Source organism: Triturus cristatus, chromosome 9, assembly GCF_964204655.1.
Source record: "Triturus cristatus chromosome 9, aTriCri1.1, whole genome shotgun sequence".
Taxonomy (NCBI): domain Eukaryota; kingdom Metazoa; phylum Chordata; class Amphibia; order Caudata; family Salamandridae; genus Triturus; species Triturus cristatus.
The window spans coordinates 830,002,044-831,155,476 of record NC_140592.1 but is presented as its reverse complement, the minus strand read 5'-3'; positions in this window follow the sequence as shown (position 1 = coordinate 831,155,476).

Below are 1,153,433 nucleotides of genomic sequence, written 5' to 3'. Positions count from 1 at the left end.
ATGTACACAATTACCGTTGTCAGTTTTCATTGATGAGCTTTAAACGAATGTCTTATGGATCCATTTACTTGAGATGTGGCTGATGATCATTTAGCAAATTATGACGTGACTGTTCTTACCGTGCTCTCCCTGAGCCTTGGGTGTACCGCGGTCAGCCATTACGATGATGAGACGAATTTGATGTGAACACCAGACCGCTAATGAGCCTTCTCTCACCATGTCGTTTGCATAAACCGAGTTAATTATTTCTTTTCCAATGAACTCATGTTCTTGAAATGGCCTCACCTTCCAAGCCTGGCTTTAGACTTCATTTGAGACACGCTAATGCCTCTGATGATTTCCGACCAATCATTTCGAGCTGCTTTTGTGCAATTAACTCGTGGGAACTGCTGTTTAACCTTTGGCCTCTACTTGCTAAATGATACCCCTCGAATTGCAGTCTGTAAGCTTTAAAGACACAGGTGGAGGGTTATAATGTCTAAAGAGCTTGCCTGCCAAACTATTTGAACAATACACCAGGAGAATTATATATTTTGTTCTTAATAGAACAAAAAAATGGTGATGGAACAATTTTAGAGTGGGGTGCTGGTAAAAACGTCACCCCACTGAATGCTTACGCGATATGAAAGCGCATCAAAAGTTGCCGGAATAAAAAACACGTGAGCCGACCGCTCCTTTTTCATTCCCCATGTAGGCTTTTTCATGTTTTAACGAAGTGCTGCAGCTCCTCCTGTTCCCCTGGTTTTCAGTGTCTGTGCATGCTTTAAACTTCATTCAAGCTAGGTAGTATTAGGTATAAAACGGTGGTGGCACAAACTATAAGTCACAGTGATGGACAGTTAAGACAACACACATTGAAATGTGTGAAGAGAAGACCAGCTAACTCATTAAAAATGAGTTACCAAAGTATGTATGGGTGTAGTCTGAAAACAATGCAGATGACATTCTACCTTTCATCACCTAATAAAGTGACAGAGGTATTGGATCCATACCTCATTCATTGCATAGATTGAGTCCAATATTTTAAATAAACCTACAACTTTGTTTGCGTTCCTTAGGTATACAACATCGTCCTTTCAAGATGGCTTCCAAGCAATCCATACCACGTGCCTGAGGTCGATGATTTATTGACCAAAACCAGTAAAAGACTGGCATCACTTGAACATTTGATTCACTGCAAAAAACAAAACAAAAAAACAAGCAATCAAAAAGCCAATAGGTCTAGCCTTTTGGCTATGTCAGTGCTTGTTTTGTTTTATGTGTCATGGTTTTTGCAAAACATTATTAATGGTCAGCTGCTGGGCCTCCATCAATTAAAAAACATGACTAAAAGTAGAAATATTTCATTGGTCTAAAAAAACTGCACATTTCCGTAGTAGTCCTTGACAGTTAAGGATGAGGATGCGTTCCTTGTGAGAGGGCAGAATGCTGTCACTCATAGCGACGATGGGCAATGGCTGAAGTCGAATGACCCAGTGCCACGTGGCGTATGCTCTAATGGGTAAAGGAACAAGCATTTGCAATGCAATCGGTCTCGCTTTTGGGACCTTATATGTATTTAGCTATGTAGCACATTAGCCTGGGTGCTGAAACATCTACTGATCTTTAACATGGAGGGAAAGTAAGCACCAAACTGCGTGACACGCCAGGTATGGGAACACATAGAGAGAAATATTGCCTTTCAGCGGGAAATGGTATAGTCCGAAGCTCTGTTTTTAATATAAAATCAGGGCCTTTGGTGGTCATATCACTGAAAATACAAGATTTGAAAAAAACATTAGTGTCAATGGGTGCCCGTGGAAGACAATTTCTATGGACTGCAATCTAGAGAATGCTAAGGTGATTCTGGTATTTTACTGACCTCTCCTGGTTGTTTTCTATCAAGAAAGTTAAATAAAGGCAGTTGCCCGAAAAATAGAAAAAAGAAAGTCCCACAGTAGAAAGCAATTCTGGTATTTTACTGACCTACTGGTTTTCTATCATGACAGTTAAATAGAGGCAGTAGAATAGAAAAAAAAGTCCCTAAGCGGAAGCAGACAAGTCCTAGGGCTGATCTCCGGAGCCCAAAAAGTATATACACATATAAGTAAAGTATATAAGTATATACTAAAGTATATACAAGAGGTCTCGAATGCTCGACCTAAAAATGGGAGAGATGGGTGGAAAGAGAAGAAGGTGATGAAGAAGTTAGGAGTAGAGAGAGAGAGAGAAGTAGTGGAGGGTAAAAGGATGTAGAAGGAGGAGCATAAGAAGGGAAGACAAGCAGTAAGAAAAGGGCGGGGGGTCGTGTGGAGAGACAAGTCGTAGAACAGCAAAGTCAAAAGTTGAGGAAGAAATACCGGCAGAGAAATCGAGGGAGGAACGAAGGAGGAGATGAAAGGACTGAGTCTTAGATGAGAGGAGGGAGAGACACAGAAGGGGAGCAGCTGAGAGGAGTAGAGGGAGGGAAATAGAAAAGAGAAGTGGAGGAGAGATTTGAAAAGGAGACAGCGATGTATAGAATATTTGAACAAAAAAAGGTAATACATCAATAAATGCACTTTTTATTTGAGCATCTTTGGAACTTCTTTGTTATCACACGAACTTCTCAAAAACAGTAGGTTTGTGTAAGTTCAGGCATTACCTGGATACATTTGTGTGGACAAGCTCACACCTCAAGCACACCCTGACACACTATTGTCTCGTTATCAAGGTGACTAGCACGTTCACTCTTGTTGGTTTATGTACACATTTAGAGTCAATATTCAACTTTTTTAGAATTCACAAGTAGTTTAACCCCTTCAGCGCTGCGCGGATTTACGCGCTGTGCTGAAGGTTCGGTGCGCAGGCGGGGCCATGACGGAGCGGTTCCGTTATGCGCACAGCGCAACCGACGCGCATGACTGAACCGCTCCGTCATGCGCATTGAAAGGGTTAAAGGAAACTCTTGTGAAGACGGTCACAGATAGTCTGGGGTTCCCTCTTATATCAGTGTTTACACAGGTTTAGTGGTGCACGTGGTGTACATCGGTGCACGGGTAAATCAGTGTTTACACAGGTGTAGTGGTGCACGTGGTGTACATCGGTGCATGTGTAAATCAGTGTTTACACAGGTGTTGTGGTGCACGTGGTGTACATCGGTGCACGGGTAAATCAGTGTTTACACAGGTGAAGTGTTTCTTTCTTTTCATGTGGGACCCCCTTTCTGTTCTCTCCCGACTCTTACCTACACAGAAGTACATCTTTGACATTACCCAAGGCTGGAATTTACTTTACAAATATTTGCAGAAGAACACACACAAGAAACCAGCAACTTACTGGCTTTTGCCTACTTTCAAGGCATCACAACACCTACTCCTTTCCACTGTGTGTAGATATTCACACACTTTAAATGACACCATGTTCTCATAAGTGAACTAGTGAGTAAATTCATTTGTCTGTGCAAAGTCACATCTTTTAAATAACAAAATACGTTTTATACTTGTACGAAGAGCAGCTGTGCACCTAAATTCAATTTAAGTGGGTTCACATGGTACCAGGAAGAGGCCTAATATACATAATCCCAAGTTAATTACGATATAGTAATGTACTTTTACAAATACGTGAGAGCAGTTGTGCAATTCAAAAGAAATCTGACGGAAATTAAGGAAGGGGGCACAGTTTGGAAGCGTCCTGTACCCTCAGGAAGTGTCCCTGCAAAGGGGATTCACTGATTCTAAAGAAACATCCATAACAATTAATGTTGATTAGACTCTTACTTTTCGATTAAACGTATTATTACACATGAACGCAGATGTTAAACTTTGTTTGCACCGGACTCGCTTTTTATGGAAGATACACAGGGCCGGACTGGCCGTAGCGGGCACCGGGCAATCCCCCAGTGTGTCGCATGGGTGGGGGCCGGTTTTGGGCCCCTGGGGGCCGTTTTTGTTACAGGGCCGTTTTTGCAGCATAGCTGCAAAATCAGCCCTGTAACAAAATCGGCCGAAAACCGGCTCTGGCAAAGAGCTCGGCGGCCCCCCCAACGCCCCGGGGGGACCGGCCGAGCACTTTGCCAGGGCCGGTTTTGGTTCCCAGTCCGGCCCTGAAGATACATTTCATTTTCTGAGTGGCTCCCCAGGCCTTTGTGCTGCAGCCAGGGTCTGTGCGCACAAGCAGCAGGGGGGGAGGGTCACATAAAGGGGTGCTCCTTAAGTAACTAGAACTGAGCACTTGTCTTTGCACAATAATCTAATGTTTTCACACGAGTGCAGTCCTGTGCGAAAAATGGCTTCTTATTGTGCTGAAAGCTGTCAGGAATCATAAGTGGGTGCACATTTAACAGTAAATACGAATGGAAATATTCTAGTTGAAACTTAATGTTTTCACCGAATACAAAATAAATAATGATGAAAACTAAATATGTGCATTAAACTTAATGTAGACAGATACTGACGGCATTGTTTAAAAATAAGAAAGTCCCATTAAGCCGAGAGCGCAAATACCCTACTCATTTATATAGCGCACTGAATCCCCTTTAGGCACTGATATGAATATAATATTTCACTGCAGAGTCTGCAGTCATCCACAGATCTATTGAACAGTCCGAACAGCACAATCTATAGACGTGCTACTTTAGTGATGACTTTGTCAGAGACTGCGGCTCTCGAGGACAGCCATTAATCACAGACAGGTTCTGCCCTGTTGTATGCCTGCCGGGGGTGAAGATGTTGACGTGGATGGCTGGTTTTTAGTGCCAAGATCCCCTTGGGTGACTCGTGCGCTTTATAAATACACGTTATGTTATGGACGTGCTTTGATGATATGATAACAAGCATCCGGACACATCAAACAGTACTTCAGTGGGAGCTGCCACTGGAAGCCACGCCTCCCCGCCTGGTGCCCTCATCTCTAAGCTGTGCCTACGTGATGCTTGTTGCTGGCTTGTCATCAAGCAGTGACTAGCGACAAGGTCGGCTTAGCGCCCTGAGGCACATGTGTGTCCCAGGGGGGAGGCGCTCGCATGGGAGAGGCTAGCACTTCTAAGAACCGAGGCGTCCCCCGGGGGCGGGGAGGTTCTTAGAGCACACCGGCGCACTAGTGAGCAGATTAATGCAAGCACGGGGCAGAGGGTGCACCCATAGAGCAAGAACCAACCCCTTTCTATCGGCGTGTTGGGTCTGGGCACAGTCAAGAACCGAGGCATCCACCGGGGGTGGGGAGGCTTCTTAGAGCACACCTGCGCACTAGTGGGTGGATTATTGCAAGCACGGGGCAGAGGGTGCACCCGTTGAGCAAGAACCAACCCCTTTCCATCGACGTGTTGGGTCTGGGCACAGTCAAAACCTAAACAAAGATGCAAGCTAAAACAAGCAATGCAGTAGGACTCGCATTTACGCAAGACCTATTGCATTGAGAACGGGAGTGCGGGTGGGCACAAGAAGGCACGAGCATGACAGATGAAGGGGCCAGTAGCCATGGAAGGAAACAAATGACTGACATGGCTGTCATGGGGAGGGACTAACAAGCTTAAAACCAATCGGAAGGCAGCATTTCTAACCTAAGCCAATGAAGAAAATGGGCAGGAGAGTGGGTGGAGCTTCCACGAAGCTTCCACACAATTGTGTATACTGCATGCCTCACAAAGCGATGGCAGCGCATTCGCGCTGCACCGTTAGGCAAGACCTAAAAATGTGAAAGACAGAAAAAGGACTGGCTGAAAGTCTCTATAAGCAAATATTTTACACATAATTTTAGTAAAATCAAAAGGTCTTGGCTAATTCCAGGCCTCAAAACTCGAGATTCTTTGTCTTGTATGTGTGTATATATGTTTCAGACACCTTGTAGCTACACCCAAGCCTTCTTATTGCGGCAAGCACACGGTGGGGTAGCGAACTCTTTGAATTCAAACATACTGTGTTTCAATTCCCTTGGGTCACATATGAACACTAAAAGGATGAAACACGCCGTGGCTCCAGTTTGCAAAAAACGCATGTTTAATTAAATAAATGCAGCAACAAAATATATGTAAGTTGTATATCTGTAGCGCAGACCTAGCTAAAAGTCAGCAGAGTGCTGTGCAGGATCATAAACCAGCATCAAGTCAATGTGTGATAGGAGATGTAGCTGACTTGTGAACTACTAATATATTGTCTTATCGTGTCTTTTAAAGAGGTGTATCTTCAACTCTTCCTAAATTGGAGCAGCAACGGCGTGGTGTGATGATAAAGCAATATTGTCCCACATTCTGGGTGTATAGATGTAAAAGGACTGCTGCCTTGTGTTTTTTTACACATCTTAGTCTGAAGTCTGATGATGTCCTGGCTTCAGGTGTCTCGAGAACCACCAGAGAGGGTGAGCTGATGTGCAAAATTAAGCAGGGGTACTAGCTGTGATAGCTTTGTAATAGATGCACCTGGTCATGCAGTGGTCATGAGAAGGTATGTCTTGACTTTTGATCAGAGGAGATGTATGCTACCTATCTATTGCATCATCTGAATAGTTGCCAGAAATTCAGTACATAATTTGTGCTGGTGGCGGCAGAGGAGACAAGGACTTATTTTTCATCATCAGACTTTCAACCAAAGCAAGGGGAAGAAAGGCAGAAACAGAAGAAAGAAATGGGAAAACAAGGAAATCGTAACAAATGGATATACCTGAAATGAAAAGGAACCTGTGAAAGAATTTAGAATGGTGGTACAAAAAGGCATAAGGTGGAATGACGTCTAAGCTTGGCTGTCACTCAGCAACCCTGGTGTTGGAAATGTCCATTTTGCAGGGTTACCCCAATTTTTTTAACTTCTCCCTCTGGCTTTTTTTTTAACTTTAGGACTCTGAGCAGTTTACCACTGCTGACCAGTGCTAAAGTACATGTACTCTCTCTAAACATACTACAATTGGTTTACACCTGTGTGGCATACTTGATTTGCTTGTAAGCCTCTTGTAAAGTGGTATGCCATATACCAAGGGCCTATAAATTAAATACTACTAGTGGGCATGCAGCATTGAATGTGCCACCCACAGAAGCAGTCTTTCAAACTTGTCTCAGGTCTGCCACTGTAGAGCCTGTGTGTGCCGTTTACTTCCGTTTTGACTTGGCATTTAAAAGTACTTGCCAAGCCTTAAAATCCCCTTTTATTACATATAAGTCACCCCTAAGGTACGCCCTATGTAGCCCTAAAGGCAGGGTACTATGTAAGTAAAAGGTAGGACATGTACTTTTATGTTTTGCATGTTGTGGTAATGACAAACAGCCTATTTCATTTTTCACTACTGTGAGACCTACTCCTCTCATAGGTGAGCTTTGGGATTCCCTTTTACACTTTTAGATAGTAATTCCTGATCAGAAAGAGTAGTTTCTTCATGTTAATATGTTTAGGATGGTAATGACAAATCTTCCTTACTGGTAAATTTGGATTTCACATTACTGTTTAGGAAATGCCAATTTTAGAAAGTAGACATTTCTGTGTGCTTATAACTCTGTGTGCTCTGCAGCCTGCCTCCAATACACATCTGGGCTGGATGACAGCGATACTTCGTGCATTCCCTTTAGACAGCCACAAACACAGGAAGGGCTGGGTGTGACAAGGGACTCATATTCACTCATCTGTATTCTGATATCCTTCCTGGGCAGGAAGGGAGAAAGGTAGCTCACACTTATATTTGAATAGGCAGTGCCCTGTCCTCAAACAAAGGGCCGATCAACCCCCACAGATTGCCTGGCATAGAGGACACCCACTACATCAAAGGCACTTTTGGATATAAGTACCAGGGCTCTGACCCTACCAAATCAATACACCATGGACCAAGGAAGAACTCTGCTGGAGTAAAGACTGCTGTGCTTTAAGGATTACCACTTTGCTTTGATTGACTGTTTTCTGTTTGATACTTTGTCCCAACCCCCCTTCTCTTCTGGGGAGGCAGTTGATTCACAGTTACAATTCCATGCTCTGACGCCACCCTAGGAGAGATAGGTGGTCCAGCATCATCTCTGCAGACAAGAGCCAGGGGAGTGGTATGACAGTCGGCATCAACCAAATTTCTAAGTGTGAAGGTAACTTTCAAACTAGGGTGAACCTGGTTCTTGTATCTGACCCAAGTGAGCAAAGGACCCACATCTGGGCATACCCTACCAGATAAAGCAAAACCAAAGGGAATGATGGACGGAGTGTTGAACAATGCAAGCACTCACCCCCAGTCAACTGATCTGGGTTTAATCCATCATCATTCTTTAGCTCACTCCGCCACCCCAGTTCAGACATGGCGATATGCAAATCAGTTTGACCCTGTGCCTCATGGGAACAGGCCAGCCCAAACTGCCAAGCCATGTGTGACATTGTACTGCAACTTTAAGGTGGGTGGAACACTATTCTAGGAATATTCCATGTAGAATACTCATAAAAGAATGTATTAGAGGATTCTTTGGAGAGATGGTTGACAGAGTCGCCTGATGGATGAGGTTAATAAACCCTACTTGCTTTACCTTCTGAAGATTGGCGTCATCTTCTTCTATCAAAGACACCACAAAATTTTGGCGACGATTGTGGGTTAATGCTCAAACCTCAACATCAAGAACGCTCTACCTGTTCCTCCCGACGGTCGGCTACAGCGGAAATAGCTTTCTCCTCCAGCGGCTGTTACATGTCATTGAAGAGAGGTCTTAGCAACTTCTCCAGCGGCTGATTGTTTATCGTGTAATTAACGGGTAGAAGGTGAGGAGATTTGTGGGAGGGACGAAGTAGAGACTTGCGTTCCAACGACGTGATTTTATTATCAAAGCAGCAAGAAGTTTACGCTGGCGTGCGTTTCAGTGACGTGAGCTTCGTCACAGCGCATGCGGGATAGATGAATATTTGTCTAGCATCTGCGCATGTCTGAGGTTACGTCAGATTTGTGTTCCATTGACGTTAAGTAAGGAACGTTGGCTTGCGTTCCAGTGATGCGGATTTTGTCAAGTGCAAGCGGGATGGTTTAACGTTTGTTTCTCCTTTCATTAATGCTGATCCTGTTGGCAACACGTCAGTGTCATTTCGTTATCAGCACACTGCACATGAGGTTATATTCATTACCTTTCATTCTGAAGCGGTTGTGCTCAAGTTTCGTCATTTCAATGAAGTATGTTTTCTTTTACTACAGAGCTTGAATGATAGTGTTATCTTTACTAATTTAGCGTAGGAATGAACTCACTTTACTGCAAATTCCTCGTCATCCAGTAGAATACTGTGATTTGGTTGTGAGTTTGCTAGGGGTAGGTAAGAGTGTTTCAAGAAAGTGACTGCACATAATATTTTAAAATATCAACTGAAAGAGAAACAGAAACACAACCATACAGAAAAGGAGTTACCCTCAAGACTTATTTGAAAAAAAAAAGGCAGAACAACGTTTAAATATATGTTTGATCTCTGAGTGGAAATCACATACTTATTGATAACTAGAATATAGTGATGTTTGCATAACAGAATAATAATTACTATGTAAAGTGTGCGTATATCTTCAGTAATATTTAAAGGAAAATATATATATATATATATTTTTTTTTTTTACTTTAGGGAAGAAAAAGAAAATATATATTGGGTACACCTATGCAATTGATTTTGTGATTGGTGTGTCAGAGCTCAGGTCATTTAAAATTTCATAATGCAGAATGTTACGCAACCTCCATTTTTTTTAACTAGCCCAGGTGAGCCTAGCATAAAATGGCAAAAGTGGAAGAAGATATTTGTGAACTACGCAAGGGTTTGTGGGACAAATTTAAGTGCAGAGCGCAAACACTCTTTGTTACTTCATTGTCTTGGAGGCGAAGGGCAGGAAGTTCTAGAACACTTACCTGAGCTGAGTGCCGCTGAACAGAGAAACTTAAATGAGTACGAGATTTGTGTGCTTCAGTTAGATCACCATTACCTTCCACGTTTGAGCACTATTATGGAGAGATATCATTTTGGGTTACGTGACCAGAAAAAGGATGAATCGGTAGAAGAATTTGTGTCAGCCTTAAGGAAATTAGCCTCGTCATGCAAATTTGGTGGAGCAACAGAGGAAAGAATAAGAGACCAATTTGTATTAAGATGTGCTCATGACAATATTAGAAAAGAACTATGGTTAAAAGATGAACCACAGTTAGAGGAGGTGATCACGATAGCAAAACAAGTAGAACACATGATGAAATGTGTGGATGAGTTGAGTGTTGAGAAAAACAAACCGGTTGTTTCTAGTACCAATGTTGATGAAGTAGTCTGTCAAGTAAAGAAAAAAGATTTAGAAGTCAAAGACAAAAGTGTATCTACACCAGTTACCGAAAATGTTTCAAGTAGTGTTGGCAAACCAACGTGTTTCAGGTGTGGGAGAATAGGACATCTTGCCAATGCACCTTTTTGTCCTGCTTTAAAAGTTGTGAGTAGTACCTGTGGAAGAAAATGTCATTTTGCAAGATGTTGCAAAAGTAAAGTAAGGAAAGGAGATCAGTATGCAACAAAGGTTCAACCTCAAGTAAAGGTAGTAACTTTTCAAGTAGATGTGCTTGAAGCATTTCATCCATCTCATTTAGTTATTATTGAAGGGTTGGAGTTAGAATTCAAATTTGATTCATGTTCTCACTTAACCATGATTAATGAGGATATCTTTACTAAATACTTCAAAACCACTGTAAAACTTGTCAAAAGTGATGTTTCCCCTCAAGGCTATGGTGGCGCAACCATTAAAATGGTAGGGTATTTTCTAGCAACAATAGAACTGTCAGGACGCATGATTGTTGGTAAGGTTTATGTAGCAAAACGAGGTGATGCGCTTCTAGGTTGGCCTCACCAACGTCTTTTAGGAGTCACTCTTAATCCCAACTCAGTTCCTCAGGTTCAGATTCTAGAAATTGATGATGTAGGCTCCATTTTCGCAGAACAATTTCCGGAGCTCTTCCAAGACAAACTTGGATGCCTCAAGGGGTACAGACACAGCATTAAATTGAGAAAGAGTGCAATACCGGTAGTCGCAAAGTGTAGAAGGATACCTCTCAGTGAACAAGTGGCTGTTCAGAAAGAGATTGAACATCTAATAGATATTGGTGTCATTGAGTCAGTAGAGGCAACGGAATGGTTGTCTCCAATAGTGGTAGCTAAGAAAGCCAATGGTGAGCTTCGGCTTTGCATTGATTTAAGATCTCTCAATAAAGAGGCTGTAGTAGATCGTTTTCCGTTACCTAATATTGACGAGATGGTTGGAACGTTAGTGGGTGCAAAGTTTTTCACCACTCTTGATTTGGCATCAGCCTATCATCAGGTTGAACTGGATGAGTCGTCCCAAGAATTAACGGCGTTTGTGACACCTATGGGTACTTATAAGTTTCGTAGAATGCCTTTTGGGCTTGTGTCCGCCGCTGCGGTTTTCCAACGTATCATGTCAAGAATTTTGAGAGGGCTCAAGGGTGTCAGATGCTATCAGGATGATTTATTAATCTATGGAAGTTCGAAATCAGAACATTACTCAAGAGTAAGTGCTGTGTTAGAACGTTTGAGAGATTCAGGTTTAACACTAAAGAAAGAAAAGTGCAAGTTTGGGGTTCAGGAGGTCAATTACCTTGGACACTGCATTACAGGTCACGGTGTTTTTCCAAAGAAAGGGCTGGTTGACACGATTGTGAACATGAATAAACCAATCAGTAAAGAGGAACTTCTATCTTTTCTTGGGATGGTGGAGTTCTATAGTAAGTTTATTCCTGGATATGCTGATAAAACTCAAAACTTGAGAAAACTTACAGCTAGAAGTGTTATCTTCCAGTGGTCTGACGAATGTGAGAATGAATTCCGTTCCATAAAGAAAGATTTGATGAAAGCCCCGTCGTTGCAAGCGTTTGTGCCAGGACATGATACTTACATTTTGACTGATGCAAGCATAAAGGGACTAGGAGCAGTCCTAGTTCAAAGACATGAGGGTGTAGAAAAATTGATTGCGTGTGCTTCTAGGTGTCTGAGAGGTCCGGAGTGTAATTATTCAGTTATTGAAAAGGAATCGTTGGCTATTTTTTGGGCCCTAAGGAAATTTAAGAACCTTGTTTGGGGTACCAAGGTAAAGGTGTTGTCTGATCACAAGCCACTTAAAGAAGTCTTCTCAAAGAAAGGGTTGGATTCTATATCTTCGAGGATTAGGAAGTGGATTATTTCCCTCCAGGAATTTGATTTTGAGGTGGATTATATTCCTGGGGTTATCAATCATTCTGCTGACTGTCTTTCTAGGTTAGTTGATCCTAAAGTGGTTGATTTAGATGAAGATGGATATATTGAGGATGAGGTTGTCAATGTGTGTGAGGTGACCTCTGGTGCAATTAGTGAATCAGAATGGATGGAAGAAATAGAGAAAGATTTAGAAATGAAGAGTGTCATAGAAATGTTGGGGAGTAACAAGCGATTGGAGAAACCGTGGGCTCTGATTGGAGAAGAGCTCTCCGTCATGAATGGTTTTCTTGCTCGTGGTTCCAAGATGGTTCCCCCAGTGGGTATAAGAAGTAAACTTCTCAGTTTAGCTCACTCTGGACATCTGGGGATTGTTAAGACAAAAGAGTTCTTAAGATTACAATTTTGGTGGCCAGGTATGGATTTAGAAGTTGAAAGATTGGTCAGGGAGTGTGTAGAATGTTGTGTGAGTGATAAGATCTTGCAAACCAGACAGGTTCCTATGGTGTGTAGGAAATTACCAAAATATCCATGGGACGAGATTGCTATTGATATTGTGGGTTTTGCAGGGTGTCAGTGATACCCCTTATCTCATTGTGGTTCTAGACCTGTATTCCAGGTGGATTGAAGTAGGTGCAGTTAGGAACATTTCTACAGTGTCTGTCATTAAATTCTTAGAGGGAATTTTTAATAGAGAAAGTTTTCCAAATAGTATTCTTTCAGACAATGGGCCACAGTTTTCTTCTAGAGAGTTTTTGAGCGTTCTGGGCGATTGTGGTATAGTTCAAAAGAAAAGTGCCATATATCACCCAGAAACGAATGGAGCAGTAGAATGAGTTAATAAAACTCTGAAAGAAAGTATTCAACTTGCGAGGGTGAATAATTTGAACTGGAAAGAAGTCCTGCAGGACAGAATTACAGCGTATCGTATGGCACCACATTTAACTACGGGGAGATCACCTTTTGAACTTTTTAAGGGAAGAGCACCTAATTCTAAATTATGTCCAGGATGGATGAATTTAAACAAGGGCTTAGTCGACAATCAAATTGGTGTTTGGCGTGACAGAGAGATAAAGAAGCAGGGTGAAAGGAAAGTGTATTTTGATAGTAGGAAATCTGCTCAATTTAGTGATGTGAAATTGGGTGACACAGTAAAAATCAAGGCTCCAGTTGGTTGTCAGTCATGGTCTAAGTTTTCACGGTGTAAATCTGTAATCAAACTATTTAGGAATGCTGTGAAAACTGATGATGGTAGGATTTGGAACAAAAATCGGGTGGTGGTGGTTAGTTCCAATTTGTCCTCTCTTGGGGGAGAAGCTCTTAATAATCTTTCTTACTCTAAGACGGACACTACTTTACCTTCAATTGGTTCCTCAGATTCCCAAACGTGTGTCAGAGAAAGGAGTCAGAGGGTGCGGAGACTTCCTGGGTACATGAAAGACTATGTATGATATGTTTTTCTCTAGGTACATGAAAGACTATGTATGATATCTTTTCCTCTTGGTTTTCAAGGTGGCATAAAATACTATATATTATGTGTTTTATTCCTATGTTCACACATGGGTAACATTGTTCAATATGCTTGTTTTTATTTATTCTTCTGTGTTTATTTGTGTAAAGAGGGAAGATGTGTGACATTGTACTGCGACTTTAAGGTGGGTGGAACACTATTCTAGGAATATTCCATGTAGAATACTAATAAAAGAATGTATTAGAGGATTCTGTGGAGAGACGGTTGACAGAGTCGCCTGATGGATGAGATTAATAAACCCTACTTGCTTTACCTTCTGAAGATTGGTGTCATCTTCTTCTATCAAAGACACCACGCCATGTCTTCCCTGGCCCTGAAACAAGCATCCTGGGACCGGTTTCTGGCTAAACAGCCATCATCAGCCAGGCTAGCTTGAATCCAGTGGAAAAGTGAGCAAGGGACCCACGTCTGGACATACCCTGCCAAATTAGGGCAAACAAAGCAAAACCAAAGGTAATGATGGACGGAGTGTTGAACAATGCAAGCACTCACCCCCAGTCAACTGATCTGGGTTTAATCCATCATCATTCTTTAGCTCACTCCGCCACCCCAGTTCAGACATGGCCATGTGCAAATCAGTCTGACCCTGTGCCTCATGGGAACAGTCCAGCACGAACTGCCAAGCCATGTCTTCCCTCGACCAGAAACAAGCACTTGTTTGCCTGTTCTTTTCCAACATGCTGTTGTCTCTTGGAGGAGCAGGCCATTTCCAGTGAAAAAAGCAGGCTATTTCCACTTCACCAGACTGCGGCATTTGACATCTGCGTTGATGATGAGTATGATCTAATTGTGTCTACACCAACGAAGCTGCAGGGCAGTCTTCCTCTGGCGTTCGAGTATGTACACCCAGTAATGGTGTTGGAGGGAGCGGTGGGCTTCGGTCAGACACTCAGGTAAAGCTGATTAAACCTGAGAATGGAAACTCTAGAGATATTGTATAAGCTTTCAACAATACTGTACAACTGCATCGTCACTCAACTGTAACTCCAATGTAGCAGTTGGGACTGAGGGACTGTATGGCAGAATCATGTGTCAACCACGGAATATTTAATATGGGTTAAATTTGGTCTTCTGGAAAGGAATGGCTCTGAGGGACCATAACACTAGTGCTAGGGCATCAGCCCATTTTATCTGGGCCTCTGAGCACATTTTAGGAATCTTGTTGTTAACGGTACGATCACTCCTTTCCATTTTTCCTGCTGATGTTAGGCAAAACGTGATTGCTGACCTATTACTAAAGCCTTCTAAAGTTATTGTAATACTGATGATACAAAGTGTGTCCTGCAGACACTTACAAGCTGGCACTGTACTCCACATTAGGGATAACATGTCTGAGAAACACTTAGGTACTGTAATAGTATCTGCATGGGCACAGGGCTACGTTTCCAACCATCTTAAAAGTAACTAGAACTATGAATAACTTGCATATTTGGACATATATAGATAATGCCCATCTGCATGTGCACAAAGGGGCCACCAGGATGAGGGGGAGCTGCTGGGTCATCTTAATCCCTTTTATGACATGTTGTGACAGACTGAAGGCACAAGTCTGGCAATAGGTCTGAGCTATGGAAGAAAAGAAGGACATATACCAATTGATTGCTGTGGCATATATCATGTTGTCCCTAAAAACATGGTCAGCTCTGTGATACAACCTAGGGAGGTTGAGCAATAGAAATGTTAGTGTGACTACAAGCCTAGTTATATCTCTCCATATCTCCTTAGAATGTCTTTTACCTTTCTGCTTGATCGAGGATTGTTATTCGCTTTCGGGGCATGCTTCTGTAGTTGAGACAAATTCTTTAGCTCTAGTACAGGAAAAAAAGTCAGTTTTCATAACATACATAGTAACTTCAGCAGTATTAGACAAAGCAGCATTTTAAGAGGCTGAATTAGCTAGGGCGTTACCCCTCGAAACATTATCACTGGGTGCTGGTTCACAATGCAATTTACCACCACCATTTTAGGCAACTGCAAGGCATTTGGAAACAATTGAAAATACTGTCTCTCTTTCAAAGGGGTTCTGACTGATGTTAAGAAACCTTTCGTCAATACAAGCCCAAAGTCATGCATTACTCCAAATGCTCTTTGAGTCTGCTTTCCTTGGAAAAATGCAGGCTTTGACGAGAGCTATAAGCTCTGCAACTTAAGCCAATTTCACTGTTGATATCGGACAACTCTCACAATCTGTTACATGGTACATACAGCATAGCAAGCAACCAAGATACCATCATTGTTTGAACCGTCAACAAATATGTTAAATCAGTAAAGAATAGGCCCATCTTTTAAGTCCATGCAGGGTTTGGTTGGATGTGCAGCAACAAGGATACAATCATGGGGTTTCCCCATCCTCACAGATGTGAATTAGAGAGGAAGGGCTCAAAGATGGAAACCAGCTCATGGTAATGTGGCAAGGAGACAGTAAAAATTAATATACTGGCACAAGCGGGCTCTAGAGAAGTGCTGGGTTTTTGTAGTGAGGCTGATTGCAACCACTGAATGAGGCAAAATAACACTTAAGGGAGATTAAATGAACTGTAATTTCTCCTTTGAAGCTTTATGCCTTTATTAGACTATTTGGTGAGGAGACAGATGTAGTCCTTGTTGTAATTATCTAGTAAGAATGCCAAAATCTGGTGGTCAGGATATTTGACTGAAGCTGGTCCCCAGGAGAAGGCCAACTAACGCATATCCTTGCAGAGGTCCTGAGAAAAGATTGTTGCAGACGCTATGAATCCTTGAGGTTCACAAACGTTGAGACCTTTTGAATGTTAATGAGTGGGGATACAGACTCTCCTCCTGTATAGGAATGGAGCAGAAGGCAGAAGAACGGTCAGCTGTAGTGAACACCTGAGCACTTGTGGTGGTGCAAGAAAACATAGTGGCAGTGTTGGGGATCAAAGGGAAATGTGGGATAATCACATTATTGATGGCCTTTAGTGCCTGTATGTACTGGTACACATTGTCCTTCCACACCTTGCATAGTGGGAGGATTGAGATATTACATCTACTAACAATAGGTGCTAAAATACCCACCGTAATCGAATCTGCTATTTCAGGCCAGATCTCTTCCACCATCTTAAATTTCATCTGATACTTGTGTATTCTCAGTAGCTTCTTCTCAGGGTCACACTGCACACTCAGTGATTCTGTTGAAGATATAAGCTGCACCGCATTGGCCCCTGTGGACCGCAGAGTAGATGCCAGATCTGAAAATAGCTTGGCTACATCAGGAGATGTGGCAGTATAATTTGAATTACTCATGCACTTTGTGATCTCACACAACAGGGCAAGTACTTGTTGTTTAGGATATGTTTAAGAAAATGTTTTCCAGAATACCAAATACAGAACAATTTAGCTAGCTTCCAGAGAAAATCACAGACTAACAGATTATTAGGGGAAACTGGACAGAGCAAAAAAGAATGTTTATTTGTAATGGGTCATGCAGAAATAGATATGGGATTAGTAATATAATGGGGCACTCATTGGTTAGAAATACTGAATACACCTATGACCATAATCAAGAGAGGTAAAGTAGGGAATTCTGAAGTTTTTTGAGCTGAGCAAATAGTACATGTGTCAATAAGACAGGTAGTAATTTACCGTTAATCACACAATCCATATAAGGTCCTTTGGTTCTCTGTATATTTTGTAATTTCCATTACATCAGTTTTGATTCTACATTTTTTCTTTCTTCCTTGCAATGCTACGAAATGGTTAGTGACTGTCACCATTTTGGCCAAATTCTGGCCCAAGTCTGCCATTCAATAAAGATAGGAACCAACTGACTCTTCTAATCAAGCAGCAATCCATGCACAAAGCTGCACCTACATCTTCCTGAGCAATCTCTGTAGGTGGGATATACCCCAATATCTCTCAAACACGTACTTTAGTCTGTCTAAATATTTAGCCAGTGCTTCACCCTTATTTTGCTTACGATTCAAGATATTAAATCAATTGCCTTTCACCGAGCACACATACGCAATCGCATGCAACAAATCCTTCGCTGCACTCAATTCGACGTCATTTCCAGGGCCCACTCTTGACCATGGTACTTCCTTCCCCTGTATCTTTACACCTCACCTGGCATCACCAATCGCAAAAACTGAGTCTCATTCACCCAATTGGGTCTGTCCACTTCAAACAAATTCTGCAGTTTCTTTCAGAACTGAGTGGGGTTTTCCTGAATGCTAGGACATTGTTTCCTAATACTCACTATATCAGAGATGGTCCAGGGGGCATAGACCGTAATTCTACTCCTGGCCACTGGGTTGCCCCTTTAGGCAAGAAGGGTGGAGAAGGAAGAGCCCTCTTCATCAGCACCATTTGAAGAGTATGTCTTCTAGACAAACATGCTGCAGCCTGTCTCAAACTTTCAGGAGTAATGGTAAGGCTTAATTCTTCCCCGGGACAGACCTTAGCCTGGTCCTAGGCTGATCTATAGTAATGGAATAAGCCTCTTGTCTACTTGCTCATACCCCTTTAATGGGTGTTTTACTGTCAATTAGTTGTATTGCATATTTTGCTTCCATGCTACTTCCTTGTACTCAAACCACCTGTGGCTCTACAGGCACTGCCCCATTTCCAAGTGCATCAGCAGCTGCACCCCTACCCGATTCAGCCAGCATGGGAAACATGTCCAAATATTCTCCTCCTTTTTATTCTCACACTCTTATTCCTCCTCCTGTGTGTTAGTGATTAGGAGAAATAGATATGGAGAAGGCCATGCATTTGGTGCACAAGCCCTAACTCTGTCCCTAAGGTGACTAATTTGATGTCTCAATTCTAATTGGACTCCCTCATGCCTCAAACTTGGCCTCCTCATGCCATTGTATTAAGAGAGTCCATTATTTAGCATCTATCTTATTTTTTGAATCCTCCAGTGTCTTCTGCAAGTTGCCTAATCTTTCCGTATCAAGGACTTCTTACTGTTATAATTAGTGAGTTCCACTCACTATGATAAATATTTGTATGTGCAATTACCATATTATTAGTGCATATTTATGGGCAGGGGTCCCTCTTGGTGGGGGCTCACAATGTTTAGATTTACGGGCTCCCATCTCTGCTACTCATCATCCACTCACACCTGGATGGCAGGGAAAGAGTCTATTGGGGTTAAGCCTGCAACTCACCCCATGGAGGTGATAGTGAAGGAGACAGATAAACTGGATAGGCTTCCCTCAGTTACAATTAGCGTTTACAGTTTTCAGTTAAAGTTCATTTTAACCAAAATACATCACCAAAGGGAATATTAGTTTTTCAGTAGAAACTACAAAACACTGAGAGCAGAATTAGGATGGTGGGCTTACTTTCACCTGCCTGCCACCCTGTCGCAGACGGGACCACCTCACAGGCGGTCGGCGGTCCCGCAGTAGGCATTAGGATGCGGCGCCCACCATGATGGTCGCAATGCCTATATTTTGCATTGCGGCAGGTGATGCTGGCTGCATCACCCGTTGCCAAACAAAAAAGGGACACCGTACATATCCCTGCACTACGTGGCAGGTACCATACGGTGCCTGCCACATGGTGGAGGGATCTGGAGGGGGCACCATAGGTGCCTCCCAGTGCTCACAGCTTAGGGCCTGGGTGGAAGGGGGGCCACTACAGGCCCCCAAAGTCCCTTTCCGCCTGTCTTTTAATGGCGGGTTAACAGCCATGAACAGGCTGGTGGAAATGGACATCGTAAACCCTATGGCGGTGCCCGGTAGGCACCGCCCCCTTTGTAGGTAATGCAAGGCCCTCCACCGCACAGGCGAGCTCAATGTGCCCATCGGATGCATGGCGGTCGGGCTTTTGGAAAACATGCAAACAATGGCAGTGAGCGGTCTCACCGTCATTGTAATCGGGCCCTGAATTTTGCTGCACTTTACTGCATTGGTGCCCTCCACTGTCACAGTAGTATAAGTGCAGCCTCCACCTTTAGGCACATTTCTGTGATGGATGCTCCCTCTATGATCCACTCAGGCCATAGTAAGCCAATTACTATGCCTGTTATAACATCCACAAGGTCCCATGACCCCTAGACTCCATGGATGTATTCCCACCCCTGTAATGAGAGCATGGCTCACCTCTTATGACTTCAATTCACTTTTCACTGCACACTGATGAGTAGTGGCTAGCAGGTTTGTAGCTGAACTGTGAACAGAGTCCTGCCCAGGCCAAGAGGCACCACTATGATGTGGTCCTCCATTACTGAGTGTGGGAATATACTAGAATACTGACTCGCTGCAGGTAACACAAAGATAAAATGGTTTGGGCAACTCTCCCACATGCCACTCAGGAGCCTAGTTCACCCACTGCTGTTAGATAAACAAAGGCGCACATGCTAAGTAAAAATCATTGCTTAGCGACCCTTACACTGGCTTTTAAATAAATTGAAAATGCTATAGGCATCGACCTACAATTGAGGTGTGTCAAATTTGCATTATTTGCTTTCGCTTACTTACAAAATGATTGCAAAATTATGCGTAATTATGTAAAATACAAATCTGTAATTTTGCACTATATTTTAGCATGAAATGCACCCTTGTGTCAATTGTTGCCGCCAGAAAGCATTTATACTAAAGCAATGTTAACAACAGCCACTTGGTTTCTGTTGTTCCTGTGCGTTTGTGGTCACGTTTACTTGTGAAGTGCTCATTTGCAGTAAATCTTTATTGTGAATAGTGCATGCGTATGTGAAAGGTAAAATGAAATATTTTTGGGAATGTCACGTAAGAAGTGCAATTCAAAATTCATGAAATTACACAATTTACAGGCAAAAGATTCAAGGCATCCTGGTGGTCTTGACGTTTCGTTACTACTTCAGCTGCATTTTCTATACAGCAGCATAGTTGGCAATCAACCAAGACCCTATATGTAACAGTATACATAATAGGCCCTTGGCAGATTACTCCACTATGGCCATGTACAACAAGAATAGGCCTAGATCAGACAGCAATACCACATTAATTAGTCTGTCCTTTCTTGGTATCTCTTGACAAAAAAACTGTAGTTTTTTTTATACTGGCATGCAATACGAGTGTCATCCACCCCAAACTGCATATCTAATGCTCTAAGTAGAAAGTCTTCATTCACTTGAACTTTGTCGTTTGAGGAATATAGCAGTAGAAGGGTGTGCCAAATGTTCACCATTAACCTATTATGTGCAGCAATCAAATTATAATGAGGTGCAAACATATCGCAATTCATGCTTACTGAGTAACAGGCTGAGTGGTGAAGGGAATAATGAAAAGTTATTTGTAAGAGCAAATTAAAGGAAAGCTACAGGGAAGGGAATTAGGAGTAGGAAAGAAGGATGAGTGAGCAATAGGTTTGAATGAGGGACATGGGAAATACAAGCCACAATTTTTATATTAACTGGAGAAAACACACCTGTAATTTATTCAAGAAGGTAAACGATTGAACACTGATAACCACTGTTGTTGATAAGATTTAAAAGCAATAGTACAACCCCACCAGAATAAAAAAAAAAAATAGAAACTGTAAACAGGAAAGTGTACTTATAATTCTTCTAACTGATCTAACTGGTCTCATGGATTGACACTCATGCATTTTTTCTGGTAACTGGACTCCAATCTTACTTGCCCAACCAACTTGTTTTCCTTGTTGTCTCCTATTTGTGTGTACCCTTTTTGACAATACACTAACCGCAAGACAATATAAGCCATGCAAAGCAAGCAAACAAAACAAGCAATAAGCTGAATTACACTTTACCAAACATTTTGGGTAAATTCATGCTCACATCTTCAGCTCTGTAGTGATTGCACCTGGCTCAGGGAAGGGCGGCTATTCACCCCAGTTCCCCTTGGAAAGCTTCTCCCTTACCTCTGGCCTCTGAGGTTGTTGTGCAAAACGTGCCTTTCTTCTATTTGTTGAGGTGATTCCCAATGTCACACTTCTGTTAAAAAACACACAGCAGGAAGCCCTACACTCAAATAAATAAAAAAAAAACATTTGCCGTTTTACTTGACCACAACTCTCACTAGATAATGGTCAGTTGGGGCCTGATGCTAAAATACATGAAATGTGGTATTGTATACACATAGATTTTCTTTCAATACACGTATGTATGTAACAGAAACATGTTAATTTCAGCAAAAAGTATCCAGTTAGCACCTGGCAGGACCATCTCTTGTTGATGCATAAGACAGCCTTCAGGAGATTCACTATTCTCTTAAATTCCTGCTTCCAACTTCCAACTCTGAAAACAAGGTTTTGCTTCGCAGAAATGTGCAAATGTCGCACACTCGAAAAAAATATTGTAAACAATGTATTCCTAACAGATATTAGTGACAAATACATTGGCATTAAATATGGGAAAACTGGCAATATTCCAAATAATCGTATCATGTTTATATCAAACTACTAATAAGTATAATACATAAATATATCTTCAGAAGGCAATTATAGGGCAGTGCCACTTGGAATCGTCCAATTACCATGGCAAACCTGTGAGAAATATAAGATAATTTAACTAGCAAATCTAGTAATATGACTAATTTTGTGGGCCGAACATGGAGAGCTCATAAATTGTACATTGGTTAAACCCAGTAGTGAGAATTCACTTGTCTTGAAAATCCTACAAACCTGTTTTTAACTCTAATGTTGACATACATAAATGTGTAAATCAGGTGTGTCAAGTAAATCCACAACCTGTAGAAATATAATCTGCTGCAACCTTGGGTGGGCATGGTTGACCACTCTCATACCTATTGTTGACTAGAGTGATGTATTCATATGTGGATTGGGCCTGATTTTAAAAGAGTTTGCTGCTGGTCAAACAACTTAGGCTAGCCTAAGTATGACATATTGCATTGTATTTCTTGGCTTTTGCATGCTCAAGGCTTTAACGTTTTTGTGAGCTTATTTGTGGGTGAAGATTGAAGGCAGCCCATTCAGGGTAACATTTTGAGGAGGACTAAAATAATTATGGTCATCGTTGAATGAGATTAAAAAAGAGAGAAGAAAATGAAGGAAATAGCATAAGTATATAATTTATAATGATGTACTATACTATTAAATTGTTGTATATAATTTTTAAAATAAGTACCACTCCATGGAAAAAAAGAGATTGGATAAGAAGGAAAAGAGAAAAAAGCTAGATGGGAGTATGTTCTCCATGTCTATGGTAAATGGCTTTTTAAACTTTCACTGGGTGGTGGGCCGTGCACTTTGAGAAAGGCTGAAGGTCAGCCGAAACGTGTTAGTGTTGGACTGCTGCTAATAAAACAAATGAAGTGACACATTGTTTGGAGTGCCTACATTTTGTCCCGCGTAGCGGGAATGGATTGGGATGTATATATATATTGAAAAACAATGTGGTTGTGAGCCAGAGTGCTCAGCAGCTGGTGCAGGCGTGAGGCTGAACCAATGGCCTGGATCAATTTTCAAACAAAGAAACGCAGCACTCAGGAATCCTTCTCTTTGGATATTTTATTTAAGTAAACAGAGCCAGTCTGTCACACCGATGCGTTTCGGCCACACAAGTCCTTTCTCACGGTGAGAAGGGCCCTGTGTGGCCGAAACGCATCGGTGTGACAGACTGGCTCTGTTTACTTAAATAAAATATCCAAAGAGAAGGATTCCTGAGTGCTGCGTTTCTTTGTTTAAAGAAACAAAAAATAACACTTTTTAGGAGGGCCCTCTGGCTGTGACATTAAACATGACTGAATTTTTGATAGAAGGGCCACATTGAGAGGCCCGCCGCAACTGAGAGAATTAACTTTTAAACAACCAGGGTTTGCTGAAGGAATTTTTCCCGAGCACTTCGCGCTAGACAGAATTTGCTTGAAAGGCGGATTACGAACATAAAAACAACTCGGTGGTAGCGAGACTCACCTGTTATATACTGTGACCGAGGTATGGAACTTTTCCTTTAAAGCAAGTATTGCACACGGCACACAGTGAAGCAAGTTGAAGTGTTGCCAAGATCGACATTGAACACAACAAGTAAAATAAGCAGGCAGTCACGTAGTATTATGGGAAATGTAGTCCCAGTATGTTTATAAAGAGTTTCATGATATTTGGAATGAAGGATAACTTCTATTGGATACCATTTGGGGGTTAAATGTTGAACCTGATATGAAAGAACAGTACTACCTTCACTACCTTAAAAAGAATTGTGATAAAAACTGTACAAATAACGAAAATTGTACTGCCTCTTTAAAAGTTTTAAGTGGACAGCTGTCCGTTTTCAATGTCTATAAAGTTACGTTCCAAGAAGAACTAAACGAACCCATTGATGAGAGACAATGAGTGGCATATGATTAAGACTCGTGGAGTCGAAACGCGTAATACCTGTTTTGTCATGGATTTAAGCATTTTTAACCAGCGCTGTTGGTGTGGCCTGTATTACGCTGCTGAAAGAAGCGTGTGTTTCATGTGGAATATATATATATATATATATATATATATATATAGATATATAAAACGCAAGGTTGCCCTCTTGGAGATGCCACTCACGCTGAGGAAAACACACAATTGCTGCCGGTGGCCATCGTATCAGCGCTCCCCCTCGTTTCTCTTCACTGAAGCCAAACGCGTTTCAAGCATGACTGCTCTTGATCACTGGCAAACAGGCAACTCACGGAGACAGCAATCTATTCGGAACACCTGATTTATTTAGTTAATGAGTCCCGCCCAAGTGGGCATTAACATGATAAGCATTGTGGTTAATGTAGTCCACGAAACTCAAAGTTCCTTTCATTACCCCAGTGGGTGTTGTTTTCTTCGTGATGATCATAGCCCAAATAACAAAAAATGTCAAAATCCCCCAAAAAATGAATGGGTAAGAATCGATGAAGGTGCACCAATGCTCCTGCCAATATATACCAGCAGCTCAGGTCCTCTGCGTTCTATTCGCCAAGCTTGCGGTTCCGAGCTCAGCAGACCCGCCTTTCAGGCGGTGGGGCATCTCCGCGGCTGGACAGGCCGCTAAATTCCACAAAACGCAAGGTTGCCCTCTTGGAGAAGCCACTCACGCTGAGGAAAACACACAATTGCTGCCGGTGGCCATCGTATCAGCGCTCCCCCTCGTTTCTCTTCACTGAAGCCAAACGCGTTTCAAGCATGACTGCTCTTGATCACTGGCAAACAGGCAACTCACGGAGACAGCAATCTATTCGGAACACCTGATTTATTTAGTTAATGAGTCCCGCCCAAGTGGGCGTTAACATGATAAGCATTGTGGTTAATGTAGTCCACGAAACTCAAAGTTCCTTTCATTACCCCAGTGGGTGTTGTTTTCTTCATGATGATCATAGCCCAAATAACAAAAAATGTCAAAATCCCCCAAAAAATGAATGGGTAAGAATCGATGAAGGTGCACCAATGCTCCTGCAAATATATACCAGCAGCTCAGGTCCTCTGCGTTCTATTCGCCAAGCTCGCGGTTCCGAGCTCAGCAGACCCGCCTTTCAGGCGGTGGGGCATCTCCGCGGCTGGACAGGCCGCTAAATTCCACAAAACGCAAGGTTGCCCTCTTGGAGACGCCACTCACGCTGAGGAAAACACACAATTGCTGCCGGTGGCCATCGTATCAGCGCTCCCCCTCGTTTCTCTTCACTGAAGCCAAACGCGTTTCAAGCATGACTGCTCTTGATCACTGGCAAACAGGCAACTCACGGAGACAGCAATCTATTCGGAACACCTGATTTATTTAGTTAATGAGTCCCGCCCAAGTGGGCGTTAACATGATAAGCATTGTGGTTAATGTAGTCCACAAAACTCAAAGTTCCTTTCATTACCCCAGTGTGTGTTGTTTTCTTCGTGATGATCATAGCCCAAATAACAAAAAATGTCAAAATCCCCCAAAAAATGAATGGGTAAGAATCGATGAAGGTGCACCAATGCTCCTGCCAATATATACCAGCAGCTCAGGTCCTCTGCGTTCTATTCGCCAAGCTCGCGGTTCCGAGCTCAGCAGACCCGCCTTTCAGGCGGTGGGGCATCTCCGCGGCTGGACAGGCCGCTAAATTCCACAAAACGCAAGGTTGCCCTCTTGGAGACGCCACTCACGCTGAGGAAAACACACAATTGCTGCCGGTGGCCATCGTATCAGCGCTCCCCCTTTTTTCTCTTCACTGAAGCCAAACGCGTTTCAAGCATGACTGCTCTTGATCACTGGCAAACAGGCAACTCACGGAGACAGCAATCTATTCGGAACACCTGATTTATTTAGTTAATGAGTCCCGCCCAAGTGGGCGTTAACATGATAAGCATTGTGGTTAATGTAGTCCACGAAACTCAAAGTTCCTTTCATTACCCCAGTGGGTGTTGTTTTCTTCGTGATGATCATAGCCCAAATAACAAAAAATGTCAAAATCCCCCAAAAAATGAATAGGTAAGAATCGATGAAGGTGCACCAATGCTCCTGCCAATATATACCAGCAGCTCAGGTCCTCTGCGTTCTATTCGCCAAGCTCGCTGTTCCGAGCTCAGCAGACCCGCCTTTCAGGCGGTGGGGCATCTCCGCGGCTGGACAGGCCGCTAAATTCCACAAAACGCAAGGTTGCCCTCTTGGAGACGCCACTCACGCTGAGGAAAACACACAATTGCTGCCGGTGGCCATCGTATCAGCGCTCCCCCTCGTTTCTCTTCACTGAAGCCAAACGCGTTTCAAGCATGACTGCTCTTGATCACTGGCAAACAGGCAACTCACGGAGACAGCAATCTATTCGGAACACCTGATTTATTTAGTTAATGAGTCCCGCCCAAGTGGGCGTTAACATGATAGGCATTGTGGTTAATGTAGTCCACGAAACTCAAAGTTCCTTTCATTACCCCAGTGGGTGTTGTTTTCTTCGTGATGATCATAGCCCAAATAACAAAAAATGTCAAAATCCCCCAAAAAATGAATGGGTAAGAATCGATGAAGGTGCACCAATGCTCCTGCCATTATATACCAGCAGCTCAGGTCCTCTGCGTTCTATTCGCCAAGCTCGTGGTTCCGAGCTCAGCAGACCCGCCTTTCAGGCGGTGGGGCATCTCCGCGGCTGGACAGGCCGCTAAATTCCACAAAACGCAAGGTTGCCCTCTTGGAGACGCCACTCACGCTGAGGAAAACACACAATTGCTGCCGGTGGCCATCGTATCAGCGCTCCCCCTCGTTTCTCTTCACTGAAGCCAAACGCATTTCAAGCATGACTGCTCTTGATCACTGGCAAACTGGCAACTCACGGAGACAGCAATCTATTCGGAACACCTGATTTATTTAGTTAATGAGTACCGCCCAAGTGGGCGTTAACATGATAAGCATTGTGGTTAATGTAGTCCACGAAACTCAAAGTTCCTTTCATTACCCCAGTGGGTGTTGTTTTCTTCGTGATGATCATAGCCCAAATAACAAAAAATGTCAAAATCCCCCAAAAAATGAATGGGTAAGAATCGATGAAGGTGCACCAATGCTCCTGCCAATATATACCAGCAGCTCAGGTCCTCTGCGTTCTATTCGCCAAGCTCGCGGTTCCGAGCTCGGCAGACCCGCCTTTCAGGCAGTGGGGCATCTCCGCGGCTGGACAGGCCGCTAAATTCCACAAAACGCAAGGTTGCCCTCTTGGAGACGCCACTCACGCTGAGGAAAACACACAATTGCTGCCGGTGGCCATCGTATCAGCGCTCCCCCTCATTTCTCTTCACTGAAGCCAAACGCGTTTCAAGCATGACTGCTCTTGATCACTGGCAAACAGGCAACTCACGGAGACAGCAATCTATTCGGAACACCTGATTTATTTAGTTAATGAGTCCCGCCCAAGTGGGCGTTAACATGATAAGCATTGTGGTTAATGTAGTCCACGAAACTCAAAGTTCCTTTCATTACCCCAGTGGGTGTTGTTTTCTTCGTGATGATCATAGCCCAAATAACAAAAAATGTCAAAATCCCCCAAAAAATGAATGGGTAAGAATCGATGAAGGTGCACCAATGCTCCTGCCAATATATACCAGCACCTCAGGTCCTTTGGGTTCTATTCGCCAAGCTCACGGTTCCGAGCTCAGCAGACCCGCCTTTCAGGTGGTGGGGCATCTTCGCGGCTGGACAGGCCGCTAAATTCCACAAAACGCAAGGTTGCCCTCTTGGAGACGTCACTCACGCTGAGGAAAACACACAATTGCTGCCGGTGGCCATCGTATCAGCGCTCCCCCTCGTTTCTCTTCACTGAAGCCAAACGCGTGTCAAGCATGACTGCTCTTGATCACTGGCAAACAGGCAACTCACGGAGACAGCAATCTATTCGGAACACCTGATTTATTTAGTTAATGAGTCCCGCCCAAGTGGGCGTTAACATGATAAGCATTGTGGTTAATGTAGTCCACGAAACTCAAAGTTCCTTTCATTACCCCAGTGGGTGTTGTTTTCTTCGTGATGATCATAGCCCAAATAACAAAAAATGTCAAAATCCCCCAAAAAATGAATGGGTAAGAATCGATGAAGGTGCACCAATGCTCCTGCCAATATATACCAGCAGCTCAGGTCCTCTGCGTTCTATTCGCCAAGCTCGCGGTTCCGAGCTCAGCAGACCCGCCTTTCAGGCGGTGGGGCATCTCCGCGGCTGGCGAGAGAACTCTGAGAGTCATGGGCAATGATTTCGGACTACTATAACCAGCATGCCTGTGAATACGCCCACTGGGGCGGGACTCCAATTATGCAAATAAATTGTTGTTCTACGCAAACCTGTTTCCTGCCTCCTCATGCCAGTGATCAAGGGCGTCTGCTCGAAACGCGTATGGCAATTGGAATGCGCGGAGCTAGCTGACGGCACCGCTACCTGCGAGAATGGTGTGATTCCTATGGTGTGTGGCTCCCCACTTGGGCAACCTTGCGTTTTTGTGTTTAGCGGCTCGCTGGGCCGCGGGGAGCCCCGACGCCGGGTGGCGTATCCTGAGTGCTGTGAACCACTGGCACTCCCTGGACCTATGGAGCCTCACTCTTGGAGATATTGGTGGTGCTGAGCAGCGGGGCGCCTCCAGCATTCCTCCTTACAAGGACCTTTATTTTAGTGAGTGGCAGGACAGGGGTCACTTGGCGAGAGAACTTTGAGAGTCATGGGCAATGATTTCGGACTACTATAACCAGCATGCCTGTGAATACGCCCACTGGGGCGGGACTCCAATTATGCAAATAAATAGTTGTTCTACACAAACCTGTTTCCTGCCTCCTCATGCCAGTGATCAAGGGCGTCTGCTCGAAATGCGTATGGCAATTGGAATGCGCGGTGCTAGCTGACGGCACCGCTACCTGCGAGAATGGTGTGATTCCTATGGTGTGTGGCTCCCCACTTGGGCAACCTTGCGTTTTTGTGTTTAGCGGCTCGCTCGGCCGCGGGGAGCCCCGACGCCGGGTGGCGTATTCTGAGTGCTGTGAACCACTGGCACTCCCTGGACCTATGGAGCCTCACTCGTGGAGATATTGGTGGTGCTGAGCAGCGGGGCGCCTCCAGCATTCCTCCTTACAAGGACCTTTATTTTAGTGAGTGGCAGGACAGGGGCCACTTGGCGAGAGAACTTTGAGAGTCATGGGCAATGATTTCGGACTACTATAACCAGCATGCCTGTGAATACGCCCACTGGGGCGGGACTCCAATTATGCAAACAAATTGTTGTTGTACGCAAACCTGTTTCCTGCCTCCTCATGCCAGTGATCAAGGGCGTCTGCTCGAAACGCGTATGGCAATTGGAATGCGCGGTGCTAGCTGACGGCACCGCTACCTGCGAGAATGGTGTGATTCCTATGGTGTGTGGCTCCCCACTTGGGCAACCTTGCGTTTTTGTGTTTAGCGGCTCGCTCGGCCGCGGGGAGCCCCGACGCCGGGTGGCGTATCCTGAGTGCTGTGAACCACTGGCACTCCCTGGACCTATGGAGCCTCACTCGTGGAGATATTGGTGGTGCTGAGCAGCGGGGCGCCTCCAGCATTCCTCCATACAAGAGTGGCAGGACAGGGGCCACTTGGCGAGAGAACTTTGAGAGTCATGGGCAATGATTTCGGACTACTATAACCAGCATGCCTGTGAATACGCCCACTGGGGCGGGACTCCAATTATGCAAATAAATTGTTGTTCTACGCAAACCTGTTTCCTGCCTCCTCATGCCAGTGATCAAGGGCGTCTGTTCGAAACGCGTATGGCAATTGGAACGCGCGGTGCTAGCTGACGGCACCGCTACCTGCGAGAATGGTGTGATTCCTATGGTGTGTGGCTCCCCACTTGGGCAACCTTGCGTTTTTGTGTTTAGCGGCTCACTCGGCCGCGGGGAGCCCCGACGCCGGGTGGCGTATCCTGAGTGCTGTGAACCACTGGCACTCCCTGGACCTATGGAGCCTCACTCGTGGAGATATTGGTGGTGCTGAGCAGCGGGGCGCCTCCAGCATTCCTCCTTACAAGGACCTTTATTTTAGTGAGTGGCAGGACAGGGGCTACTTGGCGAGAGAACTTTGAGAGTCATGGGCAATGATTTCGGACTACTATAACCAGCATGCCTGTGAATACGCCCACTGGGGCGGGACTCCAATTATGCAAATAAATTGTTGTTCTACGCAAACCTGTTTCCTGCCTCCTCATGCCAGTGATCAAGGGCGTCTGCTCGAAACGCGTATGGCAATTGGAATGCGCGGTGCTAGCTGACGGCACCGCTACCTGCGAGAATGGTGTGATTCCTAAGGTGTGTGGCTCCCCACTTGGGCAACCTTGCGTTTTTGTGTTTAGCGGCTCGCTCGGCCGAGGGGAGCCCCGACGCCGGGTGGCATATCCTGAGTGCTGTGAACCACTGGCACTCCCTGGACCTATGGAGCCTCACTCGTGGAGATATTGGTGGTGCTGAGCAGCGGGGCGCCTCCAGCATTCCTCCTTACAAGGACCTTTATTTTAGTGAGTGGCAGGACAGGGGCCACTTGGCGAGAGAACTTTGAGAGTCATGGGCAATGATTTCGGACTACTATAACCAGCATGCCTGTGAATACGCCCACTGGGGCGGGACTCCAATTATGCAAATAAATTGTTGTTCTACGCAAACCTGTTTCCTGCCTCCTCATGCCAGTGATCAAGGGCGTCTGCTCGAAACGCGTATGGCAATTGGAATGCGCGGTGCTAGCTGACGGCACCGCTACCTGCGAGAATGGTGTGATTCCTATGGTGTGTGGCTCCCCACTTGGGCAACCTTGCATTTTTATATATAGATATATATATGAAAATTTTGCGAAGATTCGTCATATGGTGGCAAAGTTATTGGGAAAAGAAAGTTACGATTTTCCTGTGGTAACTAGGGCCTAACTATAACTACCCACTGGCGAGCACCAGTAGGTAATATATATATACAAATAAAGTTACGTTTATTTTTTAGAAATATATTATTTTCTCAGAAAACAATTTGTATTTTTAACACACACACATATATACAATATATATGTGTGTGTGTTAAATATAAGAATTATTTAATGGGAAAATATATATTATATTTACATACTATTATGCATAGAATAATTCAAATTAATGTAACTTTTTTAAAAACAATTAAAGTTCCGTTTATTTTTTTGAAATATATTATTTTCTCATAATTTTTTTTATTTTTAACACACACGTATATTATATAAATAATCAACTGAGTTATACTTGCTGGATTAGAAGTGTGAACATAAAAAGAATTGTAGCACCTTATTCAGACTTTTTCTACTTGAGGTAAACTATATTTTATTGTCATTTTGTAATATTGATTGCTGTGTCCTATTTAGGTGTGGGTGGGAAAGTTATCTCATGGTACAGGAACTGTGGGGCTACTTACGAGCAGGTTTGGATAGCTCTTGCACCAAGCAATGTGGTGCAAAAGCGACATAAACCGTAAGTCAGATTTATGAAGCCACGCAAGGCCACTTTGCGTGGCCCTGAGTGGCTCCATACATCTGGAGTAAGGCAACGCAGCACAAATCACTGTGTTGCCTTACTCTGTCCAGGGAAGGCATTGCGTGGGTGTTCCCATTCAACTCCCCTGGTTTTCAACGTATTCCAAGATTTACCAGAACTGGTTATCCTGGAAAAGCGCCAAAAAGATATGCCTTCCCAGGAGAGGTGTAACGAGGAGAAATATCTTCAGTTCTACTCATTACTTCCTCTTTCAATGTGTGCTGCATTCTGCAGATATATAAATATGCCTCTCATGATCGTTTTTGTGCAGAAAGGTGCCCCTTCCTACTCAAAAACAATCCTGCATACAATGAAGGCACCCTTGCACCATGGTATCAGGAGGCCTGCGTTGGCACTAGGCTGCTAAAAGGGCGCCAGTGCAGAGGAAAAGGCAGGAATGCACTGTATTGCCTCAAATACACTTTCCCTGTCACGCAGAGCAGCGCATCAAGGTGACTTAATGCACTGCACTGCGTGACTTTTTCATAAATAGGCCCCTAGGTTTCTGAAGTAAAAGGTTCTCACAGTCTATTCTCAGGCCCGATTTCCTGTTGCAATAAGGGTCAGACATTGGGAAGAAGAAAGGCCGCTTCAAGGTCAGATGGCGAATAGAAACCATAGTGGGAGACCAGTTCCCCGAGAAGAATAGAAACAATAAGTAGAAATGCGAATAAAGATATATGTTGGTAAGAATCTATATCTAGTTTTTGACAAAGCACTTGTGCCCTTGTACCATTTCTAAGCACTGTAGAAATAGGTGTTATGATTAGCACATTTATTGGTACTCAATTTCCTTATCTCGGAAAGATGACAGTCCCTGTTGGCCTTGCAATGCTTCGAACGCCTGATATGAGCTTCACAGCAGATCTCTGAGTCAAATACTGATATAAAACTCAAGGTTGTTCTTTTTCTGCATAGTATACACGTTGTAAGGGAAAACGGATATATACAGATAGAAACAGCTGATTTTGCAAGCACCCTGCCCTCTCCGATCTCCAAAGGACCATTGTACCCCTACTGTAGAGCAGTCACTCTTGGAATGAATCCTCATATTTTTTGCGACACTGATAGGCTTTGTGGAAATCAGTGGTAGAACAAACTTGAATTCCAAACACATTCACGTTTCTTAAAACATAAGGGGGCTTTCAGCAGTTAATTAGCAGCTTTATAGAAAGCAAGACACATTTAACCGAGCAGACAGGTAAAAAACACATGCAAACATAAAAGGGAGATGGATTAGTTGTTCAAATGACAGTGGAAAGTGACAGAAAGGGCGCAATGACAGGCCTGCTGAATGATTAAGATGGAACTGTTCATTAATGTTAGCAGAGTAACTTTAATCCTTTAGGAAACTACATTCAGCAGTTTTGCAACGTTTTAATTGAATTCTTTCAGATAGGTTTAATGTGATGTTGCCATCCACTCATTTTTAGCCTTATATAAATGAACGTTTGATTAGATTTCTTTCTTTCAGAAGGAAAATGTGACTCCTGCCATGGAAATGAGAGTTGCCATGCATACAGATAGAGGGAATAGTTTTCTTAATTTTCTTTTGAGAGGAAAATACATCAAGGGATGTTATCCCATTTAAATGTTCGGACATTAAATCTGAATTGTTCCATTGCCGTTAATTAATCTATGCCCATCAAGATACCAGGTATTTGAGAAGGTAGAATAAGCGATATTGCATTTCATTCTACTAAATTTAGGATTGTTAGATCTTCTAAAAAACAACGAGTTTCACGAGCAGAGTTTAGGGCAAATTCACACGAATTGGTAAATTCCAGCTATATTAGCTCTGACATAGTATTAAACGTTTCCAGAAGTTAGAGGAAAACTAGAAATAATGCATATTAAATTGATGCCATTGTGGTATTTAACATTTGTTCTTGGCGCCTTCAAACGTGTCTTATTAAGAATTTCAATAATGTAGCTGGGGCTGTTAGCATGCAACAGATTTTATTGGTGTACAAGACCTGGATCCCCCTCTGTCAGAAATGCACATGGTCCATATCAGATTTAGGATATGGGACACACAGGCGGAGGGGTAAATACATGCTCCAAAACTGAGGGCTCATAGCAACCTCCAGAAAACAGATCTGCAATGCAAAGTAGACCTCACTGAAGCTTACTTGACCCTTGAACATCAAGCCTATCTCAAGAGGGGTGGTGAGAGGCGAGTAACACAATTATCACATTTCCCATAAATGATGAAGGTCAATGCACTGTGCATCACAAAAACAGTTTTAGTGGTATGTAATGAATTAAATATATTCCTGTATACATTGTTATCAGAAAATTGGAAGTACACAAAACACACTATACAATGTAACACTGTAATCACACAATGAAACCGCTAAAAACACAATAAGAATGGTAATCTCAATTAGACAATGGTTGAACTAGTAAAGCAGGTGAGAACAATACAAATAAACACTAAAGTCAGGGCCACTGGCTAAAGACTCTCTGTAATGTTCGCAAAGCTTTAACATTCTCAACGTATTATTGTTTGCAAAGCTCTAATGTTCACAAGTTCAGAACACACCAAGAATCATAGAAACACAGAGCCAATACAATGCAGTATGAAACTGGAAATAAGGTTGTAGCAAACTTGTAGTAAAGGGCTACTTTTTACAAACCATGATTGATAGAGACACAGGATACCGTAAGAAAGGAAAATCACAATCTCCTGCCCAAATGGATACTGTATAGCAATGAGTATAAGGGCTTTGACCCCAGAGAATTGTGAACAACTAAACAGCACAAAGAACATACTAAAGAAACAGAAATTTAAGTTACAGCATACCTGGTGCCAGCATTTGAAGTGAAAGGTGTCTCATAAATTCTGGGCCTGAATCACAAAGGTAAATTCAGTCATGAATGTAGTTACAACCATTCTATATTAAAAAGAGTCAACCTTTAAGGCCAAAAGGGACAGGGTAGGTGAAACCAATGAAAAAGAATTTCTGTTTTGTGCTCACACTATATATCCATTGATCAATTATATCTCAAATCAATTAGAGTGCAGTGAATGAAATACTGCATAAATATTATTAATCGATATCATTAATTATGAATGTCTCCTCGTATGTTTATTTAAATTATTCAAGTAAATTTGTTTTTGTCCACAGTATACAAATCAGTCAATATACAATAAGAAATATAAAACCATGACGCATCCTAATAGATATCAAACATCATTTGTACATAATCTCAGCAAACATTGAAATATTCTAAAACAGACCCTCCATTTCTTGTAGACACCCTTTAAAAACCCCACATTAAAAACATACACACTTTTTTTTAAAACCAGACAATTGCTATATGTCAAAATTCTATCACTCAACAAGTCCTTTTTATAAAGATTCTGTCGAACCGGCGTTTCAGCGATTCTTGGAGTCAATCCCCCACCTTCCTCAGGACAATTTCATATATATTGAAAACTTTATTTGTAAAACAGTTGTTACTAAAGGAGGCCAAAAAAAACCCAGTCAATTCAAATGTATAGCTTCTGTTTCATGCATATAATAATTTAAATCAGTGCAGACAATTGACTCCTGACACACCCTCAAATTATGCACTGAGCAGGGTATATTATTATATATAAAAACCCTTTCTCATGTTGCAACCAAAGTCTTTTAGTTAATTCCTGAATCGTTGGAAACAATATGACAAAAATAACCTCTTCTAGGTGTTGTTATATTATAAGAATATAATCACCCTACCTGGATATTCTAATGATAATGTCCAAATCAATTCATCATAGTATAATATATACGTTTATTACAAATCCATTCCCGCCTCTCTTCAAGGGCTTATTTCAGTGATAAGGATATGATCATCACGTCCGATCAAATCATTAATACTACAAGATATACATACTGGTTAGGAAACCTTACTTATTACAGCTCGACAGAATTGTTTCAAAAAAGGACTTGTTGAGTAATAGAATTTTGACATATAGCAATTGTCCGAATTTAAAAAATGAGTGTATGTTTATAATGTGGGGTTTGTAAAGGGTGTCTACATTTTGGCGATGATCTGGAGACAGACCCATGTCTTACAACTGGGCTTCCTGAACCTGGGACTCAAAAGAAGATTTAAAAGCTGAAGGAACCTACAGGAATCACTAATGCTGACAACGTATAGTAGCTGTCTCAAAAAGCACATGTGTCTACAAGTTAGAAGAGAAACTAGAACACCACGCCTGGGAGCCCCACCAGTGCCCTTCCATCGGACTGCCCCAGCCTAGGCGTGCTGTGCTCATTACCATCTTTATTGGCGTTAGACTTTCAGGGCAAGCTACATCAGTCAGGTGTACAATTACAACAACAAACTGGTAGCTATTTAAACTCAGAAAGATACACCTTGCGCCTGTCAAACTGCGTAAAAAAGTGCTTTACCAAAAGGGCTGGCAGTGCGTCGTTTTGCACTAATGAAGTTGAGTTTTTAGTGGAGTCACATAGCATAAAGTAATCTGTGTCCAGACAACAGGCAGAGACATCATACAAATAAATTTGCAACATCATACAGTCCCAATGACTGTTTTAAGGCATGTGACAGGCTGCATGGTCATGGTAATCGGGGATCAATTGATAGTACAATGCAAAAATAAAAGGATGTAAGAGAGGATGTAAGAGAGGTTGCAAGAAATTTCACATTACATGAGACTATTGCCATTGCAAAGGTAGTAGAGGAGTCAGATACGTGCATTAAGGAGATGCACATGTTAGTAACCAAGTGGGAGTAAGGTGTAATGTAGTTTATAAAAAAGAGGTACCACTGAAAGGGGAGTTTAAAGGAAAATCGAATATGGAAGGGAGACAACAAACAGGGGAGAAGGTGAAGGAAAGAATAGCACTAGCAGAACCAGATTTAGAGGGTGTTGCAGGTGTTGCAGTATGGTGCATGTCACTGACTTTAGAGGTTGTTTTGCGAGGGACAAAGAGTGTCGGATGTGTGGCAGGAAAGGTCACTCAGCAAGGGTGTGTATGGACACACCTAGGAATCGTGTAGCTAGTGTTGGGGAAGAAGAGAGTGTGGAGGAAAGAGTGCTGTGTGTCGAGAATGGAGAAACAGTAAGAATTCATAGACCAAGGGCCAAATATGTGGTGAGCTGGGTGCCAATTGAGTTAATGGTGGACCCAGGCTCAATGTATACAATAGTGCCCAGAGAGGTTTTTGAAGAGCATTGGCCCGAAGTTACATTACAGCAGAATGATATTGAGCCCAAAGGATACAGTGGTGAAAACATACATATTCTAGGCTATATGGAGTCTGAGTTGGAATTCAAAGGGAGAAGGGCGGAAGGAAAGGTTTCTGTGTCTAAAGGTGGTCCAGTGATATTGGGTTGGGCACAAAAATATGATCTACATATTGTTTTGGACCCCAGGGCAAGTGAACAGATGTTGACCATATGGGAACATGAGGGAGTGGATCTCATCCAGGACAAATTCTCAAATGTATTTAGTGATCAAATATGTATGTTAAATAAGCCTGGGCAAAGCACTACGCTACGCTCGCGTAGTTTGCGAAGTTTGCGCTACTTCGCTCTACGCAAATTTCACGTAGCACAGTGCAAACACAGGTAGCGTAGCGTAGTGCAGCGGTAATTTTTTGCTCGCTCGCGGTCCTCAACGTCAAGTTGGCGACCGCAAGCAAGCAAAATAACATCCCGGCGAGACTTTCGCGATCAGCAGCATCAAGTTGCCAATCGCGGGCGTGGAAAATAAACCTCCCGGTGAGATTCTCAACGCGGGGAGGTCAGGTTTCTCATTGTGAGTGGTCGCGTATGCTCACGACCGCTCGCGATGAGAACCTACCAGTCCGCGTTGAGAAAGCTGCCTCTCGAGTAAAAATCTACTCGAGCGGCAGAAAACTACAGCTCGCACTGTGCAAGATGCCGTTTTCAATGATTGCACAGTGCCGGATGCTGGTCCGCACTGTGCAATCATTGAAAATGGCATCTTGCACAGTGCGAACAGGGTACTACGCAGTGCGCGAAGTGCTACGCGTAGCTCGCGTAGTGCGAAGTGCACTTTGCGTAGCTACGTGTAGCGCTACTTCGCAAACTACGCCCAGGATTAATGTTAAAGGGATATGCCCATGAGATAAAATTGAAGGAAGGGGCGTCACCCATCAGACATGGTGTCAAACATGTTATTTTTTCACTACGGAGTGAAGTCAAGGAAAAGTTGTGAGAAATGCAAAAGGAGGGGATCATTGAGCCGGTGGAGGCATCAGAATGACTTTCTCTGGTGATGATCATGAAAAAGGGGGATCTCCTGTGATGATCACGAAGAAGGGGAATGGTAGATTTCAATTTTGTGTGGATTTATGAGCTTTAAACCAGTGCATAGTGATGGATAGTTTCCCTTTACCCAATATTTCAGAAATGGTATTAATGCTGATCAATGCAAATTTCTTTTCAAGACTGGACTTAAAATAAGCATATCATCAGATCAAGTTACATCCTAAGTCAAAGTCTTACACGGCATTTATAATAATGGATGGAGTATTTCAGTTCAAAAGACTGCCATTTAGTTTGGCACTGGCATTAGACGAATCGTACGAATATGATCGGTAGTACTTTTTGGGGGAATAAACCCATGTTGCCATTTGGAGACAAGTTTTTCAATAATGGCAGATAGCCGGGAAGCAAGGATCTTGGAGTCGATTTTTGAGTCTCCATTGATGAGCATTATAGGGTGGTAAGAGCCCATTTACAAGGGAGATTTATCCTTCTTAGGAAAGATGATAATTTTGGCTGCTGACCAAGATGAAGGTGGAGTCAAGCCATTAGAAATTTTAACCAAACGGGACTTAAAAATGTTTTTAATCTGCGTAGAAAAAACGTTATACAATTCTACCGGTATACAATCCGTACCAGCCACCTTACCATCAGGTAGACTAGACATTGCCAAGGCAATCTCCTCCCAAGAAAGGGGATCCTCTAGATGTTCACAATCCTCTAAACTGAGGCGTGATATCCGGACCGGGTCTAGAAAGTTGTCAATAGCTGTTTGTCTAGCAGCAGTATACAGGTCTTGGTGGAACTGACGGAAGGCAGTTTGAATTTTATTCAGCTTGCTGGTAATTCCCCCCAAAGGGGCCCAAATGGAACGTATGGTATTATTCATAAGATGCTGCCTGGTTCTTAGTGCTAACTGATGACCAATTTGCTCACTGAATTCATAGATTTTTCGGCTGTCACTGCTGTGGCTTCTAATTGTACCAACTCAATTTCCTCCCCCTTCGGGACAGCTCCGATAAGTTTTTCCTCTGCCCTAGCTAGTTTTTCTTGAAGCGCCAAGATCTGCAGTTTCTCCTGCTTATTCTTCCCAAGAGAAAACTGCAAAGTCTCCCCCCGGATACACGCCTTCAGTGTGTCCCAAACCACCTTGACTGTAGCAGAACCAATATTTCTCTTGAGAAAGTCCTGCAACCAGCTTTTCATATGGTTTTGATAATCTTTATTGAACAGCAGCACCCTCTCAAAGTTTCAAGACAGAGCTTCCTTGCAGAAGGACATTTCCTTGACACCTAAAATGAAAGGGTTATGGTCCGACATGAATCGTGGAATAATATCAATGCTGATATCCTGAACTAAAGAAGAGGAAACTAAAAAATAATCAAGTCAGGCATGTGATTGATGGGGCGCGGAATAGTAAGTGTACCCTGATTGATTAGGTTTTAAACGGGCCCAAGCATCAGCCAGCCCATGCGTGTGGAATAGGTTCTTCAAGGACTGTACAACTTTAGGTTTCCGGCCTGAGTAACGCAATTATATATCCAGGTCCCAATCACAGGGTAAGTTGATGTAAAGGTCCCCTCATGTTTTAACAGGGGAAGGCCAATATGCTAATTCCCATGTAAGACAGTTAATTACTCCGGGGTCATCTACTGTGCTCCCATAAATTGAACATAGAGTGAAGGAGGGCCAAAACCCATCTACCGAGAGGATCCAATTTAGTTCACTTGGTCTGAAGCAGGCCCTTGCGCCGAGTCAAAATTGTAAAACATCACACACGTACGCCTTGTGTTGTCCCTCCGACCAGTGTGTATGCCATAGTATTTAGGAGATTTGTCTGTGATCCTTAAGAGTGTGTTTCTTGGAGGCAGACTAAATCTGCCCCAACAGACGTAAAACCTGTAAGAACTTCTGCCTCTTTCGTACATCATTTAAGCCACAGGTATTAAGAGAGGCAATTCTAAAGTGCATTAAGTTTGTCATATTACCTCCGTATCTATTCCATCAATGAAGCAGCATAAATAAAAAAAATAAGACAAAAGAGTTTGAACAAGGAAGCCCCCCAATAACAAGATACCATCAGTCTAAAATTGCAGCTACCACAGTTTCTTATGCTTTCTAGTTCATCAAAAAAAGCACATCCTCTCAATAGCACCTAAACAAGAAGAGTGAAGGACCCAAGAAAACACAACCCACCCTACGCTCCTCCTAATCCCCTAAACCCCAAGAAGCCCCCCTGGTCCCCGCCCCCCCACTCAGTAGAGCAATCAGGAAAAACCGGAATGAAGAACCCCTATGTAAGCCCACGCCAACTGCTCCTGCCGCATAGTTTACCATAAATTCGTAACCTTTTTTTTTCAGGCCAAAAGGAAAGAGGCAGCAAAAGAGAAGGAGAAAAAAAAGAGAAAAAAAACCAAAGAGGTAAACCCCAAGAACCCTACCAGAACTATAGCTCTCTAATGACCGATCCGGCTCTCATTCCCCCTCTAACCTTTGCAAGAACCCCCTTTTATAAACTTCGCATAGAAGAAAAAAAGAAAAAGAAGAGGTGTCTACGACTGACCCACATTGTTTCAAAGCATTCTTTAGCTATGCCCCTTCCTAGCCTTGATTTCATTGAGGTATTCTTGGGCCTTGCTTTCTGACACAAAGGTGCGGGAAGAACCGTTCAGGATAACTTTCAGTTTAGCAGGATTCGAAAAGAATCCTTGAGTGCCCAACTGCTGAAAAGGATGAATAACTGATGAAGACGCCATCTACGTTCAACCGTAACATGACAGAAGTCAGGCTTAGCAAAGAAACACACCCCCTTGAACCCTTTCCGTGAGTTCGGCTGAGCGTGCTCGTACACCAATTGTCTGAGTAAAAAGTTGCCATAAACACCAAAAAGGCTCTAGGTTTCTCACCCCCATTAGCGTGTTGTTTCTTCAAGGTGAAGGGTAAACAGTAAGCCCTCTGGATCTTTTGCTCCCAGTTCCAATCAGCATACTCAGGAAAGGCACCCTTCAGGAGCTTCACGATGTACCGGCGGGAGTCTTCTCCTTCTACCCCTTCGGGGATCCCCAGCAGGCAGAGGTTGTTTCAACGCTGCCTGTTTTCCTGATCTTCTAGCTTCCACATAACATCGGTCATGCAAGCACCTTGAGTAGAACTCAGTTTTTTCAGGGAGGTGACTTCAGCTTCCAAGCATTCGGCACGACTTTCCATCATCGTGACCTGCTCTACAATATCTGAACAGGTCTTGTTCAATTTTCTACGTCCCCCTTGCAATTTGTGACCACCCCTTTTGCTTGTCTATTGTCCATCCATACCTCCTCTTGAAATTGTTTAATAGACAATAAGATACCCATCAAAGAGGGTTCTTCAGTGAGTTCAGTGATCGCCTTCATGCTTTCCGAGCCAGGGGTCCTACCGGAATCTTCACCATAGGGAAAGGTAAGTTGTGAACTGGAATAGTCCCATTTCAACTGGTTGTGTTTTTCATGTTGCCTCCCCTTTCGCTTACTGGAGGCAGTTTTCTGGCGCTGTACATTACCATTCTCCTGAGCAAACATTATCACAATTGGAGTGTGATTGATCCCCATCACTTGAGGTGAGTGAGCTTCCCCCAGCTTTAGAGTCCGAGCTGTCGGAGACCGAAAATAAGTGCTCCCCTGCCAATTCAGGGGACAGAGTTGTGTGAGACGGCTGTTTGTCAGCTGCCCCTCCTTTCTCAGAAACGGCAAAATGAAACTACACCCTCTCTGCTCAGTCAAGTCTATGGGTGTCTTAGCCTTAGAGTCCCCTCCGGCAATAGACAAAGATAGGGAGTCCAAGCCAACCTCCACAGAGCCCATAGTGCCACAGGGAGAGACCCCTTACCCGCAAGGCTCTGGAATTAAAGCCAGGTTCTGACAGCCGGTAGAACAAGGAGCAGACTACTGCTCCAAATCGGATACCCCAGTATTGTCTATTGCCAGTTCAGGGGGGTGGGCATCTACCCCAGCTCCTTCATGGCTTCTTGTCCTCTTTCCGTTGGGACCCAAGGCACTGCAAGTGGGAAACAGATTTGCGATAGAGGGTTGGGAGCCTGTACCCTCTCGTAATGCTCCTGTTTACCTTTGGACATAGAGTCCGAGTCTGGGGCCATCATGCCAGTGCCAGTGGCTCCAATGTTAGCAGGAGCAAAACATGTCTTGGTCCATCATACACCACAGGCCGCCATATTCAGCCCCAAATTGCAGCCTGTCTCTTTCAGCAGAGCCCGCTGAAGATGCCTGGGAACTGCGGAGCAGGTCAAAGAGAAAGAGGCAGCCCCCCCAAAGCAAAGATAATCCTGTATCCCCGGGTAAAGAATGCCAGCGCCAGACCCGTGAAAGAAGCGGCGACTGCGTCTTCCAAGAAGGAACAGAAGATGACAGAGCAGCAAGGGTGGGTCAGGAAGCATAGTCAATGGCTGAAAACCACTGGCTGCTCAGAAGACGGTGTAGTGGAGAATTACTCAGGCCCCATCTTGCTCTGAGTCCTATATTTGGTGATGTTCATAATGCTTTTTTTTTTTAGGATGACATTTTAATTTCTGGCAGTTCAGAGGGGGAACGTAACAAGAGCGTTAGTAAGGGTTTTGAAAGTCTTGATTGACGCTGGTTTAACTTTGTGGAAAGAGAAATGTCAATTCTTATTAAGAGAAATTGAGTACTTGAGATATACGATTTCTGAACATGGAGTGAAGCCAAAGGAAGATTTGGTGAAGTCAATACGATTGGCTGGGGGAAAGGATCAACTTTGGTCTTTCATGGGGTTGATTGAATAATATGCAAAGTTTGTGGAAAAGTTTGCAGAAAAAACTGAAGTACTAAGAGAACTATTGAGGAAAGGAAAATAATTTGAATGGTTGGACAAACCTGAGTGTGCATTTGTCAGAATGAAGGATTCAATAGCCAAAGCAAAAGTTTTAACACCATTTGAACCAAAGAGCAAAAGAATTTTGATAGTGGATGCGAGTGCTCATGGTTTTGTGGCAGTTTTGTCCCAAAAAGAGGGATAGCGTGGGAAACCTATACCTTTTGCATCCAGGACCTTGAGACAAACAGAGCGTAAATAATGTGAAAGAAAGGGATGCTTTGGCGGCAGCATGGGGTGCAGAATATTTCCACACTTACTTGTAGGGTGTGAATTTTGTTTTGGGAACTGACCAGTTCTTTCTCTCTTTAGTGAGAGGGTTAAGACCTGGGGGATCGGATAAAGTGCCAGCTAGGTTAGCACGTTTTGCATCCAGACTGCAAGAGTACAGGTATGAGGTGGAATATGTAGCTGGATGGAAGAAAGTGCAAGCAGACTGCTTATTGAGATTACCTTTGAAAACTAGAGATTAAAATGAACTCTAGAAAGAAGAAGTTTGTGTGCTAAGGAATGTTTAGAATGCTGTGGAAAGGGAGTTTGCGACAGAGACCTGAAAGGAGTGGGAGACAGCGGCCATGGAGGATGAAACCTTTAAAGAGTTGGTCAAGTGCACTTGTGATGCCTGGAAGTGCAAAGGTGATGTTAGATCATTTTTGAGGGGTTTCGTGAAGAGCCAGAAAGAATTGAGTGAAGGGGACAGCGATGGTGTTAGCGATGAGAGCAGAGAAGTTTGTGCCTCCAGAAGGTATGTGAGAAAGAAGTTATTCAACTTAGTCCACAAAGGCCATCTAGGACAAACATTAATAAAGAAAAGATTGAGAGAAAAACGTTGGTGGCCTGGAGTTGATAGGGATGTGAAAAATGTGGGTTGAGGAGTGCATACAATGTAGGGAGAGTGAGAAATGGGAAAAACTGGAAAGTGACAGAACAGGTTCTGTGAGGGAGGCAAGTGCTCCTTAGAGTAAGGTGTGTTTGGATTTTGTGGAACCCAAGGATTATTTAGGTGAAATAAACAGGTTCGCCATGGTATTGGTGGATGTTTTTTCAAGATCGGTGGTGGTTGCATTTATGAGAAATATTACAACAGAGAATCCCATAAGATTACTAGAACAGCTATTTATGTGAGAATGAAGCCCTGAAACACTCATAACGGACAATGGTACACAACTTACATCTACAAGTATGAAGTTGTTTTTTTGGGAAACAAGGATTGAGACATATACGCACATCCTATAATCCACAAGGGAGTGGAATGGTTGAACAAGTGAATCGTGTAATAAAAGGAACCATACAATTGGCTGAGAGTGACGGAACTAGTGTAAGACGTGCAGTTGGAAGAACAGTATCGGCTTACAATACCATGGAGAATGGGGTTACGGGTGAAACGGCCTTCAAGAGAATGAGAGGGAGGGAGCCCAAAACAAAGTTATCCCAGCAATTGTTGAAGGAGAGTAATGTCATAAGAAAAGAAAGCAAGCAAGCGAGCGAGGGGAGAGTAAAAGCAGGAGATTTAGTGAAAATCAATTTGGGAAGGAGAGGAGAGGTTGTGAATAGGTTTTCCAAAGCTTTGAAAGTGCGAGAGGTACATGATTGGCACTTGGTATTATGGAATGGTCAAAAATTGAACTACAGGCCCTCTCCCAGAGGCGGCCCGCGCAAAACCGGATCCAAACAAACGAACAACAAGAAGGAGCAACGAACCTCACATACAAAGGGGTTATAGGGAGAGGAGCGAGGACAGAGGAGATTCTGATAAAGGAACACACTGTAGAGCCAAACGAACAAGGAAGATAAAGTAAACAAGCATAGCAGGACAGGCAACATGGCTGACAGAGAAATGAGGCTACATCAGCAACAACTTAGGAAAAGCAAAAGTGAGCCAGCACCATCGGACTCACCGATCAAACAAAAACCAGACATAAACAACACCCTAGAAATGATACTAAAGAAAGTAGCGGAGGTGCACGACCTGGCGAAAACCACAAAACTCACCACAGACACAATCCAACTAGAGATTGCGGCAGTCAGAGCCGACCTAAACTCAGTGAACATTAGACTGGCAACGGCGGAATAAAGGATCAGCAATGTGGAAGACTCTAACCAAAACGTGAGCAAGAAGGTGAAGGCAATATCAGAGCTATCATGGGTTCTCCAAAAGCAGACAGGGGAGATGGAAGACAGGAACCGCAGAGGGAACATACGCATACTCGGGATCCCAGAAGGGGCGGAAGATGCGGCAGGTTCCTGCTCAACATTCCTGGAAGACCTGATCCCCAAGCTCACCAATCTAAATTTCACCCGCCAATTCGAGGTAGACAAAGCCTACAGAATCCCCACTTTCAAACCCTCAACGTCCCAAACCACTAGACCTATCATATGCAAACCCCTGAGATCACAACATACCGAGGACATCTTTAATTATGCACGCTAAAACCACCAGATCAACTGGAAGGGCCATAAGATCATCCTCACGCCGGACTATTTAAAACCCATGGTCGACACGAGGAAAGGCATTCTAGCCCTACGCCAAAGTCTTAGGAATAAAAACAATCAATTCTCCTTTGTAGCTCCTGCAAAGTTCAGGATAACAGACAAGGGAAAAAATCACTTTTCACCGACCCAAAAGACCTGATCCGCTACCTAGATGGCCCAGCTGCTCAAACCATGGACACCTCACAGCACGGCTCAGTGAAGAGAGGACCTTCGCCGGATCCGAACAACGGGGATGCAGGCTCCTGAAATGTACAGACGTATAAAGAGGCATCAATGGCTTTACAACATATTCTACCTCACAGATGCCAGGAACTACCTCAAAACAAATCTTTCCTAGTAAAGACACAACAACTACCTCACGCCTACGGGCGATACTAACCAACACCCAGCTCACCTAAACAACAAAACAGAGCGCAAGAACGCAACAGATAAAGTAGAGACTTAAGAACGACAGCGTATCCTTTTACTTTAGTTACCTTGAGCGTAACTCAAAACATACAACAGTTAGAGCTACTATTTTTCAGTCTTTTCTTCTTTCCACACCTTTAATATCGCAGCATACGTCGACTATCAAACCATGTAAATCACTGCATATTGGAAGGGGCCCACATAGCCTTGAGTGTTGGGCACACTGAACAATCGCACCACAACGCACCAGATGGCTAATAACAAAACGCTCACCCTGTCAGCAGACCTCAATATAGTATCTCTCAACGTCAAGGGCCTAAACCACCCCATTAAATGCAGGAAGATAGTTGATTAGCTAGCAAAGTCCAAAGGCGACATAAAACTCCTACAGGGAACCAAATTAGACAAGGAAGATGCCAAACTACTCAGAACCAACAGGATAGTGCAGCTTGTATGCTCACCAGCAGACAAAAAGAAGCGAGGGGTCCTGACCGTACTATCCAAGAGATCGACTCCCACTCCCATGACAAGGAGGGCCGACTACTAATAACGAACCTGACAAGAGGGAAGGAGCGGTTCCACGTTGTGAACATATATGGCCCTAATACGGACGACCCTACATTCTGGGCTGAAGTGGCAGACACACTAGACAAACTCCCGCAAGACAAACTCATGATTGTAGCAGGGGACTTCAACATCCCACTAGATCACATAATAGACAGACAGTCCTCTTGCCAATACCACCCCACCAACTCCCACACCGCCCTTCAGAACATCTGCACCAAATTCAACCTCAAAGATGCATGGAGACTACAACACCCTGAAACTAGAGACTACACCTTTTACTCCAACCCACATAACTCGTACACCAGGATAGACTACATTCTAATCTCGGGGGAACACACACACTTGATAGAAGACTCCGAAATTGCACCAAGACTAGTCTCAGACCACTCAGCCATTAGCCTAAAACTAAGAGGATGTCACAACAAAGCGGTCCCAAGAAGATGGCGCTTTAACAATGAAATTAGTTCAGATCCAGGAAATAAAAAAAGAAATTGAGGAAGCGAAAGCAGACTACCTAACACATAACGATACCCCGGAGACTAGCATCAGTACACTGTGGGAGGCCTTAAAACAACAATCAGGGGTAAATTAATTGGAATTAAGGCAAGAATAAACAAATAAACGAACCTGAGAATAAACCAACTGGAGGAAGAGATAAAACAGCTAGAACTCGACCACGTAAAAGCAACAAATGACAAAGCACTCCTAACCAAACTAACACAGCACAAGTATGAGTACAATAAAATCTTGAGCGAAAGGGCAGGACTGTGGTTCAGCAAATGCAAAGCACTTAACCTTTGCAAAGCCAACAGAGCTGGTAAACTACTGGCATCATACTTTAAACACAAACGCAACCAAGTGTCGATCTCATCAATCACAGACTCTAACAATAAAACACACACAAGACATAAAGAAATCCTCAGTACATTTCAGGAGTTTTACTCAGAACTATACAAGTCATAGCAGACACTTCACCGAGAAGAATGCACTAGATACCTAGACAGATTAGGGCTCCCAAAATAGGACTACGCAGACACAGCAAGGCTAGGTCAGGAAATCAATTGCGCGGAAATCGAATTGGCAATCAAGTCACTAAAAAAAAAATAAGGCACCCGGGCCAGACGGATACTCTGCCGATTTCTATAAGACCTTTCTGACCATTCTAACTCAACTAACCCCAACCATGAAAAGAGTCTTCAACCAGGCTGCATCTACAGGGGTAGTACCACAATCCAAGACAGAGACGACTATAATAGTCATCCCAAAGGAGGGCAAAGACCACCAATTACCCAAAAATTACAGACCCATATCCCTCATCAATGTGGACTGCAAAATATACGCCAAAATCCTGGAGGTCAGACTAAACATGGTCCTACCCAAATTAATTAGTAACGCCCAAGTCGGATTCATGCGAAATCGTACGTCTAGCGACAATACACGGCTTCTCTGCCATATACTAGAACAAGTCTCCACGAAACCAGAACCGGCAGTAGCTATTACACTGGATGCAGAGAAGGCCTTCGACAAGGTCTCCTGGGCTTTCCTAGAGCAATGCATGCAGGCCTTTGACCTAGGGGAGGATTATATTTGTATGACCATGGCCCTGTACAAGACCCCTTCAGCCCGCATCATGGTAAACGGCTCACTCTCGGAACCCTCCAAACTCCAGCAAGGAACCAGACAAGGATGCCCACTCTCGCCGGCACTCTTCCTTCTGGCCCTCGAACCCCTTATACAAGACATAAACTAAATGATACCATAAAAGGGGTTGAAATCAAGGGGTCTGTGGTAAAACTGGGCGCTTACGCGGATGACATCCTGATAATAACAGAGCAACCAAAGCCCTCGATAAAGGCTCTGATGTCCACAATAGCGGAATACTCCAAATTATATGGGTACAAACTTAATAATGAAAAATCAGAATGTAAACCATTAAACATCTACTGCCCAAGAGACACTCTAGGGGAGTCGGGGTTGACCTGGCAGACAGGATACATCAAATACTCTACGTCACAATGAAAAATCCCTACTGGAAAAAGTTAAAAACCTATTAGAGATCTGGTCCCTGAAATTCATAACGTGGTGGGGACGAATTGAAACTCTAAAAATGATGATCACGCCACTGATAAACTACCTGATAAGCATGCTTCAAACACCCTTTTATTGTAGCGTCAACAAGTTGCAGAGAAACAGGAGACAATGGTAAGCAAGACCTCCTCTTCAGCCGTCTCCAGCCAACTAGCGAAACACAGCAGTTACCTCAAATCCTGCTCATTAACGTTCCTAAGCTGAACCCCCATGAGCATGATTCAGACACCGTAGGCTACCTAGCCTTTATAATTTCTCTTTTCCTTTCCATGTCGAATAGATGGCTTGTTATAACAGGGTAACTATGAAGTTGTTGCTAACTATTAATTTCTGACCCTCTTAACTCACATACCTCACCATCTCATAGGCCCATTTCTCTCTGTGCACTTAGTTAGTTTTTTAACTAATCTTGCGGTGCTCCGTATAGGATGGTGCTTGCTTTAATACCATGGCCTACTGTGAACAGAAGATTAACATACCATTTGTGGGAAGTTGAAGTTCTCAATGCTCTTAGAGCTTAATCTAATTATTTTCTCTTACATCAAAAAGTGTCGGCTCATCACCCTCCTTATATGTATTAAGTCCTCGAAGGATTTGAGCTATTCTTATTTGAAAACATGACCCACAGATTAAATCAAAGTGTAATCTATCCCAGGAGATGATAAAACTATAAATGATACCTTCCTCGAGGACTCAGCATATGGGCGCAAGGTGTGCCAGATGGCATGCTCCTTGCCATGCCCATATCCAAGTTCCCCCAGCATAGGTTGAGAACCCCATGAAATACAACTATCCCCTCCATCTTCCTTTCAGTCTTGTGCGCTTATGTATGGAAAAGTGCATCTCTTGCAGCAATGCCACCAGTTCTCCACATCTTTTCAGTTATGTATGTATCTTTTATTGTAATTGCTCATGCCTCTCACATTCCACATAAGTAATCCTTAAGAGATTGCATGTGGAGTTTTCGACAGTTGACATCCATGACCATCTTGCAGTGCCCCATGCCCCAGAGTAAGCAGCTGTATCTGTATAAAAAGGTACCACTGTAACAGACTGCAGTATTATACCATTCTGAACAACAACAGACCTCAAATATGAATGTTCCCTTACAAACTCCTCCTACAGCAGGGCAGCAACTTGCCCCATTTATTAATAGATACATAAAACAGAACAATTTCTGTGTCCCCATCTTGTCCGAAGGGAGATGGGAGGGGTCAGTAGCAAGTTAAAAAAACATCTCCCACATGGAATGTAACTCAGAGAGCTCTTTCCAGTGACTTCCATGAGTGATATTTCATATCAATTAAGCTGCTAATCTGAATGTTCCTTCAGTAGTGCCTTCTTTTGCTCTCCATACAACTAGCCTCTGAGCCATCTTCAGAAGAGTGCTCCCCGTTTTTTTGGATTCTCTGTACTGTGATCTGTTGTTGCCGATCTTAACCATTGCTGCTGCCCTCTGTTCTGCTACTGTTTCCTATGGGATGGTTAATTGTCATTTTAGTGGTTTGGCTTACTGTACCTCTGCCATTTCCATTGCCCCTGGCACTCAGTTGCTTACTGCTTCTCTGCTTTTTCCATTAATCCTGGCACCTAGTTGCTGCCGACGTAGTTGGTGGTAGTCTTTAGCTTTGCATGCATTGTACCCCCATTTCTTGAGTCTGCATTTTACAAATAAGAAGGATAATCTGTAGTCCTGCAGCACCACTGTGTAATCGGGGAAGAGTATAATCTTGTCGTTATCTACAGTAAAATGTCTTGCAGCGCAAGCTGTCAGTAGAACTGAATCTCATTCTCACTAGTCCAGCAGCCATACCATTATGAGCCTAGAAGGTGCTTTTGTAGGAAAGCTCCTACAAAGACTTTTCAGCCATTCCACTGCACAAAGGTTTGAGAGTCCTCTTGTTACATCTGTTTGTGCATTGAACTTTTCAATGTATGTTACCATATCTGTTCCTTCATGTTTCTTGTGGAGGTCAACAACTTGAATATTAATGCTTATGAATCCTCAGCTCAGTATTCCACAAATGTTTGCATTCCAGAAGTTCCCAAACTTGTGTTTTTGTGCCTCAGAAAAGCTTGGCTGCATTTGCTGTACCACAGATTCATTTTTCTTTACCTCTTCCAACTTTTTTCTGATCCTTGTCTATTTTATTCTCCATTGCCTCTCCAGTAGCGGTAATGATTCCAACGTTTCAATTAGTTTGTCAGAAGAAGGCTCAAACCCGTCTCTCTCCACAGGACTTTGTAAAGATGGTGTGACCAGATAGAAGCTCCATAGCGAGCATGTTATATCATATCCAGCTTGTCACGCCCCCAAGGATCCAGATCTGTGACTGGGGGAAATGTTTGATTTGTTCAGTATTGCTTCCATCATCTGTTCTTTGTCGCCCTAAGTGGAAAGAGTATGCACAGATGTGGGTCCCGTGCTCACTATACCACCAGATTCCAGCTAACCCGGCTGATGAGGGGTGATAACCCCAAACCGGTCCCAGGAGGCTTGTTTCTGAGCCAAAGACGACCTGGCCTGGCAATTCAGGCTGGACTGTTCCCATTGGGAGCAGGGTCAAGACTGATTGCAAATGGCTGGGTCTCAACTGGTATGGCGAGACGTGCAAAAAAACGATTGATTTAACCCAGATCTGTGACTGGGGGTGAATGTTTGATTTGTTCAGCATTCCTTCCATCATCTATTCTTTTTGCTTTTGCCGCCCCCACCAATCAGCAAAATATAACAGATCAAAATGCAGGGGCCCATAATATCAAGATTATTGCAAATATTTCCTTGTTCTCTCATTTGCAGTGGCACATTGGCAGTTGTAAAAAAAACTGCAGTAATACGAATGTAATTCCATGTTGGCATTTCCTCTAACAAGAAAAGGCGTTTGGATTTTCAATTAAATGGTACATTTCATCTGACATGGCAATCATTGGAATACAACTGCAACAAAAGATATTTGATCCCGTATAAAACAATGTTACATTCTGCCACCTCTGCTCCCATGCTTTATTTCTGTCGTATTTCTACTCCTTGGATTATAATGTGTTCTTAAGGGTGACCAATACCCACAGTAACAGCAGATATTGTAAAACCCTTATCCAAGTTATTTTTGTGAGCAATTGTGGCAAAGTTCAAGCGTGTTTTCAGTCACACATACATGGCATGTAATAAGATGTGTTTGCAAGTGCATTATCACCCTTGTCTATGGACACCTTTGAGCTATTTTAAAAATAAACTGATTCAAGTTTGTACAGTGGCCGAGCAATTTGAAAGTTTGGTGAGGCTAGAAACGTGTCCTATATTGTAATTTTTGCAGAATAACCGTGTGTTGAGAGTTTTGCATTGTCGCTCCGACATGATACATTTTACCTTAACCTGCAGTGGTGTTAACATGTGCGTATTATGCATAGTGTCGCTGCACAATTGAAAGCTAGGGCTCATATCTGTGCTGTGGCACAGTCTAAACGTTCCGCGCTTCGATATTCTTATATTTACTGTATGTATTTTTTTACATGGACATCGAACCAAAATATGCATATGCATTGTTCTCATATTTATGTGTGAGGAGGCTGAGGAGTGTTTGCTGTGACACTTTGGGGCATGTTTAACATACTTTTACAGATCGCGAACAGCAAATCACCTTGCTGTGTGAAAAGGCAAGAATCAGTTGCGGGTGGGGGGGCAAGCAGGGGGTCGCGTGGGGGTTCCCACAGGGGGAGAGTGGGGGGTTTAATTGAAAATATATATAAACTTACCTTCCTGGGTCCCGCGATGTGTCAGCTCTTGGCCAGATCCTGCGTAACAGGAAGCAGGCAGCCTCCCTTCCCTGCCCTAAGCCAATCACAACGCTGCAATAGCAGCGTTGTGATTGGTCGGGACAGTGCCCAGCCAGGCGCCTATGGGGAGGCCATATTTTCTATGTAGGCTGGCTACATGGAGAAAAGGGACAATCCGCCTGTCAGGGCCCCCAGCATTGGGAAAGCCACTCCTCCCCTGGTCTCAAGCCGACCCACCCACCCGCCCGCCTCTAACCAAGCAGCTGCTTTCTCACTTCTGCTTTCTCTTTTACCATTTTATGTTTCTGCTTCTCGCACTGCGAGAAAGCAGTGGGGCGATGCTCCACCACCCTAATGGAGGAGCCGCCCCTGGCAAGAATACACCACATTTAACATTATACCGTGCATTCCTGTCTTTTGGTTGCCTAGCGCCAACACAGATAACCTTGTATCATTGCACCAGCACAAGGAATGTCAGGAATGTTGCAACTGTGCCAGCGTTGTAGACAGGATTGGTTTTGTGCAGGAAGGAACACCTTCTAATCATTTTGTTTTCCCCCTCTTACACACTTTCACACTTTGTAGATATTTGATGTGGGAAGATAAGCGGCCGTCTCAAAAATAAGTGCCAGTGGTCGCACCGTAAACTACCGACTCAAATTAAGCACACTGGGGACACGTGGAATTGTACACAATTGGCTTCAGTTCTGCCATTATTTTGTTCACTTGTTTTGGGGGTCAGTGGAAGATGTAATGTACTGATGGATATGCATGAGAAGTACATTGGTAGCCTTTGTAAGTAGTTGTTAAATATCTAGATCACTTTCACAGAATTATATTGCCAGTACCATCGTGCTTTTCACCAACACGGCTGTTGAAAATTTGTTTTAGAGGTCTAGGTCTTAGTTTCAGCTAATACTTGGAAATGCTGCTGCCATCTTGGTAGAATTATTCCTAGTCATGTACACCCTAGGCATGCTGCTCTCACAGCATATTGCTCTGACAATTGACAGAGTGCAGTGTGGTTCCCCTGTTGCTTAAGATAATATGGTAAAATCTGTACCATACATTGTGCTTGATAAAGAACTGCAGCAGCATATATCCTGTAGCCCTTGAACGCAACTACTCAAACTAAGTTTGTACTTATGTTGGTGATGAGGATGCATTTATATATATCCCGTGGACATGGGTTGCACCTATCTAAGGGAAGTGGGTATGTAGTAGCTAATAATCGATTTCTCAGGTGTACAATTGATTTGACTTCATCGCGTATCAGTACAAATTGTTAATGCACTTATTTATGCACACCACCCGCAGTCACAAAAACAGAATAGGAGGTCGTTTGATCTCATTCATCACACCCACAACATGGACCTACCTCCCACAACACATTAGAGCATCCTCCTCACTTCTTGAGTTCAGCAAGAATCTGAAGACCTGGCTCTTCGAATAATTCCACAGGGACCACACAGCCACACATCTGCTCAAGCACATGGATACCCTCATGGGTGATTAGTCCACTATACAAATCGACATAATAGAACATGACATAACATGTCATAAAATAACATAGCAATGCATGAAAGGTCCCACAGGCTGGAAAGGAGTATCTTCAATATAGCTGTTATGTGTACCTGCAAGAACCTTTTTTATAATTTACATGCCTTTTATGCTGGTTTGCTTGCTGCCTGTGTGAGTGGTCTCCTCGTGTGTATATCAGAATGCATGACTGTAATTGTCACCTCCTTTTATGGCTGATTTTAGCACTTTGCAGGCATGCCTTTATGACTCGTAACCATCCTTTACTTGCACGTGCACACGCAGTAACATAATGTGTAAAATTGCTGCATGCAATAATACCCCAAACAGTAAAGGAGAAGTAGCATTTCAGTCAGCAATTTCACACGTGGTGATGACGCTGGCTTGTAAATATGCCCACGTACATTTTATTTGCAGTGTTACTGTGAGTAATACTGCTTACCTCTAAATGAGGACAATCGAAGAGTCAATATTTATTTTTTTGTGTTGAAATTTTTTATTGAGTTTTATAAGACAAATACATCAGAGCATAAACAACAATAAATAAAGAGAAAATAAATCCATGTTGAGAGAAACAGTGTAAAAGAGTACTGATGAATAAATACGATATAAATATGCATTTAAGTAAATAAATACTAGCTGGAGTAACCATTAGATCAAAACATAGAATGATACATAATAAAGAAATAACCTATAAGGAAAAGAAAAGGGGGGAAGACCTAGAAAATAAAAGTGCAGAAAATAAAAATAAATAGAACGAAGAAAAAGTAATTAGATAGAGAAAGAAGAATTCATCAACGGATGGAGCAAAGGATAGAAAAGACAAAGAAAAGAGATAAACAAAGGACAAGAGAGGGTAAAAGCTGATTAATGTGCTTGGGTAAAAGTGGAAGCAGGGGGTTCAGCAGCATTTGATTTAAGAAATGGAGACCAAATTCGGAGAAAAATGTCAGCTTGGTCCTGGAGATTATAAATCGTGCGTTCATGGGAGGCTGATTGCATCATTGCCACCAACCAATCTTCCTGCGAGGGAGGTAAAGATGATTTCCAATGACGCAGTATGCATATTTTGGCAGTAGCAAGTGAGGTATGAAAAAGGCGGAGTTGTGGTTTCGAGAGCTTTGGGGAGTGACGTAAATCATGCAAGAGAATATTAGTTGGTGTGAGTGGCAATTTTAGGGGCATAGTGGAATTCAAAGTAGTACTAATGTAAGTCCAATAAGATTGGATACTAGGACATTCACAAATGACATGAGTAATATCACAACCTGAATTGGCACATCTCCAGCAGTTAGAATGAGAGAGAAGACCAGCTTTGTGTAATTTGACTGGAGACCAATGCCAATCATGCAGTATTTTGAAAAGACAAAATTTGAGCCTTGATTCACGGGCTCCCTTGTTTAAATTCTCTAGAATCAAATCCCATTCAATATCGTAAAAGGAAATTGAGAGGCGAGATTGCCATTTACGCTGAAGATCGTGTGAAAGAGATTTAGAAAAAAGATGAGATGAAAAAATTTTGTATATACCAGAAGTAACACCTTTAAATTTCCCCCAAATGTGCAAATAGGATAATATAGGGGAGTCTTGCAGTAGCCACGGTGATGACCCCATATGGTTCTTCAAACATTGCTGAAGCTGAAGGTATTTAGAAGAATGATGCAGGGGAAGATCAAATTCTACCCTGAGCTGAGAGAATGGCTTAAAATCCCCATCATGCAGAAGTTGATCCGGATAGAGGATACCTGCAGCTCGCCATTCAGGCCAGGATAACATACGACCATTGATACGAATACCCGAATTATTCCATAGGGGAGCCTTGATATGAATTCTTGGATTAGAGCCTAACAACCTATGACTTCTCTGCCAGGATTTATGCATGGCAGATAATATCGGGTTTTTCGGGTCGAGGCAACTAGTGCCACTACCATACAGAGGAGTAAGATTCGATTCTGAGGATAGAAGATGTCGTTCTATTTGAACCCATTGTGGTAAATCTTTGATACCAGGTAAAAAATATGAGAGTTAGGAAATATGTAACGCCAAAGAGTAGTGTTCAATGGATGGATGGCCAATTCCGCCAGATAATTGATGAGCCTTTAACTTAGTTATAGCAAGGCGAGGCTTAGCAGTACCCCAAATGAAAGTTTTAATCTGGGCATCTACTGACCGAAGTAAGGATAAGGGAATCTGTAGGGGAAGCATACCTAAAATGTATACAAATCTCGGAAGAGTAACCATTTTAACAGCCTGGGTTCTACCCCAAAGAGAAAGACCCAAAGCCTTCCATTTGTCAAAATCCCGTTGCATTTGGGAGATAAGAGGAGACAGATTATCTGCAACCATGTCTTGTAACCCTTTATTAACTAGGACACCCAAGTATTTGAGGCGTGAAGGCTGCCAGTGAAAAGGGAATCCAAAAATGGCTGCTTTTGTGGTACCGTTAGAAATGGGTAAAGCCTCACTCTTATCCCAATTAATCTTGTAACCTGAAAAAGAAGAGAAATCATTAATAATTTGAAGAAGAGAAGGGATCGACCGAGGAAGACGAGTAAGGGTGAGTAAAATGTCATCAGCATACAGGTATATTTTGGAATGTCCAATTGGGAGGGGAATACCAGAGACCTCATCAGATTGACGAATGGTAGCAGCCAAAGGCTCCATAGCCAAAAGAAACAGAAGGGGGGATAATGGACAACCTTGGCGTGTCCCTCTCTTAATCGTAAAGGTGTCAGACAGGAACCCACCACAATTCACTTGGGCAGAAGGGTGATTGTAAAGTAAGCGTACCTTATCAATAAATTTCGTACCTAAACCAAATCTATCCATGACCGTGAAGAGATAATTCCATTCGATGCGATCGAACGCTTTTTCTGCGTCAAGTGAAAGGGCTAACGCATCGTCTGTAAGATGTTGGGCCGACCACAGTGCATGGGCCAGAGAACGCAAATGGTTCCGGGAAGAACGTCCCGGTACAAAGCCTACTTGGGAGTGGTGTATCAAAGAAGGCAAGACTTTACGCAAACGAGACGCAAGGATACTAGCCAGGATTTTAATATCAGAGTTCAACAGAGAAATGGGACGATAACTGCTGCAAAGCTGGGGATCTTTACCTGGCTTCGGAAGCACAACAATAATAGCTTTGTTAGAAAGGGGGCCTAGTGAAGATGCATTATCCGCCTCCTGGAATGCGGCATGTAGAGTGTCAATGATGTTATGACCTGCCCATCGATAAAATTCAGGAGGAAATCCATCCTCTCCAGGGGCCTTGTGGTAGGGCAGGGCAGCGACCGCACCAGAAACCTCATCCCTAGTTATTTCACCCTCGAGAATGGCTCTGCCATCCGCTGAGAGAGAAGGAAGATGCACCTTTGCAAGAAATGCTGTCATCTTATCCGAATCCATTCGATTATCAGAAGTATAAAGGGATTCGTAAAAGGAGGCAAACTCATTAACAATGTCTTGAGGCTTTGTGCACAAGTGTCCTTGCGCGGATCTGATGGCCGGAATGGCCATAGACGCCTCCCTCTGATGCAACTGCGCAGCTAATAACCTTCCCGCCTTTTCCCCTTGCTCGTAATGTCGACCTTTCATTTTCTGTAAAGCGTATTCTGCTTTAGATGTAAAAAGACTGTTTAAGGCCATTCGGGCTTGTTCGAGCAATTTACGATTTTATAAGGTCGGAGAGGTTATGTACAGGCGAGAATAGGTTTGTATGTCATGTTCGAGCTCAACTTGTCTCCTTGCATTTTGCTTATTAGCAATTGCTGCATCACGCATTAATTGTCCCCTTAAAGTAGCTTTAGCTGCAGCCCAAAGAGTCCTGCTGGAGGCCACGGACCCCTGATTAGTAGAAAGATAAGTTTGAAGGTGTGATTGCAGTTGGGATTTACCAACAGGAGTCTTGTGGCGCTGAATATTCATTCGCCAGGGCTTACGTCCAGGCCTAGAAAGTCCCAGCTCAAGGGAAAGGAGAACCGGAGAGTGGTCAGACAATGCCGCTTCCAGAATGCAGGAATCTGTGACCAGCTGAACTGCGTTATGTGAGATGAGGAAATAATCAAGACGAGAAAACTTGCCATGAGCCGATGAAAAGAAAGTATATTCCTTATCCGTTAGATGGCTGAAACGCCAATGGTCAACCAACCCGATATCTGAGATGATGTCACCTAACAAAGCTCTATCTGACGCATTGCTCCTATCTAATGGGCCAGTTTTATCTAGAATGGAGTCTTGTGTCACATTCCAGTCTCCACCAATCAAATATTGCGATGCATTAATTTCGAGCAACAAACGGGATAATTGAAGAAAGAATGTTTTTTTGGTACCCGTGGGGGCATAAACAGACCCTACACAAATGTGAGACTCACCAATTTTAAGTTTAGCAAATACATAGCGGCCATTTACATCTGACCATGTTTTAGAGACAGTGACCGGAAGGGATTTGCGAAGGAGAATTGCAACGCCACACTTGCGGAGGGGACCTGCATCCGTGGATTCATCTTGTTGAATGCTGCTATGTATAACCTTGCCCACCCAATCTCTACAAAGTTTATCTGATTCTAGAGCATCCAAATGGGTCTCCTGAAGCAAGGCTACGTCTACATGCTTAGTCTGAAGGTAAGAGAGTACTTTCTTCCGTTTTATGTAATGAGTGAGACCATGTACATTCCAAGTTATTGCATTAAGAGAATGTGTTTTTGCCATATTAGAATAATGCAAGTATCAGAAACAGGAGAATGAAGCACAAAACAACGTGTTGAACCAAACAAAGGAAAAAGAAAAAGAAATGACAAAAAGAAGGGGAGACGAAAATAAAATAAATGGAAACGATACTCTGATTTAAGTGGGATACATGAAGAAGACAATAAGAAGAGTAACGAAGAAAGGAGATGAGATTTAGAGACGTGATACAATAATAAAGACAACTATAAAATATTGAAAAGTAGCAAGGAGAGATCAAGAAACCGTAAACTGTTACCCGCGGGTCTGGGCGCACTAGAGCGCCGCCGCGGGAAAAGACCCCACAGAAAAAGAAAAAGGATTAGGAAAGTAATAATGATATAGAAGGAAAGCCCAGAAGAGCATTGTGAGAAAGAACATAAGTACAATAGAAAGGTAGAAAGAGCAAAATAGAGATTGAGAAGCAGCATTACTTAAAAAGAGAGATCTAGTAATAATTAGATGTAAAGTAACCTAAGAGCATAAGGCATACAATGCGTATATGAATAAGCATAGACCAACATGCAAGCGTGCAAGTAGAGTAATAAAACTATAATCAAACAATTAGGCGCCAAGGCACCCAAGTAAATGCAGAATCAGTAAAAAATATATATGCAGTAAATTGTAACATGGAGAGTAATGAGTACAGGAAGAAGAAAGAGTAATATTATTAGGCAGAGAAATAGCAGAAAGCAGAGTAAAAGAGAAAAGAAATAAAGTAGAAAGCTAGTGAGAAAGAGATAAAAAAGGCAAACAGACATTATACTAATCAGCAAAACGTGTCAAAAATGCGGTAATTAATTAACAATAGAAATAAGACTCACAAGGAAAAGGAGTCTACATTTAACTGCCAATAGGATTAAAGATAACAACTTCCAGGAGTGGAAGAATTATTCAGTCCGCATCTGAAGGAGTTTTAAGAGGAGAACGGGACTTGTCTCTTTGCAAATCTTGTGAGAATGTAGCAGCCGAAACCGATTGTATTGCAGATTTCCTATCTTCTTGTGAGCGATGAAGTCGTTCAAGATCCCTACCCCGAGGTCGAAGGGCTACTGGGAGGGCGCCTGTTGCGATCTGACAATGGAGTAGAAGACTTAGAGGGTGATTGGGACTGAACTTGCTGTGAAGATGTAGTGAGAACCTCCATCTCTTGAGGGTGAAGACAGTCCAGAAATTGCTGAAGATGCTCTGGGTCAAAAAAGTCCTTAGAGAATCCATCTTTGGTAACACGAAAACGTGCAGGCTCAAATAGGCCATACTTGATGCCTAATTGACGTAATTGAGGTCGCATGGAGAGAAAGGCTTTCCGCCGCTCATTAGTTTCCTTGGAGAAATCAGCTGCCATAAAAATGCGATGACCTTCAAAGGAGAAGGAGCCTTGAAGCCGAGCAGCAGACAGTATTTGTCTTGTTTGTTCATGGCGAAGAAAACAGGCAATAATCGGTCGTGGGCGCGCATCAGAATCACCACGTGGAGGGCCAATTCTATGAGCCCGCTGTATCTCCAGAGGTGGATTGAAAGAAATGCCAGTCAGCTTTGGAAGTATACGACACAGAAATGCACCGGAGCTCTGCCCTTCAATGCGCTCTGGAAAGCCAAAAAAACGGATGTTGTCTCTCCTACTTCTGTCTTCCAAATCAATGAGTTTACTATGGAAGAGTAAAAGGTCCCGGTCTTGATTTGGAAGGGAGTCCAATCGATTCTCCACTGCCAGAACTCTAGAGTCAAGGGATTCAATCTTCGCATGAAAGCTGGTGATTTCTGTTTTAATTGATTTAGTCTCCTCAGCTAATGATGTAATTGTAAGGTTCATGCCATCTAATCGACGACTAACCTCGGATATTTCGTGCAGAATACGTTGCAGAGTTGCCGCCGACGCCTGCCCACCATTAGAGGCCGAAGCCTGAGGTGAAGCGGAAGGAGAGGAGGCATTGCCTTTTGTTGGCATATTGGTGGACTGCTTGAGAGCTTCTGCAAAAAGAAGTTGTTTAGAAGCCTTATGTCCTTGCTTAGGAGCAGACATTTGAGGAGAGTGTTTGACAAAAACTTTGAATATACGAAAGGACGTCTTGCTGTTAGGAAATGCTTATATGTAATCACAAAAAATACCGTGAAGTACCAGGACATGCAAAAGTAATACAATTAATAACTGTATATGTATGATATTAATATGCTAATTACCCCAAGAGGGGCGTATGTCGCATTTCTAGACACTAAAATGTAAAAGTACATCGTATAGGGGAGAAATCACTGCTGAGTAACCCCCAAAAACCATGAGTACAGTATTATTACATTTGTGGATATAGTATCAGCTGCCGCTATGTTCAAAGGCACGTAAATAGAACTGAGATAAAATGAAACAGCATAAGCGCGCTTATGGCGATGATAAACACAGTTACATTTACAGTGAAATAAACAGCCTGACTGAAAAGGTTGACAAGGGCACTATAATGGCATTGGAAGAAGGCACATTCCAATGTAAGTCATACAGACTGCGTTAAAGAAAGCCATTTCCATGAAGCACCATCTGTAACCAAAGTCAAAAGACGCGAAACTGCAACTGTAGCAAAGATGAGACAACTCCTGAAAAAGGCGAAAAGGTTCAGCTTGGAAGTTCAGTTTAGTGTGACGAGTCATAAATTTACTTGCTAGAGGGTCGCTAACCTAATGAGGCGCACAATGACTGAATGAGGTGGGTGACATAGACGCCAAAGCAAGATTGTAGAAGGAATTAATCCTACCAGTAGCAGAGCATCAGCGCGTCAAGAACCCTGACTCCTGTCAGGCGATATTCCTGAAAGAAATATTGCAGCAGGCAAATTGAAGGAGGTGCGGCTTCATGAGGAGGCAGATACTCAGCAGCAGCAACGAAGGCGTGACTTCATGAGGAAGGCGCTCAACAACAGTAACGAAGGCGCGGCCTCATGAGGAGGCAGGCGCTCGTCGTCAGCAACGAAGGCGTGGCCTCATGAGGAAGCAAGTGCTCTTCAGCGGCAACAGAGGCGCGGCCTCATAGGGGGGCAGGCGCTCTTCATGAACAACAGAGGCGCGGCTTGAGGAAGAAGAAGAGGCAGCCTGAGGAAATACGTCAGGCAGACTACGCCGGACATGCAGCTCCACACAACCTCGTCGAGACGATCAGTACCAGGAAGACTTCGCCGTCACATCGCTGGAAACACGCCCAAATCTTGCCCGCCACCTTCCGGCTGCCACAGGGCATGAGAAGAGGACTCCAAAGCCGATGTGAGGTGAGAAATTTCCGTTAGGGGTCCATCCCGCGGCGGAGCTCACTCGTCAGGCGGCCATCTTCCTGCGTGGCCAGACCACGCCCGAAGAGTCAATATTTAGATGAATATTTGAGCACCGACATGGTCGATTGAGCCAGAAAGTTTTCAATACTTTATATTTGCAAAGTTTGGCATGTTTGCACACAATGAAATGATGGGTGCTGATAAAATGGTTGATAACTGAGCTTAATTTCTTCACAATCACTTGGCGTTTTCCTTTTATATAAAACACTAGTTCAATTGTCACACATAAGCTTGCAAAACATTGTTCTCGTTGAAATACATGGTAGCAGAAAATTGAAATATATTTATTTTAGCATTTAGTTGTTTGTCGCCACCACAATGTTCGCCTCTTACCCCTAACTTTACTTTGTATTTCTATTGGTGACAGGTATTTGCATCAGCTGAAAATTATAGTTTCCTGGGCCCTAGGTCCACATGCAGGCATAATAAGGACAACTGGAACTAGCCACGAGCATGTGCACTCTGGTCATTTTGTATGCAGGGTCATCTAACTGGTGACGCCTGTGTTGGATGGGTGTGGGGTGGGTGTAAGGACCAGCCCTCAAAGGAGTGCCTGGTAAACTACTATGACACTAGAATGTGTCCAGCAGGGCACTTGCTGGCCCATGCATCAACATAGGGTTTTCCGATTCCTTAATTGCGATTATTAAGGAATCGCAATTAAGGAATAACAAAACCCTATGCATGTAGGAATCGCTAAAGAAATAGCGATTCCCACAAATTCCTTAATTGCGACTCGCAAATTGCGAGTCGCAATTAAGGAATGTCTTCCCATTCAGTCCTATGGGCCTCCAGGCCCATAGGAATGAATTGGAGATTGCGGGAGCAATTTGCGAGTACCAGTAGGTACTCGCAAATTGCTCCCGCAATTTCTATGGTGCAAGGGTGTCAAAATGACACCCTATTGCACCCATGCATGTGAACTCTGCACAAATGTTGCATACACACATGCTCTAAGGGCATGTGTGTGTGCAATATGAAACTTAGAAAAAAACAAAAAATTGCTTTTTTCTAAGTTTTAGCAAATTACCATGAAGTCCAGCTTCATGGTATTTTGCTCCCGCTAATAGCGAAATCGCTATTTTTTCCACATTAATGCATTGCATTTAAGGAATCTCAATTTGAGATTCCTTAAATGCAATCGCAATTTAAGGAATCGCTATTTTGAGATTCCTTCAATTGCAATTTTTGCATTTGGGATGATGCATCCCAAATGCAAAAATACCGGTCGCAAAGGGGCAGATTCTGAGAATCTGCCCGTTTGCGACCGGTTTTGGCTTTCATGCATGTGCCTGTACACATTCCTCAAACACTTTATTTAAAAACAAACCAAGTCCAACCTGTGGGAAAGAAAGAAAAACCACTAAAGCAACACTTTGTCTCACAGCCTCGAGAGGCAGTCAACAGGACAGTGGTGGACAAGTGCAGCTGGGAACATCCAGGCATCTCGGCACATATCCATAATTTAACCAGAACACCTCAGTACACCAAATCTGTGCTGACAAAATCCGGATCCCTCATTTCACGTCAGTTGGGTGACAGTCTTCCTATGTGATGTTGATCAGTCTGGGGTTGATCTCGCTGTGATGCAACTAGTGTTAAAGTTCAAACTTGGGGCATCAGGAGCTTCGTGCAATTCACTATGGAGCTTTCTCCTGTGGGTTTCCTGATGCCAGGAAGGTAAGTCTTGTCAGGAATTGTATGGCATTGATGATGTTGGGGATGACATTCTCTGAAGCCACTGGGTACATTGTCAGTGGAGCAGCTTCCAGACCGTTTCTCGTACCAGGATACCTTCTTGCAGACTGTCCTTGAGGCCCTTTTCACTGCGTTGCCACATGACCCGGTGGACTGGGCACGGCTGCATGTGGGCTGTCTTGTGGGCTGTCTCGGGGCCATTGCAGCTTCACCTATAGAACCATGACTAAGTTGTTTGTGCAACCTGCTGGGTGGATGAAATGTGGTCAGCGTGCTTACCAACAGGACCCAGGTGCGGTTGGGCTAGCAGATAGTCTCCGGTCCCTCATGGTGTCATGAGCGCTTTCTTGGGGCCTCAGTGCTTTGCAGAGGTGAGGCTCCACTTGGGTCATGAGATGCTCCTTTGTTTGTTGGTTGTAGTGATGTACCATGGCACTGATGGTGTAGTTGCCATTTGACTACCGGTGCAACAGGTGGCGAGGACCTGTAGTGGAGTAAGGGGGACTAGACTGACTTTGTATCCACTTGGCTCAGTACATAGCTGGTGCAGTTCGTAACCTTCGGCATGTGGCCTTACTGGCAGGGATGCCGCTTGCTTCAAACAGCTAGTGTTAGGTGGCTGGACAGTTGCACTGTGAAGCGTGGGGCAGATACGCGGTTTGCGCATGCAGATGGCTTACGTTCTGTACTCCCACAGAGCTGTCTCAAGTGATGTCGCTGTACCCAGGGGGCTGGCTTGTGTTGGTCAGTGCACTCAGGTAGTGGTACTATTCCTCATTCTTATACCCTTGTTGATTTCTCCAGTGCACCTGTCGTCGTCCGGTTCATCAGTGTTACTGGTCTGATCACATTCTCATTTTTCTTCCTCGGTTCTTGCTTGAGGTGTAGCGTCCTGCCATGCATCATCAGTTCTCCTCACTGAGACCTCCTGGCAGCTACGTCGTGTCCAATGGACTGCGCATCCTCTCCACTTGCAGCTCTGATCCTGTCTGTAGGACTGGGCACCTTCTCACATGTGCATCAGTCATTTCCGTGGATGCAGCCTCTTCCATACCTTTCTTCTCCTCGAATAGGTATTTCGGGCGCAACTCAGGATATTTTTTTTTAGTAACGGAAACTGGCCACGAGCATGTGCACACGGGTCCTTTTATTAGCAAGGTCACCTGACTGGTGATGCCTGTGTTGGATGAGTGTGGGGTGGGTGTAAGGACCAACCCTCATAGGAGTGCCTGGTAAACTACTATACGCCTGAACACATGTTCAGCAGAACACTACAAATATGTGGAATATATTTTATTTCTTTTTTATTATAATTATCTTCTTTTATTACATTTAAAAAGCAAACACATGTTTAAATCTGGGGGTCAGTATTAAACATATATCACTATAAAGTTTCCTCAATTTGTTTCACATTTTCCATTGTATGATGTGACATATTTTGTTTTCTGTTTGTCCCTCTCTATTTCTAGCTCTCCATCTTTGTGCTTATTTGGCATCCAGTCTCCCATTCTCTCTCTCTCCTAAATGCATACAACTTTTACATTCGGTTTTTATCTCGCTCTAATTTCTTTCCTCTCTTTTATGTTTGTGATTTTAGACACAGCACACCATACCTAATCTCTCTCTTCGGAATACTTTTGAGATTCATTTATTTAGCAATTACACATTTTTGACTGGCGAATTGAAATGGGAGGCGTAGCCAGCATAGCACATTTTGCTTGTGATGAACCATTCACAGAAAATGCAATAACGAGCCCACGTAAAGTATAAGAGGCTCTCCGAATTAATTGAACATGCACGTGCATAATTAAGCATGCAAATATTGTTTCCTGTACACGTTAATTATCAGTCAAATAGTATGCCGTGTGTTTACATGCTAAATGAAATAGGTAAAGCTAAATCCATGCACCATGGTATTTGTCACGAATGCCAAATATTGTATCAGCATTTTATAAATGCATTTGTAAGTGGTAAATTATTATCAAACAAGCATATGAGCTATTTCAACTTCGTATTTAGAATTTGTCATAATAAATACTTCTAATTTTCCCAAACGATGCAAATTTTTGGTTAGTATAAAGGACATACCAGTTGACACATCGGTTTTCCTACGTCCATTTCAAACTAATTAACCTTGTTAATACATTTTGGCTAAAGAATGATAATTTAACATAGTTCAACAGAGGGTCGTACACTGACATTGCTGATCTACAGATCAACAATCGGAGAGAGCTGGCACTTTTTATTCCACATCATATACTTTTATTCCTGAACATTGATTATTGCTTCATGTAACTCAGCTTATACCTTATGATGTCTTTAATGGAAACTAAGTCAGATATCTTTTAGATTTCATTCTATTATTCAGGGCATACCACAGTAATAATAATAATAATAATAATAATAATAATAATAATAATAATAATATTAATCTGCAGTCATCCTTTGCCTAGCCACAAACAAACACAAATACAAATCTACACCAAGCGTGATTATTCAATTAGAGCAGTGATATAAACATTAATGAATGTCAATAGTAACTAAGGTCCTGATTACGAGTTGCGTTGAATTCCAACCCATGCGTAAACCTCTGTTTGCACATGGGTCGGAATTACGAGTTTGATTCTGTTTAAAGCATCAGATAATGATCAGATGCGTTAAACAATTCAGCACTCATTATATTTTGGCCGGTCAAACCTGCCGAAATTGTAAAGGAGAGACGCATACATTATTTACTGTATCATGCAGATTTTGATGCATTAAACACCAAAAATACCCATGTTATTCCCCAGAAACACTTAATAGGTGCTATTTATTGCACCCACAAAAAAACTTGTGTTATCATTATTTACCAGGTGTGATAAATAGCACCTATACTTGTAATCAAGCCCTATGTGTTTTAGTGAAAAAGTAATTTTGCACTGTGCTAACCCAGACTACAGTAGAGTATCACTTACATAATGGCATCTTACAAAGTTTTGTCACTTGACCTGTGGGTTTGTAATGGATATCCTCCAACTACAAAACAAACTTTATCTTTTGCTACCACTGTCCAGGGAAAGAGAGTTTTTTAGAATCCCAATTTTGAGTAATAGTAAATAGAGCAACTAAATTGCTAAAAAACAAAAAAAGAAATTATCAAAAGAGGTCAATTTTTCTCCCTGAAGGTACATCAATGCATGTACTGTTACTTAGATTAATGAATACTTTATCCCAATAACTGTGTCAGGAGCATTCCCAAAAGGTATTGTAGGAAATTGAGTTATGGGTGAGGGGGAGAGTTGACAATCCTTGTCAGGGTGAACCACAAAATCACTAAATTGACCTATGCTTAGCCCTCTGGTAATTCGGCACAAAGCAGTCAGGCTTACCTTAAAGGCCATGTGTAAAGTTTTTATACAGAACACAAACACTAATAAAGTGAAAAGACTACGCAAGAAAAATCTCAAATCAATTTAGAACAAGCATTTGCAATGCAATAGGTCTCGCAAGTTTAAGCTATTGGCATTGTAAATGACAATGTTTTTTATCTCTGTTTTAAAAACTAAAACAAAAATAAAAGGCTTTGTTATTTGCAATGTCAATAGCTCAAACTCGCGTAAATGCAAGACCTATTGCATTGCAAATGCTTGTTGTTTTGAGAATCTGGTCACCCTATGTATTATATATCTGGATGCAATAACAGAAGCAGCAGATTACCAGTTGGCAGCACACTATGATGAGCACAGATTTGTAGCTTACATTTTAAGGCATGCCCTAGGTTGCTTCTCAAAATCTGGTCACCCTAATCATGCACCAATGTTTTACAGGACAGCAAAGTGCTGACCTCATGGTTAAATAGGTGATGTTATTTTCTGAAAAGAATTTTAACTTAAGTTTGTTATCCAGTCACAGTCCTGCCCCTAACAAACTGCGTCAACATCCTTGCCGTTGTTCCATGCTTTCTATGTCTGTTGCTCCATGCACTCTCGGTTGTCCCATACATCCTTTCGATGATTCCACGCGTTCTATGTATTGCTCCGGGTAGTTCCCGATTTGTCTCGTGTGCACTCGGTGGATACGGCTGGGAGTATGCTCTTATGCAGCTGAGTCCGATGGATACAGTAACACTGCCTCCACTGCGCATGGGGCTAGTATTACCGATTCTTCAGGATCAGAGGTGTACTGAGCATAAAAATGACTCTTTCTTGGCCCTTTAAATCAGTGCCTCATAGAAGTATGTATCTTCCCCAGCCTCGCCACCCTTTCAGATGTATCGGCCTATGGCGACATTTCCAGATTACTTCTGGAGCTTGGGAAGGGAACAGTTTGCGTTGGAAGCTGAGTTTCGAACACCGGTCACTGTGCTATTTCTGGACAATGGGATAGTCTGGAAGTTTCGCCGCCCTCATCACTCAGCCAACATGGTGTTTCCATTAGGAGGGTTCTGCGAGGGCACAGCGCTCGACTTGTCTTTTGTGAAGATGAATCAAAGGGGGTGTGAGCTGTTCTCCCTGCCTGCTTCTCCTGGTTCCACCTGATTAGGAAGCCAAATTGACTGTTGCCATGGGCCCTTCCTGGCGGGGTGCCCTGTGCCATACCTCACTCACAGGGAGGAAGGGCTTCATTAAAGATGGGTTGTGCAACGCTGTAATTGTAGCTCTGTGCGCAGCAGCAGCACTGTTGGGTTGCCCAGAGCCAGAGAGTAGGTGTTGCTGCTGCAGTGTGAGAAGTGCACCTTTTGCACAGAGTTCCCCCGTTGTCCCTGTCTGTGCCTCTAGATTTCCCCTGTTGTCCCTGCTTGTGCCGCCAGATTTCCCCTGTTGTTCCTGTCTGTGCCCCCTAGGGTCCCTCTTTGTAGTGAAGAGCAGGCCTTGATCTGCCAAAAGACATTTCATTTGACTGTAAATTAGGCCGAGCACTGCCAGCCGCCCAGGGGAGGCCTCAGCAGGAGCTCTGTGCCACCCCCGGAGGCGTCTAACCAGACGGAAAGAACTCCCACTCCAGGGAGGAACAGCACCGGGCCAGCGGCTGCCTCGGCAATGTGCAACGGCCAGGAAGGAGGGAAGAAGATATTTACTTCTTCGCTGGTAATGGGTGGAATGGAATGATTGAATTGATCCCTACTTTAAAGAGATGGGTGATGGGTCCAGACGTCTCGGTAAACGAATGTGTGAAGAGACAGGGTAACGCCGGAGGCTGCATGCTGTCTGGAGTTAAGCAGCAACCACAGCAAAGGGGCAAGCCAGATGGCACGCCACACCTAACAGTCTGACTATTTGGCATTGTACTCTCTGGTGCCTAGTCTACCCGGCTTTCGGACACTAACAAAACAAGCAGCACCGAGACGAGCAACAGAGATGCTGCTGCTCCTCACTTGCCAAAGCTGGCATCCCGCAAGTGTGTGGTGCCGTGCGCTGCGAGCCGTAAACGTACACATCGCCTGTCCGGGCGCGTGCACATCTCCTGTCTCCCTTCGCCCACCAAACCGACAATAATAGGTATCACCAAGGAGAGCCAGGTATGCGCTGCGTCGCTAGGCGAGACCTAAAAATAGAGTAAAGTGTAATAAATACAATTATACCAGAAAGACAGAAATCTAATCAGCTGACCCAGAGACATTGTAAAGCGTTAAGTAAAAAGAGCACCAAGAAGCATAAAGGCTAACTATAGTTATCTGGTCACACCAGACTGGGACAAAGTCACAAGTTCGGTCTGACTACGATAGAACATGGGCCAGATACAGGGACCAGGTTAGTTCCATTGAAAATTGTATCCTATGTCCTTGATCCAAGTCTTCTCATCACTCAGCATCAGTTCCAATCAGGAGCTGTGCTGTCCTTTGATGCAAAGTCCTGTATCAAGTTGCATTGAGCAGCGACTGTTCTGATCAGGACCTGCAGTCCGTCCTGATGGAGATGTTGATCAAGAGCAGTGGGGTGCTGTAATGTGAGGTTCTGCGTTGAGTTGTGACATGCTGCGTCGGTTCCAATGAAGCCACTGATCAGGATCTATGGGTGTTGTGATGCAAGGTCCCGCAGTGGATTGATTGCAGCAGGTTAGCTGGGCAATTGCAGGGAGGCCTCTTGAGCTTGTTATGTCCCTATTGTTAACACAGGATGTCAGTCAACTAACCCTTGTAGTCACTCTGGGCTAGCTTAGGATGAAGGTAAGCAGGTTCAGTCTTCCTTCTCTGACAGCAAGGCTGTCCTCAAGCAGCAGGGCAGTCAGCTGGCAGCAGGTTATTTCTTCTGTAACTTCCACAATTTCAGGAGAGTACGGAAGAGTGGCTCTGGAGTTCCAATATTTATATCTGGTGCCAGCCTTTGTGTGGGGGGGGGGGGATTCCCTCTCCTACCTCTACAACTGGAAGGTTCTTCCCCTGTCAAGGCTCCAACCTGCCTGGGGTGATAAAAAACAGGGCAGGCCTGATGTCAAATTCCTTTGTGTGTGCAGAAGAGCACATCCCTTTGAAATAAAAGAAAGGCTGGGTACAGGCCTTCCTGGTCATCCTTCCAGTATGCTACTGTCCACACCTAAGCCCCCTTTATGTTACTGTCTGGAAGCAATACTCAAACCCTAAAAGCAAAGCCAATCACAGTCATGTGACTGAGGACACTGTCAGAAGATACAAAAGTTTAGGACACGAAAAAGACAACTTCCTAAAATTGTAATTTTCAGAATTGTAACTTAAACTCTGACTTCACCATTAGAGGGGATTTTAAATTATAATTCATTAGAGACAAAACAGTTTATTTAAACCTTCTCCCATTCTAAAGTTGTCATCAATTAGGAGTAGTAGGGTAACCCACTATTAGTCAATGGGAGAGATAGGCCTTACAACAGAAAAAAATGACTTTATGAGTTTTTCACTGCCAGGACATGTGTAACTTGAGTCAATGTGTCCTACATTTTGAACCCAATGCACTCTGACCTAGAGCCTCTAGGGCCTACCTTAGGGGTGACATACAGATTAAAAAGGAAAGTTTGGGCCTAGCAAAAGATTTATTTTGCCAGGTCAAAATGGCAGTAGAAATCTGCAGTGGTAGGCCTGAGACATAATATATAAGGTTACTTTAGTGGGTGGCACAATGAGTGCTGCAAGCCCAGTAGTCACATTTAATTTGCAGGCCCTGGGTACAGGTGGTATGATTTACTAGGGGCTTACAAGTAAATTAAATGTGCCAATGAGGTGCAGTGCAATTTTACTATGTTTGAAGGAGAGATCATAAACACTTTAGCACTATTTGGCGCTGCCAAAGTGCACAGAGTCCTAATGGCAACAAAAAAGAATTAAATAAAATAGGAGGACTGAAGGCTAAAGGCTTGGGGGAATACCACACCAAGGATGTCAGCTCTAACAGGTATGATCCCATGTCTCCACAAACTGATTGGTTTCTGCACATCAACCAAAATGTTCATAGTAGACCGAGCACACTCACCAGATTCCAATAAATCTGACACATTGACACATGTTGCATCTGCAATGCAATGCTGCACATGTGTACCTTTCAGAATAGTTTGAGTGATCCATGGAGCATTGTTCATTGCTCAGCAGAATTAACTTTTCAGAATTAATTTTGCAGCTAATATGCCAGTAAAGCATTGTTAAGAATATATTTTTACAAACTTTTAGGTCTGATCTTGAGGTGAGGTTAGCGTCAGAAGTCATACTGAAAATGCATCCAAACAAAGTTACGCAAAAGGAAAGGTCAGCATTCTTGATCCACTAGTCTGTTCAAGTGCCGTGCACATTTTACATCAACCCACCACAGCCTATAGCATGGGAGAATGGGTCAGCCCAATTCGTCCATTTGCTCTCCTAACTGTGACAACATTTGCCCCTTGCACATGTGCACATCTACTTGAAAAGTAGTCCACTTCAGTGCCAGAACTGGTAAGCTTTGACGTCATATTTTAATGCATTTTTTCAATATGTAATATCTTACCTACTTTTGCAAACATAAGCACACCACCTTCAGGTAGTAGGACGTATACTTTTTATAAGTTTAACACCCTCTAATGTCTATTGCATATGTTTGCAAAAAAAGATATAAAAAAACATTCCCGTCTTTTCAAAACAGGACCTACTGATTTTACCAGTAATTGTTTTACTATGTACTTCTAACATAAATATATGCACTTGTTGAATATGTAGTTATCAAGCTGTCCCCATACCCAACTAATGTGCAGCAACAATGTCCAAAACCAGCAATTTGCCATTCCTAGAAACTTTGTTGTAGTTCGTTAGCACCATTTGTTTCACAGGCTTTATTTAATTTCTGACATGTTTGAGTCGTATTCCTGGGGTTTCTCAATATAAAAACAACAAAAATGCCCTTCCTCACACATATGCAAATGTCTTACAAATGTAGAGTAAAAATGCCTCGGGATATTAAACCTAACCTTTTAAAAAGTGCTTTAGATTTGCATATAATTTCAGGAATGCCCTAAGGCTCCAGCAGGTATTGTAGACAAACACTGGGAAACATTCATATCAAACAAGAGTCAGACAATCTTTTCAAGTGAAGCCATTTCGAAGTGTAACAGGAATTTTCTAAGTCCAGGGTAGCCCATTACATGTTCCGCAATGATCAGTAGTGTTTTTTTAGACTTGTTCTTTGGCGGTCCACTGGGTTTTAGAGATCCTAGGAGGGGGGCCCCTTGTGACACTCTCTTACATATTATAGACATGTCCCCGGGAAAGGAAGTGACGGAGCTTGTACTTCATTTTTTAAACAAAATCTGCAGGAGTCGTGTATCCAGGGCGACTCCTGCTGAATTTGTTTTTAAAAATGCTTGTGGACACCCCAAGAGGCCTAGGAGGTCTTTTCTTTTTTTAAAGTTTTTTCCTGTGACCCAGTTCAACTGAGTTACAAGATGGCTGCCAACCTTTCCTGATTTGAGGAGTTGGCAGCCAATCAGATCTCAGCATGAGATCAGGAGGGGTCACGGATCCACCGTCCCTATATATACAACTATATATATACAACTAGAGCTTTCTTTAAACAGCTTCAAAACTACTGAAGGGGTTTACACCAAATAACAAAAAGGCACATCCCTGAACCAACATCTACCTTCCTGCCAAATTTGGTATAATTCCATTCAGCAGTTCAGGGTTAGCCGCGTCTAAAGGTCCTATGGGAATTAACATGGGGGAAATGCGCTGGGATACTAGCAGTGTCATGTTAAGGTTTGGGTTGCCATTTGACACTCATAAACTTTTTTAAAACATTCACAGTCACTGGATGATGCCATCAGTGAAATCATTTGAAATGTCATCAGTGATGTCATCAGTGATGTCCCTGACCATGTCTTGAGCGATGTCAACAAGGTAAAGAAGTCAGGACACCAGAGTGAGTTTCCTCTTCCATCTGCACTGCTTCCATATGTCTCTTAATAATCACCAGGTTTTTTATTAGAGCTGATATGGGGGAAATGAACAGTTCTCATAAACCAGGAAGGGAAGTTCATTAGTTCCAAAAATAAGTATTAAATGCCAACTGATGATTCAGATAAAACCAGATTGCTCAGCACTTACCATTTGATCAATAAAGGCCCCAAGATCTCCTTCTAACTTCCAAAGCGAAAACAGTAGAACTAAGGCGTAAACCCTTGAGTGGCCCTGCAAAGCTAATGAAGCCCCATTGACAATGACCTTATCTGTGATTACTTTTTAAGTAATTAAAAATGCATACAAATGCAAGGTTTTGGGGCAAGCAGTAACTGACAACAATCTCAGAAGTCATGACAAAATCACTTTACATCTATAATTTTTGCATTATCGATTGAAAAACAGTAAAATGGAGCATCAGAAGGTTAACATTGTGAACATTTTGCACATTAGATCCCCATCATTGCTGAGATGAACGGAAATTGCCTCAAAGCAGGTGATCCTCGTGCAATCAGTTCGCAAATGGCCCAAATTTACCAAGTGTATTTACAGCCAGGTTTGCTGTAATAACAATTGTTTGAGAAACCAAGGTTCAAACCCTGCTGACCTACCAGTTCATCGATCATTTGCTAACCAAGTTGGTGAATATGCCCCATACAACAACATCCGATGTGGTAACATCTAAACCACTGTTTACAGAAGGATTACAAATTAGAGAACTGTATTGTTCTTATATTGCCTACATTCGGACTACTTTGAGAATTGATCACCAATCACCTCTGTCACTTGAGAGACAAAAAGTGCATGGATAAAATATTTTACTCAGCAGATCCATTGTCCGTGTTCTTTTTTTTTTTTTTATTTCAAATCATTTTTATTGAAGTAACAATGACAATACAGTAACTCTTCCGTACAAAAGGTTCAAAGTAGTCCATGTCCAACAAATACAAATACAAAAATAGAAAATAAATAGCAAAGACAAATGATATAAAGAAAATCCACTCCGGCTCGCATCATCACTATACAGGTACATCTATATATATACTGCTCAATGTGTGGGCGCGGCGCCCCTGGGTTCAAGAGGTTAATCACGACTCAACTCACAGCCAACCCCGATCAGCGGGACCCAACCACAGTATACATCTCAAGGTGGCTCATAATGAAAGGAGGATGCGTCCAATGATTTCCAAAGCTCTCTGGTAGAAGGGCTCGAGGCAGAAGCTTGCAGAGCCGGATTACTAGAACCCCTCAGGAAAGATAACCACTCCTGCCAGATTTTAAAACTCACCTCATTCGCATTTTTCCATTTGCAAAGAATCACTTTAAATGCCATTGTTAACATTAAGTCTAACAGCTGACGATCTTGGTCTGATGTTATTTGTGGGTCCAGCACCCCCAGAATGACGTAAATAAATTCCTGTGCAGGCTTTATCTTGAATACGTGATAAATGCAGTCAAATATCTTCCCCCAGTAATCCCCTAACGAAGGACAAGCAAAGAGCATGTGTGCAAGATCACCAGAACCTGATTGACAGTTCCAACACACAGGAAACTCTCTTAATTTACATCTGAAAAGCTTGTCAGGCGTCCAAAATGCCCTGTTGAGGAGCATATATTTCGTTTGAAATAGGATGGGTGAGACTTTGTGTGTAAGGGCCAACTTATGGATCACCTCCCAGTCAAAAGGTATGCCTGTTAGATTTCGCTCAGCCTCCCATATGGATTCCACCCTTTTGTGTTTTTTCATGGGTAAAGGCAATAACATTTTATACACCCTCGACACGAAGTGACCAGTATACATAAGACGTGGGATATGGAGTATTAACCATGGAGTATAAGGAGAGAAATTACTCGCTGTCAGCACCGTTTTAATTTTTAGGAAATCATAAAAGTCCATCGGGGTAAGATCATACTTCTGTTGCAAGGTCGAGAACGGCAGTGGAGCCTTATCATCATATAAGTCCTTTACCAAGTTAATGCCCTTCTTGGACCAAGACTCCCAGAATATTCTACTGCCATTATGTTTGAGACGGGCATTTCTCCACAAGGACATAAACGATGACCTAGCAAATGTCAACTTTGTTTTATGTGTTTGGTCGAGTCTAAGCAAAGCCCTTCTAGTATTCAGCATGATATATTTGGAGTGCGGTAGATGTGACAGGTCCATCGTGAGAAGGGCCTCCAAAGGCGCGTGATCTACTAGTGCCTCCTCAATATTAATCCATAGTGGTGTATAAGCAGGGGATTTTATTAACCACTGAGCACCTTGTTTGCACAGAAACGCTGTCTGGTAGCTCCTGAAGGAGGGGAGACCCAGACCACCTTTATCTTTTGCTAACTGCAGCTTCTTCAGTGAAACTCTGGCTTTCTTGCCCTGCCACAGAAAATTTCCAAACAGTTGATCCACCTTAGTGACAATAGCATTAGAGAACGTCATAGGGAGCATGCTGGCCAGATAGTTGACCAACGGGGTCGACATCATTTTAAGCGTCTCCGCTCTGCCCCACCAGGAGAGAAACTTTGGAGACCAACCCTCCAGCAATGTAGAAATCTTTTTCAGGGTCAAGTCTTCATTTACTCTCAGTGTAGAGATCAAATCTTTATCAAAATCTAGCCCAAGATATTTAAAACACCGAGGCTGCCATGTAAGACCGGAGTCCCCGATAATCCTTTTATCCCCAACACTGTTTAGGAGTTTGACCTCCGTTTTGTCTTTATTGAGTTTATACCCAGAGACTCTGGAAAAGTCCTCAATGTCAGTCATGAGTGCCGGAATGGCCTCATCCGCTCTTTCTGACACAATAAGCACATCGTCCGCGTAAGCAGTTAATTTAACAGTGCAGTCTCCAAACTGTATACCAGCTATCTTGGGATCATTCCTTAAATGATATAAGAACGGTTCAATTGCCAACAAGAACAGTGAGGGAGACAGGGGACAACCCTGTCGCGTACCTTGCTGTAAACAAAAGGGGGAGGAAAAGGATCCACCGGCCCTAACTCTTGCCGAAGGGCAGCAATAAAGGGACATTACCAGTCTAGTGAATGACTCCCCTAGGTTGAATTTACGGAGGACAGCTCGGAGGAAGGACCAATCAACCTTATCGAATGCTTTTTCAGCATCTAGTGTTATAGCTGCAGTTGGCGTGCCCAGGAGTTTCGATTTTTCTAATACGTGTGCCAAAATCCTTGTATTGTCACTGGACAACCGGTTTTTAAGGAAGCCTGCTTGGGATGGGTGGATCAACTGTGGGAGAACCCCCTGGAGGCGAGCGGAGAGTATCATAGCCAAGAGCTTGCAGTCTATGTTAATCAGTGAAATTGGCCTATAATTTTTCGGGAGCGAGGGGTCTTTCCCATCTTTGGGAAGTACTGCAATTATTGCTTCTGCCAACGTGCCTCTAACTTCACCAGATTTATTAATATCTTGAAATAACTGTAGGAGGGGTTCGACCAAAAGGGAGGGGAAGGTTTTATAAAATTTCGCCGTGAACCCATCAGGGCCTGGAGCTTTCCCTATTTTTAGACGTTTAATTGCAGTCTCTATCTCTGAAGTGCTAATTGGACCATTGAGACTGACCTGGTCCTCAACAGAAAGCTGTGGAAGATCGCACTCATCTAAGTATTCCTTAATCCTGGATTTCTCCACCGCCTTATTCTTAGCATAGAGGTCCTCGTAGAATACTCTGAACACCTCTGTTATTTTGTCTGGGTCTGAATGCGAGTGCCCCAATGCATCCTTAATGACACTAATAGAGTTCTTCTGAACCTTGAACTTCAAGTATGAGGCTAGGGACTTGCCTGCCTTATTAGACTCACAAAGCTTAAACCGCCCACCCTTATCAAGCCAGACTCCCGCTCTCTCGCTAACTATTTTATTATATTCATATTTTTTATTTGCCAACGCAGCAAGAGACATGTCATCCCTATCTTTTAAGTGTCTAATCTCTAGATTCCTAATTTCTGTCTCCAAGGCCTCCAACTTTGCATTATAAGTTTTATTCATTGCTGACCTAATCTTGATACACACTCTCCTTATGGTACTTTTCAAAGCATCCCACCTAATGAGATCGGACGTGTCCCCCTGTTTATTAATCTGCAGGTAGGAAGAGATCGCCTCCTGTATTGTGGACCGGTGCTTGTCACTATTTAGGATTTCATCATTCAAACGCCAAGATGTCTGACGAGAGGATGGTTTAACATTAGCAATTGATAAGGAGATGCACGAGTGATCAGACAATACACGAGGTTCAATGGTAGTAGATTCTAATCTAGGGACGCCATTCTGTGTTATGAGGATAAAGTCAATCCGGGAATACGAGTCATGTGGGGAAGAGTAAAAAGTATAATCCCTCCCCGTGGGATTCTGGAGTCTCCATGTATCCACCAAGTTAAAGGGGTTCCTTGTCTCCGTAAAAACCTACCTGGCAAGCTGAAATCTTTGGCCCTGACGACCCGTGGATCCTGCTGCCTGCCCCTGCTCCCTTGTTGCCTGAAGCCGCTCCGGTCTCCCGCCGCCGCATCACCATCTTGCGCGGCCGCAGTGGGGAGACCGGACCACAAGACCCAGGAGCTCTAGCGGTCACGAACCACGTGACCTAGAGTTGCGCGCCAGGAGGCGCATAAATTCACGACGCCGCTGCTGCAGAGCGGGTTCCTTGTCTCCGTAAAAACCTACCTGGCAAGCTGAAATCTTTGGCCCTGACGACCCGTGGATCCTGCTGCCTGCCCCTGCTCCCTTGTTGCCTGAAGCCGCTCCGGTCTCCCGCCGCCGCATCACCATCTTGCGCGGCCGCAGTGGGGAGACCGGACCACAAGACCCAGGAGCTCTAGCGGTCACGAACCACGTGACCTAGAGTTGCGCGCCAGGAGGCGCATAAATTCACGATGCCGCTCCTGCATCGCGGGATCGCGTGCGGGTAGCGCCGGGAGAAGCCCGGGACAAGGGCGGGACCGTCTGTGGCCGTCCGGGGCCGGAGGAGGCTGGGCTGGGGCCCACTTCCTGAGGTCTATTGAGGCGCCTCCCTGATGATCCCGCATCCTGCTGACAAGGTATTTCTGTTGTACTGTCTAGGAGGCCGACCCGGCAATTGAACTATGGGGAAAAAAATTACTATGAAGAAACGATCTATGGATCCGCAGAACAAACATACCAAGGTCCCCTTGCCGAGTCTGACTGCGATTGATAGGATGTTGCAGAAAACTATAGGTGTTGTTGTAACTGCCATAGAGAGTACAGAGAGACGCCTATCACTCCCCCCCAACATGCGCCTTGCTTCGCTACACTCTACCTCTAATGAACAACGAGTAGATTCACCTGGATCTACATTTCTGGACTCTTATGTAGGGCTTCCAGGAGTTGAGGGAAGTCACAATATTCCATCCTTAAAAAATCCTTCTCCCGTAATGTCTCTTTCTGCAACAAGTGTAACTAGTGCGCCACATATACCAATTATACAGCACCAAGATACATCTGTAGAGACATATGCTACAACAATTGATCCAGTGGCCACGGAGGACCTGGCCCTCTCCTCCTTGGCGTCACTGAACCAGAGTGGGAGCCTTACTGCTCTAGATAGGTCCCCACCCTTGCTAGCAAATGGGAACATCAGTCACTCAAATCACAGCGACATGACGCCATATAAAGAGACACCCTTAACCCCTTCGGTGCCACGCCCTTTCCCCCTCCTGTGCCGGGCGTTTCCCACGCGGGTGGGTTTCATGACAAGATAGTCTCGTCATGGGCACAGCGCGACCGTGCTCCATGACGAGACTATCTCGTCATGGGCACAGAAGAGGTTAATGACCAAAACCCCACCGTCCAAAACGATCAACAGACGCACTGCTAATCGAGTAAGAACTGGCGGGGCTTCGAAGAGGAAAATAATAGAAGCGGTACAAAAAGGGAGGGAACCAAAACTATTCAAAACCCAAGATTTGGTAACCCTCAAGCAAGGACCTCCTACAAAAAGGATACCTGTAAGGCCTGATGATAATCATGGGCGATCTACTCAAATCACTACAGGCAGCCTTACTGAAACCATAACTCCTGCTTCTACCGAAGGTGTCTACGGGTCACTGGCACATATAGAGCACATTGTTAGGTCAATGATTTTGCCAGTCCTTGAAAGGATTAAATTGGTAGATGAAAAGTTGGAGAAATTGGAACAGTTAACTCTGGATAATTTTATTTCCCTAAAAAACCTGATAAAGGTAGAAGTTAGAGGGAGATCAGAGAATTTATCACCATCTAATGTTGATTCTGCAAACACCACAAGTGCTGCAAGTGCTGTAAGCGCGGTATCTATAGTACAACCAACAAAGGTACCAAACTGTAAAGGTCTGAATTGTAATAAACAAAAACTAGAAAAACGTGCTCAAAGCCCAACATCTAGTGCAGGGAAGATTACGAAGGAAAGAGCTGCCATACTACAAAGCACAGAAAAAATAACACATAAGCATGAAGGAAGTACAAAAACTCCTTTGGTAACAATTGACCTACCACCAGAGTCACTACCCTATACAATTGCACTTACTGGCGTCCCAGAACTGAAGAATGGGAAATCAGAATCCTACCAAGAGTTAAAGAACAAGGTGTTATTCTGGTTGAACACGAACAGGCCGATCCCTAGACATTTAAATGGAGAGATATTGTTTGTCAGAAGGGTTGGCTGGATAGGTAGAAAGCCAAAAGACATACAAGGAGACACGATTATAGTTAATTTCAGGGATAGGAATGTAGTGGCACTAGTCTGTAATGACGAATATTATAATGACAAGGGCCCCATCAGAATTAAAAATCGTAATTACTTTTATAGTGAGAAGGCTATCCGTACATATAAACGCCGGGCAAACACGGCATATGAAGCTATGCCGCGGGGGCCTGACACCTATTTTCAGATACCTATAAATAATCATTTTTCAGAGTTATATGGGTTAGACGAGACAAACTGACTGGAAGAAAGTCATGGTAAAGAAAATGATATAATTGTCGAACCCATTGAGGTAACTATGGATGGGTGTACTATTAGGGACATAGCCAAACAGGATAACAACCCAATCCTGCAAGAAGAAGTGGGGAATAATAATTCATCAATAACAAGAACTGATGAAGTTATAAATTTAGACTTGAGCCAATTTGATAGTACCAAGAAAGTTGTGGTCAAACTAATTTCTTGGAATATTGCTGGTATAAAGAAAAACATGTCTGATCCTGCATGGCATAATTATATTAGCAATGCGGATCTCATCTTATTCCAAGAAACATGGGGAGTAGAACACTTTTTTAAAGTAGGCTATAGGTCTTTTCATATAGCAGCATCACATTTAAACAAAGGTAGACCATCTGGTGGTTTGATAATCTGGGCAAGAATTACGCTGGGCATTGACTTTACACAAATGGATTCTAATAGCCCTGATATTTTGGCTATAAAATTTCATGATACTAAAGGACGGGCAATCTGTATTATCAATATCTACAACAGACCCCATTCGTCAAATAAAGAATCCGAGACAATAGCCCAACTAGATGGTTTTATTCGTAGTTTAGATCACAAAACTATGTTGATTATAGGGGGAGATTTTAATAGGAGTTTTGAACCCATTACGGGGTTAGATGATATCTATGGAGAAGAAGATAAGGCCTATAACATCACTAGCATTGACGTAAATTACATAACACCTTGTACAAATGGTTCATTGCAGGTGCTAAGAATGATTATGGAATATGGCCTACGCTCATGTAATGGTCGACTCCCTTCTGATTGCCCAAGCAAACCGACCTTTGGAAGAGGTTGTTCCACTAGCCATCTTGATTACATATTGGTCTCTTTGAATCTATGGCCAATGCTCATAGATCTGAATGTGGACAACCGTATTGAAAGTGACCATTTTCCTCTTTCTTTGACTATCACTGGCTCATTGTTCATGTTCCCTAAGGTATTGATACCTAGTGATTACAACTCCATTCACGACCCCTTAGAGTCCAACAATTGCAGGTCTCTAAAATGGCCTGCTGTAATGGGTAATGTTGGTACTATTAGGGAAATCTATGTACTCTATGTAAAACTTATGTCGCCTTTAGTCAATACCAATATTGAGGAACATTCGGTAACATTAGTACATAGGAACTTGATGCAGCAACTTAGAAAAATCCTTTCAAAAGAGGACAACAAAGGTCAACTCTGTCGGAATAACCGGCTAAAGGAGGGACCTTGGTATAATAAAGCCTGCCGGAAGGCTAAATTAGAATTAATAAAGGCTATAAAAGGGAAGCAAATAAATATCCTGAGAGAAAAGAGAACATTTTATAAAAATACTATTTTATTAGCAAAAAGACTATGGGATGAACAAGTTTGGGCAGATTTACTCCAAGCTTGTAAACTAAAAGACCAAACGCTGTTCTGGAATCTTATAGCGAAGGGCACCAAAGAAGGTGTGCAATCCAGGGACAGGTTTTTAGAAGAAAAAGTCTGGGTTAAACATTTCTCCACATTGTACTCATGTGAAGGGGAGGAGGAAGGAAAACCAAATGAATACCTAGGGCAAAACACTTGTGACACAACGTTAACATTCAGTCTGGCAGATACCACACTAGCCATTAACTCAGTCAAACAAGGTAAAGCCCCAGGACCAGACAAAATCCCTGGGGATCTCTGGAAACATGAGAACAACTTATGGGCCCCTTATATTAATCTACTTAGCAATGATATTGCAAGAGGTGCCCCAATCCCAGAAACCTGGCAGGGTGCAGAAATTGTGACCATTTTTAAGAAGGGGGATAGATCCAACCCATCACATTATAGACCTATCAGTTTGATAGATGTCCTGCAAAAGATCTATGCGCGTCAACTTCTCAATAAATTGAACATGTGGATTGAGGATCACTCTATTTTTACCAAATACCAGGCAGGTTTTAGAGCCAGAATTAGTACAATAGACCAGGTATTTAGATTTTCATGTTTAATATGGAAATATATTAATATAAGGAAATCCCATCTATACGTAGCCTTCGTGGACCTTAAAGCGGCCTTTGATTTGGTTCCCAGGGGGCAGCTATGGAAAAGGTTGAGGGATATGGGCGCCCCTGGGGACATTTGCCATCAATTGATCAGGCTACACGAGGGTAATTATGCAAGAGTGAGGTGGGGCCCTAATGGAGAGCTATCGGAGAGAATAAATATAAAGAGAGGTGTCCGACAAGGCTGCGTTCTGGCACCAACCCTTTTCTCTCTTTATGTAAATGACATCCCTGACACCCTCTTGGGCTGCGAGCATGACTCTCCCAAGTTGTGTGGTCAAGCCGTTCCGGCCTTATTATTTGCGGATGATACGATTTTAATCTCCCAGACGCCTAAAGGACTACAAAATCTCCTGAATAAATTTCTGGCCTACTGCCTGGATAAAAACCTTGAAATTAATGCTTCCAAAACGAAGGTTATGACGATCAGCCCCCATAGAGGGTTTAATAAAGTCTTTGAGGTAAATAATGAAAAGATTGAACAAGTGAATAACTTTAAATATTTGGGTATTACCCTCGATACTAAAATGAATTGGAAACCGCAAATAGAAAAATCGAGGCTAACATTAATACAAAACCAAGCCCCTATAATTAGGAAGTTTAAAAGTAGCCCTACTACAGCAATATCACCTGCTATTGAACTCTTTAAATATAAAGTCCAACCAGCTACCCTATACGGGGCAGAATTATGGGGCTACGTAGTACGAGATTCCTTTTCAGCCCAAGAAAACAGTTTTTTTAGGCAACTTCTAGCGGTCCCGGGCTGCACCCCTCTTGTCCCGTTATTTTGGGATCTGAATATACGTCGTTTGGACGATCATGCTCATTTACGCCCATTACTGTACTGGGTGCGCCTGTGGTCCACCGATGAGCTTGCAGACTACAGAGATGCATTGAAGGAAATAATTCAAATAAAGAATGCTACTCGGCTGGTTTGGTTAGCGTATATCGAAAACTGGTTTACAAAGTTGGGCTTACGCAATTTTTGGACAGATCCTGATTCCCTTACTAATTCTTCCAAAAAATTGCTGAAGGACACATATTGGGACTATATTTATAATTCTGTACTACATAACCCCAAACTTGGATCATTGACCCTTAAATTTTTAAATTTTAAATGTGGAAGCAAATTTGAATATTTTATGGATGAAATTGAACCCCCTTTGGCTAAATCACTGTATTTAAAGTATCGCTATGGCATTTTGCAACTTAATTTTAGAACATCGAAGTGGGCGCCCAACAATAACAATAATAAATCTGATCTGTGCAAATTGTGCGATATGGACACTAAGGAGGATGAGACCCATGTCCTATTTATATGCCCTGCATATATGCGGGCAAGGATAAAATGGATTAAACCCATCTGTTTAAATCTGGGTCTTCGGCGTGTCCAGGATGGGGAAAGAATATTTAAGGGCGACACATCACAGAGTATAGTTTTTAGCCTGAGTCGTTTTTTACTTAATGTTGCGATAATTAGGAAAAGAAATGGTCACAAAATGTAATGGTACTGTCATTTATCCCTGGTTTTTAAATTTTTTACTCTTATTTTAAATGGTTGATAAACCAATATTGTGCTTAAACTAATATTTAAAACCTTTTATATTGTATTTATGTATGGATTATTTGTACCCATTAGAAATGCTGCATTTTGTCATAATGATTGTTTTTCATATTGTATGGAACTCTTTTATGGTTATTGTAACCGAAATAAAGAATTAAAGTAAAGTAAAAAGCGTTTACACAAACTGAGAAAAGCTTTATGAGATTTGTTTGATTTGAAGGGACAGTGTGAGTCTCTATCTAAGGTTGCATCCATTGGAAGATTGAAATCCCCAGCTAAAATATGCACCGCATTATCCGGAATAGTTTCAAGGTGTTTATTCAGCTTGCCCCAAAAAACCAAGTCGCTAGTGTTGGGGGCATATATGTTAGTAACATAAAACTCTGTATTATCCCTACTCATTTTGGCCGTGACCCACCTACCGTCTACACTCGCTTCAGAGGACAAGATCTCCACCTTAGATTTCCTTGCAACAAGTATCAGAACACCATTCTTTTTGTTCACAGCCTCAGCACCCACAACCTCATTATAAAATTTATTCCTCAGGTGGTAAAACTGCTTAGCCTCAAGCTTCGTCTCCTGAAGTAAAACAATATCACCCCTCAGTCTTTTTACATAATCTAAAATCTTCTGTCTCTTGACCGGCTGGTTCAGACCCTTAACGTTAAACGATAATATCTTCAATCTGTCCATATTACATACTCCCATCGGAGAACTAATTGAGCTATGTAGCATCAGTAGGTTGCATCAACATATCGATACTTATATATTCCACAATGTAAGCACAGTTAGAGCCGTAGTAGAGCCCAGCACCACCCTCACCCATGAGCACTAAGAAGATGAAGACTATGCAAGCCAGAGAAAACATAAACAAAAAACAAAGAACACATAACCCTACCCACAAAACCCCCAGTCCCCCTCCCTCCCCACCCCAACTGTACGATGTAGGCATGGTGACTGGAAAGAGATTGCGTCGGAATCCCCCCGTGCATGACCTTACAGCATGATGAAAAACATGGAACAGAGGAACTAACCCAAACGAACTGAGGCCTGTTTCTGCCCCCTGTAACAACAAACAGCCTGCATCAATAGTACAACCTTCAGGGACCTCTTCAGCCTGTCTAAAACCAGCAACCAGGCAACAACCCGCCCCCAACGATCCTTACATACCCACATATGCAAAGCTTGTGGTACATGATCATTAGCAATCTGGCCCAAGTGAACTGACACCCATCTGGTCGAGAGGCATTAACTAAAACATACTATGTGACCAGGTACCAGGAACAACTGCATACAGCCAACAGAACTTTCCTTGGGAAGTGTCTTGAAGCAGAGAATCGTGCTGTTGGTAACCTTCCACTTAAGTAGAAGGAGCTTATACAGAATCATGAATGGCAAAAGATAGCAGGGAGCGATCACTTATACCCTGAGGCCGAGGCCTGCTCCACTGCACTCATTGAGGAACTTGTTTCCATGTCTAAGTCTTCCGGCCCATCGAGCATGCGTTTCAGTTTCAGAGGACCCGAAAAAAGGTGCGGAGAGCCATGGACCATCACACGATATTTTGCAGGGCCGGCGAACCCATATTGGAAGCCCCTTTTCTTTAGTAGCGGTCGAAGTGCCAGGAACGCCTTCCTAACTTCCACCGTCTCTTTACTGTAGTCCTGTGAGATGTATATTTTGACCGATTTCCACAAAATATGGTTGTTTTTCCGCATGAAGTCAAGAATCTGCTCTACATGTTGATATCGCAGAGGCTTACACACAATTGCTCTAGGACCTTTTTGATTTTTACTTATCCTGGTCTGGCACTCTATGAGCCCTATCAAACTCCAGAGGATGGTGAAAGGACAGGTTAGTAGCCTGGGTGAACCAAGACTCCAGGAAGGCCACACAGCTCCCATGCTGATCCTCCGATCCTTCCGGAAGGCCAAAAATGCGGAGGTTTCCCCGTCTATTTCTGTCTTCCAACTCCGCCAGTTTCCGCATAGTTTGATCCGTGGTTATGCATAAGCGCTTGATGGCTGCACACGATTTTACTTCTAGATCCTCGAGTCTGCTAATCCTTGATTCTGCCTCCAACAATTTTGCATTGGTTTCGCGATTATCTTGCCTAATAGCCGCTACCTCATCTTTAGTCGCTTTAGCCAACTCCCTTACTTCCTCCAGCTTATTAAGTATCAGGTCCATTGGATCCGGATTGCTTTTCCCACCCTTGCTGGGTGAACTTGGATTCGATTGATCAGATTTGAGCCTCTTCATGCTTTTCACAGAGTCCTTACTATCAGCCATGTTTGCCAGTCTTGCAGATTCCGTGGCCAGTCACCACTGTCTTCCTGAGCTTTAACCCTCACTTGTAGAGTGCCTTACGACCACCGTCACCTCTGTCGACTTGTCGTAGCCAATTCGGGTAAACTCACATTAATCTAATAAGTCTGCCACACGTGATAACATGGACGAATCACCTGGCACTTCCCCAACCGTTAACCATGCGATCGGTGTATCGCCGGAAGGGAGCACATACTTTCATCTAAGGGCAGAGACGTGTGACCACATCGTGGAAAACAGCATAAGTGTACAAGGCTAGGCCACGCCGTCATAGAAGAGAACCGCGTATCAAGGCAAAGGATGTGCAGGTGAAATCACAGGGTAGCAGTATGGAAGATTGACCCCTCGCAGCATAGTGCCGGAATCATTCGCAGCTCTACAACCCCATATACAGGCTCTGATGTCGCGGAATTAGGAAAGCAGGCCTCACTGCAGGTGGTGTTTCAGGCTCGGCCGCGCTAGCTTGGATCTACCTTGGAAGGAGCAGTCTGTCACAGTCTCGCCCATATGCCGACATTTCCATCATTGCATGTGTGGCGTAGCACCAGCCGTACTGATAGGAGTAAGGCACGGCTTTAAATCTGTCGTCTAGACCATCCAGGACCTGATCCAGAAGGCAGTCATCACACCCACGAAGCCGAGTCCTCCATCAACTCCGTTTACCCCCCAGGCGTCGATGTAGCAGCACAAGGGTTCCCTGTCTATGTAGCGGGTGCCGCCATCTTGCCTGCGCGATAGGCGCCAACGACTCCTCTCCGGGCCAAGCAGCTCATCTGCCCCAACTCATACGCACTCCTTTCCACATGCCAGCTGGTCGCCACCTCGATCGGCAAACAGAACCGATATCCTCCGGCTTCAATCCGGCCGCCGACACACCGGCAGTCATGCGGTCCCGTTTCCTGCCATAACCCTCGCAGTCATCAGGCGGAGCCCTCGAAGCGCCAGTAGAGCCGTTTCCCGGCAGCGAAAAACTTCCAAATTTCTCCTCGGAAGCCCCCTCACATTCCGGTTACTGATTTCGCTGTTTGCAGTGTTATAGGAGCGGTGAGACTCGTTCCTCCGCCCTTATACGATACACGCACGGGCAGAGAGAATCACCGAGCGGCCATCTCTCTCGGCGTCCAAACCACGCCCTCGTCCATGTTCTTTAATCTAACATTTAACCTAGCACCTTTCTTGATACACAAATACTGCGGGGCTAGATTGCAAGCGTACTGCATGTGAGGTAAAATATATTGTGGCAAGGATATATAGCACTCATGATGTACTAGATATACTTATAAGGAATAAAGTAACCTTTCTGTATATTATCAGGATATTGCAATTCACTTAGGAGTTAGTTGACCATATGGAGGCACCGGTAAAGTTCCTTTAATGGTCACAAAACTCTGAGTTGACTTGCAATGTCCTTTAAAGAAAGGTTTCATTTTTTTTTATCCCTAGTGATGTCTGGTCCTTGCCATCAGCCGAGAAACATGTGGGACATCTTCAGCCACAAAACTTTGCATTCTATGAATTTTACACCCATACTTTCAAAACTAAAATCAAAAACTGCACGTCTCAATATGCATCTAGGCTAAACAGGCAGGACTGGCTGGCATTCCCACACATGACAAAGACACACTTGGTCTTTGTGACACACTTTTCATTAGGGGTGGGTGGTAAACTCCGCTCCGCCGGTGAAGTTTGCAGAGTTTTGCTACTCCGCGCTCCGCTTTGAGCATGAAGTTTGGCAAAAACTGCACTGCTGCCAGCTGAGCGGAGTGTACCGGCACACTCACGACTCACCAGGTTTGTGATGTGTGTAGTGGAGTTGCTGCAATCCCTCCACCACCCCGGGTTGTTCGCACGCTTAATCTTTGAGGTGGGTAGATGGTGCAGCTTCTGGCAGACCTTCCCTCTCCCTTCGCTACCACCAATGTTTGCGTTCACAGTGCACAGTTCCAGGATATACAGGGAGAGGGGGGGAGCGCGGACAGGCAGGCACCGATGCAGAGAAGCGAGGCATAGGACCTATCCCAATGGCGACAGTTCACCCCCACCTCCTGTAAAGTGTATGTGGTATACTCAGTGCTTTAGGAGACCGTCAGAGGGAGATGCACGTCCGCCCTCCATGTGCAGGGCAGGGTGGGCCACCCCCAGCTGCCGTTGTTTCCCTTCAGTCTAAAGGTAGGTGTTTTTCCTTCATTTGGGTTGCGCTTCTGTCTTTTACGTGGATTTTGTTAGTGAAACTGTGTACTGGAGTACGGCTACTATTGAAGGCCTCGCATGCTGGAGCGGTAGACCCACGGTATTTTTGAGGAGCGGCGCTGTTGTTTCCTTTGATCTGACATTATTTCTCCTCTAGAGTAGTGAACTCGAGGTCCCTGTTTTAAAAAAGATATTTGACTATTTTGAACACTGGAAACTCAACACGGGCACTGGCGAGGCCTTCAGGTTGGCTCTTTGTGAATGCGATACTGAGTGAAACGCACTGGGCTTGCTAGATCGATGTGAATACTGGGCCATTTTGCCAGGCCGCTCTGGGCTGAGTCTGCACTGAGAATCTGTGTATGTCATTGCGTTTAGGCCTAGCCTGGGGTTCCTTTAATCACTGGACTCAGATAAGTCCCATCACTCTCCAGAGGCATGAAGGCTCTCTTATTTACCATCACAGGCCTATATTAAACTCACATGGAGGAGGCGGACACAATCATGCAACTCTTCATGAAGAAATGTGTTTCCTGTTCGCAAGAATCACAGTTACATCCTGAAATGTTTGCCAGACACATGTCTTCTGTCTTTCCAGGTCTTCTTAAAATGATTTTCTAAAATTATGGATGTTAGCATACTGCATAGAGGCGCTATTAATTTACAGTTAGGAGGAAGAAAAGCAGCTGTCAGACAAGCCATGGCTGTTAAGTGAAGCCTTTCTGCTTCGGAATGTCATGACTGTCAGACAGTGTGTATGTTGCCCGGGCTGAAGGCCGTACACCTCAGAAAGGCTGTCTTCTTCCTCGCTCTCCGGCCGAGGAAATCAATGCCTTTCCTGTGGATAGTACTGCTTCCTCAGGCTCCGCTAAAGAATGTTACAGACTTGACCTGACACTTTCCATATTTTCATAACTTTAAGCTAACTTCTTTTATCAAGGTTATAAATCTCTGATTACTTCAGTATTATGAAGGGAGGACATTCTGTGCATTTATCCACTGAGCCGCTTGGCACTCCAATATGAACACTTTTAAAACTCTTCCCAGCTCTATGTAGAGTGGCTGTTTCTTCATCACAAACACTTTTCTTTAAACCACTGGGCTTACTGTGAGAGAAAAGCAAGAGGTTTAGCAGAATAATTGCCTTGTGTTACTGGGGGAATAGTTGTCTAATGAGTGCGGAAAATGCAATAGTGCAGAGGACCTCACAGCACTTGCCGAATGAGTGGTGCCAGCTCCTTGGAGCTTGTTCAACGTCCGAGACAATGCGGGACTTATGTGAAACGTTAAATATGGTGGGCATCTGCCAGGGTGGTCAATAAGGGCACCGATTGCTGTGATCCGTATTTTTACCCAAACATGTCACCCCTACATTTCTGGGCCTGTACAGCCAATGGAAGCTTTTGTCACATCACCATAATGATGGCCCTGATCCTCCTTGACCTCTCAGCAGCGTCCGACACAGTATCACACCACACCCTGATCAAAAGGCTTCACAACATTGGAAACCAAGGAGATGCCCTCAATTGCCTTCTTCCTCACCAGAAGAACCCAGAGAATCTGCCTACCTCCCTTCACCTCAAAACCCAAGAGCACCATTTGTGGCATTCATCAAGGATCGTCCCTCAGCCCTACCCTGTTGAACACCTCCATATCTCCCTTGGCCAACATTATTAGGCCTGTGCTGAGTTAACAAAGTTTCAGTCTCCAAAAACTCTGCCAAATTCCATGGAGTTCCATGAGCAGGTGGAGTATTGCTGAGCCACCCCTAGTGTTAACAGCCTGACATGCCGCTCCAGAGATGCAAGCTTCAATGTGCTGCAATAGCAGCAGCCATCAGTGCAGAACACACGGGGTAGCACGGGAGAACAACAACCTCTCATCCCCTGCTTCTGCTGGTCTAGCTCTGTCAGTGCACTGCGTGCACAAGAAGGAGTGTGGGCAGAACTTCTCAGGTTAAGAGTTGGAGCTGGCAGGTTAAGCCCAGCCTGTCTTCCTCTCGTCCTCCTCACACTCATCCTCCAGTGAGTGTCTGGCTTTGCAGCTTTTATCTGCAATTAATCCACCTCTTTGCTCTAAGTTTCCTTATTGTTTTCCAAGAGGATGATCAGTTTTCCTCTCCTTGGTATCTCCTCATGGGCACAGATGCTAGCTATCACCAGACTAGCCACGCACACGTTTCCTGAACAGAACTAAAATCCAGCTTATTGTAGCATCCCAAGAAAATGAAATAGGCCTGTCCGGACAGCATCAAGTGGCAAATTTCAGGCAAACTGTATACTAACTGGAGAGAGTGGTGGGCAGCAGAAGACCCTCGTCTTCATGCTTCCCCTGCCTGCTTGTACCTAAAAACATCAGCACCCAGCACAGCCCCTGCAAGTTCAGGACGAGCAGGGGTTCCTCTGTAGCCAAAGTAGCTCCAGTAATGAAATAACACCAATCCAGTGATTATGAGGGGTGTGGAGAGGGCTGGCCTGCCAAGGTTACACTGGAGAAATTGAGCATGGAACAGCAATTGGGTCAATGTTAATTGTTTACTTAATGTCTGTCTCTTTGCTACAGAGGGCTTTTTCTGCCTTGATAACATTAGGGAGTGTTTCATTTCATGAACTGACAAAGCTAGACCCCTACTAATGGGTGTGGTGGACAAGCACAACCCCCAAGGAGAACCTCTGTGTTTTATTGAATGTAACTTCAGCCCAGACACAATGGGAAGCAGGAATAACTTATCTCAGGGGACAGCTGTCGAAGAGATGACACATGATGTGTCCTAGCCAAAGCGAAGGTGAAAGAATCACACATTTTGTCAGTGGGTAACTGGGCACTATACATTGGCTTACATATGCATATAATGAAACAACCACGCTTGAAATGATGAGATGTTTGATAAAGGCAAAAAATGTCATTAACTCGCTATTTACATCTGGTGTAGACACACACATGCTTCGAGGCATAAACTGTCGAGGCTCAGTGCCCAGAAGGCTGTTACAGCATGCCTCTGAAGACAGCAGCATGTCGAGCCCAGCTGCGCATCCATGAGCAGCACCGTCCTCAGTCTCCACCAGGCTACCTCGTGTTGGCTGGTTTGGACATCCCGGCAGAAGCAGATCTGGGGTGGACCTCTCCTCATTTTATTGCTGCAGTAAAGAATTCTCTAGCGTCACAAAATGATGGTATTGACACACATGCTTCAGTCGTATGAGCTTTATTCATGCATGTTTCCTGCCCCTCTTATACATAACATTGCATACAAAAAGGGTCACATATAAAAAAGAGCAGCTTTCAGCTCTTCCTGTATCACAACTGTTCCTGGTGCTGCATAACACGCTTCTTTGGTCCCTGTGCTGCTTCCAGTTACTTGATCCTCTGCTGCCATATTCTTGCCTCCCTAATTACCCTTCAGTTGACTGGCTTCATTCGTCTATTCTAGGGCCACACACCGGTAAACTCTGCTCAGCCAGTGGTTGTCTGAGCTTTTGCCAAACTCCACACTCCAAGCAGAGTGCAGAGTCGCAGAACTCCACAAACTCCACCTGCGGAAAGGAGTTTACTGCCCATCCTTAAATGACATCAGATTGCATGGACTGAAGGTCATATGATACCTCAATGATACCCAGCTCATCCTCTAACTATCAGAAGACCCTTCTACCATGCTGACCAACTTCCGCAGGTGCATGTCGAGCATCGCTGACTGGATGAAAGACAACTGCATACAATTCAGCACAGACAAGACAAGTGCTGATCTTCAGGAACAACACCTCCCCATGGAAAATGCCTGGTGGCCTCCCGAACTAGGACCCCCACCCATTCTGACCAACCACGCCCGCAAACTTGGCATCATCCTGGACAGAAAGCTCACCAGGAAAAGACAAATAAACACAGTCTCATCTGCCTCCTTCCTCACCTTATGCAAGATTTCCGTGTATCTCCCCATCGACACCAGACGAACCTTCACAAAAACACTAGTTACCAGCCGATTGGACTACGGCAATGCATCCTACAGAGGAACCAGCTCTCACCTCCTCAACAGACTGCAAACAATACAGAACTCAACAGCCAGACTCATCCTAGACCTCCCTAAACTAACCCACATCACCACCACCTCAAGAGGCTTCGCTGGCTCCCTATTAAGTAGAGATGCCAGTTCAAGATTCTGATCCACACCTTCAATGTCCTCCACAACCAGGGACCAGTGTACATCAACCATCAACTAAACTTCCACCTCCCCTGAAGACACCTATGCTCCACCTCCCTCTACCACCCCAATAGCCCCTGCATCCGCTGCAGCAACAGTGGGGGACGCTCCTTCTCCTACCTTGCTGCGAAGTCCTGGAACGACCTCCCACTTCACCTAAGGACCTCATTCACTCTGATGGAATCCAGAAAAGGGCTCAAGACCTGGCTGTTCAATTAAGCCCCCTGCACCACTACTCTCAGTGCCTAGATACCCTCAAGGGTGATTAGCCACGATATACAAATCCAGATTGATTGATTGAATTTGTGACCCACTAGGAATTGCATTTTTAAAATTTAAAGATCAATACATTATTGATAGCGATTACCAAATAGCAATTCAGTAAAAATCGATATTTTGAAATCCCTATTCTTAATAGTCTTACACCTGGCCCTTAATGTCTTCATTCCTTCGCCCACACTTATCCTCCCTTGAAGTGCAGTTGCCTCAGCTCCTTCTCCCTCACCATTCTGGTTTCGTTTGCAGTGTGCACTTTGTACCTCTTGCGCAGAGGCACAACAAAGGCTAGAAGCCTTCTTACTTTCTGGTGCTGCAACATGCTTCTCTTTTGCAATATATGTTGTCTGAAACTATTCAAGTGCTGTCTTAACCTGAACTAAGCGACATGCAACATCTCCACTGTAAATGGTCCATTACAACTTTTAAGTGGAAAGTGCTTCTCGACCGCAAAGCAGTGGCATTAGCCAGCTGATTCACAGACCCTCCAAGGTGTGAGAAGTTGACATTGTGACCGCGTTCCCGAATGTGGCTGTCTGTAATGTAGGACACAAGACAATTATTGCCTCTGTCAAGGCCTCCGTAATAATAATGGATCAATAACTATTATTGATGGCTTTGCACATAGCCTTGTACCCTTCTTGTATATGTGTCCTAAGACCCCTAACTTTCTTCTTGATGTCCTTTAAGACCTTTAATTGTTGGCTCTATGCACCAAGCACTGAGGTCTATAGAAAGTCCGCTCCAGTATTATCTTCAGCTTACTAATGCCTGTGCCTGTAATTGGTTAGATTGTAAGCCTTCAGGTTTTCAGTGTGGGTACCAGACTTCTCGATGTTGTTCAAAGCCATTCAATTGGCATGGCCATAGCTGTTGACTCTCTAAGCTCTCCAATATTTATGTTCAGCTCCCATTCGTTTCTTACATCTTAAGCCTCCTGATGTGCAGGGTTGTCTGAAAGGGAGTCCATTGCTTACTATTTTCTTTTAGTGACATGCCCAATGCACTACAAATGGCTTAAAAACATCTAATTTTTAATATTGGTGGTATAAATAATTTTGAGTGATCTATTTTGCACACACAGCCATGCTTGTGGCAAAAGTGCACTTCCTGGCTAGCTTATATTTTACATTGCATTGTTGTCCCTACATATCCCACTATGCTTATCTTCAGTGAGGGCTAATGGGCTTATGAGCTTTCTGGCTATTTAGTTTGGGCTTACAGATATACTAATACTAGACTTTCACATGTGACATAAGTTTGTTTGGCCCCTTTTAATGTAATACATGCATTAATGGGTAGTGACTTCTTATCTGTGGATGTTGATGGTGGAGCACTCCAGTTACTGCCCCTGGATGTAGTTTCATTTTATTAATTCCTCTATAGGAGTAGGTGGTGGTTCCATTGAAGGGATGTCTCCAGTGCCACTAGCCTCTTTTCTTTGAATTGTGAGATTCTCCTTCACTCTGGAATGAAGGTCATACCACCTTTTTCACATATCATTGATGGTTTGATGTGTAACTCTGTCATCATTTTATCCTCTGTTTAATGCTGATACATAGTTTCCTTTAACACATTTATCTACAAGGATCTCTAGCTCTTTCTCACTGAAAATATGCGTCTTAGTCCTTACACTTTTTCTGGGTCCTGGCTTGCCAAACTGCCTTTGGATTCTGTGGCTCATATTTTATGTTCTCTCCGGGCCTGACTGGCCTTACTGAGCATGTGATGATCTACAATTAGCGATTGGGTAATTTTTAACAGTAGCCCCTTCTTAATTTCTATTTTGTAGTGATTGCATTAATATATAGAGATTTGTGATTCTGTATTTGTTGCTAATCCTTTTGTACATCAGGCCCACAGTATATGCCTGTGTCCAGTCCCTGTTTTAGCTTTGATTTAAGGTAAACAGCTATTTATGTATTCATTCACTGAGCTCATCTGACCATACAGTGGCCAGACATTGAGTGTTTTTGCCCATTCCCTACACAACTCCAATGTCCCATCTGATGACACTGTATACTTTACTCCTGAAAGAGTTCATCCTTGAGTATGGAAGACTATGTATCACTGTGCACAGCCCTGAGTACATTCTTTCCTGGTGGTTAAATGCTCTGTACACGTGTGCCAATCCTCTGGGCCCAACCAGCTCTAAACGTCAGTGGCCTGGTATCTCTGTACCTTGATTTTGGGCTTAAATCCTCCCATAAAGGGCAGCAAGGGCCTGTGTGCTTCTTAGATGTTTATAGGGAGAAACACACAGTGATTAAATATGTTTTCCATAATGCCAGCAAAGCTCTCAAAGGGGGCTGTGTAACATAGAGTACGTAGGTGAACATCAGTAAAATGTACGGATTACACAAATTGCATGGATTGCAAAGGTGCTCTAAACTTTTCAGTGAAGTTTTAAGGCAAGGGCACAGTGGGCAAATGCCCAGGGCTCCAACCTTTCAATGACTACTTGGGAAAGTGAACCTTCTCTCTGCTTGATATGCCTATTCTATTTCCCTACCTAAAACCTCTAGATGTTTGGAATAAATATTGAGTTTTAATATTAAGATACAGAAATATTGGAAAAAAATATTGTGATACAAAAAAATCATGATGCAGAAATATTGTTGTCTAGAATATTGTTTTTTCATTATTTTAGTTGTTTTAGTTCATGTATTAATTGTTTTTATTATTATTGTTTGTATAATTGTTATTAATGTTTACAAATGTAGTTTGCTATTTTAAGTGATTTAGAATTGTTCATGAAATTGTTAATAGTATTTTAACCCCTTCAGCGCACATGACGGAGCCACTCCGTCATGAGCCACGGGTGCCGTGTGCTCATGACGGAGTGGTTCCGTCATGCTGCGGCCGTTGGCCACTGCTCCTCCCACGCTGCGCTGATTCCCCGCCTGTGCGGGCGATTAGCGCAGTGGGCGGAGTCATGACGGAACCACTCCGTCATGAGCACAGCTCAACCGTGGCTCATGACGGAGTGGCTTCGTCATGAGCACAGCGCCATCGCGCTGCCCCCAAACCCCCCCAGCGCTGCGGCGGAATTCCTGCCGCAGCCAAGGGGTTAAAGAGTCATACAGGTTGTTGGGTTTATAGGGTGATAGGGTGGAAAGTTAATTAAGTGATACTCAATTTTTAATTGATTAAAGATTTTCAAGTAAGTATGTGATTGATACTAATTATGTAATACTCACTTAACTAATTATAATTTAGGTGTGGGTTGCTATGTTTGTAGGGGTATAGGGTGGGAAGTTCATTAGGCAAAAATACATTAACAATTAATTTATTCTTTATTATACATTATTTAATTGATTATTACTTATGTAAGTCATGTAATAACAATATATTGTAATTAAGGTTTAGGAGTAGGGTACTGGGTTTGTAGGGGTATAGGGCTGGAAAGTAATGAAGTAATTAATTAATAAGTACTCATTACTTAATTATAAATTATTGGAGTGATTACTAATTATGTATGTTACGAAATACTGAATTCTTTTAGTTATAATTCAGTTGTGGGTTGCTAGGTTTGTAGGGATATAGGGTGGGAAGTTGATTAAGTAGTATTTTGGAAAAAATATTTTTAAATGAATAATTAAATATTTAGTTGATTAATAATTAGGAACATTTTGTAATAATAATATGTATTATTTATATTTTAGGTGTGGGCATCTGGATTTGTAGGGTTGTTGCATGGGTAGTTAATTAAGCTATTAATTATTAACAATGAATTAATAATTGTTAAATAGCCATTTAATTGATTATCAATTATGTAAATTAGTCTATATTTAATTATTTTAGTTATATTATAGTTGTAGGTTGCTAGGCTTATTGGGGTATAAGGTGGCAGGTTATTTAAGTAATAATTAAATAACCATTATTTTTACATTGAAAAGTCATCATTTCATTGTTTATTAATTTTGTAAATTGGCTAATTGTTTTTTATTTTTTTTAATAGATATGAACATATTTTATGTTGAGTAATAATGTTTTAGATATCTTCTAATTTAATATGTTTATGCAAATATGTAATGGGTTTGAAGGGAAGTAGTTTACAAACTGTTGCTTAGATTTGAGTGGGAATAGTACATTTTATCCCTGCACAGTTCAACTCTTTCCATACTGTTGCCTAGACTGGAGTGAGAATAGTATTTTTAACCCTTCCGAAGTCCAACGCTATCCCTACTGTTGCACAGACTAGAGTGGGAATAGTACATTTAACCCTCCGAAGTCCATCGCTTTCCCTTCTGTTGCATAGACTGAGTGGGAATTTTGTATCAGCTCAGGCATTGCAAAACTGCACAGGCACCAGCTCTACTCACTCCAGATAGCAGTGATAAGAAATATGAATAGGTGATTGCCAAGTCATACTTCCCAAGCTCCGAAAAGACTATTGGATTCCTCCACAATACAACAATTTAGTAACATCCTGGAACTGGGATTCCTCTAGAGACCCAGTCAAGTGTCTGCACTGTGCCAAGTTATAATGAACAATAAAACCTACCTTACTCTTGATGTGCACCTAAAAATATGAAACATAAAAATGAAACAAAGCTCAAAGCTTTAACTGAGAGGCCCCCATTACAGAGAACATCTGTTTTGCAGATGCCACTTTCTAACCTACAGATGTTGCCTACAACACTGTAAATGCAAATGACGCAGCGACATCTAGGTTAGCAAAATTGCTTCTTTAGTGTTCCATTTGCCTGCAATGAAAAAGGCATCCTATCTTGTGGAAATGGCAGCTATTTTTTCTATATATCTAAACAGTGATAATATATAGGCATATCTCTGCTGATAACATTAGATATCAAATGTAAGAGGAGTTAATGTAGCTGTCCTTGACAAGATCAATTTCAAGACCAAGGGTATATAACATTAAGGCAGAAATTTGATTGTAGGTGTAATTTAAAGAACTGTAAACTTACCAGGGCAAAACAAACATGGCACTGGTGTAGCACATGTAGCATACATCTATATACGCATCTGTTTGGTGGCCCTACATTTCTTGGCTTGAATGCACCTGGCAACAGAGGCAGCAGCAGGATTAATATTTCAATCATGTACCCCATACTACTAAAGTAATAATTGTCACATCTCATGAAGAATGCTGATACCGCACAGTTACTGGGTGTTGTCTTATGTGCACTCATGAGTAATACCCTACTGATGTGAGATTCTACAATGACTAACATGATTTCTTTGATATAACACTGTGACTTGGTCATTGCTGGCTGTACGAATAGCAATGAACCAATTTCAGAATGATGTATTGCATGTGGCTGACAAGTAGGTTCCAATTCTAAGGTCCACATGCAACTGTAACCCCAGCAATTGTGTTAAGCATGTGTCCTGATTTATCAGAACATTAATTATTTTAAGCCTTTCAGTGTGACACAGCATAAAGCGCTATAAGAACTAATTGATGCTAAATGGCCTGCCAGTCAAGTGTACCTTTTTGTGCTGCTATTCTCTGAGTATATATGGAAGCACCACAAACATTGGCACTATATCCTATTATCACACTGCAGAGACAGTTGTGTGACAGCCCAGGCAGAGCCTAAGGAAAGTAAGTGGTGCTGTGGTGGGGGCTTGGAAGATCAGACTTGTACCTGGTGAAAGTGAACAAAGCTTGATTTTGTTAGGACCTGAGTGTTCCAGAGAAGATCTTTGGAATACATTTCTATGCCAGATACTTCTCTAATACACCAACGTATTTGACTTGAAGAAAACTGATGCTGCTGTGGGGAACACGTAATCTAAAAGACATCAATTGCTGAAGCCCAATGTCCCAAGTGTCCAAGCATTCACATAAGGCCTGAGAGGGGTGTGAAGCAACACACCTGAGGGTTGATCAGATCACTGTGGTCATCATCCCAAGTGGCAAATGCTTTAAGTGAAATTAAAAATAGTGGAGTCTTTAAAAGTGATATTGGCAAAGAAGCATAATTAGGAATCCTTCAAAAGAGGTTTTGCCTACATAATTAAGGGTGTGGCTAAAACTCTGAAAACTAAAACCTTGTGCTTCACTAAGCATGCCAGCTGGCCGATATTTGGGTGCCTATCTCTGAGTTGTGTTTTATTGCAAACATACAACACAACAGACATACGGCTAAACACAAGCCAGTGCTATTGGCATCACACTGCTTTTTAGCAATATCTAGTAATTGATTAACAACAAAGATTTTGTTGTAAATAATTAGAATTGAATATTTAAATCCTGAACATTTGAGACTGAATTAAAAATTGCTAACCTTTGTGGAAGAGGAGGTGGTCTTCAGAGTGTCTCAATCATTTCTGTTCCCCTTCACACCACTCTTTTCTGTCATCTGTCATTGTGTTATACACTTACTCCCTTTTCCCCACATCCTTCTGAAATCATATGCATACCTCATACACCATCATTGTTCACTTCAGACCATCTTGTCACACTCGTCTTCTGCATATACATTTGATCATCTCCTCATTTCACCATTACAATCCATCAACCTCACTTTAAGCACTCCATTTTATTTTCCTTTGGTGCTGTGAATATTTTGACAGTTGAGTACCTCATTCATACAATCTGCCTTTAGATCTCAATTACAAATGGCACATAAGTGTCCTTCTCTGTACGCTCTACAAAGAGAGGTCAAGCATTGCATGTGTACGAAGTCTGAATACCTTAATGACACACTGACAGGCATTGTGAGGAACTCACACTGCCTTCAGACTCCTCTCCAGATCTCAATGTTTGCCCTGTCATGAACATTCACCCACATCCAGTACACACCCAGACATCTAGAAGCAACTCGAATCACATATATGAGTCATATGTTACATGAAAAACTACAGAAACACAACATATGGAAAAACGAAATACCCTCAGTGAATGCACAATAAAGTTAAAATGAAATGTAAACAAGGAGAGTATTGCTGTTAAAGATCACCTCGAGGATCTTTACAGTCATTGTTGGGATTTTGAGTATTGTGTTGGCCTGTAAAGCACATGAATTTAGGACCCAATCAGGACCCATGTCCAAAACAATTTTAAATGACTGCTGCATATGAGACCTTGTCAGACCCGACCCACTCAAAGCACTACAGTTAGCCTAGTGATGTGGAGAGAGTAACAGGCAGGGGCAATCAAATCTGCGCCCTCTGTCCTGCCTGCGCATTACACACATCTTTGAAGGTCAATTTGCCATTCCAGGTCAGTACTTAGACGCTGAAAGCTCAAGCCTAATGTCTGGTTCTGGCTCACCTAGAGGTCTTCTTGGACCATTGAGCACCAAAACTAGCAGAACTTTCACATGGCTACCACCACTTTCCTACCTCATGCACCAATAATTACAACAAAACACTGTCCTTTGATGCAAAACCGATGGGAGAAAGAGATACCAATCTAGCAGTTAAACTACAAAATGGAAAACCAGAAAATCTAGCTTCGATCAGACTTCCCCTCTTGAACACATCGCGTGATCCTCGGCAAATCATATATTTCACTGAACCTGCTTTTATGTCATCATGACATATGAGACTACCTTCAAATGTGTGAGTTCAGGAAATGCGCTGTATAGAAACCTTGGCCCAGATTTAAATACAACTCACGTATTGCGCTGCATCAAGTAAAGTTGCTGTGCTGTGTTGCATGAACAGATGAGAGCAGATGACCGCCATATCTACTAAGAGGTGCCACAGTTCTGTTCGCTCCCTGCACAGGCATTCTTTTGTCCGCCATGTGCCAATGCAGACATCCTTGCGCCATAGTGTAAGGTTGTCTGTAATGTGTTAAGCATAGTTTTTGTATATGAAGTGGTCCCTTCCACTACAAAAACTGCACTTTAAGGCATTTCCCATTTTGCATGTGTGCTGTAGAATGCACTACACATGGCAAGTGGAAAAACGAGGAGAAAAGAAAACATTTCTCCTTGATATGTCTGCCTTACGGAGGCACAGGATTTTGGTACAATTCCCTGTATGCAATTCTTTGTAGATACAAATTTGCATCAAAACCCTTGAACTATTGCATGGGAACGCCCGCACACCATCCCCGGAATGGCCCTTTAATGTAAGCTCATGCACGGCAGCACATTGTGCTGAACTACTTTGGATTACACTTCAACGCAAATCACAATTTGCTTTCGGATTGTAAATTCCACCAGTAGACTTTGAATTGGGTCTGCGTTAAAAAAAATAACGCAAATCTGATGTGAAGTGTTTTCTAATTCTGGGCTTTTATGTTTGATTTAAACTACTAGCATGATACTCCATTTATAACATGAACCTAAGTAACATATGAGCTACACATGACAACTCACTAGTAGAATAGTCGTTAGAGTATGGGGTGGCATGAATATTTCTAAGTTCATGTTTTAAAACTATTGTTTTTAATAACTTTGTCTCAATGTAGTGATGTAATCTGATTTATTCAGGGGCAACCTACGACATGTTAAAGAACTATACTGTTTTTTGTGTTTGAAGTGACTTTATTATATTTTTTGCATGATGTTTATTCCATGATTTTCTTTCTCAGATTATCATACTGTCATTGATAAACAAGACCTGACTAGGAAATTATTAGGGGGTGTCCCACTCACTGCACTCCATGAAGCTACGTCCCTGACCAAAATGCCCAGGAAATGTAAAGCTTTGGCTAAAAGCACACATTTCCCTCACATATCTGTAAGGGAAGGTCTGGAATCTGCAGGGATTCACAAAAATCTTACCAACCAGTGTACCCACTCACTCTATAGGACACTACCCCAAAACACATTGTGGAGACATTACAATTTCACCTTGACCTGTTTTAGGGAGGTGGGTAGCTGCAGCATTTGTTCCAGGCAAAAGTATATCTCAATTAAGCCTCTGTGAAGCGATCTTGAAAAAATTCAACATAGTAGTTTCAGGGATAGCTTGTGCCATAAAGCAAACAAAGAACTGCAAAAGCTTGTGAGGTTTGTATAGTAATATAAATTTGATAAGCGATGCAGTCTTACCAATCATTAGTCGGCTAATCGTATAAAGTAAAGCACCCACCACATATCAGCCAAAATGTTGATGGAAAACCCTTATATAGAAGAATTCTTGAGACACCGGAAGAGACTGCACAGTGATAGACATCAGGCATCCCTTGAATCTCTACTTTTTAGTCAAACTCGCGCATGGGGAGCTGCCCCCTCGCACCACACAAGGACAGCATGAATTCCAGGAATTATCCAGGATACCTACTTCTACGGACTACTTTTCACAGAGCTGAGAATTTGAAGAAACATAAGGATCAGCAAATGTGCGCTGACCTTGAAAAAATAAGCAGAGCCAGTTGGAATTTGGCTTAGCTAACGTCCTGGAGAGAGTGGTTGATAAGCTCTTCTTCATTGAGACCTTCCCTGGAGTTCTTAAAAGAATCCGTGGAGGAGGATCATTTGAGTGCATCATAAAAGAAGGGCAGAACATTTGCCACAAGTGTGACATTTGCTTTCAATGGCCCTCATACAAATTAAAATGTACTGCTTCTAGAGGGTAATACTGTGTTTGTGGTCACATGGAATTGGACTGCTTTAATACCTTTAACTGAGAAATTGCTTGTTTTATTACCAAAAACAATCGCACTGCTGCCCCGGAGTGCCATTTTCATAATGATAACCAGGTCACAGTTTTACTGTTTAGAAATTGTTTAAAAGCCAAAAAATCCAAATTAGTTTGTTGAAAATGTACCATGATAGGAGTTACTTCAGTTTTGTGCTACTTTGAAATGTTTTCTTCTTAACTGGGAATTATATTGTGTTATTACTTAACTATGGTGTTGTTTTTGGAAACGCTGGGGGATATTCTCAAGAACGTGTGATAACCATCGCAAAAGTTACTTAACGCAACCTTCAACATCGCAGTCTATCGCAGGAAAATTACGCTGTGTTAACGAAGCATTCTCAACACTGCGGCACCATGCGATATTCCCCAGATAACCGCATCAACTGACCGCCTTAAAATCAACGTCTTGCAGCAAAAATGCGAAATGCGAACGCAAAAAAAGCTGCGATGAGGCCAATTACGATACAAAAATCAGCAAAAACGAGCTACAGGCCTGCAATTCACACGCGCCAGGTGGTAAAAATCACCATAAAAGTAGAAAAAAACTGACAAACAAATGCCAAACAACAGCCAAGAACAATAGATGTTGCCGGAGCAAGTACGGAGGAGAACCAGAACCCCACAAGCCCCCCAGAGGACCTGCCTGGGACCTCGGGGTCAGGGATGGGCAAGGAGAAGAAGTGTAGGAAGAAGTACGTCAGTCCGCAGGAAAATAGGATCCTGATAACCGAGGTGGTCGAACACCATCAACAACTGTTCGTCACCTCCACTGTGTCATTGGCAACAAAAAATGGACTATGGCAGTCCATCGTGGACAAGGTGAATGCAGTCGGAGTGCTGAAGAAGACAATGGAAGAGGTCAAGAGGCGCTGGAATGGCATCAAGTGCAAAACAAAGCTGAAACTCGCCAACAACCGGAAGGAAGCAATGCAGACTGGAGGTGGGAGTCCTGTACCACAGGAGGAACTGGATGACATGGAGGAAATGGTGCCCACAGTCATCATTGGAGAGACGGTGGCTGGAGTCGGGGGACCGGACACTGCTCAACAAGACTGGACACAACAGCACTAGGGTGAGTAACGACCAGGGACTGGGGGGGACCGGAGGGAGATAGGCACAATGGCACACATGCACAACTGAGCTGAGAACATCTGCGGACAAACCATGGCCCATACCCCAACACCCACCAAGAGAACAATGTACCCAAGTGTGGCACATGGCAGCACTGTAAAAGCACAGACGTCAAAGGCACACCGCATGAAAGGGATAAGGGACAGCAAAACAGAGCAGCAGGGCCCCCCCAATGCAGCACACCCACATAACATGCAGAGCACATCAACACTGACAACAAAGTATATATAGGCCGGTTTCAGCTTGGTTCTGCCCTCTGCATCATCACCTTCCACTGTCCCCCGATACACTCTGCGACACTCACCTTGTACCTCGCAATGGACTGACATATTCCGTATGCTTGCCAATGACAAAGTTAACAGACTGCGGACTGAACTCTTCCTCTTCCTTTGGACTTGTCATTCCCTGAAGGACTCTGGCTGGCCCTCCACGGGCCAACATTGCAAAGTGGGCTTTGCATGGCCCTGTACTGCTCCAGATGCAACACTCCACTGAATGTGCATTAAACATTCCGAATCACACAGATGTATTGTTTCTATGGTCTTTCACTTGTGGGAGTATGGACTAATGTAGGGTCAGTGAATTCCTCTTATGTCCAAGTGGCTCATGTCATTGCACTTGGGTCACAGGGTGACACATTGCCGAATGCTGTCAGGGTGGCCGACGCAACAACAGCGACACACACATTTATTACTTCCTTGTCCAGCCCCATACGGAACAACGCCCAGATCCCCGGGGTCATTGTTCAAACCCTTACTCTGGACAGGCATATGCCAGGCCAGCCCACTACGCTTATGCTTACAGGGTGGGACGACAAAGCTACACATCCCAGGTCTTCCCTGTAGGGATCTGCTGCTCACAGGTCTAGTTGTCAGCATGCCGCAGCCACTCCCTCATGGCTGGTGTACGCCCACACCACACCCATCCTGCGCATGCGTCACACATAAACAGCACATGTGACCCTGCCAATAAAAAGGGCCGGGCGCACATGCTCGATGCCATTTCCATCCTCTCTCGGGGTGTGGTGTGCATGTAGGCATGGGGGCCCAGCAGCCTGCGACATCATATTCTGCAGGCCCGGAGATGACATGATGGTGTCTGCACCAGGATACCCAATCATAGAGGGTCCATGACTTGCGGGATACAGACTTAGTGCCACCGGATGCACTGTAGCCAGCACAGGCACAACACCACGGGATGGTGAATTTGGGTGCACTAAGGTAGAGGCACCATAAGTGCTGAGCGGGTGTGCAGCCTGCGATGATGCCCCATCCCGGTGGTCCAAACTGCTCAGGTTTTATGTGCCCTGCTATACCGCAGTGTAGGCCTGAGCCAGCGCACAGCGGGGCCCTACCGCCACGTGGCGTGGCCTCTCGGGTTTACACTCAATCCCAAAGTGACTTTTAAGGGGATCCTTCTCTATCGTCCTCCAGGTACCCGCAACACTTTTTTAACCAATCTGGACACTTTGCTTGAGCCAGTCATTTTAAATTCAGATTTTACTATTCTTGGAGACTTTAACTTCCATTTGGAAGAATTAGAAAATAAAGACACAATGGGGTTATTAGATACTTTAAGATCATTTGGACTTACTCAATTGGTGCAGTCACCGACACACACAGCCGGACATATGCTGGATGGCGTCTTTTCTTCAGTCCATGGCCTTACGGTTAAGTAAACTCTTCCGCTAACTTGGTCAGATCCCTCATTAATTAAGTTCAACCTCCCTTTTTTCAGGGTGGGAGAGGGTGACACTACCAAACGGCAAGCCTCCATCGGTAAAGCTTGGAACAAAGTGGACAATTCATCCCTTCATACTTACCTGGAAACCTTTCGCCCTCCCCCTCAGAACCAGGTGGACTTAGCCGTTTCCAACTACACTAACTGGATTCTGGGTGCAGTTAGCGCTTCGGTTCCTTTAAAAACTTTTTCAGGCAATAGGACTACGCCTTCCGCCCCCTGGTTTTCTGAACGTCTTCGGATAGAAAAACAGCTGTGCCGCCGTCTAGAACGGCGTTGGCGTTTAAATTATGATGAGCCGGGTAAATTCGCCTACAAAATAGCGTTATCAAACTTCAAAAAACGCCTTAACTCAGAAAAGAAAAAATATTTCACTCTTCAGATTGATTCAGCTGCTAATTCACCGAAGGAATTGTTTGCGGTGATTAATAAACTGGCCACATCCAATAATACAGGTAGAAAGATCAATCAGAAATTCTACAATGACATAGCTGATATTTTTAAATCTTAGATATCTTTCAAGCATTGAAAGAGGTTTCTGATTCATGCCCTTTACCACTCTCATGTGGCTTAGACATTACTAATCACATGTCATTTGCGTTCTCCCCTGTCTCCATAGATGAAGTAAGAAAATATGTACTTCAAGCTAAGTCTGGTTCACCATTGGATCCTTGCCCACCGACTTTCCTCAAAGAATTGGCAAATCTGGTGAGTCCAGGTCTTACAGATATTTTTAATTTGATGTTTTCCTCCGGTGCTTTCCCGATTAGCTGGAAGGAGACATCTATTTTGCCTTTATTAAAAAAAAACACCTTAGACGCTACAAATCTCATCAATTATCGACCTACGCTAGACTGCCTTTGCCTGCGAAAATAGTAGACAAAATTATGAACAATCAACTGTCACAATTCATTAACGCGAACAGCTTGTTAGATCATTCCCAGTTCGGCTTCCGCAAAGATCATAGCACGGAGACTGCACTGATAAAAGCTTCAGAAGAGATTAGAGCAGTTATGGATGGAGGAGGCGCGGCGGCCCTCGTGCTTCTTGATCTATCCGCTGCTTTGGACACGGTGGATCACTCCCTCTTGCAAAATTGCTTGGAGAAGTTGGGAGCACTTTTGGCCTCCTTTCTCACTGATCGAAGATCCACCGTATCGATCGATGGTTGTGACTCAGACCCCCTACACTCTTCCATGTGGCGTCCCTCAGGGCAGTTCACTAAGCCCCTCATTGTTCAATATCTATGTCTCTGAATTGGCCCCTCTCATCCGGGAATTTGGGTTCAACCTGACCACGTATGCCGACGATACCCAGATTGTGGTAGCGGCACATAAACCTCAACATTCCCCGGCCTCGCAGTTTAGATGCTGCATGAGTGCCATCAATAGATGGATGACGGCACACTGCCTAAAACTCAATTCCAATAAAACGGAAGTCTTGATTTTTGACAGTATACAGCCCCCCTGGAATGATCTGCGATGGCCAGCGGAGTTGGGCCCACCACCAAAGTCAGTGGTTAAAGCAAAGAATCTGGGTGTGTTAATGGATAATAGATTGACTTTTTGCCATCACACGAATACCGTGGTGTCTGCCTATTCCCTTACATTCCCGAAAACACCAGGAAAACAGTAGTTTCTTCCCTCATTCAATCTAAGGTAGACTACTGTAACGGCTTATATCTCAACGCCCAGAAGCAGTGTCTGAGGAAACTTCAGATGATTCAGAACTCGGCAGCTCGCCTTCTATCCGACATCCCCAGACATTGCCCAGTCTCTAATGAAATTCGGAATCTTCATTGGCTTCCAGTATCTCGGCGCATTGAATTCAAGACACTATGCATCATATTCAAAGCTCTGCATCACCTAGGTCCATCTTTTCTGCAGGATCTTTTTACATGGTACCAACCTACTAGATATCTTCAGTCTTTGGGGGCACGACTGTTGCTGGTGCCGAGAATTCATACGGCGCACTGGGGAGGCTGTAGTTTTTATTATGGTGCATCGAAATTATGGAACTCCCCTCCCTTTCAAATCAGGAATGTTAGCTCCTTGATGGTTTTTAGAAAGCAACTAAAAACCTGGCTCTTTCAGTATTAGGGACGAGTTTGCGGCTGGCACTTCCTAGCGCCAAGACACCTCCGGGTATTTGTGCGCTCTTATAAATCTTTTTAACATAACAGAGTTAGTGGCACCTCAAGGGCTGAGCGGGTGTGCAGTCTGCGATGATGCCCTGTGCACTGGTATGTCCTCTGCCATGGCTAAATCAAGACCCAGCATCAAAAGTGAGACCTGGTTGCCTGCGGAGTGGGGCTGCATGATGTGGAGGGTGCCATGTCCGCGGGCCCCAGGCTTGTGGCTTGCAGCGGCATGTGGTGGGTCCACTTTTCTTCATGCCGGTGGCGGAAGGTGAGTAGTGAGGCCTGGGTGCGCAGGGGCGGGCATTCACCGCTGGGCGGCGGGAGGGGCTGGGATGCATCTGCCTAGGTGACATGGGGCAGTCAGGCGATGATGTCTTGTGCAATTTCATGTACTGTGCCATTCATGTTTCAGATGACGGGTCTGTCTCAGATGTGGGACCTGGTGAACTGCACTTCATACCGGCACGTGGTTGGAGACAAACCAGTGGCAGCAGATGAGCAGTGTGGCCTGGGTACGCAGTGTCGGCACTCTCTCTCCCTGTCCCTCTCTTCTTTTCTCTCTCTCTCTCCCCCTCTCTGTCCGTCTATCTCTCTCTGCCTCTCTCTGTCCACCTATCTCTCTCTCCCTCTCTTCCTCTCTCTCTCCTTCACTCTCACTCTGTCCCTTGATGTGCGCAGGACATGTCACATCTGGTGACATGCATGTGTCACAAAAATGAGCATCACACATTCACCTTCGAAGCAACAAGTGAAAATGTATTAAAATAAACACAGAACAGAAATGAAGACACATGGCGGCTCCCCTCGGGACATTCCGTAGGTCAGAGACTTCATTTCTGTTCTGTGTTTATTTTAATAAATTTTCATTTGTTGCTTCGAAGGTGAATGTGTGATGCTCCTTTTTGTGATGACACATGCATGTCACCAGATTGTGCGACATCAGGCGGATTATTTGGTACATGATTCCGTGTAGTTGATGTCTTTGGCCGGGGGGGTGCTGGGGAGGGGGGTCCTGGGGGTGGTGGCGGTGGGTGTTGTGGCCCTCTTGGGTGTCCGGCACGCAAGTTCAGTGGCTCCATGGCATCTGTTGGTCTTCAGGTGTGGCTCTGGGCTGGACTCCCTTTTGTGGTGCAGGCTGCCGTCCGACTTTGCACCAGGTCAGAGCAGGTGTTAATTTTCTGCTGTGAACATGCCTTATCGAATGTTTCATGGTCTTTTCGCCGATCTGGCTGGTCGTTGAGAATGTTGTGGAGTGGTGTTGTCGCAGCTTTTTGCACGGGAATGCCTACTCTGCATCTCATTAGGGATAGTTGCCGGGGTCATCTGTGGCAATGATTTCGTGGCTGCTATCGCAGGTAAATTGGTGCTATGGGCTGTTAGCACCAGCTTGTGAATGGGGTGATATATTTATCGCGACTTTGGCTGCGTTAAAGTGCCGTTAACTCGGCGATAGCTCCTTGAGAATATGCCCCTTTGTTTCTCAGGGAAGCAAATGCACTTTTGTGAAGTTACCAAGGGTATGAGCCAGGATTCTCAACAATAAATGGCTTTTACTTCTAGACACAAGATCACAAGATTGCGAGAGAGTGCAGGAGCTAGCTGTACTTCACATCAAAATGGAGGTCTCTCACCGACCCAATTTTCAATCCAGTTTCCTATATCCCTGATCACTAGTAGAGTGAGGGGGTTTGCAACCATCAGCAAGTCATCACATACTTCTAAATCTTTTCAAATCTCTAAGCTCTCCCAGTTAATGTATCAATTATGGATAGTGGGCCTGCCTGTTTCTTTAGCTTTCTTTGAAAGTGTTCTGACAAATGTGCTAGAGGAGAGAAGAAGGTCCATTATAAGTTTGACGGTATCGAGAGGGATATGAATGACACATGGTAAATACTGTTATCACCAGATGAGGCTTTTACCACGGGGGCAAATACCTCCTATTCCAAGGTTGCAACAGGAATAGGAGGCATAAGATACCGAATCATTCTTTAGCACACCAAATTCTGCATGGTTGCCGCTTTTCTGGAACTTTTTCCCTAATACATTTGGCGGTTTTGATCTGCTGGAATTTATCAGGAGAAAACTGCAAAGTGTGATAATTATCTCACAACCCCTAAAATCGACCCTTGTGCAAACTCATGTTTGTACAGAGATGGCAGTTTAGTCATTGTCTCTTAGTGAGGGCCTTAGACTGAGGCACCAAGAGTTTCAAAAGATCATCCCGGTTACTCAGCCCATCTCCTCTGTACCAGTGAGAATAAAAGAATGCCAGCAATCCTGGAATTAAGCTATAGAATAACTTGCAACAAGATTTTGTTACACACTACCAACCAAGGAAGCAGGGGCACGGACACATATACCACATTGTCCCTTTTCTCTCTAGTTTGGCGACAACAGTGCCCCTCTACAGAGAATCTGTGATGAAAACCCACAAACTAGAAATAGCAGTGAGGGAACACATGGTGAACGAAGTCAAGACCACACACCCGCCTACGAGGCCTCAAACAATTGATAGATAAAGTCAGGAGGAAAATGCCTTCAGGCAGCACAAGCAAACAAGTGTAGGCAAAATTGATCGGTCTGGCTTTGGCTACCAACATACAATCTTTGCTTGCCAACGTACAAGCTTTGGCAATGCGTATTTCCTTTTATTGACTATTATTAAAGCATAGCATCACATCCAAAAATGGCTGCCGCCCATATGGTATAACAGGTTCCCATCTTATAAAGACTTTTTTCTATACAGTATAATAGAAACTATTTAATATAACCGCCTATGCTTTTGCACACATGCACATGAAGGGTGTTGATCTTGGAATGTTTTTTGCTATACCTTAATAAAAACACGTTCAGATTTGGCCACACGTGCATGAGTATGGATGAACCCACATGAACAATCATCTCATATTGGTTTTAAAGCCCTCTTGCGGACTGATGCTGCCTGCATGCCCATGAACAACGTGGGGCACTGCAACCAACAACAAAGCCTGGTAGAAGTTCCAGGGAGCTGCTGGGCTCTTGCAACCTTAAAAAGTAAAAAACGCAAAGAAATGTTTTATTTTTATAAAAGTTAGGAACTGACCAACCAGTTACTGGCACTGCACTGCAAGGGTCTTATTTCTCTTACTCAAAAATATGGGAACCAATGTTCAAAGTGGGTTGACCCATTGGCAGATGGTGTATGCCATGGTGGGTGGAAACCAAATGTGATGGCCCCACAACAGACCAATGGATGAAAACGGCTGGCTGATAACCCCTGCATGTATATTTCTTTAAATACGTTTTTAAGAATGTGTAAAAAAAATAAAAGGTCTTGCCTAACCACACACCTAAAAAGAGTTAGAAGCACGCAGCCACTGTTTAGACCGAGGATCTCTATATCTAATTCCCTGCCCAGAAGGCCCCACTTTAAATTGGGTCAACCTTTCGCAAGGCGTATAGGAAATAGTGAATACTGCACTTTATAAAAACCATTAACATAAAATGCACTTTATCACATTAGCTCTGCTGGTGCAAGGTGCAAATTTGTGTTTACCCTGGGTTTAACCATCCAACAATTAATCCGGACCCATTTAACAACACAAATCAGAAGACAACTTTGTTTGCTTGCTAAAACTGTGCAAAAGGATTGCATCCTCTTGGTTGTGCACAGTTTAATAAGTGGTTGAGTGCAGTAAGTGTATCCCTCTTAAAAGCAAAACTGCAACAACAACAAACTGAAGAATGAAGTGAACTGTATCCCCTTTGCAAACAATAAATGTCAACAGCATCAGAGACCTTTGTCAGAACCTCCTTAGAGAATGCAAATGTACCCTTTATCTTTCTGTGCCCTTTATTAAAACAACTATGTAGACACAAACGATAAACAAGTCAATTAAATGTAAATGATGTCAACTCCCTGCATTCATTCACATTAATGAGCCCAGCCAATCTCCCAGCCCCATATTTATGACCCGAAAACAGCAATATTTGAATCGCATTAGCAATCCATAAAGAGGCCGCAGTGACCTCCACTTCTTGCTAATGCCTCATCATCTGAGTGCAGCCTGTCATCACTGTGTGTAATCACATTTGCAGATGTCTGTTCTGATTGCCTGGCAGACAGAAATATGTGGTGTTTATCCTTTGTAGGGTCGACAAACAGGGAAAGGCATTGTTTCAGCTTATTGGTGGGCTTTGGGAAGGAAAGCAAATATTGTGGCATGATTGAAAATCTCTCCATGAAAAGTGATTCAGCTAGTTTCAGTCATTATCCCTCATCTTCCCATCACTGGTCTATTCTTCAGACAAGGATTTACTCTCTTACTGCAACCATAAAAGGCAATCTTCAATTTCAAGCCATTCCTCGGCTGTGCAGTAAGTATCATCTGAATAAAATAAACACACCCGGGGCATTGTTATCTATAGCACACATTCCCATATGTAATTCCAGGCAATATTTTATATGGAAATGAGTTTTCCACTTTTCACCTTTCTCTTTCGGCAAATGACTTCTGCTCCATAAAGCACTCTGTTTCTGGCATTCCTTCCATTATATCTGCTCCCGTGTCTCCAAGCAAAGTGCTTAATGTGACTTTCAAAGGATTTATTTTAGTTGTGAGTTCCTGAGTCAGATAAAAGTATGATACCAGCTAACCATGGAGTATTTACGCAGAATGCATGCAAAGTCAGTGCTTAATTTGTGTGGGTGGTTTCCGTGCTCAGCATGGGCACTTAATTGAAAACATCAGCACTTAAGACACTCTGCCACATGGTGATGTTGTTTGTCTAATTTAGAAATGCGCACAAACACAGTTATTTATTAATTCCATATACATACATATATGTATATGGAATACCTGCCAGCAAAGCCATTCTTATAGCCGTGGGAGCATTGAATGGTCTAAATTGCCACACTTGGAGGAGTGTGATGGTTAGTGGTTGTGTTGGTACTGTCATTGCCAGCGCTGAGAAGGGCAATGGGTGGTTTAGGCTGCAGTGGCCTCCCCACAAGGGCCCTGACACATTGTTTTTACAAATTAAGCACCAGGCATAGTACATGTCTCTATAGCATCACTGTAATATAGACCTGGGCGGCGTTTGCGCCGTTCCACTATACGGAACTCCACGAAAAGATAAAAACCTCACGAGCTACGCGGAGCACTGAGTGGAAAAATTCCGCAAACAGAGCGGAGTTCACCTCCCAGACCTAAATATAATCCAGTGCAGCTCCGCCTGATTCACCCTGATGTTTCTTTTGGCAAACTTCGACCTAATATTCTACAGTCAGACATTATAATATCCCCATCATGGCCACAACATGAAAAGTGGCCATATTATTGCCATCTGCAAGATCTGTCTATTTTTATCTATGAGCGCAGACCATTCTTGTCATTACAGTTTTGACTGGAGCGCAAACTCGGCCCAAGGGTATTAGAGCACTTTACATCAGAACCAGATCACATTAAATGAGGTCAAAAATATTTTTGGGTTTTTTATATGCAGATTTGAAAGCTACATGTCAGATATGCACTATCGTTTCCAGAGGTTTGCTGAAACAAGAATAGATCTAGTTATAGGGTTTTGTGTCTGACTCAGAGAGTATGGAGTGCTTCAAACTATTGTCCAGGTTTAAAAGACATTTTTACCAATTTCGAATTTGCTAATTCTAAATCCGAAAAACATGATCCAATATTGTAAAATCCACCTGAAAGCATCATGTAGCCCCTAGAGTCACTCTGCATTCCATGGCACACACTCTCCACAAGTGATAATACTGAGGACTTTTAAAATTCTCAAAATAAACAGACCGGAAGGAACAGATGCTGTTTCTAGTCCTGGGCCATTTGTGATGCCCTAATACATACTGGGCGTCATTAAGGTGTTCTGCTTCCATCTACCTAATGAGACTCAGCAGTAGCACCCCACTGCTCTGTGAGCACTGCAAAAAGGAAAACTAAAATGAGAATATGGTAATGTTATTATCATTTTATTTGTCCATTGTGGCTCAGCTGGTTAGGGCTGGGGAGGGGTTGGGCTGTCACAGGAAGAGGGGGAGGAGGGATGGGCACCCTCTTAAGTGCACCTAACAATTTGGCCTGCCGGCCCAACAGTAATGTGTACTTTGCATGTTCTCCACTGGCTGTATTGCACAGCCGGAGTGGAGAACAGGCACAGCCTCCCAGCCCATCTCTGAGCACTAAACCACGGCGCTCAGACCAATCACAATGCTGCTGTAATGCAGCTTCGTGGTTTGCTAAGGGAGTCTGGGAGCCGGTGTGCTTCTTGCTCCTGGAGTTCACCAAAGAGCCGAAGAGGACCGATAGCAGCTAAGTATTATTTTTGTTTTCTATTACTCCATTCACTCTCATCATTTTATTCTTAGCATTCCAGACACCAGCTGAGTCATTCAGGAAATGGGAGCACACATGATACTACAGAAGATAAATGAAGGAAGGGAACGGGGTAATGATAGCAAGGTATTCTCAATTACAAAGAATTGCAGAGAAATAATTTCACAACAAGGATACAACAGTTGTCAAAGAAACTTTCAACTGCATTAAGGAGCTGATTACGAGTTTGGCAGTGCGGCAGCAGGACTGCCCCGCTGCCACACTGCCAAAACCTCGTGAGAACCACCTGCTACATTATGATTTTTTCAGTCACTTGCGGGTGGATCTTTTGGCATTCACACAATGGTGCTTATAAAATAGGCACTGAAATGGAAACATAAAGGAAATTTCAGCATGGCATGCACTGTGAAGTCCATGACGTTCTAGAACTGGGGGTGCATGCAACATATGCCCTCCTGTGTGCATCCGCATGGAGTGAGTCACAAGAGCCTTTCTTTCCTCACTCCCACTCTTTTCAGTGGCGGTGAGGAAAGTTGCAATGGCAGTTCCCTGGTGGTGGTTCCAGGGCGGCACGACTGCCAAGGTCGTGATGTGGTGGTTGGAAGGCCGCCACCGCTGTCCCCCCATGAGTCAGACTCGTAATTAGGCCCGAAGTGTGTCCTTAGTTACCATGGAATTTTAAATGCCTTTGGATGACATAAAAAATTAAAAATATTTCAATGTCATCATTAATGTACATCAGAGGCCTCATTGATGATGATGAATTGCAGTGAAAACAGTGACAATACAAACATTAACCACCAATGTCAATCAATAAGAAGAAACATTTTTTATTTCAGCTTTCAAAATGGACAATTTCCTTGCATTCCTTAATGATTTTGATACAGGATACACATTTTCACAGAAGGTTAAAAGGTTGGAAATTTAGGTTGGCACCAAATGTATTGAACATGAAAACGATCCCCCATCGGTCCTTTCTCAGGCCTTTTCTGCTCTTTCCAATTCGGTAACCATGGGATTTATATTGCACTCCTTAGCTAGAGAAAAGTTTGGATTGTTCTGAGTGTTTCTATGCTCCAAGATACTGCAGCTTTTTATTTTGTTTATTTTTAAAACTTACTTGTATTGAACTGTTTCTAAATTAGTTTTTTACATAAGACATTTCCCTCATTCTGCATTTTACCATATATTTTTTCAGAAACTCCTTAATATTCGTACCAGCTTTTTTTTTTTCCTCTCCACATTCTCCACCTTATTTTCTTTTCCATCTCAGTTTTGAGTAGATAATACTGTTTTCTCTGTTTCTTTCTTCTTTGTCTCTTGCCAGGCATTGTAATTCTTGTTCTTTAAGTAAAAGTGGATATTTGGAAAGCAAATAAACAACAAATTAACCTCTACATTAAGCAACTTTGTTAGTAATGTACACAGTCACTGCTGTATTCTTTACTTTATGGGTTGTAAATAATTATACGAGTGATAGTTTCCTTTTCTTCTTTGCTCTGTTTCTTAAAGTAGGCACATATAATTGTGTATCCTTCTACCTCTTTTATTTATTTTATTTATTTATTTTATTTGTAGAGTTTTATATAGCGTTGGCTAGACCCGGAGGTATCAGAGCGCTTTACATGAGGATTAGTGAGTTAAAAAGATTACATCATGAGTTTCAAGAGCATGGCATAAAATAGACACACATCCTATGGGGAATAGAAGGTAGAGGGGGGAAAGTAAGAAGGGGTTGAAATGCCGATTGGGTCAGGCAGACCGGCAAGGGGGAAAGAACTTCAGAGGAACCAAAAAGTCAAAGAGAGTCAAACAAACTAGCTGGGGACCAGCAATCACCACATCCAGTGTCACAGTGACTGTACAAGATGAGAAGGGTGGAAGAGACAAAAGGGGGGTTGACTAGAGGTAAAGGACAGTCAGGCGAAGCATGGAGCAGTCCAGCGGCAAGCAAATTGGTTGAAGCCGCTAAGATGATGGACCTGGGTCATCATCTTACTCCCCGTCTGCAGATCATCAGAGAATAAATCGGAAAGGTGGGGGAGGAAGGAGATACAGCGGAGAGACGAGGAAACTATGCTCAATGTCCAGCTGGGTAGGTGACGGCCGTGGCGGTGATCCACAGATAATCTCATCTATAGCTGACTAGGCAGCTCCACCGGGCATCGGCTATGTTACTAGGGCTCCGTGGTTGGTAAAAAAAAAATCACGGTTCTTCAGAGGTTTGAGATCAAACGCGGGAGTAGGAGAGTCGAAGCACCACAGTTAATAAGAACCCCAGGTGAGTATAAAGGTAAAAGGAGGGGGTAGATTCAAGGAGATTATGGCCAAAAAGGCAATCCTGAACCAGGGAGCTCCCGGCCGTAGCTCCTCACCTTTTCTCCTCACCTTGTCTCTTGTCCCCGGGAGCGTGAACACCAGGGGGGTCCCCCTCCTCCGTGCATACACTTGCAGATGCCGATGAGTCTCTCGTGACCATGCGGTGGGCCCAGGCCTTGACCAAGGCGCCATGTTGCTCACCCTGGAGGTCGCTGTGGGCCAGTAGCAATCCCCGGGCCACGGGCTAACTTCTCACGTGTCCTTTCCCGTGGTCCGCTTACTCACCGGCACACGCTCAGGGCAAGACAGCAGCCGAAAGTTGTTCACGGTTTTGATGCAGGGGGGGCCTTGCTGCTTAGTGGCTGGCCGACTGTTCATCTGTTTGACAAGAGCTGTACTGGCGCTCCAGTCCCAGGAGTCAGTTTGGGTTTCGCCTGCACCTCGCTTCGCACGCCGCCGGTGTCCACAGGCAGCCTGTCACGTAGGATGTGGCCCAGACGGACAAAATTCGGGCCGTAAATGGTTAGCACTTGCTGTTATGTTGTGATGTGGGTGTGGGGGAGGAAGGCCCATAGCCCGCCGGTCCACCCAACCGAGCTTCCCCGCTGTGCGCTCTAGTGATGTCCTGGGGCCGCAGGCACCTACCACTTGTCTGTGGTGACCAAAGGGTTGACAATCAGCACTTTGCAGCCCTCATAGGTATTACTGATAGGCTGAGTATATTAGTGTATGTATTTATGTGTGCATGTGTGTATCAGAGCATACCTTAGTGTTTGACACAGTCTATTATTATGTATCTAAATGTGTACCTGGGTCTCTAAGTACCGGTATTATTCTTTAGTGGGTTATCTTTGTAGCTAGATTATTCTTTACCTGGGTGTCTTTCTCCCTGCAGCAATGTGTCCTTGGAATTGTTAGTGGTTGCATTACTGTTTGACCAGGCGTCTCAGTGTGTCAATTGGTATGGATGTTTCAGTGACTACGTTTTTGTTTGCAGGGACTTTCAGTGACTGGTTTGGCTGTGTTAGTAGCTGTATCAGTGTGTGCATAGGTGTACAAGTGGCTCCATTACTATGTACTTGTGTGTCATACATAACAGTGTACTTCAATGTGTCACTGTATGTTTCAATATGTCTGGATGTGCTAGCATATGCATCAATTTTCATCTGAGTATGTCAAGGTACGCTTAAGTATATGCTTAGTTGTGTCAGTGTGTATATCATTGTCTGCCTGGATGTGTTGGTGTACACATGAGGGTGTACCTGACTGTATTAATGTCTGGATGAGTGTATGCATGGGACTGTTAGTTTATGCATAGGTATGTGTCTATGTGTGTTATTGTCTACATCAGTATATGCCAAGCTGTCTCAATGTATATATCAGTGTATATCTGGGTGTGCCAGAATATACATGACAGAATGCCTGGGTGTGTTACTGCATGCATTAGTATTTCAGTGTTTGTGTCAGTGTCTTCATTGGTGTTTATCTGCATTGTATTACTCTTTCCACATTTATATTCTGCTTTGGTGATCACTGTACTTTTCTTTATTTTTATCACATTCTCTCTTTTTGTATTTCCTTTAACTTTTTCTAAACATCCTATTTACTTTCATCCAGATTATAAACACTCATCCCTTATCTATCAAATGTATTTTGATACTAAATTTTAATTCATGTACCTGTTAAATGTGTTTGTTGGACTGTATTTTTGTTTCTTAGTATCAGTTTGAATATCTTCTTTCAGAAAGTACAGAAAAACCAAGCACAAGAATGGTACACTACTCTCATACAAGGGAACTATTAATGGCAACCTTTCAACTTTGCTTTAAAGTTTAGATAGTCTACAAATGAATGAGAACATTGCTTCCATATTTTACTAATAATGCACCTCTTCTGAATGCCCAGAATTGTTAACCCTTTCTTACATTACTTTAAAGAAAGCCTGATTTGATAAGTGTTTTGGGCGGGTCCGAGGATCCACCGCAGCGCTAAGCGCAGCCCCCCAAAAGCACACCCCCCTGTGTAACATCGTGGGAGCTCCGCGGAGCTACAAGGGATACCAATTTTTTTTAACTGTTTGTAAACAATGTCAGTTATACTCCAGTTGGTATAAATGGCTAAATTTCCACCCTACGTATTCAGCATTTGTCCTATTAAGACTTTTCCTTCTAATTCACATTCTAGGCTTTTTTCTTCCCTTGCCCCTTGCTTCTGTAGCTCTGTTACTATGGTGACCAATTTTGAAACATTCTCTGCTGCCAGTAGGCCACAAGTTCACAAGACATTCTGACAGCAGTATGCTAACTCCTAAACCAACTGTAGCAGGTGTAGTTGACCGGATATAAAGAACTGATGAAGTTCATTTGACAGAGAATGGCAATGACAACAGGGTGTTCCTGAACAACTTGAAAGACTGCATCTTGTTTTATGTATAGTTATCATATACACACAATAAACACAAAGGCCTTTTTCAGAGCCACCCTATTTTCAAATCCCTTTTTTCAATAATTTTTACTTGACTCGGCAGATCAATTGTAGATTCTCAAACCAAAAGCACATATTTAATACAAAACAAGGCATTTATGATCCCTTCTACAGCTTTTTGAGTAGATGCAACACTTTGTGTTTGTATATGTGCCTGGGTGTTTAAGTGCTTATGTGGGTCTGTGAGTGAGTATGTCAGTGTTCATGTGGATATTAAAGTAGCTCTGTAAGTTGCTCAGTTGGTGGGTGTAAGAGTGTCTATCTGGGTGTGTGAGTGGATGTAAGCATGTCTGTTTAGGCATCAGAGTTTGTGTGAGATTGTCTGTATGTGTCTGTCATTGGGTGTGAGTGGGTCTGTCTGTGTGTGTGAGTGGGTGTGATACTGTCTGTCTGTGTGTGACTGGATGTCAGAGTGTCTTTTTGTGTGTCAGAATTTGTGTAAGAGTGTAAGCATGGGTATGTGAGTTGGTGTGGGAGCATCTGTCTGTGTGTGTCACAGGGTGTGAGAGGGTTTGCATGGATATCTGAGTGGGTGTGAAAGTTTATGTATGGGTGTGTGACTGGGTGTAAGAGTTTTGTGTGAGTGGGTGTGAGCATCAGTATGTGTTAGTGGATGTGAGAGTCAGTATGGGTATGTGAGTGGGTGTGAAAGTGTCTGTGTCAGAGTGTCTCTAGGGGTGTCTAGGGGGTGTGGGAGTGTCTGTATAGATATGTGAGTAGGTGTGAGAGTATCTGTACGGGGTTAGAGCAGATGTGAGAGTGTCTGTATGGAGGTGTAACTGGGTGTGAGAGTGTCTGTCAGTGTGTGTGATTGGGTGTAAGAGTGTCTAGATGGGTATGTTAGTGGGTGTGAAAAAGTCTGGCTGTGTGTGAGACTAGATGTTGGACTGTCTGTATGGGTGTGTTAGTAGGTGTGAGAGTGACGGTGTGTGTGGTTGGGTATGGGAGTATCTGCATGGCTGCAAGAGTGTGTATGAGACGGTCTTTATGGGTATGTGAGTGGGTATGAGAGTGTCTGTCTGGGCATGTGAAAGTGTATTAGAGTGTCTGTATGGAGGTCAGAGTCTGTGTGGCAGTGCCCGTATAGGTATGTGAGTAGGTGTGAGAGTGTTTGAGAATCACACTGGGTGTATGAGTGTCTGTGTGTGTGAATGGGTGTGACAGTGTTTGTATGGACATAGGAGTAGGTGCCACAGTGCCTGTCTGAGTGTATGAGAGGGTATCAGAGTGGCTGTGTGGGTGTGAGAGTATCTGTATGTGTCAGAGTGGTGTGAGAGTATATATATGTATCTATATATATATTTTCATTCAAAGTGAAATGTGCGGATCTGTTGCAGATATGCATGGGGGCCAAGCTGGGCCCCGTGACGAGTCCACAGATCTCGTGGGTGGCCAATAAAAACGTGTTCAGACATTTTACTGCCCATTAAACATGGTTTTACCTCATTTGTAAAAAATATAAGGGGTCCGGACATCTCTCACCTGACCCCTTCAATTAGTATAGAAGCAACTTTTCAGCACTGGGGACCATTTCCCGAGATATAAAATGATAGCTGCAACTTTTCTGTGAAGCTGCAGCCAGCAAATCACAACACTGCTTGACCGCATCGAACCACGGATCTCCCGCAGGTATATATGCAGAGGGTCCGCATCCCTAGATATACAAATTTGGCTTTCAGTTAATATCTCTAAAATTACTATATAGATTTTACACCATATCACACAAAGAATGCTTTCTGGACCAAGAGGTAGCTTTCTGCCAAATTTGGTGTAAATCCATCCAGCAGTTCGGTCTGTAGTCATGTTCAATATTCCTATGGGTAATTGTATGGGCAAAACATGTTTTGGGACCCACACTTTTTCTCGGCCCCCACTTGACAAATCCCCGGAAACTTTCATGACAGCTGATGAAGTGAGTGGCAAACTAGGTTTGGAAATTTCGTGAGAATTTATCAAACGGCACCAAAGTTATTGAGAAAACAAAAAAAAACATTTTTTTCTGAGGAAAATAGGTCCGACCAATAACTTCCTACTGGCGGTATATATATATAGGATGAAATTTGTTTCTTTGCTTTTCACACCCTATTGGGTGGTTGATGTCACTGACTATGTCATGAATTATGTAATATGTGGGGTCATAAGCAGTGCATTGTGGGGGGCGAAAGTTATAGTTAGCTCAGGTATCCATAACTGTTAAATTTCACTGGTTTTGTATGAGTAAAATCTGACCTTAACTATAACATCCTTGTAACTTTGTGTTTCTTAAGTGACTTTCCGAAGATGTTTAATTCTATTTCCTAACTATAAAGTACTTGTAACCTTTGGCATTTTCAGTGAATTTGTATGAGTTTTAATGCTAGTTCCTAACTATAACGTCACTGTAACCTTTGTTTTTTTAGTGAACTTCTAAGGTGTTTTTCAATTTTATTTCCTAACTGTAACCTGCAACATTTGAGAGTGGGTGTCTAAGTAGCTGTATGGGTCAGTAAGTTGGTATGTTAGTGGCTGTATGGGTCAGTGAGTAGATGTGTGAGTATCAGTATGAGTTTTGTGAGTGCATGTGTGAGTAGCTGTATGGGTGTGTGACTGGTTTTGTGAGTGGCTGTATGGGTGTGTGAGTAGTTGTGTGATTGGCTACATGTGTTTGTGAATGGGTGCATGAATAGATTTCTGCGTGTGTCAGTGGGTGTGTGAGTAGCTGTATGGGCTGGTGAATGGATGTGTGAATAGTTTTCTGGGTGTGTGTGGGTGTGTGACTGGCTGTATGGGTGTACTAGTGGGTGTTTGAGTGGCTATGTTGGTCTATGAGTGTATGTCAGACTGGGTGACTCAGTGTGTGAGTGGGTGTCTGAGTGTCTGTGTGTGTGAGTCAGTAGCTGAGTGAGTGACTGAGCCAGAATGGAACCTCACATGCCCCTTTATTCAACAAGAGTCCACAGTTTTGCACAAAATATGTACCAAGTTGGAGTACTTTCTACTGGTTTATTCACTAATTGCTACCTCTTTGAGTAAATCGCCAGTGTGTAATCTGCACTATGTCTGTGTCATGGACCACCAGTGAACTTGTGAGCATTTTGGCAATGTTATTGTTCTGTGTGTGTCTTTATCCAGAGATCTGTGATTACATGAATCATCTTATAGAGAAGACAACGAGACTACAAAGAGTTAAATCTCTACCAAACAAGGGTACATCCTCCTAACTACATGAGGTAAGTGCTTCTTCTTCTCCTCGGCATTAGCAATGCACCACCAAAATTGGCATGGAATATGCTGGGTGGCCCTTTTTTAAGCTATCCAACAACCTGGCAAAAGTCAGGAAGATGTTTGCATACTACTAAGGTGGATGGGGCGAGCCAAACTGGCAAGGCTTCCAGGTGATGTGCACATTTTCATATTCGGAGTAAGTTCAAGGGTCAACCATTGAATCTGCTCTCACAAGAAGATGCCAAGAAACAACCCACTCATCACAGTCACTTCAGTTTGTGCTTCAATTGTTGTGTAGTTCCTAGGAGACCCCCAGGACCTGAGCATTTTGGATGACCTAAACTGAGGGCTTGGTGTCCCGACTGTTTCCGGAAACCCCCACAGGATATGTCAGCCGTTAGACCAGCTACCAAACCCTGTATTCTACAGTGGCGTGGGTAGTCTCTGGCAACCACTGAAGATGACAACCTTGATTCCTCCAAGATCGTGGAAAACAGAACAGTACATTTTGTTCAGACACTCATGCCTGCTTTCTCTCAGAAAATACACAGGATGGTGATTAGGACGTTTCAATAAGTATTTATTGGTCGAGCGACAGCCTTGTGTAAAACTCATGTGCTGCGACAATCAGGAGACAGAAGCATACAAAAAAGATTGCTAGTACCAATATAGTGAATAGTAGATACATTACTACCATAGTGCCTACTAAGATTAACAGAAACAGTTCAGATAAAAACAGTAGCATTTGCATATTCCTAAAATGCGCACCCTACCTAAGTAATTTTCTAAAATGTACTTAGCCTAACCTGGGTGTGTACGTGTATATGTGTATAGATATGCGTGTCTATAGCCAAGGAACCCCCAGGGAAGAACCAGTCCCTCACCTGATGTTAAGAACAAAGGACCCTGTCTCTGCATCAAGGATGACAGCCCACAAGGGATGTCAGACCACTGTGTGTCAAAATTCTGGAAGCAGGACCCTTTCTCAGCTTGGAAGGAATTCTCCTCTAATTTGTAGTGGGGAGTGAGGGTCTTTTATACTAAAGTGGTCTCTCCAGGGTTTTTTCTAAAATCTATATGTTTTAAAAATAATCATGGGTGTTATGAAAAGAATCATAAATATTTTGAAAGCAATCACCGATGCTTTTCCAAACAAGTGTGATCATGCACAGCTGGCTGTTGGCCAAGTATGAAAAAAGTGGTGACCCTTATACAGAATAATTTTGCCGTGCCCGGGGACATGTTTATGTATGTCAGGTGCAGGAGTTGTGATAGAGTACCGATAGCCTGGTGTCAAAGAGACAGGAGTAAGGTACTAGGTAAAAGGTCACCTGTTTAGAATCGTTATTGTCATGTGGATGGGACAGTGTATGAAAAAATGGGGTATACATGATGAGACTATCCTAAAGGACTTGACACAATAGATCAATGATGAATACACCTCCAGGAAGCATTTCTTTAAAGAAGGAAAAGGGAGCTGCCTACCCCCTCCCTGGGATGATTTTAGCCCCAGTGACCCTATCCCCCTGGACCCAGCCTCCTGATCCTGGGTGCCCTGGAGCCCACCGAGCGTGGAATGTTGGGGACCACTGGGGGAGCCTCAATGCCCCCCCCCACAGTTCTTGATTGCTCTCCACCTCCAGTGGGAGCGAGCATTATTCCCACATGTAGGAAGCAGCCAAAAATGCTGCTCCCTGCATGTGGGAGCAATTCTTTCATCTGCTTTCCTGCAACAGATGAAAAGTCTGCTCCCAACGGGAAGGAGCAGTTTCCTGCTCAAGCCCACTGGCAGCGGACTTACTGTTTGCTCTCGCTTGGCGGGAGCTGTCAGATATATAAAACCTGTCATATATATATATAAAACTTGGTCCTGTCAAAGACTTTTCCTGAAACGTGTCGCCATATTTTGCACATTTTGCATGCCTTAATTAATGATAAAATAAACTGTATTGATTGACACATTTTGCTGTACTGCCCATTCCTTCCACTGAACCAAGGGATGGAGGTTTCATCTGAAGGGATTTGTCTTCTGTTTCCGGTTAAAACATGCCATCTATCTTATCCCTCTATAGGAAATGTCTCAGTAGGCAACACATACATCTCCTCAACTGGGGGTATTCAAACAACATTGTTTTTAAGATGATATAAACATGCTTACACTAAATTTAATAGGGTTCCTTACCTTAATGTAACGCTGTGCAAGGTCAACTGTGGCATCCTGGTTAGTACACTGGATTGTGGAATGTATGGCAGGAAGTGCTCTTCATGTTTAGTCTTGGTGTGTTGAATGTTGTACGGACAGTTGAGACTTTGTCCTTGGAGGAGATGGTGCCATAAATGTGGGTGGAGTCTGCATATTGGAATAAACCTGCATTTCACCCAATACTCTTGTATTGTGCCTTAATGGAACACCTCATTTTGGCAACAAGCAAATATGCTTAGTGGTAGGTGCTTCCTGGTGGCTGCAGACTTCAACACAAATAAGACATTTTAAATTGGAGCTATTACTCATTGTTTCTCATTGTTTTGGAAGGAACTGGTAGTGTACTGGATTCCCTAGATTGTTTTCTACTGCTGATCTATCTTAAGGTACTTTACTGCCTTACTTGTTTACCAAACATTTAGATGTGGCATCATTTGAATGTTCATGAAGCCACTTGGAGTGTGAGGAAGGTGAAGCTTGCATAGTGAGGACATGCCCAAGTGTGGAGAGAGATGCTTACAGAGCGAGGACCTTCCCAAGTAAGGAGTGAGACACTCACAGAGGAAGGACATCAGGTGTGGAGCTTTGGGATGTGTCCAGCATTTAATGTAGTCATTGACTCATCAGGGAATTCTCCCCTGCCTCCATTTCATCTCGGATATGAACTCAGGAGAGGCATGCTCGAGAGACGTCAGGCATGAAGCTTTTGTGATGCATCCAGTGTTTGACATGTTGTGTCCTTATGCTACGCTCTGTCTTCATTTTGAATTGGGGTTTTTTTGCTTTAAACACTGATGCGCACAGCTGCACATCTGCCATATTGATTGTTTACATGCTGATGAACACGGCATTCTGGGTGCATTCTATGGTGGCAAATAATTTACTTACGCGTCCATATGCACGGCTGCACTTTTAGAGTGTTCTAATTTGTACACTCTGATGCCTGGTGCATGTACAAGGTGTGAGTATGCAATATTTGGAGTGACAGTTTTTCTCAGTGGGACATGGTGATGCACACATCTTATTGGTCAATCTGTGACTGAGGCTTGTTTGTGAGTCAAGGTGCACAATGGTGATTTGCACACCTGCGACTGAAGGTGCACAATGGTGATTCACACAAGAAATTTTCTGACCAAAACTTTAAATTGCATAATCTACTTAAGGAAAGTGTGGAATTCAAGTGGTGTGAAGAGTGTGATGATGAGTTCATTCACCTGAAGGAGGAGTTGCAGGATGTTCAGGAGGATATAATGTGCATGGATGCAAGTGTGAAAGGATTGGGGTGACTTTTACTCAAAAGAATGAGGGTCTAGAACGTACTGTGACTTTATTTTCTTGTGATTTTAGGCCTGTGGAGTGAAGGTATTCAGTGACTGAGCTTGAAGCTCTTGCCATTATTTGAGCAGTGATAAAGTTCAAAAAGGTTTTGTGGGGCAGGAAGTTTGTCCTTAGAAGGGATCATAAATCTTTGAAGGAGGTGTTTATGAAGAACACTGTAGATAATGTTTCCAGCAGGATTGGTTGTACAGAATTATTAATTCCAGGTGGTTCACATCCAAGAAAAAGTAATGTTGTGGCTGATTGTTTGTCCAGGATGGTGGGAACAAAGTATATTGAAAAGGATAATGAATTCTTTGAGAAGTAAATTGTGTGTGTGGTGACTGATCGTGTGATTGGTGAAGAGGATAGGAGAAAGGAAATTGGAAAAGACAGACTGTGGTGAATACATTTAAAAGGGTTGGGGAAACAACAGATTATTCAACGGTGATGTAAAGGTGTATTGGAGTGTCAGGGAAGAGTTGCCCAATGACAAAGGTTTTGTTTTTGAGGGAATCAGGTTGGTACCTGCTGTAGTAGTGAGAGGGATATTGGCAAAGATGCTGCATGAGGGTCATCAGGGAATTTCTAGATCCAAAGAGCTTTTGTAAGCTGAATATTGGTGGCCTGGGATGGGTAGAGAGATCGAAAGAGAGAGGTGAGGGAGTGCTTAGAGTGTTTTATGAGTAATAACGTTTGTAAGATGAGGAAACAATCCATGATGGTGAGAAAGGAACCCAAGAAAACATGAAATGAGGTGACAGTGGATATTTTGGGGCCATTTAATTCTAATGAGCACAACTAATTTATAATTGTGATGGTGGAAATTTATTCCAGATGGCCGGAGCATATGATTGTTAATGAGGTTACGTCACAGAAGGTGATTGAATTTGTATTACAGGTGTTTGCAAGGGAAGGTTTGCCTGGTGTGCAGTTCACATCAAGAGAGATGGAAGAGATTTTGAGCAAAAGAGGTATTGTTCATAGGAAATCTGCGGTGTACCACCCAGAAACCAATGGTAGAGTGAAGAGAATGATTTGTACTATTAAAGAGGCTATACAGTTGGCAAGATTGCGGGGAAGGGCTGGATGTGTGAACTATGGAAGTGGTTTGAGATGTTTGGAGCGACACCTCAAGGTACCACAGGAAAAATGTATTTTGAATTGCTAAAAGGCAGAACAGCTAATTCTATATTATCTCCTGCATGGTTCAAGCACTGTATGAATGTGAATGGATGTGTTGAGGATGATGGGTGGAAAGAAAGAGTAATGGAAAAGGTAATAGCTCGGAAACTCTACACTGACAAACGGAATGCTAAGTCAGTTAATGTGAAAGTGGGAGATGTAGTCAGGGTGAAAGCTCCTGTCAAACTTAGTTCCAAATACAGTTGTTCCATAAAGATAGTAAAGTAATTGTACAATTTTGTAAAACTTGAAGAGGGACAGATTTTAACCTCAATCGAGAGGTCAGAGTTACCGAAGAAGAATATTCCAACCAAAAATAAACAAACAAAACGAAGTGTTTGAATACAAGAGTGGTGTAAAAAGCACACGTCCGAGTGATGGAAAACATGAGATGAGTTCTCCCAGGATATTGAATTACTAATTTGTGTACAGATACACTTGTGTTTTACCTCTCTGGAGGTTTAATTACTTTTTATGTATAGACATTATCTCATAGGTTCTTATGTCATGTATTTGTTTGGCTCATAATTCATGTTGTATTTCATTTGTTTGTGGTTTTGATAAAGGAATGAGATGTGTGGCATCTAGGCTGGTGTACTGGATTGAGGAATGTATAGCGGGGACTGTTCTTCATGTTTACTCTTGGTGTGTAATGTTGTGCATACAGTTGAGACTTGGTCTTTTAAGGAGATGGTGCTTTGGATGTCGGTGGAGTCTGCATGTTTGGAACAAATCTGCTTTTCACCCAAATACTCTTGTATTGTGCTTTATTGGAAAACCTCATCCACAGCTATGTAAGCCAACCTACATCTTGCAAATCACCCCTCATTAACTAATTAACAGGCAGTAGACAGTCCAACCTATAAAATTATTATTAAGCATTTAATCATTCAGAGGAGGAGCCAGCGATCTGATTCTGGCCACATAGTGTGCCTGCCAACCCAAGCAAAATACCAATCTCCTAATTAAGTATGATTTTATTTGTATCATGGATGGGACCTTTAATTATGGGTCCTCGTTGCAGCCTATGCACTGAGGCATGGCAGAAGCTTGACTGTTAGTTCTCAGACGTAAATGGTGGGTGCCAGAGTGATGGGTGCAAGAGGATGTGGCTTTACGACCAGAGGTACTGACTTTGGAACTGAGGAACCAGGTTCAAGTGTCAATGTCAGCTCAAAATCCTGTTGCTCTGGGCAAGTCACTTAAACTCCCTGTGCCAAAAAAAACTAAGATAGCTTTGTGTAATGTAATAGTTGCTCATGTAAAGCCCTCCACTATCATCGGGTTGAGTTCGCACTATATAAAACTGCAAAAATGTATCCAGGCAAGTGGTCATTTATTACCTGTTTTGATTGATAGAGGATTTTTGCAAGAATCCTGTGCTACAAAATGGTATTTGGCATTTTACTAGCTTACAGATAGTGAGTGACCCTCCTTTGCACACCCAATTCAGGATCTATATAAGGTCTGTGTTTCATTGTGGTTTAGAAATGGATTGAAAGAGAAGCAGGGGATGTTTAGGGTGGTGTCTTCTGAGGATAAGTTTGATTGTGCGATGAAGATTAATAATTAGCACTACTTACTGTGACCACAGCATAAAGATCATTTTTAATGCTTGTTAAATGTTTTTTAGAGTTATGCAAGATATATTTTCACAAAATTACACAAAACGCATTTTGTTGATATTGATATTAAAACTAGTTTTTCTCCTGAAGTTATACCTCATAAAAAAACAAGTTACAGGAGAAAACAGAAGAGACTGGTTTACGTAGAAAATATTCTTGGTAAGACATTTAGGACACTACCCTGTATCTCCTGGGCAAAAATCACATAACGTGAAATTTGTGAGCTACGCAAACTTAAATCAAGTAACAAACATCTTGCTCAAGCCTTGTCAGGCATATCAGAGGTTCTTGCAGGGTCTTATCCATCTTATTGAATTGAGGCTCTTCATTGGAGAAGCACCTCGAAGTTTACAATTATGTTCTGTGGGCCTCATTTATGAGTTTTTGCCGCAGGACAGCGCCGCAGGCCTTCCTGATTCGCTGCCCCACGGCAAAAGAAAAGGGCAGGAATGCACCGTTTTTATGAGATACAGCGCATTCCTGTCCATTTCCCCCGCGCTGGCGCACAATGGGCTGCCGTGCCTCTTTCTGGAATGCAGCACACATAGAAAAAGGAAAAACGAGAAGGAATAAAGATATTTCTCCTTGTTTGCCTCCCTTATGCCTCCCCTGGAGAGATGTACGTTTTTGACTCTGCCTCAGACTTACAATTTCTCGTAAATCTTGGGCAAAGTCGAAAAGCCATGGATGTTGCTGGGAACACCCGCAGCAACACCCATTGCATGCCCCTTTAACCCCTTCCCTGCGGTGGTAATTCACCCGCGGTGCGGGGGGGTGGGTGACCGTGGCGCCGCTGTGCTTGTGACGAGCTCAGCTCATCATGACTCACAGTGGAGCTGTGCTCATGACGAGCTGAGCTCATCACGACCTCGCCCACTGATTCATTCTCCCGCACAGGCGGGGAATTAATCGCGCGTGGGTGGGCGCGGCCGTTATGACGAGCTCAGCTCGTCATGAGCACAGCTGCACTGTGACTCACCACGAGCTGAGCTTGTCATGAGCATTCAACAAGTTAAAGCAGAAAGCTGAGTTAAAGGGAACAGTATTTACAAGGCAGCATTAAGCCCCAAAAAAATAGCTTAGTGTTGCCTGTTAAATATGAAGCAGGCTCCTGCACAGCCGGACCGTCACAAAAAGTGACACATCGGCGTCGCAAGGGACTTATAAATAAGCCCCCAAAGGTGTAGGGTAAGTGAAAACATAGCATTAGCATCTGGCGCCATATAGTGGAATAAGCTGTGCTAGCTACATCATCATTAATGAAGATGGCAGCTTTGTTTTAAGTCTATAAATGTGTTGCAGCAGGAGCGCGGGACCTCAAAAAAGCGCATAGTCTAGGGAACAATGACCCTCTTTCTCCTCTTTCTCTTGAGCCTGAACTTATTTTCCTTTTTGCTGAAACATACCCTTTGAATATTTTTTTTTCTTTGATAGATAAAGCTATTATTAACCCTCACCGTTCTGTCTGTGTCAAAACAGAAATAATGCATATGTAACTGAAAAAAATCAAGACCAATTAACTCAGATGATAATGTATGTGCTTATTTTTTTCAATGATTAGGTATAGCAGAATGCACCCCAGATAGTTGATAATTCATGAGCATGGTTAACTTCAATTAACATGCCATTGATCTAGGTACCGCTGAGCAGTATGTAAAGATCAATGACAGCTTTATGCATGCGGAGGTCAGGCATATTGATAGAACATTACATAAAAATGAATTAGAGTTAATGAATACTGCTTTTAATACAAATACAATACTGATTTGCAATTGCTGTGGTAATCACAAAATACAATATAAATAAAGCAGCTAATGAATACAATAGATCTAACCATTTTCGAAATGCAATATCCTCTCTGCCAACACAGCTGTATTTTAAAGGTTTACTAATATAATTAAAGCACACTATCTTTACTTGTATATACTATTCATTTACGACTCAAACCGGTCTTTTAAAACCCTAAAAATATCATTTATGATTTACACGCTGCCTCCAATTTCATCCAATAACACATGACGAGCAGACACAAAAATCGTTTTGAGCAAACATTTTCACATTATAAATTTTAATTTTTGCATTTCACCTCTTTCCTGCACAGTTTGGATAGATGCGTTGACAGCTATACACCACACATCACGTGTAATACGGAATATTCTAAACAAGCAAAGGCAAAGCCAGTAACTGTGGCATTGGCAAACATGAAAGGCTCTCTTTAATATATTTTTTCAATCATATGCACATAAAAGAACTATTTTAAAAGTAAAAATAAATACATAAATATATATATATATATTTTTTTTTTACTTTTAAAATGGTTCTTTTATGCACATATGATATATATATATATATATATATATATATATATATATATATATATATATATATATATATATATATTCACTGAAAAAACCATGGGTTTCACACACGTTATAGTTAGGAATTAGCATTTAAAAAACCTTAGAAATTCAGTGAAAAAACCATAGGTTTCACACACGTTATAGTTAGGAATTAGCATTTAAAAAACCTTAGAAATTCAGTGAAAAAACCATAGGTTTCACACACGTTATAGTTAGGAATTAGCATTTAAAAAACCTTAGAAATTCAGTGAAAAAACCATAGGTTTCACACATGTTATAGTTAGCTGGACATTTTACTCGTAAAAAACCAATGAAATTCCCCCGTTATAGTTAGTTCAGCTAACTATAACTCGCGCGCCCGCAATGCACTGCTGATGACGTCACATATTACATCACTCATGACATGGTCAGTGACATCACTCATGACATCACTGATGACATCTCAAATGACATCACTGATGACATCACTGATGACATCATCCAGTGAATGTGTGTTTTTCTGAAAATTAAATATGTTTTATATATGTATATCTCAAGGTCGATGGAAGAATAAATGGGTATATTACTGTCTAAATGGATGATTTCTTTTTGAAAAATTGATTGTGTAACTGACTGATTAAGTGTATCATAGTGAATACATGGCTTAGTGAGTAATGTTTAAATATATAAATATCTGTATCAGTCTCTCACTTTGTGTATAAGTGGCTGCATGGGTTGGAGAGTAGCTACATGGGTGTCTATATAGGTTATTAGTTGGTTTTTTGAGTATCAGTATGAGTGTCTGCATGGTTCGGTGGGGGGTATGACGTAGTGCATAGGTGCATGAATGAGTGACTCACTGTTTGTATGTGTTGAACAGAGCATGTGTGCAGGACTGCATGGGTGGATGAGTGTGTGTATGGGTGTGTTAGTGAGTGAATGACTGTCTCAATAGTGTCTTTATGAGTAACTACATATGTTTAAAACTAGTATATGTGACTATTGGTTTATATATGTGAGTATATGTGAGAGTGAGAGATTGAAAGAGTTCCTGTATGAATAAGTATGTATTTCTATAAGTAATTGTTTAAAAGACTAAGTATGTGTAAGTTTCCGTAGAAGTAAGTGTGGTGGTGTGTGTATAACTGTATATGCAAGTAAATGTATGTTTGATTCTTTATTAGCATGAGTGACTATGTGTGTGAGTAGCTCTATGGATGAGTGGCATTGTGTAACAGGATGTATAGGTGTATGAGTACATATGATAAGTAAGTACATGTATGAGTGACTGTATTGGACTGTTGGTGAATGAGTGGATGTGTATGTGGATCTTAGAATTACTGAAGAGGTTGTTGTAACTGTTATTGGTATGTCCATTGTTTTGTAAATTTTAGTCTCTATTTTTGAATGTGTGTATCAAAGGTTATATTAGGGGAAGAGGAGGTCTGCCACTCTATCACAAGGATGATGTCATCAGTGATGTCATCAGTGATGTCATTTGAGATGTCATCAGTGATGTCATGAGTGATGTCACTGACCATGTCATGAGTGATGTAATATGTGACGTCATCAGCAGTGCATTGCGGGCGCGCGAGTTATAGTTAGCTGAACTAACTATAACGGGGGAATTTCATTGGTTTTTTACGAGTAAAATGTCCAGCTAACTATAACATGTGTGAAACCTATGGTTTTTTCACTGAATTTCTAAGGTTTTTTAAATGCTAATTCCTAACTATAACGTGTGTGAAACCTATGGTTTTTTTCACAGAATTTCTAAGGTTTTTTAAATGCTAATTCCTAACTATAACGTGTGTGAAACCCATGGTTTTTTCAGTGAATTTGCAAGGTTTTTTAAATGCAATTTTTTTTTTTTTTCTTCTATTTTTTTATACATATTTTTATTTAAATTTTCTTACCTTTCATAAAGACTATGGTTACATTTTTAAAATTCTTTAATATGTTTTTTTTAATATATTTTTTAAAATAAACATGTAAAATTTATTTGCAGTACATTTTTTCTATTTTTTTTATTATTTTTTTAGTACGCGTACCGTAAGCTTACGGTAAGCGTACGGTTTACGCAACGTCCGTAATTTATCTACGCTGCTTGCGTATAGTTACGCGATTTGCGTAGCCGCGCGTACTCCGCGTGGGACGCGTGCGCGCGTACGCTACACGCGCACGTTACGCGGAAGTGTCGGGTAGTGACTGTTATGCGCATGCGCGCAAGCGCGTGTCTTTTTTACGCGCATGCGCACTTTTGCCGTAAGCGTACCGTAAGCGTACCGTAAGCGTACGGTAGGTCATGTGATCATGAAACACAACTTTTGATTGGTTGAAACTACTTTCAGTTCTAGAACTCTCCTACACCACACCCATTCCTCTCATTTCTGCTTGTGATCCCTTAGGAGAAGGAGCTGGGTTGTCTTTGTGATACGATGGCAGAACAGCAGAGCTCTTCTGAGAGTGAGGCTAGCACTAGCAGCACTGTTTTGAGGCAGAGAGCGAGGAAACAAAAGCCCTCTTATGTATGGGATTATTTTACTTTTCCTGAAGGCCAGCAAAAGGTGAATGCACCCTTAGTAACTTGCAAGCTGTGTCAGCGTGTACTTTCAAGAGGTAATCCTGACAGGAAGTATTCCTTTGGGAATCATACCATGAAGATACACCTCAAGGATGTACACAGAAGGACACATGGTCATCTTTTTGGAGGTAACTCTTCAGAAAGACAAGCAAGTACATCCACAGCAGCTCAGCCTGCACCATCATCTGCAGAGCTGACTCCTTCTTCTGCAGGTCAGGTGAGCCCTTCATCTGTGGGGGGAGCATCTCCTTTTGCTGGCCCTCTGGAAATGAACCCTCGATTTCGAAGGGTTGATATTCGATGCGCCTTTTGTCAAGATCTAATTTGCCATAGGGAGACCAGTGTTTCCCTAGTGAACAACAAAATAGATCAGCACATTTGTCGCTTTGAATAATTTTCCCATTCTTTCTTTCCTCTGTCCCTGCATGAACACAACGGTTCTTTTAAGAGCCAACCTTATCTTTCATCTTTTTTTTACATATGTTTTTAAAAACTTTTTTTTTTTTTTTTTTACCGTACGCGTACGGTGCGCGTACTTTTTTTTTTTTTTTTTTTTAAAAAACACTAAAAATCAATTATCACATTACAAGGTCCTTGAGAGACTACAATTATTATTATTGACTTACCATACCCACTCAAAAAAATATTTATTCATTTGTTTTTTAAAAAAATAGCTTTAAAAATGGTTCTAGTTTTCGAAATTTTTCTATATCAATCTGAAAAAAAAGAAAAAAAAAAAGTATTCATATTTTTAAAACATTTTATAATACAGTACACATATTTACATATTTTTCAAAAAATATTTTTGCCTTATTTTTGCTGTTTTCAGAATATATTGCCTTAGTGATGCTGAATGTATTTGCATTACAGACTGAAACCTGAAAACCCCACTCGCTTGTAAATACTGTGCATGATTATACATGGCAAGCAGATGGGTGTGTGCTAAGAGTCTGCTTCTTCCCCCCAAAAATCGCTCCCCCTTTTTCCTACTAATGCAACTGTGAAATCACCAGAAAAAAACGCAATAAATCTCTGCCTGTAATTCCTATTTCCACACAGAGTCATGTTTTCACATTAGTCCCAAAACGAAATTTCTTTGCCAATTTGAAAGCACACTTACTGCTCTTTTTTTTTGGCAAGTGAAAATCACTTTTACAGACTGACACATTATGAAACCACTTTTTTGATTTTTTTAAATGCACATGTCCAAACTGCTTTTTCAGACCACCACCATGTGTAACCTGGGTGGCTGCCTACATTCCAGCAAGGGCAACCAGCCTTAGTGATGCTGAATGTATTTGCATTACAGACTGAAACCTGAAAACCCCACTCGCTTGTAAATACTGTGCATGATTATACATGGCAAGCAGCTGGGTGTGTTTGCTAAGAGTCTGCTTCTTCCCCAAAAAAATCGCTCCCCCTTTTTCCTACTAATGCAACTGTGAAATCACCAGAGCAAAACGCATTAAATCTCTGCCTGTAATTCCTATTTCCACACAGAGTCATGTTTTCACATTAGTCCCAAAACGAAATTTCTTTGCCAATTTGAAAGCACACTTACTGCTCTTTTTTTTTGGCAAGTGAAAATCACTTTTACAGACTGACACATTATGAAACCACTTTTTTGATTTTTTTAAATGCACATGTCCAAACTGCTTTTTCAGACCACCACCATGTGTAACCTGGGTGGCTGCCTACATTCCAGCAAGGGCAACCAGCCTTAGTGATGCTGAATGTATTTGCATTACAGACTGAAACCTGAAAACCCCACTCGCTTGTAAATACTGTGCATGATTATACATGGCAAGCAGATGGGTGTGTGCTAAGAGTCTGCTTCTTCCCCCAAAAAATCGCTCCCCCTTTTTCCTACTAATGCAACTGTGAAATCACCAGAAAAAAACGCAATAAATCTCTGCCTGTAATTCCTATTTCCACACAGTCATGTTTTCACATTAGTCCCAAAACGAAATTTCTTTGCCAATTTGAAAGCACACTTACTGCTCTTTTTTTTTGGCAAGTGAAAATCACTTTTACAGACTGACACATTATGAAACCACTTTTTTGATTTTTTTAAATGCACATGTCCAAACTGCTTTTTCAGACCACCACCATGTGTAACCTGGGTGGCTGCCTACATTCCAGCAAGGGCAACCAGCCTTAGTGATGCTGAATGTATTTGCATTACTGAGTCCAACCTCAAACCCTTAAAGTATTCTTTTTTTTTCCAGTACACCTTAATTTATCGTGAAAACATAGTCCATATTATTTTACATGTTCCTCACATTTAAATTTCTCCCAAAACAGAAAATGATAAACGCAACTTCAACAAAAAGAATTTCCATTTCTATTATTCATTTCTTAATTTACCATATACATCTCCTCTCAAACTCTAACCTCACCTTTAAAATTAGTTAGTTGTGAAAGAAATGTGGCACTCAAACAGCAGATTATCAGAGCCAGGATCTCTGTTCTCTACACCTCTCTCCTCTCAGCAGAACCAGATAATGGCAAACTTTCCCTCTATTTTTCCACACATATACATGTAAGTTTCAAATCTCAGTGCTTCCCCCTTTTTTTCAAATGTAATCACACATTTCTATTGGTTGAAAACCAACCCTTTTCCAAAAGTACCCTGCCCCCAACTTGACTTCTGCCTAGTACCCTTCCCCCAACTTGACTTCTGCCTGCTACCATAGCAACAGCTCATGGAACACTGCTGTGTGGAGTTAGGTCAGAAGTTCGCCACACAATGTTTCAATTCCACAGAGCAAGAGTGCTTGACTTTTCAAACCTAACAGCAAATCCATAGTACTGTTCTTTGGTAACACATTTTTTTGTACTAATACAAAACATGCTTCTATTAATTTACACATACAGCCTAGTTTTTATTCTAGAATGGTATGAAACAGCCAATCAGTTCTTTTTGTTTTGAAAAAAATATGTATGCCTCCATTTCCAAACTGTCTTTCTTTTCATATTGCCATTCTACTGAAAGACACCTCCTGAGTGCATCCAGTTCTCCTTTGAAGATGTTCACAGTGTGGATTGTAGGGCACAGCTATGTCTTCTGGAGTGAAAAGTTTGCAGAGAAAACAGATATGGTGAGAGACCTTGCTTTGCCAAATGTAGACATTAAATGGATTGGTCAGAGAGGGTTAAAGTGGCACCAATTGATGCCATTGGTGAAATCCTTCATGCAAATCCAACACCCTGACCTCATAATAGTGCACTGTGGTGGCAATGACCTAGGCACTTTGACTGGGGTAGGTCTGGAAATGCTTATGAAGGACACCTTTGCACAACTGTTTTCACTTTTCCCTAAAACTGCCTTTGTGTTTTCCAACATATGCCAAAGGCAAAAATGGAACTGGTCCAATCATTTCTGTCCGCAGATTGACAAAGCAAGAAAGCACGTCAACAAATCTGTTTCTGCTTTCCTCCGTGACTATGGTATGGGTGCCATTTACCACAACAACTTGCGTTATGACATGCAAGACATTTATAGAGGAGATGGTGTGCACTTCAATGATGAAGGGAACAGAGTCTTCCTCTTGAACCTTAGACTCTGCATCGGTACTTACTTGTAGGTACCACTAACAAAATGACTTCATAAACACAACAGCTCTTTTTAGAGCTCCCTAATATCTAAACTCTTAAATCTGCATTTCATTTCTTTTTTAATTTATTTTTTCTTCTGTACGCTTACCGTAAGCTTACCGTACGCGTACCCCGTGATTTTTTAAAAAATCAATAAATGTTTTCTTTGTACTTTACAGTCCTTCTTTGACCCCCTCACAAATGTAAGGGGGTCTGTAACTCTCCTTATTGCCCCCTTTTCTTGTTTTCACTCTTTTTTTTCTGAGTGAAACACACAAAATGGCGGCCGCCGCTTCCTGGTTTCGGCCGATTCGAATGTTTACTAAGATCTAACAGCCAATCAGAATCGCGCTCGCGCACGCCACCGTACGCGTACGGTAAGCGTACGGTAAGCGTACCGTAAGCGGGCTCAGATATATATATTGATTTAAAGGCTATTTTCTCAGAATCTACTGAACAGATTTACACCAAACCTACAAAAGGCACTTCCTTGACATAGGGACTACCTCTCTGCCAAATTTCTAGTAATTCTGTTCAGCCGTTCGGGCTGTAGCTCGTTCTAAAGGTCCTATGGAAAAATGCATGGGAAAAACGCGTTTTGGGACCCCCCTTTTATCTCAGCCCCCGCTTGACGAATCCCCCCGAGACTTTCAGGGTAGGAGCGGAGCGTAGCGCCCCACCTATTTTGAGAAATTCGCGAGGATTCATCGACCGGCGCCAAAGTTATTCAAAATAGAATGTTGCGGATTTCCTATGGAAAAGGGGTCCTAACTATAACTACCTACTGGCGACCGCCAGTAGGTAACATATTCACTGAAAAAACCATAGGTTTCACACACGTTATAGTTAGGGATTAGCATTTAAAAAACCTTGCAAATTCACTGAAAAAACCATAGGTTTCACACATGTTATAGTTAGCTGTACAATTCTCTGCAATCCTCTGCTGATGCTAATACTGTATTTAGACACTTATTTGCCCATGTCTTCTTCCATTAAATTTTAGCTATACATATATTACAAATATTTTTTTTTCATAAAGACACATATGTCATCAGCAGAAGATTGCGGTCGCGTGAGTTATAGTTGCCTGCACTAACTATAACGGGGGAATTTCATTGGTTTTTTACGAGTGAAATGTACAGCTAACTATAACATGTGTGAAACCTATGGTTTTTTCAGTGAATTTGCAAGGTTTTTTAAATGCTAATTCCTAACTATAACGTGTGTGAAACCTATGGTTTTTTCAGTGAATTTGTACGGTTTTTTAAATGCTAACTTACTTTACGCCATTCGTGGCGTGCGCGCCCAGTTAACGCAGTTCGTTCCGTGCGCGCACGGTGCGCTTCGCGCACCGCGTGCCCACGTTATGCGGGATGGGCCATGTACGCACGATGCGCTTCGCGCACCGTGCGCACATGGGGGACATATTATGCGCATCGTTGTGAAATGTATTCTTTATTATTTTCATATGTTTGATATGCCATGCACAAATGGTGTCCTTCGGGCACCATTTGAACACGGGGTGGGGAGAGTGAGGATAATTTTTTTTTTTTTTTAATTTTTACCGTACGCGTACGGTAAGCGTAATCGGCGATTTTTCAAAAAAAAAAGAATTTTTTTTTTGGGCCTCGGGGGTTGTTTGGGGACCCGTATATCACTGCTGGGTGGTTATGATCTCAATATACTGCCCCTTTAGACATTTTTTGGCTTCATTTATGCTGCCCCACTCAGAGTGCGAGAGAGAAAATGGCGGCCGCCGCTTCCTGGTTTCGGCCGATTCGAATGTTTACTAAGATCTAAGAGCCAATCAGAATCGCGCTCGCGCACGTCACCGTACGCGTACGGTAAGCGCACCGTAAGCGCACCGTAAGCTGGCTCAGATATATATATTGATTTAAAGGCTATTTTCTCAGAATCTACTGAACAGATTTACACCAAACCTACAAAAGGCACTTCCTTGACCTGAGGACTACCTCTCTGCCACATTTCATTTAATTCTGTTCAGCCGTTCGGGCTGTAGCTCTGTCTAAAGGTCCTATGGAAAAATGCATGGGAAAACGCGTTTTGGGACCCCCCTTTTATCTCAGCCCCCGCTTGACGAATCCCCCCGAGACTTTCAGGGTAGGAGCGGAGCTCAACGCCCCACCTATTTTGAAAATTTCGCGAGGATTCGTCAACCGGCGCCAAAGTTATTCAAAATAGAATGTTGCAGATTTCCTATGGTAAGAGGGTCCTAACTATAACTACCTACTGGCGACCGCCAGTAGGTAATATATATATATATATATATATATATATATATATATATATATATATACCGACTAACTGCTAGGCCATCGTAAAATAAAAATAAAAATCGTCAAATCCAACAAATTAAATTGAAAAAAAATAAATTAAAGAAGAGATGGCCCACCGTCCTTGCCACTCCAGGCCGCAAACTTTTACACTATGGGCATATGTAAAAGAAAACATGCCATCACTGACAGCGCAAGAGAGCCAAATGACGGTGGTCTTATAACGTGAATAATAATTTAACAGGCCCATGGATGTAGAAGCATTGACAATGCCAGTAGGCCTGGTTTTAAATTAATGTTGTATAGTAATGGGAAGTATTACAAATAAATAGCATAGGAATAGATACGTATTCCCTACAAAGATATATAGAATAATATTGGTATAGGTTAATAGGTCACCTGACAGTTGCACTATCAAGCCAGACCGAAAAATCCATGAGGGGGAATGACTACCCTCCTCCCATCTGTAATGCTTCCAGAGCAAAACAACTTAGATTATCTAGTTATCTAAGATAATTTAAGGACATCCCAATATCATGTGTGTGCCCCGGAAAATTTAAGCTTAGCAACTGGATAAATAAAAAAAACGATCCCTATTTGTGGAGGACAAGCACTTTTTTGTGGAAACACACCGCTTCTTCTCAAAAACATGTACTTCTGGCTCCCAACATGTGGACATGTCGGCGGAGCTAAAGCCCTTCTTAAATGATCTTCACATAATTGTCTGGCCACAGCTGCTCTGTCATGCCAAACCATGAAAAGGCTGAACCAAAGCCCTTTTATTAATGCACATATATATTTACTTTTTCTTTAAAATGATGTTGAATTATTTAGGCTGGTCTTTACTTAGGCTAAACCTAAACAAGCATTGGCAAAGGCAATAGGTCTCACTCTTTCCACCAATTGAATCTGGCAGTGCTATTTATTTATGTCGTGTAGCATTAGCCAATAAAAAGAATGAAAAAGAGTGTCATGACATGTATGCATTGTTGCATCACCATGCATGCGTGGGCACCAAACCCTGACAAAGCCAAAATTTCTTAATTTTGTATTTATCATTACAAGATGGAAGGCACGCTTGTAGTGGTAAATAAATAAAATTAATTTAAATGTGCGCAAAAGTGCTTCTTTCGAAATGGAGCTGCCTAGCAGCAAATGACAGCTGCCAGGAGGCCCTCCAACAATTTTAAAAAACAAATCTATTAAGAACTGCAACACGAGGAGTAGGTTCGTAAAGAAGGAGTGGCACGGGGTGCTGGCAGGGTAAGGCAGCACTGGAGAAGCAGGGGGATCAAGTTCAGATGGGTGTTTTCAACAACAGATAGCTGTCTGCAAGCAAGACCTAAATACTGCACGTTGATAACACTGCAAGTATATGCTACTTGCTTTCGGCTTCACACTGCTAGGCCTTACAGAGAGCTAACATAAAAAACTGCTAAACAAAACACAGATTCCTGATTGATCCTTTTGTTTAACAGACTAATATAACAGAATTAGATTTATTAAACTCTTCTAACAGACTTGGGTAATGTGGCTTCACCCTCCAATCAGTAACTTGCTTTAAGCTGGAAAATGTGACATTACCTCCTCATTTTGTCCTCCTCATCCCAGTCTGTACTCAACGAGGCATTTCCACCGCCAGACACAGTGGTCTCAATTTCTGTGATACCATCTGAGCTTTCCTTTGTCCTCTTCTTACTTCTACAGTAAGGTAGAAGAGCCTCCCTCCCCAAACTCCACCTCCTGTACATAACACAAATACAATTGGAGGTGACATATAGAAGAGAGGGAGGGACGGATGTAGACTTGAACTAGGAGGACTGCGAATCAGAGTAATGAAGGTTACCGGTAAGTTATTAAAGAATTACCCCCTACTTCTTGTCCTCATCGTGCCTGTCCATATTCAGTGAGGATGTACCAAGCTTCAACCAAAAAATGCGCCCAAAATGACTGATGTAGAAAATGTGATTTATTAAATCAACAAAGACATCATTGCCATATGCAGGATCATAGGAGCAAAATTATCGTCATTAAACAAGTCCAAATTGTAAAGTTTAAAAATGTTATGAGAGGACCATGTGGCAGACCTACATATCTCTTGTATGGACGACCGACCTGGATCAGCCCAAGTTGCAGAAATTGCCGAGTAGGCCCTGTATAGACTGTGGAGGATCTATGTTCATCACCTTAAAGGCCAGCAAGATTGCCTGATGCACCCAACTGCCCATCTGGGAGCTGACATCTGGGTAAGAGTCCCCATGTATCAGCCACAGCCACTGCCTGTTGAAATAAATGCCTTAGAAATAATTGGACTGTATGAGCCGACATCGCTATGAGATTGTTTTTTCTCTAGGGGTCGTAAGGACATTTGCCAGTCTTCCTATTGAAGTATTTCCAGTATGCTTCACAAGCCTGCATAATCATGGGAAAAGTGTTCTATAAATCCTAGACATCCCCACACACACACAGCATGGAGAATGTTAAATTAGCTTCAAAGGGATTCAAATATATCAGTGTCAGAAAATAGGGGGAGAAAGCATGCTAAAGTTACAAATACTGATACTTTCAAGCTACCCATATCGGCAGTTGACATTATAGCATCACTTTTTGATCTGCTGCACTTTCTGCCCAATTCAGCTGCTGATTCCGATCCTGGAAAAACCGGGTACGAACCGTCGGACGGAGCGTTTTCTCCGTCCGACTCGTACCCGGGAAAAACACCTTACAAACCCGCAAGTACGATTCGTACAGAAACACCATTTCCGTACGAATCGTAAAAAACACCGACCGGCAAAAAAACACATACAAATCGGATCCGGAACACCGCGTACGCGACATTCGCACGGAGTCAGGCAGCGTTTTACGGATCAGCAAGTACGATTCGTACCCACAGCACTTCAGACGGCAACATTTTTACGGGACCCAAAAAGTGCCGGAAAAGCTAAGTACGCCGCGAAGCACGACAAAAAGGGGGCCCGGTACGCACTGTACCCCCATCCCTACACGTCCGCACCGTACCCCAGCATCCCCCCCATGTCCGCACCGTCCCACAGCCCCCCCATGTCCGCACCGTCCCCCAGCCCCCCCATGTACGCGCCGTACCCCCAGCCCCCGTAGTGTAGGTACGGAGTGTACCACCACTCCCCCGTATGTACGGGGCGTACCACCACCCCCTGTATGTACGGGGCGTACCACCACACCCCCGTATGTACTGGGCTACACGCTGGGGGTACGCACCGTACATACAGGGGGTATGCCCCATACATACAGGGGGTGCACCCTGTACCTACGGGGGTGGGGTACGCTCCGTACCTACGGGGGTGGGGGTACGCTCCGTACCTACCCTACGGGGGGTGGGGGTACGGTACGTACTTGGGGGGGTGGGCTGGGGGGTGTTCGGCACGTATGCGGGCACATGTTTTGACGTCTCCATGCTTGCCATGGGAGTTCGCTCCGGACGGTGTTTTTTACATACGGTTGTGCATTCGGACGGACGGGACGGATCGTACTTGCGCGCTCGGACTTCAGTTTCCCGAGTCGTATGTAAAAATGTCCGGGGACGTGTCGGACACTTTTTCCGACCCGACGACGTGTCGGGGAATTTTCCCAATGCGATTCGTATGGATTTTTTCACATACGAATCGTACTTGCCAGTTTGTACGGGACTTGTACGATTCGTACGTAAAAAAATCCGGATACGATTCGTACGGGGAATTTTTTTAACGGATCGGAATCGACCCCTCAATAGAACAACAGGAACATTTTAGCAAAATATCAGGCATAGTAAAGAAGATAACCAACTCGATAGCGTTGGTTCTCAATGCATCTCCTGGGCAGAGAGCCATGTTGTGAACACTCTTTACTATCTGGTTGGCACTCAAATGTGTACCTCATTTGCCAATAGAAATTGCATGCTCCACTTCACAAATCATAGCCCTGCTACATACTTATGAGAGAAGTGAGGAAGGATTTGTAAAAACAAATCATGGTGCATTTGTCTTGGTTGGCTAGGATTTTTGTAAAGATTACCAAAAAGACCCTGCTCAGAAGGAATATTTATCTCTTTCAGACATGTCTTCAGCCACCACCACCAGGTTTGCTTGAACACTTGCAAATGGCAATTAACACTTTCATATTTGGTTGAAGGAGTTCACAAATAGCTAGCTAGTATCTTTATGCTTCCATTAAATGGGGACTTAGCCCTTCCCAACTTGGGGCCAGATTTATCAAGGTTTTGCATCACCCTTGTGCAAGGGGACACAAGGGCGATCCAAAAGCTAAATTAGATTTATCAAATCACACAAGGCACTGCATGGCATGTTAAATCTGGAGTAGCACAAGGCAGTGCAAATCGCTGCCTTGCATTACTCTGCCCAGAGCGTATTCCCTGATTTACTATTGGTAGTAGACCTGGGAATGCATCAAAATACTATGCCTCCCCAGGTGAAGCTTAAGGAAGGGAAATACCTTTATTTTACCTCGTTATTTCATTTTTCTATGTGTGCTGAATCCTGCAGCACACATTGAAACAGAGATATGCCTCCCAGGATTGTTTTGGTGCAGGAAGGTGCCCCATGGTGCAAGGGTTCCTGCAGTGGTGCTAGCATGCTTATTGTGCACTAGCACATGGGAAAGGACAGGAATGTTCCATATTGCCTTAAATATGACTTATTCCTACCCTTTCATTGTGAAGCAGTGCAGAAAGGTGACTTGCTGCTCTGCATGACTTTTTTATAACTATGTCCCCAAGCCCGAAGTCCAGATTTCACAAGATGTGGGTGTGGTCCTGTTGAGCTACTCTTTTACAAGACTGGGGTCCCCAAAGTCACGGGTATGCAAATAACTGATAACAGCTTTGATGGAGGTGATCAAATCAGTACTGGTTTTCTGGTGACAACTATGAGAGACTGGATCGGACACTAAGGTTATATTCCCTAAATTAATGTATTATTTTACTTCCTTTTCGAATACTTAGTTGTAATTGAAGGTATGTGTACACCAAAATTGGAAATAAATATAATCCTAAAGAATCTCAATGGCATGTTACCAAACTCCATATAATGAACTCTGCAAGCATAATTGTGAAATAACGTTACAACACATATATAAAACAACACACAACAATCATTTAAGTTGTATTAGGATGAAGAGATACCTTACATTGTACATGCTATAAGCCAATGAAACAGCTGATCCTATTTAAAAAATTATGGGGAAAAGCAACATCCCACCCTGTATTCAAAGCGACCAATACAAAAGCAAAAGCTACAGTAGGGAGGAGAGCGTGAAGAAGTCATAAAATGAAGTAATAGGTAAATATAAAATATATTCATCATGAACACTCAAATCGAACATTTTTCTATCTCAAAAGTAGAGAGGACAAAGAGGAAAATACCCTGGACTTCAACGTTCAAATCAAAAGCCACCTTGAAAACAATTACCATGCATCAGTTTGTCATAAAAAGTAAAGAAATACAGCTTTAATTTGCAGGTAACCATAACATATATTAGCAAGGGGAGCAGGAAGTGACCAGTGGGAGGAACATAGATAAAAGAGGGGTCATTTTGCCTAGAGAAAGAGATGGACCTAACATTATGTGAAGACAGCATATATTATTGAAGAAACAAAAAGAAAAAAACGTCTTAACAGTCAAAGCAGAAGTAGATTGGAAATGCCGGTTTAGCTTCATCAAATGGTTTCTGGAGAATCATCTAGTGAGCTGGGTTCTGATGCTGGACAGAGATAGCAGAGTTCAAGAATTAAAAAAGAGAGATTTCCAGGTGATTATAGTGTGAGATGAAAATGACTAAACTCAGGTCTGTTTTAGCTGTCGTTTGTTGTTAGATTCCCAGATTCTTCATCTGAGTTTCATGAATTCAGAGAGATGTATGGTAGAAAAGCATTAAAAACCTAAACTGCAAGTCAAGGAATTTTCAACTTAATTTTATCCTTTAGGAGCGCTCAATCTCTTTGCATACTCAAAGGGTCATATGTTACTATAGTATGTTACTATAATCACGGTAGAGGTAATGCTCAGGTCATCAAGATATGCACTCTGTTTACTGGCTGATCACGCCCACTCGATAGAGAAGCTCGGTAATTGCTTAAAAAATTGAGTCTTCATTGGAGAAAGCCATTACAGCCACATGGCTGATGATGTTTTTGATCCATGAAAGAGTCTAAGGAAGTGAGTTTATAGTTAGGTAGTTAAGATAAATCCCTTGGATTTGTGAAGGAAACACTAAATCCAATGGACATCCACTTGCAGAACTCGCCCTGCAATATTACTCAACAGCTGACATGAATTCACAAGCATACGGATGTGAATATCGGAATAGAGAATTTAGAAGCTCTTCCTCAGACTGGAAGATACTCCATTACGATCCAGCTCTCAGATAGTCAGTGACATTTCACCATGCTGTCTTTTTCATATTGACACACATTGAGCCCATAGACGCTCATTGAGTTCAATGGAAACCCATGTTCATGACTGTTCCTAATGATTTTCATGGAGGTTGTTAAATACTTTTATCTCCATATTCTCCTTTGATGTTTTATACTGTAATTTTATGGCTTTAAATGCTTCTTTATTTTTGTTCTTTATTGAATTAGACATTATTTTATTTATGTTCTATTATTCAAAGTGCTGGATTTTGTACCTCCTAACGCTTCTCAAATGTTTTCACCTTGGACCTTGCTAATAAAGACTGATCGAAAGAAGTTGGAAGTTTTCCTCAGTAGGGATCTCTGATGTCGTGGCTTTGTTTGCTTAGTCATAATATATATAATTTTTGGCTTCTTTCCACACTCAGTCTGCAAGCTAGAGCCCCACATTTTCATATATTCATGAAGGATGCATTACTGAGATCTTTAATGAAGAAAGTAACAAATGTTGATAGGAAGTTTTATAAGATTAAGACCCAGTGCTTAATGTGAGCTGGTAGTTGCAGATGGGCCTCGCAGGCACTAATGTTGGGGTCAGCACTTATTTTTTTCTCATCAGACTTTGATCCAGACCAACAGAGAAAATACCATGAAGGACAGAGGACAAGGAAGAGAAACAAGGAAAAACAGTGGCAAAGTAAGAAAGCAAGAATGAAAAAGAACGTAAAACAGTGATATAAAGAGTCAGGAAGTGTCTGGTGGTGGATGAAAGATGCATGAGGTGAAGTCAAGATTATGCATCTTTGCTATTCGTCATACCTGACCTTTGATAGCACCTGCCACTGCTTGTGAGCAAAACTTCGAGCCCTTGTACTTACTCTTTTACAAATCAACGATTGATTACAACCATTACGTAGATGTAGGTATTGTGTGATCCACTACCCAAGCAGTGATCTTAATGCCTTCTTGAGAGTGATTGTATTACACATAGTCTAACAAGTTTTGGAAAAACATATCAAACAATTAATTTCAATTAATCTTTGACTCTCTGGTACAATCTGAAAAACTGTAAAGTTAGTTGAACCAAAACAGAAGACCCTTTCAGGGAAATTGTAAGATTTGGAGTAGTGAGCAACTGAGGAAAATGAGAATAGCCCTTAACAAGTGAAACTGACATCATTTTTGCATTTGAGAAGACATTTTAGATTTGATAAACTTAAAGGCTAGATTAAAACAAGTTAGAAAGTGGAACATAACTAAACAAATTCATTATTTAGAACACTTTGATTGTTAAAACAATAATGATCACAGTTTGCATAAAACACGGAATTTAGGAATATACAAACCTTGATTACAAAGCCCAAAAATAGCCGCCATACTTTTCCAGATCATGCAATAAAGTTTTTGATACATTTTGTTGGTTCTATTGGTTTTTACAAAAATGTCACAAATGAAAGCAAAATATCATGGGCCTCATTAACAAGACCCCTGTGCCACTGAAGCATCACTTTTTGCAACAATATTGTGCGATGTGTCCTGCTCCTCATTTACAATGCAGCGCTAAGCCACTTTGCGTGGTTTAAAGCACCTTGAAAATATTGTTCCCTTTGACACCGTTTTCTGCGTTTAAGGGGAGTGCAATGGGTGTTGCTGTGGGCGTTCCTAGCAACACCATGGCTTTTTGGCACTGCTCCAGATTTACAAGGAATCGTTAATCTGAGGCAGTGCCAAAAACTTACATCTCCCTAGCGGAGGCTTAAGGCTGCCACAACTAGGAAAAATACTTTTATTTCTCCTTGATTTTTGCTATTTCTATGTGCACTGCATTCTACAGCACACATAGAAGGAGCAAAACACCAATAATGATTGTTTTTGTGCAGGAACATGTCCCTTTCTGCACAACAACAATCTCTTCTGCAATGCAGGCAGACTTGCACCATGATGCAAGGGAGGGTGTCTGTGTTGGTGCATGGCCGCTGTTTGTGTGTCAGGCTGAGTACAGGAATGTGCCATATTCTTGCAATTACGGCTCATTCCTGCACTTAGACAATGATGCAGCTTTTCTTGTAAATACGTCCCCATGAATGTAAACAGTGCACCCCAGTCTCTGCATCTTACCCCCAGCCCCCTGCCATTCACCACATTTCAAACCACATTACAAGGCATAGCTCTCATCGTAGAGGAATACCCGTGGTAGTCCAACCATTTACCCCAAATCTTAAGGATATTCTGTGGACACATGCCAGTTGCCTGCTTGTATCTCCTCCGGTCTCGGGCTCCCGGAACTGGTCGGCCTGGGTTCAGCCACCACATCCGTGAGGAGCCACCATTTTGACTACGGGAGAAGCGGTAAGGCCCCAGCAAATATCACCCCTCAGTGGCCCCATAGGCAGTATTAAATCAAGGGGCAGCTGTCCCGAAAGATGGGGAGGGTATCCGGGGCATCAGGTGTTGGTTATGGGGACCCAGGGACAGGGTTATGCAGGATATCGGACAAGGTCTCAGAAGCGCCTTAGGATGCATCCACCATCTGGGCTGCTTCAGGCACGCTCCCACCATGCAAATTTGTCACATATTCAGAAACTCTGCTATACCTAAATGGATGGATCTTTGCCTTGAACTGGGGATTAGTATCAATAATTCAAAAACTTATCAAAACCATGTAGCACATTTACCCCACAATAATGACAGAGTTATAGATTTGCAAACCATGATGGTTTAGTAACAAATTAGTAAGCCTACAACTCCAATCAATCAATTTTACTCATGAGTCAATAACCCCCTTATTACAGCCCCCTACTCTCTAATGCTAAATTGAGTTGCGGGTAAAGTCAGGGAAATTAATAAGCAGTAGGTGTCAGTAAACATAGTATTTCAAATAGAACCAAATGAGCGCTCTGATCAGTAACAAAGAAATGTGCTTGCTCAAGAGATTAACTCTATGAGCAGAAATAAAAGGAGCATCATGTTTCAAGAGTAGGAAAGGGACGTCTGCCTCCAAAGATGTACAGAAGTAAGTTGGTTACCTAAGGTCAAAGAGCAGGGGTGGCTCTTCCGTTAAGGCGGAGGGGCATTGCCTCACTGCTTTCTCGAAGTGCGAGAAGCAGAAACTTAAAATGGTAAAACTACCATTTTATGCTCCTGCTTCTCGCACTGCGAGAAAGCTGAAGTGCCTGCTTGTGGGCAGGCAGGTGGAGGGGTCTGCTGGAAAGCAGGGGAGGTGTGGCTAGCCCACTGTGTAGGGTCCTGACTGTTCGGTCGGCCCATTGGGGCTGACCAAAGCAGTCATGCGCACTCTCCCTTTTCTCTATGTAGGCTGCATGTAGCCCAGCTGGGCGCTGTCCGCACCAATCACAACGCTGCCATTGCAGCTTTGTGATTGGTGGAGGGAAGGGAGGCTGTCTGTGGGTGGCTGCTTCCCGAGGAGAGCTGCTGGAGCAGGAAAACAAGGGACCCGGGGAAAGGTAACTTTTATTTTATTTTAATTAAACCCGTCACCCCCCCACGCATGCCCTACCCACGCAGTCCCCTCCATCCACCCTTAATGCCGGACACAACTGTAATACTGCTGTGAGAGATGACATAGGCAGTGGTACTGGCCTGTAAGCTACCATGCTGGAGCAGATAATAGTGGTACCAGTAATTTTGCTGAGAGAGATGACCACGGGGTGTTACTGGCAGTGACGGTGTTGGCGGCGACAGTAGTAGAAGGGAACCGTGCACTGCTGGCAGTGGTACTTCTGAGAGAGAGAGCATAAGAGCAGTGGTAAAGGCACTCACGTTTTTGGCAGCGATAGTAATACAGCACAGGTGTGTGCATGCTGGTGCTAGTGGTAGTCGCACTGCTGAGAGAGATGGCAACCGCAGCGGTACTGCCAGTGAGGCGTGCATGCTGGTGGCAGTAGCAGTGGTACTGATAATACTTCTGTGAGAGTTGGTAACGATAGTAGTAGCAGCGCTGCTTGCATGCTGGCAGCAGTACTGCTGAGAGCGATTGTTAGGGCAGTGATGCTGTTGGCAGCGATAATAGTAGTAGCGATGCTTGCATGCTGGTGGCAGTAGCACTGCTGAGAGAGATCATAAGGGCAACGGCACGGCCAGTGACTCTTTTGGCAGCAAGAGTAGTGACAGCGATGCTTGCAGCGCTGGTGGCAGTACTGTTTAGAGATATCGTAATGGAACTAGCAGTGACGCTTTCGGCAGAGATAGTGGTAGTAGTAGCGGTGCGTGCATGCTGGTGGCTGTACTGCTGAGAGAGATCGTAAGGGCAATGGTATGGGCAGTGATGCTTTTGGCAGCAAGAGTAGTGACAGCGATGCTTGCAGTGCTGGCGGTGATGCTGCCGGCAGTGATGGGGATCTCCGGTGCCAGTAATGACACTGACATTCATTGCAATATTGAAAACACATGTCATCACTATCCATGAATATTATAGATGTAAACACATTTAGAATTTTGTAGGAATGGCTGTGCACTGTCAGTGACCTGGTCAAAGAGGGCATGAAACAGCTGAAACTGGACCATATATTTAAAGCTGTTCCTAACAGGGGCCCCCTAAATATGTTTGTCTCAGGGCCCCCAAAATCCTTAAGGTGTCCCAGTTTGTCCACTCTTTTTTTTAAATTTTCTCAGGGGAGAACCTAGCCCGCCCCCCCCCCGAATTCCCCTTAGGTTGTTCAGGCTCACTGGCTACGCTCGCTAGCCGCAGTGCATGTCCACACAGATTTTACGCCTCACCACTTTCAAATGTCACCAGCCACCACTGTCAGAGACACACAATTAAAGCATGAAATTCAGCCAAAGAGATACATGGCATGGTCCCCACAACGAAGAAACCAATCACAATGAAATGTTCATGGTGTGCTTGGTGCCAGTCCATTTCACATGAATCATGCAATTCACAATTTCTGTTCCATGGCCTTCAGAGATATTGGACAAGGAAGATTTCTTCTCCACCTGCTCCTTTTACAAGCAGGTGCTGAGACTGAAGGCCCAAATCATTAAAATGTTACATTAAATGACCTTCACACAGAACTTATCTATAGTAATACAGTTAACAAGAACATGGTTGATACTTGACTCCTGAAATGAGAAAACAATGATGAACAGCGAGCAGAAATCCAACTTTTCATTTGGAGTCTTTCAAATTGAGGCCTACAGTGGCTAAGGCTAACTGAATATGAACACTCTTTAGCTAGGGTTATTTATCAATATAAAAATCACTCATTAAATCAATCAACATACATACTTGCATGGCAATATTTAAGCAATGATTATACATGTTATATATTAGCATGTCGTTTAACCCTGCGTCACCACCAGCTCTTTGTGTCTTCCAACCCCCTAACTTATTTTAGAGAAATAGTGATATATAAAGTAGTAGAACCGCTTGCCAAACTCAACACATTTTGTCAAGACAGTTTTTATACAGTGACAAAATACGAGAAAGCGCAGTAGCTTGGAAGTACATATGACCGGGAACAAAGGGTGAAGTAGGAAGAGAATCAGATTGCAACCAGTAAAAGATGAAAAAAAAAGGAAATTCAAACCTTAAGGTTTGCTAAAGAGCGTGATAAACAAAATTGTTGTTCCAAACGCTATTATACTAGTTTCACAACTCTTGATAGAACAAGTGCATCTAAATAAAACGTCCAATGATTTTAAAATGTTTTAGACAATTAGAAATAATGAACAAGTAATGAGAAAGATAACGATAGCCCCTAGACTAGATAATAACTAATGAAGAACGACAGGGAGGGATGAGAGATGGACGTCATCGGTACAAAGAGAAATATAAATAATTGGGCATTTGAATATCACTGTTCTCAAAAATGAAAAAACAGATGTAGTGTAGGCAACAAGGGTATTCATAGAGAGAACCTTCTATAGACAAATAGCTTTAGGAACCTCTAAAATTATACCAATACACACGGCACCAACCAACCTTAACATTTCAACTGTGCAAAAACATAGGATTTTAATATAATTGGGTGCTTGGATTTTTTCAGCAGGGCGCTCTTTTTCCTACACGTCTCTTTGAGACCACCTGTTATCTGACCATACTGCAGGGTGACCAAAATCTGTCACATGCAGAGAGCCCTACGTTCTGAAACTCTAGCCCTTTTGCAGGGTTCGTCCACACTCAGGTAACACAAATGAGCACAGGTTCACCCCAGGCTGAAAAAATGCAGAAATAATGTAAGCCAGTACGTGGATCTTTCTTCTAGTGTGGAGGGCATCTTTCATCAGAAAAAACATAGAATCTCTCCTCAGGTTGACATGAGGGCTTTATAAAAGAATATAGCACAAAGTTAAAACTCGTTATCACACTAGCAAAACATTTCTTTTGATTAATACAGTACTGCGGTGCCTATAGTGCCACTGGCTGTTGTTATTCATAGAATACCACTATTGAAAAACCATTTAGTCTAAACTGTTTAATGCAAACGTTCAGGATGAATGCCATTTACCATTTCATAGAAACAAATTCATAGAATATCTTTTTTTCACAATTGGCTTCTGAATATTTATTTTTAAGGTGTACTGACAAAATATCGATGTGAATAATCAATGCAAAAATATAGAATGAAAAAATATGGACTCCCTATACTTAAACAGGTGAGTACAAAAATATCGAAAAAAATAATGATGTAAAAAATATATATCTATATAATAAAATAATGATTATTAAATATGTTAAATAATAAAATTAGTCAAATTATTAAAATAAAATTAATATAAAAAATTAAGTAGATTTAATATACATTTAAAATAATATAATTAAGAAACTTAGCCACACATACATGATAATTCATATATTTACTCTAAAACAATTAATAAACTATTGATTTTAATTTATGTTATAATTTTAAAATTATATAAAAATGTACAAATAAATGTATATATGTGTGTACCAATAAAATAAAATCTAATTGAAAAAACATTCTATTACAAATTAAAACATTAAACTATTTAAAAATCTTCCAAAATAAATTTCTCTCTCCAGTGAGTGCAACAGTAGGGAAAGTGAGGGATAGCAGAGTGGTAAAAATTACTATTCCCACTCCAGTAAGTGCAACAGTAGGGAAAGTGAGGAATAGCGGAGGGGTAAAAATTACTATCCCCACTCCAATGAGTGCAACAGTAGGGAAAGTGTTGGATAGCGGAGGGGTAAAAAATACTATTCCCACTACAGTGAGTGCAACAGTAGGGAAAGTGTTGGATAGCGGAGGGGTAAAAATTACTATTCCCACTCCAGTCAGCTCAAAATTAAAAACAAACAACATTTTAACAATACAAATATTTAAAAAACAAAATATATAAATATGTTAAAAAATCAAAAACAAATATATTTAATATTATTTTTTTTAACTAATATACTGTTAAATACAGATAACAAATACCTACAAATATTATATTAAATAAAATAAAAAATAATTTCAAAACACATTTTTTTAATAAAAATTATTAGAAATAAATCAATAATTATTAAAATGTTTTGTATTTCCTACACTTTAACACCCCACAATTCACAAACCCCATCTAAATAAAAAAATGTACTTCCTCAACTAACATAATTGATTACCAATTAAAGAAATATTATTAATTAAAAAACAAATTAAAACTCTTAAAATGTATTTAACTTCCCACACTTTACCCCTATAATCCTCACGACCCACAGCTAAAATTAAACTGTAAAAAAAAGAATGACACAATTAAAACTTATTTTCAATGAAAAAAACTAATAGTATTTACCAACTAATTATAAAGTAGGTAAAATTAATTTACTCCCCACACTCTACCACTATAAAAATAAAACCCACACACAAAAAACTAAACAAATGCCCTAATTAAATATAAAGTAATGAATTAATTAATATTAATGATCGATTAATTTTTAGTTTATTAAACAAAAAATACTCCCCACCCTTTACCCCATAAACCCCACAACCTACACCTAAAATTAATTACACAAATTCCATGTTTAATTTTCAATTAATTAATAAATATTAATTAAGAACTAATTATTAATTAATTAAACATAAATAACTTCCCACCCTTTACCCCTATAAACCCCACAACCCACACTTAAAATTAATTACACAATAATAATTAATTATCAATTAATTCATTAAGCTTAATTAACAACCATCTAATAATTCATTGCAAATAAATTATTTCCCACAGTTAACGCTATAAAATCTAAATGAAATAAATACAAAATAATCATTAATTTATTATAATTAAATTACTTCCCACCCTATTCCCCTATAAACCTGCAACCCGCTACGGAAATAAAAAATGCAACATTTTTTTAAACTAAAATTCGTAACTACTAAAAATGTAACACATATATAAAAAAACATAAATAATACATATACAAAAAACATACGTCACATACATTTAAAATATGAACTAAAATACATAACACTAATTAAAAAATTTATATTTTAAACATCTATACTTTTGCAAACAATATTAATTACTTCTATATTTTTAAAATCGATATTTCTTCCCTTATGATATTCTTGACTATGATTTTCTTGCTGTCGATATTTCTGAATTATGATATTTACAACTCGTTATATTTGTAAGTCGACATTTCCAACTTGATATTCTGTCTCAGCACCGTAAATTAAATGGTTGAAGCCGTCCTTTCAGTAGCATTTTTGTCTGAAGTATTAATTTCAATTTTTTACAGCAGGGGACACAATGTCAAAATCTTTTACGTTGTCAAAAAATTACTTTGGATGCTTTTAATTGACAAAATATTATCTGACATAATCATTGCGTCCTAACATTGTTCACAAAAGTATTGCCCCGGCGGGTGTAGATTGTTTATTATTAACTTCAATGTCAGCAATATTTTTGTGAATAATATTTGGGACACTAAAGTCTTGTCAGCCGATATTTAGAACATGATATTCTGGCACCATACAGTTAACGCTGAATATGAAGCCCAAATATCTCCGCTGTTACTATATGTTCCAAAACAAGCATTTTCTGCTATTCTAAAGTGTATTAAGACCATAAAGGGAATTTTTTGGGAAACAGGTGCTCACTGTCATGAGAAGTGTCTGAATAGAATCAATTAATTTAGGACTTTGCATCATTGGGACAAAATGTTAATTGTTTGGGCACCAACTTTGGAGCTGCTACATTATCATGAATGGATAACAAGAATGTCTAAAACCTCTTAAATTGTTAGGAATAAAAAAAAAAAGAGATGACAGTGCTGTGGTCTATGAAACCGATTTGATGATTACTGATTTTTTTTTTTACTTTACATAAAAAACATATCTCTCAGTTAAAAAGTTACATTGATTATAAGTGAGCACAATTATGGAGTATTAAATGTTGGCTAATCTAGATCCTAAAATGATTACATTATTATTTTCTTTTAAGACAGAAAATGTATTGTTGTAAAATGATTGTATAGCTAGCAGAGTTGCAAATAAAGGATCAAAGTTATATACGTTCTGAGGAAATGGGTGTAAGAATGTTTCATATGCTCTGATTGTTTGTTATGAATTGAAAAGTAGAATAAATATGTTTTTAGGTGTATTTTGTTAAATTAAAAATCATACATATAGGGGCCGATTACGATCCTGTATTTTTTTTCCCCGTACGACTCGTATCCGTATTTTTTTACGTACGAATCGTACAAGTACCGTACAAACGGTGAAGTACGATTCGCACGGGAAAAATACATATGAATCGCCTCGGGAAAAGTCTACTAGACGTCCCCGGACAGTTTTACGTACGAGTCGTAAAACTGAAGTCCGAGCGCACAAGTCCGATCCGTACCGGCGTTCCGAATGCACAAGCGTATGGAAAATGTCCCGTACGGAGCGAACTGTGTATGACCCCTACCCCGGGTACACCTGTGCCCGGAGTATGAGTCGTACGGCCCCCCAACCCCACCTGCGTATGTACGCACCGTACCCCCACCCCCCCGCGTATGTACGTGCCGTACCCCCACCCCCCCGCATATGTACATGCCATACCCCCACCCCACCCGCATATGTACGCACCGTACCCCCAGCCCCGTATGTACGTGCCGTACCCCCAGCCCCGTATGTACGCACGTACCCCCAGCTCGTAGCATACGGGGCTGGGGGTACAGCGCGTACATACGCGGGTGGGGTGGGGGTACGGCGCGTACATGCGGGGCTGGGGGTATGGCGCGTACATGCGGGGCTGGGGGTACGGCGCGTACCTACGGGGCTGGGGTTACGGTGCGTACATACTTGGGTGGGGTGGGGGTACGGCGCGTACATACGGGGCTGGGTGTACGGCGCGTACATATGTGGGTGGGGTGGGTGGTACGGTCCGTACACACGGGGGGGTGGGGGGTATGGTCCGTGCATATGCAATGTTGGGGTATGCATCGTACATGATGACACGTACGATGTGGGTGATGGCGTGTACGGCGCGTACCGGGCCCCCTTTTCCTCGTGCATTGCGGAATACTTAGCTTTTCCGGCACTTTTTGGCTCCCGTAAAAATATAGCCGTGTGGAGTGCTGTGGGTACGAATCGTACTTGCTGATCCGTAAAACGCTGCCTGACTCCGCATATAGGAGAAATCTGCCTTAGATTGTGGTTCTGCTTCCCTTGGGCCTATAAAGTCCTTGAGGTATGAAACTGGGATGGAAAAGGTGTGTCCAGGTCTAATTCTCAGGTCTCAAGACCATATATGAACAGCTTATGAATTATCCATAATTGTTATATTTCTCTGGCTCAGCTCAGGATCAGAATCATTGCCTTTTATCGCCCTGCTGGGCCATGGTAATTATGGTTCTCTTGCACAATAGGAACAAAGGCCTCCCCACCCACAAAGAGTAATTTACAGTGCTACCCTCAGCTCCTGAGGAGGAAGGGGTTGGAATAAAAATCAAATCTGCATCTCTTTATTCCATGTCACACTGTACAAGGCATGGAGACATCCCAAGCTCATTGATCAAAGGAGCAAGCCTAGACAACTGGAGCCAACACAGGAGGAAACTCTTTTTTAATGTTTTGATGGGAAAGGCCCTGGTAGAGATGTCAGCGAGGGACGGAGCTGAGACCCCAAGACCAGTGGTGACTAGTGGTGCCTGGATGATGCCATTTTGAACTGACCCTGCATGCTTTCCAGAATGGATTGGACAGGGTTGGAGAGGTGATGTGGCACCCTATGATTGGTCAAGGGTGCCTTGCTTCAAGAACCTTCCACAGCCTTTTAAGTTCTTGCACAAGGGAGTGAGAGGGCTGTTGGTGCTGTTTGTGAACTTCACTGCTGCACCCTGGGACTGCGACAGCCATGGACAACTGATAGGAGAAACACCCTGGTCACCAAGGACTCTACCCCAGTTGACCCCATGGCCAGTGGGACTCTCTACAGGCCTGTGAGGCTGCCTCCCTTACACTCCCTGAGGATCAATTGGGGGAAATGTCTGGACTTTTGCACCCAGAGAGATGGACCAGGAGGAGAGCTGGTGCCGGGAGTCGGTGAAACCAGCTCCCTATGATATACACAGCTGTGGAGGTGAGGAGGTCTGCTAAAACTCTTCCTGATGGCCCGAGCCACAAGGAGTAAAAAAAACTCAAGATTGTCCAAATCCACCCAACGGGGCCCAAGTTTGAGCCCTTTTTTAGGTCAAAACCTTTGTCCTTTTCCCGGGTGATACAGCACGTGTGGCACCACTGCATTTCCTAGAAATATCCCAAGGGTGGGGTATGGCCAGGGGGTCCGCACAAGAATGATTCATTAATTTTTTTCAGGGAGGGGGCTTGCGTGGAGCCCCATTCCCAGACACCCTGTTGGCTCGGGGACCTCACCTCCCAAGCTGTATGAAGCCAAGGAGAAAGGGGGAGCATCATTGTGCCCTCAGCCAGTGATGGTGTGCTTGTCCCTGCTCCCCATGTCTGTGTCTGTTGGGAGTGGGCACTCATCGGTAAGCAACACCCTGTTCACACAGAGAGGGTAGGCGGAACACACCAACCTGTCTCTTGCCGGTTCACTGAAGACCTCCAGGCTTCCAGGCAAACCTGCCGAAAGCTGGAGAAGAACTGGCTCCGTGAACGAACACTGGACAGCTACGCAGCCCACAAGAACGCCACCCTCAGACAACATCACCTCATCAAAGCTGCCAAAAGAGCCTCCTTCAAAGACCACCTAGACAACAACGCACACAACAGCAAAGAGCTCTTCAACATAGTGAAGGAACTTTCCAACCTCAGCTCCAACACCAATGACCTCCCACCTTCGCAACACCTGTGCAACGCACTGCCCACCTTCTTCCATCGCAAGATCACAGACATCCACGACAGCGTCAACAACACGACCACCATGACAACCACCGAAACCCCCGCCCCCATGACCACCATCCGCACCAACCGCCTACTCTCCTGGACCAACATCAACGACGACGACACCATCAAGGTCATGAACACCATCCACTCCGGATCGACCCTTGCCCACACCACATCTTCAACAAAGCCAGCACCACCATCGCACCACATCTCTGGAAAGTCATCAACACCTCCTTTGAGACAGCAACCTTCCCGGAGAGCTGGAAGCACACCAAGATCAACACCTTACTCAAGAAACCCAAGGCGGACCCCAAGGACCTCAAGAACTTCCAGCCCATCTCCCTGCTACCATTCCCGGCAAAGGTCATTGAGAAAACTGTCAACAAACAACTGACCCGCTACCTCGAGGAAAACAGCATCCTGGACTCATCACAGTCTGGGTTCCGCAGCAACCACAGCACAGAAACTGCCCTCATCGCCGCCACCGATGACATCAGGACCCTGCTCGACAACGGAGAAACAGCGGCCCTCATCCTCCAGGTCCTGTCAGCCGCCTTTAGCACCATCTGCCACCGCACACTACGAACACGCCTCCACGACGCCAGGATCCAAGAGAAGGCCCTGGAATGGACCACCTCCTTATTCACCGGCAGAACACAGAACGTCCGCCTCCCCCCCTTCCGCTCCGATCCCACCGAGATCATCTGCGGCGTACCCCAGGGCTCATCCCTCAGCCCAATGCTGTTCAACATCTACATGGCACTGCTTGCCCATGTCGCCTGACTGCACGACCTCAACATCATCTCCTATGCTGAAGACACCCAGCTGATCCTCTCCCTCACCAAGGACCCCCACACCGCCAAAACCAACCTCCAAAAAGGAATGGAGGCCATCGCCGAATGGATGAGGGGCAGCCGACTGAAGCTGAACTCGGACAAGACAGAGGTCCTCATCCTTGGATCCATCCCTTCAGCCTGGAACGACTCCTGGTGGCCGACCGCACTGGGAACCGGTCCAACACCCACCGACCACGCACGCAACCTAGGGGTCATCCTCGACTCCACCCTCTCCATGACCAAGCAGGTCAACGCCATCTCTTCCTCCTGCTTCAACACCCTACACATGCTCCGCAAGATCTACAGTTGGATCCCCACTGAAACAAGAAGAACAGTCACCCAGGCCCTCGTCAGCAGCAGGCTGGACTACGGAAACGCCCTCTATGCAGGAGCCTCGGCCAAACTCCTGAAATGGCTTCAACGCATTCAGAACGCCTCTGCATGCCTGCTCCTTGACATCCCTCGCCACAGCCACATCACACCTCACCTGAGAGACCTGCACTGGCTCCCCGTCAACAAGAGGATAACCTTCAAGTTCCTCACCCACGCACACAAGTCACTCCACAACACAGGACCAGCGTACCTCAACAGCCGACTCAGCTTCTACACCCCCACCCGCCAGCTCCGCTCCACCGACCTCGCTCTGACCACAGTCCCCCACACCCGAAAAGCTACCTCCGGCAGCAGATCGTTCTCCCACCTCGCCGCCAAGACCTGGAACACCCTCCCCATCCACCTATGGCAGACCCAAGACCTGCTGCCCTTCAGAAGACTCCTCAAGACCTGGCTCTTCGAGCAGTAGCAGCGTCCTCTACCCTCCAGTGCCTTGAGACCCTCAAGGGTAAGTAGTGCGCTTTGCAAATGTTATGATTGATTGATTGATTACATCAACAACCATGAGCGCTGACGGGGAGCTGGATGAGGAAGCCTAGAGTTGGGCTCCCTGGGTTGCCTCACCATCAGAAGCACTTGAGTGTCCTGTGCGCACGGACACCCAGAATTATTCACTACTCCTAGCTGTAGCACCTCATAATGTCCTCAGGGGCATGTTAATCTGTATATTTACCTGGCCTTGTGGTGGCCCCAGGAGGCCAGTGTCACCACCAATGAAATCAGAAAGTGGTATGGGGGGCTGTGGGAGTTATTGCAGCGCACCAGGAGTAATGTTTGAAAACTGACCCTACATTTCCAGGGTCAGGAAATCCATGACACTACAATTTTCACATCTTTTTTTTAAAGAACTCCGAAGACTGGAGATTTTGCTCCGCAGCTGGGAGTGTAAGGTTCTCTAGATGCTGGATCTATGGCTGATTTTTTAGCAGCCAGAAAGAGAAGCCATATGTGGACTGTTTTTATGGATGCATTTTATGTGGCCCAAAATTATATGGATAGCGCACAAAACTCATTATGTTCATTTCATTTTAAAATGCTTTATTGATATAATAATATTTGTAGATATTACTCATCAGGGCTTATATGCTTTATTGATATTAATATTTGCATTTACACATGTTTATTACTCATTATTAAATCTATGCACAAAACGATGGTGTTTTTAACATGTGGGATATTCTTGTAATATGGTGAACCCTGAATGAAGCCTATAGGCCTGTTTTATCCAAAGAGATACCCCTTTATAGTGTTGTGTACTGTCTGGTATAGTTGGGAGAGGCATCCTTTACGGCCGAATGTGATTTCATAACATAATTCAAGGTACTTTTGATCTGTATGATGAATATATTTGTAAATTAATGCATAGGAGTTAGTACAGTGTGGGTAATAAATGTACTTTTGCTTTTTTAAAGATTAGGAACTGACTGGACAATAATTTATTAAGTGGTATTATTGCATGCCAGTTAATGGTGATTACTATCCCACACCACCTCCCCTAAGTAGGCCTTGGTATGCTCCGCTTCGCTACCCTGAGCCAGACAAGCACTAGACAACCTCTATAATCTGGTGCTTGGTTCTGAGTAAGGGGAAATTGTGGACCTATTACTTGTGCACACCTTACATCCTGCACTAACTAATAACCCAATTTCCTACAATGTACACTCTTAATTCATTGTAATTTGGTCATGTAATTAAAGGTGTCACTGTTGTATGGCAACTCTGTTTGGACAGCTTAGAATGTCTTATAACTGAAATAAATAAAAAACAATAAAGGTCAAAAACAAGTGTGCTCTGAGTAATAGAATGAGTTTAGGGTCTGGCCAAAGATCAATCCCTTTGTACAGCGCAGGCTGTTATGCCAAAAATGGAATTCCAGATGGCCAGGACATGCACTAGATTGTTGTAGAAAAAACTGAAGACAATGTCTAGAAATGTGGTTGCAGCACAGCCAGGCCATCCTCTCAGAGTGTACTGAACAAGGCCAATGGCAGTGTCTGAGAAATTCAAAGAAAAGATGTCCTGAGAGGAGTGACTGTCTAAAAGCCAGACATTGCACAATAAAGCTGCGGAACACAGCCAAATATTGAACCCAATGGGCTCAGGGATACAGACACCCTAAACAGCTTCTGTTTTGTCATTCATGATGTCTGTGTTGATGGGACACATGATGTAACCAATGATGACGTTAATTGATGATGATGATCTGTGATGCCATCCCTGGCATGATTTGTAAACTAATGGGATAATAATGGTTTCCAAGCTCACTTTAACTGTTGAATGTCTGTTGTTTCTTTTGTTCTGCATTGGACAGAACTATTATTTCACTTTGAGAAAGTTTTGAGTCAGTAGGTTTTTCGGTTTTGTTATGCTATACATATTTACAGATCAAAGTGTCCACTGGGCACATGCTTTGGACAAAGGGTATTACCCTGACCCTAGAATCCACTGCATATATTTTTGGCATGCACAGCAGGCTCTCGCCATATGGCCTGTTCCCAGAATCCTTGCATAAACACCCCACAGTGCATTATCAAACAAGGCATGCAGGGGCCTGTAAGTAGAGGGAGAAGCAGAGTACACACTTTCCCCTCTGGACGTCTTTTTTGCTCCCCCTACATGCAACTAAATACCATGTGCGTGAACATTTGTTTTAATCTGTTGATTTTGTTGATCCGCCTTGGCTTCTTGCCAGTGTAAGAACCAGCTTCACATGGACTTTGGTTGTTTGTAGTGGGTACTGTGGGTAGGACATGTGATAACCAATACACATGAAAAAGAAGCATGTCAAAATCCAGAGATGTAGACTTGAAAAGTTTAATATGCTAATATTTAACCCTTTTGAATGTGGGAAGGGGCCATGATGCCCCTCCCTTTCTCAACAATTGACTTTAACAATTAGCTTATTTCTCTTGTAGGGTGTGCATGTATAATGTATGTCATGATGTCCCTTCATGAGTAGTATTTATGAACAAAGGAACTTAACTATATCTGTGACACAAGGAATACATTTTTATAGTGAGAGAAACATTCATACATAGGCCATGTGAGTTTTAGCACAGTTGCTTTCCACTCTTGAAATATGAGAGACATTAATCAGTGTTTTTTCACATAAGTTAGGCTGTAATATGGTATTATCATGTAGATGTAATACATTTCAGAAGGCATGTTAGGGTGTTTAAAGTTGCAAAAGCAGGTGACTCACACATGCAGGATCATGCCCTAACAAACTAGGCTTGCTGAGCTTTAGCACTGTTTTTAAGGTCTCACAAATCCCAAATCATCCTACAAAGAGTTAGATAGATAACTTCACCAAGAGGATTGATTGTACTATTGCCACTTTATAAAAGTGCCAAAATTATTCTTTCATCCAGTGTTTAAAAAAGAAAAAAGATAGGATTCAAGGAAAAATAAGTTCAATGCTGTCCTGTGTATGTCACATTGTCTTTACATTAATCAGGAATGAGTAAGTATTCATCTTCATATTTACTCCATATTTGCTGAGTATGAAATGTACTTGACTTATCAGCTGGTATCACTGTATACTAAGTCTGAAGTCTAATGACAACCAGTTTCCTGGGGCACGAGGGCAGTGAGGGTTCACTGGGCTCCAGTTGCTTCAAGTGGAGTTATTCACCACTGATAACACAGTGCTATTAGATCCCAAAATGGATGAGCAAGCACTCCTCCCAAACATTTGACTCGCTCAGGGTAGCAAGACAGAGGAGACCAAGGTTTTCACAAAGAGGTGAGGTGGGTAGACATTCAGAATACAGTTTACACCATAATACCAGCTAATAAGGTAATTGTCCCTAGGACCTGCACTTACTCCCTCCAACTATGCCAGAAACCTCCTAATCATGATTGACAACAAGCCTATCATAAAGTCACAGATCAACGCCATCTCCTCCGCCTGCTTCCTCACTCAACGCATGCTGCATAAGATCTTCAAGCGGCTACCCCTACACATGAGACGCATTGTGACACAAGCCCTCATCACCAGCCGAGTGGACTACGGCAATGTCCTCTATGTAGGAATTGCCGCAATCCTTCTATAGAGACTCCAGACCATACAGATTCCACAGCCAGACTCATCCTATGCCTTCCCTGACAAACCCACATCACACCCCACCTCAGGAAACTCCACTGGCTCCCCGTACAGAAAAGTTTCCAATTCAAGCTGCTGACCCACGCAACAAGGCTCTACACAACAAAGGACCTGCCTACATTAACCACCGCCTGAAATTCCACCAACCATCGAAAAGACTGCACTCCTCCTCCCTTTTACTTGCCTGTACTCCCCACATCTACCAAGGCAGAAGTGGAAGATGCTTCTTCTCTCACATCCCAGCAAAGACCTGGAACAGCCCCCCCACGCACCTCCAGACCATCACCTCACTTCCGGAATTCAGAATGGCCCTCAAGACCTAGCTGTTCTAATAAGCCTCCAGGACCTGCCAGTGCCTGGATAGCCTGTTGTGTGATTAGCCACATTTTATATATCCTAATTTATTGATTGATTAACCAATAAGTGTTTTACTTTATCAAAGAAAAGAACTTTAATGCACGCACAAGAATACTATACTATACATAAAACTAAAATCTACTGAGGAAACTAAACCAAAAGCCTCCACAATCCTCTGGGCTAGAGGTCTAACCCAGTTATAGAGCCCAGACACGAGGAACTGTAAAAACATTACAATTTCAATATACAGAGCATGTTACACAGGGTTTCTCTTCAAAGCAAGAGCAATGGTTCCATTACTTGGATTGCAGTGATTTGACATCAGCTGTTAATATGAAATCCGCTCATTATGTCGCCATACAAGAAGCCATCTGGTATGTTTGACCAATCAGAGAAAGTCGCAAATAGCAACATTGCCAATTATTATCCTTTAGGCAGGTAATTCTTTTACCTCTTCTTATTGGAGATTTAGTAACACATCCTATTAGGAGAAAGGTTATAATACAAAACCAGGGACGAGTTACAAATAGTCAGTGTGCAAGTTGGGACCACTATTTGTGACTAGGAATTTTGTACATTTAGACATTTGTTTTTAATTAGGCTGTTATTAATTCTTATGAACTAAAAACATCTAATAATTTTGAGAACCCTCTTGGAAGCTTCTTTTTCTTCAGTGAAAACTACAAAATGATGAAAGTCCGTAACCCTGGGCATGGCAAATGTCACTGAGTAAGTGTCCTACAGAACGGCCATAGGAACTTAGCTCTTCTCACTGACATGAGAATTGGGGAATCACAAGTGAGAGTAAGATATCACCAGGTCTTGAACACAAACTTCTCTTAGTCTTCGGCCACTACTGTGGAACAAATGCTGATAGAGGCCCTTGTGTTGTAGTCATTGCTAAGCATCCTCCTGCACACCAGACACCCCAGATATCCTCAGTTGTCTCAATTGGAGAATGGATTTAACATTTAGGCCTCCAGTGCAAATTCGTTTGGCAGTCTACACTTCCTTCGGGTAGCTGTAGACCACAGCTTATGTGTTTATCTCAACCTTGAATTTAGCCATCCCTAACCTTGTGTCCTGACTAAAAAAAGCTGATGTGTTGTCGTAAAAATAGACTAGTGGGATTCTTGAAAGCAGCGGAAATCTACCAAATACCATACGCATCCTCAAATAAGTAGAACACCAATGACTGCACAATAGACTGTATCTTTAGCATGCTCTCGTGCACATATTTTAATAATCATTCCTAAGGTAGTCCCAATGCTACTGCACCTGTCGCGCTGGACATCCATTCATAACCCTCCATAGCACTCCAGCAGAAATACTAGTCTACCATCATCATGCAGCAGTTACACAATTACAATTGGACAGCTTGATTGCTTCACAGTGTTTGATTTGATTTTACAACCGATGACCAATCAACAGAAAAAATACCAACAGAAAATGATCAAACAACCCGAGAAAACATAAAGTATTATTGCCTAAGGACAAATGAGTGCTACAAACTGATTGGGAAGGAATTCAGGGCTCCTAGTTTTCCTACTTTTTCTGGTTGCAAGTTATGTGCATCTATTTCACAGTGCATAACCTATGAAACCAAACCAATCAACTGTTGCAAGAGCATCTTAGTGAACATAATGCTTCCAAGGTAGATTCACCTTTAACCTCTTCTATGCCCATGACGAGATAGTCTCGTCATGGATCACGGTTGCGCTGTGCCCATGACGAGACTATCTCGTCATGAACCCCGCCCGCTAATAAAACGCCCGGCACAGGAGGGGGAAAGGGCGGGGCACTGAAGGGGTTAACATAGATATCTCTTTCCAAGAACACATCACCGATTCCTTTTGAAACAAAAGTGAAACACTCCATACCTGAATCCAACTGCACACCTACACTGTAAGCTTTGGTAATCTACCACCAGGATAGAGGCAACGCTCTGAACACCACCCTGACACCCCAGAAAAACATCCTTCGTGCTGTGATTCCTCTGATCAAGAGCTTGAAGGAATCCAATCACTTCACCTCCGTGATGAGAAACATACATTAGCGTCCCTCTAGGCTGACACTATTTTCAAGATTAGCTGCATCACCTACAAGGTCATAGCAAGCAATGTCTCTGCATATCTGTCCCAGAGACTAAACACCTCACGTGGGCAATGCCCCACCAGGAGTTAGGACATCACCAGACTGGAGATGAAGAAATGCAAAAAAGATGGTACTTGAAGGCATGCCCACCCCTTTTCCATATACCCAAGATCTGGAGCAATATCCCGATCAACATTAGAACTGCTACCACCATCATGCAAATTAGGAAACAGTTGAAGACACAGCTCTTCAAAGAGTGCAGGCACCCTACATGACAGGAAATTACACATCACCCGCATCATTTTAAAACTCTCCATTGTCCAGCGCTCTGTTGCTTCAAACACACATTTAACCATCCATGTCATGCTGACGGTGGTGCCCTGTCGATGTCAGAGTTTTCTTTTCATGGTTCTCACATCACTCGTGAGTGTGCAGACAACTATGGGCATTTAAGTACCTACACACATAAATCCTTAGATTGACATTTCCACCTCCATGTAGGGGGTAGAAATAGAAACGTGCACTTCTCAAGCAATTCGTTAGCACTTAAGTTGTTAGTCTGCAAAGCAGATAATGGCCTTGCCTACAATGTGACTTCGATGGCAGCAGCCATGTTGGGGACAGTTAGGTGCACATGTCTATACATCTTTCTTTAAATGAGTTATGCATTCATGCATGCATATGTTGTGCTGCAGATGTATAGGTAAAAGGTAAAGTGTGCACAAACATAGCACATTTCACCCGCTTCTGATTCCGCGTGTATCAAATTAACCTTTTTCCCCAATATACACTATTTGGGTATTGTCTGTGAACCTAATAAAATATTTGACTTCTTCCTCAATGAATTGAGCAAACTTATCACTTATAATAAATATCACCTTCTCCAGCTAAACCGATATCTAGGATGCAAGAAATAGCAAGTTTATCATCAAAAAGAGATCGTTCTAGAACAGGAAAATATAGGCTAGCTATCCTTTGGGCTTCTTTTATAAACCCTATCCTTCACGTCAGCTTCCCATTTCTAGATCACACACTACTTGGAACCCCTCCTGTCACCCTTTTAACCAGCCTCTTCCTCCCTTAGTTTCACCTTTTCCTCTTAGGAATAGGTTCGCTGCACTAGAAGGATTGCCTACTTGTGACTAATTGGATGATCAGACTACATTACTTAATGGGGATGGTGTTATAGAATTACAAAAAAGGTCTCCTTTGATCACTGTTCCTTCTGTAACTCCCCAAGTGCCAATAGGCTTCCAGCTAGACAGTCTGAACCTGCCCCAGAGACCGATACCTCGTGAGAATCTCTTAGGGTCTATAGGGGCGATATCATGGAACATTGCTAGCTATAACCAAAAAAGGTCTAATATAGAATGGCTGTCTCTTTTGACAACTAAAGAGTTGGTGTGCCTCCAAGAGACTTGGGAGATTGATCCAATACACTTGACTGGGCATCGCTCCTTTCAAACTACTGCCATTTCATCACTTGCTGGTCGGGCTAAGAGTGGTTTACTGACTTTACTTTCTAATGCTTTTTCACTTAAAGTGAAGTCATTTTTTAATATGTCACCTTACTATCATATTATTTTAATAAATTACTCTATGGACTATTGTTGGCTCTTTATCAATTCTCATAATAATAACTTTGAAAGTAATCAAGCAGCGGTGTTGGCCCCTCTAGAAAGAGATATTAATAATTTGCAATACAAATGTACTAAACCCTGCAATATAATTTGGCTTGGGGATTTTAATGCCCACCCTTGTGACAAGATTAATGTGCCAGTATGTGAAATACAGGATGACGAGGGGGAGAGAGCTCCTCATTTTGGTCACACAGAGTACGGTGATGCCTTAAATAGACTACTAACCCTAAATAATCTTGTATTTTTAAATGTTCATGAATTGTTAACTGGTCAGTTAGGAGCTACTTTTTTAAATCACTTTGTTTTCTCTACCCTTGATTATGTTTTGGTCTCTGATTCAATAGGAGGGCTTTTCTCTTACTTTGAGATTGATTTCTATACTTTTAGTGATCATGCTGCAATAACTTTCCTTATCCCCTTTGTAAAGAAAAATGATTGTGTTTTTAAATTTCCGATAACCCCTGTGATTGCAAGAGAGAACGGTATTGTTTTGAAGTGGGAAAGAGTGGATACTAGGAGTTTCTTGGACAACCTAGTCTTCAACCGTCTTGGGGAGATAATGCTCTGTTTAAACTCAATCTCACCCGATAGCATGGTCTCGGCCTTTGAGCTGATATTATCTGATGTTAAAAACATTTTAATCCGTGTTATATGTAATGTCCTCTGTAAAAAATTTAGTTGGTTTGATGACAGCTGTGATAAATTACTAAAAAAATCTTCATATAGCCCTGAAGTCGAATCCTTGTAACCCATCTTTGGTTAAGTGTTTGCACCAAGCTTAAAAAAAAGCAAGGACTACTAGGTTGAAAGCCCTAAAGGAAGAGTGGTGGGAAAACTTGCAGAAGGCTGCTATATTAAAAAGCTTGCAGGCTTTTTGGTCTCTGATTAACACGCCATTTTTAAGAGATGAACAGTCAATGACCACAGATACTCATGTTGAACAGGAAGAATGGATGACCCATTTTGAAAGTCTATTCGGAGCTGATGAGACAGCAGCTGAATGGTAGGGGGTACTGTTAGTTTTACACTTGAAGAGATGAAGCATGCTCTAAATCAGTGTAAACGTGCAAAGGCACTGGGCCTGGATGGTGTCCCTATAGACTTGTTTTTGTAGAACCAAGATTTATGGGCCCCGCTTCTAACAAATGTTTTTAATAAAATTGCCCAAATAGGTGACCCTCCTCCGTGGAAGACAACTGTAATTATTCGACAAAAAGGGGGATTGGTCAATTATGAAAAACTACAGACCTATCTCTCTGATAGATTTGACTGCAAAACTAATGGGTCGGCTTCTTTTAAATAGATAGGAGGAATGGGCCATAGAAAAGAATATTATAATCCCATGTCAGTTTGGCTTTAGAAAAAGGTAAAGGCACTGTAGATCAGTGCATAATCCTGAGTCTAATTGTAGCCAAATATAAGGCAGCCAAAAAAGGTCACCTCTATCTTGCCTTCATGGATCTGTCCGCAGCATTTGACTGCATGGCACAGCCTAGGCAATGGGGCTAGACCTGAACATTATTAATACTATCCGCGACTTGTACTCAGGTGCGTCAGCCTGTGTCCACTACGGAAGGGGTGGTGAGTGTAACAAGTATTTTAAAATTGCGAGAGGTGTGAGGCAGGGGTGTGTTCTCGCCCCCTTCCTATTTGCACTCTACACCAATGATGTCGAAGCTGCCTTGCTGGGATCTACCCCAGATGTTCCGTATATAAATTCAATACAGGTACCAATACAATTATACGCGTATGACGGAGTACTTCTAGCACGCACTAGTAATGCGCTGCGTCATTTAGTGTTGGATTACACGCAATTTATGAACAATCTGGATATGAAAGTTAACTACTCAAAGTCTTTTGTCCTTGTGGCAGGCTCAAAACAACGGAAACAGCCCTAAATTAATACTGAAGTGGGAAAACTGGGACTTGTTGATTCTTTCAATTATTTAGGGATTATGTTTGACCGCCAAATTAACTGGCAAAACATGATTGTAAATAGAGGGGTGCAGATGGAAAAGAATATTGGGGCCCTAACTAAATTTATTTAAAAAAACTAGTCTTAAACCTACAGATGTAATTAAAACAGTGTATGAAGCTAAGACTGTTTCGGCTGCCACTTATGGAGCAGCTGTTTGGGGATCCAGAGATTGTGCGAAACTGCAATCTATCGAAGATAACTTCTTTAAAAAGTTACTCACACTGCCAAAGTCATGCGCCAATTTTAAGTGCCATATGGAACTGAGAGCCCCTTATATCACCGATAAAATCTCCGATTTTAATGTGCCACTCAATATGGCGAAAGGAGACTCTCACACTGACAAGGGATATTATTAAGGATGTTTTGAAACTAGACGGGGTGGGTAATATAACCTGGCTACAATATGTTGAATCTACTTTGAAAGTAGCTGGGTTACATCACCTCTTTTTAGACCCTACAACCTGTTGGTCTATTTCAAAGAATGACTTTAAAGCTCATTTACTATCTAATTTACCGACAAGAAGGGAGGCTGTTAACACCAAGTTGTCGACACTCAAAACATACCTAACAGCCCCTAGCATAATGCAAATGGATATAAACTCAACAAATCTATAGTTCGTCACTAACCTGCAACATAGGTATATCTTGGTGAGATTCTGTTTAAAATATATTGTGCTGATGTTGGGTCTTCCTTGTAATATCTATGTTGCCTCTGATCTTCCACTCTGTTCCTGTGATGAGCGATCTATACAGAATGATATGCACTTTCTGTTTTTCCGTAAATTTTATCGTAATGAAAGAAAAAGGTTTATTATCCCCCTTATGCATAAAATGAATTTTAAACAGTGGTGTGTGGCCCTCTACTATCTGCAGTTATTATCTGACCGTCTTACCTGTTTATCTCTAGCGTTTTTCTTTTTTTCTGCCTTAAAAAAGAGACGTTCAATTTGCTGAAATTTTACTTTTAATCGAGGAATCAGTTTACTGTAATGTTTTAATAATTATGAATGCACATTTTTATAATATGAAATTTTCATATAATTTTTGTATTTTAACTTCATTGTAATGATGTGAAATCTTTTTATATGTAGTATACTTATTATGCCTTCATTGTGTCGGCGAAATAAAGTTATTCTGACTGACTTATAATAAATATCACCTTCTCCAGCTGAACCGATATCTAGGATGCAAGAAATAGCAAGTCTATCATCAAAAAGAGGTCGTTCTAGAACAGGAAAATATAGGCTAGCTATCATAAAAACATTTTCCTACACATATGACGTCAGGTACAGAAAACATGAAAGTGTAAGAGATGTTCTCTTCCTTTTTAAAAAAAAAATTATTAACGACAAATATATGGTTAGGAAATTAAATCTAGATGAACAGACATTTTTTCAGTCTGCAAGTGATTGGGTAAATCTCAATTTTTGGGAGCCTGGGCAAAGTATGCTGGGTGTGCGCAAGTTCTGACATGTGCAGATGTACAGTTAAGAAAGTTACGCTACAGCGTGTGATCAAAATGATGCAGGCGCTAAAGCAAGTCCAGCTGTATTATATTGAAGGATGGATTTGAATCTATATTCTGATTGGCTCCCTTTCACCTGCATATGTCGCCTAGCACATCTCTGATCCCGTGGAAGATGTGTGCACAGCATACAAACGTGTTCCCTGTTTCCAGTACTCCGCTCTAGACACCAACTTACATGTTTTCCTCATTTAATTTCTGGCACTAATTAGGACTAGAATTGACAGCAGGAACTGTTCCCTGAAGGGGCCTTCAAATACTCTCCTGAACCATGTGGGTGGAGGTCTTGAGGCGAGCTGTCGTCAATGAACCATATCACACATGGGAATTAATGCACGATTAGTGCATGATAAATTATCAGATGCAGGCCAAATATTTCAATATGCAAGAGGGCCAGGCTGCATAGCACTTACACAATCAGCCTGACCAATCTAATATGTGAAGGCAAATGTGGGAATTCATTTTTAAAACTGGTGAACTATGAAGGAGCAGTCTCAACCCATTTGTTCTGTACACAGATGTGACTTTAAAAAAAAACAACTATGGGGCATATTATCAAGCCAGGCGATAAAATTATCGCCGCTTTAGCGGCAGAAAACGGCCGCTAAAACGGCGAAAATGAGCTTGATAATATGCTCTATGGAATTCCAATTGAAGCCCATGTTAGATGTCCTTCACATCTAACATGGGCTTCAATTGGAACTCCATAGAGCATATTATCGAGCCCATTATCGCCGTTTTAGCGGCAGTTTTCTGCTGCTAAAGCGGCGATAATTTTATCGCCTGGCTTGATAATATGCCCCTATGAGAGTTTCTTTATCGATACGCAGGTCTAAATTTAGGGAATGGAATATAGATACAGTCAATACAACGCAATAGATACAGTTATTGTCTCTTTTCAGGAATCTGATTACCAGATCTGTGAGATGTTTTAGCTTGACCTAGGCAACTAACCACTGCATGCCACCACCTATTGGCAACTGACGTTGCTGCTTAATCATGAATCTGTCACCAAAATAAGGCAAATCTGGTTTTATGATATATAAGTAATTTAGCAGCACAAGATCCTTAAAAGAGTGGTTCTTGGGGCAATTGGCCTCAGCTGTTCCCCGGTGCGAAAGTGCTGCTCATGAGCACTAATGGCTGCTAGTCTGTTGTACGTGGACCAGTTATGATTTGCTAGTGTCACAAAAATACTTTAAAATATCACTTCTCATTGTAAAATCTTGTTACATTCTTAAGGGGTATGAAAAAAGGCAAACAAATAAAAATTGGCGAAGTTAATATTTACTAAAGAAAAGTACAAATTGAGAAGTAAACAACTACAACATTTGAGAATTAAAACCTTCAAATTAATGAGGTGTACTTTACTTCCCACCTTTTTCTGCTACCGTGGAACATACAATGAGACAGATATATGACCCTTACATTTTGCGAGTCGCAAATTGCGTTACTTTGCGACTCGCAATTTGCGACTTACAAAATGCAATTTGCAACAGTGTCTCAGGCAGTGGTCGAATAGGGGAAAAAAAGTAGGGGAACTGTGGGCGGAGAATCAGAGGGCGGGAATAACCCGTGGATTGAGTCAGTGGGTGGAGTCAGAGGTGTGGCAGAAAGAGCAAAATATCCCAATTTTTTGTATTTGTTACCTATGTCAATCAATCGATCAATCAATCAATCAATCAATCAATCAATCAATCAATCAAAGCATTTGTAAAGCACACTACATACCCGTGAGGATCTCAAAGCGCTAAGGGGTAGGGGAATGCTGCTACTGTTCGAAGAGCCAGGTCTTGAGGAGTCTTCTGAAGGTTAGTAGGTCTTGGGTCTGCCGATGGGGAGGGTGTTCCATGTCTTGGCAGCGAGGTGGGAGAATGATCTGCCGCCGCCGGTCAATCTTCGGATGCAGGGGACAGAGGCGAGGGCGTGGTCGGCGGAGCGGAGCTGGCAGGTGGGGGTGTAGAAGCTGAGTCAGCTGTTGAGGTACGCTGGTCCGGTGTTGTGGAGTGCTCTGTGTGCATGGGTGAGGAGCTTGAAGGTTACCCTCTTGTTAACGGGGAGCCAGTGCAGGTCTCTTAGGTGGGGTGTGATGTGGCTGCAGTGGGGGATGTCGAGGATTAGGCGTGTGGAGGTGTTCTGGATGCGTTGGAGCCGTTTCAGGAGTTTGGCCAAGGCTCCTGCATAGAGGGCGTTTTTGTAGTCCACTCTGCTGCTGACGAGGGCCTGGGTGACCGTCCTTCTCGTTTCGGTGGGGATCCTGCAGAGCATGCGGAGGGTGTTGAAGAAGGAGGAAGAGATGGCATTGGCCTGCTTTGTCATGGAGAGGTTGGAGTCGTGGATGACCCCTAGGTTGAGTGCGTGGTCGGTAGGTGTTGGAGTAGTTCCTAGTGCGGTTGGCCACCAGGAGTCGTCCCAGGCCGAGGGGCTGGATCCGAGGATGGGGACCTCCGTCTTGTCCAAGTTCAGCTTCAGTCAGGTGTTCCTCATCCAGTCGGCGACGGCCTTCATTCCCTCGTGGAGTTTGGTCTTGGAGGTGTGGGGGTCTTTGGTGCGGGAGAGGATCAGCTGGGTGTCATTGGCGTAAGAGATGATTTTGAGGTCGTGCAGTCGGGCGACGTGGGCAAGCGGTGCCATGTAGATGTTGAACAGCGTTGGGCTGAGGGATGAGCCCTGGGGTACGCCGCAGATGATCTCGGTGGCTTCGGAGTGGAAGGGGAGGAGGCGGACGCTCTGTGTTCTGTTGGAGAGGAAGGAGGTGGTCCAATCCAGGGCCTTCTCTTAGATCCCGGCATCGTGGAGGCGTGTCCGTAGTGTGCGGTGGCAGACCGTGTCGAAGGCGGCTGACAGGTCCAGGAGTATGAGGGCCGCGGTTTCTCCGTTGTCTAGGAGGGTCCTGATGTCGTCGGTGGCGGCGATGAGGGCAGTTTCAGTGCTTTGGTTGCTGCGGAACCCAGACTGGGACGGGTCCAGGATGCTGTTCTCCTCGAGGAATCTGGTCAGTCGTTTGTTGACGGGCTTCTCGATGACCTTCACCGGGAGAGGGAGCAGGGAGATGGGTCGGAAGTTCTTGAGGTCCTTGGGTCCGCCTTGGGTTTCTTGAGTAAGGCGTTGATCTCGGCGTGCTTCCAGCTCTCCGGGAAGGTTGCTGTCTTGAAGGAGATGTTGACGGCTTTTCGGAGATGGGGTGCGATGGTGGTGCTGGCTATGTTGAAGATGTGGTGTGGGCATGGGTCTGACGGGGATCCGGAGTGGACAGAGTTCATGATCTTGATGGTGTCATCGTCGTTGATGTTGGCCCAGGAGGTCAGGCGGTTGATGCGGGTGGTGGTCATGGGGTGGAGGTCTCGGTAGTTGCCGGGTCGGTCGCGGTGTTGAGGCTGTCATGGATGTCAGCGATCTTGCGGTGGAAGACGGTGGCCAGCGAGTCGCACAGGTCTTGCGAAGGTGGGATGTTGTTGGTGTTGGAGCTGGGGTTGGAGAGTTCCTTCACGATGTTGAAGAGCTCTTTGCTGTTGTGTGCATTGTTGTCTAGGCAGTCTTTGAAGGAGGTCCTTTTGGCAGGTCTGATGAGGTGGTGGTGTCTGCGGGTAGCGTTCTTGTAGGCTGCGTAGCTTTCTGGTGTTCGTTCATGGATCCAGTTCTTCTCTAGCTTTCGGCAGGTTTGCTTGGAGGCCTGGAGGTCTTCGGAGTACCAGCTTGCTTTCTTTCTGGTGTGGCTCTTGGAGGGTTTCTTGAGCGGGGCAAGGGTGTTGGCGCAGTTGCCGATCCACTGTTTGAGGTTGTGGGCTGCGGCGTCGGGGTTGGTCGGGTCTGTGGGTGGGCTTTGGATGAGGGTTGTGGTTAACTGGTTTTCAGTGACTTTGCTCCAGCAGCGGCAAGGCATCTGCTCGGTGCGGTGGTGTGTGGTGGGTTTCCGGAAGGTGAAGTGGATGCAACGGTGGTCGGTCCAGTGGAGTTCTGTGGTGTGGTTGAAGAAGACGTGGGAGCTTGCTGAGAAGATGGGGTTAAGCATGTGGTTGTCGATCAGGGTGGAAGAGTTGGAGTCGTTGTTGTTCTCGAGGTGGAAGTTCAAGTCCCCGAGGAGGATGTAGTCTTTGGAGGCGAGGGCGTGTGTGCTGACAAAGTCGGCGATGGAGTCGCTGAACTGTGGTTGGGGCCCGAGGGGTCTGTAGACGAGGGTTCCTCTGAGGGTGGTGTTGGGGTCAGTGTGGATCTGGAAGTGTAGGTGTTCGGCGGTGCTGAGGGTGTCATCTGTGTTTGTCGAGATTTTGAGAGTGTTCCTGTGGACGATGGCGATTCTTCCTCCTACTCTGTTGGTGCGGTTCTTGCGGGTGGTCTTGTAGCCTTCTGGGATGGCTATGGCGATGTCGGGTGCTGAGGAGTGGTTCAGTCGGCTCTCAGTCAGGAAGACAACGTCTGGGGAGGTTGAGTCGAGTAGGTCACAGAGTTCAACGGCATGTTTGCGGGCAGAGCGGGTGTTGAGAAGAATGCATCTGAGGTGGTTGGGTTCTTTGGTAGGTGGGTTGGCAGGCCGGATGCTGGTGAAGCTGCAGTTCCGGCAGAAAGGTCCTTGGGTGCACTTTGGGGCGGCCAGGCAGCAGGTGCGTGATAGTCCGGCGTTGAGTGCATTGAGGGTGCTGGAGTCGTAGCGGAGTTGGGTGTCGTGGCGTTTGCAGGGGCCAGGGGTCCTGGTGCTGGGCGCGGTCCAGGCGCAGACGGACTTGCCTTAGGCATGCCTTCGGCGCGCCAGCGGCGGGCCCGCTGTGCGGCCGCTGAGCGGCCTCCATATGAGAAGATGTGGGAGGGAGGAGCAGCTAGGAGATGGGAGTGGGGCAGCGAATGGGAGTGCAGGGGGCGGGGCCACAGGGACGCAGTGGTGGGAAAAACAAGATTAGGCACGAAAACCAAGTATGGGCACAGGAAGAAAAACCAAGATTAGGCACGAAAAACAAGCATGGGCACAGGAAGGAAAAACAAGATTAGGCACGAAAAACAGGTATGGGCACAGGAAAGAAAGACAAGATTAAGCACGAAAAACAAGTATGGGCACAGTGAAATAATACAAGTTAAGCTGAAACAATGCATGCAGAGGCAGGCAGAGCCGTGCAGCAGCGTGGGGAGCGACCTGCCTGCGGGCAGGGTCTGAGGTTATTTCAGTAACCTTTACAGCTTATTACGTTATTTAATTTAACCAATGGATGCACATGTTTATTTAAGGTTTAATATGAGTTATTGACATTAAAATACATCCACAAAGTGGGATGCGTTTCCAATCACAGAATGTGCCAAATATCCTTAAAAGTAGAATCGCAAGCCATTTGTCTCCGAACCATGAAGTTTCTGTCATCAGCACGTCTCCCTTTTCCCACAAGAGCAGTTCAAACATAAATGGCAAAATATCCTAGTTTGCAAATGCTTTCCACATAATTATATGGCTCTCCCATATTTGCCACATAATACATTATCAGCTGCATAATCTGACGATTTTAACTAATAAATTGTTTATAGCTCAAACGGATCAAAAGTTACTAAAAAATGTGACTTGTGCTGCTGTGAAGTGGAGGGCCCTTTACAAATGTTTACTGGTCGCCTTTCTCACTGCTGCAGATGTATGTTCCATTGGTAATAATAAGGAAAAATCTTTGCAGAGACTGCGTGTATAAAAATTTCAAAATAATAAAGTATCAGAAAATGTACAGCATCACTAATATCAGTGTAGGGTGTTAGAGCACTTTACATCACACATATTACACAGAGACAATCAATCACACGTGTGTAAATCACTGTATAGGAAATGTTACATAAGACAAAGGACTACAAGGTGTAGGAGTCACATGACAACCATAATAGTAGGCAGCATAGTTTAATAGTGATTGGTCTGGAGAAACACAAACTCAGAATTTAAAACGTAATACCATGGTTGGGGGTTCTCTTTAATAATCTGAATTGATTTCTACCCAAATAAAGCTTTTTTTACAACATTAGGATAATCAAAGACTGGGGTAAAAACCATAATGCTCTAATGTATACCTTGCAGTTTGCCTGCAGCTCTTACATGACAGTTAATAGGTCACTCTTCTATGTTAGGATTTCAACATATTAACTGCAAGTACCAATAGGGTCTCTCTGACAAAAGCAGTAACCCACTGACCTATTTACATTATATACCCTTTGTGATCTGCATGGTACATGTTCTTAGCAGAAGGCACATTAACCCTCTGTGCTTCCTTTCCGTGAGTCAAAACGTCCACTAGACAAAACACAATCTCTCTCTACTAAGAACATTAGTCACTGGACTTATCATGACATTTGTTATTGTTGCTGAAAATTGTTGGAGGCCAGAAAGGAGGCAGCAAGTACTTTAAAATCATATTATACTTGCAAACATGACACCCCTACCTGAAGTTAGTGCCAGCCGCGGTCCGTGCAGGTAACAGCGGTGGGGCAGTGGGGCTGGATAAGAGGGGATTTCGAGGGACGATGCAGAGAGAAAATTAATTATTTATTTAATTTACCCTCGGCATCGTCCCTCGAAATCCCCCCTTACCCGGCCCCTCTGCCCCACTGCTGTTACCTGCACGGACCGCAGCTGGTCAGCACCTGGTGCGGTCGCATTGCCCTAAAGCCACCCTGCTCAAGGTTCCTGTGACCTCAGTGACAGAGTCACTGTCATTCTATGGTGTGCTGCTTCATAGGCCTGTCTGCAAGACTGGAGGTGAACTTCAGAATGAATTGTGGCGGACAGGCCTTCAAGGTTAACCCACACTTGCCACTGCTAGGGTCCACCTGCTGGTGCTAAGACACCAGGGCTTTTAAGATCTTGCGGGGCCTTCTAAGGTCTAGCATGGGGATGTGCTCCTTTAGGGGGAGTGCTCTGGTGGACTGGTCATAAAGGCTGAACCTGGTTCCCCAGTTCCAAATTCAGCAGCTCTGACAATAGTGCCACATCCTCTCCCCCACTGACCACCATACTGCCCTACTGAGAGAAACTTGCACTTCACTGACCTGCTATAAACACCTGGATGTGACTCAATTCAAATCATGCAGTAGACAAGAGCAATATGCTGCCTGAAAAAAATTTAACAAGCAACGTAAACACTCATAGGGAATGCAAGATTAAGTAAGGCACGTGAAATGTAAGCAGGAACAACATGTTTACCTTTTTCTTTTTACACTCATTATTCAGAAATTAGTGAGTGCTTTTGCCTGAAAAGTTAAGGCCATGACTACAGGACCCAGAAGGGACCTGTTTCAGTGCCCATTGCTTATATCCTTACAAAACATAAACAGTATGGTTTAAAAAGACCACATCACTGAGCACAGAGCTGCGGTACACATTGTGTTTTCCAATTCACCAATCAAGCAGGTATTACAGAAACTCCAGGAATAGTGCACTTTCCCACCCAGGGAAAGCAATGTTGTTCAAAGAGAGATGAGAAAACAAAGAAGCGCTTCACTGGCAATCACTGTAAAGTGGAACTAATGTGTTTAGGTGTGAATAAATCAATCTGGCCACCTTGCAACCACCATATCTTGCTTTAGTTAGTAATTTTTCATATTTTATATGTTTTATTTCTCTCCACCCCAAAACTGCACTTAGAAATAGAAAAATGTCAGATTTTTTTTTTCCGTAAAAGAGACACAAGGGCACCCAAAGCAATAAGACAGGGACCTTGGGAAGTAACGTATTACAGGAGACAGTGGTCCCTGAAAGCAAAAGAATATTAGCGAACAACAATGAATATAGCCAAAATTGGTACTATATTATAACCTATGTCCAGCCGGACAAGGCAACTTTAATAAGAAACAGTAATTAGCAATGGTCAAAAGAATGCAAGCAAGGTGTTGGTGGGACACAAGCCTGTATCCTACGGCTTACATATCAAGAGGACATAAAGTTATGGAAAAACATACAGGCAATTGTAGTGATGTTTCTACGTCAGAGAATAATAGGTAGTGAAACATCTTGGTATAAAACTTGCCACCTTCACAACATTTCATACACATAAATTGTTAGTGTGTAAGGTGAACTACATAGTCGACGACGTTTCGATCCTTAACGGGGAGATTTAGGATCATCATCAGGACTGATTAGTATGAATTGCCCATTAAAAATGCCTGATTTGACAACATTTAGTACAAACAACAACATAAATAATGAAGAATGAGAGAAATAGGGGAAAAAGAAAAAAGGAAACATAGTGGTTAAGGGTTAATTTAAATTAAAATTACAGTATAAGACAATGGTGTCAGAACACGGGCCAGTCTATATATCGGAAACCGTAGTGGATTCAACATAACAGAATTATGGCATTTAGTTTCATGAACATTTGGAAGTAATTGAAAAGCTTAGAAGTAAGTGGCAGTGACCATGCTCTCACGGGAATACGTGCCGGAGAATAACCATTAACGCGGGTGGACGGCGGTGAATTGGGAGAGTGAGAGAGAAAACTTGTGTGGCATTGTGGTGGCGGGCGGGGCGGGGGTAACGTGAAAAAGAATTACCTCGGATTATGACAAGTTAAACCAAAGTTGGTAAAACGTCTAGGTCCAATGACTTGAGCGAAATAGATCGGCCTGCGGAGGAAGTTATTCAAAGTTAAAAATCGAGGCGGGAAAAGTGAGAGGGTGAAGCGAATACGAAGCGGGGAACATTTTTTACCTCAGGTTGTAAAGTGATACAACAAATTGGAAATTTGTCTGGGTCCGATGACCTGAGCGAAATAGAGACTCCAAGTGATATGCCTGCGGAGGAAATAGCGAATTGTGAATCGAGGCAGGGAAGGAGAGAGTGATCACGCCTAAGGGGTAACGGGCTTACCTGGACAATGAGGTTCAATAGAGGCAACACGATGATGCAGTATCTATCGAGGGAAAAGGGGAGGAGGGAATTAAGAAGGGGTCTCACATTGTGACCGCGGGGTCAGGAGCAGGCATAGAGACTGTAGCTGACATACCTCGATACAATGAAGGAGATATGATCCGTGGGGGTCTGCAGGACAGCGCGTTCGGTCAATCCCGGATAGGCTGTGGGGAAGGGAGTTCATTTGCCGCTGTCTAGTAAGTGCGAATGATCACGTGATCTGTCACATGATGGTCAGGTGGTCCGGTAAGTGCAAGGAGGGCGAGTGAAGGAGAGCCGGAGATTTTGGGCGCCATATTAGGTGAGTGAAAAAACGGGTGAATACCGCCGAGACAAAGGAGAGAGATCCAAGATTAAAGGAAGAGTAAGAGGTCAGGAAAGGACAATATAGGGAGCAAGCATATTGGGTCAAAGTCCATAAAAACGCAAACAATTGTCTAACATAGTGAGCGTAACTTCTTCAATAATTCAGCTGGTGCAAAAGTAAAAGATAAAAAATAAAAATAAGGAAATAATAAAGGGTCATAGTTCTTCAGATGAGCAAAGGCTCTGTGTTTACTTCACGAGTTCCGGACATGCCCATAGTGAGGAGACCATGGGATCATAGTAAAGTAGTCCAATCCTCTAGGCGATTCAAACCTTTGTGTAGGCTTCCTGTTTTCAAAATCCATTTTAATTGTTCTTTATTCAGTAGTTGGGATATATCTGCACCTCTGGGTGGGATTTTTACAACAGAAACGACTGTCCAACGAATGTCATCCTCAGTATGGCCAGCATTCTCAAAATGTTCCACCAACGGTGCATTAGGTGTTTTGCACCTCAATCTGCTTCTGTGTTGGCAGATTCTGATCCGGATTTTTTGTGTTGTTTGACCTATGTAAATCATTTCACAGGGGCACAAAATTGCATAAATAACATTACAGGTGTTACAGTTACTGAAATGATTATGGGGTTTACGTATGTTGCCAAATACGAACTCTTTACAATCAGTAGTGAATTCACAAACAGAGCAATTTCCACATTTGTTATGCCCAACAACAGCAGGTAAGGACCAATGGTCGAGGAGTGTACCGGTGTTCTTGGTGTCAGGGAGTGCTGCTCTAATCAAATGTTCTTTGATATTTTTGTTTCTCTTAAAAGCAAAAAGAGGTTTCATAAGGTTCAGTATTCCTGCATTCAACACACCCCAGTGTTTGAGAATACTTTTTCGTAATTTATTGGAGGAAGTGTGGTAAATAATTTAATTACCGGAACTTAATTTGATGCGGAAAATCTATAACAATAGCTCAGTAAAATAAGAGGCAGAATCCGTGGTATTAGAGTTTCGGAACGGGCTTTATTCCAAGATCAATTTAAATTGAGGAGCTCCATATTCCATCACCACGAAGGTTCAGGAAGTGAAGACGCTACTTTATTGACAAGTAATTATTTTTATACAATAGGCATTACAGTGAAACAGATGGAGGAGGCGTAACAATTGATAGTAAAGATAAAACATACATGCGTAGCAAAAGTGGGTGTAACTGGGTGTAACTAAAGAACGTCATCAGGTATGATGTCATAATAGGGTGGTTCCATGAAAGAATTTCGCAATGTCAGCAGAAATACTTGGCAGAAATGCGCGCGCAGCAGCATGACGTGTGATTGACGTGCAACTAGGGGGTGAAGGGGACTTGACATTTAGCTCTACATGTGGCGACAGAAGTCTGGAGGGTCAAGTCAACCTAATCCCAAATCATATCTAACATCCTATGTTTAAAGAACTGTGTGATCCAAAAAGAGAGGTCTCTTAGAGTAGAATCTTATTCTATACTGACTATACTGACTGTTAGTGCGTGTACAAGCGTCTAAGTGTCTACACTAGATGCGGGGGCAGAAATCTTCCATAGTAACAGGGCTATGAATTACTTGCAAAATGACAGAGGAGCCGGGCCTTTTGCTCGGTAGCTGGAAGAATGTTTACTTAAACTACTAGACAGGAATGCATTGGATAGGGAGTGGAGCAGATAATCTCGAAGGTGAAATACAGTTTTTGGCAGGCAACAGGCTGATGTCAGGCACCGTTAGCCGCGCAGGGAATAGGACAAAGTTCATGGATACAGATGCGAGCTCGGACTGGAGCTTTCAGAGGCAGAAAGCAAGAAAAGGCTTGATGGCAGAATCAGGGCCTACTCGCCTGGACTGAAAAATGGCATAAGTGAACCATATAAGGCCGGTGGCCTTTCATACTTAGGAATAGAATATCCGGCCCATTCATGGCGGATCTGAAAGAGGACATGTTGACGGTGGACGCACATGTGTTTGCGTCTTCATAACTGGAACTGGAGGGAACATACATGTACTTGTGATTTATACATGAAACCGTTGGGGTCCAAGATAGGGGACATAACTGATCATAAAAATCCATATTTCCACATTCCCTCCTTGTCCCCTACTTGCCCGTTAAGAGATATCAATCTTCATCAATCCATCGATCTGTTCATATAGCATCATTTGTTCTTCTTTTTTCTTCTGTGATGAATGAAATCTTGGTGATGGAATACACGATGTGGCACACAGACCACAGATCGCTGGTCCACATTGTAGGCATAAGCAGCAACTGAATAATATGAGAAAGCCAATACCTAGGAAGGATAGGACCTTCCATCCAAAGGTAGATAATACACTCCAAAACCAACCGGACCAAGTGCCTGGATTCTGGTGTATCTGGCTTACAATCTTATGAAGGCGAGTTATGGCTTTATATACAGATGGCGAATTTTCTGGTATGAAAATGCAACAGCTCGATCCGATGACCCTACAAGCTCCGCCCCTATCGGCCAAGATGACGTCAAGGACAAGACGATTTTGAAGCACAACAATCCGCATAGCAGACTGCTCTTCTGTTAAATTGCCTAAGGCGGAAATAGTTTCGTTCACTACTGCTTCAAGGGTTCTGGTTAATCTACGTATCAGCTTACTATTGGTAACTGTACCTATATAGGGAAAGAGACCTTTATTGAAATCTGTGTATTTTTCCCATGCTGTCTCAGTGTAATCGACTATTGGGAGATCTCTCCTTTCTCTATTGTGTACTAAATGAGTATTTCTATGATAATCAGGAGGAGCTAGAAAAACAGGTGGCAAAAGGAATCCGATGTAGCAGGTACCATCCCAATCTAGAGGCAGACGTATATATGCCGTCTGACCACATATGAAGTAGGAATGGCGGGAAGCTCTAAATGTAGACTTGCCTTGATCACTAAATTCTATTACAGTGGTGCATCTACTATGGCCCATATGTATGGAACCATTCTTTCTTACACATAATTCACCTTTGACTGGAAATACTGACATGGCGGGTAAAATTGGAGTAGCTTCGGATTCGACATTCAGGATCATGAGATTAAGCGTAAAATTACCTAATCCATACACTTCATTTTCTAGATCAGTTCCTGTTCTTTTGGGAAGTCCCTCCTTGTTAGGGTGACAGACTTTGAATAAAACTAAGTTCAGATTTCCCCATACCCAGTTATTCTGGTAACCTGCAGAATTCGAATCTAGGGAATTAATTAAACTAAACCATGCTCCACAGGAGCCGTTGTGTGTGAACGGGTATGGAAAGAGAGGTAAAATTCCTTTATAGTTCTGATAGGGAGGGAGTCGGCCACATATCCAACAATTTGTAGCATTGCTAACCTGATGGGAATGATGTAACATACTAATAAAAGTGTTATTGCGCAGCGCAAATCTATAGGACAACTCATGCGGAGGTAATTCACTAAAAGAATGTTCAGCAGTAACATTATAAATATGTCTAGAAATAGGATAATATGTGTGCAACAATATACTTGCAGTAATTATTAAAAGACTTAAGAAAAACAAAATTAATAACGTCACTGTGCAATGACTACGCAGTGATTTACAGTACGCATGTCGTTTCAACTTTATCCTTCTGTTTCTTTCTCTATACAGGTCTAAGGGATACATGTCAGAGACAAATTCGACCGATTCACCTTGGAGAGGACTTAAACAATCAAATTGCCTGACTTGTTAGACCTAAGTTTTAGTTTATATAGTTCATGGTTATTCAGTTCAACCAAAGGAAGTTTTGAGTCAATCGGTGAAGACACGCAAGGTGTGTCGTTTACGTCTGACGGTAGTCCATGAAATTTCTTGATATGACTTGAATGTATCCAGCCTTTTCGACCTTCGATCTTCACGGCTGTCCTCGTCGTTAGTAATACGAGTTGAGGCGATCTCCACCTAGGATCCAGCTGAGACTTCCGGTCAAAGTTCCTCACTAAAACCAAATCCCCTGGAATTACGTCATGGGGTTTCACCTCGGTGTTGTCGGGAAAGGCTGCAGCTACCTGTGAACGACAAGATTGTAGTGCAGACATCAAGGAAGCCAAGTAATCTGTCAGCATATTACAGTCAATATCAGTTATTTTGCGTGGTATAGGCGTCCCCCACATATTTGGTGGTCTACCGAAGATCACCTCATAAGGGGATAGCCCTGTTCGAGAGTGTGCTACCATTCTCATGTAAAAGAGTGCAACGGGTAAAGCTACTACCCAGTCGACACCTTTCTCTCTGCATATTTTGGACAATCTAATTTTCAGGGTCTGATTATGTCTTTCCACGAGACCTGCTGCCTCGGGGTGTCGGACACAGTGAAATTTCCACTGATAGCCTAACAAAAGTGAAACGTGTTTCATTAGTTCGGATGAGAACGGCTGACCGTTATCTGAGTAGACAGCACGTGGTAAACCGTACCGTGGGAAGAATTCTCGAACTAACTGTTTGGCAGTAGTCGGGGCAGTGTAATCTGAAACCGGGTATGCCTCTGTCCAACGGGAAAGAGCACAGACAACTACGAGAACATATTTGAATCCTCGACATCGTTCCATCTGGATATAATCCATCTGGAGGACTTCAAAAGGGTGATCAGGAGGCTGAAATCCACCCTGTTCTACGGGAATGCTTTTACCTGGGTTAAACTGACAACAGATCATACAGGTACGAACTTTTTGTTTAGCTGCTGCTCGTAAATGTTTGTTGAACCAAATGTGTTGAATGCTGTCTAGCATAGCTTTTTCTCCTAGATGCGCTGGACTATGTACAGTATTAATTATAACTTGGACCATTGAATCAGGAAGGAACCACACAGATTTTTCCTTCGTCATCCATCCTTGATCCGTTTGGATCCCTCCTAATTCAGTCCATTTCTTTATTTCATCTGGTGTAGCATGTGTCTGTATGTCAATTACGTCAAGAGCAGGATCCTTAACTGTCATGCAATATGTTGGTGTCGGGACTATTGTCTTTGTCATGTCGGATGTTCGAGTTTGAGCAGTCTGTTTAGCTGTTCTGTCAGCTAGATCATTGCCTTGAGAAATGATATCAGTAACTTTCGTATGAGCTTTACATTTCATAATAGATATTGTAGTGGGTAGATGTATTGCATCTAATAAAGCATGAATGAGGGGTCCGTGCTGAATGTGGGCACCGTGAGAAGTTAAATAACCTCTCTCTCGCCACAGCACGCCGAAGTCATGTACAACTCCGAATGCATAACGTGAATCAGTGTATATGTTGACTTTTTTATTTGTGGCTTGAATACAGGCTTGTGTCAGAGCGATGAGCTCTGCTGCTTGAGCGGACAAGGTATTTATGCAATTTGTTTCAATGATTTCAGTGTCTGTTGTGACTGCGTAAGCGGCCACTAGCTCTCCTTTACCTGTTCTCATACATGAACCATCTACATACAACGTCAGGTCTGGGTCTGACAATGGGACGTCTGTCAAATCTTGTCTGGGTTTCGTCGTGATAGTGATAACTTCAATACAATCATGTGCAAGTGGGTCTGTTCCGTTTATTGGTAACAGTGTGGCAGGATTCAATGTACTACAACGTCTGATTTCTATATGTGGCTGAAACAATGTTAATTCGTAACCAGTAAGTCGTGCTATAGTCAAGTGTTGTGTTTGTGTGCGGTTCAAGAGAACCTCTACTGCATGTGGTACTTGTACTGTCAATGGATGTCCTAATACTATGGCATCGCTTTGTCTGATTGCTAAAGCTGTTGCTGCCACCGATTTCAGGCACGCAGGCAAAGCCTGAGCTACGGGATCTAATGTACTAGAAAAATAAGCACATGGTTTGTGTGATCCTGCTTGTTCCTGTGTGAGTACTGACAAGGCAGTACCTTCGCGTTCTGTAACAAAGAGTGTAAACTGTTTATTGTAACATGGTGTTGCTAAAACAGGTGCTTGACATAAAGCTTTCTTTAGGCTTTCAAAAGCTTGTGTACGTTCCTGAGTCCAAGGGAGAACAGTCGATGTGGCTGCCTCCTGTGTTGTCAACTGAATGAGTGGTTTTGCTAAAAATGCATACTGAGGGATCCACTGCCTACAATATGAAGTGAGGCCTATGAAAGCCCGCACCTCCTTTTGTGTCTTGGGTATCGGCATATTAGCAATTAGCTGGATGCGATCTGGTGTAAGCTGCCTTCCCTCCTTGGACAGCGAGTGACCAAGGTAAACAACTCGCTGGACACAGAATTGCAGCTTAGAAGGGGACACCTTGTGCCCCTTTTCGGCCAAAAATTGTAAAACCGTCAGTGAGGCTTTTTCACATTCAGGTTCGCTTCTAGCGGTGATCAGCAGATCATCAACATATTGAAGCAGGGCAGTGTTGACTGGCATGTGGATACTGTCGAGTTCTCGTTTCAGTGCTTGGCTATAGATGCTGGGGCTTTCGGTAAATCCTTGAGGTGCGCGTGTGAATTTAAAGCTTCGTCCATTTAAACTAAATCCGAACAAGTATTGGCTTTCCGGATCTATTGGGACGCTGAAAAAGGCATTCTTGAGATCAATTACAGTAAAGAATGTTGCTTCGGAATCAATGGCTGTCAGTAATGAAGAAATGTCTGGGACTACGGGGTATTGTGGTACTATGCATTTATTTAATTCGCGCAGATCAATAACCAATCGATATACTGGCGGGGCTGTTGGATCGGTTCGTTTAAGAATCGGAATTATCGGTGAATTACATACATTGGAGTCAGTTTCCACAACCACTCCTTGGGTAATAAGCTCGTCAATGATTTGTAGTAAAGCCACTACAGCATCTGGTGGTAACTTGTATTGTCGCATTCGTGGTAGTACTATTCCTGGTTTCAGTGTAACTTGATATGGTGTAATGTTCATGCAACCAACATCAGTGGGGCCTTGTGCCCATAAATGTGTAGGTAAATTCTGCAGTCGGTGATCCATGTCTCGGGACACGTAGTGACCTTTAAAATCACGTAAAAACAATCTTACTCCTTCCGGAGAACAACATATAATAGCTCCTAGAGCTTTCAAAGTTTTTATGCCTAACAAGTTTTCTGGACATGATTTAGTAAGTAGTAAATCTGTAGTTCGTGTCAAGGGACCAATCGTAAGTGGAAGAGGCTGTGTTACTTCGTTAATGATAGGTTTTCCTGAAAAGCCAAGGGAAATATTCTGTAAGCCTGAGAGGGGTGCCCCTGGAACTTCACTACGTTTTATTGTTGTTCGGCTTGCCCCTGTATCAAGTAAGAATTTTCTATCTTGACCTAACAGTTCACTGTGTACATAAGGTCCTTCTTGATCTACAGGGACCTCAATAAGGGGTAAGCCAACTTCCCTCTCTAGGCTGTTTCATGAGTATCGTTGATAATCAGGATAGTCATACTGTGCGGTCTGATACATCTGTCGGGTCGTTGTTTGTGTGGCAGCAATAGGCTGCGGTGGTGGAGCTGGCATAGACTGTTGCGGAGCTGGCATGGACTGTGCATGCTGCAGTGCTCCTTGTTGGTTCTGATCCTGTCTAAGTGGTCTTGGTCTTTCTTTTGTGTTACCTATGGCGATATTATGTTTTAAGACTGGACAATCGTGTACATAATGACCTGGCTGTTTACAATAGTTACATGTCCCTTTTACAGGACCTGTTGAAACACTGGACTGTGTTATACCCTTCTTATGACCGTCAGCTGGAACTGTCTGGGAAACTAGCATTTTCATTTTCGTGTCTTTCATGCGTCTATGTTCATGTTCTTGTTCCTCTCTAATTCTATTGTGATGGTACTGTAGCATTTGTAACATTTGTGACGGAGTGTTACCTTGCCAGGTACTCTCGAACTTCAATACTCTATTCTTAACTTGGGGCAAGGCATTTTCAACCAATTTTGTCACAAACAGGTGTGGATACGACTCGCTACTTGCTTTTATTCCACTATTTATACCAAAACATTTTTCAAATCGGGAATAGAAATCACTAGTGTCTTCATCTGATTTCTGTTTACAGGCTGAGATTGCACCCCAGTCTTCCTTTTTCGTAGTTAATAAACGTGGCAATACCTGTACTAATAAACCTGGTAGTGCTTTGGTCTTGTCCCCGAGCCCTGAACCTGGACCTCGAGCTTTTTCTTCGTTTTCTAATGCTGTCCAATCTATCTTCTGGTCTCCCACCTCCCAATCCTTTTCCTTGAGTTTTTCGTAAATGCCCGCAGGCATTAATACCTTTAATATTGTCATAATGTCGGGGTAGGTATATTCTCCCATGAGTAACATATCTTTAATTTCACGATGGAAACCCGCTGGGTCTTTGTCATGACTGGGTACCACTTTCTTCATTTCTAATAGTTCTATTTTGGATATGGGTGTGTATACAAACACACGTTTAAACTCATTGTCATCACCCTTTATCGGGTGCACTTCGCGTAAGGGGTTCTGTCTATCCATGTAATACGTCGTTCTTTCCTTGATAGGCAGTGAGACATGTTCAGGACATACAAAAAGAATGTACTGTCTTCTAGATTCTAGTATTTCTCTAATTAACTTAGTACCGGAACCTCTCCATTTATTCGTGAGTAATTCAGTCAATATATCAGGTAAGGGGCCAGGATCGGAGTGTTGGCTTTTATATAATATAAGGAGTTGTTGAATCATATAGATACCAGCTAAACGCTGTTCATCTGGGGTGAGGTTCAAAAACGTGTGCGCTAGTGTATCATCACTATATTTTCCGGGACTATCAACCCAGTGAACGGCTGACCTGGCTAATTCTTGTTCGTCCATAGAATCGAGTATATGATAACCCCTTCGTTCTCGGAGTAATCTGTCAGCGGCTTGGAATGAATGTTCGGGGGACCTGGTATTTATTATAGGAGTTTGGAATTTTCTATTATTATCTGGACGTATCGGACATATCGGATCAGTAAAGCATCTAGTATTATTGCAAGATCTTCCTCTACCTACATAGGCCATGGTTTCTAACTGTCCTGTGGGCAGTTCTAATTCTTCCTCATCCTCGGTTTGTTCTGGTTCGACTAATCCTAATCTTTCCTCGTGTATTCGTTCTATTTCTTTGCGTATCTTTCGGCTCATAGCTACTATACATGATCGTTTATCGTGTCTCCCCTCTGATATATTCTTACCCCATGTGGTAAGAATTTGCATTTCTTCCGGATTTACCCCTGGTTGATCTTGATTTCTGATCACACAGTTTATGAGGAAACGTAACAGTTCCCCCTGGATTTCCACCTTTTGGTACTCCATGGCTCTGGTAATACTCTCAGGGTCTCGCCCTGACTGAACAAAATGATATATATTTTCTAAATGTGCAGTCATTCCTGGTAGCTTCCCTAAGTATATTGCAGCTCGTCGGATACGTAATGATGCCAGCATCATTTCGTCCCCTTTTCCGGGCACAGGGTCATATCTACAATCTATTAGAAGTTCCTTGAGCGTGTTGGGAGTTACTAATTTGGGCGTACGTTGGTGGGCTAATTCTTGAAAGGAAAGTTTATTTGTTCTAGGCGGCGTAGAAAAAATGCTTGATGTACCTCCGGTAGCACCACCTGGGGTGCTGGATGTGAAAGGATTCGTTGAACGTGTTATAGCAACCATAGGTGTGGATGCAGATGTAGAAACAGATGTGCTTGCCGGAACTTGTGTCGGGGTTTGCTGTTGCAGAGGTACAGACGGAGGAGGGTCTTGGCGTTGAACCCCCTCGGCAGGCGGTCTATGTGGCGCAGCATTTGCATACTCGGGAGCTGCGTCGTCTAAATAAGAGGAAAGAAAGACATCTTCTGCGGATCTGGGATGCCCTTTGGGATGTACTTTTATCGGAAACAATGGGGGTGGCAAGTCTTTTGGTATCTCCAGAGTAGCCTTAGGTAATCCTTCGGCCAGAAGAGGATACATACCATTCACAAGGGCATTTCTTTTTCTGTCTGTTTGTTCTGACTTTACTCGAGTACCTTCTTCAACTAGTACACTTTCTCGAACTTTATTTGAATTCTCCTTACTTTTCTCTTCTTGTCTGAGCGCTTTCTCTGTGCGTCTATATGATTCTTTACGCCATAATTCAATGGCATCTTTCTGTGACTGTCTAGCTTTCTTTTTCCATAATTCTTCTTCAACTTTCATAATGCAATCTGCATCCCAGGTCCCAGCTGCGGGCCACCTCTGACTTTCTGGTAATTCCTTGGTGTAGTCTACCCATAGATCAAGAAATAATATGGCGTCTAGGCCATGTTTATGATACATGAAGTACCCTGGAGTGTCCCTAGGAGGAATGGGAACAGCTTCTTCGAGTACCCCTTTTCTAGTTTTGATCTGTCTTAATTTCGAAAAGAGCGGCATATTGAGAACTGATCTGATACCTAATTTTGAACACGTTTAATACCATAAAACTCAACAATGAACAGTCATTCACACCACAGTATACAGAACGTATTTAAAACATTTTAACATTTAACATTTAAATGAAATAAACAAATGATGGCCATTTAGGGAAACTAGTCACTAAGCATAATACTCGATACTAACTAGGTAATTCTGAATTATATACTAGACATACTTGATATACTGCTAAACAGTACAGATACACTGCTGAAACAGCGCAGACCGGATTTGTGTACCCAAACCCGTCTTGACCGGCACAACCTATGTGCACGTCAGAACGCCTCCCCGATAATGGTACTCACCGGGTAGCTCGGAACGGAAGGCCTCGGAACTGAACTGAACTTGAACCGGACTGGACTCGACTCGGAACTTCGGAAACTTCGGAAACTGGTGGGCCTCTGTATACCTCGGATCTTGCTCTCTCAGCTAGGCTCTGGTCGGGATACTTCGCACTTCTCACCGCCTCGTCTGGGTGTTGATCGCAGCCTCAGTTACCCCCGCTCGGCAGGAGGGAGATACAGGAAATCCTGTGGGTACGCGTTGTTGTCCGTCCAGCTGTGACAGGAGACCGGGCCTGCAACGCACCGCCGGCGCGTGAGATGAGAAAGTGTCCCTGTTCGGGCGCCATTTATGTGGTAAATAATTTAATTACCGGAACTTAATTTGATGCGGAAAATCTATAACAATAGCTCAGTAAAATAAGAGGCAGAATCCGTGGTATTAGAGGTTCGGAACGGGCTTTATTCCAAGATCAATTTAAATTGAGGAGCTCCATATTCCATCACCACGAAGGTTCAGGAAGTGAAGACGCTACTTTATTGACAAGTAATTATTTTTATACAATAGGCATTACAGTGAAACAGATGGAGGAGGCGTAACAATTGATAGTAAAGATAAAACATACATGCGTAGCAAAAGTGGGTGTAATTGGGTGTAACTAAAGAACGTCATCAGGTATGATGTCATAATAGGGTGGTTCCATGAAAGAATTTCGCAATGTCAGCAGAAATACTTGGCAGAAATGCGCGCGCAGCAGCATGACGTGTGATTGACGTGCAACTAGGGGGTGAAGGGGACTTGACATTTAGCTCTACATGTGGCGACAGAAGTCTGGAGGGTCAAGTCAACCTAATCCCAAATCATATCTAACATCCTATGTTTAAAGAACTGTGTGATCCAAAAAGAGAGGTCTCTTAGAGTAGAATCTTATTCTATACTGACTATACTGACTGTTAGTGCGTGTACAAGCGTCTAAGTGTCTACACTAGATGCGGGGGCAGAAATCTTCCATAGTAACAGGGCTATGAATTACTTGCAAAATGACAGAGGAGCCGGGCCTTTTGCTCGGTAGCTGGAAGAATGTTTACTTAAACTACTAGACAGGAATGCATTGGATAGGGAGCGGAGCAGATAATCTCGAAGGTGAAATACAGTTTTTGGCAGGCAACAGGCTGATGTCAGGCACCGTTAGCCGCGCAGGGAATAGGACAAAGTTCATGGATACAGATGCGAGCTCGGACTGGAGCTTTCAGAGGCAGAAAGCAAGAAAAGGCTTGATGGCAGAATCAGGGCCTACTCGCCTGGACTGAAAAATGGCATAAGTGAACCATATAAGGCCGGTGGCCTTTCATACTTAGGAATAGAATATCCGGCCCATTCATGGCGGATCTGAAAGAGGACATGTTGACGGTGGACGCACATGTGTTTGCGTCTTTATAACTGGAACTGGAGGGAACATACATGTACTTGTGATTTATACATGAAACCGTTGGGGTCCAAGATAGGGGACATAACTGATCATAAAAATCCATATTTCCACAGAAGGACAGAAAGTCGTAACGCAAACTATGCGGTTCTCCTTTTTCTTGGTTTTAGGTTCCAAGAGGACATCCCTCGGACAATACCATGCTCTTTTTAGGGCACTGCGGATCAGTTTTTTTGGGTATCCTCTAGAGGTTAGTTTGTCGCTTAGTGTTTTAGCCTCCCTGAAGTAATCCTCCTTCAGGGTACAATTACGTCTGATGCGTAAATACTGTGAATAGGGAAGAGAGTCTCTTAAGGCCCTAGGGTGATTGCTGTTATATTTTAACAGAGTATTTCGCTCTGTAGGTTTCCTAAAGAGGCTAGTGATTAGGTGTCCATCATTATGTGTTATGTTCAAGTCAAGAAATGCTATGGATGTTCTGTTGTGTGTAAGTGTGAATTTGAGACCTCCACAATTATTGTTGAGCCAGTGCAGAAAGTTCTCAAGCATGGTTTCAGCGTCATGCCAAATAAAAAAGATGTCATCTATATAGCGTTTCCAATGTGTCATTGCGGAGTGGAAGGGATTCTGTTGGACCATTATGTGATTCACCTCAAGGGCATTCATGTATAGGATAGCCAGATTTGGTGCAAAAACTGCTCCCATGGATGTACCCTTGGTTTGTTGGTAATAATGACCGTCAAATAAAAAGAAGTTTCTGGTCAGGCAGATCTCTAGGAGTTGTAGAATGAAAACGGTTGGGACAGCGTGTGGTCTGATGCGGGTATCTAAAGTAGTCTCAATGATGAGTAATGCGTCTCGCTGGGGGATGTTTGTATATAGTGATTCAACATCTAGGGTGCAGAGTGTGTCGGTTGAGGGATTGAAGATGTGATTTTCTACTAGGGTAATCATCTGCATACTATCTCTAACGTAGTAAGGAGTGGATGGGACAAAATTTCTTATAAAGTAGTCCACATATAGACCCAGTGGCTCTAAGATAGACCCGCAGCCTGATACGATGGGCCGTCCGGGTCGATTCGAACTGTCCTTGTGGATCTTTGGTAGAGTATAGATGACTGGTATGCGTGGAACCTTAGCATTAAGAAATTCATATTCAAGTTTGGATAAAAAGCCCTGTTCCAGACCTGCTGTATAATTTGTTTGAGTTCATTTGTAGGATTGGTTGGAAGTTTGCAATAGTGATCCGTATTGCCTAGTTGCCTCAATATTTCGTTTCTATAGGTGGTGGTATCCTGTAGTACTATTCCTCCGCCTTTGTCGGCAGGTTTGATAACCATCATGTTATTGGACTTGAGAGTTTGCAGTGCTGTTTTCTCTTCCAGTGCAATGTTGTAAGGAATGAACTGGTGTTCTATTGCTAGATGAGAGAGGTCATTTAGTACCAATTTCTCAAAGGAGGAAACCTCAGATGGAACCATGCTGGCCGATGGGGAAAAAGTGGATGGAGGTCTCAAGGGGGTGTTAGATGTTTTAGGTGGGAGAGGATTAAATAAAAAATAACTCTGTAGTCTAATCTTCCGGAAGAACCTGAGAACTTCAGTCTGCAGGTCGAGAAAGTTGGTCCTAGTTGTGGGTACAAATGAGAGGCCCTTGCTAAGAATGGACAGTTCGTAGTCATTCAATTGATATTTGGTAAGATTGAATATGGGGAGTAGAAGGTTGGTTTGTGTCTGGTTAGAGGAATTACTACTATGTAGCTCTGAGGGACAATTTACCAACGGTAGTAGTTGCGTCGGGTTTGTCGTTCTCCTCGGGGATTTTGCCAGTGAGCACGTTTCAACCCACCTCTTCTTGGTGGTTCGTTGGGGCCACGGCCTAAAAAAGAGGGGCCTTAAGATTGTAGATCGGGAGGTGCCCTGTTCGCACTGCTAGTCCCTTCGCCTGGATCTGAGTTATCGGACGAGTCAACTGAAGTGTCAGAAAACCCGACTAAGGTATTCCCCCTGTTAAATCTCCCCCAAGGGCGGTTGTAACGTTGATTATTGTAGGACCTGTTGGTATAAAAATCCTTAGTCAGGTAAGGGTAGGTGCGTTCAGTGGAGTAGGATTTGATGTCCTTTTTGACTTTGATGGATTTTTTGTTCTGATCTATTCTATAGAATTCATCCACTGTTTTCTGTATTTGTTCTAGCAGTTTTTTGCTATCTGATAAAGTATCACTGGTTGTGATTTGTCTTTCAATATCTGTTATCTCATCCAGAGTATTTTTAAGTTCTTCTGTCGCTGTGTCTATGCCTAGAACTAGCCAATGTCTCGAGCAAGTTGTACTAATATAACTAAAGTTAGTGATGTATTTTGGGATGTCAGTGAAAATACCGGGTACGTTTCTGACTTGGAGGCCGGTGGGAATAATGTTCGCTTTCAAGTACTCTGTAAGCATCCGTATCATGAGTTGTAACCTGACAGACTTTTTCTTAGTCTTTTCCAGTTACTCAGACAAAGTGGAACTAATTTCTTGGGGAGCATTAGTGGAGTCAGTAAAGAGGGAAGGGCCTTCTAGGATTCTTTTAATGTATTCATCCGTGTAGAGAGGTGCGTGATCTGACATGACAAGGAGAGGGGAGGGAGTGGGGGGAATCTAGATATGGTAGTCAGAAGGAGAGGAAAGTGACCCACTTTCAAAAAGAAGGGGGAATAAGAGCGTGAGCCCTTGCAATCCAGCGATTGCGCTTAATCAGTAAAAGAGACACAAGGGCACCCAAAGCAATAAGACAGGGACCTTGGGAAGTAACGTATTACAGAAGACAGTGGTCCCTGAAAGCAAAAGAATATTAGCGAACAACAATGAATATAGCCAAAATTGGTACTATATTATAACCTATGTCCAGCCGGACAAGGCAACTTTAATAAGAAACAGTAATTAGCAATGGTCAAAAGAATGCAAGCAAGGTGTTGGTGGGACACAAGCCTGTATCCTACGGCTTACATATCAAGAGGACATAAAGTTTTGGAAAAACATACAGGCAATTGTAGTGATGTTTCTACGTCAGAGAATAATAGGTAGTGAAACATCTTGGTATAAAACTTGCCACCTTCACAACATTTCATACACATAAATTGTTAGTGTGTAAGGTGAACTACATAGTCGACGACGTTTCGATCCTTAACGGGGAGATTTAGGATCATCATCAGGACTGATTAGTATGAATTGCCCATTAAAAATGCCTGATTTGACAACATTTAGTACAAACAACAACATAAATAATGAAGAGTGAGAGAAATAGGGGAAAAAGAAAAAAGGAAACATAGTGGTTAAGGGTTAATTTAAATTAAAATTACAGTATAAGACAATGGTGTCAGAACACGGGCCAGTCTATATATCGGAAACCGTAGTGGATTCAACATAACAGAATTATGGCATTTAGTTTCATGAACATTTGGAAGTAATTGAAAAGCTTAGAAGTAAGTGGCGGTGACCATGCTCTCACGGGAATACGTGCCGGAGAATAACCATTAACGCGGGTGGACGGCGGTGAATTGGGAGAGTGAGAGAGAAAACTTGTGCGGCATTGTGGTGGCGGGCGGGGCGGGGGTAACGTGAAAAAGAATTACCTCGGATTATGACAAGTTAAACCAAAGTTGGTAAAACGTCTAGGTCCAATGACTTGAGCGAAATAGATCGGCCTGCGGAGGAAGTAATTCAAAGTTAAAAATCGAGGCGGGAAAAGTGAGAGGGTGAAGCGAATACGAAGCGGGGACATTTTTTTACCTCGGGTTGTAAAGTGATACAACAAAATGGAAATTCGTCTGGGTCCGATGACCTGAGCGAAATAGAGACTCCAAGTGATATGCCTGCGGAGGAAATAGCGAATTGTGAATCGAGGCAGGGAAGGAGAGAGTGATCACGCCTAAGGGGTAACGGGCTTACCTGGACAATGAGGTTCAATAGAGGCAACACGATGATGCAGTATCTATCGAGGGAAAAGGGGAGGAGGGAATTAAGAAGGGGTCTCACATTGTGACCGCGGGGTAAGGAGCAGGCATAGAGACTGTAGCTGACATACCTCGATACAATGAAGGAGATATGATCCGTGGGGGTCTGCAGGACAGCGCGTTCGGTCAATCCCGGATAGGCTGTGGGGAAGGGAGTTCATTTGCCGCTGTCTAGTAAGTTCGAATGATCACGTGATCTGTCACATGATGGTCAGGTGGTCCGGGAAGTGCAAGGAGGGCGAGTGAAGGAGAGCCGGAGATTTTGGGCGCCATATTGGGTGAGTGAAAAAACGGGTGAATACCGCCGAGACAAAGGAGAGAGATCCAAGATTGAAGGAAGAGTAAGAGGTCAGGAAAGGACAATATAGGGAGCAAGCATATTGGGTCAAAGTCCATAAAAACACAAACAATTGTCTAACATAGTGAGCGTAACTTCTTCAATTATTCAGCTGGTGCAAAAGTAAAACATAAAAAATAAAAATAAGGAAATAATAAAGGGTCATAGTTCTTCAGATGAGCAAAGGCTCTGTGTTTACTTCACGAGTTCCGGACATGCCCATAGTGAGGAGACCATGGGATCATAGTAAAGTAGTCCAATCCTCTAGGCGATTCAATCCTTTGTGGATGCTTCCTGTTTTCAAAATCCATTTTAATTCTTCTTTATTCAGTAGTTGGGATATATCTGCACCTCTGGGTGGGATTTTTACAACAGAAACGACTGTCCAACGAATGTCATCCTCAGTATGGCCAGCATTCTCAAAATGTTCCACCAACGGTGCATTAGGTGTTTTGCACCTCAATCTGCTTCTGTGTTGGCAGATTCTGATCCGGATTTTTTGTTTTGTTTAACCTATGTAAATCATTTCACAGGGGCACAAAATTGCATAAATAACATTACAGGTGTTACAGTTACTGAAATGATTATGGGGTTCACGTATGTTGCCAAATACGAACTCTTTACAATCAGTAGTGAATTCACAAACAGAGCAATTTCCACATTTGTTATGCCCAACAACAGCAGGTAAGGACCAATGGTCGAGGAGTGTACCGGTGTTCTTGGTGTCAGGGAGTGCTGCTCTAATCAAATGGTCTTTGATATTTTTGTTTCTCTTAAAAGCAAAAAGAGGTTTCTCAAGGTTCAGTATTCCTGCATTCAACACACCCCAGTGTTTGAGAATACTTTTTTGTAATTTATTGGAGGAAGGACAGAAAGTCGTAACGCAAACTATGCGGTTCTTCTATTTCTTGGTTTTAGGTTCCAAGAGGACATCCCTCGGACAATACCATGCTCTTTTTAGGGCACTGCGGAGCAGTTTTTTTGGGTATCCTCTAGAGGTTAGTTTGTCGCTTAGTATTTTAGCCTCCCTGAAGTAATCCTCCTTCAGGGTACAATTACGTCTGATGCGTAAATACTGTGAATAGGGAAGAGAGTCTCTTAAGGCCCTAGGGTGATTGCTGTTATATTTTAACAGAGTATTTCGCTCTGTAGGTTTCCTAAAGAGGCTAGTGATTAGGTGTCCATCATTATGTGTTATGTTCAAGTCAAGAAATGCTATGGATGTTCTGTTGTGTGTAAGTGTGAATTTGAGACCTCCACAATTATTGTTGAGCCAGTGCAGATAGTTCTCAAGCATGGTTTCAGTGTCATGCCAAATAAAAAAGATGTCATCTATATAGCGTTTCCAATGTGTCATTGCGGAGTGGAAGGGATTCTGTTGGACCATTATGTGATTCACCTCAAGGGCATTCATGTATAGGATAGCCAGTTTTAACAGGGGGAATACCTTAGTCGGGTTTTCTGACACTTCAGTTGACTCGTCCGATAACTCAGATCCAGGCGAAGGGACTAGCAGTGCGAACAGGGCACCTCCCAATCTACAATCTTCAGGCCCCTCTTTTTTAGGCCGTGGCCCCAACGAACCACCAAGAAGAGGTGGGTTGAAACGTGCTCACTGGCAAAATCCCCCACAAACCTGACGCAACTACTACCTTTGGTAAATTGTCCCTCAGAGCTACATAGTAGTAATTCCTCTAACCAGACACAAACCAACCTTCTACTCCCCATATTCAATCCTACTAAATATCAATTGAATGACTACGAACTGTCCATTCTTAGCAAGGGCCTCTCATTTGTACCCACAACTAGGACCAACTTTCTCGACCTGCAGACTGAAGTTCTCAGGTTCTTCCGGAAGATTAGACTACAGAGTTATTTTTTATTTAATCCTCTCCCACCTCAAACATCTAACACCCCCTTGAGACCTCCATCCACTTTTTCCCCATTGGCCAGCATGGTTCCATCTGAGGTTTCCTCCTTTGAGAAATTGGTACTAAATGTACTCTCTCATCTAGCAACAGAACACCAGTTCATTCCTTACAACATTGCACTGGAAGAGAAAACAGCACTGCAAACTCTCAAGTCCAATAACATGATGGTTATCAAACCTGCCGACAAAGGCGGAGGAATAGTACTACAGGATACCACCACCTATAGAAACGAAATATTGAGGCAACTAGGCAATACGGATCACTATTGCAAACTTCCAACCAATCCTACAAATGAACTCAAACAAATTATACAGCAGACAACTAAATCAGGTCTGGAACAGGGCTTTTTATCCAAACTTGAATATGAATTTCTTAATGCTAAGGCTCCACGCATACCAGTCATCTATACTCTACCAAAGATCCACAAGGACAGTTCGAATCCACCCGGACGGCCCATCGTATCAGGCTGCGGGTCTATCTTAGAGCCACTGGGTCTATATGTGGACTACTTTATAAGAAATTTTGTCCCATCCACTCCTTACTACGTTAGAGATAGTATGCAGATGATTACCCTAGTAGAAAATCACATCTTCAATCCCTCAACCCACACACTCTGCAACCTAGATGTTGAATCACTATATACAAACATCCCCCAGCGAGACGCATTACTCATCATTGAGACTACTTTAGATACCCGCATCAGACCACACGCTGTCCCAACCGTTTTCATTCTACAACTCCTAGAGATCTGCCTGACCAGAAACTTCTTTTTATTTGACGGTCATTATTACCAACAAACCAAGGGTACATCCATGGGAGCAGTTTTTGCACCGAATCTGGCTATCCTATACATGAATGCCCTTGAGGTGAATCAAATAATGGTCCAACAGAATCCCTTCCACTCCGCAATGACACATTGGAAACGCTATATAGATGACATCTTTTTTATTTGGCATGACACTGAAACCATACTTGAGAACTTTCTGCACTGGCTCAACAATAATTGTGGAGGTCTCAAATTCACACTTACACACAACAGAACATCCATAGCATTTCTTGACTTGAACATAACACATAATGATGGACACCTAATCACTAGCCTCTTTAGGAAACCTACATAGCGAAATACTCTGTTAAAATATAACAGCAATCACCCTAGGGCCTTAAGAGACTCTCTTCCCTATTCACAGTATTTACGCATCAGACGTAATTGTACCCTGAAGGAGGATTACTTCAGGGAGGCTAAAACACTAAGCAACAAACTAACCTCTAGAGGATACCCAAAAAAACTGATCCGCAGTGCCCTAAAAAGAGCATGGTATTGTCCGAGGAATGTCCTCTTGGAACCTAAAACCAAGAAAAAGGAGAACCGCATAGTTTGCGTTACGACTTTCTGTCCTTCCTCCAATAAATTACGAAAAAGTATTCTCAAACACTGGGGTGTGTTGAATGCAGGAATACTGAACCTTGAGAAACCTCTTTTTGCTTTTAAGAGAAACAAAAATATCAAAGACCATTTGATTAGAGCAGCACTCCCTGACACCAAGAACACCGGTACACTCCTCGACCATTGGTCCTTACCTGCTGTTGTTGGGCATAACAAATGTGGAAATTGCTCTGTTTGTGAATTCACTACTGATTGTAAAGAGTTCGTATTTGGCAACATACGTAAACCCCATAATCATTTCAGTAACTGTAACACCTGTAATGTTATTTATGCAATTTTGTGCCCCTGTGAAATGATTTACATAGGTCAAACAACACAAAAAATCCGGATCAGAATCTGCCAACACAGAAGCAGATTGAGGTGCAAAACACCTAATGCACTGTTGGTGGAACATTTTGAGAATGCTGGCCATACTGAGGATGACATTCGTTGGACAGTCGTTTCTGTTGTGAAAATCCCACCCAGAGGTGCAGATATATCCCAACTACTGAATAAAGAAGAATTAAAATGGATTTTGAAAACAGGAAGCATACACAAAGGATTGAATCGCCTAGAGGATTGGACTACTTTACTATGATCCCATGGTCTCCTCACTATGGGCATGTCCGGAACTCGTGAAGTAAACACAGAGCCTTTGCTCATCTGAAGAACTATGACCCTTTATTATTTCCTTATTTTTATTTTTTATTTTTTACTTTTGCACCAGCTGAATTATTGAAGAAGTTACGCTCACTATGTTAGACAATTGTTTGCGTTTTTATGGACTTTGACCCAATATTCTTGCTCCCTATATTGTCCTTTCCTGACCTCTTACTCTTCCTTCAATCTTGGATCTCTCTCCTTTGTCTCGGCGGTATTCACCCGTTTTTTCACTCACCCAATATGGCACCCAAAATCTCCGGCTCTCCTTCACTCGCCCTCCTTGCACTTCCCGGACCACCTGACCATCATGTGACAGATCACGTGATCATTTGCACTTACTAGACAGCGGCAAATGAACTCCCTTCCCCACTGCCTATCCGGGATTGACCGAACGCGCTGTCCTGCAGACCCCCACGGATCATATCTCCTTCATTGTATCGAGGTATGTCAGCTACAGTCTCTATGCCTGCTCCTTACCCCGCGGTCACAATGTGAGACCCCTTCTTAATTCCCTCCTCCCCTTTTCCCTCGATAGATACTGCATCATCGTGTTGCCTCTATTGAACCTCATTGTCCAGGTAAGCCCGTTACCCCTTAGGCGTGATCACTCTCTCCTTCCCTGCCTCGATTCACAATTCGCTATTTCCTCCGCAGGCATATCACTTGGAGTCTCTATTTCGCTCAGGTCATCGGACCCAGACGAATTTCCATTTTGTTGTATCACTTTACAACCCGAGGTAAAAAAATGTCCCCGCTTCGTATTCGCTTCACCCTCTCACTTTTCCCGCCTCGATTTTTAACTTTGAATTACTTCCTCCGCAGGCCGATCTATTTCGCTCAAGTCATTGGACCTAGACATTTTACCAACTTTGGTTTAACTTTTCATAATCCGAGGTAATTCTTTTTCACGTTACCCCCGCCCCGCCCGCCACCACAATGCCGCACAAGTTTTCTCTCTCACTCTCCCAATTCACCGCAGTCCACCCGCGTTAATGGTTATTCTCCGGCACGTATTCCCGTGAGAGCATGGTCACCGCCACTTACTTCTAAGCTTTTCAATTACTTCCAAATGTTCATGAAACTAAATGCCATAATTCTGTTATGTTGAATCCACTACGGTTTCCGATATATAGACTGGCCCGTGTTCTGACACCATTGTCTTATACTGTAATTTTAATTTAAATTAACCCTTAACCACTATGTTTCCTTTTATCTTTTTCCCCTATTTCTCTCATTCTTCATTATTTATGTTGTTGTTTGTACTAAATGTTGTCAAATCAGGCATTTTTAATGGGCAATTCATACTAATCAGTCCTGATGATGATCCTAAATCTCCCTGTTAAGGATCGAAACGTCGTCGACTATGTAGTTCACCTTACACACTAACAATTTATGTGTATGAAATGTTGTGAAGGTGGCAAGTTTTATACCAAGATGTTTCACTACCTATTATTCTCTGACGTAGAAACATCACTACAATTGCCTGTATGTTTTTCCAAAACTTTATGTCCTCTTGATATGTAAGCCGTAGGATACAGGCTTGTGTCCCACCAACACCTTGCTTGCATTCTTTTGACCATTGCTAATTACTGTTTCTTATTAAAGTTGCCTTGTCCGGCTGGACATAGGTTATAATATAGTACCAATTTTGGCTATATTCATTGTTGTTCGCTAATATTCTTTTGCTTTCAGGGACCACTGTCTCCTGTAATAGATTTTTTTTTTCCAGCAAACGTGTTTTTCTTTTTTGGATCCATTTCACAGGGGAGCAAATAAACGAAAGGAAGAAAGAGAAGGTAATACCTGTTTCTTGAAGTCTCTGTTTTCTAAATGAGGAGCAGCGAGACAGAAAGAGAGGGAAGAGGGGGAAGAGGGGAAACAAAGAGAGGGTGCAGTTACCAGCAGCAGGAGAACTGGACACTGTCCTTTTCCTCTGGGCACGAAGGAAAAGACAGAGTCCTTTTCCTTTTCTGTCCATCCCGCCCATCCCCAATAGCTGAGCCTTACCTATCGGCCTTGGTGATTAATGCCGTCCGGGCGGCATGTTTAAAATAAGAAAGTATGGGAACGGACTCTATGAAAATTAAGAAGTAGGGGCACGCAGTGCCCTACCGATCCCGCCCACTTCGACCACTGGTCTCAGGCATTGTTAGCGATTCATAATGGGGTCCATAACTGCCTACCTCATTAATATTCATGAGACAGGTGCTATTTGGAACCCAATTTGGAATGGCTAGCACTCCCAGGGATGTGACTGTTTTTTTAATACAAAGCAAAAACCAAAGGAAATGATGGACGGAGTGTTGAACATGGCAATCACTCACCCCCAGTCAACTGATCTGGGTTTAATCCATCACCGTTCTTTAGCCCACTCTGCCACCCCAGTTCAGACATAGCCATATGCAAATCAGTCAGACCCTGTGCCTAATGGGAACAGTCCAGCCCGAACTGCAAAACCATGTCTTCCCTGGACCGGAAACAAGCTTCCTAGGACCGGTTTCTGGCATTTCAGCCATCTTCAGCCAGGCTTGCTGATTCCAGTGGCAAATTGAGCAAGGGACTCACGTCTGAGCATACCCTGCCAACTTATGGCGTACAAAGCAAAAACCAAAGGAAATGATGGACGGAGTGTTGAACATTGCAAGCACTCACCCCCAGTCAACTGATCTGGGTTTAATCCATCACCGTTCTTTAGCCCACTCTGCCACCCCAGTTCAGACATAGCCATATGCAAATCAGTTAGACCCTGTGCCTCATGGGAACAGTCCAGCCCGAACTGCCAAGCCATGTGTTCCCTGGACCGGAAACAAGCTTCCTAGGACCGGTTTCTGGCATTTCAGCCGTCTTCAGCCAGGCTTGCTTGAATCCAGTGGCAAAGTGAGCAAGGGACTCACGTCTGAGCATACCCTGCCAACTTATGGCGTACAAAGCAAAAACCAAAGGAAATGATGGACGGAGTGTTGAACATTGCAAGCACTCACCCCTAGTCAACTGATCTGGGTTTAATCCATCACCGTTCTTTAGCCCACTCTGCCACCCCAGTTCAGACATAGCCATATGCAAATCAGTCACACCCTGTGCCTCATGGGAACAGTCCAGCCCGAACTGCCAAGCCATGTCTTCCCTGGACCGGAAAAACGCTTCCTAGGACCGGTTTCTGGCATTTCAGCCGTCTTCAGCCAGGCTTGCTTGAATCCAGTGGCAAAGTGAGCAAGGGACTCACGTCTGAGCATACCCTGCCAACTTATGGCGTACAAAGCAAAAACCAAAGGAAATGATGGACGGAGTGTTGAACATTGCAAGCACTCACCCCCAGTCAACTGATCTGGGTTTAATCCATCACCGTTCTTTAGCCCACTCTGCCACCCCAGTTCAGACATAGCCATATGCAAATCAGTCAAACCCTGTGCCTCATGGGAACAGTCCAGCCCGAACTGCCAAGCCATGTCTTCCCTGGACCGGAAACAAGCTTCCTAGGACCGGTTTCTGGCATTTCAGCCGTCTTCAGCCAGGCATGCTTGAATCCAGTGGCAAAGTGAGCAAGGGACTCACGTCTGAGCATACCCTGCCAACTTATGGCGTACAAAGCAAAAACCAAAGGAAATGATGGACGGAGTGTTGAACATTGCAAGCACTCACCCCCAGTCAACTGATCTGGGTTTAATCCATCACCGTTCTTTAGCCCACTCTGCCACCCCAGTTCAGACATAGCCATATTCAATTCAGTCAGACCCTGTGCCTCATGGGAACAGTCCAGCCCGAACTGCCAAGCCATGTCTTCCCTGGACCGGAAACAAGCTTCCTAGGACCGGTTTCTTGCATTTCAGCCGTCTTCAGCCAGGCATGCTTGAATCCAGTGGCAAAGTGAGCAAGGGACTCACGTCTGAGCATACCCTGCCAACTTATGGCGTACAAAGCAAAAACCAAAGGAAATGATGGACGGAGTGTTGAACATTGCAAGCACTCACCCCCAGTCAACTGATCTGGGTTTAATCCATCACCGTTCTTTAGCCCACTCTGCCACCCCAGTTCAGACATAGCCATATGCAAATCAGTCAGACCCTGTGCCTCATGGGAACAGTCCAGCCCGAACTGCCAAGCCATGTCTTCCCTGGACCGGAAACAAGCTTCCTAGGACCGGTTTCTGGCATTTCAGCCGTCTTCAGCCAGGCTTGCTTGAATCCAGTGGCAAAGTGAGCAAGGGACTCACGTCTGAGCATACCCTGCCAACTTATGGTGTACAAAGCAAAAACCAAAGGAAATGATGGACGGAGTGTTGAACATTGCAAGCACTCACCCCGAGTCAACTGATCTGGGTTTAATCCATCACTGTTCTTTAGCCCACTCTGCCACCCCAGTTCAGACATAGCCATATGCAAATCAGTCAGACCCTGTGCCTCATGGGAACAGTCCAGCCCGAACTGCCAAGCCATGTCTTCCCTGGACCGGAAACAAGCTTCCTACGACCGGTTTCTGGCATTTCAGCCGTCTGCAGCCAGGCTTGCTTGAATCCAGTTGCAAAGTGAGCAAGGAACTCACGTCTGAGCATACCCTGCCAACCTATGGCGTACAAAGCAAAAACCAAAAGAAATGATGGACGGAGTGTTGAACATTGCAAGCACTCACCCCCAGTCAACTGATCTGGGTTTGATCCATCACCGTTCTTTAGCCCACTCTGCAACCCCAGTTCAGACATAGCCATAGGCAAATCAGTCAGACCCTGTGCCTCATGGGAACAGTCCAGCCCGAACTGCCAAGCCATGTCTTCCCTGGACCGGAAAAAAGCTTTCTAGGACCGGTTTCTGGCATTTCAGCCGTCTTCAGCCAGGTTTGCTTGAATCCAGTGGCAAAGTGAGCAAGAGACTCACGTCTGAGCATACCCTGCCAACTGATGGCGTACAAAGCAAAAACCAAAGGAAATGATGGACGGAGTGTTGAACATTGCAAGCACTCACCCCCAGTCAACTGATCTGGGTTTAATCCATCACTGTTCTTTAGCCCACTCTGCCACCCCAGTTCAGACATTGCCATATGCAAATCAGTCAGACCCTGTGCCTCATGGGAACAGTCCAGCCCGAACTGCCAAGCCATGTCTTCCCATGAGGCACAGGGTCAGACTGATTTGCATATGGCCATGTCTGAACTGGGGTGGCAGAGTGGGCTAAAGAACGATGATGGATTAAACCCAGATCAGTTGACTGGGGGTGAGTGCTTGCAATGTTCAACACTCCGTCCATCATTTCCTTTGGTTTTTGCTTTGTTCGCCATAAATTGGCAGGGTATGCTCAGGCGTGAGTCCCTTGCTCACTTTGCCACTGGATTCAAGCAAGCCTGGCTGAAGACGGCTGAAATGCCAGAAACCGGTCCTAGGAAGCTTGTTTCCGGTCCAGGGAAGACATGGCTTGGCAGTTCGGGCTGGACTGTTGCCATGAGGCACAGGGTCAGACTGATTTGCATATGGCCATGTCTGAACTGGGGTGGCAGAGTGGGCTAAAGAACGGTGATGGATTAAACCCAGATCAGTTGACTGGGGGTGAGTGCTTGCAATGTTCAACACTCCGTCCATCATTTCCTTTGGTTTTTGCTTTGTTCGCCATAAGTTGGCAGGGTATGCTCAGACGTGAGTCCCTTGCTCACTTTGCCACTGGATTCAAGCAAGCCTGGCTGAAGACGGCTGAAATGCCAGAAACCGGTCCTAGGAAGCTTGATTCCGGTCCAGGGAAGGCATGGCTTGGCAGTTCGGGCTGGACTGTTCCCCTGAGGCACAGGGTCAGACTGATTTGCATATGACCATGTCTGAAGTGGGGTGGCAGAGTGGGCTAAAGAACGGTGATGGATTAAACCCAGATCAGTTGACTGGGGGTGAGTGCTTGCAATGTTCAACACTCCGTCCATCATTTCCTTTGGTTTTTGCTATGTTTTTTTTAATACAGAATTTTTTTTTTAATGCAGCCGATTTTCCTTATAGGAAAACAGGATGCATTTAAAAAAGAAAAATTACACTTTTCAGTTAGATTTTTTAAGTGCAATCAGTGGTCCCTGGGACACCTGCTCTTAAAAAATATTTTCGCACCCATTCACAAAGGAGAAGGGGTTCCCTAGGGACCCCTTCCAGTTTACAAGTGGCTTACCACCTACTTGAGGTGGGTGGTAAACTGCGAGTATTTTGTGAGTGCAAATACGGTTGCAAAACAATGGTACATACCATTTGCACTAGCTATAAGGAAGGGACGCCATTGGCATGCCCCTTCCTAACAGCGAGTCGCAAACCCTATTTTGCAAGTCAGTTATTGGTTACCGACTCACAAAATAGGGTTTGTACAAGGGCCAGATTAATTTTGCAGGCGCAAACAGGCCGATTTCCCATTTGTGACCACAAACCGGTCGTACATCTGGCCCAATATTCTTTAATTTGCGCCCAGACCTCACTCAGGTTATAAGGTTCTTTATTATATTCTTTATTGACCTTTCTAATCATACTCTCCCTCTAAAAGCTAAGACACATAGTTTGCATCAATCATCAGCACCTTATTTGACTAAGCAGTTGATGGAGACCAGTGCTTGATTTGCAAAAGAATAAGTGCAGGGGCTAAACGCCTGCGGCGAAAGCTCTCGAATGTTGGGAGATTGAACCTCATATTATTGCATCCACGACCAAACAGTTCCTGACTCTTTATATCACTATTTCAGATTTGTTTTGATGCCTGGTTTATTTCTTCTTCCCTGTTTTACCACCTTTCTTTTCCTTTCCCCCTTTTTGTGTATTTTCTCTCTCTTGCGCTAGGTCTAAATCTGATGAGAATACATAAGTGCCAGTACCCAAAAATGAGTGCCTGTGGGCTCCACCAGCAACCACCAGCTCAAATTAAGTCCTGATAGGAGTAATTCTATGGTGGAAACTGAAGAGTGATCCTGACAGATAAGTCTAACCTAGATCAAAGAGAAGGCAATGAGCTTAGTCACTTGTTTTGAGATGATTGCTAACGCTCTGAAATGCTTAAAATGCACTTAAAAATAGTTACGAATATTCCTAATTACATTTCCATGATCCAATCTCCTGAACCCTCACTGCAAGAGCATACAAAGTGTTTAGACGTGAAGGGTTCTAAAATCTCGCAGAGTATTTTGTAGGATAATTTCATTGGCAGGCTTTCAAGTAGTGGAAGAGCAAGGGCCCTCTTCTGACTGCCCCTTCATCTTTTCTTCAACTTAGCCCGGTTATAAAAATCATTACCAGCTTTGAAATCCACTTCTACTTTGGATCCATTAAACTACCTCCAGCACCCCTTTCAGTGGACAAGAGCACATTAATCTTAGTGGCAATGTCTCCCAACCACTCTGACCCTGGCCATGTTTGCTTTATTTCCAATCATCCAATTGTGGCTGTCCTTATGGAGGCTGCTGTTGAACATTAGTGTCACTCTTTACATAAGGGAACACCTGGACTGTTACCAGGGGGAGCTCAGACTACCTTAGTGCACAGACTCAGAGATACTTGATGCCCTGGGTGACCGCAGAGTGTTGACAGGCATCGGTGGTGTCTTGGCCATGATTCCATTAGATTTATAAGCATCTTTTGGCACCATGAATCACGCCATTTTCCGCAATGGGTCCAGGCTCAGTGAGGAGCGCCACTGCCCTTCTTTGGTTTTGCTTCTTTCAGTTGGATAGTTTCTGCCTTCTCTTTCTCTTCTGGTCCTGTCAGCTAGTGCATTACTCACTCCTCGCGCTCACCTCCCTGTTCTCTGTGTAGGTTGGGCCTTGGCAGGGCTTATTATGTCTCTGTTTTACCTTCCAATTGCATATTAATGACACCAATATGTTCTTCACTTTGAAGGCAGATGGTGGTAAGGGTGCTCCATAAGTCTATCAGTGGATGTGGAGAGATTGTGCTTGTGTTTCCTGTCACTGGCTTAAACTTAATTATAAAATAAAATAAAAAAGTGAGGACTCTGTAGTATCATGAGTACCTTGTTATCTACGTTGTAGAATATGGAAGGATCTTCGAGTCGAGTAATTACTACAGACTCCTAGGGGGGTATCATGTATCCATGGAGTTATTGGGCAGTACCTGTTGCTGTGTTCACCTGTTTGCCTGCCTTTACGCCCGTGGTTCTATAGGACTTCAAAACATCAATTGTTAACTGATAATTGCATTACTAAAGGTTTTCACCAGTGTCAATAACTCTTGTCTCATCCGGGATCGCTAACATCCACACTCTTTCTGTTTTGACAAAAATGCTTTGGGAGTAACAAAAATGACATTCTCGTTTTATCCTCCGCTATTGAAGCAGAAATGGAATAAGAAGTGAGTGCTGGATGCGACCACAAGGCGGTATGAGGGGTGCAGCAGGGGCTAATTGCCAGGGGCCCTGGTGCAAACAGGGCACATGCTTCAGCTCAGGACAGGTGAGCAGAAGATTTATGAAGTGCGAAAAACCTAAGTGAAAAAGGCCTTCAAATGATGACATGATTTCATCCACCAGAAAGAGATCAAATGTTTTTCAGGGCCTGGGAAACCGAGTCTTCTAATATAAAAACAAACAAATCATGCACCATGCTGCACACACTGCTTTATTTTACATATTGGGATTTTTATGTATTTAAATGTTGAAAATCAGCTTTTAATTGACCTGCATTGCACAGCTACCTCAAGGATTCTTCATAGGAGTAGCATCGTGCCCTTCATGTCAGTGTTGAAGTGCACCTGCATGGCTGCGCGAGGGTCTCAGGTGTAAAAATGCTGGTGTGCTTCCTACAGGGAGCTTGGTAAACTGGCAGAGCTGTAAGTAGGTCTTTATACTTTATATCAAGGCTGAGTGTGTGACGTCCAAGTACTTAAATAGCTGGATTACTCCAAGTCAGGATTTACTGCATTTTCTGTTCAAAGTGCAGAAAGATAATGGCCAGGAATGATATAGGTAAGAATTGAGGTGCATTAGCTCACTAGTCTTTGGGTCAAAGTCTGGTACAGAATGTATCGCTACAGGTTGGAATTGTGGCCCAGTGACTCTATGGGCCTACCTGTCAGCTTTGTATCACTGGGGCAAAGAGGTCCAATGCTAAAAATTATGTAGGGCCATTGGCGGTAGCTGCCCTATGCTGCCAATACATAAGGCAACTGGAGGTTGATAGACTGCGACACATGACATAAAATGGCCTTTTGCTAAGGGAAAGGAATCACCCACAAGGCAAAACTACTTAGCATGGCTCCCCTAGCTAATATTACTTTCCAATCTGAGCAGGGTTGGACAGGGGGGCGAAATTTGGGTATCAGAAAATAGATGTTTGGGAAACGTCCTGGGTATGCATGATTTGTAAAATAGTGTTACAGCAAACAAATGATGGACGGAATGCTGACAATGCAAACATTCTCCCCCAGTCAAAAGATCTGGGTTAAATTAATCGTTCTTTTGCCCACTACGCCACCCCAGTTTGAACCCAGCCATATGCAAATCAGTCTTGACCCTGTGCCCCATGGGAACAGACCAGACCGAACTGCCAGGACAGGTCCTCCATGGACCAGAAACAAGCATCCTGGGACCGGTTTCAGGGTATGTCACCCTTCTTCAGCCAGGCTAGCTTGAATCCAGTGGCGCAGTGAGCAAGGGACCCACGTCTGGGCAGACCCATCCCACTTAGGGCAAAAAGTGTTACAGCAAACAAATGATGGACGGAATGCTGACAATGCAAACTGTGGGATGGTTTAGCCCCTCCCTATTTACAACGCTAAGTTAGCATAACAGGCACAATGGTTAGAAAGCCAGCTTGTCGTTTCTGAGGCTTCTGCACGCGACACTGTTGTTATGTGTTATTCATTTTAGAAATGCTTGCTCGACATTATCTCACAGAATAACAGTTTGTTGTTTAGCATTCTTAGCATTGTGCTGCGACCTTCGTCTGTACATCGTGCAGAGAACGAGTCTAGGTCACTAGACAGTACAGGGTGCTGTGTTCAGATTGATCGTACCACCTTTTAGACATATCACACATGAAGCTGCCAATATTTGAAGGAAGAGTGCTTTTAATATGACAGCACAGGATGCTTTAGATTCATTCGAACCGAGGAGCTGAAGCATGAGAGAGCTAGCTGATCCTCTGATGTGATTTCACTACGCTGATCTATAAGGTATGGGGTCCCCTATACAAGCCTATGAGACCTTCTATTAGTATAACAATAATAATAATGTATTAGTTATTAGAGAAAGGAATGTGGATGTAAACCACTGTCATTATTAATATGATTGTTCCTTTCGTTTTATATGGTATTGTAATAATGCTGATGGTCTTGATCTTAACCATTTGTCTACTAGTGTTAGCCAAAGTACTGCATCTTAGGACGCGAGGTTTATAAAATAAACTCTTTAAACTTTCACCGTGTCTTTATTATTCTGTTGTGGACGAATATAAATGTACAAACGGGTATTTCGGATTCCCACCACTCCTGAGAATATCTAAGTCGCTTGTTCTGGGTTGTCTATACATTGGGACCGCCTAGCTAGATCTAGGCTAACGAATGGGACACTAAGCTAGTCGGATAGGGGTTCTTGGTTCTGAGGGGAGTTTCTGGTACACCACAATTCTCTGAGGTCCTGGTTTCCTGCGCATAGTTCTGTGCAAAAAGCAGAATCCCTGCAACATGGCGCACCTAACGTTTGGTCTTATGATCTGAGACGCCTTAGTAGTGCTTGTATTAGTCCACAACAGCCCTCACTCTAGTTTCCGGAAAGCGGGAGTGACGGCTTAACCTACCTAGGTTTTCGACTAAAGGTTCTTTCAAGCTTGATAATTAAAAAGGTTTCTCTTTTCTGAGCCCAAGTGCTACTGTAAAAATCGTTGTAGCTTTTTAGTGTGTCCTTATGGCGGTAAATATTCCCGCTCATAGTAGGGTGCCTCTACTCACTCATTTAAGGACGTATGGGGTGCCTGATGACGGGATGGCCGTGGTCTTTGTAGTGAGTGCTGATGCCTCACACCCTTATGAGTTGTTCTACTCTTGGGTGACCTTTGAACAGGTAGATGCGGACGATGGTTTGTTCCACGAATATAGAGCCACGCCTGTGCCTGCGGTCTATGCCCCGTATAGGACACTAGAAATACCTATTTCTGCTTGGCAACATTCTATTTGATTTAATGGCGCCCTCCCCCATGAGGTCGTACCGGCGAGAATGGGCCCATTGTCCATCGCAGGGGCCACATGGCCGGTACTGGCCGGATATGCGCCTCATCCACGATACCTAACGGTGGGTGTGGCTGACTTACGAACACTACACACAGCCCTGATTGCGGTCCATAGGGCTTTAGTGCAGTATGTATCTCGCACTGTACAGGTGGGGGCACCTGCAGTTGCGGGACACGCGGCTGATCGCCCGCACGCGGTGGTCATAAGCCCGGTTATGGTTAATGCGGTAGTCGGCAAGCGCCCCCTAAACAAAGATGAATTTCCGTTTTGGCTTGCTGAAAAAATTGATCAACTAGATGCCTTATTTCCAAATACGAATCCTGTGAATAAACACAGGATACTCACCATTACTTTGCCAAAGGACCTGGTCCCAGACATTGTCGATTGTGACAATTGGGGCAAGGTTTTTGCTGCGACATATTCAAAGTGCTACGGCACTCCGTCTCTGTCTGTACTACCCTCTGTCATCAAGAGAGTCCAAGAAAATCATGGTGCAGAGGCAGCTATTGAATTAGGAATGAGACTTGTTGACAGTTTTGATTTGGTTTGTTCCATGATTATGGGCAACCTCAAAGGAGATGCCATGCAGTTCCAAGTTGGAAACATGCTGGCACTTGTGGCTGATGCCGACAAACCAAGGGAGTTTGCAAAAATTATTGGTAAAGCCTATAGGATGGTTGGACGTAGTGCCCTAGGCGTGAAGCCCACCATCAAGATTCCTGATGTAGTGCAGCAAACTAAGGTGAGTTCGTCTACAAAAGACGAGAAGCCCAACTTTCCAAAACAAAGTTGGCGTACTAAGAAACAAGAGAAACAGCAACAGAAACAGGTTTCTCGTTCTGCCTGGCCTGTTCAGTCGTTTAGTGAACGCACATATGATTTGCGCGATCGTACTCGTATTAAGTCACCTGATAGATTTCAGGTTTCTGAACAACGCTCTCCTCGTTCTTCACAGGAAAGATCGACTGTACAAACTGGTGGTGGAGAGCGTGGGAAAGGACGGGGAACTCAAGGTCGAGACGAGCCCCGCCAGACTGACGGAAAAGGCAAACAGGAAGACGCTGCGAGACAACGTCCCCCGTTTCAGAAAAAGAAAGTTGCTGCGATCTCAGCGAGGTATGCCTCAGATGGTACGGACACAGCTTCGGAACCTGACATGGGCGCTAACGCTGCTAGACAGCGCGGCGGAAGTTACAGTAGTGCGGCAAGCATTGCGTCCATATCTGGTGGCGACAGCAACTGATATTTATGTAACAGTTGAAACTGCTGATACTCGCGTAGCCCCCCCGGAAAAACTGTTTGAAATAGTCCTTAATATTGAGGGTGACATACAGCGCAAAATTAAAGTGGTGTTTTGGGACCATCTAACTACCACCTATGACATTCTTTTGGCGGAAAGAGATTGGCCTCCGGCTTTCGTTTTAAACGTTCCACGAGTGGAGGAAGTTATTCTTTCTGCCTTCGGGCACACAGTGCCCAAGGAGGAGTCTAATAGGTTAGCCGGGGAGTGGGCACAGGTGCTTGCACCTGCGTTGTATCGTAATCAGGTCGGCTGGGATAAATGTTCTCCCAACCATGACATTCCATAGCGGTCCGATCCCAAGCCTCAACCCCAATACCCTATGCGTCGCGAGGCGAGATCTCACGTCGCGTCCATCCTTGAAGAATTAGAGTATCAGGGAGTAATTGAAACATGTGTGTCACCCATGAATAATCCTTTATTCACTGTGACGAAGCCTGATGGGTCGTATCGCCTAGTTTTGGATTACCGGCACTTAAACTCGCACTGTCGGACGTGTGCGGTACAGAATACTCATAGTTCGGCTCTCGTTGATAGTCTTGTAAGAAAACGGTTCAAAACCACACTTGACTTGTCCAATGGCTTTTATTGCCATAACCTGGCCCCTCATAGTTATGAGTGGACAGCGTTCACCTCTGGTGGAAAACAAAAATTGTTCAAAAGACTCCCGATGGGTTACAAGAACAGCCCTGGAGTTTTTGCTGCTCGGGTGGTCTCTCTCTTAGAGATGATAGACCCGGAGGCATACTCGTATGTTGATGACATATATCTAACTGACGACGAGTTGCTTCCACACCTTGCTCGCGTGGATAACATTATCACTATGTTTGCAGACTTCGGTTACAAGTTTAACTTTAAGAAGTCTCACATTGCCGAGTTTACAGTGTTGTTCTTGGGGTACGAACTCAATAATGAGGGTCGAGGCTTGGCTCCGCAGTTCCTTGAGAAATGCGCACGCCTTTGTATTCCTACGACACTGAAGAAACTACAATCCCTGCTGGGCTTTCTGAATTTCGGTCGTTCCTACATTCCTGATTATGCCCAGCGTATCAAGACGCTTTATGCCTTGGTACAACCAACTTTTACCAAATCATGCTGGCTGCCAGAGCATTCAGCTGCATTGTATACATTGCAGACTGATCTTCTTACTGCTAAGTTTTTACAAACTCGTGACAACCACACAAACCTGGTCATTAGAATTGTTCCAGGCGCGGAAGGTTTCACGTACTTAACGTTTAATGAGGGCGACACAGTCCCCATTGCTTACAAATCTCATCTGTACACTTCGGCTGAGCTGCGATTTTCCACTGTTGAAAAAATCCTGACAGCAGTTCAGATGGCGATCCTGAAAGAAAGAGCGCTATCACAAGGAAAGCGTATGCTGGTGGTAACACCGTTCCCTGCTCTCGAGGCAGTCACAAAAGCTAGTGTACCAAATTCTAAGGCTTTGCATCCAAGGTGGACACAATGGGCGACCTCCTTAGCTTCACCTGACGTCGAATACATCTTTGACGCAGGGTTGCAGACTCAGGAGAGTTTGGAGTATGAATTTGTTCATCCTGCTCCTCTCTCAATGCGCCCACTGGAGGAATACCATTGTGTCATATACACTGATGGGTCTGCGCAACCCGCAACTGGATCGAAGCACGCTTATTCAGCGGCTTGCGCAATTGTGGTCGGTACTTTCGTAAATGGTGAATTCCAATCCGATGCGGTGCATACGCAGTCATTGGGTGATTGTACCGCGCAGTTGGCGGAGCTTCGTGCTCTAGTGCTTGCACTGGAGTTTGCTGATCACAGAGTCACTACTCTTATAGTGAGTGATTCTTACTTTTGTGTTCAATCTTACAACGACAACTTACTTTTTTGGATTATGAATGGTTTTCGTGATTCAAAAGGTAGCACAGTGAAGCATAAAATGCTATGGGCTCGAGTGGCAGAACTTAAAGGAAGTCTGCCCCTAGTGAATGTCATTCACACTCTTGGTCACCAACAAGTTGGCGTCCATGCTGTTGGTAACAGTTTGGCTGACGAAGCAGCAAAAACCGCGGTGGCAACATATCTATTAGCAGCAGTTACAAGATCCAAATCTAAGATTGATGATGACATCTTGGCAGTTATTGCTGCTTCAGTGTCTGGGGAAAATTACCCTAGAGGCTTCCCTTCACGATACCATTATCGCTTAAGTCCTGATAACGTCCCGTTAGTGAGGATTAACGACGTTGATGACAGATTGATTCCCAACGCGGACCGCAGACCATCTCTGATAATAGCTGCCCACGAAGGAGTTGCGTCAGCGAGCGCATGCTGGAGTGTCAGCAACTATTTCTCTATTGCAGGAACGTTACTGGTGGTACGGTTTGTACAAACAAGCGCGGGCTTATGTGCTAAATTGTGACGTTTGCCAGCAGATTAAACCTTCTTCTGTCGCGCGTCCACCTCAAACGCAACTGCATATATCTAATCAACCACTTGCGTGTGTTTATTTAGATCACTGCGGTCCTTTTACCTCTGATACTGCGTACAAATATATCTTGGTTGCAGTAGATTCGTGCACACGTTTTCTGTGGGTGTGGCCACAAAGGAGTGCTGATGCCAGGACTGTCATCAAAGTATTGCGTGTCTTTATAGGGAGTTTTGCATGTGGTACCCTTCATTCTGATCAGGGCCCTGCGTTCGCCTCTAAGGCGTACAAAGAAGCAATGAAAAGTTTGGGGGTCCAAGTCAAATTTTCGTCTCCATACCGGCCTGAGGGCAATAGTGTTGTGGAACGAATGAACCGTGACCTAAAACAATGATTGACAGCCAAGGTGTTAGGTACAGGCCGGAACTGGCTAGCCCACTTGTATAACGTCCAACGTGCACTTAATAATCTCCCTAGAAGGTCTCTGGGTGGGCGGACCCCGTACATGATGCTCTTCGGAGTGAGAATGTTTGTTCCAGACCTTGATGGTCTAGACATGGCGGCAGCTGCCGCGCCTTTTGACCTAGATGACCACTGTGCTGTATTACAGAATCTACAAGAAGCCAGAGACAGTCTAGCAAAGGAACACGTGCCCTCTACATCCGAAGCGGCGCTCCAGATTCCGGTAGTCGGCTGCCTACCTCGAGTTGGTGACCTGATCCGTGAGAAGGTGGAGAACAAGAAGGAGTTCGGCCCCTCTTATCGTGCACCGGTCCCGGTGCTGGGATTACTGGGTACACGTACAGTTGTTTTACCTCCACTACCTGGAAGAAAAGAAAACAGGTACATTTCAATTGAGAATGTCAAGTTACAGCGGGTGGCCGATTCTCCATAGTATGACACCTTCGGTTTCTTGCCCTTCAATGATAAGAAACTCTGTGGTGGTGCCACCTTCTACAGTCTTGCCTGAAGTCTCCGTGGAGATGCTCACAGTTATTGATCCCCTTGTACCACCTACTGCTGGTGGTCTGCCTGTTTGCCTCTATTACATTCAACAACACTTGCCCAGTCCCGTTCTTCCTTTGAAACTGAATCATTGACTTCCACTGCCCCTTCCAAAATTTCTAAATTTTTTGCCTGGTTCAAGAGACATTTTTGGTTGCACCTTGGACTTACATCTGGCTGGTGCTGATATGTATGTTTTTTATTCATGACAATTGGCTTTGTGGTAGTGTTTTTTAGATTTATCAATGGACACTACCTGAATGAACGTTCTACAATTCGATTAATTGATGGAACTTTGGCCCCCCATTCCTCATCACACATCATGAAAAGGGACCAGACTTTTGTGAACATCACCGCCTGGCCTGTCCATGATGGGATTGCGTGGGATGCAGTGAACTTTCAAATTCATGGTCCCACCGAAGTTATTAATGTGCCAACTGCTTTTCGTGTTTCTATGGGTGATGTAGTTAAACAAAATATCCGATCGGATGATTGGGATGTACAAGCAATAGAAGCACTGTTTTCAGATTTGAAATATTATGCTGCATTTGATGCTGATGATTTGTATTTAAATACTGCTAATTATAATGAGCAATTTTGTTTTCAGCATTATGGCACACATTTTCTACACAGAGCAAATACTTTTCGAAATTTTGTAAATTTTACACAATGGGAACATTGTCCTGTCCCTGTGCCCGGCAGTTCTGCCACTATGTTGAAAAAATTCACATACTTTTCGGGTTTTGGTGTGTCGAATCCTGGTTCTTTTTATTTTAAAATGGCGGTAGAACCAGCATCTAAGGTTAGATTGACACACACTAAATTATTGTATTCCAAATCCTTCATGGATGATTTGGCTATTGGAGGTTATGAGACATGGAAAGCTACTATCGATCTTAAATCGGTTTGGGCAACCAAACCGTGGCAAATACAGGGAACAGAAGCTTTGCATCGTGCCTGTCTTATTCCAAACCACATGTTATTTTTGAATTCATCTATTTTTCAGACCACCTGTTTTGGATAGGCTACATCTAAAAAATTAAATTTCCCCATCGATCCTGGATCTGGGTGCTTATCCTGGTTGGGATAACCATACAGATCTACCCCTTACTATGTTGCAGTCCCTTGTTTCCAATGGCACCTTCAATGTTTCAAAATTGAATCCTGAAGGTTGGCTGGTTTGGCATACAAGCTCAGACTCATGTCAACGTCGGTTTCTGGATTTGGCTCCTGGGTATACACAAATTAGGGTTGACCCTCGTTTTACATCTTCACACACAGTGACAACCTACTCTGTAGGAAAGTTATGTCAGTCATGGCTGCAACATTCCACGTTAGCTTCAGTTAAGCTTCATCTATCACAATTAAATGATAAAATTGATTTGAATGATTTTATTAAGGGTCCTGCACATGGCAGGTCGAAAAGATGGGTTTATGCTATTTACAATGAAGTTTGGAAATTGTCACAAATTGAAGCTGCTTCTAGATTACGTGCTATTGATCAGGCCAACATGGAAAAGGTGTTGGCCGTGATAGATAATAGTATTAATACTTTGTCTTCTAGAATATATACATTAGATAATATTGTTTCTTCTGTCGTAGACATTGTGCAGGATGATGTATCTGTGTTATATCATGGTCAAAATCAGTTACGATCATTATGCAGTTTGCATGGACAGTACACACATTAAAGGCAGGAAGAGTCCCTTGGGATTACATGAATACCACTTCGTTATTCCTTCCTTTTAATTTGACGGCAAAACAGCAGTTCATGTCCATGAAAGACGCAACTTACGCATTGCTGCATATTGAAAAATTAGAACCTTTACCTTTCTCTGTTGCTGAATTGAATTATGCCGTTTGGCTTGTACACGGATTAGTCACGCTCCCGTTCAGTTTGTTTAAATTCAGTTTGTGTATGAAATATTATGGTATAGGTAGATATGAACAACTTGGTGAAGCTTTCCTGCACAAAGTTTGGTCACTTCCTTTCACTTATAGATGCGTGAGAGATGGAAAGGAGGTTTATGTGAAAGGTGAGGAATGTACTTCCACTCCTGATCACTCTGTAGTTTGTAGACATATACAGTTACATGGCGCCTGCAATATAAATGCACCTAATTTAGCTTGTGTCCTGAAAGGGATTCCAGTGTCAGTTATATCGCCGTCGTTTAAGTTGCTTGCTAATGGAAGTTATTTACTTTTGAATAGTGAAGCTTGCTGTGGGATGCTGGTTGGTATTCCTTACATAGTAACAGTCTCACAAAGGGTGACTTGCTGTAACAACGTCCTTTTTCCACCCCCGCAAGGCCGGCTTGATATTTCTATCTGGCCGGCAATTCCAACCTTGAACGCAGAGTTCAATAGGATGAGCAGAATAAGAGCTCTTTTGTCTAAAAAAGAAGTTGCGTTAACTTCGTCCCGTGAAACATTTCTTCTTAACGTGGCAAACACACGAACTGAGGTACAGACTCTTTTGAATACTGACCTCCCCCTACATTTTGGAACTTTGATTCAGACTATCTTTAATGCTTCGTCTACGAGTGGCCTTGTTCATTTTTTTAAAGTTGTGGGCTCGGGCCTTGAGACCTCTTTCCAAACAATTTTTGGTGTGATTCCCGCATTTTTACATTCTATTTTTTCGAGTGTCTTCGGAGGGTTTCCTCTAATCCTTGCTCTTGTGGCTGGCATCCTGTTGTTGATTTGCGCACTTCGTTATGGCTGCACACCTGGTGTCGCAAGACAACATGCTCCGCCTGCTTCATCTTCGTAGCCGGATGTTTGAATACTATGGCACGTTACCTCTGGCGATCTTAAGCGTCAAGTATGGATTGTCCTTCCGGTTTCCGTTCTTTACCTGTGTACAGCCTGTTTTTCATTGCCTGGATTGTCCCTTCCAGTGGGCTCTGGATTTGTGCTTGTCAAACTTGGTGTCACTTGACCCGGATTTTGATGAACTAATGTGTCCCTTAGTGGCGCATGAGTTTGACTGTTCTGGGGTCGGGTTTATGGCCTTGGGTGCCGCACAAGGAGTCCTTGGTAATTGGGACATCGAAGAGGCCGCAATTGGATTTCTCGAACTGAGTTATCTAGAGGATAATAACAGCTGTCCTATGATGGTGCTGGAGGCTCCGTTTTTTGAGGAGCACGTGTGTTCATTTACCTTGCTCAATTGGATGGCAGATACATTTGCAGAACGTTCCAATGATTTCCTCTTGGAAGCGGTTGCAACTTATGGTGCATACACCTTGATGGATTAACATTTTTTTCTCTTCCCTGCTTACCACATCGATGGACATCCGTGGATGGTAATTTTTTATACCTAAAATATTTCCCCCTCTGAAGACATCGATTCTTTTTTAATTTTTTTCTCTATTTTCTCGAACTTTACACTCACTTTATATGGACTTGTAATTCACGCCCTTGGTTCCGTTCTATCTAACTTGAACTCTGCGTTCTTGATAATTGTGCCCCTTTCTGTTAGTAGTTCGAGCACGGGGGTGTGTGGGATGGTTTAGCCCCTCCCTATTTACAACGCTAAGTTAGCATAACAGGCACAATGGTTAGAAAGCCAGCTTGTCGTTTCTGAGGCTTCTGCACGCGACACTGTTGTTATGTGTTATTCATTTTCAGTCAAAAGATCTGGGTTAAATCCATCGTTCTTTTGCCCACTACGCCACCCCAGTTTGAACCCAGCCATTTGCAAATCAGTCTTGACCCTGTGCCCCATGGGAACAGACCAGACCGAACTGCCAGGCCAGGTCCTCCCTGGACCAGAAACAAGCATCCTGGGACCGGTTTCAGGGTATGTCACCCTTCTTCAGCCAGGCTAGCTTGAATCCAGTGGCACAGTGAGCAAGGGACCCACGTCTGGGCATACCCATCCCACTTAGGGCAAAAAGTGTTACAGCAAACAAATGATGGACGGAATGCTGACAATGCAAACATTCTCCCACAGTCAAAAGATCTGGGTTAAATCCATCGTTCTTTTGCCCACTACGCCACCCCAGTTTCAACCCAGCCATATGCAAATCAGTCTTGACCCTGTGCCACCGAACTGGACCAGAAACAAGCATCCGAAACCGGTCCTAGGATGCTTGTTTCCAGTCCAGGGAGGACCTGGCTTGGCAGTTCGGGCTGGACTGTTCCCATGGGGCACAGGGTCAAGACTGATTTGTAGATGGCTGGGTTCAAACTGGAATGGCATGGTGAGCAAAACAACGATGGATTTAGGCCCAGATCTCTGTACTGGGGTGAATGTATGACATTGTTCTGCATTCTGTCCATCAATTGTTGTTTTTGATTTGTAAAATAGAGCACGTATAGGTAAAGGTGGTAGTAGAAGAGTGCAGAAATAGGAGTGGCAGTAAAAAGAAGTTCAGACAGGAAAGACAGAGTTCTAAATGTAAGGTATGCAGGAAAAAGGCAGCAGTGCCGAGATGGAAAACAGGTGGCAAGGAGAAGGAATGGGGGCATGGGAAAGGGCAGCCGCTTAAGAAAAAAATCCTTAAGAATAAAAACAAAACTAATTGAGTAGGTCCCACCACATACGCTTACCCCAGGCCCCACAAAATTCTGTAAAAGCCCTGAAGACAATTTTAGTGAACCCTGATGCTTACAACATGGAGGCCCTGTGGATATCTTGGCAAAACACGTGACTCTCAATAACACATATCTTTGGCCATATTTTTCCTTGTCAAAGATACACGCTATTGTTCTGAAGTGGCAACAGAATTCTCCTAATAATAATAAAGGAGGCTTTTCCTATAGGCTTCCTCCTGAGTGTGTTTCTCATTATCACTGTGAGTCCTGTGTTACTTTGACTTCGAATACTGGAACCTGTTCACAGCAGTGTTTGACCTGATTCCAGAGATGGCCGCGTGCAAGGAAGAAAGAACCCCCCCCCTGCGCACGATCGGACCACGGGACCCCGATTAGCAACGGTCCTGAAGCACTTCACAGACACTGTCAGGACGCGTCGCAGCGGTTGTTGATCTTTGTGACATGACCGCTAGGCACTCAATTACTCGTGGCTAGACAATTTGTGTGAAACCTGCCCGGGAGCAATTGTTTAGACAAACATTAGTAGCAATGTTCCTCAACTTCCTGTGTCCTGAAGAGGCCCAACTACAAGGGCCGAAATGCGTCAACCTCTTTTGGCTGGAGCAAACAAATCAAATGCATTTAACAAGGGACATCCCAGAAAATGTTTGAGGATAGGACGTTCCCTCATGGGTGTCACCATAAAGGACTACTTCTCATATGTATTGCATATGATATTTAGAAGTCACCACCATATATTCGCATGAAAAAAGTTTGAAAGAGTGACAGTTCCCATTGTTGTAAGGACATCGATAATATGTGTGGCTTGTTGCAGTTTCTTTGTTTTCATTGTTGTATTTGAGGATTTATGTATAAGAATATATGTCCCTCTTTGTATTGTGAATAGACATTCGTTTTGTCACTGTTATATGTATATACACTGTTCTCTGCACCCCAGTCTAGGAGTTTGGGGTTTCGCTTTCTAAAAAGGCTAGTAAATAACATTTTGTGAGGATAGACCAGACCAGGGACTGATTAATAAGCTTACTGGCTTAGTTGTGTAACAATCTATTCCCACAGGTTACCACTTTTTCTGTTTCATTTGCCTATTGCCCAGGTCTAAGTGGGATTAGCATGACAAACGCCTTTTGTTGTTTACAACCTTGACATCATCAGCTTGTTTGAATAGAGTTTCATTACATTTTCAAAAACATCTTTCCAATTTGTATATGGGGAAGGAAAGTGGCTAGTGACGGAGACCTGGATCTCTAAGTAGGCAAAATGAAACAATTCTCAAATGTGGGACAGTGCCAAAATTACTTTGCAGTGCGTAACACGTTGCATAAGACATTCTGTGTGCAGTAGCTTGCAAGTGACATAAATGCATGTTCCAACATGCCTGAAGAGGAGTACCAGGCACCTAAAGGAAAGAAGACTGCTTTGAGAGGTTGGAGAGATGTCCTTGCTCAGGGCTTGAGACGCCCGACTCGTGGGAGTCTTCTTTTCAGAAATTGCACTGTGAGGAGAAGATCTGACATGAGTGGAAATGCGCCAACCAGAGGGCTGATAGCTATTCGTAATGTATGTAAAACAATATTATTCATTTGTATCAAGAAAAGCAATGTATGTAAATGAGAAATAGAATGTTCAGATGACATATGAACTAACAAGAGCAGTAAAGAAAGAGATCTTACTCTTTCCAGTTAGACACTATAATATGGTTCTTTAGAAAGACAATTCTTTCTCTCACTGCCTACTAAAGTGACAATTCTGGAAGTTAATATGATACTCAATCTTGCTATCAAAATTAAATTTTCAGGAAACAAAGTTTTTTTAACATAATAATGTACTGGTCAACAAACCACAAAGCTTAAATTTTTAATATTTTTTATAAATTAACCTATATGGAGGAAACCTCCAAGAAACATGATTTACCTCACTAAGGGCCATATGTAGGTAGCATCACATTTACCGATTCATAAATACCGAATTTTACCGATTCGGTATTTATGAATCGGTAAATGTGATGTAGGTAATGATTCGGTAAATTTTACCGAATCGGAAAAATTCGGTAAAAATAAATCGGTATTTACCGATTCGGTGATGATGCATACCTTCCCATTGATTCCTATGGGCCTGGAGGCCCATAGGAATCAATGGGAAGCCAGTCACCATTACCGATTCGGTAAATACCAATTCGGTAATGGGGGGAGCATATACAAGGGTGGCAGGGTGTCACATGGACACCCTGTTGCACCCCTGATTCTTGCATGTGTGCACATGTGGCGCACATACATGCCCTAAGGGCATGTATGTCTGCCACATGGCACTCTTACATCTGCAAAATATTGCGTTTTGCAAGGTATTCGTTATTTATCACCAACTTGTATTTGGTGATAAATAACGAATTCTTAATACTAATTTGCACTCTTTAGAGTGCTCCATACATTCAGGATTCGGGATTTACCGATTCGGTATTTTACCGATTCGGTAATTTACCGAATCCTGAATTATGCCTCCTACATCCCAAATAGCTAAATACCGGTCGGTAACGGGATATTTACCGAATTTCGGCCGTTACTGACCGGTATTTAGCTACCTACATGAGGCCCTAAGTCTCAATAAGAAACCTACTCCCCAAGTGGCCTTTAGGGTCTCAATGTCTCAAGGACCTAAGATAATTTGTTGAGGGGGAAGGGCACTTTAGGTAAATTATGGAAAAGATTGAATGATGACCACTTCCCTCTGATGTACTTGTGAAAATAAATAAGTGCCAGGGCTACAGTCAGGAGGCCACTGCAGCTTGAAGTGTGACACTTCGGACTAATCCAGGCCCCCAAAGATATAAGAATGGCTTGAACATCAGGTAGGGCTTTTTTTTATTTAAGTTTCTTTTTATTAACTTGTCATCGACATAAGATACATAGTGCATAGAGGAGACATAGTACTTTTCAAGTATCTTGAATACATTATTACATAGTGCGGACAACTTAGGGGGTTGGGGGATCTTCATTCAGAGAGTGCAGCAGCAGGGTACATATATTGCCTGGGTAGGTGTTCTAAGGGCCCCAAACCCGGTCCCACTTCCCCGGACATCCTCTCGCTATGTAGACTGACTTCTCTCTAAACATGCAAAAGTCTAGATCTTCCTTCCAGGTCTCTACCTTAGGTGGTCGCAGGGCTTTCCAGTTTTGTGCAATATTTCTCTTCGCTATCATCATTGCCAGGGTTGTCCAGAGTTTGTTGTAGTAATTGAGGTCCGTGGGTTCCCATATATTTAAGAGGCACCTACGGGCCTCAGGATGAAGGTCAAGTGTAAGTACCTTACTGATGATGAGATGTGTTGCGCGCCAATAGGTTTGTATGTGGTCACACTCCCATATAATATGTATGAAGGTGCCTTCCTTCCCACATTTACGTCTCCACTTTCCACTCTCTGCCCTGCCCATGCGGACCAGACGCAGCCCTGTGACGTAGATTCTGTGGAGAATTTTCAGCTGGACTAAGCGCAATCTGGCCGGGGGGGAGGACTCCCTGGGAAGGTGGGTTTGCAAAGCATGACGGATCTGGAAATATGTGAAGTGCTCAGTTTCTGTCAAGCTATATTGCTGTTGGAGGGAGGCAAATGATATCATTTCGCCTTTGATCTGCGAGATCCCGATGAGATCCCACTTGTCACATCCCGCGTGCTCCACAGAGTCCCTAGCTGTTCGTAATCCCACAATGGGGTTGTCAGCATGAGCCTATGGTCCCAGCCCAGGTGCTTATTCACCACATACCACATGCCAAATCACATGCCAAATCTGGACCGAGTGGTTAGTCGGTCCCGTTAAGGAATATCTCTGTGGTCGGGAGTATAGTGCTCCATTGTAGTTTCCTCCCGGCAAAAGCCATCTATCCATGGCGTATCCCGGGTCATCAGGTCTGCTGAAGGTGCCCTGGTTTATGGCTGCAAGCTGGGCTGCCCAATAGTACTTTTTGATATCTGGGAGGCTAATCCCCCATCATACCAATTTAGGGTAGGTTTAGCCAGTGCGATTCTGGGTTTCCCATCCCACTATAGGTCCCGCTGGAGGCTCTCGATATCTTGGAAGTATGTCTTAGGGACAGGGTCCAATAAGTTCTGAAGGGCATAAAGGAAGCGGGGTAGCACCATCATTTTAAAGAGGGCTGCTTTGCCTAGCAATGAAAGTGGCAGTGTTTTCCAGCTCCCTATATCGCATTTCAGTTGCTGCACTAGTGGTAGGAGATTCCGGTCAAAACGAAGTGACTGACTCAGTGAGATGAAAATACCAAGGTATTTAAAGCCCTCTGCTGCTATTTGTATTAGACAGTTCAGCGGTGGGATAGGTGGGATAGGTGGTTCTCCTTCAAGGGCATAAATAAGGGATTTACTCCAATTTATTGTGAACCCTGAATATCTGCCAAATACTGCCAGCACGCACACTAAGGATGCTTTCGGGGAGGCCAAATACAGCAGGATATCGTCTGCATAGAGGGAGATCCTGTCCTCCCAGTCAGGGGACCAGTGCAGACCTTAGATGACTGGGTCTTTGCAGATCCATGTCGCCAGAGGCTCCAGGGCCAGAGCAAACAGGAGATGGGACAGGAGACACCCCTGACGTGTCTCGCGGCTCAGATGGAACACCACCGATTTCTTGTTGCTTACCACCACCTGTGCCATTGGGTTGGAGTATATCACAGTCTGTGAAGTTAGGTCCAAAGCCCATTTTGGCGAGCACAGCAAATAGATACGGCCATTCAACCATGGCGAACGCCATGGTGTTATCCAAGGACACCAATATTGCCTCCTCTCAGATGGTAGCCGCTCTCCCCAACACTCTGTGCACCCTACGTAGATTTAAGGCGGTATTTCGGTGCGGCATAAATCCTGACTGGCTGTCTATTACTTTCACTAACCGATTTGCAAGAAGTTTCGCAAAGATTTTGGGTTCAGCATTGAAGAGGGAGATTGGCCTATAGGAGGCATAGCTGGTCTTTGGTTTGCCTTTCTTATGGATAACTACAATGGTGGCCACTCTCTGGTCATCTGGGAGCATACTCCTTTCTCTGCTGTCTATAAACATTGCTTGGAGGTGCGGGGCTATCATGTCGGGTCTGAGTTTGTATAGCTCAATGGGTATTCCATTGGGGCCTAGGGCTTTCCCTGAGTGGAGAGTTCTGATTGCTCGTGCTATTTCATTGTTGGTAAACTCGGCTTCTAAATAGTTCCAATTTTCTTCTGTCAGAGAGGATAGTCTAATGTCCTGTATCAATGCCCGGGAGTCTTCTTCAGAGTTCTGTCCTCTAGTGTGATATACCATCTTATAATATTCGGCAAAATGATGTGTTATTTCTTGTGGGTCAGTGATTGGAGTGTCGTCTTCCCCCCTCAACTCAGGCACCAGTCGGCTGGGCCACTCTTTCTTGTCAAGCCATGCAATTAATTTCCCGGCCTTCTCACCCTGCTCATATATTCTGCTTTGTGTTTCTCTCCCTAGGGTCCTGGCTCTATCAGTGGCTAAAGCTTTAAACTAATCTTGATTGAGTTGTCGTATGTGAAGTTTCTCAGGGGTTATAACCAGTTCTAGCTCTTCCTCCAATCTACAGACCTCGTCCTCAGCCTCCACCATCTCTTTCTGCCTGTCTTTCTTTTGTACTGCTAAATAGGGATAGGGCCTGCCCACGGGTTACTGATTTATAAGCCTCCCACAACGTTTGGGCCGAATCCACCGTACCCTCATTCTCCTGAAAGTAATGCTATGGAGCCTGATTTAGTTCTTTCCGTAAGCCTGGGTCCCGGAGGTACCAGGGACTGATGGGGGAGACTCATCCAACACTTGTTTTGCCTAAGACCATATGTACCCATATTGGTGAGTGGTCGGAAATACCCCAGGCCAGGTGACGGACTTCGCGAATATTGAGTACCTGTGATAGTCAATGTGAGAGAGGTTGTGGTGGGCTCCTGAAAGAAAGGTATGCTGGAACCTTTCCGGGTTGTGTGTTCTCCACCCCTCCACTAGCCCCATCGCCTCGAGAAAGTTGGGTGACCATTTACTAGAAGGCCTAATTTCACGGGGGTGGGTGTCAATCTAGTATTCCCGAGACCACTGCGTTAAAATCTCCCCCCACTACTAGGAGGCCCTCCGGAAGTGATAAAACGACCGTGCCCAGGTCCCTGAACATATCACCTTGGAAACCAGGGGGCATGTAAACTGATATGAACTTTGCAGTTCTCCCCTCCCATAGTCCTGAGACTCCAATGTATCTACCCCGGTCATCTGACCACGTGGACTGTACGAAGAAAGGAAAGGTGTTTTTTACCATTATGCCCACTCCTCGCGAGCTGGTTGTGAAACCAGCATGTGCTATCAATTTGTACCCTCCTGTGTTCATTGCCTTCAGGTGTTCCACACGAGATGTGTTTCTTGCAGTAGGATAATGTCTGGGGCCTGTCGCTTAACGTACTATTGGACCACGCTACGCTTTATTTTATCGCCAAACCCATTTACATTCCAATTTAGGATCTTAATCCCTGTGTCCCTTTGTGTATGCATCTAAATCTGTGTCTTTCTCCTCTGATTGTTTCCTCTATATTCCTGGCAACATTTCGTGTTGATGTAGAAACCTTTGACTTAAATAAACGTAATCCCTCCTCCCAACAATCCCCCTCCCTGCGCCCCTGCACTCTGGGCGCTGAACTGCTGATTAAAAATTGCAGAGTGCCTGTCACCCTGAAAAATAACTAAGTGTGGAAATAGAGGGGGTGCAATACTCCGTCCCTCTGTCTCCCCTACCCAAGCATTTGTCATTTAGTCCCCAAGAGATGGTCCATTCAAACAGTTCCTGTCACAAAGAGATGGGAGAGGATCCCCTCTTGGCATCAGCCGAGTTGGGGCCCGGTACCTGTTCCACCACATCTGCGGGCCCTTGGCTGTGGGAGGTCTCTATCTTATATTTGGAGTGTCTATCCCTTCGACTGGGAGTCCGATTCCCTGCCATTGGTTCGCTTGTTGGAGTGTCTGTCTGTTGGGTTCTCAAGCCAGTCGGAAGCTGTCTCCAGTTGTTCGAAAAACCAGGCTCGTCCTTTTGCCTCTACTCGCAGCCGGGCCTCGAAATGCATCGCATATTTAAGTCCTCTCTCCCGGAGCTTCTTCTTTACCATTAAAAAGGAATGTCTTTGCTTTTGCACCAGGTGAGTGAAGTCCGGGAAGATGGTGATGCCGGCGTTATCATACCGCAGGGGGGCCGTTATATGGGCATTCTAGAGAATGACGTCTCTGTCCCGGAAGTTCAAAACTCTAGCCAACAACGGCCATGGGGGGTGCCCAGGGCTTTGGGCGCCCGCCCGGGACCCTATGCACCCTTTAAATAATGAAGGATTTACTGAGACCCTTTGGTTTGAGATGATTAAGGATAAGGTCCTCCACAAATTGATCTGGCGCCTGTCTTTCCGCTTTCTCCGGCACACCCAAAATGCGTGTGTTTTGTTTCACCCCAGGCGTCCTTCATAGTCCAACTTATGTTCAGCCATAGTTCGGAAACTGTTGAGGTCATGAACATCCCCTTGAAGTTGCGCCATATCCTCCATCAGGCTAGTCGTTTTGATTTCTAGCTGCTTGACTTTTTCATTGTTTTGGGAAAGATCGGCCCGGATAAGAGTCACTACTATGGAAATGGAGTAAATTTTCTGCTCCAAGGAGGTCTTTACCCCTGTGATAGCATCCACAACGTCTTTTAAGGTTAAGTCCTGGCTTTCTGCACTCAAGCCGCCCGGGGAACCGGGTCTGTTGTGGAGGTCGTGTAACGCGTCTTTATGGAGAGTGTATCAATCCTGTTTGTTTGCTTGGACCGGTTTAGAGCCCTTTGCCCCGTTGTTTTGGACTGCTCCATTTTGGCTTCACCGTTAACTCAGTCCACTGCAGTTCACTGTGGCCTGTTGCAGAGCAGCGCTCCGTGGTATTCGTTGTAGAATGGTGCTTGTTCCCTTTCAGCCATGGCCAAACCAGACCATCAGGTGATAAATCAATAAGTTGGGAGGTTGCAGTTTTCAGGCTCCCACACGTGTGTATGCTAATTATGTAGCTGGTTTTGGGCGGCGACCACTGACCTGATCTCTACTTATGATGGATTCTCACTGCGGTGCCATGAAAGGTCAGTTTCCTTGCATCCCGGTTCATGTCCTTCTATATCATGCCAGGATGCCTCTTCCTCCCGTCCATCTTCCCCCTTGCTCTCTATTCGGCAGGAATGTGTTGCACTATCCTCGGCTCTGCCGTTAATGCCAAGTGCTTCTCTGACACTGCTGCTTTATGCTGCGTATGGGGCAGGTCTGATTGAGGAGGAAGGGAGGGGTGGGGGAAGGCCTCCGCTTTCCCACCCAACATGGGCACCTCACCGTTATGTATCGCCTCTTTCATTGTATACCCAGGTGGCAGATTCGGCCTTCGCTGCCCATACGGCACTCCTTGCTTGCTTCCACCTCGGCTTCAGCCTTCGCTTACGTTGGTGTTGCCGTTCTGATGTTGGCCACTGGTGCTTTGTGGGCCCCCTGGTCGTTGTTGGCTCCGGTCGTGGCAGCTTTGGATGTCTCCACCATGCCTCGGGGCTCGCGGATAAAATTGCCTGCTCTATCTCTTCCCCACTGTAGCTTCAGTTGGCACTGGAGCTCCTGGCTTAGGCGACGTCACAGGCCAATTGGGAACGGGACCCGCAACTCGGGCTCCGTACGGTCTCCGGATACCAGCATTGCTGGAAACTGTATTGCTTGTCCTCCGCTTCGATTGCCTCGGCTTGGGGATCAGGATATGTAGCCTGATTGATGTTGGGGAGACAGTATCGACGGAGCTGATAGATCAAGCAGCCATCTTGCTCCGCTGCTTAGCCACGCCCCGTCCAGGTAAGGCATTTTTTATGTATATTGAACTAATAATTGACTGTTGTTGTGGTCATTTCCAGATGAGCCAGACAGTGCCACCTGGTGGCAGACTATCACAAGCACCGGTGTTGACAATTAGGCGCCTCATTACGATGTTGGTTTGAAAGGCTCCGAACTGCATTCGGATTTTCCCAATCAGAGTTGGAACCCATGTTTCCGACCGACACAGAAACATTTCTGACCGACCAATTACGATGGCAGGTGACTGTTTGGTATATCTGACTTGGTTCCGACTGGCATTCGGAGACTCTGAGTTGGTCGGAGCCGAACTGTACAGCTCTATGGACTGTGTTTCCAATCAACTTTATTACAATATCGAATTCGGACAGCCTTTCTGAATCCGCCTGTCTGACACGGAATGGCTGTCAGAAACCGACTTTGGGGGCCCATAGCAGCCCCCTTTCACCCTAGGGCCTCTTGGGACCCGTGGGGGTAGCCATGGGATCCCTCTTTGCAACCATGCACACTGTGGCAGGCACCAAGGGGTGCCCGCCACAGGGTGCAAGGTTTTCTGCAACCACCCCTTTCTTCAATGGGAGCCTGTGTTGTCGGTGGGAACACAGGCTCCCATTGAAGTCAATGGGAGTCTGACAGAACGGTGTTCGGAACCATCGTAATTGGTCGGTCGGACTTACCGAACCCGAGTCTGTCAGACACTATTCCAACCAGGAGTCGGTCAGAATGCTTTCTGACCGACAGTGTAATGAGGCCCTAAGTGTCAGTGACATGCACTGGAACCACTGGCTCAAATTAAGCACTGTGTGCGGTAAAAATCGAGTCACATGCAATTTCATTTTAGTTGCCTCCTATTTTAATAATTTCAAAACAAAAATGCTCTAGTCATGACAAGAGTATGAGTTAAGGCTTTTAAAATTTCACAGGGGTGTCACAAAGCACAAAACGTTCTCTAAATTGGCTCTTCTTGGATGTGAAGTGCTCCTACTCTTAGGCACACCACAAAAGCTCACTCTCGCACTTACTTCAACACTTGCTGCGTAAGACATGAAAAGAGGAGTCCTGTATCAAAGAGGAAACACAAATCAGCTACTGGATTGGGTAGCTGAAAAATAAACTAATAGGATGTAAGCAGTGTCGAAAAGAGAAGACTGTGCCAAGTATTAACAGTGTCTGATCTCAAACATAAGAATAAGAAAATCGCCTTACCTGTGTGGTCACTCCGGCATTTTCTTTTTTTTGTGTACTCTATTTGCGCTAGTATTTGGACTCTATTTATGAGAGGCTTGCCACGGCAGTGAGTCATTATTTTTGATGCAATGGGGACAGAAGCAGTACCCCTTATTTAAAATAAGACACATTCATCTAAATGCATCGGTTTTTGGATGCCTGCGTCGGTAAAAAGCTGCGCTATGCTCAAGTTAAAATATGCAAGGTAGGGGTTCCAACGTAAATACTAGTGTAACTACAATGGAGTGGCATTTATGAGAAGGGCAATGTTTGACACATTGTTGGCAAGTGGTGAGGAAAGGATGTAATATATCAATTTCTGTGTATTGGCAACCCAGGTGTGGGAAATGACGCAGTGGCTGTGGTTAACAAGAGAAGCCACATAATACAATTTGGCAACCTCAACTACACCATGGAGATGGTCCATCTGCAGCTGAGAGTCACCAGGAGACCACCACCACTGCCACTTAGGCAGCGAAGGAGAAGAGAGCATGTGTTCCGGCAGCGTAAATCCCTCATTGACCTCAGGGAGGATGACATCATCTAATTTTATAGACTCAGGAGGAAGTCTATCATATAATTGCTCCACGAGATTGGGCCAAGTCTCCAGCCACCAACTGGTTAGCCCAACAACATCCCTTAAAAGGTCAAACTGCTGGCAGTACTTCACATGCTAGCATCTGGTTCCTCCCAGATCACAACAGTCAAAGTGGCAGGAACATCACAGGCATCATTTTCTTCCATCCTATCCTCAGTCCTGGATGCCATCATCAGGCTTTCAACCCAGTACATCCTCTGCCCCAACAACAACAAATGGACACCAAGCAAAAGCTTCTATGCCATTGCTGGATTTCCCCAAGTATTAGGGGCCATTGGTTGCACACATATCCAATTGGTTCCCCCTGCTGAAACATCCCACCTGTACACTAACCAGAAGTACACATTCTTCCTGAACGTCCAGGCCATTGTGGACCATCAGGGGATGTTCACATATGTCCTGGCCAAATACCCAGGAAGTGTGCATGCTGCCTACATCTTCCAGCACAGTATCATCAATGAGTGTTTCCAAAATGTCCTAGTTATTGGTAAGGAACGTTTAAGGATACAACATACAAAATCTAATTTTACTATTTATGACATAGCCATCTATGTGCCTGTTGATGGATCTAGGGCCATATTTATCAGAGGTGTGCCTCATGCTTGCACCATGTATCCAGGTACATGTGTGATGCAATCAGTCAGAGAATTGAAAACACGAAAGCTAATTGGCCTGGCTATGAATGAGGTCAAAGCATCTGGAGTAATGCAATGCAGGGCAAAATGCTGTGCTGCATTACTGTGTGCGAAGGGAGGTGTTCCATGGACATTGTGTGGGTGTATGCATGCAACTCCCATGGTTATTGATGCATGTCATGTATACCAAACAAGGTAAAGCTGGGAATGATCAAAAATATATGACTCCCCAGGTGATGTGCAACTGTTGGAAATGGCCATTTCTACATGGTCACCCAAAACCATTTGCTTTCCTCCTCCCCATTTTGCTGATTTCGCTTTTGCTGGCTTTAGTATTCTGGGCTCTTTACCACTGTAACCAGTGCTAAAATGCATATGCTCTTTACTCGAAGCATGGCAACATTAGCTTATCCACAGTTGGCATATTTAATTTAATTATAGCTCCTTAGTAAAGTGTACTATATGTGCCCAGAGCCTGTACATTAAATGCTACTAATGGGTCTGATAGCTTGTCACTTCTCTTTCCCTCTCCGGTAGAACTTATAAGAAGAACAGATGACATTGCGGGGTTAGGATTTATAGGGTAAGATCTAGGTTTTCGCTTCTTTAGCGTGACTCCGTATTACTTGTAGTAACAACAATATAGAGACCTTATTAAGTCCCCCGTTTTTTCTATTTAGAATAATAATCTCGCCATGGATACATTGCCGCTTTAGAATATGATGGGACAACTCGGATTGCTGTGGAATTGGTAACTTTAGAGTGCTTCGTAGTCGGTGTCTATACTTATCTGGATATAGTTCACTACATTTTTTGGTGACTATATTTTTTGTTGGCTTTATTAGTATCTTTTTCTGGTATCAATGAGATTTCACTACACGGGTGTTAGAACTTTCCTGGTGGTTTAGTCTCTTTACATATTATTTTGAGCCTTATATTTGGTGATATTTGGTTATTTTACGGTACTGCCACCCCCAGAGAGGTTCTGCATATCATTGAGATTTTGTTTATAGTGAATGTACATATATAGATAGTTGTACATATTGTAAATGTTTGTTTATATTATAGATGTTGTTCCAGGAGATATATCCTTATACACCCTAGTCCTGATGAGGCCCGCAAGCAAGTTGGGCTGAAACGCGTCGACTACTGTTGAATATAAAGAGCCCCTGAAGAATTTAAATCATTGGTTGAATCGAGATATGTATAGTACTAATAAATTGTGTAAAGGGGTGTAAGTGTCATTACCTCCTAGTACTATTTAATGGGGCGACTTTAAACAATGGAATGCTCACGATAAAAGTGTTAACATCCATTATTGGTTTTAGGGGAATAAGGAATGGATTAAATGTCCTTTGTTGTGTGTTTTTGTTTTTCCCTCTCTTTTTTTGAGTAATGGATCTATGTTCATTTATTTAATTATGTGTGAATTGAATATTTGAAACTTTATTTATATGTTGATAAAAGGGATTTATCAAATGAAACTGTGTCCAGACAATGATATGATTAACAGACGATTAATTTCAATACATAAATAACTCACTGTGAAGGATTAATTTGTGGTATCCTTCATAATTTGAGAGAAATATCATTCGATTGGATCCTTCGCATCATCTTGTTTTTTGTTATAATTGCTTTACCCAGATGCGGTTGGAATATTGGGTGCCCCCTTATTATACATAATGTTATGTTACACTTTGTTAAGTGTGAGGGTTTGACTACAAAGATTAATAGTGAACATAGATAGAAAAGTTTAACGATTTGCATATATCATTGTTACGACAACGGGGTTGTTTGATAGGAATAGTTTACTTCACTTTTTGATATGACAGAACCCTTAGTTGTGAGCTACTCAGAAGAAGAAATTAGCGCGCTTTTGCGAATCCCCTCATTATTGAGTGGTGATCAACCTGCTACACAAGCCACCAATGTTGATAAGATTGAGAGATTAAAACAACTTAAAAAGAAAAACATTAGGACTCAACTACATGCTCAAGTTCTATTAGAACATTTAAAAAACAATACGATACCAGTAGGCCTACAGGTGAGAAACATCCCAGTTATTTTTATCACTGACAAAGTGTATTTGGGCAGGTTTGGAGGTGTAGGAACTAAATGTTCCAGAGATTGGATGGCACTATCTATTTAAACAGCCTTTAGATTAAATGAAGAACAACTAAGAGAAATTAAAGCACTAGAGGAGGAAATTTTGGGAGATAATACCATTAAAGAAGCGAAAGGACTTTTAGAATCAGTAGAAAAAACCATAGCTGAGTTCAAGATCTTTACTACTAATCAAAAAACGACAAAAGTCGCAAGGGACATAAAAAACTTCAAAACAGAGGAAATATACCCCTACCTAAAAGAAGATTTTTTCCAAAATACCAACCCTAGCTCGCTTAACCTGCAATATAGAGGAAGATCTCGAAGGAGGTTCATTACCTTCTCAGATACCTCCTCCGATTCAGATCAAGGGTCTTATAATAATTACCAACCGTACCCACTATACCCGAGAGCCCAACCTTTTTTCGGCAGAGGCAGATACAGAGGCAGAGGGGGCGGTATGGGATGAAGAAGCTACAATCAATCAGCAGGCCAATTTATACAACGGGGCCAGTACCAAAACCCAGAACAATATCAGAACCAGGACCCCGAACTCTTCCGTACACGGAGGAGGACATACAGACGGTAGATGTGTATTAAAGACTCACTGAACCAATCCCTATCTATAACCTGTCCAATCACATACCATCAGAGGCTGAAATGAATGTACTTCACAAAGGTCTATCCTTTGTACCCACGGTGCCATTAAATCCTGTGGACACCAAAACAGAAATCTTACAATTCCTCAGAAAGGTTAGACTTAAAACCTTTTTTCATGACAGGGAGCATAATGAACAAATAAATGTAACTGGTCTTAGGAACAAGTCATCTTTTATACCAGAAAGTTCAGTCATGCCTCCGGAGATCTTGTTATTCGAGGAGCAAATTTTGAAAGAGCTAGATAATTTGCAAAATAAGAAAATCTTTTACAAATCTAACTTCACTAAACAAGAAACACTAGCACTCAAGACCCTTGCTGAAAATCCGGCAATTGTTATCAAGCCGGCAGACAAGGGGGGAGGGATTGTTTTATGGGATGTGGATAAATATGATCAGGAAGTACTCAAACAACTTGCAAACCCTGTACATTACAGACTGCTAGACGAGAACCCTACACGCAAGTTAAAGGCAGAAATTTTGGAGATGACGTTGAATGCACTCAACCAGGGGTGGCTATGCAAAAATGAATTCGATTTCCTAAATGCAGACATATGCAAAATTCCTAATATATATGTACTTCCCAAAGTACATAAAAATACTGAGTGTCCTCCGGGAAGACCTATTGTGTCCGCCTGTGGTTCCTTGTTGGAACCATTGGCTAAATACATTGGTACCTTCCTAACCCCGTTGGTCAAAGAAACCCAATCGTATGTGATACGATGGATTTCATATCACATATAGAAAATCTCCCGTACAATGTTGACTGTCAACTTTTGGTATCCTTTGACATTGTATCATTGTATACTAATATCCCGCAAGACGAGGCGTTGGCAGTCATGAAATTCAAATTGGAGGAAAGAGAAAGGCCACATCAAGTACCAACGGACTTCATAATATCGCTAGCGACATTATGTCTAAAAAACAATTTTTTTAGCTTCAAAGATGTTTTGTATCTCCAAATAATGGGAGTTGCTATGAGCTGTTGTTTCTCACCTGAGATAGCCAATTTGGTTATGGATGAGTTTGAGAAAAAATGGATTTATAGCGACACCAACCCTTTTAAATCTCGTGTTTGTTTTTGGTGTCACTATATTGATTACATTTTTATGATTTGGGGTGGTAACGAAATTGAACTGTCAGATTTTCACAGTTGGCTCAATGCTAGAACATTGGAGCTTAAATTCACTAGCTCTAAAGATAAAGAAAAGATCAATTTTTTAGATGTCCTCGTACAACACCAGAATGGCCAATTGAAAGTCAGCCTCTATACCAAACCCACTGATCGGAAAACCTTGTTGCACTTTACCAGTGGACATCCACGCACTTTGAAAGAGAATTTGCCATATGGGCAATTCCTCCGTATTCGGAGGAACTGCTCGAATAAAGAGGATTATTTCTCTTGCGCTGAAATTCTAAAAAATAAGTTAATTATGCGAGGATACCCCAAGAAATTGACTAAGACAGCACTTAAAAGAGCGTGGTACACACCACGTGAGGATTTACTCACCCCTAAACAACATGAAGATAAATCACCCCTCACATGTGTTCTGACATATGGACCAAAAGCGAACAAGATTAAAAAGATAATTCTATCTAATTGGAAACTCATTGATACCTTAGATATTCAGAAGCCATTGTTTGCATTCAAGAAAGGCAGAAACATCAGACAACACTTGGTACGAGCAGCAAGAACTATTGATCTTCCAAGAAGAGACCTCAGGGGTCTCTTAAGTCTTCCACCTGTGTCAGGACATTATAGATGTCAAAACTGTGTTGCGTGCAAAATGACCAGTGATTCTAAACACATAGTCATCAATGGATTCAAACATGAACAGAGAGTTTTTTCAAATTGTAACACAAGTAACATCATATATTGTGTTAATTGCCCATGTGAAAAGTTCTACATTGGACAAACGACCCAGACTGCTAAAAAACGGATCTTGCAACATAAGTCAAGGATTAAATGCAGGACACAGGGAGCTCCCCTGGTCCAACATTTTCTCTCTCACAACCATACAGAAAATGATTTGCACTGGTCTGTACTGTTGGTTCTGCAAGATTCGAACAAAGATACTCTCCAAATGAAATTGAATAGATCAGAAGCAAGGCTTATAGAGAAGTACCACACAGCAACACTAGGCCTTAATGACAGGGACGAAATGTGGTCGCTGATACAGGACCCATGATATAATCTCCTGGTGTTGTTTTACCAATTTGCAATCTACTTATATTCTGGTCTTCTGTAGCCAGCCTCTCTCTAGTTTGATTGTCATCTGCATTATAAATACATGTGTCTGTATGTACTTGGGTTTTCGAGATTATTAGTCACAATGAACGTTACGTATAAGGAAACTGTCTTGCGGGACCTTAACATGAATACATTGATGAGTCTTGTGTAGTTGTTATTCAGTAATATTGTACGGAGTGGCAGTACATCTCACACAAGTTGTTTACTTAATTTGCTTTACTTTTTTCTTTTTTCTTTCATTCTTCACATCTCTCCCCTTTTTTTCTAATATTGATCTGTTCCGAATTATCGTTAACTAAGATTTTCTGGGGTAAGGAAATGATGTGCTTTTTTCCATGTCTATTGGGAGACACGTTAGACTACGTAGTAGTCCGTTTTCCATTTTCAGTACTTTATACTTCCGCGTTCTCCGGCTACGTGATTCCACTTTGGAACCGTGTGGAGAGTTGGACCAGCCAGCGGGATACTTCAAATAATTTAAGGTGCGACTTGTTATGGATTCTCGGGTCCTCTTTCATAACAAGGATAGGTCCGTGTTTTACGCTCTGTCCCGCTTCTGATAGCCTGTCACTTGTCTTTCCCTCTCCGGTAGAACTTCTAAGAAGAACAGACGACATTGCGGGGTTAGGATTTATATGCCCCCTGTGCATCTAACTGACCCCGAAGGTTTTGGCCTAATAGGTAAGATCTAGGTTTTCGCTTCTTTAGCGTGACTCCGTATTACTTGTAGTAACAACAATATAGAGACCTAATTGAGTCCCCCGTTTTTTCTATTTAGAATAATAATCTCGCCATGGATACATTGCCGCTTTAGAATATGATGGGACAACTTGGATTGCTGTGGAATTGGTAACTTTAGAGTGCTTCGTAGTCGGTGTCTATACTTATCTGGATATAGTTCACAAAATTTTTTGTTGGCTATATTTTTTGTTGGCTTTATTAGTATCTTTTTCTGGTATCAATGAGATTTCACTACATGGGTGTTAGAACTTTCCTGGTGGTTTAGTCTCTTTACATATTATTTGGAGCCTTATATTTGGTGATATTTGGTTATTTTACGGTACTGCCACCCCCAGAGAGGTTCTGCATATCATTGAGATTTTGTTTATAGTAAATGTACATATATAGATAGTTGTACATATTGTAAATGTTTGTTTATATTATAGATGTTGTTCCAGGAGATATATCCTTATATACCCTAGTCCTGATGAGGCCCGCAAGCAAGTTGGGCTGAAACGCGTTGACTACTGTTGAATATAAAGAGCCCCTGAAGAATTTAAATCATTGGTTGAATCGAGATATATATAGTACTAATAAATTGTGTAAAGGGGTGTAAGTGTCATTACCTCCTAGTACTATTTAATGGGGCGACTTCAAACAATGGAATGCTCACGATAAAAGTGTTAACATCCATTATTAGTTTTATGGGAATAAGGAATGGATTAAATGTCCTTTGTTGTGTGTTTTTGTTTTTCCCTTTCTTTTTTTGAGTAATGGATCTATGTTCATTTATTTAATTATGTGTGAATTGAATATTTGAAACTTTATTTATATGTTGATAAAAGGGATTTATCAAATGAAACTGTGTCCAGACAATGATATGATTAACAGACGATTAATTTCAATACATAAATAACTCACTGTGAAGGATTAATTTGTGGTATCCTTCATAATTTGAGAGAAATATCATTCGATTGGTTCCTTCGCATCATCTTGTTTTTTGTTATAAGTAATGGGTCTGCAGCACTGATTTTGCCACCCACTCAGTAGCCCTTTAAACATGACTCAGGACTGCCATTGCAGAGTTTATGCGTGCTGTTTACACTGCCATTTCGACCTGGCAAGTTATACTACTTGCCAGGCCCAAACCTTCCTTTTTATTACATGTAAGTCACCCATAAAATACGATCTAGGTGGTCCATGGGTAGGGTGCAGTGTATTTAAAAGGTAGGACATATAATTTTGAGTTTTACATGTCCTGATAGTGAAAAAATGCTAAATTTGTTTTCACTACTGCAAGGCCCATCTCTCCCATAGGTTAACATAGAGATTGCCTAAAAACATCTTCTAAGTGTTTTTTCCCATTAAGAGCAGATAGAAAATTGGAGTTTGGTGTCTCTGGACTCACAATTAAAAAGAAAGAAACATCTTTTAGTAAAATCGGTTTTTAAATTGCAGGTCTGAAAATTCCACTTTTAGAAAGTTGTCATTTTCTTACTTTAACCGTTCTGTACCTCTGCCCATCTCTGAATCTACATCTGGTTTAGGTTGACAACTGGACTTTGTGCATTGCCTCTAGACAGTCACACAAAGGGAGCTGTGACATTTGCATCCAGGTGGCCTTTCACCAGGCTGATGGGAGTTCCTGAGGTAGATTTGGAGGGAGGAGCTGACACTTTCACCTGAAAAGGGCTGTGCCTCTCCCCACATAAAGAGCTGCATACCCCCTTGTAGTGAGTCTAGAGGCAGGGCAGGAAATTCAGTGACCTTGTGATCTTCAAAGACCTCTTTGATGTCCCCCCCACTTCAAAGGCACATTTGGGTATAAGTACTGGACCCCTCATACCACCACTCAGAACTCTATTGGAACAAAGGACATTCTGCCTGGAATAAGAGCTGCTGTGCTGTAGGAGGGACTACCACTTTGGTACTTGCTCTTCTGTTTTGGCCTGCTGCCTGCTGATTGCTGTCCTACAGGAGGGACTGCCACTCTGCAAATCGCTCTGCTGTGCTGACCTACTACCTCCTGGTTCTTGCCTGGGAGAGAGGGACCGGACCCGCTCTCTACAACCTTGAACCCAAGATTATCCAAGGGCCTGCTGGCTTGCCTCCTGTTTTCTGAAGTCTCAGGGACACAAAAGACTTCTTGCAACTCTGCTGGTGCTGCTGGACTCTGCCATCTGTGAGTTCTACCCTTGCTTGAGGAGGCCCCTCCAGTCCTGGGTCTGAGATATGGGTCTGCAGCTGTTTTCCTGCAAAACCCAGGGCATCAACCCGACTGCGTGAGAAAGTTCAATGCACCATCTTTGACGCTGATGCAGTGCTATATTGATGACGACGTGGGTCCCAACTGTGAGGCTTGACGATGACGCAGCCTATCCTCCGCTGCTTGATGATGACACAGCGTAGATCCTGCATGGCTTGAGGATGACAGTGGCCCGAATGCGTGGATCGGAACTGACGCATAGATGCTTTGCTCCATACAAAGTACCTCTTCATTAGGACCCTGTGTGGGTTCTGTGGCCGGCCTGCCCTCCATCGCAGTCAACCTGAACTTTGGATTTGCACTTGTCCCTCATGACCTCAAGTCACCTATTGATACCTAGTGACTTCTAAGCACTGTTTTCACATTTAATCGTTGAAAATTAATATCTTGAGTTCTACTTATTGAATATTTGTCCTTGTGGTCTTGTTTTAATCCGATAAATACTCTCTATTTTTCTAAAATGATGTGAAGTCTTTTTGTGGTGTTTTCACTGTGTTACTGTAATTAAAGAGTTGCACAAATATTTTACATATTGCCTCTTAATTTAAGCATAACTGCTCTGTGCCAAGCTACCAGAGGGTGAGCACAGGTTAATTTAGGTTGTGTATTTGACTTTCCCTGACTAAGATTGTGGTTCATACTTGGACAGGGTGTATACCTCTTCCAACTAGAAACTCTATTTCTAACATTAACAATGACAAATTACCTTAACTCATCCAACCCACTCGTGCTTCCTATATGTGCTGCATTCTGTGGCACAAATAGATAGACAAATATGCCTGTAAGGATTGTTGAGGAGCAGGAAGGTGCCCCTTCCTTCACTTAACCAATCCTGCATTCAATGCGGGCAATCTTGCACCATGGTGCAAGGGTGCCTGTGTCTGTGCTAGGCCCCCCATTGTGTGCCAGTTCAGGGTGAAAGGACAGGAATGTGCTGTATGATATAAATGTGATGCCCTACTGCCCTTTCCCAGTGATGCAGTGCAGCACACCTAGGTGGCTTGCTGCAATACACTGTTACACTTTGGCAAATATCTGGCCCCTAGTGTCATGTGCACATGGTATGGAACAACCTACTGCAAGGTGTAGACAGTTATTTTACACTCTGTCATTCTCACACTAATCCTGCAATGGCAGGAGATACAGATCATCTCTGTATAGTAAAGTGGCAGTCCACAGTTTGGGAATAGAAAGAGCTACATAATCAGCACTGGTCAAACAATCACAAAAACTCATTGTGGTACCCAAGACAGCTCAATATGTGTACAAAGTCTGCAAAAGAGATAAGTGTGAGATGCGTGTCTCCTCAATGGCATTCCTAGATTTGCCATCAAAAAACGGATCGATTTTAAATCGCTATGTATTGCTTTCAGGACCTTACACAACTACAGACCCGAATACCTAAACACCAGTTTCATTGGTATGTACCACCAAGAAGTCTCCGCTCCTCTCCTTCCAATCTTGTGGAGGTTCCTAGAGTCTGGCAATTAAATTGGGAGACAGAAGTTTTGTTACCGCTACTTCCAAACTCTGTAATCCTTCCAGTGCTTTTAAAAGACTCCTCTGAACCGCTTCCATTCAGGAAGGCTCTCAAAGCATGGTTATTTACACTGTTGTCACTGACTGCAGCAAATCATAGGAATCAGCTGTATTTCTGTCTCGATGTCAAACGTATCTTCCAACAGGCTAGCAGTGCGTAGACGCCTCCGGACATTAGTTTGCACTTTAGAAATAAAAAATCAAACAAATCAATCAATGTGGCTGTAGCAATGTGCATAATCATTAAACATATTTATTACTTGACTTTCAGGTGACCAAGGATATGGTCTTCAGCCATGGCTCATACCCCAATTGCATATCCCCAGACAGAGCCTCAATGACTGTACAAGTAGGCTCTTGTCACTACCCGGAATGTGGTTGAATGTACTTTTGGTGTACTGAAGTCCAGGTTCCAATGCCTGGACATGTCAGGGAGAAAATTGCTATACTCACCCCGATGGTGTGCAAGGATCCTCCACAACATCTGTGTGCATGCTAATGTCCCATGGGACTTGGAACATTAAGAGAATGAGCCATTGGAGGAGGAGGAGGATGGAGGAGCGATCCAACACATAATGGCTGGTCAGCTGCGACGCAACATCATTGTGCATACTCTCTTTTAATCTCTTTAATTAATTTTATAATTACATGATTGGCATTTTTCTGCAATTCACTGAAATTTTCAACATGACAATACATTTTTAAACTCAATCATTGTGTTAGGTTTTTTGTCACAGTCACTGTAAGCATCAAGTCACTCACATCTTCTCAATTAGGAGTAGGCCTCAATGTGTAAGAATCATGTTGACAGACCCGTTGAGTAACATGGGCCATGATGCTAAAAAAAAAAAACTACCAATGCAGAAATGGAATTTGATGTAGTGTACTGCATTTCAGTGACAGGGCAGGCCTGCCACATGTCTACATCCACAATTACCATTACTGGACTCATGCACTTTAGCATTGCAGTATTGAGCAGCTAGCAGTCTTGCTGTGTTCAACAGCAGCAAAGAGTGATTCAGATGGTACTCAGTGAGTGTTGACCCAAAAGCTACCAGTACGGCCATACATGAGTCAAACCCCTTGTTGTAGTGTGTCTCACCAATGTGGCAGCATTCAGAATGGCAGCACTTTGCTGGAACAAATGCTGTTGCAGATACCATCACAGATCATGAGTGACAGTTGTCATGCACAAAGGCCAAGTAACATGGGAATATGTGATAATGTCCTTTGTTAAGAAGGCAGACGTGCATGTGTGGCCATCCTCAAAACCCAATATGTGTGACTCAATTGCTGGACAGACTGTCAAATATACCACAGCATGCCACAGTTGACAAATCACACATTTACCATGCATTGCACAGCAATGCAACAAGGCTTATTGGCCTGTAGCACAAAACTATGAACAGATGACCTTGTAATGTGTGGCATTAGCCAGAGAAGTAATGCAATGTGGATGTACTTGTAACAAACACATCACCTGGAGCATGCAGAGATAGAAAAAGTGTGAAGTGTCCAGGTCACAAGTCACACAAATGCATGTGTGCGTACACTATCACATGTAACAAGGTGCAATAGTGGATTCTGGATTTGAACATACTTCTGCATGGTAAGATTAGTTAACCCCTGCTCCCCCCTTCCTAGAAGTAAGCAAAAAAGATCGCTCACAAACAGTCAAATCAATTTTAAAAAGAGCACATAGTTACTCTCCACGGCCCAACAGCAATTTTTCACACTTAAAACATTCTACCACCCAGCAACCTGATTCAAACTGGGCAAAAATACGGCGGACTATAACCACAGGAGATACAATGTGACAAAGGGCACCAGTCCAGACTTCTACAAAAGGTGACACCTCAAATAATAAAATATGCATCTGGAACATAAACGGTCTGACAAGTAAACTGGAAGACCCTGAAATATCAAACTACTTAAAATCATGCAATTTGATTTTACTTCAAGAAACCTGGGAAGAGAAAGAGCTACCCTTACAAGGATACACAACTCAAACCCATTCAGCTACTAGAGGTTCATCATTCGGTCGCAGCTCAGGAGACCTGGCGTCACTCACCTCAATACTAACAATAGGAACAATGGAAGTGATTAAGGTAAAAATCACTCCCCCAAGTGCTATACAGGCAAGAGCAATAACAATCCTAAACAACCAGGTGGCTTGTTCACTATATATAATAAACACATACATACACCCCAAGCATAGATTAAAAAGGTCAAGAGAACTGGTCAGCGAATTGGTAAGACTCATGGAAGAAAGGGAAATGGAGAACTTACTTCTGGCAGACGACTTCAATCTTCACCTCTTTGGAAAAAAATCAGAAGACGAAATAACACAGGAACTTAACATTGCGTGGGGAATACCAAATCAAACCCCAGCCTCCCCAAACAAGTAAACCAGATGCTCAAATCAGCTACTCAAAGATCTGGAGCAGCTAAACCTGAGGGTACTAAATGGTCGATTTAAAGAGTATACTTTTCCCCTTTATCAGGGCCATTTTGACTGGATAGGCCTAACGCAGGCACTATGGTGCAAGGGTGCTTATTTGCATGCAGGAATGTATTGGTGTATAAAGGTGTGCCTTCCGGCTAAGTTAAATATCCTGTGAGGCATATCTCAAAATGTATGTGTGCTGCAGAATGCAGCACATGGTGAAAAATGATGTAACAAGGAGATTCAAAATTATGACACCTAGTTACCCCACTCCTGGGATGGTTGGACTTTCTGGTGCATTCACATGTTTCCCTGCTGTACTATGTCTGCAAATGTGTTTCAAACTAGGGGATTTGCATGGCTACACCTATGCAACAGTCCTGGGAACTCTTTCTGGTGTTGATTCAGGCAATGCAGTCTTTTCTTTTGCATTGCGCCACATAAGACAAATGATTGCTTACAAGGCTACGCAAGGTGTTCTTTGGTGGCTGAGAATATATCACAAACGTTGTCCATTGCAGATGTACCATATTGCATAGTGAAAGCACCACACACCTCAGGCCATACAATTACCCCTGAGGGCTGAAGTGCCTGCAGCACTACATTACATGGATGACCTTGTCTAGACATGGTTGACTATCATAAACATGTTGCATTTTGGTTTGACACCTAAAAATATGTAAATGTGCAAATTGGGTGGAACTTACACTGTAGTATGGCTGAGTCAGCATGAACAGAGAATATTGCAGCATGCACACAATATTTGTGGGGACTACTACTTAACTTGGTAAAGGAAGCAAGTTAATTGATGAGTTTGGTCAAACCGAGGCTCACAGGGATAGATTTTTGCTTTCTTCAGTTTTTGTGCAGTGCATTATTTATACAGGTATTATCCGATGGTCGGCACAACCACTCATTTTTGTAGATACGAACGTATTTTTCATCAGCAGACTTTGACCCAGGACAAAAGACAGAAAATCAGGATTACAAGAGGGTAAAGATAAACAGAAAATCAGACACAAGCATGCATAGAAATATGATGTGTAGCTGGTGGACGAAAAAGAAATCAAAATTATGCAACCGTGCTATCCATCAACCTCGGCATATGGCAGCCCCAGCCAATGGGTCCTGAGAAAAGCTTTAGGACCCTGCACTTGTGTTTTTTTTTTCCTAAATAAACACTGTGCATATACTTCAGATTGTGTCATAGCAGTTATATGCTTCAATTGTTTTTTCTTTAGCATGTTCTTGGTTGCATCCTTTCACCTTAGCGCCACCTTCTAAAGAGGAATATGCACGGATACCCAGGTTCATGGGAACTAGAATTGATAGATCAGAGTTTTGCCACTAGTGCAGATAGGTCAAGTGGAAGGGCCTACTTCAAAAATAGGTTTAACACTGTTGCAACACTAAGGTTTTTTTTGACAACATATAACTAATTATCTTGGCAGCATATACCTATGTTTGAGCAGTACACAACCGATTTCAGATAGCTTATTTACTCTTTAGAAATGAAAAGAAAAGTGGATTGTTGTTAATTTACATAAGGGTTTTACTATGATATAAAAACATCCTGGTGTAAGAAACAAACATGAAAAGTCTCCTGTTTACAACACTAAAGGGCTCAGCAGCACAGATGTTGAAGGTGTTTATTTTGCAGCCAGCTTCTGAATAATAGCATAGACCTTGATTATGAGTATGCTGGATTTAGGTGCAGGAATACTCGGTGGCCTGAATTTCATGGTCTCATGGTATTCCTAAACCTAGTTATTTTGAAATTTTTGTCCCCACAATGAGGACTAACATGCTGACCTGGAGATACTTGACCCAAACTCTGGGGACAAATTCACTCTCATTTAACAAATGCTCTTAGCAGCTGGTAATTTGGAAGAGGTAGGGCTGTTCTAGGTGAGGACGGAAAGCATGAGTACAGCACTAGGGGACAGGAAAGGCTTGAGCCAGGCAGGGTATGGGTTCTGGGAATTCCAATTCAACTCAGGTCAATAGACCTTTTTGTAGCCTCAGAGGAAAAGAGGTTAACAACAGTTTAAATCTTAAGATACAGTGTGACTATTAGGCCCACACAATAAAATCTTGAGTCAGTAACTTGAAGTTAAAAGGTTTATGACCAACTCAAAGTCAGGCTACTATAAATCAATCTCAAGAACATACTATAAAAGTAGAGGTTTATCAAAGGAAGACCAAAGCAGCATACAATATTGGTCCTCAACAGCAAGGAGCATATAAGAATTTCTGTGGCAGCAATGCAAAATATATGGAATAGGATTTGATGACTAGACAAATGGTTTTGATATTTAGCCCCCTACATGGAAAATGGTCACAAAATTGACTAAACCCTACAATAAACAACGTATACTGAAAACCCCAATGAATCAAGGAGGTAAAAAAAGATGTCAGCACCAGTGTCTCTGTAGAAGATCTATCGCTAAGGAGTCACGTATAGCATAAAGCCACAAGCAGAGGTGACAAGAGAGGTCTGTACCTCTCCATTTCTAAAGGGAATCTGACCAAACCCAAGATGGATTCACTAATTGAAATGCACAATGAATATTCGAGAAATATGAGCTTATAAACATCATAGTACTTTTCCAGTTCCCAAGAAAGAACTTGGCGCCTTGAAACTACTCCCATATTCCAGTCTCCGCTTCCAGGGTGTACTTGGATTCGAAGATGCAGCATGGCTATGCTGTATACCCATTCGCACTGCTGAGAAAAATTGCGTCGTAAACTTGTTGACTTTTCATGGATTTTATTCAAAAGATGTATTCACTTGTTATCCAACTTGACATCATATATGCACAATAAAACTGGCCAAATATCCTTCTGCTTCACGTAAAATAGTTGTGCCCATCCAGGCCTCTTACTACTTTATGTCGAGACATTAAGTTCATGAAATGCAGCGCACATCGTACTCCCAATGCATTTCGGGCATCCCTTTTTTTTGCCCTTCGTCAGGGGCAGCTGTTTAAATAAAATAAAACCTGTGTTACTTCTCCACCTATATACTACAAGGTCTACCCTCAAACCATCGCACTTTAATCTCGATCCAAATGAAATTTGCTTTCTATAAATTAAACTAAATTACTCACCCTCAAAACCCTCCTAACTGTATCCAAAGTTTGTTAAACGCGGTGACCACCCCTTCTCCAACCTCGTTGTTAAACCTGCCAAACTTGCCGCGTAATCAAACTAACATCAACCCCCCAGTGATTGCAATGTAACATTTAAATAAATTAAACCCTGTTCCCAACTCAACGCCTGAAATTAAATATCTATTTACTGTTCCTAAATCATTAAATGAAGAGCCCTCGCCGTTTACTGATTTACCTGTTAAAAGACGTGGCTCACTTGTGCTCTATGTTGGATTCCTCCCTTCATCCAATAGTACCAACTGGTAACACTCCCTTTGTTCTTCATTAAAATGATTTGACTTTGAAAGTTCTTCCTCACCTCAGTATCTCTGAAATACAATGTGCTTTTGACCTACTAACGAATGCCTTTGTTCTGCACCTGCAGAGGAGAAAACATGCAGACAACAATTTTCACATTAGTAATAAATGTCTCAAATGTAAGTTTAAGGCCCACAATCACAATAACTTAACAGTTTTCTTTAAACACATATTCATTCTACAGCCTACATATACTCCAATAAATTATACTGTACTCTTATATGTGGGACAATAAACTAATACATGCATTATTAACTAAAAATGACAATTGGTCAAAATTTATAAGGAAAGCATTGAACACACATATGATTCTTTCTCACTTATCCCTGGCGAATGCACAGCATTAAATGCATTTTAGTGCACCACCTTACAATCTAAACTTATAGAAGAGTAACATCAGCAATCCTGGTGTTTCTGAAAAGTAAAAATGTTAATATGCACACATATACATGTCTCCAACACACAATAAATGCACCTTTTATGCCTTTAATGCAACATCTTCAGATTGGTATTATTGCATCACCCGAGTATATTAGGCCAAAGGTAAGTATATGTTATGTTATTTAAACTTATAAAGTGCATTACTACCCTAAGGCATCCAAGCGCTATAGCAAAAGTTGATGCAAGTATCAGGAGAGGGTAAAAGATGCACTATGTCCTGAATAACCAGAGTTTTACCGCTGTCCTAAAACCCAGGGGGCTAGGTGCTTTTTTTTATACCAAGAGGAAGTAAGTTTCATGTTCTAGAAGCTTCACGCACAATGCTTTTGCGTCCCCATCGTGCTTCTTTTAATCTAGGCACTATTAGTAATTGTGCCTTTGCCGACCGAAGATTTTTGGCGGGGAAATATTGTTTAAAACTGAAAATCAGGACCGAGACCATGGACTGCCTTATATGCTAGGTATAATGCCTTAAAGGTTACTCTCTGTTTGATGGGGAGCCAGGGTAAATTTTTTAGCTCTTTTGATACTGTGCAAAATTGGGGAATTTTCAGCAAAGTTCTGGCCGCAGTATTTTGTAGAACCTGGAATTTATTGATATTTTACTTATGAGTAGTCAACAGCAAGCTGTTGCAGTAATCTATCTTTGACATGATTAGTGAGGTAACTAATATATTTTGCAGCTTCTCAGGTATGAACGGCATGACTTTTTAATGATTCTGAGGGTATTAAATGTAGAGGAAGTGAGTTTGTTCACATGATCTGAAAAGTTGATTTTAGTGTCAAGAGTGACTCCCAAATTTTGGGCTTTTTGCACTCAAAGGGGAATGGGGCCCAGATTTTCTGGCCAGACTGACAGACCCCAAAAGGAATCTGGTGGTCCAAAAAGCAAGACAGTTGTTGTTCATCCAGTCATGGATCGCCATCATGCAATCATGGAATCTACTTCCAATCTCAGTGTCATTTTTTCCTATGGAGATGACAATCTGGGTTTCTGGGTATCTTTATATATATTTTACCTACTGGCGGTCGCCAGTAGGTAGTTATAGTTAGGACCAAGTTTCCATAGGAAGAACATTTTTTGTTTTGCTTATAACTTTGGAGTCGTTTGATGAATCTTCATGAAATTTTCCAAACTAATGCTCATATCAGCTCCTATCTTAAAAGTTTGGGGGTGATTCGTCAAGGGGGGGCCGAGAAAAAAGGGGGTCCTAAAACTTGTTTTCTCCCTGTTAATTTCCATAGGAAACTTTAGACAAGGCGTCAGGTCAAACGGGTGAACGGAATTGCCCCAAATTTGGCAGGCAGAAGGGTCTTGGTCTGGAATGCACGCTTTTGTTTATTTGGTGTAAATCCGTTCAGTAGTTTTGGAGAAATGCTGAAATTTACAGATATTGATATTTGGGAATTCTGCCATCCGATTGGCTGAGGCGTTACGAGCACGAGCTTGCTGCTTATTGGTTGCGAGCGCTGCGAACGATTGCAACTAGAAAGTGTTGGCCGACATTTTGTGATTCCATTGAAGCGAGTAAGGGGGAAAAGGGCGAAAAGAGTAGGAAACTGGAGGATAGGAGCACTGTACCCTCTGTGGGGGAGTGTGAAGCGAAGTAGTCACACCTACCGGTCTGAAAGTGCGGTGTTGCTCAGAGTGACATGGTGCTGAGATGAGATGCTGCTACAGTCGGGTATGAAACCTAGAGCCTAAACCAGGAGGTCATTGCTGTAAAGTGATGTCCTCTGGTGTTTGTAGGATACCTGTGGAAGTAGTGTTAGTAGGTGTTTATACCATACAGGCAGTGGGAAGCGAACTACTGAGCTCTGCTGTGCGTTTATACTATTACGGAAGTGGGAAGCGAAGTACTACACCTACTGGTGTGAAGACTCGGGGATCAAACCGAGCTGATTGTTGTAAAGTGATGGGCTGTGGGCGCTGTAGCATACTGGCCGCTGTAGTATAACTGTAAGTAGTGTTAGTATGCGTTTATACTATACAGGGAGTGGGAAGCGAACTACTCACCCCTACTGGTCTGAAGACTCGGGGATTAAACTGTGAGCTCATTGTTGTAAAGTGATGTGCTCTGTGTACTATTTAATTGTAAGTCATTGTACAATGTTAGTATGTAATGATACTATAATGTAAGTATGTAATGTTAGAATGTAGGGCTGTCATGAGGGGAATCTTGGGGAGTTTGTACATGGTACTGGAGAAGACGGATGCCTTGGTGTATGGTCCTGTTGGTGGCTGTTTAAGCTGTCTTCGTTTCCTGTAATAAATTTACTTATTGGATCCACTGCTGTCTTCTTGTTCACTACATAAATTTGTCGATGAGCGGGAGAAGGTGAAAAGAAGGCAGCACTCCCCAAGATTTTGTGCTTGCTTGCGTTGTACTGAAGACCTGTTTTCTTGGTGAATCTGTTTCTACTCATCCTAGGGTCGTGTGCTGAAGACCCGTTTTCTTGGTGAATCTGTTTCTACTCATCCCAGGGTCATCGGCTGATCGAACTATGTGATCCTACCTCTGGTAGGATTTATATTTTTTGATTTTGGGTTTCCTCTGCCTCTTCACTACACTCTGGTTGCTGTACCACACGTGTGCAAGTAGTGTTAGTATGCGTTTATACTAATTCTGTAGTTATGCATTAAACAAAGCATCATGGTCCCATGGAGCGCCACCTCCCAGGTGCAGGTCATACAATGTCCCGGGGTGTGTAAGCGCGGGACATTTATGTTTGCTATTACAGGGCAGGAGCATTGCTTGCACCCTGTGATAGTAAATTCTTGTTTGCCTCGTTGAAGCGAGAGGAGGAAAACCTCGTATCGTTTCAGTAAAGCCGAACCTGATGGTAAAAATGGAGAAAAAAAAAATGAAGTGGGGTCTCACCCGGTCATTTAAATGAGCCAACTGGTGGGTAATGTTCCGGGGCCAATCTTATTATTATATTGCGGGGTCTCTGCAACAATGGGGATCTTAATCTCACATGTAAATTAGGCGCAAGAGGGCACAGAGAGACGTTTCGCAGACTAGGGGATCGACACCTCCCTGGGTATTGTTTACGAATTGTTCGGGGGGCTTCGAGGCCAACTCAAGACCGGGGATCGGCAACCTCCGGGGCTTTATTTAAATATGCAGGGTCGGCCTCGCCAGTCCTTGAAGCCTCGGTGGCCATAGGCAGTGCCTTATTGGTTCTGAAATCACACGGGCAGTACTCATGGTGTTATAAAGTGATACACTCATAGAACTCTTGCAGTTGTACAATTACCCAGGCTTCATTTATGTAATAGTCTGTTGGTTTATATTTGGTAGGTGCACCGGAAAATTAAACAAAATTTCCCTTATAACCTACTATCAACTGCCGATTTTCACAATAAACTACAGACAAGTGTTGTCAGAAAAAGAAGACCTATACACTCAGTTATTTATTTGTAAAAAAAATAACTTTTATTAACACAACACAAATAAATGGTAATGTGACTTTATTCGAACAACAGTAAAACATGAAAGAAGTGGGTGGGACTCCTCCGGAAGCAGCGTACAAAACCTGCAAGACAAAAAAGAAACATAAATATGTGTGCTATGTCTAAGAGAAAAAGAAAGGTAGTTAGAATGAACGGAGGAAAGTGAGAATGGGACAGAGAGCGAGTGGGTGGAAGGGAGAAGGGGAGGGAGAGTGAAAAGAACAGAGGGAGGAGGAGACAGAGCTCCGGCCTACTGCACCCAGCCCTCACTGTTCACCACCCGTCACCCGTGCGTCTGGGACGCTGGGGTCCTCGAGAAAGAGTGCAGTCCAGCAAGTCATTAAAATGAAACAGAGATATGAATAAGGCCAGAGATTTCATTATTATCTATGGCAACATCGCTTGCCTGCACCTGTGCAGCCAGGCTGCTGCACCCCAGCCCCTTTCTCCGCACTGTGCTCAATTGCAGCTCCTGCGCACCGAGGCTTGACTGCTCACCTGCCACAACCGGTGTGTCCAAGGATGTGCTGGTGCGAGCTCCAACTCTAGGGTGCCGCTATCAGGATGGCCCAGCAGGTCTCCGGTTGGGGACGGTGTCTTGATACCACGGTGGAAGGCGTCAGAATGCCCAGGGCATCATCACGGGGTGGGCAGCTGCTCCACCCATTTTGGCTCCACTAATCCAGTGTCTGAAAAGGGAGAAAAATTGAATGTTGGAAACGTCCTGAGGTAAATGAAGGTTTCTTTCAACGTTAATAGAGAAAACCAGTTGAGTGCATCCTTCCTTCTTGAAGTACGATCTTCGAACTGTTAGTGGTAATCGTGGTTCAAAGAGGAGTTGGAGTGCACGAGAATACACAAGGTTAAATAATAATATGTTATGCCAGCGTTCACATACAAAGGAACAGAGCGCATGGTAGAAGCATAATGTGCACGTGAAATGCAGTGGTGCAAGCCTATGTGCATGTACAGTTAGGTGCCGATTCCGATCCGGGCCGGAAAGCACTCCAACATTGCCGGATCCGGAGTGTTTTCTGACCAAGCCGGAGTCCTGCAGTCCGACCGAGCGAGTACGATGCGGCCGTATACTGCCAGACTCGGTTCGGTCAGACTCCCATAGAAGTCAATGGGAGCCGGTCGTACGATGCGTACATGGGCTCCCATTGACTGAATGGGTACGTCTCGCGCAATGGCGCCCCTACAGTGGGTACGCGTCGGTGCCATCTGCACCGTACATGCCTGTGTTGGGGGTACCCTTGGGTCTCCTCCTGTGTCCGAGTCGTAGGGCTGCGGCTGACAGGGGGCCCAACGCGGATCCCCAAAAGCAACGACCCAGACGTTTTGCGAGCCGGACACTCCGGCTTGCACAGGCTGTCCGACACATGCATCGTACTGGCTCGGTCATAAATCTCATCCATTGCATGCCACGGTTAGCTTCCGACCGAGACTTACGGGGTAGTTCGGACCCGGAAACGACTTGGTCGGTGAATTTCACGTAGCTCGCATTGTACTTGCTCGCTCGTACAGCTGTACGAGTCGGGCGGAAAACACGCGTTCGGCTTGTAGTTTTTCCGGCCAGATCGCGTTTGGTGCCCTTTCGACCTGGATCGAAATCGTCCCCTTAGTAATCAGCTCACTACAGTGCCCCAAAAGCCAACGCCACGTGTCTGTAGGGCAGCGCTGCCCGCTGGCTCAGGTCTACAGTACGGTCCAGCAGGTTCTTAAAATATGACAGAGATGTGACTGAATGAGGTCAGATCACATCGGTATGTATGGTAACATCGGTTGTTCGCACCTTTGCACACAGGCTGATGCACCCCAACCCTCCGGCAACACTGCACTCAACACATCTCTGTAGGGCAGCGCTGCCCGCTGGCTCAGGCCTACAGTACGGTCCAGCAGGTCCCTAAAATGAGACAGACATGTGACTGAATGAGGTCAGAGAACACACGCTTGTTTGTACCTGCGCACCCAGGCTGATGCACCCCACCCCTCCTCTCCCGCAGCATCGTGCTCAATTGCAGCCCCTGTGCACCCAGGCCCCACTGCTCACCTGCAGTCATTGTTGTGTGTCCAAACACGACGGACAACAGTGTTCACAATTCAGGTGCAGTGTTGATCGCGACGATGGTGTATGCCTTATGGATCCCTTTTTTTATTGTGCATTCTGATATGCGAGGTGGATACGGCCATATCACCTGAGGCAGTGTAGAAGAACTGGGACATGTGGCGGCGTCGTTACCCTATTTATACGTACGCAAAGTGGGCTGGGCTTGCATACGCCAGGTGAGCGTAGGGCTGTGAATAATAGTTCCGGGGACCTGGGCGTTGTTCAGTTCCTGCCTGGCCAGGAAGTTTACTTATGTGTGGTTCTGTTGCAGTTTTGATGTCGAAGAATGCGCAATTTACATTAATGTGTCATGTACCGGGAGGGCGGCAACTATCGCTAATGAGATGCTGTTCAAAAACATTGAATGGCCAACATCACATGTCGTTGTCAAGGTTGTGGATATGCGCAGACACTCATGTCAATGGTGTGCGGTAATTTTGAAAGTGTTGCTAGCGTGAAGCGCACACATGTAAATGTGCTCGGATGGAGGGAGGATCAGCAGTGAGGCTACGTCATAAATTGTGATAACGTTCATTATAGTCAAGCAATGCATGCCAAACGTGAATCTGAAAGTCTCACATATGACACACTACTGTACTGGTAAAGCCTGACAACAGAGAATACAGCAATGCAATGTACACATTACTGTTTACTGTTTATCACATGTGATCTAGTATGTTCACTCTGCCCATGGCTGATGATACCCCTTTGGGCCAGCAATATCCAGGCCGAAAGGCAGCACAATAATGTGCACACAAACACACCAGGGGCATCGTGAAACACACATTTGATTTTTGATGTAACGTTTGAGATGCATGGCCATCACACGTGAAGGCTAATGTACAGACCATGAATATTGATGAAGATGATCGTTGCATGTTGTGTGTAGTAGAAGATATGTGTACACAGCAAAAAAACTTTTCAAAAAAGCTCTCTAAGCAGAAGGGGTGTGTCTCATCAAACGCTGTAGAGAGAATGACTAAAATGGATGGGGCCCTCCAAATGTTACAATGGGAAATGTTATGAACTAATCAAATGCTTTTTATTAAGGTCACATGGCAATCGCGCATCGAGGGCTCAAGGAGGCCGCACCCGACAAGATTTTGAGAAAATATTTATCATAATATAATGCTTATTACTCTTAGAAATATATAAATGTTTAAAATATTTTAGATTATCGCTTGCTCTCATATACAGTTTAAAGTTATTTAGATATAGTTTTGAGATATAAAAAAAAAACGAGGGAATGGCGTACCCGGCGTGACACCATACGTCTGTGATGTAACACAGGGCCTGGCAGCGTGCACTCGTGGCATATGCAACACGCAGCAGGCGCGACCCCATACGTACATGACGTAACGCGTGGCTTGGTACTGCGTACTCGTCGGATACCTATGCAGCAGCTGGCGCGAACTCATACGTATATGATGTTATGCGGGACGTGGTGCCACAAATCAGTCGGATACGAAATGCGCATCCTTTACGAGTTTAGCAATATGGCAGAAAGGATTTGTGTGGTGATGGAGCTTGGTACACTACCGGTATGGGAGTGCAGTTTTCTCCCCCCCCCCAAAAAAAAGATTTACATATTTTTTTGGGGAAGATATAAAACATTACTTAATTTTTAAAGTAAAATAAAAGAAGTATAATAGAGTTCCAAAATATTTTTTTTTTAAATTGAAAAAATATAGGTTTTATAAACATTAAAATATGAAATTAACATTTAAAAAACCTTCGAAATTCAATGAAAAAAACATAGGTTTTACAGACGTTATAGTTAGGAATTAGCATTTAAAAAACCTTTGAAATTCACTAAAAAAACATAGGTTTCAGGGACGTTATAGTTAGTTGGACATTCGCCTGTTATAGTTCGTTGAGCTAACTATAACAAGCGCGCCCGCAATGCACTGCTGATGATGTCACATATTACACCACTCATGACATGGTCAGTGACATCACTTATGACATCACTGATGACATCTCAAATGACATCACTGATGACATTACTGATGACATCATCCACGTGATAATTTGATGCACATACTAATGCCCTAATATTAACTTTGATATACCCATTCTAAAATGCAGACTACAATTTTTGAAACTATACACACAACAGTGCCATATACTACATACCACTCACTGTTTTCTAGGTCTACACACACATCCAGTCACTTCTACATGTAGTTACTCATCAATACAGTAGTATAATATGCACTCATACATCTATACATGCAGTCACACTCGACCATAGAGTTACTCACACACCTACTCAGTAATGCAAAGAATCAATCACATATCCATTTACTCATGTATACAGTTATACACACCAAGTCCGTTATTTATAGACACACCATATCACTCATTTATAGAGATACTAACACATATTTACTGTCTTATACAATTACTGATACAAGCAGACACTCATTTCTACACGAACTCTTCAAATATCATGTATAGTCATTTATATACTCCAACACTCACATATAGTGCCTTAAAACATATGTAGTTAGTCACACATATACCACTGAGATATTCATTAACTCACCAACAGACCCATACACACAGTAACTCATCCATACAGGCCTTCCCAGATGCGCTTTTGAATCCATACAACCAGTGAATCCCCCACTCAGACATCTATGTACAGAGTCATACACCCCCCACCCACCCATACAGACACTCAAGCACGCATACAGATACTCAGACAACAAATCAATAACCCATATAGATACCCATGTAGCTATTCAGCAACCCATGCAGTTGCTTACACACCAACTGAGAGACTAATACAGACTTTCACACAGTGTAGTCACTAACCCATGCATTCAATAAGACACGTTCAATCACTCACTTATACAGTCAGTCACGCACCTACTAAATAATCCCTTCAGGCACTTGTAAATGCATTCATTCTTCAATACACCTTGGCATAGCTATATATGAAAAATATTTAAATTTTACAGAAATACACATTCACTGGATGATTTCATCAGTGATGTCATCAGTGATGTCATTTGAGATGTCATCAGTGATGTCATCAGTGATGTCACTGACCATGTCATGAGTGATGTAATATGTGACATAATCAGCAGTGCATTGCAGGTGTGTGAGTTATAGTTAGCCCAACTAACTATAACAGGCGAATTTCTCTGGTTTTATGAGTCAAATGTCCAACTAACTATAACGTCCCTGAAACCTATATTTTTTTAGTGAATATATATATATGTATATATATTATCTACTGGCGGTCGCCAGTAGATAGTTATAGTTAGGACCGTGTTTCCATAGGAAATCCGCAACATTCTATTTGGAATAACTTTGGCGCCGGTTGACGAATCCTCGCGAATTTTTCAAAACTAATGGGGCGCTACGCTCCGCTCCTACCCTGAAAGTCTCGGGGGGATTCGTCAAGCGGGGGCTGAGAAAAAAGGGGGGTCCCAAAACGCATTTTCCCCATGCATTTTCCCATAGGACCTTTAGTCCGAGCTACAGCCCGAACGGCTGAACAGAATTACTTGAAATTGGGCAGAGAGGTAGTCCTCAGGTCAGGGATGTGCCTTTTGCAGGTCTTGTGTAAATTTGTTCAGTAGGTCCTGAGAAAATAGCATTTAAATCAATATATATATCTGTAAGCGCGCTCCGTGCGCTTACGGTAAGCTTACCGTACGCGTACGGTGCCGTGCGCGAGCTCAATTCTGATTGGTGGTTACATGACTGTAAACATTCGAATCGGTCGAAATCAGAAAGTATCGGCCGCCATTTTCTGTCTCTCGCACTGAAAAACAAAGGTTGATAACATGAAAATGGGGCAACGAAGAGAGTTGCAGACCCCCTAGCGTTCGTCAGGGGGTTCATGAAGGACCAAAAAGTATGAAAAATAAATGTAATAATTTTTTTAAAAAATCACGGATTGCGTGTACGGTACGCTTACAGCGTGCGCATGGTGCGCGAAGCGCACCGTGCGCGCAAAAATTAGAAATAAATACATAACTTAGCATTTAAAAAAACGTACAAATTCACTGAAAAAACCATAGGTTTCACACACGTTATAGTTAGGAATTAGCATTTAAAAAACCTTGCAAATTCACTTAAAAAACCATAGGTTTCACACAAGTTATAGTTAGCTGTACATTTCACTCGTAAAAAACCAATGAAATTCCACGTTATAGTTAGATCAGGTAACTATAACTTGCGCGACCGCAATGCACAATGTGTCATTTCAGATGTCATCATTGATGTCATGAGTGATGTCACTGACCATGTCATAAGTGATGTAATATGTGACGTCATCAGCAGTTTATTGTGGGCGCGCAAGTTATAGTTACCTGATCTAACTATAACGTGGAATTTCATTGGTGTTTTACGAGTGAAATGTACAGCTAACTATAACTTGTGTGAAACCTATGGTTTTTTAAGTGAATATATATAGATATAGGAAGGACGTGTGTGAAATCCAGTCCGGGTTTTGCGGAAAGTAGAATAAGGCATGTTGAGAGTTTTCTTTAAACAATATGAACTGAAGGGCATAAAACATGGAATAGCACAGACTGAAAACAATTCATAAATCTATTTAGTTTGAAGGATTTTCACTGTTGCAGTTTTCGAAATAACTGTGATTATGCTTTGTTTAAAGAATGTATGGTCATCAGCCCACATGCTTACCTGTACCCAATCGCTGCGCAATGTAGTGCATCTTCTGTTTTAATGAATATTTGTTTTAAATAGAAGCACCAATATGGCGCATTTCAGGTTGAGAAAGGCAGCTTGTCTGCCGAAACGCGTTCCTGTTTGTCCATAGCCTGATGTAACCTGAGCAATAAATGAGAGAACCACCATGATGACGAGTGCTTTCACCTTAATCAGAATTGGTTGGGGAATATTTCTTGTACATTCGTGGCGCTAGCGGTAGCGCCACTTACAAAGCACCACCAGCGATCTGGCAGCACGTCAGCATTACCGCAAATTGGATTCAGGATATATATATATATATATATATATATATATATATATATATATATATATATATATATATATATATATATATATATCTGAAAGTTCAAATTCCTGCTACTTCCACTCAACGGCGGCGAAGAAGGAAACTCAGACCCCCGCTGGACTTCAGGTAGGATGTTTATTGCAGTTCACAACCCACGCACGATGCGTTTCGGGCCTCAAGAGCCCTTGATCACATGCATATTCACCATTGCCTTTCCACTTTTTAATATATATATAGCATAGCCAAATGTAGACGGGTGGAGCCAAATTTATGCTACACCAGCACTGTTCAGAATCCCGCAGGTTACCCTATTAAGTGTCAGCGCAGCTAAAACCAAGGCTGCTAGTTCTGAATCCATATCAGGCATCTTTAATCCACTGTCAGACACTCTCTCCTCCTCACGTCACTCTTGCAGGTTCCTACTACTTGAGTGCTGTAGACCCCACTGGCCACCACTGGCTCAAATTAAGCACCGTATCAGGCAGAGAAGTGTCTCACCTGTGGATGGATACTATTGTTAAAAAATACAGGATAGCTTCAAAGTGACCAGAAAAATCCAACCTAAAATGGATGTAATTCTAGCAGTTCACACAGCCAGTCACACCATAAAACACCCCCAGGAATAAAACGAGTGCAATAAAATGGTTTTACTTTGAGGGATATATGATGTGCTCCGTTTTTCTCTCCACAGAGCGGCACACCTCAGTTTTTCCATTTTCTATGCCACTCACGACTTCCTTTCTAATTCAATCCCCCATTTCATAGTTTTACAAATATTTATAATGCTTAATTTTCTTCATTATCAGTTGTCAGGAAGACTTATACATAAACGGTTGCTCAGAAGGTCATCTACATAATGAAATCAGCGGAAATTAAGCAACAAAGTCGCTTTTTAATTAAAAGTTCATTTCAAGAGCGTTAATAATTCTTCGAAAACAATGACATTGAAAATTAATGTCGCCTGCAATAAAAGTGTTCACTACCTCAACAGCAGCAAGGGCGCACACACCTTGAACTGTTGTTATTTTCTATGTAAAATTGAGGTGGATTCTTCTCTATGGGAGTCTAAAAAATATATACAAGGCTGAGGGGTGGCCCATGCTGCTCAATTACATACTCACAGTGTTACCTCTACAATGCAACTCACACACATGAATCAGCCACATGCATGAGGCATTCCTCACAATGTCCACCAGGCGCGGCCGGCACAGGTAAGAGTAGCGGGGCAGTGGGGCGGGGTGGGGGGAAGTCGACAGACAACGGGATAGGTAAAATAAAATAAATAAAACCACTCACCTTGCGGTTGCCGCAAAGCGAGAGCAAGGTAAGTGGTTTAATTTATTTTCAGGTCGAGCATTCAAGACCTCTTGTATATACTTATATACTTTAGTATATACTTGTATCTTGTAGGTACTTTGTGGGCTCTGGAGATCAGTCGTAGGACTTGTCTGCTTCCGCTTATGGACTTTCTATTCTGTTCAACTGACTCTATTTAACTGTCTTGAAAGAAAACGACCCGCAGATGTCAGTAAAATACCAGAATTACTTTCTGCTGAGGAACTTTCTTTTTTCTATTTTTCTGGCAACTGCCTCTATTTAACTTTCTTGATAGAAAACGACCAGCAGAAGTCAGTAAAATACCAGAATCAATTTAGCCTTCTCTAGATTCCAGCCCATAGAAATTGTCTTCCACAAGCACCCATAGACAATAATATTTTTTTCAAATCTTGTATTTTCAGTGATATGACCACCGAAGGCCCTGATTTTATATTATTTATTTATTTACTTGAGTTTTATATAGCGCTGGCTAGACCCGGAGGTGTCAGAGCACTTTACATGAGGAGAGTTACATAGGTTATAAGTTACACATTGTCACGGAAGGTACGTCAATTACAAGTTACAACTCTTGGTTCAAGGCTTGTAGAGGGTAAGGGGGTAACTTAAAAGGGCGACAGGGAGGGAAATTAAGTGGAGAATTGGCATAAGGAAAAACAGAGCAAGTAGGGGAGAGAGATTCAGGGGAGAGAGGAAAGGAATAGGGGAGGCAGGCAAAGAATGAAGGAGGGAAGGGGTGAGGGGGTAGAAGACACAGCGAGGAGACGAGGAAGTAACTGTGTCTGATGTCCGGCTGGGTGGGAGACAGCTCCCCGCGGTAAAGGGATCATTCCCAGTCTTCCATTTAGTGTGATTCCCTTGTCACGGTGGACTCTCTCAGCGGGGTCGCTGAGACTCCAGGGCATAGATGCTGGATCCCTCCCCAACAAGGAGAGAGGAGTGCTTTGGTCATGGGCACACTTAGAAGAATGAAGGAAAGAGGAGGAGGGGGAGGGGGTAGAAAACCCAGGGTGAACACAGTGTCCGACTTCCGGCAAGGTAGGAGATGGTTTCCAGTGGTAAGGGGATCAATCCCAGTCCTTCACTATGTGAGACTCCCTTGTCACAGTGGACTCTCTCAGAAGGGTCTCTGAGACTCCAGGGCAAAAATGCTGAATCCAGCCTCAACAAGGGGAGTAGGAGTGCTTTGGACAAGGGCATACTAGAGGGGGCCATAATAGGGAGTCAGGATGGTAGGGTTGCATAGGTTACAAGTTACACATTGTTACAGACGGTACGTCAATTACGAGTTACATTCATTTGTTCAAGGCGTGTAGAAGGGTAAGGGAATAATGTAAAAGGGCGACGGGGAGGGAGATTGAGTAGAGCATAGGCACGAGGATAAACAAAGCAGGTAGAGCTTTGGACTATACCATTTCCCGATGAAAGGCAATATTTCTCTCCCGGTGTTCCCATACCTAGCATGTCATGCAGTTTGGTGTTTACTTTCCCTCCATGTTAAAGAACAGTAGATGTTTCAGCACCCAGGCTAATGTGCGGCATAGCTAAATACATATAAGGTACCAAAGGCGAGACCGATGCATTGCAAATGCTTGTTTATTTTATTTTACTTATCCCGTCATCTGTTGACTTCCTTCCTGCCCGCCCCACCGCTCTTACTTGATGTCCACATTATATTCATGTGACCCAGAATGCTTTTAACTTGTAAAGAATAGTGACTTGAAAACCAAAGCCACGCACATTAGCTACATTAGTCGTGTACAAAAGATTTTGAAACTATTTACTATTTATCAAAAACACACTCCATGTGACACATATATGGGGGTTAGTAATGCACAGCATTCTGAATCTTCATTCTGTTAACCCCAGACCACTATAAGCCTTCTCACACACACTGCCCGTGTAGTTTTATTTGTGTGCAACTGGATCTTATGTAGAAAAGAGATCATCAGGATTGAGCAGATGTGGAAATGAAAAACAATCATGGGGTAAGGGGATTCTAGTGTTTAGCCTCAGAAAAGGGGCAGCAACAAGTGCACACTGGACTGTGAAACCATGTGGTGAGCAGAGAATATGGAAATCGTAGACGAGTGCAGGTAGCAGAGTGGGAGCATCATATACACAGTAGGCAGTAGGCAATAAGAGGACCCAAGCATTGGAAATGAGTCCGGGGTAAGACTTTGGGAGATCCAGAGGCAAACAGCATAGTGAAAATGTGAACCAACCATTGCCAGAGACGGTTTCCAGAGAAAAACAGCAGCATGGAAGAAAGTATTGTTTTTATTCTCCAATAGAAATTACAAACACGCAGCGAGGTGGCCGGGGGCAGGTTTGTGAAAAATGAACATGTGCTGAGCAAGTGGGCTGGGGGAAAGAGACACAGGCAGTAATGAGGTGTACAATATATGAGAAATGTGGTTATAAAGAAAACACAATTAGAAGAGAACATATCTCCATCCATGTACACCCTTCACATGTGTGAAGGATGTACACGGATGGAGATAAGTTTGCAGCTCACTGAGATTTGATTACAGCAGATAAAAAAATAGTAGCAAGCATTTAACACACACTCTTTCTACTCTGTTTTCAGACTAATGACAAAAAGTGGCTGAATTAAGGTTTTCTACTTAGAATGTGATAAAAATACTGTGGAATGGTGAGTGTTGTTTTTCCAAGCCACTGTCACCCTGTCTTCTTCTTTGTCTGGAGCTATCAAGAAGAGACAAACCTAATAAATGCATTATTATTTGATTTGAACTAATCACTGCTGTACCTGGTCAAAGAGGAGAATCCTGTTAGCTATACTCCTTTGGTGACAGCAAACTGTGGTGTTGTATGAACAAAAGGTTGAGGTATTAAAGAAACTTTGTCCTGCAGCATGCCTTGGATCATTTGCCTGTGCATTTCACACCATGAGGTATCCTTGGCTGGTGCCTATATTATTTTGTGTGTATTTGAAAGCCAAAACATGGGCAGCTAAGCATTGATTTTTTACCTTGGATGTGCTCCTTTGTTTTATTTATAGCAGTACGTGGTCTGTGCTCTTGCTGGGCACGTGTAAGTGTTGCACAAGGCGCTTTATTTTTGTGTAATGTGCAGATTTAATGATCCTAGTGCATGTTCCATCTTGGGGGAAAGAGTGAGTACAGCTTACATTGTTCTATTAGAAGCACTCACAGTGGTTTGCCTGGATGAATTTGTATGTGTCAAGCCTTGTTTTGGCACCATAAATTCCAAGCTTCATTTTGACATGAAAATAGTAATATTGAATGTTAACCTTGGTGATTCTGCTGATCATTAACCCATTCTACACCACTGCATACACTCACAATGATAGCAGAAAACTTTGCTGCTGTGTGAAGCACATAGTAGGGAACACAGAGCAGTAGTTGCCTCTTCATGTTTTTGAGCTGTGCTCTATGCAGATTGTTTATATTTGAGGTAATATAAGTGATTCAGAAAGTACAGTTTCAGAACAACTGTCACTTGGAGTCATCCTGGGCCTGCATATGGGCGATAAATATGTTCCTAGTATGTTCTTCTGAAAAAGGGGATGTGGCACCTAAAAGATTGCTTTTCACAATGAAAATCTAAGACCAGAAGTGTTGAATACAGCCCTTTTTGTGAAGACATCTGGCGACTTCTGTATGTACAGTAGTCTTTGTTGCTACGATTATAGCTGAGCTTTTAGAAAGCAAAGCTCTGACATGTTGGCAGTGAAGGACAATGACAACATGGTGGTGCCACTTTTCCTGGACTTAGAATTTAAAAAGAGGTCGGCTGCGAATATTTTGGATACTACACAGCAACGTGCAGTAAACAGCGAGTAGAAGCCATATGAGATGGGACATTTTCCCAAATCGGGAATGGAGCTATGTCCTGGGGGTTCAAGGACCTCTTGACTTCCAGTAAGGGTGTATTACGTGGCTTACTGTGGTGCCTGAGTGGACCTTATTTAAAGCACCCATCACAGAAAATTGCTTGGAGGTAGGGGATGCAATATTTCTGCTCAGACACTGGTTGGCACCAAAAAAGTTGCAGCAAAATCTAGTTGTGTTTTATCAATTATAATTAGTTTTACTGAAAATCAGAAACCCTGAATGTGCACTAAATCCTCTACCAGGGTGAGACAGGGTTAAGTAAGGAGGGCATTTGGGTGTATGAGTGTTTCTTTGACAAAGACATATTATCAATAAAATAGCTGCAGTGCAGCAATAATTATGAACTTATGTAGAGGGGATGGTTCAGATATGGGCTAGGTATGCATATCAGCACTGTACTATAAGTGTGACATATTGCAAGCATTTCAGAATTTGGCACTTTTTTGGATATACATATGAATGGAATGGAATGTGGTAGAACTGAGCGTGAAAATGTTTTAGTAGATATGGAGCCAGTCCACGTAGATGTCATATCTTAGTAGCTCAGTTGGCCACTTACTGCATTACTTACTATGCACTGAAATTGGATCTCTGTGATATGGTCAAAGCAGGAAGTTGGCTCTCAATATAGTGTGCTAAAAAGAAGTACACTGTGCAGAGAGTCCAGAGAATCCCCAAATGGTACACAGAGATGAAAGCAGATGATTCTAAAGCTCTTTTTTGTGGTAGTGTGGGCTTATCAGAGGGTAGTGCTAAGCATTTGTTGTACTCCACCGAGGTAATAAAGGACACTCAAGAATAGATCTGAGACCAATTAATGAAAAGAAAGTTGATTTTTATATATTTTATAAGACCTAGAACGCAGGTAAGTAATTTCAGAGTTAGGATTTTACAAAGTTCAAAAAATATATCACTTTTGTGCACTATTACACACCATAGGAATCAATGGGAAATAGATGAGAAATGCATATAAAATCAGGCAATGCTATCACAAAGTTCACCTTCTCGTTTTAGATCAATGTCGAGACCAGGTCCAAAGTTCCAGCAGACGAAGTCCGCGAGTGTCCTGAATCGGGCAGGAGCAGAGTGCTCAGGGTCTTGGAAACTGGTGCACAAAGCTGAAGGTGGCTTGCTTCTGGGGCTTTGAGAGTCTGGTTTGGACTCTTCTACTTGGTTTTTATCATTGGGGATCTGATACCCCGGATATTGGTGTGTCGTGGCTCCGGTAGGTCCTGGTACCTTCAAACTTGGTAGAGAGGCAGATCTTACCCTCCAGAGATGTTGTACCTCTTCTTACTTCAGTGCTGCATCAAGGTCATAAGGAAACAGAAAGTTGACAAACCGGACTTTACAGGATCAGTGCCTGTGGTCTGCGGAGGAGTAATACCTTTGCTCCAAGGGAGTTTCTCTATGATTTCTTTGAAGGTTGTAGGTGCTCCAAGGTTCTTGGAGTCCTTGCAGGTTCAGGATGACACAGAAGTCAGTGATTGCTGAGTGCTTGGAACAGCTGACAGGATGTGGCTCCTTTTTTTCTGCAGTAGGGCTTCTGCTCACACAGTGGGTCTTCTTTGTCCTGGTCTTCTTTCTCACAATGAATCTGAATTTCAGGTCTCCGGGAGCTGAATTTAGGGGTGTTCCAAGGGGAAACAGGTAGTAGCTAATTAGCTACTTACCTTTATGGTTTCTACACCCTCTAGTGACAACTTCCTGTGGGAAGAGGCACTACCCTAGCCCTGATTGGAGGTTTTCATACCATCTCAAGATGGTGGAATTTCAGGAGAGGGGTTCACCTCACTTGCCCCTCCCTAGGAGTGGTGCAGGCTGAGGGGGACCCACTTACTTATCTAGCTAATTTTCCTGCCTTACCTCCTGCCAAACGTGGAGCAGGATAGGAGGTTTGGCATCCCCCATTTTCTGGAGGTTCCTGGGTTGGATTTCAAAGGCAGCATTTCATGTGAACCTTCCCGCCCAGGAAGGCCATCCTGTTCTGGAGGAGGTGTGAAACACCCCCGCCTGGAGCAGGTATTGTGTCTGTCCACTGACAGCGCTGGCATTCACCCATGAGGTCAGAAACATGCCTGGTGGTGGGAAGCTGGTGAAAAATGGCCAGAGACCCCACTAGTGTTTGCTCAGGGTTCAGGGGACCCTCTAATAAAGTATCATCCAACAGTGGAATCAGTGAGGATTTATTAAGGCAAGATCTTTGGTACCAAACATCATAGAAATCAGTGAAGCTGTCATGTAGCTGGGAAACTTGTGTTGATAAGTATCCAGCCTATGTACTCTTTATGGCTTACCCATTCACTTACAATATCACAGAATGGACTGGACATTGTAGCGGAATATCTGCTCATTTTGATATGCCCACACATATGATATAGTGCACCATGTCTTAGGAATAAAGATCCTAGCATTGTGAACCATATGCATCATACTTTTCACGATCCGGGCCATGTAACATCATATTCAGGGGAGAAACCTATTCACCAGCTCTAGCAAGGGCTTTCAGCTTAATTACATAGACTAACTAATGAGGGACTTGTGATTCCTCTGCGACTTATGTAGTGCTGTAATTACATAAACAATAATGGTTTTGCCACCTGGGAATTTGGAACAAAACCCACCAACATGTGGTTCCCCTTAAAGGTCAAATAAGAGAACATCATTTACAGACAGGAGGGGCAGTAACATGGCGTATTTATTTATTCATTTTGTTAATTCTAACAATTTGTTCAAACAGTATTACTTAGTAGCCAATTAGACGTGCACTGGTGAGGTGTTTTGCCTCTATTTATTCAAGCGCATGTTCACAGCATCCTGTGAAATGAATGACTAAAGCGAGCCCAACCAATTGTCTCATGGCCGTTCCTAGACAGCTTAGACAGGCGAGAGAGAGAGAGAGAGAGAGAGCACAACAATAACCTGCCATGCGTACTTCCCACACAGAATAGCTCATAATAATAAACATAATAGACACATAAACCCAAAAAAAAGACACAATAATAAATATACCAAGCACAAAAACCAAAAAATACAGTGTGTTACTTAATTTTGCTTACCCTTAATTTGCCCAGGAGCTAATCTCCTAACCCCCTTCAACAGTAGGTAACCTAAGCAGGTGACCTCCTGTCGACAATACTTACCCCTTTTGGCAGCTGGGCATGGACAGACTTGTAGGAGGTAAATAACTAGGGGAAACCACACCAAGGAGGCTATGTCCAATACTATTGGACTGTACTACCTTGTACCACCTTGTACATTTTGGTGTACAAGCACATTGAGCTAACTAGAAAACATTAATCCAATAACCAACTACCAATTCCTTTAGCTTATTGTGCTGTTTAACATGATGGCGCATTAATGCACACTTTATTTCATTGCCTCCTCATCTGGCCCTATTACAGCAACCTTAAATTGGAAATTATTATTCTGTATGCATGGCAGAGCTGCTCTCTAAAAAACTGCCAATAATGCGCCCAGAACTGTTGTGCATTAAGGCGTGCGATGTAATTCACATGTCTCTAGAGCTACTCCTTTTGTACAACTTGTAATTGTCCAATCCAATCCAAAACAGCTTTATTCGACGAAAATCATAAAAGCAATACAAAACAGGTACAGGTACACAATACACAAATAGTTTGGCAAAGAGACAATGTAAAATCGAATACTATTTAAAATATTTACAAGTTTTAAAACTACATATAATACAAAAGAGATCATTGGGGGAAACATCTAAGGCAGCTGACACTTTACTAACCATTACTCTTAGTTTTTATAATCCATGCCCACCCCAGAAATTTAGCAACAGCCACAACAATTACCGGGTCAGTGCAGGTACGAAGGAGTCTTCCTGCTTCAACACTCCGTCTAGTACCCAATAGTTGGCAGACAGGTCTCAACCATACACGCCTCAGAGCCGAGTAGGCAGGGCATACAAAAAACATATGTGCTAATGTTTCCACCTGGGATTTGCACAAAAAACATGAGTTACTACCCTTAGTATCCCACCGGGCAACAAATGAGTTTAAGGGCAGCGCTCCCACCCGCATCTGGAAATATAGTTTCCTATCTAACACTTTAGTAACAAGATCCCAGAAATGTTCTAGCCTTGGGGCAGTTTTGATGCTCAAAAATTCATCAGATAGCGAAAGGGGTTTAGTGTCAAAAAATACCTTGGCATTTACCAACTCCCAGTATTTCTCTTTCAAGAGTGCTTTAGATTGAAAGGTAGCACCCGAAGGGTACTCCCAAAGATCGCTCATCCCCAGGGCCTCAAGGGATTTTCTGATTTCTTTGAGCCAAACAATATTCCGAGAGCCCACCAAAGACATTATATCAAGAAAACCCTCCGCATACTGAGCTAAAGCCGGAGTGGTCCATAGGCGACGCCAATAAAGAATGGGTCGAAGCCTGGCTACATCGGCTATGGGGTTCTTGCCGAGATCATATCTTAAGGGAGCTATAGGTGTGCTCTGCGGGAGAGAAGTCATGCTACGCAGAAACTTGTTTTCCGAGATGGTTAAGGAAGACAGGTTCTCGTATCCCCACAGTTCAGCGCCGTAAAGAGCCGAACTCACAGCTTTAGCACTATAGACCTGAAGCACAGGTCTAATAGGCTTCGAAAGAGACTTTTTAAATTCGCCAGATAGTACTCCAGCAAGCTGCCTATGTTTTAAAGTAGACAAATCTCTCTGTAATTTCCACGCAAAGTTATTTTGAATATTAACTCCTAAATAATTAAAAGCCTGTACTTGTTCTTATGGATTTTTAAACAAAACAAATTGGTTTTTAAAAGATTTGTGTTGCCTGAATACCATAAGCTTAGTTTTTTTAATATTTACTTCAAGGCCACGTTCCACACAAAAGGTCTCAAAAATATCTAATGAACGCTGAAGTCCGCAAGGTGTTTTAGCAATTAAAAGCGTATCGTCAGCGAACATTAGAATAGGGATCTTAGTGTCGCCAAGAATAGGGGCATCAACATGAGCTTTCAAAAGACGGTCCGCTATATCATTAATATATCGGGAAAATAGAGTTGGGGCCATTGCACAACCTTGCCTGACACCCCTTTGGACCGGAAAATCCTCGGTCGTCGTACCCTGGCCTCCCCATCTGATTCTGGCAGAATTATCCGTGTGGAGCCTCTGGATTAAGGACAACAAGCCGCCATGAAGCCCCAGATCTGTCAACGTCAACCAAAGTTTAGGACGAGGGAGTAAATCAAAGGCGGCCCTTAGATCCACAAACACCGCGTACAAATTCCCCTTGCCCAGGACCACTGTCTTCCAATAAAGGAGGATGAAACGGAATACTTGGTCAATAGTACTAATGTGCTGGCGAAATCCTACCTGGAATGGAGACAAAATATTGTTTGAAGCTATCCAGAGATGAACATGATTTAAGATCAATCTACCAGTGATCTTTTGGATAGCCTCAATCAAGCTAATAGGCCGATAGTTCTCAGGAAGCGAGCGGTCCCCCTTTTTATACACCGGAATTATTTCCGCCGCTTTCCATGAGCTAGGAATTGGGGCACCATGTGCCATCGCATTAGCAATCAACTGTATGTATCTCCCCCATTAAAGCTTATCATACAGGAAGACATCCGCGGGTACTCCATCCGGGCCGGGAGCCTTACCAGACGCCACTCCTACAAGTGCTAGTTCCACCTCTGAACAAGTAAAATTATCTTCTAATTTGAACATCTGAGGGAACCCATGGCTTTCGGGGTGATCAGTGGGAGAAGCATACTGGGGTTTAAAATACTCAACCCACTTTTCTTGTGAAACTTTATTTTGGGGACACTCAGGCTGCCCATCAGATCCCCACTTAACAATGCTCCAGAATAATTTACTATTATTCTGTATGTTTGCTTCGAGAAGGCCCTCCCACTTTTTTCCGTCCCATTGGCGTTTAGCCCTAGCAACACAACTCTTATAAATGATTCTTCTATGTCGCACCAGGCTTACATCACCACCCTTCAAGGCATTCCCAAGTAATAGCCTTGCCTGCCTACATTCCTTATTGTAACAAGAGGCTTGATGGTTAACGCTTTTGTAAGGAAATAAGATTTCAAACTGGCAAATAAGCTATCATGAGCTGATGTTACATCCCTCAAATTCCCATCAGAGGGAAAAACTGACTGAATAGCAATGATGGAACCATCCACCTCATCTATGATTTTTGATAGGGTGGTAGGGTTCCCCATAAGACCAGACCATCTCAGACGGCGCATGTCATTAGATGTCACCACCTCGGGAGGACACGACTCCCTATCCTCTACGGGACCACTATCAACCTTCCACCATCTATGGGATAAACAGAGAGGATTATGATCACTCTCTGGGAGGGACACTATCTTCATGTCAACGAGGGAGTGCCATAGTTTCATATCAGCCAAAATATAATCGATTCGACTCTTGCTCAGCCCATTATTAAATGTGCAGGCGCCCTCTCGGTCAATTGGCATCCTACCATTCAGGGCCCTCAAGCCCCTTTCCATGCAAAGGGAATTAATCTGAATGGCAACTTCTGGCCACCTTAATATAGGAGACAACTCCAGGGGAGGGATACCCCAACATAACTCTTCATTATCCTGTGAGTCCCACTTATTTTCAACGAGAGGTTCAAACGTTACGTTAAGTCACCTGGAACGATAATGAAGGTATCGGCTGAGTAAAGATCAAACAGACGAAAAAGATCGTCAATAACCAAAGATTTAACACCTCTAGAACCCCTTACATACACATTGTATATATCAATTTTACCCAGTAATCCAAGATCTAGCCTCAGCAGTTGGATATATCTATTTCCAGTATGAAGGAGCTTGGTGTTCAAACACAATTCACTTCTTAGCCAAATGGTTAAGCCCCCAGATGGACGCCCATGGGGCCCTTTAATTGCAGGGATATAAAAATGTAGGTAACCCACACAAAAGCGTGGTTCTAGGAGCCAGGTCTCCTGGAATATACAAATATCAATTGAATTAATAAATATAACCCAGTCAGCAATAGCTAGCTTAGAATTTAAGCCAGCAATATTCCAAGAACATAAGGGGCCACCAGCCAGGGAGTGACCGACGGTTTCAGAGATGGTAAGTTGCGGGTCTGATAGAAAACCACTGGCAGATGGGACAGGCCCCTGACATAATTCAGGGGCAAGGGTAGAATGGCAGCTGCGAAAAGCTCTAACCCCTTGGTGAACGGGGATAGAATAGGAGTCAATACAAGGGCCAGCCATAATAGACTCCTGGTACTCAATGTCCGTCACCCTCACACCACTGTCCCAAGGACCATCACCCCCCTCGTTATGTAGTCAATCGATGTTATCCAGGGATGAACCATCCACGTCCCTGTCACTCCATTGCCCACACTTCGTCTCCCCTAGATCATGTGAGGGGTATCTTCGTAATTGGATAGAGGAACCTTCCGGAGGACTAGATCTAAACTCCAAGGAAAGAAGATTTTCTGCAAGGTAGTTGCTTTTAAGAGTTAATTCAATACAATCAGCAGAGACCCTAGGTGAAGAAAGTCTAATGGCTCTGGAGATATCTTCTCTAATGACTGAGCGACATCCCCTAACATGTCTCAGCCAATGGATCGCCTTATTTGTCAGCGACTCAGGAGACTCTTTTTCACTATTTATTGGCAATTTAGGGACATTGGTCATAAAATTTTTATTAGAGCAATCAATGGTATTACCCTTAGGATGAACATTACAAACACCCCGGCCCACCAAGGAACCCTGGTCAAGTTTAACAAAGTCACTTCCCACACCCAGTCTCTTTGTACAATTCGTTCTATCCTGCAGAGTACTTTTAGAATTAACCATTGAACGGACCAAGGTTTGGTGTATACCAGCTTTAACAGCATCACTATAGGTAACATTACCTTTAGGACGGGGTTTGGAAAGCCCCGGGCTATTAGCCTGTACACCTAATAGATTTGCTCAAGCAGGAGAGGGGGTAATCGTAATAATACCAGGGGCAGGGCATGGGACAACAGAACACAACCCTACTTTATTAGACAGAGTCTCTATCACTGTCTTCAATAAACCAATTTCTTCCCTCAGCAAATTAACCATTTTTATAAGATCATATAAGGAATTATCAGAAAACTCAATAGGATTACCTAAAAGAACTTTGGGGGAGCACGTCAAAGGTTCAGGTAAAACCACATTGATAACATCCTGCTGGTTCGTCAGAGGGGAGAACCTATTGAAACAAGGAACAGTAGGTACAATGTTCACAGTGGCGACTACAGGAGACAATAAAGAGCTATCCTCAACAGCCAAACCCTCAGGCACAACCACTTTACTGGCCCCCTTAGAATCTCTTGAAGTGGGCTTACAACGAAACATTTCCGGCACAGTAGGTGCTGGTATAGGGTTAACATGTCCAAAGTCAGCAGAGGATGTGGCTACAACCTGACTATCAGCCGCCGATAGCTGGTCGGATCCCAGAATAGCCTCGCACTCCCCCACCAGGTCGCCAACACGTGCCAAAGCCCCCTCCGGATCGGGCTGTTTAGCTGCATGTCGAGTCTTCCTGAGTTTCCTTACTTTGGGCAAAGAGCTATTACCCCCTAATCCCCCAGAACTTTTGGCTAGCTTTCTCTTACCCATTCAGGAGCAGGGACAATAACGTTGGGAGAGACAAAAGGGCAAGCCAACGTACAAGCACCACACGAGATATCGTGACACCTTACGATAGAGTCCCACTCCTCTGCAACTTATCCGGAACAACCAAGGGGGGTGCCCCAGCCCGGCCTCTTCCGGCCTCTTCCGGCCCCTGACGGACACAGACGGGCCGCCCTTTGTCCGGGCTTCGTCCGGCTCCGCCCGCGCACATCCCGCGACGCGGAGGGAGCCTCTGACTTTTCAGCGCCTCCGGGCGCGTGGAATGCGTCAGGTGACCGCTAAGCAAGCTGGGAGCTGTAGTCTTCCCCTGCTGAAGCCACGCGATGGTAGATAGCGGCAGCAGGGGAGACACGCAGCGTCAGGGTCCCAGGAACAGCGGCAAGGCAGGTAAGGCAATGGGACCCCTTCACAGTGTTAAATGGATGCCCCACAAGTACACCTGCAGCACCTCCCTGTGCGTCCCGGGCACTTGTAATTGTATTTGAGACTGCAGCCATTAGGCAATACTAGAAATCATATTTTAAGTTTGTTACTAAGATACAATAATATTGTCATTGTTAGAGAAACTAATATTCACCTTTTTAATTTTGATGCACAATATATTTAACCATTTAGACATTGAAATCTTAATGCACACTTTGCACATGCTAATTTTCTACTTTACTAAATATTACTAAATATTATTGAATTTTTACAGTAGTGTTATTAGACATTATAAAGATCATAATAATGCAAAAACGATTTTAGTGCAATGACTTTTAATAATTTTTTTATGTAGTCATTTTTGAATAATGATCACTAACCATTTTGTTGTTTCTACATATGAAAAGCAAGCCTCATTACTTCCTTTCCTTTTGTCTTTAAATGCATTTATTTATAACACTTACAAAACTTCTTTTGAAACTAAGCACAGAAGCTTTACTGAAACATAGAAAGTTTGTTTCACTCTTTAGAAAGTAGTAATTATTTACCATAAGATCCACAGATGTGCTTCTGAGGAAAGCAACAGGAAAGAAAGTCCTTATTTGTATCCTTTCTCTTTTATCCAAAATAATGAAGCTGTATTTCTAACTTTCAAAATTAGTAGTTTTAATGCACGTGCTTTTATGCCATTTTGTACTAACTTAAAACCTAGTTGCACAGTGTTTATTTGGAACTTGTGCCTGGGTAAGGCCTGTCTTATTTATTTAGCTGTGTTTTATGACCGGCAGGTGTTAGCTTCTACATTTGTTTTCAGGAGAGAAGGCATTGTGTTCTAGGACTGATCAATCCTGTCTGACAATTAATGGCACAGGGCCCCTAATGATGCTATCTGTTCCCAATATGACAGCAATGTACTGTATTCTAATGTCCTCACAGAAACCCAAAAAAGTTGATAAACCACTCATTACCTCCCTCTGCTCTGACAGACAGCCTCCATCGGATAGACAACTTGAGCAGCTGTTTAAAGCTCTCTTTCTGGTGCTGGGAATGAGGCTTAGTTCATTCTATTTAAAACCAGGCATTCCAAGACAGTCAAAATCTATTGTTTGCAGTGTGGTAAAAGGAGGACGCTTTTATTTTAGCAGCAACCAATTACTCATATAATGTGAATGCCTTTTAATATTTAATCTGATGTATCTAAGGATAGTGCTGTAACATTTTGCACAGCTGATAGGCAGTACTAACAAAATGTTGGGCATCTATTTTTAATGTTGTTAAGTCCTAGTTGTGTAAAACACACAAATTTGTTTTTTCCATGTGAGGCCTACTTTTTCCTATTGAGTGCCTTTTTCTAGGTAAAGTTAGTTTTAACATTATATAGCTCTAGTTATACCCAAAGGACTCAGAGTGCTTTATTTGTTATGAGATAACATTTATAAGTGGTACATAAAACATAAACAATCCTTAATACATCAATTATGTACAAAAACAAACACAAAATATCTTCTATGAAACACAGGACAATGTATGCAAAGTCCATTCTCTTTTTATATGGAATGGTAGGCAATTCTGCCTTGCGTTTTAATTCTAAGTTTTTTTTTTTTTAACACTGTGGGAATATAATAATTAAATGTTCACACATGTATACTTTGTTAATGCTTTACTTTCCATAGTAGCGTGCAGCTACTTAACATATTTTATATAATTAATTCTTTGAAATTTAAAGTGTAATTCTTCCAATGGCATCTGCAGAACACAATGACTACAACAAACCAAATTGAGCTCATTCCAAACATTTTCAAGAAGGGGCCACACACTCATAACACAAAACACAGCTTGCTGAAGCAAGCCATCCTTACGCAAAGAGCATAGTCGCTACTGACTCAAACAAGTATTTCACAAGCATTACCACCGGTGTCGGTCCACAAACCTCATAGACACTCAAACACACAATCAAACCACAAATCAACACCAGGACAAAAACAAGAGGCAGCCCACAGACTGTACTCAAACCTAACCAATTGTAAATCATATTTACAAACAAAAGACCTCTCAAAAGCAGTCCAGAGACCGCACCAAGACAAGTAAAACAGCCCAGAGACTGTTCCATGTTCAAGAAGACAGGCTCTAGCACCAGACCTTTTCCAAAGTACGCCGAATTACCAGTTGGTCTGGCAGAGTGTTCGCAAACACTCTGGGGTCGATTCCGATTCCGGCCACAAAACGAACCGACCGACACGGACCCGGACCGAATACCGGCTGACACGGACCAGCGCCGTACGACCCATGCAGTACGATGCAACGCCAGTGAATTACAACGAACACGTACGGAATACAAGCCATACGACTGAGCCGGAGGGAAAATAGTGATCCGGCCGGAAAACCGACGCGATTTTCACCTACCGACACGGACCCAGAATGAACCCGACCGACCCGTACCCGCGATGTATGATTAGCACAGTACGATGCAATGCATGTAAAACCTGACCGACTCGCACGGAGACCAAGCCACACGACCGACATGCACAGACAACCCGGCACACAAGCAATAGAGACCACCGCGAATGACGCGTACAAAACACAGAAGACAGGCAGCGTGAACGAGGCGGAGAAGCCCGCACAAGACAACAGCAGCGTCCGTTTCTGTCACATGAATGTCTCCTTCATGCCTACAAAACACAAAGGAAAAAAAAACAAAAAAAGGACCAAACAAGCAATGATTAAGCCAATAAATACCCTAAAAAAGTTAATTGGACAAGGACACACCCACAACTCCAATGATATAAAGGACTGCAATCACTACCATCATCCCTTGCAAACGGGAGACACAGCCAGCAGCAATCACCAGTACACAGCAACCACAGACACACTCACAACACACCCATCACACAACTCACACACCATCAGCACCTCATACAAAAGCACACACACATACACACAGAAAAACCAACACCAACCCAACATCACTTGCACCCTCACACACACATCCACCACCACCACCACTCATCACCATGCCTCCAAAGAAGAATCCAAAGTTCACAGATAGTGAGTTAGAAGTGCTGGTAGACGAGATCATCAGAGTAGAGCCACATTTGTTTGGTACATTGGTTCAAAGGACACCCATCTCACAGAAAATCAAGATGTGGGTGAGGATTGTAGACAAGGTGAACGCACAAGTACCAACGTTGCGCACAAAGGATGATATCCAGAACCGGTGGTATGACATGTGCAGGAGGGTCAAGAAACTCATCTAGAAAGATCACCGCTTGAGTCAGCGCACCGGCGGTGGCCCTCCTGCCAAACCAGTCTACTTCAGGACCTGGGAGGAGAAGGTGCGGGACATCCTACCACCAGAGAGCGTCCATTGCCTAACATCACAGATACTGGTGAGTACACAAACAACATACCCAAGATTGTGTGGCAAGGGGACAGTGAAACCATGCACCCCAAGCAAAGCTACACTAACCAATAGATAATCAACCCAAGATGTGTATGCCAGTCACACAAACACAATACCTGCCATGTCATGACATGCACCAACCTACAAACAAATAGAGCATGCCAGTGGCACTAAGCCAAATACACCCAGCCAGACAGTTTGCCAAAACAAACATACCACGTCACAGTGCAGCTGACTGTCAGGAAGGAACAGTGGGGATGCAGGTGAAGTGAGTGTAGACAAATGGGGCCTGTAGTCACAGATAATGCTCCCCCTCCTGATTGGCCCATCAAGACCCCTCTGAAACATGCCCACATCACAGGGAGTGGAAAATGACTGAAAAGATGGCTGACACTGGCTCTTGCTGTGGGGAGCACAAGGCCCTGCTAGGGCTTGTGTGCAAATCAGAAGCAGGACACCACTTACTGACATCCTGAAAGACAACTTGCACGCTCTACAATGGAAGCACGTTTCATGATGGGAAGGAGGACTGACAGCCCTGACCATACTAATCAACATGGGGAGACACCCCCCCAACACAAACTCCACACAACTCACCGGGTACAATGCATTGACACACACCTCATTGAAATATCAGCAAAAGATACCCCGTACTGGGTGCTGCTGTGTGAAGCACAGGGGCTCACTTGGGACTTGTAGCCAAACAAACACCAGGATTTCACAGTCAGCCATCTTGCCATTGATGTCACACCCCCTCACAGGGAAGCAGAGTCAAGAGGGAGGAGGCATGGGCATGCTGGGAAGGGGGGTGTAGCCAAGAGTATGATGGGATTCGCAGTCACAGAGAACCTACACCCACCCACATGGCCCTGCAAGATCAACCTGAACCATACTCGCCTCACAGGGAGTGGGAAGGGACTGACAAGATGTCTGACACTGGGCTCTGTTGTGGGGAGCACTAGGCCATGCTGGCAAATGGCCAACAACAAGATCAAACTCTGTCTGTGACAAGCTGGGAAAAAGCAGTGTACAGGCAGGCATATGTTTGAAAAGTAGAAAATGTCATGTTTGTGAACCAACGATGCATGTAGAAATATAAATCACATTGTTTGTCTCTTCCAAACATAGGTCGTGCTGGGCACCCAGCGCCAAATGACGAGGATACCCAGTCCCAGACTTTGGTGGACACTGAGCTCTCTGGTCTGAGTCTCTCACTGTCGTCTTCGGATGACGACGACCAACCTGGCCCCTCCGGTGTGAGCCATCATGCAGCAGCAGCAACATCTGCCCCCCCTGTACCCACGCCTCCAGCATCTATACACCGACAGGGCACCCCCGCCAAAACGGACAGACCAAGGACAATCAACACCCACAGCACAGGGACACAGGACCCCCTGGAAGCTACAACCAACACCACCACCAACACCACCCAAGGGTTCCCAGTGTCACCTGTGCGTACCGCCGCTGGTCCTGCCCGTGTGGAGAGGGGTGCTGGGCGGGGTGGGAGGCACAGGGCATGCCTTGCAGAGGGGTCTGGACTGCATGATGACCCCCAACTGTCACGCATCTTAGATGTGTACCAGGATAGCACCGGAGGATTTGACCAGGTAGTGGGGATCCTCAAGGACATGCAACAGGAGCAGGTCACACATGTGAGGGAGACACACCACTATGGCAACACAAAACATACTCACCATGGCCATGTTACTCATCACACACAATGATGTTGACCTGAAACACATTGACATGCACAGACACAACACCAAGCACAGTCAGTGGTAACAAGTCCACAGGTGTGGTAAGCAGATGTCACTCAGATGTGGGAAGACAGATATCGCACATAACAAAGCGTAGCACAGGTTCATTACACATCAGCAACACGTTTATTCCACACTAGTTGCACTGCAATTCTACGTAACAGTGGACACACACTCACAATGTGTTGGAGAATGGAAGTCCAGGGATGTGTGGTACATCAGTTGATGGGAATCGTCAACTTCCACACTGGTGTTGGCTTCTGGGTGTTGGGGGTCAGTGTTGACCCCACAACAGGCAAAGGACCCTGGGAAGGACAGAAAAGATACAGTCAAAAGCACAGATGAACAGGAGAGAAATGCAATACACATGCACAAAACATGTTGCAAAATACCTACACAAACACTAGTTAGCAGTACTACCCTATTGTGGAGTACACACCACCTGAATGGACACATCACAGCACGCATCCAGTCAAGTGGCACACAGACACACTCAGATAGCAACAGAGCTGGCTCAACACATTCCAGGCTACCTCCATACATTCACATAACAACACTGGAAACTCACATTCAGGTGAAGAAGTTGTTGATGAGCTGGGAGCGGACGTCACCATCATCTTCATCATCTCTGGCATCTTGGCCCAGGCCGGGATCCTCCACAGGTGCCGGACATTGGTTGTCGTCATTGTCATCCTGGATGAGAGGCACCTCCTTCCGCACCGCCATGTTGTGTAGCATGCAGCAGACCAGTATTATTTTGCACACCTTTGCAGGCTCATATGGGAGGGCCCCTCCGGTCTTGTCCAGGCAGCGAAAGCGGCTTTTCAGGAGGCCAAATGTCAGCTCAATCACCCTCCTGCTCCGAACATGTGCCTCATTGTAGCGCAGCTCGGCTGGTGTCAAAGGGTTCCTGAGGGGTGTCAGCAACCACGGCATATTGGGGTATCCAGAGTCACCTACACACAAAAAAATGAACAAGTAGCTGAGTTTTGTAGGAGTGCGGAATACAACACTGACAAACACACACAATGAGAAACAGTCAGTACACACCGACAAGCCAGGCACGCTGAGCTGGCATCTGTGACATCAGCGTTGCAATGTGACCACTCCTCATAATCTAGGCATCGTGAGCCAAACCAGGGAACCGTGCACACACATGTGTCATCAACATGTCAGCAAGACAGACCACCAGAGCATTGATCGAATGGTAGTGCTTCCTGTTCCGGTATGCCTGCTCATGTGCCTGTGGTGGTATCAGGGCAACATGTGTCCCATCAATGGATCCAATGACGTTTGGCATCCTCCCCAGTGTATAAAAGGCATCCTTAATTTCAGGGAGTTCATCTTGGCTCGGGAACTTGATATACAGGTCGAAGAATTGCAACATCCCCTCCAAAAAATCGCATAGCACCCAACTAAACATTGTTTGTGACATACCACCAGCAGTAGCCACAGTGTACTGGAAGGTACCGGTAGCAAAGAAGTGCAGGGCTGCCATCACCTTCACCTCTGGGGTCAGTGCTGTAGGGTATGTCTGGCTAGGTAGCTGATGTGGCGCCAACTGCTCCGCCAACTCCTCAATCAGTGGCCTGGTGAAGCGTTACCGTCTGATGCTGTCGCGTTCCTGCATGGTTGCAAGGTCTGGGAACGGCCGATTGACAGCTGGTGCCCTTCAGTACAAAGATGCACAAAGGAAGATTGTCAGTACATCCACCCATGTGGCCATGACCACGATCACTATCACATGCTAGTTCATGACATTATACAATGTACTGAGGTGTGTGCTGTTGGGCACGGACACATATGTCACCTACAAGACCACCAACTCACATCTCAATTCCACATGTCCAATAGGGGTGGACGGAATTTGAGAAATTCACTTTCGCAAATTATCGCGAAAATTTTTAAAATCTCCGCAAACACGCGGAAATATCGCGAAGATGCAGAAGTTTTTTTCCCACCCGTTCGCGGTATTTTCTGCGTGGTCGTGGCTCGCCAACTTACCCATGCGGTTGCTCGCGGGCGCGACCATCTTGTTTTCACTTGTCTCGCGGTGCATGATCACGAGAAGAAAGACGTGATCGCGCGACCAATGACGTTACTGCGTGCGCGAACTGTCGCAAATGGCTACCAACAATCCAACATCTCGTGGAGAACGCGACCGGAGTATTATTTTACAGCGCGAGCAAGCAAAAAATTTCCGGTAAAATGCGGATTGTGGACATTTTTACATTTTCGCGCTCTCCGCGGAACGCGAAAATGTCAAATTATCGCAATTTACGCGAGCGGAACGGAATTTTAGCCCAGGCCTAATGTCCACATGAGTGCCATGTAGTGCAATGGGCTAATCATCTGGCTGTGTCACCCAACCTATGTTCTGCTGCAATGTTAAAAAAAACCACCCCAGTGACAAGTGAGGACTTATGTCTCCCAGGCATCACAGATCTTTGCCATGCAGAAACCCAGGGTCCCTGAATTGCCACATCAACACAGCAATGGACATGGCTTAGCACGTACATACCACAAGGCAAGCGTAAGTCCCACAGGTAGTGGCCACTGTTGTTCATGCCAGCCCTACATATACCTCTCTTAGACACACACCCCATCAAGGTTGATGCATATACCACATGGATGTGGAGACTGTCACCCATTGGTAACATGTGATCAGACACATCTGAGACACAACATGCACACAGACTGTGGGTGCACATCAGTATTGGGGATACAGGTCTCACTGTGACATACATGCCATCACCCCCAGGACTCAGGGTGTATGTGACATGTCTTAAACATATCCAACCTGACACTGTGGCCTTCACTCATGCCCATTACTGTCCAATTGCACATCACAGTGCTAATGTGCACAACACACAAAGGACTCTGCCCCCATGTACAAGATAACAGCCTGGTAGTGGCTGCACAAAGTGCCAGACAAAAAAACAGCTGTGGCCCCCTCAAACACCCAGGGAATGCAGCCTCACATGCCATGGGACACTGTGTGGCCAATGCTATAGTGTGGCAGGTGTGTGCAGGTGTCCATGGCCAGTATATGTGTGTTGCATCCGTCTAATAGTCACACTAATGAGGTCCGACGCGGGTGACAATGCGTACACATTGCACGGGTCATGACCGAGCCATACGTACGCCTTGTCATTGAATGCAATGAGGTCCGACGCGGGTGACAATGCGTACGCATTGCACGGGTCATGACCGAGCCGTGCGTACGCCTTGTCATTGAATGCAATGAGGTCCGACGCGGGTGACTAACATGCATACGCGTCGGACAGGCATGGTCCGAGACAGTCATACGCCTTGGCCATTGAATCGTATGGAGACGGGTGCATGTGTATATTCAAAATACGCATTGTACAGTCAGTTGAACGAGCCGGGCGCACCCATTGGCTCAGGACTGTCATGGAGATGGATGCGGATTCAAAACTTGTACGAGTTGTGAACTGGAAATTCAGTTGGATGCCTACAACAATGTTGCAATTTCAAGTGTTCCATGAAGGTGAAGGTCTGAACGATGCGGAAGGCGTGTACGAGTCGTACTTTTGAAAGGCCTGGCCAGATTCATAGGATGCAACCGTGTTGGACCTATCACTTGGGACACATGGCACAGAGTCTGCCTCTGCAGCACAGATATAAGGCTGGCTGGCCCCCAGGGAGCTCACTTGCCTGCACTAGATGCTACTGGACCACATCCCAGCTACCACTGCTGCTGTCTATGCATCCTCTGGCTCCTGCTATAGCACGTACACTGGAGAGGGCCCCAGCGTTCACTGAGGAGGAGAACCAGGCCCTGCTGGACGGGCTCCTTCCAGAGTACAGAAAGCTCTATGGGACACCAGGGGAGCAGGTGAGTGGGCTGTCCACTGCCTTCCTAATTATGCATGTTGTCTGACTAGCAGTACTAGCAGTGTGTACACCAGTGGCAAGCATTCTCACTGACTACTTTCATCCATCAAAGTGTGCAGGTACATGTAATGAATAGTTTTCCTGCTGCTAAAGTGCATTGTTGCAATCTTAAACTATCCAGGCATTGTTAACATGTCAGACATGCATGTGAGTTTTCATTCCCCATGGTTGCACTACCTGTGTAATTGTTTTCCCTTTGTGATGATGACATGTATATCCAATTGTGTGCTGCACAAATCTGAGGCATGTGTGTTAATGTGCTTTTTATTTTGTCATCCTCACGGGTTGATGCCCACCAGAAGCAGGAGATCTGGCTGACCATCGCCCGGGCTGTTCGTTCTGTGAGGGTCTACAAGCGGCGCATCCGCAACTGCCAGAAGAGGTGGCAGGACCTTCGGGGCTGGGCCCGGAGGATAGCTAGAGTCCAGCTGAAGCTGTCACCTCCACGCAGGAGGGGCGGACACCGGACCCTGACTCCCCACATGCTCCAGATACTGGCGGTGGTATTTCCGGACCAGGATAGGCAGCTGAATGCCAGACAGCAGCAGGAAGGGGGTAAGTCCATGCCTGATCTGTGTACTATGTCTGACATGCAAATAGCAGTCTTTTGTCCTGGTCACACTTCCACATTACGTAGCACCCGACTAAATCAGGTCCCTCATCTGTGTGATGCACCCTCCTCATCTGTTCCACAGGTGTGGCCCCTACAGTCTGTTGCTTTTGTCACTAGGGCACTGTGTCCCTGCAGTCAGCTATGTTTCAGGTACCAGTCAGCATCAGTTCCCGTGACTCTGTTGTATGTTTCATGGGTGGTTCAATTGTTTACACAATGCCTGAGATCTGACATGTGAACTGTGTGTGCCCTTGAGATGTGTACCAATTGCTCGTCTGACTCGCAACATGTTTCTGGGGTATTCAAAATAAAACCATGCAGCAGGGGACTCCAATTTTTGGGCATCAGGACTATGTATATCAAGTATGTCACAATTGCTTAGCCGCCTGACTACTGTCCGGGGCAAAACACGGTTTCACTTAGTCCTGCCCAGTCATGCCCCCTCAAGGGCATTCAGAAACACTCTGTAATCCCACTCCTGTGTATGAAATTGAAGGTTGTGCTTAGTGACATGTGCCCTCAGGTGTCTGCCTCTGCGCCATTAGGGTGTGGCTTGTTGCTACGTACAACTGGGGTGTCTATGATTCAGAGGGTCAGCATGACATCTGCAATGTGACTGTGGGAGACAAGACCTGTGTGACATATAGGTGTGTGATCATCTGACAGCGCACAATGGTGTATGCAACTGTGTCCCTCATGCAGCTGGGTTATATGCATGGCAGACTGTGATGTGTTAATGTACATGGATTTGTGTTTGTTGTGACTCATATGAATGATTTTCATGATGTGGGGTCTTCTGGGTCCTGGATATGTTGTTTGCATCGGATGGGCAAGTGCGCTGGTCATCTGCAGAGTCAGATTTACCCCTGAGCTAGGATTGTGAGTCAGTGCATATTGTTGTTGTCTGGATGCCCTTTCTCTGTGACAGGAGATAGTGTTGACCGACTTTCAGGGCATCCCAGTGCCATGGCATTGAACTTGCTATGAGTGAGCCTGCGTTGTGTTCAAGTGTGCACCATGCACCCCATTGTGGCCTTGCCATCGTGAGTACATCATAGCGTGTGTTGCTGGCATGCATCCCAAGCATGTGAAATGAGTCTCTGCCCATCCCTTCATCCGGACACCTGTACTGAGTTAGTCGCAAGAGATGTGTCTGTGTGTCTAGTGACATACTCCTACATGTTCACTTGCATGTACAACTAATGTGTGGGTGGTGCATGTTGGCACATTGGTGTGTTAGCATCCAACATGCAACGGACATATGTGTGAAAGTCAAGGAGGGATATGTGTGCCATGGTTGATGTTGAGAATGACATTTGTCTCATCCTAAACAGTGTTGGCACTTTGAGCTGTGTTCAGCTGATGATGCCAGGACTTGCCCTGTGATGTGATGTACTCACTGTGGTGTGTGCAGTTGGTGCAGGTGACTGATGTTGTTCTGTTACTTCCTATTCCTATCCAGATACATCCACGGCCACGGGAGGGGACAGCTCCATGGACCAGGAGGAGCCACAGCGCCTTACAGGGACAGAAGGAGAGGAGTCAGGTGGACCCAGTGGCACGGAGGGTGAGTTGAGCCACACAGAGGAGTCATCAGCACCATCCCCCCCAGCTGAAGGCCACAGCAGCTCTGAGGACGACTCCCCTGTGGAGGCGGGTGTCAGCAGCCACCAAACACCAGCTAGTGAGGCTGTCTCCGCCACCACCACCCCCATCCCATTGGCTTCCATCTCAGAGGTCCCTGTGGGCTCCTGTGTTCGTGAGCATGTCTCCTTTGTGCCAGGCACCGCACCCCCTGCCCCTGTGTCCCCTGCTGCCCTGAGCGAGGAGTCTGTGGACTTACTTAGACAGATCCATGTAGGGCAGACATCGATGCTGAAGGTCCTCCATGCACACACAGGTCTGTTGACACAACTGGTGTCATTCATGGAGGGCATTTCCTCGGGCATGTCTGCCCTACAGAGGACCAACCAGTCCGTGGCCTCCTCCCTGACGGCAGCAGTGTCCCTCCTCCAACAGTCCCACACCCTACCTACCCCTGCACCACCCACGATTCCTAGCACCCTTCCTGTCCCAAGCACAGAAACCCCCAAACCAAGGGCTAGACGTGCACACAAGCAAGCGCAGGTGACTGATTCCACACTCACAGGGGCTGGTTTGCTGACACACACAGTCATCCACAACCACTCCACAGTGCTCCAAGACCTCTCCCTCCCAGCCCCTTCTCTTGCCTCACCTGCAACCCCATCCCCCCAGAAGCTCTTCCTCTGTGACCTTGGCCTCTTCCCCACCAACCCAGCAGATCCTGATTACAAGGGGAAGAGGAAGTCCCCACACACAGAAGGGAGTGCCCCTCACACCCGGATACCCTCCCCCAGGCGCAGTCAGACCGAGACACCCACCCGCAAGTCCCCCCGGCGCAAGAAGAGCAAGACAGCCCCACCAGCATGCAGCTCCAAGGCAAAGTCTCCGTCCTCCATCCCCCAGGCCACCACTCCAGCGGTTCCCCCGCCACTCCCTGCTCCGGGTTCCCCCACACACATATACACCATCCCCAAAATGCCACGGCCATCCCCCCTACCACTTGCTCCTTCACACCTGGTTAGACAGTTGGTGCCACTGATGTGGGGACAGTGTCCCCCCCTGCCCTGCCGACCTCACCTGTCCCCCATTCCGCTCCCATGGATGTAGGTACTGCTTTGGAGTCCACGACCACCCCGTCTGACTTGGGCACTGCAGTGGTGAGCCAATCCACTCCATCTAACCTGCCCACTGGAGTTGTGCCGGCACCCACCCCATCTGACTTGTGCCCCAAAGTTGTGACAGCACCCACCACTTCAGTCAGCTCCACTGCAGTTGCAAGTGTCTCGCCTGCATCCCCCACCTCTTCACTGTCTCCTTCTGCTGCGCCCTGATCCTGTCCCTGCAGTGCCTGGCCTGCCCCCATATATGCCCCTCCGAGGGGATGACCCCGGTCCTTAGCAGTGCAGGCAAGCAAGGTGTGACAGTTGTCACTCTAGTTCACCCCTTGGCATTTTGACATGGACTGGCCATTGGCCTTTTGGTTGCACAGACGTTTAACATTTCATATACTGAATTTGTCACTCTAGTTCACTCCTTGCCATTTGGACATGGACTGGCCATTGGCCTTTTGTTGGAACAGACGTTTCACTTTTCATATGCTGAATTAAGCTTTTTACTTTGTCCCTGTGAACTTGATTTAGCTGTACATCATGTTGATGTTGTTTTACATGCCCTTGCACCTGTAATGCTTGGTTTACAATGTTGCATACTGATGTGTTGATGTGAGGTACTCCCTGTGGTCCATGAGATATGTATCCTATGCTGGTGGGTATTCATGTCATCCTTTGCAGCTACCTGGGTGTGTCTGGATCAACTATTTATTGTCATCTCTCTGTGAGCATTTCATTGGCATGGTCACATTTGTGGCTTGCACCCCTGCACATATGATGTGCTTACCATTGTCCAAATTGTCACTTCCACATACTTCGTGCTCATACTACAGGCCCTACAGGTGTGGGCATCATGGCAATACGAGCAAATGGGTCCTCTGTGCAACTTGCTAGACATATGTTTTGGGTATGTGCAGCTGACTTATGGGAGACTCCCATATCCACGCTGTTGTGACCAGAGCCTTCATTGTGTGGTAACTGATGGCTGACTGACCAAGTGTTCTGCAGACATGAGTGGGACTTGCGGTGAATATGTTTGGCACAGCTGGGCTCCCACAGGAGTTGTGTCATCTCAAGTTAGTGTGCTGTCCAGTGACATGGCCTGGGCCCATGGTGTGTGTTGTATGTGCATGTGTGTGTGTCCACATCCCTGTTCATACACAGACAGGGTTCCCTTGATATGTTCCTGTTGTTGATGCTTGCTGAGTGGTACTGGATTCATCCCACTATTTTTCCAATGGGCTGCCAGATGTGTGGGTGCATGACACACTACTGTTAATTGGTGTATCATCATTGTGATTTGTCAATTCTGAGTGGTGATGTTGTCAGACACAGATGGGACACAGTCAGGGTTCCTCAAGGCACTTGTTTGTTCGCACTATCATGTAGTTGTCCCTAGGTGGTAGTTTTCAGTGATTGAGAAATTTGTATGTGTGTGTGACTGCTCCCACTTGTCTGGTTCACGGCAGCGATGCTGGCAGGTGTCAGCATGGGTGCCTTGTGTTCCTCCTTGGCATCTGCATAGTCCTGGGACTGTGGCAGGGATTCTGAAGGTTACATGACCTTTGAGGTCATGGCAGTGTACCGCATACTGTGCAGTATGTCTGTCATTCCCCAGGGTTGTAAACAGTCCTTGTGTGATGTGTGTGTGCACCTTAGTTCCTGGAAACATTCCTGTGTTTGTCATGGGTGCATGTGCAATGTCACCTGTCCATGCGGACTTCACAGATACACATTGTTGCAGTTCAGGTGTGTGGTGTTGATGGTGGACTGATGTGAATGTTTGCATGGATGGTCCCCTAGATCCCGTTTGTCCATGGATGAGGGGCCATGCTGAGTGATTTGTGTTTATGTATGTGTGATGTACGTGATGTGGCACAGGACATATGTCTGGGTTTCCCAGTTTGTACGACATCTGCCTTTGTCATCACAGTGGAGGTGTCATGCATGCTTGTGTCACCCCACTGTCTGTTCCATGGGGGTAGTGGTGTTGTGTGTCAGTCTCTTGCTGTGTTCATTCCAGCTTGTGTCACATGTGTCTGTTGTGCTTCCTCTCATCTCCCAATGCCTGATTGCCCACTGAGGGTGTCCCAATGATGGTTTACTTTGTATGGCACTGTGTCCACATCTGTGTCACTGTGGTTCAACCCCCCCTCATGTGTTGTGTAGTTGCCTGGGGATACTGTGACACACACACACACACACACATGTTGTGTCCAATGTGCAGTGTGAGTTTGCCTGTTTGTGCATCTGCACCAGTGCATTGGTATTGCTGTTGTGGGCCTTGGTCTGGATGCTGTTTCTGTGATTTTGCATGCTGTCCCTGTAAGTCATTTCACATCATTGTACACATTCATCATCGTTGTTGGGTGCCATTGCTGGCATGGAATGTGAGTTTGTGAGCTGACACCTACAGTCTACACATGTTGTTTTGATTGGTGTGTCTATTTTCGAGATGTGTGCATGCTTGGTGAAGCTCACTTCTGCTGTTGTGTCATTGTACGCTGTGTGCATTGTCAGCCCCCATGTGTGGTGCTTGTCTGCACATGGCCAAGAGTGTTATGTTTTCACAGCACTGTTAGCCTCACCACATCTCTGTGTGTATGGGACACAACCACTAGTTTGCCCCGGAAGTGTTTGATGTGTTGGGAGCAGGGATCATACATGCTGTTTGTTATTTGCAGCTTTGACCATGATGACACTTACCTTTTGGTCACTGTGTTGAGGGGGGTTTGGTCCCCATCACCACAATGCTCGACATCTGCTGCATTTTGTGAGGCCCCCACTTAACTTCTGCTCTACACAGTGAGGGGTTGTTCTTTTTACATTGCCACAGTGCTATGGTGATGCTTGCCTTGTGCATGTCACACTCATGTGTTGGTCACACATGTGTTGTTACTTACATTGTATGCTCGTAGCCATAATCACTGTTGTGGGCATTTGTCACAGACTACACACTGTTGTCATGATGTCATGGGGGATGTATTTTGTGGACATACCTGATGTTTGCGTATGCTGGATGTGTTGCGCATCACGGCAGGGGTGATGGGCAACAGGTTCCCTGTGAGTGGGGGTGGCAGGGGTGATGGGCAACATAGTCCCTATGGGTGGGGGTGGCAGTAGTGATGGGCAACAGGTCCCCTGTGACTGGGGGTGGCAGGGGTGATGGGCAACATAAGCACTAGGGGTGTGGGTGGCAGGGGTGATGAGAAGCAGGTCCCCTGTGAGTGGGGTTGGCAGGGGCGATGGGCAACATAGTCTCTATGGGTGGGGGTGGCAGTAGTGATGAGCAAAAGGTCCCCTGTGAGTGGGGGTGATGGGCAACATAGTCCCTATGGGTGGGGGTGGCAGTGGTGATGAGTCCCAGGTCCCCTGTGAGTGGGGGTGGCAGGGGTGATGGGCAACAGGTCCCCTGTGAGTGGGGGTGGCAGGGGTGATGGGCAACATAAGCCATATGGGTGGGGGTGGCAGTGGTGATGAGTCCCAGGTCCCCTGTGAGTGGGGGTGGCAGGGGTGATGGGCAACAGGTCCCCTGTGAGTGGGGGTGGCAGGGGTGATGGGCAACATAAGCCCTATGGCTGGGGGTGGCAGGGGTGATGGGCAATATAGGCACTATGGGTGTGGGTGGCAGGGGTGATGGGCAACCTAGTCTCTATGGGTGGGGGTGGCAGTAGTGATGGGCAACAGGTCCCCTGTGAGTGGGGGTGGCAGGGGTGTTGGGCAACATAAGCACTAGGGGTGTGGGTGCCAGGGGTGATGGGCAACAGGTCCCCTGTGAGTGGGGGTGGCAGGGGTGATGGACAACATAAGCCCTGTGAGTGGGGGTGGTAGGGGTGATGGGCAACATAGTCCCTATGGGTGGGGGTGGCAGTGGTGATGAGTCCCAGGTCCCCTGTGAGTGGGGGTGGCAGGGGTGATGGGCAACAGGTCCCCTGTGAGTGGGTGTGGCAGGGGTGATGGGCAACATAAGCCCTATGGCTGGGGGTGGCAGGGGTGATGGGCAACATAGGCACTATGGGTGTGGGTGGCAGGGGTGATGGGCAACATAGTCTCTATGGGTGGGGGTGGCAGTAGTGATGGGCAACAGGTCCCCTGTGAGTGGGGGTGGCAGGGGTGTTGGGCAACATAAGCACTAGGGGTGTGGGTGCCAGGGGTGATGGGCAACAGGTCCCCTGTGAGTGGGGGTGGCAGGGGTGATGGACAACATAAGCCCTGTGAGTGGGGGTGGTAGGGGTGATGGGCAACATAGTCTCTATGGGTGGGGGTGGCAGTAGTGATGGGCAACAGGTCCCCTGTGACTGGGGTGGCAGGGGTGATGGGCAACATAAGCACTAGGGTTGTGGGTGGCAGGGGTGATGAGAAGCAGGTCCCCTGTGAGTGGGGTTGGCAGGGGCGATGGGCAACAGTCTCTATGGGTGGGGGTGGCAGTAGTGATGAGCAACAGGTCCCCTGTGAGTGGGGGTGATGGGCAACGTAGTCCCTATGGGTGGGGGAGGCAGTGGTGATGAGCAACAGGTCCCCTGTGAATGGGGGTGGCAGGGGTGATGGGCAACAGGTCCCCTGTGAGTGGGGGTGGCAGGGGTGATGGGCAACATAAGCCCTATGGCTGGGGGTGGCAGGGGTGATGGGCAACATAGGCACTATGGGTGTGGGCTGCAGGGGTGATGGGCAACATAGTCTCTATGGGTGGGGGTGGCAGTAGTGATGGGCAACAGGTCCCCTGTGAGTGGGGGTGGCAGGGGTGTTGGGCAACATAAGCACTAGGGGTGTGGGTGGCAGGGGTGATGGGCAACAGGTCCCCTGTGAGTGGGGGTGGCAGGGGTGATGGACAACATAAGCCCTGTGAGTGGGGGTGGCAGGGGTGATGGGCAACATAGTCTCTATGGGTGGGGGTGGCAGGGGTGATGTGCAACAGGTCCCCTGTGAGTGGGGTGGCAGGGGCGTTGGGCAACATAAGCACTAGGGGTGTGGGTGCCAGGGGTGATGGGCAACAGGTCCCCTGTGAGTGGGGGTGGCAGGGGTGATGGACAACATAAGCCCTGTGAGTGGGGGTGGCAGGGGTGATGGGCAACATAAGCACTATGGGTGTGGGTGGCAGTGGTGATGGGCAACATAGTCCCTATGAGTGGGGGTGGCAGGGGTAATGAGCAACATGTCCCCTGTGAGTGGGAGTGGCAGGGGTGATGGGCAACATAGTCCCTATGGGTGGGGGTGGCAGTAGTGATGAGCAACAGGTCCCCTGTGAGTGGGGGTGGCAGGAGTGATGGGCAACAGGTCTCCTGTGAGTGGGGGTGGCAGGGGTGATGGGCAACATAAGCACTAGGGGTGTGGGTTGCAGGGGTGATGGGCAACAGGTCCACTGTGAGTGGGGGTGGCAGGGGTGATGGGCAACATAAGCCCTGTGAGTGGGGGTGGCAGGGGTGATGGGCAACATAGTCCCTATGGGTGTGGGTAGCAGTAGTGATGGGCAACAGGCCCCCTATGGGTGGGGGTGTTAGTGGTGCTGGCCATGCAACCCCTATGGTGGGCTGTTGTTAGTGGCCAGGATATGGATCCCCTGTGTGTGTGTGCTATTTTGCGGGTATGTGTCGTTTGTTTATGTGGTAGGTGTCAGACTTACCGCCTGCGCCGTCGGCGTCGGTTCCTGAGCCGGTCATAGATGTAGAGTACTGATATGACCTGCGCGATGGGATTCATGATGTGTTTGTGTCGTACACGCTGCTTGTTGCTCCGTTTTGTACCCACTGCAAGCTGGTCCATCTCGTAGCCGTGTATTGATTTGTGGCGAGAATCGTAGCTGATATGCTTGTTTTCCGGATGCTGTGACGTACCATACGTGACGACCCGTCCGGCGCGTAGGAAGTACGCATTGTACTTATCATGCCGGAAACTGCTATGGATACTGCTTCCGGGCGACACGGTTCCTCTTTGGGAGTTACGGCTCGGACGGAGAATGGGGCTTGAATCACAACCTACGTGTCGGTTGTGTTTTTGGGAGTTATGCGCATCGTACTTACTCTACAGGACAGACCGGCTCCGGGTACGTGTCGGTCGCAGGGTAAGGCTACGGACAGCTGTCCGACCGGCCATTGGAATCGGCCCCTCTGTGTCTTTACCAAATCATACTTATTCAAGAAGGCATGCCTATTACAGGGGTCCTCAGACCCACCCAAAACAAGACAGGGTATAACCCCCAGGCCTTTGCAAGAAGAGACTGAATTACCAATTGACCTGGCAGAACACTCAAAAGCGCTCCGTATCACCATTTACAAATTTTACTAAGTGCAGGCATGTTCTTCTAAGTATATGTACTCATTCAAAAAAATATCATAAGGAGAAAGAAAAAAAACATCCCCATATTCGTACACAATCAAAGATATCTTGTCGACTCTTTCTCTGAGACAGACACTGCTCAACATACTAAATCTTCTTAAAATCAATTGACCCATTTACTGGCCATCGTAGATCAGGATCCTTTTTCGTATTTTTGTTCCACAGTGTACTATACATTATGGAAGAAATACCATATTTAATATACATAAACCTATTAGGTGTCCCCTCTAGGGGAGCCGGCTGACTACTTTCTAGATCCATATTGGTACCTCCAAGACAGCAACACAGTCTATGAAGTGTGCTAAGAGCAGGCATGCCAAAAATAATATAACAAAATATAATATTATAATCAAATAGTATTTATATCAAGTATATCAAAAGTATAGACAAAACATCCCCTCATTACCTGCCTTTGTTTATTGCAATAAACAAACTAACAAAACCAGAATCTTGGCCAAGCAAATCCAAAACAAGAGTGTCGCTTCAGCAACCTTACCAAACCAAAGTCTACAACCTCCACCTGCTAAGCTTTGGGTCGACCTAATGGTCACTTAAGCCAAAGGAGATCTCAGTCGGGACTGGCCATCACCTGGAGGATCAGATCGGGAAAACCGGAAAAACACGTTGGTCTGCAAAGACAAAGGGTCTCCTCGTGCAGGGTACCTCCTCAGTAGACTCCTGTCCTCCGTCAAGACCACTCCTTCGGACGGCCGCGTTTCCAATGAGCCCCACGAGTCAGGCGCCAATTTTGTGGAAATGAGCCTTTTTAGGGGCACACCGGTGCAGGGGTTCACCCTTATCTGTCCACTGGTTCTTTAAACCAACAAAGTAGAGATTGGCATGGAAGCTGGAATATCAAATAACAAGTTTATTAATCTCTCATGAGTGGGACTACATCAATACAGCACCCTCGGGCACTCTAGTAGGTAGTCCGTAAAATACAGAAACCATGGTGCTTATATACCCAGTTTACAGCTGAGTAAGCATGGAGACTCAAATGGGTGGTACAGGCATACACAGGAATAGCTATTGACTAACATGGACAGGCAAATATTACTTAGTCAGCAAAGTGGGAGGGGAGACAGAACTGCTTACATCAGTTGAAATAGCCTGACAGTTACACTCTAAGACAGGTGCATTCTAGCAGCTGCAGGCCTTTCTGAGCTTACACAGTGCTCTGGCTCAGTACTGAAGGAGTTAACTACAGTTGATGACTCAAGAAGAAAAGAAAGGCAAGCAACAATGAAGGCGGGAGAATCACATGGCTAACAAAAATGGATGCCACAACCAAAATGGCTTCAGCTCATGCTAACAGAGATTATCTGTGATTTCCACAGAAGGAGGTCTCTACTATCTCATGTTTCTTATGTTTTTACCTTTCACTTTCCTTTTCACCCTCTCTCACAGGAACTCTACATGATGCCACCCTAGTCAGTAAACATACATATAGCAAGGAAATAAATGTGTTTGTGAAAATAAACTAAAAAACAAATCTGGAACTGGCTGATGGATTCATATCTCTGCACTCCTATTATTACCAAAGGAATCATTCTTAGATGAAAGATTCTGCTATAAGTAAGTGGACACTCTTCTTGCGCGACCACTGCCTTTCAGAGTCCAATAACTGCCCTGGACTGTGTGGCTATTTTAGGAAAGAAAAGTGATGCTGTAATTTGTTTTCAGTGAGGTACTGTTCTATTTTTCACAAATACAATGACAGCAGAACCTGACCTCAACATAAATGGTGTGAAGATATAAACGTCTGTTAAGTTATGCATCAATTGCAAAATAATAATAATAATAATAATAATAATAATAAAAATATTAATAATCCTAATAACTTGTTTCATACAGTGCCTCATACCATACCCTTTCTAGTATTTATAAGCACTGTAAATAGCCAGTGCTACTATTTCCCAACTAAATGGCACTCAGAATCAGAAATATTGCATGCCAATGATGACTAAACATATGGTGGATCTTTCAGTCACAAAGAATGAAATTCAGCATTCCTGAACCACAAACAGCAATAAAAAAATCCTACACTCCTGCTTTCTAGAGAAGATGTCTTTCTTTATACAAATCCTAAAAAGTAGCATGAATGAAGCCAAACCTTTATATAAGGCAAAAGTTGTTTGCAAAAGAAAACCAATGGTTCATGTACTGACATTATGTTTTCAGGACACTGTAAAGTTGATATTATTGCCAGGCCCAATAAACAATAAAAATGCAAAGGTGTGTTACACAAAGTATGTTAAAATGGATACTGACGTGCTTGGTGGAAACACCTTTTCCTGTTGGATTATAAAAGCAGAATCTTGCAGGTGCTGATATGTGACAAAAATGTTTGTACTTATTTGTTGTGTGGCACTTTCTTATGGTGGTGATGTATTCTATTGCTTTTTATTTCACCATGTTTTTGTGCTATATTATTGCAATCTGATATTTTGCATTGTACTGTGAATGCTCTCTTCTGTTCTGTGTTGAATGGTTTGTTGTGTTATGTTTTAATTGTGTTGCTATGTTGCTTTGTGTATTTTATTGTGTGATGCTCTGCTGTTTATTTTGTAGATGTCAACACATGCTGCTATATTTTCAACCTATAGCAGCACATGCCTTCAAAGTTCCTATGACAAGGAACCACTTACCACTGTCAAAGGTGGTAAAATAACATTGTTCTAGTTTTTCATCTATTTAAAACACCAGTCATCCTAAAACATCAGTAGAGAACCTGTTTTATGTTAGACATTGCAGTACTCACTTAATGTGAAACGGCCATTAATGTGCACAAAGCTCAGCTATCCATATCATTTAGTTTGAATAGAAGGGATCCCATACAATTGATCAACTCAATCCATCATTTCACATCAAAGTGCTACATGTAGGCTCAACTATGGTCCACAGTGATGTGCTACTACAGTCATGACCCTGTAGGGCAATATTCTGAATAATCCTTTCATTGGGGTCTTAGGAGGGAGGGAATGGAGCCATGCTCTTACCTGTGTCTGAGCAATTTGACCCAGATTTATTAACATTTTGCATCATGGCTTCATGACTTTTGTGGTACATTCATAATGCAAAATGCTAGGAGATATTTACAAAGTCACACAAGGACCTATTTGCGCTGCCATTATAATAAAATGTAACACAATACAGCCGCTTGCAGTGCATTGCATTACATTTCATTCCGTGAGGCGTTCTATTGTTGCAACATGGGCGTTCCCAAGCATCCACACATGGATTTTATGCAATCTCAGATTTGCAAAAGGTTTGTAAACCGGGGATTGTGTGAAATCCCTATGCTTTCCAGAGGATGGCGTAATGAGTTTTTTTTCTCCCTATTATTTCCTCGTTCCTTGAGAGATTGTTTATGTGCAGGAAGGTAGCCTTGTGTGCACAAAAAAAGTTCTATGGTGCAAGAGGGCCTGTGTTGGTACTAGGCTGCCTGAAATAGGCCAGCGCTGTGAGAGAGCAGAAGTGTGCCACATTTTAGTAGATATAGAACATTTCTCTTCTCTCCCTTTATGTATAAAAACAGAATCCATCTGGTCCTAATTTCCTCATCTTTACAGGCAGTATCAATAGACACTCAGCATTCAGGCTAAAGTAGCTAAGGTAGAGGCAGGCCTTATTATTTCCTCGTTCATTGAGAGATTGTTTATGTGCAGGAAGGTAGCCTTGTGTGCACAAAAAAAGTTCTATGGTGCAAGAGGGCCTGTGTTGGTACTAGGCTGCCTGAAATAGGCCAGCGCTGTGAGAGAGCAGAAGTGTGCCACATTTTAGTAGATATAGAACATTTCTCTTCTCTCCCTTTATGTCTAAAAACAGAATCCATCTGGTCCTAATTTCCTCATCTTTACAGGCAGTATCAATAGACACTCAGCATTCAGGCTAAAGTAGCTAAGGTAGAGGCAGGCCGGTGAGCACTGGTGGCTAAAATCTGCATTTTGAAGAAAGAAATAGGTGAGATGGGAATTTGCAAGGATAGATTTACTCATCGTTCGCCAGTAATCTGCTACTAAGTCTGTGAAAGAGGTACTGCACCAACACGTAACAATGAGCTATAAATCGTATGGAACAATAACACTAAAGGCAGAAGCCATTAGGTACAGCGAACCGCTGGAAGAAGCAACAGATAAGGGTGAGAAAGTGCTAGAAGCGAAAATAGCCAAATGCAGAAAAGTACTAAAGGCAGAGAAAACCATTTGGAGAAATGATTGTGGTATTTACCCAGAAGCTGGGTAAAGAGAGTCATCATATCACCGCTTTGGGCACCGTGAGCCAAGTAGAATAGCCAGGGTTGTGAATATGGAGGTGTTGATCCCTAATGTGTACATCACCGAAGATTCCAGGTGCATTCTGCACAACTCGAAAGTCCTTAAAGAGTTAAGAAGCTCTGATTGCATGCAAAAAGATACTCTAGCGATTCAGATTCACCATAATGACCCTGAAGCAAGAAAATTGCGAGGACTTGCTGATGGTATGAATGGTGCAAGTCCAGGTGAGCAGCATAGACTCTCCCACAACTGGATATACAGCGGTGGCCTTCCTCAAACCACCACCTCCATTTATCACTGCTAAAAGGCAGAATATTGGTGACAGGAGACAGCCTGTATAGAAACGTTTGATGGTTTCATCGATGCACTAGAAGAAACAGATAACAAACAGATTGTCAAATATCTCAAAAATCTTGCAGGTGAGGGAGAAAATGATCAAGAAATTACCACGAACTGACGTAGTCACATGCCATCAAATCAAAGACACATTAAATCTCAAGTTTAATATGATACCGAATGTCGATTTTGAAAAATTTATTTTCAGTCTGGAATGACAGAAAGCTGGTGAAACAATCAATGGATTTGTTGAGAGACTTGATACGCTCATCAATCACTGAAAGTTCAATTAATTTAATGATGAAGAAGCTATACATCTCCGCTTTATTGAATGATGTGTGTCATAATTGCTCAGACAACGAATGCTGATAGAAACCCTTAGTCTGGAGCGAGTTGCCATGGCTGCCAGACCTGAGGAACGTGCTGATCGACAAGTTGCTGCCATGAAGGCAGGTGGTGCCCAGAGTGAGCCAGTAAAGAACACGAAATGAAAGCAGAAACACAAAGCTGAAGGACGCCGAGTTATGTCTCTAAAGAAACGGAAACTGTGCTTGAGATGTGAATGTTCATTTCCACACAAAGGTAAATGTCCTGCCATTTGACAAGCATACAAATCCTGTGGGAAGGAGAACTATTTGGAACGGTTTGTAAGGCGAAGGAAAAGCTAAGTGCATCACAATGAGAAAACAAAATGGACGCCCAAACGTTCCAGAGGCGACGTTCTATGCACACCCACAAGGGCAAGTGGCAGCATCTGCTGAGGCAAATTGACTTTAAACAAAGTCAATCATCATCTAAATCTTCATTCAGGAGTTCTTCAGTTTCATTGTCAAGCGACAGTGAGAAAGACGGATGTGGGATGTCGATGTTTACCTCAGAAAAACGTGTGCATGTTGGGCTGGCCGCATGCAGAGAAGAATACGAGTCAAACAATGTAGGTGAAAAAAATCACAAAAGTCATTCAAACATTGTCCACAATTACACTAAAAGTAAATGTTTGCTTCATACCTTTTATTATTGACAGTGGTGCATCGATAAATATTATGCTTGAGGAGAAATACAATGATCTATCTCCATTGCCCCGTCTCATACCAACGAAGACTAAAGTGAATATATGGGCTGCAGCGACGTCATTAAAGAGTCAAGGTTCATTCGCAGCAACCATAAAACACAAACGGGCAAAAGAACAAGCACCCATTCTGCACTTTAATGTACTGCGTAAAGTGCCTGTTAACTCAGTTTCAAAACTGCTGCTGATAAGGGACTGATATCTGTGAAGTGCAACATGAATGCTCATCACGAAATAGTAAGTCAGTTCCGGTTGTTGTTTCATGGATTGATAAAACTTAAGACCGTGAAAAATGCTATTGCATATCAATGAGGATGTTTGTCTTGTTGCTCAAAGACATAGACATATTGCATTTCATCTACAAGAAGCTTTTGAGAAAGAGCTTAAGAGATTACTAAAGCATGATATCATTGAGTGATCTGTAGGTCCAATTCCATGGATTTCCCTCACAGGAGTAGTGGCAAAAAAGACAGTGAAGGAGCTGTACACATCTGTGTTGATATGTGCCAAGGCACCAAGGTAATTGAAAGAGAACAACATCCCGGGCCGCATATTCTTGACATGATCACACAGCTAAATGGTGCCAAGGTTTTCTCTCGCCTTGATCTGAAAAAAGGGTATCATCAATTGGAACTTGACAAAAAATACAGGTACAGGATCACTTTTTCTACCCTTGTTGTTTGTTCAGGTATAATTGCTTACGTTTTGGTATGTCATCAGCTGCCAAATCTTTTCAAGATGTCATCATCCAACTTGTCAGGAATACCTTCAATAACAGTGATGACATATTAGTCCTTGGAGCTACAGAGAAGGAACATGATAAAGCTCTCACACAAGTGGGTCATTTACTTGTTGATGCAGGTTTAACTTTGAATGCTGAAAAATATGAGTTCCACAAAACAAAACTCAAATTCTTTGGCCATATCTTTCCTGATGGGGGCATGGCGCCGGAACCAGATGAAGTACAAGCTTTGTCAGCTGTCAATTCCGCACAAGATGTTACCATGTTACGTTCCTTCCTTGGCATGGCCAGCTCCAAACCAAGGTTTTTGTTGATGCAAGCCCAGCTGGGCTGGCCGTGGACCTTGCCCAATACGATGGACACCCAAGTGCTCGAAGGCATATTATGGCATATGCAAGCAGAAGTTTATCACAAACTGAACGCTCCTATTTGCAATCGGAGAAAGACAGCTTGGCAGTGTATGGGCTTGTGAACATATCCACACATTCCTATATAGAAAACTTTACACTCTTGTAACAGATAATCAAGCAATGCTTACCATCCTTGGCAACCCAATAGCCAAGATGCCACCTAGAATTGAGCATTGGAGTTTGAAATTACAGGAATATGACTACACTATCGTGCACTGGCCAGGGAAATATCAAAACCCTGCTGACTACTTTACATGGGTGCCAGTACAGTACCCTGGTACCCCTTCCACAGCACCCAATCCCTAAATTAATGTCATTGTATGGTCCAATACGCCTGCCACTATTTCATTAGAACAGATCATTGCAGCAATGAGCAAAGATAGTGACATGTTGATGCTAAAAGACATTATTGCACATCGATCCTGGAAACAGCACACTCAACCTTTCACCCGTGACACCGAATATCAAAAGTTAAAAAATGTGAAAGAGTCTGTTACTCAAGAAGGTATTGTCTTATGAGGCTCAAGAAATGTCATAGCAGAGAGTCTGTGACAACAAGTAACTGACGTGGTCCAAGGAAGGAGCTGTCCAAGATTGAGTTTGGTTTCCTTATCTTAACAAGAGAGTTGAAAGAGAGTTGCTGGCCTGTCATTTGTGCAATTGCTTATCTCTCAAAACCACTTAAAATGCCTTGAATATGTCTAATTTGCCAAAACATGTATGGGAGAGAAACGCTGTTGATTTCCTCTTGACAATGGACATCACCTGATGGTGGTTATCGATGAATACTCCTGTTTTCCATTGGGAGAAGATCTCTCATTGACCACTCAAGAAAGAGTCATCGAGAGGTTAGATTGCTTTTTTGCAATATGGGGTGTTTCTTCAATTCTAATGTCTGACAATGGGCCACATTCAACAGTCCAGAATTCAGAGACTTTCTTAATCATCTCAATGTGAAGCATCAGAAAAGCACCACTCTTTGGCACAAGCAAATGGTGTTGTTGTACGCTTTATGAGCAGACTTAAAAAGACTTTCCAGCATACTACATTGGAGAAGCTTGATCTGAAGTCTACTCTCCACGCTGCTCTTCGAGTTTACCAGCATACTCCTCATTCAACAAGAGGTGAAAGTCCTGCCATCCTAATGTTCAGGAGAGCCTGATGCCCAAATTACCAAAATGGACCACCAGAAGATCTACAATAGAAGGTGAACTTCATCAAAGATGAAAGTCTATGCCAACAATTGTTGATGTGGGAAAAACATTACTTTAACTAAAGGTGAACGAGTATTTGTGTGACAACAGAGAGAACACAAATCTGATGCTCCCTTTAATGCTGACCCTTTCAAAGTTGTGACTAGTAAAGGACACTTGGTGACTGCTCACCTTCCTGGAAAGTCCATTACCCGAGCTTTTTTGCACTTCAGGCATCTGCCTTATCATTCTCCAGTACCTGATGTCAGAGATGAGACTGGTTTGATTGAGACTGTAAGCCCTTGACTTCATCTGTCCCTACATCACCAGTGCCAGTCAAAGACGCTTCTCTGCTCTCTTATCAGCCTCAGAGGACATGATCTGGGCATTTGGGCAGAATTCCACGATGACTTATTGAGGAGTTGTATACATACACACATATATACATATATGAACATATATATACAGTAGAACTGTGATGCAAGTGTTCGGGGTAGGGAATAGAGTTTGTGTTTAGAACACATTTTTCTTCCTCTGTTTTTGACTTTCGTTTTGCTGGCTTAAGGACTCTGTGCACTTTTTCACTGCTAACCTGTGTTAAAGTGTGTGTGCTCTGTATCTAAAATGTAATGGCACTTAGTTTCTCCATGATTGCCATATTTGATTTACTGATAAGACAGTAGTACAATGCACTACATGAGCCAGTGCCTGTAAATCAAATGCTGCGTGTGGGCCTGCATCACCGGTTGTGCCAGCCCCATGAGTAGCCCTTCAAACATGCCTCAGGCCTGCCACTGAAGAGCCTGTGTGTGCAGTTTTAAAACTGGCATTTGAACCTGGCAAGTTCACCTATTTGCCAGGTCAAAACCTTCCCTTTCATTACATATACTTCACCCCTAAGGTAGGCCCTAGGTAGCCGCATGGGCAGGGTGCAGTGTATGTAAATGGTAGGACATGTACTTTTGAGTTTTACATGTCCTGGTCATGAAAAACTGCTCAATTTGTTTTCAATACAGCAAGGCCTATCTCTCCCATATGTTAGGATTTGAGCTGCCTTGTAACACAAGTGTAACTTCTGATTGGGAAAAGATAGGGAGAGTATGTTTGGTGTCTCTGGACTCACAATTTAAAAACACATCTTGTAGTGAAGTTGTTTTTTAAATTGCAGGTCTGAAAATGCCACTTTTAGAAAGTTGCCATCTTCTTACTTTAACCATTATGTTCCTCTGCCTATCTCTGGAATACACGTCTGGGCTGGGTGACAGTTGGGCATTGTGCATTTCCTTTACACAGTCACACACAAAGGGAGCTTAGGTGTGCCCTTCATATCCTGATGGCCCATCACCAGGCTGATGGGTTTCCTGAACTAGAGTGAGAGGGACGGAGCTGACACTTGCACCGGAATAGCGCTGTGCCTGTCCCCACATAAAGAGCTGCATACCCCCTTGTAAAGTGTCTGGAGCCAGGGCAGGAAAGGTCAGGGTCTTGTGCACTACAAAGACCTCTCTTTGAAGTCTCCCTGCTTCAAAGGCTGAGATGGGTATAAGTGCTGATACCATATGCCCAGAACACTTATAGAACTGAGGAGATTCTGCTAGGATGAAGAGCTGTTGTGCTGTCAGGAAGAACTGCCACTTTGCTGTTTGCTTGGCTGTGTTGGCCTGCTGCCTGCTGCTTCTTGCCTGGGAGTGAGTGGACTGGACTTGACTCTCTACATCCTGCATCTCTAAAGGCTCTCCAAGGGCTTGTTGGGCTTGCCACCTGTTTCTGAATCCTCAGGTATATCAGAGACTTCACTTGCATCTTGCTACCAGAACCTGGGCTACTTTGCTGTAAGTCCTGTTCTGCCAAGTGGTGACAAATCCAGTCCTGGCCCAGTGGAAGTGAGTGTTTGGTGCTGCAACCCAAGAAGCCCACACATTGACACTGAAATGTAATTTGCTACTGGTACATTTCCCAAGGATATTGATTTGTCACCGCTGCCTGCACTGAAGCCATGGACAACACTCACTGACTGCGCAATGACCTCAACTTACAGCGCAGCCCACTTTGCCGATGCAGTGCCTCTGAATCATCACTGCTGCATGAGTCTCAGACACCACATTGCCAACGTTTGTGATGCACTATCCCCAACGCATTTCTGCACTATGCGGCTTCACGCCAACGCATCACCTACAGCCCAGTGGTTCAACAACAACACCTTGGAACCGACACATGGTGCTCTTCTTTTTTGCAGAGTTTTATATAGTGCGAACTTGACCCGAATCCAAACAGGTATCAGAGCGCTTTACATAGCACCAGTTACATTACATAAGGACACACATTCAATTTTTTTGTTTTTTTTGTTAGGCACGGGGAGATTAAGTGATTTGCCCAGAATCACAGGATGTTCAGCGTCATTACCAAAGCTCAAACCCAGTTCCCCAGGTCCGAGGTCGAGTGCCCTAGCCGTTAGGCCAACTCCTCTCCCCTCTCCTCTTGACATCAACGCATCAGCCATGTTGCCCAACTTCAGAACCGACGAATCGCCTTCAACAGCGATGCATCCCCTCCATTTTTCAACGCACCGTCCTTGAGCTTCGACATATCCAAGATACTGTCAAAGGATCTGTGTGACTCCTGTATCTGGCCCGTGCTCCATCGCAGTGGGACTGAACTTTTGAATATTCTCTGGTCAAGCATGACCAGATAGTCCCAGTGGAGCTATTGCCTTCTAAGCACTGCATTTTGATTTAAGCTTGCAAAATTCATAACTTGACTTGTGTATGTTGGATTTTTATTGTTGTGGTCTTGTTTTACTACAGGTAAATATTTGCTATTTTTCAAAACTAGTGTGGAGTACTTTTGTGGTGTTGTCACTGTGTTACTGTGTGTGTGTGTGTGTGCGTGTGTGTGTGTGTGTGTGCGCACAAATGCTTTACACCTTGCCGCTTTACTTTAGCCTGACTGCTCTGAGCCAAGCTACCAGAGGGTGAGCACAGGTAAACTTTTACTGTTTACTACACTTACCCTGACTAGGACTGTGGTTCCTACCTGTACAGAATGTATACCTCTGACTACCAGAAACCCAGTTTCTCTAACACACGCTGAGGAATAAAGACATGTAATACTAAGTTCTTTGTGGTGTAGTCATTTACAAGTACCCAGGCTGGAGAGGATGCTACACAAGGGAGATCCACATTGCCACTTTAGCACTGCTGTGGGTTGAGAATGGCAAAGTTTGGTGCTGTTATTCCAGACCCTACAGTACAGTGGACGCTTATCAGCACAATAGAGAATAATGGGTGATGCACCAGTTTTCAAGTCACACAACCCATTGGTCACTCACCCCTCTTCTCTACCGTGCAGTCACGACACGCTGGGTTGTGCAATGCATGCAGTATGATTTGCATTAAACGTATTAATATTTCAATTACAGATCCATGGCAGCAGATGCCCATGTATCTAAAACTGCAAAAATGTGCATTTTCAAAGAAAACATTAGTGGGAAAAAGCAATCCAGCTGCTTAAAAATAAATATGGGACCCATGAAGGGCCCATAATGTTACTCTGGTCTAGCTTTGCTTTTATTTTTGGAGTTATTCACTAGAATTTTTTCAAATCTGTGAAAGGCGGTCAGTAGGGACTCTTCAGTGCTAAATGAGAAAATGTAGAGCAGGCTACTTTCCACCGGTGTTACACAGCAAACAAAAATGCTGGTGGTCTGTTTAAAAAAAGATGGGAAATTTTGTGCTGCTTTTATCAAGTGATGCAGCACCCAAACTCACACCCAAAGACTGCTCATTGGTGCTAAGATTGACCATGTGCAGGTGTTAGTACTTGTTTTGAGTAAATGCTGACTGTGACAGATCATGTCTATTTTGATGACTCATGAAATGCATGAATTAGTAGCTTACTGGTACTTTCAAACTATGCAAATCAAGCAATGAGTTCAACTGGTGTCCAGGAGGAGTCTGGCTGACCAATGAGGAAGACCTGTGATTAGGTATCCAAAGTCCATCCAATAGACTTACAGGCTTACAGTTAGGGACACATTTATCAAGGGGTTGCGTCACTTTTGCACCATGCAACGTGGTGCATGTGTTGAGCAATCCCAAAACGTGATTTATCAAACCATGGCAGAGGAGCGTCGCATCACCTGCCAGCAGCCGAAAAAAATGGAAAATAAAACTGTAATAAGCTCTTGTTCATTAGTGTTTTAATTTCCTTTTAGAGCCGAAGCTTGGGGGTGGGGCCAGGGTGGTGACAGGCTTGAGGGGGAATGTTGGGCACTGCCTTTACTGTGCATATGGGTTTGGCCGTGCGTCCCAGTGAAGCTCTCTCCAACCCCAGCTGCATTGCTGGGTTGGAGTGAGCAGGCACAGACTCCCAGTCTGTGTGGGAGTGCAAATCATCAGCACTCAGACCAATCCTGAAGCTGTTTTCAGAAGCATGAAAGCAGCGTCAGTATTGGCCGCAGTGCAATCTGGGATCCTGTGCATGGAGAAGTGAGGAGGGTGATACAGCGAGCAGGTGAGTGCTTTATTTGCCTCCCGCATCTTGTTGCCCACCTCCCCCCACCCCGCCACTCTGTAAACTCGTCATCCGCTACTGCATGCATCACCCATGGATTTTGACGTATTGCCAAATATACCATTACTGGTAGACCTGGGAATGCGCAAAAATGCTAAGTTTTCCCAGGTGAGGCATAGCAAGGAGAAATATCTTTATTTCTCCTCATCACTTCCTCTTTCTATGTGTGCTGCAATCAGGAATATACCTCAGAAGATTGTTTTTGTGCAGAAAGGTGCCCCTCCCTGCACAAATATAATCCAGCATGCAACGCAGGCACCCTTGCACCATGGTGCAAGGGTGTTTGTGTTGGCGCTAGGCAGTCAATTGTGCACTAGTGCTGGGGGAAAGGCAGGAAGGCACAGTATTGTGTTAAATGCGGCACATTCTTGCCCTTTCCATGTCACACAGTGCAGCAAGATGAGAAATATGACAACGGACAGTGTTAATGCAAATAGGAATAGGAAGTGGCAGGTGCACGACAGTGGGAGATGTGGGACAAGAAACTGTGGGATACAGAATCAGGAATGGATAAAGAACAGAGAAGAATGTGAGACTGTGGAGGATGCAGAACAGGCAAAACATGGCTTAGAATAATGTAGTGTTCAACTAGGAATCTAAGTATACAAATCTTGAAACGAATTATTTAATGTGCCTGTAGAAATATTTTATAATAATAAGCTGTTTGATATCTGCGTCCAGTCTTAGAAAAAGGGATGTTTTCCGATTAGTGACGCTGGCTCCGGCTATATTTTCTTTGCTGGCACTGCATTAGCGTATAATATATTTGCTTCTTTATAGGATGACATACTATCAAAACAGTACGAAAATACAGCCTCGGTAAATTAGGCAGCAGGGACAGACAGGGTGTGTAGAGAGGGAATATATTTGCCGACTTGATAATGCGCAATCGTATTAATAATAAAGCGTACGGCAAAGCAATTTATCGAAGGTGCGCCAAGGGAACTTGATAACAAGTGGTGTGTGTTTTAAAAGTCATTTTCCCTTCATATATTCAGTTCTACTGGCTCCGGGGCTTCACATTATAAAATGCTAAACGGAAGAACAATTCAATGAATACATTTATAACTATCAACTGGTGCATATGGGCAATATTAAACAAAACGATAGATAGAATTAATGTAGGGAATAGAAATAAAAAAAACAATTTTGAAGAAAACGGATATAGCAATAAAATAAAAAGTCTTTTAAACTCATTGCAGTTCTCCATGTTCAGTCCAAAAGCAAATGTTCCTTTCAACCAGGAGTCAGAGCCCCGTAATTGAACCAAGGGCAGATTGAGGGGCATATTAAAGAGTTGCATCGCCCGTGCGCAACGCAACGGGCACAGGAGCGACACAACTCTTGAGTTCGATTTATCTAGCCATGCAAGGCCACCTTGTGTGACCTTCCGTGACTTGATAAATCTAGAGTAACGCAATGCAGCGCAAATCACTGCGTTGCATTTCTCTGCCCCAGAGAGGCGTTCCATGGGTGGAGCGTGGGTGTTCCCACGCATCCAACCCTAGATATTGACGCATTCCCAGATTTACCATTGCTTGTAGGCCTGGGGATTCTTCAAAATGCTATGCCTCCCCAGGTGAGGTGTAATGAGGATGTGAAATGTCTTATTTCTCCTTGTTACTCCCTCTTTCTTTGTGTGCTGCAAAATGCTCTTTCTTTGTGAGCTGCATTATGCAGCACACGTAGAAAGATTAAAATGTCTCAGAGGATTGCTTTTATGCAGGAAGGTGTCCCTTCCTTCACAAAAAACAATCCTGCTTACAAAGCAGGCATCCTTGCACCATGGTGCAAGTCTGTTTGCATTGTCAAAAGGCAGCTCTTTGTGCGCCAGCTCAGGAAAAAGACAGGAATGCACAGTATTATGCTAAATACGGGAACGTTCCTGCCCTTTCCCTGTTACGCAGCACAGCACAGCAAGGTGACTTGCTCTGCTGCGTGATCTTTTCATAAAAAGGCCCCTAATTGTTTACAAATGTAATGAATATTCTTTGTGGGTCATTTAGCACATGGTGCAAATTGGTCATGTCAGTGGTGTCATGGAAATGTATGGTCACCCCCACCCAGAGATTGTGAAGAGGTGTACCTCAAGTCTCCAATATCTTACAGATATTGATTGGCCTTGAACTTATGGTCCCCCATGAAGGTTCCAGGGCCCCCTGAAAAGTTGGGGACACCCAGGGCCGCAGAGGATGCAGGGATCTGTGTTATGCTCCTGTGACATGTTCTAAAAATGAGCAGACATCAAGTCCGCCCTCCTCTGGGTTACCTTGCCTCACTGAAAGGTTGAGGTGAAGGAGCTTTCCAGATGGAGTAGACTTAAGGGCTCACTATAGGCAAACCACTGCTATGGACCTGACAATAATGGGAATGGCACTGAAACGTCCATGATGTTTAGGCAGGCTCCTACAACATCATTACCACCAGAGTTGGGGCATTCCAGCCTTTCTCTGTATCAGCCTAGCTGCATTGCAGTTGACTCGACAAACTTTAAAATGATGTCAGTAATAGTATTAATACAGATATTCCAAGAGTTGGGGAGATAATAATCTGCTGCGTCGCTGTCTGGGATAGTATGCACATGTGCATGTCACATGAACGGTAACTCCTCTGTGTTCGTATATCTTATGTACCTGAATTGTTACTGATTACTTTTCATATGTACAACGAGAAACGTCATAGATCATCATGGCCCAAAAAGACTCTTTCAAGAGTTTAAGGATTTGGACATACATGTATTGCAGAGATTTGCAGCATTGCAAATTCTGAAATAAAGAATAGGCATGTGTAATATTTGTATTACAGAAAATATGCATCTATAGGCTTAGAAACGATATGAATGATCAGGCTGGCAGATTGTTTGCTAAACAAGTGCCAGCTAACATTAAAAATAAAACATACCCATTTGCGATTATTTTCTTCACAGCTTAATCATTTATTCATCTAAAATCTTTCATTCCCTAACACACCCTGGAAAACAGGGGTGCTAATGAACTCAGTGCTGCCATATGAATTTGGAGTTCTCTGGGTACCCTGATCTCTGAAGCATTTTTCTTCTTTCATACATATTTTTTAAATGTAATTCTGCTATTTTAAAAAATGCTTTTGGACCAGAACGTGTAATATTTTGGAGGGGATGAACAGTCTGACATTCTGTCTGTCAGAAGAAATTGACAGATTCTTAGTTCTTGTATTGATTTAAAATGCCGCCTAGAATAGAGGCAAATTAATAACATATGCATTTCTCTTGGAAATATGCATGTGTCCTTTCTAGCAATATTGAATTCAAGCATCAAGATATTAAGGCATTCCCTTTAAAGGTTTTTACATATTTTTGTAACTCTAGATGTGCAACACCTCCCACACTACCCGCTTGACATCCGAAGCAGAATGACCAGAGCATTCATACAGCTCAAACCCACCAAAACAAATGCATGCTTTTTGCCAAGAACAACAAATAACAGCTGGTTCACACTTTACTCAGCAATATGATACTGGGGAGAATAAATCCAGCCTTACATAATGCCAGCTTATTCAGATTCCCCCTTGACTCCATTCTTATCCTTAAGGAATACATCAGAAGGAAAACCAAGACAGCCGGATATCAATACTCTTTACTACAGAAAGTGAACCCATTACTCTAAGAATGTGACTTCAGAACTGCCTTCTGTGCCCTGCGAAATCCATTTCAGGAGGCCTCTCAGACTCCAATAAGGTCAAAAGAAAAAATCCCCAGCACAGGAAAGTCATGTCACAATAAAGACAACAATGCAGAATGTGAGCATAAATTCAATACAGTAAATTAGTTCTTATTCTTTTCTTTTTATACTTAAGATCTTTAGACAGCTGACACGTGTTTCGTCGCTTACATGGGAAATCGTCCCGCGACTTTATCAAGGCTATGTCTTCTTATGTATATGCCACACTCGGATCAATGCGGTAGCGACGTCCTGGAAGCTTTAATTGAAAATCACAAATCTGGGACTGTGCGTTATACTTGGACATTTGGATACACATTCTACTATAGTGGACATCGCTAGAAACTGTAACCATTTTGTGGGTTGGAATTATCACCACAATTTAAGGCATAAGAAAAGTCCAGGAGAATCTTGGTTGATGGCCAATGCCCCAGGAGGGGTAGTAGGCATATGCAGGTAAGTAAAGTGAAGTGGTAGGAAGAGCCATATGCTCATATAACGTTGGAATCATTCTCATCCCAGTTCTCTACCCTTTCCGCTATACATCCTCAATTCCACCAAAAAGGTAAAATGTTATTGTCAACATTTGCATCCCATTTCACTAACCTTTGACAACTGGCTTAATATCACACTTGAGATTCTATAGCTCTCTTGGTGCTTCATACATCCCCACCATTGAATATTCAAGCAATGCTTGTATATTTAATTAAATCAGAGGGCACAGTGGAATAATTATTTTACAATAGAACCTTCACTTTTTACTTCAACAGCTTGTTAAAATCCATCTGTTGATACATATGTACACATGAAGTTAGACATGAACTTTCCAAAACAATCATTATACAGAGCAATCAATTAATTTTTCTTCTCTCTTACGGGCAAATTTACTAAACTGTCACTAAACTGTCACCCAACGCAGCGCAGCAGCCAAAAATGCTGTACTGCGTTGTGTGACACGGAGGGAGCAGGAGAGTGCCATATCTATAGAGACATGGCACTCTCCTCCCCTCTCCCTTGCGCCAGTACTGAATTTTGCTACTGTGCGCCACACACACAGGGTTCCCTTCCAGTGCAAAATACTGTGCCTAGAAAACTTCTAAAACCTTTCCTACTTTGTATGTACTTTGTATCTGTGCTGTACAGTGCAGCACACATTCAAAGTCAGCAAAGAAAGGAGAAATGAAAACAGTTATCCTTTTAACAACTGGTTTCAAAATGAGCTATTTTTTGACTCAAAACTGTCTCCATTTTTGGTAGATATGGTTTTGCATCACAAAGGGCGGGTGATAGCATGGGAACGGTCATGTAACGCCTCCATAATGCAAAGGAATGCAAAGTAGCACGTAATAAAAAAGAAATTGTGCTGATTTGCGTCATTTTATGACTCAAAACCAGTGCAAAATGTTGGTAAATCTCCCCCTCAGTGTGCAGTTTAAAAACTATGCCAGTACATGGAAAATTTTCAAAATCGAATTCACTGGCAGTTAAATTTACATCAATAAGCTCCCCCATATGCTACAAAAGAGTTGTTGGTCACCCAACGGATGCTTCTAGAACACTGGGATCGTCAATGTGTATATAAGGATCGTCAATGTGTATATAAGGATCGTCAGTGTGTATTTAAGGATCGTCAATGTGTACCCCAGTGCCTGTATGTTGGAACGGCCATTGTCAAGTGTCTTATCCCCGTGTGGGGTCCTTCGAAAAGCTTGTGAGCCATGGTTCCTCGTAGCCCTCCTGAAGGTTGCTGTTTTTGTTTTTTACCGTTCAGCCATTAATTAGCCATATGGTATCTCACAAAGTTGTTATGCTCTGCAGTAACTCATTTGAGGGAGCATGGCATATGTTATTTACCTAGATTATGTTTGAACTAGGTCTCAAGACAAATAAATTGTAATGCCTTTAGGCATGGCAAAGACAAATTTGAGAGACTAGGTTTTGTTGTGACAGAGGGAAACTGTGATAGCTTTAAAAGGTTTTGGAATTTTTGGGTTTTTAAGTGATAAAGTCCTTGAATTGGCTAAGTTACAGGACAGGAAGGAAAGAACCTTAGGGAGGAGGTGCACCATTTTTTAAACAGACGCTTGGTTCACTTGAGGGATATGGCAGCGGTGATTGGTTGTCTGTCGTCATTCACTTAAGCAGTCTTCCTGGGTATGTTGCATTGCGGTCTCTTCAGGGAGTAAAGACAAATTAATTGAGGGAAGGAATATGGTAAGGTGAAAGGGTAGAGTTATCAGAGGAAGTGAGGAAAGAGTTACTTTTGTGGCTGGAGGATTCAGAGAATCTGGAGGCATGGAATGGGTGTGTTACTTTTGGCACAAAGCCCTACTTTCTTCTTGAATCAGCTACACACACTGTAGGATAAGGTTCTCAGTTTGGGTTTAAAAAAACAGGAGGAAGATGATTGGTGGAGGAGAAACAGCAATGAATAAATTAGAGAGGAAAGCAGACCTATTCATTTTAAGTAGCTCCAGGAAGAAGTTGAAGTTTTGTACGGTTTTGTTCAGGAAAGGCAATATTTTGGCTGTGAGCAATATAAACAGATTAGGAGGAACAAGATCACTGCAGTTGTGGGTTTTGGCTAAGGATTTCTGGGAGTATTGTTAGGACACAACATATTTCTTTGAATACATAATATTTACCAAGCTGAAAGTATAGTGTTGCAGATTGACATTCAAGACATTTGAAGGACTTTTGGTGGTTGAATAAGAAGGAGATTAGGAGAATATAGGAGATATGGGATTCATTGGACATAGATTTGTTTGTGAATAGAAAAACATTTCAGGCAGAAAAGCATTAAAACTCGCAGACAAATTCAGAGGCTCTGCAGTTGATGCATTTCAACAGGATTGGATCATGAGTGGGGGTATCCCTTTCCCCCATTTATTTCAATTCCATGAATGCTGATGAAGGTGACGAGACTAAAATAGCAGGTGGTGTTAGCAACCCCCTTTTGGAGTTTCCAGCTGTGCTTTTAGGAATAATAGAAGAGCCATGGTAAGTGCCATCTGTGTGCAGATTATTTAAAGGATTGGAAGGTGAGGAAAATCCTTCTGTATTGTCTGGTTTTCTCAACTTTTTGCACTCCATTCTATGTGGAATTGCCATCTAAGAATTCTGGTGATGGGGTGTGTGCCTGTTTGGGTGATTGAATTGAGCCCACGGTAGTCCACACAGAAACTAAGCTCTAGAGTGAAACCTGAGCCTTAGGGACCAACACCATTTGGCAGGAACATGGCTTTTGGAGGGCTCAGTATCCCCCAACTCCAGAATCTTGGATACCTCCTCCTTAATGCCTGGTCTCACTTTGTCAGACAACCTGTAGATTTTACTCTTCACAGGCATGCTGTCCCCAGTATCAATATCATGGGTACACAATGTAGTGAATAGGCCTGGGCGGTGAACTCCTCTCCGTTTTCAGAGTTTGCTGATTTTTCTGCACTCCGCGGAGCTCGCAGAGTGCAAAAAACTCCACTCCACGTAGTGCAGCAGAGTATTTTTCCCCACACGCACTTGCGAACGGTAAGTTAGCGAGTGCGAGGTGCCGCTTGGGTAGGATTTCTATCTGAGCGGCAGGAAGACCAGCGCGAACAGCAGTTTGCACTGCACTCTCCCACTCCACAGAGTTTGTTTTCACTTCGCGGAGTTCCGCATAGCGAAACTCAGTTAACCACGGCCAGGCCTGGTAGTGAGTCCTGGTGTAAGGGATAATAAAGCTTCAAACTGCGCCAGAAACTGGCAGTAATCTCTGTTGTTTTAGAGTCAGTGTAGGGGAGAGGCAGACACCCTCCACTGACCCATCCAGCTCCTTGGAAGTAAGGAGGCCTGGGAGAGGTTCAGTCCCCTTTTCCACCCCATCGTCTGTGACTAGGAGTATGGTTAACTCAGGCCTCTCGAAGTGGTACTTGAGGCTATTGACATTCAGGACTCTTAAGGGGTTCCTGGAAATCTTGAGGTCCACCATATAGGTGACAGCACTCTTGCGCTCCTTCACCTCATAAGGCCCAAACCAGCTGTCTTGTAGGGCCCTGGGCCGCACAGGATCGATAATCCACACTCTCTTTTTGGCAAGGCTGAAACTCATTAGAGTGGAGTTCTGGTCATATTGCTGTTCCATGTCCTCCTGGTTGGCTTCTAGAGTGTCCTGTGCTTGCTTCCAGAAGCACTTTATCTGGTTACGGAGTGCCAGCCTGTAGCTGACCACATCCTGGGAGGCCACTCTTGGTGCTGGCTTCCAGCCTTCTTTCCCCAGACTGAGATATCCTCTCACAGGGTGCCTGTATAGAAGTTCAAAGGGACTGAAGCCAATCCCATCTGTGTACCTCCCTGTAGGCTAATAAAAGGCATGGCAGGAGGACGTCCTACTTTCACCCCATCGGATCCTAGAGGCCAATCATCATGCCTTTTATGGTCGTGTTAAACCTCTCAACAACCCCCTTGGTTTGAGGATGGTAAGTAGTGGAGAACTTGTAGGTTCCCCAACACTCTTTCAACATGGCCTTCATGTACCCTGAGATAAAGTTGGTAGCCGGGTCGGACACCACCTCCTTGGGGAACCCCACATGGGTAAGATCCCCATCAGTGCCGTGGGCACTGCGGGCACAGTCACTGCCCTGAGGAGGATAGGGATACCAGATGGTAAGGTCTACCAAGAACACGATGAACCTTTTGTCCATGCCCATCTTGGGGCCCAGAGGCCCAATTATGTCAATACTCAACCTTTCAAAGGGGGTGCCAACAACAGGAAAGGTTGCAAAGGAGCCTTGCCCCTCCTAAAATGCCACTGTTCTGGCACTTAGGACAGGACCTTCAAAATGCATCTGAGGCCCTTTTCATTTGAGGTCAGTAAAAGTGGATAACAAGACTGTCAAGGTCTTGTTGTGCCCCAAATGACCTGACTGGGTGCATAATGAGCAAACTCGGGTAGGAAGTCCCTGTAGCACTTGGGGACCACCAACACACAGGTTGCACCATGCTCAATAACCAACAAATCAAGTGATCACCAGCGGTGCCACCAGCTGCCTAGGCCTTGACCTTCTGCCATAGGTCCACAAGAGTAGAGCATTCCCTCTGCACCTTGCAGAACTCCTCCCTAGTGGGACCCCCTCCTTCTGCTAGTTGCCAGCTCAGGTAGGTTCCCCAGGTCTCCAACATCCTCCCCTCCAGGCTCAGGGGTGTGCCCCTCAGGTTTGTGCCCCTCAGGTTCAGCCTTCTCCCAGACTGTGGGAGTTTCAGGAGCGGGCTTCCCCTGCCTCTTCTTGGCAGGAACCTGGACTATTTTTCCAGGCTCCAGGTCCTTCTGACTACCCTCTTGGTGCTGCCATGGACCGTGTGGTCAGGGGCACCCACTCAGGCAGCCCTAACATCTCCACGGGCAACCTGAGCTCAACCTTTATCCAGATGGTGTGCTCCAGGTCATTGACAACAAACAAATGATGGACGGAATGCTGACAATGCAGACATTCTCCCCCAGTCAAGAGATCTGGGTTAAATCCATCGTTCTTTTGCCCACTACGCCACCCCAGTTCAGACATGGCCATATGCAAATCAGTCTTGACCCTGTGCCTCATGGGAACAGTCCAGCCCGAACTGCCAAGCCATGTCTTCCCTGGACCGGAATCAAGCATCCTAGGACCGGTTTCTGGCTATCAGCCGTCATCAGCCAGGATAGCTTGACTCCAGTGGCGTAGTGAGCACGGGTCCCACGTCTGGGAATACCCATCCAACTTAGGGCGAAAAGCGTTACAACAAACAAATGATGGACGGAATGCTGACAATGCAGACATTCTCCCCCAGTCAAGAGATCTGGGTTAAATCCATCGTTCTTTTGCCCACTACGCCACCCCAGTTCAGACATGGCCATATGCAAATCAGTCTTGACCCTGTGCCTCATGGGAACAGTCCAGCCCGAACTGCCAAGCCATGTCTTCCCTGGACCGGAATCAAGCATCCTAGGCAGCCAACCCACAGGTATGGATAGACTCACAGCTACCCTCAGGGAACCTGAGACCCCATCCCTCCAGTTAAAGGAATCCAGTGTCACTGGATAGTGACTCTCATCGTTGTCAGCTGAAACAACGTTGTAGAATGCATTATTGCATTATGGACTACCTGCTCTGAGGTCACCATATGACATCTGAAGGTTGTCATGCTGGCTCCAGTGTCTCTCAGTGACTCCAACCTTTTCCCATTTATGGTGACCACTACCTGTATTTCCTGGTATTACTAGGCATGTGAGTTCTCTGCAACATCTGATTCCCCCGATTTAGGAATATAATGGGTGTAATAAATTCCACCTATATTAAGTAGTTTCCCTTTAATTGGAAATTATGATGCTTACCATACCAAAAACTACATGTCCCAGTTATTCCTGGGCCTCTAAGCTCTGTAAAGTTCCAGCATGAAATGTATCAGATATGCATTCTTTATTGCATCTGGTAGTAATTGGGTACGATAGTATACCCACACCTCAAAATGTTAAACCCTGTGCAATCAGGGGTTTGAGGAGGCGTCAAAATTTTCCAGCCAAGTCATAATCAGTCCTTGAGTCATAACTCTTTTTTTTCTTACAAGCAATCTATGCAATCAAATAGATCGTCTTTCCTGCTCTGAAAGCATCACTTTCATGATTTGAGGAAAGGACGAAAATGTAAAGCATTCAGTTTTTCAGTTCCCCAAAACCCTCTCTAAATGGACAGCATGTAACCACCACATCTCACAATAGCATTATGGAAACATCTACAAAAATGGAATGTAAATTTCATGAGATGAAAGAAGGTCGGTATATAAGTAGGGTACCTCCATGGTAAATTGATCCCTGCCTCATACAATTATGCCAATATTTGCTTCTTAAATAATGTCTGTAGGTCAATTAGACAAATTAAAATGAGCAACAATTTGTAATACTATGGATGCTATTCATTTGTAATGTCATATGATAATTCTTCATTTTCACTATATCTTTTGAGGTATCTTCAGTCTAATCTTGGTCAAATCCATAATTAGATGTGTTAATGCCTTAGGTTGCACTGAATATGGATTGCTGTAATTTGTACTCCTGTAACATTAGTCATTTTTCTGTGGTTGTGCTAAATTAATAAATATATATACAAAAAATGAAAACATATTGACTGATTTAATGCATAACCCTCAAGGTCTAAGACATGCACAAGGCCATGGGGCATATCAGCAACACCCGGCGATAATTATCGCTCAGCGCTCTTAGCGTGAGGATAATTATCGCCGGGTAACGTGGATTTTTATCGCTGAGATAGCGTGCTATTAGCAACGCTTATCTCCTCAGCGATAAAAATCCTCACGCTAACTGCCTAACGTGAGATTATCGCTGGAAACCCAGCGATAATCTCATCTAGTGTGGCGTTAGCGTGCTGATAGGGACTCACAAACTTAGCCATGATATCCACCTTCACTAGGATATCATGGCTAAGTCAGTCCTGAAGCAGGCGTAAGGAAAGTAGCGATAACAGGGGTTATTGCTACTTTTCCTGCCGCTATGATTCATAGCGTGGGGCTTGATGATAGGAGAAATGTCGCTTAGCGACATTTCTCCTGTTAGATCAGGAACGCCCACTTTGCCTCTCATTAGAGATGCAAAGCTGGGCGTTAGGAATCCCCACGCTAAAGCAAGGTTTCACGCGTTAGCGTGGCCTTGCTAATTAGGCATTAAATTATCGCTGCTTTTCGTCCGAAAACGGCTGCAAAAGCGACGATAATGTTTTATCGCCAGCTTGTAAATATGCCCCCATGTTCTTTGAGATCACTTGACATTGAACCACAGTGAAGTACACTTTGGGCTGTTCATTGATAGATAAAAACTGGATTTTATTACAAACAGCACTTCTATTCCTTAAGTAAGTGCAATGTATAGTTCACAAAGGCCAAATCAACCCTGCTGCCAACATTCACTTTGAAATATACCACATAAATGTTAGGAATAGTTGTTTCCTGTGTACCTCACACTGAACATCACTTAAAATTCGGTGGTAAAATCCTCATTCTAATGGTTAATACATTACAAGGTTAAAGATTACCAATGCACATAATAAAACAACTCCACCAACCAGCAGCGGTCCGTGGAGGGAGTTCCGTGTGGCGGAATGGCGGGGCGGGGGAGGGGCAGGGTGGTGGGGGGTACTAAACACCGGAACATGGATAATTGGAGATATGTAAACAATTCAATAAATAAAACGAATTTCGTAGCTCGCCCTGCATCTCAAAATGCGGTGCAGCGCGGGCTACGAAATTTGTTTTATTTATTTAATTGTTTACTTACCTCCAATTATCCATAATCCGGTGTTTAGTACCGCCCACCCTGCCCCTCCCCCGCCCTGCCTTTCTGCCCCACGGAACTCCCTCCACGGACCGCTGCTGCCACCAACACTACAAAATCGAGGAGAAGATAAAGTGACATCATTTAAGCCAAGGTATAATGACATCAAAAAAAGTTAATCCTATGACCAACCACGCACTACTAAAGAAAGTAATATTACATGACCACTGACTCAGATGAACTCATGAAGTGATATCATTGAGAGCAATAAAAGCATCCCACAACATCGTGATTAGACTTGTGAGTTTTAAATGATGTAAACTCACACCGGTACAAACAATATTTATAATGGGTATCTTATTGATTTTCCCCTCAATGTTTAATGCTGTGCAAAAGGTGGGATTACGTGCGCAGAAGTTTACATGTGATAATGCTCCGTGTGCACTGTATTCTAGAGTGCTGAATTAAATGAGAGAAAGCACAATGTGCACTCAGTTCCTAATGCTTGCAGGTGTTATAATTGTCCAAAAGTCATTTCTGCCACCAGTTTCAGCACTTATTCATGGGTCTAAATGAAAGTGCAAGTATAAAATGAATATTGTCAAACTCTTAAGAAAATGATTTTTAGTTACCATTCCCATGATACCTCAATGGCTTCTGTAAGATGTGTAGATACTTCGTGAAAGTGTTAATGTCTATCCTGCCCTCTCCACTCCCAGCACCTGTTTTTTTTAATTTATTTTTTAACTTCTTGACAATTCAACAGGAGATTGACTTTTTTTTGGCCACGTGTGACCAGAGTATGTGAAGTTGTGACCAGTGCTTAATTTGAGACAGTTATTACCAGTGGAGGCCACTGGCACTTATTTTGGGCAACCAGCACTTATTTGTGCACAGCAGATGTTCATGGAGAGCAAGCAGTGGAAAAACACACAAATCCTAAAGGCAGGGGAAGTGAAAGACAGAAAACGTCACAAAGGGAGAAAGCAGGAACCTACAAGAGTGAGTTAAAGGGAAAGGAAACGTCTGCAGTGGATTAAAGAGGCATGATGTTGATTTCAGATCATCAGCAGCGTGTCCACATTTCACTGTACCGACCACCGGCTTCTGAGCAGAGTTTGGAGCGCCAGCACTCTGGGGCATATCTACAAGGCGGCGATAGAAAATTATCACCGCTTTTGCGCCCGTTTTTGGCTGAAAAGAAGCGATAATTTTATCTTTATCTCAGCAAGGTCACGCTATCATGTGAAACCTTGACTTAGCGCCTGAATTCCTAACGCCCATCTTTGCATCTCTAATGAGATGCAAAGTGAGCGTTCCACCCCAGGATAACGGCAGAAATCTCTCTCCTATTATCAAGCCTCACACAAAGCAGCATAGCGACATGAAAAGTAGGGATAACCTCTGTTATCGCTACTTTCCTTACGCCTGCTTTGAAACTGACTTAGCCATGATATCCTATGGGTTTCCAGCGATAATCCCACGAAGTTTGGCAGTTAGCGCTAGGATTTTTATCACTTTTGAGATAAGCGTTGCAAATAGCATGCTATCTCAGCGATAAAAATCCACGCTAGCCGGCGATAATTATCCTATTTATGGATGCGTTAGATCTGTCTGTGAATTTTAAAAAATCTTACGTAATGGCAGCAGGTCATAAACCACGGACTAGCTTTGCTTACAGAATTGGGAATCACACACTAGAAAGGGTGCAATCCTTTTCGTATTTAGGTGTGCTCTTTGATGAGTCCCTGAAATTTGCCCCTCTGGTACAGGAAAGGTGTGGAAAATTGGTTGCATCAACTGGGGCCATAGCAGGCTATGGGAGGAGAGTTGGTCGATGGTCCCCGGAACAATCAATGAACCTTTATGGCTCTATGTGTTGCCCCAAAGCCATGTATGGTTCAGAAGTGTGGGGGTTCATAAACCTTGACCTTTTGCAAAGGGAAGAAAATAAAATTTTCCGTTCAAGCTTGAAAGTCCCCAACTGCACCCCTGCCGCCATAGCTCATAGAGAATTAGGACGACCTTATCTAGAGGATTTGATTAAATTCAGACCAATGCTGGCCTGGCTGAAAATTTGGCTTAACCCTGAAGCTGCATTGAGTAGGCAGATCCTAACAGATTGCCTAGGGAGGGATAAAAGCTTGAATATCCCATGGCTTATTTACGTGAAATCCAGTTTGGAAAGTATGGGTCGTAAGGAGCTGTACCCCACAGTGGAAGGGGCAAAACCCTCAGTGAGCATTTATAGTAGGCTTGAAACCACTGATGGGATGGAACCCTATCTTTGTGTCGTGTATAATGTCCAAGAAAGGTTTTTAATGTCACGTTTTAGGCTCAATTTTTTACCTTTTTTGTTAGCTGAACCAGTTGGTTTTAGTCAGTCAATTGAGCAGAAGGGTGCCTGCGGCTGCGACAATAAGTCTCTGCAGGACACCCTTCATTTTGTACTTCTATGTCCCTTGTATGCAATTCCAAGACGTAGATTTTTAAAGGAAATTTAAAAAAAGGCCAGGTTCACTCGAGCCCAAGAAGCACTGATCTTCCTACAAAGGGCCGGTGACCCGTTAACCTTGTGTTCTGTTATTAGTTTCCTGAAATTTGCACTAAGACTAAGGGTAACCAGAGGATAGCATTGCCTGAGAACCCTGTAGGATTCCCCACCCGTCTACTGTGATTAAGTTTTTATGGTGCCCGTATTGTGAATAATGAATTATTTTATGTATATAGACTCAGTCAATGTTCTTGCATAATGATTTAATACTATTTTTACTTGTATGTATATGTAATCTTTTATGATGGTTTTTAACCACCGAATAAAGAATTATTGATTGATTGAATTATCCTAGCGCTAAGAGTGCTTTGCGATAATTATCGCCGGTTGTTGCTGATATGCCCCTCTTTCTTTTGCAAATAAAGTGCTGCTTGTGACAGAATCTTGCCAGGCACTTGCAAACTCTTGAATGAAGTGGCTTGGCGTGCGCTTCCATCCACGTTATTGATATGATCTCTTCCGCAAGATTTGGCAGCGATTTGTTAGCCCCCGCCTCCCTCCCCATGTCCTCCCTCAGGGTAGGCTATTTGCCAGAGGCATGAAAGAGCCATCAGTGCTCTAAAGGCAGAAACCAAACACTCTGACAAGGCCAGAGGGGAGTGAGTATATGAAAATGAAGTAAACCGCAGGTGAAATCCCTGAAATCAACTCATTCAAATGTTGATCTTGATTCGTTTTGTTTTCTTTAATAATAAAATCTAATGTCTTAATTGGAACCTCTTGCACCGAGCAACACCTGAACCGGTCTGGCGTGCTCTGTGGTTGTCTCCATCAGCTGCATAAGTGACTTCCCTCCAGCAGAGCAATCTGTTTACGAAAGAAATAGTAACGCGGATAAAGATGAGCCATAACCCCCTTCAAAAACAACCTGAAATCCTCCAGCAATATGTCTTGCTTCCAAAGGTTTGCTTCCAACATTGTCATTAGGATGGAATACAATGTGTAACTGTGGCGACCTAAATTGCTGTTTATTGATTAAGGATTCCTCCTGATAGCTTCTCCTTTATTTGACCTTTGATCAACTATTAATAAATTATTCTGTGAAAAACTACCCAAGGGCTCCATCAGTTATCCGCTTCCCATATTTGTATTCCCAGTAAGAGTACCTGACTCGGGCCTTTCCTTTGCCAGGCCGCACACGAAGGCATTCTAAAATGAATTCAGAAATTCCTCCGAATTCATTTCTTCAGATGAAAATCAGGGCGTGTTACGAAAGGCGATTTATCATCCAATTGTCTTCATTCCTGAAGCAGAACACTGTCTGAGCTCTGACTTATGGGATATGCCAGTGTTTTGCTTAAATGCAAAGTTCAAGGTCACCGTGATAATTACAGGCAAACCCAGACACACAGTTCTATTGGCTGGCTGAAAGGCATGCATACCAATGAGAAGATGGGCAGAGGATACTGCAGTGGTAAGCACAGCACTCCAGCCTTTTGTTATGGCAGGCAGTCAGTCCATACCCTGATTAAAGTCTTCATATTATGTTTACTTAACCCTCTGTGAATAAAATTGTTTCTCGTGAACTTGCTCTATTTAAAATTGAACAAGAGCTTGGAGGAAATGAATGGATGGAATGTTTTATTTAAGAAAATCATCGCAGCCAAGTGGACGCTTCACAACCTGAGTTTTTGCGACCTTTTTTTCAAAGGAGGTATAATTGCATCACCCACTAGGACTTCAATTTGTTAAACTTTTAGAAGTCCCTAAACTTACGTGAAGAAAGTATTCCAAAACCGTTAGTGCTTGGATGCCTGCACTTACATATTCTACGCACTACTCTCGAAGCACCTTCACAACAAGCCCATTAGGTTTTACCATTGAAAGTTCCTACAACAGATAGCAGCCATGCTTATTGCCAGGGTTTATTGCTTTTGCCAGCTCATTGCAGAGCCGTCAGTGTTGACAGTATGTTAAACATGCTGTCATGCTGTCCAGTCCTTATTAAGACACCACACATACACCATACATAAAAAATGCAATCAATAACTGTAACGTTTCTATCTAGAAAATATACTGAAAACTGCAACTAGAATCCTTTTCTGCATTATTTGAGTCGCCATCAACACCTTCTGATCACTACAAATATTTTTGCAAACAACTTTCATTGAGTTTCAATACAGAGACACAAACATGCCTACATATAAGAGAAATCATAGCACTGTGATGGCGACCATACACATCAGGGAGTTGTGACACATACATGTGTAAATTAACTTCTATACATTGTCTATTAATTATTTAGCATGAAAAAATCATCTTTTAATTACCAGTATGTCAAGGACACTGCTAACACAAGTGGTACTAGGAACCGTATGTCTATCATACCCTCTCATCAATAGTTGCCTGGTAACTATTATCAGTCCGTATCCCGGTTGTCGTGCCAAGGACCCCATAGGTTTTCAAATTTCTGTGAGGAACTTCATGCTCTGTACACTACCTCTTTGGCATGCACTCACCAGTCCATATTTTGGACTCATAGCACCACTCTAAGGACTTCAGAACTCCTCACAACCTTTTCACTTTCATCTTGGCCACAATTAGGGCCTATTGCAAAGTAGTACATTTAACTCTGAGACCCGATCACTGCTGCAAGGGGTTCCACAGGGCTCAGCTTTAAACCCAACTTTATTCAATGTTTACATTCACCCTTTAGCGGAAGTTGTAGCTAAACACGGAGTGAAGCCAGTATCTTATGCCGATGATACTCAGCTGATTATGACACTGGAACAGAATGAAGCTGAGTCCGCTCCTAAGCTTATAGCTTCTCTACTAGATCTGGCCCACTGGATGAATTTCAATTGTCTGTAAAACCAACATTGTGGTAGTTGGCAAACAACCTTCCATCTGGTCTCATGTTTGGTGGCCGTCTGAATTAGGTCTGACCCCAGTCGCTAAACCCAAGATTAAAAACTTAGGGGTGTGATTTGATACCACACTATTGTTTGATGAACAGATATCAGTCTTGGCTGGTACGTTCTTTGGCTTACTGAAAATGCTACGTAAAATCTTAGATCTGTTACCTCTTGCAGAAAAAAACCCATCATACAGGCGGTGATTATCTCCCGCTTGTATTACTGCAATGTTGTATATCTAGGGGCTACTAAAGACAGATTAGGAATGCTGCAGATGATCCAGCATAAGACTGGGAAAATGGGGAACAACATATACCGATATCCTCCCTACGTCGCAGACCCGTCGTCACGCACACTCATTCATACATGCATTCATTGGTGGGGCCCATAACACACACACATCACCATTCACGAGTCTACACACACAGGAGGGATGAGTAATTCAAGCACTGGACATGTGGGGGAACACCTTATAACCTATAGGGAGAGAAGAATTATTTTACAAATATATATTAGCATTCGTCGCCTAAAGATCTCTATTCTCAAACATCAAGGCACTCCACCCACTTGGTCGGCGGACCAATTAGTTGGATTGGTTGATGGTGATTTAGAACCAGCTAAAAACACATTTTTAAGAATCAGAATCCTTATTACTCTTAATGAAAAACCACAAACTCATATTTCTTGTTAATCAATTTTTGTTTATTGAAATTTACATAATGATTTTTATTTACATTTGTCTTGTCAAAGTTTAGAATTTCTAGATCAATTCAAGTAAATCGCAGACCATCATATTTACCTAATCTGGCTATTTGGGATCCTCTAATTCATTGGCTCTGCATAACCGAGTCTGTCGCAAATTGTCCGAATAAAGCAGGCCAAAGCTCAAAGTCCAAAGTCCTCTGCTCGGCACGTTACAGGCCCCAATTTATCAAAGGACCAGAAATCATGCAAGCATCTATCATAGCCCGTGGATTTGGAAAAAGATTGCAGTCATCAAACGGTCTGGCAGCATCTGGACCATCAAGAAAAAGGCATCGCAGACGAACGTACCACCCCTCTATTCTACTACCCTTTTTATAATAATATCAGGTTAAGAAGATACATTTTTAGGCTTAGGACATTCGTGATTGGCTGGTTGGGATCGTCCAATTCTTATTCCCAGATTCTCAGTACAGTTCGAGGGGTGAGGTCACTAGTCCGCTCTTGTATCAGCTTGTCCCGATTTACTGTAAGGTTGATTGTTCCCTTATCTTGGCTGACCACCAAATACTTGACCAGGAACATGATGAGTAAAGGTCGCTAAGAAGTTCATGATACTGTTCGTACATGCGCAGTTGACTCTGCGCCTCACGAGACGATGGTCACTTCTGCGTGCGATGTCAGCGGCCATTTTGGATTAGGCCCCGATGTCAACTTAAGCGAAACAAACACAAAGGAATAATTAATTCATAGAAATGATGATTCTAATGTTAACCCCTTACTAATCCCTTTATGTGTTTGTATTTATCTAGCATATAGCGTCATTTAAAGCCATTATATTCACCTTTTCCGATCCTCCACAACGATGCAATGTCACAAAGCAACATATCATGCGATATTCTATTACCACATATGCTTTTTATTAATATGCGTACAGATTTTAGTTATAAGAGTTATTTAGCTATGCAAATAGAATATCCCATGTGTAGTTTATGTTTTTATAATGTTGATTAGTATATATGCAACATTCGTTTAATAATATTATAGTTAATAGAATATATAATTAGCATTTTCATGCAAGAATAGAGGAGGTATACAAAATTGTGCTCTACCTGCTCCATCACTACAGAGAGTGCAGAATTCCGCAGCCCATTTGTTACTCAACATATCAAGACATGCCCCTGTTGGGGAGGCTCTCACAGAACTACAATGGCTTCTGGTGCAGGACAGAGTGACTTTTAAAGCACTATGCTTTTGACATAGAATCTTAAATGAGAAAGGCCCTAGTTATCTGTTTCCCTTAATTACTCCCAATAGACCTATCACGAAACTCAGTTCTGTGGGCACCACTAGGTTGATTATCCCAAAAGTGCATAAAGCCCGGTTGGGAGGTTGATCGTTTGGCTTTTTAGCAGCAAAAATGTGGAACCAGCTGCTGCTGGATCTTAGGATGCAGCCATCAGAAGTGCTGTTCTGTAGGAAGTTTAAAACCTGTTTTTTTAAGTCATCCCAAACTGATTAGTTTTGAGGCAGCGGATAGGGGTTTGTTTACTGACCAAGAGGAAGAATTATTTGCGCGGGGACACTTCATTGGAGTAACTAGGCACCTTATAAACTGCTAATCTGATCTAATCTAGTTGGGTGTATTTCGTGATTGTCTGGTCTCCTTATCCCCAAGCATGCCACTCGGCTATTCAGTTCTCACTTTATGTAAATAGCTCTTGCTATAGTGTGCTGTCCAACAAACCAATAATGGTGCAATCCTGAACAGTTCCACAGCTTATGTACCAGTGAGCCTGCATGATTGCATTCTCTCAAACATCTATTCTTTGTTATCTTACGAATTTGAAACAGACATGTGTAGGTATAATATAGGCTTGGTGTAGAATTTTAAGTTCAGCTAGTAATTAAAACTCTAATTGTGATTCATCTGCCATATTTTGAAAAATGTCTGTGTACCTGTACAGGGCTTGTTGGATCTCTATAGGGCATGCCAGGTTTGCAAGTACTTGTAATATTGGGACTTAATTCATACTGCTCTTTAAGTTCGGCAAACAGCAGCATATCATGAAGACCCCATATATCCCCAACTTCGGAGATGCTCAGAAGATTCCATTTATGGAAACAGTCACGCCTCATTGGGCCAGCAAATATCCGGGAGTTCCACAGCGATGTATCCCCACCCCGTACTTTGATTTGCCCATTTCCAGATTCCAATGATCATTATGTTAGTGAAATCTGTTACCCCTTGTGGCCCCTTGGCTTTATAGTTCTCTTCAATGCACTTGCTAATTAATCATCCTCCTCTCAGCCGCCAAAGAAGGTTCTCATTGGTTCGCAAATTCCCAGCCATTAATCACCACTAGTTTCACTTCCCAGTATTGTAATCTCAGATTAGGTAGGACTATCCCCTGCCATACTGCCCTTGCATTAAAGTAGGTAACGCGATTTCAACAATAATAACTCTAACTATAAAAAGAAGACTTTTCACTTTACAGTTCATTAGCAATGTTTGAATATAGATTGAAAATAACCACGTTACTGATTTTAATTTTAATTTAGTAACGTAAATGTACCGCTAACTCTTCACTCGAATTTAATCCCAGAGAGGTCAAGGTTTCCAGATCGATAATATATCTAGATTCTAACTGACGTAATGTCAATTGCCTATTTCCACCCCTTACCCCAATTGGAACCGCATCAATGACCACCATTCTCAACAGTTTTTCATTCTGAAAATGATGCTCAAAGAAATGTCGAGCGACTGGATATTGCCTGTTGTTATGTCGTATCGCTCTGACATGTTCCAATACTCTTTTCTTTACACAGTGAATTGTACTTCCGATATAGACCTTGTTGCAAGGACAAATCAATGCATAAATGCATTATGTGGTATTACATGTTAGGGCTTTTTTATTTTAAATTCCCTCTCACTGCTTGCTATAGTAAGTGTAGTGCTGTCAATGCTGTTACTGCATGCCTTGCATTTTTTGCAACATCGAAAGCCCAATCGGTGAGTGCAATTCCTGTCATCCTTACTGGTCACATAGTTAGGGCACATTTCATCTCGAAGTGATTTGCTTTTCTGAAAGGTAATCTGCGGACAGCTACTGAGATGTTTCTGAAGATTAACATCAGTTAACAAGACATGCCAATTCTTTTTTAATATTTGGCGCATATCTTGAGCTTGCCCCGAGTAGGTGGTATTAAACCTCAATGTTTCAGCATCAGTTCGACGATTTTTTGGATGTAATAGTTCTGTGCGAGTTGCTAATTCCACTCTATTACATGCCTCTAATATAGTTCTGTTGTTGTACCCTCTTTCTTTGAAACGATGGATCATAGTTTCCTTCTCCTCTATAAAGGAACTTTCTGAACTACAATTACGTTTGGCACACAATAGTTCTCGATAAGGGATGCTGTAAATAAGTTTACAAGGACGAGCACTCGCAGCATTTAGAATACTGTTCCCCGCAGTAATCTTTTGAAAAAGTCGTGTCTGGATGGAATTATCCACGATTTGTACCATCACATCCAAAAATTCAATTTCAGTCTTGCTTATGTTTTCAGTCAGGGAGATGTTATACTGATTATCATTAAGCTTAGTAATAAACTTTTTGGCTGACTCGATATCACCATTCCATATAATGAAAATGTCATCAATAAACCAGAGCCACAGAGCACAGCGATCAAAATCTGGGATTGATGACACTACCTGCTCCTCCCACCAGCCCATCACCAAATTGGCGTAGCTGGGGACGAAGCAGGTTCCCATCGCTGTGCCCTGTGACTGCTGGTAAATGACATCGTCAAACATGAAAAAATTATTCATCAAGCAGAATTGGATCATTGCCAAAATCATCTCAGAGTGTGACCATAGTGAAATCGAACGAGTTTTCAAATAGTGTCTAACTGCCTGTAAACCAAACTCATGATGGATGCAAGTATATACATTGCATACATCAAGGGTAACCAGATGTAATCAGGTTCCCAATGGATACCATCAATGATTGTCAGTATGTGAGTTGTATCCCTCAAATAAGTTGGTAAACTAACCACAAATGGTCTAAGATAGTGGTCAATGAAGCGAGAAGTATTTTCCAATAAGGATCCAATCGAAGAAACAATGGGTCTCCCCGGAGTATTTATTGGATCCTTATGCAATTTTGGCAAAAGATAGAATATAGGGATACGGGGATATGGGCATCTAAGATAGTTATACTCCTCCCATTCCAATAATCCTCGCTCTCTCCAATCCACAAGCAATTCTCCATATTCCATATTGGATTTAGCTATGGCTTTCCTGTCTGAGACAATATAGCAGACTTCATTGGTTAGCTGTCTATAACCTTCCATCAAATAAGCTTGTTTATTCTGTAACACGACATTGCCGCCTTTTTCAGACTGGCGTATTACTATGTTCTTATCCTGTTTTAAATCCTCTAATGCCCTGATCTGCTCTAGGCTTAAGTTCTTTTTACAAAATGGGGTCTTTTTGTATCGTATTCTTTTAAGATCAGCTAACACCCCTCTTTCAAACACATCAATGGCATCACATTCTATTTGTGGCAAAAATACTGACTTAGGCTTAAATCCACTGCCTGGATTTCTATTTATATCAATATCAAATTCTTGTGCATTGCTGGATATATCACCATTTATTTCAGTTTGCTCATGCTGAGAAGCCAAAATATTCAAGATTTCAACATCATCAACATTAAGATTACTCAAAGCAGTTGTTTCAGTTTCAGAGCCAGTCGACTCACATTTAGTATCAAACCACTTCTTCAATTTTAACTTACGTGAGAAATAAAACAAATCAATTCTTGTTTGAGCATAATTTAAATTCGTAGTAGGGCAAAAGGACAAACCTAATCCCAGAAGTCGAGTTTCTTCCACCGTCAGTGTCCGTGATGAAAGGTTAACTACAGTCATTTCGACGCCTATTTTCCTCATCATCATTCCCACTGGGGTTGTTGTATCTTGTCTTCCTCCATTGTTTGGCTTTCTTGTTCCTCTGGTTCTTCCTCTGCCTCCTCGCCCTCTCCCTCTCGGTGCACTTTATTCGTAATTCTGTTCTGTCCTTTCCTGATTCATCATTTGAAATTGCAATAAAACATGTGGCTTTTTTGTTGAACTTGATTAAGAGCCGAAATAGGTGCATCCGAAAGACTGCCATCCGAAATATCACTTTCTGTTACCTCGGCGCTTCTCGGCACCACACTGGGATTAGCTGGTACACTTCCTCCTTTTCCAAACAAGTGATCATATTTCCTATGAAAGGTTAAAGTACGGACTGCTTGATAATCTATGTAATCCCTGAGGAATTTACGTTGTTTTTTGGCTGTAATTTCCTCTTCTAGTTTCTCCATTTTAGTAGCCAAATCTTTCATGAATGCATCAATTGCCACTTGTGTTGTTAATGTAGCCAAAGTTGCAAGTAATGAATCTATTTCTGCCAACAACTTACTGCGATCCCTTAACACATATTTTACCAGGATTCGCAGCATAGTTGTTGAGAAGGCACTCGAGTTGTTGGACCACTCTTCCAACATTTCTGGATCGGGGTCTTCATACGTTGGTATCGTGAAAATACGTAAGCCTTGTCTGCTTTTTAACAGTTTTTATCTTCACTAAAATTTCTTTTTGTACATTTTCAGGTGAGGTGTATTGTTCTCAAAATTCAGGCCAGGTATTTGACAGAGTACTGTGGAATCCAATGCCCATTTGGGCAGAATCGTTTGTTGAACAAACACAGGGAAATATTTTATATTAGCCCACTGGGGTGAAACTGTGTTTTGCTTTGTTTTGTTTTGTGTTGCCTTGCTTAGAATCCATATGTATAGGCACTTAGAAGCATTATCAATGAATATTTGACAGTACTAAGATGGCCGACATGTCTTTTGAGTGAAATTCATTGTATAATACACTTGTCCTTTCACTATGTCTATTACACTTAAGAAATAAAAAAGATACTGTTGCTGCGTGACCCTCAGCGTGACCAAGGCAAAAGCTGAAACGCGTTGCTGGTGCAGTCAGTATTATTTGCACTGCATTTCCAAGGTGTCCTGGCATTTTTTCAAATATTGAAAAGTGGATATTACATATTGCAGGGTGCCGATACCCTGAGCGAGGACCGCCCTAATAGACAGCCTTTACCAATATCGGGATCTGTACATATATATATATCTATATACATCTATATCTATATCTATATATATATATATATATATATATATATATATATATTCAGTGAAAAAACCATAGGTTTCACACACGTTATAGTTAGGAATTAGCATTTAAAAAACCTTAGAAATTCAGTGAAAAAACCATAGGTTTCACACATGTTATAGTTAGCTAGACATTTTACTCGTAAAAAACCAATGAAATTCCCCCGTTATAGTTAGTTCAGCTAACTATAACTCGCGCGCCCGCAATGCACTGCTGATGACGTCACATATTACATCACTCATGACATGGTCAGTGACATCACTCATGACATCACTGATGACATCTCAAATGACATCACTGATGACCTCACTGATGACATCATCCAGTGAATGTGTGTTTTTCTGAAAATTAAATATGTTTTATATATGTATATCTCAAGGTCGATGGAAGAATAAATGGGTATATTACTGTCTAAATGGATGATTTCTTTTTGAAAAATTGATTGTGTAACTGACTGATTAAGTGTATCATAGTGAATACATGGCTTAGTGAGTAATGTTTAAATATATAAATATCTGTATCATTTTTTCACTTTGTGTATAAGTGGCTGCATGGGTTGGTGAGTAGCTACATGGGTGTCTATATAGGTTATTAGTTGGTTTTTTGAGTATCAGTATGAGTGTCTGCATGGTTTGGTGGGGGGTATTACGTAGTGCATAGGTGCATGAATGAGTGACTCACTGTTTGTATGTGTTGAACAGAGCATGTGTGCAGGACTGCATGGGTGGATGTGTGTGTGTATGGGTGTGTTAGTGAGTGAATGACTGTCTCAATAGTGTCTTTATGAGTAACTACATATGTTTAAAACTAGTATATGTGACTATTGGTTTATATATGTGAGTATATGTGAGAGTGAGAGATTGAAAGAGTTCCTGTATGAATAAGTATGTATTTCTATAAGTGATTGTTTAAAAGACTAAGTATGTGTAAGTTTCCGTAGAAGTAAGTGTGGTGGTGTGTGTATAACTGTATATGCAAGTAAATGTATGTTTGATTCTTTATTAGCATGAGTGACTATGTGTGTGAGTAGCTCTATGGATGAGTGGCATTGTGTAACAGGATGTATAGGTGTATGAGTACATATGATAAGTGAGTACATGTATGAGTGACTGTATTGGACTGTTGGTGAATGAGTGGATGTGTATGTGGATCTTAGAATTACTGAAGAGGTTGTTGTAACTGTTATTGGTATGTCCATTCTTTTGTAAATTTTAGTCTCTATTTTTGAATGTGTGTATCAAAGGTTTTATTAGGGGAAGAGGAGGTCTGCCACTCTATCACAAGGATGATGTCATCAGTGAGGTCATCAGTGATGTCATTTGAGATGTCATCAGTGATGTCATGAGTGATGTCACTGACCATGTCATGAGTGATGTAATATGTGATGTCATCAGCAGTGCATTGCGGGCGCGCGAGTTATAGTTAGCTGAACTAACTATAACGGGGGAATTTCATTGGTTTTTTACGAGTAAAATGTCTAGCTAACTATAACATGTGTGAAACCTATGGTTTTTTCACTGAATTTCTGAGGTTTTTTAAATGCTAATTCCTAACTATAACGTGTGTGAAACCTATGGTTTTTTCACTGAATTTCTAAGGTTTTTTAAATGCTAATTCCTAACTATAACGTGTGTGAAACCCATGGTTTTTTCAGTGAATTTGCAAGGTTTTTTAAATGCTAATTGTTTTTTTTTTCTTCTATTTTTTTTAACATATTTTTATTTTTATTTTCTTACCTTTTATAAAGACTATGGTTAAATTTTTAAAATTCTTTAATATGTTTTTTTTTAATATATTTTTTAAAATAAACATGTAAAATTTATTTGCAGTACATTTTTTTTTTTTTTTTATTATTTTTTTAGTACGCGTACCGTAAGCTTACGGTAAGCGTACGGTTTACGCAACGCCCGTAATTTTTCTACGCTGCTTGCGTATAGTTACGCAATTTGCGTAGCCGCGCGTACTCCGCGTGGGACGCGTGCGCGCGTACGCTACATGCGCACGTTACGCGGAAGTGTCGGGTAGTGACTGTTATGCGCATGCGCGCAAGCGCGTGTCTTTTTTACGCGCATGCGCACTTTTGCCGTAAGCGTACCGTAAGCGTACCGTAAGCGTACGGTAGGTCATGTGATCATGAAACACAACTTTTGATTGGTTGAAACTACTTTCAGTTCTAGAACTCTCCTACACCACACCCATTCCTCTCATTTCTGCTTGTGATCCCTTAGGAGAAGGAGCTGGGTTGTCTTTGTGATACGATGGCAGAACAGCAGAGCTCTTCTGAGAGTGAGGCTAGCACTAGCAGCACTGTTTTGAGGCAGAGAGCGAGGAAACAAAAGCCCTCTTATGTATGGGATTATTTTACTTTTCCTGAAGGCCAGCAAAAGGTGAATGCACCCTTAAGTAACTTGCAAGCTGTGTCAGCGTGTACTTTCAAGAGGTAATCCTGACAGGAAGTATTCCTTTGGGAATCATACCATGAAGAGACACCTCAAGGATGTACACAGAAGGACACATGGTCATCTTTTTGGAGGTAACTCTTCAGAAAGACAAGCAAGTACATCCACAGCAGCTCAGCCTGGACCATCATCTGCAGAGCTGACTCCTTCTTCTGCAGGTCAGGTGAGCCCTTCATCTGTGGGGGGAGCATCTCCTTTTGCTGGCCCTCTGGAAATGAACCCTCGATTTCGGAGGGTTGATATTCGATGCGCCTTTTGTCAAGATCTAATTTGCCATAGGGAGACCAGTGTTTCCCTAGTGAACAACAAAATAGATCAGCACACTTGTCGCTTTGAATAATTTTCCCATTCTTTCTTTCCTCTGTCCCTGCATGAACACAACGGTTCTTTTAAGAGCCAACCTTATCTTTCATCTTTTTTTCACATATGTTTTTAAAAACTTTTTTTTTTTTTTTTTTTACCGTACGCGTACGGTGCGCGTACTTTTTTTTTTTTTTAGAAAAAAAACACTAAAAATCAATTATCACATTACAAGGTCCTTGAGAGACTACAATTATTATTATTGACTTACCATACCCACTCAAAAAAATATGTATTCATTTGTTTTTTAAAAAAATAGCTTTAAAAATGGTTCTAGTTTTCGAAATTTTTCTATATCAATCTGAAAAAAAAGAAAAAAGTATTAATATTTTTAAAACATTTTATAATACAGTACACATATTTACATATTTTTCAAAAAATATTTTTGCCTTATTTTTGCTGTTTTCAGAATATATTGCATTTCACTATAAATTGTGAAAGCAATTGCATTCATCATTTTACAGCGGGCAAAAAAAAATAACAATCACAAAGATTGTATTAAAAAAGCCCAGAATCTCTTTTTACTTAAACTTAACATTATAGAAATGTATAATATTCTAAAAAAATATCATCTAATACCAATACTTACTTAAGCACACTTACTGCTCTTTTTTTTTGGCAAGTGAAAATCACTTTTACAGACTGACACATTATGAAACCACTTTTTTGATTTTTTTAAATGCACATGTCCAAACTGCTTTTTCAGACCACCACCATGTGTAACCTGGGTGGCTGCCTACATTCCAGCAAGGGCAACCAGCCTTAGTGATGCTGAATGTATTTGCATTACAGACTGAAACCTGAAAACCCCACTCGCTTGTAAATACTGTGCATGATTATACATGGCAAGCAGATGGGTGTGTGCTAAGAGTCTGCTTCTTCCCCCAAAAAATCGCTCCCCCTTTTTCCTACTAATGCAACTGTGAAATCACCAGAAAAAAACGCAATAAATCTCTGCCTGTAATTCCTATTTCCACACAGAGTCATGTTTTCACATTAGTCCCAAAACGAAATTTCTTTGCCAATTTGAAAGCACACTTACTGCTCTTTTTTTTTGGCAAGTGAAAATCACTTTTACAGACTGACACATTATGAAACCACTTTTTTGATTTTTTTAAATGCACATGTCCAAACTGCTTTTTCAGACCACCACCATGTGTAACCTGGGTGGCTGCCTACATTCCAGCAAGGGCAACCAGCCTTAGTGATGCTGAATGTATTTGCATTACAGACTGAAACCTGAAAACCTCACTCGCTTGTAAATACTGTGCATGATTATACATGGCAAGCAGATGGGTGTGTGCTAAGAGTCTGCTTCTTCCCCCAAAAAATCGCTCCCCCTTTTTCCTACTAATGCAACTGTGAAATCACCAGAAAAAAACGCAATAAATCTCTGCCTGTAATTCCTATTTCCACACAGAGTCATGTTTTCACATTAGTCCCAAAACGAAATTTCTTTGCCAATTTGAATGCACACTTACTGCTCTTTTTTTTTGGCAAGTGAAAATCACTTTTACAGACTGACACATTATGAAACCACTTTTTTGATTTTTTTAAATGCACATGTCCAAACTGCTTTTTCAGACCACCACCATGTGTAACCTGGGTGGCTGCCTACATTCCAGCAAGGGCAACCAGCCTTAGTGATGCTGAATGTATTTGCATTACAGACTAAAACCTGAAAACCCCACTCGCTTCTAAATACTGTGCATGATTATACATGGCAAGCAGATGGGTGTGTTCTAAGAGTCTGCTTCTTCCCCCAAAAAATCGCTCCCCCTTTTTCCTACTAATGCAACTGTGAAATCACCAGAAAAAAACGCAATAAATCTCTGCCTGTAATTCCTATTTCCACACAGAGTCATGTTTTCACATTAGTCCCAAAACGAAATTTCTTTGCCAATTTGAATGCACACTTACTGCTCTTTTTTTTTGGCAAGTGAAAATCACTTTTACAGACTGACACATTATGAAACCACTTTTTTGATTTTTTTAAATGCACATGTCCAAACTGCTTTTTCAGACCACCACCATGTGTAACCTGGGTGGCTGCCTACATTCCAGCAAGGGCAACCAGCCTTAGTGATGCTGAATGTATTTGCATTACTGAGTCCAACCTCAAACCCTTAAACTATTCTTTTTTTTTCCAGTACACCTTAATTTATCGTGAAAACATAGTCCATATTATTTTACATGTTCCTCACATTTAAATTTCTCCCAAAACAGAAAATGATAAACGCAACTTCAACAAAAAGAATTTCCATTTCTATTATTCATTTCTTAATTTACCATATACATCTCCTCTCAAACTCTAACCTCACCTTTAAAATTAGTTAGTTGTGAAAGAAATGTGGCACTCAAACAGCAGATTATCAGAGCCAGGATCTCTGTTCTGTTCACCTCTCTCCTCTCAGCAGAACCAGATAATGGCAAACTTTCCCTCTATTTTTCCACACATATACATGTAAGTTTCAAATCTCAGTGCTTCCCCCTTTTTTTCAAATGTAATCACACATTTCTATTGGTTGAAAACCAACCCTTTTCCAAAAGTACCCTGCCCCCAACTTGACTTCTGCCTAGTACCCTTCCCCCAACTTGACTTCTGCCTGCTACCATAGCAACAGCTCATGGAACACTGCTGTGTGGAGTTAGGTCAGAAGTTCGCCACACAATGTTTCAATTCCACAGAGCAAGAGTGCTTGACTTTTCAAACCTAACAGCAAATCCATAGTACTGTTCTTTGGTAACACATTTTTTTGTACCAATACAAAACATGCTTCTATTAATTTACACATACAGCCTAGTTTTTATTCTAGAATGGTATGAAACAGCCAATCAGTTCTTTTTGTTTTGAAAAAAATATGTATGCCTCCATTTCCAAACTGTCTTTCTTTTCATATTGCCATTCTACTGAAAGACACCTCCTGAGTGCATCCAGTTCTCCTTTGAAGATGTTCACAGTGTGGATTGTAGGGCACAGCTATGTCTTCTGGAGTGAAAAGTTTGCAGAGAAAACAGATATGGTGAGAGACCTTGCTTTGCCAAATGTAGACATTAAATGGATTGGTCAGAGAGGGTTAAAGTGGCACCAATTGATGCCATTGGTGAAATCCTTCATGCAAATCCAACACCCTGACCTCATAATAGTGCACTGTGGTGGCAATGACCTAGGCACTTTGACTGGGGTAGGTCTGGAAATGCTTATGAAGGACACCTTTGCACAACTGTTTTCACTTTTCCCTAAAACTGCCTTTGTGTTTTCCAACATATGCCAAAGGCAAAAATGGAACTGGTCCAATCATTTCTGTCCGCAGATTGACAAAGCAAGAAAGCACGTCAACAAATCTGTTTCTGCTTTCCTCCGTGACTATGGTATGGGTGCCATTTACCACAACAACTTGCGTTATGACATGCAAGACATTTATAGAGGAGATGGTGTGCACTTCAATGATGAAGGGAACAGAGTCTTCCTCTTGAACCTTAGACTCTGCATCGGTACTTACTTGTAGGTACCACTAACAAAATGACTTCATAAACACAACAGCTCTTTTTAGAGCTCCCTAATATCTAAACTCTTAAATCTGCATTTCATTTCTTTTTTAATTTATTTTTTCTTCCGTACGCTTACCGTAAGCTTACCGTACGCGTACCCCGTGATTTTTTTAAAAATCAATAAATGTTTTCTTTGTACTTTACAGTCCTTCTTTGACCCCCTCACAAATGTAAGGGGGTCTGTAACTCTCCTCATTGCCCCCTTTTCTTGTTTTCACTCTTTTTTTTCTGAGTGAAACACACAAAATGGCGGCCGCCGCTTCCCGGTTTCGGCCGATTCGAATGTTTACTAAGATCTAACAGCCAATCAGAATCTCGCTCGCGCACGCCACCGTACGCGTACGGTAAGCGTACCGTAAGCGTACCGTAAGCGGGCTCAGATATATATATTGATTTAAAGGCTATTTTCTCAGAATCTACTGAACAGATTTACACCAAACCTACAAAAGGCACTTCCTTGACCTACGGACTACCTCTCTGCCAAATTTCTAGTAATTCTGTTCAGCCGTTCGGGCTGTAGCTCGTTCTAAAGGTCCTATGGAAAAATGCATGGGAAAAACGCGTTTTGGGACCCCCCTTTTATCTCAGCCCCCGCTTGACGAATCCCCCCGAGACTTTCAGGGTAGGAGCGGAGCGTAGCGCCCCACCTATTTTGAGAAATTCGCGAGGATTCATCGACCGGCGCCAAAGTTATTCAAAATAGAATGTTGCGGATTTCCTATGGAAAAGGGGTCCTAACTATAACTACCTACTGGCGACCGCCAGTAGGTAATATATATATATATATATATATATATATATATATATATATATATATATATATAAAAGAACCCCTCCAATGAAGAGAAAGGTAAGAGGCCACATTGGGGAAACCATGGAAACATTTAATGAAGTACAGCATAGGCATGATGCATTTCGGCGATGTAGCCTTCTTCAGACACCGCTGTTACCTGGATTCAAACCTAACTCCACCTTTATGTGTCCTGCTATACCCCCATAGGAGGGAATGTGCCGCCCCCGAGTCATGTCGCCGCACTGCCACTGTGGTCCACTGCCAACTACAAGTCCCAGGAAGCAGTGTTTCTGGTAAAGTGTTGCAAGGGGAAGGCTGCAGGGAAAAGGCGCGTTGCATTGGGAAAGGCAATACAGGTTGATGTAATGTCCACAGGCTCCCTTGGGTCCCCTTGATGCTCCAACCCACGACACAAGATTCCGCCTGGCTGTGAGTTAAAGTGACAGTCCTCGTGCAATCATGAGCCATTTCGGGCAGCATCCATGGCGTTGTCTGAAACGGAGGTGGGCAGTAGTTAATCCAATAACTAGGAGACAGAGAAGCAAGCTGCAACAGCTGATGCCAGCATTACTCACGATGCTTGGCAGAGCGGGGCCTCTTTCACGCCAATGGCCGGCGTGCAAAAAATCCATAAAAGAACCCCTCCACTGAAGAAAAACGTAAGAGGCCACATTGGGGAAACCACGGAAACCTTTAATGAAGTACAGCATATGCATGATGCATTTCGGCGTTGCAGCCTTCTTCAGATGCCGCTGTTACCAGGATTCAAACCAAACCTCAGCTGTTGCATCTTGCTTCTCTGTCTCCAAGTTATCGGATTAACTCCTGCCCACCTCCTTCCTGTCCCATGGGGAACCATAAGTACCAACTTAATGGGATCTCCAGAGAGTACAGCATGGCTCCTGCCTGCATGTGTAACAATGTTTGCCACGCCTGCGACGTGGTGGCCAATGAAGCAAATATTTGTTGTCGGCTGGGCGGTCGATGGAATAGTGTCTGAGGCAGGGTGAGCGGGCCCGCTGTGTCCCTCTAAAAGTACAGATAGGGTATGGCATGTGGGCCACGTACCTTGAAATGAGCAAAAGTACTCTGCGATGCTCTGTAGTATTCCTCCAGATCTGGGGCTCCCAACCCTCCCAGCTCGTAGGGCAAGGTGAAAGAGTCCCATCTTATTCGGGGCTGCTTCCCGGCCCACGCCAACCTAATGAGCTGTGTGCGTAGTTGCTTGAATAGAGAGGGTGGCAATGCGATTGGTATGTTTTGGAATAAAAAGATAAAACACGGTAGGGCCACCATCTTCATTATGGCCACCCTCCCCATTAGCGATAGAAGGAACTTAATCCATCTATCTACATCCTCTGTTAGTCTCTGTGCAGCTGTCCTATAACTTTCTCGGATAACTACTGCTGGGTCAATGTGTACTTTTATACCAAGGTATCTTACAGATTCCATGGTCCACCCTAACGGGAACTTCAAGTCATGTGCCATCATAGTGAGAGGGAATATTATGGACTTGTCACAGTTGGTTCCCAATCCGAGTGTCTGCCGAACTGAACTACTTCTCGCAGTATTGGGGACAAATTAACTTCCGGGTTGCGAATATACAGCAGGGTTTCATCCGCATATGCAGATGTGTTTAGTGTATACCCTGGGAACTTCAGCCCCCTGTGTTAGTGATACTCACAAACTGCACATGCCAACGGTTCAGCTACGATTGCATATATAGTAAGGGAGACAGGGAGCATCCCTGCTCTGTGCCTCGAGTGATGGCAAATGTATCCAACACTGCATCCCCCAGTCTCGCCCAGGCAGTAGGCGCTGTGTATAAAACCGAGATTAGGTGCATAAATACTTCCCCGACCCCAATCCTGCGCAGAATAGCAAACATGAACCCCCACTCCACAAAGTCAAAGGCCTTCTTGGCGTCGAGGAATACCGCTGCAGCTCTGACCTCTGGATTCAATCTCTGCACCACGCTGAATAGTGTCCTCAGATTTTAGGATTAAATCAATTTTTATTATTATTAACCTGACACCTTATGTCAGCATACAATGTACAAACACCTACAACCCAGCTGGCCGGCTACTCTATTAGCTTATAAGCATATAACAGATCTTCAGTCGTGGGCTACCTGTATTGATGCGATACACAGCAAGCCGCCTACAACCCTTGGGGGGCCGGCCGCATACAATGGTTCTAGGCATTGGCGGATCCATAAAGAAGGACGACATATCTCAGTACACTCACCTGTCACAATGTGCCCAAACAGAGGCTGCAAATCTCAGCAAGAACAAATGGTGTCCCAACGTCACCCTCCCAAACTGGTGTGTCTAACCTGTACCTGCTCTGTGGGATAGTGAACTTAATGCGCCTGGTGGTCCGAGTCAGGGCCCGTAGTCGATGCTCCCAGTGCTGTGAGTCTAAGGAGGCGGAGGTATTTGGGGCATGTGATCTCATTGAACTCGGTGGACAAAAGGGAAACCAGCGGTCCTCAGATCTCCCCAAAGCTCGAGGCGGAATTGGTGAGTGAGGCTTGTATACGTTCCATCCCCATAGTGTACCAGAGCCTATGCAGCCACCCCATGTATGTCAGCACGCTCTGTGTTCCCCAATGCGATAAGATATTCTGGATTGCCGACCCAGTGCAATTGCCATCTGTTTTCTTTTGCAGGATTTCAGGGGAAAGGTTAGCGAGTTGGGAAGCCCAAGTATGACATATGCTGGGAATCGTAGGATCGATGTCTCAAAATGCTGGTCTGTTTCATATAGAATTCGGGGCCAGTAGACCGCCAATTCCTTACACTCCCAGAGTATGTGTGTTAGCGTTTCCTCCTCCCCACACCCCCTCCAGCAAGTAGGGCTGCGGTCTGGATTCCTTTTATTAAGGCGAACCGTGGTCAGGTACCGGTATGTAGCAATCTTGACGGCGGTTTCCCTGCTGGCAGTGTTTCACGCAGTATCTTTGGCCCTATTGTAAATCTCCCTCCACTCCATCTGGGCGAGCTCCCTCCCTAGTTCTTGTGCCCACCGTCTCTGGCTAGCTGTGGGATGTGTAGGGACCGGCCTGGGCAACATCTCATATAGCTCGGAGACCAGTTTCTTATCTTTGCGCTTCGTCACTAACCATTTCTTGTAGGGAGTTGGCTTCCTAAATGCTATCTCCTGTACCTCCAGCTGAAGGAGCCAGTGTTGTATCTGAAGGTAGTGGAACCTTTCCACCTCAGGCAGGGAATAATCTTGGCATGCCTGGGAAAATGGGAGAATCCCCTCCCCATCAAACAGGTGCCCTGCCGCTTTACAGTCCATCGCTCTCCACCCCAGGAAGGCCCCTTCAAACCCTGGAGTGAAGTCCCTGTTGTCAAATAGGGGAGTCATAGGGGGAAGGAAAACTTGTCAACCCCCATCTGCAGGCCACCCCGTCCCACACCTGTAATGGCGCACTTGTTATAGGGGAGCCCTGGAGGCTCCGTGGTTGATCCGCCCATTTCAGATAGAGCACTTTCCATAAAGAAAGTTTCGCCAGTGCCCTGTCCTGAAACAGCCATCTCCGGCCTGCTCCATTCCAACATGCATCTCTGTTGAGACACCTTAAAGTAGTCCACCAGATTCGGTATACCCAAGCCTTCCTCCTCCTGCCTCAAGTAGTCCAGCTCCCTACGCATGCTATTGCCTGTTACAGTGTTTGTAGTCTCCCCCCTGTAGGCAATGGAGGCAGCGTTTGGAAGAGGTACAATGCCTTGGGTAGGATGGACATCTTGACCGCCGCTACGTGGTTCAGCAGTGACAGTGGGTGGTGTTTCCAGCTCCGTAGCTCGCGTTTGACCTGCCGGGACAGTTTAGAATAATTCAGTGTAACCATCCGCTGGATCGTCGAAGTCAGCTCAATGCCCAAATAAGGAATGGACTCCAGGATCTTAATACCCCCAAAGGCAGTCCTCCCTTTCCAGACTGGGCCCGGTCTTGCTGGAGTCATAGAATCATGGATTTCCCAACGTTCACCCGGAAGCTAGACACCTGTTCGAAGGACTCCAGTTCCTGCAGGAACGCCGGCACTAAACGCCCTGGGGATTCAAGTGATGCAATGATATCGTCTGCATACAGACTTATGGTGTGTCTTTCCCCTCCAAAAGGAATGCCAGTGATGTCTGGGTTGTCCCTGATCCTCTGGGCCAGCGGTTCAACATATAGGGCAGAGAGCAGCGGCGACAGCGGGCACCCCTGCCGCGTCCCACGCTGAATGGCAAAGGGTTGAGATGACAACCCATTCACCCTTATGGAGGCAGTGGGCACTCCATAGCAGCTCGTCACCCAAGCCCTGCACCTCTACCCCAGTCCAAAATGGACCAGAATTTTGTCCAAGAAATCTCAGTCGACCCGGTCAAATGCCTTCCTGGACTCTACCGATAGGAGAAGAGCATTCATATTTATCCACTAAGTGCAGGATACGTTTGGTATTGTCGCTTCTCTGTCTGTTCTGTATGAATCCCGACTGGTCGGGGTCTATGAAGCCCGGCATCAGTGGCCCCAACTGAGTCGCCAGAATGTCCGTGAACAACTTGAGGTCAACATTGAGGAGGAACACTGGGCGATAGGAACCACAGCGGGCTTTATCCTTCCCCTGCTTAGGGAGGACCACTATTGACACCGAGAGCATCTCACAAACCCACCCTGCAAAGAAGTTGAAAAGTCGTGTCAGAAGTGCAGCCAGGATATGACAAAAGGATTTGTAGAAACCTGCCGAGAAGCCATCTGAACCCGGCTATTTCAGAAGTTTAAGACGGGAGATCGCCCCAATAACCTCTTCTATACGGATCGGGCATCCAGCTGCTCCACTCCCCCTGTGCACAGCTTTGTCATGTTAGCTCCCTGTAAGTATGCTGTCATGAGGGAACCCGAGTGGGCCTCCCTGGCATAAAGGTCTGCGTAGAAATTCCTAAATGTGTTCGCTATGTCCTGATCTGTCTGAGCTACCTCCCCGCCGCAGTCCGGATAGATTGAACCTTTTCCTGCTGGGTGCGAGCCCTGAGCTTGTGTGTGAGCATGCCCCCTGTTTTGTCCCCTCCCACATAGTAGGAATGTTTAAGGCGGAGTGCCGCGTATTCGGCTCTATCTATGTCTAGTCCCGCCAAATGCGCCCTAGCCACCTTCAGCTGCCTCCAAACTCGATGCCCCTGTCCTACTGTGCACCCACTCCAGCTCTGTCACTTGTGCCACCAGGGCTTCCCTCTTCTCCTAGCGCTCTTTGTTGTCTGCTGCTGAGATAGCGATTACCTCCCCCTCACCACCGCTTTGAGGGCCCCCAATAGAGAAGGCAAAGAAGAAGTTGCAGTGTTGTTGAACGTCAGAGAATCTTTTATGCATTTGTGTATCTGTTCCTGCACAGATTCCTTGTGGAGTATGTTCTCCCTGCGGCACCAGACCCCCCCGGCCTCCTTGACGCTGGTAGCTGCAGGGGAACTATCACTGTGTCGTGGTCGGAGAGCACAGTCGACGTTATGTCCACTGCTCCCACCAGTGCATTGAGCTTTGATGTGCCTATCAAGTAATCTAGTCTGGCATATGTACCCCATGCATGAGAATAGAAGGAGAATTGAAAGGACTGTGGGTGAGCCACTCGCCACAAGTCAACCAGTCCGTGAGAGCGAAGCCATTCCCTCCCCTCCCCAGACAGCTCTCCAGTCTGAGAAAATCTATGGCCGGACCTATCTACCGTAGCGTCCATGACTATATTGAGGTCCCCTATCACTATGGTCCACCGCTCCTGCTTGCGGAGGACTTCCGAGAAAGCCCCCTTGAGAAAGTGCTCCTGTCCAGAGTTAGGTGCATAAAGAAACCCCACCGCCGGGGTGTGTCCCCCGAGGTGTATCATGTAGGCTAGCAGCTGACCCTTAATTTCCGCAATCATGTCGCCCACTGTCCCAGGGAATCGACCAGCGACTAAAATTGCCACCCCCACTTTTTTATCAGTCGTGTAAGAGAGAAATTGGTGGGGGAACACCCTTGACTTCATCCGGTGCCGTCCCTTGAAAGTAGGTGGGTCTCCTGAATGAGGCAAATATCGGCTCCCAGATTCTCCAGGTAGGACAATATGGATTTTTTCTTAATGGGGTTATTGAGGCCCTTTACATTCAGAGTGACGATTTTCACTGCTGGCCCTGCCGTGGTATCGGTTCAGTAAGTGTCGCCTGCCCTCCAGAATCCCAGTGGCCCCTGCTCCACCCCCTGCCGCAACCCTGGATCATTCAATTGGACCCCTCCTCGGCTCTCCGTCTCGTAGCTTCCTCCTCCGACACACCAGTTCCATCCCACCCCCTTCCTAACCCCAACCGAGCTCCCTCGGCCCGGTCTTGCTACTTGCACTCCGAGGCTTCCTGATGCTCGTCTCAGCACTCCGGCCCAGATCACGCTCTGGCACCCAGTCCTGACTGTGAGCGCCAGCCGATAGCTCTGGCCGAAGCTCGCCGGTCTGAGCCTCCACTGCACTTCTGGCCTCGGGCCGATTCGCACCCACTGAGATTACGGCTGTGTGCGGCCTGGTAGGCCTTGCCAGGCCTCGCCTCAGGCCGATGGGATGGGTGCTCGCCTCTGCCGCTGCACACTCCACTCCGGCTCTTCAGCGGCACCCCTCACCTGCTCAATCGCCCTCCGGTGTGGTCACCGCCAGCCCCGGCGGCCTCCGGCAGTGCACCAATGGGACGTGTCTACCAGCCTCCGCAGCTCCGGCCAGATCTGGATGCCATTTCCAGCCCGTTATCACCCGGCAGTGTGGGGGGCGCTTTCAGAGTCTGGCCGGCCACCTGACCCAAACTGGCAGTTATCAGCGCCGCCGAGTTGTTAGCTACGTGCTTCCCCCCCCAATTCTGGGCTGCTGGAGGAATGTGCATGCTGCTGTATTGCCGAGTTGGGAGCGGGGAGACGATGTTGAACATGTCTTACCCGCTCGCCATCTTGGCCACGCCCTGTGTCCTCAGATTTTGTGTTAGGTTCCGACTAGGGACAAAGCCCGCTTGCTCCGTGCAAATAATGCCTTGTAATAAGGACGCCAGTCTATTTGCCAAGAATTTCACGTACATTTTAGCATCCACATTGAGTAGGGACAAAGGCCTATATGAGTAACAATGAGCATGTGGTTTGCCTGCCTTCAGCAGTGTTACTATCACTGCCTCTCATAAGGAGGGGGACATAATCCCAACCTCAGCCATTGTTTCGAATAACGTTTTAAGTTGGGGAATCAATACCTCCTGAAACTCTTTATAAATACAACTGACAGGCCATCTGCGCCTGGTGCTTTACCCGCTGCACATCCCGAATGTCATCTGTCTCCAGAGGAGACATCAAATGCTCCCTATGTTCCATCGCTAACCACGGCATTTTAATATATGACAAGTATTCCTCAAGCGCTTAGTTATCGTGTGGTATTTGCAATGTGTATAGTGTCTTGTAATAGGAGCAGAAGTGGGCTGCGATTTCCTCAGGTGTGGATAAATTGCGTCCCTCATCATCTGTCATGACTGTCATTCTATCTAAATCTCTTTTGGGTCTCACGATACCCGCCAACGTGACACCCGGTCTATCTTGCTCCCCATAACAGCGTGCAGTGGCATACTTTCCCATGTGTTTAATTTCTTCATTTGCTGTATCTTGGAATTCTGCAAATTTTTGCTTCAGCTCTGCAGTGTTATGTTGCCCTTCAGTTTCCAATTGTGCCCCTTCCAAACTTCTGATTGCCCTTTCCAAGGTCGCTAGCCTGTTTCGTATTGAGTGAAGGACCCCAGCTTGTGTGGAGATTACCACCCCCCTTATATAGACCTTAAAGGTTTCCCAAATTGTGGCAAATTTAGGGACCGAGTCTAAATTATTCGTGAAGAACTCTTCTATTGCCTTTGTTAACTCAGCTTTTAAGACCGCATTTAATGTGGAGAGTGTCAGGAATCACCAAGTGAATGCAGTGACTCTCTGCGCGCTGTATCAAAGTGTGAGCCGGACAGGGGAGTGGTCAGAATATGTTATAGGGAGGTGAGTGCAGGCCAACACCCTGGTGCTCAATCCCCCCGATAGTAACCAAAAATCAATGCGAGTATGCGTGTCATAAACGGAGGCATAGTGAGTGTACCCCTCTTTAAAGGATGTCTGTGCCTCCATATATCTAGAAGGCCCTCTCTTTGCATTATGCTGCCTATAGATAACCACACTGCCGCTGGGCGCCTAGGCTGACTTTTGGACTGATCTATGTCCGGGTCCAGGATATAGTTGAAGTCTCCCCCCCAAACCTGCGGGATCCCTACCCATTGCACAAGCTTCACCTCCAGCGTGGTATGCAAATGGAGATCATCATGATTCGGCCTGTATATACCAACCAGCACAAACCTGAGGTCGCCTTTGCTGCAAAGGGCTGCTGCGAACCTACCATGCGGATTCCTGGGAAGTCCCTTCATGAATACCCCAGCATGCTTATTTGCCCACAACAGTACCCCCTGGCATGTGAGGTGTAATCAGCTGCATAGCACTGGCCCTGCAGTTTGCATTGCACTGTCTTGCTACTTTCAGCCTTTAGGTGTGTCTCCTGCAGGACCACAACATCTATCAAGTGCCTTTTCAAGTATGCCACCACCCACACGCACTTTCCTGTTATCGTTCAGTCTCCGGACATTCCAAGTCATAAGCTGCAAGGATTGCTCCCTATTGCTGTCAGGCGTCATTTTGCCTCTGTGTCCAACATGAAAACCGGGTCTCTGCACGGGTGGTGTGCCTGGTACATTTAAAATTCAGTTTACCAACTAGTCTAACTAAAACAACACATGCAATGAAAAACATCCCTCCCACGCCATGGACCCTGCAACTTCCATGGCTTCAGAAATCCCCTCTCCTGCTCCCTTCATCCCTTGTATATGTAAGAAACCCCAACAAAACATGAGAAATAGTGTATTACACTTGGGGGCAGATGTTACCATCACTCCTAGGCCATGACGCCACCCAGAAATAACTTTTATTAACTGTGGAACATAAGTACTTTCTCTGTGGCTTGATGCTGAGTATTTGTGCCCCCTCCCCTCCCCTCTCAGGAGCATACCTTAAGCCATTAAACTTAATGATCTAACATGTGGGGTCCATTTTCTTGTAAAACGTTCCCCATGTGGCCACCCCCATATGTCCCATATTATGCGTTACATTCAATGGGCTCAAACAGTAATAGCTACTCAACCATGCTGCAACTGAGTCCAGCAGTCCCCATGGTGCTTGAGGTCTCCTCTCTGCGGGGGTCACACCCTTCCATTTACCTCAATGTAGCCCGTTGTGTCACCAGTTTCATACTCCCCTTACTCCCCAGTGTCCAGGGCAGCGTCTGTGTTTGTATGAGGACTGTTAGGTGAACCGCACCCCCTCGTGGCTTGTTCTTTGTCTTTTAGAAAATGCATGACTGCCTTGGGATCCATGAAGAAATGTACCTTCCCATCTGATCGAACTTTGAGTTTGGCCGGGTAGTGCATGCTGTACTCCAGGTTCAATTCCCTCAGTCGCTTTTTAGCAGGGATTAAGAGACGCCTTGCCTACTGGACTTACAGTGTAAAGTCCAAAAATAAGGATATGTTCACACATTCATGCCACAGCGTTCCCAGCTCATGTGCTTTCCGCATTGCGGCATCATCTTCCCTGTAATTTAGCATTCTCCCTATTATAGGTCGTGGGGCGGCTCCCGGCACTGGTCTTAGTGCCAGGGTGCGGTGGGTGCGCTCCACTATGAACACATCAGAAAATATGTCCCTTCCCAGGAGCGCGATAAACAGCTTTTCCATATGTTGCTTCATGTTCCCTATGTTTGATGACTTGCTATCCCCAATATGCAGATGTTATTCCATCCTGAACTTGCTTTGAGATCTTCTTCTTTGGACTGAAGCGCTTGGAGGATTTTATCTTTTGCTTTACCCGTCTCTGAGTCCGCTCCCACCGTATCCTCCGCGTCCGATATTCTTTGCTCTGCCGCATTAAGTCTGTCGCCATGTTTATCAAGGCGGTCGGGCATCCTGGCCATACGGAACAACATTGCATCTATTTTGCTGTCTATTTTGGAGAGGCATTGTTGCATGGCGCGCAAAATCTGCTTCAGATCTGTGTCAGTTGACCCTTCTTGATCATCCAATGTGGCTTCAGGGTCCGATGGTGTGTGCTCCCTCGATCTGGGGGTCTTAAGGAGTTTGAACTGCAGTTTCATCTGGAGCTTGTCCATCTTCCCCATGTTGCTGCTGTATGATGCAATTTAGTCAATCAATCAAACAGGTGTTTTTTAAGCATGACTACTCACCCATAAGGGTCTCAAAGCGCTGGGGGGTGGGAGGGGTTTCACAGGTTGCTGTCCATCAAGGAGGGGGTATGTCGAAGAGCCAGGTTTTGAGGTTTCTTGCAAAGATGGGGAGCAATGTTATCTGTCTGAGGTAAAGCTGAAGGTCGTTCCAGGCGCCGGCCATGCAGAAGGAGAAGGAGCGGCCTCCCAATCTGGTCTTTCTAGTGCGGGGGACCATGGCGTAAGAGAGCTGGGCTGATCGTAGGGTCCTTAAGGATTGCAACTGATTCACGTTGCTGTGATTTCTGACCCACTGTGGACAAAAGTGGTGGGACGTCAGTGTGTCACTGGGGCCACGCTCCAGGGAGTTCACAAACCTGGGGCCTTTAAATTCAGTGCAGTTTGCAGGTTAAGTAACGTAAGTCTACGCGCCTGAGCCTCAGTATATGCCAACAAATGCACACCTTGTTCTGTTTGACTCCCACGGGGCGCAAATTGGCACTGAGGCAGAGAGGACCACAACACACTTAAGCAACCCAAGTGTCACTCCTGCGGGGGTCCTCATTAGATCACAGAGCTGGACTCACCTGGTGCACCTTGTTTGGCTTAGTGTTCACCTTTGTTGGGCTCCTTACCGAGCCGCCATGTTCACTAATAACTCAGCTGCTGCTCAGGAATGGGCCCCTCAGTACTATACCGCAGTGCCGCTTCCTCGCTCCACCAGCTTCTGGACAGACCCCGCGGCTGCTCCCCCAGTGTGCGTTTTTGTGGCAGACTTCGTTATTCTCCCCTCCAGCATAGCCCAGGTGTGCTAGTGCACACTCGCTGTTCTTCACTGTAGCACTGGCCATCTTGACTTACCGTGCCTTCTGACGCCACCTCAGGGGTGCTCCGCTCCGAGGATCATGCTTGGCCCTGTAGGCCTTCAATGCGGGCTGCGCTACCCACCGCTAGGCCCTCGCAGTCTTTAGTAAACTTCACGGGCCGGGCTGCAACACCTCACTTGCTGCCTCCACCGCGGTTCCGTGGCTCTTGCTGCTGCTCGGCTTCCCACAACCTCTAGTCACTGGCACTGCGAATGCACACCGGGGTGTGCCCCTCCACCTCTCTACTCATGCAGGCCTCGATGTCACTCACATTGCTGCAGTCACTTCCGATGTTTGCGGCAGCTAGGAGGCTCAGATCCAGGAATCAACGGATTCCTTGGGTGGCCCACGGTGTCAGTTCCACAAGAACCCCATAGGGGAAAGCAATTTTTCACTGCTTCACACAGATTTTGTTGGAGGTTTGGTGGCTATCAGTGGAGCGCCCTCAACTCGTCGCCATCTTGGAGCCAGGCAAGCTCCACCCCTACGGGACCATAAATAGGAACAATATTGTATCTCAAATTGAAAGCTACGATCAGGGCTATAACTCCAAACTCCTGTGATCTGTTATTGGCGACAGACACCTAATTTGCACTTTTTTTCAAGTCCCCACCGTGGTCCCTCTATGTGAAAAATTTGCAAATGAGAAAAATCACTCATTAACCCAGTGATAATGTAATTTTTTGACTTCCTTGCCCCGAATTAAATGTGTTTCTTGTAAAAGAATGATGGAAGAATCATTTTGCAGAAAACTCAGAAGTATAGCATCTTTCTTGCGTCTATCATTTATCCCATTTGCATAATGGCAGACTTTTGTTAAAACCATTTCACTTCACTCAGGTCTTTTTTTCTCTAAACATTCCGAAACCCCTTGGGGCTATTGACGCTAAACCTCAAAACATTTTAAACTGATCTCTTACACATAGAAACACTGTTTGATTTTGGTATAGTAAAAAATTCTTCCGAGCTGTTCCCAAGCAAATGTTCCCCCATGAAGTTTTCCGCAAACACTCAACACCCCCTTCACCTACCCCCAAACCATTTCCTCTCTTTCTATCCTTCTCCCACCCTGTGTGTCTTCCTCCACCCTCCCCACTCCCTTTAACTCATAACCCTGGAAGTTAGGAGCTACAAACTCTGCTGCATATAGTGTGTTCTTCTTGCACTAAAGGCAACCTGAAGCTATCCTTTTGCAACTTTTAAGGTTTCCATCCCATCTGAAATAAACCCTAAATATCAGCTTGGTTAGTAAACATATAGAACCCCCAATCCCAAATTTTAGTTTAGCTGGATGAAGCAGTTAAGCTAGTTCTTCATTAAGTCTCAGACAGGTGTTTCAGCTCCTAATGTTTCCTAGAGGTTCAATATGACATGTCCGGAAAAATCTTAATGGAAAAATCATTCCCCATTTTCACATATATTAGCTGGACAGCTTTTTTGAGAATGTCCTCACGAATTCTGAAATCCTGGAAGCAGACCAGAATAGTTTGAGGTTTGGCACCATACTTGGGGGCCATTGAGGGAACTCTATGTGCCCTTGCAATTGAGATATCTGTGAGTGAATCAGATAAGACATAAATAGATAATAGCTTAGTAATTTATTCAGATAAGTCTTTATTTTGACAAAATGTTTCTGGAAACACTACAAGCCTTAAGTTTGATTGCCTAGATCTGTTTTCAAGGCACTCTACTTTATCCTTCACTTGCTGCATATCTTTAAGGAGTAGAGATGTGGTTTCTTAACGGAGCTGTTGTGCATCATCTAAGTTAGATAGCCTTTGTTCAGCTTCTGTGCATCTTTTGCTCAGATTTGGAGACCTTTATCTAATGAATCCAGTTTCCTCTCTATTTTCTCTGCCATTTCATTTCTTGAGTCTCCACCAACAGTGAAGAGCACAAAGTAAGCATTTAATCCTTCTGGAACTTGCTCTGTAGCTCCTCTCACTGCTTCTACCTCAGGAGGATTCCTCTGTGGTAACACCGAGCTGGTCTCCTTAGCCTGAGCTTGTTGCTGTCAGATAGTGAGGAGCTTCCAATTGTGAGAGCCATTCACATTATCGCTCAACTGAATTATATGGGCTTCCTGTGCGAGTGGGGTTGCTCACTATTGTCTGCCGCTGTATAGATCTTCTAGGGAGGAAGAGTAACTCTCATATTTTCATCTTCTAAATATTGAAGCGATTGTCTACTGAAGATAGGATATTGTGGCAAACTCATCATATAGCACGTGGAGCTACAATCTGAGAGGACTGCCGTCATGACTGCCGTGTTCGATTTCGATCTGCTGACTCCAGCAGCCCACTCCTATGTACTCTTTCTGGCAGGCTTGATTTTAGAGAAGCTGATCCTGGGGCGCTTTGAGGGTGTACAGGTTACTCAACCTGAACCCTCACAATATCTCCATTATCCAACACCCCCCAGGATACACCCTTGCCTCCTGCAATATTAATCAGGGGATATCCCCCAGGACTGTTGCAGTGGTGGCTGTGATATTTCAGTCAGCACTTGATGACACGCTACTTCTTCCACCAGTACCTGCATTTTCTACATTTTAAAGGATGTGGTAGATATGAGGGAGTGACCCAACAACTATGCCCCCTGAGGTTGGCTTCTCTCGCTACTTCCACTCTTTGTTGAGCGAGATCTCACTCTCTCCATGAATTGGTTTAGTATGCTGGTCCGAGTATATTTCAAGCTGCATAACCCCCTTACTTTTCCCCCAGAGTAAGACTTCATATTGATTTTTTATAGTCCTTCCTTTTATAGAGCTCTTTAAAATCATTGCAGTCTCTGATGGGACACCTTTTGAATTAAAGGGGGGGGGTCACCATAAAAATTCAAGCAGCAGCAACCTAGGTCTGAATTATTTAACATGCCAGCAAGCTTTAAACCATACAGCTCTCTGACAAGCAAAATGCGAAAATGGGGGCAAAGGATTGGAAATGTCACAGAAGAAGCCACTCGTTACTGCACAGGAGGCCTCCCCCCACCCCTGGATGGATTCTCAACCTTGCTCTCACCTGTGGCACTGCACCACACTCCACAGTTACCTTACTGTCACCTTGTATGCCTTGACGTATACAAAAAAGTGGACTGTTCCGATTGGAACAGGCTCGGGATTGATACACGTATAGCTGGGTTCAAACTGAGATGACATTTTGTGAAAAATAACGATGGATTGGGATGCGGTCTGAGAAATTACCAGTGGCTAAGATTCATTCAAGCAGTCCATCCATCACTTTTTTGTATACTTTAGTTTGTCATCCTAAGTGAGACTGGTATGCCCAGATGTGGGTCCTGTGCACACTGTGTCACTGAAACTAAGCTGTATCCGGCTGATGATGGGTGCCATCTCGTGTGCAGCTTTCATGGGCCGGATTTTGAACATTAGCAAATACAGTATTGATTTACAGCTCCCCTTCGGTCATCGGGCCTTCAGCGAGAGCCATGAGGTCACAGGCATCAATTCCTGGCCTCGGCACCTGGGGAGACTCAGCATAATTGCCAGTTTACATTTCTGTTCTCTCAAAATCGTTGCCATGCTCCCCACTAATAACAGCCTTGAAAATGGTGACAACATAGGGACACCATGCATTGTCTTCTCTGCAGGCACTTGAATAAGAGACATTATTACCAAGATAAATGTTTTTCACAGTATTGTATTTCTCACAAAAAGATGAAAGCCTGAGACTCCTGTATTGCTTCGAGTATATGCTCTGCCCAGGGAGTTTTCTTGTTGGCTCTCATTAAATGAACACTTAAAGAATAGTCCTGGCTTCAAAAGTAATAGATTTGTGGACTATGGATAAAAGGATAGAGAACATCTAAACATATTAAGTTAGTAGTAAATACTTAAATGTGTATATTGTGATTTTATTCATCTTTTAAATAAATCCTGAGTGGAAAACGTCTCAGAAAATCTGTAATCCAATATATTAACACAGTTAGTAAACAAAACATGGGTCATCTTAAAAATATACTAATGGTAACAATTATATAAAAGGTATCAGTGGAATATGCCAATTGCACATCTCCAAAAAAAAACTCAGGTTAATTAGTTCAATTAATGCTATATGAATATTCCTCAATTTGTAAAGAATGCTGCATACAGTGCCCAACAGCCTGCTACCTAACATGGGTCACAAATGTCGTAGCCCAGATTGGATTATGATCCAACAACAAGTCGCGCTGGAGCACCTCCATGCACACCAAGGAATAATATTCTTCTACAGATATGTGGTATAGGTCATAGGTGTGTTGGCGCCTCAAAGAAAATACACATTTGTTCTCTGTTATTCACTTCTTTGACGGTGCTGTAAGGTGTAGAGAAACCACAAACTCTACAGGTAAAGCAAACGCTTGACATAAATGATTTTCAAATCCCCAGCAAACGTAAATATTAGAATTTCTAATGTTTGTGAGCAAAATACAGTACATGAACAAATCAATGAGTCATATGTGAAGTCTTCTTCTTTTTCTCTTTATTTGAAGAAGCTTTCGAGCGGAACATCACAGTCACAGCCAACACGTGTTTCGTTGTATAGGGAAAGTAGTCCCACGACTTCCTCAAGGCTGTGCAAACAAAACAATAATAAATACCAACTGGTATCAAGAACTTTAAACAGAGAGGGGTTTCTCATCATTGATATGCAGCCATTATAATCCGAAAAGAGAAAGGATAATACAAGATTCAGGCATTGCAGATTGTAAATTACAGATCTTTATAGACATGTGATAAGAACCGAGCCAAAGCGTTATTTCGGAATCTCGTAAGACTAAGACCCAAAGGATGGAGAGAGAAGGAAATCTAAACGTGAAAATCACACGTGACATATTCTCGCATATTATAAGAGAAAAAGCTAAAACCGTTCCTTGAAACCGTAGTGACAGAGTGAGCCTCAAACCCGCATGCCAACCGGTGGTGTTCTACACAAATATCAGGGCCCTATGGCCAAATATATTTACCTATTTTCTTGTTCCGATAGAATTCTGTTATATAAAAAGAGAGAAAACACCAAAGCAAACCATATTAGAGCTCGGTCTCCTCAGCTTTTAAACCGACCATCTTATTCGTGAGCAAGACAAACAAACCTACTTTGAATGTGGTTCTAATTCCGGACCACATGAGGGTCTATTCTTAGACGAGGAAATCGGAGTATCACAGTCTCGTTTCCAACGTGGCGCATATATGGCAATGGTCTGTGAATGATGAAAACAGGCCCATGAATACTCATCCAGAGTGTAGGTGCCCTCAAAGACGGGCTAAAACACAAACTAATACTTCAATTTATGGCGGCGTAAGTAAGGTCAAACACGCCCAAGTTCTACCAAATTCCATACACAGTACGTGACTCAAATCCAAAGCGGCTTATACTCGCTAAGGTAGCCACTGTTTAAACTCATATCACTCAAAAGGTCAATACGTCTCCTTACCTAAAATATCAATAAGTGTCCCATGCCCTCGTCTTCACGTTGAGAAAGCTGGGTCCGCCGAGTGCAGCAGCCCGTAGGTCAAGTGTTTCCTAAGCGTATTGGTAACCTCTCAGTAAATAAACTTCCGGGTGGCGCACAAAGTCTCGCGTCAAAATCATAGACATAAAAACAAGACTCAACGGAGTCTCCCCATACTGGTATCACCCTATAATCATTGTAATATACACCACTTTTAATTTGAGATTTCATAATCATGAAAACCAACAGCTATGAAAATAAATTTGACATAATACAGGATAAGAAATATCTTATCCTGTTTCAGGTGCGCAAACACGTGTACGTGTCCCGTATTCGCCAAGCCAAACTGATAACATCCTGTATCCATTTTAAATTTAAGTCAATCCTAATTTTAACATTCTTATAATCACGAAAGTCAAAGACTATAAAGTCGAATTGCGAAATATTCTAGGATAAAATAAAACCAATCTCAGTTAGGCGTGCAAGACACGTGTGCGTGTACCGGATTTGCCAAGCCCTTCATTAAGCTAACATCAAGCCTTTTGCCATTGGCGTTTGCAAAACTCAAGATCAAAGTATACGAAGTGAGAATATTTGGTGCAATGATAACGTTCGCCTCAAATCTTAATTCTTATTATTGTGCCCTTTGTGTGCCCTTGAATCTCTCCATCGGTTATGGTCATTAAGTAGTTAAAATGAAAACAAATTACATTCAGAATGTATATAGACGCTAGTAAGGTCTATAAATGGAGCTATACATACAGCTGGGCATAGACATTAAAATTATGTATGATGTATTATAATGCATTCGCTCTCCTACATCAGAGTCGTGGTCATGCCGTCCATCAATCTATGCAATGATTCGCATTTAATCACAGTTCGTTGCTTGAAACAGGTACACTTATCATACTTCAAGCAAAGTGAACACACATCCTATCTGCCTAGGAAGTAATGTAGCTCGTGATCGATATTTAAGCCACATTCTGTGCTCCTCAATTTCAGAATCCATAGTGCTTCCTTACGTCTTAATGTTAGTTCTCGGTTTCACCCCTAGGGTGTCTAGGTATGTGGTCAATTCCGTAAAATGCAAATCATCTGTTAGTAGTTTGTTCTGAGCAGATAGATATGTGTGCTGCTATACGGTATCTCATATCCCCATTTCTAACTGCTCGTATATGTTCCCTGATTCTGTCTCGTAAGGGCCTGATAGTACTGCCAATGTATCTATTTTTTGCATTTGCACTCTATAGCATAGATTACAAATTTGGTGAGACACGTAACATTGGTCCTAATTTTGTATGTCTTCCCACCTGGGCCTTGAAATTCAGGGAATAATATTCCCTTGCAGAAATAAACAGTCCACCAATGTATATGTCCCCTTGCTGGATTATTCCCAAAGCTTCCAGTGATTCATAAGTATATACAGCAGTCAGTCTGTAAATTTCCTGTTTTCAGCGAGTATTCATGCAGGGTAGAGCCATACTGTTTTCGAACGATGCAGACCTTTTCAAGGCTTATTAGAAGTGTATGTCATGTCAGTGGTGGAGGCAGAGTAATCTCCACCATCAACATACTGATGGTTCCCCTGACTCTTGACGAGGCGGACAAACCTTCAGTTTTTCAGAGAGGGTACTCTGTCGCTGTTGCGATGGAGTACCCTCTCCACCTAACTCTACATCAGGCCCAATATGTTCACATACATTAAAAGCATTTCATTATGTTTAGTGTCTTCACATTCTTTGCTGCGAATTACAAATGTTTGACAGGATGTCTAGCCCTGGCATTGTTGTGTATATACGGACCCTCAAAAATCATTAAGAGAATTTCAATGCTTTATGCATATGCTTTCACATTCAAAAAATTTTGTTCTTGCTCTAATTTCCAACAATACAACAACTCATCACATTTTAGAAGATTGATTCTGAAAAGTTCTTAGATGTTTTCCTAGATTTTCATTGACAGCTGCTTTTTGAATGCTGCTGAGGACATGCGTAGTGTATAGAAAAGTGCAACCCAACCCACCACAATCTCCAAGGATGAAGAAGATTTGGTGATAGGCGAGGAATTTAATGAACTTTGGAATCCAATATTTGGCATTTTTTTATTTCATTTTGTAAGGAACACTAAAAATAAGTGCCAAACTTGTCACATGCCTAACATATGACTAGGTCCTTTTCTATAAATAATAAAATTAAAATATAAAAACACTAATGAAAAGCTCCTTTTAGAGCTCTTTACGTGTCAAAAATAAAGCCATTGCATTTGCTTTCTTTTATCTTTTTTCATTAAAATTATTGCCCCTTGAGGCTTTTGACTGGATATCCGGTTACTAGGGCTGATAGATGTTATCATAGGGAAGTATTTTCGGAGTTCCCTATTTTTTCACTGACTCCTGTCATGTGATATTAGAACGTTATTTTTGTTGCATAGAGATAGCTGCCTTCACAACTCCAAGGATGCCGAACTTAACTTAAAAAGATGCTTTACCGAGGTCCTCCAGTGGATGAAGGACAACCACCTCAGGTGCAACACCGATAAAACGGAGATCTTACTAATAGGGAAAGAGGTCTCCTTCTTGCTGGGCGAGTGGTGGCCGGAGGGTACTTCACCTCCCCCTGATACGGTGAAGGTTGCAAGAAACCTAGGAGTGCAGTTTGACTGCGCCCTCACCTTCCAACCACATGCAGTGACGGTAGCAGAGACCTGCTTCAGCCTGATAAAATCCTTGAAATCATTCTTCTATCTACTTCCACTCGCTGCAAGGATATCATTAGCAGTCACCCTGATACTTTCGTGACTATACCAATAGCCTCCTGGCAGGAACCAACAAACAAACATTAAAAAGACTCCAAGTAGTTCAACATGCAGCGGCGCAGTTGGTTTTAAATCTACCACGAAGGTCCTCTGCATCCGCAGCCCTAAAAATCCTCGATTGGCTCCCACTACATTAGAGAATATTCTTCAAGATTCTCCTAATCACTTTTAGAGCCTCACTCAAACTGGGTCCAAAATACCTCTCTTCAAGATTCACCCCCTACATTACAACCTGAACCCTCAGGTCCCCGTCGGCCTACCTACTCAAACCTCCCAGCTTTAGATGCAAAACAAAGGGAGGAAAAACAATGGCGGTATTAGGTACCAGAGCCTGGAACCTACTGCCTTTACAACTGAGAACGTTAAAATCCAAAACTCAATATAGGAAGGCACTAAAGACTTGGATTTTTGGAACTTCAGATGAACTCTGCCTGTCTCTCATCTAAGAACTTCAGAGCTCCCTCTTACCTCCATACCAGCGCCAGGATGCTCCTTTCGGAGTGGCAGTCAGCACTTTATAAATATCGCTTTTCATTTAATGTCATTTTCATTTCATACTAGGACAACCATAAATGACATTAATCACTGGTGTCCATCACTGGTGTCCACAGTATCACATACCTTCTACAACACCATTACACCATTATGCTACAAACTAATCTGCACATGCTATAAGCATTCAGATGTACAGCAAAGTTGTGTTTCAACTGATTGAGAAGAAGCAGTTTTCATGTGTTGTTTATTGAAACATAGGACATACCCTGCCTAATGATGCGCACATTTTGAGAATTCCTTTTTTAAATACCCATCATTTTTTCAAAATTCTGTGTTTTATACAAAATACCTTTCTAAAAAAATGTCTGTCTGTAATTGTGTGTCTCACATAAAACAATTCACGCAAGATACCTATTAAAGACTGGTTTAAGGAGAACTCAACCTTGTCTGCTGCAGGCAAAAATCATGCGAACATTTTAATTATGCTAAATTATAGAAATGTCACCCATTTTTTAATAGGGTGAATTTTTAGGATCACACAAGATTACACAGGCCTAAGATTCATCCACTCTACTGTATTCTTTAAAATGGACATTTTCATCCAGCTCACAAGATTACATGAGGTGGATGCATTTGCATTTTGAAATTCATCGCTTATACCTCTTCAACCAAACATATACACCGGTCTAGACATAGGGTTGCGAAAATATCTATTGGCTTAATTGAGTTTTTGACAGATTGTACACCATAAATCAGGATGGAAGAAGACATTACCTTTGCCACCCTAACAAACAACCATCTATCAAATTTAGATACCACTGGTCATCTCTGTATATTGAAAGGAGCCACCAAACCAGAGGTTTATTTCAATGTAAAAAAAAAGTTAGCTGGATGGCCACTGTCATATTTGATGCCATTCACCAAACATTTTCAATTTCTTTTCTTCAGAAACAAGTGGAAAACTAATAACCTCCAACACCATGGGAGTTTTCTCCAAGGGTGTTGGGGGTCATAATAATATTTTGTGTCTCTGACCACCAGTTTTTTCCTGGCAGTGATGGACAGCGAAAAGGTTATGACACTGTCCACCCTAAATAGGCAGGGGTGTGAAATGATCTTTCTCTGATAACTCCTTCTCCATCAGAGGAGGTTTTCTATCAACCGAGGCAATTGAGACTCCCTAGACAGAAACAGTTAGGTCCGCTTGTCTCTAAATGAAGAGCTAGACCAAAGGTTGGCCTGGCAGGTTTCTCCGTTGCATTTGCAACAGAGTACCTTGAGCAGCAAACCAGGAGCGGCCCGTACAGGTAAGAGCAGTGGGTCCAGGTTGGGGGTGATAATTAAAAAAATAATTAATTTTCCCTCGTCGTCTGTCGAAATACCCTCCACCTGGCCCCACCACCCACCACTCTTACCTGCACGGGCTGCGGCAAGAGCCAAATCAGGCCAAAAAATCCTAGGCAAGCTAACAAACTGAAATTTTAAGAAAGGACTACGATGTTGAGAAGAACATCTGGACTGCCCCTTCCATGTTTACTACAAAAACAGCTTCACTTTCATCGAAGACATAGTGGGTCTGGCACACATAGACACTTGTGTCATAACATAGTCATTAGGTTACTACAGACAGGCTACACTGGGGACTCTTTTTCAGTGCATAAACTATAAAATTGAATTGCAAATGATACATGAGATTAGAATTGTGTCTGTGTGTTGGTAGAGCTGCTGCAGAGAGGTATGATCGAACTTAAATTTGTGAAGTGAGAGTGAGGCAAGATGTGGTCAAGACTGTTGAGCTCTGTCACACAAAGAATTCACTTTCAAAGATTCAGTGCACACCTGGCCTGTCTATTTATATTCTGCCAAGGTGTCAGATGCCTTTAAAGGGTTAAAAGTCATATTCCAATTGCCGAGGGTTTCATTTAAAGAAACTACATGCTGCTGTAGGGTACACTTTACTATGCTTCCTTCGAAGAAGGTCTAAGATGCATATCTCACACATAGGACCTCATTGGGATTACCTTTTAAATTCAGATCTTACTGGTAACAGAAGTTACCGGGCTAAACAAAATGATAAGTTCTGTGTTAATTCTGCAGGCTCGGACATTTATCCTGGAGACTGCAGAGACAACTAAGGGCTAACAAGAGTAGGACTGGAAACAACAATTTCACTGGTAACTTCTCATTCCTAAAGAAACCTTCAGGGTCTTACTTGCAATCAACAGGGACATTTTCCCCCACTGGTATTATGGGTACTACCAGAAACTCAAAGGAGAAGTTATCAATATATCTTCTGGGTCACTGAAGCCATCACTAACAGCTTTTTTAGATTTGAGGACAAGTTTCACCATGGTACCAGAATATAAATCTTTCTTACTTTAAGGTTGGTGAATTACAATTTGAAAAAAACATTACATTAGAAGTGTTATTATATTCTATGTGATAGTTAAAAATAGACATCTTCCCCCACAGGTTAGAAATAAGTCCTATATATCAAAAGATTATGAGGTGAGGCAAACCTTAATCCATAATTTGAGACCTATTTGGAAATTTACTCCCGTTTGGTTTGAGTATCGAGTAAAATATATACTGGTTTAGCCAAACACAAAACAATTACATTCCTATAAAACCAGAAAGCATTCTGCTATTCAGTCGTAATAACTCGTAATTAATGTTGCACCATTTAATTAAAATTCAAAAAATATATCGTACATTATCAAGGCTCAGTGTCAATAGTAAAGGTAGATTTAGTATAAATTTGGTGTACTCCACAGGTACACTACTTAGAGGACACTACTCTGAGGTCAGTTGAGCACAATTTCATTTTGCTTTCAGGGAGTTCCTCTCTTGTGCCTATCTTGTTCCTATCTTGGGCTGGTAAGGTGCCCAGGGATAGGTCAGGAGACAAACACTTCAGGACAGGATTCAGGACAGAACAGTTGACCGATCTAGAATACCGACGGTTGCTCCGCACCCCTCTCTGACACTCTCTTTCTCCTCAAGATTCTCCAGTGATCTTCTGATCAAACCCAATTAAATTAGGATAGAAAGTTTTGCTTCAGGTTCTGCATTCGGATCTTCATCAGCATCTCACAGCATCTCTCCCAGCAACAGCATCTCCCGCAGCAAAGACAGCATCCACGACTCTGAGTCTCTTCACTTCTGACTAACTAACTAAAGCTATCTTAGTTAATACCTTTCGTTCTTCATGTTCCACCCACTAAAGTTACAATATCGTAAAAATGCAAAATATGATTGGTGAGGCAAAGGGGAAGCTCCATCACGCCATGCTTACATGTCATTAAAATCAGTTCAACCATCCCCTTAATTTTCATTTATAAATTTAGCTCTTATACATCTTTTAGTTCACTTTGAAACAATTTACTAACATTCTGAATAGGAGCCCTCTTCGTTGAATTGCTCACTCATGGCCTTCATGGCTTCACTCAATGGGCATGCGCGGGCTTCGCATCACTCCATTCAATCCAGCTATGCAAAAGAGGCCCAAATACGTACTAGTGATAAAGTCAAAAAGACAAATATTTATTTCACAAATAAAGTGGTCGTACTGTATACCACCCACCTCTATTCTATTCCCCTTTACTTATTAATACTTGTCCCGCATTAGCATTAGTACAATAGCCTGTTTTAGTTTCAAGTAAGCAGATGCCATGCACGCGAGTCTTCAAGTCTCCATTTTAGTATCTTCTGCCAGAATTTCCCTCCAAGCATTAGTTCGTCATACTGCGTAGATGCAGTTGATGCATGCGCACAACAGTTCCCCGTTTAAAGCGGTATTAGTCCGTCTTCATTGTTATCCGCATTAGTACACACATAAGCAGGCTTCACTAACCCGCACGTTTATGTGGTGCATATTAGTTTTCACAATCATAATTAATAACTTTGTTAGTGTGTGAATGAGTGGATCGCATCCGAGCAAGTTTCTTTTCCACAAAACCTTGCTCCAGCAATACCTCTACTAGTGCCTGGCTGCACCATCAAAACCAAGGGTGCACACTGTCTTTCTGCCTGTCCTGGGGATTGGAAGCCGATTAGGTTTATGCCCATTCTAACCTCCCCTCTCCCGGGAGGAAAACATTTTGCTAGACACCAGGGACTATTTTCTTTTTATCTGGCAAGGGATGGGAATGGCCTTCATAGACATCTGCAACACCACTGCACTAAGGGGTTCACACAGTCTTTCTGTCTTCTGATGAGGCAGAATGAAATATGTACCCTTAAATTACCCACCAAGTGGGACAAAGAGCACCACTTGATAGAAGATATATTTTTTTTAGTATGTATGGGATGGGAGACAAGACTGCATTGGGACTTACATCTCCACCACAAAGATCTACCCTGTCTTTTTTCCTATAAGTATGGGGGAAAATTGGGTTTTCCCCAGAGCTCCCCACCCCAGGAGCAGGATGCACAGTTTTCTGAAAAAGGAATGTGCCGTGGTCTGTATCAGCATACAGCAAGATCCCACCATCCTAGGCGCATCAATAGACGTTCTCACCCACTGAGATTTCAATTGGAAGTGTAAGCCTATACTCCTCTACATGCTGACAGGAGACTTGCTAAAGATAAGCACATTTTCTTTATGGGACAGGGAGGTGAGTCCTCTCACTATGATTAATCGTCCCCCACTACATCGGCTCATAACACATTTTTCACTACAATGGGCTAGCCTCCGAATTATGCTTGATGTCCCATCCCACCCATCCTTCCATCTCCTGCTGCGAATTCAGATTGGGTCTAACAATTCCTGCAGCATCATTCCTAAGGCAAGCAGCACCTCTGGCATTTTGTCATCCTTCCTCGTGTTTCGCATATGTTCCTCCTCTGCGGTCACCCAAACTCACAAATCTCCCTCCCATTTGTCCCTGGTGGGAGCTTGCCGACTCTGCCAGTGAATCGCTAAATGTCTTTTAGCTACAGTTAATCCCAGCACAGCAAATCGTCTACTAAGCATACATTTTGAGTCTCTGGGCAGTAGTCCCAACAGGCAGCTACTAACCATCAGCGGGATATCTCAACGAGTAGCACTCTATGACTCTTTTCCAATACCCCACCACAGTCGGGCAGAGCCAAACCATGTGTAGGAAATCTGCCTCAGAGAACTGACACTTGCAGCAATGAGAGTCAATTGTCAGGCAAATGGCATGTAAACATCTGGGGGACAAATTTGTCATGTGTATAATGTTATATTGAATCTGTTTGAACCTTGCACACACTGACACTCTCCGAACCTCTGCGTGCATGTGGAACCAGTTTTCGGGGGACAGAGGCTCACCGCAAATGGCCTGCCACCTCTCCTCCACTTTTAGTGGTTTGAGCTGCCTGTCTCCATGCAGCAACTAGTAGAGATGAGTTACAGATTTGCACCCACCCGCCATTGTGATTATAGTGACTAGTGTATGTGTGGGGTCAGGGGCCTCCGGAAATGTTGGCCATAGTTGTCGAGCAATAGCCGCAATCTTTGCGTACTGTAGGAATTGTCCAGTGCCCAGAGCAAACGTTTCTATTGCATCTGGTAGTGTGATAAATCTAACCTCGGGGTATAAATCAGACATCATTAGACAGCCAACCTCCCTCCAACATTCCACTGACATTGATTGCGATATTTGAGCAAAGGGGCAGATAATCCAAATATCCAGCTCTGGGGTGTATGGTGCCTTTTTTATTACAGTCTGGACCATGCGTTCCCACAGCCTATCCATCAGTCGAACCAAGTGGGGGAATGTCCGTGGAAGGTTCCTGTCCCTCATCAATAGTGTCCCCAGTTGGTGACCCCCACACGTACCTGCAAACAAGAATCTCTCCCAACTTGGCTCTGTATCCAACCAATGTATCGCATATTGGAGCTGGGATATATAATTCTAGGTCTGGTATCTCCAATCTTCCCTATTCCCAAGTCCGTTGCTCCCACTCCAGAAGTTCACTCAGGTCCATAAAGCTGAAAAGGCTACAGGGGCAATGTTTATCAGTTTGTCGGAGGGCCCCCAAGTGACCAGGCATTCGACAGGTGGCATGAAAGGTAATTTCAATTATCAGTTCTGCCAGGATATAGCAGGATATTCGTATCAGGGCAGGATCTCAGATCAAGCATGTCTACCCAGCCATCCTGTCAGTCCAAGCCCCTTTCAAACATATGTGTTTTTGTTTTTTTTGTCCTCATATGAACTCCGTATCTATAGCAACCGCTCGGCCTGAACCACCCCTGTTGCTTATAACTTGGGGTTCCAAACTCAGCTAATGTACTTACTCATTGGACCGTATAGAATAGCTTAATCAGGATCTAAATGGTCTAACAAATTCCAACCCTAGTTCTGTTCTCTCTCTATATACATTGACTTTCTGATCTAGGTCTCTGTAGTATCTCATTGAGTTCCACCAAGCTCTCCATGTTGGGGGCGCAACCTGACCCCATGGCTTACAGATTTCCCTCCTAGCCAGGAGGACCAAATAAAACACCAATTTATTATATGCCCCTGTGCAACCCAGCGCCCCTTCAGGCATCAAAACAGTACTAAACAAAATAAGAGTAGGGCTTACCTCAACGCCCAGTACATCGGTCAGAGTCTTACCCACTTTGCCACAAAATTCTTGAATCAATGGACAGGATATAAATACATGGATATCGTCCGCCATCTGGACACCACATCTCATACATCTTGCTTATCCACAGCCCTTTATTTTAGAAAGTTTGAGATTGGACCAATATATCCTGTGAAGCATAAAGAAGTGGTTTCTTCTTAGTGAAGCAGATTTAATTTAATCACCTGGTAAAGTGTGTCTACAGCTACTTGCCAAAGATTTTTCAGCTCCACTCTCGGCAAGCTCTTCTCCCCGATTAGATGTGGATACTCCAGTTTCCTGTCTGCTGCAGCCAGAAGGTGATTGTACCAGAGTGCTACTTCCTTCATTTTTGGAGTCAGGTCTTGTAACTCATCTTCCATAGAGGTTTCCTCTGATGATGGCCAAGGTTGGCTCTTACACCAAGATGAAATTTGGTAAAACATGAATCTGGAGAGAGCTCCGTTAGTGAGTTTACTCCAGAAGTCCCAGGGAAAACATTGTTTGCCAGCCACTACATCTTTCCAGAAAGTGACCCTTTAAAGGCAGAGCCAGCGCATGCAGAAGGCACTCTGGAATCCCTGGGGAATCCAAAACAGGAGCCCATTCCCTATAATAGGACAATCCCAAACAAGCCCGGCAATCCGACCATAATTTGGCCGCCGCAAACAGTATCTTCAACCAAACTTTTTTGTAGAATTTGGGGGCACCAAATTTATACACAAATCCTACCTCCCCTACATCCTTCAACATAGCTGTAAACATACTACCAATCAGAGATGTATCTGGGCTAAGAACTAGCATCCTGCAATATTTTAATTGATACGCCCAACAGTACAACGTGAAATCCAGTAGACTCATACCCCCCTGTGGGAGTTTACGCCTTAGTTTATTCCAAGACAACCTGATCCCTTTGCCTGCCCAAATAAATTAGGAGATCTTGCCCTGTATTTTAAGTAGCTCAGATTTATTAAACTCCAGGGGTATATTGTTAAAAAGGTAAGCATATTTGGAGATTACACACATTTTGACCAGGTTAAACTGGCCATAAAGGGATAGCCGGATATTCTGCCACCTTTTCAGTAAAACATCCACCTCCTTTGAGACTCTCTCTAGATTAATTTTAGGAAGATCTCTAAGATCTTGAGTTAATATTATTCCAAGGTATCATAGGGGCATATTATCAAAAACGGCATTAAAATTATCGCTGCTTTAGCGGCAGGAAACTGCCGCTAAAGCGGCGATGATGGGCTTGATAATATACCCTTGAGAATTCCAATAGAAGCCCATGTTCTGGTGTCAACATGGGCTTCTATTGGAATTCTCTAGGGCATATTATCAAGCCCATTATCGCCGCTTTAGCGACAGTTTCCTGCCACTAAAGCGGCAATAATTTTAACGCCTTTGTTGATAATATGCCGCTTAGTTCCTTGTATAGCCAAAATTCTTGACCAGCGATGTTCCAGGCCATGATCTCAGTTTTATCGTTATTAACTTCGTAGCCAGATAACCTCCCAAGGGTCTCCACTTCCTCAAGTATCTCAGCTAGGGCGGCATTAACATTTGATGATACTAAAATCCGATCATCAGCATATAGTGCTAATTTCCTTGTAAGCCCATTTACAGCAAAGGGAGAGATCTTTTCGTTCTGCCTTAAACTCTGTGCCAGATGCTGAATATACAGATCAAAAAGAACCGGAAACAGTGGGCATCCCTGCCTGGTACCACGCACTATTGAGATTGCTGCAGTGAGGCAACCGTTAACCAATATCTGTGCCTGGGGAGCTTTATAGAACCCCCCTAAAAACATTGCCGAATCGAAAAGCCTTCAAGGCCCTATTCAAATAGTGCCAGTTGACTCGATCAAAGGCCTTTGCTGCGTCAACAGAAATGATTGATAGGGGGGCGCTCTGTGCAGTTGCCAAATCAACCATGCCAATTAAGGTGTACACCAAATCCAGCATCTGTCTACCCAGAAGGAATCCCTTCTGATCTTCATGAACTATCGGACCCACGATCTTGCAAACCTGAGCATTCAAAATCCCTGCAAAGATCTTATAGTCACAGTTTAGCAGGGATATCGGCCTGTAAGACACTGAGTGGGGTCCTTCCCTGGTTTCAATATCAGTGTAATAATGGCATCATTCCAAGAATAAGGTAAGGGGGGGTACCTCTAAGAATTTCATTAAACAATTTCAGCCAGTCCAGGACATTAAGACATAGACCTCCGATGGAATTGCATCGGGTCCAACAGCTTTCCCTTTCTTTACTTTATTTAAGATATCAAGTAACTTGCTACAGTTATATCTTGGGTAAGTGTTTTTTGACTGTCCGGGTTCAGCTTAGGAAGTTGTTTCCCAGTAAGCCAACAGTCTATGACCTCCTTCTCAACCGATAGATCTTCATGATATAAATCTTATATAGCTATGTGACTTGTCCACTCTACTCTTCATAGCGAGAAGTTTCCCGCAGTTCTTACCCTGATCAAAATCCCTCATTTTACTTGCTTCCCACTTCTGGAGCATAATTTCTTCAGTTTTGAGTCTAAATTTCAACTGGAGATCTTCGACCCTCCCTAGAAGACTTTCCTTCTCTGTATCATGGACCAGTTCAGACTTTAAAACTGCCTCAGCTTCTGCCAACTGCCCTTTCAGGTCAGCCATCTCTTTGTTTTTGGATCTGGCCCAGCTTGTGGCTATCCCTTTAGTGTCCCTCTCAGCCAAGCCTTAAAGGCATCCCACAGTATATATAAAGGAACTAAATTCAAATTATGCTGGAAAAAGATAGCTGTTTCCCTCTTTATTCGACCGGGAAAAAAATGTTGAAGGAGAGGTTTCCTATTCAGGGTCCATCTTCTTACGATGAGCTCTGAAGGAAATACCAGGTTTAAAGCTATTGCCCCATGATCTGAGAGATGAATAGGGAGATATTCAATTTGCCTAACATTACCCAATTCCAAATGTTCTATAACAATGTAGACAATTCTCGAGTAATGACCATTTTTTTTGCTATAGAAGGAATACTCCCTATTATCGCCCTTTTTTTCCGCCAAACGTCAAAAAGATTAAGAATTTTTAGTATTGCAACTAAATGAGCTTTAACCCGTGGAGGCGCCATCTGCGTTCTAGGGGAAGATCTATCTAATTTGTTATTTAATAGAACATTAAAATCTCCGCCTAATATCAGGGGAGCCTCAAAGTCAGCCAAAGCAAGGCAGAGATTATTTAGTGGATAGATATCAACGTCATTGGAACCATAATAGCTGACTAAAGTATATTTAGCACCCTGACACCTAACCTCAGCTATAACCCAACATCCTCTGTCATCCACCTGCGACTTGATTAAATCTACTCCAGAATTTACCTTAAGGATTATGGCCACCCCCTTCGAGCAGCATTGTTGATCAGAAGCTACAATCTTGGCAACCCATCTTTGCTTACCAAATAATGCCTTACATTCAGATTGTAACAAATGCATCTTTTGAAGCAAGAGGATCCAGGCAGGACTGTCTTTAAGGTATTGCATGACCAAACGCTGCCTTCTCTTAACTCTTAGTCCATTCACGTTCCAACAAAGAGCCTCCAGGCATTCACCTCCCCTGGGGGTAGATCTTTCCTCCATCAATCTCCTGAACCCTCCCCTTGCTGCATCAACGAGAAGATGTTAAATCATATGAGGTCACAATTGTGAGCTTTTTTAATTTTTTTCCAAATGCTTCCCACCTACAAACGTGCCCCAGTCCCCCACTCTCCCACCCCTCCCCTAGGAACCCTCCCTGGCTACTCAGTGGCAATTGACAATTGCCACTTTGAGCCGCAACTCACTGACCTAAAAAAAAGAAAAAAGGAGTACAATTCATTGTTACTAATAACTGTACTCCCTCAAGTGCTTTAAATAGAGCCCACTAACTAAGATTTATTAAGTGTCAAAAAATGATCTAGTTCCTAAGGGGATCTAAAGTTGTACATCTTATTAGCCCACATGACTTTTAAGAATGCGTCTTCAACCTGTATACTCTTAAGTTTAAGAGCAGACCCGAGCAGTTGTTCTTTAAGATGGTACGATTGAATTAAAGCTAAATTTTCCTAGGCTTTTTCCTTCCCGGGTTCAACTTAAATGGGTCCCTATGGATTCTTTGAATCTCAGTCTTCCAAATGGACGCCAAGGCTACCTGAGGGAAAGCTTTAGTTAGGAGCTCTATAATAAAAGATTTAATATTGTCTCCTTCCAGTCCTTCTCTTAAGTCCAGAATCCTGATATTATTCCTCCTGGAGTAATTTTCAAGTCTTTCCGAAAGATCCCTTTCTCTTTCCTTCATCCTGGCCACTTCCTGGGTATTACCCTTCACCTCCAACCTGAGCTCCCCCACTTTATTTTCAAGATCCTCCATACGATGCGCCAGAGCAGACATGTTTTCCTCCAAGCTAGTGCAGGTTTCCTGGATCTTTTTTTGATTAATTTCTGAGATGGAGAAACATTCCCTAACCTCGAGAGACAACTGGTTCAGCATCCCTTATATATGGTCCAAGCCTTGTCCTTCCACTAGGGCCCCCACTGTAGCTGCAACGCTTATCCAATCAGCCTCCACTTGGCTACCTTCCCCCAGAGTAGTGGGTGACTCGCTCAAAGGAGAGAATCTATTTGATACCATTGTGGCTGGATTTGTTAATGTGGAGGCCGCCGGTGTAGAAGCACCTTGCTTGGAGTTTTCCATACTGCCCTGTGTATTAAGTTTAAAGTAGGATCTGAGTGAGGGGGTCACCCTAGCAGGTGCTAGGGAGGGCTTTTTCCTTCTCTCCTTTTTCTCCTTTACAAGGGTATCTTTCCATGAATTAGCTGAGAGTGTCCAGTGCTTGTGTTTATTCTGCAAGACCCTGGAAAGCTGGATGGACCGTGTGACTTGCTGAGAGGAAGGCTCTCTGTCAAGAAGTAGGCCAGATCTTAATTTATATCTTTTACCTAGTGAAGCCTCACTATCTGGAATAAGACTAGAGGGGGAGATTGACAGTGTTTTACACGAAGGAATTGAAATATCCCCCTTAGATAATGTTTTTTCCCCCACCTTGCTGAGGGGCAGACTCCATAGACTTATAAACCATACCATGCCCTTCCCTGACCCCTTTTAACTGGCTTAGATTTATTTGGGGGCATCCATCCAAAATATCTCGTGAGGAGTTGTACCCCTCAGTCTGAAATAAATAATAAATGCGCGCTCTCTATGGAGCAGCATGACCAGTGCGAACAATTTTCATCAAGACCCACCCAGTAGCAAGCAGGTAACTCAAAAGAGCGACACCTGGCGCATCGAGTCTCACCAAGCGCACTGGCTGCCCTCAAAAGCGCGAAAGTTGATCCAGTACACATCCAAAAGCCAGGCAGTCTTGTAACCAACCAGGGTATGTAAACAAAACTCAACGGGATACCATGTTTTTTTTCTTCCTTTCCTCCCTTTTAAAACTATAGCGACCCCCCGCTCGCTAGATCTTCTCCCCGTCTGCTCACCAAGTTGTTTGCGAGGGCCAGCAGGGATCAGTAGGAGTAGATGACCCCCGGTTCCCGAGAGAAAGCAGCATCAGCGGTGCGCTCCTCGACTCCCCAGCACCTCGCCGCGTCCCAGATGCAGCCAGGAAGCGTCAGCACACCACCCTGGGGCAGAGACCGAGACTAGTGCTCACCGTCCCAAGAACAGCCAAGCCAGGCCCCACAGAGCGGTCAAACCACGCAGCACAACACGCCACCGGGCCCCCGATTGGGCCGCGGCTGCAACAGAGGAAGTGAAGAGAGAGACGGCCATGAAAGTCAGCGGGAAAGTCAACGGGAGTCCATAACCATCAGGTCAGAGAGAGCGGCTTGTGACCGGCTTCCTAGCTGGCCGTCATTTTTCCCCAGACTTCACACATATGTTTTGACATTTTCATGGCATTCTGGGCAAGGAGAAGTTATAGAATTCATGTAAATACTCCATCTTCTACTTCACCTAGTGTACCATTTCTAGACATGTGTGAGGCTTGTAGATCATCCAGGGTGCTGTCTTATCCTGGGTCCAATACGGTGTCCCCCATGAAAGCTGCAGGAAATTTACTATTTTTTAGGCATAGTTATGATGTTTGGAAAGGATTCTGGTTAGAAAAAGTAGTGGGGTGCACACAAGCCAAGCCACCCTGGACTTGCCTGGTGTCTACTTTTCAGAAATGTCTGGGGTTCTCATGTTTCTCTGGATGCTGACTGGCCCAGGCCCTACTAGCACAGCTAGCCTCATTCCAAGAATGAGTGAAATTCAAAGGAAAATCTTGAGGTTCTGGGGCCAAGTAGGTTACTGTTTTCATCTGGAGAAGGGTGGAAGCTCTGGGAGGTGGAACTTTTATTGTTCCTCAAAGATTTCAGGAATTTCCCTCACAGGAAGATCCATGATCTCACCAAATTGTAACATTTGCAGGGCATTCTGGAAATAAAACATGAGTTATGATCTACATAAGCCACACTACACTCAACTCCTTCAGTGTTTAGTTTAGACATGTATGTGGCTGGTAGGTTGCCCCCAGTACTGTCTAACTCTGGGCCTTAATACTGATTTCACCCTAATCACAAAACATATTATAATTCAAAGGAAAAATCTTGATGTTTACATGGTGCAGTCTTGGCCTGCTCCTGTCCCTTGCAATAGGCCACTGACTCATGTCAGAGAAGTGTGGAACTCAGAATCTCTGATGGATCTGGGCCTGGGGGTGCATGCAGGGGGCAGTGCATGCCTCACCGTGCTGGAACATGCAGTCGGCACTATCACGGCTGCAAGCTACATGTTAGGCTCTCCTATGAGCCTAACAGTCCACTGCCATGAGACCGCCACAGCACCCCCCGCCTGATCTGGATCCAACTCTGAATCCGAAGGACGGGCGCACCACGGCCTTGGCGGTCCTCCTGTGGTTCGAGCGGTACCGCAGGAGGACTGCCATAAGTCATAATAAGGCCCCATATATTTGTGGACTGTTAGTGTCTGGTGGACTTGAAAGTATATTATTTTGGAGCCAGAGGATTTGTAGATCAAGCTGCAGTGCAAAAACGTACAAATGAAATCCTTTCACCTACATTTTTTTTTAATTCTCTGATGGAAAACCTTGAGCGACTTGCAATGGTAACCACTTGCAGAATTTAGATTTTTTTCTAGTTTTCAGAAATATATACCTTTCCTTGTTCACCCAGAGGTCTAACGCCTCTTTCTCCCTCTATTTGCAAGCTGACAGGGATCGCAAAATAGGAAACATTGACTACCACTAAGATAGCTGAAAAGACTGGGGTGAAGAAAACATATTTATTTACAACTACCTGTTTCTGAAATCTGGTAAGAGAGTGGTAGTAGCAAAGCAAGCCCTTTTGTTGAGGCGTGTTTTAGAATAAAAACACACTTTCTTGTATATATAAAAACAAAAAAAGGCTCAATCCACAGGAAAAAAACCCAAAAAAGAGCTAAATTTCTCTTCATTTACATCCTCATTTGTGTTAATTTACTGCTATTCAGTTTGTTCACTAGTCATCGATGGTGTAGACAGGGATAGAAATATAGGAAATTCCATGCTTTCAGCAAGGGGGTTCTAATAAGCATCCTCCAAGCTCAAAAAGACTGTAGTTGAATTAATTGGAAAATGTGTTAATTAGACCAGTGGGAGCTCAGACAGTGTGAGCTGGCAGACAATGATCTGGGGGAGCTTCATTTGCATGTGGCCATGCCTCATGCAAATGCGATTCTGGCCCTTCCACTGCATGCTTAGGATTCTAAATTGGCATTTTGTAGCCGCCAGTGGGAAAATGCATATTCTCCCAAATGGGTCAGCGTTATGCAGGCCTACTTTAGAGCAGTCTGTGGAGGAGGGTAGTTTCATGTTCCAGAGCATGCCTGGATGTAATGATGCTCCAGAGGAATGCCATCGTTCAATGGGTGGGGCCAAAGATCAGAGAGCCATGCGGTAGCCTCTTTGCTCTTACATTCGGAAAACGTCACAGCGATCAGTAGCACTTGCCTAGTCAATTGTAGTAGCACATATTACTTGTAGCAATACTGCTCTTAGACCCCCCTTACAAGCATTCTCCTGATATATTGATTGCAGCGGAAATGGAAGGCTCCACATGAATTTGCAGAATGTGAAATCTGAAAGTACAACAGGTGGTATTACTGCACATTCTACATTCTAAGGAATTCTTTCGACAGGTGAAACCTTCTGGAATTTAGTCCTAGAAAATGGGCCTGAATTCAGGAATTACCTGATGAAATTGGTGTAAAAAGATAGTTTCTGCTGTAATTCCCTATTCTACATGGGTCGCTCCTAATTCAAAGGTGACACTGCATCCTGAAAATACTGAGCCTCATGTTATTGGTAAGGGTGATTCAAAAATCCCACTTTTCGGATAATATATATGCACTTGTAATGAGGGCCTTTTGAAGTAGTAAAAATAACAATACTAGCATCATGAGTTTACTACTGTAGTAGACTCCTTGTCCATGTTGTGAGAACCAAAGGCATCAACTGCTGATAATTTCACCGGGTATACTGCACCACAGCTGAAATGGCAACATCAAGACCCTGATTAGGAGTCATGGGGAGCCACATTTCTGCATGGGTTTATGTATTTTTATTCCGTCTGGAGACAAGTTTTACCACAAGTGTACTGACCTGTAAAGTCGCAGGCAGAAAAACATACATGTGAAAACACAATCGGGTTACCACCTGATTAAAACACATGGGGTAAATGGAAAACTTCCATTCTAAGTTAAATGGTAAGACTGTGCAGATGAGGAAGCAGCAACAAAATGTATTACCTGCCCAGGTGCATGGTAAACATAAATCACAGGTGCAGCACAGTTATGAAATTGAAAAAACGAGTCAAAACTATGAAAGCTTATTTTATATATGAAAAATATTAATTATGATTAAGCAATAACAGAGCAATTGTTTAAAGATCATTTTATCAATATGCAGTATGTTATTTATTTAACATAGTTGCACATATATCATATATTATATTTAGTATGTACATAAGGAACAGGCACACAAACTGAAATTGAAATTTTTTTAAATCTGGGAAATCATTACAAAAATGTTTTTCTTTAAACTTACGAATCAAAATATATCCTAGATAGAAAAGTCAATGGTTTGCAAAAGTTAGCACTGCATACACTTTCTTTGTTTTTATTTTACAAAGTGGTTATGAAATATATTTGTAAAATGAAAAAATATATAAATTTAAATTGGATAAGTTTTTAAAACATGAAACACCAAATAAAGCAAAAAGAAAAATTAAGACTAAAATGCACATATGACACAATACAGTACTCTAAAGTTTTTAGAGTACCTCTTCTTAAGGACACTTATGGCACCCATTTTTTTCAGAAATCTTCTTATGCCCTTCTATGATGGCCATACGGACAGACCTTCTTCACGGTCTGATTGCAGAGGCCGCCCCAAAAGGGGGCCTCACAGGCAGGTGCCATAACAGCCTCCAGGGACCCGAAAAATCTGGTTTAGGCGCGTCCTCGTGCCCAGAGACAAAGGAGGTGAAGTAGCAGCCTTCCCACCCTAAAAGGTAGCTCACCAAGAAACGGGCACCAAAACACCTTGCCAATGGTGGGGCAGGTATTGGTTTGAACACCCCAGTGGGGAAGCTGCCGCCATAACAAGGAGGCTTGGGGGTTTTATAGGGCACCGCTCCGCCAGCACAATCCATCTATTCTACCAATGGCCTGGAAAGCATCAGGCAAGGCTTCATCAACCCTGGGCACCTGAAGCTTCATGCGCAAGATGGGGTCCACCTGTCAGAAGAAGGGATGCAGGTATTTTGGTCCAACCTATGGGGAGCAATGGCACATAAAAAACATTTTGTTTTAAAGAAACGGGGGAGCTGCCGGGAGACATAAGCCTCCCTTGCAATGTGTCGGATAAGAGGGGGTAAAGTTGTTGGTTATGGAGGACACTGACCCAGCATTGTGTAGTAGGAGGGCCACTCACTTAGGGATGCCTTACGGCAGGATGAGTAGGCCAGACAAGGGGGTAGCAAATGGAGACGGCACTCACAGCCCAGACCCGCCAGATGGCAGGGCACAAAAGGGACAAACAATTTAGTGAGTCAGGACTAACTCTGGGGAGAGGCTACCCCCCACACGCAATAATCATGGAAACCAATGGAAAACTTTATGTCCCCCCCAATAAGGGCAGGGAATGATTTATGATCCCAGTAACGGGCCAGGATAACGAACTGTCACAGGATGATTTATGACCTGTAAGATGAGAAAATGATTTATGATACTAATGTATGACAGTTCATGAGGATCATTTATGGTCAGGGTCATAAAGTTATGACCAGGACATTGTATAATGAGATCTAACGTTATCTCATGCAAATAAAAACTATGGCCAACATCGACCACAACATAACAACACCTGTTGGCTAATTCATTGCAAGAGCAAAATGTAAGGGTTGCATGTCATTTGGGATGGGCATAGTGCAGGGGTTTTGGTGAAGACCTGCTCTAAAGGTGTTGAAGGGGTGGATAGGAGAAGGGGATGAATGGTTGCTTGTGCCTGTAAAACAGACATGGTTACCTGCAATTTGGCTAAACACTCCCTCTTAAAAGGCACAGCAAGTATGGGCCTCGAACAAAGGAAGAGTGGTGACGTCCTTCAGCAGCCATGCTTCTGAATTGTCTTACTGCATATGTCATGCGGGGGTGGCAATTCGATTGGTCTTCTGTTCTGCAAGGTTCACCAATCGTTGTCTTTGAGCAGACCTCATGTCATCTTGCAACTGTGTACGATAGAGTGGAACTGTTTATACATTTGCTACAGCCTCACCATATGACTCCAGTTGCCACACACATTGTCCACCCCTTTGTTCATTGTAATGTCAGCATTTGCGGAGTCACACAAATTTTGTTGTAAAGCAGAATGCATTTCAATCACAGCACTTCTCTGTGATTTGTTGGCCAATATGTCTACGAGACAAGTTGTGGTCACAAGTGCTCGATTTTCCACACAAACAAATTAAATACCTTCCTCTGCACTTGCACAAGAGCTCCACTTTATGTCTATATTGTCATATGCCTCTCTCATACTCTCATTGTCTACTTCCTCTTCCCCCTTGCCCATTAGCACATCTAACAGGCATTGGGGAATGGGCCCCAACAAACCTGGTTGGGTAATGGAAATTGTGAAAGATGAACTTGTCTCAGATGAACTCTGTGCAGTGATCACTATTCTTGAGGCAGGCTGGCTTGGTGTGATTGCTGGTAGTAATTGAGGATACAGTAGGGATTCTTGTTAGAAGAATTTGCTACGTTCACAGACTTTGCTTTCAGGTTCTTAGCAGTGGGGTGGTGGGGAGGCATTCAATCGTTGAGAGCTGTTCTGAGTCTTTCAATGATGTGTGTTTATTAAAGAAATAATAAACAACATATTTAATATTTTCACAAGGGAAATCTCTAAAATACGAACTATATAAACGTTTGAAACCTGAATATGTACTTGCTTATACTGTAGGGATACTGGGGCCCTAAATCTAAATCTATAATTCAGGTTGGATTTCTCACTTCTTAAAACAGTATGCAAATGTTCTGTGGAATGTTGAATAACTGTATGGAACCAGAAATAGCAGGATCTTTCCAATGCATAGTTTCACCAATACAGTGGGGGAAAAAAATCGGATATTTTGTTTTAGTTTTGAACATTTGGAAGTGATTGCGTGGTGACCATCGGGGGTCGGGAAGGTGAAATATGGGCATTATCTGGTCACTCCAGATTTTGTGTAGGGCAGGATTCAATGCTGTCTACAGTCCCTACCTCTGAATTACTTGCATCAGGTCCAGTGCCTCTAGGCCTATAATTATGTGATGTGGAGTTTGACAAAATGTCTGAAGGGATTCGTAAAACACCTGGTGAAATACCCCAAATCAAATTTTGACCCATAGGCTTTAAACCAGAACTTTCTATTTCATGCAATGCAAGCATCAATCTTTACAGTTCAAAATTACCTTTAGGCTTATATTTTGTTATATGTGATATTGTTTTAATTGCCACTCACCTGGTTCCTCAACAAATCCCCTTCGATATCCTCAATGCTGGTAATTCTGGCCGGACTCTTCCATTTGTGCTTGGAAAGCCGGTCATTAACACAAAGTTTGAGATCTTTAAATCATTTTTGCACTCATCCACAGCCCAGGGGTCTGCAGACACAGCACTGATATTCTCTTTTACTGTAATTTTGATCCAGTTTGCCATTCATCTTGGATATCAAATGTCCCATTAGCTGTCTCTCCTCTTTGAGCACCTTCTTTGCAAGCACTTGTAATTCAGTATTGTTAAACTTTCTTTTACTGATTCTCTAGATAATAAAATAGGCAGAATAGATGAATGACCCAGTCCACAAAATGCTGCTAGATGATGAAAGGATAGAAGATCACTCTCAGGAACAGTGGAAATCAGGAGGGAATCATGACTTTACATATTTCTTGTTTTTTATATGCAATTCATTGATGATGCAGTGCTTTAGAGCATGTTCATTTTGTGCGCACATTTACTGGCTAAAAATAAAATCAGATGTTGCTAAAATGCATGTGATAAAAACGGGGGCAAGAAATTTGCATTTGATTAAACTGTCCACATGACACCAAAAATATGCACAATCATGCAAGTATACCTATCCCATGGACTATTTTACTACACATTACTGCTAAATCTCGTGATCAGTGATTTAACTGCACCTGATTTAACACGTAACTTATAATCAGTGCCATAAAGTCTAATAGAATGAGATCCCCCACCGTGCAAACTGCTTGCACACTACTGGCATAGATCACAGTTAAAGCCAATATAGTGTCAGATTAGGCATCCCTCCAACAGATAGCTAGTAGAATAGGCATAGAATAAAGCCAATACCATCTCGCTAAAGTGTTTTTCTTTTCTTTTCTATATAAATTGTATAAATACAGTCAGACATATTGACCACTTGCAGCTCATCATTTAAGACAGATGTTACACTGTTCTATGTCATTTTAGATAGCCTCTACACACCAATTACTAGACCTCTGAGTGCTTAGCCGTAGAGCTGTTTTGTGCTTGCTTTGGTTAAGTAGCTAGTATGGACAAGCCTGGACAAACAAACCAGCCTCCTGTGGGATAGTATAGGGTTTTCCCTATGGTTGGAGTCCATAGGGAAGTGGGGGGCATCTCAACTGATTATACACACCCGTGTGCAATTGTATAAGCGCAAGTTGGTACTTTGATGTGTGTCATAGTGGGGGTGTGAGTCTTATGCAATTTCACCAATCTGAAGTCATCTGTGTAATTCTAGTCCATTTCTTGGGTTCTTATTGGATTCCATATTACTCCCATATGTCTTGTTGGGAGATTGTGGTCGTGGGTAAGGGACAGTGGAAGCTAATATTAGTACTTATATGACAAAGCATGCTGGATCAGTATGCTTAAGATAAATAGGCCAGTGTGTTGGGGAGGGTGAAGGAATGCAGCTGTTGGGGAGTAAAGATGTTTAGTCTCTCGGTGTCACTATTTCCCTGAACGCCAGTGCTCCTCCTGTAATTTCAGTCCCGGAAAGTTCACTGGTCTATTCATAAACAGAGGTTTATCAATATTCCATGTTTTTGCAAAGAAGGACATAAAAAACATATTTTATATTAACATATATTTAAATGAGTTAAAATATCTAAAAATGAGGGTTTACAATTATTTTAGGTTGGGTGTTCCAAGGACCCACCTGTTTTATGAAAAAAACATCCAATGGCTGGCCCTTTTATCTTCATGAACCGCAGTTCACATCCACTGTAAATGCTTCTGGTTTGTTCCTTTCTAAAGACTTCCTGACTTAGAGAACGGATATGGACCTTTGCTTCTGTCAGACCTGACATTAAGCAACTGTTATCTGATAAGCACTATGGAGGTTCAATTACTATTTGAGCAATGCTAGGCATCCTGTGGTAACACCTCATTCACAGTACCACTGATGTTCTTCAAAATATTGGGGAAAAGTGTGAAATCTATAATGGACCTTGTGAATATCCCTCATTAAAGTAATTGCAGGTTCTCAAAACAATATTTACCTGCATAAGATCTGCGCAAAGGAGTCTGATCATCACCTATTTTCTTGCTAGATGTTCTTTTAATATTCAAGGAGTTGTTTTTCCATTTTAGTATTGTTGCTAATGGTCATCGGCATATAATGTCGGGATTGTTTGTAGTCATCGAGTGGACTGTCACAATCACACACTTAGTTCATAGACTGGAACTGCTTCAGGAGTCTTTTAATATAAGCCATGGCCTCTGGTCTTTTTCCTTTCCCATGTGGCACTTGAAGGGTTTTGTATGCACTATGCTTGCTGGTATTGCACCACTGATGTGCAGGAGTAGCACCCCTATCTTCTGTAAGCTACCAGAGATTTCCTTTAAGGCACTATGATGCAGTGTTCTCAGCTTTATTTCTTTCCATGACCCAAGTCCTAACAGGATCCGGCAGGAGGCAGGAACAATTCAACAAGGCCAAAGAATGCCCCATTTCACAATGCCGTGTCAACTATGCAGAAGCCAAGCCAACGACAAGGCTTATAGTTTTTCTTGAACTCAATCCCTTGCATTGAAAGTACCTTTTGACCATGCATGGCATGGGAGCGTTCCAACCCGAGAAGAGCATGATCTGGCTGGAAGGCAGAAGCAAATATGGAAGGCAGCAACAGTACTAAATATAAGTATCTGTCAAAGTTTAATATAGAGGTTCTATTTGTGAGAGCCCTGCTGATGTCTCAGTACTAGGGCATCAGTACATGGTTAAGGGTGAATCACACAAGCATTATGAGAAGCCATTTGATGTCTCTGTACAGAAAACCCTGCAGAGTATTGTGGGAGATTTTGGAATATTCCAGTACATGACGACCTGCAAGCAACAGGTTAAGGTCAGAACAAAGATGTTTGGTAAGAGCTCTTTATGACATCTCAAAAAAGGGATCTCAGTTTACAGAGAGCTGAAAATAGGTGAATAGGGGGAAGTCTCCTGATGTTTCAATGGAAATGTGTCAGTATTGGCATATTGCTAATTGATGTAACTCAAAACAGAGTGCCATTGTAGATCTATATAATGGATTAAAGACACTTGGGGGCATATATAAAGCCTAGTGTTCCGTTGCCTTTGCGTCATGCAAGGCAACGCAAGGGCAACACAACACTGAAGTCAGATTGTCCTTTCCTGCAACAAAACAATCCTGACTACAATGCAGGCACCCTTGCATCATGGTGCAAGGGTGCCTGTAGCCAGGCAGCACATTGTACACCAGCATAAGGAGAGGACAGGCATGTGCCTTATAATGTAAAATATGATACATTCCTACCCTTTCACACAGCGCAGCACAGCAAGGTGTCTTACTGCACTGCATGAACGTTTGAGGCATCTGGGCCTAGGTCTGTATTGGAATAAGGTATAACATTATTTCCAGTATTCCTCTCATTTAAAGATAATTAGAAAAGGCAAATTATTAGTGTTGAGTACTTGTCACCTTAAAATTAAAAACAGAATATGTTTACTTCTTGTTTGATACAACAATACTGCCCAGAATATTATTTGTTTTTCAGAATATCATCACCACCGCCACCACCACCTATAGATTTCAATTCTCGCTGTTCCCTCAAACCCCCACAATCTGCTTGTCACACAACTGGTTTGAGTGAACGTCTTTACTTGTTCGGGAATCTACACGTTATCTCCCCCACTAAAATCATTTATTAACATGCACCCCAATAATTAGTTCTGCGATCTGTGTGAACTTTTCCTGGCAAATGATTAAATATATGCTGCTTTGATTCCGGCTTTCATCCTTCCGAGGTCAATTACATGTGAGCGAATGAGATGACTAGTAGTAAAATCAGTTTCTTTATTTCATATGAAACTACACAGGGTGGCAGCAAAAGATGTGTGAAAACACAGTTAATTGTATCAAAACATGCAGGCTGCATCCACTTACAGAACTGTTGATTAATCGAGAAATGTACAACCTAGGGATATAAAGTAATTTATAAGCATGCACAACTTTAGAATGCTGAACCAGAAGCCGTTCCTATTATCAGTTAACTTAATTTCAGTAATTCATAAAACTCCACTCTTAATGATTTTTTGTAACTTCCTGCCCTTAAAAATTAATGAAACTTTACACCCGAGATCAGGACATTTGTGCTTGGAATTCCTGCTGGCTTAATGTGCAGTAGTTTACGAGATGGATGGCGCCTCCATCTTTTGATAAATTCTTTTGTGCTATAATTTGCATAAAAAACACCTCAGGGCACGATAGAAAATGCACTCTAGCTCAAACAGCAGATGATACTTCATCTCAGATTTGGCAGCCTGATGGGTTTTCATCATTGCAAACCTTTGAGAAATAAGCACTGCAGATCCATTTCATAGTCCAAACCTCACCTACTGCCTCATTGAGATCAAATTAACCTAAATTTATTTTATTTACAGCGCACAAATTGCCGTACCTTCTAGGAGCTTTCCAGGAAAATTATTGTGGCAAATTTTCCTTGCAACAACGTTCAAATTAGTGAAATTTTTATGAGTTCTTTTTTGCATAATCTACTCAGCAAATGTGGTTCATTTAAACTGTGCAGCACGTGCAAATATGACCCCTACTTAGGAGAGGTCACGGATTCTCTGTTTACCAACTGGGCCCTAAATAAACTCCATACCGTACTACGGGCCTCATGTACGTAGCCGAATACCGGTCGGTAACGGCCGATTTTCGGTAATTATACCGTTACCGACCGGTATTTAGGCTTGTGACATGTAGGGGGCTCATTTCTGTATTCGGTAATTTACCGAATCGGTAAAATTACCGAATCGGTAATTTTACCGATTCGGTAAATTCCGAATACAGAAATGAGATGTAGGGGGAGTGTGTGGGTGTTGTTTGGAGTCGGTATTTACCACCAACTAATAGTTGGTGGTAAATAAAGTATGGATGTGTAAAAGCATTTTATAGCGCTTAGAAGTGTGCAATGTGGCAGACATACATGCCCTTAGGGCATGTATGTGTGCCACATGTGCACACATGGCCGAATCAGGGGTGCAACAGGGTGTCAATGTGACACCCTGCCACCCTTGCATGTGCTCCCCCATTACCGAATAGGTATTTACCGATTCGGTAATGAGGCATACCTTCCCATCAATGGGAAGGTATGCCTCATTACCGAATCGGTAAATACCGATTCGGTAATTACCGACTCACTCCGATTCGGTAACATTTACCGAATTTTTACCTACATACACTTTACCGATTCTTAAATACCGAATCGGTATGATTCGGTATTTTAGAATCGGTAAAGTGTATGCCACCTACATGAGGCCCCTACATGTGTTATCTCCTCTTAAGGGCAAAACATGGACATCACAAAATATGAAATGATCCTGTTTGCTCTTAATAGTTGTAGAATTTTAATATTAGTCTTTGGAACTTACTTTAACTTTCACAGTAGAACGCAGGAGCAGGTACCAGCTACTTATACAGGACCTAGAACAAGCATTAGTCATAGTCCCTGTTTGAAAATATTTAGTGTAAATTATAGATATAACCATAAACATACAAAAATCCAAGCTATGTTGACTGATTGATTATAAAACTATAACAGAGAGTAGGTTTTGTCTTGACTAAATGTTGCAACTGGACTAAGTTGCTCTTAGAAAGTAGTAAAAAATAAAACGTCTGGCTATGTTGTGTGAAAGGGAGAGAGCAGAAGAGCGTCAAATCTACTACAATACAGCACTGTTGCTGTTTCCCCCAGTCAGTGGCGTAAGAAAACTTGCGGGGACCCAGACAGGAGCTCTCAGGCCTTGGCAAGCCACCCATGCATAGTGCCAAAGGGGGCCCCCTGGAAGTCGGGGTCCCCCGGTGCACAAATGTGGTAATATAGTAATGCAGGAGAGGCCCTATGGCCTCTGCTGCAGCCCCGTGGTCTGCCACCTCCCAGGGGCAGTGATTTAATTATATGCGGGTGAGAATCATGGCTCGTCCACTGCCCAGGGGACCGCCACCACCCTGAGGCACATACATTCATTATTTAAAAAAAAAACAATGCTGGGGAGGCCCTACACCTCCTTCGCAGCCCGGGGACCGCCACCTCCCCAGGGCTCAAATAAATAACTGTGTGGGGGTGTTCAGGCCTTCCCATGCAGCCCTGGAGACCACCACCTCTCCGGGGCAGAAATACTATAATGAAGGTGGTCCGTTGCAGACCCCCGACTCCTTGGAGGCCCACCTCCCTAGGGCAGAATAGAATATGGGAGGGAGGCCATACAGCCCTACTCGAGGAGCTCTAGATGGCCCTGGGGACTGCCATACCTCAGGCCAGCTTCAGCAATGTCCCAGGGTGCCCCCCGGGACATTGCAGTTTGGTATGGCATGGCGAGAGCACCAATCCCGCCATGCCATAGCAAACAGTGTTCTCTGCTTTGAGCAAGCAAGAGCATTTTGCTCTCGCTTGCTCAGCAAAGCACACTTTGTTTTGTACACCCAGTGAGCTAAATGTCAGCAGCTCCCGGTGTATATAAAGCAAAGCCGGCTCCCGCAGGAGGCAAGGAGCCTGCAGGGACCACGGGGGCCTTCATGCTTCCCCCCTACGGTCCCCAATGGAGAAACCTGGCCCAGGCGGATGTGTTCTCTGGGGCTGAAAATGTCACGGGAGTGGGGCCAAGCGGCCCCCTTCCCTTTAAAGAAAAAATATAAGAGGTCTGGCCAGGGAATAGTGTCACTGGGGCCAAAATTGGCCTCAGGAGGGGGGCCGCGCTGCCACTCTTCCTTTAATTAATTATTTTTAAAAATAACATTTAAAAAAATAAGAAATGCTGGGCTCCGGGGAGGGGGTCCCTGGAGCCGTAATCAGCCTTGGGAGGGAAACTGCACGGCCCCCCTTCCCATTTCTTAAAAGGCTGTCCCAAGCCCCCCTCCCATTAAAAAAAAAAAAAAAGTAAAGGGCAGGCTCCAGAGGATGGAGGCCCTGGGGCCAAAATTGGCCCAGCAAAGGGGGCCACATCGCCTCCCTTACTTTGATTTTTAAACAAGTAAGAAATGCCGGGCCTAAGGGGATGTAGTCCCTTGGCCATAAGAGGCATGGGGTCCCCGGGGCCGAAATCAGCCCAGGGAAGGGGGGCTACCCTAAAAAAATGTTTTAAAAGAAACCTCCGTTAAGTTGCCAGAGGCCACTCCCACTTCGCCACCACTCTGTAAACAGGCCTCCTGGTGCAAAGGTGCTTGGGGAATGAAGACCCCTTGAATGCTGAGGGTCTTTCGGGGCCAACAAGCCCTTGGGCAGCGAAAATCTCAGCAGCTAACAGTTTAATTGGAGAATTAGAAAACACCTTTATTTTAGTTTTAGTTATGTATGCTAATAAGTCAATTGAAATAGTTATATTTTGATGAAATGATAAGCAATCTTAACATCTTGTAGGTGTGAATGGCAATAATGGAAGGCTGTCTGCATAAGTAAGGTTACTCGTAGATGGCCATTTTAGATTGATTTTTTTTAAAACTTATGAAAATGAAGTTGAAATATCTCCAGAATGAATGCTAATGACAAATGCGGCCAATATGCACCCTTGTTTTCAACCCATACATAGTAGAGCTTTAGTATGCAATTGCAAAAAGCACTCCATCAGCCCAGATGAGATCTGAAGGGGTTGCCGTGGTCCCACTGACCTATCCAGTGCTAGCCGCCATGAGCACCATTAGTAATACCTGAACAAAAATGACAGATACTTTGGTGGATCAGTGTGCCACAATGGCCAGTCAACCCACATTATTAAAGATGATCCTCAAAACATTACAATCACAGAAAGAAACTTACAGAGACTGCCTACTGTATGGTATTTTCTCATGAGAGATGATGGCTAAAACCCAGGAGCACTTGCATACTGATGAAATTATAGATTTATTAACATTGCAGCCTTATAAATGCAAAGAGCTACTAGGGGGATTCCCCTCAAAGCAAGTTGCAAGCACTAATGCTATCTCAAAAGCCAACAATATATAAACGAACTATAAAGTCACATCCAGTTTGCCAACAGACATGAGCTCTGACACAGAGAAAAAACAACAAGACATGGTTTGGATGATACTGACAATACACCAACATCTCCCCAACTGAATACCGCAAAGCTTTCTAGGCACACTCAAGCCCAGAGGGCTCAGGAAGGAATCAAGAAGAAGATCTCATTTCTATAGCCCGCTCTAATACTCCATGGAAGGAAGAATACTCAGCCCTCTTTCAGACGTATATAAGTAAATGGCGCTTGAAGAAATTACACAAATTAAATAAAAACCTTGGAAATCAAAATACATGGACAGCCCTTTCTCAATCAGCCCAGGACCAGATAAAATACCCCTGCTTCAAGAAGTTGGCTATCAAAAGGGCCACACAAGCAACACAACCTACACAATCAACTGAGGCTGAGAAGATAAAAAGCTGAGCTAACCCTATTATTTCCACTGGAAGTTTTACAATTAATAACACAAACCCAACTAAAACAAATAATTCTCCAGACCGAAGGACAGTAGCAACTTCTGCCACGGATTCAAAGGACAGTAACACTACCTGGACTAATATGATATCCAACCCTGTAACCCCTGGAAAACAGGGGCAACAGGGGGAAGAATCAAGAAAATGGCAAAAAATACTCAAGATCATGGAAAGAATATCTGTAATATTAAAGACACTTCAAAATCCTCAGAAAGAAAAGGTGACATTGACTCCCCTGAGTATCAATACGGATTCTGCTCCTCAACATCAGTTGGTATACTTTAATAGCATGCAGCCCATGATATGGAGTGGATACTGCAGGAACCCCCAAAAGCTGAAGGCAGACATTGGAGAGACTCATGCAGGAGCTCAATCATACTCGTAGTGATCAAATTTGAGAGACAGACACTTGTCTGGAAATTGACTACTGTCCAGGCTATTACTCTGAAGGCTCCTCGATATCCTGAATCACCAAAATATTCTCAGAGCCTACATTGTTTTCCTGACCTGGAACATCTTAAAGCAGGAGATCTTCTTTCTATTCACTTTGTGTCTAGCTGCAATTTGCAAACGGAAAGTACTCGCACAATTTGGTCCAACCGTCATCTGTATGAAACAATGTGTGGAAAAGCAGATGATTTATTACATTGGGGGATAACCATAAAAACAGTAGAAGATAGGAAATATCCACATTTCCTAAAGGAAGTAACCAGTCAATTCTCTAGGGTCCCCCCCAAACAATATCCTGAACAATATATCCTTTTTCAAAGGCCCTGAAAATAATATGGGTATTAACAACTTGGCAATAACTGTTGGGTGTACCAAGACCAAGATAAACAGATGCGTTCAGGAGGTCCCACAGTCATGGTCTAGTTCCTAACATTCCGACCAATGATGCCTTAAAGAAAGGTTGCATCTTAGACCCGTTCCTTTTTACCCTGAATATATTGGACCTAGCACATGTAATTATTTGTAGCTTAGATGATGCTCCGAAGCTAGGGTCAAGTAAAGTCCCTTTTTTTACTTACGCTGATGATCTAGTCATCCTCAACTCAATTGAATCCAAGTGTATAGCCAAGAAAATAACCTTTTTATTAATATCAATGAAACCAAGGTATGTCCTTATGTCAAAATATTTCTAAGCAGGAACGGCCTGTGCAGGTAAGAGCGGAGGGGTGGTGGGGCCGGGTTTGGCGGGGGGGGGGGGGGGAATCGACAGACAACCACAAGGGAAAATTACATAAATACATTATTTTCCCTAGTCATCTGTCAAAATCCCCATCACTCGACCCCACTGCTACCTGCATGGGCCCCTGCTGATTCTAAGTTGATCTAGAAGATAAGTACCATTAAAATAGGGGAGGTCAGGGAATACTCATATCTAGGTTTTGAAATAGGCAAAAATCTTTCTGGGAAATGCCATGTGGAGAACATAAATAGTAGAATTTTGTGACGTATTAATAAAAAAGGTTTTCCTCTCTCTACTGGGGAGGAGTGCTAGGTCCTTTGTTGGATGTTATAAAGGCAAAGATTATCCCTGATCGGTTATATGGAACCCTAATGGGTACTAGTTTGCATTCTCATGAATTGCATTTGAAAACTGTTTCATGTAAGGGAGTCCACCCCTTTATGCCGTATTAGGCTAGAATTCGGTGTGTCAGTAAATTGATTTCCTTGCCGTGCAGCTCTGTCTGGTTTCTCTTGCCCCCTGACCCTTTCAGGTCCTGAGTTCAAGGCCCTGATCCCTCGTGGACCAGTGGGGAGCATCTCTGCTCTGCTGCTGCTCCCTGCCCTCTGTGTTTCTGCTTTCAGCTTTTTTGCTCTTCTTCTCATTTTTCACCTTAATTTCTATTCATTGCTTTTTTTTATCTATTATTGCTTTTTTCCCTTACTCTGATTTCTCCTCTTTTTTAGCATCTTTTTTAACTGTTCGTGCCCTTACTGCTGCTTGTATCCTGTGGCCCGCCCCTCCAGTGCCATTTTCCCGCTTCCCGCCTTACAGCTGTTCAGTTCTTCCCAACACTACTTTATGGCGGCCGCAGAGAGCATGCCTCTGGTGCAAAAAAGATGCGTCAAAGGCAAGCCCGTCTGTGCCCATCTGCGCCTGGACCATGTCCAGTGCAAAGGGCACTGGTCCTCAGACCATCCACCACTATGACTCTAGCACCCTCCATGCCCTCAACACCAGGTGTTCCACTGCCTGCCACCTCTCATAAGAGCATTCAAGTCCCGTCCACCAGCCGCAACTATTGCACCCTCGCCTGCCTCCGCAAACCAGGCCACGAACCGCACAACCCTCAAGAAATGGACCTGACCATCTCAGATGCATCCTTCTCAACACCCGCACCCTCAAAAGACACACTATGGAGATCTGGGACCTGCACCACTTATCTGCCCCGATATTGCCTTCTTTATGTAAACCTGGATGAACCCCACCTCATCCCCAGACATTGCAACCACCATTTCTGATGGCTACAAAATCACAAGGACTTCGTCAACCGACCGATCGTACAAGAAAACCAGCTCCGATGACCACTCACCCGACATAGAGCACCTACACTCTAGATCCACACCAACCCGAACATCACCCTCCCTGGCACCCTCATCTACAGACCTCCCAGACCCCACCCCCATTCAGCGAAGCCATAGCAGACTTCATCGCTCACCACCCTCCCGCCTCAATGGACTACATCGTCTTCGGTGCCCTCAATTTCCACCTGTACGACCTCAAAAACCACATCACCTCATCGCTACTGGAGAACCTCGCAACCATCGGCTTTAAAAAAACGGTAATAACACCAACCAACTGAACAGGATACACGCTCGACCCCATCCTCTCCGCAAGCAACAACTTTTCCATCAGCCACCCCTCCAAACTACACTGGACCGACCACCACTGCGTCCACTTCTCCTTCACCAAATCCACCATATGCCACCACTCCCACCACGATCCTCTCCGAAGCTGGAACATGGTCACCGAAGACCAGCTAACCAGCGCCCTCAGCAAAACCCCACCACCGACATCCATGGATGCCAACACCTCAGCACGCAAGCTTCATGGCTGGATCTCCAACTCCGCCAACACACTGGCTCCCCTCAGGAAACCCTCAGGCAAACAGCCCTCCAAAAAAACTAGCTGGTTCTCCCCCACCCTCCAAGAGTCCAAGCACAACTGCAGATGGCTCGAAAAGAGATGGAGGAGCAGCAAGATCATGGCAGACCATGCAGCCTTCAAAACCACTGTCACCACATATCACCAACCCATAAGAACAAAAAAGAAAGCAGCCATCTAGGAGTGCATCAATGCTAATGCACACAACAGCAAAAAACTCAACACTGTGGTGAAAGAATTCACCAAACCCAGCACAGAGACAGCAGTCATTCCCTCTCTCAAAACCTCTGCAACAAACTCACCACCTTCTTCATCAAGGAGATCTATGACAGCTTCACAACCAAAGACCCAAACAACCCACCCGCAACCACCAAACCCAATGGCTCCAAACCCCAGCATATTTTGCCCATCTGGACCACGCACACCTCTGAGAACACCCTCAGGATCATGAAGAGCATCTGCTCCGGAGCACCGTTGGATCCCTGCCCTCACCACATCTTCAACAGAGATGGCACCTCCATCGCACCCAAACTCTGCCGCACTATCAACTGCTCCATTGAGTAAGCCACCTTCCGGGAAGACTGGAAGCACATAGAGATCAACCCTGTGCTGAAGAAATCCTCTGCCATCCCGACGGAACTCAAGAACTACAGACCCATCTCTCAGCTCTCCTTCTCACCCAAAGTAATTGAGAAAGCCATCAATGCCCAACTCTCTGAATTCATCGAAACAAACCACATCCTGTTCCTCTTCCAATCAGTCTTCAGACTCAACCACGGCACCAAGACCACTCTCCTTGCTGATACAGGCAACATCGGCACCCTCTTTGAATGAGGCAAAACTGTGGCACTCACCCTCAGAACCCTCTCAGACGCTTTTGACACCATGTCCCACCACACCCTCGGTGCAAGACTCCTTGATGCTGCCCTAGAATGGATCCACTCCTGCCTCACTGGCTGAACATAGAGAGTCAGACTCCCACTGTTTAACTCAGAACCCCCAGAGATCAGCTGCTGAGTGCCTCAGGGATCCTCCCTGAGCACCACCCTCTTCAACATCTACATGGCCCAGCTTGCGGCCATTGTCAGAAGCCATGGACTCAACATCGTCTCCTTCGCTGATGTTATACAGCTAATTCTCTCCCTCACAGATGAACCCACAGCCTCTAAGAGCAACTTCCACAATGGGATGAAGGCAGTTGCCATCTGGATGAAAGATAGCTTCCTCAAGCTTAACTCAGACAAGACCGAAGTTCTTATCCTGGCTCCACCCCTTCCACCTGGGATGACTCCTGGTGGCCCACAGCACTCTGAACTTCCCCACACCAACAGACCACAGATGAAAACTCTAAATCATCCTGGACTCTTTGCTCTTAATAAACTGCCAAATCAATGACGTTTCGTTCTCCTGCTTCCACATGTTCCACCTGTTTTGTAAGATCTTTAAGTGGATCCCCACTGAGTCCTGGAAAACGGTCACCCATGCGCTCATCACCAGCAGACTGGACTACGGCAACGCACTCTATGCCGGCACCACCCAGAAACTCCAAAAGAAAGTGCAGAACATCCATAACGCCTCCGCCAGACTCATCCTGAACATCTCACATCGCAGCCACATCACCAGCCACTTGAGAGACCTTCACTGGCTACCTATCAACAAAAGAATTACCTTCAAGCTCCTCATACATGTCTACTAAGCCCTCCACAACACCATACCTGCATACCTCAACCACTGCCTCTCCTTTCACACTCCCACCAAGTATCTCTGCTCCACCCAACTGGCCCTGGCCACCATCCCACAGATCCGCAAGACCACTGGTGGAGAAAGATCTTTCTCCTTTCTTGCTGCAAAGACCTGGAACTCCCTGCATCTGCACCTCAAGGCAATCACCATTGCTGCCACAATTCAGGAAGGGCTTTAAGACCTGGCTCTTCGACTGAACCGTATGCACCCCCCACTCAGGGCCTTGAGACCCTCGCGGGTGAGTAGTCCCGCTTATAAGAAAATTGACTGATTGAAAATTGATTAATTGAAGCCACTATCTGCTTTGATTGATATTAATCAGATTACCTACTTAATAGAGGTGAAGGAGGCAGGAACTAACACTTTAAGATCACTTATTTCCAAAGAATTGACTGCAACCCGAAGAAGAGCATTTCTTTCAGGCGATTGGAAGAGCTGCAGTAAGAATATAAGCGCCCCTCGATGGCGACGCTAGCAACTAAGTCTAGATCAGCAAACTAGTGTAGAAAAAGGGAGTTCAAACCTTAACTCCAAGGAGAGAAATTGACCCGTTCTCTAGACACAAGCATATTAGGTACAGTATAAAAAAAACGTATTTAGCTTAAGGTAACCTTATTTCGGTTTTCATCTACGGCCTCAGGAAAAGATCCCCTCTATGTAATTCAGGTTTTTTTTTTTACTTCTCTTTTAAGATTTCAATGGCACATATAAAATAAGGGGCTGCATTGTCAAGTCATGTAAGATGTGTAGGTCAGTCGAAAGTGTCCATTGAACACTTAATGTGCCTGTGTCCAGCCCTAGTAGATGTGCGGAAAAATACTTAAGGTCAATGTTTAACACAGAGGGCACATGAACAATGTAAATACCTTTAAAGGTGGTACTCTAAAAGTGGTGGGTAACTTTGTAAAATTATTAAGGCAGGCTACCAAGCTCTGGGAGGAAAATACTTAGCCTCACATTTATTTTAATGAGTGTCAATTTTGCATGTGGTTTTGACTAATATTTTGCGATAATTTTTTTGTAAATCATTTTTGTAGTGCAGTTTTATGTGAACATAAACAATAAACTATTACTACTATTACTTTTGTGACATTTGTCTTTCTTTTGTTTGTTCTTTTTTTCTATGTTTCTTTGTTTGTTTGTTTCTTTCTTAATGCCTACATTTTCAAAGGTTAGAGGCTAGCAGCCAATGCAGCTAATTGTTTTTTTTTGTTAGATCTGTGTTAGTCAAGACCTGGTGCTCTTGCTAAAACTATGTGTATAACATAGTTACTTGTAGGGGATTTCCACCCATTATAGCATGTATCAAGGGGCAATGTGTCAGCCCACTTGAGTCATTGGCTGATTTCACTACGAGTTACAACATGCTCCACTTTCACAAGGAGCATATCGCCACACAAAGCAGTTCCCTTTAGTGACAGGGAATACTATGGTGCTGTGTGATTTTTTGAGACAAAAAACATTTTTACCTTTAGCCAATTTTTTTTTTTTAAACATTGATGTGATCCTGTAGCATTTCCGAATAATAAACATTTGCAAAAAATCTGACAAAACAAAAATAAAATTGCCAAAAGGCTGGCGGCCAAAGCTTGTTAATAGATATGACTCTGCTCTGCTTTCTTCCTCTTCCACAACACAGCAACATAGGCCACTGCATTGCGGTAAAAAACTTAATAAATCTGCCCCTTGGTATTTTACAGCCCTGTTAATCGGCAGATTCCTAAAACAAGATTTGGCTCTCTGCATGCATTTATTTTTGTTTTTTTACAAAGTCCCACCTTTTTTTCCTTTAATCTAGGTGCATTGAAACGAAAAACGTTTCTCAGCAACAAGGCACCTACAAGCCTTCAAAAATTGCTACTCGAATTGCTAGCAGTTTAACAAATGGCTTTTGGCTTATAATAGTTATTAGGGAGGGTAGTGTGTGAAAATCGTTCAAAGCAGTTCTTCGGCTGTCGCCCCCAGTGCAAGTTCAAGTCTGATTGCAGCTGGTGGCATTGAGCAACAAAGTTTCAATGGCTTTTGCAGCTCAGTGATTTTGTTTCAAGTTTAACTTGGTATTACACTTCCAGCTGCACACCACCATGAAATATCCTTAAATGAAATTCAGCAGTGAGGAATAAGACACAGCACCATAAACAGTAAAAAAATACTCAGACGTTTAGCACTACATTCCTGATGGGACGTCCTGGGAAGAGTGGATTTCATTTTGACGCGTTTAAAAAAGAGATGCCTTTGCCACTTGAATCCTTTTCCATCCACAAACTATGGGGCATATCAGCAACAACCGGCGATAATTATCGCTAAGCGCACTTAGCGCTATGATAATTATCGCCGGCTAGCGTGGATTTTTATCGCTGAGATAGCGTGCTATTAGCAACGCTTATCTCAAAAGCTTAGCGACATTTCTCCTGTCATGTCAGGTCAGGAACACCCACTTTGCATCTCATTAGAGATGCACAGCTGGGCGTTAGGAATTCCTACGCGAACGCAGGTTTTCACGCGTTAGCGTGAGCTTGCTAATTAGGCGATAAAATTATCACCGCTTTTCAGCAAAAGCGGCGATAATTCCATCGCCTCGCCTTGCTGATATGCCCCTATGCACGTTAATTTCTGACTTTCCCAAAAGCCAATATTTTGGTTTTAAATAAAGTACAGAGTAAAGCCATTTTGAGCTTTTAGTAATAACAAGCCCATTTAAAAGTCTTTTTAAACCAATTGGAGATCCGCCTAACAAGGCAAGACTGTTATCACATAGGTCAATTAATTATAGCCAGGGTTAGCAACTACTACACCTGGGTTTTACTCTAGCACTGCCTTTGCTACCACTGGCCTCCTGGGTCAGGTAGGTAACTGCAGGAACAGAAAGTAAAACAGTGTTGTAAGAACCCTGTTTGCTCTATGTAGTTTGGGCTCCTTGCCTTTCTCTCTAGCACCTCATTAGAATATAGATGATTTTGAAGGGCAATGGGCCAACACTGTGAAGTCATTAGATGGTACAACAGTTTAATCCTGTATCGTTTGATGAAATACTTGAGTCCCCCAGCTGCGGCTGTAGAATTGCCTAATTCCAGTGGCCCTAGTTATAATAGGATAGGTACTGTAGAAACTTAAAAATATAAATGTAAACATAAAAAATAAAGTTTGTTTAAAAAAATCGGAACGATGTAAATTGGACATACTTGGGATGAAAATGCAACCTTGTTTGGAAATATAATAAGGTGGGATCGCAAACGAAAGCACCACTTTTACGAAGTTGAACTGGCATCCAATAGGCTCAGGGAAGATTATTAATATCCACATCTGGTTCGGGATAATATTCAACAAAGCTAATTTTCCCTATGAGTTACCTTGTCAAGGGCCAGGCTATAATTCACATTGCGAGAAATGTTAAGGCTATAATATATATTGCAAGTACCCATAATGCTTTACAACCCATTTGTAACCAGGGATCAATGCCCTCACAACCAATACGGTCCTGCAAAAGATATAAAAAATGCTTAGCAAAAATATTCCAGTCGATGCCACATAACAATTCCAGATTAAAAAGTGTAACTTCTTGTCTAGTCCCGCTCCTAGGACTGACAGTGCTGACTCATCAGTAGTGTGAAGCTCTCTAGACTCCTCAAACAGTTGATTGAATGTGTGAAGCTCTCTAGACTCCTCAAACACTTGATTGAATGCCTGGAACAAAGCCTATGACCTAAAAGTTGTCTTAGATCTTAACACAACTCCTATTATCCTGCTGGGGGCCACATTCCTGCATGGGTTTAGGCCAACAGTCAATTTCTTAACAAGGTCTTAGGAAATCCTTAGATGTTTCCCAGCTACATTTCTATGGTTCAATGCACAAAGAAGGTAATGAATTCAACCAGACAATATAGGTTTTCCAAGTTTGCCCTACTTTAACTTTTCCCATACACTATTGCCACTAGTTTCCAGAAATGCAAATATTTGTGTTGCTGTGTTACATCCATCATGAGGCACCACATTTGTTATGAGTATGCTCGTTTTGCAGCACCTATACAGGAACAGTAGTCCCTAATTTAATCAGCTTCAACTGTTAACCCTTACGGTGTTTGCCTGAAGCATTTAAGGTGTTATCAAATAATAGCTTTCCTCATTTTACCGGAGAGAATGAACCACAGTTGACTTTTTTACCAAACTCAACTGATTATAGTGGTATAAGGCCTTTCCTTTCATCCACTTTTTAAAGTGGAAGAAGGTGGCTCCTGAATTCATAAAAGCTTTCTTGAGAAAAGAAAGGAGTCAGAGAAGAGTTGCCACCATCCTTAAAGTATTTCAGATCTACTTCAGTACACCTCTCTTCCATTGTTTTCAGCTTGGCAAGAGACTACCTTAAATCTGATTTCCATCATACTTTATCAAAGTCTCTACACTTGATTTACAGAGAATGTCAAATAAAGTGAACCTATATTTGGTAATCAGGAGAACATTTTACCTGAAAAAATCTTGATGGCAGAGAAACTAGCAGGTAAGCTGAAACAATTGTTTTGTAGTTCAAAAGAGTGAGCCTACCAACCGAGGCCACATAAGTGATAAGTAGGGATGGGCATAGCTGACTTAATTCTCTCTATCATAATTACTCATCTTTATGCGTAATTATGTGCTAAGCGTAATCCAGCATTTATAGTTATTTCTAAATGCAAAATGCACCCTCTCATCCAAAATGGGCCCGAGGATGCATTTTGCTCTAAGAAAAGAGCACTAAATGCTACAGGACATTAACAGCAGTAGCCAGCAGCCACTCGCTCTGTCTTAAAACAGAAATAAGAGAGAAGCACTCTTGGTGGCAGTCCAAAACACGCTACACAAAAAACCAGAGAATTAATATCACTCTATACATTCTCATTTTGAATTACACGTCATCTCATTACATTTATGTAGATGTTGACAGACAGGATCGGGTTGAAATAATTGTTCTTTATTCCTTGCATGAAAATAACAAGAATACGGACACAGCCAACGCGATTCATCCCATTACAACAGGACTTCTTCAGGGCTCTTAAAAACATCCATGACAAAACTTTAGCTACATACAGAACATTGATCAATGAAGTAACATACGAAGCAACCATTTAAAAAACATATAACAGTATGGATTAATCTGAGTTTCAACATTAGATTTGTCTCGGCGGAAACAGTTGAAACACTGTGGTCTAAACCACAAGTGTTCTGACTCTGCAAGCCCTACTATGCATGCCTTAACCACGCATGTGCTTGGTTGAGGTATATGGGTGTTCTAGCTGCAGGATGGACGGAACCAGGAAGCAGGGTGAGATGAGGTAAGTGGGGTTGGGGGGTGGGTTGGGGTACTTTTGTGGGCTGGGTCAGGGTTGTTTTGTGGGCCTCAGGGTGGGTCAGCAATGTTTTGTGGGCTGGGTCGGGTTTGTTTTGTGGGCTGGGGGTGTGTCGGAAATGTTTTGTGGGCTGGGGTGTGGGGGGTGGGTCAGGGTTGTTTTGTGGGCTGGGTGTTAGTCGGGGATGTTTTGTGGGCAGGGGGTGCATTGGGGATTGTTTTATGGGCTGCGGACTACATTGGATGGAAGCAGAGAGAGCTCCACGGTGAGGTAAGTGGAGCTGGAAGGATGATTCGGGGGAGTTTTGTGGGCGTGCAGTCAGGTAGTTTTGTGGGCTGGGGGTAGGACAGGTTGTTTTGTGGGCTGGGGGTGGGTTGGGGTAGTTGTGGGGTGGGTTGGAGGTAGCTTTGTGGGTCAGGGTAGATTTGTGGGTTGGGGTGGGTCAGGGTAGTTTTGTAGGCTGAGGGGTCGTGGTAGTTTTCTGAGCTGGGGTGGTTCAGGGGTAGTTTTGTGGCCTGGGGAGTGGGTTGGGGGTAGTTTTCTGGGCAGTGGAGTTCAGGGTAGTTTTTAGGGCTGGGGGAGTGTTGAGGTCATTATTTTAATTAGGGGTGAGGGCATTAGGCCTGAATGCAGTGGAGGGAAAGTTTTTAGCGCTTAGGGGAGGGCGGGCAGTGTTTAGGGCTGGGTCAGGGCTGGGTAGGTTCAGGTTAAGGGACAGGATTAATGGACAGGGTTTTAGGCATCAGAGGAGGGGAGGGCACTGCGTGGCGGTTGGGAGGGGGTAGGGGTATTTGCACCTCAGGGTGGGAGGGGGATTTTGTACCTTAGTTCGTAGGGGGGGTGGTGCGCTTAGCCACGCATGCTCCTTTACCATGAAAATGTATGGTAAACGCATGCATTGTAAATGAATGCGTGGTTAAGACGCAATGGTCTATCAGACAGCGTCGTTTAGGCATACAGGGTTGGGGAATTCATTGTTACATCATACAACCATGTCTTGGATGATACTACAGTCATGAGCATATACTATTAAGAATGTTGAGAAAAACAATGGTACAGTTAAAGAATTAAAACATGTGATTGAAAACAATATTTCTATACTTTTACTCAAAGATTTCCAGTATTGGGATGTTGTACTTTGGCTTACTGTTTCAAGTTAAGGTTCACCCAAACAAGTTGTAACTGCTTTATATAATGTCTTGTGTCAATACTGTTATATAGTTTTTAAATGGTTGCTTTGTATACTATTTTTTACAGTTCATTACAAACACATTTAGAGCATCCCAAACATCACATTTAAATAGCCATGTCCATCTGTTTAAAAGCAATATTCCATGTCACTGAACCAAATCAATTAGTAAATTAAGCTCTTCATTATATGGAGGTCCCCTCCTTTTTTTTAAGTAACAGACCCCAAATAAAAAAAATTGTAATTACCTGTGTTAGATCAACAATCTTGTCATATGGCCCGAAAAACGGTCCTAGACTAATTGAGAGGTCTAGCAGACTGTGTCACAATGTCATTTCTTCTGTTATATGAGTGAGTATCTATAGAGCATAATACAAATACAAACTTTATTGTAAAACAAACTGATTTATTTGTCCCAACAGCAATCCAACTGTAATACAAGACTTACTTTTTTGGTTAATGGCTGGTGTTACATTTCTAGTGTCCCATCACTCATGCATGGGCAGTACAACAATAAAAAACTCATGAGCCTGTTCATCTCCAATCTAAAAGTAATATATATTGTGCTTAATTTCCTGAGGCAATAATGGAATTTGCCACCGAACTTCTATTCAAGATCCAGTCTTTGCTGCTTGCTTACCTTATAAACTCATTATGCGTAAATCATTAAAATATGTTGATATTATGTGTAGGTGTTCTTTCTTTGTATTTTATTTTTGTATATGTAGAAGATGTCTTTACACAACTGTTTCTGGTGTTTTCAATATTCAGAACATTGCAAGACAAATTATATATATAGATCAGGAAAGGAAAAGTCCCATTTTATATTATTCCCAATTACACAAGACAACCTCACTTTTACTAGAAGGATACATATGTCTTGCTAATCTTAAGTGAGAGTGCAAATAGAGCAAGCCATTGAGACCATGGGGTCAATAAATATCCAGTAGACATATTATAACAATGTCAGTGCATTCAGGAACAAAACGGAACTTTACTTTATATGCCACTCTGTGAAAATCCGTATTTTTTATGGTATGACCGACAAGGCCATTACTCATCTAAAGCTCTGTGGCTGGCATGACATAAGATCTATTGTTCAAGTAGACCGGGACATGAGACCCCGATAGGCTACTTTTTCAAACTTGTAATAATATCTAGGGCGGACGTTTATTATCTCCCCTCTTGACCCCATGATTTTAGTACATCTACCATTTCATGGTCCTTATATGTCTATTTATTCATGTCAATAGCCCCTATTAGCATATCACTTCTAAGTTAAAAGCAGAAGGACCAAACTAAGTTTACTTAAACATACATAGATCTTGCTGATAAAAGCACAAATTAATTGTAAAGCTTCTTACTACTGAGGGCATGCCTGAATTATTCGCCTCTCAAAACCTCTCACTAAAATTATCTTACCTCTCATAACCGCCAATTGCGTTCACTCCCTTTGTCGCCTCCCTTATGATGCCAACCTCTATTTATATACCCTATTCCAGCAATTAGGGAAAGAGCAATCATGATTACCTATTGTCTCAATGGTCAGCAAAGATATTGTACAAAGATATATGACTGTACATTGTATCTTTCAATTGCTAGCACATATCCATTGTGTTTTTAAACATAGTGCCCAATCTTTGTTTTAGTACATACAAAAGGAAAATTAATCTTTTAGTTTAGTCCTGTATATGAGTAACTACATAAACAATATAGTTCTAAAATATTATTGAGATGATTATACACTATAAATATTACGTTCTAGATAACTTTTGAAAACATAATGCCATATTGGCGTTATTGATAGAAATAATGACACCCAATGTCACAATATTTTTTGAAAAATTATTTAGGGCATGATTTTTATGTCAGGTGGCATTTCTGTAGATGATATTCTGAAATACAACCACATGCACGCCCATCGCTTTGGACAGTGGGTCCACCAATTACTGACATGTTTATTAATTGTCAATATATTGCTTTTAGTAAAGCCATTTCATTGAATCAGAATTAATTTTATTCTATATTTTAATAATTTTATTGATGTGAAAGGTTTTAATGTCATCAATTGATTGGCAGGTATGATCGATTTGAGATACTTTCTTCAGACTAACCTGTCAGAGAGTGCCAGCCTAGTAGTGATCATAGAGGTTATCCTGTCCAAAAAATAAAGGACTAGAGCTGTCTAATTTGCCACCATTTCCAATCTGTTTCTTTAAATTACCTGGCCTCGAGACAATACGTGCAGCTTCTGGTCACTCAAATTCTGAAAGTTTCAGCACACGCACTTTCAGCAGTAAACAGGCATATCCACTTTCATCACATTTAATGTCTTATCATTATCTAAGTACCAAACCCACAGAACAGTGCAATTGCTGGTTACTAGAACAATTATTTTTAGATAATAAAGGGTACATGTTAATAGGAATCGCACCCCCCCACTGCTCAGAGTGAGTATTAAAGGCCTCCGATAACTAAAAAATCTCTGTCTTACTGTCAGGAGGGGTAGGAGGGAGTAATTGAAAGTAATTATATGAAGTAGAGGATACAATCAAAGATTGCCTTAGAAGTTTTCTTGGCATTTTAATAATTCTTCCTATATGGAAATCTTTTGTGTTTTAAATACTTTTATCACTAAATGAATCCCCAATATTCTATAACATTTTAAATGCTAAGTTATAGCAGGTATCATGAGAAGGGAGAAGATACTTTGAAATTAGGTCAGTCTCAAACAACCTCCTATATTCAGCACCTCTGGCCAAGTGTTACAAGGCCCTGATTACTGTAGTTGCTGCACTTTGTTCATCTTTCCTCATCAGCAGGTAGCCTCTTCGTAGAAAATGTTCACAAGGTTTAAGCTCTCCTGCCTTTATAAAAAGTCCCTTCTCAAAAGGATAGTGTTGTACAGGGTGAGATTATTTATGTCTCCATTCTTGTCTCATGATTTTGAGTAAAAATATGTGCACAATAGTGGAGAGCTAGAGATTATGAATAGACTATTGATTGCCCTTCGTCTACTGCATGCACTTATTCATTCAAACTTTTCTGTTTCAAGAACCTGTAATACGAAGGCTAGAAAACTTTGCCAAGCAGTAAATGACTTTGGAATATGGTTTTTATCATTCTCACCAGAACATTTTTGTGCGTCTGTCTCGTGAGAGTGAAACGTTGCCAAATGTCCGATAAAGCAAAACATGTGAATTTTGCAATATTTCGTTAAAATAATGAAATGTTTACATGGGCCTATCCTAGCTTCTTCTCACCCCTCAAGATTCTCCTCATACCTCAGGTCAGTCACCTCACATCAAACTAGAACCTAAACCCCTGGCAGACTCTCACATGCAGTCAGTAATCTCACTGTACCAAGCCCCTGGGCATGGCTCCAAGCAATCTATATTTACCATGCCTTATTAGAGGTTTGCTCCTATCTGTTACATGTTTTGAGTCGGTAAGTGGGTGTTCCTCACAGAAGTCCCAGGTCTAGTCCACTTCCCACCACTGTCAAACTCTGGGCCCTAAAAGCATTAGCTGTGCTTGCGGGGCTGCACTAGACTCCTACAAGATTTTGCAGCTCTCACAAGGATTGACAGTCAGCTTGATTGTGGCTGCATTACTAAAGCCATTTCTATGAGAGACACCTTGCCAGCTGTGAGATTGTATCTTATTAGAGCTTCTTATACTGTTTATTTACCTGCAATTGGATGGGATCCATTTCCTACCTTGTATTCCATCCCTCCTACAGTCTCCCATCTTCCACAGACCTCTGTGTTCATGATCTTCTGCACTCCTGTCATGTAAACCTGAAAAGAAAGCAAGAAAATGTTGGTGCACTAATGATCACAGAACATTTAGGATAATTATTATTCTACAATTGATTAAGATTAGGTAAACTATGAACAAATTAGATAGCATGCTCTTCTGACAACATAATATGCAAGAATTGGGTCAAAGTTACTCCTCCTAATAAAATAGAATGGTGGGCCTCAAAAAGGTATTTTAATACTTTAGATAGAGTATGTAAAAGTAAGCGGAACGATTTCTGGCTTCCTTATGAGAAGTGGGTAAAATCATTTATACAACAGTCCAATGATTAGGCCTCTATACATTATTGCTAAAATACTCTGGTGGTGGCTTACAGACGATTTGACGAAATAGTCACCTATGGTTGAGTAAAGATGGCAAGGTGTAGAGTGTTCCATCCCGGTAAATAGGATCACTGGTTGGTGCCATCTCGGAGGTGATCATGGAGTAAACCTCCAGTATACCTGAGCAATGAGTACTAAAAATAAAATAAAAAATACTTACAGCCTAAACACGAATATATCAAGTACACCACTGCACTTTACAAAAGATTGCACATATTGGAGTATAGCAAATTGTGGAACCTTGAGAAAAGCAAAAAACGTTTTAACAGTGTCTGAGGTTTGTTCAATCATTTCACCTATCACTTTTCTATTTTTCTCAAAGACTGGCATATTGAGTAAAACATGATGAACTGAAATGCTGCCTTAAGTAAGAACTATTAGCTGACATTAGCTCACAAATTTCTCTTCTCACTTTTGGATTTTATTGTCATTATATCATGTGGCAATGGCTGTTGGTGGAAGCAGGTTAAAGAATTTAGGGCCTCATGTAGGTAGCCCAATACCGGTCGGTAACGGACGATTTTCGGTAAATATACCGTTACCGACCGGTATTTAGGCTTTTGCTATGTAGGGGGATAATTTCTGTATTCGGTAATTTACCGAATCGGTAAAATTACCGAATCAGTAATTTTACCGATTCGGTAAATACCGAATACAGAAATGAGATGTAGGGGGAGTGTGTGGTGGGTGTGGGGATTCGTTATTTACCACCAACTAATAGTTGGTGGTAAATGACGAATAGGTGTGTAAATGCATTTTTGTGCACTGTGAAGTGTGCAATGTGGCAGACATACATGCCCCTAGGGCATGTATGTGTGCCACATGTGCACACATGGAAGAATCAGGGGTGCAACAGGGTGTCAATGTGACACCCTGCCACCCTTGAATGTGCTCCCCCCATTACCGAATCGGTATTTACCGATTCGGTAATGAGGCATACCTTCCCATTGATTCAATCAATGGGAAGGTATGCCTCATTACCGAATCGGTAAATACCGATTCGGTAATTACCGACTTACTCCGATTCGGTAACATTTACCGAATTTTTACCTACATACACTTTACCGATTCTTAAATACCGAATCGGTAACATTCGGTATTTAAGAATCGGTAAAGTGTATGCCACCTACATATGGCCCATAGTGTGTTATTTGTCTTATGTAGTCCATCAGAAGTTACTAATGAAATTCTGTTTTCAGCAGCCGAGTATTGGAGGTTTCAAAGTAAACTCTGCATTTGCCCTTTGTGCTACAGAAGTACAACAATATATTTACTTTGCGTTCATCCTTACAAGGAAGCATACATTAGAACACAAGAGGAGCAAAAACCCTGGGTTTGTAGATGTAACTCTTACAAAGGGTTCCACATATATGACAACAATATATTTCTGCCAGAAGTACCACTGTGCTCTGGGAAATCTTTATTTTAAATGCACTGAAGTGACACATGGCAAGAAAAAATCCCTTTGTCATGTAGGGAAAGTCAATTTTTACAAATTAATAAGTCACCCCTAAACCTTGTAAAGCCCACAGGGCAGGGCGCTAACATATAAAAATAGGATACACTTCATATTGCGCTTAGTGTGCCCTCTCATTAAATTATAAACCGAAAACTGTTTCACAAGTACAGGCTAAAATTAGATTGCGCACTGAGTGTAAAGAAGAGTGGTGAATGGAAATGGAGGAGTGTAGGTTACAAAGGGTAACAGGGAGGAAGAGCAAGTATGAAGGCATAAGCACAGACTGCACATTGGATGAAAAGAGTGCAAGCTTTTTTTCCACATTGAAAAATGACACAGCATAGCACAGGCAGCAGCAGTGCATGTGTATGCATCTCATCTACACACATTCAGAAGGGACCCCACATAGGCATCAGGAGTGCAAGCTTCCATTGCACACACTCAGTGTGCAATGGAAGCTTCACTGGGGAAAGAATTGTGCAGAACTACAAGTTCCAGTATGCTGGTTCAGCACATGCCCACTGGGCGGGACTTTGTGTCATTATCAGGTGCTCTGCATAATACCTGCTGCTGCTCCTTTCCTTTTGCCCATGATCAAGGACACAAGTTGTTTGAAATGCGTTGGTCTTTGAAGAGTGATTTGGAAGGGGAAGATTGTTACCTTGAGGTCCTTGATTAAAGGTCTTAAACTCCACATAAGCGGCGTCTTCACTCGAGGGCAACCTTTCTTTTGGATATTTAGTGGCTTGCTCAGCCGCGGAGTTGCCCCGATGTTGCCTGTACAGATTCTGCGGTTGGAAAAGCCAAGCGCTGATGGAATGTGGAGTCCGTGTTGATGAACATTAAATGAACAGTGTCGCAGTTTTTCTACACTCCTGTCTACCCACCGAGGACATTATTGGAAATATTTTGAGGGGCATGACGGCAAACAATGGGGAAAGAATTGTGCAGAACTACAAGTTCCAGTATGCTGGTTCAGCACGAGCCCACTGGGGGGACTTTGTATCACTATCAGGTGCTATGCATCATACCTGCCGCTGCTCCTTTCCTTTAGCCCGTGATCAAGGACACAAGTTGTTTGAAACGCGTTGGGTTTTGAAGAGTGATTTGGAAAGGGAAAATTGTTACCCTGAGGTCCTCGATTAAAGGTCTTAAACTCCAAATGAGTGGCGTCTTCACTCGAGGGCAACCTTTCTTTTGATATTTTTATATATATATATATATATTCTGCTCCAAAGGTTTTCCACCAGGTGAGCAGCACTCGATCAGCAGCTTTGTTTATGATAGGCATGGACGAGGATCCGCTTGTAGAAGCCGCTCCGTAGTGGAATTGCCTGACGCGTTTCGAAGCTCCATATGCTTCTCTTCAGAGGCTTTAACGGAGACGGTGTGTGCAAGCGCTGAACCTACTTCGCCATTTTCATATTGCACTCCCACCAATGGGAAGCTCGAATGAGACTGTGCATTGTGGGAAATATGGTCCGGATAGCACACAAATCTTGTCCTGTATGGACCCTGCAAGTGGACTCGTCCTCAATCCTGTTTGCCGCTGCTGGCCCACATTACTGACATGATGGTTACCATGTCAGGTGGCCCCCGTAACATTGCGGGGTGGTGCAAGCTCTGCGGCAGGACGGCCGCGTGTTACATTCTGCTCCAAAGGTTGTCCACCAGGTGAGCAGCACTCGATCAGCAGCTTTGTTTATGATAGGCATGGACGAGGATCCGCTTGTAGAAGCCGCTCCGTAGTGGAATTGCCTGACGCGTTTCGAAGCTCAACCATCATGTCAGTAATGTGGGCCAGCAGCGGCAAACAGGATTGAGGACGAGTCCACTTGCAGGGTCCATACAGGACAAGATTTGTGTGCTATCCGGACCATATTTCCCACAATGCACAGTCTCATTCGAGCTTCCCATTGGTGGGAGTGCAATATGAAAATGGCGAAGTAGGTTCAGCGCTTGCACACACCGTCTCCGTTAAAGCCTCTGAAGAGAAGCATATGGAGCTTCGAAACGCGTCAGGCAATTCCACTAAGGTGCGGTTTCTACAAGCGGATCCTCGTCCATGCCTATCATAAACAAAGCTGCTGATCGAGTGCTGCTCACCTGGTTGAAAACCTTTGGAGCAGAATGTAACACGCGGCCGTCCTGCCGCGGAGCTTGCACCACCCGCAATGTTACGGGGGCCACCTGACATGGTAACCATCATGTCAGTAATGTGGGCCAGCAGCGGCAAACAGGATTGAGGACGAGTCCACTTGCAGGGTCCATACAGGACAAGATTTGTGTGCTAACCGGACCATATTTCCCACAATGCACAGTCTCATTCGAGCTTCCCATTGGTGGGAGTGCAATATGAAAATGGCGAAGTAGGTTCAGCGCTTGCACACACCGTCTCCGTTAAAGCCTCTGAAGAGAAGCATATGGAGCTTCGAAACGCGTCAGGCAATTCCACTACGGAGCGGCTTCTACAAGCGGATCCTCGTCCATGCCTATCATAAACAAAGCTGCTGATCGAGTGCTGCTCACCTGGTGGACAACCTTTGGAGCAGAATGTAACACGCGGCCGTCCTGCCGCGGAGCTTGCACCACCCGCAATGTTACGGGGGCCACCTGACATGGTAACCATCATGTCAGTAATGTGGGCCAGCAGCGGCAAACAGGATTGAGGACGAGTCCACTTGCAGGGTCCATACAGGACAAGATTTGTGTGCTATCCGGACCATATTTCCCACAATGCACAGTCTCATTCGAGCTTCCCATTGGTGGGAGTGCAATATGAAAATGGCGAAGTAGGTTCAGCGCTTGCACACACCGTCTCCGTTAAAGCCTCTGAAGAGAAGCATATGGAGCTTCGAAACGCGTCAGGCAATTCCACTACGGAGCAGCTTCTGCAAGCGTATCCTCGTCCATGCCTCTCATAAACAAAGCTGCTGATCGAGTGCTGCTCACCTGGTGGACAACCTTTGGAGCAGAATGTAACACGCGGCCGTCCTGCCGCCGAGCTTGCACCACCCGCAATGTTACGGGGGCCACCTGACATGGTAACCATCATGTCAGTAATGTGGGCCAGCAGCGGAAAAACAGGATTGAGGACGAGTCCACTTGCAGGGTCCATACAGGACAAGATTTGTGTGCTATCCGGACCATATTTCCCACAATGCACAGTCTCATTCGAGCTTCCCATTGGTGGGAGTGCAATATGAAAATGGCGAAGTAGGTTCAGCGCTTGCACACACCATCTCCGTTAAAGCCTCTGAAGAGAAGCATATGGAGCTTCGAAACGCGTCAGGCAATTCCACTACGGAGCGGCTTCTACAAGCGGATCCTCGTCCATGCCTATCATAAACAAAGCTGCTGATCGAGTGCTGCTCACCTGGTGGACAACCTTTGGAGCAGAATGTAACACGCGGCCGTCCTGCCTCGGAGCTTGCACCACCCGCAATGTTACGGGGGCCACCTGACATGGTAACCATCATGTCAGTAATGTGGGCCAGCAGCGGCAAACAGGATTGAGGACGAGTCCACTTGCAGGGTCCATACAGGACAAGATTTGTGTGCTATCCGGACCATATTTCCCACAATGCACAGTCTCATTCGAGCTTCCCATTGGTGGGAGTGCAATATGAAAATGGCGAAGTAGGTTCAGCGCTTGCACACACCGTCTCCGTTAAAGCCTCTGAAGAGAAGCATATGGAGCTTCGAAACGCGTCAGGCAATTCCACTACGGAGCGGTTTCTACAAGCGGATCCTCGTCCATGCCTATCATAAACAAAGCTGCTGATTGAGTGCTGCTCACCTGGTGGACAACCTTTGGAGCAGAATGTAACACGCGGCCGTCCTGCCGCGGAGCTTGCACCACCCGCAATGTTACGGGGGCCACCTGACATGGTAACCATCATGTCAGTAATGTGGGCCAGCAGCGGCAAACAGGATTGAGGACGAGTCCACTTGCAGGGTCCATACAGGACAAGATTTGTGTGCTATCCGGACCATATTTCCCACAATGCACAGTCTCATTCGAGCTTCCCATTGGTGGGAGTGCAATATGAAAATGGCGAAGTAGGTTCAGCGCTTGCACACACCGTCTCCGTTAAAGCCTCTGAAGAGAAGCATATGAAGCTTCGAAACGCGTCAGGCAATTCCACTACAGAGCGGCTTCTACAAGCGGATCCTCGTCCATGCCTATCATAAACAAAGCTGCTGATCGAGTGCTGCTCACCTGGTGGACAACCTTTGGAGCAGAATGTAACACGCGGCCGTCCTGCCGCGGAGCTTGCACCACCCGCAATGTTACGGGGGCCACCTGACATGGTAACCATCATGTCAGTAATGTGGGCCAGCAGCGGCAAACAGGATTGAGGACGAGTCCACTTGCAGGGTCCATACAGGACAAGATTTGTGTGCTAACCGTACCATATTTCCCACAATGCACAGTCTCATTCGAGCTTCCCATTGGTGGGAGTGCAATATGAAAATGGCGAAGTAGGTTCAGCGCTTGCACACACCGTCTCCGTTAAAGCCTCTGAAGAGAAGCATATGGAGCTTCGAAACGCGTCAGGCAATTCCACTACGGAGCGGCTTCTACAAGCGGATCCTCGTCCATGCCTATCATAAACAAAGCTGCTGATCGAGTGCTGCTCACCTGGTGGACAACCTTTGGAGCAGAATGTAACACGCGGCCGTCCTGCCGCGGAGCTTGCACCACCCGCAATGTTACGGGGGCCACCTGACATGGTAACCATCATGTCAGTAATGTGGGCCAGCAGCGGCAAACAGGATTGAGGACGAGTCCACTTGCAGGGTCCATACAGGACAAGATTTGTGTGCTATCCGGACAATATTTCCCACAATGCACAGTCTCATTCGAGCTTCCCATTGGTGGGAGTGCAATATGAAAATGGCGAAGTAGGTTCAGCGCTTGCACACACCGTCTCCGTTAAAGCCTCTGAAGAGAAGCATATGAAGCTTCGAAACGCGTCAGGCAATTCCACTACAGAGCGGCTTCTACAAGCGGATCCTCGTCCATGCCTATCATAAACAAAGCTGCTGATCGAGTGCTGCTCACCTGGTGGACAACCTTTGGAGCAGAATGTAACACGCGGCCGTCCTGCCGCGGAGCTTGCACCACCCGCAATGTTACGGGGGCCACCTGACATGGTAACCATCATGTCAGTAATGTGGGCCAGCAGCGGCAAACAGGATTGAGGACGAGTCCACTTGCAGGGTCCATACAGGACAAGATTTGTGTGCTATCCGGACCATATTTCCCACAATGCACAGTCTCATTCGAGCTTCCCATTGGTGGGAGTGCAATATGAAAATGGCGAAGTAGGTTCAGCGCTTGCACACACCGTCTCCGTTAAAGCCTCTGAAGAGAAGCATATGGAGCTTCGAAACACGTCAGGCAATTCCACTACGGAGCGGCTTCTACAAGCGGATCCTCGTCCATGCCTATCATAAACAAAGCTGCTGATCGAGTGCTGCTCACCTGGTGGACAACCTTTGGAGCAGAATGTAACACGCGGCCGTCCTGCCGCGGAGCTTGCACCACCCGCAATGTTACGGGGGCCACCTGACATGGTAACCATCATGTCAGTAATGTGGGCCAGCAGCGGCAAACAGGATTGAGGACGAGTCCACTTGCAGGGTCCATACAGGACAAGATTTGTGTGCTATCCGGACCATATTTCCCACAATGCACAGTCTCATTCGAGCTTCCCATTGGTGGGAGTGCAATATGAAAATGGCGAAGTAGGTTCAGCGCTTGCACACACCGTCTCCGTTAAAGCCTCTGAAGAGAAGCATATGGAGCTTCGAAACGCGTCAGGCAATTCCACTACGGAGCGGCTTCTACAAGCGGATCCTCGTCCATGCCTATCATAAACAAAGCTGCTGATCGAGTGCTGCTCACCTGGTGGACAACCTTTGGAGCAGAATGTAACACGCGGCCGTCCTGCCGCGGAGCTTGCACCACCCGCAATGTTACGGGGGCCACCTGACATGGTAACCATCATGTCAGTAATGTGGGCCAGCAGCGGCAAACAGGATTGAGGACGAGTCCACTTGCAGGGTCCATACAGGACAAGATTTGTGTGCTATCCGGACCATATTTCCCACAATGCACAGTCTCATTCGAGCTTCCCATGGGTGGGAGTGCAATATGAAAATGGCGAAGTAGGTTCTGCGCTTGCACACACCGTCTCCGTTAAAGCCTCTGAAGAGAAGCATATGAAGCTTCGAAACGCGTCAGGCAATTCCACTACAGAGCGGCTTCTACAAGCGGATCCTCATCCATGCCTATCATAAACAAAGCTGCTGATCGAGTGCTGCTCACCTGGTGGACAACCTTTGGAGCAGAATGTCACACGCGGCCGTCCTGCCGCGGAGCTTGCACCACCCGCAATGTTACGGGGGCCACCTGACATGGTAACCATCATGTCAGTAATGTGGGCCAGCAGCGGCAAACAGGATTGAGGACGAGTCCACTTGCAGGGTCCATACAGGACAAGATTTGTGTGCTATCCGGACCATATTTCCCACAATGCACAGTCTCATTCGAGCTTCCCATTGGTGGGAGTGCAATATGAAAATGGCGAAGTAGGTTCAGCGCTTGCACACACCGTCTCCGTTAAAGCCTCTGAAGAGAAGCATATGGAGCTTCGAAACGCGTCAGGCAATTCCACTACGGAGCGGCTTCTACAAGCGGATCCTCGTCCATGCCTATCATAAACAAAGCTGCTGATCGAGTGCTGCTCACCTGGTGGACAACCTTTGGAGCAGAATGTAACACGCGGCCGTCCTGCCGCGGAGCTTGCACCACCCGCAATGTTACGGGGGCCACCTGACATGGTAACCATCATGTCAGTAATGTGGGCCAGCAGCGGCAAACAGGATTGAGGACGAGTCCACTTGCAGGGTCCATACAGGACAAGATTTGTGTGCTATCCGGACCATATTTCCCACAATGCACAGTCTCATTCGAGCTTCCCATTGGTGCGAGTGCAATATGAAAATGGCGAAGTAGGTTCAGCGCTTGCACACACCGTCTCCGTTAAAGCCTCTGAAGAGAAGCATATGGAGCTTCGAAACGCGTCAGGCAATTCCACTACGGAGCGGCTTCTACAAGCGGATCCTCGTCCATGCCTATCATAAACAAAGCTGCTGATCGAGTGCTGCTCACCTGGTGGACAACCTTTGGAGCAGAATGTAACACGCGGCCGTCCTGCCGCGGAGCTTGCACCACCCGCAATGTTACGGGGGCCACCTGACATGGTAACCATCATGTCAGTAATGTGGGCCAGCAGCGGCAAACAGGATTGAGGACGAGTCCACTTGCAGGGTCCATACAGGACAAGATTTGTGTGCTATCCGGACCATATTTCCCACAATGCACAGTCTCATTCGAGCTTCCCATTGGTGGGAGTGCAATATGAAAATGGCGAAGTAGGTTCAGCGCTTGCACACACCGTCTCCGTTAAAGCTTCTGAAGAGAAGCATATGGAGCTTCGAAACGCGTCAGGCAATTCCACTACGGAGCGGCTTCTACAAGCGTATCCTCGTCCATGCCTCTCATAAACAAAGCTGCTGATCGAGTGGTGCTCACCTGGTGGACAACCTTTGGAGCAGAATGTAACACGCGGCCGTCCTGCCGCGGAGCTTGCACCACCCGCAATGTTACGGGGGCCACCTGACATGGTAACCATCATGTCAGTAATGTGGGCCAGCAGCGGCAAACAGGATTGAGGACGAGTCCACTTGCAGGGTCCATACAGGACAAGATTTGTGTGCTATCCGGACCATATTTCCCACAATGCACAGTCTCATTCGAGCTTCCCATTGGTGGGAGTGCAATATGAAAATGGCGAAGTAGGTTCAGCGCTTGCACACACCATCTCCGTTAAAGCCTCTGAAGAGAAGCATATGGAGCTTCGAAACGCGTCAGGCAATTCCACTACGGAGCGGCTTCTACAAGCGGATCCTCGTCCATGCCTATCATAAACAAAGCTGCTGATCGAGTGCTGCTCACCTGGTGGACAACCTTTGGAGCAGAATGTAACACGCGGCCGTCCTGCCGCGGAGCTTGCACCACCCGCAATGTTACGGGGGCCACCTGACATGGTAACCATCATGTCAGTAATGTGGGCCAGCAGCGGCAAACAGGATTGAGGACGAGTCCACTTGCAGGGTCCATACAGGACAAGATTTGTGTGCTATCCGGACCATATTTCCCACAATGCACAGTCTCATTCGAGCTTCCCATTGGTGGGAGTGCAATATGAAAATGGCGAAGTAGGTTCAGCGCTTGCACACACCGTCTCCGTTAAAGCCTCTGAAGAGAAGCATATGAAGCTTCGAAACGCGTCAGGCAATTCCACTACAGAGCGGCTTCTACAAGCGGATCCTCGTCCATGCCTATCATAAACAAAGCTGCTGATCGAGTGCTGCTCACCTGGTGGACAACCTTTGGAGCAGAATGTAACACGCGGCCGTCCTGCCGCGGAGCTTGCACCACCCGCAATGTTACGGGGGCCACCTGACATGGTAACCATCATGTCAGTAATGTGGGCCAGCAGCGGCAAACAGGATTGAGGACGAGTCCACTTGCAGGGTCCATACAGGACAAGATTTGTGTGCTATCCGGACCATATTTCCCACAATGCACAGTCTCATTCGAGCTTCCCATTGGTGGGAGTGCAATATGAAAATGGCGAAGTAGGTTCAGCGCTTGCACACACCGTCTCCGTTAAAGCCTCTGAAGAGAAGCATATGGAGCTTCGAAACGCGTCAGGCAATTCCACTACGGAGCGGCTTCTACAAGCGGATCCTCGTCCATGCCTATCATAAACAAAGCTGCTGATCGAGTGCTGCTCACCTGGTGGACAACCTTTGGAGCAGAATGTAACACGCGGCTGTCGTGCCGCGGAGCTTGCACCACCCGCAATGTTACGGGGGCCACCTGACATGGTAACCATCATGTCAGTAATGTAGGCCAGCAGCGGCAAACAGGATTGAGGACGAGTCCACTTGCAGGGTCCATACAGGACAAGATTTGTGTGCTATCCGGACCATATTTCCCACAATGCACAGTCTCATTCGAGCTTCCCATTGGTGGGAGTGCAATATGAAAATGGCGAAGTAGGTTCAGCGCTTGCACACACCGTCTCCGTTAAAGCCTCTGAAGAGAAGCATATGGAGCTTCGAAACGCGTCAGGCAATTCCACTACGGAGCGGCTTCTACAAGCGGATCCTCGTCCATGCCTATCATAAACAAAGCTGCTGATCGAGTGCTGCTCACCTGGTGGACAACCTTTGGAGCAGAATGTAACACGCGGCCGTCCTGCCGCGGAGCTTGCACCACGCGCAATGTTACGGGGGCCACCTGACATGGTAACCATCATGTCAGTAATGTGGGCCAGCAGCGGCAAACAGGATTGAGGACGAGTCCACTTGCAGGGTCCATACAGGACAAGATATGTGTGCTATCCGGACCATATTTCCCACAATGCACAGTCTCATTCGAGCTTCCCATTGGTGGGAGTGCAATATGAAAATGGCGAAGTAGGTTCAGCGCTTGCACACACCATCTCCGTTAAAGCCTCTGAAGAGAAGCATATGGAGCTTCGAAACGCGTCAGGCAATTCCACTACGGAGCGGCTTCTACAAGCGGATCCTCGTCCATGCCTATCATAAACAAAGTTGCTGATCGAGTGCTGCTCACCTGGTGGACAACCTTTGGAGCAGAATGTAACACGCGGCCGTCCTGCCGCGGAGCTTGCACCACCCGCAATGTTATGGGGGCCACCTGACATGGTAACCATCATGTCAGTAATGTGGGCCAGCAGCGGCAAACAGGATTGAGGACGAGTCCACTTGCAGGGTCCATACAGGACAAGATTTGTGTGCTATCCGGACCATATTTCCCACAATGCACAGTCTCATTTGAGCTTCCCATTGGTGGGAGTGCAATATGAAAATGGCGAAGTACGTTCAGCGCTTGCACACAACGTCTCCGTTAAAGCCTCTGAAGAGAAGCATATGGAGCTTCGAAACACGTCAGGCAATTCCACTACGGAGCGGCTTCTACAAGCGGATCCTCGTCCATGCCTATCATAAACAAAGCTGCTGATCGAGTGCTGCTCACCTGGTGGACAACCTTTGGAGCAGAATGTAACACGCGGCCGTCCTGCCGCGGAGCTTGCACCACCCGCAATGTTACGGGGGCCACCTGACATGGTAACCATCATGTCAGTAATGTGGGCCAGCAGCGGCAAACAGGATTGAGGACGAGTCCACTTGCAGGGTCCATACAGGACAAGATTTGTGTGCTATCCGGACCATATTTCCCACAATGCACAGTCTCATTCGAGCTTCCCATTGGTGGGAGTGCAATATGAAAATGGCGAAGTAGGTTCAGCGCTTGCACACACCGTCTCCGTTAAAGCCTCTGAAGAGAAGCATATGGAGCTTCGAAACGCGTCAGGCAATTCCACTACGGAGCGGCTTCTACAAGCGGATCCTCGTCCATGCCTATCATAAACAAAGCTGCTGATCGAGTGCTGCTCACCTGGTGGACAACCTTTGGAGCAGAATGTAACACGCGGCCGTCCTGCCGCGGAGCTTGCACCACGCGCAATGTTACGGGGGCCACCTGACATGGTAAACATCATGTCAGTAATGTGGGCCAGCAGCGGCAAACAGGATTGAGGACGAGTCCACTTGCAGGGTCCATACAGGACAAGATTTGTGTGCTATCCGGGCCATATTTCCCACAATGCACAGTCTCATTCGAGCTTCCCATTGGTGGGAGTGCAATATGAAAATGGCGAAGTAGGTTCAGCGCTTGCACACACCATCTCCGTTAAAGCCTCTGAAGAGAAGCATATGGAGCTTCGAAACGCGTCAGGCAATTCCACTACGGAGCGGCTTCTACAAGCGGATCCTCGTCCATGCCTATCATAAACAAAGCTGCTGATCGAGTGCTGCTCACCTGGTGGACAACCTTTGGAGCAGAATGTAACACGCGGCCGTCCTGCCGCGGAGCTTGCACCACCCGCAATGTTACGGGGGCCACCTGACATGGTAACCATCATGTCAGTAATGTGGGCCAGCAGCGGCAAACAGGATTGAGGACGAGTCCACTTGCAGGGTCCATACAGGACAAGATTTGTGTGCTATCCGGACCATATTTCCCACAATGCACAGTCTCATTCGAGCTTCCCATTGGTGGGAGTGCAATATGAAAATGGCGAAGTACGTTCAGCGCTTGCACACAACGTCTCCGTTAAAGCCTCTGAAGAGAAGCATATGGAGCTTCGAAACACGTCAGGCAATTCCACTACGGAGCGGCTTCTACAAGCGGATCCTCGTCCATGCCTATCATAAACAAAGCTGCTGATCGAGTGCTGCTCACCTGGTGGACAACCTTTGGAGCAGAATGTAACACGCGGCCGTCCTGCCGCAGAGCTTGCACCACCCGCAATGTTATGGGGGCCACCTGACATGGTAACCATCATGTCAGTAATGTGGGGCAGCAGCGGCAAACAGGATTGAGGACGAGTCCACTTGCAGGGTCCATACAGGACAAGATTTGTGTGCTATCCGGACCATATTTCTCACAATGCACAGTCTCATTCGAGCTTCCCATTGGTGGGAGTGCAATATGAAAATGGCGAAGTAGGTTCAGCGCTTGCACACACCGTCTCCGTTAAAGCCTCTGAAGAGAAGCATATGGAGCTTCGAAACGCGTCAGGCAATTCCACTATGGAGCGGCTTCTACAAGCGGATCCTCGTCCATGCCTATCATAAACAAAGCTGCTGATCGAGTGCTGCTCACCTGGTGGACAACCTTTGGAGCAGAATGTAACACGCGGCCGTCCTGCCGCGGAGCTTGCACCACGCGCAATGTTACGGGGGCCACCTGACATGGTAAACATCATGTCAGTAATGTGGGGCAGCAGCGGCAAATAGGATTGAGGACGAGTCCACTTGCAGGGTCCATACAGGACAAGATTTGTGTGCTATCCGGGCCATATTTCCCACAATGCACAGTCTCATTCGAGCTTCCCATTGGTGGGAGTGCAATATGAAAATGGCGAAGTAGGTTCAGCGCTTGCACACACCATCTCCGTTAAAGCCTCTGAAGAGAAGCATATGGAGCTTCGAAACGCGTCAGGCAATTCCACTACGGAGCGGCTTCTACAAGCGGATCCTCGTCCATGCCTATCATAAACAAAGCTGCTGATCGAGTGCTGCTCACCTGGTGGACAACCTTTGGAGCAGAATGTAACACGCGGCCGTCCTGCCGCGGAGCTTGCACCACCCGCAATGTTACGGGGGCCACCTGACATGGTAACCATCATGTCAGTAATGTGGGCCAGCAGCGGCAAACAGGATTGAGGACGAGTCCACTTGCAGGGTCCATACAGGACAAGATTTGTGTGCTATCCGGACCATATTTCCCACAATGCACAGTCTCATTCGAGCTTCCCATTGGTGGAGTGCAACATGAAAATGGCGAAGTAGGTTCAGCGCTTGCACACACCGTCTCCGTTAAAGCCTCTGAAGAGAAGCATATGGAGCTTCGAAACGCGTCAGGCAATTCCACTACGGAGCGGCTTCTACAAGCGGATCCTCGTCCATGCCTATCATAAACAAAGCTGCTGATCGAGTGCTGCTCACCTGGTGGACAACCTTTGGAGCAGAATGTAACACGCGGCCGTCCTGCCGCGGAGCTTGCACCACCCGCAATGTTACGGGGGCCACCTGACATGGTAACCATCATGTCAGTAATGTGGGCCAGCAGCGGCAAACAGGATTGAGGACGAGTCCACTTGCAGGGTCCATACAGGACAAGATTTGTGTGCTATCCGGACCATATTTCCCACAATGCACAGTCTCATTCGAGCTTCCCATTGGTGGGAGTGCAATATGAAAATGGCGAAGTAGGTTCAGCGCTTGCACACACCGTCTCCGTTAAAGCCTCTGAAGAGAAGCATATGAAGCTTCGAAACGCGTCAGGCAATTCCACTACAGAGCGGCTTCTACAAGCGGATCCTCGTCCATGCCTATCATAAACAAAGCTGCTGATCGAGTGCTGCTCACCTGGTGGACAACCTTTGGAGCAGAATGTAACACGCGGCCGTCCTGCCGCGGAGCTTGCACCACCCGCAATGTTACGGGGGCCACCTGACATGGTAACCATCATGTCAGTAATGTGGGCCAGCAGCGGCAAACAGGATTGAGGACGAGTCCACTTGCAGGGTCCATACAGGACAAGATTTGTGTGCTATCCGGACCATATTTCCCACAATGCACAGTCTTATTCGAGCTTCCCATTGGTGGGAGTGCAATATGAAAATGGCGAAGTAGGTTCAGCGCTTGCACACACCGTCTCCGTTAAAGCCTCTGAAGAGAAGCATATGGAGCTTCGAAACGCGTCAGGCAATTCCACTACGGAGCGGCTTCTACAAGCGGATCCTCGTCATGCCTATCATAAACAAAGCTGCTGATCGAGTGCTGCTCACCTGGTGGACAACCTTTGGAGCAGAATGTAACACGCGGCCGTCCTGCCGCGGAGCTTGCACCACCCGCAATGTTACGGGGGCCACCTGACATGGTAACCATCATGTCAGTAATGTGGGCCAGCAGCGGCAAACAGGATTGAGGACGAGTCCACTTGCAGGGTCCATACAGGACAAGATTTGTGTGCTATCCGGACCATATTTCCCACAATGCACAGTCTCATTCGAGCTTCCCATTGGTGCGAGTGCAATATGAAAATGGCGAAGTAGGTTCAGCGCTTGCACACACCGTCTCCGTTAAAGCCTCTGAAGAGAAGCATATGGAGCTTCGAAACGCGTCAGGCAATTCCACTACGGAGCGGCTTCTACAAGCGGATCCTCGTCCATGCCTATCATAAACAAAGCTGCTGATCGAGTGCTGCTCACCTGGTGGACAACCTTTGGAGCAGAATGTAACACGCGGCCGTCCTGCCGCGGAGCTTGCACCACCCGCAATGTTACGGGGGCCACCTGACATGGTAACCATCATGTCAGTAATGTGGGCCAGCAGCGGCAAACAGGATTGAGGACGAGTCTACTTGCAGGGTCCATACAGGACAAGATTTGTGTGCTATCCGGACCATATTTCCCACAATGCACAGTCTCATTCGAGCTTCCCATTGGTGGGAGTGCAATATGAAAATGGCGAAGTAGGTTCAGCGCTTGCACACACCGTCTCCGTTAAAGCCTCTGAAGAGAAGCATATGGAGCTTCGAAACGCGTCAGGCAATTCCACTACGGAGCGGCTTCTACAAGCGTATCCTCGTCCATGCCTCTCATAAACAAAGCTGCTGATCGAGTGCTGCTCACCTGGTGGACAACCTTTGGAGCAGAATGTAACACGCGGCCGTCCTGCCGCGGAGCTTGCACCACCCGCAATGTTACGGGGGCCACCTGACATGGTAACCATCATGTCAGTAATGTGGGCCAGCAGCGGCAAACAGGATTGAGGACGAGTCCACTTGCAGGGTCCATACAGGACAAGATTTGTGTGCTATCCAGACCATATTTCCCACAATGCACAGTCTCATTCGAGCTTCTCATTGGTGGGAGTGCAATATGAAAATGGCGAAGTAGGTTCAGCGCTTGCACACACCATCTCCGTTAAAGCCTCTGAAGAGAAGCATATGGAGCTTCGAAACGCGTCAGGCAATTCCACTACGGAGCGGCTTCTACAAGCGGATCCTCGTCCATGCCTATCATAAACAAAGCTGCTGATCGAGTGCTGCTCACCTGGTGGACAACCTTTGGAGCAGAATGTAACACGCGGCCGTCCTGCCGCGGAGCTTGCACCACCCGCAATGTTACGGGGGCCACCTGACATGGTAACCATCATGTCAGTAATGTGGGCCAGCAGCGGCAAACAGGATTGAGGACGAGTCCACTTGCAGGGTCCATACAGGACAAGATTTGTGTGCTATCCGGACCATATTTCCCACAATGCACAGTCTCATTCGAGCTTCCCATTGGTGGGAGTGCAATATGAAAATGGCGAAGTAGGTTCAGCGCTTGCACACACCGTCTCCGTTAAAGCCTCTGAAGAGAAGCATATGAAGCTTAGAAACGCGTCAGGCAATTCCACTACAGAGCGGCTTCTACAAGCGGATCCTCGTCCATGCCTATCATAAACAAAGCTGCTGATCGAGTGCTGCTCACCTGGTGGACAACCTTTGGAGCAGAATGTAACACGCGGCCGTCCTGCCGCGGAGCTTGCACCACCCGCAATGTTACGGGGGCCACCTGACATGGTAACCATCATGTCAGTAATATGGGCCAGCAGCGGCAAACAGGATTGAGGACGAGTCCACTTGCAGGGTCCATACAGGACAAGATTTGTGTGCTATCCGGACCATATTTCCCACAATGCACAGTCTCATTCGAGCTTCCCATTGGTGGGAGTGCAATATGAAAATGGCGAAGTAGGTTCAGCGCTTGCACACACCGTCTCCGTTAAAGCCTCTGAAGAGAAGCATATGGAGCTTCGAAACGCGTCAGGCAATTCCACTACGGAGCGGCTTCTACAAGCGGATCCTCGTCCATGCCTATCATAAACAAAGCTGCTGATCGAGTGCTGCTCACCTGGTGGACAACCTTTGGAGCAGAATGTAACACGGGGCCGTCCTGCCGCGGAGCTTGCACCACCCGCAATGTTACGGGGGCCACCTGACATGGTAACCATCATGTCAGTAATGTGGGCCAGCAGCGGCAAACAGGATTGAGGACGAGTCCACTTGCAGGGTCCATACAGGACAAGATTTGTGTGCTATCCGGACCATATTTCCCACAATGCACAGTCTCATTCGAGCTTCCCATTGGTGGGAGTGCAATATGAAAATGGCGAAGTAGGTTCAGCGCTTGCACACACCGTCTCCGTTAAAGCCTCTGAAGAGAAGCATATGGAGCTTCGAAACGCGTCAGGCAATTCCACTACGGAGCGGCTTCTACAAGCGGATCCTCGTCCATGCCTATCATAAACAAAGCTGCTGATCGAGTGCTGCTCACCTGGTGGACAACCTTTGGAGCAGAATGTAACACGCGGCCGTCCTGCCGCGGAGCTTGCACCACGCGCAATGTTACGGGGGCCACCTGACATGGTAAACATCATGTCAGTAATGTGGGCCAGCAGCGGCAAACAGGATTGAGGACGAGTCCACTTGCAGGGTCCATACAGGACAAGATTTGTGTGCTATCCGGGCCATATTTCCCACAATGCACAGTCTCATTCGAGCTTCCCATTGGTGGGAGTGCAATATGAAAATGGCGAAGTAGGTTCAGCGCTTGCACACACCATCTCCGTTAAAGCCTCTGAAGAGAAGCATATGGAGCTTCGAAACGCGTCAGGCAATTCCACTACGGAGCGGCTTCTACAAGCGGATCCTCGTCCATGCCTATCATAAACAAAGCTGCTGATCGAGTGCTGCACACCTGGTGGACAACCTTTGGAGCAGAATGTAACACGCGGCCGTCCTGCCGCGGAGCTTGCACCACCCGCAATGTTACGGGGGCCACCTGACATGGTAACCATCATGTCAGTAATGTGGGCCAGCAGCGGCAAACAGGATTGAGGACGAGTCCACTTGCAGGGTCCATACAGGACAAGATTTGTGTGCTATCCGGACCATATTTCCCACAATGCACAGTCTCATTCGAGCTTCCCATTGGTGGGAGTGCAATATGAAAATGGCGAAGTACGTTCAGCGCTTGCACACAACGTCTCCGTTAAAGCCTCTGAAGAGAAGCATATGGAGCTTCGAAACACGTCAGGCAATTCCACTACGGAGCGGCTTCTACAAGCGGATCCTCGTCCATGCCTATCATAAACAAAGCTGCTGATCGAGTGCTGCTCACCTGGTGGACAACCTTTGGAGCAGAATGTAACACGCGGCCGTCCTGCCGCAGAGCTTGCACCACCCGCAATGTTACGGGGGCCACCTGACATGGTAACCATCATGTCAGTAATGTGGGGCAGCAGCGGCAAACAGGATTGAGGACGAGTCCACTTGCAGGGTCCATACAGGACAAGATTTGTGTGCTATCCGGACCATATTTCCCACAATGCACAGTCTCATTCGAGCTTCCCATTGGTGGGAGTGCAATATGAAAATGGCGAAGTAGGTTCAGCGCTTGCACACACCATCTCCGTTAAAGCCTCTGAAGAGAAGCATATGGAGCTTCGAAACGCGTCAGGCAATTCCACTACGGAGCGGCTTCTACAAGCGGATCCTCGTCCATGCCTATCATAAACAAAGCTGCTGATCGAGTGCTGCTCACCTGGTGGACAACCTTTGGAGCAGAATGTAACACGCGGCCGTCCTGCCGCGGAGCTTGCACCACCCGCAATGTTACGGGGGCCACCTGACATGGTAACCATCATGTCAGTAATGTGGGCCAGCAGCGGCAAACAGGATTGAGGACGAGTCCACTTGCAGGGTCCATACAGGACAAGATTTGTGTGCTATCCGGACCATATTTCCCACAATGCACAGTCTCATTCGAGCTTCCCATTGGTGGGAGTGCAATATGAAAATGGCGAAGTACGTTCAGCGCTTGCACACAACGTCTCCGTTAAAGCCTCTGAAGAGAAGCATATGGAGCTTCGAAACACGTCAGGCAATTCCACTACGGAGCGGCTTCTACAAGCGGATCCTCGTCCATGCCTATCATAAACAAAGCTGCTGATCGAGTGCTGCTCACCTGGTGGACAACCTTTGGAGCAGAATGTAACACGCGGCCGTCCTGCCGCAGAGCTTGCACCACCCGCAATGTTACGGGGGCCACCTGACATGGTAACCATCATGTCAGTAATGTGGGGCAGCAGCGGCAAACAGGATTGAGGACGAGTCCACTTGCAGGGTCCATACAGGACAAGATTTGTGTGCTATCCGGACCATATTTCCCACAATGCACAGTCTCATTCGAGCTTCCCATTGGTGGGAGTGCAATATGAAAATGGCGAAGTAGGTTCAGCGCTTGCACACACCGTCTCCGTTAAAGCCTCTGAAGAGAAGCATATGGAGCTTCGAAACGCGTCAGGCAATTCCACTATGGAGCGGCTTCTACAAGCGGATCCTCGTCCATGCCTATCATAAACAAAGCTGCTGATCGAGTGCTGCTCACCTGGTGGACAACCTTTGGAGCAGAATGTAACACGCGGCCGTCCTGCCGCGGAGCTTGCACCACGCGCAATGTTACGGGGGCCACCTGACATGGTAACCATCATGTCAGTAATGTGGGCCAGCAGCGGCAAACAGGATTGAGGACGAGTCCACTTGCAGGGTCCATACAGGACAAGATTTGTGTGCTATCCGGACCATATTTCCCACAATGCACAGTCTCATTCGAGCTTCCCATTGGTGGGAGTGCAATATGAAAATGGCGAAGTAGGTTCAGCGCTTGCACACACCATCTCCGTTAAAGCCTCTGAAGAGAAGCATATGGAGCTTCGAAACGCGTCAGGCAATTCCACTACGGAGCGGCTTCTACAAGCGGATCCTCGTCCATGCCTATCATAAACAAAGCTGCTGATCGAGTGCTGCTCACCTGGTGGACAACCTTTGGAGCAGAATGTAACACGCGGCCGTCCTGCCGCGGAGCTTGCACCACCCGCAATGTTACGGGGGCCACCTGACATGGTAACCATCATGTCAGTAATGTGGGCCAGCAGCGGCAAACAGGATTGAGGACGAGTCCACTTGCAGGGTCCATACAGGACAAGATTTGTGTGCTATCCGGACCATATTTCCCACAATGCACAGTCTCATTCGAGCTTCCCATTGGTGGGAGTGCAATATGAAAATGGCGAAGTAGGTTCAGCGCTTGCACACACCATCTCCGTTAAAGCCTCTGAAGAGAAGCATATGGAGCTTCGAAACGCGTCAGGCAATTCCACTACGGAGCGGCTTCTACAAGCGGATCCTCGTCCATGCCTATCATAAACAAAGCTGCTGATCGAGTGCTGCTCACCTGGTGGACAACCTTTGGAGCAGAATGTAACACGCGGCCGTCCTGCCGCGGAGCTTGCACCACCCGCAATGTTACGGGGGCCACCTGACATGGTAACCATCATGTCAGTAATGTGGGCCAGCAGCGGCAAACAGGATTGAGGACGAGTCCACTTGCAGGGTCCATACAGGACAAGATTTGTGTGCTATCCGGACCATATTTCCCACAATGCACAGTCTCATTCGAGCTTCCCATTGGTGGGAGTGCAATATGAAAATGGCGAAGTAGGTTCAGCGCTTGCACACACCGTCTCCGTTAAAGCCTCTGAAGAGAAGCAAATGGAGCTTCGAAACGCGTCAGGCAATTCCACTACGGAGCGGCTTCTACAAGCGGATCCTCGTCCATGCCTATCATAAACAAAGCTGCTGATCGAGTGCTGCTCACCTGGTGGACAACCTTTGGAGCAGAATGTAACACGCGGCCGTCCTGCCGCGGAGCTTGCACCACGCGCAATGTTACGGGGGCCACCTGACATGGTAACCATCATGTCAGTAATGTGGGCCAGCAGCGGCAAACAGGATTGAGGACGAGTCCACTTGCAGGGTCCATACAGGACAAGATATGTGTGCTATCCGGACCATATTTCCCACAATGCACAGTCTCATTCGAGCTTCCCATTGGTGGGAGTGCAATATGAAAATGGCGAAGTAGGTTCAGCGCTTGCACACACCATCTCCGTTAAAGCCTCTGAAGAGAAGCATATGGAGCTTCGAAACGCGTCAGGCAATTCCACTACGGAGCGGCTTCTACAAGCGGATCCTCGTCCATGCCTATCATAAACAAAGTTGCTGATCGAGTGCTGCTCACCTGGTGGACAACCTTTGGAGCAGAATGTAACACGCGGCCGTCCTGCCGCGGAGCTTGCACCACCCGCAATGTTACGGGGGCCACCTGACATGGTAACCATCATGTCAGTAATGTGGGCCAGCAGCGGCAAACAGGATTGAGGACGAGTCCACTTGCAGGGTCCATACAGGACAAGATTTGTGTGCTATCCGGACCATATTTCCCACAATGCACAGTCTCATTCGAGCTTCCCATTGGTGGGAGTGCAATATGAAAATGGCGAAGTAGGTTCAGCGCTTGCACACACCGTCTCCGTTAAAGCCTCTGAAGAGAAGCATATGGAGCTTCGAAACGCGTCAGGCAATTCCACTACGGAGCGGCTTCTACAAGCGGATCCTCGTCCATGCCTATCATAAACAAAGCTGCTGATCGAGTGCTGCTCACCTGGTGGACAACCTTTGGAGCAGAATGTAACACGCGGCCGTCCTGCCGCGGAGCTTGCACCACGCGCAATGTTACGGGGGCCACCTGACATGGTAAACATCATGTCAGTAATGTGGGCCAGCAGCGGCAAACAGGATTGAGGACGAGTCCACTTGCAGGGTCCATACAGGACAAGATTTGTGTGCTATCCGGGCCATATTTCCCACAATGCACAGTCTCATTCGAGCTTCCCATTGGTGGGAGTGCAATATGAAAATGGCGAAGTAGGTTCAGCGCTTGCACACACCATCTCCGTTAAAGCCTCTGAAGAGAAGCATATGGAGCTTCGAAACGCGTCAGGCAATTCCACTACGGAGCGGCTTCTACAAGCGGATCCTCGTCCATGCCTATCATAAACAAAGCTGCTGATCGAGTGCTGCACACCTGGTGGACAACCTTTGGAGCAGAATGTAACACGCGGCCGTCCTGCCGCGGAGCTTGCACCACCCGCAATGTTACGGGGGCCACCTGACATGGTAACCATCATGTCAGTAATGTGGGCCAGCAGCGGCAAACAGGATTGAGGACGAGTCCACTTGCAGGGTCCATACAGGACAAGATTTGTGTGCTATCCGGACCATATTTCCCACAATGCACAGTCTCATTCGAGCTTCCCATTGGTGGGAGTGCAATATGAAAATGGCGAAGTACGTTCAGCGCTTGCACACAACGTCTCCGTTAAAGCCTCTGAAGAGAAGCATATGGAGCTTCGAAACACGTCAGGCAATTCCACTACGGAGCGGCTTCTACAAGCGGATCCTCGTCCATGCCTATCATAAACAAAGCTGCTGATCGAGTGCTGCTCACCTGGTGGACAACCTTTGGAGCAGAATGTAACACGCGGCCGTCCTGCCGCAGAGCTTGCACCACCCGCAATGTTACGGGGGCCACCTGACATGGTAACCATCATGTCAGTAATGTGGGGCAGCAGCGGCAAACAGGATTGAGGACGAGTCCACTTGCAGGGTCCATACAGGACAAGATTTGTGTGCTATCCGGACCATATTTCCCACAATGCACAGTCTCATTCGAGCTTCCCATTGGTGGGAGTGCAATATGAAAATGGCGAAGTAGGTTCAGCGCTTGCACACACCATCTCCGTTAAAGCCTCTGAAGAGAAGCATATGGAGCTTCGAAACGCGTCAGGCAATTCCACTACGGAGCGGCTTCTACAAGCGGATCCTCGTCCATGCCTATCATAAACAAAGCTGCTGATCGAGTGCTGCTCACCTGGTGGACAACCTTTGGAGCAGAATGTAACACGCGGCCGTCCTGCCGCGGAGCTTGCACCACCCGCAATGTTACGGGGGCCACCTGACATGGTAACCATCATGTCAGTAATGTGGGCCAGCAGCGGCAAACAGGATTGAGGACGAGTCCACTTGCAGGGTCCATACAGGACAAGATTTGTGTGCTATCCGGACCATATTTCCCACAATGCACAGTCTCATTCGAGCTTCCCATTGGTGGGAGTGCAATATGAAAATGGCGAAGTACGTTCAGCGCTTGCACACAACGTCTCCGTTAAAGCCTCTGAAGAGAAGCATATGGAGCTTCGAAACACGTCAGGCAATTCCACTACGGAGCGGCTTCTACAAGCGGATCCTCGTCCATGCCTATCATAAACAAAGCTGCTGATCGAGTGCTGCTCACCTGGTGGACAACCTTTGGAGCAGAATGTAACACGCGGCCGTCCTGCCGCAGAGCTTGCACCACCCGCAATGTTACGGGGGCCACCTGACATGGTAACCATCATGTCAGTAATGTGGGGCAGCAGCGGCAAACAGGATTGAGGACGAGTCCACTTGCAGGGTCCATACAGGACAAGATTTGTGTGCTATCCGGACCATATTTCCCACAATGCACAGTCTCACTCGAGCTTCCCATTGGTGGGAGTGCAATATGAAAATGGCGAAGTAGGTTCAGCGCTTGCACACACCGTCTCCGTTAAAGCCTCTGAAGAGAAGCATATGGAGCTTCGAAACGCGTCAGGCAATTCCACTATGGAGCGGCTTCTACAAGCGGATCCTCGTCCATGCCTATCATAAACAAAGCTGCTGATCGAGTGCTGCTCACCTGGTGGACAACCTTTGGAGCAGAATGTAACACGCGGCCGTCCTGCCGCGGAGCTTGCACCACGCGCAATGTTACGGGGGCCACCTGACATGGTAACCATCATGTCAGTAATGTGGGCCAGCAGCGGCAAACAGGATTGAGGACGAGTCCACTTGCAGGGTCCATACAGGACAAGATTTGTGTGCTATCCGGACCATATTTCCCACAATGCACAGTCTCATTCGAGCTTCCCATTGGTGGGAGTGCAATATGAAAATGGCGAAGTAGGTTCAGCGCTTGCACACACCATCTCCGTTAAAGCCTCTGAAGAGAAGCATATGGAGCTTCGAAACGCGTCAGGCAATTCCACTACGGAGCGGCTTCTACAAGCGGATCCTCGTCCATGCCTATCATAAACAAAGCTGCTGATCGAGTGCTGCTCACCTGGTGGACAACCTTTGGAGCAGAATGTAACACGCGGCCGTCCTGCCGCGGAGCTTGCACCACCCGCAATGTTACGGGGGCCACCTGACATGGTAACCATCATGTCAGTAATGTGGGCCAGCAGCGGCAAACAGGATTGAGGACGAGTCCACTTGCAGGGTCCATACAGGACAAGATTTGTGTGCTATCCGGACCATATTTCCCACAATGCACAGTCTCATTCGAGCTTCCCATTGGTGGGAGTGCAATATGAAAATGGCGAAGTAGGTTCAGCGCTTGCACACACCATCTCCGTTAAAGCCTCTGAAGAGAAGCATATGGAGCTTCGAAACGCGTCAGGCAATTCCACTACGGAGCGGCTTCTACAAGCGGATCCTCGTCCATGCCTATCATAAACAAAGCTGCTGATCGAGTGCTGCTCACCTGGTGGACAACCTTTGGAGCAGAATGTAACACGCGGCCGTCCTGCCGCGGAGCTTGCACCACCCGCAATGTTACGGGGGCCACCTGACATGGTAACCATCATGTCAGTAATGTGGGCCAGCAGCGGCAAACAGGATTGAGGACGAGTCCACTTGCAGGGTCCATACAGGACAAGATTTGTGTGCTATCCGGACCATATTTCCCACAATGCACAGTCTCATTCGAGCTTCCCATTGGTGGGAGTGCAATATGAAAATGGCGAAGTAGGTTCAGCGCTTGCACACACCGTCTCCGTTAAAGCCTCTGAAGAGAAGCAAATGGAGCTTCGAAACGCGTCAGGCAATTCCACTACGGAGCGGCTTCTACAAGCGGATCCTCGTCCATGCCTATCATAAACAAAGCTGCTGATCGAGTGCTGCTCACCTGGTGGACAACCTTTGGAGCAGAATGTAACACGCGGCCGTCCTGCCGCGGAGCTTGCACCACGCGCAATGTTACGGGGGCCACCTGACATGGTAACCATCATGTCAGTAATGTGGGCCAGCAGCGGCAAACAGGATTGAGGACGAGTCCACTTGCAGGGTCCATACAGGACAAGATATGTGTGCTATCCGGACCATATTTCCCACAATGCACAGTCTCATTCGAGCTTCCCATTGGTGGGAGTGCAATATGAAAATGGCGAAGTAGGTTCAGCGCTTGCACACACCATCTCCGTTAAAGCCTCTGAAGAGAAGCATATGGAGCTTCGAAACGCGTCAGGAAATTCCACTACGGAGCGGCTTCTACAAGCGGATCCTCGTCCATGCCTATCATAAACAAAGTTGCTGATCGAGTGCTGCTCACCTGGTGGACAACCTTTGGAGCAGAATGTAACACGCGGCCGTCCTGCCGCGGAGCTTGCACCACCCGCAATGTTACGGGGGCCACCTGACATGGTAACCATCATGTCAGTAATGTGGGCCAGCAGCGGCAAACAGGATTGAGGACGAGTCCACTTGCAGGGTCCATACAGGACAAGATTTGTGTGCTATCCGGACCATATTTCCCACAATGCACAGTCTCATTCGAGCTTCCCATTGGTGGGAGTGCAATATGAAAATGGCGAAGTAGGTTCAGCGCTTGCACACACCGTCTCCGTTAAAGCCTCTGAAGAGAAGCATATGGAGCTTCGAAACGCGTCAGGCAATTCCACTACGGAGCGGCTTCTACAAGCGGATCCTCGTCCATGCCTATCATAAACAAAGCTGCTGATCGAGTGCTGCTCACCTGGTGGACAACCTTTGGAGCAGAATGTAACACGCGGCCGTCCTGCCGCGGAGCTTGCACCACGCGCAATGTTACGGGGGCCACCTGACATGGTAAACATCATGTCAGTAATGTGGGCCAGCAGCGGCAAACAGGATTGAGGACGAGTCCACTTGCAGGGTCCATACAGGACAAGATTTGTGTGCTATCCGGGCCATATTTCCCACAATGCACAGTCTCATTCGAGCTTCCCATTGGTGGGAGTGCAATATGAAAATGGCGAAGTAGGTTCAGCGCTTGCACACACCATCTCCGTTAAAGCCTCTGAAGAGAAGCATATGGAGCTTCGAAACGCGTCAGGCAATTCCACTACGGAGCGGCTTCTACAAGCGGATCCTCGTCCATGCCTATCATAAACAAAGCTGCTGATCGAGTGCTGCACACCTGGTGGACAACCTTTGGAGCAGAATGTAACACGCGGCCGTCCTGCCGCGGAGCTTGCACCACCCGCAATGTTACGGGGGCCACCTGACATGGTAACCATCATGTCAGTAATGTGGGCCAGCAGCGGCAAACAGGATTGAGGACGAGTCCACTTGCAGGGTCCATACAGGACAAGATTTGTGTGCTATCCGGACCATATTTCCCACAATGCACAGTCTCATTCGAGCTTCCCATTGGTGGGAGTGCAATATGAAAATGGCGAAGTACGTTCAGCGCTTGCACACAACGTCTCCGTTAAAGCCTCTGAAGAGAAGCATATGGAGCTTCGAAACACGTCAGGCAATTCCACTACGGAGCGGCTTCTACAAGCGGATCCTCGTCCATGCCTATCATAAACAAAGCTGCTGATCGAGTGCTGCTCACCTGGTGGACAACCTTTGGAGCAGAATGTAACACGCGGCCGTCCTGCCGCAGAGCTTGCACCACCCGCAATGTTACGGGGGCCACCTGACATGGTAACCATCATGTCAGTAATGTGGGGCAGCAGCGGCAAACAGGATTGAGGACGAGTCCACTTGCAGGGTCCATACAGGACAAGATTTGTGTGCTATCCAGACCATATTTCCCACAATGCACAGTCTCATTCGAGCTTCCCATTGGTGGGAGTGCAATATGAAAATGGCGAAGTAGGTTCAGCGCTTGCACACACCATCTCCGTTAAAGCCTCTGAAGAGAAGCATATGGAGCTTCGAAACGCGTCAGGCAATTCCACTACGGAGCGGCTTCTACAAGCGGATCCTCGTCCATGCCTATCATAAACAAAGCTGCTGATCGAGTGCTGCTCACCTGGTGGACAACCTTTGGAGCAGAATGTAACACGCGGCCGTCCTGCCGCGGAGCTTGCACCACCCGCAATGTTACGGGGGCCACCTGACATGGTAACCATCATGTCAGTAATGTGGGCCAGCAGCGGCAAACAGGATTGAGGACGAGTCCACTTGCAGGGTCCATACAGGACAAGATTTGTGTGCTATCCGGACCATATTTCCCACAATGCACAGTCTCATTCGAGCTTCCCATTGGTGGGAGTGCAATATGAAAATGGCGAAGTACGTTCAGCGCTTGCACACAACGTCTCCGTTAAAGCCTCTGAAGAGAAGCATATGGAGCTTCGAAACACGTCAGGCAATTCCACTACGGAGCGGCTTCTACAAGCGGATCCTCGTCCATGCCTATCATAAACAAAGCTGCTGATCGAGTGCTGCTCACCTGGTGGACAACCTTTGGAGCAGAATGTAACACGCGGCCGTCCTGCCGCAGAGCTTGCACCACCCGCAATGTTACGGGGGCCACCTGACATGGTAACCATCATGTCAGTAATGTGGGGCAGCAGCGGCAAACAGGATTGAGGACGAGTCCACTTGCAGGGTCCATACAGGACAAGATTTGTGTGCTATCCGGACCATATTTCCCACAATGCACAGTCTCATTCGAGCTTCCCATTGGTGGGAGTGCAATATGAAAATGGCGAAGTAGGTTCAGCGCTTGCACACACCGTCTCCGTTAAAGCCTCTGAAGAGAAGCATATGGAGCTTCGAAACGCGTCAGGCAATTCCACTATGGAGCGGCTTCTACAAGCGGATCCTCGTCCATGCCTATCATAAACAAAGCTGCTGATCGAGTGCTGCTCACCTGGTGGACAACCTTTGGAGCAGAATGTAACACGCGGCCGTCCTGCCGCGGAGCTTGCACCACGCGCAATGTTACGGGGGCCACCTGACATGGTAACCATCATGTCAGTAATGTGGGCCAGCAGCGGCAAACAGGATTGAGGACGAGTCCACTTGCAGGGTCCATACAGGACAAGATTTGTGTGCTATCCGGACCATATTTCCCACAATGCACAGTCTCATTCGAGCTTCCCATTGGTGGGAGTGCAATATGAAAATGGCGAAGTAGGTTCAGCGCTTGCACACACCATCTCCGTTAAAGCCTCTGAAGAGAAGCATATGGAGCTTCGAAACGCGTCAGGCAATTCCACTACGGAGCGGCTTCTACAAGCGGATCCTCGTCCATGCCTATCATAAACAAAGCTGCTGATCGAGTGCTGCTCACCTGGTGGACAACCTTTGGAGCAGAATGTAACACGCGGCCGTCCTGCCGCGGAGCTTGCACCACCCGCAATGTTACGGGGGCCACCTGACATGGTAACCATCATGTCAGTAATGTGGGCCAGCAGCGGCAAACAGGATTGAGGACGAGTCCACTTGCAGGGTCCATACAGGACAAGATTTGTGTGCTATCCGGACCATATTTCCCACAATGCACAGTCTCATTCGAGCTTCCCATTGGTGGGAGTGCAATATGAAAATGGCGAAGTAGGTTCAGCGCTTGCACACACCATCTCCGTTAAAGCCTCTGAAGAGAAGCATATGGAGCTTCGAAACGCGTCAGGCAATTCCACTACGGAGCGGCTTCTACAAGCGGATCCTCGTCCATGCCTATCATAAACAAAGCTGCTGATCGAGTGCTGCTCACCTGGTGGACAACCTTTGGAGCAGAATGTAACACGCGGCCGTCCTGCCGCGGAGCTTGCACCACCCGCAATGTTACGGGGGCCACCTGACATGGTAACCATCATGTCAGTAATGTGGGCCAGCAGCGGCAAACAGGATTGAGGACGAGTCCACTTGCAGGGTCCATACAGGACAAGATTTGTGTGCTATCCGGACCATATTTCCCACAATGCACAGTCTCATTCGAGCTTCCCATTGGTGGGAGTGCAATATGAAAATGGCGAAGTAGGTTCAGCGCTTGCACACACCGTCTCCGTTAAAGCCTCTGAAGAGAAGCAAATGGAGCTTCGAAACGCGTCAGGCAATTCCACTACGGAGCGGCTTCTACAAGCGGATCCTCGTCCATGCCTATCATAAACAAAGCTGCTGATCGAGTGCTGCTCACCTGGTGGACAACCTTTGGAGCAGAATGTAACACGCGGCCGTCCTGCCGCGGAGCTTGCACCACGCGCAATGTTACGGGGGCCACCTGACATGGTAACCATCATGTCAGTAATGTGGGCCAGCAGCGGCAAACAGGATTGAGGACGAGTCCACTTGCAGGGTCCATACAGGACAAGATATGTGTGCTATCCGGACCATATTTCCCACAATGCACAGTCTCATTCGAGCTTCCCATTGGTGGGAGTGCAATATGAAAATGGCGAAGTAGGTTCAGCGCTTGCACACACCATCTCCGTTAAAGCCTCTGAAGAGAAGCATATGGAGCTTCGAAACGCGTCAGGCAATTCCACTACGGAGCGGCTTCTACAAGCGGATCCTCGTCCATGCCTATCATAAACAAAGTTGCTGATCGAGTGCTGCTCACCTGGTGGACAACCTTTGGAGCAGAATGTAACACGCGGCCGTCCTGCCGCGGAGCTTGCACCACCCGCAATGTTACGGGGGCCACCTGACATGGTAACCATCATGTCAGTAATGTGGGCCAGCAGCGGCAAACAGGATTGAGGACGAGTCCACTTGCAGGGTCCATACAGGACAAGATTTGTGTGCTATCCGGACCATATTTCCCACAATGCACAGTCTCATTTGAGCTTCCCATTGGTGGGAGTGCAATATGAAAATGGCGAAGTACGTTCAGCGCTTGCACACAACGTCTCCGTTAAAGCCTCTGAAGAGAAGCATATGGAGCTTCGAAACACGTCAGGCAATTCCACTACGGAGCGGCTTCTACAAGCGGATCCTCGTCCATGCCTATCATAAACAAAGCTGCTGATCGAGTGCTGCTCACCTGGTGGACAACCTTTGGAGCAGAATGTAACACGCGGCCGTCCTGCCGCGGAGCTTGCACCACCCGCAATGTTACGGGGGCCACCTGACATGGTAACCATCATGTCAGTAATGTGGGCCAGCAGCGGCAAACAGGATTGAGGACGAGTCCACTTGCAGGGTCCATACAGGACAAGATTTGTGTGCTATCCGGACCATATTTCCCACAATGCACAGTCTCATTCGAGCTTCCCATTGGTGGGAGTGCAATATGAAAATGGCGAAGTAGGTTCAGCGCTTGCACACACCGTCTCCGTTAAAGCCTCTGAAGAGAAGCATATGGAGCTTCGAAACGCGTCAGGCAATTCCACTACGGAGCGGCTTCTACAAGCGGATCCTCGTCCATGCCTATCATAAACAAAGCTGCTGATCGAGTGCTGCTCACCTGGTGGACAACCTTTGGAGCAGAATGTAACACGCGGCCGTCCTGCCGCGGAGCGTGCACCACGCGCAATGTTACGGGGGCCACCTGACATGGTAAACATCATGTCAGTAATGTGGGCCAGCAGCGGCAAACAGGATTGAGGACGAGTCCACTTGCAGGGTCCATACAGGACAAGATTTGTGTGCTATCCGGGCCATATTTCCCACAATGCACAGTCTCATTCGAGCTTCCCATTGGTGGGAGTGCAATATGAAAATGGCGAAGTAGGTTCAGCGCTTGCACACACCATCTCCGTTAAAGCCTCTGAAGAGAAGCATATGGAGCTTCGAAACGCGTCAGGCAATTCCACTACGGAGCGGCTTCTACAAGCGGATCCTCGTCCATGCCTATCATAAACAAAGCTGCTGATCGAGTGCTGCTCACCTGGTGGACAACCTTTGGAGCAGAATGTAACACGCGGCCGTCCTGCCGCGGAGCTTGCACCACCCGCAATGTTACGGGGGCCACCTGACATGTTAACCATCATGTCAGTAATGTGGGCCAGCAGCGGCAAACAGGATTGAGGACGAGTCCACTTGCAGGGTCCATACAGGACAAGATTTGTGTGCTATCCGGACCATATTTCCCACAATGCACAGTCTCATTCGAGCTTCCCATTGGTGGGAGTGCAATATGAAAATGGCGAAGTACGTTCAGCGCTTGCACACAACGTCTCCGTTAAAGCCTCTGAAGAGAAGCAAATGGAGCTTCGAAACACGTCAGGCAATTCCAATACGGAGCGGCTTCTACAAGCGGATCCTCGTCCATGCCTATCATAAACAAAGCTGCTGATCGAGTGCTGCTCACCTGGTGGACAACCTTTGGAGCAGAATGTAACACGCGGCCGTCCTGCCGCAGAGCTTGCACCACCCGCAATGTTACGGGGGCCACCTGACATGGTAACCATCATGTCAGTAATGTGGGGCAGCAGCGGCAAACAGGATTGAGGACGAGTCCACTTGCAGGGTCCATACAGGACAAGATTTGTGTGCTATCCGGACCATATTTCCCACAATGCACAGTCTCATTCGAGCTTCCCATTGGTGGGAGTGCAATATGAAAATGGCGAAGTAGGTTCAGCGCTTGCACACACCGTCTCCGTTAAAGCCTCTGAAGAGAAGCATATGGAGCTTCGAAACGCGTCAGGCAATTCCACTATGGAGCGGCTTCTACAAGCGGATCCTCGTCCATGCCTATCATAAACAAAGCTGCTGATCGAGTGCTGCTCACCTGGTGGACAACCTTTGGAGCAGAATGTAACACGCGGCCGTCCTGCCGCGGAGCTTGCACCACGCGCAATGTTACGGGGGCCACCTGACATGGTAAACATCATGTCAGTAATGTGGGGCAGCAGCGGCAAATAGGATTGAGGACGAGTCCACTTGCAGGGTCCATACAGGACAAGATTTGTGTGCTATCCGGGCCATATTTCCCACAATGCACAGTCTCATTCGAGCTTCCCATTGGTGGGAGTGCAATATGAAAATGGCGAAGTAGGTTCAGCGCTTGCACACACCATCTCCGTTAAAGCCTCTGAAGAGAAGCATATGGAGCTTCGAAACGCGTCAGGCAATTCCACTACGGAGCGGCTTCTACAAGCGGATCCTCGTCCATGCCTATCATAAACAAAGCTGCTGATCGAGTGCTGCTCACCTGGTGGACAACCTTTGGAGCAGAATGTAACACGCGGCCGTCCTGCCGCGGAGCTTGCACCACCCGCAATGTTACGGGGGCCACCTGACATGGTAACCATCATGTCAGTAATGTGGGCCAGCAGCGGCAAACAGGATTGAGGACGAGTCCACTTGCAGGGTCCATACAGGACAAGATTTGTGTGCTATCCGGACCATATTTCCCACAATGCACAGTCTCATTCGAGCTTCCCATTGGTGGGAGTGCAATATGAAAATGGCGAAGTACGTTCAGCGCTTGCACACAACGTCTCCGTTAAAGCCTCTGAAGAGAAGCATATGGAGCTTCGAAACACGTCAGGCAATTCCACTACGGAGCGGCTTCTACAAGCGGATCCTCGTCCATGCCTATCATAAACAAAGCTGCTGATCGAGTGCTGCTCACCTGGTGGACAACCTTTGGAGCAGAATGTAACACGCGGCCGTCCTGCCACAGAGCTTGCACCACCCGCAATGTTACGGGGGCCACCTGACATGGTAACCATCATGTCAGTAATGTGGGGCAGCAGCGGCAAACAGGATTGAGGACGAGTCCACTTGCAGGGTCCATACAGGACAAGATTTGTGTGCTATCCGGACCATATTTCCCACAATGCACAGTCTCATTCGAGCTTCCCATTGGTGGGAGTGCAATATGAAAATGGCGAAGTAGGTTCAGCGCTTGCACACACCGTCTCCGTTAAAGCCTCTGAAGAGAAGCATATGGAGCTTCGAAACGCGTCAGGCAATTCCACTACGGAGCGGCTTCTACAAGCGGATCCTCGTCCATGCCTATCATAAACAAAGCTGCTGATCGAGTGCTGCTCACCTGGTGGACAACCTTTGGAGCAGAATGTAACACGCGGCCATCCTGCCGCGGAGCTTGCACCACCCGCAATGTTACTGGGGCCACTTGACATGGTAACCATCATGTCAGTAATGTGGGCCAGCAGCGGCAAACAGGATTGAGGACGAGTCCACTTGCAGGGTCCATACAGGACAAGATTTGTGTGCTATCCGGACCATATTTCCCACAATGCACAGTCTCATTCGAGCTTCCCATTGGTGGGAGTGCAATATGAAAATGGCGAAGAAGGTTCAGCGCTTGCACACACCATCTCCGTTAAAGCCTCTGAAGAGAAGCATATGGAGCTTCGAAACGCGTCAGGCAATTCCACTACGGAGCGGCTTCTACAAGCGGATCCTCGTCCATGCCTATCATAAACAAAGCTGCTGATCGAGTGCTGCTCACCTGGTGGACAACCTTTGGAGCAGAATGTAACACGCGGCCGTCCTGCCGCGGAGCTTGCACCACCCGCAATGTTACGGGGGCCACCTGACATGGTAACCATCATGTCAGTAATGTGGGCCAGCAGCGGCAAACAGGATTGAGGACGAGTCCACTTGCAGGGTCCATACAGGACAAGATTTGTGTGCTATCCGGACCATATTTCCCACAATGCACAGTCTCATTCGAGCTTCCCATTGGTGGGAGTGCAATATGAAAATGGCGAAGTAGGTTCAGCGCTTGCACACACCGTCTCCGTTAAAGCCTCTGAAGAGAAGCATATGAAGCTTTGAAACGCGTCAGGCAATTCCACTACAGAGCGGCTTCTACAAGCGGATCCTCGTCCATGCCTATCATAAACAAAGCTGCTGATCGAGTGCTGCTCACCTGGTGGACAACCTTTGGAGTAGAATGCAACACGCGGCAGTCCTGCCGCGGAGCTTGCACCACCCGCAATGTTACGGGGGCCACCTGACATGGTAACCATCATGTCAGTAATGTGGGCCAGCAGCGGCAAACAGGATTGAGGATGAGTCCACTTGCAGGGTCCATACAGGACAAGATTTGTGTGCTATCCGGACCATATTTCCCACAATGCACAGTCTCATTCGAGCTTCCCATTGGTGGGAGTGCAATATGAAAATGGCGAAGTAGGTTCAGCGCTTGCACACACCGTCTCCGTTAAAGCCTCTGAAGAGAAGCATATGGAGCTTCGAAACGCGTCAGGCAATTCCACTACGCAGCGGCTTCTACAAGCGGATCCTCGTCCATGCCTATCATAAACAAAGCTGCTGATCGAGTGCTGCTCACCTGGTGGACAACCTTTGGAGCAGAATGTAACACGCGGCCGTCCTGCCGCGGAGCTTGCACCACCCGCAATGTTACGGGGGCCACCTGACATGGTAACCATCATGTCAGTAATGTGGGCCAGCAGCGGCAAACAGGATTGAGGACGAGTCCACTTGCAGGGTCCATACAGGACAAGATTTGTGTGCTATCCGGACCATATTTCCCACAATGCACAGTCTCATTCGAGCTTCCCATTGGTGGGAGTGCAATATGAAAATGGCGAAGTAGGTTCAGCGCTTGCACACAACGTCTCTGTTAAAGCCTCTGAAGAGAAGCATATGGAGCTTCGAAACACGTCAGGCAATTCCACTACGGAGCGGCTTCTACAAGCGGATCCTCGTCCATGCCTATCATAAACAAAGCTGCTGATCGAGTGCTGCTCACCTGGTGGACAACCTTTGGAGCAGAATGTAACACGCGGCCGTCCTGCCGCAGAGCTTGCACCAGCCGCAATGTTACGGGGGCCACCTGACATGGTAACCATCATGTCAGTAATGTGGGCCAGCAGCGGCAAACAGGATTGAGGACGAGTCCACTTGCAGGGTCCATACAGGACAAGATTTGTGTGCTATCCGGACCATATTTCCCGCAATGCACAGTCTCATTCGAGCTTCCCATTGGTGGGAGTGCAATATGAAAATGGCGAAGTAGGTTCAGCGCTTGCACACACCGTCTCCGTTAAAGCCTCTGAAGAGAAGCATATGGAGCTTCGAAACGCGTCAGGCAATTCCACTACGCAGCGGCTTCTACAAGCGGATCCTCGTCCATGCCTATCATAAACAAAGCTGCTGATCGAGTGCTGCTCACCTGGTGGACAACCTTTGGAGCAGAATGTAACACGCGGCCGTCCTGCCGCGGAGCTTGCACCACCCGCAATGTTACGGGGGCCACCTGACATGGTAACCATCATGTCAGTAATGTGGGCCAGCAGCGGCAAACAGGATTGAGGACGAGTCCACTTGCAGGGTCCATACAGGACAAGATTTGTGTGCTATCCGGACCATATTTCCCACAATGCACAGTCTCATTCGAGCTTCCCATTGGTGGGAGTGCAATATGAAAATGGCGAAGTAGGTTCAGCGCTTGCACACAACGTCTCTGTTAAAGCCTCTGAAGAGAAGCATATGGAGCTTCGAAACACGTCAGGCAATTCCACTACGGAGCGGCTTCTACAAGCGGATCCTCGTCCATGCCTATCATAAACAAAGCTGCTGATCGAGTGCTGCTCACCTGGTGGACAACCTTTGGAGCAGAATGTAACACGCGGCCGTCCTGCCGCAGAGCTTGCACCAGCCGCAATGTTACGGGGGCCACCTGACATGGTAACCATCATGTCAGTAATGTGGGCCAGCAGCGGCAAACAGGATTGAGGACGAGTCCACTTGCAGGGTCCATACAGGACAAGATTTGTGTGCTATCCGGACCATATTTCCCGCAATGCACAGTCTCATTCGAGCTTCCCATTGGTGGGAGTGCAATATGAAAATGGCGAAGTAGGTTCAGCGCTTGCACACACTGTCTCCGTTAAAGCCTCTGAAGAGAAGCATATGGAGCTTCGAAACGCGTCAGGCAATTCCACTACGGAGCGGCTTCTACAAGCGGATCCTCGTCCATGCCTATCATAAACAAAGCTGCTGATCGAGTGCTGCTCACCTGGTGGACAACCTTTGGAGCAGAATGTAACACGCGGCCGTCCTGCCGCGGAGCTTGCACCACCCGCAATGTTACTGGGGCCACTTGACATGGTAACCATTATGTCAGTAATGTGGGCCAGTAGCGGCAAACAGGATTGAGGACGAGTCCACTTGCAGGGTCCATACAGGACAAGATTTGTGTGCTATCCGGTCCATATTTCCCACAATGCACAGTCTCATTCGAGCTTCCCATTGGTGGGAGTGCAATATGAAAATGGCGAAGTAGGTTCAGCACTTGCACACACCGTCTCCGTTAAAGCCTCTAAAGAGAAGCATATGGAGCTTCGAAACGCGTCAGGCAATTCCACTACGGAGCGGCTTCTACAAGCGGATCCTCGTCCATGCCTATCATAAACAAAGCTGCTGATCGAGTGCTGCTCACCTGGTGGACAACCTTTGGAGCAGAATGTAACACGCGGCCGTCCTGCCGCGGAGCTTGCACCACCCGCAATGTTACGGGGGCCACCTGACATGGTAACCATCATGTCAGTAATGTGGGCCAGCAGCGGCAAACAGGATTGAGGACGAGTCCACTTGCAGGGTCCACACAGGACAAGATTTGTGTGCTATCCGGACCATATTTCCCACAATGCACAGTCTCATTCGAGCTTCCCATTGGTGGAGTGCAACATGAAAATGGCGAAGTAGGTTCAGCGCTTGCACACACCGTCTCCGTTAAAGCCTCTGAAGAGAAGCATATGGAGCTTCGAAACGCGTCAGGCAATTCCACTACGTAGCGGCTTCTACAAGCGGATCCTCGTCCATGCCTATCATAAACAAAGCTGCTGATCGAGTGCTGCTCACCTGGTGGACAACCTTTGGAGCAGAATGTAACACGCGGCCGTCGTGCCGCGGAGCTTGCACCACCCGCAATGTTACGGGGGCCACCTGACATGGTAACCATCATGTCAGTAATGTGGGCCAGCAGCGGCAAACAGGATTGAGGACGAGTCCACTTGCAGGGTCCATACAGGACAAGATTTGTGTGCTATCCGGACCATATTTCCCACAATGCACAGTCTCATTCGAGCTTCCCATTGGTGGGAGTGCAATATGAAAATGGCGAAGTAGGTTCAGCGCTTGCACACACCGTCTCCGTTAAAGCCTCTGAAGAGAAGCATATGGAGCTTCGAAACGCGTCAGGCAATTCCACTACGGAGCGGCTTCTACAAGCGGATCCTCGTCCATGCCTATCATAAACAAAGCTGCTGATCGAGTGCTGCTCACCTGGTGGACAACCTTTGGAGCAGAATGTAACACGCGGCCGTCCTGCCGCGGAGCTTGCACCACCCGCAATGTTATGGGGGCCACCTGACATGGTAACCATCATGTCAGTAATGTGGGCCAGCAGCGGCAAACAGGATTGAGGACGAGTCCACTTGCAGGGTCCATACAGGACAAGATTTGTGTGCTATCCGGACCATATTTCCCACAATGCACAGTCTCATTCGAGCTTCCCATTGGTGGGAGTGCAATATGAAAATGGCGAAGTAGGTTCAGCGCTTGCACACACCGTCTCCGTTAAAGCCTCTGAAGAGAAGCATATGGAGCTTCGAAACGCGTCAGGCAATTCCACTACGGAGCGGCTTCTACAAGCGGATCCTCGTCCATGCCTATCATAAACAAAGCTGCTGATCGAGTGCTGCTCACCTGGTGGACAACCTTTGGAGCAGAATGTAACACGCTGCCGTCGTGCCGCGGAGCTTGCACCGCCCGCAATGTTACGGGGGCCACCTGACATGGTAACCATCATGTCAGTAATGTGGGCCAGCAGCGGCAAACAGGATTGAGGACGAGTCCACTTGCAGGGTCCATACAGGACAAGATTTGTGTGCTATCCGGACCATATTTCCCACAATGCACAGTCTTATTCGAGCTTCCCATTGGTGGGAGTGCAATATGAAAATGGCGAAGTAGGTTCAGCGCTTGCACACACCGTCTCCGTTAAAGCCTCTGAAGAGAAACATATGGAGCTTCGAAACGCGTCAGGCAATTCCACTACGGAGCGGCTTCTACAAGCGGATCCTCGTCCATGCCTATCATAAACAAAGCTGCTGATCGAGTGCTGCTCACCTGGTGGACAACCTTTGGAGCAGAATGTAACACGCAGCCGTCCTGCCGCGGAGCTTGCACCACCCGCAATGTTACGGGGGCCACCTGACATGGTAACTATCATGTCAGTAATGTGGGCCAGCAGCGGCAAACAGGATTGAGGACGAGTCCACTTGCAGGTTCCATACAGGACAAGATTTGTGTGCTATCCGGACCATATTTCCCACAATGCACAGTCTCATTCGAGCTTCCCATTGGTGGGAGTGCAATATGAAAATGGCGAAGTAGGTTCAGCGCTTGCACACACTGTCTCCGTTAAAGCCTCTGAAGAGAAGCATATGGAGCTTCGAAACGCGTCAGGCAATTCCACTACGGAGCGGCTTCTACAAGCGGATCCTCGTCCATGCCTATCATAAACAAAGCTGCTGATCGAGTGCTGCTCACCTGGTGGACAACCTTTGGAGCAGAATGTAACACGCGGCCGTCGTGCCGCGGAGCTTGCACCACCCGCAATGTTACGGGGGCCACCTGACATGGTAACCATCATGTCAGTAATGTGGGCCAGCAGCGGCAAACAGGATTGAGGACGAGTCCACTTGCAGGGTCCATACAGGACAAGATTTGTGTGCTATCCGGACCATATTTCCCACAATGCACAGTCTCATTTGAGCTTCCCATTGGTGGGAGTGCAATATGAAAATGGCGAAGTAGGTTCAGCGCTTGCACACACCGTCTCCGTTAAAGCCTCTGAAGAGAAGCATATGGAGCTTCGAAACGCGTCAGGCAATTCCACTACGGAGCGGCTTCTACAAGCGGATCCTCGTCCATGCCTATCATAAACAAAGCTGCTGATCGAGTGCTGTTCACCTGGTGGACAACCTTTGGAGCAGAATGTAACACACGGCCGTCCTGCCGCGGAGCTTGCACCACCCGCAATGTTACGGGGGCCACCTGACATGGTAACCTTCATGTCAGTAATGTGGGCCAGCAGCGGCAAACAGGATTGAGGACGAGTCCACTTGCAGGGTCCATACAGGACAAGATTTGTGTGCTATCCGGACCATATTTCCCACAATGCACAGTCTCATTCGAGCTTCCCATTGGTGGGAGTGCAATATGAAAATGACGAAGTAGGTTCAGCGCTTGCACACACCGTCTCCGTTAAAGCCTCTGAAGAGAAGCATATGGAGCTTCGAAACGCGTCAGGCAATTCCACTACGGAGCGGCTTCTACAGGCGGATCCTCGTCCATGCCTATCATAAACAAAGCTGCTGATCGAGTGCTGCTCACCTGGTGGACAACCTTTGGAGCAGAATGTAACACGCGGCCGTCGTGCCGCGGAGCTTGCACCACCCGCAATGTTACGGGGGCCACCTGACATGGTAACCATCATGTCAGTAATGTGGGCCAGCAGCGGCAAACAGGATTGAGGACGAGTCCACTTGCAGGGTCCATACAGGACAAGATTTGTGTGCTATCCGGACCATATTTCCCACAATGCACAGTCTCATTCGAGCTTCCCATTGGTGGGAGTGCAATATGAAAATGGCGAAGTAGGTTCAGCGCTTGCACACACCGTCTCCGTTAAAGCCTCTGAAGAGAAGCATATGGAGCTTCGAAACGCGTCAGGCAATTCCACTACGGAGCGGCTTCTACAAGCGGATCCTCGTCCATGCCTATCATAAACAAAGCTGCTGATCGAGTGCTGCTCACCTGGTGGACAAACTTTGGAGCAGAATGTAACACGCGGCCGTCCTGCCGCGGAGCTTGCACCACCCGCAATGTTACGGGGGCCACCTGACATGGTAACCATCATGTCAGTAATGTGGGCCAGCAGCGGCAAACAGGATTGAGGACGAGTCCACTTGCAGGGTCCATACAGGACAAGATTTGTGTGCTATCCGGACCATATTTCCCACAATGCACAGTCTCATTCGAGCTTCCCATTGGTGGGAGTGCAATATGAAAATGGCGAAGTAGGTTCAGCGCTTGCACACACCGTCTCCGTTAAAGCCTCTAAAGAGAAGCATATGGAGCTTCGAAACGCGTCAGGCAATTCCACTACGGAGCGGCTTCTACAAGCGGATCCTCGTCCATGCCTATCATAAACAAAGCGGCTGATCGAGTGCTGCTCACCTGGTGGACAACCTTTGGAGCAGAATATATATATATATATATATATATATATATATATATATATATATATATATAAAAATATATGTATATATATATATTACCTACTGGCGGTCGCCAGTAGGTAGTTATAGTTAGGACCACGTTTCCATAGGAAATCCGCAACATTCTATTTTGAATAACTTTTGCGCCGGTCGACGAATCCTTGCGAATTTTCCAAAATAGGTGGGGCGCTACGCTCCGCTCCTACCCTGAAAGTCTCGGGGGGATTCGTCAAGCGGGGGCTGAGATAAAAGGGGGGTCCCAAAACGCGTTTTTCCCATGCATTTTTCCATAGGACCTTTAGACACAGCTACAGCCCGAACGGCTGAACAGAATTACTTGAAATCTGGCAGAGAGGTAGTCCTCAGGTCAAGGAAGTGCCTTTTGTAGGTTTGGTGTAAATCTGTTCAGTAGATTCTGAGAAAATAGCCTTTAAATCAATATATATATCTGAGCCAGCTTACGGTGCGCTTACGATGCGCTTACCGTACGCGTACGGTGGCGTGCGCGAGCGCGATTCTGATTGGCCCTTAGATCTTAGTAAACATTCAAATCGGTCGAAACCAGGAAGCGGCGGCCGCTATTTTCTCTCTCGCACTCTGAGGGGGGAGCTGATAAACAAATGCCAAAAACATATAAAGGGGCTGTTTAGACAGCGCCCATGCACATAACCATGTTAGTTGAGTCTTCAAAGATCCCCCAAGGCAAAAAACGGTAATTTTTTATTTTTCGAAAATTTCGCCGATTACGCTTACCGTACGCTTACGGTAAAAAAAATTTTTTTAAAAAAATCCACACTCTCTCCACCCCGTGTTCAAATGGTGGCCGAAGGCCACCATTTGGGCATGGCATATAAGAGCATACAGCATTTCCCAAAAAAATTTCAACAGATTACCTATCACAAGGAAGCGCATAATATGTCCTCCATGGCGCACGGTGCGCGAAGCGCATCGTGCGTACATGGCCCATCTAGCGTAACGTGGGCACGCGGTGCGCGTAGCGCACTGCATGCCCACCGTGCGTGCACGGCACTAACTGCGTAAAGTGGGCGCGCGGTGCGCGAAGCGCACCGCGTGCTCACTGTGCGCACACGTTGCGCGAAGCGCACCGCGCGCGCACGGAACGAACTGCGTTAAGTGGGCGCGCACGTCACGAATGGCGTAAAGTAACTTAGCATTTAAAAAACCGTACAAATTCACTGAAAAAACCATAGGTTTCACACACGTTATAGTTCGGAATTAGCATTTAAAAAACCTTGCAAATTCACTGAAAAAACCATAGGTTTCACACATGTTATAGTTAGCGGAAATTTTACTGATAAAAAACCAATGAAATTCCCCCGTTATAGTTAGTGCAGGAAACTATAACTCACGCGACCGCAATCTTCTGCTGATGACATATGTGTCTTTATGAAAAAAAAATATTTGTAATATATGTATAGCTAAAAATTTATGGAAGAAGACATGGGCAAATAAGTGTCTAAATACAGTATTAGCATCAGCAGAAGATTGCGGTCGCGTGAGTTATAGTTTCCTGCACTAACTATAACGGGGGAATTTCATTGGTTTTTTATCAGTAAAATTTCCGCTAACTATAACATGTGTGAAACCTATGGTTTTTTCAGTGAATATATATATAAATATATATATACATACATATATATATATATGGGAAAAGGGGTTTCGATTTGTTTGTACGAGGATCCCAGAAAGGCACAGAAAGGCAGCACTCACACGCACACCAGCAAATTCCAGGCAAGTCGTAGTTGTTTAGGCGATTATAGTTGTATTTTTATTTTTTGTTTATTTTCTCCATTATTCTCCATTTAAATTGTGCAAAGTGCATCAAAGAACAAACGAAGGCCTCTGGCCGAAACGCGCATGTTGATACCTGCGCGTTTCGGCCAGAGGCCTTCATCCGGGTCACATTATTACAAGTGCAGGGTGATTGTAAATGAGGGTGGTTTGACCCACCCTCATTTAAAAAAATATCCCAAGTTAAAAACATCTTCTTAAAAGGAACAGTATTTAATGACATTTTAACAGTAATTCATAGCCATTGCACAAGGGCACTTATCTTTAGAAGACAATTTTTGGAACTTGATCACATAGTATTCAGGTGGTGAATTACCTTTAGTAAAACATTATGTTATCATAAGAAATGGTCATTTGATCTAAAAAAGGCCAGTGTGAGAATGGTAAAGTACAATAAGTATAAATTACATTAGAACCATGTGCTTTCATTGCATGTAGTTAATCACATTGTCAATGTTAAGAAATATGCAAGAAAAGTGCAAGTGCAGATATAATAGAGGAGACAAGATAAATAGGGATGGTAAAGTACCTCAGGTATAAATAACAATAAAATCCTCTTCTTACATTATATACAGTTATTTACATTGTCACTGTTAAGTTTGCAAAGTGTGCAAAGAAGCATGTTCAAGTAAATGGAAGAGGTAGAAGTAAAATTAAAAGTGCAATTTTCTAAGTTTCGGTAAAGTACCTATTGTATTTGACTTCTGAAAATGTTATTTCTCATTATAGTTTAAATGATTTCCTCATGTTATAATTGTGTACTTGGTGTAGAACAAAATTGTCTTCCTAAAATGCAGGTGCGGCTAAAAGCAAATCAAGTATATTATAAACCAAAGTATATACAGTAAAAGAAATCTAAAGACTAGTTTTGGTTGAGTCCATTCATACTATTTTCCAGGTTTGTTAGAGATAGACAGGGGTTGCGTCTGAGAATGTAGGTCTACAGAAAATGTTTAATTCTGCATCCGCATTAAGTCCCCATGGTATTTCTGTTGCTTTCATAATAATCCATTTTTGATTCTGCTTTTCTTAGCAGCAATTCCCAATCTCCACCTCTGATGTTGAGGGGAATGTGTTCTACTCCATAAAATCTGAGGTCATCACAGTTTCCTTCGTGTTCCTTCAAAACATGTTTGGCAATTGCATATGCAAAGTCTTTGCTCTTAATTGCCCTCAAATGTTGTAGAATGCATAACTTCAGTTTGTTCACAGTGCTTCCTACATATTCTTTTACGCATTCGCATTTTAGGGCATAGACTACATGTGTTGTTTCGCAAGTGATCTTTTCATTAATGGTGATTTTCTCCCCCAACATGGTGTTTGTTTTCTGTGGGTTTAAGTCATATTTGCATGCTTTGCATTTTGGACATTTAAAAAATCCTTTTGCTCTTAACCATTTTGTTTTACTGCCACCATGATCTGCTCTCTAATAGTTGCTGTGTGTCAGGATGTCTCCCAAAGAGGGTGCTTTCTTGTAAGTTATATTAAGATGGTCAGATGTGACTTCCTTTAAGTCATCATCCCTTCTCAAGATCTTCCAATGGTCTTGGAGTGCATCCCTTATTGTATTACTCGAGAAATTGTACTGTGTTATGTATCTTATTTTGTTAACCTCAGGATTGTCATTCTGTCTAATGTTTGTGCTCTTGGGATATAGTAAAGTTTCTCTTCTCTTTTTCAAAGGTCTTAGTTTAGCATTTTCTAATACAATAGTAGGATATCCTCTGATCAAGAATCGGTTGTGCATTTGATCCAATTGTGAGAGGAATTCTGATTCTTCAGAGCAATTCCTTCATGCTTGTAAGAATTCCCCATATAGAACACTCCATTTTAGACACCTGGGGTGAGCACTATTTGCTGAAAGGATGCTGTTACACGCAGTGGGCTTTCGAAAAAGTCTTGTACACATTCTCTGTTTTTTTATGTAGATGTGTACGTCCAAGTAGTCTATCTCTGTCTTACTGATATTATAGGTAAATTGAAGTTGAAAACCGTTGTTGTTGAGATTCTTTAGGAAGGTACTTAAGTCTCATGTGTCTCCCTCCCAGATTAAAAGCAGATCGTCTATATAACGTACCCAGAGTACAATGTTCTCCAATATCTGTTTGTTTTTGTCTGACCAGATTTGTTCTGCCTCCCACATGCCCATTGTGATATTAGTGTGTGTGGGCGCAAAGGAAGTCCCCATTGCAGTACCTTTTCTCTGCTTATAAAAAATGTTGTAAAAAATAAAGATGTTGTCGATGAGGCAAAAATGCAACATTTCCAGTATCATGTTGGTCTGTTGGAGAACATTTAATGATCTTGACCGAAGATAAGATTCACAGGCTTTGATCCCATCTTCATGCCTGATAGAAGTATACAATGATACCACATCAATGGTTATCATCGTGTATTCTTCTTTCCAGGGTATTTTAGCGATTCTGTTTAAAAAAATCCATTGAGTCCCAGATTTAAGATGGTAGATCTTGTACATACAGGAATAAAAAAAATCTAAGAATCTCAAAGTATTTTCTAGTAATGAACCACAGGAACTGACGATCGGGTGCCCCGATGGATTATCTAGACTCTTATGGACTTTTGGTAGGACATAAATCGTTGGTGTAATCGGATGTTTTATCAAAAGATAGTCCAATTCATTCTCGTCCAGGAGCCCATCTCGATGCCAATCTTGAAGCATCTTGTTCTTTTAGTCTCTCATAGTTTGATACATCATTGAGTTGTCTCTTGACTTCCAGGTAATATTTCTAACAACATTTCCCCCTTTATCGGAGGGCTTTATGACAATCTTGTCATCGGTTCTCAGGCCATGAGTTCCTGGAAAATGTCCACTCTATTCCCAGACGATAATTGTGGGCAGAGTCTGGATAGATTTCTGCAGTGATTGCTGATTGACATATTGGTTGTGATAGCCATCTTTTCACAAATTTGTGTATTTGTCCTATTCTCAGTTACAGGGGATATGTTCATTTTGTTTTTGGACTCCAAACTGTGTAATGTTGTTAAGGGTGCAATATCATTCAGAGTAAGTGGTGTCAGAATCTCTTAATTTTGATCTTCCATCGCTCTTGGTGGCACTGTAGCAAAATACTTTTTTAATTTTTGTTTTCGGCAGAATAAGTATAGGTCTACCCTAGACATTGCTAGCTCCATGTTGTTGGAGGGGCAATATGTTAGTCCTTGATTTAGTAGTTTGACATGTTTCGTTGTTAGAGTCTTTGAGGAAAGATATATAACCAAATTGTTTTCTTGTCGTTGGGTGTCTTAATCCGAAGATATCCTCTTTATTTCTTTGGATCTATTATTGTTTTGGGCTTGTTTCTTGCGCCCCCATCTGGTTCTTTTTGTTGGTGTTCCATTTTTTGGGGGACACCTCTTCCTCTGCCTATATATATATATTTACCAAACAAAACAAAGGTTACACAGCAGCTATAATTAGGGAAACTTTATTTAGGTTTGGTATACAAACCCAAAAAGCACAAAAAACATTAGAAATTCTACAGTTAAATTTATGTCTTAATTTTATTATGTATGCACCACTTATTCACCTATTATGACTTATTTCTGCCAAACACACCTTATACTGCACAGCCATAGCAAATTCACTTCAGGCCTTATTACAAGTACGGTGGTCCTGGGCCCGCCATACTTGAAGTAGTGTTTTGACCACAGTGGTTCAACCACTGCAGTCCGCCCGCCGCATTGAGAGTGAGGTGGTTGGTCTACCAGCAGCCCACTGCAACACCACCGGCACCGCCAGGATCCTGGATCAAGCGGAGCAGGCGATTTCTGAAATGAGGAGGAATGTAGGCCTGTCCATATATTGACTAGCCCTTCCACAAGCCTTTTCATGTCAGTGCTTCCACCATGAAAAAGCAGGTGGAAGGGCAAGCAGGGGGCCCCCAACAGGGACCCTGGGCAACTCCACCCATAGTAGTGGGTGCAGGGTCCCCCCCACAAGTGCACAGTCGCACGTGTGAAGGAAGTAACCCAGGTAGGGACACTCGGGTCACTAATGACCACCTCATACAAACCAATAACTGTTTATTCATATACACTCAGAGAGCAGCCCCATCTGCCCAGTCGCTAAAAGTGCTGCAGAGGGAACTGAAATCGACAAGCATAAAGATACATTATGTACGTTTCGTAAATGGGCAAGAACACGCCCACAGTGGAATTTTCCAAACTGGTGCAGTTTAATAGCAAAATACAGAAAAAGACGGTTTCAGCGCTCATATCTTACACAAAGTAACATAGTCCAAGATTGTTCTATCCGGAGCCCGCACCAGACATGGGGAAGAGGGCCTCTATCTAGTGAGAAAGCTATGTGCTGGCATGAACAGTGTGTTTATTACTGAAACAAAACCCAAGTTTAGAAACAAAACTTGGAGAGTCATTTCTCAGAATTGAACTACATCAGTTTAGAACAGCCTTAAATGGTGCCCAAATAGAAAAAGGCACAGCGAATGCTAATTTACATGCAGCACTATGAAAGCATAAATAATTTCTACTCTAACACGTGCGCTGTGTGGCATGCATGACATGGTGCCTGCTACACCGCACCCAGACGAGCAATTGGCACTGTCACTGCAGTAGTATGCTGTATAGGCTCTCCTATGAGCGTAACATACCCGCCACTGTGACACCGCCGCAACACCGCACACCCATCCTGAACTACACTAGTATTCCAGCTGTCAGGTGCGCCACGGGTTTGCCATGGTCTTCCTTGGAGCGTGGTAGTGGCAGAACCAGGCGAAGACGATCAAACGCAGAATAAGGCCCTTAGACTTATCTGTTGAAATGATCAGTTAACCACCACTTTCATATTACTGTATGTCTTACTTATCATTCACATTTATTCTTACGAACTACCTTTCAATTAATATAACTCTCACACTTCTGTACACAGTCTTGTCACCTCACTCACCACACTACATTAGCTGTAACTTGCCCCTTCTCCATGCACTACCTATATACTTGGACATACAGAAATTAGGGGCTATGAACCTATTGCAGTAAATAAAACAATGATGACATTTGAAATTATATCAGCCAGAACACAGTGCATGTTAGAGTGGCGAGTTACAGTAATGTAGTGTGGTTAGTGAGGCAACAAGACTGTGTTTGGAAGTGTGCAGTGTGCACAGAGTGATTGTGTATGCTGGCTGTATGTGCACCTGGGGTGGACCAATGCATGGAGGTGACAATACTGAACAGTATGGGTGCTGTGGGTGCACACTGAGTGCATGTGTGCCTGCAAAGGTACATTGCATGGAGGGCCCTGGATTAATTTTGGGAAGCCCAGGCCTGCCTTGTGAAAACATGAGGAGTTGAGGAATTCCCCCCCTAACAGATGTGTGGATTGCTGCATTTCTGTGAGCTATGTGGAAAACTTTGGATGAAGGGATAGATAGACTCCTCCCCTCTACACTTCAGAAGGGTAGTGCTGGGAGACCGGGATCAACCTTTTGATGCACATATCACTGTGGGTGACATCCAGGTGTAAACTCCAGTCACTCCCATGGCCTGTGTTGTGGGACAATCGGAGTCTCTCCTGCTGACACAGATTGTCTTTCAAGAGAAAGAAGAGAACAAAATGTGTACACATCAAAGGAAACAGAACTCTATTATGAAACTTGAAACGCAGGCCCTACATTACATTTGTTTGTCTAGAAATGGACTATAAAAATTAAGGGTTGAGACCCCCAAATTAGTAATCTACCAAGCAGCCAGATGTGCTGTATGAGGAGGGGAGGATCTGCATTGTGTCTGCCAGTATACAGGACTGGAGTCCAAGGCCTGGTAGTCTCCCTGCCACGTGAGGGGACACTAGCCAGGGAAACCAAGACCACCTGCACTGGATCCTGGAGCATCAGTGCCTGCCTGCTTGCCAAGACCAGTGTAACCTGTGTGGAACAGGAGAGTGTTGGAGAGAGCGAGGTCCAGTGGGGAGATCTACTGAGAGGACTCAATGTGCGAGGTATGAGGAGATGGCTGTGCACAGATTGGGTTGTAGCCAGTGTGTTGGCAAGTACATCGACAATCCCATATGCCAAGAGGAACTGCCTGTACTGAGTTTTGCCAAATGTTTGATTCATAAGCTGCACTGTAAGCTGCAATAGCAGGCCGGATACCTTTGTTAAAGTGCTACTTTAGTGGCTAGCACAATGAGTGCTGCAGGCCTACTAGTAGCATTTAATTTAGAAGCCCATGGGACATGTAGCACCATATTCTAGAGACTTTAAAGTAAATCAAATGTGCCAATTATATGTAGGCTAATTTGACGATGTTTTAGGGAGAGATCACAAACACTTTCCCACTGGTTAGCAGTGGTAAAGGCACAGAGTCCTAATGCCAACAATAAATAATTTGGAAAACTGTATGGGTGAAGACAACATGTTTGTGAGTGACCCTGCAGAGAGGGCCATGTCCAAGACCCCTCTTGGTCAAACTCACCACTCTTTGTCCACCCTTGTCCTATCTAGGACCACATTACTGTGCCATTTTCCCAAAGGCCCCACAGTAGGCCCATAGTTAAGACCAGAACAGTAGAGGCATCTGGGATAGAGGAACCCCAGCCTTAAGAGATGAGGCCTGCAGAGTAAACACCAGCCAGTACCGGAGACACTGTGGACACCAGCGAAAAACGTGCATGGAAGAAGTATAATCTCTAGCAATCACCCACCTTTAGCCGCGGATCACATACTAGTCAGAGATGGATTTCCCAGTACAACCCTTCCCAAGAGCTGAAAGCGTTTAAAACTGGCACATGCTGTATCCCTGTGTGCTTTGGCTGGGAAAGTGTTCAGGCTTGAGAGGTGAGCGAGGTATGAGGGTAGGAAGATTGCTGGTAATGCTCAATTAGAAAGGTGCAGAATTAGAAAGCTGGTAGGCAGTGGCACCCCTGTTCCCCAGTCAAGGAATTAGTTGCAAACATTTTCCACCCAATTGCATAAGTCACTTTAACTAAAACAAAGCCACCAAATGTTTCCACCATAACAAAAAAATGTTTAAGCCTACTTGATTGGTTATGAGTAGTGGGCTCTCGTGCTCTTACCCTGCATGTGCAAGATTTAACAATTTGTTTGGAACTTTTCTACTTTTCTTTAGAAAGCTGCTAATGCAGTCCTTAGGAGAATCCTCCTTTGGAAGACTATCTCACCGAGTACGGTAAAGCTGCCAGACTTATGTAGGTAACATAGATCTGCAAGCAGGAATATCTGTGAGTCGAGTTGGAAAATAAATATTATTTAATATTAAAAATGCGATGAAACGCATGCAAACTTCCATGGATCTCGCGCTGTGTCATATACATATGCATTGTACTCCACCACTGGCAAAATACATAAACAGTTCATTATAGCTTTATGTTCCCAACCTCAACACTGTTAAGTTGCCTACCTGTCTATGCCACTCCCTTGATGGGCGGGGAAATGCGATGGGCCCCTCCTGATATCATCAGGCCCAAATCCCCATGCTTATGCAGCTCACAAGAGCCACAAAATTGCAGAGCATAAGACACACACCCTGACCATTGTAATGCAAAGAGTGCTGGCCAAAATATGCACGCAGTGTATCTGAGCTAGCTGGCTGGCCCTCCTGCTTGCTGCAAGTCGAGGTTGAGAAGAAGGCACTACGGCCAAGAAAAATTCAGTTTTGAAATTGTGCGAGACACTGTGCAAATAATAAATATGCTGCTTTCGTTTTGTGAATCTGGCACTTTGCCCCCTGATTAACCTCTGCTCGTTGATATATGGATATGTGACTATTGTATAATAATGTGTTCACATTGTAGGCTTTGTAAAGCTTTGATTTCATCTGCCAATGCACTTCTAATCAAGCTGCATTTCCCTGAAAGGCAAGTGGCATGAAAGATGTGCTTTTAATTGATAGTTTCTAAATAATGAGAGATTTCCAGTGTCATGCCTATACATTTATTTGGAGCTATCAGTTACTAACCACAGGATTATAAAGAACCATATTAGTATCTATCAAACACACTAAAACTCAGTAATGTATCCTAACACATCAATTATAACAGTAAAAACCAAGTATACTGCCTTCAGATATGGTAGTCGCTTAGATTTAATGAGTTATGATTTGTGACAATTGATTGCAACGCTTTCTTAGAAAGAAAATCTTTGAAACTCGGTAAAACAAGTAATATACAGGTGCAAGTTGTAATATTTCAGATTTACTGACCAAGCATGGGAGCAGAAGAAGCCATTTAGCTTTATATAGCATTGAGAGTGTTTGACAGAGACAACTGTTTCAGTTTACATAAGCGTTACTTAATCCATGGGTAAGTTGGACTCTCACATTGGAAGAAAATGCTCCAGTTATTCACAAAACCTTTTTACTCAAACAGAAGACAGGACTTATTCACAAAGCTAACTATATATGTGTGTATATGTACTACTGCACCCAAGGGTATGTAGAAAGCATCCTTTTTGTCTTGTCCGGCAACTAACCCCTTTACGCAATGGTGCGCCTTGAGGGAACTCTTCACAACCTTCACCCGTCAGCAGTGGCTTCGTTTTTGACTTTTTGCACCCGGTTCTCAAGCAGCATCATGTATGGATTTGTAGCTGATTATGTTAATACCATTGACTTTGATAGTGGTACATACATAACTGTTATGTGGATGTGTGAGTGGATGGCAAATGCCTCTGTCACTGTTTGACTGGATGTGTAAGTGACTGTTTGGTTTTGTAAATAGGGTTATATCAATGCTTATATGTGTAGGCGACTGGGTGTATGTTGAGTAAATGAGTCTGCAAGTGTCTGTTTACACAACATTCTGAGTGCTTGGTATATGAATGGCTCTATAGGTGTGTGTGTGGGTATGACATTGCCTGTAGGGATCTGTGAATGACTATGTAAGTGGATCTATAGCTAAGCACATTAATGTGTGAATGCTGTTATTGGTGTGTTTCCAAATGTCTTAGTCACTGTCTCCCCATATGAGTAGTGGGTACATAAGTGCTTCTCTGGGAGTGCAACTGGGTGTATCAGTGGCTGCCTCACTATGTATAAGCATGTGAATACCTGCATAAGTGCTCATATAAGTGTGTAAGAGCCTGTGTAGGTTTCTGACTGTATGTGCATGAATGAGTATAGGGAGGTCTGGTCGTTTAGTATACTATCAGGGTCACGTGTACAAATCCGCCCAGACAAGGGTCCTGGGCTCACTGTGCCACTGGAATCAAGCTATCCTGGCTGAAGAGGGGTGAAACTCCGAAACCGGTCCTAGGATGCTTGTTTACGGTCCAGTGAGGACCTGGCTTGCCAGTTCGGGCTGGGCTGTTCCCATGAGGCACAGGGTCAAGACTGATTTGTGTTAGACCTGGCACCTTGGCGTGGGTCTCCCTTCCATTTTTTCTGTTGCCTCATGAGTTTTTGCTGGTGTTAGATGCTTTGGGCACTGTGCCACTGCTGTCCAGTGACACAGTGCAAGGGCTCTCTATTGTAAATCATTGTATGAATTAATGATTCCATGATTGGTTGGTTTGGTTTACTTGTCAGACCCTAGTAAAGTGCACCAGGAGTTCCCAGGGCTGGTAATCCAAATTCTGCTGGTGGGCTTGAAGCACTGGTTGTGCCACCCACAGAAGCAGCCTGTAAAAAAGTGTCTAAGGCCTGCCATTGCAGAGCCTGCGTGCAGTCTGGTACTGTCATGCTGACTGGGCAAGTGCACCCACTTCCCAGTTCCTAAACCTTCCCTTTTCTTCATATCAGACACCCCTATGGTAGGCCCAAAGGCAGGGTGCATTGCAAGTATAAGGTAGGACATGCCCTGGTGTGTGTGGCATGTTCTAATAGTGATTTACAGCCATTTTTGTTTTTTACTATTGCAAGGCTACCTGTTCTCCATAGGCCAGAATGGGCAGTTTGATTATTACATCTTAAAATGCTAACTGACTCAGGGAACATGGTAGAAATTCGAATTTAGTATGCCTGAACTCAGAATGATAAAATACATCTTTTAGTGAAGTTGGTTTTAATATTCTGTGTTTGAAAATACCACTTTTAGAAAGTAGGTATTTTCTTGTCTAACCATCCAAACCTGCCTCTGCTAGGCTGTGTATTCCTTGTCTGGAGTTTGAGTGACAGGAGCTGGAGGATTGCAGGAGACAGGGTAAGTCAGCACAGGGCTGAATAGAGAGATCTGCATCTAGATGGGTGGGAGGAGTTGCACCTGGGACCTGAATAGGGCTGTGCCTTCCCTCCACAATGCTGGCTCCACCTCCTGTGGTGCATCCGATGTCCCTACCCTGCACTCTGAAGGAAAAGAAGGAGTCATGTAAACAAAGTGCTCCAGGACTGAGCAGAACTGGTTTGGACTAGGCAAAGGCCTCTCTGCCTTCACAGAACAAAGAGAAACTTGGTATAAATATTGGGACCCAAACCCAAGAACTTTAGATCACTTGGGGAACAAGAAGAAACCTTTGCTGAGGAGTGGAACCAGAAGAGACAAAGGAGATACTATCCCTAAGCTGAAGTGCTGCTTGGGGGATTGGCCTGCAGTGGTTGCCTGACTGCCAAAAAAAGGAGAAAGGACTTTGTGTGCATTTTCATTCAACTTGTGAAGGACCTCCAAGGGCTTGTAAAAGAGCTTGCCTCCTGCTGAAGTCTCAGGGACAACAGACTTCACCCACCAGCTCCCCAAGAGTTCTCTTGAAGTACCTGCAGTTGTGCTGGACTGTTAGAGGACTTGCGTGTCGCAAGGAGCTGGAAGCGCGACTCAAGAACAAGAAGAGTGTCGCCGAACTGCCACTGCCCCTTCACAACACGAAGCGCCTCGCATCGCCGGAGAAGAGGATCGACGTCGCAGCAGATGCCGCTGCACCTCCGGGAAGCGTTTTGCAGAAGAATCGTTGAGTCAACGCAGGTCCACCAAAGTGTCTCGCATCGCCAGGAGAAGAGCATCGACGTTGCATCAGGCGCCGCCAGTCGCATCAAGAAAAAAGCTCAATCTTTGTTTATTTTCACCGGATCTTCAACGCATCACTGTCTTTGCAAAACTTTCATTGCCCTGAGTGTTGCATCTAAGGTACATTGAACTCTGAGTGTCGCATTTACCATCTTAAGAGAAGTAAGCTAAATTCTACCATGTTTTAAGTAACAGTATTGTGGATTTTTGTCGTTTATGGTCTTGTGATAAATCTATCTAAAGAATACTTATTTTTTATATAAAGCGTGTGTGGTGTCCATCTGTAGTGTTGTCACTTTATTACTGTATGTGTTCACAAATGCTGTACATACTGCCTCTGATGAAAGCCTGTCTGCTTGTGCCAAGCTACCCAAGGGGTTATTTTAGGAGTGTACCCCTTTACTCTGACTAGACGCAAGGGTCCCTATTTCTCACAGGTACCACATACTTTTGGTACATTGTTTTTCTGGGACTTTCTATTTATGAAAAGAACTGCTTCGCCGCATTCCGGACCTGTTACCCTGCAATTCCTGCTGTTGAGGACTTTGTTGCCCAGGAGGCTTAGCGAGGCAGGAAATTGGCCGCAGCTGATACGGGGCAAGGTCTTTAAAAACTCCTCGCCGCTCCCACTGCACAGGAGCCGCTTCGCCGCATTCCGGACCTGTTACCCTGCAATTCCTGCTGTTGAGGACTTCGTTGCCCAGGAGGCTTAGCGAGGCTGGAAATTGGCCGCAGCTGATACGGGGCAAGGTCTTTAAAAACTCCTCGCCGCATTCCGGACCTGTTACCCTGCAATTCCTGCTGTTGAGGACTTCGTTGCCCAGGAGGCTTAGCGAGGCTGGAAATTGGCCGCAGCTGACGCGGGGCAAGGTCTTTAAAAACTCCTCGCCGCATTCCGGACCTGTTACCCTGCAATTCCTGCTGTTGAGGACTTCGTTGCCCAGGAGGCTTAGCGAGGCTGGAAACTGGCCGCAGCTGATACGGGGCAAGGTCTTTAAAAACTCCTCGCCGCTCCCGCTGCGCGGGACGCGCACGGGCGTGCGCTGGGTGAAGCCCGGGCCAAGGGCGGGCCCGTTTGAGCCCGTTCGAGACAGGTAGAGGCTGGGCTGGCCCCCCCTCGTGCAGGTGTATAGTTAGAGTGCTCCTCCGGTACGCTTCGTTTGATCTCAATACATTGCATTGTCAATTTGATACGTACATTTGGTTTATTTCTTGTCCCTTATTTTGTGTTGTATATCCAGCCTTGGCCATTCACTTCCTCCTTACCATGAATCTGAGGGATGGCAGATTCACAAAATGTCACTCGGGAGGGAGTGTTACAGGGACCTTGGATAATTTTATCGTAAGGGCAGCCTCCCTATTAGAACGGGAAATTCCACGTTGCACTCTCCTCGTCTTGGTGCGGGGGATATGGATATTGTTCCCAGCCCCAATGCAAGATTTCTTTTACCTAGTAATTCTGATTTATCATCTGCTCAAATGTTGTCCTCGAGGTCTAAGTCATTAAAAAAGACAGAACCACAAAACTCATGTAAGGACCCTGTTAATGCTAAGAGGAAGCGAGGGGGGATGCTACATTTAGGAAAATCCGCAAAAATGTCAAGGTCCGCAAAAATTGTTGATGTTAATATCTTGCCTTCTCCTTCTGTTTTGGTAACTGATAGTCCTTATGTGACCACTATTGTCCCAGATCCTCCCTTGTTGAGCTCCAATTTGCCAAGTATTTATGACGAGCACCTCTTACTGAAATTAAAGGAAGTGCTAACCCTCATGTTGAATCCGAATTTGGATAAATTGGCTCAGATTGAGCAAACATTTTTGCTTTTTGACCAATGCGCTAAGGTTAAGATAGCATCTGGGGCTGTTAAATCGGTGGGCCTTCAAACTATTTCTGAGTCTCCCCTTGTCTCTAATTCTAGTTCTCCTAGTGGAATTGCTTTGCCTAACCCTTCTGTTCCACTTCCTTTCATTGCTTCTTCATCATCGAGTAACTTAGTGGAGGGTTCCAATTTGTGTTCCTTGGCTCATTGTGCTCAAGATAACGGTTTGGAATCTGCAAATTTGTCAGGGGAATCAGCGCTGTTTATTTCTAGCTCCCCCCCCAAAAATTGTGGATGATCGTCCAAGAGGGCCTAACACAGATTATGAGGCCAGGCATCCCGGTCAATGGGAAATACTGCCCAAGCAAGTTTGTCTAATAATCTGGGCCAAGCTAGATTTGTTCATGGGTCCGTGTCGGGAGTTCTAGATTTGCCCCCGGCAGGAGCCCCGCTGGTGATAATACTTAGACAAGTGCCCCCAGTGCAAGAGGGACAAAGCGAAACGACTGATCAGCTGATGCTGAAGGTGATGCATTGGCTCAACACTCAAATGAAAAAAAGAGTAAGCCCGGAGTGGGATATTAGTGAGTATCTCATAATGGCGAGGCGATGTTCATGGTTGGGCACGACAGCCAAAACAGAGAGTGGAGACTGTGTTGTGGCTAATTTCAATAATTCTGAAGTAGCCAGTATGATATTGGATTATTTAAATTCAAACACAAGGGGCTGTTATCCATCCAATATCATTGTTTGCCCCTTAAGCTCCTTTTATAATCCCCCTAGTAAATTCATGTTAAGTTGTAGAAGGCAGGGTGTTTTTACAAGAGATAGAGGGGTGCTACAGGTAGGATCCCATGGGGTCCCAACCACTAACCGGTTCGCTCCGCTATCAGGGCTTGAAGATTGTGACTGACATTCGCAGGAGGGGCGGGGAGTTGTGAAGCCTAAGCTGCCACCCATCATCTTGGAAGAATCTACTGAGATCCCTGTTGTTGACAATGACAACTCTAGTGTTCCTCTTGTTGCCGAGAGAGTTGACAACTCGGGGTCACCTAGTCTATTTGTGTCCAGTATACTTAAAATACTTTCTAGGAACATAGCGGGTTTAGGTTCCAAAGTTGCCTCAGAGGATTGGTCTTCCTTTATAGAGACTGATATAATAATGTTTCAAGAAACTTGGGCAAGGGAAATGCATTTTAGGCCAGGTTTCCTGTCTTTTGGGAAACTGGCTACCCCTGCATCTAGAAATAAGGGTAGATCTATGGGAGGTCTTTTAATTTTGGTTCGACAACGGCCTGATATTGTAGTTAAGGAGGTGGAAATAGTAGATTTGGATATTCTGGCTCTCTCTATTTCTGTTGGCAATGGCCTCAAGTGCACCTTAGTGAATGTTTATGCCAGAGGTCAGGTGGGCGGAAGAATATCGCCCACAGTGGTTGCTCTTGACACCTTTCTGCAGTCCCCAAAAAATCCTGGGAATATAATTATTGCTGGAGATTTCAATTGCACCTTCGAACCCCTTGGTTTTGAAGATGGTAATCTCACGTGTGATGAGAATTCAGTTTGGGGTATCCCGTCTTTGACATTAGATCCTGTTAAAAATTGGTCGGCAGCCGCACTTCAGCTAAAGGCACTTACAATGGAGTATGGGCTCCGGGCAGTTAATGGTAGGTCTAAATCAGATCCTCAGGGTAAATCCACGTATAACATGGGTAGAAAACATAGCAGGATAGATTATCTCATTTTAAAAATTGAATTGTGGCCCAAATTGATTGATATGGAGGTACGATCTAGGACAGAGAGTGATCACGACCCACTTCTAGTACAGTTGGAAGTCTGCACGAAAGAGAGAGTAGACACTGAGAAAGTTGGTGTTTCGTCCTCTATTTTAGTGACTAATAATAGTCGTAGAGTTAAGTGGGACCAGATTACAAGATGCTCTATGATCAGGCAAATTTTATTAGATACCCTTGCTGCTGTCACCCAGTTAAATTTAGATGTTGCAGGAGCTAACGTTCAAGGGTTAACAGCACATCATTTAGTATTGGTTAAGAAGCTGAGGTCAATCCTTTTTAAATCAGGCCCAAGTCACAATTGTGCCAATAATAAAAAATACAAGTCGGCCAAATGGTATAACGAGGACTGTAAGAGGGCTTTTAGAGCTTTATCTTGTGCAATCAAAGCGGGGTCAACTCCAGAAATAAGGAGATGTCGCGCGGCATATAAGCAAACCCAATATTTAGCAAAGAGGATGTTTGATGAGTCTCGTTGGAGGGATTTGTTGTTATCATGTAGAGATAGGAATTGGAGTAAATTCTGGCATCTAATTAAATGAGGAAGTGGTATTGATAATCCTAATCCGGTAAACCATGTATCTCCTGAGGACTGGGTTATCTTTTTTGAAACCCCGTTCGCCTGTACCAATTCGACGATCCCGTTTTCCTTCTTGTCTGACTCAAGAGTGGGGACATTATCATTTTTTTATGCAGAGGTGGAGCATGTATTGGATGGTTTACCGGCCGGGAAAGCACCAGGCCCGGACGGGATCCCTTCCGATATATTTAAAATTGAACGGCTAAACTGGGTTAAATATATTCAAATATTGATTAATGGTATTGCAGGAGGTGCCCCATTACCCGATTCATGGCTGGGGGCTGAAATCATCCCTATTTATAAAAAGGGTGATCGGGCCCTGCCTTCTAATTATAGGCCTATCAGCCTGATCGATACAACTCAGAAGCTGGTGGCCAAAATTGTACTAAATCGGGTAACAGAGTGGATAGATGAAAATTACATACTATCAAATTTCCAGGCGGGTTTCCGGAGCCATGTCAGCACTATTGACCAGGTTTTCAGATTTATGATGCTGTATTGGAATACAGTAGTGCTGGGCGGTGGTGTCCTATATGCAGCTTTTGTGGACCTTAAATCCGCCTTTGACTTGGTTCCACGAAATAAGCTTTGGGAATCCTTGGAAAGGGCTGGGATGCCATTAGAGATTTTATCGTTTATTGTAAGGGTCCATGGAAATAACTCTGCTTGTGTGAGATGGGGAGGGCAAGGGGAGACTAATAATAGTTTTAAATTGGCTAAAGGTGTGCGTCAGGGGTGCGTGCTAGCTCCCACCTTATTCTCCCTTTTTATTAACAATGTCGTCCCCTATTTCACTGATTACCCCACGGATGCCCCCACACTTGATGGGTTAAGAATACCAATTTTAATGTTTGCGGACGATACTCTTTTATTGTCCAAAACTAAACCTGGCCTCCAACGTGCTCTGGATCGCTTCCAACTCTTTTGTAGCGATAACGAGTTGGAGGTTAATGTTGGGAAGACAAAATTTATGGTCCTTCATAAGAGGAAAAAAATCAGTGCTTCACTGAATAATGCCCCTATTGAACAAACTGACTTTTTTGCATACCTAGGGGTGACTCTGGGACAGAGACTTAATTGGAATCATCTGTTGGATCTCTCGGTAATTAAACATAACCAATTGGCGGGATCACTTCTAAAAGAACACAGATCCTCTTTAACTAAACCCATAGCTCCAGTAATGAAGATGTATCATGGGAAGGTTAGAGTGTCAATACTTTATGGTGCGGAACTCTGGGGTTTTGAAAACTTGCGACCCCTGGTACTTGCCCAAAATAGGTTTTTGCGATCTCTTACTGGTTTACCCCAATCTACACCCCTAAAACCATTTCTGCAGGATTTGGGGTGTGTGTCTTTTGAAGAGATAGCAGGGTTTAGACCATTGGCCTATTGGAGACGCTTGTGGACCACCCCAGAGTTAGCACCTTATGCTTTGGCTCTTCAACATCTTATAGGGGTAGATAAGTCCCGTCAAATCCCTTGGCTCTACAACATCAGAGCTGTCCTTATGGCTATGAACCTAGGACATCTTTGGTTGGATCCAGAAGGGACTCCCTTCCCATCGAAGATTGAGCTTAAGAGACTGTATGTTGAGATGTCCCAATTTAAGTCTCACGCCCAGATTACCGGGGATTCACTAACTGATCTCTTTATGGACCATAAGGTTGATTACTCATTGGAACCCTATTGGGACATTATTATTGGAATCGGTGATAGGAAGTTGTACCATCAATTCAGAGTTGGATGCTTACCCTTAAAATTTTTACTAAAAATTGGGGCAAAAATCAGGGTCTAAATACGGATACAGTCACTGTTGCCCAGGGATCCCGAGACCATTTCACATGTGTTATTTGTTTGCCCAGCATACAGAGCACCCCGCATGAAGTGGATCAAGCCCCTGTGCAAACAGCTAGGCATAAGTTCTGCGCAAACAGCTCTACGTATCCTCAAGTGTGACACTAAGGAGGTTATTGTAGTTGCTGTGGCAAAGTTCTGGTCCACGTGTTGGGATATAAGAAGGAAATATCTGCAAATTTAAAACCTAATATTGGGTTTTATGAGTGATTATTCTTTGTATTGTTTTACTGTTATTATACTAGTCTTGGTGTATTTAATATTTGTTTTATGTAATTTATTGATGTGGCTTATACATTTGTTGATGCTGTGTCTTTTATGATTTTTAATCGAATAAAGACAAAATGATGATGATGAAAAGAACTGCCATGTTTAACCACCATGTAGAAAACAGCAGACATAGCATCTGTTGATTATGATTGGGAGGAAGAAAAACTGGAATGCTACACTGTTAACCAGCTCAAGCAATTCTGCAGGAGGTTCAAAGTTTCTATGACCGGTATCTCCAGAAAAAAGGAGTTACAAAAGGCGCTGAGGGACTGGTTGAAAGCAAGGAGCACCCCTGAGCATGTGGAGGGGGCAGATGATGTAGATGAGCTGTTAGGTGGGCCAGTGGGCCCAGGAGGGAAGAGAGGAGTCTCCCCAACAGGTAGCATTGTTTCTGCCAGAGGTCTGTCCCCAGAAGAGCTGGCGGACAGAAAAGAAAACAGGATGCATGAGAAGGAGCTGGCCAAGCTCAAGTTGGGTGGGCAACTGGAGTTAGAAAATAGGAAACTGGCCCTAGAGGAAAAGAAAATGCAGTTTGATCATGAGAAAAGTTTGAGGGAGTTGGAATTGAAAGCCAGGAGCTTAGAAATTGCTCCCTCTGGTGGCAGCACACAATCATTGCCTGTTGAATCTAGAGTGTATATTCCCAAGGATGTGGTCAAAGATTTTTTCAAGAATGATGATATTGGGCAGTGGTTCAAGGCCTATGAGGTAGCCATATCTTCCCACCGGGTCCCTGAGAAGGATTGGGGAGAAAGGACTTTGTGTGCATTTTCATTCAACTTGTGAAGGACCTCCAAGGGCTTGGAAAAGAGCTTGCCTCCTGCTGAAGTCTCAGGGACAACAGACTTCACCCACCAGCTACCCAAGAGTTCTCTTTAAGTGCCTGCAGTTGTGCTGGACTTTTTGAGGACTTGCATGTCGCAAGGAGCTGGAAGCGCGACTCAAGAACAAGATGCATGTCGCCGAACTGCCACTGCCGCTTCACAACACGAAACGCCTCGCATCGCCGGAGAAGAGGATCGACGTCGCAGCAGACGCTGCCGCACCTCCGGGAAGCGTGTCGCAAAAGAATCGTTGAGTCAACGTAGGTCCACTGAAGCGCCTCGCATCACCAGGAGAAGAGGATCGACATCGCACCAGACGCCGCGGCATCACTGGGAAGCGTGTCGCATGGCCTGTCGCGGCTCATCACAAGAGACAAGGATCAACGTCGCATCAGACGCCGCCGCATCTCCGAGAAGCGTGTCGCAGGGCCTGTCGCAGCTCATCACCGGAGAAGAGGATCGACGTCACAGCAGACGCCGCTGCATCACCGGTAAGAGTGTCGCTGGGCCTGTCGTGGCTCGCATCATTGTGGAAGCAACTCGCATCGCCAGGGGAGAGGATTGACGTCACGGCAGACGCTGCCGCATCACTGAGAAGCGTTTCGCAGGACCTGTCACAGCTCGCATCGTGAGGAAACATCTCGCATCACCGGAGAAGAGGATCGACGTCGCATCAGGCGCCGCCACATCACCGGGAAGTGTGTCACATCAAGAAGAAAGCGCCATCTTTGATTATTTCCACCGGATCTTCAACGCATCACCGTCTTTGCAACACTTTCGTTGCCCTGCATGTCGCATCTAAGGTACATTGAACTTTGAGTGTCGCATTTACCATCTTAAGAGGACTAAGCTAAATTCTACCATTTTAAAGTAACAGTATTGTGGATTTTTGTCGTTTATGGTCTTGTGATAAATCTATATAAAGAATACTTATTTTTTATATAAAATTTGTGTGGTGTCCATCTTTAGTGTTGTCACTTGATTACTGTATGTGTTCACAAATGCTTTACACACTGCTTCTGAGATAAGCCTGTCTGCTCGTGTCAAACTACCAAGGAGGTGAGCAGGGGTTATCTTAGGAGTGTACCCCTTTTCCCTGACTAGACGCAAAGGTCCCTATTTGTCACAGGCACCTACCTATCCCAACTAGAGACCCCCAAATCTAACAATTTGCATATGGCCAGGTCTAAACTGGGGTGGCATGGTGAGCAAAAGAATGATGGATTTAACCCAGATCTCTTGACTAGGGGTGAATGTTTTGATTTGTTCCTGCATTCCATCCATCAGTTGTGTGTCTTTTGCTTTCTTGCCAGCAGATCGACTCTGCCGTTCATTCTTCTAAGCTTGACAAAATCAGTACCATTGGATTTGGTAGAAATAAATATCTCTTATTCAGCTCCAAGATACCCTTCGAGGTGCGCTTTACAAATACACATGTTTTGTTATTTGAGTGCTTGTTTAGTGGTGGCTGGGTGTGTGAGTGGTTGAGTACATACGTGACTGACTGTAGTAGTGCCTCTGTGGGTATGTCACTGGATGTGTAAGTGGCTCTGTGGGTGTTGAACTGGATGTGTTAGTGACTGTTTGGGTGTCTAAATGGGTATTTAAGTGGCTGTATGGATTTGGGAACTGGCTGTGTTAGTGAGTGTTTTGGTGTGTAACTATGCATGCAAATGGCTCTATTTGTGGTGGAAAAATAAGTGTTGTGTGAGTGGATGTGTAAGTGTTACTATCTGACTGGATGTCTCAGTAGGTGTATGGCTTTGTAATAGGTGTGTGAGGGGCTGTAGGGGTGGGTGAAAATGTGTATACCTGGGTGTATGGGTATGTAAATGCATGTGTAACTGCTTGTCTGAGTGCTGGGTACATTAATGGCTGTAAAGGTTTGTAAGTGGGTATGACAGTGCCTGTATGGATGTATCAATCACTATGTCAGTGGATGCATATGTGAGTAAATTGATGTGTGAATCGTTATCTGGGTGTGTGAGTGAGTGTGTGTGGCTATATGAGTGGTGGGTACGTAACTGCTTTTGAGGAAGTGAAACTTGGTGTGTAAGTGGTTGCCCATATACATACTGTTAACTTACACACTATTGGCAAGCACCCTCATGTAATTTCTAAAACATTCATTCATACTGGCTTAAAAAAAGAACTATATTTTCACTATACCAATTCTTCTTTTTCCTTTCCTGGTCACTTTTTTTAAGCTTTTTTTTTAAAAAACAAGCTTTATAGATTTTGTGTTTTGTACATGCACATGCGCCTCTACATTCACTTTAAACTTCGTGACACATATAGGATTACAGCGGTTGATTAAGGCCAGGGTGGGGACCATTGTGTCTACATAAAAGCATATGAAGCATGTGGGTTGCCGCAATTAGCATTCGTAAAATTGTAATGATACAACAAGAAATGCCCCTTCCCCCTCCTCCAACCTCCCACTTGGCTCGTCCTATTTCTGATTAGGAGGCTACAGACAATACAATCCCCATCTGAAATTGTCTCTCAATCCAGTAGCCGCAAGGCTGTGTATGTGCAATCATAGACAGAGTCAGGTTTGCTTTATAGTGTTTGCTCATGAAAGGCTCCCGGGAATTCAGTTGGTCCTCCAGTGAAGAGGCCCAAAACGACATTGTCAGTGGTCAGGCTGTAACTGGCACATAGAAAAAGGTAAAAGTATAGATTATACACTTTAATTTATTACTTTTGACTTGTACCAGCTCCAGACACCATTCACGGACTTGTTGTTATAATTAATAAATGGTAATGTCGGGTTCTTATAAAATATATTCAAAAAGTAACTTTTAGAAAGTTACCCTTTACCTTTCTAAGCTTTCAGAAAGCTAATTAGAATTATCCTCTGGCAAATATCACCCTCTCCTCAGCCTCTAATGATGCATGAAAGTCCTCCTAGGAAGCACACAATAGGTCATAGTGATTGACAGGTGGGCGTGAATGCTCCCAGATGGCCCATCTAAGCTCAGCAGAAGGTTGAGGGCAACCATCCTGTTGGCAGTCCAATGGTAAATCCTGCCTGATTGGTTCATTTGAGTTACATGTAACATTTTGACGCACTTGAAAGGAAACAAACAAAATGCCAGGGCAATTCCTGTGTAACCTGTCTAGGGGCTGCAGGACCCTGCTTTTGTTTTACAGGACATCTGTCTCCTGGTGTGTTGTGGGTAAATGGCCTGATTCAAACTTGCATTAGATGAAGGAGGACACTAGTTATTACCGTCCTGCACTCCCATACACACCCACTGCCCTCAGAGTTCAAGTTTAGCATGACTGAAAACTTTGTGGTCTTGCAAATGCCATGTCATATGTCATATGTAAACAGTTTTTTTTGCAGTAAGTCAAACAGGAACTACAGAAATGGTCAGTGGGCTGCCTCTATGAACTTTTACTTCATTGCTTAGGAAGTGCCCAGGGCTCCCATCCACACACCACATCCACCACCCACTAGCCAGGAATACATGCCAAGGGTGCAGGAATGAACGCAGTCTAGACAGTTGAACCATCTGACAAAGTGGTATCACTCACTGCTGAGCTTAGCAGTTTTCTTGTGACTCAGAAGGACTTGAGTGACTAAGATAGTTTCACTTACTATTGTTTTGCTCATAGGCTTTGTGAGGCAGTCACAAACATGACATACCTTCCTGCAATAAAAACATAGATTTAATTCAGTCTTTTTTCTCTTTACTAATGAGACCCCTCAGTACCTCCTATCTGCATACACTCATTAGCATCTGAGTTTTTTCAGCCTTCTGTGTAAGCTATTTTAACTGTTTCTCTAACAAATAGTGCTTTAATATCTGTATTTCTCCCTTTGTCCCCTCTTCTTGCTAGAAAACGATGTTCTGAGTTAACAACTAAATCTATGGGTTTGCGATAAGATTCTGGTGGATCTGCTATATATAATGACACTTCTTTCAGTTATTTGTGAAGTCTGTGACAAAAAGAGTGAACATCAATTACCCTCCAGTCAATTGCCTTTCACCACTAACTTGCCAAAAGTTGAGTTGACGAGCCCAAGAGCATGAACTGCATTAATTTATGATGAGTGAGCAATGTGCACGTATATTTAAAGGAGGTAAATATATGAACCATTGTATAATTTTTTTCAACAAGTGGTATCAAATTCCTTGGTGGCACAAGAGAACAAAGATGACCTTTGAGGCATCATCTGGGAAAGCATTAAAGCAAACAATAAAGTGAAACTGACACTGATTCATGAATATACCAATCTTTGCACTATCCCATAGAAACATTCAGGAACAGCCTAAATCCTAGAGCAGGGGTAGTGAACTGTGTAGGAGGCGTCTGCAATGAGATTGAAATGGAACCAGTACCCACTAAAGGCTGAAAGTAAGGAGATCTCAATATTTGTCTTGGGCGAGGATGTGTGGATCTATCTGAATGTCCAAGTATTATTCAAAGCTTTCTGTGTAAAATGCCCTAAGTTTGATGTTTATGCCCAGACATACATCATGAGCTTGCTGTGCCACTGGATGGACACTTTATATTGCTGAATAGGACAAACAAGCCTGAAAGGAAAACTGAGTTGTTTGTGTCTCTATGAGCAAAATGCGGAAACGTGAATATGCGCAATTACCTTTTTTCGTCAATGTTTCTTGTAACAGATCGCGTTAGATATGTGCACAATAATGTAGCATATACTTTTACTAAGCTTCGCATCAGCCCCATGTTCATGATGATAGGACACATTTCCTGCCTATTTAAATCCACTGTTCCAGATTCAATGGCTGTTCCCAATATGCTTATGTTCGTCTCGCCCCTGGAGCAATTTAGTTTCAGCTTACATTTTAATTGGTGAAGTGCATCCTTTCACTGTTCATCTTGGTGAACTATTTACCTTTTTTTGCTTTGTTTTCCTGTGTATTTGCACTTCAGTGCTCTCAGTACTTGGTGAGAGTGCATATCATCACCCACTCCCGTTCTCTAAGGTTTCTAGCTTTTCATCTTTCCCCCATCTGTCTCTCTTTCCAATCAATCAATCAATCATCGCATTTATATAGCGCGCTACTCACCCAGAGGGTCTCAAGGCGCTGGGGGAGGGGGGTCCGCTACTGCTCGAACAGCCAGGTCTTGAGTTGCTTCCTGAAGGCGAGGTGGTCCTGGGTCAGGCGGAGGTGGGTGGGGAGGGAGTTCCATGTCTTGGCGGCGAGGTAGGAGAAGGACCGTCCCCCTGTGGTGGCTCTTCGGATGCGGGGGACGGCGGCGAGGGCGTGGCTGGTCGATCGAAGCTGGCGTTTGGGAGCGTAGAAGTTGAGGCGGCTGTTGAGGTATCCTGGGCCTTGGTTGTGTAGGGCTTTGTGTGCGTGGGTGAGGAGGCGGAAGGTGATTCTCTTGTTGACCGGGAGCCAGTGCAGGTCTCTCAGGTGTCCGGAGATGTGGCTGCGACGGGGGATGTCCAGGATGAGTCGTGCTGAGGCGTTCTGGATCCGCTGGAGTCTCTTCTGGAGTTTGGCGGTGGTTCCGGCGTAGAGGGAGTTGCCGTAGTCCAGACGGCTGGTGACGAGGGCCTGGATGACTGTCTTCCTGGTCTCGGTGGGGATCCACCGGAAGATCTTATTTAGCATGCGCAGGATGTTGAAGCACGACGAGGAGACGGCGTTGACTTGTCTGGTCATGGAGAGGGAGGAGTCCAGGATGAAGCCCAGGTTGCGTGCGTGGTCTGTTGGTTTGGGTGCGCTGCCTAGGGCGGGGGGCCACCAGGAGTCGTCCCAAGCGGCGGGTGAGGATCCCAGGATAAGGACTTCCGTCTTGTCCGAGTTCAGTTTCAGGCGGCTGTTCTTCATCCATTCGGCTACCTCTTTCATCCCTTCGTGAAGGTTGGCTCTGGCGGTGGCGGGGTCGTTGGTGAGGGAGAGGATCAGCTGGGTGTCGTCGGCGTATGAGATGATGTTGAGGTTGTGCTGGCGTGTTATGTCTGCGAGGGGGCTCATGTAGACGTTGAAGAAGGTTGGACTGAGCGAGGAGCCTTGAGGGACGCCGCAGATGACTTCAGTGGCTTCAGATCTGAACGGAGGGAGACGGACTCTCTGTGTCCTTCCGGCGAGGAAGGAGATGATCCACTCCAGTGCCTTCTCCTGGACTCCGACGTTGCTGAGGCGTTGTACTAGGGTACGGTGGCAGACAGTGTCGAAGGCCGCGGAGAGGTCGAGGAGGATGAGGGCCGCTGTTTCTCCGTTGTCGAGCAGGGCTCGGATGTCATCGGTGGCTGCGATCAGGGCGGTCTCGGTGTTGTGGTTGGCCCGGAAGCCAGACTGCGAGGGGTCGAGGGATCCGTTCGTCTCGAGGAAGGCGGCCAGCTGCTTGTTGACGGTCTTCTCGATGACTTTTGCAGGAAACGGGAGCAGCGAGATGGGGCGGTAGTTCTTGAGGTCGGTCGGGTCGGCCGATGGCTTCTTGAGTAGGGCGCTGAGTTCGGCGTGCTTCCAGCTCTCCGGGAAGGTGGCGGTGTCGAAGGAGGTGTTGATGATGTCCCGCAGGTGGGGTGCGATGACAGCGTCGGCCTTGTTGAAGACGTGGTGAGGGCAGGGGTCGGACGGAGATCCGGAGTGGATGGAGTTCATCGTGCGGACGGTGTCTTCGGTGCTGATCGGAGTCCAGGCGCGGAGGGTGGTGGTGGGGGGCGGTGGTTCAGTCGTGGCGTTCGTCGGTTGAGTGCTGAAGCTGTTGTGTATGTCCGCGATCTTGTTGTGGAAGTAGGAGGCGAGGGAGTTGCAGAGGTCTTGCGAAGGGGTGATGTCGTTGTTTCCGGCGTTGGGGTTGGAGAGCTCTTTAACGATGTTGAAGAGTTCCTTGCTGTTGTGGGCGTTGTTGTCCAGTCGTTCCTTGAAGGCAGTTTTCTTGGTGGCGTGGATCAGTTGGTGGTGTTTTCGGGTGGCGAGCTTGAGGGCAGTCATGTTGTCCGGTGTTGGGTCTCTGCGCCAGGTTCTCTCGAGGGCTCGGCAGTTCTTCTTGGAGCTCTTGAGTTCGTCGGTGAACCATGGGGCTTTCTTGCTGCCGGGTCTGCTAGGCGGGATCCTCAGGGGGGCGAGCTCGTCTGCGCAGCCGCTGATCCACTTCGTGAGGCTGGTGGCCGCCTGGCTAGGGTTTGTTGTGCTGGTGGGAGGGTTCATGTTCAGGGAGGTCGTGAGCTGGTCGGCTGTGATCTTGTTCCAGCTCCTGCGTGCAACCTGTTGCTGGTGGTGGTGGGTCGTGGTCCTTCCGAAGCTGAAGTGGACGCAGCTGTGGTCCGTCCAGTGGAGTCCGGTGGCGTGTTTGAAGGCGATGTCCTTGCTAGATGAGAAGACGGGGTCGAGTGTGTGTCCTGCGTAGTGGGTAGGGGTGGTCATCAGCTGCTTGAGTCCCAGGTTGGCGAGGTTGTCCAGCAGGGTGGTGGTGTTGCGGTCGTTGTTGTTCTCCAGGTGGAAGTTGAGGTCCCCTAGGAGGATGTAGTCAGCGGAGCAGAGGGCGTGCGGGCTGATGAAGTCGGCGATGTCTTCGCTGAATTGTGTGCGTTGTCCCGGGGGTCTGTAGATGAGGGTGCCTCTGATGGTGGTCTTGGGGTTGATGTGGACCTGAAAGTGCAGGTGCTCGGCGGTTGCGAGGGTGTCGTCGGTGTTGGTCGTGATGCGGATGGTGTTCCTGTGGACGATGGCGATGCCTCCTCCGGTGTGGTTGATGCGGTCCTTTGGGATGATCTTGTAGCCGTCTGGGATGGCGATGGCGATGTCGGGCGCTGAAGATGCGTTCATCCAGGTTTCCGTGAGGAAGGTGACGTCTGGTGAAGTAGTGTCGAGCAGGTTCCAGAGCTCGACGGCGTGTCTGTGGACGGAGCGGGTGTTCAGCAGGATGCACTTCAGGTGGCTGCTGCTGTTGCTCGTCGAGGTCTTGAGCACTGCTGGAGTGGTGCAGGTCCGTATGCAGGTGAACTTGCAGGTGTTGCAGCAGAAGGGTCCGTGGGTGCGTCTCGGGGTGGCTCGGTAGCACCCCGAGATTCTTCCGGCGTTGAGTGCGTAGAGTTCGGTGGCGTCGTAGGTCCGGCGGGTGGGCTGGGGTCTGTGGGGGCCAGGGGTCCTGGCACTGGGCGCAGTCCAGGCGCGGACGAACGCAGACGGGCTTACCTTTGGCGCACCTTCGGCGCTCAGTCGGTGCTCCCGCTGCGCGCGTCCGCTGCGCGGTCGCTGAGGGGGCGAAGGGATCCGGGAGGGCGGGTCAGCTGGGAGGCGGGGTCACGTCCACCAATCGTCTGGCGAGGGGGCGGGGCCACAGGCAGGAAGCGGCGGGAAAACGAGATCAGGCTGAGCGGGCGGCCCTGCGGCGGCTGGGGCGCTGCTATCGGCGGCGGTGAAGATCACACTCAGCAAGGAGCTCTGGAGCAGGAGCGTAGAGGAGCGAGGGGGCAACCAGGCCAGAGGCGCAGTGGTCGCTCCCCAGGTGCGTGCAGGGTCCCCTTAAGAAGGGATCCGGGAGGGCGGGTCAGCTGGGAGGCGGGGTCGCGTCCACCAATCGTCTGGCGAGGGGGCGGGGCCGCAGGCAGGAAGCGGCGGGAAAACGAGATCAGGATGAGCGGGCGGCCCTGCAGCGGCTGGGGCGCTGCTATCGGTGGCGGTGAAGATCACACTCAGCAAGGAGCTCTGGAGCAGGAGCGTAGAGGAGCGAGGGGGCAACCAGGCCAGAGGCGCAGTGGTCGCTCCCCAGGTGCGTGCAGGGTCCCCTTAAGAAGGGATCCGGGAGGGCGGGTCAGCTGGGAGGCGGGGTCGCGTCCACCAATCGTCTGGCGAGGGGGCGGGGCCGCAGGCAGGAAGCGGCGGGAAAACGAGATCAGGCTGAGCGGGCGGCCCTGCGGCGGCTGGGGCGCTGCTATCGGCGGCGGTGAAGATCACACTCAGCAAGGAGCTCTGGAGCAGGAGCGTAGAGGAGCGAGGGGGCAACCTGGCCAGAGGCGCAGTGGTCCAAACCCCTCCCCAGTAATCTTTGCCCCCCCCCTTCCTCCCTTGAATGCCTCTGTATTGCTCTCTCCATCAATCTCTTTGCTGCCGATTCTGAACTCTGTTGCATGTCGGTCTCTCTCTCCTATCTGCCGCTGCCACTATTGGCATTGTTTGTAGAATTAGACCAGCTGCCACGTTGGCCAAGATGGTAGAACACACAAGACAGCTGCTCACTGCTATTGGCTTTGCCAATGCTTGCAATGGTATTTTATAAGCAATGGAAAAGCAAATTACGAGAATGGTGGTCATTATATGCTTCCATATTAGCCAACTATCCACAATGTGCCATCCATTTTGAAAGTATAGAAAGTCATGTTTAGCCATCTTGAAATGTTATTTTCTATGCTGACAATATAGCTTTCGTGTTGTGTCTACACACAGAGCGGCCATCTTGAAGTATACACAATAACAATTGGCCATCTTAGAATGTAATTTCTATAACTCTAAAATGACTGCACCACGTGTATACATGCACAGTCATGGCTACCTAATAAGTATAGAAAATAGCAATCCAACATCGCTGCTCACTGCTACTGGTTTGCCAGTGCTTGCACTACATTGTCAAAGCCAACATCAGCAACTTACAAGCATTGGCAAAACAGTACCGATTGGCTTTCAAGTGCTTTTTTTTTATACTGCTTTCTGAAATTTGGTTAAAAAGATTCTCAAACCTGGATATTCTAGTGGCCTTACCTCTCGGTATATCATTATCAGGTGTGATGTCATGCCTCAAAGAGGCGTACATCTTGGTATCAGTTTTAAAAAACAAGCTATAGGTAAAAATTCTAGATTACTTGTCATTCACAAAGCCTGAACTGCCTGTTACGGCACTAAATCTGTCTTCAGACTTTATTATAAAAGTGCTCAGGGTGTAGCGAGCTGACCCCCTCCCAAGCATTATACTAAAGGGCATATGTATAAGGAAATGGTGCAGAGCGGAGCTGCAGCAAAGTTTGCAGCGCCGTACTATTTTCTAAATGCGGGGTTGCGCCATATTCACAAGAATACATTGGTATGGAACGATGTCGGGAGTAGTTTTAGTGATGGCTCAAATAAGAGTCTTCGATATTTGGGGTTGAACATCATTAAAGATATTACTCTGATCGAGTCTTCCAACTTTGCTAGGATCGCAAAAGAATGCCGTAAACTGATGAGAGCATGGATACACCTTCCCCTCACTGTAATTGGTAGAGTTAATCTCGTGAAAATGTCCATTCTCCCTAAAATTTCCTTTTTGTTTAATACAATTCCTCTTTATTTTGAACCTTCTTTGTTGGCTAAACTTCAGAGTGAGATAAGTTCCTTTATCTGGTGCAACAAAAACCCAAGGATAGCTTGGAAAAAGATAAGGCGTCGAAGAGAGAAGGGGGGCATGGCAGGGCCCGATTTACAGGTTTATGCCTGGGCATTTCAGCTTTCCCATTCCCGTATGCTGTTAAAAACACCTTCAGGCATTGGGACTGGTCATTTGTTTGCTACTTTGTTGAAGGGTGAAAGAGCTGGGCAGTCAGGTTTTCTGTTTAAGTTTGGAGACCCCAAATTTTTTAAAAAGGTGAAGTTGAAGATCTTACAGGGCCTGGCAAGAACTTGGGCAAAAATAAAATCCTGTACTAAACTAGGGTATTACTCCAGTAGAGCACCTTTATGGGATCTTCCAGAGGTGCCAAACTGGCTAAGTGATGCACTTGCAGTACCACTCAGGGAATCTGGGATAGCTGTCTGGGGGGATCTCTTTGTGGAAGGGACTTTGCTCCCCTGGGAGGACTTAGTTCGTAAAGTTGGGCCCAATCTCTCAAGATTTAAATATGTACAAATAGTAAGTTGGGCCCAAGCAGCAACCACACGACCCACACGACTTAATAAGTCCGTTCTAGGGGGAGGAAGCTACCTGGAATCCCTTTTAGTTGATCAGCCTCCTGTAGAAAAAGAGGTCTCGCTATGGTACTCTCTAATAATGGATGAAATTGATGGCGACTTTGATCTCCAAGAACAGCTGTGGAGTTCCTTGATACCTGACTCCAACGTTGCTGATCTCTGGTTGATGTCCTGTAAACTGTTGTGGGAATTAGTGAAACCAGCTTGGCTGCGCAGGAACCACTTGTTTACACTACATAGGGCTTACTATTCCCCACAAAGGCTCTCGAAATTTGCTGCAGGAGGTCCGGTGGCTTGCCCGAGATGTGGACTTATGGAGGCTGCTGACTCACACATGTTTTTTGAGTGTCCTCAATTAACTCCATTTTGGGACGCAATTAGTAGTAAACTCTCGGCCAGGCTGGGACGCCAGATATTAATAGACCTGAAACTAGTAATCTTCGGAACGGTAGACTCTACACGGTCTATGGCTGGTAACCTATTATTCTATGCAATGCTGGTGGCTCGTAGAGAAATCTGCAAACGCTGGAAAGAACCCACCGCTCCATCGTTTTATGAGTGGCACAGATCCCTGCTCCAGATTTCTAAACTAGACATAGCTAGGGCCGGTAATCGTGACAGGAGAAACTTTTGGAAGTTGTTGGAGGGGTCTCCCTGAACTCGCTGGGGTTTTTTTTTTTTTTTTTTTTTTCCCCCAGCTCCGATGATTATTCTGCCATTGTACTATCTTGCTGCTTTTTTTTTTTTTTCAATGGTCTCCCTTCCTTTCGCCCAGGTTGCACACATCATGGGCAGCGGCATGTAGACCAGAAGACCAGAAGAGTCGAGCGTAGCTAGCCACTCCTCCGTTGTGAGCATATATAGCTTGTACGCCACTCACCCCCTTTTTAATTAGGTGGTTGACTGAGCCAATAAACTTTTATTTCAGATTAACCAACCTCTTTTAAATCACTTACATCTACACTCCCGGGCCCTCACACGCATGCACCATACGGCAGGGAACAAAAGATCTCCGACAAAGAGCCCCTGTATGGGTGCCCGTCGGGTATTGCACCGCCGACCCGACGAGGAGCAGAACCCAGATGATGAAGCATGACACCTAGCTTGCTGGGTGTGTGAGGGTTTTAGTTCCACCCTTAAGGGATTCCCTTCCCTTGTGCACCTACATTCACTAGGTTGAAGTCTGGATTGGAATACTTTATTCCCCTTTGACTTCCCGTCCTGTAGGAACTACACATCTCTTGTTGATACAGTTACTTAGGGCCTATGTGTAGGACCTCTATAAAAATAGCCCACCTTTCACTCTCCTTCCCTTTGTTGAACAAAACAGCGGCATGTATAACCATAAAATTGGTTAACTTCTGTCAGCTGGCTAGCATGGGTTGAACTGTTAGGGTGGCTGTGGCAGCTGTAGGGCTCTTGTATTTGATCTCTCATCTACTTCCCTTCCAGTATTGACTGTGCCAGCACAACGGTGCACCCGCAGCTCTTGCCACCCATGCAGTAGGCTCTCAGTAGTCTGGAACCATGGCAGTAAATGAGGAATAAAAGAAAAAAAGAAAAGAAAAAAAAAAAGAATACTGCACTCCCCTGTTTTTACTCATGCACTAGTGCTAAAAATAGCTGCCTAGTGCCAACACGGACATCCTTGCTCCAAAGTGCAAGGGTACCTGCGTTGCAGAGATGCTTGTTTATGTGCAGGAAGATGTCCCTTCCTGCACATAAACAATCATTTATGGCCCTTTTACGCTTCCTAAGTGTGCTGCAGAATACAACACACACAGAAAAAGCAAAAACGAGGAGAAATAAAAGTGTTTCTCCTCATTGCGGTAATCTAATGCATGCTTTTGCATGGCGTTAGTTTTTTGCGCTGCCTTAGATGTACATATCCTTGTAAAGCTGGGTAAGTGTAAAAAAGCAATGAGTGCTGCGGTGGAATGCCTGAAGCAACACCCATTGCAAGCCTCTTTCACACAATATTTACAAAGCGACGTTAGAAAGTGGCTTGACGCTGCTTTGTAAATATGGTGCAGGTCATTGCGCTATTGGAACGTCAAAAAAAGTGACGTTCTGGTAGCGCAATGCCCTTGTACATATGCCACTAAATGTGTCCCAGCATTCCTTGAGGTTATTGCATCACTCTGTTTAAATACTAATTACTTCCTCGCCATGGAAAGTTTAATCACCGTGCTGTTTGTACAGTTAACAAAGGATCGGACATGCTCCTTGTACAATGCCTGAATTTTAATTTGGAGAAAATAAATCTCCACTCCATACATAGCAATGGTCACACACACTCGATCTGCTTTTTTGCTCCATTCAACCTTGTAGCAAATGGCCACTGTACCCCTCTTCACTGAATGGATCACTTTAATTTAACATTTACACGTTTTAAAACTATAACCTGTAACTCCAGAGGACCTCACCAGTGTAGACAATGGTTAAAATTATCAGCAGAGAAAGTTGTCTCGTTTCTCTTTAGTTCCATGTCTCCTCATTCCACTGTTCTGAACAGTCATTTGGCTACATTTAATAAATGGGTCATGTGCGCACCTGGTACCTCCATTCCACTGACGCACACTACACAGAAGCGAATTTGCCAATCTGTGTCCTGGTCCCTCGGAACCTTAGGCAAGTCAAGCAAAACTCCTTTAACCATAGGTGGAGGTCGCAATACATCCAACAAGGCAAAGTATATTACTTGGAAACATTGAGAATATATCCCTGCAGCATAGGGATGCCTGGTATGACTCATATCCATCCTGTGCAGTGAAATTCTCATTCACTCTGTTTTCTCTTGATAACTAGATAGGCATAGAGGGGAAGGAGATGTGGGCAAAGGCGTAGGTTTAGAGGGTGTTTGGGGTGGAACCCCCCCTGCCCCCCAAATTATTGCTCTGACGGGTATGAGGCAGCATAATCGGTTCTGCTGCCAGTAATCATGTGTTTATTTTATTAAGATTACTGGGCCCAGGATGAGGGAGTATGTGAGCTCACAAGCAGGGCCCTGAGCTCAAAGTACTCATCTGAATGAAAATGGCAGAATTACACCAGACCAATAGGCCTCTCTTTTCCTGTCACTTACACCACTACAATGTTGCGGTGACCTATCAGTGACCTAACTATAACTCATTCCTTTGCAACTTTGTCAGGGTGTTCGGGGCCCAGTGCTTGAGCAGCATTGTAACATACGCTGCCTCTGCATGGCAGCGATTTTATCTACAATTGGAATTCTACTTGTGTGTTATGGTAGTGCTATGCTATGCTCGCTCGTGAGAAGACAGGTGGACCAGGCAGGTAGGGGAGACTGACGCTCTTCATGTGTGTATTTTTTACTTTTTTGTCTACCATTGGCCGCATTTGCACCTGCCATGTATATGTCCTCAGCTTGTTTGGAAACCCTGATGTATGAGTTTCATGTATGTAATGTATTGTCCTGCCAACAAGTTCTTTGAAGCAGCTGACAGTTATCAGCAGTGCTGTAAGAAAGTCAGAAAATAAAAACTGAATTCTTACATGATTCTGGGAAAGTACATTTGAAGTTTAAAACTTGCGCATGTTATTTTGGGTGACGGACATGGCCGGCGTTTAGGGCGGTGTGCAACTGGGACTTACTTGGTGACACTTTGTTAGAAAATAACTTAGTTTAAAAGTGTCTGCTGCAGGAGAGTTCCTTGTGTGTTCCAGCAGGATTCTGCCAACAATAAAAATGGCATACCAATGGTGGTTATTAAACTTTATGTTCCTGCTGGAGAGAGATCAGAGTTTTATACAGTGGCAGTTTTGACATTAGCGTAGAGGGTTACTGTGCCTTCTGAAAAGAACGTGTACTATGCAGTTTACAGAACTGTTTTTATGTGGATAGCTCAGCGGGTTTCTGTTTTTGTCACAGAGATCCTTTTGTTACTTGCTGTTCACAAATTGCAATTTGAGGTAATATAGCACAGTGACCTAAGAACTGTCATCAAAGCGCTGCATGCAAACTGCATTGCACCAGTTAGAATATTAGGTTTCCACCCAGTCTTTCATTATCCTGGTTGCTAGAAAAAAGTTAGTTTTGATAGAAATACAGTCTCAATGGTATAGCAAACCCAAACGGTATGTTTTAAATCCCAAGTTTGTGTTCCTTATGACCAATCCCTCTTAAAATAAATAGGCTTGGGCAGTAAACTCTGCTTTGCTCATGGAGTTTGTGAAATTCGTGGACTATGCGCTCCACGGAGGAAGGCGGAGTTGCTGAATTCCACGTTTCAGACACGAAGCAGAGTTTTTCCATTTGCACACTTGAGTTTTGTTTTGACACTCGACTGCGAGTGCCAAGAGTCTCAGGCCAGTTGCGAGTGTGCCCGAGACTTCTCGCACTGCTAGCGAGCTCCTGCAAGAATTTGCGCTAACTCACAGGGCTTCCGGCAACGACAGCGCCAATCTAATGCCGATAACGATAGCAAATGGAGTAGTTGAGCATCTTTTTTGCTAGAGATTCAGCTGAGAGGTTTTTAAAGTGGATTTTCTTCTCAGACTGGCTTTTGGACTTATCTTTTTCGTGTGAGAATCCTTTTGTAAACTTTTTTTTCAAACAGGACGCAAGTGCCCCAAATGTCCAACTTCCTGTTCCTGTTCAGCAGGCTCTTCCCAGTGCTTTGTCCCTCACTTTTCAATGCGATTAGGAGCTTGAAGATTCACTCTCCTTGTCTGCTGCATATATACCATTGGATTTAAGGCCTTTATATTTGACAGTTCACAAGTTGAAAAACTGGTGTATAAGGGTGTTGTTTGTTTGATAGATCACATGCACCTGGATTTACTGGCACTTTAATTACATTTTTAAAATTGATTGTGGAGGGTGGCATGCAGTTTCAGTAGGGGCCTAGTTTTTTTTGCATGTAATTTCTCTTCTTTTACAAAGGAAACATGTTGCACAGTTCACTACATTTTTCCATGTTTTTTATTAAATTTGCAATATTGATTTAATTTACTATGTGGCCTAGTCTGCCAATGGGTCTTCCAGCCAGAAGGCGTGTATTAGTCATGGGTGCATGAAACAACTGTTTTTGTGGTGGCTGTTGAATTGCAATATCATTTAGGCCATGTATGGCATTGGATTAAATTGCTAAATGTGTTTTTTGAGGTATTTTATGTTTTTTCTCCTGGAAACAGTATATCGGGGTGTAATGCCTTTGGAGGATGTGTGTTGTAAACATTTTTAGCCCTGTTCATTTTCATTTTTTGCAATGCTGAATTGATGCTGTGTTCTGTGTGTTACCATGCCTCCTTTGTCTGGTCAGTGTGAGAGTGTTGCCATAGATCACCATTTGTCTTTGTTACCCGTGACATGTGGCTAGGGGCCATTTTGTATAGTCAGTGTCCTCAGGCCTGCATGTGTTCTTTGTTTTCCAGGTCTCCTGCCTGTTGTGACCATGTGGCTGGCAGCCATTTTGCGTAGGCAGCCAGTGTGATTTTGCCATAGGCCTGCATGTGTTCTTTGTTGTGGCCGTACCTCCTGCTTGTTGTTGTAACCATGCGGCTGGTGTCCATTGTGTTTAGGCAGCCAGTGGGCTTTTGCCATAGGCCTACATGTGTTCTTTGTTGTGGCCATGCCTCTTTGCTTGCTTTTTGACCATGTGCACAGTGGCCATTTTGTGTAGGCAGCTAGTGTGCTTGTGTCAAAGTTATAGCCATGCCTCCTTGCTCAGTGTTGTTATTGTTGATGATCAAGTGGCACTGGCTGGCTGCCATTTTGTGCGCCCAGCCAGTGTGGCAGTTTGCCATAGGCTTGCATAGATGGTTGAGATAGCAGTTTAATTAATTATATGCTTGTGGATAATTTCACAGATTTATAATTGTTTTATTTCGATGTTTTCAATTTAAAGATTTTTTTTTTGATAATCAACTTTATTGCATTTTTATAACAGACAAAAATTCATCGGCAGCAAATCAAACACATTATTGGGATAAAAGACACTCAAATTAAGACGACCGTGACTCATAAGGCACCGGTGAAACGGGCATGACACATACTTAACTAAATATGCGTATCCAACACACACGGACCCCTCAGGTGGGCCCTAAGTGGAACCATATTTTACCAAAAAGTTCGGGGCATCCCCGGGCTTTGAAAAGGGGCTCCTCTTGGACTCCACACCAGTCTACTCCTCGCCTCCACCTCCTCACAGTGGGCGGTTTAGCCTGGGACCAAAGTGCCGCTATGTCCCGCTTCGCCACCACTACTGCCATACCCAGGAAGCGCTTGTCTGCCCGGGATCCATCAAGGCCATCAAACACCCCCAGGAGTAGGCGCAGTGGACCGTGGGGGACCTCCCAACCCAGGGCCCGCATAAGCTCAAGTTCCACCCCCCCGCAGAATGGCTCGAGACCGGGACACTGCCACACCATGTGGTAAAAATCTGCTGGGGCGTGGCTGCAGCGCGCACAGGCTGGAGAGGACTGCATATGAGCGCTGTACAGGCGTGCTGGAGTAAGGTATGCCGCATGGAGATAATAGAGTTGAACGAGGCGCAGTTTAGAGGAGGTTGTCAGGGTCTTGGGGGCCATAAGGGCATCTCTCCAGTCCGCTTCTTCCAGGGGGTGTAACTATCCCTCTCAGCGGGCACAGAGCCGGTCTAGGGACGCGGGACCATTGTTCACCAGGGAACGGTAAATCCCTGACACCCCACCTCTGCCAAGGTTCTCCATCATTACCTGGGCCTCCAAGGGGCTAAACTCCGGAAATGCAGTGGGAGACAGAATGTGTGAGTGGAGGGCATGTCTGAGCTGTAAATACTTGTAAAATTGTGAAGGAAGGAGGGAATGGTGTTGTTGAAGGTTAGCAAAGGATCTGATATGATCCCCCACCCAGACGTCTCCCAATAGCGAGATTCTGACAAGATCCCATCAACAGATATCCTGGAGAGATGATACCTCCCTCAACCATGCTCCGCTCCACAGGGGCGTCTGACTGGTGAGTGTCCGGTCCCACTTTACGTGGCATAGTGCGGTATGCCAGGCCATTAGTACCGTCCTAGTGACAGTGGGGAGAGCCTGTGGCACTGGGCTTCCATACAGGTAAGCTTGAACCTGCGTAAGGTCCATTGACCTGAGTTCCACCCGATACGCCGGGTCGAACCAGCCGCCTGTGAATCAGTCATGGATCACAATGAGCTTCGTGGCCAAGTAGTAGAGGTGTAGATTAGTGACCCCCATGCCCCTGTCGTAGGGAGGGATGCGGCAGTGTGCCAGGGATAGTCGCGGCCTCTCGCCACCCCATAAAAACCAAGTGAAGAAGCCGTCCATCTACCAGAACCAACTGCCCGGGATATGGGCGGTGATATTCTGTAGGATGTACAGGAAGCGGGGGAGGACCATCATTTTGAAAAGGGCACTTCTGCCCAGGGGGTTGATGGGGAGGGACTGCCACTTCCTGAGGTCGGCTTTGGCCCTGGCGACCAAGTGCCTGATGTTCAGGGCCCATTCAAGCTCCGGGAGGAGGGCGACCCACACCCCCAAATACTTGAACGATTGCCTGCGTAAGGGGATATTTGTTTGCCAGTCAAAGCATGTCCGGGATGGGTGAAGGGGGACCAGCGTGGATTTCGCCGGGTTGAGCCTGAGGCCGGAGACCCATTCAGAGGCTGAGAGGGCATCCAAACAGCGTGGGCCAGAGTTCTCTGGGTCCGCTAAGAACAGGAGGACATCATCGGCATACAGGGCTATCTTGTCAGTATGGCTCAGATCCCAGGCCCATCCTCGGATGAAGGAGTCTTGACGGATGAGGGAGGCGAGAGGCTCCATCGCCAAAGCGAATAGAAGCAGCGAGAGCAGGCAGCCCTGTCGAGTGCCCCTCCGGATGGGGAATGTCTCAGATAACACGCCATTAATGAGGACCTGTGCCCTGGGTCTAGAGTAGGGGACCCGGATAAGGCGCCAGAAAGGGAGGCTGAAACCCACCCTCTCCAACACCCCATCAAGGTAACTCCAGTCCACCGTATCGAACGCCTTTTCAAAATCTATAAAAAGCAACGCCAGGTACGGGGTGAGATGATGGCGGTGTGCAAGGGCGAGGTGGAGGTGGCATATGCAATGCCGGGTACCCCGGGCAGGCATAAAACCGCATTGATCTGGATGGACCAGGTCCTGCAGGTGGGGACGGAGCCGTTGGGCTACCACAGTGGCGAAGATTCAATTTAAAGATTTTATTGTCATTTTTTAGTTTTATTTTAATTTCTTCAACTTTTTTAATGTTTTCAATTTTTTTATTTATTCATTTATTTATTTTCAATCTTAATTTTTGTATGTTATTTTTTATTTCGATTTTTTATAAATTCTCATTTTCCTAACATCTGGCATCAACCCCATGTCTGCTATAGTTGCACAACAGCATTAATTGTCAAAGAATTATTCCATTGTCACCTGTACCTCCCTGAGTGCCACATCCCAACGTGATGCACATGAAGCAAACAGTTACATCAGTAAGTTGTTGTTTCTCTTTCTGATCCCTCCTGAGTGTATACCACGAACGTTTACGAATGGATAGTTAGACTGTATTGCTAATTATTTGAAATAACTTAAGTAACCACACTAAATGATATTATTTGTTTGTCCTACTAATTGAACTGCAACAATGCCAGGTGTCACTGATGCTCTTCTTGCTTGTTTGCTTTTAGGTGCACAAGAAAAGAGACATCAACCACAGGACTGCCAGACAGAAAGCCTGTGCAAGACGTGACGAGTAACTGAATACGCAACACGGGCATCTTTTCAGCTTGTGAAGCTTAGTACCCCTGCCAATTGACAGCTTCAGGATGGCCCCAAAGAAAGGTGCTGCCAAGAACGTGGCCAGTGGGGTGGAGAAGAAGCAGATTTCCACCACTTGCGTGCAGCGTCCGGGAAGCAACCCCACAACCTAAGCCCAAGACCATATAGCAAAGTTGAATTGGATTTGTCCTTTTCACAAAATAGTACATAATCGTTTCAGGAAATAAAGCAAAGTAGACTGCAGCCAGAGATAGCACATTTGCCTGATGTTGCAGCAGAACAGGAGGTTGAGCTTACTTCCGAGCAAGAAGTTGATGCTTGTGAAAAGCTGGCTTAGTATATGATGCAAACATATGTAAGGGGGGCCCCTGCGCTAATCCTTACAACTCTTATGGTGATTTTAGTGGTCTTAGACAACTTTAGAAAGCTCTCTAAGCGGTAGCTGTGGAGAGCAGCCTTCAGGCCTAGTCCAGAAGGAGTGTATAGCAGCATTTTTTACCAGAACATAATCTTATTGGTATACATCAAGTGAAAAAAAACACACACAGTGTATTCATAAAAAATATGTATTTATTATAAGACATGATGGAGCAGGTAAAGCAAAATTTTGCATACCTCCTCTATTTTTGCATGAAATATTAATTACGTAATAATTCTAAATATTAATTTGTACTAATTGTTTGAAGTGGTATAATTAATCAACAATTGCACCTTAATAAACACGAGATACAAGTTGTACTAAAATGCTAATTGCATGGCAAATAATTTAGGGCCATATGTAGGTAGCTAAATACCGGTCGTGAACTGCCGAAATTCGGTAAATATCCCGTTACCGACCGGTATTTAGTCAAGTGAGATGTAGGAGGCCAAAAACCAGTTTTCGGTAAATATGAATCGGTAAGTACCGATTCATAATTACCGAATTCTAAAATACCGATTCATATTTACTGAATACATATTTTCCGAATCGGTAAATATGAAGTGGTAAAACGAGAAAAGATATGTAGGTAAATTCGGTATTTAAGAAATCCATGAAATTCGGTAATTAAGAGTCGGTAATTAACACAGATTGAAAGCAGGTGGTAAGCATCAACAGTGCATATAAGCAATCCCAAAATGCAACAGCCAGGACAACATGGCCGCTCTGTATGTCATTGCAAGGCGCCTACGTCTACAGGCAGCAGGTCTGAGGATTTGGAGACGGGAGGAATGCATTTACAGACAGCGCATCACACTCTTTCAACAGACTGAGGCAGAGATACATGAAAGGTACAGGCTACACCCACAAACCATCATGGACCTGATAAGGGACCTGCACCCACTCCTGGACCAGCCAACAAGAAGGGCGCATGCCATACCACCACATGTGCAGGTTCTCTGCAACCTACATCTACTCGCATCTGGCAGTTACCAGGGGGTGATAGCTGCGGTGGGCGGTGTATCCCAGAGTTGCCTGTCCCGTTTCTTCAGGAAGTTCCTGGATGCCATGATGCAGAGAATGCACCACTACATCAGCTTCCCAAACACACAGGCTGAACTGCAGAAAACCAAAACAGACTTTTATCACATGGCACAGTTCCCCCATGTCATAGGCTGTATTGATGGCACACACATTCCAATCTGCCCACCAGCTGCCACTGAGCACATCTACAGGAACAGAAAGTCCACCCACTCCATAAATGTGCAGGTAATCTGCGATGCAGGGAACATCATCACAGATATCGTAGCTAAGTTTCCTGGGAGCACCCACGACTCCTTCATCTTCCAGAACAGTGGGATCTACACACGACTGCTTGTGGGAGAATTTGGAGAAGGATACCTGCTAGGTAAGTAACAGTGACGCTCCATTCTACTTAGTGAAAATCATCGTGTATTGAGGCATGTGACTGATGGTTCTCTCATACTCACCTAGGCGACAGTGCATATGCCGTGCGGTCATTCATCCTCACTCCCTACCTACACCCATCAACCCAGAGTGAGAGACGATATAACGTGGCACACAAATCTACACGCAACGTGGTGGAGCGCACGTTTGGACTATTGAAAAGCAGGTCCCGCTGCCTCCACAAAAGCGGAGGCGCACGCCAGTACACACCCATCATCTGCTGCAAGATCATTGCCACTTGTGCAATGCTGCACAACCTTGCCACGAAGAGAGGTACAGAGGTGGAACTAACTGATTTTGAGGACAATGAGGATGAGTCAGGACAGCCAGAGGCCAACGCAGCTGGAGTGCCAACAGCAACAGATGGGAGAGAGAGACGGGCAGAGATCACATGCAACTATTTCTGAGTAAGTAAGGGGACACAGCCAGTTGTTGGATGTCATGACGTAGTTTAATAATGCAGCACTACGCCACAACACCAAGAAAAAGCCGTTCTGTCAACATTGTGTAATGACTACTTGCAAGTCCAGGGTTACTACACCCAATTGTCTTAGGCTATACCGTGCAGCATTACTGTTTGCGGCCACGCACTACAGTGTGGGATGCCACGGATTGTGCATCCTCACTAGTGGCAGCCCCATGCCGCCTGTTGCTCCTCCGTGTATCTGGGACCGGGGGGGTAATGCTGCTCCTGCTGCTGGTTTCTATGCTTTCCACAGCATCCCCAGCACCAGTTGTGGCCGCCTGGCTTGTCAGTAGCACTTCCAGTGCACTGGTGACCTGCACCATCCCCCTTGAAACGTCATTGCTGCAGTGTGTCAGGCCCTCCTGCATAGCCACAGAGCGCCTGCAGAGCAGCGAAGTGGCAGTTGCCAGCCGGTTGAGTGCCCTCGTATGAGTATCTCTCCTCTGCCGTTCCCGGCGCCGTGCAGCTCTGTCCGCATCATACTTGCTGCACAACAGCATGACGGACTGGGACATGTCCCGCATGCCCACAGCCATCTCACTCATCCCCACCGCCATAGCGCTGATGCCCCTGTCCATGTTTTCAAATGTAGCTTTCAGTCCCCGCATTTGGCGCTGAACTGACATCATTGCCTTTGTTTGTAGGCGCTGTATCTTTAACATGGTGCCCTCGAGCCCCGAGAACACCCCATGGCTCTCATCGTGTGCTGGTGGACTCTGCACCCGAGACCTGCGGCGCCGTCTGGCACCTGTGTGTGCTCCCTCTGAGGTGGAGGGCACAGTGGCATGGCTCCCATCCTGGGGCACAGTGGTTGGCTCCGGCCCCCTGCAGTCGTCAGATGAGGACTCTAACACTCGCAACCTGGAAGCAGCACGCCTCCTCGACCTCACCAATGCAGGCGGTGATGATGCCGGTGACTCCAGCATGAGTGGTGATGCTGGCTGTGGTGGTGATTCTGGCTGTGGTGGTGATGCTGGCTGTGGTGGTGAGGCTGCATGTGGTACTGATCTCTGGGCAGAAATTGTGCTGGCCTTCCCTGAACTGTCTTGCCGGTGTGCCCTCTCTCCTGTTGCATGTGCAGTCCTGCGCAATGTATCATCTGTGGACAGAAATGCAACATCAGCTCAGTGTACCTGAAGCCCTGCATTGCAAGCATCACAATACATTTCTGTAACACTCTCACATTGTCCTCTGCCTGCTTTTCGCTAATGTGTGTACCATGCCTCGTTGTTCTGTGCTATTCAGTTCATGGTTGGGGTTTCCCGGACTACATCTCCCATAATGCATTGCCAGTATGCACTAACACATGGACTGGAGTGGGATACTCATTTCACAATTGGGGATGTGGGATAGGGGTAGGGGGGGCAACATTGCTGTGCATGCGTCTTACCTTGTTGGTTGGCAGCTCTGGCAGAGCTGTCGGCATCCCCAATCCCCACGACACTCTCGGGCTCTATTGTGGACTCCACCAGCTCCTCCAGTTCGGTAGGGGCAGGTGCCCTGTTCCTTCCACCTCCTGTCCGGCTGGCCTCCTTCTGCAGTTCCCCCATCTTCCTCTTCGTGACGATCCTTAGGTCGTACCAGCGCTTTTTCAGCACCTCAATGTCCCTGGGGGTCACTCCAATAGCATTGACCTGCGCCTGGATTCCCAGCCATATGTTACGCTTCTCCGACTCAGGCACTTGCAGGGACTGCTTCCCAAACAGCTTCTGGTGCTGCTTGACCACCTCCTCCACTAGTACCTGCAGTTCCTTAGGGCTAAATTTCTGCTTTCTCCTCCTTTCCCCTCCATCTCTCTGCGTCTCCTGGCTGGAAATTGTGAGTTTGAGCTGCACAATCAGGCACTGGCTCCCTGCCTCTCCTCTGCACTCCCAGCCTCTCCAGAGTCTGATGATTGTGTGCACCTGCCTGGGTGTGGCCACTTCCTGGTTGGGTGGGGTTTGGTTGCAAAGGATTGGCTGATTCATCCAGTCATGTGTTTTTGAATTTCCGATTCGGTAACTACCGATTCGGTATTTACCGAATCGGTAAATACCACTTCGGTATTTACCGATTCGGTAAATAACACTTCGGTATTTACCGAATCGGTAAATTCCGATTCTTGAATACCGATTGTTACCGAATCGGTAATTATTACCGAATGATTACCTACATATAACTTACCGATTCATAAATACCGATTCGGTAAAAATCGGTATTTATGAATCGGTAAAATACATTTACCTACATATGGCCCTTAATGATTAACTGTGGTATGCAAACTAACTTTAGGATGTGTTGAAATAGAGAATTGCATGATTCATGTTGCTTTTGTGATGGTTTGTGCTTCCAGTGCCTCAGAATGGTGAGTATTATTGCTTTAAATGTTGCTACAAGCTAGGAAAATACTAATGTATATTGGGATTAGTGCGGGTTTAAACATTAGTATCTTCATTTCCATATATTAATTACTGTTATTTTTGTTTTGCTTAAGTTGGCATCCGGGCCTACTAGGCCGCAGTACTTAAAATGGAGGTTGGAAGTGACCACCGTCATGTGAGCGCGATGTCTACTGCACAGACTCGGATGGATCTGAAGATCTCCAAGCGACCTCCGACGAGATCCGAGATGTTCCTTGTCAAGGATAGGAACATGGAGGACTGCCAAGATAAAGACTAGTGTGAATGACCGAGGGACAATGAAAGACCTGTACAAGAAAGCTTATATGTTTTTACTTCGGAACTTTTGCCTGTGAAACTACCAAAAAGAATACAATTGAGAAATGTCATGCCCGGTCTCATGGGAAACAGGCAAACCTGGGAAAATTCAAGAGACTTACAAAATTCAGAGGATTTAGCCAATCAGAACACTTTCTACCCCTAAATTGTTGCGCATTGTCCTAAAAGTAAGGAGGAAAAGAGTATAAAAGAAAGGGATTTAGAAGAGGGGGTGTCGGCTGCTGTTGGTGTGGAGGGTGATTTGCTGGGTTGTTGGTTCGTTGGTTCGATCGCCCAGTCATTTGGCTGATTCTTGGGGACTGTGGTGAGCTGAAGGAGATTTCCTGGATTTTCCTGGGTTTTCTTTGATTATAAAAGGACGATTCCATCTGAAGGGATTTGGTTATTGCTGTGGGTGGACAGGTTCTTCTGGAGGTGGTCGTCAATGTTCAAATTTAGGTAAATATAAACGTTATGTCAATTTATGTTAAAGATCAAATATTGGAAATCGCTCAATAGGAATATGATTTGAACTGTAATCCTGAATATGCCAACACAGAGTGAACTAATTAGATAAACTAAACTTTGATTAATAAGAAATGAGTTTGTGATTCTTTAATAAGGTATTGAAAGTTAACCGAAAGGTTCCGAAGCTTTAAATGTGTTTTAGCTGGTTCTAAATCACCATCAACCAGTCCAACTAATTGGTCCATCAACCAAGTGGTGGAGTGCCTTGATGTTAAAGTTAGGATTCTATTCATTGGGCCCCACCAATGAATGTTGGTATGAATGACCTAGTGTGGTGACGAGTCTGTGACATACGGAGGATATGTAAATTTGCCCTTTTCCGCTGGAGCAGTTTTCTGGTAGCAGAGTTATGGTTTTATTGCATTGGTTTGGTGATTATTGATTTATGTTCTAACATTCTATGTTGAGTCATGTTGCATTTTATGTTGTCGATTGGTTTGAAGACTTCCGGGACGTAGGAAGTTGGTTGCCCTGTATGTAGACAGGGAAACGTGTGACAAGTGAAGTCGCACGGAGTATTGTTTGGTTGCCCTGTATGTACACGGGGAAATGTGTGGCAAGTGAAGTCACGCAACGCTTTGTCTGGTTTCGAGTTGATGACATCATTGTGGGTTATTGGTAGGGACATTTCTGTGTGAACGTGTGTGAGTGAAATAGCAACAGGTTCTCTTGTGAAACTCTGGCCTTAATTCTCAGGAGCAGTGTAGTCTCCACATGTGTTTTATCCCCAGAGAAACGGTTAGCCTTTTTGCTTGTTAGAAGGGTAAGGTTGAGGGAAGTGCTACTTTATCGGTGAAACTGGATAATTCTGTGGTAGGGTAGAGGTAAGCGCTGCCTACTGGAAATACAGAATTTCTGTGTAAATGAACAAAACTATCTCTTTGGTTTAGCGAAACAGGCAATGGTGGTGTTTTTATGTTGTTACTAAAAGATTTTGATTAAAGAAAACGTAAGAAAAAGTTTGCCGATAAAATTTGTAAAGGAGGGGTCAGCAGAAGCAGGAGTAGCGAGAAAGGCTGACGTCAGAAAGACCGCCCTGGGATTGGCCAGCCGTAGAGAGACAAAGCTTTCACGGATTGGTGCGTTGGTGTGAGCCGTGCTAGGAGTGGAGAATTTGCCAGTGTGACGTAGACTCCCCGGATTGGTGCATTAGTGTTAGTCGCGCTGGGATTGGAGAACTTCAGGAGTGACTTAGATGCACAGGATTTGTGGGTTAGTGTGAGTCGCATTGGGATTGGAGAGGATACAGAATCGTCGCAAGGGAAGAGATTTAAAAAGTCTAGTGATACAGAACTAGGAAAGATAAAATGATGTACTACGATCCACCTGAGAAAGAGAAAAAATCATGGTTTGGAAAAATTAAAAGTCTATTTAAAAAGGATAAGCCGATTGTGACTCCACCGAAATCGCCTGCATCTTTTATGGTAGGGAAATATGGGTACCATACATGTATTTGGCTAGAGAATTGGGCAAAGTATACAAAAGAGGATGGAGTCCTAGCATTTCCAAAAAGTGGTTCGTTTAGTTTAGCTGTATTAAGAAACTTAAGAGAAAGAATTATGAGGTTAGAACCGAGACCTAGACCTACTCAGTTTGAGGCTTTGATGGAATGGGAAGAAGAGATGTATGAAAGGGAACAGCATTGGAGTGGAAGAAGGTATAATTACATGTTTGGTAGACAGTGTGGGCAGGAAAGTCAGGAGGACCGAATGAGAAGATGGCGGAATGGAAACATGACTGATGGTATGTTTCCTTTGAGAAATACTGAAGAGACAAGTGGCAGAAAGTGTACAGAAAAGAGAAACAATACAGGGTCAGAAGGTTATAAGTATGGTGTGAATGAATCGGAAGATGAAGTGCTAGAGGACATGTTTTATAAAAATCCTCCCCCGTATCAACCAAATTCTACGTTGCTGACGCAGAGTGCGCCGGTAAAAGAAACCATGCTAAATAAAAATCTTGAGCAAACGCTACCTGATTTAGGGAAAAATAATCCATTTAGAGACTCTGAAATGTCACAACCTGTTAGGACTGGAAATGAAAATTCGGTTGAACTAGCTAGAACTACTCTGGAATTAACTGAGAAAATTAGAGAATTAACCAAAAATATGGAAGCAGTAACCGTACCTGTAACTATAGGGCCGGTGATGCCTGTCTTTGATAAACAGAAAGATAGTGAGCATTGTTTAACAGTTACCTACAATAGTAGTAAACGAATCGAGACAGAAAGAAGTGGAGCTGGAGGAAATGCATGGGGAAAAATGGCAGGAACATCAGGTCTAAGTACTCCTAAAAATCTAACTATAAATCAAAGTCAAGCAAGTAAGACGCTGATGACAACAGAATCAGCACCAGAAACCCCGAGAGAAATACGGATAGAATAAGAAGTGAGACAATCCCTATAGGACCCACTTCTGAGGAATTAAGTGATTGGTTAAGGAGTTTACAGCGGAAAGATACAGAACCTGAACCTTTAGATGTGGCAAAATTAAAAGTATCCTTGGAAGAATTAATAGTAGGGACTATTCCAACTGAAAAATTAAAAGCATATCAGCACGACGAGCTAATGTTTCTCTGCAAAAGTATAACTTGGAGAGCGAGGAGTTTGCATGAGAAACTTGAAGAGACAGCGAGTGAAATGGGTATTGACTTTGAGAAAATACGATCATTACAGAAAACATAGAGAGTAGATTTTTCTGAGAAAGATATTGAAAACCTGAATACTGCAGGGAGATTGACTCAAATTAAAGAACTGATTGCTTTGTTAAGGAAATGGGGTGATGTAGATAGGTGGAAAAGTAGGTGGTTTCAAAAGAGAGAGGATACGACAGATAAGACTTTTTCTGCATTTCCGGTAAGAGAAAAGGAGCCAGTAGTAACTGAATGTCCCATGAGGGAGATCCCAGGAGGGGGTTATGTACATGTTCCCTGGACTAGGCAGGACATTTTGTCATTTACCAATGATTTCCCGAGGTTAAGAGAAAAACCAGTTGAGTGGTACCGACAGGTAGAAAGGTTTGTTAAATTATCGAAAGTGTTGTGGGTAGATCTGAATGGTCTTTTTGATATAATTGTACCTGCAGATTTATGGGCAGAATGTAAAATTACAATAGGTTGGCCAACTCAAGAGTACCCTAGGGATCCTAAGACAGGAGACCCTGATCTGGAGGTAATGAGGAAATATGAACAGGTAATTACTTTTTTGAAAAACAAAGTGCCGCCAAAGGAAACTCATTGGGTAAAAATTGATAGCACTCACCAAGAGGTTAAAGAATCTGTTCACGCCTATTATGAAAGGTTACTGTTAGCTTTTAAGCAATACAGTGGTGATGAGAACTTGAGCAAGAAGGATTTAAGTCATTTTGTATATCGAATTGTTTATGGTTTAAGACCTGAGGTAAGCGAAATGATCAAACAGCATACAGTTGATTGGCAAAATAAAAAGATAGATGAAGTGTTACGACATGTAAAATATTTTAGTGATGAATTCGAAGCCAAACAACGCAAACTGAAAGAGAAGGCGATGTGGGCACAAGTTAAGGTAGCGGAGAGGCAAGAAGCCCAGTTGAGCAAGCTAATGGCATGGGCCAAGTTAGACAAAAACCTAATATGGAAAAGGGAAAGGGACAAATCAGCTTAGAGGAAGCAAAAAAGAAATGGCCATGTCATAATTGCGGGATATTAGGGCATTGGAAATCCGAGTGTAAATTGCCCCAGAGTGCTAATGGTGATAATGAATCATTGAATCCACAGGTGCAGAATGAGGTGAGTTGTCAACTGCTGCGACAGCAGCAGGTTGTTACCCAACAGTGTCAGGTGCCAAAGCCACCTTTTCCACAGAGCGTAAATCCTCAGAGATACAGTAATGAGACAGGATTCTACACCGAGGAACAGGTAACGAAGCTACCGCGTGTTAGTGCTGTTTCGCAGTATTGGCTGCAGCGCAATGAGAGTGAGTCAGGAGAGAGTTATTTATCGGTGCCTAGGAGAGGAAGAGGAGTGCGTACTTAGCGCAACTCTAGAGGTAGACCAGACAGGACCCTTTGTGGATGGAAAGGTAAATGATGAAAAAATTACTTTCCTAGTAGATACTGGTGCTACTCGTTCAACTGTTAGATCAGCTGACGTTAAAAATCTTCCTCTCTCTGGTGACACAATCCAAGTAGTAGGAGGCTCAAATAGACAGATAAAGACTTATCTTACTGATCCTGTTAAAGTTTAAATAGGGAAATTCACCGACATGCATCGATTTGTCGTGTGTGATACTAGCCCGTGAATTTGTTAGGGAGAGATCTGTTGTACAAAATGAATTGCACTATCTCCTGTACCCCTGATGGCATAGCTTTTGAAACTCCTGATGAGGATGTACTGTATAGGATGACCATGGCAAATTTGGAACCTGAAACTACTGAGGCATTTGTTGTATTTGATCCAGAGGAATTGCCTCAGGAATTGAAGAAAACTGTGAAACCCGAGGTATGGGATTTCACAGGAGAAGATATGGGATTAATGAAAAAGGTAGATCCTCTGAAAATAACCGTAAAAGAAGGAGTAAGCTACCCAAATATTCCTCAGTATAAATTGACACCAGAAATAATTTTAGGAGTGACGCATGTGATAGACAAGATGATTGAACAGGGAATTCTGAGAGAAATAATGAGTAGTCCATGTAATTCACCGATCATGGGTTTAAAGAAGCCTAACGGAACTTTCAGGATAGTACAAGATTTGAGAAAAGTGAATAAAATTGTTGTATCCTGCTGTCCCATTGTACCGAACCCTTCGGTAATCCTATATCAGATTCCCCATGATGCGGAATGGTACACCGTCATCGACCTGTGTCATACTTTCTTTTCTATCCCATTGCACCCTGATAGCCAACATATTTTTGCATTCCGGTTTGGCGAACGTACTTTGGCATGGTGCTGTATCCCACAGGGGTATACAGAAAGTCCATCGATATTTAATCAGATTCTAAAGAAGTCCTTAGAAGATTTGAAAATGCCCGAAATTTCAGTACTCATGCAATACATCGATGACCTATTAGTGGCATCGAAGTCGCGAGAGGCATGTGTGGTGGGCACAGTTGCATTGTTGAATCATTCGGCGGATGGAGGACTTAAGGTATCCCCATCAAAATTACAATTTTGTAAGGAGGAAGTACAATACTTAGGTCATAAGATTGAGAAAGGCCTGAAGAAAGTGACTGCAGACAGGATCAGAATAATAAAAGGAATGAGAGCACCAATGACCCAGAGAGAAGTGAGAATGTTTCTTGGGATGGTGGGATATTGTCGCCAGTGGATTAGCAACTTTTCACTGATTGCGAAGCCTTTGGTACGCTTGACAAAAAGTGATGTGAAAGATCCCCATGAACTAAATAAAGAGGAAATGAAGGCTTTTAGACAACTGAGAGACAGCTTGTGTGAAGCACCAGCTCTTGGAATGCCTGATTATGAAAAGGAATTCGAGCTCTATTGCAGTGATGAGAGATGGATGTGCACTCTCTGGCATGGAAAATTAAGATGACCAGTTGCATACTTTTCAGCTGTACTAGATTCTGTAGCCGTAGCTTTGCCCCATTGCTTGAAAGCAGTGGCTGCTACCTGTAAGAGTTTGGAGCAGAGGGAATGAATTGTGATGGGATATCCTGTGAGAGTGTTTGTTCCCCATGATGTTGCAATCCTTTTGACAAGAAGCTGCACACAATTTATGACGCATAGTCATCTAACTAAATATAAGAAGGTCATTCTGGGTGCTACAAATGTGAGCCTTGTGAGGTGCCTTAATGTAAATCCATCAACATTGCTACCTGATGCTGTGAATGTGGAAGTGAAGGATGACTTGGATCATGATTGTTTGGAAGTGCTTGATTTTTGCACTAAGCCGCGTCCGGACATAAAAGATGTGCCTCTGAAAGAAAGTGATTATGTGATGTTTGTGGATGGGTCATGTCTGAGAACTGAAGAGGGAACTCTGAGTGCTGCATATGCAGTATGTACTGTAGCGGCTGTGTTGGAAGCATCTTGCCTGAAAAGAGTAAAATCAGCTCAGGTTGCTAAATTGTTTGCACTGACCCGAGCATGCAAGTTGGGAAAGAATCTGTGGGTTACTGTGGTTACCGATAGTCAGTATGGGTTTGGAGTGGTGCATGATTTTGGGCAGATTTGGTTTCAAAGAGGGTTCTTGACGTCGAGTGGAACTCCAATCAGAAATGCTGAAGTGGTTGGAAAATTGCTTGAGGCGATACAGCTGCCTAAGCAAATTGCAGTTGTAAAATGTGCAGCCTATTCCAAAGGTACCGACTATGTGTCAGCAGGCAACAAATTTTGCAACAAAATTTGTGAATGACATAGCGCAGTATTGTGCGCGGAACCAAAACTCCTTGAATAGGAATCGAGAAAAGGAAATGTACTCATGTTCCTTGCTTTTTACTAACACTGTGAGTACCTGGGATGAGGTGAGGCAGTTACAGGAAGAAGCAGGAGAGGAGGAAAAGAAACAGTGGATAAAATCAGGATGTGCACCACGCGAAGTAGACAAGGTTTGGGTTTATCGTGATGGAAGACCAGTAATGCCTGATAGCATGATCTCTACCATGGCACGTATGTACCATGGACAGGCACATATAGGTAGGGATGCCATGATTAGACTTTTCAAACAGACCTGGTATAACGCCAAGTTCTGGCTTGTAGCTGAGAGCCTGTGTCAAAGACGCCCTATATGTCAGCAATACAATCCAGGAAGGAAAACAGTGGTGAGTTGGGGAACTATAGGACGGGAGGGAGGTCCTTTCATCAGAATGCAGATTGATTTCATTGAAATGCCCCCATGTAATCGGCTAAGATATGTCCTGGTAGTTGTCTGCCTGTTTTCACGTTGGGTGGAAGCTTACCCGTCTAGAAGGAGCGATGGAGTTACTGTAGCGAAACTCCTATTGAGAGAGTTCATTCCTAGATTTGGTTTCCCAATAACGATTGAATCAGATAGAGGAAAGCATTTTCAGAACGAAATTATAAAATTGATTTGTGAAGCATTGAATGTACAACAGAAACTACATTGTGTCTATCGCCCAGAGGCTTCTGGAGTAGTGGAACAAATGAATGGCACCATTAAGAATAGATTGGGAAAAATGTGTTTGGCCACAGGTCTAAAATGGCCAGATGTCTTGCCTCTGGTGCTCATGACTATTCGGTCGATTCCTGATAGGAACACTGGCCCAAGCCCACATGAAATTATTATGGGTAGAGCAATGATACATGTCTTCATTCCTGTCAACAAACTACTGCCTATATCTGACGACTTTGTTTTGGATTATTGCAAGGGGTTGGCTGATTCCATTCATTCTGTGTTTCATCAGGTTGGACCGGATGCAACCACCCTTGAAAAGAAGCCAGCTCATGATTTGAGTCCTGGAGACTGGGTGCGAATCATCTGGTCCCACGCTGGGGGAAACCACGTCAAGTGATTCTGACCACGACAACTGCTGTGAAGTGTGCCAAGGTAAAGAATTGGATTCATGCTAGTCATACTCTTCGAATCCCTGGTCCTATAAATCGACCTGAGGAAGAGTATTTGGAAGAGTCTGATACCAGTTCTGTGTCAGAATCAGAGGAAACAAGAACAAGACAAACTCCAAGAACAAGAGATGCGGAGTTGAGCCAAGTTGCGGAGCCAGAGAACATACCACTGCGGAGACAACTGGAAATTTCTGACACTAGCTCCGAATCAGAGACTGAACAGGTGGGAATACAAGAAAGGATAAAAGAGAATATTGAAGAAACTGAACAAGAAATTCTTGATAAAGAAGCACCAAGTGCAAGCACAAGAGAAATTCCACCTGAAATCATAGAAATGGATGGTGAGGAATTAGATACAGAGAGTGAGCGTAAGATTATTGCAGAAGACCCCCGAGGAGGTGTAGGGACAACACACATCCAGGTAGAAGAAGGGACAGTTAGTCAGCAGGAAGATTGCGTGAAAGAAACACGAGGAGGGAAAAACGTAGAAAGTGAACCTGAGGTACTGAGAATAAATTCTAAAGAAAGTAAAAGTCAAACCAATACAGAATCTGAAGAAAGGTGAAGGAGAAGGCCAAGGAAGACGAATCTTGAGGAAAAGAGCTTGGAAAACAGAGCGAGGTGAGAAGGGGAACAGGTTGAAAAGACCGTCGAAAGAGGACATTTGGCCTAATAAACTTAAAAGATTGAGATACCGACTAACAAGAGTAAAATCTCCTAACGCTGAACAAGTGAATGAAGTGTCTAGTCAAGAGAAATCAGAAGATACTGATCAGGCACACTTGAAAAGGGTAAAAAGAATAAAGAAACGCAACCAGAAGTACAAGTCACCAGAGTGGACGTATGTGGCACTTCCTGATATACAAGAGGAAGCAGACAGACAAGGAAGTCTAGGAGTGACTGTACCGGAAGTGGTTGAAGAAGAAGATTCAGAAATCCTGAGAGTTATCTTATCGGATATCAGAGAAGAGACGGATGATCAGGAAGTTCTGAACCAAGATTGTGAAAACAGAGACAAAGACGGTCCATGCACAGATTGAAGGGACAAAGAAAGACGCAGAGAATTTAAAACACTGGATAAGACACGTAACTGAAAGAACCAAGTAGACACTCAAAGCCTTAGGTTTAGACAAAATTAAGTTGTGGATGAAAAGAGGCTAAGTCAAAAGACACTGATCATTTCCGAAATGGCAAACACAGAAGGTAGAAAACCTACATGTGGGTTTCTCCGAAGATGGTGCAAAGTGTGTTGTTGTTGTACAGGATTACTAATGCTTCTATGGATCATATCAGCAATAACGATTTCATTTAAGGTGACATTTGAACCACACTGAGAACAGGACTAATAGAGAAGAGGTTTATGATACTAAACTGGTTGATAGAACAGATTTCCATAAGGATAGGTCTATAAATGATTTTTCTAATAATGTTTTTTCAAAGTTGCTATATGAATATGTAAAGACTATGGAAGTTAGAGATTGCTATGTTTGTATGCAGTTACCTGCATCGGTGTCAGAAGGTGTCACCTATCATCACCTTCCTTTGACATATGGGATAACTTGTAGTGTATTAGCAAGCTTGTTCTATAGAACAGGGAAATTAGAATATTATTATACTGATGTAGATAATGTTTTCTCACAGATACCTGTAGTCCCTGAACTAAATAAGGTGATTCCTGGTAAAATTTTAGGTGAATTTTTCTTAGAAACAACAGAATTAACTTTAGAAGAAGTGTTTAAGAATAATCTTTGAGAAAAGAAGAACTTTCTTAAACATGGTAGAGGAAAGGAGAATTAAGATGCAAAGAAAAGTGTCTGGGGAAAAGATGGAAACAACATTTTGGGATGCTGAAAAGGAAAACCATTTAAAGGGAGAAGCAAATCCTGCAATGGCTTTGGATTGGCCTCAGAGAGGGATATTGTGCATCAGTAGAGATAACACTGTTTATGATAATTATTTTGTAGGTGCAAGTGAATGCCATGATGTATATAAAATCACGGGAGGATGGGGATTCAAAGGAGGAAATGATCCGGTATTCCCTGGAATATATTACATCTGTGGGAACAGGTCTTATTAAAGGTTACTGGACCACTGGTATGGTACATGCTACCTAGGCCTGGTCTTCCCAAAAATATTTCATGTGGGAAGGGGAGAAGACAGTTTGCACGAAATAGATAGACAACTAACACGTAGAAGGAGGGAGAGTTGGTCAGAAACTGTAGGGCATATTTTTGGAGCACTGATACCAGCCCTTGGAATATCTCTGAATGCACATAAAATTAGAAAATGTTCTACAGCTGTGGATTGCTTATCAACAAGCACAGCTGGGGGATTCTTATTGGTAAATACCGAAATGGTTGCCATGAGAGCCATCATTATGCAAAATCGACTTGCCCTTGATATTATATTAGCCAAAGAGGGAGAAGTCTGTGAAATGCTGAAGGTACAACATTGCTGTACTTATATTCCTGACGAGAGCCAAAATTTAAAGAAATACATTAAGAATATAACCGATTTGCATGAGGAAATTATTCCATTGGAGGTTGAAAGTGTTTGGGAGAAGCTTGGTAAAGGTTTTTCTACTATAAAGGGTTTATTAACAAAATTAGGTAGTTCATTTGTAGGTAAAATACTAATACCAGTGACTTGTGTGGTAATACTGATACTGATCTTAAGATTAGGGTGTGTATGTATCAAAAGAAGAAAATTACAAAATAGAATAAAAAGAGAAATTGTGAAAAGAAAGGAGAAGGAAATAAGAGAAAGAGAAGTAGGAGATATAGAACTAGAAGAATGGAAAGAGAACATGTACAAGAAAATAAGAGAAGATGAGATGGGAGATACTATGATGTAACGTAACAAAATGTAAGGGAACTGAGTAATCATTTACACAAAATTTTAACATTTACTGGGATTTGTGGTGATGTTAAAAATCACCAAAGGGGGGATTGATGGAGCAGGTTAAACAAAATGTTGTATACCTCCTCTATTTTTGCATGAAATATTAATTACGCAATCATTCTAATTAATAATTTGTACTAATTGTGTGAAGTGGTATAATTAATCAACAATTACACCTTAATAAACACGAGATACACGTGGGACTAAAATGCTAATTGCATGGCAAATAATTAAGTGATTAACTGTGGTACACAAACTAACTTTAGGATGTGTTGAAATAGAGAATTGCATGATTCATGTTGCTTTTGTGAAGGTTTGTGCTTCCAGTGCTGCAGAATGGTGAGTATTATTGCTTTAAATGTTGTTACAAGCTAGGAAAATACTAATATATATTGGGATTAGTGCGGGTTTAAACATTAATATCTTCATTTCCATATATTAATTACTGTTATGTTTGTTTTGCTTAAGTTGGCATTCAGGCCTACTAGGCCGCAGTACTCAAAATGGAGTTCGGAAGTGGCCACCGTCATGTGAGCGCGATGTCTACTGCGCAGACTCGGATGGCTCTGAGGATTTCCAAGCGACCTCCGATGAGAACCAAGATGTTCCTTGTCAAGGATAGGAACATGGAGGACTGCCAAGATAAAGACTAGTGTGAATGACCGAGGGACAATGAAAGACCTGTACAAGAAAACTTACATGCTGTTAATTCAGAACTTTTGCTTGTGAAACTACCCAAAAAAATGCAATTGAGAAATGTCATGCCAAGTCTCATGGGAAACAGGCAAACCTGGGAAAATTCAAGAGACTTACAAAATTCAGAGGATTTAGCCAATCAGAACACTTTCTACCCCTAAATTGTTGCACATTGTCCTAAAAGTAAGGAGGAAAAGAATATAAAAGAAAGGGCTTTAGAAGAGGGGGTGTCGGCTGCTGTTGGTGTGGTGGGTGATTTGCTGGGTGTTGGTTGGTTGGTTCGATCGCCCAGTCATTTGGCTGATTCGTGGGGACTGTGGCGAGCTGAAGGAGATTTCCTGGATTTACCAGGGTTTTCTTTGATTATAAAAGGACGATTACATCTGAAGGGATTTGATTATTGCTGTGGGTGGACGCGTTATTCTGGAGGTGGTCGCCAATGTTCAAATTTAGGTAAATATAAATGTTATGTCAATTTATGTTAAAGATCAAAGATTGGAAATCGCTCAATAGAAATATGATTTGAACTGTAATCCTGAATATGCCAACACAGAGTGAACTAATTAGATAAACTAAACTTTGATTAATAAGAAATGAGTTTGTGATTCTTTAATAAGGTATTGAAAGTTAACCGAAAGGTTCCGAAGCTTTAAATGTGTTTTAGCTGGTTCTAAATCACCATCAACCAGTCCAACTAATTGGTCCATCGACCAAGTGGTGGAGTGCCTTGATGTTAAAGATAGGATTCCATAGGTACAGATGTATATGATGTATATAATGTAAAGGAATTTTTCCCGATAGGTAACAAGTTACCCCCCACCTGTCCAGCGCTTCTTTTCCTCCTGTGTGCAGACTAGAGTGAGACGGATGAGTGTTGGTGTTATGGGCCCCACCAACGAATGTAGGTATGAATGAGCTAGTGTGGTGACGAGTCTGTGACATAGGGAGGATATGTAAATTTGCCCTTTTCCGCTGGAGCAGTTTTCACTCACTAACACATACACATCTTCTAGCCAGAGATATACACAATGCACAAAATACTTTACAATCAAAACAGGTAAGTAGCACAAGTACACAGTTGTCGCCAGGAGGGGGACCCAACCGTATACTAAAATAGTGGTATGCGAACCACAACTAAAATCAAGACTATACCCTGAAGATGTAGAAGTGTCGAGGACCCAAAGATCCACCCGAGGTAAGTAGCCAGATAACCCATGGTGGCCGTGTGCAGAGAGGAACAATACAAGTAAATGGGTAAGTCATGGTTGCAATTTTAAAGAAGAAGGACCCTTCCCAGTGGACCCTGTAGAAACCCCATGGAAGAAGGTTGGAGAGCCACCCCACCCATGGATTCCCTAGGACACCAGGGAAGCAGGGTGCATAGGTGTGTAGTTGAGTCAGAAACCGCTGTCAAACTCAATGGAAGACTTCAGGAAGAACTGCTGTAGAAGGCAAAAGTGTCCGGTGGAACCCAAAGGTGACTCAAGATGAGAAGTACCTGCAAGCAGAGGGGACAGAGTCTATGCAACTCAGGAGTGACCAGGTGGCATGGAAGACGAATGCCCAATGATGTCGGGTGTTGCAGGAAAGCTGATGGTGACCTCGGAGCTGCAGCTGTGTGGACCAGATGACACTTTGGAAGACCAGGATCTGTTCACAAGCTTTCCATCAGCAGGTGTGAAGAGTTGAGGGGTCAGTGACCGTCAGAAGCACCAAAATCCTTGGCAACTGCAACCAACGTGAAAAGCGAAGAAGGTGCAATGGTGGGACCTGCATGGTCCAGGTGATTCACCAGAAGCAGAGTAGTCAGAGCAGGTCTGAGCAATCAGTGGAGCGCACTGAAATCAAAGAAGACCCTCAAGAGGACTTAGGAGATGCTTGAGATTGGGGCTATTTGGAGTTAAAGCTCTTTGAGGAGGGAAGCCAAAAAGCCTTTGCAACGGCAAGTCGATGCTTGCACAGGGGTTTGGTTCCAGCAGCTCCAATGAAGGATACTGACTTCAAACTGGAGGACAGGAGAGGGCAGGCCTTGAGGGATGGGAAAAACCACCACCTGTGTTGCTGAGCCTTTTGAAGTCCGTGGGAGCTCTGGATCAGCAGACTGGTCAGCTGTGTTGCAGTGCCTACAGGTGCAGGGAAGTGACTCCTTCACATCAAGGGAGATTCCTTCAGGTGTCTTGGATATCCACAGGCCTTGGAAGGTTCCTGCGTAGAGCACGGGCACAAACCTTGCAGCAGACCTGCAGGACAACCAAACCAGGAGCAGCAGGATTCTTCCCAGTTGTAGTCTCAGAGCCCAGAGCAAGGTCTAGCGACGTCCAGAGTGCCCAGACGGTCGAAGAAGAAATTGTGTCTTGAAATTAATCTTGTCCCTTGACGGATTTAGGGACCCAACTGCAGGTAAGCCCTTAAGTACCCCAAGGAAAGGGTTGGGACGTTTCAGGGTTCCCTCCCAGGGGAGGGGTCGGACAGTGTGGAGGATACTTCCATGTCCTTTGTCCAGTTTTGTGCCAGAGCAGGGGCCACCAGCTCCCTGAGCTGGTTTGAACTGGACTATGCAAGGAGGGCGCCAAATGTGCCCCTCAACCAGACTGAGTGGTGCTGGTAAGCGCTCCCACCTGGCCCCAATACACTAACCCCTGTCTGGAAGGTGGTCACACCTCCCTGTGACAGGATACCTATTGTTCTGCCTTCCCCTGCTCGAGCTTGGCTCAGCAGCAGGAGGGCAGAATTGTGTCTGTGGTTGGCAGCAGCCATGTTGTGCTGTCCAGGTCTAGAAGACTGGTACCGGGATTACTGAGGGTCTCCCGGTGGAGCTTTACAGTGCATGGAATCATAACTCCCAAACCATTTACAGTGTGGGGGTATGATTCCAACATGTTTGATACCAAACAGGGCAGGGTGTGCTACAGCCTGTTTAGAGATGGTCATCACATAATGACACATGGCCACTCTATGTATTGTAATGATTGATGCACTTACAACCCTGGAGAATTGACTCCTAAGGTTGTTGGGGTGTCCTGCTCATGCAGACGCACCCTCACACTTAGAACCGAGCACCCTACCTTCAGGATTGAAAGGCCTGATTTATGGGTGACTTATAGGTTTTAAGTGCAGTGGCCTTAGATATAGAGAAACCTATATCTGTCATAAGTGGTGCTAGCACCAGCCTACACAGGCTGCAATGGCAGGCCTGTAGATACAGTCTGAGTGATCTCCTTTGGGTGACATAATACATGCTTCAGCCCATAGGGACCCCTGGTATACCTAATACCTGGTTACCTCATTACCATATACTAGGGACTGATAAGGGTACACCAGTATCCAATCTCGGATGTACCTAAGAACTGAGCATAACCAATTAAGGGGAGAAAGCACAGAGGCTGGGTCCTGGTTAGCAGGATCCCAGTCAGATTAGTCAGAAACAGCATAGCATCAGGTAAAAAGTGAGTGTAACCATAAAAGTAGATCCTGCTTTCTGACAAAGCTCCTCTTTGAAGATCATTGGCTCCCAGATCTCCAGCAAGGAAAAGGAAGGGTACTACTGCACTATTTTCTCCAAGCATCACTTCTGAAGATGATGATAGGGTCATGGAGAGGACCCCGGCAGAGTCAAGGAAACAACAGGAGAGGCAAGGGAAAAGAAAAGTGCCTGAAAGACTTAGACTTATGGAAGGGGATGATGAGGAGAATGACAACGATGAGGCAGTCATGGTAGAAGGTGACACAGAGGAGTCTAACATTGCTATTCAACCTGCTCTGAGGGATGTGGTATAGGTAGCATCGCCACCACCTCACAAGAAGCAGAGAGGCAATCAATGACATGCCCACCTGCTTCTAGTTCTTCTTCAGGTATTGGCAGTGGCGCAGTAATAAAGTACTCTTCCCCAGTTTGGGACATTTTTATGATTAGCAAAGAGGGGGAGAGCACATTGCAGCTTTTAGCATTTGCAGCACAAGTGTTCATTGTGGTAAGCCTGGTACACATTATGGTACTGGAGGCCAAACGACCCATATGAAAAAACACCACACAATCAAGTGGGAGGAGCACCTTACAAATATTTCTGAACATGATTGTGGTGGTGAAGAGAGCCAGGGAACATCATCTACAAGTCTAATCACGGTGGAAGGTGATGAAGAAGAATATGGTGACAAAATCATGCAAAGCAGCCCCGTGCCCAGGAGTGCACCAGCAGATTCACCCACCTCTGCGACTTCACAATAGCACAGGATTTAGAGTGAGATGGAGACACCACAGCATACAGTGACTGCCCCACTATGATTCACATTGAGTTTACCACCACTATCTACTTCTCGAAAAAGACTCTTGTGTCAGTGGCCCCAGAAAAGAAGAAAATCCAGGATACTATTACTGGTATATTTAGGCAGGAGTGGCCCTACAAATGAAACCGCCCAACGCAAGTTTGTACAATGGGAAGCTGGCAAAAACGTTAGCTCTGGACCACCTTCTTTTTTCTTTTGTGGAAGCAGTGGGATTCTTATAGTTTGTGGCAGCCATTTGCCCGAAATGTAAGGTACTAAGTAGGGCTTATTTTTTCAAAGTTGCTGTTCCAATGTGCTGCAGTTGGTTGGACAATCTTTGCAGCAAGGTGTTGTTTACAACATCTACCTGATGACAGGCATGTGTACCAGTTGTCAGGTGACTGATTACATGTGCATTGCCGCACACTGGATCTCTTTTGTGGCAGTAAAGCGAAAGATATTTACAGAAAGCTTTAAGAGTGTTCGGTGGCATGAAACAGTGGCCATGTTCGCCATGGAGAAATCACATACAGCTGTAAATATCTTGTGACCCAGAGGTTTCAGAATTACATTTGCTGCCATGGTCAATGGCAGTAACATAGTCAAGGCCATATCAGTTGGAGGCTTGTTCAGAGTCCTGTGTTTGGCCATTGCATTAACCTGGTGGAGCAAGACTTCCTAAAAAAGAAGGCATTCAGTGCCATACTGACTACCTGTAGAAGAATCTGCGCTCATTTCAGCGATTCTTTTAAAACTCAAAGCAGTTGCAGATTATTCAGTGTAATAATAGAGCACCAGTTAAAGCCCTGATACAGGAGGAGCCAAGACGTTGGAACTCGACCTTTTACAAGTTGCAATGTCAGTTTGAGCAGTACAAACAGATCAATCACTGTGTCATTCTAAGAGGAGGGGGTGCAGTTGGGAAAGCTGTCATCATGGATGCGGACTAATGGGGCCTAGTCAAATGCCTGACACAGATGCTACTCCCTTTTGAGTTTTTTTAACACGGAAAGTTAGCAAGGGGGATGGTACAATGGACCAAGCTATCCCGTTGTTGCATCTCCTATAGGATAAGGCAAAGAAGGTGTCTGAAAGATTCGCCCCCGCTGTTGCGAATGAAAACACAGAAGTGCATGGCTTGGTTGAGACCTTAATCCTTTGCTTGTAGTACAAGGCTGCAACATGACATCATCACATCCAAAGAGTACATCTTTGCCACACTACTTGATCCACAGTACAAACAATTCTCCCTCTTTCATTCCTTTCTGTGAAAGGGATGTCTTAAAATACAAGAGTTGGATTGCAGGGCAAGCCATAGAGTAGGAAGAAGAACAACTGGAACTTAGAGTCCCACCCTGCAGTTCTCGGGTGCCACCTTCAACTTCCAGAGAGGGCATTCTTGTCTCACAGCAACCAACAACACCATCAACTAGAAAACTTGTTACAACAGCAATAGAAGGACCTGACCCAACCTCTGCAGTGTATTGGTTTCAATTGGCAGGGCTCAAGTCCAGTGCAGAGGCAAAGACAAGACAGGTTGGTTTTGGTAGCAGCACCAATAACCATCCAAAGGATGTTCCTGAAGTATCTGGATGATCCATAAGTGGTCTATGTGGATCAAAATCCATTGATGTATTGATATAGGAAGATGCAGCAATGGCCAGAGCTCTGAAGGATGGCAATAAAATATATGGCTTGTCCTGTCACCAAAGTGTCTCCTGAACATGTGTTCAGTGTAGCTGGTGCAGTTGTTACAGTGAGAAGAACCAGTCTCTTGCCTCAAAACGTGGAGAGATTGACTACGGTGAAAATGAACCAACATTTTATACTGCACAATTACACCATTCCTGAAACTGCCTCACAGAAGAAGGAGGAGGGTGATTTGTCCAAAATTGAACCAAATGTGTTACCTGACCAATTTCTGGCTGAAACACCTTTGTTTGAGGACAAACTCTACTTACTGGACTAAGTATACCAGTGATCCTATTGAACTTTTTAATTATTTCTCACTGAACTTAGTTTTATCTTCGCAAAAAAATAATAGTGTCAGATTTATGCTGCCCCACCTTTTTTTAGTCACATATATATTGCTGGATTGCATTTGGACCAGTCTGCATTGAAGGCACCTCCACAATTCCTTCATGACAATGGGGCCAATTCCTGCCTCCCTCACATGCCTACTGGCTATTCTTTTTGCATCACTTAGCACTAGAATGTCAGCCTTAGAAGATAGTTTATCATCTACAAGACTGACTGCAAATATCAATTTCCAATGTTGCCTGCATCAAAGATGACTACCTAGTAACTACCCATGCTTGGATTCGAAGAGGTAAGTACAACTATTGCAACGGTGGTTGACTAATTGTGTGAGTGATGATGACTGATGATGATTTATGTGGTGGCAAACAGTGAGGGAGGGTGTTGAAATGTGATGTGGGAACATGCCGGAGATGATTGATTTGCAATGTTTGGAGCCTGATTGATAGGCGGTCATTTTTTCCCTGGCGGTGAATGGCCTTCACAAACTTACTTAGCAAAAATGAATTGACCTGTATGGTCCACTCCTATGATCCTTCTGTTTTTTCATCATCTAGGATGGCTGCCCCAGACAATCGTTTGATTTACGATACTGCCAAATTACATTCTGTGGCTTGCATTTAAGGGGAGATAGTGTACCAACCATCATACTTGGATTGGAACAGGTAACCATTGCACCAATAAGTGTTCCGATTATCAAGTGACTGTGAGTGATGATAGAACGGAAGGCTGACAGTGAGGTACGGTGTTTTGAATTGTAATATGGGAAATTTCTTGAGATGATTATTAATTTACAATGTTTGGGGCTTGCTGATGGGCTTTAATTTTTTACCCTGGAGTTGATTGGCCCTTTCACACTTAGCCCGATTCAAGTGCAGGGTCCTCTCTCTTTTTCTGGTTCTTCAGAGACCAGAACAGTCACTTTAGTTAACAAACAAAAACCTATGCAAAATACTGCACTTCTGTTTCTCTGCTTGTTCTTCAACAGCAGTGCACTACACGTCTATCTTACTCAGGTCATGATGATGACTGGTCTGAAACTTGTTAGTTAACAAACAAAAACCTATGCAAAATAATGCACTTCTAATTCTCTACTTGTTCTACAACAGCAGGGCACTACACGTCTATCTTGCTCGGGTCATAATGATAACTGGTCTGGAACAGAGATACTTGGAGTCTAAAGTCAGGAAGAAGTTGAAAAAACTCAGGGCGTGAGCTGCAGGACTAGCTCATCAACAGCTATAAGCAAGAAGTTATCGACTTCATTTGAAAAGTAAGCCAAGAGTCTGAGGCCTAGTTCTCAGCTATGTGGAATAGAGAGAGGTGTGTTTGTGAAATGCAGCTGTGTATGTGTTGGACTTGTGGCAAAAGTTAAACCCTGAGTCCCCCTCTTGTTTTTTTTTGCTCTACCTCTGACGCATATTAATATACACCTCATGAAGCTTACCTTCCTTCTGTCCTTCTCCTTGACTGTAAAATACAGTTTCTCTTTTAAAATCGTCAGGCCTTCTTCTAGTCTCCTGAATGAACAAATGGCAAAAGCTGAGCTCAACAGCACTACTGCTTTCTTACCGGACCAGTCCAGGCAGGCATCAAAGAGTGGAAATACTTGAGGAGAATGCAGATGCAGCACCTAATTTTGCAATACAATTTCATTTTTCTTTTAACAATCATATTTGGTGAACTGTGTCAGTGTGTTCACTCCCCAACCTAGAAGATAGAACATTTAAATATCTTATAACTTGTGTCTCTGGAGCAGAAGGACTGTTTGCAATGCATTTATCCGTACTCTGTCATACTCATACCTTTGTTTCCTTCCACAATAGATTGATGGCGAATGATGTGCTGCTGCTCATTGTCCAGATGAATGTTGTCCTTGTGTAGTGTTTGTCTTTGTTAAACCTTTTCCCAAATTCCCCTTCTCATCCACTCTTCAAACCCCTAGTCCTATTCCCTTGGGCTGTGTGATTTATTGAGGTTATGGCTTAATTAACACCAGCAATGGATACCACAATTGGTTGGGCAGATGTGGTGAAAGAAACTCCAACTTAGTGCAGGATCTTCTAAGCAATAGTACACACTGGCCCCATTTACCCACCCGCGCATGGAAAGTGATCCATAAGTTAGATATAGAATGAAGAACAGCAATTCTCTTCATCATCATTTCTGCCTTGTGTTGTGTAACCGTAAACGCCTAATCTAAGCTTGTCCACTCCAGACTTTTATAATTAGAAGATAATACTGCTAGCTCTCCATTATCCAAAACTTACTAGTGTTGCTACTTTCTGTATTTTATCACTATCTGGCATTCTCGTCATCGTGTAGTATTCAGGTGTCAATACTTTTTAAAGCTTTGATAAAATATAACCCACTAACTCAGTCTTTTTAATTCCATTTAGTTTCCGCCAATGGATAATTAATGATTTAGATTAATCAGTCCTACAGTTGGAGCTCACCAGTGTGGAACTGGAAGTGGGACCTCGCTTGTAAAGTTGTGATGCTTCCCTGTTATTGCTTCATCTATATTCAGGTAATACAACTAGTATGAATGGAACTGAATTAATTAACTTAGTAAGTAAGTAACTAAATTATACTATTGTTTATCTAGGTTGTTGGAGACAATATAGGTCATCATGAAAGCATTCCTCCTAATGGTCAAGATAGTTAGAGAAATATAACTCTATAACTAAGCGCTACACTCTCTCTTAAGTTACAAACACATAAACAGGCTGTGTAAAACTAGCTGAAGGCTGCAGTGCAAAGTAAAAGTAAAACCAACTACTTCAGGCAAAGATTTAGATGAAATAAAATAGTTTCCAGCTTTATTTATCTACAAAGAAACCCACCCTCTCCCCCCAAATACCATGACCACCTCTCTCCCCAAACAAAGCTGACCCAAGTCCCAAAACACAAAATGTCCAAAGAAAAAGTCACTCAGTCTCAACTCTCTTCCCACCCTCTCCAATCAGCCCCAACAAACAACAAGTCCCTCCCACCAAAACAAAACATTTAAAAAAGAGCTAGAAGAGGGAATTAGGAATGTGGGGCTGGAGCTGGTCCAGGCCCTGCTTCATCACGGTGAGCCGGTCCTCAATGGTATCCAGCCGCTGCAGCATGCTTCACAGCAATGGCCTGTTGTCAGTGTGGTAGGGTGTGGCAGCCATTGGTTGGGGACTGGCTGCAACGGGGTCCCAGCTGAGGTGCATTTGTTCAATCCTCCTCCTCTTTCAGGACTACCAGCCGCTGGTACTCTTGCTCGATACACCCAGCCTTTGCTGCTGCAAATGAGCTGTTATCTCCTGCCCGGTGAGTGGTCCAACAGGAGCAGCTACATTGAAAAAATAAAAAAGGCAGATGGTAAATAATACTCTGTGCAAACAATTGTTTTAAATTATTAAGTGGCACAGTATCAGTACATTGCTGGTCCATGAGGACAATTGAAATTTGATGTGATTATGATTCAGGGAGTCACAAGGCCAATTTATGTTTTACCCACATAAATTCCTTGAATAAAAAAAGCACTGACTGTGGCTGAAAAGCATTAAAAGGCAGAATAACATCACCTGATTAAAAAAAACTGTGATTTGATTATTTTTTGCTTCTAAAGGCTTTTCAAGTAACTATAAACAACACTTTGAGTTGAAAAATAAATTTCCTCTCATTAATGAGGATGGCATTATGCACTATCTGGTGTACAGGTTGTGAGTTGCGCTAAAATAATGAAGCCAAGCTTATTGCTAGCCAGCGTATTGGGGAGTTTGCTACTGTCTGCAGCTGGGGCAGCTGTAGTTGACAATTATCTATTTTTAATTCCAATGGCCCTGCTCTTCTCCAAATGCATTTCTCTTTTTATCCTGACTCTAAAGAAACAAATAAGTAAAAAACAAGGTACTACGTCACATACCTCACGTATGAAATGCGGATATTAATATTATGCAGTCTGCTGTAAGGAGACATTGGGGAAAATGAATCTGCTGGACTGCACTACAGGAAAATGAACGGGCTATATAGATTTTATTTGGCACATTTGTCACTATGTATCCCAGATGCCAAACATAACATCAAATCATGCACTTGTTCCCACTTTACTCAGAGGCCTTACCCACCACCACATAGTATTTCCAACAAATTGATTCGCTGGTCAGTAGGCAACGAAAAAAAGCTTGATTTACTCTACTGCAGGGTTTGGTAGAGGAATTAGACAGGTAGGGTAGGGCTTTTTTGATATAGATTAGAGGGGCCACTATACGTTTCTCGATTTATCATCTGTGGCTTATTCAGTCACTGTACAATTCAAAGATGAATAATCTGAACAAATGTACATTTTCTGTTATGGAAACCATGAAATGTATTCTGAAATCACTTCACTTCACATGGTTATCAAATGAAATGTGGCTCATGCCAAAAATGGATTTTCCAATTTGGTAGACTGGGATGGAAGAACTTAGGAACAAATAAAGGAGTCAAGGACTGAGGGGTGACTGAGTGGGCAAAGGGAAATGACACACCTTGTGTGTTCAGTTTGCAATGCATTGAAAACATTGTAAATGCTGCATTAACTAAAACAGACACAGAATCACAAATTGACCCATACTGCACTTTGGTCAGAGGTAGCAAAAATGCCATGGGCGGGTAGGGGGGATGATGAATGATGGGTGGGATACATCTGACTCACTTAACAAATACAGCAAGTCAAGGGAGTAGAGCAAATAATAAAATATATACCCTACTTAGAACTATAGCTTTGAATGATGATATCCCTGCATAAACCAAGTAAGCAAAGTAGGTGAGCAGCATGCTCCTCATGAGAACTGCCTTGCTTATTCACCCCAACAATCCAAATATTCATTCATCCCTTAATTCTAATGCACCCATAGCCACTATGATTAAACTTTACTTTCTCTCATCCAGTCTTTCACAAAAATATCCAATACATTATCCATCCATTCAATGGCCACCCATTCTGCAAACCATCCTTTCACCCATTCACCTCTTGGTGTCAGCAGAGTCCTTGGCAGCAGCGCTGGTGGTCGACGCCGGCTGACCCGTTTCTCTGGGACCCTCGACAACATCCCTCTTCTTGCCCTTGGTTGCTGATGTAAGAAAATGTAGAAGTTAATAAAAAATAGGGATTCAGTTAAAAATCTCCACCAAATACTTTATGAGATACAAACGCAGTCACATTGTACTTCTCTAAAACAGTTTGACTAAAGTACTACTAGATTTGACTAGGCCTGGGCGGTAAATTCCGTTCCGCTCGCAGAATTTGCGGAATTTGGGTAAATTTGCGTTCCGCGGAGAACACGGTATTGCCAAACATTCCGCGATCCGCAGCTTCGCTTAATTTTTTGCTTGTTCGCACTTTCAAAATGCGTGTTCACAAGATATTTCTCCCCGAGCACGCAAACAGCGTTCGCGAACTGGTAAAAAGCATCGCGAACGGGCGGAACAAGCAATTCCGCGTGTTCGCTGAACTTTTGCGTGCTCGCGGAGATCTTTTACCGTTTCGCGTAGCTTTTCGTAGCGCGACTACGCAAATTCCGCCCACCCCTAGTTTTGACTCGAGTCTATCAACTATTGTTGAGTTGCTCATACTAATCCTGAAATCCCTATTCCAGTGACTGATCTTTGATTCTATTCCCATTTCTCAACTCCCTTGATGGACCAATTTAGTCTCCCTTATTTGCAATACATAGATGCATGCTACACATCGGTGTAAAATAAAAAGCTTGGAACTGTCAAGCTATATGAACAAATTCATAGAGAAAATGCGCTACTCACTGATTCACTATAGTGACAGGAGAATAGTCTGCAATAGCTTCTTAATTAATCAGCCAAAATGAGCGCCAATGATGAGTATGATTTGGTAGCGCTGAGTGAGCACCCGCCTAGCAGGAACTCAAAACTGTCACACAATAATATACCAGAGAAAACTAAACATAGCTTACCTCTGAGTGTGAGCAGCATGCTATTCTGCAAAAATAAATGTGCATTGTAGAACACAACACAACAAACTATTAATACTCATGGAGCCCCTGCGCCTCGAATCCTAGAAGGTCCTGGTCTTGATCAAGAATGTCTGCCGAGTGGTGCGTCAGCTGCTGTGTGGTGCGAAGAAGCTGGCTGGTGCACCGCATGCACCGGTGCACTGTCCCCCAGTGATGCAGACGCTCCCGAAGGGGGTATTGGCTACTGGGCCTGCCATCTGCTGCCAGCATGGAGGGGAGGTGGCGAGGCACCTCCTCCTCCTCTCCAAAGATCACCTGGGGCTGTACGCCTGGCAGCTGCTCCACCCGCAACAAAGCCGTCCCTCTGCCATGGTGCTGGGCCGGGTAGGAGAAAAGAAGGAAAAGGAAGGGAAAGGAAAGAAGAAATAAGGAAGTAAGGGAAAATAAACAAAACACAAAAAGTCACAAAAACCACACAAACATTCCCCAATAATGTAAAAGACACAAAGACAAACGCTAAAATAAAAATGAGGGGTAGATACGTTTTAAAGAAGGGGGATTATAGAGATTAAAGAGAGATGAAGCACCATAACAGAGAGCAGAAAAACAAGATGACGGAACCCATGCATACAGCGTGGTGCCGTTCGCACAAAATTTAGAAGATGAGAACGTACTTGAGAACCGCATGGTGCCATTCGCATGCAAATTGGAGCGTAAGGATGCACCCCGTGTTCCCACCACAATGCGACCGGGCACGCCGGCAAACTCCACCCACTAGCAGAACTCCACATAGCAGGGTGGAGATTTTTAGTGACTCCGCAAAGTTCCCTGGAGTGCAACTCCGCCCAGGCCTAAAAACATACTGCCCACTAGTATGGATGACATGCGATTCCACACCTAATAATTCTTATTGTCTTATGTATCATTTCCTACAGACTGAATCACACATGTATGGTTCATTGTCCCTGCATAGCTTGTGTGAGGTAAAGTGCTCTGACATCCTACACTGGTATGAATAGTGCTAGAAAACAAATGAAATGCATTTGCAAGAGGGTCTATGGAGAAATGAAGGACAATGTTGGATGCTTGTAGTGAAAATATCAGTGGAGAAGGAGGTCATTGGGGGAGGGGGTACCGAAAAAGATTGTTGCACTGGGTACCACCAGCCCTAAACCTAGCCCTGGAAATCAGAATAAGTTGTGTGAACACGAGACAATAAAAATGAGAATCGCCCGTTTTGAAGTGCTCTTTTTTAATTTGAACTTTTTTGTCCTTTTGTGATGCAGTGATAGAGGCGTATCTTCAGAGGGGTGTATGGGGTGGAACACTCCCCCAATTATTTTTCAGGTTCGGTCAAGGAGGTTCCCATCGGATTTGTGAGGTGATGATCAGGTCCTTTACTTACCATCACTTCACTGACAAAAGTAGGCTTTGGGAGAGGGAGTGTTTGTCAGATAACTAGGGTATAACTGCATGCAGGTGTCGGAGTGGTCAGGGATAGGTATGCTTTTGCTTTAAGATAGTGTGCCCGCAATGCAAACCACTGCTTCTCACTTCCACTGTATGGCTGTCTTCAGTGTGACAAGAGGTGCAAGGTCTAATAGCAGCTCAGGAGCTGTGTGCCAGGTTCTGATTTCAGACCCCTCCTTTGCAGAGCAGCCGTCTGTGAAGTAGGATCTGATTTCACTCTGTGCCCTCTACAGCCACTTTGGTTTCCCTCAAAACTACTGAATCTACATGCCAGTGATCATGGGTGACACCTCAGATCAGGGCTTAATCAGCAAGTCACAAAGCACCTCTGCTCTGAGTTTTCAGGCATTTACAAAGCATGTGATCTTACTCATCCGTCCTGTGTGTGAAGTGGAGCCTCTGCCCGGACAACAGGTTCATTGAGGGTCCAGCGACATCGTGGAAGTGCACATGGTCCTGGCCCCCGGCTGAGCTCAATGCTGAGTTGTTCGCTACAATCAGGTGTACAACCTGAGAGGAAACACCTCTTGCACATAACTACCCCTGCAACACCCCACACATATAAGGTCCTGACGAAGAAAGGCCTGGCTGAAACTAGTTGACCGCACAGGACGTCAGAGGCCATGAGCCTACCGTGCATGTCCCACAGCCTTTGTTTTTATCGACTGCCTCGGACCCACCATTAAAACAGTCTTTGGGACACCCAGGACAGTATTTTAAACCTCACTCAGAGCACACTCACAGCACCCTCACGAACCAAAAAACCCAGCTCCGCAGTAATCTGGCGTCAAAGCACACCTGAGGTACACTCGGTACCTCGGGTGGGGCCCAATGATGAAGCATGCCACCAACAAGGTTGGTGGGTGAGGGTCTTCATAAAAAACCTAATGTTTTTTTTTTCCACCTGCAGACATACAAACAATTTAAACCAGAGCTAGTTCTAATTGATTACTAACACATAAACTGGGGAAATGGACTAGCCTCTCTAGTTCTCCTCTCTCTTTTTGATTATAACAAGTGATACAGGGGCTCAGCACATCCTGTTCCATAAATCACTTACACAGTATCTAGTAAAAGGTATTTTGTAATGCAAAATCGCTACTGTATGAATAACTAATTTAGAAAGTAGTGCCTCATGCATCAGCGCTATTCTGAAGATCTGTAGATAATAGAGATTTCTCATGCTTACCATGTCTTGGTTAACATGCCTGTTACCATTGCATGTTTTTTGCATATAAAGTTAGGCCAGGAATTTGTATTCTTAGTTGGTTACTGCTTTTGTTGCTGACCGATAACTTATAGCTAACAAGTGAGAGTCCAGTTAAAATAGTTAAATGCACTCAGTAGAAGCAGCTGCTTGTAACATGCAAGACGGAAGTTAAATCCCTGCAGGTTTTTACTGACTTAGTTTAGTTGGGTAGCAAAAAACACCATTCAGGCACTTTATACAAGTCTCCCATAGCAGCACCTCATACCACTCTGGGCAATTACAGGATTTTCCATGTCTGGAATTTTACCTGCAAATACTGGATCCAGAAATCTCAAGACTTTAGAAACTGGACCCTGACCTTATAGAAGAGTTATTGAGGCTGTGGGCAACTGCAGCACCTTGCCCTCTTACTGAAGCAAGAGGGAGCACAAAATGCTTTCACAGCTCTCTCTTCTACTTTTTCCTCTGCCCAGTACTATCTGCTACCTCCACCATGAGTCAAAACAAACCCCACATCCATGTATCACCTGCTTAAAACTGGTGGTAAATGGATGCAGATGTGGGCTCAGTATTTGTCATGGAATGTGAAAAACACACATAGAATTGGACCCGGTATTCCTGGGTGTATGCATTATTCCCAATTATAATTTTCCATCTGAGTGCAGGATACTGGAAAGAGTTGGTGATTCCAGTTCTCAGTATGCCTGCAGCAAAATATAAGGAACTCAAAAGAAGGGCATAAGTGCCAAAAAGTTTGTTTATATTGTGCTATATAAAAGGTAATTATTAGTGTATAAACACATAAGCATGCTTCTACTGACTGTGTTAGGTTTCTCGCCGTACCTGTCTCCTCCATTTGCAGGTGGTGTCTCAGTGAAATCCATCTGACATCTACACTTTGGGAACCAAAACTGATCACACTGTCATGGTATTAAAGTTAGGCATGCTCCTTGTTCAACTGGCTGTTGCTTATATGTTTTGGCAGCAGGAGGGGATCTGTGGACTAGTTCTTGTATGACTTATCTTGCTGAAGGTACCATGAATGGTTGTTTCTTCTGCCCTGTGACACAGACTGAATTAAAGTTCCTTTCTTTAGTTCTGATCACTTCCTCCACTTGCCCTCTCTTTTTCAGTCTACCTTGGGATCCATTTTCCTGTACTGCTCAGTGAGTGGGAGTCTTGACCTAAACATCTTCTTGTCTCATCCCAGAATAATCTACTCTTCCTATAATTATCACCCTCGAAAGCATTCTCTTATGAATAGCAAATCAAGGCTTTCCATCAGAATTAGAAATAGAAAACACTAACCAGCCTGGTGAGGGAGGGTTGCTGTCAGATGGTTGGAGTCAAGAGGGAGTACACAACGAGGAGCTGAATCTGTGACAGGCAATGGTCTTTCAGGACTTATGCACACTCTCTTCCCCAAAAGAAATTTAAGAGGAACATCTGATAGTTAATCTGTTTTGCCTTGCTCAATGGATAACAAACTCAATTTAGGATGGTTCAGTGACTAAATATCGAGGGACAAAATATCGACTATACAAAAAATCGACACTAAAATATCGAGGGACAGAATATCGACTCCCTATCTACAAACAGGTAAGTACTAAAATATCGATTCCAAAATATAGACTGTCAAAATATAGTTAGCCAAAATATCGATTTTTTAAAATGTATTAAAAATAATATAAAATTAATTAAATATTAAAAACAATTAAATAAAACATACATAATATAATATAACATAGCTTAAAATGTAAACATAATATAAGTAATTTAAAAAAGTCGAGATTTTGTTGGATACTGAGAGCGTAAAAATTACTATTCCCACTCCAGTGAGTGCAACAGTAGGGAAAGCGTTGGATAGCGTGGGGTAAAATTTACTATTCCCACTCCAGTGAGTGCAAAAGTAGGGAAAACGTTGGATAGCGTAGGGGTAAAAATTACTATTCCAACTCCAAACAGTGCAACAGTAGGGAAAGCGTTGGATAGCGTAGAGGTAAAACTTACTATTCCCACTCCAGAGAGTGCAACAGTAGTGAAAGCGTTGGATAGCAATAGGGTAACAATTACTATTCCCACTCCAGAGAGTGCAACACTAGCAAAAGCGTTGGATAGCGCAGGGGTAAAAAGTTACTATTCCCACTCCAGTGAGTGCAACAGTAGGGAAAGCGTTGGATACTGAGAGCGTAAAAATTACTATTCCCTCTCCAGTGAGTGCAACAGTAGGGAAAGTATTGGATAGCGTAGGGGTAAAAATTTCTATTCCCACTCCAGTGAGTGCAACAGTAGGGAAAACGTTGGATAGCGTAGGGGTAAAAATTACTAATCCAACTCCAAAGAGTGCAACAGTAGGGAAAGCGTTGGATAGCGTAGACGTAAAAACTTACTATTCCCACTCCAGAGAGTGCAAAAGTAGGGAAAGCGTGGGATAGCGGGAGGGTAACAATTACTATTCCCACTCCAGAGAGTGCAACGCTAGGGAAAGCGTTGGATAGCGCAGGGGTAAAAATTACTATTCCCACTCCAGTGAGTGCAACAGTAGGGAAAGCGTTGGATAGTGGGAGGGTAACAATTACTATTCCCACTCCAGAGAGTGCAACAGTAGGGAAAGTGTTGGATAGCGGGAGGGTAACAATTACTATTCCCACTGCAGAGAGTGCAACAGCAGGGAAAGGGTTGGATAGCGTAGGGGTAAAAATTACTATTCCCACTCCAGAGAGTGCAACAGTAGGGAAAGCGTTGGATAGCGTAGGGGTAAAAATTACTATTCCCACTCCAGTGAGTGCAACAGTAGGGAAAACGTTGGATAGCGTAGGGGTAAAAATTACTATTCCAACTCCAAACAGTGCAACAGTAGGGAAAGCGTTGGATAGCGTAGAGGTAAAAATTACTATTCCCACTCCAGAGAGTGCAAAAGTAGGGAAAGTAATGATATAAATTAAATATAAGATGACATTAATTATCAATACTGATAAAAAGTTAATTAAAAATAATTACCAATTAATAACAATTAATTACCATTTAAAAATATTAATAATCAATTGATAAACATTTATTACCAATTAATAATAATTAATTACCATTTACAAATTAATTATCAATTATCAATACACATAAATACAAAAATTAATATTTACTTTAGTACAATTAATTTACTTCCCACCCAATTCCCCTACAAACCCACAACCCACTCCCATTTATAAAAAATACAATTCACATTATTATCAATTAATCAATTAATAAAAATATTTTTGCAAATAATAAAAATGATTTAGCAATTCATAGAAATTATTTACCCATTAATACAAATGTATTACCAATTATCAATTAATTATCAATTAATTATCAATACACATAAATAAAAAAATAATTATTTACTTTATTACAATTAATTTACTTCCCACCCAATTCCCCTACAAACCCACAACCTGCTCCTATTAATAACAAATACAATTAACATAATTATCAATTAATCAATTAATATAAATTAATTACCAATTAATAAAAATAAATTACCAATTAATAATTAATTATCAATTAATTAATTATCAAAACATATAAATATAATTAACATTTAATTAACCATAATTAAATTACTTCCCACCCTATTCCCCTATAAACCCACAACCCGCTACAGAATTAAATTAGGCAATAATTAAATTACATAACATTCATTTGTTTAAATAAATTAAACATACATTACAACAATAATACATCATTTTAACACATATACTACAATACTTAACACCAAAAAAAAATTCGATATTATGGTAATCTATATTTTAAAATTCGATATTATGGTAATCTATATTTTAAAATTCGATATTATGATATTCGATATTTTTAAGGTCTATATTTCGGTAATCGATATTTTGTACCCCAATTTCGATATTCTGACCTATCTATATTTTGTAGAGTCGATATTCTGTCCACTCTATATTTTAACTTCGATATTCTGGGCAGTCGATATTTTGGAATCGATATTTTGGGTGTTTACCATTTAGGATACCTCAGTGGGTTAAAGATCCTATTGCAGACACCCATGTGTCACCAGGAGTTTCAGCTTATAATAGTGTTAAAATAACTAAACTGCTGGATGCACTAAATAGTGAGATCTACATGTACACAGAATAAATATGGTTCTTGTGTTTACTGCATAGTATTGCATGCAACATGCAGATCACAGATTTACACTAGGTATAATAGTTCAGTGGATTAATGCGGACATTGCAGACATTCTTGTGCAACCAACAGGTTACTAAAGTAGTAAAGCAGCTCAGAGTGTTTAACACTACCTGCAAACAATTGCATGTAATATTCAAGATAATGTAATGCTTTGTGATTATAAGGTTGTTAAAATTAGTTCTGATGGGTGGTATTAACTTATTACAGTTTGTAAGCTGGTGCCTTGGTTCAACCAGCTGAGCACTTGCTCAAGAAGGTTGCAGTGATCTGCAGGTCACAATTTTGAATACATTCCATTCTTCTAAGGTCGAGACTGACTTACTGTTATCATAGACAGCCAATGGCAACTCTCATTTATAGCAGTCAGAAATGCAACAGGTAAGTTTAGATCTATTTGTCTCTTGCAATGTATGACTTGCCAGAGTGTGTCTCTGCCCTTCTTGGAGGAATTGTGAGAATCCAGTTGGACTCTGAGTTAAACCTCTAAGCATTGCTGTCAGCCCAGGAACGCCCTTGATGAAGAAAATTGTGACTGCGCATGACGCTGGGAATGTGCTGCCTTGTCAGGACTGAGAGGCATAAATGGACCTCTCTCCTCCCCGCAGGCTGCTTCTCCATACAATACACACACATGCTATGCGTGGGCGCTGTTGCATGGCATTCTCCACCAGTACATAGATTCACTGGGACTGGCTTGACTTCAACTCAAAATAGATGCCTGAACCAGAATCAGGACTGCCTCCACTCTTCTCCACCACTGTTCCCTGTCACATCAAGCTTCTCTTTCTTACCTGCCAATTAAATTCATTATTTAGTAATTGGTAAGCCATAGCCTCTATGTTATGTTTGTAGCTTCATCTATGGCTCTGTGCCAGGTTGAAATGTAAACCTCTTGCTGCTTTGAATACGCGACTCTCTCAGTCTAGGGAGCCGGATGTGGCGGCTCACAAAAGCACTGGCATTGAAGCAACAACCCTCCTATGCAGATGGACAAATTGACATCATTTTGTCTTTGATTACTTTTAATGGTGGCTATGGTATAAGATGTGCAAAAAAGTATAAACCCAGAAAGGTGAGCAAAACTTAAACATTTTCATAGTAATGGTGATAATAATCAATTTACAGAAACGAGAAAAGCACACACCGGGTTATGCCCTATTTTCAGTAAGATTAAAGCACATTTATTCAGTTGAAAATGTCTATTTTTTGGGGGGCGAACAATTTCCTTACAATAGTTTTGCCTGCTGGTCCATCCTCCTCTCTTTCGTGAGGTAGCCTGTACACCAGCTATGAGCACTCTTTCCTGACTTGGAACGGGGTGGGTATGGCCATCCAGGCTCTGCTAATCTCATCTAAACCGGTGGCGAACTCGGAAAGGATTGGACACAAGCTTGCTGTTGAAGTGCGACCTCAGGTAGCACAGGGCTTCTGTCGTACGCAACCAAGACTATCTTTGTACGCCGAGGCTACACTACGTCACAGGAGGGATGGCCAATAGTGCTCATGCCTCAGAGATCCAGACTGGAAGGAGATACGCCCAAATACACCTACAGCTGCCGACTGGCACATATGCACGAGTGCTCATGCCTATGAAATGTGACTGACTGCCTGGCCCTTGCTCAGAGCGGGGCTCAGAGAGCAACAGCCAGGCTGCTGAAGTATCTGCATTATTTGTTTGTAACATGCCCAGACTCTTTGGGGCAGATTTACAAGCCCCTTGCGTGACTTTTGCGCTGCGGTTGTGTCACTTTTGTGACGCAACAATGCGGCCTATTTATAACGTGACGCATCTAGGGAGATGCGTCACGTTGTAAAGCCCTGCGTCATATTATACCTGCGTCAGGTATAATGGGGCAGATTTACAAGCCCCGTGCGCCACTTTTGCGCTGCCGTTGCGTCTCTTTTGTGATGCAGCGGCGGCGCAAAGCAAGCGCCATGCTGCGCCAGATTTACAACGTGACGCATCTAGGGAGATGCGTCACGTTGTAAAGCCCTGCGCCACATTAAACCTGCGTCAGGTTTAATGTATGCAGGGTGGGCGTTACGTCAGAAAAAGCCTTGGAAAAGTGACGCAGTGAAATCTACAAGATTTCACGCAGTCACTTTCCCGACGCTGGTGCGTCAAATCCTTACGCCTGCTTCAAGCAGACATAAGGCGTGACGCACCATGTTAGGGATAGGGTAGGTTGGAACAGTGCTGAAGTTGCGTCACGCTTGCGACACAACTTCAGCACTGCGCCAACCTTATGGCGGCAGATGCATCACACATCTGCTTGTCCATGCGCCACGATGCACCGCATTGTAAATGCGGCGCATCTGCGGTGGAGCAAGGGCAAACTTGCATGACGCATCTTCCCTGGCGTATCCCTGCTGATTTGCAGGGATGCGCCAGGGAACATAAATCTGCCCCAATGTATGTAGGGTGGGCGTTCCCACGCAGGAAGGCCTCGTAAAAGTGACACAGTGAAATCTACAAGATTTCACTGCACCACTTTTAGGACGCTACTGGGTCAAAATCTTACTTCTGCTTCAAGCAGGCGTAAGTAGTGACGCAGTGTAGAGGGAATAGGCCTCAACATGCATTGCTGGAGTTGCGTCGTGCTTGCGACACGACTCCAGCAATGCGTGACTTTTCCGCCAACAGATGCGTCAGAATTTCTGACACATCTGTCAATCCTTGCGCCATAGTGCGCCGTATTTATAATACGGCGCATCTATGGTGGCGCAAGGGTTTCTAAGGGTGGCGCAGGGAAAGTGACGCATCTGTACAGATGCGTCACTCTCTTGTAAATCTGCCCCACTGATTATAACAGGAAGCAGGAAATGCGGGCGAGGCAGAGCCACCCCTGTGTGAAAAGGGTGATAACAGGTCAAGTGGCTTGGTCATATTCAAGGTCAATATTTACACACCAGTTCTTTAGAACATCGCCGGCCGCCACTTATCCTCATCTGATTATCCCCCACAGGATGTTCAGAAAACCCACTTTGGGGCATATTTACAATAACTGGCACATCCCTGCATATCAGCAGGGTTGCGCCAGTTATTGTGCGCCACAGCTCCGCCACCATGGATGCGCCACATTTACAATGCGGTGCACCATGGGGCAAAAACAGCACAGATGCGTGACGCATCTGTGCCGTAAAAGTGGTGCATTGCTTGAGTTGCGTCGCAAGCGCGACGCAGCTCCAGCAATGCTCTGGGGGGCCCTATCTTGTGAATGCTGCGTCAATCCTTACGCCTGCTTCAGGCAGGCGCAGGGTTTTGACGCAGCATGGGCCTAAAAGTGACTGAGTGAAATCTTGTAGATTTCACTCAACCACTTTTAGGAGGCTTTCCTGCGCCGGAACGCCCCCCCCTGCGCAGGAACGCCTACTTCTGGCGCAGGGCTTTACAACGTGACGCATCTCCCAGATGCATCACGTTGTAAGTACCCCGCACCATGGAGGAGGATTTGCGCCGCCGCTGCGTCACAAAAGTGACGCAACGGCGGCGTAAATGAGGCGCAAGGGGCTTGTAAATCTGCCGCTTATTTTCTATCTTAAGTCACTGGTCTCCCTGCTTAAAGCTCCTCACCCTTCAGGAGGCAGATTTATGTTGCACTTGCGCCACTTTTGCGCCGCCGTTGCGTCACTTTTGTGACGCAGCAGCGGCGCAAATCCTGCGCCATGGTGCGGGGTATTTACAACGTGACGCATGTGGGAGATGCGTCACGTTGTAAAGCCCTGCGCCACATGTAGGCGTTCCAGGGCAGGTGGGGGCGTTCCGGCGCAGGAACGCCTCCGAAAAGTGGCTGAATGAAATCTACAAGATTTCACTCAGTCACTTTTAGGCCCATGCTGCGCCAAAACCCTGCGCCTGCTTGAAGCAGGCGTAAGGATTGATGCAGCATTGTACAGATAGGGCCCCCCAGAACATTGCTGGAGCTGCGTCGCGCTTGCGACGCAACTCCAGCAATGCGCCACTTTTACGGCACAGATGTGTCACGCATCTGTGCCGTTTTTGCCCCATGGTGCGCCGCATTATAAATGCGGCGCATCCATGGTGGCGCAGCTGTGGCGCATAATAATTGGCGCATCCCTGCTGATATGCAGGGATGCGTCAGTTAACATAAATCTGCCCCCAGGTTTCTATGTCATCAGGTCACCCGAATGGAGTAACAGTGAGCTTTATAACTGATCAATATATACACCCCGTTTTCTTTCTCATTCTAGGAAAGTATTCACACTACAAGTAGTTTTACATGACTGTCTATCGATGGGAAGTACCAGCAAAATGTTAGTGAAGATCACAATCTTGCAGGTTTATGTGTTTTGCACGTCCCGGCAAATATCCTGTCTCACAAATTATGATGGTGAAAAAGCCGCCAATCTGCTGCATCCCTCAGCGCCCATCATCTAAGCATTTTTGATTTTTGAAAATACACTAACCCTAACTGTGATTTTGAACTCAAGGACTTTTTTGTGCTACTAGATTTCATGAAGGTGCAGAAAAACTTCGTGAATGAAGCTAAGTCTCCTAAAATGATTGGTTTTACACATTTGAGGGCAATTTGCCAGTGGTTTATTTTTGAAGTGATCCCCGGAAGGCACGCGTTAGCAGATTTGCAGTAGTTTAACTGTCTGAAATTCATCGATTTCCTAAAATTAAATACAGAAGACGCCAAGAAATTATTTACAGGCTTTACCCTGGTCTTTTTTTTTAATAGTCTTATGCAGGCTTCCTTGCTCAAAATGACTGCAAGATTTTTAAAAGGAATACTTCATTTTTATTAACAATTAGAAAAATCCTAACCCGATGCCCTAGAAAAAGACACACTCATTTGTAGGGTCGTCGAGTTCAACTGATTATCAGTCGTAATAGACTTTTTATGCTACGATGCAACTCTTGAGCATTTTAATTGGAATGCCATGTCACATTTTTAAATTAAAAGTCGAGTATTGAAAGCACCGCTGCTTTTTTGATTACTAAAATTAGAACTTAATTGAATTCTCCTACAAAAAGTATTGTGTGCAAGTTTAATTAAAGACGTGCAAAGAAGTTACATTTTCTCAAACACGAAAAGTTTATAAAAAAGAAACCCTTAAAGACAAATTTATGAAGTTTTAAATTAAATATAGGCCTAAGGCACATCAAAGGTAAAATTTCGATATTCATAATGAAGACGAACTGAGAAATACTGGTGAGCAAAAATCATTCTCTTTCCACGTCACTTCAGGAGGAATTAATTTTATCGGCCCCTACAGAAGCTATTGTTTCTGTGGTGTGTCCTGTATAATGTCCAGGGTGTGTTATATGCAATGCAATATATATATTTTTTCACAGCACATTTTATTGTCGACAGCCGCAGCTGGTCTAAGACGACCAGGTTTCTATATAGTAGAATACATATAATAACATAAGTGATGTTGATTTTTGAATTCAAATACAACAATTGGAAAACAAATATAATCAAACACATTTCCCCAATGATAAACAATAGTGTCATACATTTGATAAAAATTTGGCTGCATGCTGTACATAGCCCTCCTGGTCGTGGAGAGGAACAATTACAATTATATTTATCCCACATCATTTGACATTTGTCTATCTCTGGTTTATTGATGCATCCGAGACGTGCTCCAAATAGAGACCCCAATAGTCCGCCCATTACTTCCAGATCTTAAAATGTTTTTGAGGGCATCTGCGCACTTTACATACTGGTATTTCCAACACCATACAAAAATCAAGACCTTTTTTCTATGTTGCCACTAATGGTGGAGAGGCATCTTTCCATGCTTTAGCTATATCACGTTTTGCCAGTGTTAAACCAAGTAACAATAAATGTTGTTTGTATATGTTACCCCCAATGTCGTCTGTAATATGTAGCAAGGTCAATCGTGGTCGGATAGGGATATCTCATTCTAAGACCTTCAACATACATGTATGGACACCCCACCAGAACTTAGAAAGCACTGAGCACTGCCACACAGTATGAATAAAGGTGCCATCCATGGTGTGGCACCGTAGGCAGAGAGGAGAGTCGATTAGCCCAGCACGCCAGAGCCTGTATCTCGTATAATATACCGTATGTAAGTATTTAAATTGTATTAGCCGCAGTCGTGCCGCAATGGCCGCGCCCCGCGGGGATTCGAGTGCCTCGGTCAGTCCTCATCATCCAAGGGACCCAAATCTTCCGACCATGCTTCGCGTGTTTTGCTAAGGGTGGTGAGATTGTTTGTAATGAATGTCCGATAAATCTTGGTGATCCTATGTTCTACAAGCTCACCTAAAAATACTTTGGCCTCAATAGGGTTGAACTCAGGTATAGTTTTCTGGCGTGCAAGCAAAGGGGAAAAGACATGGAGGAACTGGAGATATTTATAAAACTGCGATCTGAGCATTTCATATCCCTGCATGAGTTCCTGAAAAGACTTCAGGACTCCACTGAGGAGTACATCTCCAACCGTAGATATACCGATAGCCTCCCAACCGGAAAACCCCGCTAACCCCAACAGCTGGGGAAACAGATCATTGTGCCAGAGAGGTGCTTCTCTTGTAAGTCTATCCCACCACCCCATTTGTTGTAGTGATTTTCTCCAGATCTGAAATACTGTAGCGGTTGCCGGTGGCAGTGCCCTCAGTGTCTGGTTGACATATAAGATTGTATGTAATGACATGTTGCCCATCAGCCAACATTCTACTGTGTAAGCAGGCTCGCCTCTATTTCCATGCCACCAATCATTTAGGATGAGGAGGTGCGAGGCCGCGTAGTATGACTGGACATCACGTGTTGCAAGGCCCGCACAATATGTTGACTGGAAACATGTTTTTAATGCTACGCAAGCCTAGCCCCCGTGCCAGAGAAAATCTTGAAGGGGAGCATTAATTTGCTGAAACCAAGTGTATGGTATCAGGTATGGATGGTTTTGCAATTGATATAACATGCGGGGTAGAGAGACCATCTTGAAAATGCCTGATCTGCCAAACAAAGAGAGTGGCAGATGTGCCCACGACTGGGTCTGCATTTTAATCTGTACCCAAAGTGGGGCCAAGTTCCTCTCCCACGACAGAGCCTGGGAGGACGACAGAAAGACTCCCAGGTATTTAAACCCATTGTGAGCCACCTCCACCCCATCCGCCCACTTTCCTACATGGCACTCACCCCGCAAGGACCATAGAAATGATATCCGGGCGTTCATATAAAGACCAGATGTCTCACCAAAGATCTGCAGTATCTGGAGAAGTCTTGGTCCCGACTGCCCAGGCAGTGTAAGAAAGAACAGGACATCATCTGCATACAGCGCTATCCGGTCCGAGACTTCCCGGGACCACTCACACCCCCAAAATTGTGCAGCTATCCATATCCAAGCAATTAGGAGCTCCTTAGCCAGCGCAAATAGATAAAGAGGTAGGTGAAATCCCTGGCGGGTGCCCCGACCAACAGGGAAGGTGTGAGAAATTTAGTCTGCAACTCAGACAGAGACGGTGATGTCAGTGTAAAGAAGTTGAATATACTTAAGGAGGCGGGGGCCAAAATCCAACTGACTCAGGAGCGTGAAGAGGTAGGTCCAGCTGAGAAAGCAGAATGCCCGATTGATATCAGCCAGTAAAAGTACCGCTGGCTCACCAAGAGAATCTACTGCCGCAATTGCATTGGGTGCGCCGCGAATATTGTGTCGTGTGGCGCGACCTGGCATGAAGCCTGCTTGATCGGGATGTACCAAATCTGTAATATATGGTACTATGCAACTAGCTATGACCTTAGCAAGGAGATTGGCCTCCACGTTGAGGAGGGATATAGGACAGAACGAGGCGTGGCACTCCGGAGGCTGACCCGGTTTTGGAAAAACTATTATCTCGGCATGGCACTAATCTGCTGGGAGGCGCCCACTATTTATAGCCGCGCCAAGTGCCGCCAGAATTGGTGGACAGTGTGCGTGTTGGCACAGATGGTGTAGTAATGAGCTGGATTTATCCCCCCACTGGTATATCCTGTTACGTGTAGCTAGCCACGCCAATTTTGCCTTGTCAAAAAGGTTGCTGGCATATATTTGTTGTGTGTGGAGTAGTTGTCGGCGTGCCGCATCACCATCTCTCGCCCTACGTCTGTGTTTTAGGTCTAGTATCTGAGCCTCCATCTGTACTAGTTTCTCGCAGCACTGTCTGCGTTGTTCAGAGCAGTAAGCAATAACCAGCCCCCAAAGTGTTGGTTTCAGAGCCTCCCATAGGGTCTCCGGGGACTCTACCGTTCCAGCATTAGAGATAAAATAATCTGTAATGGCAGTATGCATATGTATTCTGTAATTGTCAACTTGTAAATGCCACGGTGATATTCTCCGTCTAAGAGGGGGGCCGTTTAGAGCCCAGTCATAGATCTAGCTGTGCTGGGGAATGGTCAGATAGACCTCTAGGCAGAATCTCTGTTGCTTCTAGTCTATGTACGTGGGCGGTGGATATAAAGGTGTAGTCAATACAGGAAAAAGACCCATGTGTACTTGAGAAGTACGTATATCCGTTGTCTGTTGGATGTAGTCATCGTCATGTATCCACCCATTCCATCCCCTGCATGAAGGATTGTAGCCTTGATTCTCTTATCTCTATCAGTTTTGCTGTAAAGCACCACCGATCTGTATGGGGACAGAGGATATCGTTCCAGTCACCGCCAACTATCGCTAGGCCCTGGGGGATCTCCATCCATAGTGTCGATAGGCGTTCCACCAGGTTCCATGCTTGATGTGGGGGGGCATAAACGCTGCCCAGAACAAGCGGCTCACCATTTAGAGTGCCCATGACCACAATATATCTACCCTGCGGGTCTAGCCATGTTTTGTCATAAACAAAGGGGACCCTACGATGGATCATAATAGCTAAGCCCCGAGATCCCCTGGTAAATCCAGAGTGAAAAGTTTGGATGAATCCAAAGCACGCCAGGGATGGTGTCCTTTTGCCCAATAAGTGTGTCTGCTGTAAGAATAACACGTCTGCCCCGTTTCGTGTTCCTTGCCGCAATACCGCCTCCCTTTTAACCTTGTCCAATTGTTGAAAAATGAAAACAGCGATGTGATTAAGCATTCACTAAAGACATGAATTCCCCTTTAGGACCGAGTTTCTTCCCTTATGTTGACTAATGTCTGGACTCCATTTTGTATTGTCATGTCTCCACGTGCTCAGCACGAGAAGAGTCCTATCTTCGTGTCAGTTGCTCTCGTTATCTGCCTAGTAACAGTCTATAAATAGCTCCTTTGTCCGTCTGGCGCATGCCCAGACTTGACCACATCTGTTATTAGTTAGTCTTTGCTTGACCATGTTTTCGTGGGCTCAAGGAGTGTGTTAACTCCGCCCATATATTGATTCTGTATCGAAAATGTCCATAAAAGGCAATATTCTTTGCTTCATGTTGTATCCACCCACTTATGAGCCCCTCTGTTGTGTATAAAAGGGGACCGTGTACGGAAGTTCTTTGTACTACTCTATGCAATACTGAAGAGTGTTGTATAGGTTGTAGGACCACCCATAAGGGTTAATAAACTTTGTCTTTGTACTTTGCAGTTTCCGTGCCAACTTCCTTCTAGTTTCCGTTACAGGAGAGTGAACCCTGGTCCTCTGCGGGCCTAGCTGGGGCCTATATTCATCACAATAGGTCACGGGCATTCCAGTTAACAATGCGTAATCGCCCGTCATACAGTCCAGTGGTGTTGTTGATAATGATATGTGTGGGTAGGAAATGGTAAATGCAGGTGTATGTGAAATGTGAGAGTATGACACTGAAAATAAACAATAACTTTCCCACCCCTTTTCCCCAACCCCAATACCTTAGGAACAAATCTGTCACGGCGTGCTGAACACCCCAACTCCAACGGGGGTCAGGGATCACCAGGTGCCAATGGATCCCTAAAGAGGTTCCCTCGCACATTCAAATGTCCGCTGTAGCAAGAGAAAACAGTGATAAAAGTAGCCCAAATTACAATGCCGTCGGCAGTGTATACAATGTTATCCGGTCAAGAATGGTTAGGGTATTGTCTGTCACACTTTATCTTCTGCCGATCTAATGTGGGATTTACCGCGAGTTTTAGAGCGTCTCTCTGAGCGGGACCTGCGACGTTGCTTTCCATTGGCCAGCAAGATCTTGCTGTTCGGACCCCCAGATGATGAATCTACATCTATTCTAGGTGGAGTTGCGGCCTCAACTCAACAATTTCATCTGCCCAATTGAAAACCTCTTTCAGTGATTCAAAGAAGTGTGTCTGTGATTTATAAGACACCCGCAGCATGGCAGGGAACAGTAGGGTGTGAAGAAGCACGAAGTATACAGATTAATAAAATATCTTCTTCTTTATTGAAGGTTCAATCCAAGAGTAAGGAAACGTCCTATCCACAGGGCCCCCAACAACAAGTAGCCCTTAGGATTCTACATCAACACTCCAGAACAAAGAAAACTTAAAATAGAATATGTTTGGTTAATCTGTCTCTGCAGAGACAGGTTAAGCAATAACTACTACACACCTCCCCCTATATATATGAGCAACTTAAGAAACAAGAAATAAAGAAAATCAGTGCAAAACAAAGTTGTGTAATATTCCAGAGACTTTACAAGTACGAGAGCTCCTGCATACAGGTGATGTATCATTGAGAAATGTCTGAGGGGAGTCTGGCTTAGTTGGATTACCAGTACGCAAAGGGGCAATCCTGCTTAGATTTCATATGCTTCCATCATTAAGCTTAACAGCATTTTGAAACAACCTAATCACTTTAAAAGGTGAAGAAAATTTAGAACCTGCAGAGTTCTGCGAGTAACGTACTTTCACTTTGTCGCCCACACATACATATGTGTGAGAAACAGCATGCCTTGCATCAAAGTTTTCTTTCCTCTTGATGCACTTAATTTTTTGGGTCAGCAGCCAGGGTACACAATCGGAATCCACCACATCTGTACACTTACTGCTCATCCAAGATTGGAACATATATGAGTTGGGACTCCATCCCCTAAACAGTTCTAAAGGAATTTTGCTTGTTGTAGAGTGAGGCGTGAGACGGTAAACGATCACTCTCTCCACAATCTCAGACCTCCGGTCCCTGCCCTGAACTTTGGCTAGTTGAATAGACTCCTTCAGCACCCGGTTGAACCTCTCTACCATGCCATTGATTTTGGGATGTTAGAGAGCACAACGTCGTGCTAGATACCTCCCTTTGCCAAGAAGTCTTTCATATCTTTTGTGACTAATTAAACACCATTGTCAGTTAACAGACAGTCAGGGAGTCCTTCCCTGCAGAAGATTTCACATTACATTTGACAACATCTTTTGTTCCGATACCTTGTGTGACTTTAATTTCTGGCCCTCTTGAATACATGTCAATTAGGACAAGAACATAGGATTGACCAGCTTTGCTAGTAACAGGCCCCAAGAGATCCAAAGCCACTTCTTGCCAACAGCGATTTAGAGAGTCACGTATAACCATGAGTTGTACCCTAGTCTTGTATATTTTGTCATAGGCATTGCACTCCATACAATCTCTCACCACACGTTCCACAAGAAGATCAATACCTGGCCACCAGACATGTAAACGAATCCTCTCTTTGGTTTTTGAAATTCCTTGGTGATCCTAATGAGCTAAATGAATGAATTTCATTCTAATACTTGATGGAGGAACAAGTAGACATCAATATTGTAATTAGACAGGAGTGTAATGATATTATTCAATATACAGTACCCATATAAATAATGATGCAAATCTTTGGTCTTCAGTTCTTTTCTTGATCCTTCTTTATTATTAGTAACTGGGATAAGTCGGAAAGCCAATGCCAGTGCCAGCACGTGTTTCGTCGCCTTCATATATTTTACCTGCAACTTTTTCAAGGCTCCATCAGCTCCTAACAGTAAATATTATTGTGTGGTCTTAATTCTGACCCAAACGGTCCTCCGGCATGGGTAATTTTCCTCTAGGGGTGTTCACTGTGGTCGCTTGCTCCAAACACTAATTAAGTCAACGTCTATTTTCACGCAATGAGGAGTGTTACTGTTGAGATCGATTTGAAAATAGACGTTGACTTAATTAGTGTTTGGAGCAAGCGACCACAGTGAACACCCCTAGAGGAAAATTATCTTTGCCGGAGGACCGTGTGGGTCGGAATTAACACCACACGATAATAAGTACTGTTAGGAGCTGGTGGAGCCTTGAAAAAGTTGCAGGTAAAATATATGAAGGCAACGAAACACATGTTGGCACTGGCATTGGCTTTCCGACTTATCATAGTTACTAATATTAAAGAAGGATCAAGAAAAGAACTGAAGACCAAAGATTTGCATCACTATTTATGTGGATACTGTATATTGAATAATATCATTACACTACTGTCAAATTACAATATTGATGTGTGCTAGGGGATATGTATAAATTTGTGCTCTGTAGCTTAGGCCACAGGTATTAGGAGAGGTGGGTGGTTCTCTCCCCCCTTTTAGCACCACTATAATACCAGCACCAAGAAAAACAAGTAGTGAATATTTCTAGGAGCGCCGTCCCTATAGATCAATACCACTTACCTTGCGTTTTGGAGGAACAAGTAGGTACTCCTCTAAAGCAGGCCATCACCAACAGATAATTCATCCACACGTTCCAGAACTTGTGAACTTCTTTACTCAAGTTCTTCATACCACCCCAACCGTCAGTCACCAACCTACAAACTTCACAGAGTACAGTATCACTCTTCATGGAGTTCTTCCACTCTTCCTCACTTATTACCTCTTCTATAATCTGACACACCTTATATTCATCATCTTCCCATAGATTTTTCATGTCATCAGACTCATTATTAGAGTGCGTGGGAACTAGACGAGAGAGACAATCAGCAACTTTATTTTCTGCACCAGGTATATCATTTACCGTAAAGTCGTAGTCCTGTAAGGCGACTATCCACCTACAAATCCTGGATGATACAGCATCTAAGCTCTTCTTGCAAAACAAGTCTATTAAAGGTTTGTGATTGGAACGAACCACAAATGAGTTTCCCCAGAGAAACTTTTCTAACTTCCTGATGGCCCAAAAAATACATAGAGTTTCTTTCTCAATTACAGAATATTGTATTTCTGGGCCCACAAGTGCCCTGGAGAGGAACATGATAGTTACTTCCTTTTCACCTTTTACTTGTTTTAGTACTGCACCCAAACATTTGGAACTAGCATCCGTAATCAAGATAGAACGGGCAGCAGTGTCAAAACTTTGGAGGGAGGGTGTACAATTCAAAGCTTTCTTGACATCAACAAATTCACTTAGATTCCTTAAAGCAAAGGTGCGACCGGCAAACTGTGGAATAAATGTTTCATAATATTCCGCCATAACAAGAAAGGTGACCAGGTCATCCCTGGACTGTGGCACAGGAAGATTCTCAATGATTTTTACAAGATGATCTTTGGGTCTAACTCCTCCCTTTGTCAACTTGTGCCCCAGGTAATCAATTTCTGAGAGATTTAATTTGCACTTTCTCTCACGTAACATCAAACCCCGTGACTTAAATCTCTCCAAAACTGCTCTAAGCCTATCATCGTGAACTTTTTGAGAAGATCCATGGACTAAAACGTCGGCTTGGAATAGTTTTACTCCAGACAACCCTTGCAAGACATCTTACATTGCCCGCTGAAAAACAGAGGCCGCAGAATTCAGCCAACAGGAAGGCTGGTGAATTTATTTGTCCCAAAAGGAGGTATGAAAGCTGTTAAGTCCATGGAATCATCATCAGTTCTGATCTGATGATAGGCAGCTTTTAGATCTAATGTGGAGAAAACTTCGGTCCCTTCCAAGTGCGTTAGCATCTCAGTGATGTTGGAAAGGGAATATCTGTTGGCAATGACAGCTCGAATGAGAGCCTGAAGATCTACACATAATCTCACCTCACCAGAGGCCTTACGTGCAAAAACTACGGGAGCCAACAAATCACTTGCTTCTGTCTCAACGATTATGCCCTCCTTCTTCAACTTTACAAGTCCAATACGCATGGACCCCCTTAATGCTACTCACCTCGCACGTTACAGGAGTGGCATCAGCTCTAAGAATGATTTTATGCGTGTAACCTGAGAGACAGCCTAACTTTTCATTAAAGACTTGTTCAAATTCACTACATAAATCACCCACTTCATCAATCTTCAAAGGTTCATGTAGTATCTATGGTTAACACTGATGTGTATTGTAAATCAGTGTTAGCCCATTAGAATGTTTGTACTGTATTCTGGTTGTCCTTAGTAATAGAATGTTATGCTTTGAAGAGCGTCAGTTACTAGGAGTCTGGATCTGGGTTTGATGTCAGCTCAACTACTGAGGCTGGAGTGTTTATATAGATTATACTTAATAAAGTATCCTGCTCTACAATAAACTTGCTGCCTTATACATCATTTCATTGGGACAACCTAGAAGAGGAGCGGATCCATGTCTATTCTTCAACACTCCAAGTCGAATTCTTTATGAAATCCAAGTCATCTTATTTCTACATATTAATTTAAATGTGAAGACCCCTTTCTCGCAACATCAACTCATCGAAGGAGTGAAGAGACTGATACGCTTGAAGATCTGAACGAACTGTGAAGAACTGTAGTTTGGACACTCACCCTTTAAGTAAGGAGTATTGGTGGTTGGTCGGGGATTTAACTTTCATTTTTTTTATTTACCTATGCTGCTTCTTTCAATTATTTTGGTCAACAATGTGAAGCTAAAACTCGCTTTTATTCACGGCTCCCGTGATTTCTTCATCGTTATTTGTCCAGTTACCCAGCGCGAGCCTTGCCTGCAATCTCACGTTCAGCATGAGCTGTTGCTCGAGGATTCCTCCATTACCTCCTCACGACGTGAAACTTCATACGTTGATTTTCTTCTGTTACGTGACACATCTTTCCAGCGTGAAGCCGTGTCATTAAATCTCAGCGTTGCTCTCCTGCCTAGCAACCTCTGAGTGATGCCAAAACGCTGATGTGCACAGCTCTATGCTTTTTTAATCAAGCGCATCAGTCTTGCTCACCTACTTAGCAACCCCAGTCACACCGAAACGCTGATGCGCACAGCTCATTGATTTTCTTATTAGCGCACAGCTATTCAATGGCATCAGAAATCACAATAGACTCATGCGCTGGCTTGAAACTCTGAAGACTCAAAGCTTTTCTAAGCATGTCCTTAACCATGCAAAACTCTAACTCACACTCATCACTCCAAACAAATGAAATTCCTTTTTTTAGAAGAGCTCTCAAATTCTTTGTCTTTTCTGCAAAACTGGGAATAAATTTGTCGTAATACTCCGTCATACCCAAAAATGTTACAACTTCCTCTTTCGATGATGGACTGACAAGATTATTTATGGTTTCAACCAAGACTTTTCTAGGCTCAATACCATTTGAAGTTATCTTGTGACCAAGATAATCTATTTCCGCTAAATTAAATTTGCATTTACTGGCTTTCACAGTAACCTCGTTCTCTTTGAATCTCTGCAACACTTCACATACCCTTTGATTGTTAATAGTGACATCTTCACCATAAATATGTATATCATCTTGATATATCTTAATACCCAATACACCATCCAACATTTTTTCCATCTCACACTGGAAAACAGCAGCAGCAGATATTAATCCAAATGACACACGTACATATTTAAATGTGCCAAATGGAGTAATAAATGCCGTTAAATCTTGAGACTCATGATGAAGTCTAACTTGGTGATATGCCGAGGTGAGATCTACAGTTGTGAAAAACGTAGCCCCTTTTGCATGAGTAACATTTCATTAATGTTCGGAAGGGGATAGTGATCCACAAAAGCATTCTTATTAAGCTTATTAGCTTTGTTCACCATAACCACTGGAGCCAACCATTGTGTAGCTTCGACCTCTTCTATGATGCCGTTTTTTTTGTGTGTTTTTTTCCCAACTCAGCTTTCATCTTCTCCTTGACAATTAATGGCACATTCCTGGCCTTGCTAACCACAGGTTTGGCTCCTTCTTTAATTTTAATATTGTGTATATATTTTTTAATACAACCAAGTCGTTTGTCAAACACATTAGGAAATTCTTCTTCAAAATTATGATTGTAAGAACCCACACAATTCACATGGAAGGTTTGCTTTAATTTGAGTGAGGGACACTCATTTGGATTCAAGTATACACCTAAATCTTTTTGGTGAGACTAACTAATAAGAGAGTCACCCCGTACAGAAACATACATTTTTCCTGCAGTAAACCTATCTCTGAACTGAATTGACCCATTAAAGTAACCCACAAGTTTAATGGGATGTCAACCATATCCTTTGGGAGCAATATCAGGTCTTAACAACTTTACTTTGTGTGCTAAATTATTCTCAAAAATAATTCTGGGAATTAAAGTTATTTTAGCACCAGAGTCGAATAACATGGAGACAGGTGCCCCATCAATTTCAACTGTTTCCCAGGGACCTCCTGTGCCATCTTTAATTTGCATAATAATTTCATCTTCAGATGAATCACCAACAAATTCATAAGAGACTTCTTGAATTTTCTTTTTCGTATTGAATGTGGTAGAGCTACGACAACAGTTAGAAATGTGGCCTTTCTTTCCACATTTCTTACACATAGATTTCCAACCCAACTGTAGCTAGGAAAATAAAAGATACCTTGTCCTTATGTGGACAAGAATGATAAAACTTTCCAACCATTTTGGAGAGTTAAAGATGAATTATCTTTTCAGGGTGGAATGTGTTTAGGGGAACTAGACTCATTCCTCCTCTTTCTTTGAGGGAAGGATTGATTTCCTTAGCTCGTGAGAGTCTTCCAGGCATCTCAAAGACGAAAGGAAGGTTGTGACTTATGTACTGGTGGCTAGGAATGGACATTCAGTTAGAGCGGGTTGTATGTGAGTGTGGTGAGTGTTGCAATGCTGATAAAACCTTGAAATGTAGAGTGCAACCTATGATAATGAGGGAAGAGGTGTGGTGCCGCGGCCAGGGCAACTGACACCGTAATCTGGGGATCACGGTTCGATCCCCGGCGCCGGCAGCAGATTAGCCCAGCACCATGTTACTCTGGGCAATAGCTTGCTTAATCTTCCAGATGGCCCCCAGCACCTAGAGACCCTTATGGGTGATTGTTCGCGCTTTACAAATGTTGATTATTATTATTATCATAATAAGAGACATTCCAAAAGAACCCTGGAAAGAAGTGTCTTTCGATATTTTGGGTCCTATCCGCCTTGGAAGTGTTGACAAATATGTATTGGTGCTTTTGGACTTGTTTTCCAGGTGGCCAGAAGCTGCCATTACTAATTCCATTGAATCTTGTGATGTTATAATGTTCATGGATCAAGTTTTTGAGAGAGAAGGCTTTCCTAATTCAATATTGACAGACAATGGAGTGCAGTTGGTCTCTCGTGAGATGGAAGAATTTTTAAAAGAAGGAGGTATTAGACATAAGAAATCATCCTTATATCATCCTGAGACCAATGGTATGGTCGAAAGATTCAATAGTGTTGAAAGAGACCATCCAGCATGCTGTTTCTAACAATCTTTGTTGGAAACGTGAGGTTTTTGCTAAAGTGAAAAACTATAGAATTACTCCTCAATCAAGCACGGGTTTTTCCCCATTTGAATTATTCTGAAGAAGAAAGGCCAATACTTTGGTATGTCCTCCCTGGGTGAATGACTTAAATGATGATGACTTGTCTCTTAGTCAAAAATATGAGTTTAAAAAAATAAAAGAACAAAGGTTGGTCTATAGGAGAAAAGCAATTTTTGACTCACGTAAAGCTACCAGTAAAACAGATGTTCAGGTTGGTGATCTAGTCAAAATTAAGAACCCTCGGTTTGGTGTTAGTAGTTCAGGTTCAAAATTTGTATCTCCAATTAAGGTTATCAAACTATTTGGAAACACTATCAAAACAGAAGATCATCGTATATGGAATCTGGGTTGTGTTGTCAAAATGTTTCAGAAAAACAGTGATGCTAAGCATGTTGTAAATGTTCCCAATGAAGGAGTAGTTGGTGACAACACTATGGTAAGGAAGTCCTCGAGAATGTATAAGAGACCATCTTATCTGAAGGAATATATTTAATTCACTTGTTTTTAGTTCTTGATATGCTTTTGTCTTTTTTTTGTTGGGAAAGGGAGGAGGTGTGTAGTATCCTATGGCTAACACTGATGTATATTGTAAATCAGTGTTAGCCCATTAGAATGTTTCTACTGTATTCTTGTTGTCCTTTGTAATAGAATGTTATGCTTTGAAGAGCGTCAGTTACTAGGAGTCTGGATCTGGGTTTTATGCCAACTTAACTACTGAGGCTGGAGTGTTTATAAAGATTATACTTAATAAAGTATCCTGCTCTACAATCAACTTGCTGCCTTATACATCTCTTCAGTTCACTAACAACGACATCTCTGGAAAAGGAAGGAGAGGAAATGTCCTTGAGAACAATGCAGGGACTAACATTACTCCTAGATCAGCCTGATGAACCCAACTGACAATACTGTCCCCCTAGAGGAAACATAATTCTTTCCTGCAGTCAGTCTTTCCTTGTACTCGATATCACCCATGAAATAACCAAATAGTGTTATGAGTTATCCACCATAAGCAAGAGGCTTGATGTCAGGTTTAAAATTCTTTGGAACTAAAGACATTTTGGCCCCAGAATGAAAGAGCATGTTTATAGCATGACCATTCACTTTGACATTGTCAACGGGGCTTCTACCCTTATTCAGACCGACCTGAAGTAGAATTTCACCACAGTGTAACTCGTCATAATCAGAATCACTTTCGTTTTGTATACAAATTTCCTTCACCCATTTGTTTTTCTTGTTTTTATGAGCTCTACAAGCTTTAGCTTAAATTACCTAATTTCCCACAACTGTGGCATTTGGAAGATAAGGCAGGACATGACTTATCATTAGCCAAATGGCCAACCATATCACAACGGAAACACCTACCCAGGAAGCCCTTCTTAGGTTTGAGATCTAAGGGTGTATGATTCACAGGTTCAGTTTATTTCGAGTAAGATTTAGACACGGATTTTTTTACACTTTGTACTGCATCACCTGAAGTAGCATTCTCTTTCTTTATGATCACTACACATGCGAGAGAGTGCTCAATTCTTTTTGCGATCAAGATGACCTCATTTCATTTTGGATCATCTTTTTGCCACAACTGATCCTTAATTTTCTTTATGTTGCAACCTAACATAAATTGATCACAAATGCGTTCATCAAGTGACCCTTCGAACTTGCACGTTGAGCCTAATTCCCGTAGGTCAGTCACATACACTTCAACTGATTCTTGGGGGTTTTGTACACGCTTTCCAAAGTGGTATTGCTCTAAAATAGCACTCACTTTTCGAAGATAATGTTTATCACGTTTTTCAAACATTTTTCAAATTCATTTAAATGATCTGATTCAGCATCGCTCAGCTCAAGAAGGTATTCATACACCTCTTGCCCTTTAGAGCCTACACAGTGCAAAAGCAGGGCCAACTTCCTTTCGGCACTTAGAGAGACCCCACAAACTCTAGCATAATTAAGGAACACCTTTTTCCATTTGGACCAGCGAATAGTAGGCTCTCCTAGATTTGTAAGGAAAAAGGGAAGTGGCGTAACATTATGCATTTTTGTATATGATGAGTTATAAATAAAGGTTACATAAGAGGTGTGCCTGTCACCGTGAAAAAATGTAGAATGTACATAAACTGGAGATATTGAAAGGTGTGCCTATCTCCGTGGAGTTGTGTGCTTATGACAGGCAGAAGAATTAATGAAGGTGTGCCTATCACCGAAGTGGAGTAAATTCAAGGCAGGTAGAAGTAATATCCAGGGTGTGCCTGTCACCGTGGAATAGAGTAATTATGACAGGCAGGATCATTTACACTGGTGTGCCTATTACTGTAAAGGAGTAAATTCAAAACAGGCAAGAGTAATACTCTGTTGAAATAATTTTTGTTTGACAACAAAGCTTCAGATCAGATTCAAATTGCTCAATTCAGGTAGGCAGTAAAAGTGTGCCTATTACTGAGAAAAGAGCTTCACATGACACAGCAGATAGTGCTTCCCCTTTGGGCAAGGGATTGTCAATGCACAATGAAATCCTTTCTGTGCTTCTCCAAGAAACTGGACAGATATGTGACGTTGCACGTGTCTCTGCCGATTCCTGTTGCCAGAGAAAATGAATGGGAGACGTGTGGGCTTGTGCGCATCACTGTTGTCTTCAGCCTAGTGGCGATTTGATGTGGAGAGAAGGAAGAACGCAGGCCTCTTTGTGTAAGCACGAGGGAATGCAGGCAGTGTGAGTAAGTGACAGAACCACGCATCACTGTTGTCTTCCGAGAAGAGGGGCTATGACGTGAGCAAGGGGATGAACGCACACTGGTTTGAACGCGAAAGAATGCAGGGAGCGTGAGCAGGTAACGGAACCGCTTTTCTTCTTTTTGGTGAAATCTTTAAATAAAGTGGAGCGTTCACAAGGAATTGGGGGCTTGAGTGTCAATAGGATACAAGCACAGAGGTGCAAGGTTTTGTATAAAGAGTACCTTAGTTTTGGTGATATCCTTTGCCGTGTTAGGACGCTTCCGAATTGAGTGTCTTCAGGTAGGAGATAAGGTCCTTTTTCCGCTAGCTTGTCACCAGTGTGAAGAAGAACGAAGTATACAGATTAATTAAATATCTTCTTCTTTATTGAAGGCTCAATCCAAGAGTAAGGTAACGTCCTATCCACAGGGCCTCCAATTACAAGTTTCCCTTAGGATTCTACATCAACACTCCAGAACAAAGAACACTTAAAATAGAATATGTTTGGGTATTCTGTCTCTGCAGTGACAGGTTATGCAATAACTAGTACATAGGGAGTATTGAATTTTAAGTTTGCGTAATCTGGCCTTGGCCTCCGCAAATGACTCTCTGCACTGCTGGACCGTCTTTGTGTAATCGGGGAATATCATGATTGAATGTGAGGTGTAGGTAAGGGTCCCCTTCTCCCTGGCTTGCTGCATAATGACATCTCTGTCTTTGTAGTTTAGAAACCTAGCAATGATAGGCCGAGGGCGGACATCCGGCGGTGGTTTCTGCAGCAGGGCCCTGTGTGCCCGTTCTATAATGAAACAGGATGATAGCACTCCCCTGGGGATCTAGTCAGTGAGCCATTTAGCAAGAAAGTACTCCATGTTGCCCCCTTCGCAGCTGCCGGGAAACCCCACGAACCGGAGGTTGTTTCTGTGATTGCGTCCCTCTGCATCCTCCGTGTGCAGAGCCAATCCCCTTGTAACCACCTCCAGTGTGGACACCTTCTTTTGAAGGGTAGCCACCGTATCTTCTGTCAACGATATTCTGGTTTCGGCATCGGTTATTCATTGTACTGCATTGCGAAGGTCCAGCCTAAGTAGCATAACTTCCGAGCTGACCGCTCTGATCTTAGCCTTGAGTGCTTCTCGGAACAGCATTATGGCTGCCAGGATAGCCGCAGTATCAGGCGTGGACACCGTCTGGTCCCCGGGAGGAGGAGCCTGGGCCACAACTCCAGCTTATTTGTCCATGGTGCTTTGCTTGGCGGTTGCACCGGAGAGCTTATCTTTAGTCATGTTGCATGTATCAGCAGGAGGAGAAAACTCTATGAATGATCACAAGGGCTTAGCAATGGGTTCAGATCCGGATGGGACAGGGGCACAATTATATGAATTGCCTCCGATGCAGTCTCCACGCACCCACAACCCGGGGAGGTCACGTAGATTCCTGTATATATTATGGGTTTAGTGGCAAATCTTCAGCCGCGGACCCACTCTGGTGTCGCACAATAAGTGGGATCTGTAAGGCACAGCACGCATGCCTGTGTTGTATTGCATAAGGCTAAATAAGACCGACGACTGTGGTGGCCATGATACTGCCACCATGGCACCCTCAAGGTGTGTTTCACCAGGATAACTGAGCCGTGGGATTCACCCTCCACCAATAGTCCCGCAATGTATTGGTGTCCCTCGGCTGGCCAAAGTAGGTGTGACACTTTGCAGGATTAATCAGATCACCGGGTGGTCTCCACCAATGGGGGTCGTTTATACATGTCTTTTAACACCCAGTTCCCCCATGGCACCCCAACCGCTTCTATTATATCCCACCGGCAGGGGATCTCTGCAGCCAAAATTACACCCAGTAGGGCGCACCAAACTGAAACTTGCCCAGGCAGCCTCACAACCGTAGACAGCGCCCACCGTTCTGACCAAGCAGCCCCTGCGGAGGCAATGGGGAGCTTGTCTCGAGGCGTCTCAGTCCATGTGTCGCGTCAGCCACCATCGCCAAGGTAGGACACACCCTGTGGCCCAAACCGGCCACCGATGCATCAATGAAGGGCAACGTGTCTTATCAATGGCGGCGACCATCTCCAAGCCATGGCCCATGTCCAGCACTCAACATCGTTTCCCCCTCCGCAGCCGGAAGGCTTCTCGCCTTGCGGTCCGATCTGATCGCTGATATATGCATACAGGGGGCCCTGGTGTTCGCGCTGCAGCGACCCCGTCAATCCAGCAGCAGCCCACCGCCCAGCCATGGTTCAGTCCCATGCACTGATGTGTGCTGCACGTCGGCACCGCTGCTCCGGTGTATGCTAGTCACTCGCCCTGGTCCAAACGCTGCACCTCAATTGAGGCCAAGGATCTCAAGGCCACAACGAATCCGCCATGTCACAGCCCTCCACTCTCATTAGGGGCAATTTCTGAACTATTTTCGGAGCCTGTGAGGCATATGCAATCACTGCACTGGATTGTTATGCGTTTTCGAAGGCCGATGCAGCAGGATAAATACAGGATTACTGTGTGGCTATGGGAGCTCCTTTACGGCGCGTCCACTATGTTGGACCGCCTGGCCATGCCTCCGCAATGCAATATGTTTGATCACTTTTTTAAATGCTATGAGACCTAAAAAGCCATCTTTTCAGAATTAGATTTTTTATTTGTAGATTTTTGTCTTTTCCTTTATGTGCGCCTTTATAAAAGGAGAATGACTCAAAATTATTCAGTGAGTAAAGCAGATATGAAACAGTTTCACTAATTACTCATGCATCTCTATTATAGAGCTGTATCTCTAGACTGCTCATTCATCTTCTGCACTGCTCATGTAACAAACGGCTGCTGCACTGATGAGGTTATTGCCGCTTGTGCAGGACAAATTCAACGCCCCCCCCATATGCCTGAGGAGTGCGGGGAAGTGAACAGTGGATATCGCTGTGCAATCGAGCCGGAGACCGTGTATACTGAGGCGTCAGAAACCCCGTATGCCAGGAGGGGCTGCTGTGGACATTATACTGCTTAGAGTGGGCTGATGCCCTTCCGCGGTTAAGAACCGTTGACCCCATATGCCTGGAAGGACCTGGGCAGGCACTTGCTGTGCCGATTGGGTCGGTGGCCATATACAATAAAGATATGATAGCCCCATATGTCAGAGGGGAACTATGAAAAAAGTATGACTAGACCTGGAGCATTGCCAGAGTGAGGAGAGAGTCGAAGTGGGCTTTCAAGACTCCGACTACTAGTAGGGCTAAAGTGAACTGAAATCATTGCTGTGCTGATCGGGCCAGAGCTTGCGTGCAGTGAGGGATCAGCATCTCAGTAAGCAAGATGGGGCTGCTGTGGACATAATACTGTGTGGAGTGGGCTGACGCCCTTGCACAGTGAAGAACTGGTGACCCCATATGCCAGGAGGATCCGGGCCAGGCATCTGCTGTGCCTATTGGGTCGGTGCTTATGTGCAGTAGAGATACAGTAGCCCCATATGTCAGAAGGGAACTAGTAAGAGGTGTGACTAGACCTGGAGCATTGTTGGAGTGAGGAGAGAGTCGAGGTGGACTTTCAGGACTCAGACTAATAGTAGGTCTTACTCTGGATGTTGCGGAAAGTGAATGGAGAATACCATGATTGCTAGAGTGAGGAGGAAGTGAGACACCGGGAACTGCCTACGAAACACTAGAGCCATGATCTCAGGGGTACTGTGTAGTTGTTTGTGAATGTTATTTTTCTCCTTGTGTTAGTAGCGGCAAAATAAAATTTCTTCTCATAAAAGTGAGTATTGGGCTACACCATCTTTTGTAACCCTGGGCGTAGTTCGCGAAGTAGCACTTCGCGAAGTTACGCAAAGTGCTGTTCGCACTACGCGAGCTACGCGTAGCACTTCGCGAACTGCGTAGTACCTTGTACGCACTGTGCCAGATGTCGTTTTCAATGATTGCACACTGCGGACAAGCAACCGGCACTGTGCAATCATTGAAAATGGCATCTTGCACAGTGCGAGCTGTAGTTTTCTGCTGCTCGAGTAGATTTTTACTCGAGCGGCAGCTTTCTCAACGCGAACTGGTAGTTTCTCATCACGAGTGGTCGCGAGCATACGCGACCACTCGCAATTAAACCTGACCTCCTCGCTTTGGGAATCTCGCCGGGAGGTTTATTTCACCATGCTCGCGATCGCCAACTTGATGTTGCTGATCGCGAACAAGGAAAAAGTCTCGCCGGGATGTCATTTTGCTTGCTCGCGGTCGCCAACTTGACTTTGAGGACCGCGAGCAAGCAAAAAAGGACCGCAGCACTACGCAACACTACGCTACACGTGTTCGCACTGTGCTACGTGCAGTTCGCGTAGTGCGAAGTAGCACGAACTTCGCAAACTACGCGAGCGTAGCGTAGTGCTTTGCCCAGGCTTAATCTTTTGTTGCTGCTGTTGGGTGTATTTTTAGTTTAGAGTCTGTGTTCACTCCCCGTATCTACCTCCCCTGAGGGAGCCTTGGACTGCTCGGACCACTCTATTTCTGAGTGTCAAGTGCTGAAGGGTTACTTGGCCCAGTTGCCTGGGATCCCTAGTAGGACAGGCCCCGGGACATCAGGAGTATAAGGCCTCAACCCCCACGTTTGAAATAAACCATTGCATAACATTTTAATATAACAGCATGGGTGCTTCCTAGCAGGCAGATGTAATTAGAAAGGGTATTAAAAATATTTTATGGTTTGAATGCACATCACAGGAAAATACGATTTTAAGGTGCAAGGAAAAGGCACTTTCGGCTTTGCATTACTATAAACTGCATACATTTTTTAAAGACAAACATTAAAAAAGGGTAAAGCAAAAATCATCGGTTAACTATTGGCCCACCAGCTCTAGCAATGAAGTGTGCTTTTTTTAGGAGATGTATACAAGTGATCAGACAGATTGTGTTTCCTCACATTGCAAAAGAGCAAATGTATTATTTAGGGTAACCCATTGCCCCGTGCTGTATCTAGCGGAAGCAAAATGCATATGACACTTAAGCATATCATTGGATGATGAAGGCTGGCCCAAAGCCCCTACATAAATGCATATATGTATGTAATTTTTTATCTATGCTCTTTTTATCACACAAGGCTGGGATAATGGCTAAAGCTGTCTCTAGGCCAGACCTAAAAAGTAATCAGCCGTCGGCACTGAAGTACCCCATCGTGATAATTTGGAGCCCTTTTCCACTGGTAGGGATGCCTGCTGTTCCCTTCACGATATTGGCTTATCTCCAAGTAGAGAGAAGTAGTGGGTCAATGAAATGACTCAGTGCATGTGGCCTCCTGCTTCTTGATAAGGGCTCTTGTTGGCAGTCTGTGCTGCCCAGTCGACTCTTAACACCGCGTGGCTTCTATATGTGAGAACAAGACCTGGGTGCATTGTCCGCACTCCCGACAAACATAAGCAGCAGAAACCCTTGCATTATGGATTTGCCAATATGGTTTCTTTTGATGTATGAAAGATATTTCCTAAGCTTGAAAAAAATCAGGCGGTGGGTGCTCGCTGAAAGAAAGTTTTCCTCCGAGCTTGTTCTATATTGGGAAGAAAAGGGTGCTCTAAACCCCAAACCCTGACTTTCAGGCGATGAAGTATTCTCCACCCTGTCATGATTATTAAACTAATTTATAACCCTTCTCTCGGGCGTACATCCCAAGGGGGAGATGAATATGCAGCAGAACATCTATCAACCAACGTCCATTAATCTGAACTGCCGCACAGCCGTTTTCGTGGATGGATTCATGCTTTCGGAACTTTAAACATTCACTTGACAGATGTTTGCTGCAATTGCATATACATGGATCTGCCGCATATCTTGAGAGGCCTGCAGACTCTGGCTCGCCCAGTGCAAATTGAGCTCTGTTAAGCACCCTTTGAAGGGCTTAGGTATTTACCAGTGTGTCATTTGCACCAGATCGTTTTGGTGATCTTCTGAATGGACAAAGCGCTAATAATGCATGCTATCTTCCATTTACGGGTGTGCTGAGAATATGTGTGTGTATTATTTCCCTTGCTGGTATGCACCAGCTTTGACCTGCCCAGCTAGAACCCGGTTATCTGCCATTTGCAGAGCACCTTATAATATAGATCCAGGTGCAGACATGAGAATGCTCCTGCACACCAACCGGGATCAGGGCCGGGGACGTTTACATTTACATTGAATCTAGGCCTGGGCTAAAATTCCGTTCCGCTCGCGGAAATTGCGATAATTTGACATTTTCGCGTTCCGCGGAGAGCGCGAAAATATCAAAATTTCCGCAATCCGCATTTTACCGGAAATTTTTTGCTTGCTCGCGCTATAAAATAATATATTCTCGCGTGCGCGCGATCGCCTTACCTGAATCCCCGCATTCGCCGACAAGTTTTCCCGATCCGGTCGCGTTCTCCACGAGATGTTGGATTGTTGGTAGCCATTTGCGACAGTTCGCGCCCGCTGTAACGTCATTCGTCGCACGATCACGTCTTTCTTCTCGCGATCATGCACCGCGAGACAAGTGAAAACAAGATGGCCGCGCCCGCGAGCAACCGCATGGGTAAGTTGGCGAGCCGCGACCACGCAGAAAATACCGCACACGGGTGGGAAAAAAAACTTATGCATCTTCGCGATATTTCCGCGTGTTTGCGGAGATTTTTAACATTTTCGCGATAATTTGCGAAAGTGAATTTCGCAAATTCCGCCCACCCCTAATTGAATCCCACTCCTAAGAGGAAATGGGATTTTCTCTACATCTAATCAGTGCCACACCCAGGAGCATATTTACAAGCCCCTTGTGCCGCTGGTAGGTCACTTTTTCCCATAGCCCCTTGCGCCGCTGGTAGGTCACTTTTTCCCAAAATAAAAATTACGCAAAGGCGGCACAAGGGGCTTGTAAATAAGTGAAGTAACCATCGACTACTGTTTTACTGCAGGATGTAGCATGGCGGTCCACGGCTGTGAACGGTAACACACAGGAGGTGGAAATCCAGCAAAACTCAGCCTGCCGGGTAATTCAGGGAACTACATAGTCTGGCCCAGCACAATGTCTGGATAATGTACTAGTCCTGAATAACACCACCAGTTCCGCTACTGTCACTCAAAAAAGTCACCAGTAGCTGGAGCCCTACTTTTCAGCACCAGAATTGCTGGTGCGCCGGTGAGCATTCATGAGCAGCTGTTGCTACAGTGAAAGGGGTTCAGAGCGACTTTGGACCATATGTTGTGTGTCATACAAAAGATCTGGCCAAAAAAAGCTTAGTCAAATGAACTACTAGACATATATCTTTCGTGTGTAATGTATCTGGCATTGTAAGTACTCCTTGTTGCCATTTGCTTGCAAATTAACGCATACTTTACAAACGGGAAGATGATGTTTAGGGTGCATTCCCTCAGAACTCTTCCCCTCTGCACCCACAGCATATTACAAATGAAGGCAAAGAGATAGAGAATATGAGACAAACTGACTGTAGTCTACAGAGAGATGATGCTCAGACAGTGCATCCTCTGATGGCTCCACTTGGAAGGAGAGAAGGGCAGGCTCAAGGAACCCCCCCAGGTTCCCTCATGCAGTTAGGTTCTGTCACTCACTGCAAACACCAGCAAGGGGGGTGGGGTCTCTGTCCCTTTTTGAAATGGAGGTTGATATGCGCCTGCACATGGAAAAGTGAACTGGTAGCTCCATACATCTACCTCAATTATTTCAAGTGGCATTATCATCGTTGCTGAGAACACAGAGTCTTCAGTGACCTTGGGGTGGCGGCTTCTTGTGTCAGTTTCACATCATCAGCAGTTGTAGCCTTCCTAGACCAGGGACTGGAGGGAAACTGGTTTGTAAGGTCCATCGTCCTACCTGATGTCGACTTTGCAGGTGGTCTTGCTAGTTGCAGCCTTCGTGATGATCAGGGCGCGCACCTCAGCAGTTCAGGAGAACACATCTTCCAATGGCAGCAGCACCAGCCATTCAGCCATGGCGGGTTGCTGATTTCACTCAGTGGTTGTTTTTGTACGATACTTGATGTGGCTCTTTGTGTGAATCATTTAGAGAGACCACTAAAACACTTCTACATATGGTTTGCTTTTGAGTCACTCCTTTTCAATTGTTTGCCCTCTCTGGCTAGTCCTTAACTGAGAATATGCTGATCCTCTCCACTGGACAGTCTCTCCTCTCCAGGACCAGGCTCACTTATGCACTCTCCCACCAGCCAAGCATGACTCTTTGCTGCAAGGTAGGTCCTTAGCTTCCCTAGCAGAAAATGCAGGCTTAAGTTGTGTGATGTCCTCTTACCTCTGGGAGAACAGCTGTCAGTAAGACACCAGCCGTAGTCACACAGCATCCTTTGACTTCTCTGCAAAGCACTCCTTTCCTTGGTCATGACGAACTTGGAACTCAAACAAAGTATGGTGGTTTGGATCCTACTTGTGTACACATTACATCTTCTGAACAGAGTATGTGAATTCACCATCAGAACTGGTTTGAGTTGGTTCTCTTCCAGATGTCATTTTCTGGCTGATATACAGATTCAGACTTTTTCAAAGTTATGGTTCTCACAGCAGGTAGTAATGGAGCTGACTCAAACAGGCACATCTAAAACATGGGCACAATGCAATGCGAATTACAGAAAACACTCGGCTCTCATCAGCCTTCCTTAAGCCCCAATCGGTGACAGACAAAAAACCAAGCCCTGCCTAGAAACATCCTCACCAAGAACAACAAAAACTACATTCTGACCTGTTAGAGATGGGTGTTGGTCTAGATTTGGCAGAGGTAGGCACCTTAGTCCAAGTTGGGAACCTTGCTTCTCGTCAGGTTAAGGGGGATACACGCTTTGGATAACCCCTGCTCACCCCCTTAGTAGCTTGTCATGAGCAGACAGGCTTATCTTAAAGGCAATGTGTAAAGTATTTGTACTCCAGACACACAGTGATAGAATGACAAAACCACAAATGGACAAAACACAAGTTTAGAAAAATAAAGTATCCTTATCTAAACCAAACCAGGCTAAAAGGACAAAAATTCAACAAACATATATCAAAATAGCACTTAAAACAGTTACTTGCAGAAATAGCACTTTTAGAAACAAATAGCTCCTTCTGGGGCTATTATAACATTGTGACAGGCATAAATCCAAAGTACGGCGCCGACTGTGAGGTGCGCAGCATCGGGCATGGAGCCACATGGACCCCCAAAAAACAGTACCTTGAAAAACGAAGTCTATGAACGATGCACGGCGTCGTGGACACGAGGCGTCATTGCCGAGGTCGAGGCCAGTTCCCTGGTTGCCAGGAGGGAGATGAGGCATTGTGTCCACGAGGAGGTGACGTTACGAGTCCAGGAAAGGGGAAGACGGCGGTGGTGAGGCGTCAGTTTGGGTGAGGTGGTGCAAATAGAAGAGTCTGTGAAATCACCCTCATCGGTTATGGGTCTGAGATAACGGGATGCAGGCGTTGGCGGTGACGGCGTCGGTGCGTGAGAGTGCTAGCATCAGTAAGGCTGATAACTTTTGGCATCAGCAGGCATCTAAGCACGTTGGAGCTGCAGCGCAGGCAGGGCAGCACATCATTCACTTCACAAGCAGTGCCCCTGGCCTCGGTGCAGGTCTCAGCATCACTGGCAGCATCTCTGGCAACGTTGTAGTTGTTTTTCTTGCTTTCTTTAAGTCTCTTCCAGCTCCCAACAGCAGGAACAACCTCCAAAGACCCAGAACTGGAATAAGCACCTCCTGGCAGGTCGGAACTCCCAGCAGTGGAGTTCAGGGAAGCTGGGGGTGATGTCTTTGTGTCCTTGAGACTTCAGAACAGGAGGCCAGCACACACAAGCCCTTGGAGATTCTTCTTAAAGCAGGTTCTCAGCAATATTCCAGGCTTTGTCCTCTTCCTTTGCAGAAGCAGTAGCTGCAGGCCAACCCGGCAAAGCACACACCAAAGGGGCAGTACTCCTCCTTACAGCTCTCCAGCTCTTCTCCTTGAAAAACTTTCCTCATTAGTCCAGAAGTGAACTAATTCTCTGGGGTTTAAGGTGCAATACTTATACCACATTTTGTCATTGTTCTCTTTGTGGCAAGGGTCGCTGAGCCTCTCTTTCTTGTCCCAATTGAAAGTTATACTTGTAAGATGTTACAAAGTTACTCCCATGTTAGCCTATGGGACAGATAGCCTTTCAATAGTGAAAAACTAAATTAGCAGTATTTCCCTATCAGAGCATGTAAAACACACCAGTACATGTCCTACCTTTTACATACACTGTACCCTGCCCATGGAGTATGAAATCCAGCACAGCATCAAAAATACAGGAGATTGAGGCAAAAAGTCTGAAGAAACCATGCTAAAGAGGCCAAGTCTAACACTTGTCCCCTCCAGCTGAAAAGTGGGGGAAGGTACCACCCTCCTATGAGTTTTCATCACTAAGGCAGATAAATCTGGACAGACCATCTGCATTGGCGTGTTCTGTACCAGGGCGTTGTTCCACCGTAAAGTCCATTCCCTTTAGGGAGATGGATCACCTCAAAAGTTTTGGGTTCTCACCCCTTATTTGCATTAACCATCTGAGGGGCCTGTGGTCTACCTGAACCCAAGGGTGAGTCCCAAACAAGTAGGGCCTTAGCTTCTTCAGCACCCAGACCACAGCATAAGGTTCTCTCTCAATTGCACTCCACCTCTGTTCCCTTGGAAGTAGCCTCCTACTAATGAAAGCTACAGGTTGGTCCAAGCCCTCGTCGTTCCATTGTGAGAGAACTCCACCTACACCATGCTCTGAAGCGTCTTTCTGCACACCAAATTCTTGGGGAAAATTAGATGCCTTGAGCATGGGCGCAATGCACATGGCAGTTTTCAGGGCATCAAAAGCGGTCTCACAGGCATTAGTCCAGATCACTATCTTGGCTGCTTAGTTGAAATCAGCTCTGCCAAGGGGGCAACAATAGTGCCATACTCCTTCACAAACCGTCTGTAGTACCTGGTGAGATTTAAGAAGGCTCTCACATCTGTCTGGGTCTTGGGGGCGCCCAAGCCAGAATGATGTCAATTTTAGGTTGTAGGTGCACCATCTGGCTGCTTCCTACCTGGTGCCCTAAGTACGCCACAGACCCCTGCCCTATATGGCACTTACTGGCTTTGATAGTGAGGTCTGCCTTCAGCAGGGCCTTTTAACACTTTACAGAGGTCTTGCAAGTGTTCCTTCCAGATGGGCCTCAGTGTGCCGGTGGATGCTAAATCTGTTGCTTTAGCATATCCACGGGTACACCGAGGCCCATCTGGGGGCATTTAATGTCATAGCAGCAACAGCACGTGCTCCATTTTGGAGATAAAGGACACTACAAGGCCCATAATGCTCTGCTAGTCGCGGCACAGCGTCCCATTTAGGGCATGCATTGGAGCATTTAAATAATGAGGGCTGTGTCCTATGCGCCTTCGATTGCCAATGCCTCTGAAGAGAAGTGGGAACATTTCGAAACGCGTCAGGAATCCATGGCTTATTGAACTGCTTGAAATTATCGTTGTACTGGTGCACTGTATACCATAAGGCTCTTTAGGAGCATTTTGCAGCTCAAGTGCTCTTTGTACATTGGGTACTTGGAGCTTGGATAAATACGCGGCATACCCTGCCGCGAAGGAGCACCATCCCAGGATGCGGGGGCCATGCGGTCTGTTATCGAGCAGGCCGATTTTGTGGGGCAACAATGGATTTAGCATATCCACTGGTACACCGAGGCCCATCTGGGGGAATTTAATGTCATAGCAGCAACATCACGTGGTCCACTTTGGAGATAAAGGACACTACAAGGCCCATAATGTTCTGCTAGTCGCAGCAAAGCGTCCCATTCAGGGCATGCATTGGAGCATTTAAATAATGAGGTTGGTGTCCTATGTGCCTTTGATTGCCGAAGCCTCGAAGAGAAGTGGGGACACTTTGAAACGCGTCAGGCATCCATGGCATATTGAACTGCTTGAAATTATCATTGTACTGATGGACTGTATACCATAAAGGCTCTTTAGGAGCATTTTGCGGCTTGAGTGCTTCGTGTACGTTAGGTACTTGGAGCTTGTATACTATATGCCTATTTCAGTATTAAATTTATTTTCTAAATGTACTTAAAAGCACAGAGGTTTTTAGTATTCTTTCACCATGAAATTAACTTACAATTCATGTTTGATGTTACTTGTCTTTGTCTTCTTGTTAGATGTTGTAGGAACTGTGTTTTCTTGTCGTTCCTTATAGTTCATGTTTTGTTTCAGTGGTAGGGACGGGGAAGTGTTATGGCTATGTTTAAGTGTAGCAAAAACCAAAGGAAATGATGGACGGAGTGTTGAACATTGCAAGCACTCACCCCCAGTCAACTGATCTGGGTTTAATCCATCACCGTTCTTTAGCCCACTCTGCCACCCCAGTTCTGACATGGCCATATGCAAATTAGTCTGACCCTGTGCCTCATGGGAACAGTCCAGCCCGAACTGCCAAGCCATGTCTTCCCTCTACCGGAAACAAGCTTCCTAGGACCGGTTTCTGGCATTTCAGCCGTCTTCAGCCAGGCTTGCTTGAATCCAGTGGCAAAGTGAGCAAGGGACTCACGTCTGAGCATACCCTGCCAACTTATGGCGAACAAAGCAAAAACCAAAGGAAATGATGGACGGAGTGTTGAACATTGCAAGCACTCACCCCCAGTCAACTGATCTGTGTTTAATCCATCACCGTTCTTTAGCCTATTGCACTTTTCCTCACAAAATGGGTGCATTGTTCACACAAAAATATGTACATTTTATAAAATTAATATTCTCTTGTCACCTGCATGAAAAGTACATGCAAGTCTATACCTCATGTACAAAGTCACACGAAATACCAGTGAGAAACTGAGTAGAAACAATTTCTTGGCTGTGGCACACAACAGTTTAACAGTTCCCTTGCTATATTTTATACTCAAACAAGGAATCCATGTGTAAACTATATGATATTATGTTTCCTTAAAAATAATGTTACCCAGTGCACATTCCCTTTTTCTGTCTATTTTGCATGTTGTCACAGAGTATGGACTGAAACCATACCCGCTGCCTAGAACCCCACCCAAAGTAAACATTGTACATGGCAGTACTTAGTGGACATTGAACACTGGTCGTCGCCTGCAGACATGTGATCTACCAAGTAACCCTCCCCAGCTCTGTGATAGTGTTCAGAACTGTATAGCAGCTTCATGGGAGGAATGTTTCAAAGACAATGAATCTTCAGAACATCATATCCATTGTTACCTAACAGGCCAAATGTTCTCGCCTTAGGCATTGTCCAAATTGTCAAACATGTTACATGTCCTGAAACCCTCTGTTTATTTTATTCTTTTCCCACCAAGCAGTTTAATCGCCCACCCATGATCAACCATGCTTCTTCATTCAGTCCTCAAAATACAGAATCCTGGACCCATGTCAGAGAAGTATGATTTGTTTTAACTATTGCTTTTCATTTGAAGACTAGTAAAATAATATTCTCTGATCTGTGACCTTCCACTCACACATTATTGGTATTTTGTCTCCCATACACCTTTGTACATTAAATTACCATCTTCCTGAACAGAGTTGAACCTACAGAATCACCTGGTGAGCCTGCCACTGGCTGGCTTTTGAAATAACATGTGCCTTTTATTGATTCCACCATATGCAATTCATACACCCTTTTCATCATGTATTCTCATGTGGCCAGATTGCCCTCACAAAGAGGGCCTCCTTTGAACATGGCTAACCTTTCCACCTCTGAATGGACTACATTTCCACCCTTTATTAATCTTGTTCTTTTGACAAACAATGCTGGATAATCCATTTTTCAGAAACTCCAAGACTTCCTCGCATTAAATCCTGTTGCCAATTTAGTCTGGCTTTAGACCCTCCATTGCACTGAAGCAGAGAAATTCCTGAGATTACAAAATATAATCCATTATGGCACAATCCTATTCTCCAAGACATATTAGAGACATAGGAACACTATTATGGCAACAAACTTCATTTCAGTGTTTGGCCATCTGTATATCTACGAAGAACTTACACATTTTTGATCTTCCTACCTTTCGGTTTGTTTAAATAGTTATACATTCAATGACACTTGAATCACTTACATACAGAATAATTCTATTTGCAAACCATTCGATTAATTGAGAGTCTAACTAAAAAAGACAGTAAAGGTATTTTAAGCAAATCTATAAACTCCTTATTGAAAACCAAAGAAAGAACATTGGTTGATCTTAGCCAATAGTTGGTGTGGATGTCACAGATGGCGAACAAACAAATAGGCTTCTGAAAAGTTACAAGTCACAAACTGGTCCATATAACCAACTTAAAAGTCCAACACTTTAAAACTATACAACTCTTATACAATATACTCCTGAAAATATGCCTATTGTGCTTTTCAAAGTAGGCTCAACAGTTGCAGATGCTTAAGACCCAAGGCTAATCTAGCACATATGTTTGCGCAATGTGATCAGATTCAGGAGTACTGCTACCAGGTACTCAATAAAATTAGCAAACACCTAAAGCCCTCCCTCAAATTTATGAAGGTATTGTCTTCGCCAAAATTCTAATAGTGAAGTTGTGTATTGCCAAATATTGGGTGAAAAAGGAGTGTCCCAACTACAAACAATGTTGATACTGTTTCATTGACTATGTAGGGATGGTGGCATCAATATTTACAATGAACAGTGGCAGGAGACAATTTTTAAGAACATACTTCCTTGTCATGGGATACCTGTTTAGGCTGGGATAATTTAAAATTCATATTTTATGGACTTTGTAATAGGTGATAACTTAAACCACATCTCTAATAAGTAACTGTTGGACTTGGCCCTTTCTGCAGGGTCATTCACAACCATTTTGTCTTCACCCTCCTGTTTTCTGAATTCATTTGTGTTGGCTTTTAGGTCTCTGTGCACTTTATCACTGCTAAACAGTGCTTGTGCTCTCTCTTAGCTTATACCCAATTTGCATGTTTAATTTGTGGCACTTTACTAGAGACTTATACGAAAAAGTGGCCAGGGCCTGTAAATTTAATGTTACTAGTGTTCTTCCAGCACTATTTGTGTCACCTACTTTAGTATCCTTTTAAACATGTTTCAGGCTTGCCATCACAACCTGTGTGTGCAGTTTCTAACCTGCCATATCATCCAGGCAAAACAAACCTTTTGCCAGGCCCAAACCTTCCTTTTTAATATATATACAACACCCCTAGGGTAGGCCCTGAACAGCTCAGAGGGCAAGGTGCAGTGCATTTGAAAAGTAGAACATGTACTTTTAGGTTTTACTACTGCAAGGCCTACCTCTCCCATAGGAGAACATTGGGTTACCTTATTACATTTAATAAGTGATACCTTATAACTGGGAGCAGGTGGACAGGTTGAGTTTGGTGTCTGAAGAATTGTAATTAAAAGCCCTCTTTAGTGGTCATTTCAGAATTGTTGTCACAATTCAGAAAATGCCACTATTATAAAGTTGGCATTTTCTTGACCTCACCATTTGGTGCCTGCAGCCTGTTCCTGGGTCACATGACTAGGTATAGCTGGAAGTTGGTCTTTGTGCATAGCTACCAGACAGTGATACAAAAGGAATCTAGGTGTTGGAAGGATGGGTTCAGTTGATGAGGGCGTGGAGCTGTCACTTACCACACTTACACATCACAAAGGATCTTCCTGGGCACTCTTACAAAGGGTTTGACACTTGTCTTTTGTAAACCCACACGAGCTGGGCTCAGGACAGGGAGGATGGGGGTGCCTGACACCTCAGGGGGTGGAAACCTCTAGAAGCTTTGTCTACTTCAAAGTGGGCATCAGGTATAAATATTGAACTCCTAGACTTAACTCTTTAGTACGTTTCAGGACTTGTGGACTCTGCCAGGAAGAAGGACTGATGTGCTGCTGAAAGGAATGCCACTCTGCTTGACTACTGCCTGGAATGACTACTGCCCCACTGTGCTGTCCTGCTGCCCTGCTGCCCTCTTGCCTGCATGAGAAGGAATGGACCTGCATCCCTAAACTCATGCCCCAGAGCGACCCAGGGCTAGTGGGCAGGTGTCCTGGTCAGAAGCATCAGGAACGAAACAGGATTCCACCAACCTTCAACCCAACACCTGGACTCTGCTATCTGTGAGTCCTGCCTTTCCAAGTCGTGCAACCATAGTCCTGGACCCTTGGAAGTGAGCCTGAATGTGCTCTGCTAGCCCATCTGTTGATTCAGCAGAACCATTGCATCTCCTCTGTGATGCTGCAAACATCCTGCGGAACTAGTGCACCGCTTCTGCTGCTTGATGTATTTACCCCAGAACCGATGCATCACCTCTGGTGCATGAGCTTCCCTGATCAAGGACTTTGCATCACCCCTCACAGCCCATTAGAATTGACTCTGCATGAGGCATCACCCCATATGGACATTGCCTCACCCAGTGCAGCCCATCAGAACCACCGCTGTGCAATGTATCTTGACGCAAGAGCAACACTTTGCAGCACCACAGAAGGCCCTGTGCATGACACATCTCCTGTGTTCAGCGGACCTAAATGGGTCCTTGTAGCAGGTTTGCGCTCCATCGCAGTTGGTCTGAACTTTGTCCTGGTCCGGCCTGACCAGATAACCACAGTTGGCTTTTTGGAGCTATTTTCACTGAAATCTTTAAATGTGCATATCTCCTATTCTACTGATTGGATTTTTGGTGTTTGAGTCTTGATTTATTTATAAAAATGTACTCTATTGTTTTAAATTGGTGTGGATTTTTTCTAGGTTTGTGTTTTCACTTTATTACAGTTTAAAGTGTTGCACAAATACTTTACACAGTGCCTCTAAGTTAAGCCTGACTAAACTCTGCCAAGCTACCGGAGGATTGAGCATTGGTTAATTTGGGGTTTGCTTGCTACTTCACCCTGACAAGGATTGTGGTTGCTGATTGAGTAGGGTTTCACACCCCTCAACCGGTAACCGTCTTTCTTACAGTAATGTAAACCACATCTGTAAGAGACTGGAATATTAGTTGAAGGGGATAAGTTCCCACCTCAAACAATAATCACAGTCCTTGTCAGGGTAAGCCACAAAGGTCACTAAATAAACCTGTTCTTAATCCTTTGGAAACCTGGCATAAATCAGTCAGGCTTAATTTAGAGACAATGTTTAAAGTATGTATGCAGTACTCAAACAGCAATAAAGTGAACACACAGAATCTGAAAAATCCCCAAACAACTTAGAAACATTAAGTACATTTTAATAAATAAAATGACACAACAATTGCAAAAATCCAATAAGTAGAACTGTAGTTATGCATTTATAAAGTTTAAAGTTCAAAATAGCACCGAAAAGTGTTAAGTGCCAACTGCTTTCATTCTGGTTGCACTTGACTGGGACAAGAGTATGGTTTAAAGCTGACCAAGTTGGAGCGTAGGTCATATACAGAGACCAGGCCCGCCAAGCATATTACGTGTTTCCACACTGCCATACTTTTCATGGCGGTGCGACCGCCATTAAAAGTGTGGCATGAGGAAATGCTGGTGCCTCTGCACCATCTGGATGCACATGGGGGGACACAAAATGTGCCCCCTGTGTGCATGCACACCAGTACTTGCACAGCATAGACTGCAGCAGTCCATGCCCTGCAGGTACTGCCTTTGATGTTCCCATTGTGGTGCCTATTTCATAGGTACCGCCGTGGGAATGCCAAAGAACCACTCGCCAGACAGGAGAAAACTCCTGATCTGTTGGGCAGTTCCTACACAGGTTTGGTGGTGCGGGAGTGGGGCAGTCCCACTCCTGCACCACCAAACTCATAATAAGGGCATTAGTCACTTTTTTGGAGCTTGAATTTTTCAAGTGGGCAAGGGTGAAGACTGTAGCAGAAGAGGGCTCCATGAGGCTGGACACCTTCTCTGCGACGGCCTACTGAATCAGATTTGCTACTGTGGAGAGGAATGTAGCGGGGCAACCTGCACTTTGCCTCAGCGGTGCTGAACTTCTGTTGGAGTGGATTGACAAGTTGGTCCCTGTCCTGAATCAGTTCTCAGATCAAATATTTGGGAAAATGTTTCTATGTTTTAGGTTTCAAGAAACTTAAGAAGGAGTACACTTTGACATCAGCCAAGGGTCCAGGACCTTGGGGACAACACTTGGGGGTCAACAGTCACTCCTTTTAATAACAATAATGTTGTCATTTTAATGTTCTTATAATTAATGCAATGGCAGTGTTTACCGGCTTGTTTATTTATCAATTTCTATTTCGCAAGATGTATTTGAAATTTGCATTTTATCACTCAACTGAACATTTTATAACTGCCCAGGCACTAGGCTTAAGTGGGTCTCTCCCCCTCCTAGTTTTATATGTTTGATACATTTTGTAACAGCTTTTATTATAAACTTGCAATGGCTTTTATTAGCTGAGCATGAACAAAATAAACCTGAAACTTGAGTCACTCCAGCAGAGTCCAGTAGCAGGGTCCAGGGCAGGTCTATTTCTAATTGGTTAGCTGGGAATGCAGAGAAAGGCCTTTTGGACCGTGTTGTGTCCCTGTAGCCCAATCAGGAGGTCAGCCTTATTACTCAGGTCAAGACAGCAAGTCCAAACCTCTTCTGCTCTTCCACAGGTCAAGAAGTGATCTGAGGGAGTACTGGGGATGCCACTTTTATGTCCAGTGTCAGCCTGTTGGAGGGGGAAACTCCTGGCCACTCCCTAACTGATGGGGTAACAGTTCTCAGAGGGGCCCCTACCCACTTTTGCATCACATCTCATGTTTTCCTGTAAACTATCCCACAGTGCCCATATCTACCCAAAATCAACATGACAGAGCCTCCTGTGCCCAACCAGAGGTATGGCTATATTAATGCCCCCCACCCTTTGTGGTCACTCCAAATCAGTTCTGTGGAAGCTCCCCCTCACACTGGGATCACAGCCAAGCTAACAAGCAAGACAAAGGGCTGTAGGCCTAGGTGTGAGCTGCATCTGCCAGTGACAGGGTAGGCATCCGTTGATGCTGAAGAAAGGGCTAGCCACATCCCCCAAACCACCCTGCTGAAGGAAGAAAATCACCTTCTCCCACTCCTACCCTTTGTCCATTGTCGGGGAGCAATCCATGTCACACCACAGGGGAGCCATTCGCAGTCAGGTGAGATTGGATACTGGCAAAACAGCCTTTTTGGCTTAGGCAGGAAAATGGCAACCTGACTATTCCTTGAGCTATGTTGTAGCTACTCCAAATTGGAGTTAGCACTTAATAAATTATCTCTGGTTAGCACTTAGTAGGGGTAAAGTTCACAGAGTTCTATGGTCAGCAAAAACGGGTTGGGCAAAAGAAGGGAAACATCCAAGGGAATACCATGCAAAAGATGGCCCTCTCCATCTGTATCTCTGATAAATAGTTGAGTGATCTTTTGTACCAATGTTCCACCCCAAAAAGTTGCAAATTAATTCATAAACTATGTGGGAGTGATGACGCAGTCCAGATGTGAGATGTGATTGATCATCCAAAAGGAACATATCTGTTCCATAAAAAATAAACGGGTTTCTGTAAAGACCCTGCGACTCTCATCTGGAGGCTGAACTTAAGCTGCAAATATTTCCTCAAAAAATGTATCTATTATATGTGCAACCGCCCAAAGACAACTATACATTTAAGAAGAATAGAGCATACAATGTCAAAACCAAGTAAGATAGAAATAGAGAATATTAACGGCACAAACATTAGGATAATAGGATGATGGGATTGGGAGTTATAGCAAACATAGAAGCATTTGCATTGAAACAATGTAATAGCAGAACATTAATATTAATTTAAGAGCTCCACAAGTTCATGCATGATTTTGGAGCTGTTTCTCTGCAGTCAGAACCTTAAAACCAAATCTCTGATTTGTGAAAACTCTAACATGAAGCCCTTTTCATTGATAGCTTTTCCCTATCATCCATATATGCTAATTTTTCCAAGACCTAATTACAGACAAGGTTCTGTAACTTGAGTGTCTTCACTCCAAACGTTTCTTAACATACCAAACTGGTACCTGAGATACCACTCACCGGATATAAGTTGCAACAGAGCTTCTCACGCCTGTAGTTCAGATCTATTACAAGATAGCCATTTACAACTGGTTCATGAGGTTTCCCTACAACAGCACTAGCTGCCTTTGTTCAATGAGCCTCCTCCCCCCTTCAAACATATGGGAATTGTTGCGCAGGAGGGGGCAAGCAGGAATTTCAGTTACTACTAGCATATTGGTTTCCTTACGGGCAGACCACAACCTTCTTTTTCCGGTCTCTTCACTCTCCTGACATAGGGTAGAAGCCTGACAAGGACAACTAGGCCACACTGACAGAGCATGTTTCCCAATTATCTTAGGGGTCAGCAAGAGTCTAGCACCGATAGCCTACAAAAGGCTTTCTGCTCCCAGAGATACAAGACAATGCATGAGGTCAATCTGTCTTCTGTCAGGTAGATGAGAATGTTTTCATGTAGTAAGCAGGCAATATTTTCATTGTATTGTTCTAGTCTGCTCTGTGCTGGGGGTAAATGAAGAATGAAATAGTATAGGGTGAAACTAGCCAGCAATTGCTGATGGCCTGTAAGTGAATGACACTAAATTACACAGCCTCCACCCTCCCACTCGGTGGAGCAGTATGAGGTTGAAAAACAAAACTATCCCATAGAATCTTTTTCGCTCCTTTCCTGAGTCATTTCATGGACTCCCTTTGAAGTAAAAACTGGCGGCTCCGTCATTGATAGAGGCAATAAGGTGTTAAAACATGTGATTAACACTGAATCTAGATGGCATCCTGTTAAAACCTGCAGCTATAATTTATAATTCAAACCTGGGAAAAGCCTAGTAGACAATCAACGTCTGTTTATTGAATTGAGATTCGCTTGCAGGGTGCGTCGCTGTCTACACTGCAAATTTGGTTTTAATGGTGTGTGCCTGAGAAAGGTTTGTAAAAGTGTTTTTAATGCAGTTTGACGTTTAAATGTCTTCAAATTGATGTAAAAGACATGCAGTTTTAAAAGAATATGATACATTTTAAATACAGGTATGAACAGTTCTTCCTTCACTTTGACCACTCATGTGAAACTTGTATGCAGATATGGAAAACATTTAGGCACATATATTTTATTTACCCTAGTCTCAAATATGGCAACTTTAAAAACAGTTGTCTTGTCTAAGCAGGTCTCGAGAATCCCACAGATCAAAGTACCACACATGCAGGGCAAACATTTATATTTCCTTCACATTGCAACTTAAATGTGTAAGCTACAACGTAAAGGAAATATACATTTTTTACCTGCATATGTGGAACTGGGATGCCGCTACATGCAAAATACACAGTTACAATATTTGTCTAGCAGTCTAATTTACATTGCGAAAAGGTAGATTGACTATGTGAACTTTCGTTTGCCACACGATATTTTGCCTAGTAAATAATTTTTATTTTTCTGATGTATTTCATCCAAATCTAAGCAAAGGTAGCGTGCAAGATATGATTATTCACTCCTAATCTTAATTAATATTGTTATGTAACAAGATTGATCATTTGGAATACGAAAAATCCAGTTTCTTTTGATTCTATATAAAAATAACTATCACATAGTTCTCTTATTTTTATATTAGCATTATAAGGCATACATGTGAAAATGATTATATGATGTGGTACATTTTTGTACCTAGGTCATTATAAATCACTCTGCTTTAGTAGCATTGATTTAAAATATCGATAAATAATATCAATAAAAATATTTGAAATAAAACATTTTGGTGCAGTAGCCTACTTACCTCTTGTAGTAGGTCACCAAACAATAATATTACAAATGTGGCTAGCAAACGTGTCTGTGAACGGTCTGACTGCATTACGTTTTGTGGCCATTCTTATGTTTTTTTTTTAAAAAAAGATCTCATTATTGTGCTGTAAGATACTCCCAGCTGAGTTGTGCTGTTTTACTTCACATCACTCTAACAGTGTTTCTAATGGTTACTTTGCCAGATAGGTGCTGCGTATTGTTTATTCGCACTATGTAAAACTAATTCCAATTCCAAATAGTATATTAATTGACTTCTTTGTGAGGTGTTTTCAGAAAACCTGTACCAGTCTTTGGGTGAAATTATAGATTCGGAGTGACTTTTCTATTCACAGAAAAAAAAAAAAACATAAATCAGACTTAGCTGCAACTGGTGGAAATCAGAGACATTATCTAGCAGCACAGTCCATTATTTTAATGGCATGTCACAATTACCCACTAATAAGGGGCATGAAATATTAATTTGGAATGAGAGTATCCCAACAACTTGATGAGCCACTCTTTTCGGTCAAAATATAGTCGTCATAGCTTTTTTGCAGCAGAAAATCCACAGGAAAATAAGTGACAAGTTCATGCAGTACCAATAATTCTCAAGTGAAGAACTCAGTGCGATAAAATCCGCAAATCAATTTAGAAAAATAGAGAACAATTTAATGAGTAAAAAGACACCAAGATCATTAAAATATATTACGGGAAATCACATTATATGATATGATATATATATATTTTTCAACTTTTAGGACAAAAACCGATAGAAAACTATTGAAAACAAGAATTCGCAGCTCAATGGACTTAGGTAAAATTTCAGGCAAACTGAGATGGGGCGTAGTTCAGATACTGCAAGTGGTCTTAGATTTTACCCTCAGACTCTCTAACATGGTAGTCAAAATCTTCCAGCTGGGATCAGGAGTCTTCTTCCACCAGGGTCCTGTTCTTTAGATGCAGACTTCCCAGGTCCCAGGTCCAGGAATGTTTTCAGGAGGATGGTAGAGGTGCCAAGTTCATCCTGTGCACTCACTATTGAGGGCCTCATAACAATGAGGCTCGGAAAGCCTCCGAACACAGTACGGAGGCTTTCTGAGCAGCATTGTGGTTTCAAAACCAATAGCATCATTACGATGGAGACTGGCTTTTGACGGGTTCAAGAAGAGCATCTGCCAGTTGGAATTGGCACATAATCCCTATGGCTGGCGTTTTACGCCATCCGGATTACGATGTCGGTTTCCGGCAGGGTTTCCATGGAAAGCCTGTCAGAAAGTGACTTTGGGGGCCCCTGGCAGGCCCCCCTTCAGCCTGCAGCCTATGGTACCACCTTGTTCATCTGTTGACCGTGTGGCAGGCACCATGAGGTGACTACCACGGCATTCAGGGATTAACACAAACTCCCTTTTCTGTATGGGAGCTTGTGCAACAGCCGTTTTCTGACCGCAACACAAGCTCCCATACAGAAAAGGGAGGTTGAGACCGCACCAAGTGCGGTCGCATCAAAATTCAGCAGCCGGTACTGCCGACCGGAGGTCAGTCGGAACCCGAATCTGAAACGGCGTCTGCCTGACATCTAAATAATGCCCAGATTGGGAACATTCTGCAACCCAAACCTATTTTCTGGCAGCCCGCACCTCCTTTTGCAAAACTTCCTCTTTGCCATCATGTAAAATGACCATGGAGCCCCTGTTTCAAAATAACATGACCCTTCTTCCATGTAACTTTTTTCCAGGAGGAGATGGGAAATAAGGATTTAAATCCACCCTAGGCTTGTTCAGACACAAAAGTAGAGAAGAACCTAGCAAAGCCTTCACAATGAGGGGAGTTTAGTTCACTTTGATAGCACACTACCATAATGTGTAGTGTATCTGATTTTTTATATATTAACATCCTGCTCTGTGGGCTCGCAAGGCTCACTTTAGGAGTGACTTATGAATGTATAAAAATATTGGTTTACTACATGGCAAGTGCATTTTTTCTTGTCACGTATTACTGAACGCCATTTACTCTACGGAATAGTCAGAGCACTGTGGTGCGCATGGCAGGCATATACTTTTGTCAGACATGTGGGTGATGTTAATTCACATTACAACTCACATATGGCATTTAACCTTCCAGGCCATAGGTACACTTTAGACACCATTTACAATTGACATGTAGGCAAGGAAAATAGCCCAAGCCGTGAGTTTCAATGTATATACACGGTTTAGTGGGGGAGCACAGGCATTTTACTACTATTTTAGCAGTGTTAGAGCACACAGAGTCCTGAAGCAAGGAAATCAGACAGGCCAAAATGTGGGGAGCAACAAAATTAGTTACTTTCACACAGTTACATTTGTACTCTATTGTGATTCTTTACGTTTACTAAAAAGTGGAAATCATGAGATGTACAGACCAGACACATAAGCAAGATACTTAAGCCTATCACATAAATCTTAGACAGTGATAATAGGAAAGGAAGGCTAGAAATATAATTGTCAGAGGCTCTCCTTCCTCAATATGCATTATTCCCTGCCATCTGAGCCTTGGGTCAGTGGCAACTGGCCCATCATTCATGAGCAATGCGAAAGTGTTATTATTCTTGAAAAAAAACTTAACATCAATGGACTTTCTATTAAATATTGCATGGAACCCTTGGGAAAATGGTGTTTGTGTGTGTTTTCAGGAGTTGAGGGGAGGTGCAATGCTGTTTTTGTCAATTGTGGTGTAGTACTGATAAGTCATAACAGCATTTCTGTTTCACGTGTCAACACTGATTTTGCATAGTGCTGTGAGCCAGTAAAAAAGAGATACTAATGAAAACAGCAAAGGTAACAATTTCTAAAATAAGAAAAAACAAAGGTGACTATATTGTGAAGGTGTGTTAATAAATACAGTGAGACATATTCATGCTTCGGTAAGCTACATTTAGTTCAATTTACCTTAGGTTTATAAGTTTGAGTAGATTTAGTTGCACTATTTGAAAAGAGGTTTATAACATCGCTTGCTCCTGAAATTAATGCATGTCTAGTTTCATGTTAAGCCGTGCGTGGATAAACCATGCATGAATGCTGAAAAGGAGTTTCTTTCTCGAGTGGGATCTATTATGATAGAGCCAGAAACTGAAATGTTTTTGATGCTACCATGGCCCATCTCTCTGCAAAATAGACATTTACACATGTATCATATACACTGTTAGGAATGTGGTCCCATTGTATGTGCTCAGGGATGCCTTTTAATGCAGGATTGTTTTACATGAATCTGAGGTTATGGTCACATGGGCTGAGAAGTGAGAAAGTCTCAGCTATAACCAACGGGCCAATTATCAAGAAACAGCATTGAAATTATCACCCCTTTAGCGGCAGAAACTGCCGCTAAAGCGGCGATAATGGGCTTGATAATATGCCCTTGAGAATTCCCATAGAAGCCCACGTTCCGGTGTCAACATGGGCTTCTTTTTGAATTCTCTGCGGCATATTATCAAACCCATTATCGCCGCTTTAGCGGCAGTTTTCTGCCGCTAAATCGGGGATAATTTTAACGCTGTGCTTGATAATATGCCCCCAAGTTACTAAGATTAAATGGTACTTCTGTTGTTTTTATGAGCCAACACCGAAAGCCCATATGCCAACCTTAATTTAACAGTAGCTTCCAGCCAAAGCTACTGGACATCATCAGTGGGTTCTTGAGCCAGCCCTGGGGCGTGGTGGTCCCAAGAGTCATTATTGGCTCAAAGAGGTGGCCGTGTGACCGTACTCTTTTCACTTTCATAGGCCTGCTCAGGGAGGTGGTGGTCGCCGGTGCCATGCCCTGGGGTGCCCACCCACAAGACATAGCTGTTTGCTGTGACTTAGCGGTAGCTTTGACAGCTCCCACCAAGTCAGAACAAACACTCTGCTTCCAGTAAGCGGGAGCTGACACAATGTTCTTGCTTGCTGGAAGTGGAGGTTTTGTCAGTTTCCCTGTCCACTGTCAAGTGGGCAGGGAAACAGATGAAATGAGTGCTCTCCCAGACATGGAGCTGCATGTTTAGCAGCTCGTGTGTGTGAGAACAATGCTGGCTCCCACCAGAGGCGGGGATCCAGCAGGGACCATGGGGGCCTTGATGCACCAAAACACACAACGTGGGAGAGACGAGGAAAAAAAGGGGCTAACTCTGACTTCAGAATTGAAACTGTAAACTCTTATGTGTAAATCCTCTTGGAAATTCCATTTGAGAGGAACGCTGGGGTAATACCCTGATTGCTAAGGTAATATATACCCAAGTAGTGGTATAGACCAGACAACAAGGGACCAACACCCTGACGAATGCCAGAGTGACCCAGTTGGGCACAGAGGATACTGGCAGAAACATGTTGGTTTTAGCAGTGGGGATTATGGGGTCGTTACCTGCCCTTGATACCCCATTTCGTTTATTTTAACTCTGCCCGAGGTTGACAGGAATAAAGTTGAGGGTTAACCTCGAGACAGTTTTATACTCTCTTTTTTCTGCACTTTTTCTTGGTCCCTTCCTTTAGGAGACTATTCGTTTCCTTTCTGTCAGAATCTCACGTCTGTGTTTATTCTGTTTATTTGTTATTTGTACTGTACCCTCACCACTTTCCTTCATCATATACTACTTCTCTTTCCTCTTAAAAAAAACTGCGCTCCACCCAAGGTGTTGGTCTGTACCTGGGTGTATGATGCGGCCCTATGATGAAGCATGACACTTTCGAGTGTGTGAGGGCAGTATTAAGATCTCTATAGATTTTCCCACCTACCGTGGTTAGTACTACTCTATATTTTCTGTGATTGCTTCTCTGTCGTGTGTGATTAAAGGCCTTGATGCACCACCTGCAGTCCCGGGGGAAAAGAGCAGGAAGAGGCAAAATAAAGATGAGAAATGAGCAGAAAGAGGCAGAATAAAGGTCAGCAACGAGCAGAAAGAGGCAAGATAAAGGTGAAAAATGAGCAGGAAGAGGCTAAATAAATGTCAGAAACAAGCAGCAAGAGGCAGAATAAAGGTTGTAAATGAGCAGAACGAGGCAAAATAAAGGTCAGCAATGAGTAGAAAGAGGCAAAATAAATGTCAGAAACTAGCAGAAAGAGGCAAAATAGAAGTCAGAAACAATCAGCAAAAGGCACTATATAGGTGAGAAACTAGCAGAAAGAACCAGAATAAAGGTCAGAAATGAGCAGAAATAAGCAAAATAAAGGTCAGCAGCGAATAGAAAGAGGCAAAATAGAGCTCAGAAACAAGCAAATAGAGGCAACATAGAGGTCAGAAACAAGCATCAAGAGGTAGAATAAAGGTGAGTAATGAGCAGAAAGAGGCAGAAAAAAGGTAAGAAATGAGCAGAAAGAGGCAAAATAAGAGTGAGAAACGATCAGAACGAGGCAAAATATAGATCAGAAATTAGCAGAAAGAGGCAATCAGACACTCACACGCCCACTCCTGTACCCATTAACAAACCCAATCAGACGCTCATGCACCCATTCACAGACTCCCTCAGACACTTGTGCATCTACTCACAGACTCACTCAGAGGATCTTGCACCCCATCACACACCCACTCAGAGACTCATGTATCTACTCACTAACCCACTCAGACACTGACGTACTGACTCACAGACCCACTCAGACACTCATTCACCCACTCATAGACCCACTCAGACACTCACACATCAAGATCTACTCAGATATTCATGCACCTGCTCATAGGCCCACTTAGACACTCATGCACCCACTCATATCTACACAGGCACTCCTACACCCACTTACACAGCTATGTACACACCCATACAGTCACTCACATACCCACTCAAAAACCCATGCATCCACTCGCATACCCACAAACCCACTCACACACCCTCACAGAGACCCGTATAGCCACTCACACACCCACTCACCTACCTATACACCCACTCACACACCCATTCTCAAAGGTTACAAGTTACAATTAGGAAATACAATTTTTTTTAAACTTACAATTCAATCAAAAAAACAAAGGTTACAGGGAGTTAGGAAATAGAATGAAAAAAAATCTTAAAATCTTAGAAATTCACTGAAAAAAGCAATGGTTACATGGACATTATAGTTAGGCTCAGATTTCACTTGTACAAAACCGTTGAAATTCAGCAGTTATAGTTACCAAAGTTAACTATAACTTACGTCCCCGAAATGCACTGCTTATGACCTCACATGACATGGTCAGTGACATCACTGATGGTATCTCAAATGACATCACTGATGACATCATCCTCAGAGCCACTCACATATCCACTTATACCCTCTTACAACCTCTCATACACCCCTACAACTGCTGATGCATACACTCACTCATACAGCCACTCACACAACCACTCACTCAACCACACAGCCACTCACACAGCCACTCACATACCCATACATACTCACACACCCACAAAGCCACTTACACACCCACTCACAGACCCATACGGCCACTCACACATTCACTCACACACGCATTCAACCATTCACATACCCTTTCACACACCTGCACAGCTACTCACACAACCACTTACTCACCCATTCAGCCACTCACTCACCCATACAGCTACTACCAGAGCTAATCACTCAGCCTTACAGCTACTCAAAGATCCATTCACTCATACACAAAACCACTTACATACCAATTCACACTCATGCGCCCACTCACTCATCTATACAGCCACTCACAGAAATACGTACTGTGCAAAACAGCCACTCACGTACCCACTTGCATATCCATATACCCAGTAAAACAGCCACTCACCCTCACATCTACTTATATACCAGTCAGTCAGCATAGAAACATTTACACAGCCGCTCAATCACTGATATAGCCACTTAAACACGCTCACCCACCCCTACAGCCACTCACTCAGTCACTCCCTCACACAAACAGCTTCTCACACACCCACTTATTTACCCATAAAGTCACTCAGACACTCACTCACACACTGAAACAGACAATCAGAGTACCACTGAGATGACATTTATAAGAAACAGTATCACTCATGAGAAGTACAATAAGAATAGTAATTTATCTTTGCAGTACCTTAGTATAGATCTTTAATTCTCAGAAGCTTTTACAAAACACTTACAGTCACTGGATGATGTCATCAGTGATGTCATGTGAATACCTTTTATAAACATCATCCTTAACTTGTTCTGTTATGAGAAGGTCCTATGGAATAAGACAGCATCTTACATGTCACTCAACATGCATTATTTATGTGATTCAGTGTCAATGCCAAACCTGTAAAAAAACAATCTGTAGGACAAACAGTGAATGACCTCCGTACATGATTCAGAAACCACAAATCAGCAAAAATGAATAGGAAACTTGACCAGCCGTTAGCCAATCATTTTAACTTTATGGATAATTTGCTATCAGTTTTGAAGATTTTACCTGTGGAACAATTCATGAAGAAGAAGAATGACTGGACTCCAGAGAAAGCTTCTGGGTGTACCATTTAAAATCACTGCATCCAGAGGGACTGAACATCACTGAAAATACCACCTGATTACTGCACATCTCAAGAGATTTCAGTACTGCATTGATTCCACATTCCAAATGGAATCTTCACTCATGATGCTTTTTGAAAATTCAGAAGTGGCATCTGTGCAGCCACTGGGCAAACCATCTTGTACTACCTGAGGAAAGGCAGAAGCTGAAAACATTGCAGTGGAAATATATTTTTGTTCTTTGGTGAGTACATCTGCAGTATAATCAGGGGGTATTGTCAGTGATGTTCAGTCTATCTGGATGCAGTCATTTTAAATGGTACATCCTGAGGTTTTCTCTGGAGTCCAGTACTTCTTCCTTTATTAATTGTCCACAGGGAACATTTTCAAATCTGATATTAAATGACCCACAAGGTTAAAATGGTTGGCTACAGGCTGGTCAAATGTCTTATAAATTATTGCTGTGCCCTCTTTCCCCTTGCGTACTTTGCTGGGCCCCCAGGGGATGGGGTCACCGGGCTGAAATTGACCCGAGAAGGGAGCAAATGCCACTCTCCCCCATGAAATGTGCCAATAATGGCTTACCTGGGACTGAGAGCATCCTGAGGAGGGGGGCCGCAAGCCACCTCCCCATTAAATATGGTGCTGGGCCATGGGGGATGGCATCCCCAGGGCCAAAAATGGATTTGGGTGGGGGCTGTGTACCCCCTTTGCATGGCCCTGGGGTATGGGATCCCTAGGGCTGTAATTGACCCAGGAAGGGGGCATGTGCCCCCCAAAATGTGCTGGGGAATGGGGTCCTTGGGCCAAAAGCAGCATGGGGAGGGGGGACCCATGCCCTTCTGCCTCTAAATAATGCACCAGGAGGTTGGGTCTGGGACTAAATGCAATCAGGGAGGGGGCCTGTGTGTTTGCTGACTTTGGGTGGTTGGCCACAAGTCAGCCCTTGTGACCAACCCTACTGTGCATGGCCAAAGGTGGTGTGCAATGTGGGTTTGTTTGCATGTGTGGGGTTGGCCACAGGACCTGTCAAAGTCCTGGCCCTGTGGCGAATCCCCCACCACACACACCCAAAGGCCATTTGCAATGTGGGGTTGAGTAGACTGCATGCAGCAGGGTTGCCCGCAAGGCCTGCTTGCAGGCCAGGCCCTTCGGCCAATCTCCCACCATGCACTGCCTAAGGCCATGTGCAGTGTGGGGTTGACTGCATGCAGGGTTTGGCCGCAGCGGTTGGATTAATGTATGGTAATTAATATTACTTTGTGTTAAAAAAAAATGAAATTCACTGAAAAAAACAAAGGTTACAGGGATGTTATAGTTAGGTTCAGATTTCACGCATAAACCCATAGAAATTCAGCATTTATAGTTATCTCAAGAAACTATAACTTGCGCCCTCATCATGCACTGCTAATTACCCCACATACTACATCAATAATGGCATCATCTATAGCATCATTGATAACATCACTGCAATATTTGCAATAACATATTGCTGAGAAAACTGTGCATGGCTGAGGCCAAAATACCAACAACATTCATTAATCAATAAATGCCCTTTGGAAGTGACCAAAAGGAACAAAATTGTAGCATCAAGAGAATCAGTGTATATACAAAGGGAAAACAAAAAAGTCCATAGTCCATCAAGGGTCCAAGCACAAAAGTTCATGGTCCAAAATTATAATGTAATTAGACCTCCTAACCAGAGGGTGTATCCACCTCAGGTTCCTGGTTTTGGCAAAAGTCATTGGCCACCCTCACTCTCCATTTTAACCATGATTTGCAGATCCTCCTCTAACACAGATGTAAGTTGGCCGGCTGTGCAGGACCTGACAGCCCATGGGCTGAATTAAATAAAGGGATAGCAGGGAAAACATGGATCACAGAAGAACTAGAAGATGGGACAACGAGAGGTCAGCCACGGCCCATATCGGGTGTGCCACCAGGCGGTGATGTGGGGCGGGGGAGGGGCAGGGTGGGAGGTTGTAAAATTCGGCAAACAGACGATTTCAGGTAAGTAACGGAAAAAATAAATAAAACGAATTTAGATGCAAGTTCTGCATCGGCAAATGCAGAATTTTACAACCCTGCCCCTCCCCCGCCCCACGTCACCGCCTGGTGGCACGCCCTATATGGGCCGTTTCTGCGGGAGGTGGATGTATAGAGAGGGAGATGAGACATACCAAGTGCTCAATGCGGTAATGACGACATAAATTTAGTAGCTGACCAGAGATCATCACTCAGTGAATCTCTACCTTCCCAGCAAAGTCCCATATATCCTGAGAGAGTGCTCCCAGAACCTTTACAGTTAGTGTCAGGGCCTCGTTGAGAGCAGCTACTGACACATATTCCAAGGGATGGGATTAGGCATCACAAGAGGGGGCAGAAGTATCCCTCGACTCAAGTTCTCCTCCTGTGGGCACTTGGAGGAGGAAGTGAATCAAGGGCAGGAAGTGCAGCTGGAGTCCCTAATGGAATGGGGGCACCAGGAGTTAAGGAGGGGCTTAGGGTGGAGTCAGATAGTCTGCAGGCTTGCTCTTGGGACACCACAGGTTGGTCCTGCTCTGGGCCTGAGCAAGACCCTCGATTTTCTTCCCCCTGATTGGCAGTGTCCACATCCACTGCCACCTTAAGTGACTTTTCAGCCTCAGCCCAGAGTCTCTTTGAGACAGATCTTGTTAGTATCTTGGCGGGTGCCCTGATGATGGTGGATTAATCTTCCTCACTGGTTTTGCCCAGTAGTGTGCTGCCTCCAAGCCGAGACTTGGTTTCGGTCCTGCTGTGATAGATGTTGGCCAACCCAGTCTGCTAAAAAGGAATGTGAAGAAAAGAGAGATTATGTTAGTTCATCACGTCAATAATGCTTACCTATATAATTTTAGGAAATGGGAAATATTTTCCCACTATACAAGTGCTGACAATGGAACATCAAAAAACAACTCACTATCTTGTGATGTCATACTCAAATGTTGGTAATTCAATATCATTAACATTGAAAATGTACAATATAGCAGTGGATTCAAAGGTGAAAAGGTTAGTAATAGTTGAAAAATCTAATTTATGCTGCTGAAATTTAGGTTCTCAGCAGGTTCCATACATCGATTATCTGAGAGGAGACAGATTTTCCACCGGACTAGAAAGCATTTTAAAGGAGGTCTATATTTTTGCACATCAAAAGTTCTACACATTATTCATTTTGTGAAATTTGGAAGTACAACTTTGCAAACATATGGTGGTTAGGAAGTAAGTTAAACGTACTCTATGCTAGCATAATTGAAAATAAAATTGGAAAAATGAAATGATATTTTTGATGACTATGGGGCATTCTATTATACTGCCAGTAATTTAGATTTTTTAAAAGCATTTCCATAATAACAATTTAGTAGTCAGGCCAAAGAAAACAAACAATAAACATGCATGTTACTAAAGATTAACTTTCAAAACGTTTACACCACAACAAAGCATGATAAATAGAACATGTAAGGTTATGACAAAGTTCACAGTGAACACCACCTTCAAAACTCACATGTAACCAAGGGCCAGATGTACTAACATTAGGAATACTGATTTCCTAATTGCGATCATCTCCGAATCACAATCAGGAAAACGGTATTCCTAATGTGCAAACCCTTATATTTCTTACTAGCTATTGACAGTAGGTTGCAAATCAACCTACCTCATGAATATTAATGAGGTAGTCCAAATTTGAGGCTGATTGCAAACCAGCTCCATCGCAGCGATGGCAGCCTGCTTGTGTCAGCAGACCACCATATCTGGGATTGCTTTTAAATAAAGCAATCTTTTTTATTTGAAATGCAGCCAATTTTTCTTAAAGAAATTAAGCCTGCATTTCAAAAAAGAAAATGAAACATATAAGTTTCATTTCTTAAGAGCAGACTCCATTCTCTTTGAAAATATTTTCTTAACATTCTCAAAGGGGAAGGGGTTTCAAGGAGACCTCTGATCACAATATTCTGCTCCGCTTTGAAAGCTTCCATCCTTGAGCATTGCAAGGAAATCTACCAGTGGAGCATTTTTACTCCTGAAACGGAACTGCTCAGAAAAAAAACTAACGTCCAGGTTAACTGAGAAGAAATATCCATCCAACCTGATCAAAAGAGCAAGGAAAAGAGCTTTGAATAATAATAGAGATCAGTTACTAATGACCTTCAACAAAGAAGTGAACAACAGACTGATCTGTGTAACCACCTTCAGTCTAAAGTCAAATAAGTTTCATAAAATCATCAACAAACACTGGAAAATTCTGCAGTCAGGGGGTATTTAACTCAACAAACTCATGCACTCATTCAAGAGGGCCAGAAACATTAAAGATATGCCAATGCATACACGCCCGAAGGAAGTGAGTCACATGGGGATCAGCCTACCCTCTGGAATTTAGCATTCACCCTGCGGACACTATAGTGTTTGCCCCCTAACCAGAAGGATGAAAGACATGGGTACAGGTCTAGGGACACTCTGAAAATTAGGAAGTCTGATGAACTGTACCTCCAAGGACGTCATCTACATGATCAGATTCCCTTGCAAGCACATTGGCATGTCTTCAAGGAACGTGCACAACTGAATCATTGAGCATCACAGCACTATCAGGTGTTGTTGACAAAACATTATATTGAAACTGGACATGGGGTGAGCGAAATGGAGTGGTGTGTCATTGAAAAACAAAACAAAACCTGTGCAGACATGACCAGACCTTTGCTTATTTCGGAACAGAGATGGATATTTAGGCTCTGGACTGACCTGAGCGGACTCAACGATGAGGTTCCGTGGGGAAGCATGATCTGAAGGAATGTAAGCAGTGTTTTGTGTCTCCCTTTCACCTACCATTATCAATTACAGATACTACTGTATGCACAATTATACCTGTAGTAGTACAAAAAACATGTTCTTTAAATTCCAGCAACATACATAAGTTGTCTGTCATTACGTAAGTGTTGAAAAAACAGCTTTACGGTGTTTTAGCACACACTGACCCATTGACAATTACTATTCGGAGCAGCATATTATATATCTCGCTCACACTTCCCTATCAGTACGGTGCCTAATGGGCACATGAATTTCACCCCCATGTAACTTACATGACTCCCTGGGAATAAAATCATAGACATTTTTGGCCATTAAATAATTTGTAGAAGTGCACCTAAGCTGTAACAAAACTCTAATGCAGTTTTCTCAACGTGGCAAGCCCAGTGCAGTAGGACGATATGAGCTCCATCTGTGACACTATTACTTGAGCCCACCTGATAAGAGAACTACATATCCCAGTAGTACCAGCCAGCATGAACTAGCGTCTACGTGATGTCCTTATGTGATGCATAAGGCTCTGAGAGGCAGTCAGTTGTTGAAAGCAATTGTGGAAAAATGGGCAACATCTGATCATAAAGACACCCAGTTATCCACAAATATCACCTACTGAGGCGGCATGATAACAGTCTCTTCAACCACCCATTAGTCTGCTTGGGATGGGGTCTATATTCCCATAAGTCCCCAGGGAAGGAACCTGGTGACAAAGTGACCCCATCATGTGATGCAGAAGCCGCTAGAATCACCAGGAGGCAGCCAGCCCAAAAATAATTATCGATCTCTCACCGCAATTCATACCAGCAGCAGAGAGGGGGGTCAGACCATAGGTGTGATTACACAATGTAGCTTTTGATGAAGTTAGTGATTGCCAAACTCTTGTGTGTGCAGGTGTATGAGGGCATCTCCGCAGAGGGCTTGTTTGCATAGGAACCTGGTGGGGGCACTACTGTTACATTGACTTGCCATTTGGCATATTTGCACAAGTAAAATGTGATTTGGTGTGTGTGAGGTAATAACAAAAAACAGATGGCGAACCAGGAGAGTATTAATCACCAACCTTTTGTGACATGTTCCTCTAGTATGAAGGAGACCGGACTGCAGATACTTCCAGGGGATGAATGCAGGCCTGGTGCTTTTTTTGTGTGAAATGAATAAATAATGTGAACCATTCCCAAGTATCGAACCCAATCAATATAGGCTGGGCATATACTCAATATAAGCCGTACTTATTATTGACATTTAGCGACCACAACTTTGGATGATGCATGATTTCTTTGTAAGACTTCAAACTTTGGAAGGAGTCAGTCTCTTTCTAAGACACAATCTTCGCATATCTAAAGGTAGAACCAAGGATAAGATGTATAAGAGCAATGAGTACAGGGGTCATTACTTGGACATGACCCTATTTTGAGCACAAGGTACAGACTTAGCCTCCACCTGTGGTACTACAAGGCCCTAGACCAAGCAAATTATAAGTTTGGCGCTGTGGAGGCAGATTCCCCAACAATATCATGCTGAGAATAACGTACAGGGTTAAGACCCTGTGTAGAGATACCCCTAAGAGATCCACTGCTGCTGGTCACAACGGACTACTGTTTTTACTATGTAATAATTTGTTTATATTGGTTTAACCAGTGTGTGACTATGTCCCCCTAATTGAACAGGAAGCCAGTATCCCCTAAAGTCTAAGGTCAGAGATGTTAGTTTCTTTCAGATACTTGTAGGAAGAGATTATAGCATATCATGATTTTCTGAGTATTAATGCTATGTACGTAATATTGTGCTTTATGCATGCGCATTATTTTTTCATGCGTTTGTTATCACACATCACGTCTGCTGTGAGTGCAGTGGCATGCATTGTCACTTAGATGCCTATATCACTATAATATTGAAGGTTCTTGCATAGGGAAGGTGATATGTATAAATATTGCTTTTAACTTAATACGCTAAATTGGCTATTGTTCCATTTCAGGTAGGACTCTCCTGAGTGTATTAGAATTTGTGTTTCCTTTTTCTTGTTTCCCTTCTTGTTAGGAGAAACAGTAAGATATTTTTAAATCACGTATCTGGATCCCGCTTTTATCCAGTAGTCTTTTATCTAAGAACTCTCTCCTGCTCCGAGTCCAATAGGAGGTTGAGTCTGCCCTGGTGGCACTGTCCTACCAGGGTGGGGAGAGGTTGCCAATGATGAAGCATGACATTATTATGTGTGTGAGGCTTCCTCTTCTATAAGGATGACATTCCCTTCCCTTCACTCCTGCACAGGAATTCTGTTAGTATCCAATTTGGAATGTCATCTATCCTGGTGTTTGGGTGGCAATACAGCATCAGGTATTTTCCCTTTAGCTACCACGCCTATTTGTGTTAGTTGTGTTTCTGATGAGGATGTGCGGTAGCTTACATCCTTCTCTCCCTTGCATGTTATGAGTGAGATAAAGAACAATCAACTTTTTTTTATTTGAGCTTAGCATGTTAGTTGGCAACATTATGCAAAGTAAACAGAGATCACTCAGAATTGTGTATATAGACAGTATAAGTCATCTACTATTTATTGGCAGGAGACTGCCCAACCAAAAACATGCAGTAGCCAAACAAACTGCACCTCTGTAGGGTTTGAGGAGATGTGGAGTGAGAGCTTACCCAGCGTAACCTGCATTTTTTTTTATTCTTTAACAAAGGGGTGTCTATTCTAATTGTCATGCCTACCCCACATGCACTGTGTGTCAGGGTAATGTGTGAGTATTTTGTTGAAGTGATTATTGATTATGTTTGAGATGCCACCCCCACATTCAAATGTAGGCCCAGTGTGAGGTGATGTTACTTACAAATGGGCCACGTCACCAAAGCTCCCAGAAACCAAATGACATGCAAAAAGTGACTGTTGGAAAATGTAGGTGTTGTGTGTGCTTTGAGGAAAGGCAGCATACACATCAATGATTCAGCTTCTGGCATTGCAGACAGCCTGCACATTGATGAAGTGCCAGCGATGTCTATTGCGGAAAAGATGTATTGTGCAGTGAGTTGCTTGACGTGGACTAGCACATGAGGAATTTGGACAAAGTCATAAAATTCCCTTGCCATCCTGTGCCGTCCTGGAAGTGGTTGTGACATGGCAATAAACTCTTTGTTCATGCAAGCATTGGGACTGACTTGTCTGTGAGATGCCAAAATTGTCAGAGGAGACAAACTTGTAAGATCCAGTGGATATGAAATGGAGTGCAGCCAGTATTTTGACATAGGCTGTGATGTCTGGGAGTGGGATGTACTGAATCCAGCTACTACTCCCAGTCAGCAACCATGTTCAGGATCACACCAGGTGAGGAGAGGTATATTGCAACAACAGCTTCACTGGACATACCTTATAAAATCTCAAATTATATTTTATTAATTGTCAAAGTTTAATTTAAAAAAGAATTGTCAAAAAATGTAAAATAAATATGCATTAACAATTAAGTGATGTATAGATTGAATTACAATAAATTTAATTATGTATATTTAAATTTTCACTCACCTTAACTTTAGTTTCAAAATTGGTTGCTAACATATTTTATTAAAAAAAACTAAAAAGTATTAAATGTATATATTTGTGTTAATGGTAAATTAAATGTCCTTATATTTTTAAGTATTCAAAATTGCTTCATTAATTTTACATTTTTTCCATATGGGGTGTTATTTTTCCTTCCTAACTCCATGTTTTTTCTTTTGGGGCATGTTGCAGCACCACTGGTTGGTTCTGGGCTTACTTCAGCTCTGAAATGGAGTAATTCACTACTATTTTGGGTCCCTTTTTGGCTGTACCAACTGTAGAAGTGGAGTTTGTGAATAGCAATGGGCTCACCCTTTTGTGGATGGGTATGCTACCCCTCCAAAAACCCCTCTTTGATCCTTCCTAAATTCCTACTTATTCCTCCCTAATCCTCTTCCCATTGGTAGTAAGGATTTCCCATTTCACACCCAATCCCCCTCCTGCCTACACTTACTACTAAAACATATATTTATCTGTGTGGAGGCTCTACATTCATGGTGGAGATTTCTGAACAGAAAATGGTGAGGCAGAGAAATAAAAATCTGCATGTAGGTCTGTGAACAGCATTTTGTAGTATGTTTAGTAGTATTATTGTAATACTTCAAACATACTACAAAATGCAGTTTGTGAATAGGTCCCTGAGTTTTCAAATGCACGAGTTAAATGCACAGATCGACAGAAGTTTTTTAAAGTACTACAATTCTCACTTCCAGACAATAATTCTGTGGGAAAACATGAGAGTAAGTAGCCCCCACCTGTTCAATGTAATCTCCGAGTTTTCTTTTAATGTATGACAGATGTGATAAGCTTAAATTGGCCAAGTGGGTTGAGATTAAAATCAGATAAACTGAAATTGAAGTCATTTCGATAAGGAGATGTAAAAATGGCAGTGACAGGTGATTCCATATCGATAATTGGGGTTATGGCATCATTTCACTTGAAGGATTACAACAACTGAACTCGTTAAACCGAGATCGTGAATCTCAGCAGCACCTGCCGTCGCTGACAAGCCACTGCAGATGGGACTCTATTAAAATACATAGATTCAACAGGGATATTTAACTCAATTTTCATAGAAAAAGCAAATTGACATGACGCTCTTGAAATTGGGGTGAAGAGCACCATCATAACTCAGCTGGACCCCTGCAACATACGTTATCGAGCAAAACAAAAATACTAGCAGCCCATTTAAACTAGTCACATCGGTGGGGAAAACCGCAATTATAGGTTCATGTTCTGCATGGTCCACTCAGCTTGCCATCCTTCATAGACAGAGAAAGCAGACATTAGGGAACTGACATATTTTTACTTTATTTGCAGTGCTGTGAAACTGTATGCCTTAATAGTAAGCAAATAAAAAAACATATGTTTTTTAACGCAAAAGGGCATCTGGTAAAAACGTCTCTGTTTGCTTTTCTTGCTTTTCAAACAGAAGTTTTGCAAAGTATAGTTTAGAATTATTTCGCTTATCTCCACCCCAATAAACGCAGCATTTAATTGCATAGATTAAGATTATTTATTAGGAGTTTCTTTCATGCACAATGCTGTTTAGTAGTAATAGAAAATGGCAACGTAAATATAGCCTCATTGATTCTTTGGTAGACAGTAAATCCGTTCAATATTTGCAGTTTGCTCAATGACTTGTTTTTCACGCAGAACAGGTAAACTCATTTATGCAGCCTTTTATAATCATAATTATAAGAGGGGCAATCAAAATGTAAATACCTGTTTAGGCAATTAGTCTCGAAGATGCATTGTCTTTCTTTAAACCGCGGTGTTGTGTTTAGTTGTGCTTCACTGCGCGCTTTTTTTGTCATAGGAACATTAAAAATGCAAGACTATTTATTTGGGGCTGGTTTCCACAGAAATGCTAATGAAATGATTTTCACTTCTTGATCACGGAAGCGGGGATGTTTTCACGCCTGAAAGCAGGAGGCAAACACCCCAGAAGTGTTTATGTTTCAGTCTAGCAGGTCCCATATGTCTGCAGAGTCCACCATCACCATAGGTTACATCAGGTAACACCACTCATTACGCCACAAGGCTTAGAGACGGCGCTATTTAAAAATATGTAAATGTTTTATTTTCCCTAAAAACTGCAGTCACTAAACATATGCGTGTGTGTTTGTTCCAAATTCGAACTACTCAAGGAATAAAAAGTACAAAGACAAGACAGACCAGCTGAATCTGTGTTTTGTTATTGCAGGTAAGTCTTCAACCTACAGACACGTGCTTGCCACATTTAATACCCGTGGGGAAGTGAGTTCATCTGAACATTGTGAACCACTTAAATATTCCAGCTCCCAAACCAAATGCGTGAAGATACATGTAAAGGCCTGTGCATTGTTCATAGGACTCTTCACTGTACCGGTCTCATAACTAGGCCTGGGCCTGGCGGTAAATTCCGTTCTGCTCACGGAATTTGCGGAATTTGGGTAAATTCGCGTTTCGCGGAAAACGCGGAATTGCCAAAAATTACGCGATCCGCGGCTTTGCGGAATTTTTTGCTTGTTCGCGCTTTCAAAATGCATGTTCGTGAAATATTTATCCCCTTGACCTCCTGGTAGGTCACTCCCCCCCCACTGCAGCTCCGCCTGCACCCCCGCTGCCGCTGCTCACTGACCGCTGCTGCTGCCACCGCCGGTGAAATCGAGGCCCTCCTCCACCAGCAGGCTTCCACCTGCGCCTCATCCCTGGTGGCCAGTGGTGGCCCTTAGGTACGTTAGTTTCACTGCTTCGTTTTCACTGTTTATTTCTCACAGTTTACTTTGCCGCCGTTGTTTTGTTCCCGCTCGGTCTGTGCCCCCTGCCCCCCGCTCGGCGGTCTGCTTGCGCCCCTGTATTTGCATTCTGTATCCCAATCGCCGCTCTGCTTTGTGCCCCTGTTTTTGCTTTCTGTATCCTGATCGCCGCCTGCTCTGTGCCTCCTGCCCCCCGCTCGCTGCTCTGCTTTGTGCCCCTGTGTTGCATTCTGTACCCTGATCGCCGCTCTGCTTTGTGACCCTGTGTTTTGATTTCTGTATCCTGATCGCCGCTCTGCTTTGTGCCCCTGTGTTTTGATTTCTGTATCCTGATCGCCGCTCCGCTTTTTGCCCCTCTGCTTTGTACACTCTTAGCTCCTCCGTGCCCCGCGCCGGTCTCCCGTCCTCCGTACCCGCCGCTGCCTCCCCTGCGGCCCCGCCCCCTCCGCGCCCATTTGCCACACCCGTCCCTTGCCTCCCGCCTCCCAGCTGCTCCTCCCTCCCCACCTCCCCATATATGGCGGCCGCTGGCGATCCTTCGGCAAGCCTGTCTGCGCCCGTCCGCGCCCAGACCGCACCCAGCACCAGAACCCCTGGCCCCCGCACATTCCAGGACGACCACCTCCGCTATGACGCCAAAACCCTCGTCGCTCTCAACCCAGGAAGAAATCACACCTGCTGCAAGGCCGCCAGGAGGCGCACCCACGGCCCCTTCACCTGCCGAAACTGCAGCTTCTCCTGCCACGAAAGCGCCAAGACACCCATCACAATGGAAGCCAACCAGCTTAGATGCATCCTGATTAACACCCGCACACAAACACACCGTCAAACTCTGGGACCTACTCGACACCACATCACCGGACGCCGCCTTTCTCACCGAGACCTGGATGAACGAAACCTCCACGCCAGACATCGCCATAGCCATCCCAGACGGGTACAAAATCACCCGCAGAGGCCACACCAACAGGGCCGGAGGAGGAATCGCCATCATCCACAAAAACACGATCAAGATCTCAACTAACACCAACGACACCCTCAGCACCGCCGAACACATGCATTTCCAGATCCACACAAACCCAAAGACCACCTTAAGAGGCACCCTTGTCTACAGACCCCCAGGACCCTGACCTCAATTCTGCGACTCCATCGCCGACCTCATCAGCACGCACCCACTGACCTCTACCGACTAAATCCTCCTCGGAGACCTGAACTTTCACCTAGAGAACAACAACGACAGCAACTCCTCCACCCTGACCGACAACCTCGCCAACCTCAGACTGAAACAGCTCGTCACAACGCCAACCCACAACGCCGGCCACATGCTAGATGTCATCTTCTCCTCAAGCCCCCACGTCACCTTCAGCCACGCCTCCGAACTCACCTGGACAGACCACCACTGCATCCACTTCTCCTTCTGTAAACCGCCCACACACCACCGCACCCTACAGACACCCCGCCACCGCTGGGGCAAAATCACCGAAGAACAACTACATACAAACCTCGCACTCAACCCCCCGACAACCCCAACCAACCCAGATGAAGGGACTCTCGCCCTTGAACGCTGGATGAACGACTGTGCCAACATCGTCGCTCCACTGGAAAAACCCCACCAACACAGACACCAGCAGAAGAGTCAGCTGGTTCACCCCGGAACTCCTAAACTCCAAACGCACATGCCGGAAACTAGAAAACATATGGCACAATGACAAGACGCCAGACAGCCGCACTGCCCACAGAGACGCCATCCGCAACCACCACCACCTCATCAGGACCGCCAAAAGAATCTCCTTCACAGACCACCTTGACAACAACGCACACAACAGCAAGGAGCTCTACACCATCGTGAAGGAACTCTCCAACCCCAGCTCCAACGCCAACGACATCCCACCATCGCAAGCCCTGTGCGACTCCCTCGCCACCTTCTTTCACCGGAAAATCACCGTCATCCATGACAGCTTCAAACCCCGGACGACCCCTGCCGACCACACCACACCCATCCCACCGCACCCCACCGCCCACAACACCCTGACTTCCTGGGCCAACGTAAGCATCGAGGACACAATCAAGACCATGGGAACAATCCACTCCAGATCCCCATCCAACCCTCTCCCGCACCACATCTTCAACAAAGCCAGCAAGTTCACCGCTCCCCACCTGCACAGAATCATCAACTTATCCTTCGAGACCGCCACCTTCCCTGAGATCTGGAAGCATGCAGAGATCAAAGCCCTACTGAAGAAACCAAAGGTGGACCCAAGCGACCTCAAGAACTTCAGCCCCATCTCCTTGCTTCCATTCCCAGCTAAAGTCATCGAGAAGATAGTAAACAACCAGCTCACCCGACACCTCGAAGACAACAAAATCCTTGACCTGTCCCAATCAGGATTCCGCAGCAACCACAGCACTGAGACAGCCCTCATCGCCGCCACAGACGACATCAGGACCCTGCTGGACAAAGGCGAGATGGCTGCCCTCATCCTCCTGGACCTCTCCGCCACCTTCGACACCGTCTGCCAACTCACACTACACACACGCCTTCATGACGCAGGGATCCGTAACAAGGCCCTGGACTGGACCACCTCCTTCCTCTCCGGCAGAACGCAGAGAGTCCGCCTCCCCCCGTTCCAATCAGACGCCTCCAAGATCATCTGTGGCGTCCCTCAAGGATCCTCCCTCAGCCCAACACTGTTCAACGTCTACATGGTATCACTAGCACGCATCGCCCGACAGCACAACCTCAACATAATCTCATACGCCGACGACACTCAGCTGATCCTCTCCCTCACAAATGACCCCCTCACCGCCAAATCCAACCTTCACCAGGGAATGAAGGCCGTCGCTGACTGGATGGAGGACAGCTTCCTCAAACTGAACACAGACAAGACGGAAATCCTCATCCTCGGACCCAACCCCTCCGCATGGGATGACTCCTGGTGGCCCACTTCACTGGGGTCCCCCCCGGCCCCCACCGACCACGCATGCAACCTGGGAGTTATCCTCGACTCTAAACTCTCCATGACCAAACAAGTCAATGCAGTCTCCTCCACCTGTTTCAACACCCTCCGCATGCTCTGCAAGATCTACAGATGGATTCCAACAAACACGAGGAAAACAGTCACCCAGGCCCTAGTCAGCAGCAGACTCGACTACGGAAATGCCCTCTACGCCGGAGCCCCGTCCAAGCTCATCAGCAGACTACAGAGAATCCAGAATGCCTCTGCACGCCTGATCCTCGACGTCCCGTGCCAAGACCACATCACCCCCTACCTGAGGAACCTGCACTGGCTCCCCGTCGACGAAAGAATCTCCTTCAAACTCCTGATCCACGCACACAAGGCACTCCATAAAACCGGCCCAGCCTATCTCAACAGTCGACTCTCCTTCTACGTATCCAACAGGAACCACCGCTCCGCCGACCACGCCCTGGCCACGGTCCCTCGCATCCGGAGAACCACTTCCGAAGGCAGGTCCTTCTCCCATCACGCCGCCAAGACCTGGAACACCCTCCCCCTCGACCTACGACAAACCAAAGACCTGCTGTCTTTCAGGTGACAACTCAAGACCTGGCTCTTCGACCAGTAACAGCTCCTCCCCCCCCCCTCCCCTTCCCAGCGCATTGAAACCCTCACAGGTTAGTGCGGTTTACAAATTTTGTGATTGATTGATCCCCGAGCACGCAAACAGCGTTCGCGAACAGGAAAAAAGCATCGCGAACGGGCGGAACAAGCAATTCCGTGTGTTCGCGGAACACTGCGTGCTCACGGAGATTTTTTACCATATCGTCCACCCCTACTCATAACTCTCTGTAATATTATCCCTCCTTGCAACCCTTCCTGGTCCTTACATTTGGATTCTCTTGCCACAGTACCACTCACTGCCTTTTCAGAAACCCCACTGCCGTGGAAGAGGTTTCCAGAGTTCTGGGTCCACAACTCTGGAGCAGGCGTTCCATCTCCTCACGGCATTTTGCGATACAGCGCACGCAACTAAATTTGTTTTATTTATTTAAATGTTTACTTACCTCCGTTCATCCACATTCTACCCCCCACCCTACCCCTCCCCCGCTTTCCCTCACCACCCTACATAACTCCCTCCACGGGGCACTACTGCATCTAATGCACTTCCATGCCCTTGTACAATCGCCAGAACCTCACCCTTGATAATGTCCTTACATTTCTTTCACCTACTCCCTCTCACTAACTTACACTTATTCATAAATCTCTCAAAGACAGATATTAACTCACTTTCACTCTCATTGACTCTCTTAAATACACTCATCATATACACTCTAACTCGGTATCAGTCACTGTTAATCACTCACAAACAAACTCACACATACACACACGCACAGAGCAACAAGTTTTTACTTACCTTGCTTCTTTAGATGGCAACTTTGAGGCTTCATGGCAGCAGGAAGGTAAGAATCTGGTGCTAGGCATTAGAACAAGCAAGCCATGATTCCCAAAAAGAAGTCAGACAGAGCAGCAAGGCCAGGTTTACGAGGAAGACCCACCTCAAGCACTCTCCCAGCTTCTTGATAAGATGACTAGAAGCAATATGGAACCAGGAAGCATTAAAACTGAATTATGTGATGGTGGTGTTCAGATAATAATGTAAAGCAATGTATTCTCTTAATATCTGAAATAGAAAGATCAAACAAATCCCTGAAATCTCCGTAAGGACGAAACCCCTTGGCCACAACCAGACATGAGGAGATGATTTTAAAATAACTAACAATAAAAGTTATAGAAGAAGAAGGAGTCTGTGTATTGTATGATAAATATTGACGATATTCATCAATTAATTTATTGCTTAATTTTTGGGGGACAAATATTTGAGGTTCAGCTGAGTCAATAGTGTATCCAGCCAGAGAATGTTGTATTTTGAAACAAAACTCTGTGCTTCAGCCTACTCAGCTCTCTCGGCCTCCTCCTGTCATCAGGAGCTAGGAGAGGAGGCCGAGAGAGCTGATCTGATGCACTGACAGCGTTTATGTAAACATGAAACTTGTGTTTTAACAAACTCTTTTCATTTCATTCTTTAGCAGCAAAGGCAAGGGGCAGAAAGTGGCACCTCACAGGAGGCAGGGCTACGCCCCTTAGCCCCTGATAAGGAGCCACTGTATCTCCTCTGATTCATTTCTCATTCCCTATCCTGCATGCACCAGAACAATAACCCAACTGCATCTCCATGTGGATCAGTTGTGTGGTACCAGACTCAAACCGCATTTCATCTGGCAACACATTTGACCATCTCAAGGTATCACCCGGCTTACTGTGCAATTTACATCCTCAGTCTTTTGCCTCCATTACAATAGTGTTTGAATGGCCTCTGCATGATGGCAGGAGGAAGAGCTAATTACAATTGGGCATCTTAGCTCATCCTTTGGTTACATTCAAGTGAATTTGAATTGGTAAATGTCCTGAATAGTTGAGTTAATTGATGTTTGCATAACCCTCTTGCAATCTGTCAATGAAAGAACTAATAACTGTTCTAACTTATTTTTGTGCTCATCTAGATCATTCCTTTTATGTATTTTTTAGCCAAATTTTTGTGTACAATATACAAAATGTGTATGTACCCCAAATAAATATGTGTACGTTGGCTGAGATGTGATCTATGGTATCCATCTTGCAAGTGAGGGAAGTTCAAGTAATTGTCCTACAACGCGATTACCTATGTTTTACATTGCATTCATTGTAAGATGTATCATTTTTGGGGCGTGGCTTTGGCGCCACCTAAGATGGCTGCCTGAATTGGGAGCTTCATGGCGAAGGAGACCTGGTGATGCTTTTTCGGCGTCTTTGGTGTTATTTCAAGGAGAATTCACCTCATAACCCACTGCGGACTATGTGAGGATTCTGGGTCTGTGCTTCCTTCAGCCAGTGAAGTGCTTTTTGAGATTTCTTTCTCCGATGCAGTTGTCCCCTCACTCGCAGCTGCCATTTTGACTCTAATTCGCCTCAGCCGCATCTTACTCTTACAGGCCTTTCTCTGGCTGTTGCTCTCTCAGGCTGTTGTTTGAAGTGCTAACAACAATGAATCTGCCTCAAATTTTGCCGACTTTTTAGCTATATTAGAGTTTATAATGTGGATATTTGTGCTTTTTTTCTTTCAACTACACTGTGGAATTAGCAGGCGATGGTAGCAACGATGTGTATGACTTTCTATTACCTGTATTACTTACCGGCATTGGAATCTTATCTTTAATAAATACAGCACTATCCATACTTTTTATTATATGACACTTGCTCTTTTTTATCTGCATTTGCCTGGAGAACTAGTGCTTTTTTTACTGTTTCCTTTAGCATTGTTGGTAGTCATATCATTGCTTGTTTATAATCCCGCTTGGTCTCTTCATTTGACATAGCTGTATAGGCATACTAAAGAAACAGGATTCAGTAACCAAATCAAAGTCACAGTCTGCCCCTTCTTCATTTGCATGCTCTATCTTTGATACTTCTTTGGTGGACAGGGTGCCTACTATTGCTGACATGGTGGCAACTACTAATCTTCGCACTATCTCCTTACCAGGTGGTTCAAACAAGTTTCAGTCGCCCTCTGCCACTACCAAGCGTAGGAAGCAGGACCTTCCCTCACAAGATAAACCATCATCTCCCATTTCTTTGGAACTATTGTTAGAAGAAATTCGAGCACCAAGACCTTTTAATGTAGAGACAAGCAAGCACATTCAAAATCTTGATGATGAATGGACCGTTATGGAAAATCTAGTTTCTTTGTTGGAACAGCGAATAGCTGATTTACATAATGAAATAAAAAGAATTGCTCATCTAGAAAAGGATGTTCTTCAATTAAAAAAAGGCATAGGACCTGGAGAACAGGAATCCATGAAATAACTTTGCATCTATGGCCTTGCTGAAGGAATTGAAGGCTCTGATTCTGTCTCATTTTCTGCCTAAATTGTTGGAATTACCCTCTTTCACCATACTCAACATTCAAAGAGCTCATAGACTTGGGTGCCAATTACGATCCGGTAAAAAATACCCCGTACGACTCGTATCCGGTCTTTTTACCGTACGAATCGTACAAGTGCCGTACAAACTGCCAATCACGATTCGCATGGTAAAAAGTCCATACGAACCGCCTTGGTAATTATTCCCCACACGTCCTCGGGTCGGAAAATGTGTCCGACACGTCCTCGGACGATTTACCGTACAAATGTGAAAAGTCAAGTCCGACCGAGGAATCATGATCCATCCCGTGCGTCCGAAGTTACAACCGTATGGAAAAAACACCGTCCGCACCGAACTCCCATAGCAACCATGGAGACATGTGCCCGCATACGCGCCCAACACTCCCCCCAGCCCCCGTACGTCTGAGACGTACCCCCCGTGTATGTACACCCCCACCCGTGTATGTACACCCCTGTACGTTCGAGTCGTACCCCCACCCCTGTACGTGTCCTACCCCCGTGTATGTACACCCCTGTACGTTCGAGTCGTACCCCCACCCCTGTACGTGTCGTACCACTGTGTATGTACACCCCTGTACGTTCGAGTCCTACCCCCACCCCTGTACGTGTCGTACCACCGTGTATGTACACCCCTGTACGTTCGAGTCCCACCCCCACCCCTGTACGTGTCGTACCACCGTGTATGTACACCCCTGTATGTTCGAGTCCTACTCCCACCCCTGTACGTGTCGTACCCCCGTGTATGTACACCCCTGTACGTTTGAGTCGTACCCCCACCCCTGTACATGTCGAACCCCCGTGTATGTACACCCCTGTACGTTCGAGTCGTACCCCCACCCCTGTACATGTCGTACCCCCGTGTATGTACACCCCTGTACGTTCGAGTCCTACCCCCACCCCTGTACGTGTCGTACCCCCATGTATGTACACCCCTGTATGTACGAGTCGTACCCCCACCCCTGTACGTGTCGTACCCCCGTGTATGTACACCCCTGTACGTTCGAGTCGTACCCCCACCCCTGTACGTGTCGTACCCCCGTGTATGTACACCCCTGTACGTTCGAGTCGTACCCCCACCCCTGTACATGTCGTACACTGTGTATGTACACCCCTGTACGTTCGAGTCGTACTCCCACCCCTGTACGTGTCGTACCACCGTGTATGTACACCCCTGTACGTTCGAGTCGTACCCCCACCCCTGTACATGTCGTACCACCGTGTATGTACACCCCTGTACGTTCGAGTCGTACCCCCACCCCTGTACGTGTCGTACCACCATGTATGTACACCCCTGTATGTTCGAGTCCTACCCCTACCCCTGTACGTGTCGTACCACCGTGTATGTACACCCCTGTACGTTCGAGTCGTACCCCCACCCCTGTACATGTCGTACCACCGTGTATGTACACCCCTGTACATTCGAGTCCTACCCCCACCCCTGTACGTGTCGTACCACTGTGTATGTACACCCCTGTACGTTCGAGTCCTACCCCTACCCCTGTACGTGTCGTACCACCGTGTATGTACACCCCTGTACGTTCGAGTCGTACCCCCACCCCTGTATGTGTCGTACCCCCGTGTATGTACACCCCTGTACGTGTCGTACCCCCCTGTATGTACACCCGTGTACGTCAGAGTCGCACCCCCACCACAACCTCCTAAGTACGGAGCGCACCCCAGGCCCCAACATCACAACCGCATGTACGAGTCGTACCAAGCCACACACAAGGACAGCACTGTACAACCAAATGGACCATGTACACACCGTACACACGCTAAAAGCGCACGTACACAACCAGGACAAACCAAAACAACACAAGAATACACCATTCGAATGGCACAAAGCCACAAAACATGTCCAACAACCACTAAAAAAACACATTCACTGACCTGCAACGGCCAAAAACAAACAGAGGCCCAAAACACCACCACTCCTTATAACACACCCACCCAAACTTCAAACACAGCCACACCCACCAATGGACCAATAAAAAGGGCCCACACACACAAACCATGAGCCTTTGCAACAGACTCACTGCTGCCAGACCCCACAGACAACCTACAGCACCATACTACAAGCTTCACCACACCTTACACTTGCACACCTTCACACAACCACCTTCACAAACACCCCCTCATCACATTCACACACACACACACCTGCACAACCACACCCACACACCCACAACCATCCACACACACCCCCCACCATCCACACCCCTCACCATGCCCACTAACAAGAATCCAAAGTTCAGTAACCGAGAGTTGGAGGTCCTTGTTGATGAAATCCTCAGAGTCGAGCCGCAGCTCTTTGGAACATTGGTCAGACAGACCAGCATGGCAGCAAAAACAGCCATGTGGCAGACCATCGTCGATGCTGTGAATGCTGTTGCGGACACCAGAAGGAACAAGCAGGAATGCCAAGCCAGGTGGTACGATCTGCGGAGGAGGGTCCGAGCCAAGATGCTGGATGAACTCAACCAGGCAAACCTCACTGGAGGAGGGCCCTCCTGCAGACCCGTACACTACCATCCCTGGGAGGAGAGGGTGATGGCCATACTGCCGGTGGAGGCAGTCGAAGGATTAGGAGGACTCCGAGACCCGGGTGAGTACACAAACAACGCACCTCACATGGGGGGAACGTCATCCACAACCAAAATCACAAACAGGCTCGCGACCACCCCAAGCTATCGCATGACTCAACCACACTCCATGAACACGCACATGCCACTGCCGCCACCATGCCCCATGCACCCAGCTGGACAATGTCAAGTCACAGGCCACAGAAGACACCAACACATTGTTATTGTTATTGTTATTGTTATTTTGGATTTATATCGCGCCCAATCACCTGCAGGTCTCTAGGCGCTCGAAATCTCTAGTTACAACAATAAGCTTGGCAGACATTGCAAGAAAGACACTCCCTGGTCTAGCTGACACTCAGAATCCTTCTAAACATCAGTGTTTTTAGCATCTTCCTAAACCGCAGGAGGTTCCCTTCCCTGCGCAGCATCTCAGGCAGCGTGTTCCATAGCTGAGGGACTAACACAGAGAAGGCTCTGCCTCCCTTGGTTACTAATTTGTAACGGGGGCAGACCAGTAGCTGAGAATCTGAAGATCTGAGTGTTCTCACTGGGCTGTACACAACCAAACGATCTGCAATGTAAGCTGGAGCCTGGCCATAAATTGCCTTATGGGCCGTGCATAGGCTCTTAAATTCCACTTGCTCTTTAATGGGGAGCCAGTGCAGGCTATGAAGCAGAGGGGAGGCCTTAGTTCTCCGTGGGAGTCTAAAAATCAGTCGTGCGGCGTCATTCAACACGACCTGTAGTCTATTTGTCAGGGTTTTGGGGAGTCCCAGATAGAGGGCATTCCCATAATCTAGCCTTGAAATAACAGTTGCTGCTACGATTGAGCGCATCATTGATTGAGAAAGGACAGGGGCTAACTTCCGCAGTTGACGGATCACATTTATGCAGCTTCCCACCACAGAGGAGATTTGACTGGACATTGAGAGATCACAGTCCAGTTTAATCCCCAGACTTTTTACATTCAAACTTGGTTTTGGAGCAAGACCTAACTCTGCTGGCCAGTAGAGGTCATTCCAAGGTGAGGCGGTAGATGGAATCACCAATACCTCAGTCTTGTCTGGGTTAATCTTCAACAGATTTTCAGTCATCCATTGAACAGTGTACCTCAAGATGTTCTGGGCATTAAGTTGTGCAGTCCTTGTGTTGTCGACACTCAGTAACAGCTGCGTGTCGTCCGCATAATTAAAAACTCTACAGCCCATGCAGGCCAATGATGCAATTAGAGGTTGTAGGTAGAGGTTGAAGAGGAGTGGGGACAGGGCAGAGCCCTGTGGCACCCCACATTCTAAAAAACCCCACCTCAGATGTTTCATCCCCTAGTTGTATCTTTTGTGTCCTACCCGAAAGGAAGGATTGCAGCCATTTAAATGCTAAGCCTTTGATCCCAAAATCGCTCAGCCTGTCCAGGAGTAGAGCATGACTGACCGTATCGAACGCCGCTGATAGATCTAGCAAGATCAGGGCGCTCGGTGTCTTACAGTCATGACACGGTAACCCGGATGGCGGGAGGGTGGGCCCCAAAATTCACATAGTGCAACTCAGAAGCAGAAACAATGCCCTCTGCCCATATGGCCTAGGTCACAGCCAGACAAACAGTGTGTCCCCACACAGGAAAGACTCGCCAGCAAATGGCGGACGCCTTGCATCAACACATGGGGGTGAAGGCACTGTTTTGCACATGACAGCAGCTAATGAACAGCCAACATTGGTAAAAAGTCCATACGAACTGCCTTGGTAATTATTCCCCACACGTCCTCGGGTCGGAAAATGTGTCCGACACGTCCTCGGACGATTTACCGTACAAATGTGAAAAGTCAAGTCCGACCGAGGAATCACGATCCATCCCGTGCGTCCGAAGTTACAACCGTATGGAAAAAACACCGTCCGCACCGAACTCCCATAGCAACCATGGAGACATGTGCCCGCATACGCGCCCAACACTCCCCCCAGCCCCCGTACGTCTGAGATGTACCCCCCGTGTATGTACACCCCCACCCGTGTATGTACACCCCTGTACGTTCGAGTCGTACCCCCACCCCTGTACGTGTCCTACCCCCGTGTATGTACACCCCTGTACGTTCGAGTCGTACCCCCACCCCTGTACGTGTCGTACCACTGTGTATGTACACCCCTGTACGTTCGAGTCCTACCCCCACCCCTGTACGTGACGTACCACCGTGTATGTACACCCCTGTACGTTCGAGTCCTACCCCCACCCCTGTACGTGTCGTACCACCGTGTATGTACACCCCTGTACGTTCGAGTCGTACCCCCACCCCTGTACGTGTCGTACCCCCGTGTATGTACACCCCTGTACGTTCGAGTCGTACCCCCACCCCTGTACGTGTCGTACCCCCGTGTATGTACACCCCTGTACGTTCGAGTCGTACCCCCACCCCTGTACATGTCGTACACTGTGTATGTACACCCCTGTACGTTCGAGTCGTACTCCCACCCCTGTACGTGTCGTACCACCGTGTATGTACACCCCTGTACGTTCGAGTCGTACCCCCACCCCTGTACGTGTCGTACCACCGTGTATGTACACCCCTGTACGTTCGAGTCGTACCCCCACCCCTGTACGTGTCGTACCACCGTGTATGTACACCCCTGTACGTTCGAGTCCTACCCCTACCCCTGTACGTGTCGTACCACCGTGTATGTACACCCCTGTATGTTTGAGTTGTACCCCCACCCCTGTACATGTCGTACCACCGTGTATGTACACCCCTGTACGTTCGAGTCCTACCCCCACCCCTGTACGTGTCGTACCACCGTGTATGTACACCCCTGTACGTTTGAGTCCTACCCCTACCCCTGTACGTGTCGTACCACCGTGTATGTACACCCCTGTACGTTCGAGTCGTACCCCCACCCCTGTACGTGTCGTACCCCCGTGTATGTACACCCCTGTACGTGTCGTACCCCCTGTATGTACACCCGTGTACGTCAGAGTCGCACCCCCACCACAACCTCCTAAGTACGGAGCGCACCCCAGGCCCCAACATCACAACCGCATGTACGAGTCGTACCAAGCCACACACAAGGACAGCACTGTACAACCAAATGGACCATGTACACACCGTACACACGCTAAAAGTGCACGTACACAACCAGGACAAACTAAAACAACACAAGAATACACCATTCGAATGGCACAAAGCCACAAAACATGTCCAACAACCACTAAAAAAACACATTCACTGACCTGCAACTGCCAAAAACAAACAGAGGCCCAAAACACCACCACTCCTTATAACACACCCACCCAAACTTCAAACACAGCCACACCCACCAATGGACCAATAAAAAGGGCCCACACACACAAACCATGAGCCTTTGCAACAGACTCACTGCTGCCAGACCCCACAGACAACCTACAGCACCATACTACAAGCTTCACCACACCTTACACTTGCACACCTTCACACAACCACCTTCACAAACACCCCCTCATCACATTCACACACACACACACCTGCACAACCACACCCACACACCCACAACCATCCACACACACCCCCCACCATCCACACCCCTCACCATGCCCACTAACAAGAATCCAAAGTTCAGTAACCGAGAGTTGGAGGTCCTTGTTGATGAAATCCTCAGAGTCGAGCCGCAGCTCTTTGGAACATTGGTCAGACCGACCAGCATGGCAGCAAAAACAGCCATGTGGCAGACCATCGTCGATGCTGTGAATGCTGTTGCGGACACCAGAAGGAACAAGCAGGAATGCCAAGCCAGGTGGTACGATCTGCGGAGGAGGGTCCGAGCCAAGATGCTGGATGAACTCAACCAGGCAAACCTCACTGGAGGAGGGCCCTCCTGCAGACCCGTACACTACCATCCCTGGGAGGAGAGGGTGATGGCCATACTGCCGGTGGAGGCAGTCGAAGGATTAGGAGGACTCCGAGACCCGGGTGAGTACACAAACAACGCACCTCACATGGGGGGAACGTCATCCACAACCAAAATCACAAACAGGCTCGCGACCACCCCAAGCTATCGCATGACTCAACCACACTCCATGAACACGCACATGCCACTGCCGCCACCATGCCCCATGCACCCAGCTGGACAATGTCAAGTCACAGGCCACAGAAGACACCAACACATTGTTATTGTTATTGTTATTGTTATTTTGGATTTATATCGCGCCCAATCACCTGCAGGTCTCTAGGCGCTCGAAATCTCTAGTTACAACAATAAGCTTGGCAGACATTGCAAGAAAGACACTCCCTGGTCTAGCTGACACTCAGAATCCTTCTAAACATCAGTGTTTTTAGCATCTTCCTAAACCGCAGGAGGTTCCCTTCCCTGCGCAGCATCTCAGGCAGCGTGTTCCATAGCTGAGGGACTAACACAGAGAAGGCTCTGCCTCCCTTGGTTACTAATTTGTAACGGGGGCAGACCAGTAGCTGAGAATCTGAAGATCTGAGTGTTCTCACTGGGCTGTACACAACCAAACGATCTGCAATGTAAGCTGGAGCCTGGCCATAAATTGCCTTATGGGCCGTGCATAGGCTCTTAAATTCCACTCGCTCTTTAATGGGGAGCCAGTGCAGGCTATGAAGCAGAGGGGAGGCCTTAGTTCTCCGTGGGAGTCTAAAAATCAGTCGTGCGGCGTCATTCAACACGACCTGTAGTCTATTTGTCAGGGTTTTGGGGAGTCCCAGATAGAGGGCATTCCCATAATCTAGCCTTGAAATAACAGTTGCTGCTACGATTGAGCGCATCATTGATTGAGAAAGGACAGGGGCTAACTTCCGCAGTTGACGGATCACATTTATGCAGCTTCCCACCACAGAGGAGATTTGACTGGACATTGAGAGATCACAGTCCAGTTTAATCCCCAGACTTTTTACATTCAAACTTGGTTTTGGAGCAAGACCTAACTCTGCTGGCCAGTAGAGGTCATTCCAAGGTGAGGCGGTAGATGGAATCACCAATACCTCAGTCTTGTCTGGGTTAATCTTCAACAGATTTTCAGTCATCCATTGAACAGTGTACCTCAAGATGTTCTGGGCATTAAGTTGTGCAGTCCTTGTGTTGTCGACACTCAGTAACAGCTGCGTGTCGTCCGCATAATTAAAAACTCTACAGCCCATGCAGGCCAATGATGCAATTAGAGGTTGTAGGTAGAGGTTGAAGAGGAGTGGGGACAGGGCAGAGCCCTGTGGCACCCCACATTCTAAAAAACCCCACCTCAGATGTTTCATCCCCTAGTTGTATCTTTTGTGTCCTACCCGAAAGGAAGGATTGCAGCCATTTAAATGCTAAGCCTTTGATCCCAAAATCGCTCAGCCTGTCCAGGAGTAGAGCATGACTGACCGTATCGAACGCCGCTGATAGATCTAGCAAGATCAGGGCGCTCGGTGTCTTACAGTCATGACAGGGTAACCCGGATGGCGGGAGGGTGGGCCCCAAAATTCACATAGTGCAACTCAGAAGCAGAAACAATGCCCTCTGCCCATATGGCCTAGGTCACAGCCAGACAAACAGTGTGTCCCCACACAGGAAAGACTCGCCAGCAAATGGCGGACGCCTTGCATCAACACATGGGGGTGAAGGCACTGTTTTGCACATGACAGCAGCTAATGAACAGCCAACATTGGTAAAAAGTCCATACGAACTGCCTTGGTAATTATTCCCCACACGTCCTCGGGTCGGAAAATGTGTCCGACACGTCCTCGGACGATTTACCGTACAAATGTGAAAAGTCAAGTCCGACCGAGGAATCACGATCCATCCCGTGCGTCCGAAGTTACAACCGTATGGAAAAAACACCGTCCGCACCGAACTCCCATAGCAACCATGGAGACATGTGCCCGCATATGCGCCCAACACTCCCCCCAGCCCCCGTACGTCTGAGATGTACCCCCCGTGTATGTACACCCCCACCCGTGTATGTACACCCCTGTACGTTCGAGTCGTACCCCCACCCCTGTACGTGTCCTACCCCCGTGTATGTACACCCCTGTACGTTCGAGTCGTACCCCCACCCCTGTACGTGTCGTACCACTGTGTATGTACACCCCTGTACGTTCGAGTCCTACCCCCACCCCTGTACGTGTCGTACCACCGTGTATGTACACCCCTGTACGTTCGAGTCCTACCCCCACCCCTGTACGTGTCGTACCACCGTGTATGTACACCCCTGTACGTTCGAGTCGTACCCCCACCCCTGTACGTGTCGTACCCCTGTGTATGTATACCCCTGTACGTTCGAGTCGTACCCCCACCCCTGTACGTGTCGTACCCCCGTGTATGTACACCCCTGTACGTTCGAGTCGTACCCCCACCCCTGTACATGTCGTACACTGTGTATGTACACCCCTGTACGTTCGAGTCGTACTCCCACCCCTGTACGTGTCGTACCACCGTGTATGTACACCCCTGTATGTTCGAGTCGTACCCCCACCCCTGTACGTGTCGTACCACCGTGTATGTACACCCCTGTACGTTCGAGTCGTACCCCCACCCCTGTACGTGTCGTACCACCGTGTATGTACACCCCTGTACGTTCGAGTCCTACCCCTACCCCTGTACGTGTCGTACCACCGTGTATGTACACCCCTGTACGTTTGAGTTGTACCCCCACCCCTGTACATGTCGTACCACCGTGTATGTACACCCCTGTACGTTCGAGTCCTACCCCCACCCCTGTACGTTTCGTACCACCGTGTATGTACACCCCTGTACGTTTGAGTCCTACCCCTACCCCTGTACGTGTCGTACCACCGTGTATGTACACCCCTGTACGTTCGAGTCGTACCCCCACCCCTGTACGTGTCGTACCCCCGTGTATGTACATCCCTGTACGTGTCGTACCCCCTGTATGTACACCCGTGTACGTCAGAGTCGCACCCCCACCACAACCTCCTAAGTACGGAGCGCACCCCAGGCCCCAACATCACAACCGCATGTACGAGTCGTACCAAGCCACACACAAGGACAGCACTGTACAACCAAATGGCCCATGTACACACCGTACACACGCTAAAAACGCACGTACACAACCAGGACGAACCAAAACAACACAAGAATACACCATTCGAATGGCACAAAGCCACAAAACATGTCCAACAACCACTAAAAAAACACATTCACTGACCTGCAACGGCCAAAAACAAACAGAGGCCCAAAACACCACCACTCCTTATAACACACCCACCCAAACTTCAAACACAGCCACACCCACCAATGGACCAATAAAAAGGGCCCACACACACAAACCATGAGCCTTTGCAACAGACTCACTGCTGCCAGACCCCACAGACAACCTACAGCACCATACTACAAGCTTCACCACACCTTACACTTGCACACCTTCACACAACCACCTTCACAAACACCCCCTCATCACATTCACACACACACACACCTGCACAACCACACCCACACACCCACAACCATCCACACACACCCCCCACCATCCACACCCCTCACCATGCCCACTAACAAGAATCCAAAGTTCAGTAACCGAGAGTTGGAGGTCCTTGTTGATGAAATCCTCAGAGTCGAGCCGCAGCTCTTTGGAACATTGGTCAGACAGACCAGCATGGCAGCAAAAACAGCCATGTGGCAGACCATCGTCGATGCTGTGAATGCTGTTGCGGACACCAGAAGGAACAAGCAGGAATGCCAAGCCAGGTGGTACGATCTGCGGAGGAGGGTCCGAGCCAAGATGCTGGATGAACACAACCAGGCAAACCTCACTGGAGGAGGGCCCTCCTGCAGACCCGTACACTACCATCCCTGGGAGGAGAGGGTGATGGCCATACTGCCGGTGGAGGCAGTCGAAGGATTAGGAGGACTCCGAGACCCGGGTGAGTACACAAACAACGCACCTCACATGGGGGGAACGTCATCCACAACTAAAATCACAAACAGGCACGCAACCACCCCAAGCTATCGCATGACTCAACCACACTCCATGAACACGCACATGCCACTGCCGCCACCATGCCCCATGCACCCAGCTGGACAATGTCAAGTCACAGGCCACAGAAGACACCAACACATGACACGGTAACCCGGATGGCCGGAGGGTGGGCCCCAAAATTCACATAGTGCAACTCAGAAGCAGACAACAATGCCCTCTGCCCATATGGCCTAGGTCACAGCCAGACAAACAGTGTGTCCCCACACAGGAAAGACTCGCCAGCAAATGGCGGACGCCTTGCATCAACACATGGGGGTGAAGGCACTGTTTTGCACATGACAGCAGCTAATGAACAGCCAACATTGTGAAAGAGTGGCAGCACACACCACCACAGCAGCAGCGCAGAGACACACACTACACCCAATGGGTGCCTGGAGATCAGAAACAAACTCACATCAACAAGCCAAGGGCCATTCAAAGATCTGCTAACAGTGTGTGCCCAGGAAGCTGGGCTGAGGTGACAGAGGGTGACACACAGAGGGAGGGAGAGGGGGATAGAGAGGGAGGGAGAGGGGGACAGAGAGAGAGGGAGACACAGGGACACGGACAGAGGGAGGAGGCTGACACACGGAGGGAGGGAGAGGGGGACAGAGAGGGAGGGAGACACAGGGACACGGACAGAGGGAGGAGGCTGACACACGGAGGGAGGGAGAGGGGGACAGAGAGGGAGGGAGACACAGGGACACGGACAGAGGGAGGAGGCTGACACACGGAGGGAGGGAGAGGGGGACAGAGAGGGAGGGAGACACAGGGACATGGACAGAGGGAGGAGGCTGACACACGGAGGGAGGGAGAGGGGGACAGAGAGGGAGGGAGACACAGGGACACGGACAGAGGGAGGAGGCTGACACACGGAGGGAGGGAGAGGGGGACAGAGAGGGAGGGAGACACAGGGAGAGCAAATCAGCCGTGTGGTGTGTGGGAATGTCTGCTCGTCAGCAGGTAGACTGCATGCATGTAGCCAAGGGTGGCCAGTGCCAGAACCCCCCCTCTTCTCCATGGCAAAACTCAGGGCCATGTCACAACCTGTTCACGAGCACAACGACAGCTACCTGCATTATATAAGTGTGTGGATCCACTCCATGTGCACATGTACAGTGCTACACGGAAGGCGCCAATGCATGGCTCGCCACACATGCCCACTCCACTGCTGACTGCAGTCACACTTGACGCAGCAAGTAAGACTGTGCCACACATAGTGAAAGGGGCCAAAGTGGTGCCCAAGGGACACACCCATGCACAAGTGCACTGTGAGTGGAATGCAAGACAGATCCTAAGTCCAAGAGGAAATGTGCCAACTTTGAAACTGATGAAACATGGATGTTGCATGGACCAAAATTAACATTGTCTCTCTCACACACAGGTCAACCTCGTGGTTCACCCCCCAACACTGGGGGGAAGACTCACAGGACCCGGATCTGCGGGAGGCCGATCCCACTGGCAGCGACGACTCTCACCACTCTGTGGACGACCACGACCAACCTGGCCCCTCTGGTGTCCAACCACCTGCAGCACCTGCGTCAGGTACAACGGGGCCAACCACCACCCCCACTCCTGCCACATCCCAGGAGACACCCAGGATCCCTGCCCCACCACCACAAAGCAGCCAGGCTGGCCAGGAGGGACACGGTGTCCCGGGCACCCAGGAGGAGGCAGGCGACAACGCCAATGCCACCCCTCAGGGGTCCCGGAGACCCGATGTGCCCACAAGGGCAGGCCAGGTGCAAGTGGGCAGGGGTGGTGGGAGTGGAGGACGGCGGAGGCGCCAGCCTGACCAGTTGTCTGGGGAACCGGTATATTCCCATGTCCGTAACATCCTGGACACATACCGGTAGGACACCACGGGCATGGCCCAGGTTGTGTCCACCCTCAATGAGATCAAGGGGACCCTCGATGAGATAAAGACCCAGCAGGCCCAGCAACATGCGGAGCAACATGCCTGTCTACTGCAACACCAACGGAGGATGGAGGACGGACAGGCTGAGCTCGTGACGGTGTACACGGGAATTCACGATACACTCCGTCGGATGGCCGACAACATGGGCAACCCTCCGTGTGCCAGAAGGCGGAGAACATCACCACCCACAGGGAGGGATCAGGAGGAGGAGGAAACATCCGATGGAGCATCCCAAACATCGTCACGGCCTGCTTCTGAGGGTCCCCGCAGGAGGCCGGGTCGTCCACGGAAAGGACCGTGAGGGTTGGCGCTACATCACCATCTCCCAGGACACCTGGCCTGGCACCTGGCCCACTGGAGCAACAGCATCACAGCATCAAGAGACATTCTCTGCCACATGGCCTTGCTGGTCAATGTCTGACCAATGTTGACAAAGACTGTGGCATGGACTCTGAGGATTTCCAATGGCAAGGACACCAACTCCCCTACTGAACTTTGGATTCCAAACTCCCGGAAAGCCCCTCACGTCATACCCGCCCCCCCACCCCCCCACAAAAATAAAAATTCACACCATGAAGAGAAGATGCCTGCTGGTTGCATTATTACCTTACATGTGTCTTGTAAAGTCTAAACATGCCTGAGTTCTCTTTTGACTTCAATCATCCACACCCTGGGGCCTGATTCTGGCACAGGACACACGGGTCACAGTGTATTAGGCAAGACAGACATGGAGCACCATACACACCCGTGATGGGCCCAACCAGCTGAGGGGGTGGCCGCACAACCGTGCTGACAGACACATTGAGTACAGCAACAGTCATGCGCAGAGGTCAGGGATCCAGTCCAGTGTCCTGGGGGGCACCCAGGTATGTGTAGACAGGTGGCAGAACCATGTCCTGCAAACTTGAGTCCGGTGGATGCAGAGAATGGGGGCCTGGCCAACGTTGGATGCATGGGGATGGCACATGTCACAATACCCACACAGTCATGGACATCATGCACAATACACAGTCTCAGCCCACACACACAGCATGCATCTACTCGACACATAGACACATAGCCACTATCAGGGACAACCATGCCAGACATGCTGGATGCACCGTGGCAACACACCGCATTGACTGAGAAGAGGCACCTTGGAGGCATAGGGACACCTTTATTAGTCATGTTTTTGGGATTGCAGAGGCAACTTGAAGTACACATGAACACTTCATGCGGAGTAACATGTGGGTCCAACACTGGCACCCCCCTTCTGCAGCACAAATGCGTGATAGCCATGGAACTGGCACACAATTGTCGGCCAACAGCTAAACACCCACAGCTGCTCACGGAGAGCCTGCCATACACCATTGATCCGCTGATGTAGAAGTCCCACACCATGTCAAGCCAATGCAAACCGTATGTGTCCGAGGGCAGTGTTACACACATTGATGCCATCATCACAATGCACCATCCCATCACTGATGACTGTCAACCAGTCAGACCATCTATTCAGGTGTACACAGCTGCATGTCGTGTCCCATGGTGATGCTACATGGCTGCAGAGGAACCAAACATCAACAGGGGCAGTGTGCATACATCGTGAACAACTGCCACACCCAATACACCCCTGATGCATCCCTTACCCTAAGGAGACTTCCAAACTTGTCCGTGCATGTAACGCTGAGTCAGCCCACGATGACGTGTCCATGAGGAATAGCAGTGCCACAACAATGCAACCAACAGACGGCATGCGCAAGTACCTGGGGATGAGAGACACACAAGAAGTCAGCCACAAAAAGCACAGCCACTTGCATGTGCATGTACTCGGCACATGTATGGATGACAACATGCTAGTTCACAATTATGACTGGGGAAATACAACCATCACTGGCACCATCACTCCAGTGACACACCCACACACACCTCTGACTCACGTGCCATACATGCAGGTGGAGACACACATCACAACACATGCCACACGGGGAGCAATGTGTGCACACTCAGACACTGGTACTCACCACTAAGCAAAGAAGTCGCGTATGAGCCGAGTCCGGATGTCCTCTTGCGGCTCCACATCCTCCACATCACTAGCCCCATTGCCAAGCCCTTCGTCCTCCACGGGTGGATGGTCCTGGTCATCTTGATCCAGGATGAGTGGCACAGCTTTCTCAACTGCCATGTTGTGCAGCATGCAGCAGACCATGAAGATTTTGCAGACCTTCGCAGGGGCATATAAAAGTGCGCTGCCGGTCTTGTGGAGGCACCTAAATCGGCTCTTCAGCAGGCCAAACGTCCTCTCTATCACTCGCCTTGTCCGGCCATGGGCGGTGTTTTAGCGGAGCTGGGCCGGCGTGATGGGGTTGCGGAGAGGTGTGAGCAGCCATGGCATGTTGGGATAGCCAGTGTCCCCTACATGGGAAGCACATGGTCATCGTTAGAACTGGGGGAGCGGTCATGCTGGTAGGCTATGCAAAATACAGGACAGACAGACTGTACCCACCAACAACACATGCTCGTTCGTTGCGCAGCTGCATCATCATTTCAGGCACCCTGCTACGCCTCATGATGTAGGCATCGTGTGCTGATCCTGGAAAACGAGCACAGACATGTGAAATCACCATGTTGGACAGACACACCACAAGGGCATTGATGGAGTGGTAGTGCTTCCGATTGCGGTACGCTACCTCCTGTGCGTGTGGTGGTACCAAAGCAACATGTGTCCCATCTATGGACCCAATGACATGGGGCATCCCTCCCAGGGCATAGAATCCACGCTTGACCCCAGTCAACTGTTCAGGGGTTGGGAACTTGATGAAGTCATCCAAGTGAATCAACATGGCCTCTAAGAAATCATGCAGCACACGGCAGAACATGCTCTGGGACATGCCACGAACATGAGCTATGGTATTTTGAAAGGTACCCGTGGCTAGAAAATGTAGGGCTGCCATTACCTTCAGCTTGGGTGTCAGTGCCGTAGGATACCTGTGCTGCGGTTGCAGGTGTGGTGCCAGTCTCGCCGTCAACTCCAGAATCAACCGTTGGGGGAAGCGGTAGCACCGGATACGATCATTCTCCCGCATGGCAGCCAAGTCCGGAATTGCTCGGGGAAGAGGCGGCGCTCTGCAGTAATTTGGAAGTGACAAGGAAGAGTGAGTGCCCCACAACAACAAATAATTTGTACTGAGCACATGTTAATCTTTTCCTAGGTATCATGTGTGTAATCCGAGAATGTCGACAATCTCGGTGTCTACAGCATAGGTTGTGCTCGGTGCCATTGTCCCCTGGCACCATGTATATTGACGTGAGATGTATTACAAGTGTCCACTGTCCAGCCTGACCTGATTTTCCAATTACATACTCACGGTGGCCATTGCCTTTGTGTCTTGTTGCAATCATCTGATGATGCCCATTTGTACATGATTATTTGGACAGCCGCACCTTGGGTAGTTTGTGTGCAATATTGAAGTTTTGCATCCCATGTGTATTTCACCCTGACTAAGAGATGTAAGTGCTTCCTGTGTCTCCACAGATTAGTCTCATGTAGGGGGTGGGTGGTGCGGGCATGGCCTACATGTCAAGACCTGTCATCTCCTTGCTAGGACTGGCCAGTGTGTGATGTTTGTCTGGACATACACTCAAGGTGCATTGTGCCAGTCAGGGTGGGCATGTTATCAGTATTACCTATGCTGCATGTGCCTCTAGTTCCTAGATGTGGTCCCTGCTCATCCCTATTGCCTGCCACGCTGTGTGGTGCAGATGCAGTGCTGGATTGTCCCCAGGGCCTTGCTCCTCAGTCACAATTCCATGTCATCTCATTTGCTATTGTGTCATGCTCTCCATAGTTTATCCATGGCATGGTGGGTCACACAACTGTGTCTTGCAGGGCCTTCATATGTACCTTGTTTTGTAGTTGTAACTCTTCCTTTGTTTCAGGCTATGCACTGTGACCTAAGTAGATTAGACTCATGTGACATATGTATACAGGTGTATGATTAATTTCTGTCTCTTCACCCTGCCCACAGCATCGTCGGGGGACACGGAGGGAGACATGGACACAGACGGCGCGGAGGGACCGAGCACCAGTGCCAGCGGTGGCATCGTGCCTGGCACTGCGAGTGGGACAGAGGCGGAGGAGAGTGAACCCGGGGACCTGTCGCCTGGCACAACAGAGTATGAAGCTGACGGGTCCGAGGATGATCTCTCCGAGTGGGCGGTGGCTGCACCACCATCTGACAGCAGCCCTACATCTCGCCCCGCCCCCTCCATTGGCATCAGCCACCTCCCACTTGCTCGTGTCCCTTCCCAACGTGCCCGGTCACCACATGTCTCCTTCCTGCCAGGCACCGCACCCCCTGCCCCTGTCTCCACTGCTGCCGCCAATGCTGAGTCTATGGACATCCAGCGGCAGTTGCAGATTGGTCAGACTGCGATCCTTAATGTCCTCCATGCCCACAGCCAGGTCCTCAACAACATGGAGGCATACTTGGAGGGCATTCATTCATCGCAGGCTGACCAACGCAACTTGCTGAGGTCCATAGACTCCACACTGACTGCAGCAGTGGGTCTCCTGCAGCACTACGTCCCACCCCCTACCCCTGCTCCTTCCACACTTCCCACTCCCATGCCTGTCCCACATACACACAGATGTAAGCATTTACCCACCACAACAGACACAGGCACCACACCAGCAGGGAAGGTCCGCCGCACACCTCCTGACACGCACACACAGGGTGAAGTAGGCACACCCACTGGATCGGGGGACAAACGTGTGACACGCCGCCAGAGTGGGAGTCCTCATTCCACCCAATCCACTCCCTCCAAATCCCCTCCCCTCAGCTCTCCTGGCCACATCTCCCCCAAAGACTCCTTCATGGCCGCTCTGTCCCTGAGCCCCACAGTGACGCCACCACGCAAGCGGTCAAGGAAGTCCTCGGTCAGGGTGGTTGAGTCCCCCCCCTGTCCACACCCTCCCCCAGTGGCGCTGCGACCCATCCCTCTGACCCCCCCCCTCCTTGGGGCCTGTGGTTCCTTCGGGTGCAGGGGAGTCCCTGGAGGACCTTGCCGAGGTGTGCAGCGCGCTCCTAGAATCCACCTTTGGCCCTGCCCCACCCCCTGTGGTGGAGTCCTCCATCCCTGCACCCACGTCGCCTACCCTTCGCCCTCCTGTCCCTGCGGTGCCTGTTCCTTCCCCCCCACTTGATGCCCTCACCCCTGTGGAAGACAACGGCTTGTAACTGTGCAGGCAAGCTAGGGGACACGCATCCCACTGTGTCCCCCATCCAGCTGTGACTCCTGGACTGCCCTATGGGCTTTGTAAATATTGAACTTACTACATACCAGTTTTTGGATCATGCTGAATAAAGCTATTTATTGTTTGCCCTTGGAACACTCCTGCTTTGCTGGCATTGCTGTCAGTGGGGCTGCTACATGGTTGTGGGTGGTGTTCATGTGTTGGGTGTGTGGGAAATGTAGTAGTGTGCTGCTCATAGGGGGGACCATGGGATCTGTGTGCCATCACACGATGTTAGCTAGCTTTCTCAATTCATGTAAGCAGTTGCTGCATGTTGCAATTGTCCCAAGGTGTTTTCCTTCCTCTGTGTACCCTGACTTCTTCCCTGCAGGGTGTTCCCAATATTTAGCGCCGAGCTGTGGGTACATTAGCTGGGTGTGTGACGGAGTCCTTCAACTTTGCACATGCATGCTGAGCCATTCTCCGCCTGCATCATTCGTGGCATCCTTGGTAGTCATTGTACTTGTGTATGTGGACTATCGACATGACTTCATGTGTACATGTTTTCTTTTTGGCCCTATGCATGCGTATACTCCCAGCCTCGCACACATGTGGTACATGTACTGCAGGGTCTTTGTGCACCTGACTGACATTTGTGGGCATGGTATCTGTGGCTACTCCACCCTTTGCGTTCCATGGGCACTGCTGGGAGTGTTAGGCACCCACCCCTCCTGTCTCAGGGCACTGCTGGGAGGACTCTGCACCCACCCCTCCTGTCTCAGGGCACTGCTGGGAGGACTCTGCACACACCCCTCCTGTCTCAGGGCACTGCTGGGAGTGATAGGCACCCACCCCTCCTGTCTCAGGGCACTGCTGGGAGTGATAGGCCCCCACCCCTCCTGTCTCTGGGCACTGCTGGGAGGACTCTGCACACACCCCTCTCCTGTCTGGGCACTGCTGGGAGGACTCTGCACCCACCCCTCCTGTCTCTGGGCACTGCTGGGAGGACTCTGCACACACCCCTCTCATGTCTGGGCACTGCTGGGAGGACTCTGCACCCACCCCTCCTGTCTCTGGGCACTGCTGGGAGGACTCTGCACCCACCCCTCCTGTCTCAGAGCACTGCTGGGAGGACTCTGCACCCACCTCTCCTATTTCACATTATGTACGCTCATGACATACACGGATGTGGGTACGCTCCATGCATTCGAGGTGGGGGTACTTGTCGTACTTACACTGTTGGCATGGGGGGTACGCTCCTTGCATACGCGGGTGGGGGTACGGGTCGTACGTACACTGTTGGCATGGGGGGTACGCTCCATGCATACGTGGGTGGGGGTACGTGTCGTACTTACACTGTTGGGGTTGGGGGTACGATCCTTGCATACGCGGGTGGGGGTACGTGTCGTACTTACACTGTTGGCATGGGGGTACGCTCCTTGCATACGCGGGTGGGGGTACGGGTCGTACTTACACTGTTGGGGTGGGGGGTACGCTCCATACGTCTGCGGGTGAGGGTACGGGTCGTACGTACAATGTTGGCATGGGGGTACGCTCCTTGCATACGCGGGTGGGGGTACGTGTCGTACTTACACTGTTGGCATGGGGGGTACGCTCCTTGCATACGCGGGTGGGGGTACGGGTCGTACGTACACTGTTGGCATGGGGGTACGCTCCATGCATACGCGGGTGGGGGTACGTGTCGTACTTACACTGTTGGCATGGGGGTACGCTCCTTGCATACGCGGGTGGGGGTACGTGTCGTACTTACACTGTTGGGGTTGGGGGTACGCTCCTTGCATACGCGGGTGGGGGTACGTGTCGTACTTACACTGTTGGCATGGGGGGTACGCTCCTTGCATACGCGGGTGGGGGTACGGGTCGTACTTACACTGTTGGGGTGGGGGGTACGCTCCATACGTCCGCGGGTGAGGGTACGGGTCGTACGTACAATGTTGGCATGGGGGTACGCTCCTTGCATACGCGGGTGGGGGTATGTGTCGTACTTACACTGTTGGGGTTGGGGGTACGCTCCATGCATACGGGGTGGGGGTACGGTCCGTACATATCCGTCCCCACGCTATGTGATGCTTGTGCGGCCCGTACCCAGGCCTTTGCCACGTGGGTACGAGCCATCCCGCCATTGTTGGGGTGACGTATGTGTGGGCGTGGTACGACTCGTACCCACGCTCTTAAGGCGTGGGTACGGGACGTACCTGTCTGGTTGTGTTGCCGGTTCGCGTCATCAAAAACTTCCGTTGTGGCGGTCGCTGGCTTAGCTGGACACGCCCCCACCCCCTCGTAGTGACCAGGGCCTGAGGGTCAGGTATGTCCAGGGCATGTGTGCTGTGTGACTTTGGTGGGGGTTTTGTGGCCTGCCCTGGTCCTGCCACCCCCCCCTTTCCCCCCTCCCTTAGTTGTTCTGACCTTCTGCGGCGTCTGCGTCGTAACCTGTAGAGGAGGTCGACTGCTATGAGGGCCGGGATGACACGTAGGTTCGGGTCCATGTCTGTCCGTCGCGTACGGGTACTCCTTGTTCGCGTCGTCCTGTCTGTCCGTCGCGTACTGGTACTCCTTGTTCGCGTCGTCCTGATTTCCCGGCAGTTTTTGGCAGCCGGAAAATATTCACCGTGCGGGATGACGTCGGTGCGAATCGTAATTCCTGGTTTGTGAATGGCAGGCTGCGTGCGTCCCGACGTCAGGTCGGCGCTTTCCCGGATCGCATTTGTATGTTTATTTTGTTCGGTCGGGGTTTTGTACGATTCGTACGGAAATGGTGTTTCCGTGCGAATCGTAATTCCATGTTGGTAGATTTTGACGACCGGGTACGCGTCGGACGGAGAATATGCTCCGTCCGACGGTTCGTACCCGGTTTTTAAAGGATCGTGATCGGCACCTTGGTCCACGTCTCTCCACCTCTGCTTCCTCTGCCAAACCATGAGGAGTCATCCTTGTTTTTCTAGAATTTACTGATTTATTGAAAGTTTTCAGCTCTGCCAAATCTAAACAACATCTTTTTGGTCCGGAAAAAAGATTTTAATTTCTCAAGATGTTTCCAATGCTACAGCTCATGGAAGAAAAGAGTTACTCAATCTTTGTCCTGCACTACATACTCTTTGAGCCAGATATGAACTCTTCCATCATTGTCTTGTTAAGGTCTTTTTTCAGAAGAATGCCATTTCCTAAGAAGACCCAACTGAACTTAAGAGTTATATCAATTGTCATACAACTGTTAGCATGGATACAGCTGGTCCATCTGCACATTTACTGTTTCCCTATTATTCATCAATGTCTTTCCTCAATTGTGAATATATGTTATGCTTCTTATAATGTTGTTCAATATTTTGCTTCTTACAGGTCTGCATTGTCTGTATACCTTGTGTGGTCTCCTTCTGCTTGTATATTGTTCTTGTGTGGTGCATAGTCTTCCCCTTCTCCCGCCATGCTACCCTCAACTGTGTCATCACCACCCCAATTCTTTTTCTTTTGTCGTATTTCATGGTATGTATTCTCAGTAGACTTTTTCTTCTTCTTCTATCTTGTTTTTCCCTTGTCTTTCCCTTAGCCTCCTCACTTGCTTTCCTTTCCCCTTTCCTCATCATTGTTTTACTTCACATATTCTTTCCTTTTATCATTTACTGACTTTGTTTTATATTGTAATTGTATTATACATTGTTTAGTACTCAGAGTAATCATATGGAATGTGAAAGGTTTTATTAATCATATTAAAAGACAGAGAGTATTATCCCATTTGAGTAAATCCAATCTCGATTTAGTTTTGCTTCAGAAAACTCACCTTACTGAAATGGAAGCTCTAAAACTAAAGCATGGTTGGGTGGGAAACTTCGTTACCTGCCTTACTTCATGAAATTACCTTATTTTCTAATTTTTCTGGATAAAAAAATAATAAAGAAAAATAGTTTTTACCCCTTAATAAATAAACTGTGATACAACCTTTATGAGTTCTGGATTTCAATGAGCTACTTTCTCCAAAATTAAAAATGTAGGCATTTGTTTCACAGCTTTGATCACTGATTCCATCAACAATCATTTTAAGCAACATTTTACTAAAATTCAATCTACTATTTCGTCCTAGAATCCCTTATTTCTTTCTTAGTGGGGTCATTTAGAGGCCATCAATATGATAATATCCCCTCTAGTTCTTTTACCTTTTATCCAGGCTTCCAGTTCATATTCCCTAAAAATTATTTTGATAAAATATATTCCCTACTTATTAAATTCCTTAGGAATAATACGAAATCAAGAGTATCTCGATCCCTTTTGCGAAAATCTACATTGGAAGGAGGGGTGAATTTTCCAGGTTTTAATCAATATCATGTAACATTTGGATTATGTCAAGTGTCAATTTGCACTTTGGACTTGCTTTCTCACTTTTCTCCTTTATGGTTGTCAGTAGAAACATCTCTTTTACATTCCTTTTTTTCCAAAACAAGCTGCCACTTTTTCTTCTAAAGTTCCTTTTCTCAATCCTTCCATTTTTCATCACACTCTTTCTTTAATTAAATCTACATTCTCTTCTCCTACTCTAACTCCTGCTCTACTCCCTACTATGCCATTATGGTATAATGAGCTTGTTAAAATACATAACAGCTCAATACTTTAGCGCTCGTGTAGGGATAACGGTATTTTTTATGATAATTCTCCTATTTCTTTCCTCCGATTCCAAAAGCTTTTTTACTGCCCCCAACATTTTCAAACTCATTTTCTGCTGCTTATGATTGCGCTCCTAGATACATACTTTTCTATACAACACATTTCTATTTCTGTTTCCCTTGCTTCTGATCTGACTGCCCTTCTTAAATCTGGTCCTAAAGCTTCCACTATTGATGAATCTCTTTCCTGTCCTGATTCCTCTAGGACCAAGCCCAAGACAGAGCTTTCCTGTGAAACTGACTAAGGTATGAATTTGACTGTACGATTTTTAAATAAGGTTTGGTTGTGTATTTTTTTAACTTGCAGATCAACGAATATCACTCAATCTTTGTTTTTCCTTTACCATAGATTATATTTTATCTCTATACATTGCTCTAAATTTTCATTAGACACTCCTTCTAAAAGTTGGTCTTGTGATTTTCAAAACGGGGACCTTATGCATCTTTTATCTTGGGGTCCGAATACGCTTCCTTTTTGGCATAAGGTTTGTTCTCAACTAACAAAGATTTCTCATTTGGAACACACCCTCAATCCCCAAAGTCTTTTTTAAGCACATTAACCACTTCTTTTATCTCTTAATTTTCCCAGCATAAATTAATGGATATTTTATTAGCAATCACCTTCCCACAAATTACATTTCATTGGAAATCCTCCTCTAAATTATCCTACAAGGTTTGGTGGGATTGTGTTTGGTCACATTATAAGTTTGAAACTATTTTAACAGTCCACTTTTTACCTTCTCACAAGGTAGATTCGTTGTAGTTGCCATTGACTACTTGTAAGAACAAAACTCATCTCTGTGTCCTTCCATTGATACTCTCTGTTATTTTTCATTTTATCTTGAATTTAAACTATGACATGTTATGGAAGTTAACTGCCAGTGCTTTTTCCAATTTTTTGTGTATTTGGAGGACATTGGTTATTGTTATTGCTATTATCTTTATCGCAATATTCTTAGTATTGCAATAGTATTATAATTGCTAAGCGGTTATTTAAGAGTTATATTAATACCTTTTCCCCCTCGATCTTGGATCACTGACATAATTTCGACCCTCATAATATCGACCTACAAAATTATCGACACACAAATATCGATAACATAAATATCGGTATTCTATACTTATTTAAAAAAATACACAAATATCGATACAAAAATATCGCCAAACATCAACATCAATATCACAAACATCGATACAAAAAATATTGTTATAACTAATATCATAAACATTAAACATACCAAATGACACAAATATAGATAACAAAAATATAGACCACACAATTATCTCTAAAAACAAAATATCAACACCTTAAAAATATTTTTAATAACACAATATATAAAAAAAATATAAAAATATCAGGAGCACACACAACATACTATATAAATTAAATTAAGGTTAAATAAATAATAATTAAAAAAAATATCTTTAACATAATTAAATTCACCAAATTAATTACTCCTTACAAAACAGAATATATAAAATAAATACATTTTATTCTACATTCAATGCACTATAAATTACAAATATATAAAATTATACTTTTAAATAAAGTAAGAACAAAAAAAGTTTATCTAAACATTAATTACCGTTTTCCATATAAGGAAACAACTGCCAAATTAATTGAATATATTAGTAACAACCAATGATAAACACCTACAATGTAAATAATCCAATAAGATTGAAAGCACAATTAAAAAACAATATAAACAAAATAAAATGTAATATTATTTTATGCTCCAACAAAAAAACAAGAAGAATGGGAATCTCTGCCGGATTTCTTCTACAACATTGGACTTCCTCATTGAAAGCTTTGATATCAACTTCATAAAGTAAGTAAAGTATAAATGTAATGTTATGACTGTATTAAATAATAGTAAAACACTTTTTTCAATAATTAAATAATTAATGCATTTTTTTAAATGATATCTCCTTTACAGAAATTTCAAAAGACACTCAACTAACTAAAAACATCATAAAAAAAACCTTGTCAAACAAGTAAGTATAAATCTCAATTAAGCTAATAAAACAACTATAAATCCCAACCCAATGCGCCCACTAACCACACAAACACCAGAATACAGAAAATGCTGTTAAACACATTTATTAAAATTATCATTTTGTTTGTGCAGGAAATAAAAAGAAACACTAAAGCCAAGCACCAATAGAAACACCTCAGCGTCAAAAAAAGTTCAACATATTTAAGCATGTAAGTATAATTTTGTATATAGAAATCTGTATTAAAATAAAAACAATTACAATGCATTGAATATTTTTTAAATACATTTCTCATAGCATTTGAAACATCAGAATGACTGAAGGTGCAAAATTCATTACTTCCCAGAAAGGACATTTTTTATTATGCTATATGGGGTATGTCTACACCCAAGAAAAAGAGACAGGTGACAAAATTAATTGGAAATGCAGCAAATATTATTAAAATGCATGTTATGGGAAGGCTACAACAAAATAAACTACTGTATTAAATGTTAAGGAACATAACCACCCCCTAACATAGCTGAAATAGAAGTGAGAGACGCTTTAGACACTCTGAAAGAAACTAGCACTAGCTCTCAAAAACTACTACTGAAATACTAAAAGTGTTCCAGAACATGTAACTGGCCAATTACCCTCTGTTTCAACGTTAAAAAGGCTAATAGCAAGAACAAAAAAAAATCAACTGCTACCACCCCACCTATCCCCAACACTTTCAGTGAAATTCATAAACCACCTGAAGTCACTGTAAGTCATAATGAAGAGCAATTTCTACTTTATGACGATAAATCTAACGACAAAAGGATTATAATATTTGCAACTCCCACAAATTTACTTGAACTACAGAATTGTGAGACATGGATGATGCACGTAACATTTAAAATATGTCCCGAACCATTTTACCAATTATACACTATCCATGGACAGTATCACAATACCATCATCCCCTCTATATATGCACTTTTACCAAACAATCAAACCACTAACTATGTAGAACTCCTAACAAAAGTAAAGCAAGAAACTAATAATTACTATCCTAAAACAATTATCATAGACTTTATACAGTCAAGGATACAAGCATCCTGAAAAACTACCCTTACACAGCAAAAAAAGGTTTCTTTTGCCACTTTAATCAATGCATATGGAGACACCTTCAAAATTCTACGCTTAGTGCAGAACACGCAACGAATAGCAATTTTGCATATGAAATTAAAAAGCTAATTGCACTATTCTGTTCTGTATTTAATTCATATATTATTATTTTTTCTGTATTTACAATAAAATAATTATTTTAAATTAATTGTTAGACATAAATATATATTTTTTATACACACATATAACATACTATTACCACTTAAACATACATTTTTATCATTAACCTTACTCCAAAATAAAGAACAATTGTTTTTATTATTTCCACTCTACACTATATCAACTCAGGGAAACTGCTGGACACTAAACATATATAATTTAGTATTACCACTCCAAACTGTATTAACTCAGGGAAGGTGCTGGACACTAAACAGATATAAATTACTATTCCCACTCCAAATTGTGTTAACTGAGGGAAGGTGCTGGACAAAAAACTTATATCATTTACTCAGGGAAGGTGATGGGCACTAAACATATATAATTTACTATTCCCACTCCAAAATGTATCAACTCAGAAAAGGTGCTGGACACTAAACATATCTAATTTACTATTCCCACTCCAAACTGTATTAACTCAGGGAAACTGCTGGACACTAAACATATATAATTTACTATTCCCACTCCAAACTGTATTAACTCAGAGAAGGTGCTTAACATTAAACATATATAATTTACTATTCCCACCCCAAACTATATTAACTCAAGGAAAGTGCAAAACAATATACTTATAAAATGTTAGAATCCAAAAACAATTATATAAACACAAATAAAATGATGTACATTATACAAATACATTAACCTTTCCCCAATTATAAAACCATATCTAGAACAAAGTTATGCGACTTTTAAAATTATTTTGATAAATGTTCTTGTATTTATAAACTAAATGTTACATTTATTTTTACAATTACATATAATTATGAATTGTATATAAAAAATATTAAACAAAAAAATCAAATTTAATTTTTATAACATTCATAATTTCGATTACATTTTTATTTTTTATTTTAAATTTTAAATGTTAAATATTTTTTATTTAAAAACCAACCCCTCATCACCTATAAACCCAACATCCCAATACAACATTTTATTTTTACATTTGTTTATTATTACTTACATTTTTTATATTAAATTAAAATATTTTTTTTAAAACACTCACCACCCTTATCCCCTATAACCCCAACATCCCGCTCCTAAAACACAATTTTAAATTTCTTTACTATTAATTAAAAAAATATAAATTTAAAAAAATTGAAGTCTCTCCCCAACCTTATCCCCTATAACCCCAACATCCCACTCCTAAAAAACATTTTTACATTTCACTAATATTACTTTTAAACTTTTAAAATTGTAAAAAAAAATTAAAAATTCCCCCTACCCTGATCCCCTATAAACCCAACATCCCACTCCTAAAATAATTTTTCTATGAAACATATCCAAGTTATTAAAAATTATGAATACATTTACAAATATATACTATAATAAAAATGACAAACATTTACAAAATCTATATATTTTAATAACATTATTTTCATAATTATTATTTTTAACAAAGATATTTTGTACAACACACTAAATCGATATTCTTGACATCGAGATTATAAACAATGATATTTATGACCTTCGGCATTTAAAACTTAGGGTATCATTACGATGGCGGGCGGGCAGACAAAGTCCGTCCACCACCGTAACGGTATGCGGGACCGTCCACCAGGGGTGCGGCGGTCCCGCACCTGCAATTAGTTTGCCACCGCCACTGTACCCTATTCCCAACATTGTGGTGGGTGGTGCTCACAGCACCGCCTGCCACAATGCTGGGAATGCACGTTGTGCATTGGCATGCACAAGGTGACAGGCACCACGCGGTGCCTGCCACCTTGTCCATGCCAATGTAGGGGGGTACCTGGGGAACCCCCCAAGTGCACCCCCCACCCCCAACACTCAGGGGGCCCGCAACACGCCCCCACAAGCAGAAACCGCATGCCTTTCCATGGCAGCAACACCACCATGTAAAGGCTCATCTCCACCCTAATCATAATGTGGACCATGTTATGCCCTTTTTCCGCCTGGTCGACGAGTCGACCAGCGGAAAAGCATCAGACGGTCTTTCCTTCCACCGCCGACCCCCCAGCCATACTAATATGACGGGGGTTCAATCAGGCAAGGATGGTGGGCAGATCGCCCCCACTGGGCCAGCGGTGGCTACCGCTGGCCTGGTGGAGGCGATCTGCCCGCCATCCTAATGGGCCCCTTAATATTATAGCACAACGGTATTTAAAACTCGATATTATGTCTACTTACCCACGATCTTATCTCCCCTCCTTTCTTTTTCTCCCTAAAACACAAAAGTCTAAGGGGGATATTCTCAAGAACGTGTGGTAAGTTTCACAAAATTAGCTTAACGCAACTTTGCATATCGCAGCCTATCGCGGGACAATAATGCTGTGTTAACGTTGTATTCTCATCCCGGTGGCACCATGCGATAGTCTCACGATAAAGCGCCAAATGAATGCGTTAAAATTAACGCGACACTGAAAAAACGTGAAGCACGAACGCAAAAAAGTTGCAATGTGGCCAATCGCAAAACAAAAATCAGCAATAACCAGCAACAGGCCTGCAACTCCCACGCGTCATGCGGGAAAATGCACTATAAAAGCGCCAAAAAACACATACAAAATAATTTGAACTGCGTAGCACCATGGAGGAAGCCGGAGCAAGTACAGAGGACGAGAAGATGAGAAAGACGAGGTTCAGTCCGCAGGAAAACAAGATCATCATCACATAGGTGATAGAACACCACCAACAACTGTTCGTCACCTCCAACGTGTCATTGGCAAATAAAAATGCAAAATGGCAGTCTATACTGGACAAGGTGAATGCAGTCAGAGTGAGGAGGAGGAAAATTGGAGAGGTCAAGAGGCGCTGGAATAATGTGAAGTGCAAAACAAAGAAGAAACTCGCTGACAACCATCAGGCAGCAATGCAGACTAGAGGTGGCAGTCCAGAGGAACACCAGGAGCAGGATGAAATGGAGGAAACTGTGACCACAGTCATCACTGGGGAGATGGTGGGAGGAGTTGGGGGTCCGGACACTGCTCGACATGACCTGACACAACAGCACCAGGGTGAGTACCGAACAGGGACTGGGGGAAGGGGGTAGATGGGCACAATGGCACACATGCACAATTAAGTAGAGCACACTGCATACCCACAATGACTTTGGATCATGTCCCTCTCATCCCCTTGGCATACTGCAGCACACATACAAACAGCAAGTAGGCTCCCGTTCACTATGGGCACAAAGGGGTCCCTCCCCACACAGCACCAGTCTCACAACCAACCCATACACACGTGTGAAAACCATCAAAGCTGCGCATCTGTGAGCCACACTGACAATGCAGGTGACACAGCATGACGAATAGCATGGCTGCAGTCCAATTACCATGACATGTTGCACGACACAACACTGAGGTGGATGATTGTGGAACACATCCGGAAAGGAGCAGGTCACACTCTGACACATCCATGTGCACAAACAACTCCTGATGTCAACAACACATCTGCGGATAAACCATGCCCAAGAGTCCAAAATCAGCACAAGAGTCAAAATTAGCCAAGTCTGCACTGCAACATCTCAGCACTTTAGAAGCACAGCAGTCAAAGGCACACCCCCTCAAAGGGATAAGGGGCAGCAAAATCACATCTGCAGGGGCGATTCTCCCACAATGCAGCACACACACATACCAATAACAGCACATCAACATTGACGATAATGTGGTACAAAGTGCAACACTTTCACTACAGAACAGAGTACAAAACTGGTTCCACTTGTGCGTAGAAACTGGCCAATCACATCTGGCATAGCAGGAAACTGTGAGATGAGAATGTACGTGTATAAACTTACATCCGTGATGTAGTCCAAATGACCCCTGTCCCGCATCAAATATCCAGCTCCTCCCAAACAGTCAGAATGTACATTGTCATGCAGTCTGTATGTAAACTTGAACAATGGATCAACATACATGTCAACACAATGTTAAAATTAGGGGTGGGGGGAATTGGCGGAAGGCACTTCCGCCAATTCTCGCGAGAATGCCCGCAATTTCCGCGATCACGCGATATTTCCGTGATCGCGGAAATTGGTGCTTCCGGCCTGCCGCTGCCGTTACAGTGACCATGTGTGTCTGTAACGTTGACACGGCGCCGACGTTCCTGGGGTCCCTCGAGTCAGCTGTCCATCAGTGGGGGAAAGGGCGGAAGACGTTGCCCACCGCTGGTGTGTGGGGCGGGGCTTCCATGCAGTTCACATGCCTTCTGTTTATGGGCCAGAGACCGAGCAGAGCAGAGCAGCAGATGAGGAGACTGAACCTCTTGGAGACTACGCGGGGATTGGGCTCGAGTCGGAATCACGGATCGGGTAAGTGACGACGACCTGGGGGAAAAGCACACCTGCCCAGCCTCGACCTAGCTCCCTAATGTTTTGTGCTGATAAAGCGTTACTGAATTTGAGCTTCCACTCGGGCCCCTGCTTTATTTATATCTGTAAGTGCTTCCTGTTGTGGTTGGCCAGGCAACAATTTCCGTTCCCTCCCGGAAATTGCGACAATTCGGCATTTCCGCGTTCCGGTCGGAACGCGGAAATGTCGAATTGTCGCAATTTCCGGGAGCGGAACGGAAATTGTCGCCCACCCCTAGTTAAAATGCATCTCCCCGTCACATTGCAGAGGGACAATCAACACCTCCTTCAGAGCAGACCCAACAACTCTTCACTGATGACAAAGAGGACCTCCCCACCTTCGACACCAACGCCCTCCAACAGCTCATGGACAGCTATGGCAAGCCATCTCCAGGAGCAGGGCAGCCCAGCTGCATCGAGGAGACCCCACCCCTGCACAGACCACACAGCAGGAAGCACCCACCACCATGGCTGGCTCACAGCACCTCACTGAAGAGCACATTGCATTCCAAAGCCAGGTGTTAGACTGCCAGAAGGAGGTGGCTGAACAGGTGCGGGTGGTGTTCGACCACATGGCAGTCAAACTAGATGACATAAGTGGGTGTCTAAGTCACATCAGGGACCACTTACACTCCCTAACGAACACCCACAGTTCACTCCATGATGTCCAACAATCCATGCCTGTCACTGCTGGAGTCATGCCTCTGAGAGGAGAACAACTGTCTAGTCAGAGTGGCCTCAGCTATGTCAGCCGAGAGTTGGTTCAGATGCTGAGGACAATGAAGAACATGGAGCGGATGCATGCGGAAAGAATGGCTGCCATGGATGCACACCAGTGAAAAGTTGTTGGTATCTCCCATGCCCTGCAGATCCTCATCATCGCATTGCTGCTACTAAGGCAGTCGCTGATGAATGCTGCTGGTACTTCCACACACACATCTCCGGCCCCTGATGTGTCAGTGGCACACAGTGCTGCAGACCAAACATCAGCACCCACATGTCAGACAGATGACATAGAGGATGAAGATGCGGGTGATTCCACCTGTGAAATAAGAAGGAGCCAGTAGCAAGCTTCTCCGCCATATGCCCGGTTTCAGCTTGGTTCTGCCCTCTGCATCATGCCCTGTAACAACATCTCCCACTGTCCACCGAAACACTCTGCGACACTCAGCTTGGACCTTGACATGGACTGCCATATTTTGTCTGCTTAACAATGACACAATGATCAGACTGCGGACTGTACTCTTCCTTTTCCGAAGAACTTGTCAATCCCTAAAGGACTCTGGCTGGCCCTTCACTGGGCTACAATGTAATGTGGGGTTTGCATGGCCATGTACTGCTCCAGCTCCGACACTCTACCGAATGTGAATAAATCATAAAAAATCACACAGATGTGTCATGTCCATAATCGATCAAGTATGTAAGTATGGATGAATGTAAGGACATCGTTTGCACAAAAAGGTACACCCTGGGAAATGAAAGCAATGCGCATGTGTGACCGTGACACACATAGGCAGTGAGATGACTGCGAATGTGTGCACTAGCTGTGGCCTCATTGCTCTGAAACAACAATCGTGCAATTTCACAACTTAGCCCCACTCAATGTTAGAAATAGGACTGTGTGTGAAATGTCAAAGACGTTGGCAGGCCTAAAGTAATGTCCCCATCACATTTGACAACAGAACATCTCTTCGCATATCTACTCACACTCAACTGGGTGGACACAAACTGTTTGGATGGATCACATTGATCCACATGACAAGAACTTGGACACCAAACTCACATTGCTGAAGACACGTAAGAGCACAGGTCTATCAGCAACTATCCCGACCACAATGTCTGATTCAGAGAGGTGGAGCTGGCAATAGGGACTCACCCCTAAGTGAAATGCGTCAGTCAGTCCGTCACTGTGTACAGACAATGCTCATTGAGGCACACGATTTGTCATTCAAATCAACACTCATCACAGTTGAACACTAGTGAAGCTGTGTGGACTTAATTAGCATGTGTGTGTCAGTACGGGCAAGACAAAGGCCACAACATGCAGACCAATGCATCAGACACTAACAGGCAGCATTCGGTCATGGTACAGTTCCACGTGACAGGCGTTGTGCATGTGCCTGGGATGTTCTGCCATTGCATTGGTGGCTCGCATTGAACCGGCACTCTTCCGACCTGCAGCAGTTATGTGGATAATATTCCTACAGCTCGGACCAATGAGTCATGTGTGTGCAACATTTGGACGTATGGGTTGTTGTGTATGTAAGTGTCAAGGGCATTCAATGCAAGAGTACCTCGAGCAAGGACTTTTGTGTGTGGGGTGTGGATATGTTGGTCTTCCATTAGCGCTGTGCGTAGTGTGGGAGTCGTCATCATCTGCTATGGTATCGCTCTCAAGGGGTGCCTGCCACATGCAAGACCAGATCGGAGGTGCAGATGTCCTTCCACCTTAGTATTGGGACAAAGGTGCTTTCATACCTAATGTTAGTCTGACTACTGCGTGCATTCTGGAAATGTGATGTGGCTTTCGCGCTGCAATTGAGGCTAGGCCTTAGGTTTATGGTGCACCAATAGCGATACACACAAAACAGTTGGCATGTATGATCCAAGAGCCTAAGCGGTCTTGCGCTCCTTGTACAGTCCCTTTGTGTGCGGCTGCCCTCCTGGTGCATGCAACATTGCAACATTGTAGATTGTGGGCCGTGTGGTGCCGACACTGTGACAGGGACACACACATCAGTTGGTTTCCTGTCCAGCCCAGAAATGAACCACGCCCAGAGCCCAGGGATAATTAGTCACACACCCTACGCTGGCCTGGCGCACGCCGACCCAGCCCTAAAGGGGGGGGGGACGACACTACGTGTCCCAGTTCTTCCCCACTGCCGGAGGTGACATGGCTGCGTCCGCCTGGCATATCACGAGACTCAATCATAGAGGGTCCATGACTTGCGTTGCACAGACTTGGTGGCACCGGATACACTGCAGCTGACACGGGCCTGCCGCCAAGGAACAGTGACTTTCGGTGCATTGAGGTAGGGGCACCGTAAGTGCTGAGAGGGTGTGCAACCTGCCATGATGCGCCATCCTGGCGGTTCGGACTGGTAAGGATTTGTGTGAGCCCTGCTGGACCTCAGTGTAGGCCTGAGCTAGCGAGCAGCGCGAGCCTACTGCCACGTGGCATTGCCTTGTGGTTCACAAAGTTAGTGGCACCTAAAGAGCTGGGCGGGTGTGCAGCCTGCGATGATGCAGTGTGCACTGGTAGGATCTCTGCCATTGTGAAATCAAGACCCAGAATCACATCTGTGATCTTGTGGCCCGCGGTGCGGGCTGCATGATGTGGAGGTTGCCAAGGTCACGGGCCCCATGCTTGGAGCTTGCACCGGCACATGGTTGGCCCTCTTGGAGACACGCCTGTGAGCAGGGCGGCCTGGGTGTGCAGGGGCGGGCAATCAGTGCTGGGTGGCGGGAAGGGCTGGCGTGCAGCAGCCTGTGTGCGCAGGGGCAGGCAGGCGATGATGGCGTGTGCAATGATATGAACTCTGCCATTCATAAGTCTGGACTATATTTCAGATTAGGGACCTGGTGGACTGCAGTGTATACCGGCACGTGGTTGGAGACACACCTGTGGCAGCAGGTGAGCAGTGAGGCCTGGGTGTGCAGTGTCAGCACTCTCTCTCCCTCTCCCTCTCTTCCTTTCACTGTCTCTCTCTCTCTCTCTCTCTTTCTCTCTCTTTCTCTCTCTTTCTCTCCCTCTCTTCCTTTCACGGTCTTTCTCTCTTTCACTCTCTTCCTCTCTCTCTCTTTCTCTTTCTCTCTCTCTTTCTCTCTCTCTCTCTCTCTCTCTCTCTCTCTCTCTCTCTCTCTCTCTGTCCTTTGATGAGCGCATGACACACCTTCTTATCTTGAATTTTGTCTTGCAGGCTGTGACTTACGGATTGTCCAGAGAAGTCCCGCCATGACTCTTCCAAATAGTTGTATTGGGTTTAATTATAATAAAATGATTTGTTTGGAAATTCAAAGATGAATGATTTTCCTTTTTCTGACCTCACATGAACGTTAATTGTTGTAATTGTGTGACATCAGGCGAATTGTGTTCATGATTTCGTACAGTTGATGTAAAATAGCTTTGTCGGCGGGCGGGGTAGGGCCCAGGGGGTGTTCTGGGGGGGGGGGGGGGTGGTGATTGTTGTGGCCCTCTTAGGTGACCGAGCTGCATGATCAGTAGCTCCATGGCATCTGTTGTTCTTCTGGTGTGACTGTGGGCTGGGCTCCCATTTCTGGTGCAGGTTATCCTCCGAATTAAGACAAGGAAAGAGCAGGTGTTCATTCCCTGCTGCTAACGTGCCTTATTGCATGTTTTGTGATCTTATCGCCGATCTGGCTGGTCGTTGATAATGTTGTGAAGTGGTTTTGTCGCGGCTTTTTGCACGGGAACGCCTACTCTATATATCATTATAAATTATATATTTGAACCAGTGGCAAGGAGGCAATTTTAAGTTCACTCCACTCTCACCCTCACCACTCCTGATCATCATCCCTGATCACTACTGCGAATAACCAGTTTGTCTCCCTCCTGGTGGAGGAAAGCACAGATAAGACCCAATGATGATGCTTTTCACGTAAGAAACAAAAGCGGTCAACCAAGATATACCGCTATTACGAGTAATACGTGAATGAGGGTTTTTTAGACGGTAAGAACCCCAGACCCTGGTAAAAACAGGACAAGTGATCCATTCTCCCCTGATTAATTGATAGTTTTTAACTGTGACAGGTTTGCAGGATTCAGCTGCTCCCTGCACCTGGTTACAGTCAGGTATCTTGGACAACGTGCTCACTGGTTAGAGTAGGCAGACCTGGAAGCAGAGGTCAGCCCGGGACCAGGGTTCAATTCCCGGCTCGGCTGGGTCTTGAGTCCATAAATTGTCCATGGACTCGATAATTCTCGCTCCAGTGCATACTCGATTCATGGGTTCACACTCTGCGACTCTGGGCAATAGCTTGCTTAATCTCCCCAATGGCCCCTCGCGGCGGGATGCCTGGCTTTCACCTTGTGGATTCCCTGCTGGGTTATCTCACAGGGGAATACCAGGACGGGTTCCCTAAACAAGCGCTTAGAGACCGGTTGGTGATTTGCGCTATATAAATATCTGCACATTCACATTTACATATTTACATGCAAGATTATACACTGCAGGTGTGGCCTTTTTCTTGATGTTTGTTCATCTTGAATATTTATGCCATCAAGATGTGAGGTAGCCACTGTGCTGAGTTTAGATGTAGCCATTATCAATGTACCAACAATGTGCTCTTGTGCTTGGGCTGTGGATGGGACGGCTGAAGGAGTTTAGCAGCGGCCTGGTTCTTGGTGCTATCAAGATTTGGCTTATAAGAGCAGCCTGTTTCTTTGTGAAAGAGACAGCTCGATCTGGGACCTGCTTGAAGGATTTGAGTGCAGCCATGTGTGTTTCAAAGTCTGATGTGAGTCTCGTTCTGCAGTGCCCATCTGTCAGTGTCATTCACTCTTTTCGATCTTCAGCCTGGTATGGTTAACTTTGTACTTGGTCTTTAGGTATTTTTGCATGATATTTCCCCTAATGACAACTTAGCTGAATAAATAAAACATATTTACTCGATATCAGTTTGTATAAAGGCAGCAAAATAGCATGAAATTAGTTTTACCTGGATTTTCCCCTGCGCCAATACCACTTGCCCCATTTCCTATTCCATATTCATTGAAAGATAATGGAAATATATGAACCCTGTTTCATTTTTTGACATGATGCAAAAAAATGTGATGTCATTCCTGTAAACACATTTTTGATATTTTCCTATTGTTACATGCTTCCTTTTACTAAAGTTAAAACAACCATGTTGCCTTTCAACAAACACAGTTTTTATTCAAGTGGCATATAATTAATGTGTCATTACTTGGACAATCAGGTTTCTGAAACATTACATTAGACCTTACGGTTCTGTGGGATGGAGGTTTAATCACTCACCGGTTGGTGGGTTACTAAATACTTCCACAAAGGGACTGAAAAGGTTGACTTTCATTTTCATGCAGAAATTTGAATTTTATGACACACCGTATTGCACCCTCTGCATGTTGACAGATGTATATGCTGTTGGCATTATAATGAAGCACCTCACTAAAGCAGCTATTACGAATACACGTCTGAAATTAAAATCTTTTGAAAGTTCCTTCTCCCTAAGGGTGTTTATTGATTGATTATAAATCAATAATGCACAAATTCAGAATTAATACCCTCGCGGTAGGACATAATTCAGACCGTTTTCCAGACTGCCCAATCAGATACAGGAAATCGAGGTTTCCTAATCCTGCAGTATATGAGTAGTTCTTTGTTTTGGCAGAAAAGAGCTTTAATACCAGTTGCTACACCCAAAATGGACTTCGTGTAACTGTATATTCAAAGGCCAGCAAGAGGGGGTTGTTATGTAGTTATTTTGTATGTATTATTTTCTTTAAATAATTTAGCAATTATATAACTAAGACGGGAACAACTACAATTCTGTAATATTGTCTCTCCTGCTCCGTTAATATTAAGTTTACGTAAGAGCAGTAGCGGCTTCTGGAGGGAGTGCTGTGGGGCGGTGGGTGGGGCGGGGGAGGGGCAGGGTGGGGGTAGTAAACTACGGCATACGGCCGAACGGAGGTAAGTAAACAAATAAATAAATAAAACGAATTTCGTTGCACGAGCTGCATCTCATTTGCGCAGTTTTGATGAGGAAGTCGCGATGAAGGAGGAAGAGGGAGCCCTAGGAGGACGGCCCAGCTAAGGTAAGCAGTTTTCCTTACTTTTAAATTTTTTTAAAGCTTGTAATTTAATTGTCAATAGGGTGGGAGGGAGGCGGGTGGCGCGTAGTGGGGCTACGCAGAATGTGCCGAGATTGTTTTCCACCTCCGTGGCACTCCGCGTAGCCCCACTACGCACACTACACCCAAGGTTAATATCAATATTTTCGTTTAAGAAAAAAAAACATGATTAAAACCAACTTATTTGAATTCTTAGATCCATCCAATTAAAAACGAAAAAGTGCATGCTGCTAAATCTTCCATAAATATATATGTAATTGCTCACCAATGTTCAGATCTCGCAGTTTCTCTTTCGAACCAAACTCCAAACTGTACTGGGATTCTAAGTTCCTCCGTTCCCTCTCTCTCTCTCTCTCTCTCTCTCTCTCTCGCTCTTAAATCTTTTAGTTTAGAACATACAACAAAATATGTCAGGATTTTCTCATCCCTCAATGATGTTTGGTGAGGTGTTGGGCAACTGCGTAAATTATGTGATCGATTTTTCTTTGCTCTAATGTGCTGAAAAATCATTTTATGTACCCTTTAGTATGGTACTGTCTCTACAGGTCTTGCGTGAAAGACAGTTTAACATGTAAACCTCATGGTCACATTTTAAGTTAATAATTCCCTTGAGCTTCCACCTCCTGTTATACATATCTAATAAGCATGTGGTATTAATACCTAGTTCGCAAGACTTACATTTCTGACATCAGGAAAAGCCCTCCCTAGATTTTACTAATGCATACAAAAAAAGTAGTGGATGGAATGCTTCAATTAATCTCAGCAACTTGTAATTACTCAGGGCTGCATCCCAGTTCATCATTATTTTTTACACCATACCATCTCAGATTGGGCCCAATCATATGCAAATCAGCCTTGAATCAGCATGAACTACCAGGCCAGGTCCTCCCTCAACCAGAACACAAGCATCCCATGACTATTTTCAAACTAGCTAAGGCTTATGAGCCAGGTATAGCTTGGTTCCAGGTGACAAACTAATGTATACAAAAAAGTGATGGATGGATTGCTTGAATTAATCTCAGCCATTGGTAATTAGTCAGAGCTGTATCCCAGTCCATTTTTATTTTGTACACCATAAATTAAATTCATAGTACTTTAGGTCTTGCATAATAGATATCAATTATCAATCCAACAGTAATGTAGGTTTTAAATTAAATATGTACATTAGGATTTATCAACACTACAAAATCAGCATTGTGCTTGCAAGTAATTGGATTAGACACCGCACCTCATTGTCCAATAATAAATCCATCCTGTGTACAGCATGCTATTTTCTTTTAGGCGGTGATGAAATATCATTTTATTAGTTGATCATATAACATTTATGTATTTTAAAGGTTTAACCCTCCTATAATCCCAAAAATACCCTCTAAACATTAGGAATCTGTTACGCAAATAATTTTTATAATTCTAAAGCAAATTATACATTCGAGAAATAATTTTTAAATGTAACAATCTAGAAATTCCATACTCAATTTTATTTTATCCAATGTCAACTAAGTGAACATAATATTACACTTCATGATTACATTTATAAAAACATAGGGTCCTATTATGATGGCGTTCGGATCACACACCAAACTCCCCGCCCGCCCGCCATTTACCCATGCCATATTACCATGGCGGGGGCTACTGCGGCGGACAGAAAGACAGTCCGATGCTTTTCGGCCGGCAGGCAATCGTCACGATGGAAAAGGCCTTGCAGGCACCGCCATCCATATTATGATGAGTGCGGTGTGCATGCCTTTCCATGGCGGAGGCTCCACCATGGAAAGGCATTCGGTGAATGACATTGGGGGCCCCTGGGTGTGTGGGGGTGGGTGGCTTCACTGGGGGATACCCCCCTCTTTGCCATACACAAGGTGCCAGGCACCGCGCAGTGCCTGTCACGTTGTGTATTGCAATGCACAACATGCACCGTTAATGGCAAGAATGCGCCCGCCAGTGTGGTGGGCGCATCCTAATTTGCCTCGTGGGACCGCCACACCTCTGGCGGTTGGTCCTATTTTCCGTTACCGTGTCTGCCCGCCATCGTAATGGGGCCCATAGTATTACAATTGTATGAATAGGCTCACTAGCATCTAAGCAACAGCAAATTGCTAATAAATATTTTCACAAAGTTGAATTTTTACATAATCATTTTATTGAATTTTTTGCATAATTAAAAAAACATATATAATAATGTTAAATGTTTTTTAGTTTATTATTCCCAATGTTATAATTTAATAAATGTACACATAAAACTGTCTAAAACAATATTTACATGAACATCTCAATCTCAAAACTAACAAAGGGTAACTTGACGTACTTTCTTGCAATTTAACTCAGCCTCTGTGTGTCAATGCATGACTTTTTATGTGTTCTCAAGTATACACACTTTACATTGCTTTGTGTTGAACAACTTATGCAATGTGTCCCAAAAACTTGCAAATTGTGTGGTCAGTATTTTCTGTAGGAGGTTAAGCTTTAGCAGGGTACGGAGGTCTATGGCAAATTGTTGTTTGATAGCTAGCAATTATAGGATTTTGAAGTATTTGTCTGCCATGTACATTCTGAGTTTTTTCAAGTTTGTAATGTGTTGCTTTACTCTGTGCTTGTTTGATAGTGAATGAGTTGAATTTTCAATTGTGTGTGTTTGTAGCTTTGGTTGTTATCAGTATAGACTTGTAGTTTGTTTGGTGTGTTTGTAAAGTTTATTAGACTTAAATTTGAGGACTTAATTTCAGAAAGAAGGAGACAGGGCATGAGCCACAGTAATGTTGAGGAGCGGAAAGTAGGTGGATTAATATGGCTGGTAGTCAATTATTTGTCACACATGCTTTTTGGTTGGGTCATAGTTACCCTTTTTTTGAACGGCAGTAGAGATGGCAAAGGGTAAACCACCACCTGGCTGATGTATATAGTATGCCCCAGAGCATCACAGAAGTTATTAAGTCTAAGTAATATATTCAATGTTTCCTAAATGTATTAATTTTTCTTCCTCTGTCCCATATTAGTTCAATTTGAAATGGTCAGATTTAAAAAATATATTGTAAATTTTATCAAGCACATTTTGTCATAATAAAGATTATCACACAAACTTATTATTTTAAGAAATCATTTCTTCTACAGATGTTTCTTATCTGCACATGGACCAGAACCCTTTGATGCTGTGAAAATCTCCAGTTTGAGTGATCTAGCCATTACTGGTACATGTCAAATCAAATCAAATCAAAATCAACCTTATTCGGTTTCACGTGCAGAAAACCATGAAAGTTTCACAACATCCAAAATTTCATTTAAAACATAATACAATCAAATTACATACAAAAAAGAATTCATATCAGTAAAAGACTAAAAAGGGCCCCGTTGGACTACCTCACATGCTAAACAGTAAAACGGAGTGTACCCTCTAACAAGAAGGGCTACTAATTGTCCAGACAGGCCCTGGTTCTCACCGTAGATTTCAAGTAATCCGCGATAAAAAAGATACAATCAGCCTTCAACAGTTGCAAGTACAGAAGCGCTGGTCGGACCTGGTTAAAATTCAACTTCTTTAATAAGGGAAATAAAAAATATCTCTGGGGTACCTCATAATATTTACAAAAAAACATGAAGTGTAGCAGGTCCTGTGGAGACACTCTGTCGCAGCCACAGGGTGCTAACACCTTACGTCTACTGCTCCCTTTTGGGACAGCGAGTAACAGATGAAATAGATCCAGGCGAAACCTAGACAATAAAAATCGCTCATATATAGACAACGACCCCAGGAGATAAGGCTCAGTAGATGGATTTGCTTTTAGCATCAGGAATTTGCGGACACTAGGTTTTCGCACTTCTCGCTCATCCCTTTCTAGTTTCCTTAAGCTACTGAAAACTTTCTTAACAAACTCTGCATCCTTTCGTACAATAGAATCAGGCTTTAAAACAAGTTCAGGGCGCCCCCAACTCATCGAAACAACGTTTAATATATTTTAGCCATGGTATGCGGGACATATTCTCAAGGCTTATGCATTCCTTTATGATCTGCTGACTGAGGGCTAAATCCTTATTCAGCCAACACTTGAGCCAGAACACTAGGGGTCGCAAAGCTAGGGTATCACATAAATAAGGCACCCCCAATTCCTCGTGATCCACCAAATTCGACAAACCGCTAGACGCGCCCAGCAAGTGCTACAGAAAAGTGTTCTCAACCACCTGCAAGGCATCTGTGGCAATATGCCCCCAAATTTCACTGCCATAGCAAGCTGCAGCTATGCTTTTAACCTGATAGACTTTCAGCAAGGCTGCAATTGGGCGCTTGCCTAACTTAGCAGCAAAGTTGAAAATAGCAACATTTACCCTCGCCAGCTCCACCCCCATGGCCCTCATGGACTGCCACAGCTTTACCGAGTTGACACAATCAAAGGTGGACGAAAGGTCCATGAAGGCCAAATAGATCGTACCGGGGTGGGCAATCATATACTTACCGAGGATCATGTAAAGATTAAGGCATTGGGCCACAGTTGACCGCCCTGGACTGAATCCATATTGAATGTCAGAGATTATCTTGTGCTCCTCTGCCCAGGAAGATAATCTTTCTAATAACACCCAACCCACAACCTTTTCCACCTAGTCAAGCAGGGAGATCGGCTATAGCAAAAGGTGCTATTACGGTCCCCCTTCTTAAACACTGGCATGATGGTTGAAGTGGCCCAAGACTCAGGACAATCATCCCTGGCTGCTGCATTAAGCACAGCCACAAGAACCGGTGCCCAAAAAGTGGGTCCGATTTAAAAAGGTCTAGTGGGATGTCATCCGGGCCTGGCGCTTTATTACAAGTCAACCCGGCAATCTCTGCCTCTACCTCTTTCTGCTCAAAAACCATGGCGAAGGCAGTGATGACCCAGTCCATGTGATAAGATTGCTCCGTAGGGCCCTTAAGCATAAATTTAAAATGGGACACCCAATCTTCCTCAGTGATATGGGAACCCAAATCTCCCCCTGCATCATACTCAAAAATCAGGCTATTAACATTAATCCAGAACCTTGAACTGTTCTCAAGGGTACTCGTCTCTAACAACTCCCTCCATGCCTCCTCCTTCAAGGCACCCTTGCGTCTGGCCAGTGACTGTTTGTATTTGTTAAGGCAGGCGCGTAACAGTAGTTCATTTCTCGGAGTAACATTCAGGGCCCCCTCAGCTTGCGCGCCGCCTGAGAACAAGATTAATCAAACCATCTGGAGTTGAAGTGACAACCTTACGTGCCGGAACACTTAAGAGTTCCCCTACCTTGATGGTAATAACATTAAAGGCGCTAAGAACATCCCTCGAAGAGGTACCCGGCGAAATACAGAGTGCTAATTTAGCAGCACAAGAATCTCTTACTTCACCGTAAAAGGCAACGGGGGAGACCTGCGACCATTTAAGACGGCGCCTACCGTCCGTTGATCTTAGCGTGCCCGGTATCACCACCCTATGGTTTTTAAATAAGAGTGGGCCACTCGGATGCACACAATGTGGATTGTGGTCACTGTAAACACTTTCCATAATAGTAAACCCACAAAATAAAGACTGAAGAGTAGATGAAATTAAAATGTAGTCTATAAAAGAACTGCTACTTCTCCCCTTAAAAGAGGGAACAATGGCCTTACTATGTGGAGCAGAGAAAGACATTAGTGACATCAGATCAAATTCGTTAAGTATGTTATTCAATAATTCCCCCTGAGCAAGGTGCTCAAAGTGAAACCCCAGCATACGAGGGCAGCCCAGATCAACCATACTTGTAAGCCTCGGATCTCCACAAGGGTGGATGTTAAAATCACCCAGCACCATTAGGTTATGTTATATAAAACCGCAAGACTGCCTTATGTAGGAGCCCAACAGAGTAATGTTACATCCCCCCTGGGTACTCGTCATCGCGTTATAAAAGTTAATCAGGCCCATACTAGTAGTCCCCCTCTTTAATACCAGAGCCTAAAGACCCAAACTTGAGGATGGGAGGATCTGAATCCGGCAGTCCACTGCTAAAGATATATAAATGACTAGACCGCCCTTAGCTCTGCCTCATGCCGAAGGGGAAGCTGGAACAAAGAAGGCCTTAAATCCCCCCAGGAATAAATTGCAGTCCACCAACCAAGTCTCCTGGAAACAGATCACAGAGAATTGTTTAACAAACTGCACCCAAATGGGATCCTGAAACTTATCTGCCATGCCTGCAATATTCCACAACAGAACGTTATTGTTATGTACGCAAGGGACCCACACACTTTGCACAATTGGAGCCTTCTGCTGGGACTTTAACTCTACAGCAAACTCTACAGAGTTATGCAGTCAATCACACTCTTCCAACCTTGATAATGTAGAATATCTATTTCATAGCTCTAGGGGAAGAGCAAGTTGGTGCTGAACTGACTCATTTAGACTGTGTGCTACTGGTGGGAGCTATTGTCAAGAAAAGACAATTGAGGTTGTAGGGCTGGTCCCACAACCCCATGTGTAGATTAATCTACGTGATTTCTATTTATAAAAGACCCACCCCTTTCCCGTGCTCCGGCACTGCCATAGTGTATAAGGTATAGTGTTTTGATGTAACCATATGGAGAATTATGCAATGTGACAACTGTTTTTGGTAACGCTATATTGTGCGAATATTTGTATTCTGTAACATATTTGGTTATTGCAAATTGTGTGTCAGGAATATTTCAGGATTTACTAGATGGTGCTTTGATTTGATATCATGTTGTAAGCATACTTTGTTGTCAGGTATGTATCGCGTTTCTGATGGAAGAAACTAGAAATAATTGATGCCAGCCTGAAATCCGCTCACACCGCCCGTGCTACATAATGGAGCGTGTGAGCGTTTCTATTGATGGAACGTAAGAGCGCTTGGGTGCGGTCACCTATTTAAACCGCACCCAGCGTTCTGGAAGGCGCTTTGCCTTCCGCTTGGTTCACAAGAAGGATCGCGTCTGAGATCCTCCGGCAAGGAAAATCTGCAACACTTACCTGGACATCTAAGGGCAGATTTCATCAGCTCCGGTCTTCCGCTTTTGATGTCTTCTTTTCCCTCGACGGCAGGACCTTCAAAGGAAATCAAAAAGAAGGAGATAAGTACATGTTTGTATTCAAGGCGCCCTACGCAAGAAAGGCACTTTAAAGAATAGCAAAAGGAAAAAACAATTTTTGGAAACTTTCGGATTTAGAAAGGAACAGTTTGTTTTAAAGGAATGCTACTACAGCTTAAAGGATATTAGAACTTGTCGATACTATGTAAACATACTAATTATGTTTTGTTTATTGTAAGATCTACATGATTTAAGGACTGTTTAGATATTGTGAAAATAAGTGATATTATTTTTTGTGAAAACTTAACAAGAGTTACCAAGAGTTAACACACAACTCCAGATAAAAGTCGAGTAAGTAGAAAAAGGGGCTAAATATTAAAAAAGATCCAGGAATAAATGTTATGTTTTAGATCTAATTTTGCGCTTGCCTTTTTAGCTCCAGCAACTCACGGATAGAAACAAAATTACAAGACTCTGCACAACTTCTACACCACATCAAAGACTGCCTGATAAACATCTACTCTTCTCATCTTCGCAAAAACAAGAAAATACTAGGACGTAGGCCCGACAGGTGTTGTTTGCAGGTAGGCAAGGTTAATACAACAAATTTTAATGTTTTTCCACTAAAGAAAGAATTAGAAAGCATAAGATTAGTAGTTAGTAAAGAGACTCCCATAGTAGAAATCTTCGATCTGTTTTACTATTTTTGACAGGTCGACAACTGAACACGTCGTCACATCCAGTATCCGGCCCTCCTCCCGGATTTCTAACTTTTATCTTGTAGTATGTACTAAGATTACAAGTTTTAATTTAGTAATTAGGGAAGTTGGTCCCTTGCGTCCCTGCGAAATTCACTACGTCTCTGAAAACATTGTAAAGGTAAGAGACGACGTAGTAACTTGACAGCCATTGATCTTTTACCGCAGGAGGTCTTTGTGTCCACCTCTCTCGGGGGCATCCATATTGCTGGTCCCTGAAGCGTACCATAGTGTATCGACTTTATAAAAGAAGCCTAACAGTAAAACCTGTACTGCCGACCCAACATTCAGGGGGGCCAAAATATGAATCCCTGGACAGAATTCTTTCAGCAAGATGTGATCTGTTAAAGTTCACAATGACACAGTCACCCCCACCAATTTTCCGTGAGCTGCCTAACCAGCTAACTGTGTGCACCATAATAATGTTTTGTTTTGCCCTTAAACCCACGGAGGTATTATTAGATTACCAGTGAAGTACCTTATTCTTTAGCTGGCTAAAGGTTCTTTGATACCCAGTGGGAGTGGCAGCACGTTCCCCAGGATCACTACATAGGGCGTGGATTCCGGTGGCAGATGAATAACTGGTAAGCGCTGTGATTCCCCCACTGGATACCCCTGCAGCCCCTGTTCCCGACCACCAGAAATTTGAGGATCTTCCAGCCCATGCTGGTGTGCAGACAGAGCCCTACTGGGTACCTGGCTTTCACTCATTGTGTCTGCCTCCCCCTGAGCTAAGTGAATCGTCTGACGCTGGGTACATGGCTGTTCCCTGTTGCTAGTCAGTGGATGTGTTGGTAAACCTGAGTCAATTACAGCACTGAGTCCCGAATTATCTCTTGGCCCACGTGGGGCTGCAATTTGATCGGACCGATTAAACACAGCTAAACATTTCTCGATCAAGGTTAGCCTCTCATGGATGGAACCGAGCTTTGTGTCCAGAAAGCTAGTCATTATTGCTTGGAAAGCTTCTAATACCACCAAGTGATCTGTATTCGAAGCAGCCGGCACAGACTTAGTAACAGGGTTTGATTTAGATTTCTTTGCTTTGCCCCCAATAGCTTGAAGTTTCCTTTTTGTACCCACACCGGGCCTAAGGGTCCCATTTGTGGGCAGTTGGGAGCTCTCACTACTTGTACGTGTCATTTTTCGGCTATTAACCATAATACTATATGTGTACAAATAAATACAATATTATTTACATGAAATGATTTCTTTTCGAAAACGTGTGTAAAGGTAGAATTTATTTAGAACATTTAGAATGTCATGGCTTCTCCAAATTATATGAGATGTAACACACATGTTGGATCAAGATGTAGAATAGTACATTTTATAAATAAAACTTGATCCAGGATCAGAGCTACAACACTGTTATTCTATTTTTGCAGGTTTTATTTACGGTTATAAAATGGATTATTATTAGGGCTCCCGGTTTTATAGTATTTTTCTTTTTTACATTTCCATTTGTATTTATCCATATTTATTTTTCGTTCATTTTATCTGTATTTATCCATATTTATTTTGGGGTGTGTGAGAAAAAGATGTTAAAACTGGTATATTTCCACATTTATTTAACCGATAAATGTTCACTCAAGTGTTAATGTTTGCCAGGTTTCAATGATATGAAAACCCACAGAAGATAAATTAAATGCGCGTATGTGAAAATATGCAAATCTCAATATCAACCCTTACCCATCAATCCACGCAGCTATTGACATGGCAGTCATGTCAGTCAATATTTAGAATCAGTCAAAAAGCAACCCAATTTCCGTTTTTATCCACATGTAAAAATAAATACAGACAAGAAACTGAATAGTTTTCTGTGTGTATTTATCTGTAATAATCAGTAAAAACAGAAAACAGGGAGCATTAATTATTATTTGTGGTGGACGGTCACCCACAGCTAAGAATAATGGGCCTGATTCACAAAAGTAATCTGAGACAAAATCCTTACTTTCCCACTTTCGGTATTCACAGAACGCATTTAGGAGTACTAAAGTTAGGATTTTGCCTCAGTCAACCTCAAGTTTTAGTCTTAAGTTAAACGTAAGACAAACTTAAGTTTAACTGAGACAAAATACTAGTATTAATAAATAAATAAATAATTAATTAATAAAGCTAGTATTATTGTATTGTGCTTTTTGAATCTGTTTATATTTTTTTATATTAATGTTTAAAGTAAGCTACATTTTTCATTATGACATTTTAGAAATTTGTAGTTTTAGTTGTATTCACCAAACCCCCCAGTGAAGCCAAAGACCTCACTCCCTCTCAGGACCTCTGCAACAAGCTCGGCTCCTACTTCCACCTGAAAATCAAGGCCCTCTAAGACAACTTCAGTCAGCAGCCCCCAGAAATCACCCGTCCCCCCAGCGACGACAGCAGGCCCACCAACACCACCTGGACCTCGGTCTCCCATGAAGATACCACCCCGACCATGAAGAGCACTCATTTAGGAGCCCCCATGGAACCCTGCCCCACGCAAATGTTCCACAGAGCCGCCACCTCCATAGCAACCGAGCTACGACGCAGCATCAACGCCTCCTTCGAATCCGGTACTTTTGCAGATGACTGAAAGCATGCTGAAGTCAAGCCCCTCCTCAATAAAACGTCTGCAGACCCTACAGACCTGAAGAACTACAGAGCCATCTCTCTCCTTCCCTTCGCAGCCAACATTGCCTATGTGAGATGCAACAATTATTATTTGAATTTGTATGCGGAGATTATGCATATAAGCTATATCAATATATGAGGAATACAATGAAGTTTTATTGTTATTATTACAATGAATAATCATAATTATTTTGAAATGATGGTGAATTTATCCATTCTGGTGGAATCAGATTTAATTTCTACATATTATGACAAATCTGTATGCTATTTATCAAAAATATGAAAACCATAATTGTTTTCAGCTATGGTTACACAATAGGCAAAGAGTGATGACTTGCTATCACATATTTTCCATCTCTAGGCATCCATACCCAGCAAAAATATCATGCTAGAGCCCATCCCCGAGTGGTACCAATGGCCTAAATTTGGGGTCATGGTTCATGGCAGGAATGTAAAATTATGCGTCCCCCCCTAAATAGCTAACACCATTCAAGAAGACAGAAGTACACAAGGGCTCTCTGAGCCACTGGCCTAAAAAATAAAATGATCACCATCCCAACTTGCTCTGCGACAGCTCCAAACTGGCAGCAACTGAAGAAAGGACTTCTAGCAGCCATATGCTTCAGCAGCTTGCACACCATTTACAGGCTGTTGCCAGCAGATCAAAGTAGGATGTTACTGCATGACAGAACAGGACATAGGGGCATTTTTACAAGCCCCAGTGCAACACTCTTGCATCACGCAATGTGGTGCAAGAGCGAAACAACTCAAAAATAGAGCATTATGAATCCACACACGTGGCTTCATAAATCTCGGGTAATGTAGCACAGTGCAAAGCGCTGTGTTGCATTAATCTGTGCCAGGGAGGCATTTCCATGGGTGTTGTATTGGTGTTCCACTTCCCACACAACATCCATGGATTTTGAAGCATTCCCACATTTACAAGAACAGTTAAATCGGTGAATGCCCCAAAAACACACGCCTCCCCAGAACAGGAATGAATTGTATTCTTTTAAATACAGCGCATTCCTGCCATTTCCCCACCACGCAGTGCAGCGCAGCAAGGTGAGTTGCTGTGCTATGCTGTGCTGCGCTGCGTGACTTTTTTTGTAAATATGCCCTATAGTTCCTTAATAGGCCAGTATGCTGCAGTAATCAGATTTTTTACTAACCTAAAGACTATTTATCGCTGCTTCAACATCAGCTGTAGGACCGTTTTCAACAGCAGGCCAGTTTTAGGAGGACACTATCGGCTAGGTGCAAGCAGTCTTTTCAGCAATGCTGGTTTCTCTTAGACAGACCAATCATCAGTATTTCAGGTGGAGTACGAGTACAGTACTGATAACCTGGGAAGTTTGCAAAGTTATCACCATGGCTGCTTCTTTCCTCTTGGTAGATGTGCCATGATTTGGAAATGCATCCTTGATGACATATATCATGTTGCAATAGCATGATCTGCTTTGAACACACACACTTGTTATCACCATTTGTCATGAATAGACAAACACTGTCAAAGTGTATTTCATACCCTACAAAATGATGTATAGTTGCTTACAAACACTGCAGTTGTGCCTGCATTTCTAGCCCTAAGAAATATGTTGTTGATATGTTTGTCTCAAACAGGTGAGGTAACCAGCTCTTTGAAGCAACATTAATTCCTTAGATCAAACATGCAAATATCTAATTGAATATATAAGCAGTTGGAAGGTATTGCAAAGGGGCCCAGTATGCTAGGATTGTTTGCTTTTTTATCACGCCATTTTTGGACCATTACTCTGGGTGAGTCTCACTCCCCGAATCTCACTCATGGTAATTTAAGGGAAATTTTGACTACGTATATTTACCGCCAGTGTCCATCTTTTAAGATAAGTCCACTGCAACACAGCCAGTGTAAAGGGCACTTTACACATGTGATCCCATGTGCACACACTTGTGCGCATGTGTGTGCATGTGTGCGGGCTGTGCATAAGAGATTACAGTTATGCCAGCATTTCTGCCTTTGTAGTTGCGCTTAGATTTTAATAAAATGGTGGCAGTAAACTCAATCTGGCCTTTTAAAAGCATTGTGACAACATTTTTAAACTCATTTTATATTTCCAACCAGCACTCAGCTCTCTGCCTACTCTTCTCCATATCTTTCCTATGCTGTGCCACAGAACTGCTTACTGCCGATTGTGCGGAGGGAGCCTAGGCTCTCTACTCTTTCCTGCCCTTGGTGGCTGCCATTTTAGAATGTCAGTGGTCTAGTTTTTTTCCCCACATGAGCATTAATTCAGAACTTTGCGCCAGCGTGAAGCGGATTCACGAAGATGGCGCACCGCTGACATGCCCGAATGTCGCCAGGCACTAGGAACCCTGCTTCTGTGCTCCCAGAGATAAGCTCCACAACCATGATGAGGTACAACAGCAATAAAATACATTTAGGACCAACTGGCAGCATTGCTTCCCTCAGCCTTTATTTCTCCTGTCTAGAAGGGCCATTCTTTTGTTTGAAATGTGAATTCTCCTGTTCCTCTGATCATGCAACGTTTGCTGCTAGTAAAAGAGACAGTCCTACTTCCTTTAATCTACAGCATAACAACCATATTACCTCACCTATGCATAGCAGCGCACACCTAAAGTGCAGCAACCACTTGGTTATATAATATGGGATTTGCTCACACACCTGCAATCAGACCAATGCTTTATCACAGAAACCTGGCTCCATTCTCTGGCACTCCCCTGCATTCCTATTGCCCTCCCTGATAATTATAAATTGGTCAGACAGGACGGAGAAGTATGACCAGGTGGGGGGGTTGCAATTGCTTTTTGGGAGACTATCAAAGTCCAAATACTTCACTCAGTACTTACCGATTGGGCAGAGATAGTGCTATTCAAAATTGAACCGCCCATGGCGACATATGAAAAGGGGACGCAGTTTATCCTCCCCCTGGTACGAAGAAAGATTTTAGCCTTAAATGAATAGAACAAATAGCTCCTCATGTGCTAGCCACGCAGAATTTACTTTCAATTGGGGATTTCAATTATCATGTGGACATTGCAACACACCCAGATGTGTCTACCTTTTTGTCCACTCTTGAAATGCTAGATCTCCATCTCCTAAAAACAGGCCCCACACACTCGGCTGGTCACACCTTAGATCTCATATCCTCTAACTCTCAGCTTTTGCATGTTGACTTGCCTGACCATTTCTTAATTACATTTAAAATCCCCTTTCATTCGATCTCTACCAAACCTAAAACTGTAAATTGTATGAGATCAAGACGATGGAAGCGGGTCTCCATAGAAAGTTTTCAATCTTTTTTCTAGGCCCCTGATTTGGATAACTTATCGGATATTAATTCAGCCTGGGGCACATTTCAAGAGTCCTTTTCTTATGCACTGAATTCTGTTGCCCCCTATAGATCACACATCATCAAATATTGTTGACCTAATGCCCCATGGTATACTGCTGAACTGAGAACCGACAAATCAAATTGTAAAAGATTAGGGTGCAAATGGAGGTCCTCTAAAGACGCCATTGATAAACACCACTACACAGTAGCTTTAGGAGTCTATCACACCAGAATTAGAACAGCACATAAACTCTATACTATCAATAGAATTGACCAAGCGGGGAACTCTGCTAAGGAACTATTCAAGGTCCTAAAGGAGCATGCTAAACCTCGTGCCTGCACCTCAACCATCGTTGCCTCTCAGACACTCTGCGAAACCCTAACTTCCCACTTTAAAACTAAAATAGAGAATATTCATTGTAATTTCAACAATAATACCACTGCTCTGACATGCATTTGTCCTGCCAACTCTTCTTGTAATTCCATTCAGGCAACACTGGAAAGGTTTGAGCCTATCACACAAACTCAACTGCCAGATCTACTAGCTAAAATTAAATCTAGCTCCCCTGTGGACCAGTGTCCTCCTCATATCATAGCATGTGACAGGATGGCTGGAGAGGAGCCCTGCCCTGTACTTATTACACTTCAAAATAACCTGTCTCCACAACATACAAGATAGGACAATACACCTAATTCGCTGATGGACTATTGACTCTTTTGGCAGCTGACCCCCAGGGGTATATGGTCTCTCCAGGGCCATTGACATGGACCCCATTACACCCTCTGAGGACCAGTTGAGAGAAGACCTGGACTTCTGTGTTCTAGCAAGAGAAAAAGGGCTCATGGACTCAGGCAGGTGAAAAAGCTGGCACAGCGGGCAAGGAAACCAGCTTCCTACAGAGTGCACCCTTTGAAAGACATGAGGCTAGAAATAGTCAGATAGACGATTTGACATTATACCCCCTTTGAAACAAGAAATGAGTGTGTGGCGCTCCACTGCATCTTGCAAGATTATACCTGGGTTTGGCCAGAGCCGGGGGGTTAGCACAATTGGTATTTGCATGTTTAATATAGCCCCCTTGGGAGGTGGTGTGCAAGTGGCCACACCTCTGTACTGTGAAATTTATTTATTTTATTGATTTATTTATTGAGTTTTATATAGCGCTGGCTAGACCCGAGGGTATCAGAGCGCTTTACATGAGGTACCACAAAGTTACAAAATTACATCAGTTTACAGGTTACATAAGTTACTAGTAAAACATTCAAAGAGCATAGGAGATGAGATAAATGGAGCATAGAAGGGTAGGGTGAAGGGGTAGGAGGGAGATACGACGACGAGACGGAGGAAAGTCTGCCCCAAGTCCGGCTGGGTAGGTGACGGCCTAGGGGGAAGTCCACGACCCATCTCCTCTTTAGCGATCAGGTAGCTCCACCGGGCAACTGCCAAATAGCAGGTCTCATTTAAAAAATAAAAACATTTTAAAGAGCATAGGAAGATGAAAAAAATGGAGCGTAGAAGGGTAGGGGGAAGGGAAAAAGGGGTAGGGGAAGAATACGACGGAGAGACAAAGGAAAGTCTGCCCAAAGTCCGGCTGGGTAGGTGATGGCTGAGGGGGAAGGCCAAAACCCATCTCCTCTTTAGCTAACAGGTAGCTCCCCCGGGCATCAGTCAGCTAGATAGGTCTCAACGGTCGGAGGAAGATCCCCAAAATAATGTCATGGAGGGTGAGCCAGGGGGGGAGGATGGTGGGGGAGTACCCCTAGCCTCGCTAGAGTAAGCTCGATGTGCCAGTCCAAGGAGTCCGGTGTGGGTGGATGGGCTTCAAGGGTGAGTAATAGAAGAAAAGAAGGTAGGAGCCTGGTTGTTTAGTCCATTTGTATGGAGGCCATGACAAGGTCGGGCACCCGGGTATTTTGAGATCCCTTGATCGCTGCACCCTGATGATTGTGGCTCCCATGGCCGCCATGTTGGAGTCAGGCATCCCCTTCACATGTATAATCTCGCCTGATTGCTGCCCCGGAGGGTAAGCTCATGAAAGTCAGTCACTTGTAGTGTGGCCCAGGCGGTCGGGTTTCGTGCCGTGCATGGGAGGTACTAGATGTTAAGTTTAGTTGAGGGGGTGTGGGGAGGTCGGCCCTTGTGCACTCGGGTGATGTCGCGGGCCATAGGTGCCTGTCACTAGTCTGCGGTGTTCATAGGGGAACAATCAGAGCTTTTGTCGCCCCTCCAGAGTTCAGTAGCCGTTCTGCTCCGAGACGAATCAACCGGCCACCATTTTGTCCCGGCGGTGCCTCGGTGAAATGGAGACCCTCAGTTTAAGACCTTGCCTCCCTGCGGCAGCACAATGATAAGTACTGTCAGAAATAACAGCAAACTAAGCACCGTGGAGGAATTCCACCCCAGATCCCCGGCAGCAGTTCGAGTGTCCACAAAGGGGGGGGGGGACCCAGGCTTCGCTGCGCCAGCACCGCTAGGGGGAATCACCAACCAACTCCTCAAAGAAGCTACTCCCAGGGGGTCAGCCGACAGGACTGCGCAACTGGGGGGATGAGGGGGACCACCACTGGGAGTTCAAGTGAAAGGTAAGCGGCATCACGGTACCTGACTCCCGGCCTCAGAGTGTGGACGTGTAGATCTCCGGGCACCATCTTAGCTCACTCATGTACGGGGACTCCGCAGGTCATATCGCAGGTGATAAGGATCGCAAAAAGGCAGTTTTATGATCATTGAGATCAGGCAGCATTCCGACTGTGGGAATTATGCGCCTGGAGGGATTTGATTGCGGCGAAGTACCGCTTCGAGTATTAGAGAGCGGGTCCGCCACGGAGCTTCAGTTCGGAGCGGCCATCATGGTCGCTGGCTCCTCTTCCTTATATATCCTTATTCTCGAGTCTGTCTTCTTGTTTTAGTGCACTCTAGGTGTATTGCCTCAACCATAGAACAGATCTTTTGCAGCTTGTGTATAGTGCATGACTTCAGAGGTGTCCAACGTATGCGAAATCCAGGGGTGGAAAACACAACAATGGGGGAGGGTCCAGGGGAGAAAAGTTTATAGACCTGCAAGATAGTAATACCCCAATCAAGTTTACTACAAAACACAAAGAACTATCTTGGGTCTAAGAGTGAACAATGATCACAAGTGACAGAGATTAGTTACGGTGAACTCCCACTAGGAAAAATCCCTTTATAGGACTGGAACCCTCACTCACCCTAGGTGACATGCTCCATCATTGAGTTCTTTCTCCCTATGGAAAAACCTAGTTCCACCGAGGGCTACAACCCCCTCACTGTGAGGAAGGAGTCCAGGGATGTTATATGTAAAGATGAGGCTGTATACAAAGGAGATCCTTTTTAGTCCATTATGCGGTGAGTGGAGTGAGAAAACAGCAGTGCAAACAATAAGCTAATTTAGGAAAAAGAGTGTGGTGAAGTTAAAACTGAGTGGTGAGAACCAAAATATTTTTATTTTGTAGGTTTCACCATCAGGGTTAAAAAGCAGTGCAAATAGAGCAGTATAGAGCTTTAAACTGCTCGATGTAAAAGGTCAACATGCTTCAGCCCTATTGATCTGTAGAGAAGTATCCGGGCTTTCTTCAGGACCGTGTGTAAACAATAAGCTGCTGCTATTTGGTGCTCAGACAAACAAACAGTAAATTTTGATACTACACCAGTAATCAGTTCATATGTCTTCGGTATTACTGGTGGGTATATCCAAATAGTTGGATATCCACCCTCACCTCAACCTGGTAACAACTCAGGGAAGGGAGGCCCCGCTCTCTCCGTCGGTACCCCGGACGGTCGTTGATCTGGAACCGGAGGAATCCAGGGGTGGCCCAAGGGAACCCCAGCTCCATGGGGGCTGACGCAAAGGAAAAAGTGTAACCAGCACAGCGTGCTGAAGCAACACTGAGTGGGACTGGGACCCCATTACTGGATCCCGAGTAAGCAAGAAGAAGATGGCTCCAGGTGGGACCAGAGCACCGTTAAAAGCAACAAAAATCAGAAACAAAGACATGTGGTAGGGCCGCACAACAAAACAGATAGAGCCATTTATTAAATATTTTCATTGCACAGAGAGCGCACCCCATAATGCCCTGCAAGGCTTAACTTCCATTGAATATTATTTTTTGAAGTGTCCCAAGGAGGGGCAGGGGCATCACCAAAGGAACTTTTAAGTGCTGTGGGGGCTGCAGAGAGTGCAGAGTGGATATCCTATGGCTGCATTTTATATGGCTTATTTTGAGTCTGGCTGTCCATGAACCGCCAGACTCACAGAGGCAGTCTCATGACCTATTAAGAAGACTAGGGCGGTCGGGCCGCCCTGAGACCACCGAAATTGCGTGGGAACTGCCGTTCCCTGGAGGTTGCTTAGTGGTCCTGAGGCTGCAACATGCTTGGTGGGGCTGCTGCACCCAAGCCAAGCATATTACGAGTTTCTTCACCCCCACACATTTGGTTTGACCATCATGAAAAATGTGGTGGTGCAAAAACAATGGGGGACCTACTGGGCCCCCTAGTGTCTCATGCCATGTGAATGCTCACAGGGAGGCACAATATGTGCCCCCTTGTGCGCATGCACACCAGTACCTGCACGGCATGGACTACAGAAGTCCATGGACTACAGCAGTCCATGCCGTGCAGGTACTGCTTTGACATTCCAATTGCAGCGCCTATTTCATAGGCACTGCCTTAGGAATGCCAAATAACTGCCCGCCAGACAGGAGAAAACTCCTGATTTGGCAGGCGGTTCCTATACAAGTTTGGCAGTGTGGCGCACTGCCAAACTCATAATAAGGCCCTTAGATGCATGTTATGTTGATTTTAAATGCTTTATTGAAAATATTGCTGACAATATTTTTTTGACAATTATGATTGTATTAATACATGCTTACCGATTTCAGTGATATGATGGTGTTTTCTTAAGATGTGATTATTGTTTTCAAAATGTGGTGACCCCATCACAAAGCCATTAGCCTTGTCTTATATATTGAGACTCCTCGAAAAAGCCAATAGGCTTTCCTTATGTTTATCTGGCATAGGTGTGATTTTGGGGATCATGACCCATTAGGGGTCAAAGCTGATTTGAAAATGTCACCAAAGGTATTCCCCTCTGCATGATGTATATCTTAGTTAATTAATGCATATCTAGTGGTGTGTGTATGTGTGTGTGCGTGAACGTGCATGCAAGTGTGTGTTTAAAATACATTTACTTTTCAATTTTCAAAGAAAAAGCACTGACTGGTCAATCACTTATTCAGTGTTGGTATTGCGCACCAACAGGTGCAGATTACTAGCTCAAGCCACCTCCCATGAGTAGGCCTTAAACTGCTCTGCTTTGCTACCAAGAGAAAGTCAAGTGCTACAATGGATGCTTGGTTCCCAATGAGGAGACAATCGTGGACCTATTACTTGAGCAAGCCTCACATCCTCCATAACTAATAACCCAATTTCTTACATAAGGAATGCAAATACAGTATATGTTGTTCGGAAGAAAGCAGAGATCCTTGGGGACCATTAAACCTTATGAAACATGTCAAACCTCTAGCAGGTTCAGCGATGTTACCTGTTTTTTTTCAATTTTGCAGACAACATCAACACTGCTGATTTTCCATTAGCCACAACACACCCATGAAGTTTTAGTACCTTCCAAAATAGAGGCTCAAGACTGCCTGCACCGGGGGAACATGGCGGCGGTCTAGCTCGGCCGCGAGCTCCGTCGCATCCTCTCCGGATGTAGACTGTTCATCTGATCTTTCCATGGGTCCTTCACACCTACTTTGCCCTGTTTTTGCTCTTGGTTTCATCCCCGCTGCCCCGCTCTCACTCACCTGCCACCCGGGTCTCGCTGCATGCCAGCATTATGGTTGCTCGCATCCCGGGCCGATGGGAGGAGTGCGGTGGTTGTCTGTGAGTTTGCTTTCAGCGCTTCTTGGTTTCCTTGCCCCACCCCCCGGGGCTCGGAGGTGCGGCGATGCTGGCTGGTGGATGCGGCTTGGCTCTGTGGGCCGCCGGGGTGTATTTGCTCTCTGTAGTGGACGGCGTTCACCTGGATAGGTGCGCCGCTTCCAGGATCGCCTTCCGGAGCACGCCAGGCAGGATCAGCCCCTGTTGGGTGCCCAGTTCTCCAAGCTCCATCACTGGAGGCTCTAAAGGGGCTGACTGGTTTAAAACATTCTCGCTGGATCATCAAGGTGGCCCCTCTCAGCTCCCACCTGTTTATTCAGCCTCTTCCTTGCCATCAGTCCTCTGGTTGCCCATGAGCTTTAGAAAGGTTAAGCACTTGGATAGTAGGGAACCAAGCACGGTTCTCCCTTCTAAACAAACTCCATGAAGGAGAGAAAAAGGAAAAGTGAAGTCTACAAATCCAGATCCTGCGCAAGGTGAGCAAGTAAGACAGGGGGGCATCCAATGTGCATAGTTGCTCTGAGACTCCTGACTTTACTATTTTACTCCCACAAACAGAGGCTTTAGTTGGTGAAAAGGGAGTTGAGGTCCCTAGTAGATACACTTTACGAAATAATTATTTTTGCATTTCGGGCGCCCTTGTAAACTCCTGCCCCCATTTTTGGGAAAACTGTGCCTAAAAAGTCAAGCAGGAAAACAGGGGGAAATTCACCTCTTATTCCTCAGAATTCCTCTTCAATACCTTTGGTACGACAAAGAAAAGAAGCTCTCCAAGTCAGAATAACTCCTTCCCTTAGATCCTTTTTCAAGGTACACACTAAAGTCCACCAGGCCGGGCTAATTTCCCTGGAGGCGATGGAGTCATAACAGAACAAGGGGGCTTCTGCTGAGGCTTCAGGGGTAAGCACAGATCCTAACGATGCGAATTCTGTAGCTGAATGGGCAGTGCAGTTGAATATCGCTACTTTTAATATATTCCCGATCCTAGTGGATTGCGAGGGCGATCCAGTCAACTGTCCTGCTGTGACGAGCCAAACTTTCATCCCGCCGGTCTCAGGAGACCCTTCGACTTCAAATAGTCCTAAACAACTGGATCTAGCAGTTATGTTAGAAGCTCTTTCATCAGAGATGAGAAATATGTTTGCCGTCTCGGAAAGGAATCAGGCTAAAATTCAAGGCTCCTGTGAGTCTTTAGAGGCCAAGATGGCAGCGCTTACAGAGAGAATCTGTGCCATGGAAGCCTCAGTAGAGGCCCTCAGTAATGAAGTAGGGACCAATCGAACCGAGATACAATCTCTAAAAAGTGGTAAAAAAGCCCTGCTGGACAAATTTGAGTCCCTAGAAAATAATTCTAGGTGGAACAATATTAAGGTCCTCAATGTCCCAGAAGGTCTGGAGGGAGATAACATTAAAAGTTGTTTTATAAATGTATTAAAGGAGTTTACTGCCACCATTGATCCCCAAGATTTAGAGGCTGACATCCAGAGAATTCATAGAGATGCTTTCTCAAAAATCTAAATAGGAAACCCCCCAGGAGAATTATGGTTAATTTCAAAACCTGTACATTAAAGGAGCGAGTCCTGTCTGAGGCCTTAAAAGCTGGGAGCTTCACTAAAGGGAGTGGACATTTCAGATTAGATCAGATCGCTCAAGAATCACGCAAGACAGGCAGAGGGAGCTGGGGTAATTGAAACCCATTTTAAGATCTTTAGGGTCAACAGTTCAGTTGAGGTTCCTGACTCTCCATAAAGTCACGTGGAATAATAAAATGCTCAATGTTAGGGATCATAAGGAGGTAGGAACTTTCATTGACCAAATAAAGGCTCAGAGATAATCTGTTTTTTCTTTTGTTGTAATTGCTGTAATCCGGAGGAGATGTGAGCTCCAATGGGTAATCTTTTCATCATACCCAGGTTATCTTTAGGGAGGGTTCCCTTGGGTGGGGGGGTCACAAGAGAAGCAATTTAGTTACGTATTTCACTGGGTGGGGAGCATATGAAGGAAAAAAGAATCAAAATGTCCCCATCACTTGGCAACACTAAATGAGATGAGAAATAAAAGAAGGGTAGGTTATGTCCTGGTCATCCGAATCGAGAGATCCAACTTGATAAAAACCAAACACCTGCTTCTATTTCAATTAAAATATTAACATGGAATGTTAATGGCCTTAGAGTAGCTGGTAGACATAGGAGGATCCTCCAATACCTGAGTTAATCTAACTATGATATCATTATCTTACATGAAGCACACCTCACCATTGATGAATGGGAGGCTGATCGAGCTAAGCAGAAATGGATTGAAAGCTCTCTTCATACTACTCAATCATCCTGCACGAAAGGTCTAGCCCCTATTTTTTAAAAATCGGCAAAGGCGACCCTAGGAACTTCTAAGTGGATGTTAAGAGGTGGTGGATTATTGCCGATGTTAAGATTCAGAATGAATGGGTTATTTTAGTGGGTTACTATGGACCAAACATATATGATGAAGCCCCTTTAAATTCCATCTACAATCATTTATTACAATCTATGTTCCCTATTATTATGGGAGGTGATTTTAATGTCCTTCTGAATCCGACTCTTGATAGATCTAAAGGGGTGGGAGTAGTACCCTCTAAAATGAGCACTTTTATCAGAGTCTTGATGAAAGATTTAGGCCTTACAGATATATGGAGAGCAAAAAATAAGGCACTAATCGGCCCCTCACGTTTTACATTTCATAATAGAAAACATGGGCATTTTTCCAGAATTTATTTTTTCGGTTGATACTAGGCTGACTAACAGTGTTATAACCATGGCACATATCCCAGGGCATCTTTCAGATCACTCTGCAGTGCTGATGGAACTACAAATAGAGAGAAACTCATCTATCGGAAGATGGACTTTCGATAGATCTCTACTCTCTGATGCATCAGCAATAACACAGCTGAAGAATGATACCCATGTAGTATGGGATGCCTATAAGGCATTCATAAGCGGCAGAGTTATTAGTCTTGCCGCAAAAAAGCATAAGGAAACCAGAGCTATGATAAAAAAGCTGGAAGAAGACATATCTGCTGCTATGAGTGAAAAAGTTACTCAACAGGGTGATCGGGAGTAATGGCAGTATAATAACGAGGTTTTAGCTAAAAGACAGGCATTAGCTGATTACCTTGATAGTATCATTAGAAAAAGATGGGAGGCTAGTAAATTAGCCAATTATGAATATGGAGAAGGATGCAGGAAGCTCCTGGCTTGGAAATCCCACATCAACCAAACCAGGAATATAATTCAAGGAAATTGCCGATGTTTAATCAGGGGGGGGGGGTCTGGATGGAGAATAAAAAATAGAATTAACATTTGAGTCCTTCTTTCAAGACCTATATAAAGAGGACCAGGTAGTCACTGATACCCAGATAAAAGATTACATTGATAGAATAACAATACCATCACTGGTTGATGTGCAAGCTCTATGGCTTAACCAAAATATTTCCTTAGAATAATTAGAGGCCACCATGAAAAATCTAAAAAGAGGTAGCAGGGCTGAATGGTATCCCAACGAGTTTTATATTTCTCTTGCTGAGGAAATCTCTCCAGTTTTGGTGGGTTTGTTTGACAGTATCTTCTCTGATGGTCTCCCGATTCCTAAATCTTGGGATGAGGCTGCTGTTAGTCCAATTTTGAAGCCCAGTAAAGACCCTAAACAATGTGAATCTTATAGGCCCATCTCCCTGCTGAATTGCGACTATAAAATCTATGCGCAAATTTTAGCAGGGATATTAAATCCTGTGATAGGTTCCCTGATTCAGGCTGATCGGAAGGGATTTATTAGGGGTCGCGTACTTCATGATTTAACTCATGAGTTGATTGGCGCAATAGATATTGCCTCATCAGAAAAACTACCACTTACCATCTTTGCGTTTGATGCGGTTAAAGCCTTTGATAGGGTGAACTGGCCCTTTCTTCGCCACATGATTCACATCTATGGTTTAGGGGATACATTTGCCTGGGCCATTAGTAACATCTGTACAATGCCTACAGCTAGGCTAGTGGTCAATGGGAATCTAACTAACTCAATCATGCTGGAGTGAGAGACTAAGCAGGGTTGTCCTTTTTCCCCGCTACTTTTTGGCCTATATATCGAACCCTTGGCATGTAGTAACAGGGCTAGTCAGATCTTTACTCCATTTGAATGGAATAGGTGGGTGAAAAAGCTAGCCCTCTATGCGGACGATTTAATGATCTTCATGAGGGAGAGTCCCAACATCTTGCTGAGGTTATAGCGACTTTTGATGGAGTTTGGGAGGATTTCAGGCTACCTAATCAATTCTCAAAAAACAGAAATTGTGTCCTGGAATAAACAGTCAAAAGCTCCATTGGTCAAACAACAAATTAGATACTTAGGTGTACAGATCACACATGACATCACCAGGTTGGCCCAGGTAAACCTTGAATTAAAAAGGAAAAAAACAGGAACACTAATGAGATCCTGGGGTAGCCTCCCACTTTCCATCTTGTTCCGCTCCAATCTGGTTAAGATGTCAATCTTGCCAAAGTTTACATTTATTTTTGATGCGATTCCTCTATCTTTTTTTAACCTCAAAACATGAAAAGCCATGCAGAGCAATATATCCAGCTTTCTCTAGTCTAATATGGGGGTGAAGATTGCTTGGAGGAAATTACGAAGTACAAAGTTTGATGGGGGTATAACAAGTTCTGATTTTTGTTTCTATCGTTGGGCCTTTCAACTAAAGATTGTGAGATCTGTCCTATTTGGATCCTCCTGTCCCCCCCCTTTCCTTCAGGCCATGTCTAAAACTGACCCCTTGGGTGGAGATGGGTTTCTTTTCAAGTTTGGGCATTCCAAATATTTTTTTAAAAGTCAAAATTAACGGTTATGAGATCTGCCTGTGAGCTTTGGTACCAGTTTATGAAAATTATTAAGATCCTATACTATAGTGCTGGCGCCCCTATCTGGAACTCTCCTGGCACACCTGTGTTTCTTAAGGATAGTCTGCCCCATTATTCGAAGAAGGCATTGAGAAATGCAGTCAACGTTTGTAAAACAACAAACTATTCACTTGGGACATCCTAAGTTACATATCTAACCAGAGGTTATCCAGATTCAAATTTTACCAACTATCTAGCTGAGCCACTAAACTGGGTAAGGATGGGGATGGAGGTGAAGAATATGAGAATATCCTCCTAGGTCTGCTCCATCAACGTAAAGAGGTATCTAAATGGTACTGGCTGCTAGTGAAAGGGGAGCCCTCGCCAACACCAATGGAGAAGACCTGGAGAAGAGACCTGCCCTCGACCAACATAACGTCTTTATGGCAAGTATCGATGCGCACCGTATGGAGTGTTGTCAAAGCTCCTCCCCTTAGGAGAAATCATCTGTTTACACTCCACAGAGCATACTGGACCCCTAAGAGACTAACAAAGCTGGGAGGTGAAGGCGCGAAGCCCTGTCTGAAGTGCGCTTTGGGGAATGCGGATGATCTGCATATGTTTCGGCAGTGTCCTCGGATTCAGGGATTCTGGTACAACGTTGGTAAGACCATTTCAGAGGTTTGGGGCAAGAAATTAAGGTAAGCCCGGCTTTGGTTATCTGTGGAGTTCCCCTAGAGGAAATCACTCGTTGTAACCTTTCTAAATTGCAAGCCTTGTTGCTATTTATCTTAATTCTCTGGCAAGGAGAGAAATATGGCTAAAATGGGTTTTGCCTCAACCCCCAGTATTTTTGGATTGGGTTTCCTCAGTTAAAAGGGTTTATAAGTTGGATCATCACTGTTTTTTGAGAAAAAGATTCAGATGGTTGGTGGCTTGCGAGGAGTGGGTTAATAAGCTTGATAATACAATATCATAAAAAGTCCAATGATTATGAAATAAGTGAAATTATGGAAAGAAGGAAGAACTTGGTGAAGGTTGCTTTGCTCCCTCTCCTCTCCTTCCTAAGAGTCTTGCGGTTGGCCATTTTGGGAACCTTGGAGGTGGTAAAGTTACTGACGAGACCGTGACCTCCCTCTGAGGGATCCAGGAAAGGGCCTATATCCATTTAAAGACAGTCTGCTTATTTATGAATGAGGACAATAGAAAAAACTGCCTGCCCCTACAGATGATGTAACAATACTATGGATTTGGTACTACCACCAGCCAAAATGTTTGCAAAACATATTTGCTCCACCGCTCTGAAGTGGCCAGAATTACAACAGACACCTTTCAGTAAAGTCCATGTGACATAGCTGCAATTTTGCCCCTTTTCCTCACTAACTTTCCATCTCTGGTACTAAAATCCTCTTTAGAATGTTCACGTGTGAGCATTCCAGGTGGGGCGATTGCCATATCTGGGTGATGTGGCTCTCATTCATGCTATGTTGTTGCTCCTTCTTCAAATACATGTTACATTGTACTTCTGTTTTCATGATTCTTAACTGATGCACAACAATACATTTGCGCTTTCCAAGCACTAAACACCCATGTACATAGTACATTATTTTATGCCACGATAACCCTGAAACTGGTCAGAACCATGAATGACTCTCTGGTTACCCATAACACAGAACGTGATAGCACTACTAAAATGATATTTCGGAAGATACCTTTGTCCTGGCACTCAGAAAATCAGGGAAACTCAGACCATATTTCCAGAAAACTTAAGAACAAAATTAATTAATTAATAACGTAATTCCTGCTTTCGATCTGAATCATAGTATTATCAAATAAATCTTTAAAATGAAAACTAAATGTGCATTGTTAATGCCATAGATTTAAGCAACATTTTTATTGACCAACAATGTTCCCAATAAAGCTTAAACCATGTTGCAAAGCTATTAAATGGATCTTTAACGAGCAATAAATCCGCAATTATCTTCATGCAATGTATTAAAAGGCTTCCAATTCAAATTAGTAACATTGAAAGTCCAATTTATAGGACCTCAATTTATCAGGAGAGTCAATTGAGGTTTAATACTGCTAAAAGAGATTTTATTTTTAGTCTAAGGTTTTAGTGCTTGTTGTATTAGTTTAGTAATATAGTGCTCAAAAAGGAAGTATTTTTTCTTTTCATCTCTAATTTTTCGAAGGAAAAAAGAACTACTTTCTTCAACTCAGTCAAAATCTTCTAAACATAATACTTCGAAAAATTACCTATTTATATTCAGGAAATACCTAATAAACATCGTAAAGTCTGTTTTTTTTAGGATAACTGTGCAAAAGGATGTTCAGCATAAATGCTATACCATCTAGATTCTTTTTTTTAGTCTGCCTTCTAAAGCCATTAAGTACATAGCAAGTTTCGTCTCTTAAACTACTTACTTGTGGATTTACAGCTCTGTGATGCAAGTTTGCTCCATGCTGTGATTGGAACTTGGTTTGATCCATTCCTGTTGCGGGCGTTTTAATCGGCACAAGTGGGGTAACGCTGCATGGTAGGAATTTTGAGGATTCCAGTGGTTTGCAAAGGTTTCCACCACAGAAATGTAAAGAATGTGCGCGTGCGTGATTTCAGGCATAGTTTATGGGTTGCAGAGTATTATGGGTAATAAAACCTCATGGGATCTACGCAAAGCACACCACCCTGAAATCCCCTTGTTGTCTAGTTTTCAAAAATGTCTGTAGTTTGTAGGTTAGCATGGGTGGCACCACAGCAGAGCCCTAAACACAGCAGCTACCCCGATTACTAATTATTATTATTATTAGCAACTTGTAGTGCGCACAGCTGCCTCGAAGGGTTTCCTGGCGGAAGGCGGTCGCAGATTAGCTGTTCCAACAGTGCAAAATCAGACTAGCTAAGTTTTCAGCATCTTACAGAAGGTGAGAAATGATTTTCAGTTTCTTAAGTCATCCGGTAACAAGGTCCAAAGCTTAGGACCCAAGTAAGCAAAAGAATGGCCCTTCATATGGGATAGTCAAAGCCTTGAAACACCAAAGAGGACCTGGGTCAAGGACCTTATTAGCTGAGTCGGCTGGTAGGGAGATGCTAGTTACTGAATGTAACGTAGTCCCAGACCAAATTTGGCCTTGAACATATAGCACAAGGCTTTGAATTCAATCCGTTTGGTCACCTTAAGCCAATGAAGTTCTTTTAATAAATGAGAAACAGAAACATATCTGGATAAGTGATAAAGCAGTCTGGCAGCGGCTTTCTGGACAATTTGCAGGCGCTGTACGGATGACTTATCGGTGCCTAAACACAGTACATTGCCGTAGTCCAGGCAGGAAATAACCAGTACCTGAATAGCGGTCCTCTGTGCTGCTAGAGGAATAAGCCACAAGATCTTATTCAGCCATTTAAGGACTGCAAAACTAGTGGCAGTTACCTTACTTATCTGCGGCTTCATAGAGAACTTATCATCAATAGGAAAGCCCAGGATGTTTACCTTAGATACCAGAGTGGGTCCCAAGCAATTCTGGCCAATGTTTTGCCCCCCAAAGGAGTTGTTCCCTAGAACTAGGACCTCGGTCTTATCACTGTTAAGTTTCGGTGCGTATTTGGTCAACCAGGCTGCCATTTTCGTCATACCGAAATACAGTAAGGATGCATCATTTCTCTGTGTGGAGGACAAGGAGAAGATGATCTGGGTATCATCGGCATGTGAGAAAAGGGTGAGTCCACAAGTCTCCATTAGGTTCACCAGAGGGCGTGCATAGATGTTAAACAGTAAGGGACTTAGGATGGATCCCTACGGGACCCCAGGAGTCAAGGCTTGTGTTTGGGACTTCACTTTGGATGAAAAAACTTGAAACTTGTGGTCCTTTAGGAAGGAGATAATCCACCCGAGGACTGAATCTGTCATGCCTATTGACACCAGCCTATGAACCAGGATAGGGTTGGACCCCGTGTCAAAAGCCGCGCTCAAGTCCAAATGGACGAGCGCAGTCGTACCTCCTTCATTCAGATATTGTCTGAGATGTTCTGTTAGGCCCATAAGGGTGGCTTCATTGCTGTGCCTAGCCCTGAAACCCGACTGGGAAGGGTGGAGAGGGTAGTGTGCGTCAACAATTGATGAGAGTCGAGCATTGACATGCTTTTCCAGCACTTTGGAGAAAACAGATAGCAAGGAAATGGGGCGGAAGTTTGTTTGACTTTCAGGATTCAAGTTGGCCTTTTTTAGAAGAGGGAGGACTAGAGCATGTTTTTAGAGATGTATTCGGAACGGCCATAAATATCATTATGGCAAGTGGGTTTAACAGGCAGAGCTTATCTGGGAGAATCTGGGGGAAGAGTGTCCAGTGGAGAGCCAGATTTAATTGATTGTAAGGGATCGCCGGTGGATTTAGCTGCAGCAGCAGTGAGTCTTTAGCCAGCTGAGAATGAATGTCATGTAATTTGTGAGTGAAGAAGAGAGCTAATTCATCAGATTGTTGTTGGGGAAGAGAAGGCTTGGACAGGATGTTACTGACATCCAAAAGTTCTTTCACCACTTTCAAAAGGGTCTACTGGCTATTCTGGGCCTTAGTGATTTTAGTTGTATGATAAGAAGCACGGGCAGACTTACAAGAGGTATGGTAAGCTTTGAGTGATTTTCTATATTCTGACTTAGCATCTACAGCGTATGACTTCCGCCAGCATCTTTCCAACACTTTGCAGAGTTTCTTTTCAAATCTAAGTGACTCAGAGAACCAAGGGGCAGGTGGGTAGGTTTGAACTAAACCCTTAGTAAACTATGGAAGAGTGGTATCAAAATCCTCCTACAACCAATGGTGGATCATAGTTTGATTTGAATCAAGATGTTGTAGGAGGAGGGCTTAGTGCTTAGTAGCTGCTTATTGAGTGCTACAAGCTTCATCTGAGACCAATTTATAGCTTTACATTTCTGGGAAGGCCATGTGATGGGAAGGAGAGAGGAGGCCATCCTGATCTTAAATGGTACAGTGAGATGGTCTGACCAACATAGTCGCAATGAAGGGTCTGTCAGTAGACTCTTGATACTAGAGAAAATGGGATCTAAGAAGTGTCCTGCCATATGCGTAGGTGAGGAGTTGCCCAGCATCAGATCACGGATGCCCAAGTCCACAGTGCAGGATCTAGTGCGATTATTATCCACGTCCTCAACATGAAGATTGAGGCCGCCAAGCAGAGTAAAGTTAGAGGCACGCAGGAATGGGGAGCCAACAGGTAAGATAAAGAGGTGCACCATTTTCCAGGGTATCCAGGAGGGCGATGAATCAGCACTCCAGAGAATGTGAATTTGGGCGTCAGATTTAGGGTAAATGTCAGAGCTTCAGAGTCAGGAATTAGAAGTCTATCAATTTTGCAAGTTTACTCCTTGTTAAAAATAATAGCAATCCCTCCACCAAGTTTGTATTGTCTGTCTGTTTTAACCAGGGAAACGTTCGCTGGCAGGGCCGCAATATTATCCGGCGATGAGCCTGCATGAAGCCAGGTCTCAGTAAGAAATTAAGCATCATGTTTATAGTCACAAAGAAAATTGAATACATGTTGCTGTTGTTTAGGAAGTGAGTGGCAGTTCAGACTGAAACAATAAAAGGTTTTAGTAGGGTGGCAATGAGTAGGAGACCTTACCTCAAGAAGGTCCTCCAGACCTGCATTCTTTAGAGAACTGTGTTGGACTACATAAGCGCCCCCTTCATTATGGGAACTAAAGCAGGCCAACCTGCAGTAGTTACAGATCAATGAACCAGCCCTAAGGTCAATGACCTGACATCAATTATTGGGCATTGGTTGCAGTTATAGCAGAAACACTGTGGTGTAAGGCTTACACTTGGTCTCTGGTTCTTACTGAAAAGTATCAGGGCCCCAGCCCCTGTTTGGGCGAGGATTGGGGCAGGCGGGCTTGCCTTTGGTGCACCTTCGATGCGCCAGCGGCATGTCCACTGTGTGTCTGACCAGCTATTTATTTTTATGTACCCACTCCTGCAACAGACTATCCAGCTGAAAGGGCCAGATGTTCAGGACGGAGGGGGTAGTTACACCTTCCCGTCTTCCAGCCGCTCAATCGACAGAAGCTCCATCGGACCAAGGAAGGCTTGGAAGCATAGTGTTTAGCAGAGGACCATTGAATGGCAGTAAAGATATAAATTCAAATTCAGAACTATTGAAAGAATTAAAAGCATTAAAAGCCAAGATTAAGCTAAGACTGTCGGAGCAGCGTACCTGCTTATAGCTTTGCTTCTCACTCAAAGAAGCTTTTAAGGGCATTTATGTGTTGTGGTGTCCAGGCCCACCCACCCAAGTGAGGTGTAGTTTTTATCAGGGAAGGATATTTGGATATATGGAAGGAAATATGTGGCTCGCTGCAGATTCCAGTAGTTTCCGTCACAGAAATGTGAGGAAAATATATTTTTGACCAAAGTTTTACATTTGCAAGGGCTTTAGGGTAAAATTACCTTGAGCCCTTGCAAGCAAGTCACCCCACGCTGAATTCCCACAGGAGTCTAGTTTTCAAAATGTGCAAATTTGCTAAGTTTCTCTAGGTTCCCAGCTGAGCTAGGGCCCAAACTTCGCAGCTACCAACTTTGCAAAAAAAGGGTCAGTTTTCAGTGAAATAAATTGATTTAGAACCATTGCGCTTTGGGCTGTTTTTTTGTCACGGGCACTAGCTAGGCCCAGCCACAAAATTGAGGTACCATTTGTATTGAGAAATTTGTGGGAATGTTTGGTTGAAGAGAGTTTGTGAATAGCAGAACTTTCCATCACAGATATGAGAGCAAAATGTGTTTTATTTAGTCACAGTTTGAGGATTGCAAGGGATTCTGGGAAAAAAACGAATGAGAGCATCCCGTCACCCCACTCTGGATTACCCCAGCTGTCTAGTTTCAAAAAATGGGCAGGTTTGCTAAGTTTCCCTATGTACTGCTTGAGCTAGGGTCCAAAATCTACAGCTACCCGCTTTGCAAAAAAAGGTCAGTTTTGAGTGGAAAAATTTGATGTATCCATGTTGCATTTTGGGCTGTTTCCGGTCAAGGGCACTAGTCCACCCACACAATTGAAGTACCATTTTTATTGGGAATTGGCTGATTGCTGGGTGGAAGGAAGTTTGTGGCTCCCCACAGATTCCAGGACTTTTCATCACAGAAATATGAGGAACATTTATTTTTTAGTAAAAAGGTGAGGTTGGCAAGAGATTTTGGGTAAAAAAAACCTGGTGCTGTGTGGTCGACGGGGGTGAAGTGTGGCTGTTCCATCGGTCCACAGGTGGGTTTTGACGACTTTGACCATGGCAATTGGGGTCCCACAATGTTCTCTCTGCAACAGTAAAAGGCCAGCTGTGGTGGGACTTCCGATCTTGTGACACAGCAGTCACAGCGAATACCCTCGGTCGGGGCTGGTGTCCTACTAGGAGATGAATCAGGTCTCTGATAGCACTCCCGGGTCCGGCAGACATGGGTGCAACTTTTGGCTATCTCTTATTTGTCTCTTGGTGTACGTGGTGGTGACCAGCGGGGATCCCTCAGAAGTGACTACTGCTTTGTCGGCTTGGGCTTCCACAGCTGTGATGTGCGTGGTGCTGTTCCAAGAATCAGCCGACTGACCCTTGGAGTCACTTCTTGGATCTGGAAATCGAGTTCTCCACAGGCCTGAAGCCACAGGCAAAGTGCAGCAGGTGCATTCCTTCCGATGGTGCAGCCTCTCTTCGTGCAGATTCAAAGGCAACAGGACAGTCCTCTCTTGGTCCTCTCTCCAAATACACAGTGTCCTGAAATTCAGGGTGCCTGGGGTGCCCAATATATCCCGTGAAAGTGCACTGAGGGGGCAGCATGGTCCCCAGTCAATGGCCTAGTAGGTCCCCTCCTCTTGGGTGACAAAATTCTGGTGATGCGTGACATTTGGCAATCCTAAAGTGCAAAATTCTAGCAACTCTCAAGATGTCTGAACTCTTCCTCCACTATGAGGAGCTTGGTTACCCACCCCAGAGGTGTGGCTAGCTAAGGGATACACGCCCACAGAAAAGTGGTTTGGCGATCGGTTTTCCCTCTCCGGCCCTGTCTCCAACTTGTCTACAGGACTAAAAGTCAACTTGCTCTGCTTTATTTTCACAGGCAACCAATCAAAAACAGCTTCACCTTTGAAGCTTGATTTTTGGGCTAAAACCCCTTGCAGCCTTTCCGGGAGAGGAGGTCACACCTCACTCTGCAGCAACTGCATTTGTTCCTTATCCTGGGAGTTGTTCACACTTCTCCCCATGCAGGCAGAAAGCAGTCTGTATGCCAGAGCCTTTGTGAGGCCACTGGACTAGCTATGGCACAGAGTGGCAACTTTCTAAAAGCTGCTAAACTTTGAAAGTGATATAAATGTCAACTTGGGCATCAAGTCAGATTAAATGCCACGATTAATTTTATACCTTACAGTTATGTTATGTTATAGGGGATTTTATAGCACGCTCAATTACTCAAGAGTACCCAGTTGGGTAGTCCCATTCAGAGGTTAGCAACACTGGAATGCCAGCCTGCAACCCTGTGTTAGCGAATAGGGCTACTAATTTTCCTCCTCAAAATGACAACTTAAGGGTTTTGCTGCTAGGACGTATGTAAACCTATATGCCTATTTGAACAATATGCCGCTCCCTGCCTGAGGGCTCTAAAATCCTTCCTCAGGGGAGACTTACATATATATTCTTAAGGGAAGGGAGGATTAGCCATTGGTTTAAATGGCAAAGTCAAACTAGCAGTGAACACACTGTTCTTCCAGTCTGCAATGACAGGCTGGTAGCCATTTTGTTCTTTGTCACACTCAGAGTGGCACAAACTGTGCTGCAGCCCTGTGTGGCTACTCTGCCTTATATACCCTTGGTAACTTTTGCAATGGGCTACAACACTGATACTGAGGTCTTGTTAGCAGGCCTCAGTACACTCTCGGAGTCGCAAAACCAGCAGCTAATTGCTCAAATGAGGGCAAAAAGTGGGGGGAAACCTCCAAAAAGCCTGTCTTCTTCCATTTCCCAAGGTGCTGGCTGAGCTAGGGCCCAAAATCCACAGCTTGTGCTGCATCCATGTTTCATTTTGGACCATTTCCTGTTGAGGCATTAGGCCTACTCACACACGTGAGGCACCATGTTTATCAGGTGAACTGGGGAAATGGACATTTGTGGTTTTCCACAGATTCCAGAACTTTCCACACAGAAATGTAAGGAAAATGTGTTGTTTTTAGTCAAAGATTGAGGATTGCGAGGGATTCTGGGCAAAACAACATGGTGAGAGCCATGCAAGTCACCCGACCTTGGTTTCCCCCAGGTGTCTAGTTTACAAAAATGTGCTCATTTGCTAAGATTCCCTAGGTGCCGGGGGAATTGGGCGCAAAATCCACAGCTACTCACGTTGCTAAAAAAGGGTCCATTGTAGTGGAAAAATGTATGGTATCCATGTTGCAGTTTGGGCATTTCCTGTCATGGGCACTAGGCCTACTCACACAAATGAGGTATCCTTTTTATCGAAAGACATGTGGGAGCATAGAATAGTAGTATATTTGTTATTACTAATTGGACTTTGCTGCATTTTCACCTTCCAAATGTAAGCCAGTGTGTAAGAAAGAAGACATTCTGAAAAACATCCTCTAAATCATATGCCAGTACGGGTAACCACATATTCTGAGATGTACAAACAACCGCTGCTCCTAATCCTCATATCTTGTGAGAAATCATGTAAAAGCCAATATACTGGCAAACTGAAATGCAATTAAAAATGAAATAAAATAAAGCTGCAGAGCGAATAATAGATAAATGTGAGGCTTTCACGTCTGCCATCAAATTGACTCTGATATTCTCTGTTCTCAGCACAATAACTTCATTGTATTTGGAAAATGCATAATTAAGGAACTTCAACCTCTATGTGTAAGCACGAAGAAAATTAAGACTTTTTTCATAAACCCAAGACAGTTTTAGAACAAGTCTCTGATGCAAAAAACTACTAGTATCTTCATCTGTTACTCTTGAGAAGGACTTTATCAAGACCATAAAGATTCCTGAGTGGGATTGTAAAGATTCACTGGCAGAGCCAATAAGTTGAGCATTTGCGATCTATTGGCTTTACCCATATGGCTTTCGACATAACTTTTACAATGGGTCAGAACACTGACACTGAGGTCTTGTTAGCAGGCCTCAGTGCACTCATGGAGTCACAAAACCAGGAGCTAATTATTCAACTGGTGGCAAGAAGTAGGGGGAAACCTGCATAAAGCATGTCTCCTTCCATTTCCCAAGGTTCTGGCTGAGCTAGAGCCCAAAATTCACAGTTACCTGCTTTGCAAAAACAAATGGTTAGTTTTGACTGGAAAAATGTGATGCATACATGTTGCATTTTGGACCATTTCCTGCTGAGGCATGAGGCCTACTCACACAAGTGAGGTACCATTTTTTTCAGGTGAACTGGGGAAATACTGGGTGTAAGGAAATGAGTGGCTCTTCATAAATTCCAAAACTTTCAACACACAAATATAAGGAAAATGTGTTGTTTTTAGTCAAAGATTGAGGATTGCGAGGGATTCTGGGTAAAAAAACATGGTGAGAGCTACACAAGTCACCCGACCCTGGATTCCCCCAGGTGTCTAGTTTACAAAAATGTGCACATTTACTAAGATTCCCTAGGTGCCGGCTGAATTGGGCACAAACTCCACAGCTACCCGCTTTGCTAAAAAACAGTCAGTTTTTGTGGAACAATTTGATGTCTCCGTGTTGCAGTTTGGGCATTTCCTGTCATGGGCACTAGACCTACTCACACAAATGAGGTAGCATTTTTATCGGATGACATGTGGGAGCATAGAATAGTTGTACATTTGGTATTACCAATTGGACTTTGCTGCATTTGTGCCTTCCAAATGTAAGCCAGTGTGTAAGAAAGAAGACATTTTGAAAAACATCCTCTAAATCAGACTTCTTCAAACTGGGACCCGTGGCGGCATTCTTAGGGGGGGGCAAATGTCTCAGAAAAGAAGTGTAAATGAAGATTGCCTGGAAGCGTGAACTTATTTATAAGTCCCGTTTCCAGGCTACGTTCATTTACATGCAGCCAAAGGGCATTAAAAAAAGCTTGGGAACTGTGATTTTAAGTGCCATGGGGCAGAGGTCAGTCTGTGTGGTGCCAGGGTCAATTACTGGCCTACAAAGAATACAAAAATATTCAGTGGCTGGTTTGAACTTTTTTTCAACTTTACAATAACTGCATATACAATAATGCACACAAAAATTAATCAGTGGGAAATCCCTCATAAAGGATGAAATCGCAGTTGGTTAATGCAGATGTCTGTGTGTGTGTGAGAGAGTGTGAGAATTGAATCCTGCTTGGTGCAGTGGGTAATAGTGACTTTTGTTTTTATAATGCTACAAGGTCCCTGTCTTTGACAGAAAGCACTGTGTATGTGCCATTATTTTTAAACGTTAATACACACAGCATACGACAGGCTGCAGCAAAATGATTTAGGTCTAGATTTACAAAGACTTTGCGTCAGGTTTGTGTTACGTTTTTTTAACAAACCTGATGCAAAGTGTATTGGTATTAACAATCCAGTGCAATTCACAATTTGAACTGGATTGTACCCAAATGTGATACAAGGCTGAGCAGCGCCTCTGCAGGGACCAGATTTACTAATGCTTTGCATTACTTTTGTAATACAAACCCTATGCAAAGTGTTATGCTGGGATTTACTATCCAAAGCAAGTGAGGATTTGCATTAGATAGTTTCCCAAAGTAACACAACGTATTGCTACATTCTGCCTTGCATTACTTTGCATCAAGGGTGCGTTTCATGAGCAGTGCATGGGTGTCTTTGCAAAAGGGACATTAGGGCTTATATTCCTTGCTAGCATTAGAGCAGAGGGAACCCTAGTTGCAGAAGGGACAACGTGAGTGAGCTATTTTTTCTGAAATTTATAGAGAGCCTGTGTCAAGGCTGGAGTGACAGCCAGGCATGGAAGGGAAGGGAAGAAAGAAGTACACGTGAACGCCTTCTACTCAGGAATGCATATATCATTAGTGAAGCATTTGGTGTTGCATTGAGGAGCAGTGTTTGTTGATCAATTTCTGTTTTTGTTTCAAGCATTTACTCTTTTATAAGTCTCACCTTGCTGTGGGTTATGAGCCACAGAAAAAGTACCCCTGAAATGGTCTCACAAGCCCAAACCTCTGTGCTCAGCCCTACCCCATCAGCTCTTCCAGTCCCTGCCATAAAGTTTTGAAGGGGGGCCCGACTTCAAATTATTTAGCTTTGGGGGGGCTCAGCACAACAAAGTTTGAAGACCTCTGCTCTAAATCATTTACTAGTATATGTACCCACATATTCAGAGATGTACAAACAACCACTGCCCCTAAACTTCATATCTTGTGCCCATTTCAAAAATAGATAGGTTGTCTTGCTATCCATTTTTCACTTTACATATTTCACCATATGAATTGGTCTATACTTGGTACACAATGAAAAACCATTGTACAGTGCAGCTCAGTTGTTGGCTCTGGATACCTTGAGTTCTTGGAGAACCTACAAATCCTATATATCCCCGCAACCAGAAGGGTCTAGTGGACGTTGTGGTATGTTTCATGTGTAAATTAGCATTGTAACAAAAAGTTGCAGATGAAAATGTCGTCACAAATGGCCGTATTTTTCTACTCATTTTCAATATTTATTCATTTCAACAGTATGGTTCTTTGAGGAAATCTTGGTGAATCTACACATAGGTTTCCTTGCTGAATACAGACTTTTCTTTCATTTTCAGAAATCTATAGCTTATCTGGATCACCTATGTGTTTCACACTGGTTTCCAACACAAACTGGAGGTGGGTGGAGAGCACAAAAAAAAGAAAAATAGGCTACCTCTTTGAAAATTCCAAAACTATGGTAAAAGATGTACTTTTTTTTCAGCTCTGCATGTTCCTGAAAGCTGGGAAAAAGTTCATTTTAGCACTGTTTGTTAATGCAATTTTTAGGGAAAAAACAGATACTTTTATCCAGAGCACGTTTTTCCTATTTTTCCCCAAAACTCAACATTTTGCTCTATTTTGCGTATTTTCTCAGTCTCATTCAGGGGAAATCAAAACCCCAAGGCACTTCTAGAATCCCCATTTTCGTTGGGAAAAAAAATGGACACATATTTAGTGTGGATACCTTATGTGGAAAATAAGTAATGGAGCCCTAAGCACAAACTGCCCTAAATAGTAACAAGGGCTCAGCACTGGGTGGGGTAAGCCCAAGCAGTTAAGTGGTTAAGTATATAGTCAACAATATTTTCATTTTTTCCTAAACTTTTAACATGGTTGGTCGCCACTATTGACTTTGCATTGCCAGCACAGTTCAAAAGCTTTTAACTCCACCAGCATTGGCAAAATCCCATGTTTGCTACCACCATGGCCCACAAAAGGCATCGACTTGGCTGCCGTTTTTTATGAGGAGCGCCACGAAGGAGCCTCGGAGGGGAGGGTGCTAGGGTACATACAGGGAATCACCAAGGCTGCTATTCGGTATCTGGCACGCTGCCATGAAGCATCTTGACGAGGGGAAGTCAGTGGATTGAAGTAAATGGCGGGAGCAGGCTCTGAAAACAAAGATATGCCCTTGTAAGGTGTTAAACAAGTAAACACAATGAAAAAACAGAAGTTTGATGAAGAGCATATAAACCTCTCTGATGCCAAGCAATCAGTAAGTAATGTTGAACTAAAGTTTGGTACTGGTTACACTTTGACATTTTTTGAATGTATTTCTCACAATGATTTGTGTGCCCTGACTTTTTTCCAGCTGAAGTTACAAATGTTGGTTGGGATCCCAGATGCTATATTTACACATACTCATTAAAACTGGTATAGGAATAGGAATATATCGCAATTATAAATGGAAGACAGGAATTGCACACACTTCTTGTAAAACCAGAAGCTATATTTATACATTCTCATTAAAAGGCACTTTTCAGAGGTAGATGTAGCTTAATTATAAATGCAACCTTGTGCCCTTTCCATCAGTGTTTGTCATGTTAACGTAAACAAAGCAGCAGATGTAATGATAAAATCGAATGCGTGCAACTTTTGTCACGCAGGAAGTATGAAGAGAAATCATGTAAAAGCCAATATACTAGCAAACTGAAAGGCAATTAAAAATGAAAGAAAATAAAGCTGCCGCGCGAATAATGGATAAATGTGAGGCTTTCACGTCTACCGTCAAATTGACTCTGATATTGTCTGTGCTCAGCACAATAACCTTATTGTATTTGGAAAATGCATAATTAAAGAACTTCAACCTCCACGTGTAAGCCTGAAGAAAAATAAGAATTTTGTGATAAACCCAAGACATTTTCAGAACACGTGTCTGATGCAAAAAACTACTGGTATCTTCGTCTGTCACTCTTGAGAAGGACGTTATTGGGACCATAAAGATTCCAGAGTGAGATTGTAAAGTTCAGCCTTTGCGATCTATTGGCTTTACCTAAATGGCTTAGCCAATGTTTTTTAGCCACGGGGCACAGCATCGGTGGCAAAAGTTTGTGAATAAAAAAAAGGTGTGGTTGCTTTTTTTCCTTTTTAGCTACAAACCAAGGCTGGATTGGTACTTTGGGGCAGATTTATGTTAACTGGCGCATCCCTGCATATAAGCAGGGATGCGCCAATTATTATGCGCCACAGCTGCGCCACCATGGATGCGCCGCATTTATAATGCGGCGCACCATGGGGCAAAAACGGCACAGATGCGTGACGCAGCTGTGCCGTAAAAGTGGTGCATTGCTGGAGTTGCGTCGCAAGCGCGACGCAGCTCCAGCAATGTTCTGGGGGGCCCTATCTGTACAATGCTGCGTCAATCCTTACGCCTGCTTCAAGCAGGCGCAGGGTTTTGACGCAGCATGGGCCTAAAAGTGACTGAGTGAAATCTTGTAGATTTCACTCAGCCACTTTTAGGAGGCGTTCCTGCGCTGGAACTCCCCCACCTGCTCCAGAACGCCTACATGTGGCGCAGGGCTTTACAACGTGACCCATCTCCCAGATGCGTCACATTGTAAATACCCCGCACCATGGCGCAGGATTTGCGCCGCTGCTGCGTCACAAAAGTGACGCAACGGCGGCGCAAAAGTGGCGCAAGTGCAACATAAATCTGCCCCTTTGTTTTTTACAGTAACCGTGGGGTGGGTGCAATGGAAATAACAGGGGAGTTCCTCCAAAGCAACAAAATGTGGTCAACAAAAACAACATGGGGGAAATCGGAGGGCGTTTGGGAAAGCAAAAACAACACGTGGGAGGGCTGGAGTGTAAAGCAGCATGGATACAGTGGGAGCGACGGGTAAGCAACAAGGAGGGTACTGGTGGGGGAAAGCACCATGGAGGGTCTGGGAAGGCAATGGAAGCAGCACCCCAGGGAACACAATATGTAGGGGGTGGGGAGAAGCACTTAGGTGACAGAGAGAACCATGGAGAGATAACTACAAGAGGGCAAAGTTGCTAAGCTACAATATGCTTCAAAAAAGACAGCACATGGGCTGTCTAGAGGCTCAACCCGCAAAGAGCGATGTGGTCCTGTTGACAGAACTGACGCAGCTCAACGCATCTCCTCACAGCTCCATCTTGGACCTGCCACTGCAAGGCGCATTGGTGAGGAAGGAGCTGCCATCACATCCTGCAGCCTCCTTGGAAATATCACTACATGACGGAAGCTCAATGCAGGCCTTCCCATCACAATCCTCTTATTTACTGCATCCTCGACCGCAATGCAGGACTATGCATCACAGCCTCATAGCTTGTCCAGAACCAACAGTGTGCAACACATATTCAACACAGAACTTCGTTACACAAGCCCTTCATAAACAGCATCCTTGACAATGAAGACTTCTTATCGCAGCCTCGTTGCCACTGCTCCATAATACATCCTCGACTTGGGATCTCGCAATGCTCCACAACCAGGATTTAAGGTACACTTGTTTACTGGGCCTAACTTCGTCCCTATGTATAGCCAATGCTCTATCGCAGTTGGCTTGAACTTGTGATTTGTCCTTGTCCAGTGCAAACAGATAACCACAGTTGACACTTTGTAATTCTAGGTACTACTTTTACTAAAACAGATTTTTACTTCGGTTCTACTGGTTGGCGTTACGTAATTTTGTTGTCAAATAATTCTTTTCAATTTTACTCTATGCTTCTAAATTGGTGTGGGATTTTTCTTGTGTGGTGTTTTCACTTTATTACTGTTTGAAATGCTGCATAAATATGTTACACTTTACCTCAAGTTAAGCCTGACTGCTTTGTGCCAAACAACCAGAGGATTAAGCACAGGTAAATTTGGAGTTGTCTTGTGGCTTTATCCTGACAGAGATTGTGGCTGCTACTTTAGTAGGGTTTCAGTCTTACTCAACTAGTGACCCAATTTCCAACATTGGCATTCAAGCAGTGTGATTTCGACTTGAGTTTGTGCAGTGGCATACAGTGATTTTGTGTTTCATTATAATCACAGATATTGAATTTGATGTCAATTTGAGTTTTAGACATTCTTCTTGATTGGCTATTTTGCTCTCATTGCTGACTGACTGAAAGTGACCATACATTCAGTAATGGAATTTGAGCTGGCCAACCTGTATATCTACACAGTGGTTGAGCTCCCACAGTTGTGTAAGGAGAGGGGACTACAAACCAAAAAAGAATTGCTTCAGAAATCAATGAGGATCTGAAAAGAGGTCCACCAGTTGCTGGCAGCATCAAAGGATAGTAATGAGGAGGATGATATGGATGAACAGGAGCAGGGCCTGGATACCAGCCATGAGATGTAGCGCTTTGAGGATGGAGAGAACCCCTCTCCAGAGTTGAAACTCCCTGCCAGAGTTGGAAGCTGTGTCTCTTCCCAGGAACAATCCCCACAGGAGCTGACAGACATTAAAGCAGAGAGAGAGTTTCAGTTGCAAATGGCCAAGTGTAGGATGAAGGAACAGAAATTGGCTGTGAAAAAGAAGCGGCTGGCCCATGATTTAAGTCTCAGAGAATTGGTCTTCAGAGCTAGACAAGCAGAGTTAGTAACCATGGTGGCAGCATACCCCCAGTGTCTGAAGGGGGCAAGAAAGTTTGCATACCCAAAGATCTGGTGGGCAAAATTGTGACAGGGAATATCAGAGACCAGTGGTTTTCTGCTGATAAGGTGGTCATTAAGATCCACAGGGTCCCAGAAGAGTTTTGGGGGTCTCACTCTGGAAACACATGCCTCCAGTAGGGAGGAATTTCTTGCTTACACCAGGGGTGGGGGACCAGATGAAGTACATCCCAGGGAAAACCATCCTTGTCACCAAGTTTGAGCTCAGCCCAGAGAAACACTGCATTAGTTTCAGGGATAGGCAAAAGATGCAGAACGAGTCCTGGATGGATTTTCTTGATTACACCAACATGGCACTGAATGATTGTGTGTGGGGCAGCAAAGATGTTGATCTTACTGGGTTACCTAATTGGATACTAAGAGGGGACATGCTCACTATTTGTTTAACAGAGCTGCACCAGCACATAATTGACAGTGAGCTCTCTGACCCCAGGTAGCTTGCTAAGGAGGCAGGCCTCTGGGTCAGCACCAGAGTGTCCAAAAAGTGTCTGGGGGATCACTAGATGTGGGGTCAGGGGTCCCACCAGAAGACAAATAGTGGGGGGAGAAAAACTTAAAAATAAGGAGTTCTCTAAAGGCCCCAATATAATTCCCCAAGGAACAATAGCAACCAGTTCCTGTCCGAGCCTTAAATATAGGTCTTCTTTGATAAACAGACAGGGAGGTTTGTTCCCCAGTGTACTGAGTGTTCCAAAGAAGGCATAGCCCTCTACCAGTCAGCAGACACCTGGGTTGGCAAGTCTTGCATTTTCAGAAGCAGGTGGCCCCAGTTTGCTTGGAGGAGAGGATAGAGGTTATCTTCATGTCCCTTGGGGATATAGAGATGGCGCCAAAAAACAAAATATCTTCCAAAACATATAGGTATAGGCAGTGGGTCACCATCAATGGGCAAAGGGTGGAGGCGCTGAGAGACACAGGAGCCAGTATGACTACTGTGTGGTGTCATCTGGTGACTTAATAACAGGTTATTCCTTTTACATTCCACCAGGTCTTAGTCACAGACAACTGTGAGAACTACAACCCAGTGGATCTGTATTCTCTTGTTTCACAACTGTCCCCCAAAACACACGAACGTATCTCGCCACCTGCAAACCAGTTACAAACATGTTAATACCTTAACCTGTGGGAGGGATGGCAAACACCGTTGGAGGAGAGGCTTCTTCGAGTTACTCGATACCTTGTTTTCCAAATCTTTCTATTGGCTCTGACTTATTCTTGAACTGTTCTTATTGGTCCTCTATGTATGTTTTAGGTGTGTTCTTTGTTAATGTATATGTTATCTATGTACTATAAAAGATTGTGCGCCACGGAGTGAAGTGGCAGTCTCCTGAGAACATACCGTGTGTACTTCTAGGACAACTGTACTAGCTGCAGCTAATAAAATCTGATCTTTTACGCCGACAGAGTGTCCCCGTGTCTCTGTTAGCTGAAGCAGGAGAACCCAGGAGATTAAGGCGTACCCTGCGCCGCCAGGTCCAAAAAGGTTCTGGTTCTTCAACTGGCGCCCACCGTGGGGCGGCTTCAGAGGTAGTGGTTCTGCCTGAAGGTCGTGAGGAACCCCGCAAGAAAATTCTGGAGGAATCGCGAGCCACGTCAAGCGACCCCGGTATGTCGAAAGTGGTCCGAAGGTCTTTTGCAGCGTGGTTACTCCTTCCTGACGGCTACTGACGACTGCTGCCCTGACTGCCGCCCTGCCTTGGCCCTCTTTTCGATGCTGTATGGTAAAGCAAGACAATAGACGGGGCCTCTGTTGGTGTAAGAAGACATCTTAGTTAAGTATTGGTGGGTCGCCCTACGTTTGGTTCTTTGGTTCTTTGGTCCTTAGGTTCTTTGGTTCTTTGGTTTTTAGTAGGCCTGAGCAAAAATTTCGTTCCGTTCGCGGAAATTGCGATAATTTGACATTTTCGCGTTCCGCGGAGAGCGCGAAAATGTCAAAATTTCCGCTTTGCGCAGCTTGGCGATAATTTGTTTCTTGCTCGCGCTGTAAAATAATACATTTGCGCACGCGCGCGATCGCCTTACCTGAATCCCTGCGTTCGCCGACAAGTTTTCTTGATCCGGTCGCGTTCTCCATGAGATGTTGATTGTTTTTAGCCATTTGCGCTGTCTCGTGACAGTTCGCGCCCGCAGTGACGTCATGCGTCTCGCGATCACGTCTTTCTTCTCGCGATCATGCACCGCGAGACAACTCAAAATAAGATGGCCGCGCCCGCGAGCAACCACATGGGTAAGTTGGCGACCCGCAACCATGCAGAAAATCTCGCGAACATGCGGGAAAAAAATTCTGCATCTTCGCGATATTTCCGCTTGTTTGCGATAATTTTAAACATTTTCGCGATAATTTGCGAAAGTGGATTTCGCAAATTCCGCCCACCCCTAGTTTTTAGGTTCTTTGATTCGGGTATTGCAATAACCGAAGCTGAGGGGTAAGTACACTTGTGCTGTGTTAAGTATTTAACCCCCTTGATGTTTGTGAACAGTCCAGTGATATCACAAGATGCCTGGTCTGACTAAGTTTGAGAAACTTTGTTGTTTTGGTTGTAATAGGGATTCCCGGCTTGAGGACTCTTGTCCGATTCCTTCGGTTGGAACTCCCTCTTATGAGCTCTATTCTAAACATGGTGTTGGCCCCATTGCCTTTAACGAGACATGGAGCCGATACACGAAGAATGATGGTGTTTTAAAATGGCCAGAAAATGGTAGCTCTGAGCCTGACATACTAGATAATTTGGAAGCTATTTTATTTAAAAGAAAAGCCCGGCCGGCAATGTTTGACTCTTTCCGCCTTTGGCGAAAGGAAGCCAAACAAAGAAAAATTAAACAAGAAAAACGAGATAAGAAAGCACAGGGTATGACAATTATACAGGCTGCTCAGCAACTTAAAGATAATGAAGTTGATAATGCGATGGAACTTTCAGAGAGACAGCATCGTATAGCGATAGATAAATGCTATCCGATGTTGCCAGCTTCCCCCTCTGATAAAAGAAAGGATTTAGAAGAGGATTCCTTAATGTCTCACCTATTGAGATTGCCTCCGCCCTATGTACAAGGTGCTAATGCACCCCCGTTGTTACAGCCTGTTCAGCCGCCAGTTGCGCCTCTGCCTGCTCCGGCTCTTCCACATTTGCCCCCTCAAGTATTGCCGCCTTTGCCAGTTTTGCCTTCGACTCCTTTACCTTCATTTTCTTCGCCTTCCGCTTCTCCGGTAATTACTGATCTCCCTTCCGTTAGTTCGCCTAATACCTTGTCCCCTATTCTTATGTCCAATTCTCCGTCTATGCGTAAAGGACTCACAGAAACGGTCTCTGGTCTTTTATCACCTTTCTTTGAGGCGTTAAATGTGTCTCCGGCTTTTTCTCGAAGACAGTCTCGTAGTCAGTTCCCAGCTTCCGAAGAACGAGAAAGGTTGGACTCTCTCGCTCGTAAATGGATTGAGAAGGGTCCTCGGTATAGTGTACTCGACATTATGCCTACCTTCTCACAGTGGAATGCGCCTACGCAGAGATATGTTTTCAATACTATGTGTGATACTCTTATTAAAGGTTGGGAGGATATGGATTTGGGTTCGGTTCCTCAAGGTCTGTTAGATATTCAGGCTGATTTTGATAAGGGACTCATTGTGGGTTCTAAGGTTGAGGACGCTGTAAAGACACTTGTTACCTTTAGAACCTTATTTACTTCACAGACTTTTTTTGATTCCGATCCTTCAGTTAGGTTGACACTGAAAAATTATCCAATGAGAGAGGTTCCTCCGGTATGGAGAGAAGAAGTCCCAGCAGCAGGTGGTAATCCACCTATTCCTGCTCACTTCCAGCGTATATGGGTACATGTCCCCTGGAAAAGATCTGAAGTTTTGGCTCTTAAACAGTCTCTACCGGATCCTCGTAAAAACCCTGCAGGTTATTATAAAGAATTGTCACAAACTGTTGAAGCCTGCATCATGAATTTAGCAGATATCGATATGTTGATGGGGAATGTAGTTCCACAAGCATTATGGGCAAGGATTCGTAAAGAGAATCATGCCCAAGAATTAGGTGGAAACTGGGATGCTATAATTGCCGCAGATAGAGACCAAGTGGGTGGTGCGAAGCCTGATTCTTTGATTTCAGAACTCCCTGGTAGGATTATTACATTAATGAAAACGATGATGCCTGCCTTGAGAGTTAACTGGGATAAACTAGCCGCTTGTAAACAGAAGAAAGATGAGAGTGTCTCCGATTTCTTCACTCGTTTTGAGGAGAAATTAATTGATCACAGTGGTCAGGATATGACTACGGAGGGTGGACAGCGATTATTTGTAGAATTTAATTTACTTCCCGAGCTGTCGCATAAGCTGAAAGACTCCGAAAGTTCATGGGCTGTTTCTTCTTCAGCTCAGATATTGGCTACTGCTCAATATTAGGAAAATAGAGATAAAGAAGAAAAATGTAAGCAAGAGAAAAAGACTAAAGAATTGAAAACTAAGGTTCTCTTGCAACAGGCTTATCCACCTCGTTATGCTCAGCCCCAGTTTCAACAGCCTCCGCAGTTTCAGAGGGTGTATCAAAAGCCTGAGCCATATATTCCGCGACCTTTGCTAGGTCCTAATCAATGTGCCTATTGTAGAGAGGAAGGTCATTTCAAGAATAGTTGTCCGGTTTTATTGCAGCGAAATGGGACACTATCTGCTCCACAAGGTCGTGCTGGCCTCCAGTCAGCAAACAGAGGTAGAGGTCGAGGTATATTGACCCAAGAACAGCGTTCCCTTCCTCCCTCTAGTTCTGTGAACTATTTTGATCGGCAGAACGCTTGGCCTACACAGTATTACAATGAGGATTATTACATTGAAGACGGAAATGAAAGTCTTCATGCTAACTAGGACAGCCATGGACAAAGAAAGGGAGTTGTGTTGATTCGAGTAGATCAGAATGGACTTTATGTTAATGTCACTGCAATGGGTGTTTCAGAGCCATTTCTCTTAGATACTGGTGCGATGAGAAGTTCTATCATTCATTCAAAACTCCCTGGGGCACCTTTGTCTGGCTTAACGAATGTATCTGTAGGTTTTTCTGGCGCCCCAGTTCGTAATCCGGTTTCTTGCCCTTTGCCCATTTCAATTGGCCCTTATGATTTAGAAATTCCGCTTCTCTTAACGAATGGTTGCGGCGAGAATCTATTGGGCTTGGATCTATTGAAAAGATTGCATGCAACGATATATTGTTCTCCTTCTCGTGTATATCTCACTTTAGGACAGAAACTGACTTCTCCAATATATTTGTCTAAAGATCAATTTCCTCCTGAATTACTCTCTCTTCCCACAACGCTTTGGGCCACGGGTCCAAATGATGTTGGTTGCCTTGAAATTCCACCTTATGTTGTCACTCTTAAGCCCAATGCTGAATTGCCACGCGTTCCTCAATATAGAATTTCCACTGAAGGTGAAAAAGCACTTTTGGAAATCATTCATGATTTGATTCAGAAAGATGTGGTTGAGGAAACGAGAGGTAACATATGTAATAGCCCTATTCTTCCTGTTCTTAAACACACTGATACTTCTCAACCTCCTGTTTATCGTTTTGTAATTGATCTTCGGGAGGTAAACAAAATTGTTGTACCACAGTTTCCCGTTGTCCCAGATATCACTGCGCTATTGACAATGATACCTTCTACAGCGGTTTGGTTTTCTGTTATCGATCGGAAAAATGCTTTCTTTAGTATTCCCATTGCCGAAGAAAGTAGGGATATTTTTGGCTTCTCTCTTGGAGGCCGAAGCTTCCGGTTTAAGCGCGCACCTCAAGGCTATTGTGAAAGTCCCTCTATTTACAGTCAAGCTTTGAAATGTCATCTTGATGCTTTTTCTTTTCCGTCTGGTGCTGCTCTCATTCAGTACATGGATGATTTGCTAATCGCTGCTGATTCCGAGGATATATGTAAGAATGTGACGGTTGCATTGCTGCGACACTTATCCGATCTTAATCATAAGGTTTCACCTTCTAAGCTACAATATGTTCACCAAGAAGTTACCTACTTGGGTCATCTCTTATCAAAGGAGGGAAGACGATTAACCCCAGAACGTATCCAAGCTATTGCGCGAATGTCTGTGCCATCCAGACAAAGAGAGGTACGTGCCTTTTTGGGCATTACTTCCTATTGTAGGCAGTGGATCCCTAACTTCTCTTTGTTGGCCAAGCCTTTGTTGGCACTCACTTTGAAAGATACGCCTCAGCCCCTTCCATGGACTGACGAGTGTCAGAGGAGCTTTACTGACTTACGTGCTGCTCTGTGTTCTGCTCCTATACTAGGTACTCCTGATTACAGTAAGCCTTTTACGCTCTATGTTCACGAAAGAGAAGGTTGTGCGTTGTCAGTCTTGACACAGCGATTTGGAGATAAACAGCGGCCATGTGCCTATTTTTCAGCTACGTTAGATCCAGTAGCTAAAGCATTGCCTAGTTGTCTTAAAGCGACAGCAGCAGCAGCAATTTCTATTCGACAGTCTGCTGGAGTGGTGCTAGATAATACTCTCATTGTCATGGTGCCACATGCAGTAGATAGTAAACACACGAACGTATCTCACCACCTGCAAACCAGTTACAAACATGTTAATACCTTAACCTGTGGGAGGGATTGCAAACACCGTTGGAGGAGAGGCTTCTTCGAGGTACTCGATACCTTGTTTTCCAAATCTTTCTATTGGCTCTGACTTATTCTTGAACTGTTCTTATTGGTCCTCTATGTATGTTTTAGGTTTGGTCTTTGTTAATGTATATGTTATCTATGTACTATAAAAGATTGTGCGCCATGGAGTGAAGTGACAGTCTCCTGAGAACATACCGTGTGTACTTCTAGGACAACTGTACTAGCTGCAGCTAATAAAATCTGATCTTTTACGCCGACAGAGTGTCCCCGTGTCTCTGTTAGCTGAAGCAGGAGAACCCAGGAGATTAAGGTGTACCCTGCGCCGCCAGGTCCAAAAAGGTTCTGGTTCTTCAAGTGGGAGTGACTTCAAAGCAGGCTCTTGAAGGCACAGTTGCCCTTTCATCCCAGACCTATCTGCCAGGCTATATGTGGCGGGTAATCAGCCCTTTGTGTGGAAACAGGACACTTCCTATTCAGGTGTAAGTGTCCGCTCCCCATCTCTCTACCTGCCCAGGAAGAATTATCAGAATAAAGAAGAATGCAGATAAGTTTTCTGTCAAACCTACCCTTCCTGTATGTTGGCTGTCTAAAGGGAATGCACAAAGTGTAGCTGTTACCCATCCAAGCCATGTATTGGTGAGAGGCTGCAGGCACACAGAGCTAAGTTAAAAGCACAGAAATGTCCGCTTTCTAAAAGTGGCATTTCTAAAATACTTATATTAAATCAAGCTTGACTAGTAAAGAAGATTTGTCCTTAACATTCCAAAGAGATGAACCATGATGTAGCTACTCTATTCTAATCAGTAATCACAGCTTTAACGTATTTTAAGAAATTCCCAATGCTAGCATATGAGAGGAGTAGGCCTCACAGTAGTTAAAAACTAATTTGGATGTTTGTCACTACCAGGACATGTAAAACTTAAAAGCGCATGTTCTACCTTTTAGTATACAGCACTCTCCCCTTTGGAATACCTAAGGCGTACCTTAGGGGTGACTTATATGTAATAAAATGGGAGTTTAAAGATTGGCAAGTGGTTTTAAATGACAAGTTGAAGTGGCAGAAAACTGCATACACACACCTTGCAATGGCAGGCTTGAGACAGGTTTGAAAGACTATTTGTGTGGATGGCACAACCAGTGCTGCATTTCAATTACAGGCCCTGGGTATATGTTATGCTATGTTACAAGAGACTTATAAATAACCTAAATATGTCAATCATGTATATACCAACGTCACCATGTTTAGGAGAGAAGCACATGCACTTTAGCACAGGTTAGCAGTGGTAAAGTGCTCAGAGTCCTAAGACCAACAAAACAATACAGCAAAAATAGAAGGTTAGCAGGCAAAAAGTTTGGGGGAAGATCACCCTAAGGATAACAAGCCCCATCCTGGGTCTAACCTCACCAAACAGTGATGGGAACTGCCAGGAGGCTGAGTAGTGGTCAGCACATTAAGTTTGGTGGGGGGGACACACATGACTGAGACCTGTCAGGCTTAGGGTGGTCTTTAGGCCTGGGCTAAAATTCTGTTCCGCTCGCAGAAATTGCGATAATTTGACATTTTCGCGTTCCGCGGAGAGCGGGAAAATGTCAAAAATTCCGCAATCCGCATTTTACCGGAAATTTTTTGCTCGACAAGTTTTCCCGATCCGGTCGCATTCTCCACGAGATGTTGGTAGCCATTTGCGCTGTCTCGCGACAGTTCGCGCCCCCCGCAGTAAGGTCATTCGTCGCGCGATCACGTCTTTCTTCTCGCTATCATGCACCGTGAGACAAGTGAAAACAAGATGGCCGTGTCCGTGAGCAACCACATGGGTAAGTTGGCGAGCCGCGACCACGCAGAAAATACCGCGAATGGGCGGGAAAAAACTTCCGCATCTTCGCGATATTTCCGCGTGTTTGCGGAGAATTTTAACATTTTCGCGATATTTTGTCCTACTCCTTTATTTTTGATGATCTAATTTGTGTTGACCTTAGGACTCTGGGCACTTTACCACTGCTAACCAGTGCCAAGGTGTTTGTGTTCTCTCCTTTAAACATGATGACATTGGATTACAGCCAATTGGCACATTTAGTTTACTTGTAAGTCCCTAATAAAGTAGTACTTTATGTACTCAGGGCCTGTAAATTAAATGCTGCTAGTGGACTTGCAGCACTGAATATGCCACCCACTTAAGTAGCCCTTTAAACATGTTTTATGCCTGCCATTCCACCATTTCCACCTGACAAAATAAACCTTTTGCCACACCTAAACTTTAATTTTTAATACATCCTGACCTGATGGGAGTGGTAGAGCTTTGACCTACCAGACTTGCACTTTTAAGGAGCTGCATCAGCTCACACAAAGAACTTCACACTAGCCTTTTGTGACTCCAGACATCTTGAGAACAGGGCAGGGGAAGGGAGGAAATTCTAGAACCAGATGTGGGGAAAGTCTAAACGTTTCTCCTACTTCAAAGCTGGTACCAGGAATAAATATAGGCCTCTCAGGCCAACTCTTCTGTGGCTTCTACAGAAGGACTGCCCTGCTGCCGGAGGACTGCCCTGCTGCTTGAGGTCTGCCCGGCTGTCTGAGAAAGAAGACTGAACCTGCTCTCTTCATCCTAGGCTACCTGAAGTGATTCCAAGGATCATGTGACTGAACTCCTGCACAGAGCTATTGGGACAGAACAAGCTCCAGAGGCTTCCCTGCAACTGTGCAGCTGACCCACTGCACTGGAGCTGCCTGGAACTGCAACTTTACCTGCTTGAGCCTTGCAGGACTCTGCTGGAGTGATTTCATGATCCTCAAGAGGTGCCTTTCTATGTCCTGGACACTTGGTTTGACATCTGTTGAACTCCTCCAGGATGAAAAGGAGAAATACTGAAGTTCTGGGCTCTTCACAAATGCGAACAGGTCAGTTTGTGCCATGATTTTGCCACCCATGGTGATGCCTTTGCAAAGTTTCAGTGAACCTGACTCTGCGCGCTACAGTGACCGCCAGCCAAAATGAGATCTGCACTGTGCACTACACCATCAAAAGGCGATGGTGACTGCCAATGTGACGGTCCAGCAACATCCTTTAACGACACCCATCAGATCTTCAAGCTACTGAGACAATCATCTGCGATGCCTGCTCTGCTCTTTGCGCTACAGCAATGACCTCTGACCTCCTGGTCAGGGACCTGCTCTCTCCCCCTGCAGCTCCACTGGTAAGTGCCACTGCCCGTGCTGTGCTCTGTACAGGTAGGGGTTTGAGGCCTTCCTCCACCTGCAGGCTCCTTCTGCTGGTTCCACTGCTGTTTGCACCACATTGTGCCCGTTTTCTGTTAGTTTTCTGTCTTTTCTGTATTGTAACTGTGTTGTAACTGTGCCTGTTTTCGGTCTTCTGCCCCTGTATTTTTGTCTTTGTTTAGTTGTTTTGCCCTGTTTTCCTGTTTCCTCCCCGTTCCCCTCCCGCCGCTGCTGCTCCCATGGCCTTCCCCCCCGCCGATATCCTGCTCCCGGCTCCCAGCTATGATCCCCTCCCCCTTCCCTACTTAATGGCGGCTGCTGTAAGGGAGCATGAGCAAGACCTCTGACCTCCTAGTCAGGGACCTACTCTCTCCCTCTGCAGCTCTGCTGGTAAGCGCCACTGCCTGTGCTGTGCTCTGTCCAGGTAGGGGTTCGAGGCCCTCCACCACCCGCAGGCTCCAGCCTGCGCCTCATCCCTGGTAGTCTAGTGGGAGAACCTTGCTCTACTGCAGGTTCCACTGCTGTCTGCAAAAACAACAGTTGATGGACAGAATGCAGAACAATGTCATACATTCACCCCAGTACAGAGATCTGGGCCTAAATCCATCGTTTTTTTGCTCACCATGCCATTCCAGTTTGAACCCAGCCATATGCAAATCAGTCTTGACCCTGTGCCTCATGGGGATAATCCAGCCCGAACTGACAAGCCAGGTCCTCCCTGGACTGGAAACAAGAATTCTAGGACTGGTTTCGGGGTTTCACCACTCTTCAGCCAGGATAGCTTGATTCCAGTGGCATGGAGAGCACGGGACCCATGTCTGGGCATACCCATCCCACTCGGGGTAACAAATGCAAAAACAACAGTTGATGGACAGAATGCAGAACAATGGCATACATTCACCCCAGTACAGAGATCTGGGCCTAAATCCATTGTGTTTTTTGCTCACCATGCAATTCCAGTTTGAACCCAGCCATATGCAAATCAGTCTTGACCCTGTGCCTCATGGGAACAGTCCAGCCCGAACTGCCAAGCCAGGTCCTCCCTGGACTGGAAACAAGAATCCTAGGACCGGTTTCGGGGTTTCACCCCTCTTCAGCCAGGATAGCTTGATTCCAGTGAAATTGAGAACACCGGACCCACGTTGGGCATACCCGTCCAACTCGGGGTGACAAATGCAAAAACAACAGTTGATGGACAGGATGCAGAACAATATCATACATTCACCCCAGTACAGAGATCTGGGCCTAAATCCATCGTTTTTTTGCTCACCATGCCATTCCAGTTTGAACCCAGCCGTATGCAAACCAGTCTTGACCCTGTGCCTCATGCGAACGGTACAGCCCCAACTACCAAGCAAGGTCCTCCCTGGACTGGAATCAAGCGTCCTAGGACCGGTTTCGGGGTTTCACCCCTCTTCAGCCAGGATAGCTTGATTCCAGTGGCATGGAGAGCACGGGACCCACGTCTGGGCATACCCGTCCCACTCGGGGTGACAAATGCAAAAACAACAGTTGATGGACAGGATGCAGAACAATGTCATACATTCACCCCAGTACAGAGATCTGGGCCTAAATCCATCGTTTTTTTGTTCACCATGCCATTTCAGTTTGAACCCAGCCATATTCAAATCAGTCTTGACCCTGTGCCTCATGGGAACAGTCCAACCCGAACTGCAAAGCCAGGTCCTCCCTGGACTGGAAACAAGTATCCTAGGACCAGTTTCAGGGTTTCACCCCTCTTTAGCCAGTATAGCTTGATTCCAGTGGGATGGAGAGCACGAGACCCACGTCTAGGCATACCCATCCCACTCGGGGTGACAAATGCAAAAACAACAGTTGATGGACAGAAAGCAGAACAATGTCATACATTCAACCCAGTACAGAGAGCTGGGCCTAATTCCATAGTTTTTTTGCTCACCATGCCATTCCAGTTTGAACCAGCCATACGCAAATCAGTCTTGACCCTGTGCCTCATGGGAACAGTCCAGCCCGAACTGCCAACCAAGGTCTTCCCTGGACTGGAAACAAGCATTCTAGGACCGATTTCGGGGTTTCACCCCTCTTCAGCCAGGATAGCTTGGTTCCAGTGGCATGGAGAGCACGGGACCCACGTCTGGGCATACCTGGCGCACTTGGGGCGAGAAAGCAAAAGACACACAATTGATGCTTATTCCGCCCACTTCTTTACTTCTGTTGGCCAAGTCAAAAGTGGGATATCCAATGTTCTTCTGGCTAATATTAATGAGATGCTTAAGAACCTTGATTTGGCTTTCCCACTCTTTGAACGGCCAAAAAGTCCCCAAATTAGGCAATCCACACCTCTCATGTTGAATCACCTACTACCTTCTCAACTATGGTTGTTATTTTACCCAAAAGTTGGCTATTTCTGCACATTCCTATACTATATGCCACAATCTTGCTTGCTCTTGTTCGCAGTGGGGCCAAGACTGTGTCGCTCCATCAGTTTATATATGCCATTTCACAATTGTTTGTGAGGATGTACTAGAGGATATCCAAATTCCCTGTTATTGAGGCTAACTGGCCAGTAGTAGGTGCTGATATTACCAACTGTTATCCTATTTAAAAAAAAACCTTTAGATATAGCACAGGGAAATCTCTTTTCATAGCTTGACTAGATTTTGCTTGTCTGCCCTATCCATGCATGTATTCGAAGCACAATGATAAAAATTCAGAAATAGAGGGTGCCAGGGCACAATGGAATGTCATAGTTAATGTAGTCTTTCTTGTTTTCTTCATATGGAGAAATTATTATTTTCCCCCTGGAAATTTCTGCTATTCCTCCCAAGGAGAAGCAGCTTTCCCTGCACCCACGCCGAGATTGCGGGTCATCTATTCACCTTCCCACACTGAGAGTGGAGTAACATCCTCACCTTACTCCAGTAAAACTCCACTTGTATCAGTAGTGGGGAAGGGGCAGATAAGGCTAAGTTTACTCCCATAAACTGATGAGTCTTTGGATGCTCAAAAACTGATGAGGCAAAAGACTTTTTCAGCCCAGTCCCCTCACCTTGAATGGGGTTTAATATAGCTATATAGCACACTGGCGAGGGTTATACCTGTTTTAAAGGCTGCAAGCAAGGGTGGATAACAGGTGGGTGGGCCTTTAATAACCCATGTAGCCTGAGACAGAAGGGTTAGAAGACTATTAGAACACCCCACCCATTCAGTATAGAATGCTCTGAAATAAACAGGAAGAAACAGGTATACAAACATTGGCATGTTGGAGCTGAATGAATAAATCAGCCGCTGTTGGCCCTGAGCCACTCCATTGTCTTCAATGTCGTGCCCAACATTCGAATGTTGTAATAACACTTTTGTGCAGAATATATTTTGTTAATCGTGCCCTACCTTTTTATCCATTAGTATTATTCACTAAAATCCTGATCGTCTTTGTTTATAAAAAAAAGAGTTCAGTCTTGTGTAAGACATTACCATATTCATTTCAGGAAGCTGTTAGGATTCAATAAGTGTGCCGTTTACAAACAGCAATTAGCGCTGGAACTCTACGGAGAATAATGCAATAATTTTGTCAGTACAGAATATGTTTCCTAAAGTGTTTTTAGGACATTTACAAGCACAAAGTGACAGCAGAGAGCTTTGTATTAGTGAAGAGAAGCTGTAGGGGTTATGTAGCTAGATAGCAATTATTACAGTCTGTCAAGTGAGAGCCCATAATATTGTTACAGCTCTTTACATGCATTCTCAGCCGGCTGATAACTTTGAAATGTCTGTGATTGCCGTGGCATAGGTCAGTGTTATTAGCCTCGCCGTGTCGGCTGACACTCAGCCGCATGCAGCAGTGTTTAGACCATGTGTCATGGAACACTGATAACATTCATTTGGGGGCAGGGAAATGTCTGAAAGTCCCAAACAGCAAGGGAATGTGTGCTCCACTCTCACGAGAAGGTCCCAACACTCTTAAGAACGTAAGTCCTTCTTTGAAGAGCCTCCAATGCGGACTCCGGAGTTATCTGATTGGGTCCGACTGAGGCGTCAGTGAAGAAAACAGGACGCAGCTGATGCACAGCTGATGCTACAGCCATGTTAAAGATAAGTAAACTTTGGTTTGTAGCAACACAATCCCACAGGTCACATTTATGACAGTATTTTAAATGGTATGTCGTCGTGCATTAAAATTAGCAAGGATATATTTCGTCTGCTTCCTTAGGAGTTGCCTGATAATTTAGCATAGCTGGTAGTAAAAGCATAATGTTTTTATATCTTAAAAATAAACATTTTTGTAAAGCCGATCTTTAGTGTATGCAGTATGCTCATTGCTGATGTATTACTTACCTGTATCAGCTGAATATTTTTATGTACTGCTTTCCTTCCATTATGATCTGCAGGTAGAAGTTTCAGTCCCAATAGGACTGACTCAAACCTTCATCTTTTTGAGGTTTACAAAGAGATCACGAGTAATCACATTTGTCTATGAAATAATGACATGTGCTATTTACAGTGCTGTAAACTAGTAGACATTGTGGTTATCAAGCATAAAACAAAAACGACACACTATTATTAACCTGTATGTTTTGTGTTTTTGCTAATTCAAGCATATGTCCTTAAGTACTGTGTATAACATAAGTCTGGCATATATGTGTAATAGGGATACATTATGTTCAAATAAATGACCACTTGAGGTCATTAACATTACAAATAGAGCAGTTAAGTACATTCTCTATTCTGGGTAGTGCAGGAAATGAGGGAGTCCTGATGGATCCCGGGTCAGGCAGCTATTTTGGAGTCAGGTTTGAGATGCAGCTGACACACGGAAATATGCTGAATGTGTAATTTTGCTACAGTGGGACACAATTTAGGTGCCTGCATGTTGTCTGCTTTTTGTTTGGAGCAGGCGGCAAGGAGGCTTTCTTATTTTCACTTTCCAGCTGGGATTAAAACCATTCCTGATATAAAGGCCCATCAGCCCTTCTTTTGTTCAACCAGCATCCTGGCTCAAAGCCATCGGGAGCTTAACACCTAGAAGCCAATGCAATGGAAGGAAACAAAGAAACACAGCTTATCACTTCACGAGTACTTTAGATAAACTATAATATGGAGAAAGGTTTTTGACTTTTTGAACCCCCCTGTGTAAGAGGTGTGCGTGCACAAAAGAATGCCAGCTGTAAATCTGTGTGTGAGTAATTCCATTGTTATATTATTTAATTCTTTTATAGAGCTACCTATCCAAGTGTTGGTGTAGAAAACCACATTAAATATTGCAAGTGTGTACATCAAAGTACAGCAAATGTTATATAAGGAAATGAGGGTTATAAGGTGCAGGAGTCACATATTGTCCATACTTGTAAAAACTATATGTGAAGAGTGCATGGCCAGGAGAAACACAATATCAGGATTTAAACATAATGCTATGATTGGGTTTGTCTGTACTACCAAGACTTTGGGCCTGATTACAACGGTGGCAGTTATACCACCAACAGGCGGCCGGGGGCGGCTCGACTTCGCCAGGATCATAGATCATGATGGGGTGTCAGTTGGAGCAGCGTCCCTGAATGGCAGTAGTGCTGAGGCAGGCCCAGCCGTCGGGTTTACAATATTCCTTTCCGAGCTCCTTTTAATGGAGATAGCCCCACCATGAAATGGTTGTCAGAAAGGGTTCTGGGGGTCTCAAACAGGGCCTCCGTCTGCCATGGGCCACTGATAAGTGGCTATGGGGGCACATGTGGTGACCTCACTCACCTCCGTGCACCGTGTGCCATGCACAACATGGTGCATGGCACACGGTGCACAGACATGGAGGGGGTGCTGCACACCATCGGCATGTGCTGCAGCCCTTTACCGGGGCCACAGCATGGCCCGACGAGTGATCGAACTGCCAGCCCAGTGGTCGCATTGTGATACCGCAGTCAAACCGCCTACATGTTTGTCAGCAGTCTCCTGACCACAGCAATAGTGGCCGGCGGTCGGACACACCGAAATCGTAATGATGCCCTTGAATATTACCCAAAGGAACTCTTCTTTGCAAACTTAGAAAAACAATTGAGAAAAAACAATACGGATTGAAACCCATGAATTGCAGTTTGCATGCAGGTGCGTGAGGCCAGTTCATAGCTCACTGTGCTATATGAGAAGTATTGCATCTTATGAAGCAGAAATAACAAAAGGATCTCTGGGGCAAAAGAAGTTACCCACTTATTTATCTACATAAAATACAAATCTGTGATCTGCATGTTACCTGGTGTACCATGCAGCAGGCATATTAACCTTTTATGCTATATTATGAGTCAAAACATAACTGGACATAATATAGAACTCTCCCTCAACTGCATCAACTACAAGAATCATTTTTCTGTCATTAGAATCCCCTGAAAACTATTGGGTACACATAGATTTTTGCAATAGGTGTCTTAACGAAGTAAAATATTTTAAAATTGTTAGACCTGGCATCCTTGGCTGATTTTCCCCTAACTTTTTACCTTCAATCCTCTTGTTCTGCTGACTACATTGCTACCGTCTTCAGGACTCTGTGCACTTCTCTAATGCTAACAGTACTAAAGTGCTTCTATTCTATCCTTAAACGTTTCTCATAAAGTGGTACTGCCTATAACCAGGGCCTACAGTGTGAATGCTACTAGTGGACCTGCAGCACTGATTGTGCCACCCACTTCACGTGCCCTTTATATAAGTCTCAGGGTACCATTGCAGCCTGTGTGTGTGCAGTTTAAACTGCCATCTCGATCTGGCAAAATAAACCTTTTGCTAGGCATAAACCTTCCTTTTTATTAATACATGTACCACAGCTAGGGTAGGATCTAAACAGGAAAACACACCCCCTGGAATATACCCAATGTAGGGAGCAAGAGGCTGTGGGGTGTCACGGGTGAACTGGCCTCCAAACACAATGTCACACAGAAAGAGCTACCCAAAATTAATTATTTTCTGGTTATATATCCCTCATGCTTCTACTCAACATGTATTCAGTTTATTAGACATACACAAAAATGTGACAGATGTCCCCACACACAGCCAGGTGTTATGGTTCATCATAGGACAACCCTCTCTCTCTCCAAAAACTCAATTTTATGGAGAGCGGGCCTTCACCTGGAGTCAGGGAGACATTTCTATCTAAGAGTGGACCCGTAATGTAGATATAATAAAAACCAATGTGACTTCCTAAACAGCCCTTTTATTAGCTAGAAATGACACTTGGTATCAAATCAAACCGTGGGAACAAGGGGAATTAGTGCCCCATCACCACTATACCATCAACATGTTCCTGCCTCATGGCTCATGCGAGTCTGTGGTATTCTTCAGGAGAGAAACATGGGATCCTAGTGTGGTAATTATACACACAGCGGGAGGAAGGAGAAGACACAATCGGGTTTCTTGAGAGGAACACACTTTGATGAACGTGAGACTGCAGGGGTTCCTGATCCCTCCTGCCATGAGGCCCGGATCACCCATTATTGGGGTACATACGGGCCAGATAAAAAGAGGTTGACACAGGTCACCCTTTCTATAGGGCAATATTAATGTATATTTGCCATATATATATGCCATATATATATATTTACTGAAAATAAACAAAGATTACATAGTTAGGAATTAGCATTTTTTTTAAACTTTGAGATTCGCAAAAAAAAAACAAAGGATACAGGAACGTTATAGTTAGGGGTAGATTTTGCTCGAAAAAAACAGAGAAATTCAGGCATTATAGTTAACTGATTATGACCTCAAGTACTGATGTAATATGTGAGGTCATAAGCAGTGCATTGCTGAAGTGTTGACAGCCAATCAGATCTCAAGCACGAGATTGGGAGGGGTCATGGATCCACCGCACCCACAGTTGTATATCTCAGAAATCTTTACATTTCTCAGAAACTACTAAACAGATTTACATCATTTAACAAACAGAGTGCTTTCTGGACCAAGAGCGACCTTTTTGCCAAATGTGGTGTAATTCCGTTCAGCAGTTTGGGCTTCAGTTATGTCTAAAGTTTCCTATAGAAATTAAAATGGAGAAAAAGAGTTGTGAGACCCCCCTTTTTCTTGGCCCCGCGCTTGACGGATCACCTCAAAACTTTCAAAAAGCAGCTGAAGTGACTGCACCAATAGTTTTGAAAAATTCACAAAGGTTCATCAAATAATGCCAAAGTTATTGGCAAATCAAAACCAGCTTTTTAATAGAAATAAGGTCTTAACTATAACTACCTACTGGCAACCACCAGTTAAAAAAAACAACTCCGAAATTCACTGAATATGTATATAGATAGCAGTACTGAGAAAGTTCTAATATCAAAATAATAAACATTCTTTCGAAGGCTCCTTATATTCTTTCTTCATTTGATCCCTTTGTGAATCTTTTTATACAGCTTATACAGCCTACAGCCAACACGTGTTTTCTGCACACAGTGCTTCTTCATGGCTGTTACAGCATAATTAAATACATATCAATAACTGTTTAATTCAACAAGTGCATCATATTCTATACATGCAAACTAAATATATACATAAATGCCGATTTGTTAAAGTGTGTGTCCTTCGCAAAAGCTTGTATCTCAAAGGCCAATTTGCGTTCTATGTCCCACCTTCATGTGTCTTGCTTTTCCCTTGGAGTATTGGCCTTTTACAGGTATCCTTTCAAAAATTGTATTTTCCTTTGTGTTCGAGTACTCTTTTTGTTCTTGTTGTACAACCTCTCCTGGCTCAGCGCAGCAGCTGGGTGAGATATAACCTACGTTGCTGTTGTCAGCACTGTGAGAAGTTGGCCTGGTATATGCTATCCACTAGTTATAGTGGGCACCTTGCACCAGTCCAAACAACCCCTTATCGATGATAGGTTAAAGACAACCTTATCTGAAAGCTAACCTAGTGGTAGCTATGGAGAGCAGCCTTCAGGCTAAGTCTTGGAGGAACATAAAGCAGCTTGTTTTACCAGTATATAATCTTGTGAATGACCAAATGAAAGGAGAACCACACCAGGTATATATACAAAATATATGTATTTATTACACAGCCTACTAGTCTCTTTATGAGGCTAGAGGTCAAAGCACATATGTTACACGTAATATATCACTGTAAATTAGCACAATATATATGTTAGGCCCTAGGGGTGAACTAAACCATATATTAAGAAAGTGGTATAAGAACCACGACTTGACTAGACACAAGGCCTAAAACCTGTAGAATCGCTGGTACCCCAAGGAACCACCCAAAGTTGTGACACAGGAGACCCACAGGGGATGTGTGCAGTGTGAGAACACAGCCACGAGCTCTGTTAGCTTCTGTGGGGAAAGTCACGGTTGGAATTGTAAAGTTTAAGGACACTTAGAGGCGGACTAGGAACAAACCCTTTTGGACTTGGATGTTTCTAGGGCCATCACCCACGGGAGCACCGGAGTACTCGTGTTACCTATCCCGGGTGCATAGGTGTCAAATTGTGTTGGGTCACGTCGTCGTTTTCAATGGCGAGATACTTTAAAGTGCTGCTGCCGAAGGCTGGATCGAAGATGTGAAGAACCTGAAAGCAGAGGGGACAGAGTCTGGGTCACTTGCCAGTGACCAGGGGCATGATAGACGAATGCCCACCGATGTCGGGTGCTTCAGGTGAGAAGAGGGGAAGCTTGACTCTTCGACCACGAGGACCAGGCATCGTTGATGACAACCAGGAGCTGGATTCGAGCTGTCCCACAAAGGATGTCAAGTGCTGCAGCGTCGGTGCCCAGATTGGACACAACAAGCCTTGGTAACAGCAACCTATGCAAGAAGAGGAAAGATGCTTCGGTACGGACCTGCAAGGTCCAGGTGACTCCCCAAGCAATGGAGAGTCAGGGCACGTCTGGAGCAACCAGGGAAGCCCAAGGAAAGTCAAAGTAGCCTTCTCAGGGAACCACCAGTCGACGGACCAGGGATCGCGAAGGTACCTCAAGTGAGAACACAAAGGGCCGGCTCACGGAACACTTGTGGAGTGTAGACCAGCAATCTTCAGTGAAAAAGGTGCTCGGGGTCTGGGCTACAAGTAACCCAATGCACAAGGGACGTCGAGAAGCGAATGCACTTGCAAATGTGCACGGTGTCCAGGGGTTCTGGTTCCACGGTACCCACGATGGCTACGGGTCTCAGCTTTGCTGGGGAGTCAGGTCAGCCTTGGAGAAGTCTGGAAGCCCACCTCCTGTGTTGCAAATACTTCGGAGTCCGGCGGGAGCTTCGGAGCTGCAAACCGGTCAGATGCGTCTTTAGGGCCTGCCAAGCAGGGAAGTAACTCCTTTACTCCAAGGGAGATTCTTCAGTCATCTGGCATTGTGCAGATCGTCGAAGGTCCAGGATTCAGTTTCAAAGTTTCGTCCAGGGATATCTAAAGTTCTGTTTGCAGAGGTTTCTAGTTTATACCCAAGGAAGGGGTTTGACTAACTCAGGGGACCCACATATGGGAGGGTTTGGAAAGAGGGGTGGCTACACCCATTTCCTTTACCAGGTTCGCACCAGAGCAGGGGCTGGTAGCCCCTGCAACCGGTTTGAACTGGACTATGCACAGGGACACCGAAGGTGCCCCCACTGCAGGACTTCAAAGCACTCGTAGAGTGCACCCACCCAGCCCCAATCCACTAAGGCCTTTCTAGGAGGTGGTAACACCTCCCTGTGACAGGAAACCTATTGTCCAGGCTTCCCCTGCCGGAGTTTCGGTCAGCAGCAGGAGGCCAGACTTGTGCCTGTGGCTGACAGCATCCATTTTGTGATGCCAGAGCTCTGTTAGCTGGTACCGGGTATACCGGTGCTGTCATGTCTCTCCGTCTAGAAGGGCGGGATCATACTCCCACACCAGTTACTGGTGTGGGGGATGATTCCAAGGTGTTTGACACCAAACATGACATGTTTCTGTGCAGCCATCCCAAAGTTAGCATGTACTGCAAGGTTATAATGCACTTAAGAGTATATGGTCAGGCTGCATCACAGACAACCCCGGAGAATAGATTCCAACGGCGCAGAGGGGCTCTGCTCAGGCATGGGCACCCTCTCACACAAAACCAAGCACCCTGCCTTCAGGATTGATAAGGCCTGCCATAGGGGTGACTGATAGGTTTCTTTGTGTAGTGATAGGGTGAGATATAGTGAACCTATATCTCAGTAAGGCGTGCATGCACCACCTGCTGTAGCAGTCCTGTGGTGTCATTTTGGAAGGCTTCCCAGGGGTGGCATAATACATGCTGCAGCCCCTGGTAGGCCTCTGGGGTACCTATGCCCTGGGTACATAGTATACCATACACTGGAGACTTCTAAGGGCACCCCTGAATCCAATCTGGAGTGTACCTAAGGTACAGGAAATCAATTTAGAGAGGAAGCAGCTAGGCTGGGGTCCTGGATATCAGGGCCCCAGCCAGACTAAAGTCGAAAAACATTGAAACATCAGCAAAAAGTGGGGGTAACCATAAGAAGCAGATCCTACTCTCCTACAGGCATGTTACCTATTTTCAGTTCTCTCAGACCTCTCAATGATCCAAGTGTATAAAGTAATTATTATTTAATTTGCAGGGTGCAGGCAGGATGGAACATGCATGAGGCATTTATTTATTAAACAACATGACAGGTATTTGTCTCAAGCTACACTTTTGGCTAAGTGGGATGTAATCTATGTTGCTGTTGTGTGCCCGTAACAGCCTTTCTCGTTCTCTCAGAGTCCTTGCGATCCACGTGTATGAAGCAATTATTTCTTTAGTTTGTGGGGCTGCAGGCAAGACGGAATGTGCATGAGGCATTTATTTATTTATCAACATGGCGGCCAATTGTCTCTGGTTACACTTTTGACCGACTGGGATGTAATCTACGTTGCTGTTGTAAGTGCATTACCACTTTCCTATTGTCTCAGAGCCCTCGTGATCCACATGTATGAGGTCATTATTTGCTTAATTTGTGGGCTGCGGCAGGATGGAAAGTGAATGAGACATTTATTTATTAAACAACATGGCAGGCAATTGTCTCTGGTTACATGTTGTCAGCGCTTTGCCAAATTCCCATTCAATAAGAAGCCTCATGATTCAACTGTATGATTTTTTTATTTAGTAGGCTGCAGGTAGGATTGAAAGTACATGAGGCATTTATTTATTGGAAAACATTGTGGGCAATTGTCTCTGGTTAAACTTTGGCCGAAAGGGATGCATCCTACATAGCTGTTGTCAGCGCGTTACCACTTTCCCGTTCTATCAGAGGCCTCGTGATCCACTTGCACTCATACCTTCAGGCAGTCATCTATCCATGAACTCATCATCAGTTTATCCACACCTCCACTCATCTTTCCATTCAGGCACTCAATCACTCAACCATCCATACCCTTGGTCATCCAACTAGTCTTCCAATCATTGACTCATTCCTACATTCACCAACTCATCATTCCCAGAAGAGCACACTCAAACCTAATAGACAGATTTGCCATACCAGTGTTGAAATGTACTGAAGCACTCTGGAGTATCACTTCCTTCTGTGGACTCCACTTTTAGTTCAACCAGTGGGTTTACGGGGAGGCTCAAAGCATCTTTGACATCTCTGAATTCAAGTCTGTCCCCATCCTACATCCAATAAACTCTCTTGACAAAATCTGAAGGTTATCCTAATTTCTTGGTCTATTTTAATAATTCATGCTCTCTATTTTCCACTAGTTTAGAAAAGGGACGTCTTGTTCTAATTTAAGCAAAAAGAGTGTGGCTTTATCCGCTTTATTAACTTCAATAGAAATTTTTCTGAAACAAGACATCCTTCTGAAACGTCCGCATTAGTAGGTGAGGACATTGAGAGGGTAAAGGCTTGATTGACAAGTGATGCAATACGAATTTTTCAATTCAGTGAGGAAATTTTCACCATAAATTAAAGAGGCAGCGACCTATTTAAATGCTAATTCTGTGGTTGATGGGTCTGGCAGAATGTGTAGACTGATGCTGCCAAGCTTAAAAAACGACCATACAATTGCAACAACTGCCAGTGATAAAAATGTAAAAATGTTCATAATTATTTGGCCTGTTATTGAAGCTGAGGTAGGCCGCAGCATCTGAACTGTCTTTCGGGAGAGTTACAACAAATGACGCGACTTTAAGCATCTTCTGCGGGTCGTTTAGGGAATCTCACCACAGTCCCCATTATTTTCTACTCCTTCTACATCGTTCAACCCCATCAATCACCTTTCTAAAAAAGGCAAGTGGCAGCCGCAGGAACAACATTTAATCTTAGACTTATTAGTGACATCATTTTTTATGCCACTTTTACCCTTCCTCAGAGATGTAACTACTACAAAAAGTTGTTCAATTATATTATATCATCGGCATTTATGTATTCCCATGGCAAGAGAGCTTTTTAGTGCAGCCTCTGTTAGCCGTGTGCAGTCAGGCTGCTCTATTTCAGAAGACTTAGCCGGCTTTTGATTTTATTATGCTGTATTACATCCCGAAGGACGGGCAGAGTTTGTGTGTTTTAATACAGGTATTTTTATAGTTACAGCACTATAAACCACAGCATGCGAGCTTGGATTTAATAACATCTCTGGCTGTGACTGTGTGCTCTTCTTTGCAACGACGAGAAGTGATCACATTTTCTGTGAGTGCAAGCATATAGTGAACAATTAAATAAAAAAGACCTCTAAAGCAATTATACTGCTGTTCTTTTTATACGGCAGAAAACAAGGTATTTCCAAATAATTATAATGACCAGCATAGTCTGCAATGTAACTTGTTCTCATGTTAATATAAGTGCGAGGCGCTAATAAATGTATATACTGCTGTCCTTTATTTTCTTATAACGGTGGCATTATAGAGTCATAATGCACTTCTGTATATATAATGTTTTCACTGAGAGGTTCTGAGTGAAATTAAACAGACCACAAGAACAACGCTTGAGTTGTCTATGAAGTCACTCAGAAATCCGAGGTAAAAAACATTCCCAAAATTCTCCTTTTGCCGATCTATAATTTTATGTTATGCATGGCCTCCAAAATCATCTGCATCTGCTAGGTAGAGGGGTACAGTGGTAGGCAACAGTATCATTGCCTCTCCTCACTGGCCCAAAAGTGAAAAATAAATACCTCACCTACCATCATTAACCTGCCCCCACCATCTTCCTACCCCTCTCCTGCAGCTGTGCTTTCTGGTTTCAGTTAAAGCAGACAAACAGTGCTGTCCTTCAGGCTCATAGAGAAACCTGTCAGCCTGACCTGGAAGGCCTTAATGATGTAGCAAAAGTGGTTAATGAGTTATGGTATCAACTGTTGCTCTATGTCATAACAGTGAGTTACAACTCACACTAGGTGTAGGAGGAAAGGGAGGTGTAATGGTGGGCACAACCATTATATGGACGTAAACCCTCACTCACCCGAAAACTAAACAAAAGAAAACAGAACCGGGGCTTAAAGGTCTCACCTGCATGCTGGTGTCTTGCGGCTAACTGGTCGTTTCTCCTGAGATAGTTTTATACTCACGCACGATTTTCTTTAATTTGCACTCTGCCCCTCATTGCCACCTTTCAAGGCTAATACATTCACGTGCTTTTTCGAGAACACTCCCACTCCTTCCCTGAAGGTTAGTTGTAGCCCACACTGGGTACCTTGCGGTCCCATTTTGTTGGAGGAACCCTATGATGAAGCATGTCACCCTCGGGTGAGTGAGGGTTTACGTCCATATAATTGTTGTGCCCACCATTACACCTCCCTTTCCTCCACATTTCGTTGCAGTGCCTTACACCTAGCGTGAGTTGTATTCAGTTGGAAAAGTGTAGGTTAGCCTAATACCTGCTCTTGGTATTACAAACTTCCTCTTAACCCCCTGTGTGCGAAATATAACAGTGAGTTACCAGATTTAGAATCTGATATAAATGATAGAGGCTCTCCATGAGAGCCATTCATTAGAAAAATAATAATAATACATCCTTAGTCACCTGTAATAATTTACTTTAAGTGACTAATGACAGAACCATGCTCCCTATTCATTTTTGTTTGTACAATTTTTGGGCACCTCTTCTCCACCCTCCGCAACCTCCACCACAGAAGGAGCAAACCCTGTCACATCATTTGTTGGCACACCATATTTCACCCGTAGCCTGCTTGCCCCTACAGGCACCTCCTCTATATCTCAATTCCAGAAAGCCAGCTCATACCACCTCCCACTTTCCCTGCCATCTCTGTGCACCTGCAAGCACAGACAGCTACTGTCTATGCTAAATTTGGAAATTGCCTCTCCAAAGGGAGACAATGAACAAGCTACCTTAGTAAGGGAGGTCCTTTGCAAAATGTTTCATGGGATGGGGTGACATACTCAAAACACTTGAACTGTCTACAGCTGCAGGCTACCTGGTGATCCTGCAAAAACACTTTAATTTTTTATGGCATGGCCCTTTTCTGAAGTCACAAAGGTCCCCAAATATCCTGAAGATGCTTCCTGCTTAAAGCCCACAATGGAGCACTTACTCAGAGATGCAGGTAAATCTTCCTAGAAAACATGTGTGTAAATAATATATGATATTCTTCTGCTTTGCTTTCTGGAACATTCAGTGCATTTCTAAGAATATAAAGAAAGCACAGAATTACAGGAACACCACTAACTTTAGGAAACCTGGTAAGCTATCAAGAGGACCCTAGTGAAATTTGAAGACTGATTTATTATATGTAATAATGGACTACACATGTCTACATTATTTCGGATATTGCAAGTCACCTTAAACTTCCCTGACTTCATTAAGGCATATGGCTAATGGTCTTGTGTCTCTAACAGCCGCGGCTCGCACAAGTGAATGCTGTGGGGCGGGGTGGAGGGTAGTGGAATCTGACATACGACGGCAATGTGAAAACTAACTAACTAAATAAAACCACTTACCTTGTGCTTGCCGCTTCACTGAAGTCTGGGATGCGGCGAGCGCAAGGTAAGTGGGTTTATTTATTTATTTAGTTAGTTTTCACATTGCCGTCGTATGTCAGATTCCACTACCCCCCCACCCCGCCCGCCCCTGCACCGCTCCACAGCATTTACCTATGCGAGCTGAGACTGGTCTCTAAAGATCCCAGTTCTCCTTAGTGACCAGCAATGATCTTCATGGTCCCACCTTGGGACCATGTTTGAAGTTGGTAGGCAGTTGGATGGACAAATTGTGCCCGCCGCCTGCCGTCGAAGGGGTAATAAAAGGTTTGGGGGTATGGCTGGACTAAACTCCATCAATGGAAACCCAGGCCACCAAACTCTCGGCTTGCTGTTTTGAAATCCTTCGAATGCTACCCAAAACTTTCCACCTGCTCCCCCTGACATCCAGGAGACTGGTAGTCTAGGCATTAATCCTCTCCTGGCTGGACTACGGCAACTCGCTCTCCCTGGGTGTGCCCAAAGCAGTCATCAGCAGGTCATGCAGAATGCAGCAGCATGGACTTTGTTAAAGATACCTAGACAGAGGCGTGGCTTAGCCAGCTGCAAGATGGCCGCACTGTAAGTGGGCTCTGCCGGCTAAGCTCATCATCCACCAGAATCCTGCAGACTACATCCCCGAACCCGCCTGGCTCCGGTGTATCTGGTCTTACCCTGTCCAGGTGCATCACCTGTTGTCATTTGTGGCCCCCCATGCTGCTTCTGGGCCGAGTTCCACTCCTGTGCCTGCACCTCGCAGTTGGGCCTTCCCGCTGGCGTCACAAGGTCTACCTGCCTCTCTTCAGCTGCGACGCACCACGTTTGGAGCGCCAACCTGTTTTCCGCCCTCCACTGCTGCCTGGAAGTGCCGGTGAGTGCTGCCGTCGCCAGGGGCTTTCAGCAGCAGGGTTGGGGGCACGCGAGCCGCACCGTCTGGCCTGAGCTGATTCAATGTGCGGGTGCCACTCGTCTAAGCTCCGGTGCCCGCCGTGACTGCCCTCCGCCAACGGGCCGGACGACGTGGGCGAGGCTGCCTCCTGGGTCTCCTTGCTGCTGCTTGCCTCTTGGTTTAGCGGCACCCGGTCCCCTGCACAGTCCAGATGCAGTCTTCCTGATTGGCCTCTGCCGCACACCGGACCTGGCATTCCTGCGGCCCACATATCTTCATTGTTCTGCAGCCCACTCACCGGGGCCATCCCTCCGCCCTGAACGCTGCTGACGCGCTGGTCTGTGCAGTGCCTGCCCAACCCACCTCCCTGTGCCTGAAGCTGCAATCGGATCTCGCTTCAGTCTCCTTTTGGGCCCAGCGCCAACCGTCATCGGATACTGGAAGGGGTCCCTGCACCTGGCAGCTCTATTTTGTCTGGACTACCCTACTCCACTCTGCATGCTACCCTTCCATCTGTGCCTGCTGGGATCTACATGCTGCCCGCCTCCTGCTGCCTGGGGTAAGTGCTTTTGCTGCAGGGGCTGTTGTGGCTGGGCTGAGGGCATGCGCGCCATACCACGGGGCCCCACTCCTAACTGCCAGTACTGCTGTTGACCTATTACCCTCTGGTCCCGCAGATTTGGTCCACCGTTGGAGGCCGCACGCCCTCCGTGTCTCCCCGCTGCCCCGTCCCCGCAGCTGCACCCCCTCTGAGATAGCCCCACCCAGACTGACATCGCTGCGATTGCCCCCCGCTGGGTGGCATCAAGATCTGACATGTACGACCTGCCAGCGCGGGGATGCACTTCTCTGGATCACTCTTCTTACTGACCTCACGATCCTAATTGGAGCCTGCTGTGGCGGGCAGCTGGCAGGAGCGCAGCCCAATATTGCTCATTGGCTCCCTGTGTCTTATCTGGTATTGGCTCCCGATTAGTCTCTTCTCAACCCGGGACAGCCCCCTCACAGCCTTGGGCACTGCCACCTCGCCACCCAACTGCGTTCTCTTCCCCCTCTCTTCACTGCCTGTGCCTGCCACGGGTAAGACTGACCCCAAACAACCCAAGATTGCATTCGACCAGCGCCGACAGATGCGCCAGGATGGCGCAGTCGCCGAGGGGGGCGACTCAGCTACCCCCGCAGAGATTGCCCCCTCTCGGGAGGACGACCTCAAGTCAATCATGCTGGAGGTCAAGTCCGCAGTCTCAGGCATAGCAGCCCAGCTGGAACAGTTGTCGTTGCGCCTAGATGTGGTCACGGGTGGACTCGATCGACACTCGCCTGCTGCATGTCAAGTCGAGGGTCTCTGACATTGAGGACGCCACCACCCAGGATCAACAAAAGCTCCTCCAAATGGACAAAATACTGGAACTGATATGCAATAAAAACAAGGATTTGGAAGCGCGTTTCCGCAGGAGCAACCTCCGCATCACGGGTGTGCCCGAGTCCACTAGCATCTCGCGGATGTAGGACTTTGTGGAACAACTTGTGCATGAACTGTTTGTCGATGTACGTTCTCCAGTCTTCATTGTGGAGTAAGCCCACTGCTCCCTCGGCCCTCGCCCAGGCCCCGATTTGCCGGCCTGCCCAATCATTGCCAAAATCCTCAATTTTGGGGACGGTGACGCAATTCTTCGAGCGGCCAGGGAGGAGGGTGAGATCCGTCACCGGGGCAACTCCCTGTCGTTCTACCCCGATTACACCCTGGCGGTACAGGCTGCCAGCCGCGAGTTCCTGCCTGCGAAGCGGATTCTCCAGAAACACGAGGTCTCATACTCTCTGGCATATCCGGCCAAGCTACGAGTCATCAGGGCTCCAAGACGCTCATCTTCCCTGATCCTAAGGACGCCCTTGTCTTTGCCAAGAAACTTGACCACACGCATCGCTCCACCCCTGCCAATTCTCAAGCCTCTGCTAACGGCAACCTAAGTGACAATGACTGACTCTTCAGCCTTCCGTGACTTTACAAGCTTGTTCTCTCTCAGGCTGCCCGTTCACCGGTCTAGTCTGGGCCCTATTTGCATCCCCTGACTTCATGGTGGGTTGCCCCCTCACTGCAATGCTTAGGGGCTAGGCGCTTCTGTTTTTTGGACACTCTCCACCCCGATGTCTGCTATTACACCTTCCTTGGCCACCCTGTCTTTTTGGCAGGGGTGTACGCCGAGCAAAGCCATGCCTCCGCGGAATGATTCCCACTTTGGTTATAAACTTTCCCCTTCCAAGTTGCGGTTCCCTGGGGTGGTTGTGGGTGGTTTCTCAGCCTATTTGGGGGGTTGGTGTGTGCGTTGGGAGGGGGGGATTTGGGTGTTTGCAGCCTCCTTCTGAGGCTCTTCTGATTTTGTTTGTATGTATTCTGTTTTTTTTGCATGTCCTACGATGCTGTGCCATGCCTGCTCTGCTGTGTCGTATCGCATTGCTCCCCGCACTCACTCGAGGTTCTTTCCTTGTGTACCACACTCCTCGATACTTCTTTCCCTAATTTGGGGGGTATGTGGTCTCCCTTTGAGGCCAAGTCGTTTGTAATGGCACATTCCGGGTTGTTTTCTTGCATCCCCAATGTTGTTGCACTACTCATCTCTCTGTATTTTATGCTGCACTGTTCTACGCATCTGCACGAGGACTACTCCCTATTCACCACCTCCCTCGTCATTATTGTCCTGTATATGGCACCATGACAGACACCACCTTCTGGACCTGGAATGTCTGTGGCCTTAATAACCACCGCAAGGCGCGACTGGTACATGCCCACCTTCCTGGCACAAAGTGAACATTTGTCTCCTTCAGGAGACCCTCCTGCTCCCTGCGTCCGCCTCCAGACTCCTCACCCGGCACTGGGGAGAATCACACTCTTCTTTTTATTCCAATTACTCCTGGGGGATCAATCCCTATACGTAGAGGGCTTCCTTGGCAAACTTCCCAGGTAATTGCTGACCCTTTGGGGCATTTTGTTATCCTCCATGGTACCCTTCAGGCCCAACCATTAATGATCGCTGCGCTGTACGGTCCCAACAGTGATGACCCTGACTTCTTTGCGCAAGTATGGCATCACATTTCGTCCCTGGGCCCTGCTGCGCTCCTTTGGAGAGGGGACTTTAATGTAAAACTGTCCACTGCATTAGATCGTTTTGGCCCCCACGCCTCCCACTTGCGCGCTGCGGCACTCCTTAGCTCTATCCCTGCTGAGAACTCCCTGTTTGATGCTTGGCATCACATGCGCCCTGAGGCTCGCGAGGGCACTTCCGTCACTGGCACTCATGGTTGTTGGTCCCGTCTGGATCTCTGGATCACCACACGAGATGCGTACTCCTGGCTCACCTCCATCGATCACATGGTGCGCACCCTCTCAGATCACGCGTCTGTTCAGCTCTGTCTATGTCTCCCCCAGTCCCCCTCGGCGCGCGTTTTCCTGGCGGCTTCCTTCCAATGCTTTGCGGGACTGTGTCTTTTGTGACGAGATTCAAACCGTGATCACTAACTACTTTGAGCTCAATGAGGGTACAGTGGACTCCCCTTCTGTGCTCTGGGAGGGCTTTAAAGTTGTCATTCGCGGGGAATGTATCTCTAAACAGTCCAGCGTCCTTCGCCCAATTCGCGGTACTCTCGACTAATTGGAAATAGAAATTAAAACTTTGGACTCCTCCCACGCTCGGGACCCTAACCCTGACACGCTTGTCCAGATCCGAGGGAAACTTACCGACTTTGCTGATGAGGCCAATAGAGAGCTCTTGTTCCTCGGTAGGGAGGCGCGAGCGCGCCACTTTTGCGAGGTAGACCCCCCCCGGCAAAACCCTGGCCAATCAGCTCTGTCCACCTCGCGCTGCGTCCTATATAACCGCCCTCCAGGACGGTGGCCCAGCTCGGACCACTTCCCCTGAGGAAATTGAGATACGATTTTCACCTTTTTACATGTAACTCTACACGGCCGTATCCGCCCCCCGCATGAGGTCCTGGACCAATATTTTGATACCCTTGAACTCCTTTGGCTTGATAATCATCACCGGGAATTCCTCGATGAGCCCTTCTCTAAAGAAGAAATCCTAGCCGCCATAAACGGTATGCCTGGTGTCAAAGCCCCCGGTCTGGACGGCCTACCAGTCTCCTACTACAAGACCTTTTCCCCGCTCCTGGTCCCGCACTTGGCCGCCATGTACAACGAGTCCTTCGAGAGCGGTCAGTTCCCCCCCTCGCTCCGCGTGGCTATGCTCACTCTACTCTTCAAGCCGGACAAACCTCCCGAGTTGCGAGATTCCTATCGCCCCCTGTCCCTTATTAATACGGATAACAAAATCTTCGCCAAATTACTTGCTTCCCTCCGTCTCCTTCTCATGCCGCACATTTCCCGCCCGGACCATTCCGGTTTTATTCCCGGCAGCGCGACTTCCCACAATCTTTGGACCATCTTCTCCGCTCTCCACCAAATTAACCCAGCGCTCCCTGCAGTGGCCGCCTTGCTTGACGCCACCAAAGCCTTCGATACCCTAGAATGGCCCTTCCCTTTTTTCTCCTACCACGTGTGGGCTTCAGCCCGGTCTTCATTCGCAAAATCTTAATCCTTTATAACCTCCCAACAGCCCCTCTCCGGATCAATGGCCAAATATCTGATCCCATCCCCATTGGGAGCGGCACCCGTCAGGGGTGCCCGCTGTCACCTATGCTTTTCATCATCGTGATGGAACACCTTGCGGCTAGACTCCGACAACATCACACCCAGAGGGGCATCGGCTTCGCGTCCCGTGCCCTTTTAGTCTCCTTGTACGTGGACAACATCACTTTATATGTTCACAACCCCCAGGAAAATCTCAGCCCTCTGGTGCGCAAGATAATATTTTTGGTGGCTATTGAGGTATACAGGTGAATTGGAACAAGTCCGTCCTCTTCCCTCTCACTGATGTCACCACGCCTTTCACCCCGGACTACCCCTTTGTGTGGGCATCGGGCCCCACCCCCTATTTAGGTATCTGGCTGAGCAGGGATGTGGATGAACTCTGGAGGGCTAACTTCAGCCGTGCTGTGGACTGGTTCGGGTCCAAGATTCCCCTCTGGAGCCGGCTGCCCGTGTTGTTGGCCGGTCGAATGGCAATTGCCAAGATGGTTGTGCTCCCGAAACTTTTATATTTATTCATGAACTTACCCATTCCCCTCACTGCCCACTTTTTCCGCAGGGTCCGTTCATTGCTCATCTCTTTGGTCTGGGCTGGCAGACAGCCCAGGATCGCATATGACATTCTCACTCTTCCAATGTCGTGCAGCGGTCTTGGCACCCCAGACTTTAAACTCTACGCTCTGTGAGTTCAGGCCATTTTTCCCACATTTTTAGCTTCATCCCACTCCTTTCCAGCCGCATGTGGCGTTAGAGGCCGATCTTGTTACCCCGTGGCCACTTACAACCTCCTTGTTCGCCCCAGCCAAACTCCCACACGCTGAGATTGACACGGTCGAGACCCTGCACTGGGCCTGGGAGGGACTGTGCCGCTTCTCCGGTGCTAATATGCTTTCGGTGAATACGATGCCAATCGCTCACCATCCGGCTTTCCCTCCTCTCCAGACCTCTGGAATGGTTAAACACGCCACTCATTTAGGGTTGACTACAGTGGAGGATCTCTACCCGGGGAACACATTCTTCTCTCTCGCTGAAGATTCTGGTCCAATGGACACCTTACTCTATTATCAACTCAGTGCGTTCTGCAGGGAGTTACATCCCACGTTTCCCCAGCCCCCTCCCCTTCTATGGTCACTCTTGATTTCCTGTATTCGTCCACCTCCCCTTGGAAGTCAGTGACTAAAATGTATGCCTTTACGCTGGCAGCCTCCTCCATCTCCACTGACCGGGCACACGTGGCATGGAGTGTGGACCTTGGTGTGGAAATCTCCCAAACTGATTGGCTTTACTGTTGCAATCAGATTAAGCGACTGTCCCCAAATTACCGTCTGCGCCTCATTCTCTTTAAATATTTGCATAGGCTCTACCGTATTCCCGTTCAACTGCTCAAGTTGGGACTCGTCCCCAATGATAGATGCCTGCACTGCTCTGCTCCTGCAGCGGAATTCTCCCACCATGCCTGGCAGTGCCCCAAGATCTCTGCTTATTGGCGTGAGGTCTATGCTGCTATTTCTGAGATCACTTCATCGCCGGTCCAGCCCAACCCCCCGCTCTGCCTCCTAGGCTTTGTTAAATTGTGCCCAGACGCCTCCCGCCGCTTGATTGCCATGCTGCTTGTCTTTGCGCGGCATAGGGTCTCCATGTGCTGGGGCCGCAAACCTGCGCCTAAGTTCGCCCATTGGCTCGAGGATGCATCGCGCTGCCAGACTCCACTGTCCGAATTCTGGGACCTTATGCCAGCTAGATTCCATCCACTTGACATATGGGGCCCTCTTGTGTCTTACCTCCTAGGTCGTAACTCCCAGTTATTGCAGACAAATCAATTTATATATGCATGTATGTATCTATTTATTTAAACAATATTGTGTAAAGCCAGCTGAAACACAACCGAGAGTTGCAAGTGATGAGGGTTTTGAAGCAAGTAGTGCAGATTATGGAGGAAGCAAGTAGTGGTGTGGAGAGGTACAGCATTATGAGCAGAGATTAAGAGTGGGAGGGTATGTTGAATTAAGGATTACCTGGATGGTCAGACACATAGGGAAGTGCGAGAGCCGAATGTGGGATGCAGGTGGGTTCGGAAAGGATGGGAGCAGGTACTTTTCAGGGGAGGGTAATTTATAATTAGCCGCACTGAAGAATACTTTAGCACAGAATATGTGCCTGTTAGGCTTGTGATGGCAGCGCCTTCTGGAACCTTCAAGTCTAATACTGAAATCGTTTCTTACAAATAGGGGAAAGAGGAACCATTCACTCACTGGCCATTTGTGCAGAATCCATGTCTGTTTACCCAACTCAAAATACTCAACATTGCCTTTCATATTCATGAAGGCGCGCCAAAGGCAAGCCCGTCTGTGCCCGTCCGCACCCGATCGAGCCCTAGAGCCGTTACCCCTGATTTTCCTGGGGCTTACCCTATTGTCTACAGCTCACACTCTCTCTATGCACTTCGCACAGCCACTCGTGAAGCTTGCTATCATACTCTGAATGTATTACATAAAACCAGACAGTGTCCTTGTTGTAGCTTTGCCTTTTCATCCCTCGGTAAGCTGGTAGAGTGCCATGGCTCCCTCCCCGTGCTAAAAATGTTTTTACTTAACTGTAGATCCCTTCCCAAACACTCTACGGAACTGGCTCTGTTTCTTGATGACATTAAACCTGATATTATTTTTTTAACCGAAACCTGGCTCTAAGATGACTCAGATCCGGTGCTTGTACAAACCATCTCCCCTGACTATTCTATAAATTGGGTTGATAGGAAAACTGGTAAAGGAGGGGGTATAGCTATCATTTATAAAAATATATTTTCTTGCCGCATCACTGCAGACCCGCTGGCAAACTGTGAGAGCCTGACATTCTCCTTAGTGATCTCTCCTACCAGCACCTTCTCCGGTATTCTATTGTACCGTCCTCCTGGGAACGCTAGGCAATTCCTTGATGCGCTTCCATCTGCAGTAGCAGAATTAGCCCTGGGTCCTGCTAATTTCACCATATTAGGTGACTTTATCATACATTTAGACTGTCTATCTGACAAAACAACTATAGAGTTAATGGATAGTCTATCAGCCCTTCAGCTCACGGAGAAGGTATCAAGCCCTACTCAAGCTAAAGGTCATCTTCTTGACCCTGTTTTTAGTAACTGTAGGGTACTGTCCAGCGGACTGCCCACCCCCCTTCCCTGGACTGACCACTTAGTTCCGATCAACTGGGTAATCCCCAACTCAGCCCTCCCTTCCAATGGGATTTTTGTATGTGAGCGAAACTGGTCTAAACTTCCTGTAGATCAGTGGGAATCTGTCCTGGAAACTAGCAGGCGTACCCCTGGATGTAAACCTGAACCTAGAAGATGCTAACTTGAGATTTAATTCCTGGATACAATGCACTTTAGATACTATTCTCCCTAAAAAATCTTTATATATAATTAACAGGATAAAAACTGCACCGTGGTTCACTCAAAAATTGAGAGAACTTAAACAACGTTGCAGACGGCTGGAAAGGAAGTGGAGGATGGACTATTCCAACATTAATAAAATTGAATATAGGGAGTCCATTAGATGCTACAAACTGGAAATTAAAAACACTCAAACTATTTTCTACGAACAGAAAATTGAATCCGCTGCTAATTCGCCTAAAGAAATTTTTAAAATTGCCAGAACCTTGTCTAAACTACCCCATAATCAACACAGGCCTCAGGATCCTTTGATGCATTGTAATACCTTGGCAAACTTCTTTCACAAGAAAATTCAGAATATCAGACCTTCCTGCCTTCCCAGCCCACTACTCTCATCACTACTTCTGCTGGGCCGTCTGTAGGACCCTTGCTCTCACCAGCTCAAATTCCTCTCCTCGATTTCACCTTGCTGGATTCAATCATGGAACATATAAAATCAGGTTCCCCGATGGATCCTGCTCCTCCTCAGGTCCTTACATTAGTTGTTGACACTATCCGGCCGCTTATTTTGGATATGGTGAATTCCTCCATTTCCTTAGGAACAGTCCCAGAAGCATGGAAATGCGCCATGGTCAAAGCTCTATTAAAAAAACCTAACCTGGACCAGGACAATTTGCCAACTAACGCCCCATCTCCCTTCTCCCTAGGGTGAGCAAGATTCTAGAGAAACATGTAAATAACACTCTGGTCACCTTCTTGGAAACCCATAACTTGTTACACCCTTCTCAGACGGGGTTTCATCCCCAACTGGGTACAGAAACTGCTCTTCTTGCAGTAACAGAAGAAACTAAAATGATCATGGACCAGGGTGGCACGGCGGCCATCATCCTTCTGGATCTTAGTGCCGCCTTCGACACTGTTAACCACGCCACCCTGCTCCTCAGACTCAAGAATTTGGGAGTCTCAGGTATGGCAATACAATGGCTGCAGTCTTTTCTCAGTGGCCGCACGTTCAGGGTCTTTGAGGGTAATGTGGTCTCCGAGGAGTTTTCCCTCAATTGTGGAGTCCCTCAGTGCTCTGCCCTAAGCCCCACGCTCTTCAATGTATATTTGCAACCTCTGGCAGATATTGTCCAACCGTTTGGCATAAAAATTGTTACTTATGCTGATGACACCCAACTTGTGGTGGCACTAAACCATGGTAAAATACCTCCTGGCTCTCTTAGCACCTGCTTAGAGGAGGTCTTTAAATGGATGGAACTCTCATGCCTGAAGATGAATGGGGACAAAACAGAGCTGATGCTCCTGGGCAATTCTCCTGTTTTTAACCCCTCACTTCTTTGGCCGGACTGCCTCGGCCCTGCCCCAGTTCCTAAGGAGCAAATTAAGAGCCTAGGCATCTGGATTGACCACTCCCTTACCTTTAGTCATCAAGCAGCGAAACTTTCAGCAGTGTGTTTTGGGATCCTAAGGATGCTCTCTAAGATTCTGCCCCTTCTTCCTTTTAATGATAGAAGGATCATGGTGCAAGCTTTGATCCTTTCCCGCCTGGACTACGGGAACGCGTTATATCTAGAAGCCCCGCAGTACACTATTGACAAGCTTCAAGTTATTCAGAACTCAGCTGCTCGTAGACTGCTTCAAATCCCCCGCTGGCAGTCTGCCAAACAAGCTCTTAATTCTTAAAACTTTGCATTGGCTGCCTATCAGGGAAAGGATCCAGTTTAAAGCTATGTGTATAGTCCATAAAATCTTCTGGAAGAGTAGTCCTCCTATTCTTCGGCCTCTGATCACCCCCTACCGCCTGGAAAGAGACCTCCGGTCGTCTGCATCCCTCCTTGCTGGTCTTCCCAGAATAAGGAGGTCTAGATGTGGGGGCCGGTCTTTCGCATATAACGGTGCTATTGGTTGGAATACTCTCCCTTTCTTTCTGCAGAATGAATCTAACTTTCTTTCATTCCGCAAGCTGTTAAAAACCTGGTTGTTCTAGCTCGTCCTTGCTGTTGCCCTCCGTTTGTTCTTGTCTGCAGCGCTGGTAGGCCTCCGGGTTACCAACGCGCTTTATAAATCCCATTTCATTCATTCATTCATCTGACCCTTGATCAGACAGGGGATTGCACATGATGGGTCATTTCAGCCTTTCTGAGTTGATGTGATGCTAACAATCGAAGTGGCAAAAACAAATGCCTTAAACAGGCATAAGACACTCTACACTGTGACTAGTTTATCATTTTCCAGACAGGGTAGGGTGTTAAATTGGGAGTGAGGGTATAAAATAATCTGTGGTAGCAAAAATGGCATCTGTGAGTAATTGGGTTGTTGGCTGACTGGGGTGTAAGCCCTGGTCAAGTAGCAGCCACAATCCTTGTCAGGGTGAGATACAAGCCAACCCTACTTTAACCTGTGCTCAGCTCTCTGGTAGCTTGCCACAGAGCACTCAGGCTTAATTTAGAGGCAATGTGTAAAGTATTTTTTCAGCATTTCTAACAGTAATAAAGTGAAAACACCACACAAAGGATTCCACACCAAGTTAGTAATATAAAGCTTTCTTTAATAAATAAAACAAGATCAAAGTGCCAAAACTCCAATGAGTAGAACCGGAGACAAGCAATTATAAAGATTTTAGTGAAAATAAAACCAAAAAGCCGAAAGCACTAACTGTTGATATCTGTTCCTACTGGACTGGGACAAAGTCGCAAGTTCAGGCTCACCTCGGGGCGTGGGCTGGCTACAGGGACCCAGTTAGACCCACTGAACAAAGTACCTAAAGCCAGGTTTTCTGGGTACTATGAGTATCTTCGTCAAAGATGTGCTGTGCAGCTAAAGCGATGCATCAGTTACAAGAAGCGGCGAGGCTGCAGTGTGAGGTCCTGCATTTATGTTGAGAAATGCAGGACCAGTCCCTCTCACACAGTCAAGAGGGCAGCAGGTCAGCACAGCAGGGAAGCTGTCCTTCAGAGCAGCAGTCCAGCAGAGTGGCAGTCTTTTCAGCAGCACAGCAGTCCTTCTTCCTGGCAGAGTATCCACAGAACCAGAAGTGTCTGAGGTGCAGTATTTATACCCAGTTGGGTCATTGAAGTGGGGAGAATCTTCTAGAGGTAGGCCTTTGAAGTTCACAGGTCCCCTGCCTTCCTTGCCCTAGCTCCAAGACTAACGACAGAGGGTATGCAGACATTTGTGTTGAGGCAGGACGTAGCCCATTCAAGTGTAATTAGGGTTGAGCCCAGCTCCTCCCTCGCATTCTGCCAGTGATGGCCCATCTAGTCAGACCTTAGCTCCCATTGTGTGTGGCTGTCTAGGATGAATAGACAAAGGCTAACTGTCAACTACACCCAGTCCCGTGACACAGAGACAGGCTGCAGGCACCAAATGGCTAAGGCAGAAAATTGTCAATGTTTGAAAAGTGGCGTTTTCCAAATTGCGATTTAATATCCGACTTCATCATAAGTTAGGATTTTTCATTACAATTCCAGAGACATCAAAGCTGAACTGGTACCTGATCCTATTTGGAAATTACACTTATTAAATGTAATAAGGTATCTCCAATGTTATCTTATGGGAGAGGTAGGCCTTGCAGTAGTGAAAAATGAATGTAAGAGTTTTTCATTACCAGGACAAGTAAAACATACATGTCCAACTTTTTTAATACACTGCACCCTGAACTCCGGAATGTCAAGAACTTACCTTGGGGTGACATATGTATTAAAAATGAAGGTTTGAATCTGGCAAAAGGTTTATATTGTCAGGCCAAAATGGGAGTTGCTACTTAAGTCGGTGGCACTATTAATGTTGCAGACCCACTAGCAGCATCTAATTTACAGACCAATGGCCCAGGTAGTGGCAATCTACTAGAGACTTACAGGTCAATTAAATGTGCCAATTGGGTATGAGCTAATTTTACCATGTTTTAAGCAAAGAGCACAAGTACTTTAGCACTAAGTTAGCAGTGGTAAACTGTACAGCAAAAATTAAGGGCCTAATTAGGAGTTTGGTGGTTCATAGGACCTCCAAAACTCACTGTGGAGGTGCGGTGGTCAGGGACTGCCACACCAGTGTTCTGACTGCCGTATTACAAGTATGGGGTCGGACCTCCATGGGACTGCCGCAACCACTGGGGATCCACAATCCCTGACGTTGGCATGGCGGTCTTATTAATAATCCATATTTGTAAAGCGCGAACATATCACCCCTTAAGGTTTCAAGGCTCTGGGGGCAGTCGGAGAGATTAAGTGAGCTATTGTCCAGAGTCACATGGTGCTGAGCTTACCTGCTGCCAGCGCCGGGGATCGAACTGTGAGCCCACATGCCAGAGTCAGTCTCTCTGGCCTCTGCGCCACACCACTTCCCTCCTCTTGAGGCCGCAGTATGCTTGGTGGTTCTGCTACGGCACCGCCATGCATATTACAAGTTTCCTCTCCACCATCAGTCTCATGCCATGAAAATGCCGGTGGAGAGGAAACTTAGGGGGTCCCTCAGGACCTAGAGATGCATTCCGGGGGTCACATGGTGTGCCCCCCTGTCTGCATGCACCCACAGTTTCAGCACCATATGGACCTTGCAGTCCATGTGATGCTGGAACACGCTGTGGTGGGCCCACAGCTCTATCTTTCTAAGGCTCTCCTACGAGTAATTAAAAGGCAGCACTGTGGGCTCACCACTAAAGGACCGCATGCCTGGCTGGCTGTCGCAGGTCGTCTTTGGCGGTGTTGAGCGGGGCAGTGGTGTGGCACCCCGCTCCCACACCGCCAAAGTCGTAATCAGGCCCTAAATTTGGGGGGAGCTTACTAAGTCAGGGCAATGGAGTAAAATACTCTGTCACCCTGATGGAGTAACCACACTCTAAATCAGGCCCTAAATCTCTCCTACCCTATGTATATATACCTTGATGATATGTTAGTTCATACTGTGGAGTTGATATATATGTAGGCCGATGTCGATATTATAACATACAACCATTAATGGACCAGTCTTGCCATGCAAGGGTTCTGGAGTGACATGTCACAGGTTGTGATTGTTCTGAGCCTGATCCTAGGCTGCCCCTGTTGCTTTTTCCACTCTGGGAATGTTGGAAGAAAACAAATAGATAGCACCAATTGTCATTTTGATGAGGATAAGAATAAATGCACAGGCACACAGTAACACAAAGACAAGCACATACCTTATTCTTAATTGGTTACAGTGAGGGTAGATGGTTCGGTTAGGCCTCTTAAACAAAATATTTCTAAATACTTTTTCTATTATTCAGTGCAAAGTAGACATGGTATTCATTGCAGTACTTGTACATATTCCCGATAAATAAACTCAAAGGCTGGAAACAGACCTTCATGCAAACTTGAATGTCATATTGCTCTAATTAGCATAGTTAAAAAGATATGCACTACAAAGAATATTCAAGTCAGCGGTCTGAAGCAACTGTAAATAGAGCACCACCATATGTGAGCAGCAAATTCTATATGTGCTAGACAGTAGAAAGGATTTCGAAAGCAGTCAGACGACATCCACACACACACACAGAACAACGTGAGAACCTATTTTTCAGAAGTATGTATAATCCAACGAGCAACTGCAGATTTGCATGATGAAAATTTACCAAACACAAATGCACAAATTGACTCTGGAGGTGTCAATCTTTCATGAAGACATGCTATACTTTGCTGAAATAGTTTTCTCAGACTTGACATAGGAAAAAACAAGGCCGTTTGTTTGTTGCTGCATCTAAGAAATAATCATACAATGGTATAACATGAATGAATCCAAATTGACACTGAAAAGCCCACACGCATCCTTATAGGCAAGATGGCTTTGTGAATTACACATCTGTAGCTGTCCTCTGCTGTGATCTAAAGGTCATGAGTTTGGATTCAAGCAAGTGAGACAGGGCCTTCCATCCTTTGTGAGGCAATCAAACAGAGTACCATTGAATTATTTAACATTAACATGAGTATCATTGAATTAAGTGATTATATCTTTTTACAGTGAATAAAATCTATGAATGCACGAAGTTCTGTTGCTTTTTTCCACAAGGGTCACTTGAAATTCTCAGAAATCAATCACAAAAACCTTAAAGCACCAGTAGTTTGGTATGAGGGTTGCTTCCGCATGAAAAAATATTAATTTAGGAGAATTTTATATTATCGTTTTATTTGTGATGAGTCACCTGTGAGGGAAAGCTGAGCAAGAGATGTACTTGCATACATAGGGCCATTTTTATCAATAATTCACGCAATGTAGCATGTAACCTTCCTGAGCTGCGCTGCATGACAGGGAGAGGGAAGAATGTATGTATACATAAAAGACCTGTTCACAAGTTAGAGTGGCATTGCATGGGGCCCTTATGACTGAGTATTTAAGAGCAGGGGCAGCTCCAGCAACCCTGTTAGTACGGATTGAACCTAGGATCTTCTTAGAAGACAAGAGAATCCGAGTCGATTGGAGTTACATAGCGAACAAATGTACCCGCGATTGGAAAATCTTGATCATTAACACCACTAAGAGATTGAGTGAGAAGTTGTTAAAGGAGACCTTGGAGTTGGAGGAAAGCATTAAGAGAGATACCACCCTCACGGATACCAAAAAACAGTTGTTGAGGATCCAAGAGGACCTCAGTGACTACAGGAATTATATGGTCAACCAAAAAATCATAGGCCTGAAACGCAATTTAGAAAGGTACACACACGAATGGGCTTTCCCATACGTGGATCATAAATACTATCAGTCTGGTCCAGAACAACAACAGTACACAGGGCAGACCAGGGGAGGAAGACAATAACAAGTTAGACGCACACCCCAGAATTGGACCTTCGATAATACATCTAGCGAAGAAGAAGAAGGAGAACAACCGACATCTAACCCTAATAGAGTGAGGATCAACCCACAAGATAAGACCAACAAAGATTTGGGGGCTATACTCCGTTCTTTTTTAGGGCAGAATCAAAGGGGCAGCAGAGGTGGGGGTCAGTTAGGCAGAGGCCGTGCACGAGGCGATCAGAGTCAAACATGGCAATCGTACTCCCCCCGGATAACACGAAGCCGGGGGAGGAACCAATTGTTAATGACATAGTGGTAAATCTATCTGACCACACTCTCACTAGTAGTGAGGTGAGAGTTTTAAATAAAGGGTTGGGGTTTGTCCCAACACCTAAACATGATTTGTTTAAGTGCAGGGTCGAGTTTCACGAGACCATGAGGAAGACAAAACTTAGAACGTTTTTTGCTAATAAACAACAGGAACCCCCCTCTCTTTTTAGTACGACATTAAAGAAACCCTCACAATTTTGCCCCACTAACACTATGATGGGCCCAGAGGTGGCGGTTTTTGAGAGCAAGGTACTTGAGGATATTGTAACATTGGAACAAAATAATAGACGTCAGAAGTTTAACAACATGAGTCATGACAAGTGGCAAGCTGTTAGGAGTTTACAAAATAAGCAACTGTTTACTATAAAATCAGCCGATAAGGGTGGGGCGGTTGTTGTTAAGAATTCTACAGATTATAATGCAGAGGTGCTGAGGTTATTTGGAGCACGTAATAATTACCAACCTCTCACACGCGACCCTGTGAATGAACTCCAAGAGACCATCAGAGAGAAGGTAGGCATAGCTAAAGAGAAGAAATGGATCACTGTGAAGGAGGCCGAATTTTTGATTAATACCAAGCCCAGGACTCCGGCATTTTATATTCTCCCAAAGATTCATAAGCCACAACGCCCGCCCCTCGGCCGTCCAATTGTGTCGGGGATCGAATCGGTATTGGAACCGCTATCTCAATTTGCGGATTTTTTTCTCAGAGAGTCAGTGGTTAATCAGAAATCTTTTATTCAGGATACCACAGATGTTTTAAACATTGTGGAAGATACCCACTTTGATCCTACATGTGAATGTTTGGTAACAATTGATGTAGAGCCGCTCAACACTTGTATACCCCAAAACGTGGCGCTGGTGGCAGCAGCGCGAGCCTTGGAGAGACAGGAGTGGTTCTACGATACACCACGTTCCTTTGTGCTCCAATGTATAGAATTGTCACTCACTCGTAACTACTTTAGTTATGATGGTAGACTGTATTTACAGACGACGGGTACATCGATGGGCACAACATTTGCGCCCAGCCTGGCCTGTGTGTACGTGGGCCAGTTCGAAGAACACTGCGTCTATCATCAGTCTAATCCCTTCCAGAGACATCTCCGTCTCTGGAAGAGATATATAGACGATGTGCTGTGCATATGGTCTGGAGAAGAAGAGGCCCTTTTGGAGTTTTTAAACTGGCTTAACGAACAAGATGCCAGTTTACGGTTTACTTGGATCTATAGTAGACATACAGTAGTGTATTTGGATTTGGACATCAGTGTGGAAAATAATACACTATGCACTGGTGTACATCATAGATTGACTGATAAAACTTATCTTTTGCACTACCAGTCTTATCATCCGAGGGCATTGCGAGATAACCTTCCTGTTGGACAGTTCCTGCATTATCGAAGGAACTGTTCCACAACCATGGCACATCTTGAGCAATCGGACGGTTTATGTGAAAAGCTAAGCCAGAGGAGTTATCCTCGGAGGATTGTGAATCAGGCAAGAAAAAGAGCACTGAACACTCCGCGCAGTGCATTGTTGGAAAAAATTGCAAGGGAAAAGAGCGATTGTCTCCCAGTTGTAATGACCTTTGATGCACTGCCTACCCAGATTCGTCTGTCGATAAGGAAACATTGGTCCTTATTGTCAACGTCAGATTTTCAAATGCCACCTCCGAGATTTGCTTTTAAAAGGTCTAGCAATCTTAAGGATAAATTGGTGCATTCGTGTATGAAACCACATCAAAAAGAAACCACGGTCCCGCCTGGACATTGGAATGTGTTCAGTGTGTTGCCTGATGAAAAAGACTCTGAGTGTGAGTTTGACCTCTGGAAAAATATGGTATCTGACCCAGTTCAGCAACTGTAATACGGCAAACGTCATGTACATGCTGACTTGTCAGTGTGACCTACAATATATAGGTCTCACTACATGTAAAATCAAGGTCAGAATACAGGAACACCTCAGTACTTTAAAAGTTGGCAAACTATCCACTAAGTTGGTACAACACTGCAAGGAAAAAAACACACATTCACGTGGGTTGTATTAGAAAAAGTGACGGGGGACCCACAAAACATTGATATGATTCTGGCGACTAAGGAGGCGCTGTGAATTTTCCAAGAGAGATGTGACCAGACAGGATTACATGATTTTATAGAGTGGAATAAAATCAGAAGTTGAGTATGATGTACCTTACAGTGGATGCATGGTTTGAGCTATACATGCGACTAAATGATTGGTTCTTTGGTATCCTGGAGTATGTTAGACAATGCGATTGGAGGTTTTGCAGTAAATATGCAATACATATGAGTTTCTAGAAAAGCTCCTTGTGACATATGGCCTGTTCTGCTGTAACAGCATGAAAGGTTTTAAAAAAAAGATCCCGATGAATATTGATAATATAATACATATGAATGATACAGCCGATGCAATCTGAGACATTGAGTATAGTGTGTCAAGATTAAGAATAAAGGAGACCTTATGAGTTGGTTGTGAACCCTTCGGGTTCGTGTAAAATATGTTTGTTTTTAAACATAATGGCCGTTATGAAATAACAAGGCTTGTGTTGCTTTGAAGTATTCGTTGGAAATATAGAAAAAGCCCCTCAAGGAAATAGTGTGGGTAAAGAAGAGTTACATAATACTGGCTATTTTTAAGGAGACCTAAGAATAGTGTACCAATCCATGATGGCCGCCATAGAGAGAAGAGGGTCACGTGATGGTAGGATGACATTGGCAATACTTTTAGACTAGGAAATCAGTACGCCGTGAGCGAGGTATGATTGAACGCGCTACGGTGTAAAGGAGGCAGAAAGATGCTAAGCACCTCAATTTTAAATATGGAAAAAGCCCCTCAAGGAAAGGGTGTGGTTAAAGAAGAGTTATTCACAAAAACTGGCTATTTTCAATGAGATCTAAGAGTACGGTACCATTCCAATATGGCCGACATAGAGAAAGGAGGGTCACGTGATGGGGTGGCAACATCGGCAATATTTTTAGACCAGGAAATCAGTACGCGGTGAGCGAGGGATGATTGAACGTGCTATGGTGTAAAGGAGGCGGTAAGACGCTAAGCGCCTCAATTTCAAAGTCAGTAAGTGGGGATTTTCAGTGAGTGGATTGGATGACGAGGGCTCAATTTTGGAAATAAGACCTTGTGGCATTAAAAGGTGTAATGTTTGAAGTTACCTGTAGTGGGGTTGAGTTAACGGTCATAGACATTTATCGGCGGATGTCGGTATATCTAATGAGGCACAAACATGAAGGAGAAATGTAACTGTCCTGTTTGTTATTTTTTAGAATGAGTACGACAGTAGCGTACCCACCGAGATGAGGGGCTCACGTTTGGAGTTCTCCTCAGGGTGACGAAGTGGAGGACTGGTACGATTGATTTTGTCCCCACATGGTAATGACCAGTTTCAGAATGTGTAGTGAAGTGTATCAGCGTTTTACTTCTTGAGAATGATGAGGTTGGTGAAGGGACTTGGTGCTGTTTTTATTTATACTTGACAGTCATGTGTGTAAAGATGCCAGTGTCCCTGATTGGTGATTTAAAGACCCTTCAGCCCTGACGAAATTGCCTATAATTGAGATTGGCAATAAAATATGTCAGCACAAAGGTTTGCTATTAGGCAGCCATCTTTAATTTGAATAAGTGCACATATAATTAATAAAGTTGGTAATTGTGACACTTACTTCAATTTTAAAGTCACGGGTCTTGTTCTTTCAAAACCACATTTGGTATAATTGTTTGCACTTTTTGGGGACACACATTTATTTTGGCAAGATGGTTACCAATGATGATATGAGTGGGCATAGCCGGTGAGTACCAACCAGTAAGCTCTATTGGTGTTGCACACGTGAGGTGCCATCTTGTCCCTTTTTTCACAGTGATTACGGTTCTAGGTTCACATATGGATTGTTGGTGTGGTGACTGTCGAGTAAAAAAAGTTTTTTTAGTTATTACAGATAATTTAGGCAGTAAAGTGTGAGAACACTACCTCGATTGAAAGTGAGGAGTGGTAAAGGGAAAAAGTGTGACGGAACCCCTTCCTCAGCTTATACGTTTAACCTCCAGATGCGGAGCCTATTAATGAACAGGTCTTTTGTGTAAACATATGGCGTAGTGAGTGGGGGGTGACCTGTTTGTTCTTTCCCTCTGTAGCTCCTTGTTGTTTGAGAGAGAAGAATGTACCAAATTTACCATTATACAGCAGATTCCTGTTCTTTCCTAGCACTGGAACACTTTTGGCTGCCTAGCCCCAATGCAGGCACCCTTGCGTCATGTTGCAAGAGAGCCAGCCTTGCAGGCAAGATTGTTTTTGTGTAGGAAGGGACACCTTCCTGCACAATATCAATCCTCATAGGCATTTTCCTCTGTCTAAGTGTCATGCAAAATGCAGAAAATTTAGAAAGAGGAAACAACAAGGAGAAATGAAGATATTTCTCCTCGTTGTTCCTCTGGCAGGGAGGCGTACAATTCTGACACATTCTCAAGTCTATCAATGTTGGTAAATCTGGGCATTTGTCAGCATCCATGGGTGGATGTGTGGGAACAAGATTGCATGCCTCCCTGGGGCAGATTACCTCAAGGCAGTCATTTGCGCTGGCTTGCATTACTCTAGATTTATCAAGCCATGCATGGCCACGCAAGGTGGCCTTGCATTGGTTTGATAAATCTCATTTTGGTTTTGCATCGCTCTTGCCTCTCCTTGCATGATGCATGGGTGACGCAAAACCTTGACAAATATGCCCCTTAATGCTTACAGGTTTCCAACCCAACGTGGTTTTAGAGTAATTTCAAGGAAAAGCTAAGCAAGGAACACATTGGCCTACAAAACTTTACTGGGTCAAATTACCTCTCACAAGAGACTGTCTACGCATGGGAGAAGCAGGATACATGTAGGCTAATAATCGAGCACTCTGAGAGACTTTGTGAACTTTTTGTGACTAGGTTTGAGTGATAAAAAACGTGACAGCCCAAAATCGCTATAAAAAGCACTAATAAAATTAGTAGGTCAATGACTAAAATTATCAGGTGTATGGAATATGAGAAAGGTATGTTGCCTTTTTGCCGTCACAAGAGGAGAGAGGACTCCCTAGACCCTAATCCCCAGCTCTGCTGACACAGTATTGCCACGTGGGAGGCGCATAAATCAGCAGCATGGCTCCCGCAGGGTAGGACGTGTGTGGGCTACGCCCGGGCAAAGCCCTGGCCAAGTGAGGGCCCGTCCAGGGCCCATAATTGGCAGCAGTGGCTAGGCTGGGCCAGGTCTCTTGGTTCTTAGGTTTGACACAAGGGACAAGACATTGTTACTTTTGTTTTTTATCTTCCCTTTGATCTCCTTCCTACTCTTTATGTACTTTGTCGAGAGTTAACCATAGTCAAGGGAAGAGTGCTCTACCCTCTGTGGACTATTCTAGGAGCTCGCATTACTGGGCATTGGATCGGGTCTTTTTATCAAGAGCAGTTAACTTTAGAACAACTAACTATGGTAAAAAGGAAAGCGACGGCTGGGGTACCAGGGGGCAACACCACAGTGACCATTGACTCGTTCTTAAGTAGGGCAGCTAAGGTTATTTCAATGGAGATAGCCATGACTGAAAGGAGGCTTTCTTTAGAGACAGGGAAAATCATCCAGGATCTATTTGTAATGGAGAACCATGGAGTAGAAGGGACAATACCTGGCCTGGTATTATCACCTCCTGCCATTCTATCCTCGGTGCCCCCCAATGCTGAGACAGAACGACAATGGTGGAAGATGATCCAGTCCTGGATATCCCCCCATTAAGTAGAAGAGGACAGGCTGTAAAAGAGCCCCCCAGATTACATTCTCGAAAAAGACTACAACACCAGCTAGAATTGACTCTGAACAATTTCTAGATCTATTTTTGCCTAGGATGGAATCCATGCTTGATAGATTTTTAGCGCCCATATGGCAAAAGCTGGAGGGCATAGAGGCAAGGCTTGACACTCTTTTCCCGATATCAACCTGCCGTTCTATTGCTAGGGAGCCTGCGGGGGAGGGGATCATCAGCTCTGCTAGGCCCATTATCATGCAATTGTCAGGCAGAGGGGCACAAGGCACAGGGGAATTCTCCGTTGTGACTAACAGCTTAAATCAGGCGTCTCAGGAGACACAAACACTAGGCCACCGTGTCAAGAGGTGACCCAAGGGCCCAGGAACACCTGCACAACTAGCAACCTGCCTTATCTAGTGCAGGCAGTGCAGGTGGTGCAGGTGGTACAAACTCAAGGGGTATTACTAACAAAGGGGTGTTTATCTGTTAGATCCATCCGCAAACAAATCTGCCATTACTCAAGCTGGCAGCCAGAGTAATATAGACCTGCCCCCAGAATCAGCACCTCTGGCTGTAATCTTGCTGTGAGTCCCACCAATTATGCAGGGGTCTAAGGAGTCACTACTGGACTTTATATATAAGGTCTTTCACTGGAGAAACACCAACGTTGTCAATGGTCATCATCTATCTCCGGATATTATTATGGCCAGAAGTGTGGGATGGGTTGGACGCAGGCTAGGGAAAAATATTGAGGGGGACTGTGTCATAGCTAACGTGAGACATCCTGCCCAGGCCAAAGTGCTTATTGAATGTGAGCTTAGGAGATGTTCCAAAACATTGATTAGGATTGCCCCCTTTCAGTACCTTTACCCCTCTAATAATTTTTCGTTAAAAAATCCCTCGCAGCCTGCACCCAGAACATTCAAGCCTGCCCAGGTCAGTAATGTCAGACTTGTCCTCCTTCTAGCTAATAGATTTGAGCCCTTGCGAAGCTCTCATGGGCTTGACGGCAATGATTGACAATCACCAGTCAAGGCCCCTGGACCCTGCTGCTAACACTATCTCTTCAGCCCCGAAGCTAGTGTCCACTCCTCCACCTAGACCAGCACCCATTATCATGGGTCCCCCTGTATGAAGATACTCTTCTGGAATATCACAGGCCTAAGGTCAAAAAGAGATGACTCTTATGGCAGAGGTCCCTCTTTGGTTGCCATTTAATTGCCTTACAAGAAACATGTGACCCTCTGCTGTTCACGCTATACATTAACAAGCTAGGGGACCTCCTCTCATCCAGGAGCAAAGATATTCTGAGAGCTGGTTCCAAACTGATTCCTGCACTCTTGTATGCAGATGACACAGTGTTGTTTGCCAGGACCGCCGTAGGCCTTCAAAAACTCTTAAATGTTTTTATAGATTTTATGGACTCACTTGATCTAGCCACTAACATTTTAAAATTACACACCATGACGATAGGCACCAAGAAGGCTGCCAAGCGTATGTTTTTCGGTAGGGGGCAGAATTAACAATAGTGTAAATTTTCCCTTATTTGGGGGTGCTGTTTGATTAACGGGGGACCTGGGCCGCGCGAAGATTGCTAAATAATAACGTGTTAGCAAGAGCAGTAGGGGCTATGGTGGACTTTGCAAAAAGGCTGGGGTCAAAACCCTTACCTGCCCAGCTTACGGTTTATAGAGAAAAATGCATTCCTATGGCCATATGGGGCTAAAAGGATGTAAGGGACATCCAGGGGGCTGAAAACAAATGTATGCGTGGACTCCTTGCTATCCCCCCAGTCTTCCGGCTTTCATTTTGCATGAGGAGCTTGGCCTGGGGAACAGGGGCGGCTGGTCCATTAGGGGCGCCGGGCGGCGCCCCACAAAAGAAACTGCTCACTGCAGTTCGGGCAACAGGAATGTAAGCAGACAAATTGACAGCTTTCACACAATTCGTCTGTTTACATTTCCGGTCTGGCCTGTGCTTCATGGAGTTAAAGTGCGCATGTCAGCGCACAGGGCACGCAGGCGAGAGCAGGAGTCCAAGATGGTCTGACTGTGCATGTGAGAGAGTAGCGTTGCTCCTCACTCACATTCACACACCATTAGGGATGCTGCGCATGCCTAGTGTAGTGCAGGTGTCTGCACATAGACTCCTGCTTGGGCGGTGATGCGTTTTTCGCAAAGTTGCCCCATGCCCTATCAGATGCCAGGATACAGAGTAAATAAGGGTCAGCCGCCCGGCCCCCGTCGCATCCAGTCTCCTGATTTGGCAGTATTTCCTGTTGAGCGGCAAAAGAAAAGAGCAGGGAGAAGTTAGTTCCACGGTTCAGAGGAGTCATGATGCGACGTGGGACCGCAGGAGAATACTGGTAAGTGTTAGTCATTAAATTAACCCCCACCCTCTCATGCCGGCCGTGACTGCTCCGACGACACTTGAAGCACTAGAGCGGGCATTAATACTCTGACGACACTTAAAGCACACCAGAGCGGGCATTAATACTCTGATGACACTGACTTGAAGCACACCAGAGCGGGCATTAATAGTCCGCGAGCAGCACCTTCAAGCTAGACTCTTAAAGGATGGTGCGCTTTTAAACACAGCAAAAAATCGGTACACGTAGACCTGAGGCCGGTGTGTGCGGGAAGCTGTCAGGCGTCTGTTAAAAAAAATGCCATGTCCTCGCTTGATCACACGGTGTGATCCTGGGCCAGGCCTCCGTGCACTGATCAACCAGCAACAGCTGGGAGTGCTTAGGTCTAAGCACAACGCTACTGGTGTGCAGCGCTATTTATTTCACACTTAGCTAATCCCTATTCTGCAGTGCACCACTGTTCTCGTGCCTTGTACAGGGCGTGTGGTGTGCACTGATCCCACACTTCATGCCCACATGCGGTGTACCTGCACGCAAGTTATGTGACTCAGTCTGGCTAGCTACAGGCTTGTTTTGATATTCATTTTGCTAATGCTGGAGGTCATAAACAGAGAGGCATAGGGGAGAACGTGGTTAATTAGAGGGTACAGATAATGATTGTCCTAGTCGTTCACTGCAGGAGTCCCGCCGTTCCGGGTTCAAAGCCAATTTCGGGCGTTAGCGAGTCAGCGTCTCGCGGGACTTCTGCGGAGGATTTTCTCTGAAAATTGAGCAGTAGAGAAGTGGATTATCCAACAGCAATAAAGCTGCTTGAAACAGGGGGTGGGCGCCACCCAGTCAAAATGTGCATCACTGAACCCGTTACTGTGCTGGTAACAGCAGAGCTGGGGTTATGCCTGACTGGCTTGGCTTTTGGGTGTACAAAAGAGGGTAGGCAGGGGCCGTCACAACCTGTTTGCATTTTCTGACATCATGCTCCTTTTAGTGAAACTTTTCACGTCGTTCATTTAAATTAAATGTAGATCACTGAAAACAAAATGTTGAACCAGTTTGTAAGTGTACCTGCAGAAATCATAAGCACTTGAAAACACTATTTCTGTACTGTACTGTAATCATTCTGTAGCCTTAGAGTGATAATGTTTTTTTATTCAACTAACATGTGTAAGAAAGCCCACTCCCAATGCCGGACGTAACAGGGTCAGCTCGAGTTACCTATTCAGTATTTTATTTTTGACACGGTAATCTTTTTAAGTTTGTGAAACCTCACAAGGTAGGGTGGCGGCGGGGGGAGAGGGGGTGTATTGGGCAGGCGTTGTTGTACAGCATGCAGCGACACGCCGACAACCGAGTTACTTATCACCGTTTTTGCTTCACTTCTGTCAGTGAAAGTATGCAAGTTCATCTTTTTGTTATTAATTTTGAACTTTGCTGCAAAGTATATTCTAGTCAGATTTTGCAAAGATCTTTATTTACTTCATTTGAGCTGATAAGCTCCGACTCTCGCATAGTGGCAGCCTCATTCACTGTGACCAGGAGGGCTATTTGTACATCCAGGAGCGACAACTGCTCCTCACCTGCCCTCAATAAACACCATTGCCAGACAGAAACTGTAAATACTGGACTTTAGATAACAACTGATCCAAATAACCTCTGCTAGCACCGTCATTGATTCAACATGTTAAAGAGGTAGACAAGACAGAAAGGACGTTCTAACGGACATGACACGTGGAGACAAGTATCCCCCTCTTTAACGTGTGTGTCACCGATGATGGGGATAGAGCCCCCTGGGCACAGTGAAAGAGGCTGCTACTGTGGGAGGGGCAATGCTTAACTGGAGCTGTGTTTTCAGGTGGGAACCACCGGCACTCTTTTGGGGGACGAGGACTTATTTTTAATCATCAGACTTTATCCGAGAGTGAGTGAGAAAAGCAGCAATTTGTAAAAGCAGGAGGAAGTCAAAGACAGCAAAATAGTGGGAAAAATGGAGAATGCGGGGATGAAAAGTACATATACAAGGATGGCAGGGTCAGAAAGAATAAATTGGTGGATGAAAAGCCGCATGAGGTGAAAAAAGTATAGACTGCCTTAGTATTCAGCACCTTGGCTGTCAGTGTGTGGGTCACAGAATGCAGGTGAGGGTTAGTGAGTGCACTTCTGAAGCACACCCGCCATTAGTGCAGGTTATTAGGCCTTGTCCTGACCTCACTGTGGCAGCTCACACCATGACAGTGTCTTTGTGGTGAACTCCCTGGCTGATAGTGTGTACGCCTCTGTACCACTCTCTGCTTCAAAAACATAACAATAGAAATGTTTCTGTCGCTAGGCCTTGCTGGCACACAGCGTGTATATTGCTCAGAGGTGCATGGCACTGGCAGGGCCTAGCTTCAGAAAGATTTCTATCTGCATGTTGTTATATGACATCCCTTTATTAATGTAATAACTGCACTTTCACAATTTCTTTATTAACCTTCCTGCTTCTCAAATTGGTTTGAAAATGTACCATTTACCTTCCTTAAGATGTTCGGGCTCGCTCGCTGCGCTCGCTCGCCACAGTGCACTCTGACAGAAAGTTTACACCCTACCACTTTCAAATCTCACCAGCCACCACTGCTGGGGAACATTTCACGCCTTATTGCTGTTGCGCCCCTGTTGCATTGGCTGAGCATTTGGTCGAAGCCTACCACCACTTTGAACCAACTTGTTGTAGAGGACTGCACCGCCCATGAGGGGGGCCCTGTGTATCCCTTGGCTAAAATACATCATAGAGCAAATGAAAAGGCTGCCCTGATTTGTATACTAACCCTAGACGTCTAGGTCCGGCACCCATCAGGGACATTAAATATACATTTCTGCCCAAGAAGCAGGTGATAAGGGAGGGCAGGGAACTAGCCAAGCCTTCAGTGAGACGGTATGTCACACTGAGTCTGAGTACACAGATACAGATTTATTTGTCACTGATTTCCAATGTGCACCATTGCTTCGTCTTAACCAGATTCCGGCAGAATCTGGTAACCCAGCTATTAGCCTTTCCCAAAGGTTACACGAAGCCTGGCGCCTTAAAGCCAAGTACCTGTGACAACTTCTCTGAGCAGGACACTTTGCATTTGATCTTTTTTGTGAATTTTATGACCCCCTGCGTAAAAGGTTCATAATGCCGCTATTTAGAAATGCCCAAATCGTTCAAGTAAGACCTGCATTATTATATCTACAAATGCTTTCTTCCCCATGGTGTGGCTTCGGGTTGCAAGCTTTTTGTCAGGGGCCTTAAGACTTAGGAAGAGGATGTCTTTGCAGCAGTCATGCAGTAGCTGTTTAAACATGGCCAGGGAATCACATGTACCACCTTGTGCATTTCATGGTGTAATTAGGTAGCCCGCTTATTAAGCTAATGATTCACCACTGTTGTGCTTTATTTGTTGTATCCTATTCGTATTATGGTATTCGCCATCTGATTTTTAGTAATGAGTTTTAATCTTTATCTGTTTGTACAATAGCGCCACTCACAGCCACCTGTGCGATTTGGGTCTCTTTTAATGTACAAGGGTAACCCTTTTAAGCCATTGAATTCTTTTAAAATGTATTAAATTGTTTTAAATTGTTTGCTTTTATGGCTTTCAGTGGCTGAATAAAGTACTTTTGACTGACTCACTGAGAAAGATATGATTGGATGAAATATAAGGAGGCATTCTTGTTTCTTAGACTTAGAGAAAAAATTACCCTCTAAATGTCTTCTTAAGAACTTAAGAGAAGAGAATTCCTGAAAACCACAGTAAATGTGTATACAGCTTGTGCTGTTCTGAATCTTTGTACTTCTAGGAACACTGAGTTCCTCCTTCAGAGTCCTCTTTGTCTAACCAAAATAGTAAGAATGTTGGCCAAGTAGAAAGGTTTATTCATACACACTACTTTATAGTCTAGACAGCCCAGTTGGAATTTGAGCTGTGCTTCATTTAGCTTTCTTGCTGAAAATAAGAGCCTTGCTGTGGAAGGTAAAACTGCCTTGAGTGTAGTGAGTGAGGACTCCGACGCAAATGGTATGGCCAAAGTCCAAGTGTGAAAGCACTAAAGGCTGAGCTGCCGATCTATGGTGGTCTGATAATAGAAGCTGTTTCATTTTCTTTTTGACCGCCTAGAAATGAAAGTTGGTAGATTTTGTTATATTGTTTATGTGAGCACCAGTGACAGAGAGGAGCTCACAGTAAAACCTAAAGATGTCACCTCTTTTGAAGAAAGGAAAACAATCCTCTTCTTCTGAATTCACATTGGAGTACTGGTTCAAATGTATTCTTATGTTTAGGGAAAATAACTAGGAATTCTATTTTTGGGGCCAAGCATTAATAAGCTATTGATCATCATCACTTTAGACTTGGTAAGGCCAATGAAAAGATGGGTATGTTGGATATGGAAAACGTTGAACATTATCTGTACATTTGTGCATGTAATCATGTTTGGAGACTATTGACACATTGAACAATGAGCTCAGTGGCCCGAGGTGTAGGCAGAACTTAATAGATGCTAGGAAGGGAATCTTGGTAAAGCTTGCAGGGTTTCAGCATATTTGGAGAAAATTCCCTGGGTGAAGAAAAATGTTATTCAAGGTGCACTATGATGATATAAACTTAGAAAGAAGCTTTGAGGATTCCTGAAGGCAGAAGATCCAGGTGATGGTAGGCAAGTTTTAGGTCAATACTGTACAAGTCTGTGAGAGGAACACTTACTCACTGGATGAAGAGCGACGTCAATAACAGTAGCAATTATGTTCAAAAAATTAATTCAAATGATAATCCAATGATTCCAATATTATTCAACTCTTTTACGAATTTCCGAAGAATTTATCTGCTGTTCATTCGTAAATTATGCAAATGTCTTCCATTCGATTAACAGTTTTCCATAATCGAATTCACAACCCAATGCCTTTCGTGCCAATAACACGACCCTTCATCAGGGGTCATCACTCATGATTCGGAGTTCCTTCAGCCAGAAACGCGGGCCGTGGTAACAATGTCAGGTCAGGGATAAAATAGTTTGAGGTGCTGTTGGTTTTGAGAAGATGTGGTTTAGTTAAGTTTAACACTGGTGATTGAATCTATGAAGAAAGCAGGGTGGGAGGAATTAGTGGAGTTTCATTTCATGGAATTCTGTGAAATAACATTAAATTAGGCAGAATTCTGCCAAGGAACAGAGTGGGCACTGCTATGTGCAGTGCATACCCCTCGATGCCCACACATAAGTATATAAGGGCACGAGGGATATAGTAATAGCTTGGTACAATGCGTCTGTCATAACATCACTACAACAAAATCCAAAGAGAAATAGAAAAAATAATAAGTATCTTGTATCTCTTTGGGAACCCTGGTGCCACTATGAGAGCAAGAGGGAGGCTGACAGATATGAATTAAAGTAATTTAAATAAACAAACATGGCCCATTCAGTCCTATCAGCATCATCCATACAGGCATAATCTGTCATCGCCAAATTGAAAATTAAGTCGGGTCAAGGTGCCTGGCCATCGAAACGGGCTTCAACTCCAAGTCACGATAGTCCACCCAGCGCTTCCAGATTTTAAAGTGTTTAAGCGGGCACCCCCTGGCCGCAAAGATGGAAATCTCCAAGCCCATACAGAAGTGCAGGCCCTTCCATGCGGACAATGAGGGCGCTACCGGCGCCTTCCAAGCCCTGGCAATATCTCTTTTAGCCAAGGTGAATCCCAGTAACATAAGATGACGTTTGTATATATTGCCGCCAATTCCGTCCATAACATGAAGGAGTACCATCTTTGGCGAACAGGGAAGGTCCCAACCCAGCACTTCGGAGAGGCAGGCCATAACTCCCCTCCAGAATTGCGCTAAAGTAGAGCAGTGCCAAACTGTATGTAACAAAGTTCCCTCCTCATGTCCCCATCTGAGACATACAGGGGAAGCCACCAGACCCACCCTCCACAGCCTGACCCTGGTAAAATATACCCGATGAAGGTACTTGAACTGGATAAGGCGTACCATTTCATTGAGGATGGTGGATGGGTATTGTGGTTATTTTTGAGAGATGTCCAATTGCCAGCCTCCTCTTAATGAGGCCCTAAGGACCAGATACCAACTCATAGTCTAATAGAAAACATCAATATTGTTTTGTCATTGTGCAATGCCATAAATTCAAATATAGTCAAACAAGTCGTCTAATAGAAATGTGGTGGCCACATTTTGCAAGTCAGAAATTTTGCAAATCAAAACTTTTTTTACTTCGAGTTGTATACATTGGTGAGACAAATGTTCTAAGATCTCAATGTAGTTACATCAAACTTGAGGAAGTGTTAATTTAAAAACCTATATTTATTTGCTACTGCACAGTCTCCTTCTTTTCTAAGAAACACATAGGTGCTGGAAGTAGGGGTGCTGCATAAACCCCCCCAATAACCATGCCAGAGTAAAGAAGGTGAATGAGCAATGAAAACAGCTTTACATTTTGTTTTTGTCTTGTAACATTTACTGTGCTTCAAAGGCAGAGGTCACATGCCAGGCAATATCTTCTGCCAAATAGCTGTTTATTCTTTTAATATGGAGATTGGTGTCTACTTTCTCTGACTGCAAAGTGAGTTGATTTTGTAAAGTGAATTATGTGGCAATCTTGCAGGTGCATAGGAAGTTTGAAAGGAAATGCTGTAGAATGTCACTTTTTTTCTACACATGTTACAATCTAAGTACCCATAAAGGAGCTGTTCAAGTGTTTCAGAATATATCAGCAGTTCAGAAAGCACACATGAGACCATTATTTTTTGTAATTCTAAAGAGTGATGGAAACAAAGATTTTAATGGGATCAAATCAAGACATACTTTTTTCCTGAAACCCGATATCCACACATTATCATTTGTGTGCTTCTATCAGTATCAATCAATCAATCAATCAATTCAGCTTTATTCGATTAAAAAACATTAATCATAAAAGCGAAAGCACAATGCATAAAAAGACAATAAACATAGTTACATTAACAGCTGATTCCTTGATTTAAAAATGAATTTTAAAAATGCGCTGACAGAAGCTACAACATATGGTGAATCTAGCATTTGGAGAGCTAGTAGTGCAGGGTGACACTGCCTAACACCAAAGGATTTCAAAACTGGCAGAATCCATCTTTTCCTGGGAATAGTATAGAATTTACACAAGAAGACAACGTGTAATGTAGATTGGGTTGATATATCGTCACATGGACAATTACAGAGAGATTTAGACCAGTCATTACAGGCAGGGAAACTTAATAGCCTGTGGATAATACCCAAGCGGAAACGGACTAACAGAAATCTGTCAAAATCTCCAGTAACAATTGTTATGTACAGTTGTATTAAAAGATGAGTGGAGATCAACTGATGTGCCTGAACAGAAATCTTCTTCAGTTCTATACACAGTCTAGAGTCATTTAAGTAGTCCAGGCACAGTTTTTTCAAGTCCTTTCTCGCAATCAGGGTCAAAGAGGTAGGATCATCATAAAATTCACAGTGATCCAATTTACAAAAAAACAATTTAATGTAAGTTAACCATCTTATCCTTGACACCCCTTCCAACTTTAAAACATCCATAATAATATTGCGATTCAAACCCAAGTTATCCGAGGTCCAGATCCTATGCCATTCGAGTATAGGTTGTATTTTAATTATATCTTCTAGATAACCAATACCCAGTTCAGTGTGGCATATGTAGGTAGACGTAGAATCTGGTACTGTCTGCCAGTAGGAACCGTAAACATTTGTTTTCTACCGTCTGTAGGGAGGAGACATCGACAATCCCCCAAACATCAGCTCCATAGATGGCAACAGAAACACATTTTGCATTATACATTTTCAGCAGTTCAGACAGGGGCCTCCTGCCCAGTATCTTGCAAAAATTATGAAGGGCAGTCACAGTTCTCGCGAACAGGGCCCTCCTAGTTTTTACAGCAAGTTGCCAACTTAATTGATTATCAAATAAAATGCCCAAATATGCAAACGAATTGGTGCATTCTATCGGCTTATCGTACACATACATGGTCTTTAAACCCCTGCTACCACCACTGCCACTAGTCATAGCAAAAGTTTTAGAGACATTGATGGTAAGCCTCAAATTGGACATAAATTTCTCAAATGAGAAAATTACACGTTGCAGGGCAAGTGAGGTACGGGCCATTAACACGGCATCATCTGCGTATAATAGGGCTGGAATAGTTCTCGAATCTATTTGGGGAAGGTCATTGCAATTTTGGACTAGATATTTTTCAAGGCTATTAATATATAGGTTAAAAAGCAAGGGAGCGAGAACACATCCCTGTCTCACTCCCTTTCCTATCTTAAAATCCTTTGTACATTGGCCCTCCAACCCGTATCGTACCCTAGCCTTGGCCCCTGCATAAAGTTGTCTAAGAAAGGTAACTAAGACACTATCCACGCCAAGCTCATCTAAAATTTCCCATAACTTTGCGTGTACAACGTAATCGAAGGCTGATGATAAGTCAACAAAATTTAGGTATAGATTGCCCCTTTTAGCCACCGTATATTTATTCATTAAAAGATTTAAATTGATACTCTGATCCACAGTCCCCATACCCTTGCGAAAACCATATTGGATATCACATAAAATTCCCCGGTCCTCAGCCCAATCTTGTAACTTATTTAAAATGACTCTACCAGCAATTTTCATAGACGAGTCTAGCAGGGAAATGGGGCGATAACAAGCCGGATTATCTCTGCCTCCTTTCTTAAAAATAGGAACTAAAATGGAAGCCAGCCAAGTTGGAGGAAGACTGTTTTCTGCAGATGCATTAAAAAGTGAAGTTAAAAGTGGTCCCCATAATTTCAAGATTGGATTTAAAAAAGTCTGCAGGGACACCATCCGGACCTGGTGCCTTGCCCCATTGGCTGGTCATTATGGCTTCGATTACCTCCTGTAACTCGAAGACCAAATACTTTTCACATTGGGATGCCCGGTGGAGCGGCTCAATTACTTGGAGCCCAGGAGGATCCGAAGCAACGACAGGGCAGTCATAGAGATGAATGTAATGACTGATCCAGTCATTTTCAGAGATTGCGATCTCTATGTTAGCTCTGTCCGAGTTAATTAAAAAAGGAGCATTAACAGCCTTCCAGAAGCCTGCTGAATCTTTAGATGCGGCTGCCTCCTGTAATGCCAACCACATCAACTTTTTTAGCTCTTGTTTCCTGTTTTTCAGGGCAATTTTGTACTCCCTTCTAGCATTAGTGATGTTACATGATTTTTAGGTCTCGCCTAGGCAGCGCTTGCGCTGTCTCGTTGAGACATGCAGTATATACTATAGTAAGGAAGCTTCATTTAAGCTCCGCCCACTCTCCGCCCATCTTTTGGATTGGCTTACAACCTAAATACCGCATTCTGATTGGTTTTCAGCTTCCTAGTCCCTCCCCATGACGGCCATGTCGTCATTTGTGTCCTTCCACGGCTATCAGCCCCTTTACTGCACAGACTATTTTTCTTTGCTCCGGTTTAAATGTGCCTTTCCTTTTTTTTTTTTACTTCTTTGCAAGCTTGTTTCATTTTCGCGTTACGCGCTACGCGATTTCCTCCGGTCCCTCCCTCTCTCCCCCTCCCGCAGTCTGTCTGCGTTGCGGAGGGATCGTGCTCTGGAGTTACACCGGCTACCAGCCGCGCCTACTTCCTGGAGATAACTGCAAAGAAGGCGGCCATCTTTGAAGGGCAGGGTTGGAAGTTAATGGAAAGCTAATGGCATTGTCAGGTAAAGAAAACGGAAGAAAATGCGTTGTTTTTTTATTTCAATGGGATTCTTGTAATATCTTCTTTAATTCGTAAAAAGAATGTTTCAAAATATTTACGAATATAATGCACCAGGAGCAATTACGTATTACTCAAAACTTTTTTCGAGCGAGTTTAGAATTATTTTCAGCATTTTGTACATTAGGTACAACGGGTGTCGGATTGCTCTGATTACACTGAGATACCGGTTTAGCAAATCCCAAATGGCCGCCTGATGGCACATTCCGGTGCAGGAGGCGCGTCCTTGAGCACCTAACTGGTATGCTATTGGCGTATAGGATGCCGGAAGCGGTGCTGGACCCGCCCTAGAGACTCCCTCCTACGCTAGTTGTGTGGCAGACATGGTTTCATTTTCGCGTTCTGCCTCAGGCAATTTCTTCCCGTCCCTCCCCCCCTGCAGTCCCATGCCTTCTTGCTCCGGAATTGGTTAAAGCGAGCATTGTGGTTAATATTGGCAGTGGGCACGCTGGTGTATTACAGGCTGGATGCTGCATTTAGTAAGGAAGAAATATAAATTGGCGGCTCGCAATACGACTTTATTTGCTGTGGAGTAATGGTTTAATTTTCGCGTTACGAGCGAAGCAATTTCATCCTGTTCTCCCCCCCCCCCCCCTCCCGCAGTCCGGTGCTTTCTCGCCGCCCCCCCATCCCCTTAGTCCGGTGCCTTCTCGCTCCCCGTCCCTTAAATGCACGAGGATTCAAACATTCACGGGAGAGGGTAAGAGAGTTTTTCTAGGCTTGTTTACTAATATGCAGTCATACTGCAGATTGTGATCAAAGTATGGCATTTCTGACTGACACGGGATCCATGCTTGACACAACCGCACAACACTGCACACTAAGATCATGCCCACAAGTACCGTGTGAGATGACGAGGGCAGAGGACTGGTTCCAAAGGGCGCCGATGGCAGTGTTTGCAGAAGCCCACGAAGTAGCCAGGTTTCATATAATAATGAGTCAGTGAAGAAGACCGCTCTTTCGATCGCCTAGCTTTTGTATTTATGGTTCACAAAAGACAGACATGCAGAACATATCTCACGAAAGATTTGTGGAGATGCTTCTGCTTGCTGAATGAGAAGCTGCTGAGAAAAACGGTTTTGTCGACCGTATGTGGGGTCAGCGGCAAGGGCGGCTCATTTTTCAAGAACACCACCCTTGATATAAAACACGGGCTCTTGGCTATACAGTAATTTTAAAAAGAAAAGTTTTCCTTGCTGGATTAGACTGGCAGCCGTGTGACACTGACAGCCAACTAATGTACACTAATGCTCACAAGAGAAAACTCGAACCGCGCAGTGACATGAGCGAGTGATGTTTATAACTGTATCACTGTGCAGAAGGCCGCAAGCTATGTGTTTGTCTAGGAAACAATATTTTGATTCCCATCACCGTCCCGTGGCAAAATTTGTCATTCGAGAGTGACATGTCGGTAATTGATAAGGAGTGTGAAAGAAAACATGACATCCGCGAAAAAGAGAGTGAGGCAGGCAGGAAGCGAGAGGTAGAAAGATTCCATGTTTGGGTCGAAAATAATTGATACAAGAAGGGCGTTGTAGCGAGATCAACGCTGCCATAAAACAGTGACATAACTGCAGCATAATGTTCAATTGTGACACACATGAGTTGTGGCTGGGTGGTGCGTTTCTCCGAATTAGCAGATAAAACCGCTTTAAATTCTGAGCACTGCAAAGAGGTAATGGTACTCTGGTATGTACATATTCAAAAGCTGATTGGCCATCTCTTTACCCTTTAAACAAAAAGGTACTGTATTGACATGCAGCGCTATGCACGGCATGAAGACCAAAAAGCGCGCATGCTCTGCTAAACTCTTTAAGTATGGAAGAAGTGTTTAATAGCCTCGGCAGTTTACTATCTGCTAACACTCTTGACAGACTGTGGACTCGGACATTTCTGAGATGATGTTCGCATGGTCCATTTTATTTGAATATATTCTCATTTCAACCCTGACCTTGGTATGAATCTCAGAAACGGGAAAAAGTCTAAAACTGGGAATAAGGTGTTCATTCGTTTTCAGGTTACAGGAGGCTGGAATGGCCCGTGGTTTCATTTACAGCATGTTTTAGGACCAGTGCCATCATCTAGCAGTCTGTTCTGTTTTTTTGTCAGACTATTGGCACTCAGCTGGCGGAAAGAACACAATAGCGGAGAGGAGGAGAAAGTACAAAATGCTGAAATGTAACTGCAGGGAGAAAAAAGTATATCATAATAAGTATTCATATGCTGCATTGCTAAATACATATAAGGTTCCAAAGGCGAGACCGATGCATTGCAAATGCTTGTTAATTTTGGCATGGAGGACAGACTTCAGCTTTGAATAGGCTTGGGTGCATGAGTGATCAAACCAACCGTGCTTCACTAGTTTGCTTTTGTTGGTTTCAACGAAGAGGGCCGACTTAATAGTTGCAGCAATTATTGTAAAGTTCTTCACAATCTCGCTTGCATCGCCCTCTTCTTTTAAGCAGTACATAAAATTGCTATAACAGTCGGTGATTATTTTGCTCAAAAGATCTTCATGGTTTACCCGTTCCCAACTTAATGCATAGACGTTCTGCCTACTAAGTTTGATATTATTAATATCATTAATATTTCTACCCCTCGATTTTGCTGTTTGACATTGTATCATCAGACTTAGGCTTATTGGAAAATGGTCGCTTAAAGCCAGGTCGAGTGTGTTAAATGTCTTTACTCTAGAAGAATGCCTGTTGAACATCAGAATAAAATCTATTGTGGACAAGACACCACGGCCGTTAAAGGTTGGGGAAAAATCTGTTGAGGGAGATGTTAACATGTTACAGAAACCCATATCATATGTTAGTAATATTTCATTAAATAAGTCCCCTTGGACCGTGTGCGCAAAATGCGGGAGGCAGTCTTCATCATTAAAATCATATGTTAAACCACAGATCCCTTTGCCTATGTGTTTACATAACGAGCAATTAAAATCACCCCCCCACAAGATAACTACGTCTTTATCCGTTGAGTCATGAAGTCTCTCTAAGACGTCTAATAAGGATTTCAAAATACATGAGAGGAGATGCTGTGGAATGTTATTATAGAAGTTAACAACAATCACCTTCACAAGTAAATCACAGGTTAGACCAATAACTTGATAGTAGGGATCATCCAGAAAATTACATTTATCTTATGTCACAAGATTTGAGATGTAGGTGCAAAGGCCTCCCTTTGCTCTACCACTGGGGGACGGAACCGCTGGAGTAAAAAAAGTACGGTATCCAGCCAAATGGGCAGACTCTACTAGCCAGGTTTCCTGTAGACAGAGAATGTCAAAGTTCCCTATAAAATCCAGCCACAGATCATTGGAAATCTTCGATTTTAGTCCAGCAACATTCCAATATACAATTTGAATTCCTTCATGGCCCATACTAGACTTAATCCCCCTGCTCCCAATACCCAAAGTTGTTAGCGATGGCAATAAGTACGTGGGGATTTGAGGATCAGTAGTGGACCCCGAGCCCAAGGTCATGTTATTATCCTTAGATGGAATTATAAGGGTCATAGGGTCAGGGTTAGATCTATCAATACCAGCAGGGGGAGGGGGCCTAATACAAGCCTTGTGAGTACTCATCACCCTGGGGGCATTACACACATCATTTTGCATAAAATTAGATACAGGTTGTGTCATACAAATCTCTTGGATCGTATTAGATGGACCTTCCCCAGGATCTTCAACCGTATTGCCCCCTGGCTTAACCAATCTAATGCGTCAATCTACCTCTTCTAGTGAAGGTAGATGCTCAAAACGATTGTATGTCTGGATGGGATATTTATAACCATAATTTATAGTTGGAGTACTTAATTGCTGGACGCTAGGCTTGTACAAAAAGCCTAAAGGAACCACGCCAATGTTGCCTAAGGCCAATGCGTGGTAATCCATACTACGCAATATCCAACGTACAAATTGGGGAGTCTTGAAATTCAGAACCACGCAATCACCCGGAAAGAATTTGGGATCTCTTCCCAGCCAACTCACCCTTCTTGCCATCTTGAACTCCGTGAACAACCTATCAGTATCACCCACCCTAGATCCCAAACAAGCTAAGGACTTATTTCTTAACACCTGCCAGGGTTCAGCCAAATCATCTCTTAATTTTGGGACATTAGTTAATATAATTGTATAAGGCGTAGCAGCAGGTGGTAGGTCCAAAAAAGAGGCAGATGAAGCCTGAACTGGATTTACAGCTAATGTGGCGTTATTCCGATTATCATCATCGACATGATAATCAGCCACAATTTGCCTGGAGTGTAAATGACTTGTAGTAATACCCTGGGAGGAAGGTGCATGAATGTCGAGATGTCTTAGATTCGACTGGATACCCCCTAGCTTTAAAAAGGGCTTACCCTGATCCTTGTTTATCCTAGGTTTAGGTACACTGGGGATGGGTAATGGCGCGTCGATGGTTGACAAAGGTTTCGGATATTTAGATGTTATTTCTTCGATCGCGCCAAGCCTTATGATAATATTACTCAAGGAGTCTCTAAGGAACATATCCAGTGCCTCAATCTTCGTTTGTATCGCCAGTGTGTTAGAATGTGGTAAGACATGGGTGGGAGTTGGCACAACACCACGGGTTGCTTTTTTCAATTTGGGAGGAGGTTTATGAGTTCCCTTGTTGCTGGTTTTCACCTTAGCCCTAGATGTTAGTCCGGCCGTTACCTCTGAGGTAGTAAGTGGATTTTTTGATCATTTAGTGGGTGGCTGGAACTCAGTGTCCTGGTCAGTAAAAGAAATATGATCTGAGATATCTAAAGCACACCCATTAACAGCGACAATGGACTCATCTATTACTTGCTTATTATGATTTAGTAATGGATCCCCCAAACAAGTAATAGCAACCGTACTGTCACGAGTGATTGCTTCTTCAACAGAGACAATTTGCTCCTCCAGTGCTCCCATAGCGCCCGTAGGGTAATTTAAAATAGAAACACAGGGTCCCTCCCCAGATTTCAGCTGCTTCTTAGGTTGAGAACTTACAGCTTTTCTTTTCACCATTGTAGCAAAGTACAAAGGAGAGGAGCTAAAGAGGCAGTAAGCCGAACGAAAAGGTAAAAAAAAAAAATACTTTTGAGGGGATCACAGATGAAAAGAAACAATGTCAGACCAAGATGTGTAGGAATATGACTAGGTAACTCAACAACAATCAATTGGTCATACACCTCCAACAGAGGTTCATGTACTAATAGTCAACAAATACTTATCTGTCACAATGGTTATAGCAGAGGATTGAAAGACCAAAGTCTATGGCCCAGCCCAGCCTACTCCTGGCTATGACGGGCTAAGACGGGCCCGTCTTGGCCCGGTCTTCGCCCGGGCCGTGCCCGCGCGCGTCCCGCGATGTGGGACCTCGTTACCGGTAATGAGGGCTCCGCGAGGGACCGGGTTCAAAGTGCTGCGTGCAGGTCCTGGATGCCCAGGGGCTGTGCAAAAGAGCTTCTTCCTCCACCAATGTTCGAGGTCTCCCGTGATGTGGGACCTCGTTGCCGGTAATGAGGGCTCCGCGAGGGACCGGGTTCAAAGTGCTGCGTGCAGGTCCTGGATGCCCAGGGGCTGTGCAAAAGAGCTTCTTCCTCCACCAATGTTCGAGGTCTCCCGCGATGCTGGACCTCGTTGCCGGTAATGAGGGCTCCGCGAGGGACCGGGTTCAAAGTGCTGCATGCAGGTCCTGGATGCCCAGGGGCTGTGCAAAAGAGCTTCTTCCTCCACCAATGTTCGAGGTCTCCCGCGATGCGGGACCTCGTTGCCGGTAATGAGGGCTCCGCGAGGGACCGGGTTCAAAGTGCTGCATGCAGGTCCTGGATGCCCAGGGGCTGTGCAAAAGAGCTTCTTCCTCCACCAATGTTCGAGGTCTCCCGCGATGCGGGACCTCGTTGCCGATAATGAGGGCTCCGCGAGGGACCGGGTTCAAAGTACTGCGTGCAGGTCCTGGATGCCCAGGGGCTATGCAAAAGAGCTTCTTCCTCCACCAATGTTCGAGGTCTCCCTCTCTATCAGTAGAATTGTATGTCTTAGCAAATTTAGAGGCTAATTCAATGAAAAATGGGCTGTCTATAAATGAATCTGCACAGCTATAGGAAAATCATCATTTTTGCCCTGATCACCCCATGACAGATGCTGGTGGTCACTGACTCTGAAAATGCCCCAGACTTTGCCAACCAGGCCAAGGGCCTATGATCTGTCCCCAAAAGGTATATAGGTATATGGTAATTGGTATAATTCTAATTGTCCAAGACAACCTACCTATAAGTCTTAGTTTATGGTAAGGCATGTGGGTTTAGAGTGGATTTAATGCACTTAAGTGTACACTGCTGTTTGTCTGGTGTCAGTTTAAAGTCAGGCCTGCCTTGCAGGCTGGTTTTAAAATAAAACTGTATCCAATTTCGACTTTGGAACTAAAGTACTTTTAAAGTATAAAACTGCCTTTTTATTACAGATAAGTCACCCTAGTTGCTCCAAGGGTAGGGTGCATTGTTATAAAAAGCAGGGACGATATAAAACATTTTTTTATGCCCTGGTATGGAAAAACAGTCAAAGTTGTTTTCCCCATTGTGATGCTGCTAGCCCCATAGGCTAACATGGGAAGGTTTTAATAATCTTAATAAAGACTAACTTTTCATTGGATTAAGCTGGCAGTATGAGTCTAAACATCTCAGAAAAAGTTTCAATAAATCTAACAACTTGCCTAGGTCAGACTTCTTATAACTATTACAGGAAACTAGTTTTAGAACTTACTATCTTGAAGTTACCTAAAGTAGCTCTGGAACAACCTCTTCTGACTGGACACACTTTGACAGTCTGAGCCAATCTGCTACCTGAGTAGGTGAGAAGAGGCCTGGGGCTCAAACAATGCAGCCAATTGGTGGGAGGAGATTTGCTTCCTGGAGAAGCCAGGCAAAAGAAGTGGCCCGGGGAGATACGCTGAACTTAAAGACAGAAGACCCAGACAAGGCCCCACTTCCTTGATACCCAGCAAGATGGGAGCCCCCCTACTTAGATTAGGAGAGGAGCTGGAAAGGGAGTGTAGTCAGAGGTTAGCCACACCTCTGGGTTGGGTTACACAGACACACACCAAGGAGATAATGTCTCCATTTTGATTTGGAGAACAGTGCATTCTGGGACAAAATATTCCACACTTGGCAGGAAGTCGTCATAGCAGAGGGAGGTAACTGTACCACATTGGTTGGGGTGTCCCCCCTCCTGCCAGGCCTGAATGGAGGATAAACATGGGAGAGCTGCAGGAGCTCCTCGAAACACTGACTGGAACTAAAGAAAAAGGACTGCCCTGGTGCACCCTTGGACTGCAACACAGAAGGCTTGCACTTAACTGTCATGCACCTGCTGCACTTTCAAGGCTCCACAAAGAAAATACTGTGTCTGACTAAAAGAAAAAAGTGAGTGGACTTCCTAATCAGCAACATGTACAACAGAGCTGGAAGAAGTAACCTGTGATCCCAAAGAGAGGATCACTTCAGCTGACCATTTGATTTGTCCCACTGAAAGCTCCTCAGTTTCTTGCCGCTAAGGAGTAAAGACTTAGAGAGACTCAAGAGGCACCACGCTGCAGCAGGCTACTGGCGTCTAATCAAAATTCGGATCTGTCAAGCACAAGGACCCACCAACAGGTCCATCAACTAAAGTAAAGCTCCAAGAAAAAGAATAAGTCCAAAGGTAAACTTTTGACCGGGACCCAGCACTCAGCCTGTCTGACCCACGCTCCATTGCGGTCGACCTAAAAATTTGACTTTGTCCTGGTCCAGCATGACACAATAGCTGCGAATGGTGCGTTAAGTTTTTGCATTAGAATGCACATTTTTGTATTTAATCTTGGTGTCAATTTAAATTAACAATATTCTCTACTTCCTACATATTGGTGTTGGATTTTTGTTGTGTTGTGTCTTTTACTTATTTGCTGCTTTGGTGATATTAAATGCTTTACATATACTCGTCTCCTAAGTTAAGCCTGACTATTTGTTTGCCAAGCTACCCAGGATTGAGCTATTGAGACATGACCGGACCTTATTAGTGATTGTGGTATTATTACTAGCTGAAGGTGAATACCCCACCTACTAATAATTCACTTTTCTCCAACTACCATACTCTGCTTTAGTAACATATTTGTGACATAGTTCTCTAAAAAAGCACAACCAGCTACATACTACACCCTTAACACTCTCCAGCTGAATAATTAGCTTCACTTGTTTTTAGTGTGATGCTTGGATTTTTCACAGTCTCTGTGACTTCAGTGATGTAGCATTGATGGCAGCACCACACTCTGAAAATTGTTCCAGCACCCGTTAAAAAATCTACCATTGCTTTCCATTGAAGCATTTACCTCAGATCAGTGAGAGTTTAACTAGCAGGGTTCTCCCTGCTTCCCCTCTTAAAGTATCCAGACCTGGCATCAGAGACATCACACAACATTAGTACAATATTCCAGGTGCCCAGCAGATATGTTTAACCATGAACCCTTTAAATCCAACCACCTACAAGGATGCACTTGCATTCATAGGTGATGGAAGTTGGAGTCAATCCCATAAAGAATTATGCTGGAGTTCAGAAGGTTAATGAGCAATAAAGAAGCCTTTAAATGCTGTGTTTATCTTGTCACATCTGCTGCTTGTACAAAGGCAAAGGTCATATGTTGTCTGATAAATAGCTGCTTATTCAGAAACTGATGTGTCCTTTATTTCTCTGACTGCAAAGTTAGAGAATTTAGTAAACGTGATGTAGGTGACAATCCTGCTGGGGTACAGGAGATGAAAGGAAAGGCTGCAGGATGTCAGTTCTTTTCTAACACACAACACAATTTAAATACCGGTAAATAAACTATACACATATTCAAACGATATCAGTAATTGGGAAAGTACAAATAAATCAAATTTTTGGTAATTCTGAAAAGTGATGGAAACAAAGGGGCAGATTTATGTTTCCTGGCGCATCCCTGCAAATCAGCAAGGATGCGCCAGGAAAGATGCGTCACGCAAGTTTACCCTTGCGCCACACATGATGCGCCGCATTTACAATGCGGCGCATCATGGCGCAGGAATAAACAGATGCGTGACGCATCCGATGACGTAAGGTTGGCGCAGTGCTTCAGTTGCGTCGCAAGCGCGATGCAACTCCAGCACTGTTCCAACCTACCCTATCCCTAACATGGTGCGTCAAGCCTTACGCCTGCTTCAAGCAGGCGCAGGGTTTTGGCGCATCAGCGTTGGGAAAGTGACTCAGTCAAATCTTATAGATTTGACTGAGTCACTTTTCAGGGGCGTTCCTGCGACAGAACGCCCCCCCCTCTGCTTGGCTTTTTCATAACCACCATGACTTCAATGTTATATCATTAATGGCACCCCCCTCACTATGAACATTGTTCCAGTACATCTGTGTTGCACTATGCCTGTGTAAAGGAGTTTCTGCATATCTGAAGAAGAAGCAAACATCTGAAACATACTGCCACCTGGTGAATGACAGTGGTGTCATCTCCTTCCCTGTTCTGTCTAATGCGTTGCGCTTTTCGGAATTTGGGGTGTTGTAATAGATGCCTGCCACCTTGTGACAATGACCTGCTGCTTAAGAGCCTATATTTTTAACCATGTGTTCTTATGTATTAATTGCTTATTGCATCTGTTGGTGAGATCTTGCTTAGTTAATTGCCATTAACTGTAGGGAATGAATATGTTGGACTTTACTTGGTTGTAGTGCAGCTTGTTTTTGAAATATGCCAAAGTGCATCAGATTTCCTGGGCAATTCTGACCCTAATCAACTTGTTGCATAGTCTCAGGGGCGCCAGGGCTAGCTAGCCTAGGATTCATTTTATTTTGTTCATTGTGCTCCGTAACCTCTTCCGTCTTTAATGTAAATGGCTGACTTATGGTTTTGCTGTTGCTTACGGGTGAGAACATAGTTGCAATACACTGTATTTGAATAGTAAATCCAATCATTCCTATCAGTCACTTTATAGTCTCCTAGTTGCTATCTGTGCCATGTGTGTGCCAAGGTGTTTGGATTTCAAGCTGACTGTGGTTATATGCAGCTCACTGATCAGGCCTCATAGCAAAGAAATAACAATAACTTGTTTATTTAGTGCTTGATAGCACTCTTCTGTCGTTTCTAAGTGCTGTAATTTAAGGTGTTTCTTTTGTCTAATTGAATAGTGCTCAATTTATTGAGTTCATAAAGCTGGAGGAGGAGTCCGCAATGTCAGAATTTGAACTTGTTACCTGCAGACTACTGCCTGTCTCAGCATGAAGCATTCAGCTAACTGAGGTATCTTGCCATCAGAAACATAGGAGCTACTTGTGTTCCCATTCAGAGAGGACATATCTTAGCTGATTGGGCAACAGTGTCACTTTTGAGACCGCTTGAGATCACCTGGCACCTTGCACTTTACCCTGAGCCCTGGCCCTGCTGCTGACGCACTGAGCACTTTGCCGCCGGTCCCTGGAGGGACGTTAAAACTACCGACGCGGTCCCACATCGGTGGGAGACCGCTTGAGATCACCTGGCACCTTGCACTTTACCCTGAGCCCTGGCCCTGCTGCTGACGCACTGAGCACTTTGCCGCCGGTCCCTGGAGGGACGTTAAAACTACGGACGCGGTCCCACATCGGTGGGAGACCGCTTGAGATCACCTGGCACCTTGCACTTTACCCTGAGCCCTGGCCCTGCTGCTGACGCACTGAGCACTTTGCCGCCGGTCCCTGGAGGGACGTTAAAACTACGGACGCGGTCCCACATCGGTGGGAGACCGCTTGAGATCACCTGGCACCTTGCACTTTACCCTAAACCCTGGCCCTGCTGCTGACGCACTGAGCACTTTGCCGCCGGTCCCTGGAGGGACGTTAAAACTACGGACGCGGTCCCACATCGGTGGGAGACCGCTTGAGATCACCTGGTACCTTGCACTTTACCCTGAGCCCTGGGCCTGCTGCTGACGCACTGAGCACTTTGCCGCCGGTCCCTGGAGGGACGTTAAAACTACGGACGCGGTCCCACATCGGTGGGAGACCGCTTGAGATCACCTGGCACCTTGCACTTTACCCTGAGCCCTGGCCCTGCTGCTGACGCACTGAGCACTTTGCCACCGGTCCCTGGAGGGACGTTAAAACTACGGACGCGGTCCCGCGTCGCGGGACGCGCGCGGGCTTGCCCGGGCGAAGACCGGGCCAAGACGGGCCCGTCTTAGCCCGTCATAGACTGTAGTGGACTGGACTGGGCCACGACCCTTGAGCCTGTAAGGTACTGTGTGAGTGGACTTCGTTACTGTTACACCCTCGTGTTTGTGCTTTTAGCCATTACGTACTGAATGTGTTTGTGATCTGTTCCCTAACTGTTATAACTATTAAAGGAGGGAGGGTAAAGCGCATTGCAGCGTGAGGCTGGAGTGTCACAGATATGGGGAAACGTAAGGCACAAACCGCTCCCCATAATGCTAATAGACAATCGAACCCACAGATGCGCTCACGTCAGACATTACTTACTTATCTAACTGGGGCAGTGGGAGTAATTGAGCAACAGATTTTAACGGTTGAGGAGTCGATAAGTACGGCCAACCTAGAACCCACCACAAACCCAACAGCAGATAATATTATTCAGGGGTGTTCTGACACTTCAGCTATACCCGTACCAGTTAACACCATTAATAACGGGTGCAGTGTGAACATATCAGACCACATTATAGAAAGCGATCATGAGCAGGAAGTTCAACCACCCCCGAAGCGAGCCAGAAATCCTGCCCCCATCCCAAAATCTGCGGGGAATTTAAGTGTACCGATGGTATTACCGCAACCGATGCTGCGAAAAAAGACTTATAAAAAGGCACCCCCGCCAGCCCTGCATAAATTAGGGGATAGGGGCAAGCAACTAGGATCCTTGAATGCTCACATTGAAAAGGAGGTAATTAAGACGAATGATAAATTGGACTCTCTGGATGCTTTCATTAGAATAACATTAGACAATTTAACTAATAGGATTGGGAAGCTAGAAGACTTAGTACATACCAGTCTTAGCAACACTCAACAACTCACCAAGGGCTTATTAGATATGCATAAATCTAAGAGGGCAAGTAGTGAAATGAGAGAAAACTGCCAATCGGTTGGCACTACGTTTGTCAGTAATGAGGAACAGACTAGAGACTCCCAACGTAGGCTAGCGCACAACCCCTCTCCTAACACAGAGACTAATCCAACTACCCATTCCCTAACCACACCCACTAAAGTCTGGGGCTCAAAACACTCCCCTATTATCACTGGGCAGGGTCATGTAGATGATCAATGCAAAAATAACTCGGATCTGCCACCAGCAGTCACCCCATATGTAGCTGTGCTAACAAATGTACCGAGCCTCCCAAAGGGGACCACGGAATCGTGGGAGAGCTTAAGAAACAAGTCACTACATTGGTTAGGTTGTAGAACTGGCCGCACAGAAAGGTTGTATGATGATTTTAAGCTGGCTAGAAGGGCACCGTGGATTGGTAAAGGCCAGAAGCTAACGAGGGAGACTGTGTGATTTTATCATTTAAAACCCCAAACTTGGGCCGCGAAATATTGTACAGAGTGGGACACTCTTCAACCATCACCCAGGGCATTAATCTGGTGCCACTAGGCTTTTTTTACCATCCTGCCAGTCTTAGAAAAACTGCCTATACTAGGGAAACCTTTACATTGGGCCCGTCTAGTCGATTTAATGTCCCGGTTCAAAATCGATTTGAAACTTTTTCAAATCTTAATTTAGTTGACTGACAACAAATGGAAGAATCTCCCCGCATAGACATACCCAATACCAAGGATCGGGTGGCCAGAAAGAGCCACCCTGATTCACCAACCATCACCACCTTAGATGAGCCACTCGCACATAATGATCAAGAAAGCTTTGGCCTAGAGCGAGATCTGATGGCTACCAGTACCATGGAGGGAGTTCTCAAGCCAGCACGACACATTGGTCCGTCGCAACCTCAAGACAATAAAGCAGGGACAAATGATCATGGAAGAGGTCTAGAGGTCCAGAGCAAAATTTTATATTGGAACATTGCAGGGCTAAAATCAAAGGTGGATAATCCCCTATGGACTGAGTTTATTGATAATTTTAAAATAATTAACCTACAAGAAACTTGGATGCAAGACCCCCTACATATCAATGGTTATAAAACATTTTATACGCCAGCCACTGCAACAACATCTGGCAGAGCCAAGGGGGGCCTGTCCACATATGTTTCCAATTATCTTACTGTTGTAAAAACTGAATTCATTTCTACTGATCCCCATTATCATATTGTGACCCTCCATCTAGATAGTACTCTTTGTCTAGTAATTGTAAATTTTTATAATAATATGTCACCGGCTTTGGTTTTAGATATCATGAGGTCATTGAGTAGCTCTCTCCACACACTAATTACTCGATTAAAGAAGGAGGTGTTTGTGATTTGGGGTGGGGATTTTAATTCTCCATTTTGTAAACATGTAGATGACGATGTTTGTGGGTTAACGTATGGCAATGGGGATAGTTTTGCCCATTTCCCGCATACATTATATGGGGATGTTTTAAATGACATAATGTTTACCCTTGACTTAGGGTTTGCCAATAGATTGTGTTCCCCTTTGATTCCTTTTACCCCTACTTTTCATGCTCGAGGCCTAACATCTACAATTGATTTTATTTTGTCTTCATGCAGATACTCCTCTTTTATCAACAATTTTATGACATGCGAAATAGCCTTAAGTGATCATTTCCCCCTCAGTGTTGATGTAATTATGCTTAATCAGGGCACCAACGCTAGATCAACTGTTGCGGACAATGTTGACCACATTGTCGGCATTAGACAAAATGGGTATGCATTGAAATGGTCCAATGTAAATACTAATGAACTCATTTCAAATATTGTTAGTAACTGTAAAAGTATGTTTTTTAAATGTCTTGATGAGACCACACCTAGCAATGAGATTAGGGAAAACTTTTTGATGATCTCCAAATATATAAAAGACTCACTATCTGCTAAAATCAACAGGACCCCGAGAAGCAAACAAGGCTGGTTTAATGCTGAATGCTCAAAAGCATATACCTATCTTAAAAATGGTATCCATGCAACAGTCAAAAACACTGAACACATAAGGGAAGCAAGATGCAATTATAAAAATGGTCTTAAAAACGCTAAGTCTACCCTAAAACAAAACACCTGGCGGGCATTACGTGATGCAGCAGATAGTCGTGATTTTTCTGCCTTTTGGAAAGTGGTGAATTCACCTTTTATGGCAGATAAGGAATCGGCGGTAATGGAGGTTGCCATTTCGGAATCTGAATGGGTCAAACACTATTCCAACCTGTATAATAACCCAACACTAGAGGAGCAAGGCCCCACATCCAATACCCTGGACATATTACATGATTTTAAAATGAATTTTACTCTAAATGAAATTATTGTAGCTATCGATTCTAGCCCCTCTGGAAAAGCTCCAGGCCCAGACGGCATTCCTGCGGACCTTTTTAAATCTAATACAGCTTTATGGGGTCCTCTTTTAACCCAGGTTTCTAATGTCTGTAATTGTGCCTTTTTACCAACTTGGTACGAATCCTTGATTGTACCTATTTTTAAAAAGGGTGACAGATCGAACCCAGCTTGCTATCGTCCGATATCGCTGTTGGACTCTACTACCAAGATTATAGGCCGGGTTTTACTTAACAGATTGCAGACCTGGGCCGAAGAACAAGACATTATTAGTGACCTCCAATATGGATTTCGCGAGGGTTTGGGCACAGTTGAACAGGGGCTGAACCTCCACATTATGATGGAAAAATAGACCAAGGCAAAAAAGAGTAGATTTTTCATGACCTTTGTCGACCTAACAGCAGCTTTCGACTGCGTCATGCATGATAAGCTGTGGCTGATTTTAGAAGGGCTTGGCGTAGATTTTTTAATTATTGCTTTTTTAAGGGAACTCTACTCTGGAGCCAGGGCTAAGGTAAGATATGGAAGGAATGGAGAATGCACGAGGCACTTTGGAATTGAGAAAGGGGTGAGGCAGGGCTGCGTCCTTGCCCCATTTCTCTTCACGTTATATATAAATGGTCTAGAATCTGTTTTAATTAAAGAGTGTAGGGACCTACCCAAGGCAGCTAAGCGCTCCATCCCGGCACTTATGTTCGCAGATGATGCTGTTTTAATGGCCTGTACCCCACTTGCACTTCAAAAGGTAGTTAATTCTTTTACTGGCTTCATGTCAAACTTGGGACTGTCTATAAATTGCACAAAGACTTATACTATGAACTGTGGGGCAGGGACAAATAGGAGGGCTAAGACCATATTTATTAACACCAGTCCAATTGAGCAAACAAAAACATTCTCCTATCTAGGGATCTTATTTGAGAGGACAGGAAGCTGGACCGAGGTGATCAAGAGTAGACGTCTGTTGTTCGTCAGGGCATTAGCGGCCCTGTCTAACTTCAGCCGAAAATTAGGTAAGCGTCCACCGGTTGAACTGATACACATTTATAAAGCCAAATGTGTCTCCATTGCCACCTACGGAGCAGGTGTTTGGGGTTACGCTGACACAAAGATTATGCAGATTGAGGAAAACATGTTTTTGAAGTTTCTTTTTGCAGTACCCCAAAGCACCTCAACTTATATTGTACACATGGAACTGGGTATTCCATACTTGGAAGATATTATTAAAATCCAACCCATTCTTTTATGGCACAGAATCTGGATGTCAGAGGAAACAGGATTTAATCGTTACCTACTGACCGATGCACTGAAATCCGACGGTGCCAAATTCATTAGGTGGCTGGAATATGTGAAAAAATTCATGTCAGATATAGGACATACTGAATACTACATAGATCCCAGTGCTATGCGCACCATCTCCAGGAAAGAGCTTAAGACCTGTTGCATGGACTATTTGGGCGAAAAAAGAACAGCTGTCGAAATGAAAAAAACCACTGCTCAAGCCCATTATTTGACCCTGTCCACACCTACTATTCAACTATATTTATCATTAACTGATTATGACTTTGATCGTCTTTTGTTGACCCGTTTCAGATTTAATTTGATATTTAGACTCCTAAGTTTCCCTATGATGAACGACTGGTCTAGACAATTGTGTAAATGCCCCTGTGATGGTACCTCTATGCAATCCACCATTCATATTATATTATTTTGTAAATATTATGAAGTACCAAGAAAGAGATGGATTGCACCAGTTTTAAAGTCCTTTGGTTTAAGACGTTGTCGCCCCGCCCTTTTAGCTTTGCAATTTTTAGAGAATGAATTTGTCATCGCTTCTGTTACTGTATTTCTTAAAAATGTTTTTAGATGTAGGAAAACAATGATCATGTGACCTCCAAAACACTCATGTTTGATAAGGATTTTATTGTTGTAAATTATTCTTTTTTTTAACAATGTACTTTGATGGTTATTGCATTTTATAACCGAATAAAGTGATGATGATGATGATGATGAGTCAAACCCATGATTAATTTTAATATGGCTGAATCACGTCTGTCGATGTACAGATAAACAAAAAATGATGGACTAAATGGCTAACCAGAGCAAAATAACAGGGGATAAGATTGATTCTAGAATTTCCGTCCTCACTTGTTTTCCATGCACATATTGTGCCCAATATAGCACAGTTATGTCAATAGATCACAGTCTCACTTTTTTACTGTAGTTCTAAGAGCATTTACAGCATGTGGTCTACCAGAAAACACCTGGATTTGTTTAGTTTTTACTGAGTTGAGATATGGCCTACCAGTCGAGTTGGAATGTGTTTTTGGGGGGAATGGTCCTCTTAGAACTGTCATCCTTAGGGTGGTCTTCCCCCAAACCTTTTGATTACTTACCTGCTCTTTTTGCTGATTCATTTCTTTGGCCTGAGGCCTCTGAGCACTTAACCACTGCTGGCAGGTGCTAAAGTGCATGTGATTCTCCCCTAAACATGGTAACATACACAATTTGCCTACTTAGTTTACTAGTAAGTCCCTTGTAAAGTGGTTTCCATATAGCCAGGACCTATATTAAAATATACTGGTAGGTCTGCAGCACTGATTGTGCCACCCACACAAGTAGCCTTTCTAACCTGTCTAAGGCCTGCCATTGCAGGGCCTGTGTGCACAGTTTACTTGCTACTTTGACTTGGTATTTAAAACCTTTGGCAAATCCGTAAACTGTCCTTTTATTACACACAAGTCACCCCTAAGGTAGGCCTTTAGTAGCCCATAGAACAGAGAGCTGTGTGAGTAAAAGGTAAGACATGTACTGATAAGTTGTGTATGTCCTATTGGTGACAAACACCCAAATGTGTTGTTCACTACTGGAAGGCCTACTCCTCTCATAGGTTAGCATTGAGAATGCCTTAATACACTTTTAAGATGTAATTCCTCATTAGAAAAGAGTAGCTGCATTCTGTTTTATATCTTTGGACTGGTAATGATAAATCCCCTTTACGGGTAAAGTTGGAATTAACATTACTGTTTTAGAAATGCCACTTTTAGAAAGTGGACAGTTCTCTGCTCTTACTTCTCTGATTGCCTGCAGCCTGTCTTCAGTACACTCCTTGGGTGAGTGACAACTATACTTTGTGCATTCCATCTAAACAGCCACAAACACAGGAAGGGTAGATGTGACAGAGAACTCATCTGCATTCAACTGCATTCTGATAGCTCTTCCTGGCAAAGAAAAGAGGGGGAGCTGACACTTATACTTGAATAGGCTGTTTTGTGTTTCCCACACAAAGGGCTGATTACCCCCTCCTGATACTCTGGATCCAGGGCTGGGAAGAAAGGGCCTTTTTGTGCACTTCAAAGACCCTCCTTTGATGTCACCCCCACTTCAAAGGCAAAACTGGGTCTAGGTACTTGGGCTCTGACCATAGCAAGACAGTATACTGCCGGGCCTGTGAAAAACCTTGCCAGGAGTAAAAACTGCTGTGCTACAAGGATTGCCACTCTGCTTGACTGCTGCTCTGGAAAAAAAAGTTTTTCTGCTTTGCTATGCTGCCCTGCTGCTTGCTGATTTCTGCCCTGCTGAGGACAAGGACTGGATCCATCACACTTGAACCCAGATTGGCTCCAAGGACTTGCAGGGGTGCCCCCTGTTCTGAAGTCTCAGGGCCATCAAAGACTTCCTTCAACCCTTGCAACATATGATAATGTGTATTTATAAAGTGCATGTTCACCTAAGGGTATCTTGGCACTGATGTCAAGTTACCCTTGTATCAATGGTACTCATTTGATCAACCTCAGAAGGATGAAAGGCTGAGTGCACTGAGATTTGAACCTGTGACCATGAGGTTGTACACATGCCCCTACAGTGGACGCATTAGTCAGTAAGCCACCAGACTCATTCATCGACTCTGCCATCTGTAAGCCCTGCCCTGCCGAGTGGTGCCAATCCAGTCCTGGTTACTTGAAAGGTCATTTCTGCTCAATGACATTGCTTACATGGACTGCACAGCTCGAAGAGAATAGACTGTGCGGCTCGATGACGATGTGTCAACTGCATCGTAAAGGGGTTAATTGACAAAGCCTTCATTGATTGTGTGGATTGGAACTGAAGCATCGCCTGCATCCACAGGATCGACAACGACTCATTGCCTCCTCTCCTCCTTGAACAGAGTCTCCGACGATGGCGCTTCTTCCATCCAAGGAACTTTTTCAGCGAGACCTGCGTGAGCCCTGTAGTCAACCTACCCTTCATCTCTGTTGGCCTGAACTTTGGATTTAACCCAGTCTAGTGCAACCAGATGTCCCCGGTTGGAGCTTTTTGACTCAGCACTATAATTTGATTTAATTTTTAAAAATCTATACCTCCGGTTCAACCCATTGGATTCTTGGTGTTTGCTCTTGTTTTTCTCATTAAAATATAATCTATTTTTCTAACCCTAAGTGGAGTATTTTTGTGGTGTTTTCATTGTGTTACTATGTGTGTGTGAGTTACACAAATACTTTACACATTGCCTCTTTAAATTAGCCTGCCTGCTCTGTGCCAGGCTGTAAGAGGGTGCAGATAGGTTATCTTTTAGGGTGTATCTAGCTTACCCTGACTTGAGTGATGGTTCCGGCTTGTACAGCGTGCATACTCTGACAACCTGAAACCCCATTTCTAACAAGTCCAGACTAATTTGTTTGTAAAAGTCAAACAACAAAATAATGGAATGAAATGTCGGTTAGTGAATTACCAAAGACTAAGTTTGGGGCAATTATTTTAGTGACCATGTTTTCGCTATTTTATTGAATTGGCCTATGAAGGCCATGTATGCTGAAACGTACAATGTAGTCACAACACTGTATGAGGTCAGGTTGAATGTTGCATGTCTCCTGTAACAGTCCACAATGCCAACATGGGACTGGGGTTGCTTGTGTCAATTGCAAGGACTTGTGGTCTAACAGTTACGACTAGCCTGTCTCTTTTGGAGTGTGCCCCTGGAATATCAAAGTAGGAATATCGATGGCACCAAATATTGTGGACACAATATTGAAGTCCAAATATTAAAAGGGAAGTATGTCTTTTTTTTTGCAAGGTGCATAGATGTTGAGTTAAGATTAAATAGCTAATCTATAATTTCTCTAAATGCACTCTCCTTTTCATATTTTGTCCCTTGATATTCTTTCCCTCATATAAGTGTATCTCAATATTCCTAGCTTCGATATTCTGTAATACAATCCTATTTTGGGGCATTGGCCTAGATTGATTTGTACTTGGTTGTTCCCTGTCTATAATGATACAGATGAGACAATACTCCATGAATTGGATTGCTGCAGAGAGTAATCATCTTTTGTTAAGGTTGACTCAAGCATTTTCAACCATCGCTTCTTTCGTATGTGGCAAACAACAAGCATATTGTTAGGTGCTATAGCTCCACCTCAAAGATGAGGCACAGCAGAAACAACATGTCTGCCAGTTCTTGTGTTACAGTTCACAGTGGATGTGAAATGGTTGTTTTGCCAGATTTCCACTTCTGCCTGGGGCTTAGACTAATTTATAATTGTTGTTCCCTGTATATAAAGGCAAAGGTGAGGTAAGCAACACTGGAAAGAAGTCTGTCCAGAAAATGTATCTTAAAACATTTGCATCTATTTTTCTTTTTCGAAGGGAGTCATTTTATGGTAACTATGCCAAAGATGCATCTACCTGCAGGTCACCACCAAAACACGATGATATTACCTTATCTTGTTATTTTTATACAAAGGACAGTTTTTGCTATCTCTAAGTGCTGTAAATGACAGGACACGGTATTAAGTGATTTATCAACTTCAGAAGGACAAAAGAATAATGAGGTGGTCTTTTCAGGATTTGAACTCAAATCTTACAGGTCATAGGGACACTCAGCAGTAAATGCTGAACCTATTTAAGCTACCTTACAAGGATTACTATTGAAAAGAGTATCTTAGTGTGTGATTTGATTGACAGTTGCCTGCATAAATCTGAGCTTCAGTTGTCCACTAATGTAAACCCTAGAGCTGGTGTGAATGAAGTTGAAGGATAACATACATCTACTCCCACTTTTTTGTGTCAAAAAAGCAACTATTGAGCCTAATATGCAACGATTTCAGTGCTAAATGATCTTGTGCTACTCCTATTTTAGGGGCATATTATCAAGACAGTCGATAAAATTATCGCCGCTTTAGCGGCAGGAAACTGCTGCTAAAACGGCGATAATGGGCTTGATAATATGCTCTATGAAATTCCAATTGAAGCCCATGTTAGATGTCCTTCACATCTAACATGGGCTTCAATTGGAATTCCATAGAGCATAATATCAAGCCCATTATCGCCGTTTTAGCAGCAGTTTTCTTCCACTAAAGCGGCGATAATTTTATCGCCTGTCTTGATAATATGCCCCCAACTTTGGCCTATTCTAGCACTTCAGGAGTAACCAAACAGTATTCATGTTTTTCTTATGGAGCAAAGGAGTAAGCAAGGAGAACTCCAAGAATAAGTCACACCTACACATATCAACATCTTGGTAGATCGGATCCAAAATTACTCAACCTATACATTGCAAACACCTTGGAATGAATGCAGTGAACTCTCCAGACACATCACATTCGGTTTTCACAATAGAGGAAGTCTCAGGGAAGGGTATGTGCCTGAACATCATGGAACACATTTTGTCTGCATTATACGTTGGAACCTCTTAACAAAAACATCTCCAGGCATAGGTGTCCTGACCTTTTACAAAAATATTGTCCCATTCAAGTTGAAAATAGAAAATCAAACTGAATGGGGCAATAGTTTTGTAGACGATATTTAGGCCACACTATGTGCAAGGGATGATTTTTGTGAGCACATTTTGACATATAAAGCAGATATGATCTGGAATAACCGAATTGTCTATTTATTTTTAAAAAGCCCTGTCAGCCATAAGCCTAGAAACTTTCCACTGTTGGTGACATTGTGTTGCTGAGTCGCAGTGAAAGGGAGGGGTGATGAATAGTTGTAATCTAAGTTGTGTAGGTGCTTGCCAAGTGTATATTTAGAAAACAGGTAAACAGAAATGATGGGGAACTCATTTTGCTAATTACTTTTCGGAGTTTTATAGCTCCTCTTTCTAATCCGACGCCAAAAGCTATATAAACAGTAAATCCGCGCTATGGAAACTGAAACCTGGAGAACAAACGTTTTCCACTGATTTATTTCTCGCCTTGCATCCGCCTCTCCGCCGTCCCAATTAGCATTTTGTACAAAAGTATGCAAATAGCAGGCATTGATTAGAAACAGCAGAAAGCACCAGCACTGTACATATTCCATCAATTGAGCCTTGGCAAGCTGGCGCCTTTCCCTGATGGTTGGTATAATGTGCCGATAACACTTGGTTATTTGTAATCCTGAAAACATTTTATTTTCAATTTGCCATCATTACGAATTCATGTGGCAATCAGGGCCATAACACTGATGGTTAGGGATATATTTGCTATTCATATGCATGACACATATATTGCCATAGGACGTTAATGTGAATATAGATTGCTCGATAGATACTTACAACCTCATTTATAGAAAAAAAACAGCATGACGCTTGTTTCATTTGCTAATCAGATGTGCTCTGCAGGGGCACACCCCTAAGCCTTCCAGGGATTATGAGCATACCCAAAATAGGCGCCTAAAGCACAGAACGCACCATGCATGTTGTATAAACACTGTAAAAACAATAGACCAGATTTAATTCATACTAATAATTCAGTAGTCGGATGACGAATGCACTTTTCCATGTGGCCTTTCTCTCCTCTCTGGACTGATATTTTAAGATTTCTGAATGTGTGCAAATGCGCAAGTCATGTGGAGCAGCACAATTTAGGCTCCACACATACATGCCACAGAGGTGCAATATTTAAGGGCACTTAACACTATATACTCTGTGTGCCTTAACCCCTTCAGTGCCCGCCCCTTTCCCCGCCCTGTGCCGGCCGTTACATTAGCGGGCGGGGTTTATGACGAGCTGGACTCGTCATGGGCACAGCGCAACCGCGGCCCATGACGAGTCCAGCTCGTCATGGGCACCGAAGAGGTTAACTTTATTGATGTGGAGTGAAGCATTCAAATGTACCCCTGAAGTGTATTCACTGCAGAAAACTAGAGAGTCATGAACATGTGCATATTAATGTTTAGTTAAATCCTGAAAACAAGTAGTTCTCATTTATATCTACACCCATGTCATAAGTATCATTGCATTCTTTGAAAGTGCAGTGCATATGTAAACATGAACACATTTATTCATGTTGCATTTATTCTGAAGTTATACGTGCACATATAATCATTTATTCAAAGTGCCCATATTTTAAAGGAATGGCTGCTGAAGTCTGCGGCCCTCAAAAGCAGCTTCGTCACTAATTCCTCAAAACCACCAGCAGCTGGAAGGAAGTCACCCGATTCCCCGGCTGATGTGAAAATACTAAGTCACTTGTATTACCTGCTTGCATCCTGGGGCTCCTGTCCCATACCACTGGGCGGACCTCCCTGCCTTGGACTACAAGCGAACTGTTGCTCCCTTCCGTCTCTGATCCGTCTTGGACCTACGCAAATGTATTTCCAGCCCTTCCTGCTGAAAACGAACCTCCTCTCACTTTATTCCTGCTCTCCCTGATCCCCAAGCAGCTCTGAAACCCAGAACGCCCCAAGAAACATCCATGACCTCAAGGTGGAAAATAACATTGCCTCCAGTTGTGAATAACAAATCTTAGGCAAACTGTGCACTATGCTATAGAAAACCTGCCATGAAAGAGGTTTAGTAATACATCCCTTTCTGCTCTGCTCTCTGGCCCATCCCTCTAAAATCCTCTTATCTAACTCTGCCACTGATGGAGCATAGCTCCAAAGGAGTTTCCCCATGAAGGCAATTCCAGCCAACTTCCCTGCGATCGTCACTCTAGATAAACCTTTTTCTGTCATGTTCAGTAGAAACTGCACTACATCCTCCACTCTCTCACATTCCCCAGAGTGACAGCTAGCTCCTGAGCGCAAGAATTCGGGCCATACTTAACATGGTGGTGTGGACGGGACAGCCCTGAAAGCACTAGGAATTGCCTCCTGCAAAACGTCCTACCCGCCCGGATCACCAGGCAAGCAAAATTCAAATGCCCAAGGAGTACTTGCACCTCCCGGACAGTGACTTTCCCTTTTGCCAACATCGTGTTCAATAACACCCGCATGCCCACTGTCTTATGTTGTGGAAGGCGTGCTGTCATATCCCATGAATACAGTTCAGTGCCAAGGAATGAAATGGTGGTGACCACACCTACCATTTTTTCTGGGGCAAAGGGATCCCCACGTCCTCCATGAGCTCCTGAAAACTAACCAGCAAGTGCTGGCAGTCCGCGTAACCGGAGTCTGTGACCATGAAATTGTCATTGAGGTAGTGCGTCACCTTCTCATGACCCATAGCCTTCACAAAGATCTGTTGTAAGAACGTACTGAAGTGCTTGAATAAAGCGCATGAGACTGAGCAACCCATGGGCAATGCTTTGTACATGTACCAGGCCCCTTGAAACTGAATGCCAAGCAGTGAGAAATCATCCGGGTGTACCAGAAGTAATCAAAATGTAGACTTTGTGTCACATTTGGCCATGTAAGCCCCTGGCCACTTCAACAGAAGAGAATGAGACTGAGGCCAACTCATCCCTAATTAAGTCATTGACTGACTGGCTCTCCAGCCCTGACAAATGCTGTATACGGCTGAACTGCCCTGCTTCCTTCTTGGGCACCACCCCTATTGGGAAAACCATAAAATCCTGCAGTGTCCATGGGTTGAAGGGTCTTTCCCTCTAGTACGTCCTTCCGCAGCTTGTCCTGCACCATCTGGGGATGCGCCTCATTGACTTAAGATTCTTTGCCCACCTTTTAATTCGCAGTCCTGTTGACCCCAACCTAAACCCACATGTGAATCCCTCTTGGAATGAGCAAGCATCTTCTGTATTTGGATAGGATGACAGACAAAAAAAGAGCCTGTCCAACTTAACCGGAGTATGAGCCTTTCCCCTGATATCCCTGTGTCTTTCTACCCCCTTGTAGTTTCCTATATCTGATGTGGCCTCTTCCCCTGAATGCAGCTTCCAGTTGGCACTGTGACCTGACTGCTGCCCAGCTGCTCTCCCCATGTTGCCATAACGTTTGAAGCATTCATCTTTAAACCTGAAACACTCCTGTGTGCATAAGCCTTTGTTAAAGTCCCAGCATGCCCCTTGGATCCCCCTTGGGCCTTGCTGCAAGCACCCACCCCTCCTTGGGTGGGACAGGCTTGAAAGGGGCGATAGACAATCGGAAGATCACTGGCTGTTTATATTGTCTTCCCAAACTTGGCTGTACCCATGGTCTGCTGCCACAGATCGGTATCCAACTCCCCCACTTCACTTCTGGGTCCTATGCTATTCATGCCCTAAACTCCTTATCATATTGGGCCTGTGCATCCCCCCAAAAGAGAGCTGTGCCTTGCGTATGACATCCATGTATTTGAACAGTGCTACACTCCTCTATGGATGTGTCTCACAGTTGTCATGAGCACATGCAGCCTCTTGGTCAGTTCGTATTACTCTTCTTTGGAGCCTTCCTTTGCCTTGACCTCCCTATGGAGTAGTTTAAAAATATCCATAAATTCTCCCTTCCAAATTCACTCACACATAAAGGGTGCCCCCAGAGGCTTAGTTATTATCACCATGTAAGGTAATTTATGAATTTTCAGCTCTTTGTTGTCTTTTGCATCCCTTTGTCCCCTTGATTGTCCCCCTTTTCTGAGCCTGCTGCATCTTTACCTGTCACTACCTCTGGAATAAGATCCTTACTTGTCTCTGCCTTTGCATCATCTGTCCCCATCCCGTGCCTTTGACAAACTTACCCTTGCTCAACCTACCCTCTCATTCCTATTTGTACTCCACATCCACACCGGTACACACCAATAATGTTCCCATTTCTGTATGAGCCCCCTTACCTGGCTGTAAAGACAATGCCCCCTCCATGGCCTGCTGCCTTGCAAGTGCAGCTATCTGTCTCTTCCTGTTTGTGCCCCCTGTCTGTCCTTTGTCCCAGCCATTCAATTGCAACATAGCACTAGACATGATATTAGTGTGGCCCCCCTCTCACTTGGCCCTCTGTGGAAACTCAGCGCACTGCTCATCATCCTCTACAATCACGCCCTCCTCAAGACTCTCATCAACAAACTCTAGCACTTCTTCCTGCTATGCAGACTCTTCAAGAATCTTTCGTTGGGCAACCACACCATGTGGACCTTGCCGACCCTCCTGGTAGGCATCCTCTGCCCTGCCCTGAGAGGCTGAACCAAACCCACTCAGGTATACCATGGATGATGACCATCTGGCCTCACTTTGTGTGCACTCCCTCAACATCCTTTGTTGAACCTGACTCTTCCATGGTGAGGCCTCCTGAGACCTTCTTGGGCCACATGTCGCTAGGTGCCACAATGCCATCCGGGTGGCCATCTTACGCCAGTCCTTCTCTTTACCCGGGACGTACGAACAGAACTGTGCTCTTCTGGGTCTGCCAATTGCTGTGCACCAAGGCCCGCAGTCTGCCACCTGCCCTTACTCCCTCTCCTCACTGCCTGCTGCCTTGACCCAATCAGCTGCCCCTCCGTGGGACCAATGACCCCTCATTTTCCATAAACCTTGCCCGGTCTGCGCTGCTCTGATCCCCACTCTATATCCTCCTCTTCTGCCTCACTCCATTCCAGCATTGGAGCCATGATTGCGGATGCTTTGTCATATTGTGCCATCTGAGCGATGCCTTTTGGTATTCGCTCAAGGGAACCCCCTATACTCTGCCACTATGCCAGACCCAGCCCCCCTCTGAATGGAACCCCAGCCCTGGGAACCCGATCCTGGTGTCCTCATCTGACTCTCCAGGCCCAAATAGCTCTGGGCTAGCTCCACCCCACCCCCTACTCCATGCACTGTACCCAGCCTCCCCACCCATCCCTTTCCAGGTCCTGTGCCCCCATGAGGGTCACCACATCCAAGGCACCCTCTCTTGACTGGCTCAACCCTGAACCACCACCCGGTGAATGCTGGCTAAGTCTACCCCCTACACCCTACTCCCCTTCGCGCCTATTGCTTTGGGCCCTCATCCGGCCCTGGGGTGCTTTTTACAGGCCCAGATGCTCTCCCTGATTGAGGAGACCCCCTCCCTCTCTTGTCCTCCTGGGTGCCGCTTATACCCTGCGGCCAGCCCTCCCTTGCCCCTCCCCCTTTCCTGTACCGAGGGAGGATGCAGCGTGAGCTTACCTGCCCACTCACTTTAGGGGAGGTGAGCATGCAAACACAGCAGCCGCCACCCCACTCAAGGCCAAATGTGTTGGACATGCTGACTGCGTGACTGTGCCCTCTACCAGCAGATCGAGTCGTCTGGCTTCAGACAGGTGGCTCATGGCTTCACAGACTCGTTTGTCTCCCATGCTAACTTTGATGTTCAAGGTAATAACTCACATGCTACCTTACGGCTACTGAACAGTTCTGACTTAACCCACTACAAGAAAGGCAAAATGCACCAAAAATTCACTAATTAACTACAAAAATTCACTAACTAACTGGGGGCTACCTCCGTGTACACCTACCTACAAAATGGTGGGCTACATTCTGTACTGAATATAGAACAAGCAAGCCCAGTCAGCTATACTGTGCCTGCCTTTTACCCAATACCCCTGGGGGACAGACCTCCCTTCGTTCTCCTATCCCCAAAGCCCTATGGGGAAACATTGAAATCACATCTTGCTGCACTATATTTAAAGACAAGGAACCAGTTATTAACACAAATGTAAACAGCTGTGACCCCACACATTTGCTCAAATGGTGCCCTAACTTTATGGCTGAGTGGCTGGCTTAGTGATGGCCTCAACTAAATGGGGAAATCCGCTGGGTCTGGATTGAGTTACACCCGACCCATTCTTACATGAGAGTGCCGTCATTATAGTGAGAATCTTCCGCTCAAACCGATTGTATGAAAAATAATTGTGCAACATTTTTCACATACAAAATTCACAAATTTGGTGTAATGCTTACATTTGTAGAACTTCACAGGTGTAATAACATGTGGTACAGAACTAATTACTACTACATATTCAAGCTACTATGACATTAGTATGAAGGAACAATTTTGTAAAGGGAGCCAAACACCATCAATCCGCATTAAAATGAAATCCTCTTTGAATCATGAGTCTATTTTTGGAATAATGTGTTTATCAGTTTGTCAGCCCTATTGGATCTAATCATCTGTGAAATGGTGAGTTTCTATCTCCCATTAAACTATATCAGAATATCCCCAGGTAAATTATATATCCAACATTTTACGGATAATCTATAACATTAGAACAATGTTATATATATGTATATCCTCAACGATTGCTTCTGTGGCTATAAAAAATTCAGACCCAGATTTTCCTCTGGGTTTACTCACAAATTCCTGGATGTTGTATACAGATCAGGGCAAACTATTCATGGGAGCAAAGAAAGATTTGTTTCTGTTTATACTGCCCCTTGCAAAATGCAGCTTTCCCTGTGATCAAGAGCCAGACCTGTTATATTGTAAAATGCATTAAAAATTTGCAATACTCTCCGTGTTTCATTTATTCAGTAAACAGTCGGCGTAGCCATTTGCAATGCACTGAAGTGCCAAGCTATTCCAATGACGGAGGTTCAGCTCATAGCCAGTGAGATTGATGAATGGCTCAGTGCTTTAGTCTGTACAGTATGCTCACCCGACTTGATTATACAAATGGATTCCACTTAGATAAATTAGTATCTATTTATTAGTAAATGTCGGCATATATGCTGTGCCTTTATACATTGCATAATATTATCATTTGTTTTGAGCTGTGATTAGAAATTTTTAAAAACTTGTTTATGACTTCCCTTTTGAATGATTAACAGCGTACTTTAAGATTGAGCTGTTACTTTTATTATGCACCTTTCTATGTTATAGTGTTATTGTTTATAAATATGAACAACCAAATGAACTTGATCTATCAGTGTGACAACAACCTGCTAGGGAGAGAGAGAGACAATGGTGCTGGTTTAGTATGTTTTTTTTATTGCCAAAACTTCGTTACTCACAGGAGTAATTCTTCCTTGTTTTTGTATAATTTATCTAAATACCATCAACGTTTTGGTGGCTTATATAAATGTGACAGCCGAATGCTGTTGAGTTACGTTACTGAGTTGATGGTCTTTCTAAACATGAGCTCATAAGATGTATTATGTGTATGCAGGCAGTTCAGGATGCAGGCCTGTGAGTAACAAACTTGCAGTGATAAAACATACATGTACCATATGAGAAACCCTGTGGGCAGTGCCACAATGAGCCTCAAGTAATGGCCCATACAAGGAGTTTAGTGGTCTCCAATTTTAGGTCTGGTGTTGGCCTAGACATCTCGATTTTACTAAAATTATATGTATTACAGACTTATTTAAATGGCTGTCAGCCACCTCTCTATTCATCCATTCGCTTGTTGTCGTGTCAATCACATTTTGCTTCCACCCACTGCAGCATACAGCATGGAACAATAGGTCAGCTTAATTAAGCCACTGGTTAAAGTCACTTTGAGTGACTGCATTTTGCTCTTTCATAAAGAGCACATCCACACATAAGGTAGTTCCTTTCTGTGATAGTGTGTTTTGTTTTTACTGTACAATTACTTTAGTGTTGCCTTTGTGTTTTGAACCTGAGGTGAAAGCAGGCCCTTTCTACTAGATGTGACTACAGACAGCATTCCACCCTTTCTCAGTTCCTGTCTCCTGCCAATGCTGTTGCCAATTTCTTTTGAAGTGTCCTTTATTTATCTGACTGCTGGTATTTCGCAGCATACTAGAGTGCGTTCTATGGAAAGCTTTCTGTATTAAGTTATTCTCTTTTTTTACTATGCATGCAGTACACAAACTGAACACTTTAATATTATACAAGTGAATTGATAAGCAAAGAATTCTTCAGCACACTTTTATTCTAGCCTCAATTTCACTAATGGTTCTTTAATGAACATGCCCCTGGCAGAAAATCAGCCTTTATCTTCCAGCACTTTTTCATAAATGTTTTTCCTTCTCCATTCTTTCCTTCTTGCTTTCTTTCTCTCTTGCCTCCTTTCTTTCTTTCTTTCTTTTTCTTTGTTTGTTTGTTTGTTTGTTTCTTTCTTTCTTTCTTTCTTTCTTTCTTTCTTTCTTTCTTTCTTTCTTTCTTTCTTTCTTTCTCAAAGGCAAGAGGCTGACAGCAAATGGCAGTATGATTGACTCTTTTAGGTCCGTGTTATCCAAGACCTTTTGATTTTACTAAATGTATGTGTATTACATAGTTACTTCTAGTGGTTTTCAGGCACAATTCATCCATTTACCTGTGGTTGTGTCACTCACATTTTTCTCCAACTCATTCAAGCATGTATCAAGGGGCAATGCATCAGCCCACTTGAGTCGTTGGTTGCTTTCACTATGATTTACCGAATGCTGCCCTTTCACATTGACCACATTCACATACAAAGTAGTTCCCTTCAGTGCCAGGGAATATTGTGGTAATGTGTGCCTTTTTTAGACAAAAAACATGTTTTCCTTTAGTTAATGTTTTATTGTTTTAGAGTGATGAACATTCGACAGGTTTCTGAACAATAATCCTTTGCAAAAGCCATGACAAAACAAAACAAGAACTGCAAAAGGCTGTCAGACAACACCAGCTCCACTGGCTTTGCCAATGCAAGCTGTATATGTCTTTGTATCCCTAAAGTAGTAAAGTTTAACATCCTGTATATACATCTTTCACTAGGGAAGTGGGTGAGAAATTAATAGAGTTAAATAATATTGGCCAAAGGGGCAGCTGGTGATAAATAGTGATGTAGAAACACCCCTTATATAATAATAATCCACATTTGTAAAGTGCGAACAATCACCCGTAAGGGTCTCTGGGTGCTGGGGGCCGTCGGAAAGATTAAGCAAGCTATTGCCCAGAGTCACGTGGTGCTGGGCTAATCTGCCGCCGGAGGCGGGGATCGAACCGTGATACTCAGATTCCGAGTCAGTCGCCCTGGCTGCGGCGCCACACCTCTTCCTTTCCCTTCCCCTTTAGGACATAGTAGTCTTTTGCAACATATGTTCCACTATTTCCTTTTATAGCAAATATCATTGACACTAGCTCTGAAACTCAGAGGATTCTCATTGTGGAGTGGCATCTACACTGGTCACTGAGAAGTCTTGGAACCCTGATTTGGCATTTCGATCCTTCTCTTCTACTAATTTTGCAAATAGAGCTTGTACATTCTGCGGGTGTAGTCCTTCGACTGAATCAGGTGGTACTGTCACCTTGTGTATCCAATCTCAGACAGGTCAGCCACACTCTTTGTCTTCAGATTACTGAGTCAGGAAGGCGTATGGCTAAAAATCTGCACTGAGAAACCCTAAATAAGGGGCACAATGGAGAAAGAAACTCTCATGTCTATCCACGTCTCAGAGCAGCATCTCCAGCAGAACAAACATGTACTGACAAGAGGCAAATCTTGCACTTCTAAGGAGACCCTCTCTCCAGATTTCCCCCATCCTCCAACAAACTAATGGGGTGACACTCAAAATGCTAAATGGCCAGGACACAGCAAATCTACTCCTGGTCATCTAAAGAAAATTCTGCTTCCATTCCATTCTTCCCAACTCTTGGAGTCCGCCTCCAAATGCTAGCAAAACATAATGCTACTCTGATAGGCTACCACCCACTATCTTTTTTGGGCAGTATGTGTTCAGCAGAAATCCAGTATGGATTCTATTGAGTTCATAGTCACTCATAACCCACAGACTCTAGGTTCATCCTGCCAAATACACCATTTGTTTCTATATGCGTTTCATCCATGGACATGGATTGAAAAAAAAGACCGTACATTAGATTGCACAGATACTTTATAGAAGGCGAGTCCACTAGGCAACTGCCCTTTCAAATGTAACAGGTCCTTACTAGTTTGTTTAAGGCAGCATGCTGACTGAAGGCACATTCACCAGGGAGGGCATACAGGATCACAGACCCTGGTCAGGGACTCAAGGTCATAACTAAAGCTGCACTCAGTGTACACATATGATGATGGAAGAGAGATTTTTTTAAATGCAAAATAATATAGTCACAGTCATAGGCACAACATCAACGTGCAATTTGTATTAAACCAAATAGACATTTAAAAATGTGTAAAAACCAGTAAGTAGTTATATTTACTAGTACTAGACCTCAAAATGTTTAAAAAGCAACTTTGCCTCATAAATGACTTGACAAAGAAAGGCTGAAATCAGCATAAAACTGTTTAAAAGTTGATCTTTCCATGACTATGCCTTTTAGTGAAAAGCTTCAATAACTCTGCAAAACGTTTCAGTTTAATAATAACATTTTGTAATGTTTGCTAGAGAAACTTTATCAATAATTGAAATAATGGAGAATAATTGAAGCAGAATGCATTGAATAGAAATGTTGACCTTTTAACATATTTTTCCTAATTTTGTAATGGAAGATGTGGTGCTTAACCATTTCTCTTTAAACCTGATGTTTCTATTTTAAGTAGTTCATTATTTAACTAGCATTAACGTTGTTTTAGTACAAGGTTAGAAATGTTGGGGCATATTATCAAGCACGGCGTTAAAATTATCGCCGCTTTAGCGGCAGAAAACTGCTGCTAATGCGGCGATAATGGGCTTGATAATATGCCGCAGAGAATTCCAATAGAAGCCCATGCTGACACCAGAACATGGGCTTCTATGGGAATTCTCAAGGGCATATTATCAAGCCCATTTTCGCCACTTTAGCGGCGATAATTTTAACGCGGTTTCTTGATAATATGCCCCGATATTTTTTATATCATAGTGTGACATCCAATAGCATAAATATGTCTTTGGCAATCATGATGGAATCCATGCATGATGCAGCGAGGCTCTGTTTGAGAAAGGCTGGAATCCCATTCATTTACTGAACGGTGAATGTCGTATTGCTTCAAAACATTTCCATAACCGGGATTAGACTGAGTGTTACTACAGTGCCTTTGAAGAGTTGCCATATGTTGTACAGAGACAATCAGACCCGCCCTGCAGTGGGGGCCACAGCGGCCTGGGCCAGCATGAACCTTCAGCTGACGGGGAACCGTGAAAAGAGCTGCGACATATTTTGGATGGACGCCAGGCCTTTGGTGATTATTGTAATTCATAACTCGAATCCTGTGGGCGAACACATGTTCTAAGCAAAGAACAGTTGCTAAAAGCTGCCAGGGTTCTAATATCAATGCGCATGCAGCGTCTTTCTTATGGGCACAGTATTTCTGCATTACCGTGTCAAGCTAAATCGGAAACAACGCAGGGCCCTCACGAGATCAGCGCAGAGCCGCGCATCTGGTACCGTATCTTCATGCGGCTTCCTGCGCTGCGCAGATGCAGAAGGGGGTCTATGCGCTTCTTTTTGGCATATTTTGCGCATATATTAGCTTGAAAAATCTCCGATTGAATGCATGTTTTGCTGGCAGCAGAGCCTGGAAACACAGGACAGTGTTTCCGAGCTCTGCTGTCATGCATTAACTCAAAGATTAAAGTTAATTTCTACGCTGAGGAAGGCGACAAAAAAACACAGACCCCTTCTGTATTGTCACAGCACAAAAACGGCGTCAAAATACGGCCACTGTCTTTTGCATCTGAGCAGGGCACAGGTCCTAAAAAAAAGAAGTCGGGGGAATAACCTAGTTAGGTAGTATGCAAGTGACATCACGGCGCACAACATCACTGCGTGTGACATCATAGCGCGCAACATCATGGCGCATGACATCATACATGCCATCACAGAAATTGACATCATAGAAAGTGGCATCACAAGCCACGACTTTACAGGAAGTGGCATCACAAGAAGTGACATCATATCTAAAGCCCTCACATATATGTTTAGCAGGTCTATCATGTGTAGGTTTGAGCGCATTGCGAGGATAATAGCACTGTGAGCTATGGAAAATGATATGTGACTGCTACACCTTGCAGTCCTCCAGTTTCATGTAACATATCCTGTACATTCATTTACAAACGTATATAATTAATTGTACATATAATATGCACGTATTGATATAAAGGGCTCTGACACACTGCATTGGGATGAGTGGGGCTATACAAGAAAAAATAGTGGTATTTAAATTATTTTAACGCCTCATCAGGTGTAGTAAAGCTCTATATAAATGCAATTTGCTCTATGTAAATACTGGGAAAGACCAACGCATAGCTCCTAAAAAGGGACTGAACAAAGTGAAAAGCTGCCTCTCTGAGTGCTAACAAGGTGTGAGCATTTGTTTCCTCTCCGCTTCATTTGCATCAGGTGTGAGGCTCCTGATTGCTCCCAGCCAAGAGCCTCTGGCAAAAGAAGGCCTAATGACCCCTCAAATCTCGCCTTTGTTTTGGGCCCAACGGGAGTCTTAAATAAGAAAGCCCAGTCACCGCCTGCACGCCTTTTGCTTGTTGAAGATGGAAAGCAGACAACGTGCAGGCGCTGCTGAAAGTGTCCCAGTGTTTGGAAATTACACTGGGACGAGTTCAGCACATTATTCAGTGGGGCCCAAATTCTTGGCTGGGTGGACGGCATTCACCCTGTGAAAATAGTAGGTGGATGCCATCCACCCACGTATACCCACGACTTGTGCCCTGCATCTGAGGCATCTAAAGTTGATAAATATAACTCAACATTTATGAATTAATGCATGAATGCATGAACCTTACAGGCAGAGCAATTACTCAAGAGATTGCCTCTCTGTATCTGACTTGCTCTATGTAAAGTGCATGCATTAACTGAGAGAAAGTTATTAATATTGGTGAACTATGGACACCTAAAAGGGAGATGTGGCTTTGTGGCTAGAGCTGCCAATTTTGCACCTGTTTGACAAATTCAGATGCCCTCAGCACTCGACTGAACATTATGTTTTTCAGAGCAATTTACTTAATCTCCCTGTACCTAAAAAATGTAATGTGTGCAAAGCATTTGTGTAATCACCACTTGATGGTCAGATTTTATGGATCTTACCTCAACTTCCCAAGTGTTGTACAGATGTTGTTTCTTGAGTAGGTTTGTGCTATATAGATACCAACACATTCATACATTAGATGCAAAACAGAGGCACTTGCTCTGAGCTGAGGCACTATATCCGCTCAGAATACCTGTCTGATTTTCCTTGCATGAAATAACCTACAGGAAATCCAAAGGTAAAGATTTCCCTTTTATGCTCACAACAGCAATATCCTTGGTGTGATATGTTGTGACTGGAGGTGAAACTAAAAGAAATACTGAAATACTAGCAGAACATTATATCCGACCGTACGATAAACAAGATTACTCTTCAAGAAAATATTGCAATCACATCTTTCTTCAATTATACCAAGTGCACCGAGCAAACTTTTGAACAGTAGAATGTAAATGTAGTGTATGCAAATGGTGCTCTATGGAATATATGTATTTTTTGCCTCTACCAAGAAAATATGGTTCTCCATTTTGTCTTCATTTTAATCCATCATCATTATTTTGGTCTCCCCTGTGGCTTCTTGATCCATATGATTTGATACAAACTGCCCAAAAAGCATTACTTATTATGCACATTACAAAGATTCAATATTGTCAATTGTCATTTAAATTCTCATTTTTGAGACATAATTTAGAGAACCTTGCCCAATTTGATCTTTCCTCCACAGAGGTCTAGGAAGACTAGTGTTAAAACTTTAGAGCTTTTATGCCAAAGGCGAATAGTCTTCTGACTCAGCATTGTGGGAAAGAGCACATAACACGTATTAGAACATTGGAGTGTTGAGCGCTCTATTGAAGACAATGGAGTGCTCCGGCCATTCCATTGTTTGTTCACAGCTCTTGCTGTGAACAAAGACCTCACAGAGGAGCCCGAGGGGATTTAAACCCACTCGGACTACTTGAGGCCTTAGTTTTACAAATTAGAACATTTTCCCCTTTAGGGGAGGAATGTTCTAATAACCTTAGAGCCCTCCGTAGCAGGCTCTACTGGACGTTAAAGGCCCGCTCCCTTGTTTAAGGCCCTCGCAGTACGAGTGCCTTTCTAAATTGTGATTGTGACTGTAAAGGGAGCTCCTTCCCCACTGACAGTACAAGGTCCAAGGTAACTTTGCCTACTCCATATGTTTCCTCCATAAACAGAAGAACAACATCGGCAAAAAATGAGATGAGCACTTGTTTATAACATGAACTCCACAGACCACCAAACCTAGGATGTAGATGAACCTGTGTGTAAAGGAATCAGTGCCTGGATATGCCTCCAGGGATTAAAATGTTGGTATTAAACAAATCTTACCAAAAAACTAAGCCAAAGTTAACCTTGAAAAACGATCTGATTCTAACTAATTCACCATTGAGGGCCATTTTCTGGCAAAGAGGAAGGTTAAACGTTTTGTGAACTCATGATGAAAAATAAGTTATTTGAAAGGCATTTCAGCTTATTACACTAAATATCAGGAGAGGGATGAGGACCCAGCCCTTTACTCTACTGGGGATTCTCTAAAGAAGACACATATGTTGACCTAATAACAGGGCTAAACCCCTTCCCTTTTGCGAGGGCCTACAAGTATATTACAACATGATTCTATAAATAGCTGTGGCATGGAAATGGATCAACACTATTGTGATGATGTATGTTTTTTTTATCATGGGTGATTTGGTTGCAATAATTCTTTTTGATTAGGCACCCTGTTACTTATTGTTCACAATTTCGAAGTTTTGTACTTGTGTCCTGTTCCTAAATGTTTCTAAATGTCACATACCCTGAATAAACCTTCTTCCATTGTGTTTGTCTGCTTCTCTAATAGTCATATTTTATCCTTCACATTGAGTTTTCAGATTCCATTATTTGTAAATTTATCACATACTTGTAGGTGAGGTTTTAACTCATTATGAAATATGAATAATTAATTGTCATTAATTTCGTTTAGATTTTCTTCCTTTGTATTCTGTCTGATATTTCCCCCTTTCACTCTTCTCTTTCTTTGTGGCATATGATCTGGCAAAATCTATTTGTTTATGATAAGATTTGGGCCTGATGGCTTTCCTTCTTTTGTAACCACAATAAAACTTCAAATAAATTTTACCCGTAGGTCTTTGATCCTTAAAGAGAATAGAAAATGGCCCTGTGCTGATTACACCACAAAAATATCCTTTCTGTGAAAAAAAGCGAATTTTTCAGGATGACGTCTTGACAAAAGCTTTCCAAAGTGCTAATATCAGTTATTACTAAAGCTAAATATAGACGTCAAATATTGTCTTTTTTGTATGGTCCTTGGAAGAGTGTCAGAGGTAGGTTTATTGAGTTTGACTAGCAGTCTACGGCACAACAGAGGTAAGTGGCTGCTCCCTTATGATTGCTTCTGTTTGCTCCTTTTGCTATGGTTAATTGTTTATTAGGATCCATTATTAATAATCCAGTAATAGGGGATTTAAAAGGCTGGTAAACTGCCAAGAAGAACAGCATGATATAATAAATAAGCACATTCTCCGGTGGATCAGGGTTAATCTACACTCAGCTATCGTCCTCACGCATTCTAAGTCATTTTGAGTACGTGCCGATCATAAATGGCCCCAAGGAAGAGTAAAACCTGTAAAGAGAATACAGGGCAGGGGCATGTGACTAACAAGCCCTCTATGGAAAATAAGGCATTAGGGGTGAGCATGGAAAGCCCGAAAGGAAGGACAAAAAGGGCACCAGCAAGAGATGCAACTAAGGAACCTGTCAATGGAGTAGCCCAGGGAACAAAAGGGGGCACAGTAGCATCTAAATCAATAAAGGATTTTGTGAGTAAACACTCTAAAAGGATTAATTTGCCACGGAAGCCTCAGGATACAGATCAGCAGAAAGTGAATGATTGAATGGAACATTGCGCCCAAACACTAGGCTCATCTTTCCTGATTAATCAATCATTTTCAAGTCATAATGAACTTATTACAGAACCTCGTCTGTCCTCATCCCCACAAATGTTTTCGCTGCAGGATCACAAAGTAATGGCAATAGACCTGATTGAGAACAACGGCGACGGATCAGGGATTCATCGGGATGAGGCTTCAGTAACAGGCTCAAGGACAAACTTGAATAAGAGTATAGAGCAGCGTGGCAATCTGAGAATTGAAATGTCAGAAGGCTCCGTACGTAATACAACACTAGACCTAGATATTTCAGCAACCTCCTCAGCTTCAATGTTGGACATAATGTTGATGTTGCAAAGAACCTCACAAGGGTTACTAGATGTCACAATGTTAAATAATGATATCTTAAAAACCCAAAAGACGCAACTACATACAATTGAGGGGGAGCTACAAGGTATTAGGGGACAAATGCCAACTTTAATAAGACCAGTCCCCGATCCACAGTCCCCGGAATCTGCTGGTGACATGGTGATACCAGAAGATACACAGAACGTGTACAACTCAAGATGCCCAATGTTGATAAAGAGACTGGGTGAATATTCTAGATATAGGTCTACTAATTACACTAGATAAATAGGAATAGGAAGCAGTGGCGGCTGGTATTAACGGGTGTAGGGGACGTCGCCCTCCCAGCTTCCGAACAGATAAAAGGGAGAAAATTAACACCACCATCATGGAGCAGCTTTAGTTTAAAGGGCATGCTCATTGCTCACTGCTCGCCGGAGCTCCACTGCCACTTCTACCGATTCGGGAAACATTTTAATATCAATATGTATCGTTGTCGTTTTTTTTAGGTCGGACCCTTGGACCCTACTAGTACGCATGTGCTGAACTGGGCGAGAATAATTCCTCGCCCTCGAGGCACAAGCTAGGAGAGTGATGCAAGTCTGATGGGAGTGGCTACACCAAGCAGCAATGAATGGGCTTGAAATGGGGTGTTTCTGACATGGCCCAGGGCGCGGTCAGCAGAGCCCCATTGACTTTAAGAGGAAGGGGTGGGGCTGGCCAACAACAACACAGTGCAGTGGGTGGCAACGATTGCAGCACTGCTTTTGCCTTCGCACTGTTAGGTGGCTTTTTCATTGGATAGCTGCTGGGGGCGTGGGTTAGTTCAGTTGAGCTCTTCTTCCTAATTCCGGGATTTATCACTTATCAACACGTGTTAATGGTTTTGCACATGAGGGAGTGCTGCAGGCAAGACCCCTCATTCCATCACCTCGTGAGTCCCCTCGCCACTGGAAATGTCCCGGGCCGGCCAAAATTACAAGCACGCTCCAAGTCACAGAAGCAGCGGGCCACAGAGTAAAAGGTAAACTCTGTTTGGTTGATTTTCTATGTTTAAGACAGTGTTTCTATGGTATGCCAATGCCACCATTGCCAGTGTTTGAATATGCGGCTGTAAGCTAGTGCTGTTTATTTTTAAGGGTGCTAATAATAAATTGTGTATTTGACTACTATTTATAAATTACAAGCAGGGAAACCAAGCTTGAGTCTTCGCGTACGCTGAACCTGATGTGATCCTGGGCAAATCACTTAGTAAATCGAAATCTCCCAGTGCCTAAATATAAGTTAATGGCTTTCTGTAATGTAACTGGTGCTCATGCGAGGGGGCTGCCGGAGACCGTCATGGTGGTAGAACTATGGAGAATCTGAGGCAGCCAGCCCGATGCTTCTGAAAAGAAGATGACGGATCGAGTTAGGCGACAAAACCTTCCCCAGCCCTGCAGAGATGCAGGGACCATGGAATGTGTTCAGAAATTCTAGATTTGGCTTCAGGGTGATCAGGCTGCCCATAAATCACCTCCACTGTGTCTGACAATGGCCCCAGAAGGGCTCAAAGGTCCCGAGAGGGGGACCCAGGACGGGGAGGGGCAGCACATGGTTTGAGATAAACCGAGAGCTCCCTCCAGGACCATTCTTTCTAGAATTTAAATCTGTCAGCCACGGAGAACAGGTGAACCAACCTCTCCGCAAACCAGGAATATCGAAACGCCAGCCACCCCATCCCGCAATCCTTCTCATTAATTTCAGAAAAGAAGTCAAGACTTGAAGTGCCCCGTCACCTCGATGCGCCCCTGCCCTCTCTCATTCAAAGGCTGCCCCCGCAATGTGGCAAAGCATTGGGTAACACTGCAGCTCACATGCAGCCCTGGCTTGTGGTATCTCGGCAGCCAGCCACACGCCTCAGGGGGTTAATGCACCCTCTGCAGTGATCTGAGGGGAGTCGGCAAGTTTGCTTCCTGCCTGCTCTGCCTTTTATCCTTCTGCCGTTGATGAAAGGTGAATGAATTATTGAATGAGTGCCCATTATTTACAGTTCCGCCAAACGTAAAACTATGCGCTATACGTGGACGTATCATCACAGTCTCTATCCAGATACAATATGGATTAATGTTATTAAAACAGACACACAAGCTGCATGCTCTGCCCTAACTCCATTTGGCAGTATGTCTGTTTCACTCCCAGACATCGCTCTGAAGCTTGCAAACGTCTCAGACATCACAGGCAGGCTGCAGTCCTCAGAATGTTTCCACCTATAACACAAACCCACAGACAAATAAGCAAATGCATGTTCCAAAAAACACACCCGCTACGGGACCACACCAATGACAGATTCTGCGCGCTATAAATCCCGGTCACATATCAAGCACTGTACACAATAGAAATTACTTTTTCCTTATTTCAATAGGGAAACATATTTATAACGGTGATGCCTCTTGTCCGACACGAACCCTTTGCAGTTTTGTGATGTACATACACACTTCTGAAGGACACACTGGTGAATGTGGTTAGGGTGTTAAGGCTCTAATCTGGGACAATATCTGTACGTGAACCGGATGGGAAGTCATTTACAGTCGTCCACCCCAATCCCCTGACTGCAGTACCTGTGATGGTTGTAAATTCATGCACATGTGCACATGTTCTCTGCAGATGCACAATAGAAGAATTTTCAGAGACATCACCTAGGCATTCTGCAGATTTTCACTTATGCGTGCTTGCACTTAAAACATTTTTCCTACAGGCAATGGCTGGTAGATTTCTCCTCGATATGGCGGTCGGGCACTCATCCAGATTCGAAAGTTTACGCGTCACCATATTCAAATGTCACCAGCCGTCACTGATAGGAAGGAAAGCACAAATGCAGGGGGAGGCAAAGGTACATAAAAGAGGGAAGGAAGAAAAGGGTTCTTCAGAAATTGCATCCCAAGGGAAGAAACCATCAAATTACCCTAGGGAAGTTTGAAAGAGGAAGGGAGTAAAAAAGGAAGAAAGAAGAATGCTCCAGTAGAAATAAGAAAGGATCAATTAGAATCACCCCCGAAAACCTGTAGGGTGAGCCCAAAAGCATTAACCCCAGGGCAAAATCTAGGAAGAGAATCCAGCTTCAGGAATATGAGAATAGATAGGGGTACAGTTAAGGCAAGCATGAGGAAGAACAAGTGGCAGGGAAGTATGAACTGAAAAACACTAAAATATCTATGGGTCTCACCAATCACCTGGTGCCTGAAGCGTCCTATACACAAACAAGACAGTTTAATATGTTTCAATTAATTTAATCTATCACTGGGAAGCCCTATTTAAAGACAGAGTCCCATCTCTCACCAAAGGTAACATGCTTCATCATCTGGGATCTCCTCCCAGCTGTAAATCCTAGTACAGCCGAGGGCTACAACCCCCTTAATGTGAGGGAGGAGCTCAGGGATGTTTTGAAGAGTTCAGCTGGATACACCAAGATACATCAGATGAAGAGCTATAATGTAATACAAGGTGACGAGTGCAGTGCTTAAGTGAGAAAAGTGAAGTGTAATAAAACTGGCTACCATGAGAAAAAATAATTTAATATGTATCTCGTGGTGTCAGGGTTAAAAACAGTGGTAGTGCAGTTTGAAAAAATATCTGCCACTATAAAGTTTGTGAGGGTCAGTCTATATGTTTCTGCTTTTGTGACCTACAGAATGTCCAGCATTTCTCAGGATCTATAAGTGTAAGCTACTGCAAATAGTGAAAAAGTAACTGTGAAAGAGTAACTAAAACGCAGGTAACTACTGTTCAATGGAACAGATACAACCATACACACCAGACATCTGTGTTCTAGGCTTGTGTAGTTGTCAAACCTGTATAAAAGAAGAGAGATACAAACATAGATACAATTCAGTACTTGTGTATATAATGTGACTGAAAATGAGTCAACATCCTCAATAGTTCAACAAAAATCTCGTCAGTTGAAGTGAAGAACTTTTAGTGTAAATTCAGACTTACCCATTATATGTGGTTAAATCGCCTCACCTCACCTGGCAACTGCTCAGGATGTGAGGCCCGCTCTAGGAAAAAAATATATAAACTTGGCAGAGAAGTAAAACTCAAAATTAATTGCGGGTTTAGCTATCATAAAACACAACATATAAAAAAGACTTGTCAATATTTAACAAGGCATGTTTATTAGATACACCTGTATGCTTAGGAATACTGCTACAGCAGCTCTTGGATGGAAAGAAACAGCATGATTACGATAAGAAATGGCATTTCTAGGATATCTCAGCCAACTGTTTAAGACGAAAAAGGATGTTGTAGAGGTGACCACTGCTTGAGGGGCACCTTGATGCCAACTAGCCCCTAACTCTCATGCACGGAGCCTACTTGGAAATTATCACATGAGCACATCTCATTCTATATGTAGTCCATGCAGCGTGAATACGTTGTACTCAGACTAACCATTATGCTGAATAAGGGATCTAAAAACGGTCACAGGTTCACATCTCCTTTCGGAAGAGAAACTTGCCGCATGCGTACCTGTCGCACACCAAGATAGGGATGTTCTAAGCGTTCCTCCCTTCAACTTAAACCATAGTGAATAATCTATTTACAAGCTGTATGTCGAGCTGGTGTGAACGGCACAAACAGAGGTAATGTAACTTACATCGTGAATACTACGATATATTGAAGAGTCAAAACGATGGTATAGCTAGCTATTCTAATAAACTCTTACCGAATAGCAAGATAGTCTTTAATCTGACGTAAGGTAATGCCGAGTGACCATAACGCCCCTGTCTCAACGACATTAAAGGTTTCTAAGGTACGTGTGAGGAACACAATCTCAACACTTATAGAGAACGAAGCGGGAGGTATGTTCTCATATAGTTATGCATTGATAGTAAAGGAGTTTAAGCACCAAATGCCACAAAGCGCAAAAGAAGTACTAACGAGTCGACTACCAACTAACCTTTACGTCGGTACCCAGGGCTGCACTGAGTCATCGTCGGAGGTACCTACTGTCACGGAACAGGTGGTATTTATTCCACTGTCATTGATTATACAGAGTAACGGGACTAACTAGTTGGGGCGCTAAACTTAGATGCATACTCTCAAGTGTAGCACCTAATTGGTGGAATGAGATTTGAATTAAGAAGTGGTGTATGGCTAAAGGCGACGTGTCTATTCATAAAGATGCATCGAGCCACGTTCGTGTTTAATAAACCGCTGCTGGCACTGCCTGTAGCACGCTCGCAGAGGCTCCCAAATCACAGGGCCCTCGGGTTCGCGGCTGCGCTCTGCCGTTACTGGATTGGCAGGTGTCCTTAAATGTTTAAAAAGGTGCCCCTTTTTTTTAATGGTTTTTAATTAAAATAGACAAGGAATGGCTTTTGTTGGTATTGCACCCAAGTAACAATTATCAGAAAAATCACTCTATTTCAAAAGATGTGTAATACTGATGATAGAACACATATTAAATCGCGCTGATAAAGCGATCTATTCATCTTATTGTGAGAACAAACTCCAGCATATAGCAACCAGTTAATAGAAGTAATGTACATGTCTTCATAGCGACTGTTCTCAGATCTATTTTACAGAGCAACCAAACATCCACTAGAATATAGTGCAATAATAGATTACCTCTTCTTGATATCTAAGGAGTGCTCTAGGAGAGAGCTCCTACTGGGATTTTGGAAGCAAATACACTACTCAGATGAAAAGGCCCACGGGCTCTAACAAAATAACTTAAAGTAAGACAAAATGTCAATAAGCCTGATCCTAGAAACTTTCGGAAACTGAAAGATTAATGCACTGCTTTAGAGAAAGTCCCCAGGGATCTAGCTGAATGACTGGGAAAGAAAATGACTAGTCAGTTCATTACATGATGTTTCTGCTTTCAGAGGAGGGTCCATGGTATATCGTCATTAAGACCCTTCTTGTCACTCTGTAATACCCATCGTTGTTCTTTCACAAACAAAAATCTGGATATGTCTGAAATATGTGTGGGTATATATGGTTGTTCCAAAACAGTCCAGTGCAGTTCCTCCACTGTATGTTTAAGTGACAAGAAATGATTGGTAAGTTTAGTGGCCTGTTTGCTACATCTTATTGTACTTTTGTGCTCTGAAAACGTAATTTAACCGTGGAAGTGGTCGTGCCCACATACTGGAGTCAGCATGGACACGTTACTAGGTAAATTAGTTTGTCGCTGTTACAGTTTGTGTGTTTAAATTGAAACCATGGTCTTGAAGTCCCAATATCGATCTCTGTTGTATGCTTGGTCTGTGGACAGACTGAACAAGACCCACATGGAAAGTGTCCCTGGACTGGGGGCAGATTCCATAAGGTCCCTGCAGTAGAGGGAATCCTCGTTAGTGTACTGGGTCTTGTGTGCACCAAGGAATTTCTTAGATTGGAACTCCTTTTAAATGCAAACAGCGGTAGAGGGATATTTTTATTAGTAATGTTGAGAATCTTCCAATGTTTACATATTGTTTTTTGAATAGCATTGGACCTAGCACTGAAAGTGCTGACACATGTCAACCTTGATATATTAGATTTCGGTGCTTGAGACTCCAAAAGTGCCTCTTGATTGTTATTAGCAGCACGTTTTCATGATTGACAAATAAGTCTTTTGGGGTATTTTCGATCTTTCAATTGTCTGCGTGCTCAGTGAACTTTTCTGTGGCAGAACAGTTCCGTCTGACCCGAAGAAATTGGCCATATGGCAAATTGTCACAAAGTGACTTCGGATGTTGACTGTTTTAAAGTAACTATGAGTTACGTGACATGGGTTTCCTGCAAAGCTCACTTTGTACACCACCCTCATTAGGGAAGATACGTAGGTCCAGGAAAGGCATACTGTTTTTGCTCTATTCAACTGCGAAGCGGAGAAAGCTAGTTCTAGAATTCAGCCAAGTTTGGAATTCAAAAATAGTTTCTGCCTCACCTCTCCAAACCACAAAAACAAGATCGGAACTACCCCAAAAGACCTATTCGTCAATCATGGAAACGTGCTGCAAATAACAATCGAGAGGCACTTTTGGAGCCTCGTGCACCGAAATCTAATACATCATCATTAAGACAGGTACGCATGCGGCAAGTTTTTCTTTCAAAAGGAGATGCAAACCTGTGACTGTTTTTAGATCGAGCGGCCGCACTCCCTTATTCAGCATAATAGTTAGTCTGAGTACAACATATTCACGCTGCATGGTCTACATATAGAATAAGATGTGCTCATGTGATAATTTCCAAGTAGGCTCCGTGCATGAGAGTTAGGGGGTAGATGGGCATCAAGGTGCCCCTCAAGCAGTGGTCACCTCTACAACATCCTTTTTCATCATAAACAGTTGGCTGAGATATCCTAGAAATGCCATTCCTTATCGTAATCATGCTGTCTCTTTATATCCAAGAGCTGCTGTAGCAGTATTCCTGAGCATACAGGTGTATCTAATAAACATGCCTCAAACCCTCAAGATCACATTTAGACTACGTATCATATTCAATCAGGTGTTAGACTAAGCAGCTGTACACTGTGAGTTTTACTACAGCGGCATGCTTATCTTAATGTAGATAGAATTCCCATTTTTGTCCACTCAAGACATTAAATATTGACTAGTCTTTTTTATGTGTTGTGTTTTTTACAGCTAAACCCGCAATTAATTTCGAGTTTTGCTTCTCTGTCAACTTTATATTTTTTTTCCTAGAGTGGGGCCTCACCTCCTGAGCAGTTGCCAGGTGAGGTGAGGCGATATACCCACACATAATGGGTAAGTCTGAATTTACACTAAAAGTTCTTCACTTCAACTGATGAGATTTTTGTTGAACTATTACGGATGTTGACTTATTTTCAGTCACATTATATACACAAGTACTGAATTGTATTTATGTTTGTATCTCTCTTCTTTTATACAGGTTTGACAACTACACAAGCCTAGAACACAGAGGTCTGGTGTGTATGGTTGTATCTGTTCCATTGAACAGTATTTACCTGCTTTTTTGTTACTCTTTCACAGTTACTTTCACACTATTTGCAGTAGCTTACACTTATAGGTCCTTAGGAATGCTAGACACTCTGTAAGCCACAAAAGCAGAAACATGTAGACCGACCCTCACAAATGTTTTAGTGGCAGTGCTTTTTTCAAACTGCACTAGCACTGTTTTTAACCCTGACACCACAAGATACATATTACATTCTTTTTTCTCATGGTAGCCAGTTTTATTACACTTCACTTTTCTCCCTTAAGCACTGCACCCATCACCTTGTATTACATTATTGCTCTTCATCTGATGGATCTTAGTGTATCTACTGAACTCTTTAAAACATCCCTGAGCTCCTCCCTCACAGTGGGAGGTTGTAGCCCTCGGCTGTACTATGATTTACTGCCGGGAGGAGATCCCAGATGATGAAGCATGTCACCTTTGGTGAGTGATGGGACTCCGTCCTTCAAATAGGGCTTCCCAGTGAAAGATTAAATTAATTCAAATATATTAAACTGTCTTGCTTGTGTATAGGATGCTTAAGGCGCCATATATCTATGCTGGTCGTTAAACTTCCCCACGGACCCCCTAACCCCTGGTTTATTTCTTATTAGGGAAGTATGAACCCCAAGGTAGAAATGAAGGTAGTAGGAAATAAGTGGCTATACTTTGAACCAGTGCAAGCAGAAAAGGGGGGGGGAGCAGGAAGCAGGGAAGATTATACTCCTAAACAGGTCCCAGCTCCTACACTCCTTGCAAAATGCCCCAGCCTGAGAGGAGTTGGAACTAAAGACCAAGTGGGGTTTAGATATAACTGTAAAGGGAAGGAAATTACTAAAGTCTTGGTATACTCTGATCTGGTAAAGGTGGCAATTGGGAAAGCAGAGTGAGAGTTACTGAAGACAGGGGTAAGGACATTCCTAGATAGAGAGCTAGAGGAGAGTAGTCAACAAGGAAGAGGGTTCCTAAATTGTCATGCAGGATTAGGCAAAAGATAGGTGAGGCTGTTAGAGGAAAAGGGGGAAGATAACGAAAATTTTAATATAGTGGTCAACAATACAGATATCAGTAAATTATGGGACAATTGGAGCCATAAAAGCAGTCTTGCAGGACCCTCCCAGTGGTATAATGGGGAAGACGACTGTTTAAGTGAAATTGAGTAGGATAATGGGTTGTCGTATAGCCTGAAGATCATATCTTGGAACATAAATGGTCTTGGAGGACCTGCAAAACAAGAAATTGTGTATGAGATAGCTCTTAGTGCCGAGGTCATTTGTTTATTAGAAACTTGGTTATGCGATAAAACCCTAATAATTGATGGCTTTGTGCAACTTCACAGACCCGCAAAGAAAAAAAGATTTGGGCACCAGCAAGAGGGATTATTACCCTAATATCAACTAAAACTGTGAAGGATGTGATGACTTAAAGAGTAAAATGTAAATGGTTGCTTGCTTGCAGGATATCTTTGTTTGTCTCAGACAAAAAGTGTGAAAACCTGGTTCTTATAAATGTTTATATGCAATGGGAGTGCCAAGAGGAATATGGGGTCAAGATGGGCTTGTTTAAAGAAGACATCGATTCCTTATGTGAAACATATAGCACTGACAGGTTTTTAATATTGGGAGATTTCAACCATAAATTGAACCCAAATAATATAGATCCCTGGTTCAAGGATGTATTGGAAGCTTACGATATAATGATGGCGGTTTTCCCAGAAAGTACCCCCTCAATACAAGATATAAATTTAGGAAAGTATCTCGGGTCAAAGGCCTTTTCTGCCTGAATGGTAGGATGGATACAGATTGTCCGGCTAAGAAAACTTTTAAAATAGGCTCACAACTTTGCCCAATAAATTATGTTTTTACCCCGCCTGTAACTTTGCTTTAATTAAGGGGTGTCAGGTATGTCAAAGGGAAGGTAGCGACCATAATCTCCTACAGTTTGAGCTCTCAAGACAGAGTCCAAGATCACGAGACACAGTAATCCCTCAAGAAGTCAAGTATCCTAGGCGGGTGACAACGAGACTAACAGATGAATACATTGTAAAACTGGCAAAACTACAACAGGAGTTAGATTTGGGAAGTGCCAGTGGGCAGAATCTGGAATGGTTTGAGAAAAAAAATTGAACAGGTAGTGCAGTACCTTTGAGTCAAACTAAAAAATAAGAACACAAGGGCAAAGAACCAACAAGTGATTCCGGTAAGGCATGCCAAGTGGTTCTCTGAAGAATGCCTAAAGAAGAAAAGGAAGATAAGGATAGAAGTACGAATTCTCAGAGTTAAATATGATTTGGCCAGGCTTATAAAACTTAAAAAACTGAGAAATGAAAATAAAACGTTAGTGAGAAGCCTGAAAAGAAATCATAAAGAGAAATGCTTGGATAACCTGTTGGTAACCATCAAACCAAAAAATATACGAAAGTTCTGGAAACTGATATAGGCAGAGACAGAACAACCAGTTGGGGTCATGAATTGTGTGGTAGAAGAAGCCGCATGGGAGAAATATTTGAAGTAACTGTATGGGACACGTAGGACACCAGAAGTAGGAGAAACACTGCATTGGGGTGGGACAGTGGAAGACTCAAAAATAGACTTCACAGTAGAGAACGTGAAGAACACCGTAAAGAAGCTACAGCTAACCAGGGTAGCAGTACCTGATAACCTTCCTGCTAGTACAATAAAGTCCCAGTTGCATTGGTGGGCTGAATTTTTGTCACATATGTCCTTAGTAATTTTAAAGTCAGGAAGAATTCCAAAGAACTGGAAGGGTGTGGCAATTATACCTGTGCATAAGAAGGGAGACATGAAAGCCCCAAAAAAATATTGATCAATCTGCTGGATATAGGGGAGAAAGTCTTCGCAAAAATAATTCTAGGTAGACTGAAGGACTGGATGGAGCAGACATCGATTGTGCCAGTAGAACAGGGTAGCTTCAAGGAAGGCCACTCCACTATCGACCATTGCTTCGCCCTATGGGCAATGGCACGGAAGTCAATTGAACAAAGAGGGAAGTTATATTGCTGCTTTGTGGACTTACGGGCAGCGTTTGACCTGGTGGACCGAGAATATCTATTGGAAACTCTGGAAAAATATAACATCCCGAAAGGTCTGCTGGCCATTATTCAAGAGTTACATAGAGGGAACTGGGCGCAGATCATCAAGGATACGGTGGAGTCCCTGACTTCGAAAAAAAGCGATTGAAAATGGCCTAAAACAGGGCTGCGTGCTGGCTCCTTTACTATTTGCCATCTTTCTAGCAGATCTGCCCTCAGTCTTAGAGGTTGAAAGAAGTACCAGCCTGAAAATAAATGGCATTAAATTATCATGCCTATTGTATGCAAACAAGCTTTTTGATCAGACGGAGATAGGGCTTCAAAGAAAGCTAAATGCATTTAGTGAGTACTGTGTGTCAAAGCATTTAATAGTAAATAGTAGCTGGTTTTTGGGCACACGAAAACTAGAATTTTTGACTTAATACAAATATCTTGGGGTCTGGTTTGATAGTACCCTAAAGTGGCACACGCACTTAGAAGTCCAGAAAGCTGAACCCTTCACATCGGTATGTGGGCTGAAAAGATTTAACCAGGTCTATGGGGAGATGTCCCATAGACTGTTGTTAATGGCCTACAGCGCAATGATACCCCCCAAGTATTGTATGGAGCTGAAGTTCTTTTCTCTAAGTGGTAAGTATGGCTGGGACCTAGAGGAAGGGAAGTGTTTAAAATCCCTACTGTCACTACCAGGCTCAGCAATGATTCAGGCTATTAGGGTTGAGCTAGGAATAATATCATGGAGTATACAGGCTAAAATGGCATTGATATGGTTCTGGAAATGCCAGGATCTCGGAGCAGCACAAAAAGGTCTCTCAATGGTACAGAAATGTGAATCAGCTTAGTAGTTTAAAATGGGCCAGGGAGACAAGAAAGAAATTGTACGAGGTGTGCGAGAACTTGAATATGAGAATTTGTCCACTCTCACTCCATGTAGAAATTACAAAGAGAACACTCAGATCTTAAGGGCAGGAATTGTCTATGAGGGTAAATGTGGATTACCTGAGCAAGACAAAATCGGTACAAATTATGAAGATGACCTGGCAGAATGGCCTGGTACCCATACCTTGTTAGGTTACCTAATCATTGGCTCAGGAGTGACATTTTAAGATTAAGAATGGGCATTAGCCCTTGGATAACAAATGAAAAAGTAAGAGCAGAAATAATGCAGCCTGATGGTAATTGTAAATGTATGCTAGGAACAAAATGTGACATCCTGCACATTAGTTAATTGTATGACAGTTTTAGCCCAGTGGAAATTATTCTTGTGGCCCATCTACTTAATTTATGGTATTAAATCTCGGGCCCACGCCGTAGACCTACTCACTGATATGCCTAATCTTGATATTGCCATTGCAATTGGAAGATATATGAAGGCTGTGAAAAGCTTTTTTATGGAAAATGAATTTGAGAATATAGGTGCTAATTGAATTGGGCTTATAGTGATTTTAAAGGATGAATTCTACCATTTTGTACTTATTTATTAATAATAATTTTTAAACCACTGTTTTATAACCCTTATTTTACTTTTAGTAGGGATGTGTTGATAATGTTTATATTATGATATCATGCTACTATGACACCCATTGTATGGATTTATGATGCCTTTTTTATTGTTTGTAGGGTACCTACTTAATGGAATTATTGATGGAACTGTGATGATTTTAGGCTATTTATAAAAGAGGTTGTTATGCTGTTTGAAGGCCAATGGTCTAAATAAACATTGCCTTTTGACTTGACTTGACTTGAGTTTGACTAGCGCTCTTTTACATTATACATGCAAAGTTTTGTCTCACATAAGAGAACTTGGAAAATTAATGGTAACGAGGTATGTTTCATCAGTGGATATTGTATAGATAAAATATTCTAACCCCTTCTTTGAAGGATACTGCCATAAAAGTGACAAAGGTTATGACATCCAGTTATTCTGAAGTGGTGTGCTGTTAACCCAGTGAGAGTTGAGATGGGAAGTTCAGCCCCACATAAGCACATTAAATCCATTGAATGTTCTTGTCCCAGAGGGACTAATATTAAACATGGTAGAAATCCTCAATATAAAAGTAGCCAATGCGACTATATTGATTAATAGACTTTAAAGTGTTGATGGTAAACCCCTAAGAGCGAAGGACAAAATGCTATATTGAAATGGGGCTGTATATCATCCCTTACTTATAGCTATTCAGGAAGCTGTGGTTTAATGTACCAAGTTAGAACGTATACAGAGAATATAGTAATTGAGGTTTTATTATGGAAAATGCTAAATTGTAAAGAGAAACTGATATTTTAAAACGATTTGAGTTCAGCCTGTGGTTAATCCAACCATTTTCCCAAATTACACTCGTTTTGAGTATCAGTATACCTGACTGGTGTTTTTAAGGACAATAAGGAAATTAAACAGGAAAATGTGTGAATAAATTGCTTCTTTTATTCTTTGTTACCAATTACAATAACTTATGTTGCTAACAAGAGTTTAGAGCTCACTATTTTGTTTGATAAGATCAGGATAACTTTTATTTCAACAGCGAGAAATCATATAGTAATGTTAACAATGCAAATTCTTACAGATATCTTTCAAAGAAATCAACATGGTTAATAAATTATAAGAGGGGGAGTCAATGTAAACACTTATCTTGATGTATTAAAAGTTCAATACACTAACATTTTAAATCAGATATGGAATGCTCCATAATTTATCTACCAAACTGGGCAGAATTATCATCAGAGCAGCAGGTGCAGTCGGGCTATTATTGGGAAGACCTTCTCTTCCAAATACCTCTCCCAAAAAACATAACAAATTCTCAGTGTCCGCCTTCTCCACAATCTTGAACTCTGGCCATTTTGAAAAATGATCCACAATCACAAAAATGTACTACAGAGTTCCATTTGTGCCCCTAACAAGACCAAAAATGTCAACACCAACCCTTTCCTATGGCATTTCAGAGACTACAATGGGATGAAGTGGCGGTTTAAAGGTGACTAAGCCCTAATCAGAATAAATGCAATCAATAAACTCATGTACAACTCTTTCAATGTCTCTATCTACACCAGCCCACCAGTAAGACTGCTTAATTCTTCATATACTTTTAACTATCCCCAAGTGTCCTTCATGGCTAAGCTTAATTACTTTTTCAGGGAAGACTCTTGGTGGAACCAATTTACCTCCTCTGGACAAAAGGTTTTCTTCAACAGATAGTTCATTTTCCACCTCCCAAAAAGGAATAAATTGTTCGCATAAATGAGACTTCTCGGGCCAGCCTTCCCAAAGATACCTAATAACAGCACACAAAACTGCTGCTAATCCAATCTTCATGGGGAATGCTTGCTAACTTGTTACCAAAAATAGTTGCAACCAATCATCCGACTTACTTTTAGTGTTTTCACCAATAGGCAAGGGACATCTACTCAGAAAATCCACAATCCTATTGTGAACCCCAGAAACATATATAATTTCATAAACAAAATCCAACAGTTGTACTGAGAAGCGAGAAATCCTGGGAGAAACATTATTTAAACCATGGGACATAAGAACTTTGGTGAGAGGTTTGTGGTCGGTTCCCCAAACAAATTGTCTAAAATGCTTGAGTCCCTAGACACATGCGAGAGCTTCACTCTCAATGACGAAATATTTTCCTCTGTTGGTGTAAGAGCCCTGGATGCAAACACCACAACACATTCTGTGCCATTCTCTTGAAACTGAGACAACACAGCACCCATACCTCTCCCACTAGCATCTGTTGTGATGGAGCTTTTAAGTTTGGGGTCATAACCTTGGAGTGCAGGAGCAGAGCAAATATCTTTCTTGATGCCATCCATACACAACTGACATTCTTTAGAACACTCAAAAATACACCCCTTTTTGAGCAATTGCCTGATGCAAAACATTTTAGCAGCAAATTTGTGAACAAATTTTGAATAGAATGGCACCAACACAACATTATCCACCTAAAAGGACACGTTCAGTGAGGTGTCATCAAGGTGCAGGCCATGGAAGGAGTGGTTCTGGCGGAGTGTCAACTCAAGCTGCTCCACACCCATTGCAAACAGCACCATAGGGCTCCCTGTCCGTGCCTCTTTCAATATTTCAAGGGCCTGAAATGAACCCGCCAGTCTTAGCTCGCACAGTTGGGGCTGCATATATTAATTTCGTCCATGTGAGAAATCCTCTACCTAAGCCCACGTTGGCCATTACGGTGCACAGAAAGTCCCAACAAAGGAGTTGAAAGCCTTCTCTATGTTGATCACCAGAGGTAAGGCCTTATGGTATTTCAAAAGAGGAGAATGTAAAACTTGGATTTGTCATTTGATGTTAGGGATCATGCTGCGGGTAGAATGAATCCAGATTGATCCTGATGTATCAGGTACTGAAGCCGAGGCAACAATCGGTTGAGCAGGATTTAACTTAGTATTTATAGTCCACATATAAAATCAATAGGAGTCTGTAAGAAGAGAGAAGGTGCCTTTTCTTTACCTTGTTTCAGAAGAGGGATGAATAACATCTACACACATGGTGGGAGAGAGCACTCTGAGCTCTTCTACCGTGTTCTACAGTTTGGTTAGTATGGGAGCTAACATGGCTATGTAAGTTGAGTAAAATTTGGCAGGCAGTCCATCAGTCCCTGCTTCTTTCCCCATGGACAGTGACTTGATGGCCTCCCTCACTTCATGGACTAGGACGTCTCCTTCGAGTAAGGTAGCTATGTCATTCTCCAAACTCTAAGTCATAGTGTGACATAAGAGTGCAGGTCTTATGGCCTTGGCTAGGGTCGTTATATCAACTGAGTCTATAGTAGGGCTCTTTGTGTGAAGCAGGTATCCTCTTGTGTAAATCTGGGGAAACCAACAGTGAATGTGTTATTTAGGCAGCCTAATTGTAAATTCTCATTTGGGTTGCATAGAAAAAGATACAATAAGACTGATATAGTTTATATTGCTGATATGCATTTTCCTCCAATACAAATGTAAATGATGGTGTGAATCATAAAAAGTGCAGACAACACAGTGCTTAAGTGTGTGCATAAACCGTTACAATATATACAAAAAGCACCATAAACGCTCATTGGGTCTTAAGCTAAGTTGTTCAAACATACAGGTATGCACAACGTAGCAGAATGCGGATTGCAAATAATCAAGGAACCAATGGAGATATATGTCGATGTTTCAGATCCCTTGTGAGTGAAAAGGTCTCCTCAGGACAAAGTCATCTGTCTCAATATCTGCATATGTCAAGAGACAGAAACCAGACCAATCATCAGTCTGAATTGGACACACACATCTGTTTTGTATATAATGTGTGTGTTTAATAGACTCACCAATATATATGAAAACAGGGTGTGTGTGTGAACCACCAATAACAATATATGTCCACTGCGCAACTGCTGTAAAGTCTATCCACAGCAGAGTAAGTGACCTTATCCTCTGTGGGAGAAAAATTCTACTGCTGTAAGTGCACTTCAACTGAAAGCCATTCAAGTCCAACAAATCCAATCTGGACTGAAGATATCTGCAATATACATACACAACTGTCAAACTGTATGTCAATTCCATCATAGTCAAAACACCCCAATAATAGGGCATTGCATCACTCCAGTGTGAGGGTAGGAACACATTCAGGAGTACCAGGCTTTTAAATAGGCTTCAGAATCATGCGGCGTGCGTGGAATACATTTGCATAAAGAAAGTGACCTAAATGCAAGATTGTTTTTAATGGTCATAACAAGGGTACCCCAGTGTCAAAACAAGCAACCATACGTAATTCCATCGACAACAGTGACATGGAAAACGTAACAGAGGACCGGAGCCTCACAAAAAGATCAAAGAAAGTAATCCCAAATTAGCATGAAGTTGCACAAGCATGGTGGTTGGATGTGTCAAATAATGCTAAAAATTGCCTCAATGCTGATCACCCATGCTGTGTGCTTTACAGGAGTTATGCGGAGAAACTGGTGATATAGGTCTTGGTGTAATGTGGGCCATGGAAGTGAAGAACGCGTGCTCTATGCTCATGCACAGTGGTTAGATGTACCAAATAATGCCCAAAATTGCCTCAATTATAGTGCCCATGCAATCTCCTTTACATGAGTCATGTAGGGAACCTGGCAGTCTAGGTCTCGGTGTAATGTGGTCCACTAGAGTGAAGAACACATGCTGTATGATCAGTAACAAAAATATGTGAATTGCATTCATGCTAATATTCGCATGGATGCATGCTTCTGGAGTGTAAACCTTTACTTACATATCTTGCCGATAGGTGTTTGAACTAAAGTATTGTGCATCGTGCGCATACTATGCATGTTGGTGTTAGCGTGAACCATCATCCATAATACTACACTTACTTCCAAATGTTGATTATTGCTTCAAGCAACATCTGCTCATTCTTAGAAATGGGGGTCTCTAGTTGGCAATGGTTTGCACCTTTGTCCAAATAGGGACCCTTGTTTCTAGTCAGGATAAGGAGGATACACTCCTAGATAACCCCTGCTCACCACCTTGGTAGCTTGGCACGAGCAGACAGGCTTATCTCAGAGGCAGTGTGTAAAGCATTTGCGAACACATACAGTAATACAGTGAAAAAACTACAACCAGTTTAGAAGAATAAGTAATGTTTACTAGACTTAACACAAGACCAAACAACATAAATCCACAATACAATATCAAGAATATTACTTTAAAATTGTAGAAATAGCTTAGTTCAATGTAGATGGTAAATGCAACACTTTACTCTCAAAGTACCTTAGATGCGTCACGCAAAACAAACAAAAGGGTTGCAGGGAAGGTGATGCGTTGGTTCCTTGCTTCGAGGGAGGTGATACGTTGGTTCCTTACTGCAGCGCAGGGCAGGTGGTGCATTGGTTCCTTACCAAAGAGGAGGTGATGCGTGGGTTTCTTATTGCGTTCCAGTTACGATGTGACAAGATGGCGCCTTGATGCGATGCGACGATCCGGTGCGATACGACAAAATGGCATCTTGGAAGCGATGTGACAACATTGAATGCGATACGTGCACGCCCGACAGCCATGCTGCAAAATCAATTAACTTTGGAGCCGCGACAGGCCCTGCGACATGCTTCTCCGGTGATGCGAGGGCAACCTCTGCAGCGGAGGAACGCTTCTACGGTGATGCGACACGCTTTGCTGTGATGCAACGGCGAACAGCTTCGGCAGTGGCACGCTTCTTCGGCGATACGATGGTAACTGCTGCGGCGGCAACACGCTTTTCCTCGTTGCATCGCGCTTTCAGCTTTCAGCCACATGCAGTCTCTCAGAGGGCCCAAACTACAGCAGGCACCTCACTGCAGGTAGAATTCCCTGCAAGGGAATTCAGGGGGAGCTGGTGGCGAAGTCTTTGTGGCCCTGAGACTTCAGAACAGGAGGCAAGCTCAACTTCAAGCCCTTGGAGATCTTCCTTAAGATGGTGAAAGTACACACAAAGTTCCTTTCCTCCTTTCTTTGGCAATAAGTAGCCACTGAAGCCCAACCCCAAACAGTCACCAGGGCAGGGGCAGTCTTCTCCTTCAGCTTCCTTGGTTTCTTTCCTCAGCAAAGGTTTGTCTTGAGTCCCAGAAGTGATCTAAAGTTCTGGGATCTGGGCCCCAATGTTTATACTTCAAAATCCTTTGTTCTCCGAAGGCAGAGAGTGTCTCTGCCCAACCAAAACCAGTTCTGTCCTCCCTGGTGCAGCTTCCTGGCAGGAGGTGGAGGCAGCATTGTTGAAAGCAGACCTGGCCCAGGTAGCTGAAAGGAAATCTCCTCCCCCTACTCTCTATTCTATGAGGGCGCTCAGGTCAATAAAGGAAATCTCCGCCCCTTACTCTCTATTCTATGAGGGCTCAGGACAGTGAAAGGACATCTCCTCCCCCTATTCTCTATTCAATGCAGGTTCTCTTCAGCCCAGCCCTGGCCCATCAGACTTCTGGAGCCAAGGCTCTCTCCAGCCCCCTGTCACTCACAAACCAGACATGGAATACACAAACGTACATACTGGATGGTTAGGCAAGAAAATACCTACTTTCTAAAAGTGGTATTTTCAAACACAGAATGTAAAAATCACCCACACTAAAAGATGTATTTTAACATTCTGGGTTCAGGCATACTAAACGTCATTTTCCTATTTTGTTCCCTGGGTCAGTTATGATTATAATATGTTATAATCAAACTACCCATCGGAACAGATAGCCTTGCAATAGTGAAAAACGAAATTGGCTATAATTCACTATTAGGACATGCCACACACATCAGGGCATGTCCTACCTTTCACATACAATGCACTCTGCCCATATGGGTGACTACTATGTAGAAAAGGGATGGTTAAGGGACTGGCAAGTGGGTGCAGTGGCAGGCCTGAGCCACATTTTACAAGCTGCTTCTGTGGGTGGCACAATCAGTGCTGCAAGCCCACCAGCAGCATTTGATTTACAGGCCCTGGGCACACATGGTGCACTGTACTAGGGTCTGACAAGTAAATCCAATAGCCAATCATGGAGTCACCAATCCATAACACAATTTACAAAAGAGAGCATATGCTCTTTAGCACTGATCAGCAGTAAAAAGGGCCCAGAGTCATAAAACCACCACAACAGGTCAGAAAAGATACATAAGGAAGGCAAGAAAATCAGGGATAACCCTGCATAAAGGGCCAAGTCCAACACTCATTAACAAATCTGGTCTGAACTTGTGTGATATCTGCTAAACGATAAATAATATCACTATTATAGTACCTGCCAACACTAGTAGTTAGGCAGTCACCACTTGCAGTGGGCGACTGAACTTACTTGCGCAATAGTCTGCATCCATCAGCAGAGCCTGCCGATCCACTCATGCAGGTAGAGGCGGATGCCGCTCGTTTATCTCCCATGGTTTCAAAAACAATTAGACTGCAAACCTAGGCATCCATCTTAGGCCTAAAAACACCACTCACTCATGACTCAATAAGCAATGGTATTATTCAATCAATACTACCTGCATAATTCAATTATGTATACATAATCATGACTCAATCAACAAAGGCATTAGTTCCTAATGCATAATTCAATTCTGTCCACATTATACCCATACCAAAGCCTAACCAACGATACGCGGAGTGCCTATGTCACAGCAATCGATATCAAGAAAACCAACTCTATGGTTCATATAACCATCATATGTTTTGCCACAGTGTATGTGTGATAACGACATTGTAGTTAGTAGCAATCTGTCGAACCATAGTGTGGGACACACATCCACATATAGGAGTAGCTTGTTCAATTGTGCATTTATGTCCAATGTGTATCCAATGTATTACTACGTCACAGCATATCCTCATGGTAGGTAACACTCATTCACATGTGTATGAGCATCTCTGTATGACTACGTCACAGCGTATCCTCATTGTTGGTAACACTCATTCACGTGTATGAGCATCTATGTAAACATATACTTTGTCAATAACTCAAATGTATCAACACAACATTGTAGTGAATATACATAATGGGTATGTATATTATGCTTGGAAAAGTGGTGCCATGATCAAGAACAGTGCTAGGAACTCCAAGGAAGGCCATCAGTTCATACACATCATTTAGTTCAATGTTAGTGCTCTTCAACATGGCCACCCATTCACATACTCAATGGTCAAGAACATAGCTGATATTCCCACTGCAGTTATCCAGGGTCACCACCTGTGCCACTTGCCGGTATAGATAATTTTCTGTGTGTTGTAGCTCCTGGTAATAACGCACCAAGGGCGCTCCTTCCTCCTTCCACTGAAACCTTCTCCTATATTGGGAAACTCACTGTTTGATCATTTATAATTTCTGTCCAGTGTACGGTTTCATGAATGGGCATCTGGCCACATGAATAACATTCTTAGTGTTTCAGTTCAAGAATGCTTTAAGTGTGAACTTTCTATCAGGCCAGGGTCGGACCGTGTAAAATTAGGTGTAATAGTCTCAGAACATGGCATTACCATTTGCCTGTGTAAACACCTTTTGTCCAGCTGAGTCAACAATGGATAATAACTTGAATTGGTGTCTATTAAAGTTAATGATATATGCGAGTACGTGCCTAGTCCTATCTTGCTCTTTAGCACCATAGTGATGTACTGGCAATCATCCTATCCCTTCAGCCTCTCTATTAACTCCAGCAATTTATCCTTTTCAGACCCTTGACTCTCAGAAGGGTTAAGGGGCCCTGCCCTGTCCAGTGTTTTGAACAGTTGTTCCTGTTGTGTGATCTTGCAATGTAGTTGTGTATAGATCCATGCCTATGTTGCTATACAATTTCCCTGAACCCACCACCGTTAGCTCCTCCCAGTCAGTGAAGAATAAGGATGTGGTGCCCTCGTTCTTTGTAACGTAATCGCAAAGGTCAATCGCTAGGGTCCGAAAAGAGTTGGGCATCCAGGGTGCCAATATTGAGTTTCCAGGATAGGATTTGTGGTCTAAGGGAATCCCACCACAGGGTCAATAGGAATGGGTTGCGGTCCTATTGAGTCTTGGTGAGGTACTCTGCGTGGGCTGCCCTGTCACATAGAAGTAACTTTTCTAAACAGAGAAAGAGATCATTGCATTCCTGAGTAATAAGAATATTATCGGAGCATTAGGTTGTACTCTAAGTATCTACCCAACACCACTCCTGCAACTATCCCCGGAGAAATTTTGTCCCAGCATGAATTGGGGAGCAGAGCAATGTTGGCTGTCATCTATCCAAGGTAGTTTCTGCTCTACAATCAAAGCTGCCCCCTATAACGAATGGGTAGGGTAAAAGTGTGGAGCGGTGCACAGATAGGGATTTGAGGAAGGATTGCTGAACTACATTTCGGGCATAGAGATTCATCAGTGCAATAACTTTCCCCTCTAGTTTGCGCCACAGTAACATTTACATGCCATTTGAGTCAATATTCTCAATCTGTGGAAGGAAGGGTACCCCCAGTAGTACCCAGATGAGTACTCTCCTAGAGAAGGCAGAGTAGGTCACTTAGTATATCCGGCCGGCCTGCCACCTTTTTGCAGTGCTAGTCCTTCCACCTCGGTGAAGTGAGTATTTTATAAGAAGGTGATGTGCACTTTTCTGAGTTTAATGTAGGTCTTGACTTTGTACCTCTTACTCAGGGAGTGGAAGCTCCTTACATTCCAGGTAAGGAGCCTGATAGTGGAGTAAGCACTAGTCATGTTAAGTAGTCATGCCACACAGTCGTGGTGTCCACCATCTTGTCAGCACAGCCATCACCCAGGTCCACCCGCCCAAAATAGTCTCCAGCGGGGAAGAACAAAAATTGTCAAAAAACAACCCAAACTGATCCCACAAATGTATTGTCCAAACTGTTCAAACAGAGTTGCATCCAAGCACCCTTGGAAGGGTCATTAGTCGGCCATCCCTCCATGGTATGGTAGAGGAGGGTTGAGAGCAACACTCCAGTGTGGCTAGTATAACAGTATGTGAGTGCCTGGATAAGAGAGTGAAGAGATGTAACCTGAGAAAGAAGCCAACCACAGCAATATATCTGCAGTTACATGAGTTCATAAAATGTCCCAGAGCTAACCTTGGCTAACAGTACTCTAGTGTCAGAAATGATGACACTTGAGATTACTGAGTCGGTGTCCTTCTCCAAGATAGTCGCTCTCCAGGGACTCCCCCTGGAATACGTGATTATGGGGGCTGTCACCACTGCTCATGTTATTACCAGCTTGGGCCTGTTCTTGTGTGGAGTACAATCCTCTCTGTCGACTCAGGAAGGACCTCCTGCACCTGCAACATCAAGATAGTACAGGTTCCGGGACGGGGGGGCGAAAACTTGAGTCGCCGGCATCAAGCCACTGCCATGCTTCCTCTGGATTAGTGAAAAATATGGATTTCCATCCCAGGAGGATTCATAGTTTAGCTAGGAACAACAATTCATATGGTACTACCAGTTCTCTGGGCCTCCTCTTCACAATCAAAAAAGAAACCCTCTACCTTTGAACCGCAGCAGTGAAATTGGGGAGGTTTGACACTAGTGCCTTTTTTTACATTGAAATTACATTGCTGCATGCTTGTTGTAAAATAAAGTCTTGCTCTCAGTAGTGCAGTAGTCATGCCACTGGGGGGATATCACTTTGGTGATCTGCCTACTTGAGGACTTAGGGTTTAGGCAGCCCATTTGGGCCAACTACCACTTGTAGCCAGTCCTCCAGAAATGTGATCATTGATGATCCGTCAATCCACTCTGATATTATTCCATCTAGCCCTAACCTTCTGGTCTACAATCCGTCCCTCCAGAGTCTTAACCCTGCCCATTAGAGCACTCAGGTCCACCATATGAGATTTAGAAGTGGGTCTTAGCAGAAGAGGTTGGTACTCCACCTGGCAGAGTCGATCGGCAATCTTCCTCAGGTCAACTCGTAACTTCCCTTGTTCTCTGCCAAGGAGGCCATTTTACTTTCGAGCGCATCTCTATTCGAACTTATAGCAGGTAGTATAGTGTTAAATTTATCATTGAGAGCCTCTTGCTGAGGATGCCCTTGTCTGGGGATGCCCTGACTGTGGAATACTCTTTAATGCATTGGGATGGCCACATGGTGCAGACAAGCAGTAGACTTAGTATCCTTTGGGGAAAACAGGGTACCCCACTAAACCCCCAGAGATGGTAGGTACTTTATAACATGTTAAAGAGAGGGGTTCCCAGTATTTGGAGGCAGGAATTTTAGTCCCACTCCCTAATGTATTGCCCAGTAACACAGAGCCAGAGTGCACAGTCTGTCCCCTGTTAATGGCCCAATCATATTGGGGTTGGTGGGACATGAAGTGATATGTGGCAATCCATACACTGAAAAAATGATGAGCTCTGGTGGTCAGGTCACAGGAACCAGAATGTCGGTCAAAGGCCCCAGTCTGGTGACTTATTGGGGGTTGCAGAGTTATATTGCATAGTCCACTTGTGGTGGAGGTACTCGGCCACCATCTTGGTCTGTGTTCATTTGTGCAGCTGTAGTCCTCACTAGTAGTCTTGGTGGCTCTCGGCTTTGGCCCGAACGCCCAATTAAATCAGGAGGTTATAAGGGACATGTGCCAACTCCCTGGTAGTCAGGGTGGGCACCCAGTCACCATGATGATGGCGATTTTTCCAGAGGCCAAGTATTGGGGCCCTCTCAGGCCATTCCAGCTAGCATGGAGGTTTGCTCCACCCTGCACCTTGTTGATTCATAATAAGAGTAACACTTCTAAATGGAAGCGACAGTTCCAATAACTACGCTTTGAATCAATGTCTCTTTGATGAGCCTTTATACTGGTCTTGTTTCCTTGCCCATCCACTGTAGCTGAAGCTTCTTTACAAAATATGAGACGTTGTTTCGCATGCCATTACTTCGCATGCTTTTACTACGCGGTTATTACTTAGCAATAACCGTTACTACGCAAGTTTTTAGTTCGCATACCATTACAATGAAAGTGTTAATGTATGCAAACTAAAAACGTACGTAGTAATTAGAATGGCATGCGGAATAAAGTGTCATACTACCTTACACCTCTAAAACACTACCAATACACTAAAACACTACACTACACTTTTGAAACACCACTACACTACCCTAAACCCCAAATCACTACTCCCTGCACGAACATACACATTCCCCTACTCCTGTCCCTACACTCATTCACTACCCAGCACAACCCCCGACACTACACTTAACCCTAAAACACTACCCTACACTTCACTGACCCACAACACTATCCTAAATCCTATAACACTAACCCCCCGACACTACACTAAACCCTTAAACACTACCCTACACTTCACTAACCCACAACACTACCCTAAACCCTAAAACACTAACCCCCCCACACTACACTAAACCCTTAAACACTACCCTAGACTTCACTAACCCACAACACTACCCTAAACCCTAAAACAATAACCCCCCACACTACACTAAACCCTTAAACACTACCCTAGACTTCACTAACCCACAACACTACCCTACACCCTAAAACACTAACCCCAACACAGCCCCACTTACCGTCCATCTTCCTCCGTCGCAGCAGACCCTCGGAGCCGTGACGACAAACAAAAGCGGCACCCGCCCACTATGCATGCGTTGTAGAACGCATTCGATGTAACAGCATGCGTACTAAAGGAGACGCGTTGTTACATCGCATGCGTACTAACGCTTGCGTAATAACGGTACGCGTAGAAAAATCAGCGTACTAATAGATGTTTCCCTTCTTTACAAGCTATGCTTGAAAGAGCCTTCTTGTGAACAGTTGACATATGTTGGCCGCTCTATGCATTTTATGGCCACTTCAAGACTAGCGAAAGGACTCTTAAGCCTGTGGTCTTCATCTCAACTTTTTTCCCTTCTACATTTTTGATTATTTCATTTTTGCTGACCTTAGGACTCTGCACACTTTCCAACTGCTAACCAGTGCTAAGTCGCTTGTGCTGTCCATTCTAAACATGGTAACATTGTCTTATACCCAATTGACATATTTAGTTTGCTTATATGTCCCTAGGAAAGTGGTACTACATGAACCCAGTGCCTGCAAATTAAATGCTACTAGTGGGTCTACAGCTCTGATTGTGCCACCCACTTAAGTAGAGCTTTAAGCGTGTCTCAGGCCTCCCATTGCAGCCTGCTTGTGCAGTTTTAAACTACATTCCGACCCAGCAAAGTAAACTGTTTTACCGGGCCAAAACCTTCCATTTAAATACATATAAGTCACCCTTAGGGGAGGCCCTGTACAGCCCAGAGGGCAGGGTGCAATGTATATAAAGAGTAGGGCATGTACTTTTAAGTTTTATATGTCCTGGTAGTGAAAAACTCTTAAATGTGTTTTTTACTAATGCAGGCCCTACCTCTGCCCTAGAATAACATTGGAGTTACAGTATTACATTTTATAAGTGAGAAAAAATCTCAAGCACTCCGAAATGAACTAGAACAATTATTTATAAATTGTTTATTATAGGAAAGACTTAGTAAACATTGAAACATCATCCAGGCCAGTCTGACCCAAATCACCTAATTTCACCTATTAATAATTGTTCTAGCCGTGATGAAGTCTGTTGGTTTATTACCCTTCAAAGACAAAACATGTGTTGGCTAGTGTGTGGTGAAAACGACAAAAATTTGCTGACTACTGTATCCAAATAAAGAACATATGAAGAAGACTGAACATAAAGGGATTCATTATTAATTATTTTGGCATACTCAAGATCTTTTATCATTTTATGGACTTTGTTCCTATTTAAGAAGCCTTGGTGGCTTTACTTCATCTTTAAACACCCGTGTTATAATAAGGGCCAATCAACTGAACTGGTCCGTTTCATATTTTACGCTGAATGTGTGTGTTCCAAATAACCCAGCCACAATTGTCTTTGAATACATTTGATAAGTGTAATTTCCAAATGGGAAAAGGTAACCAGTTCATGTTTTTGTTGTCTCTGGAACTGGAATTTAAAATCCTATCTTATCGCGAGGTAACATTTAAATTACAATTTTGAAAATGGCACTTTTAGAAAGTTAAGTAATCAACAAAGGGGTTTTCGACCTGTTTATTGTCAGCAAGACGGGCCACTATTTACTTTAAAAAACGCACCAAAAAAAGCACAAGTACTGAAACAACTTTATATGAATAGCTGCTCTCCTCTCTTAATCAGCGTGATCACAAATAAGTTCTTTTATTCATATTTGTTTCAAGTTCAAACAAAAAGATCAATTAATCATGTGGAGATGACTGTCATAAACATGGAAACTGTACAGAGGATATGGAAACAGTGTTAAATTTCTGTGCAATAATGTAAAATAATGCAAAACAAATACAAAGAAGTTCCTGACAAGACTTGATCAAACAACAGTGTGTAAAAGACAAAAGAAATACCAATGCTTTACATTAAAAAAAACAACATATAAGGGCATATCCCAGTTCACACATTTTTCTAAAACAAAAAGAGCCCCAACAAGCTGAACAGATAGTGAAGGCTCGCTAATGGTAATATGAAGCACCAGGGGTATTGATAAACCACTCTATTGTACAAGGCTGTGCAGAGGGACCTTACGACAAAGTCCATCTGAACGTACGGAAAAAGGGTTCCCTGAAAGCCAGGTTATTACTAATAGCACAGCTCCCCTCTGGTGGCTTCAGGCTTGTCGACGCATTTCGAACCCCGGTTTATTTAGGGGTTCTCATTAGGACATTGAACTGGAAGACAGTGTAAAGAAAAGGGGAAAGGCACTATAAGTACTATTCTTAAAAATAAAATACTCTACCCTAATGTCTCAAAAGAGTGTGGCTATGTATGCCACCCGACTACTTGTTTCTAATGGCCAATGGCAATTGCTTAGAATCATGACAATGCAATTCCAATGTCTTTCGAATGGTCAAATATCTGCAAAACTGTAAAAGTAGAAAGAGGGGAACAATATAATGACTGCCAATAAGTAAAGCAGCTAAATCTGTTTGTAAATCTGATTGAACGGGAGCAGTTGCTGTTTTACGTTTATTCATAGAATCCCACATCGAATCGGGCCGGCTCAAGCCTGGTTTTATGGTGAAAGTTTAAACCTAATAAAAGAAGAAAAGTGGACAGCAGGGATTAAATCTGTGTGATACTGAAGATGAGAAAAATAAGAGCTATGGAAAGTTTGTGGGGTGCACTCTGTTTGAATAATCTTCATAATTGTTGCAGGCGCAGCTACGTGAAAGGTTGCCTGGCCGTCTTTGTTAATGGACAATTGAAACTAAGGGGCATATTTACAACGAGGCAATATAGGATAATTTTATCGCTATATTAGCAAGGCCACGCTAACGTGTGAAACCTTGCTTTAGCGTGGGGATGTCTAACGCCCAGCTTTGCATCTCTAATGAGATGCAAAGTGGGCGTTCCTGACCTGACATGATAGGAGAAATGTCGCTAAGCGACATTTCTCCTATCATCAAGCCCCACGCTATGAAGCATAGCGTCAGGAAAAGTAGCGATAACACCTGTTATCGCTACTTTCCTAACACCTGCTTCAGGACTGACTTAGCCATGATATCCTATGGAAAGTGGATATCATGGCTAAATTTGTTAGTCCCTATCAACTAGCTAACGTGAGATTATCACTGGGTTTCCAGCGATAATCTCACGTTAGCCAGTTAGCGCTAGGATTTTTATCGCTGATGAGATAAGCGTTGCTAATAGCACGCTATCTCAGCGATAAAAATCGGCGCTAGCTGGCGATAATTATCCGTGCGCTAAATGCGCTCAGCGATAATTATCGCCGGTTGTTGTTGATATGCCCCCATGTTACCAAAATAAAGGCAGAACTTGCCACTTTTCCGAAAAAGGGTGCTCCGCTTTACTTCAAACCCGCACCATTGTTAGAATAATTCAACACGCATTCCATATCGCAGTCAGGGGCATGTTAACAAGAGTCAGCATTAATTACCGCTGACCGCGCTTTGCTCGGTTTTTGTTAACGCCGCTATCGCTGGAATGTATCGTCATGCTTGCGCTGTATTAACAATGCATAGCGCAATAGCGATATAAATTTCAGTGATAGCGGGGAAATCGTCGTTTTGCAGGGAACATCGCTGGCTTTTCAGCGATGTTCCCTGCAAAACAGCGACATGCTTGATGATACGACCCTGTGGTCGTGACACAATAATCCACCTTACATGTTACACATACGTTAGTCAGGGTTTTAGCAGACGTTAGTTTTTAGCGGAAACCGTGGTTTTCGCCAAAAACTAACGTCTGCTAAAATGCTGTGGGCCGCCTTGTAAATATCGCGATGTGCACTTAGCAATATTTCACAAGTCCCCCTGTGTGACGTACAACCAGTGACGCCCACTTTGCATCTCATTTGAGATGCAGAGTGAGGAGTCGGGAAAAAGGCTACTAACATGCGCTAATGCATGTTAGCATCCCCTTGTAGATAGGGCGATAATATTATCTCCGCTTTGTTGGCTTTTAAAGCCAAAAAAGTGGAGATAAAGCCCTTGTTAATATGCCCCTCAGAGTTTTTTTTAAGTTAAACAGAGACAGCGCAACCTGCACTTATAATTCATACAAGAAAGGCACGTATATGCCAAAGTGTACACAAGACTGGTCACAATTTGTATTTTCATTGACCGGGGGAGGTACTTCTCATCCAAATGGTGCTCTTGGGAAAATTCTGTCATGCTTTGAGGCAACACCAACAAACGCGAAAGGACTGCAACTAGACGATCATTCGTTCTGGTTAAAAATCTACATCAAAGTAAGTGCTAAATCTATTGGTTAACAGCCTTCCCAAAGCTCCAATGTGATGCATTGGGCAGCACTCTCACTTGCTGGTGCATTATGTGAATCATCATTTTTCATTCTTGGGCACTACATTTTATAGTCCAATAGAAATAAAAATAAAAACAAAAAAAATGTTTTGACCCAAAAGGTATGTGATCAGAATTTTTCTTGGTAAAGCCATGGGACTTGTTAAAGTCGAGCTGACTAAATATAACTCGTATGGGATTGTCGAAAAGTAGAAATTGACCAGGAACTTGTTGTTCAATTACAGTAGTTTGGAAAGGTGCTTCCACTAGTGGACTCCTTGCAGGAGTGTCTCTTCAGAAATTGGAGTTGTCAAAGGGGGACGAAAGAAGAATGCCTGGTGATGTCCTGAGATTACCAGCAGTTCCAATGTAGGATTATAATTTCTGCAATTCATTCATCTTGTTTAGCCCATTTCTGACTGTGTTGAAGCGGAGTATTAAATAGGCTTCTTTCTGGACCAATGTTCATTTGATATTGCCTCCCCTCAGGTCAGGTTTTATTGATGCCAGAATTGTCTACTTAAAATCATCGTCTGAGTGATCATTTTCAATGAAATGATTGACCAGTGGTGATGCTGAAAGTACTTTTTAACGTAGCCGTGATTAGGTCTGTATGATTTTTGGTGAATGAGATGAATGAATTGCACAGATGAGTTGAGCGAGCAAAACATAACTCTCATGGGTTTATCAAACAGTAGAAATTGACCAGGAACTTGTTGTTGAAATATAGTAGTTAGGAAAGGTACTTCCGCAAGTAGACTCTTTGCAGGAGTGTCTCTTAAGAAATTGTGGTTGTCAAAAGAAGATGAAAGAAGAATGCCTGGTGACAGATGTCCTGAGATAACCAGCAGTTCCAACACAGGATTATAATCTGTGCAATTCATTCATCTCATTCACCACAAATCATAGACCTCTATTCGCAACTACATTAAAAGGTACTTACAGCACCACCACTGGTGAATCATTTAATTGAAAACATTCCGTCAAGTGCACACTGGCACGAAATCCCTCTGCTCTAAAACAGCAAAGGGATTTCCGTATTTCCTTTTTTTGCCTCTGGAGGTGGGGAAGAGCTTCCCGAACCTCCAGAGGCATTTCTTTTATTTTCAATGTGATAACAATCGCGCGCATGGTGTGTTGACGTCATTACATTGAAAATGAAACTTAAATGTAGTTTCAGTTTCACTGGCTCAGTGCTCATAGGGCTATCTCATCCCCCTGAGCACCGAAACACACAGAAGAGGTAACATTGGCAAGGAGGTACCCCTCTCCAGTGGATCCCTGCTTGGGGATTGCTGCAAGAGGGCGACCCCCAAGCAGGGATCCACCCACTAGACACCAGGGAGGTGGGAGCGGCCCCTTGGGCAAGGGGCTTTGCTCCCTCAATTTCAAAATGGGTGCATTGAGTCTTTCTGCCCCCACTGGGGGCCAGAAGCACCCTAGACACCAGGGATTTTTTTTATTAGTTCAGGGCTAGGGGCTTCCCAGAATGGGCATGCCAATGCCCCCACCCCCCCAAAGAATTGCCACAGGCTTTCCCCCCCCGGGAGTCCGATGGGGGCAATAACCCCTTATTTGCCCACTCTGGAGTGGCAGAAAGCCCACTAGGCACCAGGTATTCAAAGTTCAGTGGCACAGAATGGCCATGCCAATGCCCCCAACCTGTAAAAAATTAGCCACAGTCTTTCTGCCTCCCCCAGGACGCATATTGGGGCAATACCCCTGATCTGCCCCCCGGGGGCAGAGAGCCCATAATAGGAAACTTTTGTGTGCCTGGATGTGCCATCAATGAAAAGGATAGGCTGTGTCCTGCGCCCACACGAAGGGCTGCATACCCCCTGTGGTTAGTCTGGAGCCAGGACAGGGAAGGCAGGATACCTGGGGACTTCAAAGAGGAAGCTCTAGAAGCTTCCACCCCATATCAAAGGCACAACTGGGTATAAATACTGGACCTCAAATACCAACTCTTCAGTACACTTCTGGACCTGTGAATCCTCTACCAGGAAGAATGACTGCTGTGCTGCTGAAGGACTGGCACTCTGCTGGACTGCACTCTGCTGGGCTACTGCTTTGCTGTGCTGCTGCTTTGCTGTTCTGACCTGCTGCCTGCTGTGCTCCTGCCTGGGTCAGAAGGACTGGACCTGCATCCCTTGAACCAAAAACTTCAGAGTTACTACAAGGGCTAGTTAACTTGCCACCTGTCTTGAGACTCAGGGACAGAAGGCTCCAACAACCTTGCATCTGCACCTGGACTCTTCCATCTGTGAATCTACCCGGGCAAGTGGTGCCACCTCTGTCCTGGACCCCTTGAAGTTGGCCTTAGGGTCTCTGCCAGCCTGTGTGGACCTAGCAGACCCAACACATCTCTGCTGTGTGGTGCAACCACAAGCAGAACTGATGCATCGCTGCATGGATCAGAACTGTCACCTCTGGACTACAAACTGCAGCCTCACAGCTCTTCAGAACAGACGCTTTCCCTCACTGTGTGACGCATCCCTGACACTGGACTTCTCATCACAAGCCCTCATCAATGGTATGTTTGAAGATGGTGCAACACGTATTTGGCTACGCATCCCCCGCCTCCTTATGCCGGCAATTCTACATGCTGAGATAGCCTGAAAGCGATCGACAAATACACTATAGGGATGTTAGCTTTAAATTGGGCGGGCTACCTCCATGTTCAGGGACGCACTAAAAGCCTTCATTTCTACACGCTGAGATAGCCTTGAAGCGACCGATATACACTAGAGAAAGGATAGCTTTCAACTGAATGGGCAGTCTCTATGACCAGGGACGTATTCAAAACCGGCAATTTTACACGCTGGGATAGTCTCTATGACCTGGGGCGCATTAAGAGCACACATAGTTACATGCCCCTAGAGCTGGGACACAATCTTCTGTCAAGAAAGGGGAAAACAGATCGCAAACACGTTAATCGTCAGGTGTTAATCTATCTTACCCTTGTACTAATGAAGTGCATTATCACAAGCACAGGGTAGGCAGGCGCAGGCATAGTGGCACCTAGGCACCTATATTAAGGAATGACACGCAATATCGTCAATGCGTGTTCCTGACATGTTAAGGTGTGTTCCATACATATTGTCATATGGACTATGAACACAAGCCCAAAGTCTCCCTTCATCTGTATTCTCATGTTGTAGTGCTGAAGACGTTGCGAGTGGGAATGTATAGTCTATGCGTACAAGCCCATAGTTCTCTTCATCTGAATTACCATGTGTGAGCGTTGAAGAAGTTATGAATGAGACCGATGCTTTGAGTCATCACTAGTATTACCGTAACCTGTTTTAAGTGACTAATGTTGGCATCCTCTATTGTCTCCTAATTGAATTTGTCTAGTACATGAGGAACCCCTTGTGTACAATCTACCGGGTACTGCTGAAGCCTGGTTAGCTTTGTATTTGTGCCACAAGGGCTGTAGTTCACACTAACTCACCGTGGGTACTCACCATGTGGCACTGTTCTTAAATTGTTTTTATTGTCCTCAATGCATTGGCATTCACTGTTCACCGATTAAAATACTGAGTCAGATTCACAAGGGAAATGAGACTACATATGTACGTGTATGAAACTGATGTACCCATTTTAACGTTTCTTCTCCCCCTACAGGTAGTTCCAGTACTGACAGGTACACTAATAGGTAGTTGCTTGGCTAATGGGAGTATGATTCCACATCACCAATTTTAAGGTGTAGATAGTCTTCACTGTTTTGGTCCTGACGAATAGCCTGTAGACTTTACATTGAGCAAGAAACATGTTGACCTTTTCACCAATAGGTACGCTTAAATCTAAGACATAAAGCTTAGTTGAGCGCCTTATTGTCTGTTTTTACTTAGGGTAGGAGACCTATTGATTCAAGTTTGCTGTCGCTGGTACTCCCAGCCCTATTTTAGATTCACTCTCAATCCATACATCTACACATTTCTGGCCCCTCACCCCCACCCCCACCCCCACTTCACCACACGGCTATTGGAAAAAGATATCCGCTAAAGTGCCCCTGCTATAGGGAGCCCGTTGGGTATTGCATCACCGACCCAATGAGGAGCAGCCCAGATGATGAAGCATGACACCCAACTGGGTGTGTGAGGGCATTATAATCCAATATATGGACTCCCAACTTTGAACCTTTCCTGTCGGGTTGGTTTTGATTTCCCTTGCTCTGACTCGATACCTGAGGAAGAGAATAACCTTCTTTTGTAAGATTTGCTCTGGGGCATTTATGCCGGACCTCCCTCTTCTATAGAGTAAAAAGCTCCCTAGGCCCTTCTTTGTATACTGACTTCAGCACGGGCGACCCCCGTGGGACCCTTCTGGAGGGTAAGATTTGTTCTGACACCACTACATTTGAGTGGTTGTCTCCATCTGCTTTATTAATTCCACCTACACGATTCCCTGACCACCATAACATGGAAGGTCATGGTCTGAGTTATGGAGAAGACCTAGCAGCAGAGATACTGAGGGCCCCATCAATTCTGGAAGCAGAAAGTGGAGCTGCCATGGGCAGCCAATCAGAGGATTGGCAATCCCTCTCAGCCATGAAGAGAGAATGGGTCAAGATCACCCTGCACGGGGCTATGGTGACAGAACATCTGAGGGCCAATATATCACCTAATGGTCTGATTGTCAAAAATGTCCCAAGAATTTTCTTGGAGGATGGCTTGTTCAAAACCGAATGGTCCCAGGTCTCGTGGAAATGCACGAGGGACCTCCTCATACTGATAATCAGCACGGCAAAGAGATTAGCCGACGAATTACTGACGCGGATTCAAATAGCTGAAAGCACCCTCAAGAGTGCGTTACCAGGCCCTAGCTTTAAATCCAAGCTTACAGAACTAAACAACGAGATTGCCGAACATAAGGAATACCTTAAGAAGCAAAAAGTAGTCAAACTACAGAAAAATATCCGGCGCTTTGACACAGAAAAGGTATACGCATACCTCAAGCAGGATTTCGTACCACCGGGCACAAGCAACCTCTCGGATACTAGCTCCAACTCTACCAGACGGGGCTCGTCCAGCAACAGTGACTCCAGGGTAGAAAAGTGGAGCAATAATCAAACCAGAAGGGGTGGCCGACAAGGATACAATGGTTACCATGTACCACAGTACCAGGGACCAGCCTACTGGCAATACCCAATATTTCCCCAAGGCCCGCCTCCATTTGGCCCACCAGGCATGAGCCAACCTTTTTTATGCAGAGGTTGGGGCAGAGGGTGCGGGCGAAGAAGAGGAAACCAACAAGAGAGGAGGATACAGTGGGAGGAACCACAACAACGGGTGGTGGAAACCAGGAGTTACTCCAAAAAGAGAACTTGATAGTGAATCTGTCTCCCAGATCACTGACCGATTCAGAAGAAAGAGTCCTACAAAAGTGTTTGGGCTTTGTCCCTACACCTAAGGTAGACCAATTCCAACAACAATGTGAGTTGCAACAATTCTTTTGCAAAGTACGCCTGCGAGCTTTCTTTGATGAAAAGCCTTCCCAACGAGTGAATGACTCGGGTTTACGCAACCCCTCCACTTTCACTCCCAATAACAGTATGATACCGAATGAAGTAGCAACCTTCGAACAAGCTGTCTTAAAAGATGTACAAGCAGCTTTTGACCCCAGACACTTTTGCAACATCTCGAGAGGAGAGTTGATGGCCATTGAGTCCCTGGTTAATGACCCCTCAATCATAATAAAACAAGCTGACAAAGGGGGTGCCACTGTCACCATGGCCACCACAGATAATGACACTGAGTGCTTGAGACAGTTGGGCAATAGGAAATACTATACACCCATCTCCAGTAGCCCGGTGGAACATCTAACAAAGACTATAACAGCTCTGGTTTTCTCTGCGGAAAATCAAGGTTGGTTGAGCAAAAAGGAAGCTGCCTTCCTAATCAAGAAAGAGCCCAGGACCCCCTACTTTTACATATTGCGGAAAATCCATGAGGGGACCACCCCGGTGCCAGTTTGCCAGATTGTTTTGGGAATCGACTCCTTACTGGAGCCATTGTCACAATTTTGTGACCACTTTTTGCAACCACTGGTGAAACTGATTCCATCATATATGCAGGACACCACTGATGTGCTACGCCTACTCAACGAGTTTCAACCCACCAATGATATTGACTTCCTCATCACACTAGAAGTTGAGGCGCTCTACATCAATATCCCACAGAGAGCAACTCTAAATGTGATAGAAGAGGAATTGAGTTCAGCCATATGGGAATCGCCCCACCTCCTAGTTTTATCCTGGAGTGTTCCACACTAGCCCTCACCGAAAACTTCTTCGAGTTCAAAGGCCAGCTTTATCACCAAACACAGGGTACTTCCATGGGAAGTACCTTTGCTCCCAGTGTAGCCTGTCTATACATGGCGGCCTTTGAGGGACAACTAATCTTCCATGAATCTAACCCATACCGCTCCAACATATGTATGTGGAAGAGATTCATAGACGATATCCTCATCTTCTGGTCAGGGGATTCACAGTCCTACTCTGACTTTTTCGGGTGGATTAATAATCTGAACCCCTACTTAAAACTCACCAGTACTGTCTCACACAATCAGATTGCATTCCTGGATTTGACAATCAAACTTGAACAAGGGAGTCTGGTGACAACCATGCACAGGAAAGGCACAGATCACAACAGTTTACTGTTATTCAGTAGCCATCACCCGCGTGCCCTGAAGGAGAATCTCCCCTTTGGACAATTTCTAAGGGTGAGGAGAAATTGTAGCACATTGGAAGAATTCAGGTCTGAGTCAGACATACTTGCAAAGAACCTGACTGCACGTGAATACCCATCACGAAGTATAGCCCTCTCAAGGAAAAGAGAAAGAAATAACAACCGTGAGGGATTGTTAAAACATAGAGACAGGACCCCCACTGAAACTCTTACCTGTGTCACTACTTACATACCAGCTTCCAATCAATTGACGAAAGTCATCAAGAAACATTGGGGCATACTCAATACTGGCTCAATGACTCTGGAGCCACCACTCTTTGCATTTAAACGCTCCAAAAACCTAAAAGACATGCTGATCCATACGAGACCTAAAGCACAGACGGGTTGCCAACAGAGAACATTATGGCAATTATCACCTGTAAAAGGCCACTACCCCTTTGGAACATGCACAGCGTGTGCTTTTACATCAGCACAGAAAACCATCACTTTCAACAATTCTTTCACATGGGAGATGAGGTCACACACTAACTGTAACACACCAAACTGCATTGACCTGATTACGTGCCCCTGTAATTTATATTACGTAGGAATAACTACCCGCCCAATCAAACAACGCATATTGGAAAATCGGAGTAATTTCCATTCCCACAAGAGTAACACCAAAATGTGCACTCACTACCTGGAGAAACACCATACACCAGAGTCATTGAAATGGGTCATCTTGGAGGCATTTCCTAAAATTTCAAAAAACGCTCTTTTTGTTAAAGAACAGAGGTGGGTACACAGATTATCCTCACAAATCCTTGGATTAAATGAAGACATGCCATGGAATGCACTAAGAGTCTGAAATTAACATATCTTCTGAACATAAAGGATGATGAGCGACACAGGGAATAAGGGTACAAGGTACAACCAACAATAAAGTACCAGTCTAGTGGGGCAGCACTGATGAATTTTCTTCTTCAACAATATTGCCAACATGTCCCAATGGCAGTAGATTCCTAGTCGCACCACATTGGCACTTGACTCTAAAAAAGACTCAAAGAGATTTGCAGTCTCCTCTTCCAGTTCATTTAACCAGTACTGCTTTATATATCAAACCATCACAAGATGGCCACTCTTCTCAATGGTTTGTATTACCTGCACACAATAGCCCACTGAGAGACACTGCTACTCACAATAATTATTATGATATGGGGTAAAGCACTCTCCCTATCAGAGATATATTATAACTCGCTACACCACCACTCCAAGATGGCTGCCAAAAAACGGCTTCACCAGAATTTAAGCATTACTGCTTTAAATATCAAACCATCACAAGATGGCCACTTTACTCACACGCTTCTATTACATGCACACCATAGCCCACTGAGAGGCACAGCTACTTACAATAATTAACATGATATGGGGTAAGGCATTCTCCCTATCAGGGATATATTATAACTCGCTACTCCACCACTCCAAGATGGCCACCAAAAACGGCTTCAGTGGCATGTGCTCCAAATACGCACCAGTGCCGATAATCAGATACTGCCCCCGACCGGAAGTAATGACACACAATAAAACCAGGAAAGCCTCGGACCACCGCAACTCCAGGACCCGATAGGAGTGGGTAGGTCAAGACACAACGTGATACTGGCACAATTGTAAGTATTTGGCTACGCGTCCCCGCCTTCTTATGCTGACAATTCTACACGCTGAGATAGCCTGCAAGCGATCGACAAATACACTATAGAGATGTTAGCTTTGAACTGGGCGGGCAGCCTCCATGATCAGGGATGCACTAAAAGCCTTCATTTCTACACGCTGAGATAACCTTGAAGCGACCGATATACAATAGAGAAAGGATAGCTTTGAACAGAATGGGCAGTCTCTATGACCAGGGACCCATTCAAATCTGGCAATTGTACACGCTGGTATAGTCTCTATGACCTGGGGTGCATTAGAAGCACACATAGTTACATACCCCTAGAGCTGGGACACAATCTTTTGTCAAGAAAGGGGAAAAAGGATCGCAAACACATTAATCATCAGGTGTTGATCTATCTTACCCTTGTACTAATGAAGCACATTATCGCGAGCACAGGGGTAGGCAGGCGCAGGCATGGTGGCACCTAGGCACCTATATTAAGGAATGACACGTGATATCGTCAATGCGTGTTCCCGACATGTTAAGGTGTGTTCCATACGTATTGTCATATGGACTATGAGCACAACCCCAGAGTCTCCCTTCATCTGTATTCTCATGTTGTAGTGTTAAAGAAGTTGAGAGTGAGAATGTATGGTCTATGAGTACAAGCCCATAGTTATCTTCATCTGAATTACCATGTGTGAGCGCTGAAGAAGTTACGAATGAGAACGATAGTTTCGGTCATCACTAGTATTACCTTGACCTGTTGACTAATGTTGGCACCCTCTATTGTCTCCCAATTGAATTTGTCTAGTACACGAGGAACCCTCGTGAACAACCTACCGGGTACTGCTGAAACCTGGTTAGTTTACAACATTGGGTGAGTCACCAAAGATTATGTCTGCTGCTTTGTATTTGTGCCACAAGGGCTGTAGTTCACACTAGCTCACCGTGGGCAATCACTGTGTGGCTCTGTTCTTAAATTGTTTTTATTGTCCTCAATGCATTGGCATTCACTGTTCACTGTTCACCGATGAAAATACTGAGTCAGATTCACAAGGGAAATGAGACTACTTACGTACATGTACTAAACTGATGTAACCAATGTCACGTTTCTTCTCCCCGTACAGGTAGTTCCAGTACTGACAGGTACACTAATAGGTAGTTGCTTGTCTGATGTGAGTATGATTCCACATCACCAATTTTAAGGTGTAGCTTTTCTTCACTGTTTTGGTCCTGACGAATTGCCTGTAGACTTTACATTGAGCAAGGAACATGTTGACCTTTTCACCAATAGGTACGCTTAAATCTAAGACATAAAGCTTAGTTGAGCGCATTACTGTCTGTTTTTACTTAGGGTAGGAGACCTATTGATTCAAGTTTGCTGTCGCTGGTACTCCCAACACTATTTTAGATTCACTCTCAATCCATACATCTACATATTTCTGGCCTCTCACCCCCACTTCACCATACAGCTATTGGAAAAAGATCTCCGCTAAAGGGCCCCTACTATAGGGAGCGCGTTGGGTATTGCACCGCCAACCCAACGAGGAGCAGCCCAGATGATGAAGCATGACACTCAACTGGGTGTGTGAGGGCATTATAATCCAATATATGGACTCCCAACTTTGAACCTTTCCGGTCTGGTTGGTTTTGATTTCCCTTGCTCTTACTCCGATCCCTGAGGAACAAGGGCTGTAGTTCACACTAGCTCACCGTGGGCACTCACTGTGTGGCTCTGTTCTTAAATTGTTTTTATTGTCCTCAATGCATTGGCATTCACTGTTCACTGTTCACCGATGAAAATACTGAGTCAGATTCACAAGGGAAATGAGACTACTTACGTACATGTACTAAACTGATGTAACCAATGTCACGTTTCTTCTCCCCGTACAGGTAGTTCCAGTACTGACAGGTACACTAATAGGTAGTTGCTTGTCTGATGTGAGTATGATTCCACATCACCAATTTTAAGGTGTAGCTTTTCTTCACTGTTTTGGTCCTGACGAATTGCCTGTAGACTTTACATTGAGCAAGGAACATGTTGACCTTTTCACCAATAGGTACGCTTAAATCTAAGACATAAAGCTTAGTTGAGCGCATTACTGTCTGTTTTTACTTAGGGTAGGAGACCTATTGATTCAAGTTTGCTGTCGCTGGTACTCCCAACACTATTTTAGATTCACTCTCAATCCATACATCTACATATTTCTGGCCTCTCACCCCCACTTCACCATACAGCTATTGGAAAAAGATCTCCGCTAAAGGGCCCCTACTATAGGGAGCGCGTTGGGTATTGCACCGCCAACCCAACGAGGAGCAGCCCAGATGATGAAGCATGACACTCAACTGGGTGTGTGAGGGCATTATAATCCAATATATGGACTCCCAACTTTGAACCTTTCCGGTCTGGTTGGTTTTGATTTCCCTTGCTCTTACTCCGATCCCTGAGGAACAACATAACCTTCATTTGTAAGATGATGCAACAAGTCCTCACACCTCACCCTTGTCGCATCTTGCAACTGACGCATCGCTTCCACTGCAGGACACAACTTTGATGGGGATTCTCGCAACGCTCCCAAAGGTGGATTGAAGTTACTTTGTTCAGCAGGTCCCTGTTATTGACCCATGCTCCAACACAGTTGACCTGAACTTGTGATTATGTCTAGGTAGGGTCGACCAAATATTCACAGTTGACCAGACATGCCTTTTATTAAAAAAAATTATTGAATTTCTCCCGTTCTACTGACTGCATTTTTGCCATTTTTGTCTTGTTTCACCCTCTTATTATTTGAAGTGTTTAACAAATACTTTACTTTACACATTGCCTCTGAGTTAAACCCGACTACTCTGCCAAGCTACCCGAGGGTTGAACATTGGTTATTTAGGGTTTGCTTTTGACTTCACAATAAGGAGAATTGTGGTTGCTACTTAAGAAGGAATCCCCCCTCAACCAGAAACCCAATTTCTTACAAGGACCTACAAATCAAAAGCCTAAAATTGGTCTATGTACCTCAATTGCTCTATCCGGGCATGTCATAGTGTCCTACCTATAGGTTAGATCCACTATGAGTTTTTTCTAAAGTCTACTATAATGTGACCTTTTGTTATGATAATTTGTGTGCTGGTGTTATATGTGATATGAAAAAATATTCAGCGTCACTCTAGTGCTTGCATACTCTACATTACATTACGTTACTCTATATTATATTTCTGTACTTATGTCTCAGACAGGGGCTAAGAACCCAGTATTTGAATTGGTACCTCATGTTAGTCAAACTAGTCTATGGGGGTGCTTCCATAATGTCATGTTGTATATATACGCATATAGATGCCTGTGAACCTATAACCTATTATTAGCAATTTTAGTCAACTTGATTTGCGGTCTCCATGCGTACTACATACAATCATGTAGCATATCTTCCAAGAATTATCTATTCTATATGTTTGATTCTGCAAATCTACCAGAAGATGGAAAAAATACATGATAAACAGTCAAGCTGATTATATGTTATGTTGTCTTTATAACTCTTAAAATGGGTAAAGATATTGCTTCATTATTGTGCTGTGGCATATATCTGGGCGCCATCTTAGATGGGCAAATACTAGTAATGGTATTGGACACCTATGCATGTGATGTCAAGCATGATGTCAACGGCACCAAATTGTCCTCTCCAATTTATGTTGGATTAATGAAGCTGTCCGACCTTTTTGTTCCATTGGGGTTAGTTTATCTATGTGGTTCAGTTTCCATTATACAATACTTTTAACTATTACAAGATGGTTACTATTGTACAATTGGTCCATTTTTTATTCTTATAAAAAGCCCAGGTCTAGTGCATTACAGTGATCATAGATTCCCTATCAAGTGACTGGCATGAATAATTTGTTGACCTCCACATGATGATGTTTTCTCTTAAACCTATAGTGCCTATGGCATACAAAAACCCTAATCTTTAAATGTATGTGATGGTGCGATAACGTCTGTAATGATACAATATTCGATTTTCCATCAAATCTAATATTGTATGGGGCAGCTAATTTATGTGTGCTAACATTCGCTCTGTAACATCAAATGTCACTCACAATCCGCATTTGGCACTGTGCTTAAAAAAATAACACAGAAGAGTGGCATGTAAACACGATGCCAGTTATAAATGTGTTTGAATTATATGAAAAAATCTATATTTACTTTGTATATTGTGTATAATTGATATCCGAAAAAAAAGGTATGGTATCCTTACAACAAGCTATACCAAATGGTTTTGTCAAAGATCTTTAGGATGCAACCTGATGATGGCACCTTAGGCATTCTCTGACCGATCATAAAAGGTGATTCCCTAAATGGGGATTCCCTTGGAATATTCAGGACAGCAGCACTTCACTTAGAACAGAACACAACATAGCATAACATAGCTGAACACATTTTATAATATACCATACTTAGTTTCACTTGATATTTGCAAAATCATATCAAATCTAATCCAGTTAAACCCCAGAGGGATTTAGCTCTTTGTGATATTGGAAAACAGCTAACACTGATAATGTTGAGGAATGTTCTACCACTTCACAGTAGGGGTGATGCTGTTAGTTTAACAGGTAAAGCAAAAAGAAAACATTTTAGAACACAATACAAGTACCCAATGTATTTTGGTGTAGCAAAATGTAGTACTTAAAAGTATGGGGTATATGGTAGATTTTGTTATCTGAATTATCACGATTGTTTTATATTCAGAAATACATTGAATCACTTGCCCCGCACAAAGTTGCCCCAGTAATGTTTTGTACTCAGCATTAGCTGTCAATCACCTCAAATAAATTGCTATTGACATGACATCCAAAAACAGCTCAAAGTACTAGATGAACAGTTTTCAGCAATAGCTTAGTAGATCAAATCAATATAAAAGTTTAAGGGGCATATTATCAAGCACGGCGTTAAAATTATGGCCGCTATAGTGGCAGAAAACTGCCGCTAAAGCGGCGATAATGGGCTTGATAATATGCCGCAGAGAATTCCCAGAGAAGCCCATGCTGACACCAGAACATGGGCTTCTATGGGAATTCTCAAGGGCATATTATCAAGCCCATTATCGCCGCTTTAGCGGCAGTTTTCTGCCGCTAAACCGGCGATAATTTTAACGCTGTTTCTTGATAATATGCCCCTATGTTTTTAATATGAATCTCTTTTAATATGATAATGAAACTCCTTCGACGGTCCCGTGTGTCCTCTCGCTTCTTCAATTATGTTAAACACAATTGTTTTTGGATTCTTTTGCCACAATTTCATCACGGGACTGTGAACACAATTGCTTTTCTTTTGTTATGTTCAATATTTTTTAGTTTCTATTCTCAGGATCAGAGAGAATAAGAAATACGTTATCTTATTTCATTCTATTTTTTCTATAACATTTGTATTTATGCCCATTGGGCATACTCTGTTGGCTTTACTTTGGGTTTCTGCTTTTTAGAAGCATGTCAAGAAACGGAAAGAGGAGGGGGCCTTTTTGGAAAATAGCATTTGAAGAAAGTGACCTCGCACAAACCTTATGGACTAACAGGTGTGGGGCACATTTCCAAGCTTTAAGAGAGTAAGCTAATCTTAAGCAGAAATTTCTGTAAAAGAATGTGTTCAACACGTATGAGATTTTGGAACTCATAAATGGGGTGAAATACTATTGTATGTTACTTTTGGTGCAGAAACTATACAAAGTGTAAGTCAGTGGAGATATTGCATTTTTGCGTGCCTCACATTTTTACAATGAGGCACATTTTCAGTTGCAGTGAGAATAAATCTTCGTGCTGGGCAGTGGAGTTCTCTGTACCCTCTCCTCCATCGTAGATGTAGTACGTAATATGTGGGCGTGGCTCACTAAGATCTTCCACAGCCTCTTCCCTGCAGTACCTCCATAAAAATCATCAGCAAAAAGCTTCTCTAATTGATGTGACTCAGTTGGCTACAAAATGGTAAATGTGTTTGTAGAGCTGACATTATGTTAGTTTATTATTAAAATGTAGCATGTTGATGTTGGGCAACTAACCTAATCAGAGGCCCCTGAGAAGGGAGTTATCAAGATGGACACTTACGGTCCGATTTACGAACTTTTGAAGTACCTAAAGGAGAACTTCAGTAGTACTATATACCTTATTGCAAAATACAATTTATAAACTTATGGCCTCTCATTTCTTTTCTATACGGAGATTTCCACAACAATGGCGGAGATCTTTGTACGATATGAATGTGTTTTTGTAGTAAATGTGGGTGGGCTCAGGGTAAGTGGTAGGAACATTGAGGAGTAATAATTACAATATGGGTGGGGTTGAGGGAACATTAAGGTAATGCTAATTCAAACACACACTCACAAAAGAGTAAGACCATTGCAATTTATAAAACACTTCCAAACGTATTACTGCAGACAGCACTAGTAGTGGCTAAACAGGGCTAAAGGGACTAAACCCATCCTTGGAGTAATCTAAGCACCATAGTCCACAAATTGTTGATCACCGGTTTTGGAAAACCATTGAAAACAATGGAGACAGGCTTTAATACTAACTCCCCACAGGAAAAACTGTAAATAAAATAAAATATTTAGCTTATGTCAAAAAGTCTAAAAAATATTAAAATGAATTAAAAACTTACCGAAACAGGTTTGTTACAAACTAAATACAAATAAAAATGATCATGAGTGCGGGTAATTATATTTTAAAGTATTCTCCAAAAAGTAGTGTTTTAAAAAAGTAATACATATATGTAGATTATTTGGTAATTTAATACAAAGTTAATATTAGGTGGTATCATTTAAATAATTAGTCCTAGATTCATAATCTTTGTTTAACATAGATCATGTTTATTTTACATTAAATCAATTATTATTTTTTTTTCATTGTGTTTCCTTATTGGAAGATTTGCTCACCAGTCAATCTAATTCTCTAATGGATTACCAATCGAACTTTATGTGTTTATTTGATTCCTGGTTCTTGTCAACATCTTACACAAATTTATGACATGTTTTCTGGTAACATTGGTTGGTGATGGTTTAGATGCATAAGGAAATACGTTTCTATGTAGAACACTTTTTTTAACTACTGCGTATACCTTCACTTTTCATTTATGTATTACCATTCTCAATGCCAGGGGGGTCTACCTAAAACAGTTTGATTATTTATTTATTTAATAATACATTTAATTATGTACTATATAAAAGTGCTCTTTAAATGAAACTGTATTTACTTGTTTTAAAACCAAATCAATACTTCTAATTGTTGTGCACTATATCATTGAAAACCATTCACAATGATCTATGGATCATTAAGCAAAGAAAAACGTCCTTTTTAATGTCATACATGGATCATTTAATAAACATAAACATTTTATAGCTTTGCTTAAGCACCTAATCTAGCTGCTGTAACGTTTTGATGCCACCTAATCTATCCCTCTCAATATGGCATTAATAGACAAATATGGCTTTTTAGACAAAGGTTAAAACTATTTGTGACAGGTTTATCTACAAAGGACATTGTGCATTTCAATTGCAGGATTCAGAAAAGTGTTTACCAGATGATTGACCTTATGTGGGATTTGAAGTTCTCTATAGACCCAAATCTCAACATCAGCTCCCACATTAACTCCACAGCAAAAGACTCCTCAACAAAATTAAACCTTTCATACCCCCCAATGACCTAAAAATTGCAACCCAATCTCTAGTTTTCTCCAGACTGGACTATGGAAATGCCACACTAACTGGGACAGCTAAAACACACCTGGCCCCCATGAGATCCACCCTAAACGCAGCTGCAAGAATGGTCACTGGGACCAAGAAATTCGACCACATCACCCCTGCATTACAGGACCTAAAATGGCTTCCAATCGAAGCTCGTTGCGCTTTCAAAACTACCTGTCTCACCCATAAAGCCCTTCACACAGGCGAACCGGACTACCTCACAGCCAAACTCACGAAAGCAGGTCAATCAAGAAATCTAAGAAGCTCCAACTCGCTCCTCTTAATCCCCCCAAAAACACATAAACAAAAAGCACTCTCTGGGAATGCCCCTAAATTCTGGAACTCTCTCCCTACCCACATCAGGACTAATCCCTCCTTCACGATCTTCAAGAGACAAATAAAAGAATTTCTTCTCAACCGTCATCTCTCTGCATCTGGCCAATGACCTCGATCTATGTGACCTCCAGTACTCTAGATACTATTCGATGTACTCAAATGTCTATGTTTCTATTCATGTCATGCTGCTCTAATATATATGTTTCCATTCATGTTATGCTGCTGTAAAGCGCTCTGATACCCCTCACAAAAAAAGTTATCATCAGAATCTGAAACAACCTCTATGCTTCTATATGTGTTGTCAAACGTTGTTGGAAGGCGAAAAAAATCATGGTTGTTGAAGGGGTCATGACTACTGCCTACAGTTTGTAGCCTAAGCCCATTATAAGGACTATTTAACTTTGTCCCAGTGAGATTCATCCTTAGAGCTAGGATATACTACTCTATTTAAGTTAGAAGATCTTTAATTCATTCATTGACACAGAGATATATTTTTTAAATATCTTTATTGGCATTTTCAATTTTCAAAATACAGTTCGTATACGAGAAGAGAATAATCTGAAAAACAAATAACTCAATGACAGCAACAGTACAGTACTGAAATACTTCTTTCAGAGTCCATGCACATGATCAAAGAAAAGAATCTGATTAACAATATATGTTCCTTTAGACCCAGAGGGGTGCTGCATAGCCAGTGGTCTGACAAAAAGCTGTGATCACCAGATTTAGACCAGGATCCTCAGTACATGCTTCACAATAGTCTGTTCTCTATATTACACATGTGAGAGTACACACCAACGGATCAAGATACTAGTATAATATCATCGATTTACAAAATGCTACTTCAATTGTTTGAAAGCACTTCTAACAAAGGGTAAAGACAAAGAAACAATTAAACCAACATAAACAACAAAAAGAAGCAAAGAAAGACCTTATGCAGAGGGGGGAAATATATTGTAAACATCAGCACAAGATGTGGTGAAGGCACAACATAATAAAGTGTACAACACGAAAAAGGGGCCCACATCTGCAGATAAAGCTGCCCCATCCGGGCCGCAAGTGGCCTGCAAATATTCCCCCACATATTGCATTTGGACAACAGGCAAAGCCGACTCCCAGAACTCGTCAAAGGTTCAATAGGTGGTGCAGACTAAATCCCTTCTGAGTGGTGTCCTGGACCTGATTCTGAGTCTGAACCCGGCTCACCAGACCCTACCTTTCAGGATTCTCCCAGGTCGCCAGCACTTCCCTCCATTGACCTGCTATTGGGAGCTTCCTCATGCCTTTAGATTCCTCCCTTCCGCCCCAGCCCACATAAGAAGATCTCTGTTCCCGGTCTCAAATTGGGTTCCTCCATTGAATGTCCATTCCGTTGCAATGCGGCGTTTCGCTAAGCCCAACACCAGGTCTATGAGCCTATTCCATTTGTTTCGCTTGGGACCAGAGAACTGTCCTCGCTGCTGTCTTGGACCACCAGAACTGGGATTTTACCTGCTTCCAGCGCTGCTCCTCGCCGGACCCGCTGCGCGGGTCCCGCTTCGTTCTTCCCTTTTGTGGTGACTCTGCGTGCTGTGAGGACCTCTGGGGCATCATTGCTGTTGTTGGTGTGTGTGTTGGGAACACCAGGGCTGCGAGCTGACCTGCAGGGACTCAAAGTACCAGGAGTCCCTGCGTGAGGTCGAGACCCGCAACACCTGGGTCGCTCTCCCTGCCTGCCCCACCCCTTCCTCAGCAAATAAGTTCCTGCAGCTGTGTAGCACTGTTGGGACCGTTTGTTTCGCTTGAGACCAGAGAACTGTCCTCGCTGCTGTCTTGGACCACCAGAACTGGGATTTTACCTGCTTCCAACGCTGCTCCTCGCGGACCCGCTGCGCGGGTCCCGCTTCGTTCTTCCCTTTTGTGGTGACTCTGCGTGCTGTGAGGACCTCTGGGGCATCATTGCTGTTGTTGGTGTGTGTGTGGGGAACACCAGGGCTGCGAGCTGACCTGCAGGGACTCAAAATACCAGGAGTCCCTGCGTGAGTTCGAGACCCGCAACACCTGGGTCGCTCTCCCTGCCTGCCCCACCCCTTCCTCAGCAAATAAGTTCCTGCAGCTGTGTAGCACTATTGGGACCGTTTGTTTCGCTTGGGACCAGAGAACTGTCCTCGCTGCTGTCTTGGACCACCAGAACTGGGATTTTACCTGCTTCCAACACTGCTCCTCGCCGGACCCGCTGCGCGGGTCCCGCTTCGTTCTTCCCTTTTGTGGTGACTCTGCGTGCTGTGAGGACCTCTGGGGCATCATTGCTGTTGTTGGTGTGTGTGTGGGGAACACCAGGGCTGCGAGCTGACCTACAGGGACTCAAAGTACCAGGAGTTCCTGCGTGAGGTCGAGACCCGCAACACCTGGGTCGCTCTCCCTGCCTGCCCCGCCCCTTCCTCACCACTTACCTTATTACTGGTCTCTGTTCCCGCTGCGCGGGAGCGCCCGGGGCGAAGCCCAGGCAAAGGGCGGGCCGTCAGAGGCCGTCAGAGGCTGAGGGAGGCTGGGCTGCGCCGTGTCTCTTTCGCCCGAGCAGGATTGTTTGTTGGTGGTCATTACAGCTGTCAGGGAGTATCATGGCTTCAAGTCCCACTGTTGGTATATCACTGTTAGCAGGGGGACTGAACCAAGGGACCCTAGATGGTTATTTTACTAGGACTTTACTAGAAGCTGATAGGGAGCAAGCACTGGTTGAGCGACGAATCGAGCGTCGTCACTCGATTGAATCCATGAAGGGTAGACGCCCATCTTTAGACCCCCTACAATTGATTGTTTCACCTCCTCTGAGTATCCTTAGCTTATCCGAAGGCCCTGATGCGTCTCAATTAGACAGCACTCCCGTACTCTTTCGCGAAAAATCTCCTGTACCTGACATAACTGCTCCTTTGTCTCTTATTCCTGTACTCCCTGTTAGAGGCCCAACTACAGTGGTGGAGATTCATCATGAGCCACGTCCTATAGTTGTAGGGACCGCACATGTGAATAGAGCTAGGAAAAAAGCGACTTCTAAGGTGCTGGGGCCCCCTCTTAGTAAAAGGAGAAAGAGGGGGGGTGAGCAACCTAAAGCCAAAATTAGTCACTCAGACTTTGGTAAACCGTCTAAATCTCTTGTATTGTCCTTAGATAAGCCAGCAACCACATCCCTACAGGCCCAATCTACGGGGAATGAGGTAGTATCTCCTGCTCTCCTAGGTGGCATAGAACAGCTAATCAAATCCCTCATGTTCCCTATCAAACAAACACTAGACAGGTTGGAACAAAGGTTAGGGACCCTAGAGCAAACCATTGCTGCTAATACTGGGTTGTTAAAAACTTTTGAGAAATCGGTACTGCCCTCTCCAGCTCCCGCAGTACTTGCTGCTATTAGTACTACTCGCAGCAAAGAGGCAAATAAAACCACTAAATCCATCATTAGTGTTAAGCAGAAGGCTCCGCCTAAAACTATTGAGCAGCCTGCACAGAATGACGATAGAGTAGCTGTGGGGGGGCACAGTATTCTCCACCCAAAACCTGATAGCAATAGAGGGGTATGTAATGCGCAAGCAGTGACCACAGAGTATAATGGGCGTACAGTTGAGCTACCCCCTGAATCAGTACCATATGTGGTAGTCCTAACCGGAGTTCCCATGCTAGCAGAAGGTACAAGAGAGGGTTTCTTCCAGCTAAAGCACAAAGTTATGCATTGGTTGGCCCTGAATAGACCTCTCCCCTGTAATATCGATGGCGAGATCTTGCATGTTCGGCGCCTCCCGTGGCTAGGCCGCAGGGTTAAGGACCTACAGGGAGATATTATTATTGTTAACTTCAGAGAGCAGGGAGTTGTTAGGCATATATTAAACTGGTTCCCGTTGAGTGGAAGTATTCTTATCACTCCCTACGACCTAACGTATTTCTATCCAAGACCCCTGGTAGGTCCCCCAGCAAATCCTGGGATCTTACCCTGTGATAGACCTAGTCACCATCCCGCACCCCGAAGCAACTGGTCTGTGCCCCATGTATTGTACCCCTTGGCTCCTAACAGATCTGTTGGGTGGCATAATATTCCACAGAGTCATTGTGGTCCTAGATGGAGAGGTATAACAGGCCCACTGACCCCACTGACCCCCTTGGATGTGTCAAATAGATTTAATGCCCTCTCGGGTATGAGCGATTGTGATTGACAGTCAGGACCCTTAGGGTATTCTATACCTGCCTCCATGGAAGTGGAGGGATTGGCTGACTGTGGTAACACCCCTAAGACGCTGATACCCGATCAGGGATTGTACTCTCCAGTGGCCATCCATTCTCCTAATCGACCCACACTAAGCAATCCAATAGTGGTAGCGGAGGTTGTGAATTCAGACGACACTAGTGCTTCTTGTATAAAGAATTCTGCACATGTACAGGGAGGGTCCGATGGCAATGGACCGATGATGGGTGTTATGTGTTGGAATATAGCGGGCATTTGTAGGAATCTGGACCTCCCCGAATGGCACTCACAGGTAGAACAGCACTGTATCTGCATCTTCCAGGAAACTTGGAGCCTTGAACCTGTTTACAAAGTTGGATATTCCACATATTATCTGCCTGCCCTTCAGTCACCATCTGGGAGGGGCCGGCCTTCGGGGGGACTCCTCATCTGGGTGGATATCTCTTTGGGGTGTAGTATTACTCAGAAGTATAGTGGCTCAATGGACATCCTTAGAATCTCACTGAAAGCCCAGGATTTAGGGGGCACCTAGAGATTCTGAATGTGTATGCCAGAGGTACTAGAGGTAGCTCTTTTTCCCCCACTATAGTATTACTGGAGAAAGTCTTAGATGAGTGTGGTGAGGATGCCCAAGTTATGATTGCAGGAGACTTGAATTGCACGTTCGAACCACTTGCCGCAGAAGATATTCTGGGTGTGGTAGAGGATGATGTGAGGAGGGGTATCCCAGCATTATCTGTTGAGCCGATAAAGAGATGGACAGAGAGGGCGATCCAGTTAAATTCTATGACCCTGGAGCACGGCCTGCGAGCCGTTAATGGAAGGACCACCTCTGACCCATTGGGCAGTCATACATATAACAGGGCTAACCATTCTTCCCGGATCGACTACATCTTGCTTGATTTCGACCTTTGGCAGTTTGTTGTGGATATGGCTGTAGTACCTACCATAGATAGCGATCATAATTTCCTTTCGCTTTCGCTAAGGCACCTATGGTTAAAGGTTAAATCATAGTACCCCAACCTTATCACCAGCCAAAAGGTCAACATCAGATGTCACTCTGTCTAATTGCGGTAGGCGTCTCAAATGGCGGAAAGTAGCCTCTGGCGCACCAAAATTACAGGCCATAGATCAATTTTTGGAAGCTACACTAAGTGAGATGGCAACAATCTCCTTAGATCATTCTGCTATACCCAGGATTACGCTGATGTTCCAGGAGACCATCAATTCGATTGGTAATCTTTTCAAGGCGCAAGTACGTGTAGGTAGGCCGGATGGCCACCCCAGGTCAAAAGATAAGCAGGGGTGGTATACGTCAAAATGCAGAGAATTGAAGGCGTGCCTTATTCAAGCTGTTAGGACAAAATCGCAGCCCCTTGTGCTGCAGGCTAGAGCAGAATACAAACGAGTGATTGGGATTGCAAAAAAGGAATGGGAAGATGAATACTGGCAAACTCTAAGAGAAGCAAGCACTGGGCGGGATGCAGCCCGTTTTTGGAATACTATTAGGGAAAGGAACAGACCCGATAGTAACCTTATAACGTGCAACATAACTGGTCAGGCCTGGTTCGAACATTTCACTAACTTGTATTCGAATCTTCAAGAGGCATTTGCCCCCCCCGCATCCTACGGACCCTTAGTACCCACGAGAAATGAAATGGTTTCCCCATTTACAATTAAAGAAGTAAAACACGCAATTAGGTGTATTGTGCCACAGAAAGCAGCGGGACCCGACAGAGTCCCAGGGGATCTGCTGCGTTCAAACCTGCAGAGGTGGGGGAAGCTTATTCACCTTCTGATTAGTGCAATCGACAAAGGAGCAGCCATTCCCGACTCTTGGAAGGGGGCAGAGGTTGTCCCTATCTTTAAGAAAGGCCGGAGGGACGACCCTGCCAACTACCGACCAATAAGTCTATTGGATTCAACCCAGAAGGTTGTGGGAAAGGTGCTCCTAGAAAGAATCCTCCAATGGATTAGGGACGAAGAGATTCTGTCGGACTATCAGGCTGGTTTCAGGGCTGGAACGGGCACGATAGAGCAGGCCTTCAGGCTCTTACTTCTATATTGGAAGGTGGTAGTGATAGGCGGAGGCAGTCTTTATTTGGCATTCATCGACCTGAAGACTGCCTTCGACCTTGTGCCCAGAGAACAGTTATGGGGCGTGTTAGCTGAAATGGGGATTCCACTAAACATCCTTTCCATCTTAGTGCGCCTGCATGATGGCAATTATGCGCAGGTACGTTGGGGTACCGATGGCCAGAAAACTAGTAGGATCCCAGTGGCAAAAGGGGTGCGTCAGGGCTGTGTCCTGGCTCCAACCCTTTTTTCACTTTATGTGACCATCTACACAAACAACCTTCGGACGCACCATCATTGGCAGGGGAGAGAATTCCCACCCTTCTCTTTGCCGATGATACGCTTCTAATCTCAAAAAGCTCGGCGGGTCTACAGAGACTTTTAAACAACTTTCAGACCTTCTGTGACCAACGGGGCCTAGTAATAAATACAAATAAAACTAAGTACCTGGTATTAAACCCCCCAAAAAAATTAGGCCGACCCCCTGTTCTTAGTGGAACCCCTCTGGAAAGGGTCACTGTTTTTGACTATCTAGGGATCCGTATTACAGATTCCATGCAGTGGACCCCTCATTTATTAAAAATGTCTCTTAACCATAAAAGGGTTATAGGGGCACTTGCTAGAGAGCAGAGATCCTCTTCAACCAAGCCCATTGCCCCTGTTCTGGATATCTACAGGGCAAAGGGAGTTAGTTCCGCTTTGTATGGCGCTGAACTTTGGGGTACCTCTAACATCAGCGTCCTAACTAGGTCTGAGAATAAGTTTTTAAAATGTATTATGTCTCTCCCGCAGAGTACACCCACGCTACCCCTCTTTTTGGACCTTGGTTGCCAGCAAATTAGTGACGTAGCAAAACTGCGTCCACTGCTTTTATGGGCTAGGCTATGGCGCGTCCCCGAACTCGCCAAGTATGCTAAAGGCCTAGCAGAGGTGATGTCGATGGTAGGCTGGTGTAGGATCAGATGGCTTACTGATGTCAAGTCTATGCTTGGCAAACTAGGCCTTAGGGAAGCTTGGGTAAACAGGTCTTCCCCTCCGAAAGCAGCCTTGAAAACCTTATATTGGAATTGGGTTAGAAGCAGAATTTCCACGGATCCTTCTCATGGTAGGCTCACAGAAGAATTTTTAGTGCAAAAGGACTCACCCTGTTTGGAGCTCTACCTGGATTTGGTCTGGAAGCCATATGATCGGGCCCTTTATTTTAGATTTAGAGTGGGGTCCCTCCCTGTGCGTGCCCTAACATCTTGCTGGAAACCGCCCTACCAGACAGTTGCATCTTGTCCCTCCTGTAGCACTCCCAAAGAGACAATTGAACATTTTCTTTTTGCGTGCCCGGCCTATGTTAGCCCAATGCAAACGTGGCTTAAGCCCGTGTGTAAGGTCTTGGGCACTAGGCATTCATCTGTGGCACTTCGAATTTTAACATCAGATACCCGGCCCTTGTATGTTTTTAGCCTCTCGAAATTTCTGTCATGGGCTTGGTCAATCAGGGAAAAACGGCTGTTAATCACTGTTTTATTGATGACTTTTAATTGTTTATTTGTTTGATAACTCGCTTTTCCTTTTTTTGCATAAATACCTGTATTTGTTTTCCTTGTTTTTAGATACAAAATTTTAAACGATTGTGCTTTTTTTATCTGTCGCTTTTATGATGTAACAATCAAAATAAAGCTGTTGACTGACTGACTATTCCCTACCTTGCGCTTCGGCCGCCTGGGAAAAAGACCCAGAATGCACATCTGCAGTGTGAAAGGTAATTCTCTGCCCCGCACTGCTGCTAACTTACCAAGCACTGCCTCCAAAAAAGGCCGCAGATATCCACAATCCCAAACCATATAGACGAAGTCCGTATCCAGGTGGGAGCATTGAGGACAGGAATGAACCTCCCCTCCATATGTTGCAATGAGACGATGTGGGGTCATGTAAGCCATATGTGTGTAGTTAAACTGTATGTATTTAAGACATGAATTACGAGAGATTTTCTTATGGTAATGCAGAACCCTCCGCCATTCCACGTCCGTTAAAACCCTGCCCCCAGTGTTATTCCATTTAGCACGCAGCTTAACCAAGGGACACACCAAGGCCTCCTGGAGGGCCACATAAAACCATTTCACTAGAAGCCCCGCCGTCCCAAGTGTGAACAAGGCATTGAGCACCGGGTGTGTCTCTGGTTCATTTCTACCTGTACTCCATAACTGGGCAAAAGTACGAGTCAGGGCCACATAATGTTGGAACTGGCCTGGGGGCAGACCGCAATCCTCCATGAGGCCGTCAAAGGGGAGTAGAGACTTGTCTAGGAAACAGTTCCCAACATTATCCAGCCCTGCATCCGTCCAGGGGGCCAATTGTTAATGTGTGAAGTCAGACTGTGGGTTGCCTTGAGGCAGACCCACAAGAGGCACCATAGGGGTGTAGTTAGCGGCCTGTCGTCTTTTACCCTGGCATCTCCAACAGGCTTGAAAGGCCGTACGCTGCAGCAAGGACCAGTACAGGGTGGGCGTCGTTGGTATCAACAATTATGCCATTACTAGACTAGGGCATGAGTCCGGGAGGGACTAGAATGTTCCGTCCTTGTTCACTTCCTCTATCCATTGCACCAGCCACTGCAGTTAACCGGCCAACATATAATATTCAAAGTTCGACACTCCCAAACCGCCCTAAGCAACGGGATGTTGTAACATTGTAAGAGACACCCTAGGGTGTCCTCCACCCCACACCAGATCCCGTAGCAGAGCATTCAGAGGTTGAAACCAAGCGCTATGCATAAGGACTGGGAGGTTGACAAAGAAAGACAACAAGCGTGGGAGCATAACCATTTTATATAGAGAAAACTGGGACATTGCCGGCAGTTGCAATGTATGCCAAAAATGGACACACGCACGTAACGAGTTCAAAGCTCTACCTAGGTTACCTTTTTTCAAATCATCAAGCGAGTGGAAAATATGTATACCCAGGTACTTGAACGTATTCTGGGCCCATAGAATGTCAGCCATCAGAGCGTCTGGTCTAGGGAGGGGACCCGCCACTGGAAATAGATTTGTCTTTGCTCTGTTAACCCGAAGGCCCGATAAGCCCACAAAGTCGTCCAGTAGTTGCATAGCCGTTGAGGTGCCCACTACAGCATCCAACAGGTACAACAAAAGGTCATCCGCATAGAGGGAAACATGATGAGTCCGTCCTCCAGAGTCCAGTTCAATCCCATCTCCGCCCTGGTAAAGTCGCTCAGCTCAATCGCCAGGGCGCAGAGGAGGGGAGAAAGAGGGTACCCCTGCCTAGTCCCCCAAAACACCCCGTACTCCCTGGATATTATTCTGCCCGTTCGGACCCTGGCAGTGGGCATCGCAAATAAATCCGCACCCAACGTACCCATTCTTCTCCCAATCCCATACACCTCATCACCTCAAACAAATATCCCCACCCTACCGTATCAAAAGCCTTTTCCAGGTCGACCGAAAGCACCGCAGCCTGGAGGAGAAGCTGGGTCTTTGCGTGATAAAGAATGGAGTAGAGCCTACGGAGATTGTAAGAGGTATTACGGGCAGGGATAAACTCATTGTTATGTTATGTTATATTATGTTAATTTATTTCTTCTATAGCGCTCGGCTACTCCCAGGAGCATCCCGGCGCTTTGCTGAAGAACATTTGCAGACAAAAAGAACACAACAAACTCAGAGAGGAGACAGAAAAAAAGGCCCAGGTTATCTAGAAGAAAAAAAGTTTATTTAGTAAAAAGCCACGTTTTAAGCTCCTTTCTAAAGGCAAGGAGACTGGGAGCCTGTCTAAGAGAAAATGGTAATTCATTCCACTCCTTCGGGACCAGGTAGCGGAAGGATCGACCACCCATCCGTGCGCGTCTAATGACCGGGACTGTCATTTTAGATAGCAAAGATGATCTCAAGGCCCTGCCCGGTACATATCGGGAAAGACGTTTCCTTATGTACTTGGGGCCAGAGTCTTGAAGAGCCTTAAAGGCAAAAGTCAGGCACTTAAAAAGAATTCTTTTGGCGATTGGCAGCCAGTGTAACTCTTTCAATAGGGCCGTGGCGCCGGCTCTTCTTGGAAGCCCGTAGATAGCACGGGCTGCCGAATTCTGGACTACTTGCAGACGGGTCAAAAGATATTTTGGTAGACCCAAAAAAAGGGCATTTGCGTAGTCCAGTCGCGATCCGATCCAGGCCTGAACAATAATCTTCCTATGCTGAAAAGACACTAGAGGAAGAAACTTTCTCAGCATCCGTAAAATGCCGAAACATTTGCCTGAAAGGCACGAAACATGTGGCCCAAAGGACAATTCACTGTCCACAATCACTCCCAGATTTTTTGCCTTGAGGGACACGCAGTCAGGTGGAAACAAATCTTGAGGCCACCAGGCTTTCCAGTCTGGCTCAGAGGTGCAACCAAAAAAGAGCAACTCCGACTTGTCTGGATTGCACTTTAACCCATTACACCTGAACCACTCGAAAACCGCCCCCAGACAATCCTTGATCTGTACGCCATCGAAAGTCCCGCCCCTGTCACAAGTGAACAGGAGCTGGGTATCATCGGCGTAAGATATGATCTGGGCGCCGAAGGACTCCGCGACTGCCGCCAGAGGGGCCATAAAGATGTTAAATAGCATGGGACTAAGGATGGAACCCTGCGGTACCCCTACCTCTAGTGGAGACATATCCGCGGAGAAAGGGGCCACCCAGATCGTTTGTTGGCAGCCGGCCGGAAAGGATTTGAGCCAATTCCACACCGTCCCCCGGATGCCGCACTCCCAGAGTCTTACAAGGAGGCGATCATGAGGGACGGTGTCGAAGGCCGCCGATAGATCTAACATTACCAACATGGCCCTTCCTCCAGAGTCGAGTACTTCCCTGATGGCATCTGTGACCTCTAAGAGAGCCGACTCTGTGCTGAAATTTGCACGGAACCCAGATTGCGTGTCATGCAGCAAATCGTGCTCTTCGATGAAAGTAGAAATCGTCCGATGTGCAAATTTCTCGGCCACTTTCGCCAGAGCAGGGAGGAGGGAGATAGGCCTGTAGTTGGCATGGATGAGGGGGTCCAAGGTAGGCTTCTTGATCAATGGCAGGATCAGAGCATGTTTCCATGCTTGTGGGACTACTCCTGTTAGCAATGAAGAATTCAAGAGTGGATTCAGCAGGGCATTTAAAGCAGGTGCCATCTTCCCCAGATGTTTAGCTGGGCATGGGTCAAGAGGAGAGCCTGATTTCAAGCCTGACAAAAGCTCCAGAGATGTGTCAAGGCATAAATGTGGAAAAAATGAAAGAGAGGGGCCTAGACCCTCCCTAAAAACAGGGGGGGATGACGGACCAGCGGCCAACTGAGAACTAGAGTGGAGAAGAGAGGCTTGAATGGTTGTAATTTTGCTGGTAAAGAAAGTTGCAAGCTGTTTTATCCATACTTCAGAATGAGTATGAGATGGAGTACACAGAGCTGGGGACGTAAAATCCCGAACAACTTTAAAGATTTCCTTACAGCCATTTTCGGCCTCATCAATTCGACGCTCAAAATAAGCTTTTTTTTCATTCCAGATTGACTGGTGATAGGCTTTGGTTATTACTCGAAATTTCGCTTTCTCAGTTAAGTCATAGGTCCGTCGCCAAACTCTCTCCGCCCTTTTACAGCCCTGCCGCTGCTCCCTTAACTGGGGGGTGAACCATGGGGCCGACGCTCTACGTTCACCTTGTTTAAGTTTTTTTTCGGGAATTAAGGCTTGGAGTCTGGCTGTCAGCCAATACTGAAAGAGACTGAGATTCTCTTCCAAATTACCCAAAAGAGGACATAGAAAGATAGTAAGGGCCTCAGATAGCATTTTCGCTGAAAGTAGGTGGAAAGAGCGCGAAGTTCGCATGGTCTCTATAGATTCTCTCACCCGAGTAAGAGCAGTGGCAGGTACCGAAAAAGAGACCAAAAAATGATCAGACCATAGTACAGGTTGTATAGACTTTATCACAATATCTTTTGTAGAAAAGATCTGGTCAAGAGTATGGCCTTTATTATGCGTCGGCTTCAGTAGAAACGGAGACAGTCCTAATGTAGTTGTAATGTCACTTAGTTTCATTGCGTCAGGGTCCGCTACGATATCCATGTGGACATTGAGATCCCCAAGAAGAATACAGTGCTCTGATCTGAGACAGGGAACAGAGAGAGCGACTTGTAATTCATCAAAGAACGACCCTGTAGACCCCGGGGCTCTATTACAAGAGAATTCCGGTACAGGCCTGGAGGGGGGAGAGCTGAAGGGTGAAGCCCAAGGCTTCACATCCCTGAATGTTCTCTACCAGAAAGGTTGAGCAGGGAACGTTTTTATTAACCACAAGAGCTACACCTCCTCCTCTGCCAGATATTCTATCCCTCCTGAAGATGTTATATTCCGGAGGGATGGCGTTGGCTAGGTCAGGTGCAGAGCAATCACTCAGCCATGTCTCTGTAAGAAATAAGCATGATATATCGGAATTATGTAATAAATTCCAAATATCAAGAGAGTGACCGATCATAGATCTAGTATTGAGGAGAAGACATTGGTAAGGGGGCGGAATATTGTCCGGCGCAGTTCCGATAGTAGTTGGAAGCCGCCACCCACAAGTAAGACAGCCTTTACGGAAAGCCCGGCTGCCGGGAAATAGGGGATGACATTGGCCACTAGGGGGGCGTAAGGCAAGTAAGTCGGCCGAGATGTAACATACCATTTCGGTGAGATAACGCAGACGTATTACCTGCGAATACAGCTGTAAAACACCTCACTGTCCTGCCCCGGACACTCCCGAGACGCGGACGAGCGCAGACGGGCAGGACTCTGGCACGACTCCGGCGCAGGGAGGCGCACACCACTGCGCGTCACCGCTGCGCGTGCAGAAGGCTGTTTTAAATGCACCGTCGGAGCCTGCACTGCCCGCCTACTCCCCCAAAATGGCGCCCAACATACACCTGGCAGTTCCCAAACCAAGATGGCTGTCACAAATCACCCACACTACCCAATGACGTGATCCGCCAAAGAGCGGTGATGATGCAAAGTTTTTATAGTGCAAGTAAGCGGGTTAGAGTGTGAATAAAATCAGGGGAAAACAAAGCAATATGAAATCAAATGAGATACATGAGGAATCGTATTTTAAAAAGCGCTAACGCTAACGCGTTCAAATCTGCGGCAGGTAGAGGTTCTGTCAGCTTATCATGATCTGGATGTAATAATGCCTTCATGTGCGGAACCAAACTACCGGCCAGTACCTTGCTCAGGATCTTAAAATCCAAGTTAAGCATGGAGAGGGTCCTATAATCCTTAACCCCCACCCTCAGTGATTTGGTTTTCGGAAGGGGGATTACCAGAGTGTTCCGGGTGGTGCCAGGCAACTCCCCAGCCTCATAGGCATCGGCATACAGCCGGACCAGATGTGGCACACGTAGGTCAGAGAAATGCTGGTAAAATGCAGCTGGGAGGCCATCTGCCCCCGGTGTCTTACCAGATGCCAATGCATGGATAGCGGCTTTAATTTCCTGCAGGGTTATTGGTTTCACCAATCCCTCTCGATCCTCCTCCTTCAACACCAGGAGGGGCAGAGGTTTCAAAAACTCCCTCACCGCCGAACAAGGAGCCACTGTCGGGGCCACATAGAGATGTTCATAAAATGATAAAAAGGAGTCGTTAATCGCATCTTGGCAATACAATACCTCACCAAAATCCATGCCAAGTTGTGTGATGGGGAAACCGCCTAGTTCAAGCTTAATTAACCTAGCTAAAAGACGGCCCTCCTTCCCTTCCTCTCTCTGTACCTTATCCAGATACTCGTTGTAGTTATAACAACGCAAACACCCAAGGGCCTCATTATACTTTGCTCGCGCTTCCTGTAACGCCAAGCAAGCTGTGTCTACCATACCCTGGATGTTATCTAAGCCACGGGTGCTCCCTGCCAGGTCAAGTAATTCCTGACGGAGCTCTCTATAAGCACCAGTCACCTGTCCCAGGCAGTGGCCCCACACCACCACCTTAAACGCCTCCCATTCCACCCAGACAGAGGACGCAGTATTGGCATTAATAGGGAAATAGGAGCAAAATGGGTCGTCATCCAACATTGCCGGGTTAAGCTTCCAAGTGGGGAGTGGGGGTACCTCCCTAAGGGTTGATGTGTCATCACTAACAGGCTGTGGTCTGATAGTGTACGGCCAAGGTATTCCGTGTGCGTAATGGTGCTATTAAAGGCAGGGGAACACAGGAACACATCAAGACAAGTATGCACTTGGTGTACCGATGAAAAGAAGGAGAACTCTTTGCGACTATCATGTTGCAGCCTCCAAGTGTCTTCAAGCCCCCAGTGTGCAATCCAAGCACGGAACCTCAAAGCAGTGCGGCGTGTCGGGGACCCCATTAGAGGGGGATATGATCAGTCCTCAGCAATGTCGTAACACAATTAAAGTCCCCCCCAAGGACCAGATTGCCCCTCATACTACCTGCCAAGACAGCAGAAAAGGAATCCAAGAAGCCAACCTGTTCCTGGTTAGGAGCATAAACGTTGCCAAGGGTTACCTCGCACCCTGCCAGCCTCCCAGCAACCAGAACATATCGGCCCTCCTCGTCCAGCCACAATCTCTCAAGTGCAAAAGGGACCCCTGGCCTCACCCAGATCAACACCCACTTAGCGGAAGCCGAATAGGTAGTCGCAAAAACCTGGCCCCTCCATCATCGTTTCAGTTTCCCAGCTTCCACACTATTTAAGTGAGTTTCCTGTAAGAACGCTATGTGGTTGTCCCTGGTCTGCAAATATGAGTAGATGTTATGACATTTTGCCATGGACCCCATCCCCCTAATGTTCCATGTTAGGAACTGTATAACAATCTGAGCCCCAGCCATTCCTGCTTGACCATGCTATGTGCCATTCCTTAGAGCAGGCCCACCACCACATCCTCCTTTATCTCATAGCGTCCCACCCCTCTGCAAACATACAAGGCCATAAAAACAACAAAAGGACCCTTATAATGGTCAACTCCCCGACCCCAGGGCAGTCCAACAACGGTTAGCTGCCCAAACATTCTGTGAAACAGTTTGTACTAAGTGAGGCCTTAAACAAGTGAGGCACTCACTTGAACGCTCCTACCAAGGAGAACCCACCAGCCCTTAAATAAAGAAGCAGCGCGGGGCCAAAAATGAACAACATTCAGACGGTGTCCCTCTAAATGGCATAGCCACCCTAGCTTACCAGCCATCTCAAATGATGTCATCCGCAAAATTAGGCATCACCACAGGCAACTTCACACTGTCACTATGGGAGGTGTCCGTTTCATTGCCGTCTGTCTCCCTGGAGAACCTGGCCACCTCCTCCAGAGCTCAATTCTGACTACGAATTAGTTCCATCACTGCCTGCAGTGCCTCGGCCCTCTCCCTTTCGGTCTGCGATGAGGGCGGTTTCTTTGAGGTCCCCCTGCGAGGGTGCCATCTCTGATTCTTTCCAAGTTCCACGTGTCTCTGCCCAACTCCCACCAATCCCATGCATCTCTAGGGCAATCAAAATAATGAGTGGTCCCCTCCAGTAGGATACGGAGCCAGGCCGGGAACATCAGAGAGTATTGTAGCCCCTCATCTCTCAGAGCCCTCTTGACCTCCAAATATGATGCCCGTTTCCTCTGGACCTCCAGTGTGTAGTCCAGAAAGAGAGACACCTTACTATTTCCCACAGCAAAGGGGCAATCTGCTCGTGCCTTTTGCAGGAGAAAATCTCTGCCACGGAAGTGGAGCAGACGGGCCACCACTGGACGCAGGGGTCTCCCAGGGGCCAAAGGCCTGGCTGCCACTCTATGGCTCATTCTAGCATGTAAAGGAGGAGAGGTCCTCCAGCGCCACTGCAGTCCGAAGTCAATCCTCCAAGAAGGACACCATGTTGCTACCCTCCGTCCCCTCAAACGCCCAGGATTCGGATGTTATTCCTTCTGTGGCACCCTTCGGCATCTTCTGCTCTGTGCTCCAACTGGCCCACTCTGTCCGTGAGGGCCTCCATCTGCTGCTCCAATGCCTTTTGGGCCGGTGCCATCTCCACCACATTAGACTCAGTCTCTTTGACACTCTCCAATAATTTATTATGTTCCTCCCGCAGCAGGCCAAGTCCCACCGCAACAGTACTGATATCCTGGTGGAGGGTCCCCTTCGTATCCGGTATGGCCTCCAAGATTTTACTGAGTTGCTGCTGGACTGAGTCATCCAGACTAGATTGCGACTGCTCCTGAGCACTGTCCTCCGGGTCCGGGGGGAGGGGGCACCAGTCTGGCGGCCTCTAGGCTTGCCCATGATGTTAATAGATCCCTACGTTGGATCAGGACCGCCTACCATCAACAGTAGTGGAGATCCGGGACAGCAAGGACTGCACACCCTAATGGAACAGTCGCCGCAGTCCACAAGGCTGGCTCACTCTGCTCCCCCCAGTCACAGGAGCCACTAGCGGGTCCGTAGTTGCACATGTGTAAAGTCCCCAGTCCTCCACCTATCTAAGAGCCTTGCCATTTGCCTCGGGCCCTGTCCGTCGCCCTCCCGCCGGGCTCACAGTTACGTTATTAGACCGCCCAGGTAACTTAGGCCAAACATAATTCAGGCCGTCCAATCTCACAATCCAGGGGGGCCCCACCAATGCGACTGGTCCACCACTGAGATGGTTCCCCGTGCACGCACTGATATGCGGACAGTTGCGCCAGCCCTGATAGCTAAGGTCCTCATGAATCACCCAGTAGCACCCCACAGACCATCCAGGCACTTCGCCAACCTACTCGCGGTCCAGCATACAGTGGCAATGCAGCTCCCCGCTAGGCAGACCAACGCTCCAACTGGGGGCAAAGACTCAGAAGAAAAGAAGGTACAGCTATTCGCTCCGCAAAGGGGGGGGCCACTGCTACACCCCCCCCGGGTGCCCACCAGTTGTGCCACTCTACATTGCTCCCGCCACCAGTTTCTAATGTAAATGCACAAAGGGCTCTCCACGGCACGCCTGTAGCAACCACCCGCCGCGGAGGTCCAGTGCTCCAGGCCCCACCGGTGGTGTCTGATTTCAGGCCCTGTGGCCGGGACCACGCATCTCAGTGGACGACGATGGACCGCTAGACGAAGGCAACTTCACCAATGCAGGTGCTGCTAGGCCCGCTGATGCACTTTCCTTAATGCAGCCATACTCACGTGCCCCAGGACCGGCCAGGGAGCAAGCAGCACGGGCGATGGACCAGTCCCACCACTGGATTCCGCAGTCTGTCTGTGACTCCCCTTGTATGACCTTCCTCGATGTCGATGCAGCTCCTCTGCTTTTCCGCAAGCGGGCCACAATCTCTTCTGGCTCAGTGCTCACCTCCATCGTAGGGAGCCCCCCCCATGCCGCAATCCATCTGAAGCAGGTCACGGGGGCTCGAACGCCTGCTCAGCTCAGGTAGCGATGGGCCCAGGCTCTCAGGGGCCCACATGGTTGCCACAACACCGGCCGTGTCCACACACTTTCATTTTTGGCAGCCGCTGAGCTAATCGCCTGCTCTGCCAAGCCCCAAAGTTCATCCCAGGGTGCCCCACAGCACTCTGGAACCCCAGGGACCACCAGAGTCTCGTGTCTCGGCCCCGGCTTCACAATCCACGAGGATAAAAGGCAGGCTGGTGCGGAGCTCTCAGCTCACGCGTCCGCCATGATCCTGGGCCAAGCCACGCCCCCTTTGACACAGAGTTAAATCTGTATGCCATCAGTGTAGACATGCATCCCACTGGTCCTGGTGATGAAGATGCTAAACCACAGGAGGCGTATAAGAATGCTCTGAAGTCATAGTTGCATCAGGTGACACCTATGATTCGAGTATGACTCTATGTGTCAGACTTTCTCAAAGGATTTAAAAGACTTAGGGGTGATTATGAGGGCAGACAGACCGGTATTGCGAAGTCGGACCACCCGCCTACAAGGCGGTGGTCCCACAAGACTGATAACAATGTGACCGCTACCACGGCGGTCGCACTCCCCATATTTTACATTGCGGCAGGTGCTGCTATCAGCAGCACCCGCTGCAATGTAAAAATGGCACAGTTCACATTTCTCTGCACTACGTGGTAGATACCATGTGGTGCATGCCACATGGTGCAGGGAAATGTGGGGGGGCACAAACCCAAATCCAAAGTCCCCAGGGGAAAGGGGGGCCCGCTATGGGCCCCCAAAGTCCATCCCTGCCAGCCTTTCTATGGTGGGGAACCGCTATGGAAAGGCTGATGGGGATAGACCATGGTTATCCGTACTGCTGTGCCTAGTAGGCACTGCTGCCATTTCAGGGATAGGGAAGCACTCTGCCGCACCGGCGGGCTAAAGCCCATCAGATGCGTGGCGGTCGGAGATAATAACATGGCGCACGGAAAATGGCCTCATGATGGCGGTGACAGCCTGTCGATGGCGAGTTCACCACCATCGTAATCAGCCACTTAAACCATGTTATTACTTCTTTCAACATGGCAGCCTCAGACAGATGAAAAAGCAGGTCAATTTTAACAGTGTTGAATGCTGTCTGGATCAGCAGAAGCATGTTACCATCAACTGCGGCAGCTAGAATATCATCAAGTAATATTATTATTATCCATGGGCCCAATCGACCTTCCAAAAGCCTGCACAAAGTGATAAGAGACACCTATGATCGACTCCTCTTTCAACCTACATGAGAAAAAGTGGCCAGAGTCACTTAAGGTGATCATCAGTAGTGGCCCTGAGTCCCTCTTTACCGAAGTAGGGATCCTTTATGTTTCTTTGTGAGTCTCTAACTATTTGGCTATCCATGGCTTTCTGGATGAAAAGTCATATCTGAGCTCCATTGAGATAGTGGGGCTAGGAAGGAGAGACTAGTATCGTAAATGTTAGTATAATAAGATCAATATTTTGGCATGTTTATCCAATCTAAAACTTTGTTGTTAACATCTTGTTTTTTTTCACCTCAGAAATGTTTTTTTTTTTTTATTTCTCTGCAATCGAGTCTTAGTGCTTCATGGTCCTCAACGAGCCTAGTTTTTTTCTTCTTTGTCTCAAGTTTCAGACAAAAAAAGTTTTGTAATCTCTGTCAGCGCTGAAGCAAACTGGCAGGGACGAGTTACCTTATTATTTTTGTTCTAAAGTGTGCAAGTGTGCTACAAATTAAACATTTTATAGATGGAAACAGATTGTAATGAAATGAAACATGACCATTGCACAATGTAACGGTAAAGAAAGCAGATTCGCTTCTATATGCTTTGATGTAAGGGCTATTTTATTAAGAAATGTCCCTGTTGTTTTTTTTGAGTTGGAGGGACTCGTGTATAGCAAAGGCATTAGCAGAGCAAAATATATTAGTCAACACCCTCACTACTTCTAGTTTTGCCACACTAATTTCCCCGAATAGTACCAAAGTCGGACAGTAGCCTTTAAAAAGGAAGATGTAATTGCTAAGCAAATGGCATTGATTAATTCCTCCAACTTTCACATGATGATTTGAAAGGATGTCGGTAGGTGGAGTGGCCCATCATCAACACCAATGGGCTGACAGTAATTGAGTGCCTAGCCAATCCTAAAAGGGAGTAACTGAGGTTGCACTAATTAACCTGGCGCTATACCTTAATAGCAGTACACATTAGTGGTGATGCATGAATGTGATATGATCTATTATTGTGAGTAACAGGGGGGCATATTTACAACGAGGCGATAAAAATTTATCGCCGCTTTAGCGGCCGTTTTTGGCCGAAAAGCGGCGATAATTTTATCGCTATATTAGCAAGGTCACGCTAACGCGTGAAACCTTGCTTTAGCGTGGGTATTTCTAACGCCCAGCTTTGCATCTCTAAAGAGATGCAAAGTGGGCGTTCCTGACCTGACATGATAGGAGAAATATCGCTAAGCGACATTTCTCCTATCATCAAGCCCCACGCTATGAAGCATAGTGTCCGGAAAAGTAGCGATAACACCTGTTATCGCTACTTTCCTAACATCTGCTTCAGGACTGACTTAGCCATGATATCCTATGGAAGGTGGATATCATGGCTAAGTTTGTGAGTGCCTATCAACTAGCTAACGTGAGATTATCGCTGGGTTTCCAGCGATAATCTCACGTTAGCCAGGTAGCGCTAGGATTTTTATCGCCGATGAGATAAGCGTTGCTAATAGCATGCTATCTCAGCGATAATTATTCGAGCGCTAAGTGCGCTAAGCGATAATTATCGCCCGTTGTTGTTGAAATGCCCCATATTTTTTAGTAGAAACTGATCTTTTGACACACCTGATTGTGCTTGTATCCATTCAAACAAGGGCGAGATTCACAAAGTCCAAACTGAACATGTTAGATATCTGCTCATGTTAGATTCTCCTATATCCGTACTAGATTTTCAACTTTTTAGATATTTATTAAGAATACTGTGAGCACTTCAGCAAATCTACAGATTTCCCACTGCACTACCAATTTCAAATTTACACGTGCAGATATTTTACCAAGACTAACATTGAGCAAGTAAAAAAGACTGCAAATGTTCATTAGCATGGTATTGCTTTTCTCTACAGGGAAAATATATTTCAAAGTAGAGAATTTCAACTCATACCCTCCACTAAATATAGGGCTTATTCACATCTCGAAAAGTCACTTGCTCCTGCCTTTCATGAAAGCAAATATGCATACTTTTTCAGGTCACGAAATTACGAGCTGGAAGTAAATGAATACCCATAGGTTTTTGGTGCAAAAAGTACAAATGATGTACGGAATGCTGAACAATGTCAAACATTCACCCACAGTGCAGAGCTCTGGGCCTAAATCCACTGTTTGTTTGCTCACTATGCCATTCCAATTTGGACCCAGCCATATGCAAATAAGTCTTGACCCTGCTCCCCATGGGACCAGTCCAGCCTGAACTGCCAGGCAAGGTCCTCCCTGAACTGAAAACAAGCATCATTATCAGTCAGGATAACTTGACTCCAGTGGAATGGAGAGCACAGGACCCACGTCTGGGCATACACGGCCCACATAGGGCTACAAATGCAAAAATAACAATTGATGGATGGAATCCTGAACAAAGTCAAACATTCACCCCAGTACAGAAATCTGGACAGAAATCCATTTTATTTTTGCTTGCCATGCCATTCCAGTTTGGGGAGCAGGGTCAAGACCATTTTGCTTATGGCTGAGTCCAAACTGGGGTGACGTTGTGAGCAGAAACAGAATGGATTAATCCCAGATCTGTGACCAGTGACGGCTCCTCCACTGCTTTCTCACAGTGCGAGAAGCAGAAACGTAAAATGATATAAATACCATTTTACGTTTCTGCTTCTTGCACTGCGAGAAAGCAGAAGAGGGGTATGCCTGGTTGGGGGCGGGTGGGTGGGCGGGTCAGGGAGGAGTGGCTAGACCAATGTTATGGGCCCTGACTGTTTGGTCGGCCCCAGGGCAGACCAAACCAGTCATAGCACTCTCCGTTTTCTTCATGTAGGCTGCTGAGCAGACTGCATGAAAAAAGGGCCTCCCCTAAGACACCTATAAGGACGGTGTCCTAGCCAATAACAACTCTGCCATTGCAGCACTGTGATTGGCTTAGGGGAAGAGAAGGAGGCTGACTGCTTCTGCTTCCTGTTTGCAGAGAGCAGGAGGTGCGACGCGGGAGTCCGGCACCGGAGGTGAAGGTAAGTTTTTCTTAAATTTAAAAAAAATGTAATTAACCCCCCACCACCTCCACTTGCGACCCCCCCACCCGTACGACCCCCCCCCTCCCCCCCCCGTCATGCCGGCCACAAACTGATTGCCGGTGTCTAAAACCATACACGTTTAATTTTTATATTTATTTTAAACTAGAGCATTTCTTTGGGCAATAGTTTAATAATATCCAAAAAACATACTGTGTGACTAGACGCAGTAAGCACCAGTTGAAACTGGTTCACTAGAATTTCCAATAGTGATTGCAAATGGCGAGAGACAGTCTGACTGCCACTGCTGATTTCACTCCCTACACAGCCGAGGTGGCAGGCACTGACTTTGTAGTGAGCTACCCCCATGTTCCCACCAATGATATCACCTAGAAATCACTCAGGCATCGAACACGCAACAGCACACTGAGCAACGCTTACTATGCCAAGCCTGGCAGGGAGTCTCGTCTGTTCTGCTTCAGGGCTCCCTTTTTCAGACAGACATCTATTGACCAAGCTTGAATTAAAGCTTCTATAGCCCCAAGGAAAGGCCTGTCTGCAACTTTCAGCTCTCTCTGCCTCGTGTTGGTGAATCTTTTTGAGATATTTGCCTTATATCACGGTATCTTGCTGCAATATTTCTCTCATGTTGGGGCATCTAGTTAACTTATGAGCACGTTTTTAATCAGTTTGTGGACGTCTCTGGAAGATGCCCACTTGTTACCCAAACTGAGGCACAACAACCTTGAGGCTGTCACCGCTCACAATTATGGGGCCCTCCGCTCCTTGGCCCTATTCTGACTTCTTGGCTGGCACCGAACATCACTTACTGTGTCTCCTTCCTCCGGCCTGTCTCCCTCCCCTTATATAATCTAGTAGACGCTTCCTTGTGTTGTCTTTCTGTTGTCTTCTGGTGTAATCCTATTCCTATAGATTGACTACATTGTTCAAAAGCGTCCGCACCTTCCACAGTGGAACCCTCTGGTCCAACACTCTTTACAAACCACCATCTTTGATTACATTTGCCTTATAATTGTTAATCTGTCACCTCTCTGAAAGTTAGCCAATCAATGCAGCAACAGAAGCTAAGCACTGGAAGAGTGCCCAAGCTGGCAAGATAGCTCAGTGGGTTGAGTGGTCCCTGCTGGGATCCTAGGATAATCCGCAGGATGCTGTTTGAACCGGGCAAACTCAGCATCTAATGCTTGGGGATCGACAAAAGAAGGACCCTTGTTTTGGATAAACTGCTTGATCCTGATGTGGATTTCTTTGAAAATATAAATTATTAGTTGAATAATCGGTGTAACGTGAAACAATCCCCCAGCCCTCTGCAGAATGAGAGAGGACCCCCTTGCTGTAAGCCCCGGTATTAAGACGATGTCATAAGAAGCAGCTTTACAAGCAAGGTGACCTCAAAGGGAAGGTTACCTTCTAATACCAAGCAGGGCTCTGCTCCGTGGTTTACATGTGCACTCAATGCTTACTCAGGCATTTATAATAACGCCCCCTCCATCAGCCATTGAAAGGGTGTTGTCAGTAAGAAATCTCTAAACTATTGCTGCTCTGTCATACTCACAACAGAGTAGCAATGCACGTGCCCATAAAAATGTGCCCCACATGTTAAGGCACAGATTTTCTTTAAATTCTGTTAAGAGAAAAGTTAATATCCCATTGTTATTTTATTTGGTTCAAATATAGCATTAAAATAATCCACGTGGGCATCTGAGCGCTTTGAAGGGAAATGAGAGATAGAGATTTGCTAAACTTTTTGAACAAGACAGTTTCTATGCGATTTCTGTGTGGCGAGGGAGATAATACGCCAATGATACTGGGCAAGATATTGTAGTATTGAAGATTGGCATTATCTTGTGGCAGAGAACATTTCTTTATAACTGTGCGGAAGTATGTGCCATCATATAATGCTAAATTCTATGCCTGTCATTTTGAGTCAGAATATATCCCCAGGGTATTGTGGAAGAGAAGGTGGCAGCCATTTTGCATACTATAAATTTATTTTCTAAGAATGCTAAAGTAATTTTGTATGATATCATGACTGAGAATGTCCCCATCATCTTGTACCATAGGCATGTCCCATCCTATTGTGACTGAGAAAGTCGCAAAGGAAGTTATGTTCATATAAAGGAATGAAACCAAATGTTGAGTTTCCTTATATGACCAAAAGTATCCAAGGTGACATGTAGTAACCTGTTTTGCAACTACTTTATCCCTGATTACACACGGTAACGGTCACAATCGGGTCTCTGATATGTGTTGTTCAAGGTGCAGATAGGTTGTTGAATTTGTACTGTGGAAATAAAAAAAACAACTTGATTTTGTTACCTACAAGTGTTGAAAAACATTTGATGCAGGTGACATGCAAGACATGTTTCAGATTCATGCTCACCTGCTTTGATAAAAAGGTTCATACATGTTGCCTAATGCCATAATCACTAAAACCTGTGATCTTGCAGAGATGGACATTTTGCATAGAGAGATTAATAAGAAAGGATTATGTTTAATTACGGGCCAGATTCACAGAACTAACTTAAGACAAAATCCTAAACTTACTGCTTTTGGTATTCACAGAATTTAGGATTTTGTCTTAAGTTTGTCTTAAGACAAACTTAAGACAGACTTAAGACAGACTTAGGACAGACTAAAGACAGACTTATGTTAGGATTTTGTCTTAAGTTTGTCTTAAGTCTGTCTTAAGTCTGTCTTAAGTCTGTTTTAAGTCTGTCTTAAGTTTGTCTTAAGACAAATTTAAGACAAAATCCTAACTTCTGTGAATATCAAAAGTAGTAAGTTTAGGATTTTGTCTTAAGTTAGTTCTGTGAATCGGCCCCATCTCGTAATAGGCATTGTGACATCAGATTTTAAATATGTTAAATTAGCATATAACAGTAGTTATGACATTGGCATATTGTAGGTGAGTAGTAATGTCATAACTAGGCTTCATTAACGAAAATATGTACCAATTTATGCAGGTATATACAGGGCGTTCAGGTTTTGTATTGCAGCAATACATTTTCCTCGTCATATTTTGACTCGAAATGCATCCATTGTTTTGTGAAATTGCGTTCTTAACATAACAACAGGGAAGGTAGCCACTAAAATGTGCTGAAGACGTTTCCCATCAAATTGTGACAGAAAATATCCACATTACATAGTACTTTAGATATTCTCAATAATATATCGACAGAAAATGTTCCAATTACATTGTGCTATAGACACGTCCCATGATATGTGTGCCATGGGACTTAACAATTAAAACCTCAATATGTGGCACAGGAGCGATACACATGGTCATTTGGAAAGGAAACAGTTATAGTCCAAATCAGGGAGCAGGCAGACAAACATTTACAAATCTGTACAGAGGGATGAAGAAAGGGTGTCTAGAGCAGCCGCTCAATTGCATGAAAACAGAAAATTAATTTAAGGAAATAGTGTAATCATATTGATGTAGAGCACTGCACAGTCAATGAATGTATTTATTGTATAATTAAAAACATTACAAGTGTATCATTGTGTTCAAAAGTTAACCCTGGGCGTAGTTCACAAAGTAGCACTTCGCGAAGCTACGCAAAGTGCAGTTCGCACTACGCGTAGCACTTCGCGAACTGGGTAGTACCTTGTTCGCACTGTACCAGATGTCGTTTTCAATGATTGCACAGTGCGGACAAGCAACCGGCACTGTGCAATCATTGAAAATGGCATCTTGCACAGTGCGAGCTGTAGTTTTCTGCTGCTCGAGTAGATTTTTACTCGAGCGGCAGCTTTCTCAACGCGAACTGGTAGTTTCTCATCGCGAGCGGTCGCGAGCATATGCGACCACTCGCAATGAGAAACCTGACCTCCTCGCGTTGGGAATCTCGCCGGGAGGTTTATTTTCCATACTCGCGATCGCCAACTTGATGTTGCTGATCGCGAACAAGGAAAAAGTCTTGCCGGGATGTCATTTTGCTTGCTCGCGGTCGCCAACTTGACGTTGAGGACCGCGAGCACGCAAAAAATGACCGCAGCACTACGCAACACTACGCTACGCGTGTTCGCACTGTGCTACGTGCAGTTCGCGTAGTGCGAAGTAGCGCGAACTTCGCAAACTACGCGAGCGTAGCGTAGTGCTTTGCCCAGGCTTAGTTAATATGGGCAAAGATAACATCAGCATGTGCAAAGATTGTCCTTTATAGCTCATAAAAATTAGCAATTCCTTAAATGATAAATAATTCAATCGTATTGCTTTATTAACCGTCCTGCTTTCTCAAATTTGGTGAAAATGCACCATTTGTCCACTCTTTTTTCAAAATTTTCTTGGGGAAAGAACCCCCTCAAAACCCTCCCCGTATGTTGTTTGGGCTCGTTTGCTCGCTAGAGTGCAGTACGACAATAATTATACGATCACCACTTTCAAATGTCACCATCCACCACTGCCTGTAGGAAGGGTATGCCCAAACGTGGGTCCCATGCTCACTGTGCCACTGGGTTCAAGCTAACCTGGCTGATAAGGGTTTCTACCCCGAAACTGGATCTCAGATGCTTGTTTCTGGTCCAGTGAAGACCTGGCCTGGCAGTTCATGCCAGACTATTCCCATGGAGATCAGGGTCAAGACAGATTTGGATATGGCTGAGTCCGAGCTGGAAGGGCACTCTGAGGCCAGGGTTCTAGTGTTTACTATACAGGTCATTAAGTCTCACTTTCTTCTCATTAGCGGCAGCGTTTGTACCCCATTCCTTATCGGCAACATTAAGGTTAGGCCCTACTAGTATTCTTAGTCCCAAGAGTCCCACTCCGACTCTTCTAGAGAAGTCAAAAGTGTTCCCTGCAGTTAATCGCTATCTTGCAGACAAGTTCCCGTAGTGCCTTCTAGCCCTTCAATCAGCACGGATTGCATGACCCATAGTCACCGAGAATGTTTTACTCATGGGAGCGGAGGATGCAGTGGCGGCCTCCGGTAAGTAACAATCGCAGCTCTGCAGAGGCATCGGCTAGGTGTTCTCGGCTCTCCTCCATTGTGATGCTAAGTTTCCAGTGATCCTTTCCAAAAGGTGATGAGGGATGCAATGGCTTCTGGTTCCGATCCTGAGTCAGGGCTTGGTCCCACACAGATCACCAAGGCAGCCTCTGCTTTCATTGATGGCATGAACCAGGCTATGATCCTTGCTGTTCCCTGAGGCCCCCTCTGGCATACAGTGTCACCACTCCTACTCGGCACGTAGACAGCAGCCCTATGTGCTGCAGCAAGGACCTCTTCTCGGTGGCCATTTTACATGGTTCCTACGAATTAGGTAGGACTGTGTATCTGGACAAGAAAACATCGGAATATGGGGACTTAGTCCACGCATATCATCCGAATATGTTGACCCATTCCCTATTTAGCTCCCAGTGCCTCCTCTGAACCCCTAAACATACAAGGGTACCAAATGGTATCTGCAACCTCGAACATGACCACTCTTATTCCCCAAGGAAATTGAGGTAACTGATTTACCCTTTCGTTGTTGCTTTTGAATACCCAAGGAAGACACAAGAGAGATAAGATACGGATCTGGCTTTTCAAACATTTATTGAAGAAATCGTTTTCTTGCACAAAAAAGGTGAGTTGCAATTGTTAGTAGGAGGAAGCAAATCATTGTAACCAGCATTTAGAAAATGGTGAAAAATATTAACAGTTCGACCTTTATAACATTTGTATGTGATTATATAATTACATGCTTATACTCATATTTGATCCTACCTATACCATTAAGGGCATAGTGGGAGTAACCTCTGCCAAATCCATTGGGACAGCCTAACTCCCCATATCTGAGTATGATGTGCCAGGAAGCTAGAATTGAATGAAACAGGCAATTGCCCATTACAGGATGAATGTCAGTGTCAACATGGCTGCATCTCAGTCACAGTTCACAGCATTCCAGGATAATCCCAGCAGAAGTGTTCCTCTGCCAGATGTAACACAGAGGCAGTTTACATAATAAAAGCATTGTTCCAGGCTCAAAGGTGCAGAGCTGATGCAATGGTTTGTCTGGAGCGTTAGAACTGTCTCCAGCCGGACAACCAAATTCGAGGACATCGCGTTCCACGTACCTAGCCTTGGACAGAGTGTAAATGCAACATGATAATAATGCTCACTAAGAAATATACTGCATGTAAAATAGCTTATGAGCACATTATTGTGTAAGTGTAAAACGTAAAAAGTCAACATTAGAAAAAGATGTCAAGTTAAACTGGAGACTTAGTGCAGGCCCAGTTTCATAGTACAATACACTCTGGCATACTGGGTCACCGACTTTCCAGCTGCATCCAGGCAACGGCCATAATTGGTATGGAGAACTTCTTGGTGGCCCCCCTCTGGCATACGGGGTCACCAACTTACACACTACACACGGGTGATGGCCTAATAGAACTGGTTAACTTCACTGCCGCCCCCGCTGATATACAGAGTCACCGACTTAAACATCACACCACACATGGGTGACGGCCCGATCAACTCAGTTAACTTCGCAGTATGCCCCTCTAGCATAAGGGGTCACTGACTACTGTGCTGCAGTCCTCCCCTCACACCTCACTTCAGGGATCCACTATCCAGGATCCACCACTTGACCCCACTCCATCTAGCAGCCTCATCTTCCTTACAGTGCACGTTGGTCTTGGCAAGCAGGTAATCTTGGATTTTCCCCAGGTGATATCCTCTCAGTCAGCTGGGAGACTGGCAGGCCTAAACCCCTAGTCCTTTTCACAGGCAGATGTTTTGCAAAGCCTCCTCCTCACACAACCTTGCTGGCCACTTGACAGTTAATAATTTTGGGAGCCTTGACCTCCCCTTCTATTAGTCAATTTTGATACACCAAATGTGATTTTTGGTCTGAGTTGTTGAAGTTATGTTGGGGGTCCGGTTTCTTTTTAAGTGCACACTCTTCTGTCCTGCCTTTCCCTCAGAAAGCAGTCAGTCACAACAGGGGCAGCTCAAAATCTAATAGCCCCACAAAGCAGGCCATGGTAGTGACTAGAGGTTTACACCTAGATGTCAGCCACACTGATATATGTACCAAAAGGTAACCCCAGGACCCTCTGTCCTACTCTTTGCGACTCTCTCATCAGGCCTGTCTCTGTCCTGATATAATCCCAGGCCCCTTTCCAGTGTCCCCTTTCTGAATTAAAGAGCACCCTTTGAAGTGTACTGAAGAGCCTGCCTCTCCTTCATTCAGTGTGTTTATCCCACCCTGCTCACAGGGATGCAGCAATCCACAAATCTGTCTGGGGGATGCCGCTACCTCTTTGTGCTCCTCGAGTCAGCCCTATGTCTCCCAAAATCAAACCCAGAATCTCTCATCAATTCACAGTCATACATTCACCCAGCACATACATACTACACAGATGCACTGCACAAGACTACATACTAACTTGATATAGACGAAGGATGAGTTGAGCACACACAAACTTTACAAGAGTGAGCCTGTAGGCCTCACTCCAGTGACACAAGTAACAAGCATTTACAATGCAATGGTCTCGGCATTGGTAAAGTTAGAGCTATTGGCATTGCTCATGACATTATTTTTGTTTATGTTTGTGTTTTTAAAACATTTAAAGAAACGGCATTGTCATGAGCAATGCCAATAGCTCTAACTTTACCAATGCCGAGACCATTGCATTGTAAATGCTTGTTTACATTTATATGCATGTAGCATTATTTTTTTAATTTGCTAATTTATAGTAAAAAGTGGGGACAAAAATCTAATAGAGGTACTTTTGCAACACTTCCATATCAGACCACCATATTCCATTTAGTTCATTGGTACATTTTGTTTGCCTCTATCCATTTTGAGTAAGATAACTCTTCATCTGGAGTCTCTCTCAGTGAGTTGCTATGATCTTATATATACATGTCTAGGGTTGTTCGACGGTACAACGCATGCAATTACTTTGCATGCCTTTGACACGCATTTTTTTGAGCGCATGTTTTTACCGCGAATATGTATTTAAAACGCATGCCAATACCACACATTGTTTTTAGATTTAAAAACGATGTATTTGTGGGGGGGAGACCCCCCACTCTTCCAACTTACCTTAAATGCGTGGTATTGGCATGCTTTTTAAAAACATATTTGCGGTAAAAACATGTGCGCCAAAAAATGCATGGTAAAGGCACAACGAGGTGAAAACATCGTAGTGAAGGCTGTTTCCCCATGTCTAGAGGCCAGTGGTAAACAGGCTTAAGGCATACAAACTGTACCAATCGTCTAAGCAGAATATGATAGTCTTATATAGAACTGTTGCAATTTTCTGAACAAGGAACTCTTTTAGATAAGAATTTCTACACACTGTGAAAGTTGGCATTTTTTGGTACAAATTTACAGATAAGAAAATGCTTAACGCTCACAGTTCCGCACAGGGTAACACCACGTGCAAGATCGCACTGTACATGGAATGGCTTTTGGCTTTCCCGGCACTGCTCGTGTTCCAAAACAGAGCTCAACTAAGCGGGGGTCGTTGAGTGGGGAGAGAATCCTTGCTTCCCAAGTATACCAACGCTTGCACGAGTTTACCTCACAATTGGTGTTTAAATATGGCAGATGCCTGCCTCGGAAGATACGGGCCATGGCTGGCTGCTTTTTTCCTGCGTGCGAGTCTGAAACGTTTGATTCTGTTGAATACATCTTCCAGCAAATCAACCAACTGAGGGAATTTGAAACAAAAAAGTACTTTTACTGCAGATTTCCGCCGGTTTGTTGAGAAAAGGGAATTTAGCGTAATCGCTCCCTTGGAACTGTCTAACAAAAGCGGCTTTACTCGAGGTTTAATCAGGGCTGAAAGAAACAGGTCGTATTTTTCTTGAGTAATGGCAGGCTGCTATTGTCTGGAAACTCGTAGGAGCGCCCTTCGCTCGGGTAAAAAGCGCACTGGGGATATTGTGATGAAAACGCAGAGACGACGCAGAAAGCCATATCCGGCTTATCTGCAAAGCGGGCCCAACCGTCCGTGCTCATTCGAAGGTGTGGATTGAAGCGTGAGCGTCTGCGCAGGCTAGAACGTGAGGGCGGCACCGAAGATTACAGAAGCGGCGCTGCGTAACGATTGGAAAATGGTGTACGCAGAACAGCCGTTTGCTAAAACTTGGAATAACCGTCCCGTTGCCAGTGGCTAATGTAACAAGAAGACCCTTGGAGAGGTGAGGAGACAAGAGCAGCAACCGGACGAAGGGGGAGCGGACGAGCACACGACTGCCTTTCTCCGAGGCAGAGCAGAAATGCCTCGGAGAAAGGCACCGTCCTTTTCGGATTCGGGGGCGTGTTTTGCTGTTGTCTCCTCCCTGAGACTTTTCGCAAAAAACACGCCCCCCGATCCGAAAAGGACGGGGCATGATTGGAGTGACGGGACCTCTTCTCCAATGGCTGGCCAGCATTTACTAGGCCAGCCAATGGAGAACAGGGGAGAAGAGGGGCGGGTTCAAGCCCCTCTTCTCCCAAGTCATTATCTCTCGCGAGCGAGACTGCGCAAGCGCAGCCATCGCTAGCCGAGACCTAAAAAGGCCCGTTCATGTCTGTGCATCACTACACGGTATGATGCCACCACTGCACTCGTGCAACATAACTCCTGGCAAAAGCAATAGCTTATCACAAATATGAGTGTAGTGTTTTGGGCTCCTTTCCAGGTCCAACAAGACCGATATCTGTGAGGCAGGCCTATGTCATAAGACACATGCATAGTCCATGTTCACCTGTGACAACAAAATCAGCACTAGGGATCCGGACATCTTTGCAGCTGGGGCACTCAGGGCAGGGGCACAGTACACATCTGTCACCATGCAAGGGCCATTTTTGTCCCAACAATATTAATATAGCCTTTAAAAGTATAGTGTGTATTTCTTGTGTGTACATCCTTCAAAGAAAGGTGTATCAGTAACTAACTAAAATAAAATGTATTCATAAAAGTCTCTGACATGATCTGATAAATTGCCCAATGGGCATTACTTCCAGGTAAATAGTGAGAGATTCACAGGTCTCAGCTTGTCTGTTTCTCCAACTTAGGAAAATACGTTGGTACATACCTGTGCTTGCTTTAATTAATGTAAGTGAATTTATGTACAACTAAATACCACTTAGGTGTAAAACATGTCTTTGAACTGGGGCTCAGATATTTTTGTTGATCTCAATGTCTGTCTGGCAGAATGATATGAAAACTATCAGGAAGACTGCTGATGTTGAAAACCAATATAAATTATTATCACTAGGGTGCACAGGGAGTGCAAGATGATGGTTGCTTGAAAAGCTGCGGCGGTCGCCCCCCTCCAGCCCTTATACTCAATATCAGAATAAGTGGATAAGACAACCTCTGTGACATTTTTAGGAAGGATTCCACTAAAATAATGCAAAGAACAACATATATTGCTGTGAAAATATTACATTGCTACATTAGAGTTGGTGTTTGAGTAGATTCCAGAGGAGCCAAGGAGATCGCTCCGCTACTCCTAGGTTTATCCGGCAAGATGTTCAGGTCCTTTAAGTGCCAATTGAGAGGTCAACGTGACTCTGCAATCCCCCCGAAGCAGAGTAAACTTGTGAAGGACCACACTGATGCTCTGGCCCCAATAGGGACATGGGTCATGTCTCAGGCTTGGAAAACAGGGGCTGGGCAAAGAATGGAAGACGCCGCCACTCCTGTAGTGGAGTGACGCAACACAGGAGGTCCTAAAGACAGGAAGCTGAAGAGACGGAGCAGCATCCTAGTGCTGATGTGCTGAGGGAGTAGCAGCCTCTGATCCTGGAAATATTTGCTGATCTGCAAGACCTGGCAAGAAGAAACCCTGAGGAAGCAGACAGGAGAGAAATTGACTCTACAGTGGTGACCGTGAGTACTGACCTGTTGTTACTGTCATCCTCAGGCATTGCAACAAATTATGGGGAAGGCCGCAAAGGGAAGGGTAGTCCCGGATTGGCCCAAGGGACAGGGGCCATCGTGGGACCAGGTACTAATGACTGAGAACACAGTGATCTGTGTGTCAAAAAGGTAACTTGGAGCTAAGCCTAGGGTGGTGTGGGTTGATGGCTGGAGGCTCCCCAGAAGGAGTGGAACAATTTTATTCGCTTACAGAGGATTTATATCTTTCTGGGGCTAGCAAAGCCCTGACAGATGAGGACTCGGCTCCTGGCACTTCAGGGGAGAGCCCAGGAAGCTCTTGTGTTAGACCAGTTATGCAAAAGCGTGTGTTGTAGAAAAAATGTACTGAAATAGTCAGGTCTAGCGGATGGTGGTCTGATTCGGATCAGAGTATCACCCGGCAGTTAAAGTTGGATTACTCCACCACAAGTTTAGTTCAGGAGGAGGGTGGAACAGTGGCAAGAGACATTTTGCAGGGGGGGTTCACAATAAATCCTGAAGTAGAAGTTGCTCCCTCAATGGAACAGATTTACTCCACGTTAAAACAGATGCAAAGGGAAGCCCACATGGAGAATAAGAAAGCGCACCTTGCAACCAAGAAATTGCAAGGGGCAATGCATAAACTTAATAAGATCTGTTCCAAAGTAACTAAAAGAACTGCAGCAGTGGACGAACAGACTGCAATATTGGAAGCAGGGGTTGAGACATTGGAGAAACAGTCCTCTTCACTAGAATCTCGTATGACAGACATGATGTGGAAACTGGAAGATTTCGAAAACTGCCAACGCTGGAACAATTTAAGATTTTTAGGTGTTGCGAAAAATGCAGAGGGGAGTGATATCAGGTTATAAATGTTGAGATATTAAAGCTGGCTTACTGGGTTTGAGAGTCAGATGTACAAAGAGTACAACGTATCCCTCTTATGCTACTGAAAAGCTGGCAAACCCCCGCTGAACGAGATGCCCCGAGCAATTCTGGTCTTTTTGGGGAACTTCCACACCCGCCAGGCTATTTTTGAACTCTGGCATCCTCATATTAGGGCACTTGCCCAGTATGTTCTCCCGGTATGAGTAATATATCCTATTTTTCAATTTACCAATGTTATACACAGAGTTGTATTAGATTGGACGTAAATTGGATGTTCAATGAATGTAATTGAATATGTGCAACACATTTAAATATGACTGCAATCATGATATGAATATTAGCCTGTTTTCAGTGTTGAAATTTAGAATGTGTATCCAGTTGGCAAAATATTAGGGCATCAGCCATGCATGCCTCTTTTATTTGTGTTTCATGGCATTTCAATATTAGGACACTTGCCCAAATTTCACTTTTCAATTTACACCATAAATTGGATGTTCAATGAATGAAATTGAATATGTGAAACACATTCAAATATGGCCATCATCGTGACATGAGCATTAATTAGCCCGTTTTCAGTGTTGACTATGTATTCCCTGAACAAAATTGCAATAAAGTGATTTTATATTTACAAAATAAAACATTGAAATCATTGAAAGATTTACGCTGCTAACTACCTCACATACGAACATCAATAATAACATCATCAATGACATCACTGTTGGCATCATATATCACCTTGCCATTAATATCATTAATGACACAATTATAAATACACAATTAAATGTTTCTGTATATTTTCTTTTTACTCATGTTGTGTTATAATATCCTGGTATTTAATATTTTTGAAAGTACAACCAAGATGATGTAGAACAAATGAAACAACATTTAGCCAGAGAGAAAATCTAGATGAAAAAAGAAAGGATACAATGCGTCATAAAGAAATTAAATTCCCAAGAAAGAAATTGCTCAAGCAGAATGATTCATCGAAGAAGAATATATTATTTCCCAAACAGGTTCTCATATTACATTTTTCCAGGTAGTACAAGATTGCTTTGTCAATGACTAGCCTGAAGACAGAGATGTATTTTCAAAAAGCATCAAGACTAGAGATTCCGATGTAATTCTAGAATGAATGCAGTCCTGGGCACTTTTGAGCTACGTGTTGATCAGGTTATATTATCAGTGATAAATTGATAATCATTCCATCTGTATGTCCTAATTTAGGGCCTGATTTAGAGTTTGACGTAGAGGGTACTGCAAAAGTGACAGACTCCCCAGCCACCAAATTTAGAGTTGCGCGGAACTTAAGCATGTAAGAAATGATAACTACTCCATCTTTGCAGCTGATATACTCTTCCAACGGCCCAACAGAGAAAGGGCAATTAGATGTTTTCCCATTTGTCTGCCCTCCCTATTTTGAGTGGATGAACAAATGGCCAGATTTTAGTTTGACACAACACCATCCAAAGTGTGTCAGTAAGTGAAAGTGAAAACATTTTAATGACCCCCATACTATGTACTGCTTATACCCTCACATGGCACATCAATGATAACATGTTCTATGACATGATTTATACCATCACTGGTGACATCTGAAATAACATTATTGATGATAACATTGTGCATGGCGAAGGCATGAGTTAAATTTACTTCACGGCTCGAGTACTAATTACTTGAGGTAACTATAACTGGTGAATTTCATAGAATTTTTAGTTAAAAATGTAATTTCGCAACTGGCATTCACACCAAAGAATAAGCAACTGGCATTGACACCAAAGAATACTGTCACTTTAACCATATATATATATATATATATATATATATAAATCTATTCATATATAAAGGTTAAAGTGACGTTATATATATATATATATATATATATTACCTACTGGCGGTCGCCAGTAGGTAGTTATAGTTAGGACCCTGTTTCCATAGGAAATCCGCAACATTCTATTTGGAATAACTTTGGCGCCGGTCGACGAATCCTCGCGAATTTCTCAAAATAGGTGGGGCGCTATGCTCCGCTCCTACCCTGAAAGTCTCGGGGGGATTCGTCAAGCGGGGGCTGAGATAAAAGGGGGGTCCCAAAACGCGTTTTTCCCATGCATTTTTCCATAGGACCTTTAGACAGGGCTACAGCCCGAACGGCTGAACAGAATTACTAGAAATTTGGCAGAGAGGTAGTCCTCAGGTCAAGGAAGTGCCTTTTGTAGGTTTGGTGTAAATATGTTCAGTAGATTCTGAGAAAATAGCCTTTAAATCAATATATATATCTGAGCCAGCTTACGGTACGCTTACCGTAAGCTTACCGTACGCGTACGGTGGCGTGCGCGAGCGCGATTCTGATTGGCTGTTAGATCTTAGTAAACATTCGAATCGGCCGAAACCAGGAAGCGGCGGCCGCCATTTTGTGTATTTCACTCCGGTAAAAAAGAGTGATATCTTGAAAAGGGGGCAAGGAAGAGAGTTACAGACCCCCTAACATTTGAAAGGGGGTCAAAGAAGGACAGAAAAGTACAAAGGAAACATTTATTGATTTTAAAAAAAATCACGGGGTACGCGTACGGTAAGCTTACGGTAAGCGTACGGTAAAAAAAAAAAACCAAAAAAAAAATGAAATTCAGATTTAAGTGTTTAGATATTAGGGGGCTCTAAAAAGAGCCGTTGTGTTTATTAAGTGATTTTTTTGTGGTACCTACAATTAAGTACCGATGCAGAGTCTAAGGTTCAAGAGGAAGACTCTGTTCCCTTCATCATTGAAGTGCACACCATCTCCTCTACAAATGTCTTGCATGTCGTAACGCAAGTTGTTGTGGTAAATGGAACCCATACCATAGTCACGGAGGAAAGCAGAAACAGATTTGTTGACGTGCTTTCTTGCTTTGTCAATCTGCGGACAGAAATGATTGGACCAGTTCCATTTTTGCCTTTGGCATATGTTAGAAAACACAAAGGCAGTTTTAGGGAAAAGTGAAAACAGTTGTGCAAAGGTGTCCTTCTTAAGCATTTCCAGACCTACCCCAGTCAAAGTGCCTAGGTCATTGCCACCACAGTGCACTATTATGAGGTCAGGGTGTTGGATTTGCATGAAGGATTTCACCAATGGCATCAATTGGTGCCACTTTAACCCTCTCTGACCAATCCATTTAATGTCTACATTTGGCAAAGCAAGGTCTCTCACCATACCTGTTTTCTCTGCAAACTTTTCACTCCAGAAGACATAGCTGTGCCCTACAATCCACACTGTGAACATCTTCAAAGGAGAACTGGATGCACTCAGGAGGTGTCTTTCAGTAGAATGGCAATATGAAAAGAAAGACAGTTTGGAAATGGAGGCATACATATTTTTTTCAAAACAAAAAGAACTGATTGGCTGTTTCATACCATTCTAGAATAAAAACTAGGCTGTATGTGTAAATTAATAGAAGCATGTTTTGAATTGGTACAAAAAAATGTGTTACCAAAGAACAGTACTATGGATTTGCTGTTAGGTTTGAAAAGTCAAGCACTCTTGCTCTGTGGAATTGAAACATTGTGTGGCGAACTTCTGACCTAACTCCACACAGCAGTGTTCCATGAGCTGTTGCTATGGTAGCAGGCAGAAGTCAAGTTGGGGGAAGGGTACTAGGCAGAAGTCAAGTTGGGGGCAGGGTACTTTTGGAAAAGGGTTGGTTTTCAACCAATAGAAATGTGTGATTACATTTGAAAAAAAGGGGGAAGCACTGAGATTTGAAACTTACATGTATATGTGTGGAAAAATAGAGGGAAAGTTTGCCATTATCTGGTTCTGCTGAGAGGAGAGAGGTGTAGAGAACAGAGATCCTGGCTCTGATAATCTGCTGTTTGAGTGCCACATTTCTTTCACAACTAACTAATTTAAAAGGTGAGTTTAGAGTTTGAGAGGGGATGTATATGGTAAATTAAGAAATGAAAAATAGAAATGTAATTCTTTTTGTTGAAGTTGCGTTTATTATTTTCTGTTTTGGGAGAAATTTAAATGTGAGGAACATGTAAAATAATATGGACTATGTTTTCACGATAAATTAAGGTGTATTGGTATAAAAAATGAATAGTTTAAGGGTTTGAGGTTGGACTCAGTAATGCAAATACATTCAGCATCACTAAGGCTGGTTGCCCTTGGTGGAATGTAGGCAGTCACCCAGGTTACACATGTTGGGAAATATAGGCAGAGATTTATTGTGTACAACTCTGGTAATTTTATATTTGCATTAGTAGGAAAAAGGGGGAGCGATTTTTTGGTGCAGAAGCAGACTCTTAGCACACACCCAGCTCATTTCCATGTATAATCATGCACAGTATTTACAAGCGAGTGGGTTTTGAGGTTTCAGTCTGTAATGCAAAGACATTCAGCATCACTAAGGCTGGTTGCCCTTGCTAGAGTGTAGGCAGTCACCCAGGATACACATGGTGGTGGTCTGAAAAAGCAGTCTGGACATGGGCTTTTTAAAAAAATCTGAAAAGTGGATTCATAATGTGTCAGTCTGTAAAAGTGATTATCACTTGCCAAAAAAAAAGAGCAGTAAGTGTGCATTCAAATTGGCAAAGAAATTTCGTTTTGTGACTAATGTGAAAATATGACTCTGTGTGCAAATAGGAAATACAGGCAGAGATTTATTGCGTTTTGCTCTGGTGATTTCACAGTTGCATTAGTAGGAAAAAGGGGGAGCGATTTTTTGGTGCAGAAACAGACTCTTAGCACACACCCAGCTCCTTTCCATGTATAATCATGCACAGTATTTACAAGCGAGTGGGTTTTGAGGTTTCAGTCTGTAATGCAAAGACATTCAGCATCACTAAGGCTGGTTGCCCTTGCTGGAGTGTAGGCAGTCACCCAGGATACACATGGTGGTGGTCTGAAAAAGCAGTCTGGACATGTGCATTTAAAAAAATCTGAAAAGTGGATTCATAATGTGTCAGTCTGTAAAAGTGATTATCACTTGCCAAAAAAAAAGAGCAGTAAGTGTGCATTCAAATTGGCAAAGAAATTTCGTTTTGTGACTAATGTGAAAACATGACTCTGTGTGCAAATAGGAATTACAGGCAGAGATTTATTGCGTTTTGCTCTGGTGATTTCACAGTTGCATTAGTAGGAAAAAGGGGGAGCGAGTTTTTTGGTGCAGAAGCAGACTCTTAGCACACACCCAGCTCCTTTCCATGTATAATCATGCACAGTATTTACAAGCGAGTGGGTTTTGAGGTTTCAGTCTGTAATGCAAAGACATTCAGCATCACTAAGGCTGGTTGCCCTTGCTGGAGTGTAGGCAGTCACCCAGGATACACATGGTGGTGGTCTGAAAAAGCAGTCTGGACATGGGCTTTTTTAAAAATCTGAAAAGTGGATTCATAATGTGTCAGTCTGTAAAAGTGATTATCACTTGCCAAAAAAAAAGAGCAGTAAGTGTGCATTCAAATTGGCAAAGAAATTTCGTTTTGTGACTAATGTGAAAACATGACTCTGTGTGCAAATAGGAATTACAGGCAGAGATTTATTGCGTTTTGCTCTGGTGATTTCACAGTTGCATTAGTAGGAAAAAGGGGGAGCGATTTTTTGGTGCAGAAGCAGACTCTTAGCACACACCCAGCTCCTTTCCATGTATAATCATGCACAGTATTTACAAGCGAGTGGGTTTTGAGGTTTCAGTCTGTAATGCAAAGACATTCAGCATCACTAAGGCTGGTTGCCCTTGCTGGAGTGTAGGCAGTCACCCAGGATACACATGGTGGTGGTCTGAAAAAGCAGTCTGGACATGTGCATTTAAAAAAATCTGAAAAGTGGATTCATAATGTGTCAGTCTGTAAAAGTGATTATCACTTGCCAAAAAAAAAGAGCAGTAAGTGTGCATTCAAATTGGCAAAGAAATTTCGTTTTGTGACTAATGTGAAAACATGACTCTGTGTGCAAATAGGAATTACAGGCAGAGATTTATTGCGTTTTGCTCTGGTGATTTCACAGTTGCATTAGTAGGAAAAAGGGGGAGCGATTTTTTGGTGCAGAAGCAGACTCTTAGCACACACCCAGCTCCTTTCCATGTATAATCATGCACAGTATTTACAAGCGAGTGGGTTTTGAGGTTTCAGTCTGTAATGCAAAGACATTCAGCATCACTAAGGCTTGTTTGCCCTTGCTGGAGTGTAGGCAGTCACCCAGGTTACACATGGTGGTGGTCTGAAAAAGCAGTCTGGACATGGGCTTTTTTAAAAATCTGAAAAGTGGATTCATAATGTGTCAGTCTGTAAAAGTGATTATCACTTGCCAAAAAAAAAGAGCAGTAAGTGTGCATTCAAATTGGCAAAGAAATTTCGTTTTGTGACTAATGTGAAAACATGACTCTGTGTGCAAATAGGAATTACAGGCAGAGATTTATTGCGTTTTGCTCTGGTGATTTCACAGTTGCATTAGTAGGAAAAAGGGGGAGCGATTTTTTGGTGCAGAAGCAGACTCTTAGCACACACCCAGCTCCTTTCCATGTATAATCATGCACAGTATTTACAAGCGAGTGGGTTTTGAGGTTTCAGTCTGTAATGCAAAGACATTCAGCATCACTAAGGCTGGTTGCCCTTGCTGGAGTGTAGGCAGTCACCCAGGATACACATGGTGGTGGTCTGAAAAAGCAGTCTGGACATGGGCTTTTTAAAAAAATCTGAAAAGTGGATTCATAATGTGTCAGTCTGTAAAAGTGATTATCACTTGCCAAAAAAAAAGAGCAGTAAGTGTGCATTCAAATTGGCAAAGAAATTTCGTTTTGTGACTATTGTGAAAAGAAATGTAGTAATATATTTAAATAAAATAAAGGATTTTTTTTTAGTTTTTTTCAGGTATTGCTGAAGAGCAGTGAACAAAATTTAAGATGCCTACAAAATCCAGAGTTCAAAAAACTCACAAAAAAAACCTATATTTGAAGACAACTGGAGGACCAAAGTTAGTAGAAGATGCTCATGTTGGGAAAAAGAAAAAATCTTCTGGTAAGCAGAAAAAACCATTTCTAAAAAATATATTCAAAAGAATGAAAAATGTACAAAATGTCAGTACTGGAAAGAATGTAATGAAAAGAAAAGGACAGGAAAAAATTGAGAATTTAGTTAATGCAAATATACCTTCTGCAACTGAAAAGATTTACATAAATAGAAAAACAGCGTTTAAAGAGATACGTAGAAAAATGTTTCAGAGAAGAGTTATGTCCAATTTGATAAAGGATGTGAAGAAATATAAGCAAAAGAGTACGTTTTATAAAAGAAAAAAAGAAATTGAAGCCATTGCAGCAAAGGCATTAGAATTAAAAAGGAAACTATTCATTTTAATTGTGAATAGGATGCGTACATTAGACAAAATGGTTAATGTACTGAAATCACATAGCAAAAGGAAAAGAGTAGTGAACAGAACAAACTTTTGTAAAGTGTTTTTAGGAAAGTGGATGCATAGTTCAAGTAGTGAACCTTTTTTTAATGAAGAGAGCTATTTTCAAAGTAATAGTTTGCTGCATGCAGTTGACACCAGAGGTCGTGCTTACGAAGTAAAAAATAATTGCATAATGGAGAAGGAGATAATGGTTCCAAGAGATGAGGTACAAGTGATGGCGGATGAGGCTATGGGGAGACGTCCTAAAGCCCCAGTGTACACTTGGAATTGTAGTGTGCGTCAGGAATCTATTGACAAATTTCGTGAGTTTCTAAGAGAATTTAGTAAAAAAAGTATAAAACAGAAGATTAAGGTGCTTCAAAGTCTAGATCTGTGCAGAGTGAGAGAGAATACTGGTTTGCAGGGTCATTCTCTGGCTTGTCTATCTAGGAAAGTGTGTAATAGTGTTTTCCATCATTTTAGGATGTTGGCTGTTCATCATACTGAAATGAGAAAGTTTGTGAGACGGTTGTATTTTGCTAAAAGTCCAGCAATAAAGTTAGATGAATTGAATAGGGCTCTGTTCCGTGGAACGGTATCAGATGTAGAGAAGGTTGTTGATGAAATTCAGTTTTGTTACTTTGGTCCTGAACAAAACAGTGCAGAGAAGGACACAGTAAATGAGGAAGAAGTGGAAGAGAATGTAGAACCCTCTGTAAGTAAGACATTTAATGATCACATAACAAAATTTGCAATAATCTCTAATGAAAGACCAAATATTACTTGTATTTGTTGCCGCAGAACTCATTATAGAAAACAAACCAGGTATGTTGATCTCTACAGAAAGAGTGAAAATGAAGATAATTATAAGTGGAAGGATTTTGCCACATATATATTTCTTGAAAATTGTTTTGAATTGGGTGAAGTACAGCGTATTTGTAAATACTGTTACAACAAGTAAGAGGAAAATAGAATGCCGACCAGAGCAGTACATAATAATTTAGAATTGGATGCTATTCCTGCTGAACTTTCTGAATTAAATACATATGAGTCTATACTCATTCAATGTGTTCATCCGTTCCAGACCATAGTACGTATGGAGCCCAAAACTGGTAAATTACCTCCTTCTGATTTACTGAGAGGTTTAAAAGGTAGAGTGGTGTATTTGCCCTTGGATTTGAAAAAAAATATGGAAACTATTGATGCGGATACTTTGGAAACTGAACCATTCATTATTCTGGTTAATGGTGTACCTACAAAGAATAAGAAGATTTGGCAGGAGCTGGTAGATGTACGGAAAGTACAAAGAGCAAATTTGTATTTGAAAAAGAATAACAAATGGTATGAATCAATTTATATAGAAGAAGAAGAAGAAGAAGATTTACAAGAAGACACAGAAACACCAACTGGACAAATTGAAAAAGTGGACAAGTCAAAGGAAGAAGAAATTTATGAACATTTTAGCATACATCCTCTTCATTCAAAAGAAGTTATGGGAGACAATATTGATCTCTTTCAGATGAAGAAAGCAAAAGGAAGTCACGTGAGTGTATGGGAGGAGAGCTTGGAAGCTCGATGTTTTCCCCAGCTGTTTCCTAAAGGAAAAGGAGGACGATACGATGAACGTCCGGAACAGATTCCAGCTTCTGAGTATCGGACTACAAGACTATATGCTGAAGATCCCAGATTTCGACAAAGTATTCCTTATTTGTTCCATCTTTCATTTGAAAGCGACTTGTCTGCACTGTCTTATGCAGTAAATCACATTTTAAAAAGTGGAGTACATTTACAAAATGTGTCTGCTAAGGATTTTATGGAGAAAGTGCAGCACCGAGATGATCATTTGGAAACACAACTGATCAATCTGATGGCTTGTCAGCGTGGGACAAATGAATATTGGTACCAACGCCATGGTGAATTAAAATGCATGTTACGGAATTTAGGAACACCAACATGGTTTGTTACCCTAAGCTGTGCGGAGTACGCTTGGGATGATTTACTGGATTTTCTACGAGAGGCAAATTCAAACATTAAAAACATCGAATACAAGACAGCAGGAGAACTGTGCTCATTGGATCCGGTTAATGTTTACAGATATTTCAATCATAGATTTGAGGCTATGATGTCCTTCATCTGCAATAAAAAAAATCCACCTCTTGGAGAAGTAGTAGATTTCTTTTGGAGAAAAGAGTACCAGGCAAGAGGTGCTCCTCATATTCATATGCTGTTGTGGATCAAGGATGCCCCAAAGTTTGGAACAGATACTGATGAAGCAGTGTTATCTTACATTGAAGAATATGCAACATGTGCTATACCAAAAGGCACAGAAGAGAAAAAGTTAAAGGAGCAAGTTTTACGTTTCCAAAGTCATCGGTGTGGAAAATACTGTCGACGGAAATACAAGAGCAAAGACAAATACTACACTAAATGTCGATTTGGATTTCCTAGACCTGTTCTTTCAAATGGAAGAGTAAAGAGTTTTATGTCAGCTGTGAGACATACTATCACAAGAAAATCACCTAAGAATACCTACAACCTTAAAAGAAAAGAAGAATCAAAAAATATAAATGACTACAACCCAGTCATTTTATCCATGTGGAACGCTAACATGGATATACAGTATGTAGCTGACAATTCCATTGCTGTTGCTCGATATGTAACATCTTACATTACAAAATCAGAAAAAACAGAATTGAAGGAAATGTGGGAAGAGATTTCTCACGAGAAGACTGTCAGTAAGAAGCTGTACAGTTTCAGTTTGAAGATGTTATCGCATCGAGAAATTGGATCCTACGAATGTTCAGATAGGTTATCTTCTGCAAGTCTCTACTCGAAGTCAAGAAGAATAATTTGGGCAAGTTTAGGCCTTGCAGCAATGAGAAATCGGGTACTAAAATCTGTTGGAGAAATTGAATATTTGGCCGAGAATGACCCAGAAAGTACAGATATTTTGAAATCAAACATGTTGGACACATATTATCCCAAGAGAAGTCAACATCTGGAGAACATGTGTCTCTATGAAGTGCTGCAGAACTACATTTATTCACGGAAAGCCGCAGAAGACATCAACAATGGAAAATATAAAGTCATTGGTGAGGAAGGATGTTTGGTGAAGCAAACAAAAGGAAGTTTGATAAATCACAGGAAGCTGAGTTGCGACACTACTGACAAGAAGGAATTTTACTACTTGGCTCTTTTACAGCTGTTTAAACCATGGCGTACAGAGCATGAACTACTGGGAGAATTTCAAAGCTATGAAGATTCTTTTAATGCTTGCAAAGACAGCATACAATGCAGTACATTCTCAAGTTATCTGCAAATGTTAAATGAAGAAATTGAACAGGAAACTACAATTGCAGCAGAAATAGCTAGAGACAGTTCTCAGGACAGCCAAAGTTCAGAAACACTCAGTCAAGATCCCCTAGGACAACCAATCGTTGAAAATGAAGCATCAATAGCCATGAATGAAGTGGAAACGGCTATGAATCAAGCTCAAGAAGAATTTATAGACTTACAAAATTTGGAAAGACAACTGAACGAAGAGCAGCAACAAATTTATGAAGAGATCAGAAACAAAATTGATCACGGATTTCTACATGAAAAAAAAGAGTGCTCATGCACATCATTTCATCCAATCAGGATGTATGTAAGCGGACAAGCTGGAACTGGAAAAAGTTTCCTAATTAAAGTCATCAGAAGCTACCTACAGCAAAAAACGGATTCTACTTTGTCTTGTGTGGTTACTGCTCCAACTGGGTTAGCAGCATATAACATAAAAGGAATCACTTTACATCGTTTGCTAATGTTACCAGTGGAGCATGAGAACAAAATACAATACAACAAGCTAACTGGAGAAGCATCCTTGGAAGTTTCAAGAGTCTTGAAGAAGATGCAAGTTCTCATTATTGATGAGGTGAGCATGGTTTCAAACTTAATGCTTGCCTTTGTGCATTTAAGAATGCAGCAAATTCTGAAGACAGACTATGACATGTTATTTGGTGGAAAACACGTCATAGTTTTTGGAGATCTTTTGCAACTTACTCCAGTTAAAGGACAACCAGTGTTTAATACTGTGACACATGAAGACACAAAGAAGTCATTGGGAAGCATCGGAAATACAAATATTTGGTCCTTCTTTGAGTACAAGGAACTTACTACTAATATGAGGCAAGCAAGCGATGAAGAATATGGAAGTATTCTGAAAGATATCAGAATTGGACTACTCACAGAAGTTGGCAAAAAAGCATTACAGAGTCGGCTGCTACATAATTTATTTCCAAAGGAAGAAATAGTTGCAGAGAAGATATACAAGAACATTGCAGAAAAGAAAAGTATCATCTGCTTAATGCCAACTCTACGTGAATGCTCAATATTCAATGAGGAGCTTTTGAAATTGGAAAAGGAAGAGATCAGGAAATTAGAAGCAGTGGACAAAATAGAGGATGGAAGAATTACTGTCACAGTAACAGGCACACTGAAAAATAAATTGGATTCACTAGAGAAGAACATTTCCAAAACAGCTGGATTAGAAAAAAATCTATATGTTTGCATGAACTGTAGAGTATTTTTAAGGAGAAATTTGGATGTTGAAAAAGGTTTAGTTAACGGAGCTATGGGAAGAGTTGTGGGTTTTATTAATTATCAGATAAAAGATGGAATTGAATGTTTAAAAATAAAATTTGATCAGATAGAAGAAGTTAAAGACATTTGTCGTTGTTCAGTTCGTTTCATGCTTGTGAAAGACTTATATGTACGTAGGAAGCAGTTTCCGTTTTCGCTAGCATATGCTGTAACTATTCACAAGTCTCAAGGATTGACTGTAGATTGTGCATTTGTGAACATTGGTTCAACTGTGTTCAAAGAAGGTATGGCATATGTTGCTTTGTCACGAGTGAAAACATTATCAGGTTTATTCATGATAGACTTTGATGACTCAAAAGTTAGTGCTGATACAAATTGTGTAAAGGAGTATAATAGATTATGAAGAAGCTATGCTCCTCATTTAGGTCAGTATCCTGTGTTGGAGAAACGTGTAGTTTCTCGTAAAAGGAGAAATGAGAATATCTGTGATGAAGATGTACAGAGGAGGAAAAAAAAGAGGAGTGATGTAATTGCAAGCAAAAAGAGTAAGGAAAAAGAAGAACAGGTTGTAGGATGTCATTTTGAAAATAGCTCTGGTGTCAACTGCTACGCAAATGTAGTGCTGAATGTTGCATTTTATCTGGAAAGTTTGCAAGAGCAGATAATAGTAAATCAGGGAAAAAGATTCTGTTCAGAGCTGAGTCTCCTTTTTCAAAAGCTGAGTAATGATAAAACTCAAATAGAAAGTGCTACTGAAATTAGAAAACTTTTAGATGTATGTTCAGGACGAACACAGTTTTCTCAAAATGAACAGCAAGATGCACACGAATTTTTGATGTTTTTTCTTCAGGTACTGGAAGAAGAAGAAGTTGCAATTGATAATTTATTTGGTCTCTCTTATAAATGGGAACATAGTTGTGAAAACTGTTATAATATATGTGGCTCTAATGTTGATAATGAAAGGTTTATTTTTTTGACATTGCCAGAGACTGAAACAGTCACTTTTGCTAAATTAGTTAAAGATGCTAATCATAGCATGCAATGCGGTGAGTGTCAATCTGACATGTTTTCAACATTAATTTTAAAGGAATACGGACAGTATGTAATTTTAATGATGCAACGATGTAGAGCTGATGGTTCAAAATTGGATACTTTAATAAAGAAGTTTACAGGACAGCAATTATCAATTTCAGGAAAAACTTTTGTAACAGTAGCAATAATTTTCCATGAAGGACCTACTGTTACTTACATTACACAGTTTATCTTAAATGTGAAAAAGGCTGGACACTGTGTAATGATTCCCAATTGCTTTTTAAGCAACGTTTGCCTTTTGATTTAGCAAATTCCTATCTAATCTTCCTGAAACCTAAATTTTAGAGAGACTTGGCAAGATCTGGACAAAACAATTTTACCATTTGATTGGATTACCATTGGAATTTTCAAAAATAAAGATTTTTTAAATTATCATTTCGCCTAATGGAAAGATAACCAATTGTAATGTGGACTTTTTTAATTTTTAATGAAACTTTGGAAAACCAAAAATTTAGAGAAAATCGGTAACATCTGCACAATTTAAATTTTGGAATGTTATTGGAGTGCCATTGGAAATTTATTCAAAAAAGATTTTTTAAATTACTATTTGGCCATGTGGAAAGGTAACCAATTCTATTGTGGACTTAATATATTATTAATAAATCTTTCGGGAACCAATATGTTACAGAGAATCGGTGAGATCTGTACAAATAAAACTTTAGAATTTTATTGGATTACCATTGGAAATTTAATCAAAAAAGAATTTTAAAATTACTATTTGGCCTAAAGGAAATGGAACCAGATGTAATGTGGAGTTATTTGAGATTTAATATTGTGATTATACTTCTGAAACAAACATATCAGACGGTATTTTAAAGAAATACGTATTGGTATTAGATGATATTTTTTTAGAATATTATGTATTTTTTATAATGTTAAGTTTAAGTAAAAAGAGATTCTGGGCTTTTTTAATACAATCTTTGAGATTGTTATTTTTTTTTTGCCCGCTGTAAAATGATGAATGCAATTGCTTTCACAATTTATAGTGAAATGCAATATATTCTGAAAACAGCAAAAATAAGGCAAAAATATTTTTTGATAAATATGTAAATATGTGTACTGTATTATAAAATGTTTTAAAAATATTAATACTTTTTTCTTTTTTTTCAGATTGATATAGAAAATTTTCGAAAACTAGAACCATTTTTAAAGCAATTGTTTTTAAAAACAAATGAATAAATATTTTTTTGAGTGGGTATGGTAAGTCAATAATAATAATTGTAGTCTCTCAAGGACCTTGTAATGTGATTATTGGTTTTTAGTGTTTTAAAAAAAAAAAAAAAAAATTACGCGTACGGTAAAAAAAAAAAAAAAAAAAGTTTTTAAAAACATATATAAAAAATAGATGAAAGGTAAGGTTGGCTCTTAAAAGAGACGTTGTGTTCATGCAGGGACAGAGGAAAGAAATATTGGGAATATTAGACGGTACGACAAGTGTGCTGATCTATTTTACTGTTCACTAGGGAAACACTGGTCTCCCTATAAGTAATTAGATCGTGACAATGGGCGCACCGTACTTCAACCCTCGCAAACCGAGGGTTAATTTCCAGAGGGCCAGCAAAAGGAGATGCTCCCCCCACAGATGAAGGGCTCACCTGACCTGCAGAAGAAGGACTCAGCCCTGCAGATGATGGTCCAGGCTGAGCTGCTGTGGATGTGCTTGGTTGACTTACTGAAGGGTTACCTCCAGTAAGTCGAGCATGTGTCCTTTTGTGTACATCCTTGAGGTGCCTCATCATGGTATGATTCCCAAAGGAATACTTCCTGTCAGGATTACCTCTTGAAAGTACACGCTGACACAGCTTGCAAGTCACTAAGGGTGCATTTACCTTTAGCTGGCCTTCAGGAAAAGTAAAATAATCCCATACATAAGAGGTCTTTTGTTTCCTCGCTCTCTGCCTCAAGGTAGTGCTGCTAGTGCTAGCCTCACTCTCAGAAGGGCTCTGCTGTTCTGCCATCGTATCACAAAGACAACCCAGCTTCTTCTCCTAAGGGATCACAAGCAGAAATGAGGGGAATGGGTGTGGTGTAGGAGAGTTCTAGAACTGAAAGTAGTTTCATCCAATCAAAAGTTGTGTTTCATGATCACATGACCTACCGTACGCTTACGGTACGCTTACGGTACGCTCACGGCAAAAGTACGCATGCGCGTAAAAAAGACACGCGCTTGCGCGCATGCGCATAACAGTCACTACCCGACACTTCCGCGTAACGTGCGCGTGTAGCGTACACGCGTACGCGTCCCACGCGGAGTACGCGCGGCTACGCAAATTGCGTAACTATACGCGAACAGCGTAGATAAATTACGGGCATTGCATAAACCGTACGCTTACCGTAAGCTTACGGTACGCGTACTAAAAAAAAAATTTTTAAAAAAGGAAAAAATGTATTGCTAATAAATTTTACCTGTTTGTTTTATAAAATATTTTTAAAAAAACATATTATTGAATTTTAAAAATTTAACCATTGTCTTAAAAAAAGGATAGAAAATTAAAAAAAATATATGTTTAAAAAATAGAAGAAAATAAAAAAATTAGCATTTAAAAAACCTTGCAAATTTCACTGAAAAAACCATGGGTTTCACACACGTTATAGTTACGAATTAGCATTTAAAAAACCTTGCAAATTCACTGAAAAAACCATGGGTTTCACACACGTTATAGTTAGGAATTAGCATTTAAAAAACCTTGCAAATTCACTGAAAAAACCATGGGTTTCACACACGTTATAGTTAGGAATTAGCATTTAAAAAACCTTAGAAATTCAATGAAAAAACCAAAGGTTTCACACATGTTATAGTTAGCTGGACATTTCACTCGTAAAAAAACAATGAAATTCCCCCGTTATAGTTAGTTCAGCTAACTATAACTCGCGCGCCCTCAATGCACTGCTGATGACGTCACATATTACATCACTCATGCAATGGTCAGTGACATCACTCATGACATCACTGATGACATCTCAAATGACATCACTGATGACATCACTGATGACATCATCCTAGTGATAGAGTGGCAGACCACCTCTGCCCCTAATATAACCTTTGATACACACATTCAAAAATAGAAATTAAAATTTTAAAAACAATGGACATACCAATACCAGTTACAACAACCTATTCAGTAATTCTAAGATCCACATACACATCCACTCATTCACCAACAGTCCTGTACAGTCACTCATACATGTACTCACTCATCATATGTACTCATACACGTATACATCCTGTTACACAATGCCACTCATCCATAGAGGTACTCACACACATAGTCACTCATGCTAATAAAGAATCAAACATACATTTACTTGCATATACAGTTATACACACACCGCCACACTTACTTCTACAGAAACTTACACATACTCAGTCTTTTAAACAATCACTTATAAAACACATACTTATTCATACAGGAACTCTTCCAATCTCTCACTCTCACATATACTCGCTTATATACACCAATTGTCACATATACTAGTTTAAAACATATGTAGTTACTCATAGAGACACTATTGAGACAGTCATTCACTCACTAACACACCCATGCACACACTCATTCACCCATATAGTCCTGCACACATGCTGTCTTCAACACATAAAAAGAGTGAGTCACTCATTCATGCACCTATGCACTACGTAATACCCCCCACCGAACCATACAGACATCAGACACTGATACTCAAAAAACCAAATAATAACCTATATAGACACCCATGTAGCTACTCACCAACCCATGCAGCCACTTATACACAAAGTGAGAGACTGATACAGATATTTACATATTTTAACATTACTCACTAAGCCATGTATTCACTAAGATACACTTAATCAGTCAGTTATACAATCAATTTTTCAAAAACAATTCATCCATTTAGGCACTTATATACCCATTTATTCTTCCATCGACCTTGAGATATACATATATAAAACATATGTAATTTTCTGAAAAACACACATTCTCTGAATGATGTCATCAGTGATGTCATTTGAGATGTCATCAGTGATGTCATGAGTGATGTCACTGACCATGTCATGAGTGATGTAATATGTGACGTCATCAGCAGTGCATTGCGGGCGCGCGAGTTATAGTTAGCTGAACTAACTATAACGGGGGAATTTCATTGGTTTTTTACGAGTGAAATGTCCAGCTAACTATAACATGTGTGAAACCTTTGGTTTTTTCATTGAATTTCTAAGGTTTTTTAAATGCTAATTCCTAACTATAACGTGTGTGAAACCCATGGTTTATTCAGTGAATTTGCAAGGTTTTTTAAATGCTAATTCCTAACTATAACGTGTGTGAAACCCATGGTTTTTTCAGTGAATATATATATATATATATATATATATATATATATATATATATATATATTTTTTCCAAAAGCCTCCGCGCTTAGAAATGCACTCCACGAGGAAATGTTCAACAGAACCTTTATTTCAGCGAGCGGTTTGACAAGCCCAACCAGTTCATGTCCCTGGTTGGGCTTGTCAAACCGCTCGCTGAAATAAAGGCTCTGTTGAACATTTCCTCGTGGAGTGCATTTCTAAGCGCGGAGGCTTTTGGAAAATGTTGTACACGGCAGCTCCAGCCGTGGGAAATTGCACCGCCTAAGGATCGAAGGAAGGTCTGTGTGGCTGTGCATTGTCACAGCCTGTTCCAGCACGAGGAAACCAAAAATTGGGGGAGCGGTCTCTCAAGCCCAAAGCCCACTGGAGGGTGATGAAAATAAATGGAATATTGGCAGATAAAAATTCTGTTGTGAAAACGGACTCCACCAAAGGAGAAGAATCGGGACTACTGCTTCCAGGATGCTGTGCACTGGAGCGCGCATACCTAAGAGGGTCAAAGATGTGGTAGTCTAATGCCGTTTCTTACAACTTGCCCCAACCCTATGATTAAGGTGCAGGTGTGCACTGAAACGCGTAAGGGACATGAACTGGTTGGGCTTGTCAAACCGCTCGCTGAAATAAAGGTTCTGTTGAACATTTCCTCGTGGAGTACATTTCTAAGCGCGGAGGCTTTTGGAAAATGTTGTACACGGCAGCTCCAGCCGTGGGAAATTGCACCGCCTAAGGATCGAAGGAAGGTCTGTGTGGCTGTGCATTGTCACAGCCTGTTCCAGCACGAGGAAACCAAAAATTGGGGGAGCGGTCTCTCAAGCCCAAAGCCCACTGGAGGGCGATGAAAATAAATGGAATATTGGCAGATAAAAATTCTGTTGTGAAAACGGACTCCACCAAATGAGAAGAATCGGGACTACTGCTCCCAGGATGCTGTGCACTGGAGCGCGCATACCTAAGAGGGTCAAAGATGTGGTAGTCCAATGCCGTTTCTTACAACTTGCCCCAACCCTATGATTAAGGTGCAGGTGTGCACTGAAACGCGTAAGGGACATGAACTGGTTGGGCTTGTCAAACCGCTCGCTGAAATAAAGGTTCTGTTGAACATTTCCTCGTGGAGTGCATTTCTAAGCGCGGAGGCTTTTGGAAAATGTTGTACACGGCAGCTCCAGCCGTGGAAAATTGCACCGCCTAAGGATCGAAGGAAGGTCTGTGTGGCTGTGCATTGTCACAGCCTGTTCCAGCACGAGGAAACCAAAAATTGGGGGAGCGGTATCTCAAGCCCAAAGCCCACTGGAGGGCGATGAAAATAAATGGAATATTGGCAGATAAAAATTCTGTTGTGAAAACGGATTCCACCAAAGGAGAAGAATCGGGACTACTGCTCCCAGGATGCTGTGCACTGGAGCGCACATACCTAAGAGGGTCAAAGATGTGGTAGTCCAATGCCGTTTCTTACAACTTGCCCCAACCCTATGATTAAGGTGCAGGTGTGCACTGAAACGCGTAAGGGACATGAACTGGTTGGGCTTGTCAAACCGCTCGCTGAAATAAAGGTTCTGTTGAACATTTCCTCGTGGAGTGCATTTCTAAGCGCGGAGGCTTTTGGAAAATATATATATATATATATAAATATATAAATATATTCACTGAAAAAACCATAGGTTTCAGGGGCGTTATAGTTACGTTTTGGCATTTAAAAAACCTTAGAATTTCACTGAAAAAACCATTGGTTTTAGGGGCGTTATAGTTAGCTGAACATTTCCCTCATACAAAACCCTAGAAATTCCCTCGTTATAGTTAGTTCAGCTAACTATAACTCGCGCCCCCGCAATGCACTGCTGATGACGTCCCATATTACATCACTCATGACATGGTCAGTGACATCACTGATGACATCACTGATGACATCTCAAATGACATCACTGATGACATCACTGATGACATCATCCAGTGAGTATGTGTTTCTGTACAGTTTTAATATGTTTAATATATATAGGGAAAGGTCTGTTGAAGAATGAGTGGGTGTACAAGTATGTGAATGGATGATTTTCTAGGTGCGTAACTGACTCTATAAGTGAGTCATTAAATGTATCTTACTGCAGACTAGTGACTAAACTTTGTGAATGTCTGTATGTGTCTGTGTGTAGGTGTATAAGTGGCTGCATGGTTTTGTGAATAGCTATATGAGTGTCTATATGGGTTATTGATTGGTTGTATGAGTATCTCTATGGGTGCCTGAGTGTTTGTGTGGGTGGGGTGTGTGTGACTCTATGAATAGATGTGTGAGTGGGTGATTCTATGGGTGCATGGTTTTAAGAGTGCATCTGTGATGGACTGTATGGTTGGATGAGTGTATGTATGGGTGTGTTAGGGATTGAATGTATTGTATATCTCAGTGGTACATGTGTGACTAACTACATATGTGAAAGGCAGTATATATGTGTGTAAGAGTATAGAAGTGGGTATATGTGAGAGTGTGTGATTGTGAGAGTGGCTGTATGGATGAGTGTGTGCTTCTATCAATGATTGTATAAGAGCGTAAGAATGTGGTACTATTTTTATGAGTAAGTGAACTTGAGTGTGTTTAACTGTATAGGTGAGTAAATTGGACTGTGTTTAATTACTTGCACGACTGACTAGGTGTGTCAGTACCTCAATGGATGATTGGAGGTGTGTGAGTGTCTATATAGGTGTATCAATGCATATGATAGTCTTGTACGGAGGGACTGTAAGTATGAGTGACTGTACAGGTGAGTGAGTGGAGGTGTATGTAGAACTAAGAGTTAATGAGCGGGTATGTAGTTATTGGTATTGGAGTATCTATGGGTTTCAAAATAGCCGTTTGAAATTTTGAGTCGGTGTATCAAAGCTTATATTAGGGTGTGAGAAGATGCACTAATTTATCACATGGATGATGTCATCAGTGGTGTCATGAGTGATGTCATTTGAGATGTCATCAGTGATGTCATCAGTGATGTCATTGACCATGTCATGAGTGATGTAATATGTGACGTCATCAGCAGTGCATTGCGGGGGCGCGAGTTATAGATAGCTGAACTAACTATAACGGGGGAATTTCTAGGGTTTTGTACGAGGGTTTTGTACGAGGGAAATGTCCAGCTAACTATAACGCCCCTGGAACCTGTGGTTTTTTCAGTGAATTTCTAAGGTTTTTTAAATGCCAATTCCTAACTATAATGCCCCTGAAACCTATTGATCCTAGATTCAGTCCTTGGACATCTCCTGTAAACAGTTGAGTAAAAGCGCTTTGGTTACAGTAGTGATTTTTAAGGAATATTATTGTATTTTAAAAGTTGACAATTAGAAACTTATTCCCATAGAATCACCAATGTTATCCTATGGCAGAAAAATCACTTAGCAGGTAAGTAGTGTTATCGTTACTTTTTCTTATTCAGTGGTGGATCCTGGATCCAGCAGTGGCCAACCTCCTGTAAACAGTTGAAAGAATGTGTTTAAGTCATACAGACGATATTTTAGGAATATTTTTAGTTTGTGAAAATAGACACTTGAAACTTTTCTGGTGAAAACCACACAATGGATTCCTATGGAAGGAAATACAAGTTACTGGTAAGTACGCTTAGAATTACTTTTCAGGGTAAGTGCTGGGCTAAAAGATGCAGCCCTGGATTCTCTCCTGATAACAGGTGAGTAAATCGGAATTCGTAGTTCGGCTGATTTTAGAGGAATATTTGTACAATGGTGAAGGAAGGGGGAGGGGCCTGAGGTGACCAGCGCAAACACGCCCTGTGGTGCGTTTTAAGTTGGGGAATTAATTCCTCCTCAATCCTGTGGTCCCCTGGGGGCCAACTAGCCCACCAGGTACCTCCAGTATTCGCCAGGGAGCTGCATTGCAGCAAGGTTTTCAGAGGCCAGACCCCTTTTTACAACACTCTGCAAAACAGCTCCGTGGCGCTTAGTGGAGGTACCTGGTGGGCTAGTTGGTCCCCAGGGACCCTCAGGATTGAAGAGGAATTAATTCCCCAACTTAAAACGCGCCACAGTGCGTGTTTGCACAGATCTCACCTCAGGCCCCGACCCCTACCTTCACCACTGTGCAAACGCGACCCGTGGGGTGTTTTAAGTTGGGGGATTAAGTCCCCTTGAATCCTAAGGTCCCCTGGCGGCCAACTAGCCCACCAGGTACCTCCAGTATGCGCCAGGGAGCTGCGTTGCAGAGAGGTGTTCAGAGGCCACACCCCTTTTTACAACACTCTTCAACGCAGCTCTGTGGCGCTTAGCGGAGGTACCTGATGGGCTAGTTGTCCCCTAGGGGACCTCTGGATTGAAGAGGAATGAATTGCCCAACTTAAAACGCGCCACAAGGCGTGTTTGCACAGTATCACCTCAGGCCCCGCCCCCTACCTTCACCACTGTGCAAACGCACCCTGTGGCGTGTTATAAGTTGGGAGATTAAGTCCCCTTGAATCCTGAGGTCCCCTGGCGGCCAACTAGCCCACCAGGTACCTTCAGTAAGCGCCAGGGAGCTGCGTTGCAGAGAGATGTAAAAAGGGGTGTGGCCTCATTACACCTCTCTGCAATGCAGCCCCCTGGTGCATACTGGAGGTTCCTGGTGGGCTAGTTGGCCCCCAGGGACTCCCAGTATTGAAGGAGAATTCGTTCCCCCTCTGCAAACGCGCCAGGGGGCGCGTTTGCAGAGTGGAGTAAGGAGGGGGCGTGGCCTCCGGCCCAATCCTTTTTTTTTTCCCCTCTGTTTTTTAGAAGGGGGACTGTGTAGCCCCCCTTCTTTTTCTTTTTTTTTGGCCCTGGGGACCCTATCCCCCAGGACCTGCCCCCAATTTTGATTAAAAAAAAACGGGAAGGGGGCCGCTTGTTCCCCCTCCCCAGGCCATAATTTGCCCCGGGGACCCCATCCCCCGGGACATGGCCCTTTTTAGAAAAAAAAATATTTTTTTATGGAGGGGGCTGCGTAGCCCCCCTCCTGTGGCCACATGTGGCCCCGGTGACCCCATCCCCTGGGCCGTTTTTTAAAATTTGTTTATTTTTTTTTTTAGGAGGGGGGCCACGTGGCCCCCCTCCCGGGCCACTTATAGCCCCGGGGACCCCATCCCCGGGGCCTGGCCTCTGTTGGGGGCCGTGGGGGGGTCCCCAATCCCCCCACGGCCCCGCCGGCTCCCCGCGTCCTGCGGGAGCCGGCATTGCTTTTCCACATGTGGAGCAGCTGACATGCACCTCCCCGTGTGGAAAAGCAATTGTCTTTGGTATTTGGAAGAGAGAACAGGTTTCCTGCTCTCTCTTCCAAATACCAAAGCTGTTTGCTATGGCAGGATGAGAGCCGCGAGGCTCCCACCCTGCCATAGCAAACAGCAGTGTCCCGGGGGTGGGCACCCCGGGACACTGCAGGATCCAGCCCTGGGGGGTGGCGGTCCCCAGGGCCATCATTGGCTCCGGGGGGGGCCCGTGTGGCCCCCCTCCTATGAAGTTAAAACCCCGGGGGGTGGTGGTCCCTGAGGCTTGGGGGTCTGTAACAGACCCTCTACTTTAAATAATTAGTGCCCCGGGGAGGTGGCGGTCCCCGGGGTGTGTGGGGGGGCTCAAGCCCCAACACACAGGTATTTTATTTATTTATTAAGCCCCGGGGGGGTACGGTCCCCAGGGCTGCGGGGGGCTCATGAGCCCCCCCGCATACGTTAAATTAAAGCCCCGGGGGGTGGCGGTCCCCGGGGCTGAGTGGCCCCTCTGGGCCCCCCATTATAATAAAGAAATTGCCCCTGAGATGTCATCAGTGATGTCATCAGTGATGTCACTGACCATGTCATGAGAGATGTAATATGTGACGTCATCAGCAGTGCATTGTGGGGGCGTGAGTTATAGTTAGCTGAACTAACTATAACAGGGGAATTTCTAGGGTTTTCTACGAGGGAAATGTCCAGCTAACTATAACACCCCTAAAACCTATGGTTTTTTCAGTGAATTTCTAAGGTTTTTTAAATGCCAATTCCTAACTATAACACCCCTGAAACCTTTGGTTTTTTCAGTGAATTTCAAAGGTTTTTTAAATGCCAATTCCTAACTATAATGTGCATGAAACCTATGGTTTTTTCAGTGAATTTCAAAGGTTTTTTAAATGCTAATTCCTATCTATAACTTATCTCTGAAGATATCATGAAAAGCATTCTTTTTTAAAAGTAGGATGCACATTAGTTTTGTGGAAAAGTATCTTTGTGATTGGTGAAGGAAAAGCAGTTTCAACGTGGAGTACATATCATAGGATAAAATTTGCTCAGCTCAACCACACCTGCTACTTGCATTTGGAAGGCACTGTTCCAACTTAAAACAATCGTCAACTTTTAACCTGCACGTGTCGTTAAATGTTCAAGAAAATGTTACAACAAAAAATTTTCGTAAAGTTTTGAAAAATTGATGAACTTTTAACCTGCACGTATTGTAGAATGTTCTAGAAAGTGTGTTGATAGAATACGTTGCACTTCTGACTTCTATGTGTTGTTGAATAATAAAAAAAACGGTTCATATGGAAAATTAAAAAGAAACCAATAGAGAAGTTTTGAAACCTAAAAGAATCAAGGAACTATTTTAATTTATTCTTTACATGTATTTATGTGTGCAGCAACAACATTATAGACACAACAGCACTAGGAAGAGGAAGAAGCAGGGAGTGGGGGTAGGGGGGAGATGGGCAGAATGGCACACATGCACAATTAAGTACAACACACATATAGACTAACAATGGCCAAAATGAAACACACCAACAAGGAGCACAAGTCACACAACCTGCCAACATCACACCACTGAACGAGCATAGAAGTGAAAACCACGCTGCATTCATACAGGATGTGTACAAAGGCCAGTCGTTGGTGTTGTCGGATGTCCTTGACCGTGGTCATTATGGATGAGATGCCCAGCATGTGGCACATGGTCGAGTTCACTGTGTGTTATGTTGCCAAATGGCTGCTCCTCCCTCCCACGAGCCCCCACACTTTTGTACGGTGAGCTGTTGTATTTCGTGCACTCGTACGGCACGCCATTGTAATGCCTATTTGCGCATGTCCTGCTACATTCCAACTACAACATCACAGTGCCGTTTGGAGGTGGTGCATGCCACTTTACAACATTGACTGCTGCGGCTCTTGTAACAGGCCACACCAGAACACAGAGACACACTTACCGCGCTTCCTGTACACGGACATGTCCGAGACACCCCGTTCCCCTTGCTGGATAGGCACACCCCTGCACTGACCTGTGAACAACAGACCAGCACACGCCAGTTGTGCATGCAGGAGGATGCGTACGTAGCTACACATCCAGGCTCACTGCCAACTCTGAAGTGACAGCACACTGTGATGTTGCAGGGCTCGTGCCTATCATGCTAAGACAATGACCACAGGGACACACTTACTAAGATGTGGGTTTGGGGGGCATTGGCGGTCCTGGAGTTGTTGAGATGAGTCTTCTGGCCCTCATGGGTATCCCTGTATCATGCTCATTGACTCTATGGCACCTGTGGGTGTTCTGGTGTGGCTCTTGGCTGTGTTCCCTTTCATGGTGCAGGTAGTTGTCCTGCTTAACACCAGCAGAAAGCAGGTGTAAAATCCCTGGTGCTAACGTGTCCTATCGCCGGAATTTGTTTCGCATTGCAATTGGTGTGAAAGTTGTGATGTCATTTTTTTCGTGTGCACAACAATATATACGAACTGAGCAGTGTATCTCGTCAAGATCCAGCACCTGACGCACTATTCCCAATCAATATAAATACAATGAGATTTCTTAATAGATTTTGTGTGTACACTGTAAGTGCAGCCAATACCTCAGTGCAATACAATACAGGATTTTAGTATTTAGAATGAATCGCAAAGGTGCATCTCGTGTCTTTTTGCACGGGAACGGCTACTCTCCATTTCATTATCAACACTTTAAAGGAAGTAAAGTTGAGATAAATCTAACACACTATTCAGAAGTTGGTGCAAACTGCAGATATCACCAGTATTCCAGCGATAAGTGCCCCAAAAATTTAACACCATGGTGGACTCCATCAAATAACAGTAATAAGAACAAGAAAGAGTCACACAGCAGTTAAGAGAACAACCAAAATCATTATTAATTTTTTTTTCAAACTTTATTTTTTATAATAATAAATATATAAACGATAAACTATTTTCAAACTTAATTTTTTTATTAACATAAATATAAACAATAAACTAATAAACAAAATGTAACAACAATAATACAAAACAACAAGGCGGACCACTCCTGTGGGAACCACGGATGTCGACGACAGACCTGGAACATCAGAAAGATTGTTAAAAAAAAAACAACATGGTATTCTCAACAAAATACCACAAGAAACAAATCACAGATATATAAAATGTATACAGCTAACAAAATTTTATAAGTTTAACTTACAATAACTGTAAATGTTGCCGCTTTAAAATATTTACCGAATCTGAGGAAATATTTTTGCAGAAGGCACCACGCCCACAACGTTTTTCTTCAGTGGTGAAGAAATTTTTAACTTTTTCCAAGGGGCAAACAAAGACCAATGCCCCCTTCTTCATTTGCAAGATTTGCCAAAGAGTTCTGTTACGAGGGGATCCTAACAAAAAATACTCGTGCGGCACAGCAAGTATGATGAAACACTCCTGTTCTGTATCTGTAAAAAAGAATCACAAATAAATGTATATTAATAACTTTCAAATTTATACTATTCCATTACTGTACAAACACATTTTATATAAAAACTGACTAAGAAACTATAGCCCTGAACCACAAGGGTGACGATCGTTAAAACACTACATGCATAGTGCATACTACTTTGAAGCAGTTCATGCCCTAAAGCCTACCTCACTAAAAGACTATATGCTAACTGACTAAATGATTACACTACTATAAGGAGACACACTGGGTGAGTGACAGGGTGTTTGCTAGAAGTCTATGAACACTGCCTGGGGAATTGAAGGTGTGAAAGAGAACTGCGTAGGTGGTTAGAGGCCTGCATGCATAGTGAATAGGCATTTGAAGCAGTCTATGTGCTAAGGCCTGGCTCACTGCATGAGTACTTGGGAACTGACGGAATGATTAGAGTACAGCAAGGAGAGTGCCTAGGTGAATTTATAAGTGGTTGGCTTTTGACACAGTGAATGGATTAGTACTTTGTACTGAATGGGTCACTAGAGCAGTGCAAAGGGAGTGACAGGATGTTTGCTGGACTGTATGGATACTGACTAGGGAATTGAAGATGTGAAAGACAAGTGTATAGTACGTTAGAAGACTGCATGCATACTGCACAGACATTTGAAGCAGTCTTTGTGGTAATGTATGGTTCAGTGTATGAATACTTAGGCACTGACTGAATGATTAGAGTACTGCAAAGATAGTATCTTGGTGAATGTATAAGTGTTTGGGTTTTAGCACAGTGAATAGGCATTTGAAGCAGTCTATGTGCTAAGGCCTGACTCACTGCATGAGTACTTGGGAACTGACGGAATGATTAGAGTACAGCAAGGAGAGTGCCTAGGTGAATTTATAAGTGCTAGGCTTTTCGCACAGGGAATGGATTAGTACTTGGTACTGAATGGGTCACTAGAGCAGTGCAAAGGCAGTCACAAGTGCTGGACTGTATGGATACTGACTAGGAAATTGAAAGTGTGAAAGACATGTGTCTAGGTGGTTAGAAGACTGCATGCATAGTGCATAGGGGTTTGCAGCAGTCCATGTGCTAAGACCTGGCTCATTGCATGAATACTTAGGCAGTGACTGAATCATTAGAGCACTGGAAAGAGAGTGTCTTGGTGAATTTATAAGTGTTTGGGTTTTGGCACAGTGAATGGATTAGTACATGCTGTTGAATGGGTCACTAGAGGACTGCAAAGGGAGTGACAGGGTGTTTCCTGGAAGTGTATGGATACTGACTAGGGAATTGAAGGTGTAAAAGAAAAGTGTATAGTATGTTAGAACACTGCATGCATACTGCATAGACATTTGAAGCAGTCTATTTGGTACTTAGAAACTGACTAAATAATCAGACTACTTCTAGGACAGTGCTTAGGTAAAACTTTTACATTTTCAGTTCTGCCACAGTGAACAGAATAGTACATGGTACTGCACCTTAGTGTCAAAACCTGACTCATTTTATCAATGCATAAGCAAAGACTAGCTTCTAATGCTACTAAAACTTGACAACATGAGAGGTTTTAAATTAGTTATCTGTCAGCAAATACACGATGTTACCATATGCTTCTCTCACAGTGGTTCTCAAATGCACACAGACTCACAGTATGATTCTAGACAACAACCACTATACCTAGGAGTTTACCAAAAATCATTCACTACTGTGGAAGTGGTAAGCGAGCTGCACACAATCTTCATATTTCAGGACTGCACTTTTATGTCAAAGCCTGACTCATATAATCAAAGCATAAGCAAAGACTGGCTTCTAATGCTACTAAAACTTCACAACATGACCGGTTTTAAAACAGGTATATGTCAGCAAATACACGATGTTACCAAATGCTTCTCTCACAATCCTTACCCAAATGCACACAGACTCACAGTGTGATTTTAGACAAGCAACACTATCCTAGGAGTTTACCAAAACTCATTCACTACTCTGGAAGAGTTAATGGTACTGCGCACAATCTACATATTTAAGTGCACCACATCAGTGTCAAAGCATGACTCATTTAATCAAGGCATAAGCAAAGACTGGATTCTAATCCTACTAAAACTTCACAATATGACAGGTTTTAAAACAGTTATCTGTCAGCAAATACATGATGTTACCAAATGCTTCTCTCACAGTGATCCCAAATACACACTAACTCACAGTGTGATTCTAGACAAGCACCACTATCCCTATGAGTTTACCAAAACTCATTCACTACAGTGCAAGTGGTAAGGGAACTGCACACAATCTACATATTTCACAACTGCAATTTACTGTTAATGCCTGACTCATATAATGAAAGCATAAGCCATAACTGTCTTCTAATGCTACTAAAACTTGACAACATGACATGTTTTACAACACGTATCAGTCAGCAAATACACGATGTTACCAAACACTTCTCTCACAGTGGTTCCCAAATGCACACAGACTCACAGTGGGATTCTAGACAAACAACACTATCCCTAGGAGTTTACCAAAACTCATTCACTACAGTGGAAGTGGTAAAGGAACTGCACACAATCTACATATTTCACGACTACACTTTAATGTCAATGCCTGACTAATTTAATCAACGCATAAGCAAAGACTGGCTTCTAATGCTACTAAAACTTGACAACATGACAGGTTTTAAAACAGTTATCTGTCAGTAAATACACGATGTTAGCAAATGCGTCTCTCACAATCCTTACCCAAAAGCACACAGACTCACAGTGTGATTTTAGACAATCAACACTATCCTAGGACTTTACCAAAACTCATTCACTACTGTGGAAGGGGTAAGGGGACTGCACACAATCTACACATTTAAGTACAGCACATCAGTGTCAAAGAATGACTCATTTAATCAACATATAAGCAAAGACTGGATTCTAATGCTACTAAAACTTCACAACATGACAGATTTTAAAACAGTTATCTGTCAGCAAATACATGATGTTATCAAATGATTCTCTCACACTGATCCCAAATACACACTAACTCACAGTGTGATTCTAGACAAGCACCACTATCCCTATGAGTTTACCAAAACTCATTCACTACAGTGCAAGTGGTAAGAGAACTACACACAATCTACATATTTCACGACTGCAATTTACTGTCAATGCCTGACTCATTTAATGAAAGCATAAGCCATAACTGTCTTCTAATGCTACTAAAACTTGACAACCTGACTGGTTTTAAAACAGTTATCTGTCAGCAAATACACGATGTTACCAAATGCTTCTCTCACAATCCTTACCCAAATGCACACAGACTCACAGTTTGATTTTAGACAATCAACACTAGCCTAGGAGTTTACCAAAACTCATTCACTAGTCTGGAAGAGTTAATGGTACTGAACACAATCTACATATTTAAGTACAGCACATCAGTGTCAAAGCATGACTCATTTAATCAACGCATAAGCAAAGACTGGATTCTAATGCTACTAAAACTTCACAACATGACAGTTATCTGTCAGCAAATACATGATATCACCAAATGCTTCTCTCACACTGATCCCAAATACACACTAACTCACACTGTGATTCTAGACATGCACCACTATCCGTAGGAGTTTACCAAAACTCATTCACTACAGTGCAACAGGTAAGGGAACTGCACACAATCTACATATTTCAGGACTGCACTTTTCTGTCAAAGCCTGACTCATTTAATCAAATCATAAGCCATAACTGTCTTCTAATGCTACTAAAACTTCACAACATGACAAGTTAAAACAGTTATCTGTCAGCAAATACACGATGTTACCAAATGCTTCTCTCACAGTGGTTCCCAAATGCACACAGACTCACTGTGTGATTCTAGACAAACAACACTATCCCTTGCACTATACCAAAACACATATCTTCATCTAGAAGTAGTACTACATTTTAGTATAGAAACATAACATAACTCATTTCACAATTTCATAAACAATGACTGGTTTCTAATTCTACCAAAATATAAAAACTGCACAGTTCTCTGTTTACAAACACATGAAAAACACAAATGCTTATCACAGAATGGTTTCTACATGCACACACATTGTAGAGAAAAAAAGTACTCCCTACACTTTAGCAGGAAAAATACATTAGTCTGATTAAAATCAAAATAGTCTACATACATCCCCTCACAATTAAATAACTCATCTTTCAAGTTCTTTTGTAGATTAAGAAGTATATCAATTACTCACCATGTTTTCTTTTACAGAATCTCTGCACTGTGCACCTCTCAGCAAAAGCAAAGAATGAAAAAGTTTCCCTTTCATTTTCCACACATATACATGTAAACATCAAATCACAATCCTTCGCACATAAACTCAAAAGCAAACACACATTTCTATTGGTTAAACATTTCAACCCTTTCCAACTGAAATACATTTCAACCCTTCACCCAATCTGCCTTCTGCCTGTTACCATAGAAACAGGTCATGGAACACTGCACTGAGCTCGCAGGTCACAAGTTCAGCACACAATGTTCCTATACAAGACAGGAAGTGTGCTTGACTTTTCAAGATATGAGCTTATCATATATAGTGTTCCTTACAATCTGTTTTTGTTAACCAATAAGAATCATACCTTTAAAAAACAGAAATATACACCCTACCTTTCAGTGTAGAAAGTTGTCATACAACCAATGATTTCTTGTCGTTTTTCAAAAAACGTTGCCGTGGATCCGCGCACCCACCGCGATAGGATGCACGCACCGTCCCCGTGTTTTTTTTTTAAAAAGGGGTCCCCAGGGGGTCCTTCTGGGACCCCCTAAGCACCTCTAGAGGGTCAGAGTATTTCCACTCTGCCCCCTTTATATATTTTACACACTTATTCCCCTTGCATCTTCAGCCTCGCTTCTACCGAGGCATAAAATGGCCGCCAACAGTTCCTGGTTTCAAATGTAGAGGGACACTCGACAGCCAATTAGCATTCAGCGCGCGATCGGGAAGGTGCACGCTCGGTTTGGGGAGGGTGGGCTTACAGTGCTGGTACGGTCCGCGGATCCTCCGTGGCCATAGATATCACTAACTTTTTTACCCTAATTTTCTCAGGAACTACTGAACAGATTCACACCATATATGCAAAAGGCACGAGTCCGAACTGAGGACTACCTCTTTGCCAAATTTGGTGTCATTCCGTTCAGCGGTTCGGGCTGTATCTGCAACAACAGATCCTATGGGAAATTGCATGGGGTAAAAGTGTTTTGGGACCCCCCTTTTTTCTCGGCCCCCGCTTTACGGATCACCGCAAAAGTTTCAGGGTAGAAGCGGAGCAGAGCTGGCCAAAAGTTTGGGAAATTTGGCGAGGATTCGTCAACCGGCGCCAACGTTATTCCGAATAGAATGTTGCAGATTTCCTATGGAAAATAGGTCCTAACTATAACTATCTACTGGCACCCACCAGTAGATAATATATATATATATATATATATATATATATATATATATATTCACAGAAAAAACATAGGTTTCAGGCACGTTATAGTTAGGAATTAGCATTTAAAAAGCCTCAGAAATTCACTGAAAAAACCATAGGTTTCAGGGGTGTTATAGTTAGCTGGACTTTTCACTTGTACAAAACCATTGAAATTCCCCCGTTATAGTTAGTTCAGCTAACTATAACTCGCGCGCCCGCAATGCACTGCTGATGACGTCACATATTACATCACTCATGACATGGTCAGTGACATCACTCATGACATCACTGATGACATCTCAAATGACATCACTGATGACATCACTGATGACATCATCCAGTGAATGTGTGTTTTTCTGAAAATTAAATATGTTTTATATATGTATATCTCAAGGTCGATGGAAGAATAAATGGGTATATAAGTGTCTAAATGGATGATTTGTTTTTGAAAAATTGATTGTGTAACTGACTGATTAAGTGTATCATAGTGAATACATGGCTTAGTGAGTAATGTTTAAATATGTAAATATCTGTATCAGTCTTTCACTTTGTGTATAAGTGGCTGCATGGGTTGGTGAGTAGCTACATGGGTGTCTATATAGGTTATTAGTTGGTTTTTTGAGTATCAGTCTGAGTGTCTGCATGGTTCGGTGGGGGGTAATACGTAGTGCATAGGTGCATGAATGAGTGACTCACTCTTTGTATGTGTTGAAGACAGCATGTGTGCAGGACTGTATGGGTGGATGAGTGTGTGTATGGGTGTGTTAGTGAGTGAATGACTGTCTCAATAGTGCCTTTATGAGTAACTACATATGTTTTAAACTAGTATATGTGACTATTGGTGTATATAAGTGAGTATATGTGAGAGTGAGAGATTGAAAGAGTTCCTGTATGAATAAGTATGTGTTTCTATAAGTGATTGTTTAAAAGACTAAGTATGTGTAAGTTTCCCTAGAAGTAAGTGTGGTGGTGTGTGTATAACTGTATATGCAATTAAATGTATGTTTGATTCTTTATTAGCATGAGTGACTATGTGTGTGAGTAACTCTATGGATGAGTGGCATTGTGTAACAGGATGTATAGGTGTATGAGTACATATGATGAGTGAGTACATGTATGAGTGACTGTATAGGACTGTTGGTGAATGAGTGGATGTGTATGTGGATCTTAGAATTACTGAAGAGGTTGTTGTAACTGGTATTGGTATGTCCATTGTTTTGAAAATGTTAGTCTCTATTTTTGAATGTGTGTATCAAAGGTTATATTAGGGTGAGAGGAGGTCTGCCACTCTATCACAAGGATGATGTCATCAGTGATGTCATTTGAGATGTCATCAGTGATGTCATGAGTGATGTCACTGACCATGTCATGAGTGATGTAATATGTGACATCATCAGCAGTGCATTGCGGGCGCGCGAGTTATAGTTAGCTGAACTAACTATAACGGGGGAATTTCAATGGTTTTGTACAAGTGAAAAGTCCAGCTAACTATAACACCCCTGAAACCTATGGTTTTTTCAGTGAATTTCTGAGGTTTTTTAAATGCTAATTCCTAACTATAACGTGCCTGAAACCTATGGTTTTTTCTGTGATTTTCAAAGGTTTTTTAAATGCTAATTTCTTGCTATACTCTTGTGGCATAAGATTTGGGTTACTCCGGAGACTAAACTTAACAGAGACTTGATTACTGATTGTCTCAACCTCGACGGACTAACCAACATAAAATGGCTCACATATGTAAAAAATATGATGACTGACCTTGGCCACCCTGAGTTTTTTATGAAGCATTCTACCATGGAATTGGTCTCTAGGAAGACCTTAAGAGAGCTGGCTTTAAACCATCTTATAACTAAAAGATGGAATCTGGAAAAAATAAAAAATACAGTTCTCAACTACCAAAAAATAACCATGCAAGAAGGCCTCCAAAACTATTTATTAACTCAGCCTTCTTGTTATGCCCGAATGCTTCTCACTCGCCTTAGATTCGGAAATTTTTATCGTATGATTGCTTTCCCTCTCTGCAACTCTTGGTCGAATGAACTCCCACCCTGCCCCTGCGATGATACCTCTGCCCAATCCAATATTCATTGCGTCCTCTTTTGTAAATTTTATCAGCTGCCCAGGGGGGCATTTCTGAAACCACTTTTAAAGTCCTGGGGATTACGTACTTGTAGATTGGCTATGATTAGGTTACTACAGCTGGACAATGAATGTAGGCCTGGGCGGCAAATTTCGTTCCGCTCGCGGAATTTGCGGAATTTGCGGAATTTCGCGTTCCGCGGAGAACGCGAAATTGCTCAAAAGTCTGCTTTCCGCGATTTCGCGAAATTTTTGCTTGTTCGCGTTCTCAAAATGCATGTTCGCGAGATATTTCTCCTCGAGCACGCAAACAGCAATTGCGAACAGGAAAAAAGCATCGCGAACAAGCAATTCCGCGTGTTCGCGGAATTTCTGCGTGTTCGCGGAGATTTTTTACCGTTTCGCGGAGATTTGCGTAACGCAATTACGCAAATTCCGCCCACCCCTAAATGAATGTACTATTATCGCATTAACAAGCTTTTTAAAGCTGGCTGTTAAGTTTCGGAGCTCAATGTACTAATTTTAATTGGATTCTTTTGTAATTCGATGAACTTTTTCATTAACAGGGGACTATACCGATTGACTTTGACTATGTATAATCAAATCATTTTTAGACTTTTTATCTTTATATATATGTATGAATATTCTGATGTACGCTTTTATGATTTTAAATCTCAAAATCGAATGAAGCTTTCTTGATTGATTGAAATGCTAATTTCTAACTATGCCTACAGAGATAGGACATGTGAAGAAAGAAGAACAAAATGCACAGAAAGAAAAAAACAGAAGTGCAGAAAGAAGCAACAGAAGTTCTCAAAGACGAAGAAAAGTGCAGGAAGAAGGATAACGTGCAGAAAGAACAAAAAGAAGAGCAGAAAGAATCCTTGTTGCAAAATCACCCTGTACCCTCAACTTTTTCAGATGGATACTGGTGGTAACTGAGTCTGACTAACTAGTCCTAGAGCCAGTGCTATGTTAAAAGACACTTAGAATACAGTGAAAACACCTACATACACTAGAGAACATTATGCGTTGGGGTCCCCCTGTGATTAGCATGACCTCCTCTGTAAGCCCCTAGTATATAATAGGGCAGGGGGATTAAAACTACCTCTTAAAACAGGCCACAGGGCGTTTTTGCACACGTTTACTCAGGCCCCGTCCCCTCCCTTCACCACTGTGTAAACACGCCCTGTGTCCGTTTTTAGTTGGGAGATTAAGTTCATTTGAATCCTGAGGGTCCCTAGGGTCCAACTAGCCCACTAGGTACCTCCAGTAAGTGCCACAGAGCTGCGTTGCAGAGAGGTGTAAAAAGTGGCACAGCCTGGACCACCTCTCTGCAATGCAGCTCAGTGGCGCTTACTGGAAGCACTTGGTGGGCTAGTTAGCCCCCAGGGGCCCTCAGTATTGAAGGGAAATTATATCCCCAATTTAAAACGTGCCATAGTGCGTGTTTGCACACGTCACCTCAGGCCCCGTCCCCTCCCTTCACCACTGTGTACACGCGCCCTGTGGCTGTTCTAAGTTGAGAGATTAAGTCCCCTTGAATCCTAAGGGTCCCTAGGGTCAAACTAGACCACTAGGAACCTTCAGTAAGCGCCACAGAGCTGCGTTGCAGAGAGGTGTAAAAAGGGGCATGGCCTCAGAACACCTGTCTGCAGTGCAGCTCCCTGGCGCATACTGGAGATGCCAGTTGGGCTAGTTGGCCCTCAGGGACCCTCAGTATTGAAGAGGAATTAATTCCCCAACTTACAACTCGCCAGGGGGCGCGTTTGCAGAGTGCTGCAAGGAGGGGGCGTGGCCTCCGGCACGATGCCAGTCTTTTATTTATTTTAATTTTTTAAGAAGGGGGGCTGTGTGGTTCCCCTTCTTATTCTAATTTATTGGCCCTGATGACCCCATCCCCCAGGGCCTGTCTCCTAATTATATTTTTTTGACCCCAATCCCCAGGGCCGGCCACTGTTTTTTATTATTTAAAAAAAATATATATTTATAGACACACCTAGGACATGCTGGACAATCCGTACGTACCTATCACCATGACGATTTGCGTGATATTCATTAAAAGGCGACTATGCATACAATGAATCCACGTGGAATGTATTTACACCACTAGTGAAGCTCTGACATGTCTGATGCCCTACCGTGCCTAATCCCGGTAGACACCCTTGTCGTTTATTTATACAAACATGGGTAGCTATTGACGGGCACATTTAATACACATGCACACCAAGCCATTCAAAGGGGATTCGACAAAAATTCGACCAAAACTATGCAAGAAACCCCCCTCACGGTTAATAAAACACACATCCACTGCCGGATGTGTAATACTTTTTATTTTACTCTCTGGAAAGGGGACGAACATCACTTGAGAGTCACAGCGCGCTCCTGGCAGAGCCCAATGCTGTGTTACACCCACCATTGCCTGCCGAGTGCCACACACCTCTGTGTTGTATTCCACCAGCTAGTGCATATGCTATGACACTCTCTAGCCCATGTGCACTGTAACACCACCCCGTGAATATGTCATGCCACACTTGTCTTCGCACGGGTTATATTGCCCCATCTAACGTGCCTTCCTCGATGCCTATGTTATAACGTACAGTGCTATGCCATACATATTACAATCTGGGATCCATATCTTTGTCACAGTGCATATGCAACATTACACTCCCCAGCACATATTTTATATTACAACTTTAGAGACTAGTTAGGTTACACAACACTGCCCTGTGCATATTACACTCCAAGGCGCATATCGCATAGCACGCTATAGTGCCTGTGCTATCTCGCGCTCTCCAATGAATCTGTCATTGCGCACAATGTATTGCATATTATATTTCACGCCCGGTTCATCTTATATCACACTTTTTGGTGCATAGTTTATACCATACACTATATCTAGTTTTCATTTTCAATCGTGCTCTCAGGACTATGTTCTATATAACAATGTGTTCACCTACCCTTTTCACAGGCATTACATTTTGCGATAGGGGGTGGAGGGTCAGGGGGTGTTTCTGCCAAGTGAGCCCGGAGTCACAGTCACAAACGTCCTCTTCTTCCTAAATAAAAGTGAGATTATGCTGCATACTTGTTCATATTTTAAGAAGTTCGCACAGACACACGTTTTAAAAACAATAAAGTTCCTAATACCCGCCTTCTCTGAACAGTTAGCTTGCTACCCCGTCCCCCTCCTCCCTATCCTCTGTTGTGTGAATCCATGGACTAGCCTCCTCCCTGCTGCCATGCATGGTCTGATGTGCTGCCACTGCCCTCAATTTAGTATGATGTACCAGTCCACTCCTCCTGCCCTCCATTGCCCAATTCTATGCCCCATCATTGACCTCCTGCTTAAACTCTGTGCTTAGCGTGCTGCCCCTATTCTCCTTCCCCCTGCCCTCTGATGTCTTTGTGCATGCCCCTGCTCCATCCTTTTTGCCCACCATGGACCTGCCACTCCTATCTACTCTGAGTGTTCTGTTGAGCTGCCACTCCCCTCCCACCTGCCTAGCATTGTCAGATGACTGTAACCTGTCCCTGCCACCTCCACCCTGCCTGTCCACATGCCATGCCCCTATCCTCTTCCTCCTGTCCTACATGGTCCATTGTACTGCCACACCCTTCTGCCCTCCCTGGTCTGTTGTGCTGCAACTGCTCCTCCTGCCTGCCCCGTGCGGTCTGTTGTGAGGCCCCATCCCCTGAACTTTCTTGTCTGTGCACAGGTCCTGACCCTCCCTTCTATCCTCCATCGTCCTTTGTGCATGCCCCTGCACCCTCCTTCTTGCCCATCATAGCCATGGTGCTGCCACTAACCCTCCCACTTGCCATGCATGGTCTTCTGTGCTGCCATGGCCCCTCCCACCCTCCCTGTGTGGTCAGTTACCTGCCCCTGACCCCCTCCCACCTTCCCTCCATGGTCTGTGTGTATGCCATCACAGTCTCACTGTTGCTCTTCACGGTGTGTCTTGCTTCTAGTGCCCATCCTGCCTGACCTCCATGGCTATCTTGCTGCTCCTGCCCTGCCCCCTTGCCCCCAGCCCTCTGTTTACATGTGCAGACCCCTACTCCCTCCCTCCTGGCTTGTCTGTTCCATTGTAATGCCCCTGATCCGTCCCTCCTGCCCTTTATGGTCTGTTATGCTGCAGCTTTCTCTCCTGTCTGTCCATTATGGTCAGCTAGCTACCATTGCCTCTTGCCCCTCTGTTCGCTGTTGTCCATGTGCATGGACCTGTCCCCTCTCTCCTGCTTTCTATGGATTGTTGTGCTGCACTCCCGTCCCGCATGTCCTGTGTGGTGTATTGTGCTGCTGCAAACCCTGATGCCTGCCCTGCAGGGTCAGTTTGGTGCACCTCTCCATGTCCCTCCTGTCCTCTGTTATCCAAGTCCATGCCCCTACCCCATTTCCTTCCATGATCCAATGTACCATACTTGTGAACATTTTGAAATTGGTAAGAGGGAGATTTTGAAAAAAAACTGGGGTATTGATTTTCCACTTTGAGTTACATCGAAAAAGAGGAGATTGTAGACAGGAGACAGATCAAATAAAGCCCATTTGAGCTTAAAAACATTGGACGTTTCCTGGCTGAATCGGGTCTGTTGGCATGTATGGTTGTACTACCATTGCCTCTTCCTTCTGCCCACAATGGTCTATTACATTGCCTCAGCCTCTCTTGCAAGTCCTGTATTGTTGGTTTGTTGCCCCTGTCCCCCTTTCCACTGCCCTCCATAGTCTGTTGTGCTGCCACGGCCCTTCCTGCCTGCTCGGTGTGGTTAAATTGTTGCCTTTGCACCCTCCTACCTGCCTTCAATTTTCAGAGTCCGTGCCCCTGGCCTCTGCCTCTCAACAGTATCCTAATGAACAACTAGATTGCTAACATTCTATATTTATTACAAAAGTGTGAAACGCCTGACGTCATCTTGATGTAATCAAAACTGTAATACCTAGAGCATTTCCTTTAGAAATTACATATATGAGAGGGTCTTATTGGCATCAAAATTATGGTTAGTGCTCTAAAAGACTAAAATAAGGACATATTTTCTGAGTTTTCAAATAGCGACAAAGCACTTTTAAATTATTTGTTATCTTTATGTTTTTTTATCCAGTTGACCACTTGATTAAATGTTGCACTTAGGGGAGAGGATGTGGTGTTACTTCCAGAACTGCAGACTTTGCAACTGGGGAACCAGGTTGGAGTTTCTGCTTCAGCTCGACATTCTGTGATTCTGGTCAAATCACTTAGTCTCCCCATGTCTACAACCAAAATGAATTTGTTCTTGTGTGATGTAACCAATGCTCATGTAAAGCACTCCAATACCTGAAAAGTCTGCACTATATAACACTGAAAAAACACAAAATAATAAGTGTTTTGCACACTTCTGTCATTGGGCTATATTTAGGCTACATCTGGGTGATTTTGGGCTACATTTGGGCTCTTTTGTCTCCGGTGGCCATCTCGGGAGATTTATATGTTATGAAGTTTCCTAATTTCCTCATGTACTGCAGTCTCCTCAGTAGGAAATGCTTTCAGTTTTTTACTTTGATTCCATCATGAAGGTATTCAGATATGTCACACATTTGCCATAATTTCTGAAAGTTAGCACTCTAGTTGCTCATTAGATCACTGTAGTAAAACTACTGTTCACCATGGAAGTCTGCTCCTGGTATTAAAAGTGCATGTTTCAGTCTGCATGTCAGAATTTTTTAATGAAATAGAAGAGGATTTGAGGAGTCACTCAAAATGTGCCCTCATTTTCTTTCTTCAGCACTAATCATAATTTCTATGGCAAAATGAGCCCCCTCATTGTGTTCCTTTTTAAATTAAATGTTTTAAGTGTTACCAGTTTATTCCAATCAAGATGGCTTCAGTTGTGCCATACTTTTGTCATAATGAAGACAGTAAGCGCTCTAGTTGTTTTTAAGAACACTCTGGGACATTCTGTCATTGGGCTATACTTGGGCTACATCTGGGTGATATTTGGGCTACATTTGGGCTCTTTTGTCTCTGGTGGCCATCATCGGAGACTTATTTGTTATAAATTTTCCTAATTTCCTCATTTACTGCAGTCTCCTCAGTAGGAAATACTTTCAGTTTTTTACTTTGATTCCATCAAGAAGGCATTCAGATGTGTCACACATTTGCCATAAATTCAGAATGTTAGCACTCTTTTTGCTCATTAAATCACTGTAGTAAAGCTACTGCTCACCAGGGAAAACTGCTGCTGGTATTGAAAGTGCATGTTTCAGTCCACATGTCAGAATTTTTTAATGAAATAGAAGAGGATTTGAGAAGTCACTCAAAATGTACCCTAATTTTTCTTTCTGCAGCACTAATCATACTTTTTATGGAAAAAAGAACCCCCTCATTTTGTTCCTTTTTATATAAATGTTTTAAGAGTTACCACTTTAATCCAAGCAAGATGGCTTCAGGTGTGCCATACGTTTATCATAAGTAGGACTGTTAGCGCTCTAGTTGTTCTTTGGAACACTCTGGGAAGCTGCAGTAGAACACAAAGGAATCAACTGACAGTCTCTGCCCTTGTTGGATGTACATGTTTTACTGAGAATGTCAGACTTCATTCTCACATGACTGAGAAAGATAATGTGAATTTACAGAAAATAAGCTCTCAGTTTAGCTTATAGATCACCTTCCAAACCTCTGTGGGAAAAGCATGAGAAAATATTTTTCTCTCAATCATGATATCCCAGCAGAAGGCTTTTTCACATGGTGAAATCACCTTAGAACATACCACAATTCCTAAAATGAGTATGGTACCATCAACAAATGATTTATAATGTAACTAAAGTCTTAAAACCTTCTATTAACTGCAATGCTTTTTAATGAGGTGCTATCATGTATATTGGTCCCAAGATGGCTGCCAACACTTCTTGGATGAAGTGCTGACAGCCAATCAGATCTCAGGATGAGATGTGTGGTTAGGCTCCGCCCACATATATATATGATTTTACTTTTGATTTTCTCAGGAACTACTGAACAGATTGACACCAGACCTGCAAAAGGCACTTCCCTGACCTGAGGACTACCTCTCTGCCAAATTTCAAGTAATTCTGTTCAGCCGTTCGGGCTGTACTTTGGACTAAAGGTCCCTATGGGGAAAATGTGTTTTCGGACCCCCCTTTTTTCTCAGCCCCCGCTTGACGAATCCCCCCGAGACTTTCAGGGTAGGAGCGGAGCAAAGTGCCCCACCTATTTTAAAAATTTCGCGAGGATTCGTCAACCAGCGCCAAAGTTATTCCAAATAGAATGTTGCGGATTTCCTATGGAAACACGGTCCTAACTATAACTATCTACTGGCGACCGCCAGTAGATAATATATATATATATATATATATATATATATTTTGAAGAAGAGATGCCCCTATTGTGGATGACACACTCAGGATCGCTCCAACCACAGGTAGGTTGCTGCACGCTCCTCTCCTTTATCATTAGCCAACGCGTTCAGGCGCAAGCCGCCCTTCATCTTGGGCATGAAAACGTGAAAATGATGACAACATCTCAATGCCAGTAACATCCCTCATTTATTTCCAATCTGCATGCCTCCCAATGCATTCTGGAACTAGTAGTGCGGAAATAGTTCACCCATATGGACGTCGTCAACGTTACATTCGAGAAACAATTAATTAGGGATATAAGTGTATACTCCACCTTCCTGTGCAATACTACAGGCATTTCCTGCTCTGCTCGAACTGTGAATCAGACAGCAAGCGGACCCGTATGGCTCCGGTGTGGGATTCCCTTGTTACAGCTGCCACACTGCCACACTGGAATCACCTACTTCGTGCAGATGAACAATCCCATCAGCACACAAACCCCTGGAAACTGAAGCGGTGCTGCCAATCCGTGACCCAGGGCTGGCCACTAGTTTATTGAAGATGAATTGCCCCTATTGTGGATGACACACTCAGGATCGCTCCAACCACAGGTAGGTTGCTGCACGCTCCTCTCCTTTATCATTAGCCAATGCGTTTCGGGAGCAACCCGCCCTTCATCTTGGGCATGAAATCGTGAAAATGACGACAACATCTCAATGCCAGTAACATCCCTAATTTATTTCCAATCTGCATGCCTCCCAATGCATTCTGTGACTAGTAGTGCGGAAATAGTTCACCCATATGGGCGTCGTCACAGTCACATTCGTGAAACAATTTATTAGGGATATACGTGTACACTGCACCTTCCTGTGCAATACTACGGGCATTTCGTGCTCTTCTCGAACTTTGAATCAGACAGCAAGCGGACCCGCATGGCTCCGGCGGTGGGATTCCCTTGTTACAGCCGCCATACTGCCACACTGGAATCACCTACTTCGTGCAGCTGAACAATTACAACAGCTCACGAACCCCCGGAAACCAAAGCAGTGGTGCCGATCCGTGACCAAGGGCTGGCCACTAGTTTATTGAAGAAGAGTTGCCCCTATTGTGGATGACACACTCAGGATCACTCCAACCACAGGTAGGTTGCTGCATGCTCCTCTCCTTTATCATTAGCCAATACGTTTTGGGCGCAAGCCGCCCTTCATCTTGGGAATGAAAATGTGAAAATGACGACAACATCTCAATGCCAGTAACATCCCTGATTTATTTCTAATCTGCATGCCTCCCAATGCATTCTGGGACTAGTATTGCGGAAATAGTTCATCCATATGGGCGTCGTCACAGTCACATTCGTGAAACAATTAATTAGGGCTATAAGGGGACACTCTACCTTCCTGTGCAATACTACGGGCATATATATATTTATTTCCCATTGGCGGTCACCAGTATGTAGTTATAGTTAGAACCTAGTTTCCATAGGAAAAGCATTTTTTGATTTGCTAATAACTTTGCCGTCGGTTGACGAATGTTCGCGAAATTCTCTAACAAAAAAGGTCTATCCTGGTCAGCTCCTGTCCTGAAAGTTTGGGGGTGATTCATCAAGCGGGGGCTGAGAAGAAAGGGGGGTCCCAAAAAGTGTTTTCTCCATGTTAAATTCCATTGGAAATATTATTACAGGCTACAGCCTGAACTGCTGAATGGAATTACACCAAATTTGGCAAAAAGGTAGTGCTTGATTTAGAAAGCAGCCTTTTTTTCAAATGGTGTAAATCCTTTCAGTAGTTGCTGAGAAATTAAAAAAATAAATGTCAAAAAATCTTTTTCTCATAGGAAACTTTAGGCGAGGCTACAGCCGAAACTGCTGAATGGAATGACACCAAATTAGGCAAAACGTTAGTGCTTGATTCAGAAAGCGTCTTTTTTTTAAATGGTGTAAATCCGTTCCGTAGTTGCTGAAAAATTCAAAAAATAAAAGTTGCGATATCTGGGACAGCGGTGGATTTGCGCACCCTCCCGATCACGCGCTTCATTGTGATTGGCTGCCACGACCACGAGCTACTATGATTGGCTGCCAACACTCCAAACCAGGAAGTGTTGGCAGCCATCTTGTGACTCGGTAGAACCGAGTCACAAGAAAACAGTGAAACAAAGTTGAAAAAAAAGAAAAGGGGGCAGGGTAGAAACACCCTGACCCTCTAGGCCTGCTCAGAGGGTCCCACAAGGACCCCAGGGAAAAAAAGCATTTTTTGTTTATAATTTCGGCAGAATTCATGCTGGGGTCGTGAATCCCGCCAAAATTATAAAACAAAATGAAGCACGGGCTCCCGCGCTTCATTTAAATGAGGCCCCTGGGTGGGCCAGGACCCATTTATCGTTTATAATTGCGGGGGCCCATGGGGACCTCCGCAGTCCTGGGGACCGCCACCCCCGGGGCTTTTCTAAAATATTCGTAGGGGCACACGCCCCCCCTCAGCCCTGTGGACTGCCACCCCCAGGGCTTGTTGTTTTTTTAAAAAATATAAACCTGTGGGGGGGGCTCGAGCGCACCCACACACCCCGGGGACCGCCACTTCCCCGGGGCACTAAGTTTGTAGATGCTGGGGTCCATTACGGACCCCCAAGCCACGGGGACTGTGCACACATTTATAGGGGGGCCGTGCAGCCCCCCTCCTGGAGCCCTCCATGGCCCTGGGGACTGCCACCCCCCAGGCCCGGATCCTGCAGTGTCCTGGGGTGCGCACCCACCCTGTCTTTGCAAACTCCGCTTTGCTTCATTGTAGCTAGAACAGGGAAACCTGCTCTCACTACAATGAAGCACAGCAGTGTCCCGGGTTGCCCACCTGCCCTGTCTTTGCAAACTCCGCTTTGCTTCATTGTAGCGAGAGCAGGGAAACCTGCTCTCATTACAATAAAGCAAAGCAGATTGCTTTTCCACACGGGGAGCTGCATGTCAGCAGCTCCCCATGTGGAAAAGTGTTGCCAGCTCCCGCAGGAGGCGAGGAGCCGGCGGGACCGTGGGGGAATGAGGATCTCCCCATGGTCCCCGGCGAAGTGGCCAGGCCCCGGGGGATGAGGTCCCAGGGACTAGAAGTCGCCTAGGAGGGCCCTCCCCAATAAAATAAAAAAAAACAAGACAGAACCCAGGGGGATGGGGTCCCCGGGGCTAACAGAGGCCGTAGGAGGGGGGCCACACAGCCTCCTCCTTAAATAAAACAAAATGTATATCTGTGGCCAGGCCCTAGGGGATGGGGTCCCCAGGAACCCAAAAAAATAAAAAGAAGGGGGGCCATTTAGCCCCCCTTCTAAAAAACTATTTTTTTTTAAAACGGCATCGCACCGGTGGCCCCGCCCCTCCCAGCAACACTCTGCAAACGTGCCCTCTGGCGCGTTTTAAGTTGGGGAATTAATTCTCCTTCAAAACTGAGGGGCCCTGGGGGCCAACTAGCCCACCAGGTACCTACAGTAAGCGCCAGGGAGCTGCCTTGCAGAGAGGTGGTCTGAGGCCATGCCCCTTTTTGCACCTCTCTGCAACACAGCTTTGTGGCATTTACTGGAGGTAGCTGGTGGGCTAGTTGGACCCCAGGAACCCTCAGGACTCAAGGGGATTTAATCCCTCAATTTACAACACACCAGGGGGCGCGTTTGCACAGTGGTGCAGGAAGGGGGCGTGGCCTGATATGAAAAGTGTGCAAACACACCACCAGTGTGCAAACACACCACCTGGTACGAGGTGGTCCGAGGCCATGCCCCTTTTAACACTACTCTGCAAACGCGGCTTCTTGTGCACTGCTGGTGGGGCGATGAGGTCCTCTTGTGTCCTGAGGACATCAGGATACAAGTGGACTTCATCGTCCGAGCAACAGTGTGCCAGAAGCCACGTTTGCAGCATAGTGTAAAAAGAGGCGTGGCCTAGGAACACCTCTCTGCAATGCAGCTCTGTGGCGCTTACTGGAGGTACCTGGTGGGCTACTTGGCCACCAGGGAGCTTCAGGATTCAAGGGGAGTTAATAGGGAAGTTATAGTTAGAAATTAGCATTTAAAAAACCTTTGAAATTCACTGAAAAACCGTAGGCTTCAGGCACGTTATAGTTAGAAGTTAGCATTTAAAAAACCTTAGAAATTCACTCAAAAACCCACAGGTTTCAGCGACGTTATAGTTAGTTGGATATTTCACTCGTACAAAACCAGAGAAAATCTGCCGTTATAGTTAGTTCAGCTAACTATAACTTGCACCCCCGCAATGCACTGCTGATGACGTCACATATTACATCATTCATGACATGGTTAGTGACATCACTGATGATATCTCAAATGACATCACTGATGACATCATCCACGTGAAAATCTGATGCACCTTCTCACACTCTAATATAACCTTTGATACAACCACTGTAAAATACAGATTACCATTTTCAAAACCATCGACACACCAATATCAATTACTACATACGCACTCACTAATTGCTAAGTCTACACATACACACATCCACTCATTCAGCCATATAATCACTCATACATGCAGTCACTCATTAATACAACTCTATCATATGCACGCATACACCTATACAGACACTCACACACCACCACTCATCCAGAGTTACTCACACACCTATTCAGTCATGCAAAGAAACAATCACACTTCCATTTACTGACCTACACAGTTATACACACACCACATCACTTATTCAAACAGAAATAAACACATACTTACTCTCTTATACAATCACTGATACACATACACACTTATCCATACAGCGACTCTCACAATCACTGACTCTGACGTATAGTCATTTATATACTCCAACTCTCACATACACTGCCTTTTACATATGTACTTACTTGGACATGTACAACTGAGACATCCATTCACTCACCAACACACCCATATACACACTCATCCACCCATACAGCTGTTTCCACATGCACTCTTGAACCCATACACCCAGTGAATCAACCACTCAAACATCTATGCACAGAGTCACACACCTCCCACCTACCTACACACACACTCTGGCACCCATACAAATACTCAGGCAACCAATCAATAACCCATATACACACTCATGTAGCTACTGACCAACCCATGCAGAAGCTTATACAACAGCAGACAGACTGATACAGACATTCCCAGTTTACTCACTAACCCATGTATTCAGTAAGACACATGTAATCACTCACTTAAACAGTCAGTCACACACCTACTAAATCCTCCGTCCAGACACTTACACACCCTCTCATTCTTTAATACACCTTGGTATATATATAATACATATTTAAACTTTAAAGAAACTCAGTCACTGGATGATGTCATCAGTGATGTCATCAGTGATGTCATTTGAGATGCCATCAGTGATGTCATCGGTGATGTCACTGACCATGTCATGAATGATGTAATATGTGACGTCATCAGCAGTGCATTGCGGGGCGTGAGTTATAGTTAGCTGAACTAACTATAACGGCCGAATTTCTCTGGTTTTGTATGAGTGAAATGACCAACTAACTATAACGTCCCTGAAACCTGTGGTTTTTTCAGTTACTTATACAAGCAGTCACTTATCAATACAGACACTGATATATGCACTCATACACCCATAAAGACACTCACACATCACCACTCACCCATAGAGTTACTCACACACCTAGTCAGTCACCCAAAGAATCAATCACACTGCCATTTACTCACCTATACAGTTAAACACACACAACCTCACTTAATTATACAGATACTAACACATACTGAATCTCTTCTACTCTCACTGACACAAACACACACTCATCCACGCAGCCACTCTGACAATCACTCACTCTCACATATAGTCGCTTATATACTCCATCACTCACATATACTACCTTTCATATATGTAGTTACTCACACATACACCACTGAGACATCCATTCACTCACCAACACAGCCATACACACACTTACTCACCCATACAGCCCCTCAGAGATACACTCATGAACCAATACACCCAGTGAATCACCCACTCACACATCCATGCAGGGGGTCACACCCCCCACCTACCCATACATACAAGTACTCCGATAACCAATCATTAACCCATATAGACACTCATGTAACTACTCACAAACCCAAGCAGCCACTTACACACCAACTGACAGTCTGATATATACATTCACACTGATTAGTAATTCACACATGCATTCACTAAGACACGATTAATCACTCACTTATACAGTCAGTCACGCACCCACTAAATCATCCATTTGGAAACTCATACACCAACTCATTCTTCAATACATATATAACATTCTTAAACCTTTTAGAAACACTCAGTCACTGGATGATATCATCAGTGATGTCATTTGAGATGTCATCAGTGATGTCAGTGACCATGTCATGAGTGATGTAATATGTGATGTCATCAGCAGTGCATTGCGGGGGCATAAGTTATAGTTAACTAAGCTATTCATAATGGCTGAATTTCTCTGGGTTTGTACTAGGCCTGGGTGAAAATTTTGTTCCGTTCGCGGAAATTGCGATAATTTGACATTTTCGCGTTCCGCGGAGAGCGCGAAAATGTCAAAATTTCCGCTTTCCGCAGCTTGGCGATAATTTGTTTCTTGCTCGCGCTGTAAAATAATACATTCTCGCACGCACGCGATCGCCTTACCTGAATCCCAGCATTCGCCGACAAGTTTTCTTGATCCGGTCGCGTTCTCCATGAGATGTTGTATTGTTTTTAGCCATTTGCGCTGTATCGCGACAGTTCGCACCCGCAGTGACGTCATGCGTTGTGCGATCACGTCTTTCTTCTCGCGATCATGCAGCGCGAGACAACTCAAAACAAGATGGCCGCGCCCGCGAGCAACCACATGGGTAAGTTGACGACCCGCAACCATGCAGAAAATCTCGCGAACATGCGGGAAAAAAACTTCTGCATCTTCGAGATATTTCCGCTTGTTTGCGATAATTTTAAACATTTTCGCGATAATTTGCGGAAGTAGATTTCGCAAATTCCGCCCACCTCTAGTTTGTACGAGTGAAATGTTAGCCTAACTATAATATCCCTGAAATCTGTATTTTTTCAGTGAATTTCTAAGGTTTTTTAAATGCTAATCCCCAACTATATCATCCCTGAAACCTGTGTTTTGCGTTATGGCTGCTGTTTGGTTGAGCTAAATAAAACAGCTTACTTGTACGAAATTGTGGTCCCTGCTCCAGTTCTTGATGGGCAAAGAAGGAAGGGTGGAGTATTTCTGATGTATATATATATATATATATATATATTCACTGAAAAAACCATAGGTTTCACACACGTTATAGTTAGGAATTAGCATTTAAAAAACCTTGCAAATTCACTGAAAAAACCATAGGTTTCACACATGTTATAGTTAGCGGAAATTTTACTGATAAAAAACCAATGAAATTCCCCCGTTATAGTTAGTGCAGGCAACTATAACTCACGCGACCGCAATCCTCTGCTGATGCTAATACTGTATTTAGACACTTATTTACCCATGTCTTCTTCCATACATTTTTAGCTATACATATATTACAAATATTTTCTTTTCATAAAGACACATATGTCATCAGCAGAAGATTGCGGTCGCGTGAGTTATAGTTGCCTGCACTAACTATAACGGGGGAATTTCATTGGTTTTTTATCAGTAAAATTTCCGCTAACTATAACATGTGTGAAACCTATGGTTTTTTCAGTGAATTTGCAAGGTTTTTTAAATGCTAATTCCTAACTATAACGTGTGTGAAACCTATGGTTTTTTCAGTGAATTTGTACGGTTTTTTAAATGCTAAGTTACTTTACGCCATTCGTGGCGTGCGCGCCCACTTAACGCAGTTTGTTCCGTGCGCGCACGGTGCGCTTCGCGCACCGTGCGCGCACAGTGAGCACGCGGTGCGCTTCGCGCACCGCGCGCCCACTTTACGCAGTTAGTGCCGTGCACGCACGGTGGGCACGCGGTGCGCTACGCGCACCGCGTGCCCACGTTACGCTAGATGGGCCATGTACGCACGATGCGCTTCGCGCACCGTGTGCACATGGAGTACATATGATGCACTTCGTTTTTAAAGGTAATATTTTAATTTTTCGCAGTAGTTATAAGCCATCCACAAATGGTGCCCTTCGGGCACCATTTGCACACGGGGTGGAGAGAGTGTGGATAATTTTTTTTTTTAATATTTTTTTTTTTAATCTTTTCGTTTTTTATTTGTGTGCTAAGCCATGCACAATTGGTGACCTTCGGTCACCAATTGCACACGGGGTGGGGTTAGTGTGGATATTTTATTTTTTTTTATATTTTTTTACCGTACGCGTACGGTAAGCGTAATCGGCGAAATTAGCGAAAAAATAAAAATTCTGTTTTTGGCCTTGGGGGATCTTTGGGGACTCCCTGTACATGGCTATGTGTGTGGGAGCTGTCAAAACAGCCCCCTTAAATGTTTTTGTGCTTTGTTTGTTAATCATCTCTCTCAGTGCGAGAGAGAAAATGGCGGCCGCCACTTCCTGGTTTCGGCCGATTCGAATGTTTACTAAGATCTAAGAGCCAATCATAATTGCGCTCGCGCACGCCACCGTACGCGTACGGTAAGCGTACCGTAAGCGCACCGTAAGCTGGCTCAGATATATATATTGATTTAAAGGCTATTTTCTCAGAATCTACTGAACAGATTTACACCAAACCTACAAAAGGCACTTCCTTGACCTGAGGACTACCTCTCTGCCAAATTTCTAGTAATTCTGTTCAGCCGTTCGGGCTGTAGCCCTGTCTAAAGGTCCTATGGAAAAATGCATGGGAAAAACGCGTTTTGGGACCCCCCTTTTATCTCAGCCCCCGCTTGACGAATCCCCCCGAGACTTTCAGGGTAGGAGCGGAGCGTAGCGCCCCACCTATTTTGAAAAATTTGCGAGGATTCGTCGACCGGCGCCAAAGTTATTCAAAATAGAATGTTGCGGATTTCCTATGGAAACGTGGTCCTAACTATAACTACCTACTGGCGACCGCCAGTAGGTAATATATATATATATATATATATATATATATATATATATATATATATATACACGCACACACAATAGGATTCACAGCCAGCGCGCTCAGCAGCATGTGTGGGCATGAGGCCAATTCCGTGGCCTGAAATATTTTGGAACCAAAATTACGTTGCAGGATTCTTCATTAAGTTTATTGACCAAACAGACCCAGTCTGTCACACCGACGTGTATATATATATAAAGGTACTCCGTTTCAATTGCGCATTGTTTCGCAAGCAGACAACAGATATGGACCACAATTTGGTGCAAAGTTTCTTTTCGTGCAATAAGTCGCCATGATGCGTTTCAGCCCTTCCCACGGGCCTTGATCACATGACACAGTGCAAACACATACATTGGTTTAAATAACGTGAACATGCAGACGTAATCATTGGTACCTGAGGCATACAAAGTCAGTTGAAATAAAGGACAGACTTTCATCGAACTACGAATCTGTTTTCTTTTTACCATTGTTACGTTTGAAGTTCGGATGTGCAAAATTTGCATTGAAACCTCTTTTGTTAAGACTTATTTTACAATTTGTTAAAACAAGAATACAATGTTAATTTCATTACTGCACCCAAATGGTGTTTTTCATTGTAAGCACGTCTCCTCAATTAATCCAATGTGAAACAAGTAGAATTGGGCAAAATGTGCAAAATTAGTGCAAAAGTGAATTTAAAATGTATTCAGAGAATTTTCTTTGACAGATAATGACACCATCAAGGAGATTCATATGGGCAATGTAGCGCCATTTATAACTGTATAAATACATTAAGTCTCTACTGGCAGGAATTTCATGAGCAATAATAGAGGTGTGTGGATCACTGGAGCCCCAGCGATCCTCCCTTTCAAACCAATTGACTCACAAACTACAATAAAGTGCAAGTGCATGAAATTGTATAGCAATTTTGCCTAGCAATTTTTAAAATGGTGGTTATCAATCACAGATCAAGACAAGACCTTATCAGAGAGCGGTATAAATACCTGAGAGCTAGATGTAAAACATGTGAAGTAATTCCGGTATTAATAGTCATTGTTAAGGGCTGGAGGTAAAATATCCCTCTGTCAACCATGAAAGGACCATGAACCCTACACACATAAATAATTGGATACATAAATAATAAATATTAAATAAGCAAATGCAATACAATCTATAATAGATAAAATATGCTTAAATATTCATATATGTAACAAATAAATATGTGTATAAAAGATCACTAGATCATTCATAAATAGTTAATAAGTATAACAATAAAATCCACAAGTTTATAAAATCCCATACAAATAACTCTTACGGAAATATAAAAATCCTAATGTAAATACACATAATGACACTTGTCAACAGTCTGGAAAATATTTGTATAGACATGTAAAAAGATCCTCAGTAACATTAAAGCCGAAAGGCTGTTTGGTATTCAATTCTAGAATGTACCTAGTTTCCATTTTGCGCAGTTTTTCTTCTGTGTTCATCTCTCATGGAGCGACCTTTGCTGTAAGTTATGAAGGGCTTTTAGGTAGTCCAGGGCCTATTATAGGATCACTTAGAATCAAAGGCCCATTCCGGGTTATTATAGATTTGACCTTTTTGCGCTGTTGGCTATACTGGACAAAATTCTGAATTCATATTCAGTTTCCTCACTGTTTATTTTTGTTTCAGTTGTTGTAATGTCAGTCATGCTTCCTGTCTCGCCTAGTAGCTCAACCCTGTTTTTACGCATAGACTTTTTAATGGCATTGTCTATGATACTTTCAGAGTATCCCCTTTCTTTGAATTTCTGTTTGCGTTCATGTTGGGCTACCTGCATATCATTTTCTTTACTGTGACTACGTCTAAGCCTGAGCATCTCACCATAGGGAATACTGTTCACCAAGTGTTTTACATGGGAGCTACTTGCATGAAGCGTTGAGTTCCCAGCAGTTTCCTTACGAGGGAGTTCAGTTTCAATCCTGTTGTTCTCAACATAAACCTCCGTATCCAGAAAACTCACTGAGGTAGTGCTAATGTTGGCAGTAAAGTGCAGGTTTAAGTTGTTTACATGTATTGCTTGTACAGATTCCTGAGCTCTATCTAAACTGCCATCCCATACGATGAATAGGTCATGTATAAAGCGCAACCATAACTTGACATTAGTTGTCATGACCTCCTTGTGTTCCGTCATAAGGACCAGCCCCTCCCACCAGCCCATGTGTAAACATGCGTAGCATCGGGAGAAGCTGGCCCCCATCGCAACACCTCTTAGTTGTCATTGATAACTATATATATATATGTATGTTACCCAGCGGTTAGGACCACATTTCCATAGGAAATGATTTATTTTTTGGTTTGCTAATAACTTTGAGACTGTTTGATGATTCGCCACCAATTATCTCACCATTTGAGATGTCATCAATGATGTTTATCAGTAATGTCACTGACCATGTCATGAGTGAAGTAATATGTGCGGTAATAAGCAATACATTGAGGGGCATAAGTTATAGTTAGCTTAGGTAACTATAACTTCTGAATTTCAATGGTTTAGTATGAGTGAAATCTGAGCCTTACTATAACCTCCCTGTAACCATTGTTTTTTTTGTGAGTTTCTAAAAATGTTTAATTCTATAAATTTCCTGGAATGTTTTGTTTGTGTGAATTTCTATGTTTTTTGTGTTATTTCCTAAATAAAACTTCATTGTAACCTTTAGATTTTTAGGTGAATGTCTAAGGTTGTTTGGATTTATTTCGTAAGTGTAACCATTAACCTTTGACAGTGAGTGTGTGAGTAAGTGCATGAGTTTCTCAGTAAGTCTGTGAGTGTATGTGTGAGTCTCTGAGTGGGTCTGCGGGACTGTGTGAGAGTGTCTGAGTGGGTCTGCAGGTCTATGAGCGGATTTGTGAGTGTCTGAGTGCTCTCTGTTTTGCCTCTTCTGCTCATTCTCTGCCCTTTTTTCTGCTCAATTCTGATGTTTATTTTGTCTCTTTCTTCTCATTGCTGATCTTTATTCTGCCTCTTTCTGCTCTTTTCCCACCTTACTTTATTTTATTTTGCCTCTTTCTGCTTGTTCTTGACCTTTATTTTGCATATTTCTGCTTGTTTCTTTACCGTTATCATATCTTTATCAGACCCTTATTTTTATTTCTGATCTCTACTTTGCCTCTTTCTGCCCGTTGTTGGCCTTTATTTTGCCTCTTTCTGCTAATTTCTGATCTCTATTTTGCCTCTTTTTGTTCATTGCTGACCTTTATTGTGCCTCTTCCTGTTAATTTATGACCTTTTTTCTACCTCTGTAAGCTCATTTGTCACATTTATTTTTGCCTCTTTCTGCTTGTTGCTGACCTTTACTTTGCCTCTTTCTGCTCCCTTCTAACCTTTATTCTGTCTCTTCTGCTCATGGCTCACCTTTATTCTGTCTCTTTCTGCTCATTGCGGACATTTTTCTGCCTCTTTCTGCTCATTTCTCACCTTTTTTTTACCTCTTTTTGCATGTTTCTGACCTTTATTCTGTCTTTTCTTCTCATTTCTTACCTTTATTCTGCCTCTTTCTGCTCATTTCTCACCTCTATCTTGCTTCTTTCTGCTAGTTGTTGAATATTATTCTGCCCCTTTCTGCTGGTTTCTGACCTTGATTCTGCCTCTTTCTGCTATTGCTGGCTTTTGGTTTGCCTCTGTCTGCTTGTTTCTCTCCTTTATTTTGCTCCTTTTTCTCTTTTTCTCTTGGGACTGTGAGGGGAGCCTAAAGGTTCCCATAGTTCTAGCTGCCCCCCCCCCGCCTCCTGCGGGAGCCGACATTGCTCTCACAGACAGGGAGCTGCTAAACATGCAACTCTCTGTTTGTGAGAGCAATTGATTCATCTTTTTCTGTTGGATACCCCGGGACATAGCAGGAGCTGTGCCTGGGGGGGGTGGCAGTCCCCAGGTCTATTATTCACTCCATGAGGGAAGCAAAGCGGCCCCCCTCCACTCACTTTAATGGGCCTGCCCCAGGCAAGTGGTGGTCCCTAGTGGCAAGAATGACCTGGTAAGTTGGTAGTTCGTGAAGCACGTGGATCTGCGTGCCCCCGCTGTATATTTAAGTGATTCCTGGGGCAAAGGGGGGTCTGTGCATCTCCCACACATTTTATTTTGAACCACAGAGAGGTGTTTGTCCCTCAGGGCTAAGGGGGGTCTGTGGGCCCCCCAACCATTTAATATATAGCCCCTGGGAGGTGGTTCTCCCTGGCATCAAGGGTGGTGTCTGATTTCAGTTTATTTGCACATTTGTATAAGCTGAAATATGGGTGCTTTAGTCACAATCAGCACATGGTGAGTGCTGTTTCCAACTTCTGGACCAGCAAACTGGTTCTAGCACACTCTGTGTACACAGTGGCACCACAGCACTCAGGGAAGCCAGGGAATGCAGACCTCCGCATTGTAGAGGACATCCTGGGCTTCCCTCTTTGATAGAATGACCCGCCTGTCACATGGCCCTGGACAGCAGCACCAGTAAGGGAAGAGCCAGTTTGGCCATCCACACAGCTGTAGAAGCCACACCCACCTTCCTTGTTTAAGTCAAGGATTGCCGCTCAAATGCTGCGCCACATTTCCACATGGGGCTCCCTGAAGACAGACGTGTTGCTCTTGTTACCAGGGTGGGTAAGGCTTCCTATGCTCGTCTGCCCAGCCCTGCCCCTGGACAAGTGCTAGTGAAGGCATTCTCCAACAGACTGGACATCCCAAGGTCAGCCTGATCCCCAGCAAGCTTACGGGTGAATGTACCCCAGGGGAGTCGCACCACCATCCTGCCCTACCATTGCAGGTGGCACTGCTTTCTCCAACCAAGGAGACGTGACCCGGGGCCACGGAGGATTCTGGGTTCATCTACGTTGAGGGGGAATAGGTTTAGCTCCGGTTCATCCATGGCTGACTCAAAACATATTGGACTGAAAGACTCCAACTTGAGTCTGCCTCTTCAAGGACTGTGGGCATACTACTTCTGGGTGCCCTCACTGTGAGTAGGATCATTGCTCCTTTTCATGTTTGTATGGTTTCTAAAAAAAGAAAAGGTATTTTGTGCACTAGCTTTTAGCGGCGCAGCAAACGTGTATTGTTAAGTATTTATTCTTATGATTCTTCATGTCTTGGGTTAGTTAACGCACTGAGCGATATATTTCAGAGTGCCTTTACTGTAATACTCGACAGTTGTGCCAGTAGCAAAGGCACTTGTGTCATTTAAGCCCATAGTGGTTACAGTAACCCTAATTATAGGAAGGCAGGTGTTCCTGTGACTGTGCTTGCCTACTGCGATTTATGTGTTTTTCTGTTGCAATACATTACCTAAACCTTCACTGATATATGTTGTTCTGGTCTTACCTTGTTCAGGATCAATAGTACCACCTCAGTAACTACATAGTGTGCACAGTGCTTATGGTTCATGTCATTTTGCACTGATTTTTTTTTATATAATACTGTGTGGAGTCTCTTTTGCGCATACGCTTTGCACATTGCCTCTGATGATAAGCCTGCCTGCTCTGTGCCAAGCTACTACAGAGTGAGCACAGGTTATCTTTGGTATGTAACTGGCTTGTGCTGACTAGGGTGGTGGGTTCTGCCTGACTTAGGTGCATATCCTCGCCATCCAGAAACCCCATTCCTAACAAATGGTGACACGTTTCAACCTGAGGGTCTTTGTCAAACTGGTAGCTTTGACAAAGACCATTAGGTTGGAATGTGACACCATTCAATAAAGCTTCAAAATACACCTGGACTGCTACCATCATGTGTTTCTTTTGTGAGGAGGCATATAATTTGAATAATGGGCTCTTGCACATGTGGGTGGCACCAATGCTGTAGGTGGACGTGACCAGCACTTGTGCAAGAACTTGGAGGATTAATCAATCAGGAGTTTGTATAGCACTGCCACTCACCCATGAGGGTCTCAAGGTGCTGAGGGGGTGGGGCTTCTGATCTGCCTGGGTATGGAAGTTTAGTCTAAGAGCCAGGTCTTGAGATCCTTCTGGAATTGGGTCAGCGATGGGTATTGCCTGAGGTGGAGAGACAGGGTGTTCCAGGTCTTGGCGGTGAGGTAGGAGAATAATCCCCCTCCAGGTCTGGTCTTAAAAAGCTTGTGCTGACTAGAGTGGTGGGGTCTGCCTGACTAAGGTGCATGTCCTTGCCATCCAGACACCCCATTTCTAACAAATGGTGGCACGTTTCAATCTAACGGTCTTTGTCATAGTGGTAGCTTTGATGAAGACCATTAGGTTGAAATAAGGCACCATTCAATAAAGCCTCAAAATACACCTGGAATGCCACCATCATGTGTTTCTTTTGTGAGGAGGCACATCATTTGAATAATGGGCTATTGCACATGTGGGTAGCACCAATGCTGTAGGTAGACGTGGCCAGCACTTGTGCAAGAACTTGGAGGATCAATCAATCAGGAGTTTGTATAGCCCGGCCACTCACCTATGAGGGTCTCAAAGTGTTGAGAGAGAGGGCTGCTGATCTGTCTGGGCATGGAGGTTCAGTCAAAGAGCCAGGTCTTGAGATCCTTCTGGAATTGGTTCAGCGATGGGAATTGCCTGAGGTGGAGAGACAGGGTGTTCCAGGTCTTAGCGGTGAGGTAGGAGAATGATCTTCCTCCGGGTCTGGTCTTATGAATCTGTAGGACAGTGGCCAGGGCAAGTTGGACTGAGTGAAGTTGTTTGGCAGATACGTGGAATGAGAGGTGGTGGCTCAAATATGCTGGTCCTACGTTGTGGACAGCTTTGTATGCATGTGTTAGGAACTTGAAGGTGATTCTCAAGTTAACTGCGAGCCAGTGGAGTTCTCAGAGATGGTGTTCTGTGATGAGGCTGCGATGGGTGATGTCGGAGGACCAGCCTGGCTGCGGCACTTTTAACATTCTGTAGTGTTCTGAGCTGTTTCTGGGTGTCACTGGCATTGAGTGCATTGTTGAGTCTGCTGGTGATGAGTGCATGGTTGACTGTCTTTCTGGATTCTCTGAGGAACCATCTGAATGTCTTTCGAAGCAGACAGAGTGTGTGGAAGCAAGATGAAGATACGGTGTTGATCTGGTGGTTCATTGTGCTCGAGGAGTTTAGTATGATGCTGAGGCTACGTGCATGGTCCGTGGGGGTGGGAGGGGTTCCCAGTGCGGCGGGCCACCAGGAGACATCCCAGGATGAGAAGGCAGCTCGCAGGATGAGTACTTCGATCTAGTCTGAGTTGAGCTTGAGGCAGCTGTCTTTCATCTAGGTGGCAACAGCCTTCATTCCACTGAGAAAGTTGATTCTGGCGGCTGTAGGTTCGCTGGTGAGGGAGAGGATCAGCTGGGTGTCTTCAGCAAAGGAAACTATGTTGAGTCCATGGTTTCTAAGGATGGCTGAGGATATATATATTCCTTTAATAAAGTTGTGAAATGTATCCAGGCACGTAATCAGAGGTTGTGCTCAGCTTCCCTGGGAGTTACCACTCTCGCTGAGTCTGTCAAAATTAAAAAACCTCTTCTCCATTGGATTGAAGAAAGAAGCTGGCACCTTCAAGAGCTGAGTGCAATATTTATCAAACGCTGTGCTGTGACCACAGCTTAACATGTTTTGACTAACAAGCAGTCTTGTTCACAATAACATGTGCCATTTTGTGTTCTTTTTTTCACACACTTTGTGATAATACTTACAGAAACATGGAAGAAATTCTAATATGTAGCATCAGTATTCTCACTTAGTTGCCTGTTGCAAAATAAGTTATCACTTTATGCATAAAAGAATCAGAACATGATTAATAATACTGTAGCCAAAGTAGCCTTAATGTTCAATTTATATAGGTTCACAGTTATCATTATAAATCTGTATTTACCAAACTACCCTTTGGTGTTAACTGACCATCTAATTGGAATCACATAATTCATTGTTACAAAACTCATGATAAATTTCCTTTTAGGCATAATAATCCAAAAAAACCTAACCCTGTAGTGCAATCAAGCCCAAGTGAGGAAGCCTCACTAAAAAGCATCTAGTTAATTTGAGAAAAAAAGGAATACTACCAATTGTATAGTCACTGTTTGAATGATCTACATCGCTTACATGTGCTCTTGGGTTTTCCCTGTACATGCACTGTCTTGATATGCTATGACTTCTGCCACAGTTCTTTTCTACGCCATTGTGTGAAACATATTGGACTAAAATTCTGGTTGCTTTGAATTTAGATGTGTATGCTATTTATTTTATATATCTTACACATCATATTAATTTGGATGACCCAGGTTTCCTCAAATTTATACTAAACCATTGCCAGACTATTGAAAATGGCATTGCAATAAACTAGTGTTTTTTTTAGCAAGCATATTACCCAGTAGTATATGATGGAGAATCAGACTAAAAGAGGTTTGAGACATCCAAGCAAGCGTAGGGGAGGAGAATATGTGTAATAATAGCTAGAGCTGCAGATTTGAAACGTGACCCAGTTTTGAATCCCTCCTTCAGCTCAACATTCTGTGATACTTGGAAAATCAATTAGGGCCTGACTTAGAGTTTGATGGACAGGGTGGTTGTGAACATTGTGACAGGGTCCTTTTATATCTCTTATCATGTACTTGCTTGCGATTCTTTTATTTCTATCTATGAGAAGTGTGAATATTTAGATGCAGGGGGAAGTGTTAGCATCGTGTCAGCCTCCTATCTAGGCTGACATGTTTTTGTTATTTACACTATGGTCGCCGCCATAAGAGTATGGATGCTTACAGTGAAAGCTAACATGTTTTTATTGTTTTAGTCATGGGGCAAATTATTTACATGTTAATCAACATAATGCATTTCTCGCCATACTTGTTTTGTCATGTTGGGTCTTTAGTTCGTCCAAACTTATAACTATTAGATAACATTGGCAAACAGATACTCTAAAAACCCAGGTCTTTGACCAATAATTAGAGGGGCCTTGCAACAGAATTGAGAAGCCAAGGGTCACGCTGGTTTGCAATAACAACCAGCCTCAGTTGGGGAACTGTAATCCTGCCTCCATTTCTGGTTCAAAGTAAAACAGAAAGCTATCCATTAATCACATTAAAAAGTTTTATGTGGCTGATTCTGCTCAGCAGGCACCCATTGACATCAAAGTATCTTCGGAAGTGAGCCTTACAACCTCTCCCACTCTGAGGTAACCAGTATGAGAAGAGAGCAGTCACAATTGATTCTTGAGTCTTAATCCAGGGACTGTAGCGCTTATTATGTGTCAAAGCTTTATACCAAGTGGCAACTTCTGTGGAAGAGCCTGATGCTGTGATTTCAACAATACCCACAGCTTTAACTACTTGTATGGTTTACAATGAACTGTCAAATGAATCAACCTCAATTGAAATTATGTCTTTACAAGAAATAACACTTTATGGAAATTATTCTGACTTTGAATTAGATGAAGTATCAACACTAGTCATTGCTAGCTCTCTGTTTCCTACTGGTTTCATGACAGGAATTTTACACCACCGTGGTCCTATTTCTGGATTGCTAGTGGAGTGTTTTTCCTCTTAATGTAGATCACACTGTTGTACATTACAATACTGATAAAACTGTTACTTTTTCAGAAGTTTAAGAACTGCAACCATATTCTTCTCAGATCATGAGACCTGTGGAACTCTTCCGAATACCCTATAATTTAAAACATTACTCTTGATAATATTATAATACCTGATTCCTTTTCAGATCAATGGGAGATTAAAACTGTTAAAAGAATGCTGAAAGACTTACAGACATGCAATTTCTTAGATAATGAGGACCCTTATTTGAATGCTGATAATCACAAGGAAATGTATTGCAGAAGGATGTGTATTGCAATAAGGAAATGTATTGCACTACTATGGACACCATTACATGCACAGAAACAGAAGTCCCATATTAATATATAATTATACACAGTAGGAACATTGTGGGGTTCTAGCCTAATAATTGCCACTCAAATTTCCTACATTAATTCCCTTATTTCAATAGCTTTGACAACTCAGATCCAACAACCTTTTGTTATTTACAGAAAGATGAAAAACCACAAAAGACCCTCATTAATTGTCGCAAGCTGATACTTTCCCATAGATTTACTGAAAATCATTCAGTATAAGGCTATGAGTATTGGAAAAAAAATATTGAGGAGAAAAGTATTTGTCAATCACAATGTTGGCAAATTCAGGGTATAGCTTTATTCATAGCATTCACAATTCCCAAAACAAAACTGTCTAACAGACCCCATGCCTGGGATTTGGATATACTAAAGAGTTATAGAAATCTTCTATTCTGAAAGTGGATTCAACACACTTTTCAAGTTGGCAAAGGAAAGTGAACATTACTGATTATGAAATAACTGACATGATCCAGAATGGTACTTATATTTAGCCATGTTACATCCTGAATGGATAGCCCTTTAGCTAGTCAATATTGATGAATGCATGAAAACAGTTCTTTCCAAAACTCCTGGTACTTTAGCTAATCACCCAGATCTCAGGTATAATAAATATACACATGTCAGTGTTACCACCTACAATGTGGCAAAGGTGTGACAATGAAGGTTAGCACATGCCAGCCTCACAGCTGTGAAGGATCTTTTGTCCTTAATTAATGAAAAAATGGATTCAATGACATAATAGGGGGGCCACGCCCAGCTAAGTTTATGCACTTCCTATTTGGAGCAGGTCATGGAATTTATAAAAAAAAAATACAAACATACTCAGAAAAAGAGGCTGCTAAAATAATTCAATAAATTGAATGGGAAAATATGAAAACTACATTTAGATTTATTGATAATGACATGCAAACACTCTCTAAGTGAGCGGATTCGAAGCACTATAATACATTGGGGCCCTTGATCTTCTAAAGGAAGATTTAAATTTCCTATAGCATACACATGCTGACCTGCAAACTATCACTCAGCTGAATTGGGCACTACAAATACTAAAATCTAGGAAAATGCCTTGGCAGCTCATCAGCAAAAGTGCCATATCTGACCCCATAATCTGACCTCAGCTCAAGGAATCATGGCTAAAAAGAACGAACCCGCACCTTATCCAATATCAAAGAAATGGAGGATGACTACTTTTCTGTAGCAGAAGCATTACATATCACATGGCTCCTACACAGAGTAATTTCACTGCCTGTGACTACCTTTCATTTTAATGAGTGCCAGAAACATAAGTTTTTAGGTTGATATGCAAACAACACTTTCCCCCACGATGTGTGAGAAGTAGGGGTTGTTGTTCACAAAACTTTATTCGGATAAACATAGTATCCATAAAAGTACGAAAATGGTTAAAAATAACAGGGAAAAAAGTAACAATACATAATAGTTAGAATTACAGTTGTATAAGTAGGGGTTGAGTTTGTCTGCTACATGCAAGACAATCCCACTTTCATGAGTACAGCTGGATGTTCAAATCCTCAAGGCCACTCACTCTTTGCAATTCCATCACTCTGAACAGAGCTTGTATCCCTTTGAAGCCAGGGTTAAGCTGTAAATTGCTAGCTGCACATGCTTCATCTATTCCAATACCCCACACCCATCTGAATAATGGTTTATATTTAATTACCACCAATGAGACATGTTACAGGATTTCACAAGACCAATTGTGGTAGTTAATCATGTAAATAATCATAAAAGTATGTGGAGAAACCTTGTATCTTCCTCCCAAAGACTATTTGAAAATGTTCCTTGGCCCAAAATAGATCTGGAGAATATGCACCTTGATAAGTTGAAAAAGCTTGTGGCCATGTTAATGCAGAAAGAGGTCTCTTTAACCTCAGCAGAAGAAATATTTGACTTACAGATAGCCCATTATGCGTCAGAGATTTAAAAACTCCTGAACCTGTAGACCCAGTATCCTACTCACTTTGCAGATGTTGTGCACACCATCTTTAATTAGTCCAATACAACTGGCATAGTGCTATTCTTCAAGAACATTGGATCTAGTTTATTGACTGGTTTTGAGGCTGGTTTTTGACTAATTTTGTTTTACATTCTCCAGTCTATTGGCAGATTTCCAACAATACTTCTCATCTTCCTTATGACTACAAAATACAGCCAGTCTAATCTCCAGTTAAATGTCAAATATTCCACAGAGGAACAGTCCCGGGAAACCCTAGTGGTCTATCTTGGTTATGAATGAATGACTGTCCTAAGCAAGCAGGAGGCTCTATTCATCCGCAAATTAGATTATTCACAAGTGAGAACAGTGTTTTCAGTGCCTAAACAGTTTTCAATAAACTGTTCTGGAAGTTCCTTTAGGACTACCACCAATAGATTTGATCAATGTGAAGCAACTGCTATGACCGCTAAAAATACACCAAGCCTATTGCCAGGCACTTCAGTGTCCGATTGTCAAGTCAAGTCAAGTCAAATAATCTTTATTCGGATACAAATATCCATAAAAGCACAATTCATCACTACCAATGGCAAATACAATACAAGTTTTAAAACATGTAAATATACAATATCAATATCATCCAATACAAATACAAGGTTACAGTAGTAAAATCACAGTAAAAAGGTTGGACGAACCTGCAGAATCTAGCAGCATTAATAACAAAGTATGAGGTTTAGACCAATGTGCAAAGTCAGCAGTATGTTACAGATATGTTACAGATAAAGTGTGATAGCGTGCAATAAATCAGACAATGATGGGCATCAAGGTACTGATATAATTTAACTAGAACCCCATTTTCAATTCTACCAATACTAGCAGCTTTATCAGAATATTTAGTTACGAGCAATATTAATGACTATTATATGAGCAAAGATAAAAGGTGAATTTCACTAGGCAGTGTTACAAAATTTGTGGCACATTAGGGTTCGTTCATGGAAGCACGTGAGCGTACCGCAGCTTGTAAAAACGTGCTTTCTCAAAAAATCAAATCATCACTTTCTAGCCATAAAATTTCAAAAAATGCTAATTTGAAATCAAAGATAGCCCATGCCTTAAAATAGGGAGTTATATACTGTTTTGTTTATCTGGCATAAAATTTACAAAAAAAAAAAATGTAACAATGTTTGTTTACTACCAATACAGCATGGGCAACACAACTGCTCAAGGTTGCTATTAAATCCTATCAGGAAGCAAAGTGAATATCTTATACTACCATCCCTACGGCGGAAAGGTAAGCTCCTTTTCCATCTCCCTATATTCTTCCTGAGGTATTTCTGTGGCATATGATGTTGAGTGCTCGGTACCTCCAGAAAGGGCATATACCTAACAATCGATGATTTATGATGCTCGATGTTCTGTCTTTCTTTATGATACAGATCATACAGAGCCCCCCTAAGTGATTTTGTACTAATACCTTCCAATGCTAATGGACATAAGAAAATATGCTCCAACTTCACACTGGCTAAACTGTTTATAACTGCAACAAGCCAAGGTATACTACCATCCTTATCGCATTTAAGGCAATCTATAATTATCTCTCGTGTTAAAATCGCAGCGGGGTTCTGCCATATTTTTAGCCAGAATATAGCTGGACGAGACCTAATAAAATCCTCCACATAATATAGGTTCAATTGCTTGTGGCATATGTAAGTTGGAGATGAAATTTGAGCCCCGAGAATGTTTCTACAAAATCTATTCTCTTCAATTTGGATCCCGCTACAATTTACATACCCCCAGACTTCAGCACCATAGGTGGCTGTCGATACACATTGCGATTTATATATCTGAATTAAAGGTAACACCACTTCTGCTTGTTTTGGCTTGTTTTGGCTGCCGAAGACCAATTATAGAATTAACCGCTTTGGAAAGTTTGCTTCTGCTGTGGGCTACATGGACTTGCCAAGAGCCTGATTCTGAAAAAACTAAGCCCAGATAAGGAAAAGTGCTTGTGCATGTTAGGGATTCGCTGCCCGATGTTATAGAATTAATACAGTGTTTTTTCAGCCCACACATCATTATATAAGATTTTTTTAAATTAGTGCAAAGGTCCAGTTCGGCCATAAAGGACACGAACCCCGTAACTAAAGTGCGAAGTGCGTTGGGGGTGCGGCCCATGAGGACCGCATCGTCTGCATATAAAAGCACGGGGAATAATTTGCCATTAATTTTCGGTACATCATTGGTCAATTTAGACAGGGAATTATGTAATTCATTTATATAAAGAATAAAAAGTAGAGGGGCTAGAACACAGCCTTGTCTAACCCCTCTACCAATGACAATATCCCCAGAAACCTCTGCATCATTGCTTAGCCTCACCCGTGGCTTTAAATCCCTGTGCAAATAAGCCAAAAAATGGACCAAAGCCTCATCCAACCCATAATTTAAAAGAATCTCCCAAAAACATGATCTACTAACAAAATCAAAGGCTGAGGGTAAATCCATAAAACCCAAATATAGTGGAACTTTTTGAGCGATCGTATATTTGCCCAGAATAAGATTTAAGTTCAAACACTGTTCGACAGTTCCGACATTGCTTTTAAAGCCCAGCTGACAACAATTTAAAATTTGGTTGTCTTCAGCCCATTTCCTGATCCTATTAAAGACAACCATGCCCAAGATCTTCAAAGTATTGTCTATCAAGGAAATTGGGCGGTAACAGCTGGGATTGGATCTGTCACCTTTTTTAAAAATGGGCACAATGATACTGGTCGACCAAGTGCTCGGGATAGCCGTATTGGTCAGGTTATTAAAAACATTGCATAAAAGGGGAGCCCAAAAATCTGGTTCATATTTTATAAGGTCGATTGGTAGCCCATCCGAGCCTGGGGCTTTATTCCCTGTACTTTGTTTTATGGCATACTCAACTTCAATTACAGTTATAACAACCTTTAAAACTGGGGGGTAGGTATGACTATTAGAGATCTTTGTGGAAGCTGTGTAGATTCTGGCAAAGTGCTCCTCCCATAATTTGCTAGTTACATTACAGCTTCTGGGGGTAATATTTGAGCCCATAGACCTCATGGCTTTAACTTCTTTCCAAAATCCAGTTACATCTTTAAGCGCGGCAGCACTAGCAAGATTATCCCAACGTTCTCTCAATATCTCATCTTAGCGTAGTTTAGTTGCTTTCTTATAGCAGGCTCTTAATGATCTAACTCGGGTTATATCCCTGGGTATGGCCACTAGTGCTTCACGCAGTTCTCTATTAGCCCGCGAGCATATGCCATCGAACCATCTGGGATTCTTGCTTGAGTTGGTAACAGGTCTTGAGATTATGTGTTCAATGCCAACACATAAACCACTAAAGGCCTCAATGATCTCTGCACCCAAAATGCTGCTCGATAGGCACGTCTCTACCAGTAGGGGATACGATTTTATCATGCGTGTGAATAGGGCTTTATTATCTATGCCTTTCCAAATCACTCTAAGTTTGTCAGTTAATGCCTCCAAATGTTTAGCCCCTATTTCCCTTTGGGTAATAAATTTAGAAAAAAATCTCATGGTTGTTAAAATTGGGTTATGGTCACCTTGGCTTGTACATAAAACCTCAGCCTTTACTAAAAAGTTTACCAATGAAAATTATAAAAAAACATAATCTATAATAGATGAACAGCCACATCCTCTGTAGGTAGGCAGTGGACCCTTATTTGAGACAACGCCTGCCTTTAATTAAATTATGGGAAGAAATATAATTACAGAGTTCCTCGCCTCTTTTACATAGGTTGACGCTAACCGGGGCAATGGTTGTGTTGTCAATACCACTATGCAATCGTACGTTAAAGTCACCGCCTAGGCAGATTCCGTCCAATTTGCCATACCTCTGCTCGTCTTCAAATTTATCAATAAATTCAAACAAATTAATAAAATTCCTATTTGGTAGTGATGTAAAATCATTATTATAAAAATTAATTAAACATATCGAGGCCCCTTGTGAATAAACCGTGGCTTGAAAGTATTTGTCACCAGAGGTTTTATACTACCCCCAACTGAGATCTTTATCCATGTTGATAACCCCCCACATGGGCGACCTGTTTTGGGGCAGGGTAGAATGCTATTATAACATGCAAATCCTTCAAGAAACAATTCATTTGTGCACCATGTCTCCTGGAACATCAGAATGTCATAATTACTAACCAGATCGACCCACTCCATGGAATTCAATTTGGATCTTAATCCTGCAATGTTCCAGCTTAGCACATTTAAGTTAGAATCTGAGGATCTGAGTTCAGTGACAGCCGGACAGACCATTACGGGTTCCACTAACTCTGGTGCAGTAGTCGATAGTTGACTTGATAGTCAGTCCTGGCTCTCCAGACTAGACAGAACGGTAAACTGATTCTGTGTGATGTATGTCGGGATAGTAAGATTACGTGTGCCCAGAGGAGGTTTGTAAAAAAAGCCCAGAGGTACTGAGTGTATCCTGGTTGGGGCAATATTGTGGTGCGTTTGTGCTCTTAGCAGCCATTTCACCACGGAGGGACGTCTAAAATTCATGACTATACAGTCACCTGTAATGTTCTTATCTGAGGGTCCTACACGTCGCACCATTAAAATATCATTGGCGTTCTCCATCCCAAGGTCCTTATACTTCGATAACCAATCGATACTCTTATTCTTGAGTTGTTCCCAGGACTCTGATTGGTCTTTCTTCAGGGGGGAGAGCACCAGCTAAAGTTACAACATAAGGGCAGGCTTCAGGTGGTAAATGGAGAACATCTTCAGATGGATTCTTAACCTGATTTTCAAGAATAGGAGTAACGTTCGGAGCAGTTGCCATACTTGTGAAAACAGGGGCCAATGGCACATGGGCGGCTGATACTACATTTCGAGACAAACTATTGCTAGTGGACCTGTTGCCAGGTGCTGCGTTTGACAAGGGCATCAAACTGGGAATAGGTTTGGAAAAAAAACTGCTCTTACAGTTGCCACACTTATCACATGCAGTATTAACAATAGGAAGCATACAATCACCACTCTCCTTTGATATACCCTGATCAATTGTCTCCATTGATTTTGGGTGCTGTTCCCCCCTAAGTTTATCAACAATAGTGACAGCTTTTTTATGAATGTCCGGTTTCTTAACCAGGTTTTCCAACCTGTCCAGACGTTTAAAAGGGCATTAAATTGTTTATCTACCAAATTCTTTAAACGGTCGTAAACAGAGTCCACTATAGTGTCGATTAGGGTATCACCCGATCTTTCACAAGTACCATGGGCAGTTCTATGCTCAGTTTGAGTGTGGATAGAGTTAACTACTGCTTCTGATGTGGTCAAGTCTACGGTGTTGACATTTGTTTGCTCAATGGGGCTCGCAGTCACGGCAGTGTCCGATTGTGAAAAATGCCCTGTATGATGGTCGTACATTTAAGGCAACAATTACTCCAATGTTTGTACAACTAATTCTATTAAGAGCCAACACGAAAGAGATGTCATCATCCTTGGCTACTCTGGCCCTACATGAACTGTTCCAGTGCATATGCCCATCTCCTTCATCAGACGCTGACCAGCCAAAAACAAAGAGGCAACGTAATGAATAAATCCATGCGTTCCCAGCTACCTCATCTTCAAATTGAAAGGCAAAGATTTCTGGTTACCTTGTTGACTACATGACACTATCACCAATTGGAAAGAAATGATCTATGTTCAAATCTTGTCTCCATTGTAAAATGGAAAAAATCTGTTCCTGCTTTTCTGAAATGAAATGATGAAGTGTGCGACTTTATATTTTTTTCTGGATTTATTCTTCTTTTCCACCCAGCTTTATTAGTTATAGACAAAATGCTTTGCCTTTTAATCTGTAAACGTACATATATTAATATTGTCATTTTTTGTAATATTTTATGCAATTTTATACAATGTTGTATATAATTGTTTATGCCATATTTTATTGATTGTCTCATATATGAGTATTGCGAATTTCTTATGTGTTCCATGACATCATAGATGTCTTTATAATGCAAATATCTTGAACAACAATCCGGGGATGTAATGAACATAATGACAGTACCTGTTTAATCCTTATGTACTTGATTGCAGATTCTTTTATTTCTTCCTACTAGAAGTGTGAAATTTTAGACATACGCTGATGTTTTAGCATCATGCCCGCATACTATCGAAGCTGACAGATTTTTGCTTTTTATAATATGGTCACTGCCAAAATATTATGAACACTTACTGTGAAAGCTGACATATTTTTATTGCTTTAGTTAGAGCGGAAAATTGTCTACATGTAAACAAGATGACACATTTATCGCCATACTTATTTTATCTTTTGATAATTTAGAATCTTCAAACTTATAAACATGAAATAACATTGGTGATCAGATACTATAAAAATTCAGGTATTTGACCACTAATTGGAGCGGCTTCACAATAGAGCTCTTGAGCCAAGGGTCATGGTGGTCTGCTGAGACAATCAGCCTCAGTCCGGGCCTGCTCTGAGAGTGGTGCAGAGAAGTGGCCTTCAACCCGGCACTGCTTATCATTCGCAGGCATGAACTTTCAGAGAGAATAGCTAAACAGCAATTTTCCCGGAGGAAAGGTATGCTGTGTTATCCATCTTAAGAAACTTGATTTATCGGCTTGCTATTTTGGGCTTCTGATAAATTTTAGCACAGTGCTTAGAATTGCATTAATGGGTTGGGATGCTAGCAGTGTACTAACCATGCTAGTAATGATCATATTGTTTTCAATGACCATCCCATGGATCAATGTACTTACATTGTCTTCTGTGTGGTTACTTTTCAGATTTTATGCTCTAGACTTGGGTTTAAGAAATAAACATTTTAAAGGGTTATCCAGTGTTTCTTAATTCTATTTTAAGTGTGGTATTCAAAAATGAAACAGGGATTGGATTTCCCTGTTGCCTGAATTAATCTACTGGGACTAATCTTGACCAAAAGACACCACCTGCACAGTATTTCTCAGTGGATTGTGCATGGATGCAGTACAACAAAATTTCTAATTCATATTGGTGCGTTGAACTGAGTCTTTGCCCTCAGGGTTAGAAACTGACCGCTGCGGCTCTGAGGGGGACTGCCAGATTGTAACAAGGTACTCCATTGCAAATGTGACAGAGCACACTGCTCACCAAAATCTCCATCTATCTGCCTCATTTCGACATGGGTGGACCTTGAAATATTCTATCAATGGAGGCCCCATTGGCACTGCTGACAGATGACACAACGGAGGAGACGCTGTAGAAGAAAGGAAATCACACTGTCCACCCTATTTAGGGTGGATCATGTAATGCCTTTTTTCCCATCCATCACTACCAGGAAAAACCAGGCAGGGAAAAATACAAAAATCAGTAATTACCCCCACACACTCGGAGAAATCTCCCAGGATGTGGGCGATAACAATATTTTTGTTTTTCAGAAACAAACTTCCACTTTTGGAGTTTGTTTCTGATATCAAGTAAACATTTTGGTGGATGTGCATTAAAATCGATGGCAGCAGCCCATCAAACTTTAGTACACTGAAACTCTGCCCTTCGATGCAGAGAGATTATTGTGGGCAGGAGGCCATCATTAAATTTAGCGATCGGCCTACCATCAAGATAGCAGAAGTGATGCCTTCCTCCATCCTGACGGACACTACTCCATCGTCAAAAAGCTAAATCATGCCTTTAATCTCCCTGTTTCTTAAAAAATGTTTGACTTAATCTGGTATGTTGTAAAGTGCACTAATACCCCTGTGCCAGCTTTTTGTTGTAAAAAACTGCAAAACGTAGGTGCTATTCCTTGGGCGGTACCAGTAGCATAAAACTGAAACACACTTAAGAACTTCACCAGAGGAGGCATGGTCGACAGCTCATCCTATCAGGATACTGATAGATGCAATGACTAGCCTGTTGTTGCAATATTTCATGCAGGAGAAATTAGGATTCCAGAACTACCCTCAACAATACCACAACAACCTAGCTACCATGGTTGTTACAGCAATTGTTGTGGTTATCATGATGTGAATAGAGCATTGGAAGTAATGGGTTTCTTCAAGGAACCTAAGTAATACTTAATGAAAAAATTGTTATAATGATATGTTTAAGGGTTTGTGAGATCTGCTCAATTTGCTTTGCATGTATACACAAAGTTAGGCAGAATTAAGTGCAAGTAGGCGAAATGCGAATCTATCATTTTGCACTATAATTTGGGCTAATATGAATCCTCTGTCAATTTGTGGCGCTTGGGAAGGATCGGATATCACTGCCTAAGTTCATGACCTATTCACTCAGATACTACAAATAAAGAAAAGTCAGTTGGTTTTGAATACGCTCTTAGGGTGGGAACCAGACTGAAAGTGCCAAAGGCTGGACCAAGAGACACTGTGGTCAAACTGTCATCCTACCGGCAAAAGAGACAATTTTAGGAGAGGCATGGAAAATGTTCTACATTCATTATGAAGGTGACACACTCTTGAAAAACAACGAATGGTGAAATCTCTAACAACTGCCCTGTCTGATGCCAACATCAGATATCACTAGCCATTCCCAGGTGGATTGGCTTTTGCTGTGGAGGGGAAGGCCTGCCAGGCACGGTCTGTGGAGGAAGAACTAAGTTTTCTGGGAATTGTCATTAAAACCCATAATCTATGGCCTAGAGCGGACTTACAGACAGGAAGTGAAGAAAGATGGTTGGAAAACTTGAATTTATTTTCACCGCTAAATATTTGTGTTTTGTTTATTACGTTGTTTAGAATGATGTTCAGGGATGTATTGATTTTTCCTGCGTGGTACCGGATAGGGAGCATTGACAATGCAAACTTTCAAGTTTCAATGGGGAGGGCAAAGGGAGGATGGAAGAAAGCAATGTTGTTTACATATCCAACATATTGCTAAGATTAAAATGAATCTAATGCCACAGTCTCTACTTCTTTCAGGCACTATTCCTTCATATTACAATCTTCACCAGATGAATCAGAAAGATAACTTCTTAAATTTGTATGGCAGTGTAATGCCCCAAGTGTAGCAAAGAAACTGCTGCTGCTCTTACAGAGGCACAAAGGAGGCCTGGGGTTTCACACATCTTTAAGTACTGCAGAGGAACACAATTGAGAATATTTGGAGAGTGGTCTAGGTGGGAGTCCTGTAATCACTGGTTCCACATGGACACGGGCATCGAAACCGAATGTTAGGATACATGGATGCCACGCAAACACTGGCCACAAATTGCATAGTGTTTCTTAATCACTGGTACATCATTGGATGCATATGATGTGATAGCTCTTAAATATGCAATTATGACATTCCCTTCACCCCTAACTACGATATTAGATGACCCAGACATCACACCTACACTCAGATTTTTTTAGGGGTGGGGAGTTCTATATACCTCAAACTTGACCCAAAGGTATCAGAGAGTTTTACATGAGCACTAGTTGCGTTACTGATGGACACATTCCATTTTTTCTTAGGCATTGAGGGTCTCTTTTATGAGAAGTGTAGCATCGCTGCGTGAAAGCAGCGATGCAACACTTCTCAGTGCGCCCTTCTTGCGACATGATGGATGCATCATATTTACTGTATGATGTATCATGTCGCAAGGAATGACAGATACGTCAGTATTACTGACGTATCTGTCGGGCGCAAAAGTGGCGCATTGCTGGAGTTGTGTCGGAAGCGTGACACAACTCCAGCAATGTACCTTACACATGCGGCAAGACCCATGTGAAAGGGCCTGCCTCACCCTGATGCCTGCCATGAGGCAGGCGTAAGATGTCGAAGCATTGGCGTCCTGGAAGTGGCACAGTAAAATCTTATAGATTTCACTGTGCCACTCCTATGACACTTTCTTGTGGGGGAAGCCCACCCGGCACACATTACACCTTACGCAGGTATAATGTAGTGCAGGGGTTTATGAATTGACGCCTCTACCTATACGCGTCACTTCGTAAATATGGCACAACATGGCGCATTATTTAGACCACCACTGCGTGTCAGAATCCCTAATGTGAGTTCCAAAACGAAGCGCAAGGAATTAAGTTCTATGGGCGCTTCAGTCTTGAATGGGTTTCAATGGTCGAGTTTGTGGCATGCCCGCATTTCCAAGATGGCCGCGCTGACGCTGGGGTCGGCGGTCTAGTTGCTAACAGATCTAGAGGGAGACGATGTGACGCGCGCGCGCCTGAGGTAGTGCGCACTTCACCAAGACTTTTCCTCAGAGAAGACGTGTTCGAGAGAGTTCCCAGTTCTGAAGAGAATACCTGTTCTAAGAAGTTTTCCAGAGTGACGCAAGAGAGTTGTGTCGATACTTACCGAAGAGAACAGAAAAAGCTGCAGAGTCCGTAGAGGCAACTTACTGAGAGAGAGTTCGGAGTTTTTCCTCGTCGCTCCAGGAGACAAGATACGACTTCTGCAGCACCTGAAGAGAAGACAGAAGAAAGCTAAGTGAATTACTGATAAATTATCTAAGGTCACACTAAATGATAAGTAGTGTTGGGTGACGCAATAAGTAAAGACTTACCAGGGACAGCAGAGATCTGCATACCGAGTCCTGAAAAGAAAAGAAGTATATTGTAGTATATACTGAAGAGGTTACTAAGGGAAAAATATAAAAGACAATAAGAACAGTCAACTAGGAAAGTAAGGAGAAAGACTTACCTGAGCTATAACAGTTCGCAGTAACCATAGGAGAGGAAGCAACTGGAGAAGTTAAAGCACAAAAGAATCATCTAGAAGACAACAGTTATTAGTATAGCTAGAAGCAAGAAAAGAAAGAAGAGAAACCACGAGAAGAAAGATTGATGGTAGGTCAAAAGAGAAAGAGTTAAAAGATATTAAGACTACAAGATAAATAGGTATAATAAAAACGAATATATGTTTTACAGATAATTAGTGACATCAATAACCAGAAAGAAGAAAAGGCAGAGTTGAACAAGAAGAGAGGCACAGAGTTCAGGATACTGGGTAGGTAGAAAACACCATTAGAGAAGAGAAGAAAAGAGACAGAATAGAGTAGAGGAGGAATAATAATAATGTTGTGTGCTTAGTTACCTCAGGAATCTTCAGTAGCAGAGTGATAGCTGAAGAAGAATTCCAGATAGGAAAACCAGAAGGTCCAGAACCAGTCTCTTCTCTCGTTTGTTATTTTATCCAATTTCCCCCTTCCCCCTTGCTGATCAGTTAGAGCCAAAGACATTTCTTGGGGCTGAGTGATTAGTAGTGGGAGTCGGGAAGCTAGCAGCTTCTGTTCCTGTGCAAGACAACGGCAACCAGCGGGAAGCTGAAGGTGAGCCTTGACAGAGTGAAGTGCCCACGTATTAATCTTGCACCCGAACAGAAAAGAAATGGTTGAGGGAATACATTTACAGACTTTAGGGTCAGTCCTAGAGGCGATACAAAAGGAATTGGTAGGAGTTAAGGAAGAGAATCAAAGTCTAAGGCAGGAGGTCATGAATTCTAGGAAAGAGAATTAGCACAGAGGATAAGACAACCGTATTCAACTGGAAGGGAGGGTCCCACCACTTCAATGGAAGACACAAATAAGCTAACAACGCAAGTAATACATTCCTTGTCGCCAGTAATACCGTTGGCAGCGCCAGAGAGATTTAGTGGGGACCCACAAAAAGCGCAGGTGTTTATTACACAATGTTCACTTCATTTCTTGTGTCGCCCTTCTATCTTTCCTGATGCGCAGTCGAAAGTAGCCTTCATATTGTCATATTTAAGTGGAGATGCAGCAGCATGGTCGATGCCGATAGTCTCACGAGATGATCCATTATTGCAGAATTTTGATGAGTTCAAGAAAGAATTTTTGAGAATCTTTGACCGAAGACGGATCTCTCAAGCAGTCGATAACGAGCTCTCGGAATTGAAGCAGGGAAATAGAGACTTAGTGGCTTATCTAGCTCAATTCAACAAACTTGTAATGGAGACTGATTGGCCGGAGAACAAGAGGACAGCAATATTTTATCGAGGCCTGCGAGATGAATTAAAAGATGGCTTGGCTCAAATACCGAATCGTCAAACTGAAATTTCCGCCCTGATAGACCTCGTGCTAGAACTGGATTTCCGGCAGGGAGAGAGAAGAGGAGAGAGAAGACGAGAGTACAGAAGTACGGTTCCGCGATTCGACCGAGCTAAGGCTGAAACAGGAAGAAGTACAGAAGGAACCTCAGGATCTGAACCTATGCAAATAGGAACGATTCGAGGACCGCTCACAAAGGTGGAGAAGGAGAAAAGACGAGCCAACAACTTATGTATGTATTGTGGATCTAGTGGACACTTTGTGCGAAATTGTCCAAAAAAGCCAAAGGGTTCATTTAAGCCGAAGGAAAACTCGCAGCATCACCTGTAGAAGGAGTTGTGCAGGTGGATGCGAATCAGAAATCAACTCCCCAGGAACATCGGCTGGCGAATACATTACAGTCGTCTTCGCCTCATTTGATTTTATCTTTGACAATCCGTTTTCGTGAAAAAATAATGAAAGGAGTGACTGTGATGGTGGACTCAGGAGCCACAGGTAATTTCTGCGATCAGAAATTCGCGACTAAGATTGGGCTGCAAGCAATTGCCAAGGCTAAAAGTGAACCAGTTCGAGCAATCGATGGTACCAATCTATCCTCAGGGCCAATCACGAGTCACACAGAGTTGATAGAGCTGATTCAAGAAGATGGGCATAGAGAAGCTATGCACTTTAACTTAATTGATGCCCCCCAATTTCAACTTATATTGGGGCTTCCTTGGCTCACAGAGCACAATCCTTCAATCAATTGGAGCAACAGAACAATTGAAATGAACTCGGCATATTGTAGAGAGAACTGTTTTGGGGCCTACGAGGCAACGAGTAAACAGAACCCGGCTCATGCCTTATGTTCAGCGGAAGTCTCTGTGTGCGTAATAAATACGCAAACAATTCCACAAGAATATCAAGATTTCGAGGACGTTTTCAACGAACAGGAAGCTGAGCAACTGCCGCCTCATCGTGTTTACGACTGCAAAATAGACTTGGAGCCAGGGGCAAATTTGCCTTGCAGTCGAGTGTACGCCTTGACGGAACAAGAGAATCATCACCTAAGGGAGTATATCGACAAGTATCTGGCCAATGGATTTATACGTCCTTCCCAATCGCCGGTGTCCTCGCCACTATTTTTTGTGCCTAAGAAGGAGCAGGGCGAGTTGAGAACGTGCATTGATTATAGAGCCATAAATCGAATAACAAAGAAGAACAGGTATCCTCTTCCCCTTATCTCCGTCTTGTTGGACCAGATCAAAGGAGCACAGATGTTCACGAAGTTGGATTTAAGGGGAGCTTATCACCTTATTCGAGTTAGAGAGGGAGACGAGTGGAAGACGGCCTTCAGAACACGCTTGGGGCTATTTGAATACCAGGTGATGCCCTATGGGTTGTGTAATGCGCCTGCAGCGTTCCAACACTTCATAAATGATGTGCTCAGTGAATTCATTGATCAATGCATAATTGTGTATATTGACGATATACTAATCTACTCAACGAATACGCAGGAGCATCAAACACAGGTTCGAGGAGTTTTGCAGAAACTGCGAGAGAACAAACTATTTGTCAAGTTGGAGAAATGTGCTTTTGGAGTTCCACAGGTAGAGTTCTTGGGCTTTGTAATCTCGCCAGCAGGCATTCATATGGACAAACGAAAGATTCAGGCCGTACAAGAATGGAAGTCGCCCACTTGTGTGAAAGAAGTCCAAGCGTTTATTGGGTTCGCAAATTTCTATCGGAGATTTATTGGAGAATTTTCCCGACGAATACTACCTTTGACGCGACTACTGAAGAAGGGAACACGATTCGAATGGTCGGAGGAAGCAGAGCAAGCCTTTAAAGATTTGAAGATAGAGTTCACCACTGCGCCTATCCTCCTTCATGCCGATCCGATGGAGCCCTTTTATGTCGAGACAGATGCTTCGGACCTTGCGATTGGTGGAGTTCTATCTCAAAGGAATAAGGAAACGGGCCAGTTACACCCGGTGGCTTATCGGTCCAGGAAGTTGACACGAGCAGAAATCAATTATACGATTACGGAAAAAGAGTTGCTGGCGATAAAAGACGCCTTCAAGGAGTGGAGACATTATCTAATGGGGGCCCACCACGTGGTAACAGTCTACACGGACCATCGGAACTTAAAATTCCTGAAGTCAGCCAGAACCTTGACACCTCGCCAACTCCGTTGGTCTCTGTACTTTGCCGATTACGATTTTGTGATAACCTATCAGCCGGGGGCACAGAATGGAAAGGCGGATGCTTTGTCTAGGTTGGGAACTGGAGAAGAAAGAAGTCCACTAAGCGCTCAAGTGATCATACCAGATACCAAGATTATAGGCGCCACTGATATATTGAACTTTAAGGAAAAGGTAATCCAACCTCTAACCCCAGAAGAAATGCAGAGATGGGCGCAACTAGAACCTGGAAGAGAAGTTTGCGATGAATTACCATTTAAAGAAGGTGCATTGTATTTGCCGACTACAGCATTGCAGAAGCAAGCCTTGCAGGAATGCCATGATCACCTGTTGGCTGGCCACAAGGGAGAGTTCAAGACAGCCGATCTAATTAAAAGAAAATATTGGTGGCCACAGATGAGTAAAGACATAGAACAATATGTAAAGACTTGTGAGATATGCGCTCAGGGAAAATCAGAACGGCACGCTCCACAAGGGCTGTTGCAACCCCTTCCCATTCCTCCTCATCCTTGGCATACAATCACCCTAGACTTAATTACAGACTTACCATCCTGTCAAGGGACAAATACCATACTAGTAATAGTAGATGCATACACAAAAATGACACACTTCTTGGCCTTAAAGGGAATCCCTACAGCAAAACAGTTAGCAAGACACTTTAGTACACAGATTGTCAGATTACATGGAATACCCAAGATCGTAATATCAGACCGGGGAACCCAATTTGTTTCACATTTCTGGAAGGCTTTTATGAAAGGGTTAGGAGTAGAAACTCGTTTTTCCACCAGTTTCCATCCGGAGACGGATGGACAAACGGAAATGGTGAACCAGGAATTGGAGCAATATTTACGATTGTTCTTGCTGAAACAGGAGGGAGAATGGCCGGACTACTTGTGGACAGCAGAATTTGCTCATAATAACGCGAAGAATGTGTCCACTGGATATTCCCCGTTCTACTTAAACTATGGTAGACATCCAAATTCCGCAGTACAAGATGTGGAGCTCACAGTCCCAGCAGCCAAGGATTTGGTAGCTCATTTAAAGTCAGTGCATGAAGAAGCATCAAAGAATCTAGTACAGGCTAAGGAAAAGTATAAGAAATACGCAGATAAGAAAAGAAAGGAACCCCCTCCACTAGGAATAGGAGATAAAGTCTGGTTGAATACAAAAAATTTAAGGCTAAAAGGGAACCGAAAATTTCAGCCACGATTTATCGGCCCTTACCCAATTGCAGAGCAGATCGGTCCAGTGACCTATAAATTGACCTTACCCTCCCAATTCAAAATTCACCCAGTATTTCATGTTTCCCTTTTGAAGAAGGCAGTTTCTGATTTGAGAAAAGAAGCAATTCCAAAACCAATTCAGCTAGATACAGGAGTAGAGTTTGAGGTGAAAGAAATTCTGGACTCAAAATTAGTCAGAGGTAAACTGTACTATTTGGTAGATTGGAAAGGCTACGGTCCAGAGGAGCGGTCTTGGGAATCAGATTCAGATGTTCATGCTCCTAGGCTAATAAAACTTTTTTATCAGCGCAATCCAACCAAGCCCAGAGTGGAAGGACCATCCTTGGTGGGGGGTACTGTCAGAATCCCTAATGTGAGTTCCAAAACGAAGCGCAAGGAATTAAGTTCTATGGGCGCTTCAGTCTTGAATGGGTTTCAATGGTCGAGTTTGTGGCATGCCCGCATTTCTAAGATGGCCGCGCTGACGCTGGGGTCGGCGGTCTAGTTGCTAACAGATCTAGAGGGAGACGATGTGACGCGCGCGCGCCTGAGGTAGTGCGCACTTCACCAAGACATTTCCTCAGAGAAGACGTGTTCGAGAGAGTTCCCAGTTCTGAAGAGAATACCTGGTCTAAGAAGTTTTCCAGAGTGACGCAAGAGAGTTGTGTCGATACTTACCGAAGAGAACAGAAAAAGCCGCAGAGTCCGTAGAGGCAACTTACTGAGAGAGAGTTCGGAGTTTTTCCTCGTCGCTCCAGGAGACAAGATACGACTTCTGCAGCACCTGAAGAGAAGACAGAAGAAAGCTAAGTGAATTACTGATAAATTATCTAAGGTCACACTAAATGATAAGTAGTGTTGGGTGACGCAATAAGTAAAGACTTACCAGGGACAGCAGAGATCTGTATACCGAGTCCTGAAAAGAAAAGAAGTATATTGTAGTATATACTGAAGAGGTTACTAAGGGAAAAAATATAAAAGACAATAAGAACAGTCAACTAGGAAAGTAAGGAGAAAGACTTACCTGAGCTATAACAGTTCGCAGTAACCATAGGAGAGGAAGCAACTGGAGAAGTTAAAGCACAAAAGAATCATCTAGAAGACAACAGTTATTAGTATAGCTAGAAGCAAGAAAAGAAAGAAAAGAAACCACAAGAAGAAAGATTGATGGTAGGTCAAAAGAGAAAGAGTTAAAAGATATTAAGACTACAAGATAAATAGGTATAATAAAAACGAATATATGTTTTACAGATAATTAGTGACATCAATAACCAGAAAGAAGAAAAGGCAGAGTTGAACAAGAAGAGAGGCACAGAGTTCAGGATACTGGGTAGGTAGAAAACACCATTAGAGAAGAGAAGAAAAGAGACAGAATAGAGTAGAGGAGGAATAATAATAATGTTGTGTGCTTAGTTAGCTCAGGAATCTTCAGTAGCAGAGTGATAGCTGAAGAAGAATTCCAGATAGGAAAACCAGAAGGTCCAGAACCAGTCTCTTCTCTCGTTTGTTATTTTATCCAATTTCCCCCTTCCCCCTTGCTGATCAGTTAGAGCCAAAGACATTTCTTGGGGCTGAGTGATTAGTAGTGGGAGTCGGGAAGCTAGCAGCTTCTGTTCCTGTGCAAGACAACGGCAACCAGCGGGAAGCTGAAGGTGAGCCTTGACACTGCGTCACAAAAAGTGACGTAATGGTGGCGCAAAAGTGACACAGGGGCTCATAAATAAGCCCCGAGAGATTAAGGGGCGTTTTTACAAGCCCCTTGCGTTGCCATAGCGTCACATTTTAAATAGGAAAAAGTAACACACTGGCAGCACAAGGGGCTTCTAAATAAGCCCCTAAGTGACTTGACCCTGTTCCATAGCGTCGAAGCTGACTACACTAGCCATTAGGCCTCATCCTCTACTTATTGAATAAGAATTGAACTCACATCCACACTGGAGAATGGAAGACTGTCAAATTGTGTTAGGTATGTACCTCAATGGAGAAAAGAACCTTTGTCGACTGTAGGAAAATGTACAACCTCCAAGAGCTGCAGCTATTCTGCTATCAGCAAATACACCTCTGGGTCTGACACCCACAAATAAAAGAAGCGGCACTGAGACTGCTGACAGAGAGAGTGGCTCCTCACCACATATCATGGAGCAAAGGGATGAATATCATCTATTTAAGCTCCTCTCTAACGTGGCACTGTGGAGGGACATATACATGTATAATTTATCAGTACGACATAGGGAATCTGTACTGAAGGTGATGATGGGCTGGTACCTTACACCTGAAAAAGTACAACGATGTTCCCAAGGATAGACTATAAATGAATGCTGGAGGTGATGTGGCATGGTGGGGGACCCTCTATATGTGAATTGAAGCTGCCCATAATTATAAAGATTCTGCAAGGGAGTCCTGACAACCATGAAAAAAATCACAGGCTGACCCAGAGGTAACAGGTTTGGACTGGGTATGGAAATCCTAGCTAAATGGAGATTGACATATCAGAACCTGCTGATAGTACACATGACCATTGCTAAATACTGAAACAAACTGTAAGTCCTGGTTGGCATATGTGGTGTTGGAATATTTGGGGCACAATGCCATAGGTGGTGTAGATAAAGAAATGGACAACTAGTGTTTTATACATGGGAAATTAAAAATGAACTGTGACTTGTCCACCTAGACTATGGAACTGAGACTTTTTCTCCCAGACTATGGGCACTGAGACTTTTTGATTAAGAAAACATTTAATAGTGATGAAGTTTGCATAACATGGACGGCTAAGGTGGGAGTGGAGACAAATGAGTGAACGTAGCAATCCTTTCAGATATCCTTAACCTAAAACCTCTAAGGAAACAGAGGGGCATATTTATGAGCCCCTTGCGCCAGTTTTGCGCCGCTGTTGTGTCACTTTTAGTGACGCAGCGGTGACGTAAATAATGCGCCATGTTGCGCCATATTTACGAAGTGACGCATCTAGGCAGATGCGTCACTTCGTAAGCCCCTGCGCTACATTATACCTGCGTCAGGTATAATGTATGCAGGGTGGGCGTTACCCCGCAGGAAAGGGTCGTAGGGGTGGCACAGCAAAATCTATGAGATTTCGCTGTGCTACTTCTAGGATGCCAATGCGTCACAACCTTACGCCTGCCTCATGACAGACGTAAGAGTGATGCAGGCCCTTTCACATGGGGCTTGCCCCATGTGAAATGAACATTGCTGGAGTTGCGTCGGACTTCCGACACAACTCCAGCAATATGCCACTTTTTGGGCTGACAGATACGTCAGTTATACTGATGTATCTGTCCTTCCTTACGACATGATGCGTCATATTGTAACTATGACGCATCATTGGTGTCGCAAGGAGGGCGCACTCAGAAGTGGCGCATTGCTGCTTTCACGCAGCGATGCGCCACTTCTCCTACATGAGGTCCAGAGTACCTACGGTTTTGTGTCAGATAGGAGAGTGGGAAACATCTTAGGAAAGATTTTTAGGTATGTTTTTTACATTAATGAGAATGCTTTTTTTTAAACTCTAATTAAATGTACTAAAATATATATATATATTATGCTGTTTCTCTGTAGCCTGCGTTAGTGCACTTTTTGGCAGCCTTGCACCAGGCACACACCTTTGCACCATAATGTAAGTGTGTGTGTGAGAGATGTCTTGCATAGATTTTGTAATGGAAGCATACCCTTTCGTTATAAATCGATACGCTTGGACATCGTTTAAACCTTTCCCTAATGACATATTATGCCTTCTAGAGCATGGGGGTGGCAGGGTTCAGGGGGTATTACTGACTGTTTACCATTTAAATCCGACTTTAAGATTTCTGACCACCTCGTAAGCATCACAGCAGTAAACAAAGGTATGTGGATGGTTGTCACAAAAAAATTTCAAAGTTGTATGTGGTCTGTTCATTGAGAACACATTCTAAGTTGGAAAAGGTTGGACAAAGGAAAATGTCTCTCTAATTTTACCCTACATTTTAGCTGCAGACCCTTTACAGTAGATAGGGCTTTGCGACAAAATCTATAGGTGGCTGTATGGGAGAGGTCATATATCACCCAAAGTACTCCCTCTTGTTGCAAAGTAATACACATTATTGTGCATTACTTTAGGGCTATTTTCAACTCGAGGCATATCAGCAACAACCGGCGATAATTATCGCTCAGCGCTCTTAGCGTGAGGATAATTATCGCCGAGTAACGTGGATTTTTATCGCTGAGATAGCGTGCTATTAGCAACGCTTATCTCCTCAGCGATAAAAATCCTCACGCTAACTGCCTAACGTGAGATTATCGCTGGAAACTCAGCGATAATCTCATGTAGTGTGGCGTTAGCTTGCTGATAGGGACTCACAAACTTAGCCATGATATCCACCTTCCATAGGATATCATGGCTAAGTCAGTCCTGAAGCAGGCGTAAGGCAAGTAGCGATAACAGGGGTTATCGCTACTTTTCCTGACGCTATGCTTCATAGCGTGGGGCTTGATGATAGGAGAAATGTCGCTTAGCGACATTTCTCCTGTCATGTTAGGTCAGGAACGCCCACTTTGCATCTCATTAGAGATGCAAAGCTGGGCGTTAGGAATCCCCACGTTAATGCAAGGATTCACGCGTTAGCGTGGCCTTGCTAATTAGGCGACAAAATTATCGCCGCTTTTCGGCCGAAAACGGACGCAAAAGCGGCGATAATTTGTTATCGCCAGCTTGTAAACATGGCCCTCAAGTCTGTGCTGGAAAGTAAATCCTAGTTCTACACTTTATACTGTATTACATGACTTTTGTTTTCCAGGGCAGAGATCACTTAAGCTTCCCACAGTAACAGGGGCAGTATTATCTTCCCCTTTTCTGCACTGCGCTAGTGCAGATGGGCTCTGTGCATTTCCTTTTTGTGTGTTTCAGTGCATACATTAACTTGAGTAAGTCCATGTCCTGCAGACAGCAGAGGTCAGAAAAACTGGGCAACTGTCGTTTTTTGTTTTCATTTTCCTAGCTCTGCTGTCTGCAGCCCATGTACTAACTTGAGGATTTTATTGAGTTAAAAGATGCGGTGCAAATGCTTAAACGGGATCATAATACAGCTCTAGATGGTACTTTCAAAATAACAATAAAGTTGCACAGAAACGAAAATCTGTTTTGAATGGGAAAGAAAAACATTCTGATTTAACTTAAGGCAGACAACAGGAAGTAGAAACAAGGATACAGTGATGTCATTATGGTTTCCAAAACATGTGTTGCTGTTACTAGGTAACATATTTTAAATTGCATAAGTCTCATGTACATATGTTTATATATATGTGGTATTTGCATAGCACAGACCTAGTCAAAGGCAGCAGAGTGCTTTACTCGGTTGAAAGCAAGTATACAGTAAAGATGTACTTGTTTAACTATTTCATTAATTGAAGCATGGTCTTATTATTTTACGTAATAATTGCAATATTGTATCTACTTAGATAAATTAATTGTTATATGTGCTATTTTTAGAGCAAAGCTATTACCTATTCTTTCTCAGATGAGGTCACCAAATTCATTCAGATTTCTGCAGAATTCAAAATGAGTTTGCTGAAGAAGAATGAATGGCAGCATGAGTCATCCTAGACTTAACATAAACGATTTTCAATATGTTTCATGCCTTCAGGCAAGGATGTCAATATCAAGTCAGCAGAGAGCAAATATGCAGCACTAATTAAAATAACGCAGACCAGAGCTCCATTATTAAGCCTGAAAGGACAGGTTTAGGATCCATAGGGTACGTAATTGCTGTAAAGTTCATATTTCGCAGTTTGTAAATTTAAGTTATAGTCTCCTTTATATGGTTACTTTGTAACTTGTAGAATAAATAATACTTGTAACTTGTAGATTAAATAATAGTATAGGTTCAGCAGAACAGTAAAGAGGTTAGGCAGCAGCCTGTTTGATAAGACTAAGCAAATCTAAGAGTGCCTATACTATTAAAATTTCCATAGATATGGTATACAGAGTCACAGGACACAGGGCTCCCAGTTCATACATATTATAGATAGACTAGTGGTCTTACTATGATGCTCCTATAAAAGCATTAATGTTATTTCTATTCTGTCTACGAACAAAGTGGTCTGGAACTGTAAACCGATGGCCCTGGTCCATGTCTTTGCAGACGTAAATAGGGTGACTTAAACTTGCTTTACCAACAAAGCCAGACGGCATCAGGTAGCTTCGCTCCTTTTAGTGGCAGTTGACATTTCCCTAAAGTACCCTACATTGCTTCCAATGAATTTTTTCTTGCACGGACTGCTGTTGTTGACTACAGGATGTTATACCCACAAAGAAATCAACAGGAGGTAAATAGCGTCTGGGATCTGTGATCTGGGAAATATGATATGTGGGGGCTCAGATCAAAGGGATTTACAATTTACCAATCAGGGGTTCCCTTAGGCCTGATCGTTAACTGCTAAATTGAGTCACTCCTTCCGAGAAATCTTTATTAGTTCTCCAATGCTATAAGTCCCCCACCTGGCAGAGCTTTCGGTGGTGGACAGTCACTGAACACAGCTGATCTGTGCAGTCCTCTGCCTGCACTCTATCACTTGCATCCCTGACCAGCAGCAGGATTGGTTTCCAGATATCGAGATACACTATTTATGATGCTCTTTTTAATTTTTTTACTTTGGAAAATGTATGAATATATACACAAGATCTATCTGTACTTGCAAGCCAGAAGACTTTGCAACTTAAAATACATTTAAACAGTATAAAGATAATCAAAACTATAGTGCAGAAGTATTGGAAACATGTCTATATTCTAAATTTCTGGCATATAGCCATCCTGGACCTGCTTTGGATACAAGTGGGATCGCACAACCTCAACATCGTCTCATACGCCGACGACACCCAGCTGATCCTCTCCCTCACCAAAGACCTGGACACCACCAAAACCAACCTCCACGAAGGAATGAAGGCCGTCGCAGAATGGATGAAGAACAGTTGCCTGAAGCTGAACTCTGACAAGACGGAGGTCCTCAGCCTCGGCTCCACTCCCTCCGCCTGGGACGACTCCTGGTGGCTGGCATCGCTGGGAGATGCACCAACACCCACCAACCACGCACGCAACCTGTGATTCATCCTGGACTCAACACTTTCTATGACCCAGCAAGTCAACGCTGTCTCCTCCTCCTGCTTCAACACCCTCCACATGCTTCGTCAGATCTACAGATGGATCCCCACCGGAACCAGAACGACGGTCACCCAAGCCCTCGTCAGCACAAGGCTTGACTACGGAAACACCCTCTACACGGGAACCACAGCCAAACTCCAGAAAATACTTCAACGAATACAGCCTCTGCACGCCTCCTCCTCAACATCCCCCGCCACAGCCACATCACCGCCCACATGAGAGACCTGCACTGGCTCCCCGTCAACAAGAGGATCACCTTTAAGCTCCTCACCCACGCTCACAAAGCACTCCACAACGCCGGACCAACATACCTCAACAAACGATTCGCCATCTACACCCCGAACTGCCAGCTTCGCTCCACTGACCTTGCCCTCGCCACCGTTCCATGCATACACCAATGACCACCGACGGCAGTTCATTCTCCTATTTCACCGCCAAGACATGGAACACCCTCCTCACCCACCTGCGACAGACCCAGGACCTGCTGACCTTCAGAAGACTTCTCAAGAACTGGCTCATCGATCAGTAGCACCACTCCCCATCCTTTTTTTAGCGCCTTGAGACCCTCACGGGTGAGTAATGCGCTCTATAAATGCTTGATTGATTGACTGATTGATTTAATGTGTCTATATGAATATCAGTCATTTTATTATGTCTATGAAGTTCAAAATTGAAAACCGTTGTCAACCGTTGCCAACGTTATCAGGCTTTTAACTGAAGCAGCAGCCCTATAGATATTTATGTCTATGAAGGGGGATCAAGGGGTAGATACAGAGGTTTGCCTCTTTCTTCAAGTTTCTGGTGAAAGCCCAACCACTTTCAGAAGCTACAATGACTGTCCCAGATGTGACATTGGTCACAGAAACCAATCCCTTTAAAACTGAGTTAAAAAGACGAAACAGGTACAAAAGACCTTACTAGGGCAGGAAAGGTACAGGAACAGAACAATTTGTAAATCATAGGAGTTGTGACACATGGGTAGACTGCCCATATCCCCTTTATATCCTGGTGAGAGTAGAGACTACCTCAAATATAATCTTCACACCATTACTATGCCACTGATTGTTTGTTTTTGACCAAGACATGAGCAAGAGGGAAAACCAGCAAAATGGAAGATAACTTGATAATATTATGAGGCTTCGTCTCTAACACTTTCATTTCTTGTTGCTCAAGCCTTCAAGATTGCTCAGTGTTTTATATAAAGATTTTGTTATTGCAGGAAACCAATAGAAATTACATCCAGGACAGAACTGTGTTACTGCTCTATAAATCTTTCATTTTAATACTGTCTAGTCTTCAAAAAAGCATAACATGTAGTGTAATAGTGACCTTTTGCCCATCTTGTTCCCTATTCATCTAATAATTACATATTCTCCTGATGAATTTCTAGAGGGAAGATGAAAAAGGTTAACCTTTGGTAGTATAAAAAGCCAGTGGTTTCCTTCTTATGAAATGAATGACCAAACTGCTACTGTGATATTTTCAAACACCACTAATTTAATATGTATATTTGTGTAATTTCATTTAATGATTTTGTAGATGATTGTCATGTTTCAAATGAAAATGTATTTTATAACATATCCAAATGAAATCTTTATGCTTTATGCAGATCTTTCCACAATTTCTTTTCCCAAGCCTAATGCATTTTGGTAAAGCAGACCTTCTTTGGGGCAAGTCTAAAAGGAAATATGAAAAAAACTATAACTACACTCTATAAATTAGTCCAAAGAATCACATCAAAAATACTTAGTTTGTAATATTGCAATCTGTTTCTCTTTTTTGGGTATTCATTTCAGAAGTTTTCAGAAGTTGATGTGCATCAGAATAACCATAACCTAAAGCAGGTGTAACTTCTTATTTTGTATTAGGGCACCAATGCGCAGAATCAAATCTCCTTTTCACTCCTTGGGATTAAGGTTGGATTTCAATAACCGGATGATAAACTGTGGTGCTCATGATGAATTCTATAACTCAAAATGGAGGTCAATGGCATCTAATAATTTTTTGAATCATAACTTAGAAGCCAGAGCAAACAAGACACCAAAAATCAAATAATGAATGGGCGTAGAAATTAGATCAAACAAACCTTCTATTCTGAATTTTCAGAAGCCTACACATAATGTTTCGGCTAGGACATTTACATGATTTGAAGAATTTACTGTATGATATATTGCCTGTACTATACTGACCTCTTGTTTTTGAATAATAGGAATTGTAAATTGTTTTAACTAAACAGCTAATTATGGCCTTTAAACATACCAGAGTCTGGAGTCCAAAACTTGCAGAAAACTGCAGAGATTGTGCTGTAAGCTTTTACACACAGACACTATGATTAATCGAATCAGATCAGCAGCAACAGTAACATTGACACCGTCTTCTTCACTTGTTCATTATGTTATTGAGCAATTACAGGGTATGAAGCGATATTATGTGCCTGTTGACCACAGGAATGATAGAACGTAAGACGTCGTAAATCAGTTACTACTGAATTTTGACTAGCTCCTAGCCAGTCAATCACTACCCTGGTGATTCATAGCTACTAGGTGAAACAATCCTCATTACTATATCAACCATCATATCAGTATGGTTTCTTTTCCTAACAGCTGTTTGTAAAGATCCCAAAGTTCTGCTGAAGTATTAGAGCATGGATACTCACAAACATTTTCTCAGGTGCCAAAATGTATAGTCAGTGATGTGGCCATGGGCCGCACTGATGCCAACAGTGTGGAGTTTTTGGATTGGTGTTGGCCGGTAAGGTGAGTGTATGGGAAGCGAAGCATATACATCTGGAGACTGAACTGCACAATTTGAAACCAGAAAACCTGGAATTAATCCCAGCTTCTTCACTTGACCAAAAGGTTCCTCTGCATTTGTTTTAGTTCACTTTCCCTCCTCTTTCTTCAAAATCACATATATAAGAGAACTTTTGAAATACATGTGTGCTGTACAAAACCTTCTCCATTGTTTATTGATTTAATAACCTATGATGTTGTTCATGTATATTAGGAACACAGCCCACCCAAAAAGTGAACATAAGAACTGATTTACCTCTTAGTTCACAATTCGCATTGTTGTCGCGGAGTGGGGTAGTGTAATAATATATATTACCAAAATCGTGTTACTCGGCAATGCACTAATATGATCTGATGTACACACAGATGGAACAGTTCTGCATGTTAATGAAATACACTTTTAGAATTTTGAAGAGTCTTTATGAGACTTTTACTGCAAGATGGCTCTAAAAAGGAAGATGTTTATAAAGGTAAGCTGTGCAGGACGCTCTAATATACTTGTTTCTTTAACTTTCATTAAGCTTCAAATACAAGTTTGGCTGTTTATTTAACATCTTTTTAATGTTAGTGGCTTGTTGAGTTAACAGCTGCCCAAGACTGCTGTTGACCATGGAGCTGCATATAAAGGTCAGGAAGGGGTGTATGCGGACCCCAGGCTCTACTTTGAATATCACTGTAGTAGAGTATTTCATCTAGTACACAGAATGCTCCTGAGAAATGCTGCTGAGAAGACAGCTTTAGAATCACTTGCCTTGACAAAAGGCTAAATATAGCAATCAAAATTGTTTTAATCTCTGCTGCTACAAGTTCCAGAAATCATTCCATTCTATGTGTTTGAATTACATATTTAAATTGTTTCCAGTCTATGAAAATTGTGTGGTCTGTTACATGTTTGCAGCCACTGATAAAAGAGAGTAGGAGACGTAAAAGGAAAAATGAAACTTCCAAACATCAATTCATTCAAAGGGATTCACTACCTATTAGGGGGAGAATATATTGATTAATTTGAAATATGGGATCTGCCTGCAAATCTAAAGATCTACTCCCATGAGTACTAATAGAAGATTAAAAAATACTTCTGTATTTGCCATACTGATTTAATATTTAGGAGGGTACATGCTATGACCAAAATAATGTGGTGATGGGAATAGTCTTTTAATATTAAATTGAGCCATAAATAATTAAAAACCCATTACCCCCTAATTTTTTTAAACAGTTGGTATCACATCTGCGTTGACCATCAAATCCCTTTCACATCCAACCGTTCCATAGAAACGGTTTTAAATTCAATAGCTCCAATCAAAGCAACATGGTCTTCAAGTGTGCCTCACATTTGCCATGAATGAAGAGTAATAGAGGCTCTAGTTGTTCTGAAGCTGTGGTGAAGTTAGATAGAACAAGGGAGAATCAACTGGAAGACTGCTGATTCTGCTTGAAATATGTTTCATTTAGGATGCTAGACTTTTATTTCCCAAATGGATGAGGAAGATATCTGTGAATGTATTGCGACTGTGCCCTCATTTAGCTTTCTGGAGCACTAATCATAACTTCCAGGACAAAATGATCTCTCTTATTTTGCACATTTACTGAAGTCTCTGTTATAGGAAATGCTTTTAGTTGTACTGTTCTTCCTCCAGCAACAAGGTATTCAGGTGTTCCTCACATCTGTCATGATTATAGAACTCTAGCTGGTGAGTAAATCTCTTTGGTAAAGCTGCAATAGATCACTGAGATGTCAACTGCCAAGCTGTTGTACCTGTTTTACTTGGCATGTCCCACTTTCTTTCCCACCAAGATGAAGAATACATACATTGTAGAATTTATAGACCACTTTTCCTCATTTTAGTTTTTAGAGCCTTTATCATAATTTCTATCCGAAAACATTTAATTAAAATGATTTTCCCTTAACGATGGTTCATTAACTCCAAGCAAAAAATGAGCATAGTATGGCACCACCAATAAATGGTTTGCATTGCTACAGAGATCTGTTATCTCCTTTTCTATATTCTCTGTAAAGTGACCATCAAACCAAGGCATTCACTCTACTGCATTTCAATGTGACAAAAATGGCTCAATTTTATTATTTTAAAATAATCCAACAGGCATGCTTCCTGTACCTTCCCACCTACATACTGTCATGAAAGAACAGTCAAACTTACAAACAATTTTGTGAGTTTTCCACAACATGTCAAGGGTCTGCTTTACAATAAAAATATTATCCAATGGGCAAAGCAATCTTAGGTAGTTATTGTCCAAGATGGACTGGTGACTACCCTGATCAATAACCACCTGAGATTGTCTTCCTCCTTGGCTAATATTGGTAAATGTCTAGGAGATTGTGCTTCAACAGGTGACACTGTTTTAATTATGCTTTCCATTGATTCATAAGAGAAAGGAAGGAAAGGAAAGGACTTTAAATGAATAGCTATTGCTAATTAAGGTGGTATGAGATGACTTCTGATGTCTTATGAATGCAAGTGTTGCAGGCACCTAAGTAGGACACTTCAAATAATTCTTATATATAACCTTCAAATGTATTCATGCACCAAATTTAATGTCTTGAAATATATCTTAACCATATAAAAAGCAATATTTGAGACTTTGACAAAGTGTACAAAACAATCATCCAAGAGATGAAATTTATTGTACTAGGGTTTATTCAAATTGAATTAGGTGCTTTGAATATTTGTATTCATATGTTTTATGGCGTACTAGGGAGAGCTCTGGTGGTATTTTAAAGCACCTGACACAGGACAGGGATCTCTTGAAACACCCTATTTCTGAGACAGCACTTTCTGGGGGATATGTACAAGGACTTGCAAAAACTACCGCTAACGCTAGTTTGCGGCAGATTTCTTACCACTGAAAACTATCGCATTGTTAGTGACAGACGTCGCTACATAACTATAGCTTCAGGGATTAGCAGTGAAAACTGCCACTAACATTAGTGTGATGGCGATAGGAATTCTGGCGTTAGCGGGCGAAAACCAACGAAAGGCCCATTAGCGGCAAAAAAACGCACGTTAGTCAGCCTAACGTGAGTTTTGTTTGCCTCTTTTGGAAAAAATAGCCTATCAGTCGACCTCCAATAGAAAATAGGGAAAAAACAGCAATGAAATGCAGAATGGAGCTGCCAGGGCCAAGTGCAGCACACATCAACAACCCCGTCAAGCCACCCAGCATCCAGGACGACCTGGATGAGAGTCTGGATGTCTCGCTGGACCTGCATCGGGAGCCTGGATGCCTCACTGGACCTGCGTCTGGAGCTTGGATGCCTCGCTGGACCTGCGCCTGGAGCCAGGATGCCTCGTTGGACCTGCGCCTGGATCCTGGAGTGGGATGCGGAGGAGCTGTGGAGTCGATAGACATTGAGGCATGGCGTTCATCCGTACCTGGTGGTGAAGTCTGTCAGTTCGCACGGAGACACGTTGCTGACCTGTTTGAGAAGACCTCCTTGAGCCTCTTGGAGCTGTGAATGGTAGAGGCACTCCTGCGCACCAGCGTAGGAAGGTCTGCATCGCATACTACGATCTACCACTACACCGGGGTGCTTGGAGCGGATTACCAATGGTGGGCGGCGCCTCTCTGCATCACAGACCGGATAATGTTGCTCTGACCGGACGCTGTGGAGAGTGAGGCCCTGAGTTGCACCGAACTTGTGTGGCCGGAGAACTGCAACTTCACGCCTAAGGGGGCCCTGCTGCATCAACTGCATCAGGAGGATAACCAGCGGACTTGTCGGCGACTGCTGTACCCAGGCTTGTGAAATCCCACCTGGTTGAGGCTCCTGCTGGCTGAGTCACAGATTTGTAGAGAGTGCAGCGGATTGCGCCATGGTGTCAATGTCCAGGGAAAGAGAAGGTGGGACGCATAGCGGAAGATCGAGTCGTCCATGCCTAGCACCTGTAGAAGACCCCCAGTGGCGGCTCATCCACTATGGCGGAAGAGCGTTGCCCCACTGCTTCGTGCAGCACACATGAAAGTTACAAAATGGCATTTTTTAAAAGGTTTGTTCATGTACAGGAAGGGATTTTTCTGGTCTTAAGTTTGGCGCTGCTACCTATTATCGCCGCCACTGATAATAGGTGGCAGCGTCGATCAAAATGGGTGTTGCGGTGGGATGCCCACCGCAACAACCACTGCACGCCCCTTTCACGCTAAATTTCGCATGAAAGGGACCTTATTTTCAAGGCAGCGTTAAGCCACTTAACGTGGCTTAAAGCCACGCTAAGTGGGTTAACGCTGCCTTGAGAATAAGGCGCTGACCCTATCGCCACTGGAACGTCAGAAAAAGTGACGGTCCAGTGGTGATAGGGGCTAGAGAATATGCCCCAAAGTATTTTGCTTTATTCAGGGATACTTTCTAGTGCAGGCATTAAAAACACGTAATCTTGACTTAATGTCCTTTTGAAATGTTTGGGCGATTGTGAGAACCCTAAAAGGCCAAAAGATTCAGGAAATTTGGGTATTCTGGCAAATATGTTCACCTGAGCAAGGTGTGAGAAATCATGTTTTAATAGTTTTTCGATTATTAAAAACAAATACAGCTTAATGGGTCTTCAAATCCTACAAAGAAACAAACCCATAAAAACTGTTCACAGACATAGGCCTACATGCCTCGCTGGACCTGCGTCTGGAGCTTGGATGCCTCGCTGGACCTGCGCCTGGAGCCAGGATGCCTCGTTGGACCTGCGTCTTGATCCTGGAGTGGGATGCGGAGGAGCTGTGGAGTCGATGAGTCGTGGCTATAGACATTGGGGCACGGCGATCGTCCGTACCTGGTGGTGAAGTCTGTCAGGTCGCACCGAGACACGTTGCTGAAATGTGTGAGAAGACCTCCTTGAGCCCCTTGGAGCTGTGAATGGTAGAGGCACTCCTGCGCACCAGCATAGGAAGGTCTGCATCGCATACTACGATCTACCACTACACCTAGGTGCATGGAGCGGATTACCAATGGTGGGCGGCGCCTCTCTGCATCACAGGCCGGATGATGTTGCTCTGACCGGACGCTGTGGAGAGTGAGGCCCTGAGTTGCACCGAACTTGTGTGGCCAAAGAACTGCAACTTCACGCCTAAGTGGGCCCTGCTGCATCAACTGCATCAGGAGGTTCATGGGCGGAATTGTCGGCGACTGCTGTACCGAGGCTTGTGAAATCCCACCTGGTTGAGGCTCCTGCTGGCTGAGTCACAGATTCGTAGAGAGTGCAGCGGATTGCGCCATGGTGTCAATGTCCAGGGAAGGAGAAGGTGGGACGCATAGCGGAGGATTGAGTTGTCCATGCCTAGCACCTGTAGAAGACCCCCAGTGGCGGCTCATCCACTATGGCGGAAGAGCGTTGCCCCACTGCTTCGTGCAGCACACATGAAAGTTACAAAATGGCATTTTTGAAAAGGTTTGTTCATGTACAGGAAGGGACACCTTCCTGTACATGAACAAACCATGGCATTTTGCTTTTTCCATGTGTGCTGCACACGGCAGTACACATGGAAAAACCAACAATGATGAGAAATTAAGCATTTCTCCTTGTTTCCCCAACTTAAGACCAGGATTTTTCTGGTCTTAAGTTCGGCGCTGCTACCTATTATCGCCGCCACTGATAATAGGTGGCAGCGTCGATCACAATGGGTGTTGCGGTGGAACGCCCACCGCAACAACCACTGCACGCCCCTGTCACGCTAAGTTTAGCATGAAAGGGGCCTTATTCTGAAGGCAGCGTTAAGCCACTTAACGTGGCTTAAAGCCACATTAAGTTGGTTAACGCTGCCTTGAGAATAAGGTGCTGACCCTATCGCCACTGGAACGTCAGAAAAAGTGACGCTCCCGTGGTGATAGGGGCTAGAGAATATGCCCCAAAGTATTTTGCTTTATTCAGGGATACTTTCTAGTGCAGGCATTAAAAACACGTAATCTTGACTTAATGTCCTTATGAAATGTTTGGGTGATTGTGAGAGCCCTAAAAGCCAAGAGATTCAGGAAATGTGGGTATTGCGGCAAATATGTTCACCTGAGCGAGTTGAGAAATCATGTTTTAATAGTTTTTCGATTATTAAAAACAAATACAGTTTAATGGGTCTGAAACAAACCCATAAAAACAGTTTACAGACATAGGCGTGTGTTTTTTAGCACAGTAATATATATATATTACAAATCATCAACACAAGAAATCAGAACACAGAAAATCATATGCTAAATTTAAATGCAATCCGATTATTTTATCTCTGTAGCCATTCCTAATCATCCATATAACAGTGATTTAGTTGTTCTGAAGAGAGTTCCCATGCCATTCTGTTACTAAACATCTTAAAAATCTTTTTTGTTAAAGGATTCTAAAATTGTTCACTCGTGGGAGCAATAATTCACAATAAAAGCCGTTAATGCCCATCAACAGGACATAAATATGTAAAATAAACCTTTCGTTCTCAACTAAAACAGTCAATTAGACACTAAATTGACAAATTAATGATATTTTAATATTACTTTGGCATTATTGTCTATTATTGTTTCCGTTCCATTTACTTCTTCAAGCAGAGTTGTTGCCGTAAATTCATTAAACTAACCAGAATTCATGGGCACACTTGGGACCACCTGGCAGCTGTGAGGCACAGGTGCCAAAACCTGCCGCGCTCTTTATACAGCTCCAGTGTGCACGTCGCTGCCTTTTTAGGAAGCCAATTTTGGAACTTTCTTTTTATGCAACCTCTTTGGCTGGTAATGACATTTGGGCAGCTGGGTAACACAGGTCGGAGAATTCCGTCATTAAAGCATTTTAAGTCTATAAAGAAATGCAAATCAACAATTGCATTCTTACTGCAAAGTGGAAGATTTGTTTGCCACATTGGTGAATGATGAGAATACTTTGTTAGGTATTAAAAAGCATAATTGCGACGTTTAGGTCGTCAGATCGTCAATTCACTGAATTAATGGTGGAGTGGAAGGTGATGTCACATACATTTTGACCAGAACAGAGGGAGATCAAGGGGCATATCAGCAACGATATAAAATTATCGCCGCTTTTGCGTCCGTTTTCGGGCGAAAAGCGGCGATAATTTTATCGCCTAATCAGCAAGGTGATGCTCTCGCGTGAAACCTTGCATTAGCGCCCAGATTCCTAACGCCCAGCTTTGCATCTCTAATGAGATGCAAAGTGGGCGTTCCTGACCTGACATGACTGGAGAAATGTTGCTATGCGACATTCCTCCTATCATCAAGCCCCACGCTATGAAGCATAGCGGCAAGAAAAGTAGCGATAATCCCTGTTATGGCTACTTTCCTTATGTCTGCTTCAGGACTGACTTAGCCATGATATCCTATGGAAGGTGGATATCATTTCTAATGTGAGGCCCTAACATCAAGCTAACGCCAATCTTTGTGAGATTATCGCTGGGTTTCAAGCGATAATCTCACGTTTGGCAGTTAGCACTAGGATTTTTATTGCTTTTGAGATAAGCGTTGCTAATAGCACGCTATCTCAACGATAAAAATCCACGTTTGCCGGCGGTAATTATCCTAGCGCTAAGTGCGCTTAGCGATAATTATCGCTGGTTGTTGCTGATATGCCCCCAAATTCTTTAAAACAACATTTATGAAAAGGTTGAGACTCCACAAAGGAAAATAAACTGTATGTTAAAAAGCACGCAAAACCAGCTATTAATATTAAATATAATAACAACTCTATGTATACTTTTAATGTCAAAGTAGCAGAAGGTTATAAATAAGTACCAACAAGAGCTGCAGACGATGTCCCCGCTAGAGCGCATAATCAGTTTATGTCAAATTTGCAAGTCATAATAAACACATGCATATACCACAAACACAATCCATGTATAAAATCATTGTTAAAATCCAAATAAAGTATTGTGAACTATAACAAAAATGCTAATGGCAGGTCGACCGCTTGCCTCACCTTGGAGTATGAGCAAGGGGCCACCTTCCCCACCAACCTCATCACTGTCCTGCAGAGTGACTAACAGAAAGATGTTAGGCAATGGTATCCAAAGAAAGATCAGAAGAAAAGGAACCAAGATGTAGAGACGGTCCCTAAGAGAGGAAAAACTAGAAGGCATGAATATCCTCTCATCAAAAACAAACAATACAAGAAAATAAGCAATTCCAAACAAAGAAAAAGCAAGCACAAACACAAACTCAAAATAACTGTGAAAGAAGAAAACAGGAACTCGATTGCTAGGGGCGTTGGATATGACAAAGACTAAATCCATAAAGCCTTGCTACACACTGAAGAATACAAAATGTCTTATTATATAGTAACTAGCTCTCACAACTCTAAGCATGACCTGGAACACATTACAGCTATCGTTTATTAGCATGCCCCATAGGAATGAATGGTATTACCTGTAACGAAATAGTCCTTGTCATACAGATCTTCAACCACTACATGTCCTCATAGCTAAGCAAGTAACTTGAACATTTTCAGATCCATCATCTCCATTTTTCCAAAAATAAAGGATGGAGCATATGGGGGTCATCTGTTAACATATAGCACAGAGGTATGTATAACACATCTTGCCCTGTTATCAATGCGGCGCCCACAGTCTTTTGAGAGTGTGGTTGTGGTGTTTAACTCAAGGACGACAAGATGCATAGAGAGGTAAGAGTCAGGTTTATTCCTTTACACATAATCCAATGGCAATGGCTCTTTAACTGCCACCTCACAAGGTTCTCTCACGTGACAGGATTCTCCACCAGAGTTCTGTCACTGACCTCATCGCATATGAGGTTCCATGCCACAATTCTCCTTCTCATACAAAAAAGTGCATAATGGTACCTAAAGAATGAAATGCCAACACTCCCCCAGACATTTAATCAACCATACACACCAAGCAGATGTTATACTATGACATATACAATATTTAGCATCATAACAGTTGAGAACAAAAATAAAACATACAAAACCTGAAGGCCGGGTGCATTCAAACTCAAGACCTTACAGACAAAATCCTCGAGATATGCAGGTTTCCTGGTCTCCCTAACACTCTTTCTGTGAACTGTTGAAACACTCCTGCAAGCATCTTGTAAAGATGAATCCTACAACCCACTCCCAAACTGTTGTGGGGTAGAGGTTTGGGGGGCAGTATGATCATGTGGCTGCCTAAGGACAGCAACCCTGCTCTTATTCCATATGCAGCCATCAAATGTCTTGAGGGCATTCCTGAATTATTTGATCACTTTTAGCTTCCTAGTAAACTTAGACCAATTTGAACACCCCATGGGTACTCTAACTTTAACAAAATCACACACACTGAACTCCACATTCCTCACACTCTTGTTAGAGTCAACATCCTCTTTCCTTCTTTTGAGCAGTAATCTCTTTCTCCCTTCATTCTCCTGGCTCATTGTCAACTCAGCCCTTATTCCAGTACATCCAACTGGGACAGATTCTTGTAGATGGATATCTCCCCTTGAACAATTCAAATGGAGATTTGTCCATGGAGCCATGCGGGGACAAACGATAGCCAGTCAACCAATTAGATAACTCTTTCTTCCCATCCAAACCATTCACCCTTGCTAGTTATATACTCTCTTTTACTGTCTTAATAACACTTTCTATGACACCATTGGTTTCAAGTTGATAGAAAGTGATTGGTTTTGAGACCCTTATCGGAAGATACACACTCCACACAGTCTCTTATCATAGACTCTACATCATGGTCAAGTGATGGCCACCAAAAGTCTCTCTGAAGTCTCCCTCTGGTTTTCACAATACCCATGTGATCCTCTTGAGCAAGTTGTAGTACTCTTTGTCTCAACCTCGTAGGTGGGACTAATCTCGTCCCTCTCAGAAAAAAACCTTTGTCTACTGACAATTCTTCCAGAATTTTACCCCTATTTCCTTTGTGACTTCCCAAATTAGCAGTACTCTCAGAGAGGGAGTAAATAAAGACATGGATGCTTTGCAGATGGGTGGGAGTTTGAATAACTTCCATGTCATGAGTGATGTAATATGTGAGGTCATAAGCAGTGCATTGCGAGGGTGTAATTTATAGTTAGCTCAGGTAACTATAACTGCTGAATTTCACTGGTTTTGTACGAGGGAAATCTGAGCCTAACTATAACATCCCAGTAACCTTTGTTTTTTCAGTGAATTGCTAAGGTTTTTTAAATTCTATTTCCTAACTATAATGTCCCAGTAATCATAGTTTTTTTTCATTGAATTTCTAAGGTTTTTAAAAATCTATTTCCTAACTATAGCGTCCCTGTAACCTTTGGTTTTTTAAGGGGATTTCTCTGTTTTTTTAACTTCTAGTCGCTTTTGCAGAGTGGTGGATAAAGGGGGTGGGGCTTCAGACCAGCTCTCAGTAATCCCACTATAATGGACTTACTGGAGGTAACAGGAGGGATTTTTGATCCTCAAGGTCCCTCAACATCCAAGAGGACTTCACCCCCAACCATTGCATCGCCAGTAGGTGCATTTGCAGAGTTGTAGGGAACGAGCATGTGTCCTCTGAAGACCTCTCAGCAATCTCACAGTGTGCGACTTACTGGAGGTAACAGGAGGGTTGTTGGCCCCCAGGGACCTTCTAGAGCCAAGGGAACTACATCCCCTAACCAGCAGAGCATCAGGAGGTGGGTTTGCAGAGTGCTGGAGAAAGGGGGCATGGCCTCTAAAAACTTCTCAGCAAACCCACTCTGTGGGACTTACTGGAGGTAACAGGAGGGCTGTTGGCCCACAAGGACCCTCTGCAGCCAAGGGGACTTCATCAGAAGCAATCAGAATATTATTAGGGAAACACTGGGATGTATGTGGCATGTCACAAAAGAAGCATTCGTAAAGCTTGTGCCCATTCAGGGCTATATAGACAGGAGATCTGCGATCATGTGATCATAAGTATCAGGTAGAAACAGAACGCGCACGATATTTATCGAAAAGTGACAAGTGTTAGATCACCTATCGAAGGTCAGATATTGTAATGATTGAACTCACATAGAATGAAACATTATGGGAATGATCAAATGTGCGATAATTGTCAATGATGAATAGCAGATCTCTAGTGAACTCGCTTGAAGGAATGACTCAATGTTTGCCCAAGAATGAAATTTATGTTTTTAACATATAGATTAATAAGGTGCAGTAACCTTAAGGATCTACAGAGTTGAATAGACTGCCTATGGAATGTATATAGATCGAAATGCTGACTAAAACATGCTTAAAGATGGCGCTCATAATATTGTAACAGTCCTCTGTCTGTTGCTATGAAATTAACATGTATTATAAGCTGCCACGGTAACGGTGCCCGTCGACATTGACGAAGGCTGACGCTGAAACGCGTTTGTTGTTGATTTATAATTCGCAATAAATCCTGAAAGGGATTGAACCTAACGAGAGTGCTGGCCCTAATTTACGTTCGTGAGGAGCTGGATATGTGAGCGGCTTCCCACCGCTGGACCAGGCACCCGTTCGTGAGTGCAGAAACGAAGGCAGCACACGGAGCTGAAATATATATATATATATATATATATATATATATATATATATATATATATATGTGTGTGTAAATATATATATATATATTTTTCTCACTCCTTTCTTCAATCGGTTCCGCGTTTTTCCATGAAAAAGGCACAAACTCCACTTTATCGGCTTGCCACCGCTGGACCAGGCACCCGTGGGTGCGGAAACGAAGGCAGTACACGGAGCTGAAATATATATATATATATATATATATATATATATATATATATTTATTTTTTTTCTCACACCTTTCTTCAATCGGTTCCGCGTTTTTCCATGAAAAAGGCACAAACTCCACTTTATCAGTGCATATTTCTTTATTGCTTTGTTAGTGCATAGCCGCCATGATGTGTTTCAAACCTCTTGGGTTATATATATATATCATGTTAATAATGTTTATATTGAGGGGCCGATTCCGATTTCAGTCGGAAGGGCTCCGAATGATGGTCGGAGCCCTTCTGACCGAATCGGAACGTGTCGGTAGGATTCCTTTCCGACCGAGCCATTCCGATGGGATCGGTCGGAAAGGAATCCGACTCCGATTTCCGGATTGCGGGCGACAGGCTCAGAGAGCCCGTCCGCCGTCCGGAAATCCCTCAGTACTCCCCCGGCCGCCTCTTTGCGACCGAGGGAGTACGATGGCAGTTTTTCACTGCCTTTTCGTGACGGTCTTTCCGGCACGAAAAGGTAGTCCCCCAGTAGGGCCTCCATGGGTGCGAGGCTGCCGAATGGCGGCCTGGGCCCTCTGTGGATCCCTGCACCCGGTGGCAGGCACCTTGGGGTGCTGGCCACAGGGTGCAGGGATGAACTGCACCCCTGCTTTTCACTATGCAAGCATGCATTCCGCTTGCATTGTGAAGTATACGAGTTCGACTGAACCCTGTTCGGTCGCATCGTACTTGCAGGGCCGTAACCGACGACAGCAGGTCAGTCGGTTACGGCTCCTGACTGATGTCGGACGGACCTGAGTCCGTCCATCATTGGAATCGGCCCCTAAGTGTTTAATATTTTTTCCAAAATTAATAGGGTTATGCAAATATGTAAGGTTCAGCAAATGGGAGAGCAGCCGGGTTATAAGAGACTGCACCACCTAGGTCAGTCACGTGGTATAGTGAAATTGCCCACCTCAAGTGATCAGCTGCCCCTTGATCACAGATCAAAACATGTACAGAAGGTGAATGAGAGGCAATAACAATTACTGACAAGTAAAGCAATGCAATATATAATTGGAAAAACAGTTGGTAGTCTTTGATTGAGGTCTTTGTGTATCTTTATTTCAAATGCGACTGGTATGCGTTTGTTGGAAACAGCCAACGCGTTTCGCCCAAACAAGAGCTTCTTCAGGGTAAATGCTGATATGTTAAGTATCTTGTAGGGGTAGTAAACATCATATAACGTGGTCATTGTGGTCCGTTTGATATACGCGACGTAGCAGAAGAGGCCTCAGGCCCTTGAGGTACCGCCTGTGTGTCCTAGATGGTCAGTAGTAGATAAATCCAGTTAGTATGGCTGAGCAGCCAGAACCGCTTAAGTAGAAGTGAGTGTTTGAATGTAGATCTACGCGTAGAGTGAATCGAGCCGTGTACGGATAACACACACTGCTCAGAGGGTGTTATCAGGACACTGCTCGATTCACTCTATGGACATGCACATTTTACATCACTCATGACATGGTCAGTGACATCACTCATGACATCACTCATGACATCTCAATTACATCACTGATTTGTGTGACGTTTACCATGAAGGACATGGTTTCATTGACGAACAGCAAGTCTCTACGGAGGGGGAGAGTTAGAATAGTGCAATCAAAATGGTGATTATAATTAAGCAAGATTGACAAAGGCAGCAAGTGCTGAAGCACGTTTCCTTGCTATTTGCTTCAATAAAGTTGTGTTGTCCCCCTTCTTACAGAGTGCATGGACTCTTTAGAGGAAAGGAGACAGTGCAAATGTAACGAGCGCCAGGAAGTGGCATTCCACCATGCACCACCTGCGATTTTGTGCATGTCGGCAGACCACGCTGGGACTGGTAATGTTGCAGCCAGCGTGCCCCCGGAACCGAGGTTCTTTGGAGGAAGGGACGAGGGTGGAGCAGCAATCCGATGCTGAGAGCCGATGTGCTCTCTAAGCGGGAATGCAGGGCTCCCTTGAGAGTCCAGTCGTGAAACAAATAACTAGAGGGAATCTGGAGCAGAGCACTGCAAGGGAGTTGGCCGAGTGGTGAGTGAGGTGAACAATGAAGGAGCTCAGAACATCAGTGAAGCACTAATTTCCACATGAAGTATCCATTTTTGATTGCAACCCATGATTATTTACATATAAATATCTTGTAGTGAAACTGAGGATATTAGATGTTTATCACGTCTATCATGTTGGACATTGTTTCCTTGACAAAACTGCATGTATTTCCTCTGCGTCTATGGAATGGGGGAGTTCAAATAGTGCAATCAAAATGGCGATTATAATTAAGCAGGATTGACAAAGCCAGCAAGTGCCAAAAGGTGTCTCTTGAAATTAGCATCAATAATCTTTTTGTTATCTGTTTCTTCTAGCACTCAATAAAATTATCAAATATCTCTATCCAAGCAGTCCATCTGTTGCCAATATTCTCATTTTAGTGGTATCCATTGTTAGTGGAAGTTTCAGGAATGCGGTGGCATTGTAACCATCTTCAGAATAGGGTGACACTGGGAGTGGAGTTCTCTCAAACCCTGTCTGCTGTCCTCTGGATCTACTTCATCCATGCCATCTCTAAGGCCCTGTGATGTGCTGGCCTCTGGGTCATCTTGGGCAGCCAGCCCAACCTCCCTTTTGGTCCCATAGGATTCCTTCACTTGCCAGGGGCCCTCTGGAGTTGTTCTGATCTGCCACCCGGCTTCTTAAAATGGTGTGCTCTCATTAGAAATGGACATCTCTGTCAGAACAATCCTTGGCACTTCTTCACCCAATGCCTAGGTATGATGACTCTCATTAATCAGTTCTGGCAAGCAGATGACTGTTTCTTGTATCTGGATAGCTTAGCTTTCAGGCGCCTCTTTGTATTGTGTGATACCTGGTCGATCTCTGCCTTGCAGCACTTCTGACTTCAGGGTTTTCTTGCAATTTGCTGTTGCTATTTGCTTCTCTTTCAAAAACTGGTTGTATCCGCCTTTAACGTTATCACTTCATATGATGTATAGATTTAGGTTGCGAAGTAGCACGGAACTTCTCTTTACGGCTGTACCTGCAGGTTTTTGGCAAACAATGTGTACACTTCTCAGTGACGCTTTTGTTATCTTGCACGTTGACTCCACATACTCCAAATGTTGACTGAGGCACACGCAGTTTTCTGGACTACTGCAAACTCTCTGAGAGGGCGCTATCAATCTTCAGATTACTTATCCCCTATCTCGTCGGCAATTGTAGTGTCCTTCCCAGCCTGGGTACCCGGCAATGACTACTCTCCACACTGAGCTTGGTATGACATGTCTTTATTCATCTGCATGTAACTGGAAACTCAACATTCCAAACCTGCATTCATGTCACTATGCTCTAACACTTACGTCACAGCTCTACGGACTCCATCAGAAGCCAAAAGGGTTCCGTCATTGCTTACTCAAACAACACTACATATGGTGTACTTTACTTCACAGGAGAACTGGAGAGCCATACGTCAATTGATGGCCATAATCAGTAATTCCTAACAAATGAAAAGCACATTTACATTTTGCAAGACATTTGCAAAAATACTTGTAAAAAATAATAATGACACCTGAAAGACAGCAATACAAACACCATGAGAAGCAAATCAAGGGAAATGTACACATGAAAGAAAGAATAACAGTGGACTGTGGAGCAGTTTACCCACTTATAAGTAACATTCATTAAATGAATTTTAAAGGCCATCAAAGATAGCTTCTTGATTAAGACATGAAAGCATAACTATTTCATAAGCTCTTTGATTTTTTAAGGCTGTTTCTCATATAGTGATATTTTAATGTAAACGAAAAAAGGAAAAGACAAACATGCCAATCTAAGTTACATTATATGGATTTAAAACATATTTGAGCAATTCAGAACACATTTGGATGATTTTTGTGCTGACGAAAAAAACAAATCCACAGCCATGGGGGCCTAACAAAAGGTACCTAAATCCAGGTGAATACTGGACACCAAGAGATGTGGAAAAATTCACCAACCTCCCCTCTTGAAAACAGGTTATTGGCGATAACATTTCAATTTCTCTGCTGCTATCTTGTGAAAGCAAAAAAGTCAAAATTCTGGGATGAAAATTGTGATTTTCATCAACATTGCAATTTTTTACTGAAAATTAAATACATTTAATATGGGAAGGCAATTTTCACTTAAAAAAAGGGAGGGACCCAATCCACAACGCAAAAAGACATTTGTAGCACAAAATGGCTGCCTGCTTTATCAACCACCTAGGGGCTTGGTTACCCACAAAAGGTTGAGTGGATAGCCACAGGCTATGTACAGTGGGGGATAGCTGCCCATGTGGGTCAGTTGCAGGGTCTGGCCGTGGCCACGCTCTGATGCAATCTTTTTTTTTTTGTCCTCATATATGCCACCAAGGTTCTTTATACGCAATCGATCGGCTTACAAGCAATATGCTGACACAGTTCATACCAACTGGGAGGGATAGTCATGGAACCGGGCCTCGTCCCACAGCAATAGAGCTTGACAAACCAGCGAACGCCATACCATAACCTCAGAAATTCAGCCAGGGTGGTACCCAATGCCGAAAAGGGATCAGAACACCGCTTATACCAAGCAATGGGATAGATGGCTTAATCATTGGACCTGGGGAAAAAAAAAAAAAAAAAAAAACCCCAGAGTCTCACTGATCCCATTTAAGAAGGTGCCAAAATGATCTTTTGTCTGGGTTCCCGGCTCTTGCCAAATCAAGCTTAGAAACATGCAGGGCAGAGGCGTACCAATCATTGATAGAGGGAGGTAAAGGATCCTTCCACTTTCTGCATATCTCCCTTCTTGCCAGTAGTATAGCGTAGAATACTAGCTTCTTCGCCGAGCTGGAGACCCCCTCTAAGATTCCGAAAATCACCAACTGGGGATGAGCAGTTATTTTGGAGTCTATTGAAGACGACAGGATCTTACAGATGGCTTCCCAAAACTGAGACAGAAGGGGGCATTCATAAAACATGTGCTCTGCTGCAATCTTGACTGCACACCGAGGTTGGCTGCACACCACAGGCTGGGCGCAGATCCTTGTTGTATGGCAGAGCCTGCAGCCAAATACCATTACGCATGGCTAAAGGCCATCAGAGGGGGCTGGATATTAGGATGTGGAGTTTAGCCATCCACTATGGGAGGTTGAGTGCAATGTCGGGACGACCAATGCACACTACACTCACCATAAGTCGCGCACATGCTCAAAACACCAATTTTGTGAAAGATTAAAAGAAAAGAGTTATGAACAGAACAATATCGGGAGCTAAATTGTAAATTCAGGATATTCTGTTCTTGATTTTCTTGATACCCGGTCTGCTGCACTGCCCACCCACCCACCCATTTTAAATAATGCAACTGGATGGAGTCATCTGGGACTTTTTTAAACTCGATGAGGGGGACCGCTCCCCCCCCCCCCTTTGTTTCCTTTTCAACTCCAGAGACGGGGTCACCTGGGACTAATTTGGTTCTGGGAGTAAGGCCGCATGCCCCCCTCCTCTCATGTAATGACTTTGCCACGGGGGGTTGCCTGGGGCCTTTTGAGCTTGGGAAGGTGGGCCATGCACACCATCCCCTTTATTAAAATGGCAAACCTGGGAGATGCTGTTTCCAGTGCCTCATGGTGATTTCCTGTCATTCAGGAATCAACCCAATCATAAATGGCGTCCCCCCTCCTGAGCCACGCAAGAGCAAGGTAAGTTAGATTAAGTGATTCTGCCCCGGGACGTGCAAAATACAAATTCATACAGTTTTGAGAAAGTGCTATTTAAAAAAAAAAACAAAGCCGATATTAAAACATTCAATTTCAACAGGACAGGTGTAAAAACCTTCAGCAATAAAAGCGATTCAGCAGTAAAAGCGTTTCAGCCTACTCGCATTAAGACGTTAAAAGTTACATGCGACCGTATCAGTCTATAGCCTCATGAGATCTGCGCAACGGCCACGTTTATGAGGACACCCATCCGCGAAAAGCTAGAGCGCTGCCCCACTGTGCGCTGCTTTCGGTGCCTCGTGGTGATTTCCTGTCATTCAGGAATCAACCCAATCAGGGATGGCTCCCCCCTCTCCCGAGCCACGCAAGAGCAAGGTAAGCTGGATTAAGTGATTCTGCCCCGGGACGTGCAAAATACAAATCCATACAGTTTTGAGAAAGTGCTTTAAAACAAAAAAATCAAGGCAGGTATTAAAACATTCAATTTCAACAGGACAGGTGTAAAAACCTACAGCAATAAAAACGATTCAGCAGTAAAAGCGTTCCATCCTACTCACATTAAGACGTTAAAAGTTACATGTGACTGTATCAGCCTATAGCCTACACTACCCCGACTGCAACGTTATCACGCATTACTTTGCCACGCAAATCGTTTCAATGACTTGCATTAGGGAGCACGCTGTGGGACTGATGTTGGGTTTGTAAGTCCAACACCATCCCTACTCTTGCGTAGACTGGAGTTGGAATAGTAATTTATACTATTCCAAATTCCAGCGCCCCCTAAAGCAAGTCGTTAAAGTAACACGTGGCAAAATCGCAATCGGGGTAGTGACTGAATTGTAAAGGCATGCTGGGTAAATGCATATGGAGTTCTGTCATACAAACTTCTAAATCATGACTGCTGTGCAACAAAAAATGACTGTCTTCCCACACAATCATCTAGCATCACACAAAAATTCTTGCAAATACAGTTTATGGTTATTCCTATTAATTAAATAAACCAATAGGGTTGGCTTGGCCTCTCATTAATCCCCTTTGTGTAAGAAATTAATACATATATACATTTTCTCGAACTCAGTGGTCGAAATAAACCACAAACGACTCTATCATTTAGTGCAGAGCTCTTCCCTTATTCTTGATCTCTCATTATACTTTGCATTCGCATATTTGATGTGTAATTACATTTTGAAAAAAATGATTTCCGCACCTATAGTGAACGGTTTATGGTAATTTAGCTCCTTTGTTCCTTTTCTCATTCAAGTTGAACTACTCGCCTCTGATTATTGAGATTGCATCAACGTTGTGTTTGTATTATTACCTCACGGTCTGTGCACTAGCTGCAGGGTTTTGTTTTCTGGTTCATGACACCATAACAATACTAAATCACAAGGAAAGCCATCCAGTGACCAGAACCCCTATTTATCTACTTCCCAGAACTGTGACACATTAGAAGGTCCTTCCTTTAAAAGTAGGCCTCATTGATTTATTTGTTTTGTCTGTGTTGAAAAGAACATTGTAAAGGTGAGCTTTTGAAAGCTATAATGTTTTCCAGAAGACAAATGTCCTCTTACTAATTACCTAGTAACCAATTGCACTGACGCTTTTTTAACAATGCTGAGCTCAGATTCAATTTCATTGCCTCTTTGCTCCATTATCATGCATTGAAAGCTAATGCACTTTGCCATTACACCTGGGAAACGACTACTTTCAAGAGACAGCAGCCCTTTTATGCAGGCCCTTAGATGATACAGTAGATTTAATTCACAGGTCTTTCCTTTTTAAGCTTGGTCCTGAACACATCTCTCTTAGTCTCTTATATTGGAATGACCTTTATGACTTGCAAGCAGTTGTGGCATGCGATCATGCATACATACTACCTAGAAATGTCAGGTAGAAGAACACAATAATAAACAAAGTTTTATATTTAACTTCTACATAAAACAATGGTAAATGGAATCCACATAGTTGCTTAAATGGGTGAAACTGTCTCAATTCGAAGAGGTCCAACCAAGTTTCTATGGTTTGTGCAGTAGTTCTCACATACACTTTCCATTTTTATACTACAAAGAGCAACATTAAAGATTAAACTACCAGCCAGGGGTTTTAACACAAGCCCATGCTTCCCTGTTACGCAGTGGACGCCACCATTTTTGGGCCCCCATTCATCCCAGGTGATATGACTATCTGTCGGCTATGGCAGCCTTAGGGGACCGTCACCATATTCTGCAGGCGGGGGCATCATTTTAGATTACGCTACAGCTATCAGCAGAATATTTTCATTCTTATCAGCACTCCCTTTGGACCATGCATTTACGCAACGCATGCACTAATCAATTAAACAAAGGAGAATCTTAAAAATGTTGGTCAGAAAAATAAAGGGGTGTGAGGAAATGTAGTGTATTATATGGTGTTGTTTGTGAGACCTCACCATCTAAAACACTTCTAACCCCTTAAGAACCAGTCAGTTTTTTTTTGTCAAACATTTGCTCAACCCCAGGTAGCTGTGGCTTGAGCAGTAAGGCTTCAACAAAGGATCAAGTGCAAAGCATTCAAACAGCAAGAATGAAATTCGACAAGCAAGAAATTTGACATCAATTTAAAAATAGATTATATTTTTATGGATTTCTGGACACCAAAATGAAAATGGTCCCCCAGAAGGTTCCGCAGGTAAAGATTTACAAGGAACAGTACAGCAGCACTTTTCACCTAACGACAAGCAAGCATTGGCAAATTCAATGAATTTGACACAAGCTTTTCCAAGAAAAACTTTGGTAAGATGGAATGAAGTTTATTAGAGTTACTTAGGCTGAGTACCTCCAGCAGGGAGCCAGTCAAGGGAACAAACCAGGTCCAAGACGTTACCTTGCCAAGAAAATCAGACTTCTGTTCAATTCCAGTGTCAGTGGCTCCTTCTATGGAGTAGTCCTGATTTAGGGGATACAGGATGCTGCAGATGCTCGAGGACACTGAAGATGTTGTGCAGTCGATGGGCATCTCCCTGGGGCTACACCTCGGGCCACTGTACTGGTCAGGTGATTCTGGCCACATGGGTCTGCGCCCTTCAAATTCCTCTTAGGGTCAGCAGAAGTCCAGTTGCCAGGCACAGCGGAATGAGCGGTTTTCTTCTTTCGGTGATAACTCTCCTTCTGGGCAACCTAACTGCACTCCAATGACTCTCCCATGTCTACCAGACTCAGGTGCAACTTTTGAGCATCCTTTTCTGGTCTCTTACAGGGGCAAGGAGTGACAATCCAGTGATCTTGGCTAGCAACTTGCCAGGCAGGCTTTTGTTGCCCTGTCCTGTTAAAAGGAACTCCTAGAGTCTCAGTTTCTAGTTGGGCTTGGAGTACAACTTATCCATGAACAGGACGCAGCAGGAACAGTCCTTTCCTTTGCTAACCCAAGGAGCAGCAGGTGCAGTATAACTTTGTTGCAGCCTCTTATTTGCCAGTGATGGAGCGCAGAAACCCAGGTAACGGAGAAAAGAGCAAGACCTGTATCTCTATCCTCCCTTCGTCACAGACCCAGCATCACACTAACGCGTTCACACATGCAGTCATTGGTGGGGCCCATAACACCAACATTCACACATCACTTCCACACTGGTCTGAACGCTCGGGAGGGATGAATGGTTCAAGCGCTCGACATGTAGGAGAACATACCTTGTTACCTATAGGAAGAAAAGTTATATTACAAATCTATACATTGATACCTTGACGCCTACAGATCTCAATCCTAAACATCAAGGCACTCCTCCCACGTGGTCAATGGACCAAATAGTTGGATTGGTTAATGGTGATTTTAGAACCAGCTACAACACATTTCAAGATTTTGATCATACCATACTCAATAACCCACAAACACATTTCTTGTTAATTAATATCTGTTTATCTAAATTTTCATAAAGGTTAAATTCGCATTTGGAAGATTTATATAAAATTTTCATGTAAATCGCAGAACGTCATATTTACCTAATCTGGCTATCTGGAGTCCTCTAAGTCATCTAAATCGTCAAAGTTCAAAGTTCATTGCTCTACACGCAACAGTCCCAAAGATCGGCAAAGGACCAGAGACGTGCAAGCATCTGCCGGTACTCGTAGTCTTTAGTAAAAGTTCGTAGTCATCAGGTAATCGGGCAGCATCCGGACCATCGTATCAGTCGCCCTAAGTCTCATCGATAAGCAGCATCCGCGTAGTGTCGTCGCCGTCGTCGTAACGAGTGAGAATGAACCATCAGAACCCTCATTGCCTCTCTATTCTACATGTGTTTTTATAATAAAATCAAAGGAAGAAGATACAATTTTGTTATTTTAGCACGGTCGTGATTGGTTGGTTGAGATCGTCCGATGAAGTCTTTTTGGGATTTTGCTACAGGTCAAGGGGTGATGTCACAATTTCAAGTAAAGTCAGTATGTTCTGGTTTACTGTGATAGTCTATTGTCTTTTGACTTGGCCGTCCTCCCACCGTGTCCTTGTTCTTGTACACTGGGACACAGGTCATGATGAGGCCGTAGGAAGCTTTTGTCGCTTCTGCGCATTTCGCTCCGCGCCTCGTGGGACAGTGGCCACTTCATCATGTCGCGTCGGCGGCCATCTTGGATTTAGGCCCAAATGCCAACTTAAGCAAAACAAGCACAAAAGAGTAATTAATGCATGGAAATAATGAATCTAATGTTAACCCTTTACTAATCCCTCTATTTGTATGTATTTATCTAGCGTATAGCGACATTTAAATCAAATATATTCACCCTTTAGGTCCTCTTCTTGGGCAACATTACAAAACGATACAAAAGCAACATATATCATGCAATATTCTATTTATTACATATACTACTGTTAGTATGCGTACGGATTTTTAGTCATAAAAGGTTATTTAGCCATGCAAAATGCAATTCCCACGTGTAGTTTTTATATTAATAATGTAATGCAAACTCAATTAATAATATTATAATTAATAGTTTATATAATTAGTATATTCATGCAGAATTGGGGGGTATACAAAATTTTGTACTACCCGCTCCATCAATCCCCCCTTTGGTGATTTTATCACCACACCATTAAAATTTTGTATCTATTTGTCATGAAAGCGAAATGAATTCTTGGGTTTTAATCTACATCTCTGTTTCCCCAATTTATTCTTTTCTGGCTGTTCTATACATGCTTTACTTCATTTCTTCTAATTCTATTTCTTCAAACTCCCTCTCTTGTCTCTTATTCTGTCTTCTTTTCAAATTTTCTCTTTTTAACTTTTTCTGTATTTTCTTTCTCTTATGACATAAACACCCTAGTCTTAATATTAATACTATAAACATAACACACGTTAATGGAAATAAGATCCTACCTATAAAGGTACCACCTAAGTTTAATAAGAAATCTTTAATAAAATAATTTTTTTTTCCAATTTTTCCCAAACACTTTCAACCTCCAGTGGTGCAATTTCCTCATGCAAATCAGTTATATTTTTAATGTAGACTTTCAGATCTTTACTTTCATCAGGAATGTAAGTACAACAATGTTGAACTTTCAGCATTCCACAGACTCCACCCTCTTTTGCCAATAATATATCAAGGGCAAGTCGATATTGCATTACCATGGCATGCATGGCAACCATTTCAGTATTTACCAATAAAAATCCTCCAGCGGTGCTTGTTGACAAGCGATCCACTACTGTTGATACTTTTCTAATTTTGTGTGCATTCAGAGATATTCCCACTGCTGATATCATTGCTCCAAAGATGTCACCCACAATTTCTGACCAAGATTCTCTCTTTCTACGTGCTAGATAACTACCTAACTTATGTACACCATCTTCTCCTCTTCCCATCTGGAATATCTTTGGGAAAACCAAACCTACATAACATGTGCCATACCAATGGTCTGGCAAACGATAATATGCCTTGTTCCCACAGATAAAATATAACCCAGGAAAAACTGGATCATTTCCTCCTTTAAATCCCCATCCACCCATGATTCGGTATGTATCATGGCACTCACTATTACCTACAAAATAATTATCATATGCAGTCTGATTCCTTCTAATACACAACTTCCCTTTCTGGGGCCAATCTAAAGCCATAGTTGGACTAGCTTCTCCTTTCAAATGTTTTCCATTTCAACATCCCAAACGGTCTTTTCTTCTATTCCCTCATGTACTTTCCTTTGCATTTTTTATCTCCTTTCTTCAACCATATCTAAAAATGTCTTTTCTTCTTTCTTTAAACTGCAAGTCAAATTGTTTCTAAATATTGATTCTAATTTTAGATCCTTAGTCTCTAAGAAACATTCACCTAATACTTTAGCAGGCTTTACTTTATTCAATTTGTTAATTGCAGGTACTTGTGAAAATATGTTATCTACATCTGAAAAATAATATTCTAATTTCCCTAATTTGTAAAACAGACTAGCTATTACACTACATGTTATTCCATAGGTTACTGGAAGGTGATGGTAGGTCACTCCCTTCGATACAGATGCAGGTAGCTGCATGCAAACGTAGCAGTCCCTCATTTATAGACCTATCTTTATGTAGATAATTTCTATCTATTTTAGTCGGATATACCTTTTGGATCTTTTCTACACTTGTTTTATTCTCACTATGTCCTTCTATTGTGTCTATGGTAATCTTAAATGAGATCATCAGAGCCAACACACTCCATTAAAGCATTAGGAATCCTGTACAACAAGAACACATTTTAAACCATCACTTTAAGAATACACATTTAGCTTCTCTACTTTCTGTGTTTGCCATTTTTGTGAAAATGATCGGTGTCTTTTGACTTAGCCTCTTCTACTTCACAACTAGTTTGTCTAACCCAAGGCTCTAAGCACCTACTTGGTTCTATCAGTTATGTCTCTTCCAGTATTTTATTGTTTTTCCATTAGCAGCACTTTTGTCTTTGTTCAGTTTGGCATTTAATCATCTTTCACTTTTCTTTCGTAATCCGGATACAGAACTTCCTGAACTCCCGTCTCTTCTCCAATATCGGACAAGATGACTCTCAGGATTTCCGATTCTTCGTCTCCCTCAACCACTTCTGGTACATTCACCTCTGGGTTTTCTTGGCTATCCGCCTCTTCTTTTATTTCAGGCAGGGCCACATACGACCATTCCGGCGACTTATACTTCTGGTTAGGTTTTCTCGTTCTTTTGCTTTCCTCCACTGCAGTTATTTTCTCGCCTTTCGATTTTTCTTGACTAGATACCTTGTTCACCTGTTCAGCTCTTGGTGAATTTACTCGTGTCAGTCGATATCTCAGCCACTTTATTTTGTTTGGCCATATTTCATCTCTTGCTGATCTCTTCAATTTACTTCCTTTATCATTCTTTTCAGCTCTCCATGCTCTCTTTCTCAGGACTCGACCTTCTGGTACTTCTTCATCACTATCTTCCGATTCTGTTACAACTTGCTTTTTGCTTTGAGCTGTCTTGTTTTCCACCACTTCTTTTATTTTCCCTACTTCTGTCCCTCCTTGTGTTTCTTGCACAATATCTTCCTGCTGACTAATTGTCCCTTTCACTAACTGGATATCCGAACTCCCTACAACTCCTCGGGGGTCTTCCGCAAGAATCTTTCCCTCTTTCTCTGTATCTGACACCTGTACGTCTACTTTTGTTATTTCAGGTGGAATTTCTCTCAGCTTTTCATCAGGAACTTCCTTATCAACATCTTCTTTGATTGTCTCTTCAGTGCTTTTCTCTTTCCCAGAAGGTACCGGTATCTGTTCAGTCTCTGAGTCTGAGCTGGTATCAGAAATCTCCAATCTCCTTCTCAAGGGAATATTTTCTGGGGCAACTGTTAGTTTTGGCTCCGTCTCCCCCTTTCAGGATTTTCTCTTGATTCAGAACTGCTTACTGATTCTTCATAATATTCTTGTTCTTTGTTATCCACTGGAATTGGAATTCTCAATGTGTGACAAGCATGGATCCAGTTCTTGATCCCAGCACACTTCACAGCTGTTGTTGTAGTCAAAATCACTTATCGTGGTTTTCCCCAACGTGGGACCAAACAGTTCCTCCTTCTGTGTACTTTGATTCTTACCCAGTCTCCTGGGCTCAGATCATGAGCTTGCTTTTTTTCAAGGGTGGTGGCATCCGCTCCAACCTGATGAAACACAGAATGAACTGCGTCAGCCAGCCCCTTACAGTAATCCAACACCAAGTCATCAGTTATAGGCAACAGCTTGTTGACTGGTATGAATACATGGCACATTGCTCTTCCCATGATAATTTCATGTGGACTCAGACCTGTAATCCTATCTGGAATAGATCTAATAGTCATGAGTACCAGAGGCAAGACATCAGGCCATTTCAAACCTGTAGCTAAACACTCTGTTTTTAATGGTGCCATTCATTTGTTGTACCACACCAGAAGCCTCTGGGCGATAGGGACAATGTAGTTTCTGTTGTACATTCAATGCTTCACAAATTAATTTCATGATCTCATTATGGAAATGTTTTCCTCTATCTGACTCAATTGTTACTGGAAGCCCAAATCTAGGGATGAATTCCCTCAAAAGCAATTTTGCTACTGTAATTCCATTGCTCCTTCTTGTGGGGTATGCTTCTACCCATCTAAAGAAAACAGGCAGACCATTACTAGAACATACCTCAGCCTGTTACAGGGAGGCATCTCAATGAAATCAATCTGCATTCTGGTGAAAGGTCCTCCTTCTCGACCTATCGTTCCTAGACTTACCAATGTTTTTCTTCCAGGATTGAACTGCTGACATATAAGGCATCTTTGACAAAGGCTCTCAGCTACAAGTCTAAATTTTGCATTGTACCAAGTCTGCTTAAAGGACCGAATCATTGCATCTCTCCCTATGTGTCCCTGTCCATGATACATCCGTGCCATGGCAGACATCATGCTATCAGGCATGACTGGTCTTCCATCCCGATAGACCCACACATGATCTGTTTCCCTTGGTGCACATCCTGCTTTTACCCACTGTCTCATTTCCTCATCTCCTGCTTCTTCCTGCAATTGGCTCACTTCCTCCCAGGTACACACAATGCTAGTAAACATTAGGGGGCAAGAATTCATCTCCCTTTCTTTCGCCCTGTTGACTGCATTCTGATTTTTTGCACAATATTGAGCCATATCGTAGGCATATTTATTGCCAACAGCAATGTAGTCTCCCATTTGACTATGGGCAGCACACTTCACAACAGCCAATTGCTTAGGCAGCTGTATCGCCTCAAGCAACTTTCCAACCTCTTCAGCATTCTTTATAGGAGTTCCACTTGAAGTCAGAAATCCTCGTTGTAGCCATATCTGGCCAATATCATGCACAACACCGAAACCGTACTGACTATCAGTTATCACAGTCACTCTTACATTCTTTCCTATTTTGCATGCTCTAGTCAAATCAACAAGCTCAGCCACCTGGGCTGATTTCACTCCCTTCAGGTAAGATGCTTCCATTACTGCTGCAACTGTGCATACTGCATATGCAGCACTCAGCATTCCTTCGTCTGTTCTCAAGCAAGACCCGTCCACAAACATCACAAAATCAATTTCCGGCAAAGGTACATCTTTTATATCAGGACGTGGTTTGGTACAGAAGTCAAGTACATCCAGACAATCATGATCCACTTTGTTCCTGACTTCAACATGCTCCACATCAGGCAATAGCGTTGACGGATTCACATTCAGACATCTCGCAAGGCTTACATTTGTTGCACCTAATATGACTTTCTCATACTTAGTCAGCCGACTATGTGTCATGAACTGAGTGCGACTCCTTGTTAAAAGGATTGCCACATCATGAGGTACAAACACTCGCACAGGATATCCCATCACAATTCCCTCACTCTGTTCCACACTCTTACATGTGGCAGCCACTGCTTTCAGACAACCTGGCAATGCTACAGGGTCTAACATAGCTGAAAAATATGCAATTGGTCTTCTCAATTTTCCATGTTTCTGTATCAAAACAGAAAGTGCACACCCATTCCTCTCACTGCAGTACAACAACTCGAACTCCTTTTCATAGTCAGGCATGCCTAAGGCTGGTGCTTCACACAAAGTGTCTTTCAATTGTTTAAAAGCTGCTAGTTCTTCCCTATTTAGATCAATGGGATCTCTTACATCACTTTTCGTCAGGCGTACCAAAGGTTTCGCAATCAGAGAAAAACCAATTATTTCAGGTGTCAATTTATATTGGGGAACATTTGGGTAGCTTATTCCTTCTTTCACTGTTATTTTTACTGGATCCACATTTCTCATTAGTCCTACATCTTCTCCTGTGAAATCCCAGACTTCTGCTTTTACTGTCTGTTTTAATACTTTTGGTAGTACATCAGGGTTGAATACAGCATAAGCTTCTGTAATCTCATTTTCCATATTAGCCATAGTCATTTTATATAGTACGTCTTCATCAGAGGTTTCAAATGCTATACCATCAGGGGTACAGAATGTAGTGCAATTCATTTTGCACAACAAGTCTCTACCTAACAAATTTACAGGACTTGAATCGCACACAACAAAGCGGTGCATTTCGGAGAATTTCCCTATACTGACTTTTACTGGTTCTGTAAGATACGTTTTAATCTGTCTGTTGGATACTCCAACTACTTGGATTGTCTCATCCGAGAGAGGAAGATTCTTAACATCAGCTGACCTAACAGTTGATCGAGTAGCACCAGTATCTACTAGGAAAGTAATATTTTCATCATTTACTTTTCCGCCCACAAATGGGCCTGTCTGGTTTACTTCTAGAGTTGTACCAAGTACGCAGTCTTCTTCCTCCCTTCGGCACCGTCACTAACCTTCTTCTGACTCACTCTCATTGCGTTGCAGCCAATACTGCGAAACAGCACTAGCGCGCGGCAGCTTAGTTACCTTTTCTTCGTTGTAGAATCCTGTCTCATTACTGTATTTCTGTGAATTTACGCTCTGTGGAAAAGGCGGTTTTGGCACCTGATTCTGTTGGGTAACAACCTGCTGCTGTCGCTGCGGTTGACCACTCACCTCAATCTGCACCTGTGGATTCTATGATGCATTTTCATTATTAGTACTTGGGGGAAATTTACACTCGGATTTCCAATGCCCTATTCTTCCGCAATTATGACATGGCCATTTCTTTTTGGCGTCTTCTAGGTTAAAATGTCCCTTTCCTTTCCCATAATTGAATTTTGGTTTTGGTCCTGTATTATTGGCTTGTTCAATCAGCTGAGCTTCCTGTCTTTCTGCTACCTTTACTTGTGCCCACATAGCTTTTTCTTTTAGTTTATGCTGCTTGGCTTCAATTTCATCACTAAAATACTTTGCATGTCTTAATACTTCATCTATTTTCTTATTTTGCCAATCCACAGTATGTTGTTTAATCATCTCACTAATTTCTGGACGTAGACCATAAACAAATCTGTATACGAAATGACTCAAATCCTTTTCACTTAAGTTTTCTTCACCACTAAACTGCTTAAATGCTAGTATTAACCTTTTGTAGCTCGCGTGTACTGAATCCTTACTCTCCTGATGAGTTCGGTCAATCTTTTCCCAATCAGTTTCTTTGGGAGGTACTTTGTTTTTCAAAAAGGTGATTACTTGCTCATATTTTTTCATTACCTCGAGATCAGGGCCACCTGTCTTTGGATCTCTAGGGTATTCTTTTGTAGGCCAATCTATTACAATTTTGCACTTTGTCCATAAATCTGCTGGTGCTATTATGTCAAATAGACTATTTAAATCAATCCACAAAACTTTTGATAGTTTGACAAACCTATCCACTTGCCTATACCACTCGACTGGCTTTTCGCGTAGTCGAGGGAAATCATTTGTAAATGACAAAATATCCTGCATAGTCCAAGGGACATGTACATATCCTCCACCTGGAATTTCTCTCATAGGACATTCTGTTACTACCTTTTCCTTCTCTCTCATTGGGAAAGCTGCAAATGATTTCTCTGAAGCATCATCTCGTTTTCTGTACCACCTGCTCCTCCATTTATCCACATCTCCCCATTTTCTCAACAGAATGATTATGTCCTTAATCTGAATTATCCATCCTGTGGTGTTCAAATTTTCAATGTCTTTCTCAGTAAAATCTACTTGGTATGATTTTTGTAAAGCCTTTACCCTTTCAATATCTATACCCATTTCATTTGCTACTTCCTCTAGTCTCTTGTGCAGATTCTTTGCTCTCCAAGTTATACTCTTGCACAAAAAAAGTAATTTCTCATCCTGATAGGTTTTTAACTTCTCCGTGGCAATAGTCCCTATTATTAATACTTCCAGAACCATTCTTAGCTTGGCCACATCTATTGATTCGGATTCTCTGTCTTTTCTCTGTAAACTCCTCAACCATTCACTTAATTCTTCTGACGTAGGGCCTACAGGTTTTTCCTCATTACCTTGTTCTAAGTCTTTTGGAGTATCCGGTACAGATTCTATAGTCACTGTATGTCTTTCCACGATATTTTGGTTTACTGTCAGGTTTTTAAGAACATTTGGCTCTATTGTACTTACTGTTTGTCTCCATGGGTTTTCGTCTGAACTTTACTTTGGCCTCTCAATCTGCTTATTACTGTTTAAGGGACCATTAGACAATGTTCACTATCCTTCTGTTTGTCAAAAATAGGCATCACAGGGCCTATAGTTACGGGAACAGTCACTGCTTCTAGGTTTTTAGTCAATTCCCTGATCTTTTCAGTTAATTCCAAGGTGGTTTTTGCTAATTTTGCCGAATTTTCACCACTCACTTTACCATTCGCTTTTCTCTCTTTTTCTCTGAAGGAATTATTTTTCTCTTGGGGTACTGGTTCAATTTTAATGCTTCGCAGAGTTTCTCTCATTGGGGCACTTGGTGTTAACATTTCAGATTCTGGTTGATATGGGGGTGGATTTTTATAAAACATGTCATCAAGAACATCCTCCTCCAATTCATTCATTACATACCCTCCTGACTCTATATTATGTATTTTTTCCATACATTTTCTACCGCTAGCTTCTTCAATATGTCTCACAGGGAACAAACCATCAGCCATATTTGCACTTCGCCATCGCCTCATTCTGTCATCATGATTCTCATGTCCGTATGATCTACCAAACATGTACCTATACCTTCCACCAATCCTCTGTCTCTCTCGGTCATGCATTTCGTCTTCCCATTCTGTCAATGCTTCAAACTTTGTTGGTCTAGGTGTTGGTTCTAGATTCATCATTCTCTCTCTCAAATTTCTCAAAACCGCTAAATTAAACGAACCATGCTCTGGAAATGCCAAAACTCCATCATCTTTTGTATACTTTGCCCAATTGTCCAACCAAATACAAGTATGATATCCGTACTTCGCAACCGTAAAGGATGCGGGCGTTTTCGGTGGGGAAAGCAATTGTCTTTCCCTAGTCACAATCGGTTTGTCCTTTTTAAATAAACTTTTAATTTTTCCAAACCAGGACTTTTTCTCTTTTTCTGGTGGATCGTAATACATCATTTTGTCTATTCTGTGTATCGCTAGTTTTCTCCTACGACTATTCTGTTGTTTTAACCAATCGTAGCGCGACTCACACTAACGCACCAATCCGGAGCGTCTATGTCACTTCTGTAGTCCTCCAATCTCTGCGCGACTCATACTAACGCACCAATCCGGAGCATTGACGTCACCCTGTAATTCTCCAATCCTAGCACGGCGTACACTAATGCACCAATCAGGAGCATCTATGTTTCTTACTGACTAGCCAATCCCAGCGCGATCTTTTCTGACGTCAGCTTTTCTCGCTACTCCTGCTTCTGCTGACCCCTCCTTTGCAAAATTTTCTCTGTAAGCTCCTTACGCTCTTTTAACTTACAAATCTGTTAGTAACGACATAAAAACGCCACCATCATCTGTTTCGCTAACCAAGGATAGTTAAAAGACCTTTCTTACAAGAATTCCGTCTTTCCCGAGAGCAGCGCTTACCTCTGCCCTACTACGGAATCGTTACTTCCATTGATAAAGTAGCACATCCCTCTACTTCACCCTTCTAGCAAGCATCAGCTAACCGTTTCTTCAGAATTAAGACACCTAGTTGGAGACTCAATGCTCATGAGAAATAAAACCAGTTTCACAATTAACCTGAATGCCTTTTCATTCACGCACTGTAGTACATTCACACAGAATTCTGCCTTTCCCGAGAACAGCGAACAATCTGTCCTACTACAGAATTATGACACTCGTTAACAAAGTAGCACTTCCCTCTACTTTATCCTTCTAGCAAGCTTAGGGAAGACCTATTACCTTGCCAGTGATAAGCGTAATCAAAGCTCCTTTTGGACTCCAGGTACCTAAGACCAAAATTTCACAGGTGACCTTCGCTACCATACACTTCTCTCATACATTAATTTTTCCTAATGGCAAAACATGACGATGTTACTGAATCGAACCCAGACAATGCGCCGTGTGACTCCAATTGTCACACGTTTTCCCCTTGTACCTACAGGGCAACAACAATTCCGTCTTTCCCGAGAGCAGCGCTTACCTCTGCTCTACTACAGAACCGTTACCGACTTCCTACATCCTAGAAGCCGTCAAACAACATAGAACTCGACGCGACTCAACATAGAGTGTTAATACATAAACCAATACTTTTCTCCAATCACTAATCAATAAGCTATTTACAAGCAATATTCACCAAACCAAAACAATATAACCATCAACTTGCTACCAGAAAAACTGATGGAGTGCAGAAACCCAGGCAATTGTCTGTCGACTTCCCCTTCGCCCACCCGCCCGCCCCAGCCTCACTGCTTTTACCTGAACAGACCCCGCTGCTCACTATGGGGCATATTATCAAGACAGGCGATAAAATTATCGCCGCTGTAGCGGCAGAAAACTGCTGCTAAAGCGGCGATAATGGGCTTGATAATATGCTCTATGGAATTCCAATTGAAGCCCATGTTAGATGTCCTTCACATCTAACATGGGCTTCAATTGGAATTCCATAGAGCATATTATCAAGCCAATTATCGCCACTTTAGCAGCAGTTTTCTGCCGCTACAGCGGCGATAAATTTATCGCCTGTCTTGATAATATGCCCCACTGTAAGTACAAATAGATACATGAACTCACATTCATCTGCTGACATCAGGCAGGTGGACTCCTTTTGTGGTTGTCAGAGCACGCCATATACAGCTGTCACCATGAACCCATGCACAGATGGATGATGGGACGGATTTGGGTGGATGGATGGATTGATGAATGGGTAAATAGAGGCAATTGGTGGATTAATGGATGGTTTAACTGTCAGATGATGAATTTGGAAATAACTGAGTCAATATGGATACATGCGTATGTGTGTGGGAGGTTAAATGTATCTGGATAAATGGGCTGATGTGTTGTTTGGTGTGGAACAATAGCTCGATGGAACAATACATGTGATAATGAATTAATAGATGGATGCATGCTTGTGTGTGCAATTACATATAGGTGCAGGAGAATGGGTTGATTTCCAGGATTAAAACTTTAGTTCTGTGAAAGAATGACCATAATAATAAGGATGATGATTATATGGAGTAGGTTTCATTTTTTATTGTTCCTTCTACAAGGTTATGCTCAGAGAACTTACATTACTAGGAGCGTGCCAGAACATGTGATTTTGCTTTTACGTGTCAGTGTGATGTGTGGTGGAAAGTTACATTTATTTTGCGTTGATCTGACTCTGATCATTTATTTTATTTGAGTATCAACGATGTACATAGATAAGGATTAGAAAGCAAAAAATATTAGTAGGAACAAAAACATTTGCAGAGGCTAATCAATGATTAACCATAAAGAGAACTATGAATGACAACTAAAGGTAATAAGAAACAAATTTTCAAAGAATGAGAAGACGAAAAAAGGAAGAAAGGAAAAGAAAAAAATACTCAAATCGAGCCAGTCACTGAGCTACAGCCCATTGATCAAATGCCAGTATTCCACTTCTCAACACACGGACTTTATTCTATGTGCTGCACACAGCTACTTACCAATACATTTATTGTTGTCTCAGCTCATCCATGTACATGGTAAACAAAGACACGTATAAAATATGATTAAACAAATAGAAAAAGTGGCATACATAAAAATCCTTTCAGTGTGCAAACTCTATGAAAACTTAGTAACATCTAATGGCAATACATTTGTGGTTGCCTGATAATGTCCTAAGTAAACCATGCCCAGTTCTCCTAGAGTTTCATCTCATATTTGGTTCAGAAAAGCAACCAATATAGTCCTTTTTTAGGGCAGATTATCAAGAAATGTTGATTGAGTCCTTCAACAGTACTTCTTGTCTTAAATCATTCGTCCAGTCATTTCGAAGGTGAACATCAAGAGGTATGGGCCAACGCGTTTTTTTACCTCAAAGGTTAAGGAGACAATTCACAGATGTCTTCTCTCTAAGGACACAGTTTCCAGGGTTCGAGATAATTCACTGGTAGTCTGTAGATCACTGATTGCTTACCTGTCTTTATTCAAGGTTGTTTAGGGGTCACAGATATTGTCATGCGTCGGTGATTCTTCCCCCACATAGTGTAAGGGTGGTCCCGCACCTGGCAGAGCAGGCCTTCTCCTATGCCCCTGTTACTCCTGCAGATACCTTCCTGTGTATGCGACCTTTTAAGTCACATGGTGCATGACAGCACTGATTTACATCGATGTTTCTCAATCATCCATTGGACCCTTAGGACCATATTTATGGCCAAGTCACTCAGGGTTGCACATTAAGTTACCTTGCTGCCCTGCTTTGTTTGCCAGGAAAAGGGCAGGAATGTCCCATATTTATACAGCATATTCCAGCACTTTTCCCCTGCGCTGGCACCCTTTTGGCTGCCTGGCGCCAATGCAGGAATGTTATTGTGCAGGAAGGGGCACTTTCCTGCACAAAAACAATCCCCTGTGGATTTTGTTCCTCTTTCTAGTCTGCTGCATAATTCAGCAGACATAGAAAGAGGAAAAAACGAGGAGAAATAAAGATATTTCTCTTCGTTACACCTCAATTGGAGAGGCGTAGGTATCACTCTTTTTATTGATGACAAAACAGCAGCATTCCAAACATCATGGCATTTGCTCATTCCATGACTTTCGACATTACAGTGCATTATTCGATTGTTCTTAAAATTAAAATGTTCTTTGTAGACCACCTTACAACCAACATGGGAGTCTCTCATTCTTCATGCATGGGGGAAGAGAGAAGAGAGGACGGAGTACCTCTATACACATTCCATTTGCCCCAAATCTGTGTCCATTTCTTCAGGCATCCCCGGGCCGTATACACAGTTTTTCTCTTAACATGCACCAATCCATGTCCTTTTTCCATGCATTTACTGTTGGTGTCACCTTTGCCCCCCACATTCTTGCGATATTTCTTTTGGCAACCATAAGACCCAGAGTCGCGCAAGTTTTTTCTTTACCATTTAAGTCCGTAGGTTCCCAAATATTCAGTAAACATCGTTTGACCTGTAGTTCCAGACTTAATCCCAATGCCTTTATGATACTTTGGACGACTCCTAGCCAGTATTCTTTGATCTGGCTACACTCACATATTATATGTATAAACGTGCCCTCTGCACCACACCGCGGCACACAACTCGGGTCTTCTCTATCGCCCATCTTGACCAAGGCCGGGCCAGAAAGGTATATTCTGTGTAATATCTTTAGCTGTACGAGTTTGAGCCTGGAAGAAATCGCCACCTCCTTGGGGGAGGTCACGCGTCCTGCCATTCATTGTCCTCCAGTTCTAGTATCTCAGTTTCCCACTTCCTACGGAGTTGTATGAGGGGGTCAGGTGTATGGTTAATTAACTTTTGGTATGTCAGGGATAATGCTTTTTTAGGCATATACTCATCAAGAATTCTGTCTTCCAGCGGAGGAGACTCCGGAGGCGTGTCACCCTTTGGGAAATGTGTTTGCAGGGCATGTCATACCTGTAAAAATCTGTAATGTGAATTCTTGCTGCAGTCGCAAGAAGGGGATTATTTTTCCTCCTTTCCATAGATCCCCACCCAAGATTTTTCCTATTATGTCCCAGTTATCAAAGCCATTTGTCTTTCTCAGTGTACCCAGTTGTTCCGAAACCCACAGCGGGGTGGCCTGTGTGATCTTTTTTGTCCATCCCATGCTCCTATTGGCCATATGCCAGACCTTAACAGCGTGCCATGTGGGCCCTGTCAATTGTTGTTTTGCAGGCCTGGAGTAAAATGCCCCACTATAACTCCCTCCCGTTAGAAGCCATTTGTCCATTCTGTACCGCGGGTCGTCCCTGGGCCAATAAATGCAATGGTTGATAGCTGCTATCTGTGCTGCCCAGTAATATTTCTTGACATCTGGGAGCCCTTTACCCCCATCATACCAACCTCTCACCAGGTTTTGGAAAGATATACGGGCAGTTTACTCATCCACAGTAGCTCCCGCTGTTCCTGCTCTATGGCCTTGAAGTAGGTGGCTGAGACCGGGTAGAGTGAGTTATGTAAAACATATAAGAAGCGTGGGAGAGACATCATTTTAAACAGTGACAAGGGGAGAGATTTCCAATGCACAACATCATTTTTAAATCGTTGCAACGTGGGTAGGAGGTTATTGGTATTATACAGCCTTGGATTCCTAGTGATATAGATGCCAAGCTACTCAAAGCCATTTATGGCTTCCGTAACTATACATCCCTTGGTCAAGGGTGGAAACTGTCCATTTAATATATAAATCACAGATGTACTCCAATTAACTGAATTTCTCAAGTATTTGCCAAAATTAGTGAATATATTGAGGACCCTATTTAATGACATCTTGGCTGCTACCAGATACAACAGTATATCGTCAGCATAGAGGGAAATGTGGTCCTCCCAATCTTCTGACCATCTCAGGCCTCTTATTATGGGGTCCTTTTGGATCCATGATGTAAGGGGCTCCAATGTTAATGCAAAAAGCAACGGGGACAGAGGACAACCCCGCCTCGTCCCTGCAGATTTTTGTTGTTTACTATTACCTGCGCCAGTGGGCAAGTGTATAGGAGTCATGTCGAACCTGAGAAGTTAGGGCCGAATCCCATTTTTCCCAGGACTGCAAAGAGGTGGGGCCTTTCGATCATATCGAATGCCATGATGGCGTCCAATGATACCACCACTGCATCTTCTCTCAGTGTGTCTAATCTTCCCATTACCCCATGCAATTGTCAGGGGTTTAAGGATGTGTTTCTAGTAGGCATAAAGCCCAATTGGTCGGGTTGCACCAGTTTTGATATAACCTGGATCAGGCGGGTGGCCAGCTTTTTTGTGACAATTTTGACCTCTCTGTTGAGCAGTGAAATGGGTCGATACGAGGAACATACATTTTTTGGTTTGCCATCTGTATGAATCACCACCAGGGAGGCAATTCTTTGGTCCTTGGACAATTTGCCCACTTCACAGCTTTCCTCATACATATCTTTGAGATAAGGAGCTTGTTTTTGGGCGATAATTTATATAGTTCAATAGGCAGGCCGTTTGGACCCATCGCCATACCCGATTGAAGGCTCCTAATGGCTTTTGCCACTTCTTCACTAGTTAAGTCCCTGTCTAATAGTGATCTATCCTCTGTTGATAGTTTTGGGAGTGATATATCTGACAATAGGGCCCTCGAGTCTGCCTCCGGGTAGGTGCTGTGGGATGAATATACTTTCCGATAGATTTGGCAAATTCATCTGTTATTTCCTGTGGGTCACTCAGCATTTCTCCAGACCCTGCTACTAGCTCAGTGACTAATCGGTTTGCATGATACCATTTATCAAGCCATGCCAGCCATTTCCCTGCCTTATCTCCTAACTCATATATCGTGCTAAGTTTGTCCCTACTTAGTGTTTTGGCCATGTCCATAGCTACTTGTCTATACTCCTCCCTTTTCAGGTTTAGTTCAAGCTTCGGATTTTCACCCCTGGTTCTTGTCACCTCCCCTTCCAACTGCAGTAGTTTGTATTCTAGCCTACTTAAGTCTGCACTCCTTTCTTTATGTGCCCCTGTGATTTGAGAGATTGCCTGTCCTCGCACCACAGTCTTGAAGGCCTCCCAGAGTGTCCGAGCCGATCCCACTGTACCCTCATTTTCTTGGAAATAATTCTCTATCTCTTGAGTTATTTTCTCTTACCTGCTGGGGTTCGAAGATGCCACAGATTTATCTGTGCTATTCTTCCCCCCTGTCCCTCCCCCACCATCACTTGGGCCCATATCGGAGAGTGGTCAGAGATACCTTGGGCCAAATGCTGGACTTCCCTAATACACCCGACCTGGTCCGCGGGGGCAAGGATATAATCTATTTTCGAGAGACTATATTGGGCCCCTGAATGAAATGTGAATTGTATCTCACTGTAGTGATGGACGTGCCATGCATAAACCAATCCCATAGTGTCCAGAAAATATGAGAAGTGAAGTTGTGGGGACCTCAGATCTCTGGGGGGATGCCGGTCACAATGTCCCGACACAACAGCATTGAAATCTCCTCCTATAAACAACCAACCCTCAGGAAAAGCCAACATTACCCTACCCAGGTCTCTGAAAGCAGACTAATGTAGATCAGTAGGGACGTACATGGACCCAATGGTTAAGGCTGCGCTTTCCCATCTCCCCGAAACTGCTGCGTATCTGCCCTGTGTGTCAGTCCAGGTATGTTTTTTCGCCATTGGAAAGGATTGTCTCATCATGATTTCCACCCCCTGGAACCCGCTGTGAATTCTGAGTGTGCCACCAGGTGATAACCCCATGTCGCTAGTGCCTTGCAGGTGTTTCCAATTAGGTGTTGCAAAACTACCTCGGTGGAATGCCTTTTAATGAACTATAGCACTATTCTTCTTTTTAGCTTATCCCCAAGGCAATTGATATTCCAGGAGATAAGCCTAAGCCATTTAGCTGTTGCCGTACCCGTAGTAATGTTTGTTGGGTTTCCTACAGTTGTGACCATTTCCTCAATGTTAAGGCAGTTAGAACTACTGCTAGCTGTATATGCCGGCCGGGAAAGGCCCAGGGGAACCACCTCAAACCCTGTGTCCTGCCCATGCCTAATGATGCCCTGCACCGTTTCGTCATATAACTTATGAACTAATGCTAATGCTACATAACTACCCCCCTCCCTGCTTGTATGCACTCTGTGCTTAGAACTGCCCATAACCCCAACTATGCACAGTGCCTGTTGCCCTACCCTTGAACTATTGAAGATTATGAGGGGGTGGAACAATTAATCCCGCCTCTTCCATCTAATGGATATTAGTATATACAGATCCATGTAAAAAAATTACCATCATTATTGTTACAGTCACTTAGCGTTAATAGTCTTTCACATTTCGAAGGCAGGCACTTCTCTCAGTTGGCCCCCGGGTCCCTGCTTCATTCCTCAGGATTCTTGTTGTTGGCGAGTTGTGCTGTATTCTCACTGGAAGTCGAATGCTTTGCTGGTGGATGTTCTTTCCCTCGCCTAGACTTGCCCCCTTTCGCTGGTCTCCACCCCTCCAACCAGTCCGCTGTTGACTCAGGAGATTCGAAGAACCAGGCCCTTCCCTCAACCTCAACCCAGAGCTTTGCAGGGAACAGTATCGAATATGGGAGACCCTTATCTCTAAGTTGTTTCTTGGTTCCCAAGAAGGAGCGCCTTTGTCTCTGGACGTTGATCGTATAATCTGGGCAGAAGGATATTTCGCTGTTCTCCTACTTGACCGGGGAGGGGTAGTTTGTGTGGTTTGTAATATATTGGCCCGATCTCTGAAATTTAGGAATCTCGCTAGCAACGGTCTCGGGGGAGCACCTGGTTTCGGTCTTCCTCCAAGGATCCTATGCGCCCTTTCCACTGTAAAAAATGTTGACAGTCATTTCGGCTTCAGATGGTTTATAATGAGGTCTTCAACCAAGAGGTCCACAGCAGGTCCTTCCGACCCTTCGGGGACCCCAATGATGCGAACATTATTCTGGCGAGACCTCCCTTCATTGTCATCTAGTTTGCTTTCCGCCATTTTGCTTGTGGCCTGGAGTTCCTTGATTTCTTGTTGCATTTGCTTGGTGTTGCGAGTGAGATCACTGGTGATGGTTTCCATATTTTTAACTTTCTCGCTCATGTTGTGTGAATCCGCTCTAAAGAGAGTCACCTCAACGGTTATAGAGTCCATCCTATGTTCCAGTGTAGCCCCGCAATGGTATCCATAATGTCTTTAAGAGTAGGATCATCTAATTCTGGTCCCAATCCCATTGCAGTGCTTCCTGTGGTTGCTGCATCCGTGTCCGCCGATTTCTGGGTTGCGTATTTGTCCAATTTGGTTTGGAGCGAGACCTTTAGTCCCATGGACATCGCGGCTGGAAGTCTTGTTATGCACTCGGGCCCACCTGGATACAGCTCACCGCCTATTCTGGGGAATCTTTCCCCTTATGGCCTGTCGACGTTCTCCAGAGGGGTCCCGCAGTTATAAGGCTCGGAATCTCTTTGAGGCCCCCTCAGCACACTACTCTGGCCATAAATCTCCTAATTGAGTCTGGAGGGGGCCCCTCCATGTGCCTTGCAGGGAATCCCCTCAAGTTTCGTTACGCCAGTGCAGCAATAGCGATAACATGGAAGTGGATGAAATGCAACTGTGATCCAGCATCACAACCACAAAGTCCTAAATTATGAGAAGTGTGTTTACTTTCATGGCAGGTGTTCCCAAGGGTTGTGAAGACTCTTGTGTGGAGCAGTGACAAACTGATGGGCATGTCAGTAACATACACAGATGCTTGACAGTCTTATTAATGCACTTTGGGCTAGACACCTTCCCTCAAAACGCCACACTTCTGATAGGGTCATGCTCATTAATAGTCCTTAATTCTGCTGATATGTCCATTAATATCAACAATACCTTATTGGCGAAGTGGGTTTATTTTATTAATTAAAGGGGTTGTTCATGAGCGTAGTCAGAGATACTTTTGACATTCCTAGAATTTGTCTTATTTTTTTTACTTTTGGAAAAATGCATAGGGGCAGATTTACAAGAAACTGACGCATCTGTAGAGATGCGCCAGTTTCCCTCCGCCAGCCTGCGATACCCTTGCGCCACCATGGATGCGCCGTATTTACAATACGGCGCAACATGGCGCAAGAACCGTCAGATGCGTCACAAATTTTGATGCATCTGTTGGCCCAAAAGTCACACATTGCTGGAGTCATGCCGCAAGCACAATGCAACTCCAGCAATGCATGGGCAGGTCTATAATCATTTTACAGCGTCACTCCGTCACCTGCTTCAAGCAAGCATAAGGATTTGATACAGTGGCATCCAAGAAGTGGCGCAGTGAAATCTTGTAGATTTCACTGCATCACATCTACAAGGCTTTCCTGCGTGGGAACTCCTACCCGGCATACATTATACCTGACACAGGTAGAATGTGACGCAGGACTTTACAATGTGACGTCACATTGTAAATTGCGCACATTGTTTACGCCGCCACTGCGTCACAAAGGTGCAATCCCCCTCTCCATTAATGCTATTTATCATGGCTTTCTTTATTGCATTTGTTTTTTTTTCTATTTGTATGTATTCATGTCCATGTGCTGAGCAGTCATACTGCCCTGAGATGCTATCTCTTTAAGAAGGCTGTATGAGAGTGCAATCCTTCATTAGGAACATCATGCTGGCCTCCATGTGGCCTCAGCGGGAGCATGCTTCTCTAGCAGCACTCGAGGAGTGGAAGGACACCAAGAGGTGGTTGTTGTCCTTATTATATCATCACATATAGTCCAAGACAGGTTTAAAAGCTGGCGAAGAGTTCAGCCCTGTTCATTTGTTTATCCTCGCGTAGACCGGGGCATACATAAAACATGGTTAGGCTGACGGCACATTGGACGTGAGCACACCCCGCTGCATTGTTTTTGAGCACTGCAGTGTTATCAAAGAGCTTCGGAATGAAGGAACAGCGAATGGGCCTATACCTACAGGGCCCACGGGGGTATCAGATGCAGAATGGCTCGTGTTGCTGCAAAGGCAGAAGGTGCAGCGGTTCTGTGGATTCAGGAGAGGCCTAATTTATTTATGTTATTCACGTTATTGATCAATCTGCCCTAAGGCTGCTTGCGGGTTGTTTTGTTGTTGTTTGAGAAGAGTGAGAGGTCTCTAGGAAGATAGCCGCTCTTTGCACATCTCTGGACATTTTGTACTCGTTTGCTTGCAGGTGATTTGCTTTAAAGAATACGTTGCTTTTCACTCTTCAAACATAAGTCTAGTGTGGTTATCTCGGGTAAATAATTGTATTTTGCTGCTTTTATGCTCGTGTGAGGACAGGGCGAGTGCAGAGATTTTGAGAACTATCCACCTTCACGTATATGTAGTTGATTCTTGTTTTTATCACAAAATATCAAGAGAAAGAAATATGAAAACAAATATATCTTTGGGAAACGTTTCAGTGAGAATAACTGCCTTTGCTAGCAGCAGATGAAACACATGAGATTTAAAAAGTTGTATTTTTTAAGGGGAAACACACAAAAAGAACACACACATATGTACTATACAAATTGACAAAGAAAGAGAAAAATAAGTGTCGAAATTGTCTATTAATGCCTTAACTGCGGGCCCTGCCCCCAGTGCTAAGTTTTTTTTGGGCTATTTGGGGTAGTTCGAGCTTGGAGCTCCATAAAAGTTTTCCCGCATTTGAGTCCTTTTTTCCAATATAATGGGGATTCTAAAGGTAACCAAGGTCTGTGGATTTCCTTAGAGGAACTGAGAAAATAAGCAAAATATAGCTACATTTGACGTTTTGACGGAAAATAGGAAAAAGGTGCTCCAGAAAACAAATGTCTGTTTTTTGTTCTCCTAAACATGGTAGCAGTAATAGTTTGCTGTGCTAAAGTCACGATCTTGCTAGCTTTCAGGAACATGCAGAGCTGAACAAAAAAAACTATGGGGTATATTCACAAGAATGTGTGATAACCACCGCAAGAGTAGCGTAACGCAACTTTCAATATCACAGCCCATCGCGGGAAAATAACCCTGTGACAACGGTGGATTCACAAGGCGGTAGCATGCAATAGTCTGTCGAAACCACGGACAATGTCTGCGATAAAACCACCTCGATGGCGATAAAAACCTAAACCACAACACCAAAAAACCTGCGATGAGCCAAAGCCCGATAAGGAAATCAGCGATAAGCAGCGCCAGGCCTGCAACACACACATGGCAGGTGGGAAAAATCTCCATAAAAACTGAAAAATCACCCACGCACAAACTGACCTACACCCAAGCACCATGGAGGCAGCCGGAGCAGGCGCAGATGACAAGGGCAACTCCACAAGCACCCCGGATGACCAGCCTGGGACCACGGAGACAGGGAAGGGCAAGGACAAGAAGACAAGGAAGACAAAGTTCAGTCCACAGGCGAACAGGATCATAGTCACGGAGGTGATGGAACACCATCAACAACTCTTTGTTACCTCCAACGTGTCACTGGGCACAAAACTGCAATATGGCGGGACATCATCGACAGGGTGAATACCGTCGGAGAGCACAAGTGGACAATGTTTGAGGTCAAGAGGCGATGGAATGACATCAAGCGGAAGACCAAGGAGAAACTCTCCACCAACCAGAAGGCAGCAATGCAGACTCCAGGTGGGCCACAGCTGGAGCTGAATGACATGGAGGAGCTGGTGTCAAAGTCATCAGCGTGGAGACTGTGGCCGGAGTCGGGGGACCGGACACTGCTTGACAGGACACAACACAACCGCAACAGGGTGAGTGACCACCAGGTACTGGGGGGACAGTGAAGATGGCCACAATGGCACACATGCAAAATCAAGTAGAGCACAGTGCACACCCACAATTACTCTGGGTCATCGCCCAGATCTAAAGACTGTCACAATGTACAATGCCATGCTGTCTAAATGTCAACCTGTACCATGCGTCTACACACATGTGGACACATTGTAATACACCATCTCCCCTTCACATCGCAGGGGCACCGTCAACACCTCCTGCAGAGCAGTCCCAGCCACTCTTCATGGATGACGGGGAGGACAACGCCAGCATCGACACCCAAACCATCCAAGACATCACTGACCTCATCCGCTGTCATCTCCAGGCTAAGGGCAGCCCAGCTACATCTATGAGACCCCACCCACCACCCAAACCACCCAGCAGGAGGCACCCACAGCCCCGGCACCCTCCCAAGACCTCCAGGAACAACACATGGCCTTCCAATGCTGTGTGCTGGAGTGCCAGATGGAGACGGCTGAGCAGGTGCGGGTGGGCTTCGGCATCATGACTGCCAAACTGGACGCCATCCTTGGGTGTCTATGTTCGCCCCATGGTCTCCAACGAGCCCTGACTGACATCGCTGGAGTCATGACCCGGAGAGTAGAACCGCTGTCCGCTCAGAGTGGCTCCAGCGACACCAGCTGTGAGCTGGCACACATGCGGAGGCTCATGAAGGACATGGTGCGGATGGAGGTGGAAAGGATGGCAGCCACCGCTGCACATCATCGAAATGTAGCTGGGATCTATCATGCCCTACAGACCTCCACCATGGCATTGCAGCCACAAGGCGTGGCGCCGATGAATGCTGCTACCCCCACACCATCCACATCCCCGCCCCCTGGTGTGTCAGTGCCTCACAGTGCAGCAGCTGGATCCACTCAGGCCCCTAACGTGTCAGTGGCACACAGTGTGGCAGGCAGCTCTGCAACACCCACAGGTGGGGCAGGGCACACACACGGGGACGAGGACGTGGATGGTACTGTGGTCAGAAGGACCAGGCACTAGCATTCATTACCGCCACCTGGCCTGTGTCTGCCTGGTCCCACACATGGCCTCATGACCTTCCACTGACCCACGATACACTCCGCTGCACTCACCTTGGACAGCGACATGTACTGCCACTTCCAGATTGGTGACCAATGACACGGCGACCAGGCTGCAGACTGTACCCTTCCCTTCAGTAGGACTTGTCATCCCCGGATGGACTCTGGCTGGCCCTCCACGGGCCCATAGTGTGTAGTGTGCTGGACATTGCCCTGAACCGCTTCGGCTGCATAACTGCACTGGATGTGCAATAAACATCCATTGACGCAGTGCTGTGTCATGTCCAACATCAGTCATGTATGCATGTGTGGATGAATGTAGGGTTAGTGATTTCCCTTGCTTCAATGATGGTCATACTATAGGATGCCAGTCAGAGGGTGCTGCATTGCATTTTGTGTACCGGGTCCCGTGGACACTACAACTGAGACACACGCATCACTCACTTCCTTGTCTGGACATAGACTGAACCACGCCCAGAGCCCACGTGTCATTTTGGCAATTCCTGCGCTGGTCAGCATACGGCAGGCCAGACCACTCCTCTTACGCTCCGAGGGAGGGCCCTCATTGCTCCTGGTCGCAGGCGAACTCGCTTGTGGTGTGCAGGTCACTGGTCTAGTTGTCAGCATGTCTCAGCCACTCCCTGAGGGTAGGTTTGCATGCACACCAATCCCATCCAGCACAGGCATCACAGGCCATATGACTCCGCCAAAATAAGGGGCCGACAACATCACATTCTCCTCTGCCCGTGGTGACTGGATGACGGATGCCACGGTTCCCAATCATGAAGGGCACATGAGTTTTTTTGCACACAGGGTTAGTGGCAACCCAGGCCTGCGTACGGCACGAGCCGACCACCACATGGCGCTGACTGGGGTTGTACAGGTTTAGTCGCACCGGGCACATTACGGCAGGCACAGGCACCCCGCCACGGGACGGTGACTTGGGGTGCACTGAGTCAGTGGCACCTTAAGCTGCTGAGCAGGTGGGCACCCTGCAATGAGGCCCCATCCCGGCGGTCCGGGCAACTCAGGTTTCATGTGACCTGCTGGACCGCAGTGTAGGCCAGAGCCAGTGGGCAGTGCGGGCCTACCGCCACGTGGCCTCGCTTCCGGGTCACAGACTTAGTGGCACCCATTGGGCTGATAAGGTGTGCAAAAGACACAATTGATGTACGTAATGCTAAACAAATCAAAACGGAGCGGGTGTGCAGCCTGCGATGTTGCCGGGTGTACTGGTATGTCCACAGTCATGGAGTATTCCAGACCCAGAAACACACATGAGACCTGGTGGCCTGCGGAGTGTGGCTGCATGGTGTGGAGGGTGCCATGTCCACGGGCCCAGGCTTGTGGCTTGCAGCAGCACGTGGTGGGACATCCAGTCTACACGCCGGTTGCGGAAGGTGAGCAGTGAGGCCTCGGTGTCCATTGACGGGCATGCTCCGTGGGCGGCGGGTACCTTTGTGATGCCTCTGCCTGGGTGTGCCAGGGTGTGCATGGGCGGGCAGGCGCTGTTGTCTTGTGCGAGTGTGTGTACTGTGCCATTCATGTATCTGTATTTCAGATGACAGCTCTGACTCAAATGTGTGACCTAATGGACTGCACTACATGCCGGCAAGTGGTTGGAAACACACCGGTGGCAGCAGGTGAGCAGTGTGGCCTGGGTGAGCAGGGGCGGCTCCCTCTCTTCTTCTCTCTCTCTCTCCCCCTCTCTTCTTCTCTCTCTCTCTCTCTCCCCCTCTCTTCTTCTCTCTCTCTCTCCCCTCTCTTCTTCTCTCTCTCTCCCCTCACTTCTTCTCTCTCTCTCTCTCCTCTCCTCTCTTCTTCTCTCTCTCTCTCTCTCTCTCCCTCTCTTCTTCTACTCTCTCTCTCTCTCTCTCTCTTCCTCTCTCTCTCTCTCCTTCGCTCTCTCTCTGTCCTTTGATGTGCGCAGGACACACCTTCTCATCATGTTTTTTGTCTAGCAGGCTGTGACCTACGGACTGTCCCGCGGGGAGCCGCCATGTGTCTTCATTTAATTTTGGTGTTCATATTAATACATTTTTATTTGTTGCTTCGTGTCTAGCAGGCTGTGACCTACGGACTGTCCCGCGGAGAGCCGCCATGTGTCTTCATTTAATTTTGGTGTTCATTTTAATAAACTTTTATTTGTTGCTTCGAAAGTGAACGTGTGATGCTCATTTCTGTGACGACACATGCATTTCAACTGTTGTGATTGTGCGACATCATGCAGAATATTTTGTACATGTTTTTGTGTAGCTGATGTGGCATGTCTTTGTAGGGGCGGGTGCCAGGCAGGGGTGGTCTGGGGGGTGGTGTTGGTAGGTGTTTTGGCCCTCTTGGGGGTCCTGGCCGCATGATGTGTGGCTCCATGGCATCTGTTGCCCTTCCGATGTGGCCCTGAGCTGGTCTCCCTTTTTTGGTGCTGGCTGCCGTCCGACTTAACACCAGGTCAGAGCAGGTGTAGATTTCCTGCTGCTAATGTGCCTTATTGCCGGTTTTGTGTTCTTATCGCCAATCTGTCTGGTCGTTGAGAATGGTGAGGAGTGGTCACGGCTTTTGGCAAGGGAACGCCCACTCTGCATCTCATTAGCGATAGTTGCGGAATTCCTCTGTGGCGATGTTTTATGCGGCTGCTATCGTGGGTAAACTGGTGTTGTGGGCTGTTAACACCAGCTTGTGATTGAGGAGGTAAATGTATCACGACTTTGGCTGCAATAAAGTGCCGTTAATTCAGCAATAGCTCCTTGCGAATATGCCCTTATATTTCTATCACAGTTTTGGCATTTTTCTAAGAGGTAGCCCCTTTTTTTTATTTTTAATGCCCTCAGCCTACTTCCAGTTTGTGGTGGAAATCAATGTGAATGTCATGGGTTATCCAGGAAAGCTATAGATTTCGAAAAAGTAGATAAAAGTCCAAATTCAGCAAAGGGTCAAATGTGTAGATCCCTCAAGGTTCTCCCACAGAAACTAAGGGCTTTGTTTAATTTTTGGTGGACAGGTTACTCCATCACAATTGTGACGAATATCCCATCCGCCGAAATATAAATCCCATAAGATATAATGGGATTTATATTTCGGTGGGCAAACTGGCACCCAGGGCCAACAACTGAACTGTACCGTATAATTGTTAATGAGTAGAAACCAATTCACATGGTGAAATATGTAGAGGGAAAAATTGGTATTATGTACTGGGGGAAGTTGAGGGTCAGGTGACTTGTGTGGCTTTCTCCAGGTTTGTTTACCCAGAACCCCGTGCACACCCCAAAATTTGACTAAAAACACTTAACATGAAACACAAGGCATGGGAAGATTTAGCTAAGGCGGCATCTTTCAACAATTGTATGGATTTTTGGAACGTTGTGAATGCTCCTTATTTTCAGACCGGCCCAGTTAAGAACCTGGATAGCCATGTAGCTGAGGATGCTTGAGTAGTAGCAGGTTAAGAGATTACCCTTTTGACTCAATGGTACTCTCAAGTGAGTGTCTGGTCTTCAATCTGGAGGAGGTGAGAATAGCACTACTTAGGTGTAGTCGCTCTAAAGCACCTGGCCCAGATGGGTTCCCTATTGACTTTTGTATTTGGAACACCAAGAGCTATGGGCCCCATTGCTAAACAACATATTTAATTAAATTGTTAAGAAGGGCCCTCCTCTTTCATGGAAAACTAGCTTTATAGTTCTGATACATAAAAAAGGTGACAAATCTAAACCACAGAAATACTGCCCGATTTCCCTTTTAGACTGCACCGGACAATTGTTAGGCTGTTTCCTGCTGAACAGGTTGAAAGATTGGGCAAGGGAAAAAAATATTTTAAAGCCAACTCAGTATGGGTTTCAGAAGGGCTGAAGCACGATTGATCAATGCCTAAATCTCAGCATGATTAGAGCAAAGTACACAGTAGCCAAAGGAGGTCATACTTATATGGCTTTTATGGATTTATCAGCAGCCTTTGACTTCCGTCAGCCATGTGAAACTATGGAGTATAATGCTGGAGACAGGTATAGACCCCCACCTGAATATTGTTAATCGTGAAATGTACTCTCAGGGGACTGCAAGTGTTCGATATGGAGGGAAGGGGGAGTATACGAGATCCTTTAAAATGATGAGAGGAGTTAGGCAAGGCTGTGTACTAGCTCTTTTCTTCTTCTTGCTATACACAAATGGGTTGGAAGCAGCATTAACAGGATCTACGACAGACAATCCAACCATTCCTCCGGCGTCTCTACCGATCCTAGCATACGCAGACGATGCAGTCCTAATAGCCAGGACGGGAGTCGCTCTTCAGCGCCTAATAAACACATATGTGGGTTACATTTCATCATTGGACCTAAAGGTTAATGAGAGTAAATCCTTTGTCATGGTGTCAGGTTCCCTTCCTAAGAATAGGTCACCATCTTTCTATATAGGGACAAGAAGATTAGACATAGTGGAGACCTTCTTCTATTTTGGAGTTGTATTTATCAACAAGCAGACCTGGGGGCATATGGTAAAGTGTAGGGTTTTATCAACGGAAAGAACTTTAGTTGCAATTGCTAGTTTTTGTGAAAAGCTGGTATCTAAACCCACTTGGACGATGAAGAAAATTTAAAATGATAAAACAATTTTGGTGGCCACATATGGAGCAGGGCTGTGGGGTATGGCATTAGTCGACCCCTTGCAGAAGATAGAGGATGGCTTTTTAAAAAGGGTCGCCCCTCTTCCCACTTCGTTCTCTAACTATGTGTGTCATTTGTAACTGGGATTACCCTACATAACTGATATAGTAAGACTTGCACTGATTATGTTGTGGCACTATGTGGATGAAAACCAGGCTATATTGCGAAATTGTTTGTCACTAGACAATGTTCACAAAATTGGTTGGTTAGAGTATGTAAAAACCAAGCTACATTCTTTAGGTGTCTCAGAATTGTACACATGTCCAAGCTCTTCCTCCTAGTTCCCTTAAAAGAAACTTAAAGCTTTTTTTGGCAAAGGCTTACTATGCAAGGAAGGAGATATACTGGGTAAGAACAGTAGCAAAACTTTACCAGCAAACCCCCCCCCCCTATAAATGAATGTGAATTTTCATATTTGGAGGGCGTAAACAACTTACAGCATAGATTTATTCTATTAAAAATCCGCACTAATTTGATACCCTTGATGTTGGGTTTCCAATCTAAAAATACTCTTTAGTGACCTGGACCAGTGTCCCTGTGATAATTTGTCAATACAATCTGACCCTCATCTATTTTTTTCTTTAAATATTACAAGGACCAGAGTAGAGATATATTCTACCTCTCCTAAGACGGAATGGTTTTAGCCAATGCTGAATTGCCTTATTATTTCTGAAGAAACGTTCTGACTCCCATGTCTGTTTCTGTTAACATCTTTTTTGTGGGCTTGCCTGTGTAAAAGATGCCTTCTGTAAGTTAGATTTCTGCCAGTCTCAAACTATCCTCTCTTTGAGGGGTTTATTGCTAATTTGTTAGTCAATCATGATACCCAGAATCAGAGTTTTTAACAATGTAGATTAACTTATTGTTACCGTTCCTTTAGTTAACTGTGCATTTTTACCTAATGTATTAATGGATGCTATGAATTGTTTTGCTCTTAAATTTGTATACTTCTATGATCTAGCTTTAATTAGATCAAATAAAGTTTTTACTGACTGACTGACTGACTAAAAAACACATTTTACTCACATTTCTGTGATGGAAAGTTCTGGAATCTGGGGGAGTCACATACTTCCCTCCACCCAGCATTACACCAAGTCTCTCGATAAAAATATTGCCTCACTTTGTGTGGGTAGGCCTAGTGCTCGTGGCAAGGATATGGCCCTAAATGAAACATCAATACATCAATTTATTTCACTCTTAACTGACACTTTAATGCAAAGTGTGTAGCTGTGGATTTTGGACCATGACTCAATCTGCACCTAGGAAATCCTCGTCCGGCTTCGACACTGTCTGCCACCACACCCTACACACACACCTACACGATGCAGGAATACGCAACAAAACCCTGGACTGGACCACCTCCTTCTTCACCGACAGAGCCCAGAGGGTCCGCCTCCCGCCATTCCGTTCTGAAGTCACCAAGATCATCTGCGGCTTGCCCCAAGGATCGTCCCTCAGCCCTACCCTTTTCAATGTCTACATGGCACCGCTCGCCAACATCGTCTGCTCGCACTGCCTCAACATCGTCTCTTACACCGACGACACTCAGCTGATTCTCTCACTCACTAAGAACCCCGCCACCACCAAAACCAACCTCCACGAAGGATTGAAGGCCGTCACCAACTGGATGCAGAACAGCCGCCTGAAACTCAACTCAGACAAAACAGAGGTCCTCATCCTCGGCTCCACACCCTCCGCCTGAGACGACTCTTGGTGGCCAGTCACCCTGGGAGCTGCACCCACATCCACCAACCACGCACGCAACCTGGGGATCATCCTGGATTCATCGCTCTCAATGACCCAGCAAGTCAACGCCGTCTCCACCTCCTGCTTCAACACCCTCCGCATGCTCCGCAAGATCTACAGATGGATCCCCACCAGAACCAGAAGGACAGTCACCCAGGCCCTCGTTAGCAGCAGACTGGACTACGGCAACGCCCTCTATGCAGGAACCACGGGCAAACTACAGAAAAGGCTCCAACACATACAGAACGCCTCCGCATGCCTCATTCTCGACATTCCCTGCCACACCCACATCACCACCCACCTGAAAGACCTGCACTGGCTCCCAGTCAACAAGGGGATCACCTTCAAGCACCTCACACACGTTCACAAAGTGCGCCACAAAACTGGACCAGCATACCTCAACAAACGTCTCTCCTGCTACACCCTGAACCGCCAGCTTCGCTCCGCCGACCACGCCCTCGCCACCGTCCCACGTATCCATAGGACCTCCACCAGCGGAAGATCCTTCTCTTACCTCGCCGCCAAGACATGGAACACCCTCCCCATACAACTGTGACAGACCCAGGACCTGATGACCTTCAGGAGACTCCTCAAACCTGGCTGTTCGAGCAGTAGCTGCACCCCCCCTCAGCGCCTTGAGACCCTCATGGGTGAGTAGTGCGCTCTATAAAAGTCTGATTGATTGATTGATTGATTGATTGATTGATTGATTCAATCCTAGCAAACTTGGAATTTTTTTTAAACTAGACACCGGGAGAAATCTAGGATGTGGTAATTTGTATGGATCCCCCCAGATTTCATTTTACCCACAATTCCTTGCAAACCTCAAACTTTAACTAAAAAACAAATTTTCCTCAAATTTCAGTGAGGATAGTTCTGGAATCTGCAGGTAGCCACAAACTTCCTTCCAGCTCCCATTCCCCCAAGTCTCCCAAACAAAATGGTACCTCACTAGTGTGGGTAGACCTATTGTCCGTGGCAGGAAACTGGCCAAAACGCAACATGGATACAACGCATTTTTCCACTCAAAACTAACCTTTTTTTGCAAAGTGGGTAGCTGTAGATTTTGGGCCCTACTTCAGTAGGCACCTAGGGAAACATAGCAAACCTGACATTTTGTTTTAAACCAGACATCTGCCGGATCAAGGGTGGGGTGACTTTTGTGGCTCTCACCAGGTTTCTGTACAAGAAACCCCTGCAATCCTCAACTTTGACCAAAACGCATTTTCCTCGCATTCCTGTGATGGAAAATTGTGGAATCTGTGGAAACCCACAATCCTCCTTCCCCCCAACATTCCCCCAAGTCTCCCGATAAAAATCGTACCTCACCTGTGTAGTAGGCCCTTCGCTCGCAGCAGGAAATGGCACAAAACGCAACATGGAGCCATCACATTTTTCCACTCAAAATAGACTCTTTTTTTTGCAAAGTTGGTAGCTGTTGATTTTAGGCCCTAGCTTAGCAGCCACCTAGGGAAACCTGGCTAACTTACACATTTTTAAAAACTAGAATCCTAGGGGAGTTTTGGGTGGTGTGACTTGCATAGCTCTCACTTGGTTTTGTACCCAGAATTCCTCACAAACTTTAAATCTTGTCTAAAAAAATGGAATCTGTAACTTCCTTCCACATAGCATTTTCCCAAGTCTCCTGATAAAAATGGTAGCTCACTTCTGTACAAAGGACTAGTGCCCACAGCAAGAAAAGGGCCTAAAATGCTACATAGTTATATCACATTTTTCCACTCAAAACTGACACTTTTTGGGAAGGTGGGTAGCTGTGGATTTTAAACCCAAGATCAGTCAGCACCTAGGGAAACCTGGCACACCTGTTTTATTTTTAAACTAGACATCTGGGGAAATCCAGAGTAGGATAACTTGCATGGCTGCCATCAGGTTTTTTACCCAGAATCCATTTCAACGCTCAAACTGTGACCAGAAAACAAACGTTCCTCAGATTTCTGTGGTGGAAAGCTCTGGAATCTGCAGGGAGCCACACACTTCCTTCCACCCTGCAATCCCCTGATAAAAATTGTACCTCACTTGCGTGGATAGGTCTAGTGTCTGCTGCAGGACATGCCCCAAAGTGAAACATTGCGTAACTTTAATCTTTCCACTCAAAACAGGCCTTTTTTATATAAAGTGGTGAGCTGTGGATTTTGGGCCATAGCTCAGCCGGCACCAATGTAAACCTAGCAAACTTGTACATTTGTGAAAATTAGACACCTGGGGGAATCTTAGGTGGGGTGGCTTGTGTGCTTGTGTCTCTTGCAAATCTCAGATGTTTATTAAAAATTCGCATTTTCCTCACATTTCTGTGATGGAAAGTTGTGGAATCTGCAGGTAGTTTAAGAATCCTTCTACCTAGCATTCCCCCAAGTCTCCAATGAAAATTATATCTCTCTTGTGTGGGTGGCCTAGTCCCTGCTGTAGGAATTGACCCAAAACACAACATGAATACATCACATTTTTCCACTCAGGACTGACTCTTTGTTTGCAAAGTGGGTAGCTGTGGATTTGGGTCATAGCTCAGCCGACACCTAGGGAAACCAAGAAAAGTTGAAAATTTTGGAAGAGTAGACACTTGAGGAAATCGAGGCTGGTGTGACTTGTGTGGCTTTCACCATTTTTTTTTTTTACCCAGAATCCCTTTCAACCCCTGAAATTGGGCTAACAAACACATTTTCCTCACATTTCTAGGATGGAAAGTTCTGGACTCTGCGGGGAGCCACAAACTTCCTTCCACTCAGCATTGCTCTCAGGTCTCTTTATAAAAATGTTACCAAACTTGTGTGGGTAGGCCTAGTGTCTGTGGCAGGAAAGTGGCCTAAAAAATGCAACATGGATATACTTTCCACTCAAAACTGAACCTTTTTTTATAAAAATGAGTAGCTGTGGATTTTGTGTCCTAGCTCGGCGGCACTTAGAGAAACCTAGCCAACTTGAATAGTTTAAAAAATAGACACCTGGGGGAATCCAGGGCGGGTTGGCTTGCATAGCTATGACCCATTTGTTCCGCAGAATCCCATGCAAACTGCAAACTTTGACTAAAACAAGTTTCTACAAATTTCTGGGATGGAAAGTTCTGGAATCTGTGGAGAGCCACAAACTTCCTACCACCCAGCATTCCCCAAAGTCTCCTGATAAAAATGGCACTACACTAGTGTGGGTAGGCATAGTGCTAGCTGTAGGAAATAACCCAAAACACTGCATGAATGCATCAAATTTTTTCCACTGAAAAAGTGACACTTTTTTTGGAGAGTTGGTAGCTGTGGACTTTGGGCCATAGCTCAATCAGTACTTATGGAAACCTGGCAAACTTTAGAATTTTTTAAAACTAGACACCTGGGGGAACCCAGGGTGAGGTGACTCGTGTGGTTCTCGTTATGTTCTTTTACTCAGAATCCCTGATAATCCTCAAACTTTGACTAAAAACACATTTTCCTCACATTTCTGCCATGAAAAGTTGTAGATGGAATCTCTGGGAAGCCACAAACTTCCTCCCACACAGCATGCTCCCTTGTCTTCCAATAAAAATTGTACCTCAGCTGTGTGGGTAGGCCCAGTGCCTATGGCAACAAATGGCAAAAAACGTAAAATGGCAACACAACATTTTTTCACTCAAAACTACCCCTTTCTTACAAAGAGGTAGCTGTGGATTTTGGGCCACAGCTCAGCCGGGATCAAGGGAAACCATGGAAACATGCAGACTAGTAGTTAGAGGAGTTTAGGGGTGCATAACTTGTGTGACTCTCATTAGGTAATTTTACGCAGATGATTTTTCAAACTTCAAACTTTAGTAAAAAACACACGTTTTCCTCACATTTGCGTGATGGAAACTTCTGAAATCTGTGGGGAGCCACGAATTTCCCACCACCCAGAGTTTCCACATGTCCTCTGATACGAATGGTACCTGTAGGTGAGCCAAAAACCGTGAAACAATCGACCCTAAATTGCTACATTAATATGAAAGAAATTGGGTTATCTGCAGTATTTGCGGTGGTGCTGTAGAGCCATCCATGCAAACCTACAAACCACAGACATTTTTGAAAACTAGAAAACCAGGGGATTCCAGGTTGGTGTGCCTTGCATGGATCCCACAAGGTTTTCTTACCCACAATAACCTTCACACCTCAAACTTTGCCTGAAAATGCATTTTCCACGCATTTCTGTGATCAAAATTACCAGAATCTGCAGGAATCCACAAACTTCCTATCACCCAGCATTACCCCACTTGTGCTAATAGAAATCCTGCATCACTTGTGCACCTGAGTCTAGTGGTTGTAACAGGAATGGATCAAACCACTATCAATGGAAGTCCCCTCACAAGGGCTCCAAGGGGCAAATTGATGCAAATACCTCCTGTCTGTGCTGGGGAGCAAAATAACTGGTTTGTTCCTTTTTGGGACTGGGGATGTTGACAATGCATGGGTGCAACACCTTCAGCACTTTATTTTGCCCCAAAGGTAAAATCCCTGTTGCCAGGGTTTCAGGTGGACTTTTTACTCACTGTGAGGCATATTTGGGACAAGCTCCCCAATTGAGACTGAACTCCTACCTGTCCCCAGGGTGGCAGAAGGACAAACCTGCCCATTCTGGGGAGGGGCTATGGCTTGATGCCAGAGTAGACTGCATTCCCCCTTTTGTTTGTTTTGGCCCACAGTGGTCAGCCTCCACCCTTAAATAATTTTTTCATTGACCCTGGTGCTTAGTGGGATTTCTCCCCCCACAGGACACAGGAGGGCTGATTGGGGGAATGTGAGAAACCAGGGCTTTCTGCAGTGCCCCCCACTTTTCACCCCTATTTTGACTACTAGATACTGGTGTTCTGACTCTAATTGTGCCCTGGTCTCTGTTAAACAGACCCAGGGCCTGTGCTCTGTGTAAAAGGTACATGGTAATTAGGTATAATTACAATTGGCACTGACAACTTGCCTGTAAATCCCTAATATATGTGTAAATGGTACCACATGTAGGTTTGAAGTCCCAGCAGATTTAATGCACTACGTGTGCACTGATGTGTTTCCTGCTCTCATTTTAAAAGCCAGCCCTGCTTTTAAGGCTGCTTTTAAATTTAAATTATATGCAAATTTGACTTTGGAAATAAAGGTACTTCCAAAGTCTTAAACTACCTTATTTTCACATATTAGTCAGCCCAAAGGTCCGCACTAGGTGCTCCTTAAGTAGGGTACCTTGTAACTATAAGCAGGGACATTATAAAATATATTTTATAAACCCTGGCTAGGGAAAAACTGCCACTTTCGTTTATCCCATTGTAGTGCATTCGCTCCATAGGCTAACATTGGAAGCCTTTATTAAACTTTAAGAAAGTATAATTATTGACAGGAGTGAGCAAAAAAGCTACTTCACGGTGTTGAAATAATAGTTAGAATAAATCAAACAACTTGCTAATGCTAGATTTATTATAACTATACAGAAATAAACTTATAGAGCTTGCTTTTCTGTTCTACCAAAATCCAGCCTTCTAGCAGCTCTCCTGATTGATCAGCCTCTGACAGGCTGAGCCAAACTGCTCTAATGAGGTGTGCAGTGGCCTGCATTGAGAAAAAGGAGACCTCTGGTTGGAGGCAAACTGCTGCTGCCAAGCACAGGCCAGGAAGGGGCTGGGTAGCCAAACTGGTCCTAGTAGAGTGAAATTTTAGGGCAGGAACATCCCCCCCCCCCTTTCCTGCATCCCCAGCCAGGTGGGAGCCCCAGTAACTGAATTAATTTAAGGGCTGGACGGGTAATGTTAGGGAAAGATAGCCCAAGAAACAACTCTGTGATCTGGAACCTTGTATTGGTGTTGTGAACCCTCAAAGACCCAAAATAAACATCGGGAGAATAAAGAAGGACTGCCCTTCTGCACCCTTAAACTGCACAAGAGAGGACTGCACTGAAAAGGACTGCACCTTCTGTATGCAGAAGGCTGTATAACAAAAGTAATTTGCCTGTCTTAAAAGATAAGGAGTGGACTCCCTGAGCAGCAACGGGTAGAAAAGTGCTGGAAGGGCTACCTGCAACATCAACAATGAAAACATGGATTGACCAGGTGCATTGTGGAAGTTGTATTCCTAGCCCCGAAGAGGCAAATCAGGGTTTCTGAACCCTTGGATGGTGCTGTGGACCACTCTGCTGCATCAAGAAACACTTCTGGAAGTAAGTGTAAAAGTGTTACAAAGTGTGTGACCTGAACTCTTGACTTTGTTCCATTCCAGTGCCATCGTTTTAATCCTTTGAGTGCAATTTGCTTCTAAGCACTAGTTTTTCTTTTAATTTTTTTTTTATTCATGTCTCTGATTCCCTACGTTAGATTCTTGTTGTTTTGGTGGCATTTTGATCATAAAAATTATTAGGGAGGCAAGATGGCCGTGGACGGGCTGTAGAGAGCAGTCGCCACAAACCCCTCTCCTGAATGGATTGTGAATGATGCTCTAAACTGGGATGAAGTGGCCCCCCCCGAAACTGGAAAGCTGGGCCACTTACGGCAAGGAGGTTCAAAGGTGGTTCCACCCACTGCCTGAGCACTGGTTTAGCCTCGTAGGCTTGCGTTCAATAAGTCAAAACTTGAGACCCCTCTATCACCTTATCGCTGGATTAACGCTACTGCACAAGATGCCCGGACGCCCGCAGCGACAGGAGGAATCTGGCGGTACTTCAAAAGACTCAAATCGTGGGGTAAAAGGGAACAATAGGGCTATGCCCTTGGGAGGTACTCTAAAACCCCCCCCTGGCAGCAAGAAATTGATCCCTCCACCACCTCGAGGAAAAAAGACAGCAGAGAGGAGAACGGAGGCGCAAAGCAGCTTAACCCCCGCTACCGCAGAAGATGGAACGCCCCGCCAAAATGAATTACGGACTTCGAGTGAGACAAAGGGCGTCGGGACAAGAGTTCCCAGCGCAAAAGACCCAGTACTTCGCCAATCTACCTTGGCTGAATTGTTCTCCAGCGGCTCTGCAGCAGGCACATCCTTGGAGAAGCCGGAGCAAACCTGGGAAGCGGACGCTCCCCAAACCCGCGATGACGCCGACAACGCTGACAACGTGGTTGCCAAGCAACCTACAGCCCTGCTAGTGAGCCTGACGGAGAAGACGCCCGCACAGCCAAGCGTGGAGGAAGCCAAGCAGGGCGGAGAAAGTATCCAAAGGGGGCAGGTGAGGCCCAGGGCTACAGCAGAATTACGTGAGGGGGAGGCAGAGAAGCTGAAGATTATAGAGAACATAGAAAACAGTGGAAACACAGATATGTTGGACGCTTTGCTGCTGGTGGAAGCAGGGATGGTTAATCCCCATCCGATAACATCTTATGAGGGGGGGAGGAGAGAACCCTACAAAATCAATATCTTTTAGATGCTCGCCCTAAAAGCTCAGATAATAGGGGGGCAGCCTCCCCGGAGGGGGATCGTTTTTTCTCATTGAATGAGGATTCCGACTCAGCCGCTTTCATAGAAGTTAGCCTATTCGGGGGTTCAGACACCGAGTCCTCCTCGTCAGACGGGAAAAGTACTCAGAAAAAGCTACTTAAGCCAGGACGACAGAACTCCCCGACAAGTACGAGCAAGAAACTCATGTGGGACTACTCGGCCACCTCAAGCATGTACCAGGAAGATACTCAGGATACAGCTGGAGAAACACCCCAGCAGACACCATTAGTTCTGATATTTAGTACCCTGAAACAGATGCAAGGGGAGGCAAGGGCGGTGAGCCGGAGGGCCAGACAAGATAATAAAAAAATACAGTCCTCCCTCAAAAAAATGAACAAACTGTATGAAGAGGTGGCGGACAGAGTAGCACAGGTGGAAGAAAGGACTGGGAAGTTAGAAGACGACATGGCTTGTTGGCGCTCCTTTAAATCTACTCAAGAGAAGGTGGTAGAAGATATGCAGTGGAAGATGGAGGACTTTGAGAACCGCCAACGACGGAATAATGTTAGACTTTTGGGTCTGGCTGAAGGGGTGAAAGGGCAGGATCCGAGAGGGTTCGTAATCAATCTGCTAAAAGGGGCTTTTCCTGAGGCTCACTGGCAGTGGGAGTCGGAAGTCCAGCGGGCTCATAGATTCCCTCTTACACAAAGGAAGAAAGGGCCCACGGGCCAAGAGAGCTTACCCAGGGCTATGCTGGTGTACATAGGGAATTATCTACTGAGACAGGAGATTATTGCCAAGGCCAGACCAGATTCAAAAAGATCTTTTAATGGCTCTGCATTCTTTGCGGAGCGTACCCCCCAGCCCCCCGCGGATGGACGCGCCATACCCCCCAGCCCCCCGTATGTATGGAGCGTACCCCCAGCCCCCCGTATGTACGGAGCGTACCCCCCAGCCCCCCATATGTACGGAGCGTAACCACACCCCCGTATGTACGGTGCGGACCCCCAGCGCGTAGCTGGGGGGTACGCTCCGTACATACGGGGTGCTGGGGGGTACGCTCCATACATACGGGGGGCTGGGGGGTACGGCGCGTATACACGGGGGGCTGGGGAGGTGTTCCGCGCGTACCAGGCACCTGTTTGGACATCTCCATGGTTGCTATGGGAGTTCGCTCCGGACGGTCTTTTTTCCATACAGTTATACAATCGGACGGATGGGACGGATCTTACTTGCGCATTCGGACTTCAGTTTTCCCATTTGTACGTAAAAATGTCCGGGGACGTGTCGGAGACTTTTCCCGACCCGAGGACGTGTGGGGGAATTTTCCCAATGTGATTCGTATGGACTTTTTCCCATACGAATCGTACTTGCCAGTTTATACGGGACTTGTACGATTCGGTCAGAAAAAAATCCAGATACGATTCGTACAGGGAATATTTTTCGAGGATCGGAATCGGCCTAAATGTATATGTGTAATTAATGTTTTTATTAAATTATATATATTAATTATTAATTTTAAATATTATAACATATATTTAATTATGTTTATTTCATTTATAAGTATTATTTGGTTTATTTTACATATATTTTTAAACTAAAAAAAAACGATATTTTTTACTAACGATATTTTTGACATCGATATTTAATTATCGATATTTTTGTACTTACCATGTTGTAGATAGGATGTCGATATTCTTGACATCGATATTTTTGTTCCGATATTTTTGTAGGTCGATATTTAGAGAATCGATATTTAGTCAGTGATCCACAGCAGTTAAGTGAAGATCTTTAAAAATCATCAAATTGATCTCAAGCTAAAATTGATTACTTAATTTTTTTAGTTTGGACTTACTTTTTAATTACTTCATTTTTGATTTTTCTAACTTGTTCTTGGGTTCAATTGGTGTCAACGTTTTTTGTTGTTATCTATAACTAGGGATACCATGGTGCTTGATCTGGCTAAACTGACTAACCTCACAGAGACTGAGCTTTGGGTATAGTGTAGGGACAAGGGGTTACCTGTTGCCAAAAGAATTAGGAAAGCAGAGATGATTAGGTCCCTTAAGGCTTGGGCAGAGTCAGCTTCAGGGAATGAAGGCAAGAGCTGAAGGCTCCACTGGCATACATAACTGTAGAGATGTAGAGATGGAAAGATGAACCTAGCTAAGGAGAAATGGCAGTGGCGAAAGCAATAAAGAATGGTAGTAGCGAACAAGGGATGTCCTGGGGTGGTGGGTTTGCTCCTAGACTTCTCAAGTGGATAGCGCCCAAATACCAGAAGAGGAATGATATTGATAAATGGCTGACAACATTTGAAAGGGCCCTCAAGATGAGAAAGGTGCACTTCAAATAATGGGGTTCACTCCTGCAGGAGGTGATCCCAGTAGTTGGGAGAGATAGACTCATGACTCTAGAGGGGGAAGCAGCAGAATCTTACTTCCCCCATGAAGCAGTGTCTGATCAGGAAATTTGGTATCAAACCAGAGCAGTACGGGATGAAGTTCAGGGACACCTAGGAAGTCAGCACCCAATGCTGGGTGGACTTTGTAGACATCTCAGTAAAGGCAGTAGTGGGCTGGACGCAGGGTAACCAGGTAAGTATCTATGTGAGGCTCTATAATCTGTTTATGAAAGAGCACAGTTTGAGTAATTTTACCTTAGACAAGTTACACCACTATCTAGTTGATTCTAAGTTGTCTGGTCCCAGAGAACTGAGGGAGAAGGCTGATAGGTGGGTGTGTCAAGAGCACCCAAAAAGTCCCAGGGGGAGACTCCAAGGAGGGGGTTAGGCCCACAAAAACACAAGGAGGGAGGCGGTAAGCCCACCACAGAGACACCCTCAGTATCCCAGAACCCAAAAAAGGAGAGCAAATCACACCCCAGCTCTGATAAGCAGAGGCAGGGGGGCCTAGAGCTAAAAAGATACTTGGACAACAGGTTGTGCTCTGACTGTCAGCAGTCTGGTCACATCAGAGGTGACCAAGTCTGCTTCAAGAAGCTGGTTGTGATACCAAAGGGGATGATGGACGGAACCTTTGAGCAAATCAAACACTCACCCCCAGTCAACTGATCTGGGTTTAATCCATCATCATTCTTTAGCTCACTCCACCACCCCAGTTCAGACATGGCCATATGCAAATCAGTTTGACCCTGTGCCTCATGGGAAAAGTCCAGCCTGAACTGCCAAGCCATGTCTTCCCTGGACCGGAAACAAGCATCCTGGGACCGGTTTCGGGTTCATAACCCTCATCAGCCAGGCTATCTTGAATCCAGTGGCAAAGTGAGCAAGGGACCCACGTCTGGGCATACCCGGCCAACTTAGGGCGAACAAAGCGATACCAATGGGGATGATGGACGGAGCGTTTGAGCAAATCAAACACTCAACCCCAGTCAACTGGTCAGGGTTTAATCCATCATCATTCTTTAGCTGACTCCACCACCCCCGTTCAGACATGGCCATATGCAAATCAGTCTGACCCTGTGCCTCATGGGAACAGTCCAGCCCGAACTGCCAAGCCATGTCTTCCCTGGACCGGAAACAAGCATCCTGGGACTGGTTTTGGGTTCATAACCCTCATCAGCCAGGCTATCTTGAATCCAGTGGGAAGTTGAGCAAGGGACTCACATCTGGGCATATCCTGCCAACTTAGGGCGAAAAAAGCAATACCAAAGGGGATGGTGGAGGGAGCGTTTGAGCAAATCACTCAACCCCAGTCAACTGATCTGGGTTTAATCCATCATCATTCTTTAGCTCACTCCATCACCGCATTTCAGACATGGCCATATGCAAATCAGTCTGACCCTGTGCCTCATGGGAACAGTCCAGCCCGAACTGCCAAGCCATGTCTTCCATGGACTGGAAACAAGCATCCTGGGACCAGTTTCGGGTTCATAACCCTCATCAGCCAGGCTATCTTGAATCCAGTGGCAAAGTGAGCAAGGGACCCACGTCTGGGCATTACCTGCCAACTTAGGGCAAACAAAGCGATACCAAAGGGGATGGTGGACGGAGCGTTTGAGCAAATCAAGCACTCACCCCCAGTCAACTGATCTGGGTTTAATCCATCATCATTCTTTAGCTCACTGCACCACCCCAGTTCAGACATGGCCATATGCAAATCAGTCTGACCCTGTTCCTCATGGGAACAGTCCAGCCCGAACTGCCAAGCCATGTCTTCCCTGGACTGGAAACAAGCATCCTGGGACGGGTTTCGGGTTCATAACCCTCATCAGCCAGGCTATCTTGAATCCAGTGGCAAAGTGAGCAAGGGACCCACGTCTGGGCATACCCTGCCAACTTAGGATGAACAAAGCGATACCAAAGGGGATGATGGACGGAGCGTTTGAGCAAATCAAACACTCACCCCCAGTCAACTGATCTGGGTTTAATCCATCATCATTCTTTAGCTCACTCCACCACCCAGTTCAGACATGGCCATATGCAAATCAGTCTGACCCTGTGCCTCATGGGAACAGTCCAGCCCAAACTGCCAAGCCATGTCTTCCCTGGACCGGAAACAAGAAGCCTGGGACAGGATTCGGGTTCATAACCCTCATCAGACAGGCTATCTTGAATCCAGTGGCAAAGTGGGACCCACGTCTGCGCATAACCTGCCAACTTAGGGCGAACAAAGCGATTCCAAAGGGGATGATGGACGGAGCGTTTGAGCAAGCCCTAAGTTGGCAGGGTATGCCCAGACGTGGGTCCCTTGCTCACTTTGCCACCGGATTCAAGATAGCCTGGCTGATTTATTTATTTATTTTATTTATTTAAGGATTTGTAAAGCGCCTGGTGACCCGTAGGCATCCCCGCGCTGTGAGAGCTAAAGTTAGTCAAGAGGGGAGAGAAGACTTACTTTGGGAAAAGCAAAGTTTTAAGTTGTTTGCGGAAACGCAGGTGGCAGGGTTCCAGCCGCAGACTGCGGGGGAGCGAGTTCCAGCGAGTGGACGCCTTGACGGAGAAACGACAGCCTCAAGCACGCACCCTCCTAAACCTGGGGACAGTCACCAGTCCCTCATTGTCCGAGCGCAAAGATCTCGGTGCTTTGTAAGGGGTTATCATGTCTCCCAGGATCAATGGACCTTGTCCGTTGAGAAGCTTGTGAGCGATGCACATTGCCTTGAACTCGATCCTTTCTCGGACTGGTAGCCAATGCAGAGCCTTGAGCGCAGGTCTGGCAGAGGTTCTGGAGGGGAGACCCATCAGCATCCGGGCCACCGCGTTTTGAGTTCGTTGAAGCTTGCCCAGAGTGGCTTCAGGGGCTCCTAAATAGACAGCATTGCTGAAGTCCAATCGTGCCAGGACCAGTCCTTGAACCAGGAGTTTCCTGGATTGAGGGGGAAGCAGAGGAAGGATCTTGCGGACTGACCTCATAAGTCCAAAGCAGGTTCCCGCTGTTTTAGTCGCCTGGGTCTTCATGGAGAGGTCCGGTTCGAGCCAGACCCCAAGACTCTTGATTTCTTTTTTTGGGGCCGGAACCTCACCCATAATATCGGGCCAAACAGATGGTGGAATTGCTGACCACTTCTTCCCCATCAGCATAACTTCCGTTTTGGACCCATTAAGTTTGAGTGAGGACTCGCACATCCAGAGATGAATTTTCTGGAGGCAGTGCAGAAGGTTATCTGGGCATTGCTCAAGATGAGAGAGCGAGACGACCAATTGCGTGTTGTCCGCATAGCTCACAGTCTTGATGCCGAAGGGGATGACTACATCCTCCAAAGGGGCCATATATGCATTAAAGAGAGTGGGACTAAGTGAGGAACCCTGGGGAACCCCACTTGTCAGAGGAAGAGAGTCAGAGCGGAAGTTGCCATCCCAGACCTGGAACGAGCGATCCGAGAGGAACGACTCTATCCAGGCCAGCGCGGTGCCCCCAAGTCCTGCCCTGGCCAGCCGGTGGAGCAAGACACGGTGGTTCACCGTGTCAAAGGCTGCACTAAGGTCCAGGAGGATCACTGCCACTGATCCCCCCGAGTCCAAAATGCACCTTGCCTCCTCGATGACAGCGAGGAGGGCAGTATCCGTGCCTTGGCCAGGGGGAAACCCCGTTTGGGAACGTCGAAGCTAATGAGGGTTATGAATCCGGTGCCAGGACGCTTGTTTCCGGTTCAGGGAAGACATGGCTTGGCAGTTCGGGCTGGACTATTCCCATGAGGCACAGGGTCAGACTGATTTGCATATGGCCATGTCTGAACTCGGGTGGTGGAGTGAGTTAAAGAATGATGATGGATTAAACCCAGATCAGTTGACTGGGGGTGAGTGTTTGATTTGCTCAAACGCTCCGTCCACCATCCCCTTTCGTATCAAGAAGCTGGTTAGCACTGGGCTGTCCAGTGTAGCCTTAGGAGAAGATTCCTCAGATGAGGAGGCCCTCTTAGGACTGTGCTGTAAGACATGCCCAGATGGTAAACTAATGATTCCTGAGAGTAGGAGAAGACACTTCCACCCCATTCAGGTGAATGGGATCCCTATCACTGGCCTGGGAGACACAGGTGCCTGTCACCACCATGGTGTGTGGCAGGTTGGTTTCCCCAGACCAGCATGTGCCTTGAGAAACAAGAAGAGGAAGGGTAGCCCCAGGTAAGGTCAAGACCAAACCTGAAGCTATAGTGAGACTGGAAAGGGAGGATACCCTTAGATGGTAATCAGTGCTGACCTCCCTTTAGATTGTGCCCTAGGCAATGACCTCCCAGAGGATGGTCTTATCCCAGACCGGCTGGACACACAGGGTGCCCCTCCAACCCAAATATCCTCGGGACCCAGTGCCTACAGGTAGGAGACTAGGGGACATATGTATAACCATTTCATTCTGTGACACGCAAATTGTGATTTTTAGCGACTCGCAATTTGTGAGTCACAAAATGAAATGTACTAATGTGTCTCAAACACATTAGTGATTCCCAATGACGTTGCGAATGGCTTGCCTCGTCAATATTCATTAGGCAGGTCACAGTTTGTGACCCATTGTGATGGGCAATAACACAGAGATGGTGACCACCATGTCTGCGTTTTCTTTTAAATAAGGCAACTTGTTTTTAAATGCAGCCGGTTTTCCATACGGGAAAATGGGATGCGTTTTAAAAAGAAAAATGAAAAATTTCTGTTTCATTTTTTAAGAGTAGGCAGTGGTCCCTGTACCCCCTTTATTTCTTTTGCACCTGGCATACCACCTACTTGCAGCAGGTGGTAAACTGTGATTGTTTTGCAACCACATTCTGGTCTCAAAACAATCATACATGCCCTTGCAACCCGCTATTAGGAAGGGACGCCCTTGACACTCCCCTTCCTAAGAGTGACTAGCAAACCCTATTTTGCAAATCAGTACTAGGTTACCGATTCGCAAAATAGGGTTGGTAGATAGCACACGCCATTTTAGAGTTCGCAAAAGGGTTGAATCTCCATTTGTGACCGCTAAAAACGCTTGTACAAGAAAGTGAAAGAGAAGAGGAAAGGTAAGTCACTCTTAAAGAGAGAGTCAGTGAGCCATGGGTCTTCGGTCCTCGTAAGGGAGAAGCTCAAATTTGGCACTGGTGAGGCTTCACCTGATCACAAAGAAGTCCTGAGAAGTCAGACAGCTTTCAAACAGGAGGGTGGTGCCCCTGCAGTGACAGAAGGGAGAGTGGAAGAAGAGTCTCTGCCACAGGACATCATAGCCCCCTCACTCTGAACAGCAGAAGAGGTTCCAGGAAGCCAAAGTTGCCCTTAAAGCAGCTCTGCCATTCTGTTAGTGATCTTAGGGTGTGGTTATGGATGGCAGCAAAATGCAGACACCATAAGCAAAAGTAAGTTAGGCCCCCTGACCCTGCTGTTAATGGTCGGGTTGCTGAAGTGCTGGGTAAAGTCTGTGAGGTGCCCACCTCCTCTATCCCTAACTTTGCTAGGGATAGAGGTGGTGAGTACGGCACTACCCGAACTAAAAAGGGAGGAAGAAAATTAAACAACTGTGATGAAGTTTCAGTTTAAAATGGGCCCTGTTATTGTGAAGATTTGTTAGCTTCCAAGAGGAAGTGACCTTCGCAGGAGTATGTAAGGCAGAGTAGGCCCTACAATTGTACAGTCTGGATTCTTTACTTTCTTCCTCGCCTGACAGACCAGGGAAACTCTCCCAGCGTTGGACTGAGGGGGCTTGGGGGTTGTGCGAGAAACCAGCGCTTCACCTTGATTTTACTTGAATTGACCAGGTGCATCGTGGAAGTTGTTGTCCCAGACCCCAAGAGGCAAACCAGAGCTTCTGAACCCGTGTTTGGTGCTATGGACCACTTTCCTGAATCAAGAAACACTTCTGGAAGTAAGTGTAAACGTGTTACATCATGAGTGGCCATATCTCTGTTTCCCTACATTGGATTTTTGTTGTTTTGGTGTCATTTTAATTATAACACTATTTCCTATTTTTATAAATTGGTGTTGGATTTTTATTTTGTGTTCCTGTCTTACTTATTTACTATATTGGTAATTTTAAATTCTATACACACCTATCTCCTAAGTTAAGCCTGTCTGCACAAAGCCAAGCAACCAAGGGTTGAGCAAGAATTAATTTATTGAGAATGTGACTGGACCTTATTTGTGATTGTGGTGTTAGTACTAGCTGAAGATACTTACCTGCACCTACTAATAAATCACCTTCTAGCTGGGTAATTACCTCATATTACCGCCGTCGGGAGCAGAAAGACTGTCAGCCCTCTTATTGGGGTGGGAGCCTGGCCATTCCCATTGTGGGCAGCCTCCACCCCAAATTTGTTTTTAAACAAGGGCATTCCCTGGTGTCAAATGGGTTTCTTCCCCCCCAGGGTAGGCAGATTGGGGCAAAGACCCCATCTGCCCTACAGAAGGGGCAGAGAGACAATTGCCCTATTGTTTTATTAGAGGGGCATTGCCATGCCCATGGCAGGCAAACCCCACCTCTATTTTTTATTATAGGCCCTGGCATCTAGTGGGCTTTCTGCCCACCAGGGGGGCAGATAGGAGTAGTAACCCCTACACATATATTAACTTTTTTATTGACCCACGTGTCTAGTGGGCTTTCTGTCCCCCTCCCGGGGGAGCACAAAAACTGTATGTCATCCTATTGGGATGGGGGCATTGCCATCTTCAAAAAAATATATATTGCCTGACTTCTACTGGGCTGTCTGTCCCTGGGGGAGGGGTACATTTGGTTTAATCAGCCCCACCTGCACTCCAGGCGGAACAGAAAGACTGTCACCACATTTTTTTCAGGGTGGGCTCATGTCCATATCCGTAGTAGGCAGCCCCTACCCCTGTATATATTTATTTTATTGACCCTAGTGTCCATTGGGCTTTCTGCCCATGGGGAGCAAATTAGAGGTCATTATCCCATCTGCCACCCAGGGAGTGCAGGAAGACTGACTGTCTTCTTGTTGGGTGTGGTTGCATGGCCATGTCCATAGTGGGCAGCCCACACCTATATATTTGTTTGAAATAGGAACATTCCCTGATGTCCAGAAAGACTGTTACCTTTATATTATTTTAGATTGGGTGTAACTACTCCCATCTGCCCCCCCCGCCCGGGGGGAAGAAAAAATGACATTTACAATTTCCTCCTTGGAAGCACAAGCCCTTCCCTAAAGGACTGCTTCCCCTATCCCTGGTGCCTACTCAGTAGATCCATGTTTGGGGATTGCTCTCTTGTTTTGATGCTGAAGCAGGGATCCACTGGGCAGAGGCACCATTGGAAAGGGGAGACTCTCCGCTCTCTAACAATACTTCCCCCAGAAAATCAGTGCTGGGGGGGGGCTGAGAGATGCCCGAGCTATGATTCAGAGAAAGTAAAATTACCTAAATCTCATTTTACTTTCTCTTTTACTACAGTGCTATCTGCAAACCCTGTGCGTCGATTGTCATTACAGAAGAAAAAAAAACACTCAGTCTGCTAGGGAAGCTCTTTCAGCCGGCCAATTGACTACAGACAGACTATAGTGCAGGTGTCGACCATTGGCATACACCCACACTCAAAGGGATAATGGTCTGACCAAACATGAAATTATATATAGGTTAAGTAATATTAATATATTTCCTAAGTACTTACTTTTCTTTCACCTCAAATTTGGAATTTTTTGCCGCCTGACAGGAGAAACATTGCTGAAGATTTACAACTCTGGATAGACCTTGACATTTGACCCTTTTTGTTTGACTTGAAAGGAACTGAATTGTAGTCCTTTTGAAGAGATGATGTGTGATTGTATTAGCATGTGAGTAGCACCTTCAACCAATACATGACATTGAGGAGCTTTCTTAATCTGGGTGACAATTTCTTACTGTTGTGGGATTTTCATTGTTGTGCGAGGTTGTTTGAATGTGGATAGAAGAGATTAGTTTGATGTCCACTATAGTAATTGTTTGTTTGCGATATATATTTGTAGTATCTTGGTGGCCAGCTATCCATAGCTCAGCTAATGCAGATTGTTTTCTAGACAGCAATGCTAGCCTGATGCACTTTTATGACGAGGTGCACATGAGGATATCATAGTTTTAGTCTACCTTTATCTGAATGGTACTACGGTATGAACTGATGTGACGCAGGTGCTGTTGATTAGGGGTGGGCGGAATTTGCGGAATTAACCTCCGCAAATTATCGCGAGATTGCAGAAAATCTCCGCAAACACGCCGGAAATATCGCGAAGATGCGGAAGTTTTTTGCCGCCTGTTCGCGGTATTTTTTGCGTGTTCGCGGGTCGCCAACTTACCCATGCGGTCGCTCATGGGCGCGGCCATCTTGTTTTCACTTGTCCCGCCCTCTGGCGTTGTTTACTTCCTGTTCCGGGTCGCGCAATGCATGTTCGCGGTCGATATTTCCTGTTCGCGATCGCTTTTACTTGATCGCGTTGCTTTTTGCTTGCTCAGGGAGAAAATATCGCGCGAACTTGCCCACGTGGTCGCAACGGGCGCGGCCATCTTGTTTTCCACTCTATTGCATGGTTCTGGGGCCTGATTTTCAATCCTCCCTAAATCTTTTCAATCCTTTGTTTATAGCCACTTTTTTCGGATCTTTATTACTTATTATTTCTCTAACTATTTTCCTGCCTCTATATTTTTGGTTTTTGTGTACCTTTTTTTTTGTTTTTTAGCTACTTTTTCTCTTTGTATTGCCTGCTATTTATTTCCTTTACTCCTTTATTTATTTTACCTTTTCTTTCCCGCCCCGTCCCCAGAACCATGTCCAAGGGCAGGGCTGTTCGCCGGCGCAGCCAGAGCCGCGACCGCCTTCCTTGCGGAAGGCGGCGCCCACAAGGGGTGCATGCACGGGCCTTATTTGGGGAGGCGGAGTTGGCTGCACTAATTTTCTTTGTGCAGCGCCACCTCCCCTCAACCCTGGCAGCAGGTGGCAGGCCTGGGTCCGGGTACGGCCTCCGGGAGCGTCGGCAGCGGTGGGGGAAGGTGCGCCGGGCAGTGTCTCGCATCTCTGGGGTCCGGCGCACCCAGGCACAGCTGACGCACCGGTGGTCCGACATCCTGGACCGTGAGCAGGACCTGCTGGACCTGCTAGGAGTGGAGGTCCCGGGGCTTGGTGAGTACCTATTTAATTATTACAACTTTGTGTCTGTTCTTCTGCTCTATGTTATATATTGCGAATATCTTTTTTTCCTTCCAACCAGATAGAATGTTGCTGCTTGCAATACATTCCAGGTTAATAATGTTTAAAAGTCTTCTGTGATTATGACACAGGTGCTCTTCTGCGCTACTACTAATCTTACTTGTTTGCAGCTTTGCGTTTGCGCTTGCTTAGCGTGATTCTTTACGAGTTTATTTTAGAGAAATTAAGTTACGTAATGCTACAGTGACTCATGTCCACTCCTTACTTTGTCCTGTCACTAATAGATAGGGGCGGATTGATACATAGGTTTAGGTACTTTGTATGAGCTTCTAATTGGTTAGTGGTATGCGTGATGCCCCCTCACTCAGTTACGTGACGTGCTGCTAGTACGCCAGTCTTTAGAACCTTTCTAGTTTGTTCAATGAGTGGAGGTAGGCTTTGCAGTTACTTAGCAGTAGCAGATGAGCATCAATCAAACCAAAATTGTGTATATACAAAAAATGTAGTCATGTTAATGTGTCCTCCATGATTGGATCATACACATTGTTGAGGAATACAGTCGAAATGCATACTTAATGTACAATTGGCATGCCTGGAATAGGTGGGCTAGGTTGGGTGGTAGGTTGTACTAATACTTAGGCTTACTTGTAACTTAGTTTTCTGGAATCAGAATGGAAGAATGGATTACTGTTGATAAATAGTAACTTAAGTAGTCGAACTGCGAATCCCCCGATATTACATGTTGACCAGATGAGATCGGTCAATGTAGTTATTGCAATTGTTTACATTAGTGTTTTTTGACCGTTGTTGAAAAAAATTGTATTTGCTTAAGTTGACACCATCCATCAATGTTTGTCTTTCTTATATCTTTCCTGTTCATCAGCACCCAGGGGCAGACGGGCAGGGACTGGGCAGTCGGCGGGACAGGAACACCACGAGGAGGACACCGCTGAGGGCTCCTCTGCTGGCCCCAGTAAGTCTTCTTGTTTTTAATAATATTTCTTATTCCATAACTTTTACTGCCCCATTTCTCCCGAACTATAGTGTGTTTCCAAATGCTATTTTTTACCACCAATTATCCTTCGATCTGTACGGTTTCAAAAAGCTTATCCCTGCCTCCGCTATGATGACTGAGTACTACTACATACTATCAGTCTGTCTGTCTGTACTGTAGTAGCTAGTCTTGCCCAGTGCCACTCTTTGTGAAAGGTTGTAATATAAAACTCATATTCACCAGTAGCTCGTACAATCCGTTGGGTCGTTGTCTTGTACTACTTTTTACTCTTGTTGATGTTTAGGCTTTGAAAATTCACAGCAACAGCCCTACCAGATTTCTTAATATTTTGATATGATACCCTATAGGACATACAACTGTTGTAGGGATCTTGCACATACATTTGCACCAGAAAATAGGATGTTGGTGATGGTAGGTTGGACCTTCCTTGCACACCTCAATCAGAAATTCCGCACCCACCACAATTCCACTGCTTGACTATAGTACTGTCTTGTCATACCTATTAGGTCTCGGAACCCTCCCCCCAAGACAACCAACAAGTAGACAACCCAGAACATTAACACACCCAACCTCTGTCGTGGAAGCAATTCACATGCACACCCTTACTTTAATTTGCTCAATCGTGTAAGTTAGTCCACTCCACACCAAATACCACAAAGTCTATGTAAGTTTAAAATTTTTATTTCAATTTGAGAAGGTCTGTACACTGTTATCTTAGCAGCACCAACCGGCAAATCAATAACATTAAAACAAAATACATTGTTACACTAATACAGTTGGGAATTAAATCATGATAACTGAAGTGGTGGAAGGCAGCACCACCATCCCATAGCAATTTAGTTTATATACATTTATAAATGAAGATGTGAGTGAAGGGACCCCTCACCTCAGAAGAACCTAGTACTGGTAGTTGGTGCATCGTTCAGAAGCTCTGGTTCGTAGAAGCGAATCTTGCGTCTGTAATGCGAAAAAAGGAAATGGTGTGCGTTAGTATATTGCAACTTGCAAGCATTTCTCATCCGTGCCAAAAAGTGTAGCATCTATGGATAAGCAATATGGACTAACAGTAACAGTAGTACACCAGTTCTTCCTAAAAAAGTGGCTTGTTAATGTTTGTTGACCGCCTGTACGCAGCGCGTAGACTAGACAGTAGCAGTGTGAGGCAGGTCATGTGGGCTCAAAGGTGTCTTAAGAAGCTGCAAGGTAAAGGTAACGTCACATGTGCATGGCTAGGGCTAATCAAGCAAATGCTACAATGATCATATAACTTAGTGTCTACTCTACTACTACCTGATTTGTACTAGTGATTTATGTTAGTATTAACTCATTTTTCAACCTTGCTACTGATCAATAGGGGGGAGGTGTATATGTTGCCTAATAAATGTGTAATGTTTTCTAGGCGCACTACCGACCACCATTGCTGGGGCCAGCGAAGGCGACGCAGAGGGCGAGGATGCGGCAGTTGCAGATAGCAACGGAGGGGGAGTGGCAGCACCAGTGGCAGGCGGTGGTAAGTTAGATTCATAATCTTTAACTATTGTTGAACTTGACAGCACACTCACTGCAAAGGTGTACTGTATGTATATGTATACTGTAAAGTTGTGAATTAGGGCCCCATTAGGATGGTGGGCGTATTGCCCCCGCCGGGCTGGCTGGAATTCACTGCCGTCACAGCAGGGGCAAACCTCCCGCCATCCCTGTAGAAAATATTCAGACATGTCTAGGCGGAAAAGGGTTCAATATGGCGGTGGTGTCTCTCTCACCACACCGGCAGCCATATAATCTGCATTTTGGAATGCCTTTGCGTGGCGGCATTACCGTCCGCCACGGAAAGGCATGCACACATTGCAGAGTATGCTTGGGGGCCCCCATGGAGGGTACCTACCGATGCTATGGTACCCCCCGACTTTCAAAGCAAAACGTGACAGGCTCCGTGCGAGGCCCGTCATGTTGTGCTTGGAAAAGCAGCACAACATTTTAGCATTGCTTTCAGCGTCACTGTGCCGGGCGCATCATCCTAATTAATTGTCCCCACGGGACCCCCACCCTTTTTAGCAGTCGGATGGCGGGCGGACAAAGTCCGCCCGCTATCCGATGTCGTAAGTAAGTATGAGTTCTTGGGGACGTTTGAAGAGTGAACTAGAAGACTAGAATTCCCTTTAATTGGTATAGGACTAGGAGCCAGAGTATTGAGTAACCAATGGCCTCATCTATCTGATTTCAACTCCGCTTTGAAAGTTTTATGGAGAAGAGCACCTGGTGCACTGTTCAACTAAAAAGTGTAAGACAGGTGGAAGGAAGAAGGACGGGCGACATTTAAAATGTTATGTACTACTGTGCTTTATTTTATAGTGCTACTCTACCATGCCACTATGTGTATAAATAATTACCTTGTCCTACTGTTTTATTAAGACTATATTTTACAATTGTCTTGTTTTTTTCTTTTTGATACACAGCTACTCCGAAAATCAACCGGAAGGAGTTGGCCGCCAAGGCACGGCGCCGGAAGCTGGAGGCAATCCAGCAGGAATACCGGCGGCTGGTGGTCCTAGCCGAGGAGGAGGAGGAGAGTGCAGCAGCAATTGAAGCCTCCTCCAGTGCCCCGGGCCCCAGCCACCGCCCTCCAGCGGTACGGCGCCACCGTCTGGCGGCTGCCCGCCGCCACCGTGCCATCTCCGGTGCCCCCCCCCACTGTGGTTGCAACTGCCGCGGCCTTAGACGCCGCGTCGCCCATTTAGAGGACCAGATTCGTGTCCTCCTCCAGTCCCGCCCCACCAGTTAGTCCCTGTCACTGCCCCTTTTTTAATTCCTGTTTGTTTCCTCACTCGTTTGGGCGTTCTCTATTTCTATGGACAGTCGTTGGGGTTAGGGAGGGGGGTGGGTCAGCTTTTGTGGGTTTAGTTTATTTGTTAGGGTCAATTAAATATATTTTTCTATGTTACATGCAATGTTGTTAATGTTTTGTAGGTGGGGTAACTGTTTTACATCACACTGTTTCTTTGCTGGTGCATGGCCGCCCATAGCGTGTGTTTGATTTCAATAATTTGCTGACTGTATAAGACACAAACAGATAGATGCGACACACCTCACTCATTGACTGGTCCTACTATGCATTCTTTGGAGTGGTGTTTGAAACTGACATCATTGACAACATGTCCATTATTGATTCTGCCTCCCCCAAACTTCTCTCTTACCGGTGCTTGATGTTTATGTCCAACTGTGGCACAGCACTGGCTGCATGGTGAAGATGGTTTCCTTTTTCATACATGCCATGATTGGGGTGGTGGTGGTAGTATAGTAGTAGTATACACTGGCAGGGTAGCAGCATTTCCAAAAAAAGAAAAGGAGATAGTCAATCGCCTTTGAGAGACTGTTAGAGGAGTAGTTGAATGAAGTACATCACAGAATTTACCGAGCAACAATTATATGCTCAAATATTTGACAAAAAAAATGAATGCTGGATATTATGAGGATAGCCTACTAGACAGAGTTACAAACTATAGTTTTGTCGACTTGGCTATGCCTACAGTCTAACAGTTAGTGCTGTATATGAGGAATGACAACAAACAAATCAAATCAATGCCGGCAATTCATGCTGAGGTATATGTTCCTTTGTTAAATAAAATAATCTGTGAAATATCCTACTCATGGGTGGGCAAGCAGAAGAAGATCATCGCTCTGCATTGAAATTGAAGTAGTGTTGCTTTCACCACATCCGCCCCAGCAAGTGTGTGATTAAGTATTGGTGTACATTTAATTTAGTTACACCTCGACAATAAGTCACACAGCCCGGGGGAAGAGGGTTAGGGTCCGTTGATTGGATGGGAAGGGGGATTTTGGGAAAGGTTTGACATAGAAAAACAGTATGCATACATAGACAAACAAACGACAATCATTGAAGACTACCATACCATATCCATTCCATATGTTAAGGTATAAAAAAGGAAATGCATGCATGATGAGACCCGGATTACATACACTTCTATTTCTTGTTCTGTTCCGGCCTTAAAACTTTAACAGATAGCAAATAGAAATTTTAAATATTGGTAGTGAAGAATCGTAAACACAGAGCAAACGTAATGATGATTGATAATAACAACTCCAAGAACACACTGTTGTAAAGAATGTATACAAGATATTAATCAAATTATTTAAAAGAAGTGAAAAGTGGATACTGTTACTGTGTTATCCTGGTCAAAAATGTGGACTGGTTTTTTGCATCTCGGCATTCCTCTTGCTCCTCTCGTCCATCAATCTTGGGTGTGTCGCCTCACCACTCGCCACTGCCCGGCTGGAATAAAAAGGTGATTGATTGGTAAGGTAATTAATATGCATTGTAATGTTTTACAAAGTTTTGGACAAGGCCCGGCCTGTAATTTTAGATTGAAAACCAAAGGGGATATTCAGAAAGAAAGTGAAAACAAATGCACAAGTGATGGTGTAGTGCAACAAGAACACTTTCCGAGGTGGCATGTATGCATATGCATCATCTCTACTGTAGTCTGTTTCCAGCATAGACCTTCAACAGTAACAGGAGAGATCAGGCCCACAGTGCTTACCATTAGCACATCCTACGTTAACACTTTAGAGTCCTTTTTTTTTTTCTCTCAAAGAGTTGGACAAACGCAAAGCACATTATCCATTCCAGACATAGCATTTTACAGTTAAAGTTAGTAAAATCAATGCACTGCAGTCATCCCACCGCTACACTCTATTCAACTTCTACACAGACATTTGGGTGTGCTGTGGTTGTGGTTCACGTGTTTACCTTTAGGCTTTTCCGTTTTATGCCACTCATGAAACATCCTCCTGACTTCATCATCAGCTCTGATACTTCTACTGACTGAAGATCGGCCTGCAGTACAAGTGTAATTTTTAGAACACAACAAGAGTAGAAATATAAATATTACTGACTTGAGTCATTCTTTATTGTGTACAGAAAGATAGATTAACACTAGTACACTTTGACATCATTCACTTTGTGCACAACAAACAACGCAAACACAAAGATCAATAGCTCAGAGTCAGGTGTCCAATGCATGCCATTAATTATCATCATTTATTACCTGTTACTTCTCATCTTAAGTTAACGGGCCGTCTCTTTCGCCATCATCATGACGGACGGTGCTGTTTAAGTCACAGTCATTTGCATTGCGCAGCAGATTGAGTGAGTCCCCTTCCTGTATTGAATTAAAAGCAATGTATCACCAAGATGCAGGAGAAGTACACATTTCTTGTTTGCCAGAAGAGGAAAATTAGTAATTACTAGTGTGTTCTGTAGAAAGTTGATTAGTGGCAGTGCACAATTACATCAATTCATGCGAAACACACCACAAAATCTACATCATTCAGTCTGCTATTCTGCGGCCAATGCATGGCATCAATCATTACCTGTTGCATCTCATCTCGTTAACGCTGCAGGCCGTCTCTTTCGCCATCATCATGATGGACGGTGCTGTTAAGTCACAGTCATTTGCATTGCGCAGATTGAGTGAGTGCCCTTCCTGTATTGAATTAAAAGCAATGTATCACCAAGATGCAGGAGAGAAGTACACATTTCTTGTTTGCCAGAAGAGGAAAATTAGTAATTACTAGTGTGTTCTGTAGAAAGTTGATTAGTGGCAGTGCACAATTACATCAATTCATTCATGCGCAACACACACAACAAAATCTACATCACTCAGTCTGCTTTTCTGCGGACAATGCATGGCATCAATCATTACCTGTTGCATCTTATTTTCAGTTAATGGCCAGTCTCTCTCGGCTCTGAAGGAGGATAGCTATAGAAGTCATCAGATTCATGGTCCACTTGTTTTGGAAGGACGAGGAAAGTTTGAATTTGTTGTTACCATCATCCAATCATCATTCATGAGGGAAATGGAATTGACCAGGAGATGCAGTATGATCGAGCGGAGGAGCTGGATTCTGAGGACTGTAGTGTCAAATGGCAGACACCTGAAACTTGTATCTTAAATTAGAAGATTAGAAGACGGTGATAATGCATTGGTTGCGATTCACAAGTTTATAACCGGAACAACAGACACAAACAAAGGGGGAAAAAAGGGAGGAAGACAGTAAGTGCGAGCCTAATTGTCAGGGAAGTATAGCTCGTCCTCAAACTCTGGGGGATCGTCCAGTAGTAGGTAATCATCTGACACAATACTTCCGTCACCTGAGCCGCTGTCCTCATCTTCCTCTGTTGATTCATGCATTGTGTAATTCGGTGGTATGAAGTGCTGATTCATTTTGATCATTGTTAACCTCTCCACGTTTTTGGGAGATAGACTGGTCCTTCTCAAGGTTACAATGGAACCAGCAGCACTGAAAACACGTTCGGAAGAGACACTTGCGACAGGGCAAGCCAGATAGCTTATTGCCAGCCTGCTGAGCTGTGGCCATTCAGACCTTTTCCTATACCAATACTGCACTGGGTTTTGATCAACGTACACCTCTGTTGGGTCGTCCAGATAGGCCTGGACCATCCGCTCAATGTTCAGGGTTGCTGCTGGTAAGCTTTTGTGCTGTTTTTTCTGTGCATCAGCACTGTGCTTACGGCCCATCTTTACATACCAATCTGATAATGATTGTACTCGGCTGAATGATCCAGTTATTGTTTTTGTAGTCGATGGTGATGGTGAGTGTTGCGATTGTGAGCCAACCGCACTGCCCTCAGCCGACGAAGTTGCACTTGATTCTGCATGGCCTGCTTCAGTATCAGTACTTGTTGTGGGTTGATGTGGCGGGCTTTTAATTAGCAGCCCTTCGTTTTCAAACTTGATGGCTGCTTCAGCTATACAACTTTTGTAGCGGGCAACATCAGTGTCGGAAAAAGAAAGGAATAGTCCTAATTTTGCACGTGGATCCAGAATTGTGGCACAAATGTAATGGTCTTGTGACAAAATTTTATTTTGTATCCTTACATTTTCTGATAAGCGCCTGGATAAGCTCTCCACCAAGTCATGGGCTTGCCTTCTGTCCTCTACACCTTTGTAGGATTCAGACACATTATTCAGCTCATGCTCTAGCATTTGCAACAATGGGATCGCTTGGCCCATTGTACAGTCCTCCTTGCTGACTTCACGTGTGAAGACCTCAAAAGGAGACAGCATCTCAGTCAGGCATTGAATTAGGGTCCATTGCTCCCTCTGAAGGGTCATGCCTTTAACACTAGCATCACTGCTTCTGTACCAGACATAATCATTGAGTGACCTGTGCTGTTCGTACAGACGATCAAGCATGTAATACGTTGAGTTCCAACGTGTTGCCACCTCCTGGATGAGTGCCTTGACTGGCACCCTACGCTCACGTTGGAGGATCCTCAGCTGCTTCCGAGCTTTAAAAGAATGGCTGAAATGAGTGCATATTCTTCGGCAGATGGACAGTAAATTGCTTACTATGGGTTCTTTTTTCAGAAAGTCTTGCACTATAATGTTTATGCAGTGTGCCAAACACGGAACCCTGAAATAGGAACCAAGTTCCATGGCCTTAAGTACATTACTGCCATTGTCTGTGGCAACAAAACCAATACCAAGCCCTCTGGGCTGCAGCCATTCCAAAACCTTGGTGCGAAACTCTTCTAAAATGTTTTCAGCCGTATGAGATTTCTCCATGGCGAACATGGCTACAGTTGCATGTTTCCGAGTACCTTCAAAAATCGCAGCTGTGTCAACAACACCTCGTGCAGATAGTTGATCTTTAACCCCCACAAAAGAGATCCAGTGTGCAGTGATACACATGTAATCTGTGGCTTGGCAACTGGTCCACATGTCTGTTGTCAGGTGGATATTGTGCACAGCACTCTTCTGCAAAGCTTGTCCAACCAATTCCAGCACATCATGATGTAGTGCCGGAACAGCAATTCTTGCGAAATAGGACCGGCTTGGAACTTTCCATTTCGGGCAGATGGCAGACACAAATTCAAGGAAACCCACCCCTTCCACAAATGAAAAAGGAAGAAGGTCCAGCGCTAACATTTTAGCCAGCTTCGCATTGTACAATCGTGCCGTTGGGTGGTTGCGTTGGAACTGCCCCTCCAACCTAAACATGCTGTCAATGGTAGGCTGGCTTACTTTCCTTAGTGGTGCCATTAACCCACTAAGGCTCAACGACACAGATTGTCTCATTGAGGTACTCGCCGCCGGTCGCCTTGGTGTCTCACCCACACTCTGAGTATGGCTCTTACTGCGGTGCCACTCTGATGTTACTGAGGAGGATGTGGGCGTTACCACTGCAGTGACTGCACTACTGGAGACAGGGCTAGAAATGCCTCCCTGTTCTTCACCTGCCACCACAATAATATCGCTCCCTGATTCCTGACCAACTTCAAAGGGTTTAGTTTTCCTACTTTCTTTTAACTTAAGTAGGTGATCCTCCCACACAATAGTGTGGTGTATTCTGAGATGACTTGCTTGTCCTCCGGTACCATAGTTTGTACCAAGCTTACCACGCCGAACACCTTGCCGACAAATTGCGCATATAGCAATGTTCTCCTCCTTGGCGCTAACAGAAAAGAAGTCCCAAACTGGGGAGGAGAACTTTCTGGCACTGCTGGATGTGCCACTTTCAACACCAGATGAACTTGAGGGGGTCCTTGAAAATATGTGACCCTGTCCACCTACACTGTGACTTTTACTACCACTTCCTACTGAGGTGGTTGAGCTGGATGTAGGTCCCTGCCGGGCCTTGGAAAATATGGCAGCTGGAGGTAGTGGTGGTGTAACCTGTGTTGGTGAGATCCGTGCTGCATCCCACTCAGTAGCAGCCTTTCTGGATAGGGTTAGAATGTCGGTCTCCAATCCCTTTGGGGCGGGAGTAATGTGCGTGATGACTGGCTCGTCTTCATCAACATCATCACCCCCCTCTTCTACATCTACCTCCATAACTCTAAGTTTTTCTGGGACCTTCCTTTTCAGAAGCAATGTCTTGTGGCGTACTTCACTCTCAGACCGAGCTGGTGGGACCCAAGTGTCATCACGATCATCAGAAGCGGGGCTTGAAGAAGAAGATGATGGACTAAGCCTCCTTTTCCTTGCTGGTGGTCTGGAAGACAATAGATGTTCTGAAACAGTGGTTTGACTTCGCTCCGCTTTGTCTGCAGGAAGCTCGATTTCCTGAAATGCCCCTACGTCAGGAGCAACAACTACTATGGTGGGCTGTTGTGGCGGCTGCTGCTGTTCTGGTTGCGGCGGCTGCTGCTGCTGTTCTGGTTGCGGCGGCTGCTGCTGCTGGTCTGGTTGCGGCGGCTGCTGCTGCTGGTCTGGTTGCGGCGGCTGCTGCTGCTGGTCTGGTTGCGGCGGCTGCTGCTGTTCTGGTTGCGCCGGCTGCTGCTGCTGTTCTGGTTGCGCCGGCTGATGCTGCTGTTCTGGTTGCGCCGGCTGCTGCTGCTGTTCTGGTTGCGCCGGCTGCTGCTGCTGTTCTGGTTGCGCCGGCTGCTGCTGCTGTTCTGGTTGCGCCGGCTGCTGCTGCTGTTCTGGTTGCGCCGGCTGCTGCTGCTGTTCTTGTTGCGGCGGCTGCACACTGATCTGCTGAGTTTGCGCCTGCGTTGAACTTGATTGTGTACTACTTTGCGGTAATGACATTTCTTCAACATCGCTGCCCGTTAGTAGACTGGCTACCTCTGCGACAGTAAAGCCCTTGGGCCTAGGTTGGTGGGGTTGCTGGACCGCTGTGCTGCTCCCAGCTTGGTTCCCGGACAACGCTTTGGTGCCAAAAAAAACCTTGGCCGGCACACCACCAGTCGTGGTTAATGGCACTTCCTTTTTCTGTTCCTTCTTCTCACCAGCAACTTTCTTGGTACTGGACCTGGTACCTTTCTTTGGGGCCATCTTATTCCGACGTCAGGCAGGAGGCAGATGCACAACAAGTTCTGGTCACACGTGGGCGTGATGCGCAGCAGGACTTCTGTCTGGCTGGCAGTACAACGGGTAGCCAGGTGATGCCGATTACACCTCCTACTCTGTCTTTTGTGCACCTAAAAGCAAAGAAGACAGGAGAAGAACATCAGTGAAATGTTGCATTTGTTTTTGTGGTTCAGTTACTTAGTACTGTACTAGTGCAAACAAAAGATAGTCTAGCCATTTATGAATTTTTTTTAACTAGAGCTATGTTATACTACTAGTACTGTGTACAGCCACACTACACTCTCAGGAAGGTGATGTCTAAAAATTCAACAGATCACATAGAAAACACTTGATCAATAAAGCTGTGGCTACCTGCTCTGGTAGCAGTGGATGAAAGCAGGCCTGCTGGCAGACAAGGCCAGGCAAGCTTGCAGGCCTAGGCCTCAAAATGGCCACCAGCCACATGGAGAGCCCCAACAACAACAGCAAGGCCACCCCAAAATACACACTTCCCCAACTCAATCCAATGCCATCCATGCCCAAAATGATGTCTAAAATCAACAGAACACACAGAAAACAGTAGATTACTAAAGCTGTGGCTACCTGCTCTGGTAGCAGTGGATGAAAGCAGGCCTGCTGGCAGACAAGGCCAGGCAAGCTTGCAGGCCTAGGCCTCAAAATGGCCACCAGCCACATGGCGCGCCCCAACAACATCAGCAAGGCCACCCCAAAATACACACTTCCCCAACTCAATCCAATGCCATCCATGCCCAAAATGATGTCTAAAATCAACAGAACACACAGAAAACAGTAGATTACTAAAGCTGTGGCTACCTGCTCTGGTAGCAGTGGATGAAAGCAGGCCTGCTGGCAGACAAGGCCAGGCAAGCTTGCAGGCCTAGGCCTCAAAATGGCCACCAGCCACATGGCGAGCCCCAACAACATCAGCAAGGCCACCCCAAAATACACACTTCCCCAACTCAATCCAATGCCATCCATGCCCAAAATGATGTCTAAAATCAACAGAACACACAGAAAACAGTAGATTACTAAAGCTGTGGCTACCTGCTCTGGTAGCAGTGGATGAAAGCAGGCCTGCTGGCAGACAAGGGCAGGCAAGCTTGCAGGCCTAGGCCTCAAAATGGCCACCAGCCACATGGAGAGCCCCAACAACATCAGCAAGGCCACCCCAAAATACACACTTCCCCAACTCAATCCAATGGCATCCATGCCCAAAATGATGTCTAAAATCAACAGAACACACAGAAAACAGTAGATTACTAAAGCTGTGGCTACCTGCTCTGGTAGCAGTGGATGAAAGCAGGCCTGCTGGCAGACAAGGCCAGGCAAGCTTGCAGGCCTAGGCCTCAAAATGGCCACCAGCCACATGGCGAGCCCCAACAACATCAGCAAGGCCACCCCAAAATACACACTTCCCCAACTCAATCCAATGCCATCCATGCCCAAAATGATGTCTAAAATCAACAGAACACACAGAAAACAGTAGATTACTAAAGCTGTGGCTACCTGCTCTGGTAGCAGTGGATGAAAGCAGGCCTGCTGGCAGACAAGGCCAGGCAAGCTTGCAGGCCTAGGCCTCAAAATGGCCACCAGCCACATGGAGAGCCCCAACAACATCAGCAAGGCCACCCCAAAATACACACTTCCCCAACTCAATCCAATGCCATCCATGCCCAAAATGATGTCTAAAATCAACAGAACACACAGAAAACAGTAGATTACTAAAGCTGTGGCTACCTGCTCTGGTAGCAGTGGATGAAAGCAGGCCTGCTGGCAGACAAGGCCAGGCAAGCTTGCAGGCCTAGGCCTCAAAATGGCCACCAGCCACATGGCGAGCCCCAACAACATCAGCAAGGCCACCCCAAAATACACACTTCCCCAACTCAATCCAATGCCATCCATGCCCAAAATGATGTCTAAAATCAACAGAACACACAGAAAACAGTAGATTACTAAAGCTGTGGCTACCTGCTCTGGTAGCAGTGGATGAAAGCAGGCCTGCTGGCAGACAAGGGCAGGCAAGCTTGCAGGCCTAGGCCTCAAAATGGCCACCAGCCACATGGAGAGCCCCAACAACATCAGCAAGGCCACCCCAAAATACACACTTCCCCAACTCAATCCAATGGCATCCATGCCCAAAATGATGTCTAAAATCAACAGAACACACAGAAAACAGTAGATTACTAAAGCTGTGGCTACCTGCTCTGGTAGCAGTGGATGAAAGCAGGCCTGCTGGCAGACAAGGCCAGGCAAGCTTGCAGGCCTAGGCCTCAAAATGGCCACCAGCCACATGGCGAGCCCCAACAACATCAGCAAGGCCACCCCAAAATACACACTTCCCCAACTCAATCCAATGCCATCCATGCCCAAAATGATGTCTAAAATCAACAGAACACACAGAAAACAGTAGATTACTAAAGCTGTGGCTACCTGCTCTGGTAGCAGTGGATGAAAGCAGGCCTGCTGGCAGACAAGGCCAGGCAAGCTTGCAGGCCTAGGCCTCAAAATGGCCACCAGCCACATGGAGAGCCCCAACAACATCAGCAAGGCCACCCCAAAATACACACTTCCCCAACTCAATCCAATGCCATCCATGCCCTAAATGTGATTGAAAATGAAATATATTCAAAAAACAAAAGGAACAGTTGCTTCATCATGCACACACACACCCATGAGGCCATGCCCATGGCTAGCTCGGGCCTACTACTACAACCCACAAAATTAAAATAAATTAAAAAAAAAAAAAAGGAATGATGATAATTAATTATCAAAAATAAATTGTAGTTACACAACAACTGCAATGCCCACAATCAAACACAACAACCACTTACTTGTAAAATATCCTATTCCAAAAATCCTGAAATCCAATTGCAATGATGCAGCAGACAAAAAGAGAGATCTTTCCAGCTCCAAATCCAAAGGCAGAATGAGCAGGAGATGGACAAAGCACTGGGAGGAGCCTGCTGGACAGGAACAGGAAGTTGGAGAATCTGTGTCACTTCCTCCCTCTCTCCACTTTGTAAAAAAAAAATGACTCCTGGAGTCCTTGCACAAAAAAGGAAAGCCAAATGTGAATGTAAGGAGTTCTTTTCATCCAAAATCAGTATTTGCAGATGGTTTCATGCTGCTAGAGCCGATATTCCTCTCCAAATTGTAAATTTTACATTGTTGAGTTCTCCAGCTTCACATTACTTCCGCCGGCGTGTCGAAAACGATATGATCGCGTTCTCTTCTTTGTCCCTGTCGCGTTGGATATGACGTGTTCGCGGTCTCTTTCTCCTGTTCGCGTTCGATTTCATGTGCCCGCGTCCTCATTCTCTGGCTCGCGATGTAGAATGACATGTTCGAGATCTCAATCTTCTCATACTCGCGCGGTGCATGATCGCGAGAAGAAATACCTGATCGCGCGACAAATGACGTGATCGCGTGAAAAATGACTTGAATGCGGCCGCGAACTCTCGCGAGACAGCGTAAAATGGCTACCAAAATCCAACATCTCGTGGAGAACGCGACCGGGTCAAGAAAACTTGTCGGAGAACGCAGGGATTCAGGTAAGGCGATCGCGCGCGCGCGAGAATGTATTGTTTTACAGCGCGAGCAAGAAAAAAATTATCGCTAAGCTGCGGAATGCGGAAATTTTGACATTTTCGCGCTTTCCGCGGAACGTGAGAATGCCAAAATATCGCAACTTCCGCGAACGGAACGGAATTTTGGCCCAGGCCTACTGTTGATCTGGCAGTAATATGACAATGAAATAAAACTAATGTAAAGAATGGCAGGATTGCTACCTGCCCTCTTCTTTATACCTCTGCCTTCTTCTGAGAAAATATTAAAACAGCCCTCTAATGACAGAGCTTCCACTGGCTCAACACTGAGAACACCTTTGACAGTTGGGACACTAGTGGAAATGGCATTTGACACAAAATAGGCATCAATATTTTTCGCTAGTCATCTCGATACAGGGTAATTTCTTGTACTGCATGGAAAGCATTGAAATTGCCCCATAAACGAGAGGGAGACAACTAACAGGACCAGTAGTGGCTGGCAAAGAGTGAGGGTGGAGGGAAGAGGGTTGCAGGGTACAAAATAAAATAAAAATACCACTTGCCTGTTCCGCCCAAGCTAATCACAACACTGCAATGCAGCGTTGTGATTGGTCTGAGTACCATGGATCGGCTCTCAGATGGAGACTGGGGGCCTGGGCATGTTCTCCACCAGGCTATGTAATGCAGCCTGGTGGGGAACATGCAGAGTGTGCATAGCTGTTTGGACAAGCAGTCATGGGCACTTGGAGTGTGCAAACCACTCCTCCCCCTGTGCCTCCAGCCCCACCATGCCCTAACCCAGTCCTGAACCTGCGAAAAATAAAATGATAATACCGTAGTTATTATAATTTTATTTTTTCTGCTCAAAGACCAGTGGGGAAACGGTCCCCGCCTTAGCGGAGGATCCGCACCTGAACAGGACATCAGGGACATTTGAAATGTGGGTTGTGGACATGTTCCACAAATTAGGTTTACAATTCCAAAATCCATAGTTTGCAACAGCAATTTCACCATGGTTGCAACAGATGCTAAAACAGAGTATTCCCCCAATGTTTTTACCACCATGCAGGTGAAAAGCAACCACTGGCATAACAAAATGTTGACCGGCTGTCAAATCTTAGAGCGAGTGCAAAAAAGTTCTTGCTATTAAAGGTCGGAGTGGGAACCATAACTTGACTGAGAGGTAAATTCACCTGGATAATAGTTTTAAATCTAATCTCATACTCCACATAGCAAGCAAGCGCTGCATATGATCAGATCCTCTTCATGAAGGTTTTAGAGGGTTATGGTAAAATATATGTTTTTTTGGTTACATTTGTCAAACAATCTCTTTCACAGCACCTGTTTCAGAGCATATTGTCTAATAACCCAAAGTTTTCACTCAGCTTTGAATGAAATCTCCAGTCAAAATTCAGGTATATCTGGATCTGCAACAGGATTAAGGATCATTACTTATCTATACCAGTAAATCTTGCTTATTCCCATGTAAAACGTTTGTGTCACTCTGTTAGAGTTGATATCAGCATTGAACACATTTAGAATACCTTAGTCTGTTAAGCCATAGAGACATTTTGTGACCTCAATTTTGCTAGGGATTTTCTATGTGTCCTACTTTAATATAGTTCACATCAGCCAGCCTCAATGCGAAAGGGGAACAGCAGTAGTCTTTCCATTGAGTAAATGTTGAGTGTTTGGATAGAGTGTTACTTCCCTTTGGGCTATGCGAGGCTATGTTCTAGATATTAGCCATGTTCCCTGTGTGGCTGATGCGTACGGACCTGTTTGTGCATCCTTCTCCATCTATGCAAATATGTAAGCCACAAGGAGACAATATTGATAATATAATTTGGAAACAGCAGATTTGTATCCACTTGTGTTTGTGAAATGGCTATGTTAGGTTAGCGAGGATTGTGCTTTTGGTAATGCTCTAGTCCACGTAGAACAAGCAGATTTTCATGCTCATAGTGGCACTATGGATAACATCTCTGTCTTACTAACCCTGATTGAAAAATATCCTATAGGTAGGGGGAATTGCTTTATATGTTGCCTTCAGATTTATCCACAGCTTTTGATCAGGTCGACTGGGGGAACCCTGAGGAGGAAACTGGCCGCTATGGGGATCCCGAGGCATCTGTTAAAACTGATCATTGCATTGCCTTCCTCTACATGGACACAGGTGTTGCTGGGTGGTAATGAGGGTCTGTCAAATAAAGTGGTAACCCACAATGGGTCGAAGCACGAGTGCCTTTTAGCCCTTCTCCTTTTTTCCTTGTACATCAATGATCTTCTGAGCCCAGTTGGGCTCTGTAGAGGTGATCCACCAAAACTGGGCCCTATGGAATTGTGTTGTCTGCATCATGCAGACGATGCCATCGTACTGGATTTAACTCAAATGGTTTGCAAAGGCGACTTAATAAGCTTGGTCCCTATTCTGATGATAACTTTCTAAAAATAAACGTTTTAAAAACTAAAATCATAGCTTTTATGTCTCGGGGATGTAGGATCGAGAAAAATATGAATTGGTTTTTAGGTAAAAATAAACTTGAGGTTCTGACGCAATACTGGGTAGAATCTTTTCGAGTAAGTGCTCCAGCAATGACCGCATTGACCAGTGTAGAAGTAAAGTTATTTCCCATGCCTCTGCACTTGGCAGGATGAATAAATGCTGTGGGCAAAGACATTTTGCACATGTTCTATCCGTTTATAAAATCAAAATCCCACCATCGTTGAGTTATGCTTTTGAGTCTGTTAATGCTCAGCAATGGGATTTTTTTTTAAAGGTGTAAGGGCAAATCTGGTGCCAAATCTGTAATCTGAATTGTCCAGCGAGCATACCGACACTTCGGCTTGAGTTTGGGCTTCTCTCGACTTTTGTGTTTGCTATGGCAGCATGCTTAAGGTGGCGAAACGCCTTATTGGAAAACGATGCACTTCTCTTTGGGATGCACTAAGACATGAAATCTTTGACAGTATGAAAGGGGAAAGTGTCATTTTTAGAAATTATGAGAAAGCTTTGATCTTATTTGAAATCAATGGGAATGGTACATGTTCTCAACCAAAATCTGCAGTGAAAGCTTCAATTAAAAAAACTATTAGGAAGTCAGTTGGAAGAGAGATATTTCTTTCTGTTCAGGGCACACTAGAAACAACATAATAGTGGAGAGTTGTATGTATAAAAAACCCCAACCATATGTTTTATGGAACCTCCCCCATGGAGTGCATAGAATGATTTTGCTGCTAAGGATGAATCTGCTCCCTTTACGAATGATAACCAGGGCCAGGGAGGGATTACATAGGGGGAAAGATTATGTGATTTATGTGGAAATTGGGTGCAAGATTTGAATCATGTATTATTTGTTTGTCCCACATTACAACCCCTATGATGTTACTTATTAGGAACTGTATTTTTAAGGCACTGGAAACAACTCGGCTGATCATCGATAGGAAATATGTATGAGTCAGGCCAGCTACGCCCCTTCGGTGCCCCACAACAGGAGTATGGGATATCGACCAGACAATATTTTAAATATGTACAAATTTGAGAATCCCTTGCTAGTTGACGACCAGTAGTATCCCCGGTGGGAAGAATACCACTACTGGAGCTAATTGCAGGGAGAGGTAACAGGATTAAGAATATCTATAGCATATTGCTAAGAAGTATCCGGGACGATCTGGAGAAAACTAAAACTAAGTGGGCTGGGAAACTAAATGATCCTGACGTGGATGTATACATGGCTCTGCTATTAGCGGGTAAAATCTTTTGCTCAACAAATCTTAAGGCAGAACATTATATGACTCTGTAAATCCTGCTAAACTCTTTAGCTGGGGCAAGAGAGTTGACAATAGCTGCCCAGATGCCGGGAAGGGACTGCAATGAAAGTGCATATGTTCTATGACTGTGTTAGGCTGCTTTCTTTAAAGAATGAGGTGGTAAGCTTCTGGGAGGGGCTGCTAGGATAGAGGGTTAACCTATCCCCTTCCCTGATGCTTATGGGCTATGATAGCCGCATCAGTCTGGATACCACAGAGAAATATTTTGTATTTATTTGTACAGCGGTCTTTAGGATACTGATAGCAGCAAGATGGTAGGATGTGGATCCCCCACCTTTCAAATGTGGTTAGCACATCTCCTGGGGGTTTATAACCAAGAGACTGCCCTTTACGCGTGCAGGAGCAAAGAGAGACCAGAAAACTGGGGCAGTCAATTTCGGCACCCATTGCAAGATGGAGAAAGAATTTGGGATGCCCTGTCAGGAGAAGAAGGGAAGGAATCTGGGATGTGCCATAAACTATGATCTACCAAGGGAACATATATACTCAGGATCCGATATCATTTAGCCCTACCTCTTTAATTGTTCTTACCCAGTGTATGATCTGTACTGTATTTATAATGTTTATAATACTTATGCTAAGCTCCCTTTTAAGCCTGTTCTTATTATTTATAAGAGCCTTTATGTTTGTATCCTCTATAAATTTAAGGCACTGCCTTACTCTCCATGTAATAATGAACCGATGTACTGTAACTGATTTTATGGTTATATAATAAAAAATAGAAAAGGAACTGTATTTTTAAAGTATAATAATATTACCGCAGAGGAGGCTCGGAATTGTTTATTTGCCCCCCCTCTGAATTAGTATGTGCTAAAACTTTCAGTTTTTTCAAGAAAAATTAAATATTTTTTAGATAGAAGCTTAAGATTCGGTAGGCCAAATACGATTTTGAGTGGTTGACCATTTTTGTACATTAATATCTGAAATCTAGGGCAGGATGTAAAACCAAGTGCTATTTCTCCATGCCCCACACCATGTGTAAGATCTGATAGGAAAAGGGACCTAGCTGCGTAGCATGTCATTCTTTTATTGTAAATTGTTTTTAACCCTGTGGGCGCGGCCGTAATTTTCCCGCGGTGCGGGTAAATTCCACGCGTGCGCAGATAGGATGGCTCACGGCCGTCCGATGCACACGCCCACTGTGACATCGGAAGGCCAGAGGCTGTCCAACCCATGCAAGGGGTTAAAGCTATTTGAACTGTATAAAGGAGGATGTTTGGAAATTCAAAGGGACAAAGTCTTATGGAGTATTGTACAAATCTATTACAGGGTGGGAAAATATTTATTTTATTTGTTTATATATGCGCATACGCACTATATATATTGGGCTGTGTGATTACATGGAGTCACGTTTGCTTCGAACCCTACTTGTTTAGTGAAATTATAATTGTTATGTTATCAAGAATACCATGACATAATAGATTGTTAATTCCTTTCTCTTTTTTATGTGTATCTCATTGGAGTTCCGAATCATAAATAAACATATTTATTGTGAAATGGCTGTGTGAAAAATGGCAACAGACAACAGGGCCAAAGATACAATTGGGCATTAAACTAGGTGTATTGTCTGGTGCAGTTTGATGGATGTTAAACTGCAATCATGGCATTCCCCATCCTTTCAGTTTTTTTTTTTGCTCTTTCATGCCTTTGTTTTGGCCATTTAAATTTCACAAGCGGAATTAGCTAGGCCAGTAAGTCATGGAACATAAACTCTATGTTTTTTATATTTCAAAAACCCTATGTATAGGGAAACCTGGGATAACCAAGAATATCAATATCTTGCACGATATTTTGCAGTGCTGATGTCCTATAAGCTTTGGTCACAAGCAAAACATGGGTGAATGAATGGCAGGCTGGACACGAGGAAAGGCATCTTATAACAAATGATGAAATTAAATTGGAAAATGACCAGTGTTGGGTACATGAACCATGTTTTCCTCATTCAGGAGAATGACATCAGAACGTGGTTTGTAGATCTCTGTGTTAAGTCTTTGTGGAATCCATATACCTGATTAAAGATATATAAAAATCTTTCTATCCATCCATCCCCAACCCTGCTCTAACATTGGGAAACACTGAAGACACACCTCTTTAAAGAACGCTACATGACAATGCAGCAATAGGCCACTTCCAGTCTCAGAACCGAGGTTACCCACCAATCACTTGCTGAATCTTTGTTTTTGATCCTGTACAATAACATACTTCATTTCTGCTAGGTCCACGCTATACAAATACCCCATGCAGGCAGACATACCGTCATTTTTTAGATGGTAACCCTCATTATTTCTTCCACTCCTCTTGCTCTGTGCTACAGGAGTACTTCGATCCCATAGTCACATAGTACTTTAAGAAATTCTGAATCTGTCTGGTGAATAGTTTTCTACCTTTCCTGGAATTTTCCAAATGAATCTTGGGTGAAGAAGAGCACACCAGGAGCACTGGGCTTTTGGGGCACAACATTCCTCTTCCTATGCATTTTAGGTGCATCCATAGACTTAGGCTTATGTCCAACCCTTCACAGTGAGAAGAAGTCTGGGTATCATCAGTCCTATATGCTCATGACTTAGGCCTTCCTGGGAAATAAAAAATGTCATTCAAAGGCAGTGGATCATTTAATGACAACACATGATCACATGGTAACAGGGTGCTTCATCAAATAAAAATAGCACTAGCCCACCTATTGTTTCGTCTATTAAGAGGACACTTAAAGCCCCTTTCCTCCTTAGAAAACTTGAGAGGTCCACAGAAATGAAGACAAAGGGTTAGATTAAAGCTAGTACAGATGACAAACCTTTTGGGTCAGCTTCCATAAACACTTCCATAGTTTTTGCCCAAAACCTGTCCAACCACCCCACCTCTCCAGGTTTTCACACCATACTTGCCATTTTCTGGCAATATTTGGCACAGCTTCATCCCATATACTCTTACTAGAATGCAAATATCCTCTTCGAGGGTCACGAATCCATCCGGTCGTATTTGTAGAGATACAATACCTGAAAGCTCAGGAATGCACTCATTTATGTAAAATGGTGAGTGTGGCATGTCTTCATGCTCGATTTTTGAACACCTTGATACCAGCAAAGCAATGCTGTGTGCATCCAATTGCTATATGTTTTACTGCATATATTGTAAATGGATATTAGTGATACATTACCAAAATGAACACCCTAAAGTATAAGAAGTCTCATGCACCTTCTATATAAACAGAAGGTGGAAGAACATAATTGTGCATTTGTAGCGTGCATTTTATCTGCTTAAACATATTTATCTTCATTACAATATAACCCAAGATTTACAGATGATAACACTAAAGCAGTATAAACAGGGCGAAGTACAGGGACCCAGACTTGATTTAAAATTAAGATGGTTTATTGGATGATGCGTTAAACCGCCTGATATTGACAGCATGCGGATGAGCACCAGCCACTGGCATTCCAACTTTGCAAGATCGTTTGCTTTTGAGTTCACTTGAGGTTTAATTATGGCAGCAGCTAATCAGTCTCTGCCCTGATCAAAGTCTTCCAACAGCCTAACAGAGTGAGTGCCATCGGAGGTTGACCTGGAATTTCACCTACCAAATTTAGAGGGGTGGAATTAGAGATTAGTTTTCACTGGCAGTGGCCAGGAAACTCTGGCAGAAAGGGGCAGTGAAAACTGCAAAATGCTCTCCTCATTGTGGCAGATAACTCCCCTGGTGAAAGGAGCATTCTCTTTTTTATTTTAAAAACAAAAATCTAGCTTCAGGATTCTTCTTTAAGAAAAAAAAAAACAAATAAATTTGAATGGCCAAACTATAAAATACATTGCCAGGAGCTGCCATAATGGCTGTTCCTGCCATTACTTGTGTTACTTGTGAAATGGCTGCCATCTTGATGGTCATTTCTAAACTTGGTGGGTAAAGTAATCTCAGCCTGGCAGACAGTAAGTCCTCCACCAACCAATGGAGGATTCTCTGTCCATCCAAAAATAAATTGGGCCCTAACACTATTTATTCTTGAAGGGTTTTTTCTGAGGGAAATAATTTTCCAACGCACAGTCCTTAATTCAGCTTTAATTCTTCTCAGTATTTTGGCAAATATACCGGCTATGCTTGAGAGAGCAAGGTTGGAGCAAAAAGATGTGTGCACTGTCAATGTGTAATTGATGCTTGTCCTTATGAGCGAATCGGAGCTTTGACAAGAAACAATTTTTACAGTGGGACCCAAAAAACTATGGAAGTTCTGCCTACCGTTAGGTCCTTAAATCTCTGGACATTCCTAACTTGCTAAATTTCTCTCATCTCTCCTCATTCATATTTGAAATTATGAACTTATTTGGTACTTATGCAATCTATCTTTGTTCTCTATCCGTCTTGGATATTTTCAGTAGACTCCTAATCCCTGTGATCCTGCTGCACTAATTCTGCTAAAGTTTTTGAAGTGGCCTAATTTGGAATGCGTAAACAATTATAAATGTCTCTACTTAGAAAAAGTTTTGTGTGGGCAACCGCATTGTCCAGGCTTATTTTCAAAAGGAATTTAAAACATCGGTATGGACTGGTGGTGCACATTGGTTATCAAAGATTGACTTTGCTTTGAAATACCACATTTTACTTTATGAATAATTTAGTGTGCCCTTTGTCATTAATAATTTCCCACTGATGAGGCAGATGCTGGTTTTCTGGAGATCTCAGTACTGTTACATATAGACAGTTTTCAGAACAGAATGTTGCATGAGCGTCCGTCCCAATGTGACACAGAGCATGAAAAACTAGTGAGACTCATTGTGAAGGCAAAGAAATGCTGACTTGCCCTTGGAGATGTTACTTAACTAATGCATGTGTTGGATCACAGCCAACTCAAGACCGTGCAAGCAAAAACGAATACTATATTCACTTACGCCATACGTTAGGCCTTGTTGGTCAACAAGCATTGAGGTGCGCTAGGCAACACTCTGCTGACCCTACACTACTCTTCAACAAAAAAAGCTCTTTGATGTCACACCAGCAACCTTAATGCAAAGGTTTGGCAGCATATGGCTAAAGGAATAGCAGGGGAGACAAATGTGTACTGTTCCTGCTAATTTCTTATCTTACCTCAAAGAACTGATGACCAGCAATAACACCAGAGATGAGTCAACAATAGTTAAGGTACTTCCTTTGTTGATCAGGCTGGCCAACATCCACTGACCTTCCTGAATTCCCATATGGAAAGTAGTGGAAGTTTGCATGGTTATCCATTACTTTATAAGGTTTGGGCTAACTGTTTATCATAAATGAAGTGTGAACAATACCAATATGATTAATCTGCATTATTTGTTGAGTTGGGAATCTGACTATACAAACAGCCTATGAGACATAATTTCTCATGCATTCCCGAATCTGGGTGTTGAGAAAAGAGATCTGAATAAGCACAGCCCTACCATAGTTTATCTAGCCTTTCCACAAGGCTGAGTAATATTAATTGCTTTTCAGTCTATGCACAAGTCCATCTTTTCATGAAGGTATGGTTGTGTAGGCTGGTGATGTTTTCCCAAGATCAAACTGCATGTCTTGTTTTTTTATTTTATTTATAATATCAAGTTTATTTACGGGAAGGTTTTATATATACTAGCAATCAGCCATACAAAACAGTTAGAAAGTAGTGTACATAAAATGCACACTACATTTATTTGCTAATATTGTAACATGTATTTTAAAATAATTCCCTCATTTGTAACCTAAGGCCTTGTTAATATTGAACAAGTTGATGTCAAAATGACTAACAATATATTCATGTATAAAAATGAAAATTCAATCTTTATTGACAAATTTGCACATTGTGAACTCCACGTCGGCCTGACTCAGATACATGTAATTAGGCAGACCCTGAGACCCAGGCCCGAGGTCACTGATTGACAGATCACAGGTGAACTGGCATGCAAAGGGCAGATAAATGCACAAACAGGAAATCCCAGATTGATCCTACAGATAGACGCAGCGACACCACAATGATCCAGGGACATTGGCCTCAATAAAGCATACATGGCCAGGAGGGTTCACACATTCCCAAAACACCATAAAGTCAGATGCCATGTGAAGTTAGGAATAAGTCTGGGCGGTGAACTCTGCTCCAGTTTTCAGCACTCCGCGTTACGTGGAGCTCACGGAGTTCTGAAAAACTCCGCTCCGTAGTGGAGTTTCTTTCGTCGCTCGTGCTCATCAACATCACATTGGTGAGCGCGAGCGAGGAAAATCAACCTTCCGGCAAGATTTTTCCTCATTCGCGCTCATCAATGTGAAGTTGGCAAGCACGAGCAAGGGAAATCAACCTCCAGGCGAGATTTCTCAACGCGGGTGGTCAGATTTCTCAATGCGAGTGGTCGTGTATGCTCGCGACCGCTGGTGTTGAGAAACCTTCTGTTCGCGTTGAGAAAGCTGCTGCTCGGGTAGAAAATCTACTCAAGCGGTAGAAAGGAAGCAGTGCCCGCTTACTCCCGCTGGCGCTGTGCATGGTGCTGTTCGCGATAATTTTACAGCACGGACAAACAACAAGCACTGAAAATTATCGTGAACGGCATTTTTCAAACCCACTCCGCCGCTTGCGTACCTCGGCAGAGGTTTTTTTGCACTTCGCGGGTCAGTTAGGATCACTTAGCCAATCAAGACACAGCACACACAGTACATGCAGTAATCACAAGCTCCCCATTGATGGGTCGGGGTTATTTGTGGGGGGTGGGTGAGGGAAGGGAAGGGTGTCGGCTGATTTGGCATTTTAATTGCAGCAAGGTTTTTTAAGATTAATTGTTTATTCTGTGTTACAAATGGAAAGGTGGCTGTGAGAGCGTAAACACAGCCAGAAGAAAATTTCTTCGAGCTGTGAAAAGCAGGACTTTATGGGATTAGGTCTAGTTGGGTGGGGCCTATGCCTGGGGCCCATTAATCCTTGGTGGGCAATGCGGCTGGTTAGAGTAATATCTGTGGGGGATGGCTAACCTCTGTATTGCTACTATTAAAATCTGCGGGCTAAATGATAAATTTAAATAAGACGGGTTCAAGAAGACCTCAAATTTCTAAGAGCAGATTTATACTGCCTGCTGGAGACCCTCATTGCCTGGACTGATAGTGCTATACTGAACTCTCTGGGCTTGAAGGTAGTAAGCCGCACAACACAGGAGATCAGGACTAAGGGTGTTGTCATCCTAGTTAAAGGAAACACTGTCACACCTGGTCAAAAGGCATCAGACAAGCTTGGCAGATGGGTAATAATGGAGTGTAAGGCTGGCAGCAGCTCCTTTACACTATGCTCAATTTATGCCCCAGTCTTAGATGACCCTGGCCTGATTACATTTTTAGCAATTGAACTACCTTCTTGGCCAGCTCCATATATAGTGTGTGGGGGCCTTAATCTAAAGGGGTCAAGAGGGGGTCTTGGGGATAGCAAAGCATGCTGTGTTGGGTGCAAACGGCAAGTATCTAGATCTTTCAAGAACTATTTGAGGCACTTTGGCTTAATAGATGTTTGGCCTAGCCTGAAAGCGCCCAAGCCTGGATACACTCATTATTCCGCTCCCCTATGGCAAGTTTGCCAGGCTGGATTATTTTTTGGCTTCACTGGCTTTGGTTAAGGGAGCTCAGGTTGAACTCTACCCTATAGTAATGACTGATCACAACCCAATTGTTTTTGACTTATCTCTTGATGGACTAAGAAGTGTTGCTAGAAAATTGACTTTTGAGAGGGCTCCTCTATCAGACCCAGAATAAGTAAATCATATGAAGGGTTGGATCTGGTGTATTTTAATATTAACAAGGGTCTCTCCTTTCCTGGAATGGTCTGGGATGTCTTCAAGGCCGGGGTGACAGGGGAAAATCTGAGGATTAACATAGCTAAACAAAAGCGGGGCCAGAGACACATTAAAGAATTATATCAAAAACTCGTGTCCTGGAGCCAGAATTGATCAGTGCTGTGGTGTTGGGGAGAGATTTTACCCCAGTGCTGAACTTGATAGCTATAACCAAGGCACACCTGAATGAATCTACTGCTGAGAAAATCGCTGGGAAATTCCTGGCAAAAAAATCAAGAAAGCTATGAATATAGCGAACGTGTGGAGCTTCTCCTCGCAGTTAGGACAAGGCAACAGCCTTAGCAAGTGCAGTTAGACAAGGCAACAGCAAGACCAAGGGCATATCAGCCAGATAAGGAACATCCAAGGCAGAATGGTAATAGTCCCAACTGAGGTTAGAGAGGCACTTAGAGAATTTTACTCTGACCTTTTTAAAGCATCGCCCACAAGGTATCCTCGGATCTTAGAGGCATATGTGGATTCAGGGGTCTGCTGTAAAATTACTCAGAAGTAGAGATCTCTATCAGGGGCAGATATTCCATCTGAAGAGTTTCAGGCTTCACTCCAGGCTCTCCCATCTGGAAAGGCTGTAGGAACAGATTCTATTCCATTAGAGTTCTACAAGGTTTTTTTATGTAGAAATTCATCAAAGGGTGTTGGGGCTATTTAAGTAAGTTAGAGATGGGGCACTTCCCCCAGGGTCCTTGGGTACTGCAAATGTCATGATATATTTTTTTTAAAGTTAAGGGTCATACAGCTCTGGGCTCCTATAGGCAAATTGTATTACTAAATAGTGATGTTAAGCTTTATTCTAAAATGTTTGCCAGTCAGCTAAGTAGAGTAATACAGCGACTAGTGTTGGCCCAGGAACATTTTTTAATCCCAGGGAGAGGGACCGTGGATCATGTGCGGCGTGTAATATCCCTGTTTGACACCACTGAGGTCCTTTCAAAACCCTTGGGGGTCACCCTGCTCGACGACGAGAAGACTTTAGACAGGATGCCATTTGATTGCCTTGGACTGGTTATGGAGGCTAATGGCCTGGGGGGCCTTTATTACCGTAATCTGGGCTATGTATCTCAATCCTATTGCTCATTTACAAATTATTGGAGGTGAGTCGGAGCCTTATCCGATCGAGAGAGGAATGAGGCAGAACTGCCCCACCTCCAATCTGCTATGTGCATTATACATCGATCCCCTTTCAGGAGGTTGGAAGCCTCTCTGGACATCTTGGCCATCAGTCTGCAGGGCTGGGATACCAAAATTCTGGCCTATGCCTATGACGTGGCAATAATCACCAGTGACCCAGACAGGGTTGTCCGCTCTGTGGAAAGGATAGCAGAAGAATTTGGGAACTAGTCAGGGTTTTTGTTTAACAGAGCCAAAACCCCGGTATTGATAAATAGACACACGTTCCCCTCCGATGGTAGGATTGTTGAAGAAGCTACATATTTGGGAGTTAGTATTACTGCGAAAGTGGAACATATAGTCAACTTACATTTAATCCCTATTATTGAAAAAACTAAGAAGGATTTAAGTCGCTGGAATAATATGAAACTTTCAATAATGGGGAGATGCAATCTTGTTAAAATGATGTTTCAGCCAAAGTTATTGTATGCATTTCGCACTGTTCCTCTTTAGGTTAATAATGACTGGTTTACAATAATTGAAAGAATGGTGGCTCGATTCATTTGGGCATATAGCAAGACCAGGAGGGCCTGTGCATTCTTGTGCCTACCTGGAGGCAGAGGGGGTTTCCCAATTTTAAACTATACTACCTAGCCGCAGCAATGCAATATTATGGCCCTTTATAAAATAGTAAGGCAACTGAAGGAGAGATGTCGGGAAATTTGTCCTCAATTTAAGAGCTGCTGATTGGGACAGCCGCGGAGGGCTGCCTGCTGATGTTTTTTGAGTCAAATTACTTTAAAAGAACTTGAGTTAAGACTCTGATCACTGCTTTCCGAAACTGGGCAGGTGTCCCGAGAAAACTGGGGGTGGGCAGATATAGCAGGTATACTCCTCTGCTAGGAAACAATCAACTCCCTGGAATATTGCAAGACAACTGCTTAGCTAGATGGGAACAACAGGGCTTTGGCAGGTTTTGGGATCTACTTGTGGGAAATAATATTACGTCATTTGAGGTGGTCAGTGGCAGATTTAATAATGGGTCAAGGGACTTTTTAAAATATTTATAGCTGAGGGATTTTCTTTTGAGAACGGCTGGGGGTGCAGCTGGCTTTGCACAGATTTCCTTGATGGAAATGCTAACAAAAGGTAATGGCTCCCTCAATCTCGCAATTATATAGCTGTCTGTTGGAGGGGGTCCCAGATAGTCTGGATAAGCACAATGTAAATTGGCTGGGGAGGCTCGATTTGTTGGAGTCTAGCTTCCTGAAATCACTCGAGCTGGACGTGTCAATTTTGTGCTCATCAAACCTGCAATCACAACATTATAAACAAAAATTGATTTGTACATAACACCAGCAAAAATAACTAAATGGAGCAGGCTGCGGGGATTCACTGTCCTAGATGCCGTGCCTCAAATGCGGATCTGGTACACATGTTCTCCACATGTCCCAGTCTAAAATTACTTGGCTTGAAAATTGTAGGATGTTTAGGTGAAGTCCTTAAAGTGAATATCTTTTCATCACCTCAACTTATGTTGTTGGGGTGGATGAATCAAATAGAGGGGTCGGGCAGAGCTACGTTTTACAGCTATGTCGGTTACTAGGCTCTGCGTGGCCTCGGCCTGGCTTGATCCTTTACCCCCAACCTTTCAGCAATGGAAGGGACACTTTCTGCATGTCTACAATTTAGAAAATGCACTTTATGAACAAAAGGCAGGAGGGCTAGAATTAAAGGGAGGGGGATCTGGGGGTTTCTATCGACCTGGGTCTCTCTGTTTAAATAATAGCTGCTGAGTTTTAGGCACAAGCGGCATTGGGTTAGTGCCCAGAATGAATTTTTAAACTATTTTCTGTTTATTCCTATTTTTGTATAATTTAATGAATTTGTCATTTTGTAATGTATTTATGTAAACTTGCTGCTGCAATTTCATCAATATAAAAAAAAAACAATTAAGTTACTCACCCTAAGCATGATGTTCTACTTGCATACAAAATATGGTAACTCCTTAGTTTGTTATTGGTATATGCTACCTCCTGTGTCTTGTGAGTGACTGAAGGACTTAATTAGACTGTGCCACCAGCAATCAGAGTACTACAGCCAGTTGACTTTCTCATTTTCAAGTTGGTTTACAATTTGCCACATCCTCGCAAATGTAATAGTGCACAGCTCCTCACCTAGGCCTTTCACAAAGTCATTACAAATCTGCCACTTGGGCAATTGATTAAAAGAAAGCAAGCTAAAACTACATCTCACAGAAAACAACAGCTCATCAGATTAATATACAGAATTGCAGTCATAATGTTCTGCTGACACTTAGTGGTATAGCATCATTATTTAGCCCCCATTTGCTTGTAGTCAGCAAAGTGATGTAAGACACTGTTCTCAATTGCACTTCCTTTCAACGTACTGAACATATAGATCAACCGCAGTGAAGTGGGTTCTGCCTCAAAAAACCTTGATTTGTTTTCAATTTGGGGACACCTGTCTTTTGGGCTTTTGAACTCTGCTGTGGTGCAACTCCAAAGTTGAGTCTCACTCACTGTATGCTCAATGGAAACCTCCAGCGCCCTCCTTTTGGTATAAGGTCAGCTGCAGGTAGACAGTAAGGGTAAAGAGCTCAGGGTAAATTACAAATATCACGTGCAAATCACATGTACATGTGATTGATGAATGAGGATGATTTATGTCTTACTTAACGTGTCATCTGCACACTGGTAGCCTTGCAGCAGATGTAACCCATTCTTAAGTGTAAGTGGTGACTCGCAGCATGCTATTGCTGGACCCCCAATACCATTGGGTTAAAAAGGAACTCCTGAAACTGATCCTAGATTTGACTTGCACATTGACTGTCTTGACCTGCAGTTGATGTAGACCGTTATTTTCTTTCTTTTGTACAGTGACAATGTGCCTCTGAGCTTGTGAATTTTGAATTGTCATAGTATATGCGCTCTGTCTATTTTCATGTAACACTTAGGGGTATATGTACAAGCCCCTATCGCCACCACAATGTCAACACTCCCACGCAAGGTGCAGAAAATCAGCAATTTCCGCCTTGTACCTATCACACTGATCCGTGTCTCGCAGACCGTATTTATGTAGTTAACAGGGGGATAGTAGAGTTGATGTAAAAACTTGTAGTGAGTGATGCATAGCCGACTGCTAGAGGAGACTTGTTCAGTTTGCTTACAACAATACACCCACTGTTGTTCAGTAATTTCATGCCCGAGATCAGCGGCCCATTTATCTCGGAAAGCGCGGGGGACGTAGACTATATCAGTGTACAAGCTATGGTAAAGTGTAGAGACGAGGTGGGAAGCACTGTCAGTTCGCAGTATGTGATGCAGTGTGCCGACAGCTAGGGGTTCCAGAGTGTATGAAGGAGTTTACTCCCTAAGACCTTGCCGCGGCGGACATAAAGGAAAATATCCATGGGGGAAGGCGGTGTATACCAAAATAACAGTTGCAGAGTGCAAAACGTGCCATTCAGATAGAGATCACCCCAACAATGAATGTTATGTTTAGTTTTAGTCTTTTTAAAGGCACCCTCTTGCTGGACAGGCATCCTCAGATGATATGTAAGCAGGAATAGTGGGGAGTATAGCGTGGGAGCTTGTAAGTGGCACGCCTAACCTGTGTAAACGGGGCTGTTTACCGCCCCAAGCCAGTCTAATTAACTCCGAACAAAGCATAGAGAAGAAGTGCCTGCCCGGGTAATAAGGAATATTTAAAAACAAATATAAGAGCTTGGGGAGGACGACCATTTTAATGAAGGAGATGCATCCCGCCATGGTGAGGGGGAGAGCATTCCAACTTGTAATACTTCTAGTGATATATTCCAGTGTACGCCCATAATTAAACCTCATCAATTCTTCGTGATCAATGGTGACATGTATGCCCAAATACTTCACTTCAGTAGAGCACCAAACAATGGGAAAGTCATTGGGGAATGACGTCACTGAAGCAGTGAGTGGGAAAAGTTGAGATTTGGCCCCATTGATGTGGATGCCAGAGAGACCACCGAATCTAACGAACTCTCGGAGGAGCGGGTTGAGGTTCTGCAGAGGCTCCTTCACATACAAGGTAAAATCATCCACATAAAGGGAGATGAGGATCGGGCAAAGGAAACAGTGGAGAGTCTTTTCTTGATGGTGCTGCCTGATTTTGGCTGCCAAGGGCAAATAGGAGTGGGGTAGTGGGCAGCCCTGCCGGGTACACCTGGTGAGAGGGAAGGAAGGGGAGGTATGGCCATTAATCAAGACCTTTGCTGTGGGAGAAGTATAGAGGAGGCGTATCCATGCTAATAAAAACCTATGGGGAGCCCTGTGCATTGAAGAATGGTAAAAAGGTAGTCCCATTCCACAGAGTCAAAGGCCTTTGTGGCATCTAAGGAAAACCGCCACTAGTGCCAGTTGTTGATTGACATTCTGCAAAATGGAGAAGAGAGTACGGAGATTGTGAGAGGTCGCCCTACCTGGGATAAAACCCGCCTGATCTGGCAATACTAATTTTTCCATCAATAGACTGAGGCGGTTTGCTAATAATTTTGCAAGAATGTTCGCATCTGTATTGATGAGGGAGAGGGGACAATAAGAATCGCAATAATCTGCCGGTTTGCCAGGTTTCATGAGGGAGGTAATAAGCGCTTCTCTCATTGAGCCAGAATGGGTCTGTGACTCCTGAGCTTCCATGGACACTTCTTTCAGCACCGGAAGTAATTGATCAATGTACGACTTATAAAAGTCGATGGAAGTCCGTCGAAGCCCGGGCTTTCCCGGATTTAATCTGCATGATGGCTGCTTTGAGCTCGTCATCTTCAAACGGTGCCACTAAGAATTCCCTTTGGTTGTCTCCTAACCATCCCAGTGCTATATCTTCAAGAAAATGAGAAAAATCGGGGGGTTGAGTCCTACGAGTGCTGTAGAGGTCTGTGTAGAGTTCAGTGAACGTGTGTAAGATTGCAATACTATCTCTGTGGTGCACCCCTGTGTTGTCTATTATGTCCAGAATGTAATTGGAAAAGCGGGCAAGCGAATTTCCGTCGCTTGTGCCCTGCCGGGCCTCTCCCCCTCCCCGTACCTACGAGCAAGGAAGTATTTGCTGTGGAAGCGGGCTTCCCGCTCAGCCATGGTGGTGTATTCAGTGAGTTTGTCCCTAAGTGTAACCCTCTGAGCTCCCAATGCATCCTGCCACATTTCTTTTTACAGTTGTTTCAATTCCCCTTCAAGTTGGTGTAGGCTGCGACCGATGTCCCTAAGGACCCCAAAGCTTCTTGAAATACAGAAACCCCGCACCGTTACGATAAAAGCCTCCCAGATCGAGCTCATGTGTGCAACCGAGCCCTTATTCCTCCCAAAGAAATCTGCAATCTCCTCCCCAAGCTCCGACTTGAAGACGGTATCCAAAAGCACCTCGGGCACAAGCCGCCAGCCTTGTGGAGTGGCAATCTAGTTAGGGGAAGCAATTGTCATGCACATTGGGGCATAATTGGAATGGGTTCTGGCCATGTGTTATACCGAAAGAATCCAAGGAGCGACCCCACCGGAAACAATTCAGTAGTCGAGTTGTGACCAGAAAGCGTGACCTGTTGTGTAATAAGTACCTTCTCTCCCATCAGGGTGTACATGGCACCATGCATCAATAAGCCCATGATCAGGAAACAGGCATGCAAGTGACCGATCAACTGAAGGGCACAGGGCAGTATTGAAGTTCCCACCCCAGATGACATGGGTAGAACCCACTTTAAGGATTTGCCCCCATAGAGCACTGAACTAGTCTGGATCATTGGTGTTGGGCCCATAACAGCAGACAGGTGTGACCAACTGTGAACCCAATGTGCCCAAGAGCATATAACTCCTACCAGAAGAGTCACTGAAAGTGCCACCCAGAATAAAGGGTGTGTTCTTTTTAACTAAAATTAAGGTGCCCCGTGAGTATGTAGAATAAGAAGAAAACTCTAGATCAGAAGCCCACTTGCTCCCGAAGCGGGAAGGGTGGCGTGGATCAACGTGTGTCTCCTGGAGCATGGCGACATGTATTTGATGCCTACTGAGGTAAGTAAGGATTTGTCTACATTTACAGGGGTCCCAAAGGCCTCTAACATTCCACGTGAGCAAATTTATGCGAAGCATTTCAGGAGATGAGGACATTACCTGGGGAGAAGTAAATGGCGAGAGATGTCGTGGAAGAGAGAACAATGCATTGCTATCCCAAAGTGTGCTGGCATGACTATCTGCTGGTGAATCACACAGTGAACATTAAAAAACAACAATCCCTATCCCACCCCCACACACAACAGCACCCCAATCGTGCTGGTAGTATACTGCCTACCCAGAGCCCAGGCAAACCATGACATTACAGTCCAGGCCTAGTAAGTCCAACAAAAATACAGTTAAAAGGGGGGATCACCCATAAAGGGGGGGTCGCTTGTGAGGCACGAAATCCACCCTTCTCCCAAAACTGCAAAGCAGTTGCCCAGTGGAACCGGGATAAAGGGAGTGAGAAGGGAGAGTGCTTGGCATAGTTCAGTACTAAAAACCAATACCACGTATTGAGCCCACCATTCCAGCATGTAGAGCCCTTATGATGGATGCAACACTTAACTGACCGCAATGAGCTGAATACCTTCAAGTTCCCCTAAAGGAGAGTGGCATGTTCCTCATGCCAGACTCAGGCAACATGTTCACATCTGTAGTTGAGTCCACGAAACTCACAGACGGTGCAGAGCTTGTGAGGAACGAAAGAGAAACTCAAGGTTGCACTGTCTATCTGAGGGGTCGGTCTGTAGTAGGAGAAGGAGATCTGGATGCACGGGCATTGGAGGCTCCCCGCGGGGATCTTCTTTGATAGATTTGAGGAAGTCCTCCACCTGATGCGGGTTGGTGAAGATGGAGTGTTTGCCTTGCTAAGAGACACGCAGGCATGCCGATACAGCAGTGCATATTCGATCTGTGCTTTCCAAAGCTTTTGTTCGACCACCAGGAATTTGTGTCAAACTTCTTGTACCGCGACGGTGAAATCTGGGAAGATGGTGAATTCCATGCCATCATTCTCCAGCGGTTTGTTCTCGCGGGAGTTACCTTCAGCGCAGAGTCACGATCTCGTAATTGAGGAGCCAAGCTACAATGGGCCAGGGAACACCACCCGGCGGGGGGCGGTAACCCAATGAGCGATGTGGCCGTTCCACAATGAGCTGTGAGGAGAAGGCCCCCTCGACACAAGCAACCTTCAGGAGACGCTAGACGAAATCCTCCATGCGGCCCGTGTCAGTGCTTTCAGGAATACCTATTATACAGATGTTATTTTGGCAGCTACAAGCTTCAAGGTCATAGTTTTTTGCAGCGATTACTTTGGGCAGCTTATCCATCTGGAACACCTGGAGCTGCAGCTGTGAGGTGGCATCCTCATTGTCTGATATGCGACGTTCTGCCTCCTTGATCTGCTCATCATGTTTATCCACCTTCTGGATTAAAAAGTTTAACCGGCTGTTCATGGTATCCATTTTCCCAGTCAGATCTGTAAGGCTATGCTGCATAGCAAGAAGCAAGGTTTTGACCTCATCTCCAGGGGTTGAAGATTGCATCTGTGGCAGCTCTCCACTAGGGTGGACGGATTCCTCCGAGTTTGAGCATGTTACCGCCTTCTTGGCTGGTGGCCATCTGGTTTTCCCATTGCAGCTGGAGGAGAAGGCAGTGTGAGAAGCAACACTAGCAGTAGCGGAGATCGCTCCAACGGTGGTCACAGGGGATGCAGGAAGAGGAGAAAGTAATTGTCAGTAGCAGCAGGTGCATCCACGGGGGATGGAGGGGGCATGATATCAGAAAGAGGCGTCTTCGCCACTAGTAATGCTGATGATCGATATGCCTCTGATTAGGAGCAGAGAGTAGCCAGGGGGTGGAAGCAGACAGAGGGTTAGTGAGCCTCCAAATGGCCAGCTGACCAGAGCATCAGATAATGTCCCACAGTGAGAGGGGATAAAAGCAAGCAGCGAGCGGGTAAGGAGCCCTGGATGTGCGAACAAAGGCTTATTTCTAGGCCAAGCTGTCTGTCCATGGAACAGGGATTGGGCACTCTGATCCAATGCTCCTTGTTAAAAGGGATGAGGAAGTGGCGTGCCTGTTATGGCGCTAATAGATAAATCAGGAGAGCGCCGCTGATGTTGAAGGAAGCCAAACGTATGAGGCACCCCAACAGCGTGCCAGTGATGCGCCAGAGTAGACGTCCAAGAGCAAACCGCCGCCGAAGTAGATGTAGCGCCCAGTGGCCAGTAACAACCAGTACAATGGCCCCCAGTAAGTGCTGGACCTTGGGAAAATGCCTGGTGGGCACACAGCAGCTTAGGATATGGACCAGGTGTGTCCAGGAGTTACAATGGGATTCAGGTCACAGCACCTCACAGCGTGGGAGGGCCTCAGCAGCTTTGGTGGGGGTTGTCCCCTGGGCATCTGTACACCCTGTACATGGCTCTGCATGTTGCACCATGCAGCAGGAGAATTGGGGTCCCAGATGATGACGTGGGCCATGCACTGAGGAGCCGATGCATGGGAACGCGCCCTTAGGCAGTCAGGGCGAGGTGACGGTGCACTCCCAGAGCCCCCAGCAGAAAGGGGAAAGGTCCGGTGCAAAGCTGTGCCCAAGAAGCAGAGCCGCTGCACACCACTTGTTTCAAGAAGCGCTCCCGCTGCTGCACAACTCAGCTCGGGCACAGGTAAGGCACTAGAGGCGGCAGGCGTATGGAGGGAAGTATGAGGCAGGGCAGCAGAACGCCAGCAATGTCACAGTGGGAAAGGCAGTCCGTGGTGCCCTCAGTGTTTGAGTAGTTATGACGGCCTCGGGTGCCACACCGCACTCACCACAGTAGTCAGTAACTGCCAGGGGTCAGCCTCCACGTGCGTCCGATAACAGAGCCTCCAGGCGTGCAGAACAGGCAGCAGGATGAGCCCCAGCCGGACCGCTCAGCCGACTCACGTGAAGCGATTGGGCCCAACACCACGTGGGAGCCTCGGAGCAGCAGCGGCAGCAGATGCATTAGGCTCCAGGCTCAACCACTTGCTCACCCTTGATGCACACAGAATGAGGGTAGAGGCTATAGATACCGCACTTTAACAATTGAAGAGTGTTTTCTTTAAATAGAGCTCTTACAGTGCAAAGAACCAAGCAACACTGCCCTCTACGTTCCTTGTCAGGACAAAGGCCCTGTTACAAAATTTCATTCAAGAGGGTTCTGCACCGTTTCAAGAATAGTCAATAAATAGTCAAAGAAATGTTCAAGACGTCAGTCATTTTCTTGAGAAGATTCTCTTTTTTTATTATTGTGCAGTCACATGGAAATGAAGAGTCATATTCGCAATTGACATGAAGGATCTTAGCCGACGCGTTTCGTCTCTTACAAGGAGACTTCTTCAGGGCTAATAGAAAAACATATATAACATACAGTTATCACCATGAAAAGTAGAGCAATATGTGCAAAGGTACAATTATCAAAATACACACACCTAGAGTGCCAAACCCAATAATACAATTACACAATAAAAAAGCAGAGCCACAAATCTATCTACGTCATGTATCATGTCTTATGAGATAACAAACCCAAATTGGAAATGAGTATCTTTCAAGTATAAGTGCTCAAATCAACATGTTTATAACAAGCATAATCGGAGATGTTAATCACTTTCCATGTCAAGACATTTATCATCCATCTTGTGAATATATAGTTTCATACCTTTCTTTTAACAATAGACTGGTGCAGACTGTGAGTTGTTTGCAAAATAGACCCAGTAAAGCAGTTTTTTCACGCTGGCGAAAAGGAATTTCAAGGATGATCATTAGTCTATGGGAGTCAGTGTTTAAAGCGAATCAGACATCAAAGGTTATACATTAAAACAGCATTAGATTATATAAATCCTGTATTTTTTGTAGTCATGGGTTTGTTAAAATCAAGCAGGTTATGGTGAACCACCAGAGTCAACTTGAAGGAAGAGCCACAAATCTATCTACGTCATGTATCATGTCTTATGAGATAACAAACCCAAATTGGAAATGAGTATCTTTCAAGTACAAGTGCTCAATTCAACATGTTTATAACAAGCATAATCGGAGATGTTAATCACTTTCCATGTCAAGACATTTATTGTCCATCTTGTGAATATATAGTTTCATACCTTTCTTTTATCAATAGACTGGTGCAGACTGTGAGTTGTTTGCAAAATAGACCCAGTGAAGCAGTTTTTTCACGCTGGCAAAAGGGAATTTCAAGGATGATCATTAGTCTATGGGAGTCAGTGTTTAAGGCAAATCAGACATCAAAGGTTATACATTAAAACAACATTAGATTATATAAATCCTGTATTTTTTGTTGTTGTGGGTTTGTTAAAATCAAGCAGGTTATGGTGAACCACCAGAGTCAACTTAAATGAAAATGTGAATAACTAACAACAATCTGAATTAACATTAACACAATTAGCAGATCATTGAAAGTAATCCAAAGATCTTATTATAGGAGAAATTGTCAATCAAATGAGAGTAAAACCTAATACATCACACCTTTGTGATTGTTCCAATAAAGTTAATAACGTAGCAACTGTAACCTCATGCTACCAATGAAGCAGCAGTTGCTAACATCCTATTTAAGTGAACAGCTTTCACCCAATACAAAGAGAACTTTCTTTCACAGAAAGGAATTATATATAAAATTCACAAGAGACCCTCTGTAACGATAAGTTTCACGATTCCAATAATAAAAATATAAACGATTTACCAATGCGGTCATACATACCAATTCAAGGACAATCCAACAAGTAAGTATCTATAAATAGATTAATAAAAGGTACGAGATTAATATTTGCTAATTTCGGTTTCCTGAGTTTTTAACAAACAGCAAGCAAAATCTGAAGCAGTGAATGTCCTAAGCACTATTTATTTACATAATGGTCTTATTTGCGACCGCCGTCCTTAATCGAATACGCTAACAAGGAACGAGAAAATAACTCGCTCCCTCCAAGATAGTACGTAATTCCTGATTTCTATGAGTAAAGAGTATGGCCAATCATTGACGCATGAGCTGTATCTAACGAAATCGTACATGGCGCTCAGTGAAAAGGAAATTATATATTGTCTGAAATTAAAAGCGGTTAAGTTAATTCTATTAAACCGGCCAAGTTTGCGCAGGAATTGCTTAAGTTACACACAAATCTAATGCGCCTAAATACATAAAGGTCTTTACAACATATTTAAAAAAAGGTTTTTTAAAAAAAGAGACGCTCGATAGTTTGTTTGCTCCTAATAAGGAGAGGTATATCGAAGCATTAAAGAAATGACCTATTATCGTCTTGTAAGCGCTTACCTAGTAGGGTATGATAGCCCGTATCTACTGCTCTCGATCTTTTCAGTGGAGGAACAGAATTGCCAGAGGTGAGCGCTTTTAAATCATCCGCTCTAAAATCCCATACACCTGTGTGTGTTTGGACATCAACGACGGGCCAAATCTCTAATGGTTCATGGTTTACGTGGCGGCCATTTTTAAAAGGTAAAGCCGAATGTCACTATAATACATAGCGAGTGATTTCAATTGTGAGCCCGGGAATTTACACAAATTGGGCCCAATCTAAGTTCATAAATAGGTTCATTAACCAGAGCGTTATTTTAATATCCGATCGGTCTCCTAATAACGAAATGTTGTGTTAAGGTGCAATTTATTCTTTTACTATATATGGCGATGATGTATCGGCACTAGCATGGCAGCCATCTTAAAACAGTAATCCTATTCCCTCAATGCGATGCTAAATGTGAACAAGGTCAACAAGGAACACTCCGAATACAAAAATTACGGACATACTTTGTATCTCACAAAATGTACAAATAGAAAGAACAGTATTTATCAGATGTCAAGTACACTCAAACGAATTATCAAGAACGGAACAATTTTGTTCGTATGATATATTTAAATAAGTCTTGATGACAGATGTTGTTTATTTCAGAGTTTCAGACTTATGTAGCTTTAAAGGGCATATATGCGCTGTCATGAATAGGCTTTGTAGGTTCTTACAACAATTTGTCTGATATATGAATATTTCCTGGTGGGTGAATCTTGCGATAGCAGCGGCCATCTTACCGCAGTATACTTCAACCTAACAATACCCGACAGCTAACGAAAATATCGTTAAGGGCAGCACTGGATTCATCACAAAAATATATGTTCAGCAAATCATTTAAGTATGTATCCCAAATCTTGAAATGTAGTGCAGATAGGATCTCAAGCAACTAAAGGAAAATGAATGAATACTATGTCAGCACCAATACAAAAAGGATGAAATTGCATGTAGGTGAAATAGTAGCGCAGTGGACGAATTCAAGATCAGGCGCTAAGGCATGTAAAGAGTACAGATGGATTTAATAAATTCAGTAATATGCATATTTATATAGATGTTTTAGTTCGAAACTATAACAGCAATTGGAAGATACCAACTGAATATCTCTTATCAAGGCTATTGAAATTTTTAACCATGAGTACACACCATACAGCTTGCCTATAGAAAGTAATGTAATTCATCATTAAAGTTTAAGCCAAACTTATTTGTTCTCAAGCGGCATATCCAGCTCGCCTCCCGCTGTCTAAGCAATAATTCTCTATTCCCTCCTCTCCTGGGCATTTTGACATGGTCAATCCCACAAAACGAGATATTTCTTTATCCCGGGTGTTCCTGATGTATGTGCTGGGCCATGGGGTATTTTGAATCACAATTTCTGATTGCTCGCACATGCTCCTGAATTCTCAGTTTCAGACTGCGAATACTGCTGCCAATATATATCTTATTGCAGGAGCATGTGATCATATAGACTGTAAAGATAGTATTGCAGTTGATAAAACAGTTTATAGTGAACTCCCTTGATTTGTTACTCTTAAACTTCTTAAGCTTGTTTAGCCCCAGTTTGCACACACAGCAATCATTGCATGTGTAGAACCCTGAAGGTTTTTCAGGCAACCATGTTTTGATGGACGTTTTATTGTTTGTGACATAACTTGGACTAAGTATGTCCTTGAGGGTTTTGCTCTTGGAATAAACCACCTTGGGTTTTTTTGAGATGATATTGCGCATGTGATCTTCTTTATCTAATAAGTGCCAGTTTTTTCTTAAAATGTTGTAAATGTGGTTGCTGAATACATTATATTCTTTAATGAATAACACATCAGAATTATGTTTGGTAACAGGTCGCTTACTGGATTTTGTGGGAGTCAGTGCTTCCTTTCTATTTAGAGAAAGAGCTCTTCTCTCTGCATTATCCAAATAAGTTTGGTTGTATCCTCTCTTAGAGAAATTTGATTTAATATGGTGTATATTCTTAATGAAGTCCTTCTCCATGCTACAATTTCTTCTAGCTCGTACCATTTCACCATAAGGTATGGCTCTAATGGTAGATTGAGGATGGGCGCTAGTGGCATGCAAATAGCTGTTGCACGAGGTTTTTTTTCTGTACATGTCACTTTCTATTCTAGTTCCATTTATGAAGAGTCTTAAGTCAAGAAACTCCATATGGGTGCTAGAATATTGAATGGTCAATTTGACATTAAAAGTGTTAATGTTCAAATAGTCATAATATGTATTTAGACTCTCAACAGTGCCATTCCAGATCATGATAATATCGTCTATGTATCGTCCATAGAAGATAATGTTGTTGTTCCAATTCTGTGCACCAGGGCCCCAGACATGCTCCAACTCATACAGCCCCATGAAGAGGTTGGCGTATGAGGGAGCAAATCTGGAGCCCATGGCTGTCCCTTGTACTTGAAGGAACCAGTCATCATTATGCATAAAGGCATTTTTTGTCAGAATGACCTCTGTCATGTCAAGTAGCATGTTGGTATGCTCAAGATGTTGAGCACCACGTTTGTATAAAAAGTGTTTGAGACCTCTCATTCCTTCGCGCATTCGAATGCAGGTATAAAGACTTTCTACATCCATAGACACAAAAAGTAAATTGTTCATGTCCCATTGAAAATCTTCGAGTTTGCACAACAGATCAGAGCTGTCTCTAAGATAAGAAGGTAAATTCTTTACAATTGGTTGCAGGAAGTGGTCAACATACTGGGCAATGTGCTCTGTCGGTCCCCCATTCCCAGAGATAATTGGTCTACCCGGGGGAAAAGAACCACCCTTATGTATTTTGGGTAGAACATATATGCACGGCAGTCTAGAGTGATGAGACTGTAAAAACTTGTATTCCTGGTCTGATATCAGACAGGATTCATGCCAGTCCCAAAGTTTAGAGTTGATGTCATTCTCTATTTGTGAAATGGGATTAGTAACCAACTTCTCATAGCATGAGGTGTCACTCAGCTGTCTATCTATTTCTTTCAAATAGTCGATGGTATTCATGAGAACTATGTTGCCACCCTTATCCGCTTCTCTAATGATCAAATCCTTATCTTCTCTAAGGTTCTGTAAAAGTTTTTGCTCTTCGGAATTCAGATTATCGGGATGCATACAGCCTCTTTTTTTATAGTGTGAGTCTTCTAGTTCATAAAGGTCATTAGTGACTTGTTTATGAAAGCTATCAATGGCTAAATTATGTATTTGAGGTGGTATAAACTTGGAATTAGGACGTAGTCCACTGTCTATGGAGTAGACCTGTACAACACCTAAAATGTTTGCTACCTGCATGACATTGCCAACATCTTCCTCATCATACAGTGATGCCAACAAATGTGTGTTGTGTATGTCAGAAATGGAAAATTCACAAGAGACATTACTATTCACAGAGGGAACACATTGAACAATGGGTCTGTCTTCAAAGAATTTTTTTATTTTCAATTTGCGAGTGAATTTAAATAAGTCCGTGTGTACATTTACAAAGTCGCATTTATTCGTGGGGCAGAAATTGAGGCCCTTGCTAAGAACAGACTCCTCCTGAGGGGACAAACATTTAGATGACAAATTTACAATAGTCAATGCATTACAAGAGGGAAGAATATCCGAGTTTATGGTTTCATTCAGTATTGAACAATTTATTTCTTGTTTCCCATATTCTGTTCCCTTGCCCTCATGCCTGATCTTGTGTTTTTTGCCACCCCTCCGCCTTGCTCACCCTGATGACAACAAAGTCTGGCTCTGGAGACTCTGGTAGATGGCAATGAGTCCTGAGTCTCGCACCCGAGCCAGAGAGTGATTAAGGATCAAGTGGCAGGCCCTGTAGGCAGGAACAATTAGGAGTTAAAAGGATTACTGAAGGATTATGCCGCCAAGCAGTCGGAGCCTCACAGGTTTACGGCCATCTTGGTCGTGCGCCATCTAGCGCCCCATCTCATGTGTGTCTTTTATTAGGGAAAGCTCAGGAAGTCCACCCCTGGATGCCCCCCCCCCTCCACATTGGCAGTACTCCTCTGTGCTGCAGCGGGAGCCTGAAATTTTGGCCTCTGACAGCTTCTGCTGTCAGATGATCCTTCCTGTGGTGGCTGCCTGCTCACCCCGGACATGGGCATGGGGAGCAGGGCAGGCACATCACCACTGGGGGCACACTATGTCACTCTGTCATCAGCTGCTCGGGGTCCCTGCCCTCTCTGCAACAGATACAGCTCAGGTGATGGGGTCCCCAGGCCAAAAGAGTCTGAGGAGGGTGCCCAACACACCCCCCCTCCTCTGAAAAATTGTAAGGGTCCTCACTCAGAGAGATGGGGGCCCCCAGGAGCAAGAAAAAGTCCTTGGAGGGGGCCCCATTCATGTCTCCTCCCTGGGTGCAAATAATTAAACATTCCTTATGTTGATCCCCAAGCCCTAGTCCACCAAAGGCTCATTTGGTGAAACCAGTGACAAAAAGAGATCAAAGGTCACGATTTGTTAAAATGCCATAACTCAAGCCCATTGGGGTAATTTTTATGATCCTGGGCTCGTTTTACTCCTGGCAGCAAGCTTTAGCCACCAGAGGCAGTGGCAGCAGACCTCCTCACCTCCAAAGTGGTGTAGTGCTCAGAGAGCTGGTTCTCCTGCCTCTCTGCACCAGCCTTCCTCCTGCTTTATGTCTCTGGGTGCAGAAATCTAGGCATTTCCCCAACTGGTCCTAAGGTAGTATAAGGGGGCCAGCATCACTGAGGTCCTGGGGTCAACTGGGCAGAGTCCTTAGTTTTTTCTGGGCCATCAGGGGGTTCCTCCATCCAGTCGCCCATGGTGGCCTCAGGGTCCAGCAGGGAAGCACAGAGAAATCACCAGGCAAGAGATAATCTCCCCCTTGTGCAAGAGTTTTTAAAGGGGAGCGAAAGGTTCTAGAAGCTTGCACCCCTGGCTAATCCTAGGGTTCCAAGTCACCTCTTCACTCTTGTACCAACCCTCCTGCACTGCAAGCTGTGACAGTTCAAAATAGCATCATCCGTGAGTTACTAGTCACATTGCCTCTAGGGGCCTCAGCTCCGCCACACGTTGTTGTCACTGCCAGGGCATTTCTCACTAAATTGTCAATGGGTAGCCCCCTTCTGTGCTGGCTCTTTGTTCAGTGGGCTTGGGCAGGCCCACCCCGGTACAGTGTGATAGCTGATTAATGCAGATCCATCCACCCCACCCCTTTTCTCCACTAGGAGTTGGGTGAAGCACTGTTAATTGCTCACTTTGTGTGAGGAGGCCTTTGTTCCCTGCTGCTGGAGAGAAATGTAATTAACCTGACAAAGGGAAGCAAAACAGCACTTAAAGGCAGTTTTAACCCTATGTGTCTAATAAAGTGTCACTAAAGACAAGACAGTAAATTACACTGACTTTCCCTATCAGTGTACGCTAACATTATAAGCCCTAACATAAGTCAATATCTAATCCTGCAGAGTCCCTTCTCTGCCAGGCTACATTTGCGCCTTTCCCGGCCTGCGCACGACAGTAGTCTCTCACACACAGCCCTTAAACATGTGCATATGTGTGTGCATACGTGTTCACGTGTAACTATTCAAGGGCCCCTTACCCTTGCTGTTTCACAGCAGCCTTATATTAAAAGGTGGACACTAACAGTAAACAAGCGCATACCGAGTGCCCTGTAATTACTGTGAGTGAGACACATGTAAGTGAGTCTCACCCACAGGAAAAACTCCAAAACCTTGTGATACACAAAAAGCAAAAAATCCCGGCCTATTGAATGAGCAGAACCCATTTGTAACAGGTAATAAATAATATAGATCTTTCTTGCAGTGATTAGGTCCATCCACACCTATTCTGACAGAGGTCCACATCACACCATCGTGAACTGATGAAACAAAGAGATGTGGCTTATAATTACAACTGCAGACTTTGGAACTGGTGAACCAGGTTCAAGTCTGGAGTTGGCTAAACATCCTGTAATTCAGGGCACATCACTAAATATCCTGTGCCTCAAAATAGAAAAAAAAGAATCTGATCATGCACAACTAATCTGATGGTCATGTAAAGATCTCCAATGGCCTCAGGTTCAGTTTGTGCTAGCTAACAGTAAATAAATAAATCAATAAGCAAATAAATACCAGCTTCGTGGCTTCAACACACTTAAGTGGGACACTGTCCTGCCCCACTAATGCACCGCTAAGGCGATTTCCCAGTGAGTCTGTAGACTAAATTAGGGTGCTTAGCCCTGACAGTGAAGCTTCAAGTAGATTTGGCTATCATACAGCCAACTGCATTACCTGAATTTTCTGCAGCACTGAAGTGACCCTAGTTAACTGCAAAATAGAAGTCAACTCTGTCAATACTTGAATTTGAACAGCACTGCAACCGTCACCTCTACTCCATCATCGCACACCTGTAGACTCTACCTCGTCCTGACTTTTAGAGACCTGATTTTAAGGTGACCTCTTTGTTCCATTTTTGGAGCAGACTTTCCTTAGGCGTCCCCCCTGAACACCGCACAGAGAAATCCAAGGCTAGGGCCATGAGTAACAAGCGGACTGTGACAAGCATGCTATCAGAAATGTAAAGTCTGCATATGTTTCACTCTTGCAGTGCGGTTTACTGCACAATGCCCCAAGTGGCCTGTGTACATGTACTCCTAATTTGTGAAGCCAGGTGTTCATCTGTAAGTACGCCAGCCTAGGTGACGATCCTCCCAAAGAAGGGCGAGTTGGTAAAGCTAAACTTCACAAACTGTAGAACAAACTAAATGACTCTAAGGGGCCGATTACTATGTCGTTTGGAAAACTCTTCTGACCGAATCGGTTTTGGAATCCTTTCCAACTGAATCGGTGCCTGCGACTCCAACCAACCAATTACGATGCTTCCGAACATCATTCGGTCGGACTCAAATTGACTTCAATGGTACCCCCACGACCCCCGACCAGAGGCCTACGGGTGAAGAGGGGCATGCTATGGGCCCCCAAAATCAGATTAAAACAGCTGTTTCATGTGGGGCAGACCGATTTGGAACGACTGTTAAAATCAGACATCGTAATCGCTTGGTCGGATACAGTATCTATATAGCTGTACGATTTGCTCCGGATTATTTGGCCTGTCCGAATGCTGATTGGAATCAAATCGGACAGCCCAAATAGTTTCCTTGCACCACTATTGGTCGGTTGGAAATGTATGCGATTCGGTCAGAAACATAGGTTCTGAATCGGATTCTCTGAATCCGAATCCCATTTGAAGCCTTTCCGACCGACATCATAATCGGCTCCATAGTGGGAAGGCAGATGGGCAGTATACGATATTGGATGAACAAAAATGGTAGGCGTTCACCCAAATCTAAGAGAAGTACTCCTTGTGGACTACACTAAGGAGGTATGGGTTCAAAATACTCTGGAATGCCCAGTAGTACTTAGCAGGGAACACATCAGGGCCGGGAGTTTTCCTACGTTTAACCCTAGACAGGGCATCCTCCTGTGAGAAGGCTCATCCAGGGCCTCAATTTCGGCCTGTGGAAGACAGGGAAGGGGAATGTCTGAAATGAATTGATCACCAAGGGGTCCAAGGAGAGGTGGTGGTAATAGCTTGCAAAGGCCGGCGTGATCCTTGAGAGGGACTTAAGGGAGGCACCGTGCTCATCAGTGATTTCCAGTATGATTCTTTTTACATAATGGAGGGATGGATGGATGCTAGCCAATAAAGCAATTTCCCATTCTTGTCCCCTCACCCATAAATCCTAGCCAATGTGGCATGCCACAGATGCTTGGCCGCTTCTAGGTAGATGAGGCGAATATCCTTATAGATCAGGGCCAAGTGCCGGGATACACCAACATCAGGTTCTGGCGCAATCTGAGTTTCTAAACAGAGGGCATCCACCTCCAACTGGGCAATGCGCAACGAACATGCACAGTACTGAACACAGATTTTCCCTTTTGCAAAGCCGCACAGCGTAGCTTTGCTAGCAGCCCAGAGAGTACCCACTGTGGCAACTGACCCTTCATTGTCATGAAAGTAGGATTGCAATTCATCTTTAAGGCCCTGGACAAAATCCTTACCCCATAGATACCAGACATTAAGACACCACATAGATCATGCACCCTCTCTGAGGAAGCCCAAATAAAGAAGGGCTGGGGCATGTTCGGATATACCACAGGTTACCATCTGAACGAGGCTAATGCTACGACAGTCAGGGATCGGTAAGAAAATAAGGTCTATACGGTAGAGACAATGATTTGCAGCGGGGTATGCATGTATTGACGGCCTCATGGGTGCCATGTCCTCCATGCATCGCAGAGTCCGAGGGCTGTGGCCCAATCAGGGAGTCTACGGGCACCGGCATGCCTTGAACCAGAGGGATTTTGAGTAGCATCGGATTCAGGGATAGGGACTGCATTAAAGTCTCCCCCTATTACAGTCAATCCCTGCAGTAGATCTAGGAGGGACTTGGTAAGGTCCTGAAAGAGTACAGCATGAGCTGCAGGAGGGGCGTAAACGCTCACTCTATTGACCGTTTGGCCTTCAAGCGTCCCCGTAATAGCGAGAAAATGGCCATTTGGGTCACAGGACTCCTGGGTGACAGTAAGGGGAAAAGAATGCTGCAACAGAACCGCCACTCGCCTAGAGCCCTGGGAGAATCCTGTGTGGAATACCCTATCATATCCTCTGGTTGTCAGGAAGGGGTAGTGATTCCCCAAGAGATGAGTCACCTGGAGCAGAAGGAGCGCCCGGTGAAGGCGGTGAGCATAGGTGAGGACCGCAGTATGCTTCGCCTGGTCCAGGAGGCCGTTAACATTCCAAACCAGTAAATGGAAGGATGCCATCAGGGGGAAAAGAAAACACAAGCACCACTAGACACAGATGAGGAGAGGTGATCCCGTTGCCATATGGACAGGGGAGGCAACTGGTCTGTGTATGGATAAATGCCATAAATCTTTATGCATTGTGTGATGTGGGAAGTGCATGTGTTTCGGTGTGTGTCTCCGAATATAACACAAATGAGGAAGCAAACCTTAAGACGGCATTAAAAACAGTTGAATCAATAACAGTAACTCAATTAGAAAACCTCACTCCCCAACTCCTGCCCCACCCCATATTTCTTCCTTAGAAGCATCTGTTGCCCTATCAAGAAAACTAAAGAATGGTGAGAATGAAAGAATGACATTCGTGTTCATGGAGATCCCTTCCCCAAGAACGGATATCTACTTGCCATCAAGTGGGAAAGGATACATGCAATAGAGAGTGTGGCTGGGTTACTTCAGTTGCCAATTATTTTATCATCACAATGCAGGGGTTAAAGAAAGAGATCAAGACCTTGCAAGGTACTAGTAATCAAGAGAGTCTCTGTAGACGCCTTGTGTGTTCTCTCGCCAGAGGCTTGAGGGGTGGCTTGACATTGAGGAAGAAAGATCCTGTGCTGGGGGAGGACCACACGGTGACTTGCGTCGATTGGTCAGACAATTTCCTTTGCAGGAGCGGATATTGTGTCTGCATGGTTTGGGCACTGGCGTGTTTCTAAGCGGTCCGCTAGCTCTCGCACCATTAAACAAGGCCTCCGCATTACTTCTAAGGGATTGATCCACTGAAATCCTCGACCGTGCTGAATCTAGAGTCCCACAAAAGTAGGATTTGTTGGGGTAGATCACTTGGCAGGAAACAGGAGGCCCATCGCCCTGAGTTTTTGTTTGACCTCGGAGTAGGAACGGCGCCTCTGCTGCACCTCCCGGGTGTATTCAGGAAAAATGAGGACCTTAACGCACCCACAGCAAATTTCTGATCTGGATCTTGCTTCCTGTAGAAACACGTCTCTGTCCCTGAAATTAAGGTTCTGAGTGATAATGGACCTTGGTAATGCACCTGGAGGAGGCTATGGTGTCAAAACGCCATTAGCCCTCTCAATCGCAAACCAGGAGGAAAGACATTCAGCTAGCATCCAGGGTTTATACATGTTTCTAGGAAATATGAATTTTTAAAGAATTATCACTTTCTAATGCTTAAAAGGCAAAAGAGCCAACTTGAGACATCTGGTCACGCTAAACTGGGACAAAGTCAAAGTTTCAGGGCAACTGCGATGAAGTCCCGGGTCAGATGCAATGAGCGGTAGGGCCCGGTGAAGTTTTTATCTTCTGACTTTGTCATTGTTTTGGAGCCTTTTCTCTCGACGTCGAGCAGTTCTCCTCAGTAGGCCGGATTTGGGTTCGACGACGCCAACTTGCATCACTGGGATGGTTTGGTCTATTCCTGGAAGTTTCATTGATGCTGAAGAGCTCCGGAGCTTGAGCAAGGCAAACCTGAATTTCAGGCTGGGTCATGGGTCGATGTCATCGACGTGACTCTCAACTAAGGGTCAGACAACTTATGGAGCTTTTTGGTCAAAATTGATCAATTGTCATTACACCTAATTACCATATACCTTTTAAACAGAGCACAGGTCCTGGTTAGCAGAGCCCAGGGCACAATCAGAGGCAGTAATCACCAGCATCATTCAAAAAATAGGGTTGATCAGTGCAAAAAGGCTGACTTTCTCAAACGATTCATTCAGAGCCTGTTGAGAGTCCAGAAGGCTTCTGCAAGAGTTCAGTTGCAAATTCAGTGAAAGATAGTAAGCAGGTTTTTCTGTATGACCCTTTCAGCCTTAACTATCACATTTTTGCCTTTTTAGGCAGCTACTTTGGAGGTCATACCTTGGGCCCTTCTTCACCTAGATTAGGTGGTCTGTCATATTCTATTTCATTGGTTCCTGGCCAGGGCCAACTAAGATGCTCAGATTCTGGTTTCTACATCTCACTTGGTGGTTACATCCTCTTTCTCTGGAGAGGGGCTCACCCCTCGATTTCCAGACCGAGTAATTCTGACTACCAGTACCAGCAATTTGGGCTGGGGGCAGTGTTGGGGAATATCACAGCTCAGGGTCTTTGGACTGTGGCGTAGATTGCGAGATCGTCCAACTGAAAAGAACTGAGGGGAGTCTGGAACGCCCTGCTTCCTTTCTCGAGTGCTCTGAGGGTCATTTTATGGTGGTCCAAGTAGACAACCGGGTGGCGATGTCATACATAAATCACCAGTTTGGCACTGGCTCCTCTTCCCACAACAACCTTGCTCACTGCATTGTGTTCTGGGCAGAGACCAACCTCCTTAGGTTGAAAGCCACCCACATTCAGGGCATGATGAATTGTCATGCAGATCAGTTGAGTAGAGAATTCCCATCCTTCAGGAGTTTCTTCTAGCTCTACAAGTATTCTGCCAGATTTTCAGTCAGTGGGGGGGGGGTCCAGTAGTGTATCTTTTTGCTACTCCTCTAAATGCCAAGCTTCCTCTCTTTTTCACCAGATTCATTTCTTAGGGTGACTTGGGCATCGGCGCCCTGATGAGTCCTTGACCCATTGGTCTCTACGCATTCCCTCTAATTTCCTTAGTTCTGTGTTTTCTAGCTCATCTGCTCAGGGAAGGAGTGGAGGTGATCTTAGTCCTTCCTTTGTGGTCTCGGAGACACTGGTTCCCTCTTTTCAGGCTTCTGGCTCTGGAACGGGAGTGGGTCCTTCCTCTGAATCTGTCTGCCTTGTCTGTCCCTATTCTTCCTCTGCAGACTTTGGCCAAATTAAGACTCTCGGTCTGGAGGTTGACAGGAAGGGTTTAATGAATAAGGGTCTTTCTTTGACGGTGTCCCATTCTCTTCTGTCTTCTATGCGAGTTTCCACAATTAAGCCTTATTAAAATCATTGGGGTTACTTTGGATCGGGAAAGGTCATTGTCTCCTGATTCTGCTCCCTCTGCTGATTTTTTTTCAATTCCTTCAGAAGGGGTTTGATAAGGGCCTCTTGCTTGCTACACTTAAACTTCAGTGGTTCTCCATTTAGACTTTTCATGTTCCCTGGAACAATCTATCTTCCATTGAAGCCTTGGCCCCGAAGCTCTTTAAAGGATTTCAGCTTCTAAAGCCTGGGGCCCAGATGTATGACCATTCCAAATTGCGACTCATAATTTGCGCTCAATTGCGCGTCCCAAATTGCGAGTCACAATTTGGAATGTAGAACAGTGCCAGAGACATTGATTGTGATTCCCAATGGGGTCGCAAAATGCGAGGCTCATGAATATTATTGAGCCACTCACAATTTGCGACCCCATTGGGAATGGCTGGCCCTCCAAGGGATTGTGGCCTGCTGGGCACAGCAGACCTCCATGGCTGGGACTGCTTGTCAATAAAGCAGTTTATTTTTAATGCGTTTTTTTAAAAAATGAAACATTTTTGCTTCATTTTTTAAGGGCAGGGAGTTGTCCTTTGGACCACTGCCTGCCCTTAAAATATATTTCAGAACCAGTCACAAAGGGGCAGGGGTCCCCTGGGCACCCCTTCCCATTTGCGAGTGCATTACCAACCCTCTTGAAGAGGGTAGTAATTTGCGAGTGTTTTGCGACCGCAATTGCTGATGCAAAACATTGGTACATGGCTTGTGACTCGCTATTAGGAAGGGAACACCTCTTCCTAATAGGGAGTCGCAAAACACTATTTTGCGAGTTGCAAATTACTTGCGAGTCGCAAAATAGTGTTAGTACATGGCCCTATCAGATTTAGCATGTGCAAACGGGTCGCAAACCCGTTTGCGCATGCTAATTCTTGTCATACATCTGGCCCTAGGTTCTGTAAATCTTTTCCTCTGTAGGGTCTACCTCTGGTCCTTTCTCATCTAAAGACCTCTCCATATGAACCTTTGGCATCTGTTTCTCTTAAGATTTTTTGGTGGCCATTACCACAGCCAGGCATTTGGGAAAGCTGAATATCATGGTTTGATGCCATCAATACTTGTGAATTATTTATGACAAAGGTAATTGTTTGATCCTAATTTACTCCCAAAGGTAATTTCCTCTTTTCGCCATGCACAGGAGATTGTTCTTCTGGTGTTACAGCAGGAAGCTTCTGACCCTTCTTTGACTTTATTGAATGAGGTCCATGATCGGAAGATTTATCTCTCGAGATTATAGGAGTTTTGGCAGTCTGATAATCTTTTTCTCAATTTTGGTCCTTTGAGGAAAGGCGAGAAGCCGTGTTCCTCAACCTTGGCCGCTGGGTGAAGACAGTGATTTTTTTCAGCTTAACTAACCCCTAGGAAGAGAGATCGCGGGAACGACTAAAGCTCATTGTACTAGAGGCATGGCTGCCTCATGGGTGGAGTGGTCTGGTCTTCCCCTTACAAACATCTGGAGGCCTTCGCCATCAACCTTCATTTCCCATTACAGATTGCATGTGGTGAGTTATATTTAGTTCAGAGATCATGAAGGCCGCAAGTTCTTCCTCATAGGTGTTCTTTGTTGTTTAAATCTTTTTCCTCGGGTGCTACTGTTTTGTCCTAGAGATGCTTTCTTGGGGACTGATTTTTTCCCTGCTCTGTTGTATTAGGAATAAAGAATATCCTTTTTGCAGTTTCTGTGTCCCTTGTGGTTCCTTGGGGGGCTGTTGAAAAAGGTCTTTGCTTTAGCATTACTCCAGGTATTTAAGAATGGTGTGAGGAATGAAAGAAGAGGAGGTAATGCTCAGATTACTTACTGGTAATCTTCAATACGATTCTTCCTTACTCATCCCATTCCTTAAGTCCCTCCCTGTTTCATCAGCCCGTGTTTTGGAGCTTGGTAGTAAACAGGAAGTTCAGGGGGAAGAGGAGGAAGAGGAGGGGCTATCTGTTCTGTAACCGTTTTTCCTTTAATAGAAAGGGAAGAAGCAGCTTTGCAGAGAGTGACATTGGGAGTGTGTGGTCACACTCACAACACCTGGTTCGGAATGGGACGAATAAGGAAGAATCTGAGTAATGAAGATTACCGGTAAATAATCCGAGCATTACATGTCAAGTCAGAAAACGTGGACTAATAAGCATAAAAGTCTACGTTTAAAGTGTCATATAATATCATTTATGTGTTGGTAATTAGTACTGCAACAAAACCTGGCAAAGAGAGTGTATGTAACTTTTTTTCTATTTAGATGAACGGAGTAGCTCTGACATCATTTGTCTTATTAACAAATAATACTTTTGCAAAAATCTTTAAAAAGGCCTTCGATCATAGAAAACACCATTTAATGGTATTGTGGAGCTTCATATTAAAAATACTGACAACAGACAACAATGCACTGCTGTTTTACACCACCACACCGCCAATTTAACTTGTGGTGTACTTGAAACCTTGTTGCTTTCATATTTGGCGATATGTTGTTCGGGTGTGCTAATTGATATTAGTTTAGAAATGGCAACATTTAATCTATGGAGATGAGAGTTTAAATTTTGAAGTTAATTGTTAAATTTAGAGTCAAGAGACTAAAATGAGCTCAATCTCAAATCTACCCTCTATTTAGTGTAATTTTAACTGGTATTGACTAAATGTATCCATCACTTCCCTGCTATGACGTTTTATCCCGGTCTCTCAGTTCTGAAATGCAATGTTGAATCATAAATGCTAGCGCGACTAGAAACCTAAACTGATTCGAAGCGGGTTGAATTTGAAACTTTCAAATATCCGATTAGTAAAGATGTTGGTTTAAATGACAACATGACACATTCTCCCCAGACGAAGCTACTTTCACGTGTACCCATTTCTCAGCTTTCCTCCTAACTCTGCTCTGAACTAAATGGCAACCGTGGGAGCGGCCACTAACACGACAATTCGTCTAAGTTTTCTTTTTCTGTCACAACTTAGTTTAAATGCAATTACAAATAAAAAATTATATAGAGCGTGTAATGATGGGCCCTAGGCCCACATGCTAGGTGAAGAAGGACACTGCACACATAGTTGGGGATAGTGGGAATGGCCTCGAGCACGTGCGCTCGGCCCCTTTTATTGACAGCGTCACCTGACACAGTGACGTCTGTGGTGGGTGGGTGTACAGTGTATTACAGCAGGTCGGAGCACTAGAACGTGTCCATGCTTGGACACTACATCCCTCCCAATTTTTTAATAACAAAACCCAACGTCAAAGTTCAACCTGGGGGAGAAAGAAAGATATACACAGTTGTAATACAGTGACCAAACTTCTGCAGAATCGCTCACGCTTCAGCTGCTTGGAGTCGCAGAAGATGTTCTTCCTGTCGCGGACGATGCTCTTCCTGTCGCAGACGATCACCAGTTCACTGTGGCACCAGTCATGGGTGCTCGATGGATCTAGTCTGTTTGACGGCTCTGCCTTGAAGTTGTTCTCACAGTCTTTCCTTCGCTTTTACTTTCTTGGCGACAAACGCAGTTGAGTTCTTGTGGTTTTTACCGCTAGATGTTGCCGTTCGTCTTTTCGTCCAGTCCTTTTCTTTATCGGTGGCGTGTGTTCTGTTTTGCAAAACGGATTGGTTGCAAGACACCCCTCTCACCAGGATGCCTCTCTCGCAGGTGTTCCCCTGCCACGGGATATCCCTGAGGCCCTCTGGCTCGTCCTGAGCTGGGTGTACTGTGTCGTGTTACTCGCACGCCGATCCGTGTGGGTGCAGAGGAGACGACAAGTCTCACCTCGGGTTCTGCAGTCGTGCCTGGAGGGTAGCTGTTGGCTCCTGTCTTCGCACACAATGTCTTCATCCTCCTGGGACCTTTGCTGGAGGGCGGCTGATGACCATCTCTCGTCGCGGGGACGCTCTCTCACTGGCATCCCTGAGGCCTCTGCCCCTGGGTCACCACGGCTGGCGTTGTCCAGTGTCCGTGTGACCCCAAAGGTGGGTGTTTCGAATGGTCCGGCCTGCTCACCTCTGCAGATCCCAGGTGCGCTGAAAGCATCATCAAACAGATGGTCTTTCTCCGTGCCACGGGTGTTCTTCAGGACTTGCGCACCGTGTTCTGACGCTTGTCACCTTCCTTGTCTTTGAGGTGCGAGTAGACTTGCCACACTCTTCTCTCTTTCCTCTATTTCTTTCTCCGTGCGGATGTCATGTCACTCTGACTTCTTCTTTTCTTGTCGTGGCAAACGTGCCACTGCGATTTCTTCTTTCTTCGTAGTGGCGGACGTGCCACTCTGGTCTCTTCATCTCTTCGCTTCACGACCTACTCTGGACCGTTCCTGTTCTCTTCTTATCTGGCCAGGCTTCTCCATGCAGCGCGCGCACTCTGCACGTGTTCCCCCTGGTCTTGTCCTCGTCCGAGAACACTCTCTTCATCTTCCTCAGCATTCCGAGTTAGGGTCGTGACCTTCTCTTCATCTTCACCTTGTCACCAGTTACTTCGGTTGAAGTTCGTGGGGCCATGCTCATGGTCCGCTTCGGTCTTCTCCCTTTCACCAGTTGCTTTGGTTCATCTTGAGCTTCTTTGGACCACTTGACGGTCCGCGCTGCCGATCACTGGCAGGATATCTTCGGTCTTGCGTCAGACCTCTTTGTGCGACTCCTGGCGAGTCGGCTTCTTTGGTGCGACCATGTGGCAGGTCGGCTGGGCCTTTGTGGTGCGACCGTTCGGCTGGTCGGCTTGACCTTTGTGGGGCGACCGTTTGGCAGGTCGGCTTGGCCTTTGTGGTGCGACCCTTTGGCTGGTCGGCTTGACCTTTGTGGGGCGACCGTTTGGCAGGTCGGCTTGGCCTTTGTGGTGCGACCATTTGGCTGGTCGGCTTGACCTTTGCGTTGCGACCGTTTGGCAGGTCGGCTTGGCCTTTGTGGTGCGACCATTTGGCTGGTCGGCTTGACCTTTGTGGTGCGACCATTTTGGCTGGTCGGCTTGACCTTTGTGGTGCGACCGTTTGGCAGGTCGGCTGGGCCTTTGAGGTGCGACCATTTTCTGCTGGTCGGCTTGACCTTTGTGGTGCGACCGTTTGGCAGGTCGGCTGGGCCTTTGTGGTGCGACCGTTTTTGGCTGGTCGGCTTCACGAGGTGTGTCACGTCGTGTGACTACCTGTGTCCGCTGCCTTGTCAGGCGCTGGTGCGTGCTACTCTTCGTACCGTCGTGGTACCTCTTCAGTGTAGCGTTGCTCCTAGTATCAGGATCACTTGATGTGGTGGCTTCTTGGCGCCACTGGGTGTTGCTCTGCATCCATGGCCGCCAGTGTCGGATACTTGCTGCGCCCATCCTCTTCAGTGGGTTCCTCTCCTGTGTAGGCGCTGCAGTGTACTGTCCGCGTCCGGGGTACAACTGCACTGAGTCCGTTTGTTCTCTCTCGAGGGTTCGCTCCCCTTGATGCGGCGACAGCGCAGTCCTCGCTGGGGTGGATGTGGCTCGACACCATTTCTTCTTACTTCCTCCTTATTGCTGTGGGATAGCGCTGCATCCCTGTGGCACACTGTCTCTTCACCCTTGCAGTTCTGTGCTTCCGTCGCGTTCCTGCGCTTCTGGCACATTCCTGTGCGCCTCCGTCGCGTTCCCGTGCGCTCACCTTCGCGCCTCCGTCCGACCTTGCGGTACTTGCCTTGCTGCCTCTTCTCCCTTGCGCTGCGAGCCGTCGGTCTCCTGTGGCTGCTGGACTTCTTTGGATTGCTGTAGGCTTGTTGGTTTCTTAGTGCTGCAGTACCACCAGTGGCCACTGGGTGGCAGTGTTGCTTTTCCTTGGCTTCAGCAGCAACCTTCTGTACTGCCAGAACTCTATCCCTTGTTTTCCTTTCCACTGCTCCCGGCTTCACTCGTGAGTAGGAGAGCTGGAGGGAAGCTGGAGCCAGGCAGACCAGTGGAGTCCAGATGGGGCTGGAGCTGGGGCAGAGCAGCGGAGTCCAGGACACGTGGCAGCAGGTAAGTCCTTTACATTTCTTTTTGTATTCGTTTGAAGGCAGGAGGGGGCACAGGCATTGACAGTGGGCTGCTCAGAGGGCAGTGATGCATCACTCGCAAGCTGGGGCAGTTCATACCTCGCGTGGATGGCGGCTGGGGCTTGGTGTGCACTACATGTGCTTTGTTTGATGCCGGAGGGTGTGGGCTCTGTAGTTCACTCCCGAGCGGCGCTGCTGGGGGTCCTACGAGGTGGGGGCATTCTTCTGGATGGCCGGCGGCAGCCATTCTTTACTTTGGAGATTGCCCTCCCTGCCCGCGGCAGCTTCCTGCAGTCTTCGCGCGGCAGGGAGGGGGAGGGTTTGCCAGCATGTCCGTCCCTATGCGGGGTAGGCACCCGCTGGTTTAATTTGTACGGCGCTCCTCCTTGACCGCGCTGGCCGCCTGCAGACGCATACCGCTGCGGGTGGGCTCCGCGATGCACCCAGTTTCTCCCGCCCCCGCTTCCACAGGCCTCCTTACTTCCCGGGCCTCGGTGCTGGCACTGAGCGGCCCTGTCTTCAGGCTGCCGCTGCGGGTGGGCTCCGCTTTCGTTCAGTTCATTCCGCCCGCAGGCGTACTCGGTCTTGGGCTGTGCCGGCGCTGTTCTCCTCCTCGCTCCCCCGCTATCAGCTTCCCTGACTACACGCTGAGCGGGGGAGGGTTGGCGCTGCTGCCGGAGCCTGCCCGCTCCTTTCCGGCAAAGTCAGTGGCTCCTCACGGGACGGGGGAGTGGATAGCTCGTCCCTTTCGCCGCAGGCTCACCTTCGGCCCGGCGGGGCTTCCCTTCAACGCGGGTGGGCACCGCGTGGGCCACACCTCTTGCGGGGGTCGCCGCCGATGCGGGTGGGCTCCGCTCGGCGTGCCTTGCCGTCGGGGACACCTCCGGGCACAGCGGTCGGGTCGGGGTGGGCACCCGGCCTCCGCCTGCAGACTTGCGGCGTCGCGGCCGGTGCGGGTGGGCTCCGCACGGTCGGCACTTCCTTCTGGGCGCTTCTAGGCACAGCGGCAGGTCGGGGTGGGCACCCGACTGCCACGCTTCCTCCCTGGGGCACAGCGTCGCCTACCAGTCTTCGTGGCGGTGCGGGGTGGGCACCCGGCCACCGCAGGGCCTGCTGCGGGCTCCGCTCGCCTGGCTGGCTTCACGGCGCGTGGCGCCGTCACCCGGGGGTGTGCTCACCGGGCAGTCCTCCTTCCCCCTCAACCATCAAAGGTGCGCCGATCGGGGGCTGCACACGCGGGGTAACGTACCCGCCTCGTCGCCAGTGTAATGATGGGCCCTAGGCCCACATGCTAGGTGAAGAAGGACACTGCACACATAGTTGGGGATAGTGGGAATGGCCTCGAGCACGTGCGCTCGGCCCCTTTTATTGACAGCGTCACCTGACACAGTGACGTCTGTGGTGGGTGGGTGTACAGTGTATTACAGCAGGTCGGAGCACTAGAACGTGTCCATGCTTGGACACTACAGAGCGGTCCCTGAAATGGAAAAGTCAGCGTGACGCATGCAAAAATAGCTGACACGAATTAAACGATGAGCTCACCCTAGTACATAAATTTAACCGTTTCAGTCGATGTTTGAAAAGATCAGGGGGGCACCTTTGCTGGAAGCATTTTAAAAAGCTTCCTTGAATTAGCGACAGAAAGGCCTGAGAAACGAGCAGCTCTGTTTGTGGCCGTGTGTGGGCGGGGGCAGGGGGCGGATGATGAGCTGAGCTCATTGGAAGGTGATGGATGGGGATGGGACGCAGTGTGTGTGCGCAGAGACAAGTCATCTTTCTCTGCAACAATTGTGCTTGGCTGTCATGACTGCGGATTTATGCTGGCGCAATGGCTACGCGGGTAATTAATGAAACACTTGTGGCCTTTCCACCAGGAGCACCGCGCAGTCCGAGGAAGCGGCGCGGTGGCGCCCAGAGGAGGCTTTGTCAAAGATTGAAATATTCCCAGACAGTTGACATTGCCGAACAAGTCTGATAAATTTGTCTTTAGCTGGGGATGTTGAAGATTGCCTAAAAAAGCCGAGGAAAAAAAGCATGACTGGGAGACACATTTTAAGGTAGATGGAGGAAGAATTAAGATTAATGGCCGTCTGGGCAGCACAATGGATCTTCGGTCTGATATGGGGATGATGATAAAAACCGAGAGTCTGAATTACCTGCTTTATCCACTGCGTCGTGTGCTTAGGCCTTAGTCATTTCTGTGTGGATGACATATGTTTCATAGCAGCTTTGCTCACACTCTAGGCCGCTAAGGAGGCAGAAGAAAGGGGGGTGCTGCATACAAATACATATAAATACATAGACAGGGCAGTGGAATTATGCAGCAGGGGAGGGCCAAATTCCGAGCAAGGTTGCGTAAAGTATGTGGAAAGAAAAGCCACATTTTGCGGTTTAGTGCGGCACATGTGATAGCATTGCTTTAATTATTTTGACATTTTTACTCTGAACACTATCTGAGCATTCATTACCCCTCATTTTAACACCCACATATAGCAATTAGCAACCAGTGAACCTTTTCAGACTTCCACTGAATTGTATGAGCTACTAGCAATTTTCTTTCTTGTTAAAATCTGCAGATTATGCAGCAGATGATAAATTATGTGGCAAATGTGGCTAATCCATTATTATGTGACAATCGCTGCAGACACAAAGTTGCATAATTCCAGTAGCTCTGTACATTGGACACTCCATCAAGACACAGACTTTACGAAAGTATCCTGTCCCACCCACCTATTGCAGTTGTGTGAAATTCACAGAATTTCCTTTTGCCCAAGTTTTAAAAAATTCTGCGAAATTATGAAAATGGCAAACTTGGCATTTACCTATATTTTAGTGTGGAATCCTATCTACTGTAGATGCAAGGACACATTTCAAGAAAAAAAAGGACGTGACGCAAGCAACAGCTGTTCATGTTCTGTTGGGAAGCAAAGTGCATGACTTTGTGCCCCACCGTTTTACCAGCTTAGAAGCTGCAACTGCTATGATCCCTGTGATATAATATAACATTTTGTCACTTGCAAAATCAATTACGGAACGCAGTACCCTGGTGCAGAATACAGCGTAGTAACAAACTTCTGTTTTTTTCAGATGTTTAATTTCTGATGAAACACTGAGCTGTAAAGCAATGAAGGACCTCATACACTGAAAGCAGAAGTTCAATGTTTCTAATGCTTTCAAGGCACAGGATGATTTATGGACAGTGACATGCTTTTTCATCTCCATGAGCAATGCTTTGTAGCCTGTAAAAGGTCACTTAAACTCAATCGGGCTAATTCACAAAGTCTTGGGCAAGCATGACTTGCACAAGAAAATAAGGCTGCATGGGAGGACTCAGGTATATTGATCTAGGGCGATCACAGGCACATCACTGACTCCCTGGTTTGCACGTTTGCCAAAGATGGAGATGCATAAAGAAATGAGAGTGCATCTCTCATATTTTTGACAACAATGCTTACCTCCACGGACTTAATAACCTTGCATACCTATCAAGGGGGTGCTGGTGCCTTTCACGCACATTAAAGGGAGTTGCTCCTATTCCTGTGTGATTGCAACCTATGCAACAAAGCTGTACCTCTTTTAAACATTGTGTACCCTGCTGTGCATACATTTTCCTCTTTGAAAGCAGTGACATACCTTCACTTAACCTTTAATACAACCAACTTCAGGCTTGTCTGCAGGATTTTTGTTTTTCCCCTCAGAGACTAAGGCCTTTTGCCAGCAGCAGACCTCGCCCTGAAGCGCTTGCTGTGTGGCCACCCAATAGACATGCAGGAGTAGGGCTCTTGCACAGCTCCTGCTTATTACTAGGTTTACAAGGACTTCAATGTTGAACAGAGCAGACAGACCCCTTCCCGGAAATCTTTTTAGATTTTCCCCATTAGACCTAATTTTGCACCAAAAGTTGCAGTACGTCAATTGTTGTGACTGTGTCCCCTTACCGTTTGATTGGCCCGTATCTCATTGAGGGACTTTCCTGAAAGTACTTTGATATTTTCCATGTTTTCTTGAACTGCCCATTAGTGTTTAATAAACAATTTTGCCCATTGATTCTAATGCAACACGTGTACTTGCTTTATAAGCTTCTAATCCCTAAATGGTTGCTACTCTGCCATTTTTCAAATTTACATTTTCCTATTTATAAATTGAGCATGGTTTGGACAGTCTCAAACCCCCCTCGCTGTTGTGCCAGGTTCTAATAAACACAGTAGTCGAAGGTATCAGGGGCAGGTGAATTCATTAAATTCAGTAGAGAGTAATGTGACATATGGGTTCCACTGCTCCCTATAAGAGTCTGGCTGATCTGTCAGTGCAAGGGACAATCATTTCTTCCCAGGAGATGCCACAGTCTATGTAGCCTTGTTGTGTGTGTTGGGAGTTCCTCTGTACTCCAAAGGGAAGACGGTTGGTTAATAACGCTGCTTACTACTGATACGCATCATTTACTTGTTGTCCTGTAAACCCCCTATTCGCTGCTAATTTCCTGCTGTTATTCTTTACAAACCTCGTTTTGTTCAATTTTAAATATACTTTGATCAAACATGCCCTGCGACAAACTGAACGGAAGTGGAGACAGGACTATTGCCCCCATAAAAAGCTCATCTTCATTACTGCACTTAAAGATTATAAAAATGCCATTATCAGAACTAAATCTGAATATTTCTCCTCTAAGATCTTGGCATCCACCAACAAGGCCAAAGATATTTTTTCAATAGTGGATGAACTTGTCAAACCCGATCGTGTCTCTGTAAAACCCACTCCCTCGCAATCTTTATGTGACTCACTCATTAACTATTTTATTGAGAAAATTATCAACATTAAAACATGTATTCCCCAGCCCCCCGCATCTGTGGACTTTTGTGGTTCAAAGATTAATCCTCACCGCCTGGACCGCTTCCCTCTTATTACCCAAGAATTTTTTTTCTCCCTACTTAAGAAGGCCAGGTCAGGATCCCCTCTGACAGTTGTCCTCGCTCCATTCTTCGGGAAGTCTTTTTCTCTTGCCCTGAACCCCCCATGCCCCCCATGCCTCTTCTTAACAACCCCCTTACTCTGGGCATTGTTCCCAACCTTTTTAAGCATGCCGAAGTGGTACCTATTAAAAAAAAAAACTGGCTCTGATCCTTCCATTCCCAGCAATTTTCACCCCATCTCATTGCTGCCCTTTTTGGGAAAAAATTTGGAAGCTCATGTGGCTGACTGTCTCAGCACTTTTGTTGAGAAGTCACATTACCTGGACCCTCATCAAGCTGGGTTCAGACCGAAGTACTCCACTGAATCTGTTATTCTGGCAGTCCTCGATGAACTACGAAGGGGGGCCGACCAAAGCACCACGCAAGCCCTGGTGCTTTAAGATCTTTCGGCTGCGTTCGATATGGTCGACCACTATCTTTTGGTCGACCGGGTCAAGAGTGCCGGGATTCGGGGTCCTCCTTTGGACTGGATCTACTCATTTCTCTGTGACCGCTTTCAAGCGGTCCGTCTTGCCAGCTTCTTGGCCCCTAAAAGGAGATTGACGTGTGGGGTTCCCCAGGGCTCCGCTCTCTCTCCTCTTCTTTTTAATCTATATTTTCTCCCTTTGATTTTGTCACTACAGAAGCGGGAGCTTGTTATATTTAACTATGCTGACGATCTCCAGCTAGTATTTAATATTGACTCCTCCCCCTCGTCTATAGAATGCTTCCAGTCCACTATGACATTTATCAGCAATTGGATGAGTGCCAACCATCTCAAGTTAAATCCTGTCAAAACTGAGCTGGTCCTTACGGGTGGCCCAGGGAATCCCTGGAACTCTAACTTTTGGCCCCATTCTTTGGGACGCCCCCCACCCCCTGTCAAGTCAGTCAAAAGCTTGGGGATCGTTATTAGCAACGATCTTACGATGTAGGCACAGATCAATTCTGTGGTATCTGCTTGTTTTTTTCATCTTTGAAGAATCCGCAAAATAAGCAGATATCTGACCTTCGAGGCCCGGATTCAAGCTGTTCTTGCGCTGGCGATATCGCGTATTGATTACGCCAACTCTCTGTACACTGGTATCCCAGTTTACCAACTACGCCGACTCCAACTGGTGCAGAACCAAGCCGCAAGGCTTGTATATGGTCAACCTAAATCTTATCACGTGAAACCGCTATTGAAAAACCTAAACTGGCTTCCTGTCTGTCAACGCAGTCTCTTCAAACTTGGCTGCACTGTTTTTAAGGCTCTCTCGGACCGCGGCCCTGCTTTCTTTGTGGCTAAACTACAACTCTATGCCCCCTCTCGAGTCTTACGATCTTCAAACATGAATCTGTTAACCCCTGGTCTGTATAAGCGTAAAAAACACGGGGGTCTTCGATTCTCGATTCTGGCGCCACAGCTTTGAAATTCTTTTCCCCCTGAATTGTGCCTGTCTTCTTCCTATGTTCAGTTTAGGACCTCTCTTAAAACTTGGTTGTTTGTCCAGGCCTATAACTGAACTTTCTTTTTCTTTCTCCCTTTGTTTCCATGCTTAGCAACTGAACGATTCTGCTTAGTGCCAAGAAACCGTTGGTGAACGCGCGCTGTATAAATATTTTTTAACATAACATAACAAAGATTATCCTGGAGTGCTGGCCCCAGGGCTAAACTAATATGGCTTCCTTTGCAGATATAAGTGGGAATATCAGTGCATTAGGGAGGACTAATATAGCATAAGCTGAAAAGCGGGGTATCTGCTTATCAAAATCTCTGTCTATGTCAGTTAGGATGGTGTGGCAGTATCGCATGAACTTAGGACAAATCCCAAAGCAGATGAAGCAGGGTTCTGGGTGATCCACAGCCTCTCCAGCAGTCTGCACTGCAGGTGGGATTCCCTCTGTGATATTTCTCTGGTGCAAGGTACCAATATGTAGCAATCTTCTGGGCTTTTTCCATAACAACAGTGTTTTGTGTGGGGTGCCATGCTCTGTAATAGATCCCTTCCAATTGCATAGCTGACAGAGTCCACCCCAACTCATGTTCCCACCTCCTTTGCCCCGGGGTTTTAGCCGCCAGTCGGGGCAGCGACAGCAGGGCATATTATATGGAGATAAGGCACTGATTGTCCTTTTCAATTTGTCTGGGTGAATGACCCAGTGGTGCGCCTGCAGATAGAGCATCCGCTCCTTTTCAGATAGCCCCAAATCTGCTTTGAACTGCTCAAAGGAAAGAGGGCCCACTGCATCAAACATATGCCCTACCAATTGGCATCCAGCTGCCTGTCAGGCCACTAAGGCAGCACAATGTATACCTGTGGTGAACTCTGTGTCATTCAAAATAGGATACAGTGGTGATGCAAATGCCATCAAAGCTTTTTGGCTAGCCATGCGGTCCTACACTCAGAGGATAGCCTAAGTGACAGGGGAGGAATCCTGGCCCCAGGATCTGTGCTATCACTTCAAAAGTGAACCCTCCAGAGATGGTAACCCGCAATGGCCCTATTCATTAAGCATCAATGCCTCTCGGTCTCCTCACTTGTCTATTCCACCAGGAAGTGGAGCTGCGCTACTTGGTAATAAAGCAAAAGGTTAGGGACCCCCCAATGCCCCCTCTTGGGCTGTTGGTAAACCAGGTCTTGCCTCATGCAGGCTTCCCCCCTGCCCAGCCAAAGCGATTTAGCTCCCCCTGTATAGATTAAAGCACACCACTGGGGCCTCCAAGGGAAGGGCCTGATACAAGAACAGAGCCCTTACTCAGGTGACTGTAACCACCCAGCAACCATCTGAGGACCAATTGAGAAGGATGCTTTTTCAGTACCAATCAATCCTGTGAATATCACAGGAATATTCAATGGACTCCAAGCCCTCTTTCATCATGGAATGGTGTACTCAAGAACACTATAAATCCATGGATATATTTTAAAGATTTATTTTAAAATCAAAATCCTATCCGAGTGCATACAATATGAATTTCAACTATTATGTAAATCAACAAAATAGTGGCAACTCTGCTTATTAAAAGGGTGAACAACAAGAAATATCGCAACATGTTGGAAATATAGTTTTCTTTATATTAAGATCTCCAAACCCTCCCACATCTCTTTGGCGAACTAAGCTAAATGTAGCACCAAACATGGGACTAATTCAAGTTTCAATGATCGTTCACACCTGCAAACTTCCTCTAAACAATACAACCAATGTTCAGCAAAGTAACAGCATCTCCTATTATTGTCAAAGCCAGCAATCGTGCAGATAAGTCAACTGAGTGAAGGTTAGATGAGCCTCCTAGTAGTCTTCTGAGGATGGAGGTGATTACATTTTTGTATGACCTTTGTCTCAAGAATCTGGGACAAAGTTCCTCATTATCTCAGTACATTCTGTTCTTTGTTTATACATGTCATCTGATCATTGTTTAACATTTTCAGAATAAACAATTAGCAGAAAGACCCTGGAACCCTTTTACTGACTTACATTAGGTGAAACCTTGGCTATTCTTTAAAATCAACGAATGAGAAGTAAAGCTGTCAGCTGCTATGAAACATTGTTCATATTTTAAAAACAATAATCGGAAAAGTGGATTCCATTTATATAGACAAATTATGAATATATTGAATCTGAATTAATGATCACATTACAATGAATAAAGACATGAAAAATATGCATTTATGCTTGGCACTTTTATCTATATAAACAGCATATATAATCTACAATCCTTTAAGAAGAAACGTCTTCTTATTATTCTAATTACAGAAGAAGTTGGGATGATGTGGCGTGCTATGTATTGTTTCAACAGAACCATAGGCCTTGGAGTCTCTCTCAACTGTGGGAAGAAGTCATCCAGCACAAGATATGAGTGATGCAATACTAAACATCTACAGATGGCTGGATAGTGGGCTGCAGATGGGTGCTTCTGACACTATGACTGACCTTGCTGGTTGATATTTGGCAATGAACCACTGAATTCTAACCAGGCTGGTCCAGTCAACTCCCACTGATGGATAGTGCATGAGGATTCTGTCATGCTTTTCAGGAATTGTGTGACCAAGCATTGCTGTTGACGTAAGATATGCACATGGATTACAATGTCTGCTTTCACATATCAAAGACATTGTGCATCATCACAGTTTTTAGTTATGGAAATGTGTGGCTATTGGGATCACGCTGATTTTCAGCTCCTTATAAAGCATATTCAGGCTGTAGAAATCAGAGAGTCTGGTGAAGCTAGGGTCAAGGCAGAGCCCTTTTGCACTGATTAGAATTAGAATGTTCAGCTTTCATTCATAGACTGCAAATAACTAATACAGTGGCTCTCCTCACATGTTTTCGAAGCTGCTCCTGCTGTGGTCAGATAATAATTGGCATTGAGTGTACTTAGAATGTTCTCATTTTTGTTTAACCTTCATAAACAGACTTCTCATTAAGCAATGATCAAGGACTAGGCTCAGAGATATTCTAAGCGTCCCCCACAATTTTCAGCTAACAATGAATCCTCATTGCGATTTCAATGTTCCTGTTTGTTTTAGCTTGCATGAAGAGGTTACTAAATAAGCAATGGACAAATTTGATGCTTGGGGAAGCAGTCATGATTGACCCTCCATGAAAAATGGTAAATATTTCCCTGGGCCCTATGAAATATGGGGTTTTGCAACACTGCATTGTGTGTGCTAAAAGCACACTATTATGTTCTAGAAGTACTGTTGTGTTAAGCAACTTTAAGTGGACTGAGGAATGAATAAGTTGAACAGGTAGGGCCAGATGTACTAGGAATCAATGTGCAAAAAGTGTTTGAAAAATGTTCACTGATTTTTTCCAAATTAATTCTGATTTTGCGAACCAACTTGGTACAATTAGATCGGCTCACCATATCACCATTCAAAGCAGTCCACAATTGGACCTATGTGATTACTATTCACAAGGAAGATCGCAAATTGTGACTTACAATTATTGGATGTCATCATTAGGATGGTGATCTGCTGGCATAAATGTTTTCCCATTTTGGGTATGGAGTAGTGCTTAAAAAAATACTTTTTAACAAGTTTGTTCAAAAGGGTCTCCTAGACCACTGCTCGGCTGCCAAACAAACTGTATTTTACATTCCCAAAGCGTAAAGATTCCTAAAGGGAGGTTCTATGAACATCACACCACTAAAGGTGTTTGTTCTCAGAAAAAACATGTTTATTTGTCCTCCAGACCAGCATGGAATGGTGGACTTGCCATCCCTGTTTGCCCCCAAACCAATGACCGCTTTGGAGAAAGGAGCAGTTTGAGGGTTAGATTGTCTATTCAAAGGTTATGCCCCTCTTAATATGGCAATCAAGCTGGAACTGGGGTGCTGGCAACAGTGCCCGTAAATCAACTCTTTAGTTGCCAGCCATCAATTATTAAATCAGGCTCTGTAACTGATCAAAGACTGCATGAAATCCTTTAGCAGCTCTGACCACGTATCTATCCTTGTGGGTATTACCAGAACTTGTATTGGAGAGTTGGTGAATGTGTAGCTGGGGTCTAACTTAAGAGGCAATCAAGATACCTACCTTTTTGTTCTTACAACATGGAGCCCTGTTTATTCAGTTCATTCTTTTTCTCCTCTGTGTTTTTTTTCTAACATACACTGCTCCTAATGATAATTCCCTTTACTCACCCCCATAATAGTAAGACATTCTAAGGAGGTGGAGTAATTATGTACACTTAAAGTTGTTGATGTTGTGCAATAACAACTAATCAGTCTCTCTTTGATTTTGGTGCTAACATGTTGGTAAGTTGCTGACATCTAGACTGAAAGATGCACTAAGAGTGTATGATTCAAAACTAAGATTATATATATGATCTCAACTCAAGTCAATTTTATGACTAATACACAAATATTATTAGTGGTACCTGGGACAAAATTAGGTAATCGTAAATGCTGAAAAGGTATTTGATTGAGTTAGGTGGAGATTGTTGATTGAACCACTGTCAAGATTTGCTAGGTGCCAAGTTTCTGAAAAAGATCTTAATGCTTCTTTAAAAACGGCTTGCTGAAAAATTTCACTATAACATGTTACTACTTAGTTATTTTAGTCTCTGTGTTTTTATTATTTGAATCTTTCTCTCCTTTCCAATTAATGCTGGGTGTGAATTTGAATCATAAAAGAACTGACATGATTGTTGAAAGTCAATTACAGTCTACACAGATTTAGTCACGAGTTGCATTCAGCCTTTGCAGAACTGAGATCCCATTCTGGGACTCCCATAGCTTTTTCTGATGTGCCTTCATCACAGTGGAAGTGGCATATAATCAATAGTCAAAATTACAGATGTTTTTCTTTAAAGAATATTTTAAGATTATATTTGGCAGTTTGAAAAAAAAAGATGTATTGTCTCCACTTAGCACATAGCGAGAGTCAATGAACCATGCCTTGGATGTTATTTTGGTTCTGGTGGCTTAGTGGACTAATGAGATTGCTGTAGGGGCCTGTGTTCAACCTCATGGTCACAGGTTCAAATCCTGGTGGGTCCACTCAGCCTTTCATCCTTCTGAGGTCGATAAAATGAGTACTATTGAGTTGGGTAGCAATAAACATCTGTTATTCAGTGATCATGGGTAAACGTGCACTTTAAAAATACACGTTATGTTTAAAAAATCTAAACTCACCTAAATCCAGCCTCTCTGCTCCATATTTTTGATCTTTAGATGTTTGTCTTCCTGATCAAAAGTGTGAAGCCAGCATTGTTTTATTGTACTTACAACTATGGCATGCTTTCACAACTCATTCATTTTTATATTTTGCCTAAGACAGCTTGCCTGTGATTCAGTAATATTCGAATTCGCAATAACAGATTCCCAAATAGCGATACTGTAATAGCGAAATCGCAAAATAAAAAATCGCAAAATTGCAAATCTGTTATTCCGATGCAGCTTGATGACCTCATAACCAGGAAGTGAGTTTCCACATGCTGTTTCTGAGTGCCTGAGGCTGTGTAGAAAGCTGAGAGCAGGAGCACATCACTCAGGAGAACATACAGAGTACAGAGACAGGCACAAATACATAGCAAGGCTTCACAGGAAAAGGAAAAGGAGGGTGCAGGACGCAAGAGAAAGCAAAAGTTCAGTGAAAAAGAATTGGAGGTCCTAATTGAGGAAATGGTGAAGAGACATGAGCAACTGTTTGGGAAAAATTCCCTATACATCCCCGAGCTAGAGAAGAGGAAGATCTGGCTGGACATCCAAGCCAAAGTCAAAGCTATTGGGGTCACACAGCGCTCCATAGAAGACCTACGTAAGCGCTGGTACAACTTGTGCTCAAGGGCAAAGGAGAAGGTGACAAGCAGGCTTGCGGATGCCAAGAAGACCGGTGGAGGACCACCAACACAGCCCGCATCTACCCCCCTTGAGGACTTGGTGGAGTCAACCCTACAGCCTGAATCCATAAGTGATGTCGCAGACATCGACAGCTCAGCTACAGCCAACACCAGCCAAGGTAGGATGCATGCTAAAATACACCTGCCCCATGACTCACTAAAAACCCAACTTAGAAATAACATCATGAAAAAGTTAAATTCCCATTCCAGTCCACATTTCGGTTACCGCCCAGTAATGCATCATGAGAGATGCAGTCAGACACATAAGAAGGGAAAACAATGATTCAAAGCAACATATCCGCAGTTGAGACCCACCAGTAAATAACCAATTAAAACACACTAAATTGGTATACCAACTCAAGTACATTTCATTTTAAAATAACATAAAGCAGGACTCACAATAAGTCGTTTTATAATATTCACATATGAACCTGCAACACAAGGTGAAGACACACCAATAGATGAGCTAGAGGAGATCCAGAAACAGGCTGGGGAAGAATAGACAGACACCACAACACCAACAACACCTGCACCAAGACCACACAGGTACACTGTTGCTCAACTACAGGAGTTGGAGGTAGAAGGGGAAGACATCCAAGAAGAGCCACAGTAAAGGCCAGATGAGCAGGCACAGCCTGAAGGTGGTCAGTCCCACTTGCAGCGTAGCAACACCAATTGCAGGAGATGCAGAGCAAGAGCACACAGTGCTGCTGACGAAGGGGAGAGATCCTATGTCATTGCTGGGCTGGAGGGCACTAAGGTGAAGGTGCAGTGGCTGCAATTGAAAAGCATGTGGTCAATGTAAAGGCAACTGGTGTGTCTGAATCATAGCATGGCTGACATTAAGGACAGCATCAGGTAGATGAAGAACACAGTGGCAGAGGGTCTTAGGGCAAATGCAGAAAGTCTCAGAGACATGACAGCAGCTATTAAAGATCTCTGTACCACCATGCAAAGGGAGCATGCCTCCAAACACTGTGAAAAGTACCACCTATTTAGCCATTTGGATCGTTTCACAAAGGCAGTTAACCATCTGATCAATGCCACAGCTGTCCTGTCCAGACACACTGTGTCCATGCAGGTGGAAGTGGTCCACTGCAGTAATGATGCTGCCAGGGGATTGGTGCAGGTCACCACTGCCGTTGAACAACTACAGACAGCTATTATTGGTGGGACAAGTATACTGGGTGCAGGGGATAGTGAGGAGGCCTCCAGCCTCAGCAGCATTACTACACCGGTGACTGAGCCCAGACAGCAGAATGCAAGGCATGGTGTGGCATCCGAGGCCTCATCAAGGGAGGCCAGTGTACACAATGGCCGCTTTAGTGCTGTGCATGGCTGTAAAAAGTAGTCACTGGTATGACTGAGTCATGCCAATGGGTGAGGTAACCCATTGTATATGATGATCAGTGCTGAATGTTGTGCTTGGTCAGTATAAATGCCATGTTGATGTACAAAATTTACACACAGCTGTGTGCACACATTTTACCTGACGTGAAGGTGAATAAAAACACAGTTGAACAAAAGACATGAGGTGCATTGTCTCATCATTAGTCACCTAGAAATAGTTGTGTGTTATTTCATCACGTCTCAGTCTGCCATCTGCTGCACCTACACCACCTGCTGCTCTGTGAAATGGACGTGGTTCATCCTCTTCATCAGTCTCCGAATCAGTGAGGTCCAATGGTATGCGGTTGGGTTTTTCTAGGTTGTGCAGCATGACACAAGTGGCCACAATTTTGCAACAGATCTCTGGCCTATACTGCAGGGCACCTCCACTTTTGTGTAGGCAGCAGAACCTACTCTTCAGTATGCCGAATGTCCGCTCAACGACATTGCGCGTCGACTTGTGTGCAGCATTGTGTTTCCTGGTTAAGGTATGGTGTGAGTATGAAGGAGCGCACAGCATATGCACTGTTACCTACAGGATGAAAGGCAATTGAATAATCACTGTCCTATTTCTACAGATTCAAGCAGTCTGTCAGCGTGAGTTACATGCATTTATCTAGCAGGTATCCTTCGCCATATTCACCCCAGTGAGATGTGCGTATTTTCCACTGTGTCTGAATATGAAAAAATCGTGCATACTACCAGGATATTTGGCCACTATGTCAGTTATTATGTGTGAGGCATTACATATGACCTGGATGTTGAGTGAATGGAAGAATTTCCTGTTCCTAAACACATACTCAGTAGGTGAGGGAGGACAGATGGCTACATGTGTCCCATCAATGCCCCCAATTACATGTGGGAATTGGGCTATTTGGTAATAATCAAATTTGGTCTGCTGTAATACTTGTTGTGTAGTGGAAAATCTGCTGTAATGGTGTATCCTCTGTACCATTGCATCCAAGAAAGCTTTTAGGAAACATGAAATGCAACTTTGAGACACCCCTCCTGCTGCAGCTATCACCCCCTGGTAGCTCCCTGATGCTAGTAGGTGCAGTGAACATAGGACCTGCACATGTGTGGGAATGGCTTGGGTCCTGCGGGTTTGATGCTCGCTCCAGTATTGGATGTAGGTCAGATATCAGGTGTAGTGTTGTTGCTGAGTCTAGTCCATATTTGTCATGAATTTCTTCCTCTTTGTCCTGAAACAGGGTTATGCGCTCTCTCTAAATGCGTTCCTGTCTCCTCCTCCTTCTCTGGGCTGCTGCTTGAATCCACATCCTCCTCGCTATTGCATACAGCGCTGCCATTGTGAAACATTCTGAGGCCCTCTGGGCATATTTAAATAGTTTGCACCTGGTTACTACCTGACTTGAGTTGGTGGTAATTTGCACGTGCAAAATTGCAAATTTTGGTTCTTTCGCAATTTGCGAATGCTTCATACATTGGTCTGCAATTCCCAAATTGCAAATTTGCAATTTGGAATTCACAAATTAGAATTCGCTAAATTAGGATTTGCATTTTTTGTGATTACCAATTTTGCGAATGCGAAAGCTTTCATACATTGGATAAGGCAATTTTGCATTCGCAAACAGACGATTTTTGCGAATCTCACCTTTATCGGTCGCAAAATAGTTTGATATATCGGGCCCTTTGTCTACCAAAATGAGTTTGGAGCCCACCCATTGCTAACTGTTCTTTGGCTTCATTATTGCTCTCATTTGCTGTCTCCTAATTGGCTAACGCATGTCAAAGTCACTTCCTCTTCTTTAGTTTTTGCCTTCCATGGAGCATGGACCAAGTACTGATTGTTTCATTTCGATCAGTGTCCTTCTGCTGCTCGCTCTGTGATTGAAGTACTATTTTTTCTTTCTTGCTTCCCTTTTGTTGCTGTTGCTTGTTCCCTCGTTCCGTGTCTGTGTTGCTTATTCCCTCCCACTCTTCCATTGCTATACAGGGTCTAACCTCTCTGCATGTTCTCCTCCCCCTGTGATCCCTGATGGCTCCAGTTAAGTGCCTTACCACAAATGTCTGTGGACTTAATGACCAGCATAAGACCCGTCAAGTGCTGACACATCTGAATTGGAATTGTATAGGTATCTTCCTTTTTCGAAAACTACATTTAACTGCATCATCAAGGGCCTGCCTCTGGTCTGGCAGGATTGTTGAATCACACATCTCCACCTGCTCCAGCTACATGTGAGGAATTGCCTTGCGTATTCGCAGGGGGCTGCCGTTGCATATGTGGCTTGCACTGTACGACACGCAGGGCAGATCGTTATACTACCTGGTGCAATGCAGGAACACCCACTGATTCAGACCTCAGTAAAATGCTTCGCAGAAGTCTGGCGACTAGTGGAAACCAGGGGTCTGGGAGTGGTGCTGTGAGGGGGAGACTTTAGCGTGGTTCTGGATGCATGCGAGGACTGATCCGGTGACTCCCTCCACCCACACCCCGGGGCCACAGCATTACACATACTCATTGCTGACAATGACATCACAGACATTTGGCGCTCACTGCATGCATCTAGTGCAGAGGGCACCTGCATAACCTCCTCCCATAACACTTGGTTCAGGATAGACTACTGGCTTGTGGCCAAAGATGTGATAATATGGACCACTGATGCAGTTCATCTGCCCAGGAAACGGACTGACCATGCCCCTGTTTTGTTGGAGGTATCGCACCCAGCATCTAGTGTACACCTGGAGGCTTCTCCCCAATGCCTTCAGAAATCTAGTCTCAGGGTTGAAATTAGGGTGGCAACCACAGAGTATTTTGAGCAGAATACAGGCTCAATTGACTCCCCTTTCACACTCTGGGAGGCATTTAATGTAGTGATTCAGGGCACATGCATAGCAAAGCAAGCTTGAGTACATAAGACGCTGAGGGGGGATCTTGCACAGAGGCTGTAGAGCTTCAATTTCTTGAGACTAATAGTGTAACAGTACTTGCATTGCTTTAGAGCAAGCATTCAGTCTATCACGAGGCAGTAGTCTGTGAGAAGCATTACCTTGGGAAGAAGGCAGTGGCTCAGAGATACTGAGGCAAATGCTGACTGGACTGCTGCACAAACCCTGGGCAAGTGACCTTATTGTGGAACTCGTGGATGATGAGCAGACTACACATGTGGGCGTGAAAACCATATAGCATGCAATGACAACATTTTACACTACATTGTTCTCTTCTACATTGTCCCAGGCCACCTCGGATCTGACCTCCTACTTGGACACTGTCCAGCTGCTTTAGTTAGAAGATGGGCACTGCTGGTTCCTCAGCGGACTATTTAAGGTGGAAAAAATTGTACAGGTGATCAATGTTTTGTCTCAGGAAAAGGCACCAGGCCTTGATGGCCTCAGTGCGGCATTTTATATTATAAAGAAAAATCCCCACTGGTGGCTCCTTATCTCCATGTACGAGGAGTCACATTTGCTTGGTGTGTTCCCGCCCTCCATTAGAGAGGCACTTATTGTCAATTCCTAAACCTGATAAAGCCCCCCTGCACCGAGACTCCTATAGACCACTATCCAGGTTTAATGTGGACAACCAAATATTGGGTAAACTGATCGACTCCTGACTCCTCCCCCTGTTGCCTAATATTGTATGCCCAGACCAGTCGGAATTTGTGCCTGGTTGCTCCATGGCTCACAACTTGCGCATCTTCTTCACTCTCCTGCACACAGTTGACCCCCGCCCCAGGTCCACAGCTGTATTGCTTTACTCCACTAAGGGCTTTGACTCGCTTGAGTGGCCTAAACATTTCTATCTCCTGATTCAAATCGGGACTGGTGGCACCTTCCTACACCTCAATCAAATATACCAGACCAATGGCGCATCTCCGTGTTAACGGTGCGATTACTCCCCCTTTTGAGATCTCCAGAGGGACATTGCAGGGTTGCCCCCTGTCACCACTTCTCTTTGCCATTGCAATTGAGCCCCTTGCTGCCTGTCTGTGGCAGCATCATTTCCGTTGGGGCCAAGCATTTACCCCAGGATGATTCTCGTCTCCATGTATGCAGATGATATCATGCTTTATGTTCAATTTATGTTCAAGACCCCCATACCTTCTGTTGCACAAACTGGTTCATTTTGGCGGCCATACTGGCATCACCATCAAGTGGATCAAGTACATTATACTCCGGCTTATGGATGCAACACAATCTGCTGATTTGGGATACTCCCTCACATGGGTGGTGGAGCCTGTTTGTTACCTGAGGGCCTGGCTCAGTTGGAATCTGAATGAGCTGTGATGGGAAAACTATGGAAAATTGATGACTTGGCTGGACAACAAGGTGATGGTGTGGAAAAAGTTGCTGCTATCGCTAATGGGAAGGATAGCCATAGCCAAGATGGTGATCCTCCCCAAGTTCTTAGACCTGTTTGTTAACCTTCCACTCCCCCTGACGGTTCACTTTTTCAGGCAGCTTAATTTGTATCTGTAAGCGCTGGTGTGGGCAGGTGGTCAGCCTCGAGTGGCATGGGATGTGCTGACTCCTTCCCTTTGAAAAGGGGGGGCTTTATGCCCTAGACTTGGATCTTTACTTCTATTGTGCTCAAGCGCTCTTTGCCCACTTTTAGTTGCACCCCACACAGTTCAACCCCATACAGTGCCAGCACATGACCTTGTGGCTCCTTGTCCCCTGCTGGCTGCCCTGCATCTTCCTCCTTGGCATCAGCAGACTTGGATCGATACCGTGACATGCACGTTTTATACGTGGCATAGGCTTCGCCATAGGGCATGATAAACACAAATTTATGCAATTGTGGTGCCCCTGGGTTGTCACCCCCTGATCGCTGAGTCCATGAACGCCAGTACTCACAGCCGCCTGAGATGTGTGTGACTTTTGTCTTATGGGGATGTGTACCCTGGGGGGGTAGTTTTTTACCTGCATCATGTTCTAGAACAGCCTGATTCTTCTTTATTTGACTTGCTCTATTATCTCCAATGTGGCCTGCAATGCATACTTCACGTAATCCTCCCTGAGGCCCCCAACATTTTCAGCTCTGGAAATGATAGTCACTAACTGTCCCCGCGCAAGCTCATTACCCGGCTTTATTCTATGTTGCAAGAGAATGCACTCCCGCTGAGCACGATAACTGGTCTACTGACCAGGGTGTTTCAATTGGCGAGGAACAGTGGTTTATATGTTCAATCAAAAGCCGTTTGGCCAAATTACAGACTTAACCTCATACATTTTAAATATTTGAATAGAGTGTATCACACGTCAGTTCAGCTGCTCAAGATGGACCTAGTCAAAGAGGCATGCTACCTTTCTGCACCTGGCATGGGAATGTGCCGGGGTGGCTTGTTTCTGGTCTGAGGTGTTTGATACTATGGAAACAATGCTTCTGAGAGGAAACCACTGGTGGCCCTGCTTGGCTAAGTGAAGGACTCCCCCTCCTCAGGTGCAGAACTCATGGCTATCCTTTTGCTGCTGGCCAATTGCAGAGTGGCCATCCACTGGGGCAGGTGTCTGGTGCCGCGGGTGGATCACTGGCCGAGTCATTTGTGCTCATTTTTTGACCTTGCTGAGGACGCAGCTGGATACAGAGTTAAGTGCAAAATGAGCTGCATCCCTGCATGTTGATCTTAGGCATTGCCCTGCTGCCCCTGGCATAGACTTAACACACCAGAAACACTTTGGTCAGCTTGGTGGGGGCTGAGGTGGGGATGTGAGCCCTCAGGTGGTCTCTGGATGTGGATTGACTTCAGGGGAGATGGCTACTCTCTAGCAATGCTAAGGGGATTCTGCATGTATCGTTCTGATGTGCCTTTACTGTATGTACTAAATCACTGGTTCTCTGTGTGACATTGTTTTCATGCTTGCTCTTCCACCCGTGAGGTGGGGGGTACTTTGCATTTGTTTTATTCTGCATTACACACACAGTGTAAAAGTATTACAGCATAGTTTTCGTACTGGAAGACTTCCCTTCCAGTACAAAACCTATACTTGATAGAACGCTGTAGCATCCTCCACAGCACAGGAGCATGCAAATGAATAAGTCACACACTGAGCTCTGTAGTAGAATTCTCTCATTACATCTTAACCACTAATAACCATACCTTAAAACCTCCCCGCAAGTTGCGTAATTCCTTTTTGAGTCGGTCATGAACAGCAAGGGTCCTAATGCACATAGTTTCACTGCACTACAAACGTAATCACCCTTGCACTATCTTACAAGATATGGCACTTTTCTTCTCTCTTCTTTTCAACTAGAGCAGAAACATTGTGTCTCAAACACTACCTGCTTCTCAGACCAGACCTGGATTGCCAGCACCTACATGAAGTTCAGCCCCATAAAATTAGACTTGGTACTGCATGTGTTAGAATGCCAAGTTTCACAAATGCCAAGTTATTCAAATTTGCAGCAGACACCAAATTCACTCTCAAGGAAAACATCATCAAGAAAACTGAGACAGCCTGGTATTAGCTTCTCTACTAATGATATGAAACTGTTCCTTTGACACCGTGCTCCATGACCGGCTTTTGCGCAGGCTAGCAGAGTGTGGTATTGGGGGCACGGTGTACAATTGGTTTTCTTCCTTCCTTACGGAGCGACAGCAGGAAATTTGGTCTCCACCTTTTACAGCTGCCATCCCTCCAATGCAAGTGGGAGTCCCGCAGGGCTCTATTCTGAGCCCCACTCTCTTTAATATTTATATGGCCCCCCTTGAAAGGAAGGCAGAAATACATGGAGCTAAAATGATATCTTACGCAGACGATACTCAACTCCTGTTCACTTGTGACAAAGGTGACAGTTTTCATGGAGGGGTAATAAATAAGTGTTTGACAGAGGTTTTTTCCTGGCTTCGACTTAACCAGCTTAAGTGCAATCCAGAAAAATCCGAAATTATTTCTTTCGGATGTGCCCCTTGTGTGGATTGGAACTCATGGTGGCCCGGCGACATGTTCCCTCCCTCGGCCCCAGTCAATATGGTCAAAAACCTGGGAGTCAAGCTTGAATCGAGCCTAGTGATGAAGGCCCAAATCCAAGCGGTCGCTGGTTTCTGCTTCGGCTTGATAAGGATGGTTAAAAATTTTCTTCCCCTCCTTCCGATGGAATCTCGTAAAATCGTAGTGCAGGCCTTAATCACATCCAGGTTGGATTATATGAACATCCTGTATCTGGGGCTGCAAGAGTATTTGCTGAATCGGCTGCAAGTTGTACAGAACGCGGCAGCCAGACCTATTCTTATGGCAAATTCCAGAACACGTATGTCACCTCACCTAAGGGCGCTGCACTGGCTCCCCGGTGAGAAAGAGGGCGCAGTTTAAGGCCCTTGGGCTCTCTGATCATGTCTTTCATGATACGGATGCAGTCTATTTGAGGAATAGGATCCAACGTTACCAACCTCAACGGGTCCTAAGATCCTCTAATCAATCCCTCATGGTGATTCCCAAAATTACGAGATCTCGGATAGGAGGGAGGTATTTTCAGGTACTTGCTGCTCATCTGTGGAATGAACTACCCCTATATCTGAGACTGGCTCAGGACCTGCTGTCTTTTAGGAAACAACCTAAAACGTGGATGTTCCAACAATAACCTCGGTAGTGGGGAGGGACACTCGTTTTCCGCTTCAGTTTTTTAGATTAGCACTGGGACACTCCTTGTGAGTATCCGTGTGCTTTATAAATACCTCATTTCATTTCATTTTCATTTAATTTCACACAGAAATCAATTTTAGAATTGGTGCTCACGCCTCATACTCCCAATTTGGATTGATTGTGGCAACACCCAGCTTACAACCTCACAAACTCATCATTAACACAGGTGGCAGTGCTACCATTGCAAAAAATAAATCAAAAGCTCATATAAGGGGACGGGTGGGCACATTCTGCATTGCAGGCCCATGTGAGGTTCCTAAAGGAAATCTTGTGTATGAACAATAAATAGGGTATTTTGTACAAAGGGTTAATGGGCTTGATAATATGCCCTTGAGAATTCCAATTGAAGCCCATGTTAGACGTCCTTCACATCTAACATGGGCTTCAATTGGAATTCCATAGAGTATATTATCAAGCCCATTATCGCCGTTTTAGCGGCAGTTTTATGCCGCTAAAGCGGCGATAATTTTATCGCCTGGCTTGATAATATGCCCTCAGATTTCTTTGATTCAACACAGGTCCGCCTCTTTAGCCAATTGTATAGTATATTTCAACACTCTATTAAAGCACTCCTCTGCACCATTACCAGCAGGACGGTAAACAGAAGTTGTGTTATTTTCATCACCGTTTCAATTTAAATAGGTTTTGAATGCTTCAAAAGAGAATTGGGGTACGTTATCTGTTAGGATTACTTTGGGTAACCCTTCCTTTAGAAAGGTTTTATCAAGGAATTTTACCACCAGTTGCGGCCCACATTTTCCATGGCTGACAATTGCGGAATTGACTCTCCCGGCCCCCCCCTTTGATCCCTCATGGTGATGCAGCGGCTCCGTTTGTAGTGACGTTTGAGACGGTTGCAGCAAGTGAAAATTGGGATCTAGACGGCGCTTTATGGAGCATCGCAGCTCAAGCTTCTGCTGGGGCCCGGGCTTCCCCTCACCTCTGCCTTTGTTTCATCGCCGGAGGGCGATCCAGCAGCAACAGCAGTTTCTGGAGTTCCCAGCTTCCCTCGAGTGTGCCAGTGACTACTTTCTGGGACAAAGGAGGTAAACCTAAAAGGAGGCGAGTAAAAGGAGAGAGTAGGGAGCTTTTACAGGACTGTTGTGCAGAGACAGGAGAAGGAACAAGAGAAAAAAGAAGGGAGTAAGGAACAAGAAAGAAAATGGGGCTAAAAGACGAAGTAAGGAAGCGAGAAAGGAGCAGCTACTTGTTGTAGAGTGACCGTGACTTTCATCAACCGGCATTGTCGGTGTTTTTTTATTATTACAAGCATTGACTATATCCATTGCAGGTATATATATATATATATATATCTCTCCCCACCCTCTCTTACTCGCTAATATTAGCTGCACCCTATTGTCATGCAACAGCTTCATACTAAAACTGCTTCACCGGTTCTTCCCATCCTCCCTAAACAACGCTAGAAGGTCTTACAAATCTGAGTAGCTGGCTGGCGAGATAAACAGATGGAGCCTCTGCCAGCTGCTCCCATTATCTCTTTTTAGCAGCGCCAACCACTGGTTGAGGAGGAGAAGAGGAAGCTGGTGGTTTATCCCTTCATAAACTGTGCACGGTGGAGAACCAAGCGGGCGCCTGCACATGCGCATTTCTCCTGAAAAACGGGCATGTGCGCCAGCGCATGTGCATTTGTGAGGAAGAAGTCGGCCATAAAGCAGGAAGAGGGAGCCCCGGCACGTCGCAGCTCAGGTAAGTCATTTTAATTACTTTAAAAAAGCTTTTAAAGATTGTAAGGGCATTTAAAAGAGGGCGGGAGGGAGGCGGGCGGCGCGTAGTGGGGCTGCGTGGAGTGTGCGTAGATTTTCCCCCACTCCGTGATGCTCTGCATAGCTCCACTACGCCCACTACGCCCTCTACGCCCAGAGTTATTTCAGTGACCGTTCTAGACCTTTTCGTGGGTCTTTTCCTAACTTCAATAAATATGAAATTAAATCAGGGTCCAAATTCGGTGTATAGCAGACCTTGTTATCTGTTTGAGGTCTTGAGCACTCCGCTCTCAATACACCCAATATCGCTCTCTCTAAAAGCTTACGTATCCACTGCCTAATACATTTTGCCACATGGGCCAGCGGCCACCAATCCGCACTTCTAAGGTGCTGCAACTCATAAGGGCTAAACATTTCCTCCACAAGAGGATCTTTTATTACTGGCTTAGAGGTAGAGGTTAGATCCACTTTTGAATCTTAATTTAGGTTATCCACATCTAATACAAACTCGTCGTATGTTTTCTCACCTCTTTCATCATTTCTTTCCTCCATATTATACTTCTCATCAGAGAAATCCTGTGTGCCGCAAAGGACACCTCTCCTTTGTCTACCGCCAAGGGCACCACTCCTCTTAATGGAGTTAAATCCATCTTTCCCTTTTTATCCATGTGCTTTGTTTTCCTTGCCCTCTTAGCCAGTCTTTTTTCTATCCTTCCATTCTCTTCCTCAGAGAAAGACCAAAAATCCTCCTTTGATCTTACCTCCTTTCCTTTTTTGTCCATTACAATCTCAACCACCTCTCTTATTGAACTTTTCACCTCACTTTGAATTGGAGTTAGGGTTGCAGCAAAACATGAGTGGATCAAAGTCTGTTGTGGTTTTTAGATATGTGATATATTCATTTTTGTTTTCATTATCTTAGTTTATATGTTTCTCTTGTGATGAAAAGTAATTCGGAAAACAAATGGGTAGCATCAAAATAATTTTGTGCAATGCGAATGGGTTGCTGAATGCAGAAAAAGCAAATACTATGTTGACTTAGCTGCTTTCCTTTTCCCCACAGGTGTTGTATACTATTTGCAGGAAACTCATTTTAAGTCAAAATCACCTAAATTGCTTTTACCTAAGGGGTATAATCAAGCCTTTTTTCCTTCTGCTAATGTGTCTGTTCGTGGAGTGGCGATTGTATTCGCGAACAATTGTAACTGTGAAGTACTAAAAATCAGTTGTCATGTTCAAGGTCGAGGGATTAATCTCAAAATTAATTGTAGAGGTGTAGTGTTCTATCTTTTGAATTACTAGGGCCCTATTTTTTATGATGCGTCGGCTTTGGCTCAGATCTATGACATATTGGTGGGTTCTGTAGGTTCTATAATTTCGAGGTAGGATTTTAATTTTATTCAAGATCTCCATTTAGACACTTCAAATCTAGACAAGAAGCCACTAAAACCTAAAACAACTAAAATGATAAATAGGAGGAAACAAGATTTTGCCTTGCTGGATCACTGGCATCAAAGTCATCCAGGGAAAGCACGCTATACTAGCTTTTCTTCCAGGCAAAAGACCGCCTCCCTTATAGATTTCTTTTTGATTGATAATCTGCTTTCCAGAGGAGAGTCAGATATTTTTGCCACCTCTTTTTCCGATCTCTCCGCTTTCTCCATTTGTATCCAGATTAATCCAACACGGTCTAGAATCAGCAAGCGGTGGTATTTTGATAAATCCCTTCTGGAAGATGCAGAATGGATCACGGTAATGCAGTCCTTTATTAAGCATTTTTTTAAAGTTAATGAGTACACAGCCTCGCTATTCTCGATGTGTCAGGCTATTAAAGCAGCTGTGTTCCCAAGAGATATTGGCACTACAGCTGGCAGTGGAAAAGGCCACAGAGAATTTAAAGATGTCTAGGTCCAAGCCTCAAAAAGCGGCTTCCCTTGAAGGTTTGGCGGAAGCTAAAGATAAGTTAAGATAATTTTTCAACTTACAGGCTATCAAGGGGAGCATGGCTTATAAGCAAAACTATATGAGGAAAGCCACAAATAGAATGACATCTGGCCTAGGCTGCAGAAATCCAGAATCGCCAAAATATATTCACCCAGATTAGAGATCCACTCAAGGGCACAGTTGTAGATTCAAAGGATGGAATAGCTGGGGTATTTTTACAACATTTCAGAAATATCTAAGAGGAGTCGCAGGAAATCACTTTAGCGTCACTTACACAATATCTTGAATCTATAGAATTGCCGTCTATCTTAAAAAGTATGAGTGCTGCCGTTGATAAACCTGTTTCAGAAACCCAAGTTAGCAGTATATTGAAATCTATAGCTAACGCAAAAGCTCCAGGCAACAATGGCTTCCCTGTTGAAGTTTTTAAGACTTTTGAGCCCTTACTTCTTCCCTTCCTTACCAAACTTTATAACTTGATAAAAAATGGGGAACCTGTATCCAAAAGCTTTAAAGAAGCGGTGGTGGTGTATTTCCTTAAGAAAGATAAGGATCCTACTGTTACTAGTTCATATCGCCCCATGAGCTTATTAAACATAGACTATAAAATATTCATGAAAATCTGGGCAGTAAGGCCGGCCCCTCTTGCACAACAGGTGGTTCATCGGGATCAGACAGGTTTCATACCCCATAGATGTATGGCCTCTAATACACATCTTTTGACCCAAGCAGTTGACTACCTGTCAGCCAAAAAGGTCAAGGCAGCGATCCTAATGCTTGATGCAGAATAGGCATTTGACCTTGTTGACTGGCAGGCCTTTGTTTTTCATATTGCTGAGGTTCGGTTTTCCGGAAAAACTGGTCAAAATGCTAAAAGGGCTTTATAAGGGCTTAGAGGCAAAGATTTTGATTAACAGGGAAGAGGCAGGTGTAGTTAAGTTCCGGTGTGGGACTAGACAGGGATGCCTATTGTCCCCTCTTTTATTTTCGCTTTTTATCAAACCTTTGGCAATAAAAATCCGCAACAATCCCCAGATTGTGACCCCTTTAGTGGCCATGCCAAAGAACAAATTGTTTGCAGACAGACAACATTATTCTTTATCTATCAGCATAGCCAACCAATATTCTCAAGGTATTTGATGAAATACTTGCTTTTACACAAATTAGGGGATATAGATTGAATCAAGCTAAGACTGAGGTACTGTAGTTTAATACTCCTTCCGCATTGTTTCCTTTACTTCCCCCACAGGTAGCTTGGAAACCTATTGGATATTTAGGCCTATTTGTGACCAACCAGTATGATCAATTATTTACATTAAATTATGGAAAGACCCTCACAAAAGTGAAGAGTTTATTAGATAGATGGTAATTTCTTCCTTGAACTTTAATCGGCCGTGGTTCTTTGGTTAAAATGTCTATGCTACCATTATTTTTACTTTTGTTTATTCACCTCCCTATTAAAATTCCTAAAGTATATTTTAGGGAGGTTCATAAAATAATTTGGAGTTTTATTTGGGCAAAGAAACAGCCTAGAACATCATTAGCAATTTTACAATTAGATCCAACTCAGGGAGGGCTCACTGTCCCTAATTTTGAGCTGTATTATCAGGCAGCACTATTGAACCTTTTGGTTAGAGTAACAATGATAATATAGACGTTACACAATTTTATGTTAAATACCATGCTGACCGAAAGTGCAATTCAATTACCTGTGTTTCTTTGTTTCCCGAAAATGCCTAAAAAATCGAGATGCAAAACAATATTGGAATTAGCCTGTCATGTCCAAACAGTTTTTTAAAGCATATAATATTCCTAGTTATCATTTATATTCTAAAATTGGTGAATGTCTGGTTTTGGGTCTACAGCTTTCATGGAGGGCTCTTCAATTATGGAAAGAGGCAGGTTTTGAATATTTTGGGGATTTTTTTAACATCTCAAATTTGATTTCCCATGAGATGCTTTCTCAACAGCTGGGAGCCAGGTTCACAGCTCTTTCATTTAGCTTTCATCAAATATCTAGCTTTTTACAAACAAATTATGTAATGACAAATAACTTAGCCTCTTGGATTTTAAACCAATTATGTGTTCAGGGCTCAAGCGGCGTCAGCAATTGGTATTCTTGCTTAGCACAACTAGGGGAACAGAAAGTGATTGATACATTTTTTTAGCTAAACTATGAAGGGAAACCGGGTGTATGCAAAACAGTCCATAGAGCACTACGAGCTGCTAACTATAAAAGAATGGCCTTCTTGTCAAGATGGCTAACTTCTTACACACTGAAAAGACTGTATAAGTTGTTCCTGACTTCCTTTAAGTATTATTTTAGATACGAGGATCTAGAAATAGGGTCTTGGAACCACATCTTTTATAACTGTTGTAAACTATACCAATTTTGGTTGGACGTATTCCAAAGGATCAATCAATCATTAGCACTGGCTGTTCATATTATATCCTCTCTTAAATTACTTTTTTTTGGGTGTTCTTTAGAGGTTCAGCACTTGGCAAAGCACCAGACATATTTTTGCTTTATTGCTGTTGCCAGATACCTAACCCTTCAGAATTGGAAGTCCAATAAGATACCCTCGATTCAGCATTGGCAAGAAAAGATGGCTAAGACTCATCTCTGGGAAGAAGCATATGCAAAACGCATAGGGTCCCTTCGTAGATTTATAGCGACTTTGTCAGGGTTCTCTAATAATTTATTTTAAGAAAAATGGTCAGGCTGTAATGAGAGTTAAGTTCTTATACTAATGGTACTTCAGTGCCGGATGTAAAGATGATGTAAAACAATCTGCTGCTATGGATATAATCAATTTTATTGCTTGTTTTTATTGATATTGGCGATATCTGCACTATATTTGGGATTCCGCTGTCAGTACTGTACTTGTATTTTTTTTTAATATATCAACTGCATTTTAGTGCTGGATCTAAGGATGTTGTAAATTAATTTGCTGCTATTAAGGTACTCAATTTCGGCTGCAGCTCTTTTCAATTTTGGCGATATTTGCCCTATATTTTAGATGTTATGATCATTACTGTTTTTTCAACGCACTGTCAACTTTTATTTGTCGTATATATTTCTGAATTAATGGTTATATTGGACAAGAGTTGTTTTGTGTCACTCTGTAAGATGTTCTTCTTTTTATATTGTATTAATGGTAAGGCTGGAAATCCACTCAATGTAAAAAAAGGAATCTTACCGCCACTTGAGCATTTACCTTAGATACTACCTCTATATCTGGCCATTTCGCAAAATGATCAATTAATAAAATTATGTACTGCAATACCTCCCGCTCTTAAATTGGACTTAAGCTATCCAGGCCAATCCTTTCCCACTGAATCTCTGGACTTTTTAAAGAACATAGGGGAGGTTTCAGCATAAATGACTTTTCAGAATTACTGCATAATGCAAAGTCATTCTGTGTGTCCTGTGCATCCGCATTTTTTGCTGACTTGTAGTAAATGACTCTGACTGTCTCTAGTCTCTGTCTAACCATGCGCAGGGCCAGTGCTATGTTGAAAACACAGTGAAAACACACACATGCATCAGGGTACACTTTGTATTAGGGTGCACGTACAGTTGGCATGACCTACCCTATAAAGTTTGACTTTGCCCCGGTCAAATGGGACCAGACCTCCCAGATTGGCGCTGTAAAGTTCTGAGTGCTAGAAAGAATTTAGGGGCATATCATCAAGCGGCAGCGATAATTATCGCTAGCCGCCTTTAACGTGCGTATTCCTAACGCCGTCTATCGCTGAATTCTATCGCCCCGTTAGCGCACTATTACCAACGTGCATCACCGAGGCGATAGAAATCCCAGCAATAGCGGCGGAAAGCGGCAATATCGCAGGAATTCCAGCGATAAAAAAACGCGTTAGGGGAAAGATTGTAGATATGGAGATGTGGACTTAGTTTAACAATCCACCTCCCATGATATATATGCCTAAGTAGGAAAAATAGCAGGTGTAAGAAACCGGCGATATACCCGGTTAGTGCTACTTTTTATGTCGCTAGACGGCTTAGCGATTTCATTGTTAATGGCCGTGTTAGCGATTATTTTCCTGGATTCCAGATGGGAACGCCTACCTCGCATCTCATTAGCGATGCGAGGCAAGGCCCAAAGGATATGGGCGTTAAGGCATGGATTCACGCGTTAGCGTGTCCATGCTGATAGGGCGTTAAAAATATCGCCGCTTTTCGCCCGAAAATGGACGCTAAAGCGGCGATAATTTTAACGCCGGGGCTTGTTGATATGCCCCAAAATCTTTAAAAATTCATATCTCCAGTTCCCTACAATGGATTGTTCTCGTTTTGGTGTCGTTATAAAAGATAACAATCTTTCCTATTTCTATCATCTGATGTGGAATTTTTATTTTGTATTGTGCAATTTCTACAGAATTTGTGTTTTTAAAAGCTTTACATACCTTTCTCCTAAATTAAGCTACCAAGGGTTGAGGATGGGAATACTTTATTGACACCTGTACAGCACCTTAGACTGTGTTGGTGGCCTTATTGCCAGTGGGAGATGCATATTTACCACTACTAATAACCAACTTTCCAACACTACACAATACACACTCCCTAACTTTTCTTTCTATAACCACATCTAGACGTGGCCACCAGTATATGTAGTTGATCCTATTTTTTATTCTGGTTATTTCGAAATTTCCTTCATGACACAAATTTAGCACCTTCTCTCTCAGACTCTCTGGGGGAGTTATTTTTCAACAATTCAGTAACCTATGGTTTTCCAATGGGAGTTCCTGTTTTAACTCCCAATATATCCATAATTCGTCTTTCGCATCTTTTTAACTTGGCCATCATTCCTGAATCCACCCTTTAATTTTCTGCAAATATTCTTCGGCATATATTGCTTTCTTCCATTCTTCTTCCTTTAATCCACCCACACCATTCACTATTTCAGCCAAACAACACTTTCCCAAATCTTCATCTTTTATAACTTTAATTGGTAGAGCCATCCTCTTTAAAAAATCTGCACTCCTATTTTTAACCCCTGGTGCATAGCATGCATTGTAATTATAATCCAACAACCTACTTGACAACCGGACTAAGCATGGAGACGCACTGAACAAACCTTTAGTAGTTAGAAATATTGGTCAGAGGTTTGTGGTCACTGTGAAGTGTAACTTTTGACTACATATATAAGCACTAAAATGCACCAGATGCCCCCCCACACAGGTGCCTCTCTTTTGTTCACATAATATTTCTCTTCCATAGGGGCCAGGAAGCACAAAGCAAATGCAGTAATGTTTTAATTTCTCCCTCCATCAAATTGTGTAAGCACAGCACCTAATTCTTTACAGCTTGTGTCGGTAGTAACTAACAATTTTAACTTTGAGTCAGATCCGTGCAAGGCTGGTGCACAACAAATCTCATCTTTAATTTCCTGAAATGCATTTTGACAATCCTTTGACCATACGAATTCACACCTACTTTTCGAAAACTGCCTGATAGGAAGCGTTTTACTTGAAAAGTACATCATGAACTTGGAATAAAATTCCACCATTCATAAGAATGCCCTTACCTCATCTTTGTTCGATGGTGTAGTAGCACCCTTTATAACATCAACCAAAGACGTTTTCGGTTCCACTCCCTTAAGACTTATTTTGTGCCCTAGATACAGCACAATGTTTTTGCAATCTTGCTTAGCATGCTCTTTGGTTAAACCCTTCTCTTGTAATATCTTCAAAACCAACCTTAGCGTATAGTCATGTTCCTGACTCGTTTTCCCTATTACTAGGATATCATCCTGGAACAACAATATCTTTTTTCATCTTTAAACACTCTGAACATCAGTCGTTGTAACATTGGAGCTGCCGATGCCAACCCAAATGGTAATCTAATAAACTGAGAGCACCCAAATGGCTTAATGAATGATGTTAACCGGCAACTTTCAGGATGCAAAAGCACCTGGTGGTAGGCAGAGGTCAAATCTATGGTTGTTAACCACTTAATATCCTTTGCTGCTGATAACATTTTGTTAATCCTTGGCAGGGGAAATTGGTCCACTAGTATATTTTTGTTAATATCTCTAAGATCCACACATAATCTAAGTTTTCCATTGGCTCATCATGCCACAATCAATGGAGTAACCCAATCTAAGGACTTAACTGATTCTATTATCTCTACCTGTTTCGAGCCTTGTGCACACAGGGTACAGCATCATACTGTAAAACATTTTACGCTGGAACCCCTTGAGTTGCCCTATGCTGCCATAAAATACCCCAGCGAATTCTACTATTATTATCTTTCCCTCTTCAATTTCATTTTGGACCACCAATACCAGATCAGAGCTGTTAGAATCAAGGATAAGCTCTAAATCACCATCATCCCACCATCCTAAATCGATGGACTTGCCTTGAAACATACAGCTTACACAATTTTTACATGCAAACACCAATTTCTTGTACCCTTTGAGAACAATAGGTTCTCCTGTGAAACTCTTGGGAGAGATATCAGGAGGCTCCAAATTGCACCTAAAACAGGCATACATTTCTCATTCCATATTTTTACATTGACTAGAGTGTACGGTTACCCTAAGTCAGCAGTGACAGTAATGGTCAATCTTCTATTTCGCATATAGGTTTTTTCCTGCCATTGCATACTCCCAGTTCCTCAGAATCTGTATCAACACTTAAAGCACTCATATTTGTACAGTTGCAATCTGTTTCTTGTGAATTAGAACTCGAAACTCCTTCTAGTACCTTCACAGATACTTTTGTAGTCCTTTTCTTCCTACATACTTTTTGACAATTCCCTATGATCCCGCACCCTGAGCATCTTTGGTTACAGGCTGGACATTTCTTGTAATTGCCAAAATGCCCTAGAAAACCCACATCTGTAGCACTTCAAGTAAGTAAAATACTTTGATTGGTTCTTCTTGAAGTCATGTTTTTCTAGACTTGGCTTCTTCTCTCAAGGAGGTTATAACTTTCTTTTACTGAATGCACTTTGTTGACCACATCTTTACTATCCTGTTTAGCATCACCTCCAGGCTCTTTCTTGTGATCTGCCAAAACTGCTTTTGCGCATCCTCCTGATAATTCTGCTTGTTGTACTATATCAATAACCTCCTGCACGGGGGACTCTCCTTAGGCCCACAAGTTATCTTGTATGGAATTATTAGCTTCATGATTACAATTTGATGTCTAAGGAGTTCATCATGCAACACTCCAAAGTGACAAGTCAAAGCCAAGTTCTTCCATGCAGAAAAAAACTCTTCAATAGTTTCCTGTTTAGATTGTTTGCTATGGGAAAATGTATGTCTGTCGTTTCTAACACAAACAGTAGGTACATAATACATATCCAAATCTACCATTGCATGAGTAAAAACATCACCCTGGTCAGCTGGTCTTGGTTTTCTCCCAATACAATTTTAAATCCGTAATCCTACAGGTTCCAAAGAATTATTTTTCTTTTTTTCTGGGGTAATATTATCATCTTCATCTAATGTTGAAATCGAATTTATAAAATATTTTCTCCATTTCTGCCATTTTAGAGAGTTCTCACCAGATGATGGCACCATTAGCTGATGCCATAACCACTTCCTACGTATCACCTTTTTCCCTTTTTATACGTGTTGTAGATAAAACATTTATTTAAATGTTCAGCTTTACCTTATAGACTTCAATGTCTTGTCCTCACAAATCGATCCAATGCATTGCTGTTGGGACCATGCATACGCACTTGGAATAGCACAGTGAAACCATATAGCGGTAAAGAAACGCACAACTAGAGTTTTACAAAAAGCACAATAATACCCCCAAAATTGTCGCATACGTTGTGCGCGTGCTTGATTTGAAGTGAGAGTACATGCACCAGCAGAAAGCCTAATGTTGTACTGATACTTCCAATATGGCCAAATACATTGCATTCATACGTGCATCAACGTAAACTGTCAGAGGAGTATGGGCGCAGGTAAAGGAAGGAGCATACGCAACGCGTGAAATAGAATCGTCCTGCAAAACAAATAGGATTGTAGTTTGACCGTTAATGTTACCGCATCTGTAATCGCACTTGAAAATCTTGTAAAAAGCACACTGCCAAGTTGTAAAGGTTATGGAACCACTCTGTTGCCGTAGTCTCATCATCTTTTTTTCTTCAGATTCCCTCAGTTGTCTTGAAAACACATAGACCTCCTGAGGTGTGTGCTTTCTCCCTAGCACAATGAGAATGCAAAGGTCCTGAGCCAGGTCCAATAATCGCCAAATTGTAGTAATGGACACTTGGACAGTGTACATTTATTATGCTTTATTGTCCAAAAAAGGCCCTGGCACAGTTGAGAGCACATACAACAAATTGCTCCTCTTCCAACGTCCTTCAGTATCAAATTCCTGTCCTTACTCCAACATTTTGCATTACATCAGAATACCATTGCTGACAAAGATGTGTGTGATACTTATGGCTCAATTAGGAGGTCGTTGGAGTTTCCTTGGTCACAGCCTGGTGTCCGACCGACCACCTGGTGTGGTTGCATACTCCCATTTCTCTATGGGAGCTTGTGCTGTGCTCGTTACAGCCTCAGTGCAAGCTCTCATGGAGAAATGGTAGGTTCTGTTCATCACTGCTGTGCGTGGCATGCACCTCAAGATTCAGGCCATAAGGTGCAGGGATTAACAGGGGATCACAATAGGTGCCCAGTGGCACCCAACCGGAAGCTGCATGGTGAAGGGCCCTGCTGGGGCCCCCTAACTTGCTTTCCGACAGGCTTTCCATGTCGGAAAGCCAAGCATGGAAAGCCTGTCGGAAACCAAGCATCGTAACCCCAACGGTGGGAACACTGTCCATGGGGGTTACGTGCCACTCTCCGCCTTGCCGACGGGCTCCTTGAGCCCATCAAAATCCAGCCAGAATGACAGGACGGTATCAATTCTGACTGCATAGATTGTAATGAAGCAGTCGAAATTTAAACCTCAGGGAGGCTAGGAAAGCCTCTGACCTCCGGTCATGGGCTTTCCGTGCCTCATCATAATAGGGCCCTAAGTTGTCATGTAAGGGACAATGTTAATTTCATACATTGCTTCATAGCTACATCCCAATAATTATGTAATTTTGGCAATTATGGTCAAAGAAGTGCCCACAAAAACTGGCTGGGTCTAAACTGTGGTGGCATGGTGAGCAAAAGAACAATGTTTTTAACCCGGATCTCTTGACTGGGGGTGAATGTATGAATTATTCAGCATTCCATCCATCATTTGTTTGTGTAGCACTTTTCACCCTTAGTGGGATGGGTATGCCCAGACTTGGGTCCCATGCTCACTGTGCCACTGGATTTAAGCTAGCCTGGCTGATGAAGAGTAATACCCAGAAACCGGTCCCAGGATGCTTGTTTCCGGTCCAGGGAGGACCTGGCTTGGCAGTTTGGTCTGGAATGTTCCCATGAGGCACAGGCTGATTTACATATGGCTGGGTCTAAACTCTGGTGGCATGGTGAGCAAAAGAACAATGGATTTAACCCAGATCTCTTGAATGTATGATTTATTCAGAATTCCGTCCATCTTTTGTTTGCGTAGCACAAAGACTGAGTAGCTCACAGGATGGAGGCCCAGTAGAAGCAAACAGGTAGCCTAGCCTAAAAACGCCATTCCATAGGCTCGTAGCTTTAATTTATAGATTTGCGAGCTCAGTAAATTGCATGAAAGGAAAGATTTCCTTTGATTGTACAATCTTTTAAACCATAAAGAAATTTGCAAAGGGAAAGGCCTTGTCTTTGAACAATAAGAGAAAGTAGACAACACACATGGCACCAACAAAAGGAAAAGAGGGGGTGCGGACCTGAAAGCAGGCATCTGGGAGGAGAAGGAGGAAGAAGAAGAAGAAGAAGAAGAAGAAGAAGAAGAAGAAGAAGAAGAAGAGCTGTGCTGGAAATACTGGCAATCCCTTTAGGATAATAATGCTGGGTCTCATTTACAAAAAATTGCCATAGGGCAGCACTGCAAGTATTTAAGCTGTGCTGCTCTACGGCAATTTCAAAGGGTAGGAATGCACCATATTTATGAGATACAGTGCATTCCTGTCCTTTCAGCCAACATTAGCACACAATATGGTGACTAGTGCCAATGCAGTCACCCTTGCACCTCCCTGAACAAAAACAATCCAGAGAGGCGTTTTCCTCACTCTATATGTGCTGCAGAATGCAACATGCATAAAAAGAGGAAAAAATGAGTAGAAATGAAAACATTTCTCCACGTAAACCTGCTCTGGGGAGGTGTACGTTTTTGACTCTGCCCCAGCTTTACAGGGGAGCATCAAAATCCATGGGTGTTGCATGAGAACACCTACCACAATGCCAATGTAACACCTTCTTGACGCAATGTAAGGTAACAAGGTGCAAGGTGGCTTGCGTCACCTCATACATATGACTGAGAGGCCTGTGCTACTGAAGCGTCAAAAAAAGTGATGCTCCTGTGGCTTAGGCCTCTTGTAAAGAAGCCCCCATTCTCTTGCCATCTGGACCCAAATCATGACACCATCTATGATGGGAGAGGAAGGCAGAAAAATGAAAGGCTACTAGTAGCTAGGGACGTGGTTCTGTTCTGGCTGCCATACAGCAGGAGGAGGAATTGGAATTGAATCCAGATATGGCTAGGGTGGCATTTTTTGTGATCCTTGAAGCAGAAACCCTCTATTTGGAAAGGGAATGCTGTGGGTACACACTAACACTCCTCTATTGAATTTTGTTTTCTCCTTTATTTTTTCTCCTGGGTTTTGTTCAAATTTAAAATTGTTGCTTTCCACAAAAAAAGCTTATATAACCCAAATAAGCTTCAAATTTAAATAACAAAAACAGCGAGGGAAAAAACTTCAGAAAGGGTTCTTTTTAGAGTCACCTTTCGTTCTAAAAAATTTAACTATTTCAAAACCCATCATTGCATTTATTACATTTTAGATACGAGAACTCAAATATGTAAGTGTGTAACAGGTGAAGAATAACAGATGCTAGGTGTACCTCTGCAATAGGCCTTGTCTTGTGGGCAATCAATACTGCAGACCATGAGCAGTAGGGGTTAGCCACCCAAGATGCCTTGTTGAATTTGACTATTTGTGCAGGTTAGAATTAGGGTGTAGAAAAATAAAATACAATCACAGTTTCACAGTTAAAGTGAAGTCATGGTTAGGACTGTTTACCCAACCTTAATGTGTGTTTTAAGAAAATTATAACTTTCCCATAAAATCACAGTTAAAATGCAGTTTTGGTTGCAAATTAAAATACAAAAAACACTGAAATTCTCTGGTGATGATTAGTACCCAAGAACATAACTCATATAACAGCTATGCAAACCATAGCTTGCACTTCGTAGGCAGTGCTCATGACATTACCCTTGATGTGACAAATGCATTCATAAATCACAAAAACGATCATTATGAGAGATTATGCATCACATTACCATTAACACTGTCAAGGACATAACTGTAAATATAGTACTATCTGTTGTTTTGTTTATGTGTTGGCATTTATTGATGTAGATCTTTGATATAGTGGTACTTATTGGTATACATTTTATGAGGTCATAAGCTTTGCATACAGTCTGTGAGTTATGGTTTGCATGGCTGTTCAACAAGTTATGGTATAGAGAGACTATCAATAAGCTGAATAAAATGACACCAAACGTGGCACAAAACTAGAAACTTCTCTCATTGTCTTGCTTGGTTTGCTATAAATCCATTGAGAATTTTTTGAGACATCAATATTTGAAAAATGAGTTGGGCAGGCTTTCAAGGTTCAAATTATCAAGCTGTCTTGAGAGTTGAGAAGGTCTTTTCTGGTTTGCTTAAAACCTAGCATGTTTTAATGAAATTCAATGAAATTTGGTAGAATGCAGGTTCAGGGAATCATAGTCTTGATTTTTTGAAAATTGTGTCGATACATTAGGGAGGCACATTTAAAAAGGGAACTGGCATCATTTGACAAAGTCATATTAAATTAGACCTGCTTAGTCTTCTGTGACTAGAATAGGTTATGTACAGAGCCATCAAAGGGGCAACATTCAGGAAGGAAGACCAAAAACGGTCCCATCTTGTGATAACTTTGGTGCTGTTTAATGATTTTGCATACAATTTTGCAATGGTAGGCTGCTACATGCTAAATAAATATGATCATTTATCACCACACCTACCACACAACTCCACATATATTCAAACAACTAATAGTAAAACTCTTTTAACGGCCCATCTAAAAATAACAAAGTTAATATGAAGTTATAGTTTGTTTTGGTAATAAGACCTCAATATATGTTTAAAAATACCTCTGAAATTCACTAAATCAACAAACCTTGAAGTTCCCCTGTTAGAGTTAGCTCTGCAACCATAACTTGCGCACATTCCGTGCAAATCATGACTCACACACCTAATGAATTATGTGTATTTGTGTGTGTGTGTTCCACGTATTCTTTTGTTTGATTTTGTTCAGGAAGTCTGTTATGTAGTTCTCTTGCTGTAAAAAAGCACTAGATGAGTCTTTCAGAAATGAAAACAAAATAAAGAATCACAAAATAAAAGTACTATCACATTTTCTATATTTATTATTAATGTTGCTATAGTCTAACGAGATTACTTTAGCGCCACATTTCATTACACGAAGAGAACGATTGTTATTTGATTACCAATCCCTCCACCAAGAAGATGAAAGTCAGCAAAAAGCCAGATGTATGCAAATGAGGTTAGATATTTCTAAATTATAAATACGCAGCTCTGTTGGGGTGTGGAAGTGCAAGATGTTCATTGTGGTTGAAGACAAGGATAATTCTTGCCTCAGTAAGCCCAGCAGGGATAGATTAGTATAGAACATGAGACAACAGCCATTTTCTGATTATCACAATAACAGTTTCTTATTACAATATTTTCTTGCAAGTGAAATAATCTTGAATCCTTAATTCAGTAAAATTAAAGTATGCTGAACTGAAATATGCTTTTTATTGTTTTTGGTGTATAATTCTACCATCTATCCTTTATTTCGTGAACATAAGTCTTTACAGATGATCTTCATTCGACAGAGCATTTATTTTTGCATAACTTTCCCGAACGTTGTGGCAGCATTAGCAAACACATTTCCCTTTGCTTTATTATAATGTATTATGTAGCTTGATTTTTCATACTGTGGTTTGTTAGCTTATCAGAATTTCAGCATTATTACTTAACCTTTTTCTTCTGCTTGGGGAATATCAGCGGTGCAATGTTTTCGTATTTTTTTCTGTAATATCATTTTGAACCTTAAAAAAGCTCTTTTTTTGTCTCCTAGTGTAACAAGCACTGGCAAAGCCAACAGATAGGCATTGGCAAGCTGGTGCTATGTTTATATATTTTTTATTGAGAGCACATGCTTCACAAATAAAAAGGAGAAAAATGAAAGGAAACAAGACAGCACTTAAACATGATGGCCATATACTTATAGTAAAAACTATGAATTCAAAAATATCATCACTGCATATAATTTTATTAAAATAATAATGTGATTTTTATCAGTCATGTGCACTTTGAAAAAGCATAGAAACCCCTTATTTTCAATGCGCATCACTGGAAGATATAATTCTTACCATTGGCTATAAATTAAAGTAACGTGCAGTGGCAGCTGCCACCAAGTAGCACGGGTGGGACGGGGAGAGGTGCGATAGAAAAATAAAAAAGAAAATCACTTACCTTGCTGCCGGACCGCCACCTTGCGTCATCCTCTTCTGTTTCAGCTTGAAGCAGGAAGCACAAACAAGCTCCCTTAAGCCAATCACAATGCTCCAATGCAGCATTGTGATTGGTGTGAGTGCCGAGGTTTGGCTCTCTGGCAAGCAGTGGAAGCCTGTGCATGTTCCTCACCAGGCTGTGTATTGCAACCTGGTTGGGAACATGCAAAGTGCGCATAACTGGCCAGCCCAAGAGGGCCGGCAAAACCGTCATGCGCACTTAAGTGCCCACCACTCCTCCCCTTGCTGGCTGTGATGACAGCCAAGCCCACCGCCCTGCAAACCTGAAAGACAACGGAAAAATAAAATGATAATAACATTGTGTAAGTATCATTATATTTTTCCTTTGCCACTGCTCAAAATGCAGTGGGGCGATGCTCCTCCGCCTTACACTGATAAGGTGAAGATTTAATTTAAACAAACAGGAAAGAATAAAACAACAAAAAAAGAATAAGGAGTGGCGAGAGAAACGCGTTGGAAAGTAAAGTGTTGCCCAGCAAGCATTGACATTGAAGCTCACTTGTTTTTAGGACGGTAGCACTATCGGCATAGCCTAAGAGTGTTTCCTTTCGAATGTGTACCTGAACAGTATGGATGAATGTTGAGGATTAAGGTACTGGCCCACCATCTTTGTCACTGAAGTGCACTTCTTTTAAGGATAATGTGCACATGTGATCAAGCGAAGTGACATCACTCCTTGTGCATGAGAGCCAATGGCTGAAGTTTGCAGACCCATAGTCCAATGCTGTTTGCTGTGTTGGAAGCAAAACGTGAATTACAGTTGAACAGATCAATGGTTGAAGAGGGCTGACTCAAAGCCCCTCAATGCATGTATAACTGTTAGTACTGGAGAGGACGCTAAAGCTTTCTAGAGGCCAGGCCTGAAAGCTCATTTAATAGAGTTCTATGGGAATTAGTCAAAGTGAGATTATTAATGCAAAATGTGAGTTAACTATGAAGAGGGATGACCCAAAGCGACTCTATGTATGTATGTACGTAAGACAATTGTATTTATGATTTTCAAAATTATTTCATGTGTTGAAATAAACGAGTAGAAAGAGGAGCATCATTCTCCCATCCATATATAAAGGAGATATTTGAAGGTCACCTGAGTGCATGTGTATGGGACCGCCCAGAACGTGTTAATTACTGGAATACATGTCAGACTCAGATGCCATATGGGGTCATGAAACAATTACTTCTTTTGACACTCACCAATGACATCGATGACACCATAAGCCTTTGGTCCAGGTGTACCTCACACAATCCCCCAAAAATTGGTGTTTGCTAACAGAATGCTCTGAAGAAATAAAACGTTGAGTTTTTATTTATATCCACATCCCCTCGTCTATTTTTAAGAACTATCTTACAAATATACCATAAGGAGCTTATAATACTACATTGGGCCAACATTAGTGATGCAAATGGCTAATTAGATAATGTGATCTAGCTGGGGCTACTGTCAGGTGTGGATCTGCAGAGGCAGACTTACGGTTTAAACAAGACCTATGGAAGCACTATAATAACCAGTACAGGTGCTTTCCAAGTCAGATGACCTTGGTGTGTACAAAAAACAGCTAGGAAAAAATCTTTCACAGCAACAGTGCACTTTTATTCAACAGATTATTTTTAAGTCCAGATTTCCTAAACAATGGAATGGGAACAACCTGATGCCATGATTTTATAGCCTATTAATGATTTAAGCGTTTCCCATTACAATCTATTTTCAGTACAAAAACAACATCAGGCAATGCTTGAATCAATTCGGCCTCCATGTGTGGTTTTGGTCAACTTTAGATTTACTGCATGTGCTATTTGTAGCTTGGGTAGAAATTCAAAGGAGTGCATTAACGTCCAATTGTGAGGATGTGTGGGATGTTAAGCTGACAGAAATGATAAAGCTGACATGGTACCTTGAAAATTCAAGTTGAAAATTCAAATGTTCTCACAGCAACACCTGCAGTACTTACTTGGTGCCATTGGTTGCAGGAGATGGTCGCTGGCACTAACATTTGGGGAGCGGGACCAATTTTCCATGACTAGGCTTTAGAAAGAGTAAGACACAAAAGGGATAAATAAACAAGGAGGAAAAGACAGAAAGCAGTGACACAATAAGAAAGCTGGGCTAATAAAGAACCATCATGAGTGAGACAAAGAGACAAAAACTGAAGGGTAGTGGAACAAAAAAAGGTAACAGGTAAAATCATGTAGCATATCCCTCCCTCTATGGGGAATGATCAAGTGCTTATTCATTACTGCTCTCAGGTAGGCACCACTTAATATCTGGACTCTCTCTATACATAGAATAGGACTCTTAGAGATGATCTCAAACACAGATTTGATGTTCTATTATTACTGGAGACACGTATGCACAAGGCATCAAACATGGACTTGGCTGCAGCTATTGTGCTAAGATATAGGGTAGCAAGAGTGAATCATTTGAATAAAAGGGAGGAGATCTAGCAACGATGTTAACACTCAGTAAATGTTAACCAGGTACTTTTCGATAGCTTTCAGTCTTCAGACCTTTTAGGTTCTAAATTAACTTATTCTCCTTCTATCACCTATATTGATGTTATTTTACATCATTCTCTAATGTTTGGTAGTAAGTTTGCTCCCAGCTGCCTGGAATTTCTTGCACCCCTGCTGCTTTCTGCAGCCAGAATACTTTTGTTAGGGTATTTTATTGTCGAGATGGAAACAACACTGATGAGAAAGCTGATGGCTGCACCACTTGGTGGATTACACAAGTAGTGTGTTTTCCAACTCGCCACTCTGGGTATTTGGGAGACATGAGTTATTTCAACACATCATAACATTAAATTGCTCAATAACCTGCCTCTCCCAAGGACAGACCATTTTTTAGCATTATGTAACATATACAGATAATGAAAACAGAAAGGTATGCAGTTCCTAATATTAACACAGTGTGTGTTAAAGTCACTCAGATCCCAGGGTGATGTTGTGAAAGCAATCAGATGGATAGGAGTAAAAATTACTCCTTCTGGAAAAGAAGACCCTCACACACCCAACAAGCGGGTGTCTTGCTTCATCACCGGGTCTTTGCTCCTTATCGGACAATTTTAGTGTTGATTTCGTTGTGAAAATGTTACCGTATACCTACGGCCCCGCCAGCCGCTCGAGTCTGGCGGGGCCGTAGGTATACGGTAACATTTTCACAACGAAATCGACACTAAAATTTAGTGCCTTCCTACCCCGGCCTCATTTTCTCCACAGCCTAAGAGGGTTGTGTGTTCTTGTTATTCACGGTACCACACGTTTTTAGGGTGCTGTACGTGTGGCCACCACTGACACCTCTTAGAGGTTGTGGCCACCACCAAAAAGGTGCAGGTAGCCGTATATGCTTGTTTATTGGTCCTGAAGAATTGCCATTTAATATAATACAAGGCAAGAAACATGTCGACCTTTTTATTCCTTTAGCACATATTACTCACATACCTAATGGTGAGAGATGTGCGGATTGTTTGATTTTAATCAGGGTGGTGACCATACTTTATTAAAATTGTTTGAAGTGGATCACCTACCCCTGTTTTAGTACACTTACCTTTCACTTCACTTGCACCTACACAATTTATCATAACTAATTTTCCCCGCCACACACCTCGCTCACCGGCGTTTGGAAATAAAGATCTCCGACAGGAAGGCCCCCTTGGGGTGCCTGATCGGGCATTGCACCGCCGGCCCGATAAGGAGCAAAGACCCGGTGATGAAGCAAGACACCCGCTTGTTGGGTGTGTGAGGGTCTTCTTTTCCAGAAGGAGTAATTTTTACTCCTATCCATCTGATTGCTTTCACAACATCACCCTGGGATCTGAGTGACTTTAACACACACTGCGTTAATATTAGGAACTGCATACCTTTTTGTTTTCATTGATTGTTGGGCATGTATGCTGGACCTACGATAATATTAAGCTAGTATATTATTGTTAAGCCCCCCCTTTCCCCCTTCTTGGTTTGACATATACAGATAAGACATTCTTTGACCATAATCCGTTGGAAATAACTTTTAATTGGGGACGATCCCCACTCAAGTACCCACCTGGAAATTATGGCCCAACACATTGGAAGACTCAGTATTCTGCACTACTCTAGCTGATATGATAACACAATACTTTATAGAGAATAGCAACACTGCATCCACCATCTTAGTGGAATGGGACGCATATAAGGCGGTTATCTGAGGCAAGGTGATTAGTGCTATAGTAGGCGCTTGACAAGAGGTACACAAAAACCTCGTAGACACAGAAAATAAGATGAATACTTTGGAACAAGAAGCTGCACGTGACTCTGACAAACAGGCCCCCTTGCAAGAAGCACATATTCAGCATGCAGAACTGCTAGAGTCCCTTAGAGTTATAGACTACAGCAAGTACATCCAAATACGACATACGGAGGCGGACAAATCAGGAATGCTGCTGGCCAGATTACTGAGAGACGACCCCCCTACTACCATAATAAGTGAAATTATTACTCCTATGGGTAATACTGGCAATACTCAACACAACATAAATGAAGCCTTTAGCCTGTACTACTCCGTATTATACAGCAAACCAGATACAACAGAGAGTGCCAACATTGACGCTTTTATAACTGCCCTGCCTGCCCACAGCCGACTGCAGAAGCCCAGAAGGCAATGATAGGCCCCATCACCAAGGCTGAAATTGAAGTAGCAATAAAAGGGCTCCCACGCAACAAAACCCCTGGGTTTGATGGACTCCCGGTCGAATTTTATTACGTTTACGTGGAAAAACCTGGTCCCCCAACTGGAAACTCTATATATTAAATAGTTAAAATTGGGCAGCTTACCCCTATTCACAGCACAGGCACTGGTGGTTTCACTCCCAAAACCTGGAAGGGATTCAACAGATATGTCAGGGTACCGCCCACTGTCTCTACTAGCAATGGAATATAAAATACTAAGCGAAATATTGGCAAATAGGCTCCTCCCGTAAACGTATACACACGGGCCAAAATGGTTTCCCACAGCACATCCTTAAACATTAGGCGATTACACCACATAATGATGACTGCTCCAGAACATTATCAACATGCCGGTTGTATCGCACTGGACTTGCGACAAGCGTTTGATATGCTATCATGGGACTACATGTTTAAAGCACTAGTGAAGTCTGGTTTTACCATAGAGTACCTCAAATGGCTACATCTACTGTACGAAGCACCCACTGCCAGAGCCCGCACGGGGGGACATATTGCAAAAGAGTATCTGATATTCAGAGGTACGCAACAGGGGTGCCCACTATCACCACTATTATTCATCCTAGCGCTAGAACCCCTAGCACTTAGATTACACATGGAAGCGTCTCAACTTGGAGTGCAGTTGGGTGCCACAACGCACTTGTTCTCTGCCTATGCGGATGATATCATTATATATCTGCAAGACCTTCAGGGTACCCGGGACCCCATCCCAGATATGTTCCAATGATTTGAAAAGATATCGGGCCTAGCCATTAACGCAACAAAGTCACACGCTTACTTCTTCCAAGAAGATGCACACCCAGAGGAAATCACATTCGGGTTCTCCTCACTGACAGTAGTGCCACACACTTTCAAATATCTGGGTATACATATATAGTGGTCACACACACATATGCTGGACGGTAACCTTAACCAAGCGATTAGATCCATATGCTCGAGTGTCACCTTTTGAACTGCACTGCCCTTTTCAGTTATGGGCCGCACAGCCATAGAAAAAATGGTGGTCCTCCCACGTCTTTTGTACTACTTCACTAATCTGCCAATACTGGTACCACCTACCACCTTCAAACTCTTAAATAAAATACTCTCAGATCTTCTATGGGGAACTGGTAGGCTAAGAGTAAGCCTCAAGAAACTATAACTGGGAACTGCCTGAGCTGGCCTGGGTGTATCTGACCTCAAAGCATATTTTTACGGCTGTCAGTTGCAATGGCTATCTTATTGGACAGCTGGCCGTAACCTACACAAAATAGGATTTACGGCAAGAGATATAGAACAGGGTACTCTACACATGCTATTATTACCACGTAGCAAGGCCCCCCTAAATATGCCGCCATTACTACACACAGCGCTACAGTGCTGGAAAGTGGTATTGCATTATACGTCTCGGCATCCTCCATACGCCGGAAACATTCCACTAGTGGGGACCCCATTATCTAGTGGCAGGATAACGGAGCACAGAATAGAAGCTTGGCTTGAGGTGGGAATAAGTACTGTGAGTGATTTATTCAATGATGGGATACTCATGGACCACAAAAACTTTGTGCGAGAAATAGGAGCACCTGATCACCTGTACTTACTGCATGCTGCTTTACTGCAATACATTAAAACCCACTGGGCCCCCAAAGACAGGAACCCCCAACACATGAGTTAAAAAGGCCTTATGTTACATGGGCAGAGGAAGACAACTTATCAAATGGCTCTATGTGGGAATTCGGGCACACGCCGTGATAGAGCTCACTACACTACAAACTGTCTGGGTAGAGGATACAGGGCGGGAACTGACGCATAAAGACTGGGCTGGAATAGTAGAATATCCTAAAAAAGTGTCCAGAAACACTAAGTTTAAATTTATACACACCATGATACTTCACAGAGACTACCTCACACCAAAACGACTAAAATGGATGTTCCCACTCACACAACATCACTGTCCAAAATGCCATTTGGAGGAAGCCGATTTGGTGCACATAATATGGGCATGCCCCCGCATGAGAGGGTTCTGGGATTCTGTCAGGCATCATATTTTGTCAGTCACACAAAGGGACGTAGGAAACAACATGGAGGAATGTATCCTGGGATTACACAAGCGATCGACTAAACACAAGGTGCAAAATAGATTTATGGACCGCGCTCTAATACTAGCAAAAAGAGCCATCACAATGCGATGGAAATCAATGAAACCACCCACAGAATACAGTTGGCATAGCAAAATGATTGGATGGGGCAGTGCTGAAAGCGCTGCAATACAGAGGGAAGCAGCTAGAGGCCTACGGAAAAACCCGATTGCCATGGAATGGGACATCATGCTGGAAGTCCTAAAAGTTTTTGACTTGGATACCAGGGTTAATACCCCGAACTCACAATAATTTACAGTATAGTCCACACATTGTGGAACCACGGTGAAAGTCTGCCTCAAGATATGACTGTTATTTTTTACAATCATGGATTACACAACAATAGGTTAGGCCACAAATGTACACTTATGAATATTTCTTCCTCCAGGGCAACGAGGAGGGGGGGGGGGGATTGGAGGAGATATGTTGGGCAAAGGCTATGGTACGTCATGTTAGTTTCTACTGTAAGGCTTTAGCACGTAATGCATTGATAACGACATTTGCATGGTTCAGATATTGGTTTGATAATACTATTAATACTGAATGTGAAATGTATTGTAAAGTTGACCATCCAAATCGGTGCTCCTGCTATCTGATTTCATCTCGCAGTATACCTAACCCCTATGCCTGTTTAATGAAAAATCAATACAATTTCTTAAAAAAATGTAACATATACATAAATAACTTTTGCCAAGAGAGGAATAACCAGGTGTCTTACAGATGTGGTTTCTGGGAGACACATACAAGCAAAAATATTATTTCTGAAATAACAGACCTCTAATGTGTCCTAATCCACAAATGTAGAACAGATGCATGTGGAATATGAACTCTGGATTACAAATAAATCAGATTTGATTGCGCCAGTTAAAACTCTTTCCTCTAATTGCTGCTCTGGACCTTCTACCCTTTGGTATAATCCTGCGGTAGCTAAACCAAAAAGTGATATTAAAAAAATGTCCTTATACAGAATCTAATTTCATTCTAACTACTGACCCCACATCTAACAATAATTTTTTTGCAAGTGAAAAAATTAAGTTCTCCTCTGGAAGTTTGGCCTCCAAGAATTTTAAAACTATCAATAGACTATTTAGTTATATCCTGACTCGTGTCTTAACTGCTTTATTGGACACAGCCTCAGCTATAAATTCAGTGTGAGTAAATATTGTTCCATCTAGCATTTGGCAGCTGCAATATCAATTTTAGAAAAACGTAGTAGCAGCCAAATCACTACTTTATTGATAAATAAATTAATTTTGGACACAGCACAATCAGGTGTTAGAGCTATGCAGAGAACAGAAACTTCAATCATTTCAGTGGTTGATAATATCTGTTGGATGCTAGACGAGGGCGGCAGACCTGCGCTGATCACTTTGAATCACTATGCCATATTTTACACCATCTCTCATAACATCCTAAAAATTAGATTATATGAGTGTGAATTTCATTGCTTACCACTGAACTGGATTAGATCATGTATTAAAATGTGTCAAATGGTTAAAACATCAAATTTTTGATTGGTTTTCAAGCCACGTAATTAAGGAGTACAGTAGAGATCACCCCTAAATCATATTTAATACTTATTATGTGCCATTGACTCATTTGGTGTGATACTATTTGTTTATGACCTATGCCAACAAAACCTCAGCTGGTCATAAAACTCAATGATACACTGAGTGATTCAAAATCGAAATTTAAAACCTGGTCTATAGAAGTAGTCAAATGGATGAAAATAATGTATCAACTTCATACAGAAGAGACTGAAGTATTATTTTTATTGTTCATCATTCATGATACAACCTGGTGGTTCTAAAGTAGGTTTTTCACATATTAAAGTTAATTCTGTTAAGAAGGTATGATAATTTTTCATCAAGGCATGCTCAGACCAACAGATAATTTTAAAGTGTTTGTGTTATCTCAAATTACTAAAAAAGCCTACCATTTTCTCCCTAAGGATTGTAGAAAGGTACTCTATCAGGCTGTCATCCTCTCTCTGTTAGACACTTGTAATGCCTTGCTTTAAAGTTTGCCTAAAAGAGACATACATAAACTGCAGTTTTTATAATAACTTGAAGTTTGTTCATTGCTAGGATGAAATACATGTACTCAGATGGCTCCTGTGTTAGCTAATTCCATTGACTCCGGGTAAAAAAATATATATATTTAAAACCATCTGTATTTTCAATTGTGCTTTTTACCAAGGGCCTACTTATATTCAATATAAAGTAAGCCCTTCATTTTCAACCTTTTGCTTGGCGGCAAATGTTCTGGCTACCGATACATGTTTTTAAAAATTTAGATCTGATGGCCAACCTTTCTTTTTAGCCAAACAATGGAATCCTCTGCCACCACTTAAAGGTTCTTCAAGATAATTTTGCTTTTAGAAACACTTTATACACATAGATTTTTAATGCATACCTGTTAAGGTTCAGCAGGATGCTTTATTTAACTTAACAAAACCGCTGTGCTCCACATAACTATACTATTCATTAACTTTGGCAGCGGACTCAATGAAAATCTTATGTCTGGTTCACTTTATTTATTGTTTTTTTTTTAGAAATTAAGAGCCTCATGTACACTGCCCCATACTGTTTTAATTAGGTTTTAATTAGTTTTTGGTGAGTGGGCTGGGATTATATTAGTCCTCGCTCGAGTCTCCATTTCAGTCTCTCATCCCTCTTGGATTAATCTATGTCTATCCCTCACCCCCGCCTTCTCCCACATGGCATTTAGGCATAATTTCAGTACCGCTCTTGGTTGCTCACACACAAAGACAATTATGCGGTCGAACATGGTACTGCGCACAGTAAGATGGACTAGGATCTGCTTATCATTGAGAGACCAGTGACACCCAAATAACCCTGCCATTAAGTACAGAATTGCCAAGGACTTGTTCGTTGCTAGTAGTTAGAGGCCACACCAATATGCATAGCTGAAGGCTTTATAGTTCGATGGATTCTTCATTGTTGATTTGTGATACTGGTTGGGCCTAGACTGATTCTTTCCATCATCTGACTCCACACACTGTCATCAGCCAGCATTTGAGCAGAGAGCACCAGACTGTAGCTGCCACCCATCACAGATGTGACAATGTAGTTTTACAGTGAGAGTGAAACTGCTGTTGCTAGTCATGGCAGGGTCATCATCAGCAAAGAAGACTGTGAGAGAGAAGAGCTAGGTGGCCCAAAACACTCCATATATCTCCACCCCAGTAATCATTATTATTTATAACAGCCATTTGTCTTCATGCTTAAAATTAAACTGCACTGTGATATTTCTTTCTCCAAAAATGACTTTAAAGTGTGAACATTCCCATAGTGTTTTTAAATGTGGCCACTGGTTTAGTTTACCATTCATAACATATAACCAAACACCCAGCTGCGTTTAGCCTCTATGTATTTGTGGTTGTCTGCTTCTGTAGTGTAAACAAGTGATCTAAAACAAGGTTGTGAGTTTGTGGCAGTGTACATTACCTTTGGTAGGTAGGTATAAACTTAATTGAGCAGGTTTGGAAAGTAATCAAGTAACATATTCAAAACAATTATTTAAGAGTTACCCTAAGCTGATTCTTGTATTGATGGCCAATCCTGTGGGTGAGGATTAGGGTTGAATACAGTATTCTGTCTGGCCTGTTTGAAATTAGATAGCCTCAATCTTCTGTCCTTGAAGTTGCGTGATATTTGATCCATGCAGTCATACATGTAATAAAGCAACTATAGCTTGAAGAAGCGTAAATAACAAACAATTGAAAAAACAGTAGTTCCCTTTGCTGTTAGCACGTACCTGTGTTTATATTTTGGGCAAAAGAGCCCTTGTGATAATTATATCTAAATGCAACTGTTGGATCTAACATATTTACAGAGAGTGGCCCTTCGTGTCAAGCGAGATAACCTTTGTGATTTGGCTGGTAGGAGTCTCTTTATCATTCAGCCCCATGTTTCCAATAAGTAGAGGTACCTCATGCATTGTAATGTCTGCCAAGAGCAGCAATGCATTTACTCCTCTTCTTGTTTTTGCACCTATTCATTTGGCATCGTTTGGGTTCCTGTCTAATTTGAGAAACATTTTCAGTATATCGAGTAGCCATCCACACAGTGATTTGTGAAGCTGTACAGCTTTTTGTAGCTGTACTGCACTTATTTTTGGCTAGCATGCAAGTATTTTGGTTTGGCTAAATATCTTACTATCATGCCTATGCTCATATACTTATCCAAAAACTGGAGTGCTTCACCTCCCCCCAACACAGTTTTGAGAGAAAGCTTCCAGGCATGTACCGTTTTTGACCCACATCTTTGTTTCTCTCATGGCATCTTTATCCTTCATTCAGACTGGCCCCCTATCTTCCTATCCCATTTGCTCCAAGGAAAGAGCAACATTTTGGGGTCACCAGCGCAGGACCCTTACTTGTGGGTTATTGTTATGGTGCATAATCATTGGATGTCATTATTGCTTCTTATTATATAATCCCCTGAATTATGGTTCCCTTCCCAAGTATCACAAAATCCTGTGCTCTTGCTTTGTATCCCACTTCAATCCAATTTGTTAAACCTTTGGACCGATGCTAACCACTCTTGTTGCATTGGTGGACTATGAAGTATCCATTTAATACATATTTCTCATCTATCCAGTACAATTAGTACAAAAAGCAAGTTTTTTGTGTAGTGCTTAATTTAAATTTTCCTGCCTAGTGAGTTTTAACCCCAAACATAACTGATTCTGTGCTTACCTCTATATGTTGCCCCATCACCTCCATAAGCATCTTACCCACATTATTCCCAAATTTCTGAAGCTGGGAGCACTGCTGAAACATATAGATATAATTTGTCTTCTCTTCTCTGCATTTGGGACAGCATTTCACCTCCTGGTTATTCAGCTTTCAGTTTCTTTGGCGTCCAATAAGCTCTGTGCACTGTGAATACATGTTTTTTTCCGAGAGGTGCAGATTTGATAGTATACCAATATGTAGACATTGATACTTGCCATAATTTTTGTGTATCCAGCGCCGCCAGATCCTTTCCCCAGATCTCTATAGGTAAAGTAAAATCCTCATCTCCTGCTAATGGAAATGTCCAGTACCATCTTCATACTTTGTTCTTTTTTATCACACTTCATTGTATTTTCCCCTCAAGGTCGGTGTATCTTGACCCATCTTTCCCCAGGGACTTGGACCAGCTTGCTAGTTGGTAGTATTTGAATTTAGATGGAGTGACATTTGTCATTGTTGACAATTGATTCCATCCTAATAGAGTGTTCTCCTCTATCAGCTGACCCCATTTTGTTATACCCTCCTCTTTCAGGGGAATTGAGAGTTTGTCTTTCAGGCATTCTGGAGTTCCTGGGGAAGCACAAAGTGAGCTATAGTCACTGTAATATGTTTTTTTTAGAGTTCATCTGATTTGGTACCAGAGCTTGGAGGCTGAAAATGGCACTTTCCATTTCACCTTTTAAAAGAACTTTGGATGCCCAAATTTACATAAGAAGAAACTACCTTCCAGCTGTGTCTTTGCTTGCAAGTATGATGGGTAGGCCTGATGTTCTATGGGTGTTGATCTTATATTCTTAATTTTGAATTCTCTACAAATATTAATAGAAGTTCAGGCTAGCAAACCCTCCATGCTCTTTTTTTATCTGCTCAATTCTCCTTGCAGTTTTTCAAACCTTCTATCTTGCATTCCAATGGTATGGTATTAAAAATATATGTGAAATTTGGGAGTATTGACATCTTTAGAATATTGGTTCTTCCAATGAATGATAAAGGAAGACTCCCCCACACTTTTAGTAACTTCCTAGTATCCAACACCAGTTTGTTAAAGTTCAGGTGAGCTATTTCATCAATGTCCTTTACTACAAGAATGCAGAGATATCTTATCCTTTCCTTTACAAAGAGATTATTGCTTTGGGAGTTCCACTACATAATTTCAATTTTTTGTTGGTTGATTTGGTAACCTGATACTTTCCCAAACTGATCCAAGACCTCTGATATTATCGGAAGTGAAACAAACAAGTTATTTGTAAAAACCATTAGGTCATCTGCATAAAGGGCAACTTTCTTCTCCCAGTCCTGATATTTAAATGGGGTAATGGTGTGGTTGGATCTAAGAACATTGGCTAATGGTTCGATATACAGATTAAAAAGCAATGGGGAAAGTGGGCATCCCTGCCGGGTGACTCTTTTAATTACTAGCTACTCTGTGAGATTACCATTGACCAGAACCCTAGCTGTTGGATTTCTATACAGAGACTTTACTGCAGCTGAAAATACTCCCCCCCAGATTGTACAATTCAATAACTTTATATAGAAAGGGCCAGCTAACCGTATCAAAGGCATTTGCTGCATTAAAGCTAAGCACCAACAGGGAAATCTTCTCCTGGGTAGCCACATCTATTGAACCAACCAGCTCATGTGTCAGTTCCTGAATTTGTCTTCCCTGGACAAAGCCTTTCTGGTATTGATGTATCAACTGATCAGCAACCTTTCCCAGTCTTCTAGCCAATATTTGAGTGTATATTTTGTAATTGCTATTTAGAAGCGATATAGGTTTATACAACTCACAACATTTTGGGTCCTTTCCTGGTTTCAATATTATACATTTTGTTGCTTCTTCACATGACTTTGGTAAGTCTAGTCCTTTTAGGCAGCATTTAATACCTCTGTCAGGGAAGGAACCAGTTCTTGTTTTAAGGAGCTATACATTTCATTAGGTAACGCGTCTAAGCGAGCTGATTTCCCTTATTGTATCTTCGCTATCACACTAGTCACCTCTTCAGTTGCTATCTCCAAGTTAAGTTCATCCCTATGCTCTTGTAACAAGGTTGGAACTACTATCTTCTCAAGGTAGCAGTCCATTTGATCTTCTTAGGCCGCCGTATCTTCTAAATAAAGCTCCTGAAAGAACTTAGTAAAGGCTTTCTCGATCTCTGTGTCTTCTATGCTGAGAGTCATCTGGTCCTCTACTTGAATGCCCGAGATCTTATTTCTGTTTTGTTCTATTTTGAGTTTCCAGGCTAGCATTTTACCACATCCCTCCCCATACCCATAATGTGAAAACTTGCATGCCTCCCATTTGTTTCTAACAAGGGAGCATATTTACAATGGCTTTATCTCTGCTATTTTTGTCTTAAAAAGCCAAAAAAGCGGAGATAAAATTATCGCCCTATTTACAAGAGGGTGCAAACATTCATAATCGCATGTTAGCACCCTTTTTCCCAGCGCCTCCCTTTGCATCTCTGATGAGATACAAAGTGGGTGCCACTGGGAATACCCTGGATGGACTACCGTGCAAATATCGCTGATGTTCACATTGCGATATTTACAAGGAAGCCCACAGGATTGTAGCGGACGTTAGATTTTGGCGAAAACGTCAGTTTTCGCCAAAATCTAACATCTGCTAAAATCCTGTTTTACCTGTGTTTGACATAGGGGGTGGATTATGCTGATACGACCACGGGGTCGTATCAGCAAGGATATCGCCGTTTTACAGGGAACATCGCTGGAAAACCACCGATGTTCCCTGCAAAACGGCGATAACCTCGCTATCTCTGGAATTTTTATCACCCTGGAGAAAAGCGTTGTTAATAACGCACTACCAGGGCGAGAAATTCCAGAGATAGCCTGCGATAAGAAATGTATCGCTAAGCACGGCCAGCGATAATTATCGCTAGCCGTTGATAATATGCCCCTATAATCTTTAAAACAATTGACAGGACTTCTTTTTTCTCTTTTATTTCCTTTTCTAATTTGCCAATATCTTGAGAGTTTTGGGCTTGCTCTGCTACAGAGCCTAGGTTAATGACGTTTTGTCCTGGTATTTTTATGCTTAAAAGCTGCTAATATAATAATTCTCCTCCTAATAACAGCTTTATATGCACCCTAAATAACCTGGCTAGGGGGTCTCAGTTTTATTTAGTGAAAAATATTCTATTGCTTCAAATTTCTCCCTGACCAGCTGGTGTAAGAGCAAAGTTCGATCCAGTGTACATCTTGGGGTGGGGTGGGCCTTCTCTAATAATACTTCCATTAGGACTGCAGAATGGTCAGACAGGTGTGCCGGCAAATGTTCCAACTTTCTGACATTTCTACATAAGCCCTTGTCTATTAAGAAAAAATCTATCCTAGAAGCATGTCCATATTTTTTATTTCTAAAAGTGAATTTATGCTTTTTAATGCCTTTCGCTTTCCAGACATCTACCAGTCCCAGTTTTTCTGTGTAACATTTCAACCATTCCCTCATTTTGGGTAAATTAAATGCTTTACTTACAGGTAGCCTGTCTTCCTATGGGTCTATTATCAGGTCATAATCTCCACCCAGGATTATAGGGGCAGAGAAATCTAAGAGATGACCATACAGAGCCTGCAAGGGGTGGGATCATCTACATTTGGATCATAATACTCTGTCAGGACATATATTTAGCCGAACATCCTAACTTTTGCAGAGACCCATCTCCACTTAGAGTCAGTATTTACTCCCTCTACCATTGCTTTAGCTGACTTCTTGAACAAAATAGCCATCCCTTTAACGCAGCATGCCTGGTCGGTCCAGGCAAATGTATCCACCCATCTTTGCTTCTTCATTATCTCCCCAGCAGATGTGTTTCTGGCAGGATTATAATTTCTCTATTTTACGATTTCAAATATTCCAGGATCTTTTGTCTTCTACTTCTAACTCTGAGACGATTCACATTCCATGTTAAAATATTAACTGAAATCAAGCCTATTTATATTGACCCTGATGGTCCCGTGTATCTCTTTAAACCTTGGCTCAGTCAGATTTCCACAAGTTGGATAAGAATTTTTTCCCATATGCTCCCACACCCAGTGTGAATATATCATAATAATTTCCTGTGAGTTACCTCAACCCCCCTCCCTCCCCAGGAGAACCCTCCCTTTCTTCTTAGGGAAAATCAGTTCGCCACTTCCGAGGTCCCAGCTGTCTAGGCATTAACTTTATTCCTTTTATTGCATTTTGGTCCGGTCTATAAAAGTCTCCACCTCCTTAGGGTTCCTTATATGGTGAATTTGATTTCTCCACATTATTTTTAGAAAGCCTGGAAAGCGCATTTGGACTGTCGCCCCCAGGGACCTTAGCTCTTGCATATGTTCTCCTGGTTTCCATTATCAACCCTGCGTAGCCTTGGAGATATCTGATCTAATTCTAAAAACTCATTAACCCTTAGTATAAGTGCCAACTTTAAGTGCTTTATTTAGGAATTATTCTTTCAGGATGTATGTTTTAAAGTTTATTAAGTTTTTTCTTTGTTTTTTTCTCAACTTTCCTTTCCTATATGGGGTCCCGATGTACGCTCTGTAATCCTTTCCCAGGACCGCTGGCTGTACCCAGGGAAAAAAGTCTTTCAGGAGGTCAATCACAAAACTCTTAGGGGGATATTCTCAAGAACGTATGTTATTTATCGTAAAATTAGCTTAACGCAACTTTGCGTATCGCAGTTTATCGCGGGAAAATAACACCGTGTTAACGTAGTGTTCTCAACCCGGCGGCACCATGCGATAGTCTCACGATAACGAGTCAGACGATCGCGTGAAAACCAATGTGACGTTGAAAAAACGTGAAACGCAAAAGAGAAAAAAGTTGCAATGTGGCCAATCGCGATACAAAAATCAGTGATAACCAGCGACAGGCCTGCAATTCCCACGCGTCATGTGGGAAAATGCACTATAAAAGCAACAAAAAACACACCAAAACCAAAAAAAACTGCATAGAACCATGGATGCACCCGGAGCGAGTGCAGAGGACAACTCGAAACCCACAAGCCCCACTGAGGACCAGCCAGGAACACCGTGCTCGGGGAAGGGCAAGGAGAAGAGGAAGAGGAAGAGGGGGTTCAGTCTGCAGGAAAATCGGATCATCGTCACAGAGGCGATAGAACACTACCAACGACTGTTCATCACCTCCACTGTGCCATTGGCAACACAAACGGAAATATGGCAGTCCATCGTGAACAACGTGAATGCAGTCAGAGTATCGAGGAGGTCAATGGAGGAGGTCAAGAGGAGCTGGCATGATGTGAATAGCCAAACCAAGCAGAACTCGCTGCCACCCGGAAGGCAGCAACGGCGACTGGAGGTGGGAGTCCTGCGCCACAGGAGAAGCTTGATGAGCTGGAGGAAATGGTGGCCACAGTCATCAGTGTGGAGGCGATGGCAGGGGTTGGGGGTCCGGACACAGCTCGATATGACCCACCCCAACAGCAACAGGAGGAGTAATGACCAGGGACTGGGGAGATGCGGGTGATGGCCACAATGGCACACAATCACAATTATGTGTAGCACACTGTACACCCACAATGACTGTGGAACATGTCCCTGATACCCTTGGCACACTGCAGCACACATAGAAAAACCAAGTAGGGCCCTGTCCAGTATGTGCACAAAGGGCCCCCCTCCCTATCACCAATCTTACAACCTAAACATGCACATGTGCTGAATCCAGCAAAGCATAGGCTCTGTGAGCCACGCTGTCAATGCAAGTGACACTGCATGACCAATAGTATGGCTGCAGTCAAAGTACATGACATGGTGCATGACACTACACTGAGGTGGCCCAGTGTGGATCACATCTTCAAAGGAGCAGGTCACACTCTGACACATCCACGTGCACATAGAACCCCTTACGTCAACAACACATATGCAAACAATGCACAAGAGAACACAAACCGTCCAAGAGCACAAATGACCCAAGTCGTCAACATCTCTGCACCGTAAAAGCACAGAAGTCAAAGGCACACCTCCTCAAAGGGATAAGGGGCCGCTAAATCATAGCTGCAGGGGGGACTCTCCCACAATGCAGCACACACACGTAGCAATCACAGCACATCAACATTGATGACAATGTGGTACAAAGTGCAACATTTTCACTACAGAACAGAGGACGCAACTGGTGCCGCTTGTGCGTAGAAACTGTCCAATCACATCTGCCACTGTGAGATGATAATGTACCAGTACAACCTCACATCCGTCATGTAGTCGAAATGTCCACTGTCTCCCATCAAACAGCCAGCTCCTCCAAAACAGTCACAATGTACATTGTCATGCAGTCTGAATGTAAAAATGTACAATGTGTCAACATACATGGAACACACTGTTAACCTGCACCTCCCATTTACATTGCAGATGGACAATCAACACCTCCTGCAGAGCACACCAGACATCTCTTCAGTGATGATGATGAGGACCCCCTGGCCATCTGCCTGACACCCTCCAATGGCTCGTGGACAGCCTCCACACCCCACCTCCAGAAGCAGGGCAGCCCAGCTGCATCGCGGTGAACCCACCCCCTGCACAGCCTCACAGCAGGAACTACCCACTACCACGGCTGGCTCCCAGCACGCAGTGGAAAAACACATGGCTTTCCAACACCGTGTGTTAGACTGCCAGAGGGGCTGGCTGAACAGGTGTGGGTGGGGTTCGACCTTATGGCAGCCAAACTTGATGCCATACGTGGGTGTATGAGTCCCATCAGGGGCCACTTACAGTCCCTAACGGACACCCACAGTCCATACCTTGCTCTACAACACTCCTTGGCTGACCAGCGATGTCGGCCGGGTGTTGGGACACATGTGGAGGACAATGGAGAACATGGAGCAGATGCAGGCTGGAAGGATGGCTGCCACGGATGTACACCAGCGAGATGTAGCTGGGATCTTCCATGTCCTGCAGAACCTCATCTTGCCATTGCTGCCACAGAGCCTGTCCCAGGTGACTGCTGCAGGAACTTCGACACACACACCTCTGCCCCCTGATGTGCCAGTGGCACTCAGTGAGGCAGCCATACCACCTCCACCCTCTGATGTCCCAGTGGCACCCTATGAGGCAGCCATAACACCACACACACACCTGACACACCTGACAAAGAAGACATATCAGATGACTGTGATGTGGATGGTAATGACTCTGTGTGTGAAAGGAGGCTGTAGCATTCATCCCCGCCAACTGGCCTGTTCCTGCTTGCTTCAGCCCTCTGTATCATGCCCTGGAACAACACCTTTCACTGTCCCCCGAAAAACACTTTGCGACATTCACCTGGACCCCGACATGGACTGCCATTATCTGCTCTGGTTACCAATGACACAGCAATCAGACTGCGGACTGAATTCTTTCTCTTCCGATTAACTTATCATTCCCCAAAGGACTCTGGTTGGCCCTCCAATGGGCAACCATGTAATGTGTGGTTTGCATGCCCATATACTGCTCCAGCTCTGACACACCACAGAATGTGAATAAAACATTCTAATTCACACAGATGTGTCATGTCTATGTTCAATCAAGTATAAAAGTATGGATGAATGTATGGACATTGATTGCACAAAATGGTACACCCTATGAAATGACATCAATGCGCATGTTGGAGCCTGACCCACATGGCCAGTTAGATTACTGTGAAGGTGTGAACTAGCTGTAGCCTCATTGATCATGACCAACAATCTCGCAAGCCCCCAACGTAGCCCCATGTCCATGTATTAAATAGAGCTGTGTGCAAAAATGTAAAATTCGGGAGCAGGCCCAAAGTAGTGTCCCCCATCACATGTGACAACATAACATCTCTTCGCATACCTAATCACACTCAACTGTGTGTACACAGCCTGTTTTGATGGATCACATTGATCCACATGGCAAGAAGTTGGACACCATACTCACATTGCTGAAGAAACGTAAGAGTACAGGTCTACCAGCAACTATCCCAACCACAATGTCTGGCTCACAGAGGTTGAGCTGTCAATAGGGACTCACCCCCAAGTGAAATGCACCAGTCAGTACCTCCCTGTGTACGGACAATGCTCATTGAGGCACACGATTTGTCATTTTAATCAACACTCATCACAGTTGAACACTAGTGAAGTTGCCAAGACTTTATTAGCATGTGCCTGTCAGTACGGGCAAGACAAGGGCCACAGCATGCAGACCAATGCTTCAGACACTAACTGACAGCATAGGAACATGTAGAGGTGCAAGAAATGGGGAGGCAAAAATGAACACAAATCATTACGGATGGCAACAGTCTCAGCCCACCTTGCCTTGCTGGACGAGTCATGTGATGTTTGTCCTATGCCCATTGCCCCGTGTCTGGGGACATGTCTCACAGCCCATGGGATCTGCAAAGTGCTGTACCACCGGACTGCGCTGACTGTCTGCTCTGCTGACAGTGAGCAGGTGAATGGGTCCAACAAGGTCACATGTAGTACTACATTGCCATGTGTGTACTCTCCCTCCAGCAGTATGGCAGATTTAGGAACGTTGACAAACAACGCTGTGCAGCTCCGCCCATGGGACTGCCGCACCTTGCACGGGTGTGTGTCAACACGCATAGGTGCATGCACGTGCATTCTGGGTCCAGCTGAATGCAGACATGTCCACTGTTGTGGTGGGATATGTGACCATTCCTCCGAGATGCAACAAGGTGTTGGGACCTGTGCTCTGGGTTACAATCAGTTGTGGCTGCAGAAACGTAGTTACTCGTCCATGAATGCGAGTGCAGCTTCATGGGCAATGACTTCCAAGAGTACGTCGTTGTCGACTTCAATGAACACGTGGAAGAGCCAATCCATTAACTGGTCCGGATAGATGTGCTCTGTGCATGCTGTTTCACCAATCCGCAAAACAGCCTAATAGGGGAGCGCCTCGATGTGGTCACTGCACACGAGGACTTGTGCAATCTCCAATGCCCAACTGCCAGCACATATGCCAAATATCAAGGCATCCCAGTCTCGGGTATCACGGTTACACTCCTGGTCGTGGGCCAACAGGGGGCGCGGTGTGGGAGTCGTCATCATCTGCAATGGTATCTCTCTCAGGGGTGCGAGCCGCATGCCAGACCAAGGTCGGAGGTGTAGATGTCCTTCCACCTTATGTATTGAGACAAAGGAGCTTTCATCCCTAATGTAAGTCTGACTACTGCTTGCATTCGGGAAGTGTGATGTTGCTTTTGTGCTGCATTGAAGCAAGGCATTAGGCTTATGGTGCACCAATGGCGATGCACACACAACAGTTGGCATGTATGAGCCAAGAGGCCGAGCGGCCTTGCGCTCCTTGTACAACATCTCTCCCTCTCTTTCCCTCTCTCTCTCTCCCTCTCTCTCTTCCTCTCTTTCCCTCTCCCCCTCTCTCTCTCCCTCTCTCTCTTCTTCTCCCTTTCTCTTTTCCTCTCCCTCTATCTCTTCCTCTCTCTCTCTCTCTCTCTCTCTCTCTCTCCCTCGCTCTCTTCCTCTCTCTCTCTCTCTCCCTCTCTCTCTTCCTCTCTTCCTCTCTCTCTCTCCCTCTCTCTCCCTCTATCTACCTCTCTCTCCCTCTCTCTACCTCTCTCCCTCTCTCTCCCTCTCTCTCTCACTCTTCCTCTCTCTTTCTCTCTGTCTCTGGCCTTTGATGGGTGCATGACAAACCTTCTTATCTTGAATTTTGTCATTTAGGCTGTGACTTACAGATTGTCCAGGGAAGACCCGCCATGGCTCTTCCCAGAAGTTGTTTTGGGTTAAAGTTGATTGCAATATTTTGATTGAAACTTCAAAGATGAATGAATGATTCTCCATTTTCTGTCCACACATGAGTGTTAATTGTTGTAATTGTGCGACATCAGGCGAATTGTTTTGTTCATGATTTTGTGAAGTAGCTGTAAGATATCATTGTCCCCGGGGGGGGGGTTGCCCGGGGTGGGACGGGGGGGTCCTGGGTATTGTGGTGGTGGGTGTTGTGGCCCTCTTGGGTGTCCGATCTGCATGATCAGTAGCTCCATGGCGTCTGTTGTTCTTCAGGTGTGGCTGTGGCCTGGGCTCCCTTTGATGGTGCAGGTTGTCGTCCCACTTAACACCAGGTAAGAGCAGGTGTTAAATCCAAGCTGCTAACACGCCTTAGCGCATGTTTTGTGATCTTATCGCTGATCTGGCTGGTCATTGAGAATGTTGCGAAGTGGTGTTGTCGTGGCTTTTTGCACGGGAATGCCTACTATGCATCTCATTAGCGTTACTTGCCGGTGTAATCTGTGGTGATGTTTTTTGTGGCTGCTATCGCAGGAAAACTGGTGGTGTCCGCTGTTAGCACCAGCTTGTGAATGGGGCGGTATATTTATCACTACTTTGGCTGAATAAAGTGCCGATAACTCGGCGAAATGTCCTTGAGAATATGCCCCATAATGTTCTCCCCTCTGGAACATTCAAGATCCTCAGATTGTTCCTCCTTGCCTGGTTTTCAAGGGTTTCGTTTTTTTCCCTAAGATCCTTCTCATAAGTTTTCTGAGTTTGTATCTCCTCCTGGCTCACCTCTACTATGGCCCAGCCTGATTTACTAGAGAAGCTTCCACTATTGCTACTCGTTCAATCAGGGTATTCATTTTAACCTCAAGGGCTTCGCATGTCCCTGTATTTTCTCTTGGTTTCCTTCTGAGCTAGCAAAATTCAACCTCATTTCTGAGATTAGGGACTCAATCAATTTCTACATGTCTGTATGTTCTCTTTGGCCTTGGGGACTTTGCCCCTCTTTTCTGCAATTCATCTTGTAACACTGCTTGGGCTTGCTGGTCCAGGGATGAGTCTGTGGTATTTATCTCTTCTATGGCCAAGGCTTGGTATCTGTTATTGCTCATGATTTATCCCCAGTCATATTTGGACCTTCTTTTCTTTCCTTCTGTTCTTCTGTAAGTAGACTAGGGGAGCTTTAACTTTACAAAAGGGGCGTAATGAAGGGGTCATTTTTACTTTGGTGCCTACAGGTCTGCCTCGTGGTGGTATGGGGGAGTACTCCAAACTTTGGGTTAATGCACCTAGTTTCCCCTTCTTATTGTTGATTATAAGCACTAAAATAGGATTTTTCTGTGTGGGTATCATTAATCGCTAGGCTCCTGTTTCTTAGACAGAAGCTTATCCCCCTTCTTTGACTATAGATCTGGTCTTGCACCTTTAAAGGTGCATATGTTTGCCTCTTTTCTCTCCTCCAGACAATGTTGTTATGTCAGAGTCGTTGTTTATTTCTCCGACCTTGGTCACTTACCAAAGTCATGCGCATGCTGCCTGGCCCCGGCTCTTTCTCCTAAGTCTTGTTACCCATGCGCAGTGTGAAGAATCCTGCTGCCGTGCTGCCAAGACTGTTTCTCACCTTGCCCCAGAAGGAGACTCGAGCCACAGCTTTCCATCTACTGTGGAGGACCAAAGCTGCTTCTGCCCACACAGTGCTCGCTGGGCTGCAGGTATTCCGCAGTCCCTCGCAGTATTCAGGGCACCATTGCATCGAAAATTGGCCCTTTTCTATAACACCGAAGGTACTACTGTCCATATTTTATGTCCATATCAGTGGAGATAAGAAAAAAACCCACTTTTATATGCTTTCGTACTTCATGCCGCCTAGAGAGCTCAGACACTCCTGACCAGACTCCTCAGTCACCCGCCATGTTCCCCCATATGAATTACTAATGCTATAATTAAAAGAAATGTCCACCCTTGGCATTTAATAACTTCAGCCAGGGTGGTGAACTTAGCATTTCTGGAGCTTACAGGCATATTTCTGTAGGAGTCATTTCAAAATACTGCAGCTAAATTTATGTTTTTTTAGATATGTGACATGTCACAGGTGCAATTTACTGCATTTTGGTTCAATTTGGCCCTTTGTTTCTGCTCATGTACTTCACTTTGAGGACAGTGTTTTTCTCCACTGATTATAACTCTTTGGTATGTGCTGTTACTAGAGAGGCAATAAATAATGACTACATAACCTAGTAGGGGGTGCAATATATAAATGATATAATGTGTTGTTTCGAGTAAGACATTTTGTATGTGAGATTTCTTAAATTTGTGGTCTGCGAGTGTCCAGACAAAACAGGACAATGCACTCTTCTCACAATATTTCATGTCTTTCTTCATTTGCCACATGATATAGAAAAACAAGAAACCACTGCCAAACTCGGCCAAGCAAATTGGCAACCACTGTACCTCACTCGCAGTTGTCAGCCTAACAGACACATAGATAGGAGCAACCTTCAGGTCTGCAGTCGGCATAAAAAACCAAGTTGCCAAAATAAATGCAAATAGTTTGACATTTTTATTTTTGAAAAACTCTTTATAATGTTTATTCAAAACAAGAAACTCCCTCAGGGTGAACCCATGCCTTCATAACAAGTTTAGTATGATTACATTGTAGATATACAAAACTTGTCTGCAGAATTTTACTTGTGACTTTCATATGACTCTCCCCTCTCCTATTAACCAATATGCATGATTCCTACCAAGATAAAAATTGCATGCTCGCTTTCATTTTAGGAAAGTTTAGGGCAGATTTATCGACCAGGGCCAATGTTATAAGAAATTCAAGAAACACCTTTTGCTTTGACTAAGAAATTGACTGATAACTACAGAGTCACTGTTGGTAAATTAGTGATATGCTTTTTATGATTGCCTTTCTGGACAATCTCCAACAAATGTTCATTGTTTAGCACTCTATTTTGACAAGTTTGATGAAGAAATATTTTGGGATGCATGTACTTATCGTCACATGATATTAATGATCTGTGTAAAGTTGCTTCTGTAAAAAAGAAAGGGGCTACACAAAATGTAAAACATAAGGGTTGCAGGTGAAAATCTAGGAAGTTCCAACTTATTTTTCAGAAAAACCATATCTGAAAACTGACTTTTCTCTGGAGAATTTTCACCAGCACGATCTTTTTCTTTATTGAAAATATCTGTAAATGGCATTATTGGGCAAAAGGTGTATACCTTCTCACCATAGTGAAGTAGAGGCATAAAGCAGGCCCCTGCAGTACAGGGGACCCCCAACCCTGAGGGCCCTCACTCAGCCCAAGGCCACTGAATATGTTAGATATGGGAGACTCTTGGGTCCCTCACCACATACTGCAGGGAGCCCATCATTTTGTGTTACACCACTATCGTGCAGTACCAAATGTATTCATCCCCCGGACTAGCCATTTCACTATCCATCACAATTATTGTTGTTTGTCGTTTCTGTGGTCTCATAAAAATGATGTCTTATTAACGTCGTGTCACAGAACTAGATTTTTCTTGCTAAAAAGTTAATTACTGTTATTAAATTCTCGAGTAATTTGAAACTAGCGCACAACAGTAGCACATTTATTAAACGTATTTTACTTATAACGTGCCTAGCTGATTTTTTTTTATTAATTGGCGTGGAGTTCTCTGTTTGCACCCCACCTCACATTTGCACTCTCATTTGACCATGAATTAACTGTAACATCACAATCATAAATGTACACAGCAAAAGCCTTCCTGAAAACAGAGGCTCGCTGCAAAAAAATCAATGAGATAATATTCTTCCATAGTTATTTTGAACAGCTGTATGTTCCGATTTTGCTCCCTGGGAAAAGGATGTATGGGGAAGATTAATGATAGCTGTAACAGCATAACTGTGCACCCTATTTCGATCTGCAGGCCCTAATGTACTCTAATACCTTCGCCATGCTGAGATGACGGACAGGAAGCCATCTTAATGCCATAATTTGCTCAGGTGAAGCATAACTGCAACTTTCAGCCCATAATGACGGCAAACAATGCAACTGACAGAAAGCCAATGCCAGAGGGAAAGGCTGCACATGATCCCAAGCTTGCCTGACTACAACATTTCCTCTCAGCCAGCAGGTAGTGGAGGGGGTCGAAACAAAGACAAGAAATCCCCCCTTATCCTTTCTGTCGAAGCAGAAATGTTGTGTTAGAGATGAGGTGTAGTTCTAGTAAAGTTATCATTTCTGCTCATATGGTAAGCCATTGTTTCTCACGGTCGCTGCTTTACAATTCATTACTAACGAGTTGCTGAAAAAGATTAGTGACACATCAGAAAAAAAGAAAAAAACTGCATTTTTCTTTACTGGGCTTTCGGCAAACAAGCTGTTTCTTTGATACATCTATGCCAGCAAGTTTTCAAAGTATCTGAATATTTGGAACTGTAAGAGAAAATGATTTGTTGAAAATTAAGTCTTTTGCTTTGGAGATTCAAGTTGAAAGAACAGCACCATAGACAGCTCCTAATCAAAGCCTTTGAACACTATCAGCCATATCCCATTATAGTCGCCAGCCTGCCAGAACAAATTGCACACTGTAATCCCTCGCCTGATGTATGCAGGCAGAAACAATGCCTCGGCTCTATAGTGGTCTCAGGACACTGGATTTATAGTTTGCAGCTGAGTACAAATCCGTGTGTAATTTATATCACAAAGATGCCATGCAAAGAACTGCATAATAAAATTTAAACCTGTGAACCATATTGTGAGAAAGCGAAACCGGTGTCTTGGCCTGGGACCTTTTCAGTATATTTATTCTCGGACTGGCAGATGATAGATGTATAATGAGCCGAGCAATGGCAAGTCACTTTGTACTGCAAAATATAAATGTGCTAAAATCATTACAGAATATTAACATCTTTCTTAATATCGCTAATGTTAAAACAAATGTATACCTTTCATTAACGCTTTGATGCGTCTGTTCCAACTGGCTGCGGACGCTTCCATACATTCAATGAATAAATACATATTATAAAAGCAGGACCTATTGTTCTCACTTCGGTACTGTACTGCTTATGTTAAAACAGACCATTAGGGGATATTACTGTATTATTTGTGTGACAATTGCGGCATTAAGTTCTCACTGACAAGGTACAGCGATATCGGGGTATCTCGGCTGGTGAGTGATGTACCATTTTGTGCGATTCAAAACACTGTTAATTTTCCCCAAACCTTCCCAACTATTGTCTTTTGATTTAGGTGAATTACATTTATATCTGATTCCTTTCTATTGATTGGACGAGATCTCACTTTGCCAATAAGGAACCATTCAACTTCTATTACATTTACCTCCGCGTGTAACACAGGCCCCTGCTGCTTTGGCGGCACAGGGAGAGTCCCAATCTTCAGGGGCCTTCAACCTTCAGGGGCCCCCATTGAGCATAAGGCTTTACCTATGTATTTCGGTGAGAAATGCAAGCCTCAAGGGACCCTCACAAAAATTTTCAGTAAGTCTGGCGGTCCTCAGACCACCAGACTTATAATGAGGCCCTATGTAACTAAAAGCCTGTTAACATTAAATATAAAACTAACAGAAATGTAGCCCTAAAGGTAAACAATACCTTTTTTAAACATGTAATTAAAACAAATGTTCTGTTTCCAATTTGAAAAAAGTTACCACCAACTCGCATCTCAATACAATTAAAGTAATCCTGAAGAAAGAAGTATACACATGAAAAAAGACAGCAAACATATATAAAACGCAAAAATGTAATATAACTGTAATATTCATAGACATATTGGAAGAAAGAGCGACGCACATCCCCTACCAAAAAGGAAACAGTTATTGTCACATACAGGATATACTTACATTCAAGAGAGCACAAGCACAGAAAATATACATTGGAAACGTAAAGTATTCTGATTATTGGAGGGCTGCTACTAGAAATTATGTTGTAATTAATATTATAGAGAAGAATCACTCCAGAATTGTGACAGAAAGAGAAGTGAGAAATGTTTTGCAAGCACTAGTTTCCAAAAACCTACAGGAACCATTTTAAAAATGTGCAACCAAAAGTCCCTGACTACACTACAGGGCTATTGACAGTGATCCCACATTTAAAGAGAGTAATAGCATGCCTCAAAAGGGCTACAGCAGAAACCCCTGCTGCTCCAAAAAGGTTCCAAGACAAATATATGCCAGATAAACCAACCACTATACATAGTGACAAACCTTTCCTCGTGTATGATGACAATGATAATGCCAGGAGAATAATAATCTATGCAAAAGAAAAATAACCTTCTTAGACTAACCCAAAGCCAAATAACGATAATGGATAGCACTTTTAAATTGTACTCTCCACTACTGACACATAATTACACCTTATATAATGGATATTATAACACAAACATATACTTAGTATAGGCACTGCTTCCTAACACGCAAAGTACCATATACTGTGAACTAATTACCCAAATTAAAGGCAAAGCTAACAGCTATTACCCTAAAAAATTATCATAGATTTGGAACATGCAATGATAAGTACAATATTAAAAGTCTACCAGCACAACAGCCATAGAAGGCTGTTATTATAATTTCAAACATGGTGTTTGGAAAAACCTCCCAAAATCAACACTAAGGGCCCGATTAAGACTTTGGTGGTGCACCACCTGGTCCACCCCTCTGCTGTACGGCCAAAGCCGCGGTCAGACCGCCCACCAGATTAGCAGTTTTCCTCTGGGTGCCCCAGAAAATGGGCACTGCAGTGGGAACGCCAAAAATAGTTCCTGCATGCGATAGACTGAAAAGTCCATGCCGTGCAGGAACTGTGGTGAATGCATGCGGGGGGGGGGGTGAGTAGAGTGAGCAGTTCCTTAAGGAAATGTAACAAGAGAAGAGGAGTTGTATTTATTGTTACATGGGTGTGCTCCCTTAGGAGCAAGGGCCCTCACACACCAGGGTGGGCGTCATGCTTCATTATTGGGCTAACTCCTCATCGGGCCGGTGCTGCCAGGGATCTTTCCTATTAGCAGTTTGATGAAGTGAGGGTGTGTGGGCTCGAGTGGTGTGTGTAGAGTGGTGAAGGAAAGTGGGTTTAAAATAAGTTAAGAGATGCTCAGGGTCAAACTATTTAATGAATGAGCTCGCTCACCTAATTAACCCCTTCGACGCTCATGACGGAACGGTTCCGTCATGAGCGTCGGTTGAGCTGTGCTCATGACGGAACCGTTCCGTCATGACCACGCCCGCGCAGGTAACGGTCAGCACCGCGGGGGAATCCGCCCCGCATGGAAGGGGTTAAGAGATGTGGCACTTAGTTAAGGATATAATGGTCCTTATAAGTTTTGTGGAAGATTAGTTCTAGAAAGCGTTACCATGTTTCTTGTCAATGTATATCAGCCAGTGATCATGTGGCAATTCTTCAGGACCTCAATAAAGAACACATATTGCGCCCCCGTGTGTGCATCCCTATGCGGGGGCGGGCCACCCCTGCATTTAAAATGTACGTATTTTAAATTTCTTGGACATTAGTTCCCAAATATGAACATAGATGGATAACGTTTTGAATCTGGTCTTTTAGAAATAGAATAGATCGAAGATAAAAAGTATGAAGAGGCCTTGAGGTGTCACAAATGGGAGAGGATATAGCCTTACGGGTAGAGCGGTCGACGTCGAAGCTGGAGAACTAGGTTCGGGTCTCGGCAGCGACGCTCAACATCCTGAGATTCTGGGCAAATCACTTAAGATCCTGTGCCTAACAAAAATGCATGTGTCCTCATGTAATGAAACTGGTGCTATGTAAAGCGCTCTGATACGCAATATCTTCGGATCTAGTTCGCGCTACATAAAACTCTAAAAAAAACTTTAAAAAGCAAATACACATAGCTTGATAAAATCTTAATAAAAAAGAAGCCAAATAAAAAAAAAATTGTTATGGAACAGCGAACCACCCCTTGAGGATGGGGAGTTGTAGCTGTGTCACTGCACGGCAAGCTCTTTGAATGAAGCACAATCAAGGTGTTTCTATTTTTCGAAAGAACAGATTAAGTACCAAAATGGGTAGTGCTCAAACAAAAACAAGAATTTCAGAACGATCATTAGTTTGATGACATTTCAATGGCCCTGAATGCTTAAGGGAAGTCTATTACATTTATCTATGCTACCTAGCATATCATAGTTGAATCAGAAAGTGTTGATTGATACTTTGACTTTCAGCTAGGTAGTCGACATGCTATAGCAGGAGCGTCGCTCAGACAGTTCTGCTTATTATTACAAGGAACTTGTGTCTTGTTTGAATTGAAAACATACCCAGAGATTTCTTCAATTCGTTAGCTGCTGCCTCTGCAATTGCTAAAAGTAGGGTAGGCAGATGAGACATAACAATTAGTATACTGTCCATGTATGCAGGAAGTTTACAGGACTCACCATTAATACAACAGGAAGAATATCTCCTTTTAAGCAAAAACCAAGAAGAACGGATAGGCTCATTTGAGTGGGAACATGTCGGTATGGTGAGACACTGCCACAGCTGCCTGCTCCTCCACGATCCTCCTGGGTGAAAGTGTCAGGTCAACGAATAGGGGTGAGCAACAGTACGGGTAACTTGAGTAACTGGTCCAAACTGATAAGATGGGAGCATAGCGAAATTACTCCTTACTTGTTACTGTGTTTTCTCCTGTGGACCTATATTGTGCTGGAATCCATGCAGGCAGCGTCTCCTGTCTGGTCTCGTACTGCTTCTACACTTGCTTATGAGCATGTTGCTGTCTGGAGTATGCCCAGAGTTGGCAGGGTATGCCCAGACGTGGGTCTTTTGCTCACTTTGCCACTGGATTCAAGCTAGCCTGGCTGATGAGGGCTGTTACCCCGAAACCGATCTCAGGATGCTTGTTTCCAGTCCAGAGAAGACCTGGCTTGGCAGTTCGGGCTGGACTTTTCCCATGAGGGACAGGGTCAAGACTGATTTGCATATAGCTGTGTCTGAACTGGGGTGGCGAAGTGAGCTAATTTAACGATGAGGGATTCAACCCAGATCTGTGACTGAAGGTGAGTGTATGAAATGTTTCAGCGCTCCGTCCATCATCTCTTTGTGTTCACGTAGTTAAGATGTCCATTCTTTCAAAATTAACCATCTTATTCAATAATATCCCACTAACCTTTAACCAGGCAGCCATTGAGAGGTTCCAGGAGAATATAACTAGCTTTATTTGGTCCTCAAAAGGGCAGAGGATTACTTGGAGAAAGTTGAGAGGTAAATTGTATAAAGGAGGCCTACAATTCCTAGACATACATCTGTACAAATAGGCCTTCCAAATTAATGCCTTTCGTATGTTGCTTGGTGCCCTGGACTCCTCAGATAGGGATAATTTGTTTCAGGCAATGATCAATACTGTCAAATGTGTGTGTGGGCAGAGGGTTCTTCACAAAATTGGGTCCCCCAAGTTTCTGAAAAAAATCTGGCTTAAGGTGATATAGGATGCCACAAGGCTTTGAGACAAAATCTGTCTTAAGCTTGGGACTCCATATCATAATGTGTATGCCCAAATATGGAATTTGCCTGGGACCTCGGTGTGTATGAAAGACACACTGAATTTACCATTTAGGAGTGCCAACAAAAATAAATATGGCGACCTGTTTGGAGAAGATGGGTTTGAGTCCTGGATTCATTTGTCTACTAAGACCTAAGTGAACATTTCTAGGTCTTAGTATTTACAGTTGACTTCGTGGTATATGTCCAACAGATAGGAGAATGGCGAGGGTGGTGATTTTGTGAAGGTTGTTGTACATTTGCAACTGGTAATAAAGAATGAGGTAGCCAAATTGTTTGGATACTTCTTTGATGTTGATGACAAGTAGAGAGTAGGTGTGCACAAAGGATGGTGTGGACTCCCAGTGGAGGAGGATATCTCAAAGTTATGGCAGGCATCCTTTACCTTGTTACACTACATTGTTGCCTCAGCAGCACTGAAAAGGAACTAACTTTTTATCTTCTAGAGGGGATAGTATACTCCCCAAAATATGGATAAATGGAAGGATTTACTGGTGCCAAGCAGCTCAAAATATGGATTGTAAAGAGCAGATGATCTTCATATGTTTACTGAATGTCCAGCTTTGCAATATTCTTGGAATGAAGATAGTACAATCATCTCTGAAGTTCTGGGAAGGATCTTGAGGTAATCTACCAACATTTTATTTGGGGCCTCCACATAGGAATGGGCAGAACAGTAGCAAGCTGCTGTTTTATTTAATCCTGTGTGTTAGACATTAAATCTGTAAGAAAAGGTTAGACCCAAATCTACCGGAAGTCAAGGACTGAATTAATACTATCAGGAGATTCAGCTTATTAGACGGTGAATGTCTCAAAGAGAAGAAAAGGTTATAGTTGCCAGTGATGGAATGGTTGAAATCTGAGGGGATGGTCCAATGATTAGCGACTATTTGGTCTTGACTCCCACCATGGGCTTGACATACTCAGGAATTAGGAGGTCCCCTCGCCCCATGGTCGATGGAACTCTAACTGTGATGAGACTGCAGGAGATGGGATTGCCCATCTTGGAAAGTTAGAGTGCAATGAACATTACATTTGATTCTGATAAGGACTATAAAAAAAAGAGGAAGAATAGCCAGCCAATGTTCTAAGTGACTCAAGTAAGGTTCAAGATACAGAGCGAAGGAGAAAAGGGGCACCCTTGATGAGTACCTTTTTTTAATGTGAAGCTTTCTGATTTGGCACCAAAAATAATTATTCTAGCTTTCAGACACTTGTGACGGGCTTTTGTCTTGTTTAAAATGAAAGGGCAAAATCCAAGGTGGTCTGAAACTTGCCAAAGAATGACCATGAAAATTGGTCAAACACCTTCATGGAGTCGAGCAGTATCATGCTACCATCTACCTGTTGAGCAGAGGCAATTTTGAGTAGTGAGATGTCCACATTGGTGTGATGGGTTATATCCGTCTGAAGAAGCCACATTTCGTTTTATATAGCGCAAACTCGACCCAAAAGTATCAGAGTGCTCTACATGAGCACCAGTTGCGTTACAGACTGACACATTTATTTTGTTAGGCATGGGGAGATTTACTGATTTGCCCAGAATAACAGGATGTTAAACGTCCCTGCCAAGACTCAAACCTGGTTTCCCAGCTTCAAAGTTGACCGCTCTAGCAATTAGGATTAACTCAGTGTTAAATCCAGGGGGGAAAATGATCAGCCAGAATCTTTGCATAGATTTTAGAATCACAATTAATACGTGATATAGGTTGGTACGAGCTGCAGCTGAGCAGGTTTTCCTCTTTTTTAAGATAAGCAATATTGGTTTCTTGCTAAGAAGGAGGCATATAAAGCCAATTGAATTAAATAATTGAATTATATTTGGCTCTTTGCCTTTCCCCACGAGAAGCGTCATAACAGCCTTTTCCAACTCCTCTTTTGTCATTGATATTTCTAAAGCCTTGCCTTGTACTTCAGATATTTTGGAAAGTTTGGCGTCTCAAAATGATTTTTATATAGCAGGTTGTCTGTGGTTGTTCACCTTGTATGTATAATTCACTACACGTTGACATTATTTGCTCCTTATCATGGTTGACTATACGTTGTGCATTTCCAGTCTCAAAAATGCTACTCATAGCCACTTGCTCTTTGATTTTCAGAGCTAAAATCTTGCCTATACTTTTACTATTATTGTTTTTAGCCAACTACAGTGTACTCTACAGAGAGAACTTTTCCATCAGGATTTCTTGATGCATGTTTTGATGAGTGTGAGTTCTGCACCTGTCCCTTTCTGCAGGGTGACCTCCATTTTTTTCCCTTCCTCCTCCCCTTTTTGCTGAATTTGTTTTTGTTGGCTCTAGGACTCTGGGCACTTTATCACTTCTAACTGGTGCTAAAGCGCATGTGCTCTCTGCCTAAAACATGGGATCATTGGCTTATCTATAATTGACATATTTAATTTACTTAAATTCTACTAGTGGGCTTGCAGCAACAATTGTGCCACCCACTTAATTAGCCATTTAAAGATGTCTCAGGCCTGCCATTTCAGAGCCTGTGTGTGCAGTTTTGAACTACCATGTCGACTTGGCAAGCTAACCCTCTTGCCAGGCCCTAAACATCCTTTTTAATACATATGTCACTACTACGGTAGGCTCTGGACAGCCCCAAGGAAAGGGTGCAGAGTTTTTAAAATGTTGGACATGTACTTTAAGCTTTACATGTCCAGGTAGTAAAAAACTTTGTTTTTCACCACTGCCCCTACTGCACAGCCTATCTCTCCCAAAAGTTAACATTGGGATTAATTTATTATATTTTATAACTGTAATATCCAACTGGGAAAACATGGCTGTTTTGGGTTTTGTGTCTCTGGACTCACAATTTAAAACCACAACTTCTGGTAAAGTTGGATTTTAAGTTGTAAGTCTGAAAATGCCACTTTTAGAAAGTTGCCATTTCCTTACTCTAACCATTCTGTGCCTCTGCCTGTCTCTGAATACATGTCTGGGGTGGGTGACAGCTGGTCTTTGTGCATTCCCTCTAGACAGTCACAGACAAAGGGAGCTGGTGTTTGATATTCACATCCTAACGGCCCATCACTTGCATCTGAATAGAGCTGTGCCTGTGCCTACACAAGGAGCTACAAACCCCTCTGTAGTGAGTCTGAAGTTAGGGCAGGAAGGGCAGAGACCTTGTATATTTCAAAGGCCTCTCTTTGAAGTCTCTCCCACTTCAAAGGTGCATGTGGGTATAAGTACAGGACTTCTGGCACAATCAACTCAATACACTCTGGACCTGAGAACACTCTGCCAGGAAGAAGGACTGCTGTGCTGCTAAAAAGACTGACACTCTGCTAGATTTGCTGGACTCCTGATCTGCTGTGCCTGCTCTGCTGCCCCTTGCCTGGTGATGAAAAGACTGGACCTGCACCTCTACATCCCCGTAACCAACTGACTCCAGAGGCTTGCTGGCTTGCCTCCTGTCCTGAAATAGCAGGGACATCAAAAACTCTATTCAAACCTGCTACAGCCTCTGGACTCTGCCAAGTGACAGTATGGCCCTGCCAAGTGAGGCCAATCCTGTGCTGGACCCATGGAAGTGTCTTTTTGGGCTGTCGCTTTAAAAATCAATGCATTACCTACTTCGTGCCGGTTGGAACCAGCATTCAACTTTGACACTTACGCATCGCCACTTCGAGGACTCCACAGCGTTGACAGCGCAACTTGACGATAACGTAGGATCCCACTGCACGGCTCGAAGATGACACATTACCTTTATCGCCTGGAGCTCGACGACAATGTGGGACCCAACTGCGTGACTCTAAACCGACGCATCACCTACATTCATTCCAATCGACAATGATGCCTCACCTCATCCACTTCAGGGGCAGCTCCTCTGTTGGTGCGGAGGAGCATTGCCCTACTTAAATTACAACCAAATGCCCAGAGATAAAAAAGTTGGTAATTCATTACCATTTTATTTTTCATCACCCGTCCAGAACAGAATGTCAGGATGGGGTGGAGCCTGCTGAGTAACAGCAACAGGGAGGGGGGTGGGAAGTATGTGCACAGTATAAAGTGTGCATTTCTTTTTAGGCAGCCGTCTTTGACAGCCAGCCACACATGCACACTTTAAACTTCTCTAATCCAGGTGTCTTAAGACAGCTGGGTTAGAGCAATTGAAGGCCTCCAGAGCGCTGTGGAGCGCTGAGTGAAGCTACTGTCTCCAATCAGTGCGCTGCGCTCATGCTGCATGAGAGCATTACCAGGATTGGTCAAGGGAGTTTCCTGGTGGCAGGGCTGCAGTTGGAGAAAAAAGAGATCAGGCGCAGATGACTGTGTAAGTGTTTAATTTGATTCTTTAAAATTTTATTTGGGCTTGCGCCTGCCCCCTCTCCCTGTAGATTGAAGCCGCCATTGCTCCAGTCCGTGCAGCTGCTCCTTGACGTCGGTGCTTGTCCTCCATGAAGGTACTGTTTCCACGGGCCCGTATGGCTTCTGTGTCCGACCCGTGCTCCATTGCGATCACCTTCACTTTTCAGATTTGACCTGGTCCAGTGCGACTAGAGAGCCCAGTTAATGCTTTATGACTCTAAGCACTATAATTCCAAGATATTCTTTAAAAATCCATAACTCTGGTCCTACTTATTGGACTTTTGACGTTGTGGTCTTGGTTTGGTCATTAAATTAAGCTTTATTTTTCTATCCTTGTGTGGATTAATTTTGTGTGGTGTTTTCACTATTGTACTGTTTTTAGTGTAGTACAGATGTTTTACACATTGCCTATTTAATTAAGACTGACTACTTTGTACCACATTACCAGAGGGTGAGCACGGGTTACTTTAAAGTGGGCATCTTACTAGGGTAGTGGTCCCTACTTGGACAGGGTGCAAACTAAAGACCCCATTTCTAACAGCCAATTTGTACATTAGAGTCTCATAGTTCAATTTATTTGAAAGTCCCTGTCAGCAAAGTACAAAACTAGTTTTTGTCTCTGTCAATTTCTCACTCAAGAGCTCCTGCCACCATTCGGAAGGGTCTTCAGTCAAAAGCACAACCCTCTTTGTGAGAGTCTTGACAGGTCGCAACAACAATTGTATAGCTCCAACTTTTTATTATCCTTTTTTTGTTTAAAAAACAAAACACATCCAAAAATAACAAAATTAATTCACACCAACAAGGAACCTGTAAAAAACCAATATACCCATCCCCACATACCAATGCCACTAATACATAGCAAACACAATAATATTAATAACAAAACAAAATACCATAATGCAATTAACCAACAAACCACACTATACTACTCCTATTTCACTGAGGCTTACCCTGCTACACTATGAAAAAACACAGTACAAACAATATACTAATCTAACTTTTCTACCCCACCCACATACCCCTCCCCTCAAAATACCCCATAAATTACTTTTACCTGATCCTTAGCACAACAGCAGAGAACCCCAACCAATAAGACCTGGGAATGACCAAAAATGGCTGCTAAATAAAAATTAAGAAACAAATATTTTCCATACCATTCAAAGAGTAAATAATAAATATGAATACTGTTATGCATTTGTTTTAAATACATATTTTAAAATGTTACACACTATATAGAATATGCATGAAATGAAAATTTTCAAGAATATTAAAATCTGCCATGAAAAATTATATCAGGAATATCAGTACCAATTAGTTTATTTTTACATTCATATGTTTACAAAAATGTTATTCAAAGGTCATACAACATTTAAATGTATTTTATTAATTAATTAATATTCAAACCTATGTGAAAATCCCAACATATGGCAATGTTACATGTATATATAAAATGTTATGTGAAAGGTAAATTTCAAAACAGGTTAAAAAATCTATAACTGTATACTGACTTTTATCATAAAAATGCAATAAGAGTAAGCTTATACAAATATATATTTGTACATGATGATCAATATAAAGCTATGTATAAAATTTGTAATAAATACTTTTTTATTAAATCTGTTTTAAAAAATCAAAGCATATTGATTGTTTGTAAAATCAGGCAAGCACTTCACACCACCCAATAATTTAAAAGGGAAACATATTTAATACATATTATTTATTATTCCTATTCCAATTTAAAATAATGTGGGGAAAATATTGGACAATAAAGGGTTTAGATTTACTATTCCCAGTAATCCAAAACCAATCTATGCTACATTGGAAAATATGCTGGATATTATATGAGTTACAGTTGCTATTCCAACTCCAAACTAAACAACATTGGGGAAGATATTGGACATTAAAGGTTTTAGATTTACTATTCACTCTCTAATCTCAGCTACATACTGAAAGATGTTGGACATTAAAGATGTGACATCCTCTATTCACACTTCAATCTAAGCTACATTGGGAAACATGTTGCATATTAAAGGGACTATAATAACTATCCCACTCCAGTCTAACCAATATTGTGTCTGATATTGCACTTTAGAGAGGTTGGATTTACTATTCCTACTGCAATCTATGCTACTTTGCGGAAAGTGTTGGACATTAAAGGGTTAGATGCACTATTTCCATTCCTACCTGTGCTAATTTTGGCAAGGTGTTGAACATTAAAGGGACTATGAATATTATTCCCACTAAAATGTAATCTGCAGTAGGCAAGTTTAGACATTAAAATGAGTACCTTTTCTGTAGACCATCCGATATGTACTAAAAGTAGCAAATAATAATGCTTTAATGTTTAACTTCCATATACACTACATTTATTTTTAGTCATTTAAGGTTAAATATTTTAATATATACTTTAAATTAATGTCCTGTTTTCAATTGTATATACATATTAACAGTAATAAATATTAAAAGCTTTAAAATGTTTACAGTTTAATTGAAAATGTGTTTATATTCAGTAATTTTGAAATGTAATAAAATACACCATATCAAATAACTCAAAATTACATAGACGAAAAATGTATAACTATAAAATATTTGAGTTGAAACATTTTTGTAAGATACTTTTTCTTCATCATCATCATCACCATCAATTCAATCTTTATTCGACTATGCATCATAATCATAAAAGATAAAAACATAAAAGCCACATAAAATCTTTAAAAACTTGTTATACGCAATCAAGTAGATTTATTTTAAGTTACACAATCTATGTACATTTAAATACAATTAAAATTATAACGAACCAGCCCATCATTCACATTGTTATATCTTAGGAACAAATTATTTTATTTCAATGTAAGGCACCTTTTAAGTACCCGGTCACTACCAACATCACCACCTGCTCAGGTAAGAGCTGTAAATGTAAAAAGGCAGGTTGAAATTGCATCATCCCCCTTTCTTTTAAAAGTGGTAATAGATACCTTTTGCTCAAGAATTCATAAAATTTACAGAATAAAACCAGGCGTCCTAAGGTTTGGGAAGAACAATCATCACAAGGACAAATAAAAGTATGTGGGGATCAAGCTGACCCGGAGGGAAACAGATCATTGTCCAGATACTTTTTCTTTGTAATACAATTAAACTTTGCGATAAATAACACTCAAAATATATCAAACTGAGCTAAATTAAATTATAACTTTTTTAAGAGATAAAATCAATTAATATTACACTAAAAGAAATATCTCTAGTAAACTCTCAACCCCTTCCCCCTCTAAACTGTACACCTCAATATTAAAAATAACTACATTAAAAATAAAATAATAACATCTCAGTAATGCAAATAAAAGTCATATTAATTCTATTTGTTTGCAATTTGTTAAAAAAATACCAAAAATACAATTACATTTTTGTAAATAACCACTAACTTCAATACAATTTTTAAACATTTTAGTACAAAAATAATTTTAAAAAGTATAACGATTATAACACAAATATTGAAACAAGTCATATAACATACACCAATTTTTTTAGCAACGGATATTTTTAGTTTAGATTAGAAACAACACGAACAACGATACTCTTACTTGGGAATTTCCGGTTGACTATATGTTTTAAATCACAAGATTCTTTCCATAACATTCTGGTAAAATGATATTTCAAACGGAATACGTTGGCGACACTCTCCCTGTGCTCCAATATTTGTACAGTGGCTGTTGCAACAGTGGCAACTTTTTTACACCACATTACACGTCGTGCACAGCTGTTTTCATTCACCAAAAACTTCTCAAAGTTTGTTTTGCTTCCAAAGTCTGATTTAGCGATATTCTCAGTGGCCATCAAATACATTGCACTTCGGCCCTTGACTTTGTGACGTTGTCCCACCACTGTTTCCCTCTGCTGCAGGCCCAGATGTTGTTACGACAGTGGCATCTCTGTTTGTCAAGATGTCAAAGGGAAACTGATTGTGTACAGTGACATAAAGCAAGTCACTGTGGATGTCCCTCCACTGCAGAAAGTGTTAAAGAGCCTCTGAAACTTCCATATGTCGCAGATTTTCATAGTCTGAAGATAAATAATGGACCCCTAATCGGTGGGAGCCTTGCGGGAAACAGCCATTACATCGCATGCATAATAACGCATGCGATTACAACGGGGTCGTTAAAACGACCGCGTTGTGACATCGCAGTACCATTACAATGCAAGTTGTTGTAACGACTTGCCGTATGGGGCGCTCTAAGCTAAGGAATACAGTAATTTACTATTCCAACACCTTGCCTACTGTTGCACACACTGGAGTTGGAATGGTAAATTATATTATTTCAACATCCAGCGCAAGTCTTTGTAACAACTTGCGTTGTAAAGGTACTGCGATGTAACAACGCGGTCGTTGTAATGATCGCGTTGTAATTGCATGCGTTGTAAACGCATGTGATGTAGTGGTATATATTTGGCCTCGCACTGCATGGGTTACAGGAGTCTGCTTTATACCCCTGGGTGTGCAGCTTTAAGACAGACATTTAAGGCATGGGCAAAGTTGGCTCTGGCCCAGGGCCCCAGTCTTTCAGGGGGCCCCTAGTAGAGCTATTCTATTTGAATAATTCTTAAACCGATTGTTGTCTAAGATTCCGTTTTGCTTTAATTAATTTTAATGTGGGTGATGTGTGAGAGTCGCTTACAGACATTTTGCAGAGAAATGTGTTTCTGTTTCATGCAAAATCCATACAAAAAGTTTCCTTAAGATCAAAACTCGACCTCACATGCGAGAAATGGAAGGGTGTAACAGAGATTATTTACAGTAATATTAGTGAGCTGCTGCTATGTTACAATTTTGAAAACACCGGTCTCCATCCCTGAATATTACAATTTGGACGAGTGTGCCTGTGCACTGTTAGCAACCTGGTCAATAGGAAAAGAAAGAGTTGAAATTGGATTATAAACTTGAAGCTGTTCTGAACAGTGGCCCCCAAAATACGTTTGGCCCAGGGCCCCCAAAATCCTTAAGATGTCCCTGCTTGAAGAAACAGCTGAACTGTCACAGTCTCCGCACACTGTACAGTGACACAGCCCGGCAGCGCATTCTTTCAGGGAGGTCATGCCCACACAGTTCAAGATCTGGATGTCTGGGAGCCCAGGGTCTGCCATCTAGGTCCTACCCACACTGCTTCTGAAGAGTGAATGCCTGGCACGGTGTCGCTGCATCACCTGTTGCGGAGAACGCACTCTTACTCAATCAATCCCAAATACTATAACTAATGCAACAGACTGCCCTCACCCTCTTTATGTCCCCCACATCCTTCGCCACTACAAAGGCCAAAAGATCAGTTTACGTTTACAAGAAGAGCAGGGACGTCTTAAGGATTTCGGGGGCCCTGGGCCAAACATATTTTGGGAGCCCTTGTTCGGAACAACATTGAATTTATGATCCAGTTTCAACTCTTTATGCCCTCTTTGGCTAGTTCACTGCAAATGAACAAGCACAGTGGTCCAATTTCTAAATGTGTTTATATCTAATATTCAGGGATATTGATGTGTGTTTTTCAATATTACTGCAAATAATCTCTTAGACCTTCCCTCCTATCTCTCATATTTGAGGTACTGTTTTGATCTAAAAGAAACTTTTTTTATCAGATGTTACATGAAACATAAACACAACATTTGCTTGTAAAATGTCTGTAATAGACTCTCACACATTCCCACATTAAAAATTAATTAAAGGAAAAAGCTATTGATACATTTCTTTTTTAGAATTATACAAGGTCACCAGGGCAAGCCTCTCTCAGGGGGAACTCTGAAAGGCTGAGTCCCTGGGCCAGAGCCCACTTTGCCCATGCCTTAAAACGTCTCTGAAGAAGAGTAGAAAAGTACAGGTCTTTCCCGAGTCATTACAACGGCCTATCTAGAGATATTTCGTATCATCATCAGCCATTTGTTTTTTTGCTTTGCATTACTGTCAATATCTGGCTTTCAAGACAATCAACTGATTTTCTGGAACCGTTTCTGATTTAGATGGAGTCCTTAGAAGAATGTTTGTTGTGTTTTATTATAACTGTATGAAGTCATAATGCAATCTTCGCGTTTGTTATTTGAAACAAAAATTACTTTATGTTCACAAAGGTTTACAGCAGAGGAACGCAACTGCAGATTTATGTTTTTTCAAACGAAGTTATGTTTGCGCAGATAAACACACAGGGAATCTATTTTAGAAAAAACAGAAACTCAAATGGACGGGTGAACAAGCGAGAGAGCAGCTCATATGAAAGATCATGAACCTGCTCTTGTCCCAGGTGGCTCTGAGGGCCAGTGTTTCCCTCCAGGAAAGCTGAGGGCAAGTCAGGCAATGTAGAGTTTTGAAAAGATGTGGGCGGCAGGCCACAAACACATTCTTGTTGTACACCACGCAACAGAAAAACTTATTGAAACAGAATATTGAGCCATCGAATTTTAAATAAATCCTTGCTCATGTCGCAGAGTCTCGAAAAAAGGGGACCTGGAGTCTTCCATATCTCATAGATGGATGGATAATCACGGTACTTGGACTGAATGGGGCCCCGGCCGACTGAGAAATGTCGCCCCCCCCACCACAGAGGCTGCCGGGACCTGCGTTACGCTTCCGGCCTTTTGTAAATGTACAGAAGACTTCCGAACGCAACATCGATCATTATCGACAATATGAGAGCATTACCTACCAGGCTGAGTTTATGTTCGGATCAGATGCACTTTTAACGCTGTACAGTTGCACAGGTGTGAGTGCAAAATCTTTGCAAATATTGCACATTCTGCCTCACTACCATACACGCCAACAGACCCGATTCAGGCGGGAGAAATCAGATTTCTATACCCCAAATGGCCTAATTTTAGCTGTGTCCTGCCTGAAATTACATTTGCTTCAATAGAAGGCATTGAGAAAAACACATTCCCCTGATTATTTTTCCCAAATCTCCCACTTTCCTGTTCCGAAATGTTGGCATATATGCTCATTACCTCTGTATTCTCCACTCCTCCTTTCTCTAACACCTAACACTGCTGCTGCTCAGTATGTTTTCTCTCGTTTGCCCCAGTTTCTTGCCAGCTATCGGCTTTGAAAAGGCTTCCAAACTGAGCAGGCCTTGGCAATCCAACAATGGCAGGTAGTCCTCCTGGTACTGTTTGTCTATCTTGAATTATTTTTATACTTTGTAGAAGACGACCACATTGTGTGTACACTCAAGTGATGGCCACCTTAAGGCTATATTTTCTATATTTTCAAGATGGCTGACACATTGGGTCCACGTGCAATGTGGTGACCATCTTGAAACAATAGACTTCAAGGATGGCTGTTTTGTTGCATCTATATGCAACTAAGCCCCCTATTATGATGTCAGGCAGAATGGAAACCGACCGACTAACCACATCATTTGGATGTAACCACACACAGTGCAGACGGAAGCCTCCATGTTTTGTTCTATGGAAGCTTGAGCGGCGAGTGGAAAACGCCTGCAGCATAAGCTTCCATGGAAAAATTGATGTTTCCAAACATCCCTGCACCATGTGGCAGGCACCTTATGGTGTTTCAGGGCCAAATGCCGAGTGCCAAGGGGAAAGGGGCCCTGCTAGGGGCCCCCAATGTCGGTTTCCGACAGCCAATCCATGTCAGAATGGCTGACATGAATAGGTTGTCAGAAACTGACATCATAATCCTGACAACGGAAACGCTGTCCTTAAGAAATAATGAGGCCTTTCTGACCGTTGTCATCATAATACGTCAGCTGGACTTTAAACCTACAATGCCGGGCGGAAAGCCTCCGACCAGCAGTCGGAGGCTTTCTGACTCACATTGTAATTAGGCCCATAGTGTTCATCTGGGAAGCATGGAAAATATATATATATATTTTTTTGTCAGGTAGATGCAAAATGAAAATGTTAAGACCTTACCTTTCTCAGAAATTTTGTCTGGACTGGACAAGAACGTACCTCAGGGCTCTTGTCTAAGTCCCACATTATTTAATGTTTACATGGTCCCTCTGGCAAAAATTGTTGAACCGTTTGGTTTCGAAATAATCTCCTATGCTGACGACACTCAGCTGATGTTCCCAATCGGTTCCAACATAGAAGATGAGAAAACCAGATTCTCGGCAGGTATGCTCGCCATCTCTAATTGGATGACGGAGAACTGTCTCCAGCTGAATCCTAGCAAAACCGAGGTTATGCTTATGGGTAAAGCCTCAACCATCTGGACTGATGACTGGTGGCCTTGTCAGCTGGCAACGGCTCCCATTCCTACTAAATCCGTGAAAAATCTTGGATTAAAATTGGACCAGACACTAACTATGAAGGATCATATTGCAACCACTATTAGTTCTGTTATTACAGCCTACATCTCTTACGCAAGATACTTCCTTATCTGCCTATTAAACACCATAGAACCTTGGTCCAGGCTATGGTGATGAGTCGCCTTGACTATGGGAATGCGCTGCTGGCTGAAGTAGGTGAGAAGTTGCTTGTTAAACTGCAGGTGATTCAAAACACCGCGGCAATGATGATTTTAAAGCCCCCTTGCTGAGAGAGCTCCACTGGTTACCAGTGAAGAAGTGATCCTTTTTTAAGATATGTTGCCTCACGTTTAATGCCTTAAACGGTAAAGGTCCTCATTATCTACAAAAGAAATTTACAAAGCAGGTCTCGAGCCGTAACCTCAGATCAAACTCGTTAGCTCTTCTAAAGGTCCCCCGAATACGTCTAAGCCGCACTGGCGGTAGAGCCTTCTCATACCTTGCCCCTCGGTACTGGAATCAGCTCCCCACAGCCCTGCAAAAATGCACTTCGTACATTGCTTTTAGGAAACAACTAAAAACCTTTCTGTTTTAATATATTCATCAAATGTTGCCGGTTTCTTCCTCTTGTTCACTAGGTAAGCGCCGAGATGCCCCCGGGTAAGTCATGCGCTATATAAAATGCTAAAGAAAAGAAAGAAAAGTATTTGGCTAGTCACTTCGATTAGAGTTGCCAGTGCCAAAGCAATTTCACAGGAATCGGGAAAGGGAGACCAATTGACTTTTCCATTGCTGTTAGATCTGGTGTACAGACTGCTTTAACTGTCTACCAGCTCTTTTGTCATGAAGAGAGAGGGCTTTAACAGTTGGTTCATTTAAGTCAGACCCTGTTGGTCATTGCTCAAAGAAAGTGTCATTCACATTTTTTTCAGCATCCTGGGGTATTTTCCTCTTTATTGACATGCTGCTATTTGACAAAGTATTATTAGTTTGAGTCAGCCAAAAAAGTGCTTCTTGTTGCATCTTTAAAAAATATAATTTAATGTCAACTTCCTCTTTTCATGCAGAGCAATCAGCTGTGAACTTTACATTTGACTCTGTACTTACTATCAAAAACTCCAGGAAAGTTGTTCTGCTCTTTTGACTGCTGTGCTTTTTGTCCTGCTAAAAAACCTAAACAAGGCAGGCAAAGCGCTTGTTTTGGAAGATTGTTAGGGTGCACTCACGACATCTGATGAGAGTGGGAATTATCCTCTCCTCCACATACTACATACCTGTCTTTCTTCTAGTCCCGAGCATGCAAATGCTCGTAGTAGTTTCATATATTTGATATAAATGGCTAACTGGTCACTGATAAAATTCAATAGTCAGAGTAAAGCCCTGCTCAAGTGTTCTTAGAGAGGAGATGGGTTCACTAACATGCATTAGAACATTAGAATGTTGGGAGCTCCGTTGAAAATAATAGAGTAGCTCCCACTTATAATGGCTGGTATAAGCCCGGAGCTCCAACATTCCAATGTTTCTTTGTTCACAACTGTGGCTGTGAACAAAGGCTTCAGGGAACCTGAGGAGATTTTCCCCTAGCGCTCCCTGAAGCCTTTGTTTTATTTGTTAGAACATTCTGCCCTCTGGTGGAAGAATGTTCTAATAGCCTTATAGCCCTTCGTAGCTGGGCTATACCAGCAATTAAAGTCCTGCTCCCTTGTTAAAGGCCCTTGCCTTCGGTTTCGGCCCTTAACGCTCGAGCGGGCCTTTAATAGCCAGTAAGCCAGTATAGCCTGCTACGGCGGGCTATAAGGTTATATTAGAACATTGGAATGTTGGGAGAGCCATAGAAAACAATGGAGTGCTGCTGGGCTTTAATGGCTGGTAAAAGCCTGGAGCATCAACATTCCAATTGTTTTTGTTCAAAGCTGATGCTGTGAACAAATGACCTGACTGAGCATGAGAGGATTTCAATCCTGTGTTTTACAAATTAGAACATTCTGCCCTTAGATTCTGAATGGTTAAATAGCCTTAGAGCCCTCCGTAGTGATTTCTACTGGCCATTAAAGGCCTGCTCCCTTATTGAATGTGCTCCCCTTAGGCTCGAGCTTTTTACACTGGAGTGGGCTTTTAATGGCCGGTAGAGCCCGAAGGCTACAGTAAGCCTTGCCATGCATGTGCTACAAGGCAATTCTCACTCACTGAAATGGAACAGGAAAGTAGAATCTGAGAGTCAGTGACTTAACATGCTGCAGATGCAGCAGGATTGGAATCTCACAAGGTATATACATGTTTTATTCTTGCTTATGGGGGGAGTATTTACAGTTCTGTTGGTGCTTGTCTCCGACTGCTTACAAAATGTTTTATTTGCATGCGGCTTGCATGCTGCAGACTTTGCAGACTGTACTTGGCAATTGAACCCTGCAAGGGGGTTAGAAACAGATGTGCTTTCAGACTATGGATCTTTTATCGGCCTCTACTTCATTTTAGGCAAGAGGGTGGTAGTAGGCACAAAAGCAATGCTTTACTGCTGGTTGTATGACAGAACCATGCATACCATTACCACGCATGCCCTTTACAATGCATATGCCTTTACCATGCATGTCTTTACCTCAAAAATGTTTACCACACATATGTCTTTCCCATGCATGACTTTTCAATGGAAACACAAGTAGTTTTTCAGCTAAGTATAAACCCTTTATATATACACATGTATTACCTACTGGTGGTCGTCAGTAGAAGTTATAGTTAGGACCTACTTTCCAAAGGAAAAGCATTTTTTTCGCCTATAACTTTAGTGGCGTTTAATGAATTCTTACGAAATTTTTAAAACTAGTTTGTCACTCACTTCAGCTGCTATCTTGAAAGTTTCGGGGTGATCCATCAAGCAAGGGCCGAGAAAATGGGGGTCCCAAAACACGTTTTCCTCATGTTAATTTCCATAGGAACTAGACATGGCTACAACCCGAACTGCTAAAAGGAATTACAGCAAATTTATCAGAAAGATAGATATTGGTCCAGGTAAGAGCCTTTTTGATGCTTGGTGCAAATCCATTCAGTAGTTGTGGAGTTTTCAAAATGTTTTTTAACGGTATATATAAGGACACCGAGGATCCTCAACCACTCCCGATCTCGTGCTGAGATCTGTTTGGATGCCAACACTTTAAACCAGGAAGTGGTGGAAGCCATGTTGGAACTCAGCTTGAGCCAAGTCCCACAAAAAGCTTTAAAAAATAGAAGAGACAGTTTAGGAACACCCTGACCCCCTTGGCCTCTTGGGGGGTCCCAGAGGACCATGCAGGGGCATACAAGCATTATTTTTGTTTAATTTTCGTCAGGAGCTGAGGTGGATCTGTGACTCCCACTGAAAATGTTTAAAAAAAGGAAGTACTGGCGCTAGCGCTTCATTATTATTAGGCCGCCTGGGTAGGTTAGGTCCTGGGGTATGCAGAAAAAAAGGAGGGGGTGTATGGGCCCCCTCTCCTAGCGCTTATAAATGCCCTGGGGATACCACCTCTCTGAGGCTTATGCTTTGTTAAACGGGGGCCACTTGGACCCTTCCCGGGCCTCAGGGACCACCACCTCCCCAGGGCTGCATTCAAAAAGTAAATGGGGGGCCTTGTGGACCCCCGTGCCCTAGGTACCACCCCCTCCCTGGTACTGTTTATTTTTGCATTAGGGAGCCTCACGGACCTCCCAGACCCAGGGACTACCACTTCCACAGAGCCATTTATTTTTAAAGGAAGGTAACTACACGGCCCCCTCACAGGCCAGTTCTGCCACCTTCCCAGGGTCAGCCCTATAAACATCACAGAAGGGGTGCCCCTCCTGGAGCCAAAGATAGCCCTGTGGACCACCACTCCCTAGGGCCGGCTTCTGCTATGTCCCAGGGTGCCCACCCCCAGGGCATAGCTGTTTGTTGTGGCTTGGTGAGAGCATTAACGCTACCACCAAGTCACAGTAAACGCTTTGCTTCCAGCAAACAACAGCAGACAAAATGCTCTTGCTTGCTGGAAGTGGAGCAGAACTGCTTTCAGACAGAGTGAGCTGCATGTTTAGCAGCTCCCTTTGTCTGGAAGCAATGCCAGCTCTCACAGGAGATAGGTAGCCAGCAGGGACCAGAGGGGAATTCAGGATCTCCCGTGGCCCTAGTGAAGACTGGGTGCCCCAGGGGCACTCAGCAGACATGGCTGAGCCCCATGGGATGGGGTCTCCATGGTGGAGATCAGCCCATAGGTGGGGCTGCATGACCCCCTCCTCCATTTGAAAATTGCAGGGCCCAGGGGATGGGTTCGCCATGCCTGAAATTGGCCCAGGTAGTGGGGCCACGTGGCCCCCTCCCCTATAACCAATTGAGTGGGCCCTGGGGGATGGGGTCCCTAGGGCTGAATCGGCTGAGGGAAGGGGAGCCACGCAGCTCCCTCCCCTGATAAATAAAAACAATTTTTAAAAGGCCAGCCTCGGGGTAGAAGCCGGAGCCCTTTCTTAACCACTCTTCAAAGGGGCCTCCTGGTGCACAACATGTTGGGAGATGAAGTCCCCTTGGCTCCTGAGGGTCCTTGGGTGCTAACACCCCCTCTTGTTATTTCTAGTAAGTCCCGCACAGTGGGATTGCTGAGACCTCTGGGAGGCCCCACCCCTTTTCCCCACCACTCTGAAAATGCAACTCCTGGCTCACTACTGGTTGGGGATAAAATCCCCTTGAATGATCATGGTCCTTGGGAGACAAGACACCTTCTTGTTACCTCCAGTAAGTCCCACACAGCGGGATTGCCGAAAACTGGTCTGAGGCCCCACCCCCTTTCTCCACCACTCTGCAAATTCACCTAGTAGTTTTAAAAAACTGTAAAAATTCACTTAAAAAAACAAAGGTTACAGGGACGTTATAGCTAGGAAATAGAACTTGAAAAAACTTAAAGATTCACTTAAAAACCCAAAGGTTACAGGGACGTTATAGTTAGGAAACAGAATTTTAAAAAAACCTTAGAAATTCACTGAAATAACAAAAGGCTACAAGGACATTACAGTTAGTCTCCGATTTCACTCATACAAAATCAGTGCAACTATAACTTACGCCCCTACAATGCACTGCTTATGACCGCACATATTACATCACTGGTGACATGGCCAGTGACATCCTTGATGACATCTCAAATGAGATCATTGATGCCATCATCCACAGAACCCCTCACACCCCATGCAACCTTGTGTGCACCCTCTCATGCACCTACACAACCATTCACATATCCATTCATAGACCCATACAAGTACTCATACATCCACTTACTCATCCATAAAGACACTCACACACCCACTCACTCACTCATACAGCCACTCACCCAAACACTTTCTCACCCATATGGCTACTCATACAACCAGTCACTCATCCATACAGCCAGTCATACAGCCACACCCTCACTCATACAGTTACTAAACACACACTTATTCACCTAATTCACCTATACACCCATAAAACCAATTTCACATTCACTCATTCACCCCTGACACCAATTACATACCCATTCAACATACCTATTCACACATCCATACAAGTATTCACATACTTGTTCACTCACCCATACAGCCATTCATACACACATATCCTCCAATATAGCCACTCACACACCAACTCACGTAACCAAAGTCCCACTCAAAAAGACACTTACTCACCCATACAGCACACTTACACACCCAGTCATTCACTCATACAATCAATCAGACACCTACTTACTCAGCCAGTCACTCACACACCCACTCACTCACCCATATAGTGACTCACACACCCACTCAATCGCCAATACAGCCACTTACACTACCACTCACTCACCCACACATGTACTCACACATCCACTTATACACTCTTACAGCCACACACACACCCATATAGCCATTCAGACACCCAATCACACATGGATACACCCAACCACTCACATATTATATGATAAAAGTAGTATCACTCATTAGTAGTACACTTTGTATACTAGTGAAACTTTTATAGTAGCTTAGTACATATGTTTAACACTCATTAATTCTTAGAAAACACTTACACTCACTGGATGATATCAGTGATGTCATTAGTCATGTAGATTGAGATGCATCAGTGATGTCACTGGCCATGTTTTGAGTGATGTAATATGTGCAGTCATAAGCAGTGCATTGTGAGGGCATAAGTTATAGTTAGCTCAGGTAACTATAACTGTCAAATGTCTATGGTTTTATATGAGTTAAATCTGAGCCTAGCTATAATGTCCCTGTAACCTTTGATTTTTTCTGTGAATTTTAAAGTTTATTTTAAAATTATATCTCCTAACTATAATATCCCTGTAACCTTTGTTTTTTCCTGTGAATTTCAAAGTTTTTTTTAAAATTCTATCTCCTAACTATAATATTCCTGTAACCTTTGTTTTTTCCAGTGAATATATATTGACAGATTGACAAAGGCCTCCTGAGGCCGAAACGCTTCTCTCCTTGTGCTCAGGATTGAGGGCGACATCAACTGATAAAGCAATGCCGTATCCTGAACCATTACGTGTCCATGCTTCTTCCCATGGTGTCACAGTGGGAGGTGGATTGTTTGTTTAATATATATATATATATATATATATATATATATATATATATATATATATATATATATATATATATATATATATATCCAGCTGTTTACTTCACTGTATAAGGCAACGCTGTCGTGTGGGCATCTTCACCAAGGGCAACTTTGAATGGGTGGATGTTTTGGGCGTTGTGCCCAAGCCGTGAGGATTGCACTGCCGCGAAGGAGCGGACCTGTGGTGTCGGGAGGACCTGGCGCCACTCATAGGACGGCAACCCTCGCCAGTGGATGTTATCTCTATTGCAGCGCTCTCCGCTTTTTGTACTGACATGGACCCACGAGGGATTTTATTAAGGTGAATTCATGGGCAACATTGCCGCCCACTGTAGTCTAACTTAAGTATTGGACTGTTGATACCATAATGCAATTGTGCATACGCCCAGGGGCGCGGGAGATCCTGCTCATGGGGGTGGGACTTCCTTTAATAAAGAGCAGGTGTTCCATACTTAAGCTACTGTGTCCGATGTGTGATTGCTTGTAAACAAGGATGGATTTCTGAAACGCGTTAAGCCAAGCAGAATGATTTTGTTAATATGGAGAGTGGAAATGCGCTGTTTACTTCACTGTATGAGGCAACGCTGCCGTGTGGGCATCTTCACCAAGGGCAACTTTGAATGGTTGGATGTTTTGGGGGTTGTGCCCAAGCCGTGAGGATTGCACTGCCGCGAAGGAGCGGACCTGTGGCATCGGGAGGACCTGGCGCCACTCATAAGACGGCAACCCTCGCCAGTGGATGTTATCTCTATTGCAGCGCTCTCCGCTTTTTGTACTGACATGGACCCACGAGGGATTTTATTAAGGTGAATTCATGGGCAACATTGGCGCCCACTGTGGTCTAACTTAAGTATTGGACTGCTGATACCATAATGCAATTGTGCATACGCCCAGGGGCGCGGGAGATCCTGCTCATGGGGGCGGGACTTTCTTTAATAAAGAGCAGGTGTTCCATACTTAAGCTACTGTGTCCGATGTGTGATTGCTTGTAAACAAGGATCGATTTCTGAAACGCGTTAAGCCAAGCAGAATGATTTTGTTAATATGGAGAGTGGAAATGCGCTGTTTACTTCACTGTATGAGGCAACGCTGCCGTGTGGGCATCTTCACCAAGGGCAACTTTGAATGGTTGGATGTTTTGGGGGTTGTGCCCAAGCCGTGAGGATTGCACTGCCGCGAAGGAGCGGACCTGTGGCATCGGGAGGACCTGGCGCCACTCATAAGACGGCAACCCTCGCCAGTGGATGTTATCTCTATTGCAGCGCTCTCCGCTTTTTGTACTGACATGGACCCACGAGGGATTTTATTAAGGTGAATTCATGGGCAACATTGGCGCCCACTGTGGTCTAACTTAAGTATTGGACTGCTGATACCATAATGCAATTGTGCATACGCCCAGGGGCGCGGGAGATCCTGCTCATGGGGGCGGGACTTTCTTTAATAAAGAGCAGGTGTTCCATACTTAAGCTACTGTGTCCTATGTGTGATTGCTTGTAAACAAGGATGGATTTCTGAAACGCGTTAAGCCAAGCAGAATGATTTTGTTAATATGGAGAGTGGAAATGCGCTGTTTACTTCACTGTATGAGGCAACACCTGCCGTGTGGGCATCTTCACCAAGGGCAACTTTGAATGGTTGGATGTTTTGGCGGCTGTGCCCAAGCCGCGAGGATTGCACTGCCGCGAAGGAGCGGAACTGTGGTGTCGGGAGGACCTGGCGCCACTCATAGGACAGCAACGCTTGCCAGTGGATGTTATCTCTATTGCAGCGCTCTCTGCTTTTCGTACTGACATGGATCCACAAGGGATTTTATTAAGGTGAATTCATGGGCAACAGTGGCGCCCACTGTGGTCTAACTTAAGTATTGGACTACTGATACCATAATGCAATTGTACATACACCCAGGGGCGCGGGAGATCCTGCTCATGTGGGTGGGACTTCCTTTAATAAAGAGCAGGTGTTCCATACTTAAGCTACTGTGTCCTATGTGTGATTGCTTGTAAACAAGGATGGATTTCTGAAACGCGTTAAGCCAAGCAGAATGATTTTGTTAATATGGAGAGCGGAAATGCGCTGTTTACTTCACTGTATGAGGCAACGCTACCGTGTGGGCATCTTCACCAAGGGCAACTTTGAATGGTTGGATATATATATATATATATATATATATATATATATATATATATATATATATATATATTCACTGAAAAAAACATAGGTTTCAGGCACGTTATAGTTAGGAATTGGCATTTAAAAAACCTTAGAAATTCACTGAAAAAACCATAGGTTTCAGGGGTGTTATAGTTAGCTGGACATTTCCCTCGTACAAAACCCTAGAAATTCCCCTGTTTATAGTTAGTTCAGCTAACTATAACTCACGCCCCCGCAATGCACTGCTGATGATGTCACATATTACATCACTCATGACATGGTCAGTGACATCACTGATGACATCACTGATGACATCTCAAATGACATCACTGATGACATCACTGATGACATCATCCATTGAGTATGTGTTTCTGAACAGTTTTAATATGTTTAATATATATAGGGAAAGGCCTGTTGAAGAATAAGTGGGTGTACAAGTGTGTGAATGGATGATTTTCTAGGTGCGTAACTGACTCTATAAGTGAGTCATCTTACTGCAGACTAGTGACTAAACTGTGTGAATTTCTGTATGTGTCTGTGTGTTGGTGTATAAGTGGCTGCATGGTTTTGTGAATAGCTATATGAGTGTCTATATAGGTTATTCATTGGTTGTCTGAGTATCTGTATGGGTGCCTGAGTGTTTGTGTGGGTAGGGTGTGTGTGACTCTGTGACTTGATGTGTGAGTGGGTGATTCACTGGGTGAATGGTTTTAAAAGTGCATCTGTGATGGACTGTATGGTTGGGTGAGTGTATGTATGGGTGTGTTAGTGATTGAATGTATATCTCAGTTATACATGTGTCACTAACTACATATGTGAAACGCAGTGTATATATGTGTAAGAGTATATAACTATCTATATGTGAGAGTGTGTGATTTTGGGAGTGGCTGTATGCGCGATAGTGCAAGGATATCTGTGTCATGTGCTGTTTGTTTTTTCTGCAGGAAGACACAGAATTTGTTAGTATTTTTATGAGTAAGTGAACTTGAGTGTGTTTAACTGTATAGGTGAGTAAATTGGACTGTGATTAATTATTTGCATGACTGACTAGATGTGTCAGTACCTCAATGGATGATTGGCTGTGTGTGAGTGTCTATATAGGTGTATAAATGCACAGAGTGACTGTAAGTATGAGTGACTGTAGAGGTGAGTGAGTGGACATGTATGTAGACCTAAAAGTCAATGAGTGGGTGAGTAGTTATTGGTATTGGAGTATCTATGGTTGTCAAAATGGCCGTCTGAAATTTTGAGTCGGTGTATCAAAGGTTATATTAGAGTGTAAGAAGATGCACTAATTTATCACATGGATGACGTCATCAGTGATGTCATCAGTGATGTCATCAGTGATGTCATTTGAGATGTCATCAGTGATGTCATCAGTGATGTCACTGACCATGTCATGAGTGATGTAATATGTGACGTCATCAGCAGTGCATTGCGGGGGCACGAGTTATAGTTAGCTGAACTAACTATAACAGGGGAATTTCTAGGGTTTTGTAAGAGTGATATGTCCAGCTAACTATAACACCCCTGAAACCTATGGTTTTTTCAGTGAATTTCTAAGGTTTTTTAAATGCCAATTCCTAACTATAATGTGCATGAAACCTATGGTTTTTTCAGTGAATTTCAAAGGTTTTTTAAATGCTAATTCCTATCTATAACTTATCTCTGAAGATATCATGTTTAATGATTTTGATTGGATTTCTATATTTTTCAAATTAAGTGTGTCATTTCATTAATTACATTTTTTTAAAAATACTTTTTTATCACCATTTTTAAATGTATTTTTTCAATTAATTCTTTTAAAAATTAAAAAATATTATTTGAATTTAATGGGTTTTTCAAACATATTTCAAACATATTTTTTTATATTTTTCAAAATATTTTTTTAACTATATGTGCAAAACTTTATTTTATATATTTTTTCCCATGTTTTTGGATCCGCGCACCCTAAGCGCACTGTTCTCGATCCCTACGCGATAGCATCCGCGCATGGTATGCGTCGGGTACGTGGTTAGTGCGCGATTTCAATGCAACCGGTACACAATTCCCAGCCTATACGCGACACGTTCGATGTACGTAATGCGACGTTTACGCGCTTCCACGATGCGTCATCTGCGTCTATGACACGGTGGGTGCGCGGATCCCGCGAAGTATTTAACATTTAAAAAAACATATTTATGTATTTCATGTCAATATTAATTGAAGACAAACTCTAAACTAGTCTTAAAAGTAATATATTTTGACATCTAATCCTATATTTCTTTTTAATTCAATTTCGCGGATGCGCGCTGGGTGCATGCTGCGTACGCCCAGGGTGCGCGGATCCCATGTGACCTGCAAAAAAAGAGATTTGATTGGTTCATTACACTTCCTGTTCTAACTACTTAAAGACCCCACCCATTTCAATCATTCTTCTTTGAGCTTCTTTGGAGAACCACCTCTTTGGAGAGAAGAAGATTTTTTAGACTAAGTTTACACTTAGCTCTAACTTTTTTCAACCAAAAATGGCTTCAGGGCAGCAGGCATCACCTGCATCACCTCATACTTCTGAGGATGAATTTTTGCCGGAGTTACCACGCAAGGAACGTTTCTCTTCAGTGGTGTGGAAATTTTTTACTTTTCCCGAGGGGCAGAATAAAACCAATGCCACCTTGGTCACATGCAAGATTTGCAAAAGAGTCCTATCGAGACGGGATCCTAACAAGAAATACTCTTGCGGCACGGCAAGTATGATGAAGCACATGAGGACCCTTCATCCAAACAATCTTGCAAAAGAAGAGTGCCGACGGATGAGAAACACTCCTGCTCCTGCGCCATCCACCTCATCGCAGCCGAGCACATCAAGAGTGCATCCATCAGACCAAACCTTGGACATCCGTACTCAATTTAAATTTTTTAAAGTGCTCTGCACTAAGTGCAATAAGACTTTGTGCTATGGCGAGCAGTCGATCGATCTGATCTGCCGCCGCCAAGAAAGTCATATTTGCTAGTTTTTAAAAAAAAAAATTTATTGTTCCCTGAAGTTCATTCTTTGGTTTCTCCTGTTTTGTTTTTTGGGGTTTTTTTTCAGAAAAACCAAAAAAATCACAAAATTGTTAGAAAAACCAAAAAAAAATATACAAGAAGACAGAAGAAAAAAAGAAAGTTCTTGTAAGAACTAACTTTCCTGGTTTAAAAAAAGAGCAAAATTTCTTTGTTAGTGTGTGAAAGTTTAGATGAATGTATGTGTAGTACGTAATTGACTGAATGAATGCATTAGTAGCGTATGCTGAATGTATAAGTGCAGAACTATAAGGAAGTGCTGCAGCATCACACAGTAACCTCTTTAACTGCAGTGTGCTGTAGTACTTCCGAAGCACAGGGATGCAACATATGTAAATAAATATGTTGCAAATCTATGCTTCTCTCTGCACGGCTGCTTAAACTGCAGCCATGTGGTGACACAGGCACCCTTGCACCATAGTGCAAGGATACCGGTGTCATGTGCTGTTTGTTTTTCTACAGGAAGACACACCTTCCTGCACAAGGACAATCAGAAAATGCATTTTTCTCCTTCAATGTATGCTGAACATTTCAGCATGCATTGAAGATATAAACATGTGGAGAAATTAAAACAATTCTCTGTGTTGTGCTTTCCTACACCAATTGTAGAATGGTGCACCATTCACACACATATCGAGATTTATGATTTCTGAAAAATCTAGACATGTGTCTTGTTCTATGAGTATTAAGTGCAATCATGTAAAACAACACTTATAGAACACCCTTTCAACACAAATTGGTCTAAATGATGAGGTTGCACAGAGTGCCTTTTCTTCTCTTTGTAAATATAAAAGAGTATCTTGCACAATAACTATGTTACAAAAAGTGACATATTTCCGTTTTTAAGTTTCCTTGCGAATGATAGAAGGTAAGCACAGAGTTTTGTCTGCAAAGATATTCAAAGAAGAATGATTGAAATGATTGCGGTCCTTCAACAGCTAAAAAGGTGAAATATTATGAACCCCTCAAATCTCTTTTTTTGCAGGTCACATGATATCTGAGTGTTCTTAGAAACGTGTTTCAACTTTGTAGCTTCTTGCAGGCCTCTTCATTCTGCATATTGAGACTTAGTTAAACTTACCTTCACAGTAATAGGAATAAAAAATGGTATTCATTTTTTGCTGTTTTCATTCAAATATACATTCTTAAAAATTTCTTATTTTAAAATTTGGATCTGTGAAAGAAAAGAAAAAAAAATTATAACATATAATAATACATTTTTTACAACACAACATAATTTCCACAAAGTAATTTGTTTGTCTTTTTTGCTGTTCTCAGAATATATTGAATTTCACTCGAAATAGTGATTTCAATGGTACTCATCACTTAACAGCGGGCAAAAAAGAAAAAATCAGAAAGATTGTTAAAAAAAACAACATACTATTCTCAGTAAAATACCAGAAAATACAAATCATACATATATGAAATGCTTACAGATTACAACATTTTATAACTTTAACTTATAAAAACTGTAAATGTTGCCGCATTAAAATAATCACAGAATAAATGACCACCAAAAAGTCCATCACTCAAAAATATACCTTTCCTTGAGGTCAAATGGTATTTTTGCACTTCTTCTTTATGTAAATTGTCCAATGGTAGTCCTATTAAATTATAATAATAAATTCCTCAGAGAGTGAATTATCTTCCTAAAACTTTGGGTTTAAAAATATTAGGTAGGAATTTTGTAATTCCCTAGGCAAACGTTGTTTGAAAACCAACTGGGCATCATTGCAAAGTGTCCAGCCTTTGTCACATTTTAGATAGGCAGTGTAATGTCCAGATGTGGTGGAAGGACCATCATGGAAAATTATTGCAATTGCTACAAAAGTCCTTCCTGATATCGAAAGTTGAGCTGCTACAAATTGTTTTATTAAAGTATCCAATTTTCTTCCGTCAGCTGTACAACGTTGCATCATTAAAATTATGTATTTTCCATATTTTGTTAAGAATAATGTGGATAACATTTCTGATTTACATTGGCTACACTCCATGTTTTGAATGACACCTTTCACTAATTTATTGAAAGACACTGATTTACAGTCTGGTAATGTTAAATACAGAAATCGCTCAGTGTCTACATTGGTGCTACATGTATACATGCAATTTTCACAATAATGTTCCCATTTGTAAGAAAGGCCAAAAATATTTTCTATTTCTACACCTTCATTTTCAAAAATTGTAAGCATATACATTAAAAATTCCTGAGCTTCTTGTTGGATATTTTGTGTAAATTGTGTAGAACCAGAACACACATCCAAAAGATTACGAACATCTGAAACAGATTGTATTTTACTTCTATCTGTTGTCAATTTTTCATAAACAGAATGCAACAGAGAACAAAATCTTTTTTCCCGATTCTGCATAATTTGTGCTCGCAAACCTTCCAAGTAAAAAACAACATTGACCACTACATTAGCATAGCAGTTGACACCAGAACTATTTTCAAACTGATAACCAACAATTCTTCAACAGTGTCCAATTTCTTTTTACCTGCAATCAAAACATTATCTTGTTCTTTTCCCTTCTTGACACCTTCAGTACAGACATTCTCTAACCTTCTTTTTCGACCAACCACACGCTTTTCAAATACAGGATATTGACCTAAATTTGGGGCATACACCCTTCTTAACCTATTATACTCTTTTACACAGTTGCATCTGCAGTAACCTTTGTTTCATCAAAATCAATCAAAAACAAACCAGATAATGTTCTGACTCCCGATAAAGCAACATATGCCATACCCTCTTTAAATACAGTAGATCCAATGTTCACCAATGCGCTGTCTACACTTAATCCTTGAGATTTATGAATAGTCACTGCATATGCCAGAGAAAATGGAAATTGTTTCCTACGGACATATAAATCTTTAACAAGCAAAAAACGAACTGAACAACGACCAATTTCTTTAACTTCATCAATCTGATCAAATTTAATTTTTAAAAATTCAATTCCTTCTTTTTTCTGATAATTCACAAAATCCACCACTTTACCTATTGCACCATTAACTAAACCTTTCTCTACATCCAAATTACGCCTTACAATTACCCGACAGTTTACACACACATACAGGTGCCGATTACGATCCCCGTACGACTCGTATCCGGTCTTTTTACCGTACGAATCGTACAAGTGCCGTACAAACTGCCAATTACGATTCGCATGGTAAAAAGTCCATACGAACCGCCTTGGGAATTATTCCCCACACTTCCTCGGGTCGGAAAATGTGTCCGACATGTCCTCGGACGATTTACCTTACAAATGTGAAAAGTCAAGTCTGACCGAGTAATCACGATCCATCCCGTGCGTCCGATGTCACAACCGTATGGAAAAAACACCGTCCGCACCTAGCTCCCATAGCAACCATGGAGACATGTGCCCGCATACGCGCCCAACACTCCCCCCAGCCCCCGTACGTCCGAGATGTACCCCCCGTGTATGTACACCCCCACCCGTGTATGTACACCCCTGTACGTGTCCCACCCCGTGCATGTACACCCCTGTACATTCGAGTCCTACCCCCACCCCTGTACGTGTCCTACCCCTGTGTATGTACACCCCTGTACGTTCGAGTCGTACCCCCACGCCTGTACGTGTCGTACCCCCGTGTATGTACACCCCTGTATGTTCGAGTCGTACCCCCACCCCTGTACGTGTCGTACCCCCGTGTATGTACACCCCTGTACGTTCGAGTCATACCCCCACCCCTGTACGTGTCGTACCGCCGTGTATGTACACCCCTGTACGTGTCCTACCCCGGTGTATGTACACCCCTGTACGTTTGAGTCGTACCCCCACCCGTGTACGTGTCCCACCCCCGTGTATGTACACCCCTGTACGTTCGAGTCCTACCCCCACCCCTGTACGTGTTGTACCCCCGTGTATGTACACCCCTGTACGTTTGAGTCGTACCCCCACCCCTGTACGTGTCGTACCCCCGTGTATGTACACCCCTGTACGTTCGAGTCGTACCCCCACCCCTGTACGTGTCGTACCCCCGTGTATGTACACCCCTGTACGTTCGAGTCGTACCCCCACCCGTGTACGTGTCCCACCCCCGTGTATGTACACCCCTGTACGTTCGAGTCCTACCCCCACCCCTGTACGTGTCCTACCCCCGTGCATGTACACCCCTGTACGTTCGAGTCGTACCCCCACCCCTGTACATGTCGTACCCCCGTGTATGTACACCCCTGTACGTTCGAGTCGTACCCCCACCCCTGTTCATGTCGTACCCCGTGTATGTACACCCCTGTACGTTTGAGTCGTACCCCCACCCCTGTACGTGTCCTACCCCCGTGTATGTACACCCCTGTACGTTCGAGTCATGCCCCCACCCCTGTACATGTCGTACCCCCGTGTATGTACACCCCTGTACGTTCGAGTCGTACCCCCACCCGTGTATGTGTCCCACCCCCGTGTATGTACACCCCTGTACGTTCGAGTCCTACCCCCACCCCTGTACGTGTCGTACTCCCGTGTATGTACACCCCTGTACGTTCGAGTCATACCCCCACCCGTGTACGTGTCCCACCCCCGTGTATGTACACCCCTGTACGTTCGAGTCGTACCCCCACCCCTGTACGTGTCGTACCCCCATGTATGTACACCCCTGTACGTTCGAGTCCTACCCCCACCCCTGTACGTGAAGTACCCCCGTGTATGTACACCCCTGTACGTGTCGTACCCCCTGTATGTACACCCGTGTACGTCAGAGTCGCACCCCCACCACAACCTCCTAAGTACGGAGCGCACCCCAGGCCCCAACATCACAACCGCATGTACGAGTCGTACCAAGCCACACACAAGGACAGCACCGTACAACCAAATGGCCCATGTACACACCGTACACACGCTAAAAACGCACGTACACAACCAGGACAAACCAAAACAACACAAGAATACACCATTCGAATGGCACAAAGCCACAAAACATGTCCAACAACCACTAAAAAAACACATTCACTGACCTGCAACTGCCAAAAACAAACAGAGGCCCAAAACACCACCACTCCTTATAACACACCCACCCAAACTTCAAACACAGCCACACCCACCAATGGACCAATAAAAAGGGCCCACACACACAAACCATGAGCCTTTGCAACAGACTCACTGCTGCCAGACACCACAGACAACCTACAGCACCATACTACAAGCTTCACCACACCTTACACTTGCACACCTTCACACAGCCACCTTCACAAACACCCCCTCATCACATTCACACACACACACACCTGCACAACCACACCCACACACCGACAACCATCCACACACACCCCCCACCATCCACACCCACACCCCTCACCATGCCCACTAACAAGAATCCAAAGTTCAGTAACCAAGAGTTGGAGGTCCTTGTCGATGAAATCCTCAGAGTCGAGCCACAGCTCTTTGGAACATTGGTCAGACAGACCAGCATGGCAGCAAAAACAGCCATGTGGCAGACCATCGTCGATGCTGTGAATGCTGTGAATGCTGTTGCGGATACCAGAAGGAACAAGCAGGAATGCCAAGCCAGGTGGTACGATCTGCGGAGGAGGGTCCGAGCCAAGATGCTGGATGAACACAACCAGGCCAACGTCACTGGAGGAGGGCCGTCCCGCAGACCCGTACACTACCATCCCTGGGAGGAGAGGGTGATGGCCATACTGCCGGTGGAGGCAGTCGAAGGATTAGGAGGACTCCGAGACCCGGGTGAGTACACAAACAACGCACCTCACATGGGGGGAACGTCATCCACAACCAAAATCACAAACAGGCACGCAACCACCCCAAGCTATCGCATGACTCAACCACACTCCATGAACACGCACATGCCACTGCCGCCACCATGCCCCATGCACCCAGCTGGACAATGTTAAGTCACAGGCCACAGAAGACACCAACACATGACACGGTAACCCGGATGGCGGGAGGGTGGGCCCCAAAATTCACATAGTGCAACTCAGAAGCAGACAACAATGCCCTCTGCCCATATGGCCTAGGTCACAGCCAGACAAACAGTGTGTCCCCACACAGGAAAGACTCGCCAGCAAATGGCGGACGCCTTCCATCAACACATGGGGGTGAAGGCACTGTTTTGCACATGACAGCAGCTAATGAACAGCCAACATTTTGAAAGAGTGGTAGCACACACCACCACAGCAGCAGCGCCGAGACACACACTACACCCAATTCGTGCCTGGAGATCAGAAACAAACTCACATCAACAAGCCAAGGGCCATTCAAAGATCTGCTAACAGTGTGTGCCCAGGAAGCTGGGCTGAGGTGACAGAGGGTGACACACAGAGCGAGGGAGAGGGGGAGAGAGAGGGAGGGAGAGGGGGACAGAGAGGGAGGGAGACACAGGGAGACGGACAGAGGGAGGAGGCTGACACACGGAGGAAGGGAGAGGGGGAGAGAGAGGGAGGGAGACACAGGGAGACGGACAGAGGGAGGAGGCTGACACACGGAGGGAGGGAGAGGGGGACAGAGAGGGAGGGAGACACAGGGACACGGACAGAGGGAGGAGGCTGACACACGGAGGGAGGGAGAGGGGGACAGAGAGGGAGGGAGACACAGGGAGACGGACAGAGGGAGGAGGCTGTCACACGGAGGGAGGGAGAGGGGGACAGAGAGGGAGGGAGACACAGGGAGACGGACAGAGGGAGGAGGCTGACACACGGAGGGAGGGAGAGGGGGACAGAGAGGGAGGGAGACAGGGACACGGACAGAGGGGGGAGGCTGACACACGGAGGGAGGGAGAGGGGGACAGAGAGGGAGGGAGACACAGGGAGAGCAAATCAGCCGTGTGGTGTGTGGGAATGTCTGCTCGTCAGCAGGTAGACTGCGTGCATGTAGCCAAGGGTGACCAGTGCCAGAACCCCCCCTCTTCTCCATGGCAAAACACAGGGCCATGTCACAACCTGTTCACGAGCACAACAACAGCTACCTGCATTATATAAGTGTGTGGATCCACTCCATGTGCACATGTACAGTGCTACACGGAAGGCGCCAATGCATGGCTCGCCACACCTGCCCACTCCACTGCTGACTGCAGTCACACTTGACGCAGCAAGTAAGACTGTGCCACACATAGTTAAAGGGGCCAAAGTGGTGCCCAAGGGACACACCCATGCACAAGTGCACTGTGAGTGGAATGCAAGACAGATCCTAATTCCAAGAGGAAATGTGCCAACTTTGAAACTGATGAAACATGGATGTTGCATGGACCAAAATTAACATTGTCTCTCTCACACACAGGTCAACCTCGTGGTTCACCCCCCAACACTGGGGGGGGAAGACTCACAGGACCCGGATCTGCGGGAGCCCGATCCCACCGGCAGCGACGACTCTCACCACTCTGTGGACGACCCCGACCAACCTGGCCCCTCTGGTGTCCAACCACCTGCAGCACCTGCGTCAGGTACAACGGGGCCAACCACCACCCCCACTCCTGCCACATCCCAGGAGACACCCAGGATCCCTGCCCCACCACCACAAAGCAGCCAGGCTGGCCAGGAGGGACACGATGTCCCGGGCACCCAGGAGGAGGCAGGCGACAACGCCAATGCCACCCCTCAGGGGTCCCGGAGACCCGATGTGCCCACAAGGGCAGGCCAGGTGCAAGTGGGCAGGGGTGGTGGGAGTGGAGGACGGCGGAGGCGCCAGCCTGACCAGTTGGCTGGGGAACCGGTATATTCCCATGTCCGTAACATCCTGGACACATACCGGCAGGACACCACGGGCATGGCCCAGGTTGTGTCCACCCTCAGTGAGATCAAGGGGACCCTCGATGAGATAAAGACCCAGCAGGCCCAGCAACCTGCCTGTCTACTGCAACACCAACGGAGGATGGAGGAGAGACAGGCTGAGCTCGTGACGGTGTTCCAGGGGATTCACAATACACTCCGTCGGACGGCCGACAACATGGGCAACCCTCCCTGTGCCGCGTAGAACATCACCACCCACAGGGAGGGATCAGGAGGAGGAGGAAACATCCGATGGAGCATCCCAAACATCGTCACAGCCTGCTTCTGAGGGTCCCCGCAGGAGGCCGGGTCGTCCACGGAAAGGACCGTGAGGGTCGGCGCTACATCACCATCTCCCAGGACACCTGGCCTGGCACCTGGCCCACTGGAGCAACAGCATCACAGCATCAAGAGACATTCTCTGCCACATGGCCTTGCTGGTCACTGTCTGACCAATGTTGACAAAGACTGTGGCATGGACTCTGAGGATTTCCAATGGCAAGGACACCAACTCCCCTACTGAACTTTGGATTCCAAACTCCCGGAAAGCCCCTCACGTCATACCCCCCCCCCCCCACCCCCCCACAAAAATAAAAATTCACACCATGAAGAGAAGATGCCTGCTGGTTGCATTATTACCTTACATGTGTCTTGTAAAGTCTAAACATGCCTTAGTTATCTTTTGACTTCAACCATCCACACCCTGGGGCCTGAGTCTGGCACAGGACACACGGGTCACAGTGCATTAGGCAAGACAGACATGGAGCACCATACACACCCGTGATGGGCCCAACCAGCTGAGGGGGTGGCCGCACAACCGTGCTGACAGACACATTGAGTACAGCAACAGTCATGCGCAGAGGTCAGGGATCCAGTCCAGTGTCCTGGGGGGCACCCAGGTATGTGTAGACAGGTGGCAGAACAATGTCCTGCAAGCTTGAGTCCGGTGGATGCAGAGAATGGGGGCCTGGCCAACGTTGGATGCATGGGGATGGCACATGTCACATTACCCACACAGTCATGGACATGATGCACAATACACAGTCTCAGCCCACACACACAGCTTGCATCTTGCTACTCGACACATAGACACATAGCCACTATCAGGGAAAACCATGCCAGACATGCTGGATGCACCGTGGCAACACACCAGCATTGACTGAGAAGAGGCACCTTGGAGGCATAGGGACACCTTTATTAGTCATGTTTTCGGGATTGCAGAGGCAACTTGAAGTACACATGAACACTTCATGTGGAGTAACATGTGGGTCCAACACTGGCACCCCCCTTCTGCAGCACAAATGCGTGATAGCCATGGAACTGGCACACAATTGTCGGCCAACAGCTAAACACCCACAGCTGCTCACGGAGAGACTGCCATACACCATTGATCCGCTGATGTAGAAGTCCCACACCATGTCAAGCCAATGCAAACCGTATGTGTCCGAGGGCAGTGTTACACACATTGATGCCATCATCACAATCCACTATCCCATCACTGATGACTGTTAACCAGTCAGACCATCTATTCAGGTGTACACAGCTGCATGTCGTGTCCCATGGTGATGCTACATGGCTGCAGAGGAACCAAACATCGACAGGGGCAGTGTGCATACATCGTGAACAACTGCCACACCCAATACACCCCTGATGCATCCCTTACCCTAAGGAGACTTCCAAACTTGTCCGTGCGTGTAACGCTGAGTCAGCACACGATGACGTGTCCATGAGGAATAGCAGTGCCACAACAATGCAACCAGCAGACGGCATGCGCAAGTACCTGGGGATGAGAGACAGACAAGAAGTCAGCCACAAAAAGCACAGCCACTTGCATGTGCATGTACTCGACACATGTATGGATGACAACATGCCAGTTCACAATTATGACTGGGGAAATACAACCATCACTGCCACCATCACTCCAGTGACACACCCACACACACCTCTGACTCACGTGCCATACATGCAGGTGGAGACACACATCACAACACATGCCACACGTGGAGCAATGTGTGCACACTCAGACACTGGTACTCACCACTAAGCAAAGAAGTCGCGTATGAGCCGAGTCCGGATGTCCTCTTGCGGCTCCACATCCTCCACATCACTAGCCCCATTGCCAAGCCCTTCGTCCTCCACGGGTGGATGGTCCTCGTCATCTTGATCCAGGATGAGTGGCACAGCTTTCTCAACTGCCATGTTGTGCAGCATGCAGCAGACCATGAAGATTTTGCAGACCTTCGCAGGGGCATATGGGAGCGCGCCGCCGGTCTTGTGGAGGCACCTAAATCGGCTCTTCAGCAGGCCAAACGTCCTCTCTATCAATCGCCTTGTCCGGCCATGGGCGGTGTTGTAGCGGAGCTGGGCCGGCGTGATGGGGTTGCGGAGAGGTGTGAGCAGCCATGGCATGTTGGGATAGCCAGCGTCCCCTACATGGGAAGCACATGGACATCGTTAGAACTGGTAAAGCGGTCGTGCTGGTAGGCTATGCAAAATACAGGACAGACAGACTGTACCCACCAACAACACATGCTCGTTCGTTGCGCAGCTGCATCATCATTTCAGGCACCCTGCTACGCCTCATGATGTAGGCATCGTGTGCTGATCCTGGAAAACGAGCACAGACATGTGAAATCACCATGTTGGACAGACACACCACAAGAGCATTGATGGAGTGGTAGTGCTTCCGATTGCGGTACGCTACCTCCTGTGCGTGTGGTGGTATCAAAGCAACATGTGTCCCATCTATGGACCCAATGACATGGGGCATCCCTCCCAGGGCATAGAATCCACGCTTGACCCCAGTCAACTGTTCAGGGGTTGGGAACTTGATGAAGTCATCCAGGTGAATCAACATGGCCTCTAAGAAATCATGCAGCACACGGCAGAACATGCTCTGGGACATGCCACCAACATGAGCTATGGTATTTTGAAAGGTACCCGTGGCTAGAAAATGTAGGGCTGCCATTGTCTTCAGCTTGGGTGTCAGTGCCGTAGGATACCTGTGCAGCGGTTGCAGGTGTGGTGCCAGTCTCGCCGTCAACTCCAGAATCAACCGTTGGGGGAAGCGGTAGCACCGGATACGATCATTCTCCCGCATGGCAGCCAAGTCCGGAATTGCTCGGGAATTTGGAAGTGACAAGGAAGAGTGAGTGCCCCACAACAACAAATAATTTGTACTGAGCACATGTTAATCTGTCTATACACATATGCTACATACGGAGTCAGGTATGTGCCACATGCCCTGGACACATATGGCTGGCAGCTGACACTCCTACCAAGACCCAGCTACACACGGAGATTGAGAACCTCCACATGCCATGCCATGGGATTAGCTGTGTCCCAGTGCAAGTGAACAGCCAGACGCAACACAGGAGTGACATACACCCACACATCAGCAGAAGTAGGATGCCGATTGCAGAGACTGGTAGCGGAACACTAGAGCCACAGGTCACATGACATTACACTAGGACAGCCCACACACCTTGCCATGAAGGTGCACATGTCATGACTCACCACACATTCATTGAGAGGATGCAGACATGTCCTTGTCACGCTACTCCGTGTGCCATGCATACATACGCACCTCACATCCAATACCACATGTGGCATGGTGTGCGGAACAGTGTCCAATGTCAATCTACATACATACACATGTTGGTTGCTGCAACAGCTGCAGCTTTTGAGGGTGCTCCAACATCAACCTAATGGGAAGCCCCCACACATACATGACATAGTCACATCGTGCACCGTGGGTAGTGACAAGTCAGGTGTGGTAACCCCTGTAC